Source organism: Lissotriton vulgaris, chromosome 10 (assembly GCF_964263255.1).
Source record: "Lissotriton vulgaris chromosome 10, aLisVul1.2, whole genome shotgun sequence".
Lineage (NCBI taxonomy): Eukaryota > Metazoa > Chordata > Amphibia > Caudata > Salamandridae > Lissotriton > Lissotriton vulgaris.
In genome coordinates, this window is record NC_141698.1 from 1,068,510,785 (window position 1) to 1,069,664,217 (window position 1,153,433).

At 45.2% G+C, this 1,153,433-nt stretch overlaps 1 protein-coding gene across 1 annotated transcript; it reads right to left on the reverse strand.

Annotated features, from left to right (window-relative positions):
* Positions 1–237,260: 237,260 nt before the first annotated feature.
* Positions 237,261–726,919, reverse strand: LRRC3B (leucine rich repeat containing 3B). The gene is made up of 3 exons (XM_086940070.1): positions 726,610–726,919; positions 531,378–531,450; positions 237,261–238,441 (listed from the first exon to the last, which is right to left on the reverse strand). The coding sequence occupies exon 3, from the start codon at positions 238,289–238,291 to the stop codon at positions 237,512–237,514; it is 780 nt and encodes a 259-aa protein (XP_086796196.1). The 5' UTR covers positions 238,292–238,441; positions 531,378–531,450; positions 726,610–726,919; the 3' UTR covers positions 237,261–237,511.
* Positions 726,920–1,153,433: the final 426,514 nt, after the last annotated feature.

Here is a 1,153,433-nt window from a genome sequence, read left to right on the forward strand (position 1 = left end):
TAAGGTGAGGCCAGTGGTACTGTTTGGTGCATCGTGATGTCTCTTCCTGCTCTGTTGCTCGCTCCTGTCTGTCCTCCCTGTGTGTTTTTTTTAAATGTTTTTTCTTCCGTTGTTATCCATCTGCCTGTTTCCTTACAGATGGTTTTTCTGCACTTTGGTCTGAGGCACTGGAGTCTTCTTCCCCTTCTCCTCCCAGTTCAATCTGTACTCGCGCGTGGTCACAGGAAGTGTCAGTTCCTATCTCAACTTCAAGAAAAGCCTCCATTGTTGCCAAGAAGCCCGGCTCTGGATGCTATATTTGTGGCGGCCTTCAAGGGCATGTTGAGGTGAAAGACATTTATTGAGAGAGAGGTTCCTGACGGATATGCTCATTATTTCCAATGGCTTCCCTTTGACCTGTATAAGTGAGGGGATTTTGCAGTGGGTACATTACAATTGTGCCGTGCTCTGTTAAATTGACGCGTTATAGGGGGAGGTAAGGGGGTTTTGGGTGAGCAGTGAGCCTCAGTGCCAGAATGCTGCCCTAGGGGTGGGAAGGTAATCAGACATGCTGAGTGACATTACCATTGACCAGCAGACTATGTGTATATATATATATATATATATATATATATATATATATATATATATATATATATATATATATATATATATATCTATATATATATATCTATATACATACATATATATATATACATATACATATATGTGTGTGTATGTATATATATATATATATATATATATATATATATATATATATATATATACATGTATATAAAATAAAATCTCAGAAGGGCACATAATAACAGTCGGGTGGCAAGCTGTGGAAATCACAGAAATGTAGTTTACATATTTGAGCCATACCCTTAATTACATAGGCCATGCCCCTGCAAGAGACCCTCTTTTGTTTCATCCCACTTCAATCTCTGGTGCTGGGTACAACCAGAGTTGTAGTATCAGACAACCAGTGGAGTGAGCAGCAGCGTCAACAGCCAAATTGACTGACTGTCAAAGCTAGGGCAAAGAATGAAGCAGAATTTGCACCAGACTCTGAGATTCAGTGCGGATTGCGTGACAATCTCGGTGCTTGAGGGGATGGGAGGAAAACTCTAAAATGCATTAACTAAACCTGTGAAGCATGGCACTTGGCATGATAGAAGAAGGGAACAAGCATTTGCAATGCAATAGGTCTCGCATTTGCAAAGGTTTAACCTATACGCATTGTAAATGACAATGCCTTTTATTTATCTGGTTTGATAATTAACACATAAATAAAATGCATTGTCATTTACAATGCCAATAGCTTAAACTCTTGTAAATGCGAGACCTATTTCACTTCAATGAAGCGGCCGCCATTGTCCCGGGCTGCTTGGAACGTGAAAGCCCGCATGGCGTGCTGAATGTTCCAGGAAAGCATGTGGTGCCTGCAATATGAGAAACCCATTAAAGAAAATAGTGCTTACAGACAAAACAAAACAAACCATGTAACAAAAGAAGTAAAAAGGCCAATCCACATGTGAGGTTACAAATGGCGGTACTAAGGAGGGACTAACAAGCCAAATAACAAATCAGAAGCCAGCATTTACAAAGGACAATGACAAAAGCCAATACAAATATGGATGGAGAGTGGGCAGAGCTACAAGTCCATACTTGGATACAGTATGACTCGCAGAGCTGCGCATGCGCTGCCCAGGCTCAACTTTAAACATTTCATGGGAGTGTCCCAAAGGGTAGCATTCCGCTACCTGCATGATTTTCTCAGCTGTCTCTGGATCTTCATTTCAGCATACATTGATTCTGCTTCAGGAAATCTAGTTCAGGAGAAATGGCCCAAATTTAGAATCAATGGCTAGGCCGAGTGAGCATGGTCAGTCAGGCCTTTTCATCCATCGGGCATTTCCCGGTGCACTAGAGCCCTGTCGGGCCGAGTTTGAAAGCCCAGGGCGCCTCTAGTGCCTTGGTCACTTTCCCCAGCTCTCTGAGGCTGATTGCTGCAGCCCCAAGAAGCAGGGTTGGATTGGGATAAAAAATCGGCCTGGGCACGCTAAAAAAAAGTGACCCATATTTGCATATTGCCTTTCTGCAAAACACTGCTTCGGCGAAATTTATTAGAAAAAAGGCAGGAGGGTTTTAAAAAATGCACGATTAGTTTACACTGGTGAAATACACCTGAAAACAAGTGAGGCCACCTTTGCTCAGCAACGCAGAAACCGCTCAAATCGGCCCCCAGGCTGCTCAAAAAAGAAGCCCACAGCTGGAAATTGGATACCGGCCCCTCGGGCATTGCCCGAGTGCCCGCCTTACCAATCCGACGCTGCCAAGCAGGCTTCAAGAGAGAGAAAGAAAGGGAGGGAGGGAGAGGAGAAAGTAGAGAGAAAGTGATGAGAGGAGGGAAAAGGAAGAGAAGAAGAGAGGATGGATGGATGGATAAATAGATGGATGGATAGATAGATGGATGGATGCTTTTGCATGGGATGTTTTTGGTTCCCCGGCCAGCCCTCCCCGATGCTCTGATAGACACACTGACACAAGTTAGAGATATTCTTCACATGAGGCTGTACAATAGAAGAAGCCCCCCTTAGCAAGCTGTCCCAGTGTGCTGCCCGCTCTGGCTGATTTCCCTCCGCAGCAAAGGAAATTCGTTAGCATCCTAATTGGTTAAAACACAACCAACCGTATCCCCAGGGGAGAGGGGCCTGGCGGATCAGCCTCTCGTTTGCTCTGAAATCGAATTTATAATGAAGACACGAGCTTTCCAATTTCCGTGTCAGGTTCCATTAGGGTGACGTGGGACGGACGTGTCAGCCAGTACACTTTCTTGCACTGTATTTTGGGAAGTCTATTACCGGGTGCTGGCAGGACGCCAACTTGGCCCTGCTAACCGTCTGATGGATGTGTTCATGGGAAGGCTGGGAGAGGATGTGGCCTAATGGCTAGAGCTGCCAACTTTGGAGCCGGGGAACCAGGTTTGAGTTTCTGCGTCAGCTCAACAGCCTGTGTTGTGGTTCTGGGTAAATCACTTAATCTCCCTGTGCCTCCCTGTGTAATGTAACTGGTGCTCATGTAAAGCGCCCCAACACCTTCGGGTCTAGTTCACGCTATATAAAAACTGACATAAAGACTGACAATAAAAGGCTGCAGGCCGCATGATCGCATGATCGGCTGACGGGTTTTACTTAAGAAGCTGTGTGGCCTTGTGCACTTTAGTGGTTGTATGAGCAGCCACATAAATATTCAGTTAAGGATAAACGCTTACTTGCCTGAGCACAAGGGGTGAGCACAGAAAAGTCCAGACCCAGTGCAAAGATGCTTCATGCAGTCTATAATGTGTCATTAACGCCATAATGTTAATGCTTAATTGTTATTGACTTTTTCTTGATTGTTTGAGCACCTTAATTCGGTGTTGTTCTATATTTTTTGGTCGACTGTTGCGAACGAGTCTACATTTCTTTGCATGTAAAGCGCTCTGATATCTTCTCGTCCAGCGGGTGCTATAGAAAACACAAAACATACGAATTATTCAAACCCCAGGCAAATGCCATTCATAGGTGCTCACCTTCCCCTAAAACAGGGCCATATTTGAGGCCTGTAGGGGCAGTTTGGTGCCCCCTTGTGGTGAGAACCTCTACAGTCCTGCCAAGTTTCCCAGGTCCATGCGTGATGCGCTGCTCCAGGACAGGTTTTTTCTTTGAATTCTGGGAATTATAGTCTTGTCTATACCATTATGCCCCAGAATTCAAAGAAAAAAAACTGGACTGGAACAGCACATCACGCATGGACCTGGATAGCTCAGCAGCTATGCCTCTAGCGGCTGTCTTATGCCACATGAATAATGTAGCGTTTGCTTTAGTAAGGTACACACTGCCCCATCAATATATAAATATGAGACCTTGTATCTCATTGTATTTGCCAGAGAATGCAGGCACGGTGGCCTGCAAGGGCCACCACACATCCGTCTTAGAATTCGCTTGCACAGTGTGACAACACCAATGCCTAAAAACAGCATAAGGAGCATGCTGTGATCAGTGGTACTGCTGTCTGCACCCCCTATTCCAGCACCTTTCGCGCTCACAGTGGAAGCTGTCCTCAAAAGACAGCTTCCATGCTGGGACTTCGTCAATGCTTTGCAGCCACCTGAAGGGTTCGAAGGCACTGGAGCATTTCTTGTGAATTGCAATTACAGGGACACACCCAGTTCCAGGCTCCTTTCATTATGACTTATAAGGGTTCATCATTTACGCAATGCAATTTACTTTATTAACTGGAAACATTATGGTTGCAAACTCAGCTGTGCTGTATTTATGAATACATATGGCCTCATTTATGAAAAGTGACCCTCCTTGCGACACCAATGATGCGTCATATTTACAGTATGACGCATCATGTCGCAAGGAGTTACAGATACGTCAGTATTTCTGACGTATCTGTGTGGCGCAAAAGTGACGCATCGCTGGAGTGTGTCACAAAATGATGCAACTCCAGCAATGCGTCCTTTCACATGGTGCAAGCCCCATGTGAAAGGGCTTGCGTCGGTCTTACGCCTGCTGTGAGGCAGGCGTAAGATTTTGATGCATTTGAGTCCTAGAAGTGGCGCAGTGAAATCTCATATATTTCACTGCGTCACTTCTATGACCTTTTCTTGCGTCAGAACGCCCCCTGCATACATTATACCTGGCGTAGGTATAATGTAGCGCAGGGGGTTACAAAGTGACGCATCTACCGGCGGCGTAAAAGTGACGCATGGCCTCATAAATGAGGCCCAAAGTGCTTTTGTGAGTCTGCACCATGGTCTGGCGCTCAAAAATGCATGCAAAGCAGCTCAGCAGGCCACCTTGCTGCGCTGCGTGAAAGGGAAGGAATGCGCTGTATTTACCATTATACAACGCATTCCTGTCCTTTCCTAGCACTAGCACACTTTTGTCTGCCTAGCGCCAACTCAGGCACCCTTGCACCAAGGCGCAAGCGTGCTTGTGTTGCAGGCAGGATTGGTTTTGTGCAGGAAGGGCCACCTTCCTGCACAAAAACAATACCTAGAGGCATTTTCCTCTTTCCATGTCTGAATGCAGCGCACTTAGGAAGAGGAAACAACGAGGAGAAACAAAAGATATTTCACCTCATCCTACCTCTAGTGGGAAAGCGCACAATTCTGACGCTTTCCTGGGTCTACCAGTGTTGGTAAACCTGGGGGATGCATCAGAATCCAGGGGCGGATGCTCGATAACACCCTCCCCCACCCCCCACCTCCCTCCATCCATGGAAAGCCTCCCTGCCGCAGACTAATGCAAGGCAGCAATTTGTGTTGCCTTGCGTTACTCTAGATTTATCAAGCCCCGCAGGGCCACGCAAGTTGCCATGCGCGGTTGATTAACCTCATTTAAGTTTTGTATCGCCCCTGCACCCCGTGTGCGATGCAAGGGTGATGCAAAAATTGCTAAAAATGGGCACTGGTTTTTGGTGCAGGCGTTGATTGGTGCTGAGTTCATTCTCTCACTCAGCACCAATCAATTCTATGACCGATCAATGCAACTGTCCCTTCTCCTGAGGCATAATGTAACACTTTGTTTACTATGTACAGTTTTTTTTAATGAAATAAATATTTTCCAAATGTGATTGACCATCAGTACATGCTTTGTGTGTCTGAAATCTCTTTCAATGGAAAAAAGGCCACACGAGTAAATTAAAGTCACTCACACCTGCCACTCAAACTTGAGAAGGCTGTGAAAAATACTTTTAAAAGAGATTGAGAACAGATGAGGGCTGGAGTGAGCTATATTTAAAGGATAACCACTGCCTATTTAAGGAAATTGCATTTAAATTCAATGTTTACAAATGTATCGCATGAGTCTGAAATAGTGTAAGGATTTTGAGCGCTTCAGGCAAAATAAATGTTTGCCTCTTGGAGCGTTCCCCATTTTTAAGGATGATCAGGAGTGTAACGCAGGCCACTGCAGCTCATGCACCAGGTGTGACCGGCACAGGTAAGAGCAGTAGGGTGAGGGTTTGGCTGGGGAGAAGTCAACAGACGACAGGATAGGTAAAAGTAAATTCAAAATCAAATAAAACAACTTACCTTGCATTCGTTGTGGCGAGTGCAAGGTAGGTGTTTTTTATTTTTATAATTCTATCTATCCCGTTGTCTGTCCACTCCCTCAACTCACACCGCCCTGCTCCACCGCCCACCACTCGTACCTGTGCTGACCACGCCTGTGCGGCACAGGGGAGGGGCAAACTTTTCAGAGGACCCCTACTGACCCAAGATCAAGGAACAAATGTGAGATATGGGAGACTCAGGGGCCCTCATTATATTCTGCAGGGGGGAATCCTTTTGCTTCACACCACCGAGGACTGTTATAATAATTCTATGACACCGCTATGGGGTGTACTAACGCTACTTACCTTCTGAAAGCACCAACTCTGGCTTTAGCTCTTGTGGACCAACGACCCCCCCCATAGACACACTTTTTCAATGTTTCATATGTTTTTATTTATGCATTAAAGTCAGAATTTTCCTATCTGCGATTAGCTGTTTATTTATGCCCTCGCCGGCCCCGCGTCGATTCGACTGATCACAGGTTATGGTAGTATTCCCTTAGAAATGCTGACCTACCCTAGCATCTTACCATTTATTTATTTACATATATCTTGTTTATTGAAGTTTGCTCCCAGGTACATCAGGATGGTCCACAGCACTAGAGGTACAATGTGCAAAGACAGATTTTGTTTTAAGAATTATATTAGGCATGAGAAATATTGTAGGGGTGGTCTCTGGAGTTACATGTAGGTAATCACTGCTTGAAATGGAAACATAGACTTCAGGCCTGAGGGTGTAATAATATACATAGGGAGGCATTAAATGGCTTGGAATATTACATAGAACTTACCTAAACTCGCTCTTTGATCTTAGGTAACAGGAACCGGATAGAAGTGTGTGATGAAATATGATTGGAGTTTATTTAACTTTTGCCCTACTTTGTATTATTTTGCCTCAGCTGTTTAGGAAAGAATTATTCTAATACACAATTTGCTGACGAATTGTGTATGATAAGTTATCATACTGCAATCACTGTGGGGCATATGTACGAGGAAGTGGCAGAGTGAGGCGTTAGCTGTCTTGGCATAATGCCTCATTCTGCGACTTCTGAAATGCAAAGCTACACCATATTTACAAGGATACGGTGCAGCCCTGCGTTTCCCCCTGCGCTGGCGCTATACTTAGCATTGTAGCGCCAACACAGGCACTCTTGCTCAAAAGTGCTTCATGCAGCACACATGAAAGTCACAAAATGGCATTTTTTTTACAGTTTATTTATGTACACGAACAGGCCCCTTCCTGTACGTAAAAAAAATCCATGGCAGTTTGCTTTTTCCATGTGTGCTGCACAAGGTAGCACACATGGAAAAAGCTAAAATGAGGAGAAATAATGCATTTCTCCTCGTTTCACCAAGTTAAGACCATGGGGCCTATGTACAAGGACTTAACGCCGCTGGAGCGTCATTTTCTTGACGTTACAGTGGCTTTTTTTTATCTCCGGATTTACTTAATTTAACAAAAATTAGATGCAAAGTGGGTGTTCCCGTGCAAAAACTGCCACCAACCCCACTTTGCGGAATTCTTTGTATGGTGCAAAACCGCAAAAGCTGCCTCCAACTCCAGTTAGAGGCAGTTTTTTAAGAGCAGAAAATAACTGGTCTGAAAAATGGTGCAAACACTTAGGGCCTCATTTCAGAAGGTTTTGGTGCTGGACAGCACTGCAAGGAATGTTGCTGCGCGGCCCTGCAACAAAACTACAGGGCAGGAATGCACACCATCAAAAAGATAGGACACATTCCAGGGCCTCAATCATGAAAAGTGTTGCATCGCAGCGACAAAACAGAGGTGCAACACTTTACACTACGCCCTTCTTGTGACACCATGGGAGTGCTGTATTCACTGTACAGAGCTACATGTTGCAATTAATGATAGATACGTCTGGAATCGTGACATATCTGCCAGCCATAAAAGTCATGCATTGCTGCAGTTGTGTCACAAACATGACACAACTCCAGCAAAGCATGGGCCCGGCCTATCCCTGTGGCACTGTGACACCCTTACGCCTGCCATGAAAGAGGCGTAGGGTACTGACTCAGTAGCATCCTGCAGTTGTTGCAGTGATATCTGATGTATTTCACTGCACCACTCCTATGAGGCTTTGTTGCATGAGAACACCCCACCTGCATACATCATACCTGTTGAAGGTATAATTTGACACAGGGCTTCACAAGGTCATGCAAAATGCCTCGATGCATCACTTTGCAAATACGGCGCATGTGGTTCAAGAATCACGCAGCAAGTACGTCAAGAAAATGACGCACCGGTGGGGTGAAACTGCCAGAAGGGGCTCATGAATAGGCCCTTCCTGTCTTTTTCCCCTACGTTGGCACACAATGGCTGCCTTGCGCCATGGTGCAAGGGTGACTGTGTTGCAGAGTTGATTGATGTGGGTCCATCTCTTCTCGAGATGTCTGCAGGTCGGGCTAGACTAGTGTAGGGCAGGAGTGAACCAGTTGGCCTTCTTGGAGTGTTGTTTGCCTGGTATTTTCTTGAGGGGTGCCTAGTCTCCGTGACTAGAGCAACCCCACCCACCCTCCGGCCCTCAAAGGAAACATAGCATGAGTACATCAGAAAGATATCATCATGTTATGTTTTCTTTTCTTGCACTGCTTGAAAGCAGTGTGGCAACGCTCTTCTGCCATAGCGGATGTGCCACCACTGGGGGTGCATCACCCACAGGTGCTTGGCCTGGCTCCGACTTGACCCCCGGGCATCCTCCGCTACGCGTCCCATCTTCTCCTCACTTGGACGTTGACACTGTGGCGCAATCAGCTGCGCTCTCTCCAAATCTGTGACTCAGCCAGCAGGACCCTCAGCGAGTCAGGATTTCATAGGCCTAGGCCCAGCAGTCACTGCCAAGTCCGCTGGGCAACCTCCCAATGCAGGTGATGCAACTGGGCTCCCTTAGGCGTGAAGTTGCAGCACTCTCGCCACACAAGTTTGGCGCAGCTCAGGAGCCTCACCCTCCACAGTGTCCAGCCAGCACAATATCCTCCAGCCTGTGATGTAGAGAGGCACGGCCAACCATAGGTAATCTCCATCATCCACCCTGGTGTAGTGGTGGCGTGTGGTATGCGGTGCAGACCTCCATACGTTGGTGCACATGAGCGCCTCTACCGATCACCACTCCAAGGGGCACCAGGCGGTCTTCTAACATAGGTCAGCAACGTGTCTCCATGCGACCTGGCAGACTTCACCACCAGGTAAGGGTGAACGCCGAAGCATCAATGTCTACCGCCACAGCCCAGCAACTCCATAGCACCTCCGCATCCCACTCCGTGTCCCAGATGCAGGCCTAGCAAGGCCTAAGGGCCCCGGGGATGTCCGTGCCTTCAAGGTTTTGGATGCCATGGTATTGCAAGGAGTGCGCAATGATAAGTGATGCACAATTGGTTTTGCCCAGCGATGCGCCTCTTTTCATGATTGTAGCCCTGGGACTGTGGCTGTCATCCTGGCTGATGGGGGGCATGAAGGGTTCTTGATCTGTGCCTCACTTGGCTTGCATGATCCATTCTGCATTCCATTGCTTTTGTTTCCTAGTTTTCTTTGGAGGTGGGCTTATAGGCTATTTTTGCCTCTAGAGGCAAAAAATGTCACGTTGGGCTACTAACGTGAGTTTTTTTTGCCGCTAATGGGCCTTACGTGAGTTTCCGCCCGCTAACATTAGAATTTGTATTGCCTTCACGCTAGTGTTAACAGCAGTTTTCACCACAACTACCTGAAACTATTGCTATGTAGCGACATGTTGACAATACATCTCTAGCAGGGCAGTAGTTTTCGGCGATCGGCCGCGTTAAGAAAACTAGCATTAGCGTTAGTTAGCAGCAGTTCTTGAACATATGGCCCCGGTTTTCCCTGGTCTTAATTTTGGTGCTGCCTCCTGTGTGCGCTGCCCTTGTACATACGGGGCAGTGTCAAAATCAATGGGTGTTGCAGTAGAACACCCACTGCCCACCTCTTTCACACTAACCATTGCATAAAAGGGGGTCGTGGCTTAAAGCTGCCTTGTAAATAAGGCTAAGCCCCTATCGCCACCACAACATCGGAAAAAGTGACGTTGTGGTGACGAAAGGGGCTTGTACATATGCCCCTGAGTGTGTAATTTCTGCGTATGTGGCAGGTTCTGTGTATATCACATGTGTATGAGAAATTCCTCTATTACTCCATCCTACTTTAGCTTAACTCAGTGTGTGGGATTTTGGGACACTTGTCTTGTTTATGAGAAGGTTATATTGACCTTTTAGGGGTTTGGAGATCTGCCGTGTGACCCCTCAATAAACGGGGTCTACCATGATATTAAGCCAAGGCTTGTTCGGCCAAGGAAAAGTAAAATATAGTCTGGTTTTCAAAATATCCAACAAACATGCTAATTATATAGATTCAAATATATTATATGTAAATTATCTATATATGCATATATATTGCTGAAATTCTGGCACGTTATTGTTTAGTGGCTAGAAGACCCCGCCCTACTGTATGTCACAGAATCCGTCGTAACAGCGTAGTAGCAACTAGTGTTAAAAACAAGTCATTCTAGCTGTTTTATCCTGTAATTCGAGGTACTGCTGAAAAAAACAATAATTATTTGAGTATTAACAAGTAACTTGATTCATGAAAGGGCCGTCAGCATCTCTCTTCTAAATCATATTATTGCACAAGTTACTTGTAGCCCAGAGCAAAAAGAATTTAATTCCAGGTGAAATCTCAGAAGGCGGCAGGGCATATATCTGAATCAGAAAAGGCGCTCTGAAGGCCTCGTGACGGGTTTCCAGGCGCCCAGAGGTGAAATGTGCCGCGCGCGCCTTGGCAGAGTTTCATGCAAGCCAAATAATTGATGTGCCCTCTTGGTAATGTAACTTATTGAAATACACGTCAGGCATAAAAAGTACAAGTCAGTCTGATTAAATGGAGAAGTGGCGCTGGGCACGAGTCGCGCCTGGCAGCTCAGAAGGATGCTTTGGTGAAGATTGATGAGGGCGCAGGGGTCTGCGTAAATGTGCGTGACAAAGGGGCCACGCAGCCATCACAAGAAAAGGGGGTGGGGCTTATTTACAAGCCCCTTGTGCCGCCGTTGCGTCACTTTTAATATGGGTAAAAGTGAGCACCAGCGGCACAAGGGGCTTGTAAATAAACGCGGGGTTCTCTCCAGAGGAGGCGCAAACAAAGAGTTAACTATGAGGCTAAAGTTAGATATAACCTTACTCCCTAAAGGGGTAGCTTGGTCGAGCAGTAAGGCAGTATCAGAGGACAGTGTAAAGCATTTGTTGTACACACTCCGTCAGCAAGTGGTCTCACACACTCAAGAAATGAACTCTAGGCCAATTGTTTTGTATCAAAAGATATAGTTGTTTTATTTTAGAACCTACAAGGTATCAAAATATACTTTCTCAGAATGAATTACTTTAGTTAAATACTTATCAAACAGGCAACAGACTTTTTGAATGCAACAATTACAGTTTGTTGCAATAGGCAACACAATTTCAAAAACAATGCAACATTGAGCTCAATGGGAATTTTCAGTTAAATGCAATAAATTACTTTGTAAGTTACTTTTCTAACCACAAGACTGGATCCTAGATTCAGTCCTTGGACATGTCCTGTAAACAGTTAAGTAAAAGCGTTTTGGTTATAGCAGAGATTTTTAAGGAATATTATTGTATTTTAAAAGTTGACACAAAAACTTTTTCAGCTGAAATTACCAATGTTATCCTAAGGAAGGAAATTCAATTTGTAGGTAAGGTATGTTCACATTACTTTTGTATTCCAATACTGGACTCCTAGGTTCAGCATTGGGACATCTATCTGAAACAGGTAAGCAATTACGTGTTGGTAGTTGGCACGATTTTTTACAGAATATTTGTAGGTTGCAAAAATCGACAGAAGAAATTTGAAAGAAAAACAGTCAATGGTTTCCTATGGAAGGAAATTCAGGTTACTGGTAAGTACGGTTAAGATTACTTTTCAGGGTTTGTGCTGGGCTAAAAGATGCAGCACAGATAACAGGTGAGTAAATCTATATTCGTTTTTTCGGCTGACTTTAGGTGAATATGTTAAAGTTCCAAAACTCCACACTTAGAAGAATTTCCAAGTGTAACCAGTCAATGTTAGCCTATGGAAGAAAAGTGAGTTATCGGCTTTCAGGTAAGTACTCAACTGGCAGAGTTAAGGTTCTGGGCATAGACTCAGGGGTCTCCCAGGGTCAGGTGGGTACAGTTGGTACACCCTCAGGGGCGCAGGGGCAGCCGGGTGCAGAGGCCCAATGTTATCCAATGAGAGGCAGGGTCCTTCGGTTGGTGGCTGCTGGCTAGCAGGCCACACGGCTGTGGGAGCTGGGCTCCTGGTCACTTGCTCAGGGCAAATGGGGAAGTAGGATAGGACACAGGTTGCACGGCCAAGGGCACTCGGGCGGCTGGGTGCAGGGTGCTTTTGAGCCGTCGGGCGCTCAATGTTATTCAAAGGAGATCTTGAAAAGGGAACAAATGCTGCAGGCCCGGGGGCAGTGGATCTTCGGGAGCAACCAACACTTCGAGGGGTAAGTTGGGATCTTGGAGGGTAGGTAGGCACCCCGGAGTTGGGCACAGTAGGCCTCGGGGTGTTTTTGGACGTCAGGAAATCTTACCCGCTGCTGGTCGCAGCAGGAGGGGTCCCTGGTCTGAGTCTGCAAGCGTCGTCTGAGTCGTTGAGGAGGGTCCTTGGGCACTGAATTCCAGGTTAGGATCGCCAGGGGGCTGGGTTCGCGTTTCCTGGCTGGCACCAGGGGTATTGCTGTTGGAGCAGAGCCACTGCTCGTGGGAGTCCCAGTCTCTAAGAGGGTCAAGGCAGGCAGGTCCTCCAGGGTTCTTGAGGTTGCTGTCCGCAGGAGACAGCGGGATTTAGCAGTAGCAGGTTCAAGGAGCAACAGGCCTGTATGGCTGGGGCCAAGTCAGTTGGTGTCTTCCTCTTGTTAGCAGCTGCACGGCAGGTCTTCTTCTCCTTGGTCTTCTTTCTTGTTTCGAAATCGGGATCTGAGGAAGGAAGGTTCAGGGTGCCCTTAAATACTAAATTTAGTGGCGTTACAGGTAGGGTGAGGGCAGGGACCAATAGGTCCCTGTCCTGGGGTGGGTACAACCCCTAACCTGCTCCTCTCCTGTGGGAGGGGGGCAGGAGCCTAGCTGTGAGTGGGTAGGGCTCCCCATCCTCAAGATGGTGGTAGTCCGGAGCTGTGCTTCACCTCGCCTCCTCCACCTGAGGGGTGGAGTTGATACAGGCTGGCACACCCCTTTTCCTGACGTAGGGTCTCCCGCCAGTCTTCCCGCCAGAGTGGGGGTCAGAACTGGTGGGGGCCATTTGCTGAGTACAGCAAGTGGCCTGGAGAAGCTCACAGAGGCGGCATGCCTTTGAAGCTTCCCCCTGCCCATTCCGGGGGAGGAGATATAGCACCTCCCTCAGGATGTGCATTGTTGCAGGCCCAGGAGAGCCATGGTCTCTCGACCCAGGGGTCCAGCAACATGTCTGCTGTGTGGCTGCCTAGGCAGCCTCTCACACCAGATGTGGGTTGTAGGTTAGGTTTCAGGGGGCATATCTAAGATGCCCTCTGTAGTGCATTTTACATTAAATCCCACACTAGCATCAGTGTGGGTTGAATGTGCTGAGAAGTTTGATATCAAACTTGTCAGTCTTCAGTGTAGCCATTATGGTGCTGTGGAGTTTGTAATGACAACCTCCCAGCACCGTATACTCCTAATGGCATCAGTGCACTTACAGTGTCCAGGAATGGCCCTGGGTACTGTAGGGGCACAGGGCTCATGCACCTGTGCCCACACCACTGGCATAGGGCACCCAGCTAGAGAGGTGACTGATGTATTCCAGGGCAGTGGGGTTGTGAGCATGGCACACAGGGATGTGTGCCATGTCGACTCTTTGTTTAGTTCTGTACCAGGACAATCAGCCTGCAAAGGCAGTGTGTGTGTGTCAGGGTGCCGGGCCCCTAAGGGTGGCACAATAAGTGCTGCAGCCCTTAGGGGTCTTCTCTGGTCACAATGCCCTGGGTACCCAGGTTACCATTTACCAGTGACTTACATGTGGCCAGAGATGACAATTGGGTTTTAGCTTCGCTACAGTTTTAGGGAAGGAACATAGGCCCTGTGCACCTGATTGGCAGGAGCCCAGGGCACACTCAGTCAAAGCACATCAGCAATTCAGAAAAAAGTGGGAACTCCCAACCGTGAGATGTATGGCAAACCATGTCGTAATTTGACAATGGCCGGGTTAGCGCTTAGCTTTGCTACACGTTATTTCCCTTAACTTGGCCTTACTCGAAAACGCCATTTTGTATGTAAGGCGGCCATTTTAGGGAATGAGCGGCCTCGTGGTCAGCATGCCCTTTTGTCCTTTGTCCGTGCCGCTGACCACTCGAGTTTACCCAGCAACAGGCTATTTTTAGTAACGGTCAAACCTGTACATGCGCAGTTCCAACTGACCAGTCACCCCTCAGGAATGTTCCGCCAAACTGACCAGTGGAGTTGTAACCCCTCCCATGAGTTGGCTGTGCTCCAAAAATGACCATATATGTACATAAACTCTGTAACCTTGTACCGCCTAACTTTTTATTACCTGTAAAGTGTATAAAAGAAGGACTCACACCAACGTTCGGTGTGATACTTCTTGCATTGCCGAAGGGTGCTGTAGGAATGTACCACCACCCCATGGGGTCTTAATAAACTTGTCTTTTGTACTTTTCAGTTTCCGTGCCAACAGTTCTTTTGGTGTAAGTGGGTATTTCTGCGGAGCATGTAGGCCTTGGGAACCCAATACCACAAATTGGCGACCACGAAGGGACTCATCGGCGACTCGGATGCCCGAAGGAGAGGTCGTGACGAAGGACTGGAAACTCGCCATGGACGCGCACGCTGCCACTGAGCGACCCGAGTCTTGGCACCCACTGTGTTTTCTTCCTTTCCTTCTGATCTGACCTTCCAGGTGGCGCCGGTCTCCGACTGAGATCCTGATCATCTGTGTTGCTGTACAGTGCCTGTTTGGCTGATTCGATTAAAGACCTTGGCAGTTGGAATCTGGATATATGAAATTGGGTAAGATTTGTGATCGGTAAGGTAGTCTACGGACGCTTACTGAAGTTCTATGATTGTGACTACGATTTGAGTTAGCTAACATTTTGACTTTGTGAACTTTGAATATATATGTGTAGTGCACTCCACATAGGCAGGCATGTAGAGATGTTTCTCTAATTTTGTTTGTACTCTGAGCGGCACATTTGTGTGAAGTACTGTAAGTGCCATTTTTATGGTATCACGCTTTCGTGGTACTTTTTGAACATGCCTGTTTTAAGCACACTCCGAGGGATGTGCTGTCTTGGAAATGGTACCACAATTAGGTTAGCGGAATCTCAGCCGGCTCCTCCAGAGGGAATAATGAAATTGATGATTTTTCGTTATTAGATTGATCTCCGCCTCCCTACGTTCCTCCTACGGCTCCGACTGACGATTCTGGTGATGAAGAACAGGATAAGTCGGATAAGGCGGATAAGTCAAGTGTCAGGTTATCTGCGGAGAGATCCGCGGAACTGCGTAGTTGTGCTAGAAAATTGAATTTAAATCATATAACTGTGTCAGACGTTGTAGCCGAAAGGAGTAAATGGACAGAACGAGAATTGATGTGTTTTTTGAATACCTTTGCAGATGAAGTTGTCACTCGATTTCGTAAAAATTCAGAGACTTTAGAACCTAAGGCTGTGTCGGTACATCGTGAGAATTTGGATAAAGGTTTATTTGTTCTTGCAGATGTCGATACTCTTTTTAAACAACTGATCCAGCTACGGGATGAGGCGTCCAGGTTGCGGGAAGAAAGGAAAAGAGATAAGGAGTCCGTGCCGGGGCCAACAGAGCAGTCCAAGGAGTGTTCTCTCCGGGGTTCAGGTAAGAATTCTAAAGTGCATGTTATGCCTATGCGTGAAGCTGCACCTTTGTATGTTCCTCCAAAAGGGGCCGGTACAGATGAGGATAAAACATCGGCAAATGCAAAGGGGTATTTTATATATAATTGGGTGTATACGCTTTGGAATAGAGCAGATGTTATGGCACTAAAAAACTCCTTACCCGATCTTCGTAAAAATCCAGCCGCATTCTATGAAGGGGTGGAGGGGGCCATTTCCTCTTGTGTTATGACTCTTGTTGATATAGATCTCTTTTTTGGGTTAATTCTTCCGCCTGATATGTGGAGGTCGATTCGTAAAACTAATGATCAAGCGATGCTTGGGGGAACTTGGAAAGAAATAAACCAGGCTGACTTAGACAGGGAACCTGCATGTAAACCATGTGATTTGATTTTAGACCTCCCAGCGACTATTTTAACTAAACTAAAAACGCTTGTTCCTTCTAAAAAGATCGATTGGACTATGCTAGCTTCGTGCAAACAAAAGTTAGATGAATCGGTATCAGATTTCTTTACACGTTTCGAAGAGGCGTTTCATGATTACAGTGGTCAATCTGTGGTAAATATTTTACCTAATCTATTTTTCCGTATAATTATCATTACAAGACAGCTCATAAAAATGAGAGGCAGAGTCCGTGGTATCTGAGTCTTACGGGTTTTAATGGAAAAACCTCGAGGTTGGAGATCATGTTCCGTCACCAATAGGGTTCGGGAAGGGATAGTCAACGTTTTATTAACATTACACATTATATATAGTAAAGTAACATAATTGAATTCAATACAGTAGGCGTAACAGGTGAAAAAGAGAAGATAAGAACACATGTGCGTAACAGGAGGCGTGAAAGAAGGCGTGTAATAGGCGTACATGGAGGCGTGCACTGTACATGTCAGAGAAACGTCACAAGAATCGTCACATGTGGGTGGGTGCATAGAGAAAGTTGCAGAATCAGCTGAAAGTGCGGATGCACGCGCAACTAGCATGACGTGACATAGATGTGTAACTGGGGAGAACTTTAACACTAGTAGAAGAGACAGAAGTCTGGGATGTCAGAACGACCTGGACCTATAGCATATCTGGTATCTTATGTTTGGAGGACGTATTATCTGGAGTAAAAGGTCTCTCGGGCAGAGGCTAATCTATACTGAATACTAGTGCGTGCATATATGTCTACGTGTCTACGTGCAGAGGCCATGGGCCTACTATGGTAACAGGAGCTGTAAATTACTTGCATGGAGACAGGAAAGCTTGCTCTTTGCTCTGCAGCCGGGGAGATGTTTACCTAAATCACTAGACAGCAATGTATTTTCGAGGAGGCTGAACAGATAACTTGAAGGCAAAATACGATTTTGGCAGGCAGGCCAGGTTGAGCCAGGCACTGCTTCGCTTGGCAGGAAGTAAGGCAGAGGTCAGGGATACGTGTCCATGTTGCAGCTTTCAGAGGCAGGAGGCAGAAAGGGCTTTGAGACAGAAATCAGGGCCTAGCTCGGCAGGGCCAGGAAAAACGAAAAAGTGTACCATGTGAAGACGTTGGCATGGTATGGTTAGGAACTGAATTATCGATCCATTCATGGTGGATCTGAAAGAGGGCATGTTAACGTTGGGCGCAAATGTATTTGCGTCTTCATATTTAGTCATGGAGGGAAATTACATGTACTTGAAGCACGTACATGGAGCCGTTGGGGTACACGATAGGGGACATACTTGACCATAAAAATTTCAATTACCTCATTCCCTCCTTGTCCCCTACGGACCCTTCATGATATATCAATCTTCATGAGTCCATCTATCTGTTCATATAACATCATTTGCTCATCTTTTTTCATTCGGGATTTAGAACGTGGACTTGGATGGGGAATACATGATGTGGCGCACAAGCCACAAATCGCTGGTCCACATTGTAGACATAGGCAACAACTGAATATTATGAGGAGGGCTATTCCAAGGAAGGATAGGACTTTCCATCCCCAGGCTGATATCACGCTCCAGAGCCAACCGGACCAAGTCCAGGTGCCTGGATTCTGGTGTATCTGACTTGCAATCTTGTGGAGCCGAGTTATGGCTCTATATACTGACGGTGCGTTGTCTGGAATGAAAACACAGCAGCTGGATCCGATGACTCTACAAGCCCCGCCCCTATCTGCCAGGATGACGTCAAGGACGAGACGATTTTGAAGAACGACAAGTCTCATAGCAGACTGTTCGTCTGTTAAGTTACCTAGGGCAAAAGTAGTTTCATTCACTACAGCTTCAAGGGTTCTGGTCAATCTACGTATCAATTTACTATTCAAGACAGTGCCTAAATAAGGGAAGAATCCTTTATTGAAATCTGTGTATTGTTCCCATGTTGTTTCAGTGTAATCGACGATCGGGAGATCTCTCTTAGGTCTAATATGAACGAGATGAGAATTTCTATGATAATCAGGTGGGGCTAGAAAAACAGGTGGCAGTAGGAATGCAATGTAACAAGTACCATCCCAGTCTCGAGGCAAACTTATATAAGCTGTATGGCCACAAATGAAATAGGAATGTCGGGAAGCTTTGAATGTAGACTTGCCTTTATCACTGAATTCAATAACTGTATTACAATCACTGTGGCCTAGATGTACTGAACCATTCTTTCTAACGCATAGGTCACCTTTTACTGGTAAAACTGATATTGAGGGTAAGTTCGAGCTAGTTTCTGACTGGACATTCAAAATCATGAGGCTAAGTGTAAAATTGCCTAATCCATATACTTTGTTTTCTAGATTGGTACCTGTCATTTGGGGAAGACCCTCCTTGTCAGGGAAACATGCCTTATGCATAACAGTATTCAGGTCTCCCCATATCCAATTACCTTGGGAAACTTGGGACTTCCTATCTAATGAGGACATTAATGTAAACCATGCACCACATGAACCATTATGTGTAAACGGATAAGGAAAAAGAGGCAAGGCTCCCGACATTTTCTGGTAGGGTGGGAGTCGGCTACATACCCAGCAATTGGTGGCGTTGCTGGTCTGATGGGAATGGTGTAACATACGGATGAAAGAATTATTACGCAATGCAAGTCGGTAAGAAAGCTTGTGCGGGGGCAGATCACTAAAGGTGTGGTCTGCAGTGTCATTGAAAGAAGAATGTACTTGTATAGGAAGGTATACATGTAAAACATAGCTTAGGCATATAATCGTAAGACTCAGAATAAACATGACAATTAAAGTAACGATACATCTACTTTGCAGATTCTTGCAATATTTCTGTTTCTTGATTTCCTGTCTCTCTCTCTCATTATGGGGGTCTAGTATGTACATGTCAGGAACCCGTCTAACCGCTTCACCCAGGGGGGACTTAAACAATTAAACTGTCTGACTTACTAGACCTCAATTTTGATTTGTACTCCTGGGACGGAGTTTTCTCTACCAAGGGGAGTTTAGTATCAGTCTCTGGAATGTGAAAGTCCTGGGAGTCAGTTTTTGGCGGAAGTCCATGGAATCGTTTAATATGTCTGGAATGAACCCAGCCTTTCCTCCCCTCTAACTTCACTGCAGTCCTGGTTGTTAACAAAACAATCTTCGGCTCCTTCCAACGGGGCTCCAGAGGGCTTGACCTATCGAAATTCCGGACTACGACGACGTCTCCTGGAACCAGTTCATGTGGTTTCACCTCGGTGTTGTCTGGGAAGGCTGCCGCAACCTGTGAACGACATGATTGTAGTGCAGAAATCAAGGAAGCAAGGTAATCTGTCAGCATATTACTGTCAACATCGGTTATTTTACGAGGCAGAGGCGTCCCCCACATATTCGGAGGTCTACCGAAGACCACCTCATACGGGGATAGCCCTGTTCTAGAATGGGCTACCATTCGCATATAAAAAAGGGCAACTGGCAAAGCTACTATCCAATCTACTCCTTTCTCTTTACATACTTTGGCAAGACGCGTTTTCAGAGTCTGATTGTGTCGCTCCACGAGACCTGCTGCCTCGGGATGTCGGACACAGTGAAACTTCCACTGGTAAGCCAACAAAAGGGAAACCTGCTTCATGAGCTCGGACGAGAATGGCTGTCCGTTATCTGAATACACGACACGAGGCAAACCATACCTCGGGAAAAATTCACGAACCAACTGCTTGGCAGTGGTCGGGGCAGTGTAATCTGGGACTGGATATGCTTCTGTCCATCGGGAAAGTGCACATACAACTACAAGGACGTACTTAAATCCTCGACAACGTTCCATCTGGATATAATCCATCTGGAGGACTTCAAAAGGGTGATCAGGAGGATGAAATCCACCTTGCTCGACAGGAATGCCTTTACCTGGGTTGAACTGACAACAGATCATGCAAGTACACACTTTCTGTTTTGCTGCTGCTCGTAAATGCTTATTGAACCAAAGGTTTTGAATACTGTCTAACATGGCTTTTTCTCCTAAATGTGCAGGACTATGTGCTGTGTTAATGATAACTTGAACCATAGAGTCGGGGAGAAACCATGTGGCTTTTCCCTTCGTCATCCATCCCTGTTCTGTCTGGATCCCTCCTAGTTCTGTCCATTTCTTGATTTCGTCTGGGGTAGCGTGTGTCTGTATATCAATTACATCTAGGGCGGGATCCCTAACTGTCATGCAATGTGTTGGAACTACTGTCTTTGTCATATCAATATGAGTATGAGTCTAAGCTGTATGCTTGGCTGTTCGATCTGCCAGGTCGTTACCCTGGGAAATGTTATCTGTGACTTTCGTATGTGCCTTACACTTCATGATGGCTATGGCTGTAGGCAAATGTATTGCATCTATCAGAGCTTGAATGAGGGGACCGTGCTGTATCTTGGCCCCGTGTGAAGTTAAGAAACCTCTCTCTTGCCAAAGGACTCCGAAGTCGTGTACAACTCCGAATGCATAACGGGAATCTGTGTATATGTTGACTTTCTTGTTCTTGGCTCGAATACAAGCTTGGGTCAGAGCGATGAGCTCCGCTGCCTGGGCAGACAGGGTATCAATACGATGTGTTTCTATGACTTCAGTTTCAGTGGTCACTGCATACGCGGCCACTAACTCTCCTGTACTTGTTCTCATGCATGAACCATCCACATAAAGTGTCAGGTCCGGATCTGGTAATGCGATATCTGTCAAGTCTTGTCTGGGTTTCGTCATGGTGTTAATGACCTCCACACAGTCATGTGCCATAGGGTCTGTTGTACTTAACGGTAAAAGTGTAGCAGGATTCAGTGTGTTGCAGCGTCTGATTTCTATGTGTGGCTGGAATAACGTCAATTCATAACCTGTCAGTCGTGCTATAGTCAAGTGCTGAGTCTGTGTGCGGTTTAGAAGAACTTCCACGGAATGTGGAACCTGTACTGTCAATTGGTGTCCTAATACTATGGAATCACTTTGTCTGATTGCTAGAGCTGTTGCTGCAACTGATTTCAAGCATGCAGGCAGAGCCTGGGCTACTGGGTCCAATGTACTAGAAAAATAAGCACATGGCTTGTGTGAACCTGCTTGATCTTGGGTGAGTACTGACAATGCAGTACGTTCGCGCTCTGTGACAAAAAGTGTAAAAGGTTTGCTGTAACAAGGTGTCGCTTGAACAGGTGCTTGACATAAGGCTTTCTTTAAGTCGTCAAAAGCTTGTGTATGTTCCCGAGTCCAAGGGAGGACAGTCGATGACGCTGCCTCCTGAGTTGTCAACTGTATAAGGGGCTTGGCTAAATATGCATACTGAGGGATCCATTGTCTGCAGTAAGAGGTGAGGCCTATGAAGGCCCGTACTTCTTTTTGTGTCTTGGGTTGTGGCATATGTACAATTAACTGGATGCGGTCAGGTGTAAGCTGTCTCCCCCTCTTGGACAGCAAGTGACCAAGGTACACAACTTGCTGAACACAGAACTGCAGCTTCGAAGGAGACACTTTGTGCCCCTTGTCGGCCAGAAAAGATAAGACTGTCAGAGAGGCATGTTCACATTCTAGTTCACTTCGGGCGGTGATCAATAGATCATCGACGTACTGAAGTAGGGCAGTGTTAGCAGGCATATGGATACTGTCAAGTTGTCTTTTTAATGCTTGGCTATAGATACTCGGACTTTCCGTGAACCCTTGAGGTGCACGTGCAAATTTAAAGCTTCGGCCATTTAAACTGAATCCGAAAAGATACTGGCTCTCCGGATCAATGGGAACACTAAAGAAGGCATTCTTGAGATCAATTACAGTGAAGAACACCGCTTCAGAATCAATAGCTGTCAATAGGGATGAAATATCTGGGACCACTGGAAACTGGAGTATGATACATTTGTTAAGCTCTCTGAGATCAATCACTAGACGATATACAGGGGGTGCTTTTGGATCAGTACGTTTGAGAATCGGAATGATTGGAGAATTACAAATATTTGAGTCAGTTTCTACAACTACTCCTTGAGCAATGAGCTCGTCAATGATTTTCAATAAGGCTACTACAGCCTCAGGTGGCAATTTGTATTGTCGGATTCTGGGCAGAACAACTCCTGGCTTGAGTGTAACACGATACGGTGTAATATGCATGCAACCTACATCAGTAGGGCCTTGTGCCCATAAATGCTGTGGTACATTTTGTAATCGGGGATCAAAATCTCTCAACACATAGTGACCCTTAAAGTCACGCAAGAACAATCTCACTCCTTCCGGAGAACAACAAATTACTGCTCCTAGAGCCTTTAGCGTTTTAATACCTAGCAGGTTTTCTGGACATGACTTCGTAAGCAATAAATCTGTAGTGCGGGACAATGGACCAACTGCAAGGGGAACTGGTTTCGATACTTCATTAACAATAGGTTTTCCGGAAAATCCAAGGGAAACATTCTGTGAGCCTGAGAGGGGTGCCCCTGGAACCTCGTCGTGACTGATGGTAGTTCTACTTGCCCCTGTGTCAATCAAAAAATTTCTGTCTTTCCCTAATACCTGACTATGTACATAAGGACCTTCTTGATCTACAGGAATCTCGATGAGAGGCAAACCCACTTCCCTCTCTAGGCTATTTCATGAATACTGTTGATAATCTGGATACTCTGACTGTGCATACTGGTACATCTGCTGTGTAACGTGTTGTGTTGCGGCTATGGGTTGAGGCTGGGGAACCGCTACGGTCTGTTGCTGTGCATGTTGTGGGGCAGGTTGCGGATTCTGTTGAATATTCTGTTGAACGTATTCTGGCCTAGGCTGACGTGGTCTTCGTTTTGCCTGTAGCAATATTGTGTTTCAGAACGGCACAATCACTAATAAAATGACCTGGCTGTTTGCAATAATTGCAATTACCTTTAACAGGACCTGTAGGACGACTAGTCTGGGTGTTCTGCATGTTACCCCTCTTCTGACCATCTGCTGGAACAGACTGGGCAACTAATACCTTCATTTTAGTGTCTTTCATGCGTCTTTGTTCATGATCGTGTTCCTCTCTGATTCTATTCTGGTGGTACTGTAACATTTGTAACATTTGGGAGGGCGTATTTGCTTGCCATGTACTTTCGACTTTCAATACTCTGTTCTTAACCTGGGGTAAGGAATTCTCAACTAATTTCGTTACAAAAAGATGTGGAAATGACTCGCTACTTGTTTTCAGGCCACTATTAATAATAAAACATTTCTCGAATCTAGAATAAAAATCACTAGTGTCTTCTTCTGGTTTCTGTTTGCAGGCTGAGATTGCATCCCAATCTTCCTTCTTAACTGTCAATAATCTAGGCAAAACTTGTACTAACAATCCTGGTAATGCTTTAGTTTTGTCCCCAAGACCCAAACCTGGGGTACGTCCTTTGTCTTCGTCCTCTAATTCGGTCCAATTAATCTTTTTATCTCCCACCTCCCAATCCTTCTCTTTCAGTTTTTCATAAATCCCTGCTGGCAACAATACTTTTAACATTTTAAGAATGTCTGAATATGTGTAATCGCCCATTAGTAACATGTCTTTTAATTCACGGTGGAACCCTGCAGGGTCTTTATCGTGACAAGGTACAATTTTCTTCATTTCCAATAATTCCATTTTAGTCAAGGGAGTATATACAAACACACGTTCAAGCGTATCATCTGGCTTCCGAATTGGATGTACTTCTCGTAAGGGATTCTGTCTGTCTAGGTGATATGGTTGTCGTACTGGGGGTGGAACGGAAACATGACGTGGAGTCAGGAACGTACTGTATTTGTGACGTTGTTCTAAAATGATGTCAATCAAATCGGTACCTAGGCCTCTCCATCTTCTCAGGAGTAAGTCTTGCAGTAAATTATACAGCGGACCTGGATCTGACTGATGGTTTTCATACTGGATAATGAGATGTTGGGTCATATATATACCAGCTAGTCGCTGTTCTTCTGGAGTAAGACTTAAAAATGTTTGCACTACTAGATCATCTTTATATATACTGTCATCCTCGGCCCATTGGACTGCTGACCGGGCTAGTTCCTGGTCACGTAAGGTAGTGAGTTCATGATAACCTATTCTTTCTTTCAGGATTTTATCAGTAACTTGGAAAATATGTTCAAGAGAACATTGCTCTGGTATCGGGGAAAGGTAACATTTCTTGCTTTCTGGACGAATGGGTCTGTCAAAAGGATTACCTAAAGGGTACTGTTTAGGGAGTTTCGCTCTACCTACATACGCTATCGTCTCTTGAGTCGCTGCTGGATTCTCTTGTTCTTCCTCCTCTGAGGAGTCTTTATCGTCTGACTCTACTGCCCTATCGGCATTCTGTCGGATATGTATGGCTACTATTTCCTTACGGATTTTTCTAGACATGGCCTCGATACATTTCTCTCTGTCATGCTTACAATCTGCAATATTCTGACTCCATTTTGTCAATACATTCATCTCTTCTTGATCAAAACCTGGTCGATCTCGTTCTCTTATCAAACAATTAATCAAGAACCGTAATATTAAAGCTTGTGTATCAACTTTCTGATATGCCATGGTTTCACGAACACATTCAGGGCCTACTCCTGTCTGAATAAAATGATATATCCTGTCTAATTGTTCGGGCATTCCTGGTAGTGTAACCAAAAAGTCTGCAGCACGTCTTAAACGTAACGATGCTAACATCATGGGTCCTGTCTTGCCAGGTACTGAATCATATCTACAATCTGTAAGATATTCTTTAAGCTTTTCGGCTGGGGTCGCTTTCGGGGTAGGCAGCGTAGCTAATTCTCTCATTGTCAGTCGCTGTATTTGTGGCGGGGTATGATAGGGACCTCCTGTGGCACCTCCTGAGGCGGAAGCATGGGCATAACCTGGCTGTAGCGTGGTTGAACCTTGGGCTGCATCCATCGAAAAAGGATTAATAGGGGGAACAGTAGGGGAAGTGATACCAGGTGCGGGAATTTGCTGACGTGGAGGGGTCGTGGCTTGGGCTTGTGCTTGATCAGCAGGAATATGCTGTGGGAGATTATTATTAGCAGGATGTACGGGTACGTTGGTATATGCGGGAGCTACATCATCTAAATAGGAAGAAAGGAAAATATCTGCTGCGGTCTTATGGTGACGTACTTTAGTCGGGATCAATGGTGGTGGCAAGTTACTGGGAACTTCCGGGGTCGCCTTGGGCAGGCCCTCGGCAAGAACTGGATACATGCCTGTAATGAGTGTATTTCTTTGACGGTCTAATTGTTCTGATCTGACCTGTTCTCCTTCTTCTAGTAAGTCTTTTTCTTTGGCTTTTTCGGACTCTTCTCTGCTTCTATCTGCTTTTCTGAGTGCTTTTTCTGTTCGTCTATGCGATTCTTTGCGCCACAATTCTATGGCATCTTTCTGTGATTGTCTGGCTTTCTTTTTCCATAATGCTTCTTCTACTCTCATGATGCACTCGGCATCCCGTGTCCCTGAGACAGGCCATCTAAACTTTTCATCTAAGTGCTTGGTATAGTCCACCCACAAATCTAAATACAACACAGCGTCTAAGGCGTGCTTTTGGTACATAAAATACCCTGGAGTGTCCCTCGGCGGGACCGGAACTGCTTCTTCGAGTATCCCTTTCCTAGTTCCTATCTGACGTAATTTAGAGAATAACGGCATTTTAATTTTGCTCGAACACAATAAACACAGTTATAAAAAGCAAACAGTCATTCATACCACGACATGAAACACATTAAAACATTTCGAATAGATACTGTCTAGTAGATATAAACACAATACTGGGAATCACGAGAAATAATACTTGAAGGCTTGAATCACTGAATCACTGAATTACTAGATGCACTGCTAAACAGTACAAACCGGTCCCATAAAGAGACACGTCATACCGCGCTCACCTAAGGGAACACGTACGGACCAGGACTGTGTACCCAGACCTGTCTTGACCGGACACACACTAATGCACCCGTCTAGATGCGTCCCTAGCAACGGTACTCACCGGGAGCAATACTTGAACTTGAACTGGAAGGCCTCGGACTGGACTGGACTTATACTGGTACTGCTACTACGCATGCGCCTCGGCACGGTACGTCGGAACAGGTGGGCCTCTGGATACCTCGGACACTGTTACTCTCGGCTGGGCTCTGGTCGGGATCCTCCGCACTCCTCACCGCCTCGTCTGGATGTCGACCGCAGTCTCCGTCACCTCCGTAGGCCTGAGGGAGATACAGGAAAACCTGCAGATGCGCATGGATGTCCGTCACGGCTGTGGCAGGGGACAAGGCCTGCGACGCATCGCCGGCGCGTGAGGTGGGGGAGGGGTCCCTATTCGGGCGCCAAATTATGTGGTAAATATTTTACCTAATCTATTTTTCCGTATAATTATCATTACAAGACAGCTCCTAAAAATGAGAGGCAGAGTCCGTGGTATCTGAGTCTTACGGGTTTTAATGGAAAAACCTCGAGGTTGGAGATCATGTTCCGTCACCACTAGGGTTCGGGAAGGGATAGTCAACGTTTTATTAACATTACACATTATATATAGTAAAGTAACATAATTGAATTCAATACAGTAGGCGTAACAGGTGAAAAAGAGAAGATAAGAACACATGTGCGTAACAGGAGGCGTGAAAGAAGGCGTGTAATAGGCGTACACGGAGGCGTGCACTGTACATGTCAGAGAAACGTCACAAGAATCGTCACATGTGGGTGGGTGCATAGAGAAAGTTGCAGAATCAGCTGAAAGTGCGGATGCACGCGCAACTAGCATGACGTGACATAGATGTGTAACTGGGGAGAACTTTAACACTAGTAGAAGAGACAGAAGTCTGGGATGTCAGAACGACCTGGACCTATAGCATATCTGGTATCTTATGTTTGGAGGACGTATTATCTGGAGTAAAAGGTCTCTCGGGCAGAGGCTAATCTATACTGAATACTAGTGCGTGCATATATGTCTACGTGTCTACGTGCAGGGGCCATGGGCCTACTATGGTAACAGGAGCTGTAAATTACTTGCATGGAGACAGGAAAGCTTGCTCTTTGCTCTGCAGCCGGGGAGATGTTTACCTAAATCACTAGACAGGAATGTATTTTCGAGGACGCTGAACAGATAACTTGAAGGCAAAATACGATTTTGGCAGGCAGGCCAGGTTGAGCCAGGCACGGCTTCGCTTGGCAGGAAGTAAGGCAGAGGTCAGGGATACGTGTCCATGTTGCAGCTTTCAGAGGCAGGAGGCAGAAAGGGCTTTGAGACAGAAATCAGGGCCTAGCTCGGCAGGGCCAGGAAAAACGAAAAAGTGTACCATGTAAAGACGTTGGCATGGTATGGTTAGGAACTGAATTATCGATCCATTCATGGTGGATCTGAAAGAGGGCATGTTAACGTTGGACGCAAATGTATTTGCGTCTTCATATTTAGTCATGGAGGGAAATTACATGTACTTGAAGCACGTACATGGAGCCGTTGGGGTACACGATAGGGGACATACTTGACCATAAAAATTTCAATTACCTCAAATCGTTAACAGATGATACGGGTAGGCATCTGTTTGTTGATAAGTACGTGGCTAATCTCCTACCGGAGATTGCAAAGCGATTAAAAGCGAGTGAAAGTTCCTGGACCACGGCGACCCCTGCGTCTTTGTTAACTATGGCTCACTATTATGAACGGCAGGAATTAGAGGCTAAAGAAAGTGCAGATAAGAAAACGAAGGAATTGAAAACGAAGGTGATGTTGGTGCAGGTTCGCGGGGCGCAATCTAGAGGGAGTGATAGAGGTAGGCGAGGAGGGAGTAATGCGTCGTATGGTCGTACTGACATAGCGGAGGACCAATGTGCATATTGTAAAGAGTTTGGGCATTGGGCTGAAGATTGTCCGGTACTTCGTGAGCAGCGTAGTCAGCGTGGTCGAGGAGGTGGAAGGTCGAGGAATAATTATTCAGGAGCGAGAGGTGGCGGAAGTGATCGTGGTAGGTTTGAAACGGGGGCCGTGGTCAGGATGAATGAAATACTTTTGATAGACGAAATCAATATCAGATCTCGGAGGGTGAGAATGTGGAACATCAGGATTATGTACATGCATAGGACTGCGTAGGATGGGGTACAGAATCAGTTGAAGTGCCAGTAGATCAAAGAGGTCCATATGTATCAGCGGGCATTTTGGGTTCTACTGATCAGTTTTTAGTTGACACAGGAGCTACTCGTAGTGCTTTGTCCAAAAACTTGGTTCCAAAGGCTCCCCTGTCTGGCGAAACGATAACATGTATAGGGTTTGATGGCACACCCTCTCCTAGCCCATTATCACAACCTCTTGCACTTTGCATTGACAAATTTTTCAGCTTTTGTCCATTTTTGTTGTCACCTCACACTCCAGATAACATTATGGGCATTGATTTGCTCAAATATTTTCGAGCAACGATACGCTGCGCTCCCGAAGGAGTGCGGGTTATTTTGAATGACAATTACCCAGATTCAGACAGATTTTGTACAATACAGGAGATTGAAGCATTAGCCTCTCTCCCTCATACATTGTGGGCGACCTCAGATACGGATGTGGGACAGATGCTTATTCCACCTATTCGAATTACTGTCAAGGAGGGAGTACTTTTGCCACGTGTACCACAGTATAAGATTTCTAGGGAAGGTGAAATTGCCCTGACGCACATCGTTCAGGATTTGATAGTTGCAGGAGTAGTGGAGGAAGTTCCTTACAATGTCTGTAATAGTCCTATTCTCCCGATTCTTAAGAAAGACACTGGCGACAAGGTCTATCGATTTATTATTGATTTGAGAGAAATTAACAAAATTGTCATCCCTCAATACCCAGTGGTGTTTGATATCACGACATTGCTTACATTGGTCCCTCCAACAGCGACGACCTTTTCTGTCATTGATCTTAAAAATGCATTCTTTTCCATTCCCATCCATCCCGACAGCAGATACTTATTTGGCTTTACGTTAAATAATAAATCGTATAGATTTTGTCGTGTTCCTCAAGGTTACACAGAAAGTCCTAGCATCTATAGCCAGGCTTTAAAACGACAGCTTGATTCTTTTGAACTGCAGTCCGGAGTAGCCCTTATACAGTATGTTGACGACCTCCTGTTGGCTGCAGACACTTACGCACAATGTGAGGAGAGTACACTTGCTTTGTTGTCCTTTTTGGCTCAGAACAACCATAAAGTCTCTAAGAAAAAGCTACAATACTGTAGACCCAAGGTGACCTACCTCGGTCATCTTTTGTCTAAGGAGGGGCGTGCATTAACATCAGATCGAATTCAAGCGATTTTAGATACGCCAGTTCCCCGCACTCAGAGAGATGTACGCGCCTTCATAGGACTAACGTCCTTTTGTAGACAGTGGATTATGGGGTTTTCGCACATTATAAAACCTTTGTTAGCGTTACTGTCCAAAACTACACCAATGCCCCTTGAATGGACAGATGAATGTCAGAATGCTTTTGAACAATTGAGACAGGCCCTTTGCTCTGCACCCGTGTTCGGTACACCAGATTACACAAAGATTTTCACATTGTACGTGCACGAGAAAGATGGGTGCGCGTTATCAGTGTTAGTGCAAGCACACGGGGACAAGCAGAGGCCATGCGCATACTTCTCAGCCATTCTTGATCCTGTAGCACGAGGGTTACCTGGGTGCTTCCGAGCAGTGGCAGCAACAGCAGTAGCTATACGGCAGAGTGAGGGAATAGTGTTATCGCACAAACTGTTGGTGCTAGTTCCCCATGCAGTAGATGCCCTGTTAAATCAAACAAAGACTCAGTATCTCACGAGCGCACGTTTAACAGGATATGAACTCACACTTCTGGCACCACATATCACACTGAAAAGATGTGCTACCCTGAACCCTGCCACTTTATTGCCTTATCCGGTTGAAGAGGGTCAGGAGGAAAAACATCACGATTGTGTTTTCCTGACTGAGGAACAAACAAAGGGTCGTGTTGACTTACAGGATATGCCACTTCCAGACGTGGATGGGGAACTGTGGGTTGATGGATCATGTTTGAGGCTGCCAGATGGCACAACTTCCGCAGCATATGCGATCACGACACTTAAGACAGTGGTAGAAACAGCACGAATACCTCAGAAATCGGCTCAAGCAGCAGAGCTGATAGCCTTGACAAGAGCCTGCGAACTGAGTGCTGGCCTATGTGTGACCATCTATACAGACAGCCGGTACGCCTTCGGAGTAGCGCATGATTTCGGCTTACTCTGGAGAGAGCGTGGGTTTTTGACCTCTCATGGAGTACACATTATGCACGGAGAATTGGTGCGTGATCTCCTAAACGCGTTGCTTTGCCCAAAGAAAGTAGCGATAATTAAATGCAGTGCACATAAAAAGGTCACTGACAAAGTGGGACAAGGCAATGCTTTTGCAGACAGTATAGCAAGACAAACAGCTATGTCTCGAAATGACTCCCCCATGTATGTAGCGAAGTCGCAGGCCGAGCGATGGCATGATGCTAGAGCAGAGATACTAGACATCCAAAAATCAGCGACTGAAGCAGAACTTGTAACATGGGCAGCAGAAGGGGTACTGGATGACAAGGGTTGTTGGAGGAGTAAGGACATGGAGAGATGGAAATTGCCTGCAGCGTACTTGCAGGCGATGGTCCAGATGACACACGGGTTAGCACATGTGGGAGCTCTTGCAATTACTTGATTGTTAACACGAGTTTGGGAGCATCCTGAGATTGCCAATACTGCTAAGAGAGTAGTGCAGACCTGTTTGATATGTTTACAGCACAATCCTGCAAAAGGGACGCATACTCCGAAAGGAGGTTTTGTTCCACCTTCTGCACCATTCGAGGTACTTCAAATGGATTACATCCAGCTTGAGCCTTGCAATAACCTTAAGTATGTCTTAGTGGTGGTGTGTGCTTTTAGCAAATGGGTCGAGGCCTTCCCCACTAAAGATAATACAGCTTTGACAACAGCTAAGGTTTTGCTCAAAGAGTACTTCCCTCGATTTGGAGTTTGCAAATTTTTGTGGAGCGATAATGGTCCTCATTTTGTTGGGAAAATTGTGGAGTATGTGCTAAAGGGACTGGGGATCCAGCAGAAGTTTCATGCTGTGTTTCACCCTCAGTCAGCAGGTCTTGTCGAGCGGTACAATGCCACGTTGAAATTGAAGTTGGCTAAGATTGTGGTGTCCACGTCATTGAAGTGGCCGGATGCCCTACCGCTAGCATTACTCTCTCTTAGATCAGTGCCCCACTCTCGAACTGGCCTCACACCGTATGAAGTGGTGTTTGGAAGGCCTATGAATATATGGGGAGTTCCTAAGCCGCGATTGTTACATGATGTGCCTTGTATAATGATGAACGATTATTTGGCACGATTAACAAATGATTTGCTTTGTATTCGTCAACAGGTTCGAGAAGCGCTCCCTGACAATTCCATTGGAGAGGCCCATAGTCTCCGTCCTGGAGACTATGTTATGGTGAAGTCGTTTGAGAGAGCGAACAGCTTGGAACCGAGGTGGCGTGGCCCCGAGCAGGTCCTCTTGGCGACTCGAACGGCTGTGCGAGTGACCAACAGAAAGCGGTGGGTGCATTCAACTCAATGCCGTCGTGTCTCTCCGGACCTTGTGAATCCTACTGTGTTGTCCGACTACAAAGAGATCTTGGATAAAGAAAAGAGCCCAGCTGTGACGTCGGCCGAATCTGAGGGAGCCTTCCCGGACCACAACGTTTCTGGACGACAGCGTACGATCTGCGGCCAAGATAGGAAGAAGAATTTTGTGCGAGACTGGTTGGTTACCGCTCTGGGGTTTGTGAAATAGAAGCCGGGAATCTCAAGGGGGGGGATCAGTTCTGCCAAGAGTAGCGACACCCGTCTTGACCCCGGAGAAGAAAACAACGCCTACCTTGGAGCTCAGCACCAAAGTTTTTATTTTTTGTAGTTGTGTATTTGAGACATTGTGAACTCTTGAACTATGCCGTCTTCTGCATCACGAGACAAGAGAATTCTTGGTGCCATATTGTTCGTACTGACAATTGTGGTGATAGCAGTGATAGCCTGGGTAGTAGAACTTGTGGTGCCTGTACGAGAACATTTGTTGCCGACTACCCCGGCTCCATCTGAACATTTTCACTTCACCTTACCCTACCATGAAGAACGGCACCGACAGACTTACTTGAACAATAGCTTCATTCAAATTTTGCATCATACTCATAATATGACGAACACTTCTAATTGTTGGGTGTGTGGGATGTTGCCTGGTCATCAGAAGAAAGGGGGCACCCCGCTCATCCCACTCCTGTTTTCCCACAATGGTTCCTGTAATGCCTGGTATACTCTTTTATTCACTCTACGATGGCCAACAAAAGGGGGGGTGCTTTTCCGCTTAAACAAAATATGTTACCATGACCGGGATGGCTATCCACGAGCTGAGGGTACTCGATTCGAATGGGAAGAGTACCGCCCCGACAATGCATCTGCACCCCGAATTTACAGCAATTAAAGGAACATTAACATGTCCAGCTCGCATGTCATTAATGTTATAGATACTAAGGCTGATCTTTGTATACGTAATAAAGGTACAATCCCGGTTGGAAAAAGTGCATGTAACACCACACTTACATTTGACAGTCCGAATGGCATATCATTTGTGGCATCTCGAAATACATACTTCATTTGCGGTAATAAAGGCTATCATCAGCTCCCTTTAGGATGGCTAGGTACATGTTATATCTCTTTTGTATTGCCCCCTGTATTCATTGCTCCACCAATGTACCACAATGATTACGTGTTATATCACGACTTTGTGTTAAATAGAGTTAGACGTGCTGTGGTCTTGGATGATATCGACCAGACTGATACTGCCTTACAGCAATATGTAGACTTTAATTTGGGATTGTTATCCTTTGTGGGGGCTGCTTTAAACAGTCGGAAAATACGACGACTGACCCGTGTTGTTGAGGCTGTAGCTAATGACACTGCTATTGCATTAGCAAATATAACGGAAGAACTTCAAATATCCAGAATTGTTATGCTTCAGAACCGAATGGTTCTTGATGTGGTTCTAGCTGATCGAGGGGGGGCATGTAGAATTATCGGAAGTAGCTGCTGCGTTTACGTGCCTGATAACTCGCCATCTGTATATGATGCAATTTCCAAACTCCACAAAATCGCTGCTGAAATACACCCGGACAATGGCACATGGACCCTTTCGGGGTGGTTCTGGTCAATGCTTAGTACTTGGGGCTGGAAGCTACTGACGATTTTATGTATTATAGTTGGGATGCTATTCTTTGTATGTTTATGTATACAATGTGGCCCTGCCTTATGTTCTATGTGTTTATCAGCTTGTATTCCATCTAGACGAGCTCTTGCCCAAAAAGAATTGATGCTTCATAAAGAAGTAGCTCAAATAATGTCAATTGATATCGAAGATGAGTATCCTGACTACGTCCACTATGAGGTAGCTTCAGCTAAACGCTAAAAGGGTCGTCTGTCGTAATTTGACAATGGCCGGGTTAGCGCTTAGCTTTGCTACACTTTATTTACCTTAACTTGGCCTTACTCAAAAACGCCATTTTGTATGTACGGCGGCCATTTTAGGGAATGAGCGGCCTCGTGGTCAGCATGCCCTTTTGTCCTTTGTCCGTGTCGCTGACCACTCGAGTTTACCCAGCAACAGGCTATTTTTAGTAACGGTCAAACCTGTACATGCGCAGTTCCAACTGACCAGTCACCCCTCAGGAATGTTCCGCCAAACTGACCAGTGGAGTTGTAACCCCTCCCATGAGTTGGCTGTGCTCCAAAAATGACCATATATGTACATAAACTCTGTAACCTTGTACCGCCTAACTTTTTATTACCTGTAAAGTGTATAAAAGAAGGACTCACACCAACATTTGGTGTGATACTTCTTGCATTGCCGAAGGGTGCTGTGGGAATGTACCACCACCCCATGGGGTCTTAATAAACTTGTCTTTTGTACTTTTCAGTTTCCGTGCCAACAGTTCTTTTGGTGTAAGTGGTTATTTCTGCGGAGCATGTAGGCCTTGGGAACCCAATACCACAACCATGCAAGAAAGATGGCACTTTCTCACACAGGTAAGCCGACAGACCAGTGCAGCTCTTACCGGCCGATATCCCTGCTAAACTTCTAGGTCAAAATATTGGCCAAGGTCCTGGTGAATAGACTTCTGACGCCAATCATGACACTGATACACCCAGGTCAATCGGGCTTTATGCCTCGCCGAAGAACCAGGCTTAATCTTCGTCGGCTCTATTGGGTAATACATCTGGTAAAGACCAATCGGGGGGTTGAGGCTGTGCTACTGTCACTGGACGCCTGCATGGCGTTTAATAGTATAGAGTGGCACTTTCTCTTCGAAGTCGTAAAACGGGTTAGTTTTGGCCCTCACTTCCGTTCATGGATTGAGTTGCTGTATACACAGCCATGACCAGAGTTTGGGTTAATGGCTTGGTGTCCTCCTCTTTCGCTCTCCAGAAGGGTACGAGGCGGGTGCCCTTTAGCCCCCATTTTATTTGCATTGGTGCTCAAACCACTCGTGGTATTAGTGAGGGAGACCAGTGGGAAGAGAGGATATCGCTATACGCCGATGATGTACTCCTGTATGCAACAAGTCCATGGTTCACCATCAACCGACTACTACAGATTTTTCAGCTCTTCGAGGGGTACTTAGGGTACCAGATCACCTGGGATAAGTCACTCCTCTACATGTTATTGAACGGGCCGCCGCCACTACTGTGCGCAGATTCCAAATTGTAAGTTAAAGATAGTTTTAAGTACCTGGGTATACAATTCACGAAAACAGATTCTGCATTTTTGGCGGACAATCTGCAGCAGCAGCTGGAATGTTTGAGGAGAGATGTAGCCCATTGGAGGAAGCTACCGACATCCCTTATCCATTCAAAATGATGTCCCTGCCTCGAATATTATACGTCATACAAAACACCCCCTGTCAAATACCGGACAAGTTCTTTAAAGATGTGGATAGTGAATTGAGAATGCCGTTACGGGATAGCAGGGATGCACGGGTCGCATTGGCTAAGCTGCAAAAGGGAGTATACGAGGGTGGCCTAGCCATTCCGGATTTGCAAACTTACTACAGGGCCTCACACCTGACCGCCATTAATGCTTGGGTATTTGAGGATAGGAATGACCCGGCGTACAGGGTGGATCACTGGGCGATGGGGGCTAGCGGCTATTTAGGGGTACTGTACTGGCGAGGAAGGCGAGCAAACAAGCCCCCATATACCCAGATCGTATTGAAAGTATGGTCAAGGACGAATCAATTTCTAGGGTGGGCCAATCGCCTGACAGAACAGACCCCTCTATGGAACAGTGCAATGCTCCGGGAAGGGGGTCACCTGTGGGGCTTCTCTAATAGATATTGTTAGTCTAGGTGATGTGTGGAGGAGGCAGGCAATGCTATCGTTCCCAGAACTACAGAAAGAATTTCAATTGGCGCACACAGAACACTATAGATATCTACCATTGAAACACGCACTGGGCAGACACCTCAAAGAGGGGGACCAGACCCCTGAATACACCTCATTAGAGGACAGATTAGTATTAGACCCCATTCCGGAGAAAGCACAGTCATGCACATACAAGAAGATAATCAACAACTCCCGGATATACTCACAAAGACACGGGAGGCATGGGTGTCCGATGTGGGCCTATTAGACGATGAGAACTGGGTGGAGGCGGTACAGAGTCCTAGGGAGGTGGCAATCCATGATTTAGACTGGTCCAACTGCGAATCCTACATAGGTCATACTACACCAGCATACTAATGTTGAAGGTAGGACGCATACCGACAGAGGAATGTCTGAGAGGTGTAACTAGAAAGGCATCTTCTTCCACATCCTGTGGGAATACCCGGCTATACAGGCATATTGGAGGAAGGCGACTCGGATTATGTCGGAGGTGCTCAAACAGGAAGCCCCCCTGGACGCCAGGTGGCATGTATTATGCGTCTCCTGGGAACAGACGTGGCCCAAATTCCAAAGAATTTTGCTAGTGGTAGCTGCAATGGTGGCCTAGAGAAATATTGCAGGGACCTGGGGGGCTGTTCAGCCTCCGAGGGTACCACAATGGAAGAAAGATCTGGACTGGTGCTGTGGAAAAGACAATCTATGAGAGCTGGGGCTGTCTCAAAAAATTGAAAAAAGTTTGACGAGGGTGGGAAACGTACAGGGGGAACTGGGAGTTACCGGATAGCTAGATGGTGAGGGGGAGGTAAAGGGGGGCGTGGGGTAACCAGATGGATGACATCCACCTATGCTATGGACTGTTCCCAATTATCCATCTGTCGAAGGTCGAGATAGATGAAGAGAAGCTTGTACTTTAGCCATTGCTGGTGTAATTTGTACATTGCTGCTGACAATAGTTTAATAAAAAAGAAGTAAAAAAAATGAACAGTACGAATTTAAACAATATACAGGTAATTTTGAACTTCCCATGTGCAACCAGTTACTCTTGGTAATTTTTTTGAGGTATTTTAATAGTCGAGGTCTGTAAAATCAGGTGCTCCTCGGCTTAAAGAATAATGTCACAAAAAAGTACAAACCAGTGCTGAGCTGAAGATGACGTGTAAGCTGTCCAGAGACAGCACACCGACGGGCTGTGCTCAGGCGCTGAAGCAGAGGCAATGCATTTAATTTCTGCATGTTAATTACATGCTACCAGAGGCAACATAGGTTTAGTGAACTCTCACGTGTCATCAACAGCAACAGTGACTTTTCGCACTTCTAAAACTAAAACAAAAACATAGGAGGATTTCTGGAGTTGTCAAGAGCTCTTTGCCAACATTGCTTTTTAAAAGGTCTTTGACAGACAGCAAAAACAGTATGAGATCAAAAAGGTAAAGTTGGTGGGAAACTCGAGACCTTTGTAACAAGCAGGCAAGCACGTGGCTGAATTGCTGGTCCTGTCAGTCATTCCTGGCTAACAGGATCTATGCTCCAATAAATAAGTAATGCTATTCAGAGTGATAAAATTAAATAAGATTCCACAGTGTAAGAGCAACAACAGGGCAGGGGCCTGGAAGGCTATGTAGTTGGACCAACAGGGAAGAAGGCAGGATGGGCCTGGCTGCTCTTAAGGGCTTACAGTATCTCTCCATCCTACCCAGGGACCACTCAGGCACATGGAAAAGGCACTAACTCTACAGCCACTTGCTTGAAGTCACACATTGTGCTCTTGGCAGTGCTTAATTTGTAAAAACAATAAGTGCCGGGCCCTCGGTAGGAGGCCACAGCAGGTTGCACCACCCGTTGACCCTGCCACCACTGCAAATGATAGAAAGAGCACACCTACTATCCATTAGACTCTTACAAGGGGGACAATTCAGATTAGTCTAGACCCCCAAAACTATAAGAATGCCTTGCATGACATATATCAGTTACCTATATTATAAACTAAATTAATACAAAACTGTTGTTGTGCTCATCTCTAAATTAGACAGAGAGTGCCACCATGTGGCAGTCTGTCATAAGTGCTGGTGATGACAATTAAATGCTGGTGTAGAGTACCGGAAACTACCAGCTAAAATTAAGCACTTGTTCTTGGCCGTGCTGGGTTTGCACCAACTCTGGAATCTCCAGGTCTTTGTTTGGGGTAAGTTACAATTTACACATGCCCAATTATGGCCTAAGTCATGCTGCCAATCAGAGTCCTTCCACTAATTTCAGAGAGGAAATACCACTCCCTATGCCCGGGGGGGGCTGTGAGGTGTCATTTATATTGGGAACTCGTGGCTATCACCTTTTTTCCCTACTTGACCATGAATGTTCCATTTGTTACATTTGCATTCTAGCCTCATTTACTCCCAACCTTGTGGATGTCCCTTGTGGGTGCTATAAGGAGGACCGCCCCTCCGTCCCCCACCAGTCACCTGATCAGCCTGTAACCATGTTGAGATGTGAGGCTCCTGTGCTGTGCTGCTGGTAAACACATCATCAGGAATTAAACACACACGAAGATCCTTCGAGGCCTTGCCTCGAGAGCAGTCGGGCCAATGCAGGTAAGAGCGGTCAAGTTGGGGAGAGGATTCGACAGACAATATGATTCATTAATTTTCCCTCATCATCGTTTGTCAAAATCCCCCCCATCAGCTCCACTGCCCCATCGCTCTTACTTGTACTGGCCACGGCTGCTCGAGAGCCCTGGGAGGAGAGCCGCAAGAGAGGAAGGACATCAATTGGGGCACTCCGGACCATCACCCTACCAGCTGGAACCCGTAGAGGTGCACCTGAATCCTGGGGCAGTGTAAGGAAAGCTCAAAAAGGACCTGTAGCAAGGATGCAGCGGGGGTGCAGCCCAGCAGAGCGGGCTGTTGCCCCGGGCTCAGTTTTCAACTACGGAGGACTCTGGAGGAGGCGTGACCAGGCTTGGGTGCCGGCAGTGGTTGGGAAGAGCCCCCCGCCTTTGCTGATGCATGCCTGATCTAGCCCTTGGGGCGTTGTTCCCCACCGCAGGGGGAAGAGCAGCACCGGCAAGGTTCCCGTCCCAAAACACAGCAACTCTGAAGAACTGGGTCCCTGAAGCAACCTTGTGAGGATCTAAATCAAAACGGCCCAGCAGGAATCTAACTCAGGACCTGAAGATTAACATTCAAATGCCATTAACCACACCTCGGAAGACCCTGGAAAACAAAAAGAGCTGGAGAGAAGCAACTAGCAGAAAAAAAGAAGTACGTGCTTTTTACACACTTGGAAACTGAGCTATAAATTACCTTTTAAGCTGCAGGACAAGAACCGTCTTAAAAAACATAAACAAGTCAATCCATGACAGGGGCGACAATGACAACAAGCACTGGCGTTGCCAATAGGTCTCGCAGTAGGAAAGTTGGAGCTATTGGTTTTGTAAATGACAAAGCCCTTTATGTTTTTAAAATGAAAACAAAAATAAAAGGCATTGTTATTTGCAATTGTAATAGCTCCAACTTTCCTACTGCGAGACCTATTGGCAACGCCAGTGCTTGTTTAAACCAAATCAGTTGTCCCTTGAAAATGTTAATTCTCAGGCATTAATGTAGAAATTGTGTTAAGCACTGAATACACTGCCGGACTTTTGTGAGCTAACCACAAAGTCCCAGGGCTACCCGGTATGTACCATATTTCTGCTTTAAAAATGGAACTTGCCCCTATTGCTTCCCGGGTTGCACCTTGGTACCACTGGAACACCAAATGGTTATAAAGGTTCCCGAGGCAACACCCCAGTCCATTGTGTTTTTTTCTGCCCATGATGCCACCTCAGATTAGACCAAATTAACCTTGGTCCTGGCCCAGTGGGAAAGTCCAAACGAACTGCCAAGCCAGGTCCTCTCTGCAGCAGGACACATGCAACCCATGGCCGGTTTCAGCCGATTCGGGTCTCTTAAGTCGGATGGCAACTTCGTTTCAGTGGCACGGGTAGCCTGGGGCCCATGTCTGTGTATACCTGTTGTACTTAGAACGTTACGATAAGGAATACAAAACATTGCTGCCCAGTTGCATTGCTTGTAGACTTCCCCGGTTCATGGTGCCACCACAAGTCATTGTGTTGTACCATGCCACTCTGTGAAGACCGCGCTGCCATCGGTAGCTGTACTTGACTTTGAGGGTGTTATGATGTGAATGTGAGAGAGTGTGAGTGAGTTTGAAAAGGGTGATTGATTGTGATATGATGTGTGATGCTGATAGGGTGTGTGAGTGTGTTAGTGTGTGTGATTTTTGAGAATGTTATTGAGGGTGTGTAAGGGTCTTTGAGTGTAATTGTGTGTGAGGGTGAGTGTGTGTGTGAGGTGGTGTGAGGGGGAGGGTGTGCGTATTCCGATGGTGTGTGGTGTTGTGAGGATGAAGGTGTGTGCGTGTGCCTTTGTATGATGTTTTGCTAGTAGTCTGTACATGTTTGCCTGCTTTCTGCTGAGTGCAATATGGCGTTCGCTTTGCACAGACTATGTTTCTCCGGTGGGGTGAATGGGCGCTACTATGATACGAGACAAAACCCTTCATGACTGGTCGATGTCAAACGGAACAGGGTCTGCTGGGCGTGCATACTTTTCTGCCTGGTGAAATATATGGATTCCATAGCATCTGGCTTCCATTTGGTACTACTGTGTGCTAAAATGTCAAGTAAGCTAGATGAAACTGCCACGGAACATTCCACACGGGCGGAGTTTATTGCTTACCATGCTGCACAGTTTACCTGTGCTCGCTTCATTATTTGTACTACTTTTGTCCACCAACTAAATCAACAATGTCACTTAGTTGACTCCTCTGCTGCGTGCTTCCGCCTGCCCTGTCCCGAGGCGAAGTCCTGGACAAGATGTGAAAAGGGGCGGGCGCGGTGCTTAATTTGGAAAACAAAGAGTGCAGGTGCTCAGAAGCACTGCTCAGAAGTCCTCGGTCAGCGCTATTAAATGCCGTTGCGCCTATAACCAAAGGTGCGCAGTGCTGGGTTCACATCGGGCCTCCTAAAATCCCCTTCCGGGTCCTTTATCTAATCTCACTCTTGCAGGTAAGTGGATGCGTCATGCTTATCTGGACGTGATAACGGACAATGCCATGTTTTTCTTGTCTGGACTGAGAGTGCAAACTAGGTTAGCTCTTAACACTCCTGCGGCAACAGGAGCAAACCTCACCCTCGAGGCAAGCTGAGGTCACAGACAGCGTGGCTCAGAAGCGCTAGGCAGGGAAATTGTGTTTAATGTTAAATTAAAGGATGTTGTCCTGATAGGCGCAGACTGCTGTGCAAGTGACTTAGTGGCGTTGGTCTAATCTCGCCAGCGTCCAGTTTTACAAAAAAAAGCATACCAAAACATGTCTCCCTGTGCCTGCCAAAAATGTTCCTGCCAAATGTAATGGTGCTCGTGTGAAGCTCTACATAAAAACTGCAAAACATGAGAAAAAAAACATCTGTCTAGAAAGTAGCACAATTCACTGTCGGGGCTGGCAGTCCAAGCTCTGCTTTCGCGTACCTTTCTGTTTTGTTTTTTGTGATGGGTGATGTGAAAATATACGCGCAACACCCCCGGTGTCTGTTGAATACTGTTAGACCTGTTCCATGTCTATTGCAAATGTTCACCCAAATGCCACGTTTCGCTACTTTAAACGGTTGTATTCGTGAAACCAGAGGACTCACCCGGGTTTCCACATAACCAGCCATCTGATCCTGGACAAGCCTGTGACTCACTTCACATGTCTTCTAAACCAGGAGCGCTTGGATACATGGCAACACGTCCAATTTTAACGTTTGTGAAAAAGATAAATAGAAACAAGCACAGACAGAGGAATGCGGATTAAATAAAGGAAAGCAGCTGATTGATAGTTGGAGAGTGGTGGGAAGACGAAAGCAAAGGCAGGAGCAAAGCCATTAAAAAACACATGCTACAAACGGTGCGAGGAGGTGGCTCAACATATAACGCTGCTGCCTTTGGTGCAGGAAAACAGGGTTCAATCCTCGGGGTGGGCTGCATCATTCCAGTGCCTTTTCATTATGAATAAACTAAACGTAAATAAATAAACAGCGTCGGGTAAGGGCAAGAAGCTGCCAAATGTGGAAATGCAAGCAGCAAAGGAAAGAAGAGCGGCCGGGAAACTGAAAGTACGGCCGGCCACCGGCCAGCCATGAATAATCAGGGGAGGAGAAGCCGCACAGCACACGCTGGGAGAAGCCCTTTGATGTGCTGTGCGGCCGTGAAAAAAATGCAATTAGGAGGGAGGGAGGGAGGCTGATGCGCGTGCTTGTTTGGTCACGTGATTCACGTGAACTCAAGGAAAACCGCACAAACGAAACCCTTGGTTTAACGAGCATTTTGAGCACTTGAATTCTCGCTCCGCTCAATGCGCTTGCGCGCATTGATAGGTCGCGAGACCTAAAAAGGAAGTCAGGGACCAAAAAATACACCACCAAAATACACCTTACCAGAGGGTCACCCAAAGACACAAGCCCTGCTTGAGTCAACGCCTGCCATACTCACAACCCCCTACCTTACGACAATTTGCAGGTACTTCACGCCAGTCCCTGCCCAAGTGAATGCTTCCATGAAGGGGCTGCAGTGTAACAACTCCTCTTCATTTGGACTGACCAAGGGAGAACAGGGGGACCAATCAATGCAACAACAACAACAACAACAAGAACAGGAACAGGAACACAACTCACAACACAGGGAGAAGCTGGCCAGTGGAGCTTCCCCTTGGTCGCAGGCCTGCAGAATCGACAGGTCATAGAGACTGGGTTCCTCAGAGAAAAAGACAGGGCATTAACAGCCTGAGGTCATAGAAATATCATCAGCACAGACTTCCTCGAAAGGTAATATTAAAAACATAGAAGGACCAAGTGGCAAACTTCCCCAGGCTGAAGGCAGTGGCTTCTATGCTGACTTGTTTCCACTACAAACTCCTCCAGCATTGCAGCCTATTAATCCCAATCAGAGCTCCCCCCTCTTGGGGCCAGGAGGCAAGATTCCCGAGGGGGATAACGCCCGCTTTCACTTATCCGGCAAGACTAATTATGCACCTCACTGAGGGCGCACTCTACAAAACTCCCTCTTACCCTAAATAAATTCAACATTGATGGATGCAATTAATGACCTCACATGGCAGGCGCAAAAATTGGAAATTCAAAAGGATCCGATGCAGGCGATAGCAAATGCCATAACCAAGATAACCAGACAGGTTGCAAGGGGGCACGGGGGAAAACTGTAAACGTGCAAGCCGGACGAGAAGAAGATGAAGCAAACTGGGGAATGGACTGTCAAGAGCCAAACTAATATAAGCCAATCGAGACAATGCTTGCCCCCCTCTCTCTTGTTCCCTATCTTTTTTCCTTTCCTTTCACCCATGTGATTCACCCTGTACCATGTAAATAGGCTCTTTATTTTCAGTAAAAAATTACTGAAATAAAAAAAAAAAAGATAGCAGCTAAAATGGACAAAGTAGACAGTAAATTGGACACAATAAAGTGACGCAGTGAAATCTATAAGATTTCACTGCACCACTTTCAGGGCGCAAATGCGTCAATATTTTATGCCTGCCTCACAGCAGGCGTAAGACAGACGGAGGCCCTTTTTTACATGGGGCTTTCCCCATGTGAAAGGACACATTGCTGGAGTTGTGTCACTTTTGTGACAAACTCCAGCAATGCGTCACTTTTGCGCCATACAGATACGCCAGAAATACTGACGTATCTGTAACTCCTTGCGCAATAATGCGTCATACTGTAAATATGACGCATCCATCATGTCGCAAGGAGGGCGCACTGAGAAGTGACGCATCGCTGCTTTCACGCAGCGATGCGTCACTTCTCATAAATGACGCCCCTAGTTCTTTGCCAGAAGTTTTCTCATCATTGGTAACAGAACTGAAACAAAGGCAACTATTGAATACAGACGACCGGGGACAACATATAGAGACAGGGCCGCAATCCCAGCCCGGCAAGACGAGAGTCGTACTCACACTAGCATAGGCATCGAAAGCAATAACAAAGCAAGAGAAGACACTTCCCCCACCGCATCACAGCTGGCAACAGCAGGGAATCACAGCCAAACCCAACATGACGCAAGGGTAACGGGCAAAGTCACACACAGCAACAAGAGTCAACAGACCCCGCTTAAGAAACCAAAGATTCTTGTAAACTTCTATCTAGAAGAGCAAAAAAACGCCTAAAGAAGCAAACAAAGAATACCAAATTGTGGCACTGCGCAAAGTAATTCCAATGGCGACTGAAGACCCCAGATAGAAAGTCAGTCCCCAATATGGGCACAAATACCGATTGCCACTCAAATATACTAAGGTCAGAGTAATTCAATCCAATTTTCTAAATGGCAAGGCCAGTCACCAGTTTGGGCAACAATCAGCTAATAACAATGCCTGCAGCACAATCACTTATAAGGGCAAGCATTGGGGCCAGCCCAGAAGAGGAGGGGCCCAGTCATCTCAAACAAGCAGACAACAGGGGGGGAGGCGACAACAAAGTACGGCATCCAAATAGGCAGGAACAAACAGGGTCACCACCTACCATGGATAGCACAAGAACAACGCCACCCCAAACAAACAGAAATGGACCCTGGGGGAATAGACCACTGCAAGCTCACACCAGTGCAAACACAACAAACAATCAAGCCTTGGAAACAAACGCAGCTAACAAAGGTGCGGGACCAGGCAATAAGGAAACCTGAGAGCAATATTACAGTACTCACGCCTGACTATATCTCCAGATGAAGCGCGAATTTACCAAACAAGCCAACATTTATACATATTCTTCACTACATTTCACAGTTAACACACCTCAAGACAGACAACTTAACACGAGTACCATTTAAGGCCCTGAGCAACAGCGCGACAAGAGAATCAACAATAGTTACATGGAAAAGCAGCGCTTTAGAACCAATGATCATTGCAGAAAAGGCCCAATTCACCAATTGGTGGAATTCATATACAGGAACCCGAAGAGGAAATATATCACCAGATGCTATCGGTACAACTCAAGGGAAGAAAAAAAAAACAGATGCAGAAAAAGTCCATATTAAGGGAAATAACGTCTGTGGCACCCCCCAAAACATTTTCAAATCTGAGAATATGTCTCACATCCTCAAACTCTAACAAGTCACAGAATTATTGAAGGAGCAAAAGGCACACATTATACAAACGACTGGGACTGGGTGGTGATGAACCTGTTAGGATGGCAACCAAACTGCTCCTAGCATAAAGGGACTAAGTGGGCCAACGGGTGGAAAGGATAAGGTCTTAAAAATTATATCCTGGAACGTGTATGGGCTCAAAACAATGTTAAATAACAGAGCTGCTTTCAAATTTCTACAGACTGGGGATCTTCTTTGCCTCCAGGAAACTTGGCTACTGACATCATTGGTAATCCCAGGCTTTGAGGAGTTTCAACACCCAGCAAAAAAGTATAATTTGTTTGGAAGGCCATCTGGGGTTTATCTATTTATGTAAGTCTCGGTGCAACACTACAGGCTGCAAAATCCCCCAGGAGCACAGATATGGGAGAGGCCGGGTACCTGCAAGGCCTGAAAATGAATGGTTCCCCGATAGCAATTTTACTGTTAAATGTGTACCTCAATTGTAAGGAAGGCCCTCAAGACAACAAGATGAGGGAACTGGTTGAAACACTAGGAGAACTATTCAGCAACTATCAAAAATGCGGGATAATAATGGCAGGTGATTTTAACACTCACAACCTGGCAACAGAATCTATTCTACCCAGGGATTGAACTGGTGATATGCTAAATTCATTTTTAAAAGCCCACTGACTGAGGTCTGTACAAGATGATATCCGCTCCAGAGTAAAACACACCTTGCCCAGGCATAAACCAACGATTGACTTAGGAGCATATTAACAAGACCCTTGTTAAAATTATCGCCGTTTTAGCGGCAGGAAACTGCCACTAAAACTGCGATAATGGGCTTGCTAATATGCGTTATAGAATTCCAATAGAAAACCAGGTTAGATGTGCAGGACATCTAACCTGGGCTTGTATTGAAATGGCGATAATTTTAACAAGGTTCTTGCTAATATGCCCCTATGTCTTTATGAGCAATGTTCTTTACGAACAAGTGGTTGAGTTCTCAAAACCAAAGCAACAGACCAGTGACCACCTCCCCCTGCTCACTGTGACCTCTTTACAAGAACTACCGCCCCATCTCGCTGCTCCCGTTTCCTGCAAAAGTCATCGAGAAGACCGTCAACAAGCAGCTGGCCGCCTTCCTCGAGACGAACGAATCCCTCGACCTCTCACAGTCTGGATTCCGGGCCAACCACAGCACCGAGACCGCCCTGATCGCAGCCACCGATGACATCCGAGCTCTGCTCGACAACGGAGAAACAGCAGCCCTCATCCTCCTAGACCTCTCCGCGGCCTTCGACACTGTCTGCTACCGCACCCTAGTACAGCGCCTCAGCAACGTCGGAATCCAGGAGAAGGCTCTGGAGTGGACCATCTCCTTCCTCGCCGGAAGGACACAGAGAGTCCGCCTCCCCCCGTTCAGATCAGAAGCCACCAAAGTCATCTGCGGCGTTCCTCAAGGCTCCTCACTCAGCCCAACCCTCTTCAACGTCTACATGAGCCCCCTCGCAGCCATCGCACGCCAGCACAACCTCAACATCATCTCCTACGCCGACGACACCCAGCTGATCCTCTCCCTCACCAACGACCCCGCCACCGCCAGAGCCAACCTACACGAAGGGATGAAAGAGGTAGCCGAATGGATGAAGAACAGCCGCCTGAAACTGAACTCGGACAAGACGGATGTCCTCATCCTGGGATCCTCACCTTCCGCAAGGGACGACTCCTGGTGGCCCCCCGCACTAGGCAGCGCACCCAAACCAACAGACCACGCACGCAACCTGGGCTTCATCCTGGACTCCTCCCTCTCCATGACCAGACAAGTCAACGCCGTCTCCTCGTCGTGCTTCAACATCTTACGCATGCTACGCAAGATCTTCCGGTGGATCCCCACCGAGACCAGGAAGATGGTCACCCAGGCCCTCGTCACCAGCCGACTGGACTACGGCAACTCCCTCTACGCCGGAACAACCGCCAAACTCCAGAAGAGACTCCAACGGATCCAGAATGCCTCAGCACGACTCATCTTGGACATCCCCCCCGCAACCACATCTCCGGACACCTGAGAGACCTGCACTGGCTCCCAGTCAACAAGAGAATCACCTTCCGTCTCCTCACCCACGCACACAAAGCCCTGCACAACCAAGGCCCAGGATACCTCAACAGCCGCCTCAACTTCTACGCTCCCAAACGCCAGCTTCGATCGACAGGCCGCGCCCTCGCCGCCGTCCCCCGCATCCGAAGAGCCACCACTGGGGGAAGGCCCTTCTCCTACCTCGCCGCCAAGACCTGGAACTCCCTCCCGACCCACCTCCGCATGACCCAGGACCACCTCGCCTTCAGGAAGCAGCTCAAGACCTGGCTGTTCGAGCAGTAGCGGACCCCCCCCCCCCCCCCCCTCCCCAAGCTCCTTGAGACACTCCGGGTGAGTAGCGCGCTATACAAATGCTCTGATTGATTGATTGATTGATTGATTACAAGTTTGCAGCCCTAAGCGTATAAACATCCTAGGATCATCCAACAGGGAAGAAATACTCACTTTATTGCAATGAATAATGTGGAACAAAACTGACATATCTGGCTTGACAGCTTGGAAAAACAATTGGATGACAGCTAAAAGCGATTATGCATAAGAGAACATATTTCTAAAGTGGCCAAATATGGCATTGGAGTTGTACCACTTACTTCCCAGCAACCCATTAAACTCTTAATCGGGGTCCAAAGAAAGGGAATGTTGCTGACACCAACCCCACTGCATCAAAATATTGCAAAGTAAGAACAGGCAAATCGCTACAACAAACAGTTGGACGATGAAGCATTGCATCGTAAGTGGATTTCAGCCAGAAACCTGCACAAGAGAAATATATAGACATTTAAAATAAAAAACATGAAGAATCCTAATGGTTATATGTCTATAGTCTTCTAAATCCAAGTAGACAATCAGAATTTTGGTAATACATCAACACACTCGCAGGGCACGGCCACAACCGATGAAACGGAGTCTCATGTCATACATGGATCAACCATGTGAAAACATTGTACTGCAAGCCGACCACTGGAACCCTTCCAGACAATCAATCATTATTAGGAAGCAACAGCCAACAGAATGTCACTGAAGTGAAAACCAGGGAGAGGCAAATAACCAATGAAGATGCAAGCAATTTTCCTGATGTGCAAAACCGCGTGCTATCAATGTTAAAGAACATCAGAAGCAACAGAACCCTAGGCCGAAATGGTTTACCAGGGCAACTAATTAAAGAGGATTGCGAGCTCTGGGCAACTATACTTACTCTGTTATACCATTTCTGCATGATTAACGCAACAATCCCCGAAGACTGGAAAGGTTTTCTATTACAACCTACACACAAAAAATGTGGTACCACAGATCCAACTAACTACAGGATGATAGCCATGTTGGACATTGAAGCAAAGGCATATGCAAGTCTCCTCCTACAGGACTTACAACATTGGGTCAATGACAAAGGTATACTACCGGTGTACCAATCAGGTTTCAGGGCTTCAGGGCTCGAGCCTCAACATTAGATAATATTTTAGCCCAGCTTACCTGGTTGAACAATCAATCAATCAATCAATCAATCAGGCCACCCACACAAAACAGCACCCTCTCTTTGCCTGTTTCGTGGACTATTCTGCTGCATTTGATTGCGTCAACGGGAACTTACTTTGGCAAAAACTACAAAACTGGGGTATCTGAAGTATTCTGCTGAATGCCATTATTGCTCTTTATAGCAAAACCCGGGTACGTGTCAAACTATCGCAGAACACAGCAACAAATAAACTAGGCTGCTTCTTGGCGCCCCTATTTTTTAAGCCATGTAATGCAGACCTGGATAATTCAGTGCCAATCTGCTAGTGCCAAAATATGGGCAGACAAGATAGTTTTTAATGCAGTATGCAGACAATATGGTATTACTGGACCATACAAAGATGGGGCTACAAAAAGCAATGGACACACTAAGAATCTACAACAACGCCAACCAACTAGTGGCCAACACCAGTAAAACAAAGGTAGTGATCTTTGGAAAGCATGCCAACAAACTCAAACATCACTTGAGATTTGGCAACCTAAAAATAACTGCCACATCGAAATACAGCTATCTGGGGGTCAGGTTTAAGAGTAAAGGCAAGCCCACCCAACACATTTCCTCTATGGAAGTAAAAGCTAAGGCGGTGACGTACGCCTGGTGCAAACTTAACTCCAAATTGTATAGTACATCCACTGAGCCAATCTAAAAGGTAATAAAAGCTAAGCAATTACCCTCAATTTTCTATGGGCAATTAGTGTTTCCCGGAGCAATGGTGAATATTATGGAGTCTGCCCAATGCCGTGCTTTCAAACGGATTTTCCACATTCCTGCACACTCATGGATTGCTTGGTACGGCTCGAGTTTGGCCTAAGCAAACAACCCTATGAAAATTGGGCATCTATTAACCAATACTATCGAGGAATCTGTGCAGGTCCTCCAAACACTATGAAAGCAATCTTGAAAGAACTCTGTACAGAAGGCATAAACCCCTGGGCAGATTGTTTATTGACCCGACCGCCTGTACTGAACTAAACCTTGATATGTCCAACTGGGGACATTTCATCCATCCGTCGGGAATACTAAAAACTATATTAAGGGGAGTAAGACTTTTATTCAGGCAAGAAGATCTGGGACTAATAGAAACTGCTGAAAGTCACATCTGGGTCCTAATTAGCTCTGACAAGGCCAAACTGAGCCAGCCATATCTAAACTCTGCACTGAACAAATCAATTTTAAAACAAATCTTGTCAGTCAAACTCATGGTTCAGCCAATAAAAAGTATAAACTCCCACTGGAAATCCCTCGAGATGGTTTCCTTCTGTAGACTATGCCACCGGTATGAGGAAATGTTGGTCCATCTATTCTGCATCTGCCCAAACATGATGTATGTATGTTGCACATTACTAAAACCACTTTTTTTAAGTACGACATTCACACTTGCTCAGAAGCAATGGAACTTCTTTTTAATTTGTGGATCCCGATGGAACTGGCAATGCTGGCAAAATTTGCACATGAACTCCAAGGACTCCTAAGTTAAAGCCCAGCTTCGGCCCACAGCCACACCTAAAGTTAAATATTGTGGACTATATATCCAATTTTGACGGTTTTATCTTATCTTGATTAGTAGTACTATTTTGAAATCATCAAAACAACATGGTACGTTGATGTTTTAAGTATGATCAACTGAGGATTGTTTTGTAAGGTCATACTGTGTACGGTTTTTGTAACCGTTTTTATTAATTGAAACAAATAAAAAAATATTATTATTCACCATCAGGAATCAAACACACGAAGATCAAACTGGTTCCTCTTATCCTAAGTATGCTTTTAAGTTCCCACTGCAATGTAGCCACTCTGGGTCATTTCAGAGCTGACTAACCCTTTTATATGTGAAAACCTTGAGATTTACACAGAGTAACATAGAAATAAGCACATTTATCTACTTTTCTTTGTGTGATTGTGCCCATGCAGTGAAGAAGAGGCCGCGTTGGACCATTAAACATTCACATGATCACAATCCGCACTGCACAGCGTCACATTTTTAAAATGTATTCCAGATTCTTGACATTGATTTAATGTCTTGATATCAGCATGATATGTTTAAAATATCAAGATATCTTCAAGAGTGGACAGGTCCCTAAGCAATCTCTGAATTGTTAAGCTTATGTTTAAGTGCATTGCGTGGAGATGTTGTTAACTGTCCATTACTTCATAATATGCATGCAATTACATGGATATAAATCCATGCATCATTAGGTAGTTTTGAGTACTGCCAAAATTCACTGCTTTGCATTCACAAACAGATATAAGAGCATGGGCTTTTGGTTTTGGCGTGAATACATACACTGTATTAACAAAGTTACATTCACACATAAAAATTTGCAAACACTGTGTCTCTTTATTTATTTTAAAATAGGCCTATCTTGTGATATGATGAGCTTGTGATACCACTTCCTGTGTCGTCACCCATGTGAAGTTCTTGTACACTGCATATGCTAATTAGTGACCCCCACTCTTTTTTAGGCTTGTTACCTTGTGCAAATCAGGCCCGGTTCTATCAGGGGCCAGGTCTTCCCAATGTAGCCCCTTACCCCCTCCCCCTCCCCCCCCCAAGGCCCATTTTCAGGTAGAAAAAAAATATACATATATGCAACTTCACTTTCTGAGCCTAATTGTTTACCTCTCATGACAAACACTAATGCAGTGGGCTACTTGAAGTGTCTGTCTTGGGACCGGTGTGAAGTCTGTGTGGTTGGTGGCTGTTAACACACACATATAAAAAGCAGGGGAACCTGTGACACATCTATTGTATAAAAAGAGGTCGACAAGCTCAAATTAAGCAATACTTAAGAGATGTCATATGGCCAAAGCCCCTAGGAAATTGTGATTCTGCGAATGTTTCCTCATAATTATGAATTGGTCACGGTTGCCTCATAGTCCATCATCTACTACTTAATTTGCAGATTTTAACATAAAATTGTTTCTAGCTCAAACAGATCAAAAATCATTAAAAACACTACCTCATCTGTTGCTTTGCAGTGGCAGGCCTTGTTTTATCATGAAGATGCAGGTCACCTCTTTGTGGTGCTTGCTGTTAAATCTATCTATCTATACTACTATAATAAAGGAAGAACTTTGAGGCTTTGAGGCGGGTAAACTCGGGAACCACAGCGCCAATCCACACACCCGATACACCGTTGTAATCGTCAGGGTGTGCAGATGGTTATAGGTTATATACATTTTTTTAAAAAACGTTATTTAAAAAATATACATTAAAAAAAAGTAGTCCCTCAGAAGTAGCGCCGGCCGCGACGTGCGTGCTCACGTCAGGAGCGCAGGGAGGAGCGGCGTCCAGGAGCGCAACGAGGAGCAGCAGACATGGCACGGGGGAGGAGCGGTGACGTGAGGAGCAGCGGACAGGCCGGAGGAGCGGTGACCAGCGGCGGTGAGGTGACGGGCAGCGGACAGGCGGGAGGAGCGGTGACCAGCGGCGGTGAGGTAAACTGAGGAGCGTGGGGGAGGAGCGGCGGCTGAGGAAAGAGGACCCACGGACAATTACAGGACAGGTGGGGGTCGGGGGAGGCGGGGGTTAGGGCAGGCGGGGGACGGGCCCGGCGGGGGCCCGGGCTTCTGGACAATGTCGGGGCGGGCGGGGGTCTGGGAAGCCTGACTGCTCCCGTACAAGGTCAACCTATATATATATATATATATATATAGAGAGAGAGATATATAGATATAGACATATATATATACACTAGCAGCCCCATCCAACCTTGTACGGGAGCAATCAGGCTTCCCAGACCCCCGCCCGCCCCGACATTGTACAGAAGCCCGGGCCCCCACCCAGCCCGTCCCCCGCCTGCCCCAACCCCCGCCTCCCCCGACCCCCACTTGCCCCGACATTGTCCGTGGGTCCTCTTTCCTCAGCCGCTGCTCCTCCCCCGTGCTCCTCAGTTTACCTCACTGCCGCTGGTCACCGCTCCTCCCGCCTGTCCGCTGCCCGTCACCTCACCACCGCTGGTCACCGCTCCTCCGGCCTGTCCGCTGCTCCTCACGTCACCGCTCCTCCCCGTGCCATGTCTGCCGCTCCTCGTCGCGCTCCTGGACGACGCTCCTCCCTGCGCTCCTGACATGAGCACGCACGTCGCAGCCGGCGCTACTTCGGAGGGACTACTTTTTTTTTAATGTACATTTTTTAAATAACGTTTTTTTTTTAAATTTATATAGCCTATAACCATCTGCACACCCTGACGATTACAACGGTGTATCGGGTGTGTGCATTGGCGCTGTGGTTCCCGAGTTTACCCGCCTCAAAGCCTCAAAGTTCTTCCTTTATTATAGTAGTATAGATATATATATATATATATATAGGTTGTCATGTGATCAACCCACTATGAGTGGCGAAACGCGTAATGGCTGACAAATAAAGAGCTGAGCAATACCTTTGATATTTGGGTCCGTGTCTGCTTGCCTTGTACATCGCGTTGCAGTGGCTGTGAAGCAGTTCCTTGGATATATATCTATACTAATATAATAAAGAGAGAGCCCAAACCTTTGAGGCGGGTAATCTCAGGAACCACAGCACCAATCACAACACCCAATACAGCGTTGGAAAGGGCAGTTGCAGCAGAAGGACATTGGCTTTGCAGACGGCCACCATATACATTTAAAAGGTAAAAGAACCGTGCCAGCAAAGTATTCATTTGTGGGCATGTCTGCGTTGTGCTGTGAGTGTGTGCTGGTGGCATGACAAACGCTGGGGGCATGTAGTACGTTCCGCTCTTCATGCCATGTCTCATTTAGTGTGCGGTGGGCTTGTGCTGGGGGCGTGGGCTTGTGCGGGGCGCGGGATTACGGAGAAAAAAAGCGAGCGTTGTGCCCAATATTTCATTGTTTTTTCTTCCCAGGTTCTGTACATTCCAGCTCCGGGTGTGCTTGCTCCACGCTCCCAGTGACGTGCACCTGCTTTACTGTATAGAGGTCAGGCATGGGCCTATTCCCAAAGGCCGGAAGGAGAGCAAACAGGGGCCATTGTGCAGGAAATGTACTCTCGCCTTCACTTCCGGTGACGCCTGAAGCGCACACCGGAGATTTTCCACTTCTGTTGCGCACAGGCCTCACGCCACGCACTGCGCCACTGCGCCCTTGGCCTGGTCGCCCCACACCCCCGCCTGCTCCTCCTTACCTGCTGCCTGAGCCTCGCACTGCACGACGCCCCAGCTGCCGTTGGACCGCCGCAGAGCCACACCAGCCGCCGCAGGACCACCGCAGAGCCACACCAGCCACCGCAGGGCCGCCCCAGCGCCGCCCCAGCCACCGCAGGGCCGCCGCCGAGCCCCCAGGCTTTTCCTTTTCCCGCCGGACTCCCACGAAACCCCGTCCCCCTGTCCGCCGATTGGTTGCTGCGCTCCCCGCCTCCCCGCAGACCCTCCCTCCCGGCTCCCCTCTTATGACGCCCCCAGAGCGACCGCGCAGCGGACGCGCGCAGCGGGAGCACCGACTGAGCGCCGAAGGTGCGCCAAAGGTAAGCCCGTCTGCGCCCGTCCGTGCCTGGACCGCGCCCAGTGCCAGGACCCCTGGCCCTCGCAGACCCCTGCCCACCCGCCGGACGTACGACGCCGCCACACTCAACGCACTCAACACCGGCCGAACCCCTGGATGCTACCGAGCCACCCCGAGACGCACCCACGGACCCTTCAGCTGCCACGCCTGCAAGTTCACCTGCATCCGGACCTGCCTCGCACCAGCACCCGCCAAGCCGAACACCAGCAGCAACCACCTCAAGTGCATCCTGCTCAACACCCGCTCCGTCCACAGACACGCCATCGAACTCTGGAACCTCCTCGACACCACAGCTCCTGACGTTGCCTTCCTCACGGAAACCTGGATGAACGACTCCTCAGCGCCCGACATCGCCATCGCCATCCCAGAGGGCTACAAGATCACCCGGAGGGACCGCACCGACAACCAGATGGGAGGAGGCATCGCCATCATCCTCAGGGACACCATCCACATCACGACCAACACCGACGACACCCTGACCACCGCCAAACACCTACACTTCCAGATCCACACCGACCCGAAGACCACCCTCAGAGGCACCCTGATCTACTGACCCCCGGGACCACGCACACAATTCAGCGAGGACATCGCCGACTTCGTCAGCCCGCATGCCCTCCCCTCCGCTGACTACATCCTCCTGGGGGACATCAACTTCCTCCTGGAGAACAACAACGACCGCAACACCATCACCCTGCTCGACAACCTCGCCAACCTCGGACTCAAGCAGCTGGTGTCCACCCCAACCCACCTCGCCGGACACACACTTGACGCCGTCTTCTTATCCAGCAAAGTCATCGCCTTCAGCCACGCCACAGGACTCCACTGGACGGACCACAGCTGCGTCCACTTCACCTTCAGAAGAACGACGATCCACCACCACCAGCAACAGGTTGCCCGAAGAAGCTGGAACAAGATCACAGCCGACCAGCTCGCCGATTCCCTGAGCCAGCACCCTCCCGCCAGCTCAGCGAACCCCAGCCAGGCCGCCGACAACCTCACGAAGTGGATCAGCAACTGCGCGGACGAACTCGCCCCACTGAGGACCCCGCCCAGCAGACCCGGCAGCAAGAAAGCCCCATGGTTCACCGACGAACTCAAGAGCTCCAAGAAGAACTGCCGAGCCCTCGAGAAAGTCTGGAGAAGGGAACCAACACCGGACAACATGACCACCTTCAAGCTTGCCACCCGGAAGCACCACCAACTGATCCGCGCCACCAAGAAAACTGCTTTCAAGGACCGGCTGGACAACAACGCACACAACTGCAAGGAACTCTTCAACATCGTGAAAGAGCTCTCCAACCCCAACCCCGGAAACAACGACATCACCCCATCGCAAGACCTCTGCAACTCCCTCGCCTCCTACTTCCACAACAAGATCGCGGACATACACAACAGCTTCAGCACTCAACCGACGCACGCCACGACCGCACCAACGCCCCCCACCACCACCCTCGGCGCCTGGACTCCGATCAGCACCGAAGACACCGTCCCCATGATGAACTCCATCCACTCCGGATCTCCGACCGACCCCTGCCCTCACCACGTCTTCAACAAGGCCGACGCTGTCATCGCACCCCACCTGCGGGACATCATCAACACCTCCTTCGACACCGCCACCTTCCCGGAGAGCTGGAAGCACGCCGAACTCAGCGCTCTACTAAAGAAACCAACTGCGGACCCCACCGAACTCAAGAATTACCGCCCCATCTCGCTCCTCCCGTTTCCAGCCAAAGTCATCGAGAAGACCGTCAACAAACAGCTGGCCGCCTTCCTCGAGACGAATGGATCCCTCGACCCCTCACAGTCTGGCTTCCGAGCCAACCACAGCACCGAGACCGCCCTCATCGCTGCCACCGATGACATCCGAGCCCTGATGGACAACGGAGAAACAGCGGCCCTCATCCTCCTAGACCTCTCCACGGCATTCGACACTGTCTGCCACCGCACCCTAGTGCAGCGCCTCAGCAACGTCGGAATCCAGGAGAGGGCACTGGAATGGATCATCTCCTTCCTCGACGGAAGAACACAGAGAGTCCATCTACCACCGTACAAGTCAGAGGCCACCGAAGTCATCTGCGGCGTCCCTCAAGGATCCTCGCTGAGCCCCACCCTCTTCAACGTCTACATGAGCCCCCTCGCGGCCATCGCACACCAACACAACCTCAACATCATCTCCTACGCCGACGACACCCAGCTGATCCTCTCCCTGACCAACGACCCCGCCGCCGCCAGAGCCAACCTTCACGAAGGGATGAAAGACGCAGCCGAGTGGATGACGACCAGCCGCCTGAAACTGAACTCAGACAAGACGGAAGTCCTCATCCTGGGCTCCTCGCCCTCCGCCTGGGACGACTCCTGGTTGCCCCCCGCCCTGGGCACCGCACCCAAACCGACAGACCACGCACGCAACCTGGGCTTCACCCTGGACTCCTCCCTCTCCATGACCAGACAAGTCAACGCCGTCTCCTCGTCCTGTTTCAACATCCTGCGCATGCTACGTAAGATCTTCCGGTGGATCCCCACTGAGACCAGGAAGACGGTCACCCAGGCCCTCGTCACCAGCCGACTGGACTACGGCAACGCCCTCTACGCCGGAACCACCGCCAAGCTCCAGAAGAGACTCCAGCGGATCCAGAACACCTCAGCCAGACTCATCCTCGACATCCCACGACACAGCCACATCTCCGGACATCTGAGAGACCTGCATTGGCTCCCCGTCAACAAAAGAATCACCTTCCGTCTCCTCACCCACGCACACAAAGCCCTACACGATCAAGGCCCGAGCTACCTCAACAACCGCATCAACTTCTACGCTCCCAAACGCCACCTCCGATCAGCCAGTCACGCCCTCGCCGCCGTCCCCCGCATCCGAAGAACGACTACAGGAGGAAGGTCCTTCTCCTACCTGGCCGCCAAGACCTGGAACTCCCTCCCGACCGACCTGCGCCTGACCCAAGACCACCTCTCCTTCAGGAAGAAGCTCAAGACCTGGCTGTTCGAGCAGTAGCAGCACCCCCCCTCTCCCCCAAGCGCCTTGAGACCCTCCGGGTAAGTAGTGCGCTCTATAAATGTCTTGATTGATTGATTGATCTGGACACAAGGCCCGCCTCCACGGAAATAGCAAGAAAGGGAATATCCCTCCCCCGGTAAGTACATTGGTGGCACAGCGGCCCACATCCCCAGCACATCACCACCCATTTGAAAAATGCGCAGGTCTCTCTCATTGATGGCCAGCACTGACATACACTTTTAGACACACCTCCCGCCAGAAGTTCTAGAATTGCGAACTTTAGAGCTGAGGAGCTACGTTCGAATCTCGGCATCAGCTCAACATCCTGTGATTCCAGGCAAATCGCTTTGTCTCCCCGTGCCTACCACAAATGAATGTGTTCTTCTGTAATGTAAATTGTGCTCATGCCATATTGTCGAGTTTGCGCTATATAATATTGCAAGGAAAAATAAAGTAGGGAAACTCGAGTTCACACACTACTGAATGCGCACTCTTAAGTGCATCAGCAGTGCACTGTGAATCGGAGCGTTTCACAGGCCTGTCACAGATAAGAAATGCTATCACAACGAAATCCTACAAAACAATACATTACTGTCCGGCAGCAATTCATATCCGGACAGCGTCGGGACGGGCTGCTAGTACTAATATAATAAAGAGAGAGCCGAAACATTTGAGGCGGGTAATCTCAGGAACCACAGCACCAATCACAACACCCAATACAGCGTTGGAAAGGGCAGTTGCAGCAGAAGGACATAGGCTATGCAGACGCCCACCATATACATTTAAAAGGTAACAGAACTGTGCCAGCAAAGTAGTCCCTTGTGACGTGTCTGCGTTGTGCTGTGGGCGTGTGCTGGGGGCGTGACAAACGCTGGGGGTGTGTGGTAAGTTCCGCCCTTCATGCCATGTCTCATATTGTGTGCTAATTCCACCCTGCTCCCTTTAAATACCCCTGCACCCCATAATCATAACCCACCCTTACTTCTTAAAATACCCCAACACCCTTAAACACTAACCCATCTTAACCCTATAAATATACCCTGTACCCCAAAACCCAAACCTATCCCTAAACCCTAAAAATACACCTGTACCCCAAAACCCAAACCTAGCCCTGAACCCTATAAATACCCCTGTACCTCAAAACCCAAACCTACCCCTGAACCCTAAAAATACCCCTGTACCCCACAACCCAAACCTTGCCCTGAACCCTTAAAATACCCTTGTACCCCAAAACCCAAACCTACCCCTGAACCCTAAAAATACCCCTGTACCCCAAAACTCAACCCTAGCCCTGAACCTTAAAAATAACCCTGTACCCCAAAAGCCAAACCTACCCCTGAACCTTAAAATACTCCTGTACCCCAAAACCCAAACCTATCCCTGAACCCTAAAAATACATCTGTACCCCAAAACCCAAACCTAGCCCTGAACCCTTAAAATACCCCTGTACCCCAAAACCCAAAACCTACCCCTGAACCCTAAAAATACCCCTATACCCCAAACCTAGCCCTGAACCCTAAAAATACCCCTGTACCCCAAAACCCATACTTATCCCTAAACCCTAAAACTACCCCTGTACCCCATAACCCAAAACTATATCTGAACCCTTAAAATACCCAAACACCCCAAAACATATACCTCAGTACCCCAAAACATATACCCCTATACCCATACTTACCTTATCCAAACATTTTTAAAAAACATGCTTTTACCATTTATGCATTTACAATGAATTTGGTTGTAAATGTATGCGTGGTAAAAGCATATAAAATGTAATGCCATGCGTTATAATGGCATTGCGGAGTCATGGTACTTTCGTAATGAAAGTATGCGGAGTGATGGTACGCGGAAATAAAGTTGCGGAATAATGGGTGTTTACCCTCCTCCGGTAAGTACATTGGTGGCACGGCGGCCCACATCTCCAGCAACATACTCATATTTTTTCACCACCCATTTGAAAAATGCACAGGTCTCTCTCATTGATGGCCAGCACCGACATACACTTTTAGACACACCTCCCGCCACAAGTTCTAGAATTGCGAACTTTAGAGCTGGGGAGCTACGTTCGAATCTCGGCATCAGCTCAACATCCTGTGATTCCAGGCAAATCGCTTTGTCTCCCCGTGCCTACCACAAATGAATGTTTTCTTCTGTAATGTAAATTGTGCTCATGCCATGTTGTCGAGATAGCACTATATAATATTGCAAGGAAAAATAAAGTAGGGAAACTCGAGTTCACACACTACTGAACGCGCACTTTTAAGTGCATCAGCAGTGCACTGTGAATTGGAGCGTTTCACAGACCTGTAACAGATAAGAAATGCTATCAAAACGAAATCCTACAAAACAATATACTACTGGCCGGCAACAATTCATATCCGGACAACGTCGGGACGGGCTGCTAGTGTATAATAATGAGGTAAAACTTCTGCCCAGACTGTATTAACGTTATAATCGTGAATGCTGCTTCAAAATAGGTTACACTAGTCAGTATAATTTGCTTTTTCTTGTTGCATAATTTAGTACACCCTCATGCATAATTTAGTTATCCCTTGCCAGGTAAGTTCTGTGGCCCTTCATAAGGCAGAGACAATTTGTTTTTGTCATCCCAAGAAAAGTAATTGATAATATGCGTACAATCAATTTATATCCTAGTAGTGGTTTGTTTTATTTTCTGAGGAAGATAGGGTGAGGGTGTCGAGGTGAAGAAAAGGAGGGGGTGGGTGAGGAAGAAAGTGAGAAGGCATGGCAGAGAAAGAAAGGTGAGGCGAGAAAACACAATGAAGTGTAGACAGAAGAACAAAGTGGAGGTGGAATCACAGTGAGGGTATAATGAGGTAAAGAGAGATGAGATTGAGGCAGAGAGGAAAGTAGGCAGAGAAAGAGATTAGTGTGCTATGTATCGGCCACATGCATCAAAGTCCGTTTTTGCGATTCCTTATTTGCGATTTTTAGGGAATCGCAAATAAGGAATCGCAAAACGGGATGCATGATTGAAATTGCATAAAATTTGCGATTCGGTAAAAATCGCAATTTTTACCGAATCGCAAATATTATGCGAATTCCAGATTGCGATTTCGCAATTCCCAATGATTCCTATGGGCCAAAAGGCCCATAGGAATCAATGGGAATTGCGAATTCGCAAATTGGAATTCGCAAAATGTTAATGCATTCCATGGGTGCAGGGGGGGTCCAAAGGACCCACCCCTGAAATGTATTTTAAAATGGATGTTTCACACACACATGTCCTAAGGACATGTGTGTCTGTAACATGACAGTGTTTCAAATGCTAATTTGAGCATTTTAAACCTTTTTCGCAAATTACCACGAGGTTCACCCTCGTGGTAATTTGCCCTCCAAATTGCGAATTGCAATTTTAAAAACAATCATGCATTGCTTTTAAGGAATCGCAAATTTGCGATTCCTTAGAAGCAATCGCATTTTCGGAAATCGCTTTTCAAAAAATGATTGATGCATACTAAAAAGGTATTTAGTAATCGCAAACGGCCGATTTTACCGAATCGCACCGTTTGCGATTCCTAAATACCTTGATGCATGTGGCCGTAAATGTTTTAAACGTAGCTTAACGTGCGATGATTCACTCTCATTTCATGCATTTGACATGCATGCCACCATTTTAGAACAGGAAAATGGCAGATTTTTAGAAAATGAACTGGAAAATGTACTTCCCCTTTTGACTTCTACTGAAGCAGAGGAAAGTTCATGCAGGGGACATCCAAAATAAAGCCAATTTTGGTTTAAAAATCATGAATCTCCCTCCTGAATCGGGTCTCTTGGCATGTATGGGTCAAGAGCATACCTAACTTCTAGCTCTTGCAACATAGTCACCGTCGCTATAAAGTGTTAGGTCATTCATTCAGAAATCTTTATTCGGTTTAGAAAAACCAGAAAAGATACAGGTAAAAAACAGTTCATGCATAATAATAAGCGCAATTTGAAGCACAATTTAAATGGGGGTCATTCCCTGATTACATCTTTGGACAATTGCAAAAATATAAAAATTTTACATTTATGGTAAAATTATAAAAAAATACCAGTTAATCAATGAATCCGATAAGGTACAATAAACATGCTAAGCTTACTATTCAGTACAATTAAAACACGGGGAAATATAAATGTTTTAGAGCTTTCTTCATGGATTCTGGTCGACAAATAAAGTGCAAATGCTATAGTAGTGCATATGGGTACTTGAGGCAGCACGTAGCTTGTGCAAAGTGTTAGATATATTTTAAATCATTTGATGAATATCATTTTAATGCATACAGATTCATGTGTGTCGTTTAATGTCCTACTGACTCTTTTATACTGATTGCAGCGTACCTGCACCCCCAGCTAGAATACGATTTGGATTTTACCAATAACACTGAAATGGACGAGGCGCCGGGCTGCGCCGCGAGCCGCCCGGTGATTGCCTCCATGCCCGGGGCCTCGCCTGCCTGACGGAGGCGACGAGCGCCATTTTTCTTCTGTCATGGCGCGCGGGCAGACTATTACAAACAAGACGAAGAGCCGAACAAACCACGGTCTGGAGTCATATTTTATTAAGAGATTCTAGCTTTGGTAAAAGGAGCTGCCACGGGAGATGGAATACTGCCTCGATCGCAAAATGGATTCAGGGGCATAGAAAAATGGCTCCTTCATCGGGAACATGTATTTTCAACCACTGATAGAGGCATCTGGGGGCGCGAGGCCTTCAAGTGTTTGTTGCTGTAGGGAGGGAGTGAATATTTATGAGAGTTTGTGTCTTGCGGAGAGAGGGAATGTGGGGCAAGCTAAAGAAGAATGGGTTGAAAGGAGAGATATCGGTGGAAGCGGCAGGCACAAACGGAGTAAGTCGCAGTGAATGAAATTATACAGTCGCCAGCCCAAATGATTTAAGGGCATATTTACAAGCCCCTATCACCACCACAACGTTACTTTCAGTGGCATTGCGACGGCGATACGGGCCTCTCCTAAACATAGCTTAACGCTGCCTTGTAAATAAGGCCCCCTTTCACGCTGTGTTTAGCGTGAAAGGGGGCTAACACCGCAACAGCCACTGATTTTGACGCTGCTCCCTATTTACAAGGGCAGCGTAAATAGGAGGCAGCGCCAAAATTAAGAACAGGGTCAACCTGGTCCTAAACAGGCGAAATGAGGAGAAATGCTGTTTCCTTGTTAGCTGTCTTGTGCAGCACACTAGAAACAGCAAATTGTCTATGATTGTTTATTATGCAGGATGGTCCACCTTACTGCACATAAACAATAATTTTATAAAATGCAGTTTTACAACTTTTATGTGTGCTGCATTAAACAGCACACATAGAAGTTACAAAAAGTCATGTAAAGATTGTTTATATGCAGGAAGGGGGATGTTCCTGCACCTAAACAATCTCCCCCTTAACACAGGAGCAAACAAAGGAGAGTGACAAGAAAACCAACCAGTGGTGAGCAATAGGGTTAGAAACGGGCTGTCCGAAAGCCGAATGGCGTAAGTTTTTGGTACGGTCATCAAGATGTCTTTCGACAAAAGACCGCTTAAAGCTCTCTGTAGGTGAGACCTAAAAAGGTAAAGAAAGACAGGAGTGAGATGGGCTGAGAGGAAGCGAGATAAAGAACGATACTAGAGAGGATTGAAGGCAACATAGTTAAAGGAGGGATTCAACAGGTGCAGAGGAGCGGTAGAACATTACTGAGAGTAAGATGCAGAAAAGGTAAGAAGGGAGGAAGTAAATGATGAGCTGTAATACAGGTGGGGATTGAGCTACTCCAGATGTGGCCAACACAACTTCACACAGTATTCTAGATAAGGCTTCCAAATATAAAAACGATTCCAGATGGGACGTCCAGATCTTCTCACAATGGTCCATGTGATGCCTCTAGTCCTGGACATAATACTCAAGATTAGTCCTCAGAAATGAACACAATACTTTATTGGAGCTTCAAGAATTCTATAAAATACTAATACCATTATGAATTGTCAATTCTTCTGAGGGGGCTTTCATATATAAACTGAGTACTCGAGACAATACAGCATAACTGGAAAGAATACTTCAGATGGCTCCTGCAGAGAAGACCTCGGTGCTCCAGAGCCCCAGAGCTGCACGTATTGCTATAAATAAGTCCTGTCAATCCCAAGAACTTCACACACTACTCTAGATGCAATATTCCGGGTAATGTGTTCCACCAGGATGTGCACTCTCAGGTCAATCTTGTATTTCTTGACCTATGACACTTCACCTCTCAACCTGTCCCGCTGAGGGTGTCTGCAACGAACGTGGGGGCATATTATCAACAAACATATCGCCGCTTTTTCGGCACATAGCACCAAAAAAGCCACAATTTTTATTTCGCACAATCATCAAGGCAGCGCTAACATGCATTAACGCATGTTAGCTGCCGTTTTTGTAGCACTTCGCATCTTAGCGATATACATCGCTAATTATATGCAATGTAGACGTTCCTTCTTCAAACAACATGAATAAGGTTGCAAACACATCATCGCGGTATGAACAACGCGGCCAAGGAACCGCAAAGCGATATTAAAAGCCGCGCTAATCGTGGTTATCAACGGTTTCTTACGTCTGCTTAAAACCTGACTTACTAGGCATGTTTTATATGGGAGGTGGATCGTCTGGTTAGGTCCTCACTCCCCTATTATAAAGCATTTCATGAGCGCTGTAAAATTCTCGCTGGATTTCACGCGCTAATCCTTTTATTCGGCCTCTATCGCTGGACTTACATCGCCTGTTGGCAAAACATTGATGGTACGTCGCTAACACAGCGATGTTATCCAGCGATAATGTAAATGGCGCTAAGCGCGATTTGCGATGATTATCGCATGGCCTTGGTAATATGCCCCAAGCATTAGGCTGCATTAAGTGTAAGATTTCTCTTTTCTCTCACTATTCTAGTGCTTTAGAGGCATGCCTTGCTGCTTTTGCTCCCTCCAGATATCAGTCTTACTTCAAATGTGTGTCTTATCTCCAAAAATAACTATCTTTCCTACCAGCACCTGCTACATTTCACCTTGTATATATGCATACAATAAAAAGGGTCTCTGGACCACTTACTACCTCCTTTTCCTCAAAATGAACTTAATTTACTGGAGCTACGTACCCTATACCTCAGCTGGTGCTGTATCACCTGTGTGGCCCTCAAAGTCTGTTCAACTCAATTGCACATCTTTTGTGTGGAACAGTCAGTCTTTAGTGACATAGAATCAAATCCCATTCACAGCGGTTCCTTTGTCAACTGTTTGGCAAGATGCCTCTCTCATTTAAGATCTTACCACTGACTGACATTGGTGTGCTGCCTGTAGGTCATGAGTAAGATTACCAGTAGAACAGATTCAGTTTTCATCCTTCCAAGCTTGATAAACTGATTATGTTAAACTTGGTAACAGAAGCACCTCTTCCATCCTCTTCACTTCCTTTATCTCACTTCATGGGTTGTGCCCAAACAATAGAGGCAGGAACCTCACTGCCAGCATAGATGCAAAACAATGTAAACTCCCCCCTTTCCATTTGTGCCTGTAAAGGCCCACCTCTACCCAGAAAGGTTCTGTTTTGTCTGGCTCCCTTGAGGAGGCATGTATCCTGTGTTTTCTGTCCTGGGATTTGACTAGTTATTGTTACCAGATTTTTGTCCTCATTTTTCCCAACTTCCAGGGCCTCTGGCTTGCAGCTTAGTTTATGTGAGCTTTGTGTGGACTGACGACTCAATACTGGTATTCTTGGGGCCATATGGTGCTGGCTCTCTTGCTCCTGCTGGGATTGGGAAACAGACTTTCTGGCTATTGCTGTCAGCCTCGATGGATGTTGATCACCCCACATGACTGGAGGGTGTGGGCCTTGCTATGTGTGTGCTGTCACTGTTGAGTTTGGGGTTGGGGTATACTCCTTTGTTGTTGGGCGCTGGAGTCCTCGTCATTGTCCAGAGTCTGGGCTGGACATAGACTTCCCACTATGCTCCCTCTTGCAGTTTGTAAGGTGCTGCCGTGTTTTCCTAATTCATCTTTTCTTTGGCCATGTTGTGCCCAGACCTCCCACCTGAGCTTGTCCAAAGGGTTGTGTGGTATTGTTCCAATGTTAAGCCTGTATGAGGCTAAATCTCAGAACACCATTGCATGCTTGGTGCGTTGCAGCATTCTTGTGTGACTCCAACTGACTCTTTGCAGAGCACTGTATGGCTCTTAAGTGTGCTGTTTGTGCCTGGTGTCTCTCCTTGTTCTCTGCAGGCTTGAGGATAGGTGCCCACTTTAGTGGGGTGCATCCTTTGTTTGTTGAATGCTTGTGCATTGTGCCATTGTCTCTTGCATGTCTTGGAGCATGGGTCTTTGGCCCTCTGGACTCTCCGGCTGGATATCAATGCTTGCTGGCTTTTTTCTTTCTCCAATTGGTATTCGATTCTGGTTGTGCGGGATGATGTGGGCTTCCTTGTCCTTTGCCCTTTTTCTTCTTGCCACTTCAACATTCACACACCTTGTGTGTTGGGGGCCTTCTAAAGGGTTGTGTGGATCTGGCTTGCCCCTTGCCAGGGACATCTGATTTTATGGGGTGCCCCCTGTTTTTGCCTTTATGCTGGTGGTTTTGGTGACTTATTTGATGATCCTGCCCTTCGAGACCTGTTGTGCTTGGTCTTTGTTGCTGAGGGTGACTTTCTCTGTTACCAAACGAGGGAACGTGACCTTTTATAAATCCACCACTTGTGTTAAATTATCAGTCCTTCCATGTAAGACACATCACCAATAACTAGCGCTTCACTGCTCCTTTGCGCCCTATAATGTAGTATTAGTCTCTATCGTAATGTTTCCTGCCTTCAACTGTTTTACTAAACACGGCAGCATCTCCATAGTAACACCCCTGCGTGTGCCTCACAGGCTTCCGTACCAAGGCTTCGGGAAGCGCGTGACGTCATCACGCTGAGGAAACCACGCCTACCCCGACCGCGATGGCGGCAGTCTTAACCCGGCTTACCAGTCGCTCTCACCACGGGCGCATGGAGGGGCAAACTAGGTATACCGCTTGACTAGCCACTCGAAAACTGTAAGTAGAACTCTGCTGTCCCCGGGTGAAACGCGAACCCTTCTGTTTCTTTTTCCGAACCTTTCCAGTACCCTTGAGTATACAACCCGGTACTAAGCCTTTTCTCCCTTTCCATTGCAGAATATGTTTTCCAACAGTGGCCTCCCTTTCCTCTAATCCCATGCAGTCTAATGACCCTTAATTAGGAGTAAGCACTTTTTAAATATATTGTGTGTTCCATGTCGTGTTTGTTTTGTACTGTCTTGTTTTGATCAGGATGAAGCAATAGCACGTCGGTATTCCTTTCACTTATAAGGATATGATTGTTGCATAGCCACGCACCTTTAATTAATGCATGCGAGTGACAAAAGAATCACGGATCGTTTCTCACCAATCACACAACCATTGATAGGTGTGCTAGGAAGCCACACTGGCTGTATTGCGCCCATACGCTATTTTTCATGAATTTGAGCAGCACAACGCACTAAAATAGTCCGCATTAACTCAGTGTGGGATGACTCACAGAGACAGCTGATTTCGTCACTTCACTACGTTGCAGGCACGTAACGAGTTTTCTTGTGACTTATACTCTTTCTCTTTACAGGTCATTTTTTATTTCTAGCGTAACCACCCCTGGGTTACAGCTCCTTTTGCCCTGTAACCCTTTTTGTTACTAGGGAATAAAGGAATGCAGGTATGGCAGGGTGTTAGTGTACCCTGACCACCCATTTCCTTTCTTGGTCTTGAAGAAAAAACGGCATTTTCCATTACGTTTTGAAACATGTAGACCTTCCACTTATATTACAGATACACTTGGTCATAATTAAACCTATTATTGTATCTACACACACGTTTTTAATATTGTCCAGTAGTCTTAAGAATAAAAAATTTCACCTATAAGCCATACCAGGACAATTTTTAACACACTTACTTTTTTTCTTGCACTCATCACTCATATACCAGCTCCACTGTATTCCAGGTGTCGCAGCACACCTTGATGGCACTCGGCCGTCAAGGTGGCCCCGATGATGAAGCATGTCAACGACTAGGTCGGTGAGTGAGGGGTTTATTAAAACCAAAGAAGGACTTTCTTCTTTTTCTCATTTAGAAAACCATCCCACCAAAATCGCTTTTTGAGCCTTTTTCTGGTGGTACTCCTCCTTTCTGTTATATAGATACCTAGCCTAGGGGATCAGGAGTACTTTTCCGTCCACTCCGGTGGATAAAATCCCTTTACTCTCTCCATTTGTTTATTGTACTTCCAAACTGATCACCAAAAAATGGAAAGGAAATGAGAAAAGAGGACAGCAGAGTCTCCATGGACACCTAGCATGCCGTTAGAACCTCACCAGCTGCTTCCCCTGGAAGAGCCTATGAAAATAGGAAACACACGAAAAAGCCTTACAAAATAAGAAATGGACAGATGATGCATTTATGTTTGTACTGCAGCCAATCTGGGCATTTTGGAAGAATTATCTCAAGCTGCAGGGAAACGAGCAAGACCAATCTTAATCAGCAGAACAAGATCAGGCAAAGGTATTAATCAGATGTCTGCAGAGAGGACGGCTCATTTTTTGCTGAAAGTGACTGACAGCTCCTCCAGGTCCATAAGAATGCTGGTCCTTGTTAGGCTCTGGAAGTGCTGGTCGTTTCATGGATATTAAGGTTGCTGCTGTATATCAGATTACAACAAGCCTTCAAACACACCTGAGCCTATGAATGAGATTGATGGCACTTCGCTGACTGGGAGGTATGTGATAAAAGAAAGTACTTAATTATGGCCACCAAATTGGTCATTTTGATACAATTTGATTTGATCCGATTGATGCCTGAACCTTTCATACTGTTTTGGGTACAGCATGGTTCCCTTAACATAACCCCTCAGTTAATTCCTGAATGACATTTCAAGTGCAATTCAACTCAGAACATTGCACACTAAGGGGGTCATTAGGATCGCGGACAGACTTGAGTCCGTCCGCGACCCCAGAGTATGAGGGAACGTCCGCATGGGCAGTGGCGTTCCCTCTGTGCTGATTAGGACGTGACCGCCAGGGTGGTGGTCACATACTATATCTTTAACATTGCGGTGGGTGCAGCTTCAAGCTGCACCCGCCGCAATGTAAAAAATGCATACAATGCATTTGTATGCAGAAAGCGGCAGGCACCGCGCGGTGCCTGCCGATTTCTGTATACAAATGCAGGGGGGTACCATAGCTACCCCCCATGTGCACCCCCCACCCCCTTCACCTAGGGGGCCCACAACGGGCCCCCGCAGTGAAGATACACATGCTTTTCCTCGGCGGAAAACCCGCCGTGGAAAAGCATCTTTGGATGCCCATCCTAATATGGTGGACGGTGTCTGAGAGACACCGCCACCATATTAGAGCTTTTCCACCGTGGTTGTAAGCCAACCGCGGCGGAAAAGCTGCGGACGGAAACCAGGACCCACCTGCCATCCTAATGTGGCGGTGGGACTTTGGTGGGTCCGCTGCGGTTTTTCCGCATCCTCTGGGCCGGCGGTGGCTTCCGCCGGCCCAGAGGATGCGGAAATTCCGCAATCATAATCGGCCCCTAAATTTCTTCCCTAAAGATATTCCTCCTCTGTGTTGGGGTACACTGCATTGCAGGCATTAGAGAATATTATTATTATTATTTTTGGATTTTTGTATAGCGCGTAGCTACCCGAGGGCATCCCAGTGCTTGCGACTAGCCAGAAAGCAGGATAATTGGTAAGTAGATTGATTGAATAACCATGTTTTGAGCAGTTTCCGGAATGTAAGATGAGAGGATTCGCCACGGATAAGGGGTGGCAGCGAATTCCAAAGTTTAGCTACATTATAGGTAAATGATCTGCCTCCACTTCTCAACCTTTTTATTTTCAATGTGGCTGCTAGATGGTGATTGGAGGAGCGCAGGAATTTTCTTGGTTGGTAAGGAGTAATGAGAGGTCTGTTAATGGCCGCGCCCAGACCCCAGTAGGTCCTGTGGACTATACAAAGGGCCTTACATTTAACTGTCGCCGCAACCAATAACCAGTGGACGGTTCTGAGGGCTTGTTTGGAAGATGTATTTTTAGGTACACCCATCAGTAGTCTAGCTGCACAGTTCTGTGCAATCTAGTTTCCTCAGGGTTGCTATGGGTGCTCCCAGATATTTAGAGATTCCGTGATCCAATCGAGATAGGACCAGGGCCTGTATCAAGATCCTCCTGGCACTCATTGGGAGAAGGGGAAGAATCTTGCGAAGGAGTCGCATGATCCCAAAACATGCACCTGTGACTTTTACAGCTTGGTCATCGAAATTAAGGGAGCTGTCTAGCCAAATGCCCAGGAATATGGATTGGATTTCGGAAGCTTACTCTGACTTTACAGATGTGTACAGTGAAAAAGGGGCAGACACACTACCACCACACTGAGTATATGATTGTTCAGCAGATTGTCCCTGATGCCAAGATCCCATGTGGTCAGGTAAATATTAAAAAAATCTATACAATAATGATAACCTAGCTTACGGTTTTATTAGACATTCTTCTTCACTGACTGGAGCTCCCATTTTATTTGTACTTAAGAGTAATGGAGATCTCAGACCGTTTGTGGACTATAGAGAATTAAATGCTATCACTGTGAAACATAGCTATTCAGAAGCTTTGATTACATTCCTTTTAGAAGAAGTCTGCTGTGTTAAAAGAAATACAAGCTCAATTTGAGAGGCCTCCATAAACTTGTTTGGACTAAAGCAGGCGATGATTAGACGACTGCTTTTAATATATGGACATTTTTAATATCTGGTGATATCATTTGGACTATCCAAGGTGCCTGCTGGATTTCAGCATCTGGTCAATTACATGTTTCATGATATTTTGGATGCTTGCGTCATCATATATTTAGATTACATTCTCACCTTTTCAAACACTTTAGCGGAACATAGGAGACATGTGACAGAACTATTGCACAGACTACGAGAGCACACCTTAAACCAACATTTTATAAATGTGTCTTCAAAACCAAGTCAGGGCATTTCTGGGACTGAGCACAGATCCTCCAAAGGTCTAAGTCATTGTGGAAGGGACAAGTCATCACAATGTAAAGAAAGTACAAAGGTTTCTGGAAGTGCAAACTTCTGTAGACACCTCATTGAGGCTTTTCCATGGTAGTGGGACCAATTGTACATCTGATTAGGGAAGGTACAACGTTTCACTGGGGCCCAGGACAAGGAAAATGCCTTTGATCAGCTAAAAGCTGCTTTTACTACAGCTCCCAATCTCTGGCATTCTGATCAGGATCTTCCATTCATTTTCAAGATTGACACCTCTCACTTTGATTTAGTAGCTATATTATCGCAAGGAGATCGTGTTACGGCCGTAGTCCATCTAATGGCATTCTTTTACCAAAAATTAACACCAACTGAACAGATTTAAATTACCTTTGACAAAGAATTATTGGCAACTAAGGAAGATATTTCTCACTGGAATGATCATTGGAAGGAGCTGTGCTTTTGGAACTTGTTTAGACTAATCATATGAATTTGGGGGTTGTAAAATATATGGAGTGCACCAACTCTCGACATGCCCACTGGATGTTGTTGTTCTCTAGATTTACATACTAGGAAAGAGAAATTGTAAAGCACACACTCACCTTGGCAAAAATAACCTGAAAAGATTGAAACAGAGGCTCCTCACATTTTGGTTGCTCTATGAATAAATAGCTAACCTGAGGAGCAAATCTTGAATTTAGTCAAAATGAAAATGTGGAAATCCGAAGACTGGATACAGTAATGGGTTATGTCTTTTCAGGCTGAAACATTGCCCTGTACAAAGCTCTGAAACACGGCGGAATTTCCGAACACAGTGTGGGATTCCAGGACCTCTCAATAAGAGATAACTTAGGTGAGTGTTGGGACAAGTTGGCTCTGTTGGCACTAAGCAAAGGATAGGCCACATTCTATGGGGTTGAGTTGAATGCACATAAGTTCTAAGCGCACAAGATTAGGTGCATGCTTTCATAGCATTAGGACACGCAGCTATAAGGTGGGATGTCAATAATTTGCTGCGTACACCTGGCTCTTGTCTGACTTGTATTACGGATTATACAGGCTATTAACTGTTTTCTGGGTTTGGTCTATAGTATGAAGGGTGTCATGTATGATTACATTTTTATTGTATACAGTGTATTTATTGTATTATGTTTTTTATTCCAGCCTTGAAAAAGTCTAAGTGAAGATGAAACACGTGTCGGTTAATCGTGTGCTGGGAATTTAAAAATTTGACACCACATGAATAAAGAACACCAACCAGCATAAATAATACCCTTTCTGGATCTCTGTTTGTGAAAAATATTGTTCATTGTGGAATGTTGTGGTAATGTTCATTCTTAATGGAGTGGCCATCATCTATGCGTCTAACAGGGTAGACCGGTATCCTATTTGACCAATATTTGTTCTGATGGTGTGCGGAAAGAGCCTTAGTTTCTTTATTAAGGGAATGTTGATTTTGCTGTCCACACCAGACAAACCATTGAATAGGATTTCCATGGCCTTTTTTACTGACTTACAACCATCCAAGAAACGCACTACAATTTTGGTTGTAGTGAACTTTTATATAAAAAAAACACTCATTTCTTTCCTTTACACAAGATATCCACTGCTTCTCAGTTGGCAATGGTCCAAATGAAAGAGATTGTTAGATTATATGGGTCACATTCCGAAATGGTATTTGATGGGGGCTCTCATTTTAATATTCTGCAATACCCTAATACAGTGGCGTCACTAGGGTTGGTGTCACCCGGTGCGGGTAACTCATAGTGTCACCCCCTTACGACTTACTGCATTGACCTCCTCTGCTCCGAGTCCGCCAGTGGACACAGCTAGCAAATAACGGGATAACACAACACAACACTAGACAACATGGCAGCATACAACCAAGGTCAAAACCAGAGATCCACATTATAGCATTGCTTTGGACAACTTAAAACATGGAGCCACAACACAACATGGACATTACACTAGAAAGTATGAAGCCACAGTGGAAAACGTGATGGCACCATATCAAACAACATGCCACAACTTTGGTTAACATGGCATCACAATGAACAGCACAGCATCACACTAGAGAGAAGGATACCTCAATAGACAAAGCGTCACCACACAAAACGCAATGGCCCAGCAATGGATGATATGACACCAGCTTAGCAACATGACACCACACTAGACAAAATGGCACCACTCTGGATACACCGATGGCGCAACACTGGTCAATATGGCACCAGACTAAACAGTGTGGTACAAAACTAAGTAATACGGTCCCACAGTAGGCCTCAAGAACCCTCCCTAAACCATAACAAAAAACTGCACCCCATGTTATGTGGCACTAATCAAGAAAAACAGCACCACACTGCACAGGCAGGCGCAAGACTAGACTGAAAGAAACTGCACTGAACAACACGGAGGGCTGCTGGGGGCTCTGACCACCACAGGAGGGGCTGCTGGGGGGCTGGGAGCTCTGACCACCGCAGGAGGGGCTACTGGGGGTGATGGGAGCGCTGACCACCGCAGGAGGGGCTGCTGGGGGGCTGGGAGCAATGACCACCGCAGGAGGAGCTGCTGGTGGGTGATGGGGGGGGTGCGCTGCGGGGCCTAGTAATACCCTGTGACGGGCTGGGAGCTCTAACAACCTCAGAAGGGGCTGCTGGGGGGCCGGGGGTCTCTACCCACCATGGGAGGGGGCTGCTGGGAGCTCTACCCAGCCTCGGAGGGGGCTGCTTGGGGGTGCTCTAACCACCTCATGAGGGGCTCCTGGGGGCCGAGGCCTCGGTACACCCTGGGAGGAGGGCTCTAACCACCTGAGGAGGGGCCACCAGGGCCAGGAGCTCTGACCACCTGAGGAGGGGCTGCTGGGGGTCAGGGGGTTCTAACCACCTCAGGAGGGGCTGCTGGTAGGGGGGGGAGCTCTAACTACCACAGCAGGGGCTGCTGTGGGGGCGGGGGTCTCTACCCACCCTGGGAGGGGCTGCTGGGAGCTCTACCCACCCTGGGCGGGAGATGTGGGTTGTATGTCAGTGTGGTGCCCGGGGGCACGCATTCTCCTGTTGAGCGGTGTTACTTTGGGTACACACATCTGTTTCTGCACAATTCTGCACCAGTGCCCCCAGGGGTGCACTGACAGCTGTTGAGAGCATGCGTCTGCCATGCTGTACCTCAGCCTTCCTCATACCTCATTATCACTAAGGTTTGGGACGTTAAGGAGCCGCCGGTCACAATGCCCTTTGTCAGTTTATGGTTTTGCATTATGTTACGTATAATGTTTAATTACATTCCAGATTGTGTGTTATTGCACAGCCTTCTTGTAATCTCAGTCTTTCCTACAATCCGTCCAGAGTAACGTCTTTTCCGGATTTAAGCGTTAGGCCGATAGCGGAAGTGCAAACGTTGCAACTCTTGAGTGTGCGTCTTATGCGACAATCACAGTTTGCATACCGAAATGTTATTAGGATAATATACCGAAAAAAATAAGCCGGTGATGCCCCCTCCATAGTTTGGTCAGCCCCGATTTTCACCCCTTCAAGTTGGATTGAGTACCGATTTAGTACTAACAATTTTCTGTAGAATGTTGCACGTTAACCGCTATATAAATAACAGATTGCTGTATTTCCAGAGGCACACATGATGACCCTTCCCTTGCAGAATGTGATGAGGGCCCCCTTAAAACCCATATCTCACATAATCTCTTTGCCCCAGGGCTGGTATAGGCCCCTTGAAGAGTTGGGGCCACCCTCTTTCCTCGTGCCACAGGAGCTGCAGGGGCCTGCGTTGAGCCCCAGCACTGTTGGTATCAGAAGTACTTCATGATCAAAAAGCGATACGCATTGCCGTTCAAAAATATCCAGATTAAAAAAAACAACCTTCCTATATTTGTTTTCAAGCCTTTGTGGAAGCCCAGGGGGACGAGCAGCGCGCCCCGCCTAATACACCATTTTGAGACACTAAATTTCAAATCAAGCACTCTCTACCCACAGACAGATCATGAGCCTGAGAGGGTCAATCAATCCTTAGTACATTATTTGTGATGTGATACTCTAAATCAGCAAGAGCAATGGGTCGTCTGTGGCCTTTAGCTGAATTGCCATATATATAATAACTCACTGCATTTGATCTGTCTTTTTCGCTACAGTCTTCACCATCCCGAGGCAGAGAGAAGGAGATGGAGCCGTCTAAACGAGCTCAAGTGACTGCAAGTGAGACTACTCAAAATCTGCACACCCATGCTTGGAAATCCCAAGTGCCTGCCACATCAGGTAAACCACACCTGAACAGTATTGACTTTTAGCTTAGTTAAACAGGTTTTTGTGGTTCACGTTTGAAGATAACTGCAAACCTCATGAAATACCTGCACAGTTAAAGATTAGGAACAGACCAGAATACACAAAAGCTGCTCCGCCTCACCGTAATGAGTCCGCACCAGCCCTTAAATTTAAGACTTTCTGCTTCTATGTGTAGTAAGTCCCGGTGGACTGGATAATGTGGATCACAGTAGTGCTACCTTTTCACTATCTTCTGCATTATGTTGTGGTGTGAATAAAGTCCTTCTGTTTTCATAAAAAGAAAAGCACAGTGCTAGATGTTCCCTTATTGTGCCTATTGTGTGATTGATGAGTCCTGAGTCTCCACCCACAAACTACCTTCCTGAAATGCCTTAGACTGCTTGCACTCACTAGCCTGAGAGTAAAGTGTGGTAAGGGAATACTTGGCCTAGTTTGCAACGTTGTACTGGTAAACAAAAAACAGATACACAGTTGCGGCTCAGTAACCCCAGCTTGCCCTGTGCCCCTTCCCCTCCGAATGGGTTCTGACAATGATGAAAGCATTTAAAAGGAGTAGCATGCAAAAAGGGCTGTGCTCCACACTACTCAGGCCAAAAAGGAAGATCTTCCTGGAGTCATTCTAAAGCCATCGGCTGACCCCATTCTGCAGTAATCTGAATAGATGTGGGCACATCTGGACAGTTTATCTCAAAACATCCTGAAGTATGTGTATAGAGCCAAATATTTACACAAGATGACCCTAGAGAAATCACAACAACTACTCCATGGTGGACTTATGATGACTCCGATGGAAACGTGATGATCTTTTATGACTCCAGGATAATGCCATGGTGTCTTAGGATAGGGCTGTATTACTGGGCGATGACTCCATGATGACTCCAGGTTAAAGCTCAATAAACCAGGATGGTCCCATGAGGACTGCAGGTTTGGGCAATATTGTTCAAAAATGATCACATGATGACCTCAGGATTGCGCTGTATTGTTCCAGGATGATCACATGATGACTTCAGGATGGGACTGTTTTTTCCAGAATGACCCTATGCTAACTTCCGGTGGGGTTATATTAATCCACGGTGATCCCAAAGGTGCTTCTGAGTAGGGTTGACTAGTCTCACTATTTCTTCAGCATGAGCTTCTATTACTCCAGGGTGATCCCACGAGGACACTGGGGTATGCTTGTTAATTCAGGATGACCCCTTGATTATGGCTTCAGGAGTTTCTATGAATACCGTTTTTCCTATTGAAATATAATGGACTTTTATTGAAGTAAAACTGACAGGAGAACTTCCACCACTGCAGCAAAGTTGGTATTGCACCCTTTGTTAACCCTACCCATTTTCATTTTTAACTTGGCTCTGAACTTTTGGTGTCTGTTGCACCTACAGAGTTGAAGACATTGGGTGTTAACGTATCCACTACGACTGAAAATGTTGTGAATCTCCACTAAATTTCTCAGGAGGTGCTCAACGTGCAGTGGAGATCCCACAACCTATCACAACCAGGGACGTTGTGAAATCACTCTTTGGTTCAGAGATGACTGAGGAAATTGTGGAAGTACCGGTTTAAGCAGTTCAACAGGTAAGCTGCTTTCTTTGAGCTACCTCAATAACTTCTTGAATATTTTTAATATCTTGTTTCATGATCATTCCACACACAACCACCCACATAAAAAAATCAGGGAAGATGCAGGGAATCTTCCTTCCCTTAGGACAGAATCTGAGTTCACTGAGCTTGAGCGCTCCATTACAGAGCTTGATTCTACGTCTGACTAAGTTGGAGCTTAGTGACCACGGCTCAGTCTGTGTAGCTCTCTAGGAGGCCCACGGGCCCTCCGTATTCATGGTTGTACCCGAGAACTGCTGCCACCCACTGTGACTCCTTGTGGGAGGACTGTTGCCTCTGTGATCACTTTTCCATGAAGTGTAAAGCACCAGCCAAACTAGACGACCATCAATCCTCCACAACCAATGATCCCCGGTTGTTCTCCAAGCGACCCACGTACTTCACTGCACCGTTGGCTCCTAAAATGTGTAGGAACCATCAAGAGAGGTCGCTGGTCACAGAATCGGTTATTCCTAAGCGTGGTCATCCTTACCGTAGCCATGTGAGTGTAGTGAGTTTGCTGCGGCACCAGTAGGATATCTGATGCTGTGGTCACTCTTGCCATCACCCAGCACTTTGGCTGTAGCATTCTATTTCACCAATATCCCTCATTCATGTAGACTTGAGGAGACTCAACATTAGTTACAAGTTAATTATGACATTTTAAGAGATTATAATGTATGCCGTAAGGCTTCCGAAAGTAACCACGCATATTTCAATAACTTCAAAAAAAGTCGAATAACCTTTATCAAAGGAGTAACAATGCTTGGGTAATCGATTTTTTATAAGCGGTGCAGATGCCCGCTGAAGTAAGTGTTCTAGCGAGCTCTACCCTTCAAGACGGAGCTTTCAGTGTTCGACCCTGCAAACCTCTGAAAGTCACAACCTAAAGAGGTGCAGTCTCATGGAGAGTCTGATTGTCTGTTTCTATCAATTTAATTTATTTTGGGTGTTTATATTTCATTACTACCCCCAACAATTATTGCTTCTGGTAAGAGTTGAAATACAGAACCCAGGGGGCATATTATCAAGGAACGGCATTAATTTATCGCTGCTTTATCGGCAGGAAACTACTGCTAAAGCGGCGATAATGGGCTTGATAATATGCTCTTGAGAATTTCAATAGACGCCCATGATCTGGTGTTAACATGGGGTTCTATTGGAATTCTCTACGGCATATTATCAAGCCCATTATTGCCGTTTTAGAGGTGATAATTTTAACGCTGTTCCTTGATAATATGCCCCTCAGACATGTGTTTAAAGTAGGTAAGGAAGACAAGAACGCATGGGGAAGATGCAGGGATGCACACACATTTACAGGTAGAACAGAGGGCTGGGCGGAGGAAGGTTGGACTCTGGGGAAGGGGGGCATGGTGTTAGGTCAGCTATAGGGGTGGGGGTAGAGAATGTTGCAGGATTTCCATATTCTGGGTGATGGGCCTTTTTTTCTTGCCAGTTTAAGACTGAAGTCATCTCCATATGAACAGGAAGACTGTCCTGCTGAACCCTCTTGCTCAAAAACCAACCTGGTTTGAGGTGACGTCACTTCCTGCTGCCAACACAGTGCTTGTGTTGTCAGCTTGGAGAGATATATTATAAAAAAATGCTGTTTACTCGACCCAGTGCTACTAATAGCTATCCAGATATGCAATACTTCTGCACATGGAGCATTGAATTGTTAAATTAAACTCGGATAAATTGTTATCTTTCCGCTTCTGCACCTTCCAGCCCCTGCAAGTGCGCTGAGACAGGGAATCCCAAACACTCCAGACTGCGGTGAGACCCTTGAAGCCCTGTAATTAAAACTGTATTAAATGTAATTGGAGGCTTCAGATCTGCCGGAGCCGTCTGCATTGCAGCGCTGAACATGGGCCAATCCTCGGGGGGCTTTGCTGGGTCTGGGAGAGAGATGCATTCGCCGACTGTGGAACTTATAATAAAATGTATGAAACCATCTGCCGAGCTCCTCTCTGAAGCAATCATGGGCCTCTAATTGACTGTAAACCACTTCTGCTGCCTGGTAATAGAATCCTGCTGGGAGGGGCCGTGCAGTGTTAATATTTCTATCTAAACATCTGAATTCATGTACTTGGAGTAGATCGGATACCAATGACAGACAGGTTTATGGCCAATCACATCATTCAAAAGACTTTGAAAACACCTCCAATGGGTGTCCAATGAGTGTCCAGGACAGCTGGATCAGAGCAGACTTCACGATAAACAGGTGTTAAACATTTAGGTTCTCATTAGAAGTTGGGGTATTTCACCGGAGTGATAACTCTGGGAGAAACACCCAAAGTCGCAAATCCAAGTGCGTCTGCGCCCAGAATTATTGGGTCCAAAAACACTAGATCTGTGAAGATAAGGCTTTCCAGCAAACAATGTAATTTCCAAGTAGATATTTATTGTGGTAAACTCAAACAAGTAGTATGTCTGAAGGGCCCGCGAGATCAGCACCGATAAATCCAGGTTTCTGTCCCTCCATCATCACATTCTACCATCTTATAATATACCCTCAACAATATTCTCCTGATATAAGCCCATACCTTATTCTGAATTCTTAACACCACAGGGCCCAATAATTCCAGGGCAGGATATGCCGGCCCTGTCATAGTCGCTGCAGGGCAGGGTTTTCGAGGCACAGCATTGCCCGTTCCCCACCTACACCCTGCAACAGTCCCGAGTAGCAGAAAGTGCTCCCCCTGGACAGGCATGAGCCTGCTTCTCCATCCCACAGCCCCACCCCCTATTGGCATTAGTGCTTAATTTGAGCTGGTGGTTCAACGTGGTGGGCACCACCACTTACTTGTTATCATCAGCCTTTGACCCAGAGCAAGAGAGAAAAAGGCAAATAAAGATAGGAATACAAAAAACAATCACAAGGGGGGGGGGAGTAAAAAAGCATTCGTAAAGAGGCAGGAAGACTAGAGTGGAGGAAGAAAGAGACAAGAGGTAGACTCCAGACGAGGCAGAAAGATCAGATCAGAACCCAATCTACTCACCTTCCGTAAACTTCTTAAAACTTGGCTTTTCAGCAAAACCTCGGTTTAATTCTTCACTCACCCCCACTCATTCCAGCCCTCTGGCTCAACTCAACCTTTTCGCAGCGCTGGGACGCCCCTGGGTAGCCAACGCGCTTTACAAATCCTCATTCCATTCCAGATGCAGGTTGCAAGCGCCTTGAAAGAACACGGCCCTTGCACTATTTTTTTTATTAAAAAAATAAATAAATTAAGTAAGTACTGGATACTATGTAAAAAAAAAGAACTAAACACAACTCATTGATGTAGTCAGTGGTTATCTAGAACATCTGGAATGTAGTCTGCCCTCCTAGCCACAGGGTGAGTGCCACGGCCAAATCATTATAAGTCCATAAAAGCCCTTTCAACCCTAGTGAACTCAGGTGGATTCCACTCTCAGCCACTTACCTGCTGCTCCTATGGTTTCACAACTTGGTTTGACAATAGAGACCTGTTAGAAACAGAGGTCCAATACCATCCATTGCAGAGCTATTGAAAACAATACCACCTGTCTGATGCTGATATGTTGCGTTTGATTTGATGTTATCTTTTGTTTATGCATGCTTGTAGATAGAGAGATAGAGAGAAGGGTATGTATGTATGTATGTATAGGCATTTATATAGCGCACTACTTACCCGGAGGGTCCCAAGGCGCTTCGACCGCTGCGAAACCCTTCCTGGATTCCCTGAGAGATGGTTCCTTAATGGGTATCTCCAGGGTGAGACCAGGCATCCCCTGCGCTCTGGTAGGGCCGTTAGTGAAGATGAGGCAAGCTAATGCCCAGAGTTGCCGAGTGTGATCGCTGATCAGAGTGGGCACCAAGGCGAGAGAATTATCGAGTCCGCTGACCCTGGTCCAGAAACCTGCCGCGCCGGGAATCGAACCCTGGTCCCGGGCCCTCCTCTGCTCTCTGGTCTGCCGCCTCTAACCAGTGAGCCACACTACTTCATTGGATTGAAGGATGGAAGGATGAATGGATTGATGGATTCTATAAGTGCAAACATGGCAAGGATGAATACACAAAAGTGGGGCTGGGATGCTGAGAGGACAGAGTGGCACAGGGTTGCAGTGTTGCTTGAAGGTGGGTCTTCAGTCCCTTCTTGCAGAACAGGAGGGCAGGCCTGTCCAGCTCAGGACACCCATCAAGTTTCAAATCCTTGGAAAACTGGAAGACAAGCCTGATAGTTTTCGGTATTCCTCTGCTTTCCGTTTCCCTTTCTTCTGTTCTGTGCCTAAATATGGTTTATCATTTGCAAAAGGACAGTGGTCCAAAGCAGTTTAGATATATAACATATTGGTAATAAGCCGAGCCTTGATGACCCGCTTAGGTATTTATCCAAGTCCAGCCGGACATGGAATTTATTTTTAACAATGGAAAGAATGTTTAGTGCATAAATAACATTACAAGAAATAAAGAGCACAATCCTGTGCCTTATCACAGAACAGAAAGCGTAGAAGAATAGGGAGTGATTATGAGAAAGGAAAAGGTTTCAGGCAAAAGAGAAAAAGAGCAAACTGGACACTTTTAGATCAGCAATACAAGTGTTTTGCCAGAGTAGTACATACAGCAATTGATACACATTGGTTGTACTGTATAACTACTATAAAAGGTCGACGTTTCGATCCCGCGCTCTAAGATACAGTGGGATCATCATCAGGACTTTATACAATTACTATGCCTGGTGGGAACATTGATGCGCCTCTTAAGTAAGAGACGGCGTGTTTAGCGGAGCTTGATTACGCCAGTGGTTTTGACATCGCGACTTTACTCTGTAAGTTCTTGTTCGACCAACTGCATGAGCCAGCCGTATCTCTGAGGACATCGTTCCTGCCTGCCACGGATCCAAGAATTCTTTCGGGACCGCCTGCTAATCCTTATAACCTGCCGTACTTGCTCAACTGTCTCCCACCGTGGACGACGACCATAACTACTGGTGAATTGTAACGTGGAAACCCCATTCTCGGCAACGGACGGCACCACGCCGAACAAGAACTTACAGAGTAAAGTCGCGATGTCAAAACCACTGGCGTAATCAAGCTCCGCTAAACAGGCCGTCTCTTACTTAAGAGGCGCATCAATGTTCCCACCAGGCATAGTAATTGTATAAAGTCCTGATGATGATCCCACTGTATCTTAGAGCGCGGGATCGAAACGTCGACCTTTTATTGTAGTTATACAGTACAACCAATGTGTATCAATTGCTGTATGTTCTACTCTGGCAAAACACTTGTATTGCTGATCTAAAAGTGTCCAGTTTGCTCTTTTTCTCTTTTGCCTGAAAACTTTTCCTTTCTCATAATCACTTCCTATTCTTCTACGCTTTCTGTTCTGTGATAAGGCACAGGATTGTGCTCTTTATTTCTTGTAATGTTATTTATGCACTAAACATTCTTTCCATTGTTAAAAATAAATTCCATGTCCGGCTGGACTTGGATAAATACATAAGCGGGTCATCAAGGCTCGGCTTATTACCAATATGTTATATATCTAAACTGCTTTGGACCACTGTCCTTTTGCAAATGATAAATACCCTTGGTCCATAGCCAATTATAGGGTCCCTCCTCGTTTTCGCTAAAACTAGATATGGTTTAGGCCCTTCAGTGTGAGATAAAGATAAATAAATGCTATGCTACATTTTATATTGGGGAACATAAACTAAAACAAAATAGATATTCAGGGCCATATGTAGGTAATATCTATTTACCGATTCTTAAATACCGAATTTTACCAATTCGGTATTTAAGAATCGGTAAATAGTATGTAGGTAATAATTCGGTAAATTTTACATATTCGGTATTACTGATTCGGTATTTACCGATTCGGTAATTCCCATTCATTCCTATGGGCCTTAAGGCCCATAGGAATGAATGGGAAGCCATTCACTATTACCGATTCGGTAAATACTGAATCTGTAATAGGTGGAACATATTCAAGGGTGGCAGGGTGTCACATTGACACCCTGTTGCACCGCTGAATCGTGCATGTGTGCACATGTGGCACATGTAAGTCTGCCACATGGCACTTCAAATAAAATTCAAAAGCGAATTTTTCAAAGAATTCGGTAATTACCACCAACTTGAAGTTGGTGGTAATTAACAAATTCTTACAGCACATAAGCACTCTTTAATGTGCTTTCTACATAGCATTTACCGATTCGGTAAATACCGAATTGGTAAATATAGATTCGGTAAATACCGATTCGGTATTTACCGAATCAGCACCTACATTGGAAAGGGCTAAATACATGTCGGTAACGGCCGAAATTCGGTAAATCACTGAATTTCGGCCGTTACCGACCGGTATTTGGCTACCTACATATGGCCCTTAATCTTTTACTCTATGTTTTATGTTCTGATATAAAACAAAAAAGAATGAAGGAAAAGTGTGCCTCTAGTGGTTTTGGTGCGCTGGTGCATGCCAGCCTGACTAATGGGCGTATCTTTATGGTAAACTAGTCTGTTTCACCCTTTCTTATCCCTGTCCCTGATTGGGGCTATAAAGCGTGGTCACACGCTCCACCCTTTTTCTGAAAGCAAGCCTCAAATTAGGACATGTGTCCCAGAGAGAGGGTGGCACAGCGCCTAATTTCTTTGTAAAAAAACAAGTGCATTTTCTCAACAAAAGGAGCTCAAAGATTTTCTTAAGAATAACTGCGGAACGCTGGGGTTGTTGAATAGCAAGGCTGTATTGATTCCACCTCATTCCTATTCTCCCACCCTACACTTCCTGTCTTTTTATTAGCGGCGGGTGGAATTGGCAGAATTTGATTCTGCGGAATTGCGCTGAATTACATAAAAATTTACAGAATTATGCTGCCAGGCGTAGTGGGCATTTGGCACTATTTTCTTAGCGCAAAATGTACCTTTCCTTCCAAAAATGGATGTGAGGATGCATTTTGTGCTAAGAAACTGCGCTGCCAAATGCACTTGTAGTGCATACCCCTCGGCGCCCTTAAACACTCTGCAGTCATTACTGCAGAGCACGTAAGGGCGCCGAGGGGTATGCACCTCATTGGCTGCAGGGCTGAGTGCAAGTACGCACTCACAAGAGGAAACTATTTTTGATTTTCTGACCTTTAGTTGGAATCTGTAAGGAGATGAGCCAGCAGCATGGCTACCGCTGGGTACGGGTGAGCACAGACAGGCTTGCCTATGGCAATCCACATTCGTCTCTCTTTCCATTGCAATTTTAGCCCTCTCGTGCCCTGCTTATCGTATGACGTATTTTAACATAATATGCCAGGGTGGATGTGAGTCCACCACATGGTGGAAGGCTGCAAACGTGTCACGTTAAACACATGGTTTCACTAATTTAAACCTGAGCCCAACCCCTGGCAGTTATGGCACACAGAAGACAGGTTTGACTTGGAAAAGGTGTGCAAACTATTTGGCAGTAGCAAAGCAATGAAAAAGTCAAAACACAACACAATATAAATCGTACAACCAATTTCTAAAAATCAAGAAAACGTTTAATAGAACCAGCATTGGTAATGCAATGGTTTCACTCATGTTTTCATCAATCATCGTCAGGCAGAAGGAAAGAGCTTCCTGATAAATAACACGGGAGTGGAGAGGATCTGGCACAGCAGCCAGAGCTGTTGACTCAAGAGCTGGGGATCCCGGTTTGAGTCTTGGAAGCACTGTGCAACATCCTGTGATTCTATGCAAATCCCTTAATCTCTCCAGGTGATAAATTGTTATATAAATATCATGAAAGAGTAAAAGGTAAAACTTTATGAAAATATAGGTCCACCAAAGCAGATAATAACAGTATTTCAGCGGCAGGAAACTGATAAGAGAAGCAGAGGAGGAAGAAGCATTGGTAAATCCAGAAAAAAATGCTGCAGCCAATAGAAATGGAGGAAAGGTAATTGGCACGCAAAGGATCCAATGAGAAGCCAGGAAAGCGAGTAGGTGGGATATCCCTTTTAAGTTTATATTAAAAACAATACATTTCTCAAGCACAGCGCAAACCTAAAAATTACACATAAATTATTATAATCCAATCAAGGAAAGTGGTTATGTACACTTGCAAAGTTTTTAGTTTAAAAAAACACCAAGAAACAGCATAGCATCTATGGGTGCAGTAGACCAGCATTGTTATAAGAATATTTAGTGTCTGCTCACATGGGGAATCTATTCAAATGGGATGACTGTGAGACCCATGCATGTAGAATGACTGTTTGACTGATATCCTAAGCGCCATCTTGCAATATACAAATAGCGTGGAAACTGACACAAGTGGTTTTGCTGCCTTTGAGTTTTCCTCAATTAAAAGCCATTGAGGTGACCCGGGGCACAAAATAATTATTGGATATCCATGATTCATTTGTGTTCACAGGGGTATTGTAAGGTGCAGATCGAATCGCCTTGTATTTAATGCATAGGGATGATCTGGCTAATCTGAGCTATTATCGCATGGTTAGCTGATTTAAATATCACACGCATCCAGGGTGCCATGTTCCAAGATACGGCCATACCCACATGTTGAATTTCTATGATATATGCAAAAGAAACAATTGATGGGCGGAATGCTGGACAATGCAAACATTCACTCCCAGTCACAAGGATCTGGGTTAAATCCATCATTCTTTTCCTCACCACATCACCCCCGTTTGGACCCAGCCATATGCAAATCAGTCTTGACCCTGTTCCTTGTGGGAATAGTCCAGCCCGAACTACCATGGCAGGTCATCCCTGGACCAGAAACAAGCATCCTGGGACCGGTTTCAGAGCATCACCCTTCATCAGCCAGGCTAGCTTGAATCCAGTGGTGTAGTGAGCACAGGACCCACATCTGGGCATACCCTTCCCACTTAGGGCGACATATGCAAAAGAAACAATTGATGGACGGAATGCTGTACAATGCAAACATTTACCCCCAGTCACAAGGATCTGGGTTTAATCCATCATTCTTTTGCTCACCACACCACCCCAGTTTGGACCCATCCATATGCAAATTAGTCTTGACCCTGTTCCTTGTGGGAACAGTCCAGCCCGAACTGCCATGCCAGGTCCTCCCTGGACCGGAAACAAGCATCCTGGGACCGGTTTCAGAGCATCACCCTTCATCAGCCAGGCTAGCTTGAATTCAGTGGTCTAGTGAGCACGGGACCCACGTCTGGGCATACCCTTCCCACTTCGGGCGACATGTGCAACGATCTACTATGGTGGGTCAGTACATTTGCATTATTCACTTTTGCGAGGAGAACGGTAATATGCTTGATAAGCAATCACACAGTTAAACAGGTTGCACTCATGAGGGAAGGGATCTAGAGATGTAGTCACACACCAGTAATGGGGTCTTGACATTTTTGCAGATTTGTGATGTGCTATGGTAAATGGAGATTTAGGCTAGCTCAGAGCAGAGGACAGTAGCCTTCACCGTAGGTATTTTCAGACCAGTGGTCCATTTCATTAAAACATTTCTCATTTTGCAAAGTCTACAACTTACAGCCTGGCCGGACAAGATTTACAGGTTGATAGACAGACGGTATTGTCCTGATGAGACACATGGCTTTACAACGATAGGGTTGAAACATTGACACAATCTCAGAGGTGTTACCAATTAACTTTTTGTCAGACCTGGATTCAAGTACTTTGTAGTGAACTAGTACCTGATATATTTTTTGGGAAACCCCGCGTACATGTTTATCGGTGTTATGTATACATGTACATAGATTTCATGAACTTATCACTTTTTTCACACTGCTCTGTTTGCACTGTATTGTATCACTGTGCACAGTAATATGGTGTTTGAACAAGAGAATCAAATGTATTACACGCAGTGGCCCTTTGGTGCATTTATTTCTGCACCACCTCACCAGCACTGAATGTCTTTTTAAAATGCGTAGATTGACGTACAAGCATAACTCATAGGACAGTTGTATGTGTTCTACTGATTTAGAGTTTGGTGGATGTGTTACTCTATCACAAATGTGGCAGATATTCTGTGTGCATTAATTAAAGGGCCATAGGATATAATACACTTGTTATAAAGCCGACGGGATATCCGCCACATTTGTGACAGAGTAGCCCAAATGCCAAACCCTGAATCGGGTCTTTGGCCTAATTTTTGGAACTCAAATCCCTTCAGCGGGACAAGCCAGGAAGGTGTAGCCAGGAAAGGTGCACCGAAGCCCGATAGGCTACAGATGAGGATCCAGTGAATTTTTCTTTCAGGCAGAAAAAGCTCCAGGTGGGACCAATCTGATTTTCTTGGCAGCTGGGGTTCAAACTAGGGTAGATAGCCTTGGGTGCTTAGTCCTGGTTTTCCAGGTGTCAAAACATTGCCAAATTCTTCTTCTTTTTGTAGCAGCTCTTCTCTGTCACTTTTAAGGCTTTTAGGGACCTTAGAGACAGCACTTTGAGTCCAAGACCGACTCCAGCAGAAGCCACCAGAGCATTCCATTCAGGGTCCTCTTGCCACTGGTCAACTAGTCACTGCAGGGTAAGGCCTCCTCTTGCAGCTGTTGATGTCCCTATAGCTTTGTAGGTCTACCAACTGACCCAGGGAATACTTTTCTTAGTCCTGGGTATGAGTGGGAGCAGGGCCAGGCTTCACGTCTTCACATAGGTCACAGGCAGCAAGCCTCTTTCCACTGGAATGGAGCCAGAATGGCTACAGTGTGCCCTGGGATCAAAGGTTCCTCTGAATGGGCAAGATTCACCCTTGTCTCCTTCAAGTTCATTAAGTTCCTAAACCTAGGGGGGGGCGTGACTTGGACACCGTTGGTGATGGCCGCACTCCCGTGAGCTCTGTGACGGAGCGGGAGCTTTTCTTCATCTTTCAACGACTTCCACATCAGCGAACAGCGTGAAAATCCGCTGCTGCTTCGCGGAAGATGGTGGGAGCAATGCGAGCTCTTTTCTAAGAATTCCCGCGATAAGCAGTACATATATATTTCCTTCATTACGGGCCGGTGCGAGTGAATTAAATCTCGCGTACGCCATTTTGTATTACCGTGAGTGGTGAATTCACCTCACAGAATGAGGTAGATCATTTTTTCTCACTTAAGTACACTATAATCTCCTAATTTACTACCTTCTACTTGCATTTCTTCAGAGAAGTTCTCTTTTCTTGATTAGTGGTGCTCCTTTTGAAGAAATTTTTAGAGGTATGTTTATCTCACTCATTATTTCTACTCTCTTTGGATGTCTTTTACATGGAAATCGATTTTATGACAATTTCTCTTCTCAATTGTGACCCCTAAATATTTTTTTGTAATTTTTTTGATGGTTTTGCAGTTCTTCTTTCACATTTTCTATATTATCACTTCTCTGTGACTTTCTTCGTTCGAGTGCTGAGAAGACGCCGAATAGTTACTCTCCACCGAAACGAGGGGAGATTGGACCGTGCTCACCCACGGGGGCTGGATTCCGTTTTTATTCCTCTGGGCTGGTATGAGAGGCATAGCTGTTTGAAGGCCCAGTGTCCTTCGCAGTGGCATTGAAAAATTGGTTTGCCCTGAGGAAATTGCCTGATAAAGACCAAGGCAATGAAACATGTCGGCTGGTAGTAAGGTGTGAATCGATAGGTAGTATTCACACCTTCCTTTTTATAAGTGTTTTGTGTACTGTTTGCAACAAAAAGGAACATTAGTAAAGTTTTTTGTCCTGGTTGCTCAGTGGTTATATGTTAAGTGTTAAATGTTGTAAGTGTTGTACATATAATTTTTTGTTCACTGCACCATTCACTGTCATTTCTTTGGGTTTAGGACACGTTTCCGTTCGGGCTTGATGGCACCAATGATGATAACCTGGCCATCCTGGTGAGTACCAACCAGGGGTCCCATTGGTGGTGCGCCCGTGAGGTGCCATCCTGCCTTTCTCACCTTTTTCTGTTGTCAGTCTAGGTGAATGTGGGCTGTATGTTGGTGTAAATGTTTGTTAATCAGAGGTGGGCTATTTTAATAATGGCAGCGGACTGAGACATCCCCTACTTTCATTTTCTGCAAAAGGAGAGGTGTGTTGTAATTGTGATACAACCAGTGATGTCTACAGATCAGTAAATAAAAACTGCCTTGAAAACTAGGGCAATTTGTGTTTGGCTATTTATAGAGTGGAGGGCGCCCAGTTTTCTTCTTTCCCTCTAAACTCCCTTTCTGTTTACGCCTTTCTTTTTCTGACAACTGTTACGTATAGTGTCCCGGGAATACGAGCTGCAAAGCTCATGCATAGGCCACTCCCCCAAGCTTGCCTTACCTAATTAGCAAGCTTAATTTACGGAGGCAAATATTCAAAAGGAGTGCCGCAATTGTTACCACCCCCTGCACTGTATGCCAGCACCGCCCATTGACATTATTGTGAATGAATATTTACTGACTGCACCCTGGGCCATTTCCTAAGCGCCCCATTTTAAATCCATGCACTGCCGCTTTATGCAGCCACTCCCACAAGGCTGATACCCGCCTTCTCGCTTGTGCCTCGAGGGAGTCCTTGCCCAGCGCCTCGCCAAAGTATACATAACAGTTGTCGGAAAAAGAAAGGCCATATTCTACGTGCACTTATAAACTTCAGCCGTGCCTGCATTGTGCACTGACACACATAACTGTCCAGGCCTCAGTACGTCATCTCGCTACCAGAGACTAGCAGCGGCAAGTTGCCCATGCTTCTGTTCAAATCTACACAGTAAATCTCACTTTTACATCCGCTTTCAGTGCCTGATCCTAAACCCGATGTAAAATCTTTCAATCATGGAACACCACCTTGTCTAAGGGTCTACCCATTTGCTTGAAGCAACCCATGCACAGCCAACGTTTGCTGACTCTGCCCAGAACAATTCCAATACGCATTCACCTTGTATAGAAAACCTGTAAAATATTATCATGGACAACTTTTTCCAGATGTTTCCTCTCCACTCCTCCACTGTCTGGCATTCTGTCTATAGTCAGGCACACAAAACCCTGAAGTCCACCATCAATGAAAGAAGCATTGGCAAAACAAATTTGTCTTTCTTGGAATCGTCAATGAGTGAGGCAATCGGCTTTGCCAATTCCTGATTGGCTATGATAAAGTTTGGAGAGCAAGGAAAACATTGCTTTTTAGGCTTTTAAGATGGCCTCTATGTTCCATGATGCAATGTACAATTAGCAATCGCAGGCACTGGCACAATATGACAACACAACGCATGCTGCATCAATCATCGCGGTGGCCATCTTGAAAGTATAGAAAACTCAGAGCCTGATTTAGATCTTGGCAGATGGGTTACTCTCTCACAACCGTGACGGATATCCCGTCCTCCAAAATATAAATCCCATTTTATCCTATTGGATTTAAATTTCAGCGGATGGGATTTCCCTCACCGTTGTGATGGAGTAACCCGTCCTCCAAGATCTAAATCAGGCCTATGTCTGCAATGTCTTTTATACTTTTAACGTAGCTGGATGCTGCTATTGGTTTTGCAGATGTCTGTAGAGTTTAAAGGTTTTTAACTCCACCAACATTGATTAAGCTAGTACACACCACCAGGGACCACCAAGGGCATCTTCAGGGCTGCCATTTGGTGGGTGGCGCACCACCGAGGAGCTCTGGGAGGGATTATGGAGGGATTATGGGAAAGGACATCTAGAGCATTAATAAAGACACCATCTTCTGTGCTGCCTAGAAGCAGAGGAAGGGGGAGGGGTGAGAGGATTCTAGTAAAGAGCACAAGAGCATGCTGAAAACCAAATGCACGCAGTCCCATGCAACGCTAAACTAGTAGCGACATAAAAAAGCATGCAAAATAGTCCTATTATGTGAACAGTGGAAGGATACACCCTAGTCAATCAAAGCAAGGGTGAGAAAGGTATACTTCATGGGAGGGGTAAGCTGAGAATTGGGAGGAAAGCCACCAATAAAATGATGGGAACGGAGAATGGCATGAAAGCCAGCTAACCATAAGTAAGGGTTTACTCTATGGAGCTTTGTATATAATACTGTCTGTGACAGATAGGTGGAGCTTTCTGTACCAAGACTGCAAAAATAATGCATCTAGCAAGACTGCAAAAATAATGCCTCTAGCAAGACTGCAAAAATAATGCCCCTGGCAAGACTGCAAAAATAGTGCCTCTAGCAAGACTGCAAAAATAATGCCTCTAGCAAGACTGCAAAAATAGTGCCCCTACCAAGACTGCAAAAATAATGCCTCTAGCAAGACTGCAAAAATAATGCCCCTGGCAAGACTGCAAAAATAGTGCCTCTAGCAAGACTGCAAAAATAATGCCTCTAGCAAGACTGCAAAAATAGTGCCCCTACCAAGACTGCAAAAATAATGCATCTAGCAAGACTGCAAAAATAATGCCTCTAGCAAGACTGCAAAAATAATGCCCCTGGCAAGACTGCAAAAATAGTGCCTCTAGCAAGACTGCAAAAATAATGCCTCTAGCAAGACTGCAAAAATAATGCCTCTAGCAAGACTGCAAAAATAATGCCCCTGGCAAGACTGCAAAAATAGTGCCTCTAGCAAGACTGCAAAAATAATGCCTCTAGCAAGACTGCAAAAATAATGCCTCTAGCAAGACTGCAAAAATAATGCCCCTGGCAAGACTGCAAAAATAGTGCCTCTAGCAAGACTGCAAAAATAATGCCTCTAGCAAGACTGCAAAAATAGTGCCCCTGGCAAGACTGCAAAAATAGTGCCTCTAGCAAGACTGCAAAAATAATGCATCTAGCAAGACTGCATAAATAGACAGTCCTACAACAGACAGGCGGTTATGCCTATCATTACTGAGGGGTGCACGGTACTGCGCAATTTTGCACTGTACCAACAGGCTTTCAGGTTTCGTAAAAGAAAACAATGCCTTGCGTTGCTTTCAATCATGTCAGGGCTGGCACAAAACCTTAGTAATTAATGCTCTGCGTTCTCTAGTATGATGTCCGTTACTGTCTAGAGCTACGTTGCTGACCCATGATATTGAAAAAACCCAATCATATAAAAGAGTTCTGAAACCAGATTGATGGGAGTGGGTCATTCGTGCCACTAATTAAAGATGCTAAGACTACAGAAAGATAATCTTAATTACTTTAAATTCTCTTAACTTCTTTAGCTGGTTGCATGAATGGCCTAGTACCATTGTTCTCAATTCGCAGCACATTTACACTATGTGATTCCATCCATACCCGGGGCCAGTAATTGTAATTTGTACTTGTAAAGCACACTAATACCCCATCTGGGGTGTCCTGGCGCTGTAACGCATACCGCTCTGCAAACCTTCCTGGATTTTCCCTGTGAAATGTCCACTCCTGGGCACCCCCAAGGTGAAGCCAGGCATCCCAGCACTGTTGGGACTGTTGTGTAGATTAAGCTATTGCCCAGAGTTGCAGAGTGAGGCCCATGATTAGAATAGGCACTGAGGCGAGAATTATCAGGTCCAAGGAAATTGAGCCCAAGACCCGCCGGGGCAGGAATTGAACACTGGTCCTGGGCCAGACCTCTGCATCAGGGTCTGCCGCTCTAACCATTGAGCCACACTCCTCCACACAGTAGCATAGGTGCTAAGAAATCTGTGGGATTGACTATAGGACATACTTTGTGAAAAAGTGCTTCACAGAGGACATTTTTATGACAGCGGGGGCACCTCAAGCATGTGTACATCGAATAATCTGTAGGGTTACACAGTATTTGATCCAGTGGCAAGACCAGAGGTTTATTTGAAACCTGTCTGTGCGGATCCCCAGTTCAGCATCTCAGCCAGGAGACAGCATCTTCTTCCAGGGATGAGGTGTCATTCTCCATGACAGGGCCTTTCTCTGGACCGGTGTGAAGATGGAGAAGGCTGTAGTGAAGAGCACTTCAGCAAAAGTATTCCTAAGGAAGGACCAAGGCTTCATTTTACATTGAAGTAAAGATAGGGATAAAATAATAAAGAATGCCGTAATGAAGAAAAAAACGTCATATTATTCCTGGCCCCTCCTCTAAAGCTCAGAGACCCTCATTGTTTTCAATGGAGCTTCCAACATTCCAATGTTCTAATTGTTTTTAAAGACCTCCTGCAAACCTGAACTGTAAACCTTCCCCTTATAAATGAATATAAGCTAGGAATTTGTACTATTTGGGTTCAACTCAATTAATTTTTTCATTTTTACCTACAAAATATAGATTTTTGTATGCTCGTATTGCTTCATTTTAGTTGCGTCATTGTGCATCTTTCTTTATTCTTCTGCTATTTTTACATCATACCCCCGACCTGGCTCAGACCCGCATGCATGTCTCCCAGTCCCTGCCATTTCTAGATTCTGGCCTCGCTGGCGTTTTCTTCTGCGAGAGACCTTTGCTTTCGTCATCGTCTGACCTCCTGCGCCCCCTTACCGCGCTCAGCAGCCTGCCCTGCTTGGGTCCCCTTACATCCAAATAGATTACGATAAATCATAATGTCACCCACTTTTGTAATCCGGGGAAACACCATAACTCATGTCTGCTGCTTCGCGCCTTTTGCACAGTGATAGAGGGTTTCCAATTTGGGTTTCTCTGCGTCGGATTCGTCGTTTGTTTCTGTTTGGGAAGGAGAAGTCTCGCCCGGGCGCCGCGCACCTATTGTGCAGCTGAACCTTTCTGGCAGAGCTAGTGCTTAATTTGTAAATGCATGAGAGCCGGTGCCCGAAGCGCCGCTCAGACGCACCTGGACGGTGCTGTTAAATGTTGGTGCGCAGAATTTTAGGGCTGTGTAGCCTTGAATCCACTTCACGCCTCTTTAATCCACTATCAGACTCTGTCCCTTCACGGTAGCGGCTGCTACCGGAACCAAGTGGTGAGCCAACGCAGAGGAAATAATCTATAGTTTTAAAAAAGGATTTAGCTGGTCCCGCCGCTGCCAGAGTCCAGCTTCTTCCTTGTGCACACTGCACAAATCTCAGAGACTTCCCACCCAATCCAGCGCTGTTATCATGATATAGGTAGCATGAGAGCAGCTCCAGGATTAGTCTGAGTGGCCTGGTTTGCCGTTCAGACAGTGCCTGGGAGCCTGCGGCATTTCTCCAACCCGGCTGTGCAATACAGCTGGGTTGGAGAAACCCAACTGCGCATGTCTGTTTGGCTGCTCTAAGTCGGCTGGCCAAACAGACATGTGTAGTGACCACATGCAACTGTCCTCCTCCCTGCTCAGCCCACTATCCTCAGCACCACCCTAGAGTCGGAGCACTCGGCCCGAGTCTAGGCCGAGCAGTGCCAGCAAAAAAGAAAAAAAAATAGTTTTATTAGCATTTTGTTTTTTCTATCTCCTGGCACTGACCAATAGGACGACGCACGCTCCTCCCCCGCACCTTCATCTCACTCTTACAGGTTACTTCTTTTTCCCTTTATGATGGTTTCAATGGTTTCCCATCTTTCTCTTCGTCTGTCTTTCCGCTTTCTTTTTCCCGCTCCTGCTCTCAGTAAATATCTGAAACAGAAAAATAAGTGTCTGTCCCCGGACATGAGTGTCGACAACCCCCATCGGCAACCACAGGCTCAAATTAGGCAATGACTGCAGGGGCTAGACTACCTATATCATCAACATCATGAAAACTTTATTTTGGCTGAACATGTAGCTCACTGAGACATAGTTCCAGCACTATTATACATTTCTATTAAAGGGCTGGAAAGTAATTCATTTGTAATAGCGCCGCATGTTGTCTTGCGTGTATTTCTATGCGCTGTACACCTTCAGTTTAAAGTACAGGACCTTACAGTAGCCGAGGTCCAATCCTCTCAAGGACACGACCCCCTGTCCAATATTCCTTGCTCACTACCCTTAGTGCTGTTGTCTACTACAAGCCTAGCTCAAATAGCTCTGATTGAGGACATTCCTGGTATGCAGATAACTGAGTTCTGTCCTGAAGGTCAGGCCCAGAGTTTTCCAGAGTTGGGCCCTTGAGGTTGTGAGTGATCAGGTTTGAGTGTGTGGTCAAGTGATGCAACTTAGAAGTGGGTGCAGGGGTGGTAGGGAAGGGACCACGTGAAGAACAATCCCTCATTCTAACAAAGACCCGGGGTGGGTGAAATGAAAAGGTTTGGCCAGATCATAATTAAGCAGGTGTGTATATATGAATGCACTGAACTTCAGAAGCAGAAGAATAAAACTGGGAGTGAGAATGAAAAAATACAGGTTGTCAGTCAGTAACCTAACAGATCATTTAGACCCTAGCAGTGGTCTGCGAGCCCACAGTGGCAGCTGAGGTTTCCCCCTCAAGCCTCCATAGCAGAGGTTTGTTTCTGAGAAACGACCAATCAATCGTATTGTTATGCAGGGAGATTTCTCCTTGTCCATTGGTGACACTCATAATTTGTGGCAGTGTTTTCCGGTGCTCAGCACAGGCACTTATTTGTAAACACCAGCACATACATTTGAGAAACTACCATATGGTGACTGTTAGAACTGGGGGTCTCTAGTTGGCAGAGGTAGGTACCACTGTCCTAATAGGGACCCTTGCTTCTAGTCAGGGTAAGGAGGAAACCCTCTGAGATAACCGCTGCTCACCCTCTAGGTAGTGATCCAGCGCTCCTACTAAAATTCTGCATAAATGATGTCACCATCTATCACCAAACTTACCAATCAATACCAGGCCCATAAGAATAACAGAGCAGCTGAATCATGAGGCGAATAGATCTAATATGTTGTTTCAACTTTCTACAATAAACAAGACCAGCTTGTCATTTTAAAAGTTTATTTTAGAATTCTTAACATTGCACAAACTTTATTAGTTCTTTATTAAATCAATCATTTATTTGTATTAATTCAATTTTAGTTCATTAATCATTGGCTCAATAATCCGACAGTTTAATATTGCATAAAATAATGAATTTAAGAAAACATTAACCCTATTCCCTATGTTAACTTTCTGACCTGTAAAGAAAAACAATTCATTTAAGCAAACATGCCTTACGTGTCCAAAGGAAAACGGACAGCACTTCGCCCTCAGGAAACAGTCAGCCCCGTTCCCCTCAAGAGGCCCAATTTTTATACTCTTCTTACTCGCTAATCTAATTAAATGTAATATTTTAAAGAACTTCAACACCCTGATTGGTTGTTGAACATCAGACCACCAAAAACCACCTCGTCCAGAGAGAAAACGTCACCACATTATTGTTCATTGACATGAGGCGACACCGGCTTCCGAAAGTTGCAACAATTTTAAAAGTTGGTTCACAGGTTTCCTCCAGAGCTCGGCAAAATCATCTCTGTCGTTTCCTTGGCCTTGTAGAAAGAACATCCCGAGCAGTCCATGCACAAGTCTCTATTGTTTGAGCCACAGTCCTTTTAAAAGTAAAGCGCTTTCCATGGAAATGTTCCAATATGACTGCTCTTGACTCTGACTCTGCTCACGTACAGGCCAACCAATATTCTCCAATACTAGGACTTGGCCTCAAGCCTCTCTCTCGGGCTAGTATTCAAACAAACACAAAAGAATGATTAATTCAGGTAAAATAAACCCTTCTGTTACCCACCCGACCAATGCTAATAATTAACCTAATAATAAATGACATCTAGCAAAAGCAAACAAATAAAGCAGCACATAAAATATCTACCAATCTTCATATAGTCCAGGTTTGAGTTTCTGAAAGAATAAAAGATGATTAAATGGTTCACAGACAAACAAACAATCACAACATAGGACAAACATATGAGCACATATATTAAAAGCACATGCCATAAATGATCAGCCGCATATTAATAGTGACAAAGACAATAGAACGAACATGACAAACAAAACATTATTAATCATGTATTTAGAAAACAGACTCGCAAAATGCAACAAGAGCACATATCATTAGTTCCCGCGTGTTCAAGTGTGTGGTGCAAACTTATTCTAGGTTGGATTAATTAAACAAATCATGCAACAGTTCATTGACAGATTAGTTCATGTTATAGGGAATTAACTTCACAAGTCAGAATCAAATAACTTCTGAAACTCGCTCCATCAACTCCCACATCTGGTGATTTTAAAATCATCAAACAACACCCAAAAATTTCAGGAAATTTTTCACCCAATTTGGAGACATCACACATTGGATTCTCTCAATATTAGTCTCCCTAAACCCCTGTTTCTGCTGTCTGGTCATCTCTTTTATATTGAACTCTTCGCATTTCCTCTGACTAATATTCCTTCTCTTGTTCCTTTCTAAGTTTGAAAATCCTTTTCTTCTCTTTCTGATGCTTCCTCCTTTTATGAATCAAACAGCTAATTTTTAACAGCATTATCACTATGATGATGACAATTACTGGATAGAGCACTTTGCCAATGATGGAGCTTCCAACTTCAGAAAACCATTCTTTAATAGCCTCCATTCTTTTCCCAATTCGTTCAGTGAAACTTTCTTCTTCCATGGGTTCTATCTCTTCATGAAATTGTGTAATATTTTTAACAAGCAACTCTATATCCCGACTTTTGTCAGGTATATAAGTACAGCAATGTTGGACATGTAAGACCCCACAAACTCCTCCCTCTTTTGCAAGCAGAATGTCTAATGCAAGACGATTCTGCATATTCATGCTTCTGGTAGCAACAAGTTCTGTATCAACTAATTGAAAACCACTTGCAGTGTCTGTTGACAACCTATCTACAATTGTGGAAACCTTTCTGATTTTGATTGAATTCATGGTAATTCCTACCATTGGAATGACAGCACCAAAAATGTCTCCCAGGATTTCTGGAAAACTTTCTCTTTTGTACCTATTCAGGTTCAGGTGTTCACCAAATTCAAAAGTACCCTTTTTATTTCTGTCAACATGAAAATTTTTTGGAAAGAGCAAACCAAGATAGCATGTCCCATACCAGTGATCTGGGAGGCTAAAATATGCTTTATTGCCACAAATAAAATAAATTCCAGGAAAAATTGGATCCTTACCACCTTTAAATCCCCATCCCCCTATAATACGATATGTATCCTCACATTGACTTGCACCCACAAAAAAGTTATCGTAAAGAGTATTATCTCTTCTAATGCAAAATTTACCACTAACTGGTTCATCTATGTGTATAGCAGCATTTGTGTTAACACCGTTTAATTTAGCATCCTCCATTTGCCAATACTTAGACTTGGCATGTTTAAGCATCTCATTCCTTTTGTAAACTGCCCTTCTCTCCTCAACCATGTTCAGGAAAGTCTTTTCTTCTGCTCTCATTTTGCATGTTAAATTATTTCTATATGCATACTCATAATTGAGCTCATTAGTAACTAACAAGAATTCCCTCATCTGTTTCGCAGATCTTACTTTGTTCAAGCTATTTACAACTTTGAGATTTGCAAAAACCTCATCAAAGTCTGAATAATAATATTTCAAGCGACCAGTTTGATAAAACAGGCTAGCAATTACACTACAAGTAATGCCATTAATTAGAGGTAACATATTATAAGTCACCCCCTCTGAAACAGAAGCAGGCAATTTCACACAGACGTAGCAATCCTTAACATTCATTACTTTAACATATTCAGACAGAAGCCTTGAAAATGAATTGCTTGAGAAATCTCCAACAGATCTATCTTGATGAATCTCTGGATCATGCTCAATAACTCTGCTAGACTTGCCAGCATGTTTCTCATGTTTAGGCTCTACCTTACTTGTTATGTTAGTCTTGAGTTTTTGCTTATTAACATCAAAAGGATAAACGTAAACCACAGCTAATATTAACTAAAGTAGGATTAATAATATCACACAAATTGAAGTCATTTTACAACATCTCTTAAGTATCGAACACCTAGAAGTGTCTGATCTAGGCATTCTACAAAAACAAAATTTTAAAAATGTGAACAAAAATTAAAAAATGTGAGTAAACTATGAACTATATCCCCCCTTTAAAATTTTTTTTTTTTTTTAGAATAAAACCCTAAAACAGCTTTTCTTCGACCTTGTGTCACATAAATATGTGCTCTCCAACTAAACACAATTTCTTCGACCTAAAGTCACCTTACAAATTTTCTTCAGCCTTATGCCAGGAAACAAAACCTTTATCAATAATTTTAAGCATTTCAATCCTTGTCACTGAGTTCTACTATTTCCAAATCTTCCTGACTGCTTTCCACTTCTACAATTGGTGGGATAATTATATAAGTCCACTCTGGGGACTTATATTTCTGATTTGGCTTTACTACTCTCTTTGTTTTTCGAGTTATTACCTCTATTTTCTTGTTTTCGTTTTTCTTTTCAGAGTCACTTCCCTGACTAGATATCTCATTGATTTGATCTTTTGTTTTCTTCACCAGTTTGAATTTCAAATTATCTACAGGCCAAATATCTCCTTTCCTCAAGATCTTTTTCTTAGGCTCACATTCATTACATTCAGCTTTCCAAGCTCTTTTTCTGAATTTTCCTATTTCAGATTCTTCATCACTTTCATCAGTATCTGTATCTGAGACTTCAAATCTATACCTAGAAACTTTTTTACTCGGCAGCTTCACTCCATTTGGAACAATATCCTTACTGGTACTTGGTAATTCTTCCTCTTCTTCAGGAATCACCTTCAGCTTCCCAGTCTCAGGCTTTTTGCTCTTGAACACAGAGTTACTTTTTTGCTTTTCAATATTCTGGCTCAGATTTTCGTTTCTCTCAGATTTTTCTGCTTCTTCTGAATCTCCTTTTTCTTTTAAAGACTCCTTTTCAAGCAGATCTTCATCAACACCTCGATCTCCAGTTTCGATATTCAGATCTTCTTCATTCAAGTTCTGATTTTCATCTAGATTCTCTTGATGTTGATTTTCTTGCTGATCATCAGACTCAGGATTTTCTGGATCTCCCTCTGAATCCGAATCAGTTGTTGTCTCACTGTCTTCATCAAGGTTCTCAGGAGGTGGTACACGAATTTTATGACTTGCATGCACCCACCTTTTCAGCCCTTTACACTTGACAGCATTTGTTGTGACCAAAATTACTTGTCTTGCCTTTTGCCACCTTGGAACTAAACAGTTTCTTCTTCGATGAACTTTGGTCCTTACCCAGTCTCCAGGTAACAAATCATGGGCTTGCACTTTCTCTTTTGAGATTACATCTGTTCCCACCTGATGAAATACAGAATTGACTACATCAGACAGGTTCTGGCAATATTCAATGATTGCACTATCATTAATCTCAACTGGATTAGATCATTATTGGAAAACCGCACGTTCCAGGTCTTCTCACAAACTGCCTGCTCCGATACCATGACATTCAAACACAGAGTTCCACAGGGCTCTATTCTTAGCCCGTTGCTTTTCAACGTGTATATGAGCCCCCTGGCCAAAATAGTGGAGGAAACAGGGCTTTTAATGTTTCCCTACGCTGATGATTCCCAGCTGCTTTTTTCTTTATCAGCTGCAGATTCTGATAATTCCTCCACCCTACAACTCGGACTCTGTAAAATCGCCGACTGGATGCAAAAAAACTTCCTAAAACTTAACGGCGAAAAAACCGAGTTAATCGTGTTGGGCAAAAATAAAGAACTTTGGGGACCCCAACATTGGCCAACTGAAATGGGCACGCCCCCTACCCCGGTTACTCATGCTCGCAACCTGGGCGTCATTATTGACGACTCACTCAGTTTACATCAGCAAGCGGTAAAGACTTCAGCCACCTGCTTTGCCATATTAAAATGGCTAAAAAAGATCTGTTCGATGCTGCCTGAAAACACCAAGAAAACAGTTGTCAATGCCCTAATAACATCTAGGCTAGATTATGGCAACGTTTTGTACCTGGGGGCGAACAAAGCTACTGTCCGCAGGTTGCAATCAGTGCAAAATGCAGCAGCCAGACTACTCTGTAAAATTCCCATCTCTACTCCAACCACTAAATACATCAGGAATTTACACTGGCTAAAAATTGAAAACCGAGTTAAATTCAAATCTCTATGTTTTATGCACAGGATTCCCACCAACACCGCTCCTAAATATCTGCAAAACCTGGTGCGCCCCTACCGTCCTTCCAGATCTCTTCGGTCTTCCACGGCAAATCATTTTGAAATTCCAAGGACCAGGCTGTCACGCATGGGTGGCAAGTCCTTCTCATTCCTAGGACCTTCTCTCTGGAATTCAATGCCATATACATTGCGGTCTGAGTCGAATTACATCAAATTCAGAAAAGCCTTAAAAACATGGCTCTTTAACATCTAGTTTTCTGTAACCGCATTGCTATTGGGATCTGCCGCGCCGGGAAACCCTTTGTTGGGTAGCTGTGCGCATTACAAATGTAAACAAATAAATAAAATAAATAAAATACTCATTATTTGCCAACTGGAACAAATGCTTGCCTCATTACTCTACCCATTACGATATCATGAGGACTAAGACCTGTCTTTTTCTCTGGAGTGCTTCTTATTGACATCAGAACAAGTGGAAGAGCATCTGTCCACTTTACTCCTGTGGCTAAACACATTTTTGAAATTCTATTCTTGATAGTTCCATTCATTTGTTCAACAACACCTGATGCTTCTGGTCTGTAAGCACAGTGCAGCTTCTGTTGAATATTCAAAGCTTCACAAATCAGTTTCATCAATCTGTTTTCAAAATGAGTTCCGCAATCACTTTCAATGGTTGCTGGAAATCCGTACCTAGGTATGATCTCCCTTAGAAGCAATTTTGCCACAGTGACTGAGTCATTATGACGAGTTGGGAAAGCTTCTACCCATCTTGAAAACAGACAAACAAATACCAATACATATTTTAGTCTGTTGTGCATCGGCATTTCAATGAAATCCATTTGTAGTCTGGTAAAAGGACCACCCTCCCGTCCTATGGTTCCCAAACTTACAACAGTCTTTCTATTTGGATTCATCTGTTGGCAGGTCAAACATCTTTGGCAAAGTGACTCTGCAATTATTCTAAATTTTGTATTAAACCATGTTTCTCTGAATAATCTAATCATAGAATCTCTTCCCAAATGTCCTGGACCAGGGTACATCCGTGCCATATCAGCAATCATGCAGTTTGGCATTACAGGCCTTCCATCTTTGTAAACCCAAATTCCATCTTCCTCTCTTTGTCTGCATTCATTTTTTAACCATGTGTTTTTCTCTTCTTCATCTGCCTCATCTTGTAAATCTTTTACTTCCTGCCATGTTTCAACTACAGAAATTAGCATGGGAGAATTCATCGTGTGACTTTTGTCTTTTTCCCGATTGATTGAATAATTGTTTTTAGCACAGTATTTTGCAATTTCATCTGCATACGCATTCCCTTTGGTGATGTAATCATCACCTTTCTTGTGAGCTGTACATTTGACTACAGCAATTTGCTCTGGTAACTGAATGCCATCAATCAATCTCTTGATCAATTTTGCATTCCTGATTGGTGTACCTGCAGAGGTTAAATAACCTCTTTGAGACCATAGCTGTCCATAGCCATGAACTACACCATAACCATATTGACTATCAGTCACTATGGTTACTCTTTTGCCAGCTGCTTTTTCACATGCTCGAATTAGATCAATCAACTCTGCAATTTGAGCAGAACGAATTCCATCCAAAGGTGAACCTTCAACAACATCTGAAACTGTGCACACTGAATATGCTGCTCTCAGAATCCCTTCATCATTTCTCAAACAGGAGCCATCCACAAAGTAGACTATATCTGATTCAGGTAAAGGAACATCTTTTATGTCCTGTCGAGGTTTTGTGCAGTAATCTACAACATCCAAGCATTCATGATCAATGTCATTTTCAGTAACAACTCCATCTGACAACAGTGTGGAAGGCTTCAAATTTACACATCTCGCAATTGACACATTATCTGATCCCAGAATTGTTTTCTCATATTTTGTCAATCTGCTACTTGTCAAATGTTGAGTTCTACTTCTGGTAAGAAGAATTTCAACTGAATGAGGTACATATACCTTTACAGGAAATCCCATAATGATACCCTCACTTTGTTCAAGACTTACTCTTGTTGCAGCCACTGCTTTTAAGCAACCTGGCAAAGCTTTTGCAACAGGATCCAAAACAGCTGAGAAATATGCAATTGGTTTTCTCAACTTTCCATGTCTCTGCATCAACACAGACAATGCACAACCTTCTCTTTCGCTGCAGTAAAGTTCAAATTCTTTCTCATAATCTGGCATACCCAGAGCTGGAGCTTCACATAAGTTCCTTTTTAATTGTTCAAAAGCTTCCAATTCAAGTTTTGACAAGCTAATTGGATCTTTTATGTCTGCTTTTGTTAGTCTCTGAAGTGGTTTTGCAATTACTGAAAACCCACTAATCCATTGTCGACAGTAACCAACCATTCCCAGAAACATTCTCACCTGTCTTTGTGTTGTTGGTGGTTGAATTGCTCGAATCATTTTAATTCTTTCAACTGTCACTTTTCTTGTTCCCTTTGCAATTCTGTGACCAAGATATTTTACTTCTTGCTTACAAAACTACAATTTTGCAGGTGACACTTTATGTCCTTCATCTGCCAAACGATTTAACAAGGTAATGGTATCAATAACACAATTTTCTCGTGTTTTTGCTGCCACAAGCAAATCGTCAATGTACTGTACCAGTGTGGAATTACCAGGCAATATCAAATCTTCCAGAGACTTTTTTTAACAACTGATTAAAGATAGATGGACTCTCAGTATACCCCTGTGGGATACGACACCATGCTAGGATCCTATTTTGGAACCTGAAAGCGAAACTTTGCTGGCTTTCTGGATGTAATGGAACTGTAAAGAAGGCATTGCACAGGTCAATGACCGTGTACCATTCTGCATCATGCAGAATCTGATAAAGAATTACTGCAGGGTTTGGAACAATTGGGCAACATGGAACAACAATCTGATTAACTTTTCTCAGGTCCTGAACAATTCTATATGTTCAGTTTGGCTTTTTAATACCCATAATCGGTGAATTACATGGGCTGCTCTCAATTTCTTTTAGCACACCTTGACTTATGAATTTTTCAATCACTGGAATGACACCTTCAATTGTCTCAGCTTTCATTTTGTATTGAGGAACATTCGGAAAATCTATTCCCTGCTTTAGAGTAATTTTTACTGGATCTACATTTTTCATAAGACCCATGTCATTTCCTGTTAAATCCCAAATTGCTGGATTAACTGGCTTTTTGAACTCTTCTGGCAAATCATTCTATCAAAAACATGAAACAATAATGGTTTTTCTTCATCAACCATCAACATTGTCAATTTATAAAGCCCATCTTCTTCTGATGTCTGCATTTCAATGCCATCTGGTGAGCAATATATTCTGCAATTCATTTTGCATAATATATCACGACACAACAGATTCACAGGACTGCTGTCACAAACCAGAAATCTGTGTTTATCTTTGTAGTTCCCTATTTCCACCTTTACTGGTTCTGTTAGACTTGTTTTAATTTGCTGATTAGCTACACCTACAACTTGGATTGTTTCACCAGAGAGAGGAAGGTTCTCTATTTCCGCTGATCTAACAGTAGAACGGGTAGCACCTGTGTCCACAAGAAAAGTGATATCCTTATCATTCACTTTCCCATTAACAAATGGACCAGACTGATCTACCTCAAGAGTGGCCCAAGCACACACTCTTCTTCCTCTCTCAGGCACCGTCATGAGTAATCTTCTGAAGAATCCCTCTCCTCTTTATCTTTTAGCCAAAATTGAGAAGCGTTTGACATGTTAACTTTTGATGCATTATTTACCAAATTACCTCCACAGAAACCTGTTTCAGGAGAAAATCTCTGTGTGTTAGCACTATTAGGCAATGGCTCTTGGGGTACCTGACTCTGCTGAATTTGACTTTGCTGTATCTGGTTCTGCTGAAACTGGCTTTGCTGAATCTGGCTCTGCTGATTCGCTACCTGTAGCTGTCGCTGTCGCTGTTGACTTAACTCATTTAACTGTTGCTGTAGCTGTTGCTGTTGCTGCGGATTTAACTCACACTGCACCTGTGGATTCAATGAATTATTTTTAAAATTTCTGGGCGGGCTTTTACAATCGCGTTTCCAGTGTCCAATTTCTCCGCAATTAAAACATGGGAGCTTTTGTTTCAGCTCTTCAACATTCACATTAAATTTTGGCTTATTATTATTATTAAAATTATTCTTGAATTTTCCCTGATTCTGCTGCTGCATAGAAGCTAACTGTTGTTGTTGCTGCTCTGCTACCTTCACTTGTGCCCACATCGCTTTTTCCTTGAGATTTTTCTGTTTCACATCTATCTCATCACTGCAATATTTTGCCTTTCTCAAAATATCATCAACTGAAAGTGCTTGCCAGCAGACAATTCCATTTCTAATCATGCCACCAATTTCAGATCTCAGCCCATAAACAAATTTGTATATAAAGTGACTCATGTCCTTTTCACTTAATTTTTCATAGCCACTGTACTGTTTAAAGACTAATAGTAACCTTTCATAAAATGAATGAACCGCTTCTTTTGGTTCCTGGTTTGTTCTGTCAATTTTAACCCAATCTACTTCTTTTGGGGGAATTTTCCCTTTCAGCCAGTAAATTACTTTATTATAAATGTCCATGACATCTTTCGCTGGGGCACCTGCAACCGGCTCTCGGGGAGGTTCTTCTTTTGGCCAATCCACAGAAATTTTGCATTCTGTCCAAAGATCTGATGGGACAACAATGTCAAAGAATCCATCTAGATCAATCCACAGAACTTTTGACACCTTTCTAAATCTGTCTACCTGTCGATACCACTCAACTGGCTTCTCTCTCAAACGTGGGAAATCATTAGTAAACAGCAGAATATCCTGTCTGGACCAAGGAACATGCACATACCCTCCTCCAGCTATTTCCCCCATTGGAAATTCTGAAACTACATAGTTTCTCAATCTTTTATCCTGTTCTTTCTTTGACCATTTTATTCTCCATTTACCTAATTCACCTAATTTTCTGAGAAAATTTATGAATTCTCTTATATGTATCATTCTTCCGGCAGCATTTAGATTATCAATGTATTTTTCAGAAAAATCCACTCTGTAATGTTTCTGCAAATGTTTTTGTTTACTCAAATCTATTTCTAATTCAGCAGCCATTTCTTCCAGTTGTTCATACCTGTTTTTCTTTTTCCATTGAATACTTTTACAGATAAACAACAATTCTTCATCCTGATACAATTTCAAATTGTCAGTACCAATTGTGCCAATGATTAATTCCTCCAGATCAGCTTTTAATTTAGCAACATCAAGCTTTTTATAATCAGGAGCTTGAGGGGATGCATTTTGGGTTAAATCTATTCTGTTTAGACTTTTTTCTGACAGACCTGAATCTGATTCTACCACAGATGGTGTTTGCGAACTTGACAAGTTTCCATTTAATGTTAAATTTGGCATCATAGATTTTTCTCTATGAATTTCTGAAAGTTCTGAATAAAATCTCTGAGCTACTTTTTGAATTTCTGCATTTAATGGAACTGTCACAGCTGAATGTCTATTATTTCCCTGATCAAAAACCGGTACAACAGGACCAATAGTTACTGGTACTGTCACTGCTACCATGCTTTTTGTCAATTGTTGAATTAAATCTTCCTTTGCTTTGTTGTAACTGGAAATGTCTGGCATGTCAGCAAGTATTCTTTCCTGATTTCTTACAAAATTGTTTTTCTGTTGAGGAAATCTATTTTCTCTAGGAGTACTAGAATTATTTACTGACCCTACTCTTTCAGGTAATTTTAAAAATCTGGGAGAGCCTTCCTCTGCTTCTCTAGGAGGTGCACTTGGAGAATTTCCTGTAGAAACTCTCGGGGTAGATTGAGAACCTGCTTGATAAGGTGGCGGTTGGTGTTTAGTAGCATAAATGTCTTCTAAAACTGCATCATCTAATTCCTCATCAATTCTCCTTCCAGCCGTCTTTTGTTCCAAATCTTCAGTAATCATTACTCTCACTGGATACAGACCATCATACATATCTGCCTTTCTCCAGCGTCTCACTTTGTCCTCACGTGTTTCTCTATTTAAAATATACTTTGAATTTCTAGGTGCTAGGCATTTGCTTTCACGCTCAAGTTCCATCATCTCAACCTCCCATTCAACCAATGCCTCAAATTGTGTAGGTCTTGGCTTCGGCACAAGATCCATTATTTTTCCTCTCAGGTTTCTCAAAACTTTCATATTAAATGACCCATCTTGTGGCCAGGCTAATACGCCATCGTTTTTTGTATAATGCATCCAATTATCAAACCAAATTACAGTATGATAGCCATATTCGCCTTTCCATATAGGCGCGGGTGTTTTGTACTTATGAAGTAATTTACCACCACGCGTTTCAATTTTCTTGTCAGGTTTAAATAAATTTTTCACTTTTTTGAAACCATGACGGCTTCTTAATCTCACTATCGTTCCAATAACTCATGTTTTAAATCAAAATCGTTTGTTCCGTAAGCTTCAAAATGTTTTTCTGGTGTTCCGCTATTCCAACCAATCCGTGCGCGAAAGACACCAACAAGCCAATCAGGTTAAGCCACGTCACCACCTTACTCCTCCAATAGAAATACAATATTCAGAACCGACCAATCTGGTATCAGCTCGTCACAGCCACGTGAGCTAATCAGTGCGCTTTCTGTGACGTATGTTAGCCAATCACAGCGCGAACCGAAATGACGTATGCTGCGGCTGCAGCTTCTCTGTGTGTTACTCCGTAAACTCACCCCTCCTTCACAAAACTTTTTCACAGCGCCATTTTAAACCATACTTTCCAATTAATTTTTAAATAGTAACTACGAATAAACAAACCACTTGTCTGTTTCGCTAACAAAGTGATAGGTTTACAGTCATACAGAACTCACTCTTCGCATAAAATAGACGACACTATTTCTATACGATCATTTATTCACGCATACATTCGAAAACCCTAATCATTCACGCACGAAATCTTGGCAGGGCTTGAACCAACCACAGAAAACGTCAAACGTTAATAAGAATAGACGACGCTATCTCACCCTTCTCTCAAGCTTGGATAAATCCTACTACTCTTTTCACAGAAAGTTTTAAAACGGGCAACAAGTCCCTATGCTTAATGCTACGATTTCATAGGCAATCCTCACTATAACATTTAACCAGGCATTCTAAGATCCCTAAACTTGTGTTGTACGTCCACAACACGTGATATATTCTATACCACAATTTTGAAACAGAACAAATGCACTGTGTAACTCTTCTAGTCACACTACCCTTTGCCGGCAAATAACCAGGAATTTTTCACACTGCTGGAAAAAATCCTTACAACTACATACAACAATCTGACAAAATCAAACACTCAGCATATGTTAAACATTGATCTTATGACTTATACTGACATGTATGTAACATGTATGTCAAAAACAACATACAACCATACGAATGCTACCAAAAACGGATCCAGCGCTCCTACTAAAATTCTGCATAAATGATGTCACCATCTATCACCAAACTTACCAATCAATACCAGGCCCATAAGAATAACAGAGCAGCTGAATCATGAGGCGAATAGATCTAATATGTTGTTTCAACTTTCTACAAGAAACAAGACCAGCTTGTCATTTTAAAAGTTTATTTTAGAATTCTTAACATTGCACAAACGTTATTAGTTCTTTATTAAATCAATCATTTAATTTTATTAATTCAATTTTATTTCATTAATCATTGGCTCAATAATCCGACAGTTTAATATTGCATAAAATAATGAATTTAAGAAAACATTAACCCTATTCCCTATGTTAACTTTCTGACCTGTAAAGAAAAACAATTCATTTAAGCAAACATGCCTTACGTGTCCAAAGGAAAACGGACAGCACTTCGCCCTCAGGAAACAGTCAGCCCCGTTCCCCTCAAGAGGCCCAATTTTTATACTCTTCTTACTCGCTAATCTAACTAAATGTAATATTTCAAAGAACTTCAACACCCTGATTGGTTGTTGAACATCAGACCACCAAAAACCACCTCGTCCAGAGAGAAAACGTCACCACATTATTGTTCATTGACATGAGGCGACACCGGCTTCCGAAAGTTGCAACAATTTTAAAAGTTGTTTCACAGGTTTCCTCCAGAGCTCGGCAAAATCATCTCTGTCATTTCCTTGGCCTTGTAGAAAGAACATCCCGAGCAGTCCATGCACAAGTCTCTATTGTTTGAGCCACAGTCCTTTTAAAAGTAAAGCGCTTTCCATGGAAATGTTCCAATATGACTGCTCTTGGCTCTGACTCTGCTCACGTACAGGCCAACCAATATTCTCCAATACTAGGACTAGGCCTCAAGCCTCTCTCTCGGGCTAGTATTCAAACAAACACAAAAGAATCATTAATTCAGGTAAAATAAACCCTTCTGTTACCCACCCGACCAATGCTAATAATTAACCTAATAATAAATGACATCTAGCAAAAGCAAACAAATAAAGCAGCACATAAAATATCTACCAATCTTCATATAGTCCAGGTTTGAGTTTCTGAAAGAATAAAAGATGATTAAATGGTTCACAGACAAACAAACAATCACAACATAGGACAAACATATGAGCACATATATTAAAAGCACATGCCATAAATGATCAGCCGCATATTAATAGTGACAAAGACAATAGAACGAACATGACAAACAAAACATTATTAATCATGTATTTAGAAAACAGACTCGCAAAATGCAACAAGAGCACATATCATTAGTTCCCGCGTGTTCAAGTGTGTGGTGCAAACTTATTCTAGGTTGGATTAATTAAACAAATCATGCAACAGTTCATTGACAGATTAGTTCATGTTATAGGGAATTAACTTCACAAGTCAGAATCAAATAACTTCTGAAACTCGCTCCATCAACTCCCACATCTGGTGATTTTAAAATCATCAAACAACACCCAAAAATTTCAGGAAATTTTTCACCCAATTTGGAGACATCACACATTGGATTCTCTCAATATTAGTCTCCCTAAACCCCTGTTTCTGCTGTCTGGTCATCTCTTTTATATTGAACTCTTCGCATTTCCTCTGACTAATATTCCTTCTCTTGTTCCTTTCTAAGTTTGAAAATCCTTTTCTTCTCTTTCTGATGCTTCCTCCTTTTATGAATCAAACAGCTAATTTTTAACAGCATTATCACTATGATGATGACAATTACTGGATAGAGCACTTTGCCAATGATGGAGCTTCCAACTTCAGAAAACCATTCTTTAATAGCCTCCATTCTTTTCCCAATTCGTTCAGTGAAACTTTCTTCTTCCATGGGTTCTATCTCTTCATGAAATTGTGTAATATTTTTAACAAGCAACTCTATATCCCGACTTTTGTCAGGTATATAAGTACAGCAATGTTGGACATGTAAGACCCCACAAACTCCTCCCTCTTTTGCAAGCAGAATGTCTAATGCAAGACGATTCTGCATAATCATGCTTCTGGTAGCAACAAGTTCTGTATCAACTAATTGAAAACCACTTGCAGTGTCTGTTGACAACCTATCTACAATTGTGGAAACCTTTCTGATTTTGATTGAATTCATGGTAATTCCTACCATTGGAATGACAGCACCAAAAATGTCTCCCAGGATTTCTGGAAAACTTTCTCTTTTGTACCTATTCAGGTTCAGGTGTTCACCAAATTCAAAAGTACCCTTTTTATTTCTGTCAACATGAAAATTTTTTGGAAAGAGCAAACCAAGATAGCATGTCCCATACCAGTGATCTGGGAGGCTAAAATATGCTTTATTGCCACAAATAAAATAAATTCCAGGAAAAATTGGATCCTTACCACCTTTAAATCCCCATCCCCCTATAATACGATATGTATCCTCACATTGACTTGCACCCACAAAAAAGTTATCGTAAAGAGTATTATCTCTTCTAATGCAAAATTTACCACTAACTGGTTCATCTATGTGTATAGCAGCATTTGTGTTAACACCGTTTAATTTAGCATCCTCCATTTGCCAATACTTAGACTTGGCATGTTTAAGCATCTCATTCCTTTTGTAAACTGCCCTTCTCTCCTCAACCATGTTCAGGAAAGTCTTTTCTTCTGCTCTCATTTTGCATGTTAAATTATTTCTATATGCATACTCATAATTGAGCTCATTAGTAACTAACAAGAATTCCCTCATCTGTTTCGCAGATCTTACTTTGTTCAAGCTATTTACAACTTTGAGATTTGCAAAAACCTCATCAAAGTCTGAATAATAATATTTCAAGCGACCAGTTTGATAAAACAGGCTAGCAATTACACTACAAGTAATGCCATTAATTAGAGGTAACATATTATAAGTCACCCCCTCTGAAACAGAAGCAGGCAATTTCACACAGACGTAGCAATCCTTAACATTCATTACTTTAACATATTCAGACAGAAGCCTTGAAAATGAATTGCTTGAGAAATCTCCAACAGATCTATCTTGATGAATCTCTGGATCATGCTCAATAACTCTGCTAGACTTGCCAGCATGTTTCTCATGTTTAGGCTCTACCTTACTTGTTATGTTAGTCTTGAGTTTTTGCTTATTAACATCAAAAGGATAAACGTAAACCACAGCTAATATTAACTAAAGTAGGATTAATAATATCACACAAATTGAAGTCATTTTACAACATCTCTTAAGTATCGAACACCTAGAAGTGTCTGATCTAGGCATTCTACAAAAACAAAATTTTAAAAATGTGAACAAAAATTAAAAAATGTGAGTAAACTATGAACTATATCCCCCCTTTAAAATTTTTTTTTTTTTTTAGAATAAAACCCTAAAACAGCTTTTCTTCGACCTTGTGTCACATAAATATGTGCTCTCCAACTAAACACAATTTCTTCGACCTAAAGTCACCTTACAAATTTTCTTCAGCCTTATGCCAGGAAACAAAACCTTTATCAATAATTTTAAGCATTTCAATCCTTGTCACTGAGTTCTACTATTTCCAAATCTTCCTGACTGCTTTCCACTTCTACAATTGGTGGGATAATTATATAAGTCCACTCTGGGGACTTATATTTCTGATTTGGCTTTACTACTCTCTTTGTTTTTCGAGTTATTACCTCTATTTTCTTGTTTTCGTTTTTCTTTTCAGAGTCACTTCCCTGACTAGATATCTCATTGATTTGATCTTTTGTTTTCTTCACCAGTTTGAATTTCAAATTATCTACAGGCCAAATATCTCCTTTCCTCAAGATCTTTTTCTTAGGCTCACATTCATTACATTCAGCTTTCCAAGCTCTTTTTCTGAATTTTCCTATTTCAGATTCTTCATCACTTTCATCAGTATCTGTATCTGAGACTTCAAATCTATACCTAGAAACTTTTTTACTCGGCAGCTTCACTCCATTTGGAACAATATCCTTACTGGTACTTGGTAATTCTTCCTCTTCTTCAGGAATCACCTTCAGCTTCCCAGTCTCAGGCTTTTTGCTCTTGAACACAGAGTTACTTTTTTGCTTTTCAATATTCTGGCTCAGATTTTCGTTTCTCTCAGATTTTTCTGCTTCTTCTGAATCTCCTTTTTCTTTTAAAGACTCCTTTTCAAGCAGATCTTCATCAACACCTCGATCTCCAGTTTCGATATTCAGATCTTCTTCATTCAAGTTCTGATTTTCATCTAGATTCTCTTGATGTTGATTTTCTTGCTGATCATCAGACTCAGGATTTTCTGGATCTCCCTCTGAATCCGAATCAGTTGTTGTCTCACTGTCTTCATCAAGGTTCTCAGGAGGTGGTACACGAATTTTATGACTTGCATGCACCCACCTTTTCAGCCCTTTACACTTGACAGCATTTGTTGTGACCAAAATTACTTGTCTTGCCTTTTGCCACCTTGGAACTAAACAGTTTCTTCTTCGATGAACTTTGGTCCTTACCCAGTCTCCAGGTAACAAATCATGGGCTTGCACTTTCTCTTTTGAGATTACATCTGTTCCCACCTGATGAAATACAGAATTGACTACATCAGACAGGTTCTGGCAATATTCAATGATTGCACTATCATTAATCTCAACTGGATTAGATCATTATTGGAAAACCGCACGTTCCAGGTCTTCTCACAAACTGCCTGCTCCGATACCATGACATTCAAACACAGAGTTCCACAGGGCTCTATTCTTAGCCCGTTGCTTTTCAACGTGTATATGAGCCCCCTGGCCAAAATAGTGGAGGAAACAGGGCTTTTAATGTTTCCCTACGCTGATGATTCCCAGCTGCTTTTTTCTTTATCAGCTGCAGATTCTGATAATTCCTCCACCCTACAACTCGGACTCTGTAAAATCGCCGACTGGATGCAAAAAAACTTCCTAAAACTTAACGGCGAAAAAACCGAGTTAATCGTGTTGGGCAAAAATAAAGAACTTTGGGGACCCCAACATTGGCCAACTGAAATGGGCACGCCCCCTACCCCGGTTACTCATGCTCGCAACCTGGGCGTCATTATTGACGACTCACTCAGTTTACATCAGCAAGCGGTAAAGACTTCAGCCACCTGCTTTGCCATATTAAAATGGCTAAAAAAGATCTGTTCGATGCTGCCTGAAAACACCAAGAAAACAGTTGTCAATGCCCTAATAACATCTAGGCTAGATTATGGCAACGTTTTGTACCTGGGGGCGAACAAAGCTACTGTCCGCAGGTTGCAATCAGTGCAAAATGCAGCAGCCAGACTACTCTGTAAAATTCCCATCTCTACTCCAACCACTAAATACATCAGGAATTTACACTGGCTAAAAATTGAAAACCGAGTTAAATTCAAATCTCTATGTTTTATGCACAGGATTCCCACCAACACCGCTCCTAAATATCTGCAAAACCTGGTGCGCCCCTACCGTCCTTCCAGATCTCTTCGGTCTTCCACGGCAAATCATTTTGAAATTCCAAGGACCAGGCTGTCACGCATGGGTGGCAAGTCCTTCTCATTCCTAGGACCTTCTCTCTGGAATTCAATGCCATATACATTGCGGTCTGAGTCGAATTACATCAAATTCAGAAAAGCCTTAAAAACATGGCTCTTTAACATCTAGTTTTCTGTAACCGCATTGCTATTGGGATCTGCCGCGCCGGGAAACCCTTTGTTGGGTAGCTGTGCGCATTACAAATGTAAACAAATAAATAAAATAAATAAAATACTCATTATTTGCCAACTGGAACAAATGCTTGCCTCATTACTCTACCCATTACGATATCATGAGGACTAAGACCTGTCTTTTTCTCTGGAGTGCTTCTTATTGACATCAGAACAAGTGGAAGAGCATCTGTCCACTTTACTCCTGTGGCTAAACACATTTTTGAAATTCTATTCTTGATAGTTCCATTCATTTGTTCAACAACACCTGATGCTTCTGGTCTGTAAGCACAGTGCAGCTTCTGTTGAATATTCAAAGCTTCACAAATCAGTTTCATCAATCTGTTTTCAAAATGAGTTCCGCAATCACTTTCAATGGTTGCTGGAAATCCGTACCTAGGTATGATCTCCCTTAGAAGCAATTTTGCCACAGTGACTGAGTCATTATGACGAGTTGGGAAAGCTTCTACCCATCTTGAAAACAGACAAACAAATACCAATACATATTTTAGTCTGTTGTGCATCGGCATTTCAATGAAATCCATTTGTAGTCTGGTAAAAGGACCACCCTCCCGTCCTATGGTTCCCAAACTTACAACAGTCTTTCTATTTGGATTCATCTGTTGGCAGGTCAAACATCTTTGGCAAAGTGACTCTGCAATTATTCTAAATTTTGTATTAAACCATGTTTCTCTGAATAATCTAATCATAGAATCTCTTCCCAAATGTCCTGGACCAGGGTACATCCGTGCCATATCAGCAATCATGCAGTTTGGCATTACAGGCCTTCCATCTTTGTAAACCCAAATTCCATCTTCCTCTCTTTGTCTGCATTCATTTTTTAACCATGTGTTTTTCTCTTCTTCATCTGCCTCATCTTGTAAATCTTTTACTTCCTGCCATGTTTCAACTACAGAAATTAGCATGGGAGAATTCATCGTGTGACTTTTGTCTTTTTCCCGATTGATTGAATAATTGTTTTTAGCACAGTATTTTGCAATTTCATCTGCATACGCATTCCCTTTGGTGATGTAATCATCACCTTTCTTGTGAGCTGTACATTTGACTACAGCAATTTGCTCTGGTAACTGAATGCCATCAATCAATCTCTTGATCAATTTTGCATTCCTGATTGGTGTACCTGCAGAGGTTAAATAACCTCTTTGAGACCATAGCTGTCCATAGCCATGAACTACACCATAACCATATTGACTATCAGTCACTATGGTTACTCTTTTGCCAGCTGCTTTTTCACATGCTCGAATTAGATCAATCAACTCTGCAATTTGAGCAGAACGAATTCCATCCAAAGGTGAACCTTCAACAACATCTGAAACTGTGCACACTGAATATGCTGCTCTCAGAATCCCTTCATCATTTCTCAAACAGGAGCCATCCACAAAGTAGACTATATCTGATTCAGGTAAAGGAACATCTTTTATGTCCTGTCGAGGTTTTGTGCAGTAATCTACAACATCCAAGCATTCATGATCAATGTCATTTTCAGTAACAACTCCATCTGACAACAGTGTGGAAGGCTTCAAATTTACACATCTCGCAATTGACACATTATCTGATCCCAGAATTGTTTTCTCATATTTTGTCAATCTGCTACTTGTCAAATGTTGAGTTCTACTTCTGGTAAGAAGAATTTCAACTGAATGAGGTACATATACCTTTACAGGAAATCCCATAATGATACCCTCACTTTGTTCAAGACTTACTCTTGTTACAGCCACTGCTTTTAAGCAACCTGGCAAAGCTTTTGCAACAGGATCCAAAACAGCTGAGAAATATGCAATTGGTTTTCTCAACTTTCCATGTCTCTGCATCAACACAGACAATGCACAACCTTCTCTTTCGCTGCAGTAAAGTTCAAATTCTTTCTCATAATCTGGCATACCCAGAGCTGGAGCTTCACATAAGTTCCTTTTTAATTGTTCAAAAGCTTCCAATTCAAGTTTTGACAAGCTAATTGGATCTTTTATGTCTGCTTTTGTTAGTCTCTGAAGTGGTTTTGCAATTACTGAAAACCCACTAATCCATTGTCGACAGTAACCAACCATTCCCAGAAACATTCTCACCTGTCTTTGTGTTGTTGGTGGTTGAATTGCTCGAATCATTTTAATTCTTTCAACTGTCACTTTTCTTGTTCCCTTTGCAATTCTGTGACCAAGATATTTTACTTCTTGCTTACAAAACTACAATTTTGCAGGTGACACTTTATGTCCTTCATCTGCCAAACGATTTAACAAGGTAATGGTATCAATAACACAATTTTCTCGTGTTTTTGCTGCCACAAGCAAATCGTCAATGTACTGTACCAGTGTGGAATTACCAGGCAATATCAAATCTTCCAGAGACTTTTTTTAACAACTGATTAAAGATAGATGGACTCTCAGTATACCCCTGTGGGATACGACACCATGCTAGGATCCTATTTTGGAACCTGAAAGCGAAACTTTGCTGGCTTTCTGGATGTAATGGAACTGTAAAGAAGGCATTGCACAGGTCAATGACCGTGTACCATTCTGCATCATGCAGAATCTGATAAAGAATTACTGCAGGGTTTGGAACAATTGGGCAACATGGAACAACAATCTGATTAACTTTTCTCAGGTCCTGAACAATTCTATATGTTCAGTTTGGCTTTTTAATACCCATAATCGGTGAATTACATGGGCTGCTCTCAATTTCTTTTAGCACACCTTGACTTATGAATTTTTCAATCACTGGAATGACACCTTCAATTGTCTCAGCTTTCATTTTGTATTGAGGAACATTCGGAAAATCTATTCCCTGCTTTAGAGTAATTTTTACTGGATCTACATTTTTCATAAGACCCATGTCATTTCCTGTTAAATCCCAAATTGCTGGATTAACTGGCTTTTTGAACTCTTCTGGCAAATCATTTATTCAAAAACATGAAACAATAATGGTTTTTCTTCATCAACCATCAACATTGTCAATTTATAAAGCCCATCTTCTTCTGATGTCTGCATTTCAATGCCATCTGGTGAGCAATATATTCTGCAATTCATTTTGCATAATATATCACGACACAACAGATTCACAGGACTGCTGTCACAAACCAGAAATCTGTGTTTATCTTTGTAGTTCCCTATTTCCACCTTTACTGGTTCTGTTAGACTTGTTTTAATTTGCTGATTAGCTACACCTACAACTTGGATTGTTTCACCAGAGAGAGGAAGGTTCTCTATTTCCGCTGATCTAACAGTAGAACGGGTAGCACCTGTGTCCACAAGAAAAGTGATATCCTTATCATTCACTTTCCCATTAACAAATGGACCAGACTGATCTACCTCAAGAGTGGCCCAAGCACACACTCTTCTTCCTCTCTCAGGCACCGTCATGAGTAATCTTCTGAAGAATCCCTCTCCTCTTTATCTTTTAGCCAAAATTGAGAAGCGTTTGACATGTTAACTTTTGATGCATTATTTACCAAATTACCTCCACAGAAACCTGTTTCAGGAGAAAATCTCTGTGTGTTAGCACTATTAGGCAATGGCTCTTGGGGTACCTGACTCTGCTGAATTTGACTTTGCTGTATCTGGTTCTGCTGAAACTGGCTTTGCTGAATCTGGCTCTGCTGATTCGCTACCTGTAGCTGTCGCTGTCGCTGTTGACTTAACTCATTTAACTGTTGCTGTAGCTGTTGCTGTTGCTGCGGATTTAACTCACACTGCACCTGTGGATTCAATGAATTATTTTTAAAATTTCTGGGCGGGCTTTTACAATCGCGTTTCCAGTGTCCAATTTCTCCGCAATTAAAACATGGGAGCTTTTGTTTCAGCTCTTCAACATTCACATTAAATTTTGGCTTATTATTATTATTAAAATTATTCTTGAATTTTCCCTGATTCTGCTGCTGCATAGAAGCTAACTGTTGTTGTTGCTGCTCTGCTACCTTCACTTGTGCCCACATCGCTTTTTCCTTGAGATTTTTCTGTTTCACATCTATCTCATCACTGCAATATTTTGCCTTTCTCAAAATATCATCAACTGAAAGTGCTTGCCAGCAGACAATTCCATTTCTAATCATGCCACCAATTTCAGATCTCAGCCCATAAACAAATTTGTATATAAAGTGACTCATGTCCTTTTCACTTAATTTTTCATAGCCACTGTACTGTTTAAAGACTAATAGTAACCTTTCATAAAATGAATGAACCGCTTCTTTTGGTTCCTGGTTTGTTCTGTCAATTTTAACCCAATCTACTTCTTTTGGGGGAATTTTCCCTTTCAGCCAGTAAATTACTTTATTATAAATGTCCATGACATCTTTCGCTGGGGCACCTGCAACCGGCTCTCGGGGAGGTTCTTCTTTTGGCCAATCCACAGAAATTTTGCATTCTGTCCAAAGATCTGATGGGACAACAATGTCAAAGAATCCATCTAGATCAATCCACAGAACTTTTGACACCTTTCTAAATCTGTCTACCTGTCGATACCACTCAACTGGCTTCTCTCTCAAACGTGGGAAATCATTAGTAAACAGCAGAATATCCTGTCTGGACCAAGGAACATGCACATACCCTCCTCCAGCTATTTCCCCCATTGGAAATTCTGAAACTACATAGTTTCTCAATCTTTTATCCTGTTCTTTCTTTGACCATTTTATTCTCCATTTACCTAATTCACCTAATTTTCTGAGAAAATTTATGAATTCTCTTATATGTATCATTCTTCCGGCAGCATTTAGATTATCAATGTATTTTTCAGAAAAATCCACTCTGTAATGTTTCTGCAAATGTTTTTGTTTACTCAAATCTATTTCTAATTCAGCAGCCATTTCTTCCAGTTGTTCATACCTGTTTTTCTTTTTCCATTGAATACTTTTACAGATAAACAACAATTCTTCATCCTGATACAATTTCAAATTGTCAGTACCAATTGTGCCAATGATTAATTCCTCCAGATCAGCTTTTAATTTAGCAACATCAAGCTTTTTATAATCAGGAGCTTGAGGGGATGCATTTTGGGTTAAATCTATTCTGTTTAGACTTTTTTCTGACAGACCTGAATCTGATTCTACCACAGATGGTGTTTGCGAACTTGACAAGTTTCCATTTAATGTTAAATTTGGCATCATAGATTTTTCTCTATGAATTTCTGAAAGTTCTGAATAAAATCTCTGAGCTACTTTTTGAATTTCTGCATTTAATGGAACTGTCACAGCTGAATGTCTATTATTTCCCTGATCAAAAACCGGTACAACAGGACCAATAGTTACTGGTACTGTCACTGCTACCATGCTTTTTGTCAATTGTTGAATTAAATCTTCCTTTGCTTTGTTGTAACTGGAAATGTCTGGCATGTCAGCAAGTATTCTTTCCTGATTTCTTACAAAATTGTTTTTCTGTTGAGGAAATCTATTTTCTCTAGGAGTACTAGAATTATTTACTGACCCTACTCTTTCAGGTAATTTTAAAAATCTGGGAGAGCCTTCCTCTGCTTCTCTAGGAGGTGCACTTGGAGAATTTCCTGTAGAAACTCTCGGGGTAGATTGAGAACCTGCTTGATAAGGTGGCGGTTGGTGTTTAGTAGCATAAATGTCTTCTAAAACTGCATCATCTAATTCCTCATCAATTCTCCTTCCAGCCGTCTTTTGTTCCAAATCTTCAGTAATCATTACTCTCACTGGATACAGACCATCATACATATCTGCCTTTCTCCAGCGTCTCACTTTGTCCTCACGTGTTTCTCTATTTAAAATATACTTTGAATTTCTAGGTGCTAGGCATTTGCTTTCACGCTCAAGTTCCATCATCTCAACCTCCCATTCAACCAATGCCTCAAATTGTGTAGGTCTTGGCTTCGGCACAAGATCCATTATTTTTCCTCTCAGGTTTCTCAAAACTTTCATATTAAATGACCCATCTTGTGGCCAGGCTAATACGCCATTGTTTTTTGTATAATGCATCCAATTATCAAACCAAATTACAGTATGATAGCCATATTCGCCTTTCCATATAGGCGCGGGTGTTTTGTACTTATGAAGTAATTTACCACCACGCGTTTCAATTTTCTTGTCAGGTTTAAATAAATTTTTCACTTTTTTGAAACCATGACGGCTTCTTAATCTCACTATCGTTCCAATAACTCATGTTTTAAATCAAAATCGTTTGTTCCGTAAGCTTCAAAATGTTTTTCTGGTGTTCCGCTATTCCAACCAATCCGTGCGCGAAAGACACCAACAAGCCAATCAGGTTAAGCCACGTCACCACCTTACTCCTCCAATAGAAATACAATATTCAGAACCGACCAATCTGGTATCAGCTCGTCACAGCCACGTGAGCTAATCAGTGCGCTTTCTGTGACGTATGTTAGCCAATCACAGCGCGAACCGAAATGACGTATGCTGCGGCTGCAGCTTCTCTGTGTGTTACTCCGTAAACTCACCCCTCCTTCACAAAACTTTTTCACAGCGCCATTTTAAACCATACTTTCCAATTAATTTTTAAATAGTAACTACGAATAAACAAACCACTTGTCTGTTTCGCTAACAAAGTGATAGGTTTACAGTCATACAGAACTCACTCTTCGCATAAAATAGACGACACTATTTCTATACGATCATTTATTCACGCATACATTCGAAAACCCTAATCATTCACGCACGAAATCTTGGCAGGGCTTGAACCAACCACAGAAAACGTCAAACGTTAATAAGAATAGACGACGCTATCTCACCCTTCTCTCAAGCTTGGATAAATCCTACTACTCTTTTCACAGAAAGTTTTAAAACGGGCAACAAGTCCCTATGCTTAATGCTACGATTTCATAGGCAATCCTCACTATAACATTTAACCAGGCATTCTAAGATCCCTAAACTTGTGTTGTACGTCCACAACACGTGATATATTCTATACCACAATTTTGAAACAGAACAAATGCACTGTGTAACTCTTCTAGTCACACTACCCTTTGCCGGCAAATAACCAGGAATTTTTCACACTGCTGGAAAAAATCCTTACAACTACATACAACAATCTGACAAAATCAAACACTCAGCATATGTTAAACATTGATCTTATGACTTATACTGACATGTATGTAACATGTATGTCAAAAACAACATACAACCATACGAATGCTACCAAAAACGGATCCAGCGCTCCTACTAAAATTCTGCATAAATGATGTCACCATCTATCACCAAACTTACCAATCAATACCAGGCCCATAAGAATAACAGAGCAGCTGAATCATGAGGCGAATAGATCTAATATGTTGTTTCAACTTTCTACAAGAAACAAGACCAGCTTGTCATTTTAAAAGTTTATTTTAGAATTCTTAACATTGCACAAACGTTATTAGTTCTTTATTAAATCAATCATTTAATTTTATTAATTCAATTTTATTTCATTAATCATTGGCTCAATAATCCGACAGTTTAATATTGCATAAAATAATGAATTTAAGAAAACATTAACCCTATTCCCTATGTTAACTTTCTGACCTGTAAAGAAAAACAATTCATTTAAGCAAACATGCCTTACGTGTCCAAAGGAAAACGGACAGCACTTCGCCCTCAGGAAACAGTCAGCCCCGTTCCCCTCAAGAGGCCCAATTTTTATACTCTTCTTACTCGCTAATCTAACTAAATGTAATATTTCAAAGAACTTCAACACCCTGATTGGTTGTTGAACATCAGACCACCAAAAACCACCTCGTCCAGAGAGAAAACGTCACCACATTATTGTTCATTGACATGAGGCGACACCGGCTTCCGAAAGTTGCAACAATTTTAAAAGTTGTTTCACAGGTTTCCTCCAGAGCTCGGCAAAATCATCTCTGTCGTTTCCTTGGCCTTGTAGAAAGAACATCCCGAGCAGTCCATGCACAAGTCTCTATTGTTTGAGCCACAGTCCTTTTAAAAGTAAAGCGCTTTCCATGGAAATGTTCCAATATGACTGCTCTTGGCTCTGACTCTGCTCACGTACAGGCCAACCAATATTCTCCAATACTAGGACTAGGCCTCAAGCCTCTCTCTCGGGCTAGTATTCAAACAAACACAAAAGAATCATTAATTCAGGTAAAATAAACCCTTCTGTTACCCACCCGACCAATGCTAATAATTAACCTAATAATAAATGACATCTAGCAAAAGCAAACAAATAAAGCAGCACATAAAATATCTACCAATCTTCATATAGTCCAGGTTTGAGTTTCTGAAAGAATAAAAGATGATTAAATGGTTCACAGACAAACAAACAATCACAACATAGGACAAACATATGAGCACATATATTAAAAGCACATGCCATAAATGATCAGCCGCATATTAATAGTGACAAAGACAATAGAACGAACATGACAAACAAAACATTATTAATCATGTATTTAGAAAACAGACTCGCAAAATGCAACAAGAGCACATATCATTAGTTCCCGCGTGTTCAAGTGTGTGGTGCAAACTTATTCTAGGTTGGATTAATTAAACAAATCATGCAACAGTTCATTAATAGATTAGTTCATGTTATAGGGAATTACCTTCACGAGTCAGAATAAAATAATTTCTGAAACTCGCTCCATCAGTAGCTTGGCACGAGCAGTCAAGGCTAATCAGAAGGCAATGTGTAAAGTATTTGTAACAACACTCACAGTAACACAGTGAAAACACCACAAACAGACTCCACAACAGTTTAGAAAAATAAAGGTATTTAATCTATACTACACAAGACCAAAACGACAAAAATCCAACATACACAGTTCAAGAATATGGCTGCAAAAGAGTTCTTAAGGTTGCGATAAAAATAATCCAAGTCAAGTCAAGTCAAGTCATAAAATTTGTATAGCGCACTACATACCCAGAGGGTTTCAAGGCGCTTAGGAAGGGGAGGAGGATTATTTGTCAAATATCCACGTTTTAAGCTGCTTTCTGAAGGCTAGGTGATTCTGGGTGAGGCGAAGGTAGGCGGGGAGTGAGTTCCATGTTTTGGCAGCCAGGTATGAAAAGGATCTGCCTCCCATGGTGGTCTTGTTGATGCGAGGTACAGTGGCGAAGGCTTGGCTGGAAGAGCGAAGTTGGCGGGAGGGGGTGTAGAAGGACAGTCTAGAGTTGAGGCAGTCTGGTCCGATGTCGTAGAGTGATTTGTGTGCGTGGGTAAGCAGTCGGAAAGTGATCCTCTTATTGACGGGTAGCCAGTGGAGGTCCTTAAGGTGACCAGAGATGTGTTTGTTGCGTGGGATGTCTAATATGAGCCTGGCTGAGGCGTTTTGGATTCGTTGTAGTTTCTTCTAGAGTTTAGCGGTGGTACCTGCGTAGAGGGTGTTTCCGTAGTCCAGTCGGCTCGTGACTAGAGCGTGGGTGACTGTTTTCCTTGTTTCGGAGGGGATCCAGCGAAATGTTTTTCTGAGCATGCGAAGAATGTTAAAGCAGGAAGAGGATACGGCGTTAACTTGTCTGTTCATTGAGAGTGAAGAATCCAGGATGACGCCAAGGTTCCGTGCGTGGTCTGTCGGGATGGGTGCTTTTCCGAGGGCTTCCGGCCACCAGGAGTCGTCCCATGTAGAGGGGGATGTACCTAAGATGAGGACTTCTGTTTTGTCTGAGTTCAGTTTCAGACGGATTTGTTTCATCCATTCGGCGACTTCTTTCATTCCTTCGTGTAGGTTAGTTTTGGCGGTGCTGGGGTCCTTGGTGAGAGAAAGGATCAGTTGAGTGTCGTCCGCGTAAGAGATGATGTTGAGGTTGTGTTGGCGGGCGATGGCCGCGAGGGGGCTCATGTATACGTTGAAGAGGGTGGGACTGAGTGAGGATCCTTGAGGTACGCCGCAGATGATTTCAGAGGCCTCGGACTTGAATGGTGGGAGGTGGACTCTCTGGGTTCTTCCGGTTAGGAACGAGGTGATCCATTCCAGTGCTTTTTCTTGGATTCCGATGTTTCCGAGGCGTTGTAAAAGGGTGCTGTGGCAGACTGTGTCGAATGCTGCAGAGAGGTCGAGGAGGATGAGGGCGACTGTGTCTCCATTGTCCAGTAGAGTTCGAATGTCGTCTGTTGCTGCGATGAGGGCGGTCTCAGTGCTGTGTTTTGCTTGGAAGCCAGATTGTGAGGGGTCGAGTGATTTGTTGGCTTCGAGGAAGGCGGCGAGCTGGTTGTTGACGGCTTTCTCGATGACTTTGGCCGGAAATGGAAGAAGCGAGATGGGGCGGTAGTTTTTGAGTTCGGTGGGGTCTGCTGTTGGTTTTTTCAGAAGGGCGGTGAGTTCAGCGTGTTTCCAGTCTTCTGGGAAGGTGGCGGAGTTGAAGGAGCAGTTGATGACGTCTCGGAGGTGCGGAGCTATGACGGAGTCTGCTTTGTTGAAGATGTGGTGAGGGCATGGGTCTGTGGGGGATCCAGAGTGGATGGAATTCATCAGGCGGATGGTGTCCTCAGTGGAGATTGGGTTCCAGGCGTTAAGGGTGTTTACGGGGGGAAGATGGTCAGCAGATGGTAGGGTGGGTTGGCTTCCGGGTTGGTTGTCAAAGCTGTTGTGGATGTCAGCAATCTTGTTGTGGAAAAAAGAGGCAAGGGAGTCGCAGAGGGTTTGAGAGGGGGTGATGTCGTTGGAGTTGGCCGAGGGGTTGGAAAATTCCTTGACGATGTTGAAAAGTTCCTTGCTGTTGTGGGCGTTGTTGTCAAGTCGATCCTTGAATGCTGTTTTCTTGGCTTTTCGGATCAGTTGGTGGTGAGTACGGGCGGCGCTTTTGAAGGCGTCCTTGTTGCTGGTGGATGGGTCTTTTTTCCAGGCCTTTTCAAGGGAGCGGCACAGTTTCTTGGACTTTTTGAGATCATCGTTGAACCATGAGGCCTTCTTGTTGCCAAGTTTGTGTTGACGTTTTTTCAGTGGTGCTAAGGTGTCGGCGGTGTTGGATAACCAAAGGGTGAGGTTGGAGGCGGCTTCGTTGGCGTTAGAAGAGATCCACAAATCCACAGTTGCGTGAAGCTGATGTGGTGGAAAACAAGCAATGCGTTACTCCTGAGACCTTGGGGAGGCGATGCGACAACCCCGCTGCAGCAGCGGGCGTGTTGCAATGAATCCGGTCTGTATGGGGAGAAAGGCCAATTGTATGGATTGCGGTGCGTAGGTTCTGTGGAAAGTTTGTTCTTGCAAAGGCACGATGCGATGATCTCGTAGGGGCTGCGACGATCTCCGGGGCAACGATGTGCGATCCAGCGGCGATCTCTCTCTCACAGCTCCTCGATGCGATGGCTCTGCGACGATGTTCACAGCGACGTGATGCGGTCCTCAAGAAAGCGGTGTGGCGATCTCACCCAGCGACGACAGGCTCTGCGACGACACTCGCAGCAATGGTAATCTTCCCGCACCGGTCTGGTGCGTCCCGCAAATGAAGGATGCGACGGCTCTGGCAGCGGCACCAGGCGCTGGCACGATCTCGTCCTTCATAGCGGCGGGAATTTACTCGTACTGTCGGGGATGCGCTCTGCAGTGAGCGATGCAATAACTTTTCTGTAGCAAAGTCTTTAAATCTAGGTTTCCAGCTTCCCAGCACAGGTACAACTTTCAGAGACACCACACATGGGCCACGCACTCCAGGAAGGTCAGAACTCTCTCAGTAGAGCTCAGGGGAAGCTGGGGGTGAAGTCCTTTTGTTCCTGGGACTTCAAAACAGGAAGCCATCTCTTCACAGGCCCTATGAGATTCCTTAAAGCAAGGGGACACAGCACAAAGCTAAGGCCTTCCCCTCTCCTTGGCAGCAAAGCAACAGCAGGGCAATCCAGCAGAGCAACAGCTGGACAATCTTCCTTCTTCAGTTTCAGCTTTCTCCTTGGCAGAGGTTCCTTCTTGATTCCAGGATGATCTACTTTTCTGTTGTCAGGGGTCCTGTACTTATACCCCTAAAAGTCTTTGTTCTCTTTGTGCAAGTGGGCCCTGAGCCCGGTCTGAACCAGTTCTGGGTGTTTCTTGAGCACTTTGTTTTCCTGGCTTCTCCTTTCCTTTCAGATTGAGGGGCAGGGTCGTCAACCGCCCAGCAGGAGGTGGAGCCAGCATTGTGGAAGGCAGGCAAAGCCCTATTCAGGCCCAGGTGCTATTTCCTCCCACCACTCAAGTTGTAAATGCAGTCATTCAGCCTAGGGCTGACTCAGCCAGCCTCCTGGGGAATCCCCAGCCCCTGTCACTCTCAAACCAGGCAGTCAATACACAAACAGGCCAAGGCACACAGGTCCGTCAGACAAGAGAACACCAACTTTCTAAAAGTGCTGTTCTCAAACACAGGATTCAAAAACAACCTTTCCTAAAATATGTGTTATTAAATTCTGAGTTCAGGGATACTAGACTCTTATGTCCTATCTTGTTCCTATGGGAAGATATGCTGGTACCCACTGTAGCCAGCATCCCCCATGTTAACCTACGGAGCAAGATAGCCTTACAATAGTGAAAAAAGAAAATGGCTGTAATTCACTACCAGAGCATGTCACCTGTACTAGTACATGCTCTACCTTTCACATACACTGCACCCTGCCCAGGGGGGTACCTTGGGCCTTCCATAGGGGTGACCAATGTGCACAATAAGGGAAGAGTTAGGCCTGGTCAGTGGGGACACTGACCAGGAGGACATGGCAGTTCACAGACTGCACACAGGCACTGTGGTGACAGGCCTGAGACACCATTTTGGGGATACTCATGTGGGTGGCACAATCAGTGCTGCAGGCCCACTTAGTAGCATTTGTCATCACCAGCCCTGGCACACCCAGTGCACTTTACTGGGGACTTCTTGGTGATACAAATATGCCAATCATATATATCAAATAATCATAACAATTTACACAGAGAGCATATGCACTTTACCACTGATCAGCAGTGGTAAAGTGCTCAGAGTCATATTGCCAACAGCCACGGGTCAGGAAACATAAGGGAGGAAGAAGCAAAAAGTTTGGGGATGACGCTGCAAGAAGGGCCAGTTCCAACAGTGACACTGTGTGTGCGTTGTTTAAGCAAAGTTCATTAGTGAAGCATTAAACGGTTTAATAGATCTTTAAAAATGACACAACAACCGTAAACCTGCAGTTTAGGTTTAAAGTACTTTATTCGGCATAACACTCTGGGACAAACACACATCTTCAAAAAACAATACGACAGGACAGAAATAACCCCCAACTCTTAGGTGCACCATCAGCAAAGAATATCATGACGGGTTATGCCCCCACAGAAATACATGATATGTTCTGTCACAGCATGAAATGACATTCCCCGCGCAACCCTTCCCCAAACCCCAACAACCCAACTCCCTTTCCCCAACCCCCCTTCCCCCCATCCCCACCCCCCGTCCAGTGCACAGTCCCTAACCAAAAGAAAAATACATCAAGGCCACGTCCCTCCGGGGGAAGAAGTCCAATAACAAATCACTGGGCAGGCTCTATCGGGCTTGGAAGCCGCAGAAGGCGGAGGTACCTAGGGCAGGTGAGTTCCCTAAATTCCGTGAGCAATAGGGAATGAAACGGTTGCCAGAGCTCCCTGAATTGTTCCACATCTCCCGCCACTGTAAGGGATATTCTCTCCATACCCAACACATGCCACAGCCTATGGAGCCAACCTGTGATGGAGGGTATCGTAGCAGTGTGCCAGTGTATTAAAATGTTTTGGACTGCAGAGCCTAGAGCTATCGCTATCTGTCTGCCCCTGCGGGATCTAAGGGGGTACATCAGTTCGTTCGGAAGCCCCAACAAGGTATAAGCAGGGAAGCGTGGCAATTCAATGTTGAAGTGTGCGTCAATATCATCCAACACTTCTTTCCAATAAGGCTTCAGTAACGGGCAGTCCCATAGAATGTGCGTTAGTGTCCCCCAGTGCCCGCACCCCCGCCAACATGTGTCCTCCTTGCTATGATCAAATTTGTGGACACGCTCAGGTGTGTAGTACCAGTAGGTGGAGACCTTGGTCAGAGTATCAGTGAGCCCCATGTGATATGCTGAGCGCCTCGCCCTATAAGATATGTGTTCCCATTCCTTAGGGCTCAGTGTCCTCCCCAGTTCCCTTTCCCAGCGCTCCCTCCCGGGATGGTAACTGTGTGTCGCAGGTGGCTGCAGCAGCTTGTAGAGATCTGTAATCAGTTTGGCATCCGATGTGCGCGATAAGAGCCACTTTTCGTAAGGAAGAAAAAGCCTGTCTGCTGATTCCCTCACTTGCGGCTGGAGGGCCCAGTGGCGAGCCTGCATATAGCGGTGTCGGTCGCTCTCCAGGAGTGAAAACTCCTGACGGAGTTGGGTGAAGGGGATAACCCCCTCAGAGCTATATAAATGGCACAGGGCTCGGCACCCCGCCTGTCTCCAGTGCGTGAACGCTCCTCTCTCCAGTCCCGGGGTAAAGTCTGATTGTCCATCAGCGGTGTGAGCGGTGATGGGAACGTGGTGAGACCGTGTGGGAGGTTAGTAGCGTCCCACACCCGCAGGGGGACTCTCGTAGGCGTAGAGGTTTTTGGGCCTATGTGGCGTAGAGGTTTTTGGGCCTATGTGGACGACGCAGGAAAGGAATCTCCTGCAGAGGTCTCCCTGCTACCGCCTGATCTTGGAAGAGCCAATGTTTATCGGACTCCTACCTACTCCATTCCACGAGATAACGGAGCTGCGCAGACTGGAAGTATTTGCGGAAATCGGGTATCCCCAGACGGCCTGCTTCAGGAGCCAGCAGCGAGAGGGCTCTGCGCATTCTAGGCTTCTTACCCTACCAGACAAAGCGTGAAACATCCGCTTGTAGTTGCGGTATCCACCCGACCGGCGGTTGGAGCGGCAAGGCCCGAAAAAGATAAAGTACTTGGGGCAAGACCCTCATTTTGACAGCAGCTATCCTGCCCAGCCAAGAAATAGTTCCGCGATTCCATCGCCCCAGTTCCTCCCTAATCTTTGCGCCTAGGGCTTGATAGTTGGCCGACACCATGGCTGACAAAGTGGGAGCAATCTGAATCCCCAGGTAAGGTACTGCACCCAAAGACCAAAGCATGGGAAACCTGTGTTGCAGATAGGCTCTAGTAGCCGGCTTGAGGGAGACGTCTAAAGCCACCAACTTCCCCATATTCATTTTAAACCCCGCTACCGTGCCTAAGGAATCCAATTCCTCTATACACGCCGGGAGGGCCGTCCGGGGTTCGTCAATGGACAGGATGACATCGTCTGCATAGAGGCTGATAGCGTGCGTGAAACCCCCCATCCGAATTCCAGTCACTGCAGGATTATCACGCATCCGTTGAGCGAACGGCTCCATATAAAGAGCAAAGAGTAAGGGCGAGAGCGGGCAGCCCTGCCTGGTGCCACGTTCAATGTCAAAGGTCGCAGATGTGAACCCGTTAACCCGGACCGCTGCTGATGGATGTTTGTAGCAGTTAAGAATCATGGATCGGAACTTGTCTCCTATCCCTGCTTTCACTAGAACCCGCTCCAGATAAGGCCAGTGGACTCGGTCAAAGGCCTTCTCGGCATCTACCGCCAGCATCATGCATTCTCCTGGAATCCGGGAAGCCTTCTCCAGAAGGTGGGCAATCCGTTTCGTATTGTCCACTGTCTGTCTCCCTGGGACAAAACCTGCTTGGTCAGGGTCGATGAGACCGGGCAAGTGAAGAGCTAAGCGCGCAGCTAAAATCCCTGTATACAACTTCAAATCAATATTTAGAAGAGAGATCGGTCGATAAGACCCACAGTGCTTCGGATCCTTACCAGGCTTAGGGATAACCGTAACAGAGGCCCGGAGAAGATCAGGTGTGATAGCTCCGGGATCAGCAAAGGAATTGAAGAGGTGCGTAAGCACAGGGGCTAAAGATGTGCAGAAAGTTTTATAATAGAGGGCCGTGAATCCATCCGGTCCAGGCGCCTTGCCATGTTTAAGTCTGGCAATCGCAGAGACCACTTCCTCTATCCGGATGTCTCTATCCAAATATTCCGCCTGCAAAGGATCCAGTGACGGCAACGTAACCGAATCCAAGTAAACAGCCATAGCCATCTCGTCCGGGGGCTCTCCCGTGTAGAGGTCCTTGTAAAAATCGTGGAAAACGGCCGCGATCCGAGCGTCCTCCGTCTCTATGTTTCCCGCCTGGTCGGAAATTTCTTTAACCCGTTGATTCTGACGCGTCACTCGGAGCCTGTGGGCCAGCAGTTTACCACAACGGTCTCCTCCGGTATAAAAAGTATGACGCAGCCGGAGCGCCGCATACTCCGCCCGGTCTAGATCCAGTGCTGCCAGGAGCTTCCTAGCTTCCTTGATCTGCCTCCAGATCCTGGGAGCCCCAGTCCTACGATGTATCTGCTCAAGTTCTCTAACCCGACCCGTAAGTTCATCTCTCTTGGCTTGCCGTTCTTTGTTGTCCGCCGAGGAAATCGCCAAAAATTCCCCTCAAATCACCGCCTTTAGCGCCGCCCATTGCGTAGCCCAGCGTTGTCATTATGGGATTGATAGTCCTGGATCGCCTCCTCAATGCGGAGCACCACCTCCTTCCTATGTAACAGCGTGTCACGTAGACGCCACGTCCTGGGCCGAGAAACGGCCGGTGGCAAACACAGCGTAGCCTCAACTGGGGCATGGTCCGAAAGGGAGATCACACCTATCTCTGACCCCGAGGTCAGCGCCCGCACCGGAGAGGTAACCAAAAGGTGGTCCAACCTCGCATATGTCTTGTGCGCATGGGAGTAGTACGAGTAGTCCCTGTCCGCGGGGTGCATGTGTCACCACAGATCCAAAAGGTCAACCTCCTCCAACTGAGCCCTACGGTCAGCGGAGAATTCCCCGACCTGCGGGGAGGGTTGCGCTGATCTATCCAGCGCAGAGTTAAAGACCATATTGAAATCACCACCGAGTATGATATGTCGGTCCTGGGAAGAAGTAATGTCCTCGATCGCGGTCTGCAGGAAACGATCCTGCCTTTCATTAGGACTATACAGGGACCCGATCGTGAACAGAAGGCTCCCTATTCTAAACCGGTATGCGAGTAGCCTGCCCTTCTGTTAGGCGAACTTGTGGAGGACCTCTCCCCTAAAGTGTCGGGCCACCAGTATCGCCACCCCAGCCGTTTTAGTGGTACAAGAGGAAAAGAAATGTGACGGGAACTTATGAGAACGGAGTCTGTGTGTATCTTGTGACAGTAGGTGCGTCTCCTGGAGAAGACAAATGTCTGCCTGGGTATTCTCCAGAAGTGAGAGTACAGCCCTTCTCTTGACCGGATTATTCAGTCCCCGGACATTCAGGGTCACAACCTTGCAAGTGTCAGGAGGCATGCGAAAGGGTGTAGCAGAAAGCAATGGGGCCCCCTAGCAACAGGGCAACAAGGGCACAAATGCTGCCGTGTAATAGAGGTGACACAGTAATGAACAAAGCGCTATCATGTGTGGAGCAAAAATGACCAATCAAAGCCAGAGGCCTAATCAAAGTCCAGAAAGCTATAGACCAAGACATGTACTGGACAGCCCATCCTTTCCCTCCCCTAGTCTCCAGCAAGTCAAAAAGAAAGCCAAAGCTGTAATTGCAGCAGTCAATACTGAACAAACCAAAAAGCACATACATTGCCTGAATAACAAGGAACCCCATTGTGCACTGGACGACCCTCCCCCTTCCCCACCAACACCCGTATCCCCCCCCTTGTCTGTCCCATCCCCTTCCCAATCCCCCAAGAACTGCTTCCCCCCCCTCCAACTGCCCAACTGACCCCAGTCCCCACCCGCGACTGGGACTGTCACAACAACCCCGACCCCACCCCCCGTTCCCCCAACAACCCACCAAAACCCATTGTCCAAGTCCGGTCCGTAACGGACAAGCCTGTGGAAAGTCAGAAAAGTGGAGGTCCAGCCAATACGCTTTTCCCCGCCCCTCCGCCCCCCCGAACCCCCAAACCTGCATTACAGTCATGGCGATGTCGATCTCCCCCCGGAGGTCATTCAGGCTGTCAATGAGACTTCACTTGTCGCCGTGACGGTGGCTACATCTCGCGTTGCATCGTCCAGGTCCGCAGCTGCAGCAGGCGAACCCAGTCTCGTTGAGGAGGCCGAGGATCACCGGCCGGGGATCGTCTGCCAGCCATCCCTGGTGATACGGCACTGGCGAGGTGTGAATGTTCCGTCGTCCGTAGCAGTGATACCCAACACCCCACATGTATCCTGAAGGGAACGCAGCTGATGTAGAGTCCCATTCCATCGGAAAATAAGGCGGAAAGGGTGCCCCCAGGAGTATTGAGTGCCATGCTCCCGAAGAAAATCAGTCGCAATTTTAAAGGCCTTGCGTTTCTGCAGGGTGGATGCTGCGAGATCCTGGTAGAGTGCCACCCGGTGACCCCTAAAGTCCAAGGACGATCTCTTCCGTGCCTCGCGAAGTATTCGTTCCTTCAGGGGATAATCCGGCAGGAAGGCCAAAATGTCAGGGGGGGTGCCGAGGCCCGGCGCTGTAAGCCCACTCTGTGCGCCCTATCGATCCGAATGGGGAAGTCGGCCGATTCACCCAGCACCTCTCTGAATAGGTCCCGTAGGTACGCAGCCACATCCTCCCCCTCTTCTCGGGAAGGAACTCCCCGGACTCGGATGTTGTTCCTCCGGGAACGGTTTTCAAGGTCCTCGGTATGTGACTGAAGATCAAGATGCTGGTCCCGGAGCCGTACAACCTCTTGTTGCAGCTGCGTGTTCTCTTCGTCCCTGGCATGGCCAGCGCTTTCCACCGTTGCCACTCTCTCTCCTAGGCCATCCACCTCCCGTCGTATCTCCCGGACCTCACCCGCCACCTCCTGCTTGAGTGTTTGGAAGTCGTCTCGCAATGTGCCAAAGAGGGGCTCAAGGAAGGATCTCGTGACCGGGGGCTCCCCTCCACTCGCTCCTTGGGAGCTACCCGAGAGACTCGGAGACGGCTGTCCCCTATCCTGTCTTGTGGCGTTCCTGCCCAACATGTCCGGTAGGGTGCGATCCCCCTTCTTGGACCCTTTGTTGTACGCCATTGAGTCTGCTAGGGCACCTTCCGGAATGTTCGGTGGGGCCTTGTCCAAGCCACAGGTCGACTATTGCCCTGCACCCCGCTGCAACCTAGGGGCCGGTCCGTACTGCCAGCAGGCCTCCTCCGATGAGCAATGGGGCGGCCCGCGTTCAGTTCAACATGGGGACTGGCATCCCACCCGAGTCTCCAGGCCCTTACTGGCCTAATCCTGTTCCCTCGACCACCACGGCCGATACCACAGGCGCGATTCTCGTCTCTCTTGCTCCTCAGATGGCCCCCCTCAAACCAGTCCGGTATATCCTTCTCAGGCACATCAGCAGGGGGGACCGCGCCAACTTTCAGCATCTATGCAGGTCATAGCACCCCAAACGCCTCCCCTCCAGCCCCTTAAAGGCGATGAGTCGGTATCGGGTGGGGGGCCGACCCCAGGGGGGCACACAGGCAGCCGAGCCCCGCCACAGCCAGCCGCCAAAACGTCCACCACTGCGCCTCCGGAGCAGTCTCAGCGCCACGTGCGGGATCTTCCAGGGCGGCAACACTAAGTCCCTCGACCCCCCCCCCTCAGCACCTGCGAATCTGGGGACGCAGTCCCGTACCCAGGGGGTCCTGTCGATGGGCTGTTGAGTAGGCGCCACTCCTCGCGACCTCTAGTGCATCCACAGCCCGGGGCATAGGCCAAAGCCACGGCCTCGCGTAGTGCTCGGCCCCGCAGCTCCCTCCTCCGATGCCCCGCTTCCGGTCACCAAGCTGCGCAGTTCCTCGGGGTTCGCCACTGGGTGGGTTGCTGTGACGATGGTCGGGGTCAGGTGGGAAGAAACCGCGGCCTCTCTGCAGATACCAAGGTAGGCGGCCGCTAGAACCAAGCCCCGGCTCCACTTCCGCTCCGGGCCGAAGGCCCTCCTCGTTCCCGTCTAGGACTCCGGGACCGTTCAGCCTCCGATCTCGGCGGTTTTCTGCCCTCACAGCCGCCACACCAATGTCCGGCGCTTATATCTCGCCAAGTGCAGCGTCCCGGGGGGGGGGGGAGATCAGCGCTAGATAAGTAGGTTAAGGGCCCAGGGCCGGCGGAGCTCACAGCGAGTGCGACCACTCAGCCTGCCATCTTGGCCACGCCCCCTAAACCTGCAGTTTAAAGTGGTATGAAATGTGCCAGCTGCAGTGGACCAGTGAGTAATATCTTGGACCCTGGCACTTAATTTTTTACAAATTAAGCACTTTACTCGTGTTTCTTGCCTTGAACTGTGCCCTCAGGAGTCAAATTTACTATTCTAACTCCAGTCCTCCAACAATTTGGGAACTGGCAGCTTTCTTCCAGATAATACAGGAGGTGTATTTAGCATTTAAATTCCAATCCTGGAATATTTTGAGGAAAGCCATACATTTCCCATGTAATTTTAGGAGGGGTTGTAGAGCGGTAATTTTGAATTACAAAACGTGCTGACCTTAGGGCACAGTTTAGGGGAAACAAATATAGTTTGTAAATAGCTCAATTTATCCCATCACCGGACTTCCATGTTCACGCTGATTGGGCTGGCCTAACCCTTTTAATGTATGCACATGTTTGGTGTAGGCATGGGCGAATTTCGCATATCCACAATCCGCGAATTTGCGGATTTGCGGATCCGCAAAATCCGCGAATTTGCGGATTCGTGGATTTTGCGGATTTTCTTAATGGTGGGGGGTCATCTGTGCGGCCTCGACGAGGCTCACGATTGTTTTTGGGCTGATGAATGAGTCACTGAATTTGAGCTTCAACTAGTTCCAGCGACCATGTGTGTGTTACTATGCAATCACCCCGAAGGGCGCAGGGGTCCCTTGAGTGAGATGTCCATCATAGTGGGTAAATGGCGGAAGTCAAGGATGCAATGGCCTCTATCCAGCATCACAGCTGATTTTCGACGGTAGATGTGGGAAGAAGGCACACCTGCTCAGCCTCGACGACGCTCACGATTGTTTTTGGGCTGATGAATGAACCATTGAATTTGAGCTTCAACTAGTTCGAGCGACCATGTGTGTGTTACTATGCAATCGCCCCGAAGGGCGTAGGGGTCCCTTGAGTGAGCTGTCAACCTATAATCCTGTAACTATTTTAGGATGGCGCCGGCAAGCTGCCAGCGCCATCCTAAAATAGTTACTAAATTAGCTTCATCAGGAAGCACCTGCTTCATTTTATCTATTAGTGCTTCCTGTTGAAGCTAACTTAGTAACTATTTTAGGATGGCGCTGGTAGCTTGCAGGCACCATCCTAAAATAGTTACAACTTCAAGCTTGAAGGCTTGAACTTTTGCCCCCCGAATCCGCCGCTCGCCAATTCGCGGATTTTCGGTAAATTCGCGGGAGTTCGCGGATTGCGGATTTACCGAAAATCCGCGAAATCCGCGAGCGGAACAGATTTTGCGCTCACCCTTAGTTTGGTGTATTTGTTTTGCATGCAGTGGCATAGATAGGCATTTTGCGGCCAGCATTGTACCGGCCGTTGACGCACCGTAACGGCCGCACTGATGAGCGGGTGGGTTTTCTGGTGATAATTCCTGCATTTGCCACCCACGTGGAAAACACATGTAGGAGCAGGGAGGGAGAGAGCGGTCCACTGCCCCCCGAACTCATGCCGCCAGGAGCGAACTACCCCCCTTGCTATGCCGCTGTTTGCATGATACAAATTATAAAGCAAAAGAGGATGTCCGTGAACGGATGAGTACAAATTAGCGGCGTAATGCAAAATGATAGGAGCCCCCTACAGAATGTGATAAAGGACATGGGGCTCCCCACATCTCACATTCATTGGCTGTGGACTGAATGGGGCACCCCTGAAAGGTTGGGGCACTCGTGCCTGAATGCCCCTCCCTAAAGGTGTTGGAGGGCCCCATGAAAATTTGGTGCCACCCCGAGCTGCAAGGATTGCAGTAGCCATGGGTTATGCCCCTGGTGCAAATCCTTGCTAAGATACATATTCAGGGGCTTTTCTTCAAAGTGGTGCAGTGATCGAAGAGGGGGGAGTGAGGTTGTTAGCACCATCACAAATGATTTGTCAGGAAAAGTGGAAATAACTTAGCCCTTGGTACCAGGCCTAGTTTAACCAGTGCCTAATTTGAGCCGGCAATTAAAAACAGAAAAATTATGATAACATTTTTATCATTTTATTTAAACGTACTGGCTCAGTTGGTTGGGGAGGGCTGTTTAGAGGCTAGGAGTGGAGTGGTAGACACTCCTTAGTGCACAAGGCATTTTGTCCGGCCGTCTCAGGTGGGCCAAACTGTCATGTACACTTTGCATGTTCTCCACCCAGGCTGCATTATACCCAGGCTGCATTATACCCAGGCTGCATTACAGCCAGGCTGCATTACACACAGGCTGCATTACACCCAGGCTGCATTATAGCCTGGCTAGAGAACATACCCAGGGTCCTATTCCCTGTCTGAGCATCATGCCAATCACAACACTGAATTGCAGCATTGTGATTGGCTTTGGGAAGCATGGATACTTGCTGCTTTGCAAACAAAACAGTTAGAAGAAGGGTCCGAGGGTGAGTTTAACGACCCAAGCTAGATATATACCCCAAAATAACATATTCATAACATAATTAGTATCTAGGGCTCAACATACCATGTCAATTACTGTGGATACAAAACCTCAACATAATACAAACAGAGTGATGAGAACCCAAAGTGCAGAGGAGTGTGACATATGATTGCTGAGTGTAAGCTCAAGGGCATGGGTAAATATTCCCATCAGTAGCCGTCCTGTACCAGCCCTTTTAACATCATTTGGGTTCTCCTTGCCCAGGAGACAAGACAACACAACACAGCCTACTGGTGTTCTCAAGACTATGTGTAGTTCTCAAAGTCTGTGTTGTCAAAGAAGAGTGGTATTAATATCAATATAGATGGGTTTTATGGCTACTGAATAAGCAATGCAAAAAGTAATTAGTGAACAAGGTGAGTAAGGTTAACATTGGATCATTTGGGTAGATTATAAGTTTTAATGGTATCTCTCAGTTGTCCAAATCTAAAAAAATATATATAGAGAGTGTGAAGAATACAGATTTAACAAAATATCTGTAAGCAATTGGTCGACATGTTTCAGCATAAAAGAAGAATAGTTCTAATGCTTTCTTCAGGACCAGATGATAACTACTGCTTATAAAGTGAAAGGTTAAAATCAATATCACCTGCTATTTTCAGGTATCCTACTCCACCACATACAATTTGTAGTGATGATAGCGCTTCACCTCACCTGGCAGCAGCTCAGGTTAAGAGGAGCACCTCTCTGTCTGTCGGTGTCTCCACACAGTCTTCAGAGCTGTCTGGACAACTGAGAGATACCATTAAAACTTATAATCTACCCAAATGATCCAATGTTAACCTTACTCACCTTGTTCACTAATTACTTTTTGCACTGCTTATTCAGTAGCCATAAAACCCATCTATATTGATATTAATACCACTCTTCTTTGACAACACAGACTTTGAGAACTACACATAGTCTTGAGAACACCAGTAGGCTGTGTTGTGTTGTCTTGTCTCCTGGGCAAGGAGAACCCAAATGATGTTAAAAGGGCTGGTACAGGACGGCTACTGATGGGAATATTTACCCATGCCCTTGAGCTTACACTCAGCAATCATATGTCACACTCCTCTGCACTTTGGGTTCTCATCACTCTGTTTGTATTATGTTGAGGTTTTGTATCCACAGTAATTGACATGGTATGTTGAGCCCTAGATACTAATTATGTTATGAATACTTGCTGCTTTGACAGAAGCCAGGAAGAAGGCAGAGAGCAGGGTGGCAGGCCAAATACATGTAAGTGGTTTATTTTCTTATTCTTTTTTTAATTCCCGACCCCCGCCCAGCATAATTCCCTCCGCCCTCTGGCCATTCAGCAGCAGGCTCTACTGGGTAATTGGCCGGGGCAATGGATGGTCAGAGCTGTACTGGCGAGGGGGCTCCGGCACTTATTTTATTACAAATTAAGCACTGGGTGTAACCAATTTCGTTAGCACATGCACCCTTGAGCGCTACTGGAAGTTTCATCCACCTCACGAAGCCATGTAAGGCCATGTAAAAATGTGCTCCTCAAACACCTCTTCTCCACTACTAAATGCTTTTGTGAATCACCCCCTTTGTTTCAGGAATCCGCCATCTCGCAGCGCTCAGCCCCTGTCTAATGTGTCTGCCGCGCGCGGATCCGACCTGCGCGGGTCAATTACGCACCAGGGCGCGCGCGGGGGGCTTCGGGAAGGAATTAGCATACAAACCCCGGCAGCGGCTATAAATAGCAGCCGTCCCCGGAGGAGAAGCCGCAGGTCGGAATCACCTTGAAAGGGCGCCTATTTTTAGCCTCGCGGCGCATGCATTATGTATCTGCGCGCCTGGAGTGGCTCTCTGCGCGCACGTTGTCCTTAGCAACCCCCAGACACCTTGAACGTGGCGCTATTTCTGTCCTCGACCGCGGCACGGTCTGGTGCACTGGAAGGATGTTTACAAGCGCCTTGAGATCTGCTGTTAAAGCGTTTTCATTTCTTACGGTCAGCGAGTTTCAGGCGCGAGGCGGGGGTTTGCAGAATGGTTCACAGGGACGGCCCGAGGCGCTGGTCGTTTATTAGTAGAAGACATTAGTCACTATTTTTTTCTCATCCTGCTGCACAATATACGTGTTTATGTCTCCATACTGGGAGTTCACGTTGGTTAAGTTTTACTTCCTATGTGTGCAGACAAGAGCCTTACGACTTATAAATAGTTAAGTATTTTGTATAGTGCCTCGATGCATGCGACATGGAGGCCCACACAAGGCACTCGCACAGACAGACATCCCCAGGACACAAGTCCTAAAAATAGAAGTGGGGGGACTAACCAAGCTAGGCAGTATGCAAGTGACATCAGGGTGAATGACATCACGGCGCTGCATCACAGGAAGTGACATCTCAAGAAGTGACACCTCAAGGATGTTTAGTATCATTAATCCATCTCAGGGCATTACCAGATTTAAGAAAGGAGATTTTGTTTTGGGTTTGTGACAAAAAAGTGACTCAATCCTGATGCAAAATCTGGGCCTCAATTTATACATTTATCTCTTTTTTTTAACTCAGCAACAAAGAAATTGGCAAAAACGAGAAAGGTAGCAGTAATCTGATCAGCTTAATTGCTTGCAAAGTCTGTATTTTAAAAAATCTTATGGGGTTAAGGCACCTGCTGCAGAAATCTCTGTGTGCCCAGGAAATCTCTGGGAATAATAATAATAGTAAAATAACTCTTGAGATTAACGCATTTTCTAGATAATTCAGTGTTTTGTCTATTCCCAGTTCTGAATCAAAGTAGTATAGAGGGTTAATCTGTCTCCTTCAAAGCACCTCGTCTAACATGCAGATGGCATTTTAATTTTATGTAGTTAGGTAAGCAGGTTACTGCTCTTAACACAGAGATCCTTTTGTTACTTGCAGTTCATGCTGTGTAATCCTTATAATATTGCACAGTGGGGTATGAAGGACACGTGACTCCTACACCTTGTAACCCTCTCTGTCTTCTATAACACATCCTGTACATTGATTTACAAACATATGATTTATGGTCATATAATGTGTGTGTGTGATGTAAAGTGCTCGGATACCCTGCAATGGGATGGGTAGCGCTGTGAAGAAATACAACTAAATAGTTATATTTAAATTATTGTTTGTGTAAACACCCGGGCAGACCAACACATCTGACATTCTTACAGTGCATGAATATCTGTTATATACAGGAACTGAGCAAAGTCAAAACAATGCCTCTCTTAAGTGCCTGTGAAGTGATAAGCTGTTTGCCTTTGTTTCCCCTCCGTTGCAGTTCCATCTAGGTGTGAGGCTCCAGATAGCAGCCAGCCCTGATAGAACAAAAGGAGGTATGATGGCCCTTAAACTGCAGCCTTTGTTTTGGCCTTTGCTTGAATTTAAAATAACAAAGGCCCTTCCCCACCTGCACACTGCTGCAGGAAAAGGAAAGCAGACAAAGCGCAGGCAAAATCACACCGGGACAAGTTCAGCAGAATTCACTGGGGCCCAATTTCTTTTGCAGGGTGGACAGCGTCTACCCTGTATAATAAGTGGGTGGACGGCGTCTACCCACGTGGAGCCCCAACTTGTACCCAACACATCAGTTTTCACGCAGTCCAGCACAAGCAGCAGCACCCATGTGCACCCTGAGCAGTAAACCCAGAGATGAAGGCGCCCTGACATAAGAGTGATACATAACACTGTACCGGAGGGGGCCACAGGCGATGTACACCAGCAGTGCATAGGTTCAGAGGCTGGTAAGGGCCCAAGGTGCTATACGGCTAGGGTGCACAGACTAATACATGCCAATTTAGCACTGAAAGACGTACATCAGTGGAGCACTGGATGATATGCTGGAAGTGCCCAAGGTGACACACAGCTAACGTGCACAGACTGATGCACACCAGCTTAGAACTGAAAGACGTGCATCAGTGGAGCACTGGATGATATGCTGGAAGGGCCCAAGGTGACATACAGCTAACGTGCACAGACTGATGCACACCAGCTTAGAACTGAAAGACGTGCATCAGTGGAGCACTGGATGATATGCTGGAAGGGCCAAGGTGAGATACAGCTAGGGTGCACAGACTGATACTCACCAGCTTAGAACTGAAAGACGTTCATCAGTGGAGGACTGGCTGATATGATGGAAGGGCCCAAGGTGAGATACAGCTAACACGCACAGACTGATGCACACCAGCTTAGAACTGAAAGACGTACATCAGTAGAGCACTGGATGATATGCTGGAAGAGCCCAAGGTGACACACAGCTAACGTGCACAGACTGATGCACACCAGCTTAGAACTGAGAGATGTTCATCAGTGAAGCACTGGATGATATGCTGGAAGGGCCCAAGGTGACACACAGCTAACGTGCACAGCCTGATGCACACCTGCTTAGAACTGAAAGACGTGCATCAGTGGAGCACTGGATGATATGCTGGAAGGGCCCAAGGTGACATACAGCTAACGTGCAGAGACTGATGCACACCAGCTTAGAACTGAAAGACGTACATCAGTGGAGCACTGGATGATATGCTGGAAGGGCCCAAGGTGACATACAGCTAACGTGCAGAGACTGATGCACACCAGTTTAGAACTGAAAGACGTGCATCAGTGGAGCACTGGATGATATGCTGGAAGGGCCCAAGGTGACATACAGCTAACGTGCACAGACTGATGCACACCAGTTTAGAACTGAAAGACGTGCATCAGTGGAGCACTGGATGATATGCTGGAAGGGCCCAAGGTGACATACAGCTAACGTGCACAGACTGATGCACACCAGCTTAGAACTGAGAGATGTTCATCAGTGAAGCACTGGATGATATGCTGGAAGGGCCCAAGGTGACATACAGCTAACGTGCAGAGACTGATGCACACCAGTTTAGAACTGAAAGACGTGCATCAGTGGAGCACTGGATGATATGCTGGAAGGGCCCAAGGTGACACACAGCTAACACGCACAGACTGATGCACGCCAGCTTAGAACTGAAAGACGTACATCAGTGGAGCACTGGATGATATGCTGGAAGAGCCCAAGGTGACACACAGCTAACGTGCACAGACTGATGCACACCAGCTTAGAACTGAAAGACGTGCATCAGTGGAGCACTGGATGATATGCTGGAAGAGCCCAAGGTGACACACAGCTAACGTGCACAGACTGATGCACACCAGCTTAGAACTGAAAGACGTGCATCAGTAGAGCACTGGATGATATGCTGGAAGGGCCCAAGGTGACATACAGCTAACGTGCACAGACTGATGCACACCAGCTTAGAACTGAAAGACGTACATCAGTGGAGCACTGGCTGATATGCTGGAATGGCCCAAGGTGCTATACAGCTAGGGTGCGCAGACTGATTTACTCCAGCAGAGCACTGAGAGATGTTCAGCAGTGGAGCAAAGGAAGCTATCCTGGGAGGTCACAATGTGACATACAGCTTGGATGCACAGACTGATGCATGCCAGTTTAGCACTGAGAGATGTTCATCAGTGGAGCACTGGCTGATATGCTGGAAGAGTTTAAGGTGTATGTAGAGAGTGGTCAGCACTAGGTTAGCACTGAGTGGTGTGCCTCATTGATCATTAGGTGGTGCTCTCCACAGGGGCTATCCGGTGAATGATGGCCCAGTACGGCTGAAATCCATAGCTGATGTCATCAAACAAAGCAACTTTTTAGAATGCCTCCTGGTAATATTAGAGATGGGGTGGTGTTTTCTCTACGAAGGATGGCTCGTTTAGAGCCAGCAGTGAATGCTGTACCTTGCACGTCAGGTGTGGTGTGCCTGTACGCTCTGCTGTTGTATCCAGCCCATGTGCTCTGTTATTGTGCTGGGTGTACACTTCTGGAGGATTATGAATGACCCTCAGTTTGAAAGAGGCAGGGAGTGCAGGCTGGCCTGTAGCTGAGTGAGTCAGGGGACCAAACCAAACCAACTTGGGGGGCTTACCTGACGCCCCGGACGCCGCCACCGCCGAGAGTCACTTGGGAGCATTCATTAGCGTCGCAGCCACCAATGGTACCACAACTCCAGGCTGCCCTAGCGGCGCGACGCAACCACCGGCAGACAGCAGCGCCAGGAGGCGCACATAAGCAGCCACAGCCCTCGGTGGAGCGGGGGACCAAACCAAACCAACTTGGGGGGCTTACCTGACGCCCCGGACGCCGCCACCGCCGAGCGTCACTTGGGAGCAGCCATTAGCGTTGCAGCCGCCCCGGGACCACGACTCCCAGCTGCCCTAGCGGCGCGACGCAACCACCCGCAGACAGCAGCGCCAGGAGGCGCACATAAGCAGCCACAGCCCTCGGTGGAGTGGGGGACCAAACCAAACCAACTTGGGGGGCTTACCTGACGCCCCGGACGCCGCCACGGCCGAGAGTCACTTGGGAGCAGCCATTAGCGTCGCAGCCGCCCCGGGACCACAACTCCCGGCTGCCCTAGCGTCGCGACACAACCACCGGCTGACAGCAGCGCCAGGAGGCGCATATAAGCAGCCACAGCTTCTGGTCCGACCTGTGTCCCTGAGGCCGTGATGGCGGTATCATCAGTACCAACTATAGAGCTGCCGGAGGTACACATTGAGACCCCAGATCAGTTTATTGAAGTCCTACCGGATGCTCCAATTGACAACCCCGAGCGGTCTATTAAGACCAAGAGAGAAGTTCGGGCCTGCAGAAAAGTGCAGCTTAAGTACGGGGGTCTAACAACAAGAAAATAAATTGCCCCTATGCCTAAGAACACTGTCCGTAAAAAGGGACCCTAACGGAGAACTGTGCTACTAATTTGAACTCTGAGCAACTTGATTTTTTGGTCAGCATTATAGAGGCCAAGTTTGAGACAATTGTTAAACCTCTGGTGGACAAAATAGACTTAATTACAGCTGAAGTCTCTAGGTTGGGTAATCTTTTGACTGCCCATACCAGTAATACTGTATGCCCTTGGTTTATCGAAAGAGGTGTTCCAGTTCCAGTCAGCAATGTTGGGTCAGGGCATCAAAATGGCATAGCGGCCGTAAGTAAGGTAGCTGTACCTATCTCCCCGGTAGATCAGCATAAAAAGGTAGCAGCGGCCCGCTGCCGGTGACTCAGAAGAAACAGGTAGCGGCAGTGCCGATATCAGCTGACAAGAGCAGGAAAGCTACAACGGAACAGGCTAGTAAGAAGGAGGCACCAGTATATAGGGGTAGCTATATTAATCTTCCCCCTGATTGTGCACCCTATGTGGTGGTTCTTACCAACGTACACCTATAGTCCCAAGCCCGTCCACGCTACAACATGAAACTGATGGTTCCTTAAAAAACAAAACTATTTCATGGTTACATAGACAGTGCGGGTTTCCTCTTAATTATTCTGACCAAATACTAAGTGCTAGAAGAGTAAATTGGATTGGCAATTCAAGGAAAATCCATAAGGGCGATTGCGTCATATTTAACTTTAGACATCCACAACACGTTGCAACCGTCCTACTTAGAGCTGCTTCTTTAACCCCAGACGAAGACAAAGTGCGTGTGCACCCATTGGGATACTTCTATAATCACCTGAATAAAGCACCTCAGGTTATTAACAGAGGTAGACCCTTTTCCCCCATTTTCCATCCAACGTTTGAGGTTTCAATACATAATAGATTTCAAGCCCTAAGCTCTTTGGACCTGAATGATTGACAGCCAAAGGTTAGTGGGGTTAATTTGAACACTCATGGGAATATGATAAACAAGAAGTCGTGTTGGGGTAACTCTGATACAGAGCCACTAATGAATGAGTCCCCGATTGTCTTTACCAACATTCGGCCTAAGCTAGTGCCTGATGTTGGGAGGGATGCAGCTACTTTGATAGATACTTGCACCAGGCTAACAGACATAGACAGGGCGGCAGTTATTCCAACAGACGCCTGGATCAGAAATACTACTGCAGGTATAGCTGAAGATGGGCCGGATTTGATTGTAGATCAGGTTTATGGCAATCAGACCAGTATCCCCAAAAGTTGTGTTAGGGGGGGACAACTATGGTGAGCTGGAATATAGCAGGTTTGGCATCCAAGGAAAACAATCGTGGTTGGGCGGACCTGGTTAGGTCCTATTATTGTGTTTTTATCTAGGAACCTAAATCGATATTCCTATTTTATGCCTTTGTACGGTTATAATCAATAATATCCCTATAATGGCATAAGAATTATATCCATATTTAGTTGTAGCCCAAGCAGTCACATTAAGCAATGCTACTTTCCCGGACTCCTAGAAAGCACAACGAGTTTTCTAAACAAATCAAACCTCCAGCAACCTGGGAAATCCCCATGGCTTTTGTTTTGATTTGTCATAGAACTCCTGCGAGCACTGTAAGAACGGCCAGTTATTAGTGACATCTTTATTGACGTCTTATGTCCAACCTTACGTCAAACCCGGCACCTTTCAGGTATAAATATACAACGTTGCCTTAAGCAAACACACGGTGGTGGTTTTGGAGCAGAGCGGCCATCTACTTGCCCGAGAGCCCAGCTGATGCGAGTGCCCACGGAAGCCGCCCCTCCTTTCTGACGCGCTGAGAAAGACGCTGTCTTTTTCTCCAGCCGAGAAAATCCAGCTCCGGCGTTTCCAGCTACTAGCCCAGAGGAAAGAGATATCAGACCTCCTGCTTTCTATTACCCAGGTACGGAACTGACTAAACCCTTTAAGAGAATTCTTGAGTCAGATTCTTGGCAAAACCAACTTAACTTAAACTGCTACTTACTTACTCCTTCCCACGTATTAGGCTTAGGTCAGGTACACCGGGGTAGGCGTATTTAGAAGCACCAGTTGAGTACGTTAGTCAATGTATATATGTATGTATAGATTTTATCCATTTTAAGTATCTTATGGGTAAGAAACCATATCAATGCTTTTACAGTATTATTTCATAATACTCCTTTTACTGTACGCACCTTACTTTATATTAAGTATTGCAATTATGGCAATTCATTTCTCTTGCATGAGAAAGAAGACTGTTCAATAAATTACACCTTTTATTGAAAACGCCCGTCTCTCGTTTCTCTGCATTCTGGTGAAACTAAGCATGCACGATTGACTGAGTGAAATAGCTGTCTATTGTTTTCACACGACTCTAGAGATACACTCTTATTCGGAGAGAGCAAAGTTGTCATGTTATATGGTTGTCAGAAGCTAATCCCTTCTTGTCTATCCAGGGAGGTTAAACTCCTCCTTGTTTATTCGAGAAAGTTTCTAGTGACCTCTGAGCTAGCTGGCAAACCTTAAGTCTAATATAGTCAGTAGAGACCTAGTCGACCTCAGTCCTACGTCTACACTGCTGAATACATTATTCCAATGCGCAGAGCCTTGCTTGTAGTACTTATCCACTGGCAGATTTACTAAAGGCTTGCATTGTCCGTCCATCACGCAAGGCGATACAAGCCTTTTACTGGGATTCACTAAGCCACACAAAGCCACATTGGCTTGCTCTGTGTGGTTTCATAAATCCGCATTTCGCTGCCTTGCATTATCTTGCAGCATGGATGCATTCCATGGCTAAAGTGTGTGCATTTCCACACATTCACCCACAGCTTTTGGCACAAGCCCAGATTTAAGGAGGTCTGTAAACCTGGGATTGCACCAAAATGCTGCTGCCTCCATGACCTCGGCGGAACAAGTAGAAATATCCTTATTTCTCAGCTTTACTTTGTTTTTATATGTTTGCTGTATTCAGCAGCCCACATACAAAGAGGAACATGCTATCAGGATTGTTTTTGTCAGGGAGGTGTCACTTCCTGTACAGAAACAACCCTTCTTATGACATAGGCATGGTGCAAGGGTGCCTGCGTTGGCGCTAGGCAGGCACAAGTGCGCCAGTGCAAGGAGACAGAAGAAATTCACCTTATCTTAGTAGATATGGAACATTTCAGCTCTCTCCCTTTCACGCAATGCAGCACAGCAAGTTGTGTTGCTAAATTCCACTTCATGAAATCCTATATCCGAGGCTGATAGATGGTTTCTGCACCACCTCTCATTTACGAAAAAGTAATTTAATATCTTGCTTTCTTTTGCTGCCACCGTGTCTCAAATGAGTCCCACGCCATACATCATAGCTTTGTGAGGTAAACCCCATACATTACTAAACATGCGAAAACCTTTGGTCATGAGGCAGGAGTACCTTTTACACGCATTTAGTACAGATCCGAACCCCCACAAGCACTACGTGTAAAAAAGCATGGGAGACATAAATCCTGATATGTCCAATTGGGTGTAAAACCAAATAACACCCATGAGATACTTAGTACCATCTCACCACCTGTAACCACCTTAGTGTCTCACTGATGGCCTTCCAGCCTTCAAGGAGAATTGGGCAATACCATAACAAACGAACCCCATCCACAGCCCGTGCATTAAAGCGTGGAAACCTTCCAGACACCCCATAGTTGAGCTTGTCCTCTTTATCAGAGACCACAAGAGCCTGTTAATAGCGAAGAAGTTGTTGCACCTTCAACAAGCCGACGGCCAAAGGCCATGGAAGAGACCAACAGACAGTTGCCATACATTAGCAGCTCCGTGTCTTGAAACCACTTTTGACATATCTTTCATGATCCATTTTTACTTTGTCTACCTCCAAGAAGGTGGGGACAATTTAGGAAGCCCACGCTTTACAGAAATGGAGATTATAATGTATACTCCAAGTAGATTCCATCTCCCTCCTCAGACCCAAAGTTGTTGCCCACTGTTGGATAGGTGCATATTAAAAAACAAAAAGGCGACCGCCTGTGATGTTCCCTAGCTCACTCCATCGTTGAGGACAGCAGGCATGCCTCTCAAATCTCCAAAAGTATTACTTCATGCATGCCTGAAAGATAAGCTTAGAAACTTAAAGGAGCAGCGGGGGAATCGCTCAATGGTTGGTGATATGAAAAGGATATCAGTGAATATTTGTTGCATTTATCAGGCCAAGTGATTGACCACCTCCGAAGAATCAAAAGTGTACATTGTTAATGGATTTGGGGAATTAATATTTATAAACAAACCCTATCTCTCCTTTTGTAAACATCAGTGCTGCACTGAGGTCAATAATCACATCTCTGTTCCTAAGCTGTATTCTGCAGCAGAAAACCTAGGTTTTGGCAACGTTCAGTCACCGTTTGGAACTGCCCCTCAAAACCTCTTCCATGGCATTTGTATTTCCCTGTTTGTTTAAATTAACATAACTAACATCAATTGCAAATTTGCACTCAAAGGTTCATTGAATTCTAACTGGATTGCATCAATAAAAAAATGATGGGTGAGAGCAATCAGCCCTGCTGTGTGCCTTTCCCAATTTTGAACAGTCTGGACACCTGTTGTCCTGTCTTCACTCTGGCCTGTGGGGCTGTGTACAGCACTCTAACCCAACTGAGGAACTCAGGTCCCATTCCTAGGACCTCCAATACTAGTAACAGGTAGGGCCATCCAAGGGTGTCAAAGGCCTTCTCGATGTCAAGTGACACCACTAATGGTAGGTTGCGGGCTTCCTCCATTGCCCCCATGATGTGACATATCCTACAAGTGTCGTAGAAGGTGGCCCTTTGGAGTATGAATCCAATTTGGGGTGCACTAGCGTCTGTAGCAATGGGAGCACCCTATTCTCAAGCACCTTGCTTAAGATTTTGTAGTCAATGTTGAGCATTGACAGAGGGCGATAGGAGCTGACTTCGAGGGAGTCTCTGCCAGGCTTAGGCAGCACAACAATAAGGGCCTCACGGGGAAAGGCAGGCTGCATCCCCTGTTGATGTGCCTCTATATATACCTCAAGCAGCTTGGGGACAAAGGTCGCACTGTATGTGGCATAACATTCTATGGGAAACCTATCAGTGCCTGGGATGTGGTCCAAGCCATCTGGCGAATCGCAGCTCTCACCTCTTCTAGCTGAAGGGGCTGTTCCAGTTTCTGAAATTGTAGGGGTGTCAGGTGGGGGAGGGCAATTGCCCATTTTCCCCATGCAATCAGGTGAAGGCCCCTGGAGAGGGAGGACAACGTCTTGTAGTATTCCAAGAAGACTGCGTTTATCTCGACTTCAGTGCTCACTATGTTGCCGGCGGTGTCTCAGATTGCCCCTATCAGGGTTCTAGAGATAGCTGAGCACAGCAGCCATGCTAGTGTACAACCTGGTTTGTCTCCGTCTGTATGCTGCCAAGCTAGGTAAGCCCAATAGTCAATGGTGCTAAGTTGTCGCGTCTTGTTTCTATATCGAGTGCGTAGTGCTGTCAGTCTTGCCTGAGCTTCAACCACCGTCACTGTGTCCTTCTCAGCCATCCTCATTTGCATCTCTAAGTCAAACAGACTGCAGAATAGGGAAGTCCTCACTCCCCATGTGGTCCTGAAGCAGTGTCTTTGCATAACTACTTTACTTTCATCACATCCCACTCTATTCCCCTTGATCCGACTGATCCCTCTTTCTCGTCGAAGTAGTCAGGCAAATGTGTGCTCACCGTGGCTTTGAAGACTGCATCAAGGAATGCCTGCACACACAGTATCCACGTCAGTATCAGAACGTGCACTCCCCCCCATCTGAATGTGACTTGAAGAGAGCTGTGGTCTGATGTGGTCTGGCCCAGGTACTCCGAGCTGACCAGAAATACCAAATAGCCCCTGGGTCTGATATACAGAAGAGTGCTTGGATATCCCTTTTACAGGACAGTTACCCTCAACCACCCAAAGGTGGCATGCTTCACCATAGGGCTACCTCCTCGCATCATGAGCCTAGTCCCTTCCCCAGGCCTCACAAGCTTCTGTTGGGGCGGACAGGGATGATTCATGCCTGTACCATAGAGGGTTTGAATTCTCAATGCTGTGCCCCCACTACCCCCAGGCCAAGGGTAAACAGGAGAAAGAGGTCCTTGCCCTGCCCCATAAGATGGAGACTTCGAGAGCCACACGCACCGTATATCAGCGGTCTTAAAGAACCTCATCAGGGTGCCCAGTAGGGGTATCAGGTCCCCCAGCGCAGGTCCCCTGTATGCTCCAGGTGGTGGGGTCCAATTTCTCTCAATGCAGTTATTGTCAGTTCGGGGGCAGCCACCGCTAGTGTGACCAGCTCCCTGTGCCTCTCGCGGTGCAGCAGCCATCTAGGCCCATGCCGCCACTTGATTTTAAATGGGGCCACAACCTCGTCAATGTTGCGATGCAGCACTTGTGTTGGCCAGAGTGCTGAGGTCGGCTCCAGTGCTCTTCCCTGCTCTTTGGGGATGGAGCAGCTCACTCAGTAATGTCCTGTACCAGCCTTGGTCTTTAAGCCAGGAAAAATGCGCAGGCCAGTCCTCGAAGATTTGTGAGTGGGGCCCGCCCCACTCCCCCCTCCGTCGGAGCAATTCCCCCTGGACTGTAGCCATCCCTTACGGAAGGATTCTCCTGCACAGTTTTGAGCATCGGTGGGCCTCCAGTAGGCAGGACATGTGTAGATGTGATAGAGCGCGCAGTTCACCCTGGTCACTGGGTTTCCCAATTCTCACACGCACTGGGCCCTGGCGTGCACATTCAAACCAATGACTCGCGTTTGGCGTGAACCGGGTGAGTTTGTACACGCCACTATGAGTAATTCGGGGGGTGACTTCTCACCACTGCTGATCATGTACCTGACTTACCACAGGCACATTATTCCAGATGGATCAGGAGCTAGCAGGGAAAAGGTGACAGGGGTCCTAGAAGAAAAATACACTTTATAACCCAATTTATACTTGTCCACACTATGTTCCACAAAATGACTACAGACACCTGAAAAGTTTTAAGTGTTTATGTAGGAAATTTCAAAGTGAATATGTCAGTATTAGCAAAATGCAAAGTAACACATCAAGCATCAAAATCACCATCAAAAGGTAACTGTGAATTAAAGCAAGAACCATTTGAGTATACGGAAACACTAAGGGTAAAAATTAGGAACCAACTAGTCACTGAAAGGTTAAACTAGGACATGGGATATGAATGGGATCTATAACATTTATCTAGGCTATTATGCTATCTTGCTAAGTTTACGGCAATCACACTAAGGGAAAGGGAAAAAACGGGAACATACTAATGAAATATGACAGTTTGGCAATTCTCTAAAGGTGGGGAGAGAAGTGGAACAATTCTAATAAACAATTGCATATAACTTGCTTCTCAAGGTGATAGAGCAATATCACAGGCAAGAGTGCTTTATTAAGAAAATGGAGAGAGAGAGAGAGAGAGAGACAAGAGAGAGAGAGACAAGAGATGAGAGAGACGCAAACCCACAGACTAATAATTACCTAATTCAGAGTGAAGACCAACCCTGGCCACGGGTCAGTTGGGAGGACGGGGACAAGGACCCTCAGAAAAGGAATGCCAGAATGCGAGCAGGTACAGCTCACGGGCAGACAGGACAGGATACCCCTCAGGATTTGGGATCAGGACTGGGCTCACCAAGGTACGACCAACACCCACAGCTTCAGAAGCGACGCCTGCGTTACCCCTTTCTGCAAGTAATCCGCCAGTAACCCCGATTGGGATTTTAAATTTCCCAGCAAAGTGCTCCGCCAGCACTTATGACTATTTCCACCCCTAGGAGTTTGTGGAAAGTATGGACAGAGTGCTCCGCAGCACTCAAGATTAGGCACCTATAGAGTTCGTAGGGTCAGTGACAGGTCTGCTACTCGGACAAGTCGGACAATTTTCCTAAGCTAAACTAGGGCAGTTATACTGTTTGGGGACCCTTAGACCACCCACCAATGTTGCAAGTGACAGTTTTTCAGACTATGATTGGTCAGGAGAGGTGATGAGATCATTGTCACCTCCTAGAATTTTGCGTTCCCATCATACATAATAATTTCTGCCTACCCGCCCCTTGGGTTCACGTTCCCATGCATAGGAATACAGCAGTACAATATAGTTCATAGCAGGTAGCAACAGTATTGCATCTTTCAAGGTAAGATTTGGTCTCTCAGAGAAGTTTCTCAGGCGCATTGTGCTTCAGGAGCCAGCTGGCTTGTTTCAGCTTCTGCTCAGTGGAGCTTCTCCCCGGTCACATGACGGTGCCCAGCAGAGCCTCAAGTATGGCTCCACTCCCGATTTTCCCAGCCCCAGAGACGCGATACATGAAAAGTAAGCGAGAACAAATTAGAATCACATATAAAATGATCACACTGTATACCAGGCTAAAATTAAACACACCCCTTAACTTTAAAACTTCTATAGTATTACATTTTAGTGCGAAAAGACAGATAGGCTAAAGCAGCAGTAGCAAGCGTAGAGCGCGGTAAGAGACAAGCGGCCATGTTTGCCACAGTGCGCATGAGCACAGATTCCCTCCAGAATGCGAGTGCGTCACATCACATGGGTATGACCGACGCATGCGCAGACTGAATTTCAGCGAAGCAGCCATTTCTTCTAGTGCAAGCTTTGTTAGTATGAAAAGACACACAGGCAAGCCTCTTGGGGACACCCACGTGTTGGGGAAAAAGTAAAAATAAATGACGAACAGTTGGATTAATATGATTATACATTAAACGAGGTTCTTGAATGAGAGCAAGTCGCTTAACGTGCGAATCCTTGCTCCATCAATCCCCTCTTTGATGATATTTACTATCATCACTATAAAGGAAACAGATGCCAACTTTCATCCTTCCATATCATTCATTTCTATCTCAACGAACTTATTGTTGATTTTTCTTTCAGCTTCTCTATGAGAGTGGTGATTCTTCACCTTTTTGTAGATTTCATTCCTTAATTCTTCTAATTCTAATTCATCAATGTTTCTCTTCACCCCTCTTTTGTTTACAGGTTTTCTTTTGCACTTTTGACATTTACAGCAGATGAAAATTACCAACGCAATCATACCTATTCCAATTATTGGCATCAGTATTTTCCACAGAATGTTTCTACCTATGTTAGAAAACCAACTACCTATAGAGGAGAGACCTCCAGTCAGTCTCGTCCAGGCACTGTCAACCTCCAATGGTTTGAGCTCTTTTTCCAAATTAGTTATGTTCTTCACATATTGTTTTAATTCGATACTTTTGTCAGGAATGTAGGTGCAACAATGTTGCGCCTTCAGCATTCTACAGACTCCGCCCTCTTTTGCCAATAAGGTATCAAGAGCAAGGCGATTTTGCAAAACCATTGATCTGATCGCAACCATTTCAGTATTGACCAGCAGGAATCCAGCAGCAGTGTCAGTAGATAACCGATCCACTACTGTAGATAATTTGCAAATTCTGTGAGTATTCAGAACTACCCCCATTCCAGGTATCAGTGCACTAAAAATATCACCTATGATTTCTCCTACACTTTCACGTTTACTACGCACTAAGCCATTAGTATCTTCATCATTGCTTCCAGCAGCATTATTCACATGGTATATTTTCGGGAAAACAATGCCAAAGTAGCAGCTTCCATACCAGTGATCCGGCAATTTGAAATAAGCCTTGTTCCCACATATATAATATATTCCGGGAAACACAGGTTCTGACCCATTTTTGAAACCCCAACCTCCAATTACCTTATAATTATGTTCACACTCGCTGGAACCAATGAATACATTGTTATAATATTCTGTCCTTTCTCTATGGAGACAAAGTTTTCCTTTCCGTTCAAAATCCAGCAACAAAGCAGGATTAGCTTCGCCTTGTGAGGTGTTATCCATGTGCTCAGCCCACCTAGGGACTCTATTCTTTTCATCATTTGCCTTTTTCTGAAACTTTTCCCTCCTTCGGTCTGCCATTTTTATAAACATCTTTGCCTGCTCTTGCAAAGAACAGGTCAGATTTTCTTGTCGTGCTTCATCTAAGTCTATGTCACCTATAGTCAGGAAATATTCACCCATATAACGGGTTACCTCGCTTTTAACATGGACAAGGTTCAGATGTCCTCTAATAGGAAGTTCAGAAAACACTACGTCAGCATTTGAATAGTAGTACTGCAAAGTGCTTCTATAAAACAAGCTAGCTAATATACTGCAAGAAATTCCGTAGGTTAGGGGCAAGTGGTGATATGTCACACCTTCAGCTACAGATGTGGGTAGCTTCATGCAGACATAACAGTCTTCTATTTCCATAGCTTCTACATAATGCACTAACAAGTTAGCAAAAACATTTAAATGCGTCCTGTTTCTCATCTTGTGAAAGTGCAGTTCACCCTCATCTGATGCTTCTAAATTCTGTCGTGTGTGTCTTTGCCTAACTGAATTGTCATGTCGTTCTAAGCTTCGTGGTGTTTCTGCAGTCTGTGCAACGTCTGTGTCTAATATTTCAGGTTCAGTAGGGGACAGGTTAGGATTTTTACTTATCATGAAAGGTAAAAAGACGGTTAATCCTATCCATATTACTATTAGCATTGCTATACTACACAAGCATATCTTACAGCAAGTCTTACAACACCCAAATCTGGATCTCCCAGCTACGCTTGAATCAGACATTTTAGCTTACAGGTGGCTTTTGCAACCCCTCTTCTTTTCTTTATGCAAGGCTTCGCTCTGATTTGTCTCAAGGAGGGTCTTCGTCCGAACTCCGATCAGTGACGGACTCCTCGTCACTTTTCCCACTGTGATTGGGCTCATCAATTTCTTCCAGCACCAGGTATGTCCATTCGGGGCTCCGATACAGTTTGTTCTGCTTTTTCAATCTGTCGCTTTTTCTCAGAAACTTGCCTCGGGCTAGTTTTCTTTCACTTTCAGCCCTTTCACGGCCTTTCAGTTTCTCCTCAACTGTTTTTATTCGGAGTCTTAGCCTTTTGACGTACCTGGGTGTACTTTTGTTTCGGTGACTTCCAGTGGTCGAGGACACTTGGCCTTCCTCGTGCACTCTCTTATTTTTCTGCTTGTGCTTGGCAGAGTCTATTTCCCTCCCTGTCTGACTAGTTCCAGGTCTTATATCTATTTCTTCTGCCTGGTCCTCAATCTGGTCCTGTTCAGGTTCGCTTTGCAGGTTTTCTTTGCTGTTAGGTGAACTGGAGTCTGATTCCTGAACACGTTCATCTATTTCTATCTGCTCTGGTTCATGCACTTCGTTCTTTTCACTTTCTTCCGCATGAACTTCAGCCCTTACCACTATCTGTCCCTTTCCAGACTCCGGAGTTTCAGGTGGAGTGTCGACGTCTTGATCTGTCCCTACTTGGCCTATTTCCTGATCAGGTGTGAGGTGTGTCTTGTTGACCTGAACTTCTTCTTCTAGTTCTGTCTCACCTGGACTATCCCAATCACTGTCTAGATAGGAATATTTCCTGGTTCGTATTGGATCATGAACCTGGTCGTCGGCGGGGTACCACTCAACGTCTCGACTGGTGCTCGGCAGTTCGATGTCATCAAGATCCGGACTCTCCTCGGGAGTCTCCTCAGCGGTGCTGCCTTCAGCTTCAGTCGCGTTTTCTCTGGTTACCCGCTTTGTGTGGCTGGCATGGATCCACTTCGGCACACCAGCACACTTTACAGCAGTAGTGGTGACAAGGATCACTTGTCTCGGCTTTCCCCACTTTGGTCCAAGGCAACTCTTCCGGGTGTGTTTCTTTAACACCACCCAATCGCCTGGTCGTAGCTTATGTGCTGGAGTCTTGGGCCATTCGTCTTCTGTCTCTCCAATCTGGTGGGAGATAGACCGCACTTGGTCACCCAGCTGCTTGCAGTATTCTAGCACCAAATCATCAGTAATGCTTAGCAGTTTGTGTCCAGGTACCCATGCTTGTCGCATCACTCTCCCCATTAGTACCTCATGGGGGCTCAGGCCTGTTTTTCGATTTGGAATACTTCTCAGACTCATCAGCACAAGGGGCAAAGCGTCTGTCCATTTCATTTTTGTGGAATCACACATCTTCGCCAGCCTGGACTTTATCGTGCCATTTATCTGTTCCACCACCCCAGATGCCTCGGGATGGTAGGCACAGTGTAGTCTTTGCTTCATTTTAAAAGCCTTACAGAGCTCTTCTAGGACGTCGTTGGCAAAATGCCCACCTTGGTCCGTTTCAATCGTCTCAGGGATCCCAAACCTAGGTATCAACTCCCTGAGCAATAGCTTGGCTGTAGTTAGGGCATCATTTTTCTTAGCTGGGTAAGCCTCCACCCACCGGGAGAATAGACAAACTATGACCAGGATATATCTATATCCCTTGCATTGGGGCATTGTTATAAAGTCTGCCTGCATTCTGACAAAGGGACCTACTGCCTTGCCGATGGTACTCTGCTCTACTACAGTCCTCTTTCCTGCATTGAATTGCTGACACACTAGGCACCTCTGGCAAAGCCTTTCCGCCTGGTTCCTGAACTTTGAATTATAGAACACCTTGTCAAACACACGACACATGGCATCCCTTCCCATATGTGTTGGTTCATGTATCATTCGGACCATGGGATCTATCAGACTGTCGGGCAGCACGGGCATTCCACTTTTGTCTACCACCACACCGTCATTCCTCATTCTGCAGTCATTTTCACTCCATCTAGCTTTTTCTTCCCTGCCTGTTGACTGTTGTAAGTCTTTCAATTCATCCCACGTTGACACATTATCAAACAACATCAGTTGGCAGCTGTTTCCACCCCACAACCCAATTTGGAGGGACATTTGGTGTCGGGCACAAAATTGGGCAATTTGGTCAGCGTATCTATTTCCGGCTGTCACATCATCATTTCCTGACCTGTGAGCCGCACACTTGACCACAGCCAATTCTTTGGGCAATTGAATAGCTTCCAATAATTCCTGTACCACCTTTCCGTTTCTGATAGGGGTACCTGAGGAAGTCATGAATTCTCTTTGTAACCACAATTGGCCGAAGTCATGAACAACCCCGTAACAGTACTGACTGTCGGTATAAACAGTTCTTCTTTTGTTCTTTCCCCTCCTACAGGCTCTTGTCAAGGCGATGAGCTCAGCTACCTGGGCTGATTTCACTTCGCATAGGTAAGAGGCTTCTATGGTGTTTGTCAACGTGACAACAGCATAGGCAGCACACAGACCCCCACTCTCATGTCTTAAACATGAGCCGTCCACGAACATTGTATGATCCCCATCAAGCAATGCTACTTCTCTGATGTCAGGACAGGGCTTAGTGCTGAATTCTGTTAGATCAATGCAATTATGTTCCATTTCACCTTCGTCGTCTACATCCAGGGGAACAGGTAACAGAGTTGCTGGGTTTAGGATATTGCACCGAGAAATCGTTACATTCTCAGCACCAATCAAAATTCTCTCATACTTAGTCAGCCGACTAGGTGTGAGATACTGGGTCTTGGTTCTTGTCAGTAGGATTACAACAGAATGTGGAACATATACGGTGACAGGATGTCCCATGACAATATTCTCACTCTGCTCCAGACTGACGCAAGTAGCAGCTACTGCTTTTAGGCATCCGGGTAATCCAGCAGCCACTGGATCTAGAGTGGCAGAGAAATACGCTACAGGACGTCTGACCAGCCCATGCTCCTGGGTCAGGACTGAGAGCGCACAATTTTCTCTGGTGTCACAGAATAGCTCAAAACGCTTGGAATAGTCTGGCATACCTAATGCAGGTGCGGTGCATAGACAATTTCGCAATGTTACCCATGCAGACATGCTTTCGCTGTCCCAACCGACTGGGTCTTCCACTCCTTTCTTGGTCATTTTTATCAAAGGTTTGGCTAGATTTGCGAATCCCACAATCCACTGTCTGCAGTACCCCACAACTCCTAGGAACATCCTCACCTCTTTCTGAGTTCGGGGTAGGTCCATTGCTTTAATTATCTTGATCCTTTCTGTGGTGACCTTTCGGATCCCTTTCTCTATCTGGTGCCCCAGATATTTTACTGAGTTCTTACAGAACTGCAATTTGTCAGGGGATACTTTATGTCCCCCTTTTCCTAGGGGATTCAGCAAGGCGATGGTGTCGGTGACGCAGTCATTTTGAGTTTTAGATGCCACTAAGAGGTTATCTATGTACTGTACCAAAACGGACTTTCCGGGCAGTATCAGGGTCTCAAGACATTTCTTTAATATCTGGTTGAAAATCGAAGGACTTTCAGTGTACCCCTGGGGGACACGATTCCAGACATAGATATGGCTGTCAAATTCAAAACTAAAAAGGAACTTACTTTCGGGATGCAATGGAATGGAAAAGAATGCATGGCACAGGTCAATGACAGTGAACCATTCCGCATTCCAAGGAATCTGATACAAGATCACTGCAGGGTTGGGCACAATGGGACAGCAAGGTACAACAATTTGGTTTACCTTGCGCAGGTCCTGCACTACTCGGTATTTTCCACTAGGCTTTTTAATCCCAATGATAGGCGAATTGCAGGGACTGCTCATTACTTCTTCTATGATTTCTGCTTCGAGCAATCGGGTAATTTCAGTTGCGACTCCTGCCTTTACTTCTGCACTCATTTTGTACTGTCTTGTTTTGGGATATACCGCATTTGTCTTTATTGCTATTTTAACTGGGTCCACATTCGCCATTAAGCCTACATCCTTTCCTGAGAAATCCCACACTTCTGGAACTACTCTTAACTGAAGCTCTTCAGGCAAGTCTTCGATTGACAAGGTTTTAATGTCAGCATCAGATCTTACTAACATTAGTTTGTACAAACCATCTTCATCGGGGGTCTGAACTTCGACGCCTTTTGGTGAGCAAAAGATGGTGCAGTTCATTTTGCACAATAAATCGCATCCTAACAGGTTCACAGGACTGGAATCACAGACCACAAATCTGTGCATTTCTTTAAAGTTTCCTATGGAGATTTCCATAGGCTCGGTTACTGGAGTACTTATTATCTGATTTGAGACACCCACTACTTGGATAGCTTCTCCCGAGAGGGGTAGGTTAGGAACATCCACTGTTCTCACAGTGGACCGGGTAGCACCAGTGTCCAACAGAAAGGTGATGTCTTTTCCCTCAACCTTCCCTTCAATGTATGGTCCAGTCTGGTCTACCGGTAAGGAGGCACCAAGCACGCACTCCCTGTCCTCCCCTCTCAGGCCCCGTCAATCTTGTTCATCACAGAGGAACGAATCATTTAACAGGTACTGTGGAATTGCTGCATTGCTTCCATTCTCTCCCTCCCATATTTCCGCCCTTTCATTCTGTTGGCCCTGGTTCTTATAATTCTGTCTAGGAGCGCGAGGTACTGGAGGTAGCTTTACCTGTTGCTGGTTCCTTTTCGTCCCCTCTTTCTGCACCTGTGAATTTAAACCATTTATAGGGGCATTACCGGCCTGCAGGTGTGGACACTCGTCTCTCCAATGCCCTAACTGGCCGCACCCGTGGCAGGGGAACTTCTTCATAGCCTCTTCCCGACTCAATTTTGCCCGGGGCTTCCCTCCTCCCCCAGCAGTGGCATTCTGAGCATTATTACTGGAATTAAATTTACTTAACTGTTTTTCTTGCTGTTCAGCCAATTTTACTTGTGCCCACATCACTTTTTCCTTGAGGGCTTTCTTTTTATTTTCGATTTCATCTTCGCAATATTTGGCGTATTTCAGGACATCATCTATGGGCTTTCCCTGCCAACTTATTTTATTGTCTTGAATCCATTGAGATATTTCAGGCCTTAATCCTAGCACGAATCTGTAACTGAAATGGGTCATGTCTTTCATGTCCACATTATTGATACCACTGTAAGTCTTGAATACTTGCAGTAACCTTTCATAAAAGGAATGGACAGTTTCATCACGTTCTTGGGTGGTTCTATCTATTCTGGTCCAGTCTGTCTCCTTTGCGGGCACCTTTTTCTTGAGGTACTGTATGACCTGATCATACTTCCTCATTACATCAGGTGAGGGAGCTCCTGTTTTCTCATCTCTGGCATATTCTTCATTGGGCCAATTAATTTCTATTTTACATTCGGTCCACAGATCTACAGGGACCACAATGTCGAAAAACCCATCTAGGTCTTTCAGAAGACATTTCTGAACTTTTATAAAGCGTTCAACTTGCCTGTACCAATCAACAGGCTTTTCCCGTAATTTCGGGAAGTCATTTGTAAATGACACAATATCCTGTCGGGACCAAGGGACATGGACATATTTTCCTCCCGGGACCTCTCTCATGGGGCACAATTTTTCTGTCGGGGTTACTTCTTTTAACACGAATTCTGAAGCCTGAGACTTAGCCCTGCTGTCTTCCTTTTTCTTTGCCCACCGGGTTCTCCATTTCCCCACCTCTCCCCATTTCTGCAAGAGTTTCAACAATTCTTTTATCTGGATCTGTTTTCCTACCACATTCAAGCTCTCTAAGTCTTTGTCCGAAAAATCTACTCTGTAGGGTTTCTGAAGGATTTTGGAGCGACTGACATCGATTCCCATTTCTGTGGCTGTGTCCATTAATCTTTCATGGAGCAATCTAGCATTTCGGGTAAGATTTTTACTGATAAACAGTAACTCTTCTTCACTGTAGGAGTTTAAGCGCTCTAATCCTACGTTTCCAGCCATCATTTCTTCTATTTCTATCCTTAGTTTATAGATCTCTAACGGTCTGGATTGGGGAGTGGTCTCTTTCTCCAACTCTTTGGTCCATCTGTCTAATTCTTCTGGTGACACTACTGTGGCACTCCTAACCCCAGATGCACCTTCAATCAAAACCTCTTTTGGCCTATTCTGACTTCTTGCCCCCGACATGCTAGTCCTAGGTTCCCTAATGGGCAAATCCATCAGAACCACGGATTCACATTCACTCTCTTGATCATCATCTATGAATACTTCCTTTCTCGGGGGTGGAATGCTAGGAGTAGGCATTATTGGGGAGATAACAGGAGGACGAGGACTAGCCAGGCTATCCCTATAAAGAGGAATAGCGGGTCCAATGGTTACTGGGATAGTCAGAGAATCTGGGTGGGGATGTATCTGGGCTATGGTCCGGACTAAATCATCTCGCTGCCTAGCCAGGGCTTCCTTCTCTTGCTCTCGTAAAGCCTTTTCTGCAGAATTATCATGCAATACTTGAGGTACCAAGGGTGGGTAAATACTTGGGGCAGTAGGAGTGACCAATCGTGGTGGTCCCTCTCCAAACGGCTGATAATTCGGGACTGCGGATTTTGGTCTGCAAAACCCATCCCCTTCACTGGTTTTACTGTCTGTACCTGTTCCATCTGTCTCGCTATCCCTCCGACACCTGGGATATTTCGCAAACGGGTTTGGTGAACTCAAAGGCTCTGATTCGGCTGCATAGGGAGGGGGGTTTTTCATCAATAGATCTTCTAGGTGCTCATCTTCTGAGTCCCCTATGGGCATTATGTGATGGGTTTTTTCTTTACTTTTTCCTTTCGTTTGTTCTAATACTCCCATCATTGGAAACAATCCCTCTGTCATCATGCTTTGTCTCCAATGTTTCATTTTCTGCTCTTTGGTCTCTCTATGGACCCTTGGATACCATTTACTCACTCCCTTGTCCATCCGGGGTCTATCTCTTTCCAAAGCCTCAATTTCCCACTCTTCTAAGGCCTCGTACTGGGTCAATCTGGGTCTGGGATGCAATTCATTCATGCGGGTCCTTAAGTTAAACAGGATCCTACCATTAAAGGTACCATCAATAGGAAATGCTAGAACTCCGTCATCTGCAGTATACTTTACCCAATTCTCTAGCCATATACAAGTATGATACCCCTTTTCAAACATCATGAAGGAAGCAGGAGTATTCGGTGGAGGAATGATCCCCCCCTCTCTCGTTCTAATGGGCTTATCTGTTTTGAAGAAATTCTTTACCTTGTCGGCAAATGACATTTTTCTCTTTATTCCATACATCATGTGTGGTCTACCTCGTATAATCTGTTCCTTATAGAAGCCTGAGTTTTGTGGATTAGGTAAAAACTCAGGATACCACATATGCCTTTCCAGGCTCGCTTCTAACTCGGCTTGATTAATTTTGGTTACCTTTGTACTTCCAATGCTAGCGCGACTTTTATTCTGTAGGAACCAATCAACACTGTGAATACAAAAATCCTTATCCAATGGGTGCGCGGCCTTTCGCGAGACCAAGTCCCACGCTCCGGCACTCACCCCTCCCTTACAAATTCGGCTTTACTACACACCCACTGTTCTGACCAATACCAGCGCGGCACGGAGTGACGTCAGAGCAGCTTTCCGCCCGACTCCCTCCTTCACAAGGTAACGGAAACTTTTAACTCTTCCTAAAGTGCGAGCGCAAAACTTAGTAACTAACACACAACGTCTGCCACTATGTTTGAGTGTTCTAAATAGATAGAAAAACTTTCTCTCACTACAAGTAAACCACTTCTGTCTACTTTTCATTCACTCTGGATAGACTTCTTTGCCTGTCCCTTCACACTAGTAATATAGAACCCGTTATTCTTCTGACTCATCCACCTTAGTCGGGGATATGTACTGAGCCAGGATTTCACCAGCGAACTATCTTACTTACCAGTCAAGCCTCGGAGACCCTATTACTCCTCCCACATGTGACCCTTTCTAGGTGATATCACAAGGGAAGTTTTATACAAAGGACTCGTGGCTATCAGTTATACAGGTGCAAAAAAAAAAAAAAATCCTAATTAGTGCTTCCAGGTATTCCTTCACCCTACACTAATGACTCGAAACACGTGACTTTTCCAGCTAATCGGATTCTACTCACCGTTAGCTATATACTTCCCCGGGGATTCGGACTTACACTTGAACACGTACAAACAGTTCTTGTTTAGTATTACATATAATTATCTATAGCAGCAATGCAAAATCATATACACAGTCATATGAATCCTTAAAACATTGCAAAATATTTGAAATGCAAATAGAGAAATCAGCAGCATAGAAATTTTAGCAGCACATTTTAATTTTCACAGTTTGTTTATCAACTATCCTGTCTACCTAATTTAACTAGTCCTAACCATTACCTCTGCTACCAGAAAATTACTGATAGAGCGTGCAGTTCACCCGGGTCACTGGGTTTCCCAATTCTCACACGCACTGGGCCCTGGCGTGCGCATTCAAACCAATGACTCGCGTTTGGCGTGAACCGGGTGAGTTTGTACACGCCACTATGAGTAATTCGGGGGGTGACTTCTCACCACTGCTGATCATGTACCTGACTTACCACAGGCACATTACTCCAGATGGATCAGGAGCTAGCAGGGAAAAGGTGACAGGGGTCCTAGAAGAAAAATACACTTTATAACCCAATTTATACTTGTCCACACTATGTTCCACAAAATGACTACAGACACCTGAAAAGTTTTAAGTGTTTATGTAGGAAATTTCAAAGTGAATATGTCAGTATTAGCAAAATGCAAAGTAACACATCAAGCATCAAAATCACCACCAAAAGGTAACTGTGAATTAAAGCAAGAACCATTTGAGTATACGGAAACACTAAGGGTAAAAATTAGGAACCAACTAGTCACTGAAAGGTTAAACTAGGAAATGGGATATGAACGGGATCTATAACATTTATCTAGGCTATTATGCTATCTTGCTAAGTTCACGGCAATCACACTAAGGGAAAGGGAAAAAACGGGAACATACTAATGAAATATGACAGTTTGGCAATTCTCTAAAGGTGGGGAGAGAAGTGGAACAATTCTAATAAACAATTGCATATAACTTGCTTCTCAAGGTGATAGAGCAATATCACAGACAAGAGTGCTTTATTAAGAAAATGGAGAGAGAGAGAGAGAGAGAGACAAGAGAGAGAGAGACAAGAGACGAGAGAGACGCAAACCCACAGACTAATAATTACCTAATTCAGAGTGAAGACCAACCCTGGCCACGGGTCAGTTGGGAGGACGGGGACAAGGACCCTCAGAAAAGGAATGCCAGAATGCGAGCAGGTACAGCTCACGGGCAGACAGGACAGGATACCCCTCAGGATTTGGGATCAGGACTGGGCTCACCAAGGTACGACCAACACCCACAGCTTCAGAAGCGACGCCTGCGTTACCCCTTTCTGCAAGTAATCCGCCAGTAACCCCGATTGGGTTTTCGAATTTCCCAGCAAAGTGCTCCGCCAGCACTTATGACTATTTCCACCCCTAGGAGTTTGTGGAAAGTATGGACAGAGTGCTCCGCAGCACTCAAGATTAGGCACCTATAGAGTTCGTAGGGTCAGTGACAGGTCTGCTACTCGGACAAGTCGGACAATTTTCCTAAGCTAAACTAGGGCAGTTATACTGTTTGGGGACCCTTAGACCACCCACCAATGTTGCAAGTGACAGTTTTTCAGACTATGATTGGTCAGGAGAGGTGATGAGATCATTGTCACCTCCTAGAATTATGCGTTCCCATCATACATAATAATTTCTGCCTACCCGCCCCTTGGGTTCACGTTCCCATGCATAGGAATACAGCAGTACAATATAGTTCATAGCAGGTAGCAACAGTATTGCATCTTTCAAGGTAAGATTTGGTCTCTCAGAGAAGTTTCTCAGGCGCATTGTGCTTCAGGAGCCAGCTGGCTTGTTTCAGCTTCTGCGCAGTGGAGCTTCTCCCCGGTCACATGACGGTGCCCAGCAGAGCCTCAAGTATGGCTCCACTCCCGATTTTCCCAGCCCCAGAGACGCGATACATGAAAAGTAAGCGAGAACAAATTAGAATCACATATAAAATGATCACACTGTATACCAGGCTAAAATTAAACACACCCCTTAACTTTAAAACTTCTATAGTATTACATTTTAGTGCGAAAAGACAGATAGGCTAAAGCAGCAGTAGCAAGCGTAGAGCGTGGTAAGAGACAAGCGGCCATGTTTGCCACAGTGCGCATGAGCACAGATTCCCTCCAGAATGCGAGTGCGTCACATCACATGGGTATGACCGACGCATGCGCAGACTGAATTTCAGCGAAGCAGCCATTTCTTCTAGTGCAAGCTTTGTTAGTATGAAAAGACACACAGGCAAGCCTCTTGGGGACACCCACGTGTTGGGGAAAAAGTAAAAATAAATGACGAACAGTTGGATTAATATGATTATACATTAAACGAGGTTCTTGAATGAGAGCAAGTCGCTTAACGTGCGAATCCTTGCTCCATCAGATGGGCCTAGGTCAGAGCAGACCTTCACAGCGGAGCGACCACTCTAGACGCCATTGTAAGACCTGGCATCCTTGGTGTGGTTTCCCCAGTCTTTTTGCCTCTACCTCCCGGACTTCATTTTCCCTGGTTTATGTACTCTGGGCTCTTTAGCACTGCTGATCAGTGCTAAAGTGCAAGTGCTCCCTGTTTATATTGTGCTTCTGATTGGTTCTCCATGATTGCATATTTGATTTACTGGTAAGTCCCTAGGAAAGGGCATTTGGTGCGGCCAGTGCCTGTAAATCAAATACTACTAGTAGGCCTACAGCACTGGTTGTGCCACACATGTGAGTAGCCCTGTAAACTTGTCTCAGGCATGCCATTGTAGTGGCTTTAAGTGCTGTCTAAATTGCCATGACGGCTTGGCAAGTGCACCCCCTTGATAGGGCCTAATGTTCCCTTTTTCTACATGTAAGGCACCCCTAGAGCCATACAGCTGAAAGAATCGACGCAGCATCTGCCTACAGCCTGAAGAAACCGCCACAGCCTGAGTTCAGGGCACTGTGTCTCCAAAGTCCGGGCCCCCGCACAGACTCTGACGCAGGCCCTGCTGTGCGGCTAAAAGAATTGATGAATCGTGGGGCCGCGGCTGAAAAAATCGATCCAGCCCCTGTTTGCTGCCGGTGCATCAACCTCCAGCATGTTTGGATTTCCATTCATTGCACCTGTGTGCCAAGTTTTCCACCTGCCGACCGGAACCATGTTGGAATTCGACGCATCGCTTACCCTTACAGTCCAGATTCAACGCAACACTTCTAATGTGCAGCAGAACTGGCACATCGCCTCCCCAGGGACGCAGGAATCGACGCATCGCTGTGTTTTCCGACGCTTCACTCCTCTGCAGCTTTTTTTCCTTGTGGACTTTGACACATCTAGGGTACTTTGTAAAAAAACACCGCATCCATGGAGTTCTATGGTCAGATTCACTTAAAAACTTTCAAAATGATGTTTTAAGTTCTCTAAGTTGGATCTTTGTTGGTTTGGTCTTGTTTGGTTTAGACAAAGATTATTTATTTTTCTAAACTGGTGTAGTGTCCATTTGTAGTGTTTTCAGTGTGTTACTGTGTGTGTTATGTACAAATTCTTTACACATTGCCTCTGGGATAAGCCTGACTGCTCGTGTCAAGCTACCGAGGGGGTGAGCAGGGGTTATCTTTAGTGTGTAACTCCCTTACCCTGACTAGAAGGAAGGGTCCCTACTTGGATATGGTGCAAGCCATTGACAATTAGAGACCCCCATTTCCAACAGCCATCTTGGCCACGCCCTCTACTAGTAGTAAAAGTAATAGTAATAACAATAGTAATATAATAATGACAATAATAATAAAAATAATGTTAGTGGTAACAGTAATAATATTAACAACAGCAATAATAATAATATTGGTAATAATAATAATAACAATAATAGTAATGACAGCAATAATAATAATAATAATAATAACAGTAAAAAAATGATTATGATTATACTAATGATGATAATAATAATAATAATAATAATAATAATAATAATAATAATAATAATAATAATAATAATAATAATAATTTGTGTTACCATCATCATTAGCAGTACACAGCCGGTCCCCTTGAAGCTGTCTGCTTGCAGCAGTTTGCTGCTCATGGAACAAGACTGCTGAGGTGAGAATATTATTGTATGCCCAGCTCTGTATGTAAATCTGTCTCTGCCTGCAGGCACTAGCCTGAATCCTAAGATGGGGATTGAACGCTCACGAAAAGCTCCTCAGCGACAGCAGCGCAGACTTGAATATGCCGCAGCCGGTTGGGTCTAATATTTGAATTAATTTGTATATTCATGATGTCCTGAGCAGGGTACCTCAGGCTAAGCACTGCATTCTCCCTCGTGCAACAAGAGACTAGATGAATATGCAATGGATGCTCATGATGCAGGATTAGCCCCATCCCAGTGCTGCGCGCCTGTCTTGCACACAAGCGCCGACATTTTCCAAGAGGGCATTCGACAGGGTGGAGGTTGCATGAAGGTAGCGCAGAAATCTTTTAGCAGAGAACCTGACCACAGGCACACAGTTCTGCAACCCAGGTGTGGTGCCCTGGAATATCTCTTGACACCACACAGTAATCAAAAGTGGCACACTAAACAAAGCAGTGGCCAGGTCCCCAAAAACAATATGATGGGATCTGTGTTTCCACTTTTGGAAGAAGCTAAATAAAATTGTGGACTGACATCTCCAATCAGAATGAAAGAGGCTGCATGGCTGATGCTCTGACTTTTACATTTTTGGAAGGTGTAGCTATAGATTTACAGAACAAAACGAAATGGTTTTTGAGAGTGCAGGAAAGAAGTGTGACTGGGTTAATGTAATTGTGAATAAAAGAAGTAGTAAATAATTTTCAACAAGCGAATTTTTGTTTTAATCTTTTGTACTAAAATCGACTAGTGAGGATTCCAATCTTGCGAGAGTAATTGTGTATATTTTATTTCAGAATTACATGAATATAGTGCTTTTCAGAATATTCTGTATTTCAGCGCTATAATCGGATATACCAGCTTCACTTTTTTTAATTCAGCAAACGTTTTTCCCAAATGATGAGACACTTTTGCATCCAAAAGGATATTTTTTTTCTGAAACTAATAAAATGTCATTACTAAAGCATACCAAGTAGCAAAAAGGCCAGGTTACCATATTGGTGCTCACATGTATGACAGCAGGCAAACAGAGGAGCAAATGAGGAAAACGAGTATTATAACCACCCCAGAAGAAGACCTGGATTCAAGAAAGGATAGGAACGTGTTGATATGTCGATGGAGCCTGTCACTTTAAGCACGTTATTGAAGCAATCCAAAGTATAAAGACAGCTGATAAACAAGAATTTCACAGTGTGGATGCTTGTCCGCACTGTGCAATCATCGCGAACTGCACCTTGCACAGCGCAAGCGGTCCCTTCTTTCCCTTTTCTGCCGCTCAAGTAGATTTTTACTCGAGCGTCAGCTTTCCCAATGCGAACAAGCAGTTTCTCATCGCGAGCAAACACTACCACTCGCAATGAGAAACCTGACCACCCCGTGCTGAGAAATCTTGCTGGGATGTTTATTTTCCACGCTCGCCAACTTAATGTTGACGATCGCGAATGAGTAAAAATCTCGCCGAGAGGTTGATTTTCCTCGCTCGCGGTCGCCAACTTGACGTTGACGACCGCGAGCGAGGAAAATCAACCTCCCGGCGAGATTTTTACTCATTCGCGATTGCCAACTTGACGTTGACGATTGTGAGCGAGGAGAAAAATACTCTGCTACGCGATGCGGAGCAGAGTTTTTTGGAACTCCGCATAACACGGTGTGCGGGGAAACTCCGTGAGCGGAGCTTAGTTCACCGCCCAGGCTTAGTTGTGACTGAGGTTTTAGCCTGGGGAAATTGTTTAAAGCAAAAGGGAAAACTCGAATTCCAAAAGCCAGGTTTTATATATCTTTATGCAACATTGACAAGTACTCCATTTCTGTTTGTATAGCTTTTCTCACATGTTACAGATTCTTGAACCACCTTCTGTTTGTTACTTCTGCTCATACCTTTTTCCAGGGGCAGGCATGACATGCGAGAAAAGGGTTGTGAGCAGGTCTTCCACTTTTCCAAGAAATAATATTGTTAAAGGGTAATTCTTTGTTCAAATAATACTCATTAATCCAGGTTCATTTGGGTGAAAGTAGGTCTTTTTATTCACCACATTCTTGTATTCATTTCACTCGTTTTTCGGTTTTTCGTAAAGCAAATTATTAGGGAAAGTGAACAGCTGACACGTGTTTTGCCCTATATGGCTAGTGGAGCCATGGCTTTCTCAAGGTTGTATTGAAGGGGCATGACATGCACCCTCTTTTTAAGCCATGCATGGCACGGGTTTAAAGCATTTTAGGCAGCCCATTTTAGATCATTGTTTACCAATAATTGACCAAAACGCTGCAATCATGGGGAAAATCCCTAAATAAATACATTGATGGATCATCGAGTGTAGGTTAGTTTTGTCTGACCAGGCTGGATCCTTCCTGAAGCTACACTGTCTTCTGTTCAATCAAGTAATAAAAATAAGGTGGTTTCAATCCAGTTATGGCGGGCAGGGCCTAAATAGTGATGGCTGGTGCACAGCATTATAATTCTACCAGCGAGTTGTTAGGAAGGTGCAAAACTTTACAAAGTCACTGAGCTGAGAAGTTTGTCACCTTTACTGAACTTCACCTGCAGGTGAAATACCTTTTTAACTGGGGAACTATCTATCAAAAATAGACTTCAAATCAAATGAATTTCTAAAAGTTGGCTATGTAGTAAAAAAAACTTGGCAAAGTTGATGCAATCCAACTTAATTTCAGGACTTTTCCATAATGGTTAATTATCGGCAGATGCCCACCTCAAAGCACTCATAAGAGAAGGTAAGGAAGTGAGAATGGAAAGATGAAGAAGAACACAAAATAGTAATAAAAAGTCATTTGTGCTGATAGAACAGCAGAATGTATGACAAATAGAATGTCTTGATGCTGACATTAGTAGTAGGTCTGAAGGCCCAGGGCGGAGACGCCCGGTCTTTACTTCGGGTCGATGCAGATCCAGACAACCCTGGAAAAAAGGATTTGAGATCTGTCCTGCATTTTAAGGTAGTTATTGAACAGTGTTACAAACTATAGAGGCCTCTGCATATGATATGTTTCTATTGGGACTTTCCCCCTTGCTTTCTGGATCCAACTGGTACCCACTGTTGATGTTATCTCAAGAAGCTGCCGGTAAGGTTTCCAGTCATCTTACCCTGTGGAATGTTCCAACAGTTACTGGTCATTTCGCATGTGGATCGTGCGTGTTGTGTGAATTTACTGAACATACTAAATTCCTTGAACTTGGTCTACGTACTCCTTGGGAACAAAGATCACACACGGATTGTAACCGCAGAGTCAGTAGTCTATCTTATTAAATGTCTGTGCCAACTATTCTATGTTGGTATGACCTCCCGGAAAGTAAAAACTCGCATTAGCGAACATACGAGCACTATTAGGAGAGCGGTAACCGCCACGAGGCTAACAACTCACAATGTGGAAAAACAACATAAAAATACGGACATCTGGTGGACAGTAATTGAGAAGGTAAAGAGCACCTGCAACCTACAGAAAGTGCTTCTCGACAAAGAACAACGGTGGGTGTACCTCCTTAAAACCCGCAAAGTTGGACTTAACAACTGTATACCATGGAGCCAACTGAAAAAATGAGTAGTGGCCAGTCCTTGTACATACATCACATGCTTTTATGAATTATATTGTAAACACTAACTCATATACAGTGGTGTACAGGTGCAGCCCAGAGCAAGTGTCACCACAATTAATCAGGTAAACACACTATGGAAGTTCCCTGTTATTGTTTACTAAGTGCAATCAATAGCCAGCACCACCTTATGTGAATATATGACTGAGATCTCTCAATTACCTTGACTTTACTTAGGTGTGATTTGCCTAACATAAGACTGAGATTTCCCAAATACCAACCAATATAGATGCAAATGGGATTTAGCCACATACTTGATGAGCACTCCTGTCCCCAACAGGAAGCACACACACTGAAGACCAGGTCATCCTCACCGGATGTCTTCACACATGAGCCACACATTTTTGTGTAGTTTATACCCAACTTTGAATCATCTGATAATTTCTACAGACACATAATTAACCACTATTATACCTGTCCTTCGATGATATAATAGTATTTGGTGTCACGTTATGTTAAATGGAGAGGGTAAAACCGGATACAATACAGATAATATGGTTACTTGGACCGAACATCACGGCCCTACTTTCGGGACCACATGTCCCATGATTCTTTTCTTCCGGGGCCGGAAAAATTGACAGACCCACCTTCACGACGTGACATCACTTCCGGGCATCCCGTAATGTACGCCTCTGTTTCTGGCAGCTTGAGCGCCAAAATGGTGTTTATATCCCCGAAAACCTAGCGACTCCTCCTCACAGAGCCAAGGACCGAAGCCGCAGTAGGTGCAAGAGCTGGGTGAGACCTTAACTTTAAGTAAGTACGCGAGCGCTCACCCCGGGCACTAATTGTTGTTTTTTGACTGCTGAACAGGCGGCTATATTACGCGTGCTTTTCCCGCAACCTGGGAAGACACTCTGAGTTTTGCTCCTTAATCGCCCCCACACGTCTCGTTTTTCTTACATTACCATTAGGACCACTCAAACGCTCAATTCGGTCCTGTAAGAAACACGAAGTCCCCATAATTTTGGTAAGTGCTAATGTGAGTACTAACACGCGAATGGCATGATTGAATGTATGCATGCATAGATGTATGGTGTTTTTATAAAATTTTTACAGACGGTGTTCATTATCCTGAAATTGAGACTATTTTCTACAGATATTTCCTTCTGTTTAGTACCCATCCTAACACAGAGTTAGTGTTAGAATGCGAGTTACATCGCCACCCTATAGATCTGTCACATTATGATAGCATGTCACAGAGCCTCTAGGATGAGTGGCACCAAGTGGGGTAATTCTCCACCACAACAGCATGCACACTGAATTTGGCATGCAGCACTCCGCAATAAGCACTTACAGTTGAATTTGTGATACATGTAACTGTGTCCATTTGTGATTTGTGTTCTACAGATGGAGCCCGGCAACGCACAGAAACAGTGATTCTTACAACATACGAGAAGCTACTCTTCCCTCGCCACACGGATAGGATAGGGACTTCCCATCCTGTAATTCCCCACATATGTAGGGGGGTTCTTTTCCAGCCCTGAAGAAAGTCCTGGACCTTTATGGCCATAGCGGACAGAAACATGTCGGCACTAGGGTCTTAGGACCATTAAAATCCAATGAGACCCGCTTTTTAAGAATTTTATTGACCCAGTCAGACCCAAGAATAAAGGGAAACCAGGGGTCTGACAGAGGTTTTTTAATCTTTAAGCCCCCCCTTCCTTCATCTATCTAAAGAGCTACCCAACACTGTGGTTGAGCCCACCCCGACTTTTAGGGGTCGGGGTGACCCAATGATGAAGCATGACACCACTAGGGTGTGTGAGGGTAATTAAAAAGAAATAGTGCTTTTCCCCACCTAACATACGGTTATGACTGGCATAACCTTTCACGGGTATGATTAGCATGGCCCCTTTTCCTTGAGGGCATAACTATATTGTTTGTTACCTGTCAAGCAGCCGTGGTGCGTCCATTGGGGTGTAGGGGCGTAGCCCCACTAAGCCTGCTCTGGACGCACCGAGGCAAGAAGTTGCGATAAAACATTGCCTGTTGTCTTCAATCACTCAGTTCAAAAACAATCATAGCGCCACGAGAGGGATAATTTATTATGGTTCGGTTGGGTCCGGACTCGGAGTGCGCAGGGGGTGGGGGCGGGTCTGCTGCTGTGATTGACAGTCTCTGACTGCAGTAGGCCAGGGGAAGCACGCTTTGCGCATAAGAAATATTGGGCTGTGACTTGCCCGAGCATGCGCAGATGTGTCAAACACAGTGAGGCATAATAGTAGAGAGGGTCAAAAGGGGCTGGGGTGCTCTTTCAGCTGGGCCCGGGTTTTACAAGGGGCTGCAAAGGCGAGTACACAATGTGCCCCCCTAGCCAATCCTTGTGCTGCATGCAGCGCCAGGATTGGCTGGTCCACCGCGCAACATCCATTATTAGATGCCGCGCGTGGGTGGGGGCAGATGCTCATGACTGTGGATTGATCTGGCCAACCACTGTGTGACTTCAGCATGAAGCCAGCAGTGATTGGCCATTCATTCGGGAGTCGCGCGCTCCGTCGTGACGTTGTGTTTTTGTTTTAGTAGCCACTGCACTGAGCCAGCAGCCGCCTGAGCCCAGCGGTCCACACTCCGTCGACTCGTCAGACTCCGACCTCAGAATCAATCATCACACAGGTGGGTGTGTGCTGCTCATCAGTCTGAGGTTTGCTTCATTTTATTTCCAACTCTAAGCCATCAAACAGTAAAACTGACCTTTCCTATCAAGTCATAAGTTTGGTCATTCGCACAACTAAGGAATGGAATGGTACTGGTATTTATAAAGCGGTTACTAACCCTGACAAGGGTACTCCGGAGTGCCTGCAACTTTAAAAACGTCATCAAAGTCATCTGTTTAGTAAACTTTCTATCATCCAATTGATCATACATAGTTATCAAGTGTATAAAAAGCTTGTACTTTCTTCTATATGAGGCTGCAAATGTGAAATACTCGTACTGCACACTGCCTTTAAGCGCGTGACTGGGCATCATATTAGACGAACATTTAACCCTCTGCACAAAAATGCGACTAAGCCGAAAACACCCCAGGACCTCTAATGGTGCTCGGGCTCGGGGGCGAGCGCAGTTGCAGCGGGTCAGCTGTCTGTGCCGGGGCCCTGACACTGCTAAATAATCTGTTGTGCAGAAAGGCCGGGGAGAGGCTGAACATTTTGTGGATGAAGGTGACCTTGTGGGCTGCTTGACTCTTTTTAGAAAAAGGGCTGCTATCAGAGACTAGCTCTTAACAGTGACCTGTCTCCGAAAAAGTACCACCTTAAATACCACGGCAGGGCAAAGGGCTGATAATTGACTTAAAAAAATACATGATTCTTCCACAAAAAACACATTATTTCCGTTCAGTAAATATGCTGTGGTGTTGAAATGTACTGTCAATGGTCAGTGTTGTAATTAAGCTTGTCTGGATATCTAGAGAAATGTCTTGGGATTCTGGATGCACCTCAAAAGGCCCAGGTATACCATGGGGGTATCAAGGATTGCCTAACAGTCACAATGCGACTAAGTGAGGGATAAGGTCTGGGGTGGATTTTGCAGTAAAGTGAGACGGTTTCTAAGTGATGTTTGTGTGCGTTTTAGTTTTGGCTAGTATTTATCTTTACCTGTTAGCATTTTCTGTGTTTTTCCCTGCCACCCACCTAGGTCCAGTTTATAAATAGATGTCCAAGGTCTCCAATGCCGTAACAGAAGCACTACATACCTTTTGGTAAATTGTCAACTAGGGTTCTCACTAAATTTTGCATTTCAGATCACCTGTTCCACTTTGAGAACAGTTAGGAGCACAAAAACAGGAACATTCTCCTTGCATTTGATTTTAGAAGGAGTAGACAAATACAGAGGGCTACCTTGGGCTTGGGCAAAAGTACTGGCAGAAAGTGGATATTTTTCCAGATTTAAGACACCGGGCTAAGCTTCTAAATGCTAACAAAATCACACAGAGGTCTGGTAGCTGAAAATGAGGGTAGTGGTAAGTGCATGTTTTTGGTATTGATACATTGGACGGGGCAACATTTCTCATTTCATGTGACTAACAAACACAAATATGTTAATACTTTATTATTTCCATTATTTACTGTGAACATGGTAAAGGTAAGGCGTGGTTCCCAATGCTTTGTGAAGGCTGTCTCCCAACTGCTGTGCAACTTCTTCTACTCTTAGAGCTGAGATTTTCATGAAAGTCTTATAGTCTGAATTCAGCACCTGAGCGTAATAGGACGGAATGTATGAAGCTCTGTGGTTATACTGAATAAGCAGCTACCTATGTTATGCCATCTATTAATGTAATAACTGCACTTTCACAATTGCTTTATTAACCTTCCTGCTTTCTCAAATTTGCTTGAAAATGCACGATATTTCTCCTTTTTTTTCAAAATTTTCTGGGGGGGGGGGTAACTCCCCCAAACCCCCCTTTTGGGGTTCGGGATCGCTCGCTGCGCTCGCTCGCTACGGTGCTGTATGCAAATCACTTTGCGCTCCACCACTTTCAAATGTCACCCACCGCCCCTGCTGTCAAGGGGTATTCCTGTTCCTCGTTACAGGCAACACATCACCAGGCAGGCAGATCTGGTGAATTACATTGGAGTATTTTTTTGTTTTTGTGGAATACCCACTGTAGATGTTCTGTACTTCTTATACTTTGCCAGGACAATGAGGGGAGGCAGCACTAAATGATCCATGAGCTGCCACAAATAATGGCTCTGATTCTGAATGTGCTGATGTTGACAATCTGTAGGAACCAATGCCCATTACACAGATGTCCACAAATATTTGATGTTCTGGATATTGTAGGATTGGAAGCAAGGGAGGCAAATGGACAGGGAGTACCTGAATAGATGTATAACAAGCATGACTATCAACCTTTTATGAAAAAGACTAGGTAAGTTGGCTTCTCTTCTTAATGTCAATGGGACCGAGGCTAAGGTCATCCACAGTATGCATTGCACAGTGTGTACGAAAGGTCCACATAATGAAAATCCACTATAGTGCAGGTATTGCCAAAGCCAATCGGTCTGGCCTTGGCATTCTGGGGCCATGGTTATTATTCTTTTATTTCAAGGATATACCAAAAAACGAAAACATGATGCCATTCAAATGTTTGTCATTGTACAGAAGACCCTCCATAACAGTTAATTCTCTACACTTTTTCATATATATTCAATATGCAGACTTTATTCATCATGTTTGGTTTGCAAATTTTGAATCATAAATAATTCCTTGAGTTATATTTAGCAGTCTTTTGGCAGAGACAATCATTAACATGAAACAAGCAGCGTGAAGCATTCATGCAAATTAATCACATTCAAATAGGAACTAAATAGATATTTTTTAAAAGAACAGGCAACGCTAAAAAGCTTCTAACTTCTATACAGAATCAATGGGTGTGCGAATCCTTAATTCATTGTTAGACAGCTGTACCCCATGGATGAATGCTTGCATCCAATGAGGCTCCATATGAGGGTACTGAAGGGGTACCTAAATGTTATATAGGTGTCTGTTTTTGTATGCTTTGATGTGGAAAACCTTTAAAGTTGGCAATGGCACATAATAACCTACACGTTTCAATGTTCATTTGTGGGACAACAATTCAGTGAGATTTTCCTCCGGCCATGTATACGTTTTGGAAAAAAGTCTGGAAAGTGTGGCAGAGACAATAAACAAGACTGGAAGACTGAAAGAGGTAGTTGCTGTGCTGAAAACAACATCCATGTACTTAAAATTACCCATAGCAAAAACTGAAGGCATGAAGGGATGTTGTTCTAAAATGTTAAAAGGGAAAACATTTCTATTCCACAGGAACCTGTCCGTTTTGCTTCAAGGCTGCAGTCTGAGAACACTCTGGTGCCACAGAAAAACAAACTGTACTTGCTGTCAGTCAGTCCCCAGCTGCCTGCCCTCAGCATTCAAGTACACAAGCAAGTAATGCTATGCCTGCCAGTGCAAATCACTTTTAGCCAGGGCAAATGAGAACTTGTTGAGTGTACTGTGACGCCAGCATTCGTAATAAATACTCTGTATATTTATGATTGCTACAAATATTTTAATATCTGCAATAATTGTTTTACATATTGTCTACATTTGCAAAGTCTCAAAGCCTTCTGAAAAATAATGCTTCATATTTTGGGTATGTGCTCTGTTGGGGTAAAAGAAGGGTTCTCATGTGAAACTCTGCGCCGGACCTGTGATATTATTTAAATGTTGTCTTCCAAATGCAAACTCCTATTGGGTCACTGATGGCCGCTGGATTCTAAAAGTTAAGGTATAAAGAGGTCTTAGTTGATGCCAGGATGGACCACAGTAATCCAGCTTGGCTTGAGCTGATAAATCGGTTGCAGCACAAAAACATTTTGAAAAAATTGAATTAAAATGGGGTATTTTACTGCATAATTTTCAAAAAAATTAATTTGAAATGGGTTAAAAAATTCCTTCGGTGTCATACTATTGGTCTGTAGGCATCATCCGTAAACCAAGCACTTGCACCCATATAGACATCACCTGCGTCTTATACCTCTAATGCATCTCATCTTAACTTCATCAGCTGGTGAGGACAGACAAGTGGTATCAGTGGATGCACCAAACAAATACCGACAAGTTAGATCACTAAAGATAGCGGATAACACAGCATTTCCTGGTCTGATCACTGGTATTACCCCACAACATGAGAGGGTTGTGGTGCAATGGTCAAAGCTGCCGACTCAGGAGCTGGGGATCCTGGTTTCTGTCTCGGCATCAGCTCAACATACTGTGATTCACTGTGCAAGTCACATAATGCCTCTGTGCCCATGGACATCGCCTGGAAACCCTCAAGGGTGATAAGCCGCACTATATAAATTTACAAATTTAGATAGATAAATCTACAAATTTAATAGAGAACACAGCGATATCCTTGATGGCCTTGATGTGTGTAAGGCCAAAGTTTCATATATTGATCATTTTTCTGAGCGTATCCTGGGAAATGGGCAGGGGATACATTTATGTTAAATTCCATGCTGATAAAGCATTGTCTAGTAAGGTGGTAACACTGCACAACCATGCACCCTATATTAATGCTGTGGCTGCTGCACTTGCACTGACACACTCGCTGAATAACACATACACTGTGTGGTCAGACTGATTTGTCCTACTTCAGTTGCATTGACAAAAGGGAATTTTTTTTCCAAGTCAGCAATTTTTTCTCCAACACAAGGCAATAGAAAAATTAGGAGGAAAGAAAGAACTGAATATCAGTGTTGTGTTGATCGGAAAAACACACGGGAACAGATAGTTTAGCAATGTTGGTTCATGGGAGAAAATGTATATAAAAGTTATATCACCTCAAAGGAAAGAGGTCATCCGAATTTGTCCTAAAAACATAGAGGCGAATGGGCACCTCAAATGGTGTTCGGCAAATAAAACTTTGTATATTCATACTGTACTCCTTAAACAATATATATCAGTTATCCGGTTTTAGGTTTAACCCTATAATAGTGGATAAAACCCTACCAATATGGAAATAGCCATCACTAGTGTAAACATATAAACACTGAAAAAACACCAGCACAACCACAAATTAAATGCCCTTCGAAGAAAGGAAAAGTGGAGTGAAAGAGTCATTTGTATTTCTTCCTGAAGGGGCCAATGCAATATAACTTTGTTATACAAGGTAGCAGCATAGCAGCAAAAAAAGAATGGGCTAACACTATTCTGCTTGAATTTTGTTATTTAGGGATGTCACTAAAATATTGTTTCTTCTTCCTTTTGCTTTTTTCAGTTTTGTGGTCTTTGGTCTAAAGAGGAGGGGTTTAGAAGCATGTTTTAGGTCCTGTTTAATTATTTTAAAACCTGTAGAGAATCAGGAAATATTAACACATATCAGGTGTCATACAGTAATCGTAAATTATAAATCATACATTCTTATATAGCGCCTTTCACCGTAAGGTCTCAAGGCGCTTGCTTTGGAAACCCGTCCTGGCCTTTCCCTGCAAGATTACCCCTACTGGGCATCCCCAAGGTGAAGACCAGGCATCCCACCGCGGTGGGGCCGTAGTGGAGATTAAGCAAGCTATTGCCCAGAGTTGCAGAGTGTGAACCCACGATTTGAGTAGGCACCGAGGCGAGAATTATCGATTCCGTGGACATTTTGAGCTCAAGGCCCTGCCGCGTCGGGGATTGAACCCTGGTCCCGGGTCTGACCGCTGCATGAGGAACTGCCTCCTCTAACCGGTGAGCCACACTTCTCCAACTAAAATATATAACAACGGTAAGTAGGCGAATAAGCCAATATGGTAAAATCACTGCACAGGAGAGTGGGACGTCAACATGAACAGGTATATGAAAAAGGAGAAACAATACTATCCACAACCCCGTAATGCTGACGCCAGCAAGGTACATCCACCCACGATTCAGGATAATTAAGACCAGGGCAGACACCCAGTTATGTGAAAAAGATCGACTCAGGATAAGCAACCCACCTCTCGTAAAAAGGGGAAAAGAAAGAAAAAGGCCATAGAACTAAACAGAGACAAAATAAAGAACCCTCCCCCGTTCGCCCCACCCTGCACCCCTGCAATGGCTACGGCCTAACCCCACTAGCAGCGTGCCTGTCGCCCAACAACTAAAGCCTTAAAGAAGGTAAAGAGTGGAGGAGGAGAAGTCATACAGGCTCCCGGCCCCCCTCGCTCCCCGCCAGAAGCAAACCACCCCTAAATATAATCAAAACATTGTGAAGCAGCAATTACAAAACAACTGGGGGAGTTTGTGAAAACCGCCCGACTCCCGCATCATTGTAGGCTACAAGTCCCGTATCGAATAAAGCCTTGTTATCAAACCCAGACAATCAAACTCAACCCTGGCCACTCCGATTTTTCGTGCGATCTCTCTCCGCACGAACCGCCATCTCGACAGGAGAATCCAAACGTTCAAGAAAGTCAAAGTCAGTACGGTGCAATCGAATCCAAAGTATTAGTACTCGAAGTCCACAACTCAAACGGAGATACCTGTCCACCAACAGTAAATCACGAGAACGTAGTTGAACCAACTGGGAGGAAAAGAATGATAAATCAATCCGATAGTCACAGAGGAAATTACCCTGGAGTATAAAATCGGCTATGTCCATCTTGGGCGGTATCGGCATTGAGTATGATGAATTTTTGATAGTTCCAGGCTCGCTATCTGTTGTTCAGGAGCCGACAGAAAACACCAGATCTGGTTTCCGCTCGGGGCCCTCTGTGTCAGGCATGCCCTGCTTCGCGGGTAACACAACGTGTTTCAAGACTATCGAAGGGTCGTAGTCCGGTCCCAGATGCATATTTTCAGCTTTTACGACCATTTTGTGGATGATGGCGGTGACCTGCGAGTGAAGCCCCATTACAGTCTGCAACAACGGCGTACATTTCACCCGCTCCAAATCCTCTCGCAAAGCGACAGATCAGATCTTGGACCCCGGAGGTCGACAACTCCGGGGTAACAGGCACAAGCGGGGCCGACGTTAACGGTGGGCACTCGTCATTCTCGCGATATAAACACCGTCGTCTCCAGCGAGGATCCAGGCCCGTCGACCCCGGGGGGTCAGCAGGGTCTTCGGGCAACGGACCCCTGTCCACAGCAACCGGTGCGTCTTACCGCCGGATCCATGGAATCAACCTGGCCACCGTACCACCATCCAAACCGGTCAGGATATTTTCCACTTCCGGAGACCGGACGCCGCCCAAGTCCCGCGGCCGATGTTGTTCAACTCCAACCCGGATGGGTTAGAAATCGAGGTCCCGGCTTCCATGCTGGGTTAGGCTGAAAATGAAAATACGGCGTAGCTTCATCATTCGAGAAGATGGAAATCTCGGGATTACACCTTTAAGCTCAGCAACACTTCAGCCACACGGGAGTCTGGTGCGAATTCAGGATTAATATCAGGATTTATGAGCTAGTGGCGGAGGTCGGCGGAGCCTGAAGCTTACGCGGGTATCCTGGTTGCTAGCGTAGCTCCTCCTCCATAATTGATTTTTTGACTAGGTTTGATTCTTTCACTGATAGGTAAAATGGCTTGGTTCATAAGAATCTTTCCCAATATGTACCATCACATTTACCCACAGAGAATGGCTAAAATCCCTTGATACATCAACCCCCTTTTCAGTTTTGATAGTAGGTGAATCACCAAACGCCCCAGGCTTTAAGCATTCAAAGTAAGGTGTAGTGACAGGTATATGTGAAAAGAGTGCTGTCACCAAGCATCTGGGATAATGGTGAAAACATGACACCAGACTTTTGGAAAACATGGAGTGTAGTGTTCTTACCAACTTCAACAAAGATTTGAGTGATATTGTTTGTATTTGCAGTGATTCAGCTACGTATGTGAAAAAGTTGTCTGTTGACCTGTCAAAATCGATACTTGAGCTGAAAATCTTTCCTGTAAGAGATCCTTGCGACTTGCTAGATGGTATGCTGACAGCATCTTTACAATCTTCAGAGTATATGAAGAATGCTATTGACTTTTTAGTCCATCCTGGTGCCCTGTTTTGTTAAGGGTGGGAACTAAAACACAAATATTTCTCATTTTGTGTTTTTTGTAGTCTCAAAAAAAGAGTTGTCATAACCGTATCATTTAACTTGTGGTTCCCAGTCCTAGTAACCAAGGATGGTATATTATCCATGTGCCAACTCTTTACAGAATCTTTGCTGAGTGATGATGCCAAAGACAAGAAATGTGAGGATATTTGGTCGCCTATTGGATGTGAAAAAAGTAAACTCTATGCCATTCTTAGATTTTTACAAGAAAACATGACTGCTGTAGTGGACATGATATAAAACTAGTATCTAAAAACACTCTTGTCCACCAAGTGTACTCAGTGAAGAATTATTGTATGGTGTTCTACAATAGGTTTTATTTGTGAAAATGTATTTCGACCTCATATACACTGTACGTACACTGTCTATATAAAGCAATTACAAAAGCAAAACGTACCAAAAACACAGGAAAAACACTGTTTATGTTGTTTTTAATGGCGGTAAAATGTGTAACCACTGATAACCACCCGTATTGAAATCATTTGAAAACACTGAAAAACCCCACCAGAATTTACCAAAAATAGAAACTGAAAACAGGAAAGCCTATATATATATATCAATAGAAACAAATGAAAATATTTTTTAAACCCACATTACTAGCAAACTGCATACTATGTAGTGTAACAACAAGTCATTTCCCCTCCAAACTTCATACCTGAAGGAGTGGGTGTGGAGTTAGTGGTACTAACTGGTGGAGTTGCCATAATGGCCTCCCTCTTGTGCCCTGACTGCCTCCCCAGAACAAGTCATCCCATAATCAATGTGTGCCTTGTCCTGAGTCTTTCTCAGTCTGGAAAAGCTGGCAGGTGCCACATGGGGTGGGTTTTAATGCCTACGGGCACTGTGGGACCATAGTGCCTCTGGGTCAGGCAGTTCTTCTCAGCGTCTCAGTCCGGTTGTCTACTGAGTCCTGGACTAAGCTCCAATGCTTTCAGTCAGCATTGGGTGATAGTCTTGCCTGGTACTGGGGTCTCCTGCACCCTTAGGCCTTGTATGTCAGGAAGGCAGTACAGTGTGGGTGATGAGGCTTGGGAGGGGGTCTGACTGGGAGGGAGACTCTTTTGGGAGTGTGGGCTTTTGATGGGAGACACTCAGAATGGCAGACAGGCACAGACAGTGGCACAAATGGGGCAGCTCAGTAGGCAGCAGACAATACTGAGTGACTTATTCAGTCACTCAAGCACAGATGTTCAGTGTTAAATTACTGCCACTGTGGGAGGCAAGTGAGCAGTGTCTGACATCACAGTCAGCAGGTCACCCCTCTGTCAGTTTTGGGGTCTGATTAGTTGAAGGTAACGGTGACCCCCATCTCGAACTCATACAGTCGGGGGGTCAGGGCAGATTATTTCCATCAACACTCCATATGCCAAAGTTGAGTGCACATGACTGGCCCACCATCAGCTCCCAAATCAACTTCAAAGCACTGTACCTCACACCATATCCATCCAAGAAGCACTCCTCATATCTTTGCAACAATAAACAGCTCTGCACCCCTGGTGAGGCCCTGCATGTTTCCCACCAAAACCTCCTCCAGATACCAACTCTGCTCTAGACTCACATCCCAAAAAATTCTGTTAGGAATGGCCCACACTCGGACCCTCTGCGCTGAGTCCAGCTTCCTCAACTTCAACACAAGACTCAAAACCTACCTCTGAAATATCCATTCCCTTAGTCCTCCAACAATCAGAAGCATAGTGAGGTTATCTGGTTACACCTCTGCCCTACACAAGCCATTCAATCACCCACATAGCTGAAGAATAACCGGCCTCTTTTAGTTGATATCTTCCCCTATTTCATTGAAAGGCTTGACTATATTTTTGGTTTATAGGGCCGGAATTGGTTAAGGTACACCACCCAGACTTCAGAGGAGAGTAAGTACAAACAAATATAGTGTAAACAGTTGAACCCAAACCGGTTTCAAACTTTTTATAAACTGAAAATACTAGTTTTAGGATGTTAAAAAAAAAACAATCCTATAAGAGGGGCGCTTGTATGTCAAATGAGACAAGAGGTACCACCAATTTTGACTTGAAGCGTTCCCTGACCTTCCAGTACAAATAACCATACCCAGCTCTGGCAGAACACCTCATCCCTGACTCACAGCATCCCTTCCAGCCCCTGTATCTGCTACATTCTGGAAGCCTCCTGCACTGAATGGTATTGCACAGGCCTGGTGCACACACATTCGCAATCTCTTTGAAGAATCTGCACCTGTGTGCCTGTCTAGAGATTGGCAGTTCGGGCTGGACTGTTCCCAAGAGGCACAGTGTCAAGGCTGATTTGCATATGGCCAGGTCTAAAATGAGGTGGCATGGTGAGCAAAAGAATGATGGATTTAACCCAGATCTCGTGACTGGAGGTGAATGTTTTGATTTGTTCTGCATTCCGTCCATCAATTGTGTGTCTTTTGCTACACTCATGATGTGGCTGGGCTGTTTCAAATAACAATGACTTAATGCCTGGAAGGCTTTCGCTGGGTGGAAAAGGAGAAGGTTGGTTTTTCAACAGCTTTGCTTGGATTCATTCAGTAATTAGGATCCAAATGTGTCAGTCTTGTACTTCTAGAAAACCCAGTCATTTGGGGCTGGGATGAGGGGTGACAAAGAGTTTCTATTGGGATGCTGACAAAGTCTGTAGGCTTACAGCCAAGATGGCTACCATCTGAATAGCCTATACAGACATGGCAATAATGTGTCAAAGAACCACTTGATCTTAGCTGTTTTTGTTCTGCAGCTTCTTTGCACTTGTTGTACTCCAGAGCATAGTCTAGGAGCAAGGGGGTGTGTCAGTAGCCTGAGTGCTATCCATGAGGTCATGCAATGTCATTAGCATTTATTCTACAGCTTCTTTGACAAGACTGAGCTTTGCCACCCAATGCTGCTGAGCTGGGCAAGGAGCAGTGCATGCTGAACTTGTGCCACAAATACATCCCTAAAGGCTGAGCAATGTCCTGGTACAGTTCCTTACCATACGTCTTGAGTAACATATCACCCTGAACCATGTAGGAGTATACTACACTATGCTGCAGGAAAGAGGCCATCACCATAATACACTTAGCATGGAAGTTGCCAGAAGCAAATAAAAACTTTTTTTAAAGGGGTTGGCACTTTCAGTACAAGGCCTTTAACTCCTTCCATGCTGATGACGGACCCCAGCTGTCATGCACTACGGTGCTCGTGTGCTGATGACGGCTGGTGGCCGCCATGAACTCGCCCACTCGCGATTCTGCCGCACAGGCGCAGAATCGCGGCCGCATGGAAGAGGTTAAGAATGCAGGCTTAAAAATGGCATCTCCAGAGCTCATGGGCCTGTTTGAGAACTTGGAGTTCAATGGCCAGCATATTCCTCAATGGAAGACTTTCTACTGTTACCGGTGCATAGTTAAACTCATTCTCTGATGTGGGGCACTAGAGCCTCACTGGACAGAGCTTCCAAAGCCATAGGCATGAGAGCCTGGTAGTGCCTTGCTGGGTGCACGACCTTGTGAATTCAGATAACAGTCTCTGTATTAATGTATGGGTTAGTCTGCTTTCCCTAAGCATGCCTTTTTGTAAAAGAGGATTGCTGAAAGTTGGATCCAAGGGAGAATCATCCACCCTTGAAAACCCATATAAATGGTCAGATTTGGGACCAGTTGCTGAACCGGGACTGGTGACGCTCGCTAACAAAAGGGAGACTGGTGGCCAGGGCTGGTCCTTAAGTATCTGGGGCTTGTTAGAGCTGGCATCCTTGGTGTGGTTTTCCCCCTAACTTTTTGTCTTCAACCCTCTTTAATGCTTACTTTGTTTTTGCTGGCTTAAGGAATCTGGGCACTTTACCTCTGCGAACCAGTGCTAAAGTGCCTGTGCTCGCTCCTTAAAACATGGTAGACTTGGCTTACACCCAATTGGCCTATTAAATATGCTTGAAATCTCTAGTAAAATGGCACTACCTGTGCCCAGTGCCTGTAAATTAATGCTATGAGTGGGCCTGCAGCACTGAATGTGTCACCCACTTAAGTAGCCCTTTAAACATGTCTCATGCCTGCCATTGCAGCCTGTCTGGATACAGTTTTAAGATGCCATTTCAACCTGGCAAAATCAACCTTTAGCAAGCCCTAATCTTCATTTATAATACATATAAGTCACCACTAAGTGTTTGCTACTGCTAGGCCAACCTCTCTCATAGAATAACACAGGGGTTACCTTATTACATTTAATAAGTATAATTTCTGAATGGGAACAGTTGACCAGTTCATGGTTGGTGTCTTTGGAATTGTAATGACACATTCTTCCTTATGGTAAAGTCAGGTTTCAAATTACAATTCTGAGAATGCCACTTTTAGAAAGTTGGCATTTTCCAGCCTTAGTTAGCTAGTGCCTGCAGCCTGTCTCTAGGTTACACGACTGCTGGGCTTTTTATATTCCTCCTAGACAGCCACACACAATAGAGAGCTTAGGTATGCCTGGATGGTTCATGACTGGCAGGATTGGAGGTAAGTGTTTGGGCCAGCCACACTTACACTTGAATGGGCTTGATCCTACCCTATTGCCTGGGTGAGAAGAACTGGACCTACATCTCTTGAACCCCAAACCCCAGAGTTATTCAAAGGGCTGGTTGGCTGGCCTCCTGATCTGAAGCCTCAGTGACACAACCTGCTTATAACAATCTTGCACCTGGACTATGCCATCTTTAGCCTCTTCGACGCTCATGACGGGCTGAGCTCATCATGAGCCACGGCGCTCCGGTGCTCATGAAGAGCTCAGCTCGTCATGGCCCGTGGAATGCTCAGGTGCGGGGAGAATTCCCCCGCTGTGCTGAACGTTCCACGGAGCCAATGCGCCTGTGACGAGCTGAGCTCGTCATGAGCACAGGAGCACTGTAGCTCATGACGAGCTCAGCTCGTCATGAGCATGGGGGCGCTGTGCGTGCCACCCTCCCCCCGAGCACAGCGGGGGAATAACCCCCACAGCGAAGGGGTTACATCTACCCTGCCAAGTGGTGCCACCCCAGTCCTGGACCCTTGGAAGTGGGCTTAAAGTGCTCTGTCAGCCTGTGTGGATCCAGCCAAAGTGACTCATCTCCTCTGCTGTGCAGCACAACTCTGAGCAGAACTGATGCATTGCAGCTGCTGCGTGGATTGGACCTGTCGCAAAGACTGACATCACCTATGCAGCCTCTTTGGAACTGCTGCTGCATAACTCATCCCCAGCGCAGGCCCTCGCATCCCTTGGCACCAGCAGCCTCAACAATGAGGCTGGTTGCTGCATCGCAGCCTCGCAGCTTCTCAGAACCGATGCATTGCCTCGACTGCGTGACACATTCTCAACGCTGGACTTCAGATAGCAAGCCCTTGTCGATGGGGCCCTTGACGATGATGCAGTATCTCGTGTCGCAGCCTTGTCGCAACTCAGAACCAGTGCATCACTTCAGCTGCGTGATGCATCTTCGATGTAAATCTCTGCAACGCTCTATAAACAGGATTTAAGGTACTCTGTTCAGCAGACCTAACTGGGTCCCTGTAGCTGCCCCATGCTCCATCACGGTCGGCCTGATCTTGTGACTTTGTTCCGATCTGGCGTGACCAGATTTCCACAGTAGATGCTTTGTACTTTTTCACACTAATATCACTAAAATCTTTAAAATTGCTTGTCTCTGGTTCCACTGATTGGATTTTTGGGTGTTTTTGTTTTGCTTTATTTATTAAAGACAGTTCTATTTTTCCAACTTGGTGTGGGATCCTTTTTGTGTGGTGTTTTCACATTATTATTACTGTTTGAAATGATGCACTAATATATCACACATTTCCTTAAAGCTAAGCCTGACGGCTCTTTGCCAGTCTACCTGAGGGTTGAGCACGGGTCAATTTGGGGTTGGCTTGTGCCTCACCCCGACAAGGATTGTAGTTGCTGCTTGACCAGGACTCACAATCTAATTTTTTGTAGAGCTGCACAAGGTTCAGCAGGAATTGAATTTGGGATGGCCGAAATGTATCTATGTACTCACAGCATCTACACAGGAGTCAAAGCTGATGACTGAGGGCAGCACTGAGGTACACCATGTACTCTGGTCTAAGGGGACCTGGGTGGCATTTGCCCACTGAGGGCCTAACTGCTCCGAGCCTGATAGAGTCCACCACCCCTTAGGTGGAGCGCAGGTTCTTCCAGTACAGATCATCCTGAGGTAATGGACTGCCAGTACTGTCAGAGACTTAACGAGCCCTGCCTTTGCACTGTGGTAAGAGGTGACAACTCCTGTTCTTCCAAGATCTGAATCAACAGTGTGGGTGGCTGAGTCCTGATGCTACTTAGTGCTTTCTCTTATGCGTCTGTGTTTCGTGTTGAGCTGCTCAGTAAATCAGTTGTGCTCTCCCTCCCAACTCACACCTTCAGTGTTTGTGAGTTAGGCTCAAATTTGGAGGGAAAGGATCAAAGAGAAGGACATGTCTGGTCAGCTCAGCCTAGGATGCAACCGGACTGCTGCTGACAGGAGGAGCTGGGCTTATCGAGCAAAGTGGATGTCTCCAGAGTCACCAGAGGGGCTTGAAACTTGGTCCACTGACCCGCGCCGAGGGAGGGGATGCAGAGCCACCTCTCAGTGCAATGGCCTGCACTACCATGCCAAGGAGGAGATCACAGTGTACTTGTAGTTTGAGACCACTTTGGTTCACATCTTTCAATAACTGACTAGTGTGCACAAGGCCGGCTTTAGCGCTGGTGGCGCCCAGTGTGACTATTATTTTTGGGGCCCTTCCCCCCCCATATGACCTCCTCTTTGGATTCCCTCACTACCACATGCCAAATGTACCCCTCATCTCTTCATAGCCACTCTCTCACATACATTTCATTTGTTTTAAAGCTCTGGTAAAGCCTGACGTTACTAATGCACTCAGCTATCCACATAAAATACAGAACTGTTCTTTGCAGCAGGCATATTAACCCTCTGTGCTGCTTTAGGGTGAGTCAAAACTTCCACTAGATAAAACTCCGATCTCTCTCTCTAGAAGTAACATTAATCACAAGAGTTATCTTGACATTTTTATTGTTGTGTCTAAGCTGGGCACATAAAGAACTCTGCAGCAGGTGCCTTTAAATCATAAGTTATCGATTAACACAGCGCCCCCCCCCCCCCACGAGGGTGCCACGTATAATATACACTCATGAATGCTGGGTTCTGGGAAGCAAAAGATAAGGATTAACAGCTACTCACGCAGCTTCCAGTCACACCACTAGATGGCAGGTTACCCACAAACTGAGCAAGGGAATGACCCAGTACCCAGAAGTATACAGGGGCAGATTTACAAGCCCCTTGCGCCTCTTTTATGCCACCGTTGCATCACTTTTTGTGACGCAGCGGCTGCGTTAAACCAGTGCCATGCTGCGGGGTATTTACAACGTGACGCATCTGGGAGATGCGTCATGTTGTAAAGCCCTGTGCCAGAAGTAGGCGTTCCTGTGCGAGGGGCGTTCCGGCGTTCAGTCACTTTTGAGCCCATGCTGCATCAAAACCCTGCGCCTGCTTGAAGCAGGCGTAAGGATTGATGCAGCATTGTAAAGATAGGGCACCCCAGAGCCTTGCTGGAGCTGTGTCGCACTTGCGACGCTACTCCAGCAATGCGCCCCCTTTACGGCACAGATGCGTCACGCATCTGTCCGTTTTTGCCCCATGGTGCGCAGCATTGTAAATGCGGCGCATCCAAGGTGGTGGAGCAGTGACGCACAATAACTGTTAGATCCCTGCTGATATGCAGGGATGCGCCAGTTATTGTAAATCTGCCCCAAAGTTTTTAATAGAACTATTTCCCTAACTAAGAGATATCTCTGTGGACAGGACGGAAGACAGGAGGATTTCTTGGGCCCAGGATTGTTGGCTGAAGACAAGTGCTTTCCTCAGTTCTCTGTTTGTAGCCCTCACTGACATAAGAGCTCATACATACAAGAAAACTGTGCCACCATCAAAGGCCAGGGTCAGTCAGTGAAGGAGTATAGCCTCCGGCTCCAGACTCTCTTTACAAGCCTGTCAGACCTTCAGTTCGGCCGCTTCTGCCCGCCTCTGAAGATGCATTGTGGCATTTGGCTCTTTCACGCTGAATATTTCATCTTCCTCCAGGACCTTGGACAGGTCACTTTCTGAATCCTCGCCGGGAGCTCGAGTTTCTTTGAATTTCCATGGTTTTTATTATCAACCCTGCCAGAAAGCATATTTGATCCAAAAAAAAAGAAAACAAAGAACAGGGAACCGAACATATAAAGCACAAGACGAACACATCAACTGTATCTGACGTTTATTTAGCATTAGCAACTGCACCATGTTATTAAACTTGATTTTATACTAGAAGATATGTTTTTAAACCATACATAAATAGCACAGGATAAAATTCCTACTGGTCGATACATACATTTTTTTTAGCTATGTCCTATTCATTGTTTAATCAATACACAATATGGGACACTCGGGTCTGAGCAGAGAAAATAGGAAATTGTTGCTCCATTGACAAATTTGAGGTACATGCAGAGATGCTTTCTTCCCAACTGAAGAAAAGGAACTATCCACCTCGATTTATACTGCAACAATAACAGAGATGCACTTTTAGAGAATACTCCTTCAAAAAAAACACTGTCTAGATTGACATGTGTAAACACCTTTAATACCTTCTCTAACCAGATCAAGAAATCAAGTAGCAGAAACTGGAAAATTCTGAATACCGAGAATACCGTGATAGAAACACCGCCTTTCGCCTTCAAGAGGAGTACGAATTTGAGGGACAGGTTGGTATATATACCAGGCCCAAGAGAAGAGAAGAGAACTTAGAGCAAGGCATCATTATGGGGGCTTCAAGCAGTGATAGGACTTTTTCCATGTGGAACCTGTGAAGTATGTTCCCAAACAACCCCTACGGCATCCATTGGCATTGGCACGACAGACCGTGGATTCACAAAAGGCACACAAACTGTAACAGTGCCAACTGATATATCAAGTTACGTGCCCCTGCAGACTACGATATATGGGGAGGACTACCCGGAAAATCAAGACCAGAATTATGGAGCATAAAAGCACAATACGCTGCAAAATGCATGCAACCACATTGACCAACCATTTTCTTGAGAAAAATCGTACAGCAGAAGATCCAAGGAGGACGGTCCTGGGCCAGCCTTATATCCCTTCACATATCTCCAACATCACCAACTTCTTGTTTTTAAGAGAACAAAGATGGATGTACAGGTTGCACAGTGACACTGAAGGACTCAATGAAGAGATTCCATGGACCTCTCTAACTAAGAAAGGATTGCCATCCTCTTTTAAAGGTGTAGCTTTAGCTAAAGGATGAGGCTCTACTGTTATGCCCAAGAAAAGTTAATCACCGCCATTTCCAACACAGATAGATACTTTTTTCTGTATTAACCAAAGGAGCGTAAATGACACTTGCAGTAAGTCACACACAGTACGGCAATCTGAGACCAAGCCTTTTCAACACCCCCTTGATAAAGGCCCATTGACATCAGAGAGATTATCGCTACAAAAACATGCTTTACCATTTATTGTATCATACTCATTAATTTCCTTACAATTCATACTATTCAGCCCTACACGAGGGTTTTCACTGTGTCCTATAATCTCGAGGCGCACTTTGAAATAGACCACAGACTTAAAAAAACATGTAGAGAAACTACTTGTCCCAGCATCCTCCGTCGCATTTTCACAAGGATTAGAGAGACGGCGAAGAAGAGGAGGAAGGCAGCTCGGGCACGCTGCAGTACAGGTAAGTGGTTTAAAATGTATTAATGTTTAATTACTTGTTATAATGGGGGGGTGGAGGCGGGGGCTGGCCAACTCTCCGCACACTCCATGTGCAGAGCGGAGGTCTCCGCCCGGGGTTAGTTTACATGTGGGAACCACCAGATTTCTGGCGAAGCAAAGGGTTCTACCAGGCCGATACCATCTGAATCTTTCTTTCAGATTGGCTTTACCTAGACCATAAACAGCCTTGAAAGCGATACAGTGACCCTTGAAGGTTATACACTAATGTTGCATACTGATGGCTTGTGTAGCCAATTGGATTCTAGGAACCTTCTGAAGCACCTGGGCTTCCAAGTTTTGAAGAATTTGCAATTTGTTCAATTACTTTTTAGGAAGGTTTGGATAAAGGCGATTGCAATAGTCTACTCTGGATAAGACTAATGCAATAGCAACGCCTTTAACTGATGATTGACATACCCCATGACCACCCTGTTGTCCCTCTGGAACTGCACATGATGATTTGCCAAATGAGGGGAAAATGCCAGGAGACCCAACTGACTTGCCTTCAATTCCCAGTAGTTGGAAGAACAAGCAGACTGGGCCCTCAACCATTTCCCCTGAGCTGACAACCCCGCCAGGGTCGCAACCCAGCCCTGCAAGCTGTCAGTCAAGGTCACAATTTAGGCAGAAATTACATGGAAAAGACACCCCTATGACAGATTTGCCTCGTCCATCCACCATCTTAAAATTTCCCTCCCTTGTGCTCTCACCAGAATCCCCTGGATGTAATCCTAAGAACTCGGCAAGCAGCAAGATAGCATGTGATTGGTCATTGGGTACATATGGCGAAATACCCGAGGAAGCACCTCCAGCTTATATCGTTGCAAGGTGATTTAGCAAGACGTTACTAAAGCTGTCAAAATTACCTAGCAACCGCCCCATAATTCAGTGCACTCCTTACCGTAATACAAGAAGTCACAAAAACAGGCATGCAAGTAGACATGCGCCAAATACAAATTCCGTGCTTTCCTGGAGGCTGCATGGCTATGCCTGCTCATGCTGAGCATATACACTCAACATTCTCCCAGCGCGATCCAGGCCGAACGGAAGTCATCTTACCCTGCTGGTGCGTTCAGCGGGTATCCCATTTGTCCATTCCTGGACCGTTGGGTTCTCCGTCACCGCCCACCGTCTAGCCACATATCTCTTAGCCACCACCAATCCTAGGGAGGCGAAGATTAGTTAGTTTCTAGTTATGTTCACCTGGCTCAGGATTCCCAATTCAGCACATTTCTAATATTGACCCTAGAGTTGCTATTATAATCTCCCAATATGTCTGTATTTCGGGACATGCTCACAGTGTGCGGAAAAAAATCACCTTTAACAGTTTTGCAGGTGGGGCAGTATGGCGATTCTGACTTTCCCATCTTGTGTAGTTTGTCTTTATCGTAATAAATTCTGGGTAGCGCCTTGTTTGTAGTAGGCGTGTCCTCGCCTTGATGGCTACCTCTCTGGATTGCATTAGTGCTGCTTCCCAATCAATGTCTTCTAGGGTCCGATGTCTTTTTTCCCATCTTTCCTGCAACCCCCCCTAATCTGTCTGGCATGTTGTTGTTGATGGTTTTGTATGTGAAGGAGACAGCCTTTTCAACAAGCTCCTCCTGCAGTAATCTTCCCTCTAGTGGGGCATATTCTGAGAGGTTTTCGCACTGAATGTCCCCTGCCTGCCATGCGTGGCGCAGCTGTGCGTATTTAATTAATTGGGATTTTTGTAGATCATATTCCTGACTAAGCTTTGTCCAGGTTTTGAGTTCCCCTTTATCCATTATGTCCCCTATTGTGGAGATGCCCAGGAGGTCCCAGGTCACAAACACTTTTAGTTTGTGTAGTTCTTTAAATCTACTCCCTTCCCAGAGTGGTGTGGCCAGTGTGACCCGGCCTGTCAATCCAAATTCTTTTTCGTTCTCATCCATGCTTCTTGGGTGATTTGCTTTGCGGGCAGTAGAAGGGATTACCGTTTTCCGCCCTAGAGATAATATAGGTGTGTGTGGTGTCCTTGTTTCTCTTTCTAGGCGGTATGTCAGCTAGTCTTTAGCTCTGTGTATCCATTCTCTTATAGGGACAAGGTGGGAAGCCCAATAATATGCTTCCATATCTAGTAGCGCAAATCCCCTCATTATAGGGGTTCCACTGTAGCGTTTAAAGCGCAATTCTGGAATGACCTCCTTGCCTTAGTAAAGATCTGATCCTGCTTTCAAATTTAGCAAAAAATCCCCTTGGAAGTGAGTGGCATGTGTTTTGGAGGGCCTAAAGCAATTGGGGCAGCGTAATCATTTTAAAAATGGCTGCTCTTACGTACAGGGAGCGGGGGAGGTCTTTCCACGGCTCTGCGTTTTTATTAAAATTTTGTAGGACCTTTCGCAGGTTTTCGGCCCTACATTTTCCCTGTTGCAGAGTTATAAAGACCCCTAAGTATTGAAATCCCTACTGGACAACTCTCAGTTCGCCGGGCATCGGACAACATATCTGGGTAGCGTTGGGACAATGAAGCGTAGATTTGTTCCAGGTTCTTTTATACCCGGAGTGACTGCCGTATTCCACTATGGTGTCAAAAAGAATCAGAATTGTTGTGTCAGGGTTTGAAATATAAAGGAGGATGTCATCAACGTAGAGAGAAATATTTTCCCCTTCTTTGTCTGTGGTGCTTATTTGGAAACCCCTGATTTTTGGGTGCTCTCGGATTTTACATGCAAGGGATTTGTGGATTACCGCAAAGAGCAGTGGGGAGATGGGGCATCCTTGCCTCGTCCCCCTTCCTATGGGGAATGGTGCTGATCTTGTCCCGTTTAATCGCACTATGGCTATGGGTTGGGTAGAGTGCTACCCAGCTCCTGGCCACTATTGTCATGGGCATTGCACACCGATCAGCGGGAGGAGGGTGTGCAGGTAGGGTGCTCTCAAAGAAAAAGAGGGCCTTACACACAGCTGCCAAGGAGCCCTGGGACAACTCAGACAGGTCTGGCACTTTATCTAACAACACAGTGTCACTGTGCATGCCCCCACCATCCTCCATCATTTCTAGGCTCCATCTGTGCAGCTTCCAGTGAGGGACCGAGTGTAGACACCCAAAGTAAGTGTTTTCGAACTGTTGATCCATGCAGGAGGCTCACGGCAGGGGCAGTGGGAAGGGATATCTTGCAGGGGGAGTGTGGGAGCACTTTGTGAGAGGGCATGTTGCACTGGTGTGAGAAGGCATGTTGCAATGGCTCTGCATCGAGGCATGTTGCTGAACCATAGTACTGTGCTTTTTGTTCATACCTATCTGTGTAAAACCATTGCGCTGAGGATGAATGTACAGGGCACCGTGCAGGGCAGTGATATGTCCAGTAGCACTGTACGAGGTCTATGTCTAAGGGTAATTTACAGGGCTATTGTGCACAGGGTTATTATGCATGGGCATGGTGAATATGTGTAATGAAGGAGTAATGTACATAAGACTTTTTTTTATGGGCAATGGACAGCAGCATCTTCCAGGAGTCTTGTTCATTGGTCATAGCAAAGGGGCGCCAAGTAGTGAACTTAGTCCAGCGGCAATGTGTTGGTTTCTTGCGAAGAAGCATCATGCAGGAGCATCATGCAGGAGCATCATGTAGGACTATCATGCAGGAGCATCATGCAGGAGCATCATGCAGGAGCATCATGCAGGGGGATCATGCAGGAGCATCATGCAGGAGCATCATGTAGGACTATCATGCAGGAGCATCATGCAGGAGCATCATGCAGGAGCATCATGTAGGACTATCATGCAGGAGCATCATGCAGGAGCATCATGCAAGAGCATCATGCAGGAGCATCATGCAGGAGTATCATGCCGGAGCATCATGTAGGACTATCATGCAGGAGGATCATGCAGGAGGATCATGCAGGAGCATCATGCAGGAGCATCATGCAGGAGTATCATGCAGGAGGATCATGCAGGAGGATCATGCAGGAGCATCATTCAGGGGTATCATGCAGGAGTATCATGCAGGAGGATCATGCAGGAGGATCATGCAGGAGCATCATGCAGGAGCATCATGCAGGAGCATCATGTAGGACTATCATGCAGGAGTATCATGCAGGAGCATCATGCAGGAGGATCATGCAGGACTATCATGCAGGAGCATCATGCAGGACTATCATGCAGGAGTTTCATGCAGGACTATCACGCATGGGTATTTTCTTGGATGTTCGATGTGCAACATGATGCATGGACAATATGTGCATTGAAAACTGAATTGTTTGCAAGAAAAGTTTTCGACTTCGACATCTGCCTTCCACAAATGTAAAAAGTAGTTTACAGCCCTCGTCCACCCTGAGCCCAGTGTTTATGGCTTAACGAATAGCTTTGAAGAAAGCAGCCTTTTCAGCCCCTCCCAAATGCAAGCAGTACACTGAAGTCATTAGTAAGGGCATGAACACAGGGCCTGGAAACAAGCACAACAGAGCAGATCGGCAATGGAAAGAAGCATGTATGGCCTCAGGCTGCAGCCTGTGTAGTGTGAACTTTCGGAAAGTAAACTCCCACGAGGCACCAGCCTTGCTTTTGATGCTAGCCTTGTGACCAGGCCAGAGAGTTTGCAGTTGTCATCTGTTCGGTGTACTATGATTTATACATTACCAATTTAAGATGCAGACCCAAAGTGGCATTATGCTTGCAAGAAGTTATAGAATGTCTTCTGAAAAATAGTTGTAAATTGTATTATTGTTGGACAGGAATGAATAGCAGCGACTGTGTTGCATATCATTATGTGTTAATTAGCACTTACTGCAATATATCTAAAGGTTTACATATTGCAATCAGAGCAAACAGCAGAATACAAAAAAAAAAAATTACATATTGCAATAACAGGTTTATTTTTCAGTTTTATATAGTGCTTTATTAACCTACTTGCTTTCTCAAACTTGCTTGAAAATGCACTCTTTGCCCACTCTTTTTTTCAAACTTTTCGCAGGGGGATCCCCGAACACTCCTTATACCGGTTGAGCTTGCTCGCTACCAGCCACTCATCCCAAACTTTTTTGCTGCACCACTTTCAAATATCACCAGCCGCCACTGCCCCCTAATTTCAGCACTGACTGAAGGAACATAAGAATACCAGGGCAGAACTAGGCAGAGAAATTGCCACACGAGGGGGAAATTTCCAGATCCAGTATAAGTTAAATTTGTGCCTGTTGACCTCAGGAAATAGACAAGGCACAAGTCCTAAAAAAAAGAAGTGGGGAGACTGACCAAGTTAGGCAGTATGCAAGTGACATCAAGACATGTGCCATCTAAGCACATGAAGTCACGACGCGTGACATTCCACGTGACATCACTGAAAGTGACCTCACTAGAGGTAATGCTCTGATATGTGTATGTTGTAACATGTGCCAACTGAAAAAGCAATACAATATGTTTTAAACAAAAGTTGTCTCCTGCAAAGCTTATCATGTAACATTCAGATCACAGATGTTTGCTTTATGTAGATAGGTAAGTGGATTACTGCTTTGAACACAGAGAATATTTTGTTACTTGCAGTTAATCAATTGTAGTCTTTGTAGTAGACCACAGTGAGCTATGAAGGGTATTTTGACTCCTACACCTTGTAACCCTGGCTGTCTCATCTAACACATCTTGTACATTGATTTACACACTTACATGATTTATTTGGAATGGATAATGTGTGTGTTATGTAGAGTGCCCTAACACTACATTGGGATGAGTAGCGCTATTAAAGAAATAAGATAGTGCTAATTAAGTTATTATTTGTGTAAATACTGGGACAGACCAACCCATATGACTTTCTTACAGTCATTCACTTTTATATAACAAAGTAAAAAGCATGCATCTCTTAAGTACCTGTGAAGAGATAACAAGCTGTGTGCCTTTGTTTCCTCTTCCTTGCATTTGCATTTGTGAGGTTCCAGGCCGCCTCCAGTCCAATACTGGATTGAAAGGAGGCCTGATGGCCCCTTAACTTCGGCCTAGCTGGAGGTGAAAAAAAAAAACCCTCGCTGCCTCCCCGTTGCTGCTGGTAATGGACAGCAGACAACGTGCAGGAGCTGCTAAACGTGTCCAGTTGTTTCAAAATTACACTGGGACAAGTTCAACATATTTCTGTGGGGCCCAACTTCTTAGCAGGGTGGACGGTGTCCGCCCAGTGAAAATAGTGGGTGGACCCCTGACTAGTGCCCTGGAAATAGACCATTCGTTGACTCAGCTCTGTAATACTTCAGTAAATTTTTATTGAAAATTATATTTACATGGCGCGTAACATATACATGGGAGGTATTTGCTGCCTGTCTCCCCTACGCTTCCCTTTCTCACGCCCTAAATCCCAGCTTCTACCAGATTCACTGCTCCCTTAAACGCTTTCTTTCTCGGATGCTGAAAATCTTTATTCCACTCATGAGGCGCTGGAGCCGGGGGCAGCCAAAAACAGTGGGAACCTCTCAGTAAGCGGAGCCCTCCCTAATGATCCGCGTAATCAATCAAGTAATTGCCTTCTGGCTTTGGAACTCGCATCGATCTGGCCTTGAACTTGCAGTTTTGTCAGGCAGCATGATTTATCCAGTGATCAGTTCCTGATTTGAGTAATCGCTGGGAGCCTGCGAACAAACGGTGCAGTAGGCAGCGCCGGGAGTTAACGCCCAGGTGCTGGTCCTCTCCGTTCTTAGATGCTGCTGTGCGACTGTCACGTCACAAACATTCGGAAGTCCAGGATGTAATCATGGCTTCTATGTGTTTGCTAATTCTATGGCAGTCCACGGAGGCTTCGTATTATGCTTCTCTTTCTTTAATGAAGCAAATACAGCAGCCAATAAACTTTAAACAGTATAATCTGGAAGGACTGCCCCTCCTTGTATACACCAATCACAGTTCCCCAATAGGCATAAATGTCCTGAAGTCCATCGCCTGTCCTCTTTCTTTGTTGCTGCAGCAGCAAGGTAACTTCATGCAACATTATCTCAATTATTATATGTGGTTCGCATATTGTTGATGTTTTGATTATTGCATGGTCATTAAATAAGTTGTATCGCGTATAGCGGTGTTTATTCATTTGTTCTGGTATCGTTGCCATTTGTGGAGCGGGATAGACGCGTGATGCGCACTCGAGGAGGCAGTCCTCTTTTCACTGCCACGTTATACATGCATGCGCGAGCAGCCGGATCAGGTTTTATCTGCTGATTGGCTCCTCGCGTCCGTGCTGTTGTTGGCTGCCTTAATCCTTGGTTCATCTGAATTAGGGGGGGGGGGGGGGCGGAAGTCGCGCAAGGGACTTTCGCAGAGAGGCACGGAGATTGAACATATCTCCGTGCCTTTCCGCAAATTTCCGATACGCTGCACCTCCCCCCTCCCCCCCCCCCCCCGCAGCCCACGGCCCGCCTGGCACCGCCTCCCGCCCACCATATTAACTTAATTAAAGCCTAAAATAAAGATTTTAAAAACTTACCTTATCGCCGGGACATCTTCCTTGTCTGTATAGCCTTCTTCTTGGAGCTGCGCATGCGCGGGGCCCTGCGCATGCGTGCTCCTCGCCTGGAATGCGCGCTCCTCGCCTGGAATGCGCATGCGCAGGCTCCTGCGCATGCGTTGTTCCAAGAAGAAGGATTACAGACAAGGAAGATGACCCGGCGATAAGGTACGTTTTTAAAATCTTTATTTTAGGCTTTTATAATGTTAATATTGTGGGCAGGAGGCGTGCGGGAGGCGGGTGGGAGGCAGGCAGGAGGCGGGCGGGAGGCGGGCGGCCAACTTCCGTTCCACCCCCGAGTGTGCGGAGATTTGCCCCGTTTCCCCACCTTCTTTGCGAAAGGCGGAAGGGGCAAATCTCCGCCTATTCCATGGGCGGAACAGAGTTGCCCGCCCAACCCTAATCGGAACGCCAGACGAGGTGAATAAACGATGCAAGGCTGTGCCTTAGGAGAGTTTCAAGGGGTGTCTCCCTCCACAATCAAAAAAATAAATAGTTTCACAGGCAAGTTTACAGGCAGGTTTACCCTTTTTGCCTTTTTGTTCAAGTCTGAAGAATGGGAACTGTAGCCAGTGACAGTCTGAAGTAGCAGAAGAAGTTTTGTCACCCCTGTGTTGCTCTCCCCCTGAACCTCCTCCACACCTCCTTTAGCAAGATGGCGTACTACGCTGAGGAGGTTGATCAATTGGCTGATTATAATGATTATGCTGAGTTCGAAGAAGTGCCTTATGAGCCCTAAATGGAGGAGCAATTAGTAGGAGCCCTGGATTCCCATGGACAGGGTTCAGTAAACAGCGCTTTGATTAAGGCTTTGCAACACTTCACAAAACTCACCAAGAATTATGGGAAACAAGTTTTCAATGCCTCTTTGGGTGAACCCTCATTCCATTCCTCAGCAGAAATTTTTATCCCAGGTGGCATCTGCTGTCCTCAAAGATCATAGCTATGGCTATGGCAATTCCCTCCCTTCTGGGCCGTCAGGTAATTCTATTCTTCCCTCTCAAACCCGGGGGAGGCGGAGGAGTCTTCTTCTGCCACACCGGAACGTCAGATTCTGACCAAGACCACAAATTGCCTAGTAGAGGAACAAAATGCAGATGTAAAACTCACAATGTGAGTTCCAAAAATCCAAATAAAAACATGTTATGTGATCCTAAAAATATAATTCACCTGAGGTCGACGGAATGGGTGCCTTACGTGGAGGTGGCCATTACGTCCAAGAGAACCTCAGGCAGGGTTTTGAGCGCAAAGTGTGCACTACTCTTAAATCGGAATGTCCTAAAACCTCCCTTTTAGGCAAGGTAGCAAACACCCCAGAACTAGATCCCAACATGGCAACCTATCTCAAGAAGTTCGCCAAAGATCCCAAGAAGGGTTTAGAGCGTGCATGAAGAGGATGCCAAGATAAGCTATTGGACGTATCTGGACCCCTCACAAAAATTCTTGATTCATTGAAATATTGGAATGGGCACAAAGAGCCTTATGTTTTTTGGGCAACGCAAATTGTGCCCTTTTGAATGAGCGCAGCCGATCCTTCTTAATGAGAATCGACCCGCAAATGGCAGACATGGCCACTACTGAGGCAGGGACTTTAGTTAACTGATTGTTATTCGGTGACAAATTTGTCAAGGAACTTGGGAAATATGTGGCTACCTTTTCATCCCTTGACAAGGCCCAGTCTTCCATTAAAAAGGTGTTACACACTGGCCTTTTTACCATGGCTGGGTGCTTCAGGGTCAAGCGACCGGCCAAGGTTATAACCAGACCTCCAGACGTTTTGATCAACTAGGACGTGGCGGTGCCCACCTCTCAAATTTTGACTCCACTCGTAACCGAGGTGGCAGAGGCAAGCAAAACCGAAGCAGTTATAGCGGACAGAACAATTTTTGCGAATCCTCCTATACAGGTAAACCTTATTCAAGCAAGGGAAGTATTGGTGGGAGGCCGAATTTCTTTCTTTCTTCACAAGTGGGAGAGTTTGACACAAGACCCTTAGGAAATTCAGACGGTACATGGATTTCATATAGAGTTTTATTCCTCCCCTCAGCAGAAGTGCAGACCCCACCCTCTACATTTTTCCTGAGTAGAGAAGTTTTTCATAGATGAAGAAGTGAAATCTCTTATGAGAAAAGGAGCAATGGTAGAGATGGTACCCCATACCCACGGTTTCACCAGTACAATATTCTTGGCACCAAAGAAAGATCAGAGTTTCCGACTGGCATTGAACCTCAAAGAATTCAACTCTTGGGAAGTGTATCGTCATTTCAAAATGCAGGACATTCACCAACTGGGAGATCTTCTGTTAGAAAAAGAATGGATGGTGCGCCTTGATCTAAAGGACTCTTAGTTGGCAGTACCCATCTTTCCTCCACCTTAGAGGTTCTTACAATTCCAAAGGGGACCTCGATGGTTCGAATTTTCCACCATGCCCTTTGGACTTTCATCCGCCTTTTGGTGTTTCACCAAACTCCTCAAGCCGGTGGAGCAATATCTGAGGGAGAGAGAGGTGAGACTTATCATCTACCTAGACGACATCCTTATAATGGCACAGAGTGTGGACACAGTACTACTACTACATCTAGCTTGAACGACCCAACTCCTCCAAGACTTAGGGTTCATCATCAATTCAGACAAGTCCATTCTAACTCCTGCCCAATCGATGGAGTTCTTGGGATTTCCGGTGAATTCGATATTAGCGCAACTGTTACTCCCATTGAAAAAGAGGATTACAATCAAGAAAGAGTTGAGGAGAGTGCTTTCCTCTCCGACTATATCCTTGAGGATTCTGGCACTTTTAGTAGTCCTATTAGCTTCCTCGATCCAAGCGATTTTCCCGTGTCCCGTCCACTACCGGGCACTTCAAAGGCTTAAGATCATGCACTTGTGCAAAGGTCCGAGTTATGCGGAAAGATTCTGCTATCCACAGAGGCCAGGACAGAGATATTGTGATGGTCGGAACACATGGACGCATGGAATGGCAAGGCCATTTTCGCATCAGTCCCAAGATGGTATAGAGTCAGACGCCAGCCGATTGGGCTGGGGGCTGGGAAGCCTTGTGCTGTTCAGTGGAAACTGGGGGCAGATGGTCCCCGGAAGAATTGAAATTACACATAAAGTGCCTGGAACTGCTGGCAGGGTCTTTCGCGATCCGAACACTTTCTGCACAAAAGGTGAGTTGTTGTATCCTTCTGCGAATGGACAATATCTCAGCAGTGAGATACATCAGTCATTTGGGTGGCACGAGGTCTCGACTATTGGTGGAAATAGCCAAAGATTTCTGGCATTATTGTCTACTACACCACATCTCATTGACAGAAGCGTATATTCCTGGCAGCTCCAATGTGGTGGCAGATTGGAACTCATGATTCCTATGGAACTCAAGCGATTGGAGACTGCACCCCAGGGTATTCCACCAATTGAACAGGAAGTGGGGCCCATGCTAGATAGACCTATTTGCGTCCAGACTGAACACCCAACTTCCTCACTTTTACAGTTGGTGTCCAGATCCTCAGGCGATCAAGTCGGACGCATTCCTTCAATTATGGACGACGGGCATGCATTATGCCTTTAACCCGTTCATCATAATCTTCAGAGTGTTGGCACAGGTCCGCAGACAGAGTGCGGAATTGATATGGACCTCCCCGTGTTGGAAAGCACAAGCATGGTTCCCAGTGAGTTTGACTTTGGCGTGTGCTCCTCCAATACATCTGGTCTTGTTCCCAGAGATACTTCTAGACCCGCTAGGTCAACCTCACCCCCTTGTAGTACAAGATCAGTTGTCCCTCATGGTGTGGAGACTTTCAGGAAACGTTGGCAAATGCCAGGAGTATTGCAGAAGGCAATGTTTTTCCTGTTCTAGTCCTGGGCACCCTGTACGCACAAACAATTCGAGTCAGCTTGGCGTAGGTGGGTTTGTTGGTGTTCCGAATGACAGAGGGATCCCGTGAGATCCGGAATACATATGATTGTTAACTTCTTATCCGAAATGGAGAATCAAGGTATGGCCTATCGGCCGGTTAATATTTTCAGTTCCGCGTTTTCTGCTGGTCATCCCCATGTGGATGGTAAACCAGTGGGGAAACACCCTTTAGTATGCAAAATAGTGAGAGGCATCAGATTAGTGAATTCACCTACACCTAGATATTCCATGTTGTGGAATGTGGATATGGTACTTCGTTTTCTCAGGAATTGGCCAGCGAATAATGGTCTATCTCGCAAACAACTGTCAATCTCCTGCAGATCTGTCTCGGTTGTACGTGCACTGGATTTGGCAGGTAGAGTATTTACTCCTTCGGGGTTTCCTTTACAATTTCAAAAAGAACAAAAACTAATTCCAAATGCGTGACATATCCTGCTTTTATACAACACAGTAAATTATGTGTTGTTCAATGCTTAAAGTGTTACGAGGATTGTACTTGTGAATTTAGAAATGATGTAGCAGGACAATTGTTAATCTCATTGCCGAAACCTTTTTGCCCAGTCACCGCAGCGACTTTGGCCAGGTGGGTTACTTGGTTGTTAAGTCAAGCTAGTATTGATATTTCTGTATTGGAGCTCACTCTGTAAGGGGAGCTATGGTTTCTAAAGAATCTCTGACAGGTTTTCGTTTGGAAGACATCAAGACTGCGGCATATTGGTCTTCTGATTCAACTTTTAAAACATTTTATCATAAGCCAATTGTAGATGTGGGCTCTACGGTGGTTTCTCAACTTTAAACAAGTATAATACGAAGCCTCTATGGGCTGGATGACGGCTCAAGAATATTCAATTCTATTAAGGACACGTAGGCGAAGATTATCCCACCCTAGATTGATTAGTAAAACATGTTGAATGGTTATGTGTCTGACAAAAGATTGATATATTGTATTAATATATGCTAAGAGCACTGTTTAAGGGTTTCCCACCTGATTTTGTTGATGAAGTGTGTCCAGATATTGGAATATTACGATTTATATCTTCTTTTCAGGAGATCAGAACAAGACGACTTGAAGGGTCTGGAGGAAGCATTGACGAGTTCAATTGAGAGAGTATCTTCATTGGAGTTATGGTTCAGATCGATGGAGTAAATCAATGGCGTTTCAGTTTGATGGTTCAAGTTTATGGACTGTTTTTAATGGTTCGCAAAGAAAGAGGACGGACGATGAACACCATCCACTCCGGCTCCCCCACCGACCCATGCCCACACCACATCTTTAACAATGCCGACTCCATCATCGCACCCCAACTCCGAGACGTCATCAACAGCTCCTTCGCATCTGCCACCTTCCCGTAGAGCTGGAAGCATGCCGAACTCAGGGCCCTCCCGAAAAAACCCACCGCGGACCCCACGGACCTCAAGAACTTCCGACCCATCTCACTCTCTTGTTTCCTGCCAAAGTCATCGAGAAGACGGTCAACAAGCAACTCTCCGCCTTCCTCGAGACAAATGGATCCCTCGACCCGTCACAGTCCGGCTTCCGAGCAAACCACAGCACCGAGACCGCCCTCATCGCAGCCACCGATGACATCAGGTCTATGCTCGACAAAGGGGAAAACTACCGCACTCATCCTCATAGATCTCTCAGCAGCCTTCGACAGGGTATGCCGCCGCACCCTAATACAACGTCTCAGCGACACCGGAGTCCAAGGCGTGGCCTTGGAATGAATCATCTCCTTCCTCGCCGGTAGAACCCAGAGAGTCCGCCTCCCCCCGTTCCGGTCCGCGGCTACCGAAGTCATCTGCGGCGTCCCACAAGGATCCTCGCTCAGCCCCACCCTCTTCAACGTCTACATGAGCCCCCTCGCGGCCATCGCACGCAAACACAACCTCAATATCATTTCTTACGCCGACGACACACAGCTGATCCTCTCTCTCACCAATGAACCGGACACCGCCAGAGCCAGCCTCCAGGAAGGAATGAAGGACGTCGCGGAATGAATGAAGCTCGGCCATCTGAAACTGAACTCAGACAAGACGGAAGTCCTCATCCTGGGACCGTCCCCCTCGGCCTGGAACGACTCCTGGTGGCCACCTGCCCTGGGCACTGCCCCCAAACCCACCGACCAGGCACGCAACCTGGGCTTCATCCTGGACTCCTCCTTCACGATGACCGAGCAAGTCAACGCCGTCTCATCGTCCTGTTTCAACACCCCGCGCATGCTCTGAAAAATCTTCCGATGGATCCCCACCGCTACCAGGAAGACGGTCACCCAGGCCCTCGTCACCAGCCGCTTAGACTACGGAAACACCCTCTACGCTGGAACCACAGTCAAGCTCCAGAAAAGACTACAGCGCATACAGAAACCCTCGGCAAGACTCATCCTGGACATTCCCCGCCACAGCCACATCTCCGCCCATCTGAAGAATCTGCACTGGCTCCACGTCAGCAAGAGAATCCTCACCCACGCACACAAGGCCCTCCACGACGCAGGCCCCGACTACCTCAACAACCGTCTCACTTTCTACAAACCAACCCGCCAGCTCCACTCCGCCAGCCTCGCCCTGTCCACCGTCCTAAGTATTCGCAAAACCACCGCCGGAGGAAGATCCTTCTCCTACCTGGCAGCCAAGACATGGAACTCCCTCCCCACCCACCTCCGGATGACTCAGGACCATCTCGCCTTCAGGAAGCAACTCAAGACCTGGCTGTTCGAGCAGTAGCGACCCCCCCCCCCCCCCCTCCCACCCCCCCCAGCACCTTGAGACCCTAACGGGTGAGTATTTATTATTTATTTATTTATTTATTTATTAGAAAGTTTTGTATAGCGCGAACAAGACCCGTGGGTATCAGAGCGCTTAACATATAGGCGTATGCGACAGACAATATATATCACTCAGTTATACGGGCATCGGTACGAATTACATATGAGGCGTGGACGAAAGACATATATATCAAACAGTTCTACAGACAACAAATATGAGGTAGATGATAAGAGGTAGGTAATAAATATAGACAGTGTTGGATATACTTCAATCACGAGAAGATGTGTAAGCAACTATGAGGTAGATGATAGGAGGTAGATGATAAATAAGGTCGTAGGTGGATATATATCTATCATAAGTAGAGTGTGTAAACAGGTATGATATTTAGTTCATTGTCAGTTCGAGACTGATCAGTTCTCGGTAGTGTATTTTTTCATCAGATAGCTCTTTAACTCTCGCTTGAATGCTTCTACATTTTGGATCTTCCTGATGATAGGAGGAATTGAGTTCCATATTCTGGGGGCAGCTCCTGAGAACGCTCTGTCATAGGTTTTTTTCTTGTGGAAAAAGGCTGGCCGTAGTAGAAATTCTTCAGTACTCCTCGCTGGCCGATTCCATCCCGAAAGCTGGAGTTTCTTCGCTAGGTATCCTGGGGTGTTGTGGTGTAGCGCTTTATGAGTGATACAAGCTATCTTCATTTGGATTCTGGCTTCATAGGGTAGCCAGCTTAAAGCTTTCAGGTGTGGCGATATGTGGTCGTATTTCCTGGATCCGGTGATAATTCTTGCTGCAGCGTTTAGGCATGCTTTCAGTGGTGCTGTGGACATTTTTGGTAAGCCCGCTAAGGTGGTGCAGCCATATTCAATCCTAGAGATAACTAAGGATTGGGTAGCCAATTTGAGATCCGCCTCTGAGATGAAAGGTTTCAGTTTTTTTTAAGTAGTTCAGGTGGAATCGAGCATTCTTGGCCATTGCGTTGATGTGGGCTTTCATGTCTAAATTCTCATCCAGAGTGATTCCTAGAGATTTCACTGACTTGATTAATGTTGGGGTGCAGTTTAGCGCAGTCATCACTTTCGTCCATTCCTTTATTTCCGTACAGCTCCTTGCTGGTGAGATTAGTAGGAACTCCGTTTTGTTGGCGTTAAGCTTCAGTTGGTTGGTAGTTAACCATTGCATAGCCATTTTTAAAGCCTTGTTTCCTCGTTCCAAGTCTTGTAGGGACGACGAGATCTTTAGATATATTTGCGTGTCATCTGCATACATGTGATACAATATCCCTGCTTTTTGGAAAATTTCTGTAAGCGGCTCAACATAAAGGTTGAACAGATCTGGGGATAACGTAGACCCTTGAGGGACTCCGATTGAAATAGGACAGGGAGGTGAAATTGACTGGTTGACCAGGAATCGTTGTGATCTGTTCTGTAGAAAAGAGATGAACCATTTCAGCACAATTCCTGATAGACCCATCCTATCCCGAAGCCTGGACAATAATGCTTCGTGATTTACGGTGTCGAAGGCCGACGACAGATCGAGGAGAATCAGTAGGCACGCTTTGTTTTGGTCGAGTGCCTGTAGCGCATCGTCAACAATATGGAGGATCGCAGTTTCAGTACTATGACCTGTTCTGAATCCTGATTGGCATTCATCAAGCAATGAGAACTTGATGATGTGTCGGCTTAGTTGGTTCTGTACGCATTTTTCAATTAGTTTGGCCAATAGTGGGATGTTGGTCACTGGGCGATAGTTGTTTGGGTCTGATCTATCTGCTGTAGGTTTTTTGATTAAGGGGGCAACTTGACCTGTTTTTAGGCAGTCAGGGAGGATCCCTTGTGAAAGTGAGGCATTTATAATTTCGGTCCATATCGGAATCAGAACGTGATTGATTTCTTTTACACATTTTGCGGGAAGGGGATCTTGATAGTGATTGTTTGGTTTAATTTTGGAAAGCGTTTTGGCGATACTGTGCTGGTCATACAATTCGAACGTGTCCCAGCTTGCCTCATTTTTTGTTATGGTACTCTTCGTTGTCGCGGCGATATCTATCGTAGGCATTAGTTCAGTGGGAATGTTTGCCACAGCGTCTTTGAGCTCAACTTCAAGAGATTTCGCCTTCTCTGTGAAAAATGTAGCAAATTCTCCGCAATTTAGGGGTGTTTTTGAGTTCTCATGGGCAGATTTGGCTAATTTGTTTGATTGTTGCTTTAGGATTTCAAAGAGTTTTCGTGGTCTGTTTTTAGCACTCTCCAGTTCTGACCGTATGAATTCCTGTTTTGATTTGATGATCATTTTATTATAATGGCCTCTGATTTCTCTGAGTGCTTTCAGCTCTGGGGATGAAGGGTGTTGTCTCCATTTTTTTCAGCCATTCTCAATTTACGCCTTTCTTCATTTAGCGATTCATTAAACCATGGGTTTTTAGTCTTCTCCGAGATGTTTTTCAGTTTTAATGGCATGGTGTTATTGACAATAGTTTCGACCGTTGTTAAATAGTGTTCGGTCAGTTCGTTTACGTTCTGCAGGTTGTTATGAGTTTTTAGGTCTCTTTCACAGCTTTCCACTAGTAGCTCTACGTTTGCATCTCTTGTGTCTCTTGCCCATTTTTTGGTCTTGAGGGGTTGTCTTGTTGTGTCTTGTTGTGCAAGCTTTACAAATTCCCCTGATTAATTGATTGATTGATGGAGTTCAGGACATTTATACCTATTGAGGAACTGTGATAGGTGTTTACAAGGAGGGGCAGTCCTTCCGGGTTATGCTATTTAAAGTTTATTGGCTGGTGTATTTGTTTCAGTAAAGAATGAGAAGCATAATCCTCACCTCTGTGTCCTTAATAAAATTGAAAATTCAGTTTAAAAAAAAAAAATGTTTATACATTTTTTATAATTTTAACTTACAATCAAAGAAATTATGAATACATGATACAGATTGGTCATTGGACAATCGCATTCGGTGTAGGGCAAAAAATATAGAAACAGTTCCTCAGCAGGAAGGCATGAGGGTAGAGTTCATATTATATACATACGTGTGTTAAGGGTCACATCCAACGTATCCACACTTATCAAAGATAGGTCAGGGGTCACAATTTTCAAGGCTCTTCCCACGATCTTCCCAATGGTAGGTCGAATCCCTTCTCCTCACCAATATATTGCCATAATATTTTATCCATGGCGCCCATATCTTTTTACATTTTTGGGGGCAACCCCTCGCTTTATATGTCACTTGCTCTTCAACCATAAAGAGATCTAAGAATGCTCTCCATTCTTTATGAGGAATTGCGCGTCCAACGCAAGTTGGGCTTCCAGTACATTGTTTAATTCCTTCACTATCTTACTCCAGTATATTTGAACCCTACTACGTGCCCAGAGGCTGTGTATAATGTACCACATTCTGTGTGGCATCTAAGGAAATCCGGATTATCTGCTCTCCCCATAGAGTGTAGTCGTGCTCTATCAAAGTAAGTTCTGTGTAGGATTGTATATTGGATGAGCCATAATCGTAGTTTAATCGTTACTTTGTGCGGGTTCCAAAGGCAGGCTGCCCAGCCAATGTCTTCCATTGGGCCAGTGGTGAGTTCCCATTTAGCTCGAAGTTGGCAGAGTTTTTCAGCATATTGTTAATTAGTGTTTTACATGTCAATGAGATGGCTTGAGTCAGAATCTCTCCTGTAAAAGTCTGCCTTCTAGCGGGGCATACTCCGTCAGTGTCTCTGTGTCTAGTCCCTCCACTTGCCAGGTATGTTTCAGTCTGAGGTAGGCATAGGCTTGGGTGTTGTGAAGCTGATATGTGGCTTGAAGCGAGGCGAATGGGGCCAACATGCCTGCCTCCAGTACATCCCCTACTTAGGAGATCCCTATTAGATCCGACTGTTTAAAGCCTCTCAACTTTCTGGTCTCGGCCAGTCTAGTTCCCTCCCATAAATGTTGGTTTCATGTCCCATTTTATTTGCTTCTCAGCACTTTTCTATGCCTCCAGCACTGATTGGGTAGATGGTAGGAGCCGAGTACAGCCTTTACCTCTGATTATATAGTGTAATTGTGTGCGTCCTCGGAATTGTAACCTTTCCAACCTGTAAGTGATGTGCTCTGTCGGAGCGTGGTTCCATTTATTGAGTAAAATTAAATGGGTCGGTCTGTAGTAGGCTCTTATATCTGGTAGGGCCAATCCCCCCTTGTATGGGTTTCGCTGTAGCGTTTGCAGCGCTATTCGTGGATGGGCCCCATCCCACATAAGCAAGCATAGCTCACTGTTAAGGGTTGTGAATACGGTCTCTGGTATTTTCAATAGGTATTTTGCAAAATATATAGCAACTGAGGGAATGTGACAAAATTGAAAATTCTTGAAGCGTCAGCTAGAAAAGTTTTTAGTCCTGAAAGAGCGGGCCTCGTGAAATGCGTGAGTCCTGTCTTTGTTTCAGATAGCAGCAACAAGCATGCTGGGACTTGTAGTTTCACCTTCATTTAACCAGCACATTTAGAACCTTGGGTTGGAAAACCAGAAGATTCTGAAAGCCGCACTCCTGAAGTGTGCACAAACGAGGTAGTTCCATGTTCAAGGGGAAAACTTCATGAGACAGGTACTTCGCTGTGTGTATTTGATGTGCAGGATACATCCCTCAGCAGTGCTGTAAGTGAGAAGTTAGAAGTGCAAGTACTCTCTATTTGGAGTGCCTGTTTGCTTCTGAGGAGTGCAGGTACTGGTCCTTTCATATTAAAGAAGTGGAGGTACACAGTACCGGAGAGTGTCTGCCCATTTAAAGCATTGTTCCTTAGTTACAAATGTAGTCTCGCCTGGCAGTAAATTGACCCCTCCCTTCTCATGTGTGACCACGTCAGTCAGTCTCAGTCTTTACCTAACAAATAGTTGAAACTAGACATGGTATTTTGGATTTGACATTGTCATATATGCCGACATTTTGGGGAATATATTTTCCCCATTGGCTTTTATTGCTGAAGAGGCAATTAGAGGCAGGAGACACCTAAAATAAAGCCGTTTTAGGGTGCAAAAATCAGCACTCTCTTGCTGGATCAGGTCTATTGGCATGTATGTATTACTAAGCTCAGAAATGTCAACATGCAGCTGGCTAAAAAGCCAGGACAGCGCCGAGACACCCACGGGTAATTGTATGCGCTTTATAAATGTCATCAAATAAATAAATAAATAAAGTGTCTGACATTACATAGGGTTATTGGGAGATAAGCTCTTTTAGCGTGAGGTGCAGAGAGAACAGCCAGGTCAATCGGAGTTGCATTTGCCACGGTGATTACACTGATCCAATCAGGGCTTTAACTTCCGTGGTCACTATCAAGGTAAATCAAATCAGGTGTTTGTTAAGTGTGACTACTCACCCGTAAGGGTCTCAAGGCGCTGGGAGTGTGTGGGGGTTTCGCAGGTTCTAATCTATCAAGAACTGTGCTGACCTAATCGAGGAAGCAGCTGCCTTGGAAGCTCTGACGGTTCAATGAGGGTTACAACGTCTTTGATGCCTTTTCATTGCCTGTACCATCTTCACCGGCGGCGAGTAGCACGGTTACGGCTAGCTCCAGTTCCATGCTGCCAGGCCTCCACCAGCCCAGGCCTCCACCTGCACATAATTGCTGGGGTTACCGCCTGTAGCGGCTCGCACAGGTAATATCGTTGGGGGTAGGTGGGTGGGTTAGGGGTTGTGGGATAATGTAGACCGGATAAGTAATACTAAATAAATAAAACCACTTACCTTGTGGTCGACACATCTTTGAGTCGGCGATGTGGCGAGTGCAAGGTAAGTGTCTTTTGTTTTTTAATATTACTTTTCCTGTCGTCTGTCGAATTCCACCGCACTGCCCTGCCTCACTGCTCTTACCTGTGTGAGCTGCTACTGGCTACCACTCACCGCTGAACTGTGTTCATGCGGCCACAGGCACCAACACCGGGCATGGCCGCGCCCAGCCTCTTCGATGGTCCCTAAGATTGTTGCCTTCAATCGCCATGGGTCTCCATCTGCAGGACGGCGATGCCGTATGATCCACTCAATACCCCCAAGCTTAAGAACACTTGAAACACATGACTGAGTGCATATTTGACTTGAGGGGCACCGAACAGCTGCACCTGATTCATGCTTTTGCTCTAATTGCTGTGGGGACAAGATCATCAAGAATCTCCACCGGACAAGTTTGCACAGAAAAATCAGGGGGGGGGGGGGGTTGTAAGAATGATCACTCACTAAATGAAATTGTGTAGTATTTAGCAGTGCTCTGAGATTAAAAAGTACTGTGGGGCATATTATCAAAGGCTTTATCTCCGCTTTTATGGCTTTAAAAGCAAACGAAGCGGAGATAAAAATATCGCCCTATCAACAACAGGGTGCTAACATGCAAAACCGCTACGCTTCCCTTTGCATCTCTAATGAGATGCACAGTGGGAATTCCAGAGTAAAATAATAGGAGAAATGTCGCTAAGCGTCATTCTTCTAATTATCAAGCTTCACGCTAACCCTGTTGGAGACAAAAAAAAGCAGCGCTAACCACGGTTAGCGCTGCTTTTTTACATCTGCTAATTTTCAGACTTAGCCATGTAATCCAATGGGAGGTGGATTACATGGCTAAGTCCACCATGGGCTATCAACAAGGATGTCCTATCCTTGTAGTTTTATCGCTGCATTACCAGCGATAACCTCCCAAAATGCCGCTATCTCTGTATTTTTTATCGCCTAGGCGGTTCGTGTTGTTAATAACTCGATAACCAGGTGATATTATCCAGTGATAGCAGGCGTTAACAAAATTAATGCTAAGCGCCCTTAACATTAATTTTCCCTGTTCCTCGTTAATATGCCCCTGTATTTTCTAAAAGGCAAATGGTAGCCTGGATATTGAAATTATTGTGTATGTTGGTTGACTGTTGATTTCTGAGCTCGCACACTCCACTCTACCTCCTTGCAAAGCCTGGGCTGCTTGTCCTCGCAGCCTGAGAGTCAAATGTGGGAAGGTTTGTACTTGGCTCAGTTTGCAAAGCCATATTAGGATGACCGCAGGACACCAGTGGCAAAAGACCTCCACAGTTGGACCAGTAGCCCAGGTCTCTCCTGTGCCCTCCTGAACATGGTCTGACAAATATTAGAACTATGTTCCTTAAATAGACTCGCCACGGACTCCATATTTTTTTTCTTTAAGAAACAATTTTTGAAGTAAAATAATTATTTATTTACTATTATTTTCGAATAAACAATATTTCTTTTAGCTTGTGTTTTTTTTAATTGGTTTTCGATCATTTGATTTCTCAGAAATGAGCTTCTATTATTTTATTTTTCTACGATTTTACACATTATGTACTTAATGGTACTTACTATGAAAGTAGAAGACTAGCTACAGGCCCCAGAATGCAAAACTATTTATCTTACATGGAGGCACAATGGTAAAGTATGTGCAATCAAGAGGTGTGATAAAAGAAACCTCAACTCCAATTATCCCCACAGTGGTGTTAAAATTGTAAATAGACATGAAGTTTCAATAAAATATGAGAGAAAATAAACTGATTTCACCTTAAACGTGCGTAGAAAAAAATGATTGCATCACAGACAATAACCACATCCTACGGTGTAGTTCTACTGGCAGGAAGTGGCTCTGCCGGAAGGTCGCCCTCTCCACCAGACTTGCATTTTAAAGATGGCGGCGTGCTGGGGCAAGGAGTTGGCATAATGATGCTGGGCGAACATATCTGTTTGGGATACCAGAGACCGAGGGGCATATTATCAAGCCTGTGCGCTAAAATTATCGCCGCTTTATCGGCCGAAAACGGCCGATAAAGCGGCGATAATGGGCTTGATAATATGCTCTGTGGAATTCCAATCGAAGCCCATGTTAGATGTAAAGACATCTAACATGGGCTTCGATTGGAATTCCACAGAGCATATTATCAAGCCCATTATCGCCGCTTTATCGGCCGTTTTCGGCCGATAAAGCGGCGATAATTTAAGCGCACAGGCTTGATAATATGCCCCCTAGTTTTGTGAAAGTGTGAGGTGCACCCAAAATCCACTCCTCACTCCTAGATGAGAATTAGGTTGGGCTGAAGTGTTGTTTGTCGCAACTCGAAGGTTTAGACGGGATGTGTTAGTCATATGGTAGCAGGGGCATATATGTTTGAAGGTGGCAACTGCAGCATCATTCTCAAAGGATGGAGGCACCGCATGTAGACAGTGAGGAAGAAGAACCAATAGTATCTGGAAAGCAATCATCTCACATGTTGGTAGTAAATGTGATGCTTTCTCTACTTTTAACAACCAAAATAAGTGTTGAGTGTCTGTGCTTCTTCGATGAGATCGCACAATACTTTAAACACTTTGGTGTGATTTAGCATAAGTAATTTTAAATGATTATGTAACTATATTAAATGTAATTGCAGGCGTTTTAACCCTATTATAGTTTTATAGTGGTCAAGATTAAATTGGGATGTGTTATATTTGATAGGTGTTCGAGCACACGTCTGTTTGCAGGTGTTTACTAGGGGTGTGAGATGATTTTGTTCACCCCAGTAAAGTTTTGTTGCGTTCTTCAGTTTTTTTCCAGTTGTGAACTTTGTGGTGTTTCACAACTCAAGTTCACCTTCAGCCATGAAAACCTTTCTGTGCATTGTGGGATCTCCGGCTGTTGTGCTATTCTTTTAGAAAGGTGAACTAAGCTGCATTAAGAACATATTAGCTTGAATTGGATTTTTTGCACTATTAGTTAAGTGTGTTATCAAATTGAAGCCCTTTTGTGTCCATCAAGTTATTTGTATGCTGCAGGACATTGTCAATAGCGGCCTGTTAATGATTTGCCGAGGCAGTGGAATAGAAGTGGAATTTTATTATTCAACACAGGTTCCAAAGTGCATCAGGAACTAATTGTTATTTGTTACTCTGTGATATTTCCAGTGGGTAATGTTATTATTCAACAGAGATTGCAAAGTCCATCAGGAATTGTACTTCAATTCATTTAATTAATTGGAATTTCCTGAGGAAGGCAACCATTAAGTATAGATGTGCCGAAACATCTCGCTGTAGTGAAGAGAATGAACATCTTTTTACATTGTTCAAATAGTTCATCTAAATGCAATAATATCATTTCAATATAAAGTACATAAATACTCTTGTTTGAATAGAAGATAACCCCTCCATGTGTTGGTTGTCTTGACATCTTTGATGTTCTTAACTATCAAACGTCAAGTGTCTATTGATCGAGTCAGTTATTTTTGGAGGGCATGTTTGTGTAATAGTTTCACTATATATTTTAATATATGACACACCTTCTTCATAATCCTTCCTGCTCTTCCTGACTCCTTTTGTTTCTTTCTGTCACAGTGTTATTCATGGCAGCTGTTTATATTACCTTTCCCAGACTCAGCTTGCATCTGTCATAATTTGCGGTCCCTGCCTGCACGTATTTGTCACCGGGATACATCTCAGCATTTGGAGCCGAGTAATGTGCATCATGCATCACTGTAGATGGATTATACCAATAGTGTTGAAACATTAGATGGGGTAAACACAAGTTTAAAGGGAGCAGGTTCGGCTCAATGGAAGGGTAGGGGTTAGACTAGGCTCAGGGTAACCATTAGGGGCATGATTAGGGTTAGGTCAGGCTTGGAATGTTACAGTCCGGTTAAGAGCTATTGTTAAAGTCAGGGTTAGGAGCAAGGGTGGGGTAGGATAGGTTAGAGTTGAAATTTGGGCTATGGTAAAAGTTAAAGGCAAGGGTAAAGTTGGTGAACAGGGTTAGCTTTCAAGGTATTTGTAAAAATAAATATACAAAAGCAAGTTATTGTCATACAAGTTAACATTTCAATGAAGATCAGTGCATTTTTCAGTGAACAAAACTAAATTTTCAATTAAACTTTCATCTAAATGCAATTTGCTGCAGAATCTCCTGTTTTGATTAAAACAATTTTCACTGAATAATTTTCAACGAAATGGAATTTCTCAGGGCCTTTCGCAGAGCGGTTGAATTACTGTACCATAGCCCATCGGCCTCAGTCTTGGTTAATGGCGGACTGTCGGAACCATTTACCATCACAAGGGGCACTCGGCAGGGCTGCCCGCTTTCCCCTCTACTTTTCGATATCTATATAGAGCCATTTGCTCAAATAATTCGTGATGATATTAACATCGTTCCATTTAAGTATAGAGATTGGGAAAAAAAAGTATCTTTGTATGCTGATGATCTTATGATCATAACCTCTGATATCAGCACAGCGTTCCCGACAGTCATAAACTTAGCTCAACAATTTGGTAACATCTCTGGCTATGAAGTTAACGCCACAAAGACTGAGGTTATGGCATGGAACAGCATAATACCGAGACTCCCAGTACAACCTTGTGACAACATGAGATATCTAGGCATAAAAATTGTAAAAGACATTAATCTGATCGCCCATTCAAATTTCACAATGGTGGCTAAAGAATGTAGGAAACTAATGAGTTCTTGGAGACATCTTCCATTAACGCTCCTAGGTCGTTCAAACTTAGTGAAGATGTCCATCCTACCTAGACTAACCTTTATCTTTAACAGCTTACCACTCTACTTTGATAAGAAATTGATAGCCAAGATGCAGAGCGACATTACCTCATTTGTATGGGGGAACAAGACTGCTAGAATCTCTTGGAATAAATTAAGACGTCGTAGGGAGAAGGGTGGACTAGCCGGCCCAGACATTCAGATTTATGCTTGGGCCTTTCAGCTGACACATGCCCGAATGCTACTTAAAACTCCATCAGACCGGGGTATTGGGTTAATGTTTTCAGCATTATTACAATGCGAAGGCCTAAGTCAGTTGGGGTTTCTATTTAAGTTTGGAGACACCAAATTCTTTAAGAAAATCAAGCTGAAGGTACTGCAGGACCTAGCAAGAACCTGGTATAACCTTAGAACCACAACCAAAATAGGCTACTACTCTAATGGTGCTCCTATATGGGACCTTCCTGCTGCGCCGGGCTGGACTAAGGATGCACTGATAAGCCCACTAAAAGATGCAGGAATTTCAACATGGGGAGATTTGTTTTTTGAAGGGGAAATGCTTTCCTGGGAACATCTAGTGAGTCAGGTAGGCCCCAATCTCTCCAGACTTAAATTCTTGCAAATCTCAAGTTGGGCGCAAGCACAAAAATTGGGTTCCACACGCCTTCAACAAAGACCTTTGGGAGGAAGTAGCCAACTAGAATCATGCTTACTTGACAACACACCAAAATGTAAAGAGGTTTCCTACTTTTACAACTTAATCCTAGAGGAGATAGACGGAACATTTCACCTTCCGGTCCAGCTATGGGGTTCTTTATTGCCTGCAGCAAATGTGAATGAACTTTGGCTAACATCTTGCAACGTTCTTTGGGATATTGTTAAACCTGCCTGGCTACGCAGAAACCATCTCTTTACCCTTCACAGGGCTTATTATTCTCCCCAGAGGTTGTCCAAATTTTCAACAGGTCCACCAGTGGCTTGTCCCCGATGCGGCCAAGTCGCAGCCTCAGATGCTCATATGTTTTACGACTGTCCACTTTTAACATCTTTCTGGCAATCAATAGGCAATACACTAACATCAGCAATAGGTTCTACTGTGAATATAGATCTTAGCCTGGTAATTTTTGGGGTAATGGACAAAAAACGTAGTACTAATAACAACCTCTTGTTCTACTCAATGTTGGTGGCTCGACGTGAGATCTGTAGGCGCTGGAAAGAGGCCTCTCCACCGACGTTGTGGGACTGGAGTTCTTCGATGCTTCATATATCAAAATTGGACCTTTCTAGGGCTGGGAAAATCGACAAAAGAGCTTTTTGGTTGAAACTAGACTGGTCCCAATGAAGAGAGTGTTTTTTTTTTTTTGTTTTTTTTTTCCCACAGTTCCAATGATTATGAAGCCATGACACACTCTCTCTGCTCTATCACCTACGTCCTTGTTTCTTTAAGGTCAATTGGTGTTTACGGCAATGGTGGAATCTGGCTAATGGCATACACTACCGAAATAGTACACAAGGGTTCGTGATTATCAGTGAAATCGACATGACTGTAGGGTCCGGGCGCCTTCTCACTACGATCAACCCTCTACCAGTCCTGCACTGAGACAGTATGTCTTTTTCTCAAAATCACATTTTTTCCCAGTCCACTGTACTATTGGGCCAGCCATGGTTGAGATGAGGAGCAAAAAAAAAAAAAAAAAAAGAAATGGAATTTCTCTAAAATATACCCTGAGGATGCTGTAGTTCCAAATTGTTATGGCAACTGAAGTGAAAATATGGTAAAGGTAGAACATCGACATTAAAGAAATGATCTTTAGTTCTGTAGACTGTAAAAGCAGGTCTCGGGTGTCATATCTTTGCCTTGTACAGTCTTTGGCTACCGATAGGCTGCACCCATCTGTGGTCTGGGGAATGCGCCCTATATTTCATGCACTGAATTCCGATTGTATGGCAGAACAGTCTGGCTGAAATATCGAGTTACTGATGAATCATAATCATAATATAAATAAAAAAATATTGTTAAGTTAAATTCAGATTCCAGTGTTTTATTTGAGCTCGTAGCTGCAGGTTGGAGCCCCCAGCAGTAATTTTTGAGGATTAGTACTCAGTTTTCCTCACCAGACTTTGATCCAGAGCAAGAGAGAGAAAAATACAAAAGAAGAATGAAGGAGTTGAAAAAAATGGAAAAACAATGACGAAGGGAAAAGGTTGGGATAAAGAGGCAGGGAGTGTCTGGTGGTGGATTAAAGAGGTTTGAGGTGGAATCAAGGTCATATAGCCTTGGTGTTCGGTGCCCTGAACTTATTCTTTTACAAGTTATGCACAGAGATTTAGGCCCAGATGTATCAAAGGGGTTTGCCCATTCTGTGTCTATGGGGAAATGTGTTGATACATATGGCCCTTACTATACTTAACTCCACTACAACAATATATTGGGAGATGATATTGTGGTCACTCTGTACTTGCACAGCAGTAAATTGGCCATGAGATCGAGGTAAAACACCCCAAATTCCTATTCTTTATTAAAAGCTCTAATTAGGAAATCCACTGCTCAAACATGTTCATGATTTGGAATTTAATGCTCCTTAATTCGAGAACAGCTCAGAGACGTTTACTGCCTGACAGCTGTCAGTCATTTGAATCAGTTTACTTATATCTGGCTTAACAGGAAACCTGTAAGACGTATAAACACTCTAGTATCTCATGATTCATGCATGTGAATCTTGCCTCCATAGGATGAAGGGCCATATGTACTAACACTGTGAGTGCGAAAAGCAATCGCAATTTGCTTATCGACTTTGCGTAACTACAAAATTATTTTTCAAACAAACCTATGTACTGATAAGTTCCTCTTCTGTATAGGCGTAGCTAGGCCTTAGGCCGCCCGTGTCGGCCCCTGCGTTTGTCCCCTGTGGCTGATCGTGGCTGATCGAAGAGCGGAGGGGGGGTGGGGTGATTCATGCGGCTATGTGACGGCCACAGGTAAGAGCAGGAGGGGCCGCTGACGATTCTTGCGATGGCCGCAGCTAAGACAGGAGGATGGGGGAGTTTGTCCTTTTAAATGTAGGTGCATTGGATATCAAGGCTGTATAGTCTTGAATCAACCCCATGCTTCTTTAATCCACTATCAGACTCTCCCTGTCCCTTTATCTCACTCCTGCAGGCCTCTGCTTTCTCCCTTTGTGCCTTTTTTCCCTTTTTTCTCTTCCCCCTTTTTTCCCATTTGTGCATTTTTCTCTCTCTTGCTCGTGGTCGATGCCTGATGAAGAGAAATAAGTAGCGGCCGCTAAAAGTGAGTCCCAACGGTCCCCACCTGCAACCCCTGGCTCAAGGTAAGCACTGGGTTTGTGACCAGAATTACAATGGGGTAGTAATTTGAGATTTGGAAGGGACACCCAGACATACCCCTTCCAATTAACCAATTAGTAACACATTTTAAACCCATTTAACGATGGAAGCTATTTCCCAAGTGCAAAATGGGTTCAGTACATAAGCAGAAGGGGTTTTTGCAGTTGAAAACCCTGAATTTTATTCATTCAAAATGTTTGTGATTGCAAATCCCTTTTAGCCTGTGCTTAATGTAGTGGCAGCCGTACAACTGCATGTTAAATTTGGATTAGAAGGGCTCCAACAACAAAATAAAAATCTGCCGGAGGACCAAAAATGCTTGCACCATTGATGATTGCAATGCTCACTCATGTGTGAGCACCTCTGCCTCCTTGCCTCTTTCGGGAATGCGTTGAGGATCATTACCCATCCTCACCTAGCCGCAGCAAGTTCATTTACCCTCACTGGATCCTTCTGCCTTTGGTATTGGATGGCCAATCTTTGTCCAGTTCTTTAGATCTGGTAGTGTCATAGGTCTGTATAAACCTAAGCAAGTAACAGACATTGCCTGTTGATGCACACAGGGGCATACACTACAGTTGTGTGTTTATTGATAATGTAGAATAAGTACATATAAAGCTCTTTTTAAGCTGTTTTTTGTTCAGTGCAGTACATACTCCTCATTTGCCATCTCCTGGGTCTTCGGGTGGGTGGTAGTAGAGGATGTGTTGGAAGTAGCACCCAGTGGTTCTGTCCGATGCATTGCATGATGGGTAAAGAGACGCAAGCTCCAGTGCTACATCCGTGACACGGCGGTCTCTGAACCCACGGGTAGGTACATAGGCTGCATTGTATTCTATGTGTCCATTCATGCAGCTCAGTAGAAGGAGCTTGATTAACAGTGGCTTCAGCTGGTGCATTGAATTGTCTATTTATTTATTTGCTTTGCAGAGTGCTGCTGTGCCACCTTTGCCTTTGCATTGCTGCCGGACGTTTGCAGTTCGATCCACCTTGTGATATTAGAGAAACTTGCTTCGACTAGATGCGGCATTAACGGATGTCCATACTGACTTGGTGGACTCTTTAGATTAAGCCTCGATATCAACTGCATGAAGGTTGAAGATTATTTCTTCATCAATGCTTGGTGCTTAGACTACCCTCATTACCATTTGGTGGCCAATTCACCTTCATTTAAAGCACTCTCCGATTTGGCCATCGCTTAAGAAAACCGTGATCACTACCTTTCAACACCCGTGTGTGGCGCGGCTTAAAATAAATAGGAGCATTTCCAGTATTCTTGATAATACAACTTCGTGGTTGAACCCCTTGTTTTCATCTTTAAACTTGCAGCATTTTGACTGAGATTACATTTGGTCCTATACAGCACGTAATTGACATCAGTCCTGAGGATGGTCTCGAAAAGTATTCTTTAGGAGACCGAAACGTCGACATTCATCTTATCCCTTTATTGTCTTATTAATTTTGACCTAGGATAGCTGTTTCTTTAGGTTCTGTTGTGCCACTTACCAATTTTATTTTTCTATGTACCTGCAGGCCTAATTGTTATTTGAATTGTTTTCATCTGTATATGACATTATTTACCACTTAAATTTTCTTGATAAATTCTATTTTTCTAAAAAACACCCTTGTGCTTGTTGTTTATATGTTGTTTATATGTTAAAGACCCTGTTAAAGTTATTCAAAATACCGTATGTGGTGTATTAATTACACATAGGGATTAGTATATCATCCCTCTAAATCAATTTAAAATCAACAAACATCATTCAAATGAATTCCCTTGAAGGCACTTTACCCCTTTTATCTAATTACCCAAGCCCTCAAGGGTATTTTGGGTCGCTCACTGTTTCTTGATCAGCTGTGCCAAATAGGCATCAGTTTGTGATGAATTCTTTAGAAACCATAATATTGTGTACCCTTTCACATCAGTCATTGGGCCAGGCTTCATAGGCAGCTGTCTGCAAAACCTATTGTTACTAATTCTTTAAAATATACATAGAGTGGGGTTTGTCTCTCTCACCTCGTGATATTGGATATTCTGTGTATCATTCCGCCCTCTGCAGAATGCTTGCTTTGCAATGGTCGAGGGATTATTTCACTCCTCAAAAAACTCCAATCATCACTTAATCTCGTTGCTGTGTTATGCAAAGAAAGCAATTGTTTTTTGTTGAATTATTTTACAGTGACAAGCTTTTTTAAAGTTTTAGTCAGGACTCAAAATGCAAGGCAGACCTATTGGCTTTGCCAGTGCTTGTTGTTATCCTTCTGTTTTAATTCCCTGTTGCAAAGTATTTTGAAATGTCAACATAGTGCCTGTGAAATGATACACAAATGTTAAGAAATGAAATTGGCTTTACAGTTTGTGTGCATGCCTATAGAATGCTGAATTTCTAAATGTATGTTCCCTTTATGATCTGAGCATCTCATAGATGCAGTCTCCAATTACCCTTTGCATTTACAAAGCCAGTGTGGGCTAAAATACTGTTTCATAGCTCACATTTTAATGGAAAACTGATGCATGGGCTGACATATCTGCACAGTGACACCCCTTCCATAATTTGACAAAAGCTCACTGGGGTCTACTATGGGTCTATTTCACTCTGTCTCAGAAGGATCCATATACACAAAGGAGGAATATTGCAAACAATAAACACTGCAGGAATTACAGTTCCAATAAAGGGGGGTCTTGAGAGAAATGTGAGTATGTGATTATTCAGTCAAGAGATGACTCCTCTGGTGACAGCTTTAGTTCTCAATTGGTTTTCCTATATGTGTGCTTATTCTACTGTTGTGGATGTTTACATGTCGCAAAGGTGACATTTTTTCAGGTGTTGAAGTCATTTGCTTTTAACTATATCTGCCATTTAGTCTAATTACTTCCCTTGGACTGCTAAAACATTACAACTTTATAGCAATATGTGCTCGGTTTGAGGTTTTGTAATTCTCGAGTCTGACTCCATTTTGTTCTGTGCCACCATTTTGTGTTGCCCTCACGTAGGCCTGTGAAGGTAGCCTGGTGAACAAAGTGGCCTGGCCTTCTTAGTTCATGTATACATTAACTAGGTTTCTTTTTGAATCTGAAATGAACTGTAAGAAACTGACCTCGCAAAGCCAATTTCCCTGATCGATCTTTGTCTGAGATTGCCAATCAATGTTCAGGACATCGTTAACTTTTAGTTTCCTTGCACATGCCTAATCTTGTTCAGCATCTGTTACTGTTTCTTTTTTATGTTTCTTCATTACATGGGTTATGCTTTCAATTATAGGTTTGTCCGGCTTGTGGAGATTGAATTTGGGACATTCCTAATAATTAACTTTTGGGTTGGGATACTGTAAATTGGGTTTTTGTTATGTGATACTTTGTTTGAAAATGTATCTTATTGGCTAGAATTTTGTGCAGTGGGTGTACATTTATAATGTGAATATTGGGTATAAAAGGAGACGTCTCGCCTTAGTAAAATGAGCAGTCTCTTGAGAATTTACACCGTGATGTATTTCTAGGATCACTGTTACTAGCTGCAGCTAATAAACTTGGTCTCTGATGCCATCCAGAAGTATTCCGTGTCTCTGTATACCAAGACAGGTGAACTCGAAGATCTTAGGCGTGCCCCTGACGCTGCTGGGTTAAACCCCGGTTCTTCAACTGGCGCCCACTGTGGGGCGACTTCAGCGGTACTGGTCCAAGCCCGAAGATTGTGAGGAGCCCCGTGGGGAAATTCTTGAGGACGGCCGCCACTTTATCAACCCCTGCTTGTCGACGTGGACCGAAGGTTTTTTTCTGCGAGGCTTCCCCTTTCCGATGGCTGCGAAGGACTGCTGCCCTGACTGTCGCCCTGTCTTGGACCCTCTTGTGATGATTTGTAAGGCGAGACGTTAGACGGTCTTCTGGTGGCGTGACAGACATTTTGGTTGAGTATAAGTGGGTCGCTCCCACGACTTTGTTTTGTTTCTTGGTTTTGATTCGGCCATTGCAATAGTCGAAGCCGAGGGGTTCGTATATTTGCGAGTGTATCATTTTTGATAACCCCTTGAAGTTTGAAGCAATACTAGTGAGCTAAAAGATGCCTGGTTTTAGCAAATTTAGGAAATGGTTTTGTTGCAGTTGTAATAGGGATTCCCGATTGGAGGACTCGTGTCCGATACCTCCGGTTGGAACTCCAACTTATGAGCTCTATTCAAAGCATGGTGTAGGTCCCATTACCTTTAATGAAGTATGGGTCCGTTATACAAGGAAAGATGGTGTTTTACGATGGCCCCAACATGGTAGTTTTGAATCAGATTTTTTAGATGACCTAGAAGTTGCGCTATTTAAGAAGAAAGCCCGGCCGGCGATGTTTGACTCTTTCCGCCTTTGGCGTAAGGAAGCCAAACAGCGAGAAATTAAGCAAGCTAAGAGAGATAGGAAGGAAAGGAATATATCGGTAATGCAAGCTGCTAGGCAGTTTAAGGAAGATGAAGAAGATCGTGTGATTGAAGTGTCAGATAGACAACATTGCATGGCCATTGACAAATGTTACCCGGCTTTGCCACCCCCCCTTTCAAATGTGACTGAAGACCCTGAAAAGGATCCTTTGATGTCACATTTACTGAGATTACCACCCCTTATGTGTAGGGTGCTACTGCACCTCCGTTACCTCCAGTTGTTGCACCCCTTGTTGTCGTTCTACCCCCTGTTGTTGTTCAGCCACCCGTTGCTTCACAGGTAGTTCTTCCTCCCCCGGCGCAGCCCCCTCCAGGGCCGCCAGCCTTGCCACCAGCCTTGCCTCTAACTCCTTTGCCTTACACTCCTTTATCTTGGACTTCTCTTATTTCTGTCCCTACGTCCATGTCGCCTCAAAACACTTTGTCTCCTGTCCTCATGTCAACTTCTTCTCCTTCTGCTCGGCAACAAATGACTGAGACTATCTCTAGTCTTTTGTCTCCTTTCTTTGGGTCACTGAATATGACCCCTGTTTCTGAACGTAAGCAGAGTCGTAGTCAGCTCCCTGGTCCCGAAGAGCGGGCAGTGTTAGATCTCCTTGCTCGTAGATTTGTTCGAATACCTCCAAGTACAGTCCACAAGTGGTTATAGATATCTTCCTACAGTGGGAGGCACCAAAACAAAGGTATGTTTTTGATGTCATGTGTACCTTCCTTCGTCAGGAGTGGGAAGATAATGAGTTGGTTCAATTCCACTGGAATTGCTTAATTTTCAGTCTGAATTTGCTAAAGGGACGATAGTGGGTTCCGATGTTGAGGAAGCGGTAGAGACACTACTCACTTTTAGGTCAACACTTCCACTTCAGTCATTGTTCGAACCTGACCCTTCTGTTAGGAGAAAAGTGAAGAAGTATCCTATGAGAGAGGTTCCCCCTGTATGGAGAAAGGCAGTTGTGGCCGATGCCGCTCATGGTATTGCGGCTGCACCGGCTCATTATTAGCGAGTGTGGGTGCATGTCCCTTGGAAGAGAGCTGAGGTCCTGGCTCTTAAGCAGACCTTGCCTGACCCCCGTAAAAATCCTGCTGGTTATTACAAGGAGTTGTCTTAGATAGTTGATGCGTGTGTTATGAATTTAGCTGACATAGATATGTTGATGGGTAATGTAGTTCCTCAACCCTTGTGGGCGAATATCCGTCACGAGGATCACGTGCCAGAGTTAGGAGATACGTGGGTTAATATTACTGCTGCAGATGGTCGGCAGGTAAGAGGTACCAAACCTGAACCCTTAGTTGCAGAACTACCTGGTAGGATTATTTATTTAATGAAAACTATGATGCCTCCTCTGCGGGTGAATTGGGTGCAGCATGCAAACAAAAGAAAGACAAGAGTGTATCTGATTTCTTCCCTAGGTTTGAGGAAACATTCATTGATCATAGTGGTCAGGACATAAGTACAGAAGGTGGTCAGAGGTTGTTTGTAGATAAGTTTGTTTTCAATTTACTTCCTGAACTTTCTAATAAGTTAAAGGACTCTGAGAGTTCATGGGCTGTTTCTTCTTCGGCCCAGATATTGGCTACTGCACAATACTATGAGAATAGAGAAAAAGATGAGAAGGATAAAGTAGAGAAGAAGACTAGAGAATTAAAAACAAAAGTTCTTCTGCAGGAGGCTTATCCGCCTCGCCCTAATCAGCGTCAGTTTCAGCAACCTTCCCAGTTTCAGCAACCCCCACAGTTTCAGAAACTGTTGCAGAAGTCTGAGTCTTTTGCTTCGTGACTCCCGCTAGGCCCTAATCAGTGTGCTTATTGTAAAGAAGAAGGTCACTTCAAGAATAATTGCCCGATCTTGCTACAGCGTGGGAATGGCATGTCTGGTCTGAGAGGTCGTGGTGGTTTCCAACAAGTACCTAGGGGTAGGGGACGTGGTACGTTTCCCCAGAATGAACGTTCCTTTTCCCCTCAGAATTCTATGAATTATTTTGACCAACAGAATGTTCCGACCATCCAGTCCGCTCAGTACTACACTGATGATTATTATGTTGGAAGTGAGAATGCTGGTTTTAATGTATGTTAGGACAGCCATGGACAAAGGGAGGGAGTAGTATCAGTTCCAGTAGACCAGAGTGGACCTTATGTTGAAGTGATTACATCAGATGTGGCAGAACCTTTCATTTGGATACTGGTGCAGCAAAGAGTTCTATCATGCACTCTAAACTCCCTGGCGCACCTTTGTCTGGCTTGACCAATATTTCAGTAGGATTTTCTGGCGCCCCAGTTCGTAACCCGGTTTCTTGTCCTTTGCCTCTTTCTATTGGTCCCTGTGAATTGGAGGCTCCCCTTATTCTAACGACTGGCTGTGGCGAGAATCTGTTGGGTTTGGACTTGTTGAAAAGATTGCATGCAACATTACATTGTTCTCCTTCGGGAGTACATCTTACGGTGGGTAAGAAAGTGATTTCCCCGATGTATCTGTCTAAGGATCGCCTTCCACTGGAACTGCGTTCTCTCCCTGATACACTTTGGGCTACAGGTCCCAATGATGTTGGTCTCTTGCAGATTCCACCCTTCGTTGTTACCCTTAAGTCGAATGCTAAATTACCTCGCATTCCTCAGTACAAAATTTCCAGTGATGGCGAAAGAGCTCTTTTAGCGATTATCTATGATTTGGTTGAGAAAGGTGTGATTGAAGAAACAAGAGGTAATGTATGTTACAGTCCTGTTCTGCCTGTCCTTAAGCGTACTGACTCTTCTCAGCCACCTGTGTATCGGTTTGTGATCGACCTTCGAAAGGTCAATAAGATCGTTGTGCCACAGTTTCCTGTTGTCCCGGACATTACTGCTTTATTGACTGTGATCCCTGCCTCAGCTGCTTGGTTTTCTGTTATTGATCTGAAGAATGCTTTCTTCAGTATTCCGATTGCTGAGGAAAGCAGGGATATTTTTGGCTTCTCTTTAGGAGGCCGCAGTTTCCGGTTTAAGCGCACTCCTCAAGGTTATTGTGAGAGTCCCTCCATTTATAAGTCAGGCGTTGAAAACTCAGCTTGATACTCTTGCATTGCCTTCTGGTGCCAATCTTACTAGTATGTTGATGATCTGTTGGTTGCTGCTGATGATGAAGAGATTTGTAAAGAAGTTACTCTTTCTTTGTTGCGACACCTGTCTGGCCTTCATCATAAAGTGTCCCCTTCGAAGTTGCAGTATTGCCGCCAAGAAGTGACCTACTTAGGTCATCTCTTGTCGAAGGAGGGAAGATGATTGACCCCAGAGCGTATTCAAGCGATTGCCCAAATGACTGTGCCATGCACACAGAGAGAGGTGCGTGCCTTCTTAGGTATCACCTCGTATTGTAGACAGTGGATTCCGAATTTTTCTTTGCTAGCGAAACCTTTGTTGGCACTTACTTTTAAGGACACACCACACCCTCTTCCTTGGTCTGACGAATGTCAGAAGAGTTTTTATGAATTGCGTGATGCATTGTGTTCTGCTCCGGTGTTGGGTACCCCCGACTACAGTAAACCTTTTGCACTTTATGTACACGAGAGAAAAGGTTGTGCGTTGTCAGTGTTGACGCAACAATTTGGAGACAAGCAGCGCCCATGTGCGTATTTTTCAGCTACTTTAGATCTGGTAGCTAGGGCGTTGCCTAGTTGTCTAAGAGCTACAGTGGCAGCGGCTGTTTCTATCTGACAGTCTGCTGGTTTGGTATTGGATAATACATTGATTGTGATGGTCCCACATGCAGTGGATACCCTATTGAATAGAACGAAGACTCAACATCTTACCAGTGCGCGTTTGTCAGGTTATGAGTTGACGCTTTTGGCTAGCCATGTGCACATCAAGCGGTGCAACACATTGAATCCAGCTACATTGTTGCCGATTTTTGTAGAGATAGATGCTCAGGAACAGCATGACTGTTTTCTCCGGACAGAGGAGGAAACGAAGGGTAGAGTTTATCTGAAAGATACTCCTCTTTCGAATCCTGATGGTACCCTATGGGTAGATGGTTCGTGCTTTAAGCTTCCGAATGGAGAGACGACTGCAGCATATGCTGTCACAACTTTGCACACGATTGTTGAAACAGCACGTATTGCACAGAATTCAGCGCAAGCAGCGGAGTTAATAGCATTGACTAGAGCGTGTGTGTTGTCAAAAGGAAAGAGAGTGAATGTTTATACTGATAGCCAATACGCATTTGGCGTGGCTCACAGTTTTGGTCGCTTGTGGAAAGAGAGAGGATTTCTCACTTCCCATGGTACAAAAATTCAGCATGGACAATTAGTGAGTGAACTTCTTGAATCACTTACTTTGCCGACCCAAATTGCGATAGTGAAGTGTAGTGCGCATAAGAAGGTTACGGATGATGTGGGTCGAGGGAATGCGTTTGCAGATGAAGTAGTGAGAGAAACGGCGAAATATGTGACGAGCCGGATGTATGTTGCAGGTCCTGCCAGATGGGTTGTGGAAGGAGGAATGTGGGAAGATACAACAGAAAGTGTGAAGATGATTCAGGCAGAAGCTACTGAGAAAGAATTGAGTATGTGGAGAGAGAGTACGGGAATGTTGGATTCAACAGGCTGTTGGGTTGAGTTGTCAGAGCACCAGCGATGGTTGTTGCCGGATGCATATGTACTTCCGGTGGTTACTATGGCTCATGGGTTGGCTCACATTAGTTCAAAAGGGATATGTAAGTTGTTGGCTCCGGTATGGCAGAATGGTGGAATTCCTAGGTGTGCTGAGAATTTGGTTAAACACTGCATGATTTGCTTGATGCATAATCCTGGAAAGGGAACCCTAACTCCAGCGGGTCATTTTGCTCCTCCAACGTATCCGTTCGAGGTGCTGCAGATAGACTACATTCATATGGAAAGATGCAATAACTTGAAGTATGTCCTTGTGGTTGTTTGTGCCTTTTCCAGATGGATAGAGGCGTACCCACTAAAGGATAATACTGCCTTGTCTACAGCCAAGGTTTTGCTCAAAGAATTCTTTCCCAGATATGGCTTGCCAAGGATGGTATGGAGTGATAATGGAAGTGAATTTGTGGATCAGATTATGAAGAAAGTATGTGCGGGTCTGGATATTAAACAGAAATTTCACGCTGCGAATCACCCCCAGTCAGCAGGCCTGGTCGAGTGCTATAATGGCACTCTGAAGCTGAAGTTGGCCAAGGTGCAAGCGAGCTCTGGTCTTACATGGCCCAATGCCTTACCATTGGCACTTTTGTCCACGAGAACGACAGTACATTCTCGCGTGGGACTTAGCCCATACGAGATTGTTTTTGGACTTCCGGTGAATGTCTGGGGTGTGCCGAGGCCTAAGAAGTACAGTGATATTGAGTACCCTATGTTGGTTGACTACTTACATGATTTGACTGCTAAATTACGTGTTCTTCACCAACAGGTCCATGACACTTTGCCTTCAGTTTCTGTAGACGCAGGCCACACGATTCAACCTGGCGACTGTATTCTAACCAGGAATTTCCAGAGGTCAAAGAACTTGGAACCAAGATGGACCGGTCCATACCAAGTCCTGTTATCAACTCGGACTGCTATTAAGGTTTTCGGCAAGAAAAACTGGGTTCATGGTACCCATTGCAAGAAGATACCTTTGCCCTTACCGTACGATAAGTGGGTACGGGAAGGTGTTGCCGATTCCGAGAGTAAAAGGGTTCCGAGATGTGTACCTTTTAGCTATGCACATCTGAAATGGACTCAGTCAGAACGTGCGGATGATGAAGTCTTGCAAGAAGCTGTGCCGCCGTGTATGAGACTTGATACTACGCACCCAGAGACACTCTTTCAGGATCAAACTATGCCTGCTAAAGAACGCTACAACTTAAGGTCTAAAAAGGACAAATAAAATCAGCTTTTTTTGTGAATTACACTCTTTCAGACAAGAGACTATTTTTCTTTTTCGAACCAGCATCCGGGTTCAGCTACAGGGTCGCGGTATAAGACTTAAGGGGTGGCACGCGTATTGACGAAAGGTCTGCGGTTCTAGGGACGTCTAGGACGCCTGGACACACACTTGAGTGAAGAAGGAAAATTGCCGCGAGCAGCACGCTAGAGGATGGAGATGTTGAGAGAATAGATCTTAAGACAAGATTTTGTACATTGATACATAGCAAATGTTTTATAATATTGTGCTTTTTGATGTTTTCAAGTATCACGTTAGCTTGTGTGGGTCGGATTGTCTATGCTACACAACAGACATCTGCACCCACCTCCCAACCTATGCTTTCTTTCACTACTGTTTCTTTGCACCAGTTTTATACGTTGCCTGAACATGAACAGACAAGGAGATCAGAATTTATCAAAAACTTGATCATACAGTTATTGCATCAGCATCAGTTAGTAGTAAATACCACTAATTGTTGGGTTTGTGGTCTTATGCCTCATACGACAGATAAAGGTATGCCATATTTGGTTTTGCCTTTTTCTTTTAATGGGTCTGTGTGGGCTTTTCAGATCATGTTTATCTATGCAAATGAGGTACGCCCCTTACCTTCCCTTAAAGATAACTCGAGCAATAGTGCCTTGATAAGGGGAATAGTAGCTATGATCCGAGATATTGATGCATATAATGCTATACCTAAGGATGAGGTGCAGGCTTACATTGGTTGGAACGTGACTGGATATAGTACCAGCTTGACAGAGAAGGAGAGACGAAAAAGGTCTCCTCCTATTTGGATTGTACCCCACAGAGGCCATTTTTGTTTGCAAGGTAATGGTCGGAATCCGAAAGCTCAGCTAGGTAAGAGTGTGTGTGCTCAAACCTATGTCTATTCATCTCGGACATCTCCACCATTTTTGCTAGCTAAAGGAACATATTTAGTTTGTCATGACAGAGCCTACACATGGTTACCATCTGATTTTTCAGGAACGTGTTATGTGGCGTTTCTGCTTCCCCCTACATACACTACTGCTTCAGACTATCATTGAACGAGATATGGTAGAGGTGTCTTCAATCAGGAAAATACTGCAGCACACGAAGTAGGAGATTTCTTCAAGGGCTTCCTGCCCTTTTGGGGTCTTATGATCAATAGTAGGCATATTCGACAGCTTGTCTGCGTTGTTGAAGCTACTATTAATGAGACAGCAGGAGCTCTTAGTAATGTTACAGCTGAGCTTCAAGCGGACAGCCTTATGACTTTGCAGAACCGTATGGTATTAGACATCATACTTGCAGATCGAGGAGGAGTATGTAAATTGATTGGATCCAGTTGCTGTGTTTACATACCAGATAATGCCCCTACAGTGTATCAAGCCATCTCTAGGTTGTATAAAATCTCTGAGTCATCCATGTAGACGAAGGAGACTGGTCATTGACCGGATGGTTTTGGGGACTGCTGTCCAAATGGGGATGGAAGACTCTGACATTCCTTGGTATGATTTAATCATCCTTTTCTCTTGTTGTCTTTGCATCCAGTGTGGTCCCGCCATTTGTAGTCTTTGTGCTACTATGTGTGTTCAGAGACCTGTCCCGAGAGAAGTAGGCAATAATAAGATGATGCTACAGCAACACCTTGATGACCTAATGAATATCGATATAGACCTAGATTCAGATTAACATGAGTCTTAGGTTATTGCCTACGTAATGGCAAAAGGAGGTCTGAGGTTTTGTAATTCTCGAGTCTGACTCCATTTTGTTCTGTGCCACCATTTCGTGTTGCCCTCACGTAGGCCTGTGAAGGTAGCCTGGCCTTCTTAGTTCATGTATACATTAACTAGGTTTCTTTATGACTCTGAAATGAACTGTAAGAAACTGAACTCTTCACCTGAAACTGACCTCGCAAAGCCAATTTCCCTGATCGATCTTTGTCTGAGATTGCCAATCAATGTTCAGGACATCGTTAACTTTTAGTTTCCTTGCACATGCCTACTCTTGTTCAGCATCTGTTTCTTTTTTATGTTTCTTCTTTACATGGGTTATGCTTTCAATTATAGGTTTGTCCGGCTTGTGGAGATTGAATTTGGGACATTCCTAATAATTAACTTTTGGGTTGGGACTTGGGATACTGTAAATTGAGTTTTTGTCATGTGATACTTTGTTTGAAAATGTACCTTATTGGCTAGAATTTTGTGCAGTGGGTGTACATTTATAATGTGAATATTGGGTATAAAAGAAGATGTCTCGCCTTAGTAAAATGAGCAGTCTCCTGAGAATTTACACTGTGATGTATTTCTAGGATCACTGTTACTAGCTGCAGCTAATATACTTGGTCTCTGATGCCATCCAAAAGTATTCTGTATCTCTGTATACCAAGACAGGTGAACTCAAAGATCTTAGGCGTGCCCCTGACGCCGCTGAGTCAAACCCCAGTTCTTCAGGCTGTAACTTGATGAATTGGGATATGGCCCTTGGATTAGCACACTGCAACTATTGAAGAATGCCTCAACATACTTATTATGATCCGGTTTAAGTTGTGTGTTGGCCCTGCTGCTTTCCACAATCCCTCAAGGACCACAGCCTCATCCTGAGCTTTGTTACTTCTCTGTGCAATCTGACTTTCGCAAAGATACCCACAAATGTCTCCTCATTAGTGTCCCTCCCATCCCTAGAAGATATTGTGCATCCCATTTTACCTCTCCGCTTTAACTATCCGTTAACAATGCCGTGTTCTTGACCCCGTTCAGTCTGACTTTTACTTTCTCTTTTCACAGTACATTAAGAGCAATGGTCATAGTGGTCCATGATGGGCTTTACTAAATTGATTCAGATAGCTGCATCCTCGTGATTCTCTCTGCAACTGTAGCCTTTGTCACTGGATCCCAAATTCCTCCTCCATCTACAACAGTTAGTGGTAAGGAAGTCCCCTCCTGCTCTTTGCTGTTTCATAACTTACATTGATAACAAACACTACCCCATCTGCTAATGCCCTTTTACAGCACCACACACCTTGGCTTTCCACTGAATACCGCACGGCTATGCCTCCAGAATTCGAGTAAAAATCTACGAGATTCCAAAGAGGGCATCTTGTCTGTTCCAAAAACATATTTCTGCGTTAGACTCCTTGGCAGCGGCTCATGCAACTCTTGTGCACTCACGCCCAATCTGGATCCGGTGAGCAAGACCACGGTCTCTTTTAGGATGGAGGTTCTGAGAAGGATCTGCCCACAAGCCTCCTCCAGTTCACCTTGTTTTATCCAGACCATACCAAGTTTTGAGTCTTATCCCTATACATATCCCACTTACCCCTTTGGAGTCTCATATCAAGTCAGTAATCTTTAGAGACTTTACCTTATGAATCTTCATAACATGCAGCACCTGTGTTGTAGGAAGACATCACAATACTCACGCGGGCCCTGAAGACGCTGAAACTAGACTTGAGCAGCTCGCTTCTTGAAGGCCTGCATTCAAAGCACTTTAATAAACTTCAGGTATTAAACAACACCACAAGACAAATTCTAACCTTCTCTCTGTCATCCATATCTGCTGAATCCTAAAGGCCCCACCCAGCGCAAACTTCTTGGTCCATAAGTCGCTGCACAACAGGGATGCAAGGAGTATCTATACAATTAGCACACATCATCCGGCGGGAGGAACTTAAGCAGGTCGAGATCCAGTAACCTGATTCTAACATGTAAACACCTCAAAGTACAAAATCATATTGCAAAAAAGTAAGTACATTATACAGCATCCTGGCAGGAAAATATACAACAGAACACATGTCACTCCGTTGTGAACTGTAAGTACCTCAAGCATAGTGTCCTGTTTGGGCAGTGGAAACACCATAAGATACAATATTCTGCTTGGAAAGTGTGAGCTCCTGAAGACAGTGTGTCCTGTTGGGAATACATAACTAACACAGGAGACATCATTCTGTTGCGTGGTGGTCAACAATCTGCCCAGTGTGGTGTGCACAAAATTGAATTGTTTGCCAACTCGTCCACCTTTCTCCTCACAGTGCTTATATTAAACAGGAATTCCCTTGCTCTGAGTAAAACAACAAGCACTGGTAAAAGCCAATAGGTCGTGCCTATGTGGAGCTATTGGCTTTCCCCAATGTCTTTTAGCTATGTTGTAGAGCAGCCGAAAAAAGCATTATGACCTGGCTGCGTCATAGCGTTTTTTTCTCTTATAGCGAGTGGGTGTGGGCAACACTGACAGTGGGAGTGTGGTAGAGAATGAGCAAGACAGACAACGTGAGGGAGAGTGATAGGGAAACAGGGTGGTTAAAAAAAGCGCTGTGACGTTGTCTCCACTGGCAACATGGACAAGGAGGGCTGGTAGGTGAAGAAGCAACATTGACAAGTGGGGATTGGTGAGAAGAAGCAACACAGGCAACTGGGGATGGGAGAGAAAAAGCAATGCAGACAACGGGGGATGGGAGGGAAGAAGCAACAGACAACTGGGGATGAGAGAGAAGAAGCAATGCAGGCAGCAGAGGATGGGAGAGAAGAAGCAACAAAGTCAAGAATGACAAGGGTAGAAGAAATAAATAGTACCTCAGTCACAGTTCGAGCAGCGGAAGGACACTAAGTAAGATGAAGTCATCACTAGTTTGTCCATGCTCCACGTGACAGAAGTCATCACATGGTTCTTCCATTCAGTGGCAATGAAACCGATGAATGGTAAGCAGAAGGAGGGCTTGGTGCTTACAATATCTCTCACAAGTAAAACACATGTGCGCTGGCTTAGGCGAGACCTACATTTTTTATTTTTATTTTTATCTTTATAAAGTCCCACCCCTCTTCTCTGCGGTATGACTTCTTCTCTGTCCACGGACCATCCTGTAGGTACAAAGTAAGAACAGTGGGAGGGCGAGAACAAATAAGTGTAATGCTTCCTGAACAAGATAATCCATAGGACGTAAATAGCAAGAAAGCTTGGAGCAACACTGCTAACTGTATTTACAAGTACGGTCTGACAGGGGATGTAATGAACTTGTGGGAGCAAGGACAGAGTTTTTTGTGTGAGGAACTAACTATTCAGTGGTGTTATTCTAAAAGACAAACCCCATGCTTTAAAAAAAAGATTGATTGGAATAGTGCAATATATGACTTATTCTACCAAGCATGAGCCCTGGGTTGAGTTGGATGTGAATACTGAACAGCAGAACTATCTGGTATTCTAGTGTTCCCCTTTCTTTATTCTAGCTCCCCCTAAAAGGTCTTCAGTTTTACCTTTGCTTTCCTACATGCATTGCACTCAGGTCTTTTTGAAATATATATCTGGAGATATAACGAAGAAAAGCTATATCCCAAGAGTTGCTAAGATTGTTGCTCTAGTGTGTAACTGCTGTCAGGGGCCACAGCAATGCAAATCAGCTTGGTCCTGCTTAGATGAGAACATTCTAGCCATGGGGAAACAGCACTTCCAGCGTTGCATGAATGGCACACTGTCGTTACAACGCAGCTGTTACAACGAATGCGTCTTTGGCACACATTCCTTTACCACTGATCTAGCGGGACACCAACCTGCTTTAGGGAAAACGCCTTTAAAGTTCAACGCTTTCCCTACAGTTGCGCAGACTGGAGTTGGCATAGTAAAATATACTACTCCAAAGTCCAGCACTTTCCCTAAGGCATGTCGTTGTAATGATATGCGTGGTAAAGGAATGCCTGGTAAACACACATTCATTGTATAGACTGCAGAGCAACACCATGCGTGGGAAAGGCATGCATTGTTCCGACACACAACCCATGTCATGTCCCCTCTCAGTGGAAAGGCAGGAACCCACACACTGGTTTACACCTTGTTTGACTTCCTTACTGAGGTGTGCATTGCATCCTCTGGCTCAGTAAGCTTAGTGACCCACACCTGGGCATCCCATCACAAATAGGGCCAGGTTAAGGATGGACTACTTGATTTAATTTCACCACTTAGTAATTATTGTGGCAAGCATTCTAGTACTACAACTTTTTCACTGTGTGCTACAGACGAGGACCAATAATATGAAAATCATCCTTTGTCTTTCTGCAGACAACATAAAAACATAGTGACGTTTGCTCATTCCTCCACTCTTTGTCCTGGCTTAACATGAAAATACTGACAGAGGGCCCGATTCACAGTACTAACTTAAGACACAATCCTAAACTTACGACTTTTGGTATTTACAGAAGTTAGGATTTTGTCTTAAGTTTGTCTTAAGACAGACTTAAGACAGACTTAAGTTAGGATTTTGTCTTAAGTCTGTCCTAAGTCTGTCTTAAGACAAACTTAAGACTTCTGTGAATACCAAAAGTAGTAAGTTTATGATTTTGTCTTAAATTCGTTCTGTGAATCGGGCCCAATGTTGGTGAGAAATGGACAAGGTGGCATTCCTAGAAACACGTCTTTCTCCCATAAGCCTTGCAGCCATGGCCCAACACTGATGCCAAGGGGATGGGGTTGGATAGTGAGATAGGCTTGCAGCATCATTTAACTGCATCTGGACATGTGCTTTCCTGGAGTGTTACTCATTTGGGAAGAAGCATTGTATATGTATGAAAGGAGCTGTATGTCAAAACTGTTGATTGAATAAGCATCGTATTACATTACAACCGGAAACGCACTCTGAATGCTAATAATTAGTATTAGAACTTGTAAAGGCTGCAGAGGGGTCATGTAGGGGTATTGTAGCTGGGGATTAGAACACTTTTAGCTCCCATAACATTTCCTTCTGGGGCTCTCACATTTATCAATGGAAGTTTGGGCAGAAACAATCTCAGAATGCTAATTTATTACTGACAGAGAAATTTATAAATATTAATTCTTTGTTTCCACAGCACTCTGCTGCACTTTTCTTAAGTCTAGACTGTGCTTTCGAACCCTTTTCAAATGTATCAGATGAATGTAATAGATGTCAACCTACTTTACAACGTTTGGCATTCAACCATAACTTACTCTCGACACCAAAATATACGAGAGGATGTTACTCACCAGGCTCAGACTGAACCTTTTTCACAGACTGGTCGCCTTTCCGTTAAACAAAGCCTGGGACCCTAACCTGCCTCCATGCCCTTGCGACGCGAAATCTACCCAATCCAATATCCACGTCATTCTATTCTGTAAATTTTATCATCCCCACAGAAAACATTGGATACTTCCGCTGTGCAGGCGATGGGGCCTCAGACAATGTCGTCCAGCCTTTCTAAGACTCCAAACCTTAGAGTCGGAAGAAGTCTGTTACCTGGTTTTAAACTTTTTAAAATGCATTTTGAATCACAGAAAAAACCTTTAGCAAACTGCCCTAAGGAAAAAGTACAAGAAAACGATTTAATGATCAAAGACTCTCTGAAACAAAATCACCTTTTTTCCTTTTGCTTAACTGCACAAACGTTTTTTATGAAATGGTCTTCTTTTTAATCTATGTATGTATGAATTCCTTATGTTATTTGCTTCTTTTATGGTTTCTCTGTGTGATTAACCGAATAAAGAATTATTATTATTATTATTACTTTACAATTGTTTTGTTTGCTTTCATATCTTTCTGGCTGAAAAGTCTTTTTTGATACATAATTGATCTTGCTCTGGGTTTCTGGGGAACTGTCTTGGAATCAGAATCCTCACTGGCCCCCTTAAGGGCATCATACAAGTCTTAGTTTGCTTCATTGATCACCCCCACACTGATGGAACTCCACTGACTCCCCTTGCCAGCCCAGACCATCTTCAAAAACAGCCCTTGGATGACTTGCTTGTAATCACTGGTGGCTGCTGACACCCCTGCAGCCAGGACATCTTTACACTGGAGACGAAGAAGTACAGAAACGAAGACAACAGCCCTTTGCCATAAATGTTCATTTGCTCTGGAATGACAATCCCCAGGCATCATGACCGCCACAGCCCTGATATAATTTGGGAAAGAGCTGCAGGCTCATCTCTTTAAAGAACACTACACCAGAATGTGCTAACACTCCAAAAACATACCCCTTGGAGCACATGTTGACTGTGTCTTTGATCCTTTCCAACACTCCAGTGCCTTATGGCTAAGCTTGCACTTTTAAAAAATACTATCCACATACATACCTACATGCATAAATACATACTTACATATAGATAGTCATACATAATGCACTCCTCTAGAACCAGTTAACATTTGAGTAAAGACATCCATTTTGGAGCGACGTGGGTTGAAACGTAGGCCCATCATAACTAATACAATGTATTTCTACTTTAAATTACATTTACCTATTTTAGTAGGGTTAATGTTTTTGTGAAAAATCCGCACCAGGAATGTTGCTGCTTGCAAAGTCGCTTCAATGATGCTAGAGGAATAATGGTAAATTGGTTTCCCTTCCTGTGAGGTGTTTCCTGTGATGTCATGTTGTATGCAAACTACCTGCTGTGAGGTTTAAACTGTGTGGAGGGAGAATGCAATACACAATGAACTATCTTCACAGTAGTCCTTGAACGTCCACCTGGACAGCAGTGGTCATGTTGGGTCATCAGGTTTATCTTGCCTCGAGTTTGGTGACCCCTTGCTTGGCAATCATCCTAAAATCTTGTTGCAACCTTGATCTTGCTACTTGGAGCCATGATTTCATCTTGCAAAGAGTCGGTGCTTTATTGAGAGTTTGTTGGCAGACAGCTGTTGAAACAGAGAACTATTCTGAAAATCAACTTGTACTGAGAAACTAACTTTGAAATATGGAGAACATTTGACTTTGAACATTCTTAAATACTTTAAAGATTTTTGTATTCAAACTTGGGGTTCTTCCTATGAAGGATAAGGATAAGAAAGTATTTTCACATTAAGATGGTGATATCTATGCTATTTTTATATGAAAATATGTAAGGTACTAAGACTTCTTTGCAAGTGATATATGCACTGCGCAGAATTATTAATGACTGCTAATTACTTTTCAAGAGGCATGGAGAAACTAAGCTTAACTTCTTCATAGAGTGCACAGGTATGAAGCTAGAGGTAGTTATCTTACCAGTAGGAGAGAAGTGTTGATGAAATGAGGTATTCATCCCTTGTTAGGCTTCAGTTTTAGGAATAGCACGTGTCATACCATAACACAGAATTGGTTGCATAGAGACAGATTTAGGATATATCGTTTACCCTGAAGGTTTTTTGACCCAGGCCATGGCTGAGTTTTTTTCATTCCTGCACCTGGCACGCTCAGCCTCTTGAAATGGCCTCATACTAATGTGCTCAACCCTGAGAATTCCCAAAAGCAAATATTTTTCTAACATTAATGATAATCACCAAATTAAAACAAGCATTGGCATCACGTTTGTTTTTGTATGTCCTGGCTTTTCCAGTGCTTGATTGTATTGGGAAGGGAATGCAGATAAAAGTATTTGAAAAATGGATTTTAAAGATAAAGGGTTTCTTTTTCTGAAGTATCAATTTTTCAGATGGTTTTGCCAACGCCCCCTCTACAGTACTACTAGGCCAGGCTGATTTCAGTATAAAAATAGTTCTTCAAGCATTCCACTGGAGTAAGAAGAGCATGGCCAAATCACTAATGCAAAGACTAAAATACTCCTCAGGGCAGATCCAAGATGTGATTGGCAATGTGTCAAGCCAATGGCAAAAGAAGCTAATAGAGTTGTAGATGGTTGACCCAGAGCTCCTTCAAGTCGGTGTGCACGACAGTGTTGTCACCATCAATGGTGCAAGTACCATGAACATCTGGCCTAAAAATGGTTCTGCATTGTTGTTCTGTGCAAGCCATCTGTGGTCACTTAATGGCAAGTAAGAACTTCTATTTTCAATTTACACATTTGCATTGGAAAATATGAAAGTTGGTATTTTAAAAAAGAGAATCTCTGCTTTTGACAATCATGAATAGAGAGTGTTTTTGAGGATGTGAGTAGTGCATTAAGCTATAGGGAATGAGGCGTCATTACAACATCCAAGTGCTTTTTAAGAGCAGTTGATTAAATGTCATGCAGGCTTCCCATGTGGCGATCCCTGGTATTAGCCTATCTGACTTTTATGAGGTACAGACCCAATGAAAAATCTCATCATTTATGTACCTATAAACCACCTTGGTCTGAGTGTTTTGTGTCTGTAGAACCCTGTTAAACACACTGACCACAAAAATATAACCATTCTATGAGCTTGCAATTAAATAATTGACAACTAACCATTCAAATTTAAGTTTTTATTTGTTTTTTAAATTAAAAAAATAAAAATTTCCTTATTAAATCGTGAAATACATCCTAACTAATGGTTACACAGGCGTTGACTTGGTACAGAAGACCTTCAAAGAAATGAGAACGGCGTACCACTCAACAAGGGTAATTTTTTCTAAAAGTTGGTCGGAAGTGGCACGGATCAGCTGAGCTGAAATAAAAGGCTATTTTCTTACTTTTACAGTGAGTATTGGAACTAAAGACCTCTGGTTAGAGTGCCATCAAAAGCATTGTCCAGTTCTCAAATGCAGCCGCTGGTTCTAAGAATACTATACCACAGTGCTAATGTCGTCGGCTTCTTCTGGCTTCTTCGGCCTGCTCGGCAGGGATTTCAAGTACTCCAGATGCCTTCTCGCATCCTCTTGATTTTGTCGAACATAATATACCACATAGGATATCACCATGGTGAACCAGCCAAACATGGTGACCAGCATAGCATAGTCTGTAGTCTTTTTGGGAAGGTTGCAGAGGTCGGCGTCGTTGGCGTTGGTGAGGAAGGCCCTGCCCGCATGCTCGTCCAGCACTGAGGTTTTGCAGATGACGTTGCTGGGCGTTTCATGGTTGGAGGCCATACTTCTCAGCACCTGCTGCAGGGTACAGTCGCAGTGCCAGGGATTGTTTGCGATCCGAGCGCGAGCCTTCAGGCCGTTGAATGCATGTTTATGCACGCTCGAAATCTGATTGTCTGACAAGTCCAGAGTCTGCAAAGTTTCCACCACTCCCTTAAAGGAATGTTCATCGATGAACTCAATCCCATTTTTGGATAAGTTGAGGACTCTCAGTTGATGGAGGTCTTTGAAAATTTCGTTAGGGATAGTTGTGATCTGATTCGAGTCTAGGTTGAGCCGAACAGTTTCAGGTGGGATGTCTCTGGGTATCTCTTTGAGGTTTGCATTGCTACAGGTGACATTGAGACCCCCAGAGTGAGAGCAAAGGCAGCCTTTCGGGCACATACTGGCGGAATGAAAGCACAGTATCATAAGGACAAAGCTTTGTAAGAGCAGACACATGGAGAGAGAACGAGTTAACCACAGGTCTACCAGATGCATGCTGGGATGTCAGCATAATCATGTGGCCGCTCCTCGTTTATCCAGATGCGGTAACGAAGAGTGCTGTGAAGCATTTGTCTCCAAAGTCCATCACCAGCATGAACCATCATGTGCACCGCCTCTTTGCCAGCATCCCGCTTAGCCATACACCTACAAGAAAGCATAAAAAAATCATTAAATTCGGAAACTACAATTGATTGATCTTTCAACATTAGACTAACTAGTGCAGAGCAACAACATGTTCCACATTTTCTAATGAGAAATATCCCTACAAAGACCTGGGAGTACAAGCAATAAAACATTACCATCATAGATTGACATGCTCTACATAAGGTTGTAATTGTTGAACAACTCCAAGAAGTGCCTGTCTTAAACTTAAAAATCCCTGGTCTAAGATTCAGTGACTTGGTGACTTTAGAGTAACATTTGATTGTACTTTTTTTCTTAAAATCATTAAAGTTACCAGTTGTTGTACTTCTATTAGCAGCTCTTGCCCTGCTGGCAGAGTTATGTTACGTTTATTATGTTATTTTATTTTTACATAGCGCAAATTACCACTGGTCTCTAATCGCTTAAAGAAGGAGCAGGGCACTGCATGACTGCCAGACGGAGGATTAAACAGATGTCAGTGTTTCTCTGAACAGGTGGGTTTTTAACAGCTTTCTAAAGGGGAGCAGGGCTGATTCCCTGCGCAAGGACTCTGGTAGGTTGTTCCAGATCCGTGGCAGGAAGACCGAGAATGCTCTGCCCCCTTTGGTCTTGAGATTGTATATAGAGGAGGCTAGTCTACATGCCTCTGTGGAACGCAGAGCCCGTCCTGGCACGTACTTTTGTACTCTGTCTTTTATATATTTTGGCGCATCTCCATGTAGGGCTTTATGGGCTATACACAAGCTCTTAAAGTGCACTCGCTGTTCAATAGGCAGCCATTGCAATATATGCAGTTGGGGGGTGGCACTCGTACCCCTAGGGAGGCTGAAAATTAACCTGGCTGCGTCATTTTGTACCACCTGCAGCCTCCTCACTAGCCTCTGTGGGATGCCTAAGTAAAGGACATTCCCTTAGTCTAGCCGGGAAATGACTGTAGCTGATACAATTGATTGTAGGGCCGAAATGGAAAGGAGTGGAACAAGTTTCCGTAATTGCCTAAGTAGGCCATACAGATACCCACCACTGCCGATACCTGGCTAGACATTGACAGGTCGGAATCGATCTTCAAGCCCAAGCTCTTTACTACTGGTACTGGGGTCGGTGCCACACATAATTCTGAGGGCCAGAACAGTTCACACCAAGGGCTATTTTGGGCTGGAACAATAAGCACCTCGGTTTTGTCTGGGTTAATTTTAAACGAATTGGCTACCATCCAGTTAACCGTGAACCTGAGAAGGTTTCTCACTGATTCTTGTGCCTGGCTGGTATGCTCGAGACTGACCAAGAGTTGGGTGTCGTCAGCGTAGTTAAAGACCTGGCACTCCCTGCCTGTGAGTGCCTCTACCAAGGGCTGCAGGTAGATGTGAAATAGTAGTGGAGACAAGGCAGAGCCCTGCGGGACTCCACAAGTCAGGGAGCCCAAGGTCGACATCTGATCACCCATTTGAACTCTTTGGGTGCAGTTGGTCAGGAAAGATCTTAGACACTGAAGTGCTTGCCCCTTTATGCCCAGATTCGACAGACGGCACAGCATGATGATGTAGCTGACCGTGTGGAATGCTGCTGACAGGTCTAATAGAATCAGAGCACTCGGATGTTTCTTATCGGCTCGGACTCTAAGCTCGTCGAGCACTGACACCATCACCAGCTCAGTGCTATGATGTGTCCAGAAACCCGCTTGTCTAGAGTGGAGCAGATAATGGTCATCTAGATATTTTGCAAGGCATTTCAGGACATGTTGTTCCAGTATTTTAGCAAAAAAGGGAGCTGTGAGATGGGCCTATAGTTTTTTAAGGCTGAGGCATCTGCCCCAGGCTTTTTCAAAAGGGGAGTGACCCTTGCTTCCTTCAACAATGCTGGTAAATACCCTCGATCTAAAGGCTTGTTAAGTAGTTCTAGGGCCTGCTTTTCCACTTCCGGCAGGGCCATTTGAAAGAGGCTCGGCGGGCAGGGGTCCATTCGCGAGCCTGACTTGATCTGTTTGGCCACTAAGATTAAACTGGTCTGGTCAAGTTTTGGGAAGCTAGCCAACTGGCTACTCAGGCATGGGGGGGGTGCGTGCTGGTCCAGGAGACTGGGGTCTACAGGATTTGTGGTGATTTCTAAGACAATATCCCAAACTTTTTGAAGGAAAAACTCCTGGAAGCTATCACAGGTCGGCAAGTCTCTCATGTTGTTTTTGCCCCTTTTTTGGCTCAGTTCCTTCAGTATTGCCAAGATCTCTTTTTGTTTGTTTAACGCCAAGCTAATCCTAGCTTCATAGAATGCTGCCTTCTTACCTAGGATAGCTGATTTATATGTGCCAAGGAGAGTTTTATAAGGAGAGTCATGTCTTGTTTCTGAAAAACAAAAAAGAATTGTCCTGACACTTTTCTCCAGGCGCATTTGGGACATTACTAGGTCTTGGCAGAGTTTGCGTAGTTCCGCTACATGGAGCTCTGAGGAGTGACAAAAAATGTAGTCGCACTCCTCCGTGTTCCGCAAGTGGCGGAGTGAAGTAAGTTGTGCAGTTTGTGCTGAATTTTAGCACATGGAGTTTGTCCAGCGCTATCAAATCAGTGTGAATGGCACAACGCGCAGTGCAAGAGGGTTCAGCTTCTTTCTGCCGCTCAAGTAAGTATTCTATTCGAGCATCAGCTTCCTCAACGTAAGCAGCAGGTTTCTCAACGTGAGTGGTAGCAACCTGCCGCTACCGCCCACGTTGAGTAATCTTGGCGGGAGGTGGTCTAGCGTTGGATTTTCCTCACTCGCCAACTTGATGTTGACGAGCCCCAAGAGAGGAAAAACCTTATGGGGGTTGGCCTTCCATCACTATAGAGTCAGCTGGCCCTTGATGGGTGGTCTGAGGTCACGTAGTGTATGATGATGGAGCTGAGTGAAGCTCCACTGTTGGCAACTAACCTGTAACCCTCCTGTAAATGAGGCCTCAGAACCAGAAGGTATGCAGGGAGAGATATCTGACAATTTACTGCACGTGCTCTGTTATGGCCCTCCTGTAGAGGGCCACCAATATTGCTTAGAGTATCTGGCTTCACTTGGTACTAATTCTCGCCTCACGCTGCGGTTGATGAGCATTAACTCAACTGAGGAAACCAAGAGATGTCTTGTTCCACCACGTCGGGATCCAGCGGACTCATTTTTGGTGGGGAACCGCCAAACTGTTGATGCTGAAGCCTAAGTCGGCTCAACCATTGAAAACTGCTTGCTTGTAACGCATTCGCCAATGGGGATGAGCCCTGTTGTTTTCAGGCAAATCCATTAACATGCAGATCTTAATCTGTAACAAAATAAGTGCCAGGGCCCTGGTCACGAGGACACTGCCAATGACAGTTACCGAGCACGACTACTGACTATCACACTCCTTCCTATAAGTGTGACAATTCAAACTATTCTAGGCCCCCATGGCTATGAGAATGGCTTGAGTATCAGGAATTAGTCCTTTTTATTGTGTATTGAATAAATAAACTACTGTTGTGGCGCTTACTTCTAAATTAGACAAACATCGCCACCATGTGGCAGACTGTCATAAGTGTTGATGTTTACAAAAAAAGGGCCAGTGCTTAGCACCTGAAACCACCGACTCAAATTAAACACTGTTTAAATGACTGTTAATGGAATAATATAACAAATGTGTACCTTTGGAACCGATGGCATCTAGAGAATATTTGCTTTCTACTAGTACCAAACTAAGGAAAACAGCAGGATATGGTACAGAGACTAAACATCACTTCTGAAGCGCGGCTCAGAAGAGCTCAACCAATGACCAAGCCAGAAATTCCAAATGCTGCACCAATCAATATCTTCCATTCTGAAGATATCTCAAAAAATATTTGGAATATGAATGTTGCAGGAGCCGTTCATAAAGATAGGTCTCAAAAAAAAGTATTCTTCGTCAGATTGGAATCAATTAAAGACATGTAAAAATGACTGGTGAATATAACACTTAGAGAATCGTGTGTTACAGATATTCAAATACGCAATAGGGATGAAACCAACAGAAAAGAGCCATAAAGTGTAAGGAATCTAACAGTGTCCTGGACCAGTGACAGAAGAGTTTGCTATAAGTCTGTATTATGGCATCACTTGCAAGAGACTGATATACACTCTCCAGGGCTGCACAAGAGTTTACTGCTCTGAACTGTATATGATGGAAGAGTCGGTGAGGCAGATTTACAAGAAAGTGATGCATCTGTAGAGATGCGTCACTTTCCCTGTGCCGCCCTGAAAAAACCCTTGCGGCACCATGGATGTGCCGTATTTAAAATATGGCCTATCATGGCGCAAGGATTGACAGATGCATCAGAAATTCAGCAAAAGTCACATATTGCTGGAGTATGTCGCAAGCACGTCACAACTCCAGCAATGCATTTTGAGGCCTATTCCCACTACACTGCACCACTCCTTACGCCTGCTTCAAGCAAGCGTAAAGTTTTAACATAGTAGCGCCAAAGAAGTGACGTAATGAAATCTTGTAGATTTCACTGCGTCACTTTTACGAGGCTTTAATGTGTGGGAACACCCACCCTGCATACATTATATCTGACACAGCTATAATGGAACGCTGGGCTATACAACGTGACGCATCTCCCTGGATGTGTCACGTTGTAAAGTGGCCACATTTTTTACGCTGCTGCAGCGTCACGGAAGTGATGCAATGGCGGAGCAAAAGTGTCGCAAGGGACTTGTGAATCTGCCCCCGCCTGTATAACAGGGGTGCTAGCTTGCAGGATGACACATGCGCTGAGTTTAGTAATATGGGATTTATTTAAATGCCCCTTGCACCACCAGTATGTCACTTTTTCCCCATATTAGAAACGACGCACCGGCGGCGCAAGGGGCTTGTAAATATAACCCCATGGAGTCAGAGATACTAACAAGAGGACAGTGGAGTAGGTGAATGAGCCTCTCACCCACAAATTCAAAGAAAGCGCAGGACAGATCTGATAAAATCCTATCAAAAAACACGGTCTCCCAAGCTGCAGTGACTTTGTTGTGGAGCAGGCAGCGGTCCAGGAGAAAACAAACATTAAATGAAAAAGAAAACTTTTTTTAAAATACAGTCCTGGTTTCTTTTAAGGGAAACTAGCTGCACGAAAAAACTTTAATTAAAGGTGATCACAGACATGTTGGTCTGCTGACCATATCAGGCACCATCCCTGTGATGGCCACCTATCGGAGAGTGTGCAAATTATAACCTAGCAGAATAATGTGATTCTGTTTGCTACGGGGAAAATGGTCAAATGTTTTCAGCAGAATACCAGCTGGCGTCCGCCGTTTTGATCCACAAAACCCCATTTATTTTGTCTTACTGAAGACGCGTGGTGGCCTCTCCAGTACTCCCTACATTCCCTGCTGTACTTTTCCATGCAAGGAGCCTTGGGACCTTCTGGCTGCACTGCCTGGTGCCCTTTTAAGAGATTGGGGTAGAATACCACTGGGATTAGCTGACAACACCATAGGTGTGTGTAGTAACTACTTTGGAACAATTGAGTAGGTATTCTCATTCATTGGCAACCGGATGTACGACATTACAACACATGCTTTTACATCACATGATTTTACAAAGCGGTTTTTACAACACATACCATTACAACACATAGTGCTTTGGGGTGCTGGATAGTGAATAGTTTAATTTACTATTCCAACTCCAGTCCCCGTGGATAGTAGGGAAGATGTTGGATAGTAAATTAAACCCATTCCCTATCCTAGAGCGCCCCCCAGCGCAATGCATTGTAATGGCTTGCGTTGTAAAAGTTGCATCGTAAAGGCACTGCGTTGTAAAAGTTGCGTTGTAAGTGATGTTTCCCTTGGCAACCTCATACAGCATTGGTGTGAAGGTGTGAGCACAACCACTGCTACACCGCATCTGATCTACCAACATTCTCTTACATCAATACAGAGCACCGCATCTGATCTACCAACAATCCCTTACATCAATACAGTGCACCACATCTGATCTACCAACAATCTCTTACATCAATACAGTGCACCACATCTGATCTACCAACAATCTCTTACATCAATACAGTGCACCACATCTGATCTACCAACAATCTCTTACATCAATACAGAGCACCGCATCTGACCTACCAACATTCTCTTAGCACCTCATCTGATATACCAACATTCTCTACATCAATACAGAGCACCTCATCTGATCTACCAACATTCTCTTACATCAATACAGAGCACCGCATCTGATCTACCAACATTCTCTACATCAATACAGAGCACCTCATCTGATCTACAAACAATCTCTTACATCAATACAAAGCACCGCATCTGATCTACCAACATTCTCTTACATCAATACAAAGCACCGCATCTGATCTACCAACAATCTCTTACATCAATACAGTACACCGCATCTGATCTACCAACAATCTCTTACATCAATACAAAGCACCGCATCTGATCTACCAACAATCTCTTACATCAATACAAAGCACCGCATCTGATCTACCAACAATCTCTTACATCAATACAAAGCACCGCATCTGATCTACCAACAATCTCTTACATCAATACAGAGCACCGCATCTGATCTACCAACATTCTCTTACATCAATACGGAGCACCGCATCTGATCTACCAACAATCTCTTACATCAATACAAAGCACCGCATCTGATCTACCAACAATCTCTTACATCAATACAGAGCACCGCATCTGACCTACCAACATTCTCTTAGCACCTCATCTGATATACCAACATTCTCTACATCAATACAGAGCACCTCATCTGATCTACCAACATTCTCTTACATCAATACAGAGCACCGCATGTGATCTACAAACAATCTCTTACATCAATACAAAGCACCGCATCTGATCTACCAACATTCTCTACATCAATACAGTGCACCACATCTGATCTACAAACAATCTCTTACATCAATACAAAGCACCGCATCTGATCTACCAACAATCTCTTACATCAATACAGAGCACCGCATGTGATCTACCTACATTCTCTTATATCAATACAGAGCACCTCATCTGATCTACCAACATTCTCTTACATCAATACAGAGCACCGCATGTGATCTACAAACAATCTCTTACATCAATACAAAGCACCGCATCTGATCTACCAACATTCTCTTACATCAATACAAAGCACCGCATCTGATCTACCAACAATCTCTTACATCAATACAGTACACCGCATCTGATCTACCAACAATCTCTTACATCAATACAAAGCACCGCATCTGATCTACCAACAATCTCTTACATCAATACAAAGCACCGCATCTGATCTACCAACAATCTCTTACATCAATACAGAGCACCGCATCTGATCTACCAACATTCTCTTACATCAATACGGAGCACCGCATCTGATCTACCAACAATCTCTTACATCAATACAAAGCACCGCATCTGATCTACCAACAATCTCTTACATCAATACAGTACACCGCATCTGATCTACCAACATTCTCTTACATCAATACGGAGCACCGCATCTGATCTACCAACAATCTCTTACATCAATACAGTGCACCACATCTGATCTACCAACAATCTCTTACATCAATACAGAGCACCGCATCTGATCTACCTACATTCTCTTACATCAATACAGAGCACCTCATCTGATCTACCAACATTCTCTTACATCAATACAGAGCACCGCATGTGATCTACAAACAATCTCTTACATCAATACAAAGCACCGCATCTGATCTACCAACATTCTCTTACATCAATACAAAGCACCGCATCTGATCTACCAACAATCTCTTACATCAATACAGAGCACCGCATCTGATCTACCTACATTCTCTTACATCAATACAGTGCACCACATCTGATCTACCAACAATCTCTTACATCAATACAGTGCACCACATCTGATCTACCAACAATCTCTTACATCAATACAGAGCACCTCATCTGATCTACCAACAATCTCTTACATCAATACAAAGCACCGCATCTGACCTACCAACATTCTCTTAGCACCTCATCTGATATACCAACATTCTCTACATCAATACAGTGCACTGCATCTGATCTACCAACATTCTCTACATCAATACAGTGCACCGCATCTGACCTACCAACATTCTCTTAGCACCTCATCTGATATACCAACATTCTCTACATCAATACAGTGCACTGCATCTGATCTACCAACATTCTCTACATCAATACAGTGCACCGCATCTGACCTACCAACATTCTCTTAGCACCTCATCTGATATACCAACATTCTCTACATCAATACAGTGCACTGCATCTGATCTACCAACAATTTCTTACATCAATACAGTGCACCGCATCTGATCTACCAACAATCTCTTACATCAATACAGAGCACCGCATCTGATCTACCTACATTCTCTTACATCAATACAGAGCACCGCATCTGATCTACCAACATTCTCTTACATCAATACAGATCACTTCATCTGATCTACCAACATTCTCTTACATCAATACAGGCAAGGAATACTCTAAACACCCTAGTTCTACAATGTCTACATTCTATATTCTACCAACTTACCACATTACTATAGTATGACACATCTAAAGATTATTCACTACTGCCCTGTTTATTTTGGGTCTGGGCGAAATTTAAAGCGTACTTCATGTAAATTTGTGAATTTCAATTTACGCTTGTTGTGCGAGAGTCCCATATTTTAGCCATTATGCCACTTTGCATATTTAGGTGACATTTGTGGTAAAAACTTAGAACAAACCTGAAATTTGTGGTAAAAATTTACAGCGAATGCACAAAAACAGACCACGAGTGGCTGTAGTTTACGTTGCTTTGGTTTCAACGCATGCTCAAGCCAAAAATTGACACAAGGATACATTTCACATTAAAATATAGAGTTAAATGACAGATTAGCATTTTGCATAACTACAGTAAGTTTGCTGTAATTTCAGGAATAAACGTATTCTGATGCAGAACTAGCACACACTAGCACCACAAATCAGACTCCTGGGTGGTTGAGAGGCCCCCTTTAGAGATTAGCCTGTACCCTACAGGTCAGCCTTTTGAATGCTGTTGATGACAACTCATCCTTTCATCATTACAAAGTTGATAATATGTGTACCATTGTGTTCTCTTATAGCATTGCAAAGTCCATGGATCAAAATTCGTGTAAAAAGCAAGTAATTATTAATATCTCATTAAAGAAGTGCAAATTAATCATTTTTTACTCTGTGAAAATGATACATGAATTGGAGTGAAAAATGCAAATTCGCACCCCGGATTCATCTGGAGTTTGTTCGCCAGCTTTTGATTTCTAATTTACAGAGTAGATAAATCTCATTGTAAATGGATTCACTTCTGCCACAAATAAATTACTTTTTTCCTGCAAATTGTTTTCTTTTGTCCCAAATAGTTTTTGTGTTTTTTTAGAAATTGTTTCGATTAGTTTTTCTCATTCATATATTTGCTGCTCATTAATCTATTTGCTGTTTTAAACAACAATTATTTTTAATCTCGTGAATTTGATCATATTGTTGAAGACATCTTTTGTTTTTTTAAATATCTTGAGCAATACGGCTTTGCGTCATCGGTGGTGTGTTGGAGGAGCATTTAGAATGAGGAACCGGATAAACTTTTCAGTGCTGATGCTCTGGAAAGAAAAAAGAGAGTCTAACAGGCGAGTTTCACAATTCTGCAGTGCCTGCTTTGTTAACCTATACAATCAATCTAACTTAAGCAATAAAGTGTCAAAGGACACGTAAATCATCACAGAGAAGTCACAAAACAGTTTACACATTTAGGAACACTTAGTGTGATGAGATTTTACTCTTTTAGAGTGAGTGATAGGAAGAAGAGATAACAGCAGAGTGGAATGATTCAATGCAATCTTATATAAGTCTCAGAGACACAAAAATCATCAACGTATGCAATACCAAGGAGGGATAGGAACAGAACAAACAAGCTGAATAAGACAAATCAGATAAGTCTAATATACCCAAAGAAAAGTCCGCTATCTAACCCAGCTGGGGGAACATCAAGGGTGTCAAGTTGGCTGCTCATCAGTGATTTTCGTCCAAGGCTCGGTGATAGGCCCTTAAATACAGTTCTTTGCACAGCAGTGTGACAACAAGGTCAGATGGGTGATTAAGAAACAAAGTTACAAAAATACACTCAAACCGCACATGTTCTCAAGTGTTCTCCTTGCACCTAGATATGGGGCCCACGTGGGCACTTTGATTCTATTGGCTAGCAGCAAAAAGCTCAAAACAGCAGTGATTGGTCAAATTTATATGACATGACGGTCCCTCGTAGGTACATCTTCTCATTGGGGGGGATGGGGGGGAGGGGCTTGGGGACTTGTTTACTCTGAAGGACCTGAAGAGTGAAGACAGTGACCTGGGGTTATGGCTCATAGAGAAGAGATGTATGTATCTATGCATCGGAGTTAACTAGAGGACATGTGGCATACAGATTGTATTTTCTCAGGGGTTTGTGGACAATTTATCACAGCCCAGCCTATGGCCTGACTGGTTCTGTCCGGATTGGTGGATTAGCGATTTGCTCACATATATGTTTTAATACTAACACCTAGGGTGTATAAATGGGACCCTGCCACAGGTGTTTCACGCTTTGTCTCACGTGTGAAATACGTCAAAGGGTGGTCAGACGATGTGTGAAATATGGTCAAAATGGAGATTTTCATAGTCTCTGGTGTTAATATCTTATTCAAAGTGCCATTCATTCTGTGCAAGAGGCTTCCATACAATTCCCAGTAGATTTGGTCAATGTCAACGTCCACCTCGGACATTTGTGTGCAAACAGAACCAACTTCTGGATCTAGTTATTGTAGGCCGATGTTTAAGGGTATTAAGGACTTTTAAGGGTTTGTCACAGAGCACGTCCTGCACATAATTACATATTCGTGTTTTAGCCTCTCCCGCAGTCAAATGTGCTACACTCCAGTGAGTCTTTTCTACTCCAAAGTCAAAAGTCAAAGGAACTTACTGAGCGCACAAATCACCTGAAAGGTCTCATGGCGCTTGCGGGACTCTAGGCTAGCGATATAGTCTGAACAGCATTATTGATGGTCAAATAGCCACGTTTTTAGTTCCCTCCGAAAAAGCTTGTGTTGTGATCAGAGATGGAAAGAAGATGAGACAGAAGCTTGTTCCAGAGGTCGGGGGCAAGAAAGGAAAAAGATCGCCCCCCGCTTCTTACAGTGAGAATTCGTAGCAGGGTAAGGAGATATTTTGTGCTAGATCTTAAAAGTCTTCCGGGCTGACACCAGTTTAGTTGTTTTGCTAAATAGCTAGGTCCGGTTCTGTATATGCTCTAGAATTTTAAAACTTCCTCTCTTTTTTACCGGGAGCCAGTGGAGAATCCTCAGACTGGGTGCTGATGGATATCTTGGTGGGAGACTTAAAATAAGTCTAGCAGCTGTGTTCTGCAGGATCTGAAGTTTGGAAAATAAGTCTTCATTTAGGGAGGCTAATAAAGGGTTCCCATAGTCCAGACGGCTTACAATAAGACCCTGCACCAATGGTTTCCTGGATTGTATAGCCATCCCTTTAAAGATTTTGTGTAATTTCCGCAGAATCCCATAGCAAGTGCTTATTACAAGATTAATATGGATTTTCATAGACAGCTTGTTGTAAATTATTATTCTGAGATTGTGCGCTGCTTGTTTGGGGGATGGACGTGGGCCCAGTGCCTGGGGCCACCAGTCATTTGACCAATACTCTTCGGCCCTGCCAAACAGAATGATCTGTCTTACTGCCGTTGAGCTGTAGTTTGTTATTGCTCATCCAGTTGTTAATATGGATCATGCAATTTTTTTAACTGGGTCCTTGTGTCTCCGGGGTCAGAACCAAACGTGATCAACAGCTGAGTGTCATCAGCGTATGACACTGCCTCAAAACCATAGGACCTGATTACCCTGGCCAAAGGTGTTACATAAAGGTTGAAAAGCATAGGGCTCAGGATAGAACCCTGAGGGACTCCTATACTTACACATCTACTACATAAGGCCAGGGTACCTATATGTACTGTGGTTGTACGGTTCATTAGATGGTTTTTTAACCAGTCCAGGGCTTTCCCCCTGACTTCCACCTCCCACAGCTGTTGTTCTAAAATGCTATGGGAGATGGTGTCGAAGGCGGCTGACAAATCCAAAAGGACCAGCATGGCTGATTCTCTGTTATACCGGGCCAACCTGATGTTTTTAACCACCTCTACCCCTGCTGTTTCGGTACTATGTGCCGACCGAAAGCCTGATTGCGATGGGTCTAAAAAACGGTGGTTTTCCAAATGGCCAGTAAGTTGTTTATTTACCAGGGATTCAAGCACCTTCCCGAAGTAAGGCAGCAGCGAGATAGGACTATAGTTGGCTGGGACCCTTGGATCTGAAGATGGCTTTTTCAGAATTGGCTTGACTTGAGCTGTTTCCCTTCTAGTTAGGACCATGGATCGGTATAGTGACATGTTGAATATCTCTGTGAGTTTGATTATTAAAAGAGGTGCTATGTTTATGCAGGCACGCAGTGGGAGAGGGTCAGCTGGGGAGCCTGATTTGATCTTTGCTAAGGCTACGGAGACTTCTTCTCGAGTGACAGCTTTAAATTCTGACAATAAAGTCAGAGTAAGATGGATATTGATGGCAGGATGAGAGTCCACATTGTTGATGTCATGTTAAGGGAAAGACCTATATATAACTTTGACCTTTTCGTCAAAAAAAGAAGACAATGTGTCAGCCCAGTCTTGCGTGGAGGTGTCGATGTGCTGGTCGGTGTGAGAGGTAGTAAACTCCTTCAATATTTTATAGAGCTCTTTATTGGAGTTTGCTGCATTGTTGATCCTGTCTGTCAGATACAACTTTTTGGCCTGTTTAATATTATTAGGTAAGTGCAGTGGATCTGGTTATATTTTATACGATCCTCATTTGTCTTAGTTTTCATCCATTGACGTTCAGCAGTCCTGCTGGACTGTTTGTCAATCTTTAATGCTGATATAAACCACGGCAATGATTTGGTCCTGATCTTGACCTTTGCCAAAGGTGCCATTGGAGTCAGTGTGATTGTGTCTTCAAACACTATGGCTCCAGACGTCCAGCGCCTCAAACACTCGTTGCACCTTATCTACACTTGGATGTCCAGTACCTACCTGAAGCCCAACCCCACCAAGGTAGAATTCCTACTATTCACCAACAGCAACAAGCAAGAAATAGTACAAATTTGGATCAAGGACATGAACCTTGATCGCTTCATACCCAAACGTTCACCCATTGCCAAGTAACCTCAACGCCATTATCAGCCTCATGGAACACATTGCCATGAAAACAAAAATGGCCTGGTCCCAGCTCTCTGCACTGAAGAAATTGAAACCATTTCTCCCTGGAAGTGATTTCAGAGCTGCAGGTCGAGTCCTCATACACTCGAATCTGAGTGGTAGAATTGATATGCTCCATGGCATTCCAGACTTCTCAGGGCCCTCCCTTAAGAGGGAGGCCATATCCTGACCACCAACGACGCTGTACCCGGATGAGTAGGACGTGGACTTTGTACTTTGCCCTTATCAGATATATTACTACTGGAGCTATCGAAATAGGATTATTTCCCCTGCAGTTGGTGTCTCCGCAGGCCAGGCCCTGGTCCCTTACTCGATCAAAGAGCTGTTTTTTTGTCGGGCTCCATTCGGCTGTTTTTCCTTACTGCACTGGAATCCACATGTCATCTTCACCGTAATGTTGCGGGACACCTGTTTCACTCCTCTTTATTCCGGGGATTGTCAGTGGTACCTCTGACGTGTTATTGATCTTTGTGACAAGACCAAGAGCTTCTTCTTCTTCTTTCGTCTCCCCTTGGTATTGCACCCTGATGAAGATGAGACCCATCATAGGGGTCACACACTGAAACGTGCATCAACGCTGGAGTTCCTTTGTTCCTCATTCTCCCCCTGAGATTTTTGACTCACGACATCAACAAAATTGTAAAAATGAATTGAGATCCTCCTCTCAAAAGAAACTTGTTTCTCTTAGATTTCATAGGTCCAAATGGGATGGCCACTCATTTTCGGTGGCGGACGCTAAATTTTGGAACTCTATGCCCCCTTCTATTACCACGGCTGACTCGCTTCCGGTCTTAAGGAAACTTCTGAAGACCTGGCACTTTGCCTCTTAGCTGGCTGGTGCTTGTCTTTCTTCTGCTCGTCTAGCACCTCAACACCTTTTTCGTTTATTGCGCTCTATAAATACTATCCCATCCTATTAATATGTTGTTTCAATCAATGAAATAATATTGAGTTGACACTATTATTCCATTATATTGCACACTGTGTCTATTCTAGTGCTGTCAACTGTGGCAGACTACTGGATATGTATGATTTTTTGGCATGTGCGAATGAATGAGTATGTATTGGGTCTGACTGGGTGAGTGTTGTGTAGTGTGTTTGTTGCACCTGGGTATTTTTGCTGTTTGTTATATTTTTCTACTTAATATCATTGTAACTTTTTGGGATTTGATATAATAAACTTGATGTAAGCTATTTAAAAAATATTATCTGTTTTTCTTATCTTGTTCAAAATGTATGCTAACACTCATGTGTTCCTCCTGGGGGTTTATGTGACCTTTGTGTGTTTTGTACAGCAGTGATGATTAGCAAATCTTTAATAGTTGTTGGGCAGTGGGGTTTTCCTTGTGAGTATTACGTTGTTTTCCCCTGCTTCCACTGCCCATATATCTGCTCAGGGCCACCTTCTGTGTGATTGGTTGCCTCCCTTAAGAAGCTCCGCCAGTGCCTCAGCCGCCAAGGCCTGAAAACATCAATGACATCACCTCCAATCCATTGGAAGTCTACGTGCTACTCTTACCGGCCTGCACCATCTTCAAAACCTGCTGTATCATTTACAAAGCCATTACAATCTCCTTCCCGTCTCTCTGGCTGACACGATCACCATCTCCAGAGGTGCTGGGCATGCCTAAGCTAGGACACCACCAAACTGGAGACAAACAAGAGTAGAAAAGAAAGGACAAGGCAACAGGCCTTTCCCATCTATGTACCCAGGAGATAGAACAATCCTTGTATCCATGTCGAGGGCTCCAACCCTGTTCCATATTTGGATAGAGTTTAAGACCCACATCTTTAAACAACACTACATCATGATCCAGCAACAGTCCACATACCAGCAACTTCTCCAGTCACTTGCCTTTGGATACGTTTTGTGCATACACACCACATGCACACATGCCTCAATTAGTTATTGCGCCCACAGCTGATAACTGTTGGATACAAGTAGGTCGTCAGGGCACTAGCCTAACACAGGGTCCGATTCACAGAACTAACTTAAGACAAAATCCTAAACTTACTAACATTTTGGTATTCACAGAGGGCACTTACTCATTTCATTTCGGTATTCACAGAAGTTACGTATCCTAACTTTAGGACTCCTAAATGCCTTCTGTGAATACCAAAAGTCTTAAAGTTAGGATTTTTCTCAGTTTAGGAGTCCTAAATTTAGGACTCCTAACTTCTGTGAATACCGAAATGAGTAAGTGCCTTCTGTGAATACCAAAATGGTAGTTAAGTTTAGGATTTTGTCTTACTTTAGCTCTGTGAATCGGGCCCACACATTTTACCATGAAGGAGTAGAACGAGCAAGTGCAGGGATGATCCAATCTGAATTCACAAGAGGATAATTATGTCTTCTTCAGATTTCTGATTGGTCAATCCTTCTTCCATATGCACCAATGGAGATGTTTTAGGCTAGCCCGACCACAATGAGACCGAATATTCATAAATTTCCAGTAGCTCGAATGGACAGATATTATTTAAGAAATAACATCACACAATCTCTTTCAAGAAGACTTTTATGAATCGAGGAATTCAAGTTAATAATTTACCACTGACATTTCACATTTTCGTGCACAGGATAATTACTTTGATTGCCCTCACACCCTTTCTATGAAGCAGGAAGGATTTTAGATCTGGTTTTTGCAGTCAAAATATTTACTTTTTCAACATAATAATTAGAACTGTTTGGTCAGGTAATTTTTAATTTCCCTTCTAATTAGATTTTAATATTTGATTCTCGGCCAAGCCAAAGAACCATAGAGACAGCTATTTATTTCTCTTTAGGTTCTGAGAAGTGCCAGGACAAATAACTAACTGAAATATAACGAGATTCTGCCTTGAAGAACTAGTGAACACATACTGCACTTCAATATTTTATGAACGTGTGCTCAGATATAACTATCTTGGTTTTTAGAAGAACTTTATTTAAAAAAAGGTTTTGCAGACCATTAGAAAAAAAAGTACTGCCAACCCCACAGAAGTTAGGGATAAAGAGAGACTGAAAGAAAAATAGCTTATTTCAACCAAGTACTTGTATAGAAAATAAAAGATTACAGAGTAATGCCCACACATCTGCCAGGAGTATTGTGCTTGCAAATGTGGTTGTTCTCTCACCCCGCACTCACACCTCCATTCCAGTGGCGGCTCCTCCGATACGGCGGAGGAGCATTGCCCCGCTGCTGCAAAGCAGTGAAAGAAAGAACAAATACAATGATAATACAATGATAATAACTCAGGGTTATTATCACTGTATTTGTTCCTGCTGCACAGCTTTTTGGGGCGGGTGGGGCTGCTCTGGCCCCACTCTGGGGGCCGTCCAAAACAGTAATGCGCACTTTGCATGTTCTCCATGCAGGCTGCATTACAGCCTGCGTGGAGATCATGCCCACATTCCCTGGCTGAGCGCCCATGCACAACGCTCAGACCAATCATAACGCTGCATTGCAGAGTTGTGATTAGCTTAGGGGAGGGAGCCTGGCTGCTTCCTGTTCCAGCCCTGGAGAGGAGAGACTGAGGTGACGTGCGTGAGAGTTATGAGTTTTTTTTCTTTTTTTGTTTTTTGCATCATCCGCCGCCACTCCCAATCCGTGCTAGCCGCTAGTGCTTAATTCACGTAACGACCTGAGGAAGGACAGTTGTCACAGGTGGGGGTGCCACTGAAGGACGGAGCCAGTTTTGTGGCAGGTGACCGGCTCAGCTTAAGGTTTTTTTTAACCCTTGAGTCCAAAATGAGGTGAGGTTTCATGTGGCTTCTGTCACCCGCCATTTTACCTCAATCAATCTCCAAACCCCCCAAGCTTCCAACCCATCCTGATGCAGAAGACGTTCTCCCCAGGTCCTGCATTTGCAGATGAGCTGATAGTGAAGGCCCTGCTGGGTGCTATGAAAGTGCTAGGAGAGAAATGATTTCTCTCTGATCACTTTTGCAGGCAGTCTTCACGGCTTTGCTTGTGAGCCCATCTGAACTCACTCCCCCAGCCCAGGAAGACATAACGAAAAACACAAAAAACATCAAGGTGTGTCCTATGTGCGAACGTCTGCCAGCAGCTGAGCTCTGCACTGGACTAGTGTCAATCGTACTCCATGGGCCTTTCCAGGCCTTGGTTTTGTCTGATTGCCTTCAATGAAGATGTCAAGCTTCTCATGTAATCGCCTGAAATTGGTCTCTGTTAAGTCAGAGGAAGCAGGTGACGTCAATAAAATAGTGTACCCTGCCTTCGCTTAACTTAACTTTATAATTTGTCCAAGCAAGATGTCTTGTTTCAGCATGATTTAACACTTAATATGGAGCTAGGTAAAGTTTGGCCTGGCGCTGGTCTGTCGGGTGGGCAGAAGTCTTGGTGGCACTGCCATGTGCCGCACGCAGTGGGGCCTCTACAGTCTGTGAAGGTTGCCCCGGTGCTGGACTGCCAGCTGTGCAGAAGTCTTGGTGGTACCTCCTGGGACTCTGTGCAGAACAGGGTTGGCCACAGGCTCTGTGCCCAACTGCCAAGGGGCAACAAGCACCAAACTCCCTCACAGGCAGCCAACCACTCACGGGTGGCCAACCGGCCTGCTTTGCAAAGCCTTCAGCCCCGCGGGCAGCTAACTGCTCTGCAGTGCACTCCCTCATGGGCCGGCACCCTTCCTGCACGCCATTTGACCTGTACAGATGCAGTTAGCCGCAGAGTCTGGTCTATGACGAGACATGTCAATATTTTTTTTCAAAAAACCTCACCCAGCCCCTCTAGGTAATCCGGCCAGGCCCTACACCCAACCCCACGGTCAGCCATTACCCCTGCTGTACACAGTTTTCATTACACCTGCACGGTGGCGGTTGGTTAAACTGGAGGACCAGCGGCTGGATACGCAGTTCCGGGGACATTTTTTAAAATAAGTTTCTGGCACAGGGAGGGATCCCTTTGGCAGCATCCTACCTGGGCCAGGTGGTCAGGATGGGCTCACCCAGGGCACTTATAGGCCCTCTGTCAGTTTATTCCAGGACTCAGAGACTACGTCCCCAAGTCCTGCAAAGGCTGCTGCAACCAGGAGAAATTTCTCTCCTGTTACGGCCAGCCAATCAGATTAATCCAATACTCCAAAAAAAATCTGCAATACTCGTCTCAAGGACATTGGCATTTTGGTTTTTAGGACCGTGGAAATACCACTGCACTAGATATCACTAACGTTTAACCCATTCATGCACAAAAACAATCTTGCCTATAACACAGGCCCATTTGCACCGTGGTGCAAAGGTGCCCGCGTTGGCGCTAGGCTGCCACAACGGCACCAGCGCAGAGGGAAAGGACAGGAATACACTGTATTGGATAAATATGATACATTCTTGTCCATTGCCTGTGACGCAGGGCGCTGCCCTGCACAACAAATGTCGTAAATATGCCCCTTAGTGTCTGTCTATTAAAGATAGCTGGGATTGGTCCACTGTGTTCAGTAATCTGTTGTGCTCTGCCCCTTAATCACTGGCTTCGCCTACAAAGGTCCTTTTAACTTCTACAATATTCATGTTTCCTCTGTGAGGCCTTAAAACCCTTTGGCTGAGGTTTTGCTGACACAGACTTGCATAGTTCTCTATTGATTCCCACAAAACAAGTTTATGGATATTCCATTCTGTTCCAGGAGTTATTTCCGCCTCTGATGTGAACAATGTATTATAAAGAGGCCTCAGCGACGGTTCGCCTGTTTTTCTAGACATAATTAATATTTAAACACGCTGGCCAAATCGAAGTGTTATGAGATGTTAATTACAAATTCAGTGCCAGTTCCTTTCGTCAGGGGACCTCCAAGTGCAACTGATCTTTAATAAACCACCCCAGTTAGCATCGTGACTGTAATCCTGATGGAGTTATTGTAGCCCTCAGCGTTGCACAGCGGTGGAATCATGACTGAGGAAACTAGGAGAAATACAGACTGAGATCTCAGCTGCAGGGTACTTTTTGTACTATTGTACAATTCGCCGACATTCTCAAGAGCCCGTCTGGCAAGGTTCCTCAGGTGTGCAGGCACACTCCTGGCAAGGTCAGGTGACTTCCAAGCACACTCCTGGGAAGGTCAGGTGACTTCCAAGTACAATCCCAGGAAGAAGAACTGACTTCAAAGCATACTCCTGGGAAGCTCAATTGACTTCCAAGCACACTCCAGGGAAGATCAGGTGACTTCCAAGCACACTCCTGGCAAGGTCAGGTGACTTCCAAGCACACTCCTGGGAAGGTCAGGTGACTTCCAAGTACAATCCCAGGAAGAAGAACTGACTTCAAAGCATACTCCTGGGAAGCTCAATTGACTTCCAAGCACACTCCAGGGAAGATCAGGTGACTTCCAAGCACACTCCTGGGAAGGTTCAGGTGACTTCCAAGCAAACTCCTGGGAAGGTCAGGTGACTTCAAAGCACACACCTGGGACGGTCAGGTGACTTCCAAGCACACTCTTGGGAAGGTTCAGGTGACTTCCAAGCACACTCCCGGGAAGGTCAGGTGCCTTCCAAGCACACTCCTGGGAAGGTCCGTTGACTTTCAAGCACACTCCTGGGAAGGTCAGGTGACTTCAAAGCACACACCTGGGAAGGTCAGGTGACTTCCAAGCACACTCTTTGGAAGGTTCAGGTGACTTCCAAGCACACTCCTGGGAAGGTCAGGTGACTTAAAGCACACACCTGGGAAGGTCAGGTGACTTCCAAGCACACTCTTGGGAAGGTTCAGGTGACTTCCGAGCACACTCCCGGAAAGGTCAGGTGACTTACAAGCACACTCCCGGGAAGGTCAGTTGATTTCCAAGCACACTCCTGGGAAGGTCAGGTGACTTCCAAGCACAGTCTTGGGAAGGTTCAGGTGACTTCCGAGCACACTCCCGGAAAGGTCAGGTGACTTCAAAACACACACCTGGGAAGGTCAGGTGACTTCCAAGCACACTCCTGGGAAGGTCAGGTGACTACCAAGCACACTCTTGGGAAGGTTCAGGTGACTTCCGATCACACTCCCGGAAAGGTCAGGTTACTTACAAGCACACTCCTGGGAAGGTCAGTTGATTTCCAAGCACACTCCTGGGAAGGTCAGGTGACTTCCAAGCACACTCCTGGGAAGGTTCAGGTGACTTACGAGCACACTCCCGGAAAGGTCAGGTGACTTACAAGCACACTCCCGGGAAGGTCATGTGACTTCAAAGCACACACCTGGGAAGGTCAGGTGACTTCCAAGCACACTCTTGAGAAGGTAAAGTGACTTCCAAGCACGCTCCAGGGAAGGTCAGGTGACTTCCAAGCACGCTCATGGAAAGATCAGGTGACTTGAAAGTACACTCCTGGGAAGGGAAGGTGACTTCAAACCACAGTACTGGGAAGGTCTGGAGACTTCAAAGCCTGCTCTGGGGAAGGTCAGGGTACTTTAAAGCACACTCCTGGGAAGGTAAGTTGACTATGAAAGCACACTCCTGAGAAGGTCAGGTGACTTCAAGCACACTCCTGAGAAGGTCAGGTGAATTCAAGCACACTCCCATGAAGGTCAGGTGACTTCTAAGCACACTCCTGGGTAGGTCAGGTGACTTCCAAGCACACTCCTGGGAAAGTCAGGTGACTTCCAAGCACACTCCCATGAAGGTCAGGTGACCTCTAAGCACACTCCCATGAAGGTCAGGTGACGTCTAAGCACACTCCTGGGTAGGTGAGGAGACTTCCAAGCACACTCCTGGAAAGGCCAGCTGCCTTCCAAGCACACTCCTGGGAAGGTCAGGTGACTTCCAAGCACACTCCCATGAAAGTCAGGTGACTTCTAAGTACACTCCTGGGAAGGTCAGGTGACTTCTAGGCACACTCCTGGGTAGGTCAGGTGACTTCCAAGCACACTTCTGAGAAGGTCAGCTGCCTTCCAAGCACACTCCTGGGAAGGTCAGGTGACTTCCAAGGACACTCATGGGAAGGTCAGGTGACTTCACAGTACACTCCTGAGAAGGTCAAGTGACTTCCAAGGATACTCCCATGAACGTCAGGGGACTTTTAAGCACACTCCTGGGAAGGTCAGCTGACTTCTGTGTATCCTATTCCTGCTTTACAGAGTTTTCCTTATGGGAGAACTCCACAGAGGAGGAATAGGATCCCTGGTGGAAATATATGTTGCTCCGTGGAGAGAGAGGAGGTAAGCCAGCCCTGTGCAGATGTACATTATTAATCTTCTGAGGGTCATAAGGGGTGGCAGGGGAGCTTGGAATGCCCACAAATGTACATGATTAGGTGTTCCTAAACTTCCAAGGCAAACCATGCCTCAGGGATCTCTGCACTCGCGGCAGATATTCCTAGTGGGCATTAAAAACTGCCGTTTTGTTCACAAAGGTAGGCACACGTCCAAATTTACCTTTGTGGATAATGGCCATGGTGTTAAGCATGAACTTCATATTGGGGAGAGGATGTGGTCTAATGGCTGGAGCGTCAACCTTGAAGCTGGGGAATCGTGTTCGAGTCTCGGCAGGGATGCTCAACATCCTGTGATTCTGGGCAAATCACTGTCTGTCTGTAACACAACTGGTGCTCATGTAAAGCGCTCTGGTACCTTCCGGTTGAGTTTGCGCTATATAAAACTAAAAAACAACAATTGGGGACAACAGAGGTTTTCTGTATTCATGTTCTAGGATTTCATTACTTCCTGTGAGTTTAATAGAGTCAAAGTTCCTGTTAAGTTACACATGGTTTGTGATGGTAATATCACTACCTATGTGATCCCGGTGGGATCGCCACATCATTATCATTCTCGGTGCACCTCATGACGTGTTTTGTGGTGGGCCCCATTCACGGCCAGTTAAAAGGGCAATGCAAGTGGCATGCAAAGGAGTGTGACTCAGCCTTCTGGGAAGTGGGAATGGTTTTCGAGGGGGTAGTGGGAGTGGTTAGGCTGAAATTTGTAGGGGGTCTTAAAAAAAAGATGTCTACAGTCAACTGATGAGTTAGAGCACAGGGGCCATAGTACAGCCGTAATACGGAAACTTTGCAAAACCTGGTGCAAAAAAAAAGCAATAACTTTGCAAACTGGTGCAAAAACAGTAGGTTCAAGCTATTTTATTTTGCTACTTGTACATAAAAATGGGACAAACACATTTTATTTCAGTCATACCAGGGAAGTCATTTTGCAGCGGGATAACAAGTGGCAAATTTACTGGGGACATGCTAGACTAGTGGATGCACAAAACACAGATACCCCATTCAATTCCTGTACAGAATCCTAAGCAATATATTTAAATAAGGAACCCTTTTCCCCCTGGAAAAAGCAAATGGATTATGCACTCTTTTTGATTCTTCTTTAATAAAAATAAAACAGGAAAACACAGATTTAGCCTCAAACGCTCTTCAATCTTTCGCATTTAAAAAGTGAAGTGAAGTGAATGCATTTCCTCCATTTTCTTTAATATATAGAAATAGGAAACATAGCAAGAAATCTGTTTGCTGCATGATTTGCTCTAGTTCAAGACTTGTTTCCAAGTACAACTGGCTCCATTCCCAAATATACAAGAAGCAACTGGGCTGAGCCGCCCGCAGTACCACCACCGCCATCATTGCCCTGTGCCTGCCTCTCTCAGCCAGCACTTTCTTCATATTGATCTGCCTTCAAAGGGAAGCAGCTTGCAAGGAAAGCCTATATTCACTAACTTACAATTGAAAAAAAAGGCGCACAGGCTGCTGCAAGCTCCAAGGTGTACACCGGATGTGTCTGCCGTACTGAGCAAGCCCTTTACTTTGCAAACTTCAAGGCCGGACTGGCCCTACCGGGCATCAGGCATTTTCCCAAGAGGCAGTAAGGCTGTTTTGTTACAAGGGGGTGCTTTGTTACTGGAGGGTTTGTTTTGCAGCACGTCTGCAATATCAGCCCCAGTCACAAAATCAGCAGGCCAGCATAATAAACTCAGCATCCACTTTCGCTTCCAGCCTCACTGTGTTGTGAAATAGGTTGTGATTTTAAAAATACCTGCTGCAGAGTTCCTTGTATATCCAGCAGTTTCTAAGCAACAATAAAAGTGTCCAGATATCTCAGGTAATTCATCTTTCTACTGAAGAGAGATGGATTGAAGAGAGATGGATTTTTGTCTAGTGGCAGTTTTGACTCATCGAAGGTAGCGCAGAGGGTTAATATGCCTGCTGCAAAGAATGTGTACCATGCAGATCACATAACTGTATTGTATGTGCACAGCTCAGGGGGTTACTGCTGTTGTCACAGAGAGCCTTTGGTTACTATGTAGTTCATGTTACAATTGTAATCTAGCACACTGAGCTATGAACTGTCATCAAATAACTTAACGGCATGCAAACTGCATGGTACAAGCTAGAAAGTTATTTTACAATCTTTAATTATCCTAAGGTTTCTAAAAAAAAGGTTTGTTTGGGTAAAAATACATTCTTGTTAGTAAAGCCAACTCTAACCACTGCGTCACATTTTAAATCCTGAGTTTGTGCATCTCCAGATCAAGCACTCTTACAAAATGCCTACACGTATGGATGAGATATGAATCCTACCACTTGTAGTCTTCTTTGTTTTATGTAACATTTTCTATATTCTGATTTATACACATATTATTCATTGTCTCTATGTGTGTGAGGTGTAATGTGCTACTACACCCTACACTTGGATGAGAGGCGCTATAAAACTAATGAAATACATGTAAGAGAGTAGGAGCTATGGAGAGATGAAAGGCACTGTTGGAGGGTGATAGTGAGGGGATCATTGAAGAGCCCCAATAAAGATTGCCATATCCTTGTGCACTCTAAGGTCATCATTTACTATGCTTTAAAAGTTAATACAGTTTACCTTATAATGAAAAATGTGTTGTAGAATTCACATATTTTCGCTATTTTTCGTGAATTTTCTTGAGGGGAGAACCCCCAAACCTTTCTTGTAGTGGTCAGGCTCACTCGCTGAGCTCGCTCGCTATGAAACGTACGGCGGGGGGCCTGACAAATTTGGCCGGGCTGCTTTGGGTTCCCCGGATGGCCCTGGCTCACCTAGAAGCCGAGTCCGCTGCCACTGCAAAAGATAAACATTGGCAGCCACCACCACCATCTTGCCTGTCTTCTAGGGTGTGGTCAGTGCAGCAGGTGGCGGAGGGAATTCAGTGAAGGCAGGTTTCCTGATCCCGACCCCTCACTTGTTCCAGAGTTCAGGCCAAGCATGCCCTGTGGTTTGGTCCAGGGGAGGGAAAGCCTGCAGACACCATCACCATACAGAGCAATGTCTGTTTTTCTTGTTCCTCGCTGGCGTGGTTAATATTTTTGGAATTCTTCAACCATTCCCCAGTGCAGGCTGACGAGGAACCAATTTAGTGTAGTGGCTTCCTTCCATCCTTGAGGGGTAGAGACCCTAAGATGTTGTTCCATGTGGTGGTGAGATCTGCTAGCCCCTGCTCTTGGTTTGGACCAGTCTTTCCTTGTTGCCATGGCTGGTCTGACTAGCATGTGGCTTTTCCCTTTTTGGGATAACTTCAGACTAACTCAGGAAAACCAAAGGGGATGATGGACGGAGTGTTGAACATTTCAAGCACTCACCCCCAGTCAACTGATCTGGGTTTAATCCATCATAATTTTTTAGCTCACTCCGCCACCGCAGTTCAGACATGGCCATGTGCAAATCAGTCTGACCTTGTGCCTCATGGGAACAGTCCAGCCCGAACTGCCAGGCCATGTCTTCCCTGGACCGGAAACAACCATCCTGCGACAGGTTTCTGGCTAATCAGCTGTCATCAGCCAGGCTAGCCTGAATCCAATGGTAAAGTGAGCAAGCGACCCATGTCTGGGCATACCCTGCCATCTTAGGGCGAACAAAGCAAAATCAAAGGGGATGATGGACGAAGTGTTGAACATTGCAAGCACTCACCCTCAGATCAGTTGACTGGGGGTGAGTGCTTGCAATGTTCAACACTCCGTCCATCATCCCCTTTGGTTTTGCTTCAGACTAACTCAGACATCATGTAATTTCCTTCTCGAGGGCTTAGTGGGAAGTTCAATGAGTTAAGAGGTGTAGGCACACACATTTACATGGATTTGATTCTAAGGGGTGTAGCTTGGTCAATAAGATTGGTGGTGGGGGATTGAACTTCAGATTTCCCAACAGTCACCCTGGGATTTCTTGTTAAAACATATTATCTGAGAAGCTGGACATGTAGGAGGCCTATGGGGCAGTGGATAGAGTGAGGAGAGGCAATAGTTAGGGGCAGTAAAAACACAACATTTTTCAACCTATTCAACATTGTGTAAGGCCTTCAAAACAGAGATGAGAGAGAGCATGTGTATGTGTTCGTTTTGTCAGGGAATTCTGACAGACACTTCATCAGACTGGACTGAGAACCCTTGCACCTAACTACTTATTACTGAATAACATTTTTAGGTGGGGTGTAACACCCAAGCCCCCCGCAGCCACACCCCCGTTGATTGCTCCTTGCAATAGGATGCAGCCTAAAAATTACAGATTTAAAATAGAGCTGGTAACTTAGAGTGGAAACCCCCACACCAGGTGAGGGACACCTGAACGATGCTAGGTGGATGCGGGGGGGAGTCATGAGCAGACAGAGGAAGACGCTCTGAAGGAGTAAACAGGGAACACATAGGGGAGCCCGGGTGAGACAATAGGAAGAGGGGAGACAGCTTTACAGAGATGCTACCAGCAGCAGGACTGCAACCAACACCAGCAAAGATAATTACCAACAAATTGCGGAGGGAGCTGGGGGGGGGGGGTTGGAAGTGGAACTGGCCATGGGGACTGAGCGTGGGACGAGAGGTCAACCCCATGACCATATTGTTATTCTTTTAAACTTATAAGGCGCACAGCTACCCAGCGGTTTCCTACGCCGCCTGAAAGGACCAAAAAAAGAGGAGAAGGAAGGAAAAGAAAGACCTATTGATTAAACAGCCATGTTGTTACACCCTTACGGAAGCTCTCAAAAACTGTTTCAATTCTAAGTGACAACGGAAGGGAATTCCACAAGGAGGGGCCTAGGCAAGAAAAGGACTGTGCACCCATTCACAAAAGTCTGATCCTAGAGACCATGAATTTAGCCTGAGTAGAGGAACGAAGCAGACGAGTGGGTAAGTAAGGAAGGGCTAAGACATTCAGGTCCTGTGGTGCTCTGCCAGTTTTGATCTTAAACATATAGCTCAGGGCTCTGAATTTAACACGGTTCTCCACCCTGACCAATGAAGGTCCCGCAGATGACCTGAGATGGAAGCCAATTTGGGGTCCTGGCAAAGCAATCTCGCAGCCACATTCGGCACCACTTGCAGCTTACTTAGCACCTCCTTACTGACTCCCAAATACGGGATGTTGCCATAATCCAGCCTCGATGTAACAAGACCTTATGACATTTACATCACATGCGTGTGGGTGAATCAACACCCAGACGCTTCCATTGGAACTCTCCAACTGCGCAAGAGGCAGGCACATACAACTAGGAGCTACACAAGCAGCAGACTGGATACAGAGACAGAAATCTGCAGGCCAGCGTTCCCACCCCAATCCATGTACCCGGGATGCGTTCCAGGTCTGGGCTCTTCTGTTACAAGCCATTGTTATCAGAATGCCAGTTCAATCAAAGGATCCCATGGCTGCAAGTCCTAGAACACTTTAGGCTGTCATACCCAAGATGAGGCCTGGACGAATGGGGGTACGTATGACATGGAGGTGCACTGCCCCCTGGAGGTTACCCCAGGCAACAGCAAGGAACCTGGAGTCGTGGAACTCATGTTACCAGATGGCTCTATGTCACCAAGGATGCTGACTCACAGTTCTGTGTTAGCTTTTAACAACCTAATGCATTCTGGGAGTTGTAGTCCTGATTGCTTCAGCTTCTTCAATTTAGTTAGCATAACTCAAAGCAGTTACTTGTAAAAATTTAGTAAGATTGTATACTGTGGTGATGTGAAGTCATATGGTGACCTTATCCTCAATTTATTGAGTTTCCAAGAAGGTGGAGCTGGGTGTTTGTAAATTCAATGAGGGCGGGCAGTTTTTGGCGGGTGAGAAGATTTGTAAGGCTGGTAACCCATTAATGTCTATGGAAGCATTTCGACATTTTTAGAGCGTGTGGATTATTCCAAAGTGGGGGACACTGTTCAAATCAGGATGAACTGTTTGTTCTGTGCGTAGTGAGAACATTACCAGGCTCTCAACTGGAGGAAACATCCGGTTCTGAAAAGGAAAGAAATAAGCAGACAATATGGCTAAGTAAGTTAAACGCTTACTGCTAACATCTGTGGTCTGTAAATCACAAGTTCACATACTGGACTGGCTTCAGCCCAGCCGTTAATCCTTCTGAGGTCGGCAAGTTAATATTAAAGAGGGTAGTGAATATGAATCATTGAACTGTATAAAAACCAAGTTAGTATTATGAATAATCATCTGTGCACAGGCCTTTCATCTGCGTGAGGCCTTAGAGCTGCAGGAACGAGCAGCTACTCTGAATTTTATGACAAGACCAGAGGCTAGCGTTGCACCGAGCTCTTTCTTGGCTCTTTTAAATTCAACAACAGCTCCTTTAACGACCATTAAAATACACTAGAATAGAGAATGTTCATACACCTGAACACCCAGGGACATTCCAGAGCATTTCTCTTCCAGAGCGGCTCCTCAAACATACACATTTTCTTTAGTTTTTTAGGCCACCTGGTCATGTGATCACGGAAAGTCTACCTGGGCCTTGGATGCAGGTGATAATGGTTATCACCAGGGGGTTGGGTAACTCGCTTATTCTGCTCTCACGGAATTATGCAAATTACAGCAAAATTAAGCAAATTTCAGGAGCAGTGGAATGCAGCATTTAGGGTTATTTATTTGCGTGGAGTGCACCCTCACGTCCAAAATAGACCGAGGATGCATTTTGCTAAAGAAAATGCCGCTAAATGCAACAGAACATGACCAGCAGTAGCCACTTCTGTTTGCTAATTTATTTGATCCTGTCGTAGGATGTAGCTACTCATAATTACACAAAGAGGTGTAATGGCGTAGTTTTGCCTCAAAACAGTAATTCAAAATTACCGAAATTACTTGGATTACCCTGGCGTAACAGAAAACTCTCCCAGGCCTAGTCAACAACTCCCTGGTGTTAATGCCCTTGTGACGTGTATTCAAGGAAATTGAAAAGTGTTTTATTGGGGCAATACAGCGCCCCCTGAGCATTGCTGTGATAGAATTCATTGTGACATTTGTGGGTGATTATAAGCATGCTGGCAGTTTAACATATTGTGACGTGAGTTAGCCACATGGGAGTCAACCGCATTTTAATGAGACCCATGGGTTGTCCAATGCTACTAATGTTTGGTTTGATAATGCATTCGCGTCACAATGGGGGCTGCCTTGGAGCCTGAGCAGACACTATTGTGCAAAGTTCCTGCCCCCTGCGGTCCCAATTATAGGACTCTTCTTACATGGACTTGGTCAGAGACGATGCTGCTCTAATTATATGCATGAAACGATTCATTTTAAACTAACAACAGAGGTGGCTGCAAAGATCTGTGTGTAATAAGTAGGTTTCAGGCAAGCAATTCTTCAAAGACATTTAATGTGGTGCTCCAAAAACGAAAGGCGAAGTTTCTCTCTCTCTTTTTTCATTTACATTACATACATACATATATATATTACCTACTAGCGGTCGCCAGTAGGTATATATAGTTAGGACCTAGTTACCATAGGATATTCCGAACATTCTATTGGGAATAACTTTGACGCCGATTGAGGGATCTGCCTGTAATTTTCCTTAAATTTGCCTCGCTTCGCTTCGCTCCTTCTCTGAAAGTTTCGGGGGGATTCGTCAAGCGGGGGCCGAGAAAAAAGGGGGGTCCCAAAACGTGTTTTCCCTATGTTAATTTCCATAGGGACATTCTGACAAGGCTACAGCTCGAACGGCTGAACGGAATTACACCAGATTTGGCAAAATGGTAGGGACTGGTATGCAGCAGTGCCTTTTGTATGTTTGGTGTAAATCCCTCCAGTAATTTTTGAAAAAATTGAATGTGAAATGTACCCCAATGCAATTTTCCATAGGACCTTTAGACATGGCTACAGCCCGAACGGCTGAATGGAATTACACCAAACTTGGAAAAATGGTAGGGACTGGTATGCAGTAGTGCCTTTTTATATTTGGTGAAAATAGCTCCAGTAGTTGTTGAGAAAATTGAATTTTCCCAAATTATATATCTATGGGTGGGACACCGGGAGTGCACGTAAGCTTACCGTACTCTGTACCTTCCCGAGTATGAGCTGCATGCTGATTGGCTGCCTCTGTCTGTCAACACTCCAAAACAGAAATTGTTGGCAGCCATCTTGTGCCTCGGTAGACTGTGGCACAAGAAAACAGAAAAACAAACGTGTAGAACTCAAAAAGGGGGCAGGGTAGAAGCACCCTGACCCCTAGGCCTGCTCAGGGGGTCCCACAAGGTCTGTAAGCTTACTGTACTCTGTACAGTGCGCGTACGCCCGCGATTTTCCGAAAAAAAAAAATTGGGGGGGCCTGGGGGGGCCTTGTGGGACCACCTGAGCAGGCCTAGGGGGTCAGGGTGCCTTTACCCTGCCCCCTTTGCGTGTTGTGCACCTTTGTTTCACTGCTTTCTTGTGCCTTGGTTCTTCGGAGCACACGGATCGGGCCTCGCTGTTCCCCCCGCCCGCGTGGAGACCATGGGGAAGAAGGAAATGGCCTCCAGGGCTCCGAAACAGGGACCCATGGACAACTTTGCAGCCCCGAGGGCAGTGGTCGAAACACCGGGCTCCCGCCCCGACATGACCGTGCTGCTGGAGGCCATCCAGGCGTCCAGGACGGACATACAAGCGTCGCGTTCGGCGCTGGAAACAAAGATCGGCGAGGTTGGTACGGAGGTGACGCTGCTCCGCCAAGACTTCCGAAACCTGACTGAAAGGGTGGCGACCGCGGAGGAAAGGCTGAAGGAGGACGGTGAAGCGATCACTGCACTCAGGAGAGACGTGGCGGAACTCCAGGCTTCACACCGTAACCTTCAATGGAAGGTGGACGATGCGGAAAACAGGTCCAGGCGCAACAACCTCCGTTTTGTGGGGTTCAGAGAAGGAATTGAGGGCAAAGACATGGCGGCCTTCCTGATGAACTGGCTCAAGACCACCTTCCCGACTGCGCCATTTTCTCCCTGCTTCATTATCGAGCGGGCGCACAGGGCGCTCCTGGCCAAACCACCGGAGGGAGCCCGACCCCGGCCAGTCATCGCCCGTTTTTTTAACTTCGCTGACAGAGACCTGATCCTGCGAGAAGCCAGAGTTCTGGGAGAGATCCGCCTGGAGAACGCGACGATCATGATCTTCCCTGACTATAGCCAAGAAGTATCGAAGCAACGCCGCTCATACGACTCGGTCAAGGCAAAGTTGCGATCCCTCCAAATTAGATATATGCTCCTGTTCCCCGCCAAGCTGAAAGTAATTTACAAGGACAAGGCGCTCTTTTTCACTCATCCGGAAGAAGCATGGCAGTGGCTGGAGGAGCGCCCCATCCTGAACAGCAGGGATGTGGCCAGCAGAGAGGCAATGGACAAAACCGCCCGCAACAAGTCACGGTGGGAATTGCCCAGGCCCCAGAGACGACGTTCTCGAAGAACCCAAAACAAGACCGCGGCGACCCCGTATAGAACCAGGGGATCGGCGAACAGGAGGACTGGCGGGTCGGAGTCCCCCGACCGGGCGACAGGTGCGAGAGCTAGCGCACCCCGGAGGGGAGCTAGATCGGAGGGGGACGACATGGAGGATTCGGAGGGCCCTTCGTCTGGAGCTGAGGACTTGGAACTTTTACAAGAATCTTTGCATCCGTTGGTTAAGGAGATCAGACACATGGAACTGGAACTGTCGGGGCAAGGTCCATCTACGGACACGCAGGACTCCCACTCATGAACATTGTTGCTGTGAGGCTCGATGGAGATGGCAACTCGGCGCAATAGGAGCACGCAAGTTGGCACGATCCCCCTCAAGTACTTTACTCTTTCTTCCCCAGAGTTCGCTCTGACTGTTGTTTGAGTTGGGGAGGGATGTGCGGGAGGGCGACTGACCTGCTCCCATTGATGGTTTGGCCCCATGTTGGGGCGCAGCTGGAAGGGGAGGGAGGTGGGGTGGGGGTGGGAGGGGTTCGTTGGTACTGTTATTGCCTCATGTTGGGGTGTTGGATTGTTGAAGGGGGGGGGACGGCACTACACCAAGCAACGGAGTCGGGGAGGGTTACACTTACTACCATCCGGGCCCCGGGACCCGGCCTTTGATGGTCACCGAGCAACACAATGGCAGGTACACTAGCTGAACCGACCAACGATGGCTCCGGGGTGAAGGCGCTCACGTGGAACGTGAACGGCCTGGGCTCCAAAATTAAGAGGGGCTTGGTCACGGCCTACATTAAACGCGCAGCGCCAGACATTATCTTCCTTCAGGAAACACATTTGAGGGGGAACCGGTGTGCTTTCCTGGCACGAGGCCAATACGTAGTTCTAGCACATGCGGGGTACACCATGGACTCACGGGGCACGGCCATACTCATTAGAAAAACGACCCCCTTCACTGTAACGCGCACGTGGTTAGATCCACAGGGAACATTTGCAGGGGTGCTGGGGACCTGGAGGAGACGCAGATATACGCTGCTGTCGGTTTATGCCCCACCCAAGCTCCAGGCACGCACAATGCAGGAGGTCACTAACATACTACTGGACACGGCTGACACGGTGCAAATCATAGGGGGGGATTTCAATGATGTGATGTGCATGGCACGAGATAGGTCTGGCAACTCCCACACAGTAACAGCAGACACGGCGCTTGCACGCCAGATGAACACACTCGGCCTCACTGATGTTTGGAGGTGGCTTCACCCCACGCAGGCCGAATATTCTTTTTTCTCCGGGGCACACAAAGTCTTTTCAAGATTGGACTATATCTTCACCTCGAGGCAGGAACTATCATTAGAGGACCAGGCCGAGTACAGGGCGAGGGGTATCTCAGATCACTCCCCACTGTTCGCACACATAGGACGGGGTAGGGGGAGAGGACGGCCACACTGGCATATGTCGTCATGGGACATACAGACTCCTGAAATTCTGGGTGGTATTAGAGCAGACATTAGAGTGTTTGTGGCAGGCAATGAGGGCTCGGTGCAGTCCAGGGTTACGCTGTGGGAGGCCATGAAAACAGTCCTGAGGGATCGATTCCAATCCAGGGTGGGGGAGGTTAGGAGGAAACGTACTGAAGATATAGCAACTGAAGAGGCGACCATACTGACACTCCAAAACAGAAATTGTTGGCAGCCATCTTGTGCCTCGGTAGACTGTGGCACAAGAAAACAGAAAAACAAACGTGTAGAACTCAAAAAGGGGGCAGGGTAGAAGCACCCTGACCCCTAGGCCTGCTCAGGGGGTCCCACAAGGTCTGTAAGCTTACTGTACTCTGTACAGTGCGTGTACGCCCGCGATTTTCCGAAAAAAAAAAATTGGGGGGGCCTGGGGGGGCCTTGTGGGACCACCTGAGCAGGCCTAGGGGGTCAGGGTGCCTTTACCCTGCCCCCTTTGCGTGTTGTGCACCTTTGTTTCACTGCTTTCTTGTGCCTTGGTTCTACCGAGGCACAAGATGGCTGCCAACACTTCCTGGTTTGGAGTGTTGACAGACAGTGGCAGCCAATCAGCATGCCTTTCACAGGAAAGCGATTTACAAAAGGGGGTGGTGATGAACAGAGTGTCTGAATTGAGCAGACCACTCTTACCCAGTCCAAAGATCAGGGCTTGATCCATCACCGTTATTTATCTCACTGCCCCATCCCAGCTCAGAACCTGGCTATATGCAAATCAGTCTGTCCCTGGCCCAGTGCATCATGGGAACAGGGCAGACTAAACTACCAAGCCAATTCTTTACCAGAAAGGAGACAAGCTACCGGGGACCGGTTTCTGGCATTTCAGCCTCTTCGGCCCGGCTTGCTTGAATCCTGATGGAGCAGTGAGAAAGGGACTCATGTCTGAGTATACCCTGCCACACCTATAGTGGCCAAAATCGATTTACAAAAGGGGGTGGTGATGAACAGAGTGTCTGAATTGAGCAGACCACTCTTACCCAGTCCAAAGATCAGGGCTTGATCAGACTAATTTGCATACAGCCAGGTTCTGAAACTGGGATGGTGCAGTGAGCTAAAAAACGGTGTTGGATCTAGCCCTGATCTCTTGACTGGGTGAGAGTATTCTGTTTAATTCAGAGACTCTGTCCCTCACCACCCCTTGTTGTAAATATTTTTGTCCACCCTAAGCGTGGAAGGGTATACTCAGATGTGAGTCCCTTGCTCATTGCACCATCAGGATTCAAGCAAGCCGGGCCGAAGAGGCTGAAATGCCAGAAACCGGTCCCCGGTAGCTTGTTTCCTTCCCAGTGTAAGAATTGGCTTTTGTAGTTTGGTTTGCCCTGTTCCCATCATGCACTGGGACAGGAACAGACTAATTTGCATACAGCCAGGTTCTGAAACTGGGATGGTGCAGTGAGCTAAAAAACGGTGTTGGATCTAGCCCTGATCTCTTGACTGGGTGAGAGTATTCTGTTTAATTCAGAGACTCTGTCCCTCACCACCCCTTGTTGTAAATATTTTTGTCCACCCTAAGCGTGGAAGGGTATACTCAGATGTGAGTCCCTTGCTCATTGCACCATCAGGATTCAAGCAAGCCGGGCCGAAGAGGCTGAAATGCCAGAAACCGGTCCCCGGTAGCTTGTTTCCTTCCCAGTGTAAGAATTGGCTTTTGTAGTTTGGTTTGCCCTGTTCCCATCATGCACTGGGACAGGAACAGACTAATTTGCATACAGCCAGGTTCTGAAACTGGGATGGTGCAGTGAGCTAAAAAACGGTGTTGGATCTAGCCCTGATCTCTTGACTGGGTGAGAGTATTCTGTTTAATTCAGAGACTCTGTCCCTCACCACCCCTTGTTGTAAATATTTCACAGGAAAGCAGCATGCTCATTGGATGTCAACACTTCTAATCAGGAAGTGTTGGCATTCATCTTGTGCTAGGTAGACCGAGGCACAAAAGAAGCAGAAAAACAAACGTGTAGAATGCAAAAAGGGAGCAGGGTAGAAACCCCCTGACCCCCTACGGCTGCTCAGGTGGTCCCACAAGGATATTAACATATTTAAACGTTATCCGCTAATAGAATTAGCATTTAAAAAACCTTGCAAATTCACTGAAAAAAACATAGGTTTCAGGCCTTATATAGTTAGGAATTAGCATTTAAAAAACCTTGCAAATTCACTGAAAAAAACATAGGTTTCAGGCCTTATATAGTTAGGAATTAGCATATAAAAAACCTTTGAAATTCACTGAAAAAAACATAGGTTTCAGGCCTTATGTAGTTAGGAATCAGCATTTAAAAAACCATTGAAATTGCTCCTATATAGTTAGTTGTACTAACTATATTTCGCGCACCCGCAATCCACTGCTGATGATGTCACATATTACATAATTCATGACATGGTCAGTGACATCACTGATGACATCACTGATGACATAATTCATGTGATAACATGATGCACCTCCTTACACTCTAATATACCCTTTGATACACCCAGTGTTAAATCCAGACTACCACACTTGAAACCATTGACACACCAATACCAGTTACTACATACGCACTCACTGATTGCTAGGTTTACAGACACATCCACTTATTCACACATAGAATCACTCATACATACAGTCACTCATCAATACAACACTAACATATGCACTCATACCCCTATACAGACACTCACACACTCCCACTCATCCATGGAGTTACTCACACACCTAGTCAGTCATGCAAAGAATTAATCACACTTCCATTTCCTCAACTATACAGTTATACACACAACACCTTACTTATTCAAACATATACTAACACATACGTACTCTCTTATACAATCACTGATACAAGTGCACAATGATCCATGCAGCCTCTTGCACAATCACTGGCTCTCATGTATAGTCATTTATATATGCCAACTCTCACATGCACTAGAGGGGCGTGGCCAGCAGCATGGCTGACTAGACGTGCCTCGCCGGAGCTCCGGCCGAGTTGCCCCATAATCCGACTTTAATCCTTGCCATCGAGCCCGAAAACGTCACCACCTTGCAGAACAACCCTTCCGTTTCACAGCGTGCTAGTGATCCGGGTGATCGTGTGGGTTTTCTTGGATTTTTTTTGAGTGCGGAGAGGCTATGCCGATGAGCGGACGTCCATGATGGCGGCGGGGAGGCGCGGAGGACGGCGAGATCGCTGACACACCGCTCGACGAGCTGCTGCCAGATCGAGGGACGGACCGTGCAGTGCCACCCTCTGACTGTTCCGTACCTGGGACGCTGGGCCGGGAGGACACTCCGGACCCGCGTTGGACACTCTGCCGGGAGAGCCGTTGGCCCAAGATGGCGGCGGGCAGTGAGCGCGGCTGCGGGGTGCCGCCCTGCCGGAACATAGTGGAGAGCTAGGAGACGGGCAGGGAAGACGCATCGAGGGAGCTGCACGGCATCCGGACACGTCCAGACCACCCCGGTCTGAGCTCCATACCGATCTACATCCAGCCGGTGTGAAGCACTCGCGGACAGCGGAGGCTGAGAACGGAGTGTTTCTCCTAACGTCCACTCTCTGCCCGTCCCCCTCGGAGCACACGGATCGGGCCTCGCTGTTCCCCCCGCCCGCGTGGAGACCATGGGGAAGAAGGAAATGGCCTCCAGGGCTCCGAAACAGGGACCCATGGACAACTTTGCAGCCCCGAGGGCAGTGGTCGAAACACCGGGCTCCCGCCCCGACATGACCGTGCTGCTGGAGGCCATCCAGGCGTCCAGGACGGACATACAAGCGTCGCGTTCGGCGCTGGAAACAAAGATCGGCGAGGTTGGTACGGAGGTGACGCTGCTCCGCCAAGACTTCCGAAACCTGACTGAAAGGGTGGCGACCGCGGAGGAAAGGCTGAAGGAGGACGGTGAAGCGATCACTGCACTCAGAAGAGACGTGGCGGAACTCCAGGCTTCACACCGTAACCTTCAATGGAAGGTGGACGATGCGGAAAACAGGTCCAGGCGCAACAACCTCCGTTTGTGGGGTTCAGAGAAGGAATTGAGGGCAAAGACATGGCGGCCTTCCTGATGAACTGGCTCAAGACCACCTTCCCGACTGCGCCATTTTCTCCCTGCTTCATTATCGAGCGGGCGCACAGGGCGCTCCTGGCCAAACCACCGGAGGGAGCCCGACCCCGGCCAGTCATCGCCCGTTTTTTTAACTTCGCTGACAGAGACCTGATCCTGCGAGAAGCCAGAGTTCTGGGAGAGATCCGCCTGGAGAACGCGACGATCATGATCTTCCCTGACTATAGCCAAGAAGTATCGAAGCAACGCCGCTCATACGACTCGGTCAAGGCAAAGTTGCGATCCCTCCAAATTAGATATATGCTCCTGTTCCCCGCCAAGCTGAAAGTAATTTACAAGGACAAGGCGCTCTTTTTCACTCATCCGGAAGAAGCATGGCTGAAAGGGTGGCGACCGCGGAGGAAAGGCTGAAGGAGGACGGTGAAGCGATCACTGCACTCAGAAGAGACGTGGCGGAACTCCAGGCTTCACACCGTAACCTTCAATGGAAGGTGGACGATGCGGAAAACAGGTCCAGGCGCAACAACCTCCGTTTTGTGGGGTTCAGAGAAGGAATTGAGGGCAAAGACATGGCGGCCTTCCTGATGAACTGGCTCAAGACCACCTTCCCGACTGCGCCATTTTCTCCCTGCTTCATTATCGAGCGGGCGCACAGGGCGCTCCTGGCCAAACCACCGGAGGGAGCCCGACCCCGGCCAGTCATCGCCCGTTTTTTTAACTTCGCTGACAGAGACCTGATCCTGCGAGAAGCCAGAGTTCTGGGAGAGATCCGCCTGGAGAACGCGACGATCATGATCTTCCCTGACTATAGCCAAGAAGTATCGAAGCAACGCCGCTCATACGACTCGGTCAAGGCAAAGTTGCGATCCCTCCAAATTAGATATATGCTCCTGTTCCCCGCCAAGCTGAAAGTAATTTACAAGGACAAGGCGCTCTTTTTCACTCATCCGGAAGAAGCATGGCAGTGGCTGGAGGAGCGCCCCATCCTGAACAGCAGGGATGTGGCCAGCAGAGAGGCAATGGACAAAACCGCCCGCAACAAGTCACGGTGGGAATTGCCCAGGCCCCAGAGACGACGTTCTCGAAGAACCCAAAACAAGACCGCGGCGACCCCGTATAGAACCAGGGGATCGGCGAACAGGAGGACTGGCGGGTCGGAGTCCCCCGACCGGGCGACAGGTGCGAGAGCTAGCGCACCCCGGAGGGGAGCTAGATCGGAGGGGGACGACATGGAGGATTCGGAGGGCCCTTCGTCTGGAGCTGAGGACTTGGAACTTTTACAAGAATCTTTGCATCCGTTGGTTAAGGAGATCAGACACATGGAACTGGAACTGTCGGGGCAAGGTCCATCTACGGACACGCAGGACTCCCACTCATGAACATTGTTGCTGTGAGGCTCGATGGAGATGGCAACTCGGCGCAATAGGAGCACGCAAGTTGGCACGATCCCCCTCAAGTACTTTACTCTTTCTTCCCCAGAGTTCGCTCTGACTGTTGTTTGAGTTGGGGAGGGATGTGCGGGAGGGCGACTGACCTGCTCCCATTGATGGTTTGGCCCCATGTTGGGGCGCAGCTGGAAGGGGAGGGAGGTGGGGTGGGGGTGGGAGGGGTTCGTTGGTACTGTTATTGCCTCATGTTGGGGTGTTGGATTGTTGAAGGGGGGGGGACGGCACTACACCAAGCAACGGAGTCGGGGAGGGTTACACTTACTACCATCCGGGCCCCGGGACCCGGCCTTTGATGGTCACCGAGCAACACAATGGCAGGTACACTAGCTGAACCGACCAACGATGGCTCCGGGGTGAAGGCGCTCACGTGGAACGTGAACGGCCTGGGCTCCAAAATTAAGAGGGGCTTGGTCACGGCCTACATTAAACGCGCAGCGCCAGACATTATCTTCCTTCAGGAAACACATTTGAGGGGGAACCGGTGTGCTTTCCTGGCACGAGGCCAATACGTAGTTCTAGCACATGCGGGGTACACCATGGACTCACGGGGCACGGCCATACTCATTAGAAAAACGACCCCCTTCACTGTAACGTGCACGTGGTTAGATCCACAGGGAACATTTGCAGGGGTGCTGGGGACCTGGAGGAGACGCAGATATACGCTGCTGTCGGTTTATGCCCCACCCAAGCTCCAGGCACGCACAATGCAGGAGGTCACTAACATACTACTGGACACGGCTGACACGGTGCAAATCATAGGGGGGGATTTCAATGATGTGATGTGCATGGCACGAGATAGGTCTGGCAACTCCCACACAGTAACAGCAGACACGGCGCTTGCACGCCAGATGAACACACTCGGCCTCACTGATGTTTGGAGGTGGCTTCACCCCACGCAGGCCGAATATTCTTTTTTCTCCGGGGCACACAAAGTCTTTTCAAGATTGGACTATATCTTCACCTCGAGGCAGGAACTATCATTAGAGGACCAGGCCGAGTACAGGGCGAGGGGTATCTCAGATCACTCCCCACTGTTCGCACACATAGGACGGGGTAGGGGGAGAGGACGGCCACACTGGCATATGTCGTCATGGGACATACAGACTCCTGAAATTCTGGGTGGTATTAGAGCAGACATTAGAGTGTTTGTGGCAGGCAATGAGGGCTCGGTGCAGTCCAGGGTTACGCTGTGGGAGGCCATGAAAACAGTCCTGAGGGATCGATTCCAATCCAGGGTGGGGGAGGTTAGGAGGAAACGTACTGAAGATATAGCAACTGAAGAGGCGACCATACTGACTTTAGAGGCCGAATACCACAGGACGAAGAGGGAGGTAGATCTTCGGAAACTGTTGGATGCTCAAAAGCTTTACAGGAAATTAACCACGAATGAGGCACGCACGCAGGCACTGGCCACCCTCCACCGCCTCTACGATGTGGGCGACAAATCTGGGAAACTCATGGCCTGGCTGAGTAGGCTGGAGAGAGCGGCCAGGTGGGTGGACTGGGTCGGACTCCCCGGGGGCGCGCGGGCGTCCACGGACGACTCAATAGCGGAGGCCTTTGCGACCTATTACGGAGACTTCTACAGGGCTAGGGACCTCGGAGATGCGGAGGTGGTGCAGGCGTTCCTGGGTGACATGGAGATCCCACAGTTAACCCCCGAGGATAGCGAGGCTCTGGAAGCCGACCTGTCCCTCGGCAAAATCACGGAGGCGTTAGCGCTATTGAAGCCCGGGAAGGCGCCGGGCCCGAACGGTTTCCCGGCGGAGTTTTTCAAACGGACGGGGGACCTCCTCTCCCGCCACTTGAAGGGATTGTTTGTCGCGGCGTTTGACGCCGGGCGCCTCCCGCCAGATCTGACCCTTGCCACCATAGTCCCGATTTACAAGGAGGGTAAACCCAGGGAGGAGTGCTCCTCCTATCGTCCGATTTCTCTTCTTAATATCGAGACCAAACTGTTGGCCACCATTTTGGCGCGACGCTTGCGACAGGTCATTACAGATCTAGTGCACCCAGACCAATCTGGGTTTCTCCCGGACAGGGCCACCAAACTCAACCTACGGCGTACCCACAACTGGCTCCAGGAAGTCTGCGACAGGGATGAACCCCACTGGTTCCTCTCCTTGGACGCAGAGAAAGCGTTCGATGCGGTGCATTGGCCCTTCCTGATGGGCACCCTTGAACGTTTTGGGATAGGGCCCAAGTTTCTAGGCTGGGTGAAACTGCTATACTCGAACCCCAGAGCGAAGGTGCGGGTCAATGGGAGACTCTCCAGGGAGTTTGCGATAGAGCGGGGGACACGACAGGGGTGCCCGCTCTCCCCGCTCCTTTTCACCCTCACGATTGAGATCCTTGCGATCCGTATTCGACATAACCGGGATGTGATGGGGTTTCACTGGGGGGAGTCGGACGCGGACCAGGAGAAGATTTCCCTTTACGCCGACGACGTTCTGTTGTATGTCACAGACCCGGCTAAGACTATCCCGGCACTGTTTAAGGAGTTGGGGGACATTGGGGCAGTGGCCGGACATACCATAAACTGGCATAAGTCGGTCATATATGACCCGCAAGGGGCCCCTAGGGGGGAGTGCCTGCCCGAGCTCCTCATACACACCACAGAAGGCTTCCGGTATTTGGGGGTCTTTATCACCCGGGATGAGCGTCGATCATATACAGATAACATAGATAGGGTTCTGGTGGCAGCGAAGACGGAGATGGATAGGTGGAGACAGCTTCCACTCACCATCCTGGGCAGGGCTGCTCTGTATAAAATGATCCTCTTGCCGAAATTTTTGTATGCCCTCCAAAACGAGTATTACCCTCTACCAACTCTAACTATACGGAAAATCCATGCTGACCTCCGCTCCTTCTTGTGGCTGGGGAAACAACCCCGAGTGGCACTCACGACCCTGCAGCGCCACCAGTACAGCGGGGGAATCTCGCTACCTAACTTGAAGGCGTACTATTGGGCTGAACACCTAGCCCCCATTAATGAGTGGATACATGCCCCTGCGGATCACCCAACCTATGCACTGGAAAAATCCAAATGGGGAAATAAGACGGTGCTCCACTTCCTTTACGGAGGGAAGGGAGGACGTAAGCTTCTCCCGGCGACTAGGATTACCCTGACCGCGTGGCGTAGAGCGACGGTAAAAATGGGATGGCAGGAAAGACCCACCCGTCAAACCCCCCTGTGGTCGTGTAGCTGGCTGGCTGAGCTACACAAATTGCGGGGATTTAAAAGTGGGATGACATTGGCATTTCCACAATCAGGGATGTCATAGCGAGGGGGGAGCTAAAGACCTTTCAGGCATTACAGCAGGATTTTGGCCTCCATAACACCCAATACTTCAAATACTTGCAATTACGACATGCGTGGGGGACACAAAACATTTCTCTTACAGACATTCCCCAATATGCACCACTGGAGGGGCGCCTGCTCCAGGAACAAATACACAGGGGGGCGGTGTCCATGACATACAAAACACTGACAAACAACATGTTGGATGATTTACAGGCTCTGAGGGAGAGATGGGAGGGTGATGTAGGCGCACTAGAAAACCTGGATTGGGAACTCATCCTCATGTACCCTCGAGAAGTGGCCATAAAGTCGAGGCTTCGCCTCATCCAGTTCAAGGATCTACATCGGGCCTACTTTGACAGAGCAAGACTCTTCCGGATGGGGAGGGCTACAAATACCTCCTGCCTACGATGCCAACATCCAATGGGCGATTTTTTCCACATTATTTGGGGTTGTTCTGTGGTCCAGGAATATTGGAATGAGGTCTTCACTGAATTGTGTGCGATACTAGAGGTGGACATTCCCAGGGACCCCAAGCTGGCGCTTCTGGGCATGTCGACTGAGGTGGATGTCACGCGGCACTCACTCATCTTTCTGCTGCTGGCGTTGGTAGTAGCCAAAAGAGATATAGCGAGACTGTGGGGGGCGCCAGGAAGGCCCAATCTGGATGACTGGAGGCGAGGCCTGGACATGTACATGGCGGCTGAAAGGGTTACGTATAAAGCGAGAGGATGCCCACGAAAATTCCGCAAAATCTGGGCCAAGTGGCGGCACTATCATGGACTAGAGTAGGGGGGTGAACCATAGGGGGGGGAGTGCGGGGCGGAATTGATCACTGGGATGGTCTCATGTGTGATTGGTTTGGGCCTGTTGAATCTGGGAGGACGGGGGTGATGGGACGACATATACTCATAACACATGCCTTGAGGAGTGAGGAGGGCACGGGGATTTGGTGGTAGGGTGGAGGGAAAGAGGACGAGCTGCTTGGGGGGGGGGGCAGAGGGCGGGAAGGGGGGCCTCGAATAGAGGTCTCTCAGTTGCCTTGGGGTGTTTTCATGGATGTTGGGGGGAGAGTTTGGGGTGAAAAGAAAAAACACAATTGATTCTGTCGTGATGACTGCTATGTACCTGTGTATTCAAAAAGTTGCGAAAAATCGGGTGGAGCGGAATGTTGACGCTCCCCAGTGATACCATGATGCTTTTACTGATGGTCCGCATGATGCAACAATAAAAAGAAATCTTTATAACTCTCACATGCACTATGTTTTACATATGTACTTGCTTGGTCATGTAGCACTGAGATATACATTCACTCACCAACACACACATGCACACAGTCAACCGCCCATACACCTGTTTCCACATGCACTCTTGAACCCATACACCTAGTGAATCAACTGCTCACACATCTATGCACAGAGTCACACACCTCCCAGCCACCCACACACACACTCAGTCTCCCATACAAATACTTGGGCAACCAATCAATAACCCATATAGCCACTCATATAGCTACTGATCAACACATGCAGCAGCTTACACAACAACAGACATACTGATGCACACATTCAGAGAGTTAAGTCACTAACCCATGCCTTCAGTAAGACAAAATGAATCACTCACTCATACAGTCAGTCACGCACCTACTAAATCCTTCATCCAGACACTTACACATCCTCTCATTCTTCAATATGTAAAACATATTTAAACTTTACAGAAACATACAGTCACTCAATGATGTCATCAGTGATGTCATCAGTGATGTCATTTGAGATGTCATCAGTGATGTCACTGACCATGTTATGAATGATTTAATGTGTGACATCATCAGCAGTGGATTGCGGGTGCGCGAAATATAGTTAGTACAACTAACTATATAGGAGCAATTTCAATGTTTTTTTTTAATTCCTAACTATATAAGGCCTGAAACCTATGGTTTTTTCAGTGAATATATATATACATACACTCTCTCTCTCTCTCTCTCTCTCTCTCTCCTCTTTCTCTCTCTCTCCCAGCTTAATAGCACTAATTCCACACATTGAAGGATGAAAGACAGGGTTGTCCCTGCCTGCATTGAAACCTGTAACCTGAAGCTTGTCCACAAATCCTTGCAAGAGGCAAAGGCAATAACTACCGAATCCATCTAAACAAAATACATCCAGGGGAGACAGGTGAAAAAGGCACTCTGTGCACTTACAAAATGACACAACACAAAGTGATTTGTGTCTTGTTATCTTTAAAATTAATTGCTAATATGAACCAACATAACCATGCTTTAGAAGGAGTTAAGGGTTAGCAATTCCGAACTGGATGAAAAGCCTGTGAACTTCACGTTATAAACAGACCTCTATGTTAGGGACCTGAATCCAAGGGTTAAAATGACCCAAAGATAGTCATTGATAAGAGCCTTCTGATATATTGACTCATCTTACAATGCACGCCTCAAACCGAGGTGCTGCCTGCTATTGTTAAAAACGGTGTGTTCAATTTTTTTAACCGTCCATAGAAAAAGAAAAGTGGCGTTTTCACCGTATTAATGTGAAACAGTGATCTGCATGTTATACTCAACCCTCTGCAGCAGGTGTATTAACCGACCGAGCTCCTGTGATGTCATATTTATATATATATGTATATTCTGGACACTAACCCTCTGTATTATTACTGGAAGTCGAATGAATATGTGACTGGCTGGTCACACAAAGTTCTCTGCAGCATGTGCTTTAGCCCCCTGTCTTACTTGGACTGGGTTAGTGACGTGCACCAGTTTTGTCCAAAGGGAAATTGGTAAAAGTTCTGACCTACTGGCACCTTTATAAGGCCAAGAGGACTGGAACAGTACCAGCCATACTTCATTCATCAGCCAGACATAAACTCTCCACCTTTTAACATTACCTATCTCGGTGGGGTGGATTTTATCCATTTGAGGAGAGAAAATATCTCAGTTATCTCTGATTATATTTAAAGCAGCAGCAGGGACCTTAAAATACAGCCTAAAAGGAGTTGGAAATAAGGAGGCCTGGGCTACACACCACGAGCTAAATTATCAGTCATTTGTTTGATGTTGGCTCCTATCAATATCAGGGAAGGTGCAGTATGTTTGGCTCAACAGGCAATATCGCATTTTGCCATGGGAGTGCTCCCTTCTCTAGTTTCTTGTGCCTTTTCTCTTTATTTGGTGCCACTTCCTGGGAGGTTTTAAGGATGCTCCTTTGCGTTGCTTGTTGGAAGAAACCGACCGCATTCACTCCACAAGAGTAATAGGATAAGCAGCGCCTGTGACCTGCAACTTACAAGGAGGCTTCTGAAACTGGTGCATTGACCCACCAAGATGACTGCAGAGATAAATGTGTAATGCATCTATCACTTGAAGGTTTGCTCATCCTCACTCCAGTCTCACTTCCCACCTCTTCCTTTCATCCTACTCAGTTCTCACTCGATTTGCAGCTGCCTTTTATGCTTTCATTTGAGAAGAAAAGCCTTTGTCCCGCCTCCCTCCCAACTTCATAACACATTAACTCCTCATCCGTGGGTGAGAGGGCTCATCCATTATCAAGGACGTGAGTCACATTCTGAAAGCAAATACTTACCTCCCAGCTCCCCTCTCCCTGTGTATCCCGCTCTCTTATTCTGTCTCTCTCTTCCCTCCACCCCTCCATCGTATCCATGGCTGTTGTGGACCCCCCTCTGAGCTGCTTTTACTTACAGCCCCCATTCTCACTCTTAAACTTCCTTTAAAGACTAGACATAGCTCACTGATGCCCTTTTAGCTGTGGAAAGTTTGCTTTATTTAAAGGTAGAGCACATGTTTAACTCACAGCCTCCTCCACATTGCTGTACACACCAAGTACGCACTAGTAACTTGCTAATCATTAACTTCTACAGCAATCCCACCCCTTTGGCACATCACTCTTCTGGCGGTGTGTCTCCTATTCACCCTCACATATCTCTTTCACAAATCCCTGGGTTCCCATGACTTTAACACTCTTAAAAATATGACCGCTGTGCTTGGTCCTACCTGCCTCCCATCCTACAACCCACAGGCCCTGGTTCCATCTGATTCTAGCAGCAAGGCCAGTGCTTAATTTGTGCAGGTGGTTTCAGGTGATGTGCATCAACACTCATTTTTGGGAACCAGGACATATTTATCACCATTTGACTTTGATCCAGAGCAGGAGAGAGAAAGGAAGAAACGGGAGAAAGATGGAGGAAGCAAATATGGCAAATAAGGATTGATAATGCCAAGAGGCCTGGCTGTAATGTTTTGCACCCTGCACACAGGTACACTGCACACCCTGCACTGATAAGGCCACACTGCTCACTCTGAAACAACACTAACACAATGCTCATCCTACACTTACACTGCACTGGTAAAGGTATGTACCCACACAGAGAGATCCTCCCCTGTACTCACACAGATGCAAAACTCAGCCTGCACATATACAGATTGATAGAGTATGTACACATGTCCTACCACCCGTCTGCACAGGAAGTGACATCACTGGATTTCCCATCATCCATCTGCATATGAAGTGAAATCTATTGTTTCCAGCCAAAACCATCTTCAAACAAAGAAGCCAAGCAAGAGGATTTCATTTCCCATCACCCATCTTCACACAAAGTAACGTCACTGGATTTACCACCATCCATATGCACAGAAAGGGACAACACTGGTTTTTCCGTCATCCGTCTGCACAGAGATTGACACTTCTGCTTTCCTGCCAAAACCATCTTTAAAAGAAGGAGCCAAGCAAGAAGACTTCAGTTTTCATCATCCATCTGCACAAGAAGTGATGTGACTGAATTTCCCATCATCCATCTGCACAGCAGGGGACAGTTTTGGTTTCCCACCGAAACTTTAAAAGAAGAAGAAGAGCAAAAGCACTTAATTTCCAATCACCCATTTGCACAGGAAGTGATGTCACTGTACTTCTCATCATCAATCTGCACAGATTGACATCACTGGTTTCCCACTCACAGCACCCCGCAATCCTCCCCCATACCAGGCCCTAGATAATGGTGTCCGCAATGCAGATGAGCAGAGGACGTACTCCGCGGGGAGCCCGTCATGCCTGTCCATGCCTGGACCACACCAAGTGCCAGGAACCCTGGTGCTCCCCCTATCAGCCTGCTTGGGAACTGGCAAGCATTTTAACATTGACTACATGCCAGCATGCACTCTTATTTGTTTGTACAATTTGAGGTACCTTGTTTCTTTTAACTGATATTACATTGCAAGCAGCAATAAAATGTACTTACGTACTTACCCTAACCACTGGTACCCTGCAGCCCTCCTGCATGCTCTTGAACCCCAGCCGCCATTTGCCACATTGTTGCCACACCCCACCACACAAAACGGAAGGACAGCTTACATACATATACTACATGTACTTATGCACTATCTCAAAGCCTACATCCTCAACTCCTGCACCACCAGCAACCCACTCACTCACATTTACACAAACCAGCCACGGGCACCCCAACCAGCTACATGGAACACCTCCCATTCAAGATAGGCATAATAGCCAACTTTTCCCTGGGTGGAAATCCCATATGCACTCCACCAGGACCCCGCACCATTTTCACCAGTTACATTATGGACTTCGTAGCACCCCTCATTATCAATGCCATAACCTTCATGCTCCTTGGGGACCTCACATTTCACCTACACGACTGCACCAATCCAAACTCCACAACCCTTCTGGAAAACCTAGGAAACATTGGCCTCAACCACAATATTTCTGAGCCCACCCACACCGCTGGACACCTATTGAACCCGATTTTCGCCTCATTCAGCAACAGGATAATCGACAAGCCAGCAACTATGACCTGGACAGACCATATCCTGATCAGTTTCAGGACACCCATCCCGTACCACCACAGACTTGCCACTATCAGAACCACCAGCCATAGCTGTAAAAGCATTACAGGAGTGTGCCTCTGCCCTCTCAGTGCACCAACCAGAGCATACCAATATCTTGCAGAAAGCCATAAAGAACCTCAACAGCTGGATCACCTCATGCCCGCAGCATGACTTCCCTCGAGCACAACCCAATGGCAACAGCCGACCACAGGCCAGTTGGTACACAGAGGAATTTAGGCTGCCGAAACACCACTGCAGGCGGAGCGCAAATGGAGTACAAGTTAAAACACCACACATAAAGCAATCTTCAAATCAGCCCTAAGTTGCTGCCACCAGCAGATATGGAACACCAAGTGCACAGCTCTTGCAGATCACATCAACGCCGACACTAACAACAGCAAGGAAATCGTTACCATCATCAAAGATTTCACAGCCCCTCCAAGCTTTCAGAATTCTTCTGAAACAAAATCATCTCCATTCACAGCAACTTCAATCCTCGACCTGACCACGTTACTGCCGCAACTCAACTTCCTGTAATGACTGAAGAATGAACCCTGACCCTGTGGCCTGCTGTCATCACCATTAAAATTGATGCTATCATGAAGATCATTCATTTGAGGGCCCATGTGGCCCCTGTCCCCACCAGGCCTTCCCCAAAGGACTCCTACAAATAAGTGAAGCACTAACACCCATCCTCAATGCCTCCATTGACTCAACCACATTCCCGGACACCTGGAAACATTCCACCGTTATGCCCGCGCTCAAGAAACTATCAGCTGACACAATCACACTGGGCAACTACAGACTCATCTCCCTCCGACCATACTCAGCAAAGGTCTTAGATAAACTAATCAACCAACACCTCAACAACCACCTCAGTAATCACCAGCTCCTCTGGATTCAGGCCGAACCACAGTACAGAAATAGCCCTTATTTTCCCCACAGATGACATTCCCATGATCTTAACAGAGGAGAACCAGCAGGCCTCATTCTCCTAGACCTCCCTGCAGCATTTGACATGGTAATACACCAATTACTAATCCGGTGCATGCACAAGAATAGCACCAAAGGACCTGCTCTCTGCAGGTGGGCTCCTTCTCTAACAGATAGAAATCAAGCTGTCAGCCTGGCACCTTACTTCTTGGAAGCATCTCCAACTCATCTTATGAGTGCCTCAAGGTACATTGCTCAGCACCACCCTCTTCAATGCATGAACAATCCCTCTGGCCAACCTCATCCACACACATGACATCAACATCCTTTCCTATGCTGACGACCTGCAACCCATATTCTCCCTAACGGACAAGACCCCAAACACAAGACATAAGCATGACCAAAGTTGCTAAATAGATCAAAGCCAACTGTGTCAAGCTCAGCACAGACAAGACAGAAGTAGTGATCTTCGACATGCACACTCCTCCCTGGGACTCCAACTTGTGGCTGACCAAACTCATATCCAAACCTGCAACCAGCACCCCTGCCAGAAACCTTAGAACAATCATCGACAGCAAATTGGACATGTCAGCACAAGTCAACACCATCACTACATCCTGCTTCAACACCCTGAAGATGCGGAGGAAGATCTACCAATGGCTCCCAAGCAACATTAGATAAACTGTCACTCACGCCCTAGTCACCAGGAGGTTGGAATATTGGAACACCTTCTACGCCAGGATCACCTAGCAACCTTTCAGAACACAGAAGCCAGACTAATACTAACCTCCCACACAGAACTTATATCATACCACCCCTCAAAGAGCTCCAAAAGCTCCAGATACGCCAATGCGCTAAATTCAAACTCCTCATAAACAAAGTCAGGGCATACAAAACTTAGCTCCCACCTACCTGAACAGTCGCATTTCCTTCCACCAACCACCCAAACACTTTTGCTCTGCAGGACTACTCCTCACACACATCCCAAGCATGCATAGAACCAGTTCAGGAGGACAGGAGTTCTCTCACATCCCTCCTAAAGCATGGAACAACTTCCCACTGCACAACAGAGCCTCATCCTCTCTTCTTGGATTCCACAAAAAGCTGGAGAGCTGGCTTCTCAATTAACTAAGCTTCCTTAGGCAGGGCTAGGCACACACACCTGCTCAGCATGAGGATACCCCGTGGGTGATAGTGCATGTTATAAATATACGTAAAATAACATATCTGCAGGAAGAGTTCGGGCCCAATACCCCGGATCCCGATCCCGGGTCCCAATGTGCTTGTTTGGGGAGCGGGGCAAGTGCTGCCACTCTCAGGGCCGATTTTGGCCCCTGAGAGCCTATCCGCGGGGCCGGGCATGCTTGTTTTGATGAGGGAGGGGCACACGCCCTCCCTCCTCAGGCTGATTTCGGACCAGGGGGCTCTATCCTCTGGGGCTCAGCATTATAATCAAGGGAAGGGGGCCACAGGGACGCCCTCCTTGGGCTGATTTTGGCCCTGGGGTCAATTCCATCAGGTCCATCTTTATCGGGGGCATGCAGCTCCCTCTCAGGCTGATTTCAGCCCCGGCACACAGTCCCCTAGAGCCCACCATGCTTGTTTAGGGGAGGGCAAGCAGCCCCCTCCCTTGTCAATTTTGTCACTAGGGACACAGTTTACAGGGGCCAGGCACATTAAAGGTGGGTGTCCACCCAGGCACCCAGCATACATTTGTTGGGGGCTGTGGTGGCAGCCTATAGGCCCCCGCTACCCCAGCCGGCTCCCTGCATCCATCTGGAGGCGGCATTACTCCCCCCGCATCAGGGAAGGGAAACAGATCTAAAGTCCACTCTCAGCGGGCAGTAACATTTTTGAAGCTCCCACTCGTTGGGAGCGGACTTGGCGTTTGCTCCCGCTTCCTGTTTTTTACCAAATTACTGTGGTAGAAATATCGACCCGCAAATATATGGTGACCATAATATTAACTCAAAAATATTGTCACAGTGAAGTTAATAGTAATCAACTTACACTTACCTAGTTGATAGTTCAGAAGTTGATATCATGGTGATGATAGGTATATACGTCAACATTTTCGGGGTCGAAAATGAGACATTCAACCATCAAAGAGGGATCTTAATAGCATAAACACTAGAAGGGAATTTTATTTAATTATCTTGTGCTTTTTCTGTACCCTGCACCTTGTGTTATGACATACTGTGAGTACAGCCTGCATACGTGCCTCAGCCCTCATATGCTTCTGCAAATGGCCTTTCGCCCAGGTGCAGTCCACATCGGTTAAACGAGACCGAAACCAATCTGGACTAACAGTCTTTGTGACTAATAAAGAACACAAAGCACCCACAATGCACTGCTTTACTGTCAAACAAGTTATCAGTGGCTTTTGGGGAATTCTTCAGCATCTGATGCTCAGTCGTGATGGAAAAGTTGTAAGCGCCTTCCTTGCTGCCCAATCGTGTGTGAATTTGTTCTGTTCATTGGTTCCCATTGATTCCCACTGCACAATCTTCATACATTCTCCAAGACAGCATTACTCTGACGTTCCCTCTATCTCAGAGTCCCTTGCTGATAAATTACTTTCTGATGAGGAACTCACTGGCAAGATAATAGCATTCTTGCTTTTCATCCTCAGATTCTCTTGATGCATGGCTCTGTTGCCGTTAAGAAGCCTATTGCTCTTTTTGGCAGCTTCTTTCTGTTTAATACTTTCAATTTCTTGCTCTGCTGTAACGATATGATTTTGATAAACCTTCCACCATGTAGACAGTTTTCACCTTGGTGATTAACATATTTGACAACCCATTATAGGCTTGCGAAAAACTCTATTCTCTTGCTTTCATTAATTCAACATCTGAATCATTGAAAACTGGAAAAAGCAAACCTAATGGTGTTTAATAGGGAATTTCAACTGGATTAAAAGTGCACATTTATATGTATGGGTACAGACGCCATTGGCTGTCTGGAAGACTTTACTTATAACTATCTGAAAAACAAGCAGAGTAGGTTTTTGGGTCTGCCCGCTACAGCCATTGGCTATTAAGGGGTTTTCATGCTTTGGCAAGTGGTTGCATGGGCTGTCAGTAGACCCATGGCATTTAGTGTATGATCATGTTGTCTCATTTGTGTTTCTATTAGAATTTGGTGAAAGGGATTGAAGTTGCCCTTTTCTTAGACTGCAGATACAACAAGCCATGGAGCTTGTGATTGAGAGTGGGCTAATAACATTTTTTGTTTGGAAGTGCAAGTTGTCTGGATGCCTCGGCCTTCCATAAAGATAGTGCTATTCACTATTTACCCTTGTGTCTTCATTTATTTACTTTACTGACATGATGAAATGACATGTTGCAGTTCCAGATTTTTTATTCACAAAGTAATGATGTGCACAAACAGGCAATGAAAACGCTGGCCTTTAATAAAAATATCTAATATGCATTCCTTTTATATTCACCACTTACGATGAAAAATTCATCTTCTGACTTCTTTTCATAGCACTGTTATTTGAGAGTACAGTTCAACTGTACTAATGTAGTATGTCCGGCCAAAGGGTTCTACTACTGCCTGTTTCCATATTGTGATAGCCCAAGATGATAGTGCATTATATAATGTTCTGTCTTGCACAGCAGGGGTAGCATGCACACAGATGCCCAACTATCAACAACCACTTTGCTTAACAAAAGCCAGGCCTTTTGACCTTACCAAGAGTTGTTTGTTTCATTACTGCCATACAGGCTAACAAGCTCTGCAGCCTTGTGTGATATCTAAAATCTTAACTAAGGAAATGTTTCTCTGTCTATTCAACATGACTTGTTTCAACAAGTTAATACAAAAACATGTTGTTACTGTATAACTTCCTGGTGGTGATACTGTTTGAAGCAAAAGTCTAAAAGCATGTGCAACTTTGTTGAAACAAACCCAGTTGTAATTATTTGAGGAAGACGGTTCTTCTGAAAGAAAGTTTGCTACAATAGTATAAAATATGACAGTCAGCAATATTGTGCTTGGCAGTCCTTCATGAGAGGGCTACTTAAATGTCTCTGTTTCCCCCTGCCCAGGATGTGACATTAAGCCATGATCATCCTGGTGGTGAATATTGTGTCTCCCCTGGGATGAGAGTGGCCCCTCAAGAGAGGCTCTCCTCCGCCGGCTTGTCTCATGGTTGTCCTTTGGAGTGGTGGGGAGAACACAAGCCAGGCTCTTGCTACAAACACTCTGCCTTCCTGGAATACAGAGGAAGTCTTATGTGAGGTGTTAGCTGTGTAAAACTAGCTACCAGTAAGATCTTTGATGTCACTGTGCAACCAAAATGTGTATAAGTTCCTTGGATGGTGTACCACAGGTGAATTTCATTCTTAGACATATCACCAATAATAAAAATAAAAACAATCCAAATAAGTCCCTTTTTCTAACCAACAGATTTTAGAGTCTTTCTTGATCATAGAGAAATGCCTGGTTCCTAAAGAAAGAATAAGATATGGCTGTGCCCCTTGTGCTGCTGTTCACAATAACCTGAACTTGATCTTGAGCGATGGAGAACCCAGCCGCCCATGGACCATCGAGACCCGTGGGATACTCGGCCTCTTTTGGTGGCTCTCACATCCTGAAATCAAAAAGCGAGCAGCGGAAGCGAGGGCTGCAATGGACTCTCCTGTAAATGACGTAGGGCCTGATTGCGGTCTTGGCAGACAGGGTTACTCCGTCACAAATGTAATGAATAGTTCATCTGACAAATTACAAATCCAATATATTATATGGACTGGTAATACAGTGGACGGGATATTGTTCATGTTAGTGATGCAGTATTCCATCCGACATGATTGTACTCAGGCCCTCAGCCTGCATTTCCCCTTCTCTGTGCCTGCCTATGTACAGGAGTAGTGTCAACTCCCTGCCGCCAGACCCCTGATTGATTTCTTTGATTTTTTCAGTTCATTTGAAAACTTCTGAAAATGTTCCTGCCCATCGGATGACAGGAGGAGTGAAGTGTTTGCATCGACCTGACGATGACTCAACATCGTCATCAGCAGAGGGATTAGGTCTGCCCTCTGTGGAACATTATTGTTTAGCTCTACTTTGGGCACAAATGGTGTACATGCACCTTGGGTCCGAAACCCTCCGTTTTGGGCTATGATTGGCTGCAGACTCCAGGAGGCCTCCTTGAGATCACAGGTCCACTATCTTCCTGACCCACTGCCGCCGACTCCCACAAACGTATGCTGAACACTACCTGGATGCAGGCCCACACCCTTTTTTTCAGTGGGCGTGCATCTTCATGACAAAGCTCCCTTTTGGAAGAAAGCAGGCCGTTGGGTAGGAGAGACCATGCTTGCCTGAGGCCCTTGGCGCAGAGCTGGGACTTTGACTCGTATGCACTCACTCTCTGGTGGTGAACTCAGGAATTAGGAGAATCCAGAGTTCTCGCATCAAGCATTAACCCATGAAAGGTCCCTTCTGGTGGAAGAGACTTTTCGACTTTGTCCTAAGTCATCACTGCAGTCTCCAGATGAGCATACTGGACCTCGCAGAACCCTTGTTGAATCAAACCCGAGGCAAGATATCACTGATAATGTTTTGTTTCCAGAATGGGGGTTTAGTCAGCAGGCTATCCATATCCGTGGGCACTTTCAAATCTGATCTATTTTGGCATCTTAAGGGCCATTAGGGGGCTACCTTTCATGCAGCATCCATGGACCGCATCCCTCCTGCGGACTCTGGGTTTCTCCCTTCCATCCCAACTAAGCCAGCGCTGGGAGTGGATGATGAGTTTCAATGCTGTGCAAGAAGGGGTGGCAAGAATCTTATGGAGAGTGGACAAGAGCTGTGTGTGGTTCTCTGATCAATCAATCAATCATAACACTTGTATAGCGCGCTACTCACCCGGCAGGGTCTCAAGGCGCTTGGGGGAAGGGGTCTGCTATTGCTCAAACAGCCAGGTCTTGAGTTGTCTCCTGAAGGCGAGATGGTCCTGGGTCAGCCGAAGATGGATGGGGAGGGAGTTCCATGTCTTGGCCGCCAGGTAGGAGAAGGATCTGCCGCCAGCGGTGGCTCTTCGGATGCGTGGTATGGCGGCAAAGGCAAGGCTTGTCGAACGTAGCTGGCGGGTGGACGTGTAGAAGGTCAGGCGGTCTTTGAGGTACTTGGGTCCCAGGTTGTGGAGAGATTTGTGTGCGTGGGTGAAGAGCCTGAACGTGATCCTCTTGCTGACGGGGAGCCAGTGCAGGTCCTTCAGGTGGCCGGAGATGTGGCTGCGTCGGGGGATGTTCAGGATGAGACGGGCGGAGGCGTTCTGGATGCGTTGGAGTCTTTTCTTTATCTTGGCTGTGGTTTCGGCGTAGAGGGCGTTTCCGTAGTCCAGTTGGCTGGTGACGAGTGCCTGGGTGACCGTCTTCCTGGTCTCGGTCGGGATCCAGCGGAAGATCTTGCGGAGCATGTGTAGGGTGTTGAAGCATGATGAGGTGACGGCGTTGACTTGTCTGGTCATCGAGAGGGAGGAATCAAGGATGAAGCCAATGTTGCATGCGTGGTCCGTTGGTTGGAGTCGTCCCAGGCAGAGGGTTATGGTCCAAGGATGAGGACTTCAGTCTTGTCTGAGTTCAGTTTCAGGCAGCTGTTCTTCATCCACTCGGCTACTTCTTTCATCCCTTCGTGTAGGTTGATTCTGGCAGTGGCAGGGTCGTTGGTGAGGGAGAGGATCAGCTGGGTGTCGTCGGCGTAGGAGATGATGTTGAGGTTGTGCTGGCGTGTGATGGCTGTGAGAGGTCTCATGTAGATGTTAAAGAGGGTGGGGCTGAGTGATGATCCTTGCTGTACGCCCCAGATGACTTCGGTGGTCTCGGATCGGAACGGGGGGAGGCACACTCTCTGAGTTCTGCCGGTGAGGAATAAGATGATCCACTCCAGTGCCTTCTCTTGGATACCGATGTTGCTGAGGCGTTGAACTAGGGTGCGGTGGCAGATGGTGTCGAACGCTGCAGAGAGATCACTGTGTCTTTCAGTGGGACTTGTTCAAGCCATCTGCCACGGGGAGACAAGAGTATACTAAAGAGGGAAAGAGTTGAAGATGCACCTCTCTAAAGAACACAATATCACAATGTATTAACTGTCCACAAACCAGCTTCTTCTCCTCTTACTCCTCGACTTTTCGCTTTTTTCACTTTGTGCAGCACCCCACTGCCTTCTGGGTTGGATGGCTCTATAGAAATATCATATTCATACATACATACTTTCTTCACTAGTCAAAAAGTGCCCACAGAACCCCTGGATCGATAGACTTTTAGGTCGATGCATTTATCAACGTGCCTGTGCCTTATTGCAGAGACCCTGTGCACCACTAATTCTCCACTGTATTGAGTGTCATCCACTCTTGCTTACCACAGTCCTGCGGCTATGATTCATTGGACAACTGCACACCTCTGCACAGAACTGGCAAGAAACCCGGCGAGTTTCTCCAGAAATATCTGGGCTCAGAGACTTGTTCAGCTTTTCCTCAGCCACAGAGCATCTGATTCTGAGCCACGAGACTAAGGGGCAGATTTACAAGCCCCTTGCGCCATTTTTGCGCCATTTTTAACACGGGGAAAGTGACGTAAGTGTGGCACAAGGGTCTTGTAAATAGGTCCCTTAGTGACTCTAGTTAAGAGCAGCCATTTTATCCACTCTGCTGCCGTGCCAGAGACACCCATCCGCTCACTCTTTGAAGACTTATCTGACATCACCTAGGCAGCTAAAGTAATGACCATGAATATCATATCCGGGTCAAAGGACCATGCAACTGTAGTCCTTTCCTGATGCTATTGGCTGATCCAGCATGTCTGTGCCCATCAAGTTGGACTCTCTGATACAGAAATCACCATGCAAAACTGTTCAGCAGGCGCCAGCAAGTCTAAGCTGCCATAAAATGTACCTTTCAACCTAATGACTTGTCATAAAATTCTACTTTCATATCCCATTACATTTCTGTCATTTGATGCCCACAAAATAATTGTAAAGGCTAATAATCGCGGGCATGGCTAGAAGATGCAGCGGCCTTTGATAGGGCTCCTGTTGGCTTCCTCTGAGGCTTTTCCTCTTTCTTTGTGTGTTGCGGAATGCCGCACACATATAGAAAGGGAAAAAAAGAGGAGAAACAAAGATATCTCTCCAAGTTATACCTCTCCTGGGGAGGTGTATCTTTTTGGCACATGCCAGGTGTACAAGGTCTTGTAAAAACCCATAAAAGTTACGTGGGAATAGCAATGGATCTCCCATGGAATGCCTACCCAGGACAGATTAACACAATGCAGTGATTTGCGCTGTGTTGCATTACTCAATATTTTAAACCCACGCAAAGTGGCTTTGCGTGGCTTAAAAAATATGACTTATGGTTTGTGTCACTCTTGCATAATGTTGCGTGATTCAAGGGCGATGCAAACCGGGTCATAAAAATGGCCCTGGGTTTGGGAACCGTATCACTGCATTTCTGGCAGACATTAGCCCTATCGGTGCACTTAACCAAGGGGGGGTATGTGTTCCTGTAACAATTAGTTGTAAAAAACATAAGTTAAAAGGCTCTTCCAAGGAGTCCACTGCAGCTTGGAACACCCTTGCCTGTGCCAGTGCTGCCAACGACAACACAAACACAACTACTAACCATCGCCCTCCTTAAAGTGTGGCAATTCAAACTAATCCAGGCCACACAAAGCTATAGGAATGGTATGTAGAACAGGAGTTATTCATCTTTAATGTTTATCGAAGTATGTAACTGTCGCTATGCTCATCTCGATATCAGACTGACAGCATCACCATGTGGTGAACTGCCATTAGGTTTTGAGAATTTATTGCAGGTGCCGAGCACCAGAAATCACCAGCTTAAATTAAGCACATGACACACTCAGTCTGCACACACTCAGTCTTGTTAATTCAAATAAGGTCTTTCTGCTTTCTATAAAGATTTTGAATGACATCTTTGTAATCTATCGTTTTTGCCTAAGTAGGAAAGGAAAGGATACATTTCTCCAGGTATACCCCTTAAAAGGTCTGCCAGAGCTGGATTAACATAGACATGAATCTGAGGGTGGTGTGTGAGCTTTTAGATGAATCTCAGGAACCTGAGGGATACCTAAAAGAAATGGATTTACTTTTAGAGTGGGACACAGATGGGGGGGAGGAACCTGGCCCTGGCTCAGAATTAGTAGTTGTAATGGAGTTGCTGCTCTTAACCCTCAAGATTGGAGTGGAGCATTTAACATCTCCCCCTTGTAAGCCCAACATCCCACTGTTTCCCTCACCATCCGAATGTTGGTGCCTGTTATGACCCCACTGCAGTAGCATGCAAGGTCCTGTGCGTTCCACAGGAATGTTTTGGGAAACATAAATATCCAGAGAGTGAACCGTCTTGGCCTACTAGGACCCAGTGAGCTTCCTCTGGCAATATCCTTGGGCCCAATTCACAGAATGAACTTAAGACTCAATCCTAAACTTACTACTATTTTGGTATTTACAGAATGAACTTACTACTTTTGGTATTCCCAAAATGAACTTACTACTTTTGGTATTCACAGAATGAACTTACTACTTTTCGTATTCACAGAAGTTAGGATTTTGTCTTAAGTTTGTCTTAAGACAAACTTAAGACAGACTTAAGACAAACTTAAGACAGACTTAAGACAGACTTAAGTTAGGATTTTGTCTTAAGTCTGTCTTAAGTCTGTCTTAAGTTTGTCTTAAGTCTGTCTTAAGTCTGCCTTTAGTTTGTCTTAAGACAAACTTAAGACAAAATCCTAACTTCTGTGAATACCAAAAGTAGTAAATTCATTCTGTGAATACCAAAATAGTAGTAAGTTTAGGATTGAGTCTTAAATTCAATCTGTGAATCGGGCCCCATGTTCTTTCCCAGACTAAAGGCAAACCTTAGGGCCGCAGACCCTCTCCAGCCTGATATCTCGGATCTGGAACTCAGGCTACAGACGGCTGCAAGAACCATCTCCAGTTCAGGAGAATGAGTCGAAGCCTCCTCGTCTGGTACTCTTGGTGCTCGTCCTGGATGCAGGTAGGTGATCATTGTCATCAAGAGAGGGTTCACACATGGAGAAGTGTGGCTCAAGGATTAGGGTGGCAGACCCTGATGCAGAAGTCTGTCCCGGGTCCAGGGTTCAATTCCCCGCCTCGGCGAGTCTTTGGCTCAAAATTCCACGGACCTGATAATTCTCACCTCGGTGCCTATTCCAATCATGGAGTCCAACTCTGCAACTCTGGGCAAGAGCTTGCTTAATCTCCAGAACGGCCCCCACAATGCTAAAGATGCCTGGCCTCCACCTTGGGGTTGCCCAGGAGTGGACGCCTCACAGGGAAAGCCAGAATGGGTTCCACAGCGGTATTCGTACAAGTGCCTTGAGACCCTTGCGGGTGAGTATTGCGCTCTACAAGTATCAATTTACAATTTACATTTACCTTGACGAGCTCCAAATAAATGAAGATTTCTTTCCTTGTCATGCCATCCTCTGGGAGGTGTAGCGATTTAACGCATTCCCAGGTTTAAAAACCTTTGTAAATATGGGAATGCATGAAATCCACAGGTGGTTGCATAGGAACGCCCACGCTCCACCCATGGAATGCCTCCCAGAATATAATATAACGCAATGCAGCACAAGACTCTGCATTACATTACATTTTTAATTACAAAGACAAACACAGCTGCGCAAATCACCCCTTGCGTGGATTAGTAAATATCTGCTAGCATTTTGCGTCATGGATGCCCGACAAAGAGCGGCCCAGTGTGTTTCCTCTTTTTAGGCAGGTAGGTACCATTCCTTTTGTCATTATTTCTTACAATACAGCAGCAAACAGCTCCTGCGCCTCGAGACCCTCGGGGTGATGTGCGGTGCTGTACAAATGTTTGATTAATTGATTGATACATGGATTTTTTCCCTTCTCGTTATACTTAGAGCACTTTTTCTGGAAATTATAATGAATCAATAACTGCAGATACAGGAAACTGTGCATACTAAACGCTTTCGGATGTATTTGTCTTATGAATAATCAATATGATTTTATAGTTTGATCTTGCATCTTATATTTTATTATGCTTTTAAGAAGCCGCTGCATGCCCATCATACGATCATTATTAGCCCTGTCGCATTTAGTCCTGAATCGTTCAGCTGATCGGATCTAATGAAGGCCTCAAGCAATTTTAAGAGCTGTCACTTTGCCCAGGACCAGGAAACAAACTGGTTATTTTAAAACATTCTGGGGCTGCCCTGAAAGCTGTGGAAAAGATGAGGGACCAGGAGGTAAGTAGAACAATGATACTTTAATTGGTAAAGTGTAACATCATATAAGCAGCACCAGAAACAAGTCTCCACCACCGTCCACCCAACCGTCACTTGTCAGAATCCTCCTACCTCACACCCATTCTGACATCCACATACTCTACATACCTCACACAAATATCCTGAGGATTCTGAGACAATACCATACAGCTTCCCCCTATAAGATTCCCAGCAAAAAACATCAAACTAATGACAGACCTAGAAAGAAAGCACTAGGACTATCCCAGCATAAAATCAGGAAAATGGTCCTGGATTTTGCTCAATCTACCACCGCGGCACAAAGCACCCTCTTGACCAGGAGACTCATGCCTTGTGACATTCCATTCCAGCCCAACATCACTACTACACTCTTTCCACAACATGTACCCACTGCACTCCTCCTCATTAGCATCTCCCTTACCAGACATGCCATTCTGCACATTACACAAACTTAACAGATAAAAAATTCCACCTCCTACCGTCTTCCAGCGTCACAGCACTACCCAACACCTTCCGTACTCTCAAAGGCCTTGACCAACTTGCAGCTCCCTTAACCACACCTCTGTGATTCTTCGCACGCACCATTTGACCCACCCTGGCAGCAGGTCAAAAGTAATTACCACCGCGTGTATGCACAGTGCACTCCTGAGACTTAATAACCTCATCACCACCAAGTTCACACATCCTAGCATTCCTCCTCCTCCACCACCACAGAACCAACAAGATCAAAGGTTTCCTACCCCTCAATACTTCAAAAGAAGTTCTCTCAGTTACAGAATGGGAAGTCACTTGATACGCCAATAATCTCTCTTACTGTCAGAGCAACCTTCTCTGTCTGCACTCAAATACCACAGGAGCAGAATGCAGCTAATTCCCAATGCCCCACCGGGACGTTCCTGTGAGATACTTTACGACTCTCAGCAGGTAAGGACTGCATGGGGGGAAAGGGGATTGGGAGAAAGAGAAGACACAGCCCTGGACACTCGTTTCGTCTTCTTTTATTACAAGCTGTAACAATTAACATTTATTACTTTTCTGTTATTTTATGTTTAAGACTTACTGTAATTCTTGAATAAGGTTAGCTTGTCTTACCAGGAGATATCCAGGTCCAAACCTCTCTTCTATCTTCTATGTTTAATGTTCAGCTGATTTGCTCTGGCTCTTGTTAACACTCTTTTCTCTCTTCTTGCAGGTGTCAATTAAGATTGTCTAATGATATTTTTAATCAGGAGCATAAGGTAATTTTTTATGTATTCTTAACGTGTTCTCAAAATTATACTTGTAATTATTATTCTGGACTTACTGAGTATTTTGGGCTGTGCACTGTGTATCTTTTTTCGTGGAATAACTGGAACAATTAATATTTATGCTGAGATCCTATAATTTAGCTTGTTTTATTCTTTGGCAAAGGATCGAGAATTCTTGTACTATTTCTATGAAGATTTGAGCCTGAACTGCGCAAAGGAAAGAAGTACGCGCTCGTTCAAACCCAAAACGAATTTCCTAGTGTTTTAGTAGATAGTTTGTATGCCTTCTAAATACTCTGAACGCATGAGTTTTTAATTCTAACTCTCTCGGGATAATTAGAATTCGACCTCCTACTTAGTTTGAGGCAGCGAGGTTCTGAAACACTGTTCAATAATAAATGCACGTTAACTATGAGACACTGGTCTCACTCAGACCATTCAGGAATTTACCTCCTACTTAGTTCCTGAAGCGAGACTTTGAAACACTGTAAATACACATGCACATTTAACTATTAGATGCTGGTCTCTTTGAAATTCTGTGACACTGCTCGAGTACACATGCGCATTAAGAATAAGATATGCTTTTCAGCTTTAACTCGTCAGCATTAACCTGTCACGTCGAAGAGTTTGTGGACCGCCAAAGCTAATTCGCGAGGAACGACGCTGCCTACCCTGACTTCCAAGACGATTGTGAGGTAGGTGTTAACGGGCTGAGATCTCAGGTGAAGTGCACCTTAGAATGTTAGTGAGCGCGCGTCACCTGCTCCGATCGAATTCAATAAAGACTAGAACGCTGACCCGCGGATGTGCTGGCAGTCATGTTGGAAATCCAACGGTGCCAGCAAATCCACCAACTGAAGGCCCTATGCATTCTTTTCTTGGTTTTTGTAGGGTAAATAGCACAGATAGCAGATACTTCAGGATCACGCGGGGGAAATCTCCCGTGACCCTGACACTTGCAAAGCCTTCCTCCAAGGCAATCCTGCACACCGTGGAGGGGTGTGGCTCACTGGTTAGAGGCAGCAGACCCAGAAGCAGAGAAAGGCCCAGGACCAGGGTTCAGTTCCCGACGCGGCAGGGTCGTGGACCAGGGTCAGCGGACTCGATAATTCTCGCCTCGGTGCCTACTCTATCCAGGGATCACACTCGGCAACTTTAGGCATTAGCTTGCCTCATCTCTACAACGGCCCCCCACATTTGCCGGGGATGCCTGGTTTCACCCTGGAGATACCCAAAAGGGACCATCTCACAGGGAAAGCCAGGACGGGTTCCCCAGCGGTCTACAGCGCCACGACGCCTCAGGGCAGCAGCGCGCTTTACAAGACACATACATTACTTTACAAGACACATACATTACACTCAAAGCCAACTGAATTGCCTCCTTAACTACTCTGCTAAAATGCTCCACCTGACCATTTCCCTCAGGATGATATAAAGATGTCCTAACATGCTCAATGTCCATACTTTTTAAAAACTCATGCATTTTGTCAGACGTTAATTGGGTACCATTGTCCGAGACCATGACCTCAGGAACGCCTTCTTGGGAAAACACATCCACCAAGAATTCAATAACCACATCCGTGGTCACGTTGTTTACTATCCTTACATCCGGCCATTTAGAAAAATAATCAATTAAAACAATGGCATAACTGTCTTTAAAAGTCACAGCAGAAAACGTGCCCATAAAATTGATAGGAACGTTTTGCAACGACCCTCTGGTACCTCCACCATAGTCAAGGGAATAGTCAGGGATTTTGCCAATTTATCACTGGCACAGCACACATTCCAATCTCTAAACCAACCATCTACCATATTAGCGACACCATGCCACCAAAACCCCTCTTTTATCCTTCTCTTTGTACCAGACATACCACCATGACCGTTTTGACTAACCTCAATAATGCAATTACGCACCCCCACAAGAGGCACAATCCTATCACATCTCAAGATAATACCATTCGACACACACAACTCTTCCTTGATCTTCCAAAAGGCAAAACACTCCCCACGTAGAGATGACTTCTTCATCCAACAGCACATAATGTACCTCTCCACAGCTCCCAAAACTACATCCCTATCCGTTTCATGTAACCACACATCTTCATACAACACACCACTGTCTACCTTTTCCCCCCAAATTCAACAGACATGACATCCTCAAATGTAAAAGCCACTTCACACTCGCTTACACCCTTCACTACATCAGACACATTATTGCTGGGCAAACACGATAACCCATCCGCAACCAAATTGTCCTTCCCAGGAATTTACTCAATCTCATAGTAGTACATTTGTAGCTTAGATGATAGTTTTGCTAAGCTTGCTCATACATTTTTACCCCCTTCAGGTCTCAATATGTTCACCATAGGGTTGTGGTCAGTACAGATGTTACATTTCATCCCCCACAAGTACATCTGAAAACATTCAGTGGCCCACATTGCCGCAAGTAACTCTTTCTCAATCTCCAAATAATTTTGCTCAGAATTTGTTAACATCCGGGAAGCATACGCAACCAGCCATTTCTCATTCTTCATGCGTTGCGAAAACACTGCACCAATGTCATACCTACTAGCATCCACTGACAACACACACTCAGCTTGAGACATAAATTTCAAACAAGGAGCTAAAGAAATCTCCTTTTCCATTGCCTCAAAACCTAACTTCTGCTGCTCTGACCACACAAACCGCACTTTATTTTTTAGGTACAACCTCAAAGGTTCCATTTTAGATGCATAGTTCTCTACGAAAAAAATGACAGCAATTGTTCCTTGTTCTTCGGCACCGGAGCAGCCAGAGTTGCCTCCACATGGCTGATTTTAGGACAAATTTCATCCTCGGAGATCATGTGTCCCAGATACTCAACTTCCTTTTCTCCAAAAACACATTTCTCATTCTTAACAGTCAACCCATGCTCCTTAAGGGCTACCAACACTGCATGTAAATACTTGTCATGGGAATCCTTGACCTTGCAAAGATTAAAATGTCATCTTGGAATACATTTGCCCCACACATTCCATTTTGTCATCTCCTATGCTAAATCTGATTTGGAGAACCAAGCAGCACCACCAATAGAAGAAGTCAACTCTTGCAAATTTGAGGGGAAAGTATCCACCCAAATTGCTTCAATAAGCCAGCTCAAGTCCACACATAAACGTAAATCGCCACTGGCTTTGAGAGAAATTACCACTGGAGAAACCCAATCTGAACTCTCCGCGGGTTCAATTATTCCATCTTTACATACATTCTGAAGTATGTTCCTAAATTTATCATGATAATACACCAGAACATTCCTCAGTTTTTGTCATACTGGACAAACACCCTCCCACAATTCGATCTTGTGTTTGAAACTCGCCATCCTGCCAACCTTGTCAGAAAAAATATCAGCATACATTTCCATAACTTCAGCATACCCTTTTTTAGGAACCCTCAGAATACCACACATGTTTAATAGGGGCCCCTAGAAAAGTGCGAGCCTTGGGTCGAAGCCCACTTTGCCCATGCCTTAAAACAGCTCTGCTACTTGGGTGCCAGTCTGAAGAACACATTGCTCTGCATCCCGTGGCACCCTGAAGAGCTGTGGCACAATAGTAACTACTGGGGTAGATCCATGTACAAGAGGCACAGCCATGGATGCATCAAATGAATCAAAGTCTCAATTTTAATCCTCTATTAATCTTTTTCATTGTTACTCAATACGTTTCTCAACCTTTTTCCTTGTGTTTTCAATTCATTTTATACATTCAACTTCCCTTGAGAAAGTCTTTTGTAGAGCACAGAAGAGTGAAACGTTTCCACCAGTCATAATAATTTATTTAAACTCCAATGCATTTCAGGAATGTTCCCTTCATCAGGGATTTTGTGACTACTTATTCCTTACTTACTTATTCCTTACTCCCTCATGCGCCATTTAAGCTTAATTCCACCTTCTCCCGGCGCTGCTAACCAAATGAAAGGAACTTGCAGCCGACAGTAACAGCTACAGTCAAAGCTGAGAAGCAATGTAAGCGTGAACAAGAGTTACTTTCATTTGGTTAGCAGCACCGGGAGGAGGTGGAATTAAGCTTGAATGGAGCGTGAGGGAGTAAGGAATAAGTCTTGTACAAAGATCTACCCCAGTTCCTTTTTGTTTAATGTATTTCAGGCACACTGGGCGAAGCGCTATCAAGTTTGCATGCCGTTCTTGTGATGAAGAAATTGAGCAATGAAGTAAAGAGGCAAATAATGAGTACAAAGGTGTGCATTCCACCAACCACATTGATTTACAATGCATAGAGACAAAAGATATATTGTTCTTGTTGAATAATGCTCTGAATGGACATTAACTTTATGGCACTGTCTGACCTAAGTCCACCTCCATCAGCAGATCTGGATTTCTTGACCTTTCTACGATTGTAGAGACAGCCTTCAATATCTGTCTAAGAAGTTGTAGTATCTGCGGGCTTATGATCCCAGAAGTAAACAAAACCTACTTTAGATATTGCCCAGTAACTTCTGACTGCAACATGACCCTGAATAAAAAAGGCCTGCAGTAGGAGATCTAAGAATGTATCACCATTGCAGCTGCATTCCGAGGTCATGTCACAACTAGGAGGAGTCACCACCCACAGGGGTCTTACATTGAGCTTCATGTGTTTGTGATCATGCTTTGTACAGATGTCCACATACCCCAAACTGAGTAGGGAGGGAAATAACAGATAAATAATCAATTTGTCGAGTGCATGGAGGTAGATTTATATATGATTTAGCCTGTGGATACTTCAGAAATTCTAAGGTGGTGGGTCCGCCAGCTTGTCTCATATAGATGAGTGGTCGCCATATTATGTCTGCTTGTTTTTTATTTCTGTAATCACAAGGCTGAGCAGAGGCTGAGGGGGGGCCGGGGGGGGGGGTGAGTTGCCATGCATATTCTGGCAGTGAGGGAAACAGATAATGCTGGTGGCTTTATATTTATCCTCATAATTAAGCATAACAAGAGGATCCCTCTGGAGTAAGCACTCTGCTCTTTGATTTAATGAAATGTATATTAATAAGTCTGTTTATTTATATGTGGCCAATGGCTATGTGTTGACGCCATAGAAATGAACACACACACTTTGTTCGGGGGTTTTGCTAATAAGATACCTCAGCGGATTACTGTGCCTGCGGCAGAGACCTGTCTGAAATATGCCGGGACAAGACGAAGGACTTATTTTAGTCAAGGGTGGCAACCTCTTCCATAGGCACAATTTTCCATAGGAGGATTATGACTGCCTTCCATTATACAGCATAGAATTATCCAGGGGTGTGACGTCCCAAATATTTTTGGGGCACCAGAAAGGATATATTTTTGGGGCTCCCCGTTTGGAGCAACCCTGAATTTAATGTCATTTTCGGCTCATTAAAGTCCTCGTTTTGCCAAACAATATTGAATTACATGTTAAGTCCTCCAAATCAGCGGCGCAAGAGCACCCAAGAGCTCAGGCCCTACTGCCTGCTAATCAAATAGAACCAAAAGAAAACTTGAACAAGTCACTTCCTTTCCAATTGCAACAAGTCCATATATGTTATTTGGAATTCAGGGGTAACCAGCTTGTTTCTCCTGGTTTCTCTGTCCTTGCTATATTCTTACACGTCTCTGGCCGGAGAGTTACCAGTGACCCTGCTGAATTGGAGAAATGAGACAGAGCAGGATTTTTTTCTTTTAATTTAATGCGATTTTATATAGCGCGAACATTACCCAAAAGTGTCAGAGCGCTTTACAAAAGAGCCAGTTGCGATACATAAGGACTTAGGATTACATGAGTTACATAAAAGATACAAACTGAAAAAAATTGCAAATGTACAAGTTGTAAAGTCACACAAAGAAGAGATACAAACAGAGAAAATTGCAAATGTACAAGTTGTAAAGTCCCTTAAGGAAGAGATACAAATGGATAAACTCTAAGAATCATATAGGAATGGTAGTGAGTAGAAGGGTCTACTACATATACTAGTGGTTAGAGTTATCTCTATATACATATATATATACAAATAGTATATTTGCTCAGCATTACATTTTTACCAGCGATAAGGCTTGGACAAAGTTAAAGGGGAAATAAAAAATAAAAAATAAAGAGGGGTAGAGAGTGGTAGGTAGGGGAGAAGAGTCGGAGGCTTAGATTGGTGAGAGGAGAGGGGGGAACCAGAGGGGGAGAAAGAGATAAGGCAGTCCAGCAAAAGAGAAATGTCTGAAGGTCAGCAGGATGGAATCCAATGGACCAAAGGAAAGGACAAGAATCCACAAAATGGCGGACCCGGGTCGTTGGCATCGATGGAAACCATCTCAAAATGGCAAGATGCACCCAGGTCAGGACCCAAAAACCATGAGAGCAGAGTTCAGACTTGAAATAGAGAGACAAGAGATATAGGGAAGATGTGGAGAGATATGTGAGGTAGTGAGAGAAGGAAATAGAGAAAGGTGAGGTATCCATAAGGAAAGACATGGAGAGGTAGAAAGAGGAAGATATAAGTAGAAAAGCGAGACCAAAAAATAGGTACAGTTTTAATTGGCAACAAACAGGGTAGAGAGAGGGAGAAGGAAATACAAAGAGAGGCAGAGGAGCGCAGTACTTTAAGGGGTGAGGTAGAGAAAGAGATGATATAGAAATATAGGTGGATTGGGAGAGGTAAAGGCAGCAAGAGGTATGCGTAGAGAAAGTGACCTGAGGGAAAGCAAAGAGATGCAGGTAGAGAGAAAAATGAGAAGAGATACAGAATATGGGTCAGGTAAAGAGAGTAGTGGAGAACAGAGAAAGGTACAGAGGGGGTTGAAGGGTAGAAAGAAAAGTGTGGTATATACCGAAAAGAGGAAGCTGAGAGACGTATAGGAAATAGAGACAGAGAGGTGAGGTTTAAACATGGGTCAAGAGCTGTGAGATAGAAAAGGAAGAAGAGGTGGTGAAGGAGAGAGATCTAAAGAAAGAAATTCAGCAAGATAGCTGAGTGGGAGGGGATTAGCTGACATGGAGAAGTAGGTTAAGAGCAAGATTTGTGAGGGACAGACAGACAGGTGAAAAAATGGTAGAGGTAGAGAAACAGTGGTAGACAGAAAGAGTCAAATATTTTAGGGTTAACAAAGGGGAACAAACATTGAACAAGAGAAATTAGAAGTGTGGAGGTGAGGTAGGGAAATCATAGTGAGGTAAATTTGGAGTTTAGGTAGTGAAAGAGTGAGAGCTGCGGGCACAAAGAGATGAGGTAGTGAGGAAGATGGTAAGGATGCAAGGTGGCTGAAAGAGACATAAGGTAGTAGAGACATGGTTAGAGAGGTGAGGTAAAGACAGATATAAGTGCATATGAAAAGTGATGTAGATGGAGGAACGCTTCAGAGAGGTCAAATAGAAAAAGGTCAGCGAGGCCAGAGAGAGGCATGAGGCAGAGAGAGTGTTGAGGTAGAGACAGGGGATGAAGAGTGCTAGCTATAGATGATGGCATAGGATGGTAGCGAGAGGCAAGGCAAAGTCATAAGAGAAGTATAGAGAGATGGGTTACTCCGTCACAGTGGGGACGGATATCTCGTCTGCTGTCGTGTAAATCCCATTATCTGCTATGGGATATATATTTCGGTGGATGGGGTATAGTTGTCACCGTTGTGATGGAGTGACCCGTCCGCCAAGATTTAAATGAGGCCATAAGTCAAGTGAGGTGTATTGGGTATATTGAGTGGGAGGTGAGGAAGGCAACGATGAGATTGATGGAGCTGAGATAGGGAGAGAATTTGAAGGTACTAAGAGATGTAGAAATAGAAAGAGAGGCTGAGAGACTAGATTAAGATAGAAGAGGTGAGGTGTGTTAAGGTGAGTGAAATGGCACAAAGGTATTTTTCAATTTAATTGCCACCACCTTCCCGGCAGTGCAAGGGTTAAGGCTGGGAAGGCCAGGAGTGCAGATTAGGGGCAGATTTTCAGGTTTTTTTAGCACAAGAAAGCTGCGCAGAGTCATTATTATTAAAAATGGCCGGCTGCTGCTCACTACCTCTGGGCTGGTGCACGGTGAAAGGTGCATTGTGCTGGCTAGCATAGGGTGTGTACTGGAAGCATGCTCTCCCAGTACAAAACATTATACCTACACAGTTCTTGAACATTCCACATTGTTTATAGGTGCTGTGCAGTGCAGCACACATGCAATGTGTGAGATGTTGGGAGATAACTTTCCTCCATTTTAGTGACTGCTTCAAGGAGGCGTTATTTTTTTGGGACAAAAAATCAGGCTTTGTGTCAAAAATCATAGGTGCTTGCAATAATCCATCCAAATGACACCCATGTAATGCCCCTTGACACTAAGGGGCACAGGGCAGCGCATTTGCAGTGAGTAAGGAGGGCACCTTTCAAATGCAAAATACCTATTGCGCTGGGAAAAAAGGGGCCCATTACAATGTCGGGCGGATTGCCCCCGCCAGGCTGGCGGTAGCCACCGCAAGCCTGGCGGGGGCAATCCGCCCGACGTCGTTGCACTAAAGACCCCCCGCCATATTAGGATGGCGGGGGGACCTCGGCGGACGGAAAGACCGTCCGCCGCTTTTCCGCCCCGGTCGCCTTGCAGCCGGGGCGGAAAAGGAATAATATGGTGGCGGTGTCTATCAGACACCGCCAGTCATATTAGGATGGGCTTCTCTGAATGCCTTGACAGGCATGCAGAGAATCCCAGCGGGGACCCGTTGCGTGCCCCAGGGACTCCGGGGGTGTGGAGGTTGCACATGGGGAGTACCCATGGTACCTCCCAGCAGTTCCATGCACAGCATTGCAGGCACCACGTGGTGCCTGCCATGCTGTGCATGGAAGTGCACCGCATGCTGTCCTGCCATTGTGGCGGGCGGTGCTGAGTGCACCGCCCGCCACAATGGTATGAATGAAGGATGCGCCCGCCACTGTGGCAGAGGCATACTAATACTGGGGACGGGACCCCGCCCTTGAGGCGGGAGGTCCATATTACCACGGGGATGGTGGGCAGGCAAAGTCCGCCCGCCATCCTAATGAGGCCCTAAATATCCTTCCATCAGTTTGCGCTGTTTTGCACTCTGTGTGTGACTTTTTTCCCGCGCAAACCTCAAGTACCCCGGTCCCTACATTTTATGTTAAGCGTACTTGTCTTTCAAATTCAAAACAAGACCATTTTTTTCAGCAACGCTATATATATATGGGAGGAATTTCGTCTGCCCTAGGCACTTTAGTAGGGGGTCGCTTCAAAGGTAGGGGTCCTGTACAATTGCCTGCTTTGCCCGTGCCTTAAAGCGTCTCTGATTTAGTGGAAGTTGTACTTATAGAGGAAATAACTTTGTAATTAACGTCCTTTTGTAAACCATGGCCAAATATCCAGCGGGTGGTTTAGCATTTCATCCTTCTGGTGTTCAAATTGTATTAGCCAATAAAATGGGTAATCGTAACAGCTGGAATCGATGCTCTGTGACTTTGGTGATTCTGACAGCTAATCATCCTATTAATTACGGAAATCTGAAGCTAATAATGCAGTACTACAGTACTACATCCTTGGACTTCCTCAGTACTCCTTTCAATCATGATGTCGTTTAGAGTTAGCCAGTGGAGCAGCTGTGCCCCTGACCTGCCCATTCCTATTCCTGGTGTTGGGACATGAAGACAGAAACAGAAGTAAAGAAGGCTACGAGACCCCAGGTGTATTTCTGTAGTTTGCACACCTTCCTCTCCCTTAGCCCTTCAGCAGATCCTAGGAGCCTGTCCTGGGCAAAAGAGCGGAAAAAGCAACAACGAGTCGTGAAAGTATGTGTGTCGTCACTTCCTCTGGCCCTTTACCTTTCGATGACTCGATCTACATGTCTGACCCTTTGTTCCGCTTCTTTATCAGAGGCAGCAGCACCCTTGGAATGCAGCTGACTGTCAACATTTACCAACCAGCACACCGGCTGAGCAAGACGGCCATCTTGGACATCACCAGAAGAGGTCGCTGTAATCACCCTGAAACTTACCAGCAGGTGGACTGCACTAAAGGAGGCGAGCCGAGCATGAGAAGTGGTGGGAGGGAACATTAAATTCAGGAACTTGATCAGCAAGCCAGGCTACTGATGCAGCAAAAGCAAACTAAATAAACCATCCTAATGTTGGAGAACAAATATTCCAGCATTCCGTACACGAGTTCTGAAGGGAAAGGGCGTGATATGGGTACTGGAAGAATTAATACCAATTCAATGAAACAAGGAAGAAAAATACACTAACAGTGCACTAAAACAGGCACCAAAACCTTTTTTTCAGAACTACTTGTTACCTCAATGTTCAACAGAGTGCGTTCAAGAATTAGAACATTACATTACACTACAAGAGGTTTGTTCTCATCCTGTGCAGCTGCACAATGTTAAAAGAGGGGAGCCAGGTGGCCTGTGTAAGCCGGAGGCACCAGGTGGCTTACGAAATGACATTTACAGAAAGTTAATAGGCGTCCGAATGCTGACCTCCCATTATGCTGTAGTCTATGTTTAGCGAAAAGGCAGAGATTTACGTTGAAAAGGAACCACATTATTGAAAAACTCAAATTCATATTTTCATAACATTAGTATCAATTCCATTCCGCTAACACATTTCACCATGAATTCATTCAGGATTTCTTCAGCACTGAAAATTATTAAAAAAGAACGCCTTCACATATAGCAAAAAATAGTTCACATAATACTATAAATTTTAAAACTATATATTGCCTTAATGACTACAGATACCCCACTTTTAAATGCAATATACCCATGTGCTCATTTGTACAAAAATTGAGAGACAATAACCATTTCCTTTGATAGTATAAATGGGCATAAAAAAGCAATTTACAATATAAAGACACTCATTCTGACAAAATCATGTTTTAAAGTTACTAAAGTGTATAAACGAGAAATCGCATGTTCTCAGTTCTGTCCACAAATGTTATAACCAACGGAAGGATCATAACACACCACATAAGTAAATAATTAACAGAGATTCCGTTAATTTTTTGAGCGAGGAAGATATGAAGTTCAGCAGTTAAAACGTTTTAAATAATTTCATTGGAAGTCTAAAAGCGTCCATGCCTAAAATGTGATCAGTAGATGACACCCATAATAAAATAAATGTAATTGGTCTGTTAGAATAAGTGCCTGGCACAATCCTCCACCTCGTAGGCTGAGGAAGAGCAGCCTCTGGATTTGTAAAAGTTCTAAACTGGGCACAGGGAGTAGAAGAAGGTGCTAAGAAAAGAGTTGATGGAAAAACAATACTCATTCACCAACATTCAAGCATACTTTTTGTACTCCACTGGAAGCTCTATTTTAAACACAATGCTTTCTGTGACAGTCTGTGACTTTCTGGCTCCTATGTTTGGAAGTTCTTTAGCTGGCCATAACAAGTTACAAAAAAAGGAGTGTGGCTCAATGGTTAGAGCGGCAGACCCTGATGCAGAGTTCTGGCCCGGGACCAGGGTTCAATTCCTGCCTCGGCGGGTCTTGGGCTCAATTTCCTCGGACCTGTTAATTCTCGCCTCGGTGCCTACTCTAATCATGGGTCCCACTCTGTGACTCTGGGCAATTTCTTGCTTAACCTCCACACCGGCCCCAACAGCGCTAGGATGCCTGGCTTCACCCTGGGGGTGCCCAGGAGTGGACACTTCACAGGGAAAGCCAGGAGGGGTTCCACAGCGGTATGAGTAATAGCGCCAGGAAACCGCTTGGTGACAGTGCGCTCTACAAATACCTTGACATTTACATTTACATTTACATTTCCTGAAGCACTGGGAACTGACATTATTGGAAAAAGCGGGAAAATATTCCTGGTAATTCTGGAGTTGCACTAGACTAACGGGCTTAGAGTGTGGTTTATGAGGTACGCCGTGATAACATGACAGCAATCCGGTCACCATATTACAAGTGCCATAGGCTATAATGGACTTGCTATGCAGGAGCCGGGACTTCCTCCACGTTTGTGACGGAGTATCCCGTCCGCCAGGCTCTAAGGCCCTAAATTCCAAGGCAGATACTCTGGGAGTCTTTACTGACAACAGACTGAAATCCCAAGCAACAAATGAATGTGGTTTTTTTTCAAACCCATGGGGAATGCTGATAATCAATACTCTAGAACCAACTATTTCAGTATCAGTAGGGATACAAGGCAGGACTCTTCTTTGCCCCTAACAGGGGCATAACAGACGCCCACACTGTCCCGTAATGCAGGGGGGAGGGGCAGGGGTCCTTGTTTTGGTGGGGTGCCTCACCTCCCATAGCCATGTTTCCAGAGCAGGCCACCTGTAGCACAGGGGTGTAGTGTCCTGCGAGCCACGTTCTAGTGTTCCTCCCACACTGTACACCCACCCATCACATGCGCCACCGGGCAGGTGACCTTGTTTATAAAAGGGGCCGGGTGCACGTGCCCTGCGCCAGTTCCAGTACCATATACCCTCTGCCTGTGTGGTAATTTACCCAGCATGTGGGCCTAGGTCCCACAGCACCACAAGGGGGACTCTAACCCTTCAGGGGGACCCCATTTAGACCAATTGATATATATGCAATCCGGGAGACGACGGGCCCCTCAACACATTTTGAGGGGGCCCTTCACCTTGTGTTACACCACTGGCCCCTGTGGTGCCTGCTTTACATTCCAAGCCGCTGAAAAAATACAGTGAATGAAATATGGACATAATTTGTCAAAGCATTCTGCCCTTGGGCTTCAATAGCTAAATGAAAGGGTCCGAGGGTACACTAGTATTTGTATTTTCTCTCTCAAAGTTACCTGAAGAAACATTTCTGAGGGCATCTTGCTGTTGGGCAGCAGAGGGAAAGGTGCCCTGTTAGGGTTTTACTACCCTTGAATACATTTCAGTACCGTATAATGTCTGCACACAGGGCACAGCTGGTGAGGACCCTGTTTAAGCCCTCTCGACCCCTGGGCACAGAGTTATTACGCATTTCTAGCTTGCACCAGGCTCTCAGGTGCACACATTTGGGAGCTTAGCATGACCTCGCCAGACACGGGTAGTGCACAAAGATTTGGAATAGCAATGGAACAGAGGGGTCCTTGGCCCCGTTAATAATAGGTTAACCAGAATCGAAAAGGTCTTGGTACCCATCAAAACATACATGAAAAGAGCGTGCATGCACAAAGAGTAGCGCATACGTGCTTAGCCACCATGACTAGTGTGACTGGGATAGCCACCCTGTGCAGTATGCACCCTTCTGATGACTCTCAGGGCCTGGAATCAGCCTGGTGTGTCAGTGTGCACTGTGCCATACTTTGTAGTTTTCTCTTCAAAGTCTGAAACATCGACTTTTTAAAACAAAACAAATGTATTGACTTCTTATGTTCTCTACAGTACTTCATGCTAGCTACAGCTCTGCTTGCAGGTTCACCTTGTGCAGGTTCTGTGCCCGTGGGATTTTGAAATATACGATACAGTAGATTCCACGTGCTTCCTAGTAGAGTAACATAAGCCCTCTCTTCTTCTCTGTGCAACAAATGCAGAGTGTGAGGGCCCCCACTTGCTCCATAGACCCCAGTGCCTAAAAAGGCATAACAAGTCCTATTAATCAGCACAAGACATGCAGGAGTATTTGTTCAAGGAAATGCCAGATCGCAGAGCTACGCCAAATTTGGAAGCGCCGGGCTCCGACATTTTCAAAAAGCAGGGATGCAACGTATTTACAACAATACAACACACCCCTGTGTTTTTTCCCAAGTGCTGGTGCTAAAAGTAGCTGTCTAGCGCCAATGTAGGCATAGTGCAAGGGTGCCTGCATTGCAGGGAATGATTGTTTATGTGCAGGAAGGCGTCCCTTCCCGCACATAAACAATCCATCATGGCGATGAGTTACTTTATGTGCGCTCTATTCTGCAGCACACATAGAAGTAGCAAATTGACATTACTTAAAGATTGTTTATTTGCAGGAAACTGCACCTTCCAGCCCATAAACAATCATTAATGGTGTTTTGCTCTTTCTATGTGCACTGCAGGAGGCAGCACACATAGAAACAGCAAAAAAATGAGGATAAATAAAAGTATTTCTCCTGGTTTCGCCATTCTAACGCCTGCTATTGCGTGGCATTCGTTTCTGGCGCTGCCCCAGATTTACAGACGTGTGTAAATCTGGGGCATCCTCAAAAAGCAATGCGTGTTACGGTGGAACGCCCACAGCTGCACCCATTGCATGGCCCTTTCACACAAAGTGATGCGTGCAAAGGGGCCGTATTTACAGGGCGGCGTTAAGGCAGATAAAGTACCTCAATGCCGCTTTGTAAATATGGAGAACGGCATAGCGCCACCATAACGTTGCAAAAAGGGACATTCTGGTGGCGCTATCCCCTTGTAAATATATGCCTCAGACTGACCGACTGCTGGGGAGGGCTACCGAAATCCTGATGACAGATCAGGTACACGAGGGGGCTCTATAAAACTTGGCCAATACGAAGAAATATTTCGACTCAATGCATCAATATCTGGCAGAGAGAATCACAGTAATAACAAAAATGGCGGTGGAGGGTCAAAGGAATTTGATAGACCTGCCACGAATTAAGTCCCCTATCAATAATATCAAAACCAAACGAATAATCCTGGGGTCTGGTGTACCAGCCACCTAACAGGGGGAAAGGATAACTAACCACCTTTGTCATGAAGAGTACCACAGAAAGAAACTATAAAGTAAAGAGACCCTTGAAAATAATTGGATTCACCAAAGTGATCAGTATCATCATCTCCATATCCAGCTCAGGTCGAGCCAGAGGCAACGACAGACAGAGCGGGGCCTCTTTGACCTGAGTTGTTACCAGGCAAGGTGAGGTCCAGTCCTCGTATAAGATGGGTGCCTTCTACATCCCGAAGATACAGAGGATTCTTATTTGGCACAAGAGGTTGTATTAATTCCAACCTTTTTTTGTAATTGTTCTTGATTAGTTTTTCACTGTTTGGGACACATTATTTTTAATGCAGTAGCAATAACATTTACAGACAGATCCTGAAGAAAGCCATGGACTATCAGTCCAGAAGGCTGAAACATGTTGACCTTATTTATAAGCAGTGATGTTTGAAACTGCTTTTTGCACTGTTTTTAATAAGGATTACAATAGATATCCTAATACAAGTTTTTTTCTCTTGTAAATCCTTTCTTAATTCTCACTTACACTTGTGCACTGCCCTTATCACTCCCACATATTATTTGGTATCACTTCTATGGGATTTGTGAGAGCCTGTTTCCTCTTGTTTCTCTGTTCCTCATAAATGACCCTTTGAAGATACAATCCACTAAATACCCCTCTATGATCAAGAGGCACGGTGGAAGGTAGGATGGAAACCCAGATGATGATACTGATCACTTTGGTGAGTGATGGGAAATCCAGGTATTTTCAAGGGTCTCTTTACTTTATAATTTCTTTCTGTGGTACTCTTCATGACATAGGTGGTTAGTTATCCTTTCCCCCTGTTAGATGGTTGGTACACCAGACCCCCGTATTATTCGTTTAGAGAGAATCACAGCCCTAGTGTGAAAGAACCCTACTCACAGAGACAGCCCACACATCAGTGCCTTGTTTACATCACAGGTGTCTGGAGAGGGAACACAGTGGGATCACCTGCAGAGCTCCCCAGTGGCAGGTGCTTAAAACACAGCCATCATGGACAAATAAATGAATGCAGCTGAGACAAGGCTCATCACCGAGACAACCACATATCACAACATCTTCTTTACATGACAGCTAACTGTGAACACTAGACACCCTGGAAACGACTGACAACTTGCCCAGGTGCATGAAAAACAGCCACCCTTCACAGAGAAATGGAAGAAGCCGAGATAAGCTGCCTCACAGTCACAACCCACATATCACTATGCCTTGTTTACATAACACTTGTCTGTGAAGGATGAACACAGTAGAAGCAAATGACAAACTGATATCCCACTGCATAAAATATAACCACTTTTGTACATAAATCTAAAAGGACAGAAATAATGTTTTTTTCTTCTCCGTCTTGTTTTTTCTTTCACTCTTATCAAAACCTTTTTGAGATAAAACATATTTTATCCAAGACTAGGTACACATGAGAAGAGAGTAGTGATCAGGGTACTGTGTGGCAAAAGCAACCACAAGGTGTAAGGTGACAGTTTACATTACATCCAGACGACAATTTCTTTAGTAAAGAATGAATGCATTGTTGCTATAAATGTAGGAGTGTGACTAATAAAAAGAACACATTTAATGATAGTTTTGAAGTGGCAAATAAATTCTATTTTTACCTGAGATAAAAAAGATTTAAAACAAAAAAGAAATTGAGAGAATGTAGAAATATAAAATAGAATATCAGGCGACCTCTATGGAGTCCATGGATTTGATATTTAAATTTCTGGCTTGTACATGGAAAAGTGTGGCTCACTGGTTAGAAGCGGTAGACCCTGATGCAGAGGTCTGACCCGGGACCAGGGTTCAATTCCCGACGTGGCAGGGTCTTGGGCTCAATGTCCACGGACTCGATAATTCTCGCCTCGGTGCCTACTCTAATCATGTGTCCCACTCTGCAACTCTGGGCAATAGCTTGCTTAATCTCCACAACGGCCCCGAAAGCGCTGGGATGCCTGGCTTCACCTTGGGGGTGCCCAGGAGGGGCATCTCACAGGGAAAGCCAGGAAGGGTTCCACAGCACCAGGATGCCTGAAAGGTGATAGTGCGCTTTACAAGTATACATAGAGTTACATTTTACGTTTGCAGCCCCTCGTTTCCTATACCTGGTGGCAACTACAGCGTAAGGTGTGTGCCTGTGTCTAAATTTGTGCCAAACTGTATCCTAACATTGGCAGGCTAGCAGCGCGGGCCCATGTGTGATGAAAAGCTGCACTGGAGTGCGCCTCTGGGGATAACTCAGTGCAATAACTTCTCAGCACCCCCAGGTCCCTCCTGTCCTCGTCCTATTCATAAAGAAGTGAGATAATCCTATCTCACCAACAAAAAAAGGTCGAAGGAATGCTGTCCCTTACCTCGCCCCTTCCCTCAGGAGTACATAAGGGTACTTACCCAGCATTCCCTCTGTTCTTTTTTCTGTCATCCGACAGAATGTCGCGTGTCAGGAGCTGGAAGGCTTCTGCTGGGATCGGGTCTCCGCTGCCGGGCGGTGGAGGCGTAGCTGGCGGTCATGTCTCCCACTCTGCCAGGCTTGGAGGAAGACACGCAGTTCCTCTTCGGTCCGAGGGGTACTGCTGGAGGCTTCGTTTATCCGGGCGGCACCTTGCGGGTTGCTGGACACATCGGGAGGTGCTTCGTTTCCTGCATAGACTGGTGTGCACCCGTGAACACTGGTCCTGGGTGGTAACAGTTCACCAGGACTGCACAATTACAAGTTAGATCCATTACAAAGCAGGCCCTGATTACGAGTTACACTGTAGGCGCTGGTACTAAGTGGTAACAACTCACCAGTACTATGCAATTACAAGGCAGACCCATTACCCTGCAGCCCCTGATTACGAGTTACACTGAGATGCAGGGCTGGAAACTCTCAACAAAAAGAGAGGCAGGGAAAAGGTAAACATACACTCTTAGTCCCCGATTATACTGGCTTAAACAAGAAAAGAGTGTAAGAACTCTAAGAAAAGGCAACTAAAGCACAAAAATAGGGATACACAGAACCAATTAGGCTTGTATAAAAAGCCCTCACTCACCAACCTGGTTGGTGACATGCTTCATCATAGGGCCCCACCGGGAGAGGCCGAGTGCCTCCCCAGTGTGCTGCGATGCCAGAACCAGATTCCTGCAGGAGTTCTGCATGGGATTCCCATTGCTTTGGGTTTAACACACACATTTACTACCTGCTGGAAGCAGGTGGCAAAAGGATGCAAAAGGCTCATGCAAGGAGGGGGCAGCTGTAGGGGATGGAGAGGGTGAGGGGTCCCAAAGGGTCGGACGGACACCAGGGTACAGGTCCAGACTGCAATGCGGCCTTTCTCTGTGCGGGTTTGCCAGACAGATATTCCAGCCTGTTAGAACAGGTCCAGCATTCCTGCACCTGGAAAAGCAGCTGTGGCTAACTTTTGATTGTGTGGCACGGAATTACAAGTGGGCATTCAATCCACTCACCTCATAGATGTGGGCAGGGAATTGCCTCCACCGGTTCTCTGGCACAGAACAGTTTTTTAATTGTAGTTTGAGTAAGTTGAATTAGACAGTTGTAGTGGTTTCATCAAGCACAGTATCAATTAAGATAGCAGCCAGATGACAATGTACAACTATGAGTGATACAATCATATACAGTATATCAATGACATGCATCGATTAGCAGGATAAAGCACTATGTCAACCATGTATCAGAACAGCATTTCATTGGACGGTACTGTGGTGCGCAGGAGGCCAGGAGACACCGCACTGTTCATGGAGGAGGCATCAGAGTCTGCTTGCTGTAGGATGTAAGTTCAAAGGGGTTCCCAAACATCTTTAGGACAAGATGCAGAGTGTAGCCGCTGAGCAAAGATTTCAGCTTGAGCTCTACAGTTTTTCATGTCCTGTATCCAGCGGTCATGCAGAGGCACATTTTTTTGCATCCAGTGTACAGCCATTCTCCTCTTGGCTGTCAGGAGTACTTATTTAGTAGGAGGACCTCCAACCGCTCTGGCTAGCAGGAGGACCTCCAACCGCTCTGGCTAGCAGGAGGACCTCCAACCGCTCTTGGCTAGCAGGAGGATCTCCAACTGCTCCAACTGCTCTTGTCTAGCAGGAGGACCTCCATTCGCTCTTGGCTAGCAGGAGGACCTCCAACCACTCTTGGCTAGCAGGAGGACCTCCAACCACTCTTGGCTAGCAGGAGGACCTACAACCACTCTGGCTAGCAGGAGGACCTCCAACCGCTCTGACTAGCAGGAGGACCTAGAACCACTCTGACTAGCAGTAGGACCTCCAACCGCTCTGACTAGCAGGAGGACTTCCAACCACTCTTGTCTAGCAGGAGGTCCTCCATCCGCTCTGGCTAGCAGGAGGACCTCCATCTGCTCTTGGCTAGCAGGAGAACCTCCAACCACTCTTGGCTAGCAGGAGGACCTCCAACCACTCTTGGGTAGCAGGAGGACCTCCAACCACTCTGGCTAGCAGGAGGACCTCCAACCGCTCTGATAGCAGGAGGACCTAGAACCACTCTGACTAGCAGGAGGACCTCCAACCGCTCTGACTAGCAGGAGGACTACCAACCACTCTTGGCTAGCAGGAGGACCTCCAACCGCTCTGACTAGCAGGAGGACCTCCAACCACTCTGACCAGCAGGAGGACCTCCAACCGCTCTGACTAGCAGGAGGACCTCCAACGGGTCTTGGCTAGCAGGAGGGCCTCCATCCGCTCTTGGCTAGCAGGAGGACCTCCAACCACTCTTGGCTAGCAGGAGGACCTCCAGCCGCTCTGGCTAGCAGGAGGACCTCCAACCGCTCTGAGTAGCAGGAGGACCTCCAACTGCTCTAGCTAGCAGGAGGACCTTCCAATTACTCTGGCTAGCAGGAGGACCTCCAACCGCTCTTTGCTAGCAGGAGGACCTCAAACTGCTCTTGGCTAGCAGGGAGAGCTCCAACCACTCTTGGCTAGCAGGAGGACCTCCAACTGCTGCAGTCCTTTGAAAGAGTCAATAGGGGGACACAATCAAGCAACAGTGGGTGAGGAAGGTACCGTGCAGCCCACCATGTCACTCAACAGACCAATCACCCCGAACCAATAGGCAGCTCCATGCAATTTGCAGAAAACCCCCATTAACTTCCCCACACTTCTAGCAAGGTACCACAGCATAGATGTTCAATTTACCCAGTCATTCAGGGGAAATATAGAAACATTGTAGAAATGTGGAGCATCACACACCTGTGCAGAGGAGTAAGACCTGCATTTGTTGTATATCGGGGTACCCAGTTCCTCCTCCTATTCCAGCCTGCTGGCATAGGATGGGACTGGGGCATGCAATATAAACGCTGTATGTAGGAAGCAGATGGATTGCCCAGGTCCCCATATTGTATGTGGCGTGTGACATGCTGAGCTTGAGTGGTGCGCTGGGGAAGTCTGGAAGAGTCTCTCCTGCCATTGAGCGCAGATGATAATAAAGCAATGAATTCTCTATCAGGAAAGATGTCTCCCAGGTAATCAATATTTGCTAAATTCCCTATCAGGGAAGATGTATCCCAACTTATCAATATTTGCTGAATTTCCCATCAGTGAAGATGTCTACCAGCTTATCAATATTTGCTGAATTTCCCATCAGGAAAGATGTCTCTCAGCTTATCAATATTTACTGAATTCCTTACGAGCGAAGATGTCTCTCAACTTATCAATATTGGCTGAAATCCCCATCAGAGAAGATGCCTTGTAACTTATCAATATTTTCTACCGTTGAAATATGCACCACCAGTTTTCTAGCATGGCCATGAGCAGGGGGTTGTATTGGGCCAGCAGGAGCGGGAAGTACAGCGATGAGCAGTTCGCCTTTTTGGACAGAGCTTACCCTGCTTTACATGTCATGCCGACCACATTCACAACATCCAAGTGCACAGAAGATTGCAGACAGATCATGGTCAGTTGTGTTGTCTGGCATTTAATAGCTCATTCTATCTGAGCATGAATCGGTACATCAGTACCGGGCAGCCAGTATCCAATGCAGTGTGCTTGGGTCACTAGGTAGAAAATCTGAAGGTCCGGCTCTGCCAGGCTACCAGATCTCACAGGCTGCATGAGGAAGTCCTAATTGCACGCGACTGCCTGCCTTCCAAGACTAAACATCTGAGTGTTTGTTGTAATTGCTTGAAAAAGACAGTCAGTGTCCTAAGTGAAATGTTGGTGAATAAGTACAAGAATTTCGGAAGCACTACCATCTTGATAAGCGATATTCGGGGCATTAAGGAGAGCGGCAGGTATATCCATTGTTTGACCCACGTTTTGAGGGCTTCAAGCACTATACCAAAGTTTTGGCTGAGCAGTTTTGCAGTGTCATTCGTCACCTACGCACCAAGGTATTTGACTCCTTCGGCGCTCTAATTGAAGGAGAACTCTGAAGGCTTAGGGGTTGTGACACCCAACAGAGGGAAAACCTCTGACTTGTTCCAATTTGTGTGGCGCTCCGAGTGGCATCCGATCACATGACCTCTCTGATAACAAAAGCAAGGTTAATATCTGGCCTTTGAATACTCAATACTACATCATCTGCATATTATGATACTATTACAGGCCCAACCACCAGGGGTGTAACACAGGCCCTGCAGCCCACGCGGTGCGGGGGGCCCGAGCTGAAGGCGCTGCCCTCAGCACAGTCCTTAGCAATGAGAGCTCCGGATTAAATCCCGAGCAGGGGCCCCTCCGTGTATCTTGCAGGGAGGCCCCCTCAACTTTTGTTACGCCACTGCCAACCACTTATGTGTAATCCCACGCGTGGTATGGAAGTCACGAAGAAAATATACAAGGGTTACAATGGCCAGCGCAAAAATTAGAGGAGATAGGGGGAATCCCTGATGTGTACCTCACAGACTACAGTGTAGTCTGTGAATATCAATCAATCAGGTGTTTGTTAAGCGCAACTACTCACCCGTAAGGGTCTCAAGGCTCTGGGTGCAGGTTCCAGTCCATCAAGGAGGGAGTTTGTCGTAGAGTCAGGCACTGGTACAAGGTGTGTTGTATAGAAGTCGAATATACTGAAGAGTATGGGTCCTCAGTACAAGTGGTAGTTTGGCCAACATTTTATCATCACGTTTCTAAAGGGACAGTGACCTGTTGGAGGCACATTTGGTGTGGTCTCTGCCAGGTTGAGAGAGCACCATGGAGACACTTCCAATAGTGATGGGGGAGGCACCCCGCTGAGTCAGTGGTGACTTCAGGCAAAGAAAATGCAGTGTTTTTCATAACCAATAAAACCCCCCTTTTTACCCCTGTCTGGAAGTTGTGGAGTAGGAGAAGTAGCCAAGCCTCACCCATGCTAAGGCAAATGTAGAAGGACTTGCAGGTGATATGTCAGTTTCTTGTAAAAGGGCAATATCTATTTCGTGCCTGTTCAAATAGGCCAGAACTTGTCTGGCTTTATGCGGGTTATTTATGCCTCGAATATTCCAGCTAAGTAACCAAAACATATGCATATGTCATGTTGTACAAAACCTGTTTACATGAGTACAAGCCATTAATAGTCGTCAATTTACCACTGTGATAATAGCAATAAACGCAAAACGCAAAATTATAAAAGCAGAGATACCAAATAATCTCCTGGTAGGTCACCCCACCGCTCTCACGCCATGCACAATCGTCGGCCAGTGCCCCACGCAATACAAAAAGAAAAAAATGCAGTAAACCAACAAAACTCCAATGGTCGTGCAAAAGGGTGCATGTGTGCGCTCAACACGTAGAGGGCACAATGTAGGACAGGCAGTCTGGGGTAATGCCCAGCTAAAGTTCAAAGCATCCATGGTAGCTCTGCCGTATAAATACATACCTAATTAACAGCATCACAATACTAAAACAAATAGGAGTTATCCCTGTGCATTATTAAACAATAGGATCCAATGAGACTGTTACTTTGAAACTCATTGAAGATCCAATGAAGCTCTTACATTGAAACTAGTATGCTGGTATACGATAGAAGGCTAGAGCAGTACAAGCAGTCTAGAGCTTGACTCATTGTCAGTGAGAGTACATGCGGGTCAAGTATCTTCTCTCGCTGAGCTGGGACTGCTACCCGTTGAGCCGAACGGGCCATTGGGTACTGCAGGTAGATTTCAATAAAGTCAGTAGCAACCTCTGGATGCATAAAAAAGTGAGTCCTCCCATTGTACTCTTCCCGAAGCTTGGCCGGGAAAAACATTGAGTACCGGATAGCCTTAGCGTGCAGGGTTTGTTTGAATTGAACATAGGAGCGCCTCACCTCCTGCACCGCTGGGTTGGGGATGGGTAAGCAGCCAAAGGAGGTCCATTATAGCAGAGATCCGGCTGTGCCCTGTTGAGGGACAGCATCTAATAGTGGCTCTTGTAGTTCAGCAAGTGGGCTATGATGGGTGTAGTGTTCTGTTCTGTTAGTGGCCTGGCTTCCAGCCAGCCATGTACTTGCTTGACTATGAAGGCAGGAGAGAATGCATCCCAGACAAGCAAGGTGGCTAGCCTGGACTCCACAAAAGTCTCCATACTACCAGCACCAGATGTTTGTGCTACTCCAAAAATATGCACTTTATTTCATCTTCAGCATCCCTCGAGGTCTTCATTTTTCTCCTTCACAGTAGCCAGTTCACGCTTGAGGGCTGTGATAGAGATAGGTGCCTGGGCTTCAGAGTTCGAAATACACATTTCCACTTGTATAAGGCTGGTGTCCTGCCTGTCCATTCATTCCTGAAAATGGTTGATGCGCTGTGTCAAGGTATCAATCTTGCCATCGAGGGTGCGTAGCCCATCTTTTAAGTCACAAAGCAGGGCGGGGATATATCTTTCAAGGGGAGTGCCTTGGGAGAGCCAGCGGCACAACAAGCAGGCTGTGTTTTTTATCAGAGACGTGTTTTGATTGTCTGTTATCCATTGTCCCCATGATTGAAGTTAGCTACACAGTGAAACACTGTGCCACAGAGGCCAATAAGGCTAGCAGAAGAAGGGCCACACAGTGCTGCAGCGATCACAGCTACACCTCGAATCATACCACAGGGCGATGCACTCACCCTGGTCAGAAGCTGTAGGACAGCGTGGAGGGTCAAGACCTCAAACTGGATATCACGGGTGACACAATGTGAAGATCTAGGTAGGTCACAGAAGTCAAGCAACAGGGGAGGACACACTCACCCCCCCCCCATGCACACCACGGGCCAAAGCATTGGGGTGTCCCATCAGGGTGTGTATGGCAGCAGACAAAACAGGGAACCCTGGGGTGAGCACACTCACCCATAAGTTGGCAATGAAAGACCTCAACTGGTTCTGAGTTCCTACAGGAGGGTGCAGGCCACTGGTGCACGTCTGGACTCTCCTAGTACCAACAGTCCAAAGCGGGCAAAGGATTCACAGGGGAGGCAGGAATCAATTCAGCAGATTAGAGGGGAGACCCTTCCTCACTCCCACAAACCACTGCCTAGTGAACCGGGGAGAGGCCTGGACGATGGCTTTAGGGTTGCCCCGCACCCAAGGTGTATGCGCTCGCCTGCCTGGTGGCGAAGGCCTCCACAGGCCAAGCAGGAAGACCATCAGTGAAGGATGCATAGGAGCTGGACGCAACGTCATACAGAGCCTCGCGGGGCTCCAGTAGAAGGAGACCAGCAGCAGCAGCACCAGGCAGCACGACAGCCACAATGCATCAGGCACAGCTGGACAGCCAGCAAGCGTCAAGGCGGAGATCTGCGGGGCAGGAGATTGGGGAGGCACCAAACTGGGGACATGGCACTCAGTTGTACACGAGGACCAGGGCAACGGGCGCCCAAAGGCAGCATGGCGGTCACAGCGCCGTCACTCTCATCTTACAATCCGCTGACAGGCAGTTAGAGTGGGTCAACAGGACCACCAGCAAGACAGGAGCACCAGATCAGGCATTTGCGGCAGCGAGAGTAGCTGGGACCGACAGAACCACAAATATTGCTGCAGTGGCTTGAGGAGCTCGCCACTTAAACGGCCATCTTGAATTGTGGCTCACTATTGATCTCTCCCCAGCACCAGTATCTTTAAACATGTTTTTGAGTAAAACACTCACTCAACAAGCTTCGAGCTACACTCCGGGAGTGTTGGGGTTCGGCCTTGAAAGAAATCTTTGACAAATTATGGCAAAATAGTGTAATTTTCAGCACGCTTCCCCAAAAATTACTATGGGCCACATGTACGTAGGTTTTTTTTCCAGTCACAAACGGCCCGAGTCACAGAATCTGGCTGTTTGCGACAGGAAACATTATTTTTCCTATGTACCAAACCCATTTTGCAATTTGGAAGCTTGTCACCAAATTGCAAAATGGGTTCGCGATTCAGCATTAGGATGGGGCGTGTTAAGGGCGTCCCTTCCTAATAGTGAATCGCAGTACTATGTAGAAATGTTTCATGACTGAAATGTAGTCGCAAAACATTCACATTTTAGCACCTACTTAAAGTAGGTGGAAACTCATTTGCAAATGGGAAGGGGCCCCTGGGGATCCCTTCCCCTTAGTGAATGCATCCAAAAACGTTTTTTAAGAGCAGGAAGGGTCCCACAGACCACTGCCGACTCTTAAAAAAATTAAACTGAAACATTTCATTTTTCTTTTTGAAATACATTTTATTTTCCTTTAAGGAAAAGTAGCAGCATTAAAAAAAAAATTGCTTTATTAAAAAGTAGATAAAGACATGGCGGTCTGCTGTCCCCAGCAGGCCACTATCCCTGTGTTTTTAGCGATTCCAATAGGTAGCAGATTGCGATCTACCTCATGAATATTAATGAGGTGGGTCAATTGTGACCCTATCAGGAATCGCTAAATGTGTAAAAGACACATTAGTACGTAGGTGTTTGTGATTTCCTAATAGCAAATCGCAAAAATCGCTATTGGGAAATCGCAAAATGAAACCTACGTACATGTGTACCTCTGTATTACACACACTTCTGGGAATGCAATTTTATTTGTCAACAATTTTCAAAATGTAAGTAGCAGTAGAATGTTTTCACTTTATTATTCTATAATCCCTTTTATGTGTAGATTGTCAATCCTATTTTACCATTCCTATTAGTATAAATGATGGAATGCCCCCAAGTGATGTCATAACAGCCTTAGTGGTAGGTGCCCTGGGGAACAGAGCTAGGAAACTCCATAATGAATAAACTTTACAAAATAGGCCAGTATTATTCCTGTAATACTAGTTCCAAAAACCTTTCATATCACAATCATTTTGGCCAAAACATCAGATTGTAATTTTCTTACAATACAGGGATTATGGGGCGTATTACAATGTTGGTCTGCAACTGACACCTTCTCGGATTTGGGACTGACCGACCTCAGGTTGGCAGTTCCGACCGCCTGTTTACAATGCGACCGAACACTGTACGGTTGAAATCCCACTGTTCTGTATGGGAGCTTGTGTCACGGCTGTAAACCAGCCGTAATACAGATTCCTATACAGAAATGGGGATGTGTGTAAAAACATGCACCCTGTTGCAGGCACCTCATGGTGCCTGCCACACAGTGCAGGATTTTTCAGGAGATCCAGCATGGAAAGGCTGTGCGAAACCAACATCGTAATCCCGATGGCGGTAACGCCGACTATATGGTATTGCGGCGTGGTTCCGACGACAGGAAGATTTAAAGAGCCTGCCGGAATCAAGTTGGAATGACTTGCCAGTTTACGTTTACTTTCTAACCGCCAACATCATACTCGAGCGGTCGGAACTCAAACCGACAGAGTAGGTCGGAAAGCCTCAGACCGCAGTCAGAAAAGCCTCCGACTATCGGTTGGAGACTTTCTGACCAACATCGTAATCAGCCCCAAAATAAAGAATTTTAATATGCATACATCGGTGCAGTTCCACCACATATCCATTTCCATGAAAAAAAATACAGTATATTTGTCACAAAATACCAGATCTTGTCATTTTCACTGAGCATTCAGATGCATATTAACAGGACCTTTATTTCATACCAACATGTCATCACAATCATCAACTACCATGGATGCCCTTCATAAGACAGTAATTCTCACCACATTTATGTTAGAGGCAGACAGAATCATGTCAATAATGCCCACTGACATCTTAAGAATGGACTACTAATATTCGATCTTGAGGATGCCACCAAGAGTGCCCCATTATGCCACGGATGGGCCACCGTTGTTCAGGGAGAGCCAGAATGTCTCCAGGCCATCCATGTGCCTGAATGACTAGCAGGGAGGGACAGCCAGCACATTACCAAGAGTGCTCCACTGTGTAATGAAATATGCAGCCCATTATGTGTCTCCCCATACCACCAAAATAACACAAATGGGCGAAATCGGGGACAGCCAGCACATCACCAAGGAGAATGTCTCTAATTTGTCTTGGAAGGCCCCGAATTCTGAATATGTCACACATTATTGCCCCAATATGCCATGCATTCACTCACCATCCTCGGCCACTGTCCACCATCACTGAAGAAGGACTAGAATAAGGATAATAGCTTTTAATCTAGTGCTTTATACTGCTGTTTTTGCTGCTTCTAAGTGCTGTACTTTACAGGTGTTACTATTTATGTACTACAGTAACAAGATGTTTGCAAGTAACTCTTAAACCCCAATGGGCATCCAAGCACCTTAGGAACAGCTTTAAGTTCTGTCTAGCTTTAGTGCCGCTTAGTTTATGAAGTTCTGGCAGAAGAATAAACACCCCGGGCATCCTTCACAAGAGTGAGTGTATAAATGGCTTCCACATTTAAAATTCTTATAGACTGTGCACAGAATGAAGGTTAAATCTGAGATAGAAGAAAATAAATAAGAAAAAAAGAGATCAGCTTGGCAGAATTTTAACCTGACCTGTGGATGTCTGTAGTAGGCACATTACCCCACTGAGCTCATCACGAACCAGTTTATGAACGAGTCAGGGGAGAGAAGTGTCTGTTCCAACAATGGGTACTGCTCATGGGCATGAGTGTAATGCTCCAGAATGACAACATTGTACCAGCTTCTGGTTCATACAGGAGGGGAGTTAATGAGTGCGTTAATAATCCAAAAACATTGATTCTAAGAGTCACGTGGACTTCCGCTAATCCATGCCAATCAGAGATCTGGAAATCTGCACTCTCATCCCTTCCTTCGTTGCGTGCGGGAATTCTCACATGGTGTAACTGTATGTTAAATTCCAATACAAAAGCATTGTCTTGCAAGCCATCACATTAATTCAATGTTACCGCAACCACTTGATAGGAGCCGCCAAACTGTATGAATTCCAGAACATGCACAACTTCAGAACTCCCAGCACGCCACACTCAGAACATACATGGTGACGAGTGGCCCACAGCGGAAAGGGTTTTCTCAGTGAAAGTGCAGGGGTGCATGCAGGTGGGCAAGGCAGAGCGCTAAAATAGCACGCACCGCCATTATGGCGGTTGCATCGGTCCCCGGGGGCAAGGAGGAGGTGGGAGCACTCCCACCTCCCCTGAACGTCCATTAGGCGGCGTTCAGAATCTATCTCTTCTATTTCTTTCATTTTGGTATAATCGCGGCACCCGTGCATTACTTTTAAAATGTTACAAGTAAAGCGCGGGTGCCCGCATTATACTAAAATGAAAAAAATAGATTTTTTTCCATTTCTTTCATTTCATGTTGGTATAATCGCGGCACCCCCGCTTTACTTATAACATTTTAAAAGTAAAGTGCGGGTGCCATGATTATACTAACATGAAAGAAGTTTCTCTTTTAGCCCTGTCCCTTTCAGACTCGTGCCCCGACTTCCTGCTGGGGTAAAAGGTTCCTTATCTTCTTTATGGGGCCATCTGGACCCATAAAAAAGATAAGAAACCTCTTACGCCAGCAGTAAGTCAAGTAAGCCCGTCTGAAAAGGACGGGGCTTACAGAGAAAGAAGAACGTCACTAGGACCTCTTCTCCAATGGCTGGCCACCGTTTAGGACGCCAGCCAATGGAGAAGAGGGGCGGGGCTTAACCTCGCTATTGAAAATCCCTCTATGTCATTAAGTCTCGCCAGCTCGACTGCGCATGTGCGCAGTCTTTCGCAGGCTGATATCTAAAAAGGATGCGGCCCAGGCTTACAGAGTAATTATGGAGGCAAGAACCCTCATAGGGCCTCTAAAACAGCTATGGGAGCTAAGAAGCACCTACAAACAGATCATATAAAACACAAGAGCATCTGTTTCAGATCCCAACTAGACAGACCAAAAATAGGCCAGGAAAACACTTAGAAACTGATGGAAACACCTCAGGAAAACGACAAAGCTTTCATGACCTTCTTTAGGGAGAAAATATTGAAAATTGAAAAAGCAATTGCTTTTGATAATGAAAGGAAATGGGAACAGGCCAGGCGCACAACACACATAGGGCTCAAAGGGCTTCAGCACCCCCCGTGGTGTGTGTCAGCCGGACCCTGAGACAGCTTGCCGGGCACACACACACAGACAGTTTTGTCTGGCGTCCGTCTTATTGCAGTAGCACCCGAGTACGTCACAGGTCTTTAAAAAAAACATTTACTTGCTTAAGAGGCTTTGTTTTTTTTTCACCCCTTCTTAGAGCCCCTGCATCGCCACTCTGCCTATTGAAGGAAGAATTAGCCCCTCCTGTAATTTTTAGTAGCCCCCCAAAATGTGGGCTCTAGTTGTGCCTCTGGACCAGGCCATCAACATACTCCACCATCATCGAAAACAACAATCATGAACAAACCTCTAACCCCTAAAGAATAAGGCCAAAATGGAGTTCAAACCCTATCTGAAGACGATCAGCAAACTCTTAACGCCTTTAAAATCAACATCGCATTCCAATTATCCAATCACCTCAATAAGCATAATTGACATCATTCAATTGGTCTCCCCTCTCTGGATGAAAAAAGTAAACTCATTACCAATTCAAGGAACCATCCCACACTGTTTGAAGTTAGGAGCACTGTTAGTCACGAAGATGTTAAATTCAAGTCAAGCCCTTATTTACAAGCTATCTAAAGCAAAGGAATGGAAGAAAAGGCGGCGTTCTACAACACCTAACTTTAGGAACACCTTAATTTTTAAAGACATCTTGGAACACTTCAAAATTCGATAAAAATATTATTTCAATAACCTGTAGAAGCATTTCACCTTAGTATTCAGATTATGTCAGTATTGAGAAGTATTTTATTTTAAGTTTAAATGTTCACATATGAATATATAGAAACATTCATGCCCCCTACCACCCCGACAACAATGCCAATAATAACGACAGTTGTCATGCTGACGCCTTTGTGTTGCCTGGATTTTATTATTGTACATGAACATAGTTTATTAATTCAAACAAAAGAGGAGGGTGTGTACAGTGCACATCTTTAACTCATGTATTTCGCGGTGCTTTTATATGTGATAATGAAGAAGAAAAATGAGACAGAATGACATAAAACAATTGCCTGGGATCACACAATTTGATTCAGCGGGAAAGCCAGGATTGATCGCAGGTTTTCTGGTTTAACACTGTGCAATTCTATTTCATTCCAATTCAATAATCAAGTTAACACTTTTGTGTACATGATTCTGCCAGTGTATCGATAGCAAGCAGTGAAGGCCTACCCAAGGTGTGGTACAGAGATAGAGATACAGATACAGAATAACACAGTACTGTGAAACCTAAGACTCTCCTCAAGACTAGGGCCTTAATTTAGAGGACAGTATGGAATGAAATCCTCAAAATAACTCCTTACCTCACTATCCATACCATATATACACTTTACTTAATCTATGCCCATGTTACACCCTACCTCCACAACACGCAACTTCAACCCTTCTGGCATCAATGTGGCCCTCGAGCACACCTTTTGTTTTGGTCCCTGGGAAAAAGTTTGTAAGTACCTGTGAACTGAAGCATTCACGGTCAGTAGGTGAGTTTCTCAAGGATTCTCCATCTTCCTAAGACTTTTCCTTTTTTTGATATTTTTTAAATAATTTATTCTTATTGTCAGATAGGGTGCAACATTACAACTTTTGGTTTGTCTTGTGGCATAAAAGAGCACAATATTGATACATTGCAACACATATACTAGCTTAAGCAGAATAATGATGATAATATTAATCCAATCCAGGTTCCATACCCCGGTGAGCTCCTGTCCCTGTTCTGTTCTCCTGAGTCCCCATATCCTATCTAATCCGATACCCTTACGTATCCAATAGGCTGCCCCATATAGAATTGAATCTCTTCACAGAACAAGTTCCTCTTGCCCTAGTCCGGCCCGTCACCATTTCGTAAGTTTCCTTCACTATAGCCCACCATTACGCTACAGAGGGGGGTTTTGGAGAAATCCTCGCCCTGGCTAAGGGAAGACGAGCAGCCACCAATAAGATTGTGAAAAGGCATCTCAGTGGATTATCTATCCTCTTTGTAGCCCAACATAATTTCCATGACTTTTGGGGAGTAATCTATCCCCAGATGCAGCCTCATGAGATGGCTTATCTTTTGCCAGAATATGTCTAGCTCCGGGCTAGTAGCGAACATGTGTACGATGTTTGCTGCATTCAGTCTGCATTTTGGACATTTACTTCGGTCCTCTCCTTGTCCTCCCCCTTTTTGAGCCCAGGTTGTGATTCTCTCTGGGGTATGATATAGCAAGCAAATTGTACAGAACTGCTGCAGTCTTAAGCTGGCAGAGTGGATTGATCTATCTAGTCAAGTCAAGTCAGAAAATTTATATAGCGCACTACATACCCAGAGGGTTCCAAGGTGCTTAGAAAGGGGAGGAGGATTACTTGTCAAATATCCACGTTTTAAGTTGCTTTCTGAATGCTAGGTGGTTCTGGGTAAGGCGAAGGTAAGCAGGGAGTGAGTTCCATGTTTTAGCAGCCAGGTATGAGAAGGATCTGCCTCCCATGGTGGTCTTGTTGATGCGAGGTACAGTGGCGAGGGCTTGGTTGGAAGAACGTAGTTGGCGGGAGGGGGTGTAGAAGGACAGTCGTGAGTTGAGGCATTCTGGTCCGATGTCGTAGAGTGATTTGTGTGCGTGGGTTAGCAGTCGGAAAGTGATCCTCTTATTGACGGGTAGCCAGTGGAGGTCTTTAAGGTGACCGGAGATGTGTTCGTTGCGTGGGATGTCTAATATGATCCTGGCTGAGGCGTTTTGGATTCGTTGGAGTTTCTTCTGGAGTTTAGCGGTAGTGCCTGCGTAGAGGGTGTTTCCGTAGTCCAGTCGGCTCGTGACCAGAGCATGGGTGACTGTTTTCCTTGTTTCGGTGGGGATCCAGCGAAATGTTTTTCTAAGCATGCGAAGAATGTTGAAGCAGGAAGAGGATACGGCGCTGACTTGTCTAATTATTGAGAGTGAAGAATCCAGGATGATGCCTAAGTTCTGTGCATGGTCTGTCGGGATGGGGGCTTTTCCGAGGGCGTCCGGCCACCAGGAGTCGTCCCATGCAGAGGGGGATGTACCTAAGATGAGGACTTCTGTTTTGTCTGAGTTCAGTTTCAGACGACTTTGTTTCATCCATTCGGCAACTTCTTTCATTCCTTCGTGTAGGTTAGTTTTGGCGGTGCTGGGGTCATTGGTGAGAGAAAGGATACAGTACCTAATGCTGGGTTAATTATTATGGGAGTGATATTTGTCCCTAGAGTCTTGCTCCATCTTGCTGCCAGCTTTTCACAACTATTCTGCCTGAACTTGCACAGGCATTTATGCATGATGCTATTGTGCACATCGGGTTCTGTCCATGCAAACACTCCCATGCCTCAGAGCTGGATACTGCAGTAAAAACTTGATGTCTCAGAAAATAGTCCCTGATCTGAAGATATTTGAAAAAATCAGGCATGGAAGATTGAATGAGAGCTGTAGGCTTTTGAATGAGCAAAAGCCAATGTGGTCGTAGGCAGTCGATCCCATAGCTAACCCAACATCTGCCAGCTGTCTCCTGAAATACCTCCGGGAGCATGTGATTACCCCATAATGGGAGTTTGTCATGGTAGAGCGACAGGGGGCATTCAGTTAGAATTCCCTGCCATATATATACGCGGTCCCTGATGGTCTTAAAACGAACTCATTTAAAATAGTTAGGGTTGTTGATTCTGTATAAGAACATTCGGTAATCGGGCTAGAGAACCACCCGATGACAAAAACCCTGGGTCCCGGAGACTAAGGAAGCGCCCCACAAATGCTGCCCAATAATAAATTTTAAAGTCTGGAAGGTCTAGCCCGCCCTGGTAAAACGGGAGCTTCAACTGATCTATTTCCTGTCGAGCTTTTTGATTCCCCAAATAAAGCTGCTTATCACCCCTTCTAGCTTCTTGAAAAAAGAATTGGGGACGCGTAGGGGGATTGAGCGGGATAAGTATAAAAACTTTGTGAGTACTTTCATTTTTATAATGTTACACGTACCCATTATACCAATCGGAAGCTTGTGCCAGCTTCTCAGTTGCTCAGTTGTGGTTTCCAACAAAGGTCCATAATTGAATGCAGGTCAGAGATGCGCACCCCCGAGTAAGTGGCTATAGAGCAAACACCCAGTACAGGTCTGTCAGGCTTGAAATTAAGAAGCACTTATGTCTTCTTAATGTTTAACCTGTAGCCGGAAAAAAGGTTGAATTTAAACGCTTCATCGTCAATGAGGACTATTGCAGATGCTGGGTCAGTAGAGAACACAGCAATATCATCTGCTTAGGCAGTCACTTTAAGCTGGCTCAATCCTGAAGTCAATGGTACTATCTGCATATTAGTATGTAATGCCCGAATTAATGGATCAATATACAAGGCAAATAGCAAGGGGGAGAGGGGACATCCTTGTCCAGTGCCACATTTTTATCGGGAAGGGAGATGATTCTAAACTAGCATAAAGCAACTTACCTTGAGGTTTGCTATACAAAGCTTTCATCCATTTACTATAGCTCCCTCTCCGACCAAAAGCTGAGAGCATTGCCCATAGGTAATCCCAAACCCCAATCGAAAGCCTTTTCGGCGTCCAATAGGACCATGCCTATACTCACTGCTGACTTCCTAGCTAGGTCAAAGGCTCCGACTGCGGTATCTCTACCCTGGATAAAGCCATGCTGCTGACTAGATGCTAATCCTGGCATTATGGGTGTCAGGTGCATCTCCTAGATTTTAGCAAAAATCTTGGCATCTGAGTTTATAGGAGATTGCGGTCGGTAAGAGCTACATGCCTTGGGTGGCTTGTCCTTTTTTAAAAAGAGGACTATGTTTGTACCTAAGACTTTTCCACCTATGTATATAATTGTTGACTGAGATTCTCAAACAAGTGAACCTGGCATACTACATACATGCAGATGACACTCACCTGTACTGGAAGATTTCCTCCATAGAAAATATCACTCATCTCTGTGACGCTCTAATGAAAACCCAAACCTGACTGTCATGAAGCCATCGCAATGTAAATGTCAACGAAAAGTGATTTGCAACTTTTCTCCCCACCCATAGTCCCCATTTGATGCAAGAATGTATTACACAACTGGTCTCCCTCAAATGCCTGCCTGTAACCTTGCGATAACTTAAAATAAAACTCTTAACATGCAAGCACACACATAGTGCTATTCTACACCTTAACCTCCTCAAGTAGGTAAGTCCCTTCATTCTGCCACCACTTTTCAAGATTGCGATCCAAACCCAAGCCATATCCAGACTGCAATATATGAGTGCAACCCTAGTGGGTTTACTCAAATCAAGCACTGCACCACTCAAGGTGACCTTACATGTTGCAGTGACACTGATAACAGGAACTAGATGCTTTACCACATCAAAGCAACTCTAAAATATCTCAACTGGCTCCCAGTCGAAGCAAGGGTCTAGCTGAAGTTAGCAAGCATGGCGCATATAGCCCTGTATCATGATACACCTGAGTACTAGAGACTAGGCCCGGCGTACCTTAGAACTAGACTCCAGCACTACCATCATGACTGGAGCCTGAGAGCTAACCACCAGTGTCTCTTTGCTATTCCCCGCTTTCGTAAGGCCAGGACCGGTGGCAGAGCCTTCGTGGTTAGAACCTCTAAACTTAAGAATGCCCTACCACTCTCCATCCACTCATCGGAGTCAGAACTAACTTTTCGGTGTGCCCTGAAAACCTGGTTCTTCACCAGGATCTAGTTTTTTTTCACCGTGCCTGTCATCTGCCGTCTGTCTCAGCGCCGGAACACCCCCGTAGGGAGAAGCTATGCGTTCCTCAAATTCCTTAATAAATATAATACTTCAAAAATAAGTTCAGGAGGTGGCCAATCCCTACGAAATCGGCAACTCCGTCTTGCTGGAACCCCCGAGATTAAGAAAGAAGACCTACACTCACACTCTGTCCAGATCTGTGCCGAGAATATGGAACTTTCTCCCAAAAAACGGTTTCAAGAAAGAGGTTAAAAGGATTTTACTGAACAGATTCTTAACAGCACAAGATTCTAGCCTGGATTCTGACCTGGCTCAACTGAGAGACCATCATTTATTTATTTATTTATTTTATTTGCAAGCTTATACCGCGCTGGGAATCGACTCCCTTGGGAGTATCTCCGCGCCATTGGCAACATCAGAAAGCAAATAGCCCTGTCATGTAATATTAATATTCAACAGTGTCAGTAATTAAACAGGAAAGTTTTTAGCTTTTTCCTGAAGGGAAAATGTTCCCTGCATGTTCTGATTTCCAGTGGAAGTTCATTCCAAAGTTTCGGGCCTGCCACTGACAGAGCTCTTCCACCTTGTCGTGTCTTCCGAAATCTGGGGACACATAATAGTTCATGGTCTCCGGATCTCAGGGTTCTTGCGGGAATATATGGGATGAATTTCTTATTTAAGTCCTCCGGGCCTCTACCAGACAAGCACTTGTGAATAGTGCAACAAGTTTTAAACAGCACTGTTTGTTTTATGGTGAGCCAGTGGAGTTTTTTGAGGAGCGGCTTTGAAGGAGTCCTGGCCGGGGCATTGCGAACAAGGCGGGCAGCCGTGTTCTGCACGACTTGAAGTCTAGCGATGACCCCTTCATTGGTGGCTAGAAGCAGACCATTACAGTAGTCCAGTCTACTCAGCACGAGCGACTGAACTAACGTTTTCCTGGTGGAATCAGGTAGCAAGGGGAACACCCTTCGGAGAAGTCCAATAACATGGAAACAGGAGCTTACTACATGAGTAGCATGATGTTTTAGGGTGAGCTCCTGATCCAGTTTGACTCCCAGGTCTTTTACTACCATTTTTGGCTCAGGGACTGGGCTAAGATCACAAGGCCACCAGTCCGGAGTCCACAATCGTTTGGCTTCCCCGAAGAGCATCACCTCCGTCTTGGAGACGTTGCACTGAAGGAGGCTTGCTGCCATCCAATGTGCTACTTCTTTCATCCCTTGGGCAAAGGAGTGGCGCACTTCAGGAGTCATGATTTTTAACGGGAAGAGGAGTTGTGTATCGTCTGCATACGATACAGGGATAAACCCGTGGGATCTCATGATGTTAGCTAGGGGTGCCACATAGATGTTAAATAACGTTGGGCTCAAGCAGGAGCCCTGTGGCACCCCCTTTGAGATCTCCACCTCCTCTGACTGGTAGGGGCCCAGTATTACTCTCTGAGTGCGTTTGCTGAAGAAACTCCTTAGCCATGCCAGCGCCTTGCCACCCAGACCGATGTTGACTAGTCTGGAGGTCATGATCTCATGTGACACCATGTCAAACGCCGCTGACAAATCTAATAACACCAAGATCACGGAGTACCCCTTATCCTGAAGCATATGGAGATTGTCAGCGACGGACAGCAAGGCGGTCTTGGTGCTATGCCTAGGTCTGAAACCCGATTGAGAGGGATCTAGTCCCCCTGCACTCTCGATGTAATTAGATAAGTGCCGGTTAACAAACTTCTCGGCAAGCTTCCCTAGAAAGGGGAGAAGCGAGATGGGTCTCAGGTTAATGAGGTCAGTCCATGGAATGGAATTGTTCTTCCGTAGAGGCCGCAGAGTCAATAGTTCACCTAGAAGCAGATATTCCTAGGCATGCCAGCACGAGGCCAAAAGGTCTGTCTTTGAAACGTCCAGCCCGAACTGCTAGGCCAGGTCCTCCCTGAACCAGAACTCAGGGATCCCAGGACCGATTTTGCTAATATTAGGCAGTTTGGGCTGGACTGTTCCCATGAGGAGCCAAGTTAGGACTGATTTTCGCAAGGCTGGGTCCAAACTGAGAGGGCATGGGGTGCATAATAGGAATGGATTGGGATGAGGCCCGAGTACCTGCCAGTGGCTGAGATTAATTTAAGCATTCCATCCATCACTTTTTAAAAATAATTTTGGACTAAGAAGGGAGCACAGAATAGTGCATACAAGCAATACCATAGAGTTTAAACTTTTGAATTTAAAGTATATATTGCACCAATATTTCATTGTCAGGACTACTTCTAACAATAGGAGCAAATAAGATGACTATTGAATCACAAAATGCAATGTATCTCATTTACTCTTCAAGCAACTTTCTACCTTCTACTTAAGACAGTACTAAATTCCCAAAATATTTGTAATTGAATTGCATGAACACTTCTAGGATATACTGTGGCAATATTATGTGAGGCGGGGCCAGGCTTGTACGTCAATGACCTTGGCTTTGTTTTGGACCATCTTACATACATTTTGGGTCTATAACCTGGCAGAGATCCTAATTTTGCATAGTATTGCTTTTGCAAAGACAATCACAGTGTAAGATTGTTTACAACAATATCAAAACACTCACTGACCACCTACAGTGCAACAAAGGCCCTACTCTGAAGCTCATTGCTCTCCTTTGCTGCGCTGGTGGAACCTACGGTATACAACGGTTAGCACGCACTTTTTACAACGCGGTGCTGTTACCACGCTACTTTTACCACGCAAGTCGTTACAACGACTTGCGCTGGGGGGCGCTCCAGGATAGTAAATAGTTTAATTTACTATCCAACTCCTTCCCTAGAGTCCACGGGGACTGGAGTTGGAATGGTAAATTAAAAAATTTACTATCCAGCGCCCCTCCACGCAAGTCGTTGTAACGACTTGCGTGGTAAAAGTAGCATTGTAACGGTACGCATTGTAAAAGTACGCGTGGTACCGTCATACATCCGGAACCTACGCATGAGTTTCTCTCTTGTTTTGTTCACTGTGAAAAACTGGCAGAATTAGGGAGTTGCATCCTCAGAGTTATTATTATGGAACAGTTTTTGCTTAGTGAAAATTAGATTTATATTTATTTGTTATTGATTCTCTTGTTTATGATGGACTGAGTAGGTACTCTGGCTGGATTTCAAATTCAGTGGCTGCTCCTCCGTAATGACGGAGGAGCGTCGCCGCACTGTTCAGAGCCAGCATATAAAAAATAAAATGATAATGTTATGTTAAGATGACCTGTAAGCGCATGGCTACCTTGACTAGGTTTCCGAGCACTAGCCTCTTCACCAAAAGAAGAGCACCCAGTCCACTACAATACATTATGCAGATGGACCAGCCAAGTCTTCAAATTCTGTTATCATCCTATTTTTCACTGTGAGCCAAGTCCGCCGAGTCTGCTGAGGTTAGGGCAGGGCGGGGCCATCCTCAATGGAGAGCAGAAGGGAGAAGGCGTGGTGGGCATTGTAAAAGCACATGTCTCTTTGGTCTCTTGTCTTAGGACGGCCAAACTGGCATGCGCACTTAGATTTCTCCAACCCAGCTGTGTTGCACAGCCGGGTGGAGAAAGGCCACAGGCTCCCTTAGCCTGAACGAGCATCAGACCATCCTGCTCAGGCCAATACCGGTGCTTCTCTCATGCTTGGTATAGCATGAGAGCAGCGACTGTGCAGAAACCAAGAAGCTCTGAAGGAGCACCAATGAGGCGGCCAGCAGTAGGGAGCAGCAGTGGCAGGTAGGTGCTTTTTATTTTTTATAATTATTTCCTCCCTGCGCCGCCCTGCCACTCATTATTGGCAGCAGCCGCTGCTGTTCAAATTGACCAGCTACAAATGGTTTCTAGAGCTGTGCTATGTGTACGTCTTTAAACTGGTCATCGAAGCTAGCTGGCTTCAGTTGCTTTCAGATGGTATTTGTATTATTGTTTGAGCCTTAGACCATCCCTTGTTCTTATGTTCCACACATTTTGTGCTGTGAAGTACAGACGCATGAGTGTGGTTGTACTATACTGCCTACGACATATTCGAGGTTAGCACCTTGGGTGGTGAAACCCCACCGATGGAGCACAGTGTTCAGGTGGTGAAGGGGCAGTTTGGAAATCAGATGAGCAACTGCTGTTGAACTATTTTTGTTTGATATGTCTTTTTTACAATGCTTAATAAAACTAAAGAAACATGATATCCCCAATTCGAAGACCTGTATGATTCTTTTGTGGAGGGTCTCTCATCTAGGACTGTTTTGTACATATCAGTGACTTATCGCACTAGATAAAGACATTTTTGGCAGAGTTTTTGGCTATTTTTGTTCCTTGGATGAGCCCCAACTTTTGCCTCTGCGAGTTCTGCGATATGTCGGAGGCAAGGCACCCCCTTTGGAACAGGAGACACACGCAGGGCCCGAAGAGGGATAGAGTCTGAGCGTGTCCTCCTAGACCATGCCCAGCACTGGGAGCAGGTACTGGGAGGCTGGGGTGAGACAGCTCCACAATGGAACCCTTTCACCCAGCAGTGTATTACCATGAGAACTCCACTGACATACATCACATCAGGAGGAGTGGAAGCACAGGGACATGCACATTCAGGCCCTCTCCATCTGCATTTAGGGCCCAAGCAGGAAGGTCTACTGCTAGAGTCTAGTGAAATCCATTAGTACGTGATCAACCTGAATACCCATCAAGGGACCACTTATCATCCCTTGGAGACATATTGGAAAGGGGTAAAGGAGAGACTGAATGAGGGGGGCAGTACAGGGAGGTTATATTGCCTCAGGATAGTGTTTACAGAGGTAGGGTTGTCAGTTACCTTATTTGGCCGCTGGTAAGTGTTTTGGTTCATTATTAAAGCAAGAAGCGTGGTTCTCCAGCTCTGTAGGATGGGGTCTGAGAGTTGGCATAGGGTAGACCTCATGTGGCCTGTGGGGCGAGGGGCTGGTCCTGCACATATTCTGAGGGAATCCCCACCTGGTCCTTGAGAAAGATGTGTGGCAGGTGCATTGCTGTCACTGGAGAGGCGTCCACAAGAGAGGTGTTCAAAAGAGCTGCTGCCACCCTGCTTTACACAGCCAGTGTTGTCCTAAGGCCTTTGGAGTCCTAGGTAAGACATATTTTTGGGGACCCTGTTCATAATTCTACTGCCCAATATCAGTGAATTGAAGCCCTCATGATACCAAGAAGCCGCTTCTCAAAGCCAGAGCTATTCAGAGGCAGGGGTAGGCAGGGAGACTGAGATATGGAAATAGACATAGGTGAGCTACAGAAAGAGAAAGTGTGCTTACCCAAGGGGCCCCTCACAAGGTGGGGGCCCTGGGCAATTGCCCGTTTTGCCCATGCTTTAAAACGTCTCTGCTCAAAGCATCTTGCTTCCTTCCTAATGTTCCTCCTCCGTCACTGTAACTCAGTCACCAATCATGGGTAAAGGTGTTTATGAAGAGATGAGATGGCCAACTTTGTTCTTGGTTGCCACAGGCAACGATCTGATTCTGTACCGCCAACCACGCGCAAGGGCTTTCATCCCATCAACGTCCCTGTTCACATTCAAGGTCCCATGGACTCACAACAGAAGGCAGAGAGTGAGTCACGTGGTATTGACACTATCTCAAATGAGCATGAAGTGCTCTTCAATTAATGTTTGACCCTGTTGATGTGACAATCAAGTAGATAACTTCCTTTTACACATTGTCTCAAGTCTGGCCTTAAAGGGGCCATTCCTTGAATGAGATCAAAATAGAAGTGAAACCCAAGCACCTGTCTTGAGACAAAGAAACGCTCTGGAGTGCCTATTGTTGGTGACTGTTCGCGATGCAGGACTGGGGGAAGAAAGCTCTTTCATTGCTCTACACTGGATGGTCCCTTTAAAAATACAGGAGTCACAAAAGCCATTTCAACTGTTTTCATATTTGTTATGTTCATTACTTTTCAAATACATTGTAAACTCCATAATCCCCACTGACCGGAAGCATGTTCCAGGGTTACATGTGCAATCAAGTTTTTCACCTTCTGTGTTGAGCAAAGTATACTTTCGTTTGGCAGCTGTATGTGTCTTTACTCCACACACAAAACTCTGGTGAACAGAGGGGCATATTTACGAGGACTGGCACATCTCTGCAAATCAGCAGGGATGAGCCAGATAGATGCGACACGCAATTCTCCCCTAGCGCCAACACGGATGTGTCGCATTTACAATGTGGCGCACCGTGGTGCAAGGATAGGCAGATGCGTGTCGCATCTTGTGGCATAAGGGCGGCACATTGCTGGAGTCGTGTCTCAAGCACAACGCAACTCCAGCAATGCTCATGGGCCACCCATCCTTAACGTGGTGTGTCACTCCTTACGCCTGCTTGCAGCAGGCATAAGAGTTTGACGCAGCAGTGTTGTAAAACTGACTCAGTGAAATCTTGTAGATTTCGCGGCGTCGCTTTTACGAGGTTTTCCTGCGACGATATGCCCACCCTGCAACAGAATGGCCACATGAAACCTGACGCAGGTTTCATGTGGTGCAGCGCTTTACAATGTGACACATCTGCCTAGATAAGTCACGTTTTAAATAAGTTGCAACGTGGCGCATGGTTTACGCCGCTGCTGCATCACAGAAGTGACGCAATGGGGGCGCAAATGTGCTGCAAGGGGCTTATAAATCTGCCCCAGAGTCTATTCCGGGTTTTATATCTTCAGCTGTAAACGTGGTTTACAGCCTAAAAATGGAGCATATAAGGGGAAAGGTGCCATGCTTTTTTTGGTCAAAATATATTGGACACAAATATTGAAGAACATTAATAGTGTGTGCTATATATCCTTTTAAAAACTACATTTCTATTCCGTGTGCATTTTCTATTGTTAACTCCAATATTTATGTCAGATGGGATTTAGCCTGATTCCACCACCCTACCTATCCCTGTCCCCCATCCCTTCTGCACCCTCCGTCCCTGTCACCCTCTGTACTACTCTCCCCATTCCAGTCTGTCCTATCCCCCGTCCAATGAACCTTCCCTACCATACGCCCCTTCTTTTTTATACTCCCCGCCACTGTCACACTCTCTGAGTCTCTCAATCGCCCCATACCCGTCACTCTCACTATTCCATACTCGTCCCACGCGGTCTAGACGTCCCTCTCACCTTCCCCATCGCTGTCAATGTAGGTCTCCCTCTCTATCTCTCCCATCCCTGTCACACTTCCAGTTACTGTCACTCTCTTTATTCCTATACCCATCTCACTGGGTCTAGATGTCCCTCTTACCCTCTCCATCCGTGTCACACAAGAAGTCCTTCTCCCCCGCCCCAACCCCGTCACGCTACCTGTCACTTTCATTATTCTGATACCCATCCCACCCGATCTAGAAATCCCTGTCACTCTAGTAGTTCTTCTCAACCTCTCCATCCCTGTCACTCCAGAAGTCCCTCTTCATCTCTGAAACACTAGAAGTCCCTCTCACCCTCCCCATCCCTGTCATACTCCCAGTCTCTGTCACTCTCTTTATTCCTGCACCAATCTCACCCGGTCTAGAAGTCCCTCTCACGCTCCTCATCCCGTCATACTCGCAGTCCAGCCTCTTTACCAATCCGGCTACCCTCTTAGTGCTTGTCACCCTCAATCTCTGCCACTCTTCCCGACCTTATCACTCGCCCAGTCATACTACCCCCATCCCTGTCGTAGTTTTAATCACTGCCACACACACCATGCCTGCCATTATGACCCTGTGGTGCGGGAGCTCCTGTCCTGCGGCCTGGCGAGGGTCCGGGTGCCCATGACGGAGTCCATCGGGCCAAGGGAAGCTCCCCCAACCTGGCTGGGATCAGAAGCAGGGACCGGGCCAGGTGGGGGGGTGGCTGGATAAGTCCTTTCCACTGCGTAGTAAGAGTTTGGCCATCTTTACCACCCTCTCTATCCCTGTTGCCCTCCCAGTTCAGTTGAACTGAGATTCTGGAAAACTAAAGCGAATCTGCAAAATTTAGAATTGGGCGTGATGGAGATCATTCTGCGTAATTCTGTGGCATTACAATAAAATTCCCCCGAATTCAGTGCAGTTCTGTGTAGGGGCAGAGTGGGCACTACAATGTGCAGTGCATATACTTTGGACCGTTACATAAGAATGTATGGGTTCCGAGGGGTATGCAGTGCCCTCAGTACTCACCCTGAACACTAAACATTCCCTTACCACCCAAAAACCCATATCCACACTAAACCCTAAAAATGCCCTTGCCACCCAAAAAAACCATACCCACTATAAACCCTAAAAATGCACTTAACGCCCAAAAACCCATACCCACCCTAAACCCTAAAAATTCACATGCCACCCAAAAACCCATACCCACCAAAAAAAAAACAAAAGTCCCTTGCCACCCAAAAACATATACCCACCCTAAACCCTAAAAATTCACATGCACCCAAAAACCCATACCCACCAAAAAAAACAAAAGTCCCTTGCCACCCAAAAACATATACCCACCCTAAACCCTAAAAAAGGCGTTACCACCCAAAACCCATACCCACCCTAAGCACTAACAATTCCCATGTCAACAAAAACCAAACACATAAAATGTGCACTCCCATCTGTAAGACATTTGTAACTGTATCTGTCTTGTTAAGGGTATTGTCACGAGTAGTGCAACTGGTGTGAAATATATGGTTTGCATGGCTGATGTGGGAGTTACGATTGTGCTCCTAAACATACCTTGCCAATGAAGTACATTTTTCAATTTTCATTTATAACCATGTCTGCAGTTTAAATGTTTTAGGTGAGTTTATATTCATGCTATAGCAATGAAAATAAATCTGGCCCAATAACACGTTGAGAGCACTAAATGAATAACCACACATTCATGCCGTTATCACTATATTGCAAAGATCAAATTTGAGTTTATTACCACAGTACAGCAAAATTAACAAGAAAAAAAGAATATTTATTGCCTCATAGATATAAACAACTCTAATAGACATGATGTCTCTTTTAACTTATTGCACAATTTTAACCCTAGTTATCCTGTCTGTGGTTAAATATCAATTTTTTAATGTTTTTTTAAAATCAAATACAAATAAAAATGTGGTAGAAACCATATTAGCAGATGCACCGAGTACAATATGCTATTTGTTGCCATTGCTGATGGAGGGGAATCATGGCTCATTCAAGACTTCACCTCTCGTGACACATGGCCCCTCCCCACAATTAGCAATAGAAATAAATGGCACTGGCAATCGATACTCGATTCATGACTAAGGGCCGACAAATTATTCAGCAAATGTTAGAGTTGTGAGCAGCACGGAAATGCAAATGATCAAACATATTGTGCAATTCAATGTAAATGATGTGGCTTATACTGTGGCTGCAATATGTACCTTATTTTTAATTTTAACTCAAACTGATATGAATGGATCCAGCAGAGACAACGTATCCTACTTAAAACGTTAATAATAAAATACACAGGTTTCTCATTTCAAAATTGTATATATTCGGCAGAACCTGTTCAAAATGCTGCTCACCCAGAGCGAATGATTGTTTCTTGCACGGGTGCACATGCCACACGCGGCTGCTCCTCCACCCTTCAGACCAATACAGTTTGTATCAAACACACTTTATATAATTAAGGGTGTGACTTTTTTATTGTCCTTTTTATTCTCCTCATCCCAGTTTTCTAAAGTTTCCAGCTTTACTAGTGAAACAGTCGTGTGGAACTGTATTGTTCATAACATATTGCTAATTTAAGTGCTTCACTCAGAGGTATTTAAGACATCAAAACATAAGAAAAGATTACAAATAAACGGCACTTGTGCAAATTATAAATACTGGGGCTTATTTACAAGGCCTAGCGCCACTTTTGTGTCATTTTTAACATGGGAAAAGTGACGTAACTGTGGTGCAAGGGGCTTGTGAATAGGCCCCACTGTGTTCAAATAACCGTGCTTTGAGGGCTGTGATGCAATCACAAGTTTCCATAAATGGTGATGTTCAATTGGATATATACAAGCAAAATCCACAGGCTAAAAATCGACCTTCTGCAAAATGTTCAACACAGCATTGCATCCAGTGTGCAGCATTTTAAGTACATTGAGATCGATCTGAGTTCCATTTCTTGGGGTGAAACCCATATTTGCACTTAAAATGTTGTGACTGGAGATTCAGGGAAGAGTAGTTGCCCTGGCTCCACTCTACAATGTTAATAACACAAGAGTATATTCACAATTACATCTATATTACTAAATATACTCTTACATTTTGTAGTAAATGTACTACTTTTGACTATTCAACGTTTGTGAGAGTAAATTTACTACAATGTGTAGTTTTAAATGTGCCCATCTGCTGAAATAAGGCACTGAAGCCAACTTTTACAAGTGTACACTTACTCCTATGGTTTGGTTAGGACAATTGTACAAAGTTTATTAACTTAAAGAAACTAGTAAAAATATTTTTATGTTGCATATCAATATAAATTAATGCAATATATACATTTTAAATGTAGATCTAAATAAGAGCACTACTAACATATTTTGTACATACATATGTAATGAATAGACATATATTATATTCAATTAAACTATTGTGTAATAATTGTTTTTTAAAAATACCCAACTAAACTTAAAAAAATATATTTATTTATGTGTTGACTATAGAACTAATTTACAATAATTTATGTTTTTACAAAATAAGTTGCAGTCATTTTTAAATTTATAACATTATTTAAATATTTTACTGTACAATACAATTTGTTTTTTATTTATATATAATGATTTCAAATTTACATTACATTCGTTTACTTTTTTTAAACTGAAATAAATGAATGTATTTTACATTGTTTCCTATGAGATTCTATTTTAAGTCTGCCGCCATTATTTTCTAACAAAGTGTTACAGTACCAGTGGTTGGCCATGTGTGGTGCTGAACTTATTCTAGGTCTGAGCTGAAATATATTTAGGACTGTTTTCAGTCCTTTTTGGCTGTAGTAATTTTAAAAGTGTTTTTTTTTTAATAGGAATGGGCTTACTCTGTTTTATGGGTGGCTGACTGTCCCTCTCTAAACCACTTCTCAGCCCTCCCTTACCTCCTCCTTGCTTCTCCCTCAACTCCTCCCATTTAGTCCCTCCTACATTTACCACTAAAATGTAGGCATATAAGCGTGGAGGCTTCGCTTTCGGGGCACAAATTTCATCACAGAAAAGATAAGAAAGGCTGAGGTGGGGTCCTCCTCACATAGGTTAGTGAACAGGATCTTCTAGTACATGAGTAGTACCACTAAATGGGCCACAAAATACAGTTTGTGAATAGGCCCTACACTTTCTTCTTTTGTAGCATCTGCAATAACCTGGATTGAGCCAACCCCATGATATCTTCTCTCTTCTCATCCTCATTTTGAAATTTTGGACCAAAAACAGCAGCTGTTCAACACAGGCTTGTCAGACGTTGGCGCAAGGCTTGGGGCCAAACCCTAACGTGGGGCCCTCTTTAAGCTTTTTCCATTGTGGCCCATGTGATAAATCCACCTTCTTTCTAAGTGTTAAAAATAATTTACTTAAATGAAAGAGAAAACATGGTGTCTGGCGCTATATAGTGGTTTGTCCACACACGCTGCATCCCCAATAATGAACGCGACGCATTGGTTGCACATCAAAATATCAATAAATGTTGCTGAAGGAGAGTACAGCCCTGTAAAGTGTGGGGCCTGGAGCAAAATACAAGTCAATGTAGTTGTGTCATGCAAAGTGCATGTCTTCTTTAACCAGGACACTCAGACCAATCACAACACTGCACTGCAGCATTGTGATTGGTTCGGGAGCATGGGTGGTTTCCAATCACAACGCTGCATTCGCACCATGCACAACCCCCCCACGCCAGTCCTGCCACCCCGAGCTATGCCAGCCGCCACTGGTCAGATTTTGGATACACTTATAATCACATAATTTGCACATGTGCGTGGAACTCGCAAGTGCAAATTGCAATGTGATTCGGGCCAAGAGTAAAATAGTGCAAAAAATGATGACTGTGAAGAACTGTAATAGTTTACAATAAACTGTTCATGATAAGTTTGTGTCATTAAAAATTCACAGCGATCACTATTTTGCATGAACATTAGTGTTTCCAGCTGTGCACTTTGGTTGACAACATTTTATTTAGCTTTTAAACACCACTGAGCTCTTTTAAGAGGAGAGACACAGGGCATATTTACAACTAAAGTTGCCGGAGTGCTGCGTTAAGCCAACAAAGCGAATGCCACGCTCCGTCACTTTACAAACACAGGGGTGCACAGTATTTAGAACAATAAGGTGCAGCCCTGCATTTCCCCCTGCTCTGGTGGTAAATGTATTTACAACAAGGGGTGGTGAGGGACAGAGTCTCTGAATTAAGCAGAAAGCTCTCACCCAGTCAAGAGATCAGGGTTAGATCCAACACCGTTTTTTAGCTCACTGCACCATCCCAGTTTCAGAACCTGACTGTATGCAAATTAGTCTGTTCCTGTCCCAGTGCATGATGGGAACAGGGCAGACCAAACTACAAAAGCCAATTCTTACACTGGGAAGGAAACAAGCTCCCGGGGACCGGTTTCTGGCATTACAGCCGTCTTCGGCCCGGTTTGCTTGAATCCTGATGGTGCAATGAGCAAGGGTCTCACATCTGAGAATACCCTTCCACGCTTAGGGTGGACAAAAATATTTACAACAAGGGGTGGTGAGTTACAGAGTCTCTGAATTAAACAGAAAGCTCTCACCCAGTCAAGAGATCAGGGTTAGATCCAACACCGTTTTTTAGCTCACTGCACCATCCCAGTTTCAGAACCTGACTGTATGCAAATTAGTCTGTTCCTGTCCCAGTGCATGATGGGAACAGGGCAGACCAAACTACAAAAGCCAATTCTTACACTGGGAAGGAAACAAGCTCCCGGGGACCGGTTTCTGGCATTACAGCCGTCTTCGGCCCGGTTTGCTTGAATCCTGATGGTGCAATGAGCAAGGGTCTCACATCTGAGAATACCCTTCCACGCTTAGGGTGGACAAAAATATTTACAACAAGGGGTGGTGAGGGACAGAGTCTCTGAATTAAGTAGAAAGCTCTCACCCAGTCAAGAGATCAGGGTTAGATCCAACACCGTTTTTTAGCTCACTGCACCATCCCAGTTTCAGAACCTGACTGTATGCAAATTAGTCTGTTCCTGTCCCAGTGCATGATGGGAACAGGGCAGACCAAACTACAAAAGCCAATTCTTACACTGGGAAGGAAACAAGCTCCCGGGGACCGGTTTCTGGCATTACAGCCGTCTTCGGCCCGGTTTGCTTGAATCCTGATGGTGCAATGAGCAAGGGTCTCACATCTGAGAATACCCTTCCACGCTTAGGGTGGACAAAAATATTTACAACAAGGGGTGGTGAGGGACAGAGTCTCTGAATTAAGCAGAAAGCTCTCACCCAGTCAAGAGATCAGGGTTAGATCCAACACCGTTTTTTAGCTCACTGCACCATCCCAGTTTCAGAACCTGACTGTATGCAAATTAGTCTGTTCCTGTCCCAGTGCATGATGGGAACAGGGCAGACCAAACTACAAAAGCCAATTCTTACACTGGGAAGGAAACAAGCTCCCGGGGACCGGTTTCTGGCATTACAGCCGTCTTCGGACCGGTTTGCTTGAATCCTGATGGTGCAATGACCAAGGGTCTCACATCTGAGAATACCCTTCCACGCTTAGGGTGGACAAAAATATTTACAACAAGGGGTGGTGAGGGACAGAGTCTCTGAATTAAGCAGAAAGCTCTCACCCAGTCAAGAGATCAGGGTTAGATCCAACACCGTTTTTTAGCTCACTGCACCATCCCAGTTTCAGAACCTGACTGTATGCAAATTAGTCTGTTCCTGTCCCAGTGCATGATGGGAACAGGGCAGACCAAACTACAAAAGCCAATTCTTACACTGGGAAGGAAACAAGCTCCCGGGGACCGGTTTCTGGCATTACAGCCGTCTTCGGCCCGGTTTGCTTGAATCCTGATGGTGCAATGAGCAAGGGTCTCACATCTGAGAATACCCTTCCACGCTTAGGGTGGACAAAAATATTTACAACAAGGGGTGGTGAGGGACAGAGTCTCTGAATTAAGCAGAAAGCTCTCACCCAGTCAAGAGATCAGGGTTAGATCCAACACCGTTTTTTAGCTCACTGCACCATCCCAGTTTCAGAACCTGACTGTATGCAAATTAGTCTGTTCCTGTCCCAGTGCATGATGGGAACAGGGCAGACCAAACTACAAAAGCCAATTCTTACACTGGGAAGGAAACAAGCTCCCGGGGACCGGTTTCTGGCATTACAGCCGTCTTCGGCCCGGTTTGCTTGAATCCTGATGGTGCAATGAGCAAGGGTCTCACATCTGAGAATACCCTTCCACGCTTAGGGTGGACAAAAATATTTACAACAAGGGGTGGTGAGGGACAGAGTCTCTGAATTAAGCAGAAAGCTCTCACCCAGTCAAGAGATCAGGGTTAGATCCAACACCGTTTTTTAGCTCACTGCACCATCCCAGTTTCAGAACCTGACTGTATGCAAATTAGTCTGTTCCTGTCCCAGTGCATGATGGGAACAGGGCAGACCAAACTACAAAAGCCAATTCTTACACTGGGAAGGAAACAAGCTCCCGGGGACCGGTTTCTGGCATTACAGACTGATTTGCATATAGCCAGGTTCTGAGCTGGGATGGGGCAGTGAGATAAATAACGGTGATGGATCAAGCCCTGATCTTTGGACTGGGTAAGAGTGGTCTGTTTAACTCAGACACTCTGTTCATCACCACCCCCTTTTCTAAATCGCTGGTGGTAAATGTAGCTGCCCTGTGATGTTCCTGTAGCGATAGGAGCTTGTAAATATGCCCCAGAGTTTTTAACCCCTTCCATGCTGATGACGGCCCCCAGCCGTCATGCACTATGGTGCTCGTGTGCTGGGGGCCGTCATGAACCCGCCCACTCGCGATTCTGCTGCACAGGCGCAGAATCGCGGCCGCATGGAAGGGGTTAAGTAAAATAAATAGCTTGATTGACTTGAGGGGGGGCCTTCACCTTCTGACTGTGGTAATTCTTTTTAGTTAGTGTGCCCCTGAGCGCCTAAGAAAAAAAATCCCCATAATTTCTAGAGGTAATGATGTACCTGGTCAATTTAATAACCTGTAGTGCAATATTTACCCAATGTGGTATTGCGGGATCATTGTGATTTATACATATTGTATTGGGGATAACAGGGTAAAATCTTTTCCTCCACTTGGGAGTTTCAAAAATCCAGAAAAAGTTTGTTTTCTTTCTCCCCACATGAGTCTTGCCCGGAATTACTTGGTGAAAATCAAGCAAGGAAAAAACTAGGCATGTGTGGTAATTACTGCAAAATTCAGAATACTAATTTGAGCAAAAACTCTTGTTTGTACTTGAATCGTGAATCTTTTGGAGAATAAAATGAGGCCCTTAATCACCGAAGGTAGATCCACTGTAGATCATTGTGGCCAGGGAAGAATTGAAGGTCCTGCCGCACCATTGAATCTTACCAAAAAGCCCTTTAACCAAAGTCAATCACGGGGAGGATAGGACAGAAAATGAAGAGCTCGGGTTTACCGATGACTTTGATAATGGAAATGTCAGGAATAATCAATGTGATCCCCGGATCCAATTTCCAAACGGAGTCATTATCTAATGAAACGTGCGCCCTACACCTCCTCCGACATGATTCGCGATATCAAGTGAGCTCCATTATCAGAGCGTTCCAAAGGGGGTCGGCAGCTGGCGGGGAAGGCGCCCAGATGCGCTTACCGCCGATTCACGAGCAGAACAAATATTGGTATTTTATTAAAGCAAATGCAGTGCGAATGAAAATCATTTGGGATATCTGACATGACAGGAAGTTGGCCCAATGTCAAAAAAAGCTGCCTTCCTGGAGACTAACAACGCGTCTTCTGAAAATGGCCCCCTTGAGCCAGCAAGCATGGGTTTATATGGGAATAACTACTGAGAACGGCATGTGATTTTAGAAGATTGATTTTGGAATTGAAATGATGGATTCTTACCATACATAGATTGATAGATTTAGTGGATTAAAGTTTATAGCATCTCCGTGCCCTGGATTTAGAAATTAGAATGGTAAAATATTATAGAAGCCTAGTGATTGGTATTCCGAATTTTTATGCCTCCCATTAAGGCAGCTTTAGTTGTACATTAAAGAACTGTTGTGAACAATTCCAGCAATTAAATTGAGCTTTGAGCAGCCAATCGACTGATTGCCATTTCTAGACTTTCTTCTCAGTGGCATCTGCTTGTTTTTTATTTGATGGCTTTCCTTCTTGCGTTTGTCCCTCCACTGGCCCACAGCTTCATACCAATCTTTTGATTGGATGACTAGTACCCTTTCATGGCTCACTGCAAGAAACTACTTTTGTATTTTTCTTGTTTTCGTCTTTTATCAAACCCCATATCCATGCCACTGACTGACGGACAAGTTCAAGTTTTTTTAAGATACATTTTGGATCTCTAAAGAGGTCCACAAAGTGTTTATCACAAACAAACCGCCTAATATGCTTCAATACAAATGTAAAAAAAAATGTAAAAGATTTAAACATTTTAAAGCAATACATTTCATTTTATGGGGCAAATACTTATTGTTGAGTTTCATTAATGGAACGTGCATTAGATTTGATCAAATAAAGGGGCATATTATCAACAAATAGCGATATTTATCGCTAAGTAGGCTTAGCGGCAATTTTTTTATCGCCACGCATCATCGGATTTTATCGCTGAGATAATGTGCTATTAGCAACGTTTATCACAAAAGCGATAAAATTCCCGGCGATAGCGGCAAAATCCGTGAATATCGCTGAGGATACAGCAATATTCAAGCATTATCGCTAACAGGGTATTCGTCATTATATCTACCTCCCATTGGATATAATGGCTAAGAACTGGTCTGAGCAGGCATTAGTTTTTGGAGATATTCGCGCTTAGCGCGAACATTACCATCGCTACGCCTGTGTTGGTAATAGGCGATAGCGATGTTAGCGACTGCTTTCAGTCGCTAACAGGTTGGTTACGCCCACTTTGCATGTCATTAGCGATAAATACCGCTGACATGCAAAGCGGGCCCCAATCCGCTTGCTATCTCCTACAAGCTGTCGCTAACTGCTGTTAGTCACAGCTTGCTAATAGGGCGATAGAATTATCGCTGCTTACGGCCAAAAACGGCCGCTAAAGCAGCGATAATTTCCTATTGCCCCCCTTGATAATATGCCTCAAAGGGCTTTAAAAATTGGCGATGAGGAAAGTACAGCGCAGAGCATACAAAGCTTACATGATTTGAATCTTGATAAAGTTATTTAAAAAATCACAGATTTTTTCCTAAAAGGCCACACTTTGCCAGGCACACATTAAACATTGCAATGGTTATACATTCATTCTTAACAACATGGAAAAAAACTAGTGTCCGTGTTCAAGAGTCGGAAAAAAAAATGGTTGTGTTCTTTTCATAATACAGGAAAGCGTTAATTACCGTGTATTTTTTCTTTTTTTTACAGAAGCCAGCCCATAACCCAAAGATAACACTGCATGATAGCTGTTTTAGCAGAAGTTTTCATTGCAGCACAGTCCTAGCCTACCAAAAATCCTGTTGTATCTGCAACAACCTGAGTGCATAGAAAACATTTCTGAAAAAAACACTATTTTCCCTCTGTTGATTAAAACTTTCCAAACACATGAATTTCCTTAGGAAGTTCTCTTTATTCTTAGGTAACTGGTGACCCCAGTGAAGCATTGCAGCCAGAGCCTGCACAAAAGTACCAATCCATCCAAGATTCAACCTAATGCCAGGGTAGCAGCAAGTGTGCTCAAATTCCACAGTTTAAGGGGTATTTGGCCCTTGATTACATCCACAAAACCTAATTTTCCCAAATCAATTATTTCTGTGGCACATAAAAAAGTTGGAAGAACCTTTGGGCGATATACCAGTGGGAAATGGATGAAATGCCTACGTCTAAAGCCTTTAAAAATACTCTTAGGCTGTTAGCATGGGATATCACATTACTGGAAATATGTTGCACAAGTTATTTTTCATTTAAGTTTCAGGAAAACGTTTTCCAAAAATAAGAGTCTGTTTCCATGACTTCCAAATTTCTCTCATCTAATTTCCATTTGAATTTAATTTCCTTCCTGAATCTTTTGCCTTTTGAATTCAATACTTCTCTTTTTGTTGTCCTAGTTTTTAATTAATGATGAAACTCATTCTGCTGAAGGCAGGTCAAACGATTTTGTAGGCCCATTAGATTGAGATCAACAATTACAAAATTGTCTGTGTATAATAGGCGCAAATCGTACAATCCCCTATTTTGGTGCACAACCCTTAAGACTGTATACAGACTGACTGGCATTCATGCATTTTCTCTTGAATTAATAAAAGAATGAATGAATGAAAAGGATTTTCAAAGGGCACAGGCACCTCATTGGCATCAAGGCACTAGAGAATAATCTAATCCAGGAACAGAAAGGGTTACAAAGGTACCTGAAACAGCCAAGTGTTGATGTTTTTCCTGAACAGATCATGACTCTGAAGAGTGGTAGATTTATGAAAATTGAGTTCCACAGTTTGTCGGAGAAATAGGCGAAGGATCTTTCCCCAAGGCTGGAGCATTTGAATTCAGGGATAACGAGTTGGTACTGCGAACATAACTTTTGGGCAGGTGAATAGAATGTGAATTTAAGTTTTAAATATACAGCTCTGATGTTATGAAGTGCTTTACCTTTGAAGGGCAACTACTTGAAAATAATAAATTTATGGATCTGTAATCAAATCAGAGAACTTAGGCCCCACCGTCATTTTTCCGTCAAATTCCCTGCTCACTTACTAGGTGTTCCGCCGACTCTATTTAGATGCTGGTGGGTCAATGGACGAAAGACTGACAGAGTGTAGCTGACTCCACCAGATTTGCTCACCCGTGTCAGCGGCGCCATAGGCAAAAGCGGCTGTCGGAGGGAGTTCTGACAGTTTGTCTGCGGGGCCAAACACGATGAGGCTTCCAGCCAATGCAAGTATGGTGGGGAAACCTTCACACCTGAGTTGGAGGAATTGAAGGAAAAATTTCAACTTCCATTTCCATCTTGAACCCTATTGTCCAGGTTCTCCCTTTGCTGCTCCGAACTGACCACTATGCTAATGAACTCGGTTGACGCCGGGATCTAAAGTAAGCTTATTGTTCAGTTGTTTTACAATGAATCAAGTGTTAACATATGCTGTGGCCTTGTGTATTTTTACATTGAGCTTGCAATCAATTTTTTTCTTATGTGTAATGCGGTGGTGTTCATTTTACAACTTATCCAGGCAAAATGAACACATGCGTATGTACACTCAAAAAAAATATTGTTTGTTGTGGTGTTTGTGGGTGTTGTGCTTGTGGTGCCTGTGGGTATATATTCAATAGTGTTTGTATGTTGGTTGTGTGCTTTGCTATACGTAACAAAAGTAGCATAGAAGAATACCTGTAACTTTTTTGAGGCAAACACCACACATATGTGTGGTTACACACTAAAAAGCAGTACTTACTAGTATCCACTCCACGAGGGACTCACTCTGTCAGGAATCCCAGCACAATGGGGGAATCTAAACTGCCTCAGCAAAGGAGTACTGTTTACCAGCACAGAGAGTCCACAGCATCAACAGAAGTGGGGCGCTTACGTGCTGGTAAACAATCTGTTGATGCGGATAGCGGTTCAACTAGCCTACATCTAAATACGGCGGGCGGGACTCCATATGTGCATCCATCACCATGGAGGAACGACTGTAGTACCGCCAAGATGTAAATCAGGCCCTAAGATTTTATTTAACAGAATTAGTCTAGCTGCAGCATTCTGAGCTATCTGTAGTCACTTGAGAAATTGTGATGGTGCTCCAAAAGGGAGGGACCTCCCGTATTCAATCCTAAAGGACATGGCAGCTTGAGCTATCGCTTAATCCAAAGCCAGCAGCAGTAACGGAAGGATTTTATAGAGCGTGCTAATGATGGTGCAGCACAAAGATCAACTATGTTAATCTGAGAGTTACCAAAAATAACCCCTAAATCTTTTGGGCGATTTTATTGGCTGAGGGTGGGAGATGGCCATCAATCAGGGATCCAATCCAAGACTGTTTACAAAAGAACAAGATCTCAGTTTTGTCTCCATTCAACTTTAAGGTGTTGAGACTGATCTAATGCGCTACTGCGGAGATACAATCATGAAATTAACTTTAGCCGTTTCATGATCTTTGGAAGTCGACACAATGATTTGTGTATTCTTCATATAAGATCCTAATTTAATGGTAAAAGATCTTACCATAGAAGTCAGAAGGCACATATAGGTGTCGTGCTCCGGGAAGACCACTGACAAAGTCGACAGCACAGGGAGAAAGACATTTTAAAGCAGTGTAACTCCTTTAGTCTAGACAAGGGTTCCAACCTTATTTAGGATGTGTGCTACTTCTGATCTGTGATAACCACTCTGAACTACTCATGAATAGTATTGCTGTTACAATATGACCACATCCAATAAGATACCAAACTTGAGAGTCCCATATAATTGGAATACAGATAATGACCACCCCTTGCAGCCCTGCACTCCAAAAACTATAATCTTGTCCCTTCTCTCACTCTTTCACGGTCAAGTATTCATTTACACAGTGTGATTGATAGAGCAAGGCCTGCAACCAGACAGATCTCTATGCAACTTTGCTAGATTGTGAGTGGAGACAGGTAGTCATGTTCCATAATGCTCCACTGCCACAGAGGGTCACAGGGTGTGTGTTTATCTAATGGAGTGGAAACCCACCATTGATTTGTCTGCCTGCAACTCCAAGGGTCTGAACATGAGTTTCACCGTCTCCTTCGATGTGCCCAGTGCCCGCTCTATGACCTACTGCCATTCGACAACCTACAGAGGCCTGCAAGATGATACATCTCTATGCAACTTTGGTAGACTGTGTTTGACAGATAGTGAGTGAAGTGATCACTTAGCAGACAGTGAGTGTAGGAAAAACATGGTGTAAATACGAGTGAAGAGGAAGCTCTCTCCAGACAGAAGCGGGGAGAGAAGCAAGTGTGGTGGAGAATGAATGTAGAGTATCACTCTGAAGACAGTAAGTAGGGCGAGTCACTCTGCAGACAGACAGAGAGACGAGTAAATCACTCTGCAGACAGAGAGGGGAGTAATACTGTTAAATAATCACAGGAACTGGTGGGAAAGCAGGTTGGTTTATTAAGCAGCACAGCAACATGAACAGCAGTCTCTTGGTCCACAGGAACAGTGCAACTGACCTGTAGGCAAGAACACAGTAGTGTTCTAAGAACACTTAAAGAAAAACATGCAGGATTTAAAGGTACAGGAAAATGCAATGAGGATAAAATGTAACACATCTCCCTTTCGTAAAAAAGAAAGATAAAAGGTTAAGAAGCATAATCATGAAATTTCACAGGAAACGATCTAGGACGGTTAGATAACTTTACCCTTGAAGCAATGGAACTGCTGGTAGGCTTGGGAACGGCGGAAATGGAAGTTTGTTGCACAGTGGGACACTTTGCAACCCGCTTAAAGTTCCATAATCTGCCATCCTGGGTAATGACACTATTACTAAAAACTTTTACCAGTTTCATTGGCTTGCCAAACTTATTAGAACATTTTGAAAGAATACCAGGTCTCTTGATCCTTACCACATCTCCCACAGAAAAATCAGGAGATTTAACGTTCCACTTTTTGTCATACCACAATTTGCTTTTTGATTGTTTGTTCTCAACTTTCTGAGATGCTTGTTCAACCAAGTCTTGTGAAAAAGACTTGTTGAGACATTTATCCCTGAACCACCAAGGACAAATGGTAGAAGCAGGATCACGTCCTTTAAGCAAACGAAAAGGGCTGACTTCAGTGGTTGAATGAGGGGTAATTCTGTAACACCACAACCTTTCTCTTAAAGAAGTCTTCCAATCTGACCCAGACTTACAGACCTCAGATATAAAACCTTTTAAAACTCTATTAAAACGCTCCACCAAACCATTTTCATGTGGTTCATAAAAAGAAACAGTGTTGTGCTTGATGGAATGTAATTTGAGAAAAGTCTCCATTTCTAGAGAGGTAAGTTGCACGCCATTATCCGTGACCAAAATGGACGGACAACCCTCTCTAGAAAAAACTTCCTTGAAAAATTCTATGACAACATTGGTGGAAGTAGAAGAAACAAATTTAACTTCTGGCCATTTTGAGTGGTAATCCATTAGCACAAGAGCATATCGGGAATCAGAGGGAAGACACATAAAAGGGCCAGAAATGTCAAAGGCAAGTTTTTTCCAAGGCAAAATGGGCCAAGGGGTCGTCTTCAATGGGGGAACATTAACTTTCAACATTTTGTCATTTCCTACACACACAGAACACTCTCTGACCTTGTGTTCAACCAAACGATCCAACGATGGCCACCAGAAATAATTCCTAATCAATCTTTTCATGGCCGACATACCTGGATGTGTTTTATGTGCAAGATCTAGAATCAGGTTCTGTATATCAAAAGGTGGAACACATTTACCAGATTTAAAAACCAAATCATTCTCCAACTCAAGCTCAGTTGAAATATTAAAAAATGGCATAAAATTTTCCTTTAACAATTTTTTATCAGGCCAACCTTCTAGAATGAATTTTTTAATATTTTGTAAAGTGAGATCTTGTTCATCGGCAGTTTTCCATAAGTCTTCAGAAATCTCATTGAAAGCGGTAGATAGAACATCCTGCAAACAAGTGACCACATCAGTGTCATTCAAACTCTTGCACTCAGAAACCGGAGATGGATGACGAGACAAGAAGTCTGCCACCACATTTTTTTTCCCCGGGACATACTCCGGAGTGAAAGAATATTCTTGGAGTCGTGAGGTAAGTCTGGAAATGCGAGCCGTGGCATTCCAACCTCCACCTGGGGACAAAATGTTAACTAATGGTTTGTGATCAGTTCTCAGCACAAACTTATTTCCCCAAATGAAATTCCTAAAGTGCTCAATAGCCCACACACAAGCTAAAAGCTCTTTTTCAATGACCGCATATCTACGTTCCGTATCATTGAGGGTACGGGACGCAAAACACACATTCCACTCATCTTTGCCAGCCTTTTGAGACAAAACAGACCCAAGACCATACATACTGGCATCCACCGTGATGACACACAACTTATTCAAACAGAAAGGTCTAAGTGTTGGAGCATGCAAAATATCAGACTTGATGCGTTCAAAAGCTACCTGTTGTTCCCCTTCCCAAACAAACGAATTACCATGTCTCAAAAGCTTCCTCAGAGGCTCCATTTTGGTGGCAAAATTATTTACAAATTTACTATAGTATTCACACATTCCTGCAAAGGATAATAACTGGTCTTTATTAGTTGGCGGTGGGGCATTACTAATACCATCAACATTTGATCTTTTCGGCACTACACCATCACCTGATAATGTGTGTCCCAAATATTCAACTGAAGATTGAAATAACTTGCACTTGCTAGCTTTCAAGGTTAAACCGCTATTCCTTAGTTTTTCACACACAGATCGTAAATGACCAATATGGTCCTCCACAGTACCAGAAAAAATTAAAATGTCATCTTGAAAACATTTCACAAAATGATCCACATCCCTAAAAATGTTGTACATGACCCTTTGGAAAACTGAGGCAGCTGAGGCTAAGCCAAACGGCATTCTGTTATACTGAAAAAGACCATGAGGAGTAATAAAAGCTGTTAGACACTTGGATTCATCAGTAAGTGTGATCTGGTGATAGGCCGATCTTAGATCCAGGGTAGAGAACACCTTGGCACCTTCCAACATGGAAACCACCTCATTTATATTTGGAAGGGGATGACAGTCCACAATAATGGCCAAATTAAGTGCCCTGAGGTCCACACACATTCTCAAAGATTTGTCCGGTTTCCTGACTAAAACAATCGGGGAAACCCATTCTGCAGAATCAATGGGTTCAATGATATTCTCAGCCACTAAATCATCTAACATTTTTCTCAGATCTTCCCTCACATTAATGGGTACCCCTCTCAGCTTTTGCCTAACCGGAACAGCACCAGATTTCAGTTTAATTTTGTGAGAAAGATTTTTAAGCATACCTAATTTGTCAGAGAAAACATCGTTAAATTCACCTTTAATTATATCGGTCCCTCCATCATTTGAAATGGCGGAAATGTTATCATCTTCAAAAATTTCACCTAAGATGACAGGATCTTTTGCGCGAGGATTTAAAATAATGCCAAATTTCCACAAATCCTTCCATCCAACGACATTCACGCCTTTGACTGCAATATACAATTTAATATCAACAGTCCTGGATTTGAAAGTAATTCTGACTTGAAAAAGACCTAACATTGCTACCATAGTACCATTGAAACTAATTGCCCTAATCTCAGAAGGAAGAATGTCTTTTAAATTCAGAACCTGTTTTAACCGTTCTTCAAAGTAATCCTTGGTAATAATGGTCCAAGGTGAACCGGAGTCAGCCATCAAGTTAAGGCTGACACCCAAAACAAACATCTCACAAATGGGTTTTTTAATAAGCTGATCATTGTCATCGATCAAAGAAATCTCTCCAGCCAAATAAACTACAAAACCTTTATTAGGTGAATCACAATGCTCTAAACTACTACAGGCACAACTGCAAGTTTTTGAAGGACCTTCAGTAACAACTGCAACTTTATCTTTGGGACCTTGCACAGACATCCTTGGATCTCTACAAACAGTGGAGAAATGTCCTAACCTTCCACACTTTCTGCACTCTTTGTTAATAGCAGGGCATCCAGCATATGAAGCAACATGCATTTTACTACCACATTTATAACAAATCATAGCTTTCCCATATCTCTTAAAATTACTTGTGTTGTTGAATCTATTGGTATTGGGAAATGCTTGTTGACTTTCATTGATTTGTCCTTCTTTATGTTTAACAAGACAAACTTCATCATGGGAATCAGGCTTATTGGTAACATGTTTTTGAACAGTGAGCATCCATTTCTCAGACTGTTCTAAAGACTTCGCAATAGCAATTGCTTCAGATAACTTTGGGTCACCTAATTCCCATAAGCGTTCTTGCGTTTTCTTGTTTTTCACATGGACTATAATTTGATCTCTCAACATCTCATCACAAATGGCACCAAAATTACAATGAATAGACAAAGATCTCAATGCAGTCATAAATTCATCAAACGATTCAGATTCTTGTTGCGCCCGAGTGTAAAATTTATACCTATTTAGCGCTATATTTGAAACTGGTTTAAAACGTTTTTCAATTCTAAGAAGAGCCTCCTTATATACATTAGTACCTTCTCCTTCACCTAACTCAGGCGGAATAGGGGGTAAAGCTCTAAATACCATTTGCCCCTCAGAACCCAGACAGTGTAAGAGAATACTTTTCTTCCTTTCAGAACCCATGCGTTCTCCATCTATTGCCTTCATGTAGTTAAAGAATTCTTCTTTCCAACGAGTCCATGGAATGGGTGGATCACCCTTATTCTGCAAAAATTTCTCAGGTGGGTCAAACTGCATACTCTCTATTTCAGTGCCTTTTCCTTTTTAAAATAATGAAACTAAAATAATAATAACCAATTTGTCAAATAAACAAATAAAAACAACTGTAAATAGTTTCTGAACCAACACAATAGCAGGTAAGTCAAAACACAAGAGTAAATATTATATATGGCTTCTTTAAGTTGCTGATGTGAAACTTGTCCCATGCGTTTTCTTTCAGAGTAAGAACCCAAAACAAAAATTTGATTAATGAAACAAAATATGTAATACCAGAAAAATGAAGATATCCTTGTCTCTCTGTTGTTTCTTTCTGAAGATATCCTCGTTTCTTGGATAAAGGCTTAAAGTAAACGCGAGTGGAAAAAAAAACGGAGACAAACGGTGATCGGTTGCTATGGAAACGCGACCTGAATCAATCCCAATCCAAAATGGCCGCCGCGCTTAAGATTGATGCGTGATTACGTCACCACGCGCTGATCCGCCTTTGCGCCAATGTCTTTACGTCTTGTAGCGCGAGGACTCCTCAGCTGAACAGCTGGCTCAGATGACAAACTTCGCGCACCACAACGAGATAATGCAATCTCGAGCAGAATCTCGAGCGCCGATGAGCTCGTGTCACACAACAGCTGATGCGGACTCGCGCTGATGCAGTCTCGCGTCTGTCACACGCACAAATACCGATCCACCAGCCAGAGTCAGATAATTCAAAGGTAAACAATCAGAATTACCTTAAAATGTTGCTAAATCATCAAATTTGCGTTGGTAGGAGTTCTTGGAATCGGATTTTCTTCTTATTATGAATAAAATTCTTGCCAATCTTCCTAGATGCTTCTTGAAGGAAAGAAGTTCTTGATTGTAGGTTTTCTTTTTTTTTAAACGAAAAAAATCGATGAACTCCACCTCTGTGCTGCTCTTCAACCAGTTTAAGGTCACCCTCGTCGCCAATTTTGTTAAATAATCACAGGAACTGGTGGGAAAGCAGGTTGGTTTATTAAGCAGCACAGCAACATGAACAGCAGTCTCTTGGTCCACAGGAACAGTGCAACTGACCTGTAGGCAAGAACACAGTAGTGTTCTAAGAACACTTAAAGAAAAACATGCAGGATTTAAAGGTACAGGAAAATGCAATGAGGATAAAATGTAACAAATACACTTTGCAGACAAAGAGTGGAGTAATTCACTCTGCAGACAGAAAGTGGAGTAAATCACTCTGCAGACAGAGAGAGGAGTAATTCACTATGTAGCAGAGAGTGGAGTAATTCACTCTGCAGACAGAGTGGAGTAATTCACTCTGCAGATAGAGTGGAGTGATTCACTCTGCAGATAGAGAGTGGAGTAATTCACTCTGCAGATAGAGAGTGGAGTAACTCACTCTGCAGATAGAGAGTGGAGTAATTCACTCTGCAAATAGAGTGGAGTAATTCACTATGCAGATAGAGTGGAGTAATTCACTCTGCAGGCAGAGTGTAGTAATTCACTCAGCAGGCAGGGTGAAGTAATTCACTCTGCAGATAGAGTTGAGTAATTCACTCTCCAGATAGAGAGTGGAGTAATTCACTCTGTAGATTGAGTGGAGTAATTCACTCTGCAGGCAGAGTGGAGTAAATCACTCTGCAGATAGAAGGGAGTAATTCACCCTGCAGGCTGAGTGAAGTAATTCACTCTGCAGATAGAGAGTGGAGTAATTCACTCTGCAGACAGAGAGTGGAGTAATTCACTCTGCAGACAGAGAGTGGAGTAATTCACTCTGCAGATAGAGTGGAGTAATTCACTCTGCAGATAGAGTGGAGTAATTCGCTCTGCAGATAGAGAGTGGAGTAATTCACTCTGCAGATAGAGTGGAGTAATTCACTCTGCAGATAGAGTGGAATAATTCGCTCTGCAGATAGAGAGTGGAGTAATTCACTCTGCAAATAGAGTAGAGTAATTCACTCTGCAGATAGAGTGGAGTAATTCACTCTGCAGGCAGAGTGGAGTAATTCACTCTGCAGATAGAGAGTGGAGTTATTCACTCTGCCGATAGAGAGTGGAGTGAATAACTCTGCAGATAGAGTGAAGTAATACACTCTGCAGGCAGAGTGGAGTAATTGACTCTGCAGATAGAGTGGAGTAATTCACTCTGCAGATAGAGTGGAGTAATTCACTCTGCAGATAGAGTGGAGTAATTCACTCTGAAGATAGAGAGTTGAGTAATTCACTCTGTAATTAGAGTGGAGTAATTCACTCTGTAATTAGAGTGGAGTAATTGACTCTGCAGATAGAGTGGAGTAATTCACTCTGCAGATAGAGTGGAGTAATTCACTCTGCAGATAGAGAGTTGAGTAATTCACTCTGTAATTAGAGTGGAGTAATTCACTCTGCAAATAGAGTTGGGTAACTCACTCTGCAGATAAAGTGGAATAATTCACTCTGCAGGCAGAGTGGAGTAATTCACTCTGCAGATGGAGAGTGGAGTAATTCAATCTGCAGATAGAGAGTTGAGTAATTCACTCTGTGATTAGAGTGGAGTAATTCACTCTGCAGATAGAGTGGAGTAATTCACTCTGCAGGCAGAGTGGAGTAATTCATTCTGCAGATACAGAGTGGAGTTATTCACTCTGCAGATAGAGAGTGGAGTGATTCACTCTGCAGATAGAGTGAAGTAATTCACTCTGCAGGCAGAGTAGAGTAATTCACTTTGCAGATAAAGAGTGGAGTAATTCACTCTGCAGATAGAGAGTTGGGTAATTCACTCTGTAATTAGAGTGGAGTAATTCATTCTGCAGATAGAGAGGAGTAATTCACTCTGCAGGCAGAGTGGAGTAATTCTCTCTGCAGATAGAGAGTGGAGTAATTCACTCTGCAGATAGAGTGGAGTAATTCACTCTGCAGATAGAGAGTTGAGTAATTCACTCTGTAATTAGAGTGGAGTAATTCACTCTGTAATTAGAGTGGAGTAATTGACTCTGCAGATAGAGTGGAGTAATTCACTCTGCAGATAGAGTGGAGTAATTCACTCTGCAGATAGAGAGTTGAGTAATTCACTCTGTAATTAGAGTGGAGTAATTCACTCTGCAAATAGAGTTGGGTAACTCACTCTGCAGATAAAGTGGAATAATTCACTCTGCAGGCAGAGTGGAGTAATTCACTCTGCAGATGGAGAGTGGAGTAATTCAATCTGCAGATAGAGAGTTGAGTAATTCACTCTGTGATTAGAGTGGAGTAATTCACTCTGCAGATAGAGTGGAGTAATTCACTCTGCAGGCAGAGTGGAGTAATTCATTCTGCAGATACAGAGTGGAGTTATTCACTCTGCAGATAGAGAGTGGAGTGATTCACTCTGCAGATAGAGTGAAGTAATTCACTCTGCAGGCAGAGTAGAGTAATTCACTTTGCAGATAAAGAGTGGAGTAATTCACTCTGCAGATAGAGAGTTGGGTCATTCACTCTGTAATTAGAGTGGAGTAATTCATTCTGCAGATAGAGAGGAGTAATTCACTCTGCAGGCAGAGTGGAGTAATTCTCTCTGCAGATAGAGAGTGGAGTAATTCACTCTGCAGATAGAGTGGAGTAATTCACTCTGCAGATAGAGAGTTGAGTAATTCACTCTGTAATTAGAGTGGAGTAATTCACTCTGCAGATAGAGAGTGGAGTAATTCACTCTGCAGATAGAGAGTTGAGTAATTCACTCTGCAATTAGAGTGGAGTAATTCCTCTGCAGAGAGTGGAGTAATTCACTCGGCAGATAGAGTGGAGTAATTCACTCTGCAATTAGAGTGGAGTAATTCCTCTGCAGAGAGTGGAGTAATTCACTCTGCAGGCAGAGTGGAGTAATTCACTCTGCAGATAGAGTGGAATAATTCACTCTGCAGATAGAGTGGAGTAATTCACTCTGCAATTAGAGTGGAGTAATTCCTCTGCAGAGAGTGGAGTAATTCACTCTGCAGGCAGAGTGGAGTAATTCACTCTGCAGATAGAGTGGAGTAATTCACTCTGCAGATAGAGTGGAGTAATTCACTCTGCAGATAGAGTGGAGTAATTCACTCTGCAGATAGAGTGGAGTAATTCACAATGCAGATAGAGCGGAGTAATTTACTCTGCAATTAGAGTGGAGTAATTCCTCTGCAGAGAGTGGAGTAATTCACTCTGCAGATAGAGTGGAGTAATTCACTCTCTAATTAGAGTGGAGTAATTCCTCTGCAGAGAGTGGAGTAATTCACTCTGCAGGCAGAGTGGAGTAATTCACTCTGCAGATAGAGTGGAGTAATTCACTCTGCAGATAGAGTGGAGTAATTCACTCTGCAGATAGAGTGGAGTAATTCACTCTGCAGATAGAGTGGAGTAATTCACAATGCAGATAGAGCGGAGTAATTTACTCTGCAGACAGAAAGTGGGGGAGAGGCTCAGTGCAGACGGTGAGTGGATAAACAGTGTGCAGTGAGAGGGCAGAAGCAGGTGGGGCAGACGGTGAGTGGATAAACAGTGTGCAGTGAGAGTGTAGAAGCAGGAGGGGCAGGCAGTGAGTGAGGAGAAGCACCATTCACACAGTGAGTGGATACATAGAGCCTGCAGACAGTGAGGGGGAGAGGCACTGTGCAGAGCATGTGAGAGGCATGTGTAGAAGCCAGTGAGTTGAGAAATACACCGCAGACAGTCGGGGAGAGGCAGGCTGCAGACAGGGATTGTAGGTGAAACACAGTGTAGATAGTAGGTGAGGGAAATGGTCTGAAGACAGCAAATGAGATGAGCCTGGACACAGCATAGTGCAGACAATTCTCAGTTCACAATGTCTTCACGCAATATCATCTGACATAAATATTGTCATAAATATCACCTACATAATTACTTCCCATCGAAGTTAATCTTGGAAAATGGACACCAAAAATGATGGATGATATGTTTGCAAATGGTATTTGGGACACAATATTTATGTCAGATGCTATTCTGCCAAGACATTCTGGGATGATACCAAGATACCTGGGCATTCAGGGTCCACGCCTCTGGTCGGCCAAGCGTGAAATAAAAGAGCAAAGAACTATAGATCTCACATAACTTCTCACTAAAGTGAAGTGCCCTATATCAGATGATATCTCTGTAATTCCATTCTGCTCCACAAACCTTTGTTCCTTGTCTGCACAGATCACGTTTTCAACCTGCAGATTTGCAGGCTGCAAGGGCGCTTACATGTTTTTTTAGGTCTTGCTACAGAACGGTTTAGCTGTTGTTTCCAACACATAACAAAGACGTAGATAGGGCTTTGAGTCAACCCCTTGCTCATGATTGGGTCTTTGATGTCTAGCTCAGGTGAGTGAGGAGACATGTGCTGTGCAGATTGTGAGTACGGGTTTAGATTCAATGCCCTTCCTCCCTATGCATGTGTTTTAACCCCCCAGGAGCACTACAGTGTCACAATGTTCGGACTGGATTAGTTGTATCCTTCCACGATTAACTAGATGGGACTCTTTTCATTTGGGAATGCACCACAAGCTTCCATGCTCTCTCATGAACTTGTAACTGTGCCCCAAACATGCTCTATTTTTATTCGCCTCCCCTACCCGGCTCCCCTTCCCAGTTTCAATAAACTAATTATTTAAGTAATTTACGTTTGCCTTGCAACTGGAAAATACTGTCTTGCTGACCATTTATTTAGTTTTTTGCCCTTTTAGAAACTATTTTTTTTAATCTTTTAATTTACCAGTCTATTATGGATGTCTGCCATATATGTTAGATCTCTAACATACAAATGGTCGACCTGCGTCACTGTGCACGTGAGTGGCGCATGCACTCGCATCAGCATCCACATTTGAATGTTTTTTTTTCTTTAACAAAGATAGCACGTGCTAGGCCTAGTCAGGGTTAGATGCCCCTTGAGCATAGATCACACGACACAACAATTGGCGACGAGGCTGGTGATCGATTCCCCGCTCGGTGTGTGTGTGTGTGTGTGTCCCTGCTGGGGTGAGGCGGCTGCGGGCATTTCCACGTGTCCGCGGTGCTCGTGCCGTGCCACCACACACCCCCGCTCTGCCTGCCTGGAGGAAATACTCTGATCCCTGGCTCTATTCAGGTGAGCAGCGCTGGCCTGCACCCATCTGCAGCGCGCAGGAGCGTGACTGGTCGCGCGAGGTGCGTCCGTCGCTCCGGCGGCCGCTGGATCACATCCCGGCTGCCCACAGACATTAACCCGGGCGTCCATAGCGATGGCCAATATTCCGCCCATTGAGCCGTTTGTGGTGGACGGGGCGCCGTCCACTCTCGCACCGAAGTGGAAAGAATGGGTGGACAGACTATTCATATTCTTTGAGGCCACCAAGGTCCACAAGGAGCAGAAGCGTGCCATGATCCTCCATCTTGGTGGCAAGGACATTCATTCCATCGCCCGCACCCTTACGGAAGCAACTCCCAAAACCCACCACACGCTCATAAACGCACTCAATGCGCATTTTGAACCCATGGCCAACCAAGACTATGAGCGGTTCATTTTCAGACAAGCACGGCAACTGCCAGAGGAATCGCTGGACGCCTATCACTCTCGATTGAAGAAACTGGCACTAACGTGTGGATTTCAGGATGTCACGGAGGAAATCAGAGGCCAGATCATTCAGGGCTGCGTTTCTGCTAAACTGCGCGAGAGAATTCTAGAGGAGTCGGGGAAACCCCTCCCAGACATTCTCACGCTGGGCCGCACGAAGGAGCTGTCCAAGGCCAGGGCAGCCCACATGGAAGCAGCTCTGCAGGCCAATATGAAAGTGGAACCGGTGAACAAACTGCAGGTCCGCCCACAGCCCAAATGGGTGAAGCGAACAACAACTCCGCAGGGCGGAGCCTCGGCGCAGTCATGCGGTTACTGTGGAGGCCCGAGACACCCGGCGCCAGAGTGTCCAGCACGGGGCAAGATATGCTCCGGGTGCGGAAAAATGAACCATTTTGAAAAGGTGTGTCGATCCAGAAAGTTCAGCAAGCCCCGCCAGACAGTACACGCGGTGGCGGAGCCTGAAGGCGCGGAAGGAGGAACCAGTAACAGTGACATGGACGACGACGAGGAGGAACGGTCCACACACAAGGTGCACATGATCGGCACAGCCACCCAGCGCACAAGGACACTACCACAGTGCGCAATACAAGTAGCTGATCAGGACATCATGGCCACGGTGGACACGGGCGCCTCGATAAACCTGATGAGCGCGTCCCTCTATGGAGACATGACCACTCCACCCAGCCTCCGCTCCACTCCGATCACCGTTTTTGCCTATGGCCAGGACGTGCCCCTCCGCATTCGAGGAAAGTTTAAAGCAGCAGTCCGGCACGGAGACAAGATCACGCGTGCCAACATCTTTGTGTCGGAGGAAGGCCAAGGTATGCTCTTGAGCTGCCGGACAGCCGAAGACCTGGGAGTGGTCTCCTTTGCGTTTGGGGTACACGAGGAGTCAGTGCAACAGCTGATCACAGACTTTTCGGACCTGTTCGAAGGAATCGGCCGATTCAAGGGTCGGGAAATACACCTGCACGTGGACCCCACTGTACAACCGGTAGCCCTGCGACACAGGAGAGTCGCGTTTCATTTGAGGCCACTGGTCGAAGAAGAGCTACAGAAGTTGGAAGCAGCGGGCATCATTGAAAAGGTGTCCGGACCCACTCCCTGGGTATCGCCCATCGTAGTTACTCGGAAACCCAAGCAGCCGGGAGCGGTCCGGATATGCGTGGACATGCGCCTCCCCAATGCGGCCATCAAGAGGGAACGACACATCACCCCCACGATCGATGACCTGATCGGAGAGATGGCCGGGGCCCGGTGGTTCTCCAAGTTGGACCTCAGGGCGGGGTACCATCAGCTCGTGTTAGACAAAGAGTCCCGGAACATCACGACGTTCTCCACTCACATCGGACTGCGCAGGTACACCAGACTGAGTTTCGGAATATCCAGTGCGGCCGAAGTGTTCCAAAACGTCATCCAGGAGCTCATCACTGGCATACCGGGGGTGATCAACGTCAGCGATGACATCATGGTGCACGCCAGGACAATTCCCGAGCACAACCAACGCTTGGCACAGGTGTTCCGCAGGCTCCGCAGCGCTGGGCTCACTCTGCACCGAGACAAATGTGAGTTTCTTCAAACCAAGCTGGGGTTCTTCGGCTACGTGTTCTCGGCCGATGGTGTTAACCCTGATCCGGACAAGGTCAAGGATATCAAAGATGCACCTCCGCCCACGACTGTCACGGAAGTCCGAAGCTTCCTCGGGATGGTGAACTACTGTGGTCGCTTCATAAGAGACCTGGCCAACCTGACCCTCCCTCTACGTGAGCTAACCAAAGACTCCACGCCATGGAACTGGGGACGGGAGCAGGAAAGGGCATTCCAGGACATCAAGAGTGCGCTGTCCAGCAGCACCACGCTGGCGTTTTTTGACCCCAGACATTTCACTCTGATTGCAGTGGACGCTGGACCGGCGGGATTGGGGGCTGTCCTGATGCAGAGAGCCCGCGATGAGATAGACTGGGCCCCCGTCGCCTTTGCCAGCCGGTCCCTCACGGACACAGAACAAAGGTACTCCCAAATTGAAAAAGAGGCCATTGCGATTCATTGGGGATGCCGGCACTTCCACCTGTATGTATACGGCAAACCCTTCACAGTAGTAACGGACCACAAGCCGCTGCTGTCCCTGTTCTCAGGTACCTCATCCAAACCACCCCCCAGAATTGAAAAGTGGATTCTGCAATTACAGGAGTACAACTGTGCCATAGAGTACCAGCCAGGGGCAAAGAATCCGGCGGATTATCTGTCACGGCACCCCCGGGCGGCCACCCCAGAGGAAATGGAAGAAGCTGAAGAGACAGAGGCCTACGTGCGATGGGTCGTGGCCAGATCATGTCCGCGCCCCATATCCCTGGAAGAGGTGGTGAGCGCCACGGCTCAGGACGCCTGCATACAGCGGGCCAAAGATCTGATCCGGACCGCCAACTGGCAGAAGGCCAGGGAGAGCTGGAAGGCACTCACACCCGAGGCTCAGAAAATCATGGATGGTCTGTACCACGTGAGGGCTGAACTGAACGAAGACGAGGCGGGGTGCCTCCTGCGAGGGCATCGTCTGGTGATCCCGACGGCCCTGACGAGCCGAGTGGTGCAGCTCGCGCATGTAGGGCACCAAGGAATGGTTAAGACCAAGGCACGGCTGCGGACAAAGGTGTGGTTCCCGCTCATGGACGACATGGTGGAAACCGCGGTGCGCACATGCACGGCCTGCCAAACTACAGGTGACAGCCCCCGCGAAGCCCCCATCATCGTGGAACCCAGGCCCCGAGGCCCGTGGGAAAGGGTCAGCATGGACTTTGGCAGCCTTCCGGATGGACGGCACACGCTAGTGATGATCGACGATCACTCCAAGTACCCGGAAGTCGAAATCATCACCAGCACCAGCGCCGACTGTGTGATTCCCAAGATAGAGAAAATAATTGCCACGCATGGAGCCATGAAAGAACTTAGAACGGACAATGGACCGCCCTTCCAGGGTCAAGACTTTGCAGACTATCTCTCGTCTCTAGGAACCCGTCACCGGCGCATCACCCCAAGGTGGCCCCAGGCCAATGGAGAGGCCGAGCGGTTCATGAGAACTCTAAACAAGGTAATCCGCATTGCACATGACAAAGGACAGTCCGTGGAGATGGCCATTTTCACTTTCCTCCGCAGTTATCGCCAGACCCCTCACTCTACAACGGGGGTAGCTCCTGCCCACCTTCTCCTAGGGCGGGTAATCACGGACTCCATTCCTCATCACCCCCAGTGGGCCCCTGAACTGATAAAGGAACAGACTGTAGAAATGAAGAGACAGGCTGCCTATGGCCAGATCAGCAAGAAACGCAGGGCTGTGGCCCCCCACTTCAAAAGAGGTGACCTCGTGCTCATAAAAAATCGGGCCACTGGGGGCAAATTCCGACTCAATTATGAAAGACGACCATGGCGAGTCAGTGGTGTGAAGGGCACCCGCATCACAGTTACTCGAGGACGAGACAAAGTGACTCGCAATGTGTCTCACTTCAAACTCTATCACCCGTCGAGCAGCGAGCCAAGGCGCCAGCAAGGCGAGGGAGAAACCGAAAGTGCAACTACGTTGCCGACTGGGGAGTCAACATCTCAGCCCGAGGTCAGGCCACGTGCTGAGCAGCCGGCTTCTAGTGAGGATGTGGGCGGAGATCCGGAGGCCCTGGATGAGGCCCCAGATCCGGAGGGGGCCGACAACGAGGCGCCAAGCCAAGAGGCGGAGGCGGGAGCAGAGCCGATGACTCAGCGAGGGTCCCAACGCCAGCTACGTGCCAACCCCACCCCCTCCAGTTGGCTGAGGGACTACTTTACGTAAGACTGTTCTCATTTTTACATGTGCCCACAATGTTTGAACTTAATGCGCTAGCCTTTGCGAAAGACGCTGAAGGTTTCGGACCCGATGCTAGTGAGACAATGGGCTCGATCGGACCATGTTTGCAACGTTGCAGTGTGTTTTTGGTTTTGTTGTTTTTCTTGTTTTAGGAGGAATGTTGTGTCCCTGAGGGTCCGCCCCTGAGGTCCGGAGGGACGGACAAGTTGGTCACGTGACCGCCCTATAATAAAAAGAGGTCGAGCACGTGAGAGGGGGTTCAGAGACACGCGCCGACCGACCAAGCAACTTTATTTCCCAGTGTCTGGCTGAGTTTATTCTAGGGCCACGTGCTAGGCCTAGTCAGGGTTAGATGCCCCTTGAGCATAGATCACACGACACAACAATCATGATGCATGCATTCGCACCCGACCAATATAAAAGCATTGGCTAAGATAGCAGCGGGGCCGAGACGTATTGGCTTTGCAATGCTTCTTTTCTCTGCTCCTTGGAGGAAAGGGGATGGATATCTGTAATGTAATAAAATCCTTCATTAATATGATTGACTTGACAGGGAGCATTCCCTGAAGCCTGACCAATTAGGAGAAGGAAAGTAGGGTATTTGTTAAGACAAAGAAAGCAAGCCTGGAGAAAGGAAGAGGCGTGATCAGTCTATTCTAACAGATTTGTCGCAGCACATCAATGGGTTTGTGAAATTGTACAATGTTTGCTCCTTCTTTTGTTATTCAGATATTTTACTTTTTTTTAATGTTGTTTGAATTTTTGATTTTCGGATGAACGAAGAGGCCTGAACCTTTCTTTTTTGCAGTTTTGTATAGCACGAACTCGACCCAAAGGTATTATTGGAGCACTTTACACGAACACCAGTTACATTGCACACGGTCACATTCATTTTATTAGCCATGGGGAGATTAAGGGATTTGCCCAGGATGTGATTACAGGATGTTGAGCCTATGGTGAGGTTCGAACCTGGGCCCCCAGTTTGTAGGTCGGCAGCTCTGGCCCTTATGCCACATTTCTCTCTAGCTTGCTCCACAGAGCACAACATTTTCACACTCACCTGCCCTTCAGCGTCTAAAGTGGGCCTAGCAGCCGGAGCTATGTATACCTCCATCAACCAGTTATGGCCTGTTCCTCTCCTCTTCCACATATGAGTAAGGGGAGCCTATCTTTACATACAGCTGCTAGCCAGACCTAAAATGTGTTTTTTTTTTGTCCCGGTTTCTTTCTGGTGTCCTATCTGTATGTTACTAGGTATTGGCAGTTTAAGGTCTGGTTCTCTCCGGAAACTGATAGAAACCCCAGTTTTCATCATAGTATTTATAACCTGTCTTTTATGCACATTTTCTAAGCTTTCTCTTTTAAAAATTGTATCCGATGTCTTTTTAACTTGGACATGTTTATTGTAATGTTATGCTGCTATTTACCGAGATGTATACTGTTATGAGTTTATCTAAAATCGAATAAAGTTTAATGAACTGAACTGTATGAGGGCGACATGTGCCTGCCTCTGGCCTCTCACCAGACTGTCACCCACCACTTTTCTTTAATTACAACGTGTTTTTCCCAACTAAAGGCAAAGCAAAGAGATTTCAGCTGGATGTGGGGAGCTATGACGTGCAGTATCAAACAAGTATGTGAAATAAGGTTGGGAAGTAGCTCTAGTTCACGATAAATTTGCAAAATAAAATCTATAGAGTGATTGCATAGGTTGCATCAGTGATATTTCTGTGATTACTAAGATTATTCGATGAATATTCCCTTTCTTGTACTTCTAGATTCCATGGTGGGTCCTCACTTCTTGCTCTAGTCCCTTCATTCTCTTGTTGACGTCAGGCCTTTATCCCATGCCGGCCTCATTCTGTTGCTCCTCAGGACCATCTTTTCTCCTCTACCCTAAATTATGGACCACTCAGTTCTCACATCATTCAACTCTACTGCTCTTACTATCATGTTGATAAGTTCATCTCCTTACCTCTACACCTAATGTTGTTGCTCAAGTCCTTCTTCAATCTTTACATTACTCAAACGCCGGAAGTCCATACGTTCCTATTGCTTCTCAGTTTTCACTAAACACAATCTCATTTATTGCAGGTTTGTTATTCTTGTGATACTTGGAGTCCTTCCTTCTCTATAGTCCTCCCTTCCTGCATTACATTGTGTTTGATCACCTCATATCTTCACACAAGGATGTAGTTTCAGGGTTATCTTAACCTCTTGAGCTAAGAAGTCTGAAGGTTCCCCTACTCGGAGGGGAACAAACCGATGCACAGCATGTAGACCTTGGTCTTATTCACTAAACATTTTTGATGAAAAACAGTCTGATTGTTGAATTATCAAGTGTTTTATTCTTCACGTGGTATTTTTGTATTCATCTGTGTATTATACATCAAAGGCAAGTTACTGGGTGATCCATAATTCAATCATTATAATCCAAAACACAAATTCCCGATGCATTTCGGGCAGACGCCCTTTCTCAAGGGAAATGCTCTACAAAAAAGAAACAAATTGAACCAAAATCAATAATATGCAGGCGGTTAAATATTCGACCGAATAGCAGCATGTTGAAGCCAGATTTAAGGTGACTAGACAGCAAGTGACGAAGGTTAAAAATGAAATGTGACTAAAAAATACACCGGAGAAGCCAAGTAAAGTATGGTAACCAGAAAGGTGCATGCAAACAAGAAACGGAAATGATAGCAGAAAGTTACACAAAAATAAACAGAGTTGCTAGACCCTAAAACGGGTAAGAACAAACATCAACCTGCTTGGTAGCGCTCAAGTGAACTTACTTGAAGTTGTTAGTAAAGTGCCTCGCGGCGTAACAGCGGTGTGATGATACCAATGTAAGAGGTTCAAACGTGTGTTTAAATAGTGTGTAAAACATAAAGGTAGGACCCAAGATGTGCAATTAGTGAACAGTGAAGAAGGACATCGAACAGAGGAAATCGGTCGCCATCTTAGAACGGGTGTAAGAACAAAAAATCAGTGCCATGAGGTACATTATATAAACAATAGTGATAGACATAAAGTTCTTAATGAATCATAAGTAGCACAAAAATTCAATTCGGTCGTTCAGCCCATTTGGTACCATCGTGGAAAGGAAACGGATCCAAAAGTTCTCACGTTTTAGTAAAGTGTTCTTGTTGTTGTAAGTGACTGGTACTTGTTCCAAGATCAAAAATTTCAGTTGTGCAACTGTATGTCTGGATTCAGCAAAGTGAGAAGCAACTGTGGATTTCAGATTGTTGGTACGTATATTGCTTTTGTGTTCTAAAATCCTTGTGCGGATTTTTCGTTCTGTATGACCCACATAGCATTTTCCGCATGGACACTTCAATAGGTATATGACATTGTTTGAGTTGCAAGTGGCGTTTACTTTCAATTTGATTTGATGCCCTTTCATGGGGTGACAGATAACATTACCAGAGATGCAATTGTTGCAATTCGAGCAGTTGTAGCAAGGTCTCAGTCCTTTGTAGATCCTGGGTGTGTTATCAAGATTAGGTTTGGATATAATTTCCTTCAAATTTCTACCTCTTGTGAATGCGAAAATGGGTGGTTGGTTGAACAAACCCTTAAAATCAGGTTCAAGGGTGAGAATAGACCAGTGTTTACGAATGATGGCTTGAAAACGGTTGGATGTTTTTGAATATTTGGATACAACCACGATGCGTTCTGATTGTTCTTTGTGCTTGGGTTGCAACAAGGCGAGCCTACTTTTCTTGTCAGTTCTTGCCATGGCAAGATCCAGTATGGGTGTGGGATATCCTCGTGCTTTGAGTCTATCCAATGTGTGTTTCATCTGTGTTTTGCATTCATTCTCATCAGAAACTATTCGTTTGATCCGTAACAGTTGTGCGTAGGGTAGATTATTCTTGAGACCAGAATGGTGAAAACTGCTGTAGTGGAGGGTTGAGTTTCTGTCTGTAGGCTTACGGTATACCGTGGTGAACCAGTTGCCTTGACTCCTGTGAATTTCCACGTCTAGATAATGTATGAGACTATCACTGTGTTCCCATGTAAATTGGATTCTTTGATTGAACTGATTCCATGTTTCCAAAAAAGCATTCAAAGTGTCTGTGTTGCCCTCCCATAGGAGAAAAATGTCATCAATGAAGCGTAGGTAAAGACGTCCATGTTTTTGCCAACTGCTCTGAGTCATGATGTGAGATTCCTCGAATTGCTTCATATAAATGTTAGCATAGCAGGGAGCTGCCGAATTTCCCATGGCAGTGCCATTGAGTTGGAACATCCACTTGTCTTTGATAGAAAAATAACTGTGATACAGTGTAAAGATAGTCAGTTGCATTAGGAATAGTTTGAAATCTGCATCAAGATCGGACGAGGATAAAACCTGTTCCACAGCTTCAATACCTCCATCATGTGGAATGGAGGTATACAGTGAACTGACGTCCACCGTACACATGATGAGTTGAGTATTCTTGTGCTGGTTCATGATGGATTCAATCTTGAGTAGGAAGTCAGTTGTGTCTTTGACATGTGATCTGGTGGCTAAGACAAATGGTTGCAAATATTTATCCAAGAATTTGCCGGTGTTTTCATGCAAGCTTCCTCTTGTCGACACGATGGGCCGAAAAGGGGGATGAGTGGGGTGCTTGTGCATCTTAGGCAACATGTAGAGAACCGGTGGTCTGGGGTTGGATGGTGTTAAAAATCTGCGGGTCTTGTCATCAATTGTACCTTGATCAAATGCAGCCTTAACAATGAGTGTAAGTTCTTGTGCGTACTCCTTGGTTGGATCTCCTGGTAGAGAATCATAGGTGTTTCTGTCATTGATATGAATTTCCACTTGTTGGTCATAAAAGGTGGTGTCCATAACGACTAGGGCACCACCTTTGTCTGCGTTCTGGCAGGTAATGGACGGGTCATCAGCCAATCTCTGGAGGATATTTCTTTCCTTCCGGGTTAAGTTTCCACGTTTTATGTTAGATTGAAAGGGCAAGTTCAAGATTTCCTGCTTGATCAAATTTTCAAAAGCGTCAATGATCTTATGACTCTGTGGTGGCATAAATGTGCTATGAGGTCTCAGTCCTCTAAGCATGTCTTCTTCCTGTGTGGTAACAGGGTTGATGTTGGTGAAAAAATGTCTTAAACGTAAGTTGCGGGTCAATTTAAAAGCACTGACTTCCAGTTCCAAAGAGTTGATCGTGGTGGTTGGAACGAAGGATTGACCCTTTTGTAACGTGTTGATTTCATCTCTGGTAAGTACGGTGGAAGATATGTTGATAACCAGGTTATCTTGAGTATTTATCGTCTGCCCTTGGTTTTCTTTTTGGCTTGTTGAGGTGACTTTCCTGTTTCCTCTGCGGGTTTTTCCCCCCCTGGATCTTTCTGTTGGTCTGGACCCGACTCTAAAAAATGTACCGAGGAGTCTGTAGATGTACTCGGTGTTTGTGACCCAACGTCTGGTGTTGTGCGAGTTGGTCTGGATCTGCTGTCATCTTCTGAGGATGATGTTTCAGTGGTTGAGGCAGGGTTGTAGGGTTTGTTCGAGCGTGGGCGGGCATACACCTCTGCCCAGGTGTATACCTCGCCGAGCTTATAATCTATAGTATCCTGAAGGACTGGGTTCTTTAAGACCCAGCGGTGCCAGGGCACAACACCTGAAACCTTCGTGGGTAACCTGCTCCGGCGTACGAATCACAGAGACACGGGACACTTCCTTCGACGTCAAAGATTCAAGGTTTATTTGCTGCAGGGAACACAGAGATCACGACAAGTACACAGCGTGCAACTTGGGGAGACTGCTTCAAATTGGTTCTGTGGATCGCTCCTTTTATACAGTTTTTACCCATAGGATTACATTGAACACAAAAGTTTACAACCCGGTTCCCACCATTATCCCCCAGAGGGGTCGCTTTAGTCACTTTAAAACAAATGAGGTCCGGAACATAAGTGCGGAAACATTTGGCGGTTCCCAACTGTAAAAAACCATCTTCCCACCATTAGCAAATTCCAATCAGCAGTAAAACAGATCGAAATAGGAACAAGGACAGGTGTAGAGGAAGACGGAGACAGTGGGGAGATCGGAAAGGGTGTAAAAGGGGAGGTATCGGGAAACACGAGATACAGGCATCAAAGGGACGTGTCTAATGAGATGCACGGCTGAGACAATAAGTCCGTGCGGTAAGATGAGCCTCGAGCGGCGCCATCTGCCTTACAGTAGCACCCCCTCGTCATAAAGACACTCACAAAGAACATGTGTCTTCCGCAAATATCTTGGGAGTCCCAGGGTCGCGAAGCGGACAACGTCCGTTCGCTGGCTACTTGAGGGCAAGAGACAAAATGGATGCCGTATCTAAGATGGAACCCGTGGGTACAGATGAAAAACCCACATAACAAACGAACGGTTTAAGTTAGCACAGCGAAACTGCGCACACTTACTAAACTCGTCATTTGCGGTTCAGAGATACCAGACTCGACTATATTCGTGCGAGTCGAAAACACCACTTACAATTGTCACGGAACCTCAGACGCTCCTTTTGCCCTCATGTAGGCAAGCACTAGTCGGAATCATATTCGATATTCATCAGACCATCGAGGTGTTGCTGTAGCATAGCTCTATCCAACTGAGTCCCCTTGGTAACAGATGGTTGTCTCATACACGTTGTAGCACAGAGGCCACATAAGGCAGGACCACACTGCACACAAAGGCAACACGTGAACAGGAACACTACAACGACTCCGATGATCATCAGAATTTTCCAACCCCAAGTCGACATCAGGCCCCAAAACCATCCAAGTAGCGTCCAATCCCCTACATCCACGTGTATGGATTCGGAGATCTTATGCAACCTCGAGATGGCTTGATAGACAGTAGGAGCATTATCTGGAATAAAAATGCAGCAGCTCGAATGGATCACCTTACATACCCCACCTCGATCTGCTAAGATGACATCTAAAACCATACGGTTTTGTAACGTCATAAGTCTCTCCGCCTGAAGTTCTGTGGTGATATTACCAAGGGCACTGGCAGTAATATTAGCTGTCGATTCTACCACTCGAGTCAACTGTCTCAGGTTCCTACTATTGACCATAGGTCCCCAAAACGGGAGGAAACCCTTGAAAAAGTCTCCTGCCTCTTGACCGGCAGTATCCTCTTCGCTAATTACGCCTCGTACAACTCTAGTCTTGTGATAATCGGCATCTACAGTGAACGTCGGAGGCAACAGATTTGCAATGAAACATGAGCCCATGAAGTCAGCGGGCAACCATGTGTATGCACGATCATAGCAGATAAAGTATGTGCCCTTGGCAGCCAGAAACACAGGGGACGAGGACATCGGCAGAATGTAATTTTCAGTGCAAGCACTTGCTCCAAGTCGGGCTTGCGATCTACGGCCACGACCCATAAGACAAAAATTACCAGTGTGGGGTACGACCCATATCCGAGGCGAGCTTTTAAGCTGCTTTTCGCTAGTGAACACACTATATTCACCTCTACTTAGGACCCTATAGGCCTGTACCTCTTCTTCGGGAATAAGCGAGGGATCATAGATCTCACTATCTAAATCCTCTATTGCTATCGACAAAGGTTTTTGATACGAGGTAGGACCAGAGTAGGGGGAACGTGGTTCTCGAATGGGGTGGAAACCCAGTGCGCTTCGAAACATTGTTTGAAATGCTCGAGCTGACCCTTGGGAACTATACGGTAACACCAGATATGGAATTCCCTTATCTGTAGTGTGTGGCATCAACCCACACACCCAACAATTAGTAGTATTAACCACTAACTGATGCTGATGGAGGAGCTGAATAAAGGAATTGTTGCGGAATTCTACACGTCTAGCCTGTTCGTGTTCCGGTAACATGTGAAAGGAATGGGGAGAAGCAGTAGAGGTAAGATTAGGGTAAGGAGTAGGAGTAGGTGTAGCAGGTAAGAAGTAAGACATCGTGTAATACACCCCACCCGCCAATAATGCAGAAGCAGTCAAGAACAATACAAACAATTGGAATATGAAACATTTGGTACGACTGAGTTGCTGCAGCTTGAATCTGTGGACTTGAGCTCCCTCCAAATCATTTAGCTTCGAGAATGCCATTCCCTATGACCGTCCGCAACGTTTCTTGACGCACTTCGTTCTGTGCAGTAATAGTCAATCCCTAGGAGTTCCCAGGAACCGACGGCCTTTAACCTAGCGTCAAGACCTACTGTCCAGAAGGAAGTACGCGCGCGGCCCTACGGCCTTCAATGTACAATATGTATGTATGCAAAAACAAAGTCTCTCAGCTGTAAAGGCAAAAATACAAGGAATGAAGCTCAATATATATACAAAAATAATTACAGTAATACGAAAAGTTCAAAACTGATCACGGAAAATGGGATAATGCAATCGTCGGTACAGCAAAGCAAGATCTTTTTATTTGTCCTTAGTGCGAGATCGCAAAAAGTATCGGGTTTTCCCAGGACGTGTCTGCTCGTCAAACAAAGGATCCGTTGAGGAGACAGCGTCCTGCTGATCAGTGGAGTGTTCTGGTCTTGAGTCTTTTGATGCTAATTGTTCAACAATGTCTTTCTGCTGCGCTGAGGGTTCTTCAACAAGCTGTGCGTCGCTAAAAGGCACAAACGCCGGCAATGTTTCTGTTTCAGATGACGCAATGCCTCTCCTTACCCACGGGTCTGCCGGAAAAGGGATGGGGACTCGTTTGGTGTGCGTAGCATGCACCCAATTTTTACGTCCCTCAAGACGAACGGCAGTCCTCGTGGCCAGGAGCACTTGATGGGGTCCGGTGAACCTCGGGTCCAGGTTATTTTTGCGTGAAAAGTTCCTTGTCACCACCCAGTCTCCGGGCTGGAGCTGGTGGCCTGGACCCTCCGTCTGCGTCGGCAATGCGTCGTAAACCTGTTGGTGAATTAACCTCAGTTTAGCAGTCAAGTCATGTAGATAATCGATCAACATTGGGTACTCAAGATCAGAAAACATTCCTGGCCTAGGAACCCCCCACACATTCGCAGGACGGCCGAACACTATTTCATAGGGACTAAGCCCTACTCGGGAGTGTACAGTCGCCCTAGTTGACAGTAATGCTAAAGGCAAAGCGTCAGGCCACGAAAGACCAGTCGTAGCCTGAATCTTCGCTAGCTTTAGTTTAAGGGTGCCGTTGTACCCTTCAACCAATCCAGCTGACTGGGGATGATTGGCGCTATGGAATTTCTGATTAATTCCAAGGCCCTTACACACACTCTTCATCACACTTCCAACAAACTCACTTCCGTTATCTGACCACACGACTCTAGGCATTCCATACCGAGGAAAGTATTCCTTCAGTAGGATTTTCGCAGTAGACAAAGCAGTATTGTCTTTGAGAGGATAGGCCTCGATCCATCGGGAGAATGCGCAAACCACCACTAAAACGTATTTCAGGCTATTGCATCGCTCCATATGGATGAAGTCCAGTTGAATCACCTCAAAGGGATACGAAGGGGGAGCAAAACTGCCAGGAGGAGTTGGGGTTCCTTTGCCAGGATTGTACATTATACACACCATACAATTCTTCACCAGACGTTCAGCACATTTCGTAATGCCGTCATTCTTCCACACAGGAGCCAGCAACTTACAAATACCTTTCGCGCTAATATGTGCTAACCCATGCGCCATTGTCACAACGGCCAGCACATACGCATCAGGCAACAACCATCTTTTCTGATCCGACAAGTCAATCCAACAACCATTCGCATCCAACTTTCCCGTACTTTCTTTCCACTTCGTCTTTTCAGTCTCGGTGGCCTCATTCTGAATTGCTTTCACACTCTCGATAGTGTCTTCACACATACTCGATTCTGTAGGCCACCTAACCGAACTCGTCACATACATTCGAGTGCTAAGGTTCCGGGCAGTCTCCTTAGCAGTCTCATCCGCAAACGCATTACCACGACCAACATCATCCGTCACCTTACGATGCGCACTACATTTAACAATCGCAACTTGCGTAGGCAAAGTCAATGCATCCAAAAGATCATTCACAAGCTGGCCATGCTGTATCTTCGTACCGTGCGACGTCAAGAAACCTCTCTCTCTCCACAATCGTCCAAAGCTGTGAGCAACACCAAACGCGTATTGACTGTCGGTAAAAACATTCACACGTTTCCCTTTCGCCAACACACACGCTCTAGTAAGAGCAATCAGCTCCGCAGCTTGGGCAGAATTCTGATTCAACCTTGCAGTCTCAACAACAGTATTCAATGTTACAACAGCATAAGCAGTAGTCACATCGCCATTCGGCAACTTAAAACATGACCCATCCACATACAAAGTGCCATCCGGATCTTCCAATGGGGTGTTTTTAAGGTCCACTCGACCTTTCGTTTCCTCTTCAGTCCTCAAGTAGCAGTCATGTTCTGCTACTTCATCTGACTCTGTGCTAATTGGTAACAAAGTTGCCGGGTTCAGAACGTTACAACGTTTTATCTGAATGTGGCTTGCCAAGAGCGTCAATTCGTACCCAGACAACCTCGCACTCGTCAAGTGCTGAGTTTTCGTTCGATTCAAAAGAGTATCGACTGCATGCGGAACCATCACCGTAAGCATATTATCCATGACCAATCCTGCTGATTGTCGGATGGAGACCGCAGCTGCCGCTGTTGCTCGTAAACAACTCGGCAATGCTCTAGCTACTGGGTCCAAGGTCGAGGAAAAATATGCACATGGACGTTGCTTACCACCAAAAGGTTGCGTTAAGACACTCAACGCACAACCTTCCCTCTCGTGAACATATAACGTAAACGGCTTACTGTAATCAGGGGTACCTAACACAGGAGCCGAACACAATGAATCACGTAGTTCAGAAAAACTTTTCTGACATTCTTCCGTCCATGGTAAAGGAGTTGAAACATCCTTACACGTAAGAGCCACCAATGGTTTCGCTAGCAATGAAAAATTTGGAATCCATTGCCTGCAGTACGACGTGATACCTAGAAAGGCACGCACATCTCTTTGGGTTTTTGGCACAGCCATTCGCGCAATCGCTGCAATTCTCTCTGGGGTCAATCTCCTTCCCTCCTTTGGACAATAAGTGACCTAAATAGGTTACTTCTTGACAACAATATTGGAGTTTAGAAGGTGACACCTTATGATTGAGCTCACAGAGATGTTGCAGCAACGACACCGTAGCAATTTTGCAAATGTCCTGAGTATCAGCAGCCACCAATAAGTCGTCGACGTATTGGATCAAAGCCGCACCGACCGGCAACCTAAACGCATCCAGTTGACCCTTCAAGGCTTGGCTGTAAATAGATGGACTTTCACAGTAGCCCTGAGGAGCGCGTTTGAACCGGAAGCTGCGTCCACCGAGAGAGAAACCGAAAAGGTCCCTGCTCTCCTCGGCAATCGGGATGCTGAAAAACGCATTTTTCAAGTCAATCACCGAAAACCACGATGCAGAAGCTGGGATCAGAGTCAGTAGCGCCGTGATGTCAGGCACAACGGGAAATTGAGGAACCACAATTTTATTTACCTCCCGTAAATCGATAACAAAGCGATAAACAGGCGGCTTTGAAGGATCAGTACGTTTAAGAATGGGCAGCACAGGGCTGTTGCACACGTTTCCCCGAGTCTCTTCGATAACATCTTTCTCGATCAAATCATAGATGATCGCCAACAGTGCTCGTTCACCGTCAAGGGAGATACGATATTGGGGAATACGTGGCAACCGCACATTAGATTTCAACTGAACAACATAAGGGGAGATATCAAGTAGGCCCACGTCATTTGGACCTGTTGCCCACAAAGACGCAGGAAGAGAACTCAATTCCGGTGGGAGCTTATCAAGGGACAAATACATGGGAGAGACAACCCTCTCTCCTAACGTAAGTTTTACACCCGCAGGAGAACAATACAAAGTTGCGTACAAACGTTTAAGCAAATCCAGGCCCAAAAGATTTTCGCCACAACCCGTGGTTAAAATCAACGGAGCTTCTAGCTCACGTGGCCCAATTTTAAGGGGCAAACGGCGCGAAACCGGATTGCTAACGGGGGCGCCAGAGAATCCAACGGAAACATTTGTTAAGCCAGACAAAGGTGCGCCAGGGAGTTTCGAATGCATGACACAACTTTTCGCTGCACCAGTGTCCAACAGAAAAGGCTCAACGACGCCCGATGTAGCAACTGCGACGTAAGCCCCTCTCTGATCAACCGGAACTGATACCACTCCCTCTCCTTGTCTTTGGCTGTCCTAGTAATTACTGTCGTCAGTTCCCTGATCGACGTAATAATCGTCTACATTGTACTGCGCAGATCGTCCTTGCGATGATCCACGTTGATCGAAACAATTATTAGAATTGGATGAGTTATCTGAGCGATCATTCTGAGCACCACGACCTCTACCACGTGATGTTTGCTGTGAACCACCACGACCTCCTCTAGATGAGTTACCATTGTTACGTTCATTCAAAGCAGGGCAATTGAATTTAATGTGTCCCTCCTGTCTACAATAAGCACATTGATTATACCCTAACGAGGATCTTTGGGAGGAGGAGTCATTACGGGTTTGGGATCTGTTCGATTGTGGCTGCGACCTATTCTGTTGCGGATTATTCTGACTTGAACCCGGAGGATACGCTTGTTGCAACAACACTTTAGTTTTGAGCTCTTTCGTCTTTTTATCAGCACGGTCGTTCTCTTCTTTCTCCCTATTCTCATAGTATTGTGCCGTAGCCAATATCTGAGCCGAAGTAGAAACGGCCCATGCACTTTCCGAATTTCTCAATTTATTGCTCAAGTCGGGCAATAAATTCGAAACAAATTTATCCACAAACAATCTCTGACCACCCTCGGTGCCCATATCCTGACCACTATGGTCGATGAATGCTTCCTCGAACCTCGTAAAGAAGTCGGAAACACTCTCATCTTTCTTCTGCTTACAGGCTGACAATTTGTCCCAGTTCACCTTCATAGCTGGCATAAGAGTTTTCATTAGCGTAATAATTCTTTGAGGAAGGTCAAGAATCAACTGATCGGGTTTAGTAGCCGCTACTTGTCCGGCGTCTGCCGCTACAATGGCAGCCCAAGCACCACCTAATTCAGCCGGGTGATTTTCCTGTCGAATCTTTGCCCATACCGGTTGTGGTACGACATTTCCGAACAACATATCGATATCGGCAAGATTCATTACCGTAGCATCTACAAGCTGTGATAATTCTTTGTAATACCCTGTAGGATTCTTGCGTGGGTCAGGCAAAGATTGCTTCACCTGTAACACTTCCGAGCGTTTCCATGGGAGATGTATCCATACTTTCTGGAAATGCGCCAATACCGGAGGTTGAGCATTCGGATCAGCTGGTATCCAAACCGGCGGAACTTCACGCATAGGATATTGGCCAGACTCGTCTGGTTGTTTTTCAATATCCTCAACAAATAATGCATGAGGGATGGGAGCGGGACGAAGAGATAGCAATCGTTCAACAGCACGTCGAACGTTAGTATCCACTATCAGCCCATTTGCGAACTGAAGCTGGAGATCAGACAGAGCGGTGAGCACCCCGTCAGGCGCATCGGCCGCTATTTGATCATAAAGGAACTTACACATTTCATTAAACACATATCTCTGGGTTGGTATATTAAATTGACAAAATGTTTCGAGGACAACACGGGGTGGACATCTAACAGGATTTACCATCCAACCCATCGCCATATTATATAGCGCAACGCGTTCTCTGTTTCCAGAAAGCTGACTACGTCTCTGAGGACCATCGGAACCAGCGGACCCATGAACGGGTCCGAGCGAATGAAAGAAGCTAGTCGCAAGAGGAGAATTGCGACTACGAGTAGAGGGAGAAGAATAAGACACAGGACTAACAAGAGAAGGAGTAGAAACAGTAGCAACAGCAGGAGTTAACAAAACAGGAGCAGTAGCAGGAGCAGTAGCGGGAACAGGAGTATGTGGAAGCGGAGGAGCAGTAGGAATAGAAACAGACAAAGGAACAGGAACAGTCGGAAGAACGGGTGCAGGTTGAGGAACAGGCGGAGGAGGAATAGGCGGAAGAACAGGTACGGCAGGGACCACAGGAGCTGCGGTACCCTGTACGTACGGAGGTGGCGACTTCATAAGATAAGACATTAAGGGATCCTCAACTGGCTCTTCCTTCTTTTCCGACTCCGTAGGCAAAGCGGGGTAACATTTATCTACAGTCATACGCTGTAATCGGTCAAACACTTCCTTATCCTTAACCTCCTTATCTCGCTGAAATTGCTCTGCTTTCTTCACTATGGTAGCAACATTATCTCGCTGATTACGTTTAGTCTGTCTGATTTCTTTCTGTCGGGCTTCTTTGCGCCACAACCGAAAGGCATCAAACATGGCCGGCCTTGACTTTCTTTCGAACAATTTAATCTCTAGATTGTCTAAAATCGGGGCTTCGAAGCTACCATGAGGTGGCCAGCGAAGGTCGCCGTCCTTTTTCGTATATTTAATCCAGTAATCGTTAAAGGTAACTGGGCCTAGCCCATGCTTACTATAGAGCTCATACGTGGGAGTTCCAACCGGAGGTATCGGACACGAGTCCTCCAGTCGGGAATCCATACCACAAGGTCTGAAACAACTAAACAAAGTACTGCGACCAGGCATCTTGCACACTAGCCGAGTTTCACAAACTTCAAGGGTTACGGGATTTACCAAGTCCCAGCAAAGAACAAAACCCTCGGTTTTTGGCGGCTGCAGTCGTCAAACAACACAACAAAGTACGCTAGCAAAGTGTCACCGACAAAAACACTCACACAGCGTTAACAACAAAAACACTCGCTAAAGTGTCAACAACCAAGAATTATGGGAGCGACCCACAAATACTTAACTCAAAAATCGATGGCGTCACCAGGAAGGCCCGTCAATCGTCTCGCTATACCAAGGTCTACGCCAGGCGCCAAAACAGGTCTACAGTCAGGGCAGCAGTCCGTCGCAGCCGTCCGGAGGCGGGAATCTTCGCGGGAAAAGTCTTCGGGCCACTTATTTCGACAACAGGATCGATGAAGCGGAGTGCACCTTCCCTCGGAGATTTCACACGAAGTTCCTCACGATCGTCGGGCTTGGACCGGTACCACTGATGCAGCCCCACGTTGGGCGCCAACTGAAGGACTGGGTTCTTTAAGACCCAGCGGTGCCAGGGCACAACACCTGAAACCTTCGTGGGTAACCTGCTCCGGCGTACGAATCACAGAGACACGGGACACTTCCTTCGACGTCAAAGATTCAAGGTTTATTTGCTGCAGGGAACACAGAGATCACGACAAGTACACAGCGTGCAACTTGGGGAGACTGCTTCAAATTGGTTCTGTGGATCGCTCCTTTTATACAGTTTTTACCCATAGGATTACATTGAACACAAAAGTTTACAACCCGGTTCCCACCATTATCCCCCAGAGGGGTCGCTTTAGTCACTTTAAAACAAATGAGGTCCGGAACATAAGTGCGGAAACATTTGGCGGTTCCCAACTGTAAAAAACCATCTTCCCACCATTAGCAAATTCCAATCAGCAGTAAAACAGATCGAAATAGGAACAAGGACAGGTGTAGAGGAAGACGGAGACAGTGGGGAGATCGGAAAGGGTGTAAAAGGGGAGGTATCGGGAAACACGAGATACAGGCATCAAAGGGACGTGTCTAATGAGATGCACGGCTGAGACAATAAGTCCGTGCGGTAAGATGAGCCTCGAGCGGCGCCATCTGCCTTACAGTAGCACCCCCTCGTCATAAAGACACTCACAAAGAACATGTGTCTTCCGCAAATATCTTGGGAGTCCCAGGGTCGCGAAGCGGACAACGTCCGTTCGCTGGCTACTTGAGGGCAAGAGACAAAATGGATGCCGTATCTAAGATGGAACCCGTGGGTACAGATGAAAAACCCACATAACAAACGAACGGTTTAAGTTAGCACAGCGAAACTGCGCACACTTACTAAACTCGTCATTTGCGGTTCAGAGATACCAGACTCGACTATATTCGTGCGAGTCGAAAACACCACTTACAATTGTCACGGAACCTCAATCCCTTTTAAACTTCCGTAGTTTTCTCTCCTGGGTTTCTCGGGTGTGTTTTTCCAGTTGGATTTTAATGTCATCCAGCATTTTGTTTAGGTCTTCTGCTGATAGGGAATCGGTCAGTTCCTTTTTGATATTGGTGATTTCCGTAGACAGTTCATCCAAAGATTTAGCTAATTCCTCGACGATCAACAGGATCAAGTCGAGGGAACATTTGTTTAATATTGCGTACCAGCGTTCCACAAATTTAACGTTGTTTTTGCATAAAAGAGGCTTGAGTGGGACACGAAGGCCCCGGGGGATCCGTTGTACACGGTGGTACCGTATTAGGGTACTTGCATGTAATTTCTGGTTGGTTTCCTTTTTTAAGAGGTAGAGCAATTGTTTAAGATTACTCTCAGCGCTGCGGGTGTTGCCAGCAGCGGAAACTTCTTCCTGGATTAAATTGTAAATTGTGTTCGCGTCATCTGTGGTGTAGGCGAAGGTTGACGCTTTTTGATCAGTCATCCCTGAAACTGTGTCGAAGTTCATTTTCAAAGCGCGTGCTGAGGTCCGTGGACAGAGTAAGTAGAGAATCTAGTTTAAGTGGGCACTCGCACAGCGTGGGTAAACTTGAGTTGATATGGTTGTAATGGATTGTAGCGTGCAATCGGATAAACACTGTCTGCCCAAACAGTGAAAGCACAAGAGCTAAGAAGTCTGAAGGTTCCCCTACTCGGAGGGGAACAAACCGATGCACAGCATGTAGACCTTGGTCTTATTCACTAAACATTTTTGATGAAAAACAGTCTGATTGTTGAATTATCAAGTGTTTTATTCTTCACGTGGTATGTTTGTATTCATCTGTGTATTATACATCAAAGGCAAGTTACTGGGTGATCCATAATTCAATCATTATAATCCAAAACACAAATTCCCGATGCATTTCGGGCAGACGCCCTTTCTCAAGGGAAATGCTCTACAAAAAAGAAACAAATTGAACCAAAATCAATAATATGCAGGCGGTTAAATATTCGACCGAATAGCAGCATGTTGAAGCCAGATTTAAGGTGACTAGACAGCAAGTGACGAAGGTTAAAAATGAAATGTGACTAAAAAATACACCGGAGAAGCCAAGTAAAGTACGGTAACCAGAAAGGTGCATGCAAACCAGAAACGGAAATGATAGCAGAAAGTTACACAAAAATAAACAGAGTTGCTAGACCCTAAAACGGGTAAGAACAAACATCAACCTGCTTGGTAGCGCTCAAGTGAACTTACTTGAAGTTGTTAGTAAAGTGCCTCGCGGCGTAACAGCGGTGTGATGATACCAATGTAAGAGGTTCAAACGTGTGTTTAAATAGTTCTGATTGTTCTTTGTGCTTGGGTTGCAACAAGGCGAGCCTACTTTTCTTGTCAGTTCTTGCCATGGCAAGATCCAGTATGGGTGTGGGATATCCTCGTGCTTTGAGTCTATCCAATGTGTGTTTCATCTGTGTTTTGCATTCATTCTCATCAGAAACTATTCGTTTGATCCGTAACAGTTGTGCGTAGGGTAGATTATTCTTGAGACCAGAACGGTGAAAACTGCTGTAGTGGAGGGTTGAGTTTCTGTCTGTAGGCTTACGGTATACCGTGGTGAACCAGTTGCCTTGACTCCTGTGAATTTCCACGTCTAGATAATGTATGAGACTATCACTGTGTTCCCATGTAAATTGGATTCTTTGATTGAACTGATTCCATGTTTCCAAAAAAGCATTCAAAGTGTCTGTGTTGCCCTCCTTACCTCTTTACCTACGCTTCATTGATGACATTTTTCTCCTATGGGAGGGCAACACAGACACTACAGCAGTTTTCACCGTTCTGGTCTCAAGAATAATCTACCCTACGCACAACTGTTACGGATCAAACGAATAGTTTCTGATGAGAATGAATGCAAAACACAGATGAAACACACATTGGATAGACTCAAAGCACGAGGATATCCCACACCCATACTGGATCTTGCCATGGCAAGAACTGACAAGAAAAGTAGGCTCGCCTTGTTGCAACCCAAGCACAAAGAACAATCAGAACGCATCGTGGTTGTATCCAAATATTCAAAAACATCCAACCGTTTTCAAGCCATCATTCGTAAACACTGGTCTATTCTCACCCTTGAACCTGATTTTAAGGGTTTGTTCAACCAACCACCCATTTTCGCATTCACAAGAGGTAGAAATTTGAAGGAAATTATATCCAAACCTAATCTTGATAACACACCCAGGATCTACAAAGGACTGAGACCTTGCTACAACTGCTCGAATTGCAACAATTGCATCTCTGGTAATGTTATCTGTCACCCCATGAAAGGGCATCAAATCAAATTGAAAGTAAACGCCACTTGCAACTCAAACAATGTCATATACCTATTGAAGTGTCCATGCGGAAAATGCTATGTGGGTCATACAGAACGAAAAATCCGCACAAGGATTTTAGAACACAAAAGCAATATACGTACCAACAATCTGAAATCCACAGTTGCTTCTCACTTTGCTGAATCCAGACATACAGTTGCACAACTGAAATTTTTGATCTTGGAACAAGTACCAGTCACTTACAACAACAAGAACACTTTACTAAAACGTGAGAACTTTTGGATCCGTTTCCTTTCCACGATGGTACCAAATGGGCTGAACGACCGAATTGAATTTTTGTGCTACTTATGATTCATTAAGAACTTTATGTCTATCACTATTGTTTATATAATGTACCTCATGGCACTGATTTTTTGTTCTTACACCCGTTCTAAGATGGCGACCGATTTCCTCTGTTCGATGTCCTTCTTCACTGTTCACTAATTGCACATCTTGGGTCCTACCTTTATGTTTTACACACTATTTAAACACACGTTTGAACCTCTTACATTGGTATCATCACACCGCTGTTACGCCGCGAGGCACTTTACTAACAACTTCAAGTAAGTTCACTTGAGCGCTACCAAGCAGGTTGATGTTTGTTCTTACCCGTTTTAGGGTCTAGCAACTCTGTTTATTTTTGTGTAACTTTCTGCTATCATTTCCGTTTCTTGTTTGCATGCACCTTTCTGGTTACCATACTTTACTTGGCTTCTCCGGTGTATTTTTTAGTCACATTTCATTTTTAACCTTCGTCACTTGCTGTCTAGTCACCTTAAATCTGGCTTCAACATGCTGCTATTCGGTCGAATATTTAACCGCCTGCATATTATTGATTTTGGTTCAATTTGTTTCTTTTTTGTAGAGCATTTCCCTTGAGAAAGGGCGTCTGCCCGAAATGCATCGGGAATTTGTGTTTTGGATTATAATGATTGAATTATGGATCACCCAGTAACTTGCCTTTGATGTATAATACACAGATGAATACAAACATACCACGTGAAGAATAAAACACTTGATAATTCAACAATCAGACTGTTTTTCATCAAAAATGTTTAGTGAATAAGACCAAGGTCTACATGCTGTGCATCGGTCTGTTCCCCTCCGAGTAGGGGAACCTTCAGACTTCTTAGCTCTTGTGCTTTCACTGTTTGGTCAGACAGTGTTTATCCGATTGCACGCTACAATCGATTACAACCATATCAACTCAAGTTTACCCACGCTGTGCGAGTGCCCACTTAAACTAGATTCTCTACTTACTCTGTCCACGGACCTCAGCACGCGCTTTGAAAATGAACTTCGACACAGTTTCAGGGATGACTGATCAAAAAGCGTCAACCTTCGCCTACACCACAGATGACGCGAACACAATTTACAATTTAATCCAGGAAGAAGTTTCCGCTGCTGGCAACACCCGCAGCGCTGAGAGTAATCTTAAACAATTGCTCTACCTCTTAAAAAAGGAAACCAACCAGAAATTACATGCAAGTACCCTAATACGGTACCACCGTGTACAACGGATCCCCCGGGGCCTTCGTGTCCCACTCAAGCCTCTTTTATGCAAAAACAACGTTAAATTTGTGGAACGCTGGTACGCAATATTAAACAAATGTTCCCTCGACTTGATCCTGTTGATCGTCGAGGAATTAGCTAAATCTTTGGATGAACTGTCTACGGAAATCACCAATATCAAAAAGGAACTGACCGATTCCCTACCAGCAGAAGACCTAAACAAAATGCTGGATGACATTAAAATCCAACTGGAAAAACACACCCGAGAAACCCAGGAGAGAAAACTACGGAAGTTTAAAAGGGATACTATAGATTATAAGCTCGGCGAGGTATACACCTGGGCAGAGGTGTATGCCCGCCGACGCTCGAACAAACCCTACAACCCTGCCTCAACCACTGAAACATCATCCTCAGAAGATGACAGCAGATCCAGACCAACTCGCACAACACCAGACGTTGGGTCACAAACACCGAGTACATCTACAGACTCCTCGGTACATTTTTTAGAGTCGGGTCCAGACCAACAGAAAGATCCAGGGGGGGAAAAACCCGCAGAGGAAACAGGAAAGTCACCTCAACAAGCCAAAAAGAAAACCAAGGGCAGACGATAAATACTCAAGATAACCTGGTTATCAACATATCTTCCACCGTACTTACCAGAGATGAAATCAACACGTTACAAAAGGGTCAATCCTTCGTTCCAACCACCACGATCAACTCTTTGGAACTGGAAGTCAGTGCTTTTAAATTGACCCGCAACTTACGTTTAAGACATTTTTTCACCAACATCAACCCTGTTACCACACAGGAAGAAGACATGCTTAGAGGACTGAGACCTCATAGCACATTTATGCCACCACAGAGTCATAAGATCATTGACACTTTTGAAAATTTGATCAAGCAGGAAATCTTGAACTTGCCCTTTCAATCTAACATAAAACGTGGGAACTTAACCCGGAAGGAAAGAAATATCCTCCAGAGATTGGCTGATGACCCGTCCATTACCTGCCAGAACGCAGACAAAGGTGGTGCCCTAGTCGTTATGGACACCACCTTTTATGACCAACAAGTGGAAATTCATATCAATGACAGAAACACCTATGATTCTCTACCAGGAGATCCAACCAAGGAGTACGCACAAGAACTTACACTCATTGTTAAGGCTGCATTTGATCAAGGTACAATTGATGACAAGACCCGCAGATTTTTAACACCATCCAACCCCAGACCACCGGTTCTCTACATGTTGCCTAAGATGCACAAGCACCCCACTCATCCCCCTTTTCGGCCCATCGTGTCGACAAGAGGAAGCTTGCATGAAAACACCGGCAAATTCTTGGATAAATATTTGCAACCATTTGTCTTAGCCACCAGATCACATGTCAAAGACACAACTGACTTCCTACTCAAGATTGAATCCATCATGAACCAGCACAAGAATACTCAACTCATCATGTGTACGGTGGACGTCAGTTCACTGTATACCTCCATTCCACATGATGGAGGTATTGAAGCTGTGGAACAGGTTTTATCCTCGTCCGATCTTGATGCAGATTTCAAACTATTCCTAATGCAACTGACTATCTTTACACTGTATCACAGTTATTTTTCTATTAAAGACAAGTGGATGTTCCAACTCAATGGCACTGCCATGGGAAATTCGGCAGCTCCCTGCTATGCTAACATTTATATGAAGCAATTCGAGGATTCTCACATCATGACTCAGAGCAGTTGGCAAAAACATGGACGTCTTTACCTACGCTTCATTGATGACATTTTTCTCCTATGGGAGGGCAACACAGACACTTTGAATGCTTTTTTGGAAACATGGAATCAGTTCAATCAAAGAATCCAATTTACATGGGAACACAGTGATAGTCTCATACATTATCTAGACGTGGAAATTCACAGGAGTCAAGGCAACTGGTTCACCACGGTATACCGTAAGCCTACAGACAGAAACTCAACCCTCCACTACAGCAGTTTTCACCGTTCTGGTCTCAAGAATAATCTACCCTACGCACAACTGTTACGGATCAAACGAATAGTTTCTGATGAGAATGAATGCAAAACACAGATGAAACACACATTGGATAGACTCAAAGCACGAGGATATCCCACACCCATACTGGATCTTGCCATGGCAAGAACTGACAAGAAAAGTAGGCTCGCCTTGTTGCAACCCAAGCACAAAGAACAATCAGAACGCATCGTGGTTGTATCCAAATATTCAAAAACATCCAACCGTTTTCAAGCCATCATTCGTAAACACTGGTCTATTCTCACCCTTGAACCTGATTTTAAGGGTTTGTTCAACCAACCACCCATTTTCGCATTCACAAGAGGTAGAAATTTGAAGGAAATTATATCCAAACCTAATCTTGATAACACACCCAGGATCTACAAAGGACTGAGACCTTGCTACAACTGCTCGAATTGCAACAATTGCATCTCTGGTAATGTTATCTGTCACCCCATGAAAGGGCATCAAATCAAATTGAAAGTAAACGCCACTTGCAACTCAAACAATGTCATATACCTATTGAAGTGTCCATGCGGAAAATGCTATGTGGGTCATACAGAACGAAAAATCCGCACAAGGATTTTAGAACACAAAAGCAATATACGTACCAACAATCTGAAATCCACAGTTGCTTCTCACTTTGCTGAATCCAGACATACAGTTGCACAACTGAAATTTTTGATCTTGGAACAAGTACCAGTCACTTACAACAACAAGAACACTTTACTAAAACGTGAGAACTTTTGGATCCGTTTCCTTTCCACGATGGTATCAAATGGGCTGAACGACCGAATTGAATTTTTGTGCTACTTATGATTCATTAAGAACTTTATGTCTATCACTATTGTTTATATAATGTACCTCATGGCACTGATTTTTTGTTCTTACACCCGTTCTAAGATGGCGACCGATTTCCTCTGTTCGATGTCCTTCTTCACTGTTCACTAATTGCACATCTTGGGTCCTACCTTTATGTTTTACACACTATTTAAACACACGTTTGAACCTCTTACATTGGTATCATCACACCGCTGTTACGCCGTGAGGCACTTTACTAACAACTTCAAGTAAGTTCACTTGAGCGCTACCAAGCAGGTTGATGTTTGTTCTTACCCGTTTTAGGGTCTAGCAACTCTGTTTATTTTTGTGTAACTTTCTGCTATCATTTCCGTTTCTTGTTTGCATGCACCTTTCTGGTTACCATACTTTACTTGGCTTCTCCGGTGTATTTTTTAGTCACATTTCATTTTTAACCTTCGTCACTTGCTGTCTAGTCACCTTAAATCTGGCTTCAACATGCTGCTATTCGGTCGAATATTTAACCGCCTGCATATTATTGATTTTGGTTCAATTTGTTTCTTTTTTGTAGAGCATTTCCCTTGAGAAAGGGCGTCTGCCCGAAATGCATCGGGAATTTGTGTTTTGGATTATAATGATTGAATTATGGATCACCCAGTAACTTGCCTTTGATGTATAATACACAGATGAATACAAACATACCACGTGAAGAATAAAACACTTGATAATTCAACAATCAGACTGTTTTTCATCAAAAATGTTTAGTGAATAAGACCAAGGTCTACATGCTGTGCATCGGTCTGTTCCCCTCCGAGTAGGGGAACCTTCAGACTTCTTAGCTCTTGTGCTTTCACTGTTTGGTCAGACAGTGTTTATCCGATTGCACGCTACAATCGATTACAACCATATCAACTCAAGTTTACCCACGCTGTGCGAGTGCCCACTTAAACTAGATTCTCTACTTACTCTGTCCACGGACCTCAGCACGCGCTTTGAAAATGAACTTCGACACAGTTTCAGGGATGACTGATCAAAAAGCGTCAACCTTCGCCTACACCACAGATGACGCGAACACAATTTACAATTTAATCCAGGAAGAAGTTTCCGCTGCTGGCAACACCCGCAGCGCTGAGAGTAATCTTAAACAATTGCTCTACCTCTTAAAAAAGGAAACCAACCAGAAATTACATGCAAGTACCCTAATACGGTACCACCGTGTACAACGGATCCCCCGGGGCCTTCGTGTCCCACTCAAGCCTCTTTTATGCAAAAACAACGTTAAATTTGTGGAACGCTGGTACGCAATATTAAACAAATGTTCCCTCGACTTGATCCTGTTGATCGTCGAGGAATTAGCTAAATCTTTGGATGAACTGTCTACGGAAATCACCAATATCAAAAAGGAACTGACCGATTCCCTACCAGCAGAAGACCTAAACAAAATGCTGGATGACATTAAAATCCAACTGGAAAAACACACCCGAGAAACCCAGGAGAGAAAACTACGGAAGTTTAAAAGGGATACTATAGATTATAAGCTCGGCGAGGTATACACCTGGGCAGAGGTGTATGCCCGCCGACGCTCGAACAAACCCTACAACCCTGCCTCAACCACTGAAACATCATCCTCAGAAGATGACAGCAGATCCAGACCAACTCGCACAACACCAGACGTTGGGTCACAAACACCGAGTACATCTACAGACTCCTCGGTACATTTTTTAGAGTCGGGTCCAGACCAACAGAAAGATCCAGGGGGGGAAAAACCCGCAGAGGAAACAGGAAAGTCACCTCAACAAGCCAAAAAGAAAACCAAGGGCAGACGATAAATACTCAAGATAACCTGGTTATCAACATATCTTCCACCGTACTTACCAGAGATGAAATCAACACGTTACAAAAGGGTCAATCCTTCGTTCCAACCACCACGATCAACTCTTTGGAACTGGAAGTCAGTGCTTTTAAATTGACCCGCAACTTACGTTTAAGACATTTTTTCACCAACATCAACCCTGTTACCACACAGGAAGAAGACATGCTTAGAGGACTGAGACCTCATAGCACATTTATGCCACCACAGAGTCATAAGATCATTGACACTTTTGAAAATTTGATCAAGCAGGAAATCTTGAACTTGCCCTTTCAATCTAACATAAAACGTGGGAACTTAACCCGGAAGGAAAGAAATATCCTCCAGAGATTGGCTGATGACCCGTCCATTACCTGCCAGAACGCAGACAAAGGTGGTGCCCTAGTCGTTATGGACACCACCTTTTATGACCAACAAGTGGAAATTCATATCAATGACAGAAACACCTATGATTCTCTACCAGGAGATCCAACCAAGGAGTACGCACAAGAACTTACACTCATTGTTAAGGCTGCATTTGATCAAGGTACAATTGATGACAAGACCCGCAGATTTTTAACACCATCCAACCCCAGACCACCGGTTCTCTACATGTTGCCTAAGATGCACAAGCACCCCACTCATCCCCCTTTTCGGCCCATCGTGTCGACAAGAGGAAGCTTGCATGAAAACACCGGCAAATTCTTGGATAAATATTTGCAACCATTTGTCTTAGCCACCAGATCACATGTCAAAGACACAACTGACTTCCTACTCAAGATTGAATCCATCATGAACCAGCACAAGAATACTCAACTCATCATGTGTACGGTGGACGTCAGTTCACTGTATACCTCCATTCCACATGATGGAGGTATTGAAGCTGTGGAACAGGTTTTATCCTCGTCCGATCTTGATGCAGATTTCAAACTATTCCTAATGCAACTGACTATCTTTACACTGTATCACAGTTATTTTTCTATTAAAGACAAGTGGATGTTCCAACTCAATGGCACTGCCATGGGAAATTCGGCAGCTCCCTGCTATGCTAACATTTATATGAAGCAATTCGAGGATTCTCACATCATGACTCAGAGCAGTTGGCAAAAACATGGACGTCTTTACCTACGCTTCATTGATGACATTTTTCTCCTATGGGAGGGCAACACAGACACTTTGAATGCTTTTTTGGAAACATGGAATCAGTTCAATCAAAGAATCCAATTTACATGGGAACACAGTGATAGTCTCATACATTATCTAGACGTGGAAATTCACAGGAGTCAAGGCAACTGGTTCACCACGGTATACCGTAAGCCTACAGACAGAAACTCAACCCTCCACTACAGCAGTTTTCACCGTTCTGGTCTCAAGAATAATCTACCCTACGCACAACTGTTACGGATCAAACGAATAGTTTCTGATGAGAATGAATGCAAAACACAGATGAAACACACATTGGATAGACTCAAAGCACGAGGATATCCCACACCCATACTGGATCTTGCCATGGCAAGAACTGACAAGAAAAGTAGGCTCGCCTTGTTGCAACCCAAGCACAAAGAACAATCAGAACGCATCGTGGTTGTATCCAAATATTCAAAAACATCCAACCGTTTTCAAGCCATCATTCGTAAACACTGGTCTATTCTCACCCTTGAACCTGATTTTAAGGGTTTGTTCAACCAACCACCCATTTTCGCATTCACAAGAAGTAGAAATTTGAAGGAAATTATATCCAAACCTAATCTTGATAACACACCCAGGATCTACAAAGGACTGAGACCTTGCTACAACTGCTCGAATTGCAACAATTGCATCTCTGGTAATGTTATCTGTCACCCCATGAAAGGGCATCAAATCAAATTGAAAGTAAACGCCACTTGCAACTCAAACAATGTCATATACCTATTGAAGTGTCCATGCGGAAAATGCTATGTGGGTCATACAGAACGAAAAATCCGCACAAGGATTTTAGAACACAAAAGCAATATACGTACCAACAATCTGAAATCCACAGTTGCTTCTCACTTTGCTGAATCCAGACATACAGTTGCACAACTGAAATTTTTGATCTTGGAACAAGTACCAGTCACTTACAACAACAAGAACACTTTACTAAAACGTGAGAACTTTTGGATCCGTTTCCTTTCCACGATGGTATCAAATGGGCTGAACGACCGAATTGAATTTTTGTGCTACTTATGATTCATTAAGAACTTTATGTCTATCACTATTGTTTATATAATGTACCTCATGGCACTGATTTTTTGTTCTTACACCCGTTCTAAGATGGCGACCGATTTCCTCTGTTCGATGTCCTTCTTCACTGTTCACTAATTGCACATCTTGGGTCCTACCTTTATGTTTTACACACTATTTAAACACACGTTTGAACCTCTTACATTGGTATCATCACACCGCTGTTACGCCGCGAGGCACTTTACTAACAACTTCAAGTAAGTTCACTTGAGCGCTACCAAGCAGGTTGATGTTTGTTCTTACCCGTTTTAGGGTCTAGCAACTCTGTTTATTTTTGTGTAACTTTCTGCTATCATTTCCGTTTCTTGTTTGCATGCACCTTTCTGGTTACCATACTTTACTTGGCTTCTCCGGTGTATTTTTTAGTCACATTTCATTTTTAACCTTCGTCACTTGCTGTCTAGTCACCTTAAATCTGGCTTCAACATGCTGCTATTCGGTCGAATATTTAACCGCCTGCATATTATTGATTTTGGTTCAATTTGTTTCTTTTTTGTAGAGCATTTCCCTTGAGAAAGGGCGTCTGCCCGAAATGCATCGGGAATTTGTGTTTTGGATTATAATGATTGAATTATGGATCACCCAGTAACTTGCCTTTGATGTATAATACACAGATGAATACAAACATACCACGTGAAGAATAAAACACTTGATAATTCAACAATCAGACTGTTTTTCATCAAAAATGTTTAGTGAATAAGACCAAGGTCTACATGCTGTGCATCGGTTTGTTCCCCTCCGAGTAGGGGAACCTTCAGACTTCTTAGCTCTTGTGCTTTCACTGTTTGGTCAGACAGTGTTTATCCGATTGCACGCTACAATCCATTACAACCATATCAACTCAAGTTTACCCACGCTGTGCGAGTGCCCACTTAAACTAGATTATCTTAACCTCTTCTCAGCTCCCTCATCTCTGGATGGATGTATTTTCATTCCTGTTTGGCTGCCCAAAGGGCTGTGTACTTCAGGACTTTCTCCTGGCAAAGACCCTATCCTCATGGAGCTTCTCAAACCCTCTGTTGAATTTGAATCGAATTTGAATTTGAATTTGAATTTTTGAATTTGAATTTGAAATATTTATTGAGCGCAGCATTCACCAGCGGTTTCTTGGCGCTATGGAGGGCAGGGTACCAATGGGAGAGAGTGAACACCATACCTAAGAACTGGTGGGCCTAAGGAGAAGTGAGAGCATATCACAAGGGAAAGGCCTGTTTAAAAAGAAAATTTTTGAGGTCTTTCCGAAAGGGAAGGTAGTGTGTTGCCAGTCTTAGGTGGTCCGGTAGAGAGTTCCAAAAGGTGGGTGCCAGAGTAGAAAAGTTCGACCCACCCCACTTCTTGCGCTTAAAGCGGGGGACCACCAACAAGGACTGGGAAGAAGAGCGAAGCTCTCGAGTGGGGATATACTCCCTGATCATGGAAGAAATGAAGGCGGGAGCAGAGCCCCGCCGTGAATGAAAAACCATACAACCCAACTTAAACAAGGCCCTCTCTATAACAGGCAACCAATGAAGTGCCTTCAGAAGAGGAGTGCAATGATCCGAGCGAGAAAGGCCATGAATAAGTCGGGCTGCCTGGTTTTGAACCAACTGGAGTTTCCGTAGGCTATACGCTGGAATGCCATTGTACAGGGCATTTGCGTAGTCCAGCCGGGTGACAACAAGAGCGGACATAATCAGCTTGAGTGCCAGAGGAGAGAAAAAGCGAGAAACAGTGCGAATAGTGCGGAGAGTGAGAAAGCAAGAGGAAACAACATGGCTAACTTGTGAGTGAAGAGTGAGTTGGTTATTGAGTTTAACACCTAATGTCTTGACTGAGGCAGAAGGAGAAGGAGGGGGCCCAAAAGAAGAAGGCCAAAATAAAGAATTCCAGGGACTGGAGCAACCGCCCGTAAGAACCAGCTCGGTCTTATCCGGGTTCAACTTTAGGTGGTTGTGGTTCATCCAGTCCCTGATGAAAACCATAACTGACTGAAAATTAGAGATAGAATGAGGAGAGGATGAAAGATTAAAGATAAGCTGGAGGTCATCCGCATAGTTAAAAACGGTGACCTCCAGCTGCTGAAGAGCAAAAATCAAAGGACAGATGTAGAGATTAAACAAGAGAGGAGAAAGAGAAGAACCCTGAGGAACACCACATGTGACAGGTAATGAGGCAGCCGAAAAGTCTCCCAGCCGGACCGCCTGGGTGCGGTCCCTTAAAAAGGAGGAGAGCCAGACCAAGGCCGAGCCCCCGATTCCCGCCGCTCCGACACGGGACAACAAGATGGAATGGTCCACCGTGTCGAAGGCGGCGGAGAGATCGAGGAGCACCAGGGCCTGATGATGGTTTTGGTCTGCTCCCTCCCTAAGGTTGTTAAGGACCGACACCACAACGGACTCCGTGGAGTGTCTTGGCCGAAATCATGCTTGTCGGGGCGCTAAACCGTTGTTACATGCCGCTCCAGTACCTTGCCCAAATAGGGCAGCAGCGAAATTGGACGGTAATTGGCAGGAGCGGAAGGATCGGCCCCCGCTTTCTTGAGGATAGGCACTATAGTAGCGGACTTTAGGGAAGGAGTCACCACCCCTTGTGTAAAAGAATTATTAAGAAAAGTAAGGGGGGCACAGGACAGGCAGTGTAAATGTGTTTGAGGATGCGGGCTGGACAAACATCCATCGGAGAACCCGACTTAACTTTTGGGAGAATGGCCAGAAACGCATCCTCAGTGAGCGGTGGAATAGAAGTGAGGGAGGACCGGGCAATAGGGGGGGAGGGATCAACAAAAGGCGGGGAAGGAAGAGGAATATTTAGTTTAATATTGGTTATTTTGTCCATAAAATAAGAATTAAGGGAATCACATAGATGCTGAGTGGGCAGGGGTTTGAGGGATGCCCTGTCCGAGTAGGCCAGATCATGGACTATGGAGAAAATCTCTCTGGGTTTATTTTCTGCCACCAGAATTTTGGCGGAAAAATAAGCAGTCTTTACGTCGAGTATAGCTCTCTTATACTCTCCCAGGAGGATGGTATATCTAACTCTCAGTTTAGGACAGTAGTCCCTTCTCCACAGCCTCTCCGCTCGCCTAAGAGCAAGCTTCTTCTCCTTTAACTCCTCGTTAAACCAACGATTGGATTCGTTGGGACGTCTGGTTGATATCCGACGTAAGGGAGCTACCAAGTGGCATCCGCTGGCGAGCCAGGTGTTAAGGGTGGCGGCTTGGGATGAGGAGGAAAGACCTGCCAACTTAGGCGAGGAGTCCAGCAGGGAGGATGACAAGGACTGGAGGTCGACGCGACCCCAGTTACGTGCCCAGGTGTTTTTGGCTAATGGAACTTTCACCATTAACCTGTAATAAAGGGAAAAGGCAACTAAGAAGTGATCCGACCACGGACATGGGGAAACAGAGATAGATGAAATGGGCATGATGTTGCCACTGATAAGCAGTTTGTTAGCACCCAACTTGGCTGGACTGAGCCATCTCTGGACTACATCTGTCAGTTTAAGCTTTCTCTTCACTGTGCTTGGCTGGAGGTCTTCCTTCCATCTCAACCTAATTCTTACAATACCTGACGTATTTCTACTTCACTCCCCCAGCTCTTCGCCTCCTGTGGGCATCACAACAGCATTGGATCTTTTGGCTCCACGCTGGACACCCATTTGACAACACACTATATTGGCAACTTGTCCGCTTCTAAAGGGTACCAGTGCTAAGACCCCTTACTTCGATGGCATCAACTCACCAGTCACTGACCTCTCAAACGCATGCTTCGCTCCTCAACGGCTCACGTTGTTGTGAGTGCCAAGAAAGTGGAGCACACCACCCTACATTTAATTTCTCTCTATGATTTGCATGATAGAGCTCCTAATACACTAAACATTTCTTTCGGCTCTTTAGAATTCTTACATTTCTCACAAACAGACATAAATAAATTGCAATTTTGATTGGTTTGTGGATAGACAATAGCAAGTCCCAGCTTTGCCTTAACATTCCTTTAACAAAGATTAGAACATTGGAATGTTGGGAGCTCCATTGAAAACAATGGAGTGCTCTGGGCTTATAATGGCTGGTATGAGCCTGGAGCTCCAACATTCCAATGTTTCTTTGTTCACAGCTCTGGCTGTGAACAAAGGCTTCAGGGAGCCTGAGGGGATTCCAATCCCCTCACGCTTCCAAAAGGCTTTGTTTTTTTTTGTTAGAACATTCGGTCCTCTAGTGGCAGAATGTTCTAATAGCCTTATAGCCCTTCGTAGATGGGCTATACTGCTATTAAAGTCCCTCTCCCTTGTTAAAGGCCCTCGCCTCGGGGCCTTTAACGCTGGAGAGGGCCTTTAATAGCTGGTATAGCCCTATACGGCGGGCTATAAGGCTATATTAGAACATTGGAATGTTGGGAGCTCCATTGAAAACATTGGAGTACTCCGGGTTTATAATGGCTGGTATGAGCCCGGATCTCCAACATTCCAATGTTTCTTTGTTCACAGCTCTGGCTCTTCTTTGTTAAAGTTCCTTGCCTTCGGATTGGGGCCTTTAACGCTGCAGCAGGCCTTTAATAGCCGGTATAGCCTGCTACGGCGGGCTATAAAGCTATAGTAAAGAACACCAATATGTCCCTGTGTGGCACCGAGGCAAAAAAAGAAATCTCAGAGCAAAAAAGAATCCATGCTTTCTGTTCTTCTCTTCTTCAGGGTTCTCTATACAGACCTTGTGAATGTTCACCTAAAACAGGGGTCTCCAAGCATTTCTGTCCTGATAGCTACTTATGTTAAAAGATTACGTTGGTGGTCACCATATGCAAGGTTGCTACCTGCAATCATTTCCGTGCATCAGGCATGGTTGCCAGCAGTAAGGTAATAAAGGCTTTTTCCATATGGAATGCTTCTATGTTGGTAATACAGCCGAAGCTGCAATGCATCTTGTGCCAAGGTATTAACATTTTAAAAAATTCTTCTCAATGACACATGATTTATCACTCTAATATCAGCATTCCATATATTTTGGAAATTCAGCAAATTTGTTTCAAATATTAGCTTGAGTTCTGAAAAAAAACACATTTTCAACTCGAAAACAAAATCTCAATTTTGATATATGTATATTAATTCAACCAACCAAACGCTTCTTATTTATTAAGCTGGGCTGTACAGAGGCGAGCTACATAGAGGTAGCCCGAGAGCTACCAGGAGCTCATGAGCTACTCGTTGGAGAAGCCTGACCTAAATTCTGTATGATCACTTGACCGTCCCTTCAACTTCTCCAAGAACCTTTCCATTCTCTGGCACCTGAGACTCAATAATGTTTTGAATCTATTATTCCCCTCTATGTTGTGTTATTGTGTAGTCCTACTAGATAGATCCTTACCATGCAAACACCTGTGTTTCACTTCTGGAAGGTTGTAATAATGGATCAGCTATATACTCACATTAATTTGTGTTCTCTTCAAACATATGCACAATATCCTAATAACATGTGTGATAACAGGTAGACGAAGGCTGGTGGTTCCTGAATCCGATCATTTCGGGTGGACAGAGTCCACAGGAGAGAGAAGCCTCTCCATTTTATTGCTGAGCACTGGCATGTGATTTTTGAACAGTCGCGTGAAGTCAGATAGTCCGCCAAATTGTACATTCAGGCAGAAGAGCAAAGAAAGCTAATTAGCAGCAGCGCCTTCTCCGTGATGCCGGAGGAGCGTCGCCCCCCAGGCAGCAGCAACAACTGCAAAACTTTCAAAATAAAACGATAATAAATCAGGTTTATTATTGTTGTATTTTTCTCCTATCGCTGAGTCTTGGGGGCGGGGCCAGGGGATGAAAGGCACTGGGAGGGAGTAGTGGGCACCGTTATCAGCGTTTGGCTGGCAGTCTCAGGCCGGCCAACCTGTCATGCGCACTGAAGCTCTCTCCAACCTGGCAATGCAGCTGGGGTTGGAGAGAGCAGGCACAGGCTCCCAATCTAATTGGGAGCGCAAATCCTCAGCACTCAGGCCAATCTTGACGCTGCTCTCATACTGGAAGGGCAGCGTCAGGTGTGGCCGCAGGGCCGTCTGGGAGCCTGTGCCTGCAGTGGAGCCAGAAGAACGGCGATGCGGGGAATCCAGGTACATTTATTTACATATTATTTTCCTCACCCACCCGCCACTTTTTTTGGCCCGACACCAGCCACGACGACTAGTTAGATCGTGTGCTGATTAATGTTGAGGCTTGCCACAGAGGGAGCGACTTGAAAATTAGCCCTTGATTTGAAAGCGACTATGATCCTTTACTAGCGAATATTTCAATAGAAGGTACGAAGGCAAAGTCTGTACATACTGGGAATCTACTCTGTCTAATAGCCCTGGGAAAAGTACTAATGCAAGGTCTGTAAGGTGGACTCAAATAAAATATGAGAATCTTCATTCTGCCCCTATGAGCTCAATCGCAACTGGTCTAACAAAGATAATAGACTGTTAGCCGGGGATGGAACCGAGAACTTTTCCTTCCTTTAACCCGTTGAGTGCTGATGGCGGAGCCGCTCCGTCATCAGCTACGGGTGACCTGTTCTGATGACGGAGCGGTTCCGTCATGGCCCGCTCGGCACGACTGCGCGGCGCGAATTTCGCGCCTGTGCTGATGTTCTATTGAGCGGGGCGGGCCATGACGGAACCGCTCCGTCACAAGCACAGGTCAACCGACGCTGGTGACGGAGCGGTTCCGTCACCAGCATGCGGCCGCCGCGCGGCCGCCCCGCCCCCTTAGCACTGCGGCGGAATAGCCGCCGCAGTGAAGGGGTTAATACAATGATGGGGAAATTGCATCGTTTTGGGCAATAATAAAACCATCTAAAGGGAAAGCAGTGATAACATGTATGCATCCATGATATTAGTGATACACTTATAGTTTTAAGCAAAATAGACGGTCCCCAAAATACTTTTGAAGCCTATTAATGGGGTATGAAGAGTAAGGGGTAAGAAGAGAGGGTACTCACAAAACAGAGAGAAACACAAAAAAAATGTCACCATCCTAGTAGATTGAACTGCAAACCAGATATCAGACAGCAAATTCAATCATACTGGTTAAAAAAGTCTTCCCAGATATCTGCACAATTAAGTAAGACACGCCAGACACCCCACCGTACATCTGTGTGTCCATGGTTTTCATTGTTTGTGCTTTGAATGCATTCTCAGCCCTGCCTTCTCTTGGGCTCCTGTCCTTGGATGAGCATGGATATTTCTTGTAAAGTATAGGCTATGATCCACACACAGTATTGTTTTTCCCTGTGTGTCGAAGACCTTCTTCATGTTCCATGTCCATTTCCAAAAGCATGGCTTTGCAGAAACATGCAGGGAAACTCTTTGTTGGCTCCATACCCTCAGTAAGGCAGATGGACTGTGACTGGTGGATTAGTGTCAGGTTGGCTGTCCTTTAATAGAGGTTTGGCAGGGCAGGGAGACTGCCACATCCTCCCCTTTCACTAAAACATAAACGAGGCCCTCTGCCTCCTGCAGAGAACCCTGGAGAGCCACCCTCTCTCCACGTCACCTTCAGTCTCTATGTAGAACAGAGGACTTCAAACTTTCTTCTTCTGAGCCCTCCATGATCCAAATGCTTTCTTGTTGGACCTCCATTCAAACCTTTATGGGCAAAGGGGTAAGGGAAACGACAGGACGAGGCTGAATGAATGACATGCAGGCTGGACAAAAGGGAGACAACCTCCAATGCCAATGTGTTTTCATCTTTGGAATATACACTCAAGCAGAATCGTCTGATGTGACTACCTTCTTCTATTTCAGTGTTATCTCACCTATCCCTAAATCACCAATGAAGCAAACAGAGGCACCTAAAAAGCACATTTTGTAAAAGCTAAGGCATGATACACATCTCTCATTCTTTTATGTGTCCTAGGAGACTGAGATTCAGGGATGCTGAGTGGGGATCCCATTTAAATCAATGGAAATGCATTTTTGGGAGGATGAGGGAGGTTTTCAGGGTGAATTGTGCCATTGAAGTCAATGGGAGGCATGCCCCTGGTTTGGAGGGCGGTGAGTCTATTGAAGGTGGCTCCTCCTAAAGAGGGTGAAATGAGATGCACAAACGATGCTCTCTGTCCCATTGCAACAGAGGCAGCATTCATTGGCAGACAAAAAAGAAATCAGATTTCAGAGCTGCTTTTCTTTACCAAGGGCCAGATCTAGGTGTCCAAATAGCGAGCGCTAATGCTGAAATTTGCATAACTTCAGCGGTTGAGATCACTATCTGGCAGCGAGCAATGTAGGTACGTTGAAACCTAATAGCAAAATAAGGAATCGCAAAATTGTGATTCCTTATTTTGCTCTTGCATTTAAGGAATCGAAAATTGCGATTCATTATTTTGCTCTTGCATTTAAGGAATCGAAAACTGCGATTCCTTAAATGCAATGTACGTAGCACAAAAGAAAGTGCACTTTAGCCTTAAAGAATCGCTAATTACCACCAACTTCAAGTTGGTGGTAATTAGTGATTTCCTTTAAAAAAGCTTTTTTATTGCTTTTTGAAAGTGCCATGTGGCAGACATTCATGCCCTTGGTGCATGTATGTGCGCCACATGTGCACGCATGCACATTTTAGGGGTGCAACAGGGTGTCCTTTTGGATCCCTTGCACCCTTGAAATTGCGCCCGCAATTTGCGAGTGCCTCTTGGTAACTTGCAAATTGCGGGAGCAATTGCTATTCATTCCTATGGGCCTCTTGGCTCATAGCAATGAATGGGAAGGTATTCCTTAATTGCGAATCGCAATTTGCGATTCACAATTAAGGAATATTAAGGAATCGCAAAAAATATTGCGATTCCTACCTACAGACCTCGGGTCTAAATCCGAGGTCCAATTCCCTAGCACTACTGAAAATTCCACGCATTCGTCTTGCGCGCACTGGTGGCAGAGCTTTTTCCTATGTCACACCCAAATATTGGAATTAGCTCCCCTTACTCCTGCGAAAATGTACCTCCTTCCTGATCTTCAGAAAGCTCCTGAAAACTTTCCTGTTTTAATCTGCTCCCGACTTCATGGTTTACTTTCCTGTCTTCACTATATCTGCTAGGTTGAAGTGCCGAGATGCCCCCGGGTGATTCAAGCGCTATATAAAAACTCCCTAACATAACATAACATAACATACATGACATTTTGCGATTCCTTAATAGCGATTCCCTAAAAATCTCTCTTAAGGAGTCGCAAACATGCTTTTACCTACATCTGGCCCCAAGTGCTTTCTATTTCACAGAATTTTCAGTATGTTTCCAACACTTCATTAAACAAAGCAATGCAAACAATCAATCAATCAGGATTTGTAAAGCATGACTAATCACCCGATGGGGTATCCAGGAGCAACAGAGCTCTTGGTAAAGAAACAAACCTCAGGCCTGCTGCTTCTGGCCATTCAGGCTGCAGCAGCTTTGAGATGCGCTTCTTTTGAGGGATTCTATCTTTGAGATGCGCTTCTTTTGAGGGCTTCTATCTTTGAGATGCGCTTCTTTTGAGGGCTTCTAGCTTTGAGATGCGCTTCTTTTGAGGGATTCTATCTTTGAGATGCGCTTCTTTTGAGGGATTCTATCTTTGAGATGCGCTTCTTTTGAGGGCTTCTATCTTTGAAATGCGCTTCTTTTGAGGGCTTCTAGCTTTGAGATGCGCTTCTTTTGAGGGATTCTATCTTTGAGATGTGCTTCTTTTGAGGGCTTCTAACTTTGAAATGCGCTTCTTTTGAGGGCTTCTAGCTTTGAGATGCGCTTCTTTTGAGGGCTTCTAGCTTTGAAATGCGCTTCTTTTGAGGGCTTCTAGGTGTGAGATGTGCTTCTTTTGAGGACTTTTAACTTTGAGATGCACTTCTTTTGAGGGCTTCTAAAATGCGCTTCTTTTGAGGGCTTCTAACTTTGAGATGTGCTTCTTTTGAGGGTTTCGAGCTTGGAGATGCATTTCTTTTGAGGGCTTCTAACTTTGAGATGTGTTTTTGGGAATTCTAGCTTTGAGATGCGCTTTTTTTGATGATTCTAGCTTTGAGATGTGCTTCTTTTGAGGGCTTCTACCTTTGAGATGCGCTTCTTTTGAGGGCTTCTACCTTTGAGATGTGCTTCTTTTGAGAGCTTCTACCTTTGAGATGTACTTCTTTCGGAGTGCTTCTAGCTTTGAGATGCACTTCTTTTAAGGGCTTATAGCTTTGAGATGCGCTTTGATTGAGGGCTTCTAGCTTTGAGATGCGCTTTGATTGAGGGCTTCTAGCTTTGAGATGCGCTTCTTTTGAGGGCTTCTAGCTTTGAGATGCACTTCTTTTGAGGGCTTCTAGCTTTGAAATGCGCTTTGATTGAGGGCTTCTAGCTTTGAGATGCGCTTCTTTTGAGGGCTTCTACCTTTGAGATGCGCTTCTTTTGAGGGCTTCTACCTTTGAGATGCGCTTCTTTTGGAGGCTTCTACCTTTGAGATGCGCTTCTTTTGAGGGCTTCTACCTTTGCGATGCGCTTCTTTTGGAGGCTTCTACCTTTGAGATGCGCTTCTTTTAAGGGCTTCTAGCTTTGAGATGCACTTCTTTTGAGGGCTTCTAGCTTTGAAATGCGCTTTGATTGAGGGCTTCTAGCTTTGAGATGCGCTTCTTTTGAGGGCTTCTACCTTTGAGATGCGCTTCTTTTGAGGGCTTCTACCTTTGAGATGTACTTCTTTCGGAGTGCTTCTAGCTTTGAGATGCACTTCTTTTAAGGGCTACTAGCTTTGAGATGCACTTCTTTTGAGGGCTTCTACCTTTGAGATGCGCTTCTTTTGAGGGCTTCTACCTTTGAGATGCGCTTCTTTTGGAGTGCTTCTAGCTTTGAGATGCGCTTCTTTTGAGGGCTTCTACCTTTGAGATGTGCTTCTTTTGAGGACTTCTAGCTTTGAGATGCGCTTCTTTTGAGGACTTCTAGCTTTGAGATGCGCTTCTTTTGAGGGCTTCTAGCTTTGAGATGCGCTTCTTTTAAGGGCTTCCTGCTTTGAGATGCGCTTCTTTAGAGGGCTTCTACCTTTGAGATGCGCTTCTTTTGAGGGCTTCTAGCTTTGAGATGCGCTTCTTTTGAGGGCTTCTAGCTTTGAGATGTGCTTCTTTTGAGGGCTTCTAGCTTAGAAATGCGCTTCTTTGAAGGGCTTCTACCTTTGAGATGCGCTTCTTTTGAAGGCTTCTAGCTTTGAGATGCGCTTCTTTTGAGGGCTTCTAGCTTTGAGATGTGCTTCTTTTGAGGGCTTCTAGCTTAGAAATGCGCTTCTCTGAAGGGCTTCTACCTTTGAGATGCGCTTCTTTTGAGGGCTTCTAGCTTTCAGATGCGCTTCTTTAGAGGGCTTCTACCTTTGAGATACGCTTCTTTTGAGGGCTTCTAGCTTTGAGATGCGCTTCTTTTGAGGGCTTCTAGCTTTCAGATGCGCTTCTTTTGAGGGCTTCTAGCTTTGAGAAGCACTTCTTTTGAGAGCTTCTAGCTTTGAGATGTGCTTATTTTTGAGGGCTTCTAGCTTTGAGATGTACTTTTTTTGGAGTGCTTCTAGCTTTGAGATGCGCTTCCTTTAAGGGCTTCTAGCTTTGAGATGTGCTTCTTTTGGGGGTTCTAGCTTTGAGATGCGCTTCTTTTGAGGGCTTCTACCTTTGAGATGCGCTTCTTTTGAGGGCTTCTAGCTTTGAGATGCGCTTCTTTTGAGGGCTTCTAGCTTTGAGATGCGTTTCTTTGAGGGATTCTAGCTTTGAGATGCGCTTCTTTTGAGGGCTTCTACCTTTGAGATGTGCTTCTTTTGGAGTGCTTCTAGCTTTCGGATGCGCTTCTTTAGGGGGCTTCTACCTTTGAGATGCGCTTCTTTTGAGGGCTTCTAGCTTTGAGATGCGCTTCTTTTGAGGGCTTCTAGCTTTCAGATGCGCTTCTTTTGAGGGCTTCTAGCTTTGAGAAGCACTTCTTTTGAGAGCTTCTAGCTTTGAGATGTGCTTATTTTTGAGGGCTTCTAGCTTTGAGATGTACTTTTTTTGGAGTGCTTTTAGCTTTGAGATGCGCTTCTTTTAAGGGCTTCTAGCTTTGAGATGTGCTTCTTTTGGGGGTTCTAGCTTTGAGATGCGCTTCTTTTGAGGGCTTCTACCTTTGAGATGCGCTTCTTTTGAGGGCTTCTAGCTTATAGATGCGTTTCTTTGAGGGATTCTAGCTTTGAGATGCGCTTCTTTTGAGGGATTCTGTCTTTGAGATGTGCTTCTTCTGAGGGATTCTAGCTTTGAGATGCGCTTCTTTTGAGGGCTTCTAGCTTTGAGATGTGCTTCTTTTGGGGGTTCTAGCTTTGAGATGCGCTTCTTTTGAGGGCTTCTACCTTTGAGATGTACTTTTTTTGGAGTGCTTCTAGCTTTGAGATGCGCTTCTTTTAAGGGCTTCTAGCTTTGAGATGCACTTCTTTTGAGGGCTTCTAGCTTTGAGATGCGCTTCTTTTAAGGGCTTCTAGCTTTGAGATGCGCTTCTTTTGAGGGCTTCTAGCTTTGAGATGCGCTTCTTTTAAGGGCTTCTACCTTTGAGATGTACTTTTTTTGGAGTGCTTCTAGCTTTGAGATGCGCTTCTTTTAAGGGCTTCTAGCTTTGAGATGCGCTTCTTTTGAGGGCTTCTAGCTTTGAGATGCGCTTCTTTTAAGGGCTTCTAGCTTTGAGATGCGCATCTTTTGAGGGCTTCTAGCTTTGAGATGCGCTTCTTTTAAGGGCTTCTAGCTTTGAGATGCGCTTATTTTTAGGGCTTCTGGCTTTGAGAAGCGCTTCTTTTGAGGGCTTCTAGCTTTGAAATGCGCTTCTTTTGAGGGCTTCTACCTTTGAGATGCGCTTCTTTGGAGGGATTCTATCTTTGAGATGTACTTCTTTTGAGGGATTCTAGCTTTGAGATGCGCTTCTTTTGAGGGCTTTTAGCTTTGGGATGTGCTTCTTTTGAGGGCTTCTAGCTTTGAGATGTGCTTCTTTGGAGGGCTTCTAGCTTTGAGATGCGCTTCTTTTGAGGGCTTCTAGCTTTGAGATGCGCTTCTTTTAAGGGCTTCTAGCTTTGAGATGCGCATCTTTTGAGGGCTTCTAGCTTTGAGATGCACTTCTTTTAAGGGCTTCTAGCTTTGAGATGCGCTTATTTTTAGGGCTTCTGGCTTTGAGAAGCGCTTCTTTTGAGGGCTTCTAGCTTTGAAATGCGCTTCTTTTGAGGGCTTCTACCTTTGAGATGCGCTTCTTTGGAGGGATTCTATCTTTGAGATGCGCTTCTTTTGAGGGCTTTTAGCTTTGAGATGTGCTTCTTTTGAGGGATTCTATCTTTGAGATGTGCTTCTTCTGAGGGATTCTAGCTTTGAGATGCTCTTCTTTTGAGTGCTTCTAACTTTGAGATGCGCGTCTTTTGAGGGATTCTAGCTTTGAGATGTGCTTCTTTTGAGGGCTTTTAGCTTTGAGATGTACTTCTTTTGAGGGCTTCTAGCTTTGAGATGTACTTTTTTTGGAGTGCTTCTAGCTTTGAGATGCGCTTCTTTTAAGGGCTTCTAGCTTTGAGATGTGCTTCTTTTGGGGGTTCTAGCTTTGAGATGCGCTTCTTTTGAGGGCTTCTACCTTTGAGATGCGCTTATTTTGAGGGCTTCTAGCTTATAGATGCGTTTCTTTGAGGGATTCTAGCTTTGAGATGCGCTTCTTTTGAGGGATTCTGTCTTTGAGATGTGCTTCTTCTGAGGGATTCTAGCTTTGAGATGCGCTTCTTTTGAGGGCTTCTAGCTTTGAGATGTGCTTCTTTTGGGGGTTCTAGCTTTGAGATGCGCTTCTTTTGAGGGCTTCTACCTTTGAGATGTACTTTTTTTGGAGTGCTTCTAGCTTTGAGATGCGCTTCTTTTAAGGGCTTCTAGCTTTGAGATGCACTTCTTTTGAGGGCTTCTAGCTTTGAGATGCGCTTCTTTTAAGGGCTTCTAGCTTTGAGATGCGCTTCTTTTGAGGGCTTCTAGCTTTGAGATGCGCTTCTTTTAAGGGCTTCTACCTTTGAGATGTACTTTTTTTGGAGTGCTTCTAGCTTTGAGATGCGCTTCTTTTAAGGGCTTCTAGCTTTGAGATGCGCTTCTTTTGAGGGCTTCTAGCTTTGAGATGCGCTTCTTTTAAGGGCTTCTAGCTTTGAGATGCGCATCTTTTGAGGGCTTCTAGCTTTGAGATGCGCTTCTTTTAAGGGCTTCTAGCTTTGAGATGCGCTTATTTTTAGGGCTTCTGGCTTTGAGAAGCGCTTCTTTTGAGGGCTTCTAGCTTTGAAATGCGCTTCTTTTGAGGGCTTCTACCTTTGAGATGCGCTTCTTTGGAGGGATTCTATCTTTGAGATGTACTTCTTTTGAGGGATTCTAGCTTTGAGATGCGCTTCTTTTGAGGGCTTTTAGCTTTGGGATGTGCTTCTTTTGAGGGCTTCTAGCTTTGAGATGTGCTTCTTTGGAGGGCTTCTAGCTTTGAGATGCGCTTCTTTTGAGGGCTTCTAGCTTTGAGATGCGCTTCTTTTAGGGGCTTCTAGCTTTGAGATGCGCATCTTTTGAGGGCTTCTAGCTTTGAGATGCACTTCTTTTAAGGGCTTCTAGCTTTGAGATGCGCTTATTTTTAGGGCTTCTGGCTTTGAGAAGCGCTTCTTTTGAGGGCTTCTAGCTTTGAAATGCGCTTCTTTTGAGGGCTTCTACCTTTGAGATGCGCTTCTTTGGAGGGATTCTATCTTTGAGATGCGCTTCTTTTGAGGGCTTTTAGCTTTGAGATGTGCTTCTTTTGAGGGATTCTGTCTTTGAGATGTGCTTCTTCTGAGGGATTCTAGCTTTGAGATGCTCTTCTTTTGAGTGCTTCTAACTTTGAGATGCGCGTCTTTTGAGGGATTCTAGCTTTGAGATGTGCTTCTTTTGAGGGCTTTTAGCTTTGAGATGTACTTCTTTTGAGGGATTCTAGCTTTGAGATGCGCTTCTTTTGAGGGCTTTTAGCTTTGAGATGTGCTTCTTTTGAGGGATTCTGTCTTTGAGATGTGCTTCTTCTGAGGGATTCTAGCTTTGAGATGCTCTTCTTTTGAGTGCTTCTAACTTTGAGATGCGCTTCTTTTGAGGGCTTCTAGCTTTGAGATGCACTTCTTTTGAGGGCTTCTAGCTTTGAGATGTGCTTCTTTTGAGGGCTTCTAGCTTAGAAATGCGCTTCTTTGAAGGGCTTCTACCTTTGAGATGCGCTTCTTTTGAGGGCTTCTAGCTTTGAGACGCGCTTCTTTTGAGGGCTTCTAGCTTTGAGATGCGCTTCTTTTAAGGGCTTCTAGCTTTGAGATGCACTTCTTTTGAGGGCTTCTAGCTTTCAGATGCGCTTCTTTAGAGGGCTTCTACCTTTGAGATGCGCTTCTTTTGAGGGCTTCTAGCTTTGAGATGCGCTTCTTTTGAGGGCTTCTAGCTTTCAGATGCGCTTCTTTTGAAGGCTTCTAGCTTTGAGAAGCACTTCTTTTGAGAGCTTCTAGCTTTGAGATTTGCTTATTTTTGAGGGCTTCTAGCTTTGAGATGTACTTTTTTTGGAGTGCTTCTAGCTTTGAGATGCGCTTCTTTTAAGGGCTTCTAGCTTTGAGATGTGCTTCTTTTGGGGGTTATAGCTTTGAGATGCGCTTCTTTTGAGGGCTTCTACCTTTGAGATGTACTTTTTTTGGAGTGCTTCTAGCTTTGAGATGCGCTTCTTTTGGGGGTTCTAGCTTTGAGATGCGCTTCTTTTGAGGGCTTCTACCTTTGAGATGCGCTTCTTTTGAGGGCTTCTAGCTTATAGATGCGTTTCTATGAGGGATTCTAGCTTTGAGATGCGCTTCTTTTGAGGGATTCTGTCTTTGAGATGTGCTTCTTCTGAGGGATTCTAGCTTTGAGATGCGCTTCTTTTGAGGGCTTCTAGCTTTGAGATGTGCTTCTTTTGGGGGTTCTAGCTTTGAGATGGGCTTCTTTTGAGGGCTTCTACCTTTGAGATGTACTTTTTTTGGAGTGCTTCTAGCTTTGAGATGCGCTTCTTTTAAGGGCTTCTAGCTTTGAGATGCACTTCTTTTGAGGGCTTCTAGCTTTGAGATGCGCTTCTTTTAAGGGCTTCTAGCTTTGAGATGCGCATCTTTTGAGGGCTTCTAGCTTTGAGATGCGCTTCTTTTAAGTGCTTCTACCTTTGAGATGTACTTTTTTTGGAGTGCTTCTAGCTTTGAGATGCGCTTCTTTTAAGGGCTTCTAGCTTTGAGATGCGCTTCTTTTGAGGGCTTCTAGCTTTGAGATGCGCTTCTTTAGAGGGCTTCTACCTTTGAGATGCGCTTCTTTTGAGGGCTTCTAGCTTTGAGATGCGCTTCTTTTGAGGGCTTCTAGCTTTCAGATGCGCTTCTTTTGAGGGCTTCTAGCTTTGAGAAGCACTTCTTTTGAGAGCTTCTAGCTTTGAGATGTGCTTATTTTTTAGGGCTTCTAGCTTTGAGATGTACTTTTTTTGGAGTGCTTCTAGCTTTGAGATGCGCTTCTTTTAAGGGCTTCTAGCTTTGAGATGTGCTTCTTTTTGGGGTTCTAGCTTTGAGATGCGCTTCTTTTGAGGGCTTCTACCTTTGAGATGCGCTTCTTTTGAGGGCTTCTAGCTTTGAGATGCGCTTCTTTTGAGGGCTTCTAGCTTTGAGATGCGTTTCTTTGAGGGATTCTAGCTTTGAGATGTACTTTTTTTGGAGTGCTTCTAGCTTTGAGATGTGCTTATTTTTGAGGGCTTCTAGCTTTGAGATGTACTTTTTTTGGAGTGCTTCTAGCTTTGAGATGCGCTTCTTTTGAGGGCTTCTAGCTTTGAGATGTGCTTCTTTTGAGGGCTTCTAGCTTAGAAATGCGCTTCTTTGAAGGGCTTCTACCTTTGAGATGTGCTTCTTTTGGAGTGCTTCTAGCTTTCAGATGCGCTTCTTTAGAGGGCTTCTACCTTTGAGATGCGCTTCTTTTGAGGGCTTCTAGCTTTGAGATGCGCTTCTTTTGAGGGCTTCTAGCTTTCAGATGCGCTTCTTTTGAGGGCTTCTAGCTTTGAGAAGCACTTCTTTTGAGAGCTTCTAGCTTTGAGATGTGCTTATTTTTGAGGGCTTCTAGCTTTGAGATGTACTTTTTTTGGAGTGCTTCTAGCTTTGAGATGCGCTTCTTTTATGGGCTTCTAGCTTTGAGATGTGCTTCTTTTGGGGGTTCTAGCTTTGAGATGCGCTTCTTTTGAGGGCTTCTACCTTTGAGATGCGCTTCTTTTGAGGGCTTCTAGCTTATAGATGCGTTTCTTTGAGGGATTCTAGCTTTGAGATTCGCTTCTTTTGAGGGATTCTGTCTTTGAGATGTGCTTCTTCTGAGGGATTCTAGCTTTGAGATGCGCTTCTTTTGAGGGCTTCTAGCTTTGAGATGTGCTTCTTTTGGGGGTTCTAGCTTTGAGATGCGCTTCTTTTGAGGGCTTCTACCTTTGAGATGTACTTTTTTTGGAGTGCTTCTAGCTTTGAGATGCGCTTCTTTTAAGGGCTTCTAGCTTTGAGATGCACTTCTTTTGAGGGCTTCTAGCTTTGAGATGCGCTTCTTTTAAGGGCTTCTAGCTTTGAGATGCGCATCTTTTGAGGGCTTCTAGCTTTGAGATGCGCTTCTTTTAAGGGCTTCTACCTTTGAGATGTACTTTTTTTGGAGTGCTTCTAGCTTTGAGATGCGCTTCTTTTAAGGGCTTCTAGCTTTGAGATGCGCCTCTTTTGAGGGCTTCTAGCTTTGAGATGCGCTTCTTTTACGGGCTTCTAGCTTTGAGATGCGCATCTTTTGAGGGCTTCTAGCTTTGAGATGCGCTTCTTTTAAGGGCTTCTAGCTTTGAGATGCGCTTATTTTTAGGGCTTCTGGCTTTGAGAAGCGCTTCTTTTGAGGGCTTCTAGCTTTGAAATGCGCTTCTTTTGAGGGCTTCTACCTTTGAGATGCGCTTCTTTGGAGGGTATTCTATCTTTGAGATGTACTTCTTTTGAGAGATTCTAGCTTTGAGATGCGCTTCTTTTGAGGGCTTTTAGCTTTGGGATGTGCTTCTTTTGAGGGCTTCTAGCTTTGAGATGTGCTTCTTTGGAGGGCTTCTAGCTTTGAGATGCGCTTCTTTTGAGGGCTTCTAGCTTTGAGATGCGCTTCTTTTAAGGGCTTCTAGCTTTGAGATGCGCCTCTTTTGAGGGCGTCTAGCTTTGAGATGCACTTCTTTTAAGGCTTCTAGCTTTGAGATGCGCTTATTTTTAGGGCTTCTGGCTTTGAGAAGCGCTTCTTTTGAGGGCTTCTAGCTTTGAAATGCGCTTCTTTTGAGGGCTTCTACCTTTGAGATGCGCTTCTTTGGAGGGATTCTATCTTTGAGATGCGCTTCTTTTGAGGGCTTTTAGCTTTGAGATGTGCTTCTTTTGAGGGATTCTGTCTTTGAGATGTGCTTCTTCTGAGGGATTCCAGCTTTGAGATGCTCTTCTTTTGAGTGCTTCTAACTTTGAGATGCGCGTCTTTTGAGGGATTCTAGCTTTGAGATGTGCTTCTTTTGAGGGCTTTTAGCTTTGAGATGTACTTCTTTTGAGGGATTCTAGCTTTGAGATGCGCTTCTTTTGAGGGCTTTTAGCTTTGAGATGTGCTTCTTTTGAGGGATTCTGTCTTTGAGATGTGCTTCTTCTGAGGGATTCTAGCTTTGAGATGCTCTTCTTTTGAGTGCTTCTAACTTTGAGATGCGCTTCTTTTGAGGGCTTCTAGCTTAGAAATGCGCTTCTTTGAAGGGCTTCTACCTTTGAGATGTGCTTCTTTTGAGGACTTCTACCTTTGAGATGCGCTTCTTTTGAGGGCCTCTAGCTTAGAAATGCGCTTCTTTGAAGGGCTTCTACCTTTGAGATGCGCTTCTTTTGAGGGCTTCTAGCTTTGAGATGCACTTCTTTTAAGGGCTACTAGCTTTGAGATGCGCTTCTTTTGAGGGCTTCTAGCTTTGAGATGCGCTTCTTTTGAGGGCTTCTAGCTTTGAGATGCGCTTCTTTTAAGGGCTTCCAGCTTTGAGATGCGCTTCTTTAGAGGGCTTCTACCTTTGAGATGCGCTTCTTTTGAGGGCTTCTAGCTTTGAGATGCGCTTCTTTTGAGGGCTTCTAGCTTTGAGATGTGCTTCTTTTGAGGGCTTCTAGCTTAGAAATGCGCTTCTTTGAAGGGCTTCTACCTTTGAGATGTGCTTCTTTTGAGGGCTTCTAGCTTTGAGATGCGCTTCTTTTGAGGGCTTCTTGCTTTGAGATGTGCTTCTTTTGAGGGCTTCTAGCTTAGAAATGCGCTTCTTTGAAGGGCTTCTACCTTTGAGATGCGCTTCTTTTGAGGGCTTCTAGCTTTGAGATGCGCTTCTTTTGAGGGCTTCTAGCTTTGAGATGCGCTTCTTTTAAGGGCTTCTAGCTTTGAGATGCACTTCTTTTGAGGGCTTCTAGCTTTCAGATGCGGTTCTTTAGAGGGCTTCTACCTTTGAGATGCGCTTCTTTTGAGGGCTTCTAGCTTTGAGATGCGCTTCTTTTGAGGGCTTCTAGCTTTCAGATGCGCTTCTTTTGAGGGCTTCTAGCTTTCAGAAGCACTTCTTTTGAGAGCTTCTAGCTTTGAGATTTGCTTATTTTTGAGGGCTTCTAGCTTTGAGATGTACTTTTTTTGGAGTGCTTCTAGCTTTGAGATGCGCTTCTTTTAAGGGCTTCTAGCTTTGAGATGTGCTTCTTTTGGGGGTTCTAGCTTTGAGATGCGCTTCTTTTGATGGCTTCTACCTTTGAGATGTACTTTTTTTGGAGTGCTTCTAGCTTTGAGATGCGCTTCTTTTGGGGGTTCTAGCTTTGAGATGCGCTTCTTTTGAGGGCTTCTACCTTTGAGATGCGCTCTTTTGAGGGCTTCTAGCTTATAGATGCGTTTCTTTGAGGGATTCTAGCTTTGAGATGCGCTTCTTTTGAGGGATTCTGTCTTTGAGATGTGCTTCTTCTGAGGGATTCTAGCTTTGAGATGCGCTTCTTTTGAGGGCTTCTAGCTTTGAGATGTGCTTCTTTTGGGGGTTCTAGCTTTGAGATGCGCTTCTTTTGAGGGCTTCTACCTTTGAGATGTACTTTTTTATGAGTGCTTCTTGCTTTGAGATGCGCTTCTTTTAAGGGCTTCTAGCTTTGAGATGCACTTCTTTTGAGGGCTTCTAGCTTTGAGATGCGCTTCTTTTAAGGGCTTCTAGCTTTGAGATGCGCATCTTTTGAGGGTTTCTAGCTTTGAGATGCGCTTCTTTTAAGGGCTTCTACCTTTGAGATGTACTTTTTTTGGAGTGCTTCTAGCTTTGAGATGCGCTCTTTTAAGGGCTTCTAGCTTTGAGATGCGCTTCTTTTGAGGGCTTCTAGCTTTGAGATGCGCTTCTTTTAAGGGCTTCTAGCTTTGAGATGCGCATCTTTTGAGGGCTTCTAGCTTTGAGATGCGCTTCTTTTAAGGGCTTCTAGCTTTGAGATGCGCTTATTTTTAGGGCTTCTGGCTTTGAGAAGCGCTTCTTTTGAGGGCTTCTAGCTTTGAAATGCGCTTCTTTTGAGGGCTTCTACCTTTGAGATGCGCTTCTTTGGAGGGATTCTATCTTTGAGATGCGCTTCTTTTGAGGGCTTTTAGCTTTGGGATGTGCTTCTTTTGAGGGCTTCTAGCTTTGAGATGTGCTTCTTTTGGGGGTTCTAGCTTTGAGATGCACTTCTTTGGAGGGCTCCTAGCTTTGAGATGCGCTTCCTTTGAGGGCTTCTAGCTTTGAGATGTGCTTCTTTTGGGGGTTCTAGCTTTGAGATGCACTTCTTTGGAGGGCTTCTAGCTTTGAGATGCGCTTCTTTTGAGGGCTTCTAGCTTTGAGATGCGCTTTTTTTAAGGGCTTCTAGCTTTGAGATGCGCATCTTTTGAGGGCTTCTAGCTTTGAGATGCACTTCTTTTAAGGGCTTCTAGCTTTGAGATGCGCTTATTTTTAGGGCTTCTGGCTTTGAGAAGCGCTTCTTTTGAGGGCTTCTAGCTTTGAAATGCGCTTCTTTTGAGGGCTTCTACCTTTGAGATGCGCTTCTTTGGAGGGATTCTATCTTTGAGATGCGCTACTTTTGAGGGCTTTTAGCTTTGAGATGTGCTTCTTTTGAGGGATTCTGTCTTTGAGATGTGCTTCTTCTGAGGGATTCTAGCTTTGAGATGCTCTTCTTTTGAGTGCTTCTAACTTTGAGATGCGCGTCTTTTGAGGGATTCTAGCTTTGAGATGTGCTTCTTTTGAGGTCTTTTAGCTTTGAGATGTACTTCTATTGAGGGATTCTAGCTTTGAGATGCGCTTCTTTTGAGGGCTTTTAGCTTTGAGATGTGCTTCTTTTGAGGGATTCTGTCTTTGAGATGTGCTTCTTCTGAGGGATTCTAGCTTTGAGATGCTCTTCTTTTGAGTGCTTCTAACTTTGAGATGCGCTTCTTTTGAGGGCTTCTAGCTTAGAAATGCGCTTCTTTGAAGGGCTTCTACCTTTGAGATGTGCTTCTTTTGAGGACTTCTACCTTTGAGACGCGCTTCTTTTGAGGGCTTCTAGCTTAGAAATGCGCTTCTTTGAAGGGCTTCTACCTTTGAGATGCGCTTCTTTTGAGGGCTTCTAGCTTTGAGATGCACTTCTTTTAAGGGCTACTAGCTTTGAGATGCGCTTCTTTTGAGGGCTTCTAGCTTTGAGATGCGCTTCTTTTGAGGGCTTCTAGCTTTGGGATGCGCTTCTTTTAAGGGCTTCCAGCTTTGAGATGTGCTTCTTTAGAGGGCTTCTACCTTTGAGATGCGCTTCTTTTGAGGGCTTCTAGCTTTGAGATGCGCTTCTTTTGAGGGCTTCTAGCTTTGAGATGTGCTTCTTTTGAGGGCTTCTAGCTTAGAAATGCGCTTCTTTGAAGGGCTTCTACCTTTGAGATGTGCTTCTTTTGAGGGCTTCTAGCTTTGAGATGCGCTTCTTTTGAGGGCTTCTAGCTTTGAGATGTGCTTCTTTTGAGGGCTTCTAGCTTAGAAATGCGCTTCTTTGAAGGGCTTCTACCTTTGAGATGCGCTTCTTTTGAGGGCTTCTAGCTTTGAGATGCGCTTCTTTTGAGGGCTTCTAGCTTTGAGATGCGCTTCTTTTAAGGGCTTCTAGCTTTGAGATGCACTTCTTTTGAGGGCTTCTAGCTTTCAGATGCGCTTCTTTAGAGGGCTTCTACCTTTGAGATGCGCTTCTTTTGAGGGCTTCTAGCTTTGAGATGCGCTTCTTTTGAGGGCTTCTAGCTTTCAGATGCGCTTCTTTTGAGGGCTTCTAGCTTTGAGAAGCACTTCTTTTGAGAGCTTCTAGCTTTAAGATGTGCTTATTTTAAGGGCTTCTAGCTTTGAGATGTACTTTTTTTGGAGTTCTTCTAGCTTTGAGATGCGCTTCTTTTAAGGGCTTCTAGCTTTGAGATGGGCTTCTTTTGGGGGTTCTAGCTTTGAGATGCGCTTCTTTTGAGGGCTTCTACCTTTGAGATGTACTTTTTTTGGAGTGCTTCTAGCTTTGAGATGCGCTTCTTTTAAGGGCTTCTAGCTTTGAGATGCACTTCTTTTGAGGGCTTCTAGCTTTGAGATGCGCTTCTTTTAAGGGCTTCTAGCTTTGAGATGCGCATCTTTTGAGGGCTTCTAGCTTTGAGATGCGCTTCTTTTAAGGGCTTCTAGCTTTGAGATGTACTTTTTTTGGAGTGCTTCTAGCTTTGAGATGCGCTTCTTTTAAGGGCTTCTAGCTTTGAGATGCGCTTCTTTTGAGGGCTTCTAGCTTTGAGATGCTCTTCTTTTAAGGGCTTCTAGCTTTGAGATGCGCATCTTTTGAGGGCTTCTAGCTTTGAGATGCGCTTCTTTTAAGGGCTTCTAGCTTTGAAATGCGCTTATTTTTAGGGCTTCTGGCTTTGAGAAGCGCTTCTTTTGAGGGCTTCTAGCTTTGAAATGCGCTTCTTTTGAGGGCTTCTACCTTTGAGATGCGCTTCTTTGGAGGGATTCTATCTTTGAGATATACTTCTTTTGAGGGATTCTAGCTTTGAGATGCGCTTCTTTTGAGGGCTTTTAGCTTTGAGATGCACTTCTTTGGAGGGCTTCTAGCTTTGAGATGTGCTTCTTTAGAGGGCTTCTAGCTTTGAGATGCGCTTCTTTTGAGGGCTTCTAGCTTTGAGATGTGCTTCTTTTGGGGGTTCTAGCTTTGAGATGCACTTCTTTGGAGGGCTTCTAGCTTTGAGATTCGCTTCTTTTGAGGGCTTCTAACTTTGAGATGCGCTTCTTTTAAGGGCTTCTAGCTTTGAGATGCGCATCTTTTGAGGGCTTCTAGCTTTGAGATGCACTTCTTTTAAGGGCTTCTAGCTTTGAGATGCGCTTATTTTTAGGGCTTCTGGCTTTGAGAAGCGCTTCTTTTGAGGGCTTCTAGCTTTGAAATGCGCTTCTTTTGAGGGCTTCTACCTTTGAGATGCGCTTCTTTGGAGGGATTCTATCTTTGAGATGCGCTTCTTTTGAGGGCTTTTAGCTTTGAGATGCGCTTCTTCTGAGGGATTCTAGCTTTGAGATGCTCTTCTTTTGAGTGCTTCTAACTTTGAGATGCGCGTCTTTTGAGGGATTCTACCTTTGAGATGCGCTTCTTTTGAGGGCTTCTAGCTTTGAGATGTACTTCTTTTGAGGGATTCTATCTTTGAGATGCGCTTTTTTTGAGGGCTTTTAGCTTTGAGATGTGCTTCTTTTTGAGGGATTCTGTCTTTGAGATGTGCTTCTTCTGAGGGATTCTAGCTTTGAGATGCTCTTCTTTTGAGTGCTTCTAACTTTGAGATGCGCGTCTTTTGAGGGATTCTAGCTTTGAGATGCGCTTCTTTTGAGGGCTTTTAGCTTTGAGATGTGCTTCTTTTGAGGGATTCTGTCTTTGAGATGTGCTTCTTCTGAGGGATTCTAGCTTTGAGATGCTCTTCTTTTGAGGGCTTCTAGCTTTGAGAAGCACTTCTTTTGAGGGATTCTAGCTTTGAGATGCTCGTCTTTTGAGGGCTTCTAGCTTTGAGATGTGCTTCTTTTGAGGGATTCTGTCTTTGAGATGTGCTTCTTCTGAGGGATTCTAGCTTTGAGATGCTCTTCTTTTGAGTGCTTCTAACTTTGAGATGTGCTTCTTTTGAGGGATTCTAGATTTGAGATGTTCTTCTTTTTATGGGCTTCTAGCTGTGAGATGCGCTTCTTTTGAGCGCTTTTAACTTTGAGATGCGCTTCTGTTAAGGGCTTCTAGCTTTCAGATGTGCTTCTCTTGAGCTTTTTCAGTTTCGAGGTGTGCTTCTTTTGAGGGATTCTAACTTTGAGATGCTCTTCTTTTGAGGGATTCCAGCTTTGAGATGCGCTTCTTTTGAGGGATTCTAGCTTTGAGATGCGCTTCTTTTGAGGGCTTCTAACTTTGAGATGCGCTTCTTTTGAGGGCTTCTAGCTTTGAGAAGCACTTCTTTTGAGGGATTCTAGCTTTGAGATGCTCTTCTTTTGAGGGCTTCTAGCTTTGAGATGTGCTTCTTTTGAGGGCTTTTAACTTTCAGATGCGCTTCTTTTGAGGGCTTCTAGCTTTGAGAAGCACTTCTTTTGAGGGATTCTAGCTTTGAGATGCTCTTCTTTTGAGGGCTTCTAGCTTTGAGATGTGCTTCTTTTGAGGGATTCTGTCTTTGAGATGTGCTTCTTCTGAGGGATTCTAGCTTTGAGATGCTCTTCTTTTGAGTGCTTCTAACTTTGAGATGCGCGTCTTTTGAGGGATTCTAGCTTTGAGATGTGCTTCTTTTGAGGGATTCTAGATTTGAGATGTTCTTCTTTTGAGGGCTTCTAGCTGTGAGATGCGCTTCTTTTGAGCGCTTTTAACTTTGAGATGCGCTTCTGTTAAGGGCTTCTAGCTTTCAGATGTGCTTCTCTTGAGCTTTTTCAGTTTCGAGGTGTGCTTCTTTTGAGGGATTCTAACTTTGAGATGCGCTTCTTTTGAGGGATTCCAGCTTTGAGATGTGCTTCTTTTGAAGGCTTCTAACTTTGAGATGCGCTTCTTTTGAGGGCTTCTAGCTTTGAGAAGCACTTCTTTTGAGGGATTCTAGCTTTGAGATGCTCTTCTTTTGAGGGCTTCTAGCTTTGAGATGTGCTTCTTTTGAGGGCTTTTAACTTTCAGATGCACTTCTTTTGAGGGCTTCTAAAATGCGCTTCTTTCCTACCATCAGTGTGAATGAGATGCTAAAGACGGCTGGAAACACACCAAACAAACAAGGTCGCACTTCCCGGTCACATTTAAATGCTAGGGAAATGATCTTCAGTAATACCCTCCCCATACCTGGTGACTCCATAAACTCTGCTGATGGGTGTGTGCCCCCCTGATTATCACACCATTGAGCTGAGTATAGTGGCTTAGTGGAATAAGGTGCCCACTGTAGGGGCCTGTGTTCGAAATCGAGGTCACAGGTTCAAATCCAGGTGGGTCCACTCAGCCTTTCATCCTTCTGTGGTCTATCGAATGAGAACCATTGAGTTGAGTAACAATACCCATCTGCTATTCAGCGCAAAGATACCCTTGCGTGAACATGTGCTTTGCAAACACTTATGTAATTTACCCCTAACCATAATAGCAGTGGGCATAGCTGGCATGTGATTTATTAACCAGTGTTTACAAGATTCTTTTGTGTAAAATGTCCACCACTCAGTGGTTGCATGCCACCATGCTTAGCGAAAGGTCTCAAGAAGACAAAATCCAGGATTACTATATGTACCCTCTCCAAGCAACAGACCTTTATACACCCACATGCAGCAATTAGTTGCTGGTTCTGGTGGCTCAGTGGACTAATGCATCCACTGCAGGGGCCTGTGTTCAACATCATGGTCACAGGTTCAAATCCCGGAGGGTCCACTCATCCTTTCATCCATTTGAGGTTGATAAAATGAGTACCATTGAGTTGGGTAACAATATGCATCTGTTATTTCAGTGCCAAGATGCCCTGTTGCTGGGCTGAACGTACGCTTTACGAAGACACCTGTTATGTTATACCATTTATGCTCAGCAACCAGTGCAACCAGGCACAATTCTGCACAACCCCATCTCTCCATGAGGGGAGGAGGCCTGTGGGCCTGGGAGTCATGACCACCCGTTGATAATCCAGTGAGCAGTCATTTGGGCTGTTCTAATGTATGAGAGGAACGTCTTACATAGCGTGAGCGTGGCAGATCTTAGAGCAAATGCAACTTAGGATTTTCCTATTTAACCATTATGTTTGGTGTATTTGTTTTATTCTCAGGGATTTTTTTTACTTTTGAGGGTATTTAGATAATGATCATAAATATTCTGATCCATATACTCTACAATACATTTGGGTACAGTAAATGTAGACACATATAATCTAATGGCTGCATGCACGGATTTGGTAAAGGACTAGGTGGTGAGTAAGTCCCAGAGAAACTCTGCAAATTCTTTGGCAGGTCTGTCGTCCTCCATCTGCATTTCCTTCAAAAGTGTATACCCCACAGGGAATGGTGTGACATATTTATCTGTTTTCTCGTTTTCTGCAGAGGGATAGCTTTTACCAAATCTCTGGAGGCTAGGAAATCAAAGTAGGTGTACCCCACCGAAAGGGATGTAAGAGGCACAATCACATTAATTGAACTAAAGCCTTCCTCAGTTACTTCAGGATAGAATATCAAATACCTATCACAGGATGAACCAAAGACAGAATTCCTCCTGTTTGCCAGCAGCTGCAAACAACAACAAATCTAAGCCTGGCTTATCCCTTCAGCAGACAGATCATGCATAATTAACGCGCCTCACACTTGACACAGACCAGATCTTCAAAGAAGCCATCTCCAGGAAAAGCCAAGACAGCTCGGGAGATATTTACAAGAAAATGTTGGAGCGTGGTGTTACGCCAAATTTGCCAACGCCACGCACCAACATATTCAAAATGCAGGGATGCGCCATATTTGCATAAGTATGTCTCACTGCTGCGTTTCCCCTGGGGCTGGCACTAAAAAGCTGCCTAGCGCCAGCTCATGCACGCTTGTGCCATGTTGCAAAGATGCATGCGCTGCAAGGGACACCTTCCTGCGCTTAAACATATATTTCCATGTAGGCTGCATAGCAAAAAATGAGGAGAAATGAATCATTCCTTGTATTGCCATACTAAGACCATTCCCTGGCGTTAGTTTTTGGCACTGCCTCAGATTTACTGATCCTTGTAAATCTGGGGTAGTGTCAAAAAGCAATATGTGTTGTAGTGGAATGCCCACAGCAACACCCATTGCGCGTCCCTTTGCTGCAGCAGACTGTGGCGGTAAGGGGCATATTTACAAATTGGCGTTAAGTCAAGTTAAGTGGCTTAGCGCCACCGAGTAAATATGGGAAATGGCGCAACGCCACCAGAGCATCACAAAAAAGTGACGCTCTGGTGGTGTTAGGGGCTTGTAAATATCCCTCCTGGTTACAAGCTCTTCGTCCTGAAAAATAGCCACACCCATACTCCATACACAGATTTCTTTTCAAACAGTAGAAGCCATGGTCTTCTGGCTCCTGGAGATAAGAAATGCACTGCTTAATGGCCCACTGACTCCACTACCCTGCAGCCACACAACATCCAATCAGGGACTTGAAGACATTTGACCATCTCACCCTAAAACTGAAGCAGCTACATTGATTCCCCCTCAGACCTGCATCTTCTTCAAGACCAGCTCAATCACCTACAAGGTCATGAGAAATAACAATCTAACAGACATGACCAAGAGTAGAACCTTCTCAGACAGGCAGCATTTCTCAAGGTGACAAAAATAAGTGCAAGAAATGAAAAACAGAAAGCAGTCCTTCCCCGTCCTCGCTTCTATCTGAGGAATCCTCAGTGAAAGCAGAGCTATTCCTACTCTCTTGCAATGAAGAAAGAAGTGAAAGGTTCCCCTCTTCAAGGAATATGCCCCCTAGAGTGGGATCTTACCTGCCACCTCTCTCTGTAACCTCCATGAATCTTACCCCTGGGCCTCGCCCTCTGCTCAGTGCTTCATTTCTTCATGGTTTTAGGTTCACACTATCAAAATAATCAAACACACATACATATATGCAGTCACATATTTTTTGTTTCAGAATTTTCAGTGCCATTGAAGGGAAGATTGCTATATGGTCATTTTCAGGGTGTGTGTCTTAAATATAAATCTGGTAGGGTTGTGGTTTTTTGCGTGTGCAGGGAGGGGCTTAACTTCCGGGGTGGTGACTGGCAGCACTGCACCAGGGTAAAGTGCCCTCTATGACATATGTGCAGTGAGTAAATCGCATAGATATGAACACAACTGAAGTAGGGTGAATACTTCTTTGATCTACTCGCAACCCTATGCAACTCATCCGTACGCTCCCTGTGCGCTGCCTGTAGCTCTGCCTGTAGCGCTGCGAAGAGCAGGGTGTCAGTTCGCGTCAATCAAGGGGCGTGATTGAGATACCCAAGGAAGCATGGCTGCCGCAACCCCACCCCCAACAGACTGAGAGAAAGTCTTCGCCCCCTGAATTTGTTCATTGATCCTGCATACATTATACCACTAGCAATTGATTGTTGGAGGCATGTCTGCAGTGCTTAAATGGACCGGACACTCCGCTTAGTCCGCTATGGAGTACCAGTACTTTTTTATTTTGAGAGGGAGAGTACCGGCACTTCTCAAGACAGACGTAATACTTTTAATTGGAGAGTACCGGCACATCTCAGAAACCATTTTTCCATTTCAAGCACTGCGGGGCAGATTTACAAGCCCCTTGCGCCTCTTTTGACGCCACCGTTGCGTCACTTTTGTGATGCAGCGGCGGCGCAAAGCATGCGCCGTGGTGCGGGGTATTTACAATGTGACGCATCTAGGAGATGCGTCAAGTTGTAAAGCCCTGTGCCATAAGGAGGCGTTCCGGCGCAGGGGGGGCGTTCCTGCGCAGGAACGCCTCCTAAAAGTGGCTGAGTGAAATCTACAAGAGTCACTTTTAGGCCAATGCTGCGTCAAAACCCTGCGCCTGCTTGAAGCAGGCGTAAGGTTTGACGCAGCATTGGACAGATAGGGCCCCCCAGAGCATTGCTGGAGCTGCGTTGCGCTTGCGACGCGACTCCAACAATACGCCGCCTTTACGGCACAGATGCGTCACGCATCTGTGCCGTTTTTGCCCCATGGTGCTCCGCATTGTAAATGCGGCGCACCATGAGTGGCGGAGCTGCGGCGCACAATAACTGGCGCATCCCTGGGGATGCGCCAGTTATTGTAAATCTGCCCCTGCATGTCTGTGAGATGCTCTCCTGTAGTGCATGTCAATGTAATGACTTTTATTTTTTTGGGCATATGATAAAACTTTAATTTAAAAAAGTCCTCGTCGCCAAGGTGTGATCGCACTGTGGCAAGGCTTCAAGGCATTGCTGGGCATCATATCTCAAGAACCTTCAGCGGGCCGCAGTGGGTGTTAACATTATTCTATACGTTGGGAAGTTGGGAGGTAAAACACACTTTTAAACTTTTACAGGTCCTTATTCTTTTTTAATATGGACATCTTTTTTTTAAACTGTAGATATTTTGTGTAGTTTGTAAATCACACACAAGAAAATATATATTTTTATCTTGGAGGATGCAGATGTACCTTAGATCTGTCACCTGTCACAGCTGCCACCAATATGAATATACCAGGGGCATCTTTGGACTGGCCTCGAGGGCAATCAAGCAATGTGTGTGTGTGTGCTGGACTTGTAAAGCGCACAGCTGCCCGTAAGCGTCCCGGCGCTTGCTTAGGGAACCCGTCCTGGTTTTCCCCTGTGAGAAACCACGGCAGGGTGTCCACAAGGTGAAAGCCAGGCATCCCGCCGCGAGGGGCCGTAGTGGAGATTAAGCAAGCTATTGCCCAGAGTTGCAGAGTGTGACCCCGTGAGTTGAGTAGGCACCAGAGGGAGAATTGTCGAGTCCGTGGAATTTTGAGCCCGAGACCCACCGAGGTGGGGAATCGAACCCTGGTCCACGGTCGATCTCAGCTTCCGGGTCTGCCGCCTCTAACCACTGAGCAATGCCTGCGAGGGCTGGTCTGCCAGCTCAATAAGTGGCTTGATCTTTGTGGACCTTGTTTATGGTCTGCTGGGACTGGTTTTACTGCTGATTTCCCTGATAATAAAACAAGCATTGCCTGCAGCAAACTCAAATCTTCCATACCTTGCAAATCACTTATACAGAGAGTCTTTACAAGTTCAGAACTGTTCGAGTTTGCGAACATGGGCCACTTTTTAGCTGTCTGATGCACTAAATGAGTGCACCCCATGTGATGAACACATAATAGCACACTCCTTGCTCATCCCCAAAACTCACTCGCACTGCTGGCCCGTTTCCGCCGCTGTGCGGTAAACAAAAGAACAGGGGCGGGCCATGACGAACCCCAGCCGTCATCAGCACACGAGCACCGTAGTGCGTGACGACTGGGGTTCGTCATCAGCATACAAGGGGTTAACTTCTAAACACTGCCATGTCTGCATTGACCTCTATTTCCATTGATCCCCGTGAAATGAGGCTTCTTTTAATTGCAAAAACTATAGCATAAGCACTACATCCAAGAAGGAATCATTACCATGTACATCTCTTGTCACTGCCCTTGCATTCCTTTATATCTTAAATCTTTTCTAAAGAAATGTTTTTATGCCTGCAATTATTTGATTCCTAAACTGCACTTTAAAACTAATTTGGTCGTACAACGTGCAATAAAATTACATTACAATGAGGAATTTGATTAGAAGCTAGATTTGGAGCACAATGTTTCCGCCTTGGTCTTTTTCCTAGAAACAGACGTGATCCCTGTATTGTTCCGTCACGTGACCACGACAACATCATGTGCATTGCAGCCATTAGCAACCAAGGCCAGAAGGATTTTGCCAATGACTTAGATTTTCAATAGAGAGCTTGGTGTGTTGAAGGAAATTATTGCTCCAGATTGTCTAGAAATATTTCTCTTAACTCATTAGTGCCTAGAACCTTCCTCCATTGCTGGGTGCTTGAGCCTCCAGGGGTGGGGGTGCCAGTCCCACTGGTGGAGGGTGCACTGGTGTGGAGACATCATCTGGTTGACCGGCCAATAGGACCATCAGGCAGCACCTGAAGGGCTGGCCGTAAAGGGCAGCATTTGGCCTCTTTTTTGGCTGTTTTTGGCCTTGTTTTAGGGTCGGTTTATACTGTTGATTTCCTGATATTACCACAAACATTTCCTGCAGCAAGATGAAATCCAACCAGTCTTCCATTCCTTGCAAGACACTTCTACAACGTGTCTTTAGTAGTTCAAAACGGCACCAGATTGTAAATGTGGGCCACTTCTTTACCTATCTGATTTGCTAACGAGGGCCGGAGGCCGGGCATGGTTTCGGTCCCTGCCCAGATGATGCAGCAGTGGTGACCAGCTGCACTACACTGAGGCTGAGTGGGCGATGAGGGCGCTCGCTACCTGGATGCAGGGCTGGCTTTAGGGAGGTGCGACCGGTGCGGCTTCACGGGGTGCTGCCCTGGAGGGGGGCACTGACTTCAGGGGGCGCTGTGCTTATCAATAACTTACCATTTAAGAGCACCTGCTTCAGAGTTCCTTATGCAGCCCGATTTCAGGCGGGCAATAAAAAGGTCAAGATAACTTTTGTGATTAATGTTCCTGCCAGTGAGAGGGTTCAGAGTTGTGTCTAGTGGCAGCTTTGACTAGCCATAAAGTAGCTCAGTGGGTTAATATGCCTGCTGCAAAGAGCTGATCTGTATTTTATGCGGATAGCTGAGTGGATTAGTAAAGCCAGACTTTTCCAGCCTTTAAAACAAATGGCATGTATGTGAGAGAGGGGCTAAAGAGAGATGAGGGGCACTTTTGACGGGTGGTAGTGAAAGAATCCGAGGGGGAGGTCATGGGGAGGGAGGGTGGCAAAAAGATTATTGCACCAGCCGCCACCAGCGCTAAAGCTGGCCCGGCCCGAATTACATGTTTTTGTGACTAAAGGGGGCAGCCAGTGCAGACAAAAGGAACAGTTCTCTTCACCAAGTCGGGCATCTTCAACAATGGGCTTTGTTTGATGATGTCTTATAGGGTATTAAGATACATAGCAACATCTTAACTGGGTGGATATTCTTAGCAATTCGGGCTGGACTGTTCCCATTGGGCGCAGGGTCAAGACTGATTTGCATATGTCTGGGTCTAAACTGGGGTGACGTGGCGAGCAAAATAACAGTGGATCAAACACAGATCTGTGAGTAGGGGTGAGAGTTTTAAAAGTTTCATGACTCCATCCATCATTTTATTTTGTGATGGATATTCGAGTGGCCTGCAGCAGGATGCGATCAGAACCTAGTGTTGTATATCGTTTATATTCCGAATGGATTTTCCCGATTCATGCCCTTATATAGGTACAATTTGTGTTGCCCTTATATAGGCATAGAAATCAAGCCCTTATTTAGGCATAGCCCATGCAACCCAAATACAGGCATGGCTACTTCCATCCGTTCACCAAACGTCACAACGATTACTTGTGACAACTGGGAAACCTACAGAGATAAGGCCGTAAACGGGTAAGTAGTGCTGGTGCTTCCACAAAGCGAGGTAGAGCCAGAGCCTCAGGGCCACAGGGCCCCACAACTAAGCAGCAGCCCAAAAAAAGGTCAGCATGGATTCTGCATTACAGACTCAGAGTGCGCAAGAGGCAAAATACAATTTTGTTTGTGTACTAAAAACCCTTGCACTTTCCTGATGGGAGGACAAGGATGGTGCTGCTTTCTCTTAAGATGGACTGTAAGCAGACAGTCAGAGGGTGAGTTACAATAAAGTACTAAAAGGCTTTCATCAGTTGCCAGTTAAACATTTCTAAAGCAATAAAACTCCTCAGCAGAACCTAATGCACATTATGTCAATAAAGTTGCAATTAGTGACAGAGTTTGAAATATGAGAACGTGCACAGTAGTGTAAGTGCAATAGTGCTTCTGCCAAGTGGCCAGTGGTGCAGGTGAAGCTGGCTGTATTCATGAGCAACAATGTACCTCTAATAGCAGTAACTATTCCAAATCCAGACTGGCATGACTGTGGGATGGTTGATTGGCAGCTTAAAGTGCTGGAGATATTATTTCTTTAATAAAGCGCCAAGTGCCTTTAGATGATATCCTCGAAGCTCCAAACAGAGTAATCAGCTATAATGACCACAGCACAAAGAGGTAATATGCAGGCAATTTTACAACGTCAAGATGACAAGTCACAAATAAAACTTTTAGCAACAAAGCTTCCGTTGAGTCGGGCCAGTGGCCTCTATTTCTGTCCTTGGCCAAATACAAAACGCCCTGATTGATGGGCCAGCACAGAATGTAGGAAACCACCACGCCACACATTTGTCCAAATGACACTCCCCCTTGTGATTGTCACATGCAGCAGCCAGGCTGGGAGGTGGCTCAGCAGAATAAGCACTGACTGGCCTGGTGCAGGGAGATCAGGGGCCATTATGCTAGGTTGCGCAAGCTCAGCGCAGAGCCAGGAGCGTGTCTTTATGGATGCTGTAGTGTGGAAAGTAGATTTGAGTCACCCGATATTTCCCCAAATGCATAACCGGTTCCGAGCTGTAGAGCGTAAAAAACAATCCCTAATGGTCAGATTATATCTATATATATAAAAAAAAGAATGTATGGCTGTCTGTTTGTCCTTTATGCATTACTACACCATTCATCTGATCGGCATGAAACTTTGGGAATTTGTTGTATACACTCCCGCAAAGGTGTCTGGCAAAAAAATAAAAAATAAATAATTGTTAAAAGTTGTGGAGTACACTCCCGCAAAGGTTTCTGGCAAAAAAAAAGAAACGTTTGTTAAATATCGGCCCCCCAGGGCCCTCATAAATGTTGTTGTTTTTTTAAAAATTGTTAAAAGTTGTTGTGTACACTCCCGTGAAGGTTTCTGGTGTGACTCGCTTTTGCAATAACCATCAACAAAGCACAAGGACAATCGCTGCAAGTGTGTGGACTAGATTTGGAGAATCTGTGCTTCTCACATGGGCAACTGTATGTGGCCAGCTCACTCGTCGGAAAACTTTCTGATTTATTTGTGTACACACCAGACGGAAAAACAAAAAATACCGTGAATCCACAAGCATTAGAATAAATAAACAGAATTAAAACAACACTTTAAAATGTTTTCCATATTAAAATGAATAAGTTTCAATAAAAATGACACAATGTAAATTGAATGTTATCATAACATGTTTCCTTAAATTTCCTTTCTTCTGAGATCGCAGCAACGCGCGATGGGTAAGCTAGTAAATTCATAATAACAGTTGCTTGGCTCTGCGCTAAGCAACTTAAGCCATCACTTTGCAGACCACCAAATCCTGCGCCCATGATGCTTTGCTCTTTTTTCTTCCCCTGTCATTCCTGACGAAAGAGAGCTTGTGCCCCATCATGAGCAACTGCGCTGGTGCAGAGCTGTGCATTTATTTTCATGCACTTACACTGTCTAAAGTGGATTCAAGTATTTCCAATTTAGTGCATTATTTTGATTTTCGAAAGGCAAAGCATGCTCACTTTTTCCAAACTGGCTGATAATCATGCTCTGTAACCAATTGGGTAACTGTCTTCCAAATATGAAAACAATAAAAACACACCACAAGAGGATCTTGCAACAGATTTAGATTTAGGAAACTAGAGTGTTTTTTGCTAAATTTAACAAGATCAAAGTGACAAAAATGCAATCAGTAGAAGCAGAGATATTCATTTTTAAAGATCTTAGTACAAATAGTGCCAAAAAGCACAAAGCACCAACTGTGGATATCTTGTCACGCCAGACCGGGACAAAGACACAAGTTCAGACTGACCGCAATGGAGCATGGGCAGGCTACAGGGACCCCTTTAAGCCCACTGAACAAAGTACTTTAAATCCTGGTTTGCAGAGCGTTGCAAGGATCCTTGTTGAAAATGCTTCGTGCAATCAAAGCGATGCATCAGTTTCGAGGTGTAATTGTAATTTAAAATCAGACTTTACCATGACAGAGTATTTTTCATTACAATTCCAAAGACACCAACAATGAACTGGGTACCTGCTCCCATGTGGAAATTACAGCATATTAAATGTAATTAGGTATCTCCAATGTTATCCTAAGGGAGAAGTAGGTCTTGCAGTCGTGAAAAACAAATGTAAGAGTTTTTCACTTCCAAAACATGCAAAACTTAAAAATACATGGCCAACATTTTAATTTCATTACATTCTGCACTTTTTGCTGTCCAGGGCCTTACCCAGGGGTGACTTATATGTATTAAAAAAGAAAGTTTGGACCTGGCAAAATGTCTATTTTGCCAATTTGTAATGGCATTTTAAAACTACACACACAGCCTTCAATGGCAGGTCGGAGACATGCTTAAAGGGTAACTAAGTGGGTGGCACAAGCCGTGCTGCAGACCCACTTGTATAATTTAATTTATAGCCCTGGGTACATCTAGTACCACTTTACTAGGGACTTATAAGTAAATTAAATATGCCAATTAGGGATAAGCCAATGTTACCATGTTTTAGGAGGACGGCACATACACTTTATCACTGGTAGCAGTAGTAAACTGCACAGAATCCGAAGGCCAACAAACACAAATTCAGCAAACATAGGAGTAGTGAATCTAAAAGTTTGGGGGTGACCCTGCAGAAAGGGCCAGGTTCAACATGCTCTAACTCAGAGAAATATCAGTTTATGTGAATGTAAGTTAGGCAGTGTAAACGCATAAGTACAGGTGTTTAGCTCTGCACCTGTGCAGCTAGTCATAGTGCAGTTTTGAGGCTGTATCATGACAGACGCACTGGCTCATCATAGAGGCGAGCCCTTGCTTTTTGCATCTGAGGTCTCTGAATTTCATACATAAGTCAATGCATGAACCTTAGACAGCACAAGTCGGAAACACAGAGAGGAACTCCCTGCTCTTCATGCCTGACTTGTTCTGTCTGTGTTTCATGCAATACCCAGGCTAGAGTTCAGAAAGTGAATGAGCAATAAGCATGCCTTTACATTTTATTTTTATCTTGTGGCATTTGCAATGCGTTCAAAGACAGGGGTCAAAGATCAGGCTAAGTCTTCTGACAAGTTCAGTTCAGTTCAATAAACTTTATTCAGTTAAAAACAAATAAATTAGCATTTGTTTCCTGAATTTAAAAACACTTTTAAAATAATTTAAAACCACAGTAACAGTTAAAACCGTATCCATTTTCTGGACTTCTAAAAAAGCTGGGCGACATCTGGTTAAATTCATGTCTTTTAAGAAAGGGACAATAATTTTTCTACGGGAGGCACTATAAAATCTGCAAAAAAAGAGGATATGAATATCTGATTGTTGTGACGTACCATCACACAAACAAGATGGCAAAATGTGATTCCATGAGTTCATGCGTGGAAAAGATACTAATCTAAAAAATATGCAAAATTTAAAACGAGTTAAAAGAAAACGATCATAGTTTGTCATGGGCAGGGATAAATATGGCTGTACAGAGTTAGTCTCACAGAGAGTCGGAAGGTGAGAATATACTGAGGGTTTCAAAATTTCTACTCTCTTCCTCTTATCCACAAGATGGTCTAGGCAAATGGTTTTTAGTGTACTCCTAGAAATGCTATCCATTGAAGATGGATCCGAATAGTACGAATAGCATCCAATCTCGGTCAGGAAACACTTTACATATCCCAGCCATCCCGCTCTGTCCACATGGTCCAAACTGAGGGTGTCCTGTAACAGGGCCCGATTCATAACGCATTCATTTGTGGTCCATACCCTATGCCACAGTAGGATAGGTTGAATTTTGATAATGTCCGTTATGTAAGATTGGCCAAGTTCAGCGTGACAGTTGAATGTGGCAGCACACTGTGGAACTGCAAGGACTCCCCTCAAAAATGTGTTCTCTACCAGCTGGATTTGATCTACATTTGCGTATCCCCACAAACCTGAGCCATACATAGCCACAGACAAGCATGTAGCTTTATATATAGTTAACATTTCTTTTATCGGCTTCCTGCCCGATTTTCTGACAAAATTCTGTAGGGTCATGATTGTTTTCATAAATAAAAGAGTTCTAGCCTTAATTGCACTTGTCCAAGAACCTGACTCATGGAATAAAATGCCCAAATAAGAAAAGGTTGAGGTGTTATCCAGTGGCACATTGTTTAAAAACATCCGCTTCATCGGTTTACCTGATTTCTGGCCACAGTTCATTGTAAAAGTCTTACTACAGTTTACTAGTAGATCTAGGTTCTGCATGAATTTCTCAAAACTAACTACTAGTTTTTGCAGAGCCCGAGGAGTGCGTGCCATGAGCACTGCGTCATCCGCGTACATGAGCGCAGGGATTGCCCTCCTCCCCACCCTGGGCATATCCCTGCACTCCTACAGCAGGTGACGCTCGAGCCCATTGATATAAAGGAGAAATAAAAAAGGTGCCAATACGCAACCTTGCCGCACTCCGCGGCCTACACTGAATTGTCTGGAGCATTCGCCCCCCCTACCGTAGCGAACAGAAGCTGTGGCTCCACTGTAAAGTTCCCTCAGGAAAGAAATGATGTTATTGTCCACTCCCAAACCTTTCATTATTCCCCACAATTTAGAGTGTGATACACAATCGAACGCTGATGAAAGGTCCACAAAAGTAAAATACAAGCGTTCCGATTTTATCCTTATGTATTTGTGCTGCAAAAGCATTAGGTTTAAGCCTTGGTCAATTGTGCCAATCCCTTTTTGAAAACCAAATTGCAAATCACTGATGATATCATTTTCCTCTGCCCAGCTTTGGAGTCTTGCCAACACAATACGTCCCAGAATTTTTACTGATGAGTCAAGAAGGGAGATTGGTCTGTAACAGGCACAACTGTTCCTGTCCCCCTTCTTGTAAATCGGGACGATGACAGAGGTGAACCAGGATTCTTTCAGGCCCCTTGAGAGAGCTGCATTAAAGAGTAGTACCAGCATTGGTCCCCAGATTTCAGTATTAGCTTTAAATAGGTCTGCAGGAATCCCATCAGGTCCAGCAGCCTTACCGCCTTTGGTGGATCTCAAGGCAAGAAGTACCTCATCAAGTGTTACAACCAGGTTATAACTCGGTTGTAAATCCAAACTAATGTTAGGACCTCCACTATGGATATCTTCCTGTGCCTTATAAAGATTAGAAAAATGATCTACCCATTTATCCTCTTCTATTGCAATCTCGATTCGCGCCGTATGGGTTTCATATGGGAGAGGGGTGTTAATTACTTTCCAGAATGCAGCGGAATCTTTAGATTGCGAGGCCTCGCAGAGGGAATCTATTGCCTCCTTATTTAGCGCAGTTTTCCTTACTTTCAGGGCCTGATTATATGCGGACCTGCACTCTCTTATTTCACCTATATCCCTGGGGCATCTATGTACTGCCTGTTTTAGATTTTTCAATGCCCTGGTGCATGCGTTATTAAACCAACTCTTGGGTCCCTTACTTCTACGTTTTGCCTCCACCCTTAGGCTACTTTTTATGTTTGTAGCTATTATTCCAAAGTGCTCGATAATTTGATCATTATTGGAGTTGTCACTCAGACAAATCCTAAAACTATTTGAGCACACCTCCCAGAGTTCCTTAAAAAAGGTTGCGGGATTACTTGGCTCCATTTAAGTGTATACCCATTTTGTCTCCCAAGGACAACATAAACCGCTGTCTCAACTAGAGGCGCGGCCGTCGATGGGTCTGGGAACAAATCTACTACCTTAAGGCATTGTGGGAGATGGTCACTTATTGGTAATAGGATATTCGTAACCCCCAACAGTCTGTGATTGAGATTACTGGAGGCGATAATAAAATCAATGGTTGACGCTAGGCCTCTACCAACAAAGGTCGGTACGAAGGGTGTGGGTTTTAGGGCAGATTCATTAGCAAACCCTAAATCAAACATAAATAATAGTTCATTAAGCAGGTCCCCCATCAGAGTATGATCGAAATGTGTCAGATACATATCTCTCTCTGTCATTAGGCCACATAGGCCCTGATTCCCTGTAGTACATAGTGAGCAATTAAAATCCCCCCCTTATAAAATTACCAATTCTCTATCATTTTTATCTACCTCTAACTGAACTTCCTCCTTAAGCTGCTTCATTACAACCAGAATTTCTTCTCTCGGGACATTATTATAAAAATTAATAATTAACACCCCGGCTCCTTTAAAATTCCTTAAAGTTATAAGCTGAAAATAACTGGAATATAAATGGCAGTGAGCTTGTTTAATTTTAAGTTGATTTGAAACAAGCGTGGTCAATCCACCCTTTGCTCTACCAAAATGACCTCCAACAGCTGGTGTAAAGAAGGTTCTGTAACCATTTACATGGATTGATTCCTGAGTCCATGTTTCTTGCAAGGCCACTATATCCTGGCCATTTATTACAGACTCCCAGGCTGGGTTAGTGATTTTTTGCCTAAACCCTGCTATATTCCAAAACAACAGTGCACATGGATCGCTCTTTATCTGGACCGGGCCATCTCCTATCTGTTCCCCGCTCCCATTTTTAGCATCTACGATAGATTGCATCTGCTCCAGAATATCACTGTTGCATGGTGTCAATCTATCGGGAGTAAGGACCTTCTGTAAGGTGGGCAATTCTTGAGGTAACTCGCTCAAAGCCTCAGTACTTTTAGGGGGAACCCTACCCTTGGTAAAAGCGTGAAAAACTGGGGGAGAAAAGTTTTCCCCGGCCAGATTTTCTTGGGATATCTGAGCTTGCTGTCAATCAACCCCATCCAGACCAGAGAAAATCTGGAAGCGATTTTGGGTTGGTAGATTATACATGTGTGGGAAAAATTCTCTGTTATTCCATGGTCTACCTTGAGGGGGATTAGGCTCCAGATATGGTGGGTATTGATTATTTGAAGGGGGGTATTGATGATCTTGTAACTGATATCGGGGATAAAAGACCTCCGGCCTCTGCATGTAAATATGGGGGTCCTGGGCATTTACATAAACAGGACTGCCCAACAAAGGTGGTGGCCCCCTTGGACCGGCCCTATCCCATGATCTCACATTTCTAAACCCCCGTTGTTGATGGGTTGGCTTCTTGAATAGCTGCCTATCCCAGCCCTGTTTATTATAGTCTTTTGATGGTGCATAGGGATAGAAATAGGATAAAAGATGTGTGGAGATGGCATCGCTGCTACTAGCATCGAACCAATCTCCAATGTGCCTCACGGCCCTATAATCCTTAAAATTAATGATTATTACATCACCCCTTCTATCCTTCGGTCTAACTCCCACCCAATTGGCACGCCTTACACTTATAATTTCACCATTGATGGATGCAGGTAACGGTCTGTTGTCTCGGAGCCAAAAGGTAACCTTGTTCCGTAATGCTACATGATCTTCCCATTTACCTGCAGGCAGTTCTGGAACCCCTGCCATTACAATAACAAAAGGGGCAGAGTCTGGGGGTAAGTCTATAGTACGGCTCGTCTTTTCTGGAGCAATAGTCGATGGATTCCCATTTCTCAAGTTAGTTGTTAATGTATCCTTAATACCACCTTGGTTTTGAGGTCCCCCAGATTTAGGGGTTTGCTCCTTAGTTACTGGGGCCGCCAGCTGAGTTATAGGCAATTGTGGTGTGGGAGTTAATAGCATGATCGTGGGGCTACCAGATCTTACCCTCCCTTGCACTGGTTTCTTTTTTAGCACAGATACTGGTGCTGTAGTTGCTGGTATTATAGGTGCTGGTGTAAATTGCAGCTTATTCCTTTAAAAGGGATATTGGTGTTTACTTTTCTTTTTCCGACTACAAAGTGAGAGTATTTTGTAAAGTGAACTATGTGACAATCTTTCCAGGGTACATGAAGTCTGAAATTATTTCAAAATATATCAACAGCAAAGAAAGCAGAAATGAAGGACATTTTTTTGTAATTCTGAAGTGTGATTGAAACAAAGATTCCAGGATTAAAACGAACTAAGCCAATTTATTTGGTGATGCGCATGATTGTTAGTTTTCCAAACATTTTATCAGACAAACTGTGCAAATTTAGCGGGCATTTCGATTGAAAATGTAGGGGCTTACAAGCTTTCCTTGCTGCTGATATATTTTGAAATATTTCAGAAGACATAGCTTAAGATTTCAGCTCAGTCTTTGAACGCATTGTAAATGCCTCAAGATACAAATAAAATGTAAAGGTATCTTTATTGCTCGTTCCCTTCTGAACTCTAGCATGATTGTTGCATGTAGTGAGCTGCAGGCTGTGGGTCATAATCAGCCTGACGGCCAGCTATAGGCTCCTCTGCGGCCAGCTTAGGCACATCACTTTCATTTTCATCCCCCATGTCCTACAAATCATAGAAGGGCGCAGTAACAAAACAGAAGCCGCCTTCCTCAAATATTTCACTCTCAGTGCAAGCATTAATTTCAAACAGTGCTGCAGCATAGGCCATATTCTGAGAAAGCTTCAGGGACGCACCAGTGATTTTATGAAAGGGGAATTTGTCTGTTCCACCACGCTACCCTCACCCAGCACTAACAGCCAATTAGATCTCTGTTGGTGACTACGACGTGGGCAGTGTTATAATCAGGCACATTTATCACACTGAGATCCACTCATACGCTCACCTTAATTTGGTGTGGCATAGCTGTGTTCTAGTCCTAACATTTTTTAGGTCTGGATTTTGACAGTGGAGCTTTAAAATCAGACCTGCTGCTAACGTTTCACATACAGTTGGCTTTGGATCCGCCCCTTTGAACCATTGGCTTTCTTTGACCAGCCTCTTTCAGCCACTGATGTGAGACGTTGTTAGCCACCTGGAGCATTCACCTTTCATCTGATGTTATAGGGTGTTTGATAATATCCTTCCTCCTGCACTAACTGTTTGCATTGTACTCCATGAGGGACTACTTTACAACTGCACTCCTCTCTGTCTGGTCCTGCTGCCCCCCTCCCATCTTTCACTATAATGTGCTAACCCTGCAAAAGTTTAAAGATTAAACCAAATCTGGTTTTGAAGGTGCTTGTTTCATTATTTCTATTTTATGTTGTACTTTGCACTTTGTCTGCTAACCCCCTTTTAGTTATACAGGCTGCTCACTTGATCGCATTTGCTTACATCTGTGCATTTGCCCCTGATTGTCCCCTGGCAGGCGATTGAAGCACTGCCCGGGACCCGACTTTGGCCGCCATTTTGGGTGAGGAGCCTGGAGTGGAGCGGAGGCGAGCGGACTAGCGCTCGGCCCCTCCCGCCCTCAGCCCTACAAAAGCCTCACTTGTGCTTTGGTCAAATTGATAGAAGCTCACGGCTGCCCGAGGCACTACCGGGCTCCGTGTTTATTTTTAGAGGCTACAAGGAATTTTAAAATTGGAACTGTGTATTTTATGTTGTACTTTGCACTTTGTCTGCTAACCCCCTTTTAGTTATACAGGCTGCTCACTTGATCGCATTTGCTTACATCTGTGCATTTGCCCCTGATTGTCCCCTGGCAGGCGATTGAAGCACTGCCCGGGACCCGACTTTGGCCGCCATTTTGGGTGAGGAGCCTGGAGTGGAGCGGAGGCGAGCGGACTAGCGCTCGGCCCCTCCCGCCCTCAGCCCTACAAAATGGCCTCACCCCACAGGAAGCGCAGCGGGCGCGACGCAGGCGCGCCGGAGTTGCGCCTGAGTTAAGCCCGTCTGCGCCCGTCCGTGACCAGATGGGACCTGGGGCCTCCCCCCCTGCTTCTGGTTCCACGATCCCCATACTTACATACTCCCGCTCTTCTTTGTATAGCTTCCGACCGTCGCCCGGTATGTACTGTTCTCGCTTGCGCTGTCATGACGCCCCTTTGTCCTGCCCTACATGCGCCCTGGCTCTCACATCTCTTCCCTCGGAGCTGTGTATTCCTTCTTCCTCTTTTTGGACTGCTACCCCTCTCCTAGTGACTGCTCACCCCTCTAACTCCCCTCCTGACTTTAGTTTTATTAGCTTAAATTGCAGATCTCTGCCTAAACACAAGAGGGACATATTTGACCTCCTTACATCGTCTAGTCCGCCGGCCTTGTTTCTAACTGAAACTTGGCTCAATGACTGTTCTGGGCCAGACATTGACATTGCCCTCCCTGATGAATACACCTTTGTGGGGCGTAATAGACCTCTCAGGGATGGAGGTGGCATTGCCATTATTTACAAGAGGAGTTGCTCTTGTAAGTGGGAAGACCTTGACGTCCCTAACTGTGAAGCAGGTATTTTTAAATTGCTATTATCCCCAAATTTTACACTGTCTGGTGCTCTTTTGTATCGCCCTCCTGGCGCGGCTGGCGCATGGGCAGCTGCCCTTCCTGAGCTTATTGCTCCCCTTTTGCTGGAATCTAATAATTTACTGTTATTAGGTGACTTGAACATCCATTTTAACGACACCTTATGCTCTACTAGCACTCACCTTATACAGGACTTTGCCGCCCTCAATTTAAGTCTTCTCAACTCCAGTCCAACTCATAAAGGCGGCCACCTGTTAGACCCAATCTTTGCTAATCTAGACACTGTAACCTGTCTCCCTTCCAGACCTATTGTCTGGTCTGACCATTTTATTGTAGAGTTTCACATTAGGACAGCGGGTGCGCCCTGCCCTCCGGGCAACCCACAAAGACTTAACCTGGAGCAATTTAATAATTCCCTAGAAAAGACCTTGCCTCCTCTTGCTAATATCTCCACGGATTATGTGGGTACGATTAGTACCTGGCTTACCTCTGCAATTGATTGTTGCCTCCCGGCATGTAAATGTAAGCAACATTTTCTGCACCCTCCTGCCCCTTGGTTCAATGAAGACCTAAAAATGGAAAAGTCCCGCTGCAAAAGACTGGAGCGTATTTGGAGGTCTAACTACTCTCCCACCGATAAAGACAACTACAAACTCGCATTACATAAATATCACACTCTATGTAATACTGCCAGGGCCAATCATGTTAACAACACAATACTGAAAGCCCAGAACCGTCCCAAAGCTCTTTTTAAGGCAGTTCAGGAACTATCCGGTATGTCATGTGCTCCCAAAGCCCCCTGTCTGGATAGCACTCAAAGCAATTCCTTGGCGGACTTCTTTACTAAGAAAATTGATAGCATCTACGTGGGTTTTAGAGCTTTACCATCTGTTTCATCCAGGTCATCTATACAGAACCATGACCGACTACCCTCTCAGGACGACCCTGCACGGTCCTCATCTCTTCTATTAGATAAGTGGGGACTCATTTCCATGCCCGTTTTCCAGAAACTACTGGCAGAGATTAAATCCGGCTCTCCCTTGGATCCCATGCCCCCCCCAGATTCTGTGTTCCCTAGCCACCGTCCCTCTTGAATGTATCTTGGCTCTCTTGAATGCCTCTCTCACTGAGGCAATTGTCCTGAACGTCTGGAAACATGCGATGGTGGTCCCACTCCTGAAGAAAGCTAATGCAACCCAGCCAATTTCCGACCCATTTCCTTGCTTCCCTGCCTCTCGAAGGTGTTGGAGAAGCATGTCAACCGTCACCTAACCACCCACATCGAATCAGCGAACGTCCTTCATCCTTCCCAGTCAGGTTTTCGGGCGGGCTTCTCTACGGAGTCCACCCTTCTGGGAGTCACGGAGACAGTCAGACACCAGGTAGATAGAGGGGAGACGGTGGCACTCATCCTTTTGGATTTGAGTGCCGCTTATGACACCGTCTCCCATACCATCCTTCTTTCTGCCTTGAAGTCTGTTGGTATCTGTGGCTCCGCTCTTGCTTGGATCTCCAATTTTCTTTCTAATCGCACTTTTCAGGTCTTTTCCCCCTCTTCGGTGTCCACTGTTCATAATTCACCGTATGGTGTCCCCCAAGGCTCTATTCTTAGTCCTTTGTTTTTCAACCTTTATGTTAGACCCCTTGCTTTTCTTGCCGAACAGTCAGGACTTTCTATTTTTTCGTACGCTGATGACACTCAAATCATTTTCTCTCTTTCTTCTAATCAGCACTCCTCCTCCTCTTCTCTTCGTTCTGGGCTTATTGACATCGCCAATTGGATGCTGACTAACAAACTGAAGCTGAATGGCGACAAAACGGAGCTGCTCCTGTTCGGGCCGGACTCCGCTCTCTGGGGCCCGCAACATTGGCCTCAGCAAATGGGACCATTGCCGACCCCAGCAACTACAGCACGCAATCTCGGGGTCCTCTTCGACAATCAGTTATCCATGAGGCAACATGTGGTTAAAGTCTCAGCCACCTGTACTACCATCATCAGGTGGCTGAGGAAGATCACATGGATGCTTCCCCCAGACACCCAGAAGTCAGTGGTCCAGGCCTTAGTGACATCGCCGCTGGACTACGGCAATGTACTTCATCTGGGTGTCTGCAAGGAGGTCACCCGTAAGGTCCAAGTGGTCCAGAACATGGCTGCCCGTTTACTTTGCAATCTGCCTAGAACCACCTCAGTCTCCTCTTCCCTGCGCAGCCTGCATTGGCTGTGCATAGAATCTAGGTCCAAATTCAAAGCTCTATGTTTTATGCACCGTATCAAAGCTGGTAAATCCCCTCACTATCTATCCACCTTAGTCCATCAATATTGTCCCTCCCGTACCCTCAGATCCTCCACTCAAAGTAGATTCTCTGTTCCCCGTTTTAAGCGTGCTAGAGTTGGTGGGCGCTCTTTTTCTTACTTGGCGCCCTCGCTCTGGAACTCGCTTCCCATCCCTTTGCGGTCTGAAACATGTTATCTTAAGTTCCGCAAAGGAGTGAAAACCTGGCTGTTCTCTTTGTAACCTGTTCCTTGCACTCCTGTTTGCCCTCTGTTACTTCTGTTCTCCTAGCGCCGGGAAACCCACGGGTAGCTGCGCGCTTAACAAATTTATATATAATAATAATAATAATTACCATTGCACATCTTCCTTACTGAGTGCATTTCTGCATTAGTTTGTCAGTGGGCCGATTTAGCACATGGCGACCAAAGTTGGCACTGGTGACTGGTACTGCTGAGGGCAGCTCATCATTTAAAGGGTGACCACATGGGCAGTTATGCACTGCCCATTTTTTCCTCTCTGTTCAGATCGACTTACGAAGAAGACTGCTCTTGTGAAACATCAGAGGGAGAAATGGGCAGCACCACCCTGTCCAGATGGTGTCCTAAGCCCACGTGTTATTTTCAGCAGGTGCTGATTTGCACACCTGCTGCAAGAGTGTTGTGAAGAGTATAACTACAGTTTTTAGGCCTCAAGCTTGTACCTTGTTAGCACCAAGTGTTGTGCTACATTTCAGCATAAAACATCGGTGAGTGGACAGTCACAGCAGCAGATGCCCCACTGCCCTCAAAAGCACAAGACATTGTGTAGTACAAAATGATTGATGGAATTGTGCCATGCTGCAAAAAGAAGCACCTCACTTCCCATGCATGTCATGAATGGAGTCCCTTCTACCATTTGCTGCCATACGTCGACTGAATGCAAAAAGCTGGACGCCACTCGCTTTCACAGGGACACTCATGTGAGTGTCGGAAAAGACAGTTGTGCACCAAAATATGCAAATTACATAGGTTCAATAGGTGTCCAATGCAATGTTTCATCAACATCTGCACCAATAATATGCACCCAGCTCAGTGGCGTAACGTAATAAACCTTGGGGGGGGGCGTGGGGGGGGGGGGTTCAACCGTGCAAGGTGCATTGAAGGGGCCCATCTCGCATCCACATCCAATCCTTTCCCCTCACTTTCCACCTTTACAGGGACTCTCACAGCCGCATAACATGCAGAGACTTGCAGTTCAGGCCTCAGACCTTGAAGCAGAGCTATTCCCAGGTTCCACAGATCTTCAAGTTCTGGACCAGACTCATGTGTCCTCCGTCAAGTGAAATTAAACGTACAGGCCAAGATCTCACACAGCAGGACTAACCCGTAGGTTACTGATTGCCACAGGCTCTGGATTCAGGCTACTGAGCTGTGACATAGGTGAAAACGACTCAGGCTTACACAGCAAAGCCATGGTCTTCAAGGCAGCAGAGATCCATTGGGTTACACTGCTTCTAGTGCAGGATTATTAAACATCATCTATTTCAGTCAGTGACTGGCCCAGAATGTCTCCAAAACCATCAAGGCACTGGAAACACTGCATTGCATGCCCAGCCCCTAACCTATTCTCTGTTCATTTACAGATGCTGAACCAGGAATTTTCAAGACTTTGGGCCAGATGTAGGTAGGCATTTACCGGTCGGTAACGGCCGAATTCGGCCGTTACCGACCGGTAAATGCAATTTGAGATGTAGGGCCCTGTATTTTACAGAATCGGTAAATTTACCGATCAGTAAATTTACCGATTCTGTAAAATACCGAATCGGTATTTTTTCCGATTCGGTAAAATTGATATGTAGGTGGGACTCTTCTGAGTCCCACAAGCATTACAGAATCGGTATTTTACCATCAAATACTATTTGATGGTAAAATACCGATTCTGGTGTGCATGCACATGTGTGCATGCACACCTGTGCCATATGACAGGCAGACCTGCCCTTAGGGCAGGTATGCCTGCCACATGGCCCCCGAACCTTTTTTGGGGGTGCTAGAGGGTGTCAAAGTGACACCCCCTGCACCCTTGTCAGAATCGGTATTTACCGATTCGGTAAATACCGACCGGTAATGCCCCATTCATTCCTATGGGCTTCAAAGCCCATAGGAATGAATGGGGCATTACCGGTCGGTATTTACCGAATCGGTAAATACAGATATTTACCGATTCGGTAAAAGGAACATCTGGATGTTCCTACATATCCACCCCTCAGATTTACCGATTTTTAATTACCGAATCGGTAAAATTCGGTAATTAAAAATCGGTAAATCTCATTTACCTACATCTGGCCCTTAGATTTTACTTGGATTATTTCGATGAATTTTATTATTTTCCATGATGCAGTAATACTGGTTTCTCAATAGTAGCTGAACGCAGGCATGATCTTATTCACTCCTATTGTATTTCTTTTCCCCCCTTGCTTTGCTTTTTAAACAGCGTGACCCACTTCAATGGGTCTCTTCATAATGTTTGTTTCTTTGTACATGTATATTGGCCTGGTGGAAGCAATACATTGGGGGAAAGCTACTATATGAATTAATGAATTAATGAATGTTGGATTTATAGAGCGTGTGGTTACCCTGGAGCCTCCCAGAGCTGTACCACTGGGGAACCCGTCCTGACTTTCCCTGTGAGATGGTCCATTTACTGGGCATCCCCAAGGTGCAGCCAGGCATCCCCGGCGGTGATGGGGATTAAGCAAGCTATTGCCCAGAGTTGCAGCGTGGGACCCCATGGTTAGAGTGGCACCGAGGCGAGATTTATCGGGCCCGCTGACATTGGTCCTGCACCCAGCCGCGTCGGGAATTGAACCCTGGTCCCGGGCCGACCTCTGCCTCTGGGTCTGCCGCCTCTAACCGTTGAGCCACACTTCACCACACATATCCACTAGTAAGGGTGGTACTTTGGGCTACAGGCTAAAGGTTGTTCTGCTAGCCAGATGGACACCAATATTACAAGGTAGAGATCAGCAGTCCACTAGCAGTCCATCACTCCCTGATCCTGGTTTCTATGCCACCTCTGCCAAGCCTACAGCTGGTCAACTCTACTGCTGATTACCATGTCACTCCACAACCATCAGTGGAGGCACATACGAAGAAGCAATCGCAAAAGGCAAATATTTGACTGCCATCATTCTGAGGCTTGCTGCTGCCTCTAGTTCTGACTCGGGAGGTACCCACAGTCTTAGAGTAAGAGCTGGTGGAAGTGAAATAAAAAAGGCAAAGACCAACAGAATGTGTGGATGAGAATAAGAAAAGTAGCTCTCAGTAGCAGAATTTTTTTTTATCACAAAATGGATTGGCTCTTCCATCCTCACCTGTGTTTTCCTAGCCAGAGCTCCTTAAGGCAGCATCATGAACCAGCTCTACAGTAAATGATTGAGAGCGCATATTGGCCATCAACTCGCTTTACCGCCCCAATTTAGGATGTTCAAGGAAGTTCCAGTCCAAAGTGGTAATACATAGTCTGCCATTTTTTAACTTGAAAATAATAGCCCCATTTATGGAGGTTATAATTTTATTTAGTATGGACTTTGCCAGTGCCGGTCATGTGAAGGTAGTGGTGGGACAGATTTACTTACATGCTCAAGGTAACCCAAGACACAGCTATGAGATTGATATACAGATTGTGGAAATCAGCTTAAGAAGCGCTCCATATAATTAAAGACAGAGGGCCTGATTAAAAAAAGTAACTCACACTTTTGAGTAAGTTAACACTTCAAAAATAAGATTACCACTTTCAGCATCCTCAAACTCAGAGTGTAAACTTATTAGAACGTTTACGTTATATGTCTCCACCCACAGAGTAAAGCAATTGGCTTATTCTTGTGTGGGAGGTCTCTAAACCTCTCCCTGGACCTCCCTAAACCCGCCTCCCTCTTACTTCTCCCTAATCCCACCCACTTTAGGGGTTAATCTGCCCCTTTTGCCACCCACTCTCCTGTGTCCCTCCCACATTTACTACTGAAGCCTATACTTATAGTCGGGGCGGAGAATTCGACTCACATAAGTATAGGTATAACTTACACTTTGTAGAATGTTTTGTAGTTCTTTAGGAGGCTTCACTGGAGTAAACTTTTGGCTTTGTTTCCTGTCTGCAATTGCAGGCAGGGAAGAATGTTTGCTCCTATTGCAGGAGCAGTGTAACAATCTGTTTCTGCATGGAAGGGTCATGCATGTTGCTGGCTCCTGGCAGGACCTACAACAGGTGGTGGCCAGGGAGCTGGCAGAGGCCACAGTGGCCCTGGGGCTTTCCCTGCAACTCCCAATTGATTTGGATTATGTTGATGGCCCCGGGAGGGCTCCCACCAAAAAACAAAGTGGCCGGATCCTGCGAGGGGAGCTGCCAAGGGCTGTGGGGGGCCCTGGGGCTTCCCTCGCAACCCCCAAGTTACTTAAAAGATGTGGGTGTCCAGGTGGGCACACACAGGCACCCTCCAAGAAACAAAGTATTCTTCTCTTGCTGCCACCCACAGTTGTTGCTGGCCATGGAGCTGGCAGAGGCTGTGGAGCCCCAGGCCTCGCCTGTGGCCCCAAACAAAACAAAAGTTATGGGTGTCCAAGGTGGGGCCAGGAGACCCACAAAAATGATAACAAATATATATGGACAAGGAATAATAAATGAGCGGCTAGAGCTGCTCATTAATTTTTCACTACTCTTGTAAGGAGTGCCCCATAATTCCCTAGGACTTCTTAAAATGTGTTTCATTCTTCTTGTTGGTGCCCCTAGAAGAGGCAGGGGTACCAGCAACCTTACTTTATTGTTATTGGGTTTGCAGGGAGTGCAGCAGCCCCCAGCAACACTAAAAAAAAACACCTTAAGTCTCCCCCATAATGCCCTTCACAGTGTAATTTAAAAATATTTTCATGGACAGTGGTGCCCTAATCTAGGCGGGGCACCAACAGCAGAAATTACAGCAGCCCCCCCAAAATACTTACAAATATTAACACTATGTTTCTCGGGGTCTATATAACTTGACCCCAGGAAAAATTGATAATTTTGTAAGCGTTTCCAAGCTGGACCTTTAAGTTCAGCTGGCTAATGCTGGGACTCCTTGTGGTTGGGCTTATGTGTGCATTATGTGGCTTGAAAAATGAACAAGAGTCTCACACTTGTTTAATATTGTTTTGATTTCAAATGTTTTATTTAAATGTTGATTGACAGACACTGCAATGGCTCATTGACAAAACCATTTTATATATGGACAGTGACGTACACACACAAATTTAGGAATTCACGGAAAAAAACAATTTTTGAAGTTACAGATATAGTTAAGTATACAAAAACCCTTAAAATGTCACTGAAGAAAGGTAAAAGTGAGATTATAGTTAGGTGAAAATGCCAGTCAGGACATTACATTTTAAACAAAAATAACACTGAAATTCCCAAGTTATAAGTTAAGTAACTAGTCCTGAAGTAACTATAACCTGCGCCCTCACCATGCACAGATTATACCCTCACATATTTCATCACAGATGATGTGTGCAATGGCAGCATTGATAACATCACTGATGACATCTGAAATGACATAATTTATGACAACACTGCACATACAGCATAAACAAAAGGCATTGGTAGGGCTGATAGTTCTCATAGCAATGGCTTCTGGCTATGCCGATGTTCGAGATTGAAGATATGAAAGGCTTGAAGCTGGCCCTCTTTGGGCCCGATTCACAGAACTAACTTAAGACAAAATCCTAAACTTACTACCATTTTGGTATTCACAGGAGGCACTTACTCATTTCAGTATTTACATAAGTTAGGAGTCCTAACTTTACTACTCCTAAACTGAGAAAAATCCTAACTTTAAGACTTACGGTATTCACAGAAGGCATTTAGGAGTCCTAAAGTTAGGACTCCAAACTTCTGTGAATACCGAAATGAGTAAGTGCCTTCTTTCAATACCAAAATGAGTAAGTGCCTTCTGTGAATACCAAAATGGTAGTAAGTTTAGGATTTTGTCTTGAGTTAGTTCTGTGAATCCCTTTGTGTGCAGAGAGGGAGACCCAGCAATGTAACCAATTGTTTCTGATAGCTCTGGCTTTCCATCACAGACCCCATCGTAGACAATACTTTATCACATTCTCAGAATGAGCTTTGATCTTGCCCTTTGTTTATAATTGGGTGGATTTCTTGTCTATTTCAATTCTCTACTCCTGATTTAATGATTTAATGTATTTTCTCCCTATTGTTGTGTTTGCCACCTATGAGCATTTTGGTTTCACCCTCATTTTGTTTTTGGTGAGTGTTTTGTTCATCGGCTGATGTCAGGGAGCTGTTTTTCTGCTTGGATGTTTCTGTGGTATTCAAGCCTTAGCACTTGACAACAGCTCATTACTCTTCTTTTTCATTGTGCATAGGTGTGTTTCTATGCCTCTCACTTCTCACTGCCTAAGCAGTCATCCTCAATTTCTACTCATACCTTCAAGCTGTTTCCATATCGTTATATTTCTTCCATAACATTGTGCCCAATTCCTTATTTTACAATCTCATTTGCAAGAAAAATTGAGCTCAAGATAAATGGTGCAAGTGACTATTTTCTCAATACTTCACTTGAAAGCCATTTTTTCGTGTACATTATTATTTGCAGATTTTTGTACCTGTAAACTAGGTGGCAAATTTCATTTTTTCAACAGGGAAACTTTTAAGCTGAGTTACACTTGGGGGCCGATTCTGATTCGGTAAAATCCAGTCCGAATCGCCGTACGGATCATTTTTCCTGTACGAATCGTAAGCCGAACCGTCCCCGTACATACGATGTAGTATGATGCGCACCCAATGCAGTTCTCCGTACGAATCGTACCAAGGACCGTACGACTCAATAATCCGTACTTATCGCACTCGGGACACACAGTACGCGATGTCCGTATGGATCGAAGCAGCTTTGTATGACCCTGCAAGGACGATTCGTATCGACAACACTCCGTACGACTCTTTTTTTACAGGAGCTGAAAACATCCGGAAAAGCAGACTTTGACTCGTAATGAGTACGGAACGGACCCCCCTGGGTACAGAGCGTACACCCCATGATTGCAGGGGTACGGTGCGTTGGTGTACGGTGCGTACCCCCCTGGATTTCAGGGGTACGGTGCGTATGTCCCCGTGCGCACACCCCATGTATGTTGGTGAACAGTGCATAGGGGTACGGTTCGTACCTCCCAAGGCCATAGGTGTACGGTGCGTACACCCCATCCATACACCCCATGCGTACTCCCCTTGATTTCAGGGGTACGGTGCATATGTTATTGTGTGTGAATCACGTACCCAGTCCCCGGTCCGGATCGTACTTGGCGGGTCGTACGGCATGTTTACGATTCGTACGGTTCTACGTGAGGGTCTATGTCGCATGGATTGACCCTTGTTTTTCGTACGGTTCGCACGGATTCAGACGGATTTTCTACCTACGGATCGTAGTACGCGATTCGGATGGATTTGTATGATTTGTACGGAAAGGGCTACGAATACGAATCGTCGTACAGATACGTTTCCCGAATTGGAATCGACCCCTAAATGTGTGGAAGCAAAATCAAGGATTATGCAAATGACTACAGCAGAAACTCACAACAGGCTCATATTTATGAAAAGAGACATTATTACCCTATACAAAACAATGAATTTGAGGAACCTCTGAAGGATAAAATGCTGAGTATACCCCACTGATTCTGGCACATATTGTGATGCACAGGTTACAGAAAGACTTTTGCAGGAAGGTACATTGACTAACTCAACCACTTTGCAAACTTCACTGGATAGTTTTTTTAAACTACCTGCTGTGGGGAAAACAAGGAACCTGAAACCCAGCTTTGGTGCTTGCTAAGTTCTTCTTTTTCTATGTCGGGTAGGCGAATGACTCCACCCCTGTGATGCTGTGCTGACATTGGACTTGGCTGCATGGCTGAGATTACCAGAGACCACAGCATGTTATGTTATGTTACGAGGTTTTATAAAGCGTATAGCTGCCTCAGCGAAGGGGCGTCCCAGCGCTAAGAGGCATAAAGGATGGGAGGTTGCTGAAGAGGGCAGATCCTAAGTCGGAGGGACGAGATGTATTTTAATGGCCTTGCAAAAAAACAGGTAGTTATCCATACTACGGATGTGCACCAGGAGGGAGTTCCAAAGTTTAGCCGCCGGGATGCAGACGGACCGTCTTCCTGCACGTGCCTTCCTCGCCTGAGGGACAACCGCCAAATGCTGGCCCATAGATCATCCATAGGACCATCCCCCTGACAGTGAAAGAGAAAAGTCTATTGCTGACTCCTCTCCATAGAGTATAGAGTGTTGGAGAGTCACCAATGTATGGGAACAAGGCTGGTTCTACAGAAAAGCAGCTTTACAGGCAGAAGTTCATAAATCGCCTGGATTTCATAAACCGCTTCCATGGTGCTAATTAGCACGAAAGTGCTAATTATCATACCATTATAGGCTGCAAGATTGGGTAATATTTCAAAATGATGGAAAGGTTTTTTTGAAGAGCATCTAGTGATTTTTTGCAAGGAAACATAACAGCCCTTCTTGTTGAACCCTGTCCGGGTACAAAAGGATAAACAGAGCAAATGAATATTTCTAGATTACTAACATATTGGAACTGTAAAAATAGTGTTTTTTTAAGAAAAACAGGATGGTGGTTCAGATAGGATGCTGAAACATCTCTTTCATGTCCACCCAGAATCACAGAGGAAGAGGAAGTGGGAGTGGACGCCGAATCACAAAGCAGTAGCTAGGAAGACAGCAACAAGGACTTCAAAGGCTCCTCTGCTTCCGAAATCCAACACTTCAAACACTATTTGCACATCAACCAGACTTGGATGTCAAGCGCCTACCTGAAGCTCACCCCAACAAAGACAGATTTCATCTTATGAGCAAGAACAATAAGGAAGAAAAAGTACAAACCTGGCTCAATGGCAAACATTTAGCCAGCGTTGAGCCCTAACGTTAACCAAATGCCAAGTCAGTAGGATTCACCCTGGGCACCAACCTCACCCGCGAGGAACACATTTCCCAAAAATATAAAAAATGCTTGGTACAAACTCTGTCTTCTAAAGGAAGTGAAACCCTTTTCCTCAGAAAACGACTTCAGAACTGCTGTTCATGCCCTCATTCTCTCACATCCGGATGGTGTTAACACCCTACTAGCTAGTCCCCTTAAATGCATCCTAACTGTCTCAGCACATCTTATCCATGGCCTAAAGAAATATGATCACAACAACTCCATCATGATGGAATGCCATTGGCTCCCCTTTCCAGCTCACACCATATTAAAAATCAACAGCCTCATTAACAAATCCATAACGACCAGCACCTACTCTCGTCTCTATCTAGCAGACAAGCTCATCACCTCTGGTGGTTATTGGCACTCCCACAGACTGGACACCATCAGACTGCAGAGTAAGAAGTGTAAAAAAGTAAAGAAAACAAGGCAGAAGATCTGTTCCAACTATGCACCCAAGTTCTGGAACAACATCCCCATATCTATCAGGAACACTCAACGCTGCTCCAATTTAGGAAATTGTTGGAGATGCACCTCTTTTAATAATGCTGCACATAATGCGTTAACTGTCTGCATACCCTATATGTCTCCGATCACTTGTTGACTCTATGTTTGTCTTTGCTCCTGTACAGCATTCGGATGCATTTTGGCTAGGATTGCGCTATAGAAATAACATATACATACATACAGACATAAATATATACATACATACGTTTATACATACATACAGAGGATGACAGATAATTTGAAATAGGAAATGGGAGTCAGGGTGGAGAAAGGGTATGGCTTGATGGTGGGCTGAGACATGGGAAAGCTACAAAAAGACAGAGGAGCGGGGTAGGAGAATTGCTATGAAGTAGGAGGGAAAGAAAGGAGACAAGAGGATCAGTGTAACATGAGTGAGCAGGCTCTAGGAGATACTTGCCCCCACCAGAAAGCAAAGGAGATGAAACAAGTATTGGTAAAGTCAATAGGTGTGATTTAAATGAGTCAACGTGCAAATAAAGGCAGAAAACAAATGTTGTTTGCTTGTTGACCACATTAAAGTCAGCCCTATGTCATGTGTCAATTCTTGTATATTATAGACAAACCTCGGACTGAAGCCGCTGGTCAACACGCCCACGCACAAGGCTGGACACACCCTCGACCCTATCTTCGCAGGTGGGACCAACATCCGCTTCAGCCACACCACCCAGCCCCTCTGGATGGACCACCACTGCGTCCATTTCACCTTCAACATCACCCCCCCTTGCCGCCGATAAGCCTTCAATCACGGCCTGGAATCCCGCCACCATAGAACACATCACCACAGCCATGAAGAAAACCCCACTCAGGAGCCCCATTGGACCCCTGCCCACCACACATATTCCACAGGGCTGCCTCTGCCATTGCACCTGAACTAGGACGGACCATCAATGCTTCCTTCAAGTCTGACACCTTCCCAGATGACTGGAAACAGGCGGATATCAAAGCCCTCCTCAGGAAACTATCGGCCGACCAAACAGACCTGAAAAACTACTGGCCCATCTTTCTTCTCCCCTTTGCTGCCAAAGTCAACGAGAGACTCGTAAACACCAAACTGACTACCTTCATTGAAGAGAACTCCATCCGGAATGCCTCCCAGTCCGGATTGCACAGCAACCACAGCACCGAGACCGCCCTCCTCGCCGCCACCGATGACATCCGCATGCTACTCGACCCGGGACACTCCGCGGCTCTCATCCTCCTGGACCTCTCCGCAGCCTTCAACACAGTTTCATCCTGCACACTCGCAGCCAGATTTCATGACGCAGGGATACAAGGAACCGCCCTCACCTGGATACAATCCTTCCTTTCCGGCAGAACCCAGAGGATCAGACTCCCTCCTTTCCTCTCCGAACCCACCGATACCAACTGCGGAGTTCCCCAAGGATCATCGCTCATCCCCACTCTCTTCAACATCTACATGGCTCAACATTGTATCCTACGCCGACAACACCCCGCATGGCCTCTCGCTCATGAAGAAGCCCGAAGACACCAGACTCTTTTTCCAGGAAGGTATGAAGAATGTGGCAGCCTGGATAAAAGATAGCTGTTTGAAGCTCAACTCTGAGAAAACTGAGGTTCTCATTCTCGGACCCTGCACCTCCGCCTGGGACAACACCTGGTGGCTTGCTGCCTTAGGGAGCCTGCCCACCCCACAGACCATGCATGAAACCTCGTCATCATCCTAATCGCCCTCTCCAGTTTCAACTGCCTACGCGTCCTCCGCAAGATTTTCAAATGGATCCCCCTCGACTGCTGGAAAATCGTCACCCACGCACTCGTTACCAGCAGACTGGACTACGGCAACGCCCTATATGCTGGTATCAACAGAACCCTTCTACACAAACTCCAAACCATCCAGAACGCCGCAGCCAGACTCATCCTTGGGACACCACATCACGAACACATGACTCAACACCTACGAGACTTTCACTGGCTCCCCGTCGAGAAGAGGATCACTTTCAAACTCCTCACCCACGCCTACAAATCAATCAACAACATCAGACCCAAATACCTCAACAAAATATTATCCTTCCATACACCCAAGAGGAACCTTTGATCCGCCAACTTCACCCTGGCAGAAGTCCCCCGCATCTGCAGAAACAGAACCGGCGGGAGAGCCTTCTCCCACATCGCAGCCAAGACCTGGAACGTGCTCCCTGTGAACATCAGACGCTCCCCGACCCTGCACACGTTCAGGAAGGACCTCAAGACCTGGCTCTTCAAGTGATCCGGAACTGCTACACCCCCCACCCCCCCAGCGCATTGAGACCCTCACGGGTGAGTAGCACGCTATATAAATCCCTGATTGATTGATAAACATGTTATGTCCCCTGGAGGTACCCATAGTAACACTTGTTATTGCTGAAACCACAGACAGTAGATTGTCTGCAGCACAGATGAAGATCAGCAAGTTTTAATTTTCAACATAATTTCACTGCCTGCACTACCCATAAAAATGTAAATGTTTGTCAACTGTTAACAAAAAATCTGGTGACTCCACTTGAAATGCTAAATTAAAAGCTCTAAAGGCGGAGGGTTGCATTCCCCCTTCAGAGCTGACATTTTAACCAGGATATTTTAAATAACAATTGTGGTATTTACTATCAGACATTAGTAACAGTTTTCAAGGTGTCACAGGGCGTCTTCACAGTCCTGGTGATTCATTAGATCACTGTGATTGCCACCTGCTGTTTAGTGACACGCCTTTGGGCCCCCCCTGTATGTGAGCAACGCCGGGGGCAGCTCTCGCCACCCACCATTCGTTCGGCAGGAGCCCTGCTTTATATTTAGCACTATTTAAATGGCATGAATGCAGTTGTCTAACTCCCAGAAGATTGATCATTCCCAGAGAATGCAGGCGACAGAGAAACATGCCTTTGTTATGTAGTTTGCCGGTGATACACCACTCCACAAAGCAGCCTTCATGGAGGAAAAACAGATGGAAGGAAAACAGAATGAGGCTGAGGGAAACAAAAGCAGACTTCAGCTCAGGGTGGACAGAGCACCTTTTATTAATACTAACACAAAGAGGTGATTCTCATATCAGAATATTGCAGGACTTGACTCTTTGGAGTAGGAGATGGGAAGCTAAGAAAGATGAAAGTGGAGAGGGAGCCCCCTGTGTTGACATGTGTGGGCCCCAGGAGTGCAGACATCCATGCACCTCCAGCCGCTGCACGTTGAGCCCCAGATGTACTAAGGGCTCACCTTGTCCTTGCGTGACGCGAGACATCGCAAGGCGAAGGAAGTCATAGACTGGGATTTACAAAGCCACCCAAGGGGCGACTTGTGGTGCCTTGCATGGCTTTGTAAACAAAAATGTACTGCAACACAGCAGCTTGTGCTCATGGGTGGACCATGAGTGTTCCCTGTATCCACCCATAGATTTGATGCAATTCCAGATTTACAAGGGTTTGTCAGCCTGGAATTGCGTCAAATCAGTACGCCTCCAAGAGGATGGTGTAACGAGGAGAAACATCTGTTTTTCTCCTCGTTATTTTCTCTTCCTATGCATGATGCATTCTGCATCATGCATAGAAAGAGGAAACATGTTCTTTGTATTGTTTTTGGTTAGGAAAGTATCTCTTCCTGCACAAAAATATTCCTACCTGTAACACAGGCCCCCTTGCACTACATTGTAAGGGTGCCCGAGATGGTGCAAGAATGAGCCAGATGTTAGTGGATTTTATGCATATGTGCTTTCTCCGTTTCACACTACTATGCTTGCTGTTCTGCACTGCGTGAAAATCTGGGCCCAAGTGTCAGGAAAGTGACACACACAGCACAGAAGGCAGTGGGAAGATGCCTGTGGAATGCAGTTCTTTCAGGGTGTTGAGCACATTACAGAAAAGGATATGCAAAAAACATACCCACAGCAGAGTGCAGATGTCGCCACCTCTTCTGGCTGGACATATAGTCATCCATTCTCATATAAACTGTGACTACTGGGATCCGTTCCTCCTTGAAGGCTGGATTTAGAATTGTGATCTTAGCAAAGCTGAAGAATATTTCCCAGGATGCAGTTTGTGGGTGCAGTGGCAGCTGGGATATGTAGTCTGTTGACACTGACTGTCAGTAGCTCAACTTTCATAGTGAGCAACATGTCAGCTACTTTATTTTATTTTGTGGTGTGAGTTGGTTGCAGTTAAATCATTCGAAGCACCATAGGCACCATGGTCATCATAAAATATAAATGTTTACATTCAAAGCAACAAAAGTATAAATTAAAAAAAGTTTACTTGAAATAAGATAAAAAAAAGTATGCAAATGCAGCCCAGATCTTATTGAAAAAGAATTGATGAAGAAAACTATTCATTTTTGATGCCGCAAATTTTTGCGTACCAAATCACACCACCTTTCTTATTCCCTTGTAGAACAAATTATGGCTTGACATTCGCAAGACATCACGTGCAGCCAACACAACTCAAACACTCTATTTTATTTATAACCACCTTTTAATCACTCCTGCTTCTTTACATAAATCTGATAGCAGCACTCCATCGTCTTTGTCCTGTTCTGCATCAATTTCAGATATTAAACATAATATATTTGAATGTTCCACCGCCTATTAATTTTGGTTATAAGTATGGATATAAATTAACTCTATTTTTCAAACACATATATCATTCTCCTTTAATAATTTATTTTTAGGTAGTTTTTCTGATGATTGGCATTGTTGTACTTTTAATATACAAATTGTAAACGTATTAATTGCAGTCGCATTTCAACAGATTACTAAAAATTGGAAGAATGCTCTACATATCTCCTTTCAAGCATGGTGATATGGTGTTTGTTGTAATCATAGACTAGATGGAGCGTATACTGTCCCAATGTTTCTAAGTATTAAACAAAATTCTCTCTGGTCTCCGGTAAGCATTTTTCTAGATTTCTCAGTTTTAAAGACGTTCACACATCAACCCTTAAATGATAAAGTATCTAAACGTCTTTGAATACATTTTTTTAAAACTTATTAGAGCTTCCATTCTAATAGAAATATGTTTTGTTTTTCCAATAATATGATCTCTGTGATTTTTGCAATTCCACTACTGTTTAAAACTATGCTAATTTCATCACGAGTAGTGCTTTTATTTTTGCCTTTTATATTTTATTTTTCTACCCCCTTATCCTGTTTTCTACATATATGTGTGAATATGTTCTTGTTCTATCTTATTATTATTCAAATGTTTTCAGTACATTGTTATTATATTATATTGTGAACCTGCTGTCTTATTTTCCCTTTTCCAACTTAATAAACTTGACTTTTAAAACTTAAAAAAGAACTTACAAGGAATTTCAGCTCACCAGTTGCTTGCCATTAGTCGGCCTTATTGTCACTCTCATTTGCTTACTTCTTATTTGATGGCTTTCCTTGTCGAAGCTTGTACGTCTTTTGTTTATCCCGCCCCTGGAGCATGGCCTCTGTACTGTCTCTCTGACTGGCTGGCTTCTTTCTTTCCACTGCTCACATTTTTCCCATTTGGTTATGCACTTCATGAAAGTGCATGTTTTTTCAGCTCTCTCTTTCTCTCCATGTGTGCTTCTGACATATTCCCAACCCTCATGCTTTGTATTTCTCGCGGATTTATTTCTTCCCCACTCTGACTCCCACTCCATATTGTTCTCGCCTTCATCTGCTCAACCCCTGCTTCCAATGTTGCTGTCACTTTTGTGGGCTTATGTCTCTCTTCTGTGCTTCTACCCTCACCCCATGTTCTTCTCCCCCTGCCCTGACAATCTGTGTTTTTCTCTCCTTGTGTGCTTCTCACCCTGCCCCCCGGGTTGCTCTCTCCCTCGTGCAGTGCTTTTCACATCCAGTGGAATGTGTATCCATCAGCAGTGGTTGCATCATTGAGCCTTTATTTATTTATTTATTCACTATGCTGCATAGAGACGCGAAATAACTCAATGCTGTTGAGCATCACCAATCATCCCAAAGTTAAGAGCTGTTGGCTTTGCCAATGCTTATTCTTGCTCCAGCTTTGCAGGGTTTAATACGCCATGAAACCGGGCTCACCACTCTCCCATTCCAAAATCTCTTTTAGTTGCAAAAAATCTCGACAACAGGTTTACTTAAAGTGAAGATTATACGACCTTTGCCATTTAATTTATTGGATCTGCACTCTGCATAACATATGGTATTCGGAACCTGGTGATTTGTTATGTAGTGCTATGGTAATAGTTTGTTGATAAGCATTCTCTTGGCGCTAGTTATTTGTTTCTTAGCTCCTAGTCAAACGCTGGAGGTGCCATATACAAAAGCCATAAGTGTGGCTAAATGCAACCATACCAATGTGCTACATCTCTCCCCTCACACCATATTAAATGCTTAGGACCATAGAGAGCAGAGTAGCTAAGGCATAATACTTCCAAAATCATTCTAGTTGGAAGATAAACCACGTCAATTTCAACAGAACACCACCATCCTCTAGGAAAGGCACATGGCAGACCCACACAGAGCGAGGGTAGCTCAGACACTTCACACCGCCCACACACATTTCACCAAAGCTGCATATGTTCTACAGATGCCTTTGAACAGAACTGAAGAGCCTTCCACTGCAGAGCGATATACAATTGTGCACTCAAGCAAAAGCAATTCAGCAGCACAGGTCCTTCAGGGGGCGCACGTGCATGCATGGGATACACTGGAAAGATCCCTGACAAGCCTGACAGCTTCTAGTTCTGTCTGTTATTCAACAGACCTTTAAAAGCAATTCATAGAACTGACACGGTCTGTCCATCCAAATACAGTGACAACAGAACACCTAAGTGACGTCAACAAGAATCCAAGGTCTGTCAACAGTGCAAAGACTGCATGAGTTACATCACAGATGGAAGAGAAAGGCTGATATTATAGCAACATAACATAAAATAACATGACAACTTAAGCAACATAACATTATAACATATGAACATAATAAATATCATAGCATAGCATACATGACATAGCATAACATATAACATAACATAGCACTTAAACAACATAACTTTTCATATTAATATAACATAACTTAAGATGACATAACATAGCATAACATTGCTTAAACAATGTAACATAATAACATAATGTTCCACACAAGGTCCAGGGTACCATCTCCCTTGTTTTGCCAAAACTCGATTATGCCAATAGCTTCTACCATGGCTCACCATTAACAACCAGAAAAGACTACAACAGATTCAGAACTCGGCTGCCAGTATACTCTTGCATATAAATCCGCATGACCACATCTCCCTGCCCTGAAAGCTTGGCAATGGTTACGGGTTGCCAGAGATTCCACATTCAAGCTGCTTTGTATCACCCACAAAGCGATACATGGAACAGGACCGCTCTTCATCAGGAAAAAAATCACCAAACAAATTTAACAAAGGAACCTCCGCTGTAGAGTGGAACCTCGCCTAAAAATCCGAAGTTACAAAAAAAACCATGGATGTCACATCCTTCTCTGCTCAAGCAGCCAAACTATGGGACTCTTTACCCCCCAACATAAGATCCATGATTACCACCTTATCTTCATAAAAACACTCAAGAATTGGCTCTTCCCCACATAAACACCATATGTAAACAGCATACCTCTCTGTATATAAGCATTTATTTGTACTATAGATATTGACCTATATATGTGTATTGTTTTGTGTAAATGTATAGAATACTTATGTTTAAAATATATATATAGAGAGAGATATTCATTAGTTCTACTTGATAAATGTACAGATTACTGATAGTTACATTATTCCATGTTTTAACATGTATATAAGTGACTGCATAAATAAGTAAACTTTTTATCATAACTATTTATCTACAAATGCTTCACTATTGATCTACAAAAATGTATATAAAAATTATATAAAGTACAACACTTGAAAGCCAGAGTTTATTTAATGCATCCTTAATCTGCATATACTTCCTTTAAGCATCTATATACCTTCCACATCAGATCAGATCAGATTAGCTTTATTCGATTTTTGTTACATAAAATCATAAAAACAACATTTCATATATATACATACAGTTCATACACAATAAAACCTTTTGTTAAAACAGTATTAAATCAGTTTAAGGTACTTCGCTAATCACTAAATTCCGTTTTCTTAAAACATTTTTTAAAAATCCAGTCATCACCATGGTACAAGTAGCGTTTCCCAATTGCTGCAGGCTAAGAAACGCAGGGCGGCATTGCTGACAGGGACCTTGTTTCAGATACTGTTTGATCCACCTTTTACGCTCAATCTCATACAATTTACAAAACAATACTATATGAAAGGTGGATTGCACCGATATACAGTCACATGGGCAAGGAGTTAGGGTTCTTGACCAATCGTTTTTACTTGGGAATGTAACTAACCGGTGGAATAAATTAAACCTAAATCTTGTTAAAATGAATCGGTCAAAGCCCAAGTTACATAAGGTCAAATATGGCTGAATTGTGTAGGTAGTCAGCGATAGTTGATGTTCACTAACTGTTTTCTTCGTCATCTCTCCTACACACCTTAAGAGTTCAAAATGAGCCATACATAGCCTCTTCAATTCAGACTTCGAGATGTTCATGATTGAGACTGGATTGCTAAAATACTCAGGCCGTTGTATATCTATAAGTATTTTCCTGATATAGCCAGGCTATGCGCTTTACGTTTTCAAGGGCCATGACATCCTTTATTATATCCTGGTTTAGGACAAGGGCCTCTGAGACCCATACTCTGCGCCAGAGTAGAACCGGTTGTAATTTAATCAAATCGGATATGTAGTCCAACCCCATTTCCTGATGACAATTAAAGACTGAGGTACCTTTCGGGAGAGCTAAAAGGTATCTAAGGAAGTTATTTTCTTCAACTTGGATCGCCAATGTGTCCTTATACCCCCAGATAACTGCCCCATACAATGCAACCCTTCTGCATTTAGATATATAAATATTTAACACGATTTCAGGGGGTCTTTTGCCCAACTTGGCGGCAAAATTTCTTAGTGCTCCAATAGTGCGCTTAAAAGATAGGGTCCTATTCTTAATCTCGGGCCCCCAGGAGCCAGAGCCCTCAATTATGACCCCTAGGTATGGGAAAGTTTTGGTGTGCTCAATTACAAGTCCCGATGCCTTAAGATTTTTACAACTTGCACGTCCCTTCCCACACCGCATAACGTATGATTTTTTAGCATTTATCATAAGACCCCTTTCTTTCATGAATTCAAGATATTTTGTTAGGGCTTTCTGCGCTCCCACCTTAGTTCTCGCCATCAGTACCGCATCGTCTGCGTACAGAAGTGATACAATTGGGTTACTTCCATACCTTGGGGAGTCTATTTTGCAAGCACCCAGTTCTTCCTCAAGTTTGTTCGTGTAAAGGGTAAAGAGAAAGGGGGCCAATACGCACCCTTGTCTTACCCCTTTTTCTATATTGAAGGACCCAGTGCATTCTCCCCTCAGCCCATATCTAACCTTGGCAGTTGCCGCCGAATACAGCTGCCTTAGGAAGAGTACAATGGCAGGCTCAACTTCCATTTCCTCAAGAGTTTGCCACATCTTGGAATGTATCACGCAGTCAAAAGCTGCGGATAGGTCAACAAAGATGGCATATAGTTGACCTTCTTTAGCCCGAGTGTATTTGGCTTGTAACAAAACGAGGTTTAGAACCTGCTCTACTGTACCCATCCCTTCACGAAAGCCATACTGTACAGGACTCAAAATATCGTGTTCCTCCGCCCATAGTTGTAATTTATTTAAGACCACCCTCCCCGCCATTTCCATGAGGGAATCTAGTAAAGAGATTGGTCTATAATTTGATGGGGACTCCCTGTCCCCCTTTTTGTATATTGGTATAATAACCGATTCTGACCAGGTACCAATAAAACCTATTGCACAACAGGCCTGAAGAACCCGGGTACAGAGTGGGGCCCATAGATCTATATTTAATTAAAAAATGTCATTAGGGATCCCATCCGGTCCCGGGGCTTTATTATTTTTACTAGCTTGTATAGCCATCTGAACTTCCTGCAGGGTGATCCCCATAGTAATAGGATGACAGTTGCCCCCTCTCAGCGGGCACCCTATTAGTTTTTCATCTATCGTGTAGGCCCCCTGTTTATTTTCATAAACCTTTGAGAAGAAGTCAATCCAGGTTTTTTCATCTATGGCGATTTCCAGCCTTTCTACCTCCTTTTTACTAAAGAATGGTGCGTTGACTGCCTCCCAGAAGGCCCTGGGATCTCTACCCTGTGAGGCAGTCAACAGGTTCTGCCACGCTAGGTCCTTGATTTCTTTTTTCCGCTGACACCTTGCCTTTGTATATACCTTCCTGCAATGTCTTATTGCGTCGTGATCCCTTGGTTTTCGACTCAAGGCGTCCTTAAGAGCGGTATACGCCTTGGTACACCCAGAGTCACACCAGCCCACCCCTTTATTGGGCTTGTCTCTCTGCATCCTGGTTAGATTATCTTGGATAATCCTTGTGATTTTGCCAAAGGCCTCCACGGTACGTTCTTCTCGAGAGTTCTCATCCAGACACACCAATATATCTGTAAGGGCCAAGGTTATTATTTCTTTAAATTTATTGACCGAATCTACAATGCTCCATTTAAGTGTTAACCCATTGTAGCGAGCTATGGTAATGTTTTGAGTCCAAGTAAGTGACTCAATGGTAGTGGTACTAATTAGCTCTTCTGTGGTTATGATCAAACTAAGAGGAAGGTGGTCACTTATACCAATAGTTGGTATCTCAAAGTTTTTTACACAATGTGTGAAACTATTTGGCACAATTATAAAATCAATAATGGAGTGACATCCTCTTGCTAGAAACGTAGCACTAAATTCTACCTTGGGTGTACACATTAAATTTGCAAAGCCAAGGTCAAAATTTGCCATAATATTATTTAGTACCTCTCCTTTATTGGAGTGCATAAAGTGGGACCTGCTCACATATTCTCCCCTTCTATAATACTGATAATACTGAAATCCACAGCTTTCTTGGTCACAGATATTCAAATTAAGATCCCCTACCCAAACCAGCATTTTGTTTCCCCCCCTCGACAAATACTGGGCGTTTAATTCCCCCAGCAAGCTACTTAAAACCCCTGCAAACTCCTTATTTTTTATATTGTTATAGAAATTGACTATTGGTTGCTCAACCCGATTGTTAAGGGTGACTAAGACCATCTGATAGTAGTGTGTGTAATAATTTCTTGTAATTTTAACAATTTTTAGTAAGTTGGAAATATAAATACAATGTCCTCCTTTATGTCTCCCAAACAGGGAAAGAACCGCAGGGATGTGAAAAGTTTTAAAGCCTAAAATATGTTTCTCATTAATAAGCCACATACTTATGGATGTATATCTTTATTACTTTTGGATCTATATATGTATTACTTGTACTTATCTACTACTTTTCTTCTAAACCAGCATATCTAATGCACTACCCTATTGTCCACCCCATACTGCTCTCAATATATCCTCAAGCTCAACTCTGACTCATCTCAAACATCTTTCTACTACTCTTTTTAATGCACCAGCCTATTTCTCACCCTATACCTCTCCATTACCTCCACTCATTCGTCCCATAGCACTACTATGATACCCAAAATAACCCTTTCAAGATAATTCCCTAGTCCACCCCTCCTTGCATCATCTCATACCTCATTTTAGTATTCTGATCCCCCAAAACAAGCCTTTCTAAACTCTCCCTCTGACTCTTCCCCCTCCACCTCCCTTTTACTCAACCGCCTCCACTTCCCTTTTTGCTCATCCCAAATCGCCTCCTACATCGATGAACTCCAAAAACAAACAAAATCCTTCCCTTCTATCCCTCCACTATCCTTTTTAATCCATATAACAGACTAACATGTCCACCACTCAAATTAATTTCATATGTCGATATCCTAATTCACCACTTATCCTTATGGGTTAAGGAGTAGCGTGCTACTCACCAAAAACACACTTCAACGCCTCTTCAGGGGTAGCAAGAGCTATATAAATGGAAACCTTTTTACCTCTTCTATCCTTCTACCCTTTTGCCATCCCTTTCAATCCAAATAACTGACTAACATATCTACTACTCAAGTTATTTTCATGTTTCACTATACTAATTCACAACTAACACTGTACGGGTTCCAGAGTAGCTTGCTACTTGCCGAAAAAAGCACTTCACCCCCCATCTATCCCTCCACTATCCTTCTCGATCCAAATAACTGACTAACATATCCACCTCTCAAGTTACTTTCATATTTTCACTATATTAATTCACCACTAATCCTTTAAGGGTTCTGGAGTAGCGTGCTACTCACTGAAAAAGCACTTTGACGCCTCGTCAGGGGTAGGAAGCGCTATATAAATGCAATTACAATACAATACATATTTACATAATAACATAACAAGGATTGGAATGGCATCACAAAATAACGTAACTTGTCAGTAGTTGTGAGGGCTTACTTTGGTGTTATTTAATTTTCTATTTCAATGTTATTTTTTTCTTATTCCACATACATCATATTTTAAACCTTTTAGAAATCCTACAACTCCACGTTCTGCCTCCATGACACAGTGACTTCATTAAGACAATATTGGACTTTTTAAACATTTAGCTTTAGCAAATGTATATTATACTTTGACACCGACATACTAGAGGACCCTGGGAAAAATCCTCACCGCAATTTCTCGCAAGCCACAATATAAATAATAATTGATTCCATCTATCAGCACTTAACACAGGTTTTAGGTAAATACATATGGTTGCAATAGTTATATCACAGTAAACGAACTGACAATTCATTAGTGAAGTTAACATCCAACAAGTGCATATTTTATTTATAGGATTCCTAATCTTTTTAACATCATTTCCAGCCTCCTTCATGTTCAGAAATAGCTTCAGTCAATGTTTGGAAGTGGGACTTACTTTAAATACCTTCTCATCATGAAAGATAAAGTTCTTGTTTGATACTCACACACATATGGATGGAATTGACCCCACACAGGCAAGGGTTCTTCTTTGGCTCACAAGGAAACTGATTCAAAAAGAGCTGCAACTGATTCTCATATGGGCTCAACTAATTCACCGAGAGCCTCCACATTAATGGGTCTTTGTGAATCAGGCCCAAGGTGTTTTTTTGCTTAAGAGGATACTTTTAACTATTTGGAGGTGTTGTTTGTGGGACCTTATGGCCTTCCTATAGTCTACGACCCTCCTTGATTCTTTGAACACATGGGGTCGTATTATCGATGCAGTGCGTCTCCTAGCACCTTTGAAAAGGTGACCCCAGCGCTAACCAGGAAAATGCGTCATATTAGCATGAATGCTCTGCATCCAGTTTTGTAAAAGACTAAAGGAGTATGACCCATAAACCACGTTGAGATTAGGGTAGGTACATTAAAATTAACAAACAATATCTCAACTGGTGTTATTGTAGAAGGCGATTAAACAAGTATACTAAAAGTATTACGTGCACAGAAACAAGGAAACTCAATTCGTTTTTGAAACGTGCTCATGGCATCGTATAGACGTGGCATGCCGCCCATGCTGTTTCAATCAGTATGAGGTTCCTTTAATCCAGGCACCGCCCAGCGAACCTCCACTTATCTCATTTACTGGGTAATTCACCCCACACAGCTTTCCGGGAACCCGCCTCGAGAAACCGCTCCATAGCCAGGTTCTCCCTAGACACGATTCGCCCTAATCCACTTGCGCCGTCCTGAACCCCACAGCTCTTTCCAGCACCGTTTTTTAATTACAACCCGGTCCTGAAGATGATCCTGACGAAAGAGGTTTGAAACAACGTCGACCGTTCAGCGCAATAAATGGCGCATCCCCCAGTGTGGCTCTATCAAAATAATTCATCAAATCTACCAAGATTTTTGTATTATAATTCATTTTGAGCCACATTGTTCACTTGATTCACTGTATATATTCAAGCACCTTGACACCATGCGCCGTTCCAGCTGATCACAATTGTCACTTGCGACGCCGAAATGCATTGGGTTGTTTTGTGTTTGGTGTCCACACACGATTAAAACTTTACAATTCTACTGATTGCCTGTTAGTCCTTCCTGTTGCACTGGGGTGTGCGTCTTCAATCCTTTGACGTGTGAGTGTATATATGTGTGTGTGTGTGTGTGTGTGTGTGTGTGTGTGTAATTTAATGTTAAAACTTTTTTTTTTATTTAACTTTTAACGTTAATGCAATCTAGTACAAAAAAATCAATTACATCTGTATAATACATAACTTTTTGTAATTTATTTTTACTTAACATATAAGTATAAACATTTTACTTTACGTCAGTTTTTTAAAAAGAAATCTTGACAATTATTATTTTAATTAATGTAATATATATTCATTATTTAACATTGAATTCAAAATTATTTGAATAGTGCGGTAACAGTTGTATACTTTGTTAGACATTTAAAATACATCTATAAAATTATTTTATTATAATTTAACCTACAAAATATTGTACAATTATTTATTTTTAAGGTTAGTTTTTTTTTACAATTGTTTATACTTTGCAATAGGGGGATCTCTTCCCCTGTGGGATGTTTAAAAATAGTCCTCCACCTTATGTTACCCTTAAAATTTACTATAACCTCAATCTTGACACTAACTGAGACACCCTAAATACTCTAATCCTAATCCTATCCCTTCACTAAACATCAACCCTGATCTTATCTCTAAAGTGCAACATAACCCTAACTCTACATAAAAACGAAACCCCAACCTACATCCTCAAATGCTGACATAATTAACCTTTTCAGTTTATGATAACAAATTAAAAATAAATCTGCATTTTGTTTTTACTTCATAATATTTACTGCAAAAGTATATAGTCACTTTCTCATAATTCCAAGTTGAGATGGTTTCCGGGAAGAGATGAAAACAGAACCTTTAAGAAGCTGCAGCAGTACACAGGCAGGACATTGCTCTCAGGGTTGATGAAACATATGAAAGGGATGTTGATTAGAACAGAAGACCAGCCATGAGAATACTTAAGGATGGGAGCTGTGAGTTATGAGAGATGGTTCAGCCACCTGTGGATCTTTTGTTGTCATGTAAAAGAATCTGACGAGGGATCTGATTACCCTGGAGAATCCACTTGTTCGCATGGTAACAGAGAGAAGGAGTGATCATCTACCAAAGGAGAGAGCTTCAATCAGTGTCACAAGATAGATGCTTCACAGTGCGAAGAGTTAACCCGGGAGCAACCATCAATGTTTCATATTCCTAGAAAGGACTGATATTGAAGGGCACTAGGGTTTTAATAGAAATAGTAGAGAGCCCTGACTATTGATGGCTCTCATCTACAGATTTAAGGGCTGGAAGTACCAGTGTGGTCACTAGGGGTCCATACCTTCTAATTGATCCCCAAATCCTTAATTATCCAGAATCTACACTTTGCCAAGAGTTGATCTCAATGGCTCTTGTCTTTTCTTTCACTTATGCAGAACAAGGAATGGAAATGAATGGCGTGAGTGGAGCAGAAAATGCAGACATCGGTGTTTTTTTCTGCTATTCACATTTGTGGAAATCTATCAATACAGGCTCTGAGTATTGAGATGGAGAATAGGTTATCTAAAACAAGCATTGGCAAAGCCAGTAGGTCTGGTCCTGGCATGTGATGCAAATGTTAATTTGTTATTGCAAGCATATGCCACAATAAAAAGGGAAGAAAATATGCCACCTAAATGTGGTGGCCATGTGCATACAATAAAGAAATGAAATACGTTTTTCATATAAGGTTAATGGAACAGTTCCACTGCCTTCCAGCAGAAAGGTGTACTTGAAATACGTATACAAACTATTTCGAATTGTAAAGTACATCTCAGGAAAATAAAGAATGGAAATAACATAGCATCTACAGTAAGGTATTCACTCACCAGCCCTGACAGTTAAGTGCACATGTGATCAGTAAAAATGCTAGGTGTGAGAAAAAATCCTAGGCCATCAAAAAGACTTAAGTGAACAATGAAGCCAAACTAGTGGTCAAAAGGAATAATCGAAAAAAATGGCAGTTTATATAAAACGCATATTTTTAATCAGTATATTAAAAATCATATAGTAAATGACCAAGAAGTCAGACCACATGATAAGAATAAAAATTCCTCAATTACACACAGTTATAATAGAAATAGACATATAGCATACAAATCATATTCAATACAATGAAAATTGCATACAAAAAAACACATTTAATAACTAAGGTATTGAAAAAGCATAAAAACTCGACGCGCGTTTCGGCAGTGAACCGCCTTCTTCAGGAGTCCCAGATTAAGTCCTGAAAATACATTCATAAGAGAAAAATATATATATTAAAATATTATACACACATTTATAATTTTATGTCAATACACCAACAAATATACAGAAAAGTGCAAATGACAACAAGCATGGTTGACAGTGTAAAAATCTCAAATCGACATTCCTTAGTACCTAACTGACCGGGACTATTGATTTGTTCACTCAATGCCAAAGATTGACAGAATGATATCTTGCGACTGTGCAGTATCTGACTAGAACGTGAACTGATCATTTAGAGAATGCCCTGTCATATAGAAAGAATTGATGACATCTATATGAGCGAACGTGTATTTACTTCAATCAAAAATAAGAGATTGCATCCCGACATATATGTTGGTAGAGGCTGTAGGCATATTCAATAGGACAACTAATAGTACATGTTAGAAAAGTTGTAATGTGGCATAGCACACAATATATGGCGGTATACTTAAAAAGGAGGATACTCTATCCATACAGTAAAATGATGGAAGGTAAAGTCTTCAGGTATCTTTAGTGATTGGCCCCCACACTACGAACGTCGGAGCAGCACCATCTTGCTGTATACCTATCATTCACCTATTGAAGGTAAGAGTCTCCTCGCGTTGGGTGCTTCTGGACATGTTGCACCATAATCTACTGCGTTTTATTACCAATAGCGAGACATCATTTTGTTAATACACTATCCTGGCTCTTATTTCAGTGGCGTCTTTCCTCTTTGCATCAAGGCATCCTCACCTTTTGATATACATCAGGCTTCCTGCTACATCCTGAAACTTTATTGATAAGGTAAATGGGACATATATAATCTCTATCAGTTTGTAGTTTAATCGATGTATTGTATTCATCGAGGGTTACGACTTTGTCAGCGACTATTAAGCATGTATCTCCCTGTCTTCCCCCCTCTCTTTTTTAAATCATTAGCGATACTGCTTCCAACATCCTTTTAAAGATAAACTCCTTATCATCACACATCGCTATCTCCCTTCGGAATAATTCAGGTATCTATACGGCATTTCTGTACCATGTGTTCTAACTGTGCTCTGTTGGAATAACGTCTATCTCTTGCCTTGTATAGATTTGCGCCTATTATTGATCAGCGCCTTTTTGGTGTTATTGTCCTTTCTCTATTTCTCCCGCTGCCTCCACCTATCTTTTAGTTGTGAGATTGCGCTTGGGATTGGAGTACTGCAACACATTGAACAGGAACGACTTCGCTGCTCTATATAAATACATTTTTGATTTTATCAGCACTATCGGAATATAGAGTTTTACCATATATCATGTAAATATATGACTATAGTTAACTAATAGTTTCCATTCAGGCTAACATTTAGCAATTAAACACGTTGTATATTGTAGCCTCATCCACATTTGAGAATTTCCCTCCCACCCCTGCCTGTCTTATACTCTCTCAATCTCTATATATATAGTGCTATCCACATGTCTTGTTCAGCGTGTTTGACCCATTGTGTTTTAAATTGGGTACATGTGTCCTAGCTCTACCCCACTTATATTTGTCTCTCCTATTATTAGGATCGATTTCATCATACAGTTATTCTATTTTCACTAAAGATACCTGAAGACTTTACCTTCCATCATTTTACTGTATGGATAGAGTATCCTCCTTTTTAAGTATACCGCCATATATTGTGTGCTATGTCACATTACAACTTTTCTAACATGTACTATTAGTTGTCCTATTGAATATGCCTACAGCCTCTACCAACATATATGTCGGGATGCAATCTCTTATTTTTGATTGAAGTAAATACACGTTCGCTCATATAGATGTCATCAGTTCTTTCTATATGACAGGGCATTCTCTAAATGATCAGTTCACGTTCTAGTCAGATACTGCACAGTCGCAAGATATCATTCTGTCAATCTTTGGCATTGAGTGAACAAATCAATAGTCCCGGTCAGTTAGGTACTAAGGAATGTCGATTTGAGATTTTTACACTGTCAACCATGCTTGTTGTCATTTGTACTTTTCTGTATATTTGTTGGTGTATTGACATAAAATTATAAATGTGTGTATAATATTTTAATATATATATTTTTCTCTTATGAATGTATTTTCAGGACTTAATCTGGGACTCCTGAAGAAGGCGGTTCACTGCCGAAACGCGCGTCGAGTTTTTATGCTTTTTCAATACCTTAGTTATTAAATGTGTTTTTTTGTATGCAATTTTCATTGTATTGAATATGAGTTTTATGCTATATGTCTATTTCTATTATAACTGTGTGTAATTGAGGAATTTGTATTCTTATCATGTGGTCTGACTTCTTGGTCATTTACTATATGATTTTTAATATACTGATTAAAAATATGCATTTTATATAAACTGCCATTTTTTTCGATTATTCCTTTTGACCACTGGTTTGGCTTCATTGTTCACTTAAGTCTTTTTGATGTCCTAGGATTTTTTCACACACCTGTTGTTACCCTGCCCTACGAGTCTATATATTAACACTACCCAGGGGGTCCTTGTTGTTCTCACTTATCAGTAAAAATGCTGTCACTCACAGTTCAAGAACCAATGGCTGAAGTGGGCTGACCCATTGGCTGAAGCTGTATGCTGTGGTGGGCTGATGTATAATGTGCATGACAGGCAATGGGGCTTAGCCAAAGCACCTATCTGTATGTATATGTATGCACTTATTATTTGTGTTTTTTTATTACTTAAGAGTGGTTAAAGTTGTCTGCAGGTCAAACTGAAAAGGTTACACAGGTCTCCACCTCCTTGAAGATGAGTCAAAAGAGAACTCTTCAGAGGGGGAACTCTCATTATAAACACATAGTCCATGACAATAAACAGTGTGGAGTGGATTTCAAATGTGGAATTCTGCTCTCTGCTATTATCGGTTTTCATTATTGGTAAATCTGCGAAGAGACACAACAAACCCAATTTTAAAATCACTTTGGGAAAGTGGTGAATTGAGACCCATGCATGCTTCCGGACCCCCAGCTGAACTTCAGCCAAGGCACGGTGGGGAGGGGTGAAACGCCTCCCACTAGGCGATATTTCCCTTCACCTCCATCACTTTCACCCACCTCACCTCCCCACACAGAGAGCCTGCACAGATGTATCACCTGCTTAAAGCAGGTGGTTTGTCTCAATATCTCTGCCAACTCCTCTCTACCCCAGGATTTGGCCTATAATGTGGAATTCTTCTTGGTAAGCCCAGGTCTGCAATATTATTCCCTATTCCGAAGAGTTTTTATATGTAATACAAGAATTCTATGCGGAAATATCAGTCGGTAGAGGAAATTCCTGCTACTTTGAAATTCCCCATAGAATTCCAATAATAACCAGGGCCATAGCCTTGCAATGTTTTGCAGGTGTATATGTCTCATGACAGATAAAATGCAACAGTTTTATTCCACCCCTCCTTAGCTCCGTCTCCTTGAGATGGTTAATCCGTTTGAAGCTGATGTCTATACTTCCTTAATAACTTAAAGTCTGAGAGGTGAAACTGCAAAAACTTTAAAACAAAATTATAACCAATTTGTTGTTCAGACTAGAACGTTTCAGTCAGGCTGGCTGGGCTGGACAGACTTAGGTAAAATCCAGATCTACTGTTCTATTTTTAGTTACCCTAAGGAAGATTTAGCCAAGGATAGAGAAACACAGGTTCAAAATCAGACTTCAGGGGACTGCCTTCCCAGGCCTATTGTGATTTGGTCTAAATTTGTATAATAGTGTTTGATAAACTGACCAGAAAATGAGGAAAGATAATTTATAGACGTCTGGGGGAGAGCGTACCTGACATCCAAATACACTTATAACAAAATTGCCTGTGAAGAGCTGACAATTTAGACATACGGCCCATGCTATCAACGAAGCTAGCTGATCTGGTCAAGGAACAAACCCTCCATGGGTGCAGGAGAGCATGGCCTACACCCAGTCAGAGAGCCAGCTTATTGATGTTAATGTTTGCCATTTAGATTTTTATTTTTATTGTCAACAAGTGGGGTACCAACTAACAGAATATTACATAAACATAATAGAAAAGCAACAGCAAAACAAAATTAAGTAACTTTGAACAAACAAAGATAGACTCCATGTCCAGAAAATCATCAAAAACATAGCAATTTTCAATACAAAGAGAAAACAATCAAGTATTCCTAAAATAGGAGCCCCCATACTGCATCTAGTTTCTTCAGAGAGTGAGTACCCCTTGCCTTAGCTAAGGCTTTTCCCATCTCATATATTTCCTTAACCAATAACCACCAATCATTTATTGAAGGCGGTTTTGGAGCAATCCATACCCAAGCAATTGCCAATCAAGCATCAACCAGCAGTATTGATACTAAACAAGTGAGTTGATGATTCGCTATCTTAAGACCCATCGTAACTTCTGTGACCATCAGTGCTGTCTCTATCCCCAACCTCTGAGAAAGCACTTGGCCAATCTTCTGCCAATATATATCTAATTCTGGACAGGTTACAAACATAAGTGTGATGTTGGCCGCATATAAATCACTCCTAGGACATCTTGTCTGATCCCCATCCAATCCAGACCTAGACCATTTAGAGATGTTATCAGGCGTATAATACAGCAAGCAAATAGTGCAAAGTTGCTGCAGTCGCAAGTTAACAGAATGGACTGACTCCCCTATAGTAATTAATGCTTGTTCGATGACACTAGATGCTACCTCTATCTCCATAGCCTCGCTCCAACGTGTCACCAATCTTTTAAAATCATTTTCTTTAGGATTTTGAATACATTTAGACTTGTAACTTATCATAGATTTCGTCTTCCAGCTGTACAAAACAATCCCAAATTTCTGAGCTATATGGTGTTGTCAGCTTTAAATGTCTCACCAAATAGTCCCTAATCTGTAAATATTTTAAAAACATATCGTCGGGCAATTTATACTGCCTCTGTAGATTCTTAAAAGAAGCAAAGCCATTATGATCATAGAGATCTCCTAAGCAGGTAATCCCATTCCAACCCAACGTTTGCTGGCAGCATCCTGAAACATATCCGGGAATATCAGATTACCCCTAAAGGTTAATTTATCATGATAAAATGACAGATTACGTCTAGCAGACATAGCACGCCAGATAAATGTACTATCCCTTATAGTCTTGAACGTAACTCTTTTGAAATAATTCGGGTCATTGGTCCTACATAAGTACATGTTACTATCCTTTCCCAGTATAAAGTGATAAGAACACATTTTAGACTCAGGATTTAAGAGGCTATGAAAAAGCTCAGTGAAAGCAGCCCGGAAATATTTTTTTAAATCAAGACAGTCATGACTCCCCCGATCATATGAAAACTTTAACAGATCAATAGCTCTCCGGGTTCTCCTATATCCCCAAATGAAGCTACCCATAAAACCCTCAAATTTAAAAATACATAAATTTGGAACTCGCAAAGGAATAGATCTAAATAGATACAAAAATGTGGGCAGAATATTCATCTTTATGATATAAGAACGCCCAATAATACCTATAGGGAGTTTATGACATTGCTTTAGCAACAAACATTTACCATTTGAACACATTTTTAGCAGCACATCCTAAGTTTGAATACCGGCAAGGCTGTCTCGGTGCTCCATTCTCCTGGAGTAGGTAAGTTCAGTAGCAGCCCGTCGAGGGGTAGTAAACACCGGCATATGGAGGAACGGAGGTAAGTAAACAACTAAATTAAAAAAACGATTTTTGTCGCGCGCGCTGCACCGCAAAATGCGATGCAGCGCGCAACGACATTCGTTTCATGGATTTCATTTTTACTTACCTCCGTTCATCCATATTGCGGGGTTTACTACCCCCCACCCTGCCGCTCCCCCGCCCCGCACCGCCTCACCGCCCCACGGAACTCCCTCCACAGGCCGCTCCTGGGTAAGTTGTATGTCACGAGTGATAATAGTGACATCTGTTGTTGACCATGGCAGAAGCGCTCTATAAAAAGACATTGTTGTCACTGATGCAGAATGTTGTTTGTGTATTGCCAGGTTGTTCCAATCTCTCCTTTGCATGAGCCCTGCCAGGTCCCCGTGCCACACTGACAGGTTCTGAGCCTCGAGATGAAGGGCACAGAATGCTAACTAATCCGGAAGCACATATTGTGACCCTGTGTCCCCCTTTGTAGTATTAGCTCAGGCCTCCTATGCCTCACCGGATCAGTTACCCTGCCACCATCTTATTGTAAGTTCCATATCTGTAGAGGTACAGGATGTCAAAACACAAGCCTCAGTCATCACTCAAGTAATACATGCAGCAACCCCTAAGCTCAGGTTCATAAAGTACTTGGACTACTATACTCAAAATGCACCTCGGTGTAGGACTGGAGCATGGTGTCCTTGATGGCTCGAAGTCTTCTAATGATCCAGTGACGGAAACACCATGTAGCTAAATTGAATTCCTATGTAAAGGTACATCAGATATACCCCCAAAAGAATTGTGATCAAAGCGGTAAACACGAGGTCATCTTATAAAGATACCACATCCTTTCAAACACGGATCTTTATAAATCACATTTCATCCATCAGGCAAGAAGAGCTGGGCAAGACCATCATGGCTCTTGACGGGTCGCTGTACCATGATCCCAGTCCTGATTACAAAAGCCTCAACATTTAATTTCCATCATTCTCTTACTTAAAAACCTCGATTTGAAAGATGCCTTCTGCCCTCAGTGGCTCAGTGTGATCCGGTGCAAGTAGCCCAGTTCTAAAGCATGTTTCCTGAAATCACGCAGGTCTGACACTAGGCCTCCATTACAAGTGCAGTTCCCCGTTGTCATGGAAACACTGCTTCTGTCCAGGACAAATCAGGAGGTAAGAAACGCCGGATTACCACATCTCCTGTGATTTCCCCCACCCCGGAACTTGCATCATGTCGAAGCTGGTGGAATCTCCAGGCAGGAATGGGACAAAAAACAAGGAATTACTGTGGAATGTGCGAGCAGTAATGCAGATTCCAATTAGTTCCCCAGTTCTCAGGTGGTTTCAGAAACCTCAGAAGTGGGAAAACCAATATGGTATTCCTGAGGACCTTGGAATAAGTCCTAAGCTATGAGGGCCTGCTGAAGATGACAGTAGAAGAACATCCCACCACTTACATTTTCTTCCACCCCCTCCTCATACATCACCTGGACACTAACACAATCCAGTCGCCTTTACTGAGGGGAGCGGGGCGTACATATCAGATTTTGATAACCACAATTTTAGCACAGTTTTATAGGTGCAAGAAACTCTTTGAAAAACACAGTGATTTATGTTAAAAGGTGGTCCTATGTGAGTCTCTTATTATATTATATTAAGGTGTGTTTGCAGGTTTCACGCACAAATTTGCACAAGAGCACACCTTATGTCTAACCCTGGGAGTAATTTGCGTAGTAGCAGTACGCGTAGCTATGCGAAGTGCACTTTGCACTACGCAAGCTACGCGTAGCCACGTGAACTGCAAAGTGCAGTAGGGGAAATGCTGTTCGCACTGATTGCACAGTGCCGGATGCTTGTCCGCACAGTGCAATCATTGCAAACCGCATCTTGCACAGGGCAAGCGGTCGTTTTCTGCCGCACGAGTAGATTTGGACTCGAGCTGCAGCTTTCTCAATGCGGGGAGGTCAGGTTTCTCATCGTGAGTGGTCGCGAGCATACGCGACTACTCGCAATGAGAAACCTGACCTCCCCGCATTGAGAATCTCCCCGGGAGGTTTATTTTCCACGCTCGCGATCGGCAACTTGATGTTGCTGATCGCGAACGAGGAAAACGTCTTGTCGGGATGTTATTTTGCTCGCTCGCCAACTTGACGTTGAGGACCGCGAGCAAGCAAAAAATGCTCGCTGTGCGTTTTCGCACTGTGCTACGTGCAATTCCCGTAGCGTGTAGTTGCACAAACTACGCACGCCCCGCAAGCGTAGTGTAGTCCTACGCCCAGGGTTACTTATGTCAGCCAGAGACACAGAGAAGAGCACCAAAACAAACCCCTTCCTTTAATTGTTAGAACACACTTCCATTTCCAGCACCATTTTGCAGTTAGAGGAGTCTAGTTTTCACTGATTATTTGACAAAATTCTAGCAGAAGTTTGAAATCTGTTGAAAATGGCTGCTGGTAATGTTATTTCCAACTTTCGGTATATTTCAACAGGAACTTTATTTGATTTGGTTTCAATTCTTTAGAGGATTTATGAAGTGTAACAGTGACCCCAAGGTGACCCTGGCCTGCCTGACTCTTTTACTGGTTCATGCAAGGTGAATCCTGACCACAGGACAAAGAACCATAATGTATTACAGTGCCAGATCATTAAAAATAGGCACGTTTTCAAGAGCATTTGGAGTTTGAGACGGCTCGGTTCCTTTTAAGTCTGGCTTTTAAGAAAGCTTTAGCTGCTTTGTAACTATTCTTTTTCCAAATAAATTATACATACTATACATTCATAGAAGGGCTTTTGGCCATTCGGCTTCATCAATTGGTCTATTAAATTGTCATTCCATTTCGCTTATGTCAACCACCATTGTACAGCATGAGGAAGTGGATCAGCCCACTTCACCCATTGGCTCCCTTCCCTCTGAGTGACTGCATAAAACCCGCTCACATTGCTCACATCCGCCTAAAAGTAGTCCTTTCTCTTCAGCGATCCACCTGGTTCAAAGTGGGATTTGCTATTCATTTACTTTTCTTTCTATCTTTAAATATGCACTATTTATTTTGCCTACAATTTGGGTGCCCACTTAGATGTGATTTATTTTCCTTCTCAATTTTAAAGTTGCTCTTAAAAGTGTAAGTACAATATACCATTGTAGCTGGCTGTAATTTGAGTGCTTGGTTGGGTCTTTACTTTTTCTTGTCTCCTTCACACAAAAATATTATTAAAAAAGGTGGCCTAAAGAAAAGGCTTATAAAGTAAAAAAAAAAAACACTCGTAAGACGGCTATACCATTGAAACATTTTTTACATTTGCAATTTATATTGCAAAAATATATGGCAGCCATGTTAGGCATTTTCAAAAGCGCAGACCTCATGAAATGAGGGGCGTCTCCCACTTGCACTCGATTAGGAGGTCGTATTGTAAATCACTTCTCAATGGATTTGTTATCGATGAATTTTTTTAGCATTCAAAAATAATCCTTATTATTGTCCTCCGTTATTTCATCATAACAGGTTTTCATGAAAATTCATAACATGGTATATGTTCACATATGCCCAATGCATTTCGGGCTGTGGCCCTTCATCAGGGGCATATTTCTGAAATAGAGGAAACTTGAGGTGAGTACAAGAAAAGTGGCAAAAATGCCAATCTCATTTGTAATGTAGCACTAGTGTGCCAGAACGAAATCACTAGCATGCATGCTGGTGCTATGCTAAAAACATGGTGATTGTCTGAAAAGCGAAATGTTTGAGAAGTTGACTTAGGTGATAATACAGAAAAACCGTGCTCAAGTCATAAACGGAGTGTTGCCATGTTTAAGTAGCCGTATATGTTTTTCTTATTCTTTTTATGGCATAAGCTTGCAGCAAAAAACATACAAATGAATAATCATAGCAGCATCTTGCCAAGGACATACTTTTTTTAGCTCTGACAATGCTTGTTTTATCTGGACAGGAAATTGATTCCAGAGTTTCGCTGCACTGATTGACAGGGCTCTGCCACCTGCTCACGTCTTCCTGGCTCTTGGTATTTTCACGAGTAGTGCAGAGTTACACAGGGGCGTAACATTCTCTGAGGCATATGTACAATAAAGTTGTGAAGCGCGTTGTTTAGTCAAGAAGGCTAACAACATGCTTTGTCACTTTAGAAACACAGGACTGCACCATATTTATAACAATAGGGTGCAGCCCTGCATTTTCCCCTACGCTGCCGCTATCTTTAGCTGCCTAGGGCCATGCAGACACCCTTGCACCATAGTGCAAGGGTGCCTGTGTTGAGGGGTAGATTGTTTATGTGCAGGAAGGTCCCCCTTTCTGCACATAAACAATATTTAAATGCGTTGATCAAATCCGTCATGGGGACACTGCAGTGATAGGACGCACTTAGCATCTGTGGCGGCAGCTTATTAAGGTCTGCGCTTGTACTTGTCCTTGGACGCCAAAAAATTTACATTAATTTTTGGAATATTACCTTTTTGGACATTCGTGCCATTTTCATATATACCCCTGACGTGTTCAAAATATTATTCGGATACCATAATTTTGATATCGGCATTTGTACTGCTTTGGTCAAACGTTTGCGCTGACGTCATTCCGTCATTTCAAGATCGGATAACATCCTTGCCCTGATGAAGCTCCCATGGCTGGGGAGCGAAACGCGTTGGCTGTCTTGTAATTGAAAAAATAAAAGAAAACCTATTTTTGATACTACGTGGTTCTGGTCTACTTCATCTTTGGTGCTGCCTCCATTCTGTTTCTAAAGTCTTTCTCTGGATTTCCAGTAGGACCAAACCGCAGCAGGTCCTGGAGGTTATCAGCACAAAAAGAAATTGAACATTTGAGGGACATTGGAATATAGAGGTGCTGGCTGCTAGATCCGCTGTGGAACTTTTTTCTTTGAACAATAGGGTGCAGCCCTGCATTTTCCCCTACGCTGCCGCTATCTTTAGCTGCCTAGGGCCATGCAGACTCCTTTGCACCATAGTGCAAGGGTGCCTGTGTTGAGGGGTAGATTGTTTATGTGCAGGAAGGTCCCCCTTTCTGCACATAAACAATATTTAAATGCTGTTTTGTAACTTCTATGGGTGCTGCGTAATGCAGCACACGTAGAAGCTGCAAAACGGCATTTTTGTAAATAATTGTTTATGTGCAGGATGGGGTACTTTATATATAAAACGGCTCTGGAAAAAAAAACTGCTTCAAGGGACGGCACTCCCATCGAACGGAGAAAATTTTCTTTTGCAATTAGAGGTGGTGTGTAGACGAACAAACGTCTACGTGTTTCAGCTGAAACTGCCTGGTTCATGCGCCTCTCCACGCAGGGTTGGACTGCAGTCTGCAGTAGCAATTAGGAAACCACAGGTGAGTAGGGGGTCGTGGATATCCGATACCTCGGGCACATCTTGTTTCCGCACACAGTTTCAACACACCAGTGTTCTCCACGACCAACTTGCAGGAAGGGTCCCTTTAAGCGCACCACATGCTGCGCGCAAAGCATGAAAGCAACTTCTCCCTCCTGGACAGAAGAAGGGTATATATATATATATATATATATATATATATATATATATATATATATATATATATATATATATGCTCCCATGTTTGTCCTGATGTGAGGATGCACTCCACTGCAGGCAATTCAACAGATTTCTTTATTTTCGGGGAAACCAGCATGTTACATCCTGATTATTTCTGCCTAACGTGTTTCGGACCCCTCAGCTCCCTAATCATAGGCTGCTTGCAACTGCGCAGAAGCACCCAATGCGCCTATTTATTTTCATGCTAGGAAGTACCATTTCCCTCTGTTTATCACAATGGTCACTGTTTTGCCTTTCATTTTTGGTGCAGGCCAAGCAAAACTGGAAATAGGTAGCAGACCTGACTCAGGGCTCCCCCCAGATCCAACTGCCATGCCTAGAATGCAAGAATGCATTCATTTGGAGGGTGTCACACCCCAAACATCCCTAGGAAGATATGCCCCTAGAGTTACATGTTAGCTGGTTGTAAGGGAGATAGCTGGAAAATTGACCCTTGATCATAGAATTCCCTGAGTTCCAAGGAAAAACACTTGATCCAGACACATTTCCAAACTAGAAATTAATGTTGACTACCTGACAATGAGAAACTGGTCCTTTCCTGCTATGTCCAGAAATAAGCCTTGTCTCCCTGTTCTGATTAATTGATTCTTGAGTCTAGGTGGCAATGGTGTAGGTAACCCCACATGTAATGATCGGAACAATCAATCCATGGCGTTACTATAGCCTTATAGCCCGCCGTAGAGGGCTATACCGGTTATTAAAGGCCCTCTCCAGCGTTAAAGGCCCTGAGCCGAAGGCGAGGGCCTTTAACAAGGGAGAGGGACTTTAATAGCGGTATAGCCCATCTACGAAGGGCTATAAGGCTATTAGAACATTCTGTCACTAGGGTACAGAATGTTCTAACAAAAAAAACAAAGCCTTTTGGGAGCGTGAGGGGATTGGTATCCCCTCAGGCTCCCTGAAGCCTTTGTTCACAGCCAGAGATGTGAACAAAGAAACATTGGAATGTTGGAGCTCAGGGATTATACCAGCCATTATAAGCCCAGAGCACTCCATTGTTTTCAATGGAGCTCCCAGCATTCCAATGTTCAAATATAAGTGACCTTCATAGTTTTCCTGCAACTGATGGGAATAATGGTATTTTATTCTGAGAATAAGAAGCATAAAACATGAGTGGTCTGGGGTGCCGGTGACAGCTTGGAGGCTTGGAGTAAACTGTGAGTGCAGCAGAACGGGAGTTTGTCCCATATTATCTGGCAACTGTGACTTTGGCCATATGCCCGAGTAGCCTGCTACTCATTGAAAAGCGCTTCAACAACTCATCAGGGGTAGCAAGCACTATATCAATGCACACCCTTCCCTCTTTGATCCCTCCACTATCCTTTTCAATCCAAATAACATACTAACATGTCCACCACTCTGAATAATTTAATATTTAACTATATTAAATTCCCGACTAATCCTATTTGGTTTCCCAAGTAGAGTGGCACTCGTCGAAAAAAGCTCTTCGATGCCTCGTTAGGGGTAGTAAGCACTACATAAATGCAATTACAATTACAAAATTTATTGCCTACCACTACAAATTCAGTTTTCACAGTGCTTACCTGTAGTTCATGTCCACAGTGCCTAAATAGGAGAGAAGTACAATAGAAAGTCTTGAAAAAGATGGCCCACATCCAATGAGTCCATCGAAACGCGTCAACGCCCATTTTTTGCACAATTAAACAACCCAACTCGCCCCACGAACATTGAGAAAAAAAGACAAGTCTGGGTTCGAGTTACATTGAGGGTTTTAATGTGCATAACTGTATGACAAACTGTTAATGTCTGTGTTTTCTTCTCTCCCCCTCCCCACTATATCACATTGTATGAATTAGAGTACGTTTGTAGGTTTTTTTCTTATACATTGTTTTAGTATTGCTGTCTAGATAGGGTGTGTATGAACTATAGGACAAGTATTTGATTATGTCTAAATGAGTAGTGTAAAGAGTGACAAACTCTATTTTAAGCTTTGTGTATGTGTTTTTTAGATTTATGAAAATATTGTTTTAATAAAATATTCCTACTTTTTTATATACAATGTTGTTTATGTTTATATTTTTACTAATTTGAGTCTTGTGTCCAAGATCAATATTTGGGCTTAATTCTCTAGACACTTTACCAAGGGAAACTGTTTAACTCTACTGTTCATGTCCCCATATCCAGTCCTCCATTGCAGCCAAGCAGCCCTAGGGCCGTATTATATTGTTGTGGAACACTTTCCCTGTTTGTGCCACATCACACCTTTCAAAAGGTGCGCTGGGATCAAACAGCGAGCGTGTGCCTCATTGTTCAGAATGCGTTGCTCTGAGGGCCCGCATGCACCTGCATTGCCCTGGGGGCAGCACATTCAAGTGCAATACGGAGCCGCTGCTTGAAAGCCGCTCCGTGTTTCACAGTGCAGCGGGTATGCTGCCTGCACTCTCAAGAGAGGAGAGAGACCCCTAGCAGGTGGGTATCTGTGGGGTCCACACGACCCTCTTATCCCCCCGGAGGGCTGCCTTTAGTGCGCCTTCTAAGAACGCGTTTGCCTCTGCACCTGTGTCTGTAATACTTCGCGGGTGGGGACATCCAGTGATTAGGGGATGCCCACTTGTGAGAGCGCTGGCGCCAGTGCGATCAATATTACAGGAGGGGGTGCACAAGCGTCTACGGCGCCTTCTGTAATAACATTGTGACCCGGTGGTGCACAACGTTGGCACAAATGCCTACTGCTCCCCTGGGGCACAATCTATAATATGAAATGGTGTTTGAGCCCGCGCTATATCTCCACCGATCCACACTAACAGCTGTGTGTCATTCACATACCATAACACAAGGAACACCAGAGCAAGGAATACATTTCACCCCTCGTCTAGCAGGCACATTTGATAACGTGGGCTTATAGACGAACCCTGTTTTGGGCACAAATGCCCGACCCTTTTGGGGGGTGTATGGCAAAACTGATTTGCATATCAACTGATTGCAACTGCAAAAAAATATGCCTTCCATTGAGACTCCTCTGGCTGTCTTCGACCTCCTTCTGTGAGAGTTTGACATTATTTATTTGCTTTAAAATCCCTAAAGGGTGTTCATCCCTTTTCTATAATATCATTGGATTTACACGTTTCCAATGTCACCCACTGGAAGGTGTTTGAGGGGATGTGATGCCACTTAATGGGGTGCCACTGCCTTCAGGGTGCAGTCACTTCCTGTGATGTTTGTTTCTAAATGTGCCCTGCAGAATGGCCTGGCTTCCTGGCTTCTGACGTATCTCCATCTGATGGTCCTGAGTATAACTCTGTCTGATCCTGTATTAGGCTGAGCCCTTCAGAGCAGACATATGGACACCCATCCCCTATTTAAGAGTCTGGCTCTCAGTAGGGTTTGTAATTGTTGCAGGAATAGGAAAGAAATGAAGAGAAAAAACGTGCAGCTAATTCTGCATGGTAACATTCTTAGACAAAATGATGTAATGTATATTTTTATATACAAATGTGCAAATATGCATATTTCTATATGCATAAACCAACTATCAACTATGTGTTTTGATAATACAAAATAAAATAGATAAAAACAAAACCAAATTGAACCTCTAGGCACTTATATCTCCTTCAGGTGGGAAGTCACTGCAGCTAAGTATGCTAGCCACAATGGGACTGGTGTAGAGTTTGTGGGATGTCCTGGCCACTCTCTGTGGAATGTTTAAGTATCAATGCACTGTAAACAAGGGTCCTCTGCAGCTTTTTGATGGATGTTTGGCATCCTATGCACCCCTATGCGTTTTATATGTCATCCCTAATTGTGACCTTACCAATTGAGGCCTTTTTGACAACAATGACCTGAAAACAAAACAACATTCACTGAAACCAGCATAAAAAAACCCAATAAAAACATCACTGTAAATCAGTGGCGTCGAAAAACAAACATAGAGGACGCACATATAAAGGCCTCCCACATCCCATGCATTACAGCCCTGCGCAGTAAGGGCTCTACAGCTGCAGAGACATCAAGAATCACTGTACAAGCAGCAGTGTAACTATGGAAACAGCAGCTTGGCAATCAATATTATATCTGTAGGAAACATTCATGGGCCGATTCACAAAGGGCCTCCACACTTGTGGTGGGGGCCCGCTGTGATGGCGGAGCGGCTCGCACTCGTGTCAGAGGCCCTGCAGTCGTGGTGGAGGCCCGCAGTGATGGCGGAGGGGCTCGCACCCGTATCAGAGGCCCTGCAGTCGTGGTGGAGGCTCTGAAGTCCTGGTGGAGGCCCGCAGTGATGGAGGAGGGGCTCGCACTCGTTTCAGAGGCCCTGCACTCGTCATGGGACTTCTGCAATGAGTAACTGCAGTGTGAAGGTGCCGCCACCAGGGCAAGGCCTCCACCATGATTACAGGGCCTCAGCCACCAGTGTGAGGCCCTTTGTGAGTCGGCCCCGTAAACTGTACATTGCATGCATTTCATAGACGCATGAACCAGTGGTGGCTCCTCCGCTAAGGTGGAGGAGCGTTGCCCCACTGCTCTATGAGCAATGGAAAAAAAATTAAATGCAATGATAATAACATGATGTTATTATCATTTTATTTTTCACTGCGAACTCGGAGCCAGGTTAAGGCGGGCTGGGCTGGCCAGAGCAGAGGGAGTAGTGGTTTGCACTCCCTAAGTGCGCATGACAGTTTGGCTGGCTTTCCTGGGCTGGCCAAACAGTCCTGCCCACTTTGCATGTTTCCCACCAGGCTGTAATGTACTGCATGGGTGGAGAACATACACATCCTTCCATTCCCTCTCAGAGCGCCGTAAACACAGCATTCAGACCAATCACAAAGCTGCGATAACGCACATCACCACATCATGTTATCGGTGCGTAATGTGTGTGCATGTGATGTGAGTGAATGTAATGTGTGGGCATGTAATGTGAGTGCATGTGATGTGTGTGCTTGTGATGTAAGTGCATGGGATGTGAGTGCATGTAATGTGTGAGCATGTGATGCGTTTGCATATGATGTGAGTGCATGTAATGTGAGTGATGTGAATGCGTGTGATGCCATTTCCTGCTACTTGTGATGTGACAATGGTCCTGTAGCACATATTTCAGTTTCTCCACTTTCAAAGCCTGGCGGGTCTCTCCAGGTTCTTCACCACCAATCATCCGAAGAAAAGATCTATTTGCCAAGGGAGTTTGCAAACTGAAACCTGTGTTAGCCAACTGAAAGTTGCTTGTAGTTAGTTTGCATCCACAAGTGTCTGCTGGTCCTTATGTTGCTGTTCTCTGTGAACTGACTATTCACTTTCACGCGTGTGTTAAGTGGGATGTATGTCATTACAACGCATGTTTTTACAACGCAAGCCATTACGACGCAACTTTTACAACGCAAGTCGTTACAACGACTTGCGTTGGGGGGAGCTGGATAGTGAATAGTTTAATTTACTAATCCAACTCCAGTCCCCGTGGATAGTAGGGAAGGTGTTGGATAGTAATTAAACTATTCCCTATCCTAGAGCGCCCTCCAGCGCAATTCGTTGTAATGACATGCGTTGTAAAAGTTGCATCGTAATGGTAGTGCGTTGTAAAAGTTGCGTTTTAAAGGATGTTTCCCGATAAGTGCATGAGGTCTAGTGAAGCAAGTGCTTCATAGAATATTTTGCAAACGTTGTGGTGGGCACAGCACACTAGCACAGTTGTATTTTCTGCATGATTAGTGAAATCAGCCAGCTTGCTGTAACCATCCACACATGCATCTCACACTATGTGAGAAGAAAAACACACTTTAAAAGACACACAAAAGATATGTCATTCATCTACCTTTGCATTCAGCTGCACTGAGCAGGCACATTTTGCCAGCGCCCACAGCATAGAAGGAACTACCTCCCATTATTGTGACTCATCAGATTTCTAGTAAAAGACACCAGCTGCTGGGATCACGGATTTAAATGCTGTCTGACATCTGCGTGTACAAGCTGGCTCACAGCGTCTGACCTTATGACCTTTGGGGCTTGACTCTGTGTCCGGTGGGAATACAAAACCATTCCATTTGTGGAGGAAATGCTGACTCCAAAGTTGAGTTCACTCGTGTTAGTTCCTCAATCACCCTGTACCTGTGGTGGCTTCTTTCCATATTTTATTGTTAGTACAATCTCTCTCTGGAGCTCCCTTTCAATTAAAATCTGATCTCTGTACTAGCACCAGGCGATGTGCTTAGCCCTTTCAATGCCAGGTGTTTGCTTACCCCCTGCAGGAGCTAGTTCCGCTTCCGTATTAAGTTTTTTAAACACATGAATGATGTTCATAATGTGCACACATGCATGCTATGTTTTTTCAGAAATGTGGGTCTATGTATTGAGGTAAATTCTGCTTCAATATATCTTTGCAGCTTGAAGTTGTAATGAAAAATGTAAAGATAGTTTCATTTGCTCTAAATGTTAATGCATTTCTCAAATTAGCAGACATACATCCTGCTATTCTGGAGTCTGCCAATGCTGTGTGTAGGTTTGACGAGAAAGTGCATAATGCATAACTGTTAGGCTCTCTCTGCAGAGCTACCACCAAACTTTGTGCCTCCACTCCCTTCTTTTGTTGGCTTTTAGAACTCTGTGCGCTTTACCGCTACTAGCCAGTGCTAAAGTGCGTGTGCTCTCTTCTTTAACATGTTAAAATGGGCTTACACCTAATTGGCACATTTAATTGACTTGTAAATCCCTAGCAAAGTGGTAATACATATACTCAGGGCCTGTAAATCAAATGCTACTAGTGGGCCTGCAGCACTCATTGTGTCAGCCCCTAAAGTAGCCCTTTTAAATATGTCTGAGCTCTGCCACTTCACCCTATAGTGAAGTTTTAAAATACCAATTCGACAAGGCAAAACTCTGTCTTTTAGTCCAGGTATCACACCTAAGTTTTACAAAAACATACCACAACCTCATTTTTTTAACATCTACCTATCTTAAAGTTTCTATTGCTGGTTATGAAAACTTCCTCATCCTGATTTCATGGCTTGCTCAATGCTTTGAACTTGACCTGCATCAGGTTTTCAGTAATTGTTTTCCTAAAACTTGGTAATTTCCCCTAGTTTCCTCACACACAAAGATATAATTGCCAAGTCTTGATCCACATATAGGTTCCCTCTGGTTTCCTGAGTGTGGCCCACCGGACATGCAGGTTATGTTATGTGCTATGTTAAGAAATGTACAGAGCGCCTGGTTACTCCAACCTGAGTGTCCCGCGCTGGGATTAGCTGCTCATGCTCCGCGTATCAGAGAGTCAAGTTTACCACTAGGCAGAACAGGACTGCGCTATTTTCTAAAGAGCCAAGTCTTGAGTGTTTTCCCAAAACGAGCTTCAGTTGGCTCCGCTCTCAGGACCCTGGGCATAGCGTTCCACAGCTTAGCTGCTAGGAGTCTAAAAGATCTACCCGCCAAGTGTATTCTGTTCCGTCTAGGAACCACCATCAGTGCGCTCCAGAAGACCTAAGGTGTCTGCTAGGAACGTAAGCTTGAATCAGTGGGAACAGGTAACCAGGGCCCTTCCGGTTAAGTATCTGAGCACAAAGCCTAGTGCTTTGAAAGAAATCCTGGTGAGTCAGTAAAGTTTGGCTAGTCCCGTGCTTAGGGAGGATCATTTTGGGATGCTCAGGAGTAGCCAAACTGCAGTGTTCTGTACTCTTTGAAGCATCCTCAGCCTGCCATTGGAGGTACCCAGGTTGAGTACATTAGAATAGTCCAAGCGGGATACCACCAAAGCCTGGATAACTGCTTTCTCGTAGGATTCCGGTAGTAGTCTCAGGATTTTTCGTACCATTTTAATACACGAAAGCAGGTACCGACTATAGTTGACATCTGCTTGTCGAAAGTTAGTGCTGCCTCGAAAGTAACACCCACGTTCTTCACTTTAAGTTTGGGGATTGGAGTGGGGCCCAGCTCAGAGGGCCACCAGGCTGAAGACCCGATCGATTGCTGCTTTCCGACCACCAGGCTCCTCCATCTTATCAGCATTCAGTCTAAGGCATCTTGCGTCCATCTATGCTGCCAAGTTATGATCTAAAATTGTCCACGGTCCTACCGGCATGGCCTTTCAATGGGTTTGAGCAGCAGTCCATGCAGTACGGCATGTTTTCGATGGAAGAGCTCTCATCGGGGTCAGGATCGGCTGGCACACAGGGAAACCTATCAGCCCAGATATTTCTAAAAACTAGAGATACAGGAGAAGTCAAGGTGATGTGGACAGCATGTATCCCAGCATGGTTGATTACCCAGAATACCCTGAAGTTGTCAAAGTATGATCAAATAAATCACAATGTCTTCACTTATCTGTGTCAGAAACCCCCAGAATTTTTGGCAAACAGCAGGAATCCCACCATTTAGCTGCTCCATGCGGATACTCTTAGAAATTGTACATCTAATTTCTGGCAGGGCTATTGTTTAGGACAGGAAAGGGATGAAACTTTGCCATGTGAAGACAAGATTTACAGTACAATGACTCCGCATGGACACAGTTTTGGCCTGTTTATACTCATTATGATAGGACCATCCACGCCTGGTGCTATTTCCCTCAGATAAAGTGTGGGAGCGCGGGGTGGTGGGACTTTTGCTGCTCTTACATCCTCTGGCAGGCCTGTTTATTCGATAGGCATTAGCTCAGACGAGCCACCTTTGTAGGGTACCGGCCTATTGATGTCAGTATATCTCCACATATTTGCTCAATGCCACTGTTACCAACTTTAAATGACACTGATTTCCGTTAATGGACGACCATATTTTGGCATGTTTTTGACCATGCATTTGGGCGGGTGGGTACATTTGAATAAAGTACACTGAGTCAAGCCAGGAAGTTGTAGGCTACGTTGTGACTTTAGTACTCACTTTGCTCTAAGCCCGCTCTCCTTATGATCAGGGGTCTGATGCAGAGGGGACAGCCATCATTGATTACAGGTACTACAAAACACTGCTGCAAGGTTGGTGCTCAACCTTCCCCCCCCGCGTACCCCATCACTGCCCTGTCTCAAAACTTTGCACTGGCGCCCAATAAAGAAGCGCATAAAATTCAAACTATGCTGCCTAGTCCATAAAACCATCTATGGACATGGACCGACTTACCTGGAAAAAAAGCTCAAATTCCATAACTCGGCCAGAACACTCAAGTCTACCAGCAAACTACTTCTAGCTGTTCCCATGGTCCGCAAGGTTAGAAATGGTGATAGGGCATTTAGTAAAACTGCTCCTGAAGCCTGGAACACCCTGCGCCTCCAGATCAGGACAGAACCCAGCCATCAGAGATTCCGGAAGAACCTTAAAACCTGGCTCTTTTAGCCACAGCCCCACTGTTCCTGTCTTGTGGATCTGTGATGGAGGATCTGCTAGCGCCCAGAAACCTTCGGGTGATTTACGCGCTACATAAATGCATTTACATTACATTTTACATTACATCACATTTTGAGGACAACAGCTTGCATTGGCCATCAATGAAAAATATGCCAGGGGTAGCGGAAGGGACATCAGATGCTGAGGGGGTAGGATCAGGCATGAAAAGCACAGAAAGAAAATACCCCATTGACCTTCCTTGACGGCTGATGCTTGCGTAACCTTTGAAACCAAGGGAGTAAGGGAAGTGTCAGGCAATGCAAGGAGCCAGCAAGTCACCCTGGCTAACCATAAAGTATCCACCTCCAATAGAGGTCCTAAGTCCAGTTCCTGTCCATGCTCTCAGCCAGCTTTCCTTGGCACTGAGGGTTCTGGGAGATCATCTGTCAGAAGATTTGCATATCCTATCCCCGGAAGTCCTGAAACGCCCTCTCTGTCCACCTCCAAACATCACCCTCGCTGACGGGCTTCAGGAAGAGACTCAAGACCTGGCTGTTCGACCAAACCCAGTAACCCAGCGCCTGGAAACCCTCACGGGTGATAAACAGCGCTCTACAAGTACCAACTGATTGATTGACTGAAGGAACTAACCATGGCAGACCGAGGACAACAGCTTTGTTCTTTAGGTACCCCATGACCAGAGGTCTTGAAGCCCAGATGCTGAAGGGAGGGCAGCCTTGATTGACAGATCCTCGCCCCCTCTCATTCGTCACACTCGGGGCTGCATTGAACCTGGGGGGCTTCTAGTTGTCCTGCAGATCTCAAGTTTGCAATGAGCCCCCCTTTTTGGGGGCTGCTAGGCTGCAATCCTTTCTTTAATGCCACCCATGCTAATGATAGAACAGGAGGGAGCCATGACATTCAGAGAGGAGCTGCGAAAAATGTACATTCAAAATATTTCAAATGAAATGGACCCATGAATAGACATCTAAAGAATGAAATGTCAGTTGTCTTTGCAGCATAATTAGCGTAGATGTGTTTTCCCGAAATATTAGCTCGCTGCTGCTATGAAAAGATTTGCATTTTTCTTTCACCAGTGAACAATGTGTCGCATTCCATGTTGGATGTAATTCTGGGAAATATAGAACTGACTTTCAGTGAAAATGAGACGTGATAACCTCTGCCCTTATTAAGCAAAACTTTGAGCATTAGCTAGATTTATTAAGAGTCCTCAGCCTACACTGTCAAAGGTCTCTTCTACCCTTCAATCTTCACTCCCTTTTCTCCTTCTGTCCTCCTGTCATGCATTTGCCTTTATTCCGTTATATCCTTCATTCGTTTGATCATTACTTCCTTCTGTCCCTTTTTCTTTATTTTCTGCCATTCGTCCTCTTTCTTCCTCCTCGCTTTCCTCCTTCCTTCCTCATTTCCTCCCTGCCCTTTCAACAATTTTTATTGTCTTTTCTCTCTTCCATCTTTTATTCCTTCATTCTTTCTCTCGTTAATTTTCCCTTCTCCTGCTTGTCCTTTTCCCCAGTTCCCCCCTCATTTCTTAGCAGTTGTTCTCTTCGGTGTGTCCTCCTCTCCAGCCCTAGAACTCTATTTCCTTTCCTTGTTTCCTTTCCTTTGTGCTATGATTTCTGATCAGGACTTTGTCTGAAAGTGTTTCAAGCTTATCCAGCAGATCGGAAGAGGAACATGGGATTAGAGCCAGCTGTCACATTCCCTAAAATAGAACATGCAGACACCACAGGCAAATGCAACTGTCCTGGAGTGAATGTTTGGCCACATAGGCATGCAGGAACAGTTAAGAATGTACCCTTCTCTTGTAAATACTCAGAGGCAGGGTGGAGGTGAGGGGGAAGGGGGTGTACAGGCTGCAGGCACAGACTGCACCACAAACTCTTCAGAGCACCAAACACTAGGTAATAAACAGCCATTATTGTCTCACCGACAGGGTGGAATAGGCCCTAACATCAAATTAAAAGTGACCCCTTTAAATTAAATGGCTAAAAAAGTGACCCACATTTGCAAAATAGTAGTAGTAAGGCTTTATTTCGATATACAAAATATCTTAAAAGCACCAACATTAACATTTAACAATTAAAACACAGTAAAAACACAGCATGGGGCTCTAAAAACTCCACTGAATTACAAGAAGCTTTCACATTTTACTCTAAAAGACAAATTTAGACAATTTAGACAAATTTACACATTGCGGAAGATTAATAATTCCCAAGAACAGTTATTTTTTTTTTTTTTTTAAATCTGTTTTATTGAAGCTCTTGGTATACAAGTACAGTTCATTATGTGCATAACTCAAAGGGGAAACAACAATCGGGGTGGTCCGTACAGTATCAAAGCAAATACAGTCGATGGTTAGAGGTCCGATAATTGTACATATACATATAAAATCACCACTTATCGCCTCATGGGTGGGCGCTGTATGCGTCAGACCATTCATTCCAGTGTCCTGTCTCGGAGTGCCTCGCAGCGTCGTTCCCACCTGGGCAGCCAATCCTGCCCGCCCAGATGGGCAGCTTGGTGTCCAGCCTTCCCCCTGGTGTGCGTAGCCTTATGGTCAGTGGTGAAGTGTGGTGATTCCCTACAGTTTGGACAGCCATCCAGGCCTGACTCCGGGCGGCATGTACGAGTGTTGTGGACCACTAGACTGGTCAGGATATAGGCACCATGGGGTGGAAGGTCCCGGTAGTGGTTCGCCTATGTGCTGCACTCCTACGTGTAACCTTTGTATGCTAGTAGCGAGGGTGCGAGTGGGAAAGGCAGGTCTGGTGTGGTCAACTGGGGGGCGACCTCTGCCGTGTGTGTTGCTATTCCGATCTAGGGAAGAACAGGAAAGAGTGTGCGGGTGCAACTAACCTAAGCATAGGGGGGGGGTGCTGCAGTGTGGGTTTTGTCTCGTTGGTTACGAGCGGAGTAGCCGCATAGGGTGCTGCTCCGTGGTGCTCGCATGAGGGTGCTACAAGTGGTGCGTGATAACTTTGAATCCCGGGGTGGGAGTGCATTAGCGGGGTCGTCTGTGTGTGTGTGTCCCCCACCGGCAGGTGAGGGGGATGATGATGGGGGGGGGGCGCAAGGGGCGGAGCGGGTGGGGAAGGGGAAGCGGGGGGGAGGAGGGGGGGGGGAAACCGGGGGGGGGGCGGGAGAGGGCGGGCGCGAGGGGGCGGAAGGGGGGAGGGCGGTGGATCACGGGGGCGGCGTTTCTCGTTTATCTGCGCGCGTCATTCGTTGCTCCCCTTCCTCTCTGCCCCCCTTCTACATCACCCCTTTGTCATGGCAGGCCCTGGTGAAAGCTCGAAGGAAACCCTCCCACATCTGGGCTATCGGTATGGCCCTCCGCCCCGCTGTTTCCTCCCTGCTTAGTACCGTGCCCTCTGCGGTCGCCCAGTAGGTGAGGGAGGCACTCCAATGTTTCGTCAGCGGTGGTGCTGCTGCTTTCCAGTGCCGGGTTATGAGTCTTTTGGCGGTTATCAGCCCTAAATCCCAGAACCTCATATGCGGCTTGTTGTGTTTCGTCCTGGCGAGGAGGCCCAATACACAGGCGTCCCAGTCGTGTCGAGCACTTAGTCCCGTTCCCTTTGCCAACAGTGTGGTGACATCATGCCAATACGTCTGTAGTTTGGGACATGCCCATAGCATGTGTAGGAGATCCGCATTCAGTAGCGCGCAGCGTGGGCATTTGGACGTGTTCAGGCCAAAATAACGATTAATCTTGTCTGGGGACAGATATGCCCTGTGTGTTATGTAGAACTGTATGATTCTGAATCTCGAGTTGCGAGGAATGTGTTGTGGCCCCTCTAAAATCCTTTCCCATTCCTTATCCGACCAGTCCTCCCCCCTGTCCGTGGTCCACCTGTCCCTGAGTGATCGCAGGGAGCATGTAGTGTGGGATCTCAGCGCCTGCGTTAGCCAATGTACGACGTGTGTGCCCGCCCCCATTACGTGCAGGTATTGTATTAAGAGGTGTGTCTCGGGTTCCGCTGTCATATCTCCCCAGTGTTCCGTTAGGACCCGTATCATTGATGCATGCGTCAGGAATTGACCCGCTGGCAGTCCTGGATTCTCCACTAGTCCCTCGAACTGCACCAGGGCCCCATCGTCATAGAGGTCCGCCATCGTTTCAAGTCCCACCTGTGCCCAGTCTTGCAGGCGCGCTGCCGTCACCACTCCCCCTGGTCTGGGCAGTCCTTCCAATGGTAATGCTGGGGCGTAGGGTGTAGTCTCCCTGGTTAACGTCAGTGCACGCTTATAGCACCTCAGTGCCACCACTACATGTAGTTGCGTCTCACGTGTCGCGCCTCTGAGGGGGTGGAACAGTGCGAGAGCCTCCGCATGGGTCAGTGCCGGGGCTGTTGAGGCCGTATCGCTTAAGTTTCTGCCCGCGAGCCACGCCACCACCCACTGAAGCTGTGCGGCGAGGTAGTAATGCTCGTGGTTCGGGACCGCTAGTCCCCCCGAGGCCGTTGGAGCATATAATTTTTTCAGGGCCACCCTCGGTCTCCCCGCATTCCATATGAGGGTTCGTGTTAAGGACTCCAGGTCTTTGAAGACCCGGGCTGGGACATATACCGGCAGGTTCGAATAGTAGTACAGAAGTCTGGGCAAGACTATCATTTTGGACAGGGTAATCCTGGCCGGGACATTAAGCGGGAGCGTGCCCCAGAATCGGATTTGCGCCCGCAAGGAGTTTATGGCTCGAACCAGGTTGCCATCCAGTATATCCGCCGCGTTCCTGTATATGTGTATGCCCAGGTACTTAAAGGTGCCGGCATACCACGTCAGCGTCGTGTCTCCTAGCCGTACTGCGCATTCTTGCATATCTGGGTGGAAGGGGAAAACCCCAGACTTACCCCAGTTGACCCTTAGACCCGAGTGCGCCGCGAATTCGCAGAGGGCACTGCTGAGTTCCGGGGGTATCCGCGTCAGGTCCCGGACGTAGAGGAGTAAATCATCGGCATACAAGGAAACCGCGTGCTCCCCGTCTGTCAATGGAATGCCCCACTGGGCGCCCTGCATCCTCAGAATCTCCGCCAGCGGTTCCATGGCCAAAGAGAAGAGTAGGGGCGATAACGGGCAACCTTGTCGCGTGCCCCGCCTCACCTGTATAGTATCCGAGATCAGGCTCCCTATTCGTACCCGGACGGTGGGTGTCTGGTATAGGAGTCCTACCATTTCCAGATAGTCGTCTCCCAGACCAAATTTTTGCATAACCGTCCTAAGGTACGGCCACTCCACCGAATCAAATGCCTTTTCCAGGTCTAATACTATGCAACCCGATCGTGGCCAAGGGTCTCTCGCGTACTCTTGCACCCTGAATAACCGGCGGATATTGAGCGATGTGCTGCGTGTGGGTACGAACCCGTTCTGGTCAGGGTGGACCAGGAGGGGCGTATATTGGGCCAGTCTCCTCGCTAAGGTGGAGGCTAGTATTTTATAGTCTGTGTTTAGGAGGGCGAGTGGCCTGTATGAGCCCATAAGCGTCCCCTCCTTACCCGGCTTCAATAGGGAGATCAGTGTGGCCTCGTTCAGTGAAGGGGGTAGGGAGGAATCTTCTAGAGCCGTCTCATATAATTTGATGAGTTCAGGAATCAGGAGGTCCTGGTAGGCCTTATAAAACTCCGCTGGGAGTCCGTCGGGGCCAGGGGACTTGCCGTTCGAGAGCGCTGCTATGGTCTCCCGGATCTCCTCAGGGGCGACGGGTGCCGCGAGGATTGCTCGTTGGGCGTCGGTGAGTGTCGGCAACGTCAACCGACGGAGATATTCCTCCGTGTCCGGGGCGGGTGTGGGCAGGCAAGAGCGATACAGCGCCCCGTAATGAGTAGTGAATGCTCCATGGATCTCTGACTGTGTGTGTAGGGGCGTCCCATTCGCATCTAGCACTTTTGTGACCGGTTTCGTTCGGTCCTCACTGGCGATGAGCCACGACAGCAACTTTCCGGGTTTATCGCCCCTATCATGTGTGCGCGCCGCATGAGCCGCAAAATTCAGACACCGGAGCCTCTCCAATAGTCGTTCGTGGGTCGCCTGCGCGTGTCGGAGGCCAGTGACATTTCCTCCCGTCGAGTCCCGCTCATGTCGACTCAGTTCCTCCTCCACCCTCAGTAGGTCCCTCTCCACCTGGCGCTTGAGGTTCCCCTGTGTACCTAAACACTGCCCCCTAATGACCACCTTAAACGCCTCCCATTCCATTTGCAGAGAGGTGGCCGAGCCTGCGTTGTCCTCAAAGTAATGTACGATATGTGCAAACAGCGAGTCGCGGAAGGGTGCGTCTAGGAGGAGGTCTGGTTGTAGCCTCCAAGTGGGGACAGGGGGGCGGGCACTCTCCCTAGTGATGGTTAGCATATGTGGGTTGTGGTCTGAATGTGTCCTACCCATGTAATGCGCGTCCGTCACTAGCGGGAGTAGGTCATCCGTGAGCATGAATCTGTCCAATCGGGTGTGTAGAGTGTGGGCTCCCGAATAGTACGAATATATCCTGGCCGTGGGGTTCCGATGTCGCCACACATCATGCAAGTTCCAGTGCGAGGCCCAGGCTATAAGAGCTTTCATGGCGCCCACTACTGGTGCAGTGGGTAGTGGTGGGAATGAGCGGTCCAGTGTGGTGTCCAGTACACTATTATAATCCCCTCCCAGCACCCAGGGGACCCCATGCCAATGTGCCAGTGCCGCGGAGGTCTTCTCGAGGAAGCCCTGTTGGTCCGTGTTAGGGGCATAGAGCGACGCTACCACCAGTGGTCGCCCGTCTAGGCGCCCCTTCACCGCCACAAACCTCCCCTCCTTGTCTATGTGGGAGTCCTCTACCTCAAACGGGAGCCCCGGTCTGATCCATATCAGTACCCCTCTAGCGTACGAGGAGAACCCAGTTGCATAAATCTGTCCGCGCCATCGCCTGCGCAGGGTGTGTACCTCAGGGGCTGTTAGGTGTGTCTCCTGGAGGAGCGCTATCTGTACCTTGTGTCTCTTTAAGTAGGAGTAAATCATGTATCTGCGTGCAGGTGTGTGTATTCCGCGCACATTCCAGGTACACAGTACTACTTCAGCCATCAGCATATAACAAGTCAGTCACACCCACTCTCCCCCCCACACCAAGCGCCCCCCCAAGGAGCCCTCCACCACCCAGCGTCAGAGCATCCGCAGCTTTTTCTCGAGCAGCACCCAGGAGAACCCAGTGAGCACCCCCGTAGGTCATGTATGCAACATTGCACAGTAGGGAAAGGGGGAGTAAACGTTAACTGGGGGGAATACCATCGGGTCGGCTGCCAAACGTGCAGCCGTCCAAACTTTTTGCAAAAAGTACGAACAGTCCATGCTGGGGGGTTGCTGCCCATCGCGCAGTCCAAGTGCCCAGTGAGAGTTCGTCGAGCGTGAAGGCGTGAGTGCCCTCCCAGGGGGGTGTGTAGTGTAGGCCCGATCGGCCCTCTGGTCAGCCCACGGGCTGGATAGTTATATGTCCAGAAAGTCATGGGGTGTCCGCCCCAGCTGAGCCTGGAGCCGCCAACTATCTCCCACCTATAGGGACCCCGCAGTGTAGCGGCCCACGTGGCAAGGGTGCCACTGGGCAGCTGCTCCGTAACAAGTTACTGCAAACATGGCATAGTCTCAACTTACTGCGTGTTCCGTGTCTGTCTCCGCCAGGCCTCGCTGCGTCTTTACCTCTCTCACTGGTGGCCCCGTGGCATGGCACTCCTCCGTTAGCCAAACAGGTCCGATGTCTGTGGGGTGATGTCGGGCAGTCCATTCGAGAGCTGCGAGTCCGGGAGTCCATAGATCGCTTCGTCGTCGCTTGGCGATACTCTGGGGCTGTGGGTTGGCGGGGAGCGTTGTGAAGGGGAGCCGCTGAGCTCCGAGACCATTCGCAGAGCTTCCTGTTGTTCCCTGCGCACCTCCTCCTCTGGTGGGCTCGCGCTGTGTTGGGTACTGCTGGCCGCTGGAGAGGGTGATCTGGCTCCACGTCTCCTGTTAGACCTCCTGCGTTTCCTTGGCCTGTCCGGGCGTCTCGACCTCTCGGTGTTTTTATCCGTCCCATTGTCCAGCCAGGCTTCCACCTCCTCCGAGGAGTCAAAGAAGTGCGTTTTCTCGTTCGCTACCACCCTGAGTTTTGCTGGGAAGAGGAGGGAGTACGTAAGTCCCAGCTGTCGTAGCCTCCGCTTCACCATTAGGAATGATTGTCGTTGGCGTTGCACCTGGATCGTGTAGTCTGGGAAGAACATTATATTCGCGTTCTCGACCTGTATGGTGCCTAGTTTCCGAGTCTCCCTCAGGACAGCATCCCGGTCCCTGTAATTCAGGATACGGAGCAGGAATGGGCGCGGGTTGGAGCCGGTGTGCAGTGGTCTTGACGGGACTCTGTGCGCTCGTTCCACCACGAAGTGCGGTGAGAGGGTACCTTCCGGCAGCAAGGTGCGTAGCCATTCTTCTACGTGGGTGGTCGGATCCTTGCCTTCCCATTTTTCGGGCAAACCCACTATGCGGACGTTGTTGCGTCTCGCCCTCCCTTCTGCATCCTCTGCCCTGTCTTCCAGGAACTCCACCCTGTTGAGGAGATCTTTAATCTGCTTGTCTGACTGGGCAACCCGAGGTTCCATGCCCGTCACCGTGGATTCCAGGGTTTTGGTGCGCTCAGCCAGTTTCTTGTGATCTTCCTTCAGGTGTGTTAGGTCAATGGCGACTCCGTCTATCTTCGCCTCCAGGGACGTCCGGGTGGACTGGATGGAACTCTCCAGGCGTTCCATGGCTGCCAGCACCGAGTCTAGTTTAGTCGCCACCGGATCCGCGTCTGATTGCTTCTGCGCCTTATCCATTTTTCCCTTTTGGGACGTGGTCCCCGCTCCTGTGCGTTTTCCGGCACCCCCGGACATGGGCGGGCGCTGGCCTTCGGGGGACCCCGGCGAGGTGTCGGTTTATGGTCGTAGTACTCGTCAGTGCCACAGGCTAGGGTTCCGGCAATGTTCCTAGGTCGGGGAGTGAAGGTATGACCACCTTGGAGTCTTCCGTGAATTTGGACGGGTCGGATTCCGGCCCAGGCGACGTGTGGCTCCCTGTGGGTTCCGCTTTGTCAGGCGCGGTGAGCCCCCTCTCTGCGCCCGTCAGGTAGGCACTGCCGTGGCTACGTCTCGAGGGGAGCGGTGTTTCCACACGTTGTGTCCGCCGGGCATGTGTGTCTCCTGGGGCGTCTCGCGCCGCGGCACTCACCCTCAGGGCCACAGCAGGTGGCGTCGGGGGTCCGGCCTCCAGTCCGGGGGGCAGCTCGGGTTCCTCCGGTCTTCGCACCGCCTGAACCCGGTGGGGGGCAGCTCAGCAGGCGATCCGGTCACACCCGGGTCCGGTAGGCGCAGCGCCGGGTGGGGGATGGGCTCCAGGTCCGCCGCAGTAGACCCAATGTCGGCCTCAGTTTACCGGTGGTGCGCCGCCTCTCAGCCCCTTGCGCGCACTTGGTTGGAGCGGTGTGCCCACGCTTAGTGCCCGCTGGGCATGCGTCTGCAGTTGGGGTGCCTCGCGTCGCGGCACTCACCCTCAGGGCCACAGCAGGCGGTGTCGGGGATTCGGCCTCCAATTCAAGGGGCAGCTCAGGGTCCTCCGGTCTCCGCTCCGTCGGGACCCGGTGAGGGGCAGCTCAGAGGGCGCTCCGGCCGCACTCGGGCCGCTCCGCAGGCGTAGGCAAGGTGGGGGATGGGCTCCAGGCCCGCCGCTGCAGTCCCGATGGCGGCCTCAGTGTTCCGGCGGTGCGCCGCCTCCCAGTCCCTCGTATTGTAGAAATGGGGCCAGGTACTACTCGTACGCCGCCCGTTAGGTCCCCACTGCCTCCGACGATCTGTTGGGGACCTGTCCGTCGTGGTGGGTCTCAGCGCCGCTTTCTCCACTCGCGCCTCTCGGGCGCCTCGTCCCCGCGGCCCTTGCTTCCGGTCCCAGCACCGGGCTTGCCTGTCGGGTCTCGCCGGGCCTGTGTCCACTTCCCCGGCCACGAAAGCCCCGTTGACGTCGGTGCGGACCCGGTGCTCGTCGGAGCGTCAGACTTGGTCCGATGCTGTGTTGGCGGCTCGTTGTCACTCGCTGCGAGTTTGAGTCGCCGATGTGGCCATTTCACCGGATAAATTAACCCCTGAGTTGGGGATCACGCCGGAGCTCCGCTAGTGTGCAGCCAGTCCCGCTGCGCGCGAAGCCACGCCCCCTTCCCAAGAACAGTTATACATTAAAAGCTTTATAATAAGAATTAAACATTTTCTTTCAGCCTTTTTACTCTAATAGTCCAAGCCCAGCTTAAGTATTTGGCCAGGCCAGTGACACACAAAAGACTAGAGTCCGATGAAAGGATACGTAGTGCTACAACATAGTCTCTAGTACCCAGTGCTTTGCACAACGGTTTGAGCCAGTAACCCCTTGGAACTCTATAGGCTGGACAAGCAAACAAGAAGTGCGCCATAGACTCTGTTCCTAGTGTTCAACAAGGGCAAGCAGAAGATGTTTGGAATTGGGTTTTCCAGCGTGCAGTAAATTCCCTTATGGTTAGGGTACCGATCCTGAATTTAAAATACAGTGCCCTATCTAGGGGTTTCAGAGCACCAAACACCAGGTAATAAACAGCCATTATTGTCTCACCGACAGGGTGGTATAGGCCCTAACATCAAAATAAAAGTGACCCCTTTAAATTAAATGGCTAAAAAAGTGACCCACATTTGCAAAAAAAGGAAGCTTTGAACTTTGAAAGTTAAGTGGTATAGGTTTTTTTTTTGCAGTTTTTTTATGGCCTGAACTAGACCCGAAGGTATTGGAGCGCTTTACACGAGCACCACTTCCTTTACACAAGGACACATTCACTTTCTGGTACGCATGGGGAGATTAAGTGACTTGGTCAGAGTCACAGGATGTTGAGCCGACGCAGAGACTCGAACCTAGTTGGCCAGTCCCAAAGTCGTCACCTCTGGCTGTTAGGTGCAAGGTATAGAAGACTGGATGCATTTGTGCTTGCTGCAGGCATTGTTTGTTACAATATAGGAGAAACAACTGTAAAACCTGGCCCATCAGACCCTAAAACCGGCTCACAAACATCCAAATATCAGCCCATACACTGACCAGCCAGTCCAGCCCTTCAGGCACTGCCAGATTTCCCCATAAGCCACTCTGACCCAGCTCATTAATATTATCAGCCCCTTGCCATAGCCTGACAGAACAGGTAGGGGTGTAACCTGCCGCTGCTGCGGCACCAGGGAGCCCCCACCCTCCAAGGGTCTCCTATTCAACCTAAAGTTCTATCCATTTCTGTGAGGTATGGGAGTCTCGAGGGCCCCTCATCCCATTCTGCTGGTGGGCCCCATCATTTTATCATATGCCTATGGGTCCAGGGGCTCATTCATCAAGGAGGGAAACACCCTTTACCTTGCAGTGTAAACCACTAAGTGCCTTTACAACCCGGGCTCTACATCGAATGCAACGTTACCAAGCGTTCCTTTATCATGCCATTCGTTACATCGACTTTAGGGAGCGCATTGGTGGACTGGTGTTGGATATAAACTTCCTGTACACAGACCGGAGTTGGAATAGTAAATTATACTATTCCAAAGGCCAGCGCTTCTCTAAGGTAAGTTGGTGTAATGACGTGCGTGCTATAGGAGCACATGGTAATGAGACGTTCCATGTATCGCCCGCATTGTAAAGGCATGCGTGGGAAAAGCATGCATCATCCTGTTATAAAACCCCTGAGGAAGAATCCAACACGCCTTGGCCAGATGTCAGAAATGGCTCAGGGGGAGTGTAAACTAATACCGCAACACAAAAATAAAACAAAATAAACGATTTGCTCAGTTTATCTTTTTTCCAATGCCTCTGTGTAATCCAGCCTTTCTTTCCCCTCAATCAAGGAGTGGAGCTGGCTGTGAAGGGAGAGCAGCTTTCCTTGCCACCTGCTCACCCGGAGACACTGGAAGCGTCACTGCAGGGATAAGAAGCCATTTTAAACATCTGGCCACCATGTGCTGGATTTACCCAACGCTTCAACAATCAACTTAAGCCTGGGCCGGACTGGCCTGGTATTCCACTGGCATTTCCCCGGTGGACTGGAGCCCTCAGAGGCTACTTTTGTAAGGAATGGGCCACTCCTTGTGCCTCTGTCACTTTACCCAGCTCCCCAGGTCAACTGCAACAGGCAGGGAGTGGATCCAAGGAACAGAGAAAGAGTGGATGGGAGGAAGGAAGGGCAGAGAAAATGATCAGAGAGGGAGAAAAGACAGATCTGTGTTGGAGCGATAAACTTTGGCTCATGACCCCCTCAAGATCATAGAGTCAATAGGATGCGAGTGCTCTGTTGATATCTGTGGGTTTCACTGACTCTCATAACGTGTATTTGTAAAGTATGCATTCATCCCACCTGGGAACCTTAGTGCTGACCAACAGACGTCTATCATTGGCCAGCTAAATTACACTATTTTATGAACATCAGAAGGATAAAAGACTGACTGGACCTGTTGGGATTCAAACCTATAACCATGTGGATGAAACACAGATTCCTGGAGTGGATGGATGAGTCTACTGATTCATCAGACTTGGAATGTATTTAACAAACATAATTGGCCACATGTGCGGCAAGTAACTCTTTTTTATACTATTGCATTAAATACATCTCAGTCATAATAACGCTGAAGAAATTAAATGAAATTAAATTAAATGAAAAGTGTCATTTATAAAGCGCAAATCTGCCACTCCGGAAGGAGCATCCTGGCGCTGAAATGGAGGTGAACAGTTGTACCCAAGGTATTTAAATTAGAGATAGACATACTGCGTCCGGGGCTCCCAAAATCCAATTTTTTATTCTCTTCTAAATTGAGTTTCAGATGTATGTTTTCTCAAATTGAGAGGCAGACACTTCCAGGCCCTGGTACCTAGTGCCTGTAGCAATAGCGCCAGGAGACTCTGTCAGGAGTGGCAGTTCGCGCTTTACAAAACCTCTTTTCATTTTCATTTCATTTCATTTTCATAGTGTGGTCAAAGTTTTTCCTCCCCTGGTTTTGCATCTAAACCGGGGAGGTTTAAAAAGCTTGGCTCTGGAAGATCTAAGGGTTCTGATTGTGGTATAGGGGGTGAATCTTGACGAGAGGTACACTGGGCCCTGTTTAGGTGAGGCTCTAAAGGTAATCAGGAGAATCTTGAAAAGTATTCTCTTGTGCAGTGGAAGCCAATGCAATGTTTTCAGAGCAGCTGAGGAAGAAGAACTTCGCGGGAGTTTTAACTGAAGTCTTTTTAATACTTGTTTGTTGGCTCCTGCCAGGAGACCATTACAGTAGTCCAATCATGCTAATGTTAAGACCACCGCTACTGATTTTCTTGCTGTAAGGGGGAGAAAGTCAAATAATTTTTTTTGTGACTTTATAAGATTAAAACAAGTCCCTGTAACCTTTAGTGCATGTGGTATGAAGCTGAGGGCGGAATCAAATTGTACCCCTAAGTTTCTTGCTGTCATAACCATTTCTGGCGGGGTGTCGTATCCTCTGGCCACCATTTTTCTAGTGAAAAAGAAACTTCTTTTCCTATGGGTAATATTTCAGTTTTTTCTGTATTGCACTTAAGATTTATTTATTTATTTGTGCGATTTTTAAAGCGCTGCAATTACCCTTAGGTGTCTCGGCGCTGAGGGCTAGGACTGATACCTATAAAATAGATCTCTGAGGCAGTATTTAGAGTGATTTATGAATAATCATATCATTGAGAGAACAGCCATGTCTTTAGCTGCTTTCTGAAGATGATTAGCGTTGGACTGGATTTTATATTAAAAGGAAGGGAATTCCATAGTTTTGCGGCTGCGATGGTAAAACATCTGTCTCCCCAGTTAACTTTCCTTGTTCTGGGTACATGAAGCAGATGATCAGTGTTGGAACGAAGCGTTCGGGAGGTTGCCAAAGGCTTGAGTGAACTCCTAAGAAATTTGGGTCCCACATTATTTATTGCCTTATAGACAATACAAAGGGCCTTGAATTTCGTGCGACTTCTGACCGGAAGCCAGTGCAGTTGGTCCAGATATCTAGAGACAGAGCTAAATTTTGGAATACCCAATAAAACTCTGGCTGAGGCGTTTTGTATCATTTGAAGTTTAGAGATGACCTTTTGTTGTGCGTTGAGGAAGAGGGCATTGCAGTAGTCAGTGCGTGAAAACACCAGTGTTGATATTAGTGTTTTTCCTGTAGTTGTAGGAAGATAAGGGAGAAGTTTTTTTATTTTCCTTGAGATGTTGAATGATGATGATACTACAGCGTTCACATGATGATGGAAAAGGAGTTTATCATCAAATATAACTCCCAAGTTTCTGACTTTACTGACTGGTTGAGGTGGAGTTCCCATTTCCTCCGGCCACCATAAGGGAGACCATAGAGGCTGAATCCTACCAAAGAGCATGACTTCCGTCTTTGAAGAGTTAAGTTTTAGACAGTTGGAAGCCATCCAACTGCTGATGGCCCTCATGCCATCCTTGAAGTTTGCTGCTATCTTGGAACCATTTTTGTGTATGGATAATACCAACTGGGTATCGTCAGCGTATGTTGTTAGGTTGATGTTATAGGCTTTTATTACCCTCGCTAAGTCCGAAACATAGATATTAAAAAGGGTCGGACTTAGCGAGGAACCCTGCGGCACTCCACAAGGAAGGCTGAAAGTAGGAGAGGTAAAAGTACCTAACTTGACTGCCTGTTTGCGGTCAGCCAGGAAGGATGTAATAAGATCTCTGGCTTTGTGTTTAATACTGATGGCCTCGACACGGTCGATCAAAGTGGAGTGATCGACCGTGTCGAAAGCCGCCGATAGGTCCAGCAAAATCAGGACAGCCTGTCCTCCGTTGTCCATCGTAGTTCTTATTTCGTCTGCGGCCTTAATCAAGGCAGTTTCTGTTCCATGACCTTGTCGGAAACCGAACTGAGTGTCATCTAAAAGGTCGTTAGTTTGAATGAAATCAGACAGTTGTTTGTTCATGACAGATTCAAAGATCTTAGCTGGGAACGGCAGAGATGCGATAGGACGGTAGCTGGAAGGTAGTGAAGGGTCCAGGGATGGTTTTTTAAGAAGTGGTTTGATTATAGTATTTTTCCAGATGTTTGGATATGAACCTGATGAAAACATGATATTAAAGATGTGTGTCAGTGGTATAGTGATGATATCTGGAATAGTGTTGAGAATGGAAGGGTGACAGGGGTCCAATGGGGAACCAGATTTAATTGACAGAATTAGTTTATGGATGTGTTGTGAATCAATCTTAGTGAATTCCGTTAAAGCTGTAGTACTCAGGTTTGTTTGTATGTTAAATGAATCAGTGGTATTGGAATTTGGAGTGAAATCCTTAAATATAGATGTGACCTTTTCAGAGAAGAAGTCAGCCAATGTATTGCAAAGAGTTTGAGATGCTTCGGTGGGTGGATTGGGTGGTTCAGCAAGATGGTTTACTACTTCGAACAGTTTCTTCATGCTGCATTTAGCTTGGTCTATTTGGGTGGTATAATAGAAGTTTTTTCTGTAGCTATTCTCTGCTTATAGCTGTGAAGTGCAGCTTTGTATGTTGTTTTATCTGATGAGTTGTAATATTTGCGCCAATGGCGCTCTAAGTTACGACAGTGTTGTCGTTGAAGTCTAAGTTGTTCAGTAAACCAAGGGGCAGAGGGGGTCTTCCTGTTGTGTTTGGATGTTCTGGATGGAGCTAATGTGGAAAATGCCCCTTCCAGAATGGAAGTGTATCTGATGGCTGCAGGATTTGGGTCAGTTTCAGTGTCTATACCCATGAAAGCATCAGTAAGAATCTGTGCAAGCTGATTATAATCTAGGTTTTTCCAGTCTCTGGTGGTTTGATAGGAGTACTGAGTAGTACTTTTAAGAGCTGTAGTTTTAATTTTGATATCAAATAGAATGGCAGAGTGATCAGACCATACTAGAGGTAGTATTTTGTTCATGGTAATGTGTGGATTATTGGTAAAAATACCATCAAGCGTGTGTCCTGCTTTGTGTGTTGGAGCCGTTACCAATTGTTCAAGTTCCACGGAGAGAAGGTCGTTAATGAGCTGGTCAGTGTCTTTGTCCGTCATGGATTCGAGATGAAAATTAAAATCACCCAGTACGGTGAAGTATTTGTGATCCACGGCTAACTCACTCAGTTGATGGAGTTGTGAAAGAAATGTCGTACGAGAGCCTGGGGGTCGGTACAGGAGGGCACCTGTAAATGTTTGATTGGTGGTAAGCATCACAGTAAAGGCAAATGCCTCACAGCTCATGTGTTTTAAATCAATAGCTTTAACGCGGAGGCTATTGCGATATATTATTGAAATCCCTCCACCCTTGTGTGCTGAGATGCGGTCCTGCCTATGGACACAATAATCTTCCGGCATGGCAGCTTTAAAATCTGGTCCCGATGCATCGTCTCCCCAAGTTTCAGTAAGAAACAGGAGGTCGATAGCGTAGGTGTTAAGCAGCTCTAATATGTCTATTTTATGGCAAGGAAGCGAACGAACATTGACAAGTGCCGCTTGTATTTGTTTCTGGGTTGTCGGTATTGCCGGGTTGGTTGTTTTACAGAGAGTATAAAGGAATGGCCCTCCGATGGGATCAGCGAGTAGGCATATCGGGGGGGTCATGCGCCTTGTGTAAGGTGTAGTTTAAGTTACAAAGGTCATTAGCTGTATAGACCAACCTTGATGTCTTCAAAGGTGCAGGGGGGGTGGCCCTGGGCTCGGTCCAGGCTTGGACGGGCGCAGACGGGCTTATGTTAGGCGCGGCCTCGGCGCGCGCCCGGCGCGCCCGCTGCGCCAGCCCGCTGTGCGGTCTGGCCATGACACACATAATATAGGACGAGGAGGGTGGGAGTCCGGCGCGACTAGAGCGCTGACCCCGCTACTCCCAAGATGGCGCCCACCGCCGCCAGACGCCTGAAAAATCGTCAGAAACGGTGGTAGGAAATGAGTGAAGCGTGTGGAGGGTGTTAGAGTTCCTAATTAAATTCCCCAGTTATTCTGAAGTTAAAAGCCCCCAAAAAACAATTTATCGATCAGTTTAAAAAAGTTCTTCCTACATAGATAATAAACGCTTCTAAATAATGCCGTCACAGTTCTAGTTCACAAGTAACAAACGAATAGCTCGCAGCCCCAGTTGCAATCACCGGGGAGAGCTTCTAAGATGGTTATCTGTCATCCACTGGAGGACCTTGGTAAAACATTCTTTGAAATTTAGTTCTGCCTCCTTAGATTTTTGATCTAAGGATAACATCATCTGGGTGTCGTCAGCATAGGACGTAACCTCGATCCCAAATGAAGCTATTATTAAAATAAGTGGGGTCATATAAACGTTAAACAACAGGGGACTTAGGGAAGAGCCCTGTGGAACCCCTGTTGTTATGTTACGCTCCATTGAAAGGAAGGTTCCAAGGGATACAGCTGCCTGCGTCCTGAAAGAAAAGATTTTAGCCATTCAAGAGCAGTGTGTGAGACACCACATGATTTAAGCCAGAGGAGGAGGATGCTGTGCGATATAGTATCAAATGCGGCCGATAGGTCGAGTAAAATCAGCAGAGCCTTCCTGCCCCTATCAGCAATGGTTTTAAGTGAGTCTGTAATCTCTAGGAGTGCAGATTAAGTCGAGTGTTTAGGTCGAAAACCTGATTGTTGGGGGTGGAGGATATTAGCGGCCTCTATAAATCTTGTTAGTTCTTTCTGGGCACATTTTTCAGTTATTTTTCCTAATAGAGGGAGAAGTGAAATAGGTCTTAAATTGGAAAGATCCAGAGGATCAATGTTCGGCTTCTTTTTCAAAGGCTTAACTATGGCTAATTTCCAATCTTCTGGTACAATCCTTGAACTTAAAGAGGAGTTAACAATCTGATTAATAACAGGGTTGTCTATATCAACGATCTGATAAAGGACTGACGAGGGACAAGCATCTAAAGGTGACCCCGATTTACATGTCATAATAACTTTGCGCGTTTGATTCAATGATACTGCTTCAAATGAACACAGGGTGCTTTAGATCATGTCCATTTTCCTCTTTGTGCTCAGAAATGGTATGCCTTGAGAGGGCAGTATCAGAAATAAAGTTTTTTTGAATGTTCATGATCTTCTCTTCAAAGAAGCATGAAATTTAGTTACAGAGCATTTGTGATGGAGGAATATCTTTCTGTAGGACTTTGGGATTAATGAAGGTTTTTACGACTGAAAAAAATAATTTTTGAGTCTAAATTAGCTTCCTGTATTTTTCTTGAAACATGTATATTTTTTCTAATTTAATCTGTTTGTGAAAACGAATTCTACTTGTTTTTACTGCCTGCTTTTCTTTGTCTTCATAGCATTTCCTCCATTTTCGCTCCTGTTGTTTACACTGGATATGCATTGTAAAGGTGTGGACCAAGGAGCTCGCTTAGATTCTGCCTTTCTGATTACACTAAATTTATCTTGTGGGCTAAGATTATTGCTAATATCAGCCATCCAGTTATGAAACAGGCCAGTATCTACAGCAGTATTACTCGTGAGGGTAGGTATCTGAGCTTGAGCAATGCTGGCCAATTCAGGATGTCGAGCTAGATGCGCCCAATTCCTTCTATTGCAATGTACCTTGGCTTTTTTCCACCGTGGCTTGTTCTAGGCATATTAAGCTTAAGAGGAACTAGGTATTGATCCATCCAGATTTGTGGAGTGGGTGGATCTACTGTGAGAAGGGTAAGATTAGAACAAACTCCATCAAGTGTATGACCAGCTTGATGTGTGGGAAAGTCCACCATTTGAGTAAACCCCAATAATTCTATTATTTGGAGGAAGTTATCTACTCCAGGTTCTTTTACGTCCTCTAGGTGCAGGTTAAAATCTCCCAGTAGAGTAAAAATGTGCATATCTTAGAAGAAAATGGCTGAGGGTATCTCCCAATGTTTCATTAAAAATGGAGCTATAGCCCGGTGGGCGATAGATTAAGACTCCTGACAAAGTCATTGAAGCGTTAAATGAAATGCAGACGCCTAAACTTTCTGCCCCTTTGAGTGTATCTAAATCGAAGGTCGAGCTATGTAAGGATTCCCGAATAATAATGGCCAGCCCCCCACCTCTAATATCCTCTCTATCTTTCCTATGGATCGAATAAAGGGGAGGTTGGGCTCTAGAAATATCTGGATTACACCATTCCTTCAACCATGTTTCTGTGATAAATAGGAAATCCAGCTGTTGCTCCATTATGAGTTCTCTAATATCTTGGCTATGCTTACATACTGAACGTGCATTAATTAGTCCTCCTTTAAATTGGGCTGTGTTAATAGGTCTATATAGCTTGGGAGGGGTGTCTGTGCAAGGAATTTCCACTTTATAGTGAGAGCACGAACATTTCCCTAAAAGCTTCTCAGGGGTTATCAAGCCCTTACGACTCCCATCAAGATTAAATGAGTGTAGTACAGCCGAGGAATATACAAAGTTTTTCCTATTTTAGGCAGCATAGTCTGCCCTTGTCGTGGACTTGGCGCGGACAGGTGCAGACGGGCTTGACTTAGGCGCGCCTTCGGCGCGCCAACGGCGCGCCCGCTGCGCGCGTCTGCTGCACGTCCGGCCAAGCATCTGGAACAGAACAGAATATCAAAAATAACTCATCGTAGGAAAACAGATTCTAGTCTGCATGGAAGCCAAGGACCATGTAGAAATATAGATACTAAACAGCCAGTATTGCCTTGTGGTCATACTAATGGTAGAAGAGTGCCATACACATGCAGACAACACAACACATACATTCGCTCAGTCAGCCTGCCCACCTCCCATTCCCCACTCCCTGCTGTTGTCAAAGAAGAGTTACAGACTAGAGCATGAAAGAGAAGGAAGACTGAACAACAGGAAAGCACAAGGCCATCTCGGTTTTGTGCTTGGTTCACGCCCATGCCAGTGCAGTGTACCTTCTTTTCCCCTCAATGAGTCCATCTACGTTCATAAGCCACCTCCATTAGCCCATGATCTTTTTTTTGAGGGGGGCACAACAAATACTATTTATCCTGACATACCACCGCGCCCTGTGCTGGGAGAGTCCACAGACCAGAAGACGAAAGCGGGGTATTAATTATCACAGGGTACGATACAGCGATTGCCTAGTGTCACAAGTATAATAATAGGAGGGTTGTCGATGCAGTGCAACAGGTGAGGGAAAACCCCTAAGCCCTCTATTATGGACACAAGTCTGCATACATATAACAACAAGTCCTGTGCATGGAATTATCACCAGTTGAGAGGTCCAAAGACTTATCATACTCTCCTTGAGCCTTGAATAAGTCAAGGGTTATACACCCGATGACGAAACACCTGTTGGTGGCCCTGTGAAGCAACACACAATTAAATCTACACTTGAAGTAAGAAAACTTGTCATTATTTGTTTAAACTACGATTACCTTTAATGTTGTAAATACTTATATGCGTGTGCACAGGACTTGTTGTCGGCACGAACAGCGCGTACACACAGGACGCCAGCAACGGACACAGAAGTCCGCCTGGAGCTCGGCCACCCGATTGAAGCGCGTTAGTTACACGCGCGAGGTACATTGAGACCTCCATTGCAAAAGAAACAGGTTGATAATTTCCCTATTTCTCACCACTGTTTTTAGAGCACTTTATATTTATAATTTTCTTCACATTATTCACCTAGTGGTCCTGATGAACGCCCGTAAGTCCTAATTCAGGCAATTGAGGCAGAAACATGTCGACCAATTTTAAACCCCCTCACTATTTTTGATTTCTATACTCTGAGTGCATCTGTTACTCTTAATAAGTCCACGATATGCACTACTCAAGAGTTTACCAGACCCGAACCCAGACTTAATAAAAAAAATTCTATCTGGTTCTCCTGGCTTTTTAAATATCCCTTTCCTCACTGGCTCACTGCTGTATCAACTTTGGGAAAGAACCTCCTGGTGGAGGCTGCATAACCTAACCGGTCCTACAAATTTGCCAGAGCTGCTTTGGGTTCCAAGTCCAGCCCTGAATGAAGCTGTCTAACCCAGTGTCTCCCTTTGTGCATACCATTGATTTCCAACAGGCATTTGAAAAGCTTTGGGTGGGCAAGGGGGGGGGGGGGGACCTTTGCAGGGCTTCGATTGAGTTTCTGATCCAGGAAGCACTTTGTAATGAAGAAGACATCTATCTACTCTAGGGAAAGTGAAAACACGCTATTTGTCACTATTAAAACATGTTTTAATAGGAGTGTTGGGCCTTAAAATGCCTAGGGCCCTGGGACAAAGAGACACAGCAGCTCCCCCCCGTGGTGGGTGCAGCCCAAAGGGATCAGATTTTCCGAATACCCATATTTTCCACTTCCTTTTCTTCACGCGCTCCGCTCTCCCGCTCACGGGAGAACACAGGTAACTTACGTACAAACCTCTTCACCCGTCATTGTGAATGTAAGTGCACAAAAGGGTTTGACAGACGCCTGCTGACATACACGCCCCCCAGCCTGCTGCAGGGTGGCGGCGAGCAATCATCACAGCTTGCAGGCGCTGATCATCTTTCTTAAGTGCTTTTGTGTTATGTGTGTCGTAGAAGAACAGTCAAAGGAAATCTTGCAGGGAAAGCAGTGTTGGAAGTGACAGGAAGCAGTGAAGAATTCAGAACTGGTCTCTTTCACAAGGCAGTGGCTGCATTTAAAGTCGTGTTTAATACAAAGCTCTGAGAACGTTGTCTGTGTCGCATCAGCCATTTCTTGCCTCTGTTCTATGTTTTATACTAAATATCGTTATCCATAGAGGTGGCTTCTGATACAGGGTTTCTTTTTAACGTAAGCTCCTTATTAGTGGCTTCAGGGCGCAGCCCTGTCTCCTGTGAGCCTCTACTTACTGCCTCTTACCTCTCCCCACAAGTGCTCATAATTTATATTAGCATTCTTCCTGAAAGTACCACTTTTGTGATTTCATGAACACTGCCAGTGCACAGATCAGCCCTCTCTGCTTCATCTCCAGGCTCCCGATGATGGGCAGATGAGGGCGGCTGCAGGTTCTGAGCCGCGATCCACCCACAGCACTCTGTAGTTTGCATCGTGCAATTCAGCTACGATCCCCTCACATAAGCAAAATCCGTTTTATTTAGCAGAAATATTGTTCATGCCTCAGGCAGCACAGTATACATTGCTTAATTTGAGCCGGTGCTTTCTGGTGCTCAGTACTAGCATTTAATCATCAACACCAGCGCTTTTCATAAGCACCAGTTAAGGACACGTTCATTTACCGGGAGATTAAGGGATTTGCCCAGAATCACAGGATGTTGAGCCGACGCCTGGACTCGGCCCTGTTTCTCCAGGGCCGAAGTCGACAGCTCTGAACATTACGCCACATCCTCTCCCCACTTTCATGGTTAGTAGTTGGTTCTGTTTTAGGTGGCGCTAACAGGAGAAATGGGCTGGTCAAGCTGGCTCATGATAACAGCCCGGCACTTATCTTTTTACAAATTAACCACTGACCGTATATCTGCTAAAATGTGTCTGTCAGGGTGCACATGGATGCATCCCTGCGGCCAATGAGGATTTGAACAGAGCAGCAGGGGCAGGATCTCAAGCACTGATTGAGCTGGCCCCGTAAGTCATCTACGTCAGCCGCGCTTAAAGCGCTGCATTGGCTACCAATTGGCAAAAGGATCCTATTTAAGATCTTGCTGATCACATTTAGAGCCTTTCATCAGCAAGGGCCTAAATATCTGTGTAACGGTTTTAAACGGTACCATCCCACCCGTTGCCTGAGGTCTGCTAGTCAGAACCTGTTAATAATCCCCAGATTCAGGCTGGCTACCAAAGGAGGAAAATCTCTCTTCGTCCTGGGTGCTAGAGCTTGGAACAAGCTTCCACCTTACCTTAGGTCATTGTCCCACGAAACTCAGTTTAGGAAAGCTTTAAAAACTTGGGTGTTTTCTCTTACAGATGTGGCCTGCAGAGCGTTAGTGTAAAGTGTAAAGCATTTTCCATCGAGTTGATCTTTCCCTCAACCTTGTCATCTGGTTGTTTGAGCGCTAAGATACTCCTTGGAGTGATAGGTGTGCTATAAAAGTGTCCTTTACATTACATTACATTACAGTTCGATCAAGAAGCTGGGAGATGAATGGAGGCGGATCTCCCCTTTGTAATCCTTGCCTGCTGCTCTGTCTGTCTCCTCGTTTGGAATCAGGCCTTGCTTGTTCTGATCCCCAGAGCTGGGTGCCTGCCCTGCTGCTGCCATGAAGCTTCAGACATGCCAGCAAAGGAGGCAAGGTCATTTTTAAGAACTGTCGTTTCACGGTGCATGTGTAAGTGTGTGGTTGTGAAAGATTAAGAGTGATCGAAGCTGAGTAAGAGTGAGTGTGTTTTAGTGTGTTTGAGAGTGTCAATGCAAGTTCAAAATTAGTCAGTATCAATGGGAGTGAGAGTACAAGAGTATGAATAAGAGAAAGTGAGTGCAAGAGAGTGCGTGAAGACATTTGAGTGAAACAGAGGAGAGAGGTAGAGGAGATTGACAAATGGAGTGGAAATGAGTAAAGGGCATAGCTATCAACATCAGGTACAGTTGCACCAGGGCCCAAAGGCTCAAGTGGGCCACTGAATCCTATTTATGAAAGCAGAGAGCCTTTACATCAGGAGTTGTGTGGGAAGTTTGGTTAGTGTGAAATAGTGAGTGTGTGTAAATGTGTTTGTAAGTGAGAGTGAGTGGGAGAGTAAGAGTACTTTTGTGTGTAAGTAATAGGGAGTGGAAGTGACTATGAGTGAGAATAAGTGAGAGTGAGTGAGTGAGTGAGTGGGAGTGAGTGAAGGGAAAAGGGAGCAAATGAAAGATTATGAGTGTAATTGAGTGAGAGCATGTGAGTGAGTAAGCATGTTTTGTTAGTGTGTTTTATGCTGTTAGTTTACCCCTGGCCATAGCATACTCAAGATAATTCTTGGCTTATGGGTGCACTCAAAGTACCATGCTGCCCATGGCCTATTGGATGTAATTCTCGGTATAAGTGGGGACCCGCCATGGCAATATGCAGGCTCTGGCATACTGGAAGTAATTCTTGGAATAAGGGCACCCATGGAAATATGCTGGCACAGCGATACTGGAGGAAATTCTTGCCATGGGGTCACCTGTGGCAAAATGCTGGCACTGGAACTTTGAAGGTAATTCTTGGCATGATGAGGTGCACCATTGGCAAAATACAGACCCTGAAATACTGGAAGTAATAATTGGCATAAGGTACAACTATTGCAAAATGCTGGCGCTGGCACACCTGAGATAGTTGTTGGCCTCAGAGAGGATATCTAGGGCACACTGCGGCTAGGGGGTCAGGTTGAGGAAAGCAAAGTACAATAGAAGGCTGGCTCTGACATACTGGAGGGATTTTTTGACATTTAGCTGACCTATGGCTTAAGGGACTTATCAATGGCTAAAGTCTGGTGCTGACCTATTGCATATAATTCTTGCCTTTATGGACGGGCATGACAGAATGATGGCATTGGCATACTGGAGGCAATTCTCAACATATTGGGAACACCAAAGGCAAAATTTGAAAAAACAGAGTGAACTTGTTGCAAAAATTACGCCACACCACTTTCAAAGTTCACCAGCCACGATCCTTACGATCACTTTACGAGACTTATGAGAATTGCATCTACTGTTTTTGGACACTGAGACCCCAATTTAGATCAGGGTGAAGGGACCGCTTCTGCTAGTGTCTAAACTCCACAACACAGCATCCGAGAGCTATAGGACATCATTACGGGGGCTGCCTGGCTGTGTTGTAAGAATGATGGGACTGCAGCTGGTACTCTGCTCAACTGGATGATCCTTCAGCAACACTTGGTAGAAAACAGCACCAGAAAGAGATCCCTGGTTGCTGAGGAATCACTGTCAGGCCCTAGTGGAAGTGTGGACCGGGGCCCGAGAGCTTCCAGGACCCATGGCAAGCCTCAGGAATACTTCTGGAGTTTGCACACGCTCCTCGGGGAAGGAAGAATCCTGGGATTCCCTTGCTGGTGCTGTGAAGGAGATCCAGTGGGTGTTTACACACCTCGCGAAGGAATAATTACCAAGGTGCATTAGTTTGCGGGAGTGTTGTGAGCTATTTCCCTATTGCTGGGTTTCAGCTCTAAGAATGAAAGCACCACCACCAACCCACCACCATGAAAAACTGTGGAAGTGAGAACTGGCACTCAATTCTTACATGGTAGGATGTGGCAAGCTGCTGGTAGTGGCAGAGGTTGGGTTTCCACCTACTCCATGTATCCCCTCTCGATGTGCTACAAGACCTTTTTGACATTCCAAAAAGTCCAAAAAAGTTACTAGGTGCAGCAGGCATATGGCATACTTTCAGATGACTAACTAATTTCCCATGTCAGGCCAAACAATATTCCTTCATCTCCTCTGGTTGCTTACGATTTTGCTGAACATCTAATCTAACTAACCTACTCCATCTAAGTCTTTTTAACTAAACTGCTTCTTCTATTTTTTCAGTTTGAATGGCATTCACCAAGCTGGTATTCGAAGACTTGTCTGCATCCCTAGTAAAACTTTTTCTCAACCTCTTTTCAGTGAGCATCGGGACCTCCTCTGTGCAATTAACATTTGTGTGACACCTCTTGTCAATTGACTCTTATACACATGTGGATGACAGCAAGGAACCATATAAAGTATGCTGCAAAAGCCAGGCATAAGAACCTCCAGGTGCCAGTAACAGTAGCACAAGGGGGTTTCTGTGTTTTGTCCTCAATGTTTACATCTCCTCAAATACGGAGCATACAGAATGCCACAGCCAGACTCACCCTGGATCTTCCTGGAAGAACCCACATCAGTCCTAACTCAGGAACCTCCACTGGCTTATTGTACAGAAAAGATGGCAATACAAACTCCTGCCCCATGCATTCAAGGCCTTACACGACTGCAGACCCAGCTACTTGAACCACCGCTTGAACTTACATCAGCCCACTAGACATCTCCTCTTGGCGTGCCTTTCGCTAACCCTCACCTCACATCCGACGTAACAGATGCGGAGGTCGCTTCATCTCCAACCTAGAAGCAAAGACATGGAACGAACTTCCCTTTCATCTATGGCCCCCCATCTCTTTCAGAGTTCCGAAAGCCCCTGAAGACCTGACTATATAACTGGACCCTGGCAGCGCCAGGATACTCTCACGGTTTACAAGAAGCACTCTACAAAACTACTGATTGATTGATGGAGACCATCTCATGCAACTCACAGTTGCACTTGTTTTGCATACAGTATTTCCATATTATTCTGGTTTTAGCTTACACTTATCACTAAGCAAACAAGCATTGGCATAGCCTAAGGTCTCGCCTTTGGGACCTTATAAGTGTTTAGCCATGCAACAGTTGATGCTGTTGGACCAATGATATTGTGCTGCATAACTAAATACTTATAAGGTCTCAAAGGCGAGACCTATTGGCTATGCCAGTGCTTGTTTTATAATTGTATGCAATGTCATAGATTTTGCAGCAAGCAGAACATATATGATTTCCCATAGAAGTCTGAAATGATCCATAAAAATCAGGATAGGGGCAAACGTAGTTGTGAAGGATTCTTCTCTAAACCAAGACCACTGGGAAAGGGTAGTGCACATGACTTTGTCTAGTGTAAGGCTGGGCTTAGACTTGAGGGAAGAATAGTGCAATGGACCCTCCTGTAGTATGAGGACATCAAGAAGGAAGCCTGTTCTGCACCCTCAGGACGGAATATTAAAGGGCCCTGCTCTGGACTCAGATCCTGAGTAAGGACACAGGGCCCTGTGTTAGGATAACCCCCATAGACAAGAGAGTTTAAAGGACCCTTCTATGCCCAGACTCCTAGAAAGTTGCATACAGTGCATCCTGCTAGGCTCAGAACCCTAGGCAGGAGTGTAGAACACCCAGTTTGCAATAAAACCATATTAAGCAGAGAGAGGATCCTGCTAGGTTCACAGGAAGAAGAGTGCAGATTTTGCAGACCATACTGTTAATGTCAGGACCACGTAGCAGCGCCTACCTAATTGTTGAACTACATGCCCCATAATGCCCTGTGTGTTCTCTGCTGTATAAATAAGGGCGAGACCGGGAGACTTTGTGCGTGATTTTGGTTCTTTTTTCCTGTTTCCTGTGTCCTGTGTATCCTGCGTTGGAGGGAGGTCTCCTTGCTGTGCTCTGCCCTTTGGTCTCGGAGATTCTCTTGTTAAGTGCCTTTGGTTCAGCTCGGGTTTCCGAGCATGGTGCTTGCCTAGCACTTTTCCTCTAGACCCCTTGCTTCCGGGTCTATCACTCATCGTCCTTCTGATACGGCTGGTGAGCAGGCTGTTCACTAGCTGCAGACTCGGGTTTGTGCCGAGGATTCCAGTCATTCTGAGCGTGAGTAAAACGCTAAGCTGTTTTGTGATGAAGTGTAGTTAAACCAACGTGGGTCTTTTCATTGGCCACGACGGGTATTCATTTGTTGATTGCTTAGTGAGCGGAGCGCCGTGGCTTCGCTGCGCGCTACCATTACGAAGACCCACAATAGCTGGGGAGAGTTGGAGGTATCTTTTGCAAGTGCCAAAGCGGAAAGTGGTGGAAGGCTCTACACTTTACCGTATTTGGAGATTAGTTTTTAATTGCTAACGGACACATGAACTGAACTTACACAACGGAAGGTAGTAGTAGGAGGCTACATCTTACCGTATGTTGAACTATGTATGTTGTCTTCGGATTGGGTGAAGGAATCCTTTTCTGATGATTTTGGAATAAAGTGTTTGCAGTAAGAGGAAGGAGAACTCTTCTCTTTCATTCTGGGAATAGTTTCTAAGGAGCATCTTTACAGTATGAAAATAATACTAGGGGGGATCAGGAACGTATTTTGATATATGTATATATCTACCTACAGCAGCAGGAGGGCACCTTTGGATAACCTGAACCAGGTGAATAGAGAGACATTAGCGAGAATGAAATGAGAGTATCGTTTTCGTATGTGTAGTATAACATTGGTGTGTTTTCTCTTTCAGCTATCCCTTCCCTGCTGTTTCCCTTCCGTCCCTCCCTGTTTTCTTTATTTCCCTCGCCCGATCACTCGAACACCCTGTGTATTTACTATCAGGGTGTTGGGGAGGTCAGGAGGTGGAGCCTATATTGCTGCGATTGGACCCTGCGGAGTGCACCCTGACAGAATCACGCACCCAAGAATTACATTCTGCCTGGTCCAGTTGTCGCAAATGTGGCGTCCATGGAGGACGTGTTACACGCACTAGTATTGGGACAGTAGGAATTGGCATCCTCCAAGGCAGAGACAGCCGTTCTGAAGGATAGGGTAGAACAGCTCTCTAAAAATCCCTTCAATGCTTCAGCTGGCTCATCACAAATTCAAGTCACAGTCCCACCTCCCACCCCATTGGCCAACCCTGAACGTTATGCTGGAGACCCCCGTAAAATTCAGGTTTTTCTTACACAGGTGTTACTTCACTTCTCATGCAAACCTGCTTCATTCCCGACTAATCATTCCCGTGTTGCATTTGCCATATCCTACCTAGTGGGGGATGCGGCAAATTGGGCAGTGCCCTTGGTAAAAAATAATGACGCCATATTGTCGGATTGGTCAGCGTTCGGAACTGAGTTTGAGCGAGTCTTTGATCGTAGAGCCACTACTTTTAGCGCTGATAAAGAATTACTGGAGCTAAAGCAAGGAAAAGGGGAGTTGATTACGTATCTAACTGCTTTTAATCGCTTGATAGCAGAGACCGAGTGGCCAGAAGAGAAGCGCATGTCTCTCTTCTATCAGGGGTTAAGGGACGAACTGAAGGACGTGGTGGCTCAGATTGATCCTCAACCCTCCACGTGTGTGGACATGGTTAATTTGGCGTTAAGACTTGATTGCCGGATGGCTGAGAGAGGAGGGGACAGGAGGAAGTGGGAGAGAAGCTCTTTCAGAATTGATCGTTTCCCACGTAAGGTGACGAGCACTGCTGAAACTGGTTCTGAGTCCTTGGAAATAGGCACCCTTAGAGCAACATTGTCTAGAGAAGAGCGAGAAAGCAGGAGAGTACAGGGATTATGTATGTACTGTGGCAAGAGGGGCCACTACGTCAGAGAATGCCCGGCAAAACCCAAGGGGCCAAACAATTGGAATAGGAATAAGAAAGTGGCAGTCTCCTCGACAGTAAAAGAGTCGGAGAATATCGCTGCAGTACAGCAGAGAGAAGAGGGTTCTGAGGACTGAAAGCTTACTTCTTTGTCCACAAGAGGGATAGGGGAGACGGAGTCTCATTTGGTGCTCACTATAGTTTTGGAATGTGAGCAGAAGTCCCATCAAGTGCTCGTAATGCTCGATTCAGGGGCTACTAGCAATTTTATCGATGATGGATTGGTATCCCGTTTGGCTTTACCCAGAGTGCCCAGGGACAACCCGGAGGAGGTTTTAGCCGTAGATGGTCAGCCTATCAAATCAGGGCTCATAACTGAAAAGACGGGTGAAGTGGTGGTGTCTAATGAGGTACAGGATGAGAGGCACGCGGCGGTGTTGGAACTAAATATCATAGATGCACCTCAATATGAGCTTATACTGGGGATGCAGTGGTTGAGTTACCACAACCCCTCCATTGATTGGAAAGCTAAGACAGTACAGTTCTTGCCGGAATATTGTCAGGAACATCTCGTTCCATGTGTAGTTTCACAGGTGGCTGTGTTGGCCAGTCCTTTTCTAGTGGCCACGGCCGCTGAGAAGGAGGTCATACTCCCGGTGGAGTATGTGTCTTATAAAGATGTGTTCAGCGAAAGCAAAGCAGAAACATTGCCTCCTCATAGGGAGTATGACTGCCGCATAGACCTGGTGGAAGGTGCCATTATTCCCTCATGTAGAGTGTATGCCCTGTCTGTTCCCGAAACCGCTCATTTGAAAGAATACTTGGACCATCATGTGAGCATAGGGTTCATTAGACCATCTCGCTCCCCCACAGCCTCTCCTTTATTTTTTATAGCGAAGGCCAATGGGGATTTGAGGGCATGTGTAGACTACCGAGTCCTGAATAAAAACACCATCCGTAACAGATACCCTCTCCCCCTCATACCAGTGCTTCTTGATCAAGTGAGAGAGGCAAAGATCTATACCCGCTTAGTCTTGCGGGGTGCTTATCACTTGGTCAGGGTCCGTGAGGGGGATGAGTGGAAAACAGCTTTCAAGACGCGGTATGGCCTGTATGAATATCTGGTTATGCCCTTTGGACTATGTAATGCCCCTGCGGCCTTCCAGTTTTTCATAAATGATGTGCTGAAGGAATACATAGATCTTTTTGTTCTCTATATTGACGACATCCTGGTTTACTCTATGGAGGTGTCTAGTCACACAGAACAGGTGTGTAGGGTGTTGGACAAGTTGTGAGAGCACCAACTATATGTTAAGTTGAGCAAATGCGAATTCGGGGTGACTGAAGTTGAGTTCCTGGAGGTGATGCTTAGCCCTAAAGGTTTACAGATGTCAGAGAGCAAGGTGCTAGCAGTTCAGGAATGGCCTACCCCCAAAAACGTTAGAGAGGTCCAGAGTTTTCTGGGCTTCGCTAATTACTATCGCCGCTTCATTTTACACTTTTCACAAGTGGCTGTTCCCATCACCAAGCTACTGAGGAAGGGGGTGCCTTTTGTATGGACGAGGGAGGCTGAGGAGGCATTTGTGAGTCTGAAGACCTCGTTCATCACAGCTCCTGTGCTTTCCCATCCAAATTTGGTACATCCATTTGTGGTAGAGGCTGATGCTTCTGATGAGGCCATAGGGGCGGTACTATCTCAGAGGGACCCAGGTACAGGCCAGCTCCATCCAGTGGCCTACCTGTCCAGAAAGTTGAGTCCTGCCGAACTCAATTACACAATTGCTGAGAAAGAACTCCTCTCAATCAAGAGAGCCTTTCAGGAGTGGAGACAGTATTTGTGGGGGGCCCGTCATGCCATCACGGTGTACACCGACCATTGGAACCTACAATATATGTCATCTGCAAGGCATCTCACGCAAAGACAAATGCGCTGGATGTTGTTCTTCGCGGAATATGACTTTGTGGTCACGTTCAGGCCTGGTAGCGAGAATCGCAAGGCAGATGCGTTGTCCAGACAAATACTGCCGGCCATGCCCAAGACTGAGGACACTCAGGCCATAATTCCGGCTACTAAGGTGGTGTGTGTGGTGAGAGCCGATCGATTCCTAGAGGAGGTGAAGTCACATCCAGTCCCTGGGTGTTGGAATGCCTGGGTAGTTGGTAAACCTGAAAGAACAGTGAGACAAGGGTTGCCTTTCCGGTATGATTGGTTGTTCTTGCCCACCGTCCAGTTACAGAAAAAGGCTTTTCTTTGATGCCATGAAGTGCCCTTGGCAGGACATCCTGGCATACGTAAAACTATCATTATGATACAACGACATTTTTGGTGGGAGACTTTCCCCAGGGATGTAACACTGTGGGTGTCAAGATGTGATGTATGCGCTAGAGCAAAAGGAGTGAACACCAGGAAAGCCGGGAAGCTTATGCCTATGCCTACCCCCAATAGACCCTGGCAGAACATTAGTTTGGATTTTGTGTCAGGTTTACCTTCTGATCAGGGATATTATGCCATCCAAGTGGTTGTAGACAGCCTCACAAAGATGGGGCACTTTGTTCCTTGTAGGAACCTTCCGACAGCAGGACAGACAACCCAGTTGTTAGCCAGCAACATCATAAGGTTGCATGGGATTCCGAGTGTTGTGGTTTCCAATCGTGGGCCCCAGTTCATAGCCCGTTTTTGGGGCATGTGGTGTCGTGCTTTGAACATAGAGTCGTCTCTCTCCACAAGTTTCCATCCCCAGACTGATGGCCAAACTGAGAGGTTTAATCAGACGCTGAAGAAATATCTGAGATGTTATTCGAAAGAGGCTCATGAATCCTGGGTTGATTTGTTGTGGATGGCGGAATTGGCCTACAATAACGCATGGCACAGCTCCACTGGTATGTCTCCTTTCAAGGCCAATTACGGTTATGATGCTACCACTTTGCCCGTAGACATACCAGAGGATGTGAAGAACCAGCCTTCAGTGAAGGAAAAGGTGCAGCTCCTGAGAAAAGTACACAAGAGTGTGCAGGCGCACTTGATAAAGGCAAAAGAGGTGTACAAGAGGTGGGAAGATCGGCACCGCATGATGGGTCGCCAGTATCAAGTGGGAAACAAGGTTTGGTTGTCAACAAAAAACATTCATTTTAAACTGCGAAGTGTTTTTCACCCCGTTACATAGGCCGTTACCCAATTGTGAAAAGAATCAATCCTGTGGCCTATAAATTGAAGCTGCCCGGGTCACTGAGAATACACCCGGTGTTTCATGTGCAGCTCCTGAAACCGGCTTTGACCTCTAGGAGGGTGGCTCCTCCGCCTGTGGTGAGGTGATCGATGGAGGGCTTGAATATGAGGTGAAGAGCATCAGGGACTCCAGGTGGCGTAGGTGTGTACTCTGGAATCTGGTGTCTTGGAGGGGCTATTCTGCCGAGGACGACTCTTGGGAGCCGGTGACGAATGTCCATGCCCCGAGGGCAGTCAGATCCTTTCATGTGAGGTACCCTGCTAAGCCTGGTCCTAGGAGGCGCTAGGGACGGGGACATACGGTCAGGACCACGTAGCAGCGCCTACCTAATTGTTGAACTACATGCCCCATAATGCCCTGTGTGTTCTCTGCTGTATAAATAACGGCGGGATCGGGAGACTTTGTGCGTGATTTTGATTCTTTTTTCCTGTTTCCTGTGTATCCTGCGTTGGAGGGAGGTCTCCTTGCTGTGCTCTTCCCTTTGGTCTCGGAGATTCTCTTGTTAAGTGCCTTTGGTTCAGCTCGGATTTCCGAGCATGGTGCTTGCCTAGCACCTTTCCTCTAGACCCCTTGCTTCCGGGTCTATCACTCATCGTCCTTCTGATACGGCTGGTGAGCAGGCTGTTCACTAGCTGCAGACTCGGGTTTGTGCCGAGGATTCCAGTCATTCTGAGCGTGAGTAAAACGCTAAGCTGTTTTGTGATGAAGTGTAGTTAAACCAACGTGGGTCTTTTCATTGGCCACGACGGGTATTCATTTGTTGATTGCTTAGTGAGCGGAGCGCCGTGGCTTCGCTGCGCGCTACCATTACGAAGACCCACAATAGCTGGGGAGAGTTGGAGGTATCTTTTGCAAGTGCAAAAGCGGAAAGTGGTGGAAGGCTCTACACTTTACCGTATTTGGAGATTAGTTTTTAATTGCTAACGGACACATGAACTGAACTTACACAACGGAAGGTAGTAGTAGGAGGCTACATCTTACCGTATGTTGAACTATGTACTTTGTTGTCTTCGGATTGGGTGAAGGAATCCTTTTCTGATGATTTTGGAATAAAGTGTTTGCAGTAAGAGGAAGGAGAACTCTTCTCTTTCATTCTGGGAATAGTTTCTAAGGAGCATCTTTACAGTATGAAAATAATACTAGGGGGGATCAGGAACGTATTTTGATATATGTATATATCTACCTACAGCAGCAGGAGGGCACCTTTGGATAACCTGAACCAGGTGAATAGAGAGACATTAGCGAGAATGAAATGAGAGTATCGTTTTCGTATGTGTAGTATAACATTGGTGTGTTTTCTCTTTCAGCTATCCCTTCCCTGCTGTTTCCCTTCCGTCCCTCCCTGTTTTCTTTATTTCCCTCGCCCGATCACTCGAACACCCTGTGTATTTACTATCAGGGTGTTGGGGAGGTCAGGAGGTGGAGCCTATATTGCTGCGATTGGACCTTGCGGAGTGCACCCTGACAGAATCACGCACCCAAGAATTACATTCTGCCTGGTCCAGTTGTCGCAAATGTGGCGTCCATGGAGGACGTGTTACACGCACTAGTATTGGGACAGTAGGAATTGGCATCCTCCAAGGCAGAGACAGCCGTTCTGAAGGATAGGGTAGAACAGCTCTCTAAAAATCCCTTCAATGCTTCAGCTGGCTCATCACAAATTCAAGTCACAGTCCCACCTCCCACCCCATTGGCCAACCCTGAACGTTATGCTGGAGACCCCCGTAAAATTCAGGTTTTTCTTACACAGGTGTTACTTCACTTCTCATGCAAACCTGCTTCATTCCCGACTAATCATTCCCGTGTTGCATTTGCCATATCCTACCTAGTGGGGGATGCGGCAAATTGGGCAGTGCCCTTGGTAAAAAATAATGACGCCATATTGTCGGATTGGTCAGCGTTCGGAACTGAGTTTGAGCGAGTCTTTGATCGTAGAGCCACTACTTTTAGCGCTGATAAAGAATTACTGGAGCTAAAGCAAGGAAAAGGGGAGTTGATTACGTATCTAACTGCTTTTAATCGCTTGATAGCAGAGACCGAGTGGCCAGAAGAGAAGCGCATGTCTCTCTTCTATCAGGGGTTAAGGGACGAACTGAAGGACGTGGTGGCTCAGATTGATCCTCAACCCTCCACGTGTGTGGACATGGTTAATTTGGCGTTAAGACTTGATTGCCGGATGGCTGAGAGAGGAGGGGACAGGAGGAAGTGGGAGAGAAGCTCTTTCAGAATTGATCGTTTCCCACGTAAGGTGACGAGCACTGCTGAAACTGGTTCTGAGTCCTTGGAAATAGGCACCCTTAGAGCAACATTGTCTAGAGAAGAGCGAGAAAGCAGGAGAGTACAGGGATTATGTATGTACTGTGGCAAGAGGGGCCACTACGTCAGAGAATGCCCGGCAAAACCCAAGGGGCCAAACAATTGGAATAGGAATAAGAAAGTGGCAGTCTCCTCGACAGTAAAAGAGTCGGAGAATATCGCTGCAGTACAGCAGAGAGAAGAGGGTTCTGAGGACTGAAAGCTTACTTCTTTGTCCACAAGAGGGATAGGGGAGACGGAGTCTCATTTGGTGCTCACTATAGTTTTGGAATGTGAGCAGAAGTCCCATCAAGTGCTCGTAATGCTCGATTCAGGGGCTACTAGCAATTTTATCGATGATGGATTGGTATCCCGTTTGGCTTTACCCAGAGTGCCCAGGGACAACCCGGAGGAGGTTTTAGCCGTAGATGGTCAGCCTATCAAATCAGGGCTCATAACTGAAAAGACGGGTGAAGTGGTGGTGTCTAATGAGGTACAGGATGAGAGGCACGCGGCGGTGTTGGAACTAAATATCATAGATGCACCTCAATATGAGCTTATACTGGGGATGCAGTGGTTGAGTTACCACAACCCCTCCATTGATTGGAAAGCTAAGACAGTACAGTTCTTGCCGGAATATTGTCAGGAACATCTCGTTCCATGTGTAGTTTCACAGGTGGCTGTGTTGGCCAGTCCTTTTCTAGTGGCCACGGCCGCTGAGAAGGAGGTCATACTCCCGGTGGAGTATGTGTCTTATAAAGATGTGTTCAGCGAAAGCAAAGCAGAAACATTGCCTCCTCATAGGGAGTATGACTGCCGCATAGACCTGGTGGAAGGTGCCATTATTCCCTCATGTAGAGTGTATGCCCTGTCTGTTCCCGAAACCGCTCATTTGAAAGAATACTTGGACCATCATGTGAGCATAGGGTTCATTAGACCATCTCGCTCCCCCACAGCCTCTCCTTTATTTTTTATAGCGAAGGCCAATGGGGATTTGAGGGCATGTGTAGACTACCGAGTCCTGAATAAAAACACCATCCGTAACAGATACCCTCTCCCCCTCATACCAGTGCTTCTTGATCAAGTGAGAGAGGCAAAGATCTATACCCGCTTAGTCTTGCGGGGTGCTTATCACTTGGTCAGGGTCCGTGAGGGGGATGAGTGGAAAACAGCTTTCAAGACGCGGTATGGCCTGTATGAATATCTGGTTATGCCCTTTGGACTATGTAATGCCCCTGCGGCCTTCCAGTTTTTCATAAATGATGTGCTGAAGGAATACATAGATCTTTTTGTTCTCTATATTGACGACATCCTGGTTTACTCTATGGAGGTGTCTAGTCACACAGAACAGGTGTGTAGGGTGTTGGACAAGTTGTGAGAGCACCAACTATATGTTAAGTTGAGCAAATGCGAATTCGGGGTGACTGAAGTTGAGTTCCTGGAGGTGATGCTTAGCCCTAAAGGTTTACAGATGTCAGAGAGCAAGGTGCTAGCAGTTCAGGAATGGCCTACCCCCAAAAACGTTAGAGAGGTCCAGAGTATTCTGGGCTTCGCTAATTACTATCGCCGCTTCATTTTACACTTTTCACAAGTGGCTGTTCCCATCACCAAGCTACTGAGGAAGGGGGTGCCTTTTGTATGGACGAGGGAGGCTGAGGAGGCATTTGTGAGTCTGAAGACCTCGTTCATCACAGCTCCTGTGCTTTCCCATCCAAATTTGGTACATCCATTTGTGGTAGAGGCTGATGCTTCTGATGAGGCCATAGGGGCGGTACTATCTCAGAGGGACCCAGGTACAGGCCAGCTCCATCCAGTGGCCTACCTGTCCAGAAAGTTGAGTCCTGCCGAACTCAATTACACAATTGCTGAGAAAGAACTCCTCTCAATCAAGAGAGCCTTTCAGGAGTGGAGACAGTATTTGTGGGGGGCCCGTCATGCCATCACGGTGTACACCGACCATTGGAACCTACAATATATGTCATCTGCAAGGCATCTCACGCAAAGACAAATGCGCTGGATGTTGTTCTTCGCGGAATATGACTTTGTGGTCACGTTCAGGCCTGGTAGCGAGAATCGCAAGGCAGATGCGTTGTCCAGACAAATACTGCCGGCCATGCCCAAGACTGAGGACACTCAGGCCATAATTCCGGCTACTAAGGTGGTGTGTGTGGTGAGAGCCGATCGATTCCTAGAGGAGGTGAAGTCACATCCAGTCCCTGGGTGTTGGAATGCCTGGGTAGTTGGTAAACCTGAAAGAACAGTGAGACAAGGGTTGCCTTTCCGGTATGATTGGTTGTTCTTGCCCACCGTCCAGTTACAGAAAAAGGCTTTTCTTTGATGCCATGAAGTGCCCTTGGCAGGACATCCTGGCATACGTAAAACTATCATTATGATACAACGACATTTTTGGTGGGAGACTTTCCCCAGGGATGTAACACTGTGGGTGTCAAGATGTGATGTATGCGCTAGAGCAAAAGGAGTGAACACCAGGAAAGCCGGGAAGCTTATGCCTATGCCTACCCCCAATAGACCCTGGCAGAACATTAGTTTGGATTTTGTGTCAGGTTTACCTTCTGATCAGGGATATTATGCCATCCAAGTGGTTGTAGACAGCCTCACAAAGATGGGGCACTTTGTTCCTTGTAGGAACCTTCCGACAGCAGGACAGACAACCCAGTTGTTAGCCAGCAACATCATAAGGTTGCATGGGATTCCGAGTGTTGTGGTTTCCAATCGTGGGCCCCAGTTCATAGCCCGTTTTTGGGGCATGTGGTGTCGTGCTTTGAACATAGAGTCGTCTCTCTCCACAAGTTTCCATCCCCAGACTGATGGCCAAACTGAGAGGTTTAATCAGACGCTGAAGAAATATCTGAGATGTTATTCGAAAGAGGCTCATGAATCCTGGGTTGATTTGTTGTGGATGGCGGAATTGGCCTACAATAACGCATGGCACAGCTCCACTGGTATGTCTCCTTTCAAGGCCAATTACGGTTATGATGCTACCACTTTGCCCGTAGACATACCAGAGGATGTGAAGAACCAGCCTTCAGTGAAGGAAAAGGTGCAGCTCCTGAGAAAAGTACACAAGAGTGTGCAGGCGCACTTGATAAAGGCAAAAGAGGTGTACAAGAGGTGGGAAGATCGGCACCGCATGATGGGTCGCCAGTATCAAGTGGGAAACAAGGTTTGGTTGTCAACAAAAAACATTCATTTTAAACTGCGAAGTGTTTTTCACCCCGTTACATAGGCCGTTACCCAATTGTGAAAAGAATCAATCCTGTGGCCTATAAATTGAAGCTGCCCGGGTCACTGAGAATACACCCGGTGTTTCATGTGCAGCTCCTGAAACCGGCTTTGACCTCTAGGAGGGTGGCTCCTCCGCCTGTGGTGAGGTGATCGATGGAGGGCTTGAATATGAGGTGAAGAGCATCAGGGACTCCAGGTGGCGTAGGTGTGTACTCTGGAATCTGGTGTCTTGGAGGGGCTATTCTGCCGAGGACGACTCTTGGGAGCCGGTGACGAATGTCCATGCCCCGAGGGCAGTCAGATCCTTTCATGTGAGGTACCCTGCTAAGCCTGGTCCTAGGAGGCGCTAGGGACGGGGACATACGGTCAGGACCACGTAGCAGCGCCTACCTAATTGTTGAACTACATGCCCCATAATGCCCTGTGTGTTCTCTGCTGTATAAATAACGGCGGGATCGGGAGACTTTGTGCGTGATTTTGATTCTTTTTTCCTGTTTCCTGTGTATCCTGCGTTGGAGGGAGGTCTCCTTGCTGTGCTCTTCCCTTTGGTCTCGGAGATTCTCTTGTTAAGTGCCTTTGGTTCAGCTCGGATTTCCGAGCATGGTGCTTGCCTAGCACCTTTCCTCTAGACCCCTTGCTTCCGGGTCTATCACTCATCGTCCTTCTGATACGGCTGGTGAGCAGGCTGTTCACTAGCTGCAGACTCGGGTTTGTGCCGAGGATTCCAGTCATTCTGAGCGTGAGTAAAACGCTAAGCTGTTTTGTGATGAAGTGTAGTTAAACCAACGTGGGTCTTTTCATTGGCCACGACGGGTATTCATTTGTTGATTGCTTAGTGAGCGGAGCGCCGTGGCTTCGCTGCGCGCTACCATTACGAAGACCCACAATAGCTGGGGAGAGTTGGAGGTATCTTTTGCAAGTGCAAAAGCGGAAAGTGGTGGAAGGCTCTACACTTTACCGTATTTGGAGATTAGTTTTTAATTGCTAACGGACACATGAACTGAACTTACACAACGGAAGGTAGTAGTAGGAGGCTACATCTTACCGTATGTTGAACTATGTACTTTGTTGTCTTCGGATTGGGTGAAGGAATCCTTTTCTGATGATTTTGGAATAAAGTGTTTGCAGTAAGAGGAAGGAGAACTCTTCTCTTTCATTCTGGGAATAGTTTCTAAGGAGCATCTTTACAGTATGAAAATAATACTAGGGGGGATCAGGAACGTATTTTGATATATGTATATATCTACCTACAGCAGCAGGAGGGCACCTTTGGATAACCTGAACCAGGTGAATAGAGAGACATTAGCGAGAATGAAATGAGAGTATCGTTTTCGTATGTGTAGTATAACATTGGTGTGTTTTCTCTTTCAGCTATCCCTTCCCTGCTGTTTCCCTTCCGTCCCTCCCTGTTTTCTTTATTTCCCTCGCCCGATCACTCGAACACCCTGTGTATTTACTATCAGGGTGTTGGGGAGGTCAGGAGGTGGAGCCTATATTGCTGCGATTGGACCCTGCGGAGTGCACCCTGACAGTTAAGACCCAGAGTTTAAATCCTCTGTAGTTGCAGACTGCTAGTAATCATTTTTTGAGATTCTGTATAAACTATATCAGATTACGTGGGGAATTTAACAATTGCATTGGATCCAAAGTTATAAAGTGTGACAGGTTATTTTATACGCCAATGGCCTCCAGGTCCGGAGAGACCGTGTCCTCCGTTCCTTGCGGGGAACAGCCCACCAGATTTAGAAATCCCACCAGGGAGGCCTTCAGCCAAATCACCAGTGCATCGGCTCCACGGAAGGCATTGAATTTTTCAGAGTGGGCACCATGTTTGTTGCCCACACAAAACAAAGGGTTTTTTTGTTTTCAAGAAACAGCCCCCAAAAGCAGGTGTTTTTATTTCTTGAAAAAAAAAATGGGTATAATGCACAGGGAGTTTTTTTCTTGCAGATTGAGGTCATTGTTTGATTGCCCTGTTCTGGACCACCATACCTTATAAGGCAGTGCTAAGCATGTACATTTAGTGATGGCTGCCCTTTAGGGTGGAGTGAGTGTCATTGTGACCTGGCAGCCCTGTGGTATTCTGCCCATCACTTCATTGGTGTTAGCCAGCTGAGAATTCGGTGTAAGCAACCCTCCAGTGCCCATGAGTTTGTTGTACCGCCAGCATCTCTGATTTACAATGGTAGTCTTGCCTGCCAATTGCTAAATTGCCCTCTTAATTTCATGAAACTTTTCATGACCATTAAACGCCATATAATAGCGTTCCACCGTAAGTCAGTGACAAAGGGCCATATGTATCAAGAAGTCATTTTGCGATTCTCAAATAGCGATTTTTTGCGAATCGCTATTTGAGAATCGCAAAATGCTATGTATGTAGGATTTGCAATACATTTTGCGAATCCTACATATTCCTTAATTGTGAATCGCAAATTGCGATTCGCAATTAAGGAATACCTCCCCATTCATTCCTATGGACCCTGAGGCCCATAGGAATGAATGGGAAGACATTCTCAATTTGCGAGTAGCAATTAGCGAATCGCAAATTGAGTATTGAATTTCAAGGGTGCAGGGGTGTCCAAAGGACACCCTGTTGCACTCCTGAAATAAGCATGGGTGCACATGTGGCGCACATACATGCCTTAAGGGCATGTATGGGCTTCACATCGCACTTTGAAAAATGCAAAAAAGTGCCTTTTTCAAGGAAAAGGCAAATTGCCACCCACTTGAAGTTGGTGGTAATTTGCGATTGCATTTAAGGAATCTCAAAATTTGCGATTCCTTAAATGCAATCGCAAAATAAGGAATCACAAATTTTGCGATAACTTATTTTGCACGCAGATTTCTTTGAGACATACCATTTAGCAAAAATGCGTTCGCAAAGGCCGAAATCCTGCGAATTCGGCGTTTGCGTACGCATTAGTGCTTGATACATATGGCCCAAAGTCATCCTTGTGCTTCACTCAGATTCTGGCACCAAGTATCTTTGCTCTCCTTATATTTCCAATATCAACATTTTAATGGAGGGCAAATTCTATTGATTGTCACTACGCTTAGCTAGTCCCCCCCTGAAAATCAGAATTCTTGTAGATCTTCTTTCATTTTACAAAACCATAAAAGTGCCCTTTTCAGAATATGTAAACCTGTTTGTTTGTGCAATGACACCACTGTTGTAGAACACTTTTATTACAAATGCTGGGTCCCTAGAGGTAGTTTATTTTACAGTACAGCATGCATCCTTCCTCAAAGCATGAAGTAATGAGTTGATAATCCATGATCCCACTGCCCCGCCAGCCCTCATCAAACCAAATCACAAACTATTAGATCCCTTGACCATTATCCATTATCTTTGTTTGGAAAAGATGTTCTATTGTGGAAGGTTTGAAATCAAGACCTGTGGCAAACACAGACATTAGGGATGGTAAAGTGAGAAGCTCTCCAGGAGGGCAGAACACAATCATGTGAAGAAAACTCATTGTGAATATAATATATGATTTAATTTAGACAATGTTACTATTGGATGCCTCCACAAAAATGTAATGTATAAAACAGCAATGATGCAAATGTAACTTGATACTTTATGAAAGCCACAAAAGAGTATTTTTAAAAGATGACTACAAACAGTACAGGTGAGTGTGCACCAGACTATGTATGGGGTTTGTCTCCCTGGGTCCACAAGAAAATGTATCATAGTCTGTGTAGCATACATAAGATTTAGATAGATTCACTCTAACTACAAAACAATGGAGCACCCTATAACAAAAGTTGAAAGGTTTCAAAATAAGCAGCCATAAAAGGAGGGCGGGGTACAGGGGAGAAGGGGGTTCTATACATTTTGCGTATAGAGGTGGTGGTTAAACTGGAAATATTAGGGCAGTGAGATGCTATGTGCAGATAAGTGTTTTCCTATCATGAGTGTGGAAGATGTGCAGAGAGGATGCTTGTAGGAGCTGGACTGAATCTTTTTTCAGATTCTCAGCCATCACAGTAGATGTTATGTTGTTTGGCTCGTATACACTTTTTATCTGTGCAATTTCTTTATGACCTGACTCGCCAGCACAGCTGTCACCAGACAATTACGTGAGCATCACTAGAGAAGGGCGTTGGCTCCGCCCACATGTTGGGAAGTGGTTGTGTGCTTCCAAAAAGAAGTGCTTGCTTGCTTGCCCTCCACACAACTGTGATAATTTTGCTTATTGGTCCAGCTGCCCGAGCTTGAACTGTTAGCCGCACACACATGACATTATAATGCTATTAAATTGTGTGTGAAAAAACGAGATCATTTATGGCGTTTTTCTCTGACAGCAACACAGATGGGAGAGGGCGGCCAATAACCTACATGTTAGTTGAGGCCTGGCTCGGTAGTGTAACTGCCACCTGACCTTTTAACCTACACTAATATTATTCAAAAGTTCTTTGCTGCCCCAGAAATACATATTTATCTCAATGCTATTTAATTGAAGTGCTTCACATTACCATACAATATTCCTTTAAAGCCAGATCAATTGGCATTCCAAATGCTTGTTTTACATATTAATTCAGATTGTTGTTCTTTTCATACAATGTTCTGTGATTTTTTCCAGTCACTTTGTGGCATTGCTGTCACTAGAAGTTCCACCACACTGCGATACACCTGGAACAGCACAGTTCCTATCATTGCATGGGCACGCACAGGCAAAACGAGAGTGGTACAGCATAGTGTAGACATACCAAGAACCTTAGAGCTAAGAGGATAACCTTGTATTAGGATAAGCATTTTCTGAAGAATTTAACATATTTCCTAGAAGTTCATAGTTTTCTAATTCATTGAATAAGCGAGAACAAACTTTGGGAAGTCCAGAAGAACTATTAGAAACCGGTCATCAGAGGAGGGGAAGACCTCCCTTTAAAGGGCCGCTTTTAAAGGCTCTTCACACACATCAGCTGTTGGGCAGCGTTCCAAGATCATGGCTCAGGGAATGCCACATGTACCCCAACAGATGTCTTTCCATGATTATTAAGCTTATTTTCATCAATTGTGCAGGACCTTCTAGATTTGAGGGATCAAGAGTTGGTGTAGTGACTGAGGGGCTCACACCTGTGTGTACTGTGGAACTAATTGGTTGGTGAATAGTTCACAGAGGTTGAATTTTATCCTCTTCTTCTCACAGGGCCAATGAAGGTTTTTCAGAGCGGTCTGGTTTCATTTCATCGTTACTCAGAGCCTCGCGAGTGGACTTCCGCTCTTCTTCAAAGATGGCCTGGCAGTTGTCTGAGACTGTGTCGACACTCCACATAATAGCTGTTCTAGATTGATCTCGAGAAGTGCTACCACCCTCCGTTGCATCATCAGCTGGAAGTTAGTTTCCTTGATGGCGTGATATGTTGATGGGACAAAGGAGAGGTTTTGATGAAATGTGACCGAGATCATGTACTTCTGGGTTTGGAGTGACACTTTCCAAGCTTGCTTTGTTGCCCTAGCTCGCATTGTGTTCATAGCTGCATTTCCTAGCACTGGATTTCACAGTGTGTCTCAATAGATAGGTGAAGAGGCATAGAGTTGGGCATCTCCTTAGTGAGCCAGAGTGAGAGATTTTCTCTGGAAAGGAACCTATCTGTTTCAATCATAAACAAATACTGCTCTATGCTTCTCTGGAGGTCCAAGAGGAGAAACAAGGAGCAGCACCTGCTAACCCTGGTTTGCCATTTGATACTCCAGGCCCTCCTATTGCAATGGAACCAAGAAGGAAACAGAGGCCTTCTTTAGAAACAAGTTCTGCCTCCCAAAGTCTGTAATTCAACAAAATATCAATCTTCCTACCTCTAAAGATGGTGCTGAAGCTCCATGCCCTCAGAGCCCTCATATGGGATCCACATGGGATACGTCCCAGTTCCTATAAAACATAAAAGATACACCATACCATAAGAAAAGTGTTTTCAGATCCAAAAGCCACAATAATTACAAGTTATCACCAAGGACTCATGTTTACAAGGCCTAGAAGGCATTGGTGGAAGCAGAAGGTAAACGGGTTAGTCGGAAGGTAAATGGGTTAGTCAGAAGGTAAATGGGTTAGTCAGAAGTTAAATGGGTTAGTCAGTAGGTAAATGGGTTAGTCGTAAGGTAAGTGGGTTAGTCACATTTACTACTGTAGTTTCCACTCTCTGCCCTTTCCTTGGTCTCTCAGCTGCAAACAACAGGCTGATGACGAGCTAAGACTGGAACCAAGGTTTGTTTGGGATGCCATCAGGGGTCAAACAGTTTGTGATGTTACTCCTGCAAGCAGGGCCGGACTGACTACCGGGCAGTTTGGAATGCTGCCGAGCTGGGGGCTGATTTCGTTCATGGAGACCTGCGTGTGCTTTGAAATAATGAAAGCAAAACGAATTTTGTTTAGTACACGCAAGTCCCCATCAATGAACTCAGCCCCGAGCTCAACAGCATTCCAAACTACCCGGTAGCCAATCCGGCCCTGCCTGCAAGCCCTGGCATTTGGTAATGTGAGTTCATTTTTCGACCAGGACAGTTACACATGATTGATAAGCAGGCAGAGGAGCAAGAGATGGAAGTACACAGACATAATATGTATATCACATAAGAATGGAGCTAAGCCATGCGCCCTTGGTACTGGTTCCATAAAAGTACAACTAATTATCACAGAACACTATTTCTATTTTCTATTTAGGGGGTTTTATAGAGCGCTTGGTGACGCACAGCGGCGTGTCCCCGCGCTAAGGAGCTAATATCTGCTGGAACTTACAAGTGCGGAAAGAACTACTGTGTAAATAAAGCAGTCTTCAGCTTGGCTCTGAAGATTGATTCTGAAGGTTCTAATCGCAGAGCCATAGGTAGTTTGTTCCATCTTGATGCTGCGAGGAACCTAAAAGATCTTCCACCCATCCGGGCTCTGGACACCTTAGGAATTGCCAGGAGTCCTGAGCCGGAAGATCTCAAGGAGCGAGATGGCTCATAGGGTGTCAGCAATCCTTTCAAAGGGAGCGGAGATCTCCCGTTGATGATCCGGTGGCATGTGCACAGGGCTTTGAATACCACCCTGCTTCGGATCGGGAGCCAGTGCAGAGACCGGAGGGCCGCTGTGGATCCTGCTCTTCTGGGTAGTCTAAGCACTAATCTGGCAGCGGCATTCTGGAGAACCTGTAGACGGCTCAGATTCTTCTCCAGAGTTCCTAAGTAGAGAAGATTGCCGTAATCCATCTTTGACGTGACTAGTGAATGTACCAGGGTTTGGCGGGCTCTGATAGGTAAGAATTTTAATACCTTCCTGAGACTTTTGAGGGTCCCGAAGCATGATCCAACCACCTGATTGATCTGGGGGCCAAAGGTAAGGTCAGAGTCAAACCAGATACCCAAGTTCTTTGCTTTCTGGCAAGGGGTGGGTGCTGGACCTAAACACGGTGGCCACCACGCCGACGTCCACGCCGATCGGTCTCCCCCCACCACCAGCACCTCGGTCTTGCCTCCGTTGAGCTTGAGGCAGTTGGCGGACATCCAGGCCGCTAGGTCTTGCATGCAAGCTCTGAAGATGTCCGCCGAGGGGCCGGGCGCACGTGACAGGGAGATGACCAACTGCGTGTCGTCCGCATATGACACCATTCAAAGGCCGTAACTCTCTACTAAGGTAGCGATTGGGGCAACATAAAGATTAAAAAGGGTAGGGCTCAGGGATGAGCCCTGCGGCACCCCTTGATCCAAAGAGATGCGCTCAGAGTACTGGTCACCTTGCCTTACTTGGAAGCCTCGGCCTGCAAGAAATGAATAAATCCATTTCAATGCTGCCCCTCTTACCCCACCTTTGCTCAGACACTGTAGCAAGATGGAATGTGCTACAGTGTCGAACGCCGCACTTAGGTCCAGGAGGATTAAGGCCATGGTTTGTCCCTCATCAGCACCTTGCCTAAGGGTTTCGGTGGCCCTAAGAAGGGCAGACTCCGTGGAGTGACGAGGCCGAAACCCGAATTGCGTAGGATGGAGGAGGACTATATTTAGATCGTAAACCTACACTATATATGTCTATATGTATATGGTATTTCTAGTGCGCAAACCTAGCCAAAAAGCAGCAGAAAGCTGCACATGCTCAAAAGCAGGCTTAAGGTTGGTGATTAATAGGAAAGGAAGATGAGTTGTGGATAGGCAACGCATCATGATGAAGTGTTCTTCTGCCCCTGAGTCTTCAACTCTTTCCTAATTTGGAGCATGTTGAAGTGGCACTGATGGATGGGTGGGTGTTGTTCCAGATCCTGGGTGCTTCCATGGAAAAGGCCTGCTGCCTTGTTTTTTCTTTTTTACACTTCTCAGTCTGCTGGGTGGAGGTGTCCTGGCTGTGGGTGTGCTGAGAACCACTAGAGATGGTGAGCTTGTTTGCAAATGGTGAGCGTGTTTGCAAATGGTGAGCTTGTTTGCAAATGGGGAGCTTGTTTGCAAATGGCGAGCTTGTTTGCAAATGGTGAGCTTGTTTGCAAATGGTGAGCTTGTTTGCAAATGGCGAGCTTGTTTGCAAATGGCGAGCTTGTTTGCAAATGGTGAGCTTGTCTACCTCCTGTAAATCTTATGGTCCTAAGAAAGCACCTGATGTTGTGCAGATGTTCGCACTAAAAAAAGATAACACTTACAAAATCTTGCAGGGAAAGTATACCGGTCTTTATCACATGACAGTGAACAGACACAACCATGAAGGGTATGTTGGTAAAATAAAGTCTGTGCTCTTCGGGCTTCCACATAGTAAAATCCACTTGGATTCTCTGAGTAACCAACTCACAAGTGCATTCCCTCCACTGCAATTACCTAATGCTATCTAAATGTAGCTAATACTCAGGTATACTTATTGTAGATTTTCTGAAAACCTGACAAAAGTTTGCTGCTCTGTTTGTTGACAAGTCCAGCTGTAGACGCGAGGAATAGAAAATTTGATTATGCGTGAAGTTAGTTGGTTTTTGCTAAGAATAGTTTGCCACTGAGATTGTTTCAGAGCACCATGGGTAATTTCGTTCAGGGCTATGTGCTATATTGTTTAGGATACACCCAACAGGACATATAACAGAGAATATAAATGGAAGGTATAATTGAAAGAAATGTTCTCAGTCCAATTCTTGCTATAAATTGCCTCTTCCCATGGTTTTTTCAAACTATAGATGACCCTTTTATTCTCGTAAGACCCCATATATAAAGTCATGCACACAAATGTATTGAACTAAAGTCATAAAATGGTTTGTATCACTAGGTTTGATTTATGTATGGTACTTAGAAAATGTGACTCTGCACTCACATGCACATTTACTCCCACATAATATAACAGCACCCTAGTGTAATAATATATGTGGGCAAATATGTCTCACAGGAGCGGGTGATGGATGCTCCAAGGCTGGTATGACTTCCCTAGAGGGTGAACACCCACCGAGTAGCAAGTTAGTGGATGTTCACAAATGTTTGGAGGGCACATTCTCACCCTGGATATGCTCAGAGATTGCTCGTCATGGGCAGAAGTAAAATCATATCCAGCCCTCTTGCACATGGGCACCGGCTACATTACCACAGGAACTTGCACACAGTGACGTAGCAAGGGGGAGGCGGCCTCCTACCCGTTCTTACCTGCGGCTGAAGCTGAACGGGGCAAAGTCACGGTAATCGCCAGCACCCCCCCCCCCCCCCGTTCTTAAACACAGTGCACATCATCTAGCTATGCCACTGAACTTGATAAAGCAATTACAAAACTCCTCTTGAGCAACTGTGAATGTGGCAGCAACAAAGGAGTACTGCAGGAATATTTGTGAATACTAAAAAAATTGTGAATTTACATAGCAGGTGCTCCATGGCTCCAGACTGCTGCGCCACCGCCGGAGATCTCTGATCCCAGTTGCGGCGGTTATGGCGGTGCAATGGCAGTCTGACCACCAAACTTCTAATGGTGTGGTCGGACCGCCGGTACGGCAGTGGCTGGACTGCCATCACCGCGACACTGTGACCACCCGACTCATAACCAGGCCATAAGTGGGGAGTCAAAAACTCAAAAGGTTAAGGACCACTGGTCTAGAATGTCCCGTGGACCACACTGAGCATCCTAAAAATTAGTTTTCGGCTCAGGCCATATATATTGCTCAAGCTGCTCTGTTCTGCACCAGCTAGAATTTTTTTAGGTGATTCTTAGAAAAATATATTCTTTTCTAAAAAGAAAGTCACCCAAGCAAGGGACATAATCACATTCAGGTTGCAGCCCAGGGTCATTAGGATGCACTTCATGCTCCAAATTTCTTTTGATCGAAGCAAAGAATGAGGAGCCGAAAGCAGAACTGGGAAATCTAATAATACGAGTCTTTATTGAACCAAGCGAGCAAAGCGGCATTCATTCAGACAAGCTCAAAAATAGGTCAAAATGAAGCGTTTAACAGCAGAGCCTGGCACAGGAGGGCCAGGATCATTCCTCTGCAGCAGTAAAAGCAGCCAGTACTGCAGCAAGGCACAGCCACACCACAGCCTTCCCAGACCCAGACCTACCCTGATGGCACTGGAGAAAATCAAACATGTCCTTGTTAATTATCTGTGCTTTAAAGCCTCATTAGAATATGACAGTGTGTCCTTGTCAGCATCACAAAAACAGTGCAGACATCAGAATACAATTACAATCGTGTCAACTACACACGTGTTCTAAACATGCATAAATATTATTCAAATCATTCTAAAAAAGGGCAAACCAGCAAATATACCAATTCCATATTACTATTAAATTCATCTGGAAAGGGTCTCAAATCTAGGATGCTGTTGCAACCCTGGCACAACGCAAAATAAGATTTCTTCTAGAGATGCTGAATTAGGATGCCGTTTTCCATAGTCCTCATTCATTGGAAAGTCAGACGAACTCATTCACATGAGCACAGATACACGAGGTAAATCTGGATCAGCACACATGCTTGGACATGCGTATGTAATATGAGTACAGCATGTGTACACATGCTAAGAACTCAGAGCTAATAGGAAGAGACCATTATATTAGGATTCAGATCTCTGAAGAATGTAACTGTTAGACCTGACAGCCTTAGGGCGGTCTTCCCCCAACTTTTTGCCGGCATACCTCTATTTTCTGACCTCGTTTTTGCAGGTTCTAAGACTCTGCACACTTTAACACTGCGGACCAGTGCTAAAGTACTTGTGCTCTCTCCCCTAAACATGGTAACTTTGACTTAATCCCAATTGGCATATTCATTTTACCTATAAGTCCTTACTAAAGTGCACTACATGTGCCCAGGGCCTGTAAATTACATGCTACTAGTGGGTATGCAGCACTCATTGTGCCAACCACTCAAGAAACCCCCTGACCATGGCTCAGGCCTGCCATTGCAGAGCATGAATATGCAATTGTATACTGCCACTTCGACCTGGCAAGGTAACCCTCTTGCCTGGAATAAACCTACCCTTTTTATACATATAAGTCCCCCTTAAGGTAGGCACTGTCTAACCCATAGGGCAGGGTGTAATGTACTTAAACGACAGGACATGTACTTTTAAGTTTTACATATCTTGGTAGTGGAAAACTCCCAATTTCTTTTTTCACTACTGCAAGGCACATCTCTCCAATAGGATAACATTCGGGTTAAACCTTATTACATCTGTTAAGTGTAATTCCTAATTTGAAGAGATGTACTTTTCAGGTTTGGTGTCACTGGACTCACAATTTAAAATCACCAGTTTTTATGAAGTTGGATTTTAAATTACAGTTGATCAAATGACACTTTTAGACAGTTGGTATTTACTTACTTTAGCCATTTGGTTTCTGCTGCTCGTCTCTTTTCTGTCTTTGTTGGTTGACAGCTGGGCTTTGTCTAGACAGCCACACACAAAGGGGGCTTAGGCAGCCGTGGCCCATGCAGGTAAGAGTGGTGGGGCAGAGGGGCCAGGTGGGGAAGATTTCGACAGACGACCACGAGGGAAAATGAAATAAATAATGAATTTTCCCACGCCATCGTCTGTCGAAATCCCCCCCCACCCCTCACTCGGCCCCAGATCCCCATTGCTCTTACCTGCACAGGCCGCGGCTGGGCTTAGGTGTGTCTTGATGAGCCTTCCTGGGAGATGGGAGGGAAGAACTGGGCACAGCCTCACACTCACCCCTGAAGAGGCTATGTCCTGTACACCCACAAAGGACTGCATACCCCCTGTGTAGTGAGTCTGGAGCCAGGACAGAAAGGGAAGACTTCCGTGCACTTCAAAGCTTTATTTGAAGTCTACCCCACATCAAAGGCACAACTGGGTTTAAGTACTGGACCTCTGACACCATGACTTTAGTACACTTCTGGACCTATAACCACTCTGCCAGGGGGAAGAACTGCTGTGCTGCTGGAAGCACTGCCACTCCGCTTGACTGCTGCTTTGCTGGAATATTGCCCTGCTTGTGCTCTTGCCTAGCTGAGCTGCCCTGCTGCCTGCTGTTGTCCTGCCTGAGTGAGAAGGAATGGACATGCATCATTTGAACCAGAGTGACTCCAAGGGCTTGATGGCTGGCCTCATGTTCTATATCTTGACGACATCAAAGACTTCAACTCATCCTACTACAGCATCAGGACTTTGCATGCTGCAGGTCTTGCCCTACCAAGTGGTGCCAGCCCAGTTCTGGGCCCTTGGAAGTGGGTATAAGGTGCCGCTAGAAGCAAGACCTACACATCCTCATTGGAACCGGCGCATCTTCAGCTTTGCATAAGTCGGAACCAACGCATTCTTGTCATTGTGTGGATCTGACCTAGCGCATCCCCTGCAGAACGAGCTCATCGCCTTCAGAATCGACACATCGCCTACTGCAGGAGCAGCAGCCACACATAACATTCAGAACCAGTGCCTCACACTTGGAACTGATGCGTCGCCATAGTTGTAAGGAGAAAATCAACGCATCTTGTTGACTGCGTGGTCGACAATGACAAATCGCTTCAGCTGACACCTCGCATCTCCGTCGATGGCGACACATCCTGTATCAAGGCACCTTGGTTCAGTGAGCCCAAGTGAGTCCCTGTATCCTGCTTGCGCTGCATCGTGGTCAGCCTGAGCTTTTGGCCTTGCCCCAGTACAGCGCGACCAGATATCCCATTTAAGCACTTATTGCTTCTAACTACTATTTTACATTTATTCATTGATAATTCATATCTCAGCTTCTACTTCTTGTTTTTCTGTCGTTGTGTTATTTATAAAATCATTCTTTATTTTTTTAACCTGATGTGGTTTGTTTTTGAGGTGTTTTTACTATGTTACAGTTTGAAGTGCTGCACAAATACTTTTCCCATTGCATCTTAAGTTAGGCCTGACTGCTCTGTGCGAAGCTACCAGAGAGTGAGCACAGGATAATTTAGGATGTGTTGTGACTTACCCTGAGTAGGAATGTGGTTCCTGCTTGGACAGGGTGCATACATCTGCCAACCAGAAACCCAATTTCTAACAGTAACATATTACCTAGAAGTTAAGAGTTTTCTAGTTAGTTGAACAAGTGAGAGCAAACTTTGGAAATTTCAGAATCAATATTGTCAATCCTGAAAGTCTGAACTATTGGAGAGCCATAGATGAGTGAGACACTTAGTCCAAGTCCCCACAAAGTCCTTACTGCAATATAAAAAAAAATAGAAGCATTTATTAATAACTTGTTTTATAAAATGCTTAATAACACACTTCTTTGCCGTTTTGAGGCACTATAAATTACATGTTTTACTCTCAGGCATTTTATTGGTACTCAATGTTTCAGGCCCATAAATATGAAAACATTTCAAGTTGTCCCTTGGACTCAACATGGGAACAACAAACTGCACCCAATGTCAGCAGCAAGTGCTTAACACACTGAGCTAGCTAGTAAGCAGCTGGATACCATATCGAGTGATTAGCCGCTATTTATAAATCCTGATTGATTGATTGATTGATTAATTAATATGGTAAACAAAATGACTATATTCCCAGCATGGCCTGTTGCATAGATGCTTAATATGCAGATTAGTTTTGAAGGAAAGTTTACATTTTTATTTTGTACCATTGAGTAAGTAGTACCCCACCTGGAAGTCATCGCTGACCCAAACTTGTCTCAGATCCCGTATATATTACTTCTAAGACCTTTGTGTTCTCTGCTAAATTTGTGATTACTAATGATTAACACTACCCAAGAATTCACTCCTCCTACACATCAAAGGAGTGCTGTGAAGATTGTACATCTCATTGGAAATATAGTTGTGATTGGGTGATGGTGTGTAAATGTCAAGTTTCCAATTACACATCACCATGGTGAAGAAATAAGCAGCCCTGAAGAAACAATTTATTTTGGTGTAAACCACAAAAATAATAATATTAATAATAATAATAACAAAGAACATGTTGGCTGGTTTGGTTGGCCTTTAAAAAAAATAATAACAATAAATAGAAAAGATGTTATAAGATGTCATTTATGACTGATTTTTGATTCAATAGAATATTTGATGTCATGAAAATAATGATATTTATGTAAAATTGATCTGAAATGTTCTCAGTGGGTTTCGAATTGTATAAAAAATTATTTTTTGTACACATTAAAGAACATGAATATTGTTGGTGATGATATGCACTACAGGCACAAAACAAAACAAAGATAAAAGTGTGAAGAGATCACTACACATACATGGTGGACGTAATCTTGAATCTGTAAATTAAAAAAAATATATAAATATGCACAAAAGAGCATCTGAAAAAAGAACAGCCCAGCAGGTAGCTTAAGCGCCCCCGCCTCAGATAAAAAACATAAACAACTTTTTTAAAATAATGGGAGGATAGGGCAAGGAGAAATAGGGAGTAGGTGAGGGACAAATGGAGGCGCTAGAGGTGGGGAGTGGTGGGAAAAAATAATTAAAAAAGGAAATAAAGCAGAGAGTGATGGGGGAGAAAGGGACAAGCTGGGTAGAGGAAAGAAGAACACGGCTGAATGGAGGAATTTTAGAGTGTAAGCAGCACATGAAATACAGAGCAAGAAACACATGCACTCTCATGCAGAGCTTAAAGGGAAAAAGGGTAGTGACCTGAAAGTGAGCAGTGGAAAAATGCAAGTCATCAAAATCAAAAGGATGGTTGGTACAAAAGCTATGCTCCAGGGGAGGGACCAACACTACTAAAAGAAGGAAAGCCTTCAAAGAAGATAAAAGCACATAAGAGTGAAAAGAAAGTCATCATTGGTAAGTGATTGGCTGGCTCTTGGTATGGTCTTTCACCTACAGACAGCTAGAAAGATTTTTGTATGCAAGATATAAAAATCAGCAAAAGACATGCATATATTAAGTCTAAAAAGGATGACTACATCGGAAAAGAAAAACAAATATTTAGAAAGATTATCTTGATACTGTGAGGAACCCATGTAGCAAATATTAAGTCGCTCCTCGCTGAAACCCCTCCCTCCCTTTAACACTTCGGCATGCTGACATCACCCTTGGAAGCTGATCTTTGTATTGTTGCAGAACTGCAGGCAGCCACAGAAGGCAGCTGACGTCTGTCCATCTATGAAAAAGCTCTCTGTACAAAGGGTACTGGAAAAACACAACTGTTTCACATTTAAAAACAAAACTGATGTTTATAGGAAGTATTAAGTATATCATTAAGTATATCATTATAAAGAATAAAAATAAGGAAGAGAACAGAAGGAGAAAGTAGGGAAAAGGCATATTTGAATTTAAAATGTATCTACAGGTATAAATAAGTTTTAGAATATTGTATGAATCATTCGGTTTCCTCAAAGCTGGGTCACTCAATGAAAATGATAGGGTGCTCCTAGACCTACTCCTAACAGCAGCGGTCAGGATTATTCTCAGCAACTCGAAAGACGCATGCAAAGCTTCCTTTAAGTGCTGGCTAAACTGGGACACCAACCTAAGAGGGTCTGATAACTCTCCAGAACTCACCGTGGAGATATTCTGCTAGACACATGTGGGACACTGGTGACCTCTTCTTTAGCTCACACAAACCGCCATGAATCTCACCATTTATAGTAACTACCCCTCTACACGATCTCTTATACTAGTGTTCGCCTTTCCTATGCTTGTGATCATATGTCACTGGAAGAGGCATATTCCTAAGGTCTGTACCTTGTGCTAAAGTTCTCCTTGATGTTCCCTAGATACCATTCATGATAGCGATAACGGAGATAGTCTCCTGTGGAGCGATACACTGATACTGCATGTGTTTATTCTGTGAGGTATCACCATACCATTTTGTTTACTAGTGGCTTCGATTGACCATGTAATAATTGCTTTATTCCCTATGTTTATTTTTGTATGTTTATTTTGTATGTCCCTCATTTGATGTATTGTACCTATGGTTTTATTTCGAGACAATCAATAAAAAACTTTTGAAATAAAAAAGAATATTGTATGAACAAAAGCAAACCAAAAGAGCAGAGACAGGCGATTTGTTTGTGGCATCTCATTTCATGAGAAAACAGCAAGAAAGAAGTGAAACAAAAGGTGCAAGACACATCTTTCTATAAAACAAAACAAAAAAAATAATAAAGGAAAGACAAAGGTTAAATAGATAATGGAATGAAAAACATTTAAAATTATAATATTTTATTGGAATAAGAAGTAGAGTTCTTGTGATATTTTTGTGTCTCTCAGTTTTCTCCTACTGGGAATTTGGTTATTTCTGTTGTTTATCACAAAGCCCTGAGCACCACAACATTGGAGCGTTGGCCATGATCTTGTCACATGTTCCCAGCCCCTGCCATGATATTACTTACAGTCTATTAGTGCGTGACGTCCGTAGTAAATAGGATTTCACCTCTTTTTTAGTTATGCAGGCTAATGAAATGTGAAATAGGGTTTCCTGCCACAGAATGACAAATAATAGGACAGCTTTTTTATTAAACCGATTACTAAATTTCCTTGATGGGGGGCTGTGGGCCACCAACCAACCTAAGCACAGGAAGATCTTCGCTTGAGAAGCTGACATTTTTGACAGCGCTGCTCTCTTTTCAATCAGTCAATCAGAATATATAAAGCACAGCAAATCACCTGCAAGGGTCTCAAGGCCATGAAGTTGCTAGCTGCTCCATGGAGAAAGCAGTGATAAACGAGGCAAAAGCAGGAGCAAGCACTCAGAAAAACAGGGTGGAGGAAGGGGAAAGCAGTGAAAAACGAGGGAAAAGCAAGAAAAAGCACTCAGACAAAATGGGGGAAGGAAGGAGAAAGCAGTAAGAATGAGATACAAGCAGGAGCAAGCACTCCAAAAAACAGGGGAGAGGAAGGAGAAAGCAGTAAAAAACAAGGGAACAGCAAGAGAAAGCACTAGGAGCGCTAGGAGCAGTGGGTGGGACTGGGCATGAGGTGGGAAAAAAGGACAGCTGGCAGGAGCGGCAAATGAGGAAAAACACTTGTAAATGCTGTTTTTAAGTGCTGTGGTGAGGACATGCTTGGGCATTTAGAGAGACTTAGCAAAATATAGATTTTTTATAATTGTTTTTATTGATATATAACGAACAAAAATAAGCACTGAAACAAAAGGTATATGAATAATTTACAGGTAGGAGGAGTTAATTCAAAGACATTTTGACAATACAGGGAAGCGATCAGAATAGCCATAAAAATATATTTACAACTAATAATGGTTTAATATGTGGTTATCATGAAGACCTCAAATTTCACCTCGATGACCCCAGCAACACCAACACCACCGACCTCCTAGAGAGCATGAACAACATCAGCCTCAAGCAGCTTGTCACCGACCCTGCCCAAATCGCAGGACACAGGTACAACTACACCAAACAACTCACCTGGTCCGACCTCTACAGCATCCACTTCAACATCTCAGGTCCCACCCACCCGGGCACCTTGCTCCCGAAATCCATGCCAAGAGACTGGAAAAAGGCATCGGAAGACAAGTGGAAAAACGCTCTCTGCCCCATCACCCAGACTCTACACACGACAAGTAGAAAGCAAGCAGCAAAAATATATACCAGTGGATCACAGAATGCGCCAACACCATCGCCCCCACAACGACAACCAAGGTCAAATGATCATTCAAAACAGCAAGCTGGTTCACAGAGGAACTACAGTCCACCAAATGCGACTGCCAGCAACTAGAAAAGAAGTGGTGAACCAGCAAAGAGATGGAAGACCACACTGAATTCAGGACAACTCGCAACCAGAACAACTGCCTCCTGAACAAAACCAAGAAGAACACCCTAGTAAACTGCATGGAAGCCAGCGCAAACCACAGCAAGGAACTCTTTGTCATCATCAATGAGTTCACCAATCCTGTAGGCACAGAAAAATACCTTCCCAGGAATTGCATGACAACCTTTCTGACTTCTTCCACGACAAGATCTGGGCCCTCTACAGGAAATTGAATGCCAACCCCGCCGCCGACAGCATAAATCAGCTCACACCCACAATCTCAAGCCCTGAACACCTACTCACCCACTTGGTGACAAGACAGTACCACTTCAAGACTCTCACGGGTGATTTGCCATGCTTTATACATGTTTAACTGACTGAGTCATAGAAGGATCCCTGATAGGCATAATTGTGTTTTTATGTGATTAAGTAATTACGGTCCTACATAGTTTTTTTTAGGAAAAGCGATAATGACAGTTTAGGAACTGAATTACTCTACCACCATAATACTGAAGGAATGGCAACACACTCTGTTATTTAGCCATTTCAATGTATTTTATACCAGACATGAATCTACCCAGCTCCTCAGGATCTAGACCTTAAACTTAGAATTTAACTTTTATGTCTTGAGTATCTTCTAGGGTACACATTTAATTTTATCGTAGAATCTCATGTTTTCTCTTGTCCATGAGTTGGAATATGTTCATGCACACTGATTTGTGCGTTCATTGCCCCGCACAGTTTTTTCCACGAAGGACCAAAACAGTTTGTTATGTCAGTGTTGGTAACCTTTGCATAAAACATAGTTAAATGCAAGTCCAAGCTTTATCTAGTATAAGGGTGAAACAAGCATTGACACTAACGGTCTGTGTACCCTACAGGATATTGCAACTTATGCAACAAAAATCTACAAAAATCCCTGGATATAAAAATTAAAGGTGGGCAATAAACTCCGCTCTGCCGGTGGAGTCCACAGAGTTTGGCCCACTGGTGCTTGGAGCTCCAGAAAAACTCAGCCAACCATTACATGGCTCCAGAAAGAAAATCGGCCATTATAAGGACACCAGGTGAGATTTCTCAATGTGGCATTTCACTACCGTTTATATAGAAAATCTACTCAAGTGGCAGAAAGAAAAACGTCCTTTGACAGTGTGCAAGGTGACGTTCATGCTGATTTTACAGCACAGAACAAGCTCCCTGTGCTAAAAATCAGCCATTCATTCAGTGCCAGGATACCCTCTGGGGTGACAAGAAGCGCTCTACAAATCTACTGATTGATTGATTGATTGATTGATTGATTGATTGATTGATTACCCACCGAGATACCTCATTCCCATTTTAGATCACTAACTATTTAGTGTGTAGAGACAACAGCTTTTAAATGTTGCTCCCTGTGAACCAGATGATTCTCATATGGAGAAGATAATTGAAAATGCAAACAGCAAGCTTACACTTGCTTTGGTGTCTGGGCCTTTGTAGTAAATTGTGAAGTTACCTTGCTAGCTAAACATCTGTTTATGGTGTTAACACTGGACATAAAAAGACAGTTCCACAAGGTGGTGGCATGTGGTGGTTGTTTCCGTGACTTCATTCTAAGTGATGGGCCACCACTGAGTGATTTATCTTTCTGCTTTAGTCTTCTGTGCTCAACCTTTATTCCCCTTGATGGTCTTTGTAAAAGGAGGTGTGTGGAGCTGATTTCTTGTTCTATTCTATGTACCTTTCTCATTAATTACATTTATTTAAAATATGGTATACGTGAGGTCTCTTCAGCTCTTCAAAGGGGAGGGGGGGGGGCACTTCAAAAGGGCATGTCCTTAGCTGTGGAACTGCCTACCATAGCTGTAGGCGCCTGGAGCCCTCTTCACAAAGGCATTTACCAGTATTTTCTATGTAAGCGGATTGATTGGGAGCAAAACTAGCTACATGAGTAGAGCAGCTGTACAGATGAAGAGGTTGAAGGAGCAGTAATAACTTTGAATTGTACATGTCCCCGCCTCCTTGTATAAAGGGGATGGGGACACAGTAATCGTACTACTAGGCGTGCCTTCCCACCTGGAGTTTGTGAGTAACATCTGGGCAGAAATTGATGCTCAGGCAAAGGCGTATATCTATGTGCGTGGAGATCTGAGAAAGTAGATTTATCTCTGTGAATTCCCCCCCCCCCTCTTTTTTCCTTTTTGATCTTCTCAGAGTCTGCTTATCTCTGCCTTTTATTAACCACTATTTGTAAACTATGAGTAATCAATAAAGACCACATGGATGTCAATAAGGAGTAGCTAAGAGTAGGATGTACTTCCCTTGCTTGTCATTTGGTCCCTTAGTACTTCCTTTCCAGAGTTCATGATGGCAGCAGCAAAGATGGGAGCCCTAAGAGGCGTGAGTACTTTTTGTGGTCCCTGCCTCGTAGCAAATCAGACTCTATTTAAGAGTTAAAGATGGGATATGATGTAATCCTGTGATGTCATTGGTGGTCAAAGGGTTTGTGATGTCACTTCCGCTTCCTCCGTCATTTTGGTGAAGTGATGTCCATTAAAGGATGTTAAAAATATTGACCAGATAAATTCCATAAGACAAATTGAAATTGCTGTGGCAACTTCAAGCGTTGCCCTAGCACCCACTCCCACTTTAATTCCACCGCCTGACGTCAGTACACAAAGGTTTGGTCATCTTTCACCAGTTCCCTCAGCACAAGACAACTGATTGGTGTCATAGTGGGCAGTGCCCAGCTGTCTCTAATGTAACTTACATCCAGGGTCGGCGCTAGGCATGGGAAGCATGGGCAGCTGCCCAGGGCCTCACGCTCAGGTGAAAGGCAGGGGGCCCCCCTGCTTCACTGTGAAATGAAACACTTTCACAGATTGCCCACCTGCTCCAACAGGGCCTCCTACCCACACAATTGCAATACACATGAGATGTCTGGAGTCGACCGCGTGGTGGCATTCCTGGGGGTGCAGGGGTGGGGGTGAGGGACAAACGGAAAACGGAGTGGGAAAGGAACAGCAGCCAGGCCAGCAATTATGGCCTCACAGTGTCAGGGGCGGGCAGCACCTCTGTTAAGTATCGGCCATTCCCCACATTTTGTTACTAGGTGACAGAAGGCCCCTTTTTTTACAGGACCAGCCAGACACAGGTAAGGAGAGGTGGGTGAGGGGAGGAGGGAGCAGCCAGATCAACTGGTGCTAGGGCAGTGTTTTAAGAAATGCTTGTTACTGATTTGAAGGCCCAGGGGAGGGGGCCCCCTTTCCCTGGGCCTCAAAGCACTAGAGCAAGCTGTAAGGTCAGGGTGTGGGGGCCCCCTTCCCTGGGCCTTGTAGCCATTACTCCCTCTTTCTTTTTCTTTTCTTTATTTGTTCCCCTGTGAAATGAATCCAAAAAAGAAAAACTTTTTTTCTTGAAAGGTCATCTTTTTTGTGACATTTTTCACTTCCAAAGTGCAGCCTTGGGATGGAGAGAAATAAAAGGTTTAAAATGTAAAAAAATACCTAAAGCAAGACAGAGTGGGTTGAAAAGGGGCCAGATTGATTTTATTCACACCCAAAAGACATTAGTGCCACTCCACAGAGTTTGCCAGTGAAGCGCTACGGGTGGGCAAGTGCACCATTTCTGGACGTACTGCAATACCTGCTTGATGGGCGGACTGGAAAATAAAATGCATACCGATGCTCGATATTCACGAATGTGGTCTTTTTAAACCTTATTGCTTTTGTTTTGTAAGGAAATAAGCAATGGGCATTAAAGCAGGTCCGTTCCTGCTCTGTAGTCATGGCCTCAACTTTTCATGCAAAAGCACTTATTGATTTCTGAATAATAAGTGCAAAAGCGTTAAGGTAACCATGTTGTTCCTGCTTACATTTCACATGCTTTAATTAATCTTACATTCCTCATGAGTGTTTGCTTTTTCCAGAATGTTGCGTAATTTGAATTGAGTCGCCTCCAGGTGTTTGTAGCGGGCCACAATTGGGTTGTAGTTGAAGGCAGTGAGAGTTTCTCTCAGTGGGGTAGTATGGTGTTCAGTGGGGGAGAAGATGTGGCACTATGGTCAGAGCTACCGAATTTTGAACTGGGGAACAAGGTTCAGCCTTCATGACCACGCTACTGAGAGAGCACATTTCCATGCTAGACCTTGAAAGGACCCGCAAGACCTTAGAAGGCCTGATGTCTTAGCACCAGCAGGTGAACCCTAGCAGTGGCAAGTGTGGGTTAATCTTGAAGGCCTGTCTACCACAACCCCTACTGAAGCTCACCTCTAGTCTTCTGGGCAGGCCTTTGAATCAGCAAACCCTAGAGCAACAGTGACTCTCTCATTGAGGTCACAGGACCCTTGAGCATGGAGGCTCTAGGGCTGTGCAAACGGTAAGATCGCACTGACCTCTGACTTTGGGTCATGTTTGTGAATATATTATGTTTCTAAAAGCACGTGCTGCCTTCTTCCTGGCCTCCAGCAAATTTCAGCAACAATACAAATGTCATGAAACTCCTTTGATTAATGTTCTTCCTAGAGAGAGATGGAGGATTGTCTAATGGAAGTTTTGACTTGTGGAAAGGTAGCGCAGAAGGTTAATGTGCTCGCTGCAAAGAACATGTACCATGGAGATCACTAAGTCCACATAATGTAAATAGGCCAGTGGGTTACTGCTTTTGCCAGAGAGATCCTTTTGTTACTTACAGTTTATAAGTCAAAATCCTAACATAGAACAATGAGCTATTTATTAACTGTCAACTAAGTGCTGCATGCAAACTTCAAGGTATCAATTACATCTCTATGTTTTTTCCCCAGTCTTTGATTAACATAATGTTGTAAAAAGGGTTCATTTAATCAGAAATCAATTCTGGTTATTAAAGAGAACCCCCAGCCATGGTATCACATTCTAAATTCAGAGTTTGTGTTTCTCCAGAATAATCACTAATAAACTATACTGCCCACTAGTATGATTGTCATGTGACTCCCAGTCCTTTGACTTATGTAAGATTACCTATTGGGATTTACACAGGTATGATTGTCTGTGGTGCTGTTAATCAAATTAAATGCATCTGAGAGAGAGTGTAGTTATGGAGACTTGAGGGGCAATGTTAATGGGTGGTAGTGAGGGAATCTGTGGCAGAGCAAGTCATTGAGGGGACCCACATTGTCGCACAGGGCTCCACCAGCGCTAAAGTTGGCCACTTCTACTTCCTACAGTTCTAACAATGAATCAAAAAAGTTGATTTGACAACCCCTTGAATCTGTAGCATACCTTCAAGTCAATGTATGATTTTGCAGTGGTCTTGGTTGTTCTAAGTCTTTTTTTGTTTATGTACATTCTTTATTTGTTTTCATTGCAATGGTGTCTTGTAACTTTATACTATATGTGTTGTGTTTTTGCACTTAACATAATTCTGGCGAGTAAAGAGCACACACACAAACAAGATTGTCCTACATCTCTTAGCATGGGAGTGTGAGAGGACTTACATGCAAACAAATTATGAAGTATTAATGTCATCCTAAGGTAGCACAATAATGAACACAGAAAGATAAGGGAGCCTTTTGAAATTTGCAATTATATCCATGGTGTGAGAGGTTTTCTCTTGTGTCATTTTATATTTTGAATGATCCCGCCCCTCATTAACTCAAATGGATCTCCCCCCCTTTATGAGGCAGAACTGGAAAGTGCATCATGCACTCATCTGGAAACAATCATTTAATGAGGAGTAAATAATTTGCATCTTTGTGAGACCGGCACCTATATTTTTCATCTAATGAGACAAATGTAATCCATTTAACAGTTTTAAAATATATGTACTTATTTCATTTGTATATTTAGCTTTTTGCCCATGTTACTGATATCCACGTTAGGCCTCTTCAGTGCTGCCAAATAAGATCAATAGTCCTGCGATGTCACTTTCTGTGATGTCACTTCTTGTGATGTTACAAAGGGCGGGACCTCCACTAGGGCGGAGGAGCGACGCCCCACTACTTTCTCGCAAAAGCAGAAACACAGAATGCTAAAACTACCATTTTATGTTTCTACTTCTAGCACTGCGAGAAAGCAGAAGTGTTTGGTTAGGGGCGGGCGGGTCTGCTTTAGGGCAGGGGAGGTGTGCCTTGCCAACTGCTAAGGGCGCTGACTGTTCGACCAAACCAGTCATGCGCGCTCTGGCCTTTCTCCATGTAGGCTGCAATGCAGCCTACATTGAGAAAATGGCCTCCCCAGAGGCGCCTGGCTGGTCAGCGTCCTGATCAATCACAATGCTGTATTACAGTATTGTGATTGGCTTAGGGGAGGTGAGGGAGGCTGCCTGCTTCCTGTTCCCCTCCTCCCTAACTCCCGCAAGACCCTCCACCCGCGAGTCATGCCGGCTGCGACTGGAAGTTACATGCAAATGAGAGGGGCCTCACATCTTCTCTTTTGCCCGGGGCCTCAGGAGTTCTAGGACCGGCCCTGCTTACATCACATTTGTTCTTGTTACATGCAACCTCACCAATGTATGCCCATCTTCAATGATAGGGCATCTCTTCGTGTGCCGGATTAGGGCCTCACGATAGAGTGCTTTTGTTTCATTATTCAGGTGATATGTTTCAAGACATGATCTATTTGTGTTATTACCAAAAACAGCAGACTCTATTATCATATAATTGAGTTTGCAAGGATGAGTAATGGCCGATCCTCCTCCGCACAACATGATCAATGCTCTTCATTTCCCTTCAAGACGCCATGTGCTCAGTAGCAAAGCAAGGGAGGGGCGGTCCACCCCTGGTGGCACGAGTTTTTTGGCGTGGCACTTTTACCCTCCACCACCCCGCCACTCAGCCCCCACTCTTCGCTCTTACCTGTGGCCGTCACGGGGCGTCAAATGCAGGGACCACCAAGGGCAGCAAAAGGTCTAGGGACACCACTGCATGTGTTGAAGCCTAGAAAAGTGGGTCTAGTGAAGAGATCATGCTCCTGCTAAGTAATAATGATGACAATAGTAACAGTAATGCTAATAATAATACCAACAATATAATAATAATGCTAATACTAATGTAAATATTAATAATAATAATAACAAAAAGCAATTATAATAATAACAATAATATAATAATAATCACAATAATAATAATATGAAGAAGAAGAAGCGTTTCTGGGGAGTAAATCATGTTGACGCCAGGTGGTATTATTAATATTAATATCAGCAAAAATGGATAGTCTAGTGGACTCCATACAAAAACAGACATCAAGTCTTTTCTTGTTGAGTCCTAGAACATTGGACACAATACTGATTAAAGTTCCAAAGCACCCTACATCTAGCACGTCAAAAAATACTCTAGGAAGCCATTCCCAACTCCTAGTACTCACCACTTTCCTACGTGACTGCTAGGAAGCCATTCCTAACTCCTAGTACTCACCACTTTCCTACGTGACTGCTAGGAAGCCATTCCTAACTCCTAGTACTCACCACTTTCCTACGTGACTGCTAGGAAGCCATTCCTAACTCCTAGTACTCACTACCTCCCTATGTGAATGTTAGGAAGCCATTTCCAACTCCTAGAGCTTACCACCTCCCTACGTGACTGCTAGAAAGCCATTCCTAACTTCTAGTACTCACTACCTCTCTACATGACTGCAATGACTGCTAGGAAGCCATTTCCAACTCATAGTACTCACCATCTCCCTATGTGACTGCTAGGAAGCCATTCCCAACTCCTAGTACTCACCACTTCCCTATGTGGCTGCTAGAAAGACATTCCCCACTCCTAATACTCACCAGCTCCCTACATGGCTGCATGGAAGCCATTCCCAACTCCTTGTACTCACGCCCTCCCTACGTGACTGCTAGGAAGCCATTTCCAACTCCTAGTACTCACCACCTCCCTATGTGACTCCTAGGAAGCTATTCCCAACTTCTTGTGCTCACTACCTCCCTATGTGACTGTTAGGAAGCCATTCCTAACTCTTTGTACTCAGCACCTCCATATGTGACTGCTAGGAAGCCCTTTACATCTCCTAGCACTCACCACCTCCTTACATGACTGCTAGGCAGCAATTCCCAACTCCTAGTACTCGCCACCTCCCTATGTGACTGCTGGGAAGCAATTCCCAACTCCTAGTACTCACCACCTCCCTACATAACTGCTGGAAAGCCATTCCTAACTCCTAGTACTCACCACCTCCCTACATAACTGCTATGCAGCAATTCCCAACTCCTAGTACTCACCACCTCCCTACATAACTGCTGGAAAGCCATTCCTAACTCCTAGTATTCACCACCTCCCTATGTGGCGGCAAGGGAGCCATTCCTAACTCAAAGTACTCACAATCTCCCTACATGACTCCTAGGAATTAATTCCCAACTCCTAGTACTCACCACCTCCATATGTGACTCCTAGGAAGCTATTCCCAACTTCTTGTGCTCACCACCTCCCTACGTGACTGTTAGGAAGCCATTCCTAACTCTTTGTACTCAGCACCTCCATATGTGACTGCTAGGAAGCCCTTTACATCTCCTAGCACTCACCACCTCCTTACATGACTGCTAGGCAGCAATTCCCAACTCCTAGTACTCACCACCTCCCTACATAACTGCTGGAAAGCCATTCCTAACTCCTAGTACTCACCACCTCCCTATGTGACGGCAAGGGAGCCATTCCTAACTCAAAGTACTCACAATCTCCCTACATGACTCCTAGGTATTAATTCCCAACTCCTAGTACTCACCACCTCCATATGTGACTGCTAGGAAGCCCTTTACATCTCCTAGCACTCACCATCTCCTTACATGACTGCTATGCAGCAATTCCCAACTCCTAGTACTCACCACCTCCCTACATAACTGCTGGAAAGCCATTCCTAACTCCTAGTATTCACCACCTCCCTATGTGGCGGCAAGGGAGCCATTCCTAACTCAAAGTACTCACAATCTCCCTACATGACTCCTAGGAATTAATTCCCAACTCCTAGTACTCACCACCTCCATATGTGACTCATAGGAAGCTATTCCCAACTTCTTGTGCTCACCACCTCCCTACGTGACTGTTAGGAAGCCATTCCTAACTCTTTGAACTCAGCACCTCCATATGTGACTGCTAGGAAGCCCTTTACATCTCCTAGCACTCACCACCTCCTTACATGACTGCTAGGCAGCAATTCCCAACTCCTAGTACTCACCACCTCCCTACATAACTGCTGGAAAGCCATTCCTAACTCCTAGTACTCACCACCTCCCTATGTGACGGCAAGGGAGCCATTCCTAACTCAAAGTACTCACAATCTCCCTACATGACTCCTAGGTATTAATTCCCAACTCCTAGTACTCACCACCTCCATATGTGACTGCTAGGAAGCCCTTTACATCTCCTAGCACTCACCATCTCCTTACATGACTGCTATGCAGCAATTCCCAACTCCTAGTACTCACCACCTCCCTACATAACTGCTGGAAAGCCATTCCTAACTCCTAGTATTCACCACCTCCCTATGTGGCGGCAAGGGAGCCATTCCTAACTCAAAGTACTCACAATCTCCCTACATGACTCCTAGGAATTAATTCCCAACTCCTAGTACTCACCACCTCCATATGTGACTCATAGGAAGCTATTCCCAACTTCTTGTGCTCACCACCTCCCTACGTGACTGTTAGGAAGCCATTCCTAACTCTTTGTACTCAGCACCTCCATATGTGACTGCTAGGAAGCCCTTTACATCTCCTAGCACTCACCACCTCCTTACATGACTGCTAGGCAGCAATTCCCAACTCCTAGTACTCACCACCTCCCTACATAACTGCTGGAAAGCCATTCCTAACTCCTAGTACTCACCACCTCCCTATGTGATGGCAAGGGAGCCATTCCTAACTCAAAGTACTCACAATCTCCCTACATGACTCCTAGGTATTAATTCCCAACTCCTAGTACTCACCACCTCCCTATGTGATGGGAAGGAAGGTTCCATTCCTAACTCCTAGTACTCACATTCTCACTACATACCTGCTAGGCAGACATTCCTGACTTCTAGTACTCACCACCTCTATACATGACTGCTAGGAAGCCAAACCCAAGTCCTAGTACTCATCACCTCCCTAGGTGACTGCAGGGAAGCCATTCCCAACTCCTTCTACTCACCATCTCTCTACATGACTGCAATGACTGCTATGAAGCCATTCCCAACGTCTAGTACTCACCACCTCCCTAGGGTGCTCAGCTGGCAAAAAGCACACATAGAGAATTGGGAAGTAATGCGATGAGGAAGGGACGCCCAATCTAGTTCCTTGCCACCCGGTCTATGATTAATATCATGCATTATTTAATGTGCATGCTCCACAAAACCAGTAAGAACATACAGAAATTTAGATAGCTGAATCAACAGGATGGACGGCGAAGGACTTGTGAACAGTGAGCCACTCCACACCCTAATAATGTTCACACATGTTTCTGCGCCTTGGGGAATTAGGGATTGGTTCCTGGAACCAGATGGCTACACCTGAGACTGTTTGGCACTCATCCACAGGCATTCAGCAACAGGTCATGATCCACCAACACTCTTTGGCCTTCTTACCACCTTGGGTGCTAATGGGTTTTCCCCCTCCTGTGCTGACCTTTGATGTTTCCCATTATACATGACGAGTTATCCTTGTCATCAGCACAGCTCAACCAGTGCATCATGACGAGTTACCCTTGTCATTAGCATTGAAGAGGTTAAGAGTTCATAAGAACAAATTACTGTTCCCGGGGAGGCAAATGCAAGTCTCTCCTTACAGCACTAGTGTGATGTTGAGATTCATGCCCTTCTGTGCCTTGGCCCTAGTATTCAGTAGAACTTGTACTTTGATGTTAGCTTTGGAAATACCTAAATTGAACCCCTGTTTGTCCTAGCAAGGCGGCTCTAGGTTTTTCTTCCTGGAGTGATTCACATAATCTCAGCAGTTGTAGATACTAGCTAGTGGCTGCATCCATGCAAATGTAACCATTCTCTTGGACGCTATTAAAAAATTCCGATCTTAAAGCTGAGGGAGAGCCCTTGATTCCAATTTTTCCTAAATCATGGATCATTCGAAAGAAATTCAGCAGCATATTTATGGACTAGTGGCAAAGCGCTGCGATTCACCTTGCTGTGCTGTACTGTGTCAGGGGGAAAAGGCAGGAATGTGCTGTATTTAAAGCATACGGTGCATTCCTGACTTTTTCCCCTGCGCGGGCCCCCTTTAGGCAGCCTGGCGCCAACACAGGTACCCAGAGTTGCTTGCGTTGAATGCAGGGTTGTTTATGTGTATGTAGGCATACATTCCTGCACAAAAACAATCCTGAGAGTCATTTGCTCTTAAAATGCCTCTCATGGTTGTTTTGGAAGATGAAAATGTCTCCCATGCCTGAGTGCATTGCACTGTGTTACTTCAGATTTTTGGAGTCACTCAAAGCCCGGCAAAGTGGCTTTTCGTGGTTTTAGAAATCTGACGTAAGGTTTGCGTCGCTCTTGCACCATGCAGCATGGTCATAAATATGACTCTCAGTTTTTACTCTTCGAGTAGTTATGAAAGGATATATTTTGGTAGCAAAGCAGATCATGCAGCTGTTTTATGAAGATATTAAACAATATGGGGGACTGGCAGGTGACCTGAACTGAGGAACTCCAAACTGAGGGCCTCATCATGAGGCCCCTATTGACCCTTTTGCGCCACCGGAGCGTCACTTTTTTGACGCTCTGGTGGCGCAATGTGACACAGCATATTTACAAGGCCACGCAAAGCCACTTTATATATACCCCTTTCACGCAGACCACTGCGTGAAAGGGGCGTTGCTGTGGGTGTTCCCAAACAACACCCATGGAATCTGAAGCACCCTCAGGTTTACGAGGAATCGTAAACCTGGGAATGAGCCAGATTCTAACACCACCCCACTGGTGGCGGTAGGGAGGCGCAATGAGGATAAACATCTTTATTTCTGCTCACTGTTTCCTCTTTCATTGAGTGCTGCATTGTGCGGCACACATAGAGGAATACTACTTGTGATTATTTTTGTGCAGGAAGGAGTCCTGCACAAGAACAACCACCCCTACATTGCAGATACCCCTGCACCATGGCGCAGGGGTACCTGCGTTGGAGCATGGCAGCCCATTGTGTGCCCGCGCAGGGGAACGGAGAGGAATGTGCCGTATCTCATAGTTATGGAGCATTCCTGGCCTTTGCTTTGGACACAGGGCGTCGCAGCAAGATTCCTTATGCTGCTGCCCTGCGCCAAAACCTTGTTAATGAGATCCTGAGTTTTCTTAGGTGTGGTTGAAGCATTAGCCACCATGGTCTTGGCCACCTATTACTCAGTTGGAACCATTATATCGCTAGTTCAGAGACGTGCCAACTCCTACGTTCTCTGCACTAAGATACCATGGTCAAGAGTAGTAAAGGCCACAGAAAGGACCAGGGGCAAGGGCGGGGAAACATCTCTTGGATCCCGGATGCCATGGATAGATCACTGTACATCCACCAGAGCTGGCTCTGTACCTCTCCAAGCCTAGAAACTGATTGCCAGGAGCCCAGACGATTCCCTGATTCAACGTGTTCTTGAAGTGGAAATGTAGCATCTTTTTCAATGATCTTTAATAGAAAGGGTACATTCATAATGGGGAGAAAGTTCTTGGGGTTTAAAGATGTTTTTTTAAGCATGAGCATTATATACTCTTCATTTAACACTTGTAACTCCAGTCTTGGACGAAAGGTTTACAAATTGTGTTGCAAAGGGCGCAAGAACAGCAGTGAGGCCAAGGATTTCTTGGGCAAGTGGTGGGACTGAGGCTATTTATAATTGTGATGACCTTCAATTGAGTAAACTCTGAGAAGAAAAGCTGTGAAGTATTTCACATAGGTATATATAATCCATATACCTTGGTTATTGTTACTTGGATAGAGTCTCTATAGTTTTGAAGTGTAGCTCTAATACTCAGTATCTCATTAAGGAAGTAATCTTGCATGGATGTATTCAAGGTGTTTTATGGTTATCTGCATCTGCATCTGCTATATTTGTTAGGTTTCTGAAGAGTTCTTTGTGAGAAATCTTCACTGTATTAATTTTATGGGCTTGATTTTTCTTCTTGGTTTCCAGTCTATGTTATAAAACTTCAGACACAGGCTGTATGCAAATCAACTGTGACGGATATCCCGTCCACCGCATTACAAGTGGCACTGGATATAATGCATTTCGATACAGCGGTTGGGATATCCGTAACCCGTTTGCCGAACTCTAAATCAGGCCCTAAGATTGGAAAGCCTGAGGAAAGCTGCTAAGGTGGTATGAATTTTAATCTGAAGATGAGTTGTATTCCGAAGGGGAAACAGCCATTACAACGCAACTAAAACAACGACCTACCATTACAACGAAAATTTTAAACGCAGGATCCATTACAACGCATGCCATTACAACGCAGCTACTATTACAACGCATGCCATTACAACGCAAGTATGGGTAAGTATTTAATTACATTTTAAACCCTACACCATCCAACACTAACCCTACTATTACGCCCCCTGAAGTTAGAATAGTAATTTTAACCCCTACACTATCCAACACTTACCCTACTATTACACCCCCTGGAGTTAGAATAGTAATTTTAACCCCTACACTATCCAACACTTACACTACTATTCCATTCCGATTAATAAAAAAAAAAATACTTACCCATACTTACGTAGTAATGGCATACGTTGTAATAGCAGCTGCGTTGTAATGGCATGCCTTGTAATGGATCCTGCGTTGTAAAAGTTTCGTTGTAATGGTATGCGTTGTGAATGTATGCGTTGTAACGTCATACATCCATTCCGAAGGTTAAAGTCACCACAGAGCAAGCTTGTGTTGACTTAATAGCAAATTTTGGAGACTAAATCAAAATCCCTTAATTACTTCTAGGGTGGCTGCCTTTATTAATGATGAAGTGATATATTTGGCTTATTCTGAAATAATGCGATTTCAGCTTCATCTTGCACCTAATTTTAAAAACATGGTTTATATTATGTTACGAGAGGTCACTGGCCAGAATCGTTTTTAATAAATGGAACTGAACTGAACAAGTTTGTTAGTTATAATCCATACAATACACTCTATTATGAACTGAAAAACTGGTAATTTATGTTGAGCACAGACCAGGCCAGTTTGGGCTTCTTGGTGTATGTGACTTTATTTTAAACTTTATGGGCCCGATTCACAGAACTAACTTAAGACAAAATCCTAAACTTATACTTTTGGTATTCACAGAAGTTAGGATTTTGTCTTAAGTTTGTCTTAAGACAGACTTAAGACAGACTGTAGTTAGGATTTTGTCTTAAGTCTGTTTTAAGACTTAAGACAAAATCCTAACTTCTGTGAATATCAAAAGTAGTAAGTTTAGGATGTTGTCTTAAATTAGTTCTGTGAATCGGCCCCCTAGTGTTTCCAAAGGTTGGAAAGTTTTATAAAGTAGTATGAAAAGATTCTCTTAAAAGCAAGTGTTAGCAAGAGAAAAACAAGCTAAACTGTTTTTAGAAAGGCAATTTTCATGTAAAACATATATTCAAGAAATGTCTTCTTTCAAACAATTATTTAATATGAAAGTGCAGAGCTGCAAAGTAAAGCACTCAGTGAAAAGCAAACAAGGTATACTACATTTTTAGATTGGCCCACCCCTATGAGCCATAATGGTCAAAAAGCACACTTGTCAATAATGCCAAGGTAGGTGCCATCTCAGACAGATGACATACATTACAGTAAACATACACCGTAGTTGTTTGCTGCTGTGGCAACAAACATTTCATCTCACCTAAAGGAAATACAGAAATGCTGCAAATAGTTTGGGCTAGTAGTCTTCAGAGGACAATTCAGTACACATAACCCTGCAATCCGTATTTATTTGCACGGAATAAAGCTCCCACGTTGGTTATAACAAATATGAAACACTTCTTGCACTCGGAAACGTGAAAGGTGTGAGAATTCTAAAGTCTCCGGGCAAAATAGATTATTTTCTGATGGAGTGCTCCCCTTGAACAGCATTTTCTGGAGTGTGGAGCAATTCTGCACCTCTTCTAGCTGTCAACCCGTGGTTATAGGTTTGCCTCACGTATGGGACATGCTGGCCCCCCTTTTATGGACCAATATCACCGGCACAGAGGTGCTGAGACAAGCATGGGCGGAGTCTGCAGATGATGGAGCGTCGCTCAGCTTCCTTCCATTCTGATTCCGTAAAATTCAGGGGACAAGGCGAGGTGGGCTCGAGGAATGGGCTGGTAGGGGCAAGAAAGAGAAAACGGACTTTGAGGTGGCTGCAAACAGATTAACAGATTAGTCAAGGGTACTTTACAATTGGCTGTAGTCAATAAACAGTCTCCTATTCGTTTGATTGATGAAATGTGGACTTGTCGTTCTACTGAACATAGTGTAACTCGTGTTTCACCGTTTTTTTGCATGAGGGGACGTGTGCCAGGGTCTAGATTGGTTCCTTCTTGGTTACAGGATTGGGTGTCTTCTGATGGTAATTCTCCTGAAGATTTTTTTGTTTCCAAGTTCAGAGTTGGTGATTGGATCAAAATAAAGTCAGGCAGAGTCAAAGCTGGGTTGAGTACATTTTCAGCTCCTTGCCGTATTATTAAAGTGGCCAAACATTATGTAGTTGTTGAGGGTGGTCACAAGTGGAATCTGCTTTGTACCAAAATGAAGGGTAATGCAGTTAATGAGGATGCTTCTAAGGAGGAATGTTCAGGTGCTATTTTTTTCCTGACAAATGTATTGATGCTGAAAGGGGGGAGATGGGTGGTGATTCTAGGGATTCTAATTTTTCTCTACCTGAAGACTCCAATGATGGGTCCAAGTTTGGATTCGGGCTCAAGGAAGATTCGGCTCTTGCAGATGTTGGGGGAAGAATTCGTAGACCTTCTACTTACTTGCAAGATTATGTTACTTCGTAAAAGTGCTTTGTCAATTTCTTATTTCTTTTCCTTTATTAGGAGACAGGATGTGTTAGGAAGTTATATTACATTTACTTACCTTGTGTTTCTCGTGCTCTAGTCTTACCTCATTGTAGAACTGTCATTTCTCGGTGTTCTGTAGAATGTTAGGTTGACAAGACTAGATCTGTGGCAGTTCCTGCTAGATCGTCGAGGGTCTTGGATGCCAGGTTACTCTCTCTGCAATAAATCGTATTTAATCTACTACCTGAGTCTTCATTTCATCGTAACACATTTCAGCTTCCACTTTCAACATTTGAACGACATCATGTCCTCGTGCAACAGATCGGAAATGGTCAGAATCTCTCATTTGGCACCTTTACCGCAATGAAGTTTCTGCAGGAGAGCCATTGTGCACAGCTCCAGAGGTCTTGGAGTATTATCAGGCGACACAGTGGTCCCATTTTGCACTTTGGTGGGAGGAAGCTCAGCTAGAAGTACACAAGAGCTACTAAGCAATGCATACATCCCCGTGCCACTGTTAAACGTGTTTCGGCATGTACAGATAGTAGCTGATCTTCTTCTGGCCGCTGGTCAAGCGCAGAGGGCTAGTTGAGGTCCCTTGATGGTGGCGGGAGGAGCTTGGTATTGGCTGCCGCCATCCAACCATGAAGGGGTCACTCCTTCAAGGGTCTGTGAAGCCTGGTCGCAGGAGGGAAAGGCTAACCTAAAGCAGAGGGACAGGCAGACCCCTCTGGGACTAAGGTAATGCCCTGGTACAGCTGTTGAAAGTCTTTCCTTTATGACATATGATGCTGCCGTGACAGCACAGTGTAGGGGCTGCCTCCTGGTTACCACCCCAGAGCACCCTGTGATTCAGACCAGGAGATCACCGAATGAGGACAGAGAGAAAGCCTCAGCAGGGGTCTTGCCACAACACCAATAGGCTGGATTCAGGTGGGCTGAGAGGCGGAAATTACAGCAAACCTTATATGGCTGAACCGTAAGCATCAACCTGTGTGGGTTCTGTGGCACCAGATCTTGTCTTATTCAACTACTGTTACTGAAGGAACTTATAGGCTACACGCCGTGCTGTACAAAACCCACTGAATATACCAGCTCCTGTTACTGAGGGGACTTACAGGCTACACGCGGCGCTGCACAAACCCACTGAATATACCAGCTCCTGTTACTGAAGGGACTGACATGCTAACTACAAGCGTCACTGTACAAATCCCACACAATATACCAGCTGCTGTCAGTGGAGCAACTGGCAGGCTACAGCATCTACATATACCAGCTGCTGTTACTGAGGGGACTTACAGGCTACACGCGGCGCTGCACAAACCCTCTGAATATACCAGCTACTATTACTGAAGGGACTGACAGGCTAACTACAAGCGTCACTGTACAAATCCCACACAATATACCAGCTGCTGTCACTGGAGAAAATGACAGGCTGCACGTGGCCCTGTACAAAACCAACTGAATGTACCAGCTACTGTTACTGAAGGGATGGACAGGCTACACATGGCGCTGTACAAAACCCATTGAATATGCCAGCTATTGTTACTGAAGAGACTGACAGGCTACACGCGGCGCTGTACCAAACCCACTAAATATACCACTTCTGTTACTGAAGGGACTGACAGGCTGCATGTGGCACCCTACAAACCAACTAAATGGACTAGGGAATGACAGGCTACACACAGCGCTGTCCAAAACCCAGCTATTATTACTGAAGTAAAGAACCGGCTGCACGCAAACCAACTGAATGTACCAGCTGCTGTTACTGAAGGGACTGATGGCTGCACACAGCGCTGTACAAAACCAACTGAATATACCAGCTGCTGTTACTGAAGGGACTGATGGCTGCACACAGCGCTGTACAAAACCAACTGAATTTACCTGCTCCTGTTACTGAAGGGACTGATGGCTGCAATCAGCGCTGTACAACACCAACTGAATGTACCAGCTGCTGTTACTGAAGGGACTGATGGCTGCACGCAGCGCTGTACAAAACCAACGGAATGTACCAGCTGCTGTTACTGAAGGGACTGATGGCTGCATGCAGCGCTGTACAAAACCAACTGAATATACCAGCTGCTGTTACTGAAGGGACTGATGGCTGCACACAGCGCTGTACAAAACCAACTGAATTTACCTGCTCCTGTTACTGTAGGGACTGATGGCTGAAATCAGCGCTGTACAACACCAACTGAATGTACCAGCTGCTGTTCCTGAAGGGACTGCGGCTGCATGCAGCGCTGTACAAAACCAACTGAATGTACCAGCTGCTGTTCCTGAAGGGACTGCGGCTGCATGCAGCGCTGTACAAAACCAACTGAATGTACCAGCTGCTGTTACTGAAGGGACTGATAGCTGCATGCAGCGCTGTACAAAACCAACTGAATGTACCAGCTGCTGTTACTGAAGGGACTGATGGCTGCATGCAGCACTGTACAAAACCAACTGAATGTACCAGCTGCTGTTACTGAAGGGACTGATGGCTGCACACAGCGCTGTACAAAACCAACTGAATTTACCTGCTCCTGTTACTGTAGGGACTGATGGCTGAAATCAGCGCTGTACAACACCAACTGAATGTACCAGCTGCTGTTCCTGAAGGGACTGCGGCTGCATGCAGCGCTGTACAAAACCAACTGAATGTACCAGCTGCTGTTACTGAAGGGACTGATGGCTGCACGCAGCGCTGTACAAAACCAACTGAATGTACCAGCTGCTGTTACTGAAGGGACTGATGGCTGCAGGCAGCGCTGTACAAAACCAACTGAATGTACCAGCTGCTGTTACTGAAGGGACTGATGGCTGCACACAGCGCTGTACAAAACCAACTGAATGTACCAGCTGCTGTTACTGAAGAGACTGATGGCTGCACGCAGCGCTGTACAAAACTCACAGAATATACCAGCTACTATTACTGAAGGAAATGATAGGCTACACATGACGCTGTACAAAACCCACTGAATATAACAGGTACTATTACTAAAAGGACTTACAGGCTATACGTGGCGCTGCCCAAACCCTACAAAATATACCAGCTTCTGTTACTGAAGGGACTGACAGGTTGAATGCGGTGCTGTACAAAACCCACTAAATGTAGCAGGTACTATTGCTGAAGGGAATGATTGACTACACGCAGCGCTGTACAACACCCACTGGATATACCAGCTACTATTACTGAAGGGAATGACGGGTTACATGAGGCGCTGTACAAAACCCACAAAATATACCATCTCTGTTACTGAAGGGAATGACAGGCTGCATCTGGTGCTGTCCAAACCCACTGAATATACCATCTTCTGTTACTGAAGGGACTGACAAGTTACCTACAAGCGTCACTATACACGACCCACTCAATATACCAGCTCCTGTTACCGAAGAGAATGACAGGCTACATGCTGCGCTGTTCAAAACCCACTGAATATACCGGCTACTGTTACGGGAGGGAATGACATGCAGTGCTAAACAAAGCCCACTAAATATAATAGCTACTGTTACTGAAGTAACTACACACAACACTGTCCAAAACCAACTGAATGTACCAGCTACTTTTACTGAAGGGACTGACAGGCTATGTGCAGCACTGTACTAAACCCTCTAAATGTACTAATTACCGTTACTGAAGAAACTCAGACCCGACATGAGGCACTGTACAAAACCAACTAAATGCAAGAACTACAGTGACTGAAGGAACCAACAGGCTGTTCAAAACCCGCTGGATGCACCTATGCCCCGCTGCTGAAGAAATTGACAGGCTAGCAGCTGCACTGTACGAAACCCACTGAAAGTACCCACACCTGCTGCTGAAGGAACTGACAGGCTACCCACTGCTCTGTACAAAACCCACTGGATGTTCTAGGCCCACTGCTGAACCAACTGACAGGCCACACGCGGCACTCTACAAAACCCACTGGATGTACTAGGCCCACAGCTGAACCAACTGACAGGCTACACGTGGCACTCTACAAAACCAACTGGATGTACTAGGCCCACTGCTGAACCCACTGACAGGCTACACCCGGCACTCTACAAAACCCACTGGATGTACCAGGCCCACTGCTGAACCAACTGACAGGCTACGCGTGGCACTCTACAAAGCCCACTGGATGTACTAGGCCCCCTGCTGAACCAACTGACAGGCTACACGCGGCACTCTACAAAACCCACTGGATGTTCTAGGCCCACTGCTGAACCAACTGACAGGCTACACGCGGCACTCTACAAAACCCACTGGATGTACTAGGCCCACTGCTGAACCAACTGACAGGCTACACGCGGCACTCTACAAAACCCACTGGATGTACTAGGCCCACTGCTGAACCAACTTACAGGCTACACGCGGCACTCTACAAAACCCACTGAATGTACTATTCCCATTGTTGAACCAACTGGCAGGATTTGCTTGGCTCTGTGCAAAACCCACCGGATATAACCACCCCCCCTGCTGAAGTAACTGAAAGGCTACACATGGCACTCTACAAAACCCCCTTGATGTAGCCACGTCCGTTGCCCGGTGGTGCTGCCTTGACAGCAATATAGAGATTGGCCCTGGTTTAGCCCCTCGGCAGTCACCTACCCAGCCGGACATTGGACACAATTTCTCACCGTCTCCCTGTATTTATCTCCTTGCCCCTCATCCCTCTGACGTATTACCTCAACATTGCTTTTTTTTATCACATGATCACTATGCTTCTGTAACATATGTAACTTGTAACCTGTAACTCACGATCCTCATGTAAAGTGCTCTGATACCCCTGGGTCTAGCAGTTTCTCCATCGTATTTTCCCTCCTACCCCTTTACTCCACCCCCTTTCTCCTTTACGCTCCATTTATCCCTCCTCTTTGCTCTTTAACTGTTTTCCCGTTGAGACCCAGCTGTTTGGCTGATGCCCGGTGGAGCTACCTGATAGCTATAGAAGAGATGGGCTGTGGACTTCCCCCACAGCCGTCACCTACCCAGCCGGACTTTTACAGACTCTCCTTCGTCTCTCCATCCTATCTCCCTCCTACCCCTTTACTCCACCCCCTTACCTTCCAAGCTCCATTTATTTCGTCTTCCACACTCTTGAAATGTTTTTCTAGTAACAGATGTAATTGATGTAATCTTGTAATTTTGTGGAACCTTATGTAGAGAGCTGTGATACCTCGGGTCTAGCCAGCGTTATATAAAACTCAAATAAATAAAATAAATAAATAAGTAACTGACAGATCACGGCAGACCATGCAGCCTTCAAAACTGCCGTCACTGCACACCACCACCTCATCAGAACAACAAAGAAAGCAGCCATCCAGGAATGCATCAAACCGAACGCACACATCAGCAAGGAACCCTTCACAGTGGTCAAAGAATTGGCCAAACCCAGCACAGAGATAGCAGACATTACTCCCTCTAAATACCTCCGTGACAACATCACCACCTTCTTCCACTGCAGGATCAATGAGATCTAAGACAGCTTCGCAACCCAAGACCCACCCACTCCACCTGCAACCACTGCACCCAATGGCTCCAGACCCCTGCAGACCTTGCCCAACTGGACCACCCTCACCTCTGACAACACTCTCAGGATCATGAAGAGCGTATTTTGATATTTGATATTTATGGTTTTTTTATAAAGCGCATCTATCGCTCCGGGAGGAGCATCCTGGCGCTGCACCCACAGCAGTTCTACTTGGATAGCATGGATCAGATGGCTGCGAAAACTGAGGAGTCCGATTGAGAGTAGATCCACGTCTTCAGGGCTTTCCTGAAATGGATTTCTGAGGGGGCATGCCTAAGATGAGGGGGAAGGCGATTCCATGCCCTAACAGCAAGGAGTGAAAAGGTCTTTCCACCTTTTGTTTTTAATTTGAAACGAGGTTCAGAGATGAAATTAGCACCTGATGACCTCAAGCAGCGAGTTGGAGTATAATGCTGGAAGCACTTAATCAGGTAAGCTGGGCCCATGCATTTGTTAGCTTTAAAAACCGTAATTAGAAGCTTAAACAAGATTCTCTTATGGAGGGGCAGCCAATGGAGTGTGTTGAGGGCTGCAGTGGCCGAGGACCTACGGGGGAGTTTCAGGACGAGTCTTGCGGCTGCATGTTGAACGGTCTGGAGTTTTTTTAGGGAGGACTTCTTAATGCCTGCAAGAAGACCGTTACAATAATCCAGCCGGGAAAGGATAAGTGCCACCGCGACTGATTTCCTGGCTGAGATAGGCAAGAAATTAAAGAATTTCTTTAGTTGCCTAATTAAGCTGAAACAGCGTCCTGCGGTGATGCGTACATGTTCATCGAAGCTGAGAGAAGCATCGAATTGAACTCCCAGGTTGCGGGCTGACACAACTGCACTTGGTGGGGCTTCAGAATTTTGGGGCCACCACTCTTTAGGGGAGAAGAGTGTGCCTTTACCGAGAGGTATTATTTCGGTTTTGGCGCTGTTACATTTCAGATGATTCAGGTTGAGCCAGGAAAAAACTTCTGAGAGGCAATTTTGGAGAGCGTACACTCTGGAGCCCCCACGGATCCCTGCCCTCTTCACATCTTCACAGAGCTAGCACCTCCATCGCACCCAAACTCTGCCTCACCATCAACTGCTCCTTCAAGTCTGCCCCCTTCCCAGAAGACTGGAATCACTCAGAGATCAACCCCCTGCTGAAGAAACCCTCTGCTGACCGGACGGACTTCAAGAACTGCAGACCCATCTCCCTGCTCCCCTTCCCAGCCAAAGTCATCCCGAAAGCAGTCAACGTCCAACTCTCTAAGTTCATTGAAACGAACCACATCTTGGACCTCTCCCAATCTGGCTTCAGATTCAGAATCAACGACAGCACCAAAACCACTCTCCTCACCGCAACAGATGGCATCCACACCCTCCTCGACTGATGCAAAACTGCTGCCCTCATCCGCCTGGACCTCTTAGCTTCCTTCAACACCATCTTCCACCACACCCTCTCCGCAAGACTCCAAGATGCCAGCATCCGTGACATAGCCCTAGAATGGATCCGCTTCTTCCTCATCGGTCGAACAGAGAGAGTCAGGCTTCCACCATTCAACTCAGAACCCACATGGATCAGCTACAGAGTGCCTCAGGGATCCTCCCTGAGCCCCAACCTTTTCAACATCTACATGGCCCCACTTGCAGCCATCATCAGAAGCCATAGACTCAACATTGTCTTCTACGCTGACAACACCCAGCTGATTCTCTCCCTCACAGATGAACCCACAGCTGCCAAGAGCAACTTCCACAACGAGGTGAAGGCCAACTGCCTCAAAATCAACTCAGAAAAGACCAAAGTCCTCATCCTAGGCTCCACACCCTCCGCCTATAATGCTTCTTTGTGGCCCATAGCTCTCATAACCCCCCACACCCATGGACCATGAACAAAACCGTGGCATCATCCTGGACTCCTCACTCTTAATGAACCACAAAATCAATGTTGTTTCTTCCTCCTACTTCCAAGCGCTCCGCCTACTGTGCAAGATCTTCAAGTGCATCCCCACCACGTCCAGGAAAATGGTCACCCATGCCTCAAATATGACATTTGTATGAAAGTACAAAATGAAGTACACAAAAGAAATAATGCACGACAGGTACAGCATGAGGTATCATTATTTCTTTTGTGTACTTCATTTTGTACTTTCATACAAATGTCATATTTGAGGTATCATTAGCAGCAGACTCAACTATGGGAATGCACTCTATGCCGGCACCACCCAGAAACCCCTAAAGAAACTGCAGAACATTTGGAACGCCTCCGTCAGACTCATCCTGAACATCCCCCACCGCAGCAACATCACCGGCCACCAGAGAGACTATCACTGGCTACCCATCAACAAAAGAATTACCCTCAAGCTCTTCACGCATGCCTACAAAGCCCTCCACAATGCTGGACCTGCATACCTCAACCACCACCCTCTCCTTCTACACTCCCACCCGACATCTCCGCTCCACCCAACTGGACCTGGCCACCATCCCACGGATCTGCAAGACCACAGCTGGAGCAAAATCCTTCTCCTACCTCACTGCGAATACCTGGAAGTCCCTGCCTCTGCACCTCAGGCAATCACCATCGCTGCTGCAATTCAGGAAGGACCTCAAGACCTCGCTCTTTGATCCCACCTCCCACTCAGTGCCTTAAGACCCTTGCAGGTGAGTAGTCACGCTTTAGAAGAAACATGATTGATTGATTGAATGTGCCTGCTGCAAAGCACATTATACAACATGCAGATCACAGATTTGTATTTTATTTAGATAGGTAAGTGTACTACTATTTTTCACACTGAGGTTTTTTTCGCAATCTGTTGTTATTCTAAGAAATGCATTCCTTTGTGAAGTAAATAAATCTTGTTAGTACCAACAACCACAATCAGTACATTACTTTTTATAACCAGACTTTGTGTTTCTCTCGACCATTCACCCTTAACATATAACGTTTACAAGTATGGATGATATGTGATTGCTACAACTTATAACCTGTAAAGACGACACAATAAAGCAGAGGTAGGCGAAGCCGTCTTTATCAAGAATAATACCCTGACTCCAATAGGCGACAGAAATCATACTCCAACTGTCCTCCAACTGCCACCCTGGCCCAAGGTTCTACAATAGAACAGGAGGACGTCATAGTACCCTGGGCGAGGGCGCGGGCCAAGGGGACAACGCAAGGCAAGTCGTGTGGACAGGAATAATAATAAACACAACATAACCCTCATTGTCTTATGTAACATTTCCTGTACATTGATTTACTCACTTGAATGATTCATTGTGCCTGTGTGTGTGATGTAAAATGCCCTGACACCCTACACTGGGATGAGTAACACTATAAAAAAATTAAATAATAAAAATAGTAAGTGCCATTTCAATCAATATGTTTGTAATTACTCATACTCTTACATTCTTAGAGTGCAAGCACATCCCTTGTATAGCGAGCTGAACAAAGTTAAAAACCCGCCTTCAGTAGTTTCTCTTAAGTACTTGTGAAGTCGTAACAAGCCGTGCGCCTTTGTTTCGTTCGCTTGCATTGGTGTCTAGGTGTTAGGCCCCAGATGGCTCCCAGTCAGGATGATACTTTAAGTATAGGAGGGCTGGTGGCCTTTGCTTTTCGATAATTCTCGTCTTGGCGCCTACTCTAATCATGGGTCCCACGCTGCAACTCTGGGCAATAGCTTGCTTAATCTCCACAACGGCCCCAAAAACACTGGGATGCCCGGCTTCACCTTAGGGGTGCACAGGAGGGGCATTTCACAGGGAAAGCCAGGAAGGGTTCCACAGCGTTATACAGCGCCGGGACGCCCCGTTGCTGGGGCAGCTGTGCGCTTTACAAGTATACTACATTTACATTTGTTCCTAGCTGGATGTTAAATTAAGTAAGTAAGTAAGCCCCCTTGACGCTTGCACCTTGATACACCAAACTGAATGCCGACAACGTGTGGCCAGTGCTGAATTATGTCCTGGTGTCAGAATATGACACCATGGCAACAGGCAACAGGCGCTTGGAGCTTGGGCTCCCCCCACATCGCAGGGGATGTGGGCGCTAATGTTACACCACAGCAGGACAAATTCTGCATGTTTCTGTGGGGAAACAGCTGCTGAGACGAGATCCTGAGGGTTCCCCCTACTTGCCAGGACTGTTTCAAACACAAGTTAGGTAACATGATATTGAAATTGAATGAGAATATGGGGCGACGTGCCTTATAGAGAACCTTCTTAACTGAAGAGTAACCTGGGCACGCGTTTGGCTGACTTCAGGAGAAGGGCATAGAGAGGTAGTGAGACACGTCACTGAGCATCGGCAGAGATGATGTGTGCAGTAGTAGATGTGCACTGGGGGAAGAGGCTGAGGAGACACCAGTGCATGAAGGACACCCTGCAGTCACAACCCATGGAGGCAGGCCATCAAATGATATGGACTGAAGCAAACCTCTCCATTGCCAAAGACTCAACAGAGATGATTGGCTGCACAATCAAACAAGGTGTTGTTTGCCCTGAGAATGGGCCAGAGACTGATTGGGATGTCTTAATAATTTAGTAGCATCAGTGGTTAATTTGTAAAAGAATGAGTGCTGGTGCCCAAAGCTTTGCTCATGACTGTTTGGCTGGCCCCAGCCGTCATGCACACTTAGAGAGGGGGTGCGGGAGTGCGGGACCCTGCCCGTCTCGGCAGGAGTTGCAAAGAAAGATAAAATGATAATAACTTTTCCATTCCACTGCTCAATGAGTAGTGGGGCAATGCTCCTCCGCCTTAGTGGAGGAGTCACCACTGCTTGTACTGTTCCAACCACTGCTGCTGATGAAACCACAGCTCTCCCCTTACCACTTTGTCCCGCTGCATTTGTAGTGCCCCTGCATTTAGCTAGCTTTTGCACCACTTGCCTCCTGTCGAGTCTTACTTCCAAGTCACCTCCGTCTACCTGTGCGGATGAACAGGCTTGGCCCCTATGTCGGCATTCGGAGCACCGTGGTATGGTGGGAGAGCAGGTGGGAATGCATTCACCATGGCTGATAAGCTCTTTACAAAGGAAATCTGTTTTCCACCTGGTTTCAGGTTTGTGGGGTCTGGGATCTACACTGCAAACCCCCTCCATTCATATTGAAATGAACATAACAAACTCCATTACAAGATGGCCACCGTGCATCCATGTGCATATGGGGAAGCCATTTTGGAGTTGTTTCACTCTATCAGTACTAAAATGCAATTCAACAAGCATTGCCAACGCCAAAATCATGAGCAGCACCTGCTAAAGAAACCAGGCAAAGGTGGATGACCAGAGGACCACATTTTGCCCTAGGAGGTTTATGGGTGGCCTCGGGGTTCACAGACACAGTGAGAGGGGTAGGGGCACAATAGTGAAGTGTTCACAGAAAGGACTAGTTAAAGCAATGTAACCTCCTAAGAAATGCCATGGCTTTAATGACAGCACATCCAGCCAATGGAAACTCATAAAAAACGCCAACAGCCAAAATAGCGAAAGAGGGTCTGTCTAAAAGTCCATTATCTGTGAGTTTGTATTAATACATGGGCGTACGTTGTATTGTAACATGAGATCTCCAAAATACAGCTCCACCTGTCTGTATATGAGACCTAAAAAGGCAGAAAAGTGAGAATGGAGGGGGGGGGGGACAGAAATAAAACCATGATAAAGAGAAAAACCAGATAGCCCTGGTAATCAGCTACCATGGTATTCGGCAGTGCCTGCAGTTGGAGCTTCCAAAGAAAAACCTAGGACTTCTGAAGTTATATATATATATATGTATATATATATTTTTTTTTTTTCTTTCTACAAATTCAAGCACTGACCTGGGAACAATTACTTTGGGCATCTGAGTGATATGAAGGGAAGGCCCAGTTCCCAGCTGCAGAAAGGAAACATTTATTTGATGCTGAGGTTGGCTGTTTTCCGATTGAATATGATCCGGTTACTGGATCTGATAGCTCTGAGGTTATGAGCACAGCATGCCTGAAATATTTTAAGGAGCAATTGAATGAGGAAGCAGGATGGGTCGGCTGTAAGGCGGCCCTAATGTTCCCAGGTTAGTGGTGTGCAGTAAAGCGCAGCAGCGACTGAGCGCAGCAGCTCAGATCCCAGCGGGCAGGTTGGCCTTGTGCGCTGAGCAGCTGTGGCGCTCACAAATACAGCGGTGCTCTCCTTGCAGAAGTCTTATACCAGAATTACTGGCATAGACATGCTTCAAGAGAGGCTTAATGTCCCAGATGCCCTTAAATTGTGGATCCATAGTAGCCATGGGACGAGCGAGGGTCCGATGAAGCTTTTTCTATAAGTAGTTGTGTCTTCGCACAGGTTTAGGTCTGGCTCACTGGTGAGTATCCAGGTGGTAGAGATGCCTACAGAAAAGCATCTTTAATTGTATTGATAGGCATGACTTCCATTGGAACCCTATCGTTTACACCAGGTTCTAAACCCGATCGTTCACTTCTATGACGTCGAAACAGTTGATAACTAAACTGTTCTCCCGCTGTCGCTACCTCATAGGCCTTCCAGGCCAGGCTGAGCGGGTGTGTATATAACACGATGAATCTTAGATACCACAGAACAGCACAAACGTGTAACAGGCTGGACAGTTGCCCAAGGGGACGCAAGCTAAAGCTGCAAGTGTGGCACGCGTCTCTGAACTCTGACCTCTCTCTTCAGCTTTCCAGATGTTCCCAGCTGCTCTCTTCTGCAGATGGCTCACAGGGGATCAGTGTAGTCACTGTAGACGTGCACAGTTAATTATTTCGTCACTGGGGCGCATGAGGTGTGCTCCACAGCACCGCCATCAAACAACTTCAGTTGAAGCTTAGCAATCGATGCCTTCTCGGTCTGGCACGCAAGCTGATACTTTTCATGGGCCCTCCTGCCGACGTGACCAACATGTAAAGTCTGCTGCACACCGACCCGCTCCCCTCCATCACTCCCCAGCCATGGACGCCTCTTCCTGGGGAATTCATGGCTCAAAAGTTAGAACCAAAATCTGGCGCACACAACTGTTTCTATATTAGTTGCAAGGTAAGGGATCTATTCACAAAAAAAAGTCATACATCTATACCCCACAAAGACGCCTCCACCTGGGTGCAAATTCACGACTTCTCCCAATTCACACACCTTTCCTGAAGCACTCCTGAACTGCTGTGGCTAGTAAAAGGTGAAAAAGTCCTGGCAAGGTCACAGCGATTCGGACAGACGGGTTCCAGATGTACTCCTGGAAAGGACACCTGTAGTGCTGCGGCTAGTTGCAAGTTTTAAGGTGTACTCCTGGAAAAGTCACACCTACATCACTGTGGTCAGTCACAGGTTTCCAGGTGCACTCCTGGAAAGGTCACACCTGCACCGCTGTGGTCAGTCACAGGTTTCCAGGTGCACTCCTGGAAAGGTCACACCTGCACCGCTGTGACCAGTGGCAGAATTCCAGATGCACTCCTGAAATGGTCACACCTGGATTGCTGTGGCTAGTCACAGGTGTCAGGCACAGCCAGAACAGGTAACAGTGAAGGGGCAGTGGGGCGGGATGGTGGGGAGTGGGGAAGTTGACATACGACGGGATAGGGAAAATAAAATAAATGAAACCACTTACCTTGCGCTAGCCGCATCAGTGAGCGCAAGGTCAGTGTTTTTTTATTTATTTATTTTCCCTATCCCGTCGTCTTTCGACTTCCCCCAGCACTCCACCCCACCACCACCCAGCTCTTACCTGTAACAGCTGCGCCTGACAGGTGTACTCTGTACAGGTCACACCTGCACCCCTCTGGCCAGTCACAGGTTTCCAGGTGTACTCCTGGAATGGTCACACCTGCAGTACTGTGGCCAATGGCAGGATTCCAGATGTACTCCTGGAAGGTCAAACCTGGACTGCTGTGGCTAGTCACAGGTTTCCAGGTGTACTCCTGTAAAGTTACACCTGGATTGCTGTGGCAGCTGCGTGTTTACAGATGTACTCCAGGCAAGGTATTGTGATGTTTAACTCCACCTGTTAATGGCAAGTTGCGTTTCTCCATCTGTGCTGCAGCGCGCTTAATCTTCAATTCTGACAGCTAACTCGCATTCTTTAGTGCTTACATGAGTTCGAATCCTTCAACCTCTCCCCTGCTGGTGACGGAACCACTCCGTCATCAGCCGCTGTCGCGCTGTGCTGATGACGGAGCGGTTCCGTCACGGCCCGCTCGGAACGCCTGCGCGGCGCGGATTCCGCGCCTGCGCTGAACGTTCTATTGAGCGGGCGCCGTGACGGAACCGCTCCGTCATGAGCACAGCTCAACCGCGACTGGTGACGGAGCGGTTCCGTCACCAGCATGCGCTCGCCCCGCCCCCTTAGCACTGCGGCGAAATAGCCGCCGCAGTGAAGGGTTTAAATAACACTATTTAACAAAAAAAAAATTGAAACCGACGTGGGAATTATTTGAAAATTCCATGTTTATAGTAGGAGAAACAAGCACAACATGTGCAGCCCGACTGCAATACTATTCAGCTAATATTGACAGCAACAGTCTGTATATTTATTCCAAGCTGCCCTTAAAAGTCACATACAGTTCTCTATCCCTGGATAACGTGAATGCGATCCTTTTGCTTATATGTAAATTAAATGAGAGGTTTCTCTCTCTTCTAGCCAATGCCTAATACTCGACCCCATTGGCACACGTCACCCACGAGAAGCCAGTGACAACACAATATGAATATTTAACACCAATCAATATATGCAGTAACATTATTATAATTAGTATCCCTGTATGATAGTTGAGACATTTATAGATGAAAAGAAGGCTTTCTGGAGTATTCTGGACTGTTGAGTCATTTTAGGTGTTGAGGTCTCTGTATAGGTGAAGTGCCCTGTGGCTCTCCCTAGCCCTGGTACCTAGTAAATACAGACCCGCAGAGTTCACGTTACCAGGGGAGGGGGTGGTAAGTCCAGACTTGCAGAGCCAGGGAATATTCTGAATGGAATCCTAAGGTTCCAGTGAGAAATAGAGAATTACCATGTGAATAGGTGATTTGGGATCAGATTCACCTGGTAATTCCCCATTCCTTCACAGAGTTTCCATCATTTACATGCAGTCATTCAAACTTTTCTTCCCCTGTAGTTATGTTGTGTTATTCTAATGCTAAAGAGTACCCAGGAGGTATCTGGCAGGTGAATCTGATGAGCTGTGAAAATGAAGATTCATGTGAGTGAGTCAGGTGGAGACAATAAGGGGCCTTATTTTTGGAGGTCTGTGGGCTGGCTGTCCGAAGGCTCCGCTGGTGGAGGCAGCCGGCTCACATAATCTAGAGATCCCACCTACCCGTATGGGATCGCCTGTTGAAAGTCCTTCAGCCGATCTCTGAATCAGGTTGAAGGGGAAGCCGTAGGTAGGGCAGCCTCCTAAATGAGGCCCAAGATCCTAAGGTGTGGCAGGAGAACCCGCGGGAAAGGCCGGACAGGACTTCTGCTGGTTTGTAATGGATCTCCTCCTCTAAATGAGCCCTAAGGTGTTCAAGTGTTAAAGGGTGCCAAGGAACCCGCGGGAAAGGCCGGACAGGACTTATGCTGGTTTGTAATAGATCTCCTCCTCTAAATGAGCCCTAAGGTGTTCAAGTGGTAAAGGGTGCCAAGGAACCCGTGGGAAAGGACGGACAGGACTTCTGCTGGTTTGTAATGGATCTCCTCCTCTAAATGAGCCCTAAGGTGTTCAAGTGGTAAAGGGTGCCAAGGAACCCGCGGGAAAGGCCGGACAGGACTTCTGCTGGTTTGTAATGGATGTCCTCTTTAGAGTGCTCCTCTCAATGAGTCCCAAGGTGTTCACGTTTTCTTAGCCTGAGATGGTTTACGCTAGATCTTAGACTGTTCCATAATTTTGGTTGCCAAGCAAGTCGAGGAGTAGTTGCTTTGTGGGCATGGTTGATGCGTGGCAAAAGGCATCAGAAATTGGTGAACAGATTGAAGTAGATGGTTGCACTGGAAGTGAGATAGCTTAGCTTTCAAAAGTCCAGCGCTTACATCAAGAGACCTTGTGGGCTGTGTACATTCTTGTAAGATACATTTTTTATTTGAATAGCAGCCAATGGATTTTTTGCTAGGCCGGTGTAATATGACAGCACCAGCTGATGTTCAAAAGGAGATGGTCTTTTCCTGTCTGGTTACTGAGAACTTCCAGAGGCCTAGATAAACTTTACTGTGATTGTCCAACCTCGAGGATGCAAAAATGTTGCAATGAGGAAAGAGCAGATGTGGCTGTAGTCACCTATGCCAGCCGTCAATTGCTGGTGGCAGACCCACCATGAGGGTGTTTCACACGCCAGAGCTTGTGGCGAATCACTAGCACTCTGGTTGCCCCTCCTTAAGGAAGGGGAATCGAAAGTTGGAGGTAAAGAACACACGTTACAGTTTAGTAGATGTCCTATTACCAATTCTAAATCAAACCCTTAGACTGTAATTGTTCTTATCTAGTATGGTAATTCACGCCCAAGCAAATAATATACACTGCCTAAACTTAATGGCCATATTTCTCAGGCTCCCACCCAAGTAAAGCAAAAAAGTTGTCGCCTTTGGTTTGGCATACTTTACCTCCCTGGTGTTTGGCTTCCAGGGAGGGAATGCACCCAGTTGGTTTCATTTGTTCATAAACTAAGGCTGGCTGGAGTTTGCAGAGTTCTGCAATGCAGAACTCCCCGAAGTGACCAAAGAATTCTGCCCTGCTATGTGGAGTTCCGCAAGCATGGAGTGTGTTATATCACACCGTTCGCACTTATATTTAGCCCTGATTGTTTGTTCGACACTGTAAAAGCAGCGTAAACTGCACCATACACAGCGCAAGAGGGCACTGCTTCTTCTGCTGCATAAGTAGATGTTCTACTCGAGTGGAAGCTTCCTCAACGTGAACAGAAGGTTTCTAAATGCACGCGGTAGCGACCATCTGCGACCACCCACGTTGAAAAATCTTGCTGGGAGGTGGTCTGGAGTAAGATTTTCCTTGCTCACCACCTTGAGCTTACATTAGGGGCCACTATACACAAGATTATCAGCAAGCCTGAATGTAAAATACAGTAAAGTGTGTGTAATGTTAACATTCACGCCTCTTACAGATCAACGCTAGCAAATTTCACTAGATTTGGAATCTTCTCACTGAATGCCAGAGTGTTCTTTTTGACCTTATATGTATATGTAAATGTAATAGGAGTGTTATCTCGACTTTTTTTGCTGAAGCTCGCTATCAAGGACCCAAATAACCCGTGCCAGATATGCTGCTAATCCAGGTACTTTTTCTGACTCACACCTGAACCTATTGAGAATTATTCAGTTCAACGAACCCTTGTTCAACGGTGGATGTCTGACAAGTGAGGGACCCTCGAAGGCAGCTGGTCTCTACAAGTGCCCTCTGTCCTGAGGCGCTCCCCTCTCACGATTAGCAATGAGTGAGCTTGACATTCACATTTTAATACAATGTACTGACATTTATGCACCCACAGGGTTTGCGTAAGATGATCTCATCACTTGGAAAGTGCTATATTAAAGAAGTATAAAGACTCCTAAATATTTCCACATCCTATATACCTTTTATGTACAGCAGCTGAAAAAAGGTCCCTGTGGTCCTTTATGCACATAATAACAGCCTCACCTCACACTCTGACTATAGCACTTGCACACCCATCGAATAAAAGCTGGGGTCCTGCTCATGTTCACCAATGAAATCTTTAATGATTCGAATACGGATACTCAGAACTATGAGCTTAACTTAATAACATTCCTGCAATATGCAGACACATGGGACTCAATCTGCAATTTGTTCAAATGAGGGCAAAGCACAATTAGTCAAGTGAGATGATTTGATCTGATTTGTGGTACTAATAGGCTCTACCCAGGCAAAACGTACACTCTAGAAGCATGCACGCGGCTCCAGATCTAGCAGGAGATCACAGTCAATCTACTCAGCCTTGTTCCCAATCATGCGTACAATCTCATTCCAGCTACTTTCAGCATCCCCTGACTAAGCAGAGAATCTCATTCAACATTCAATTCACTCTGTCGTCTCCTAATCAAAAAATGAATTAGATCCAATATTCTCTTTCTAGGCCCCAATTTAGAATTTTCTAAAGACTGTGGTAGTTTCCAATCATGAAGAACAAAACATTTAAACTACTTTGCATGGATTCTGCCCTGCCGCAGGAATTCATTCAATCTACTCAGTCCAGCTCCCAATCAATCAGAGAATTATACCACAACTTCAATGACAAGCTCTTGATCCAGCAGAGAACCACGTTCAAACTACTCTCCCTGGCTTCCCATCAAGCAGATAATTGTACATCTAACTTCTGTCCCTTTATCGAACAGAGAATTCCATTAAATACACTTTTCCTGACTCTTGATTAAGCAGAGAGTTATGTATAAACTTCTGTGGATAACTCCCGATCGAAGAGAGAATCATATTTAATCTACTCCCTGGATTCCAGATCAAACTGAAGAATCACATTCAATCTACTCTGTATCACTTCTAGTTTATAAGAGAACTAAATTAATTCAACCCACTTGGATTCTGATTGAGAGAAACATCCATTCAATCTTTTTTGTTTAGCTACTGTTTAAGCAGAGAATCATAGTCAGTAAATTACTCCAGCTACCGATTGAGCAGAAAATCACATCCAAAATGCAGTGCCTGGATCCAGATGGAACAGAGAAATATGTTTCAAACTGCTCGGCTACTGACTGAACTGAGAATCACATTCAATCCACCTTGAGTATTTACAAATTGATCAGAGGATTGCTTTCAAAGTCTGTGTTTCCCTCCTAATCAAGCTGAGCATCGCTTTCAATCTATTCTGCCTGGTTCATTATCGGCATTGAGTCAACTCACCAACAACACTCAGAGGTTCCCACTACCTCATCAAAGTATTCTCACTCAAACAACACAAACAAGAAACTTAAATAAGGACCTCACTCTAGATATCAATCGGCAATTACAATCATCCAACATTGGAGAACGGCTGCTACCAATAGAAGAGTCACAGGTGTGAAACTCTTTTCACCATTGAATGCCTTACATTTAAAAAGCTGTTTATCCATTTTCAGTCTCTAGATCAAGACTAGGGTGAACTTCGATCACTCAGATGATGTACCTAGTAATGTGATGAAGTACCTGTAAATGTGGTGCAAAGTTCCTAGTGTCTTTCGAAAAGATGCGAGCTTCAATAAATTTAAGTACACCAGAAGCTTCACCTGTCTCTCTTGAAACAATTAAAAATTATTTCAAATTTTTTGCTTGAGGCCCTTCTGATATCTATGCTCTTGCACCGCGCTATTTTTGGACGACAGCAAATAAGAATGTTAAATGGTGATACTCAAATACGGCAGTGCATTTTTTAAGTCATCCTATTATTAAATCTTTCTGGAACTGAGGACCACATCCCTCATTGCTTTGTCCAAATTACCACATCTCTTTGGTGCTGTGGTTTCTATTATATCACTCCATTCTCTACACATGTCTTTGTGCTCTTGTTTTTATTGTCTCTTAAATGTGAGATGGAGCTCAGCTCGCCATTTTTGCTACAGCTCACTAGAAGGTACACAAATAACCTTTCCCACTTTGCCGCCGCTCTCAATGCTCTGCTGAGTTTTAACACTAATTAATTCATGCAGGGGAGTCACACCTCTAGCTGGAGATAATTCCCTAGCTAAACACATCCTTGTGTAGAGGTGAGTTTATAGCATTTGGAAGGTGGGGGTCCCTACAGGTAGCAGATCCCTGACATGCATACTTTTGTACAGACTCTCCCTTTTCACAGTTACTTATGGGCGAGGTCGACCTTCATATTTTATGATCAGTTTAATGATCTTTAAAGTGCAGCTAGAGTGTGCTTAATGTGATTTCTGTACAAGCACAGAATCACAGCTGAACCATTCTGTATCACTCCAGATTGAGGACATAATCTCAGTTGAACTGTTCTGTATCGCTCCAGATCGAGCACAGAATCAGAGTTGAACCGTTCTGTATCGCTCCAGAACGAGCACAGAATCACAGTTGAAACATTCTGTATTGCTCCAGATCGAGCGCGTAATCACAGTTGAACAGTTCTCTATCACTCAAGATTGAGCACGGAATTACAGTTGAACAGTTCTGTATCATTCCAGATTGAGCACAGAAGCACAGTTGAACTGTTCTGTAACACTCCAGATCGAGCACGGAATCACAGTTGAACTGTTCTGTATCGCTCCAGAACGAGCACGGAATCACAGTTGAACAGTTCTCTATCACTCAAGATTGAGCGCGGAATCACAGTTGAACAGTTCTGTATCATTCCAGATCGAGCACGGAATCACAGTTGAACTGTTCTGTATCGCTCCAGATCGAGCACCGAATCACAGTTAAACAGTTCTGTATCTCTCCAGATCGAGCAAAGAATCACAGTTGAACCATTCTGTATCACTCCAGATCACAACCAGATTCATAGTTGTACCATTCTGTCTTGCTCCCGTTGGAGCAGCAAATTCAATTCAAAGGTCTGTGTTAGCTTTCCATTACTGATGCAGCATGTAAATCCTTAAAATATTTTACAGGATTTGTTTCCTGCAGCAGATGCTCAAGAAATGACTGTGCAAAAAGTACCAGAAGTTGTGATCCTGCTAATTCTTCTGATGAACACCTGTATCCCAGTTGTAATGTCTCTAATATGATAACACTGTGCTGGATTTACAAACATTAGTACAAAACTTAGACACAATAACTGTCCGTAACATCTTAAACATAATACAGAAAAAACACAATTAGCAGAGAAAATAGTTTGCATATTATAACTCTTAGGTATATGGAAGACGGACTAGGCAAAGTAAACCTTCCAACCATTAAAATAACACCAACCAGGCAAAGAATCACTTTCAACCTACTTTGCTTAGCTCCTGATCAACCAGTGGATCTCAGCCAGGCATTTACAACTGGCAAACTACAGAATCACAATTTACTCTACATGGTGTCCGATCGAGCAGGAAACCATATTCAATCTATGATTCCTGGATCCTAATTGACAAATCATCAGATTATATTTCTCTTTCTGAACTCCTGTCTTCCCAGCAGAAAAAAGTATGAACTACTCCGTATCACTCCCAATTAAGCGGGTAGACTGCTCTGCTTCACCGTGGACCAGGCAGAGAATCACCATTGAACTGCTCTGTCTCACTTGCAAAGAAGCAGATAATCACAGTTGAATTACTCCTTAAGCCTTCTGAATAAGCAGCTGAAGTGCTCTGTCTCACTCCTGATTGTACAGAGAATCACCATTAAACCATTCTGTATCACTCCTGATGAAGCATAGAATCATCTTTGAACTGTTCTGTATCACTCCTAATGTAGCAGAGAATCACTGCTGAACCATTCTGTATCACTCCTGATCAAGCAGAGAATCATAGGTGAACACTTCTGTATCACTCTCGATGAGCAGGAAATCACAGTTCAACCATTCCGCATCACTCCTGATGAAGCAGAGAATCACTATGGAACCGTTCTGCATCACTCCTGATCAAACAGAGATTCACAGTTGAACCGTTATGTATCAATCCTGATCAAGCAGAGAATCACACAGTTGAACTGTCATGTATCAATTCTGATCAAGCGGGGAATCACAATTGAACTGATCTGTATCACTCCTGATCAAGCTGAGAATCACTGGTAAACCGTTCTGTATCACTACCGATCAATCAGAGAATCACAGATGAACTGTTCTGTATAACTTCAGATCAAGCACAGACTCACAGTTTAACCATTATGTATCACTCCAGATCTAACACGGAATCACAGTTGAACTATTCTGAATCACTCCAGATCAAGCACAGAACCACAGAAGAACCATTCTGTATCACTCCCAATCAAGCACAGAACCACAGAAGAACCATTCTGTATCACTCCAGATCGAGCACAGAATCACAGATGAACCAATCTATCATTCTAGATCAAGCACAGAATCACAGACAAACCGTTCAGTATCACTGAAGATCTGGCACAGAATCAAAGCTGAACCATTCTAAATCACTTCGGATCAAGAACAGAATTACAGTTGAACCCTTCTGTATCGTTCCTTATCAAGCAAAGAATCACAGTTGAATCATTCTGTATCACACTTGATCAAGCTCAGAATCACAGTTGAATCGTTCTGTATAACTCCTGATGAAGCCGAGAATCACTGTTGCACCATTCTGTATCACTCCTGATCAAGCAGCAAATCACAGTTGAACTGTTCTTTAACATCCCTGATAAAGCACAGAATCACATTGTAATCGTCCTGTATCACTCCAAATCAAGCAGAGAATCACGGTAGAGCCGTTTACTCCAGATTATGCACAGAACCACATTTGAACCATTCTGAATCACTCCAGATCAAGCACAGAATCATAGTGTAACCGTTCTCTCTCTCTCACGTTGAAGCAACAAATTAATTTAAAACTTCTGTGTTAGCTTTCTGACGAGCAGAGAATTACATTCAACCACATTAGCACAGTAGTGTTCTATTGGCAGTAATAAATGAAGCTGCATGCAAATCAACTCCCAGAAGAACATGCCCACTGCTCACCGGACTGCTTCCTGAAAGGGACTCATAGACATCAGTAGTGTACTTTCACTAAATCTTAGGGAGGGACATTGAGACATGCCCCTTAGCACCACTTACATCTCAAAACATTTAACTCCTTCCATGCTAAGCTGAGCTGAGCTCGTCATGAGCCACGGCGCTCCGGTGCTCATGACGAATTTTACCGATTCGGTATTTTAGAATCGGAAAATGCTTTGTAGCAAAAAATTCGGTAAGTATTACGGAATCGGTACGATTCGGTATTTACCGAATCGGTATTTACCGATTCGGTAATTCCCATTCATTCCTATGGGCCTAGAGGCCCATAGGAATAATTGTGAATTACCGAATCGGTAAATACCGATTCGGTAAAATAGGGAAACATTCAAGGGTGGCAGGGTGTCACGTTGACATCCTGTTGCACCCCTGAATAGTGCTTGTGTGCACATGTGGCACACATACGTGCCCTAAGGGCATGTATGTCTGCCACATGGCACTGTTGAAAATGCACAGATTTGCATTTTCAAAGGTATTCGGTATTTTCCACCAACTAATAGTTGGTGGTAAATAGCGAATCCTTACAGCACATAAGCACTCTTAAAAGTGCTTCCTACATGCCATTTATCGATTCGGTAAATACCGAAACGGTAAATAATGATTTGGTAAATACTGAATCGGTAAATACTGATTCGGTATTTACCGAATCATCCCCTATATCAGAAATGGCTCAATGCCGGTCGGTAAGCCTGAAATTTACCAATTTCGGGTTTACCGACCGGTAATGGGCCACCTACATCGGGTCCATAGACCCTAAGAAATCATAAGTTGGCAAAGACCTCCTAAACATGACCTTTTCAGTTTGCAATGCAGTATAGTATGTCCTTGCAAACCTATTATGTGATTTGGTAATGAAGTACCAAATTAAAAATTTGGGTTCTGAACATTCCTAAAAGTTATTTTGTGGTCTCAAAGGCTCCGATTTTGCGATAAAATCAGTGTTGTGCCTTTGCAACCTCTAAATAGCTTTCAATTTAGGGCCGTAAGGGCTTTATAAATTTGCAAAATTAAATCAAACTCAAGACTATGCAACTAATTACATACAAATCTAAATTCTATAGATCATTGGCTAACTCTTAATGTACAATAAACAATCAATTATTCGAGGGTTCGAGGGAAATGTTTAAAGACCTGAGCACAGTTATAACCCCCCACGCAAGTTATAAAAAACAACAAATAACTGTGGGTCTAATGATCAACTCAGGACATGATATGTATGGCTGGCTATGTGTCTGCTAGTACTGTTTGAATAGGAGACAGACTGGACAGTTAACCACTGTGAAAAATGTCCATCAGTTACTCGTTCTTAGTCACCCAGTACATCATCTGGTCTACTCCACAGTAGTTTGACCACCACTCTATCCCCATAAATATATATTGGAGATAAGTAGTGTGGGATGGATGTCTGTTAGGTGTTGTTTATTCGTAACTGAGAGCAGTGCATAAATAAAAAGTGAGAGAAAAAATATATAAAGTGTAAGATTGGATAGTGCATACAATATTCACTTTATTCTGGGGTCATGCACCTCCAATATTAAAAACAACAATAGTGCAAAAAAGTCAGGTGGTTCAAACAAATACCTTCTGACTGGGTGATCTGGTCGACATGTTTCTGCGGACTATGGTCAATTACTATACCTGCCGCTTCCTCAGGACCCATAAACTTAATTGCTACTGCTTATGTGATTTAAATAATAAGTGAATAACAGGACATTTGTGAACAGAAAAAAGTGTCACCTGTACATTTCCATTTTCCTCCTTTAAAAGTCCGGTTGTAATTAGGCCAGCATATCCACATGAAATGAGATAGAAAATAATAATGATAACACCTTCATTAGTAAGGGCTACACAGGAGACATTGCTAAAGTCATATTATTACCACATCATGGTCAAATGACCCTAATATGTATTTCATTGTATGCATAATCAATGCCTCACCTTAATTTGTGAGGGGAATTGCCTCACCTCACCTGGCAAACAGCTCAGGAAAATAAAGCACTGCTCTATAGTGCAGAGAATATAAAAAGTCAGCATTAAAAATCTGTGTCAGGTAAAGCCAGTACAGAGTCACAACCTGTGGGATGCTAAACTGCAAACCAACAGGGGTCAAGTTTCTTAGCATTCCTCATGGTTTGGCAAATTTAATTCTATGGCGTCAGGCATGAAATATGTATAAAAGGTCTATTCAATAGCCAATCTGTATTTTTATGGCCATCATGATGCAAAATATGTACATTGCCTTCAATCCTGATTTATCAACTTAGGAATTAAAGTTATCGCGTTCAGGCATTAGTTGTTTAAAGCTTAGCTCGTTAGTATCCAGACAGAGCCAAGTATGAACAGCCTGTCTTAATGTACGTCCACGCGCTAAATCCTATTGTTAGTGCGCGCTCACTCTGTTTAAAGACCATTCGTTTTACAAGTGCAATGATCGCATCGTGTAAGTAAGGAGTTAATCAGGACCCCTCCTGCACCCTTACCTCTCCGTCGGTACTTCAGGCAGCCGGCCGGGCTGTTTGGGGAGGTGCCGCGGGGGAAGACGAACACTTCCTTATTGTTTCAGCGCGAGCGTGATTGGTCAATCGCGCGACTCCTGAAACTACCCACGCCTCTGGGAAATGTGGTCCCATTCGCGCATTGCATGATCAATCAATCGCGCGGCTGTGGGAACTAAAATCGCCTCTGGGAAATTGTAGTCTAAATCGCGCTTTGCAGTCGCGCAACAGTGGAAAGTGTTTGAACTACAACCGCTCATGGGGGTTGTAGTTCTTAATGTGGCGAGCACGTACAATAGTGTGTTAATTATGAACTATTAAACCTTGTTGAAGTCGTGCGCGCTCTTGGGAGTACTGTTACTCAAGTGTAAACGCTATTAGGGTACTATTAGTGAAAACTTCATGGTTGGTATGTTTCATAGATGTGTTCCCAGGCGATTTCTTACACTTCTTTACAAATATCACCGTGGACATGATTAGAAGACAGATAGATTCATGGCATTGTAAACATGATTACAGTCAATAGAATTAGCTTTTATTACAGATGTTAATCAATATGATTAGTTATTCTTGAAATCATTTAGTGGGGTAACCCCGCTTTATTCGTCAGGATACTAGCAGGTGGCCGGTAAAATGTGCGCCAGATCTATTAGGTCAGTCATCTTGTAAGCCATATCACTGTTCATGAAATCATTATGAGAAATCGTAAGGTGTTGCTTCTATAGTGTCATCCATGGGATGTCTTCGTTCAGCCCGAATTTATCACAGTTAAGTTTATACACCCATTTTTGCTCAATTTTGAACAGATGTTTGGATATATCTGTGATGTGCATGGGGATGTTAGGTTGTTCTAATACGGTCCATTTGAACTCCGTTGGTTTGTGCCCCACTTGGATGTAATGATTCGTCAACCTTGTTGCTTGTTTTTTGCACCTTATTGTGCTCTTATGTTCCGAAATCCTCGTTCTGATCTTACGGGTGGTCATTCCGACATATCTCAGTGAGCACGGGCAAGTAATGAGATAGATCAGATTGCTACTATTGCAATTTGTGAACCGCTTTTGTTCCCAGGGACGATTAGTTCCTATATCGATTGATGTGGTGTGTCTAGTCTGCGGACACGCGGCACAATTGCCACATGGATGATGTCCTGTCACTGGTGGCATGTTCCATATTGTACCCACTTGATGGATTTCCTTAGGTGGGGGTCTGGTGTGTATCAGCTTGTCTCTTAAACTAGTTGCTCTTTTAAAAGCAAAAAGTGGTTGTGCCAGGGAATCTTTACCGGTGTTCAAGATCCTCCAGTGCTTTCGGACTATGCGTTGGATAGCATTAGATCTTGTGCTGAACGTATTCACGAATGTCAACCTCTCGTTCTTTTCTTTGGGAACCGGTGGTTCCAGTAGAGCTTCCCTGTTATTGTTAGCTGCTCTCTTCATTGAGCGCCTGATGAGTTTCTTAGGGTAGCTCCGTTCAGCAAGTTTCAAAGCCAGATCTTCGGAATGTTTTTTGGAATCTTCTTTAGTGGTGCAATTCCGCTGTACACGCAAAAACTGTCCATACGGTAAGTTGTCGCGTAAGGACTTGGGATGGCAACTGGTGTACTGTAATAAGGAATTGCGGTCCATCTGTTCTGGTCATTGAGCCAACTGTGGAACGCGCGGAGAGAATAACAATAACACCCATCTCACTGATCATGAATCTGGCTACTATAGCTATGAAAGAAAATTTTTTCGAATTTGAGGGTCAGTGCTACCTACAGACATCTGGGACGAGCATGGGCAGCGTTTTCGCTCCGTCCCTGGCGAACCTATATATGCACAAGTTCGAACAAGACCATGTTCTTAATACTGAGAATCCGTTTTTAACATCGATATGCTCATGGAAAAGATATATTGATGATATCTTGGTGATTTGGCATGGAGATGAATCTTCTCTCCGCGCGTTCCACAGTTGGCTCAATGACCAGAACAGATTCCTACGCTTTACACTGGAAAGCAGCCAACACTCTTTGGCATTCTTAGACCTGTTGATTACTGTGACACCACAGGGCCTTAAATCAGAACTATATAGAAAGCCCATGGCCCGCAATTCCTTATTACAGTACACCAGTTGCCATCCCAAGTCCTTACGCGACAACTTACCGTATGGACAGTTTTTGCGTGTACAGCGGAATTGCACCGAGCGACGCATCAAGGTACGCCTCACGGAACATAAGTCCAACATCAGACTCAAAAACTTGAAGTCAGCTCTTTCAGCACACTTCGTAGAAAAGCAACACAATGTGTCCCAAATAAAGTTCATCATCTTGGAGACTGTACTAAAACAAGAAGGGAGAGACAATAATAAATTCCTTTTGAGACGAGAGAACTTTTGGATCCATAAACTATCAACCCAAAAAACGACGGGTTTAAATGATAGAATTGAATTTTCTTGTTATCTGTGAATCATTTGCTCTGTACACTGATCTTGCTGCCATTGTGTATGTTCCCATTTTTCGTTGACACTTCTTACCCTAACCTATCACACTACCCAGTCTCTATCTACATTAGCTACATCACCTACTCACGGTGTGTTTCACACCAGCCAGTAATCCAGTTCGATCCCAGGGTTTTCGTTTTTACCATCAACTTACAGATCATATATTTTATTGTCCACCACCATTTAATATTATATCACGCTTATTTTTAACTCCATCATGAGTGGTAGAATTTCAAAAAACATTGTCCATGGCCCGGAATTTATCGGACCTTGAGTCCCAAACAACATTCTGCCGATGACGCTGATAGTCTTTTTACCATCGATATGACACGTGACCTCTCACGTGATACCCCGTTTTTTGAACTTAACAAACGCGGGAAGCTACCACTTCCACCGGCGTTTCGCGGAGACGAGTACCGGACAGACTCTTCCTACACGTAACCTTTCAGGTCAGTTTCTACCGCTCAGTGTGTCTAAACTGGAGTGCACCACGGAGCACTTTTTGCCATCAGGCATTGACGGATCTTTTTTCGTGTATTCGTTTTCTCTTAGATTTCCAAAACAAACACAACTATCTAATGAAGGACATGTAAGTCAATTACTGAACCCCTTTCTTTCACTTTTCTTCTATTCACCCCAGCACACATTACGCACGATGCTAACTTTTTCACATTTGGGCTTTTGAAATCAATGCATGAGTCAGTATTAGATTTCGCACAATGTGTTACATGTTGTTTTGATTTGTCACACCACGTAAAATATCATTTATACTAATGTTTGCCAATATCATTACTTTTAGTGTCAATTCCCTGATGAAGGGCATGTCATTAATGCCCGAAATGCATTGGACACCTCAATAAGACAATGTCTGATTTATATGTTGACAATGATTATGAAGAAATTTGAATTGATTCCTTAAAGAATATCCTTACCAAACCATCAAATAAACGAAATGAATTACAATTGAACATTGAATGGAAGTTGTTTTCTTTAATCAAAGAAACACAAATATGTGTGTGCCAATAAAGGGATGAGACTAGAGTCCCTCTAGCCTTACATGAGTAAGCATTAATCCGACGTCGTTGGGCTCTTGACGCCTCCTTTTTGAGCACCACCAAACCAAATAAACATCAGCTAATCTATGAACGATTGATCTCGAATAAAAATACAGCTGTGCATCTATCCAACCATTATTTCATTTACCTTCAAAGTGCCCACTGGATCGATAGCACGCAATCTACAAACAAACTTATAACACCATGAGCAACTATGATGATATATCTAAAACCACGGAGGCTAGAGCCTCCACATTTGCATTTGAGGAAAAAGATGTGGATCAAATTTACTCTCTCATCAGGGAGGAACTTGCACAAGAAACATCAAGTCGGTCAAAGGAGCAAAATATAAAAAAGTTACTCTATCTATCCAAAAGGAAAACAAACCAACAACTCCACGCTAGTACACTCATCAAGTATCATAGAAACCAACGCATACCACGTGGGTTAAGAATTGCACTCAAACCATCCCTATGCAAGCATTCAAAAAAATTCCAGGAACGCTGGTACGAGATCCTCAATAAGTGCTCTCTGGATTTAATCCTTCTAATCATCCAAGAATTATCCACCATCTTGGAGGAAATCTCTGTGGAAATTCAAGAAACATCTACGGAACTATCAAAAATGATGACAGAAGACGAACTCAAAACTACTTTGGAAGAAATCAAAACTCAAATCGACCGACACTCCAGAGAGATTAACGAACGTAAAATTCGTAAATTTAAGAGGGACACCTTGGATTATCGACTGGGGGAGGTCTATACATGGGCCGACGTTTATGCTCAAAAACGCAGAAATCGTCCCTATAATTCAAATACGGATACCTCATCCACGGATAGTGAACCAGTTCAAAAACCACGCAAAGGACAAACCACAAGAACACCACAAGAATCAACACCAACAGTGGAACCTACCACCAGTCAAACACATGACAGTAGCCCTTTTTTAGACCAGGGCCAAGCCCAAAAAGGAGACCCAGGAGAGGGAAAAGAAAAGGAGAAAGAAAGAGATCCTCCGAACACTCGGAGTACGGCAGCCACAACCAAAGAGAAGGAAAAAAAAACAAGAAAAACCAACCCCAGAGCACTTAGTTATCAACATCAGTGACCAAAACTACAGTACATATGAACTAAAACTACTGGAGAAAGGAACTTCATTCGTACCTACCACTTCCACAGACCATCTGGAACAAGAAGTCAGTTTTTTCAAATTAATGCGAAAACTCAGACTTAGACATTTCTTTGATAACGTCTTACCTGAGCGTCCACAACATGAGAAAGACCAAATACTGGGACTACGTCCACAGAGTTCATTTCAAGCACCCACCAGCCACAAGACACTGGACCTTTTTGAAAACTTAGTAAAACAGGACCTCAACAAAATCAAACATATCAAACCTAAAACCAGAAATATTACATAAAAAGACTTGGACACATTAAACAGAATAGCATCGAACGATCTAACAACCTTTACCAAAGCTGACAAAGGGGGAGTGATCGTTATTATGAACACTTCCATGTACAATGATAAAGTGACGGAACACGTCACGGACAGAACAACGTACAACAAATTGGATTCCAATCCCACCCAGGAATATTCCAAGACCCTAAGGATCATTATTGACCTAGCACACAAACAGGGAACCATCAACGAAAGAACAAAGAACTTTCTCATAACCATCAACCCCAGAAGCCCAACACTAAGAATGGTACCAAAAATTCACAAGAACCTCAGGAACCCGCCCATGAGGCCTATAGTTTCCACCAGAGGAAGTATACATCAACCGATTGGACAACTGATCGACAGATACCTTCAACCGTCAGTACAATCCTCCCAAACATACATTAAGGATACATCACAATTTCTACTCAAATTACAACAAATTCCGTTCAACCCAACAGAAAAAGTGCTTTTATGCACTGCAGACGTCTGCAGCTTATACACAAGCATACCTCATGACATGGGAATTGAAGCAATGGAATCAGCCCTTTTGAACATGGATTTAGACCAAGACCTTCAACTGTTTCTCATGGAGCTCATGCATTTTACCCTGTACCACAGTTACTTCAGAGTACACGACGAATGGTACCAACAACTTACCGGGATGGCAATGGGCAATTCGGCTGCACCTGTGTATGCCAATACCTTTATGCATTGGTACGAAACACAACATATACTGACAAACACTGGATGGACCAAACATTTGAAAATGATATTACGAAACATTGATGACTTTTTCATCATATGGACTGATACAGAGGAAACATTGACAACTGAGCTCAACAAATTCAATTCCATTGACCAACGAATCCAACTAACCTGGGACATTTCAGACACATCAGTTAACTTTCTTGATGTGAAAATTACAGTAACACCAAATGGATTCATTACTGATCTTTATGTCAAACCCACCAACAGGAATAACATGCTATTACACTCTAGCTTTCACGAACCCAACCTGATACGTAACTTACCATATTCCCAGATGGCAAGAGTCAAAAGAATCACCTCAGACAGAACCACCCTCAATCAAAGACTCAATGAGATGTCCAACAAATTTTTGAATAGAGGCTACCCCAAAACTTTAGTGGAAGAAACCAAACGGAAAATTGAGAACATGGATAGATCTAAACTTTTAACACCCACCGTAAAGTCTGAGCAATCACGGACAGTAGTGGTTTCAAAATATTCCACCAGCAGCAAAAAATTCAAAAAAATCATCATGCAACATTGGACAATTCTCAACCTAGAACCTGACTTCAGAAATGCATTCAGTGAACCACCGCTATTTGCATACACTAGAGCGAAAAACCTGGGGGAAATTTTACAAAATAAACCAAAAGAAACCATCACATACAATGGAACCAAACCTTGCTTAAATTGCGGGAATTGCAACAACATCATCAGGGGAAATATAGTGAATCATCCAAGCCAAGGCAATCCCATCAAACTCAGAGTGAATGCAACCTGTGACACGAGCAACCTAATATATGGGATAAAATGCCCCTGTGGGATGATGTATGTCGGTAAAACCGAGCGACGCATCAAGGTACGCCTCACGGAACATAAGTCCAACATCAGACTCAAAAACTTGAAGTCAGCTCTTTCAGCACACTTCGTAGAAAAGCAACACAATGTGTCCCAAATAAAGTTCATCATCTTGGAGACTGTACTAAAACAAGAAGGGAGAGACAATAATAAATTCCTTTTAAGACGAGAGAACTTTTGGATCCATAAACTATCAACCCAAAAACCGACGGGTTTAAATGATAGAATTGAATTTTCTTGTTATCTGTGAATCATTTGCTCTGTACACTGATCTTGCTGCCATTGTGTATGTTCCCATTTTTCGTTGACACTTCTTACCCTAACCTATCACACTACCCAGTCTCTATCTACATTAGCTACATCACCTACTCACGGTGTGTTTCACACCAGCCAGTAATCCAGTTCGATCCCAGGGTTTTCGTTTTTACCATCAACTTACAGATCATATATTTTATTGTCCACCACCATTTAATATTATATCACGCTTATTTTTAACTCCATCATGAGTGGTAGAATTTCAAAAAACATTGTCCATGGCCCGGAATTTATCGGACCTTGAGTCCCAAACAACATTCTGCCGATGACGCTGATAGTCTTTTTACCATCGATATGACACGTGACCTCTCACGTGATACCCCGTTTTTTGAACTTAACAAACGCGGGAAGCTACCACTTCCACCGGCGTTTCGCGGAGACGAGTACCGGACAGACTCTTCCTACACGTAACCTTTCAGGTCAGTTTCTACCGCTCAGTGTGTCTAAACTGGAGTGCACCACGGAGCACTTTTTGCCATCAGGCATTGACGGATCTTTTTTCGTGTATTCGTTTTCTCTTAGATTTCCAAAACAAACACAACTATCTAACGAAGGACATGTAAGTCAATTACTGAACCCCTTTCTTTCACTTTTCTTCTATTCACCCCAGCACACATTACGCACGATGCTAACTTTTTCACATTTGGGCTTTTGAAATCAATGCATGAGTCAGTATTAGATTTCGCACAATGTGTTACATGTTGTTTTGATTTGTCACACCACGTAAAATATCATTTATACTAATGTTTGCCAATATCATTACTTTTAGTGTCAGTTCCCTGATGAAGGGCATGTCATTAATGCCCGAAATGCATTGGACACCTCAATAAGACAATGTCTGATTTATATGTTGACAATGATTATGAAGAAATTTGAATTGATTCCTTAAAGAATATCCTTACCAAACCATCAAATAAACGAAATGAATTACAAATAAACATTGAATGGAAGTTGTTTTCTTTAATCAAAGAAACACAAATATGTGTGTGCCAATAAAGGGATGAGACTAGAGTCCCTCTAGCCTTACATGAGTAAGCATTAATCCGACGTCGTTGGGCCCTTGACGCCTCCTTTTTGAGCACCACCAAACCAAATAAACATCAGCTAATCTATGAACGATTGATCTCGAATAAAAATACAGCTGTGCATCTATCCAACCATTATTTTATTTAATAATATGACTTTAGCAATGTCTCCTGTGTAGCCCTTACTAATGAAGGTGTTATCATTATTATTTTCTATCTCATTTCATGTGGATATGCTGGCCTAATTACAACCGGACTTTTAAAGGAGGAAAATGGAAGTGTACAGGTGACACTTTTTTCTGTTCACAAATGTCCTGTTATTCACTTATTATTTAAATCACATAAGCAGTAGCAATTAAGTTTATGGGTCCTGAGGAAGCGGCAGGTATAGTAATTGACCATAGTCCGCAGAAACATGTCGACCAGATCACCCAGTCAGAAGGTATTTGTTTGAACCACCTGACTTTTTTGCACTATTGTTGTTTTTAATATTGGAGGTGCATGACCCCAGAATAAAGTGAATATTGTATGCACTATCCAATCTTACACTTTATATATTTTTTCTCTCACTTTTTATTTATGCACTGCTCTCAGTTACGAATAAACAACACCTACCAGACATCCATCCCACACTACTTATCTCCAATATATATTTATGGGGATAGAGTGGTGGTCAAACTACTGTGGAGTAGACCAGATGATGTACTGGGTGACTAAGAACGAGTAGCTGATGGACATTTTTCACAGTGGTTAACTGTCCAGTCTGTCTCCTATTCAAACAGTACTAGCAGACACATAGCCAGCCATACATATCATGTCCTGAGTTAACTCTTAATGTATGCATTGACTGCAGAGTGATCAGCAGTAAAATGAAAGCAGTGGTTTAAACAGACAATTTTTTTTTCACTGCAGGTGAAACTGTTCGGCCTTGGGAAGGGGTCGGGTGGTGTAGTCTGAGACTGAACCCTCTATGGAGGATTGTGTTGGCGGTCCAAGGGAGCCAGTGTGACCTCTCCCAAAGGGCATCCTTTGAGGGGTGGGCCGGGGTGCCCTAACTGTGTCCCACCATAGGGACCTTTGGCAGGCGCCCCTCATTCTAACATATGCAACAAGTGCATGGGCAAAGGGAATGTCTCATTACATGCGGTCTCACCCAGACGCAAATGAGCTACAGATAACTTCACATTTCCAGGCACTATATGCATTACAGAAGGGAACACATTTGCATCTGGGGTTCCTCTGGAGTGTGAAAAGCAAGCGCAAATACTCACCGACCACCAGCAGCACTTGTGTAATTTAATGCCAGTACTCAGGGTGGTTTAATCACAAGAGTGTAAACTGGGTCACTGGAATTATGTAGCAGGAGAGGGCCAAATTATGCGGCAGGGTTACGTAGTTCAGTTTCAGTTTAAAATAACGTTTATTTGGACCGTTGGTCCACAAACAATACATATATTGTTAAAAATTCATCTAAAAAAACACTTCATTAACACACTAAAACATATCTTAAAACACATTCAATATAAAACCCTCCAATAACTCTGATTGGAGCTGAATTATTATTAAAACTCATTACAAAGGGTAAAAGGGAGTGCCTTCACTCTTTGCATAAATTTCCCAATAGCAACGGCAATATCTAGATGGGTCATTTCAGTCATTTAAGTTACTGCCTGAGACCTAGAATTAATTTCATATTTCTTAAAAATTGGGTTTAAGAACATAGGCGCATATTACCAACAACTAGCGATAATTATCGCTATGTTGGTTTAGCGGCGATATTTTTATCGCCGAGCTGCGGCAATTTTTATCGCTTAGGAGCCTTGCTATTATCAATATTTATCTCCTAAGCGATAAAAATCGGCCGTAATGCATGAATATCTCTGAAAAGTCTGCGATATTCATGCATTACCGAGCTAATGCTCTTAGCCATGTTATCCACCTCCCATTGGATAACATGGCTAAGAACTGCTCAGGGGCAGGTGTTAGATTTTGGAGATATTCGCGCTTAGCGCGAATATCTCCAAAAGTTGGTAATAGGAGATAGCGATGTTAGCGACTGTTTCCTGTCGCTAACATCTTGGCACGCCCACTTTGCATGTCATTAGTGATAAATATCACTGACATGCAAAGCGGGGCCCAAGATGGTCGCTATCTCCTACTAGCTGTTGCTAACTCGTGTTAGCGACAGCTAGGTAATAGGGAGATAATTTTATCTCCGCTTTCTTGGCTTTTAAAGCCAAAAAAGCGGAGATAAACCCCCTTGATAATATGCCCCATAATTCGTAAATCAAGAAACTTCTGACAATCTAATAAAATATGTAACGGGTTAAGTACATTTTGTTTCAAATTATGCGGCATAATGCAGCACATTTTGTAAAAGTATTACGTTATCATTTTGTAATTTTTTTTAGCTTGGTAACACTGTCTGGGCATTGGTTGCGCCTCATTAATACCATTTTGGCACCCACAAATAGCAATAGAAAGCTGACCAGTCAAGTTCTGAAAAGGGCTTCTCACAGTGTGAAACACGTGTTGCTGCATTTTTAGTAACTTTTGAAACATTTGAGCTAGAAACAATTTTTTGGGGGGTTAAAATCTGCAGATTATGAGGATGATGAGGGATTATGTGGTAAATGTGTCAAATCTATAATCAAACAAAAATCGCTGCGGCTGCACAATTCCATAATTCCAGTGCCCCTGGGTATAAAGCAGTCATCTTGGAGGCATAACCCTTGGTATGCCTCAGTAGCACAGTAATGAATGTGCCTATCACTAATTTCTGCTAGAAATACAAAGGTAACTTACTCCCTGGATGCTACGCTCCACTTCATATACAGTAATTACAGTCATTACATTTGCCAAGTTGCCCTTCAGTACAACTGCAGCCGGCTCATAAACCAGACTGGCTGTCACACAATAGCTGTGAGACACTGGTTTTTTGATGTAAGAGTCACTCCTGTCCATTCCTGGTAGATTTACATTGGCCTCAAAATAAGCACATGTATGCTAACTTGAAAAATGGATGGGTGGTGTCCCACAAATCTTTCAATTAATTAGCTTTATGAAAAGATTTTCCATCATGAGGGGAACACAGCTTTAGTGGCATATGAATACTGGAGACAAACAGCCCAGGACTGCATCCAAGAGCAGTATATATTTTTTATAAGCTCTTAAACAAGTTCCCCAAGAGGACTGAAAATGATACTTTTTATATTAATCCTCATCTATACTAATATATTAAAGAGAGAGCCCAAACCTTTGAGGCGGGTAATCTCAGGAACAGCAGCACCAATCTCAACACCCAATACAGCGTTGGAAAGGGCAGTTGCAGCAGAAGTTCATAGGCTATGCAGACACCCACCATATACATTTAAAAGGTAAAAGAACTGTGCCAGCAAAGTAGTCCCTTGTGGGCGTGTCTGCGTTGTGCTGTGGGCGTGTGCTGGGGGTGTGACAAACGCTGGGGGCGTGTGGTACGTTCCGCCCTTCATGCCATGTCTCATATTGTGTGCTAATCCCACCCTGCTCCCTTTAAATACCCCTGCACCACATAATCATAACCCACCCTTACTCCTTAAAATACCCCAACACCCTTAAACACTAACCCATCTTAACCCTATAAATATACCCTGTACCCCAAAACCCAAACCTATCCCTAAAAATACCCCTGTACCCCAAAACCCAAACCTAGCCCTGAACCCTATAAATACCCCTGTACCTCAAAACCCAAGCCTACCCCTGAACCCTAAAAATACCCCTGTGACCCAAAACCCAAACCTAGCCCTGAACCCTAAAAATACCACTGTACCCCAAAACCCAAACCTACCCCTGAACCCTAAAATACCCTGTACCCCAAAACCCAAACCTAGCCCCGAACCCTTAAAATACCCCTGTACCCCAAATTCCAAACCTACCCCTGAACCCTAAAAATACCCCTATACCCCAAACCCAAACTTAGCCCTGAACCCAAAAAATACCCCTGTACCTCAAAACTCATACCTATCCCTAAACCCTATAACTACCCCTGTACCCCATAACCCAAAACTATATCTGAACCCTTAAAATACCCAAACACCCCAAAACATACACCTCAGTACCCCAAAACATATACCCCTATACCCATACTTACATTATCCAAACATTAAAAAAAACATGCTTTTACCATTCATGCATTTACAACGAATTTCGTTGTAAATGTATGTGTGGTAAAAACATATAAAATGTAATGTCATGCGTTATAATGGCATTGCGGAGTCATGGTACTTTCGTAATGAAATGGTATGTGGAAAGAAAGTTGCGGAATATTGGGTGTTTACCCTCCCCCGGTAAGTACATTGGTGGCACGGGGGCCTACATCTCCAGCAACATACTCATATTTTTTCACCACCCATTTGAAAAATGCACAGGTCTCTCTCACTGATGGCCAGCACCAACATACACTTTTAGACACACCTCCCAACACAAGTTCTAGAATTGCAAACTTGAGAGCGGGGGAGATACGTTCGAATCTCAGCAGCAGCTCAACATCCTGTGATTCCAGGCAAATCGCTTCGTCTCCACGTGCCTACCACAAATGAATGTGTTCTTCTGTAATGTAAATTATGCACATTCCATGTTGTCGAGTTCGCGCTATGTAATATTGCAAGGAAAAATAAAGTAGGGAAACTCGAGTTCACACACTACTGAACGCGCACTCTTAAGTGCATCAGCAGTGCACTGTGAATCGGAGCGTTTCACAGGTCTGTCACAGATAAGAAATGCTATCAAAACGGAATCCTACAAAACAATATACTCCTGGCCGGCAGCAATTCATACCCGGACAACGTCGGGACGGGCTGCTAGTTTGAATAATAAAGTAGTCAGGAATACTGACTACAGTAGTGAGTATGGTGATGGTTATTCTCCAAAGATAAAAGTGAAGGTGTGGAAAGGTTCAGCTTATAAAAAGGAAGAACAGATGGGCGCCTAAGACTGCCCTTCTAAGCACTGTCTGGTACTTTCATGGTCCCTTTACTAGCACATGAAGAAATACAGCAAGACACAGAATGACAAGGTTGCAGGCTGCAAAAGGCAGCTGTGATGCTGAGAGAATAGTGATTTAAAAGCAAGCAATCTTGTCTCATATTGTTTTCCACCAGAGTGCTTTTCAAACAAACCCATTCAACTGTTCACCTAAGACATATTCTTCCTCAGTTCTGCCTGCACTGCAATACCTTGTAGTGAATCTGTGATTAAAAATCTCAAGAAAACAAACTCAAAAACCCCGGCAGGTGAAGGTGAAATCACACTAAAAAACGAACAAGAATGAAAGCTGTTTTGAGTGAGCCATGTTGGCATTCAGTTCAGTGCAATGTTAGCTCAGTTCAACTTGTATTGTTTCATTGAATTACAAATCATTCCAATATAAAAACCAAAAAAAATCATTAATACTTCTTTCCATTTACAGGGTAAATGAAGGCCTTAAACCAAAACAAACTAATAAAATGTGAATCACAAGAACTACTGCTGAAGTCAATAACACAATGCCGGTGGAATAACAGATCATTGCAGTAAAACCTACACTGGTAAGTCAGCCATGACATTAAGATTCCTGGCGCATGGCCTCCACTGTAAACCATGCTGGGGGAGGCTGATGGAAGCTGGTGTCTCAGCTGAGCAGTCCAGTGAAACCCAATCACCTCAGCTGTGATGAACAAAAGCCAAGAGATTCCTGCTGACAGCCCAGCCAGGCAGGGCTGTGAAAAGAACATGCAGGTGCCAGAGTGTGGCTGCCTTTCTATCACCTTCAGCTGAATGTCTGACATTTCTTCTAATTAGAGCAAAATATTTCTCATTTACTTAGTTTATTTATTTGTTTTTAATTTATAAGGACCCCACGTTGATTATTTATTTTTTATGTTATTCTTTTGAGGTCTGCCTTGACAGTGTACTCTTTGCAAGACCTTTTGATTACAACACATGCAAAGTGTGCTTTGTGGCCGCCCCCTTCATCCATTTGCTCATGTGGATCAGTTCCTGTCAGACATTGCTTGGAGAGGGTGTAAACCACATCATAAAACAGCCCTGAGGACCACTGTAGTCTCACTGTCATGCTATTATCCATCTAATTCATTGGTACTCGCAAACATTTTCCTAGGGGCCAAAAAGTTTGGTCTATGATGTGATTGAGGGTCGCACTGATGGCAGCAGGTGGGGGTGGTTCTGAGAGCCAGAGGCGTGGTTTCAGAGGGGGGGGGGGGGTTGCAGTGAGGTGGGTGGAAGGGAAGCGAAGTATATACATCCTGGGCCTGATCACAAAGGTAAACTTACACTTTTGTGTAAGATACACATAGGGCCTAATTAACAAAGGTAAACTTACACTTTTGTGTAAGATACACCTAGGGCCTGATTCACAAAGGTAAACTTACACTTTTGTGTAAGATACACCTCGGGCCTGATCACAAAGGTAAACTTACACTTTTGTGTAAGATACACCTCGGGCCTGATTCACAAAGGTAAACTTACACTTTTGTGTAAGATACACCTCGGGCCTGATTCACAAAGGTAAACTTACACTTTTGTGTAAGATACACCTCGGGCCTGATTCACAAAGGTAAACTTACACTTTTGTGTAAGATACACCTAGGGCCTGATTCACAAAGGTAAACTTTTGTGTAAGTTCACAATTGCTTACTATTCACAAAGTGATTGACGTGTGGTATCCTTGCAAGAGTGGAGTTTCTGCATATAAAAATAATTATCTTTCTATTCACCGTTGTGAATCAGGCCCTTTGTTACCGAACTGCAAATTGTGAAACCAGAAAACAGGGCATTAATCTCAGTTTCTCCACTTTTCCAAATTGGGTGACCCTAGGCAATTGTTTAATTTCACGTTCCCTACTTTTTCTTCATTATCACATATAAGAGGACCTCAAAATATATGATTTCAGATATGGGCTGTACACAACTTTCTCCTGTGTTTGATTTAATAGACTACACATTTGTTAATGTATAATAGGAGCCCAGGCCAACCATAGTGTGCATATAAGTCTGACTTGCCTCTTAGTTCATTATCAGCACTTTTGTCAGAGTGGGGGGAAGAATGAATGTTTCTAAATTCACATTTGAACATTTTTGCTTTAAAATAATATTTCATAATATACTACTATCTGATGTACTAAGTTGAAACGGGTGTGCACGTTAATGAAATACAATTCTTGGATTTTTAAGAGACTATCAAATTTTTACACTTTTGCTGCAAGATGTCTTTAAAAATGAAGGTGTTTCTAAATTTAAGTGATGCAGGACAACCTGGTTAATTCTTTCTCTAACTTCAAGTAACCTTTAAATAAAGGCTTGTCTGTTTATTTAACATGCTTATAATGTTAGTTCAGTAAACAACAGCCCAGTGCTGTAGTTGACATGGCCGCCGCATGTAAAGGTCAGTAGGGCCACATGCAGCCCATGGGCTGTACTTGAGTATCACTGATCTAATGTATCATTCCTCCTCTATGGAAGTGCTTCCGTTGTCATGCAAGGGACTACTTTACATCTGAAAAGGACACTCTGCGATAACTTTGTTTGTCACATTCTTTTCTTTATTTCATACACTCACATAAAGAAAGCAATCCTTTTTTTTGTTTTTCCAACGGGATAGGATTTTGTTGTTGTTGTCAAAACTGTTTTTATTGGATTTTGCACATATCAGGTAACAGCAGGACATGCGATATATATCCCATCATTCTATCACAAATAAGCTATTGTGGTGAACAGTATCTAACGGGAAGAGGGATCACTTCTGGAACATTACAGATCTGTAATGAAATTGCTACCAAGCAAAACATATCAAGAAACAAACATTTCCCACTGAAACCCCTTCCCTCCCATTTAAAAGCAACCCCTAACCCCATCAAACGGAAAAAGAAAAAAGAAAAACGGAGGTACAGAATAGGTTTTTTAATGCTTTTTCCGGGACTCAAGTGTAAGCGTGACCCCATCATGGCTTTTCTGTTTAAATGTATTTTTGCAGGCTGATCCTAAGTTGTCCCCCAGGTCTTACAAGATCAACAGTTTCAATCTAGTCAACCTAAGGGCGGCCATGTTGGAGTCAAGTTATTCCAATGAGAAGAGAAACATGCAAACCACCCATGTTTTCCAGCTGTGTCATCTTTATTTCAATGCTTTTTCCCCCTTTAATAATCTTGTTCTGACTACGTCATCCGACCAGGAACTGTAGCCATGCATTGGTAAATTTTCAGGACCCTTCCAATTATGACATCAGCACACATCACCATAAGGTGACGGAGCTGATTGAGGATACATACGGGGTTACATCGCTTGCCCTCAGCCGCGGCCTGCTTGGGCATGTTCAGACTATATTCAACCGCCACCCAGCCATGCTGCTCCACTCCGCAGACGCCAGTGGGCTATCTAACAGTATTAACTTGAACAGCCGCTCTTCAGCTTCTTCCATTATTAAGAGCTTACGAAGCTGCAAAAAAGAGATGTTCGGCTTCAACTCCTAGACTGTGAAATAAAATCACTCTTTCTGTCGGAGTCAGTTGTTTTCCTGGTTTTGTCAATGCATCTAACACCAACTTTGATACTAGAACAAGAATTCTGCTGTGACCTGGCACTCAGCAGATTAGGCTGGGAATATCGAATCCCAAATATTAACTGGACAGAATATCTTTACCACAACACTGAATGACAAAAATGACAAAATATTGAAAGGTAAGTTTCTATACATTTTCGATACCTAACTCCATATATAAGTAACTTGGTGATTATATATATATACACACAAACAGTTGTCTTCCGCAGTATCAAGACAACACACTGAAGCTCACATATATACTCGTTAGTGAGTTTTATTCGACAAAATGGACCGACGCGTTTCGGAGCATCCTCTGCTTGCTCACAAGTACGGGTGTGTTGTGAAATCAATAAAGTTATACAAAACAAAACCCTGCTGCGGCCCACCATTACAAAGCGGCGCTGGTTTCCTCTTTGCCGAATTTTGTGGATATATATATATATATATATATATATTTATATATATATATATATATATATATATATATATATATATATATATATATATATATATATAGACAATAAACCTAGATGATGAGCCAAGAATAGTAAATCCTTACCTCCCTCTGTGCAGTTACCTCTCAATATTTGTCCCTCAATATTGTGCTAACAATATTCTGTCCCGTCGATATTTGAGATTCGATATTCCCTATTACAATCATTCCTGACTCACCCATCTGCTCAGACGATTGTCCTCCAGTGCCACCTTCACAAGATCTGACAGGCCCACCAGCTCCCTGGACCATTTCCCAGCACTGTTGCCTTCCCCTAAAGAGCCCAATTCACCTGCCTGCTCTTAGACTTGTTTTATGATGTTTGCCTTCCCTCAAGAGGCCTGACCTACTGCCTGCTCACCAGCTTGTTTTGCAGCTACTCTGCAGCGCCTCATATTTTGACATTCTCTGGATGCACTTTAGTACTGCTCCTCTCCCTGTGCACTCTTTCAACTTGGAGGGGGCAGGAGGAAGTGAACAGGAGCAGTATTGCATGTGCTGTCTGGTCTTCAGCAGGGGAGAGCATAGGCCCTAGAAAGTGACTATACATCTATAAGTAGAATATTTAACTTTCATGCACATCCCTTGTGTGATACACTTTAACGTACTATGAAACGAGGCGCTCCCTCTGCCATCACTAATTCATACTTCTTTGATAAAGTCCACGTTTTTCCTAGGGAACTAATTCCCTCCTTGAATCAACTTACTCTGGTTTTACCAACTTAATGTGGAGGTTATCTGTGGCCTGCAAATTGAGATTATCCAGCTCACTGACTAAATAAGCAACATGACCGGGGCATTCAGGGCATTGCAACTCTGCCTCAGTCATTGCCCTCTATTTCTGTTTCTTGCTTTTAAGTCTTCATCAGCTAGGCATACTTCCAGCCAGTCTTCAGCTTGGGACAGAATATCTGTCCAGTGCTTTTGCCTGAAATGTAAGTTTTTCCTTCGAAGGACCAAACTGTTTTCCAGTCCTTGTTTCATATAAAATGCAAACCCTTCCCTCTTTTAGCCCTCGACTATCCCTTTTCAATCCAAATAGCAAACTCACATGTCCACCGTTCAAATTAATTTCATATCTACCTATACTAACTCGCCACTATTCCTTTTTGGGTTCCGGAGTAGCATGCCACTTGCCATAATGCACTTTAACGCCTCATCAGGGGTAGTGAGTGCTATATAAATGCAATTACAATTACAATCTCACATTTAGAAGCACCTCTGCAAGTCCAGGACTTCTGAGTGGTGGATGGAAATGGCAGCCTTGCCTCCATCACAAGCAGACTCAAACAACTACCCCGTCAAGATCAGTCCTTGACATTTGCCTCTAAATAAACACTTTTAGTTGTATGGTCATAACATTGAATGCTTTGTCTCATTTGGGGCTTTGGTTAATTGATTGTATTAACTCTTAAAAATAAAGCCAGTTAAAGTACTACCTAATCAGAACTGGTCCAATAATGTTGTTTGCATGCGTCAGCCTATTAAACTCAGACCTACTGTCTTTGCCAGTGCGTGTTTAATATAACACTCACACTGTTTCACAGCCAGTTGAAAACCCTCTCATGGGGGGTCAACAGATGTGGACAAAAGAGTCAAAGATCAAGTGAATGGCTTACTAGTTTCAATATCAGGGAGAAGAACAGCTCAGAGTTTTAGAGAACCCCCAGACCAACGCATAGCATGACGTTGAAGCAAGTAAAAATTGAATGCCTAGTTTCCAAGCCAACTTAGCACTGATTGGTAGAAAGCAATCAGAAACCACAGGTAGTCCCATACATAGAACCTTTCTCTGACAGATGGGATTATAAAGAGTCCATCTCAAGCTAGCATCACTCACTAAAAGCCATCAAAAAGGGAGCTGAAATAAGTCTTGGCCATTTCCTGATTTAGGAACATCGCAAGCTAAGTTTGTAAAAGACATGGGTTAGTACTAGTTCGTCCTGTTATGGTACATAACCTTAAGATTGTGTTAAAAATATTGTCTGTCTTTAATATTGTTACTTTCATATTGTCATTTAAAGTCTGAGATCATTTTTTCAAAGGTAGGAATATAGTTTTACTAATTACTTTTTGAATATCATAATTAAAAGCAAGTGTTAATATATTTTATACAATATTGTTTATGGATGTTCTTTTTTAAATATTTTTATTGTATATTTTTAAAACATATTATGTATATTGTTTAGATTTTTGAATGTTTAAGGATCTGTTCGGTTAGTAGTGGAATTTGGTGGAAAGTGTTTTAATTTCTCTGTTTAGTTAATGTTCGTATTTTTTTAAAAGTTCATGTATTTAATTCCTTTTTGTTTTTATGAAATTTTAAAATTGATGTTTTTTAAATTCTACTTTTAATGCTTATTTAGTTTTTTCATTGTTCAGATTTTGATATTTTTTAACTAATTTAAAAAAAAAAGTGTAGAATTCCGTTCCAATTTTGATTATAAACCCATTAGAACATGTTTTAGAATTTTTAAATAAAAAATGGCAACAAAGTTTATATTTCTTTTTTTTTTCTTTATGATTTCATTATAGCAATGTATGTAAGTTCACGAACTGGTCTTTTTGCACTGTTGTATGTCTTGCAGCTCCAAATAAAAAAACCTTTGAACACAAAAAAAAAAAAAAATGGCGATTGGTAATTCTTTAATGATTTTTGTGTGTAATGTATGTGTTACTATAAGTATTTTAGATGCTATCATTTTAGGAAATTGGTTTAGTTTTTAATTAAAGTATATTTTTTAATCGAATTTTTTGTTTTGATAGAATGTGGTTAAGATTATAATAATAGATTAATCCCCCCTCAACCCTTAAATGTAATACTTTCCCCAATGTGGTCAAGTTTGGAGTGGGAATAGTAAATCTGCCCACAGAAGTCAATCACGTTCCACAGTGTGGTTTATTCTGGAGTGGGAATATGAAATCTAATTATTCCCCTAACAATTTCCATAATGTGGTTACATGTGCTGTCGGAACAGTAAATGTAACCCCTCAAAGTCTAACTCTCCTATCTATTTGAGTTTGGAGTGGGATTATTAAACTGCTCCCTTCACAGTTCAGCACTTTCCCCAATGTTGTTCAGTTTGGTGTGGGAACAGTAAATCTAACCCCCTCAAAGTGCAACTCTTTCTCCAACGTGGTTAAGAGTGGAGTGTGAATATTAAATTCACTCCATGTGGTTCAGTTGGGAGGTGGGAATAGTTAATCTAATCATGCCCTCTCCCCCCAAGACCAACACTTATTCCAATGTGGTTCAGTTTGGAGTGATGATAGTAAATCGAATGACCCCTAAGTCCAACACTTTACCCAATGTGGCTATGTTTGGAATGGAAAGGTTAAATGTGTCCCCCACCATCCCATAGTCCACCACTTTCCACACGTGGTAAAGTTTGGAGTGGAAATAGTATATCTGACCCATACAAAGTAAAACAGTGTTCCCAGTGTGTTTAACTTTGCAGTTCCTGTGCCTTTTGGCTAGGTTCACACAATGGAAATAACACATTCATAGTGTTTCATTTGGTTAAATTGGTTAGTTTGGAGTCAATAGATTTTTTTATTTTGTAATAATGTATCTTTGTTTAACTTTTTTTACATTTCCAGTTTTCAAACATTTTTTATAAAAAAAATATAACAGTATATTTTATCAGTTGTCATTGAAATTCCAACTTTTTTGTAATTACACAATTTTAAGAAGTTTAATCATAAAAAGTATATTTTTTCCATATACATTTTTATAAACCTTTTAATAGACATTTACAGGGATGTTGTTTGTTAGACCTGGCAACCTTGGCATGGTTCCCCCTAACTTGTTGCCTTCAGACATCCTGTTTTTGTTGACATAGAGCCTTATTACGATAGTGGGCAGATGTGCGTCCGAACGCCATCGCAACGGGAGTGGGACCGATGACAAATAGTCGGAGGTCCCAACCACCAGATTGGGATGCAACTGTCATGGAGGCAGTCAGAAACATCCCTTTTTCTATTAGGGCTTAGGCAGCGGCCCAGAAAAGTGCTGCAGCACAAGCCGCTATAGAAAAAGGGATGTTTTTAAATTTCGTGCACCGAGTTTCAGGCATTACAACACAGTGCATGGATGTTTGGGGATTTACCACATGTGCCCACCAGGCCATATAGTGGAGGCTCACAAGACCCTTTCCAACAGCCTTTCCATGGCGTTGGGACCACCATGGAAAGGCTGTTGGAACTGGACATCGTAATACCTACAGCGGTGCATACGCAGCACCGCCTTCATTGTTGGGATTACGGTCCGACTGATGTTCCGACGGGCTCCTTGAGCCTGTTGGAGGCATCGTCCCTCCGACCACCGAGGTCCAAACGACCACATCATAATGCGGCGGTCGGACCACTATCTTGGATGTTGGTCCTACCGACATCATAATAAGGCACTTAGGGGTATATTCACAAGAACGTGTGATAACTACCGCAAGAGTAGCGTAACGCAACTTTCAACATCGCAGCCTATCGCGGGAAAACAACTCAGTGACTACGTAGAATTCACAACATGGCGGTAGTATGCAATAGTCTGCCGAAACCACAGAAAATGTCTGTAATACAACCACCTCGATGGAGAGAAAAACACAAACCACAACACCAAAAAATCTGCAATGGGCCAAAGAGCGATGAGGAAATCAGGGATAAGCATCGCCAGGCCTGCAACACACACCTGGCAGGTGGGAAACATCACCATAAAAGTAGAACAAAACACCCAAACACAAACTGACCAACATCCAAGCACCATGGAGGCAGCCGGAGTAGGCGCAGTGGACGAGCGCAACCCCACAAGTACGCCAGAAAGCCAGACTAGGACCTTGAGGACAGGGAAGGGCAAGGATAAGAAGAAGAGGAAGACAAAAGTTCAGTCCGCATGCGAACAGGATCATAGTCATGGAGGTGATGGAACACCATCAACAACTGTCTGTCACCTCCAATGTGTCATTGAGCACCAAAAATGGAATCTTGCGGGACATCGTGGACAAGGTGAATGCCGTCGGGGAGCACAAGAGGACAATGGACAAGGTCAGGAGGCGATGGAATGACATGAAGCGCGGGACCAAGGGGAAACTCTCCGCCAACCAGAAGGCAGCAATGCAGACTGGAGGTGGGGGCCCAGCGCCACATCTCGAGCTGGATGACATGGAGGAGCTGGTGTCGACAGTCATCAGTGTGGAGAATGTGGCCGGAGACGGGGTCGGACACTGCTCGACAGGACACAACACAACCGCAACAGGGTGGATGACCACCAGGTACTGGGGAAACAGGTGGAGATGGGCACAATGGCACACATGCACAATCAAGCATAGCACAGTGCACACCCACAATGACTCTGGGTCCTCACCCATATCCACAGACTGTCGCAATGTCCAATGCCATGCTGTCTGAATGTCAACATGTACCATGCGGCTACATACATGTGGACACATTGTAATACACCATCTCCCCTTCACATCGCAGGGGGTACCATCAACACCTCCTGCAGAGCAGTCCGAGCAACTCTTCACTGACGACGAGGAGGACAATACCAGCATCGACACCCAAACCATCCAAGACATCGTTGACCTCATCCGCCACTCACCTCCAGGATCCGGGCAGCCCAGCTACGTCGAGGAGACCCCACCCACTACCCAAAGCACCCAGCAGGAGGCACCCACATCCCCAGCACTCCCCCAAGACTCCCAGGAGCAACACATGGCCTTCCAAAGCTATGTGTTGGAGTGCCAGAGGGAGACTTCAGAGCAGGTGCGGTTGGCCTTCGGCATCATGGCAACCAAATTTGACGCCATTCTTGGGTGTGTAGGCCCGCTCCACGGTCTCCAACGAGCCCTGACTGACATTGCTGGAGTCATGACGTGGAGAGAAGAACAACTGTCCGCTCAGAGTGGCTCCAGCGATACCAGCTGTGAGCTGGCACACATGCGGAGCCTCATGAAGGACAAGGTGCGGATGGAGGCGGAAAGGATGGCAGCCACCACAGCACATCAGCGGAATGTAGCTGGGATCTACCATGCCCTGCAGATCCTCATCATGGCATTGCTGCCACAAGGCGTGGTGATGATGAATGCTGCTACCCCCACACCATCCACATCTCTGCCCCCTGTTGTGTCTCTGCCTCCCAGTGTGGCAGGCCTAACCACTACGGCACCTGATGTGTCAGTGGGACACATTGCAGCCGCCAATCCACCTCTGGCACCTGATGTGTATGTGGCACACAGTGGCACAGCCGGGACAGCAACACCCACAGGTGGGGCAGAGCACTCATCCGGGGACGAGGACGTGGATGTGCCTATGATCGGAAGGACTCAGTAGCATTCATTTCCGCCACCTGGCCTGTTTCAGCTTGGTCCCGCACATGGCCTCATGACCTTCCACTGACCCCCGATTCACTCAGATGCACACACCTTGGAGAGCGACATGGACTGCCACATCCTGTTTGATGACCAATGACACGGCGACCAGACTGCGGTCTGCACCCTTCCTCTGCCTGCATGACTTGTCACCCCCAGATGGACTCTAGCCTGTCCTCCACGGGCCCATATTGTGTAGTGTGCTTAGCATTTCCCTGTACCGCTCCAGCTGCAGAACTGCACTGGATGTTCAATAAACATCCAGTGACGCACAGCTGTGTCAGGTCTTTCATCATTCATGTATGTATGTGTGGATGAATGTAGGGACAGTGATTTCCCTTGTGTCAATGGTGCTCATCCTGTTGGATGCCAGTCGAAGGGTGCTACATAGCAATTTGCGTAACGGGTCCCGTGGACACCACAACAGGGACATACGCATCAGCCACTTCCTTGTCTGGACATGGACTGAACCACGGCCAGTGCCCACAAGTCATTTTTGCAAGCCCTACGCTGTTCCGGCGTACGGCAGGCCAGACAACTCCGCTAACGCTCCGAGGGTGGGTCCTCATTGCTACCCGTCGCAGGCGTACTCGCTGGTGGTGTGTAGGTCACTGGTCTAGTTGTCAGCATGTCACAGCCACTCCCTGAGGGCAGGTTTGCACGCACACCACACCCACCCGGCACTGGCATCACAGGCCATGTGACCCCGCAAATATAAGAGGCCGACAACATCACATACCCCTTTGCCGGTGGGGACTGGGTGATGGACCCGAGGCATTGAGGCCAGCACGGGCCTACCACCACGGGCGCTGACTCGGGTTGAACAGGGTTTGTGGCACAAACTGCATTGCGGCCGGCACAGGCACCCCACCACAGGACAGTGACTTTGGGTGCACTGAGTCATTGGCACCTTAAGCTGCTGAGCGGGTGTGCAGCCTGCAATGATGCCCCATATAGGCAGTCCAGACTACTCAGGATTTGTGTGCCTTGCTGGACCACAGTGTAGGCCGAGCCAGTGGACTGCGCGGGTCTATCACCACGTGGCCTCGCTTCCAGGTTCACAGAGTTAGTGACACCCATTGGGCTAAGCGGGTTTGCAGCCTGCGATGGTGCCGGGTGCCCTGGTATGTTCTATGCCATGGAGTAATCAAGACCCAGCACCAGACGTGAGACCCGGTGGCCTGCGCAGCGTGGCTGCATGGTGTTGAGGGTGCCATGTCCGCGGGCACCGGGCTTGTGGCTTGTAGCGGCGCGTGGTGGGGGCTTGTGGCTTGCAGCGGCGCATGGTGGGACATCTTGTCTACACGCCGGTGGCGGAAGGTGAGCAGTGAAGCCAAGGTGTGCATGGGCGGACTTGCTCCGATGGGCGGCGTGAGGGGCTGGGATGCCTCTGCTTGGGTGTGCATGGGCGGGCGATGTTGCCTTGTGCAAGTGTGTGTACTGTGCCAGTCATGTGTCTGGACTCTGTTTCAGATGACGGCTCTGACTCTGATGTGTGACCTGGTGTACTGCTATACATACCAGCAAGTGGTTGGAGACACACCGGTGGCAGCAGGTGAGCAGTGTGGCCAGGGTGCGCAGGGGCAGAACTCTCTCACTCTCTCCCCCCTCTCTTCTTCTCTCTCTATCTCTCGCACTCTAATATTCTCTCTCTCTCTATCTCTCTTCTTCTCTCTCTCTCTAAAAGTGCAGTTAATTCGGCGATAGCTCCTTGTGAATATGCCCCAAAGTTTTTGCTGGTCTTAAGACTCTGCACACTTTACCACTAATAACAAGTGCTAAAGTGCTTATGCACTCTCCCTATAACATGGTAACATTCTCTTATACCCAACTGGCATATTTAATTTAATTGTAAGTCCCTAGTAAAATGGCTCTACATTTGCACAGGGCCTGTGAATTAAATGCTACTAGTGGACCTGCAGCACCCACTTAAGTAGCACTTTAAACATGTTTCAGGCCTGCCATTGCAGAGGCTGTGTGTGCCGTTTGAACTGCCATTTCGACCTGGCAAAGTAAATCTTTTGCCAGGCTCAAACTTTCCCTTTTATTACATATAATTCACCCATAGGGTAAGATTTGGACAGCCCAGATGGCAGGCTGCAATGTATTTAATAAGTGGGGCATGTACATTTAAGTTTTACATGTCCTGGTATTAAAAAACACTTAAATAAATTTTTCCCTACTGCAAGGACTATTTATTCTATATGATAACATTGGAGTAGGCTTATTACATTTTATATAAATGGGAGGAGATATCATATTCATGTCTGGGGGTCTCTGGAATCACAGTTTGAAATCCTAACTTATGGTGATGTTGGATTTTAAATTGTACTTCTGAAACTGACACTCTTAGAAAGTTTACATTTTCTTATCATAGGCATGTGGTGCTTGCAGCCTGTATTTGTGTCAAATGACTGAGTGTTGGTAACAGTTGGGCTTTATGTATTCCTCCTTGACAGCCACACACAATGGGAGCTTATGTGTGCCTGTATGGCCCATCACTGGCAGGATGGGAGGAGGAACTGGGCACATTCCCACTTACACTTGGATAGGCTATGCCTTGCCTCCACATAAAGGGCTGAATACCCCTGTAGTTAGTCTGGAGCCAAGGCCGGAAAGACAGGGCATCTGTGCACTTCACAGGCATACATTCAAAAACTTCTCCCCACTTTATTGCACAACTGTGTATAAAAGAAGGGTCCCAGACACCAACTCTTCAGTACACTTTTGGACCTGTGGATACTCTGCCAGGAAGAAGGAATGTGGTGCTGCTACAAAGAATGCCACTCTGCTGAACTGCTGCTCTAAAGGAACTGCTGCCCTGCTGTTCTGACCTGTTGCCTGTTACCCTCTTGCCGGGAGAAGAACTGGGCCTGCAACTTCTCTTGAACCCAGGACCCCAAAGTGACTCGTAGAGCTAGTCTGCAGGCCTCCTGATCTGAGTCTCAGGGACATAAAAGGCTCCCCAACCAGCTCCTGGACCAAGGTGCAGCAAGTTCCTGACCCCCAAGTGGTGCCTCTCAGATCCTGGACCCTTGGTTTGGCCCATAGGCTCTTGAAATCTAGCTTTTGGGCTCTTCGCTACCGCTAACGGGCCTGTTTGCACCAGAACCGCTCCACTCATACCGAAATTAAGCGCCAGCCACCCCTAGCCCATCTGTTCGCACAGCAAGCATTGATTGCCCACGGAGGACAGCCACCGCAAAGCACCCGCCGTCCACCACCTGTGATGCTCTCTTTGCTCCCCGTGACCCTCTCTAATGCAAACGGAAAACCTTCAGTGGGACTACTCTTGGACTGTATCCGACGCACACTCCATCATGGTTGACCTGTACATTTTACTTTAACCTGGTCCAGCTAGACCAGACAGCTGCAGTTGGTGCTTTCAGCTTTTAGGCGCTATTTTACACTTTATTCTTTAAACATTCATAACTCCAGTTCTACTGATTGAATGTTTGGCATTTTAGTCTTGTTTTGTATAATAACTTCCGCTCTTTTTTCTAACCTGATATGGGACATTTTTGAGTGGTGTTTGCAATGTCTTACTGTTTTAAGTGTTGCATAAATAGTTTACACTTTGCCTCTAACTTAAGCCTGACTGCTCTGTACTAAGCAACCAGGGGGTGAGCACAAGTTATTTAGGGGGTTCACTTGTGCCTAAGATTGTGGTTGCTGCTTGACCAGGACTCACTTTCCAGTCAAACCCCTACATTTCTAACATTGTTGTTAAAAACAATGTGAACAAAAAGCTTTGACATTTTTCAATTTGTATTTTAGTTTATATATCATAAAATAGGCTCCCAGTTTTCAGTTTTTACTGATTTATACAGATAAATAGAGACAGAAAGCATTGTGTAACCTGTCTGTATTTATTTTTTAAAGAGGAAAAATACATAAAATGATGCTTCTTGTGGATGGCTCTCCATGCTGTCTTTCATTCTTTCCAGGACAACAGCTGAGCAGATACAAAGAGGTTCAGATTTCCCTGAATACAGGCATGTGTTAGCGTATATTTGTGGGTGTAAGGTTTTGCTAAAACGTGACAGGTTGCAAAGTATGAGTCCATGTTTATCAGTTAAATGTGGAAATATACCGTGTTATGACTATTTAATCTCAAAACACAAAATAAATATTGATAAATACCAATAAGATAGTCAAAAAGAAATATGGATAAATACAGATGAAAATGTTAAAAAAAACATAAAACCGGGAGCCCTGATCCTAAAATACTGTAAATAAATGATATTTCATTTTTAACAGTATATTTGATAAACATTTACATTATTGTTTTGAATGTTTGCTTTTCTGTGTTTTCTTTCACAGTTTTTTTTATTTGCAATTGAGATTATATTATTTGATGTTTTTTTTTACATAGGCAACTAGTTGGGATTTTTCAACTAACTTTTTATATTATTGTTCCTTGTTTGTTTTTGTATGGTTTTCCTGGAGAGCTTTTTGTTCTCTTAGTATTTCTCAGGTTTTGGATGGCTTCCGTGGATTTTATACGGTCATATTGGATGGATTATATTTGTATTAGTATTTTTGTATTTATTGTGTATTTTTATGTATGTTATGTACTTTTTTTCATCCATGTCTGTTGTGTTTCATTTTATGTTAGCTGTTTTATTTAGAGAGTGTTTTATAAGTAATAACTATTGTCTTTTCATCATTCTGAAATCATTTTTTTATATTTGTTTTCAGAGTGAAAAAACATAATATTTCATTAATTATTTTTGTTTATTTTTTTCAAGTTGTAGTTTGACTTCTTTTCTGGTTATTTTTATAGTAATGTTTTGGCTATTGTATCAAGGTAGGGTAGACCTTGTTTGTAATGTTTTGGCTATTGTATCAAGGTAGGGTAGACCTTGTTTGTTAGTAAATAGTCACACTTTGCTTGCTAGCATTTTGTGTATTTGTTTAATATGTTTGGATATGTTTTGTTTCAGCTCTGTTAGGGTTTGTTATAATGTTAAATATGGGCAGCGTTGTTCTTTTTGGAGTATTTCTACAAAATAATAGAGTGTATGGTGGTTTCTTCAGTGTTCCTTGGATGGAAATGTGCCTTCTACTGCATTGTTATTTTGTATGTCTTGAGAGATGGTGCTGGCATAGCATTCCACCATGGGATGTGACATTTGGGTTGGTTCTTGTGTATTAATCGGTGTAGGTGACCATCCCAAGTGTCATTAAAATAGTCCATTAGTGGTGAGAGTCTGTGTTTTAGTTTTTTTGTTAGTATGGGGATTCTACTAGCATGTTGTAGTATTGGGCACTTCTATGACAGGGACAAAGGCTAATGCTATCAGTCTTTTTAAGTCTTAGGCCAATTCTGCAATTGTGGCATTTTAGCATTGAGTTTCTTATAGGTTGAACTTTGCTTGTTTGGTAGAAGTGCATATATATAAGAGACGTTTGTGTTATGGAATTGCTCAGAGATGGTATGCATTTGTGTAAATGCTGGTAAGCACAACATAAATGTCCCACCCATCCATGTTTGAACTGTGTTAGGATTATTAAATTACTGCTAGTTGAATAGACAATGATTATTTTGCAGCTATTTTCATTGTCAAGCAGAAAGGAATCTTGGTTTGGATGTGCTATTTTTAAATGATGAGGATTAGAACTTTGTCATAAATCTCCAGTTGATTTTGGAGTTTCTCTATTGACTCTCCTTGTTCTCATTGTTCTACTTCTTAGTCTTTTTAGGTTTTCAATGACAGGCAATTGTCTAGGCTCTTCTACAAGAACTAGGGAAATTGTATTTTCTTCAATACCCTATTTGGGGGGCTCTGCTATAGCACAAAATGTAAAAAATATTTACTGCATTGCCAATGGATCCTTTTACTACAATTGTTTTATTTGTTGTAGATGTATCCGTATAACTTAATAGTAGATTCCCCTTTGATGTATGTTGCAGTTTCTGACATTATATTTTAGATTTAAGGAATCTTAAGCTATATGTTATTGTTAGGCATATTTCATATTTAAAACTTATTGTTTCACTTTTACAATATGTTTTGCATTATGTAGTTAAATATTTGGATTTTTTTTCTTTTTGGGGGGTTTGTTGGTTCTGTGTTAATTGTAGGGCTTTTCTTTAATTATTTTCATTATTCTTTGTTTTTGGTTTTACTGCTGAGAAAGAGAAATAGTTTAGTTACTGGTGTTTATTTAATTTTGTTGTTTTGCACATTTTTGTGGTGATTGCGTAATTAAGAAAAGGTTTATTTATAAATGTTAGTGGTTAATATTTTTTATTATTATAGTTCCATTTCATTTTGTCTTACTCGTATTATAATTTTACAATAGTTATGTGACTTGGTTTTCTTTGTGCATTTTGTTTTTGGTACCCTTGGTACATGCATTTTGGATATATATATTTTTAGAATGTTTGTTATTTATTTTGTGTTTGTTTTGAAATGTTTCAAATTATTTTTGTAGTTAAGTTTAAGTTATAATATAATTTGGTACTTACTTAGTAAATGTAGGTGCTTTATTTTTGGAGTGTGTTTCAGTCTTTCATGTTGTAGCTTTCGTCGGGAAGGTTGATGTTTTCCAACAGTTGTGGCTTCATCTGCAGCGGTTAATGGCATATTTCCATGTCCTTTGTATAGTATTTTTTATTATTAAAGTGTTTCCATTTGTTAACAGTTTTTAAGTTTAATTTCATTAGTTGGTAATTTAGCAGTTACATTTTTTGTCTCTTGTATGGTAAACACTAATTATGTTTTTTCTTCAGCTATTCCTGTATGTTTCATTATCTCCATATATTTATATTAATATAAAGAAATAGCTACAGCTGTATTTTTATGATATTTAGCAATATTGCGGTTGACAAACATTTTATTTTCTTGGTTCTGGTTATGTTTCTAATGTTTTTTATTTTTGTGATTTTGGTTATGTTTTATAGTTTCTCACAATCTCAGTATTTAATATTTCTATATTTTTGTTTCAATATTTAGGTATTTTCAGGCAATATGTTTGTAATTGATAGTTGTGCTTTATGTACAAGATGGTGGCATTTGAGCTACTGATATTTTTAAATGATATTTTTATATGATATTATTTATGTTGATATTATGTCATAGAAGTTCCGGTACAACGTTGAAAGAGCAAAGGGTCAGAAACCCTGCATCCCATACCTCAGGGTGTGATGCCAAAATATTGGTCAGAATACCAATTGACATGAATATCATTCTCTGAATTCCTTTCCCAAACATATCACCCCCTTAATATTAGAAAATCTACACTCAATGGTATGATATGTTTGTAAACAAAATGTAGGGCCCATGTTTATGCAAAAAGAACTATTGATGAACAGAATGCAGAACAATGTCATACATTCATCCAAGTACAGAGATCTGGGCCTAAATCCATAGTTTTTTTGCTCACCATGCCATTCCAGTTTGGACCCAGCCATATGCAAATCAGTCTTGACCCTGCACCCAATGGGAACAGTCCAGCCCGAACTGCCAGGCCAGGTCCTCCCTGGACTGGAAACAAGCATCCTAGGACCGGTTTGGGGGTTTCACCCCTCTTCAGCCAGGATAGCTTGATTTCAGTGGCATGGAGAGCACAGGACTCACGTCTGAGCATACCCGCCCCACTCGGGGTGACAAATGCAAAAAGAACTATTGATGGACAGAATGCAGAACAATGTCATACATTCACCCCAGTACAGAGATCTGGGCCTGAATCATTTGTTTCACAGGTAAAAAATTGACCCATATTTATGTCCAGCGATATTTCTGTGTCCAATACTGAAATAAGCTATCACATTGTGCCTTTTCCCAAATGTATCACAGACCCCCCCTGTGCGCCCCATACTCATGCAAGCACAGAAATGTCCAACAAACATCCAGCGCACATCCACGGGGGCGTAACAAACACCCCTGCAGCCCCCGCGGTGCGGGGGTGCCCAGTCTTCAGTAGGTAAAGGGGGCCCCCCTTAGCTATTCGGTAGAAAACTGTGAGGGAGAGGCTGGCTCTAAAGCAGCTGCCATCTGCAGCCTGCTCTGAGCTCCTTGCCTGACCCATGACTGAAGAGAAACAAAGTAACAAGTTAAATTGTTTCTCTTCAGTCAGAGCCAGGCCCGGGAGGGGGCCCAAGAGAGAGCATTCTCCACAGGTCACACAGCCTCTGAGAAGGGATGAACGAGGCAGCACAGAGCTGACAGTGGCAGGAGAAGGATTGCCTCTCCAGGAAAAGGATCTGCTGGGACGCATTGGAAGGTAAACAAGCATTAGGCAATATATGGTTTTGCAATATCTGCATTTGCATATATGCAAGTCATATATGGTTTTGATTGGAATTGTTAGTTGTGGTATTGTGTTGTGTGGATTGGATCTGTGTAGTGAAATAATGTGGCATGGTGTGCAGTGTAATTATGTGGATAGTAATTGTGTGGTATTGAGTGTACTGGAATTATGTGGAGTGGGATTGTGTGTCGTGGAGTGGGATTGTGTGTCATGGAGTGAGATTATCTGGAATGATATTTTGTGTTGTGGCGTGGTATGTAGTGGAGTGGCGTACTGGTAAATATTGTAGCATGATGTGGAATTGTGTGGTGTAGATTGGATGTATGTGGTGTGTTGTATAATTGTGTTGTTGGTTTGAATTATGCAGTTTGTTGTTGAATTATGTGGTGTGGAATGGAAATGTGTGGAGTTGAATTCCTGTGACGTGGAAGTGTGCGCTGTTGAATGAAAATTATGTTGAGTGGTATTATGAGGCATGATGTGAAGTGTAGTTATGTGGAATGTTACTACGTGGCATAGACTGGATTTATTTGGTGTATATTTATGCAATATGGAGTAGAGCATAATTATGTGGAGGTAAATTATGTGGTGCTGAGTGGTATTATGTGGAGTGTAAATATGTCGTGTGATAAATTGTGTTGGGATCAATTGTGGAAATGTGTGACGTGTGAAATTATGTGGCATGGTGTGGTGTATGATTGTGCGGAGTGGAATTATGCTGCATGTTGCAGAGTTGTATTTTGGGGAGGGTAATTATGTGTATTGGAGTGGAGTGTAAATATGTTGTGTGAAGTATAATCATGTAGGTTGAAGTTGAATTATGTGTAGTTGATGTGTGTTGTGTGGAGTGTAACTATGTGGTTTGGAGTGGTATTAAGTTGTGTGGAATGTTATTATGTCAAGTGAATTATGTGGTATGGTGTGAAGTGGAAATATATGTTTTTAAATTTTTAGGATTGTATTTATGTGGTATGCAATGTTGTAGGGTTAAATTATATATAGTTGAATTGTATGGCATGGAATTATGAGATGTTCAAATGTGATGTGTGTGATAGACTTAGCATAGCTGCCAAGGTTTCAGATTGCGATGAGTAACATTTTCATAATTTCAGTGTAATAATGAGTGACATTTCAAAGACTATGAGTGACACTTTCTCGTGAGCAAAATCAAGCACTGAAGAGAAGGGAAACATATAGACATTAGAAATTATGCCTATTTGAGCAACTAGAAACTCTAAAAAAGCCACTGAACTAAAGTGTGCTAACAGCAGGCTACTGAAAACTGAACAGAGTCAGACTGTGTGAATGTCACCCATTATTACAGTTACATTATAAAAAGTCACACTTACCAATCTGAAACCTTGGCATCTATCAGTGAATCAGTGTGAAAATGTGCTCTAATTGAGGTGTATTCCTCTGCACCCTCAGGGTGACCAGCCTGTCAGGTGTCTTTGCGAACTAGTAAGTGCCAAGCAGTTTTCCATCAGCTACATGTTAATGTAACCCTACAAAATGAATACATAGGTTGTTCCCTGCAGAAATTGGAGGTTTACCTGCGCCAGGTTACACTTACTCCAGCACCTTAAAAGAGGCAGTTAATTCAAGGTCCAATCATGCCTCCCATAATGTCTGGTTACTCTGTGTAGAAATGCTGCAAAGTTTTTTTTAACTGCTAATCTGCGGTTAGATTAAACCTTCCAAAAAGAGCTGCATTCATCTATGAGTAATCAGTCCGTTTCTGAGATGCTAAAATCACAGTGAGACCCAGTGACCTACCATCTAGTACCTCCTCAGCGATCTTCTGCTGAGGTAGGGTGCAACTGGGATCTAACATGTTTTAGGACTATGTGGTCTAGACTGCCCTGGGCGGAAGTGTTTCGTCCATTTAGCCAGGAGTTTGAGGAGGGGAGATCCAACCATGAAGAAGTATGTGAAGTGGTGCCTCTGATGCTCCCAGACTAGCATTAGGCCACAGCTCCATGCGCTACTGTAGGCACCTAGACCCTCGACGCAATCAGCTCGTCTGTGGAGCAAGGTCTGTAGGTGCATTAATACAACACCTGATGGAAGGAGTGAGCCTCTTCTGTGTGTGTAAATTGGGCCTCACGGATCTGCGACCTGCGACTAGACTGTTAGAGCATGCCTCTAGATGGAGTCTCATCAAAAGAGGAGCATTGAGGGCCGCGGGAGGGCGAACAGGCTTTGGATGGCTGAGAGGTGACTGACCACAGTAAAAGGTGGAACTGCAAAAGATGACTGGAGGCGCTAACCCTCTAAGGAGCAATAATTCATGGCAGCAAGGAGAGGGTAGGTTATGTCTATGCACCCTGAGAGTGTATTGTGCACTATCAATACAATGTCCTCTGGGTACAGTAAGGCTTTCAGAAACAATTGTAACTCATTTAGCAATTACTCAATGTAACACCCCTAATCAGTGCAGCTTTTTATCTACCTTGCATCTGAAGAAATCAACGCTCTGACACTGGTAAGAGTTACCAATACACCTACATCACAGGAGTTACAGGACCTTCACAATTAACGTTTTTGTTTACCATTTCGGTATGTCTGCTGCTGAAAGTAGCTATCACGTCGGCCATGTGAAAGTTTAATAGAAAACACATAGGAATCAGCCTGGAAACAGGCTCCTGCATGTTATTCTTTAATATCTATTCATCGTTATTTCTGTTCCACCAACTACAAAACAGCAATAAAATTGGACACTTCAGCGCTGTGGTGTCATTGTGTTGAAATCTTAGATCCCAGATCCTCCATGCAGTGCGGCCGTTTTTGCACATCGCTCCCCGCAGGGAGGCGGAGGTTATCCCAGTACACATCACCCAATCCAGAGCTCTGGTGCCCTCCTCAAGCACCTAGCTCCCGTCAGGAACAAGTCCTTGCATATGTCGCACCTGAAACGGCTGACATTATAGGGCTGCCGGTGCATGGCGTGCGCCTGCAACAAATCCTCGCAAGACCTAATTTTATGGACGTACTACCGAAATACGGCAAAATGATGTGGGCATAGAAAAGGGACATTCATTACGGGACTACCACACAGGCAACTGTACTGCATAACGAAATGTACAGAATCCCGTTTAGGAGACAGGGGAAGCACCAGGAAACAGACGGCGGGCACATGGAAATAATACTACACCAGCATTGATTAGCATCACTGTTACCCGAGGAGGCGCAATGCCTGTTGTACGTGATTTTGCATTTCAGTGCGTTGCTGCAGATCACCACACTGAAATGAGTTAGTCTAACACCAGATGCGTGGTACTTGCCAGGGCAGAATTAGATAGCGTGGATGTCTACAAGATGTGCACGCTAAGGCTTTTATGTCATGGCGTATAAAGTGGACGTTTGTCTATTTTTTTTGTAAAAATATTGTGGGCCATTTCATGACCTTCCGGTACATTTCTGAACAATTTGTTAAGCTAAATTGTATTGTTGCATTGTGTGCGCATGCAGGGAAGAACAAGTGTCTGGCAGGCATGTAAAAAATCATCCTACATCCCAGTACTGACTTCCACACTTCTAAGCCACAATTCCAATCCTTAAATGAGTTACCTGTTAGCTTTACAATGACAGTTAGTAAAACAAGTAAGTGCTTTGCGAGCCTGTATAAGTAGCAAAGGTTTTAAAGAGACGTGTTTTCGTGCAAGGTATTGCTTTTCCCAGTTCACGGAAGGGATAAAAAACATCTCCAGATAATAATAGGGTTGACAGGAAGGTGCAATAGCAGAATAATAATACGTGTCGATCTGGTGATGAATGCGGGCAGCAAGTGCTTGATACGCTATTTGCATAAGAAAATACTATATTTTTTTTCATTATCCTCAATTAGTTATTAGTAAGGAAGGGGGAAGAGAAGCGTTCACCGACAGCATTCAGTTAGTCTTACAGAGATAAAGAATGCTGTGGTGTGTGGTAGTTGCCGCCCAGAAGTCATAGGTATATGTATCATGAGCTGTCATTTAAAGGAATTGGAAATGCGCTTTAGATGCTGCTGGTATTGATGTATACTGTGCGGTTGCATACTTCGCTGGGCTGACAGTAGGTGGGGAAATGCTGCATTGTCACTGTAGGTTTAATTACATGAATCGTGCATTCTCTCTGGTGTTTGTCCTTGGGGTACTTGCTGGCTGGTGCTCCACATGTGATCAGGTTTGTCTTTGGCGGGAGGTATGGTTTAGTGGGGTAGAAAGTGTAAATTAATGTTGGTGTGAGGAAACAAAAATCGGACCCTTTGTACATTTAATTTTATTGTGTGCATCATGCAGAGGATGAAAAGTAGCAGGAACGGCTTTGATGCCGTAGAGGCTAGCAGGAGGAACTGTTTTGGGGTGGTCAGTTGAAGGGATTGTTTAACATGTTTTAAACTACTACAGTGGCATTGGGGAGGGCAGCAGCTGAAAGGCTCTGTCTTTACTGGTAGGCAGTGGTTAGATGGGGACTGGCCATCAGTCTTTCTGTTAGTGGTGGACAGGGGAGCAGTGGGGGGCTGTCACAGGTTTGCAGGTTGGTTTTAAAGGCGGGCGGAAAAGCATAACTGCGGTTTTCGTAGGGGTGAGAGTAGAGTTAATGGATGCATTAGTAGCAGGCACGAAGGCAGTGGTCCATGTTTGGAGGTGGTTAACGGAGCGGGCATCGCTTGAAGGTGGGTCATCAAGTAGGAGGATGTGTTTGGTGGGCTGGCTGGAGCCAGTGTTATGTAACTTTGCTGGAGGGCGCAGCAGCAGTATTTAGTGATATATGTAAATCGCCAAATGAAAGTGAGGATGTGACCAATGGAGGAACCAGAATCCTTTTTTATGGCTGGTGTGAGCCCCTGCAGTATGGCGGGTCGCTGGACTGGGAACTCTTGACTGACGCGGAGAATGGGGCCCCTCCATGTACTTTGCTGGGGGGCCTCCTCAAGTTTGGTTACGCCACTGGGGAGAAGGAAAGAGCTCCCTGACAGATAACATGGGAGTGGAGAGAATGTGGCACAGTGGCCAGAGCTGCTGACTTGAGCACTGGGGATCCCAGTTCGAGTGTCGGCAGCACCGCGCAACATCATGTGATTCTATGCGAATCACTGGGTGATAAATTGTTATATAAATATGCTGCATTAGAAAAGGCAAAACGTTATGAAAATATAGTTCCACCAAAATGGATGTTAACAGTATTTCAGCGGCAGGAAACGGATAAGCGAAGCAGACAAGGAGCAAGCATTGGTAAAGGAAGGAAAATATGCAACAGCCAATAGAAATGGAGGAAAAGTAAATGGCATGCACAGCCAATGAGAAGTTCGGAAAGAGAGGAGGCTGGAAGTAAGTTCCTTTTAAGTTAATATTAAAAACAATAGATTTCTCAAGCACACTGCAAGCACTGTTCAGGCAAAACCTAAAAAGACCAGGGCACAGGCCTTCTCATGCTACAACCAAGGAAATGATGTCAATCCCAACACAAATGTGACAAACACCATCACTTCAACTTCAGCAAGAAGAAGAAAACCTACCCGATCCAGAATTAACCACTTTGATTTCTCACCACACATGCTTGCAAACAAAGACAACCCTTTGTTAAAATTCTTACTTGTCCTCCCTTGGGGCTCCCTTCTATTGTACTGCACTCTTTGCAGCAAGGCTTATGTTGTAGCCTGCCACAGCTCGAGGGCATCCTGTGCTTTACCCATGTAGCTGAGGTCACCAGCCTGCCTCCAGGCTGGGAACAGGTAACTCTCAGTCCATAGCTCATGCTTGCACCCCAAAGGAGCACCCTGAAAGTATTCTAAAGAACGTTAATGGGCTGCTGCAGCTTTCACACCCCAGCTTGTTTCTTTCCCCAGGTATGGTCACCCGTAGAGGCAGGTTCAGCATCTGGTGCATGCGTGAGATCAGCACGACACAAGTCTCTCTACAGGCAACTCTGTGCTGCAGACTCCTTTGTGCTGCATGGGTGAATTAGGTATTGCGTTACAGACACGTTAGAAGGCATTTTAAGCTAGCTTGTAAGCATTGTCTGTGATTTATTGCTAATTACAGTGTGCAGCCCAAGGATTATTTACTTGTGTAGTAATAAGCTAAAGTCCTAACAATGTAAACATTCCATATTTGATACTCACTCTGGTGATCGCAGGTTAACTCCCCATATTTTTGCTGTCATTTATCTCATCTGTGAACCTTGTAACGTTTATTTTATAGTAGCGTGTCCTCAGTTTCCTCAGGGAAGATAAACTCGCCCTACATTACATCCAGCACAATATGTTTCTGGGTTTAGTTTACAGACAGTACGGGGCATATTTGCAGGGAAATGTTGGAGTGCTGAACTGTGACAAATTTGGCAGCACTGCACTCCAACATTTCCAAAACACAGAGATGCGCCATACTTACAAGAATACGGCACACCTCTGTGTTTACCCAAGCACTGGTGATCCAGCGCCAATCAGGGATCGATAATCAACAATAACACAATATTACTGGCCCATACACATTTACTCAAACATGCGGAAATCCACTGAGTGATGCTGTGAGTTTCAAAACTATGAACACTAGAAATCAGTTGTTTATTATACAGGCTTGTATCTAACAAACTAAATACATAACTGAGCCTGCATATCAACTTCTGTGCTCTGGTCGATGGACCAAAAGTTGAGAAGTTGATGGTAATAATAAGAACTATCTATCTATCTATCTATATTTCTAAACAGCCACAAACTCAATATAAGGTTATTAATGTTTATCTCCAAATAATGTAGAAGGTAAGAGTTCAACATGTCCAGATTCACAAGGCAAATAATACATTAATCACAGAGAGAGAGAACATTTATCAATGCAAACAGTATCAAACTCACATCAAATGATTAGATGCAAATGAAGGAGTGGATAGGCGAAGAGACAGTAGTTTCAGAGACAAAATCATTTGCAAATTATTTATTCAAAGTACGGTTTATTTAGCTATTAGTGACCTAAGGAAATAGAGAAATACCACCCCATGACCACGGGGATAGCAGGGGTCCTCTTAGACAGATTCAGGGAACAAAGATTATCAGGATACTGGATTCCAGACAGGAACAGTGAAACAGGTAGGCCTCAGCAAACCGACGGATAGCGACGATCTCCTTCTAAGCTCGAACACCAACTACCTAAACCACACCCCCTAGGACACCTCAATTATACTCTAAAACCTACCTGTCCAACCCACACTTGTTGAAACATTTACAGAAACTCAGTCACCCACTGGCTGATTTGGGAGGGGGGCGGGGGGTGTTCTATCACACCACCATAGTCACGTTCATAATTTTCATAGTGTTCTTTGTTCAACACATTTCATATTACTTTGACAACGACTTATGAATACACATTTCCTCTAGCTAATAACATGCTGCAAGTCTCTAAACTTCTATTGTTCATCTCTGTCGCTTCTGATGAAGAAGTTTGTACATTCCCTCTCGTTCTCATGGCCATCCTTCCGTCACTTGGCAGTCATACAATGTTCCTGAAGGTTATCAGCCTTAGCTTTCTCCATTCTCTCTTGGAGCTCAACTTTAATTATTCCTTTTAACCCACTACTGGCATGCAGAAAGGCAGGCCCATACTCATTTCACTACAATGTACAGACACACACATTATTAATTTCACGAAATGTACATCTCACTGTGTACCACCCACCATTGCATTAACCCACGGTATATTCCTAGCAAAGCATTAATGTGCAAAAGCAGCATTATTTTTATTTTTATTTAGAAGCAGAACACAAATGCGACCTAGTCTTTCATGCATTAGTCTCTGTATGTGAAATAGTATTAGCGGGGAAGTTGTTCACATAGTTTTTATTGCCTTTGTGAATCAGCCCTGAAACGTCCAACTCCACTTTAGTAAAAGTGCAAAAAGAGGGCACATTCCTTAATAATTCTAGATTCATAAAGTGTGGCTTATCACCCCTAAGGGTATCCAGGCGCTGGGGGCTGTCAGGGCGATTAAATGAGCTATTGCCCAGAGCCACATGATGCTGAGCTGAGCTGCCGCCGGCATTAGGGATCAAACCATGAGCCCCGCGCTCTGAGTCAGCCACTATGGCCGCTCCCCCACACCTCTCCACTAGTCCTTTCTATTGGTGCTACTTGTATATGTATATTCCCTGAATATTCACATTTTATATGAGCTGGGGTCCCTTAAACTACACAGGTACTGCTTAAATGCCTTTATGTATCAGTCATAGGGTGTTTCTCCAAGGGCCTACAGATAGCAGATTTCTACAGGACTTTGGGCCTGATTCACAAAGCAAATCCTAGGGCAATGTGGTCCTAAACCAGCCACAGGTTTAAATTACTTCTGAACACCCAGACGTGAATCACAAAGCATCTTCTATGAGTGGGTGTGACTTTAGGTGTGTGGGCGATTTATCCCCGCGTTTCCAGGCGTAAGTCCTGCTTCCTATGGCTTCTTTGAGTAAGCGTCTTACTTTTGAAATCTTGTTATAGACGTTTTTTGTGAATCTGGCCTGTATATTGTTGTGTAACTCACATCTAATACACAAATGAGATAAACCTACTCAAAGAAAAAGCTTTGTGAATCAGGCTCAGTGTGTTTCTTCAGGAGCTTACAGATGGCATGTGCCTGGCTGACTTCACAGACAGTGTTTGCTTGGGGGTTGCTGACAGCATGCATTCTTATAAGCTTACAGCATTATCGCTCTGTTTGGGTTTAGAGTTTGCATATTTTTGCTTTGGTTTCCATACAGCTTGTTTCAGATGGGTTCACAGGTGCTATGTTTGTGCCTAGACTTACAGAAAGCATCTCTCTCCAGTGCTTTATATGTATCAACTTCCATAAAGCGCCTATGCACAGCAACTGCCAGCATACCACTGCCCCACTCAAAGCCCCACAGCTGGGACATGTGACTAACTTCCCCAGGGATAGCAGCTGGTTGGAAGCTTCAAGAGGCACCACCCCCTGAGCACCGCAGACAGCATCAGGCAGTGCAGAGCATTTCACCAGCACCCCACTGGGATCTGAGCCACAGGAAGCCATTGCAGCCTCTGAAATCCTTTTCAGTGTTCCATCCGGTTCTCATCAGGACCTCAGCTGGGATCACAGGGGGTGAGCTGTCTTTATAACCCCCTCCCAGTGATGATGGTCTCGTGTTGTGTGACTCATGTCCCCAGCACGGCTAGAAGCACTGACATCTGTTTTAAAAACATGGAATTAGAGCTGCGCCTATAGAGCTTCCTAATCATATGCAAATGAGAAGACAGTTTTCTGTAGTAGAAGACTCCCTGGGAGGCTTGTGGCGGTAGAACCTCCCACGTTGCGTCTTCTGGAGGCATCAGTCATAAAAAGAACCCCCTTTGGGTAGATTCACACTTACCACACCACTAATACACGTACCACCTCACACCAGTAGGATGAGAATGGACACAAAGGATATGATCAAAAAACAAGTCTCAAAAGGATGCAAATGTATTCACAAATCATAGGTACCATATATCACAAAACACAGTCAATTTCATAAAAAGCTAACAGTCTCAAAAACTGTACAAAAATTTAAAAAACATCAGAATAAAGCAAACAAGACTTAAAATCCAAGCACATTTGTACACAGAACTATTCGAAGTATAAAAAATTGGGAACAAAGAAAGGAAAAATGATTCCTATTTCCAGAGAGGAAACCACTAAGTCAAACATAGATCAATTGTAACCACAGTGGATATTTATCCAAGTACATTTATCTGACACAATTGTCACCACAGATTTGACGTAGACGTGGAAAGATGCTATGCAAGAAGAATGTATTTTGAGTGACGTTCTAAAGTTTTTGCAGGAAGGTTGGCCAGAAGAAAGGAAGTTGAGTGGTGAATTAAGTTCATTTTTCAAAACTAAAGAGGAAATTATGTTTTTACATGGCATCGTAATGAGAGGGGACAAAATTGTCCCACCACGGAAAAGTAATTTGTACAGTGGCTCATGAGGGTCATATGAGCATGTCCACTACTAAAAGAAGGATAAGGGAATTTTACTGGTGGCCTTGGATTGATGGCATGGTTGTTAGTTGGGTCAGGGAATGTCTTCCTTGTACCAAGAGTGAGAGATTTGTCAAATCGTTTTCGGTGAATGTAACTCCTGTTGAGTATGGTCAAGGACCTTGGAGGAAGTTAGGTATTGACATCATTGGACCATTGGGTACTCCTAGCAAAGATGTGCATGCTTTAGTCCTTGTGGATTACTTTTCTAAGTGGCCTGAGTTGAAAATAGTGGAGAAGATCACTTCTGCCCAAGTAATTGAATTTTGGATGATATTTTTTGTTGTGAAGGGTTACCTGAGGAACTTATTTCTGACAATGATCCATAGTTTGTAAATAAGAGAGTGTCTAATTACAACCATCAAGCCAATGTTCACGTAGAACGCATTAACAGGGCTGTTAAGGTATCCATTCAGCTGCCCGTTAAGAATGGTATCCTGTAGAGGAAAGCTCTACAGGCAACTTTGTTAACATATCGCACTTCTTTTAATTCTGTTACTGGGTTATCTCCATTCGAGATGATGCGAGGTAGGAAACCAGGATCTAAACTTAGGCCTTGGTGGTTGAAAGGGAAAAACTCATATGATCTTGCTATGGAGCGTGTCAAGAGATATCAGGAGAAGATAAAGGGGGATTTTTCTAAGCATCGGCTTAAGGAGCCAAAATTGAAAGTAGGGGATATGGTCTGTGTCAAGTTTGGTGAATTATTCAACAAGAAGTGGTCCAAGTGATCTGATCCTGTAAGAGTGGTTGAGATTTTTAGTGATGCTGTGAGAGTAGAAGGTGGTAAAATATGGAATTTTAGACAAATATCTGAATGCAGATTTCTGACAGGAGAAAAACCTCATCCTTGTGTTAGTAATAAATTGCCTGTAGTTTCTAAATCTAAGGAGGATGAAGACTGTTATGCTAGTTTTTTAGATATGCATGATGGTTTAAATGTTCCTGGTTCAAATGCCTGTGGTAGTAGTACACATGTTGAGCATATTTCTGATCCTGTCTCTAGTTCTGATCGTCTTACAGAACAATGTAATAATCGACCTGAGACTGAAGAACATGTGGTTGAACTGAGGAAAAGTTCACGTACTAAGCATTTACCCATGAAAATTTAAGATTTTCTTCAGTTTTAATTCTCATTGTGATTTCATCTTCTTTGTTCACTAGTATTTGCATATTGTTTCTTGGTTTTTTTTCTCCAAAAGGCGAAGGTGTGTGGTGTTCCAGTATTGGAACGTGGCATCAGAATGTTGAGTGTGTTCTGTGTTGGGGGATTCTGTAGTGGCGGTTGGGAGATGCATTGATGTTTTCCTGCGAGCTGGATGTCTAAGCTGTCGTCTCTCCAAATAAAACCTACTATTGCAACCCATAGTGTGTCCAGAAAGTTACTGCAGGAAAGTACTTTTTCATGCCTGCTTTGTCTCTTCGTCAATATGTTCCGATCTTGGTCTTCCTATTTCTGTACCCTCTTTTTTGTTTTTCCCTCTCTCGCTCTGGGCCAAAGGCTGTTGAGGAAAAATAGATGCTGGTCCCCAACAATGAGTGCCGATGAGCCCTACCTGCAGCCACTTGCTCATAAGAAGCACTGTACACTTCACTACTGTCCCTTCCGCCTACAACCAACCTGTGGTTATTTCTGCCCATACCTCTATGCCCTGTAAAGCTGCTGGTCACCTCTGTGGAATCTCCCACCAGCAGTTCTCTATATTGCACGTTATGCTGGTTCGGGTCCACAGGGCACACGTGTTCGGGCCCCTTGGATGCATGGTTTGTGCAAATATTATGGTTTTAAATATTTATTCCTGTTAGTGTTATTTTAGGGAACTGTGAGCCCGATTCTTAAGGGGACGCATGACTCATAAAGCTACAGGTGTGGGCTCTCCGCACTCAAGGTGGAATCTCCGCACTCAGGGAAGAATCTCTGCTCTCAGTGCGGAAACTCCGCTCTCAATCTCCACACTCAGGGCAGAATCTCTGCACTTCAGTGCTCAGCTCAATTAAAAGATTCTGCTCTGATTGCGGAGATTCCACCACGAGCGTGGAGACTTTGCACTCGTAACTTTAAAGTTTTAAGTCCCTTTGTGAATCGGGCCCTTGTCTTTGTAAAGCTATATTAAAAGAAAATTTCAGACTTATGATTATACTAAAGAAATCTGGATCTAGAGTAAATAGATGGTGGAAAAACTGTTGACTCTGATTATGCGTCCTGTCACTCAAGGTCCTGCCTCTAGCTGATTAGCAGAACTGAATTTAAATTGATAAAAAATAGGCCTTTGCTGTCATTTCTTTCGATCTACACCATTTTGGAATTGAGCTCCATTTTTGGATTACAGAGTCCTTCCCTTCTTTCACTTAAGGCACTTATGTCGGCATCATTGGCTGTAGTGTTGTGTCTTGGATTAGAAGAACTCGATTATGAAGCAAATCGTTCTCTTTCATGATCCTCAAACTTTGAAATCACACCCCCCTTTGACTCATCCAAAACCTCATTGTAGCACCTAAGAACCCTCTCTAGACTCTACCCTCCTCACTCTCCTTTGGCTCATCCCAAACCTCTTTTTACCACTATGATCTCCCTAATAACCCTTTCTAAACTCTTCCCTCCTCTAACCCTCTTTCGACTCATCTCAAACTTCTTTTACATACTATGATCTCCAAAATGACACTTTCTAGACTCTTCCTTTCTCTACCCCTCCTTTATCCTATTCAAGCCAATTAACAGACTTACATGTGCCCCACGCAAATTAATATTTACAAGCCCCTGTGCACCGGTGTGTCACCAAATCATCACTTTTATTGACGTTTTGGTAGCGCACAGTGCAGTGACATATCTACAAGGCCCAGATAAAACCACCCTGCGTGGCTTTTCATAGCCTTGTAGATATGGTGTGACGCAACGCAGTGCAAGTCACTTCGTTGCCTCACACTACGATGGGTAGGTGTGCCTTGGGCATTACAGGGGTGTCCCTATGTAACACTCATGGCATTTTGACACTTTCCCATATTTACAACGTTCTGTAAACCTGGGAATGCGTTAAACACCTACGCCTCCCCAGTGGAGGCATCCGGGAGGCACAATAAGGAGTAATAATTGTATGCAGACACCCTTGTGCATGGCAGGCAATTGTGCGCCAGCATTGGGGAAGAGGACAGGAAAACACCATATATCATTGATACAGCACATTCCTTCCCTTTGTTTTTACATGGGGCAGCGGAAAATGAAGCCCTTAGATTGCCCTTTGTTATTCCATCACTAATCCACTTTGAGTTCTGGAGTAGCGTGCTACTTGCCGAAAAGCGCATCAACGCCTCATCAGGAGTAAGAAGCAATAAATATATACAATTACAACTACCCCTCGCTTTCCAATGTGCAGGTAACTATGAAACCTTTCACAAGGTCCTTAACACCTAGCCTTTTCTTAATAATGTATACATTCTATTACGGTTATTGTTCTTTCCACTTATAATTTATTCCAGTGTTTATTAGTGCCAGAAATCACTTTTGGAAATCGGAACACTTCATAAAATGAATGAATAGAAACACACAAGACACACCCAAGGACCTCTCTCTCCCTCACCAAGAACCCAGAATTCCAGGAAGGAATGAGAAATTTAGCAGCCTGGATGAAGGATAGCTTCCTAAAGTTCAACAATGAGAAGACCGAGGTCCTCATCCTTGGACCCTGCACCTCAGCATGGGACAACACCTGGTGGCCTCCCGCCCTCGGGAGCCCACCCGCCCCGACAGACCACACCCAGAACCTCGGCATAATCCTCGACTCCTCCCTCTCCATAAACCGCCAGATCAACGCTGTCACGTCCACCAGTTTTGTTGCCTCTGCATCCTCCGTAAGACCTTCTAATGGATCCCCCGACTGCAAAAAGAACGTTACCCACGCACTAATAACCAGTAGAATAGACTACGGCAATGCACTCTATGCTGGAATCAACAAAACTCTTCTATGCAAACTCCAAACCATCCAGAACGCCGCTGCCAGGCTCGTCATAGGGACTCCGCGCCAAGAGCATATGACCCAATACCTACGAAGCCTCCACTGGCTCCCCGTCGAGAAGAGGGTCACCTTCAAGCTCCTCACCCACGCCTACAAATTGCTTAACAACATCGGCCCGAAATACCTCAAAGACCGAGGATGCTTCCACGTACCCAAGAGGAATCTCCGCTCTACTGACCTCGCCCTGGCAGACGTCCCCCGCATCCCCAAGAACAGAACCGACGGGAGAGCTTTCTCCTACATCGCAGCCAAGACCTGGAACGAGCTACCGGTCAACATCAGACGCTCCCAAACGCTTCACACTTTCAGGAAGGACCTCAAGACCTGGCTCTTCGACTGACCCGAACCTGCTAACCCCCCCCCCCCCCCCCACCCTAGCGCCTTGAGACCCTCACGGGTGAGCAGCGCGCTTTATAAACCTCTGATTGATTGATTGATAGAAAGACAAAACTTTTACATCACATAATTTCTAAAAAATCTTTTAGAAATCTTTTAGAAATTATGTGATCTATCCATTTACATAATTATGAATATTCTGGCACAAAATCCCTACTGCCAGAGCACAGGAACAATGAATTTAGCAAGTGCAAGTGACTGCCGCAGCTGCTATTCATGTTCTGTTGTATTTTCATAGCACATCCATTGGTCCATTTTGGATGTGAGGGTGCATTTTGCTATGAGAAAATGATGCTAATTTCGGAATAATGCTCCTTATGTAATTACGCATATTCTCGTTTTTTTTGCTGTAATACCACATAATTACGCGAGCTATGCCCACCACTCCTAAAGACAGGGGTGATAGTAATTTTGTACCATGCTCCAAGGCGCCTTGATTTATAAATGCAAGAAGGATCCTGGGAGGAGAGGGGCATGTTGGAATATGGACGTATATTTATTCAAAGATAAATGGAACATAGATACTGAAAATAATTAGAAAGAGTTTATCCTACGGAAATGTATACTTACTGTAACTAGTTGAGAAGGAAAAAGATACAATAACTTTGAACGCGATGTTCAGAAAGTAACCTGCTCCGTAAACAAAACATAAGGAGGCAAAAAGTGCTTGAACTAGACGTGTTTATGTATTTGAAAAGTTTATTAGCGTGAACATGACCCGTAAGGGTATCAGAGCACTGTACAAAGAGGCAGATACGATTCAATTTTTGACACCGAGTTGAAGTGTATAATGATATAGTTCACAGGTGAAAAACTGCAAAGTAGGAACAAGGTCTTTGACTCACAAATCTAGGAAAGATGCGAACGAAAGTGCATGTTAATGGCATATTTGCCTTTTAAATGTTGATAATAAAATATTCATTAGGATTTTGAATTCAAAGTTGGAAAACATGTTAAAACCAGAGGTGTGGAAAGTTGTGCAGCTTGTTCTTTTGAAACCTGTGTAAAGGTCGACGGCTTCATAAAGGTTGTACAGCTTTCCTCTTTGCAATCTTACATCAAAATTGTTTTGACAATTTATGTTGCGAACATCCTTATTTAACCTTAACAAAATAGTTCTACATGAGATATCCATGGCAGAATATCTTTGGGGCAAATTTATCAACCCTTTGGGCCACCGCAAAATCACGAAAGTGATGCAGACTGCATGAACTGTTGATAAAGGTTCACTGGAAGTTTGCCTTAATGTAGTGTAAAAAGCGCTTTGGGCTTTATTGCACTACTTAGGGCAACGGGGCGTTCCATGGGTGGTATTTGGGGTTCTCCACACTGTCAACCATAGTTTTTGCTGGAAAGCCAGACCCAAAAATGTTGTCAGACCTGGCTGTGTGTGAAAACGTAATGCCTCCTCGAAACAGGCGATAAGTAGGAACATTTTTTACATTTCTCCATACATTTCACTTACTGGATACATGCTGCACTGTACATTACATATCCAGTGCTGCACTGTGCAGTAAACATCCAATGTGTGACATTTAAAAAAATGTTCTGAGCATAGGATTTTGTACTGGAAAGGTACTCTTCATTTTTTAAATCACATATTGTTTACAATTTTGGAGCACTAAATTTTGCACCTTCCTAAAAAGAGCAAAAGGTGATTTATATAATCTGAAACATAAAAAAATGACTACACAAAAGATGAAAAAAAGCAAATGTTAAAAAGAACAATAGCTTCAAGGAGATCTAAAAATTACTAGAATGAGTTCACACAGAACTAAATAAAACTACCTGAACTAAAGTAAGCTGAGATCATGCTCCTATCCCACACCTTCTCAAACACTGTGTGTTGAAATTCACAGATACAAATCCAATTTCCTCAGTGGTATGGTAGGGGGCAAGAAGAAAGATGTTGCCATTAGATCACTATGTGTTGCCTGCAGCATGAGTCCAACAATTAGCACCTGTTGGACCAGGCCCTCTCTGCGGGTCACCTTAGATTTGTGCCTTCCTTTGCTAAACCTGTTTTTGTTGGCTTTCAGCATTTTGTGCACTTTTATTCCTGCCAACCAGTGCTCTCCATTCTAAACATGGTATAATTGGCCTACATCTAAATAGTACATTTAGATATAGTATATGCAGGCTGTCCGGTTTTAGGTTTAAACCTATAATAACTGGTAAAACAACACTGAAAGGGAAATAGTCCTCACCAGTGTAAATATATAAACACTGAAAAAACACCTGCACAACCACAAACTAAATGTCTTTCAAAGAAAGGAAAAGGAGAGTGAAAGAGTGATTTATTTTTCTTCCTGAAGGGGCCAATACAATGTAACTTTGTTATAAAAGCTAGCAGCAAGAAAGATTGGGTCAACATTATTCTGCTTGAGTTTTGTTGTTTAGGGATAGCCCTAAAATATTGTTTCTTCTTCCTTTTGTTTTTCCAGTTTTGTAGTCTTTGGTCTATATTTGCAGGGGTTAGAAGCATGTTTTAGGCATTGTTTATTAGTTTTATAAACTGTATAGAAACAGGAAATATCAAAAACATATTTTATATTTTGGCTACGTTTGATTCTTTCTGATGGGTAAAATGACTGGTTTCGTAAGAATCTTTCCTCAGACTTTTGGAAAACATGGAATACAGTGTCACTTGAAATGCTGCTGCAAAAAGGTTCTTTCCACGTTCAACAAACCTCACTATGGTACTCTGTACAAGTTCTAGATCGCTTCTGTAAAGGGAATCTTCTCCATAGTTTCAAAGTGCTGCTTCATTTTTGAGTGCCTCCATAAATCTGGGGGCATAAGCGCCCAGTTTAACGCAAATGTTGTAAAACCTGCCCAGAGAATCGTAATCTTCAAGTGCACCAGTATTGGCACGGAAAGCTATGACAGTCATGGAAAGCTATGACAGTCAGTGGCCAGAGTTAGCAAATTGTGTACTGGCTGTTTTGGCGTTGCCCGTCTCAAGTGTCAATGTTGAGAGGGCCTTTTCACAGAAGTTTACATGGGAAGGAAAGAGGAAGCGCACATGACCAAAGACTCATTGAAAAAGCATTGAATGGTGTATTATGAAAGGTTTAATTTGAAAAAATGGATTTGGACCTCCTATACACCGTACATAAACTGTCACTATACAATGCACTATCAGTGCAGAAAGCAAGCAATAATAAAAGCAAAACGTTCCATAAACACTGGAAAAACATGGTTTCTGTTGTTTTTAATGGCGTGAAAATGTGTGACCACTGATAGGCACTGTTTTTTAAAGGTATTGAAATCACTTGAAAACACTGGAAAAAAACACCAGAATTTACCAAAAATAGAAACTGAAAACAGGAAAGCCTAAGTATATGGTACAACATGTGCCATTGCCTGTAAATTAAATGCTAATGTCGGCTACAGAAGTCCATGTGCCACCCACTAAAGTAACTCTTTAAAATATGTGTTAGGCCTTCTACTGCAGCCTGTAGTACAGTTTTAGAACTGCCATTTCAACCTAGCAAAATAAACCTTTTGAATGACCTAAACCTTTGTTCTTAATACTTATACGTCCCCCAAAGGTAGTCCCTAAAGGTTAATAGTGCAGGGTGCATCATGTTTAAAAAGTAGGGCATGTGCATTTAAGATTTACATGTCCTGACAGTTAAAAGAAAAACTCCTAAAGTTGTTTTTCACTGCAGTATGGCTATCTCTCCCATAGACTAACACTGGGTCACCTTATTACACTTAACAAACAACACCTTCAGTTTAGGAACAGATAAAGAAATACTTCTTCCACTGTCTGGAATCATAATTTAAAATCTTCTTTAATGGTATTGTCTCAGACTCCCATGGATACATGGGAGGAGCCCAGGACAGGCAGCAGCTCTAGGCACTCTCGGCTTTGCATAGTGTGTGTTGTTTTCCTGCAGTGCAGGCCCCGCCCTGGCGTCGCTCAGGCCAAGTGCGGGCCTGTCCCTGTCCATTAGTGACTGGAAGAGGCAGGGCCCCCCAACTTGGCCCCTTTCTTAATCTTCTGCTTCTTTGTGATCGGTAAGAGCTATTATTAGTACCAGAACTGATTATTAAATGGATTTGTGTGAGGACGGGAAGTCTACACCAACATCATTTTGATTGAGCACTCAGATGTGATAAAAGGCCGTTGTCCAGCTTCTAATTCCCAGACACATTTACTGCCTATTGTCTAGCAGTCGGTGTGTGTGTGATCATCGCTTGCTTCCCTTGCACTTCATAACCTTGGACTGATCCTGTATAAGGCGGTTGCCACCATGACAGTCAGTGCTTAACTTACAGGGAGAGGAACAGAGCCTTCCAGCTTCTTGACAGAGCCTCCCAGTTTTAATTGAGGCTAACTACTTGGTTCATGCTTTCTTAGTTGAGTGTATGGATGGTGGCTGTGAGCCTAGGCAGAGGTTAATAAGCCATGAGAGAGTAAGCTGTCGAAGAGGATGGTCAAGCGAAAGGGGAATGATAAACTCAGGGAGTAGGGGGGAGGCCAGGAAATTACCCAGACACTCAGCAGAGAACTGTCCCTTTCTCTAAAAGACAATGCTTCTTGGGCATCCTTTGAAACTTACACTGAAGACTCTATCGGCAAGATTCTAAGTACTCTGAAGCCCTCCAATCACCTCTCTGACCCTCTACCCGCTAACGCTGTACATGACTTTATCTCATTGCTTCTCCCGCTTTGGACCAAAATCATTAACAGCTCTCTGCAACAAGGATGCATCCCGGACCCCCTCAAAATAGGACAGGTTTCGACCATACTGAAGAAACCTTCAGCCAACCCCTCAGAGTTGTCTAACTATCGTCCTATCACCAATATTCCTACTTTGGCCAAGCTCCTAGAAAAATGTGTACATCTCCAACTGACAAAACACATCGAGCACTTTCAACTCCTCAATTCACACCAATCAGGTCACAGCATGGAAACAGATATGACACACATAATTGATGATGCACTGCAAATTCTTGATCGGACTGTCTCCTGCCTGCTCATCCTTCTCGACCTTTCATCAGCATTCGATACTGTTAAACATGAGAACTTACTCGACTTGCTAAATCTCAGAATGGGTATTTCAGGGACAGTACTCAATGGTTCACCTCTTTTCTACACAACCGGACTCAGAAATTCAAGATTAACAAAAATATGTCTACCACAGTTCCTCTAACTCCAGGTGTCCCTCAAGGATCTTCCCTCTCCCCTACCCTGTTCAATCTAGTCATGGAACCACTCACCGCACTGCTCTAAGCATCTAATGTTCAATTTCACATGTACGCAGACGATACCCAGATCTACCTTTAAATTCACACCCTTGAAGACATCAAACTTCTCAACACAATGCTCAGAAACACACAGACTTGGCTAGCAGAGAATCATCTCAAACTTAACGCCCTAAAAACAGAATTCCTCTTAATAGCTCCTCATTCCAAAGTCCCCATCACTCTGTCCTGGCTTAATCATCTCACTGCACTTAACGTCCAACCTACTATCGTGGATTCAGCAAAATCATTAGGCATTACCCTCGACTGCAATCTCAATATGCATCACCACATCAGCAATGCTACGAAAGGTGCTAATTTCCAAATCAACACATTAAGAAAGCTGAAACCTTTCCTCCCCGCAAATGACTTCAGAACTGCAGTCCAAGCCCTAGTAATCCCTCAAGTGGACTATGGAAGCGTTGCCCTCTGTGGCCTCCCTCTTTCGACTACCGCACCACTAAAAGCCTCGATCAATGCTGCAGCCAGACTTATCACAGGCTCAAAAAAACCGTCTCACATCTCTCCCGACCTCAGATCCCTAAACTGGCTACCATACGAAGCTAGAATACAGATGAAAATAGCGTGCATGACTCACAAGGCCTTATATCACAACTCGCCCAGCTATCTCGCTGAGAAACTGACAATCTCGGGTGGCACAAGAGATGCAAGAAGCGCAAAGAACCTTCTTCTGAAACCCCAAGGATTCCACAAGATGAAGACATATAAACGCTCCTTCTCTGGGATGGCCCCCAGGATATGGAATTCCCTTCCTCCAGAAATCAGACTTATCCCATCCACGGCTTCCTTCAAGAAAGAAGTAAAATCCCTACTCTTAGCTAAATTCACATGAACTTAGTCTAATATACCTTCGTTCTCATTATGTCTCCTCCAAAAACTTTGCAGAGTTTATCTCCCATACACTGATGCTACCTTCACCTTTTTTCATCTGCTTAATTTGGCTTGCGCATCTATGCTGGACATATTTTCTGAATGTCGGCCCACCTTCACTTCGTTGCTACCTCACCTGTTTTACATTTGCCTAATTTGTTTGCTCATATTTGCTTGATATATTTTGTTTAGCTTTCATTCCTTTATTTCTGTACAGTTGCCCTCCTTTACACTGTTGCCACCCCACCTTGTTTACATTTGATCACTTTGTTTTTGTTCAACTTTGTGTTATATCTTGTTTAGCTTTTATCTGTTTTTATCCCATTTGTGTGTAAAGTGCTCTGATATCCGCAAGGATCTTGTTCGCGCTCTATAAAACTTTCAAATAAACAAATAATAATAATAATAATAAGGGCAATTTGTGTAGAAGTGGGAGTGGAGAGCAACAGCAAAAGGTATTAAGCCTAACTTCAAAAATACAGGAACGAGAAATGCTTCATCTAATTCACCAAGAGGAAACCAGAGGAAACCAATCTAATACTCATTTGATTACAGAGACCATACTATAGGCACCCAAGATATACCCCCAAAATGAACAGGAAAGTATTTCCCCTTCCGTAGTAGTCGACATTGGGTGATCAAACCGCTTTGCCGTTCTGGTGCCCCATGAACATGAACAACAGACGATAGGAGCATTCACGGGCTTGCACCGGATGGCATTAAGTAGGGAGAACTTACGCTCAATTTACAGATAAATCATTGAAGGGGTCAAATTAAGAGCCTGCGTCAATTTATGATTAGGTTAGACAAAGTTCTGAATAAGAAATTAGTCAGTCTAGAAACGCTAGTAGCAAACAAACACCCCAGCAGAGGATACCATTAAGTTCCCAACTCCACTAGGACAGTCTATGCATCAAGGTATAGACACTGGAAGGCCTAGTGGTGTGCAAGGAGTTAAATTCCCTGGTGGAACAGCTCAGCCTGTGTGTAAGTCAGTCGAAGAAGGGAAAGAGATAACTGTTTCTACTGACCCTAACAGGATGCAGGAGCAAATACCAATAACCGCACAGAGGTACAGTACTGTAGATGGGTGGAACATAGTTAAAAGAACTGAGTCCCCTAATCCAAAGGCCAAACAACATGACATGTACTTAATAAACACCCCTAAATTGACACAGGGTGCTAGTGAACTGCGAGATTCGCTAATTATATAAGTCCATACACTGGATCAGGAAAACTAGAGGATACAGATCTATAAAGAGGTAAGATATAAGACATGCTACTCGTATTAGTAGTTCTGATTCCCATCTGGATTGCAAAGGGCTGAAGCTGGCAAATTGTGACCTTGTGGCGGGACATATATCTCATGAACACAGGTTTAGACCCTCAATAGCATCATTAATCAGGGTCAGGCTAAATATCTGTCCCTATAAATACCCAAAGACCAACAGCGGAGCTCATAGTAGACGCGTTGTCTCATTTGAAAAGTGGTGATCAGGTTATTATGGATGGTGTTCAAAATCCTGTTGGATAAAGTATGACGAATGAGAGTCATCTAGACCCAGAAATCCATCCAGAGACAATGGTAAACCACTTTGAAGAATTCTATAAGAAATGGGTTAGTGATAAGGTGCAGCCACTAATGTAAATAGAAATGGTCTCCTATCCTAAAGATAAAGTTGAGGGAGACCTAAGAAGACAGCCCTTACATTTTAGCCTTGAGGAAACAGCACAGGCTTTAAAACTATTGAGAAAAAGAAAAGGCCCAGAGCTTGGACGGTATTCTTGGGATCTGCATTTATTGCACTCCGAGATTTGGGTGCTGTATCTCAATGCCCGAACTAATGCTGTCATGAGGGCAGATGGGATCCCCTTAAAATGGCGTAGCACTGTGATAATGCCGATCTACAAGAAGGTGAGTAGAGCGTCACCAACTAACTACAGACCAATAAGTCTAATTGACATCAGCCAAAAGACATTTAGACAGCAAATCTTGGTACAGCTCCAATTATGGATATCCGAGCACCACATTCTTGAAGATTCCCAAGCAGGGTTTAAGAAAGGGGTCAACACACTTGATCAGGTTTCCGGTTTCAAATATTGGACCAGAAATATATTACCATTCGGCAGGACCATCTCTATGTCGCCTTCATTGATTCGAGGGCAGCATTTGATCTGGTCCTGAGGAAAGATCTGTGGAGGGCCTTAGAATATTAGGATCTGATGATTTTCTTCAGATCCTGAGACTTATACATACTGATGCGTGTGCCAGTGTGAGGTAGAATCGGGGGGGGGGGTGGTGGAATGGGACTCACGACTCTGATTCCAATAAAGCACGGGGTAAGACAGGGATGTGGGCTTGCTCCTACCTTGTTTAGCCTCTATATCAATGGTGCAGTTGACTATTTAGCACAAAGCTGCCATGATGCCTCTAAGCTAACTGGGCTCCCCGTATCAATTTTAATGTTTGCAGATTACACTTTTCTTACATCAAGAATCCTGATGGGTCTTCAGTTGAATTACTTTGCAGCCTTCTGTGTGAGCAGGGGCCTGGGAATAAATCCCCCTAAATCTAAATATATGGTGTTAAACATGCATTTATCATTTCGGGGCAGAGGGAGTTCCCACTGAGCAGATAAAACCCTTCGACTATTTAGGTGTGAGGATGACAGACAACCTGACATGGGTCCCCAAACTGAACCATCCTCCATCAAAAGGCCTCAGCTAGTGGCAGAAAGTATAAGGCCTCTTTGTGGGGGTCTATTTCACCAGTTCTTAGTGTGTACAAAGCTACAGCGATTGTAGCGGCGATATTTGGAGCCGAGCTATAGGTGCATACCAATTGCCATGTGCTTACATTGTCTGAAAATAAATTAATTAGGATTTTGTTCAAGTTGTCTATAATTACTTCACTTATACCACTTAGATTTGATATGTAACTCAAGCATATTCAACATGTGACCTCTTTAAAAGAATTACTTTACTGGGTACACCTGTGGGCCTCGGAAGAGGTGAGTCCTTATTATCATTTACCTTATAAAGGTAACTCCTGGTTGCTCCAACTGGAGTCCTTATAGGGATGGTTTGTCAGAATTGACCTCCCAGGACACTCATACACCCATCCCATGGCTTAGACATGTTAAGAATGTTTGCTAGAAGATTAAAATGAAGAAAATATGGGACTCTCTATTTAAAATCACAAAGGGTGCCACCCTAGAAGTCAAGTTAGCTTATTGTGAATTTGCGCTATTTCAGGTTACCGGATCGAATTCTACCCCCCCAGGCAAAACATCTGTACGTAAAATTCAGATTTGGCATTTTACTCTTGAATTCTCTTATATCAAAATTTGGGAAAAGTAGGTCAGCAAACTAATGATTGCCCACACTGCCCATCGCAAAATGAGACGGAAGCACATTTCCTTTTCTTTTGCGCTATATATAGAAGACCTCACATTAAGTGGATTGTTCCGTTATGTAAGCTGCTTGGGGTCAAAAATTATCAGGAAACACTTAGAATTCTGAAAAGTGACACAAGTGAACTGACTGTCTTTGCTGTATCTTGTTGTGGGCATGGAAACTGGGAGCGAAAGAACTCCCTAATTAGGTTTATGTCTGTACTAATTTTAATATAAAAGGGGAAGATTGTTTTGTGTTTTCTGCTGCTTTTTAACTATTTGTATGTATTTTATCTGCCGCTCAATAAAGGATTTTACTCTATTATCCTCTAGCTAATAATGAGCACCATGTTGGTCCTTTTATTTGTGTATTTATAGTTTTTTGTGATAAACACTTATATGGCATTTCAGATGAAATTAAGATATATAAATTTCACTCATTCCAACTAATATTATATATATATATCAAGTTGGATTTTAAGTTACTATTTTGAAAATGGCACTTTTAGAAACTTAGCATTTTTCCTGCCAACTGCAAACCTGCCTTTCTATCAGTGTCCAGAGTCACATGACTGTGGCTTTCCTGAGGTGTGCTGTGTATTCCTTCCAAGAAAAACCAAAGGTGATGATGGACGTAGCGTTGACAATACAAACACTCACCCCCAGTCAACTGATCTGGGTTTAATCCATCACCGTTCTTTAGCTCACTCTGCCACCCCAGTTCAGACATGGCCATATGCAAATCAGTCTGATCCTGTGCCTCATGGGAACAGTCCAGCCCGAACTGCCAAGCCATGTCTTCCCTGGACCGGAATATGTATTCCTTCCAGACATAGGGACAAAAGGGGTCTGGCATTGAAGGAAGTTGGTCTTCCTGGCATGACGGCCAACAGAGGAGTTGTGCCCTGACCAAAGGACCGTGCCTGCAGCATACCCAAAGGAACCTGACATCAGGCCTGCCCATTCCTTTGCCCCCTAGAGAGTATGGAGTTAAATCCACGGGAAGGGAAAGAACTGACCTGAATCAAACACAAATGACCCTTCGCTGGCATCAGAGTGTACTCCTCCTGAACTCCAGGTAAAAATCCAGACAATTTGGAGTGTTTACGAATATGAACTGACTCCTCGTGGTGAACAATAATGTCCCTTCCTGCACATTAACAATCTGAAATGGTGTTTTGTAATTTCTATGTGTGCTGCTTAATGCAGCACACATAGAGGTTGCAAAACGTCATTTTTCAAAAATGATTGTTTATGTGCAGGAAGGGATGGTGCACAACGCAGCACATATGGCTGCAGCAAAAACGAGGAGAAATAAAAAATTTCTGCCCGTTGCGCCGGGGTAAGACCAGGTTTTCACTGGTCTTCATTTTGGCACTGCATCATATTTACGCTACTTAAATGGAGCTGCGTCAAAATCAATGACTGTTGCAGTGGAACGCCCACCACAACACCCATTTCCTGCTTCTTTCACGTTAAGTATAGCGTGAAAGGCTGCCTTATTTACAAGGCAGCTCTAAGCCACATTAAATGGCTTAACGCTGCCTTGTAAATAAGGCGAAGCCCCTATAGCCACCACAACATTAGAAGAAGTGACGTTGTGGCAACGATAGGGGCTTGTAAATGTGCCCCTGTGAGTTTTAGCTCCATTATGAATTGGTGACACATTTGTAAAACCATATACAAAAGCATGCAATTAAAAGTCTAGGCTCTACTGGCAAATCACATTGCCGTGAAAAAGGGCATTGCAGCCACACCTCTGAATCATGTGAATTAGTAATACTTTCGCACCAATCAGAATGCAGCTTTTACACCTTTCTATGAACCTCCTTAACGCTTCCCAACATACATTTTGACGTCACACTCACCGCCTTTCGCATTTATTTGCTACGTTCATTTTGCAACAGAGCACAGAGAAAGTTATTTTTGTACTTAGGGCTGAGTTTCTAAAGACCTGCTGCTCGCTTTAATAGTACTAAAGGACATTTTCAAGGCCCTTTATTTTGCAAACAAAACAGGTGATGGACCGAATGTGGATCAATGTCACACATTCAACCCAGTCAAAAGATCTGGGCCCAAATCCATCGTTTTTTTGCACTCCACACCACCCTGGGTTAGACAATGGCGATATGCAAATCAGCTCTGACCCTGTGCCCCATGGGAACAGTCCAGTCCGAACTACAAAAGCTTGATTCCGCTCTGGGAAGGACATGGCTTTTGTAGTTCGGACTGCACTGTTCCCATGGGGCAACAGGGTCAGAGCTGATTTGCATATCGCCATTGTCTAACCCAGGGTGGTGTGGAGTGCAAAAAAACGATGGATTTGGGCCCAGATCTTTTGACTGGGGGAATGTGTGACATTGATCCACATTCGGTCCATCACTTGTTGTTTTTGCAATTGCCGCCCTAAGTGCGCTGGGGATGCCCAGACGTGGGTCCCAGGCACTCCACACCACTTGGAGTCAAGCTAGCCGGGCTGATGAGAGGTGTTACCTCGAAACCGGTCCGGTCCTCGGATGCTTGATTCCGTTCTGGGAAGGACATGGCTTTTGTAGTTCGGACTGGACTGTTCCCATGGGGCAACAGGGTCAGAGCTGATTTGCATATCGCCATTGTCTAACCCAGGGTGGTGTGGAGTGCAAAAAAACGATGGATTTGGGCCCAGATCTTTTGACTGGGGGAATGTGTGACATTGATCCACATTCGGTCCATCACTTGTTGTTTTTGCAATTTTTCTTTATTTTGCACTGACATCTATAAAACCCACATTGTGCACTGCGCTTTTTGTTTCTTCGTAGCTAGAAAGGACCCATACATACAAATATACCAATTGAAAGCAATTATCTTGTGATACTGCCCTTGAAAACATTCAATAATGCTTTATATTATATATTAATTTATTTGTGGATTTATTATAAATGTTACCACCCTGGCCGGGCACTTCCTCCATCTGTTTCAGAAGGCGACTACACCTTTAGCTTTTACAAGGTGTATATGTGTGTGCTATTTATATAGGGCATACCTAAACTACTGGCAGAGAGACGGGTAGCCATCCATCGGGTAGATGGGGGGGACGCCCCATTGTTGACACACTAGCTGTGAGACCTGTTGGAGTAGGGGGGTCAGAGAGAAACAGCACGTGCGGCTATCACGTGATGACGAGGGGGCGTCTGGGGTTATATTGCAATGGGTCCAGTGGCTGGGTATCTTCCAAGGTAGTGATGATCGGTCCAGGGAGGATGGGTCTGAGATGGAAGATTTCAGGAGAGCTGAGTGAATGTATCAGTTGTTTCCCTGACGCTGGGGCGGCTCTAGGCTCATGGCGGCCCTGGGCAGGGAGCGTAGGTAGGGGGCCCCGGAACAGGGGTCTGGGCAGGGCGGAGCGCGGAGGTCAGTGAAGAGGGGGGTCAGGGTGTTTGGAAGTGGAACAGAGCCGGAGGCCGCCAAATCCCTGCCAGGGGCCACCACGCAAATATGTATCCATCCTCAGAGGATTATTATATTAAGGATATATATTGGCGTGGTGGCCCCTGGGGGTTGGTGGCCCTGCGCAGGTGCACAGCTTGCACATGCCTAAGGCCGCCCCTGCCTGACGACCAAGTGGGCATTAATATCTGACTGCGTGATGATCTGCTCGGTGTCTTAATTCTATATATCATCGTCTGGAAATGACTTCGGACCAATGAATAATTCAACATGTGAATTTCATGTCTTACTGCATCATATATGCTCTTGCTATATGGAAGACAGTAGATCCTGTAAAGTACTGTCAACACGCACTGTATGTTTTGTTGTTGCTTAAAATCCATAAAAAATAAATTATTTTTAAAAAGTCATGGGCAGTGTACATGTGTTAGGAGGGGAGGTGGTCAGTGGACTCTTACTGTGTTGGGATGGAGTGGTCTTTTAAGAGGATCGTCTTCAGATCCTTCCTAGATTGGCCCAGGTTTGGGGTGGTCACGATGGATACAGAGATATTGTTCCAGATCCTGGGTGTATTGATGGAATCTTGCGATGCTGCGTTACTTGGTGATGGATGGACATGTCTCAAATGCGGCTAGCAGTGCAGGTGATGGGCTTCAACCCGTTTCCATATTTCTCAGGGGCTTGAGCTGGACCCTGCTATGCCCTTCGCTGCAGGGCAGATGTGGAGTAGACGCCTTCATCTGCGCAGGCCATCTAGCCGAAGATCGCGTTTCCCTTTCATCCTCATATCTGAGAGAAGGTCTCTTTTGCCATGGACAGTGTGAAAGGAAGACATACCTACATATATTAAATGTTTATATTTCAAAAAACTGTTCACTAGTGAAGCTCCAATATTTTCAGATTGCCAATTTAATTTGCAGGGATGTGGTTGCTGAAAGGGGTCATCTAGTGAATGGTGTCACAGTAAGTCTCGAAAACCCAAGCAAACGCAATCAAACAAAGTAACTTTCTAAAATGCCTAATCTTGAGGCATGTTAGAAATGTTTCTAGATCATAAATACAAATTCCCATTTTGTACAAGGGCACAGCCATGAGGCCTGAGAAGAGAAGGAAATGTGGATACTGGTAAGTGCCACGATAAAAAATCTTAATTTAACCATGCACTTACAAAATGGAAAGCAAAATATAATGTTGTGTCCACTCCTTTGTGGTCACTGCTTAGAGCGGACAGCAAAGCCACTTCGGAAGAGCGAGTGTGTGCCCGCGGTAAGCACATGTGTGCAGGAGGCGAGATGTTCTCCTGACCTCCTCTGGAAGAATAAGGGGCAGTCTCAGAGCAAGGATAGTGTTCTGTAATCCAAGGCCCCTCTGGCGGCCCTGTGAAAACATTATTCCAAAGTACAGACTCCCAAAACCTCAACTTGCATAAATATCTCCCTACCAAATGTCCAGTCCTCACGCTGGACCCTGAATATTTTGAGGACTGGAGTTAGAATAGTAAATTAACACATTCCTCATACATACTGTAAGTGGGGTTGGCTGGGTTTTGGAAATAAATATAGGTTGACATTTTTGTCATGAGTTATTGTATTTTGGATACAGTCTTTTTTGAATAATGTTTCTGCAATCAGTGGGGCGTATTTACAAAACAATGTCGGAGCGCGATCTATGCCAAATTTGGCAAAGCCGCACTCTGACATTTTTTAAACCCAGGGATGCACCGTATTCACAAGAGTACTGTTCTCCTTGTGTTTCCCCTGGTGCTGGCACAAAAAAGCTGCTTAGCACCAGCACAGGCACCCTGCCAGCATGGTGCAAGGGTGCCTGTGCTGCAGAAGCAATTGTTTATGTGCAGGAAGGGAAACCTTCCTGCACACAAACAATCAATAATGGTGATTTGCTCTTCTTATGTGTGCCGCATAAAGGAGCACACTGCATAATGCAGCACCCATAGAAAGAGCACAAAACGATGACAAATTAATAATTTCTCCTCATATCACCATGAAAAGACAGGGTATTCCCTGGCATTTGTTTTTGGCACTGACTCGCCCTTATAAATCTAGGGCAGCAACAAAAAGCAATGGGTGTTGCAGTGGAACGCCCACTGCAACACCCATTTGACGCCCCTTTGCCGCAGACCACTGCTGTGGAAAGGGGCATATTTACAGAGTTGCGTTAAGACATGTTAAGTTGTTTAGCGCGACCTTGTAAAAATGGGAAATGGCGTTACACCACTGAAGCGTCAAAAAAAGTGACGCTTCAGTTTCGAAAGGGCCTTGTAAATATGCCCCTGGGTTTTCCACGGAACCTTCTGACAGACACCATTGTGGCTGTGAGGACCACGTATATGTGCCCCTCATGATGCATGGAGAGCCTGTCCTGTTAGGATCTGGAGGTGTCCTTCAAGCTTCCCCAAACCAAGCCTAGAATAGACCAGTGGAAGATTGAATGCAGACAGATGCAATGAGCAGGCATGACTGGGCGGGGTTCGCTGTCTGCATGCTCTGTGTCTGCTTCCTGATGAGGTTTCCCTTGCCATAAAATTCATCATGCGTTTAAACAATTCTCCAGCAATAAAATTGAGAGTGAAACCTAGGGAGAAAAGACTGGCAACCCCTGCAATAGCAACGTGAAATTAATAAAGTATTTAAATATAAAAAGCAAAATGTAAAATGACATTGGTATTATTTTGAGTCCTGGGAGCAGCGCAAGGACAGCAAACAGAACCTAGCATACATGATTGGTGAAAAAGGAAAAGTAATATGCTAGAGTCCAGCATATCACTTACCTTTTAGAAATTAAACCAAATGGTGAAAAGCTGCAACACTCCCATGTAAATTAACATTGCGAATTTTCTGAATTGATTGAGTTAGATGGAATGTTTCCTAATGTGTGGATTTGTTTGATGTATTTTATATATTTATAAAGTTTTATATAGCGCAAACTTTTTTCCTGTATTTTTTGTATTGGTTTGAAGTTCAAATCATAGAAATTGCCTAGGTTGGGGTCCTCGGCTTCCAATAGTGAGAGTGGGCCCGATTCACAGAATGAACTTAAGGCTCAATCCTAAACTTACTACTATTTTGGTATTCACATAATGCACTTACTACTTTTGGTATTCACAGAATGAACGTAATACTTTTGGTATTCACAGAAGTTAGGATTTTGTCTTACGTTTGTTTTAAGACAAACTTAAGACAGATTTAAGACAAACTTAAGACAGACTTAAGATAGACTTAAGTTAGGATTTTGTCTTAAGTTTGTCCTAAGTCTGTCTTAAGTCAGTCTTAAGTTTGTCTTAAGTCGTCTTAAGTCTGTCTTAAGTTTGTCTTAAGACAAAATCCTAACTTCTGTGAATACCAAAAGTATTAAGTTCATTCTGTGAATGTCAAAAGTAGTAAGTGCATTCTGAGAATACCAAAATAGTAGTAAGTTTAGGATTTAGTCTTAAGTTCATTCTGTGAATCGGGCCCTCTGTGTGGGGTTCACAGAAGCCAAAAGGTTAAAACCAGCTGGTGTACACTTAAAGAACAGATGGCTGCTTTTCTTCAGTTTGAAACTAAAATGACGTCTGTGCTAAAATGGGTGGACCAGATACCCATCCGAACACATAGCAGGGTAGAGCCCCTTGTCCTAGAAGAAGACTTTTCTGAGGTTGAGGTTGTAGAGGAGGTACAGGAACAGTGGGACCCATACTTGCGATGATATAGAATGTCTCCTCTTTGTCCATGACCCAAGTACAACTTGCAAAGTGCTGCAGCAGGGGTTTGGCTTTACAAAACCTGATGGAACCATGAAATGTAATAATATCTTTCAATAGAACCTTTAAAACACATATCCTTTTGTAATATTAAAATGCATACAGGAACACTGCTACTATAGCATAGCATCCTTTCGCGCGTGAGAAAGCGGTAAATATAAACTTCAATTTGTGGATGAGGTCTCCCCCTCTGATAATATATCAATACCAAATCATTTAAAATTGTTCTCTGGAATGGTTCCCATAGTGGTCATTATCGGTCACAACACGGACCATCTTGGTCTTTCAGACAAGGACATATCTTTCGACACTCGCGAGTGGAACATCATGCATGCGCCGCGCGTGCCGCTACGCCCCGCCCCTTGTTCCTTCACAGTCCAACAAAGGTGTTTTCTCTCATCTTTATATATCCCTGACTTCAGCACCTACCAGGCTCCAGCCCCAAGGTTGTTAGCGCTGAATCTTGGCAGTGAATTATCGCTCTAGACTGTGAACACTACTTGAAGAATTGGAATCATCAGGACTCATTTGTACTGCATACTGATTTTTCTGCTTTTCGCTCCCTCTCCCTAGGAAAATCATCACAATTTTTTCACCGGAGAGATTCCATTTTCCAGAGTGTTGCAAGGACATTTTTATCTCCATTTTTCAGGTCGCGTTCAATTTATGGGTCACAATACATATTGTCCCATGAGGTAAAAATAGGTTTTAAGTATAATTAACTCTCCTCAAAGCTATTTCAATGGGTGGGCCCTTTATTGCATCTTTGAGTTTGCAAAGAGAATTCCAAACTTGCTTAAGGTCATTTGAGTAAGGCCATAGCAGAATTTACAGGCATATACCACCTAAAACATGGAAATAAGTCATAGCTTGAGGAGCAAAAGATCCATGCCACATTTTCAGTATAACCACAGGCTGTGTAAATGAGGTCCATAATTGTATGTACATCTACCTTAGGTGGATTTTCTGAAAATCCAGCATGATTCATGCTCTGCTGGACCTACTGTTTGGCCCCCCTGGCCTAGACTAACATCAAAACTGGATCAAACATGTGCAAAAAAAGTTTAAAAGAAGGTTCGCATCCGAAAATCCACCATGGGTGGCAGATCATTCTCCTTCCTTGCTGCCAAGACCTGGAACTCACTCCCCACTCACCTCCGCCTTACTCAAAACCACATCTCCTTCAGAAAAGAACTTAAAACCTGGCTATTCGACAAATAATGAACCCCTTCCCCAAGCGCCTTGAGACCCACTGGGTGAGTAGTGCGCTATACAAATGCCCGAACTTGAACTTATGATCTTGAACCTGAACCACTAAATTGAATGTTAAATTGAATCTTTGAGCTGTTTTCCACAAACTGCGTATATTATGCCATGTCATTGACTCCTTTTCAGGTGTTTCCCAGCATTACATATGTAAAACCGTGCATGCTGTCACTGTTCATAGACTTAGGGCCTATTTACGAGTTTGGCGGTTCAGGCGCCGCACCACCACTACGGCAGTCAGCAGAATGTCGGCAAGCCAGCGGCTTCCCGACTGCCATATTACAACTAACACAGCTGAGCTGGCGGTGTTGTCTCGGTGGTGCAATGCCAGCTGAATGCTTGAGCTCATTACGGGTCTGAAACCGCCGCTTGCACATTGGTGCACTGTGTGACATGTACCATGTTGTGCATGACGCATAGTGCACACACAACAGTGCAAGCAGAGGGGTTGTCAGTAAGGCAGGTCGTAATCATCCCGGCACCGCCGCCACAGACCACCGATTTTCCTACCGCTGCCCCATCGGGGTCCAGGATCCTGGCGGTGGTGGCAATCTGACTGCCAAACTTGTAGTAGGGCGTTCGGACCGCCACCACGGCTACTGCAATCTTAGGACCGCCATACTTGCAATCAGGTCCTTAGATTTATTCTGACACTAATATAAATTCAGGAAATCTTGGCAGTATTTTTGGACCGGTAATAAGAACTACCAGGGTCTGTACTTACAAGCATTAACATTCGAGTCATGCTGTCCGGATGTGCCCAGGTCTAGATCCTAAGCACATGTTTCCTGAAGCCAATTATTAAGCTCATTAATACACAAACCTGTACAGGGGACATGCTTTAGAGCTTAGGTGGATGGAGACTAGCAGCTATCTGTAAAGACGGATGGAGACTAGCAGCTATCTGTAAAGGCGGATGGAGACTAGCAGCTATCTGTAAAGGCGGATGGAGACTTGCAGCTATCTGTAAAGGCGGATGGAGACTTGCAGCTATATGTAAAGGCGGATGGAGACTTGCAGCTATATGTAAAGGCGGATGGAGACTTGCAGCTATATGTAAAGGCAGATGGAGACTTGCAGCTATATGTAAAGGCGGATGGAGACTTTCGGCTATCTGTAAAGATGGATGGAGACTTGCAGCAATATGTAAAGGCGGATGGAGACTTTCGGCTATCTGTAAAGATGGATGGAGACTTGCAGCAATATATAAAGGCGGATGGAGACTTTCGGCTATCAGTAAAGATGGATGGAGACTTGCAGCTATCTGTAAAGGCGGATGGAGACTTTTGGCTATCTGTAAAGACGGATGGAGACTTGCAGCAATGTGTAAAGATGGATGGAAACTTGCAGCTATCTGTAAAGACGGAAGGAGTCTTTCAGCTATCTGTAAAGATGGATGGAGACTTGCAGCTATGTGTAAAGACGGATGGAGACTTGCAGCTATCTCTAAAGACGGATGGAGACTTTCACCCTTCTGTAAACACGGATGGAGACTTCCAGCTAGCTGTAAAGATGGATGGAGACTTGCAGCTATCTGTAAAGATGGATGAACACTTGCAGCTATCTGTAAAGATGGGTGGAGACTTACAGCTACGTGTAAAGACGAATGGAGACTTACAGCTATGTGTAAAGACGACTGGAGACTTGCAGCTATGTGTAAAGACGGATGGAGACTTGCAGCTATGTGTAAAGACGGATGGAGACTTGCAGCTATATGTAAAGATGGATAGAGACTTGCAGCTATATGTAAAGGTGGAGGGAGACTTGCAGCTATCTTAAAGATGGGTGGAGACTTACAGCTACGTGTAAAGACGAATGGAGACTTACAGCTACGTGTAAAGACGAATGGAGAATTACAGCTACGTGCAATGACGAATGGAAACTTGCAGTTATGTGTAAAGACGGATGGAGACTTGCAGCTATGTGTAAAGATGAATGGAGACTTGCAGCTATGTGTAAAGACGAATGGAGACTTGCAGCTATGTGTAAAGACGGATGGAGACTTGCAGCTATATGTAAAGGTGGATGGAGACTTGCAACTATCTGTAAAGATGGGTGGAGACTTATAGCTACGTGTAAAGACGAATGGAGACTTACAGCTACGTGTAAAGACGAATGGAGACTTGCAGCTATGTGTAAAGACGGTTGGAGACTTGCAGCTATGTGTAAAGATGGATGGAGACTTGCAACTATCTGTAAAGATGGGTGGAGACTTATAGCTACGTGTAAAGACGAATGGAGACTTACAGCTACGTGTAAAGACGAATGGAGACTTGCAGCTATGTGTAAAGACGGTTGGAGACTTGCAGCTATGTGTAAAGATGGATGGAGACTTGCAGCTATGTGTAAAGACGGATGGAGACTTGCAGCTATATGTAAAGACGGATGGAGACTTGCAGCTATCTGTAAAGATGGATGGAGACTTGCATCATCTATCTGTACAAATAGTTACATGTGTGTAAAGTGCAAGAAAATATTTAACTAAATGCTCCCATAATATGAACTGACTGTGACCTTTTTCAAATGTTTTTACCTGAGGATTTTAATCTTCATTATGTGTAATGCTTTCTAGTTTTTTAGAATACTAATGTATTTAATTATGGCATATGGCAGCTCCATGTTAGTATTTTTAGTTTTTGTAACAGAGGACTTGTTCTCCCTTTAATAGTTTTTATATTAAGTTCAATTTTGCAAGCATCGATACTGTGACACATAAAGAAATTATAGCAATGGTTTTAACTAACCCGAAATAAAATTGCGTGAAAATAAAAACTTAAATGTAGTCAGGTGTGTAGCTGTCAATTTAGGAAGTGTATGGGAAAGGCACATCTACCTTGAAGAAGATTTTAAACCACTTAATTTAAGAGGGGATCATTGTTTGTAGAAGAGGACTTTCCAAGTTACAGAAGCATCGGAGAAGGTGGTAGTAGAGGCAGAAGAACCTGGTGGTCTACCAGAAAAGGAATAACTGAACCACCGTACAAATCTTTGAGACACTTTACAGATAGTATTGAGTTCTCATCACCCCTTATCAAATCATATAAATATGTATCAGATTCAGAGACCATTCGATGAGAGTGTAAGGTAGCATTTTTGGGCGCTTCGCCGTGCAAATACTTTCTATGGCTGTCCCACGTGGAATCAAACGGTTACAGGAAACTTTTTGCTCATTTACTGAATAACAGTTTGCTTAGTGATTGCTGGCACGTCCTGTATTCTTATTTATTTTTGTAGCAGGTCATACAGACTCCTTTAAAGAAATCCAAATCTTTTCCATAATCCGACAAAAATGAAAAAATTGGATACAACATCTTACCTTTGGTGCGCCAAAGGTAAGCCCGTCTACGCCCGTCCACGCCTGGACCGTGCCCAGCGCCAGACCCCCCTGGTCCTCACATTAGACACTCCTCCCGCATAACGTATGAGGCCGCTACCCTCCATGCCCTCAACCCCGGACGCACACCACAATGCTGCGCAGCTGCCCAAGGACACACTCATGGTCCATTCACCTGCCTCTCCTGCAAGTTCGCCTGCACCAGGACCCACACCAAACCCACTACCTCCAAACACAGCCCCAACTCCAACCACCTGAAGTGCATCTTGCTGAACACCCGCTCGGCCACCGAACTCTGGGACCTACTCGACACTGCATCGCCGGACGTCGCCTTCCTTACAGAAATCTGGAAATACGCCTCATCAGCCGCCGACATCGCCATAGCCATCCCGGACGCTTACAAGATCATCCGAAAAGATCGCACCAACCAAGCAGGAGGAGGCATCGCCATCGTCCATAAGAACCCCATCCGAATCACGACCAGTTCCGACGTTAACCTCGCGACCGCCGAACACCTTCACTTCCACATCCACACCGACCCCAGGACCACACTTAGAGGCACCCTCATCTACAGACCACCAGGAACCCGCACACAATTCAACAAAGACATCACTGACTTCGTCAGCCCACATGCCCTCACCTCCGAGAACTACATTCTACTGGGAGACTTCAACTTCCACCTGGAAAAGAAAAACGACAGCAACACCACCACCCTTCTGGACAACCTGGCCAATCTCGGACTCAAACAACTTGTTGACATCCCCACCCACCTTGCCGGACACACGCTCGACCCTATCTTCACCTCCAGCAAACACATCTCCTTCGATCACACCACAGCTCTCCATTGGACAGACCACAGCTGCGTTCACTTCAGCTACAAAAAGACCACGACCCACAACCCCCCACAACCCATTCCTCGAAGAAACTGGAACAAAATCACCACCGACCAACTCCTCACATCGCTAAACCATAACCCTCCTACCATATCATCGGACCCCAACCAAGCTGCCACCAAAGTCACACAATGGATCACCCACAGCGCTGACGCACTAGCACCCTTGAAAAACCATCAGATCAAACAAGGTAGCAAAAAGGCCCCCTGGTTCATTGATGACCTTAATACATCCAAAAAGTTATGCCGGACCCTCGAGAAAACCTGGAGAAAAAACCCAACCTCTGACAACCTGACCACCTTCAAGGACACCACCTGCAAACACCACCAATTGATCCGATCCACCAAGAAATCAGCATTCAAGGATCGACTCGACAACAACGCCCACAACAGCAAGGAACTATTTGACATCGTCAAAGAATTTACCAACCCCACCGCCGGCACCAACGACATCACTCCTTCCCAAGACCTCTGCGACTCTTTATCCTCTTTCTTCCACAACAAAATCGCCGACATACATAACAGCTTTGAAAACGAGTCTGATGAACAGCCCACTCCACCCACCACCAAACCAAAACAGCACTCTCACAACCTTTTCGCCTGGAACACAATATCCACTGAAGACACCATCCGCCTGATGAACTCCATCCACTCAGGATCGCCAACCGACCCATGTCCCCACCACACCTTCAACAAAGCAGACTCTATTATCGCACCCCATCTCCGCAATGTCATCAACTGTTCCTTCAACTCCGCTACCTTCCCGGAAACATGCCGAACTCAGCGCCCTTCTGAAGAAACCCACAGCAGACCCCTCTGAACTTAAGAACTACCGCCCCATCTCACTCCTCCCATTTCCTGCCAAAGTCATTGAGAAAGCCGTCAATAGTCAGCTCGCCACCTTCCTTGAATCCAACAATTCCCTCGACCCTTCACAGTCCGGCTTCCGAGCCAAACACAGCACCGAAACCGCCCTCATCGCAGCTACAGGCGACATCCGAACGCTACTGGACAACGGTGAAACAGTTGCCCTCATCCTACTCGACCTCTCCGCCACCTTCGACAAAGTATGTCATAGCACACTCATACAACGCCTCAACAACGTAGGAATTCAAGGGAAAGCTTTGGATTGGATCATCTCGTTCCTCGCCGGAAGAACCCAGAGAGTCCGCCTCCCCCCATTCAAATCAGAGGCCACCGAAGTCATCTGTGGTGTACCACAAGGATCTTCACTCAGCCCCACCCTCTTCAATGTATACATGAGTCCCCTCGCATCCATCGCCCGCCAACACAACCTCAACATCATCTCCTACGCAGATGACACCCAGCTGATCCTCTCCCTCACCAAAGACCCAAACTCCGCCAAAACCAATCTACACAAAGGAATGAAAGAAGTAGCCGAATGGATGAAGAACAGCCGTTTAAAACTTAACTCGGACAAAACGGAAGTCCTCATCTTAGGATCATCCCCCTCTGCCTGGGACGACTCATGGTGGCCACCGGCCCTGGGCACAGCACCCATACCTACAGATCACGCACGTAACCTGGGCTTCATCCTAGACTCCTCCCTCTCGATGACCAGACAAGTCAACGCCGTCTCTTCTTCATGCTTCAACATCCTACGCATGCTCTGCTCAAAAAAATCTTCCGCTGAATCCCCACCGAAACAAGAAAGACAGTCACCCACGCACTGGTCACCAGCCGACTAAATTATGGAAATACCCTTTACGCCGGGACCACAGCCGAACTACAGAAAAAACTCCAACTCATCCAAAACGCCTCAGCCAGACTCATACTGGACATCCCCCGTCATGCTCACATTTCCGGTCACCTGAAGGATCTCCACTGGCTCCCTGTTAACAAGAGAATAACGTTCCGTCTCCTCACCCACGCACACAAGGCCCTCTACGACCTAGGACCAGAATGCCTCAACACACGACTGTCCTTCTACACTCCCACCCGCCAACTACGATCATCCAACCTAGCCCTCGCCGCAATTCCGCGCATCCACAGATCCACCATGGGAGGAAGATCCTTCTCCTACTTAGCGGCCAAAACCTGGAATTCTCTCCCCACTCACCTCCGACTTACACAGAACCACCTCTCCTTCAGAAAGCAACTAAAAACCTGGCTATTCGATAAGTAATGCACTCAACCTCCCTCAAGCGCCTTGAGATCCTCTGGGTGAGTAGTGCGCTATACAAATTCCTGAACTTGAACTTGAACTACCTGTCAGAACATAACGACGGTTATCCGTAACCATGAATTAGTGGCAGCGAGAGGCAGCAGTTGATGCCCCCTGCTTTGTCTTTTGCATTTTAGATGCTGTACTGGGTCTCATGCAAAATGAATCCCACTGGTCTCTATACCTCTAGCTCACTAACACCATACTAAAGTTGTGAGGGCAAGAAACAACACTTATTGTGGCCACCGAAGACATTTGAAACATCCTGGACTGAGGAGAAACAGCAGCCTTATCCTACCTCCTTGCAGCCAACGATAATGACTCCCATTACACTCTCATCAGAAGACTCCAGCAGACAGGCATACAAGAATACAATCTCAAATGGATCTGTTCCTTTCTTACAGGAAGAACCCAAAGGGTCAGGCTGCCTCCCTTCACACCAGAGACTAACAAACTGATATACCTAGACCCACAAGGATCAGCCCCCTGACCCATCCTTTTCAAAATATACATGAGACCGCTTGCTAACATCATCAATTCACAAGAGACCACCGTCATCTCCTACGCAGATGACACCCAACTCATCCTCTCCCTGATGGACAAAATAATCCTATGCATGCTGCAAAAAATCTTCAAATTGTTGCCTTAGAACACAAGATGGATTGTCACACACAAGCACTCACCACCAGCAGACTGGACTGCAGCAACCCTCTCTACGCTGGAATCTCCAAATAATACTCCTTCAAAGACTCCAGAGCATCCAGAGCACTGCCACAAGACTCATACTTGATCTGCCACGCGGCACCCACATGACACCAGACCTCAGGAAGCTTCACTGGCTCCTCATTTACAAGCGCAGCCAGTTCAAACTTCTCACGCACACATACAAAGCCCGACACAACACAGGACCAAAATACCTGAACAGCCGTATACACCATATACATACCAATCCACCAGACACCTACACTCTGCCTCACTCTCACTCACACGTGCGCCCTCATCTGAAAAAGAAAAACTGGAGGTGACTCATTCTCCTACATCACACCCAAGACATGGAACGACCTCTGTCAACACATCAGAGCCTCCTCCTCACTTATTGAGTTCCGCACGAAGCTGAAGGCCTGGCTCTTAGTGTAAGCAGTTTGGGGACCACACACCTGCCCAATCGCCTGGATACCCTTTTGGGTGATTAGTGTGCTATGCAAATCAACACACCATAACAACTTGTTGTGTGCTTCTGTCATGCATGCTCCAGGAAGCAGACAGCTTTGTACTACCTGTGGTCAGAAAATTCACTCTACACAAACTCTGTGCCTGGCGAGCAGCCGGGAAAGGACACTTGAAATAACAGCCACCTCAGACCAGTTGAGGTTGAGATAGTGGATCTACATCCCCTGTCTAGAAGTTGTGTATATCCATGGGACCCAAACTACCCCCACATTGACAAAGGAAGACAGTGCTCAGCGGAGTGCTCAAAGAACTGGTATGCCCCAGAGCGACTGTCTGCATGACACCCAGTCAGCCGGAAATAAGGGTGCATCACCGGAAGGCTTGATGTTAAGCTGGAGGAGCTGTGTTCCTGTCCTGAAGCACCTGCCTGCTTCCTGAGAGATTGAAGGAGCTTGTCTGGCCCTGCAGGAAAGACGCGATGCCCAGCGTGACCTCAGAGACGCTTGAGGGACCTTGGCGCCTGTAGGCCCCTCCAAGATTTTCACTCTGGTTCTTGGTGGTAAACAGGTCACCAGGTCTGCAAGATTGCCGTAGGTCCATTTTGGGCAGCCATGGCATGACCACAGAGAGCCCAGTATGGGCGGCATCTGCTGAATACAGTAGGCACCGAAGGGGGCTGCAACTGCCAGTTCCTGAGGACCCCCCAGGACTAGCATCTACCTTAGGCCAATTCAGGAGAGCAACACTTAAAGACTGCTGATCACCTGACTGGTGGACTCCACCTACTACAGCAGAGCCTCAGCATCAGCACCGCTGTGCCCTGATCCGCAACTCCATCCCTGCAGGACCGGGCACTGTGACCTATCAAGGAGAGGATGGGCAGACGCGCTGCTGAACGCAGCCAGGCTCAGAAAAACTTTGGCAAACAGTGGCCGGTTCCCCATAGCTCTTTCGAGTCTGGGTACATGGTGGCAGCGGTAAGAGCCCAAGAGAAATCACATATTTCAAGAAGGGGTAAGAAAAAGATAGTGAGTTTCTGATAACCAATTCTGCACCTGAGCCTGATTGATGCTGCTCCTGATTGCCCTTAAAGATGAGAAGAACCAAAAACCCGGGGAGATTGCTTCGGAGGGAACAGCGAGGGAGAGGATTGGTTAGATCACGTACATGAGATAGCACCTAGAGTCTCTGACTGTGTATGTTCATTCAAGTGAGTAGTATTTAGAACAACTTCATGATTAAAGTATTTTTTTTTCTTTCAAAGATAAGCACTGGGCTGGATATTGACTGTATTGTGTCTCATAACTGCCCACACTGGTTACCCTGAGACTGAGTCGGCTGCAGAAGGGGTTGTATGTGGCACAGTTTGCTGCGTGATAGCAGGAAGGCCCTAGGGGCACTCTTGGCAAGCAACCTCAACATCCCAGATGGGTCCCATGCGGCCTTGCCTGCCCTGTGGCCCCGCCGCATTGCCCCGCCTCCTGCCCGCAACAGAGTTGTCAATGCCAGTTGTGGCATCACTGCCTTGGATACCGGTCTAAGAGGTTTTTTTAATGGAAAAGGGCACCATTGTTCCTTTCAAGCACTGGAATGCCTGCCCTCAGTTCCTAATGGATCAAACTATGTTTTTGTTCAGAAACTTCCAGAAGGATGGTTATTTGCCTATTAACATTGAATGTCTTCTTGGTGTGCTTGCCTAGCTCTACCAGCAAATTTGCACAATTTGCCTCCACCTAAGTATGTGACATACAGCAAATGCCAATCTGTATTTTAGTAGAGGATGCATTTAAACAAAAGCACCACAAGCCAAAGCTGCTCTCATTATATTGTTCCTGTGCTTTCTCTGAAAATGTTACTAAGAATTGTGTGTTTGCGGCAATTTGTACCACAAATGGCTTGCAGTTAAGTGGAGTGACATAATGGCGTGATTTCAGATAACTCGCAATACAAGCGTAACACAAAATTCCGTGGATTACACCGGTATAATTTACATTTCGTCCAGGGCTAGACACCCTTTGGGGTACGTAGATGGTGTACAATTGGAATAAATAATAAACAAAAGAGAAAGGGATGGCACACAGATATGGGAGCATGGATAGAAAAAGAGATGGTTATTTGTTGCTCGACATACAAATGCAGACAGAGGCATACTGCAGAGTAGCAACACCCTGGAAGGGGGTGCTGTAACTCTCTGGGGGAGGTGTGCATGCTTTCACACCTTGCAGGCTCTCCCTTGCGTAGCAGGAGCAACACCGAGCGAGCAGCCGTGTCTCCGGGGTGAGATCTCAGCCTTTGAGGTTAATTGGGAACTTCTCTCGTGATGGTGCCATCTCCTTCTGGCACTGTAACAAGTGAGAAGTCACACCGAGGAGGAAGAGCGTGCCAGGGTTCCTGAGCAGGGAGCAGGGGAGGGCCTGTTAACGACTAAAGATACACACACGGTTGAAGGACTATGGGGCCAATAAACGAATTACTAATTGCACAAATCTAGTTGCAATTTGTGACTAATATTTTTGTGACCAGTAAACAATTTAACTAACTGCCCTATGTATTAATCTTGCAGATGCAGAGAAGGATTTTGGGAGTTGAGAACAAGCATCTGGAGTTGAAAGGGCAGTGATCAGCACTCCTATAAAGGAGGGGAAGGTTATGGGTCCCTCTAAAGCCTAGAATAAGTAACCTGTGTATGGATCTATCGGGGTGGTGTCAATGGATATGAAAAGGTTACGCTGTGAATTTGGATTTCACTCCATCGCACTAAGGTTGCTCTAAATTGGCCCTTGAGGGCTGGAGCCAATCCAATTTTTTTAACCTCTGACTTTACAGCAATGTCCTTATTCTTTCATTCTATGTAAGATCTATTATGTCATTTTATGTAAGATTGTTGCAGTTGGATATCCTGAAAATCTATCCGCACTCCAGCCATCCTGGAACACCATTGGACATCCTTGATCCAAATCCTTATCCGTTCTCACTGTGAGTGTGTGTCAAAACGAATTTTCATGCTCACTTGGCCACTATTCTGCACTTCTGGGATGTTTAACCCGTTCGCTGCGATGCAAATTTCCCCGCTGTGCGGGCGGATTTTACGTATGCGAAAATCGGATGGACCCCAGCCCTCTGACGGGCACGCCCACCATGACGTCAGACTGCCAAGGGCCGTCCGACGCATGGAACGCTTTAATATTGTGGGGCAAAAATATTTCTTCTTCTAGAGGTTTCTTGACAGCGCCTTTGGAGGTAGAAGGAACTGTGTCCTTACTGAAGAGGTCAACCAAATCAACATCTCCTTGTTGGAGGTCAAGTATGGACTTGTTATAGAGCGCCTCACTATCTCTCTGGAGCTCATTCTCCCCAAACTCAGGCGCTTATTTAAAAGCCACTTGCGCCACCGGTGTGCCACTTTTAATATGGGACAACTGACGTACCAGCGGGACAGGGGGCTTGTAAAGAAACCCCTCAATCTCTTGAGTGTCCATGTCTTGTGTGCCGTCCAAGACACCCGTTTCTATCAAGCCGCATCAGCACCTCTCTTTCTCATACCGCATAGGACATCCTTCCCTTTTGAGGTGCTTGGTCCCTCCATCCTTTTTAAGGGTGTAGACCCTCTCTCAATATGTCTTGTCTTGCTTCTTTTTTACCTCCTTTTTCCCCATTATCGAAATTTCCCTCCGAAATTGAACAGAACTCTTTATCGGAACCCCTCTTAGTTTTTTTTATTTTCCATGACTTGGTCAATGGTTTCACGTACAGAGTTACGCATTTCATATTGAATTAATCTGTTAATGATTTTCTAATTAATGTTCCCATCTTGGATCTCAGGAGTCTCTCTCTCCTTATCGGGCATAATTAAACGAAGGAATAAGCTTGTAGGCCTGAAGGAATAAGCTCAGTAAAAAAAATCAAAGTTACTCTTTAGAGTAATTAGAGAAATTAAATCAAATGATTCCCTTCTTGAAACAATAAAGCAGGATGCTATAATCAGTGCTGCCACCCGGTCAGCTGATCACAGGGATACTGTACCTGCCACTGTGATGCATTACAGATCTCTTAGGTGGCAGCTTAAAGCAGGGACAATCAAAAGGGGTAAGACCATGTGAAAATGGAGCCTAAATCTCGCATTGGGATGGCTTTAAACGGTCGTCGAATGCATTGCTCAAAAGCCCTGCCTGACTTGTCAACTTCCCAAGGACGCGTCTGGCGGGCATGGTGGTGTGAGAAAATACCTAGTTTTCTGTCTACCTGTGAACCGGATATCACTTTCAGATCATATAGGAGGTGATGGATGACTAGAATTAACTAAGCACCTCTCCGTTTAAATTGACAGATTAAACCTCTGTAATTACGGTTGTCTCCATTGTTTGAAAATAAAGACCATGTGGTGAGCGTTTGCCCCACTGTAGTCAATCTCAATTTAATTTTGATTCTTGAAGCGCCTCAAAAATAGCTCTCCTACAGCAGTCCACTTTAAGTCTGGACCTTACGATAAGGTTCCCAATTTATCAGGGTCATCAGTACACAATAGAACTTACGTCCTGAAGATGGTCTTACAGATGTTTTCGCTATAAAGACCGAAACGTCGACAATCAAACCCATTGTCTTTGTCATTAGTGTCTTGGGGAAAGTTTCATTGTGTAGTTAATTATGTTGTTCCTATTCAATATTTGAAATGGGTCATGGCTGAAGTACTCATGCTAGCAAGATCTCTATGATAGAATATTATTTTCAGTTACTTTTGCCTTTTATGAATTGTAGTATGTACCCTTTTATATAACACAACTTTTTGTATAAATCTTGACTTTTTGAAGCAGACACCTGTGTAGTATTGTTCTTTGACTGAATGTATCTCAGTTTTGCAATTGATTTGTTGTCTAATCAAACAATTTATTTCTAACGTTTGTTTGTATTGAGCCACCAATCAGGTCTTTGAGATAATTGATTTGGTTAAAACTAAAGTGTGGAAGCTGGAAGCGCACCGCTCATTGCGTGTGCGTGCTACTCCTGCAGGATTGGGGCTCGCAGCTGAGTTAAGGCTTCAGGCAGGCTCACACTCACTCAACTGCTACAATGTCTCACAATTCATTACTGTGATTACCCGCGGCTCAGCTCTCACTGAGTGTCAGCCTGACGTCATCAAGGTAGTGTATGCCCAATGACTATTACCATGACATCCAAGCCCAGTCAAGTTGTGTGCTACATGCCGGCGCCGCGGGGACATCACATTCTACTGTCAGAGCTCATGGAGTTTGTTTTGGGAGGAAGGTGGCTGGCTACTGGTTTGTGGGTGGCACTGCAAATTAAATCATGATGTCGCCGCTCGCATCGCTGCCTGACGCAGCTTAAACTGGCCCGGGCCGCCATGTGATGTCAGCTGTTATTACCTTATTCAATATATTGCCGCAGCTGTCTCGAGGGAGATAGAGAGGAGTCAGTGACCCGGGTTGCAGCAGCCGCCAGGACAGTCTCTCACTGGACAGCTCGGCTTGGGACTCACTGGAGTCAGGACACGCCAGTGGACTACTATCAATGGAGGCGGGCCGGGCGGCAAACTCGAACTGCCGAGGCCTGAGCCTGCCTGCTGCAGCCAACCTTGCAGACCAGAGTCGCTGCCTGCAATTATGGAGCACCACCTGCCACAGTCCAAAAGTCCTGGCTGACTCTCATCTGCTGCTGTGGCCCGAGTAAGTACCAGCCTGTGTGTGTTAATATAATAACACAAATGCCAACCCCTGTTTCACTGCTAAAGGAAGGAGAAAATGTAGATCAGCTGTGTCTTTCCCCTACTGAGAAACCATGCGAAAAACACAAAAACTAAATTTCACTTCAATTTAGCAGCAAATCAGGCTGGAGAGGAGTTGGCCTAACGGCTAGGGCAGTCGCTCTCGAATCTGGGGAACGGGGTTCGAGTCTCGGCAATGACGCTAAACATCCTGTGATTCTGGGCAAATTCCTGTGCCTAACAAAAAGGAATGTGTCCTCATGTAATGCAACTGGTGCTATGTAAATTGCTCTGGTACCTGATTCGAGTCAAGTTTGCGCTATATAAAACTCTGTAAAAATATATATATATATTTATTATAAACAATGTACACCTGGCAAGTTACCCTCAATTTGCAGGTACCATGCAAAATTAGGTTTAACTACCAGAAAAATGTGCATCTCACCCGCAGATGCACTGTCAGCTCTGCCTTTCAGTGTAATTCGATGAGAAACACTTCTCTCTTGGCTATGAGAGAAGAACTCTCCCTTGCACAGCACTATGAGTTAGCGAACTGTCACTTTATTGTCATTTTATTTGTAGCAGCACCACTAAACACCAAGTGACAGGCTGACACAGTGCCCGCGCCACAGCGCCCCAGGTCAGTGAGTAGGTTTGTGTAGCAGTGTTGCACTTGCAGGCTTCAGTACGAGCCCTGATGTATAGCTCACTTGGCTCACTTCCAGGCGCTACATGCTGCTTTGAAGACCATAGTTTCAAACTGAGGTTGACATCCTAGTGTTTTTGCCGAGGTAGCTCAGGGGAAGTATGCAAAGAGGAAAACATGTTTTTAGGAGTACCAAAGACACTGTAGTTTATACAATAGTCTCTTACAAGCGGAGAATGACTTTCAACACATTCCACATAGGAACACTGCCAAATTTGAAGTATACAAACATGTTTACCCTTTGTGTGCACTGCTACCCCTTATAAATCTGATGTTATCTGTTATTTTGTTCTATTTTCATTGTATGTACCAAGTGCAGCAGCAGTTGTTGCTTTTTAGGCCAGGCGAATACTTTCTGTCCAATGGCTACCTGTGTTCTTGTTTAAGGAAGTACATATTGCCTGCATTTGTCTAAGTAGTTCCTGCACTGTCTCATGAAGTCTATGCTGCCATGGAGACCGGCAGCAGGCTGCTGAATATGACGGGACCTGCCTGTTGCTGCGTCTCTAGCTCACCAGGCATGCAAAATCAGTGGATGCCTAAGACTGAGTGACCGTATAATCTTCTAGTTGCACTTGCTATGCTATAAAATTTGCTTTTTAGGCTAGCACGCTGTCATGAATGGTCAGATCAATGAGATCATCTTCTGAGCAGCTGTAGTGCCTGCCTGCCCTCGCTTTCTGATAACTGCAGTGACGCAGTCTGTGTCCTGTTGGTGCCCTTCCATTTCTGGTGTTTTTAAGCAGTTTTAAGATCTTCTTGGAGTTTCTCATTGCTCAAATTGGTGTACTTTTCTAATATTTATGTGTTTCCCACACCTTCATTCCTTGATTTTGCTCGCAAGAAAGTGTCACTCATAGTTGTTGAAATGTCACTCATAATTACACTGAAATTACGGAAATGTCACACATACCAATCTGAAACCATGGCAGCTATGCTGAGAAGGGGTACCTTACCAATGTGATTTGACTAAAGATGTACATATACAGCCTGATTCATGAAAACCGGCATCTGCGATTCTCAAATAGCGAAAAATTGCGATTCGCTATTGAGAAATCGCAGATCGGAATTCATGATGTTTTGCGATAAAAAAATGTGATTCGCACGCGGCCGCAAATTCCGTTAGCGATTATCGATAATCGCAGAAAAATCGCTATTTCCGGCTACATCCGTGTCGGGATTGCGATATCGCAAATAGCGATATCGCTAATTGTGAGATCGCAAAATCGCGAGATCGGGAAAATGGGAAGTCGCATTTCGAGCACAGTGATGACATCACAACCAGGAAGCAGCCAGTTCCCACCCCCATTCACCACAGTGAGGCAGACCTCGAGTCAGCAACTGGGAGAGCACCAGCTAATCTTGTTGGATTCCTACTCTGCAACAACAGTGCTGCCATGTCTGAGGAAGCTGTTCCTGGGCCCAGCAACACCACAGGGCGGAAGAGGAAGTTAACATTTGAAGGGGTGGTGGCCAACCACTCCAAACTGTTTGGCAAGGACTCTAGGAGGGTGCCGGAGCAGGAAAAAAGGAGGATCTGGCAGGGAATAGCGTCCACGGTGAACTCCGTGAGTGTGGCTGATAGGTCACTGGACGAACTAAAAAAAAGATGGTACGACCTCCGAGGTCGTGCCAAAGAGAAGGTGGCAGAGCGCCTTGGAGAGGCATCGGGCACTGGAGGGGGAGGACCTACAGTCCCTCCAAACACAGCCTTGGAGGACCAAGTGGAAGACACGCTTGAGAGGGAGGCGTACATTGGAGTAACTCGTCTGGACTCATCCCGCCCCACCCAAGACATCCAAGGTAAGTGGCATGCGACTGCGACCCTGTCCCCTATGAATGTCCATGACTATATAGGCTCCCATAATGTTCCATAGTCATGCCATTGTTGCACATCAGGTAATGCCCTGAAGCATTGTGGGACATGTAGTGTGGCCACAATGTAGTAGTACCACAATGCAGCCAGACAGGTTCCAAAGTACGCAAAGCCATAGCCAGTCAGGGAATGTCACCCAGCATGCAAGTAGCAACTGCACGTGTGACAGATACATTCAACTAATGAACGTCCACTTACCCTCACAGGTGGCACAGACAGCAGCGACAGCGAGAGGCTGCTAATAGATGAGGAGGCCCAGGATGAGGAGGATGTGCCGCCACAAACACAGGCACCAGCCCCTGCCGCAGCAACAACACCAGCAGCCAGGTCCACCAGCAGTGTGCCTCCTGCGTCTGGCGCAGCAACCACTGCCGCAGCCAGGCCCACAACTAGCGTGCCCCCAGCCTCAGCCGCAACAACTACAGCCGCAGCCAGGCCCACAACTAGCATGCCCCCAGCCTCAGCCGCAACAACTACAGCCGCAGCCAGGCCCACAACTAGCGTGCCCCCAGCCTCAGCCGCAACAACTACAGCCGCAGCCAGGCCCACTACCAGTGTGCCTCCAGCCCCTGCCGCACCAGCAACCCCTGCTGTGACACCACCAGCAGCTGGTGCTACTACATCAGGGCCAGCGACAGCTGCAACACAGCGGCCAGCCACTGTGTCAGGCCAGCAGAGCAGGTGTGGCAGGTCTCGCCAGCAGTCAAATGCAGCAATCAGCAGGAGGGGGAATGGACAGCGGCTGCCGCGAATGAGCGTTGAAAGACGCATGCTGCGTATTCATCAGCTTCAGGCACGCCGGCAAGGTGCCATACAGCTACAGCTGTACAACATTGGGCGCAATGTGGCCGGAGTGGGGGACCGCATGGACCGCATGACGGCGGCCATGGCAGGTGTGGGAGAGGGAATGGCCCGCATGACTGCAGCCATGCAGGCCAACACTGCAGCTATAACATCTCAGCGCAACGCAGCACGCCGGCGCCACCGTCAGCTATTGACCCGGCTGACGGCCTACACCAGGTCCAATTATGTTGTAGGCAATGCAACATCACAGTTATCGCGGCGGTCCCTTGCACAGCAGCGGCAGCTCATCCAGTGCTGCGAGGATGTGGCCAGGGTCCATGACCACCTGACCACTGCAGTGACAGCACTACACCCTCCTGCCCTACCTGCCACTGCTGGGGGTGATGATGTCAGTGAGGGGACATCGAGCATGAGCAGCCACTCTGCCTCACAAGTCGGGCCACTCAGGCGCAGCACCAGGCCCACGGCAGGTACACGTGCCTTGGAAGAGGATGAGCCTCAGAGGCGCTTGGGTGGTTCGCGCAGGAGGCGCAATTGACTTCATATGACTATTTCTGGCACAGGCTGAGTATAAGCCTGCCCTGTCCTTTCACACAGCAGTATGCAGAAATACTGTTACCAATGACAACATTTATAGTGGTAGCATTATTGTGAATGAAACAATAATAATTTATTTTGCAGCACACATTGGCGTTGTGTCATTATTACATTTTGCATGCATTTGTGATTTGTGGGGTGAGGGTAGAGGGTGCACTAGAAACTGTTCATTGTGATGTGGTTGCGGCGGCTGTGGCCTTCAGCTGGGTTCTTGCCGCATGCATGGCGCGCATGTGCAGGTGGCCGGTTGTCCCCTTCCGATTCACTGCCAGAGATGTCGACAGGTATCCTGCGCTTGGTAGCAATGTTGTGTAGTATTGCACACACTGCCACAATGCGGCAGCACACTTCAGGACTGTAGTACATGGCCCCACCTGTCTTATGAAGTATGCGGAATCTGCTCTTCAGTAGCCCAAATGTTCTCTCTATGCAATTCCTTGTGCGTATGTGTGATACGTTGTAACGCCGTTGCTGTGGTGTAGCAGGGTTGAGGTATGGGGTGAGGAGATATTCACGCAGGGCGTAGCCACTGTCACCTGGATGAGAGGAGCAGAGGGTGAGTGCCTGTGCAGCGCAGCTAGTCATTGGCAATGTGACATTGTGGGCAAAGTGTACTTACCAAGTAGGTGTCCTTCCCCGAAGTCTCCCCTGACCAGTCGTGTGTGGAGGCCGCTGTGGCGGAATATGAAAGAGTCATGTGTACTCCCCGGGTACTGTGCCACTATGTTGGTGATGTATGTCTTTGCATTGCAGACCATCTGGATGTTGAGGGAGTGGTAGGACTTGCGATTGCGGTACATGTACTCCGTTCCAGTAGGTGGGCAAATGTGGACGTGGGTACAGTCAATGCATCCTATCACGTGTGGGAAACGGGCAACATTGTAGAATTGTAGCTTGGTCTCATCCAATTCCTGTTGGCTGGTGGGAAATTTGATGTGCTGGTGTAGCTGGGTCTGCATTGCGTCAAGGAAACTATGTAGGCAGCGGGACATGGTGGGCTGGGATATCCCCCCAGCTACCGCAACTATCCCCTGGAAGCTCCCAGAGGCCAGGAGGTGCAGGCTACACAATACCTGGACATGTGTTGAGACGGCATTGGTCCGCCTTGTTGGGCGCTGCATCAGGGGGTCAAGGTCCTGAATTAGCTTGATGATCATTGCCCCATTCAGCCGGTACTTTGCGTATATTTGCTCTCTGGTCTGGCCCGGCAGGGTGACCCGCTGGCGGAATATCCTCTCCTGGATTCTGCGTCTCCTCCTTGCTGCTCGCTGTAGCCTTCGCCGCCTGACCACCATGTACATTCCTGGCATTGTGAGACTCCTTCTGCTGTTGCTGCTTCCCCTTAAGTGTGTTTGGTCAGGCCTGCACCAGTTACTGATTAGCCAACGGTTTTTTAAAAAAAAAATTCAAATGGGTTTGATGGTTACCACCTGCTTTGGGTTCTCCTTAAATTGCGCCTCGCAAAATGTGATTTTTTGCTTTTTCGCTAATAGCGATTTTTCATGAATACCGATTGCGAGTAATGTGCGAATTCGCTATTATTTTAGCAGATTCCGTGCATTCTCGCTATTTCCGAATCGCTATTGGTATCCTGATGTGATTCTGCGAATGTTTTAGCGATTTCGCAAATCTGGGTTTGCGATTTCGCTTTTTTGATGGTGAATTCCGTTTTTTGAAATTGCGCCCGCGATAGCTTTTTCGCAGCTATTGCGGGCGCAATTTTGCTTCATGAATCAGGCTGATTGTCTTCCCTTGCTTCCTTTACGTTGCTAGTACATAAATCTGCAGGTGGTGGACACCTATGGTCATCTTTGGGGACCAGTACTCGTTTTCATCGTCAGACTGCGACTCAGAGCAGGCGAGAGAAAAGAAGAAAATAGAGGTAGAAGGAGGGTAAGAAAGAGAGGAACATAGTGACAAAGGAAATGGCATAGATGAAAAAGAGCCAGCAAGGGTGAGATAAAGAGACAGGAAGTGTTGAGTGATGGATGGAAGAGTCATTCCCTGGACTCAAGGCTAGAAAGACTTGATGTCCAGCAACCCAGGCATACGGCAGCACCAGGGGCGAACTCCTATACAAAATATATGGATCCCCTACCATATATATTTTTTATTTGACAGTTTACCCACTGTGCCTTGGTAATCTGTCACTTAACACAGTTTACTTCCATATTGTGCTAAGCAACTGACCACTGCTATCGGAGAAAGCACATCTGTGTTTAAAAAATGTAAAGTGTCAGTCAGATGTTCACTCTCTGAAATAGTGGCAGACTGATATGTTGCCAATAATTCAGGATGTTACATTGAATTTAGGACAGTGGTTGTCTAGGGTCCACTGATCCAAACAGTAGTGAACTGTTCCAGAAAATGTTCAGATGTCCTATGTTTTGGATGCTACAGGCTTTCATCCTTCAGTTCTCTGCGAAGATCAGCTTTTTGTTGTATGCTAAAATATTTTTGGGCCACAGGGATTCTGTCTAGGTCTTGTATTGTAAATTATCTTCAGGTGCTCTGATAAATCACTCTCAGACCTTATAAAGCCCTGCAGATTAGCCCTAGGGGGCTAGAATGTACTGGTATTACAAGTGGCAGAGCAAGACTCTCAGGAGATACTATGAACCTGTATCAGTCACAAACATGAACTTATTTGCCTTTGTTCACCCTTTGGACTAATAACGCTCACAATTTATATAGCATTGATTGTTCACTATTTTTGCTCCTACAATATATAGATTTATTTTACACTATACAGGTATGGTGAACCATTGTGTTTTGATATCTAACTTAAATGCACTCTGGTTTCACAAGAGTTTGGGTCACTCGGTTAAACATGACAATCCAAACATGGGCGCTAAGTTACCCATGCAATAGCTGCCCTGGTGTAAAGGGTAGGGTGCTCTCCTGGGTTTCAGGACTTAAAAGTGGCGTATCGTCCTGGGAGGGTGGTTGTTTGGGGTCTGACACATAAATGCATCCCTGGCTCGGTAGTTAGATCTGAGAGACCTTAGTTGGATCTGCTGTGTCTGTGTCAGTTTTTCTCGCCGTGTGCCAAGAATAACAGACATAAGAGTGTCTTTTGATGTAAAAAGAGAGACACAGAGACAGAGTTGTACATCTGGTGGCTGAATTTCAAAATGTGAAACTAGATGAGCTGGAATCAATACTGACGTCCTTACTTTGTCTGAATTGTGTGATTCTAAGCAAACATGTTATTACACAGAGCCCCTCCATCTTCTTTATATCACATATGAGGGTACTTATAAGTTCTTGAGTTCAGGAAATGCTCTGTACAAGCACCTCTTATGTTTGATTTAATAGACTGTAATCTTGCTCCATCTATAGTAAGAATCTAGGCCACGTCTAGGGTTTCCATGACTGCTGACTAGCCTCTTAGTTCACTAATGGGATTGTCACTTGGGCCGAGGGGAGAGGTTGTCATTAATGTTTCTAGGTTCATGTTTAAAAAGGATCAGTTTTGTTAAATGGCTGTCTATGCAGTGATATAATCTGATGTACTGAGGTGAAACACATCCTTTGGTTAAAGAAATACACTTTTTAAAAATGTTTAGTTATGTTTGTTGCACAATATACATGACAACTACTTGCATGGCTTGACTCGTGCATGGACTCTACGAGACAACACAGACCCTTGGCTCTGCCTTCCTATTAATTTGCTGGTGTGCCTACCTCTATTTGGGGCCATCAGTCACTTGATTAAATTATTTGTAAAAGACGAGGACAGGAAACATGGAGCACTTCCTACAGGCACTGACGTGATAACTCTGCCATCAAGGCTTCTCCTAGCAGAGTCCATGCAGTGAAAATACATTTAAAATAAGTGATCCTAGAACAGGGACTCCAGACCTTTGTGTTGTATGTGATCATTGTCATGTTATGTTATGTTAATTTGTAAAGCGACTAACATCCAGGAAGAACTACCAGGCCTGGGATGGGCAGGGGCACAGCTTCAGGGGAGGCGGTGAATGGGATGTGACTCACCCATTCGCATCCCATGGCCTGGAAGTTGGGTACTGAGTTACGTATGATATCTCTGTGTCTGTTTTCTCGTTGTTCTCATTACACTAAGAGCTTTCAACTTGTTCTTTATTTGGAGCGGGAACTTACATATATATAGGGACTGTTGTACAAAACAATTGTAAATCTGCAAACATGAAAGTACTCCTTGAACGGCTGCAAATTTACCATGCTGTGTTTTCTCAAATATTGGCAGTATTAGGCTTGGAAAGCTGTGCCAGAATTGGCAATCAGACACCAAAAGGTGATGGGATGGATGCTTACAAATAGTGTAGTCAGTGGCAATCTCCCGGGTTAGTATTCCACCCAAATATTTTTCGCCCACTGTGCACTCTAGACAGAGGCCCACCTAATGCAAATCAGTACTAACCCTGCTCCTTATGGAAACATTCCATCCCAACCCCTGGTCATCTCACCTCTCCACCCTGCAGCCCACTGCTCTTTTAGTTGGGAAATTTGAGATTCACACATCCCAAAATTGCACTGACTAAGCTACGGCCCTGGGACTCAGCCCATGTTCCTGAAGCATACGATTTCAGGCTCTATTCAGCATCAGCACACATGATCTTTAGAAGAATCTAGGCCACCTTTAGTGTGCTGTGCACCATCCAATCTATCGTGAAACATAGGGGCATATTGCCAAGGGCCATTACCGCCGCATTAGCGGGACTTTTTCCCGCTAATGCGGCGATATTTTCATCGCCCTATTACCAAGCTGTCGCTAACACCAGTTAACGATAGCTTGTAGGTGATAGCGGGCATTTAGGGGCCCACTTTGCATATCGCCGATAATTATCGCTAATGACATGCAAAGTGGGCGTGCCAAGATGTTAGCGATTGAAAACAGTCGCTAACATCACTATCTCCGATTACCAACTTTTGGAAATATTCGAGCTAAGCGCGAATATCTCCAAAAGCTAACGCCTGCCCTGAGCAGTTCTTAGCCATGTTATCCAATGGTAGGTGGATAACATGGCTAGGTGCATTAGCTCGGTAATGCATGAATATCGCTTACTTTTCAGCGATATTCATGCATTTCAGCCGATTTTTATCGCTTAGGAGATAAACCTTGATAATAGCAAGGCTCCTAAGCGATAACAATAGGAGAAGCACGGCGATAAAATTATTGCCGCTAACCAAGCATAGCGATAATTATCGCTTATGCTTGGTAATATGCCCCATAGTTTGCACGGACAGCTGTAGAGCAGAGTCTTTGATACATACCTCACTCCTAATGAGGTCCATCTTTTGTGTTTGTACACAGCTCCTTTCCACAAGAAAGGAGGCGTGGCCATCCTACTCACTGGGACACACAAGGAGAAAGGATGCTATACATGTTCTGTTATACTCCTATTGTGACTCTAAAAAGAGAAGGACTCTGACTAAAGCCATGTGGGTACCAATACTCTTCTTGAGAAAGTGAGAACTCACAGTAACTTTTGCTGGGCATAGGAAACAGGTTAACTGATAACTATGACTTTGTATTTGAAACTGGTGCTCTCCTGCAAAATGTGTTGCCAGCATTTTGAAACTGACATGCTGACTCAAGAAAAGATTTGAGAGTCACAAAACATTTTTGCACAAGTTAGGAAATGTTTTGTGAATCATACCCAATGGACGTTGACAATCTCACCAGACCAATTATTTCTTATAAATCATATTTACGGGTTTACTGCAAACATTTAAGAATATCAATGTATATTTTGGCAATTACATTGCAGTCACAATTTGGGGTTTTCTTCCTAGATTAGAGTGCCTGCATGATTATGGTTGAACGGTTATGCTGCAGGAGTAGGAATACTCAGCAGATCCTCAACATATTTGCCGGTATTTTGCCACTATTTACAAAAATGTAAAATAAATAATATACCTGCTCTTGAAGAACAGATGTCTTTGGACTAGAGGGTAAATGAGATGTGGACCAGAAAATTGTCTGCAAATGGAGCTGCCGTCCGATGGCAGTGTTGCAAGCCAGGATCTCAAAAGGCAGCAGAACATGTCATCCTGTGAATGTCCCCTTTGAAGAAGGTAGAAGGTTTGGTTAATGATAAAGAAGATGGACAATCAAAGATGGACATCCAGACCTAAGCGTACTTGCAGAGAACAGTTTATTACCTGAGTCAGGACTTTCATGTTGAGACTGACAGTATAGTCAAGTGTGCACAGCTCCAGTGATCTTGGTGGATTCTCTTTGGTTGATTGAATTTGTTCAGGTTTGAGTTCTGGGGCCTCTGGCTGTGCGCATCTAATACAGCCCTTAGCATGCCTTAGGGAAGGAAGGATGCTCTGCTGTAGCGTACGTGTTTGATCCTGTTGGATACGGCCTAAACCAAAAATGTAGCCGGGCAAAGGACTAGCCTATATAGATCTCTCTTTTTATGACTATCAGGAGTGGAGATCAGCTGTATAAAATGTTAATCTGAGGAAAGATTTACCACTCTTGAAATGTAGCTTAACTGCAGAACCAAGATGTCCTGGTGGTCATTGGAGGATTTGGTTTAGGATTCCAAAATAGGAGCCGAAGAAGATGGTCAAAATTGCAGTTGCCAGCTGACGCTTCTTTCTGTCGGACCTATGTCCACAATAACAAAGTTGTTTGCTAAAGAAGCAAACTTCAAGCCTGATTCATGAAAGAAGAGAATATCTCTTGTAATAATTAAGGACTTTTAAAGATCTTCCAGCACCAAAGCTCATTTTCTTGGCTGTCACACCCTCCAAACATCTCTGGATAACTCAGTGTCATTCTATACTAGCAAGATCCCCTAACTTAGAAATATTGTTAAATCTATGTCACCTATCTCATGCAGCCATTACGACGGAGTCCCTCACCACCGTTCACCATGCTTTTTTTCCAGTCCTGATGATGGACATTATAAGATTGCAGTGTCCTTCAACGGATGGGCTTCTCCCACTGACATCTGCAATGCTACCTACAGTATGGAACTGTGCCTTCCAGCCCTAAGACTCACCATAACTAAATGTATCAATATCTCACCCTCCACTGATGAAATCCAAAAGATTTCAGCCAAAGCTGCATCTTGTTAATTTTGAACCTATCTGCAGCATTCAAAGTGCTTCAAGAACATCTTTACTAGCCTTCCTAAAACTTGATTTACAAACTTGAAATAATTCAAAACTACTTGGGAGAACCATCAGTGGCCTAATGTGTAAATAGTGCATCACCCCTACTTTCAGATCTCTACATTGACGATCGGTCAAAATAAAATCCCACTTTAAAGTTCTGTACATTGTACATGAATCGGATTTATGCTATATGAGTAATTGTTTCAGGCCTATAATTTCCCAGGTATTTGAGATTCTCCTCTACTCATCCTCCTGAAGTAAAATTATTTGGAGACAGACTGTCTGTGCATAAGGCACTTTCCTCTGGAGCTGACTTCCTCAGCCACTTAGTTTGGAAAAAGATTTTCAAAAGAAGTTGCTCAGCTCCTGTTTAGGGCTAAACATGACAAACATTGGCCGACTTTGTGCTTGAATCACTACACAACCTATTTATCTAAAGATAGTGAGCTGCATAAGGCTGTCTTTTAATCACTCAGACCCCACCTTAGTGGCTTTTCCCTCTCTGGAGACATTGACTTTCTTCTATTGCAGGACCTAAAGATTACCTAAGTTTTTCTGTTTCACCTTCTTGTCACTCCACTGTTGTGATATTGTTTCTCCAAGCACATAGCACTCTGAAATGGATATTAATCAGACATCAGTGTGGAGGATATAAGGGACAATCAATCAATCAATCAATCATAACATTTGTATAGCGCACTACTCACCCGGAAGGGCCTCGAGGCGCTTGGGGGAAGGGGTCCGCTACTGCTCGAACAGCCAGGTCTTGAGTTGTCTCCTGAAGGCGAGGTGGTCCTGGGTCAGTCGAAGGTGGATGGGGAGGGAGTTCCATGTCTTGGCCGCCAGGTTGGAGAAGGAGCTGCCTCCGGCGGTGGCTCTTCGGATGCGTGGTACGGTGGCGAGAGCGAGGCTAGTAGACCGTAGCTGGCAGGTGGGCGTGTAGAAGGTCAGGCGGTCGTTGAGGTACTTAGGGCCCAGGTCGTGGAGAGACTTGTGTGTGTGGGTGAGGAGCCTGAACGTGATACTCTTGTTGACGGGGAGCCAGTGCAGGTCCCTTAGGTGGCCGGAGATGTGGCTGCATCGGGGGATGTCCAGGATGAGTCGGGCGGAGGCGTTCTGGATGCGTTGGAGTCTTTCCTGTAGCTTGGCTGTGGTTCCGGCGTAGAGGGTGTTTCCGTAGTCCAGTCGGCTGGTGAAGAGGGCCTGGGTGACCGTCTTCCTGGTTTCGGTCGGGATCCATCGGAAGATCTTGCGAAGCATGCGAAGGGTGTGAAAGCATGATGAGGAGACAGCGTTGACTTGTCTGGTCATCGAGAGGGAGGAGTCCAGGATGAAGCCCAGGTTACGTGCGTGGTCTGTTGGCTTGGGAGCGGTGCCCAGGGCTGGGGGCCACCAGGAGTCGTCCCAGGCGGAGGGTGATGGTCCCAGGATTAGGACTTCCGTCTTGTCTGAGTTCAGTTTCAGGCGGCTGCTCTTCATCCACTCGGCGACGTCTTTCATCCCTTCGTGTAGGCTGGTTCTGGCGGTGTCGGGGTCTCTGGTGAGGGAGAGGATCAGCTGGGTGTCGTCGGCGTAGGAGATGATGTTGAGGTTGTGTTGGCCTGCGATGGCAGCAAGAGGTCTCATGTAGACGTTGAAGAGGGTGGGACTGAGTGATGATCCTTGCGGGACGCTGCAGATGACTTCGGTGGCCTCGGATCAAAACGGGGGGAGGCGGACTCTCTGTGTTCTTCCGGCGAGGAACGAGATGATCCAATCCAGTGCCTTCTCTTGGATGCCGGTGTTGCTGAGGCGTTGGACTAGGGTGCGGTGGCAGACAGTGTTGAACGCTGCAGAGAGGTCCAGGAAGATGAGTGCCGCTGTTTCCCCGTTGTCGAGCAGGGCTCGGATGTCGTCAGTCGCTGCGATGAAGGCGGTCTCGGTGCTGTGGTTGGCTCTGAAACCGGACCGCGAGGGGTCGAGGGATCTGTTTGTCTCGAGGAAGGCGGCAAGCTGTCTGTTGACAATCTTCTCGATGACTTTGGCAGGAAAAGGGAGGAGCAAGATGGGGCTGAAGTTTTTGAGGTCTGTGGGGTCCGCTGTTGGTTTCTTCAGTAGGGCGCTGAGCTCGGCATGCTTCCAGCTCTCCGGGAAGGTGGCGGTGTTGAAGGAGGTGTTGATGATGTCCCGGAGTTGGGGTGCGATGATGGAGTCTGCCTTGTTGAAGACGTGGTGGTGGCAGGGGTCGGTTGGAGATCCGGAGTGGATGATGTTCATCATGCGGGCTGTGTCTTCGGTGGTTACCGTGGTCCATGTGCGGAGGGTGGCGGTGGGGTGCGTTGGTTCGACGGTTGGGTGCGTGGATGGTGCGCCGAAACTGTTGTGGATGTCGTCAATCTTGCGGTGGAAGAACGAGGCGAGGGAGTCGCAGAGATCTTGTGAAGGCGTGATGTTGTTGTTGCCGGTGCTGGGGTTGGAGAACTCCTTGACGATGCTGAAGAGTTCCTTGCTGTCGTGGGCGTTGTTGTCCAGTCGCTCCTTCAGCGATTTCTTCTTGGTGGTGCGGATGAGCTGGTGGTGCTTGCGGGTGGCGTGTTTGAGGGCGGTCATGTTGTCAGTGGTCTGGTCGAGGAGCCAGGCTTTCTCGAGGGTGCGGCAGGTCTTCTTGGAGTCCTTGAGTTCGTCGGTGAACCAGGGAGCCTTCTTGTTTCTGGGTCTGCTGGGAGGGTTCTTTAGTGGTGCGAGGTCGTCGGCGCAGGCGGTCAGCCACTGCGTGAAGTTGCGGGCTGCTTCTTTGGGGTCCGTTGTGCTGGCAGGTGGGTTCTGGCTGAGGGAGGTGGTGAGCTGTTCGGCGGTGAATGACTAATGACTAATGACTAATGACAAAGACTAAGTCTGAGGGACCAGATTTCATTGCTAAGCACATTAGATTACAGAAGTCACAGATCAAGGGTCTTAGTGTGTTTGAAGAAGGATTGGTCTTACTTCAAGCAAAATCGTAAGGCGTTGCTACCTCATTGCTGTATACAACCGAGCCGGCAGACTGTGAACTTCTCTGTAACAAAGAGATGAGAAATGCCAATGTCTCCACAAGCGAGTCGAGAGTGGAGCAAAGCAATTGCTCTAGGTGAAGCTTTATGGGTACTATGACCACCAAAGAGGCTGCGTATGTCAGTAGAACGTTGCTGGCCTCATGAGGGATAGGAAAGGAAAATGTATCACCATCTCTTGGTGAAATTCCCTTTCCTTGTAGTGTTTACCGTAGCAGAATCATGGTTCTCCTAAGTGTCGAGATCTAGGAAGAGACAACGTATCACCATCTCTTGGTGTAATCCCCTTTCCTTGTACTGTTTACCATAGCAGAATCATCGTTCTCCTAAGTGGTGAGATCTAGGAAGAGACACTGTATCGCCCTCTCCTGGTGTAATCCCCTTTCCTTGTACTGTTTACCGTAGCAGAATCACCGTTCTTCTAAGCATCGAGATGTAGGAAGAGACAATGTATCGCCATCTAATGGTGTAATCCCCTTTCCTTGTACTGTTTACCGTAGCAGAATCCTCGTTCTCCTAAGTGTCGAGATCTTCCATCCTTGCATCCTGTTGGTGAATGGTGCAAATTAGATATATTGATGTCCAATACAATCCATTGGTCTGAGAAGTAGCTCTGAATTATAATTGCGATGTACAATTCAATGAGTATTGTGCAATCGGGTTTTAAACCACCCATAAGTCAGTCCTCATTTCTATGTTTGAGGATCCTACTGGACCTGCCCTTGGCATTGACATTGATGGATCATACTATTTGGATCAGTTTCCTCTTCTACCCTTTCATTCTAAGCTATGAATCCTCACTTGTTGGTTCCTCAAGGTTCAGCCTGGTCTGTGTTCAGACCCCAGCTTGTCTTATTTGCTCTGTTGATGTTAGTTTTCTTCTATATTGATTGATAGAGATCCTCCTTCCTATTGAAAGAAAGCTCCTCAGCTATAACCTGCTGATTTTGGTGATTCCCTTATTGCCCTAAACTCCTGGATGACCACTCATTTTCTCAAGCTTACTAATCTGAGCATCTGGTCAACTGCTTTAAAACATTCACCTATTCAGGTCGAGGTGGTACAATATCTGGACAGCTGGACAGCTGACTTGATAAAAATCTTGCGCTGTCTGCTCAAGTCAATTTAGTAGTCTTCTCCGCATTTTACCAAGTCTGGCGGCTCATAAAAATCTTTTATCATTAGCGATTCACCATTACTCTCAGCCTTGCACTCTCATGTCTCATAGATTGGATTACACTCATTCCCTATCTTTGGGTCTCCTGGGTTTCCTTGGGTTAACCTCCAAATAGTTCAAAGTCCTAGGGTGAGGCTAGTCAGCACCCTGAAGTAGCTGGAAGTTGGGGGCACGATCGATCGAGAGCATAGAAAATATACAGTTGTAGGTGTGCTCGACCTCGGAGGCCAAGCTTTTTCAGTTTTAGCACCTTGTAATGTTCAGCAAATAGAAATCCAGATCCCATTTTGCATCTGGTCAACACTCATTCATTTTGCTAGTCTTTTTTGGCTATTGGCCCCAGCCTCAACTGCAGTGGCAGCACAGCATATTTCAGTGATATGTGCTTAACAAGTATACTACATGAATGCACTCTTTCACAAGTTCATCCATCATTCTTTCTTCAGGGTAATTTACCCCTAACTGAAGTGTAGTTCCTCAATATTCACAGAATGTTATGTTGAGTAATCCTGTTCTTCCATGAATCATTTTCAGTTTCAATGAAGGAACATAATTAGTTGTTACCACTACATCCAAAGGTGAAATGGCTGCACATGTCAGTCTGAACTATAGTAAGAATGGGACTGAATTTGACTTTGACGGACGGTGTTAGTATGGTCGCCATATTGAATACTTTACTCCAGCCATAGGAAGGGTACGCCACCCGGTAGACCAGAGGACATCTCTTGCATTTACAGGAACCGTGGTCACAGCAGTTTCTGTAAATGCATTGAAAGAGTGCCATGTTGCTATGTCAACTTTTTCTATGTTAATATCAAAAACAAAATCCCAAAGCCAGATTTTTTTTCCTTTTTTTTTTATATTTCTTTTTATTTTCAAGTATAAAACAGAATAAAACAAAAACGTATCTGGGACATCACTTTCAGTTACAATAATAAGCAAACGTTTTCAGTTATCAGGATTTCTGTAAAAAACAGTGGGCGGGGTCATTGAAACATCGACGCGTAAATCGTTCAATAACAGTCAAAAGTGGAACGGACAACAGCAGAGGGGGACTCAATGTTAACAGCAGCATCGATCTGCGCTTCGCCACTGCAAGCGAAGATCCCAACCCAGCGAACGCCGGCGGGTGGCTAACCGGGCCACTGGGTCAGGGACCTCCGCCCACAGCCTCAGTCGTGCATCGTCACCCCGCCTTCGATGTTTACCAACTCAGGAGACTGCCATCAAAATCGGGCCAAGAAAACCTCCACGGCAATAGACCGGACCCTGCCACACGCTCACGGCCGATGTTGTTCAACTGGAACCCAGCTGGGCCAGTACTCAAGACCCCGGCTTCCAAGCTGGGCTAGGCCGCACACTTTAACACGATATAACTCTGTCTATGTCTACCAAACCGGTAGAAATCTCGGGATCGCACCATCGAGCTGTAGTTTGGTTCATACACACGGAGGCAGGGCGTAAAGATAGGATAAATGACAGGATCATCTGGCATGAGACGGAGGTCGGCGGAGCCGGGAGCCTAAGCAGCCATCTTGTTCACTAGAGTAGCTCCTCCCTGAAGGATTTTTTTTTTCTTAAATAAATGAGAAACAACACCCCCTCGCCATGGAGGTTTTCTCCCATGGCGTAGGAGTAATTGAAAGTATTTACTTTTACAAAGTGCCACGTTTTGGGTGTGTTTTTGTAAAAATAAAATGGGCCATGTGTCCGCCCACTCTAACTTGGGAGCCATTACTCCCTTCGCCATCGGAGAGGTATGTAGCAGCAGAGATGGAGCACTCTTCGCCGTGGACATACTGAGGGCTCACCCATCTGTAAATCAGCCGGGCTGACCTTCAGTTTAGCAGAGAAGGTACTCACTTAGTCACCTTTGCAACGGTGTAAGTTCCCAGCCAAACTCTAAATCAGACTCTACGTCTTCTCCAATGATATATCGTCTAAGGAGCCCAAATGTACAGTTTTTCGCAAGTTTGTCCTGCATGTAGTTGGTTTGTCCGGTTGTCTGCGCTCATGCACGATGCCACATGTCCTGCTTTTTGCTGCTCACAGGGTGAGATAAGCGCTCTAAAGGAGATTTGGGACACATCTAAGGGCCCCGCAGGGAGCCCCTAACTAGCTGTGCCCAATGTGAGCTGTGAAAGAGATGGCTGTCTGTGGCTGGGGGGGCTGCGGCACAGCAGGGGTCCTGCCAGAGCAACTTCAAGGGCACGGGGCACCTTTAGAAGTGTCAATAGGAAATGTTGGCACCTGCAGTTAAGCAACCCTGAATGTGTGAATAAATACCTTGATGTGACTAACCTGGGCAGAGGCGTGGCTATAAATGGGTCATTGGGTGCACTGTGCTTGTCTTTTATCATTACACAATGGCCTGCAGGGTTGTATTCTCCTTCCTTTCATTAACCTATTGGCCCGAACTGTGCCACTGGTCTCTATTTCTCTAATTAACCCTCTTTCAAAGTTCATAAGCCACCGCCGGCCCGGAGGATGCGGATTATCCGATGCGGACTGAGAAAAGACCCCCTGTCAGATTAGAATGGCTGGGGCATCTTTTTTCAGTCCGCCGCTTTTCCGCCGCGGTCGCCTTCCGACCGTGGCGGAAAAGCTCTAACATGGCTGGCGGTGTCCATCAGACACCGCCAGCCATATTAGGATGGCGGCGCTCCTATGCCTTTCCTCGGCGGCATATCCACCGTGGAAAGGCATACGGTGTTTTCTTTGGGGCCCCGTTGCCTTCCCCCAGGGGTGAAGGTAGTGGGGGGTGCACATGGGGGGTACCTATGGTACCCCCTGCCTTTGCGTGCACAAAGCGGCAGGCACCACGCGGTGCCTGCAGGTTTGTGCATGCAAGCAGCACCCGCCGCAATGTTAAAACTACAGGATGTGACCCCTCTGGGGTGGCGGACGGACGCAGGTCCGTCCGCCATCTTAATAGGCCCCATAGTTAGAGATCAGGGAAGAGATTCTTGGGACAGACACACAGGGAGAGTATGATTGACCAAAGATCAAATAGTTTGGTATGGTTGGATACCCAAGATTATAAAGCAGGACTGCTTGTTCCAAATGATATTACTTCGCATCAAGTTAGAGGTGCAGGAAAAAAATTCAGAGTGGGGATGCTGCCATCAATTTTACATCACTGACGTCAGACGAAGAACACATTTTGCAAATCAGCCACGCCCACTCCGCAGGAGAGTGGTATGGGTGTGGCATATAGTCAGTAGTGCACTTTGGAGCACACTATCGCTCATACATTACTAAAACGTGGTGTGTTAGCGTAATGTCATTTATAGACAGCATATTTTCCATTGAAATGGCAACGTAACTTGCACAGGCATGCATTTTTACTGGTTAAACAATATGTCACACAAACCCTTATGCTTGGAAATGTGCATCACAAATTAAAGCACGTTGATTTGATTTGATCATATTAAAATATTTGTTTCCATCATTCTTCAGAACTGCAAACAACATGTGCCTCATTTGTGCTTTCCTAACTGCTGATATATTCTTAACAATGTGTGCAGTTCATTTACAGGTATTTAAAAATGTTTTGTGTTAGAAAAAAATTAGACACCCTACATCCTTTCCTTTGTCATACCTTGTACCCCAGCTAGGCATTGTTCACTTTACAAAATCCTCTCACTTTGCAGTCAGAGAAAGAAAAGCAAACACTAATGTCCATCTTAAAAGAATAAGTAGCGCATTTGACCTCTGTCTTTGACCACACAGCAAAAGTTATCAAATAAATACAACATTTAAAGGCATGTTTATTTCTCATTCAGCTGCTGAACTCCATTATGGTTATTTTGGGGGTGCTTCAGCACCTCCACACCGTGCTTTTCAGCGCCTATGTAAGAAGTTGCATTTTGGTGAACGGACTACGAAAGTGGGCGCTGTATAGTGTATACCCACCCTCCGATGAGGTAATAACCAGTCTGCTTATTTTTTACCACAAACCTACCAACAGCAGAACCTTTTCGTTGGGTTCTGGGATAGGAGGTGGTTAATGGGCAGTATGTGTGGCGTACAGTGACCTGTGCTTAATTTGTAATAAAAATAAGTGACAGGGCCTTCTTCAGTAGACCACTGCAGCTTGCACCATCCATTGCCCCTGCCAGTGCTGCCAACGGCAGTATAAACACAACTACTAACCATCACACTCCTACAAGAGCGACCATTCAGACTATTTCAGGCCCCCAAAGCTTTAAGAATGGCCTGGGCAGCAGGTAATATTCATTTTTTATCTATATTGAATGAAAAATTACCTGGTATTGTGATCATCTCTAAATCAGCCAGACAGCGCCACCTTGTGGTAGACTGTCACAAGCGCAGGTGTGGACAATTAAGTGCTGGTGCCGTGCGCCGGAAACCACCAGGTCAAATTAAGCACTGAGGGGTATATTAGCAAGGGCAACATCGCCGCATTAGCAGGACTTTTTCAGCAGTTATCGACAGCTTTTAGCCGATAGCGACCGGTTTGGGGCCCACTTTGCATGTCAGCGATATTTATCGCTAATGACATGCAAAGTTGCCGTACCCAACCTGTTAGCGACTGAAAGCAGTCGCTACTACAGCTATCGCCTATTAGCAAGGCAGACTGTGCGATTAAAAAAGTAGCGTAAGAGCGATTATTGCCAGAACCTAACGCCTGCTCAGACCATGACTTAACCTGTATATCCAATGGGAGGTGGATAGTCAGGTTAAGTCCCCATTAGCGTTAATACCTGAATATCGCTGGAGTTCCAGCGATATTCACCCATTGAGCCGCATTGAGCCGCTATCGCCGGATATTTTATCGCATTAGAGATAAACGTTGCAAATAGCATGTTATCTCTGAGATAATATCTGGCAATAGACAGTGATAAAAAAAAATGCGCTAAGCGCATTTAGCGATAAATATTGCTATTTGTTGCTAATATGCCCCTGAGAGTGACATTCACTATTGATGTCTCAGAGTTTAAAACTATTACATTCCCTTTGGATGGCACGTATTCATTCTGTTCACTTGTATCTCCAAATGTACCAATAGTGAGCAGTCAGGGCTTACTCCAGGAGGAGGTAAATGGATTGAAACTCAAGTACCGTGTGGCGTGGCACTAACGCTAGATGCGGCATTTTCAGTTGAGGTGCCACGTTTAAAATGGCCTCATTTAGAGAAGGGTGTTCTGCAAGCTCCCAAAATGCCCTGTATACATCATAGTCCCTGAATTTCTCAACACGTATCTTCTTGTGCGCACGAGTAGTGTCTCCGCGCGCAGTGTATACACCTGCGCAAAGTGTCCTGCAAAGTCATGGTGGAAAGTTGGCCATCAATCTCCATAGTTACAGGATCAGCTCTCACATTTGTAAAGGCCTGCAGCTGGCAGAAAAGGGGCTCTTTTTATGACATTTGTCACAGCTCTGATTGCCCCCCCACACACATCGCTGACAGGGCCGGACTGGGAAGCAAAACCGGCCTGGCAAAGTGATCGGCCGCTCCACCCCGCTGACGTTGGGGGTGCCACCGAGCTCTTTGCCGCGGCCGGTTTTTGGCCGTTTTTGTTACAGGGCCAATTTTGCAGCTGTGCAACTACCACTAAATCAATAAAGCTCGCTGGGGCGGTCGCTACTTTTCCCATACTGCGGCCAAGCTTTGGAACTCTCTCCACCTTTCCCTCCGAGAGAACAATAACCGCATGTCCTTCAGAAAGGCCTTAAAAATCACTTGTTCGCAAAAGCGTGTTGATCAACCCTGAGCTCGCCACAAGCAATCAGTCAAAAGCGCTGCGAGGCCTCCGGGTAATTACGCGCTATACAAGTGCAATTTTTCATTAATTTTTTTTGCTGCAAAAACGGCTATGTAACAAAAACGGCCCCCAGGGGCCCAAAACCGGCCCCCACCCTTGCGGCGCACTAGGGGATTGCCCGGTGCCCGCAACGGCCAGTCCGGGCCTGATCGCCAATGTAGCGGGGTGTTGTACATGCGGCCGCCTTGCCTGCTCTCTGCGCCTTTGAAAGACACGGGCATATTCTTGGCTGTTTTTAGTTTCTCGGTTCTAAAGGCGCGGTTACCTGTCTGCCATCTAATTCCCGTTTTCTGCTATAATGTGCTGAAAATAAATATCCATTTCTGAAAGGAGCGAGATGACCCCCTTAGCAGAGAGCCCCGGTCTCACCCTGGCTCTTTTCCCGCCATCATTCTGCTCTGAAAGATTGCACCTCCCAAGCGCTTCAACTCTCGGTTTAGAAAGCGGCGTTAGATTGGTGAGAACATCATCAAATGTTTCCTCTGGCTGCAGACGTCGCCGGCGGGACACGTCTCTGGGAGGTGTTATTCTGCCTGGAACAGAATAATCTTCACATTTCTCCATCGCGTTATCTTTTTTCATCTGCAGAAAGGCGCGCGCCAGTGACAGCGCCAGGCCAGCTTTCTTGCTGGGTGATGGACGACGCTTATTTACCCCACGTTTACGTCATTTTTAACGTGGAAAAAGTGACGCAAAAGTGGCGCAAGGGGCTAGTAAATCTGCCCCTTTGTTTTGCGTTGTATAATACAGAGGGAGCACTTTTACAAGCCCCCTGCGCCACCAGTATGTCACTTTTTGTGACATACTGGTGGCGTATTTCACTGCTCCATCTTTACAAGGACAGGAAAAGCCACCCTGGTTGGATTTTCCTGTCCTTGTAAATACAGCCCCTTCACATGCGGCACTTTGCGTGAAAGGGGCGTTCCATGTTTGTTGCTGTTGTGTTCCCATGCAACACCCATGGAACCAGACACATTTCCAGATTTACGAGGAATCGTAAATCTGGAAATGCGTGGGAATGCTACGCCTCCCAGGGGAGACGTAGGGAGGTGCAACGAGCAGAAATGTTTTAATATCTCCTTCTGCACAAAACAATCTCCCCTCGACGCTGGCATCCTTGCATCAGGGTGCAAGGGTGCCTGCATCAGCGCATGGCTGCAGTTAGTGCACCAGCGCAGGAGGAAGCACAGGGATGCCACATATTGTTGTAAATATGTCGCATCCCTGTGCTTTGAAAGTGACTCAGTGCGGCGCAGCCAAATGGCTTCCAGAATGCACTGAGTCAGTTTCATTGCAAATCTGCCCCATGGTATACAGCCTCTCCCCCAGTCTGTGCCCACGATGACATATCACCATACATTTTAACAATCATTGTTGTAAGAAAGTCCCTGCTTGTTAACACACAGCAACTGAGAGCAGTCCTTAACAAAGCAGCGTGATTTCTGCTTCTAGACGCCCACAATCAATGCGCATTGTTGTTTGACTCCACATGTGCACATTACGTTCATTTTCATACAAGGGGGTGGGCTCATTATTTTTTTTAGCTCTTACAATAAGAAAGCTTTTGTAGATATCAATGAAAAAGCTACAACTAGCTAAGGAAAAAGGCGGCCTGGGCCTCCCAAACTTCAGACATTACCAAACTGCGTTCCTATGTAAACAGCGTGCCCAATGGCTGAACGATGACTCAGCCTACACCCCACTGTGGCTGGAAATCGAAAGAGCCATCATTGGCAATATTCCACTCTCGGCCCTACTCACCATGGATCTTACTCATCTGCCCCACTCGAAGTACATTTTGCTGAACACAAGACGGGCCCTTCTGAAATTGGACCAATCACATCACACGGGCTTAAAACTCCAAAAATCCACCTCCATTGCCTTGTGGCATAACCCTATGATAAAAATTAATGGAGAACCTCTCTTTTGGAATCACTAGTCAAAAAAAGGCATTAACCTAGTGAGTGATCTCTATGAGGGATGCAACCCACTGCCCTTCTCTCAGTTCAAGCCACACATGATCTCACAGCACTAGATTTTTATGACTCTGAAATTAAAAGCGCTCCTGTCTGCCCGTTCATTGAGACCCTCTACACCATGGTTCTGGAACAATGTCACCCGTATCAGTATGGTGGGGCACTTTGTCTCAAAGGTTTATAAACTTCTCCTCCCCCTTCCACAGAAGACACACAGACGGAATGAGTTAAGATGGGAAGAAGAGCCCAATGCAACGGGTCTGACTTTTGAGTGGGATATAATACACACCGCTGCGTTCAGGAACAAGGTCTCCCCTATATTGTCACAAACTAAATACATGGTAATTAACAGAACATGCTGGACGCCAGAGAAGCTTTTTAGGCATCAACTACGTGACAGCCATAAGTGCTGGAATTGCAACTCAGGAATAGGAGTCATGGCCCATATGCTTTTTAATTGCCCCTCTCTGGGGAAATATTGGGGAAAAGTCTTTGACTGCATTGAGCATGTATTCAGTATCAAGCCTGCAAGGGAATTTGTTTATGTCCTATTGGGAGTACTAGATCCGAAACTGACAAATGCTATTGATCGCCAGCTCCTGGACTTATTCCTCACCCTAGCATGAAAAGTTGTATTATGTAAGTGGAAGTAAGCCTCTGAAGTGTCATTCAAAATATGGCAAGAATGGCTGTCCTTTTTAGGAGGGGCTAATAATCCGGCCCTGCACTCCACTCCAGGGCGAGCATCTCATAAGAAGCTATGGAAATCACTTGATGTTTCTTCCTTCTCATTTGACCCGCAGTAGGTATTGTAATTAAACCTATACGCCTCCTATCGATATAGGGCTGCGCGGAATTTAGATCACACATCAGGACTACCGCAAATAAGCTCCAATCTCAAGTAAGTTCTCCCACAGATAATCTGCTTTGTGAGATGTCTATGGACGCTATGGATACAGGTCCCTAGGCAGAGAAGTACATTGTATATGCAACTGTTTATGCACTAGCGGTGCAGTTTTTGTAGATTTGAGTTACGTATGATTTTGTTGGAATTTAGAATTAAGTATGTCTGGAATCAAGATTTAAGTATAACAAAGCCCTGAATTTGAAACACATGCCTTACAAAATATTGCATAGTAAATACATTGTGCTTTTTTTGCATTTCTAGGAATGCCTGTGTGCATACACATCTTTACTTTCTGAACATAAAAAGCTGTAAATCCAGCAACTTGTTATCATGGCAGCAAAGGAAAACAAATCCATGTTCAAGGATATTTACTTAAAAGCGCTTCCATTAAGCCAGGCTGAAACATCAAGAGCATGCACTTTGTAAATAAAAAAAAAACATAATTCAGCAATTAAGATGTCAACATGTTTAAATATATCAAAGAACATGGTCTTGCATTTGTGACGCATATGCAGTATAAAAAACAACCCATCACGAAAACATAATGGAAACACAAATGGAAGAATGAAAACATCCTCCAAGTTCCCCTCAATCAATGGCAAAGCATGAAAAACACATTAAAGGAAGTGACTTGGGAAGGCCAAACCAAAGGTCCACTCTCTCTGTACTTCTGATTGCACTTTTCAAAGAATTAATGAAACTTTTTGATATATTTTATGATAATGTTTGAACAATGATGCATAATGGGGATTGACAGCAGACGGGGATTAATGCAGATTGTCAACAGGCTGCCTTTCTCTGTAAACTTTTTTTGTTTTTAATTTTTATATTGTGCGTGCTGGCCTTGGCCCTTCCTGTACGGTCATCCCTAAACGAAATTCCCTCCCCCTTGTGTTTTCTGGACCTGTTTTTGTTGTCTTTTTGGACTCTGCAGACTTTACCACTACCAACCAGTGTTAAAGTGTGTACGCTGTCTCCTTTAGATATGGTAAAATTGGCCTACGCCCAGTTGGCATATTTAATTTAGCTGTAAGTCCCTAGTACAGTGGTGCTACAAGTACCCAGGGCCTGTAAATTAAATGTTACTTGTGGGCCTGCATCACTGATTGTGCCACCCACTTACGTAGCCTTTTAAACAAGTCTCAGGCCTGCCATTGCAGCCCCTGTGTGCAGTTTTAAACTGCCATTTTTACCTAGGAAAAGAAACCTTTTGCCAGGCCTAAACCTTCCTTTTTAATTCACATAAGTTACCCTTGAGGTAGGTCCGACATAGCCCATAGAGCAGGGTGCAATGTATTCTAAATGTAGTCATGCACTTTTAAGTTCTACATGTTATGGTAGTGAAAAACTAGTTTTTCACTACTGGAAGGCCTGTCTCTCCAGAGAATAACTTTTGTTTACCGTATTGAATTTAATACGTGATAATAATGGTAAAGTCAGATTTTAAGTCCCAATTTTGAAAATGCCATTTAAAGGAAGTGGTATTCTCTTGTCCCAACCATTTGGTGCCTGCAAGCTGTATCCTGGGTCTCATTATGAGATGTAGCTGGCATTTGATCTTTGCGTATTGCTTCCAGACAGTGAGACCAAGGGGCAATAGGCTTTGGCAGGACAGGTAATCTCTGACTTTCTAAGGGGTAAAGCTATCACTTACCACACTTGCGCATCACAAAGACTCTTCCTAAGCACTCTCACAAAGCGTCTGAGTTGAGTCTTTTGTGACGCAGACAAGCTGTGGACCGAGCAAGTAGGGAGATAATTCCAAAAAACTCTTGAGGGGTGGAACCCTCCAGAACCTTCTCCTCCTTTAAAATGGGCACCAAGTACAAATTGGACCCTCAGACCCAACTCTTCAGTGCAAGGCTGAATCAGTGGAAGACACAAACTGCTGTGCCGCTCTGCTGTATGAGGACCACTACCTTTCTGCCCCGCTACTCTTCTGCGTGAGAAGGGGTGGGCATGCATTGAACCCAGGACCACCAGAGTGACTCTTAAGAGCTAGTTGGCTGGCCTCCTACTCAGCGCTTCAGGGACAGAAAAGTCTCTAACCACTTTGCACACAGTACCTGGACTCTGTCTATTGTGAGTATTGCTCCCCAAGTGGTAACACACCAGTCCTGGACCCTTGAAAGTGAGCCTAAAGATGCTCTGCCATCCTAGTTGTGGTTCTTTGGGCAGAACCGACACAGTGGAACACATCTCTTTGCAGCTTCATACAGGAACTGCCGCTGCACAATGGATCTCTGATGCAGGACAACCCTTTGCAGCTCGCAGCTCCTTGGAAACGTCACTGTGCAATGCATCTCTGATGCAGGATTTCAAATTGCAAGCCTCTGACCATGGCATCCTATACAACAACACATGACCTTCCATCAAAGCCCACAGCTTCTCCATAATCACAGCTACGCAACTCATCCTCGTTGCAGTATCTCGCAATACTCCGCAACCAGAATTTTAGGGACTTTGCTCATTGTGCCTAACTTGGTCCCTGTATCCGGCCTTTGCTCCATTCTGATCAGACTGAACTTATAACCATGTAACAGGCCTGCACTGGTGCAGTCTACCAGTGATACCAATCTTGGTCAGTACCCAGAATAAATAGGTCCAGTCCTAGTCATAGATCTCCCCAAATATTCTTCACAATACCACCTCCGTTTGTACCCAGCCATACACAAATCAATATTGACTCTGCTCCCCATGGGAACAATCCAGTCCGAACTGCCAGGCCAGGTCCTCCCTGGACAGGAAAACAAGCCTCTTGGGACCAGTTTCGGGGTATCACCCCTCATCAGCAAGGGTAGCTTAAATTGAGAGGTATAGCAAGCATAGGACTCACGTCTAGGCATAACCTTCCCACCTAGGGCGATAATAGCAACATAAAAAGATGATGAACCGAATGCTGAACATTGTCAAACACTCACCCTCAGCCACAGATCTGATTAAATCGGTTGTTTTTTTGCTCAACATGCCACCCCAGTTGGACCTATCCATATGCAAATCAGTCTTGATACAGCTCCCCATGGGAATAGTCCAGCCAGATTTCCCAGGCCCGGTCCTCCCTGGAACAGAAAACAAGCATCCTGGGACCGGTTTCGTGGTATTAATCTTCATCAGCCAGTCTAGCTTGAAACCAGAGGCACGGCGAGCAAGGGACCCACATCTGAGCCTACCCAGAACCGAGTCTTGAGAAATGACCAAAAGGCATTGCTATGCTTCACTTCCTGATTTCATAAATCAATGCCCCTATATTGCCAAGGATCTTATTCTGATTAATGATTCGATAAATGTGTGGGAAACCCCTCATTGGCTGTGTATTATTTGTGCAATATGTACTGCACTCTAAAAAAGCACGTCAACATGTTAATGGGTGGATCCACAGTGGCACCTGGCTCCTCACAGCTGTGGAATAATAAGATCTATTCGAATCTCTATGCCCTGCGTCTTTTAATAATTACAGATGCCCACACTCAGGAACAAAGAGGGGTTCCAGATGTGAGATCTTACTCAGACTGTAGCAGAGAGAGCAGGTAGGCAACCTCTCCTCTGCGGCTCAGGTAAACCAGCATGTTTAACTCTACTATAAAGATTTGGCATCAGCCATTAGCATTGTCATATCGGGGCTTGTAGGTGGTAATGGCCCGTGCTAAAAAGGAATCCCTCACCGGGTGGATCCCAAATCCCCAACAGAGTGCAATACAATGACACAATAACATGAGGTGCAGTTTGCGATATTTCATGCACATTAGGCTCAATTTAACAGCTAGGTCAGCTCATAGGTGTTAAAATACACATGGTCCATGTCTAAATTGAAATCAGCTAAATATTCATTTCAAAACATCCTTCTCAAGTCATCAACTTTTTAAATTATATCAGCAAGCATGCCTGGCTCATTCTAATTCTGATGATTGTGAGTGATCAGGAATAACATAAGAAATGATTTGATAACTTTGCTATAGAACACATACACTTTCAATATTCATTTTTTTCTAAGACACCCAACAGCCTCTTTAACAACCTTTGAAGATGCATTGCCATTTCAAAGTTCGCATCTGCTATTGTAGTTGCCATCATGAGAACACCTTTGTAGCCTCACTTGTCGAACCTACAAAAGGAGTGTGCATGCAATGAATATTGACGCGTGTTAGCAGTAGTTTTGTTCTCTTATATATGACAGTCAAGTTATCTGAAATTCCATAAAGGTGCTTGCAGTAATATAAAATGGGTCCCTTCTAAATCCTGGGCTGACTCACTTAGGATCAAGTTCAAATCTTATTACACTCACTGTCAGAAACATGTAGACACTCCAAACTGTTGTTAAGAATTAATTCTGAAGCAATAAAATGCCTCTTGTGTTGAAACTTCACCACCATAACCAAATGCTGTCAAAATCTTAGGGGCAGATTTACAAGAAAGTGATGCAACTGTAGAGTTGAGTGACGTTTCCCGCGCCACCCTGAGAAACCCTTGCGCCAATATGGATGCGCCGTATTTGCAATACAGCGCAACATAACGCAAGGATTTAGAGATGCGTCAGAAATTCTGATGCATCTGTTGGTGCAAAAGTCACGCATTGCTGGAGTCGTGTCGCAATGTATGGGGATGCCTATCCTGATTGTGCTGTGTTTCTCCTTAAGCCTGCTTCAAGCAGGCGTAACGTTTTGACGCAGTGGCATCATAGAAGTGGCGCATTGAAATTTTGTAGATTTCACTGCGTCAATTCTACGAGGCTTTTTTGCAGCGAACGCCCACCCTGCATACATTATACCTGGCGCAGGTATAATGTGAGGCAGGAATTTACAACGTGTCGCATCTCCCTAGAAGCGTCACGTTGTAAATGGGACGAATTTTACACTGCTGCTGCGTCACAAAAAATTACGCAACAGTGGCACAAAAATGATGCATGGGGCTTGTAAATCTGCCCCTTAGTTTGGTAGACCTCAGTGCTACATGGGCTCTTGATAACTGTGCAATAAAATATTTGTGCCTCTTTTGCAACCCCTGCACATGCTTGAAACCCCTCATTGATCCAGATAAAGGTTTGCAGAACACTGCAAGAAAATAACAGCAAAAAATGCGCTACATTTCATGGCCAGCCGAACCACAGCACATACAAATCTCTTCTGTTTACATATTTTGAAAGATGAACATTTCAAAATATCTGAAAAGTGTCACTTTGAAAACTTACTTATGGTTATCCCTATTCCTGCTTTGTCATTGACAAATGATGCAGGAATCTCAAAAACATCTTGTTATGTTCACAGTAAAACTGCAGCTGAATGCTGTCTAACACAGCCACCTGAGACCAGCCTTTGAAGTGAAACAAATATGTCTATTGAAAAACACAAAAATATGTCTCACACTCAAAAGAGCCGCTATAAGTTACAAGGATATATATTAAAAAGTCGGAAATAGCTACTCTGTAGCTATGGTTCACACGCATTTTCTTCTAAATTAACGGCCATATGTAACAAGCCGTTTTTGAATCGCAAAGGCCGAAATTCGCAGAATTTCGGCCTTTGCGATTCGCAAACGGCCGTTTTGCACGTTTTGGAATGTATGAAATATTCCCTAAATAAGGAATTGCAAACTTGTGCGATTCCTTATTTTTCCATAGCATTTAGGGAATCGCAAATTTGCGATTCCTTAAATGCTATGTATGTAGCAATTTTAGCTTGAGAATTTTGTTTAAGAATTCGCAAATTACTTGCGAATTCTTCCAGAAATGCACAAATTGGCATTTTTAAAGGTGGCATATGATGCACAGACATGCCCATAGGGCATGTATGTACGCCATATGCACACACATGTTATTTTCAGGGGTGCAGCAGGGTGTCTTTGAGACACCCCTGCACCCTTGCAATAACTCTCAAATTGTGATTAGCAAATAGCGAATTTGCAATTTGAGAATTATTTTGCAATTCATTCCTATGGGCCTCCTGGCCCATAGGAATGCATTGGAAATTATTCCTTAATTGCGAATTCGCAAAATGTGAATTCGCAAATAAGGAAGCTTAAGGAATCTCAAATAAAAAGCGATTTTGTTCATATGGCCCTTCATTTTTGGGACCACAAATGATTTTGGGGCCTTTCAGCAAATGTACATGAAATGTTATGCAGCCCTTGTATAAGTAGCTTAGAAAGCAAGCCTCGTCAAGCATTTGGATGGGAGGGGGGCCGAGGGGGCGGGAGGGATTGCTTTCCAATTCAAGCTCTCATATGAAATTTTGCTCTTTTCCACTGCCTAAATCACACAACTGATTTACACCAAGCTTTGCATGAAAGTAGAATTTCACTCAGAAAGCTTCTTTGTTATGCAGGGTAAATCGGTTCAGTACTTTTCGAGATATTAGCATTTGAAGAATGGGTCATGTGGGCATCAACGAGTTAAAATGTATAACTATCTCCAGAGATTTCACTCTTCAGCTTGAAACTGGTGAGTTGTGTTAATCACATTGACAGAGAGAAGGGAAGGCATGATGTCTGGGTAAAAGCTACATACAGCATTAAATATGAACACAAAGTAATGGAAAATTGTCTGAAAAAGAATTAAAAATGCTCTAAATCTATAATGAAGGTGTATATTTACTAACAATGGAGAGCAAGCAGCTGCCATTTTGTATTCGGAAACATACAACAATTTTACGAAATTCACAAGCTTCAGAACATTTATAAAAAATTATTAAAAATAAAAAAATAAAAAGCATCAGAACATTTGTGAATTCTGTATTTCAATAGTTTTAAGAATTTGTGGTTGTTTTCAGACTGCACATTGCATACGTGCCTGGCTACAAGCCAAGGCCCAGCAACCAACCCCATGCCCTGCACAGCAAACAATATCTTACTTACATTTTAAAAAACATGGAAATTCACAGGAAAAAACAACGGTTAAAGTGACGTTGTAGTTAGGCGAAAAATGTCAGTTAAAACATACCATTTAAATGAACAAAACCAATTAAATTCACCAGTTATAGTAAACTCAGGTAAGTATAACTCATGCTCTAAAGTAACTATACCTCCCACTCTTGCCATGCACTGCTAATACCTTCCCATTTTATGTTACTGATGGCATGTTCTATGACATAACTTTAGAACATAAGTTATAGTTATTTGTATACCTAGTGAATTTCAGTGGGCTTGTTTGGATAAAATTGTGAGGCATATTCACTAGGAGTTAACTCCGATTTATCTCCACCTTAATGCAGCAAAAGTGGAGATAGATCTGACACCCCATTCACAAGCTGGTGCAAACTCCAGACAACACCAGCGATAACTGCCCCCAAATTTATCTCCATGGTGGACACCACCAACTAACTCTAATGAGATGCAGAGTAGGCGTTCCCGAGCAAAAACAGAGGAGAAAACCACAACACCACATTCACAACGAACTCTCAGATCTGCAAAGCAAAGCAAAAACAGGGGATAACCCCTAGCACCAGAGATTTTACACCTGCCTTTTGCTGGTGCTAAGGAGGACGACTACCCACAGCACACCCTAGTGACGCTAGGCCACTAGGGTGGACCCCGATGATGAAGCATGTCACCACTAGGTTGGTGAGTGAGGGATTTTTTACAAAAGGATAAATTCTTTCCTTTTGTCTATCTATCACCACATTAGAAATCTCATTTTTTGACCTTCCCATGATGGTACTCCTCTATTTGTTTATCTAGTTGACCCACAGCTATCGCCTGCTAACGCGGGAATAACTATCGCCATTGCAATGTTGTTGTCGCCTGTTTTCTCCGCCGTTCACTGTAATTATCGCCATGTAGCGCGAGCTTGTGAATACCCCGCTATCACAGCGATAATAATTGAGGTTAGACAGGGGGGCGTGGCTTGGACGCCGATGGCGATGGTCGCCTGAGAGCTCGGCTCCAGGACTGAGCCCGCTTTGATCCTGCAGATCGGAGTCCACGGGGCACCCTGACCCCCGCAAACCGATGATCGGACCGATCGGAACCTGCTGGGACACCCGGTGAAACTCGAAAACCGGTTGATCCGATGAAAAACCGAAGTTCAGGGATCCGCGGAATGGGACCCAAGATGGCGCTCGGACCTTCTCGACTCCTTGGCTGGGACCCTCAACCCGGAGGAGCGTAGTCGGACACAGCGCATCCTCGGACACAGCGCATCCTCTACATCCTATCTCCCTATGACATGATGGTCTGGGTGACGCTTTGAATAGATTCGAGCACGGTGACCGACCCCGGACGGATTGTTGACCGAACTATCGTTGACCTCAGAACACGGACGTCTGGCGACCCTGTGTGTGAAGCCGACCCCACGAGCCGCACCCGGCTGGACCCCACCAAGTGACTGAACTCCATGGGCAGCACGGCGCCCTGGCGCCACAAAGTCTCCGGCGGCACTGGTGACTCTCATTCCAGATCCTCATCGGCCAAGCGGGCCTACCCGACCTGGCGCCGTTCGTCCCCGCCTCCTCCTAATTGCCCTCCGACGACACGGTGGTGGCGCGGCCCAAGGTTGCGGAAGAGCAGCGGGCCCTGGAGACGGCGATCGATGACCCTCGGCTCAACGACAGCGTGCCGGGAGAGACATAGTCGACGCCCGCACTCGGTGGTGCCTCTGACGGACTTTCCATTGCGGGACTCAATCGCCATGGGAAAGCCGAGGGGACCCAAGGGGACCACCCCAGCCGCCTCGGATTCGGAAGCGCCGGACAAAGATGATCGAGGGGACCCGGAAAGCTCTGGTGGCCCTCACTTACAACAACAATTTGACCGGGTCCTGGAGGCGATTGCGACAACGCGCTCGGCCCTTCAGCAGGACATTGCCCAGGTTGCGACGAGCCTGGGCCTCCTTAGGGCGGACCACGGCAAGCTCTCGGATAGAGTCAAGGAAGTGGAGAGCTCAGTGAAGACCTTAGAGCCGGCACAGAAAACCCTGGCCGCGACGATGAAGGATGCCCTATCCCGGATTGAGGCCCTGGAGAGACGGGCGGAGGATGCGGAGGGACGAAACAGGCGGAACAACATCCGAGTGGTGGGCCTGACGGAAAAGATTGAAGATGGCGACATGGTGGCCTACTTGGAAGCCTGGCTCCGGGACACAGTGTCCCCGGAAGGCCTGTCCTCCTTCTACACCCTGGAGCGGGCACACAGAGTGCCGGCGAGGCCGCCGCAACAGGGCCGCGCCCCGCGACCGGTGGTGGCGCGCTTGCTGCATTTTCGGGACAGAGACCTCATCCTTAATGCCGCCAGACATAATGGCCCTTATAAGGTGGAGAATAGTCAGGTGAACATTTTCCCGGATTACACATATGAGACCCAGCGCAGACGGGCCTCTTTCCTGGCGATCAAGCGCGAACTCCGGAGCGAGGGCATCTAATATTCGCTCCTTTTTCCCGCAAGGCTCCGCATAATCATTGATGACAAGACCCAGTTCTTTGATTCCCCGGAGGAAGTCTGCAACTGGCTCGAACTCTATAGGGCTGGTAAAGATGGTTTCATCTCGTCATCTCAGCTGGCGGTAGACCCTGGGCAGCGACGGCGGTCCAAAAGACTTCGGAGTCGCCGCGGCAAGACAGGCAGGCCTTCGACTGTGGAGACATCGGCAGAGCGGAAGGGAGTGTTGGAGATGTTGTCTACGCTATCTGGTTCACGGGGTGGCCCCATTATCGAGGAAACGGACCCTGGAGGCGAGGGGGCACTAACGGACACGGAGGAATCGGAGACCGACAGTGTCCACATGCCGGTGATTACTCCAAACTCGGCTGAGGACATATTGGATGGACAGGGATGACGGGGTGAGCTACTTCCATTTGGGTGGGAGTTTGCAGCGGGGGTGGCAGGGGTAGGTGATTGATCATGAACTCCGGTGAAGGGGGGGGGCCCTGATCGTGACATGGCTTTTTGTCTTGGGCTCAATCTAGTCTCGGTAGCCCGGGAATCGAGGGCCCATTACCGGCGCCCAGCCCGCACCTAGCCCTTAAGGCATTCCTGCGGTGGCGATCGCAGGATTAGTCCGGGATTGTGGGATTGTTGAGGGTATGGTTTGGATGGGAACTAGATGGCACTATTTGGGTCCTGTTCTGGGGAGGGTGGGCAGGGGTTTGTTTCGAACGGGGGTTGTTGTTTTTTTGTTGGGGAAAATGGCCGCCATCAGTGTTGAATTGACTGTTGCTCTTTCTTTGTTGGAACCGTGGTGGAGAGACCCGGAACGAACGATATGGGACAATGGCTGATATTGCTAATGTGAAATGCATCACTTGGAATGTACGGGGGCTTCACACTATGTCTAGATGCCACAAAGTTCACGCTTATTTAGTGCGTAGAGGGGTGCAAATAGCGCTGCTGCAGGAGACTCATCTCAACAAGGCGGAAGGGGCGGCGCTACAGCGTAGATGGAGAGGGCAGGTCTTCTATACTTCATACTCAGCGTATGCCAGGGGGGCGCTAATTTGGATCAGGGCTGGGGTCCCCTTTCAGGTTACGAAATCAGTGGTGGATCCGGAGGGTCGCTACGTGGCTCTCTCAGGCACACTGGGGGGGAGGGACTTGAACGTTTGCTGTATTTATGCGCCTAATGTGGACCAGCTTGCCTTCCTCTCCGGGTTATCGGGTTTGTTGGCCCACTTCTTCTCTGGACCCCTCCTACTTGGGGGGGATTTTAATTCAACAGTGGATGTGGAGGCCGACCGCTCACACCCCCCCCCCTCCCTGACTCCCCAGTTCGCCGGGTGGCAAAAGGGAGGAGGGACTGGCAGACGCACTAGGGGCTCACGGACATCTGGAGAGCACAACACCCCGACACTAGGGACTACTCCTATTTCTTGGGCCTGCATGAGTTGCACGTCCGACTGGACGGGTTTCTGGGATCGGCGGAGTTAGTTTCCGCAGCGGTCCGGTCTGAATATCTGACCAGGACTGTCTCAGATCATAACCCTCTCCTGCTGGACCTTTGCTGGTTTCCCGGGGTTCCTGCTGTGCCCACCTGGAAAATGCGCCCGGAGATCTTGGAGGACATAGTCTTTAAGGCGGACCTGGAGGATAAAATCTCGGAGTATTTCGCGTCCAATGGGGGTACTGCGGGATCGAGGGCGTTGGAATGGGACGCCTTTAAGGTGGTGATCAGGGGCTACTGCATTTCTAAAAAAGTGGGCATGCGGCGAGTCATCCTTGATGACTTGGCTGCGGCTGATCGGAAGCTCCGCGAGTTGGAACTTCGCCGCCCCGGGCGTCCTGAACTCCAGGAGCGCACGGCGGCGGCGAGGGAGGTGGTGGCGGCGGAGGTCGAGCGGTTGCGCTGTTTCGACTACAAGGCCTATACTACTAGGTCGCTCGCGGAGGGGGATAGGTCGGGCGCATTGCTGGCGTGGTTAGCTAATCCTACACGCCAGACCTCTCTGACGACGTCCATGCACACGGCGGAGGGGGCCGAAGTGCACACTCAACCTGAGATCTTGGGCTGTTACCTGCGCTACTATGAACAATTGTACCGCAGTGGCTCTGCCAGGGACCCCGACCTGATTGAGGACTACCTGCGACCCCTGGAGCTACCAACGCTGGAGCCGGACGTAGCAAAGGCTCTGGGCTCCGACATTGTACTGGGTGAAATTCGCAGCGCCATTAAGGGGATGGCGAGGAATAAGACCCCGGGCCTGGATGGCCTCCCGATTGAATTTTACTCCGCCTACGCTGACCACCTGGCACCGAGGCTGCTGATAGTTTACAGAGAGGCGAAGCGGTTGGGTCGACTCCCCGGCTCGATGTGTGAGGCCTTAGTGGTTCCCCTCCTCAAACCGGGAAGAGAATCGACCGACCCGGCGTCCTACCGTCCTTTATCAATGCTGACGGTCGATTATAAGATACTGAGCAGCATATTGGCATCAAGGCTGCTTGGGCACATGCGCTCTCTGGTACATGAAGACCAGGCTGGTTTCATTCCCAAGCGAAACACGACCATGAACATTCGCAGGCTGTTTCGTTTGCTGGGAGAACCGCACACGGAAGCCCCGTGCCCGGTAGTCCTCTCCGTGGATTTGGAAAAGGCCTTTGACAGCCTGGAATGGGACTATCTGCGCAGTGTACTACTGCGGTTCGGTCTGGGAGAGGGCTTTGTCAGGTGGACTACAGTACTGTATGCCTCGGCGTCGGCCAGGGTACGGGCAGGCCCGCTGATCTCCTCGCAATACCCGGTGGAGAGAGGCACGAGGCAGGGTTGCTCATTGTCCCCGCTACTTTTCGCGCTAGCAGTGGAACCACTGGCGCTGCTGCTCCGGTTGGGGGTCCACTTTAACGGTTTGCGGACGCCATCGGGCCCACATTATGTCTCGCTGTACGCTGATGATCTGTTGCTCTTCCTTGAGGACCCGGTGGCTGCCTTGAATGGGGCTGCGTCGGCGCTCACGGCTTTTGGGGAGGTCTCGGGCCTTCGGGTGAATTGGGCCAAGACCTGTCTGTTCCCGGTTCGCAGGGGAACGCCCAGCCCCGACATCAGTAGGGAGATTAGGTGGGAACCTGACTGCTTTAAGTACCTGGGGGTATACATATACCACGACCCGATTGACCTCCTGGATGGGAACATAGCGCGCTGCACTCGCGCGTTGCGTGGTAGCATGGACTTCTGGGCTACCCTGCCGCTCTCGGTGGCAGGGCGGATCGCTCTGCTGAAAATGGTGGCACTCCCCCGGCTGCTATACTATTTCCGTGCGCTGCCGATTTGGATCCCGCCGGCCACCTTTCGTCTATTGCGGTCTATGGTGGTGGGATTCCTCTGGGGTTCGGGCTGCCGGAGAGTGGCCCTCAAGACCCTGATGAGGCCGAAAGCTGAGGGTGGTCTTGCGGTGCCGGATTTCGAGAAGTATTACTTGGCAGCGCAACTACAGACCTTCACCCAGGAGGTCGCCAGGGAGTTCCGAGTCCCGGAGACCGGGAGGGACACCGGGATGGCTAGGCATGTTATCTCCTTCATCGCGTTGCGACAACGTCTGGCCTAGCAGGACCTGACGCTCGAAGAAAAGACCATTCGATTATGTTGGAACCGTGCCCGGGGACAGTTACGGTTGCCATATGCACCCGAAATACCACTGGGTATGTTGACGGCCCTGCCTCACGGAGGTGATTGGTCACGCCTTGGGAACTGGGAGGACGCGGGTCTACAGCTGGTGGGAGACCTCTACGAGGATGGGGCGCTATTGCCCTTTCAAGAGCTCATAGACCGCTTTGACATTACTCGTGGCGACTTCCTCTTGCACACGGCCCTGGTCCGAGCGATTCAGGCGCACTGGAAAAACGGACTGGAGGAATCGCCTACGTCCCCGGTGTGCCAGTATCTTATGATGTCTGCGGGGACGGTCAAGACAGTCACATGCCTGTATAGCAGACTGATTAATGAGGGGTTGACCCCCCTCACCACCTTGAGATCCCGCTGGGAGGCAGACATAGGGAAGGAGATTCCGGAGACAACCTGGTCACAACTTATGAGGCGGGCCTGGAAGGGTGCACGCCACGCCCGCTTCCAATTGGTCCACTTCTATGTACTCCACAGGGCATATTTGACCCCGGCGAAGATCCAACAGTACTTTGCCGCGGATTCGGCGGAATGCCCCAGGTGCCGGGCGCCTGAGGCGGACCTCCTCAATATGCTGTGGTCTTGTCCGGCATTGTCCTCCTGTTGGCTTGGAGTGGGAGACACCCTGAATAGGGTAACGGGAGGTCCTTATCGGTTGATGCGGCGGTAGGGCTCCTACACTGGTTCCCGCATACCCCCAAAAATAAAATCTCTAGTAAATTTATCGATCTAGGGCTTCTCCTTGCTAAACGGGAGGTGACCAGGAATTGGAAGGCCAGGGTTGGTCCAACAGAGGTTAAGTGGCACGGCGAACTTTTGAAATGGGCGGCGGGGGAGAGCACGCTGCGATACCAATTAGCTAGGAGGCAGCACAACGAGAAAGCGCAGGAGGCAGCGCTAGAATGGGAGACGTTAGTGCAGGCCCTCAGGGATTATTGCGCTTCCAGCGATTCCGAAAGTGAAGATGCAGCACGTCTCGAGTCCCGATAGCCAACTGTACTTTCAATATCTGTAGCATTCTCGGGGAATTCTCCCATGGGTCTTCCTACACGCATTACCACACACTGATGGCGGGGTTGGGGGGGGGTTCTACTTAATTCACTGGGTTGTTGGGGGGGTTTCTTTTGCTTTTTTTGTAGGATGTTTTAGAAAAGCAGATGAAGAACTATGGATCATCCGGGCCAGCTTCGACCTCCTATCGGATCCCCACTGATGTTCGCCGCCCGACCCTTGGGTTGTGGGCTGAATGGCTGTGTACATATATGACTTGCCAAGGGGAGATGGGATGTGTTCTACTCTTTCAGATTGAGCCTATAATGCTGGTCCAATATGTAATTTTTACTAATTCCTGCAATAAAAATATATTTTTTTAAAAAAATAATAATTGAGGTTAGACAGTGCTAACTTTTCTGCTGATAAATTACTATGGCGATAGGTATCGCAAGTTCTTATGAATATGCCCCTGAATGTTTTAACTGTTATTTTCACATAGCTATAATGTCCCTTTACCCTTTGATTTCTTCAGTGAAGATAGACAGACAGATAGATAGATAGATAGATAGATAGATAGATAGATAGATAGATAGATAGATAGATAGATAGATAGATAGATAGATCAATAGATCGATAGATAGACAGACTTTTACTTGTTTTAACCTAGTGCCATTAATATTGTGAGGTCATAAGCATTGCATTTGGTGAATGAGTTATAATTTACGTGGCTTTTGTTCGAATTACGGATTGTGAAGTTAACCATAACTGGGAAATTCAACATTTTCAAAGAGAATTTCAAAGTTTTTTTAAACATGTATTAAGGTGTTATACCCAATACCAAGCATAAATTCACTTTAAATATAGTTTGTAACTGATTTGTTTGATAATATACTACATGGAACTTCATTGAAATTATTCTCTTCCATGTGTGCAGGGACTTTTGTTGTGGGTATTGTGTGGTCGAAGGGCCAATCCCTCAGGCATACCCTACAATCAATTTGCATAACCATTTGCACACCTCCTGCTCTCCTCTGCATTGGTTAGGTTTAGGATCTAGGTTGCGGTCAGTCTCTGCATCCAACCTGTCAGGGCTTGGTCATCAAGCACTCATCATTCCTGCACTGTGGGCGGCCATCTCTCAAATGTGCAATACTGTTTTCTGAGCCTGTGGAGTTAGTCTACCTAAAAGGCCCTGGTCTTGGGCCCAAGACCACAGACTATCAAATGCATGACAGATCCACAGGTGTTATAGTATGTTGCCTCATTCTTTGAGCCATGGACTCGGCACGTCCAAAATGGCGCCCACACTCTGCAGCCTTGGTAGCAGGGCCACAGACTGTGAAGCTCATGGCCTGTCGGGTTTCACAAACCTCACGCGTAGACTTTTATCACGCTCTAATCTTTATGATAATATTTAATATGATAATTACGGTTTTAATATAAGTGACGGATGAAAAAGTGAAGAAAATAGCTTCTTCAGTTCATAAAAACATCTATCATTACTTTATATTTTGGGGCAACTGAAATATATACATGGGGTAGCAGTGGTAGATGCCAAGGGTAGACAGATGGTAAACCTGCTCCTGCCACCTTCAGGGACAGCCTTCATTCAACCTGCACGCCTGCGGTCATCGGGCCCTACACACACAGGGATCTCCACCACTAGACCACAGCTGCAAATGGATATTGGTGGAATGAAACTGATGTTATGTGTAGAGTCAGTGGAATTTCTCCGAAATTCTCCCTAAAATTTAGACACGTTGACTCTTCAGTCAGTCCCCGCTCCATATTATAAACATGGATGGCAGAAAGTGGCCATAGGAAAGTATCATTTGCCACACATTTGGCAATGCCAGAATTACCGCTTATTTTCATTTTTGGAATAAATAAATTCTGTAAACACCTTACATTGTTTACAAATACCTGGCATTGGAGACAATCATTCATTTTTATGATTTTTTCAATAGATTTCACATGACCGCTTTATGAGAAATCAAGTCTTGCCTAGATATATTGCAAGAATTACCAACACTTTGTGGCGCTTTTGAACAGGAAGAATGAAGTATTGCTATTTCAAAACCTTTGTGATATAAAATATATTAATATCTCCGCAAGAAATGTAGCCTTGTAAGAGAAAGGGACCATGAACTTGAAGTTAGAATTACTACAAAAATCTGTTTTACCACCCTATTTATTTTGCACAAAATATTGTTGCTGGAAAGTTCTGCATTTTTTTTTTGCTGGACTTTTCACAGGGGGTGAAGTTTGCTAAAGTGATAAACTTTGAAATCCTCATGAAGTGCAAAGCTTGTCAACTTCGCCTCCTGTCCGCGAGTTCATTGATCTAGAATAAACGTGAAGTCTGGTTCGTCTTCCTGCTTTTAGCCAGAATCTGACCGAGCATCTGGTCTTGTACCTTCTCTACTTCTGTTCCCTTGGTCCCCCAAGACCTGTAGGGTTCGACTCTTCAGAGTTTTCCATCAGTGCCAGATACTCTTGGCATCATGCTGATGTGTAGATCACAAACAGAACTAGAATCTCAAGGTTCTAAGAGGCTGAAGGGATCTGCCTGGCTCACCGCACCAAGGTCATGATCAGTGAACCAGGTGCTACGGGGAGACCAGTTTGCAAGACCAGCAAGCTAGGAGCCTTTTCGACACGTCCCGGTGAACAATAGTTATACGGTCTCCTCTTGTATTCTTGTCCGAAGAAAAGAAGATAGGGGTAGTCAGGGGCTACGGTTGCCCCCCACATGGCTTGTGTGAGTGCTTCCCGACTTATCCACTCTGACCACTAGTTATGTAAAACAATGCCTCATTCTAGCTGGTTGGTGGTGCTATAATCAATCAGGCAACATGATAGGCGTACTTGTAGACAATGCAGAGCACAAGTTCACGCGTGAGCAGGTTCCATGGTGCTATCCTCATACAACCGAGGTTTGTTGATACTAAACCCAGTGGCACTCGTTTTAATGAGCTTGGAAAGATGAAAGGATGAATGGATCTCAGGGATTCGCGCCTGTGGCAATGAGATCCGGCATAAATCTCTGCAGTAAATGCATTATCCAACTGAGCCTCCAAATCTTACACACGCGCTTCGTCTTTGTTACCGGGTGAGTGATTTCACCCTTGGTGGATTGCCGATGCCTGCTCAGCCAGTGCATCAGAGCCTACACTACTGATGCTCTGGAGTTAGTGGTGCTCATGACCTTCACTTCATCTCCCTCCCAATCAATGCAGGGCCACACTCAGCAGCGATATCACTTGCTTTACTGAAAAAACTCAAAATTGTGGATTGCACTCACAGTGCTGCAGAAGCCCCTAAATCCACCCCCTCTACACAGCTCATGCTCACAACAGGCATGAGCTAACTTCAGGGTTGCATGTGCATCAGCGCCCTGTGTGCAGGACCAGTAGTGCCAAGGATGGCCTGTTGCGCAGTGGTGGGGTGTGCATGTTCAATAAGGGGCGGGTCAATGACAGAGTATCTGGTAAATAATATTGTTGACAAAAATATGGTCTCAAAAATATTGCTTACCACAATATTGTGATCCTATACTGAAAAAAATATTGATGGCACTAATATCATTTAAAAACATACAAAAATATTGTTTTTACTATATTTACACTTTAAAGCAGTAAACCTAAAATATTTTCATATATTTAACATTAATGGAATAAATTCCACAAATTTTTTAATACTTTATATAAACGCACATAAATGTATGTATTTCTAGAAAATATATATATGTATAGTAGCATAAATAATAAATTATATTACATTAGTTGCAATTGTATTCTCTATGTACTGCTATAATAAACATATCCATTAATATACACCAATATATAAACGTGTGTGTGTGTGAAAAATTAATTTCAACAATAAACAAAATATTACAACCCAAAAAAACACATGCAGTAAAAATATATTATAGACATTTAAAAAAACAACATTAAATATTAAAATTAAACAAATAATAATGTACATTCTATTTAAAAAATATTTATAACCTATACTATACTCACTCCAATCTAACCAACATTAGGGAAATGTTGGCCTTCGCAGGGGTTACATTTACTAATCCCACTCCAGCCTGTGCAACAGTAGGGAAAGCATTGGATTTCAGAGAGTTGAAAATTACTATTCCCACTCCATTCTAAGCAACAGTAGATAAAGCGTTAGAATTCTGAGGGGTTGGATTTACAATTCCTGCTCAGTTCTAAACAACAGTAGGGACAGTGTTGCACTTTTGAGGGGTTAAATGTACAATTCCCGCTTCAGTCTAAGCAACAGTAGGGAAAGTACTTCACTTCAAAAGCATTACATATATGATTAACCCCATAAATGTAGTAAAATATAATGTATTAAATTACATAAAATAAAAAGAAACCTATATAATTATTAAACAAAAAACAATTTAATATATACATTAAAAAGAAAGAAAGTCAAAAAATCAAATGACCTATAATAAAATGCTTATAACTCAAATCTGGTGACTGTATTTCCCAATTAGTACTCTAATTCTACCCAGATTGTATCTTCTGCTTAGAAAGGACCCAAGGGAAGTATTCAAATAACTAGAGGAGTCCAATAAACTAAGCTTTTGGGTGGGTTAAACAGGGACACTGACATGGCGCCATCTGCTTTCCAGGGCACTGGCTCACTCAATAGGCACTAAGTCTAACCTTGTTGTGGTAGCAGCAGGACTCCTTTATGGAATCTCTATGGCGGACAGACATTGACTGCCCTGGGATAACATGCTTTCGGTCCTAAAAACCATTTATGTGTTAAAGCTGTTGTATAAGAGAATACTCATAAATTATTTATTTCACTTTTAGGTGGCGAGCATCAATCACTGTTTTGTTCGCATTATGTTTTTCATGCCTTTTCTCATTTTACAACCCGCTTTGACACACTCAGGTATTCTGCTTTGTGCTGCCCATCTGGTTCTGTAATTTGTTTTACTCTTGTGAGTGTGAATGGAGCTGACTGCTGTTGTTCAACCAGAAAATTCAGTTGAGATGCAGAATTAGACCGTAGCAGGCATCTGTGGGGCTTCAGGGCCACCGCAAATGATATAGGGCGCGGCTAATATGTCTGTTATTCAATTTAAACATAATCATGCCGTTTTATTCTAGGTATTAATAATGCTGGTCTTAAAATGTATTCACTATGTTGGCAGCTAAAGGGACTAAGATATTAAGGGGCCCATTATGATGTCGGGCGGATTACCCCCGCCAGGCTGGCGGTAGCCACCGCTGGCCTGGCGGGGGCAATCCGCCCGACATCATCACCAGAATTCCCCCCCGCCATAGTAAGATGGCGGGGGGACCATGGCGGACGGAAAGACCGTCCGCCGTTTTCCACCCAGGTCGCCTTGCGGCCGGGGCGCAAAAGCAATAATATGGTGGCGGTGTCTAATAGACACCGCCAGACATATTATGATGGGCCAAAGGAGATGCCTTTCCGTGGCGGCATCAAAGGCATGCGGTCTTCACTCTGGGGGCCCCCTGCGGGCCCCCAGAATGAAGGTGAGTAGGGGGGTGCACATGGGGGGCACCTGTGGTACCCCCCAGCATTTCCATACAAGAAGCAGCAGGCACCGCGCGGTGCCTGCTGCTTCTTGTATGCAAATGCATACATTAATTTTTGACATTGTGGTGGGCGGTGCAGAAAGCACCGCCCGCCACAATGTTAAAACTGAGGGAGCGCCCGCCCCTGTGGCGGGCACATACTAATTCCACCATTGGGACCCCCGCCCTTATGGCGGGCGGTCCCTAGTCCCGATAGGATGGCGGGCAAACTGAGTCCGCCCGTCATCCTAATGACCCCCTAAATGTGGGAGCAAATGATATGCTCAGGCTCACTCAAAGTACTGAAATGGAGTAGCCAGGATTAGATATCAGCTCTTGAAGTTCCACAGCAGACAAATTTCCCAAGCCCAAATCTCTTTTGCTGGAGCGTTTCTTCTGACATTAGTTAAGCTTCAGATGTTGTTTTTCAATAACCTTTTATATTGACTTATATTTTAATTCTTGTAAACACCCTGATGTCATTTTCATAGAATTTAAGAACAGATAACTGATTAGAATTGGATAATAATAGAAAATCGACCCTTTACAGCCAGTCCTATCTTTCTACTAGTCAGGATGTTATGCCTTAAGAACAACAATTCTGCTATTCCCTGTAGCCTTCATACCCCCTGAATTGTCCCACTGAAGCTGCTTTACTGTTGACCTATGGCAAGCGCGTGGTCAGGGCATGTTGGAGAATCCATGCTCCAGGCTAGCAGAAGCAAGGATAATCGTATGCCCAGGACTAGAAGGAAAGACATGAGGTATCACATGCTCTCACTGAGCCTCAAATTATTACTGCTTTCTGGTGAAGTTAGTACTATCGGTTTGTCCAGGTTACTTTGGACCTCGGACCATTACATCCTTTTAGCCCTATAGACATACTTTCTAGCCTTTCCTTCTACCCCACTAACAAAGGATACCTTTGGAGTGGGTGCCCCCAGACACCAAATTTTCATAAGTGCTCCCTGGAATACAGTTGAGCCCACTCGACCTTTAGGAGTTGGGGTGAGCCCGATGATGAAGCATGCCACTATTAGAGTGGGTGAGGTTTGTATAAAGAAAAGGGTCCCGTTCCCTTCCCACCCCCGGTAGTGGGTGTGCTGCCACCTGGCGTACTGGCGATTCCCCATCCTTGTTGTTTCCAAAGGAGCCATTTTGGTTACGGAGGGGATACTCTTGTGTCATTAGGTATGCTTCCGGGAGGACGTATCCCTTCAATCCTTTTTAACAAGGGCCTCTCTTCCCTCCCAGGGATCCCCTTACGGACCCCTAGGCTCGTGTTAAAGAGTGCAAGGGTACATTACAACAGAGTGAGAGTCCGTAGACTCAGCGATGATTCTGGTCAGATTCCTAGTGCACACACATACAAACACACAGACTTTTCACCATATGTTTACTGCAGCTAGAGACCAAGGGCCATATGTATCATTATTTCACGCAACGCAGCAAGAAACCTTAACCTTATCTATTGAGATATGGTGCATTTCTGCTTCCTGCCTGCACTGACACACAAACTGCTGCCGAGCACCAACGCAGACACCATGGTGCAAGGCTGCCTGCATGGCAGACGGGATTGTTTTTGAGCAAGAAGGGACACCTACCTGCGCAAAACAATCCTGTGAGTTTTTTTATTCTTTCTGCGTGTGCTGCAGCACCACATGGGGCAGACATCTCCCTATAGTACAATAGGGAAGTGTATTATTATTTGAAAATGATATGTAAATTATAAATGCATATAAATTAAAACCACTTACCAACATAAAGCTAATAACATTTTAAACAGTTACAACACAGTATTTCCTCGAATTAAAACTCTACTAAATTGCAAAATAATGTAAAGATATGAATTTAATTTATAAATATTCATTTTAAAACTCTCATTTTAAAATATAGCCACCTTCCCTCACTAACATTTTTTTAACTTGTATTAAGCTTGGTTAAAAGTTGCTGCACTTGATTTTGAAAAAGTTTATATTACAATATTTCCTCAAATTAAAATTGCATCAAATTGCAAAATAATGTAAAGGTATTAATTTAATTTATAAATATAAATTTTCAAACTCTAATTTTAAAAATATAATCACCTACCCTGACTAACATTTTTTTTTAACTTGTAATAAGCTTGGTTAAAAGTTGTTTCAATTGACTGTAAAAAGGTTTATATTTTATGACAAAAATAAAAAAATCTAAGTTGTGTTCATTTAGTATATACAAATTTTGAACCAGGTATTCTGCGGACGTTAAGCTGCTATTTTATTCACTAGTGGAAAGCAACAGACGAGTTTCCGCTACCAAGCCTTACTCACAATGTTTTGTGATTCAATCCCACGGCCCTTAAATATTAAAAGTATCTCTCTTTACAATACCTACTGGGTACACAAAATCAATGTAATTAAGGCACAAATCAGTAATTGCAACTCCATAATTGAGTCCAATAATAATTGTTCAACAAAAATGTAGGCAATCAATACATAATTTGTTCATCTGCCTCCTTGGAGACCACTACCTGACCTGAACTTGACATCAAATCCTAATACATTAATAGATACTTCCTCTCATATCATGCATAATTGCTCAAATTGGAAATAGACAACTTAAGAATGAAAAAGTAAAATCATATCCCCGCATTCATCGGTTCATAGAATTAATTGCTAGTCCATCAAAACCACTAATTCAAACTCTATGTGATTATTAGTGGAATCAATTTGGAGTTGCAATTACCGTTTTATACCTTAATTACATTGATGTGTGTATCAAGTAGTGACTGTAAAGAGGGATTTGCTTTCGTTGCATGGAACGTTGAATAGTCCAAGATGTCCGACATTGACAACAGCATGCCTCCGCAGGAGTACCTCTTTTGTTTTGATTTCAGTTTTCACTTTCCACTAATATTTAAGCGGTGTGGTATTGAATCACACACCACAGTGATCAAGGCTTTGCAGCGAAAATGTTTCTGTTGTTTGCCACTGGTGAATAAAATAGCACTTTGCCTTCCTGGGAGTGCCCGGTTCAAAGTTTGTTCAAGTGTATTACGATGAATTTAGGAGATCTCTGCACAGGAAAGCAAGGAGAGACAGAAGTGGAAATTTGCACCTGTAGTTTTGTAAATTGCATTTTGAAGAAAGAATTTAGTACTACTGTAGCATTACGTTATGTACTTCAAAATGCAGTCTGTGAATTGGCCCATATATATTTTGTAAAACTATTTTTGGTTCTGAAGCCTGGCATACCTCTGACATTCTGTGGGCTACATTGTGTTTCTCAACAAGAAGTCAAAAATACTTTTCTGCCTGCATCTAATAGAAATGAACAATTACTTTGCATTATAACCTGGTATTATGCACAGTTATGTAAGTATTGATGTATCAAATATCATGTACTTCTGCAATCACACTGTTATTCTTTAATAAAAAGAGTTTAAAAAAAACAAAAAAACGTTTCTGCCCTGATGCTACATATATTGAAAAATCGATATTTAAAGCCTGGTAGAAAAAAATGACTGGCTTATCTCCTAACTGTGCACTGAATTTCAACTTGAGTTCCAGTATCCAGTGAAAGACAGTGTTTAATTTGAGCCGGTGATTTCTGGTACTCAGCACTGGCACTCAATCATCAGCACCAGCACTTTTTATGAGCACCAGTTAAGGACACATTCACATTCATTTATGGTAGGCATGGAAGATTAGGTGATTTGCCCAAAGTCACAGGATGTTGAGGCGACGCCGAGACTCGAACCTAGCTCCCCAGCTTTGAAGTTGGCAGCTCTGGCCACATCCTCTCCACACTTTCATTGTTAGTAGTGGATTCTGTTTTAGGCGGCACTAACAGGAGAAATGGGCTGGTGTAAGCTGCCTATTGACTTATTTTTTCACAAACTAACCACTGCTGATGGATAATTCCCATTTAAGTGGAGGGGGGCCGATATAATCTGTAGGTGCCTAGCTCTGTAACTCTTTGTGGCCGGACCTCAGAACTCCCACAAACATCACAACTTTCAGGGAACAAAACTCCATACAACTCTTTTAAAGAGACACTCAACAGCAGTCCATAAAACCATTGGGACTGCCCACCTCAACAAGGAGCACAGTTTGCCCATCGTCAAGGTGAACATCTGCTTACAAGGAAAGACTGAGCCCTACTTTTAGCATTCAAACCTTCAGCCATCCAGAAAGGGGTTGGTGATGGCAAAACGCGCCTCTCTACTCTCCACCAGTGCTATACAGGATGTTTGGACCTGTTTGGAATTGGATTAAAAACCTGGGCGCAAATCGTTTGCTCCACATTTGTGAATCGGGACACAATAGGTCTGCTGTTTATCAGTTTCACTTGCCTTTTTTAGCCACTCCTAAATTCCAAATGCAAATCTACTGATTGCCTGTTCGCCTCCCCGTTCACTAAACTCGAGCAGCTCTCGTCCAGTTTGCACACATGTAGATGCGAAAAGTGTAATTTTGGGAACAGTGCACATTTTGGTCATGCCCGAATTGGGCATTTTCTATTATTGTAAATCCATTAGAAAACAAGCTAGAACTGGCTGTTGGTGTGATCTTGGGCGAACCATTTAGGTCTCAGTGTCTCCGTCGTACTATCAGCCGATGTTGTCAGTGCTTAGAAACAAGCTAAGAAACAACATAAGCGCTATGTAAAACACAGGTCGTTACTTGTACATGCAACTCTTGGCCTTCAGGTGCCAAGGCAGCCCCACGCACCCTCTTTGTTTCCTGGCTGTAATATATTGAAATGAGAGCCAGGTGTCACGTCGGAGGTACCACTGAGGCTGTCCCTGCGAGGAGCAAGGCTTTCCTGCATCCTCTGCTTCCAAGCACGTGTAAGGTGCACAATGTTCCATATTTATTATACATTCAGGTGTAGGCCCCAGGGAGGGTGATGGGTGAGAACGATTTGTATTACTTGAGTTTCATGGGGATGCAAGAGCAGAGCTGGAATTCTATAGGCCTGCCTATTCACAAGGAAAGGTGGAAATATATGGGCTGCCTATTCACAAGGAAATGTGGAAAACTATGGGCCTGCCTATTCACAAGGAAATGTGGAAAACTATGGGCTGCCTATTCACAAGGAAAGTTGGAAATCTATGGGCCTGCCTATTCACAAAGAAAGTTGGAAATCTATGGGCCTGCCTATTCACAAAGAAAGGTGGAAAACTATGGGCTGCCTATTCACAAGGAAAGTTGTAAATCTATGGGCCTGCCTATTAGCAAAGAAAGGTGGACATCTATGGGTCTGCCTATTCACAAAGAAAGGTGGACATCTATGGGCCTGCCTATTCACAAAGAAAGGTCGAAATCTGTGAGCCTGTCTATTCACAAAGAAAGGTGGAAATCTATGAGTCTGCCTATTCACAAAGAAAGGTGGAAATCTGTGGGCCTACCTATTCACAAGGAAAGGTGGAAATCTATGGGCATGTCTATTCACAAAGAAAGGTGGAAAACTATGGGCTGCCTATTCACAAGGAAAGTTGAAAATCTATGGGCCTGCCTATTAGCAAAGAAAGGTGGACATCTATGGGTCTGCCTATTCACAAAGAAAGGTGGGAATCTATGAGCCTGCCTATTCACAAAGAAAGGTGGAAATCTATGAGCCTGCCTATTCACAAAGAAAGGTGGAAATCTGTGGGCCTGCCTATTCACAAGGAAAGGTGGAAATCTATTTGCATGTCTATTCACAAAGAAAGGTGGAAAACTATGGGCTGCCTATTCACAAGGAAAGTTGAAAATCTATGGGCCTGCCTATTAGCAAAGAAAGGTGGACATCTATGGGTCTGCCTATTCACAAAGAAAGGTGGAAATATATGGGCCTGCCTATTCACAAAAAAAGGTGGAAATCTGTGAGCCTGTCTATTCACAAAGAAAAGTGGAAATCTATGGGCCTGCCTATTCACAAAGAAAGGTGGAAATCTGTGGACCTGCCTTTTAACAAGGAAAGGTGAAAATCTATGTGTCTGCCTATTAACAAGGAAAGGTGGAAATCTATGGACATGCCTATTCACAAAGAAAGGTGGAAATCTATGGACCTGCCTATTCACAAAGAAAGGTGGAAATCTATGGGCCTGCCTATTGACAAAGAAAGGTGGACAGCTATAGACCTGCCTATTCACAAAGAAAGGTGGAAATCTGTGGGTATGCCTATTTAAAAAGAAAGGTAAAAATCTATGGTCCTGCCTGTTCACAAGGAAAGCTGGAAATCTATGGGCCTGCCCATTCACAAACAAGGATGGAAATCTTTGGGCCTGCCTATTAACAATGAAAGGTGGAAATCTAGGGTGCCTATTAACAAGGAAAGGTGGAAATCTATGGGCCTACCTATTCACAAGGAAAGGTGGAAATCTTTGGGCCTGCCTATTCACAAGGAAAGGTGGAAATCTATGGGCCTGACTATTCACAAAGAAAGGTGGACATCTTGGGGCCTATCTATTCACAAAGAAAGGTGAAAATCAATGGGCCTGCCTATTCACAAAGAAAAGTGGAAATATATGGACCTGCCTATTCACAAAGAAAGGTAGAAATCTATGACCCTGCCTATTCACATGGAATGGTGGAAGTCTGTGGGCCTGCCTATTCACAAAGAAATGTGGAAATCTGTTGGCCTGCCTATTAAAAAAGAAAGGTGGACATCTATGGGCCTGCCTATTCACAAGGAAAGGTGGAAATCTATGGGCCTCACTACTCACAAAGAAAGGTGGACATCTGCTCCTCGCAGGTTACTCTTAACAGTTGGAGCAGGTTTTCCACTTCCTCTGAATTCACAAAAAAATCCATGTCAACGCCCCTTCCCATTTCCGAATAGGAAAAATCAATACATAAATACGTTAGTCAACTTTTTTTTCTCTATGGGGATAAAATGTTTCTCCATCGAAAAACTCCTCTGCTACACTGACAAGATACGCTCTCTCCCAGCCTGATCACGGGTGTACTCCTGTTAATACCAGTTTTAAAGGCGTGAAGCTGCCTACATACTGTTTGTGAAAACCAACAAACGTGTGAGATTTTGTCATTCCCCACCATTTTTTTAGCTAGATGTCTCTACCCTGAAGCATAAATAACCTGCCCTTGCAAAGAGATTTACTCACTGTCAAACAGATGTAAAGTTACACATTATGTGTGTCGTTTTGCATGTTGGTAAATCCATTTAACGGTAAATTCCTGTATGGTGATTCCGAATTGGCTCTTGTAAATCAAGCCCTTCTCACTCTGAGCTGAACTTACACAGGGAAGTCGCTTTATGAATCAGGTCCACCGCTTCCAAGCCTCACTTAAATGTAACAATGGTTGAAATGTTGCCCTAAGTAAGGACTGCAAGTCCTGGAGCAGTAATGTAATGGAAAGGCTATTTATATCATTTTTAGAAACATAGCCTACAGTAGAACCAGCTGACATCTTTTCAGATCTAGCTAAAAGAAAAAAAATCTCTTTTTCTCAGTCTTAGATTAGGGTAAATAACCTAGACTCATAAGAGCATATAATGTCAAATGATCGGAATCTAGAAAAGACAACATTTTACATACATTAACAGTGAGCCAATCAGCGTGGCAATGCTTCCTTGGTGTGTGTGACTGAATGCAGTGTTTCCAGAATATAAGGCATTGTCCCAAAGGCATATTTGCATGTGAATAAATTTACACTGGTAAATTGATTTACTCTTACACTTTGTAGTAAATGTAAAACTCCTGGTTATTCATGGTTTCTATGTGTACATTTTCATCAAAATGTAGATTAACATGCCTACAACTCCTGAAACTTGGGGTGCAGCCTGCTTTATGAGAGTAAAGTAAATATTGGCAAAAAGGACCCAAACAGTAGTAAATGTACTCCAGATCAGAGAGGGAGTAAGTCCAGCACCACACACGTGGCCGACCACATAATAAATTATGGATTTAAAATAGAACCAAATAGGAAATAATGTTAAAATAAATGCCTTTATTTTTAAATACATGCATGAATAAAGGTAATGCAAAAAATGATATACAAATAAATAAATATGATTTTATGATAATATATTTTAATAACATTGCATTTAAAAATCAATGCAACTTTAATGTTTCTAAAAGATATTTCAATTCATTTTATGCAAGCATGTTTTTTAATTTTTGATGCACAATAAGTGCATGTAAACATTTTACTTTAGGTTGCAATATTTCAATAAAGCTTTAAAAAAAATGTACTCAATTTAATACAGATACATTAATTGAATGTTAAATTCAAAATTAGGTTAATAGTGCAAAGTTAGCACAAGTACATTTTCATATGTAGGCAAGGTTCTACGCCACCGAGGTGGCGATCTCACTATGGTAAAGTACGGTGAAAATTTAATTTAAATTAGTCTACTAAACTTTAAAAAAAGATTAAATATTAACATCAATGATTTCTATATATGTCTTCTGGGTACAACATAGTTTACAAAATGCTACAGCTTTTTTAGATACTGCTAGATTGCAAGGAATTATTCCATAGGAGAATTGTGATTTATGAGGAGAGATATAGCCAGTTTGCAGAAATATGATAGAGAGAAAGGCAGACATGCTTATGATAGGCAAAAGACAGACAATTGATGGACGGAATGCAGAACAAATCAAAACATTCACCCCCAGTCAAGAGATCCGGGTAAAAGCCATCATTCTTTTGCTCACCATGCCACCCCAGCCATATGCAAATCAATCTTGACCCTGTGCCTCATGGGAACAGTCCAGCCCGAACTGCCAAGCCAGGTCCTCCCTGGACCGGAAACAAGCATCCTAGGACCGGTTTTGATGTTTCACCCCTCATCAGCCAGGATAGCTTGAATCCAGTGGCACAGTGGGCCCGGGACAAACGTCTGGGCATACCCGGCGCACTTATGGCAAGAAAGCAAAAGACACACAATTGATGGACGGAATGCAGAACAAACCAAAACATTCACTCCCAGTCAAGACATACAACACTGGCAATTAAACACACGGATGATACCACAGGTCTCTATATGATCCGATAGCGATTCAGAGCCTAAAAAGTGTTCTACAAAGATGGCTGAAAATAAAAAGTTACTAAAGTTTAGGAGAGACACAAAGGATAGTGAGTATTGAAATGCAGTTCAGAATAAGAACCCATAAAAAGTACCCATCAGCCCACTCAATAGTGGAACTTCGTCATCTGGGATTTCATGTTTGAAGAATGGTGTCCAATCAGCCCTTCCTCAAGGAGAACTCGAGGCTAGCTTAGGAACCAATGGTTGAACCCTCAACCAGAGAAGATGACAGAGTTTAAGGCTGATAGGGCTTAGTTGCAGTGCTTGAAAAAAGTGTAAAAGAATATATGAAACAGAAAGGATAATGATCCAGGTGATTAAAAATACCTATCTTGATGTCAATAAGAAAACTTTATTAGGTCTGCCCATCAAGATGGTATAGTTAAAAGCAGAGTGATAATAGCGGAGAAAGAATAACTTGCTATTTACCATAGATGTTGTATGGTCAACATGTTTCAGCCTCTATAGGCTTTCGTCAGGACCTATGAATTACTACTGCAACACTTACTTTTTGTGCTGTGAAGGACAAACTACAGACATTTTCAAAAGTGGTGTATCCTCTCCTGTGAAAAAATATATAAGAGAACACAAAGAAAACCACACAGCAAAGAGTTATGGTGATTACAACTATTGTCATATAAATGTATATATGCATTGGTTTGTACAATGTGTTCTTATTTATAACTTACCCAAATTTTTGGGATGAGAAACCTCACCTCACCTGGCAACGGCTCAGGGTAAAGGAGGCCACGCACTAGAAAATCAAAATAATGTGTTTCAGTTCATCTTTAAAATTGGATCAATACATCCAAATTGGTTTTCCAGTTCAGATACACATAGGCAGGGGAGATAGCTATAAGGAGAAAGATGCTGCTTTGGAAAGTACAATATTGCAGAACGATCACCCTCTTTTCATTAGAAATGTCAAATGCCAATCTCTCTTTAAGAATATACGACCCTTATGAAATCAAGTCCGATGTTAAAAGACAGTGGGACCTGTAAGTTAGAGCGCTGTCATAGCTGATAATAGTGCGCCTCTTGTATCCCTTGTCAGGTTTGTCAATTCTAAATAATGTGACCAGACCTGTATTCTCAACGCAGCCTTCAGCGTACCTACCTCTCCGTCATTGCCTCGTGCTGTACTAAGCCGAGGGGGAGGTGGTGACGTAGTGCAGTGCGGAGAAATAAAAAGTTGGCCTGCGGACCTAAGTGAGAGTCGGCTACCGTGGCATTCTGATAGGCTCTTCGTGTAGGTTAAACGCGGACCAATCATCGTTCTTGTAAAGAGGGCACTACATGCTAATCCAAAGCCGAGTGCTTCTTCCTCTTTGACCCGGATATAGATACGCATCTTGTATTAGCGGACCGCTCTGGAAACAGAGGACGGTCCGTTCCTGATTGGTCTTGCGGCTCAACCCGGAAATCTGAGAGACCGCCAATGACTACCTATCAAAATATTGAGTGATATTCACAGAGAACAGCGCCCGTAGAGAAACGGCGCAGATTCCCTGGCCTTTGGATGCCTTACTTGTCAGTTCTGTTTGTAAATATGTTGTTTCAGAAGGGAATCGAATATCATAGGGGCACTGTCATATGTTGGTTAGCAGTGTCTGCGCTATATTCCTAGACCCTTTTTGTTCATGGCAATTGGTTAGAAAGGTTTGAGAAACACGCTTTCATTCAAGTATGTTTCGTTCGTTCTTGGGCATTTACAGAGTAGCCCTGTTTACCTCTTTGAGCCAGTTTAACTTCTCTTGAATTCAGTTAGGTATATATAAAAAAAATATATAATTGAGCACTATCCTGGTTATAGATAGAACACTCCGTGTATCTGCTATCAGGTCGGCAAATTACAAGGTATGTGTGGAATGATTATATGGACCTCAGCGCTTTCATGGACTCTTTGCCTTATTAAAAATTCGGTCCTTGTGGCTAATCATGTAACCTTAGAACAACGTTCGCTCATAATGCAGCGTGTGCTCCTTCCTTTCGGACCCAGAATAAGATGAGCATCCCGCTTTGGCCGACCGCTCTGAAAGTCAGAAACGGTCTATACCTGATAGGTCCTTCGAGTGTGTGAGAAACCACAAATGACTCATAGCCAGAAACAGTAATAGTACACATAGAGGCAGCGCTCGTATCAAGACGACGCGGGTTCCCTGACCTTCGCGTGTCTTGTTTGTTAACTCTGTCCTATTAGTGCTATACCAAGAAGCATCAGGGAGTGTCTTGCAGTTCAAGGACAGCCTCATAACTGTATCCACGGAATTTCATCATTCAACCCTTCTGTGTCACATCTCAAATTGTGAACCCATCTCTGTTCTTTCCTTAGTAAAAAATGGGACACATCCGTGACATGTTGAGGTATATAGGGTTGTTCCAACACCACCCACTGTAGCTCATCTGCATGATGTTTAGCGGTGAGGAAATGGGAAGTGAGACGGGTCGCTTGTTTATTGCGCCTGATTGTGCTCTTATGTTCCTGTATGCGTAACTTGATTTTCCTGGTCGTCATCCCTACGTACCTCAAAGTGCATGGACAGGTAATTAAGTAAATGACTCTCTCGCTGTTGCAGTTGGTATGGCGTTTAAGCACCCATGGTCGAGTTGTGCCAATGTCTACATTCAAGGTTCTTTTAGTCTGTGGGCACACCGAACAATTGCCACAAGGATGGTGTCCTTGGACCGGAGGGAGATTCCACAAAGTAGGGGTGGGTTCCTCGGTAATGTGTCGTGGTCTTTTAACATCGGACTTGATTTCATAAGGGTCGTATTTTCTTAAAGAGAAATTGGCATTTGACATTTCTAATGAAAAGAGGGTGATCGTTCTGCAATATTGTACTTTCCAAAGCAGCATCTTTCTCCTTACAGCTATCTCCCCTGCCTATGTGTATCTGAACTGGAAAACCAATTTGGATGTATTGATCCAATTTTAAAGATGAACTGAAACACATTATTTTGATTTTCTAGTGCGTGGCCTCCTTTACCCTGAGCCGTTGCCAGGTGAGGTGAGGTTTCTCATCCCAAAAATTTGGGTAAGTTATAAATAAGAACACATTGTACAAACCAATGCATATATACATTTATATGACAATAGTTGTAATCACCATAACTCTTTGCTGTGTGGTTTTCTTTGTGTTCTCTTATATATTTTTTCACAGGAGAGGATACACCACTTTTGAAAATGTCTGTAGTTTGTCCTTCACAGCACAAAAAGTAAGTGTTGCAGTAGTGATTCATAGGTCCTGACGAAAGCCTATAGAGGCTGAAACATGTTGACCATACAACATCTATGGTAAATAGCAAGTTATTCTTTCTCCGCTATTATCACTCTGCTTTTAACTATACCATCTTGATGGGCAGACCTAATAAAGTTTTCTTATTGACATCAAGATAGGTATTTTTAATCACCTGGATCATTATCCTTTCTGTTTCATATATTCTTTTACACTTTTTTCAAGCACTGCAACTAAGCCCTATCAGCCTTAAACTCTGTCATCTTCTCTGGTTGAGGGTTCAACCATTGGTTCCTAAGCTAGCCTCGAGTTCTCCTTGAGGAAGGGCTGATTGGACACCATTCTTCAAACATGAAATCCCAGATGACGAAGTTCCACTATTGAGTGGGCTGATGGGTACTTTTTATGGGTTCTTATTCTGAACTGCATTTCAATACTCACTATCCTTTGTGTCTCTCCTAAACTTTAGTAACTTTTTATTTTCAGCCATCTTTGTAGAACACTTTTTAGGCTCTGCATCGCTATCGGATCATATAAAGACCTGTGGTATCTTCCGTGTGTTTAATTGTATAGTTGGGGGACAAAATACTAAGAGGTCTATAAATATTTTTTTCCCCTTGGGCCCTTCTCCACTCTGTTGTTCTATGATACAACACTGGCATACAACACTGGCCCATGAACTTATAACATTTCAAGAATCAATGGAAACACTAGTCCCAAGAACCTCTAGAAACATAAGCCATAAGCCCCAGAACCAATAGAAAACCGAGACCACGGAGTCAATGGAAACCTTTCCTATGAACCCTACGTCCAATCAGAGCCCTAGGGCATAGGACTAACCAAACCCCTAACTTCTGGAGCAATTAGAGCACTAGCTCCTTTACTAAGGTGACATGTATACAATGAAAACACAGTCCTCTGTGTTCGGATGATGGTACCTTGGAGGCTGCTGTAGTGGGAAGAGAGGAGGAAGCCCTGTTCAGGTGACTGTGGGGCCAGCCCTGTCAGTCACCTGCAGCTGGTGTGATGAGGAGGCAGGGGCTGCTCTGTTTCCTTAGCTACAGACAACTATATCACACTTTCAGCCTCAGGCTGGACCGGAGGGAGGTCAGGCTACAAACCATACTGCACTTTAAAATCCTTCTAAACACAAAAAATACTGCTATTCAAAGTCAACCAGAATCAGCACAATCAGCACAACCAAACAGATAAGACAGACTCTGTACACAGTTAAACAAAAAGCATTTAACTTTTTGAAATATCTGTATGTTCATTTTGCCTTTTTTAACACTGATCCCTGGGGAGACACAGACAACCAGCCGATTCACAAGAAAATGCCCAACAGAAATCTCTCCTGCACAAACTAAGGGGCATATTACCAAGGCGGGCGATATGTGATTATCTCTGTTTTAGCGGCCGTTTTCGGCCGCTAAGCGGGGATAATTCTATCGCCCTATTAGTAGGCTGTCCCTAACAGCAGTTAGCGACAGCTTGTAGGCGATACCGAGTGGTTTGGGGCCCGCTTTGCATGTCAGCGATATTTATCGCTAATGACATGCAAAGTGTGAGTACCCAACCTCTTAGTGACTGAAAGCAGTCGCTAACTTCGCTATCGCCTAGTAGCAAGGCAGGCGTAGCGATGGAAATATACGCTCTAAGCGCAAATATCTCCAAAAACTAACACCTGCTCAGACCAGTTCTTAACCTTAATATCCAATGAGAGGTGGATATTATGGCTACGTCCTCATTAGCGATAATGCGTGAATATCGCTGGATTACCAGCGATATTCACGCATTTCGCCGCTAACGCCAGATATTTTATCTCTTTAGAGATAAACGTTGCTAATAGCATGTTATCTCTGCGATAATATCCGGCGATGCTTGGCGTTAAAAAAATACTAGCTAAGCCCATTTAGCGATGAATATCGCTAGTTGTTGATAATATTCCCCTAAGTTGCGCCTGGCCTTTCTTCCTGGTCTCTCACGATGCTCACAGAGAAGGCATCCCGCCACATAAAGAGGGGTCCTTCTGTCCTGTTTCCAACCTTATGGGCAGGTACAGTCGGGAGAGGAGGGTGGGGGGGGTTGCAGGTGTCTGTGAGCCCAGCCAAGTCACTCAGCCTGCAGCTGGTGTGGTGAAGGGGCAGTGCTGATGGCTTCTCGAACTACAAACAACTCCAATACACGTTCAGCTCCTAGGCCAAGCTGCGTATAAATCAAACTGCAAGTCTTTAATGCTATTCCGCACTTTAAACTTTTCATCGTATTTAGCGCTTTACTACCCCTGTCGATGTGTTGTCTTTCTCCTAAACACTAAAATCACAGATTTGCAAAGTGTAACAGATTCAGGACAGGCAGACAGATAATATAGGCAACACACAGTTAAAACAAAGCCCCTTTAACTTGTTGTAATCTTGTTTTTTAAACTTTTTCTTTTTAAACTAACTCCAGCAGAGACACAAACAGTAGATTCAAATAAAATGCACAATCAAAATTGCTCCTGGCCTGGCCAGTTTTCGTCTGGCCTTTCTCCCTGGGCTCCCCTCGTGCTCACAGTGAAGGCAGCCCACCAGATCAAGATGGCGCCCCTATTACCCCTTTCCAGCCGTAAGGGCTGTTGCAGTGGCAGGGGGGTAATTGCTGAGGGGACTGTGAGCCCAGCCCAGTCCCTCAGCCTGAAGCTGATTCCTGATTGGCTTTCTTGTCATCTCTCTTTAGGTTGCGTCATAGTCAACAGCTTTCCTTCCTCTTCTTGTTTTTGTCCTTCTCCTTGTGCGTGGCTTTTGATTGGATGACTTGTAGAGTTCCATGACTTGCATTCAGGGAAGCACTTGTTTTCCATGCAGCACTGCATAGGAGTGCATGTGTCTTCTTAGACTCTTTCTCTCATGTTCTCCTTCCCACCCTCTAGTCTCTACCCCCCTCTTCACTCTTTGTATCCGTCTGCCTCCCCAGTGTGTTTGTCACTACCCCACCTTGCTTATTTTTTATTATTATTTTCCAAACCCCACTCTCCTCAAGCTCCTGTGTTGCCACCCCGCCACTCCCTGTTGCATTCTGTTTTTTTTTGTTTATGTTTTTTTTTTCCTTTTTGGAGGGACCAGAAACAGAGCGACTCAATTCTTGATAATCTGTGACTTATTTTTGATGAATTCATCCAAGCTAAGTTTCTGCTATCCTAGAATGGTAATTTAAAACAAAGCAAAAATGGCCGCCGAGTTATCGCACATGCAAGCATGCTTGGTGATGCATGCCCGAGAATGTGTGGTGACACAACAGCCATTTTTCCTTTTTTTTGGCTGATGCTGTTCAGCATTGGGGTTTTCTTTTTGCTGGTGCTATTCAACATCCGTAAAATGCATTTGCTAAGCCAAAATTTTGTCTTTGCCAATGCTTGTTATTGCAACAAGAGTATCTCAAAATGATGCACTGCACATACAACAGTATGCTATATGTGGTAAATTAAAATCAGATTATAGAAACGATGATGCAATTGAAGAAGCATGTGAGAGCAGAACAGCATTAGGACAGGTACAGATGATAAATGCAATACACATATTTATTTTTAGTACAGGGAGAAATCATTTTCCAAGAATCAAACAATTTATTATTAAAGTGCCTAAGCTGGAATTATTCATAACTCAAGACTCTAGGTTTCAATATCAGCACTAGGCCTGGGTGACATTTTAATTATGACAGCAAATTTTTCATCATTTCAAAGTTTCGGCTATTCAAAATTCACATTTCTTGAAATGTTGCATTATGCTGTTTTACATACTTTCCTGCACATGGGAAACTTGTTAGCACAAAAAAATGTCTCACAGGCATCTGCTCAAACCAGTATCCTGCCAGTGTCACAAAAGACTTTTGATGTTAAGTGCATGCTAGTGTGAAGAATGTCAAATGAGTGAAGCCACAGACCGCATTTTGCTTCAAATGTGTAATTTTGTGAAATTGTTATGCAATTTTGCAACCTTTCACAAAAAAAGTGATTTTGGCACCTACAGGCAGCAAACAAGCCGCTAGATATAATCATATTTATTGGTATTATTTTGTTATCACCCTCGAAAGGACGAATACTAGATGAGTGCCCCCTGGGGTTTTAAAATGTGTTTTCCATGTTGTGCAGGGTTCTCAGCAGCAGGTGCGCATCCACCTGAGCTACCTAACACTCCTTAGCACTGTGGGTTGGTGTGTATTCATGGCTATTGCAAGTTTACCCACAAAGAACAGTGAGAAGTTTTCAATATTGTGTAGGCTTTAAAACTGTTTGCTGCAAGCAGTCTCTGAACACCAAAACTTGCTAATGCACAGCACTGACGTAAAGCTAGCAAGGTGTTCATTTGAGAATATAAATGCATACAGCACGTTTACTTTCTGAATTAATTCACCTCGCCATATTACATGCAATGCTGATAGGCGTTCTTACCATTATGAATATATATTTCTGTCTCTAGTGCTTTCTGGCATAGTCGGGGAGCTTCATAGCACTATAAATAATGCGTTGCTAGCGTACAATACAATGGTACTCATTTGATCGACGTCAGAAGGCTGCGTTGCCGCTGTCTATATTTGATGCTGAAGTTTACCAACACATGTGTGCTTCGCGTGCATTCACTCTCTGCTGTGTCTGTCCTTAGGGATGCTGACATTCCAGACATGTTTTCAGCAGAAAAGAGAAGTTCCGCTGAAACCTACCTCTATACATTAGGATTGTCCTGTCCAAGAGTAGAAAAGCCTGGGAATATCAGTCAGTCCACCCCGCCTCCTGGACTTCATACCACGACTGGCATCTTAAGAACCCATAGTTAAGGGGGGCACTGATGCACTTTCCTCCTACAAGCTGAAGGGTGGGGTAATGTGTGAAGAGAGAGAGAGAGTGTGTGTGTGTGTGTGTGTGTGTGTGGGTGTGCGTGCGTGTGTACGTGTGTGTGTGTGTCTGCGCGCGCGCACACATACAGAAGTGTAGACAAGTGTTTGCATGCTGTTTAATTCATGACTAGGTTATTTTTGGTTAATTGGTTTGTAAATTTAATGAGAACCCTAAAATGTCATTTGTAAGATTGTAATAAATAAGGCTGCTAAATATTCTTTCTCATTCTTTCTCTCTGTATATGCACGTATATAGACAGACAGACAGACAGGAAGACATACAAACGTGTAGCTGTGTACTATGGCCCATTGTTGCCACAGAGGACTCTTGGTGACGTCATGAACCATGAGGCCAAAGGTAGACTGTATTGTGAATGTTACTACAACCCCACAACAGCTTTATAGGACCATATTTAACAGGTTACCCTTTTTTATATTAAGTTTTTTATTTTGGGGGATTGAGCTTGAAACCCCAAGTTTCTTCAAAATGCAGCAAATTATGAGCTCTGATTGGAATGAGAATGTTAAGGTTTTCATTACATGTCATGACTTTTCATGAATAAATTATTCATAAAAATGTGGACAGCTTTGAGGGCCAGTGTTTATGTGATTCTTTACCTACAGAATGTACTACTGAATAATAGATTTGCCTATTTTGCAGATTTCACAAAAAAACATGCTGTTTCTAGCTCAAATGAATTAAAAAATATTGCCAGAGAATGTGCCATATATTTTTCCGCATAACTTAGATAACCCAGCCACATAGTTTGGCTTACATTGCCACATTATTACATCTCCCCTGACATTGCCAGAGCCCTGCAGAGTGGCATTGTTTCTGACATTAGGATGGTGATACCTGTATTCACAGGGAACTGTGAAATATGACTTTTGATTCCACTGAGCTGTGCTAATAAAAACACCCAGATATGGCAAAACGCAGATATATTAATGTGCAAAACCAGGGCGCAAATGGTTATATACGTGCAGTAAAGTAAAATCCAATTGAAGAGGCCTCCTTACCATTTGGAGAGGTTTCCATGTGTATATTAATTGAAACGTGAAATCTGTGAGGAAGTAAACAGTGTTTATCAAGCCAGATTAGTCAATTGTGGGGAAAGACAGGAATTAGACCTGTGCACTGTGGTAAGAAAGGTGTGAACGCGTGTTCATTAGTACAGTGACTCTTAATAATGTATGATTGGCCCATATTTCTTATCACTGGCATGTAAACATACTGTCTCTCTCGCGTGCTCTCTCTCTCTCTCTAGATGCATATATTCTATATATACACTTGCATTTATACTATAAATACATATATAATATATATGCTAATGTGCATAGTGCATACCCCAGTCCCTATTATTGCTGAGTGTGGGGCGGGGCCCGGACCCACGAGAGGCCACCCCTCGGGTGAGAGGCGTTGCCCTTCCCTCTACACTAGTACTCTGCACATATGCGTGTATGGGCTATACCATAACAAAAGGTATTTAACTGAACCCGGATGCAAGAGGTTAAATGTGTCCAGAATGCTAAAATCCCATTTCGAGACCTTGTGATTATAAGGGAGTCGTGTCTCTGTGTAAAGAGCTTGTTACATGCAATCTGTGAGACAGGGAAAGGTGTGTTTATCATGTGATTGCTGCTGTACTGAGGTAATGAATCGAATTTCACCTTTGCACTGTAGAAATAAAATGTGTGACCATACATCACAAACATGATAGATAGATACATGGATGGATGGATGGATGGATGGATGGATGGATGGGTAGATAGATAGATAGATAGATAGATAGATAGATAGATAGATAGATAGATAGATAGATAGATAGATAGATAGATAGATAGATAGATAGATAGATAGATAGATAGATAGATAGATAGATAGATAGATAGATAGATAGATAGGCTGAGGGTGATAGATAGATAGATAGATAGATAGATAGATAGATAGATAGATAGATAGATAGATAGATAGATAGATAGATAGATAGATAGATAGATAGATAGATAGATAGATAGATAGATAGATAGATAGATAGATAGATAGATAGATAGATTTGGCTGGATGGATGGATGAATGGGTGGATGGGTGAATGGATTTGGGTGGAAGGATTTGGGTGGATGGATGGATGGATGGATGGATGGATGGATTTGGGTGGATGGATGGATGGATGGATTTGGGTGGATGGATGGATGGATGGCTGGCTGGATTGATGGATTTGGGAGGATGGATGGATGGATGGCTGGCTGGATGGATGGATTTGGGTGGATGGATGGATAGATGGCTGGCTATGTGGATGGATGGCTGGATGGATGGATTTGGGTGGATGGATGCTCCTTAGCATACATGCATGCCTTTATTGTGAATTTCGAAGACAGCTGTAAGTAGGGGACCCAGTATGATAATTGGCTGCCGTGGATGAGTTCATCGGAAAACGTGTGGACTGAATATTATGGAAGTGGCAGAAACCCTAGAAGAACACTGCTTCCACCTTCCCGATCCCAACCCTGAAATGTTTCCCTTGTTGTACATCCTATTGGATAAAACCCACGCACGTCCCCTCCAAACCATCCCCCCCACCCCCTCCCCCCCCCCCCCCCCCCCCCCACCGCGCCGCCGTTTTCCTCCGACTGAGCTCCGGTGAATAGCAATGTGTGCCTTGCAAATGGGATGCACACGCATCTTTGCGGGAAACCCTCCTGCATACTGCCAGTGGAATCCATCAATGAGGCCCTCCAATGCCCCCTCCTCATCTCCCCCCCCCCCCCCCACCACCACACCCCATCACACATTAATACACCCCGTATTGGACTGCTAAGCGACAGGGCAGTGGAGTGCGTGCTGCACACATGACATTAAATGGGTGTGCTATGCAGTGCCCAGGGGTCTCCCGGCCTGCATACATCGAGCTCGCCCTCCGTGATCCACATGTTCACAGCTGGCAGGGTGAACCCCCTCCCCCTCATCCAGAGGCCATGACATCACCCCTGGGATCACATTGACACCCCCGGCGACAGCGAATGCCACGTTCACAGAGAGCGGGTACCAGCTGCAGCGCGCATCGCCCATGTATGAGCAAGCCTTGGCAGAGACAAGCGACACATCCCTCGGGGCAGCTGCACCCCCGCCCCCATCAGCCCCGCCGGCGGCAACAGGCTTCATTTAGGGATCGCCCGCGCTGCCCTCCGCTCCGCTCGTCTCACCGACCTGGACTCGCTCACCCAGCATTGAAGGGGTTAAAACTCACCACAAACATTTGGAATCGCGTTACACATGCGGGTGTGCCCGCGGGCACGTTGCACCCGTCACATCCTCATATGTTGGGGGTTTTGGTCAGAGCACCCACTGACCACGACATTCACACCCATCCATGGAACTGCCCAGGGCAACGCTGCCAATCTAAGCTGCAAAGCACCCGCCATGCCAGTCCACTCCCAACGCTGCCAGCCAGACAGCTGCTTCTCACCCGTGGCACGATCTGGGCACAGTCCATCTTCAAGGAGGGGGTGTGCAGGGGTAACGGATATCTTTCTAATACAAGGGTGAGGTGGGGGTTCTATCGCCCCCTCTCGCTTGTTTACAGATAGATAGCGAGCAACTGGTTGGAACCACAAGGAACAGCTTCGAATATTTATATTTCGCAGTTGTTATATAGCGCCAACTTGGCCCAATAGCATTACAGCGCTTTACTTGAGCTCCGGTTTGCATTCCACAAGGTCAGAGTCGTGTTCTCGGGCACGGGGAGAGTAAGTGATTTGCCCAGAATCATGGCACGTTGCGTCGACGCCGGGACTTGAACCTGGTTCTCCAGGTCCCAGGTCGGAGGTCACAGCTGTAGAAAGTAGTAGGAGTTGTACCTATGCGTAAAATAAATAGCGCCTAGAGTAAAAGATAGTCCAATGGCACTGCTTCGACTTCAGCCTAATATATGTCGACTTAACTGTAAACGAACGGGCGCGGTCCCACTAGAAGCTGCGAGTACATACATATATGTATATGTGCCATGAGTACAACGTGACAACGCAGCCCTAATGAATCTTCGAAGCGCTTTAATACAAGTATAAACTCGCACTGTATCATCAATGCTTTTCTGCTCATTCAACACCCTGTACAGCGCTCTGAAACCTAGACAGAGTCCGCGCTATGATAAACAATAAATTATGCCGTCTAGCGCATCGAAGCTGGCGAGTGTAGCACAAAACCCGTTATAGAATTTCTCTCTAACATAAAAACACATAGGCATGACTTGATTCACCCTCCAATACTGACAATAAAAGTGCTACTTTGCCCAGGAGTACGGTAGATAGCTTATCTACCTCTGGGAGATGAATTACTGAGCCGACATGTGGCTCTGGCATATATCTCCGCAGCAGGCGCACTAACCCGGATGACTATCACAGCAGCAGCCGCAACGATGTGGCTCCCCCACCCCCATCCCTATTCCTTCCAGCAACAGGTGCAGCCGAACGTGGATTGAAGAGGCCCCTTACCTGGGGGGGCTACCTGGCGCCGCAGGAGCAGGGGGCGCTCACCATGCTGAGGCGGGGGTCTCCGTGCCGGTGCCAGCCTCTGGCAGTCCAGACTCGCCCGTTCCGTGCCCTGCCCACCCTCCCCGGTCTCCGTGTCACCCTCCGCCGTTGGGGTGGGGGGCTGGTCCGGGCCCCCGCTCAGCCGGCGGAGCCCGGGGTGGCCATGAGCCTGGGCATCCTGAAGAGGGAGGGTGGGGGTCCAGGGGCAGGAAGGAGGGTCCCTGCTGTGCCCACCGCGCAACCACCACTTGCGCACGATCCCGCCGCTGCCTCTGAGCTGTTATTGCTCAACTGCCGCTGCTGCTGCTCAGTGAGGGAGGAGAGAGGAGGAGGAGGAGGGACAGGCTGAGGCAGAGGAAGAGCCCCTCACACATTAGCAGCCACGCCGCCACCCGTGCGCCCCCTCCGCGCCGGGAGCCCGGGGATGCTCGCAGGGGGCTGCCCCGCACCTGCTCGCGCCTATCCACAAACTCCACTTTCACGGCGCTTGTTTATTTGGGTTTCATGGCGTAGTGATGTGTTCTTGATGGCACGCGCCTCCCACTGTCCCTGTGTAGCGCAGTATACGGCAGGGTTCACACATGCCAGGCGCAATGGAAGTCATTTCATCCACCTGCGAAGGCTGAAAGGCTGAGCAGATCCCTCCATCCATTAAACCATCCATTCATTCATTCATTCATTCATCCATCCATCCATCCAAACCTACCCATCCATCCATCCATCCAGCCATCCATCCATCCCTATCCATCCATCACCCCACCCATCCATCCATCCATCCATCCATCCATCCATCCATCCATCCAAACCTACCTACCCATCCATCCATCCATCCATCCATCCATCCATCCACCCACCCACCCATCCATCCATCCATCCATCCATCCATCCATCCATCCATCCATCCATCCGTCTATCCATCCATCCATCCATCCATCCAAACCTACCCACCCACCCATCCACCCATCCATCCATCCATCCATCCATCCATCCATCCATCCATCCATCCATCCCTATCCATCCATCCACCCATCCACCCACCCACCCACCCATCCACCCACCCACCCATCCATCCACCCATCCATCCATCCATCTATCCTTCCATCCATCCATCCATCCATCCATCCATCCATCCATCCATCCATCCATCCATCCATCCATCCATCCATCCATCCATCCATCCATCCATCCATCTCCTGAACAATAAATTAGACTTTTAGACAGTTGCGGTACATTTCCCATAGGAATGCTGTACAGAGGTTGCATGGCACAGTGCAGAAGAGAGAACCAGCACGTGCGAGACAGGTTCGTGGGGAGTACTAGTTCGTCATCAGACACCAGCCATGAAATAGTCCCAAATGAAGAGCAGCTGCACATGAATGTAAACTTTACCTCTTTGAGGGTCAAGACATGTGCAAGAAGTGAGTTTGCAAACGAAACGGGAAACAGCAAAAGGATTAGGAAATACGAACTAAAACTGCATTCTATATATACAGTGCTGCCTCGTCATTTGGCTTCACAGCGCTTTAGGAAACCAAGTTTTGATGTCACCCAGCTCAGTGGATCATCCTATCAACGTTGGAAGGCTGAAATGCTTAGCTAACATGGACGTGACACTGCTGCTTACATGTCGTGCGCAGATATCTGCAGCAGATACACGAACCCGCTTTGCTGCCTTAAAAGAAAACGCCTCAAGGGCATTCGGGACAAGTGACTTCAGAGGGGTCCCATGGGCCTTGGTGTTCTGTTGAGCTGAGCTCTGCTCCTTCGTGAAGTGGCTGCGGTTGACCCCCTCCCCGCATCTGTCTTCTTTTAGCATCTTTGGTACAGGGTGTGTGTTACCTGCTCACTACTTGCTGCTGTGATCTTCATATCACACGGTCGCATCCCAGTAAGGCAAATCTGTCTTTCATCTTTCCGAGGTATATTAAGTGCCATTATGTTGGGAAATGGTAATTCCATAGAATAATTTTGAGCCAGAGCACTTTAAAGTACATGGGAATGGTGACACCTGTCTATCAAACGCTATTTATAAACACGTTTTTAATTTGATCAACTAGACCTTTATTTTATTTTTGGATTGAGCTGCAGAGGCGCTGAGCATGGATGAAACATGAGAACAGCCGCAGAGTGCTGGTCACACACAGGAGAGCTGCTACAGTGCTTAATTTGTCAAATTATAAGTGCCAGGGCCCTCGTCTGAAGCCTGCTGCAGCCTGCACCATCCCTTGCCCCTGCCTACGCTGCCAATGACAGTCCCAACACATCTACTAACCATCACACTCCTGCAAGCAGGACGATTCAGACGGGTACAGGCCCCCAAAGCTGTAAGAATGGCAAGAGAGGCATGAAATGCAGGATGGATTAAGAAACAGATCTTATTTTACTCCAATATTACATTAGATAAACAGCGCCACCCGGAGCAGCCTGTTATAAGTGCTGGTTCTGACAATTAAGTGCCAATGACCAGCACCTGAAACCACTGGCTCAAATTAGGCACTGGGAGGGCATGCGGCCAAAGGGCCAGAGCTGCTGTAATTAGAAGTGGGGAGCCAGACTCTAGTCCCGGCCTTGGCTCAGCAGCCTGAGAATTTGGCAAATCAGTCCATTTCCACGTGCCTGGAAAAAAATGGAGGACTTATTTGCAACTTTTTGTGACGTACCGGGGCACAGTTTGCTGGCCCACATTTACAAGGACAGGAAAAGCCACCCTGCGTAGCTTTCCCTGTCCTTGTAAATATGCCCCCTTTACACGCTGCACTTTGCTTGAAAGGGGCGTTCCATGAGTGTTGCTGTGGGTGTTCCCACACAACACCGTATCCTGACACATTTCCAGATTTATGAGAAATCGTAAACCTGGAAATGCGTCTCAATGCTACTGCTCCCCAGGAGAGGCGTATGGAGGCGCAACAAGGAGAAATGTATTAATTTCTCCTAGTTTTTTTTCTTCTCTTCCTGCAGCCCACACAGAATGAGGAAATCACCTCTGGTGATCGTTTATGTGCAGAAAGGTGTCCCTTCCAGCACATAAACAATCATAAAAAATATGACGTTTTGCAAGTTCTATGTGGGCTGATGCAGCACACATAGAAATTGAAAGATCAGATTGTTTATGTGCAGGAAGAGTTACCTTCCTGCACATAAACAATCATTTCTGTGATTCAGGCATTCTTGCACCATGGTGCAAGGGTGCCTGTATGGGGGAATTGCAGCAAATTGCGCGCCGGGCCAGGGGAGAGCAGAGGAATCCATCATATCCTGTCGATATGATGCATCCCTGTGCTTTGAAAGTGCTGCAGCGTGGTGCAGCCAAAGGGCTTGCGGTGCTGCAGCACTTTCTTGTGAATTAGGCCAATGTTATTTAACCTGATTCTAATGAAAGCACTACTTACTTGTAATAAGTGCCAAAAGCCAATGTTTTGCTCAGAAGCCTGGGGCCAGGGCTGTTGGATGTCAGCGTGCTGAAAACTAGAGCTGGGTGAACCAACAGAGGAAGCAATTTGCCAAGAATCACAGGATGTTGAGCTGACGCCCAGAATTGAATCTGGTTCCCAATTGCCATAGTCGGCAGCTCTGGCTGTAACACCACATCCCAGGTAAAGGAAGGGAGGCAGAAGCCACATGAAGCTCGACTTGTTATGGGCTCGAGGTTCCAACTGGACTTTGAGCTGAGTCAGAGGCAGGCTTCAGGCTCGGGCCTGTCTCGAGGTCTCTACTGAATAGCAAGTCTGCGTAGCCTTGATTCCACCTCATGCTTCCTTCGTCCACCACCAGACACTTCTTGCCCCTTTATCTCAATCCTTCAGGTTCTTTTCATCTCTTCTTTTTTTCATGTCACTGTTTATCGTCTTTCTCTTCCTCCTTCCTCCCCCTTTCATGTTGTTTTTCTCTCTTGCTCTGGGTCATAGTCTGATGAGGAAAAATAAGACATGTTCGCCAAAAAATGAAGGTAAGCGGGTAGGTTCAGGTGAAATTTAAATTAAGCCTGTGTAATTCAGATAGTTTTGTTAATTTAATATTACACTTACCACTTCACAGAACTGCACGCTGTTCGTAGCAAAATTATGACATGAGAGCATGGGAATGGTGCAGAAAGCCAGAACGCGAGCAGCTGTTGCTCACAGCATCTGTGTTTTTATCATCCTATTTTTCAGCTCAAGATGTATTTTTATGTCAGATATTGACATGAGGGCTCATTTCATGCTAAAATGTAGCCCTAAATGATGGATTTGCATTTCATGTAATTACGCATAATTTTGCTTACATTTTTCTTAAATTTCACATAAGTACGAAAATGCAAATTATGCAAATTTTGCACACCGCTACTGGTGAGCCAAACCTTGCGAATGACACAAACATTATTTCTAGAATATTGTGACATAAAAATTTCACAAAAAATATTTTCACTACAAAAAATATTTTGGAGCAGACTATCGAAGGCAAGAATATAATTCGAGGTGGGTCGGGACTCTGACCCTTTGGGAGACCGGAGACCGGAGGAGCTGTCTGTCCACCTGGGGACTGTTTGTTGCTGTCTGCCCCTGGTTGCTGTGTCCGGGGATTCGGCGTGTGCGGCGGCCGGGGACTGCGAGTACCAGCATTCCCTTTGACCATCAACAGCTGGTACTCTTCCCCTGCCGGCCCCGCCTCCTGCCTGCTACTAACTCTTGCCGCCCCCGCTTCGCGGGTGCGACTCGCGGCGGGTCGGGACTCTGACCCTTTGGGAGACCGGAGACCGGAGGAGCTGTCTGTCCACCTGGGGACTGTTTGTTGCTGTCTGCCCTTGTTTGCTGTGTCCGGGGATTCGGCGTGTGCGGCGGCCGGGGACTGCGAGTACCAGCATTCCCTTTGACCATCAACAGCTGGTACTCTTCCCCTGCCGGCCCCGCCTCCTGCCTGCTACTAACTCTTGCCGCCCCCGCTTCGCGGGTGCGACTCGCGGCTCGAGGTGGGTCGGGACTCTGACCCTTTGGGAGACCGGAGACCGGAGGAGCTGTCTGTCCACCTGGGGACTGTTTGTTGCTGTCTGCCCCTGTTTGCTGTGTCCGGGGATTCGGCGTGTGCGGCGGCCAGGGACTGCGAGTACCAGAATTCCCTTTGACCATCAACAGCTGGTACTCTTCCCCTGCCGGCCCCGCCTCCTGCCTGCTACTAACTCTTGCCGCCCCCGCGACTCGCGACTCGAGGTGGGTCGGGACTCTGACCCTTTGGGAGACCGGAGACCGGAGGAGCTGTCTGTCCACCTGGGGACTGTTTGTTGCTATTCATCTACTAGGAGTTCAGAGGGACTACGTGGAATGATCTTTTGACAATCCACATATGCCCTTAGATCTTTAATAATTATTGCCCTTGGGGCTAGGTCTTTGTGATTTTGGACTGTTTGTTGCTGTCTGCCCCTGTTTGCTGTGTCCGGGGATTCGGCGTGTGCGGCGGCCGGGGACTGCGAGTACCAGCATTCCCTTTGACCATCAACAGCTGGTACTCTTCCCCTGCCGGCCCCGCCTACCTGCCTAATAAAACACTCCTTGTTTATGTCCCGTGGGACGCACGCGGGACGAAGCGCGGGGCTAAGCCCGGGCAAAGGGCGGGCCCTCTGTGGTCCTCCGAGGCCTGTGGAGGCTGGGACGGGCCACCCCGCTTGGTTCCATCACAGAGGGAGGTATCGTGCCTAAATATTATTCGTTGTTTTGTCTGGCATTCCTTTAGACTATTACAAACACGATGTCCATATGGGAGGATCTCAACGCCCTTTGCGGTACTAAGTACGCCCCTGATCTTATAACCTCCCCAACTGTGGATTCTTTTTGTCTTCATGCTAATGGCCTCGCTGACAAACCCCATAGCCAAGTAAACGCCGCGCCCCTGGGTTCCTACAATAGATGGAAGCATGACATTGAAACTAACTTTGGGAACAATGCAAGTATACCATCACTTGCTAATCCAATAGCATTTATCGAGGACCCGGCCGCGTATATACCAGAGGTCCCTCTTTTGTCTCTCAACACGACTTTATTGGCCAAAATTGAGCAATTACTGGTTGCTACTATCTCGCCCTTGGTCACTAAAATGAATGATTTAGGGGAAAGGCTGACCAATATTGAGTCAGTAATAAGAAAGCTCCCGCTTCCAGCTACCATTATGGCCACATGCGTCTGTCCTAACCCTACCACCGCCCCCGAAACGTATAAATCTGGCAATGGGGCCATCCAAATACAGTCATTACGAACACCTATTCAAATAGGCCCCAAAGTATCTGTCAAACCTGCACCAAAAACCCACACAGTGGCTAGATCCGCATTGGCAAGAATGCCACATATCAACCTGCCCCCTGAGGCCGCCCCGTATGTCTCTGTCCTCTCTGGGGTCCCTGCCCTCACCCAGGGAACACGCGAATCCCAGCAGGATTTGTTAAATAAGGCCACCTATTGGCTAAATAAGAATAGACTGTTGCCGCCGGGGCTAGACGGGGGTATCTTGAGTGTCAGGAGGGTGGGATGGTTAGGGACGCTGCCCAAATGCATTGCTGGGGATTTGGTACTTATTAAATTTAAAAATAACAATGTTGCCCCCTTTTTACGAGTTTGTACCCCCAACGAAAGTGAAAGACAAGGCACAATTCGCATTTGGGATCTATATGATTTTTAACCGAGCTCCCCTCACATTACATAGGACAAACTCTTAAGTTTTTTAATGGTAACTGAATTTTGCACAATAATTGTTGAATGATGGCTTTTTATTGTGTCTATGAAATTAAATGTCTATGGTTTTTCTGTATTGTTGATGCTTTCATGATTTTTAATTTAAAAATCGAATAAAGCTTATTATTGATTGATTGATTGATATAGTTTTTAAGAATATTATTGTATTATCATTTAATCTATTTGTGAAATCTATCATTTTTTAATTAATTTATTATATACTGGTTCATGTATTAATTTTGGGTGTTAATTTTATTTGGGTAATTGGTATACATTTTAAAAATATCGTTTGTTATATCTGGTTAAATGATTTTTGATGACATTTAATACTATATAATATTGCAATAGGTTGTTGGGATTGCAGGGAATAGGGTGGGAAGTTAATCAAATTATAATATTTTGATTTTTAATATGAAATCATTTTTAATGTTAAATTAAACAGATATCAGGCTATAGTTGGCAAATTATTTAATTGTTATTTTATTTATTTAAGTACAAGATGTTAATTTTAGTTAATTGTACTATGTTTTTTATTTTTTCTAATTTAATTAGAAACTTATATTATAGTAGCAGGTTGCTGGTTTTGTGGGGAATAGGGTGGGAAGGTATTTAAATTGAAATGGTTTTGAAAATAATTTTTGCATTATTTAAATACTTAATTGATAATTGATTATGTCATTTTAGTTGATTATTTAAAATCTATTATTATTTTGACAACTGTATTTAAAAAAAATATTGATAACATGTTTTTTTATAGATATTGTTCTATTTATTTCTTTTATTTGACCAATATTTTCATTTTATTGTTCTTTTATTGATTATTTCAATTTTTGGGTGTTTGTGATTTTATTGGGTAGTAAGTAGGGAAGTAATTTGTATTTAAATGTAGTTAAAATATTTATTTTATTTGATAATGTTTTGATATTTTTAGATTCAAATATATATTTTTGTAATTTATATGATATCTATTGTTTTTATGTGTTCTAATCATTTTATGTGGTTAGGTGTTGAAATGGGTTTAACAAACTGATAATTAGTTGAAATGGTATATGTTATCCCTTCGAAGATCAAGACTTTCCCTACTGTTGGTTACATTGGAGTTGCAATAAAAAATCTAACCTTTCTGAAGTCCAGTACCTTCCCAACGTTTGCCTAGACTAGAGTGGCAATAGTAAATCTAACCCCTTCCAAGTCCAACACCATCCATACTGTTGCTTAAACTGGAGTAGGAATAGTACATCTAATCCAATTGAAGTCCAGCCCCTTTTCTACTGTTAAACTGGTATGGGAATAGTAATTCTAACCCCTCCGAAATTCAACACTTTCCCTACTATTACTTACATTGGAGTAGGAATAGTAAATCTAACCGCTCCAAAGTCTTACACTTTCACTGCTGTTGCTCAGAATGGAGTGAGAATAGTAAATATAACATCTCTGAAGACCAACCCATTCACTACTGTTACTTGATTGGAGTGGAAATGGTAAATATAACCCTTCCTACACCCATGACCTTCCTTCTTGTTGCTTAGACTGGTGTGGGAATAGCAAATCTAACCTTCAAAATCCAACACCTTCCCTAATGTTGCTAACATTGGAGTGGGACTAGAAAATCTAACCCTTCTGAAGTCCAACACATTCCCTACTGTTGTTTAGACTGGAGTGGAAGTAATACATCTATTCCCTCAAAGACCAACACCATCCCTGTTGTTGCTTGGACTGGAGTAGAAATAGTAAATCTAACTCCTCTGAAATCCAAGCCCTTCCCTACTTTTGCTTAGATTGGAGTGGGAATAGTAAATATATACCCTGTGACGTACAACACCTTCCCTACTGTTGCTTAGACTCAAGTAGAAATCATAAATCTTACCCCTCGAAGGCCAACACTATCTGTACTGTTGTTTAAATTGGAGTTGGGATAGTAAGTCTAACCCCTCTGCAATGCTACACCCACCCAACTGTTGCTTAGACTGGAGTAGGAAAAGTAAATCTAGCCCCTTCAAAATCCAACCTCTTCCCAACTATTGCTTGGACTGGCATAGGAATAGTAAATCTAACCCTTCTGAACTCCAATACCTTCCCTACTTTTCCTTAGATTGGAGTGGAAATAGTAAATATAACACCTGTGAAGTACAAAACCTTTTCTACTGTTGTTTACACTCAAGTGGAAATAGTAAATCCAACCCCCTCGAAAACTACTACTTTCCCTAATGTTGCTTAGATTAACATCAGGATAATAAGTGTAAACCCTCTGAAGTGCAACACCATCCCTACTGTTCCTCAGACTGGAGCAGGAATAGTTAAGCTAACTCCTCCGTAAATCAACCCCTTCCCTACTGCTGCTTAAATTGGAGTGGGATTAGCAGATCTGACCCCTTTGAAATCCAATACTTTCCTTATTGTTGGTGGGCCTGGGTGGTGAACTCTGCTCCCTGTCACGCGTGATATAATATGTGAGGTCATAAGCAGTGCATTGTGAAGATTATAAGTTATAGTTAAACTCAGGTAACTATAAACTTCTGAATTTCATTGGTTTTGTATGAGTAAAATCCAAGCCTAACTATAAAGTTCCTATAACCTTTGTTTTTTTCAGTGAATTTCTAAGATTTTTTTAATTCTATCCCTTAACTATAACATCCCTGTAAACTTTTTCTTCAGTAAATTTCCATTTTTTAAAATGTTTTTTCCTAACTATAATATCCCTGTAATCTTTGGGGTTTTTAGTGCATATCTATGGTTTTTTTAATGTTATTTCCTAGCTATAACGTCCCTGTAATCTTTGTTTTTTTAGTCAATTGCTAAGGTTTTTTTAAATTTTAATTCCTAACTGTAACCTTTGACAGTGAGTGTGTGAGTGAGGGTATGAGTGTCTCAGTGTGTGTGTGAGTGAGTTCATGAGTTTCTCAGTGGGTGCGTGAGTGAGCGTGTAAATGTCTGAGTGGATCTGGTAGTGGGTGCATAAGTGTCTCAATGGTTGTGTGATTGTCTGAGTGGGGGTGAGCGGGTGCATATATGTCTGAGTGGGTGTCTGACTGGGTGCATGAGTGTCTGAGTGAGTGTCTCAGTTGGTCTGTGAGTGGATGTAAGAGTGTCTGTGTGGGTTTTTGAGTGCCTCCATGAGTGTGTAAGTCAGTCTGTGAGTGCATGCATGTCTGAATGAGTCTGTGAGTGGGTACATGCGTCTCTGAGTGGGTCTGTGAGTTGGTGCTTGAGTCTGAGTGGATCTGTGAGTGGATGCATGAGTCTCTGAGTGGGTCTGTAAGTGGGTGTGTGAGTCTCTGAGTGGGCCTGTGAGTCAGTGTGTGTCTCTCTGAGTAGGTCTGTGAGTGGGAATCAGAGCATGTGAGTGGTTCTGTAAGTGGGTGAACAAGTGTCTGAGTGGGTCTGTGAATGGGTGTACATGTGTGAGTGGGTCCGTGAGGGGGTGCATGAGTGCCTGAATGGGTCTGTCAGTGGTTGTGAGAGTGTCTGAGTGGTTCTGTGAGTGGGTGCATGAGTGTCTGAGTGGGTTTCTGAGTGGATGCGAGATTGTCTGCCTACATCTGTGAGTGGATGAATGAGTGTCTGAGTGGATCTATGAGTCCATGTGAGAGTGTCTGAGTAGGTCTGTGAGTGGGTGTGTGAATGTCTGAGTGGATGTTGTGACTGGGTATATCAGTGTCTGAGTGGGTCTGTCAGTGGGTGTGTGAGTGTTTGAGTGTGTGAGTGGGTGTCTAAGTGTCTGTCTGGGTGTGTCAGTAGCTTTGTGATTGGCTTGGCTACTACGGTATCACACCTGTCCCTTTGTCCGCAGTTTTGCACAAAATATCTACCCAAGTGAAGTAATTTCTACTGGTTAATTACCAAGTGCTACCTCATTGGGTAAATGTCAGGATTCACTCTACACTACAGCTGCATAATGGACAATGAGGAAATGTCACCAGTGACCTTGTGTGCATTTAGGCAATGTGTTTGACCCTAGTGCATCTTTATCCAGCAATCTGCTATAACATGGCTCTTCCTATAGAGAAGACAACAAGACTACAACAAGGTAAATACCACTAAACAAGGGTCCTTCTTCTTATATGAAGGAAGTGCTTCTTTGGTGGAGATGTCCTCATATTCCTCAGCATCAAGAACGGCTCACCAAAATTGGTGGGAAACACGCCGGGGAGCCACTTGTTAAGCTGACCATTATCCTTGGCAAAAGGCGGAAGACCGTTGCATACGACTAAGGTGTGTGAGGCCAAACGGGAAACACTTCTAAGTGATTTACACATTTGCATACTTGTAGTAATTTAAGGGAGAACCATGAACTCTGCTCTTATGAATGAATGAATGAAACATTATTTATATTGCGCAGCTAAGCCCAGTGGGCGTCAAGGCGCCTAGTCCAAATAACGACATGAGCAGATAGAAACAGAGCCTACTGGTATGCATTGATAAAGAGCCAGGTTTTCAATGACTTCCTAAAGAGGTCAAGGGAGGGCAGTATTTTGATTTCCAGGGGGAGTGAATTCCACATCAGAGGAGCCAGTATGGAAAAAGCTTTGCTCCCCCATCTAGCCTTCTTGGCTCTGGGAATAACCAGTTGATTAAGCTCACTGGATCGGAGGCATCTACTCGGAACGTATCTAGAGAGTAGTGATCCAAGGGCATCAGCCGAACCTGCAGTTAAAGCCTTATATGTAAGGCAGAGGAGTTTAAAAGTGATCCTTGAGGGGATGGGGAGCCAGTGAAGGTTCTTCCTCGCTGAGGTCATAGAGGCCAGCCAGGGCAGAGCGAGAGCAAACCGCGCTGCCGCGTTTTGTATGACCTGCAAGCGCTGGAGCAGACCCTTGTTGGCCCCGGCGTACACTGAGTTGCAGTAATCAAGCCTTGAGCCAACAAGGGCGATCACCACTTGTTTCCGTGCCTGTGGGGACAGGTAGTGTACGATTCTTTTCAGGGTCTTGATGACTCCCCAACAGGTAGCCACCGTTCTGTTGACCTGAAGCTCCATGGAGAGCTGGGTGTCAAAGATGACGCCTAGGTTCCTGGCAGATTGTGTTGGTGTTGGGCAGCTACCTAAAGAAGGAGGCCACCAATCATCTGACCATATGCCCTGGTCCTTGCCAAAGAACAGGACCTCTGTCTTGTCCCCGTTCAACTTTAGGGAGTTGGCGATCATCCACTCTGCAACAAGTTGCATGCAGGCCCTAAAGTTAGAAGCGGTTTCACCCACAGAGTGAGTCAGGGATACCATAATCTGCGTGTCGTCGGCATACGACACTACCTCCATCCCCTGAGATCTTACTAGTCTTGCAAGTGGGGCCACGTAGATGTTAAACAGGGTCGGACTCAATGCCGACCCTTGTGGCACCCCACATTGCAAAGACTTAGCAGGGGAGAGGTATTCACCTAGCATGACACACTGCTCTCGTTGTTGGAGAAAGGAGCTCAGGAGACTGAGTGCCGGTCCTTCTACCCCTGCCTCCCTTAACCTAGTTGTTAAAGTAAGGGGAGACAGGGTGTCGAATGCTGCTGAAAGATCTAGCAGCACCAGTACGGTGGTTAGACCCAAATCCACTTTTCTGCGGATGTTATCCATGACTTTCGTCAGAGCAGACTCCGTGCTATGCAGCTTTCTGAAGCCATGTTGGGACCCGTCCAAGAAACCAGAGGTATCGAGGAAGTTTGAAAGATGGAAATTCAAATGGGTCTCCAACATCTTAGCCGGGGCCGGCAGAAGAGAGATGGGTCTAAAGTTCTTCAGTACTCCAGGGTCCAAGGTGGTCTTTTTCAGAAGCGGCTTTACAATGGCTTTCTTCCAAAGTGACGGGAAGATGCCCTGCTCCAATGCTCCATTCATGACTTCCAGCATCGAAGGAAGAATAATCTCTCTGCAGTTCTTCAGTACTTTCAGAGGGACTGGATCAAGTGGAGATGACGATTTAGTTTTGTCCAACAGGCTATTAAGATCCTCTAGCGAAAGGGCAGGGAAATGATCAAGGGAGTGAGAGGATTCTGTAGTCCAGGCTTCCAGACGTGTAATTTGGGAGAAATCCTCAGCATTAAGCGAGTTCCCCTGCGACTTAAGAGCTATGTAGATATCATCTATCTTTTTGTAGAAAAAGTCTGATATATCATTGCATAGCTCCTGGGAAGCGACTACAGGATCGGGGACCTGGAGAGAGCACAAAGAGTCCACTATTTTGAAGAGCTCTTTGGAAGATGTTAAGGAACAGGTTAAATTGGAGAAGTAGTCCTGTTTCTCCTTAATGACTCTCTTTTTGTACTCTCGTAGTAGGCTCTTATAGCCTTCTCTATCCTTGAGATCCCAGGATTTACGCCACCTGCGTTCCTTCTGTCTGCAAGATTGTCTAAGAAGCCTCAGATCGACGGAAAACCAGGGGGCAGTTGGCTTCTGTCTAGCTGCAGGTTTCAGGGAAGGGGGGGCTAGTTCGTCAGCGGCTCTGGTGATGGCATCAGCGAGTTCTTGGGCCGACTCATCCACCTTCCGCTGAGTTGAAATATGGGCGTTGAGAATAAAAGGGGCCACAGCCTCCGAAGTAAAATTTTTGAAGCTCCTTTTGAATTGTTTTTTACCAGAGCCCGCAATGACAACGGGGCAGGGGATGTCTAAAAACAGCGGGACTGCTAAGTGGTCAGACCAGGTAATCGGGACCGGGGTACCAACACCTAATCTGGGGTCGTTGGAAAAGATCCCGTCAAGGATATGCCCCGCCTTATGAGTCGGGAGGAGAACTCGTTTGACAAAGTCACATGCCTCCAGAGAGTTGAGCAGGGAGCAGGTCTCTTTCGAAGTAAAATCCTCTAAGTGAAAATTAATGTCGCCCAGAATAGTGAGATGGGGTCTACCAAAATAAGGTTCCAAAATTCTAAAAAGTTCTGAGCAAAAGTTAGCTCTAGACCCAGGGGGCCTATAAAGTAGTATGCCAGAAAAGGAGCTCACCGGGGTATGCACAATACAGAAGTAAAGCGCCTCAAAAGGATCCGTAGAGACCGATAAGGGTTTTATGGTACATGTGAGAGTAGATTTAAAAAGAATGGCAATTCCACCCCCTCTACAACGTTCTCTGTCTAACCTTAAAAAGGTATATCCTTCAGGTATGGCCATCATCATTATCAGGCAAGGACAAGAAAGAACCCACTCATCACAATCACTACAGATTGCACTCTAAGAGATAAACAATGCATTCAACCCCCAACAAAGATATCAGATTGTTTTAAGAAAACACACTTGCTTTGCAAAGCCCAGGAAGTCAGGGTCCTATACCCTTTATAGAAGGGAAGGAGAGACATGCGGCACCTCATCCCCAGGCCCATTTCGGACCGAGGATCCCATCCCCCGGGGCCCCTTCAAGAATTAATGGCCTATTTTAGCTTGGAGGCCATATCCCGTGGGGCCCGGCCTCTTCATTCTGGGCGCCCTGGAGCCCATCCAGGGTACCCAGTGTGCAACACTAGGGACCGTGTGGGGGGCCCCAATGCCCTTGCGGTCCCTGCCTGCTTCCCGCCTCCAGCATTGCTCTTGCATATAAGAAGGAGCCAAAAATGCTGCTCCCTGCATGCAGGAGCAATTCTTTCATCTGTTTTCCTGCCTGCTTGTCAGCGGGCAGAAAAACAGATGAAGCGTTCACTCCCAGCAAGCGGGAGCAGTTTCCCTGCTCCTGCCCACTGAGAACAGACTAACTTTTTGCTCTCGCTTGAAGGGGTCTGTCAAAGCTCACTCCACGCGAGAGCAAACAGCTATGTCCTGGGGGTGGGTACCCCAGGACACCCAGGACACAGGGAGCCAGCACTGGGGGTGGCGGTACCCAGGGCCATTAGTGGCTCCAGGAGGGGGGCTGAGAGCCCCTCATTTGTTCTTATAGGGCTTGCCCTGGGGAGGTTGTTGTACCTGGGGCTGAGAAAGGCCCATGAGGGGGGCAGCATGGCCCCTCTCCTTCCAAAAAATAACAAAGCCCTGGGGAGGCAGTGGTCCGGTCCCTGGGGCTGTACATGTCTCTAGGGGGCCTGTGTGGCCCCCCTCCCTCTGTTATATATATGGCCCTGGGAGGTGGTGGTCCCTAGGGCTGTACATGGCTGGGAGGGGCCCATGCTGCACCCTCCCTCTATCATATAAGTGGCCCCAGGGCAGTGATGGTCCCCAGGGCTGTACATAGCCCAGGAGGGGGCAGAGTAGTCCACCTCCTTTATTTAAATATATAAAAAGAAGTTCAGGGGACCTGGCCCACCCAGGCGGCTAATCACTAAACAAGCAGGGGATACAGTGCTTGTTTTTTTTCCCAATTTTTGCTGCAAATTCATGAATAATGCTTTTTTGCTCTGACGGGGTCTCTGGAAACCCCAGCACCAGGGCTAGGGGTTCAAGGTATTCTGACTAGTGGTGGGCGGAATTTATGTAGTTGCGCTACGCAAAGTTCTGCGAAATGGCAAAAAACTCCGCGAGACGCGCGGAATTCCGCAAGCTCACGGAATACATTTTCGTGGCAGGAGCATCGTGCCAGAATGAATCCTGTCCAGCATATATTTTTATCCAAGAAGATGCCACCGTTTTGTGCAATACCTCCTCTCAACTGGAGTACTACTGGCTAATCAGCAAGTGCTACCCCGTTGGGTAAATGTTTAGTGCCTTTCCTACACTACAGCTGCGGGCCAGAAGAGTTGTCTCCAGTGACCATGTGTGTCTGCAACTTTGCCACCGCGCCGAAAGGCGCCAGGTCCCTTGATTAAGCTGTCCATCATAGTGGTTAAAGGGCGGGAAGACTTTGCATACCGCTCGTGTGTATGGGAAGGTGCCAAACGGGCGGGGCTTCTATACAAGTTCACATGCCTCTTGTTTATAAAAGGTCAGAGAGCGATCAGAGCAGCAGATGAGGCGAAAGAACCTCCTGGTCACAAGAACAACACGGGGATTGCGCTCGAAAGAGCCTCCTGGTCACATGAACTACAAGGGGATTGCGCTTGAGAAGCTCATGGATGCAAAGACCTCCATCAAGGATCACAGCTAATTTTTGATGGTAGATGTAGGGAGAAAGCACACCTGCGCAGCCCCAACAGTGCTCACAAACTTTTTGTGCTGATTAATTCATTACTGAATTTGAGCTGCCACTCGGGAACCTGTAATATTTATATCCGTCAGTGCTTCCTGTTGAGGTTTCATTTTTGTGGCAGGAGCATCGTGCCAGAATGAATCCTGCCCTCTATATTTATCCAAGAAGATGCCACTGTTTTGTGAAATACCTCTACTCAACTTGAGTATTTTCTACTGGCTAATCAGTAAGTGCTACCTCGTTGGGTAAATGTTTAGTGCCTTTCCTACATTACAGCTGCATACAGGGCCAGAAGAGTTGTCTCCAGTGACCATGTGTGTCTGTAACTTTCCCACCGAGCCGAAAGGCACGGGGTCTCTTGAGTGAGCTGTCCATCATAGTGGGTAAAAGGCAGGCAGACATTGCATACCACTAGTGCAGAGGTCTTCAAACTTTTTTGCTCTAAACTTTATGGCAAGACTTGGGTGAGCAGAAGTGGTAAAGCTGAGCAAAGCTGAGTGTGGGACTCTCATGTGTTGTGAAGCGGAGGGTGTGACAGCGACCAAGGTGCCTGCTACCTGAAAGAAATGCAATTGGGTGAAATTGGTTAATCACCAAATGTAAGGCCTGTGTAAGCCTTAATTGATGGAGTCACTAGAAGTTTCACGATGACAAGTGACATAAGGGTGTTGGATTCTGGAAAATATAATTTTAATGGATACTTATAGAAATGCTTGCACTAGGTACAGTCTGATTACCTATTACTAAAGGCATGCTTTGAAAGCCCTTGTTTTGTCATAAAAACTAAACCCAGAGCCACTGGAATTGTATGATTATGTGGCTCTTTTCACATAATTATGAATCTTCCACATTTGCCACATAAACCATCACCTGGTGCAGAAGCTGCAGATTTTAGAAAAAAAATATTTCTAGTTCAAAAGGATCAACAGTTACTAAAAAGGTTTTGCAGTGTTCCCATGCAGTGGAAGGCCCTTCACAAAGGTTAACTGGTCAGCTTTCACCTGCTTATTTCTGTATTTGTTAAACTGGTACTATTGAGGTAAAATATTTGCCCAAATACTATTATGTATAAAAAGTACAAAATAATGAAGTAATAGTGTCAGAAAATATGCTGCATTATGTGCATTTTCTTCTTGCATAGTTTTGTCAACACTGCTGCATAATGTGGTGCTCCCATGGCACATAATTCCGTGGCTCCGACTAAACCATTCTGCAGCACCATATCTTATACAGTGTATGCAGTTTTAAAATAATGATTTACATATTCACTTTCACAGTACTTTATGTTAGAGGAGGGGACCTGTAAGACTATATATACAAATACATTCCCTTTTCCCCACTGCGCCCACCAGGATTCAATTCTGTGACTGTTTGACCTCACACAGACCCCTGCAATGATTACATTAACAAATTGAGGTCGCATAAGTATTAATTCTTTTTCATTTCAGATGTGTGTTATTTTATCTGCAGTTACCTGCAAATGAAAAAACAGAAAAAATAGTTAAAGAAATGTTGTTGTTTTTAATTGTGTCTTTGACTCTGCCTTGCACTTCAGCTGCTGTTTGTAAATGAAGACAGCTTGGAAACGCATTTGCTTCCCGGCTATTTTCATTTACAACTTCTTACTGAGGCCTTCGCACCCCCTGGGAACGCTGCCATGGGCCCCCAGGGGGGTGTGCCCCACAGTTTGAAGACCTCTGCACTAGTGTGTGTGGAAAGGGCCCAAACGGGCGGGGCCTCTATGCGAGTTCACATACCTTTTGTTTAGAAAGGGTCAGAGAGCGATCAGAGCAGCAGATGAGGGGAAAGAACCTCCTGGTCACAAGGTCACAAGAACTACACAGGATTGAGCTAGAGAAACTCATGGATGCAAAGACCTCCATCAAGGATCACAGCTAATTGTTTACAGTAGATGTGGGGAGAAAGCACACCTGCCCAGCCTAGACCGTGCTCACAAAGATTTTGGGATGATTAATGTGTTACTGAATTTGAGCTGCAACTCGGTCACCTGCTTATTTATATATGTAAGTGCTTCCTGATGAGGTTTAAATTTTGTATCTGAAAGAGACAAGTTAGTGATAGATTCCTTACCTTCGAAAATTCCTCTGGCGTTAGACTGGATCCGGAAAGTTTTTGCTTACCATTACCCCTGCTCGTCGGTAGGTGGTGTCGTGCGGCTCCGCCTCTGTCACTGGCGTCGTAAGCACCGGGATGACGCCACGGAGACTACTTAGGCGCCACCCATGTGCGCTGATGTCAGTTCTTTCTTTTTCCGCGCCGAAAGCGCAGATCTGGATTGAGCACGTACCTCAGTAATTTTTTTACTAATTTTTGCGACTATTTGTCTCCTTCTCTTGTCTCCTGACGCACGTAGGGATGCCCGGCTTTAAGTCTTGTGGGTCGTACCGCCATAACATGTCGTGGCGGACCCCGACGATGTCTGCCTCTACTGCCTGGAGACCAACCATGACTTCCGGGACTGTCGAGACTGTCGAGCCATGGGCCGAAGGCCTTGTGGGAGCGGCGCCGGAAGTTGCTGGAAGTCCGGCACTCCTCTCACCACCGCTCCGGGTCTAGGTGCCTTTCGCGGGACCGCTCGTGGGACCGGCGCCATCGCTCCTCGGACTCCAAGTCTCCGCCTTCAGATTCTGGTAAGCGATGCCATACAAAGAAGTTCAAGAAGAGTGTTTGCTTTCCAACATCCCCCCGTCGCTCCTCGGAGGCGGACGAGGGGACAGGGGCTCTGCCCCTGCGGCTCCCCCAGAGCCTGGGAGTCCCGCGGCCTACCCGCCATACCCTGCTCCGTCGGTGACTCCTGAACAGATGCAAGAGTTTCTTGCAGCCATGGACCGCCTTTTTTGGCCTCGGGCTCCCGTCGGCGCCCCAATAGGCCTCGCAGTCCCGTGTCCAGATCCTATTGACCCGGTGGTACTGCCTCTCGCACTGGCCCCAGATCCACAGTATCCAGTGCCCTCGGCTCAGGCCCCGGCGCCATAAGGTGCAGCGCCACAGGCCCCGGCGCTGCCCTTGACTCCAGCCCCAGCACCGCCCCTGGCTCCGCCACAGGCGCCGCACTGGGTGCCGTTTATCCCACCCCTGCTCATTACTTCCCAGCGCCGCTCCCTGCGCCGCTTGCCCCCTCTCTGGCTCCGGCCCTTCCGCTGCGGCCGGCTCCTTCTACTCCAGAGCAGGACGAGGACCTGGACGGCTCCGAGGACCCCCTAGCGTTCAGGCAGAGTGCCTTTTCCACGGCTCCGCCGGATATGAACTCTTAGAGGCTAGAACAATATGGCAAGAGGTTGTTCTCCTCAGCCAGCTAGGGGTTGCGGTCGGTTAACACCTCCTCCTCATTGGGCCGTTACTCCCACGTGGTGTGGGATTCGGTAGCTGAGGTCCTGCCTCAGTGCTCTGAGGAGGTCCAGGCTGTCCTTTCCCAAGCGATTGTGGCAGGCAAGGATGCAGCGAAGTTTGCCATCAGGTGTGGTCTGGACATGGCTGATTCGTTGGGCAGGGCAATTGCACAACTGTGGTATTGCGGCGCCATGCCTGGTTGTGGTTTACCGGGTTCTCACCCGATGTCCAGGGCTCGCTCATGGACATGCCCTTTGATGGCTCCCGCCTCTTTGGCGACAAGGCTGGTAGTGCCCTGGAGCACTTTAAAGACTCGCGGGCCACGGCCACGTCTTTGGGTCTTTCCACGAAGAGCCCTGCCATGCCTGGGTTTCGTTCCTTTTGTGGCCAGGGTAAAAGCACCCAAGCACGCTCCTCCATGAAGGCTGTGCAGAACCAGCCTCAGTGTGGCCACGGACGTGGCATCCGCAAGGGCGGGTCTGGTATCCAGCGGGTGGTTCAGTCGACCTCCACCCCCACTGCTTCCACCTCTAAACCTTCCTAATCCGAGCTTCAGGGGGCACCCCACGCCAGTAGGAGGCAGGGTCCGTCATCACCTCCACCACTGGTGCAAAATCACATTGGACAAGTGGGTGCTGCAGATAATCTGCCAAGGTTACTCACTCCCCTTTCTGTCCTTCCCTCCAGCCATGCCACCTCGGTACCACCGCATGTTGGGAGATCATTTGGCTCTTCTCCGTCAGGAAGTCACGGCCCTCCTGACCAAGGGGGCCATCAAGTGCGTTCCCAGTCAGGAAGTAGGGAGTGGTTGTTATTCCGACTACTTTCTGGTCCCCAAGAAGGACATGGGGGGCTTGCGCCCCATCTTGGACCTCCGGGACGTCAATTGCTTCCTTCAGAAAGAGAAGTTCAAGATGCTCACTCTGGCTCAGGTCCTGGCTGCCCTAGACCCTGGAGACTGGATGGTAGAGTTGAACTTGCAAGACGCATATTTTCATATTCCAGTCCTGCCGGCCCACCGATGTTACCTGTGGTTCACGGTAGGACAAGAGCATTTTCAGTTTGCTGTGCTCCCCTTCGGCCTTACCAGTGCCCCTCGGGGATTGGTGTCACTACAACGCAGGCTATTACAACGCCTGCCGTTACAACGCGGTTTTTACATCGCATACCACTACAACGCATAGTGCTTTTAAGCGCTGGATAGTGATTTATTTAATTTACTATTCCAACTCCAGTCCCCGTGGATAGTAGGGAAGGTGTTGGATAGTAAATTAAATATATTCCCTATCCTAGAGCGCACCCCAGCGCAATGCGTTGTAATGGTTTGCGTTGTAATGATTGCGTTGTAATGGTAGTGCGTTGTAATAAATGCGTTGTAAGTGATGTCCCCCGCCCCTCGGGTATTCACGAAGGTAATAGCGGTGGTTGGAGCTCATCTGCGCCAGTTAGAGGTGTCAGTTTTGCCCTACCTCGATGTCTGGCTGTTGAAGGCGGGCTCGCCCCAGGCAGTTGTCGCCCACCTCCAGACTACGGCCGACCTCCTGCATTTACTGCGTTTCTCAAACGAGGTGCCGAAGTTGCACCTGAGTCCCTCTCAGAAACTCCCTTTCATCGGAGCAGTTTTGGATTCGACGCTGTTTCGTATTTATCCTCCGAGCAGTGAGTCTGGGATATTCACGCTATGGTTCTGCTCTTTCTTCCTCTATCCAGGGTTTCGGTCAGGATGACCCTCCGGTTTCTGGGCCTGATGGCCTCCTGCATCCTGCTGGTTACACATGCCAGATGGCATATGCGGGTTCTGCAGTGGGACCTGAAGTTCCAGTGGGCACAGCATCAGGGCAACCTGTCCGATCATGTCCAGATCTCAGAGGGCGCTGCACGACAGTTGCAGTGATGGTTCACGAATCGTGATTGGATCTGTGGCAGATCCCTCTCCCTTCCCCAACCGGAGGACACAGTGGTGATGGATGCGTCCCTCCTGGGATGGGGAGGCCACATGCGAGAGGCGGAGATCAGAGGCTTCTGGTCTCAGTTGGAGTCCCGGCTCCATATCATCCTTCTGGAGCTGCTGGCGATCCGACTTGCACTGAAGGCATTCCTTCCCTCTGTCCGGGGAAGTGTTGTGCAGGTGTTCATGGACAACACCACCGCCATGTGGTATTGCAACAAACAGGGCAGGGTGGGGTCCTGGACCCTATTTCGGGAGGCTCTGTGCCTCTGGACATGGCAGGAACATCAAGGCATTACCTTGGTGGTTCAATACCTGGCAGGTTCTCTGAACGCCAAGGTGGACAAACTTAGCTGCCGGTGTATGGTGGCTCACGAATGGCGTCTGAACTCGAACGTGGCGCAAGGTCTCTTTCTGCAGTGGGGAGAGCCTCGGTTAGAGCTATTCGCCACCGAAGAGAACGCGCAATGTGATCAAGTTCTGCGCATTGGAATTTTGAAGGCAGCACTCGCTCGGAGCCGCTTTTCATCGCGAGTGGAGTTGTGGTCTGTTGTACGCCTTTCTGCCTATACCACTTCTGCCCAGAGTGCTGAAGAAGATCAGGCGCGACCAGGCCCAAGTCATGCTGGTGGCTCCGGACTGGGCTTGAAGAGTATGGTATCTGGAGCTACTCAGTATGAGCATCGATCCCCCGATCCGTTGGCCACTTTGGGAGGATCTTCTGTCACAGCAGCAGGGGACAGTCCTCTAACCGAACCTGTCCAGCCTCCACTTCCATACGTGGAGATTGAGTGGCGACAGTTTACACCTTTTGATCTTTCTCCCGAAGTCTGTGATGTCATTCTGGCAGCCAGGCGTCCCTCCACCAAAACGGTATACGACTGCAGGTGGAACAGATTTGTGGCATGGTGCACAGCAAAGGCTGTGGATCCCCTTTCTGCCCCTCCTTCTGAGGTTCTTCTGTACCTTCTCTCGTTGGCCCAGCAGGGCTCTGCTCTGGGCACTATCAAAGGTTATTTTTCGGCCATCTCCGCCTTTCTACAGCTTCCAGACCAGCCTTCTCTTTTTAAGTCCCCGGTTGTTAACTGTTTCCTTAAAGGCATTACGCATTCGTTTCCACCCGTGCCCTTCATAATGCCTCAGTGGGACTTGAATCTTGTCTTGACTTTTCTGATGTGTGCTCCCTTTCATCCCCTTCATAACTGTCCCTTAAGTTTTCTCACTCTGAAGACGGCCTTCCTGGTTGGTATCACCTCTGCTAGAGGAGTGAGTGAGCTCCAGGCCCTTTATTCCAAGCCTCCTTTCCTTTCTGTTCATCTGGACAAGGTGATTTTAAAGACCCGTCTTTTTTTCTGCCAAAGGTTGTCATACCCTTCCACATTGAACAGACCATAACTTTTCCCACCTTCTTTCCGCCTTTGCATCCTTCAAGGGAAGCAGAGAGGCTCCACTGTCTGGACCCAAAACACGTGCTCGCATTCTATCTGCAGCGTAAACAGCCGTTCCGGGTGGATGATCAGCTTTTTGTTGGTTACGTGGGCGCCAAAAAAGGTCGGGCGGTGCAAAATGAACCATCTCCCGGTGGGTCGTTCTGTGCATCAAAGCATATTACTCCTTGGCCAAGAAGCAGCCTCCTGTGGGGCTGCGTGCCCATTCGACCAGGGCGACTGCAGCCACTACTGCTTTGGGACGCTGCGCTCCCTTGCAGGACATTTGTCATGCAGCTATGTGGGCCTCGCAGCACACGTTTACCAAACACTACTGCCTTGACAGTCAGGTCCGGAGAGATGGCTTCTTTTGGCCATTCTGTGCTCCGTGATTTTTTGGTGTAATCTTGTTCGGAGACCCACCACCGGGTGCTGGGGTATCTATTCTACGGTAATGAATCTATCACTAACGTATCTCTTTCAGATGCACAAGTTACTACTTGTGTAGCGATATATCTGTAAGAGACGTTAGTTAGTGATGTTAGTGATAGATTCCTTATGTAGAGATATCGTGTTCATGGGGGCTGAAACCAAGCTATCCTTATAGACTCCACTGTTTGCCTTACCGTCATGGTACGATGGAAAGCAGCAGAAAGACTACAGCTACCAGCATGCCAAGGGGCAAGACAAGTGGAGGCTCAGGGCGGATCTTACAAAAGCACCTCCTTCACAATGAGAAGGTGCTTGTCAATCAACCCGTTTCTGTTGGAATGGCGGATGGTGTTCCCCGCCGGATTTCAGCTTGAAGATTGGAGCCGTTTTCCTGATCGTATTTCTAATGTTCTGGACACTTTTGGATCTCTCCTTGGATTATTCAATCAGGTACTCTTGCAGAAGGAGCGTGGGCTCGCCTCCTCCGCTTTTGACAGTATCCGTGTTTTTTAGAAAAGAAAAGCCGCGGTGCTTTTAAACACGCTGTACCGCGTTTACATTGCATGAGCGAGTGAGAAAAGTTATTGCCAGAGAACGCGTCTGGGAAAATAGACGCGTTTTTTGCAAATCTTTACAGCAGTATCTAGGGGGAGTTGCTTTGCTTCGTATATTCTCCCGGAGAATGCTTTGCTGATTATTCTGTGAACACCGCAGAATTCCTCTAACGCTGCTGCTACAAATCTCATGCGAATCATCACTGCTCCTTATTACCAGATGGACAGTCCCTAGAACTTGTGTTGTGAATTGAACAACGCTCTCATTTCTCTGGAGAGAACTATTACCTGGTATTATTACTTTCTATTGTGACAATAAAAATATGCATATGTTCCTGCGGCTAATACAGACTACGCATTTTTGTAGAGTCCTTGCCAGAAAAGGAACCAATGAGTGGCACTGCACTACCTCTATTTTTTTTTTATTTTTTGTTTTGAGACTTAAGTGTGTGCAAGTACCTTTTCTAACAGTACAGACATTCTAGTGAGTAGGGTGAAAGAACATTTTGAATTTAGTATTAGAGGAGAAGAAGAAGACAGGTGCTATATCTTCTGCTTTGTCATCCCCTTATGCATTGTGGACATCCTTCCTGGTACCTAGCAGTTCTTTTGACTAGACCTTGAGGGAACTACAGAAACTACAGCGAGTTTATTATTTTATCCACTTCCCTTTTCCCTTGGGTACAAGTCCACACAGAAGGATTGCCTTCCTCTGTTGGAGGTTGTGCTAGGAGGAATTGGGGGGCATATTGTCAGATATCGTCTCTGCTAGTCACAAGGAGAAGGTTAGTGGCGTTTATCTATTCTTGCGCTACTGGCAATCACGACAGATTGACAAGCCCAAGTTTACACGCCTGGCCTAGATGATGGACAACAATGTGGTGTTGGCCTCTGTGGTGGAAAGCATGGCAGCTTTACAGCACGAGGTTCAATCTTCAAGAACGGAGAATCGAACACTGTACAAAGAAGTAGGAACTTTAAGTAGGGAGGTAGCAGGACTCTCACGCAGGGGAACCGGAGGGGTTTCTTATATCAAACCGGCTACACTGCCTCCTCCAGTCTCAGGCACACAAACCCCATCACCAGGCGCACAAGGGGGTGGGTTCTTCGCAAATCCCCCTACCACACCTCCCCTGACTGATCCGGCTCACACCGTTCATGTCATACAAAATACTGGTATTCCATTGGCACCCCCTGAGCGATTTTATGGGGACCCTAGGAAGTTCGAGACCTTTTTGAATCAGTGCAGACTACATTTTTTATGTAAACCTGTTGTGTTTCACGATGACCCTGCAAAAACAACATTCATGATGTCATACAGGGGTGGCAATGCGGCAAGCTGGACTATTCCCTTAATGGAAAAGAACGATCCTGTGTTGCACAATTTTCCCAATTTTTGTTTGGAACTACGGAAACTTTTTGATAGGAAATCGCATATGATGACCCTTGATAGGGAACTGTTGACGTTACGTCAAGGCTCCCAAGACCTGTTGGCATACATTACGTCCTTTAATCGACTAGTTGTCAAAACAGACTGGCCTCCCGAAAAAAGAATCACTTTGTTCTACCAAGGATTGAGAGGAGAGCTTAAAGACGTCCTGGCTCAAGTCGTACAGCTCCCTCAAACATGCGAAGAACTTATTGATCTGACGGTCCAGTTAGATCATCGACTCCAGGAAAGAAAAGGGGATTAAAACAGAGGAGACAGTCTTTATGTCTATCCCAGATTCAAAAGCTCCATTGAAGAACATCCCAAAACACCAGAAGGAGCAGAACCTATGCAAATAGGAGGCATAAGGGGTCCCCTGTCTCTTGAGGAAAAAGAGAAAAGGCGAAGATTGAAGCAATGTCTGTATTGCGGAAAAGGAGGCCATTTTATCAAAGAATGCAGGGCAAGGAATGCCCTACCCGGAAGACCTTTTATTCCACGTGTTCAAGCGATGGCAAAAAAGGAGGAATCGGCGGAAAACTAAAAAACCCAAATCAGGAAGAGGTCTCTGCCTTGGGTCGTCAACCTCCTATGATCTCACCTGTGCTTGCTAACACTCTTCATCCAGCAGTAGCACACATGAACCTTAAAGTTTCCTTATGGATCACATCCCAAGATGTATTGGATATAGACGCCTTGCTCGAATCTGGTGCAACCGGCAATTACATAGATCAAGAATACACTATGAAAATCGGAATTATCTGTGAAAAGAAGGAAAAACCTGAACTGGTGAAAGCAGTTGACGGAACAGTCCTGTCCTCCGGTCCCGTGTGTTATCATACACATTCGCTATTAATGAAGAAAGGCCATAATCACCATGAATACATCCAGTTCGATCTAATTGATGCACCACAATTCCGTCTCATATTAGGCATGCCGTGGTTAACACTACAGTTGGGCAGCCTGCACCGTTACCCTGTCATCTGATTATTGCAAGGAAAATTGCAATCAGGAGATGCATCTTCCTGACACATCTGACAAGACGCCTTCAGTGTGTCTAGCGACAGCGTATTCCCGAGATCATTACTGCTGTGCTACAGTCCTTCCAGAGGAGTATCATGAATACCTTTCTCTGTTTGATAAACAGACGGCGACCAAGTTGCCTCCACATCGGGTTTATGACTGCCGAATCGAACTGGTGCCCGGAGCAGACATCCCTTGCAGTCGGGTCTATGCCTTGACCGAAAAAGAAACACAGTACCTGAAAACTTACCTTGAGGAGAATCTAACATCTGGCTTCATCCGACACTCCACATCACCAGCTTCGTCCCCTCTGTTCTTCATTCCTAAGAAGGATTGTGACGAATTAAGGACCTGCATTGATTACAGGGCTATTAATCGAGTTACCGTCAAGAATCGTTACCCTCTCCCTCTGATACCAGTGCTCTTGGACCAGCTGAAGGGAGCTCGTTATTTAACCAAACTCGACCTCCGTGGAGCTTATCATTTGGTCCGGGTCCAAAAAGGGGATGAGTGGAAGATGGCATTCCGAACGAAATTCTGGCTTTTCGAATACAGGGGGATGCCTTTTGGGCTGTGCAACGCCCCAGCAGCGTTTCAGTTTTTTATGGACGAGGTGCTGCGAGGATGTCTGGAAACCTTCTACGTCGTGTATATTGACGGCATTTTGATTTATTCTACAACCCTTCCGGAACATGTAGACCATGTGAAAACCGTGCTAAAGAAACTGCAACAAAATTCGCTTTATGCAAAGCTTGAGAAATGCCTGTTCCACGCCCAGGAAGTCTACTTTCTTGGATATGTAATAAATGCTCAAGGTTTTCAAATGGACATGAGTAAGGTCGAGGCAATCACGAACTGGAGTACACCTCAGAACATAAAATCCGTACAGAGTTTCCTTGGCTTCGCCAATTACTATAGGCGATTCATCAATCATCCATCCTATTTCTAGCCTGTTGAGGAAGAATACCCCATTTGTTTGGGGCGAAAAGGCAGCTAAATCGTTCCAGTTCTTGAAAGAACAGTTCACCCAGGCTCCCATCCTTCGCCATCCTGATCCACAGATTCCTTTCGTACTGCAGACGGACGCATCTCAATACGCCGTTGGAGGGGTTCTATCCCAACGTCATCCTGGGAACGGACAACTACATCCAGTCGCTTATTTCTCAAGAAAACTTACTCCTTGCAAGGTTAATTACACCATCTCTGACAAAGAACTCCTTGCAATAAAAAGAGCACGTGAATAACGGCGACACTATCTTTTGGGAGCGGTGCATACAGTAGAAATCTACACAGATCACAGGAACTTGCTATTTATAAAAACCGCGAAAGCTCTCACTCCTCGACAATGGACACTTTTCTTTTCCGATTTCGACTTCATCATCAAGTACAGACCTGGACCGCAAAACGGGAAAGCTGATGCCCTTTCTCGTATAGGCGAAACAGAAGAACAGCGAGGAACCAGCACAGTCGAATCCCCTTTAATCTTAACCGAAGTGGGCGATCCGAAGTTGTCATTGGCCTTGCTATCTTCACAGGATTTCTTGGAGGATTTGAAAGTTGCTCTAGCAGACGTGGGCTTACAGGAATGGGTACAAGAAGATCCAGAACACCGCGCCCAGAAAGAGGATCTTTCCTATCATGGCGCTGCCTTATGTATCCCAACAGAAAAACTACAACAACAAGTGTTAGACTGGACCCATGATTCAATGTTGGATGGACACATGGCGATATATAAAACCATGGCTAGTGTGGAGCGTTCCTTTTGGTGGCCCAGAGTACGAGACGATGTTCGAGACTACATAAAGAACTGTGCGATCTGTGCACAAGGAAAATCCATACATACAAAACCAACAGGACTTCTCTGACCCTTGCCTAATCCTCCCCAACCCTGGCATACATTATCAATGGATTTCATAATTGAAATGCCGCCCTGTGAAGAGAAAACAGTTATCTTGGTTGTGGTAGACCATTTGACAAAGATGGGACATTTCATACAGTTGGCAAGTCTGCCTACGTCAGCGGAACTAGCAGTAGTGTTCCTCCAGCATATAGTACGCGCTCATGGAATCCCTAGTGTACTGATAACCGACAGAGGGACTCAGTTCACATCTCGTTTTTGGAAAGCCCTTTGTAAGACTTTGAACATTGATGCCTGGCTTTCCTCCAGTTACCATCCCCAAACTGATTGAAAAACAGAACGCCTGAATCAGACGCTGGAACAGTACCTCCGGTGTTTCACTCTACAGAATGATATGGACTAGACTAAGTTGTTGTGGAAGGCAGAATTTGCCTTTAACAATACTACACATTCTACCCTGGGGTGTTCACCTTTTTTTGTCTACATGGCTATCACCCCAACACACTCCCATTTGATTGGCCTGTTCGCTCTCCTTTACCCAGCATTCATGAACATCACGCACATCTCAGAGCGGTTTTAATCGATGTAAAGCATAGTCTTACCACTGCCCAATCCGCGCAAAAACACTTCGCAGACAATAAAAGAACGCAGGAGCCCAACTATAGGGTGGGGGATTAGGTATGGCTCTCCACAAAAAATCTCCATCTCAAGGGGGTAAACAAACTAAAACCGAAATATGTGGGTCCATACAGTATAGTTGAGGTCATCAACCCTGTAGCAATGAAGCTATCGCTTCCTGGTTCATGGCAGATCCATCCTGTATTTCATGTTTCCCTACTCCAACCATGTCCTCCCAGTATGAGACTACCTGAGAAACCTCTTCCTGTTGAGGTAGATGGTCAGGAGGTATATGAGGTTCAGACAATCCTTGAATCTCGAATGGTTAGAGGAAGAGTTCAATATCTGGTGGATTGGAAAGGCTATGGACCTGAGGAGAGGACATGGGAAGCTGTGGGCAACCTAAATTGACCGGATTTGGTGGATCACTTCCATACGCTGCATCCTGGTAAACCTGGACGACCGCCGGGTCGGCAGTCCTTGAGAGGGGGTTCTGTAGCGATATCGTATTCATGGGGGCTGAAACTGAACTATCCTTATAGACTCCACTGTTTGCATTACCGTCATGGTACAATGGAAAGCAGCAGAAAGACTACAGCTACCAGCATGCCAAGGGGCAAGACACGTGGAGGCTCAGGGCAGATCTTACAAAAGCACCACCTTCACAATGGGAAGGTGCTTGTCAATCAACCCGTTTCTGTTGGAATGGTGGATGGTGTTCCCCGCCGGATTTCAGCTTGAAGATTGGAGCCGTTTTCCTGATCGTCTTTCTGCTGTTCTGGACACTTTCGGATCTCTCTTTGGATTATTCAATCAGGTACTCTTGCGGAACAAGCGCAGGCTCGCCTCCTCCCCTTTTGACAGTATCCGTGTTCTTTAGAAAAGAAAAGCCGCTGTGCTTTTAAAAGCGCTGTACCGTGTTTACATTGCATGAGCGAGTGAGAAAAGTTATTGCCAGAGAACGCGTCTGGGAAAATAGACTCGTTCTTTGCAAATCTTTTCAGCAGTATCTAGGGGGAGTTGCTTTGCTTCGTATATTCTACCGGTTAATGCTTTGCTGATTATTCTGTGAAAACAGCAGAATTCCTCTAACGCCGCTGCTACAAATCTCATGCGAATCATCACTGCTCCTGATTACCAGATGGACAGTCCCTAGAACTTGTGTTGTGAATTGAACAATGCTCTAATTTCTCTGGAGAGAACTATTACCTGGTGTTATTACTTTCTATTGTGACAATGAAAATATACATATGTTCCTGCGGTTAATACATACTACGCATTTTTGTAGAGTCCTTGCCAGAAAAGGAACCAATGAGTGGTACTGCACTACCTCTATTTTTTTGTTATTTTTTGTTTTGAGACTTAAGTGTGTGCAAGTACCTTTTCTAGCTGTACAGACATTCTGGTGAGTAGGGTGAAAGAACATTTTGAATTTAGTATTAGAGGAGAAGAAGAAGACAGGTGTTATATCTTCTGCTTTGTCATCCCCTTATGCAGTGTGGACATCCTTCCTGGTACCTAGCAGTTCTTTCGACCAGACCTTGAGGGAACCACAGAAACGACAGCTAGTTTATTATTTTATCCACTTCCCTTTTCCCCTGGGTACAAGTCCACACAGAAGGATTGCCTTCCTCTGTTGGGGGTTGTGCTAGGAGGAATTGGGGGGCATATCGTCAGACATCGTCTCTGCTGGTTATAAGGAGAAGGTTAGTGGCGTTTATCTATTCTTGCACTACTGGCAATCACGACACCTTACCATCCCACCCATCCTCCCTGTTCTGCAAAGTGGTTACTAGGGTTAAGGGCATCCCCTTTTAGGGCTCTAGTTCTATGCACCAATGGTCAGTAACTTGCATGGCTCGGCGTTTCGGCTCGGAAAGTCATGTACAGAACTGACGTCAGCGCGCATGGGTGGCGCCTAAGTAGTCTCTGTAACGTCATCCTGGCGCTTACGATGCTAGTGACGGACGCGGAGCCTCATGACGCCACCTATCGACACGCAGGGGTACTGCTAAGCAAAAACTTTCTGGATCCAGTCTGACCCCTGGGGAAAATTCTAAGGTAAGGAATCTATCACTAACTAAAGTCTCTTACAGATATATTGTTACACAAGTAGTAACTTGTATGGCAGGAGCATCATATCAGAATGAATCCTGCCCTGCATATTTATCCAAGAAGATGCCACAGTTTTGTGCAATGCCTCTCTACTCATGAATTCTGCTACGCCGCAAATCGCAGAATTTTCAGCAATTCCATGTCCTGCGCGGAACGCGGAATTGCTGCAATTTCGCAAATTCCACGAGCGGAGTGGAATTTGTCACCCACCCCATATTCTATCCCTGCCCCCTTTTCTTTATTTTTAATTTCCCAGTCCCAAAATGGCTGTCAACACTTCCTGGTTGAAGTGTTGGCAGCCAATCAGATCTCTGCACGAGATCAATATTCACAAAGTATTTCCGTCCCTACGTATACACATTTATTTTTTCCTTTACTATCTGAAAAAATACTGAACGGATTTAACTAAATCACAAAAAGCATGCTTCTGGAGCAAGAACTAGCTTCCTGCCAAATTTAGTGTAATTCTGCACAGCGTTTGGACTGTAGTTGTGCCTAAAATCCCAGTGGGAATTAACACAGGAAACACACTTTTTGACCACACCCTTTTTCTCGACCCCCACTTGATAGATAACCCAAAAACTTCACATGTACAATGAGACCCAGGGGCATACATTTTTGGGAAAATTTTGTGAAGATTCATCGACTGGCGGCAAAGATATAGGCAAATCAAAAAAACCTTTTCCTATGGAAATTTGGTTCTAACAATAACTACCTATTGGTATATATATATTTATAGATAGATATAGATATCGATACATATAGATATATAATTTCCAGAGGAACATGATTCAGACCTAGGGTTATTAAACTATTTCTGTATAGACAGAGTCCCCCATCTTTGGAGAGGAGGGGATAGAATCAGAAATTTGAGGAGGTTAGAATAGGTATCTGTACATTTGGGATGAAACACATATATGGATTTATGGTAAACCAATTATGCAATGCATTGATTTGTAAGAATGGTTTTAAATAGGGACTCTTTTTCAGGGGCTGCTTCTCTGTTTTGAGTGGAAGAGTGTTGACCCACCGGCTGCGAGCACAGCAGGCACAAACGGATAAGTAAAATGGTATGTCAATGTAATTTTACTTAAATGCCACAGTGGAGGTCAGAGGGTGGGACTGAATCCTGAAATTACAGATTACATCTGCCCCTGTAGTGCAGATGTCAGGTTGACCGGCTCTATTGCTACGGCCAGCCTGACATGTGCAGTGTGCACCCAGCAATCCCCAGGCAGTAAAACAGATGGGGGATTGCTGGCACATGACCTCAGCCTCAAAATAAGCACTGGGTTAGCCTGCTTCCACCAATCCTGCAGCTGCTCTCATGGGGAGATCAGCTCCAGGATTGGTTGTATTGGTGTCCACTGAGCAGGAAGGAAGTCTTCCCTATCCTTCTTGTGGCTGCCGATTGGGGAGAGAGGTGCGCACCAGGGGAATCAGTATATGATAAGTTTGAGGCTATAGCACCCCACCATATTTTTATAGTTGTAGTCACCACTGCTGTTTTTCATGTTTTTAGGTCTTGCCTGGCATTGCAACGCAAAGCGCTGAACACTATGCGAGAGATATTGTAAAAGAGTAGATTTGAGAAGGGGACTTGAAGACCTGCCCCTCATTTTCATTGGCTGGCGGTGGCCTGCCATTGGAAATGAGTTTTTTTTGTTGACGCGCTTTCGCCTTTTCGTCCGGCCGATCCAGACAGGGTCGTCTGCTTTGCTGCTGTTGCAAAGCATTTGCTTATCTTTATGGGGCCCATCTATTTTTGCTCAGCCGCGTGTTTATGTTTTTTTGCATCGCGCTTTCACTTAAAGTGAAAGTGAACGCGCAATCAAAATATAAACACGCGGCTGAGTGAAAACAGATGGCCCCTTGCCTTTTTTCTAAGTTACACAGTAGGAGGGAGCCTCTCCTCACTTTAGACCTCACTCCGCCTCGGAGTACACTTAACTTGTTCATCTAGATAACTGGCAGACCCTTCCTTGTCCTCTTTTATCTGCACTCTGTGCTTTCTCTAAATTTTATACCGATCCTCAGGTCAGGTTTTTCCGGATCGGCTTTAGTTATTTTCACTTTTCCTTGTTATCGGTGATTCTGTTGCTTCCCGTGAGCCGGTTGTGACAACCTCGTCATCCTTGCCAGACCCCTTTGGCCAGTCACGTAACTCCCCTTGTGATGATTTTACAGGTGCAATATTCGGCAAAAAAAGTGTTTTTTTGTTTCTCCAAATGATCAGCCCGTACCTTAACTGGATCGCAGAGGTGTAATTGGCCCACCAACATCTTCTTCCTTTGTTAACTTTCTGCCACGCAGAGGTTCACCGAAGGAGGAATTTGCCTTCCCTGCTTTTATTGTTTTTTACCCAAACTCCGTCGTACTCCTTTTTATCATCCTCAGAATCATGAAAGGCTGAAGATTTTTTAACATGTCTCCTATTAAAAGATCGCCACGCAGGTGCATACTTTATTCAAGCTACCTTGGTAGGTTCCTTCTAGAGACCAGTACACACCTTAGAACTGTGATTCCCCATCTGCGAGGGGGCGGGGCAGGGGCCCTGAATTGACATTGGTGCTTTAAAAGTGACAGAGGCATGCCATTAACGATTAGCCTATGAAAAAGTGCATGAAGCACAAAATGCGTCGGCTAGAATATAAACTTTGGCGTTTCTGTGTGTTCCTCTGCAGCAGCCTGCAACAAAGATATCAAGCTTTACCTTCCTCTGTGTGGCCTCTCTGTCTGCGAGCAACTCTTTGTGGTGATATGTACGGCTGTTCCGAGCCGTGTAGGGAGCCCCGCTGCTTGAAGGCAGCCCCGATGTGACGCCAACCGGCGGATCAAGATTAAGGGACAGGTGCTGTTTTATGGAGGCGGTGAAACAGTGCGGAGTGGCACACAAATGCCACCGTAACCCACTGGGGATTTAATGGATTATTATAATATGGGACCAATGGCAACTCACTGAAGCAACACTGGAGCACTACGAGTACCATAAGGCCTAGCGCGGCCACGCCCCGTGTGGCAGGTGCCCTGAATTGACATTGGTGCTTTAAAACTGCCAGAGGCACGCCCGTAACGGTTAGCCTATGAAAAAGTGCATGCAGCACGAAACGCTTTGGCTAGAAGATAAAACTTTGACGTTTCTATGTGTTTCTCTGCAGCAGCCTGCAATAAAGATATCAAGCTTTACCTTCCTGTGTGTGGCCCCTCTGTCTGCGGGCAACCCTTTGTGGATATATATATATATATATATATATATATATATATATATATATATATATATATATATATATATATTCATTGAAAACACATTGGTTTCAGGGGTGTTATAGTTAGTTGGCCATTTCACTCATACAAAAACAGTGAAATTACCCCGTTATAGTTAGTTCAGCTACTCGCGCCCCCACAATGCACTGCTGATGACATCACATATTACATCCCTCATGACATGGTCAGTGACATCACTGATGACGTCACTGATGACATCTCAAATGACATCACTGATGACATCACTGATGACCATCCAGTGACTGTGTGTTTCTGTAAAGTTTAAATATGTTTAATATTTATAGGGAAAGGCGTATTGAAGAATGAGTGGGTGTACAAGTGTCTGAATGAATGATTTAGTAGGTGTGTGACTGGCTCTATAAGTGAGTACTGGCTCTATAAGTGAGTGATTAAACATATCTTACTGAATGCATGGGTTAGTGACTAAACTGTGTGAATCTCTGTATCGGTCTGTCTGTTGGTGTGTAAGCGGCTGCATGGGTTTGTCAATAGCTACATGAGTGTCTATATGAGCTATTGATTGGTTGAGTATCTGTATGGGTGTCTGAGTGTTTGTGAGGGTGGGGTGTGTGTGACTAGTGTGCATAGATGTGTGAGTGGGTGATTCACTGGGTGCATGGTTTCAAGAGTGCATCTGTGATGAACTGTATGGGTGGATGAGTGTGTGTATGGGTGTGTTAGTGAGTGAATGTATATGTTAGTAGTACATGTGTGAGAAACTACATATGTGAAAGGCAGAATATATGTGTGTTAAAGTATATAAATGGCTATAAGTGATAGTGTGTGATTGTGAGAGTGGCTTTATGGATGAGTGTGTGCTTGTATCAGTTATTGTATAAGAGCGTAAGAATGTTCTAGTATTTGTATGAGTAAGTGAGCTGGTGTGTGTTCATCTGTATAGGTGAGTAAATGGGATTGTGATTAATTATTTGCATGACTGACTAGGTGTGTGAGTCCCCTTATGGATGAGTGGTGGTGTGTGAGTGTCTATATAGGTGTATGAGTGCATATGATAGTCCTGTACTGAGTGATCGTAAGTATAAGTGACTGTACAGGTGAGTGAGTGGATGTGTGTGTAGACCTAAGAATCAGTGAATGGGTATGTATTTCTTGGTGTTGGAGTATCTATGGTTTTGAGAATGGCAGTCTGTAATTTAGAGTGGGTGTATCAAAAGTTATATTATTAGGGTGTGAGAAGATACATGAAATTATCACATGGATGATATCATCAGTGATGTCATTTGAGATTTCATCAGTGATGTCACTGACCATGTCATGAGTGATGTGATATGTGACATCATCAGCAGTGCATTGCGGGGGCGCGAGGTATAGTTAGCTGAACTAACTATAACGGGGGAATTTCACTGGTTTTGTATGAGTGAAATGCCCAACTAACTATACTGTCCCTGAAACCTATGTTTTTTTCAGTGAATTTATAAGATTTTTTAAATGCTAATTTCTAACTACACATTCCTGAAACACATGGTTTTCTCGTGAATTTCAAAGATTTTTTAAATGCAAATTTTTAACTATAACGCGCTTGAAACCGATGTTTTTTTAGTGAATTTCTAAGGTTTTTTAAATGCTAGTTTCTAACTATGCCTACAGAGGTAGGACATGTGAAGAAAGGAGAAAAACGCACAGAAAGAAGCAAAAGAAATGCAGAAAGAAGCAACAGAAGTCCACAAAGATGAAGACAAGTGCAGGAAGTAGCAAGACATGTGCAGAAAGAACCAACAGAGGCCTTGTTGCAAAATCATCCTGTGCCCACAACTTTTTCAGACGGTACTGGTAGTAACTGACTCTGACTAACCAGGCCTAGAGCTAGTGCTATGCTAAAAGACCCTTAGAACACAGTGAAAACACCTACTTACACTAAGGAACACTATGCGTTGGCGTACCCCTGTGATTAGCATGACCTCCTCTGTAAAGGCCTTATTACATAATAGGGCAGGGGTATTAAAACTACCTCTAAGTCAGAGATGCAGAAATATGCTACTATAACTAGTAGTCACGTTTGCAGAGTGGTGGAGAAACGGTGCTGGGCATCCAACCAACGCTCAGGAATTCCACTGCGCAGGACTTACAGGAGGTACCAGGAGGAATTCTTGGCCCCAAACTCCTTCAGGACTAAATTTGACTTCATCCCCATCCCATAGTCTGCCACAAAGCACGTTTGCAGAGTGATAGAGAAAGGGGGTCATGGCCTCCGAAAACGTCTTAGCAATCCCACTATGTGGGACTTACTGGAAGTAACAAGAGGAGTAGTTGTTATGTCTCTTGCTCACCTGTACATCCCGACAGTTCTGCTGAAGGGAAGTGAAGACAATTCGTACCCACCCTTAAGTCTCTGATACCTCAGCACTGAGTAGAAACAGTGTTCAAAGAAAAGAAACCCAAGGGAAGGGGGAAGTGGTTAAAATAACAAAAGAGAGACAAACACGGCTCAACACTGCTCCTCTTGTGACGTTCACAGGTTCACTGGCAAGGTGGGCAGTTTGCTGTTATCTATTAAACAAAAACAATAAAGATCATTACCTCGCTATTCTTATTGGGTAGGTAATATCACCTTCTTATCTAGACTAATAGCACAGTAATATCAATTCAATCATATTCTTTATACCTCTTAGAATTCTGATCTTTTCCGTCACCAGAGAATGGCTTTTAAATAATAGGAAGTGATCTTCTATGAAAAGCTAGAGAAACAAATACACAAGTTACCTTTTATGAATAAAGGTGTGACATAGATATACTGGAAAACAAGTGGCTCAACTCACTTTTGCTTCTCAAGAGATCATATCTAAATAAATCTACGCCTTTTAGTCCATGTTAAAACATGCCCACTAAAACGTTCAACAACCGCAATGTTCTGTTAGTCTCTGTTCACCTTTTGGCAACAAAATAGTAGTTCGAACATATAAGTATATGCAGAGTTCAAAATGGGGAAATGCCAAGGAAGAGTCATCAGGAATCTCAAATATGACTGTCTTTAGTCGGCAAAAGAAATGTTTGTACCATTCGCTTTGTTTGCGACTTGACGATCCTTCAATCCTTAATCAAACGGTAAATGCACTTACTTGCTTTGTGGTATGCTTTCCTTGATCTAACCTTGTTTTCCTTTTGTTGCAGGTGGCGCCATAAAGAATGGGGGACTGGACATCGTAGATGGTCCGGAAATGCTGGGGAAGAACTGCGGAAGCGGACCGGAAATCAGGACAGCCTCGGAAGACACCCGGAGCTCAAGAAGTCTCAGAAGACAAGAGCCGGGCCGCAGGAGTCCAGAGGCCGAAGCAGGATGCGGGGCACACAGGGAAGAAGGTGAGTCTCGAGGCGGGTTCCGTGCGCGAGATGAGGTAAGGGAGAATCGAAACAAGCACAAGCAACCGCGTGTGCTCCGCTCTTTCTTTTATACCGGAGCAGCGGGTGGGGCTCACATGAGCTGCACGCTGTACTGAGAGCGGTTATAACACGTGCTGCGCTTCATTAGGAATTCAGATAGCAAATATGAAACATGTACAACGGTTCCTTCTCCATAGCCATGGGTGATACAAATACAAAAACAACAAGCTTTGGCAAATGTAAACCCCCCCTTAACATGCAACATCCTGATAACACTGTACAAGATACCTGCTGGCATAACCCTAGCCTGGATAATGTGTAAACAAAGGACATGCCCTCTGCACTAAACAATTACTTACAGTCGCCCCCCTCTAAAGCCCCCCCACAGGACGAGGTTTTTCCGGGGTTTTTGGCATAAAACTGTTTGAGTAGTCGTGGGGCATGTACATAGGAAGCTGGCTCCCAGGAATTTTCTGTTTCGCCATACCCCTTACAAGCCACTAAATAAAACAAACGCCCATGAATTCTCTTAGCATCTAACATGCTGCCTACCTCATATTCAAGATGTCCTTGAATTGGAATGGATGGAGGTGGAAGTTCAGGTCGAGTAAGAGGGTTATAAGGTTTAAGCAAAGATACATGAAATTTAGAATGCACAGGATATTCCTTTGGCAAGTTCAACTTTACAGTTACAGGGTTTATAATTGCTGTGACTTCAAAGGGGCCAACATATCTCGGTTGTAATTTCGGAGACCCTTCTATATTCAGATTTTTTGTTGAAAGCCATACTGTGTCTCCGACCTGATATGTTGGAACCTCTGTTCTATGTTTATCTGCTTGTTTCTTCATACGCTCCTTGTAAGTACACAAATATGTTTTAGCTTTTTCTTGATCATCAGTTAACTTTGTCAATCTTTCTGTTACTTTTGGGAGAAGGGACTCATCTAAGACAATGGGCAGCGACCTAGGATGACGAAAACATCCTTTACCACGCAACTTTTACCACGCAGTGCTTTTACAACGCAGGTTTTACAACGAAAACCATTACAACGCATTGCACTGGGGTCGCTCTAGGATAAGTAATAGTTTAATTTACTATCCAACACCTTTCCTACTATTCACGGGGACTGGAGTTGGAATAGTAAATTAAACTATTCACTATCCAGCACCCCCAAAGCAATGCGTTGTAATGGCTTGCGTTGTAAAACCTGCGTTGTAACAGCATGCGTGGTAAAAGCATGCGTTGTAACAACGTACATCCCTAGGATGATGACCCTGCATGTAATAAAATGGGGTACAATGTATGGCAGCGTGTTCTGAATTATTATACACAAATTCCGCAATTGGCAAGGCTTCTACCCATTCACTTGAGAAGTCAGATAACAAACAGCATAATATTTGAAGTAATTATTGGTTTAGCATTTCTGTTTGTCCATCTGTTTCTGGGTGGAATGCAGAAGGCAATGCTACTTCAACCTTGAGTTTTGTACATAGTGTTTTCCAAAAATTTGAATTAAACTGACTTCCGCGGTCGGAAACAAGTTTGCTTGGCAATCCATGTAAGCGTACAACCTCCTTAATAAAGATGTCTGCAAATTCTACAGCTGTTGGGAGTTTTAGTAACAGCACAAAATGTGCCATTTTGGAGAGGTAATCAACAATCACCAGTATAGTAGTAAACTTTTTTACAGGTGGTAAATTAACCATAAAATCCACACTTACTGTATGCCACAGACTAGGGGGCATTGGCATTGGTACTAACAGCCCTGTTGGAGCTTTATGCGACGTTTTTTGATGGGCACATATAGAGCAAGTACTAACATACTGTTGTACATCTCTGCTCATGGTGGGCCACCAAAAGTGTTTTTTTATTTTTTTCTAATGTTTTCACCCAACCAGGATGTCCAGCTAAAACTGATGCATGGTGCCAAGTGTTAACCTGTGCTTGTAGACTTATAGTTGGTACATAGAGGAGGGAATCATGGTAGAGCAGGCCCTGCTGGATTGTATTATGTGGTTTCTTTAACCATTCCAATGGTTCCACTAATAGGTGTGCTGTATATAAGTCTTTCATGAAATCCTTCTGTTGTATTGGTGCTATTATGTTTTGAGGTGCAATATGGGCTGACCCTGTTTCTCTTGTTTGGTTTCCAACGTATGCCCATACCTTGATAACTCATCAGATGGGATTTGTTGTGTGCCTGGTCTATATGTGATTACGAAATCAATGCGCTAAAGAAATGTAGCCAACGCATCTGTCGTGGTGTCGATGCTTTTATGGAACTAAAGAACTGAAGATTCTTATGGTCACTGAAGATGGTAACAGGGAACTTAACCCCCATTAAATGATGTCTCCACTCTGAAAAGGCTACCTTAATGGCTAATAGTTCTCTCTCAGCGACTGTATAATTTTGTTCAGTTGGCAACATTTTTTTCAAATAAAAGGCAACAGGATGTAACTGTCCATCTACCGGATCTCGCTGAGAAAGGACTCCTCCAATTGCTACCTGCGAAGCATCAGCTTCTACGTAAAATGGAAGGTCAGGAGCTGGATGTTTGAGGACAGGAGCTGTTGTGAATTTCTGTTTCAATTGTTGAAAGGCCCTGGAGGCTTGCTCCTCCCAAAGAAAGCGTTGACTTTTCTGCAGGAGTTTGGTAATAGGAGCCATAGTTTCAGCAAAATGAGAGATGAACCTTCTATAGAAGTTGGCAAAACCTAAAAAATTTTGTACTTCCTTTAGAGAAGTCGGTTCTGGCCAATCATTCACTGCACTAACTTTCTTTTGATCCATGGTAATGCCCTGTGGTGATAAACAATATCCCAAAACACTGACTGTATTAGTATTAAAAATAAATTTTTCCAATTTAGCAAAAAGACAGAGTTCCTTCAGCTTAGCTAATACAGCCCTGACATGTTGTGTGTGTTCTTCCTGATTTTTAGAATAGATAAGGATATCGTCAATATACACTATGACGCAAATATCAAGAAATCCGTGCAGAACCTCATTGATAAAGAATTGGAACGCTGCTTGGGCGTTGCACAATCCAAACGGCATCACTGTGAATTCAAACAAACCAAATTTGGTTTTAAAAGCTGTTTTCCATTCGTCATTCTCCTTAACTCGTACTAAATGGTAGGCTCCGCGTACATCTAATTTGGTATAAATGGTGGAGTGTCGCAACTGATTAAGAAGTTCTGGTATTAATGATAATGGGTACTTATTTTTGATTGTTGGTTTATTGAGACCCCTATAGTCGATGCAAGCGCAAAGAGACCCATCCGGTTTTGGTATAAAAAAAAGTGGAGATGACACAGGAGATGTGGAATGATGAATGAAGCCTGATTGTATCAAGTCATCCAAATACGTTTGCAGGTATTGGGTTTCTTCTTCAGTGAGAGCATACACTCTGCTATTTGGCAAAGGAGCTCCAGGGATTAGGTCTATACGACAGTCATATGTCCGGTGTGGCGGTAAGACACTGGCCTTTACTGGATCAAAAACATCCTTAAAGTCCAAGTATTCTGAGGGAATAGCTTCCTCTAATTGTGTAACTGAGGCACAATGTACAACTGTTGAATGTTCATGTCCAGTTTCTTGATAACAAGCAGCTTTACAGAAGGTAGAATCCAGAGTAACCGTCCTGGAAATCCAATTAATTTTTGGATTGTGAGTAGTGAACCAGGGTACTCCTAGATTCAAACCAAAGTTAGGAGTGTCTATTAAGTCAAAAGCTATTACTTCCGTGTGACCGTTTTGGCACAACATAATAATATGACCAGTTTGATGTGTGATCAAACCTGACGTTAGTTCTTATCCATCAACTGCACATACTGACTCAGGGAGACCAAATTTCTTAGCCAAAGCGGTATCTACAAAATTGCCTGTAGCACTGGAATCAAGAAGTACTGGGAGGGAATGTCTTAACTGAGTGCTTACAATCAAAATTATCTGGATCAAGAAATGTTTGGGTATGTGTGGAACTGTATAAGCTGCAGAATTTGAGGTCTGTGTAGTATTTTTCCTCAAACAAGTGACCTCTGCCCTTGTTGAGCTTATTCGTTTTCCGAGTCCGAAGAATGTGTAATTACCGCATTAACCTTTTTTGGGTTCTTGGGTTTTATGGGACATTCTTTTGCGAAATGACCTGCCTTTCCACAATACAGACTTAGGTGGAGTTTTCTTCTTCTTTCTTTCTCTTCTGAGGATAATGGACCTTTAAGGGTTCCTATTTGCATAGGTTCAGGCTCTGGGATTTTACTAGAATTAGGGCTCCTGAGGCGAAAAGCCGGGCGCCAGGGTACTCACTGTGGTGACACTGTATTTTAACCTTTGTTGCGCCGCATTTCAAAATTTCTTGTTTGTTTGCTGAAAATTGTTTTTAACTTCCCCTTGTTCGTCTCCTGCCTCTCTGGGCTGTTCCCCCCCTCCTCGGACTGTTACTATCACTGGGAAGCCGATTCAGGGCTTGCTTGGTTACCTGGCCTCACCCCCTCAGGCGCAGACTTTGGGCGCCATATTGCGGAGGTACCAGGTTAGCTCTCTAGTGCGACGTGCGATTTGGGTACGCGCACTACAAGTTGGACGCCTGAAGCGGGCGCTTCTTGCTAGAATTAGGGCTCCTGAGGCGAAAAGCCAGGCGCCAGGGTACTCACTGTGGTGACACTGTATTTTAACCTTTGTTGCGCCGCATTTCAAAATTTCTTGTTTGTTTGCTGAAAATAGTTTTTAACTTCCCCTTGTTTGTCTCCTGCCTCTCTGGGCTGTTCCCCCCCTCCTCAGACTGTTACTATCACTGGGAAGCCGATTCTGGGCTTGCTTGGTTACCTGGCCTCACCCCCTCAGGCGCAGACTTGGGGCGCCATATTGCGGAGGTACCAGGTTAGCGCTCTAGTGCGACGTGCGATTTGGGCACGCGCACTACAAAATGAACGTTACTTCTCGTACGCGAAGAGGGCGGCCCAGCGGGCGCACCGTTGGCGCGCCAGAGGCGTGCCAGAGGCAAGCCCGTCTGGGCCCGTCCGGGCCCAGCCAGGCCTAGGGCCAGAACCTATGCCCGATTCTACAGGGGGTTGTATCAGCTATTCACGAGGAGATCTCGTGCTACTTAGATCCTTAAAGAATATGAATTGCCACTATATGCATAAAGGGGAAAAGGTATTTACCCACTGTGATCTATGTAGCTCACCCCTGTCTATTAATGAACAGGACTCCCTACAAATGGCCCTCCTGCACTGTAGGTCCCTCCCTAAACATTCCCCAGAGATTAACTTCCTACTGCAGGATCATAAGTTAGATATCCTGTTTCTCACGGAGACGTGGCTTACACATAATTCTGAGGCCGATATTGTACGCGCCCTCCCCCAAGGCTTCCTAATCCACTTTCAGAACATGCCCGTTGGTAGAGGGGGCGGCCTGGCCATATTGTATAGGGATAAATTCGTATGTAGGGCGAAGGATAGTGGCACTGCTGACTGTGAGAGCTATTATTTCTCTTTACAAATATCACCTACAGTCTCCCTTTCTGGTTTACTTGTATACCGCCCACCGGGGTGCCCCAGCCATTTTGCTAGCGCGTTGATGAAAACAGTTACTGTATTGGCATCCTCTGCTCCTAATTTCATGATTTTGGGAGATCTTAATCTCCATTTTAATGACCCTCTGGACTTGGTGGCGACGGACCTCCAACTCAACCTTACATCTTATGAGTTAGGATTGGTCAATACAGGGGCAACGCATAACAAGGGACATCTGCTTGACCTAATTTTTACCAACGTACGTGCACTTAAAGCCAGACCACCCTATCCCCTCCCGTGGACAGACCACTTCCTGGTCCCTTTTTCCTGGCAAGTCGTGGCTGTGCCACTACAACCCCCCAATACACGTATCGTGGATAGGGTTTGGTCCAAGCTCTCTGTTGAGAATTGGATCTCCAAAATTGAACATTCCTATCCCCCTCCAGTTCTTGATCCTGTGGTTGCAGATACGAACTTTGAAAACTGGCTTACCAACTCACTTGACTCTATTCTTCCCAAGAAAACTATTCAGAAAAAGGAGAAGAGAGCAGGCTCTGCTCCCTGGTATACGCCCAAGCTGAAACTCCTAAGAAAAGGATGTAAGAAGCTCGAGCGTTCCTGGAGGAAAGACTGGGCCGAATCCAGCAAAGATGAGTATTGCACCGCTGTTAGAGCATATAAGGCTGCCCTTCGCAGCACCAAGAGACAATTCTTCGATGAAAGAATTAAAAACTCCTCTAATTCTTCTAGAGAAACCTTCCTAATCTTCAAGGAACTGCTCAAGGTGCCTGAACCCCCTCTGGCTCAAGACACCTCAGGAGCCAAATGCAATAAATTGGCGAACTATTTTGACGCCAAAATTCATAACATCTTAACTTCCCTGCCCCAAGTTGATCGTGGAATAGATATATGCAGTCGGCTAGCCACACCCGACATTCAGCTCGATGCTTTCGGTTCAGTCTCAGTGGATGAGGTTCTCAAAGCTCTGGCCGTCATCAAAAGTGGTTCCCCTAGTGATCCGGTACCCATGCAGATCTTGAAACAGATAGCGACCACCATTGCTATACCGATACAGGACTTATTAATGCCTCTCTTTTGCAGGGAGTTGTCCCACCTGGCTGGAAGGGAGCCATTGTGAAAGCACTTCTTAAAAAGCCACACCTAGATCCGGCGGAATTGGCCAATTTTAGGCCGATTTCACTACTCCCTGGACTTAGTAAGATCACGGAAAGGTAAGTTAATCAACAATTTTCCCATTTCCTAGAGTCCAATGGCCTGCTTCGGAACTCGCAAATTGGCTTTCGCCCTGGCCAAGGTACGGACACCGCCCTTCAGGCAGTCGTTGAGGAGGCTAGATGCATTTTGGGTTCAGGAGGATCAGTGGCAGTGATCCTCCTGGACCTAAGTGCAGCTTTCGACACTGTTAATCATCAGGTCTTAATTCAACGACTGACAGATGTAGGTGTGGTAGGGACAGCCTTTTCCTGGCTTATCTCATTTCTTAGCAACAGCACCTTTCAGGTCTGGGAGGGTAACTCACGATCGGCTGCAATTCCCCTCCAGTGTGGGGTGCCACAGGGCTCATCCCTGAGCCCCACATTGTTTAATGTGTATATGACCCCACTGGAGGAGGTGGTTGCTCCGTTTGGGATCAAAATCGTGAGCTACGCAGACGACACCCAACTGGTTGTCTCCTTATCCCAACTTGCCCAGTGTCCGGACACTCTTCACTCCTGCCTATCAAAAATTTATACCTGGATGTGTGAATCCGCTCTTAAACTGAATGGGTCAAAGACCGAAATTATGCTACTAGGGCATAAGGGGTCCACATTGCCTTCGACCATCTGGCCCACCTGTCTGGGCGAGCTCCCCTGCCCTAAAAATGAGATTAAAAGCCTGGGGGTCTGGATGGAACAGGATCTTTCATTCAAGACCCAAGCCAAAAAAATGGCGGGAGCTTGCTTTGGCCTCCTTCGATCGGCTCGAAAAGTTCTGCCACTTCTTCCGCAGCCTTCTAGGAAGCAGCTGATCCAAGGACTGATCCTGTCCAGATTGGATTACAGAAACGCTATCTTCCTTGGTGCACCTGAAACTACATTTAACAAACTTCAACAGATCCAGAATGCCGCAGCGAGGCTTCTCACGGGCACTTCAGTCAGAATGTCAGCAAAACCAGCACTTAAGTTGCTGCACTGGCTTCCGATACGCGAAAGGGTAAAATTTAAATCCCTGTGCATTGCACACAAACTTCTGCAGGGTAAGGGGCCCCCCATTCTGAAGAACTTAGTTGTGCCTTATAAAGCCAACAGACCTCTTCGTTCAGATCATGAACGTCTGGTCATCGTGCCCAGAGTAAAAAAGGTACGACGGCGATTCTCGGTAAATACAACTAAACTGTGGAATTCCCTCCCCATGAAACTGCGTGCAGAATCATGCCATCTGCGGTTTTTGAAACTCCTGAAAACCCACCTCTTTCCTTAATGATTTACGCTACTTCTTTGCTATTCGCTTTGGTCCCTTTTTTCTGGTTTAGCGCTGGGATGCTTCCGGGTAACTATGCGCTCTATAAATCTTCATTCATTCATTCATTCATTCATCTCTGTCCTTTTTCTCATGTTTTACAAAAGTCAACCGTGATTCTAGTTTAGTTCTATCTCCTTTCCTTTCTCCTAATCTATGGTCTAATTTGACCACCAAATCTACAAAGTCAGAATAATTGTCAGGGAGATCCACAATGTGGGCCAGAGCGTCCTTCAATTCATCTCTCAATCCTTTATAAAAGAGAGAGACTCGCTTTTCTTCTGGCCACTGTGTTTCAGTCAATAAACGGTTAAAGTTAGTAAGATATGTTAATAAATCTTTATTCCCTTGCTTCAAATTTAGAAGTTTGTTGTCACTTGCCTGTATATAAGTGTGTTTGGCAAAGAGACGGGTCATCGTTCTCTTAAACTGGGCCCAGTTATGGAGAATCGGGTCACCCCTATCTACATAAAGAATGGACCATTTTGCAGCAGTTCCCCCTTTTTTCTGGTTTAGCGCTGGGATGCTTCCGGGTAACTATGCGCTCTATAAATCTTCATTCATTCATTCATTCATTCATCTCTGTCCTTTTTCTCATGTTTTACAAAAGTCAACCGTGATTCTAGTTTAGTTCTATCTCCTTTCCTTTCTCCTAATCTATGGTCTAATTTGACCACCAAATCTACAAAGTCAGAATAATTGTCAGGGAGATCCACAATGTGGGCCAGAGCGTCCTTCAATTCATCTCTCAATCCTTTATAAAAGAGAGAGACTCGCTTTTCTTCTGGCCACTGTGTTTCAGTCAATAAACGGTTAAAGTTAGTAAGATATGTTAATAAATCTTTATTCCCTTGCTTCAAATTTAGAAGTTTGTTGTCACTTGCCTGTATATAAGTGTGTTTGGCAAAGAGACGGGTCATCGTTCTCTTAAACTGGGCCCAGTTATGGAGAATCGGGTCACCCCTATCTACATAAAGAATGGACCATTTTGCAGCAGTTCCCCCCAAATATGATAAAACAAAGGCCACCGTAGTGGCATCTGTAGGAAACTGTTGTGGCTTGCAGACAAAGTGTAATTGACACTGATTCAGGAACACCTGGAATTTATTACTATCTCCATGAAAACGTTCCGGAGCAGCCAAAGGCACCATACTTGGAACATTTACTGTTATTTCCATAGGAGAAGAACTTGTGGTGGGGTCTTTTGATCTAGTACCAGGTCTGGAGAGTCTTTAAAGGACGGAGTGAAGGTAGGTCCCCAAACAGTTTCCCGAGGCTTATAACGTAGCAGATCTTGTCTCAAAGCAGCATTTTCTATTTTTAATTTGTCTAACTCAAAAGCACTGATACTGATTCATTGTGAACTAAATCCTCTTCAAGAGCCTGCGCCATATCAGCAGGGTCTATTCCATCTGTTGCTTCCTCTGTATTCATCTTTCCAGCAGAACTATAAGTTGTTAGGCTTTTGCTTCTGTTATGTTTCTTGCTCACCTGTACATCCCAACAGTTCTGCTGAAGAGAAGTGAAGACAATTCGTACCCTTAAGTAAACCCTTAAGTCTCTGATCCCTCAGCACTGAGTAGAAAAAGTGTTAAAAGAAAAGAAACCCAAGGGAAGGGGGAACAGGATAAAATAACAAAAGAGAGACAAACACGGCTCAACACTGATCCTCTTGTGACGTTCACAGGTTCACTGGCAAGGTGGGCAGTTTGCTATGTTATCTATTAAAGAAAAACAATAAAGATCATTACCTCACTATTCTTATTGGGTAGGTAATATCACCTTCTTATCTAGACTAATAGCACAGTAATATCAATTCAATCATATTCTTTATACCTCTTAGAATTCTGGTCTTTTCCGTCACCAGAGAATGGCTTTTAAATAATAGGAAGTGATCTTCTATGAAAACTTAGAGAAACAAATACACAAGTTACCCTTTATGAATAAAGGTGTGACATAGATATACTGGAAAACAAGTGGCTCAACTCACTTTCGCTTCTCTAGAGATCATATCTAAATAAATCTACGCCTTTTAGTCCATGTTATAACATGCACACTAAAACTTTCAACAAGCGCAATGTTCTGTTAATCTCTGTTCACCTTTTGGCAACAAAATAGTAGTTCGAACATAGTATATGCAGAGTTCAAAATAGGGAAATGCCAAGGAAGAGTCTTCAGGAATCTCAAATATGACTGTCTTTAGTCTGCAGAAGAAATGTTTGTACCATCCGCTTTGTTTGCGACTTGACGATCCTTCAATCCTTAATCAAACTGTAAATGCACTTACTTTCTTTGTGGTATGCTTTCCTTGATCTAACCTTGTTTTCCTTTTGTTGCAGGTGGCGCCGTAAAGAATGGGGGACTGGACGTCGTAGATGGCCCGGAAGTGCTGGGGAAGAACTGTGGAAGCGGACCGGAAATCAGGACAGCCTCGGAAGACACCCGGAGCTCAAGAAGCCTCGGAAGACAAGAGCCGGGCCGCAGGAGTCCAGAGGCCAAAGCAGGATGCGGTGCACACAGGGAGGAAGGTGAGTCTGCAGGAGGGGTCCGTGCGCGAGATGCTCTATAAGGGAGAATCCAAACGAGCACAAGCAACCGCGAGTGCTCCGCTCTTTCTTTTATACCAGAGCAGCGGGTGGGGCTCACATGCGCTGCACATTGTACCGCGAGCGGTTATAACACATGCAGCGCTTCATTAGGAATTCAGATAGCAAATATGAAACGTGTACAACGGTTCCTTCTCCATAGCCATGGGTGATACAAATACAAAAACAACAAGCTTTGGCAAATGTAACCCCCCCCCCCCCCTTAACATCCAGATCCCACTGTACAATATACCTGCTGGCATAACCCTAGCCTGGATTATTGTGTAAACAAAGGACATGCCCTCTGCACTAAACAATTCCTTACAGTAGTTGCCCCCAAGGATATCCTTGAGGGCCAACTTCCCAAACTATTACGTCCAGTCAGTCCCACACAGCAGCATTGGTAAGTACTTGTAGGCCATGCCCACTTTGCCCACCAATCTATAAACGCGCTCTCGCTGACATGCTCTTGGATGGTGATTGAAGTCCCTTTCACTGCTGGGGGTCTTTTAGGGGCCAATTAGGCTACCTTTTACCACCAGTAAGCCCCACGCAGTGGGATTGGTGAGAGGTAGACAAAGGCCATGCCCCCATTCTCCACCACTCTGCAAAAACGCCCCCTGGTGCGTTGGACGTTGGGGGATTAAATCCCCTTGAATCCTGAGGGCCACTGGGGTCCAACTAGCCCACCAGGTAGATCCAGGAAGCACCACAGAGCTGCGTTGCAGAGAGGTATAAAAAGAAACATGGCCTGGACCACCTCAGGCCCTCAGGATTGAAGGTGAATTAATTCCCCAACTTAAAATGCACCATAGGGCGTGTTTACACCACAGAGCTGCATTACAGAGAGGTGTAAAAAGGGGTGTGGCCTGGACCACCTCTCTGCAACACAGCGCAGTGGTGCTTACTGGACGTACCTGGTGGGCTAGTTGGCCCCCAGGGACCCTCATGATTGAAGAGAAATTAATTCCCCAACTTACAACGCACCACAGGGTGTGTTAGCACACATGTCACCTCGGGCCCTACCCCTCCCTTCACCACTGTGCAAACGCGCCCGTGGCGGTTTTAAGTTGGGGGATTAGGTCCCCTTGAATCCTGAGGGTCCCTGGGGTCCAACTAGCCCACCAGGTATCTCTAGTAAGCGCCACAGAGCTGTGTTGCAGAGAGGTGAAAAAGGGGCATGGGCCGGATCATCTCTCTGCAACACAGCCCTGTGGCGCTTACTGGAGGTACCTGGTGGGCTAGTTAGACCCCAGGGACCCCCAGTTTTTAAGGGGAATTCATTGCCCAAATTAAAACGCGCCACAGGGCGAGTTTGCAGAGTTTTGCTGGGAGGGGACGGGGCCTCCGTCAAGATTGCGTCTATTTTTTTTTAGAAGGGGGCTGTGTGGTCCCCCTTCTTTTTCCTTTACTTGGCCCTGGGGAGCCCATTTCCCAAGGCCTAAACCCTTTTTTTTTTTAAAACAAAAAAATACGAACGGGATGGGAGCCGCGTGGGCCCCCATCCCGTGGCCAATTCCGGCACCGGGGACCCCATTCCCCGGGGCATGGCCAAATATTTTTTTGTTATTTTTCGAAGGGGCTGCGTGTCCCCCCTCCTGAGGCCTCTATTGGCCCCTTGGACCCCATTCCCCGGGGCTGGCCTTTATTTATTTATATATTTTATTTTTGGGGGGAGGGGGGCGCTTGGCCCCCCTCACAGGCCGCTTCTAGCCCCAGGGACCCCATCCCCATGGCAGGCTCTATCCGTTAGGGACCATGGGGGGAGCGCCAATGCCCCTACAGTCCCGCCGGCTCCCCGCGTCCTGCAGGAGCCGGCATTGCATTTCCACATGGGGAGCTGCTGACATGCAGCTCCCTGTGTGGAAAAGCAATCTGCTTTGCTTCATTGATGTGAGAGCAGGTTTCCCTGCTCTAGCTTCAGTGAAGCAAAGCAGTTTGCAATGACAGGACGGGAGCCACACGGCTCCCGCCGTGTCATTGCAAACAGCAGTGTCCTGGGGTGGGCACCCTGGGACACTGCAGGAGCCGGCCCTGGGGGGTGGTGGTCCCCAGGGGCTTGGAGGGCTCCAGGGGGGGCGCGCGGCCCCCCTCCCAACATTTACAATGCCCCGGGGAGTTGGCGGTCCCTGGGGCTTGTGGGGTAGGGGCTTGAGCCCCCCACACAGGTTCTTTGTTTTTGAAAAAACAAGCCCCGGAGGTTGGCGGACCCCGGGGCTGGGGGGGCATGCGCTCCCCACAAATATTTAAGAAAAGCCCCGGGGGTGGCGGTCCCTGAGGATTGGGGGGCTTTGGAGCCCCCCCACTGATAAAAAAAAACAAGCCCCAGGGGTGGCGGTCCCCGGGGCTGTGGGAGGGCCGTGTGACCCCCGCTAATATTTAAGGAAAGCCCCGGGGCTGCGGGGGCCTCCCTGGGCACCCACAATTATAATATTGCATGCCCCGGGACTTCGCACACCCGGGGCTAAATAATAATGAAGCATGTGAGGCCGCGCTTCGTTTTCTTTTTTATTTTCAGCTGAAATTCGCGCTGGATGCGCAAATCTCGATGATTTAAAATATATATATTTTTTGGGCCCTGGGGGGTCCTTGTGGGACCCCCTGAGCAGGCCTAGGGGGTTAGGGGGTTTCTACCCTGCCCCCTTTTCATGTTTTACGCGTTTGTTTTTCTGTTTTCTTGTACTTTGTTCTACTGAGTCACAAGATGGCTGCCAACACTTCCTGGTTTGGAGTGTTGACAGCTAATTAGAATAAAGCTCGTGGTCGGGAGGGTCCGCGGATCCACCACGCCTCTAAATATCAAGGCTTTTATATTTAAATTTTCGGATTTACACCATTTAAAAAAAAAGGATGCTTTCTTAACCAAGCACTACCTTTTTGCCAAATTTGGTGTCATTCTGTTCAGCAGTTGGCAGTGTCTAAAGTTTCCTATGAGAAATTCATTCACCGACCACTTTTTTTTTATTTCTCAGGAATTACTGAACGGATTTACACCATTTAACAAAAAGAGTTCTTTCTGAAACAAGAGCTACCTTTTTGCCAAATTTGGTGTAATTTCGTTCAGCAGTTCAGGCTGTAGCCGTGTCTAAAGTTTCCTATGGAAAATAACATGGAGAAAACACATTTTGGGACCCCCCTTTTTCTCGGCCCCCGCTTGGCGAATCACCCCAAAACTTTCAAGACAGGAGCTGACCGGAGTGCCCCACTAGTTTTGAAAATACCGTGCTTGTTGTGCATACAAATGTACATTGTGTGGGAGCACAATTCGCTCACCTCAGTTGCAAAAAATGCATTTGCCTGGTAACTTGCATTACGTGAGAAGAAAGCAGTATGAAACTGCTTCCCTCAGGTTCAGACTTTGCCAGTGATGAAACTTTATATTTTAGTGGTAAAATCATGCGCATTAATTATTTTTATTGCAATTAGTCACTTTTGTAACACACAATCAATCAGGGAATTGTGAAGCGCGCTACTCACCCATGAGGGTCTCAAGGTGCTGGGGGAGGGGGGTGCAGCTCCGGGTCAGCCAAAGAGCCAGGTCTTGAGGCTCTTCCTGAAGGTGTGCGGAGTGGGGGAGTGTCTAATGTTGATAGGGAGCTCGTTCCAGGCCTTAGCCGTGATATAGGAGAATGCTCTTCCACCCGCTCTGGTTCTGCAGATATGCAGGGTTTCTGCGAGGTCGGCAGATTGAAGGTTTCTCCTGGGTACATGGAAGGACGTTTTTTTGATGAGGTGTTTGCGTCCGGTGTTGTGGAGGGATTTGTTTGCGTAGGTGAGTAGCTTGAAGGTTACTTTCTTCTTGACGGGGAGCCAGTGGAGGTCTTGCAGATGTAGAGGATGTTTACGTAGTCCAGTCTGCTTGTTATGAGTGCATGGGTGATAGTCTTTCTGGATTCGGGGGGGATCCATTTGAAGGTCTTGTAAAGGATGCAGAGGCTGTTGAAGCAGATAGAGGCAACAACGTTGATTTGGCGGGTCATGGTGAGAGTGAAGAACTGAAATCTTCATTCTCAGGGGTCTCACTAATACAAAAGAACTTGGCACAGAAGCTGAAATATCAAAAGTCATCTTTATTAAATTTAATAAGTGAGGCCACGTCACCCAACTGCCTTAGCAATTGAATGAGGTAGTCTAAAAAGTACAAAACACAGAGGCCTTTTATATGTTCAGAATTACAAACTCAGCATCAAAGAAAGGGGCAGTCCTAGCTTCTGCAAGCATACAAAATACCTAATATGGACATACAAGATCTGCAAAATATTAGCCAATAGAAAAACATCATGTAACCAGAATGTTCCCCTTACATTGTGTTTCTGCCCAACCCATAAGTCAATCAATTACAGCACTTATAAGTCAATCAGTAATGGCAAAACATGTCTGTATGCAGTTAGGCCAGCTAGTGTCTAGGATTGCTTTCAAAGCAAGGACAGAGGGGGGTTTTCTACACGATGTAGTCAAAAGGGCAGAAATACTTCATGAATAGAGCAGTCTGTGTAAAGGCAACACAAATTGATGACAAATGTAAGATGGAGTCAAAATTAAAGAACCTCAGACCCAGCTTTTGCCATTATACAGGCAAATCCTAATTCCTTGCTTAGGCGAGCATTCTACTCATTTCATAAAAACAGATATATGTAAGCTATCAGCAGGAATACAAAAAGAACAAAACATTCAAAATCAAGATAGCAGAAGAAAGTAATGACCACTATTACAAGCAGGATTATAATTTTTAACAACCCTAAGCAGAAAGCAAATCCTAAAATTATGTACTAACATTTTTATGGCTCCTATGCATTTCAGTAACCCATCACATGTTCAGGTGAAACAGTGGTGATCCTCATCAACGCTCTGAGGTGAAAAAGGGGATTTTCTTCCACAGAAAATTGACTTTATTCTGCTTTTACTAAACAGAATAGTACTTTAAAATAATGCCAGCAAAACAAGAATCAGTCTCCAAACTCCATTCTATACAAGCTCACAGGAAATACCCAGAGTCCGTCAAAGCCTCTCCTGGCAGGCTTCTATTGTCCATAAAATCCTGTTTCTGTTGTTTTCTTCCACATGGGCCTCTTCTTTCAAGCCTTTCATGAAAATGATGTTACTCAGTATCCGTTGGAGTGCCCTCCTGGCAAACACTCATAGCTCATTCAAAAGTCTCAATGTCTCAATGCAGTGCACCAATATTTCCTGTGCTGCAGGCACTACAGATAGTGTGCTCTTCATTGATCAAGAGCACAGATCATCTCATGCAGACCCAAGTACTATTAATCGGGAAAGAGCAACAGACTGTCACTCTCAGCAACACTTTCAGGCTCCAACACTCTCTATTCAGTGTCAGAGGATGCTCGGGCTGCTCTTTCATTGGCACCATAATGCAGTGCCTTTTGCCAATCTCAAATCCTCCGGTGCACTGCACTTCTGTTGGAGCAAAGGAAAAGGGGTTGTGTGGCCAAAAACACAGGCCAAGGGGCTCAAGGGACTGCACACTGTCAGATGTTAACCAGCACATAACAGGCGCTCTTTTGCACTGAAATTCTGATGTTCAAAGCCTTCTGATGAAGCAAGTACAATAGTTAGAGATATCATTGATGGCAAGCTGGCGATCGATGTCTGGGTGCTGTAGGGCCAAGGTATGTAGCCCTCATCTGTAGCTGACACTGATGAGAATTAGCGTTCTGCAGGGTATCATTCTTCCTTTGACGTAGGAAATGTAACAGTTATTTCCTTCAATTTAAGTACAAAAACAGTTCATTGTATAACAAGGGACTGCAAGCAAGTGGCCTGCAATCTTTAAAGGAGTGGCCATACTCATGGGACATTTCTGGTCTAGAACATACTGTCATTCTCAAAGGTAATACAAAAACAAAGGCAGTAGGCAAAACAGTGCCTCTGATTTCTTCAATTGGGTTTCCATATCAGAGCATATCCTCTACCATCTAAGGGTAGATAGCGACATGGGAATTCTATCTGAATGGATGTCCTCGCACATAGTGGCATTGTCTAATGGGGCAAACACATTTTTTTTTCTCAATGATTACATATAGGTGTTCCTAAATTCCTTATCTAGAACATTTAAAAAGAGAAATTATATCATACAGATTATCAGGGGCATGTAGATACCTCCCCTTAAATAATTGTGCATCAGGTGGACTATGCAATACAAAAGCTAATGATCAAGATGTGGAAACAAAAGACAAGATCTAGAAAGTCCTGGTATTTCCATTATTTAAAATACATCTGGTCCATCAAAAATTAAAGCAGCAGAAAAAAGGACCTACAAACCATATTAGAATAGGCATTGAATTTGTCATATTCAAAAAAATGTAAGGTGTCTCCCATTGAGGTGGAAAACTTATCTAACTATAGTATTGAGTCAGTTAATCAGTACATCACTACCCTAACAGTCAGACTGGAAACATCAGAGTAGGCCTAAAGAAATTTTTTGAAAACCAGACTGGTCATACAAAAGGGAATTATACATAATATGGGGGTCCCTAGGATATCACTGCATTCTGGAAGTGTGAACCTGAACAATACACCAACTAGTGAAAGGAATTTGGAAAAGGGAAATAGGACTAGGTAAAAATGAAGCCTTGTTTCCTTTATTGTACAAAGCCATACACTACTTGGGAAGCAGAACAAAACTGACTAATGTAATATAGAAATTAGGTCACCATGTACAAGAGTCACAAATCTATCATTCATCCTTACGCCCAATGAGGATACATAATTTTTTAGGGCTGTCTGTTCCTTTAAGGGAAGAGGACAGTATCGTGACTAGATGACACAATTTGCTTTTTACTTTTCTTCAATATTTATAGCCAAATTTGACATACACTGGTGAAGTGTTGTCTTGTTTTGGTCACAGCATGAAAAACCATATCTGTAAAATTTAGTATCATCAGCGCATAAAAAACCAAAAAAAAAACACACATATGCCAAGCCATCAGATATACGCGCTGTATATTAAGCACAAAAAAAATAGACAAAAAATTGCACAGTAAAAAAGCGGTGACACACAACACTATTGCATGCACTTTTATGCACTGTGAACCTGCAGCTCAAAACAGAATATTCAAGCCTGCTTAATTTGTCAGGCTTAACATCCTCACACACACAGGACCAGCAGGAACAATTCATAAAAGGATAAAATGCAAAAATATGTAAAACGCACGAACATTACTGCACATAACACACAACATATCAACTGTAACAACCATCTTTTGAAAACATGCTAAACCTTTTTAATTTCCCAAAAACATTTTCACAGACACTCTGCGTGTCCCGTGCGCCAACACCCTTTGAGGCCCTGCTTTTCCAAGCAATAATTTTTCCATCTCTTTACACTTACCCCTATCCTACCTCACTGACCTTAAAGTCAAAATCTGCCTTGCGGGCTCCTCAGCCCTCAATCCATTCCTCACTCTAAGTCTGAAAAAAGACCAAAAAAAAACCTTCCCAATTCTTTCTAACCTGCAATAACCAACTCTATTTAAAAACACATGATTTAGATATTACTCCTGTTAGGGGATACAATTTATTTCTATACTTGGATTATTAAAACACTTACTGTGTATAATTCACAGAACATAATAACACATACCAGTTTTTAGAACAAATGCTTGTTTGCAATGGTACTCATTTCATCAACCTTAAAAGGCTGAAGGTCTCAGTTAGGTCCAGCAAAAGTTAAAACCTTCCACCCTGATATTAAACTCAAACCTCTGCACCAGGCACATTGGCTCACTGACCTATTTAAAAGGAAACCTAAATGGGAACAACCTGCAAATTTGTATTATACCTAAATGTATGCATTTACTGAAGAAGCCTAAGGCACTTTTAAGGCTATTATAAATGGCAAAAATGCCCAATTTTACCCAAATTCGACTTTGCTATTTGGGGCACTTAAAAATAAATATCCTATAATTTTTTTACATATTAATCATCCTCAGAATGTTCTTTATAAACTGCAAAGGTTGGACATGAGACATATCCCATGTAAATCCTTATAAAAATGAGTTTTGTACGCCTGCGCTAAGTAAAAATCCCATATGCTAATGTTCTCATTATGCAGTGTACCATAACTTAAAATCAATTATAATGCTAGAAAGTCACAGTATGAGCATTAAGCTTCATGAATAGTAAAAAACAAATTTTGTAGCACTTATTTTTATAACCCAATCAGTTTTGAGAATTCCACATATTAAGGCTCTGTAATTCCTCGAATCTGACTTCATTTTCTTTTCTCTTTTTTTTATTTTCTCTGGGCCATGTAGGCCTGCAAAGAACAAAGTGGCCTGGGCTCCCCAGGTCATTTACACATTAACCAGTTTAAACTGTAAGAAACTAATGTCTTCACCCGAAACTGACCTGCAAAACCAATCTCCCTGATTGATCTTTATCTGAGATTGCCAATCAATGTTCAAGACATCGTTAACTTTTAGTTTCCCTGCACTTGCCCTATCTTGTTTCAGCATCTGTTACAGTTTCTTTCCTTTTAAATGTTTCTTTCACTACATGGGTTAATTATTACTTAGGATATGCCACAAATATACTTACAGAAATGCTTAAAGAAAGGAAAACCCTTAATTAAAATGTCTACCTATAATACAAAATAATGAACCTTAGTTTTGAAACCTTTTTAAAACAACATTCTGAAATGCAAAGTTTCACCCGTGCAACTGAGGGCAAAATCCTGGTTGAATAAATATTCCTGTTTTATGTAGCTTGTCTGTCAATGTTTTGTAACATGGGCAGCTGCAGTCTTTTTCAAACTAAAACATATCAATGCGTGTTCTATAATATTTTGAGTTCAGCAGGAATTTACTTCAGCTGATCTGTTTGCCTGTTAATACCTAACACAATGTATCTAAGGAAAATGCTGTAGGTTTATTTATTTTTTTGCAAAATACCCAATTTCGTTTTTGGGGCTTTTTATTCCTAGTGAATGTGAATTTACATTTTAGTTTTTAAACATTTAGACATCTTGCTTAATAGACTGAAAACATCAAGAAAAAACACCATCACACATTTGAGCTCATTTCAGACAAACAGAAAGGGGTCACACATAATACGGCGCGCTTTTAGCCATGCATTTTCGTAAATAGCGCCAACGCTATTTACTTAAAGAAATTGCACTAATGGGAAAACCACAGAGACATTTAAACACACATTTAACCCACAAACCAATACTCAGGACAGAAATAAAGGACAGCATAGAGACTGTACTTAAACCAAACCATTTGTAAATGCTAGTTGTAAGTCATATTTACAAGAAACGCTTCTCAATTGTGTTCCCAAAAGACTGCAAAAACAGCCCAACAGACTGATGTATGTCCAAGAAACGAAAATGCACTCAATTCACTAGCTTTGATTAGCAGAACACCAAACAAAATCGTTCTGCATATCTTCATTCATAAAACTGCGCAGAACAAAGGATCCTTGTATGTATTATGTCCATATTTTAATTCCCTGGGGATACAAAATCACCAAGGAAGAAATATGCTTGTAAATCTAAACCTATTTAGATATTTCCCGCTAGGGAAGCCGGCTAATTTACTTCACATCACAACATGGTACCTTCCAAAATAAAGCAACACATTCTTCTTATGTGAGTTTTCAAACAGGCATGCCCAAAATATTGCAAAATATAGAATATTATAATCAAAATAGTGCTTAATGTACTTTTTGTACGTGCACCGTTCAACTAAACCAAATGGAGAAATATCTCCTCATTACCTGCCTACACAAATTGCAACTTGCATATACAAACCTATACAAATCCAAAGTTGGCCAACACAAATTCCAAAGTTCCAAAGCTACATTTCAAAATTTGCTAAGATCAGGCATCTTATAGCTCACTAATCTAGCTTCAAACTTCAAGGGGTTATCTCTACCGATACACTCGTAAATATACAAGACCCTCGGTTTTTTAAAATTGCAATCTTCAAATAAAACTAAGGACCAAACAAACTAAGCAAAGAACCACAGAACCAAAGAACAAAGGACTGGGAGCGACCCATTTATACTTAACTCTTACTTTTACTAATCAAAAGGTTATCCAAATTCTAACTGTCAAGTTCTACATGACCTAACGGTCGCTTTGTTTTTCTTTTTAATACTCACGCCAAAAAGGTTCTCAGTCAGGAGTGACATCATGTGGAGGATCAAAATCAGGAAGAGCAGAAATACACTGGGCTGCAGAGACGAAGAATCCCCAGAATCACTGTGCACAGAGTACCTTCTTAGTAGAATCCTGTCTTGTCTTCCTCAGTAGATTTCTGTCTCCTGACAAGATCACTCCCACAGAAAGTCACTTCTCTGATGAAGCCCCACATTGGGCGCCATCTGAAGAACTGAAATCTTCATTCTTAGGGGTCTCACTAATACAAAAGAACTTGGCACAGAAGCTGAAATATCAAAAGACATCTTTATTAAATTTAATAAGTGAGGCCACGTCACCCAACTGCCTTAGCAATTGAATGAGGTAGTCTAAAAAGTACAAAACACAGAGGCCTTTTATATGTTCAGAATTACAAACTCAGCATCAAAGAAAGGGGAAGTCCTAGCTTCTGCAAGCATACAAAATACCTAATATGGACATACAAGATCTGCAAAATATTAGCCAATAGAAAAACATCATGTAACCAGAATGTTCCCCTTACGTCGTGTTTCTGCCCAACCCATAAGTCAATCAATTACAGCACTTATAAGTCAATCAGTAATGGCAAAACATGTCTGTATGCAGTTAGGCCAGCTAGTGTCTAAGATTGCTTTCAAAGCAAGGACAGAGGGGGGTTTTCTACACGTTGCAGTCAAAAGGGCAGAAATACTTCATGAATAGAGCAGTCTGTGTAAAGGCAACACAAATTGATGACAAATGTAAGATGGAGTCAAAATTAAAGAACCTCAAGAGAGGAGTCGAGTATGATGCTGAGGTTCCTGGCGTGGCCCGTTGGGGTGAGTGGGTTGCCAAGTGCTGTGGGCCAACAGGTGTTGTCCCAAGCTGAGGGGTTGGATCCGAGGATGAGGACTTCTGTCTTCTCCAAGTTGAGCTTCAGACAGCTGCTGCTCATCCAGGATGCAACGTCTTTCATTCCTTCCTGGAGGCTGAGTCTGGTGGTGTCGGGTTTCTTTGTGAGGGAGAGGATGAACTGGTTGTCGTCGGTGTAGGATACTATGCTGAGTCCATGCTGTCTGACGAGGATGGCGAGGGGGGCCATATAGATGTTGCAGAGCATTGAACTAAGAGATGATCCTCGGGGTACTCCGCAGTTGATCTCTGTGGGTTCGGAGAGGACGAGCGGGAGTCCGATCCTTTGGGTTCTGCCGGCGATGAACGAGCAGAGCCAGTCCAGGACAGTTCCCTGTATGCCAGCGTCATAGAGTCCAGCTGTGAGAGTGCGGTGGGCGACGGTGTCGAAGGATGCGGAGAGGTCCAGTAGGATGAGGGTCGCGGTGTGTCCTTGGTCAAGGAGCATGCGGATGTCGTCTGTGGTGGGGAGGAGGAGTCTCGGTGCTGTGGTTGCTGCAGAATCCAGATTAGAAAGGGTTGAGGATGGAGTTATCCTTGATGACATTTGTCAGCTCGGCGTTGAGGATCTTCTCTGTGACTTTGGCCACAAAGGGTAGGAGAGAGGCTCTTTCAGTGTATGCCAACTCCACTCTAACCAACACCATTGCATACCACTCCACGGTACTCCACTCAACAACACTATACTCTACTGAATGACAGCCTACGCCCCCTCCACTCTACCACACTATACTCCACTCTATAGCACTCCACTGTACAATAACATGCTCTTGTCAATGGCAGTTTACAGCAGTCTAGTTTAATGTATGGCACTGTATAACACTCTACTCCACTGTACGACACTCTATGCATCTTTTTATGCTGGCTACGATGCACCTGAGTAGTCCATTGATATTGAAAAAAACAGCATGCATTGCAAGTAAAATACTTAAAGCAGTGCTGCCGCACATGGCAGAGGCAGTCTGCAGCAGGGGTTGGCTTTACATATGGTAATAAAATATACCTTTACATTTAAATACTCCAGCATTTCAATGGAAAATATAAACGTTTAAGTAAAATTAAAGTTAGGTGTGATGAAAGAATGTGTTTTTGTTTTAAAAAAAACATAGAAATTCACAAAAAAAACTAAGGTTAAAGTAACATTATAGGGGTCTATTACGATGGCGGTCAGACAAAGCTCGCCTGCCACAGTAAATGGCAAAAGGGACCGCCCGCCATATGAGCGGCGGTCCCGTGATGCAGCATTTTTTACATTGCGGCGGGCAGTGCTTTCAGCAGCACCCGCGGCAATTTAAAAAAGGCATGTTGTGCATTTGCCTGCCACATTGTGCATGCAAATGCAGGGGGGTACCATAGGTAGCCCCCATGTGCACCCCCCACCCCCAACACCCTGGGGGCCCGGTACAGGCCCCCACATGCAGACACGGCATGCCTTTCCATGGCGGCAACGCAGCCATGGAAAGGCGCATCTCCGCCTGCTTATTAATATGGATGGCGGTGTCTGCAAGACACAACCACCATATTATGCCCCTTTTCCGCCCGGTCGACTCGTCGACTGGCGGAAAAGCAGCAGGCGGTCTTTCCATCTGCCGGGGTCCCCCGCCATTGTAATATGGTGGGGGGAAATGGTGCGCGGACGGTGGAAATGGCGGGCGCTCGCCACTGCCATACGGGCGGTGGCGATCCGGCCGCTATACTAAAAGAACCCATAGTTAGGTGAATATGTCAATGCCAACATTAACGTTTTAAACAAAAAAACACAGAAACTCACCAGTTAGTTAGCAGCACTAACTATAACTTGCACCCCTGCCATGTACTGCTTATCTCCTCACACATTACACCACATGTTCTATGAGATCATTTATGACATCACTGATGACATCATCAAAGCTTCTTTTACACACATTTCTCTGTAAACTAATATGGCATTAGAAGCCTGCAAGTAAAAACAAAATAGCTCAGAATGCTATGAAGGATCATTAATGCCATCACATATACCGTACAACTCCCTTGGGTGTAGCAAGCATTGGCTATGTGAAATATTGACCATATTCCATACACTTCACAGGAAGTCTAGCTCACATTATAATCAACCATAGATTTATGGGAAACCCTTATTACACACAGAGTTCGATATCTATACAACTGTTTAGAGATATGCAAGTTCCTCAAGATACTGAACGTCTGTACCAAAATTAATGCCCTGCTATGGACAGCTTTCATCTGTATCGAACCCCTCACATTTACCGAACCTAAACTGAGAAATGAAGTTGATATTAGTAGAAAAGTGGGTACTGTAAACAGTGTTTACTCTATGGAGAGAGTTTACTCTGTACCTCACAGTTTGCAGTCACTGAATTTCTTATGAGTAATACATCACAGAGAATTAAATAGTATCTATTTAGAATAGTGTAAACTCTATGCAAAGCTTGACAAAAAAGACATTATGCACTTAAAATAAACAAGGTCTGAAGATGATAAAGCTCATACTACCTGCAGTCTTCATACTGTGGTGAAACCTTTACAGATAACCCATCTTTTAAAGCTAAACAAGCAGATGTACATGGTTAGCGCCTGGTGCACACAGTCTACTGTGTTCTATGCAGGTCTCTGGGACAACTCGACCCCTCCCACTGGCTAGCTTGGGCATCTGCCTAGCTTGTGCTCCGCGCTTGAGCTCTGCTGCACTACCCGTGTCATCCGCTGTGTTCTCTCCCTCCTTTTTTCTTGAACCATTGTTGTCTCCCACCATTAATCTCACTCTTATCTCTCCATCCTCTTTTCCCTAACCATTGTTTTCTCCTTCCATTAGTCTCACTGTGTTCTCTCTCTCCCTTTTCTCTCGATCATTGTTTTTCTCCCACCAATAATCTTGCTCTAACCATCTTTTTCCCACTGTTGCTGTTATCCTTGTTGTTGTACTATTGTAATCTGAGCATTTCTTTACTCACTCGTTCTTTCCCACTGTGCCCCTGCTTTTCCCGCCCACTTCCCACATCTTGCTGATTCCACCCAGCAACCCTCCCAGGACCTACTTAATAGAGGCCACATCACAGCCATGCTGCTGGCTTGCCAAAAGCAAGAACGTCTGCGTCCATTCACGCCTGAACCTCACCCAGTGCCAGGAACCCTGGTTCTTCTGCCCCACACAGCAACACTGCCGCAGACCTCTGAGCCTTGGATCCCAGGCGCATCACCAACAACTGCTGCCACACATCTCCATGTACCACAGAGGACCGTTCTCCTGCCAGCATTGCCACTGCACCTGCAACACCGAAGCAACCAACAACACCGGAGACACCACGAACATGACTGCATTCACCATGCTGACTCAGACCCCACGGCACAAATCCAGTGCATTCTACCCAATGCATGATAGCTCAGCAAACATGCCACACAGATAAGGGACATGAACTCATCCCTTACCCTCAACGGCATCTTCCTAACAGAGATGTGGTTGAACCCCTCCTCAACTCCAGGCATCGCCATTGCCACCCCGAAGGCTACAAGATAATACACTGGGACTGAACCAACCACCACAGAGGAGGAATTGACATCATCTACAAGGACACCATCCGCTGCATGACCTCCTCAGACAACTTGACACCGCTAATGCAGCATCTAAATGTCTAACTCCGCACAAACGGAAAAAAAAACATGAAAGGTACCTTTGCCTACAGACCACAAGGACCACAACCCTGCTTCTGCAACACCATCTCTAACCTCATCGCTCCAGTAGCCATTGACTCCCAGCACTACATCTTCCAAGAGGATGTTAACTTCCACCTCGACGGCCACAGCAACAACAACACAACTGACCTCCACTTGAGCATTCACAACATCGGCCTCAAGCAGCTTGTTACTGACCCTACCCACAATGCAGGACATATTCTCTACCCATTTTCATGCCCAGAGACGGAGTCAAGTACAACCACATATCGAAGCTTGCCTGGCCTGACCTCTACAGCGTCCATTTCACAGTCTCAGGACTACCAGCTCTGGCACCATGCCCCCCGCCCCACATACAGAAACTGGAAAAAGATATCAGAAGACTAGTGGAACAACACTCTCACCTCCCAGATACAGCATCCAACCTAGAACAAGCTGTGAAAAATGTCTCCCAGTGGTTCATAGAAATCGAGAACAAAATCTCCCCTGCCAAGCCAGCCAAATCCAAAGGACCTGTCAGAAGATCCAGCTGGTTCACTGCGAGGCTGAAATCCACCAAATGCAACTGCCAGCAACTACAAAGGAAGTGACGCGCCAGCAAAGAGACAGGAGAACATACCACCTTCAAGACAGCACTCAACCAGTACCACCACCTTCCGAAAAATAAAGAAGGTCGCCCTAACAGGCTGCACAGAAGCCAGCACAAACTGCAGCAAGGAACTGTTCACCACTGTGAAGGAATTCTCCAACCCTGCAGCTGCCGAGAACGACATCAACCCTCCTGCCAAGAACTGGGCAAAACCCTGGTGGAATTCTTCCATGACAAGATCTCAGTCATCTTTGAAAACCTCAAAAGGCAGCCCCCTGGCCCAACTGCACCAGTCTGCCCACACACAAGAACACAAACACACAACACCTGCTCATTCATTGCGACCCTCTCACAACTAAAGCAACAATCTCCATCATGAACTCTGTGCACTCAGGAGCACCCACAGACTCCTGTTCCCATCACATCTTCAACTTCAGAAGTAAGACGTTTGGCGATGAGCTCAAGAAAGTCCTAAATACCTCCACCACCTCAGCCTCCTTCCCTACGCCTGGAAACACACTGAAGTAAGGCCCCTCCTGAAGAAATACAACAGAAGAATTACCGCCCAGTTCCCTGCTCCCTTTTCCATTGTAGGTTATCTAGAAGACAATCAACCAGCACCTTATCTAACACCTGGAGCACAACAACCTCTTGGACCCCTCTCAATTCTTATTCCAGCCAACGACAGCACTGAGACATCCCTGGCATCCCTGATCGCAGCCGCTGACAACATCAGGGCCCTCGTGGACCACAGCAAAATGACAGATCTCATTCTCCTGGACCTGTCAGCTGCCTTCAACACCTTCTCCCAACACATCTTGATAAACAGACATCAGAATCCAGGGAGACACCCTCAAATGGATTGTCTCATACCAAACGGGTAGAACCTAGAGGATCAGTCACCCACCCTTCAATTGGGAACCCAAGGGGATCATATGCAGCGTCCCCCAAGGATTGTTCCTTAGCCCCACCCTCTTTAACAGGTACATAACCCCTGACCAGAACAGTCAGATCACGTGGACTAAACATCATCTCCTACACCAACTACACCCAGTTCATCCTCTTGCTGTCAGAAGACCACTCCTCCACCAGAGCCAACTTCCACAGATGTTTGATGAATGTAGCCAACTGGATGAAGGACAACTGCCACAAGCTCAACACGGACAAGACAGAAGTCTTCATCTTTAGGAACAATGCCTTGCTGTGGAATGATGCATGGTGGTGCGCTGGAACCAGCCCATCCCCAACCCCAGCCCGACAGACCACGTACATAACCTCAGCATCCTCTTGGACAGCAAGCTAACTATGAAGAGAAAGGTAAACACAGTCTTATCCGTATGCTTCCACACTGTATCATGCTCTACAAGATCTTTAGGTGGCACAAAGTCAACACCAGTAAGACCGTTTAATAGACCCTCATCACCAGCAGGGTAGACTAGGGGAACACCCTCTACGTATGAATCACTGCACGCCTACTGAAGAGACTACAGACAATACAAAACTCAGCGGCAAGACTCATCCTTGACTTACCCAGAAGGACCCACATCACACCACACATAGTATATGCAGAGTTCAAAATAGGGAAATGCCAAGGAAGAGTCTTCAGGAATCTCAAATATGACTGTCTTTAGTCGGCAGAAGAAATGTTTGTACCATCCGCTTTGTTTGCGACTTGACGATCCTTCAATCCTTAATCAAACGGTAAATGCACTTACTTTCTTTGTGGTATGCTTTCGTTGATTTAACCTTGTTTTCCTTTTGTTGCAAGTGGTGCCGTAAAGAATGGGGGACTGGACGTCGCAGATGGCCCGGAAGTGCTGGGGAAGAACTGTGGAAGCGGACCGGAAATCAGGACAGCCTCGGAAGACACCCGGAGCTCAAGAAGCCTCGGAAGACAAGAGCGTCCAGAGGCCGAAGCAGGATGCGGGGCACACAGGGAAGAAGGTGAGTCTGGAGGCGGGGTCCGTGCGCGAGATGATCAGGTAAGGGAGAATCCAAACGAGCACAAGCAACCGCAAGTGCTCCTCTCTTTCTTTTATACCGGAGCAGCGGGTGGGGCTCACATGCGCTGCACGTTGTACCGAGAGCGGTTATAACACGTGCAGCGCTTCATTAGGAATTCAGATAGCAAATATGAAATGTGTACAACGGTTCCTTCTCCATAGCCATGGGTGATACAAATACAAAAACAACAAGCTTTGGCAAATGTAAACCCCCCCCCCCTTAACATGCAACATCCAGATACCACTGTACAATATACCTGCTGGCACAACCCTAGCCTGTATTAATGTTTAAACAAAGGATATGCCCTCTGCACTAAACAATTCCTTACAGTAGTTGGCCCCCAAGGATATCCTTGGGGGCCAACTTCCCAAACTATTACCTCCAGTCAGTCCCACACAGCAGCATTGGTAAGTACTCGCACCAGGCCATGCCCACTTTGCATACCAATCTATAAACGCGCTCGCTGACATGCTCTTGGATGGTGATTGAAGTCCCTTTCACTGCTGGGGGTCTTTTAGGGGCCAACTAGGCTACCTTTTACCTCCAGTAAGCCCCACGCAGTGGGATTGGTGAGAGGTAGACAAAGGCCATGCCCCCATTCTCCACCACTCTGCAAAAATGCCCCCTGGTGCGTTGGACGTTGGGGGATTAAATCCCCTTGAATCCTGAGGGCCACTGGGGTCCAACTAGCCCACCAGGTACATCCAGGAAGCACCACAGAGCTGCGTTGCAGAGAGGTATAAAAAGGGACATGGCCTGGACCACCTCAGGCCCTCAGGATTGAAGGGGAGTTAATTCCCCAACTTAAAATGCACCACAGGGCGTGTTTACGCCACAGAGTTGCATTACAGAGAGGTGTAAAAAGGGGTGTGGCCTGGACCACCTCTCTGCAACACAGCGCAGTGGTGCTTACTGGAGGTACCTGGTGGGCTAGTTGGCCCCCATAGACCCTCAGCATTGAAGAGAAATTAATTCCCCAACTTACAACGCACCACAGGGTGTGTTTTCACACATGTCACCTCAGGCCCCGCCCCCTCCCTTCACCACTGTGCAAATGCACCTGTGGCGCGTTTCAAGTTGGGGGATTAAGTCCCCTTGAATCCTGTGGGTACCTGGGGTCCAACTAGCCCACCAGGTACTTCCAGTAAGCGCCACAGAGCTGCGTTGCAGAGAGGTGTAAAAACGGGCGTGGCCTGGACCACCTCTTTGCAACACAGCGCAGTGGCACTTGCTGGAGGTACCTGGTGGGCTAGTTGGCCCCCAGGGACCCTCAGGATAGACAGGAATGAATTCCCCAACTTAAAACGTGCCATAGGGAGTTTTGCACACTTGTCACCTCAGGCCCCGGCCCCTCCCTTCACCACTGTGCAAACGCACCTGTGGCACGTTTTAAAGTGGGGGATTAAGTCCCCTTGAATCCTGAACGTCCCTGGGGTCCAAGTAGCCCACCAGGTACCTCTAGTAAGCGCCACAGAGCTGTGTTGCAGAGAGGTGAAAAAGGGGCATGGCCCGGACCACCTCTCTGCAACGCAGCCCTGTGGTGCTTACTGGAGGTACCTGGTGGGCTAGTTAGACCCCAGGGACCCCCAGTTTTCAAGGGGAATTCATTCTTCAAATTAAAACGCGCCCCAGGGCGAGTTTGCAGAGTTTTGCTGGGAGGGGACCGGGCATCCGGCACGATTGCGTCTATTTAATTTTTTTAGAAGGGGGCTGTGTGGTCCCCCTTCTTTTTCCTTTACTTGGGCCCTGGGGAGCCCATTCCCCAATGCCTAAACCCTTTTTTTTTTTAAACAAAAAAATACGAACGGGAAGGGGGCGGCGGGGCCCCCCTCCCGTTGCCAATTCCGGCACCGGGGACCCCATTCTCCGGGGCATGGCCACATATTTTTTTGTTATTTTTCGAAGGGGCTGCGTTTCCCCCCTCCTGAGGCCTCGATTGGCCCCGGGGACCCCATCCCCCTGGGCTAGACTTTATTTATTTATATATTTTTTGGGGGGGGGGAGGGGGCCGCCTGGCCCCCCCTCACAGGCCACTTCTAGCCCCAGGGACCCCATCCCCATGGCAGGCTCTATCCGTTGGGGACCATGGGGGGATCCCCAATGCCCCTACAGTCCCGCCAGCTCCCCACGTCCTGCCGGAGCCGGCATTTCATTTCCACATGGGGAGCTGCTGACATGCAGCTCCCTGTGTGGAAAAGCAATCTGCTTTGCTTCATTGATGTGAGAGCAGGTTTCCCTGCTTTAGCTTCAGTGAAGCAAAGCAGTTTGCAATGACAGGACGGGAGCCACACGGCTCCCGCCGTGTCATTGCAAACAGCAGTGTCCCGGGGTGGGCACCCCGGGACACTGCAGGAGCCGGCCCTGGGGGGTGGTGGTCCCCAGGGCCATGGAGGGCTCCAGGAGGGCGCGCGGCCCCCCTCCCAACATTTGTAATGCCCCGGGGAGTTGGCGGTCCCTGGGGCTTGTGAGGGGGGCTTGAGCCCCCCACACAGGTTCTTTGTTTTTGAAAAAAACAAGCCCCGGGTTTGGCGGTCCCCACAAATATTTAAGAAACGCCCCGGGGGTGGCGGTCCCCGGGGCTGTGGGAGGGCCGTGTGAGCCCCGCTAATATTTAAGGAAAGCCCGGGGTGGCGGTCACCGGGGCGGCAGGGGCCTCCCTGGGCACCCACAATTATAATAATGCATGCCCCGGGAATTTGCGCACCCGGGGCTAAATAATAACGAAGCATGTGAGGCCGCGCCTCGTTTTCTTTTTTATTTTCAGCTGAAATTCGCGCTGGATGCGCAAATCTCGATGATTTAAAATATATATGTTTTTTTTTGGCCCTGAGCAGGCCTAGGGGGTTAGGGGGTTTCTACCCTGCCCCCTTTTCATGTTTTACGCGTTTATTTTTCTGTTTTCTTGTTCTACCGAGTCACAAGATGGCTGCCAACACTTCCTGGTTTGGAGTGTTGACAACTAATTAGAATAAAGCTCGTGGTCAGGAGGGTCCGTGGATCCACCACGCCTCTAAATATCAAAACTTTTATTTTTTAATTTTCGGATTTAGACCATTTAAAACAAGCATTTACAATGCAATGGTTTTGCCTTTGTTAAAGTTAGAGCTATTGGCATTGCTCTTGACATTATTTTTATTTATGTTTTTTTTGTAACATAAATAAATGGCATTGTCATTTACAATAGCAGGGCACAGGGAAGGGGGGCGGGGAGAGATGAAGGAGAGCTGAGGGCTCAGGGAAGGGGGGGGCGAGGAGAGACGGAGAGCTGCGGGCTCTTGTTGTAATGCTTGCATGGATGAGTTGGTGGATGCATGGATGAGTGCATGCATGGATGGGTGTTGGGATGGGTGTATGGATAGATGCATGGATGGGTGGATGGATAGATGCATATATACAGCCAATCCCTCAACAATGTATGCAATCCACCAACCCATCCAACCAACAACCCATCCATACATCCACCCATACATCATGCATACATCCATCCATCATGCATCTATCCACCCACTGTGTCCCACTCCGACCCCTCTAAATATAACTCATTTTTTCTGTATATAGAGAGGACTGTATTCACTAGTATATGCAGTAGACCTTTCTATTCTAACATTCCTATGTGACTCTTGCAGTACATCTATTCATATCCCCTCCCCCTCGAAAGTGAAAGCAGACTGACTGGAGTAAACTTCTAGGCGTCAGCTCCGAGGGAAGCTCGGGGAGGAAGGGACGGGCGCGCTCTTCCCAGCCTCTGGACCGTTTCCTTCAAGCTTTGCCAACAAGCCGCCCACGCACGTCGTACATGGCATTCATACCAGTGTGTCCAGGAATCCTGCGTATTATGCTTCCTTATTACAGATCGGTAGAAAAGATGCTTACAGTCACAGGCCAGGGAGTTCATGCGCCTAGATGCAGGGATTCACAGAGCTATAGGTTGAACGCCAGGTAACACGATGCATTCGTAATCGGAGTGTGAACCAGAATTCTTCAGATTTCTCTTGTCGGGACGGGGGCGGGAATGGGGCCGGAGACACGGAGAGCGGGAGGGGGGCGGGAACGGGGCCGGAGACACGGAGAGCGGGAGGGGGGCGTGAACGGGGCTGGAGACATGGAGAGCGGGAGAGGCAGCGGGAGGGGGGCGGGAACGGGGCCGGAGACACGGAGAGCGGGAGAGTGGGTGGGAACGGCCAAAAAATAAAAGCAAGCACTCACCTGGACTTCTTCCGGGTGCCGTCAATGCCGGAACAGATTCGGGGGCGTTCCTGAGGGCTTTTGGCTGACGTAGCGTGACGTCGCCAAAAGCCAAAAATTCTCGGGAACGCCGCCGAATCTGGTCCGGCATTGACGGACAGGCCCGTCTTCCAATGGCTAGCCTCCATTTATGGAGCTAGCCAATGAAAGACGGGGGCGTATTCCAAGCCACATATACTATACTCATTAGGTTTTTCCTAGCACATGCGTACTTCGTACGCATTGGCTAGTCAAAACCTAAAAACCGCACCAAGCAAACATCATCAAACAGCTGCCACACTAAGCACGAGCCTGGAACCAGACAGCTGCAGGTGCATGCGCCGCTGGGCTGCAGCCAGAGAGACGTCACATGCAAGGCTGCCTGTGTGAACCCCCTGCAAAGGCAACACACCGCCCCGGGCAGGGATCACGCGAAACCTCAGCCTTTCTATCAGCTCAATGGCAAGGCGTGGGAGCTGTGTGCACCCGGGTGGGGGCTGTGTGCACAAGGGGGGGGGGGCTGTGTGCACAAGGGTGGGGCAGTGTGCACCAGGGTGGGGGCTGTGTGCACCAGGGTAGAGGCTGTGTGCACCCGGGTGGGGGCTGTGTGCACCCGGGTGGGGGCTGTGTGCACAAGGGTGGGAGCTGTGTGCACCCGGGTGGGGGCTGTGTGCACAAGGGTGTGGCGGGCAGGGCGCGGCTCTGCAGGTGCACGTGACAGGAGACCTGGATTCACAGAAGAGTTCACAGAAACAGACGTTGGCGGGGTAGGGAAGGTTTGGGTCCTAGTCCACGTCACTGACCAGGACACCAAGGGCCTCATTTAAAGTGAAAGGGAGCATCGTGGATTGCAGGTGATGGCAGAAGCACACAGGTGAGAGAGAACAGCGCAAGTGCTGCTGGGAGAGGACCACATGGGCAGAGAAAGCGAGGGGGTAAAAAACGCACACAAGACTCACAAAAAACATTCAATTAGAAGCAGCCAAATGAGACTGACAGCAAAGGCAACCAATGGGGAGCACTGGGCGGGCTTCAAGACACCTTGCTCTGCCTAGAAGACACGCCCTAAAAGTGGGTCAAGTAATTTCACTCTGTGCAAAAGACCTTGTCATGGCCATGATGAAAAGCATGTTAATGAGTTAATGAAATCGGTCTCCTAAGGTATAGGGTAAGCAAGCATTGGGAAATCCAATAGTTCTGACTATTTATTAATGATTGGGCTTCTTAATAGATCATGTCTGGCTATTAATAGATGGCCAATTAAACTGTTTTGTTGTATGTGTCGCTCATATCAGGAGACAACTAAGATGATGCTTCCAAGAAAAATTGGACACTGCCACTAAAAGACACAAACTGTGCATGTTCTCAAACTCTGCTGATAACCAAATAAGCCAGCAATAGCCGTGGAACATAACAGGCGACTATCTTGGCTGATCTTGAAGACAGTAAATTATCGCACACGTTTCTACAGTGTGCAAGAAAGCCATAAACTCATCCATGTACCTCTGTGATGCTATAAAGTACAATAAATGCATGTGCAAAGGTAATATACTTAAAAAATCTTAAATTATCTTATAATAATTAAATAATAAATGAAAATAATAAAAACATTTTTTTACAATCTTATTTGTTAAAACATATATATATAGTAACATACTATAATTAAATAAGATACTATTATATTACTGTACGATACCAGAAGTGTAAAAAATACTATTCCCACTCCAAAGAGTGCAAGCGTAGGGAAAGCGTAGGATAGCGTAGGGGTTAAAATTACTATTCCCACTCCAGTGGGTGCAACAGTAGGGAAAACTGACCCTGAACCCAAAGAATACCCCTTTACCCAAGAACTGAAAACTGACCCTTAACCCTAAAAATACCCCTTTACCCAAAAACCCAAAACTGACCCTGAACCCTAAAAATACCCCTTTACCCAAAAACCCACAACTGACCCTGAACCCAAAAAATACCCCTTTACCCAAGAACTGCAAACTGACCCTGAACCCTAAAAATACCCCTTTACCCAAGAACTGCAAACTGACCCTGAACCCTAAAAATACCCCTTCACCCAAAAACTGAAAACTGACCCTGAACCCTAAAAATACCCCTTTACCCAAAAACTGAAAACTGACCCTGAACCCTAAAAATACCCCTTTACACAAAAACTGAAAACTGACCCTGAACCCTAAAAATAATCCTTTGCCCAAAAACTGAAAACTGACCCTGAACCCTAAAAATACCCCTTTACCCAAAAACTGAAAACTGACCCTGTACCCTAAAAATACCCCTTTACTGAAAAACTGAAAACTGACCCTGAACCCTAAAAATACCCCTTTACTCAAAAACTGAAAACTGACCCAGAACCCTAAAAATACCCCTTTACCCAAAAAACAAAAACTGACCCTGAACCCTAAAAATACCTCTTTACCCAAAAAACCAAAACTGACCCTGAACCCTAAAAATACTAATTTACCCAAAATTAATTAATATTATTTAATTACCAATTAATTATTAATTAACAATAACAATAAAGTAAATATATTAGCACATTAGCTGTAATTAATTTAATTTAATAATTAATATTATTTTTTCCCAATTAATTAATTAACAATAACTATAAATTATATATATAAATAAATTACTCTAATTAATGAAATTAACTAATTAATATTATTTAATTACCAATTAATTACTAATTAAACATGTGTACAAAATTATATTAATTAATTAACTAATTAATATTAATTAATTACCAATTAATTATTAACTAAAAATATTTACAAACATATATTAATTAATTCATTATTATTAAATTACTCCCCACCCTTATCCCCTATTAACCCAACATCCCGCTCCTAAACATTAACTACAATTTATATTACTATTAATAAAATTTGTATTTTTTTTTAACCTTTTTTCTACATATTATCTATATTTTTTACTTTGACTATTTATCAATATTTTGTCTAGTCAATTTTTTGAGTCGATATTTTTGTACCCGATATTTTTTTATCATTATTTTATTCAATATTTTGACCAACGATATTTTTGTTATCGATATTTTATTGTTGTCGATATTTTTAACTCGATATTTTGTCCATTTGATATTTTGGAGTCGATATTTTGTCTGTGCACCGTGAAGTGCATGTTACACACAGATCACCGCAGCAGGTGCATTAGCCAGCAGCATGTTCACCGACAAAGAGCCTCTTGTTGGGGAAGCGGCTAAGTGTGAGGTGTTGGCGCTAGCCGGAGGCGCTAGCCTAGTAAGAGGCACCTTCCGGGACTCTGGTTTCCAGGAGGGGACGGCCAGGTATTGTCCGTGGAACACAATATCTTTGTTTTCCTGGAGAGGGAACCTCCTGTAGGGCGGGTTCTTTGTATGCACTGGAGCTGAGGGGGGTGTGTTTGTTGGTGTGGGGTAGGGGGGTCGTTGGAGGGGGTCTGAGGCAACGGTAACCACTGTCATGTCACCCAGGGAGGGGCTGACCCTCATCCTCGCCTCCTTTCTGATTTTTTTATCGATCGCTTTTCACTTTCTTTATTGTGCTGGCGCGCTACAAATCAATGACAATGTTAAGACAAAGCTTTGTAGCTCTGCGGAGTTACAGCACAAGGACTTGAAAGCAGCACTGTACTCTGCCCACGGGTCTAATTACGGCCGTCCGGGTATTCCTTCTCACCACGTGCACCTATGTGGCGAAGTGAGAAGCCGAGGGGGAGCACAGAAAAACACCAAAGGAGCAGTTTAAAACCCTACTTTCCATCCAACACCTCGCTCTCATTTTCTCCTCTTGCGTGCGCAGACTCAGACTGCTCTTCCAAGAAAAGGCTTATTTGCCGAACGAAGGAGGAGACGCGGGCAGCTCGTCTTCCCCGTCAGGTCCCGGGCCAGCAGCCAATCACAGCGCGGCCCGGGAATGACATCACGGGGGTGTCCCGCAGTTCCGCCCCCAGCCTGCCTGGCTTCCTGGTCGCGGGGCCGGGCAGCGACTGCAGAAAGAAGCTTACTCACCAGTCAGGGACACGGAAGCCATCTACTCCACCGCCCCCATTACAGGGGAACCTAGGAAGACGGTAAACAGAGCGCTATCGGGCAACTGTATTGAGGGCGGGTGCCGTCAATGCCGGAACAGACTCGGGGGCGTTCCCGAGAACTCAGGCTTTCGGCTGACGTAGCCAAAAGCCAAAAATTCTCGGGAACGCCCCCGAATCTGGTCCGAGATTGACGGACAGAGCCCTCTCCCAATGGCTAGCCTCCATTTATGGAGCTAGCCAATGGGAGGAGGGGGCTGTTACCCGACTCCACACACAGATCATAAGATTTTTCCTAGCGCATGCGTACTTCGTACACATGCATTTGCTAGTCAAAACCTAAAAAAGGGATGCTTTCTGAACCAAGCACTACCTTTTTGCCAAATTTGATGTTATTCTGTTCAGCAGTTGGCAGTGTCTAAAGTTTCCTATGAGAAATTCATTCACCGACCACTTTTTTTTTATTTCTCTGGAACTACTGAACGGATTTACACGATTTAACAAAAAGAGTTCTTTCTGAAACAAGAGCTACCTTTTTGCCAAATTTGGTGTAATTCTGTTCAGTAGTTCAGGCTGTAGCCATGTCTAAAGTTTCCTATGGAAAATAACATGGAGAAAACACATTTTGGGACCCCCCCTTTTTTCTCGGCCCCCGCTTGGCGAATCACCCCAAAACTTTCAAGACAGGAGCTGACCGGAGTGCCCCACTAGATTTGAAAATGCCGTGCTCGTTGTGCATACAAATGTACATTGTGTGGGAGCACAATTCGCTCACCTCAGTTGCAAAAAATGGATTTGCCTGGTAACTTGCATTATGTGAGAAGAAAGCAGTATGAAACTGTTTCCCTCAGGTTCAGACTTTGCCAGTGATGAAACTTTATATTCTAGTGGCAAAATCATGCGCATTATTTATTTTTATTGCAATTAGTCACTTTCGTAATACACAATTAATTAGGGAATTGTGAAGCGCGCTACTCACCCATGAGGGTCTCAAGGTGCTGGGGGGAGGGGGGTGCAGCTCCGGGTCAGCCAAAGAGCCAGGTCTTGAGGCTCTTCCTGAAGGTGTGCGGAGTGGGGGAGTGTCTAATGTTGATAGGGAGCTTGTTCCAGGCCTTAGCCGTGATATAGGAGAATGCTCTTCCACCCGCTCTGGTTCTGCAGTTGTGCAGGGTTTCTGCGAGGTTGGCAGATAGAAGGTTTCTCCTAGGTACGTGGAAGGAGGTTTTTTTGTTGAGGTATTTGCGTCCGGTGTTGTGGAGGGATTTGTTTGCGTAGGTGAGTAGCTTGAAGGTTACTTTCTTCTTGACGCGGAGCCAGTGGAGGTCTTGCAGATGTAGAGGATGTTTACGTAGTCCAGTCTGCTTGTTATGAGTGCGTGGGTGATAGTCTTTCTGGATTCGGGGGGATCCATTTGAAGGTCTTGTAAAGGATGCAGAGGCTGTTGAAGCAGATAGAGGCAACAACGTTGATTTGGCGGGTCATAGTGAGAGAGGAGTTGAGTATGATGCTGAGGTTCCGGGCGTGGCCCGTTCGGGTGGGTGGGTTGCCAAGTGCGGTGGGCCAACAGGTGTTGTCCCAAGCTGAGGAGTTGGGTCCGAGGATGAGGACTACTGTCTTCTCCAAGTTGAGCTTCAGACAGCTACTGCTCATCCAGGATGCAACATCTTTCATTCCTTCCTGGAGGCTGAGTCTGGTGGTGTCTGGTTTCTTTGTGAGGGAGAGGATGAACTGGGCGTCGTCGGTGTTGGATACTATGCTGAGTCCATGCTGTCCGACGATGACAGCGAGGGGGCCATATAGATGTTGAAGAGCATTGGACTAAGAGGTGATCCTTGGGGTACTCCGCAGTTGATCTCTGTGGGTTCGGAGAGGAAGAGCGGGAGTCCGATCCTTTGAGTTCTGCCGGCGAGGAAAGAGCAAAGCCAGTCGAGGGCGGTTCCCTGTATGCCAGCGTCATAGAGTCCAGCTGTGAGAGTGCGGTGGGAGACGGTGTTGAAGGCTGCGGAGAGGTCCAGTAGGATGAGTGCCGCGGTGTGTCCTTGGTCGAAGAGCATGCGGATGTCGTCTGTGGTGGCGAGGAGGGCAGTCTTGGTGCTGTGGTTGCTGCAGAATCCAGATTAGAAAGGGTTGAGGATGGAGTAATCCTTGATGACATTTGTCAGCTCGGCGTTGAGGATCTTCTCTGTGACTTTGGCCGCAAATGGTAGGAGAGAGGCTCTTACAGTGTATGCCAACTCCACTCTAACCAACTCCACTGCATACCACTCCACGGTACTCCACTCAACAACACTATACTCTACTGAATGACAGCCTACGCCCCTCCACTCTACCACACTATACTCCACTCTATAGCACTCCACTGTACAATAACATGCTCTTGTCAATGGCAGTTTACAGCAGTCTAGTTTAATGTATGGCACTGTATAACACTCTACTCCACTGTACGACACTCTATGCATCTTTTTATGCTGGCTACGATGCACCTGAGTAGTCCATTGATATTGAAAAAACCAACATGCATTGCAAGTAAAATACTTAAAGCAGCGCCGCCGCACATTGTAGAGGCAGTGTGCAGCAGGGGTTGGCTTTGTGGTAATAAAATATACCTTTACATTTAAAATACTCTAGCATTTTAATGGAAAATATAAACGTTTAAGTAAATTTAAAGTTAGGTGTGATGAAAGAATGTGTTTTTGTTTAAAAAACCCATAGAAATTCACAAAAAAAAACCTAAGGTTAAAGTAACATTATAGGGGTCTATTACGATGGCGGGCGGACAAAGTTCGCCTGCCACAGTAATGGCAAAAGGGACCGCCCGCCATATGTGCGGCTGTCCGGTGATGCAGAATTTTTTACATTGCGGCGGGCGGTGCTTTCAGCAGCACCCGCTGCAATTTAAAAAAGGCATGTTGTGCATTTGCCTGCCACATTGTGCATGCAAATGCGGGGGGGGTACCATAGGTAGCCCCCATGTGCACCCCCCAACCCAACACCATGGGGGCCCGGTACAGGCCCCCACACACAGACACGGCATGCCTTTCCATGGCGGCAACGCCGCCATGGAAAGGCGCATCTCCGCCTGCTTAATAATATGGATGGGGGTGTCTGCAAGACACAGCCACCTTTCTGATTTTTTTATCGATCGCTTTTCACTTTCTTTATTGTGCTGGCACGCTACAAATCAATGACAATGTTAAGACAAAGCTTTGTAGCTCTGCGGAGTTACAGCACAAGGACTTGAAAGCAGCACTGTACTCTGCCCACGGGTCTAATTACGGCCGTCCGGGTATTCCTTCTCACCACGTGCACCTATGTGGCGAAGTGAGAAGCCGAGGGGGAGCACAGAAAAACACCAAAGGAGCAGTTTAAAACCCTACTTTCCATCCAACACCTCGCTCTCATTTTCTCCTCTTGCGTGCGCAGACTCAGACTGCTCTTCCAAGAAAAGGCTTATTTGCCGAACGAAGGAGGAGACGCGGGCAGCTCGTCTTCCCCGTCAGGTCCCGGGCCAGCAGCCAATCACAGCGCGGCCCGGGAATGACATCACGGGGGTGTCCCGCAGTTCCGCCCCCAGCCTGCCTGGCTTCCTGGTCGCGGGGCCGGGCAGCGACTGCAGAAAGAAGCTTACTCACCAGTCAGGGACACGGAAGCCATCTACTCCACCGCCCCCATTACAGGGGAACCTAGGAAGACGGTAAACAGAGCGCTATCGGGCAACTGTATTGAGGGCGGGTGCCGTCAATGCCGGAACAGACTCGGGGGCGTTCCCGAGAACTCAGGCTTTCGGCTGACGTAGCCAAAAGCCAAAAATTCTCGGGAACGCCCCCGAATCTGGTCCGAGATTGACGGACAGAGCCCTCTCCCAATGGCTAGCCTCCATTTATGGAGCTAGCCAATGGGAGGAGGGGGCTGTTACCCGACTCCACACACAGATCATAAGATTTTTCCTAGCGCATGCGTACTTCGTACACATGCATTTGCTAGTCAAAACCTAAAAAAGGGATGCTTTCTGAACCAAGCACTACCTTTTTGCCAAATTTGATGTTATTCTGTTCAGCAGTTGGCAGTGTCTAAAGTTTCCTATGAGAAATTCATTCACCGACCACTTTTTTTTTATTTCTCTGGAACTACTGAACGGATTTACACGATTTAACAAAAAGAGTTCTTTCTGAAACAAGAGCTACCTTTTTGCCAAATTTGGTGTAATTCTGTTCAGTAGTTCAGGCTGTAGCCATGTCTAAAGTTTCCTATGGAAAATAACATGGAGAAAACACATTTTGGGACCCCCCCTTTTTTCTCGGCCCCCGCTTGGCGAATCACCCCAAAACTTTCAAGACAGGAGCTGACCGGAGTGCCCCACTAGATTTGAAAATGCCGTGCTCGTTGTGCATACAAATGTACATTGTGTGGGAGCACAATTCGCTCACCTCAGTTGCAAAAAATGGATTTGCCTGGTAACTTGCATTATGTGAGAAGAAAGCAGTATGAAACTGTTTCCCTCAGGTTCAGACTTTGCCAGTGATGAAACTTTATATTCTAGTGGCAAAATCATGCGCATTATTTATTTTTATTGCAATTAGTCACTTTCGTAATACACAATTAATTAGGGAATTGTGAAGCGCGCTACTCACCCATGAGGGTCTCAAGGTGCTGGGGGGAGGGGGGTGCAGCTCCGGGTCAGCCAAAGAGCCAGGTCTTGAGGCTCTTCCTGAAGGTGTGCGGAGTGGGGGAGTGTCTAATGTTGATAGGGAGCTTGTTCCAGGCCTTAGCCGTGATATAGGAGAATGCTCTTCCACCCGCTCTGGTTCTGCAGTTGTGCAGGGTTTCTGCGAGGTTGGCAGATAGAAGGTTTCTCCTAGGTACGTGGAAGGAGGTTTTTTTGTTGAGGTATTTGCGTCCGGTGTTGTGGAGGGATTTGTTTGCGTAGGTGAGTAGCTTGAAGGTTACTTTCTTCTTGACGCGGAGCCAGTGGAGGTCTTGCAGATGTAGAGGATGTTTACGTAGTCCAGTCTGCTTGTTATGAGTGCGTGGGTGATAGTCTTTCTGGATTCGGGGGGATCCATTTGAAGGTCTTGTAAAGGATGCAGAGGCTGTTGAAGCAGATAGAGGCAACAACGTTGATTTGGCGGGTCATAGTGAGAGAGGAGTTGAGTATGATGCTGAGGTTCCGGGCGTGGCCCGTTCGGGTGGGTGGGTTGCCAAGTGCGGTGGGCCAACAGGTGTTGTCCCAAGCTGAGGAGTTGGGTCCGAGGATGAGGACTACTGTCTTCTCCAAGTTGAGCTTCAGACAGCTACTGCTCATCCAGGATGCAACATCTTTCATTCCTTCCTGGAGGCTGAGTCTGGTGGTGTCTGGTTTCTTTGTGAGGGAGAGGATGAACTGGGCGTCGTCGGTGTTGGATACTATGCTGAGTCCATGCTGTCCGACGATGACAGCGAGGGGGCCATATAGATGTTGAAGAGCATTGGACTAAGAGGTGATCCTTGGGGTACTCCGCAGTTGATCTCTGTGGGTTCGGAGAGGAAGAGCGGGAGTCCGATCCTTTGAGTTCTGCCGGCGAGGAAAGAGCAAAGCCAGTCGAGGGCGGTTCCCTGTATGCCAGCGTCATAGAGTCCAGCTGTGAGAGTGCGGTGGGAGACGGTGTTGAAGGCTGCGGAGAGGTCCAGTAGGATGAGTGCCGCGGTGTGTCCTTGGTCGAAGAGCATGCGGATGTCGTCTGTGGTGGCGAGGAGGGCAGTCTTGGTGCTGTGGTTGCTGCAGAATCCAGATTAGAAAGGGTTGAGGATGGAGTAATCCTTGATGACATTTGTCAGCTCGGCGTTGAGGATCTTCTCTGTGACTTTGGCCGCAAATGGTAGGAGAGAGGCTCTTACAGTGTATGCCAACTCCACTCTAACCAACTCCACTGCATACCACTCCACGGTACTCCACTCAACAACACTATACTCTACTGAATGACAGCCTACGCCCCTCCACTCTACCACACTATACTCCACTCTATAGCACTCCACTGTACAATAACATGCTCTTGTCAATGGCAGTTTACAGCAGTCTAGTTTAATGTATGGCACTGTATAACACTCTACTCCACTGTACGACACTCTATGCATCTTTTTATGCTGGCTACGATGCACCTGAGTAGTCCATTGATATTGAAAAAACCAACATGCATTGCAAGTAAAATACTTAAAGCAGCGCCGCCGCACATTGTAGAGGCAGTGTGCAGCAGGGGTTGGCTTTGTGGTAATAAAATATACCTTTACATTTAAAATACTCTAGCATTTTAATGGAAAATATAAACGTTTAAGTAAATTTAAAGTTAGGTGTGATGAAAGAATGTGTTTTTGTTTAAAAAACCCATAGAAATTCACAAAAAAAAACCTAAGGTTAAAGTAACATTATAGGGGTCTATTACGATGGCGGGCGGACAAAGTTCGCCTGCCACAGTAATGGCAAAAGGGACCGCCCGCCATATGTGCGGCTGTCCGGTGATGCAGAATTTTTTACATTGCGGCGGGCGGTGCTTTCAGCAGCACCCGCTGCAATTTAAAAAAGGCATGTTGTGCATTTGCCTGCCACATTGTGCATGCAAATGCGGGGGGGGTACCATAGGTAGCCCCCATGTGCACCCCCCAACCCAACACCATGGGGGCCCGGTACAGGCCCCCACACACAGACACGGCATGCCTTTCCATGGCGGCAACGCCGCCATGGAAAGGCGCATCTCCGCCTGCTTAATAATATGGATGGGGGTGTCTGCAAGACACAGCCACCTTTCTGATTTTTTTATCGATCGCTTTTCACTTTCTTTATTGTGCTGGCACGCTACAAATCAATGACAATGTTAAGACAAAGCTTTGTAGCTCTGCGGAGTTACAGCACAAGGACTTGAAAGCAGCACTGTACTCTGCCCACGGGTCTAATTACGGCCGTCCTGGTATTCCTTCTCACCACGTGCACCTATGTGGCGAAGTGAGAAGCCGAGGGGGAGCACAGAAAAACACCAAAGGAGCAGTTTAAAACCCTACTTTCCATCCAACACCTCGCTCTCATTTTCTCCTCTTGCGTGCGCAGACTCAGACTGCTCTTCCAAGAAAAGGCTTATTTGCCGAACGAAGGAGGAGACGCGGGCAGCTCGTCTTCCCCGTCAGGTCCCGGGCCAGCAGCCAATCACAGCGCGGCCCGGGAATGACATCACGGGGGTGTCCCGCAGTTCCGCCCCCAGCCTGCCTGGCTTCCTGGTCGCGGGGCCGGGCAGCGACTGCAGAAAGAAGCTTACTCACCAGTCAGGGACACGGAAGCCATCTACTCCACCGCCCCCATTACAGGGGAACCTAGGAAGACGGTAAACAGAGCGCTATCGGGCAACTGTATTGAGGGCGGGTGCCGTCAATGCCGGAACAGACTCGGGGGCGTTCCCGAGAACTCAGGCTTTCGGCTGACGTAGCCAAAAGCCAAAAATTCTCGGGAACGCCCCCGAATCTGGTCCGAGATTGACGGACAGAGCCCTCTCCCAATGGCTAGCCTCCATTTATGGAGCTAGCCAATGGGAGGAGGGGGCTGTTACCCGACTCCACACACAGATCATAAGATTTTTCCTAGCGCATGCGTACTTCGTACACATGCATTTGCTAGTCAAAACCTAAAAAAGGGATGCTTTCTGAACCAAGCACTACCTTTTTGCCAAATTTGATGTTATTCTGTTCAGCAGTTGGCAGTGTCTAAAGTTTCCTATGAGAAATTCATTCACCGACCACTTTTTTTTTATTTCTCTGGAACTACTGAACGGATTTACACGATTTAACAAAAAGAGTTCTTTCTGAAACAAGAGCTACCTTTTTGCCAAATTTGGTGTAATTCTGTTCAGTAGTTCAGGCTGTAGCCGTGTCTAAAGTTTCCTATGGAAAATAACATGGAGAAAACACATTTTGGGACCCCCCCTTTTTTCTCGGCCCCCGCTTGGCGAATCACCCCAAAACTTTCAAGACAGGAGCTGACCGGAGTGCCCCACTAGATTTGAAAATGCCGTGCTCGTTGTGCATACAAATGTACATTGTGTGGGAGCACAATTCGCTCACCTCAGTTGCAAAAAATGGATTTGCCTGGTAACTTGCATTATGTGAGAAGAAAGCAGCATGAAACTGCTTCCCTCAGGTTCAGACTTTGCCAGTGATGAAACTTTATATTCTAGTGGCAAAATCATGCGCATTAATTATTTTTATTGCAATTAGTCACTTTCGTAATACACAATTAATTAGGGAATTGTGAAGCGCGCTACTCACCCATGAGGGTCTCAAGGTGCTGGGGGGAGGGGGGTGCAGCTCCGGGTCAGCCAAAGAGCCAGGTCTTGAGGCTCTTCCTGAAGGTGTGCGGAGTGGGGGAGTGTCTAATGTTGATAGGGAGCTTGTTCCAGGCCTTAGCCGTGATATAGGAGAATGCTCTTCCACCCGCTCTGGTTCTGCAGTTGTGCAGGGTTTCTGCGAGGTTGGCAGATAGAAGGTTTCTCCTAGGTACGTGGAAGGAGGTTTTTTTGTTGAGGTATTTGCGTCCGGTGTTGTGGAGGGATTTGTTTGCGTAGGTGAGTAGCTTGAAGGTTACTTTCTTCTTGACGCGGAGCCAGTGGAGGTCTTGCAGATGTAGAGGATGTTTACGTAGTCCAGTCTGCTTGTTATGAGTGCGTGGGTGATAGTCTTTCTGGATTCGGGGGGATCCATTTGAAGGTCTTGTAAAGGATGCAGAGGCTGTTGAAGCAGATAGAGGCAACAACGTTGATTTGGCGGGTCATAGTGAGAGAGGAGTTGAGTATGATGCTGAGGTTCCGGGCGTGGCCCGTTCGGGTGGGTGGGTTGCCAAGTGCGGTGGGCCAACAGGTGTTGTCCCAAGCTGAGGAGTTGGGTCCGAGGATGAGGACTACTGTCTTCTCCAAGTTGAGCTTCAGACAGCTACTGCTCATCCAGTATGCAACGTCTTTCATTCCTTCCTGGAGGCTGAGTCTGGTGGTGTCTGGTTTCTTTGTGAGGGAGAGGATGAACTGGGCGTCGTCGGTGTTGGATACTATGCTGAGTCCATGCTGTCCGACGATGACAGCGAGGGGGCCATATAGATGTTGAAGAGCATTGGACTAAGAGGTGATCCTTGGGGTACTCCGCAGTTGATCTCTGTGGGTTCGGAGAGGAAGAGCGGGAGTCCGATCCTTTGAGTTCTGCCGGCGAGGAAAGAGCAAAGCCAGTCGAGGGCGGTTCCCTGTATGCCAGCGTCATAGAGTCCAGCTGTGAGAGTGCGGTGGGAGACGGTGTTGAAGGCTGCGGAGAGGTCCAGTAGGATGAGTGCCGCGGTGTGTCCTTGGTCGAAGAGCATGCGGATGTCGTCTGTGGTGGCGAGGAGGGCAGTCTTGGTGCTGTGGTTGCTGCAGAATCCAGATTAGAAAGGGTTGAGGATGGAGTAATCCTTGATGACATTTGTCAGCTCGGCGTTGAGGATCTTCTCTGTGACTTTGGCCGCAAATGGTAGGAGAGAGGCTCTTACAGTGTATGCCAACTCCACTCTAACCAACTCCACTGCATAACACTCCACGGTACTCCACTCAACAACACTATACTCTACTGAATGACAGCCTACGCCCCTCCACTCTACCACACTATACTCCACTCTATAGCACTCCACTGTACAATAACATGCTCTTGTCAATGGCAGTTTACAGCAGTCTAGTTTAATGTATGGCACTGTATAACACTCTACTCCACTGTACGACACTCTATGCATCTTTTTATGCTGGCTACGATGCACCTGAGTAGTCCATTAATATTGAAAAAACCAACATGCATTGCAAGTAAAATACTTAAAGCAGCGCCGCCGCACATTGTAGAGGCAGTGTGCAGCAGGGGTTGGCTTTGTGGTAATAAAATATACCTTTACATTTAAAATACTCTAGCATTTTAATGGAAAATATAAACGTTTAAGTAAATTTAAAGTTAGGTGTGATGAAAGAATGTGTTTTTGTTTAAAAAACCCATAGAAATTCACAAAAAAAAACCTAAGGTTAAAGTAACATTATAGGGGTCTATTACGATGGCGGGCGGACAAAGTTCGCCTGCCACAGTAATGGCAAAAGGGACCGCCCGCCATATGTGCGGCTGTCCGGTGATGCAGAATTTTTTACATTGCGTCGGGCGGTGCTTTCAGCAGCACCCGCTGCAATTTAAAAAAGGCATGTTGTGCATTTGCCTGCCACATTGTGCATGCAAATGCGGGGGGGGTACCATAGGTAGCCCCCATGTGCACCCCCCAACCCAACACCATGGGGGCCCGGTACAGGCCCCCACACACAGACACGGCATGCCTTTCCATGGCGGCAACGCCGCCATGGAAAGGCGCATCTCCGCCTGCTTAATAATATGGATGGGGGTGTCTGCAAGACACAGCCACCATATTATACCCCTTTTCTGCCCGGTCGACTCGCCGACGGGCGGAAAAGCAGCGGGCGGTCTTTCCATCTGCCAGGGTCCCCCCGCCATAGTAATATGGTGGGGGGAAATGGTACGCGGGCGGTGGAAATGGCGGGCGCTCCCCACTGCCATACGGGCGGTGGCGATCCCGCCGCTATACTAATAGACCCCATAGTTAGGTGAATATGTCAATGCCAACATTAACGTTTCAAACAAAAAAAACACAGAAACTCACCAGTTATAGTTAGCAGAGCTAACTATAACTTGCACCCCTGCCATGTACTGCTTATCTCCTCACACATTACACAACATGTTCTATGAGATCATTTATGACATCACTGATGACATCATCAAAGCTTCTTTTACACACATTTCTCTGTAAACTAATATGGCATTAGAAGCCTGAAAGTAAAAACAAAATAGCTCAGAATGCTATGAAGGATCATTAATGCCATCACATATACAACTTCCTTGGGTGTAGCAAGCATTGGCTATGTGAAACATTGACCATATTCCATACACTTCACAGGAAGCCTAGCTCACATTATAATCAACCATAGATTTATGGGAAACCCTCATTACACACAGAGTTCAGTATGTATACAACTGTTTAGAGATATGCAAGTTCTTCAAGATACTGAACGTCTGTACCTAAATTAATGCCCTGCTACGGACAGCTAGCTTTCATCTGTATTGAACCCCTCACATTTACCGAACCTACACTGAGAAATGAAGTTGATATTAGTAGAAAAGTGGGTACTGTAAACAGTGTTTACTCTATGTAGAGAGTTTACTCTGAACCACACAGTTTGCAGTCAGTGAATCTCTTATGAGTAATACACCACAGAGAATTAAATAGTATCTATTTAGAATAGTGTAAACTCAATGCAAAGCTTGACAAAAAAGATATTATGCACTTAAAATAAACAAGGTCTGAAGGTGATAAAGATCATACTACCTGCAGTCTTCATACTATGATGAAACCTTTACAGATAACCCATCTTTTAAAGCTAAACAAGCAGATGTACATGGGTTAGCGCCTGGTGCACACAGTCTACTGTGTTCTATGTAGGTCTCTGGGACAACTCGACCCCTCCCACTGGCTAGCTTGTGCCTCTGCCTACCTTGTGCTCCGCGCTTGAGCTCTGTTGCACTACCCGTGTCATCCGCTGTGTTCTCTCCCTCCTTTTTTCTTGAACCATTGTTTTCTCCCACCATTAATCTCACTCTTATCTCTCCATCCTCTTTGCCCTAACCATTGCTTTCTCCCACCATTAGTCTCCCTGTGTTCTCTCTCTCCCTTTTCTTTTAATCATTGTTTTTCTACCACCAATAATCTCGCTCTAACCATCTTTTTTCCCACTGTTTCTGTTTTCCTTGTTGTTGTACTATTGTAATCTGAGCATTTCTTTACTCACTCGTTCTTTCCCACTGTGCCACTGCTTCTCCCGCCCACTTCCCACATCTTGCTGATTCCACCCAGCAACCCTCCCATGACCTACTTAATAGAGGCCACATCGCAGCCGTGCTGCTGGCTTGCCAAAAGCAAGAACGTCTGCGTCCGTCCACGCCTGGACCTCACCCAGTGCCAGGAACCCTGGTTCTTCTGCCCCACACAGCAACACTGCTGCAGACCTCTGAGCCTTGGATCTCAGGCGCATCACCAACAACTGCTGCCACACATCTCCATGTACCACAGAGGTCCGTTCTCCTGCCAGCATTGCCACTGCACCTGCAACACCAAAGCAACCAACAACACCGGAGACACCACGAACACGACTGCATTCACTATGCTGACTCAGACCCCACGGCACAAAACCAGTGCATTCTACCCAATGCATGATAGCTCAGCAAACATGCCACAGAGAAAAGGGACATGAACTTATCCCTTACCCTCAACGGCATCTTCCTAACAGAGATGTGGTTGAACCCCTCCTCATCGCCAGGCATCGCCATTGCCACCCCGAAGGCTACAAGATAATACACTGGGACTGAACCAACCACCACAGAGGAGGAATTGCCATCATCTACAAGGACACCATCCGCTGCATGACCTCCTCAGACAGCTTGACACCGATAATGGAGCATCTCAATTTCTAACTCCGCACAGACGGAAAAAAAAACATGAAAGGTACCCTTGCCTACAGACCACAAGGACCACAACCCTGCTTCTGCAAAACCATCTCTGACCTCATCGCTCCAGTAGCCATTGACTCCCAGCACTACATCTTCCAAGGGGATGTTAACTTCCACCTCGACGGCCTCAGCAACAACAACACAACTGACCTCCACTTGAGCATTCACAACATCGGCCTCAAGCAGCTTGTTATTGACCCTACTCACAATGCAGGACACATTCTCTACCCCATTTTCATGCCCAGCGACGGAGTCAAGTACAACCACATCTCAGAGCTTGCCTGGCCTGACCTCTACAGTGTCCATTTCACCGTCTCAGGACCTACCAACACTGGCACCATGCCCCCCCGCCCCACATGCAGAAACTGGAAAAATATATCAGAAGACTAGTGGAGCAACACTCTCACCTCCCAGATACAGCATCCAACCTAGAACAAGCTGTGAAAAATGTCTCCCAGTGGTTCACAGAAATCGAGGACAAAATCTCCCCTGCCAAGCTAGCCAAATCCAAAGGACCTGTTAAAGATCCAGCTGGTTCACTGCAAGGCTGAAATCCACCTAATGCAACTGCCAGCAACTACAAAGGAAGTGACGCGCCAGCAAAGAGACAGGAGAACATACCAAATTCAAGACAGCACTCAACCAGTACCACTGCCTTCCGAAAGAAATAAAGAAGGTCGCCCTAACAGGCTGCACAGAAGCCAGCACAAACTGCAGCAAGGAGCTGTTCACCACTGTGAAGGAATTCTCCAACCCTGCAGCTGCCGAGAACGACATCAACCCTCCTGCCAAGAACTGGGTGAAACCCTGGTGGAATTCTTCCATGACAAGATCTCAGTCATCTTTGAAAACCTCAAAAGGCAGCCCCCTGGCCCAACACCAGTCTGCCCACACCCAAGAACACAAACACACAACACCTGCTCATTCATTGGGACCCTCTCACAACTAAAGCAACAATCTCCATCATGAACTCTGTGCACTCAGGAGCACCCACAGACTCCTGTCCCCATCACATCTTCAACTTCAGGAGTAAGACGTTTGGCGATGAGCTCAAGAAAGTCCTAAATACCTCCGCCACCTCGGCCTCCTTCCCTGCTCCTGGAAACACACTGAAGTAAGGCCCCTCCTGAAGAAATACAACCGAAGAATTACCGCCCAGTTCCCTGCTCCCTTTTCCATTGTAGGTTATCTAGAAGACAATCAACCAGCACCTCATCTAACACCTGGAGCACAACAACCTCTTGGACCCCTCTCAATTCTGATTCCAGCCAACAACAGCACTGAGACATCCCTGGCATCCCTGATCGCAGCCACTGACAACATCAGGGCCCTCGTGGACCACAGCAAAATGACAGATCTCATTCTCCTGGACCTGTCAGCTGCCTTCAACACCTTCTCCCAACACATCTTGATAAACAGACATCAGAATCCAGGGAGACACCCTCAAATGGATTGCCTCATACCAAACGGGTAGAACCCAGAGGATCAGTCACCAACCCTTCAATTGGGAACCCAAGAGGATCATCTGCAGCGTCCCCCAAGGATTGTTCCTTAGCCCCACCTTCTTCAACAAGTACATAACCCCTGACCAGAACAGTTGGATCACATGGACTAAACATCATCTCCTACACCAACTACACCCAGTTCATCCTCTTGCTGTCAGAAGACCACTCCTCCACCAGAGCCAACTTCCACAGATGTTTGATGAATGTAGCCAACTGGATGAAGGACAACTGCCACAAGCTCAACACGGACAAGACAGACGTCTTCATCTTTAGGAACAATGCCTTGCTGTGGAATGATGCATGGTGGTGCGCTGGAACCAGCCCAACCCCAACCCCAGCCCGACAGACCACGTACATAACCTCAGCATCCTCTTGGACAGCAAGCTAACTATGAAGAGAAAGGTAAACACAGTCTTATCCGTATGCTTTCACACTGTATCATGCTCTAAAAGATCTTTAGGTGGCACAAAGTCAACACCAGTAAGACCGTGAAATAGACACTCATCACCAGCAGGCTAGACTTTGGGAACACGCTCTACGTATGAATCACTGCAGGCCTACTGAAGAAAATACAGACAATACAAAACTCAGCGGCAAGACTCATCCTTGACTTACCCAGAAGGACACACATTACACCAAACTTCAAGAAGCTACACTGGTTCCCGATTCAGAGGAGATGCTACTTCGAGATGTTGACCTACGCATACAAAGCCCTGAACAATGAAGGACCAGCATAAATCAACAAATGCATGACCTTCCACCAATTAACCAGACGCCTACGATCCATTTCTCTCTCTCCTATGCGGAAAATCACAAATCTGCAGAGGCAACTGCAGAGGACGTTCCTTCTCACCTCTGGCGGCCAGAGCTTGGAACAACATTCCCATGCTCCTCATGATCACCGCATTGCTCCAGGAATTCAGGAAAGGACTCAGGACCTTACCGTATCGAATGAAAAGATTGTCATGAAGCAGTTAACAACTCCAGCACCACTGGACACAAGTTGTCAACTGTCATCTGAACACAGAGAGGCCCATTAGTGGTAAACATGGGGGTACCTATGGTACCCAACTGCATTTGCACCGCATGGTGCCTGTCACGTTGTGCATGCAAATGCACGACATGCATTTTTTACATTGCGGCAGGTGCTGCTTACAGCACCGCCGCCTCAATGCAAAAAATATAGGATCCTAATTTGAATGGCGGGACTGCCGCACCTATTGCGAGGGTCCCTCTCGCTGTTGCAGAAAGTCTGCACGGTGCTTGTCACATTGTGCATGCAAATGCACGACATGCATTTTTTACATTGCGGCAGGTACTGCTTACAGCACCGCCGCCGCAATGTAAAAAATGCAGGATCCTAATTTGAATGGCGGGACTGCCGCACCTATTGAAGGGGTTCCTCTTGCTGTTGCAAAAAGTCTGCCGGCCATCGTAATAGACCCCTTAGTTACTCTTCAACACAAAGATTTATAACATGTTCAATATCGCTATACACCTATGAGGCATTAGAAGCACATGCATTTTGTCAACATTTACACCCACCAGCTGGACATACACTGTTCAGAATTAGTTTAAAAAAGTAATACGGTAGCTACCCTCCACTAAGTAAACTATAAAACAAACTAACATACTCATTGGATGATGTCATGAGCGATGTCATCAATGATGTCATTTGAGATGTCAACAGTGATGTTATTAATGATGTCCCAGCACTGTAGTGTAGTTCCTATATCCCTGATAGGCTCTGCGCATTGGAATAATATACGCAATAGTTTTGACATAGGACTGAGGTCAAAACTTCTGGAATAAACAAGAAGGGATTAGTTTCTGACAACCGCATAAACATGACAGCTTTGTTTCCCTTAGAATCGGAACAGTCTCGGATTCGTGGAAACAATAGGTAACAGTTTCACTCAGTGTATCGTGCATGCTTGGTTTCTTCAGAGTTTTACACAGAATTAGTTAGACAGGCGTTTTAATAAAAAGGGTTTATTGAACAGTATTATTTCTTGTGCAAGAGATATGAACTGCTACAATCATAAGACAGAATGCGAAGTATAATACATACAGAGTTAGCAGTATGATAAAATAATACTGCAATAGCATGGTTTGTAGCTATGACATATATTCATAAAAATACATACATAAATAACACAGGCTAAAATGTGAATACTGATCCGGTGCTTCTAGCTAGTTCTACCCCAGTGTACCTAACCTAAGTGTAGTACAAGGTAGAAGTAGGTGCTGTTTTTCTATAGTCTAGTTTAGCTATAGTTTAGATTGGTGTTGACAAGATTTGTCAATAGTCTCTCTAGGTTCTAGTCCGCTCCATACCTTAGAATGAGAGAGGTTGGAATCTCTTACCGGGTCTCGATCTCTAACACCCCGCAAGGGGAGTCAGAAACACTGGAGCTGGATTCTCTGCGAGGAGGATGACAGCGTCTGGTCAGTGCGTCAGGTGGGGACTAGACTTCCTTCCGAACTTGCCGTGGCGAGCCGTGTCGTGCAAGTATGCAGCCAAACCATGGTTTGCCATGGCAAGTGAAGGTATATTTATACCTTGAATGTGTTTAGAAATGCCAGTATTGATGTAAAAGTCGGGCAGAGAAACGCCATGAATGAACCCCTAAGGAATAGATGTTAATGCATAATAACTGAGTTCTTGGAGAAATCAATAATCCAAGCAAGGGAAATTCCTAAAGGCTTAAGAGTCTCGTTTTCCAAGAACTCGTTGTGACGTGGATGGACGGATGTAGGTGACCATGCCAGTATTTGGTTAGCATGGATAATGCCTAAATAAGGGTAGGATTTCTATGCCTAAATATGAGCAATGCGAATTTTGTCCATATAAGGGCATACATGGGAAAACCTATATACAGTATCTAAATCAACACACAGCACCCACTCCACTTTCGTTGTAACGACATTACTAAATCCTAAACATGCTAAACATATCTAAAATATAGCTACACATAAAGTGCCAAAAAACATGTCTAAAATACATTGTAAAAATGCATTAAAACTGCTGCTATGCATAAAATGCAATGGTGCTGTACATACTAAAGCAATGTTCCATTCCAAGCACATATTTACAGTGAATGCTAAATGAATGATAATACATATATATACATGTGATGAAATGGCTCGTAAATACAGAAAAAAAAGGTTGCATAAAAATTATTTTATTGACAAGGTGACATATCTTCTCTGAAAGTGTTTCGAAGAATTCTGTTCTCTATGAATAGTTCTACTGTAAGCAGATTACTTTGCCAAAAAAGAAAAAATACAAATTTGGAGAAAAAAAATAATCATAGAAAAAAGTTCCAAGCTTAGTCTTCGTTTTGAAAAGATGAAGGCCAAATTCAGAGCCTTCCCAGTACACTGTGTGCTTAATCAAAAGTCAGTGTATGGGGATGGAGAAAACATGAAATCTTCTAATCCTGTAGACAAAAAGTTGTCTACCGTTGTAGGTGAAAGTTTGATTACCTTGTTTAGAAGACTAACTGCACATAGATGAGAAGCATCGTTTTAGGCATTGGTCGCATCAGCAATGTTCGTTTCGGATGTTACCTGCACGCCTGTTGTTTCCTCTCGTACCTCAGCAGTACCAATTTGCATCTGTGAGATCTCAATGAATGCCGTCATCAGGATTGGTAGCCGCTGGGTACAACACACAGCATGGGCCGTTACCGGGTCCAGCAGAGTATCGCTATCCGTTCGCATGACTGATAGTAGTGTTAGACAGATGTCTAGCATGCATTCTTCACCGCAAAGCAGGCAGCACAGAACAGGTAAGATGCAATCTTGCTAGATTGGCCTGAATGACAGAAACCATGTGGTATTTAATTCTCGTAGTCGAGGTAAACCCAAAATCTGGACAATGCGCTCACAACACTTCATCTCCAATAGTGCTCTCTCTATGGTGCTTTGAGTGACGCTGGTGATTTGGCTTGCCGTATCGCAGCAGAAGGAGCAAAAATAGGATCCCTGCAACAAGTGCTAAAAGTAGTGTCAGTCTGCCAAACACAGACTGCACAAAGTTGGCAATTATTCAGAGGACTGCTTGAAAAGGTGCTAAAAGTCCTGAACACACGGTCTTAAATACATGAACAATACCGCTTGTATCAGACATGTTTAAGATACGTTCCAACATTTCTGAAAAATGTATAGGGCAGTTTGTATTCAAAAGGGCTTGTATCTCGGCTGAAGTCCGTGCGACTTGTAGATCATAGGTTTCTTTGGCCGAGGTCAGAGGCACTGTTTGTTGTAAAAGAATGGCTTTCATTCTGCTTAGAGTATCAATTGATATAGAAAAGATGTTCAGTGAAGGCCATAAAGGTGACTCCCTGGCTGTCTTGATCAGAGGGAACAAGACTTGCCTACAGCAAGTGAACCTGGATGTAACTGTTACTAGATATGGAATACCTGGCAACATGCCACAGCAGCTGTGATCATTCAACATAATGTAACTTCCATTCGAAAGTTGGCCACAAATTGGATTAATCACTGCAGCTGGTGAACCTTGCAGGTGGCAGGATAAGTTTGTAGTGGAACCATCACAGGCCCGTGCAAATTAATACTCCGACATAGGAGAGAACTGCTTAGTGCGTTTTCACAGTTTGTACCGATAAGAAACACTTTGCATCCCCCACTCCAACATCTGTGTGTGTAAGGTAAATCCCAGGATGTCTTGATGTATTCTTTACCAAACCTTTCATATTTGCCTGCTGGTATATGTTTTAGGCAATACTATAAATGGAAAGTTGTAACAGGCAGAGTAGTTTTACCATGTAAGATACACTCAGTAGCTGGTTTTTCGTCAACTGTGAATGGTAATTTTTCCAGTTTTTCAATGCTCAGCACCATATAGTCTGCTCCCCTTTGTGCCAGTTTTATCTGTTTATCGGTGAGATTGAATTCTGAAAATAGTGACGTAGCCTAATAGCATGACAGAACGTAGTCTTGTTCCCTAATGTCTAAGGCAGACGATACAATTCTGTCCAATGAATATATCCTGGACGACAGAGTCGTTAACCCATTGTCTACCACAGCAAGAGATTTCTCTAAATGAATACAAACAATTTCTCATATTCTTTCTGCAGTTTCTGCTTGGGTAACCTTCCAAATTTCATTATAAGCAGCGTAGATACCGGCATATATGAAACGTTTTTGACGCGGTCTTCTTGATCCTAGCAAGAATTCCCTAAGGTCTGCGCCTTCTTGAAGTAAAGTTACGTGTTGTTTCACATCCTCTAGTGTAGCTTTCTGTAGCCAATAAAGGCAAAGTTTCCCTACACTATATGTTGTTACTACCCTGGATGCTGTCTTTGAACATAGCGTGGGTCTGCCTAATGATAGTGAAACCCTGTGTTTTGTTCAGGAATCAATCTTGACAGTTGTTTGTGTCTGTGGAGCAGAGCAACCATTTGTTCCAATCTGGATCTGATCTGTTGTGATGAAAAATAGTATGTACTTCAACCACCCGCTGTGTAGTGCTATTATTTGCAGGTGCAGGTATGGACGGAGTGTTCATGTCTTTGATCTTGGCTAAACCAAGGCAAGACGTTTGTTGGACAGTGTCATTTAAAAACATAATTTGCTCAGGGATGATACCGGCTCTAAACAAAGATTCTATCCCCTGCACTTGCCAATCTTTTCTACCCAAGACAGATTTTGTGTCAATGTTGTGTTTCCAAAAGTCGAAATCCTGTCTAGACAGTTGGGCAATAAAGGCTGCAGAATAAATCTGTTTTGTATTAGTTAACATATTTTTCGTTCCTGTCTTGTTCACATTTTCAAAAAAAAAAGTTTCTAGATTTGACAAGTTGAACCCTGAAAAATATGGAAATTTCTTTGCAAAATTTTTTGAGCTACACTTTGGAGGTGTAGGCCAATGTTCCCATTGCTTATACATAAATACATTTCTAGGTGTTGCAGTCATGTTGACCATAATGGTTATAACAATACATTTGTTCATAGTCTGATGAACCCTCTAAATACTCATGATTTGTGAATACTGCAGACATTTCTAGATCAGACATCATGTTATTAACAGTCTCGAAGCCCCAATCATAAGAAAAGGTACTAGAGGTAATAAAGTCACTTAATGAAATTTTAAATAAGTGTGGAATCTTCAAGAGACCTGATGGGCCAACAATGTCATATTCAGTTATGTCCCAAAATATACCATCTGGTATAGGAACGGCTATGATGTTCACTGCTGACAAGTCTCTTGCTTCACGATGGAATGATTTATTTGTGTGGCTGGAGAAGTAAGTTCCCTCTCTTACTTGCTGTGTCCATTTGAATATATCTTCCATTTATCAGCATTCCCAGAGTAATTACCAGAGCTAACCAAAGTAGAAAGAAGAATTCTTAGACCTGGCATCCTTGGCGTGAGTCCCCTATTAACACCAGTACTTCGTACCCCCCTACTAGCCCCCCGCATGCCGCCCCACTCTGAAAGAAATGCCTCGTGTCCCTGCAGTATCCCTGGCCTCACCCCCCCACCATTGACAGGCCCAGCGTAGGAGTCCCCCAGTCCCAACAACCCCCCACACAGAACCCTGAACCCAGGGAGGCCTGGGCACCAAACATTACGGCCAGGCTAGGAAGAGCGCATCCCCCTCAAGGAAGGGGGTGGAGTAGCTCCAGTAACCCCTCCAGCCACCCCCCCCCCCCGGGATGGCCCCACACCAGAGACACAGCTTCAAAGGGTCCAGGCACCAGCGGGCAGGAAGCCCTAAAAATTCCTCTAAAAGCCCTGAAGACCCGCCTACAACATCTGCGAGATCAAAGGAAAGATAACTTGTGTCCGGCCGGCTGGGCTGGGAACATTCCGGACCGGCAGCCGAGGGAGCCCTACGGACCTAGTCGCGGCTCGCCTTGTGCGAAAAGAAACCCTTCTCCCGAAGAAGTGGGAGTGAGCCCAGCAGACGAGGTTGCGGCTTTGGCACACCACAAGGAACTGGTTGGAACGAAAGACAATCACTAAGGGGCCCTGCAGACGTGGTCGCAGCCCAAATCAGACAAACAAGAAGGCTTTAAGGAGTGGAAGAGTTGAAAGAGTACAAGCCTAGAGGGATCCCTGCTGACGTGGTCGCGGCTTAACCCCTCATCCCCTACGGACCACCGGGAACGCCAGACTCAAGCCCAGCTGACCTGGTCGTGGCTCAAGTGTACTGAGTCCCCTCAGCTCACTGAAACGTCACGGAAAGACAAGGAGTACCCTTCGCCTTCCAGGTACGCCTCGCTCCAAGAGGCCGCCATGTGTCCTGCGGCTCGAGAGACGAGCCGAGCCGCGGTGCGACGCACACCAGTCTGAGGTACCCAAAGGAGCAAAGAAGACTGTTCGCCTCCAGGTACGCCTCGCACCGGAGTTCACAGGAGTGTCCCGCGGCTCGAGAGACGAGCCGAGCCGCGGTGCGACGCGCACCAGTCCGAGGCGCCCAGTGGAGCAAAGAAGACTGTTTGCCTCCAGGTACGCCTTGCACCGGAGTTCACAGGAGTGTCCCGCGGTTCGAGAGACGAGCTGAGCCGCGGTGCGACGCGCACCAGTTCAAAGTACACGGAGTAACGGGGAGTACACTTTCAAATTATTAGACCAGAATGAGATTGCTAAAACGCTAGCTGTCACTAAACCCAAAAATCACTGTAACGACCCACTACCATCGAAATGCCTGAAAGAATTCAGCCATATTATGATTCCAATATGGACAGAAATTATGAACGCCTCACTGTCCCACGGGGTCCTCCCAGAATGCCTTAAGACAGAACAAGTAGTCCAGATCATCAAAAAACCCACAGTGGACCCAGCAGATCCAAATAACTATCGCCCAGTGACCAACATCCCTCTTCTTGCCAAATTAATAGAGAAATGTGTACAGAATCAGTTGAGCCGGCACAGCGACAACTTCTCACTATTAGATGACTGCCAATCGGTATTCAGAACAGGTCACAACACGGAAACAGCAATCCTTCACATTGCCGATGATGCACTTCAAGCACTAGATCACAATCAATCTTGTCTACTCATCATCCTAGACCTGTCCTCAGCATTTGATACAGTTAACCACGAAAAACTACTGAACAGACTTCATGACAGGGTGGGAATCTCTGGCACTGTACTGAAATGGTTCAAATCATTCTTACAGAATAGAATCTCAGAGATTCCTAGTAAACCAATCTCTTTCTCCTTCATGCCCAAACACAATTGGAGTACCCCAAGGATCTACTTTATCTCCATCACTGTTTAACTTATACATCGAACCCCTTACAGAAATCCTGCGAAATTCCAAAATATCTTACCACATGTACGTGGACGACACGCAACTATACATCAAGATTGCATCCCTGGAAGACATAACCACAATGAATGAGGCCCTCAAAATGACGGTAAAATGGCTAACTAGCAATCATCTCAAGCTAAACGCAAATAAAACAGAATTCTTACTTATCACACCACAAAAGAATCAATCAGAAGTGAAGGAATGGTCCAAAATGATCACAGCGTTAAATTGCACCACTACTCTAGTTGACTCAGCGAAATCTCTCGGAATCACACTGGATGAGAACCTTGATATGAAAACCCACATTAAAGTAAAGTAATGGCAAAAAACGCACGCTTTCATCTGAACTACTTAAGAAAAATGAAACCATTTTTAACGGAGAATGACTTAAAACTAGCTGTGCAATCACTGGTTATCTCGAGGATTGAATACGGGTGTACAACGCTAGCAGGTCTACCAAAAGTTTCCACAGCACCCCTAAAAACATGCCTCAATGCAGCGGCAAGACTTATTACAGGAACGAGGAAATTTGACCATATCTCCCCTCACCTGAAAGCTTTAAACTGGCTACCTTACGAAGCTAGAATACAGCTAAAAATGGCATGTATCACCCATAAAGCGATTTATTACAACACACCTAGATATCTCGACCCAGAAAATAGAAATTTGAGGAGGAAACAGACCTGCCCGGAGTGCCAATTTTCTGCGTCTGAGACCTCCTATCTTCAGGAAGAAAAAAACCTATGAGAGGGCGTTCTCAGGTACGGCCCCCAGAATCTGGAACTCTCTTCCTGCAAACATCAGAAAATTTTCAAACACTGCATCATTTAAGAGGGAAACTAAGATCTTTCTTATGAGTAAGTTCCTCCCATAGGTAAGGCAATTCGCCATCTGAGACTTAACATTGAGGTGATTATTAGATGACAACGTAGGAAATATATAGAAAATCACCCACGGTAAGATGACATCGGCGTTCGGCACGAGACAAACCATGGGACTGGAGAAGATAGAGTCCTAAAGAAAAGTCTGTAAAAAAAATCAGTTACTACCTCAGAACATTTTTTATTCTTGTCTAATCATGTACCGGTCCTTTATCGTTTTCTTTATATTATCTACCTATAGACTAGGTATGGAAGTATTACTAACTAATTTTACAATCTTATTGCTTTTTTATTTACATTGTTGTTTTAACTTATGCCATGTGATGTTAATCGCTCTGATACCCAAAAGTCTTGTTCGAGCTATAGAAAACTGTTTATAAATAAATAAATGAAATAAATAAATGAGTACGAGTCACATTCAAGGTACCCCCCCGCTCCAAAGTCTGCATAGTTTCCCGTGGCTCAAGACTGACGAGCCGAGACGCAGTGCGTCACGCACCGTCTGGGGGTGTACTAAGAAGGACCAAGCATCCCTCCGGCCTGTAAAGGCCATCACCGCACCGTAAGAGACGCCCTGCGCCACCTGACTCAGCGTGGTACCTGGCTCAAGGATTGAGAGCCCCACGCTGAGTCCGCCTCTCAGCAACCCTTCAAGGACTTCTGGAGTAACTCAATGGCGTAGAGCCCAAAGTGAGGGCCGTGTGGGAGCCTCTCCCTCTCCACGGACTGTGAGTACTGTCCTCAGCCCTCTCCCGCAGACCCTACACGATGGAACTAGACCCTAGCCCCTGCCGGGTACTGGCAGATGGCTACCCCCATCGATGGGATAGAGGGAACTCTAGAAATTGCTAGCAACTTGATTTTTATGTGTGTATAAAGACTTCATTCTTCTAAAGTAACTGTGTGGTGTCCCTTTGTGGTATGATGAGCACTTACTGTACCTAACTACGACTGCCTAACTCTCCCCGGAGGGCCAGGCTCTAGTCAATCGGCAACGTTCCTAGAGGAGGTGGGACCCTGGGTGGCCTGAGGTAGTTACCCCGGCCCGCCAGTGGACCTCCCCTTCTAACAAGAATATTCCCAATGCAATCCATAGTTCAATCCATGGTGAAACCAGATAAGTCTTTTTCAGTAGATGAAAAAAGTCTGTTGCTTGTTCTTTGTGCTGGCGTTGTTTCAGGTTCGCTGGGATCCTCAGAAAACGTATCAAAGTTAATTAAATAGCCAGAGGCAGTTCTGTCAATGGTTGGAATTGCATCAGGATTCGTTGAACTCGCTGGAACCAGTTGTTCACTTGTTACTTCGTTGTAGACAGGTGTATCAGGGCGAACTGTTATTTGGGTCTCAAGAGGGAAGAGTTCCCTAGATTTGTTGCTTAGTCCTTCATTTCTCACTGTAGAATCTTCAAAGGCGATGAGTCTCTCGGTTTGAACCTCTTGGATTGTAGCTAGAGGAGTGCGTCTGCTACATTGTCGGAGTCCACTTGGCCTACTGCTTAGTATCGGCCACATATTGTGGTTTGATCAGGTCGATGGTCAAAGGATGGATTCTCCTCTTAAGTACACACTATTACCACATGCATATTGAATCACATAAAAAGATACAAAGAGATAAAAACCATTACAAAATATGTATAGAAAAATTGTACAATTTATTAAGGGAGTCTTATAATCATAAAACAATTTTCTTTTAAAAACATTTAAGTGCCATAGGAAAACAGTTAAAAATGGTGTCAATCAATATAAGAAAAATTAAAAACGTATATTCGTTACAAAAGTTGTTTTGACAACTTTTGTAATGGTTTTTATCTCTTTGTATCTTTTTATGTGATTCAATATGCATGTGGTAATAGTGTGTACTTAAGAGCTGTGAGAACTTTCCCCTTACTTAGTGCATGGCCTTTTCTCCTAAATTAACGGTTAGCTAGGGACCCACTGATATTTCTTTAATCCACTACTCCTTGTCCCTGATTGGATTTAAAAGGAGACCTCCCTTTCTTTGTTACAAATGCAGGGGAGCCACGCGGCCCTACCTTGGCCTTGGGACTGCCACCTCCCTTGGGCTAAATATAATATTAATGCAGGGTTCTCCGCGCCGTGCAGCCTCCGGCACTACCACCTCCCTCAGGCAAAGGATTATATTTATTCATTTAAGATGTCATCAGGGATGTCATCAGTGATGTCACTATCCATGTCATGAGTGATGTATTATGTGAAGTCATAAGAAGTGCATTATAAGGGTGTGAGCTATAGTTAGCTCAGGTAACTATAACTGCTGAATTTCACTGGTTTTGTATGAGTGAAATCTGAAAACTATAAAATCCATTTAACCTTTGTTTTTTTCAGTGAATATCTAAGGTTTTTTTAATTTTATTTTCTAACTATATATTTAAGTAAATATATATATATATGTATATATGTGCATTTCACTCAAAAACCAAAGGTTAAAGTAATATACATTAAAATATATATCAATTACCCAATTGCGGTAGCATCAGAGTTGAATAACAATATAGTTCACATCCTATATTAGTATCTCAGATGTTTGTTTTCTTAATTTGGAGGTTTTTGTAAAAAATAACAAACTGCATACCAAAACCCATTGAAAGCCTACAGCAGGAAATTCAATCTTACACTCACATAGTTTCCATCCTAGTAAAGTAAAGCATAGCATCCTATGTGCAAACATCTGCGGATGAAAAGAAACTGCAGTGAGGTACCAACATTGAGGGAAGCCGAGGCACAACTACAAAACAGATTTGCTGAAGAGGCTATAGTTCCAAAGTATTAGAACAAGCAAAACGCAAAGTAGAGGGAACATCAAGAGATACAATGTTGTTTTCGCAAAAGGGAACTAACAAGAAGGCTGGGGTCAAAAACAAAAATGAGCTGAGAATGATTACTGGGTACAATGCCTATCATAACAAAGTGAGAGAAATACTGACTAGACATTGGCACCTAGTCAGAAGTGAATGATCCTATAATAGGACAAGAGGTACCCCGTAAACCCCTACTTACATTTAGATGTGCTAAATCAATGCGCCAAGAAGTGGTAGTGAGCAGTCCTGACTCTGAGGTAATTGAACCAGGTGGATGGCGGATGGCATTCCTTAAATGCCACAGGTTCAAAGTTTGCCAACATGGTCTCAATGTAAAAGAAATGTAATCGCCATTTTTAAAAAGCTCCATTGAAGATACGCAATTCTATTAATTGTAGGAGTGACCATGTTGTGTACGTCTTGCAATGCTCCTGCCCCAAGTTGTATGTAGGTAGCACCATATATATGGGGCATGTGTGGGTCCTACAACACTTAAGAGCAGTGAAAAATTGTGACAAGAGCTACCCTGTTGCTAGGCATTTGAAGGACATAATGGCAACTCGAATACATTGGTCTATTATGTTCATTGACTCTGTCTCCAAAAAAAGAAGAGGTGGAAACCAAGAATCCAGATTGAGGCAATTAGAGTCCAAAAACATTACTGTGCTTAATACGCACAAAGCAAAAACAAGGAAATGATGGACGGAGTGCTGAAACTTTTCAAACACTCACCAACAGTCAACAGATCTGGGTTGAATCCATCATCATTCTTTAGCTCACTTTGCCACTCCAGGTCAGACACAGCTATATGCAAATCAGTCTGGACCCTGTGCCCCATGGGAACAGTCCAGCCCTAACTGCCAAGCCTTGTCTTCCCTGGACCAGAAACAAGCATCTTGGGACCAGTTTCGATCTAATAATACGTGAACACTGCACAGGATGAATTCTGATAAAGAGTTATTTGTACATATTAGGTAAATTAGTCCTCTCTTGAATTGACCTGACGTAGATAACAGCGCTTGACAGTATTTGTAAATTATATATTTAAGTTTTAGTTTTGGAGAAACACCTTTCTATTACATCCACTAAGCACCTTAAGAGAAATTTTAGTATGTACATTTGAATAAGAAACTGGAGCTAGCTGCCTTGTATAAGGGAAGAGAAGAGAATACATGGAACAGATGAGATGTATAACAACATGAAAAGGAATAGATATAAATGATCAAGATGTAATGTATGGTCTTTCACACACATTTGTTTTTAAAAAAGGAAATAGAAAGTATGGAGGGGTATACCACATGGAGTAGGGTCAACCTCCGACGTTGATGGAGGTAAAGAAAACACCCACTAGGGTAATATCTCCACACACCAGTAGAATTGACATACATCTAAACCCACTGGGGATGTGTACGTATCGACTCTAGGCTGAATTCAGCAGGAAGCTATACCCTATCTGTACATACAATGAAAGTAATATGTGGTAGAATGCAAAGTTGTGTGAGGGAGGATACCATTGAAAAGAAGTATGTTTTCTTTTCTTTCCATGATAATCACTTTTTATTCAATTGATCTCTATTCCATAACATTTGCTATATTATAAGTTGCTTTGCATCTGTACTTTTGATTCTCTGTTTAAACAAAAATCATCAATGTATTAATGAGGCACCATTTTTAGCCAGTCATTTTATATTGATGGCATATCCATTTTGAGGTGTGATCAAATGTTACAAACAGAAGGGCTATACAAAAATTTGCACAGCGCTAGCACTTTAAAGCATACAGGCACTTAGGGGATCACGATACAGGAATATTGCAAAGCAACAGGTTGGACAGTTCAGGCACTTTCTAAAGGTTTTTTTTCCTAAATGTCTTTAAGAACGGACAAATATGAAGTGATAGAATATAAAAATGAAGCGTGTAATGTAAAAAATATTTATAAAAAGAAGAGAAAAGAAAAGACTGTATGTAACAAGTGCACACGTATATTCACTATGTCTATGATGTTTTAGAACTATGCGTCATGGTAAATATGCTGCAAGAGCCATGGTGCCCATTGTGTGTGAACAAGGTAAGAAAGACTGTTGAAACGCATTATGCTGTAGCTTGAATATAAATAAACTGTGCAGTGCCAAAATCCTTGTGGTGTCGGTACCTGTTCTTTCTGGAGTAATTGGTGTTGGAAGCTATGACGGATCACCCCAAAATTTTACAAGAAGGAGCAGAGTTGGATGAACTATTATTTTTGAAGTTTCAACAAATGGTTGCAAACTTATTAGCAAACCAGAAAATGTTTTTCTTATGGAAATAATAATGGAAATAGAATTATAACTACCCAGTGGCTACTGCAATTGGGTAATTGATATCTACTTCAAAATATATTACTTTATACACAAAACGTTGTATATATCAATGTTGCGGAGGAACCACAGAGCTGACAGGTCTTCAGAAAAGATCTGATTGACTGCCACCATATCAACAAAGATGTGACAGCAACCATTTTTGGACTCGGGGACTCAAGCCCCTGACATTTAGACAAAGTAAATAAAACATAGGGGGCAGGGAGGGATATGTGTGGAGTGTTAATAAATATTCGATATGTACTGTTAGATGCTCGCCATGCACTGCTAACAACATCACATATTACATCGCTCATGACATGTTCTATGCCATTATTGATAACATCTCTGCAACTTTTGAAATTACATCATTGATGACAACACTGTGCATGGCGGGGGCGTGAGATATAGTTACTTTAGGGCACAAGTTATAGTTACTTGAATACCTTTAACTGAATTTCAGTCAGTTTGTTACTTTATAATGATATGTTTTAAGTGACATTTTCACCTAACAATAATGTCCCTTTAAACTTTGTTTTTTTCAGTGAATATATATATAATATATATACATATTCTGTAGTGTATATATATATATATATATATATATATATATATATATATATATATATATATATATATATATATATATATATCAGTCATAAGCTTTTATTCGATATGCAAGATATCTTATAAGCACATATACAATACAAACATTGACATTGTACAATAAATACATCACTTTAAGAAGTCAGTATGAAACTCATGTTAAAAAAAATAAAAGGACATAAGATGCCCATAATAATTTATCTAAAAAGGATTAAACCGCTACTGACAGTCTCTTGCAACGAATAAGCCAAAACTGTTTTAAAAATTTAGCTATTCCACATACAACTGGGGGGGATGTGTCCGTCATTAGGATGCGTAAAGCTACTAAGTAGCTGCGTGTGCCCATGTTTCGGCAAAGAGGTTTCAACCAAAAGCTCCTGGGCTTTGCATAGTCCGGGCATTCAAACAGGACATGCGAGATGGACTCTATCCTACTCGGGCAACAAGCACAGTTAGGGGACAAATGAGCCGCTGATTCCCAGTTTGATACCACAGCTCCAAGCAGTAGAGAGCCAACTCTGAATTTAAAAAATAAAGCTCGGTCAAAAGGGAGGGTAATAAGGTCCAAGTAGGGCTCGAATACCACAATGTCTTTAACTAGTAGAAAGGCGGCAGTAGACTTACAATGGTTCGGGTTTGTAATTAAGTGCTCCGCCGTCCATTTCCAAAAAAGGCTCTTGACAACCTCCTTCGGAGGAGCTGAGCGTGCTGACCAGCAATCCCCCAGACCGATTTTCTCCAATAGCTTTTTAGTGTCTCTCAGCCATCTTATTTTTGCCCAGCCACCCAAGCTCATTATTTCCCCCAGACCATCCGCGTAGGATTTTAGCTCTTCACCTCTCCAGATTTGTGTCCATAAGAGGAGAGGGCGAAGTTGGGCTTGATCTGCGATGCTTTTGCAGCCTGTGTCCAGCAACACTGGTATGGACGGTGTGCTCAGGGGAATGGCGATGATGGATTTTAATAACTTGCTCTCCGCCGTCGCCAGGGTGTCCATACGACAGTGTCCCCACAGTTCTGCCCCATACAAGGCTGATGTGACTACCTTGGCCTTGTAAATGTCGATTACTGGGGTAAGCGATCTTCTGGGTGAAGCCCGAAACTCCCTCAAGAGAGCTCCTCCTACTCTCTTATGGTTAAGGACCATCTTGTCGATATGTGGTGCCCACGTCATTCTGTCCGTTATCCGAATTCCGAGGTAGTCGAATTCGGATACTTTCTCTAGGGCAACAGAGTTAAGCATAGGTGGGCGGCCCAGTTTCTTTGGGGGGTTTAGAACCAGATATTTTGTTTTGTCCACATTAATTACTAAACCCTTTGCGGCACAAAATTCCTGGAAACGGGTTAGCAATTTCTGGAGGCCTTGTGGGGTCTTCGAGATCAAAAGCGTGTCGTCCGCAAAAAGCAGGGTGGGGATCCGCACTCCTCCAAGACAGGGGGTATCGGCTGGTTCTAATTGGAGATATTCTACCACCCCATTCACATATAGTGAGAATAGGGTGGGCGCCAAGACGCAGCCCTGTCTTACACCCCTGGACACCGGTATTTTTTCAGTGAGGTCTCCGTTTTTTCCCCAGCGGACCTGTGCGAAGGTATGGGCATGGAGGTTAATGAGGAGGGACAGGATGTAAGGGGGTAAACCCAACTCGTAAAGTACCCTCCATAGTTCTTCCCGGGGGACTAGGTCAAAGGCAGTCTTCAGGTCTATAAAGGCCAAATAAAGACTGCCCTTGCCCAGTTCCACCACCTTCCACCCCAGAAGTGCCAACCTAAACACCTGCTCTATTGTCCCCATTCCTGCCCGAAAACCTGCCTGAAAGTCCGATAGTATTTTATTCTCCTCCACCCAATGGAGAATCCTCCCGAGTATAGCTTTACCTGCTATCTTTTGGGTGGAGTCTATCAGGCTTATGGGGCGGTAGTTCCCCGGGGATTCTCTACACCCTTTTTTGTAAATCGGGACCACCACCGCCCCTTTCCAGGATTCGGGTACTGGCCCTCCCATCATGATGTCATTGAGGAGAGCAGCGATAACCCTTCCCCACTCCACTGGGTAAGCCCTCATAAGGTCCCCCGGAAGGCCGTCTGGGCCAGCTGCCTTGCATGGGGCTACCCACCCTATTACTTTTTCAATCTCTAAGGGGGTAAAGAGGTCATAGGTGTGAGGTTCAATTACTAGTGGGAAGTTCGTCCTGGCATTCAGTTCCCCTTCTGCCGGAAGGTATAGAGCCCCAAAGTGTTTTACCCAACTTTGAGGCGGGATGTTACAGGGACTAATAGCTCCCTCGGGCCTATTCCATTTGGCTATAGCATTCCAAAAAGCCCGTGGGTCCCTACTTTTACTAGCTTGGAGCAGGTCTTCCCAGAATTTGTCTTCCCACTCCTTCCTAGCAGTTTTGAGGGATCTATTTTAAGCCTTCCTTGCTTCCTGTATGTCACTGTGGGATTTATGCTTTACTGCCTCTACTAGCTTTGCCTTTTGCAACCTACATACTTGGGTATACCAGCCATCCTCTAGGTTTTTAGATTTCTTGTTACCCGATTTACTAGAGTGAGTGGTAAACACGTTTGTCAGGGCCTCCACTAAGGAAACAAAAAGTCTACTCACTCCACCCACCCCTTCAAGGGGGGACCCCAGGGTTGACATCGCATGATTTAAGAGGGATAAAATTTCCCCAACCCTTGCCTCAGAGAGGACCAATTTGGCCCATTTTAAACGTCTACCACAGGGCGAGACTTCAGACTCGTCGGGGGTACAACTGCCAAGTTATTATCACCCTTTCTTACTGGTCGCCACCAATGGTCCAAGGTTAATGAAAGTGAGTTGTGGTCGCTTTCAGTCGTGGCGACCACCAGCATATCCCTCACGTGTTTCCATAGATATACATCTATTAGCAGGTAATCTATCCTGGAGGTATGTCCTGGTCTATTGTATGTATGGGCCCCTCCCCTGTCCGAGATTGTCCTCCCATTGGCTGCCCTTAGATTAAATTCAAGGGTCAGGGAGTATAGCTGAAGCGCCACTTCTGACCACCTCCTGACGGATGGGATGTCCAGTACAGGGACCCCCAGCCTGGTATCCTCCTCATCTTGGTCAATAGCAACGTCCGAGCCCAAAGGCTCGAACGTGCAGTTCATATCACCCGCTACCAGTGTACACATCTTGTGTGGGGTTTTATTTAGGAGGGTTTCAAGGAGAGATATTACGGGTGACTTTCTCCCACCCTTAGTCCCACGGGCATAAACGTTATAAACATTTAAAATCAGTCTTCCCCTTTGGTCTGTTAAGGTGATGTTTTGGATGTCCGGGCAGCCTGTGTAAAGCTCCTCTACACTGCAGTCAAGGGAGGCTGCAACCCAAATGAGTAGGCCGCCCGACGGTCGCCCTCTCCCTGTTTCCGAAGCTCGTGCAGGGACGGAATGAGAAGAGAATCCCACCCTGTGTACCGGCACCAAGCTCCACGTCTCTTGGAAGATGCACAAGGAGTGCTCATCCACCCAAGTGGTAAAATCGGGTAGAGCCAACTTTCTTGCAATCCCTGAGACATTCCAGCTGAAAACCTTAAAAGCTAGGTCCGTCACAGCTGGAATGTCGCTGGACGCAAGAGAATCCCTGTCTATGGCCCTCGTCAAGGGTGCCTGAAGGGGGCAAGGATCTTGGGGGATATCTTTAAAGGTTGTCATCTCGCTAATATCTTCAATTGAGAGAGAGACAGTTTGGGGGGGTGGTACTCCAATTGGATCTACTCTACTCACAGGTTCTTTATTCCTACATAGCCTGGGGTCAGCCTCCTCCAGTCAGTGGGACCCTGGTACCCACAGGGGATTCGCCTCGGGACCCCCAGCAGCCCCTGCCCAACATGTCTCCCAATTTTGGCCGAAACTGGGGGGGCTCAAACTTTCTCCAGTTAAGCTAACAATATGTCTGGGTTAAAAGTAGGATAAATCTACTACTTTAACCCCCGGAGCCCCCATATTTCTAATTGGAGTGCAGATGGAAGGCACTACTCTAGGGTCTTGAAAATTTATTATTATACAGTCCCCCTCCTGAGTTTTTTTACCCTGCCCTACCCACTCAACCCTGCGAACACTTAAGATGATCCCATCCACACACAAAGGGATTGGCTTGTTTAACTTGAGCCAATGGATGCACTTATTTTTGAGGGATTGATGGTTTTCCATTTGGCCTTCCTTGAGAGGGGGTACATGTGCCAGAACAGCAACAAAAGGTTGGCAGTCTGGCGGGAGGTTTACTGGGGGGATCCGACGTACTGGATTTCTAGGGGCCGATAGGGTAGTAGTTGGAGCTGTAGGTTGGGGGACAGGTCTAGTAGCTTTCCCTGGTGCTAGTTTTTAGGCTTTATCACGTGTGCCTGATATTTGAATGTCTTTCACTTTACTACTAGCAGTCTGTTGCTGTTTTTGTGGGAGTGGCTTAGGTTTATTTGTAACAGCCTCTAAGTGTACTGGAGGTCCCTTAGGTTTTGGCCCTACTAAGGAAGGGGAAGAAGTTTTGGGAGCTGAGGTTTGTGCTCTACTACTTTCAGCCTTGTTTAAACATTTTGGGGGTTTAGGGTCTTTCTGTGGTGGTAGTTCGTTCCCCTTTACACCCATATCAAGGTTTTCACTCGCTCTGGCTAGTTGTTTAAATGTAGTTTTGAGTGAATGGAACCCGTCGAGGGTTGATTGTTCAAGTTTATCTATCCTCGCCCCCAAGCCCTTAACCTGTATTAGTAGGGGCATCAAGAGACTATTTACCTTCTCCAGGATATTTTCGATATTTACCGGGTTAGTGGGCTTGGAAACATTGGAAACATTAGTGGAGTTATCATTTATGAGTGGCCCCTTTGGAGAGACCACAACGTCCCCTTCTGTGTCCGCTTCATTCTCTGTTGACAGGCCCCTTGGGATTTTCACACCAAGTCCAGAAGAATTTTTTGCTCTTTGGTAAAGAGCGGCCTGTCTCACCAACCTACCCTGTTTACGTTTTCCTGCCTTTTTGTTTACGAACCTTTTATCCAGCCTAGTTTCGGGAGTTTGAATGTTAGGGGACACCCCTTCTGTCACCTCATCTGGTATTACTATGATTGGAGTGGGCAGTATTGGTGATAGAGGCTGGTTGATGGCTACGTTTAGGGGTTTAGGTGATACTGGTGGCAATGATTTGCTAAGACCACCCTCTTCCTCAGTGCCACTGGGGGGAAGCGCGGCCAGGAGTTCCAGCCTGTCTATATTTTGCCCTATTTCGAGCAACTGGGGGGGGGGTCTGTAGAGTCTCCAGAAACGCCAGCGGGGGAAACGGAGTGAACCCGCTCACTGGCCGGTGTAAACGCCTGAGCAGCAGCCCCCAGGGAAGAACGTCTTGCAGGGAGGTAGACCTCCGATAGGCGCCGCTCAGACATGGCGATTTCCTTTTCTATTACAGCCGCCACCCTGGTAATAAAGCGGTCCATGGTTCCAATAACAGGGCTCCCGGCAATGGCTCCTCTTTCACCTTCACTCCTAAGAAGTTTTCCAGAGCGGGTAGACATAATTGTAGGGAACCCCAGGGGGCCTCACACAGGCCGTATAAGCGCACTGGGGTTGGATAGGAAAGGGACGTGGCCCAGCCGAGCCCTGTCAGCCCCTGACTGCCACAGACTGCCCGCCCTTTGCTCGGGCTTCGCTCGGCGTCCCGCTGCGCGTCGATTTGATCTTAAAGTAGACGGCGTTGCAGGTGGGGGCGTGTCTGTAGGTGGCCCCATCCGCTAGCGCACCTGGGGAAGCAGGGACTCCTGGTCTTCCGAGTCCCTGCTTAGCGCCGACGTGCTGGAACTTCCTGGCGCCTCCCAGTTTCCAGCGCTCAGACCTGGCCTCTCCCTCCTCTCTATACATATTCTGTAGTATATATATATATATATATATATATATATATATATATATATATATATATATGTCCAAAGGTCGTAGTGAAAATCCTGCCTTCCGCAGAACAACGAAGGAAGCGAGACCACAAAGTAGGTGCAGTTTCTTAGCGTGGTTTATTCAGTGCAAAAAGTCAAAGCCTGCAACATCGCCATGACGCGTTTCACCTCGTAAAGAGGCTTGCTCACACAAAGTGTCATGAACACAAACGAGGGTTTTTAAAGTGCAAGTACATAATTAATCACACCTGTGCAAATTGCATTTTTTTCACTCCTAAAAATTCATGGAAAGTGAAGACAAATTTCATACTTTTAAGTCTGAATAGAGGGCATAGTGCCCAAAGGGTTCTAATGTGCAAAAACGCAATGTTTTAAAATAGTCATAGTTATTATACAAATATAGATAAATTGCATTCTATATACATATATACATGGCTACAAAAATATATAGATCTTCATTGAGCTATAAATACATTGTTTCGGCCCCAAATATTTCATATATGTACACAATAGTTAAGAAAAAATTAAACCGTAAATGGCAAACTCAAATGACCATATCTTCATATATATACACACACATAATTAATTCAGTATATATAGCACATTTTAGTTTGAAGAACCCTCATTAATCATCACTGGGCATATCCGCCTACACTTATAAAACGTAAGATGTTGTGCCCAAGTGGGCATATTCAAAGCAATCTCACAAAGTGTTTAAAATGAAAATATGCACTTTATAACAACCTCTTTTAGTTACTGTAGAGCAGGAAAAATGTTTGTGAAGTGAATTTAGTGTCTATACTAATGGTTAAAAACATGCTACAGTTAACAGCAGGTTAGGCGCCGACGTGCTGGAACTTCCTGGCGCCTCCCAGTTTCCAGCGCTCAGACCTGGCCTCTCCCTCCTCTCTATACATATTCTGTAGTATATATATATATATATATATATATATATATATATATATATATATATATATATATATATATATACACATACATATATATATATATACATACATACATATATATATAAATATATATATATATATAATATTTAGGACAAAGTTTCCATAGGAAAATCATTTTTTGACTTGCCCATACCTTTCACACCTTTTGACGAATTTTCACAAAAGTTTTCCACAAAAAGTGTGCTGGTGAGTCCCCGGCCTGAAATCAAATGGCAGCAATTGGTATAAGGGGTTGGTTTGGATGTGTCCTGACCCAATGGGAGGCACATAAGGATCTCTCAGGAACTACACATGTGTAGAATATGTCGCTAAACAGGTTTTTTTTTACACAATATAGGAGACCACAATTAATGACAGTAAAAAGAAATTCAAGAACAGATTCCAGAGTATATTCAATTCTCTTTATTTTCTTATTCTTCTAAAAACCGTAACCAATTTAAAGCAGAAAGACCCAATGTGTTTCGTCCATAGCATTGGACTTTTTCAGGGCTCTAAGGCAATACATACAAACAAACATAAAAACAAATACTGATAACATATAAATGCCATAAACCCAACATATACAGTGTATTATCTTATTTTATAACACATTTAAAACACATTTCCAGCAAAACTAGGACAGACAAATCAAACAAACATCGCACATTGATACTCCTAGAGCTAACCTCATAGATGCTATTAAGCATTCCTCCCCAGTGCTGTGCTGTCCATTGGAACTAGTGCTGAATGGACGTCCAATGGTCGTGCGCAGCACTGGGGAGGTAGTGCTGCCGTCGGCCAATGCACCGAGGCAGCACTTAAGGGGAAATGCAATTCAAAACAAGAACTCCTTTGTTCCCATAAATGACAATGAATAATACCAAAATTCTGTTTACAAATAACCGTGGGAGGAGAATTCCGCTCTGCCGGCGGAGTGTGCAGAGATTTACCTGCTCTGCATTCCGCAGATAACACGGAGTAGGCAAATCTCCGCACACTATGCGGCGGAGCGCAGTTGGCCAGCCCCTGCCTCCGACCCGCCCTATTAACAGTTGGTTAAAACGTTTAAAAAATGAGTTAAAAGTAATAAAAATGTCTTATTTTAGCTGCGGCGTCCCCGGGTTGCCCTCTTCCTCTTCATCGAGTTCTTGGTGCAAACTGTGCATGCGCAATTTTCACCAAGAATGACATCACTGATGACATCATCCAAAGAACCACTTGCACACCCCTAGAACCACTCCCACTCCCACACAACCCATCACATGTCATACAGATATACACAGACACTTACATATACGCTCATATACCCTTACAGCGGCTCACACACCCACTCAATCACCCATACAGAAACTCATACAACCACTTAGCCATTCATTCATGTACTCAAACACCGACTCACTTACCCAGATAGCCACTGGCACAGCTACTAATTCACCCATACAACCACTCACACACCCACTCACACCCACAGAACCACTTACATACCCATTCATACATCCATACAACCAGTCACACACCCACTCACTCACCCTTACAGCCTCTCACACAGACATTCACTCTCCAATGCAGCCACTAATACCCATTCATTTTCCTAAACACACACTCAAGCAGCTAGTCACTCAGCACATGCAGCTACTCACACCCACTCCCTCACACATACAGCCAATCAGTAACCCATACAGCCACTCACAGACCCACGCACACACCTATGCAGCCAATCACACAGCCACTGACTCACTCATACAGCCACCCACACACACACTCACTCTCCAATACAACCACTCACACAGCCAATGACTCACCCATACAGCTACTCACACACCCATTTCTTCACCCATACAGCTTTTAATACACCCACACACACAGTCATACAGCCACTCACACACTGATACAGACAGTCACAAAGCCACTCAGATGACATATGTTAGAAACAGTTTCACTGATTAGTAGTACAGAAAGAATAGTAATTTAACTTTTGGTGAACCTTAGTATATATCTTTAAGTCTCAGAAACATTTCCGAAACACTTATACTCACTGGATGATGTCATTGGTGATGTAATTTGAGATATCATCAGTAATGCTACTGACCATGTCATGAGTGAGGAAATATGTGAGGTCATAAGAAGTGCATGCGGAGGTGTAAGTTATAGTTAGCTCAGGTAACTATAACTGCTGAATTTCACTGGTTTTGTATGAGTGAAATCTGAGCCTAACTATAACGCCCCTGTAACCTTTGTTTTTATCAGTGAAATATATATATATATACACACACACACACACATACATATATATAACATATATATATACTTGAAGGAAGAGAGAGTCTGTATTGATTTTGATATTTAATATATATTAAGGGGATTTTGTTTGTGTTCTCTTAAACTTGAACGTATCCTTGGTTCATGCCTCCATAAAAGCACAATTCTAACCTGGGTACTTTTATAAATTAAAAAATAAAAAGTTTTAAAAAGATATTATATGCCTACCATTGAAAAGAATATTGTAAATTGATGTGCAACACAGCTAGGATTTTAATTTATCTTGTGCATAAGCAGCAAATGGTACAACAATATCTTATGTACAAAGGAGGTAAATCATGCAATCAGTCATAAGTGTGAAGGAACAGTGCTCAAGTGATTGAAACATGAGACAGGTATCAATAAAATGTGAAAAACCACAGAAAATAAATATATATGTTTTTGCTGGATGATTAGCAGTTATTCTGAATAGTAGATGGTATCTTGCAAATCATGTTTTTTCCTAACAAGCAGAATCAGTCCAAAACGGATGTTACTGATGTTTTGATACCTATGGGGTCCATTTAAGGGATCTTTATCAGGTCAGTGTTCGGAAAAACGTCATGTAGCAGCCGTCCTTATGACAAAGCCTGTACATTTTCTTATCAAATTCATGGGATACACTTGATACCAAGTGAAAAAGAATTCACATTGCGAAATGCGGTAAAAGAGGTCTACAATTGGAGGTGGGAAAATGTACGAGAAAGAAGCAAATCCCCATCCCTGTCAATTATGGCCAATTTATATGGCTATGGATGAAATATTACTATATTATTTGTTGATTAAGCACATATTTAATTAAAATCTTAACTGTGTTGCAAATTGATTTGTAATATACTTTTCAAAAGTGGACATTTAATTAGTTTTTGCTATTTGACATTCATGTTATATTGGATTGATTTTCCAAAGCAAGTCCATGTGGAAGGGCATTTTTATGTAGCTGTTAAATTCAGAATTAGCTAAAGAAACTCCCTTTTGTTTATTGAATTTACGTTATCCTGTTCTCAGGGATATATAGGGCTAGGCCATACACTTTACAAAATTGATCTGTTTTTGAAAGCATTGATTCGTTTATTCATTGCTTTTGATTTTATTTTTGGTATGGCCATGACATTTATAGCACTGGCTTGAACAAGGAACAAATGTTCATTGAATTTCCAGCCTTGAAAAAAATCATCTGGATAGAAGAAAGCATGCCATGGTTGAAAGATTTTTTTTTATCTCTCTTTTAACACAAAAGAAAAAGCCTGCATAAATAATAACCATTGAAAAAGCCAATAGCTTTCGCCTTTCAATAGTGTTACCTGACCCTTTTGCTTAAGGAGAAAGCCAATCAATGGAAAGCATTGCACTGACCCAAAGCCCAGTGTAACTATATGTACCATCCACTACAGGTCTTCAAAAATAGACAGCTGGAAGATATCTGTAAGTGAGAGCTAACAGTGGTAACAACTGCAGGAAATCCCTTATGTTCCCATAAGTGTGGATTGTTAATACATTGATGATATTTCCTGTTTGATACTTTCATGCAGAACCAGAGAATGCGTTTATGCACCAATGCAAATAATACTAGACAATAAGAAATTCAGATTTATGAGTGGAAAAGTGGACCTGAGTCCTTCAAATGGACATAGGAAAATTGTTATTTTCGACACCATTGTAGACTCTCTATGTAACAGCTTCTATATTCTACAAGTATTTTTCGGGTCACCAGATCCCAATTAGTACAGATGACTACTGTGTGACTCCTGACACATGATAGAGCCTACCTATGAAGCAATAAAATGTCAAGCCGATCAGTCACTTTCATATAACCCTTCTACTGGTGGTTAATTTTGCAGAACACATCAATGTCAGAAGCAAATGATAGAATCACTAACTTGTCTGTTCAAAACGTCTGAGTAGAATTACATTGGTTAATAGAAATATCTTTCAATTGCAGTACATAGGCACAGCAGATGTGTGGTAAGAAGCACTACATAAAAACACGTTTTTATTAATCATGTACAACCCTGCCTCAATGACATTAACCTTGACAGCTTTGAACCCCAACTTTCACTGAATGCCAAGTCACTTGGATTCACCCTGGACATCAAATTATCTCTCAAGGAACATATTGCCAAAAAAACAAAGATGACCTGGTACCAGCTCTCTTTTCTAAAGAAAGTCAAATAATTTCTAGAAAGTGACTTCAGAACTGCTGTTCAAGTCCTCGTTCTCTGGCATCTGGATGGTGGAAATACCCTATTCCATGGCCTTCCAGACCCCACAATGATACTCCTTAGGGTTATCCCACATCTCGCCCAGGGCTTGACGGATCTCATCACTCCCATCCTGATGGAACCTCATCAGCTTCCCTTGCCAGCCAACACCATCTTCAAACCCAGCGGCATCATTTACAAAGCAATCATGACCAGCACACCCGCTTATACAGCAAACAAGTTCACCATCTCTGGTGTTTTTCAGCACACCTACAGCCAAGACACCATCAGACTGCAGACTAAGAATTATAAAAAATAAAAACACAGAACAGCAGGCCTTTTCCACCCATGCACCCACAGTCTGGAACAAGATCCCTGCAACAATTAGAACCTCCCTAAAGCAGCTGCAATTTCGGAAACAGTTGAAGATGCACCTCTTTAAAAACATTACATCACAATGCATTAACCTTCCAAACTCCAGCTTCCTCTCCTATTACTCATTGACATTATGCTTGTCTTTGACCATGATAATGCTCGACTAGCTTTTGTCTAGATTTGCGCTATAGGAATACTATACACATGCATAGAGTTAAATTCAATCATGAATTGATAATATCAGCTTAAATCATCCATATAGAGGTCCAAGGTCAACATACCTCATCGATCAATCAATCAATCAATCATGGGTTTGTTAAGTGTCACTACTCACCTGTGGGGAGGGGGGTGCAGGTTCCGGCCCATCAGGGAGGGGGTCTGGCAAGAGCCAGGTCTTGAGGTTTCTTACGAAGATGGGAAGCAATGTTGTCTGTCTGAGGTGGAGTGGAAGGGCATTCCAGGCCTTGGCCGCGAGGAAGGTGAAGGAGCGGCCTCTCAATCTGTTTTTTTCTGGTACATAAGACCATGGCGTAGGAGAACTGGGCTGATCGTAGGGTCCTTTGGGGTGCGTGGAAATTGAGTTATGCTGGTCCGGTGTCGTGAAGGGCCTTATGTGCGTGGGTGAGCATCTTGAAGGTGACTCTTGCCTCGATGGGGAGCCAGTGGAGTGTGCAGGTGCTGGGAGATTTGAGTGTTTTGGCAGGTTGAGGACTAGTCTTGCTGCAGCATTTTGGATGTTCTGTAGCTTGCGGATGAGGTTTTTGTTTATTTTGGCGTAGAGTGCATTGCCGTAGTCGAGTCTGCTTGTGACGAGGGCGTGAGCGACAGTCTTTCTGTGCTCGAGGCGGATCCATTTAAAGTTCTTATTTTGGAGGTGGAGGGTGTGGAAGCATGAGGACGAGATCTGGCAGTCCATTTTGAGCTCGGAGTCCAGGATGATTCCCAGGTTGCGTACGTGGCCCGGGGTGGTGGGCGGATTTCCGAGGGCAGGGGGACCACAGGTGTCATTCCAGGCATCCGTGTTTGGGCCCATGATGAGTACTTCCTTCTTGTTGGTGTTAAGTTGTAGGCAGTTGAGAGGTCGAGGAAGATGTCATCAGTTGAGGCGAGGAGGGTGGTTTCCATGCTGTGGTTTTTCCTGAAGCCGGATTGGAAGGAGTCGAGGATGTTGTCCTCTTCGATGATGTTGGCGAGTTGGCTGTTGATGGCTTTCTCAATAACGTTCGCAGGGAACAGGAGCAGGGAGCAGGGTCTGTAATTTTGAAGTTCAGTGGGGTTCGCCGCGGGTTTCATCAGGAGGGGGTTGACCTCGGCGTGTTTCCAGTCATCAGGGAACGCAGCGGTCACCAGGAGCGGTTGATGGTGTGGCGGAGCGTGGGTGCGATGGTGACAGCGGCTCTGTTGAAGTAGTGGCGGGGGCAGGGGTCCTTGGGGGCCTCGGAGTTGATTGACTTCATCGTCTTCAGTGTGTCTTCGGTAGTGGGCTGTCCAGCAGTCAATCGTTGGTTTCAGGGTGTCCGGGGTTGTTGGTGGGGGTTCCATGTATTTGTTGTCTTCGTCAAAGTTGTCATAGATGCTCTTGATTTTGTGGTGTAAGAAGGTGTTGAGTTTGTTGCAGAGGTCTTGTGAGGGAGGGATGTCCATGGACTCGCTGGTGGGTTGGGCAAACTCCTTGATGATGTTGAAGAGCTCTTTGCTGTTGTGTGCGTGTGTGGAGATTCTGTCTTCAATCGCTTTTTTCCTCGTTCCTCTGATGAGCTGGTGGTGGGCGTTGGGAGCGGCTTTGAAGTTGTTGTGTGCTTCTGTGGATTTGGTGTTCCTCCAGGTCTTTTCAAGGGAGTGGCGGCGGGTGTGTCTGGACTCCCGGAGTTCGGAGGTGAACCATCTGGCTTTCTTGGCGTGGGTGTTGTTGTTTTTCCAGAGGGGGGCTACCGTGTTGGCGCTGTCGGATATCCATCTGTGCAGGGTTTGGGCTGCTGTGTTGGGGTCGTCATTTTCCGTGATGGTTGGGGTGGAGTTGCTAAGTGAAGAGGTAAGCTGGTCGTTGGTGATTTCGGTCCAGTTTCTTCATGGGAGCGGGTGCTGGTGCCTGTGGATGACGGGTGTTCTGGAGGTGAAGTGGACGCAACAGTGGTCGGTCCATGGGAGTTAGGTGGTGTGGCTGAAGGTGCTGGAGTTTCCTGTTGTGAAGAGGGGGTCGAGGGTGTGTTCTGCTAAGTGCGTGGGCTCGGTCACAATCTGGCAAAGCCCAATGTTGTGTAGGTTGTCCAGGAGGGATGTGGTTTTGGGGTCCAGTTGGTTGTCTATATGGAAGTTGAGGTCTCCCAGCAGTGTGTAGTTGGTGGATGCAATGGCATGCAGGGAGATGATGTCCGTGATGGGGTTGGTGAATGGTCCACCGGGTCCAGGGGATCAGTAGATGAGGGATCCTCGGAGGGTGGTGGTGGGGTTGGCCTGTATCTTGAAGTGTAGATGTTCCCGTAATGTTTGTGTGATTGTCGGGGAGTGTGCTCAGGTACAGGGTAGTTTTGTGGACAATGGTGATTCCTCCTCCCGGACAGGTGTGGGGGTCCTTTGTAGAGAACTTGTACCCTTGGGGTATGGCGATGGTGATGTCCGGTCCCAAGGTGGTGTTGGTCCAGGTTTCAGTGAAGAACGCTACGCCCGAGGTAGTGTTGTTGAGTAGATATCCAGATTTCGGTGGCGTGTTTGTGGAGGGATCGGACGTTGAGGAGGATGCATTGCAGGGACTTCGGTTCAGTTGTGTTTGTGCGGGCTGATTTCGCTGAGTCCGTGGTCTTGGCAGTGCTGCAGATGTGCCAGCAGTGGTGACAGTTGAACGGTCCATGGGTGTCGACTGGCGAAGCTAGCTTGCAGTTGTTGTTGCGGCCTGGGTTGAGTGCGGGGAGTGCTGATGATCCGTAGCCGTGGCAGTGCGGAGTTCCAGGGTTTCTGGGGCTGGCCGGGTCACGGACGGGCGCAGACGGGCTTACTTTAGGCGCGCCTTTGGTGTGCCAGCGGCACGCCCGCTGCTCGCGACCGTGCTTTGGCCGCAATTATGTAGGGGAGGGGGCGGGAGCGTGCAGCTGGGAGGCGGGAGCAGGAACAGCGGGAAAACCAGCAAGAGTGAGGCGGGAGGGCAGAGTAACATGCAGGCAAAAATACAATGGGCAGTGCACAGAGAATACAGGCACAATAGAAGGCAAAACAACCACGAGGTACAAAACACAGGAACAAACAAAGGGAAAAAATACAGTGATAGCAAGAGTCACACAAGGGAAAAAAGAAAGATGAGTCAGAGGTTTCCTCACTGACAGTAATGTTCTATAACTTGTTAGGTGTGGGCCTCCAGATTCTACTGAGGTTATTCCAGCCTTGTACATGCTTTGCTTGGTCAACCCACTGAACATTTCCTTTTAGTCAGTTCTCATAAGCCCTACTCGTTCATTGTCTCAGCAGATTTCTGCCTCTCTAGTAGTTTTTTAAAAACTCTTTCCAGCCATTCACATGAACCCAAGATCTTATTAGCTATCATGTAATGTTCACTACTTTGAAAACATTTACAATTATCAAAGCTACTAAATTAAACATGTGTATTGTTGATTGATTGATTGATTGATTATTACTTCTATGCAAGCCCTCCTGGGCATTGATTTGTATGTACATCCTCTAGGCCTGCAAACCTCTTCTTGGATTCATAAACCTGCCAACTAAAAAAAGAAGTTTGCTCTGTAAGATGAGGGGCCGGACCATCAAAGGGGAGAGTTTCATGCCAAGAACTGCTTACGTCACATTTCTTCCCTACCCAACTAACATCTACCCACCTCAAATAATAAGTTTGATGTAGTTGCTGCCAATATCCTGGGGTATTTTATAACTCCATAATGGACATCAGCTGTTCAGTGCCTCCAAAGAAGAGCCTATAAACCCACTCAGTGCAGGGGTTTACAGATCAGCTTCCCTTCCACTGTATGATATTCTGCCTTTTACCTGGTGACCGTGTGAAGGGAGACGATGATGTGTGATGCAGGGAGGTACAGTGTGAGTTGACAGTTGTATGTCATGCCCATGTGCATCAACCCTTTGAAAAAGGCCACTTTCATGTGAGGTGGCTCATTTTGAGACCTCTTGAAACCTGATGCAAACAGCGCACAATCGTTTGAAAATTTTATAACACTTTAATAATGTAGACACCATTCTATGACATGTCTAAACATCTGAGTATGTGCCTACTCCTGCACACTACACAGCAAATCTGTGTTGTAAACCTTGCTCTTCATAGGCATAACTCAAGTTTTTCTTAACCTAGTTAAAGCATCCAGCATCTGACCACTTCACCTATCTTTTGACATTTAGCTCTTTGCTTTGACATTTCAAAGCATCTGGGCTGCTCTTGTAACTACTCTTAAGACTCGAAATGTTGATGCACTAAAGCTTGCCCAGTTCCTTATCACAACAGTTCCGCAGTCTTGGCCCCAGATCTGGTGTTGTATGGAAAAGAACAATATTATGTTATGACAGTAATTGCCCTGGATTGACACTTGATTCCTCACTAGTAGACAGACGCAGCACACCTTTTCTAGACACAGATGCTGAGCCACCTCTTCTCCTAAATATACCAGATTCCGTAAATTTTGGTTTAGAAGTCCTCTGCTTCTTTGCTATTGTATGACTTACTGGAAAGCTTTTCAACTTGAGACCAATGGCCTTTCAACACCTTAACATTACCACAGAACCATAAGACGCAACTTGCGAAACAGCAACACGCTATTCACCAGTTTCAAGATCCTCGGTGTGTCACTGGATGAAGATCCGTATTGTCCTCTGACACACCTAGGACCGAGGACTGGGTCTGACCTCTGGGATCCTTTGTCACTTGACAAACTTCTTGTCAAGCTACATTGGCAATTTGACCTATGTTCTTATTATCTCAGGTTATCAATGAGGACTGAGGAGTAAAGACATAAGACCCCTGAATTCTTGACTTCCCTAGCCATGAAATTGTCCTATAACACCTGGTACTCACTCCCCACAGGGCTGAAAACCCACCCACACTCCTATTCTTGAGACTGCAATTAAAATCTAATTCTTACCACATATACCTAAAGTAACTCACCTATCGCTTTCAAATCACAACCCTCAACCAAGCCTGCAGGATTGCGAACAAATTCTTCCCTCACCAATAACTATTGTGTCCCCTCTTCCTCTCCTGACCTGAATTACATATTTCAAACCTGAAATTTACACAGTCTGCTTATTTAAATTGTTAGGTGTCTTTGTTGTTTACTTTAAAGTTACATGGTGCAAAGGAGCTATATAAAAATGTTTAAAATATATAAAGAAAGAAAAGTGCCAGGTAACGTGAGCTGTAATTAAGAGGACTATCTGCCATCAGTGGCCAAGCCACCCATCTGTACAACAGAGGTGGTGCTCTGTCACACCTGCAGACTGGGCACTGCTCTTTCCAACTATAAACCAGTCCTTATGTTATTCTGAGTAATTAAGAAGTACTCCTTGCATTTGCATGCTGAAAATCCAAAGACTTATCGGCGTTTGTTGGTGGTCAGTACTTAGTCATTACTGTTCTCAAATTAAACAAAATCTCACAAATCCCTATCTGAAGTCTATCAGACAGTTGGGTGAGAGATACAGAGTAGGAAAGAATGAATAGGCACTATAGCAATAATTATGCTACTGCAACAACCTGATGAACAGATTCCCAATTAGGAAAATGCCCACTCCTAGGATATCAATGGTCTACATTTTTGGTGCCTTTGTCTCCAAAATAATTATTCTTTCAGAGATATGAGAGGATGTAGGCAATAATACCTCAAACCTAAATATAGCTTAATAGATAAAGTATTCATAGGTACAACTCAAGGTTTTATCAAAAGAAGTAAACATATTAACTAAAAAGCACAACAATGATGAAAATAGAAACTAAGGATTAAAAAGATTTTTCTAAGTTTTGAGAAAGTCAATAGGTCTTGCATGTGACACATTCTGGCTTTGAAAATGCTTTTTTTGTTTAAAAAGGCTGCTAAGGATGCACCCGAATAGGAAGTCATTTTTAAGAAAAAGCACTTTAACATTGCCGCCATGCAGGCACATATATGGGCAGCCATCCTTAAATGGTTTTAATCCAATTCAATGATGGCAGTCAACCACTATATTGGAAGCGGGTAGAGGGGCAAGTGGGTATGGGAGAAACAATTTTTAAATAAAGAGAGAAGGAAAGAAGGGAGTAGAAAGAGAAAGGAGCTGGCGAGAGAGGGAGAGAAATAGTCCCTCAGGAACAACAATGCAGCAATTACTAAATGAATAATTTAGGTCCTGGGGAATTTAAAGAGGACAGCAGAGGTTCTGGCATCTGATCTCCTGGCAGAGGACTATCCATATACTCAGTGATCTCCACCTCTCTAGCGGGAATCTTTGAAATGAAAGTCTATCCACCAGTGCAGCAAATGCACTTTAATCGCAGCTGAATGTGGAAAGGATGACATGTTTTTCATCTCTGCTCGACGTCCATTATTGCTTTTCAGAAACAACTCCCCAAAATGGAGGCTTATTTTCAAAAAGAAAAATAATCAATCTAGTCAATGGCATGATGTGCATGGAGGTATCTTCCTGCCTGTGGCGAGAACACTGATTGTTTTCCCTGCCCGCGTCTGCAGTGGGAAATCGAGGCAGGAAAACCAGTGACACTCCCCGCAGCCTAAACAGGACAGGGCAGCGCCACTGTCACTTGGTGGACCAGTGGTGGATGGGCCAGCCGGTAAGGACTTCTGCCATCAGAGCTGAGTTTGAGGCACTGCGAATAGAAACCCAATAGTTCTCCCACCTTTAAATGTGGCGGGAACAATGAGTTTTGCAGACAGAGCATCTGATATGTTTTGGTGCATGCCCCTCATCCAACAACCTCTAAAATAGGAGAACGATCCCTTTGGCAATTTAAAGTATGACCGAAGACTCAGGTGAGGCCAACATTCAGTGAATGTGGTCAAACAGAGTCAGGAACTGGGCTTGTCAAATACATTACCTTTTACCTTAGTATTCCATACGAACCAAGAAAAAGTACAGTGGGATGACTGTGGGGTTGTGTACAACTCAGCATCCATGGCTATGGATTTCCAGGCAAACTTGGTGAAGAGAGAAACCTCAAGGCAAAATCACCCATTCAATCTTTTATATAAAGGGCCTCTAAATAGTTACAACAATAAACAAAAGAGTTGGAGAGAGGGTCCGAGGGAATATTTAACGACCTAGGCACAGTTATAATCCCCCTTTAGACTATGGAAAACAAAGAATAACTGTGGGTCTAGAAATGTAAAATGACTATGTGTGTGGAAATGGCTATGTGTAAGCTTAGAATATAAGCAAACTACTGGACAGATACCTATTGTGAGTAAGTGTCCATCAGTTACTTTTCCTGTACCGCCCAATTCACCATATGGTCTACTTCACAGTAGGCAGTCCGGAACAACCAACTCCAAGATGTTAGTGGGAGATGGTTGATATTGGTGAGGTAGTTTATAGCGTGGTAGCTAGATGTTGTTTTTAACTGATAGCAGTGCCAAAGTGATTAGTGAATGGTGATGAAAAAAAGGTGGTGTTTCTAGTAAAATTGGATAGTGAACGCAATATACCTTTATTCTGGAGCCCTGCACTTCCAACAATAAAAACAAATAGAGTGCAAACAAGTCAGATAGTTTTAACAAATAAATACTGACTGGGTTATCTGGTCGACATGTTTCTGCGGACGTTTAAAGGTCCACATTGGTACCTGCCGCTTCCTCAGGACCCATAATTATTGCTACTGCTTATGTGATAGATAAAAAACAATTGTGAACAAAATGGTAAATGTCACCTGTTCACATCTGGATTCCCTCCTGGTAGAGTAGAAGAATTCCAGATGTCGAGTTGCCATAACACACACACATAGACAGCAAGAACAAAAATAGGAAAACATACCATCATTAATATGAATAACCACCATAATTCTTAACGTGATGTTCTTGCATGGTAATTGATTTGAGTATTATCAAAACAACATAGGCTCACCCTTAATTCAAGGGGGAAGTGCTTCCGCCTCACCTGGCAAGCAGCTCAGGACAATGGAGCCCCGCTCTATAGTACCAAAAATTATTTAAAAAAATATATTAAGCTTGTGATGACCTTTGTGGTCGCCCTGCAGTTAGACATTCAAAGGGTCAAACAGAAGTAAAGGGATTAGCGTGTGTTTAATCCTGACTAAAACATAGGCCTATTATCTCTTAGAAGTAAAATTACAAGTTATGAAAGATCTTATTGTGCGCAAAGACTGTCTTGTTATTAAATGGAATCCTGGTTACTATTAATTGAAAGAAAAAACAATTCATTACTGCGCCCAGTTTGTGTTGTCATGTAGAGTGATGCAGTTTCTTTTTATTTATTCTCAGGCTATCGTGTACTTTACACAAAGCGTTAATTTAAGAAAGTCGTTGTGCACTTTATGCCAGGCTCTGAATATTGGGCCTCTGTCGAAAAACGACTTCAATTGCATTTAGAATTTGAAGAGAATACAACTCGGTGCTTTAAAGTGCATTTCTTTTTAAACGCTGCTGTTTATGAATCGTGACCTGGCAATGAACCCATGTGGTGATCAGAGGCCAGTCACCTCTCACCCTTCAAATACAGAGCTCAGTTCTTTCATGTGAGATGTAGTTTAGAAGCATGAATCACTTAATGCTCGGGTTAGAAAAACAAACCGCATTTGTACTTTGTAATGTAAGTTTTAAACTCGGGTGCATGTAAATGCGCACAGCAGATCTTTTTAGCGCTTTATGGTGGAAGTTTAAAACTCGAGTTGATATCAAAGTACTAGACAGGAACTGCATTTCTAGCGCACATTTAAGTAGAAGTCCCTACGTGTAATGTTCTCCTTACCTCTCCGTCGGTACTCCTGGCAGCCTTCTGGGCTGTTTGGGGAGGTACTGCGCCAGAGGTTTGTGGCTTCCTTATTGAATATGGCTCAGTTCCCATTGGATGTCTCCGCCCACATGACCCCGCAGTTGTTTCTGGGAGATGTAGTCCACAAAATGTTATCCATTCTAATTGACCATGTGTATGATTTAATTTCACTCCTGTATATTAACACATGATGGCCAGCGATCTTAAAATCCATAGTTCCCTTATGGAATAACAACATGAATATCTTAAAGCGAAATTTTACCAAATGAAAGGCCACATTTTTACATGAATTAGCAAGGCAGGGGTCAGAAGAATATTTATGACTACCTCACTTATGTATAATTATGTTGTAATTTACGATACACAACAGCTTAGTTGTTACACAGTGGGGTCTATCATCTTATGGCAATATGTCAAAAAAGGGTATTTTTTGTTCAGTTGCACAGGACGTTAGTTTGAAGCTATCACTTCATAGTGACATCCAAGGGATGTCTTCATTCAGGCCTGCTTTGTCACAATTTAACTTGTAGACCCATTTTTGCTCTATCATGAAGAGATATTTAGACACGCCCGTTATATGTGCCGGGATATTAGGTTGTTCCAACACAGTCCTTTCAAATTCAGTTGGTTTATGCCCTGCTTCTATGAAGTGATTTGTTAGTCTGGTAGCCTGTCTACTACACCTAATTGTGCTCTTATGTTCGGAGGTTCTTGTTCTTATTTTCTGAGTAGTCATCCCGACGTACCTGAATGAACAGGGACAGGTAATTAGATAGATCAGTTGACTACTATTACAATTGGTGAAACGTCTTTGTTCCCAAGGCCGACCTGTCCCTATGTCGATGGTGGTGGAGCGTTTAGTCTGGGGGCAGGCAGCACAGTTTCCGCAGGGATGGTGTCCTGTTACGGGAGGCATGTTCCATAGTGTGCCCACTTGATGGACCGCTCTCGTAGGTGGTCTGGTGTGTACCAACTGATCTCTGAGGCTGATGCCGCGCTTGTAAGCAAAAAGAAGGTGCTCAAGGGAATCAGTTCCAGTATTTAGAATTCTCCAATGTTTTAGAATGATGCGCTGAATCGCATTAGATCTTGTACTGAATGTATCTGTTGTTTGTCTCCTTCGGGGTCGCAGGTTCTAGCAGGACTTCCCGGTTATTGTTAGCTGCTCCCTTTTTTTGAGCGTTTGATCCGTTTTTTAGGATAGTTCTTTTCTTCAAGTTTATCTTCAAAATCCTTGGAATGTTTGTTGAAATCCTCCTTGTTTGTGCAATTCCGCTGTATCCGTAGAAATTGCCCAAATGGCAGATTGTCACGTAGTGACTTGGGGTGACAGCTGTTATATTGTAACAGGGAATTGCGAGCCATAGGCTTCCTGTATAGCTCAGATTTTAGATCTTGTGATGTTGCTGTAATTAATAGATCTAGGAAAGCCAGTGAATCATGATTGTACTCAACTGTGAAACGCAAAAATCCATTGCGGTTGTTCAACCATTCATGAAAGGCTAGAAGAGACGGTATAGTGCCACGCCACACCACCAGTATATCATCGATATACCTCTTTCAAACCCGTACTGATGTTAAGTACGGGTTCCCAGTCTGCAATACGTGATCTTGTTCGAATTTGGGCATATACAAATTAGCCAGGCTCGGCGCAAAAACGCTGCACATGCTAGTCCCAGATGTTTGTAGGTAGCATTGGCCCTCAAATTCGAACAAATTCTCTTTCATGGCTATTGTAGCCAGATCCATGATCACGGAGACGGGTGTTATAGAGTCCAGATCTTGTTCTCTTAGTAGGGTTTCTATAACTTCTAATGTTTCGTTCTGGGGGATGGAGGTATACAACGACTCCACGTCAAAGGATACTAACTAGGAGGTCTGTTGTGGAGTCAAATTCTATTTCAGGCAACAGTCTCAGCAGATCTTCCGATGATGGGCCGGCCCTCCAGGCCGGCCCATCATCTCCGGCATTGGGTCATTGTTGGAACCTTTATCGACTTTTGTGGACACCTTTTTAAGACCACTGGTAAAACTCATGCCCACTTATCTACAAGATATGAAAGATCTGCTGAGACTGTACATATTTATGCTACATTTTTTTACATTTTCTACAACTCAGCAAATGGAGGAAAGTGGACATCATTAAACCGGAACTCAAGATAGACACAAACAGGGGTCTAGTTTGTCTTGCTGGAATAATGTAAAAAGACTGGGAGATAAATGCAGTATGGTACAGCAGAAAGCTGACTTGAATAAATCAACAGTTCTCGCTTAGCAAAACCAACTTCAAAACAGAGATACGCTTACTTGAACAGTTTGACTAACTGTTCAAAGCACAACAGTGAAATATAAAATGCCAGTACGCTCAAAATGTTTGCTAATGTACAATCTAGCACAGGTTTGGGCCCTACTTAAAGCAGGTATAAAAACTATTCAATCTGTGTTAATATAAGGGAATATAAAATACATCATCAAAGCATGTGTTGTACTACTTTATTCAATATTTACATATCATAAAAGTACAAACAATACAAACATAAAAGCACATATTACAAATCTACTATTCAATGCATTTCATACCATGATCTAAAAAGATAAAAATCTGAATATTTACATTTAAAACAAAGGGTTCAATAATACCTTAGCAGGAATCGGTGTATACATCAGTTTTACAGCTCATCCTTTCTCTTGTCTTAAGCCAACAGTCTGGCACGGATGAAACACGCACTGGCTAAATATTTAGCGACCCCGCATACAACTAGCATAGATGTAACATCTGACAAGAGCATACGCAAGGCAGTTCTGGTCTCTCTCACACCCAGCTCTCTACATACCGGTTTTAGCCATTTTGTTATAGGTCTTTTATAAGCCCTACAAGCGAATAGAAAGTGTAGAAGTGATTCGCTTGTATATGGGCATCCTGGGCAGCTGGGAGAATGGGCATGTGCCCCCCTTCCTTTCCATCCCTCAGTAAAGTTTTTCAGGGGTAGGGTCCCGTATCTCATTTTCAGGAAGAGAGACCTGTCCCTAGGGTTTTGGATAAAATCTAGGAAGGGCTCAAGTTTTTTACTGGGTTTGAATTCCATGAAGTCAGATGTTAATGCCCCCCCTTAGCATGTTTTATTTCCTCCTCCTGGACCCAATCCCAATATATTTTTTTGATGATATGCTTGTGGGGAGGGGACTGGGTGGTCCAGAATTCTCCCAAACCTAGCTTCAAAACCAGCTGCTTAAGTTTGGTTAACCACTGTATCTTGTTTGCACTGTTCAGTGTGATCAGCTCGTCCAAGACCAACGCATAATTTGCCAGTTCTGGCTTCCTTCGCAGGCGCACCCAGAACAGCAAAGGGCGAAGGCGCAGCACATCAGCAATGGAATGTTTTCCCATATCTAAATAGAGAGGTTTTAGAGGCGTGTAGAGGGGGAGAGCAACCAGGTCCCTCACAACTTGTTCTCTGCCCTTACCAGGTCAGTGGTGTTCTCACCTCCCCACAGCTCTGAACCATAGACAGTGGAGGCAACAGCCTTGCCCTCATATGCTACCAGAGCAGGGGCGACAGGTCTGCTAGTAGATAGGCGCTGGTTTCTGAGGATCGCTCCTGAGGCTCTTTTGAGGTTTAGGAGCATCTTGGCCACATGGGCATCCCATTTCATTTGGTTATTGATCCTAATGCCCAAGTAGTCAAACTCCTCCACCACCTCAAGTGGGTACCCATTTAGTGTTATGTGCACTTTCCTTGCCTTTTTTTGAGCTGACAACACCATCCATTTCGTGTTGACAGTGAGCCCCCTCTCATCGCAAAACAGGGTAAATCTATCCAGTAGCTTCTGAGATCCCGAGGGGGTTTTGGACAGGAGGAGGGTGTCGTCTGCAAAGAGTAGGGTTGGTGTTTTCTCCCCCGCCAGGACTGGGGCCTCCGCAGAGTCCTCCCTCAAATGGGCCACCACCCCATTAATAAAGAGGGAGAACAGTGTCGGAGCCATCACACAGCCCTGGCGGACCCCCCTCTGCACAGGCACCCTCCCTGTTAATTGCCCTTGTTCCTCCCATCTGATCCTGGCATATTTTCCCTGGTGCTTCCTTACAATCAGCTCCAAAAGGTAAGTTGGAAACCCCATGTCAACAAGCACCTTCCACAGCTTTTCACGTGGGACTAGGTCGAATGCCGTTTTTAAATCGATGAAAGCCAGGTATAGGCTGCCCTTGGCAACAGACACCGTCTACCAATATACAGCACAAAACCTAAAGACCTGGTCAATTGTTCCCATGTTCTGTCTAAAACCAACCTGAAAATGGGAGAGTATCCTACCTTCCTCAGCCCAGGCTCCTATTCTTGTGACAATGACCCTGCCAACAACTTTCTGAATTACATCGTTTAGACTTATTAGTCTATAGTTGGCAGGGTCCTCCCTGTTGCCCTTCTTGAATATGGTCACTACCTCCGCGCCCTTCCACGACTCCTGTATAGGATGTCCCTGGAGTAACAAATTCATTAGGAGGGCGATGAAGTCCGACCATAATTCAGGTGCATACAGGAGTAGGTTGCCAGGTAGCCCATCCGGGCCAGCTGCTTTGCCCGGGGAAATGTTTAAGATGGCCTCTTGTACTTCCCTAACGAGGAAAGGTTCAGATATACCAGAGGGCTCTAGAGTAAGGGTGTTTGTTGGCGGTGTGCCTTTCCCTAAGGGTTCTACCTCACAATACAATTTTGTGAAATGCAAGTATCATTGGTCTTCAGTGATATGGATTGACATAGGTCCTGCACCTTCTTTCTCATTACTATTTATTAGATTCCAAAACATAGTGGAGTCTTTCAAGCAGGCCGCTTTTTTGAGTTCTTGCCAGTAGTCTTCCTCCCACTCCTTTTTAGCCAGTTTAATGGATCTCTGGTAGTCTTTTCGGGCTTCTCTTACAGCTAGTGGGTCTTTCTTACTAATTGCAAATGCAATCACCTTTCTCTTAGCCCTGCAAACTGCAGTGTACCACGGGGTTCCCTTCTTACCAAAATTACTCTTAGGGAGCCCTCTCTTTGCACCCATCATAAAGAAGGCCCCGATCTTCTCTGTTAGATTTTTATAGGGGTCATCTGATTTGCAACCTGGAACGATAGTCTTCATGGTCTCAGAGGCTGCTAGATCAATTGTTCCAGCTTGTACTAACTCCTTAATGCTAGAGAGTGTATATTCATTACAACAGACTTTATTCCATTTTAGCTTTTGATTACAGTGCGTGACGGTTACTTCTTTAGAGAACATTGGTGGGCCGTTCCTCGATACCACTTTGTTTAGCCCTTTAATTTTAATGCAAAGTGGATTGTGGTCACTATCCTGCATTTCCAAAACCTCCATATCTATTAGGTTCCCCCAGGAGATAATGTTGAGCATGATATAATCGATGCGCGACAGGCAAGATAGTCTGTTATATGTCATCGCCCCATTGGGGTCTGAGGGTGTCCTCCCATTTAGAGCACGTAATTTGTGTTCTAGCGTTAAGGCATTCAGTTGTATGGCTCTAGCAGACCATGTCTTAATGGGGGCCAGGTTTAATGGAGGGATGGAATGCCTTATGTCCTCATCGCTGGCTCCCGCCAGATCTTCTTCAACTAGGGGTTCATATGTACAGTTCATATCTCTACCTATAATGAAAGTGGCCAGGGGGTGAATACCTGCTAGAGCTGTCTCAAGAACTGCTATTGTTGGGGAGATATGACCACCCGGGGTACCCCTGGTACATACACAGAACAGTTCTACTGGTGTTGCTACATGTGAGTCTTTAAGGGAAAGATGGAGTATATCATCTGATAGTAGCCTATGTACCCTTACGGCCCAATTTAGGGCCACACTGATCCATATATGGAGGCTGCCAGAAGGGCGGCCTCTCCCTATCGTCGTTGCTGGTATAAAGTAGGTAGCGTAGCTATTTTTGTGAGGAGGGATCGTGCTCCATGTTTCTTGGAACAAGCAAATCTCAAACCTATCGATAAGTTTGTTCCATTCAGGGGTATCCAGTTTTTTAGTGAGGCCCACTATGTTCCAAGAGTTGAGATTAATTGTTCTTGTGCTCTCATCTGTACTTTTAGTGGGAGCTTGGGGCTCTAGGTTTTCCTCCAGTAGATTTATCTCATTTATCTCTGTGTCCCTACACTTTCTACCCAAGCCCGGAGCAGCTTCGTTTAAATCCTCCTCCCCTGCTACAAGGCCATTCACATTGATCTTATATTCATGCTCAATAACTCCTGGTTGGTGGATATATGGTATGTTGTGAGATTGCACACTATTCCCTAGTCAGTCGTTGTTAAGGTTTAAATCATCGCTAATACTGACTTTGGACCATGAAGGAGACTGCCTAATTTGTATGTTTAAATGTGCAGGGGGTGAGGATCTATATTCAAGGAATACTAAGCTTTCTGCTATTGCCATGTTGTCCAGTTGTATTTCAATGCAATCAGTTGTTGAACTAAACCGGGACAGTCTTGAAACTTTCATCAGGTCCTCCCTAATCACTGATCTGCACCCTCTCACATGGCACAGCCAGTGAATGGCTTTATTGCATACAGAATCTCTACTCTCCTGGACATTAGGTTTTAACCTCGGTACCCCTGTCATATAAATGATGCTGTTCCTAGATTTATATAATGGCATACTCTGGCCGTTGGTGACTTTGGATCCTCTTGTAGCCAGGTAATATCGCCCCCTTAGGTCTCTTTCATTTTTTTCTCATCCCCAGGTGGTCCTTGGCTCCATTTGGCAAGCCCTGCTGCCTTGCAGCCTCTAGATAGGTGGTAGGTTTATTCATATAACATCCCGAGGCTGACCTAATGTTCTCATTTAAAGGGGCTTGTTTTGCCACAGCGCCTTCTGTTGGCCTAAGGCCCATTGAAGGGGCTACTTGCTTGGTAGTAGATTTTGTCAGATTAAGCCTCCCCCCTGATGACTGGGGGATTTGGGTGCCCAACAGCCCTGTTACTTTGCGGCAACCAACGGATTTTGTTATTTTAAGATCAACGTTTTTTAAAGTTACCTCTGGAGATAGTGGCTGTCTGGTTCTTTCAGCGTCCTTGCCCCCCTGTTTAGTTAAATCTAGCAACATTTTCTTAATTAGAGCTAATTCTGCTCCCGAGGACCCCAATTTCTTTAGTATGCTTCCTTTAAAGTTCTGGCAACTCAGGCAATCGACAATGCCCCCTGAAGTTTGTTTCCTTGGGCTGGTGCTTTGTTGTATCACTTCGCACAACTCTCTAGATTCCCCTTCAAGTACAGCAAAACTATTGGTACATAAAACCCCCTCTTCTCCCGCCAACTTCTCCCCACCCAGATCAAGTCCCTCAATGGTTTCCGGCGGGCTCTCCCCTGTTCTTAGCTTGTCGCAACCCTGAGGTGTGTGGGCAATAGGGGATGTAGGTGTTTGAGGAGGGGGGTGAATTTCCGCCACGGGGCTTTTGACAGTGTTTTTTTTTTAGAAATACCAGGAATTACTTTATTCTTTTTCAGGGTCGCGCCATTAGTTAAACTATCTAAGCAGCCCAACGCTTCTGACTTCGGTGCCCCCTTCAATATCCCCTCGCACTCCTCTACCAGTGATTCAATACTGGAAAGAACACAGTTTGATGCAGCGTGCTGGGCTTTAGAATTTTTTGCCTTTTTCCCCTTTTTTTGGATGGCAGTGTCATTGCCCCCCTCAGTTGTTTTCCTTTTGCCCATTTCTTTGAATAGTACCTTGACACTTCCGTAATGTTCTGCACCCAGTTAATAACGTTACTACAGACAGTACCGTGGTGACACTCGAGCTCTTCAATATGGGTGTACCAGTTGTCAGGGGGGGGGGCCCAGCCCTGCCCCTGTCTGTCCCGGACTGTCACAGACTGTCCCGCCCTTGTCCTGGGCTTCTCCCGGCGCGCTCCCGCACGCGTCCCGTGGGACAAGGTTCCAGGGGAGCCTTTATGCGCCTCCTGGAGCTTCCGAGTGACGTCAGCGGCGTCCTTGCTGCGATGGGGCTTCTGGGAAATGTAGGCAATGGGGGCCCGTCGGAGCCAAGCCCAGCCAGAGAAACGGGCGGAGCAAAGCCCGGCCCACAGGTGAAGACACAGATGTGCTGGGGCTCGGCGAAGCCAAGCCCGGCCAAGGAGATGGAGCGGAGCAGCGCCCGGCTCTCTGCAGCACAACAAGAAGGTTCCCCCTGGCTTCGGCTCCAAGGGAGCCTTTATGCGCCTCCTGGTGCTTCCGAGTGACGTCAAAGCATGTGATTAATTGATTTTGTTTGACTATGAAGAACTGCTCAACTCAGAAAGAATTTTCTTTGAGGTACCTAGAAGTTGTTCATACACTAGATCCTGAAGGGTTCTTGACACTATAAAAAGAGTAGGCCACCTGGGCAATAAAAAGACAGGCAGTATAGTAGCATCTCTTTGGGCTAGATACTTTGAGGGGGCTTCAAGGCACTGTCATGGTGAGTGGACTCCCACAAAAAGAACCATAGGTGGATACCAATTCATACTTCAGGAACAAGTCAAGGCTTGAGTCAGACACTGGGCATGTTCATGGGCACACCTACTGATGAGGCATTACCTTGAGGCTAAGAAGCTCCAGGTTGGACAGTCCTGCAGCGATGCAGAGAAGCAGTGGGAGGTGGCTATGATGAGAGCACCAGCTTCAGGGCTTGTTAAGCTACCTTTCACAGCTCCTCCAGGAAGGGGGTGTAGGTGAATAGGCAAGATATAGTCTTCTTGGAGATGGGTGCTCACACTGGGACACAGGAGGCCTAGACAAGGGTTAGGCACAAACAAGGGCACAGACAAGGGTAGAGAAGTGATTCTTTGAAAGGATGCCTGACACTGATTTGATTCCTACACCATACACAGGTATTTCTGACCAAGGGATATAAAAAACCTTAGTGGGAAGCAAGGCTTTCTGGGTAGACCTTGGCAGTAATGGTATTACCGTTGCTTGGTATTACTGGAGCATTTACAAAACACTCTTAAACGAGGGTGGCAGTATATTCAAATAGGGTTATTTGGCTCTGTTTAAATGTATGATTTGATTGGAGGAACATAATTAAAGGTCGTTAAACACACACAAACCTAATTGCTTAGATATATCAATAGATATTGAAGATGGATGTGCCCCAAGGGTTTTTGATTCTAGTCCAAGTGACACTTTCCACTTACAAGCATGCAGTTTTTTAGGTCCAGCCTCAGCGCGCATGCGCTGTCTGCAAGTCCTGTTGCAATCCATAAAATGACGTATTCCCGCCTCTACTCACCCCATTGGTTGATTCATGCATCGCTCTTCTTTCCTGCTTCCTCAGTTGCTCATGCCGCCGTTACTTCAATTCCCTTAAAGGCCCAAGATCACCAGCCAAGTACAGTCTAATTACACATGTATTCTTCATTTGTCATTTTGGAGAACTCTTTTGTGCAAATGTTCCTTTGGGCACCATCGCTGCTTGTATTTTTAGGCTGCTCGTGTCTTTGGGAGTGAGACTGCTCTATATTTCTTTGTCTATGGTGCAGCGCCACGTGTCTTTCATTCTACTTAGCACGATGCTAGCGACTGCCTTTTAAAAAAAAAAACATAGCTATAACAGAAGTATTGCGTAATTACATCATAAATGAGCGCTTTGTTACCATTCAGTAGCGCTAGTGGGTTTCCAATCGTGGGAACTGCGGTTTACTTTTTTACGGTAATGCCAGCCTAAACCCTATAGTTCCAGCTGGGGTTTCTTTTAATCATGTGGAATGTGTCTTATGTAGCATTACATAAGACAAAGCTGTGAAAATGATCAATGGTCTTGCGTACAAGCAGGACGCTCCATGCATGTCAGCGCTATTGATTCTTTTGTTTATAACCCCCCCATCTTTGCTGTGAACGCTATCTCTAGTGCAGTTAATGTTCAAAATTTGCCTGCACTGATATTACGCCACCTGTGCTTTAAGACTCCCTTTCCCAATCCAAGATGGGGAACGAAAGTTAGTGACAAAAGTTGTTTGCAACGGGGCGTTGCCACATGTACCAGGAGAGCGGAAGGTGTGGAAGTGTCTTTTTTTTTGGAATGCACTTTCACTGCTAATATATACACAAGTGACATGCACAAAAACTACGTACGGCATTACCAGGAGAGATCCTATGTGCTTTCTACAGCACAGCACCAGCTTCTCTGGTGCTTTGTAGGTGCTGGTAGCCCTACTCCTTTGGTACATGTGGTATGTGTTCCAAAATTAAAGGCAGTCAAACGAGTTAAGGGACTAAAACTGCAGTGTGCACCCTTCCAGTTGCACACATAGTTTCATGTTAGCCCCTCCATTCTCTCTTGGGCTGCAGAGTGCACAGCTGCTGCATTCATAGCCCCACTGAAGCTCCTCTGCTGCTACCCCTGCTGCAGTGTCTACAGCCCCGTGTCATTCGTCTGCTGCACACAGGGTTCCTCCAAAGATTCTTTGATACGCCGAGGCTTCAGTATCTCAGGGCGCCGGAGGTAAGTCCAACTTTGCGGAAAGTGCTGGTTGTTTTGAGAGGATTGCCACCTTTGTGTGATCCACAAAGAAAGTAAATCTTTTTACTCTTATGTCCACTTAAGCCGATGGCATTACATGCACTTCCCTTTCTGCTTCGCGGCTGTAACTTCGTCATTTCCAGCCCTTGGCTGAGCTGTACTTTGCCACTTACTCCCAGGCCTCTGCCTCTGTTTAGGTTTATTCTCTGTACCCCTCTCTTGTCATTCTTTTTGTCTCCTCTTGACCCCCCGATGGATTGCACTACCTTCTGCCCCAACTTTTTTACACAATTTCAATCCTGCTTTGCTGGTGAACAACAATCAATATTACAGGAGACTCTGGCTTCTAAAAATTGTGTCCTCAAAAAATACCAGTAAACTATCCAAATTCAAACTAATTGGGTAAAGCTATGTGTTGCCAGCTGCCCACTTTGTAATTCCCCAAAATGGATGTTTTAACCCATACCTTTTTTGCTTCAAATGGGTCACTTATAATTTATATGTCCACTCTTTGCTGGAACTACCAGGCAGAGGTCCTGGAAACTCACTATTGGGTAGAAGGTAGCCTGGGTCGAGCTACCTGCAGGGCTCATACTCATGTGATAGGCAAATAATTGACTGTCTAAGTGACATGTGCTTCCTAAATACACTGGGGCAGATTTACAAGCCCCTTGCGCTGTAGCAGGGATTCCGTTCTCTTACAGAACTGTGCATAGAGACCAGGAGCCTCAGTGAATTAGGGTGACCCAAAACTCACCTCAGTATCCAAAATCCCCTTACCGAGCTAGCTACAGTGTCTCATTGGTCATAACAAACTCCCAATGACTTAGACAAACCAGAACATGAACTTAGATTACCTCAGGTATCGTGGAACACATGAACACTCTTTCGCTCTATAATCATTTCAAACCAGAACGTGGAGTAAATGAGGACACGTGCAATTTTGAAATATTTATTATTCAATGCAAAGTTCTCAAACGCAGTATCTTATATAATACGAGAAGACATATTATAAAAACCAGGGTTATCAGCATAGTCACTAATCCATAATAAGCAAACGGTGATAGCATATTATAATGTAAAAATCAATAGAGATCTGTATCACCTATATTTCGCGCACCCTATTTAGCATACTATATTATATCTAAGAAGGTCTCATTTGGGTTTTAGCAGGGCGGGCCCATACCTCTAAATGTCAGTAGGAGAAGATCACATCATCAGCTACCAGCTCTCTGCATGCGAAGCACCATCAAGTGTGTTTTTGCATTCTCAGTAACTCTATCTTAAACCGGCTTAGAGCCCAATGTTGGCAGCAACTGTATTTGTGTTATGTCTAGTAATGCGAGGATCAGAGCTCCCAGCAACATTGTGTTAGGTTATTCTTAGAGCGTTCAGCACCCACTGTTCAGACAGTGTACCAAGCACGACTGATATCAGAGCAATAACATATTATTCTCAAATAAATCACATCTTTCGTCTAGGTTGAAAGCTACAATAACAATTATGTGTTGTGTGCAAACTGAAGCCAAAGGAAAATATGTCGTTTAAACACTTAATAAACTCATGCTAACTTAACACAGTATATAGAAAAGCAGCATCTATATGACAGCACCACTTCTGCGTCTTTTTTCCCATGTTAAAAGTGACATAAAAGTGGCGCAAGGGGCTTGTAAATATGCCCCATTATGTCTACATTCAGACTGGAACAGCTGCTCAACTGTCTCCTACACAGTCAGTGTAGTAGTACTATCTCTTTTCAGCAGGACCGCTGTAATCCTAATGTCCAATGCAGCCATTTTCAAAAGTGATGCTCTACTCATAACGGGCAGCAGTAACCCTTCCCAGTATGGCTCCCAACTTCATAATAATATCGTGGTTCATGATTGCGCAATATACCACACTCTTTGCTGCGATAACATGCTGTAATCTTCAGCTGCGAATAATCAATGTAATGATACTGAATGTAATGACGTGGGAAAGATGAAAGGCTGAGTTGGCATTGCTAACAATTAAACTCGGGTCTTGCAGACTGCACGGATTTCAGCAACTAGAATGATAGAAAATACCTTTCAATTTATTAGTACTTTATACTGTGCCGATAAAATGTAAAAATAAAGTTATTTACAGTCCAGCCCTACATTTCCTTCCCCCTCACTAACTCGGTGCCCTTTAATAAAATATTGTGCCTCGTTTTATGTAACACTGTCTGTTTTTAGGGTGTCTTCATCACCCATCTGGTGCACAACGCCAAACATCCTTCTCACTCCTCACACATAAAGGTATCAAAAACACTTTTTAAGGAGCTAGTGAAACACATAAATTCACCTGGAAGTCCTGAGATGCTACTTTTCCAACACCCTGCACACTGTGGACATTAGGTTAAGGATACTCGAGTGGTTGTTGGTATTTTTGGCTGCGTAGAAAATGTGAGAATATGTCCATAATACACAAAATGTGGCTACCTAGCATTAAAATATAGTAATGTACTCTGGAACCTTTCTGTCTATGGTGATCATTTTTCGTGTGATTTTCTCCTTTAGTGCTCCATCTTTTTTTTAAAGAAATGTACTTTAATAACAATTCTTAATTTGTTCTCCTTTTATTCATCTTCTCTTCCATCTTGCCTTTTTTCAATATGTTGCTTTCTTTTTCTGCAAGTCTGGTGTTGTTTACTTTAGTGCACTCCCTTGTACCAATGTCAATGCACTAGCCAATAACCACTAAAAACTGACAATGTCAATCGCTCTCATATTACCAAGACCTATTGGGATACATGGGATAAAGTACCCCCAATGCCTGCCAACTTATTTCACCTGCATTTGGTTTTCAGGGGCACGTTATCGTCCTTCAGCGTCCCTTTGTTTCAGTCAGAGTTACTGCGTTTCATCGGTAACTTCGGTTTGCGTTGCCACGCCTGTTATCCTCGGAGGCATAGTTAAAGCACTGGCTCTAACATTAGTACTATTTTTCATTTGCAGACACATACCTCCATGACACAAAATGCCATTCCACATAAACACACTCCGACTCACAATCACACTCTACATAATTCTAGCACAGTCAATACCACATCATTACTATCCACATATTTCCACAGCATTCCACATAATTTCACTACACAAATCCACTTCACACCACACAATTCCACCATACACAATTCCACAACTAACAATTAGAATCAAACCCACATAATTCCACTCCACAGCCAGGCCTGGACTGGCCGTAGCGGGCACTGGGCAATCCCCGGTGCGCCGCACGGATGGGGGCCGTTTTAGGGCCCCTGGGGGCCGATTTTGTTACAGGGCCGTTTTTACAGCATAGCTGCAAAATCAGCCCTGTAACAAAATCGGCCGAAAACCGGCCCGGCAAAGAGCTCTGCGGCAGGGAGGGGGATTGGGGGCGGGAGGGGAGGGTGGCCTGTCGAGCACTTTGCCAGGGCCTGTTCTGGTTCCCAGTCCGGCCCTGTCCACAGCACATACATCACTCCACTCCAATCCAAAATACATGGGTTAAACACATTGTGCCTCATTTATGAGAAATGACGCATTGCTGTGTGAAAGCAGCGATGCGTCACTTCTCAGTGCGCACTCCTTGCGACATTCCTGATGTGTCATATTTAATGTATGACGCATCATGTCATAAGGAGTTACAGAAACGTCAGTATTTCTGAAGTATCTGTAAGCGCAAAAGTGACCCATTGCTGGAGTGTGTCACAAAAGTTGCGTCAATACGCCCCCCTTGCATACATTATACCTGGCACAGGTATAATGTGGCGCAGGGGTTTACAAAGTGACGCATCTACCTAGATGCGTCACTTTGTAAATATGGCGCAACGAGGCGCATTTTTTACCCCACTGGTGCGTCACAAAGAATGACGCACCGGCGGCATAAAAGTGACGCCCAGCCTCATAAATGAGGCCCATTGTCATTTGCAACACCAATACCTCTAACTCTCACAAATGCGAGACCTATTGCATTGCAAATGCTTGTGTTTCTTGCAGGGTCAATGAGGTGCCCTTCTGCTGTTGGCAGCCTAAGAGGCCGCCTAGTACAGCCTTTCCCTAGAACCTGCTCCCATTGAATGACTGTGTGCGTTATTACCGCCAAACGTTATTACCTCCAGATTGTAACTCTGAGCACATTAAAAAACTCCTTCACGTCGGGAGGGAGACGGCGGCCATTGTTCCGGTTCCCTGAAAGATCCAATCGACCAGAAGCTTCATCCTGTTCTCTCCAACAGCCTTTGGCCCCTGCAAGAAACAATATCCGCAAGGAAGGATTGATTTCTGAGGATCTGAAGGGAATGTTTTTCTTGAGCAGAACAACCGGCCTGGGAAATAGAATTGATATTGACATTTCATCCACATGACGCAGGACATTTCACTCTCTCGCCCGCCTGCAGCCTAAACCATTCGTGGCCGCGCCTTGCACGCCCCCGTGAGCCGTTGCATTGTGGGAAACGGCCGTGGAATACATTTGCGAGTCAGTTTAGCGCCTCTGGGAAGTATAATAATAAACAAAGCGTATGCATTATAGGCAATAGCTACTTCCTCCCAACTGGGCTCGTCAGTAGTGAGATCTTTAGGGGCACGGGCCGAGGAGATGTATTCAGCAGCCTCCTGTCTGGAGAATCTGTCGACATAACTGCAATGGATCTTGTGTGATCAGATACACTCACCTGTTAGCCTCACCACCAACACAAAATGTCAGGGGATCAATTGTTTTCCGTCCTTTCATGCACCAAGTTGTGTGTGTGTGAGCAATGTTTTCCTATTTCATGTGTGAGCATTTATTTTTCACCAGAACTTCCCTTCATAGGTATGCATGCATATATTTATATATTTATATGTTTTGTAAAGTTTGGACCACGCATCCCTCCGACAAGCAGGCAATGTCCCTGCAGCAAGTGGATAATACCTCCAAGAAGTTGCGTTTCATTTAGACCTCAACTGAGTCCTCCTCTGAGCAGCGCCTAAGAAGAGTGTGAGGGTTTTCAGCACTTCAGCAAATATAGGAATTTGTCCTTTTGGAACACTTTCCTTGCATTTAGAAGGCCTTTTTTCAGGACTTTTGCAATAACATTACACTGCCACTAGGTGGCACCTTCGGACTGCTGCCTTACCTCACCTCACAGAAGGAGGTCAGTCCCAGTAATGTTTACAGCTGTTTGATGGCCTCTCTATTGAGGACTGTCTTTAGGGCCTATTTGAAGGCGGGGAAGCCGGACAGAGGCTTTGGGGAGAGTGTGTCCCACCGGAGAGGCTCATATTCCCAAATGAATTCACGGATGGGTAGAACTCTGTCTGAAAGGATGCAGCAGACAGCCAGAAGCCCAGTGTACAGTGCAGAGAACTTTAAACTTGACTCTTTGTTCACTGGAAGCCAGTGGGGGAGGTAAAGGGCTGAAGTAATAGGATTTGATTTCCTCTTGCTCAGGCAAATGCTCCCCTGCTGGTTTTTGATCCTTTCGCGCTTCCGTCGGTGTTTTTGAACGAGGATCCAGGCCTCATGATCAGCAGGGAGAGATTCAGGGTTTGGGCAATGTAGACTTGATGGTTCGTTTTCTATAGTTGGTGTAAAGCTCTCTGAAAAAGCAGGGTAAAGGAGGGTGTATGGTTGGTTTGAGTGGTGCAGGCAGGGGGAAGTGAGACGATACCAAACAGACTATGGGGTTGTAAATGTAGTATACTTGTAAAGCGCACAGCTGCCCCAGCAACAGGGCGTCCCGGCGCTGTATAACACTTCCTGGCTCTCCCTGTGAGATGCCCCTCCTAGGTACCCCCCAAGAAGAAGCCAGGCATCTCAGTGTTGTTGGGGCCGTTGTGGAGATTAAGCAAGCTATTGCCCAGAGTTGCAGCGAGTAGTCGCAGAGGCGAGAATTATCGAGTCTGCGGACATTGAGCCCAAGACCCTGCCAAGTCAGGAATTGAACCCTGGTCCCGGGCCTGATCTCTGCTTCAGGGTCTGCCGCTTCTAACCAGTGAGCCACACTTCTCCACTTCTCTTGTCAGGGCCAGAAGTCCCAAAATCTAGAAGTGTTGTATTGGAGTATCTAAGGGTATCTGTGGCTGTCCCAAAGATGCTGTTTGCTGCTCCTTCATCTGCTTTCTAACAGCGTTTTACATCACAAGCCTTGTCTGTCCTTTTTTAGCCTATGTCCCTTTTTTTTATTTTACAGCGCCAAGTTGCCTATTCCAGAGTATATGATGTACTGTCTGAAATCCTCAAACAAACAGATTATAACCTGTGATTTGACTGGTCTAACTAATAAGATTTTCAAAGTGTGATAAACTTCTCATTAGGCTTTATGCTTGTCACTGCCATTAGTCACACAACCTAACTCTCCTAATTTTGTTATATTCTTAATAACCTTTAATAAAATACGATCATTGTCTTTTTTCAGAGAAGGTGAAAGGGTATGCAGTCATTTCCTGTGATGTCATTTGGATTCTAATGGTGTGTTACGTCACTTCCGCTTGCTGTAGGATCTTGGCCACGTAGCCACCGGGGATGTCTGCCAGACATGGGTTCCTGACAGCGGAATGAATGGCGATGGAGGACTTCAAGAGTAACATACAAGTGCCTCGTTACAGAAAGGATGTCTAGGCACTAGCCATTCTGCCTTGGTGGCGGGGTGCAGCCCCTCACCCATAGGAGACTATTAGTAGAGTAAAAAAGCAGAGCTGGAGGCCAGTAGACTGATTAAGAGTTTGGACGGTGGATTTTAAATTTGCCAAGTTAGGGTCTCCCGCCTCTTTGCAAAGAAATCGGGCTGTTGGAAAAGTGTGGGATGTGTCCCCTATCTCTGTCTGTAGGTGCAGAACCCATGCTGTTGGAGCAACATCTCATCAGAAAAAAACACCAATGACCATCTGCTGCCAGAATTTTCATCAGCAAATGTGGGCACTTTATATAGACCCAAAGTTCCCCCCTACTAGTCTCTTTAGCATGGTGCTTCCCAGCATGTTAGGGACACTTTATATACTTGCATGGAGTCTGCCATTTTCAGTGTTGACCTCCATGAAACAACTTAACCTAAAGTTGTGGCAAACCAGTCCCACCCATTAAGCAGCTCATTGAATGAACTCCAGACCTTGACAGAGTCTGTGGTGGAGTTATGAGAGTCTCTGTCACTAACTTTACCCCACCTAGGGATCACTAAATATGACACTGTACTTCTGGTGGTGTGGTCGGAGTAATGCAATTATTTTAACTGGTTACTCTATTACAACCAACATTTTATATCAGGTTGGGCCGATGACTCTGACTATAAGAATACTGGCAGCATAATAGTAATGGCGGCAACGCCGTTGGAATTATTCTCAGTAATTAATGCCTTATTTCAGAGTCTAGAGCTACCCCAGGCATGTATGGTGCTCACCAGGACACATGGCATTACACGCATGCATCATGGTAATGCCTGCAAATGTGTACATGCAACTGAGCAGAAAAATATCAGAGAACCTTGTTCATGGACAATTTTGCATTCAGCTGGCATTCCATCATTTTGTAAACTAAGGGCAAGTGGGTTGTAAAATGAAAGAATCTTTGCCCTGATGGTCTTTATCTGCTGTCGTTATCTATGTATGTATGCGTCTCTGCGATGCCCGGGTGGAGGTGCACCTGCATCTATTAGCTGTATTTGTCCCACCTACAGGTCATTATTGGGGATGTGAGCAGTTGGGAAAGTACTTTGGCTCCTTTTAGGGCGAGCATTCAAGACATTTTGTATATACATTAGTATATACTTATATGTGTATGTATTTTGTGGGCTCTAGAGATCAGCCCTCGGACTTGTCTGCTTCCGCTTAGGGACTTTCTTTTCTGTTCAACTGTCTCGATTTAACTGTCTTAATAGAAAATGACCAACAGAGGTCACTACAATTCCAGAATCACTTTAGCATTCTCTAGATTCCAGTCCATAGAAATCGTCTTCCATGAGCACCGATAGACGATAATATTTTTTCAAATCTTGTATTTTCAATGATATGACCACCGAAGGCCCTGATTTTATATCAAAAACAGCGCTTTGGGCTATTCCCCATTTCCTGATGAAAGGTAATATTTCTCTCCGTGTATTCCAATACCTAGCATGTCACTCAGTTTGGTGCTTAATTTCCCTCTATGTTAAAGAATAGTAGATGTTCAGCACCCAGGCAAATGTGTTGCATGGCTAAATACATATAAGGTCACAAAGACGAGACCGAATGCATTGCAAATGCTTGTTTCAAACTTTTTTTCAAACTGCCATTTTGTGAAATGCCACAAAGCTGTCTGAGAAAAAAATAAGAAAATAATGCGAAAAAGTAGGTTGGGAGAAGAAAAAGGACACATTTCCCACAAAAACCTATTTGCAAGAACGTTCGCTTGCTGACAAAGTTTTATGAAGTTCACAGATCTTCTTGCTTCACAAAGTTGCAAAGGTACGAACGAAAAAAAGCTTTGCAGCGGAATGTAAACTTTGCCCAGCTCAGGTCGTTATAAGCAGCAAAGGACTGTTTTTCACCAGTTTCCAACATTTTTTGTGGATAAACTGTAGTTTTGTAGCAGTTAACACCTCTTTCTTTCTCATCTCTTGACAAGCAGGTAACATTCTTCAACAGCACGAACATTGGAGGTGATCTCTCTTAGAGTCATCCTGACAGCAGATGAGGTCTGACCATGTCCTCCTCTGGTCAGCTTAGGTTGCCTGAATCCTTGTAAAGGGATCATGCAAAGAATGATGTCACAATTCATCTAAAACCCCAAGGAGACGTCATGAACAAGTCAGCCTTCTACAATAGCCATTGTTGGTGACTGTTAGTGATTCAGAAACAGGTACAGAGGGTTGTCTACTCAGTATGTTCAGTAGCATCGCCAAGGTGCAGGAGACCCTAAAGCAAGCAGGAATAATGTATTCCATAACCCAATGTTGGATAGCAAAGCACAGCCATAATTTGGGGGCAGAGGACCCCTCACTGCCCTGGGCCTTGGTACCATTGCACGTGCTGCAGTATTGATAGCTACACCCCTGAGTTTCTGATGTACATTGTCAATGAGCAGCACCTCTGATCCTGTTTCTTGGATACCTCCCTCACCTGGACTCAGGAGTAGCAACACTTCTTCACTGGTTGTCTTCTGCGCTGCAATAAACTTCAGTTGATCTGTGGATGACCGAACAGATCTTTTATAGAACTAAATTGTGGTAGACATACTTCAGTGAAAAATCAAAACCGTGATCTCACACACTTCTCATGTAAATGTCTGCTTACAATACTACTTCTTGCATACACCCCAACTATTATACTTTGTGGTGGTGGTGGATACTCATCTGGTTAACTTTATAAATTTCCTGAGAGTGGACACCCTCTCAGAACTCCAGCTCTGCATGTACTTTCACACTGTAGGAGCTTCCAATGGTAACCTGTGGGCAAGGGAGAGACCAAAGTCTGGGCACCACCTGTGTCTGAGCTCCCAGACTGCCCAAACCAAAAAGAACACACAAACATATTATATCCTTAGCTGCAAAGTAAAATACTGGAAAATGTGATGAGTCATAGGGAGACTGAAGTGTTACTTCTGTGCTGAGTCCTAATGCTGTGTTGGCGGGCAGGTGTGGGCGCAACTCGCAGAATTTGACTCTGCAGAATTCCATGGCGTTGCATAAAAACTCCACAAGATTCCGTGGAGCTTCGCCAATGGGAAGGAACAGGCATGTAGATGTTCTACTGGAGCGGCAGCCTTATGACCCCAGACGGTCAGAAAAGCCTGAGTTAGTAAATGTCACCAGATGTCCTCCTAGCAGCGCAATTGGGAATGCCAAATCTTGCTTGTGCCACCAACTTATCGTTCTGTAGCCGCATCCAAGGCAAAATTCTGCCACACGGGTGCTGGCAGAATATGTCCGGAACTCCCCGTTACAAGAGTAATGCGGAGCTGGCCAAACTCCACCGATTTCGCAGGTGGAATGGAATATTCTGGCCACCCCTAATGGTGGTCACCAAGGTTGCAACACCTCAGTGATGTGCTGCAGTGTCTTGGCAATGCCCTCTTGTGATCTGGATATTTCCTCAATGACGCACGTTAGACCTCACCAAGGCATGCATGCCATGAGCAAGACTTTCCAAGTTTCCATATCAGTGCCCAACGTGACTTTTGAAAATCTAGCCACATTTTCCGTACTGAAATCTTATTCTCATCTGACGTGTGCACGACTACATTTTCCATAGATCCTGGAATACCCTCTGCGACCCTCTTTATCACAGTTGGTGCTGAATTGCCCAATAAGTCTTCCTTCACATCCGCAAACGTATCCTCAAACCCACCTGGAGGTGTTTTGATTCATTGACGATATATTCAAAGATTCCAATTATTTCTGGATGAATTCCAGATCAGCATTTTGCATTTCCAGGTCCTCGTCAACAATATTGGCAAGGTGACTGATGCTCGGTAATTCTGTTGTCAAAGTCGATGTGATGTGTTTGTGTATCTGTTGACATCCTGACACTCTGACTTAAATTTGGTGTGAAGTGTTTCCAGTAGCTGACATGGCTGGTGTTTTTCAGAGCGTCTAGTTGTTTGTCTCTGAGGTGTTTTTGTGATGCTCTCAAACAGCAACATCCCAGTGCTATCCTCACTGCATACATCCATCACTGCGCTTGACACGGTGTTGTGTGCTGGGTCGTGGCTGCCCTGCTCTGATCTAAAGTGGAGAGGAGCACATGGAAATGCATGAAGAAGTAACACATTCTCTTCACAGATATTTTAACATTGTGCAACATGTGGCAAGTACCACTTCACAGGGTAAACATTGTCAACAACACTGGAGAGGCAACATTGTAACGTGGAATGTGTTCCACTCAATATATGCTCCAAGGTCATTCTTGTATCAGAACAGTTCTTGGACAATAGCCTCACAGAGGGAGTATTGTAAGACAGGGGCAGTGCCTGGCACCAAGCCTATTCCATTTAAATTGAAGGGTTCTGCTTACACTTCATGCCATCACTGTCCTTCGCTCCTAGGTCCGAGTAGAAATGCCGCTACATTGCTCATGTGTTCCTCATCAGTAGATTTAGGTTCATTCTACATATGTGATGCATTACTTTTCCAATGTCATGGGAAGTGTGTGCAAAGCTTTGGGTTCACAACTCCATGTGAAAGCATCTTTAGCACTTGCACCCCCATCTATGTCGTTAATTCTATACATAGCATCTATTTACTTTTTAAGTAATTTATTTCATAGCATATTTCATACCTTTAGGAGCAGGAAGTCAACCCAACGCTGGGCTATTAAGGGAAATACTTGAGTGTTGCCACTCCATCCGGGCAACAGAGTATTTTACTCTGTCCCTCTGATGGAGTAACTACACTCTGTGCAACTCCAAATCTGCCAACAACGGATTTAGAGATGTCTGCCGCCCCAGTGGACATCTCTTACAAGGGCAGGAACCGCCTTCACTGAGGCTCCTGTCAATGTCTTGAAAGTGTGCCGAATGGCTCCGTCAACATGACGGAGCCCTACAGCACACTTTCAATTTCTTTTTTATTTTCAAAAAGAAAATCCCAAAGAAGGATTTTAAATTACTGCCTTGCCATTGGAGTTTTCTACCATGACCTGGGAGTCATTGAAATGTTTTTACTTTCACAGCTCTTGTAATCGTTGACATACAGCAGCGACTGTGGCAGCCGGTCCATCACAGCGAGGAGCGTCACCTTGTTAACTAAAATGCAGCCAAAAGCCTCGAAGATAAAAAATAAAATGGTACTAAAGTACATTTTATTTTTCATCAACCTGTCCCTAACCAAGTGTCAGGACGGGTCAGGGCCTTCTGAGTAGCAGCAGCAGGGAGGAATGGTGGGCTGCCTGGGCCCTTAAGTGTAAAATGCGCATGTCCCTTTGGCCGGCTGTCTTGTAAAGGCCAGTGAGACATGCGCACTTTAAGCCCGTCTAAGCCAGCTGTCATAAGACAGCTGGGTTGAGAGTAAGCACAGGCTTCCAGTGTCCTCTGGAGCGCTGAGCATAAGAGCAGAGCTGGAATTGCTTAAGGGAGTTGGCTGAGACCCGTGCTGAACACAGGACTGGAGCGAGGAGGATGTGTTGTGCATGCAGCATGTAAGGTAAGTGAATTTTAATTTTATTTGAGGTGCGCCATAGTGCATGCACCGACCCGCCACCCGTTTGCCTGCCTCACCACTCTCCATAGATGCCAGTCGCCACTGGTCTGTGGTTAGCGACGAGAGCAGGAAGAAGCAGTGAACTCACAGAGATATTGAAACACATTACAGACTGATACTCTATTGGTGAACTAGAACATGAAGGATGTGAAGACTTTGTGTTTGCCTGGTCTGATCATCAGATTACCTTATGGAGGCATGAACAATTGGTAAAAGCAAACTACAGCGATAAATGAGACAATCGGGGGGGGGGTCTCTTCTCTACAGAAAGAGTTAGTGGGTGTATGTGTCATACCTTGTGTACATGCTCGGTTAAAAAAGAGGTCTAACGGGAACTTGTTGTGGCATAACATCAAGTGGCTCTCCGTATGAAGGCCTTTGTTGTCGAAACGTGCATAGAATTATATTTGTAGCCACTCAATGAATATTATATGCACCCGGTTTGAACTGGACTATGCACAGGAACACCAAATGTGCCCCCAGTGCAGTCTTCAAAGCACTCTCAGAGTGCAACCACCCAGCCCCAATACACTAAAGCCTGTCTGGGAGGTGGTTACACCTCCCTGTGACAGGAAACCTATTGTCCAGGCCAAACTCGTGTCTGTGGCTGCAGCATTCATTTTGTGATGCCAGGGCTCTTTAAAATTATTACCGGGCAGACCAGTGTGTACATGTCTCTCCCTCTAGAATGGTGGAATTCTACACCCGCCACCAGGACTGGTGTGGGGCAGTAGGATTCCAAAGTGCTTGACACCAAGCACGAAATGTTTCCATGCAGCAATTCCAAAGTTAGCATTTACAGCGAGGTTATAATACATTTAAGAGTATATGGTCGGGCTGCATCACAGAACAGCCTCAGAGAATAGGCTCAGAAAGCTGCAGAGGGGCCCAGCTCATACATGGGCACCCTCTCACACAAAACCAATCACTCTGCCTTCAGGATTGACAAGGCATGCCATAAGAGTGACTGATAGGTTTATATGTGTCAGTGATTAAAGGTAGATATAGGGTGCCGCTCGGAGCTGCTAGGAGGCAGAACATTCCTGTGTTTTCCCCCACTTGTGGAAGGAGGCTGTGGGGTCCAGTAAGGCGGACACATCGGCGGACGGCGCAGCAGCGGGACTGCGAGTCCCAGGAATCGAAGCGGCTCCTCACACGCCGCACCTGGAGACTCTTCCCGGCTGGCCGCGCCCCCCCGCCCTGACCAGCTTATACCCTGGCTCGCGGCCCCCGCTGTGCGGGAGCCGCTCGGAGCTGCTAGGAGGCAGAACATTCCTGTGTTTTCCCCCACTTGTGGAAGGAGGCTGTGGGGTCCAGTAAGGCGGACACATCGGCGGACGGCGCAACAGCGGGACTGCGAGTCCCAGGAATCGAAGCGGCTCCTCACACGCCGCACCTAGAGACTCTTCCCGACTGGCAGCGCCCCCCCCCGCCCTGGCCAGCTTATACCGCGGCTCGCTGGCCCCGCTGCGCGGGTGCCGCTCGGAGCTGCTAGGAGGCAGAACATTCCTGTGTTTTCCCCCACTTGTGGAAGGAGGCTGTGGGGTCCAGTAAGGCGGACACATCGGCAGACCGCACAGCAGAGGGACTGCGAGTCTCAGGAATCGAAGCGGCTCCTCACACGCCGCACCTGGAGACTCTTCCTGGCTGGCGCGCCCCCCCGCCCTGACCAGCTTATACCACGGCTCGCGGCCCCCGGAGCCGCTCGGAGCTCCTAGGAGGCAGAACATTCCTGTGTTTTCCCCCACTTGTGGAAGGAGGCTGTGGGGTCCAGTAAGGCAGACACAAATCAAAGCTGCTCCTCACACGTCGCACCTGGAGACTCTTCCCGGCTGGCCACGCCCCCCATGGACAGCGGCTATAGAACAACGCCCACAGACGCGCATCGCGGGATGCGCGCGGGCGGCCGCCTGGCTAAGCCAGGGCAAAGTGCGGGCCGTTTTAGGCCGTGTGAGGACGGTAGAGATCGGACCGGGCCACCCCTCTGACGCCTCGCCCTTTCCGTCTTCTTCTTCTGGTTGGTTCCTGTCCTGAAGGCGGCTGTTATAAGATGGCCAGTAGAGAATCCAGAAGCAAGGCTGCTCATATGGTTTCAGGTACTATGGACAAATTTCTTTCTAAGGCCAATACCGTGGTCAATAAGGGTCTTAATGTACTAGAAAAACAAACTGAGGAGGGTGCAGATAACTTGTCCTTGGCTTCTCCGGGCTCATCAATCAATGCCAGCACACCTCTATTGCTTGATGCTACCCATTTGTCACTTATGGATAGCATCGATCAGAATATAGAGTCAGTCCTACAACATCTAAGGACACCATCAACTTTGCACAGGGACAGAGACTCATTACACTTGTCTGGGGTTGTAGAGCTCTCTCCAAAGGTCGAGTTGGTACAGTCTGAGGCACAGGAGGAGGTCCCTGTAGTAGTAACAACAGAACACAAGAGTAGTAGAGGCGACCTTGCGTCCAAAAGGAAGAGGTCAAGGATGCCAAAAGGTGCTAAAAGGGCTAAAGTCGATCTAAAATGCCCACTCATGTTGATAATGTAGATAATGTGGCCTCTACTGGTGCATCACCGACGAGAAATGAGATGGAAATTAAGCATGGGCGGAAAATCCGTTTCGCTCGCGGATTTTGCGGATTTTCGGGAAATTCGCAATCCGCGAGATTCGCGAATCTCCCGCAAAATCCGCAAATCCGCGAGCAGCGGATTTTGCTCGCACTGCTCGCACTGTTCGCGTGAGTTCGCGGCTTCCCAGTACAACTTCGCGCCCCGCGAATAAGTGCTAAATTGCAGAAATACAATCTTAGCAAAACTGAAACTACTTACCAGGTTCAAAAGTTCAGGCTCATCATTAGTAGCCATTTCCTGTAGTGCTTCCTGAGGGGCCCCTCCAGAGTTCAGTTGCCAGTTGCAACTATTATGTGACCCTGCTCTGAACCTCAGAATAGTTACACATATGCCACAAAGGTCCTGAATTACAGCTAAGGGAGACAAGCAGGAGCCAGGCTGGAAGTTAAAATCCATTAATCAGCCCCTAATTCATTATTGTCAGTTGGGGCAGGGCAGGTGTTGTAACTAATTTTGCAACAATGAAAGCACTTAGCAAGTGCAAAAGATCACTAATCAGGGCGCACTAAGGAAGCAGGTGCCAGCTAAAAAAATATTCTGTGACACATTAATCAGCCCCAAATTAATTCAGGTCACTTGAGGCAGGGAAGGTGTGCTTTGCTTTGCCGAAAATAATGTACACTGGACAACCAGAGGGTGTGGTGATGAAACAGAGGGTGGCATGGGTGGGCCAGAGGGTGGCATGAGTAGTCAGAGAGTGGCAGTGGTGACAGAGAGTGGCAGTGATGAAGAAGAGTGTCCCAAACAGGCTGGACACGTAGAAACAACAAGTTCGCAAAACTTGCGACCCGACAGGTAAGTTCGCAAATTGCGAAATTGTAAAAACCCTCGCGAACTGGCAGAAACACGGGCGAACACAAAAAAAAAAAAATTCGCGGGAATTCGCGGATTTTGCGGATTGCGAGTTCGCAAATCCGCAAAATTCGCGAACGCGAGATTCGCAAAATTCGCCCATGCTTAATGGAAATGTCTAGCACCCCACCTGCCTCATCCTTACCTGTGCATACTGGGCCTTTCATCTTTGGCGGGGTTCCCTCCAATACCGCAGAGCTTCTTATTAGCTCACTCACAGATATCTTTAAAAGTCTCTTGAATCCCCTGTCAGTCAAATTGGACTCAATAGAGGCCAGACTGACAGCCATAGAAAAACTGAGTACTAATAATGGTGCTGTTTCTGGGTTAGGAGTAAATTCACAAAGGGCTTCAGGGTCTAGTGCTGGGATTATTCACTCATCTTCTGCCATAACCACTCAGGCTCCAAATCCATCACTAGCCCAGTCAGGGAAATCCTCCAACAATAGCGCAGTACCTGTCCCCCAACCTGCACCATTAGTAGCCCAAAGGACGAGGCCCCCGGTACCTGCTCCACCAAATCAATACAGCCAGGAGAGACCAACTAATGGGGCAACTAACTGTCCTAACCAGCCGATTAGCCCTATCACCAGGCGTAAGGCAGTAAATTTGCCCCCTGAGGCAGCAGCCTACACCGTGATCCTGATGCGGGTACCAGAGCTTACCGGTGGCGTAATGGAACCGCAGGATTCCCTACGTAACAAGGTAATCAACTGGTTAAATGTCCATAGGCCACTCCCACCTAATCTAAAAGGAGATGTTCTTATGGTCAGAAGGGTCCCATGGGTTGGGTTCACCTCTAAGAAATGTGTGGGAGACTGTATAATTGTCAGCTTTAAGAGCCCACAGGTTGCCCCCTACATTTGCAATTGGCTTGGCAGCGCAGGCAATACCTCTATTGAATTGGTCCCTCTCTCATACTTCTATCCAAATGCACGCAATCTAACCATGAGGAGGGACGATGGCTGGACTAGAGTGGGCTTTGCAGTGAATGGGTCATGATACAGGCCCAAGCATAATGTTTTCCCCGCTTATGGTAACTATATGCATCCAAATAGATTCTCCTGCCTTGATCATGTTGATTGACCACAAAAGGGTGTGTCCCCACAGGTACATCAAAATAATGTCAATGAATATGCAAGTCCGGGGATGGCGAGAGCTGGTTGTGAGATTACCACCCGGAAACTGGAACATCCTTTAAAGAGTAGTCTAACTCTTGATAGCCCCGCGGGCCAAGAAGCTACTTTACCTCAGAGTACACCGGGTACCAATTTAACATCTGTAGCCGTGTGTGCTCCGATTTCCATACTAGCTGCCCTAACTGTCCCGGAAACTGTCGATCCACTTATGGATATTGCAATGGAAACATCTGACGGGGCAGGATTAGGGGCTTGTATTCAATGTTTGAAGGTCCTCTCATGGAACGAGGCGGGGATTGTAAATAAGGTACATACATCTGATTGGGATCTCCTAATAGGAGGCATTGATGTCTGCCTCTTCCAGGAGACGTGGGCTAGGGAACCCCTGAGTAGAACGGGTTATGACATTTTTGAAATCCCGGCCAGGTGGAGTGACAGGGGGAGGCCTTCGGGTGGTCTGGCGATTTGGGTAGCCAGTCACATTGGATGCTATGCGGAAAATATACCTATGTTTTCGCAGGACATTCAGTGTGTGCTGCTCAGGTGGCCTGGCACAACAACTCTGGCAATTATTAATGTATATTCTCGCCCAGTTGCTGTGGCCATGGAATCACCCACTCTTGAAGACCTATCATCCTTTTTGGGCCAATTGTCAGGTGATTATAAGATAGTGATGGGTGGGGATTTCAACTGCCACTTCGAATCCTTAGAAGGATTAAAGGAGGGCACCCTTACTACTGAGGATGATTTTTGGGGAGTTCCACCATGCTTATCCCCCCACCCCAAATCCTGGTCCCCGCTCGCGGTACAAATCATGTCCCTTACTTTAAACTTCACAATAAGGGCCTGTAACAGACGCATTCCGTCCGACAGCCCATCTTTGTGTACCTTTAACAGGAAGGACCATGAGTCGAGGCTAGATTATATTTTTATAGATATTGGCATGTGGCCCAAAGTCCAGGACTTCAGGGTGGTTCCTAGAACGGATAGTGACCATAATGCGCTCCTACTGGAGATGCATCACCCCGCACCTGTCGCTGGGTCGTTAGCTTCTATCTCTAGCGCCGACCCTGGGAACTTGGTTCTCACCTCAAACAGGTGCCGAGTTAAATGGGGGAAGCTGCTAAATGCGGAAGGCAGCATAAATAAAATATATGAAATAGCACTCCCCAGGTTTAAAGAAGTGGATGAACTAATTGAACAATCCAGTCCTACAGACTATAACAAGAAATTAGTTCAAATTCACGCTGAACTAGTGGGAGGTCTTGCTGAGGTCTTCTATCCAGTGGTAGCAACATGCAGAAAAAATACTCGAACCCCATAATGGTATAACTCCTCATGTAAGAAGATCAAGACTGAGCTAATTGCCACAATTAAAGCAGGCTCAAATAAGGTTAAGGTTGCTGGGCTAAGGAAGGATTATAAAGCGGCCATGGCAACGGCAAGGTCGGAGTGGGACTGGAACCGATGGCATGAACTTTCTAATGCTTTAGAAGTTAAAGACTCTAGGAAATTTTGGTCCCTGGTATATACAGGAACAGGAGAAGCCAAAGCAGTAGTGGAGCCCAATATTGCCTCCTATGTCTGGGAGGCCCACTTTGGCACACTATACCAAGACACCACCCCATTAGCTAACGATGTGGCCCTTGAGGACTCTTCGACTTCCGTAGCTGGCCTGGAATTCACCCTTGGCGAGGTGGTCAGTGCAATAGAGAGATTGGCGATGGGGAAGGCCCCGGGTCTAGACAGATTACCTGGTGACCTCTTTAGACACCATCCTGAGATCTGGGGCCCTTACCTCCTTATTCTTTTTAATGCCATCCTAGGTGGTATGGAGATCCCCTGTACTTGGCTGGGGGCGGAGATTGTGCCTATATTTAAGAAGGGTTCTCCTCTGCTCCCAGCCAACTACAGGCCGATCAGTCTTATAGACGTCCCCCAAAAGCTATTCGCTCGCCTTCTCCTGAACCACCTTTTAGATGGGGTAGAGGCCAATGAAATTCTGAGTCCACTCCAGGCTGGCTTCAGGAAAAACTCGTCCACCATGGACCAGATTTTCCGCCTCGTCCTGCTGTACTGGAAAACGGTGAGGATTGAGGGGGGGGAGGCTGTACATGGTGTTCGTGGACCTGAAGTCAGCCTTTGACCTGGTCCCACGCAAGAAACTGTGGGAGGTCCTGAAGAAGCTGGGGGTACCCGCCCAATTATTAAATGCCATAATTAGGCTCCACGACAATAATTATGCGCAGGTCCGGTGCGGGAGGGATGGTGCCCTGTCATCAAGGTTCCCTGTTCATAGGGGGGTGAGGCAGGGTTGCGTCTTGGCGCCGACCCTGTTTTGCCTTTTTATCAACAGTGTCATATCCCACCTTGACAATGTTAGGGACAATGACGCCCCATGTCTGGCAGGCAGGAGGGTGCCGGCTATCTTGTTTGCCGACGACCCCCTCCTGCTTTCCAAATCCCCGATGGGGATTCAACGGATTCTGGATGGATTTGGTCTTTTCTGTAGACAACATGGTCTAGAGATCAATACAGAAAAGACCAAATTCATGATATTTAATCCACCCAAAAAAGCCAGACCCAACCCTACTTTGGGTACAGCCAGCCTTGAGAGGGTAACAACTTTTCTGTACTTGGGGGTAATGCTACATGAAAAGTTATCCTGGGACCCCCAGATAGTAAGATCCCGGCTAAAGTTGTCCCAGCTGTCGGGCGCAATTTTGAAGGTTGTAAACACCTCAACCTTCAAGCCCATCAGTCCGGCAGTTGAAACGTATAAAACCCAAGCCAAGGCGGCTACAACCTACGGGAGTGAATTATGGGGGTATAAAGCAGGCCAAGATCTAGCAAGAGTGGAAAATAATTTCTTCAGACGCCTCTTGGTCCTTCCTCGAGGCACACCGCTCCTGCCTTTAAGACTAGACATGGGCCTCCCTTCTATTGCTGAGGAGCTAGAGTCAAAGCCATTGAGGTTCTGGCATAGGCTTTGGTCTACCAACGAACTTGTTCACTATAGGCAAGACCTTATTCATGTCATGAACCTGAACCAACGCGATAGAATCCCCTGGCTTGCTTTTGTAAAAAAAGAACTGTACTCCTTGAATTTGTCCGAGTTATGGGAGGATCCTGAACAAGGCTGCTGAAGTGTTTCCCGTAAAACTCTGCTCCAAACTCACAAGGAAAAAAGATTAGCACTGCTGTTGTCTGGACGAAACAGCGGCACTCTAACTGATCGATTCCTGGAATCCGAAAATTCCTATGTATTTGAAACTTTTATGGATTTTATCTTTCCAATTTTGCCGAGAAAATTGTTTATACAATGGAGGCTAGGCACTCTGCCCATCAAAACCTTCACTTGTAAATGGTTAAAGGGTAACGCCAAAATTTGTCCATGCTGTAACACTTTTGAGGAAGATGAAACTCACATAATGTTTGTCTGTCCTGCCTATAATAAACCCAGAAAATATTGGCTGGTGCCGCTTTGCAGAAACCTGGGATTCAGGAACTATCTGCATGCGTACAGAGTACTGAAAACCAGTACTCTGTCCCATATTGTGTTTGCGGTTGCTAAATCTTTAATGGCTATGTGGCAGATAAGGAAGAAAAAAATCCTCTAATGTGTGGACAATGCTATGAACTGTTTTTAATCCTTTTAATGTCTTGACTATTCGGGAAATTAATTGTATGAATTGTATGAAATGTGTTACAATAGTTAAGCTTATTTTATTGTGTCTCTGTACTGTATCTTTTATGGTCTAAATGACCGAAATAAAGAATTTTTGGATTGGATTGGTAACCTATATCTTAGCAAGGGGTGCATGCACCACCTTACCCAGGCTGCAGTAGCAGTCCGGTGGTGTCATTTTGGAAGGCTTCCCAGAGGTTGCATAACACATGCTTCAGCCCCTGGTAGGCCTCTGGGGTACCTATACCCTTAGTAACTAGTGTACCATATACTAGGGACTCACACGGGTACCCCAGTAACCAAACTGGAGTGTGACTATAGTACATGCAATCAATTTACAGAGGAATAATCTAGGCTGGGGTTCTGGATAGCAGGGCCCCAGCCAGACTAAAGTAAAAAAACTGTGAAACACCAGCAAAAAGTGGGGGTAACCATAGTAAGCAGATCCTACTCTCCTACACACTGATCCTGCTATGGTGGTTGAATCTGCATGAGTAACACACAGAGTTGTAGGCTCTGGAGGCCCATCTCCACAGACTGGGAAATGTGCAGGGTACGAGGACTGCAGACCTGGTCGGTGAGCGAGAAACGTGATGACAGTTTGAGGTAGCACTTAAAAGATTACGCTGCCATGATTATCAAATGGTTGGTGCGGCCAGAGTCTTTTGGATCTCTCATTACGCAACTGCCGACAGAGTCTGGGCAGTTTGTGTATGACCCGGAGGGGATTAATGCATTGTTCCGGGATTACTATGGAGGCTTATATAGTGCACCCCTTCCTACCTCCTCGAAGGTCCAGAGGGACTTCCTTGACATTTTACAACTTCAGGTGCTGACCCACAGGGGCGGGAGGAACTGGAGGATCCAGGGACAGACCAGGAAGTTTGCGTGGCTATTACAGGCATGGCTCCTGGGAGGGCCTCGAAGGCCTCCCTTCTGAGTTTTTTACTCTTCATATGCTTTGGCTCTTGTGCCTCGGTTGGTGACGCTTTACGCTGACTCTTTACGGCTTGGGAGGCTTCTGAAGTCTACACACGATTAACCCTGGGCATACTACTACGCTACGCTAACGAAGCATGCGCAGTTTGTACTAATTCGCACTCCGCAAATTGCACGTAGCACAGTACCAAAACTGTGTTTAATCAGGTACCATAGTAGTTAAAGCAACAACATCCTCAGATGCTTTGATAAAGCAATTTTACATGCTAAAAAGCATATAACCAATTCACAACAGTGAACATTTTCAATGAAAACATTAGTCAATGAGAGAGGTGATGATTTTGGGGTCCCCCTAACCTAGGGAAAGGACCAAGCAGATGCCTTGCACACAAAGAGCATAAACAAAAAGCACATCTTGTGAACTTCGATGATGGTCCCCTCCTCTTAGGACCACCCCAAGCACAGTTATTGGCAAAAAAACAATCCCAACCAATGGCCCTGAAAAGCATTATGGGACGAGATTAGCAGTGGGCAGTGAATATTATAGTATCCAATATCAAAACAATTCTACAAAGAGCTGCAAAGTTCAACTAGTCGTTACTAGATGTCCTTTACGAGTCAAATGCAAAGCATTGAAATTATTCTTACATCAAGCTGCAGTTCCACTAGTCGCTTCTAGATGTCCCTCACGAGTCAAATGCAAAACCATTGAAACCCTTTCATCAAGCATTTGCATTTGACTTGTGAGGGACATCTAGTAACAACCAGTTGAACTGCAGCTCTTTGTAGAATTATTTAGATTTTGGATACTATATAATATTCACTGCCCACTGCTAATCTCATCCCATAATGCTTTGCAGGGCCTTTTGTTGGGAATGTTTTTTTGCCAATAACTGTGCTTGGGGTGGTCCTAAGAGGATGGAACCACCACCGAATCATTCAATAAGATGTGCTTTTTGTTTTCAAGGCATCTGCTTGGTACTCCCCCTAGGCTATCACCTCTCTCACTGCTTGCTAATTTTTCAGTTTTACTTTTGTGAAAGTACTATATGCTCTTCAGCATATAAAGATAGAGATATTTATTTGATCACAACTGGCACTGTGCAGGATGCCATTTGCATTTATTACACAGTGCAGACAAGTACACGGTGCCATCAGCCAATGTGTACTACATAAAGCTACGTGTAGTGCTGCTACGCAAACTACGCCCAGGGTTACACACGATGCAGTGGTGATCCCCCTCCCCAAGACGAAAACCCCCAGGCTGGCACCGCAGACTTTCGATCAACGTATATGTCCAATCAATCAATCAATCACGGCATTTGTAAAGCGCTCTACTCAGCCGGGAGGGTCTCAAGGCGCTGAGGGAGGGGTTAGTTACTGCTCGAACAGCCAGGTCTTGAGCTGCTTCCTGAAGGAGAGATGGTCTTGGGTTCGCCGAAGGTGGGTAGGGAGGGAGTTCCAAGTCTTGGCTGCCAGGTAGGAGAAGGATCTTCCTCCGGCGGTGGCTCTGCGGATGCGTGGAACGGTGGCTAGTGCGTGGCTGGTCGATCGTAGCTGGCGGGTGGGCGTGTAGAAGGCCATGCGGTCGTTGAGGTACTTGGGGCCCAGGTTGTGGAGAGCCTTGTGTGCGTGGGTGAGGAGTCTGAATGTGATTCTCTTGCTGACGGGTAGCCAGTGCAGGTCACTCAAGTGTCCGGAGATGTGGCTGTGTCGGGGGATGTCGAGGATGAGTCGTGCGGAGGTGTTCTGGATGCGTTGGAGTCTTTTTTGAAGTTTGGCTGTGGTTCCGGCGTAGAGGGTGTTCCCTTAGTCTAGTCGGCTGGTGACGAGTGCCTGGGTGACGGTCTTCCTGGTTTTCGTGGGGATCCATCTGAAGATCTTGCGGAGCATGCGCAGGGTGTTGAAGCTCGAGGCTGAGACGGCGTTGACTTGTCTGGTCATTGACAGGGAGGAGTCGAGGATGAAGCCCAGATTTCGTGCGTGGTCCGTTGGTTTGGGAGCGGTGCCCAGGGCCGGGGGCCACCAGGAGTCGTCCCAGGCGGAGGGTGATGATCCCAGGATGAGGACTTCCGTCTTGTCTGAGTTCAGTTTAAGGCGGATGTTTCTCATCCATTCGGCGACGTCTTTCATACCTTCGTGTAGGTTGGCTCTGGTGGTGGTGGGGTCGTTGATGAGGGAGAGGATGAGCTGGGTGTCGTCGGCGTAGGAGATGATGTTGAGGTTGTGCTGGTGTCCGATGGCAGCGAGGGGGCTCATGTAGACGTTGAAGAGGGTGGGGCTGAGTGATGATCCTTGTGGTACGCCGCAGATGACTTTGGTGGCCTCGGATCTGAACGGAGGGAGGCGGACTCTCTGGGTTCTTCCGGTGAGAAACGAGATGATCCACTCCAGCGCTTTCTCTCGGATTCCGACGTTGCTGAGGCGCTTCACTAGGGTGCGGTGGCAGATGGTGTCGAATGCTGCAGAGAGGTCCAGGAGAATGAGGGCCGCTGTTTCCCCGTTGTCGATCAGGGTTCTGATGTCGTTGGTGGCTGCGATGAGGGCGGTCTTGGTGCTGTGGTTGGCACGAAACCCGGACTGCGAGGGGTCGAGGGATCCGTTCGTCTCGAGGAAGGCGGCAAGCTGTTTGTTGACGGTCTTCTCGATGACTTTGGCCGGAAAAGGAAGGAGTGAGATGGGACGGTAGTTCTTGAGGTCGGTGGGGTCCGCCGTCGGTTTCTTCAGGGGGGCGGTCAGCTTAGCGTGCTTCCAGCTCTCCGGGAAGGTGGCGGAGAGGAAGGAGGAGTTGATGGTGTCTCGGAGATGGGGTGCGATGGTGGCGTCGGCTTTGTTGAAGACGTGGTGTGGGCACGGGTCGGTTGGTGATCTGGAGTGGGTGGAGTTCATCGTGCGGGTGGTGTCTTTGGTGCTGATCGGGGTCCAGTTGCAGAGGGTGGTGGTGGCGGGCGCTGGTTCAGTGGTGGGGTGCGTGGTCTGTGCATCGAAGCTGTTGTGTATGTCGGCGATCTTGCGGTGGAAGAATGAGGCGAGTGAGTTGCAGAGGTCTTGCGAGGGAGTGATGTCATTGTTTCCGGCGCTGGGGTTGGAGAACTCTTTGACGATTCTGAAGAGTTCCTTGCTGTTGTGGGTCTTGTTGTCCAGTTGTTCTTTGAGTGCCGTCTTCTTGGTGGTGCGGATCAGCTGATGGTGTTTGTGGATGGCGTGCTTGAGGGCGGCCCTGTTGTCTGTGGTGTGGTCGAGTCGCCAGGCTTTCTCGAGAGTGCGGCAGTTCTTCTTGGATTCCTTGAGTTCGTCGGTGAACCAGGGGGTTTTCTTGCTGCCGGGTCTGCTGGGAGGGTTCTTTAGTGGTGCGAGGTCATCGGCGCAGGCGGTCAGCCACTTGGTGAGGTTGCTGGCTGCTTCGTTGGGGTCCCTTGTGCTGGTCGGAGTGTTCTGGCTGAGGGAGGCGGTGAGCTGCTCAGAGTCGATTTTGCTCCAGTTCGGCGGGGGACCTGTTGCGGGTGGTGGTGGGTCGTAGTTCTTCTGAAGCTGAAGTGGACGCAGCTGTGGTCGGTCCAGTGGAGTCTGGTGGCGTGGCTGAAGGAGATGTGCTTAGTGGATGAGAAGACGGGGTCAAGCGTGTGGCCGGCGTAGTGGGTGGGGGTGTTCACCAGTTGCTTGAGTCCGAGGTTGGCGAGGTTGTCCAGCAGGGCGGTGGTGTTTCTGTCGTTGTTGTTCTCCAGGTGAAAGTTGAGGTCCCCTAGGAGGATGTAGTCTTCGGAGGGCAGGGCGTGCGGGCTGATGAAGTCTGCGATGTCTTTGCTGAATTGTGTCCGTGGTCCAGGTGGTCTGTAGATGAGGGTGCCGCAAAGGGTGGTCTTGAGGTCAGTGTGTATCTGGAAGTGCAGGTGTTCGGCGGCGGCGAAGGTTTCGTCGGAGTTAGTCGAGATGCGGATGGTATTCTTGTGTACGATGGCGATGCCTCCTCCCGTCTGGTTGATGCGGTCCTTCCGGGTGATCTTGTATCCGTCCGGGATTCCTATGGCGATGTCGGGCGCTGAGGAGGCGTTCATCCAGGTTTCGGTGAGGAAGGAGACGTCCGGTGCTGTCGTGTCGAGCAGGTACCAGAGTTCCACGGCGTGCCTGTGGAGGGAGCGGGTGTTGAGTAGGATGCACTTCAGGTTGTTGCTGCTGGTGCTCGACTTGGCGGGGGTGGTGCAGGTCCGGCAGCAGGTGAATCTGCAGGCTTGGCAGGCGAAGGGTCCGTGGGTGCGTCTCGGGGTTGCTCGGTAGCAGGCAGGGTTCCGGTCGGCATTGAGTACGTAGAGGGGTGGCAGCGTCGTAGGTCCGTCAGGTAGTCTTGCATCGGCGGGTTGCCAGGGGTCCTAGCGCTGGGCGCGGTCCAGGCGCGGACGGGCGCAGATGGGCTTGCCTTTGGCACGCCTTCAGCGCACAATCGGCGCGCCCGCTGCGCGTGTCCGCTGCGCGTGCAGGGTGGCGTCATAAATGAGGTGCCATGAGGGAGGGTCAGCTGGGTGGCGGGAGCGGGGCGGCGAATGGGCAGGAGGGGGGCGTGGCCGCAGGGAGGCAGCGGCGGGAAAAGTGGTTGGTCGGGCGGCTCAGCGGCGGCTGGGTCGTCCGGCAGTGCAGGCAGGAAGCAAAACAGCAAAACAGGAAGCAAAAACAATAACAGGCAAGGAGTAGCGGTGCGTGGGGGCGACCTCGCCTGGAGTGCAGGCTCAGCGGTCGCTCCCAGCACCTGGCGCGGTCCCCTTAAATGAGGAGCCGGGAGAGAGGGTCAGCTGGGTGGCGGGAGCGGGGCGGTGAATGGGCAGGAGGGGGGCCGGGCCGCAGGAAGGCAGCGGCGGGAAAAGTGGTTGGTCGGGCGGCTCAGCGGCGGCTGGGTCGTCCGGCAGTGCAGGCAGGAAGCAAACCAGCAAAACAGGAAGCAAAAACAATAACAGGCAAGGAGAAGCGGTGCGTGGGGGCGACCTCACCTGGAGTGCAGGCTTAGCGTCCACCCTGGCTAGTTCATGAAGAGCAGAACCGGTTTATCCCATCTCGGAGTACGTCACATAATTTGCGTAGACTGTATACAGTGTTGTTCCACCCTGAGATTCAGGCCCTCCTGTGGGCAGCCTTTTTGACAGTGAACTTGGAAAAGGCTTCTGAAATGCTCTGTTGGGACGTTTTGTTTGAGACCATGGAGCAGATGGGCCTTGTGAGTGCATGGGTGTGGTGGGTTAGGCTGTTCTACAGATACCTTACAGCATGTGTTAAGACTGGCAGGTTGGTTCCCCCACAGTACAAGATCTTTTGTGGTACCAGGCAGAGTTGCCCATTATCACGACTCTTATTCGCCCTGGCGGTTGAGCCGTTCGCGGAGTTGTTTTGGGCGGGGGGAGGGTCTGGCTGTGGGTACACGTTGGCATACCATTTCCTTGTATGCTGATGATCTTTTAATCTATCTGGCTGGTGCGGTGGAGGGTTCCGCTATAGCCCTGGCCCTCCTGGAGATGTTTGAGCATGTGTCAGGTTTGAGAGTAAATAGACATAAAACATACGTTCCCTGTGTCACAGGCGTGCATCTGACCTCTCGACTTCCCGATGGATCTCAATTGGGCACAAGCCGCTTGTCGACATTTAGTGATGAACATCTATTACTCCCCCAATGATCTTTGGGAAGGCAACCATTGGAGGACCATTCGAGCACTTAAATCGTCTTTTTGGTGCTCCTACCGGCTCCCTATCATGGCGCGGATATATCTGTCCAAGATTATCCTTCTCCTGCGCTTATTATACGTTTTTGTCATTCACCCAACTGCCATACCCGCTAGCTGGTTTCGTCAATTGGACTCCTTATTGCAAGACCTTATATGGGATGGGGGACGGCAGAGAGTGTCAATGGATGGGAAACTGCCATCACATAGCATGTGTTATAGCGCATGCGATTACAGCACGGCCATTACAACAACCTTGTTGTTACATCACAGTACCATTACAACACAAGTTGTTACATTGACTTGCTGTAGGGGCTCGCTAACCTAAGGAATAGTAACTTTTACTATTCTAACACCTTCCCTACTGTTGCGCGCGCTGGAGTTGGAATTGTAAATTATACTATTCCTAAGTCCAGCGCACCCCCTACAGCAAGTCGATTTAACGACTTGCGATGTAATGGTACTGTGATGTAAAATCCCTACTGTTGCGCACGCTGTATTTGGAATAGTAAATTATACTATTCCTAAATCCAGCGCGCCCCCTACAGCAAGTCGATTTAATAACTTGCGCTGTAATGGTACTGCGCCTGTAATCACATGCGTTGTAAATGCATGCGATGTAAAGGACTATGTTCCAATGGATACTTTACAACGCCCAGTGTCTGAGGGCTGCCTGGGAGTACCAAACTTTGAATTGTATTACTTGGCTTCCCAGTTACAATGGGTTGCACAATGGCTGGAGGGGCTGCAGCTTGAGCAGAGTGGGTGGGCGAACTTCGAACTATGCCTCACGCCCCTGCTAGCTACACTTCTCAACCTGGCAATTGTGTTGCCTTACCGATCCCTGTTATGGTCCACAGCTATGCATTGCTGGAAGAGATGCAGGGCAAAGACTGTGGGTACTCCTTTGTACACTCCAGTCTTTTCTCTGATCGGATTGCCCCATGGGGAACCTTAGTGGTATTTACAGCAGAACAGTTGGCGTCCTTGCCGATAGTGGGGCTAGACACAGTGGGGGACTGTTATCACCGGAACACACTTGCTCCTTTTATGACCTTGGTCGGGGATTCAGGCTTCCCACCTGGACAGTTCCTCCGATATGAAGCCCTGGTCTGGTCTTTCAAAGCCCTATGGGGAAGGGGTAGTTAGGAACACCCAACTCACCCGGTACTACATTCTCTGTTGACACTAGGCACTGCACTGTACCAGTTGAAATGGTGTTATTGCTCATTAACTGAGACAACTTGTGGTCCCCTTTCTAAGACTGTGTGAGAGATGGGAGGCAAACCTTGGGAGGGGCCTCGCAGATTCGGAGTGGAACAGGGTCTTGGCATATCCTAAATCAGTCTTTCGTAATACAAGCGCAAATATACGCAGTTTAATTATCTGCATATGACCTACATGATAGCCCATACTCTCCAGGTTGTATATGAGGTGAAGGCCCGGGTTGCCTGAGGTGCGAGCTTGAGGATGCAGATTTTGTAGATACGACTTGATTGTGTCCTGAGCTATGCTGGTTCTGTAAAGAGGTTTTGGTGGTGGTGGGCACGATACTGGGTTGCACGCATGCTTTCACAGTGGAGGTGTGTCTTCTAGGGTTCTTTCCCTGCCCTACCGCCCGGAAAATCGGAAACAGATTTATCGACCTTGCCTTACTCTTAGCCAGAAGGCGAATAGCTATGGGCTGGAGATCCACGCGCGGCCCAACGGTTGGGGTTTGGAGGCGGGATGCCCCTCATTGGGCCGGAGCAGAGGGCAGAGCACTGACTAGGGAGCAATTGAGAGGATTGCAAAGGTGCCTCATCACAGAGCAATCGAGGGAACTTCTGGACACCTGGGAATGTAGGGAGAGGGCAGACAGTGATGAAGAGGGGGACCGGGAGGGAGATCAGCAACATGAGGAACATATGCCCATGGTTGGGGACCTTGGACTAGAGGGCGACTCTGGCCTATGGGGGAAGGGAACTATTTGATGGGTGAAGGGGACTATCAAAACCCCCGTTGACCCTTCCCATGGATGGCCGTGCTTATCATTTGCGGACCTTTTATGTTGAGTGCTTAAGAAATATATTCCTTGTATTGTGGTTGGATGTATTGAGTGTGGAGTGTTGGAGGACCCAATGGGGGACGCTCAGGTGGATAACTGAGTGTGATTGGGTTGCGCTTCTGATGATGTTCTTTAACTCCTATTGGGATTTGTTTTTTAGTTGATTGTGTTACGGGAGGGGTTGGGTGATATAGAAATGCGGATACTAAACTGCTCTGCCGACCGGTTGCAATTGCTTGCTCTTTTATTTTGATACCTTTGGTATTTTAGTAGTTGATGCCGCCCGGCCTCCGGGATGTGGGCTAAATGGCTGTGTTCCGTTTGCCTATTGATCGTTGAATCACAGTTGTCAGAGGTGGGAAGGTCGGGTTATCTGATTGTTTGTACATGATTCTGCAATAAAAGCATATTTTACAACAACAAAAAAATGGATGGCCGTGCTTGGGTTGTAATGGTTCGCCGGCAATAGTGCGTACGCAATTGGCCCCCTGCATCCCCTTCTGTCTTGATGGATGGTGCCCCCTGCACCCTGGTACCCACCCCTGTAACTCCTGATGCTATATATCCACCACCCTGCGCATATTGGTTATTAGTTGAATGAATTACGTTAGATTATGGGAGGCATCCCCGAAGCAGCTCCTTTCTTACATAGAATAGACCATCTTAATTATATAAATGTGTTATGAATCAATGTAGCATTATGCCATTTGTTTACTGAAGAACTATTTGCTGTAATTGTCTACATGCTGTTGATCAAAATGCTAATAGAAAATATGCTTTAAAAACGCATGGGAGATGTGTAATGCCATGAACAATAAAATGAGAGAAATTAAAGTTGAAAAGCAACAATTAAATTAAAATTAAGATGCATAGAAATTGGGACAATAAGAGCTTATAATTGAACAGACGTTGTTTGCGGTTCATGAAGGGTTTTCTCTGCTATTGACATGGTGACAATGGTGACTTTGGATGTGCTTGCATTAAAAGGGAGACTGTATATGCAAGCCTGTGCATTTTCTTACTGTTTGGAGTGTCCTACGGTTGTGTGGTGTCTGTTCATCTGATTTCTGCTAAACGTTAGATGTGAGCACCCTTGTGTGAGCATTCAAGCAGGTCTGTCGGAAAAGCGTGCAATTATAATTGGCATTTAAAAAGTGGGTGTTTCATTTGGTAGCATAAAATTCCACAATATGGTGTTTGAGAACACTATGCACTTTGTTGACTATGGACACCAAGTGCCTAATTTAAAAATATTTCCTCAGTGAAGCCTAAACCCTATCCAGCAGTTTTGTATGTGTCAATTGGGATGTATGACGTTACAACGCAGGCTATTACAACGCCTGCCTTTACAATGCAGTTTTTACATTGCATACCTTTACAACGCATAGCGCTTAGAGGTGCTGGATAGTGAAAAGTTTAATTTTCTATTCCAACTCCAGTTCCCGTGGACACTAGGGAAGGTGTTGGATAGAAAATAAAACTTATTACCTATCCTAGAGCGCCCCCCAGCGCAATGCGTTGTAATGGTTTGCGTTGTAATGACACCGTTGTAATGGTAGTGCGTTGTAAAAGTTTTGTTGTAAAGGCTGTTTACCGTCAATTGTATATAATGTTGTTTAGGATTGACAAATCTGAATAAGAAGACAAAGACTGTGAGGTACCATGTGCATGGTAACAAATGACAGGTACTAATACTAAAACATCTACCCTGATAGTCCTGAAGAAAGCTCAGTAGAGATGAGTACATGAGTGCTGAAACATGTAGACTTCACAATCAGTGTGAGATCTAAAGTAACAAACTTTACTGATTGTGAAAGTTGCCATTTTACTCTGTGGAGATGTCAAAGTTGTAATGAACAGAGTGTACACTTGATGTCCCTTCACACTGTTTTAATGTATGAGCAGTATTGTTTTGTTTATTCTTGAACGCTAAGGAAGAATAAACTGGACTCTCCTATGAAATGATCCATGCACACATAGAGAGGATACGAAAGACACTTATTATAATGCAGCAACGTCATCACTGTTTACTAATCTTATTACCCTGCATTTGATAAATAGCATCTGTCACCTCACCCAACATCAAAGCCACTTCCAGCCTAATCCTGTTTCCCTCTGACAGCTCTAGGACTTCCAAGCTCCAAAGCAATCCATGTATTACAGGATCACAGGATCATCTCCCTCTGATGTGGATTGATAAAGATTCTTGTAGTAAACGTATACTCCTCGCAACATGGCCACTTTGGTCATTAGACCTTTCACTACATTCACACCTCTTAAGCCTCCCAGTATACCTGTGTGCATTCTACTCTGTACTTGAATGTTCCACACTTGTCAGTTGATGGTCTGGCCAGCTGGTGAGGTGTAGTGCTCTGCTGTGTCTTAATAAGTCTATCTTGTACCTTAACTAGAAGTATTATGTCATCCATCTACATCAATTCTCATAGTAATTGACAAACACCTTCAAGACGGTGTTATCGTTGAGCTCGCAGTCCCCGAAGGTCGAGTGAGGCTCTAGTCCCTTTGCCTCTCCTGCTCAGTCATGCTATCAATAGCCCGTTCAGCTCATATATTCTCTAGACTCATCACAGTGATGATTCAGTTGACCAACAGCAAGCGGTCAGGCGGTCATCGAGTCCACCCGCAGGCTCAAGAAGTTTCCTCCAGCCTCTTATCAGGTCATCCAAGCCTTGGTTATGTTGCGCATTGACTGGAAATGCGTTATACTGCAAACCACTTTCCTATTTGAGATCCAGATCCAGCTTCTACACTCCGTCTAGGCAACTGTGGTCCTCAAATAAGCTGTCGGTTTGTACGCCAAGGATCCTCAGACAGAGAGCTGGCGGCAGATCACTGACCCTGCTGGGTGCTGTGGCCTGGAATCAGCTCACAATTGACTTAGGAGACGTAAGTGATCTTGTCTATTTAGAAAGAAGCTGAAAACATGGCTCGTTAAATAAATTGTGCTTGCTCCTTTCTAACCATTCTGTAGGTAATGTGCCGGGACACTCTTTGGGGTAGCTGTGCACACTATAAGTGCTGTTAGTAGTATGCTTTGCCCTAGCCAGTGCGTGGCATGTCTCATCGGCCACCTAGAGTACCACTTTGAATTGAACCAACCCGGTGCTTTTCTGAAAATAGTGAATCGTGATCTCCGTGTCTCTTAGCACTCCTGTATTTAGCCTACTTATCCCATTGACTTTGGTCCTACGCTCACCGATAATTAAAACAAGGGTTTGTGATACCCTTTGATAAATATTTCACATCAACAATCGGTGGAATGTCTGAACCTGGTATGAAGAAACAGTAGTGTCTAGAGAAGGAGCCATGTGTCCCTGAAAAACAGAGTATTGCTTCTCTCTTTTGTGTAAGGGTTACCATATATCTAAGAGCCTGCAAGTGTTTCACATCTATGACATATCCTCTCCCACCAGACAACCTGATGGTTTGAACATTTATAAGCATGTCCAGGGTCTCCCCCTGCAGTTCCAGCAGAGTGTGCACACAGAAGACCCTGAAGATCTGTCACCCCAGAACATGAATATGAGATACTGCAGAGGTGATAAAGAGGCACTCCTAGGACACAGAAAGAGAGTAACCAAACTCAGGGACATCATGAATGTGGTGTCAAACTTAAGCCCCAGGACACAGCAGCAACACTCACAGCTCCACTGAGATACAGAGGACCACTTCCTTTCATTAGTACTCGACTGGACATGAGGGGAAGAGCAGTACAGAGTAAGACAGCATAAGAACTGCATGTGTACAGATGGGCTTCCTGTAGTAACTCCTCTAACACCTGTAAAAGAGGTAAGTTCTTTATTGAAAACAACCCTAGGAGAGAAGAGCGACGGCACGTGCTGTTGATACGCCCGCTCTCCGACCGCCTTCTCTCTTGCCCCTTCACTCTCCAAACATCCCCAGAAACCAATAGAAAAAACTTCATACAACATTCTACAACTGACATAGAAGAAATACGTAGGACGTTTCTCAGTTCTTAAAAGAGAGGTTACTCCCCCTGAAGTGGAGGTACAAATGTAAGAGAGTGTGTCTGATAAAGTTTAGAAAAGAGTGAGCAGTTTTTAAAAGTGAGCTTTATTCATCAGTGTAACAAAGGAGCAAGTGGAGACTCAGGCATAAGTGCAGCTGCAGGGCAGCACTTGCACAGGAGTGGGAGTTTAAAAAAAGGAGATACAAGCATTAAAAGAAACACAGGAAGACACACATCGTCACTGGCACTGGCCCCAGACATATAAATCATGTTACATAAATACCTGAAGACTCTGATAAGACTCTGATACCTTGCATATGACCCTAGCAAGTATTTCCAAATGGAATAAAACTTTATTGCGTGATTAAAAAAACCTTTGCAAGTTACAGGATTTAAAAAAAGATATCAAAATATACATGTAAAAGAGAATGTAAGGTCGAGTCCATTATAGAGAAGGGTGGCAGATGGAACTTGCCAAGTTGTTATGCTGATAGAGGTTCACAGACTTAGGTCCCCTCACAAAGTTTTTTTGCTGCTTGATCCAAAAACCTTACTAGGGCACAGTTTAATTTGGTGTTCCGAGGATCAAAGCAGGCCAAAACTGCTGCTCTGCACGATCTAATCATGTTTATATTCCAGAGTTTCCTTAAAAGGGACCGTCTTTCATTCAGCAGGTTTGGACAGAGGCATAGGATGTGTATTATGTCTTCTTTGTGGTTCCCACAAAGTTGACAGTGTTCCTGACCGTGATCTCTTTTCCATTTTGGCGAGTGGACCAACAAGTTAATGACTCCCATTCTCAATTTAAAAAAAATTAGGGGCATATTATCTAGATGTGCATTTAAAAACGCACAATTTCCTATCGCCTAAAACTTCCTGAACCTCACAAACCCCTCCCTCAAATATGTATGAAATGGATTAGCAAACACATGCTGTTTCACCAAGAGGTGGTAAGGAGCTGATCTGAATGTGGCCCTTTAAACATCTTCCACTTGCAGACGTTAATTTTGTGTTTTGAAGTGCTGCTAGACACTAATTTTATTATCATCTGAGAAATGGCACCCAGCCAGCTCCCTAGGCGCCTGCAAACATCAGTCTAATGGGATGAATAATCTCTGAGAATTAACAGCCAGGGATAAGTGAATTTACACCAGCGTCATAAAGAACTTTGCGTTATGTAATGTGGAGTGTGCTTGGCATGGAGAGAGGGTAATGAGAGCAGGGGGAGAGCCGGCTGGGGCCGAGGGTGGGGAGGAAGGACTGTTCATCACCATGAGAAAGAGAGCAGGTGTGGTTATGATTCAGCCGCACTTCACATTGAAAATAAACGTCTTAGTCCTCATGGACAGATCTGCACCAGATTTAGTGTTTGCTTAGCATTGCAGCTAATGTCAGAGACACAAATGTTCCTGCAACTCTATGCAAGGGAAAAAGGCGAGGGGTCAAAAAGGTGTTTACTCATTTTAGCTCCAATAGGAATTCTTGCTATAAGCAACATCAAAGACTGTGCAACGTATTTATTTATGTTAAACTTGGCATGAAACTAGAACTTTATTCACAAAATATATTTTATGGTATAATGTAAAGACATTTGAAAAATCAATGGGAGAGCGAGGGTTTTAGGCGCTTCCTGTTCCCCAGAAGCGTACTATACTTTCACAATGTGGACGGGCCCACTTTGTGTATGTAATTACTTAAGTCACTGTTTGTAGCATGAGCTTGGACCCATTAGGTGTTATTAAAAGACCCCTCACACACCAACCTAGTTGGTGTCATGCTTCATCATCGGGGTCCCAACCGGGCCACCGAAAGCCTCCCGGTTGTGCTAGGACGCCTGATTACAGCGGAGCTGGTGTTGGTGCGTAAGTGTGATGTGATGTGATTTTATACAGTTAAAAATACCTCTGAGAATCCTTGCCTTTATTTTTAATGTTGGTGGCTCAGGATATAATTAAAATATGTGTGGGGCAACTATTTAAGGAGTTATTACCTTTAAGTTGGCTTATATGTGGGTGTCTACATGTTTCAGCCCCCGCTGTGTGATTAATGGGCTTTCTTCAGGACCAGGTAAGTGATAAGTGAGTGGCAAAAGGTGAAAGAAGCCACGTGAAAAGCCAGTGTGGTACCTGCACACGCGCTAAGGTGTGTGGTGGAAAAAATGTCGGCGTACTCACTGACACTTTAAAATAGCAAAAAAAATCCTGTGAGAAAGAAGAAGACAAAACAAAACATTTAGGGTACGCAACATAAAATGCAATCCTATTGGTTATATTATAATTGTGTAGTTGTCCTCTGGGAAGGCTACTACAGTCACTGGTGTGTTTGCTCATGCAGATCGCGGCATGCGTAGATACTGTGATGCATGCTGCACTGCTAGAAAGTGAGCAACAGGATTTTGAGCAGCGCTCCTGTGGGTTTGTAAGCGCTAGATCTGGCTGCACAAGTGAAAGCGCTGGGCGCTGTGTGCAGTCTATTACAGTGATAAATGTGGTACTAGATCGATCATGGGGGCCACTGAGATGAGTACCTAGCGGTCCGTGGCGCACAGCGTGCACTATTGTGGTTAGATCATGCACCTAAAAGGTTATAGTGCACCCAATAATGGTCCCGAGTAAGGGGACATCATGACGAAAAATATTAGGAGAAAATTAAGTGTATTACATAAGTTAAAAACTTGCACAAGTAGATTCTATAGTTATAATGCTAATGAGTTTGTGGCAGAAATCAAGGCTTTTAGGGTGGAGGCTCATCCCAGATCCAATCTGAAAGTAAAAGTAAACAGCGCTGCGGTAAGCCCTATCGTATAGATAGGCTTACTGTGGTGGCAGCATTTGGAGCAAGCAAAGCCTTGCTTGGTGGAGACGAGTTGTTCGCTGCAAACTTAATTATGGTCCCCCGTAGTCCCCGTTAGTGCAGGGAGTGCCGGTGTGGGCAACTTAAGTAGTGTGTAACTCAGCTCCGGTACGTGTGAGAGTGCTAATCATGACTAAGCTTCTCGAAGGGGTGCACATGCGTGTGCATGCGCAATGGCAGTGGTCCTGACGTTTTTTGCAGATGGCCATATTGGAAGGAGTTGATAAAGGTGGAAGGCTAAGGGTAATTATCATTAAAGTCACTGTGTGTGTACACTGGCAATTATCGTGTAGTGTATTACCGCAAACTAGCATGGTCTGGTGGTGATCCGCTGGGTTGCCATTCAAAGAGAGATTGGTTGGCTCCCTGTGGCGTGTGCCTGCACTGTTACACTATTTCCAGTCTGTGATATGGCTGCCATTATTATAGGAGTTAATATGAAATCAAAGGCATGAACACATGACGTGCCATGTATTATGGAAAGTGGTTACAGCAACCGGATGGTCATCTGATGAATGATTATTTGAGCTCTCTATTTAGTAGAATTCGGGGAGCTGTTTCGCGGCTGTGATGTGGGGCAGCCGCCTTGGAGGTTCCCATGGCTGTGCAGCCTGGGTGTTTCAGGTTACCAAAATCTTGACGCCTGGGTGGCTGCTGTGGATGATAGTATCAGTCTCTCATGTAGGTGAATCATCTGGAAGATTCCTTTCTCAGGAAGAGTGCTGGGGGCATCATGGGTCATGTCATGGGCGTGTTCCAATGTTAGCAGTTTCGCCAGTCCTTTTTGCTTATTGTCTACTGAGACTGTTCCAAGGGATGTTTTAGTTTAAGCCAAATTTGTGGCTAGAAAGGCGGTAAATCCATCTTTGTTCTTTCAGTAGTAGTTGTTGTTGAATGTTAGGCATGTTGGGGTCCAGGGCTTCTATGATGATCCCGCTCATGACGTTAATTGTGTGTCCAGCGTCCAGGAAGTGATTGGTCATCTTAGTTGTGTTCTTTTTACATCGTATGGTACTCCGATGTTCACATATTCGGGTTTTCACTTTTCTGTTCGTCACCCCGATGTAGGTTAGGTTGCAGGGACACACAATGTGGTATATCAAATGTTCAGTGTTGCAAATTGTGTGGTTTGGCAAGTCCCACATCTTGCCAGGCTGTAGGTGTAGTGTTTTGGTGGTTGCAGTCAGACGGCATACACTGCAATTGCCACATGCAAAATGGCCTGTGACTTTCGGAAGGCCCCAGGCATTCAAGACAGTGTTTCCTTGTTTTTGTGATGGTGCAGGTCTAGTGGAGACGATGGCATCTTTGATGGACTTGGCTTTTTTGTGGGAAAGAAGGGGTGGATCCCATTAGAGGTTTCCTGTCCAGAGAATTTACCAGTGCTTCTTTATTATGTTAGAGACTTGGTTGGAGACCGTGTTGAAGGTAGTGACACATGCCAGAGGTATCGATGTGGATTCACGTGGATGTGTTTCGATCAGTCCTTCGCGATTTTGGTTTCTTGCTTGTTTTGTTAATTTTTCAGTGATCCGTCTGGGATACCCACGGTCCCTGAGCTTGTTGCTCAAGTCTTCGGCTTGGTCCTTGAAATCCGTCACGTTACTGCAGTTTCTCCGTAGCCGTAAATATTGTCCGTAGGGAAGGTTCTCCCTCAGGGTCCTTGGGTGGAAGCGGGAGAAATGTAACAGAGAATTACGTGCGGTGGGTTAAAAATGTGTTTTACTTTTGAGGTGGCCATCCTCAGCCTCGATGTCAAGGTCCATAAATTTTGTTTTACGGGGGTCAAAGCTGTACGTGAATTTTAGGTTTTGGTCGCAGGTGTTGAGCCTTTTCCAGAATGTGTTGAGCAACTTAGTGTTACCTTCCCAGATGAGTAAAATATCGTCTATGTAGCGTTTGTAGAATTTTATTTCTGGGATCCGTGATATATTCTTTGAAAAAATGTATTTTGTCTCAAAGTGGTGTACTTACAGGCCTGCTAAGCTGGGGGCGAAAACGATCCACATTGATGTGCTGTACTTCTGGAGGTATAATTGGCCTTCAAATTCAAAGAAGTTGACTTTTAATGCGAGTTTTGCACATTCCCAGATGAATTCTGTGGATGTGTGGTATTGCTAGTCAGTTTTCTCCAGGGCTATTTCAAGGACTCCAGGTCCAACTAGATTAGTGTGTGAGGGGTCTTTTAATATCACCTAATGGGTCCAAGCTCATGCTACAAACAGTGACCTAAGTAAGAAGTACATACACATAGTGGGCCTGTCCACATTGTTAAAGTATAGTATGAAGATATTCATTTGTTTTTGAGATATTAGGATTTTAAATAAGGAGCCGGCTGGGCTTGAAAGGGTTTTTTGTATATTTTGTCAGTTGAGAAGCCATATGTTGATTTGCCACAAACACCTTTGCACCATGTGATAAATATGCATCCAAATTGGTAGACATTATGGGCCCGATGTAGGTAATTCTAAATTACCACTTCTAAAATACTGAATCATACCGATTCGGTATTTAAGAAGTGGTAATTTAGAAGGGGGAAATGTAGGTATTTCAGAATCGGTAAATACCGAATCGTTAAGATTCGGTATTTACCGATTCTGTAAATACCGAATCGGTAAAGCCCATTGATTCCTATGGGCATTGCAGCCCATAGGAATCAATGGTCATTACCGAATCGGTATTTACTGGTTCGGTAAATACCGATTTTTGCAAGGGTGCAGGGGGTATCACTTTGACACCCTCTAGCACCCTGAATTGAGGCATGTGTGCCATGTGGCACACAGACATGCCCTAAGGGCATGTCTGTGTGTCACATGGCACTGGTGTGCATGCACACATGTGCATGCACACCTGTATTTGGTATTTTACCACCCAATAGGATTGGGTGGTAAAATACCGATTCTTAAAGCCCTGTGGCACTCTAACATGTGCTAGCTACATCTGCATTTACAGAGGCAGTATTTTACCGAGTCTATATTTACCGATTCGGTAATTTTACTGAATCGGTAAATACAGAATCCGTAAAATACCGATTCTGTAAGTGCATGCCCTACATCTGGAAACCTTAATACCGGTCGGAAACGGCCGAATTCGGGCACTTACATCGGGCCCTAAGTATGATTATTTTGGTATTTTCCTATGAAGATCTAGCAAGGTGGGCCGCTGTTAAAAAGGGGCTAAAACGTGTCAGTTTGCTAATAATTTTTTCAATGTATGAAAAATCTGCACACATTTTGGCAGAAGCTTAAAAGGATTAGTTTTATATTCCTACGTCAAGTTTTGTGCCAATCCATCAAGGGGGGGGAGGTTGGCAAAGTTAACGTTAAAGGGTTGGAGCAATAAAATGTTAATTTGCCTGTTAATTGGGGGTGGGTAAAGGTTTTGTTATGCAATGTAATCTTGACTAATTTCACATTCCTCCTGAAATTATAGAAATTACACTATTACACCCATTCACTTGAGTAAGACTAATTTTGGGCAAAAATTCTACCACCGGAGCACATGAACAACAAACTAAAAGAGCACAAGTAGCTGCTCGCAGTTGCTGTTCGTATTCTGTTGCATTTAGCACTATTTTCTTAAAGAAAAATGCATCCATTTATTTTTGCACATTGCTACTTATACCTTTGGTGCTGTTTGATGAATCAGCTTCAAATGTGGCAAGCAGTTAGAAAGCTACATCCATTGTTGATATTTCAGATTTTGCGCTTATTCCTTGGAGGGCATATATAAGAGTGGGCACAACATTTTGACTTACTAATGTTTTTAGCATTGGTTAATGGATCTGCAAGTAATTATGCAGGTACTTTTCGCCTACGCTTGGCATTTTCAATTTCATTCAGCTCCATCAGCTCCATCAAGGAGAATCCATTTAAGAAGAGAAAGGGCAAAACAGTGTTAATTTTCGAATAACATTAAGCCAGATGTAAGAAAGTTTTTTGTGGGCGCAAATGGGTTTTAGACCCTTTTGCAACTGCAAAAATCGTGTCAACAATGTACAAATGATTTTGTGAGTCGCAAATCAATTTGCGACTCGCAAAATAGGATTAGCGACTCGCTATTAGGAAGGGGCGTTCCATGGGTGTCCCTTCCTAAAAGAGAATCCTGAAGCTAAGTATGAATGTTTTGCAACTGCAATTGCAGTCGCAAAATAGTCGCAGTTTACCATCATTCACAGAAGGGTGGTACACCACTCGCAAACGCAAAGGGTTCCCCAGGGGCTCTCAAAATATTTTTTAAGGGCTTGCAGTAGTCCCAGGGACCACTGCCTGCCCTTAAATAATGAAACTGAAAAGTAATTTTTTTTAAATGCATCTTTAAGGAAAACCGGCTGCATTTAAAAAAAAAATGCTTTATTAAAAGCAGTCCCAGACACAGTAGTCCACCGACCCCAGCAGGCCACCATCCCTGGGAGTGCCATCCATTCTAAATGGGGTTGCCGTTTACAACTGCCTCAATAATATGCATGAGCCATGCAATTTGCGACCCCATTGGGAATCGCAATTAGAGTCTCACACACTGTTGTGCATCCCAATTTGCAAGTCACAAATTGCGAATCGCAAATGCAATGCAATTTGCAACTCGCAAATTGGTTGGTCGTACATCTGGCCCATTGTCCCTTTGTAAGAAATCTGCACAGAATTCAGCAGGTCCTTGTAAGGCTTGCTGTTCTACTGATATATCAACTGTTGTCCCATTCCATCAGGAGGGGGCATGGTTGAGGAATCAATCAATCAAACAATCAAATAGGATTTGTATATCACAAGTGAGGGTATCTAAATGCCTAAGGGGAGGGGGCTCCTGCTCTGTTTCGTTATGGGAAGAACCAGTTTTTTTGTCATTTCCTGAAATCTTGCAGGGTTGGGCTGTTTGAAGGTGGAGAGGGAGACTGTTCAAGGATTATGCGGCCAGGTGGGAGAAGGCACGGCCGCCACTTCTGCTTCCATGGATGCAGGCATTTGGGCTAGGGAAGCGGAGCGTATTTGTCTGGCAAGTTGGTGAAAGTTCACTCTGTGATTAAGGTAGACTAGGCCCTTGTTGTGCAGGGACTTTAGGGGTAGGCAAACAGTTTGAATTGGCACCGTTTGCTGACAGAGGGCCAGTGCAGATACTTGAGGTGAGGGCTGATGTGGGTCCATCGCGGAAGATCGAGTATGAGCCTGGCTGCTGTGTTATGGATGGTCTGGAGTCTGTTAAGTAATTGTAAGGTGATCCCTAAATATAGTGATTTGCCATAGTCCAAGCGGTTGGTGATGAGGACCTGGGTGATTCTGGTGCTAATGGGGAGTCACTTGAAGATCTTCCTGAGCATGCGTAGGGTCTGGAAGCAGAAAGACAAGACAGTTTATCTGTTTCTTAATAGTGAGCTTGCTGTCATGTACGATGCTGAGGTTCTGTGCATGTTCTGTGGGTGAGGGGCCAAGTTTAGTTGGCCACCAGGAGTCTTACCATAGGGAGGTGTTGCTCCTGAAGATGAGCATCTCTGTTTTGTCAGTGTTGAGTTTGAGGCACCTGTTCTGCATCCAGTAGGCAATGCTGGTCATGCACCTATGAAAATTGAATTTAGTGTTAATGGGGTCCAAAGATTGGGAGAGGATGAGCTGAGTATCATCAGCATAGGAGATGTTCTTCATGCCGTAGGATCTGACCAGTGTGGCCAAAGGGGCCATGAACATGTTGAACAGAGTAGGGCTCAGAATGTCCGAGATGATGTTCTTTGGGCCCGAGATGTAGGTTGGTATGTGGACACTCTGGGTTCTTCTAATGAGGAAGGATGCAATCCACTCAAGGGCTTTACCTCAGATCCCGATGTGGTGGAGTCCGTGTAGGAGGGTGTAGTGGGATACAGTGTTGAAGGCTGCAGAGAGATCAAGGAGGATCAGGGCGGCGGCCTCTCCTCTGTCTAGGAGAGCCATGATGTCATCAGTGGCCATGATGAGGGCAGTTTCTGTATTGTGATTTGCACGGAATATAGACCGGGAGGGGTACAGGAGGTTGTTGTTTTCTAGGTGGTTGGTGGGACGGAGGTTTATTGCTTTCTCCAAAACTTTTGTGGCGAAAGGGAGCAGTGAGTTTGGTAATTGGTTTTTGAGTTCTTCTGCGTCTGTGGTGGGTTTTTTTAATAGTAGTTTGACTTCCATAGGTTTCCATTCCTCTGGGAAGGAGGCAGGGGTGATGGATGAATTGATTATTGTGGTGAGTTCCTTGCTCATGGTACTTTTCCCCAGGCTGAACATGTGGTGGGGACAGGGGACTCTGGGTGATCCTGAGTGGATGCTGTTCATGATGGTGGCTGTGGTCTGCATAGAGAGTGGTTCCCACATAGTTATTTTATTTCTATTAGAGTCAGTGAAGTTAAGGATTCTTTTAAATTCTGCTACGTGATATTGCGAGTTGAAGCGTTCATATATGGTGCTGATTTTGTTGTTGAAGAATTCTGAGAGGGTATTGCAATTATATTTCGATTTGCATGTAACTTTAGCAGCGTTTTTAGAATCGCTATCAAATGTGGCAGCCTGTTAATAAGCTACACCCAATGGAAATATTTAAGATTCCATGCTGATCCATTAAGGGAGGGGCAAAGATGAAAGGGGTGGGCAAAACATTTATGATTTCTTAGTAACCACGGCACTGATTAATGTATCTACATGAGATTTGAAAGTGACTTTGCATGTTTATCCTACTCTTGCATTTCCCATTTTTATGCAGTTCCATCAAGACGGGCATATTTAAAAAAGGATCAACAAAGTGTTCATTTGGTAGTACATTTCAAACCATTTGATGAACCTGCATTATAGTTGGCAGACATGTAGCAGGTATACTTTTCTGTTGGCTAGGTGAATTTCAGGGTTTTTGCATTCAGCGTTATTGAAATCAAAACTAACATTCAACTATATTTTTATCAGTGAATAAACGCATTCACTAATTTCTGTAGCCCCACTTCTTCTGAATGTATTTTTGTTGTTTGTGCACTTTACCACTGTTACACAGTGCTAAAGTGTGAGTGCTCATTCCTTAAAACATGGTAAGATTGGCTTATCCCCATTTGACTTATGTAATTTACTTATAAGTCCCCTGAAAAGTGAGACTACATGGACCCTGGGCCTGTAAAATAAAATAAATCTACTATTGGGCCTGCAGCGCATGCTCTCCCACCCAATTAAGTAGACTTACAAACCTTTCTTGTACCTGTCATTGCAGCCGCTGTGTGCGGTTTTAAATTGCCATTTCAACCTTGCAAAATCAACTTTTTCCTAGGTCTAAACCTTCCTTTTTAATATATATACGCCACCCTTAGGGTAGGCCCTAAACAGCCGACATTGCAGGGCTCAATGTATTTAAAAAGCAGGATGTGTACTTTTAAGTCTTACATGTCCTGGTAGTTATAAGCTCCTTAATTTGTTTTTCACTATTGTGGGGCCTTCCTCTTCCATAGGATAACATTGAGGTTACCTATTACATTTAATATGGATAACATCCAAATAGGACCAGGTACACAGTTCATGTTTAGTTTCTTTGGAATTGTAATGAAAAAGCCTCTTTTATGGTAAACGCGGATTTTGAATTACAATTTTGAAAATGCCACTTTTAAAAAGCCGAATAAAACATTTAAAAAGCTGGCATTTTTCTGCTCTAGCAATTTAGCGACTGCAGCCTGTCTCTGTGTCACATGAATAGATGCATTTATCAGTTAGTCTTTGTGTATTCCTCCCAAACTGCCACACACAATAGAGAGCTTAGGTGTGTCTGGATGAAACATAAGTAGCAGGATGGTCCTGCCTTCACACAAACAACCACATTCCCCCTGTAGATAGTCTAGTGCCATGGCAGGGAATGCAGGAAACCTGAGCACTTCAAAATGAATTCACTAGAAGGGTCTCCCATTTCAAAGAAAGCACCAGGTATAAATATTTGACCTCAGACACCAACTCTTCAGTACAGTTCTGAGCCTGTGGAAGACTCTGAAAGGAAGAAGGACTGCTGGGCTGCTGAATGGACTGCCACTCTTCTGGACTGCTACCCAGAAGGACTGCTGTCCTTCTGTACTGACCTGCTGCCTTGTTGTCCCCTTGCCCGAGTGAGAAGGACTAGATCTGCACCTGTACCCAAGACCACCAGAGCGACTTTAAATGCTAGTCTCTTGTAGCCAGCCCCAGGACTCTGCAACTGTGAGTCCTCCACTGCCAAGTGGTGCCAGCCCATTCCAGAACCCTTGGAAGTGGGTTTGTTGATTCAACATAACTGATGCATCCGCTCTGCTGTTCGGTGCAACCTCGAGCATAACTGGCGCATCTCCTCTGCTATGGGGACTCTACCAATGCAAGGACAGTACATCGATCTTGCAGACTCTTTAGAACTGCTGCTGCATGATGCATGCCTGACATAGGCCCTCACACCCTCAACAACCTCGACATAGTACTTCGCATCGCAAGTCCCACAGCCTCTGTGGAACCAGCCAGTGCAAGACGCATCCTCGACACAGAGCTTTGCATTGCAAGCCCCTCTTGGCAACGGCCTCTTCGACGACAATGCAGGGCCTTGCATCATAGCCTTGCAGCTCCTTGGAACTGATGCTGCATGCTGCATCTCCAACCTGGACCTCTCATTGTCTCGGCTGTGAGACGCATCCAAGAGGGGGGACCTCGCAACACGTTGCAACAAGGATTTAAGGTATTCTTGTTTGGTGGGCCTGACTGAGCCTCTGTAGCTTGCCCACACTTCATCATGGTCCACCTTAACGTGTGACCACATAACCACCGTTGGCACTCTCTAAAACTACACAGCTGCAGTTCTACTGATTGGAGTTTTGTCTTTTTGCTCTTGTTTTATTTATTGAAATTTACTCTGCTTTGTGTGATATTTTATTTCTGTTGTGTTTTACCTTTATTACTGATTGAACTGCTGCGTAAATACTTTACACATTGCCTTTAAGTTAAGCCTGACTGCTCTGTGCCAAGCTACGAGAGGGTTGAGCACAGATTCATTTGGGGTTTGCTTGTGACTTCATGCTCAGAAGTATTGTGGTTTCTGCCTTCATAGTTTTTCAACCCCCTCAAACAGTAGCCCAATTTCTTACAGACCCTTTCATGCTACCCAGAAGGTAGGTTGTACTAACACTTTGGACCAGGGAATTCTTATGTTAGAGTTGGGGAACCTTTCGTATGTATCTGGGACAAGGAAGAGTAGGACTAGTAGCAATGTAGAATATTGGTAAGAAATCTAGGAGTCCAAAATATTAAAGACACACAAAGACACTCCTTATATACACATGCACTCATGTCAAAAGTAAAACTAAGTTAGGTGCTCTCTGGCTGTAACCCCACTGCTATACGTTCTTCCCCCCACATTACAGGCTCTCCTAGTCCTTCTTTCCTCTCCTCTCTTTTCTCTTCTCTCCCCTCCACCTAACTCACCTCCCCCTAACTCCCCTCATTACTTTATTCACTTGCCCCATTACTCCCTCCGCAATCCCCTCACCCCCACTCCTACCCTGTCTCATATCTATGACTCTCCCATCCCTTCTTTTCACCCCTCACTCCCCTCCTCTCCAACTAATACTCTCGAACTACAATATTCATCCTCCCCTTACTCCTTCCTCTCCCCACCCACATAGCCCAATCTCACTTACCCGAAACTCATCTAAACTCCCAAGTACGCTCATGTTTCCTTAAGCACTTATACATTTGGCAATATATTTATACTCTGGCTTCCCCCCCAAACGCCTTTTCTTCTATATCTCTGATATTTGGTCTACCCTTTGGTTTCCCCCTCCCCGCACCACTTCCTCCTCTTGCCATCTGGCGATTCTCCACCCCCCCCTGGTTTCCCCTCTCAACCACCTCCTACTTCTCACCCCTTTATGTCCCTCTCCCCTCTCTTCCTCCCAATCTCCCCCGATGGCCCATTATGTCCCCCCATCTCCCATCCCCACTCACTCAGATTCCTCCCTCTCAAGACATGGGCCCAATTCCTGGAACATCGTATACCCATCCAATCTGTCCAAACATGCCAAGGAAAACTTTAAGCATAAATTACTGACTCATCGCCCCGAAACTCCCATAGTTGATTCCTACCATAGCCTCACCTCGCCTATAAAAACTAACCTTATTTTCTATTCCAAATGCCCCTCCAAATGGAAAAGCATCTTTCTGAGCCATCTCACGATCACTAAATCCTGCAATATCCCATATGGTTTCAAACTATCTACCTCCCCATCCCCAGCTTTTAGCGGAGAAACTGACATCTCCATTTGCAAAACCGGCAACATTCTCATTCAAGCATCCGAACACCACCTCAACACCTTCAACCACCACTACAGTTCCATGCCAGACCTTCTATCCAAACCTGCCCCCAAACCCTCTCCCTCCCAACCGTCTTACACCCACATGACATCCCCCTTCCCCCAGCCCAGAGCCCACAGCCCCAAGACACCCTAAATGCGCACCCCACTACCCACATCCCGAACTTATCTAATGAATGACATCCCCAAACCCACCTCACTGCTGTTCACGTATCCACATCTCCAGTAACCCTCCACCCTGAACGTCCACCTTCCCACCTCCCGGCGCCTACAACACCCACTACGAACTACACTCTCCCCACGCATGCGTAGGTAATTAAGTCCTGGCCCCTTCACCCACTGCTTCCAACTGCTCCCCCTGATACCCGTATATCTCCACCACCGAATTAAACTCTTCCCCCTCATCATGATCTTACCTCCCACCCTCTCCATCATATCTCCTCCCCTGGTCTCGCAACCTACCTGCATGAGTGACCCCTCAACGTCCAATCTCTCTAGCTCCCCTCTGACACCCCCACGCTGCATCTCCCCCTCCACAACTCAGGATCTCATCTTCGCCAACATAGAACCACCAGGCTCCCCCTCCTCGCTGTCTGAGCAACCACTCAACGTTATCGCTCTGACACTTTCAAACATTGAACTGAATCTCTATACCGTTCAGACTGAACTTACGAGACTCAGAAAATTCAGCGCCCTTAACAACCATCCCCAGCTTTTAGCAGAGAAACTGATATCTCCATTTGCAAAACCGGCAACATTCTCATTCAAGCATCCAAACACTACCTCAACACCTCCAACCACCACTACAGTTCCCTGACAGACCTTCTATCCAAACCTGCCCCCAAACCCTCTTCCTCCCAACTGTCTGACACCCACATGACATCCCCCCTCCCCCAGCCCGGAGCCCACACCCTCAAGACACCGTAAATGCGCACCCCAACACCCAAATCCCCACCTTATCTAATGAACGACATCCCCAAACCCACCTCACTGCTGTTCACTTCTCCACATTTCCAGTAACCCTCCACCCTGAACGTCCACCTTCCCCCCTCCTGGCACCTACAACACCTACTGCGAACTACACTCTCCCCACGCATGCAGAGGTAATTAAGTACTGGCCCCTTCACCCACTGCTTCCAACTGCTCCCCCTGATACCCGTATATCCCCACCACTGAATTACACTCTTCCCCTTCATCATGATCTTACCCCCCCTCTCTCCATCATATCTCCTCCCCCAGTCTCGCAATCTACCTGCATGAGTGACCCCTCAACGTCCAACCTCTCTAGCTCCCCTCTGACACCCCCACGCTGCATCTCCCCCTCCACCCCCCAGGATCTCATCTCCGCCAACATTGAACCCCCATGCTCCCCCCTCCTCGCTGTCTGAGCTGACACTCAACCATATCGCTCTGACACTTTGAAACATTGAACTGAATCTCTCTATCGTTCAGACTGAACTTACGAGACTCCAAAAATTCAGCGCCCTTAACAACAAGACCCTCTTCAATCAGAATGGCTCTGTCTGCCCTTGCCTCACTTACCCCTCCCAACCTAACCTCTGGGAAACTATTCCGCTCCGCTACAGATCTTTTAGACCGCATCTTGCTAAGAACGGTCTCTCCTCTTTTACCGCTATGGACTCATGCATCTCTTACCTTCCAAAACTCCTGATCCCCGATCATACCCTCCCTTTTTCCAGCATCCCAGTGATTTTGGGAACAAGCAGAACCCCCTCCTCTACCACCTCACACACTCCCCCAACCCAACTTACCACCATACACTCGTGCCCTACCACCAAAGCCGACCCTAAGCCCCTATCCTGCATGCTCGTTAACTGCTGCTCGGCTGTCCGACACGCAACTGAAATATCGGAAACCCTCCTTAGTGAATCCATCGACATCGCCTTCCTTACAGAAACCCGGCTTAATGACCACTCAACAGCCATCCTTGACCTACTCACCCCCCCTAGCTACTCCATCATTAGGATAGATAGACCAGACAGACTTGGAGGTGGCCTAGCTATTATTATCAAAAATGAACCGCAAATCTCCTGTGTTAAAAACTCTGACCACTGAACCTTTGAATATCTTGGCGCAGAACACACTATACAGGGTTCCCCCTGATTCGCCTACATAACATATACCACCCTCTGGGTGATCCACTTCCCTTTGCTGAAGAACTATCCGACCTTCTTTCTCAAACCTCTCACTCCAACTCGAAAAACCTCTTCCTTGGAGACCTTAACATCCACTGGAACAATGCTGCTGACCCCACAGTACCCATCTCAACAATCTTCTAGAGATCAATGGCCTTGTCCAACTTTGTCACCCACCCACTCACACCAAAGGTGCCACTCTCGATGCCATCATATCCAATAATGACCTGGCTTCCATCTCCAGCATCCTCCCCATTGACTGATCTGACCATCACCTCATCCTGTTTAAGAATGAATCCGCTCCCCTCCCCCCTATTAAAAATCACATACCCTTGAAATGGACCAGAAATCTCAATCAAATCCCTCCCGGTGAACTTGAGTCTAGGCTACAAGCTCAACTTCTTCTCACCCCTCTCTCCCAAGATGCAAATGAGCTCACCAAACTTTTCAACAAGACAGCCAGTGAGGTCGTAGCCCTCCTAGTCCCCCCCAAACTAAAAAATCAAAGAACCATTCCATATAAAACATGGTTTAACTCTGACCTTAACGACGAAATGCTCTGGGCGGCTACATCATCCTATAAAAAACACATCTTCAAGGAAAAGGCCTCCTTTTTCCAAACTCAAATCGATCGTGTCAAAAACAGACCCAGAGACCTATTTAACATTGTTCGCAACCAAATGTCCACAGCCCCACCTCAAACTTACTGCCTCAACAAATAGATGTGAGTAAATTGCCAACTTCTTCTTGGATAAAATCGCCAAAATCAATCACTCTTTCCGTCTAACTGAGATCCCACCCAACTCCCCTTTCGTCGCTGACACTACACTAAACGATCCTCCCATCCTGACTCTGTGTCCTTACCTTCCACTCCCACTCTTACTACTACCCGTCCAGAATCCACCCCACCCCCTGCAACTAAAAAACAATGCATCCTGGACTATCTTCCACCCCATGACTGATCTTGAAGTCTTTAACATCATCACTAAGCATGGGCGAATTTTGCGAATTCGCGATCCGCGAATTTGCGGATTTGTGAATTCGCGATCCGCAAAATTCGCCCATTTGTGCGAATTTTTGGTTTTTTTGCGTGTTCGCGGGGTGCTTTGCATGTTCGCGGGGTTTTTTGCGTGTTCACGGGGCTTTTTGCGTCTTCGCGAGCCGCTTGCATAGCGAAGTTACCCATGCAGTCGTTTATGGGAGAGGGAGAGAGAGATAGATAGATAGATAGATAGATAGATAGATAGATAGATAGATAGATAGATAGAAAGAGAGAGAAAGAGAGGGAAAGAGAGAGGGAGAGAGAGAACGAGAGAAAGAAAGAGAGGCCGGATCTCTGAAGGGCCAGATTCCTGAGTTGCCCCTACAGAACATACAGCTTTTTATTTTTAGTAAAATGCATATGAAAATTGTGCTGTAAAGGTCTCTTTTAGTTTAACCCCTCCTGACAACTCAAAATGGGTGTACTTGCCATCCTCTCCCTTCTTCCTGTTTTTTATATCTGTAAGTGCTTCCTGATGAGGTTTAATTCCTTGGACAGTTGCCTCGTTGCCTACTTGTAACTATTCTCTGACCCTGCTTCAAGGGTCAGAGCAGGGTCAGAGAATAGTTGCAAGTAGGCAACGAGCCGCCAGGAAGCAATTAGCAGCAGGTGTCCAAGTTGAAGTTAATTTGTTTGTAACCCTTTTGTAAAAGGTTACAAAGAAATTAGGTTCAACTTTTGCACCTGCTGCTGTAACCCTCGCTTGGCTGAAAATTCGTCCCCGCTGATTCGCGGATTGTACCGCAATTTCGCGAGATTCACGGATCGCGAAATCGCAGAAAATCCGCAAATTCGCCCGCGAAACGGATTGTACGCCCACCCTTAATCATCACCAAACTTAAGCCATCCTCACACACCAAAAACCCTACCCACTCTAGTCTTATCCAGAATCTCAACCGCATTATTGGCCCTCACTGGACCAACATCATCAACACTTCCTTCTCCACAGGTTGTGTCCCGGACTCATTTTAACTCGCTCAAATCACGCCTATCTCTAAAAATCCCACCTCAGACCCTAATGACCTGAACAACCTCCACCCTATCTGTAACTTACCACTTCTTTCCAAAGCCGTGGAAAAACTAGAAAAACACATTAACAACAGCAACCTTTTAGACCCCTTGCAATCCGGTTTCAGAAAAGGCTGCAGCACTGAAACCGCCATGATAAATATAATTGATGACCTCCACTCTTCCCTTGACAATGGTGAATCCTGCCTACTCATTCTCCTTGATCTCTCGGCTGCCTTTCATACAGTCAACCACAACTCCCTACTCAACTCACTCAAGTCCTGCTTTGACCTTAATGGTTCATCTTGTTAGACCTGTCAGCCTTAGGGTGGTCTTCCCCATTTTTTTTCGCTTTTGCCTCATTTTTCTCACCTACTTTTCATTGGCCTTAGGTCTCTGGGCACCTTCCCATTGCTTACCAATGCTAAGGTGCAGGTGCTCTCTTCCCTTAAGATGGCTGACCCTGACACCTGCTACTGCAGTGTGGTCTTTTTTACGCGCACTCTAGTAGCCAGGAGCTGGCTGGAACCCTTAAACAATGTTGCAATGCCAGCCTGCCCATAGCTAGAATGAGGGAAGCTCCTGGAACCTTCCAGAACAGGGGAGTGACACCAACTGCCACTGCCAACTGCCAACTGTCGCTATATAAGGAAAGGGAGGGAAAACTTTCCACAGAGAGTAGTTGGGGCATCACTGGCCTGGGGAAACCTACGCAGGAGACTTAGGCGGTAGGGCCTAGTCAGGAACCTATGCCACTGGGGTGACAGGGCTTAGGCGCTGCCCACCAAGCTGTGTGAGGAACACACTGATCTGAGCCAGCGGGAGGGGAACCTAGAGACCACCTGAAGTGATTTACTTAGGAAACTGGACAAGCCTTCAACTCACCGCCCCCCCCCCTCTCTTCAAGTAACTTCTACCAAGGGCACAGGATCCAGCTAGCGCCAAGAAGACCTTCTTACTTCCCACAGGACTGGTGGGGAATCAACCAGGTATTAGCGCTGCATTCCCCTTGAGAAGCGCTGGGAACTGCTAACTGCCAAGCGCTGTATTCCCCTTGAGAAGCGCTGTGAACTGCTAACTGGCAAGCGCTGTATTCCCCTTGAGAAGCACTGTGAACTGCTAACTGCCAAGCGCTGTATTCCCCTTGAGAAGCGCTGTGAACTGCTAACTGCCAAGCGCTGTATTCCCCTTGAGAAGCGCTGTGAACTGCTGACTGGCAAGCGCTGCATTCCCCTTGAGAGGCGCTGTGAACTGCTGACTGGCAAGCGCTGTGCCCCTTTTGAGAAGCGCTACTGCATGGAGACCCTGTGTGGGCCCTGAGAGTGCTGCCTGAGGCGTGATGGTAAATTGCCCTAAAGCGCCTCGAGGACCGAGCGCTTTCACCACTTAAAGCTTCTCAGCTGGGCCCCCCCGGTCACACTTCTGTTGAGCGCTCTTGCACTTCTGCTTTAACCTTTGTGCCTAACTGTCATCGTTGCAGCCTGGCGCCTTCACCGCGACGCCTGTGCTGCCTTCTGCACCCCCTCGGCGGCCCCCAGAGCCAAGAGAAGGCCGCCGTAAAATCTGGTCGGGCCGCAGTAGGCCTCGTTAGGCCTGAAGCCGGGATCTAGCGTCACGTGACAGGGGCGCCAGTGTAATTCCGCCCCCACCGTGCCCTGATTGGGTCCCTGAAATTGTGCTCCGCGAGCCGCTCTGCAATTGGCGGTCGCTGCGCACCCTGCCCTCCTGTTGGTCCCCGGCCCCTGCAGGCTCTGAGGGAGGACCGGGACCGGAGCTGACACCTGCACGTGGGGGGTTCGCAGAGACTACCGGAGTCCCTGTGCACCCCCAACTTCACCGGAGGGCTTAAAAGGAGCCTGGGAGCCTACAACACCACCGGAGAGCGCGGTAGGAAGAGCGTGCCTCCGGGAGTCATCTTACCTTGTGCTGACCCTTCGCAAGGGCCCGAACAGGGGCCGAAGAAGTGAGGTAAACCCCCGCAGAGGCTCCAAGTCCGCCCTCCCCACGGGAGACTATAGTTGGGCCCCGTTGGCCCCAAGAGATACTGAGGACTGGGCAGGAGCCCTAAGAAAAGTTAACCTCTTAGCAGGGGAAAGGTTGTTCTACTGTGGTGATGTATATACCTTGGCAACAAATTCACAAGTAAGAGGGAAGGTGGCGCTGACAAGAAATCACTAATACAGTTCAATATAAAAAACTTAGTTATATTTAATAGATATTTATATTAAAAACAACATGTATTACATTCTCGACAAAACATAACAATCAATAACACACACATATATCTTCATAAATTTCACAGAATTTATAAGGATAATCACAAAATTAAAAAGAAACAAAAAGTGGCAAATAGTATTTTTCCGACGCTCGTTTCGGCGTTTCAAAGACGCCTTCTTCAGGAGCCACAAAGTATGTCTGTAGAAATGTATAAAAAACAACATATTCACATAATCAATAACATATAATGACACATTTTTAAAAATTTAATTTTACTATCACAATTAAGTCAAAACATATTAAAAACTTTATTAACACAACCAGTATCAGGCAAACAACATTGCCTGACAAGTTCCTTAAAAAGCACGACTTCCCTCTTTACTACAATAATTCAAGTAAATATCAAAACACATTATAGTCACAATAAAGGTATATTTGAACAGTCGTTATCTAGAAATTCTATCAAGGGAAAAAATCAAGTGCCCTCCCACCATTTGGTTGGCAAGAATTATGGCGGGGAATAAGGATGTCTGGGCAACCAAGATTAATAAATTGAAAGAAGGTTGTACTTTCAGTGGGGCATCCTACTTAAGCATGGGCGGAAAATCCGTTTCGCTCGCGGATTTTGCGGATTTTCGGTAAATTCGCAATCCCGCGAGATTCGCGAATCTCCCGCAAAATCCGCAAATCCGCGAGCAGCGGATTTTGCTCGCACTGCTCGCACTGTTCGCGTGAGTTCGCGGCTTCCCAGTACAACTTCGCGCCCCGCGAATAAGTGCAAAATTGCAGAAATACGATCTTAGCAAAACTGAAACTACTTACCAGGTTCAAAAGTTCAGGCTCATCATTAGTAGCCATTTCCTGTAGTGCTTCCTGAGGGGCCCCTCCAGAGTTCAGTTGCCAGTTGCAACTATTATGTGACCCTGCTCTGAACCTCAGAATAGTTACACATATGCCACAAAGGTCCTGAATTACAGCTAAGGGAGACAAGCAGGAGCCAGGCTGGAAGTTCAAATCCATTAATCAGCCCCTAATTCATTATTGTCAGTTGGGGCAAGGCAGGTGTTGTAACTAATTTTGCAACAATGAAAGCACTTAGCAAGTGCAAAAGATCACTAATCAGGAAGCACTAAGGAAGCAGGTGCCAGCTAAAAAAATATTCTGTGACACATTAATCAGCCCCAAATTAATTCAGGTCACTTGAGGCAGGGAAGGTGTGCTTGCGTTGCCACAATAATGTACACTGCCTGGACAACCAGAGGGTGCTGTGATGAAACAGAGGGTGGCATGGGTGGGCCAGAGGGTGGCATGAGTAGTCAGAGAGTGGCAGTGGTGACAGAGAGTGGCAGTGATGAAGAAGAGTGTCCCAAACAGGCTGGACACGTAGAAACAACAAGTTCGCGAAACTTGCGACCCGACAGGTAAGTTCGCAATTTGCGAAATTGTACAAAACCCTCGCGAACTGGCAGAAACCCGCGCAAACACAAAAAAAAAATCTGCAAATTCGCGAGAATTCGCGGATTTTGCGGATTGCGAGTTCGCAAATCCGCAAAATTCGCGAACGCGAGATTCGCAAAATTCGCCCATGCTTAATCCTACTTCCTTCATTGGATTTGCAACTAGCATCAAGCTAATCTAGAAGTTTCTTATCACAGCAAAGTGATGCTATCTGATTGGTGTTCCTAACAAATATGTGCTCTCTAATCTATGAACCTATTATAGAGCTGATATTTCCTCCCTTTTCGCAGTATACTATTCTGTACGATATGTAGATGATATTTATCTACCTATGAATGTTCTTAAAAAATTGCCATCCTCTATCATTAAGGACTGATATTAGTAATAAGGACAAAATTAATTTAAAGCTGTTAGCTTGTTATGATAATAACCATATATCGCTATATAACCCCAAGATCTACTCACTTTTTAACAACGTGAAGTGGTTCGATACAGCAAGTGATTACCAAATTCGAATCAGTGCCGTTCTCTTTAGTGTATACAGCTTCTTATCTCTGGTCATATTCAAATTATGAGGGGAAAAATGAGAGAAAACAAGTAAAAAGGGGGATTTTTTATTCTAGCTATTTATATCTCTAACTACCCCATTTTCGAATTTAATAAACTAAAAAGAATAGTAGACTCACAATAATAAAGCGATGATCAACAGAGTAGTCAGGTCTTACAAAATTCGACACGGCCTTGGAAACTCGTTGTCGGTAATTGTTGTCCGTTTAAAAAGCCAATATCTATATGAGGAGAGAAAACCAATTATGGTATTATAGTAAAGTATCCTACATGATTTTAAACCAAACCGACACGTTTATTAGTGAATGATGATTCTAACTAACTAGCTAACACTATCGATTGGTTTTAAACAGAAACGGCACGTTTATTAATGGATGATGATCCTTAATAACGTCGAAACACTGTTGATCATGTAATGTTTATCGGCTAGGTTAGAAACGCTACTGCTCACAATCTATGTCTGTCACGTGATCAGATATATGTGATCTTTTGCAGTTTGTTCTTACCGGTGTCTATTCAAATCATTTTATTGGAATCTCCAGGCTATGGGTTTCTGTCATACTCGATGTCTATTTCAATGTTTAAGAAAGGCGGCAAATATCTAAGAAAAAGCAAAAAAGGAATGAAAAGAAATGAAATTAATAAAAATGTGCGCCGACAGGAAAAGCTTCCTTGTTTTAAAGAGGCGAGTCACATCGATTACGCTTCATCGGGTTATTTCATCTTACCGATATATATTGCCGAAGGGTAGATCTATAAAACGCTCTGCCGTATTAAGCACACTTGGATGGAGCTTCGGATATTATTATAAAAAATACCGGGTCTCTGAAAAATACATTGTTGAGGTGTTGGTTAGGTAATAGATTATAAAATAGAGCTTTAGTTACTCGCAGGGCTAGTCTGTGGTTGTTCGAATCAACTCACCGGTAAAATTAGATCGAAGAAGGTATGGACGGCAATAGGCGCGCTGAAAGATGTTGGCGTCTCACGACCGTTAGGAATCGTATCAACTGCTGTGAAAAAAGGGCTGTCTTTAAATAATAGTCTACCAAGTCACGTGGGGCTGATCTCTCGTTACCATGTCACAGCGATATTTAAAGGAATATCCTGACAATTTGGCAATGGCGTTAGCTATGGGTAGCTGGTGAATACGTCAATCCCGAGTTATGTCTGCTATATAGCCTGTGCGCTGTATTGTAACAGTTGCTACAAGGATAGATAAAATTCGTCATCTCGTAGCAGATACCACAGGGATGGATAACGCGCTCAGTCAAGCCTGCGTGTATCGCAAAGAGACATTAGAAATATTCTTTTTATATGCTTATAGCATGTGAGATGCAAGCAAATATTTGATGATACTGGATTGAAAAATATGGACACATTTCTCATCAATAATATCTAATGGAATACCATTGTCTAAAGGTCAGAAATTAATCTACGGTTCGTTGCACACAGTGCAGAAAATATAAATGGAATCCGATGTCTAGGCGGATATTTATAAGGATGTAATCGGGCTCCTAGGTTATAGCATATTGCAACTTCATATTGATAGAAGTTTGATGTTTATATAGCTATAATGTAAGTATTTGGAATTTAAAAAAAGAGATATCAATACATATCAGAGCTGGTGTGTTACAAAAATTTTTTTTTTTTTAATTTCGAAATCAACAGCGTTCATGGCAATGTTTATCAGGGCTGGTGTGTTATGAACAATTTAATTTCAAAATCAACAGCGTTCCGGGAAATAGCCAGGTTCGCTGTTATTGACGGATGGATCTGTAAATCACATCTTTTATTCTCATGGGGCTAAAATATTGCGTTTTCCCACGGAATTTCACTGTTCAACCCTTTCTTGAAAGTGTTGAGAACAAAAATCCAGTAAACCTCTCTTTTCTTTCTGATGGCGCATCCACCTTTTTTATCTGGTGTTCTTATTTTTTCTAAGATGCGCCATTTAAAATCTTCAGGAGTGTGATCCATTTCCAAAAAGTGTTTCACTAGAGGCGCTGTCATTTTACCTGTTCTAATTGCTGATCTATGCTCAGTGAGTCGCACCTGAATCGACCTGCAAGTTTCTCCAACGTAGCCTAAGCCACATTTACATTGAATAAAATATACCACATTTGTGGTTTTACAGTTCCAGATATCGTTAGCTTTTGTAGAGAAACCATTATGTGTGAACTCTTCACCTTCGATGATATTTGTGCAAGATTTACATGCGGAACATTTTATTGTTCCACGTACTGTCAGGTTAGATAACAGTGATTTCTGAACGAGACCATTGTTAGAGACCTTTATTCCGAATCTTGAGTGGACAATTTTGTCTTTAAGATTCTTATTCCTTTTATGTGCAAATAGTGGTTTCTTCAGGGTTTTGTTCGAAGTCGGGTTACAATTGCGAATATGCCCATTGGCATTGATGATTTGACTTATGCGCTCATTCAACGTAGAATGCGTGGTTATACAGACAAGTTGGTCTTTTGATGGTTCATCCTTCGGATTTAGCAATGCATCGCGATCAAAGAAACGTGCTCTTTTGTAAGAATTCCTGATAAGTCTGTGTGGATAGCCACGCTCTAAAAATTTCTTCCTCCTGACCAATGCCTGTCTATCAAAGTCCACAAGGTTGGTGCAGTTCCTGCGAACTCTTAAGAATTGAGAGAATGGTATGCTCTCACGTTGACTTTTAGGGTGGAAACTACTAAAATGTAGTAAGGTGTTACGTGCTGTGGATTTCACAAACAAATCCACCTCTAGTTTGTTGTTATTTTCCCGTATCAAAAGATCCAGAAACTCAACCTGATTTACACTGTATTGGGCAGTAAATTTGAGGTTGACATCAGTCAAGTTGATCCACTCAAGAAATTCCATGAGGGAATCCATCCCATTGGTCCAGATAAAAAAGATATCATCTATATATCTGGACCAATGGGAAATGGATTCGAAAAAGGGGGCAACCTCATTGTCAATAAACCTATCTTCGAACTGGGACATATAGATATTTGCTATTGAGGGGGCTATTCAGGCCCCCATGCTTACTCCTTTAAGTTGACGGAATAGTAAATTTCCAAACTCAAAGATGTTATCAGTTAGTACAATGTATAGACAATCAATAATGAATTTTTTAGGACAGCATATATTATGTTTGTCGATAAACCAGTGTGTGCTTCATCAAGTGGGATATTACTATATAATGACTCAATGTCCATTGTAACTAGTATATCTCTATTTGGTATAAATTCCAGATTTTCAACTAGACTAATCATGTGACTCGTGTCTTTCACGTATGATTTGATTTTAGGTATATGTGGTCTCAAAAAATGATCCACAAATTTAGACAGAGGCTCTGTTGGTGTGCCGATAGTAGACACAATCGGTCTATAAGGCGGATTATTGATGCTCTTATGTATTTTAGGAAGACCATAAATACAGGCAGTTTTGTTGTTATTGGTATTTAGGAAATCATGTTCCTTAGTATTAATATCCCCACTTTCGAGGGCCTCTTTTGTAAGATGTTGAATCTTCCTGATAATATTTCTTGTAGGGTTGGAGTTGATTTTAAGGTAAGTAGAACTATCTTCTAACATCTTAATCATGTTACATTCATAGTCAGTTGAATTGAGTACAACAATTCCTCCTCCTTTATCGCAACTTTTGATAGTTAGTTTGTTGTTTTCTGAAAGATTTTTAAGTGCTAATGATTCTTCCATATTGATGTTAAATATAGGTTTAGGGATATATTGTAGAGTCCTTTCCAGTTTTTGAAGAACCACTAATTCAAATGCTGCTACTTCCGGGCCTAATTGATCTAGCCCTGGGCTAAAGGTGGAAGGTAACATTATCTCTCTCTGTTTCATCTGTTCATTATTATCATCTTCACTATCTTGAAAAAACTTTTTTAACCTGATTTTTCTGAAAAAAGATATGATATCTTTATGAAGCTCAAAGGTGTTAACATGAGCTTGCGGTACAAATGAGAGGCCTTTAGACAACAAAGCTTCGCTATGTTTATCCAGTTCTTTCGATGATAAATTAAAAATAGGAATTACATTCCTTGGCCCCAGTATTGTCTGTTCCGTGTTTCTCTTATGAATTGGGGTTCTTGTTGTTGATGTTGTTGATGTTGTTGGTGTGGTGTCTGATGTTGTTGGGGATTCGTTTGAAAATTCCCTCTGGTCTGACCCTGGCCTTGAAATCTCACTCTTGAACGGCCTCGTCGAGGCCCCCTGTTGGATAAAAAAGGCCGCTGTTGTTGTCTAGAGTTAACATAGGTATTAAATCCTCCATCAGATTCATAATAGTTGCTATTACTGAGGCCCTCGCCTTCAGAGTCTGAGCTATCTGTGAAATTGTTAACTCTTTGTTGGCCGTTTCTAGATTCATCTATATAGTGATTTTGTGTGTAGAAATCCTTACATAGAAAAGGGTAAGCTAATTCTTCAGTATAGAACCTTTTATCTTTATTTAATTTCTCTGTTTTACGTTTAGTAAGGTAATTACTAAAAGATTCTAAATCCTTATTATACTCCTCTATTCTTTTCATTGCTTTTTCTACCCCATTGAGTTGTTTTAGCTTTTCTTCTAACTCGTCAATTTCAAGTTTTATGGTAGCCGCTAGTTCTTTTGATGTTGCAACGATCAGAATCATTAGATCGCGGGAACATCTATTCGCTATGAGGCTCCACTTTTCCAGAAAAGGTCTGTGATGTACGAAAAGGCCCGGGATGTTTTTTACTCGTAGCCCATTAGGAATAATCCCTGTTTTAAGGTAAGATAACATAAACTCCCCATGGGCTTCCATCCGGATGAGTTTTTTCTTTAGTTCAACAAGTTTCTTACCTTCATCGTTACCTCTAACATGGGAATTTGAACTATTGGAAGAGGCTATAGTACCAACCAGAGTTTCAAACTCTTCATCTGTGAAGCCAAATGTTTTCATGTTGGCCATAGCTATTAGAGTCAAGAATAATTTTTAAGAACAGATGATGAATCTTATCAACAAACAACTGCTCAAATATATAACAAATTCAACATAACAACAACATTAAATTAGAACGGCCCTGCACAGACAAGCTGTGGGAAATATAGTGTGAACAACAAGGACCCCCTGATGCGGAATGATAGTTCCTTGGGACAGGGATAGAGACAATGTATATACCTTGGCAACAAATTCACAAGTAAGAGGGAAGGTGGCGCTGACAAGAAATCACTAATACAGTTCAATATAAAAAACTTAGTTATATTTAATAGATATTTATATTAAAAACAACATGTATTACATTCTCGACAAAACATAACAATCAATAACACACACATATATGTTCATAAATTTCACAGAATTTACAAGGATAATCACAAAATTAAAAAGAAACAAAAAGTGGCAAACAGTATTTTTCCGACGCGCGTTTCGGCGTTTCAAAGACGCCTTCTTCAGGAGCCACAAAGTATGTCTGTAGAAATGTATAAAAAACAACATATACACATAATCAATAACATATAATGACAAATTTTTAAAAATTTAATTTTACTATCACAATTAAGTCAAAACATATTAAAAACTTTATTAACACAACCAGTATCAGGCAAACAACATTGCCTGACAAGTTCCTTAAAAAGCACGACTTCCCTCTTTACTACAATAATTCAAGTAAATATTAAAACACATTGTAGTCACAATAAAGTTATATTTGAGCAGTCGTTATCTAGAAATTCTATCAAGGGAAAAAATCAAGAGCCCTCCCACCATTTGGTTGGCAAGAATTATGGCGGGGCATAAGGATGTCTGGCAACCAAGATTAATAAATTGAAAGAAGGTTGTACTTTCAGTGGGGCATCCTACTTCCTTCATTGGATTTGCAACTAGCATCAAGCTAATCTAGAAGTTTCTTATCACAGCAAAGTGATGCTATCAGATTGGTGTTCCTAGCAAATATGTGCTCTCTAATCTATGAACCTATTATAGAGCTGATATTTCCTCCCTTTCGCAGTATACTATTCTGTACGATATGTAGATGATATTTATCTACCTTTGAATGTTCTTAAAAAATTGCCATCCTCTATCATTAAGGACTGATATTAGTAATAAGGACAAAATGAATTTAAAGCTCTTAGCTTGTTATGATAATAACCATATACCGCTATATAACCCCAAGATCTACTCACTTTTTAACAACGTGAAGTGGTTCGATACAGCAAGTGATTTCCAAATTCGAATCAGTGCCGTTCTCTTTAGTGTATACAGCTTCTTATCTCTGGTCATATTCAAATTATGAGGGGAAAAATGAGAGAAAACAAGTAAAAAGGGGGATTTTTTATTCTAGCTATTTATACCTCTAACTACCCCATTTTCGAATTTAATAAACTAAAAAGAATAGTAGACTCACAATAATAAAGCGATGATCAATAGAGTAGTCAGGTCTTACAAAATTCGACACGGCCTTGGAAACTCGTTGTCGGTAATTGTTGTCCGTTTAAAAAGCCAATATCTATACGAGGAGAGAAAACCAATTATGGTATTATAGTAAAGTATCCTACATGATTTTAAACGAAACCGACATGTTTATTAGTGAATGATGGTTCTAACTAACTAGCTAACACTATCGATTGGTTTTAAACAGAAACGGCACGTTTATTAATGGATGATGATACTTAATAACGTCGAAACACTGTTGATCATGTACTGTTTATCGGCTAGGTTAGAAACGCTACTGCTCACAATCTGTGTCTGTCACGTGATCAGATATATGTGATCTTTTGCAGTTTGTTCTTACCGGTGTCTATTCAAATCATATTATTGGAATCTCCAGGCTATGGGTTTCTGTCATACTCGATGTCTATTTCAATGTTTAAGAAAGGCGGCAAATATCTAAGAAAAAGCAAAAAGGAATGAAAAGAAATGAAATTAATAAAAATGTGCGCCGACAGGAAAAGCTTCCTTGTTTTAAAGAGGCGAGTCACATCGATTACGCTTCATCGGGTTATTTCATCTTACCGATATATATTGCCGAAGGGTAGATCTATAAAACGCTCTGCCGTATTAAGCACACTTGGATGGAGCTTCGGATATTATTATAAAAAATACCGGGTCTCTGAAAAATACATTGTGGAGGTGTTGGTTCTACTGTGGTGGCCTGATCGTTAAGGGAATAGTCATACTCAGCTCCTAAGAGTCATGTTCTGCCTATTATGACCAAAAGAAATGCTCATATCTAAGTGTTGAATTGCTTTATTCCAGCCTGATAAATGGCTTATTTTTGCAGCTAGGAAATGTTTACCCTCCATTAGTGACTGCTGCTGAGCAATGAGATGTTATTTAAAAGTCTGAGAAGGAAATTCTTTGCAGGTGCTGACTAGGAGTAAGGCTGTTACCAGGCCCACCATTATATAATATTTAATATTTATTTAGTTACATATTTATTGCTGAGAAATGCAAAACCTGTGTTTTAAAGGAACGGCAATGAGTTAATACCGCTGTGATTTGTGACTGCTCTGATTCTAATTCTAATTCAAGAGGCGCTACTCTAGCGAAGCTTGATTTTTAACTGTCACTAACTTCTTTTAAAATTGTGCAGGTCCTGACTCCTGTGGGCTTTCAGGGGTGAGCTGCCGGCTGGGGCTGATCGTGTTCTTCGCGGGCTCCCAGCGGCAGCGGGCGCCATCTTGGCTTGGGCTTGGCTTCCCATCTCGGCCCTGCCACTCCCCCGCCGCTCTGCCCCTATTTAGCAGCGTGTTCTCTCTCGCCCTTCGTGTTGACCAGTGGCCCGGTGGCAGTGGGCTGATTGCTTTATGCTTTGCGAGTGCTGTTTCTTTTACAATTCGCCCCGCTGACTGCGAGCGGAGGCGCTACTCTAGCGAAGCTTGATTTTTAACTGTCACTAACTTCTTTTAAAATTGTGCAGGTCCTGACTCCTTTGGGCTTTCAGGGGTGAGCTGCCGGCTGGGGCTGATCGTGTTCTTCGCGGGCTCCCAGCGGCAGCGGGCGCCATCTTGGCTTGGGCTTGGCTTCCCATCTCGGTCCTGCCACTCCCCCGCCGCTCCGCTCCTATTTAAACAGGCAATATGAGGCAGCGCAGCGGACGAGCGCAGCGGGCGCGACGGAGGCGCGCCGGAGTTGCGCCTGAGTTAAGCCCGTCTGCGCCCGTCCGCGGCCGACCGGGGCCAGGGGCACGAAATGCTGCTAGTTTTATCTCATATTCTTCGTCTCAGTTATGTTCTTACTGGGCCTCCGGCAGTATTCGCCCCTCTATTACTACCCATCTACAACACCTTGGCCTATATAGTTCCCCCCCGCACTCCCCCCCTGGATTAGTATCACATCTAGCCGCACTAGTCCTTACACCCCCACCTGTCCCCCCTCCACTCCCAGTCCCCTCTTCTCAGTTGTTTACTACCTTGGCTACCCTCCTTAACACTAGGTCTGCTGTAAGCCATCAATACGAGCTATTTGATTATATCGATTCCTATGAACCAGATCTCCTCTTCTTAACCGAGACCTGGTTCAAGACCGACTCCCTGCCCAATGTGCTTGCCGCTTTACCATCAACACACTCCGCCATTCGTGCGGACCGCCCTGAGGGCAAGCGAGGTGGTGGAGTGGCCTTAATAGCCCGTACTGATTTTAATTTCCAAATCCTTCCCTCCCCTCCTATCACTGACGTTGATTTCCTTGTAGCTCGCTCTACTTCCTACCAAACTCCCCTCACTTTTGTTCTTATTTACCGTCCCCCCCAGCCCACCCCTTCATTTCTCCCTGATATCCAGTCCCTTTTGGCCACTTTGGTAGTTAATAATTCTTCCGTACTGGTTCTAGGGGACCTTAATTACTGGCCCAATGACCCTGCCGAAAGCCCCCAATCTAAGGAATTCACCTGCCTTATGAAAAGTTTGAATTTTGTACCGCTCATCCACAGTCCCACCCACTTACATGGCCACATGTTAGATCAAATCTGGACACTGAATGTCTCATCCACACCTCCCACTATATCCCCTTGTCCATGGTCAGACCACTCCACCATCGCGTTCTCCCTTGCCCTAGCACCTTCGGTCAAACCCCCCCTTCCCAAAAACACCTGGGCTCGGAGATGGGGTAAGGTAGACATGCCTTCCTTCTGCTCAGCCCTGGCTAAGACCTGTCCTGACCTAAACGGCCTGACAGCCGCCCCACAGTTGGCCGCAATTAACAACTGGCTCACGGCGGCAGGTGATGAATTCGCCCCCCTCAAGCGGCTTTCAGTTAAACGGGCCCATGCAGCTAACCGTTGGTTTACTTCCGACCTTAAAGAAAAAAAACTAGCTGCGAGAAGGGCCGAACGTGCCTGGAGAAGAACTTACGACCCTGCCCAAAAAAACACCTACCTGGCCGTTCTGCAAACCTATAAAAAGAGCATCCTGGAAGCAAAAGCTGAATATTACACTAACAGGATTATGGTTGCTGAGTCACAATCGAAGGAAATCTTTTCTACTGTCCATGAACTTGCCTCATCTACCAGAGCCACAGCCACCATCCCTCCGTCCCAATCCCTCTGCGACTCACTCAATGAGTTTTTTATAGACAAAGTTGTTAAAATTAAACACAACATTCCTCCGCCCTCCTCCACCTTTGTTGATCCTTCCCCTCCCTCCACCACCGTCAAACTGACTAATTTTCCACTTCTAACTGCTGACACCCTCTTCCCTCTGCTCCAACGGGTCAAATCAGGCTCTCCCCTGGATTTTGCTCCTGCCTGTACCCTCAGGGAAGTTTACTCAGCCTGCCCTACTCCCCCTTTGACCCTTCTTAACGATTCGCTTATCCACGGTCACGTTCCCAGTTTACACAAATCGGCGGTTGTCATCCCAAGTTTAAAAAAATTGGACGCCGACCCTTCCTCCCCTTCTAATTACCGCCCCATCTCACTCCTCCCCTACCTTGCAAAAGTCCTTGAATCCCACATCACTTCTACTCTGAGCACTCACATTGAGGCAAATCATTGCCTCTCCCCTTGCCAAGCGGGTTTTCGTCCCCTGCATTCTACAGAAAAAGTGGTCATCTCTGTCATGGACAAGCTGCGTGAAGGTATCGCCATCAACCTTCCGCAAGCCCTGATTCTCCTAGATCTATCCGCCGCTTTTGACACGGTGGACCATACCATCCTCCTTAAACGTGTCAGGGAGGCGGGCATAGAAGGCTTAGCCTTTTCTTGGCTGGAATCCTTTCTTGCTGGGAGAACACAGGAAGTCCGCTTGACTGGCTTTACGGCGGCCTCTCGAAAGGTAGAATGCGGGGTTCCACAGGGTTCATCACTTTCCCCTCTTTTGTTTAACCTTTACATTTTTTCCCTCATTTTTATGTTACAGCAACTGGAGGTCACCGTGTTTAATTACGCGGATGACCTCCAGTTAATCTTCGATCTGTCCCATTCATCTTCATCTGCCCTGAACGTCCAATCAACCATGACTCTCATCCAAGATTGGATGAACTGCAGCCACCTCAAACTGAATCCGGACAAGACCGAGCTGGTCCTGACCGGAGGTGGCTGCAGTCCTTGGTCCCCTTCCTTCTGGCCCGCTTCCCTTGGTGCCCCACCACTCCCTGTGTCCAAAGTGAAAACCTTGGGAATCCTTCTCAATCCTCAGCTCACCGTTTGCCCACAGGTCAGTTCCGTGGTTTCTTCATGTTTCTTTTCCCTGAGAGTTATTAGGAAAGTTTCCCGTTTCTTTTCCCCCTCAGCACTGAAAATTATTATGCTGGCCATGGTATTGTCCCGCATAGACTATGGCAACATAGTCTATAATGGAGCCCCTGCATACATGATCCATCGACTTCAACTGGTGCAGAACCAGGCGGCCCGCTTGATCCATGGCCTACCCAGATACCATTGGGTCACTCCACTACTCAAAACACTGCACTGGCTCCCAGTGAGAGAACGTGCCCTGTTCAAACTCAGCTGCCTTACGTATCAGGCTAGATCGGGCACCGCCTCCGAGTTCATCCGTTCTCTCATTAAGCCATATTGTCCAGGCAGAGAACTTCGCTCGGCCCATTTGGCCCTCCTCACCATTCCCCGCTTTAAAAAGCAGAGGGCGGGCGGAGCGAGATTCGCTGTCCTGGCTCCAACATTCTGGAACTCTCTCCCGGTTACTCTACGCACCTCACCTTCTTATCTTTTGTTCCGAAAAAACCTTAAAACCTTTTTGTTCACACAAGCCTACCCTTAATCTCCTGTTGCTGCCACCTATTGATCACCACTAGCGCCATGAAACCGCTGGGTATGCGAGCGCTGTACAAATGTTTTTAAATTCAAATTCAAATTCAAATTCAAATACTTCAAGATAAAACTTATTTATTTGAATCAAGCATTCTGGTGTGGATTCAGTCCTTGCGTGCACATATTGTCTTAGTGGATGAGTGTGTTGTGTAGTCACTTTACACCTAAGCTTCGGGTGCCTGCCGGCTCGGTCCAAGCTACCCCCCGGGGACCTGGCGAACCCAGTTCCTACATTTGGTGGCGAGCGGTGGGATACAGGACCTGTGACTATACAGCACCCTCCAGTGGGACAGAGTGCGCTGCAATCAGACTAGACACCTATCGTGCATGCAAGCCTAGGCAATTGACCCCTACTGTGTAACCTGAGTGTGCAGAGACCTGTTTGACCCAATATTGTTACCTACGTCCTAGTATCTTTCCTTTATTGTATCTGGGTCCCCACCTGTCAAAATGGAGTTCCAGCTAGCCGATCTGGAAGAGTACACAGTGGTGCAGCTAACGTAATTTTGTCAGGGGATGCAGTGCCGGTTGGGCGGAGAGCCGCAAAGGAGGAACTCCGTACTGCTTTGAGGGCATGGGTAAGGGCCCACCCAGAGGGGAGAGGGGATGAGGGACAGGAGGGGCAGGGCACACCAGGGGGGACGGGTGCTCCAGAAGAGCTAGACCTACTTAATGATGAGGTATCTGAAAATGTGTTGCCAGGAAGACGTTCCAGGGCAAGTAGTAGTGGGTCTAGAGGGAGTATGTTGTCGCAGGAGTATGAAGACAGGAGGGAGGAGAGTCAATTGAGATGGGAGCTTGCCAAGTTAGAGCACAAGAGGGAGAGAGAGAGGGAAGATAAAGAGTTTGCATTGGAGGAAAGGAAGTTGGCGCACAAGCTTCAGCTTAAGGAATTGGAGCTGAGTGCACCAACAAGTCCCAATGGTGGCAGCGTACCAGGGGCTCAACAAGAGCCTAGGGTTTGGTTACCCAAGGAGCTACACTCAGGGGGATGATATCGCCAAGTGGTTGGGGTCATATGAAGTGGCGTTGACAGCCCATGGGGTGCCCGAGAAACACTGGGGAGGTGGTCTGCATCGTTACATAACTCCCAATGTTAGGGACACCCTTCTGTACCTTGAAAAGGCAGATCAGTTCAGTTTTACCCCCATGAACGAGGCACTCCTTAAGAAGTTTAGCCTCAACCCCGAAAGGTATCGCCAAAAGGTCCGTGGCAGCCATAAGCTGTCCACACAGAATTGGGTGGATTTCTTTGATTACGCCCGTAATGCTTTGGATGGTTGGGTGCGTGGCAGAGAGGTGCATGATTATGATTATGAGGCCTGTGCAATCTATTTTTGAGAGAGCACCTCTTGGATAAATGTTTTCCGAGCTGCGCCAACATCTGGTGTACCGCAAGCTGACTGATCCCCGTGAGCTTGCGGAGGAGGCGGATACTTGGGTTAGCACCTGGGTGTCACACAAGAGCCCCGGGGGAGATGGCCCGAAAGGTAGACAGGGTGTCCCCCAGAAGAAAGAGGGGGGAGATAAAAAGAAGGAGTTCTCACGAGGCCCACAAACTAGACAGTTTGGGAAAGGAGTAGGTACCCCACCTCATTCCAATTCCCCAAATCCCACTTATCCTGACAAGAGTCAGCAGCCAAAAATTGTCCGGTGCTACGAATGCGGGGCGGTTGGACCCTACAAGGGGGATCCCCAGTGTCACAAGAGACCTCCAGCCCCCACAGGTGGCTAGTGTAGCGCTTGGGGCGGAGCTGCCCCTAGAGAGGGAAGGGGAGTGGACAGGCCTGACCCTGGTTTCACTTGGGGACAGAGAGATGGTCTCAGTGATGTCCTTACCATCGAACACTGCTAAGTACCAGCAGAGGGTGAAGGTTAACGGGGAGGAGGTGGAGGCTCTGAGGGACACAGGTGCCAGCATGACCACTGTAGTGAGACGGCTGGTGTCCCCTGAGCAAATAATACCTGATGTGTTCCTTCTAGCCGTGTTGGCTGACGGCAAACTGAGCTACTATCCCGTGGCTCAAGTTCCCTTTGAGTGGGGAGGAGTGAAAGGCCCGTTGAGAGTTGCGATAAGCCCTGCCTTGCCTGTGGACTGTTTACTAGGAAACGACCTGGAACATACCACCTGGAAGGAAGTGGATTTTAAAGCCCACACTGAGATGCTGGGGTTACCAGGATGGACTTGCGTGGTCACGAGGTCCATGACTGCCCAGCGAGGAACTTAACCCGGATTGGAGCCTGAGACAATGGCCCAACCCAATGCTGGTCCTGAGATTGTTGTGGAGGACACACCCCGTGTGATGGATGGGGAGCCTGTGGAGGTACCCCCGGAGTCCGTGGAGGTGGATGTTGTTCCTGTGGGGGACTTGCCGACCCTTGCCGAGTGGCATGTGGATGGAGGGCCTACCCGGGAGGAATTCTGTCGGGCGCAGAAGGAGTGCCCCACGCTTGAAGGCATGCGGCGACAGGCCGAAGCCCAAGCGATTCATCAGGAGACCGGCAGTTTTCACGTGTACTGGGAGGATGGCCTCCTTTACAGTAAGCCAAAGGTTCAGGTGCATGGATCCTCGAGGGCCTTAGTGGTCCCCCAATGCTACCGGGCCTTCTTATTGAAATTGGCGCATGAGATTCCTTTGGCTGGACACCTGGGCCAGGACAAAACCTTTGCGCGGTTGGTCCCACATTTTTATTTGCACAGGATGAGAGTTGCCTCTGACACCTATTGCAAGACCTGCAAGACTTGCCAGGCCAGTGGCAAGGCTGGGACTAAAGTGAAGGTCCCGTTGGTCGAGACCCCTTTTGAGCGGGTCGGAATTGACATCGTTGGGCCGTTGAACCCTCCGACCTCTGCGGGATACCGGTTCATCTTGGTGTTAGCGGACCAGGCCACTCGGTACCCGGAGGCTATTCCTCTGAGGACCGTCACTGCACCTGTGGTGGCGCGGGCCCTGATGGGGATATTCACCAGAGTGGGATTCCCCAAGGTCGTGGTGTCGGACAGGGGCACAAACTTCATGTCGGCCTACATGCAGGCCATGTGGAAGGAGTGCGGAGTGACCTATTGGTTCTCCACTCCTTACCACCCCCAAACTAACGGGCTCGTAGAGCGCTTCAACAAGACCTTGAAGGGGATGATCCGGAGCCTGCCAGAGGACTTGAGGCAGAAATGGGACATCCTTCTCCCTTGCCTGCTGTTTTTGTACCGCGAGGTGCCACAGAATGGAGTCGGGTTCAGCCCCTTCAAACTGCTCTATGGCCATCCCGTTAGGGGGCCCCTCAGCCTTGTCAAGGAGGGGTGGGAGAAGGTTTCAACTAAGCTTCCCCGTGATGTTGTCAGTTACATGCTGGCGTTCCGCAGCCAGATGGCCAAGCTGTGGAAAGAAGCCTCAGACAACTTGGAGGCTAGCCAAGCCATCATGAAGGAGTGCTATGATCGCAACGCTCGGACAGTGGAGTTGGACACTGGACAGAAGGTGTGGGTCATGGAGCCTGGGGAGCTTAGTGCCCTCCAGGACTGGTGGACTGGTCCGTACGAAATTGTGGAGCGTTGAGGCCAGACCACCTATGTCGTTGACTTGAAGACCCCCCGTCAGCCCCATAGGGTGCTCCACGTCAACTGCCTGAAGCCTCACTATGAGCGATCTGAGCTTGCTCTCCTCATGGTGACGGATGGGATTGAGGAGGAAGAGAGTGAGCCTCTTCCTGACCTTCTGGCGGCCCAGGAGAAGGATGGTTAAGTGGAGGGAGTTGTCCTCTCCCCATCCTTGACCCCAGAACAACAGGGGGACTGCCGCCAGGTGTTGGAGCAGTATGCCTCGTTGTTCTCCATCACGCCTGGAATTACACATCTGTGTACCCATGATGTGGACACAGGGGACAGTCCGCCTGTAAAAACTAAGTCTTAGCGGCTGTCCGATAAGGTTAAGAACAGCATCCAGGGTGAGGTAGCCAAAATGCTGGAGCCGGGGGTGATCGAACCTTCCAGCAGCTCTTCGGCCAGTCCGGTTGTGTTGGTGCCGAAAGCGGCCCCACTGGGCAGCACACCAGAACTTTAGTTCTGTGTGGACTATCGGGGATTGAACTTTGTTACCAAGACAGATGCTCACCCGATCCCAAGGGCAGATGAGCTGATTGACCGGCTGGGAACAACCCGGTACCTCAGCACCATTGATCTAACATCAGGGTACTGGCAGATTGCCATGGCTGATGGAGCAAAGGAGAAAACAGCGTTCTCCACCCCCGAGGGCCACTTCCAATTCAGAGTGATGCCCTTCGGACTCAAGAATGCTCCGGCCACTTTCCAGCGGTTGGTGAACCAGGTGCTGTCCGGCCTGGAGTCCTTCTCAGCGGCATACCTGGATGACATAGCTGTCTTCAGTAGCACCTGGGAGGACCATCTGCAGCATCTCCAGGAGGTGCTGCAAGCTTTGCAACGTGCTGGTCTGACCATCAAGGCTAGCAAGTGCCAGATTGGACAGGGATCTGTCGTCTACCTGGGACACTTGGTGGGCGGAGGTAAGGTGCAACCCCTCCAGGCCAAAATTGAGACCATCTTGGCTTGGAAGCCCCCCAAAACCCAGACTGAGGTCCGAGCTTTCCTCGGCCTCACTGGCTATTACTGCCGGTTCGTCAAGGGATATGGTACCATCGTAGCCCCCTTGTCTGAGTTGACGTCCAAGAAGTAGCCACAAAAAGTGATCTGGACGGCTGCTTGCCAAGAGGCATTCGAGACACTGAAGCACGCGATGTGCACCACCCGGGTGCTTGCACCACCTGATTTCACAAAGGAATTCATCGTGCAGACAGACGCCTCTGAGCATGTCATAGGCACGGTGCTGTCGCAAGTCAACAATGATGGCCAAGACCAACCTGTGGCCTTTATATCCAGAAGACTCCTCCCTCGGGAACTGCGATGGAGTACCATCGAGCGAGAAGCCTTCGCGTGGTCTGGGCCTTGAAGAAGTTTAGGCCATACCTCTTTGGCTCTCACTTCCTGATTCAGACCGACCACCGACCCCTTCGCTGGCTCATGCAGATGAGAGGCGAAAACCCCAAGTTGCAAAGGTGGTCCATTTCCCTACAGGGGATGGACTTTCGGGTAGAAGATCGACCCGGAGTTGACCACGCCAATGCTGACGGTCTCTCCCGGTTCTTCCGCCTTAGTGACGAGAACTCCCTAGAGGTTGGGTAGTTCTCCCCACTTTCAGCTGGGGGAGACGCATGTTTCTCGGGGCTCTGGAAACAAATGGGGCGCCGTGAGCCTCTCAGACTCAAGGAACAATCATTTATGTCCCTGGGGGCCTCGTGGACCAGGGAATTGTGCTCTGTGTGGGGGTAGCGGCACTCTGGTGGAGCCTTGCAGGGCTCAAAGCAAACAATGCCCCCTCGAGCCTCTCTGGGCCCGTCACTACCGTTGGAGTCCCTCTTGGACTCAAAATAAAGAAATGGCCCCAGAGCCCTCGTGGCTCTAACCAAAGAAAATGGGCCGGTCGGTGGGGCCTCGGGGCCCTGGCACAAAATGCGGGGCAATCGGCGGAGTCCCCCTCCTGGGGACTCAAAATGACAATGGCCCCCAGAGCCCTCTCAGGGCTCTACCAACAACAATGCCCGAGGGTGCTGGAGGAGCCTCGCGGGCTCTGAGAACAACGCGGCCTCTCAGGCGCGACGGGCCTGTCTGGAGCTCTCCCCGCTGCCCGTCCCCACTCACCGGGCTCGAGGGCAGAGGCTCTGACGTCGCGCTGGCTCTCCGGCGAGTGCATCGCCCTCCAGTTCACCCGGTCCCGCTCCTGGGGGCCGGGTACTGCTCACAGCGGCGGGCCGGGCTCTCTTCCTCGGGAGAGCCCCGCAGGGGAACCAGCACTCTTCTTTCCCCTTCTCCTCTCTGCCTGAGGAGGCGGGACTTCTGGCCCCTTCTCCCAGGGCCGCGCAGCGATTGGCCGGCCTGTCAGCTGTTTCCGAGTCACCGTGGGGAGAGCGGCGGCCCGGGGGGGGGGGGGGGACTTTACGGCTGGAATCTGGGGCAAATGCCGGGTGGGCACCGGCTCCTTTTAAAAGAATAGATCGAGGTGGGCACTCGATCGGGGCAGACAAATGCCGGGTGGGCACCGGCCTCAGCAAAATAAAGCACTCCCTGCGCTAGGCAGCATACAGCGCTCTTACGCGCTCGTCAAAATCAAGCGCTTCCAGGCGCTAAAGCAAAGTAAAGCGCTCCCAGCGCTCGTGGCACAATTACGGCACCCCCAGGTGCTGTGAAGAAAAAGTAAAGCGCTCCCAGGCGCTTGAAAGGCAAATACAGCGCCCACCGGCGCTTGAGGACTGATTTCAGCGCTCCCAGTGCTAAAGAGATAATTACAGCGCTCCCACCGCTATAGGACAGCACAAGTCCAGAGCAAGTCCTTGGAATGCAGCAAGATAGGGGGGGGCAAGGCTGAGCCAGGGGCCTGGTCACTGGCCCTCCATGCAGGGAGGCAGTCCACGTAGCGGTTCCTCCTGGCACCAGCAGCAGAAGCCACCCCTCAAGTAGGATCAGGAGAGAACAACTTGTAAGGGGACACAGCCCCTTCTTATACTGAAAAACCCTTTGTCTGTAGGTGCAGGGTGGGGGAGAAAACATTCGAAGCTGGTTTTGGAGCACCCTTGATGGCTCAACCACCCCTTTCATTCACTAGGGAGGCTAGGGTCGTTAGACGCACCACAGGAGACGGAGCCAGCATTGTGTGGGAAAAGCACAGCCCCATTCAGGAACCAGGTTCAGCCCTCCCTCACATCACTCATGCTGATCTCTCCACTCACTCCTAGGCAGACCCATCCAGACTTCCTGGAGCCAGGCTCCAGCCAATCATGTGTCAGCACACTCACTACACACGCACACCCATGTCTAGAAGTGGCACTTCCACACTAGACACATACACTCCGCATACATCATTTCGCAGCATTCAATCACATGAGTCCGCACATACCAGACTCGAGCCTGTACACCCCACGCATCAGGAACTACCAGGGACACAGACATTCCCCATGCATTCCAATGGGAGGGCAGGCCAACCGTACTCCACGCACTCAGAGTGCGCACGCACTTTTCACTGGGACACAGTGAAAGTGCGCAGAACCCAAAAATCACCATCACCAGGTCACCATTAAAAGCAAAAAGTTTGGGGTGACCCTGCCAGAAGGGCCAAGTCCAACAGGTGTCTTTCAGTACTTAAAGTCTAGATGTGGGGTGAACTCTGCTAATTCATGTCCATTGAAAATTTCTGGAATTCCGCATTCAGCTACTGCCTCATCAGGTGGTGGAATAACAGTCTTTGCATTTGTGAATGTGATCTGCTAGGCTTTTGGAAAACATGAGTATGTGTCCATGATTACTAGTATGCACTTGGCTGACTACAAGGGTCCATAGAATTCGATTGGGATGTTGTATCAGATGCCTTCTGGTAGTGTAGACATGAGTAGTGATGGCACTTTCAGACCAATACCGACTAGCTGGAACTGATGACATCCTCGCAGCATTTTCTCAGTCATCTGGTCTAAGCCTGGGAATCAGCTGCATTCACGAAGTGCTCTCTTTGTGGCTACCATTCCTGGGTGTCCCTTAGTTGATGATCTGTTTCCTGAAAGAGGCAAGGACCACAATTCTGGTGTCTCTCTGCAGTATTCCTTGAGTTGTCATGGTTGGTTCTTTATGTATTAATCAAAAAAACACTCAGATCTTTGTAGTTTACACTGTCTCAGACTGCTTCCTTCTAGAGGAGGCACCATCACTCTTCTTATGTTCTTCCTTTGTTAGTGTGGGATCAGCCTCTGTGGCCTCTTAAATGATGTGTAATGACATGGCTGATTGTGTTGGTTGACTTATCATAAAGTTGAGGTATTCCTCAGCTGTCAATGACACCATTGTTTTGGCAAATAGTGGGTGACGGGACATGCAATCCACTATTTTGCTGTCTTTTCGTAGTTGATGAGGGATGGTATTCGAATATTCTTGTAGTCAAATGATCCATCTTTCAATTCTCTCAGGGATCTGGGATTTGTGAATATTGTTGTTAGAAATTGATGGGTTTTCACTGTTAAAATGTTTTCCTTAAATAAAATGTTATAGTTCACATGTCCATGCTTCCATCAGACTCTCCTTCTCCTCTTGGGAGTAAAATTTTTCGATATTCAATAAGCTTCAGCTTGTGTAGGACACAATTTGTTGGTGGCTCTCATCTCTTCAATGTTGCATCAGGATCACTCCGAGTTCCACCACAGTGAGTTCAGTTCACAAGATTGTGTTGAATTACTCCTTTATAATGGCATTTCTGATCTACTATCTAATCTCTTGAAAGGGTTGCTTGCATACTGGAGTCCACACAAGTTTCCGCCCTGGCTTGGTCAATTCTCGTAGAGCATTGCTGACAGTGGCATAGTCCTTTACATATCTTGAGCCACAATTGATCATTTGTAGACATGACCGAACATCACTGATGTCCTAGCGGACCAGTGTCTCATTCCGGGCTTTAAATTTGACCACATGTGTTTGCCTGACTTTTTCGATATGTGATGTTTCCATGGAGTTTCAGTTGTGCTTTGTGAAATTCACACATAGCTACATTTAGAGTCAAAATGGCACTGTGCAGTGCTCAACACAGTTCTTCTAGGGCTTGGTCATGTTCTTCTCCTGTAGCTCCAAACACTAGGATTTCATCACTGTAGTTTAGTGCATTGCCTATGGAGCTGATGACTTATCGACTGGCAGCAGCTGATGATACTCTGAAAACTGATTCATTTATAACAAAAGAGGGCAAGATATGTGGTGAAACTCTGGATGTACCCCGAGCTTTCTTGAAGTTCCACCTGATGAGAGCCCTCGTTCAGGTCATATTTATAGAATGTTAACATTCCATTGAGGAGTGCGATCATGTCTGCCAGGTGTGGGTCAGAATGCTGTTCTCTCTGGATGGCTGTATTTTGCAGCCTCATGTCAACAGAGAGGCACAATTTGCTGTATGTGTTGCGTTTGGGTACCATTATTAGTGGGGACATCCATAGAGTTGGACTCTTAGATTTCTCAATTACATCCGTTGTTCGAACGTCTTGCAATTCTTCAACACCTTTCTGAAGGTGGAAGGGCATTCTTCAGTGATATCTGTTTAACTTGTTTGTTGATGTGTAGTTGTACTTTGAAGTCTTTCATCTTTGCAAGACCCGTGAATAGCTTTGGGTTTCGGCACACGTTGGATGGAATTTCTACAACAGCATAAAGGACAACAATATGTTTTAGCTGTTCAGCTATGCGTAAAGTGAGGAGGCAATCCCCAGGACTTGGACCATCTACAATGTGTATCTCAGGCTTCACAGCATGATTTTTGTATGTGAGTGTTAGCATGAGCTTGCCATGACATGTAAGTGGTTCTTGAGACATCCACGTGTAGACCAGGATATTGGTGTGATGTAGTTTAGCCTTGGGTTTCATTTAGTCATACTCTGCACTGCAGTTGTAGTATAACGAGGCTCAACTGTCCAACACAAAGCATGCAGTGATTGCCCATTTGAATATGTAGATGTGGATTTTTTTTCATGTTCTGTATTCCTGAATATGTATTCATCATTTTCTTGAGAGTATGACGATGTTTAGCTGCAGGCCGAGCTTCTGCATGTTTATCTTCTTGACTTGATTGCGGTGCGTGAGGTTGTGCAGGGCCTGAATGAGCTGCTGCTCTTGCGGGATGTCACTTTGAATGTTCTTTTGAATTCAGGTGTATTTTGGCACATTCTTTTGTAACTTCAAGCAAATATATTGTCTTTTCTGCATTTGTGGCCTTCTTTTCCCATGGCAGGGCATGTGTCTTTGTCCAGATATGACAAGCCACAGGAGTAGCATTCCCTCCTCTAGTCAAAACTGTGAATTTTTTCTTTGAATCTGTTTGATCCTTCAGGCTTGCTGATCAGATTGACTTTTGCCTGTATTTTTTGTGTGGGTTGATCTGTAGCCAGATTTTCTTTTTTCTTGTTTTTCTACATTTCCAGTTTCAATCTTTTTTGCTGGAGATTCCACTTCATCACTTAAGTGAATAATTTCTTCAATATCTTCTACTGTGTAGCTCTTTCGTAGCAGGCTGTGTCGAAGTGATTCTGACTGACAATCTGCTATGATGCGCAGTCTTATGGCATCTTCGGTTGTATGTGATTTCATAGAAAACTATTTAATGGAATACTATGGCTGAGAAACCATTTCTCCTAAACGGGAAACGTAGTTTACGACGCAACTTTTAGCTTGCAGTGCTATTACAACGCAGACTTTAAAACGCATTACACTGGGGGGCGCTCTAGGATAGGGAATAGTTTTAATTTACTATCCAACACCTTCCCTAGTGTCCACGGGGACTGGTGTTGGAATAGTAAATGAAAATATTCACTATCCAACACCCCTTAGTGTAATGCGTTGTCATGGAATGCGGTTTAAAGCATGCGTTGTAACAACGTACATCCCTCCTACACTGTTTCATCGAAATTTCCAGAATGAAATGCATTCGCAATTTCAGAGAAACCAATTCACAGAATGTCTTTTAAATCAAAATTGCCTTTTGCATGCTTATTTTTGTAAACACAATGGTTACACCCTGGTTCTGAAGAAGCGCCAAGGATATTTTTGAGACCAACAGTGGCACGAAACATGTTGACCCGTTTCATTTTTCAATCAAAAATCACATCCAGCTACTAAGGGATATTGCAACCTGCAAAGTAACACTTACCCACCTGCTATGTTCCCTCTAAGGCGCGCGTGCGCGCACTGCTCCTGACCTCACCGCGCACCACCTAGCGTGGAGCGCGCACACGGTCAGGAAGTCGCGCCGCCGGCCGCTTTGAAAGAAGCGAGCGGCGCGAATGCAGCGGAGCGGTCGTGAGGCGTGCAGGTAAGGAGGCGGGGGGAGGGCTTGTGGCGCTTGAGGCTATGAGGGAGGGCGGGGTAGACTCTGGCCTTTTGTTTAAGTATTGCTGTTAATCAGAGCCCCTTCACGGGCTCCGATTAACAGTAATACTTAAACAAAAGGCCAGAGTCTTCCCCGCGCTTTCCTAACAAAAGAGTAGACAGTTTCCAAACACACGCTGTGTTTGGAAACTGCCTACGCTTTTGTTAGGAAAGCTTGTTGACTGACTGCACCACAAGGGGCCTGTGAGCTGATTCTGACGTGTCCACTGAAGGGTTGAGCCAGAGGTCTAGCTGTAGTGGAGGTCGTCGTTTTGGTACCACGAGCCAATAACATGCCGAAATTTCACACGAGGCGATAGCATAGCTGCCAAGGTCTGAGATTGCCTAGTGTGACATTTTAATAATTTCAGTTCAATTATGAGTGACATTCCAACGAAAATGAGTGACACTTTTTTGCAAGCAAAATCAAGCAAAGAAGACTAGGAAAACATATAAATATATGCAATTACACCCATTTGAGAAACAAGACACTTGAAGAAGATGTAAAAACCGCTGGAAAGCACCAGAAACTAAAGCATCTAGAGTCCCTTTTAAGCTGATCCTACTGTTAACCACAACAAAGACCCAGATATGCACCACTCATTGACAGTCAGTGCCGCACCACTACTAACAAAAGGACGTTTCTGTAAATGTCAGCAAAGTCAGTATTTGTAAAACAGCCTGTTGAAAATAAAATGTAAACGTTTCTACAAAAACGCTGTCATGGAGATTAGATGCAGTAAGAGCATGTGCATAACGAGAGGGGTTCGAATAAATTTAAATGTGCTAGTGTGACTGCTAAACAATTTCAAAGCAGGCTGCCCTCTGCAACAGTCTAACTTTCATAACGTAATGTAAGTGAATGCTCAGCCCGCACACTGCCCAGATGGACAGAGGGGCTCCTTCACATATTTTTTTTCACTTATGGGCTGTCACAGAGCAACTACACCGACACACAATGGCAGGCACTGACCACGTGAAGTAATAGGAGCGGCAGCACTGTTGGCGCGCTAGCGCTAATAATAAAATGTAAAGTACATTGAAAATAAAGATACCTCGCTGAGGCACAACTCACTATATGAGAGTGGACTTCAGTAACGTTAATTGTGCAGGACGCACCTCACTGCAATAACTCCCACCTCAGCAAGCACTGGCCCGTGCATGATTACAGGAGGGGCTGGTGACCTGCTAGGGAAGAACTGCAGAGGCTGCCACAGTCCGTGCGGACGCCGGGGTTCAGCTGATCCGCCGGTCGGGACCCACGCGTCTTTTGACAGAAATAACACAACTCGGACGGTCATGGTGTCAGCAGCGCACCACTGCCATTGCCCCTCCCTGTAGCCACTAGTTTATTTATACTGCAGCCGCCGCTCCACACCATAGCGTTACTTTGTTAGGCCGTGCTCACGGTATACACCTGTTACAACGCAACTTTTACAACTACCTACTATTACAACGCAACTTTTACAACGCATACCATTACAACGCATTGCGCTGGGGGGCGCTCTAGGATAGGGAATAAGTATAATTTACTATCCAACACCTTCCCTAGTGTCCACGGGGACTGGAGTTAGAATAGTAAATTATACTTACCACTATCCAGCACCTCAAAGCGCTATGCGTTGTAATGGTATGCGTTGTAATGGTCGCGTTGTAATAGTAGGTAGTTGTAATGGTATGCGTTGTAACATGGTACATCCCAGGTGGGATGGGCACGCACTGGCATGAGAGACTGTCTCGTGAGCAGCCTGCACTCTCACAGATTCCCACGCCGCTTTCCTGTTCTTCCGGACGTGACGGCACTCTACCGCCGCACATCCAAATGTAATCCCGCCCCCGTGGGGTCACGGTCGGTGTGATTGACAGGTGCAGTATTCTACTCAGAGGGCAGCCCGGCCCCCTGCAGTGTAATGATGATGAGTCTGACGCGGATACTACAACTCGAAGCAGGCGCACCTCGGAGCAGCAGAGAGAGCCCGGGTAGCATCAGGTGGCAAAATGCGTGACAATGCATTTCAGTGCGGTGATGCGGATCACCGCACTGAAATGCGTGAGCGTCACACCTGTTGCGTGACGCTTGGCAGGACTGCGATAGGACCCAGTGGTAACAGGTGCCCACCCTGTAACTAGGGGGACCAAGTTTGAATCTTCGGCTCAGGAGGCTGTGAATCTTGGCTTATCTCCCTGTGCTGCAAAAAAAATTAACTTGTGAGGCGCTCCTAGTTTCTTATGCACGGTTTGCTCTGTGTAAAAATGCCAAAAATAAAATGTGGTTTCTTCTTGTCACTCAGGCCCCAATGTCATCCTCCAGCAACATTGACAAAATCAATGTCTAGCTAGCATGTAGAGTCATGACTACATAAAAAAAACTTTTAAAAAAAGGTTTCAACCTTTAAAAATATTTAAATGTGTGATGATTTCGTATAATTTGAATTATAAAATAATCTCTCATATGTCGCAATGAAAGCACTCCATAGTAGGTGTAGTGATACTCAAGACTGCCAATAGCAGAAGGTGAGAGAGTAGTACTCCTCTAGGAGGGCACCAAAAACGAGTGGGACGGAGGGCAGAAGGACACCAAAAGCGAGTGGGGCAGAGGGCAGGAGGGCACCAAAAACGAGTGGGGCAGAGGGCAAAAGGGCACCAAAAGCAAGTGGGACAGAGGGCAGGAGGGCACCAAAAGCGAGTGGGGCAGAGGGCCGAAGGGCACCAAAAGCGGGTGGGACAAAAGGCAGGAGGGCACCAAAAGCGAGTGGGACAGAGGGCAGGAGGGCACCAAAAGCGAGTGGGACAGAGGGCAGGAGGGCACCAAAAACGAGTGGGGCAGAGGGCAGAAGGGCACCAAAAGCGAGTGGGGCAGAGGGCAGGAGGGCACCAAAAGCGAGTGGGACAGAGGGCAGGAGGGCACCAAAAGCGAGTGGGGCAGAGGGCAACAGGGCACCAAAAGCGAGTGGGGCAGAGGGCAGAAGGGCACCAAATGCAAGTGGGGCAGAGGGCAGGACGGCACCAAAAACGAGTGGGACAGAGGGCAGAAGGGCACCAAAAGCAAGTGGGGCAGAGGGCAGGAGTGCACCAAACGCGAGTGGGGCAGAGGGCAGAAGGACACCAAAAGCGAGTGGGGCAGAGGGCAGGAGGGCACCAAAAGCGAGTGGGACAGAGGGCAGGAGGGCACCAAAAGCGAGTGGGGCAGAGGGCAACAGGGCACCAAAAGCGAGTGGGGCAGAGGGCAGAAGGGCACCAAATGCAAGTGGGGCAGAGGGCAGGAGGGCACCAAAAACGAGTGGGACAGAGGGCAGAAGGGCACCAAAAGCAAGTGGGGCAGAGGGCAGGAGAGTACCAAAAGCGAGTGGGGCAGAAGGCAGAAGGGCACCAAAAGCGAGTGGGGCAGAGGGCAGAAGGGCACCAAAAGCGAGTGGGGCAGAGGACAGGAGGGCACCAAAAGCGAGTGGTTCAGAGGGCAGGAGGGCACCAAAAACGAGTGGGACAGAGGGCAGAAGGGCACCAAAAGCGAGTGCGGCAGAGGGCAGGAGGGCACCAAAAACGAGTGGGGCAGAGGGCAAAAGGGCACCAAAAGCAAGTGGGACAGAGGGCAGGAGGGCACCAAAAGCGAGTGGGGCAGAGGGCCGAAGGGCACCAAAAGCGGGTGGGACAAAGGGCAGGAGGGCACCAAAAGCGAGTGGGACAGAGGGCAGGAGGGCACCAAAAGCGAGTGGGACAGAGGGCAGGAGGGCACCAAAAATGAGTGGGGCAGAGGGCAGAAGGGCACCAAAAGCGAGTGGGGCAGAGGGCAGGAGGGCACCAAAAGCGAGTGGGACAGAGGGCAACAGGGCACCAAAAGCGAGTGGGGCAGAGGGCAGAAGGGCACCAAATGCAAGTGGGGCAGAGGGCAGGAGGGCACCAAAAACGAGTGGGACAGAGGGCAGAAGGGCACCAAAAGCAAGTGGGGCAGAGGGCAGGAGAGTACCAAAAGCGAGTGGGGCAGAGGGCAGAAGGGCACCAAAAGCGAGTGGGGCAGAGGGCAGAAGGGCACCAAAAGCGAGTGGGGCAGAGGACAGGAGGGCACCAAAAGCGAGTGGTTCAGAGGGCAGGAGGGCACCAAAAACGAGTGGGACAGAGGGCAGAAGGGCACCAAAAGCGAGTGCGGCAGAGGGCAGGAGGGCACCAAAAACGAGTGGGGCAGAGGGCAAAAGGGCACCAAAAGCAAGTGGGACAGAGGGCAGGAGGGCACCAAAAGCGAGTGGGGCAGAGGGCCGAAGGGCACCAAAAGCGGGTGGGACAAAGGGCAGGAGGGCACCAAAAGCGAGTGGGACAGAGGGCAGGAGGGCACCAAAAGCGAGTGGGACAGAGGGCAGGAGGGCACCAAAAATGAGTGGGGCAGAGGGCAGAAGGGCACCAAAAGCGAGTGGGGCAGAGGGCAGGAGGGCACCAAAAGCGAGTGGGACAGAGGGCAGGAGGGCACCAAAAGCGAGTGGGGCAGAGGGCAACAGGGCACCAAAAGCGAGTGGGGCAGAGGGCAGAAGGGCACCAAATGCAAGTGGGGCAGAGGGCAGGAGGGCACCAAAAACGAGTGGGACAGAGGGCAGAAGGGCACCAAAAGCAAGTGGGGCAGAGGGCAGGAGAGCACCAAAAGCGAGTGGGGCAGAGGGCAGAAGGGCACCAAAAGCGAGTGGGGCAGAGGGCAGGAGGGCACCAAAAGCGAGTGGGACAGAGGGCAGGAGGGCACCAAAAGCAAGTGGGGCAGAGGGCAGGAGAGCACCAAAAGCGAGTGGGGCAGAGGGCAGAAGGGCACCAAAAGCGAGTGGGGCAGAGGGCAGAAGGGCACCAAAAGCGAGTGGGGCAGAGGACAGGAGGGCACCAAAAGCGAGTGGTTCAGAGGGCAGGAGGGCTCCAAAAACGAGTGGGACAGAGGGCAGAAGGGCACCAAAAGCGAGTGCGGCAGAGGGCAGAAGGGCACCAAAGCGAGTGGGGCAGAGGGCAGGAGGGCACCAAAAACGATTGGCATTTGGCGCCGCAGACATGGGAGGTTCGGTTCCTGGCGCACAGAGCCATGGTTGCAGCGCACAGAGACCCTCCACTGCCGCACACAGAGGAAAAAAATTAGAGGGAACATTGCCCACCTGTGTTTTTTAATCTGACAGGGGATTCCACCAATTAAAAACATATAATTGATATCCTCTAGACAGTTTTATGCTCACTTTTTAAACACACACCACTCACCACCTCATTAGCACTCTCTCACACACATCATACGGCAAGAAAAACAAAAGTGAACCTTTGGGGACCCGAAGGGCATTGCAGCGCCGACCCAATGAGGAGCATGCGCCCCATGATGATGAATAAGCGTGAGCGCAAAATCCGTTCCGCTCGCGGATTTCGCGGATTTTTGGTAAAACCGCAATCCGTGAACTCCTGCGAATTTACCGAAAATCTGCAAATCCGCGAGCAACGGATTCGGGGGGCAAAAGTTCAAGCCTTCAAGCTTGAAGTTGTTGTTGTAACTATTTTAGGATGGCGCCGGCAAGCTGCCAGCACCATCCTAAAATAGTTACTAAGTTAGCTTCAACAGGAAGCACTAATAGATAAAATAAAGCAGGTGCTCGAGCACCTGCTTTATTTTATCTTTTAGTGCTTCCGGTTGAAGCGAACTTAGTAACTATTTTAGGATGGTGCTGGCAGCTTGCCGGCGCCATCCTAAAATAGTTGCAGGATGATGGATGGACAGCTCACTCAAGGGACCCCTGCGCACATCAGTGTGCATAGTAACACACACTTGGTCGCTGGAACTAGTTGAAGCTCAAATTCAGTGACTCATTCATCAGCCCAAAAACAATCGTGAGCGTCGTCGAGGCTGGGCAGGTGTGCCTTCTTCCCAAATCTACCGTCGAAAATCAGCTGTGATGCTGGATAGAGGCCTTTGTATCCTTGACTTTCACAAGCGCAATCCTCGTGCTGTTCCTGTGACCAGGAGCTTCTTTCTCTTCATCTGCTGCTCTGATCGGTCTCTGACCATTTATACACACATGAGGCACTTGAACTCGCACAGAAAACCCCTCCCCCATTTAAAAAATCTGCAAAATCCGCGAATCTGCAAATTCGTGGATTTTGTGGATACGCGAATCCGCAAATTCGCAAATTCGCGGATCGTGGATCCGCGAAATCCGTCCATGCTTAATGATGAATGACCTCCCTTGGGATGTGGCAGGGCAACAAGAAACAGTCTTGTTGATTGCCCAGTACAAACTCATCGATAACCTAGATTTTTATTTCTCAACTCTTTCAGGAACAGTGACCCCCTTACTTGAAGAATATTTACACTGGCCCTCCATCAGCTCCTAGCCCCACCCACTCTTATTTCTTCTTTTTGTGATACCACAAGTTTCATACTCAGCAGTCTTGATAGCAGGACTGTGACCCATTGTTTGTGGAAAAGATGGGGGCTGTTCCAGTCAGTGACCTCAAACTCTAGGGTGAGTTTGCAGACCCCACGACATGAGTGAGTTTGTTATTTCTTTAAATCTTGCTTCTGCAGGGACCCTTGGGCAACGCCTACGTAGGCAAGTGGGGTGGGGTGTGCTCATCCTGCTCCCTAATGTGGTCTTTTGTGTTTTTTTCTGGAGACAGAGTCCATACCCTATATTCTGTAATGGCAGCCACAAGAGAAAAAGTTCTCTTGCAGCCAACCATTCATAGCATTTAGTCCACTAATGCAGCTGAGAGTTCACTGATCGTGAATGGCCTATGGTGAAAAAAAGCCCCTTTATCCAATTTATTTATTTTTAATTTAGGTCTGAAAAACTATCCTCAAACCTAGTAGAACCACGCAAACCTTGCCATGCCTAACCTAAAGCAGTTTTAGAAAAATGTGCGAGCTAATCTACCGTGCCAATGTTTCTAAAAAAATGCCTTTTCAAAGGATACTCTTATCTAACCATAACTACATATTTGCTACCAATAGCTCTGCAGTATGTCCATATATATTTATTATGAATGATAATTATAATATAAGGCTACTAGGCTGCTGTCTCTTGGCCAGACCTAATAAGCCCAAAACAAACCCGAAAACACACAAAGAAAAACATAGAAATCAAATCAGCAAAGAAGCTCTTAAACATACTTCCAAAAAACCAAAACAAAGACATATCCAAACGACCTACAGCATGCAACAGAAAAGAAGCACAAATACAGGCCAGAAAAGATTCATGTACATGATACATGTGAGTTAAAAAAAAAACACCAACCTGTGGATTTTTAAGATCATTAATAAAATCTATACATTGCTTTTCGCTTCTTTCAACAGCACCCGCTGTTCACCAGCCCTCGCTGGAATGGGAGGTGGGTATTGTATTATAATGATACACAGCCATTCTAAACCACATACAACCAATTTACGATGACATCAAAAAGAACCTCAAAATGTAATCCCAATATTTATTTTCCACTTCACTTCTTGTGTAGGGATATCCTGATTTTAGATTTCAGCCCTTCACTTGACTTACAGGCTGTAAATGTTTGAGTCACAAATCACTGTCTAATGTTGCCTAGCGAAGCAAGCATCCAACCTACAGGGCTCCAATAACTGATGTACAGCCACCCCAGCAAGAAACACAGTGTAACCATCGACAATAAATCACATTTACACACCCTTCCTTTCTGCACTCTGTCACATGCTCTCACTTCATCTCCTGTAATCTGGGAGCTGTGAATAGCTCCCAGCGCTTTTCAATCATGGGGTGTGTGGTGGGCGCTTTTTACTTTGACACTCTGTGTGTTTTATTGATAAGTAATTGTTTCCAGCTCATAGTTGGTGGTGCGGGCGTTCAAGGGCTGTTCCCAGGGCATGTCAGCTGCTCTTGCGCTGGTAATGGGGATTCACTTCACTCCCTCTACCCTGTGTCTGCTTCCCTCAGAAGGCCTCTTTATTGGGAGCCGCGCCTGCCTTTGGCAATGGCGTGGTCACGTGGACGTCGCCGCGGTGGACGGCACACGCACGACGCAAGATGAAAGCTTTCACATCAAACACGGACTGACCATTGCAAGCCGGAGTGAATTTTAATGACTTCGCCCGCGCCCGGTCTGCTTTATTTGAAGTCCGCGCCAGGGCTTCGCGTCTCGGAATCTGGAAGAGAGGAATCTTCGAGTCGATCTATCCCGCACAAAGCAGGGATGCGTCTATTACGATTCATTAATGTCTTTCCTGGAACGACGCGGATCGGTTGTGACAGCAAAACTGCAAATGGCCTTTTATGCTACTGAAGCTGCGGCATTACTCAAACAAGCGCTTCTCTACCAAACTGATAAAATACATAGGAAGCATGATTTAAACTAGTAAAGAAAATTCTTGATTTTATTAAAAATAGAGAGGCAAGACTTGTGCGCTCTTTATTGAGTTACCTAATAAAAACAACCATTTGCAATGCAATAGGTCTTGCATTCCCGCAAGTTTGAGCTATTGGCATTGATGGTGGTATTGGTGGTGGTGTTGGTGGTGGTGGTATTGGTGGTGGTATTGGTCCTGGTGGTAATGGAGGTGGTTTTGGTGGTGGTGGTATTGTTATTGGCAGTGATATTAGTATTGGTGGTTGTGATATTGGATTTGTGGTGGTATTGGTGGTGGTGGTATTGGTGGTGGTATTGGTACTGGCTGTGGTATTGGTGGTTGTGGTATTGGATTGGTTGTGGTATTGGTGGTGGCATTGGTGGTGATGGTGGTATTGGTGGTGGTGGTGGTATTGGTGGTGGTATTTAGGGTGACCAACCATCCGTAAATTTCACGGACTGCCCGTAATTCTTCCACGGACGCCTTTTGTTCATTATTTCGGACTTTAGAGCAAGTTGCCTTGTGCAAGCAGCCTGAGAGTTCTGAAACTCTCACTGCAGAGGCCAGCTCATGCTCCTGCTGTCATCAGTGGCCTGCAGCAACCCCTCCTCTACCTGGCACAGGCAGCTATGGGCCTGTGATCATCCTGTATGTCGGCCTAATTATCACATACAGAATGATAATGGGCCAGTAAGAGCATTTGCTGGACCTCCTCCTGCCAGAGCCCAGGGCATGGCAAACTGCGTTTGTTTACGGAGGGGCGCCTGTCACCTCACCAGGGGCCAAGCTCTGGTGTGGGTGGAGGTTTCATTTTGGCGCATGTTACCGAGGTGCATCCAATATTCAAACGTAGGTATTTAAGTTTCACTCAGGCACACAACAAATGCAGTGCAAGGTTCTCTTAACGTAATAGCTTATTTTAACTTGTGCTTGTGTTGGTTGTCTATTTACTTATGTAATATTGCGCAACCTTCTCTGATGTGTCTGTAAAATGTACTTTTAGTCCCTAATTTTTGTCCTGAATTCTGACCTTCTTCCCTGAATTAATGTCCTGAATTTTGACCGCCTTGTTCTGAATGTCTACACTCACTGTCCTGAATTTGCACCCATGCCAGTTGGTCACCCTACTGCTGGTGGTGGTGGTATTGCTGGTGATATTGGTGGTGTTGGTGGTGGTATAGGTGGTGGTATTGATGGTGGTGGTTTTGGTGATGGTGGTGGTGGTATTGGCGGTGGTAGTGGTGGCGGTATTGGTGGTGGTGTTATTGGTGGCAGTAGTGGTGGTGGTGGTATTGGTGCTGGTGGTGCACTATTAACTCAATTTTGAATGATGCCCTACACAATACAGGATCAGCTTATCTCAACCACTGATTTCTAATTCCACAACCTCACCAGGCCCCTTTCTCTTCTGGACTGTCTAATCACACCTATTCCACGCATACACAGTGCCGGCAGTCGGGCCTACTCCTACATCAATAATAAAACCTGAAGCGAGCCACCATTTCACAATTTTACATGAGAGCTGCCTCATCTATTCTCAAATGTCACAAGATGGGAAGATTTCAAACAGACTTCCCCCCACCAGCCCTAGGCTAGGTCCGACTTGCACCGGTTTAGGTACTAGGATACTCTACCGAGCGATTGCGCTCTTTACAAATACTTATAATAAATATCAGAATGAACAATTTACAGATCACAAAGCTACTCAAATGAGTGTTCCTGTGCTAGAATGGCAGAGCAAGACACTGAAGCCTATCACATGAATATGATGGAAATAGACGGTGTTCGGCATTTTCCTGAATGTAGGTTTGTGAGATATGGTAGGAAGTGAGAGCTGTTTCTATTCTTAGCTTGAAAAGACTTTAGGAAGGCCCTCCCCTCCTCACCTGATTGAATCTAGGCACTGCGACTAACAAGGCAGATGTGGACTCAAGAGTCCTAGGTCGGTGATAGAGCATTATCCTATCGCTTAGAGAATGGGAGCTGCACGTATAAAAGGCCTGATGTATGATAGTGAGAGCCTTAAAATAATCCTTTTCTTGAAAGGGAGTTGTTGCAAATCACAAAGATTATGGCAAATAGCATCCTGCTTTGGAATGTCCAAAATAAGGTAGTCAGCTTCGTTTTGAACGAAATTAGGTTTCTTATTCCATCTTTCTGAAAGACTAAGGAATAAGATGTTCCCACAGTCCATCCTGTAAGTTTTCGGTGCGTGGTTGACTGCCCAACATGCGGTGTACTGGAGTAGATCAAGGACCTTTCTGATGAAATGGAGCAGGGAAAAATAGGTGCTGATCATGGACAGAATCTGTGGTTGAAAGGAGCGTTTGTCATCCAGCTTAACACCAATGTTTTTGGTAACTATTTTGGGTGCTAGGGAGGGGAGGATGAGCCTTAGGCCAGCAGTTGTTTACCCAGTGCTTTCTCAATTGCTAAAGAGGAGAATCTCTGTTTTCTCTGCATTGCATTGTAAATGGCTCTCACTCAGCCAACGCAGGACATGTGTCAGACAAGATTTGAAGGATTGCAAGTGTGTCTGTAGATGAAGGTAGAAGGTGAAGAGCAACTGGGTATCATTATATAAAATGGACTTAAAACCATGTGATCTATTAGTTCAGCTAAGGGGGCCATATATATGTTGAACAATGTTGGGCTCAATGAAGACCCCTGCGAGACCTCAAAAGCAAGCTGCTTACTGGACAAGGCATAAGGAGCAAGTCATATTTCTTGCTCTCTCCGGTCCAGAAAAGGTTTTAGCCAGCACCAGGAGTGGCCTCCAAGTCAAAACTCTGTCGGGCGTTGTAACAAGGTGGAATGAGAGATGGTATCAAGTGCCGCTGACAGATCCAGCAGGATAAAGGAGGCATTTTTACCCTCATTCTGGGCTAGCTCAATCACTTCAGTAACCTCAAGGAAGCAGGGACGGACTGAGACAGAAAATAAACTGGGGCACCAAAATAAAAGTGGCACCCATTAGCGAATCATATAGCTAAAGAAGTGGCCCACATTTGCCAATGGGGCAGTTTTGAACCTGTAAGAACACACTGTATAGGTGTTTTGCAAAGTACGGGAGATTGTATACATCTATGCTTGCTGCAGGCAATGCTTGCAGAAATTTCAAGAGAAATTAGCAGTAAACATCATCCCACCAGACAGGCACACAAACAGCAAAAACAGTTCACACACTAACTTGTCCGTCCAGTCCATCAGGAACTGCCTGATTACACCATGTACCAGTGTGAGCCTGAAAGAACGGTTATCTCTGTACTATGGAGAGGTGGAAATCCAACTGAGTAAAATTAATAACTGTATTATCAGCGTTTCCAGCTTTTTAAAGACAGTTGGGAGCAGTGAAATATTGCAAAAAGTAGCCATGACTGATGGATTGGCAGATGGTTTCTTTAAGACGGGGACCACTTTAGCACTTTTCCAGTAGGAGGTAACTGTTAAAGAGCTGGGGAAAAGCGGAACTATGGTCTCTGCAGAATTAGTGAGTCTGGCATGGGTCACTGGTGAACCTGATTTCCTTTGCATGAGAACTTGTTGATTTGTTTGATGGGGATAGTGTTTGGTGGGCAGGCTTGAATAGTCTACAGAGAGAGAAGGCCAGCATGATTCTTTAAGATCTTTTCCTCAATGCAGAGAACTTCTCACATAATTCTGCTGTTGCTGGAATTATTGGCCTACATGCTTTCGGGTTCTGATAAATTGTAGTAATTTCGAAAAATTTGTAAGCAGAGATTCCTGCCACTGCTATTTCATGAACACAGAAGGAGCTCTGGGCAGTTTTGATAGGACTTAAAAGATGTTTTATAGAGTTGCTCATATGCCTGCCTACAATGTAGCTTCCATTTACTCTGCAGTTGTTTACAGCCTTTCTTTAAAAAGCAAAGGTCTGTTGAAAACCATGGAGTGGATGGACCTCTTTGTTTACTCTTTTTAAGGGGGTTCAAAGTAGTAATGACCTCATGCGGCCAAGCGTTAACTCGACATCACAATATATGTTACCCAAAAGAGTTGGCTGAGACTCTTCTAAAAATTCCTGAGTTCTGAATCTGGAAGACACTGCAGAAGCAGATTGTAAACAAGAACTTTACAGGGAACCCTTTAGGGAGGGCAACGCATTTTGAGGTAGCTCAGCTTGAGGGTTTTGGAACAGGGACCTAGCAGGTATTTCCCGACCTTGTGGGGCAGGGCCAGGTGACTATCAACTGGGAGTAAGCATTCAGGCACCTGAGGGAAGTCGCCATACAAGCATGCCTACACCTTATACAGCTCAAATTCCACAAAGCACATATGACAATAGATATTGGCTTCGTACTGTGGGGTTGGTATCAGTCAGATGTTTGAAGCTGAGGATGGAATATTCCTAGCATTCGGTCTGCATGCATGACAAGGCACATTTCTTCTGGAAGCTCCTATTGATGCCTCCAATGGCCGTTGTCGATACACTAGAGTATCTAGACCTGCCAATTTATGGTTCGTGCAGTACTCATTGAGTCTAAAAGCATCTAAAAGAGACATTACTTGGTCATGCCTCACATGCCAGTATCAAGGTGTAGTGTGAGAGGGATGGACTGAACAAGAAACTGAGGGCCAGATGTACAATGATTTTTTTTGCATGCGGAAACGGGTTTTAGACCCGTTTGCGCGCACAAAAAACCTGTGGCCCGTGTAACACAATTTTGAGAGTTGCAAATTAAATAGTGACTTGCAAAATAGGGTTAGCAACTCGCTATTAGGAAGGGGCGTTCCAAGGACGTCCCTTCCTAATAGAGAGTCCAACACCTAAAACACTCGCAGTTTACCACCCTCTTCAAGAGGGTGGTAAACCATTCGCAAACAGGAAGGGGTCCCCAGGGGACCCTTCCCCTTTGTGAATGGGAACACACATTTTTTTTTAGAGCAGGCAGTAGTCCCAGGAAAAAATGAAAAGAAAACGTTTATTTTTTAATATGCATCCCGTTTTCCTCTAACGAAAACGGGCTGCATTTAAAAAAAACTGCTTTTTAAAAGCAGTCTCAGACATGGAGGTCCGCTGACCCCAGCAGGCCACCATCCCTGGGAGTGCCAGCCATTCCCAAAAGGGTTACACATTTCGACAGCCTCATTAATATGCATGAGCCATGCAATTTGCAACCCCATTGGGAAATGCAAACAGTGTCTCAGACACTGTTGTACATTGTAAATTGCGTCTTGCAATTTGGTGCAATTTGTGAGTCGCAATTTCCAATGGTCGAGTAATACCGCTATGCGTGACCAAAAGTGCGGAGACACCAGAGTGGTATGGGCTGTGAGACTGCTCAACGTTTGCTGAGCGCGATGTTCCAGCAACGCGTGGCTTACAGCGCAATGAATTCTCCTTCATTTCTTGAACTCAAGCAACTTTTGGTAAGATCTTGACATGACTCTTGGCACAGATGCAATATGAAGATATACACTATTGTCTGACTGGAAGATACCATAGGCTGAGTTAAAGATCTTTTTTTTACAAAAGTTGAGCCAAATAATTTTTTCCTCTTTGGAGGATTTGCACAACAAGCTAAGACTAGCCAATAAAGGAATAACCAAGGTGTCTACATTTTCTAGGTTCTTGGGTTGTTACAGCTTTCCTTTTCACCACTGAAGATTTTCGACCTTCAGAACAGTTTGTAAGTTTGAAGGAAAAACCTTTGGCCTAAATAAAATGCTAACCATTCCTTGACCTTTATCGAATAACAGTCACCAGCAAAGCAAGCCAGGGCCCAGTTCTTGGTAACTTTTCAACAGGGCAAGCCAATAGCTTATAAAAGACCCACCCCACCATTGCCTGTCAACTGCAGAGGAAGTAAAAGACCGCGTCAACCACGCCTCATTGACTTACATTGATTACGCCTGATCATTATTTCCTGTGAGAATTGTTTCTACTTTTTTTAAATACTAAGCCCTCAAGTCCATTTTTTTCGATTTTATTGTTATTTTAAATATTCTATTCTATTTTTTTACCTAAATTAATTTGGCTTTTTAAAATGATCTATTTCCTAATTGTAATATTGTTTTGTCTGGTTCTAATATTTCCAATGCCCACAAGCTTGGCTGTTTTTGCATACAAGGTCACTGTGCCACTTCATGGAGATTGGCAGATTGATAAATGGCTAGGAAGGCATCATTGAAAAGGATAATTTTCAGATTTTGTATTTTAAAAATAAAGTGAAAACAGAGTGAGATCGATTTTTCAGGATTAGACCCAAGCTTTCTTATTTGTCGATTGTGAATGATCACAAAGGTGAAACAACAGTAGAATATTTTACAGCAAACCAAGATGTGGGTTGATGTTATGAATGCCGCTGTGATACGAAGACCAAAAGAAAGGTCTCAGTCAAACCATACTAAGGATTTCTGTTGTGTCAGCAGGGGAAGGTGGGCCCATCCTCTGGCCTGTCTAAAGGAAGTCTGTCATCACAGTGACCTCCAAATCCAAAGATGTCAGTTTCTGGTCCATTCCGCAGGCCTGGCTCTCCTGTATCCATTGATATAAGTCTATCAGTCAATTCAATTCTTTCTTTATTCGATTTGGTCAAAATAATCAGATCGTAAAAGATGAATGACACAATTACAGCAAATTTATTTAGGCGTTAAAACTAGATAAAAGAATGGTAAAATGGACGTTTAAAATATACAATAAAATTCTGATATAACATATTACACACAAAAGAATACATACAGAATACAATCAGTGCATAAAAGTGAGGGTAAAAAGGAAGCCAAAATACATTGAGACGTCCGGCATGGCAAAAACAGCATACATTTATATAAATAAAGTGTGTTTTTTTAAAGAAGAGTCAACGGATTTACAATTAAGTGGACCATCCAATTATTGGAAGAAAACTAGCGCCACTCTACACTTACTAAATTTGTGTTTACGCAATAACTGAATAAAAAATTTTTGGTGAGGTGCTTACAAAAGAAGATGACGTGCAAAACGGTCTGTGGGGATGTCTCATCACAGGGGCAAATTCTTATCTCAGAGGGGAAAGATTGGCCTTGAGGGAAACACATCAACCATCTAATAGAGCCGGCTTTCAACCGTGTCAGTAACGTCTGTTTTCTGGACAAGAATTAGATAGGGAGCCACTGCTTCAGAGGACTGAAAAGTACATTATTCTCTTACTTAAGGTTTCATAACTCCCACATTCTCTAATCCACCCTTTATCCCTCTTTATAATACTTTCGGGTTTCTCAAAGATGATTCCAAAAGCCTAGTAAGGCTTTAGTCTCCCTAATTTACCGAAGTCAGCGGATGTTTGTACTGTAGGGGCAAGACAGGCAATCCGATATAATTAAGCGATTGACACATGCCTCTTGATTTAGCCAATATGAACCTCAAAATGACAGAGGGGTTTACTTCAAATGGTCCTCCAGATATTCCAGGCCTGTCTCTTTTTGAGCTATAACATGGGGATTGAGAGAGGGACACCCAAGAATCACCTACAGACCCTAATCTCCTTAACTTGGCCCCTGTGAGTATCCCTACAGCCCACCACCCTGCACCATAAGTCAGAGTGGGGAGACATTTCCTCCTGTAGATCTCAAGAACAGGGGCAATTGTTTTGTCCCAAGTCTTTCAGTCAATTATAGATGACCTCACGTTGTGAGGTCATTTATAATTGACTGAAAGACTGTCAAGGAGATGTGGCTCCTCACCCGGATATGCATTTGAATTTCATTGGTACATACAGAACTGAAAAGGATATGGCAAGATCAATCGAGTGAGTGATCTTATGTTTATGTTAAAGAAAAGGAGAAATAGAGGTGACCCTTGCAGAATCCAGTGATAGACTTGACTGAAGATGATGAGGAACCAATGTTGATTTGTTGGATACGGGTTGACAAAAAATGAGTGACATTGTTTGCGATCTATTCCAGTGACCAAGCCAATCTTTCCAGATTTTGCACTTCATGGTGTGATAGTCTGCTGACAGGTTAGGAAGTATTAAGATTTTAGATCATTCCCCTTTCAGTAAGGAAAGCAGCTCTTCTTCCATGTTTGCGCTTGTGGTGTTTGTCTGTCTCCTTGATCTGAACCCAGATCGTCTTGTAGAATTTAGTTAGATTTGATAAATTCTTGCATCTCTTCGGTAGCCTCTCCCTCCATGATCTTGATGACGGGGAGGTTTGAGATGGGTCTGCAATTAATTCATCATTGTTTGAGTAGTATTCTTCTGTAAACAAATGATTATTTGACTTAAAATGATGAGGACCATTCTTCTTTTTAAATGAAGCATATGTGATATTGTTATCTCTAGGCTACAAGTCAGAAAGTCTTGTTTGACAGTGCTGGCTTTTCAATGTTTCTTTATAACCTTCCTACTGTATGTTTTATATTGCTAGTTGTGCTGTCAACTTATATCATCATAAATCTTCAGTCCTTTTGCCTACATAAGACTTGATGTAACCACCCAGATAACTATGTCATTTTGTAGTTTTGAACTACAATATAAAGCATTCCATGCAAAAATTATATTAATCTCAAATAAATGCAAATAAATATTCTAGCATTGGACATGCAAAATACCACACCTGGATGCAGGAAGTCCTACTGCTACTCATAAATCTCTTAGGAGTATAATTGAGTATCTGGAGAACAAGCATTGCTTGAGTTTCCAATCCAATCCAATCCAATCCAAAAATTCTTTATTTCGGCCATTTAGGCCATAAAAGATACATATAAAAGCATACATACAAAAATAAATATTAGATAAAACATTAAATTAAAAGATACTTTGAAAGGATGACTGAAAAGACAACCATTCCCAAAAGGTAGTCAAAAGATACATTGGCAATACTATTAATTTAGCAGTACCATCCTAGGAAATCAGACTTTTAGTAATTTCCTCCTGATGTGCCACATGGGCGTTAAAAATTTTGTGACTGCGAATACTATATGAGGGGAAGTGATGGTTTTCAATATTCTGTACAAAATCACATGACTCCTTACGCCCAAGTTCCTACACAGAGGCACTAGCCAATGTTTCCTAGGTCTGTCGTAGGCTGGGCAGAAGAACAGGACATGAATTTCCTCCTCATCACAGTGGCTGCAACCGGGGCATATTTTGTCTTCCCCCTTAGCCCATTTACACGTGAAGGATTTAATGGGTAAGGTGCCAAGCCTCCATTGGATGAATAACTTTCTTGCCAGTATCGGGAAGATAATGTCCATAAAACTTTCAAAGTAGTAAGAATTTTTGGAGTCCAGGAAACGTTCAGTTAAATTCCCATTGTGGGGTGCAAGCACAAGGGAAGCAAGACTTCTTTCCTTATGAACTTCTACAAGTCTTTTCCGGGAAACTTTTTGACAACCTAACTCGGGGGCCTCCCAAAGCTCATGGAGACTCAACCGATACAGTTCTTTCTTTACAAAGGTTAACCACGGAATTTTATCGCATTGGTTTAAGTTCATTACATGGATAAGATCTTGCCTGTAGTGTTTAAGCTCATTGGTAGTCCAAAGCCTGTGCCAAAACCTTAACGGCTTTGATTCAAGATCCTGCCCTATGGGAGAGAGGCCCATGTCTAATCTTAGAGGAAAAAGGGGTGTACCAGGGGAAGGGCCAAAAGGCGTCTCAGAAAATTGTTTTCTACACTCGTGAGCGCTTTTCCAGCTCTATGGCCCCACAACTCGCTGCCATATAATGCAGCCGCTTTGGCTTGTGTTTTGTACATTTCAACTGTCGGGGCAATAGATTTAAAAGTAGAGGTATTCGTAACCTTCACGATTGCCCCAGACAGTTGAGACAGCCTTATCCGTGATCTTGCTATCTGAGGTTCCCAAACTAAATTCGCATGCAGTGTTACCCCCAGATACTGGAATGTTTTTACCCTCTCCAGACTTACGGAGCTCAGTGAAGGGTTTGGTCTTGTCTTTGGGGGGGGGGGTTAAATATCATGAATTTGGTCTTCCCTGTATTGATCTCTAGACCATACTGTCTACAGAAGAGACCAAATCCATCCAAGGTCCGATGTATTCCCATCGGAGATTTGGAAAGCAGGAGGGTGTTGTCAGCACACATGATGGCCGGCACCCTCCTGCCCGCCAAAAATGGGGCATCATTATCCCTGACATTACTAAGATGGGATAAGACGTTATTAACGTAAAGGCAAAACAGGGTTGGCGCCAACACACAACCCTGCCTTACCCCCCTAAGGACCGGGGACCTTTTTGACAAAACTCCACCCCTCCCAGATCGAACCTGAGCAAAATTACCTTCATGAAGTCTGATTATGGCCTGAAAGAGGTGAGTTGGAACTCCCATCTCATTTAAAACCTCCCAAAGTTTTTTTCGGGGGACCAGGTCAAATGCTGACCTCAGGTCCAAGAACACCACATACAGCCTCCCCCCCCCTCGATCCTCACAGATTTCCAGTAGAGGAGTACGAGGCGGAAGATCTGGTCCATGGTGGACGTGTTTTTCCTGAAGCCATCCTGAAGTGGGCTTAGAATATCTCTATCCTCCATCCAGTCCAGGAGATGGTCCAGTATGAGGCGGGAAAAAAGTTTTTGGGGCACATCTATAAGGCTGATCGGCCTGTAATTGGCTGGGAGGAGAGGACAGCCCTTCTTGAAAATGGGAACTATCTCCGCCCCCAGCCAAGTACAGGGGATCTCCATGCCTCCTGCAATAGAATTGAAAAGAATATGGAGGTACGGGGCCCAAATCTCAGGGTGGGACCTAAAAAGGTCACCGGGCAGTTTGTCGAGTCCCGGCGCTTTTCCCAGCGCCAGTCTATCTATTGCACTGGCCACCTCCCCAAGACTGAATTCCAATCTATCGCCAGATTGGGATAGGAAAGCAGCAGCCACATCATTGGTACCATCAAAACTATCTTCATAGAGTTTACCAAAGTGGGCTTCCCACACAGAAGCTGCAATATTGGGCTCTACTGCAGCTTTTGTTTCGCCTGAGCCGATATTTACTAGTGACCAGAATCTCCTGGAGTCCCTCGTTTCAAGGGCAGAAGAGAGATCCTGCCATCTCTCCCAATCCCAGTCTGACCTTGCCCGGGCCATTACACCCTTATATTCACGCCTAAGCTCGCCCACCCTAGTCCTATCAGTACCTGCTTTTACTGCTGTAAGTAATTCAGTCTTAGCCTTTTCACAGGCTCGGTTGTACCAGGAAGAGGTTCTAGTCTTTTGCTTACACCGCGCTACCTCCGCGTAGAGGACCTCACCGAGAGCACCCACTAACTCTTCATGAATTAGAGCTAAACTCTTGTTAAAGTCTTCAGGTCTGGATTGATTAACTAAATTGTCCAGATCCTCAAACTTGGGGAGTACTAGCTCATACAATTTCCTGGTGCTTTCTTCCGAGTTTGCTAGTTTCTCCCATTTAACCCTACGACTGTTAGAGGTGAGTACCAGATTACATGGGTCCTCCCTATTCTCAGCGGGCTGCGGGCCAGGTACTATTGCAGAATGCACCAAGTGTAGTAGAAGTGCATTATGGTCGCTATCCGTATGTGGGACTACTTTAAAGTCCTCGACCCTGGGCCACAAACTAATATCAACAAAGATGAAGTCCAGCCGTGACTCATGGTCCTTCCTGTTGAAGGTACATTGTGAGGGGGTATCTGAGATTGTTCGTCCATTGCATGCCCTTACCGCAAAATTGGGCGTCAAGGGCATGATTTGTACCGCAAGTGGGGACCAGGATTTGGGGTGAGGAGATTGGCACAACGGGACCCCCCAAAAATCATCTTCAGCAGTAAGTGCCCCTTCCCTCAACCCCTCTAGTGGTTCAAAGTGACAATTAAAATCTCCCCCCATCACTATCTTACAGTCTTCAGGTAGCTGGCCCAAAAAAGACGAAAGGTCTTCAAGTGTGGGTGACTCCATAGTTAGGCCAACAGGACGGGAATACACATTTATGATTGCTATCTTAGGGGCATTGGGCCACTTCAGTATAACACACTGTATGTCCTGGGAGGACGTAACTATGTTCTCCGCAGTGCATCCAATGTGGCTAGCTACCCACACCACCAAGCCACCCGAGGGCCTCCCCTTACCACTCCAGCTGGCCTTGATTTCAAAGATTGCATATCCCTTTCTGGACAGGGATTCCCTAGCCCAAGTCTCTTGGAAGAGACAAACATCACTATTAGTTACTATGGAGTCCCATTCATCAGTATGTATTTTGTTGGCGATACCTGCAACATTCCATGATAGAACCTTCAAAATTCCGGGTGGAGAAATAGATTTGGAACACGATGTTTCGATTTTGCCGTGATCAATAACTACTTGCGAAGCAGGGGACTCAAATGAGAATGTTGAATCCTGGATAAATGGGACAAGGGATATTGAAGTCGTGTCAGGCTGGTGACGGGAAATTTGTGCATGGACATGTGCACTATCAGGTAGGATATTATCTTGGACCCCACACTACAGGGAGTTGGGTTATCTAGCTGCAACGTGTCATTTTCCCCGGTGGTATTGGCAGCGTTACCTCCCGTGTTCCCCTGGCCTTCATGCACACTAATAGTTGGACAGGTCTGTTTACAGCGACTTAGCTTCATATTGTTACTAGTACTCCTCGGAGATAGCGATGGGTTGGTGAAAATACCCAACCGTCAGTCGCACTCTTCGAGGCCTGAAAAGGCTTCAAATCTATTTTTACCTTCCAGAGGAGTAAAGGGGAGCAGATGTTCCATCCCCCTTGTTTCAAGCATGTGAACCGGCCTCCCGGGATTACTACCGTAAACCCTATGGGGAACAGTTTCCCACCCAAATACATTCTTTGGGGCCATAGAACTGGGCATCGAGGACAAGTATGGATTGTTAAATTTGGTACCAGGATTACTCAATAGGGCAGGGGGTGGCCAGGGACAGGACATGGGAGCCACTAGGGCTCTTGGATAAAAGTATGTGAGGTCACAGGGCATGATTTTTTGCCTAAATTCCCAGGCATCCAGCTGAGGATGTGCCTAACCGCTTCAGGGTCTCTAAAATTAACCACAATGAGATCACCCTTGATGTCTTTTTCTTGGCTCCCCAGCCATGGGAGTCGGCGTACATGCACGATCTCTCCGTTGATGTTTCCAGGGAGCGGTCTATTCTGGGTCAGCCAATGCATGGTTTTATTTTTGAGCTGCAGGGGTCCTTCTCTCTTGTCAGCCTCAAGTGTAGGAACACCCGTGAGCACCACCACATAGGGAACTGCTTCAGGAGGAAGTTCAACCGGACGGCCCCTACGATGTTCAACCCTATTTGGGGGCGCCCTCCCTCTTACCGCCCGCGTACTTCTTGCAGCCGGACTATTTATCCCCTTCGGTATAGCGCCTGAAGTATGCGTGGCTAGTCGGGGAGTGGTGTTGGAGGATATGGCCCCTTGTGGATTTCGGCTCACTATTTTACTGGGTGCATTTGACTCTTTACCCTTGTCAGATGTAGTAACGAGAGATGTAACTACAACGGCAGTGGTTGGAGTTGGGTTAACAAGATCTTTTTGTTGGTTCACTTTATTGGAAATTGCCATTTCCAATTGCCCCAATCGGTGCTCTATCCCCGATAGTCTTTCTAAGATTGGAAGAGTATAAGTCCTAAATAGGTGCTCAAGAATATCAAGAGAGGGGACAGACGACTGGGAGTCCGTCAGTCTGTCACTCCGAGATTCTGAGCCAGTTGTTGGAGCAGACGACATGGGAGGTGGTAGTAATTCTTGGGGGGCCATTTGGATTTCTTCAGATGTTAGAGCATACTTTGGTTTGGGAGCAGAGGCTAAATTCGCCCCTTTGCCCTTGACAAAATCGGAGTGGCTAATCCTACCTTTTTGGGGAGCACCCCCCTCCTCCGTCTTTTGTTTGGGGGCGGACCATATACTTTTGAAGCTTCCACTTTTCTTGATTATATTCTGGCAGTCATTTTAGCTGCATGGGAGGTAGCTGATGATACTTCTGGCCCTACACCGGAGTTGCATGGTGGTGATGTGATGTTGATAGGACTACTATTTGAAGCCACTATTGTGGGAGAGGTATCCCGTAGAAGTACCGGGATACCCTGGGTGGCAAGAGGATTCTCGCTGACTGGAGACACACTTATACCAGGAGTTAGAATCTGGGGTACCAATGATGAGGAAAGTCTGGCTTTGATACCTTCAATGGAGCGACGACGCTCCACCCTTCGTTCGGCCAGTGCATTTTCCCTATCTATCTCAGAGGTGGATTTTTTAAAGTATTTGTCTAGGGTACCCTTACTATTGTTTCCCCCCGCGCTGCTCAACGAAGGTGAGTCCATGGTACTGGCTATTAGACAAAGCCTCCTTAGCCCAAACCAGATGAGCCTTGGAAGATAGCTGGCAGACTAAAATTAATTTCACATTAACCCTAACAAAAGGGAAAATAGGACTAAATACAGAATAGATCCTGAGTTAGCAGCGCCACGTCACAGGGCAATAAAAATTAGGTATTAGAAGAAGTAATATGAACCAAACAGTGTGCCACATGCAAGTGGAAGTCCAGCAGCGGGGGCAGCAATATACAAGCAGTAAAGAAAGCAGATAAAATGTACTTAGGGTGGGAAGCAATGTAACCACAGCAGAACCGACAGCAGACTGAAATAAGGAGGAATGAAAGGGAAGGGCCTCAGCCCAGCCTCCTACAGCCACCTAATGGCCACACAACGGCCCGCCCTTTGCCCGGGCTGAGTCCCGCGCGCGTCCCGCGATGCGCGATAGCCAGTCAAACTTGTACGTGATAGGGGGCGTGGCACTGAGAGGGGGCGCGGCACGGCCGGGAAGAGGAACCAGCTGTGGGTCTTCTACGGAATGCTGGTCCTCGCAGTCCGGGTCTCCGCTCCTCTCTCCTCTGCAGCCACGCAGCCCAGGCTCACACAGCAGCAACTGGGTCCCAAAGGAACAGGGACCTCCAAACACTCCACAGGCTGTGTAGATTAACACCAATGTCCCGAATCAATCTCGAGCGGCCCCCGCAAAGCGGGGGCCGCGAGAGGTTATATGGCAGTGAGAAGAGGCGCGGCACTGAGAGGGGGTGCGGCACGGCCGAGAAGAGGAACCAGCTGTGGGTCTTCTACGGAATGCTGGTCCTCGCAGTCCGGGTCTCCGCTCCTCTCTCCTCTGCAGTCACTCAGCACAGGCTCACACAGCAGCAACTGCAGACATGCCAACTCTCCCGATTCAGGCGTGAGACTACCGATTTCAAGGTTAGTCTCCCGCCTCCCGATTCCTGCAAGCAAAACCCGATTCCTCGGGGGTTTTAGCAGACAGGGTTTGGTATTGTGTAAGGTGCTAATTCTTCCAGCCATATTCAGAGTGGCGATGCAGGGGCTCTAGAAGGGGTGAAAAACCAACAAAGCGTCATTAACAAGGCAATTGTCTTTTAAAGACGTGTGAAGTACTGGGGCGGCTGTGTGTGCGCGGGGAAGCTGTTACAGCCCGGGCTGCCACACAGGAGGGGGAGGAGGAGTGCATGCACTGCCAGCAACCTGCCAGGCCAGTGCACAACACTTGCATCACCCTCTCTCTGCCTGCCATTGCGCTCTGTGCATCTGAAAGTTTAAAAAAACACGTGCATTTAAGTTTCAAATGTCCGATCCTGCAGCAGCCACTTCCAAAGCCCATACATGCCGTTAACCCGATTCAAAGTCCCATTCTCCCGATTTTTTTTTTTAATTCTCCCTCTTTGCTCTTCTGAAATGTTGGCATGTATGCAACTGGGTCCCAAAGGAACAGGGACCTCCAAACACTGCACAGGCTGTGTAGAATAACACCAATGTCCCGAATCAATCTCGAGCAGCACCCCGCATCGCACTTCATTAGATCGAGCCATCTACAGAGAGCATGCACCACCTGTTGCGAAACATATTGTAGTCTTGGAACCTTCCCTTTGATTATCATTGGTTGGCTTTCCTTGTCACTCGAATTTGTCTGCTTCTGGCATTTCTGCTTCCAGTGCTTGCTTTTCAAGCGCCATCTATTTTGTGAAGAACTGCATCTCTTTTGTACGGTTGCCGCCTGAGTGTTTCTCCTTGCCCGTGTGCTCCCCCCTTGCCTCTCCATATTGGTTTCCTGTCCCTCCCACTCTGTCCCATGCTGCCTACCCTTTCCCAACACCTGTTGCCTTTGCTTGTGTTTCCACTTGCCCCCCTCTGTTCCCTCCATTCCTGTCCCACTCCTGCTGTTGCTTCCTTTCCCATTCCCCGCTTTTAAGGCTTTTAATTACTTCCGGGTGTTAGAATGGCCCAAAGGGCTCAAGTCAAGATAAAGCCCTGAGGCCGACCCTCTTCTTTACTGCGGCAATGTACAACCCTCTGTGGTCAGATGGAGCTGCCTGTGCCAGTAACAATCTCCCAGAGTCGGTTTGTCACACTAAACAATGACAGCAATGGCAACATGGATTGTGGAGTACAAAACATGGGGATACATTTACTTCTGGACAATTGGACGGTCACCTCTGGGGCAACAGGTGTAGTCATTTTCAGGACAGCTGGTGAATCTGTCAGTGGGCGGACCTTTCTCTATTCTATCCAATTGCAAGGCTGTATAATGTAGCGTTGCTGCACATGACCATACCGCTAGCATGTCAGTCAGTATACACTAGTTTTCTGATTGGCTCTCATTCTCCCTCTCCCTACCTTGAGATTTTTGGAGCATTGTGGAAGAGAACGCAAGTCAAAGAAAATTGGAAGTAAGATCATCCGGGGAGACAAGAGGTAAGCCCGAAGAGCCGATCCCTTTAGCCGAACATGAGAAGACTATGTTGCAGGTGGTACTTGGCTGCACTGATGTTAAAGAATTCAATTACTGGCATGTACACAGAGCCATCTTGCACTGAGGACCTGGGGATGCAAGCTGGTGCATTCAGAGACCTTTATCTGCTGTCTTTGTCTGCATTCCTGCAGTTCAGGTGCAGGAAAGTCACTCATTTATTTTTAGTTATCAGAATGCTCACTCTAATCTCTCTTTCCTGTCTTGAGATGAATAGTAAATGTGTTTCCTTTTCTTTGCTTGGCTTTATTTTCACTTTCATTTGCTCCCTTCGTATTCAATGGCTTTCCTTGTCCTATCATGGCCATCTTGTGGTTTGCCTCTCCCCTGAAGCACAGCCTCTTTACCATCTCTCTTATTGGTTGGCTTCTATGCTTCCACTGCTCACTTTTAAGGAACTTTTTTTTCCTTCGGTTAAGCATTCAATGAAAGTGCATGTGTTTTCTAGCTCTCTTCTTTACCCCCCCCTACAAGAGTATGATCCGTATGCCACCCCAGTGCTCCGTGTTTCTTTTTCGTGTACTTCTACCCCTGTCTCTCGAGATCCATGTTGTTCTCACGCTCGTGTGCTTCTCCCCGCTTCCCTTGCTGCTGTCACTTACTAGTTCTCCTTGCTTTCTTGTATGATTCCTCCTCCCACTCTCCCCACGTGGCCCCATGCACTCTATGTTCTTCTCTTCCCCACTCTTGTTTCCTTCGCTCCATGCACGTTTGTCCCTTGGCAATCCCTCTGTCGTTTTCTCCCTTGGGTGATGCTTTTCCTCTCCTTGCTCCCACTCGTTCCCCCATTCATTCTTTTATTACCCTCACTACCACTGTTTTTAATTTTTTTTTAAATTGTGCTTTTGCAATAAAAGTATCTTAGTTGTTTTTATTTACCGATCCATGTGGTATCTGCCATCTTTGACTAGTAAATAAAAATAATTATACAAAAATGGCACCTGATTCATACATGTGCATACATCATCAGGTAAGAGTGCTGCAGTGCAATGATGTGAGCGCTATTGTGATTTCTTTATGATGCTTCAAAGTGTCAGACAAAAATCCCTGCGCTGCAGAGCACCGTCAGAAGGCACTGGCAAAGCCATTAGTTCTCAAAGTGAAGACCTATTGACTTTGTCAATGCTTGTTTGAGATTTGATCATTATTGAGGGAATTAATGAAATTGAGAAATTCTCTCCAGTATGTCAGGTCATGCTCATGTCTGAGACCCACTGCAAGATCTACATAGTGGGCTATGTGTTTCTGTTGCATCTTAAACTATCGCTCCTTTCTAGGTAGATGTAAACTATTTTAAAAGGTTCAGCAAAGGCCATGCAGGGTATTCTGAAGGAGAAGCATCCAAATTCGCAAACCTGGTGTCCTTGAGGTCTAGAGGTAGCAAACAGTGCCTGGGAATAAGAATCTGCCTTGAAAAGGTCTACTCATCCATGGTGAGGCAACAATAATCCCCTTGAGGAAATAGGAATTTTACATGGCCAATGTGTCCCCTGCTTGTACCCTACGTTTAGTGTATGTACATATCATCCATGCATTTTTCCTCTCATGTCCGTAATAATGATGCTTCTGCACTTCCGTCTCACATTAGAATGTCAGTTACCAAGCCTTCCGCGAAAGAAACGTTAATTCTGCATTGAGGCCTATGTTGCCAATGTATTTGCATGGTGCACGTTTAAAAGTCGAGATGAACCCGTTTTGTGGCTCAACCTGAGCCAGTTCCCGATTTAAGGTTTTTCATGCCTCCAGACACTCTGAAAGCTGTAGCTCAGCTACGTATCCCTGACCTCTCACATACTTCCTGCTCAGTCCGGCCTGCCAAGACAGTATTTTGCTCACAGTTATCTGCTCTGCTCCTCAGAAAACACATTCCTGCCCAGTGAAGAAGGTAAACAGAACCCGTCTACAGAGATAGAGCCTAGCCTTCCTGTCTCTGTTTAAGTGATTTACAGAGCTTGCATCCATAGAAATATATGCACACACTGGCTCTAGTGGTGGAGAAGTGTGGCTCAGGGGTTAGAGGCGGCAGACCCGGAAGCTGAGATCGGCCCTGGACCAGGGTTCAATTCCCCGCCTCGCCGGGTCTTGGGCTCAAAAATCCCACGGACTCAATAATTCTCGCTCCGGTGCCTTCTCAACTCACGGGTTCACACTCTGCGACTCTGGGCAATAGCTTGCTTGATCTCCACAATGGCCCCTCGCGGCGGGATGCCTGGCTTTCACCTTGTGGATACCCTGCCGGGGTTATCTCACAGGGGAATACCAGGACGGGTTCCCTAAGCAAGCGCCGGGAAACCCTTTGTGGGTAGCTGTGCGCTATATAAGCTCAAATACATTTACATTTACATTTACAGTGATGAGCAACCTTTGCTTGAGCGACCTTTACTTCAGATAATACATCCCCGGATCCAAGATATCAGATAATACCAGACGAGCAGGCCGTCCCGACACTGAAGGCCTCTCTACTAGATCGAAAGTCAGCTCCCCCCAGCTTCCCCCGTTACACGTTAGTTGCACGTCATGACCAAAGATGCGCACACAAGTAGGGCAAAGGTTCCAGCTGGCCATGCAGACCCCCTCCATGTATCCACCCACCTATGACTCACCTATGACTCCTCAAGTGAACACCTTCTTACACGCCCTCTTGCACGCCCATATGCTCTTATCTCTCTCTTTCTCTTGCTCTGCCTGGAGCGCTCCTCCTTCTCTATGCAATCTAATGTATATCCCATGTATAAATATTGTACTCTGTGAATAAAGTTCAGAAGACCCTTCCTGAACCTTAGTGGTGATGGAACCCGATTCTCCCTTAACTCGAGTTACTGAAATAAAGCCCTTTTGATTCGGACACCACGGACTCTGCCTCTCATTATATGCATGACCCATTGTTTAAGTATAGAAATTCCAACAGGGTAATATTTTATTTACCACACCCTGGAGAGTTTAATTTTTCCTCCTGTGGAATAAAGCATAGTTTTCTGAGGAAATACAATTGACGACTCAGAGTTGTCAGCTATTTTTCACAAAGTGCTTTTATGTCTTGGGTGAATAAGGCAAACCTTGCTGGGAAAATGAATGGAATGAGAAATAAAGTGTATTGTTGAGATACACGTTTGCATGTAAAATCCCCCGGTGATGGACACTTATACTCAATTGGATATTTTGGAGAAAAAAAATAGCATTTACAGAAGGGAAAAATATTGTAGATAGGAAAAAAGGGAGAAGAAATGCTTATACCAGGAAATGGGTTGGATATTTTCAGATGGGTTGACAAGTTGATTAATTAGAGTGTAAATACAACCTCCTTCCAAGATTACAGGTTGGGGTGGGGACTGTGGCCTGCAAGGGGACTTTATGAAGTTATAGCAAAATGTACCCTTAAAGAATAAAGTCTTCGGAGGAACTTACTGTGAGAAAGAGATGCTTGACCGCTCGCTGCGGTGGATGCTTGCACACTCCCTTGGTATGTGCTGTGATGTGGTACTATGCATGTGGTGGACGGTACTCACACAAGTTGCATGAGTGCTATGAATAAGACTTGCGGTAGAGAGTTGTTTCCTACAAAACATCAAAGCATATATATGTCAGATAAACTTTGACTGCGACAGTATAATTGAGCATGTATAGAACACTGTTTTAAAAGCGGATCAGGCTTGAAGGAATCAGAGAGCACACTCACAGGCTACTCACTAGCATCACATGGTAATTCAAGATAGGCATTCTAAGAGTGGAAGGCCTGCCTGTGTATGATTGCTCCTGACAGGTAGTAGAGGATATGGGTTTATAATGGTACTCACAACACCTCGCCATGCCCAGAAAGCCCTTAGCAATATGTTTGAAAGGTGCAGGTGGATAGAAAGACCTCAACCTTTCTGGATCTGGGTGCATCGGCCCCTTCCAAGATAGGTGTCAATAAATGTTAAAAGTGTGTTAGTTTAGGTTGCACTTCTGATCAAGTTTCAAATTGGCTCTTTCTTTAGCCGTGCATTTCCTCTTGCACGTCTTATGATGCTCTGATTATGCAGCTGTGAGCACAAGAGGATGTCATCGCTGTTGAGTTAGGTAGCTTGATTTGAGGCTTATGATCTTCTGAACGTCCACCTAGAAGACTGCAACATCTGAGGCGATGCCAAAGTCTGGTTGGCCCATGAGCATGGAGACGATTGTTCAGCATGACTATTCTTCCACTAGTTAATGATAACTTATATTAAGATCTAGCTAGGAGAGTATTCTGGCACTATTAAGTTGATGTATCATGTGATTGATGTTCAGAAGTAGGCGGGACTCCCTGACTTTGATTGACTCACATCTACACACGTTGGTTTGGACCTCTGGATTGTCAATAAGTCTGTTCCCAGCATTTGCCATTCACACTTGTCCTGCACCTTGACCTCTGACATCATCATCCCACCCCTCCCATATAACGACATGTCAGAGACTTTTCAAAAGAATGGTGACTTAAGTATGTTTAATTGATCAAAGTTAGAAGTTGAACATCTTATTCGCGGGGTGGGATGGAACACCGAACAGCGGTGTGAGCTGCTACATTTGGGCAAACATCACTAATTAATACACATGCACCAGAAGACACAAACATGTGTTACTACCCAGGGTACCAACAGCATGTTGGGCCAGATTTCTCTTAAAAGCTTCCAATATGAATATATTTGAAGAGGCAGGCACACAATAATGTCATCTCAAAGAGGGTGGCAAACGTCTCTGCACCAGCAAATAGTAGTTGGGTTTCAGGCTGACTGGTAATGACACATCAATCCAGTATGTGTTCTCTTTGCACTGGCAGTGCAGAAATGAGAGCTCCAATCAAGTTCTACCTCATATCAGTGTGTAAGCATTTACGCATTGCATGAATGGGGAACAAGTTAAACTCACAAATTAAAAGGTAAGGGCGTACAAAGAAATGGAATCAGTGATGCTATAAAAAAATTAGGTAGAAAAGGGATGAAATGAGATGAGTTTCCATTTTTTAACTGGGTATTACAAAAGATTGCAATTAAAGTAACTGAAAGAATTACATTTACAGGAACTTGACTGACAACTGTTCGATATTATATATGTCCGTTAATTTCACCCAAGCCATTCTTGAAATATACTCAGGTCACATTCTGCTCTGTTATAAGTCCTGATGAAGTTGTTAAGTGTTTCCTTTTCACACTGCAGACCATTGCAGGTGGCAAATGAAAATCAGATGAGGTAATTAATTTGGAAAGCAAAGATGGAAATGAACTTCTTGTTAACTCAAATTGCATTCAATTGACTAGACCAGACATAAAAACTCTTGGGTGCTTATCTAATATACCAGCAATGGAAAGCGTGCAGTTCTGGCGCAGGCGGAGGGGTGCAACCTAAGCAAGGCATTAATATAACCTTTGTTAGAGAGGGAGACGGAGATCATTTTCAAATTGTCTGGGTGAGCAGTGTGCATACACTATTAAAATAATCCAAACGTCACACCACTTTTCTTCAAAGTAGAAGTTAAAAAGGGATTTCCAATCATTGGATTTTAACCCCATGGGAATATTTTACCAATCAACTTCGCAGATTTAATCAATAGATTACTGCCATCAACGAACACCAAGCAGGCGCCACTTCACTAACTCCAATCAATGTGGCTGCTATGACTCGGTGTAAGATTGTAGGGGGCAGATTTACAAGCCCCTTGCGCCACTTTTGCGTCAATTTTCCCATGTTAAAAATGCCGCAAAAGTGGCGCAAGGGCCTTGTAAAGAAGCCCCTAGGTATTCTGTCACCTTCTCTAAGGTCACCTTAAGTCATCAAATGCATATTTTGCACATGCATTATTAATTTCTATTGTGGCAGGAATTTCCTGTGTTCATTCTTCACAGCCTTCAGTAACCACATTATTCTAATTTGAAGAGGAATGTGTCAAACTACTGGAGAGGTGAGGATCAACATTGCTATACTGTGTTCCAAAAGTTGAACTTAGAAATGTGCGTGCCCCTCCCTGTATACGTTTATATACGTTTGCGTGGACAAACAAGTACATGGACAGCATATTAGCTTAAGGAATTAATAAGATATTTAATATCACTGTGCTACTTTGTAAGCATGTTTATTTGCATTTTCCTCTTGTTTACCCAATATTGGAATATAATATACCAGTTACAGGAGAAAAAATACTCCTGGCAATTAAGTATGAAACTGAATATGATTTTTATAGGAAAAACATTGTCTAGGACCAAAAAAGACTAAGGTCTGATTTCCTTCTCAAGGCAGCCACAGTGTGTGTGGTAATAAACAGGCTGAAGTAGAAACCTTAAAGATGTCCTAGAGACCAATAGGAGATCTCTTGATCTCTTGATCCTTAGCTGAGAAGATCGCACCTTCGGGATAATATAGAGCATTAAACCTCACACCCATCAAGAGACTTCCATAGACTCCACTAGAACAACTGCTTTTTGCTCTTAATAATTCCCAATAATGGACCATCCAGGTCAGATTCTGTGGATGTAATCTAAAAGCATATACAAAGTATATGAATTAGTGGCCAATTCATCACTTCTAAAGTTAATCTCTATGTCTAGAGGTATCTAGTCTTATTCGATAGTAAAATCAAGATTGAGATCATTACTATTTGGACAGCAACATCGTTTTCCGGGTTGCCAACTTCCCTATCCCTCAATTCCAGAAGATCATTGGTATTACAGACCTAGAAGATGGAATGCTTGTGCCAAAGTTCTCCAAGTTTCTGTCCTCTCCATTAAATACGCATTGGATACAACTTTGAAATCTCAACTATCAAGCACTTTTGGATATAACCTCAATCAGGGCAGTAAAGATTCATTATCTTTTTGCAAAGGCGATGGTTTGGTCAAACATAGGGTTGTCACTCAAAAACAAATACTCTATGGAACTTTTTTTTGCTTGGTAAGGCTCATGTATGTGGCATGTGACCAATCACTGACAGAGGTTTCAAAATCAAATGGCCCAATTTGTAATTTGGCGGTCAGACCATCCTCTGGCGAGGCGACAGAGTCATTTACTCCATTACCCTGGTGGAATTCCTGACCCCCAAATTTGGAAATGCCTGTCAGGTCAACAGACATTTCTAGCATTCACAGGGACCTGTGAATGCATTGGAACTTTTCCCTAAGGCTTCATCAAATATAATGGAGCCATAAGATAGAGCTTCCAGAGTTTAAAAAAAATTACAAATGCAAAAACCCAAAGTGAGTTGTTGTGTTTGAAAACACAAAAAAAATGTTGCCTTTTCCATGTGAGTTATCTAACTTGGGGAGGGTGGCATTTTTTGTTTTTAACGTCCCTTTACCACCATGGTTTGCCTGGTGTTGACGGGCAGTGAAAATTGGCTGTGTGTCTTCCCATAGAAATAGGGTGGATGGACATTTAGCTGATTCTCCAATGGCACTAATTCTTTTGGGTAGACAGAGAAGTTTGCCCATGGTGGAGATGGAGTAGTCTCCACCGCGGTCAAACTAGCGTCCACCAACTTTTAAATTCGGTGGGCCATCCATAATGTTGGCACTAAGCACACTCCATTGGCATTGCAATGGAGAATGCTTATCGCAAGTATTTAAATCGGGCCCAAAAAGTTGCTGCTAATTTTCTTTATCCAACAACACCAAGATTTAAATATAGGGGTAACAATGACCAAACATTGATAACATACTGTACATCTTGAATCTCCAATGCTTGAAGTAGTGTGGCTCACTGGTTGGAGGCGGCAGACCCGAGAGCAGAAGACGGCCCGGGACCAGGGTTCGATTCCCGGCGCGGCAGGTTTCTGGACCAGGGTCAGCGGACTCGATAATTCTCTCGCCTCGGTGCCCACTCTGATCAGCGATCACACTCGGCAACTCTGGGCATTAGCTTGCCTCATCTTCACTAACGGCCCCACCAGACCGCCGGGGATGCCTGGTCTCCCCTAGGAGATACCCATTAAGGGACCATCTCTCAGGGAAGCCAGGAAGGGTTTCGCAGCTGTCGAAGCGCCTTGGGACCCTCCGGGTAAGTAGTGCGCTATATAAATGCCTATACATTTACATTTACATTTACATGACCCCCTCTTCCGGGGCCCCCTACCTATGCTCCCTGCCGGGGCCGCCATGAGCCTAGTGCCGCCCCTGCTGCTGCCGTCTGAGCAGGAAAACTCCTCCTGATGAAGCTTGTCATTATCCACTTCCAAACACCCTGACACCCCACCCCCTCATCACTGGCCTCCGCGCCTTGCCCCGCCGGTGAAGTAGTGAAGTAGTGTGGCTCACTGGTTAGAGGCGGCAGACCCGAGAGCAGAGGACGGCCCGGGACCAGGGTTCGATTCCTGGCGCGGGAGGTTTCTGGACCAGGGTCAGCGGACTCGATAATTCTCTCGCCTCGGTGCCCACTCTGATCAGCGATCACACTCGGCAACTCTGGGCATTAGCTTGCCTCATCTTCACTAACGGCCCCACCAGACCGCAGGGGATGCCTGGTCTCACCCTGGGGATACCCATTAAGGGACCATCTCTCAGGGAAGCCAGGAAGGGTTTCGCAGCGGTCGAAGCGCCTTGGGACCCTACGGGTAAGTAGTGCGCTATATAAATGCCAATACATTTACATTACATTTACATTTGAATGATGCAGTGATCTTGTTGACAATTGAAATCTGAGTGCAGCTTTAATTGACTTCAAATTGTGACAAATCTTCAAAAGCAATACTTCTTTATAATAGGTGGCTAGCCATACCCTCTTTCTCTGCTGTGCAAGGCCATCTTAACGAGCAGACACCATCACCAAGTGGATGTTAATGTAGTTCTTGTTTTGTTTATATGTCTAGCACAACATGGAGACTGGAGGCAGATATTTCAAAGATTGTCTACTGTTTGTCAACTAACTATTGCACCTTCCCCTATAGTAAGGATATTGGGAATTGCTGTTTAAGTGCCTGCTAGATACTTTTAATTTGTTCTATTAATGCTATGGAAAGCTATGTCTCATTTGACATCAGCTTGAGCCAAATCCACCTTCATTGGGACAGTGAAGGAACTCTTCAGTCATTGCATTTCCCACCATGAAAGCATCTGATAAATAGGTCCTGCCTAAACTGGGTTCCCTTAAAATAAATGTTCGATATTATTAAAACAAATTAGCAAGAAATATTTTGTGTAGTAAATCATATGTTAGTCTTTGTTGCTACTCTGTACACTTGTTGTCTCTGCTGGCTGATGGTATACTTTTTTTTACATTTTTGTGTTTTTATTTCTTTTATTGTTTGATCACTCCCTGGAAGAAACCTGTATTCTCAACAAAAAGTATTTTAAAGTTGTAAAAGAGAAGATGATGCATGTTTAACCTGCAAACACCCACACTGCATAATTAAATACAAGAAGGTCTGCATTGAACCATAGTTAAGAATGCATCTGTTCAGTATTCAGTTACATGGGTTCTGTCCAGAATAGACAGTTTCCAGCTGCATTCAGGGCATTTATGAAGAACCCAATACCTATAGCTGGCCACCCTCCCTTAAACGACGTACAACCCAAGCAACAGGCACTCAGACCACCATGCTATTTAGTTGTCAATTGTCCTCCTGGCAGTGCTTCTGACTGGGCTTTGTTCTAAAAAAAATCCACATTAAAGGACCCCCACCACCAAGGCTGAACGGGGGCACCAGGAATGTAGATTTACAGTCTGCAATATCTTGGGTCCATTTTGCTGCTGCAGGGTAGGTGTGCTCCAAGATATTGTGGCATTTGTTAGAGTAAAATGTGTTGTTCAGCCACATTTTTGAAATTTTGTTTATGGACCTCTCCAAACACCCCTGCAGATGGATGGATATTCTATGTTTGCTTTTAGCAATGAGGCTATTGACCATTTCTATGGGAATGCTACAGGTTTCCTGCCCAGCCCTACACATAGCATGTGATGTTCTTATTACAGTTACCTTTGTCCCCAAAGAGAGCTGTCCTATGCAGATGTTAGTCCTCAGCAGCACATGGCAGGGTCAAAGAAGGCTTCAAGGTGGGTTTCTGTTTCTAGTCGAGTCCTCACCCCTTACCTCTGCACCTTCAGATAAGGGCCCACATGCATCATCCCGGGATGTTGCGAGTTCTAAAGTGCGAAAAATAGCGATTCGCATTTTAGAATTCGCAAAACGGGATGCATGAATATTTTCGCAAATTATTTGCGATTCGGTAGAAATCGCAATTTCTACCAAATCGCAAATATTATGCGATTTTCAAAGTGCAAATTCGCAATTCACATTGATCCTATGGGCCAAAAGGCCCATAGGGATCAATGGGAATTGCGAATTCGCACTTTGAAAATCGCAAATCCTGATTGCATTTCAAGGGTGGTGAGGGGGGTTCAAATGAACCCCCCCCCTGCACCCATGAAATGTTGTTTTCGCATCATGTTGCACACACACATGTCCTAAGGACATGTGTGTCCGTAATATGAATGTTTAAAAAATGCATTTGCTGCGTTTTTAACACTTTTTGCAAATTTACCGAGTGGTTCAACCACTCGGTAAATTTGACACCCTAATTGCGAATTTGCAATTTTAAAACTAATCATGCATTGGTTTTAAGAAATCGCAAATTTGCGATTTCTTGAAAGCAATTGCATTTTTAGAAATCGCAAAAATGTTGCGATTTCTGAAAATTTATGATGCATTCCAAAAATGGATTTTGGAATCGCAAACGGCCGATTTTAAGGAATCGCACCGTTTGCGACTCCAAAAACCCTTGATGCATCTGGGCCAAGGTGCCTAGAAATTATTTTGTTCCTTGGTGTGTTTGAACTCATAACAGGAAGCATATATTTTTTAGGGTTTATTTATAGATATTTCCCAGCCATTTCAGGGTGCTTCCAGACAAGGAGGGGATAAATGATGGGGTCAATAGGAAGTGGTCACTGTGGGGGCCACTGTTTCTTGCCGTCCTTAATTGGTGGCTGGGTAGAAGGTTGATATGAAGATATGGGGGTTTATATTTAGTCTATGAGTGATGTCTTTTCATGCAATTCAATTGGGCCATCTTGTATGGGCCACCCCAGCTTCATTCTTCCAGGTACCTAACGCCCTTCAGAAGGAGAAGAACTATAATCTTCAATCCATGTGTCCTTTGCGTCTCAGTCTTGATAGGTGAACACTGCATGTAAAGTTTCTGTTTTTATGTACAGCACATCACTGTGGTGTTAGTGTGTTTGCAAACCCTCTCAATTTTTGGTAGCTGAAGGCCACAAAGGGTCTGTTTAAAGAGAAGCTAGATCTGTCAAAAAGATGGTAGGTTTACGTATGTCCCTTGCAAGTGCAATGGACATGCCTCAGTTGTAACTCCTCCGGCTCTACAATCACCTCTGCCAACATGCAGATCCAACTTTGCAAGACATAGTTTGGATCAACAGCCTGATTTAGAGTAACTCATCTGCCTTCATATCTGGAAGAGTTCCCCCTGAAAGACCGCCATCAAAAGAGGGATATAGTGTCCACCATGTGAGCCACACCATTTAGATTGGGCGAGGTAACGCTGGCGTTTTATAGTGCTCATTTATACCAGAGAGAAATATTGTGGGTTTTCTACTGCAGATTTCTCTACAAATGACGTCGTCTAGTGACAGAACCAAATATATTAGTAGTACATTTCCAACATTCTGGCAGAGAACTCTGTAGGGCAGATTTGCATCCACAACAATGACAGCAAGTTTCCACTGCTCAAAATTATCAGTAACACCCCACAAGATTATCCATCGATCACTCAATTTTACGTATTGGAAAAAGCAAGATTAAAGTTCAAGTCTCTTTAGTCTGCTGTGGGCAGCCATTCCATTCAGAGCTTTTCTGCTCCACCTGGGAGCAGGAGTGGTAAAAAAACAAATCAATAATTACATTTGCAGTAAATCTGCTAATCTGCCACTAATTCAAACACTAGATGAAATTCATGGGATCATTGGTCATTTTATACTAAGATTGCATTAGTAATATGTTAGCCCGACCCAGAATTCAAAGCGTAGTGGCCAACCTGCCAGAAGTTCCCCAAGTAGAAAAAGATTGATAACAATTAACCCGCAGTAAAAATCTTTGATGTCTTTCAGTGGGTTCAGGGTCATGGTTAACTCTCTATGCTCTCTGGACGACGCCTACTTGTGTAGTTACCGCACCTTTATTTATAATGTGCCCTCTCCCTGTGGAGAAGTGTGGCTCACTGGTTAGAGCAGGCAGACCCTAAAGCAGAGGTCAGACCCGGGACCAGGGTTCAATTCCCGACGCGGCAGGGTCTTGAGCTCAAATGTCCACAGACTCGATAATTCTCGCTTCGGTGCCTGACCTAATCATGGGTTCACACTCTGCAACTCTGGGCATTAAGCTTGCTTAATCTCCACAAAGGCCCCCCGTGGCGGGATGCCTGGCTTTCACCTTGGGGATGCCCTGTAGGGGCTATCTCACAGGGAAAAACCAGGACGGGTTCCCAAGGCAAGCGCCGAGATGCCCCCCACCCCCGGTGATTCGAGCGAACATACAAAAAAAAAAACCTCTTCAGAAACCCCAAACCTGGCTACATTCTTGCAAAGTTGCTAACAACACAGAGGGGGTTCTCCTGGGTGTTTGGTCCACTGATAAGAGCCAAGGATGTGGGAAGAAGACCCAGCCAATACATGTGCCTTTGTAGATAGAAACGAACACTGTAACTGGCCAAAAGGCGTACATGACTACCTAGGGAGAACTAGATTGTTGCATTTAGAATCCGATTGTGAATCAAGATTCCAATGTGATGTATTAAAGGAATTTGCCTTCTTGTGATATGCCCCCCTGCTACTGGAACCTAGGAGAAAATGTATTTGACTTGTGTTTGTTTCAAATTCACTAGTAAGGCAGAGAAGCACTATGAACTTTTCAGTGAACCGGGAGCTTAAAGAAACAGTTGTTAGACGTGGAGAAGTCATACTAAAAACATTGTCTGTATTATTAGGAATGTAACTAATTGAAGTGTATTTTTCTAATGCTTTTGTAATAGTGTTTCATCTCTTTTATTACGTTTTTGCTTTAAGACATATATTCTTTGTGTATTTTTAGGGAGAAGTTGGTCTAACAAACTATTCCCTACTACTAATCATCTGAGTTTCTGGAAAGATCTAAAGACATTTTCAAGGAAGCTTTCAGAGGCTGACCTCTCACTCCAGGCCCACCACCATTGCCCTTGTTGAGGGACCCCACATCCTGAATGATGAGAAGAGTCAACACTGCTTTAAATCCAACCCTGCTGACCTGGCCATCAGGGACAATCTGAGCTGTGACTGTGAACTCAGAGGTGAGATGATAGGACAATCAAAACACCGTGAGGAGAGGATACAATACCACCACCTTACTATGTATGCAGTGTGACAGTGTTGAAAAAGTAGTGTGTGCTCTGTGTCTACTTCCATTCCCACAGCTCTGCTCTTGAGGGCGAGGGGTTGGTCAACCTCTATGCATAATGCTCTTGGGATTCTCTGTTGAAGCAGCGCACATTGATATCTGTGCTAAATACAACAGTGAGGTTTAAGGAGCCGCAGAGATTACCGGTACGTTAATACAGACCCTGCTCAGCAAGGTGCCAGATGGAAGAGCTTTGCATCAACATCAACCTGTACCAGCCTTGAAATGGAGCTCTCTAGAAGGAAGGATATTCCATCTGTCAAATAATACAGATCCATTTGACTACCTTCTCATAGATGTGCTTCACTCTTCACTATCTACTGCTGTTTATGTGTTCAAGACATTGTAGTCCAAGACTGAAGCACATATCTACAAGGGAAACACTTCCAGTAATGAAGAAGGAGCTAGAAAGCCTTGAACTGATTTTTGGCACTGGATCTCTGTCAATCAATCAATCAATAAATCAATCAATCAGGGGTTTATAAAGCGTCCTACTCACCTGTGAGGGTCTCAAGGAGCTGGTGGGGGGGGATGCAGCTCCCGTTCAGTCGAAGAGCCAGGTCTTGAGGTTCTTCCTGATGGTGTCCAGGGTGGGGAAGTATCTGATGTTGATTGGGAGCTCGTACCAGGCTTTGGCTGCGATGTAGGAGAAAGCTTGTCCTCCTGTTCTGGTTCTGCGAATGCAGGGGGTCTCTGCAAGGGCCAGGTCGGCGGAAAGGAGGTTACTCTTGGGTACGTGGAAGACTTTCTCGTTGACGTATTTGGGTCCGATGTTGTGGAGGGATTTGTAGGCATGGGTGAGCAGCTTGAAGGTTACTCTCTTCTCAACGGGGAGTCAGTGTAGGTCTCGTAGATGTTGGGTCATGTGTTCGTGCCGTGGGGTTCCGAGGACGAGTTGGCCTGCAGTGTTCTGGATGGTTTAGAGCTTGTGTAGGAGAGTTCTGTTGATTCTGGCATAGAGTGCGTTGCCGTAGTCCAGTCTACTGGTTATGAGTGTGTGGGTGATGTTTCTTTTTACATTCGGGGGGTATCCATTTGAAGGAATTGCAGAGGATCCGAATTCAGTTGAGGCTTGTGGAGGCGAAGGAGTTGATCCAGTGGGTCATGTTGAGGGAGGAGTCGAGGTTCTGTGCGTGATTCGTCGGGGTGGGCGGACTTCCGAGGGCGGAGGGCCACCAGGTGTTTTCCCAGGCGGAGGTGGAGGGTACGAGGATGGGGACCTCAGTCTTCTCCAAGGTGAGCTTCAGGCAGCTGTTTTTAATCCAGGCAGCGACTTCCCTCATTTCTTCCTGAAAACAAAGTCTAGTGTCTTCGGGGTTCTTCGTGAGGGAGAGGATGAGCAGGGTGTCGTCGGCGTATGATACTATGCTGAGCCCGTGCTGTCTCACTATGGCGGCGAGGGGGGCCATGTAGATGTTGAAGAGCGTGGGGCTGTGTCAGGATCCTTGTGGTTCTACGCAGTTGGTCTCTGTAGGTTCTGAGAGGAATGGAGGAAGTTTGATCCTCTGGGTTCTGCTGGAGAGAAAGGAGCGGATCCAGGTGAGGGTGGTTCCTCGTATTCCCGCGTTGCGGAGTCTGGCAGCGAGAGTGCGATGTGAGATGGTGTTGAAGCCTGCGGGATAGGTCTAGTAGGATGAGGGCCGCGGTGTGTCCCTTGTCGAGAAGCATGCGGATGTCATCGGTGGTGGCGAGGAGGGTGGTCTTGGTGCTGTGGTTCCTGTGGAAACCGGACAGGGAGGCGTCTAGGATGGAGTTCTCTTCAATAAAGGCGGTCAGCTGAGTGTTTACGAGTCTCTCTGTGACTTTGGCGGCGAAGGGAAGGAGAGAGACGGGCCGGTAGTTCTTCAGGTCTGTCGGGTCGGCCAAGGGCTTCTTTAGGAGGGGTTTTACTTCCACCTGCTTCCAGTTGTCTGGGAAGATGCCGGATTCGAAGGAGGTGTTGATGGTCTTTCCTAGTTCAGGTACGATGGTGGCGGTGGTCCTGTGGTAGATGTGCGGTGGGCAGGGGTCCGTGGGGGCCCCGGAGTGTGTGTTCTTCATGGCCGCTGTGGTGTGCTCGATGGTGATGCTGGTCGGCTCTTTGTCGGTGGTGGGGGAGTGTTGTCCGGCGTCTCTTCGCAGTATGCCATGTAGGGTTAAGACACAAAATTGTCCCAATGGTTCATATTAAATAATATACAGAATGTGGTATCCTCTCTCTGATGTCTCAGCTGAACTAGAACCACTCTTTATGACCGGAAGCACCAAGTATGATAAAGGGACCACCACAAGCAGGAGAGACCTGATGGGACGTCTCAGGAGATCCAGTTACATGATGGATGGATGGATGGATGGATGGATGGATGGATGGATGGATGGATGGATGGATGGATGGATGGATGGATGGATGGATGGACGGATGGATGGACAGACGGGCAGATGGATATATATTGATTGATTCTTGGATTCATGGATGTATTAGGTGGGTGGTATGGTTGAATGGATTCCTTTTAACTGATCTTGTCTGTAAGCACTTTATACAAAGTGTATGAAACATACAGACTGTAATATAAAAGCAACCAGGGAAAACCATATATTATCACAGATATTGAAAATCAAAAGGAAAGGTAAAGGAGAGTAAATGGCATTTTTAAAGATTGGGACAAGCAGCCGAAGTCTGGGCTCTAGTGTGTGGGCAGGAGACAAAGAGGGAGGAATTCAGTGCACTAGACTGTAAGTGAACTAATTGCAGGCTAGAGGATAAGCAGCTAACCCAACCGGGATAGCTGAATGACATGAATGAGTAGGAATATAGAACCAGGTTCACAAAAAAGAGAGATAGTTACTCCTGTAGGTTTGCATCTACAGCTATTAAAAAACGTTTGTTATTTTATTTATGTTTTTTATCACCAGAGAATGTATTCATCAATTTGGAGTTCATCCAGACATATTGCTATCATTAAATAATCCCAACAAATGAATTGGAATACAATATAAATTGAGTCATTGATGTTGAAATATAGTAGAAAAAAAGTAAAAAATATTTTTAAAAATTAACTGTGATATGTCATTATGACATCTTGTCTTGCCACGCGCCACAAACATCTTATTTCCCTCCAGGTGATATGAGTGTAGTTTGCCTCAGCTTCTTGCGTTGTTTACAGCTCCATATCAACCCAATCTCGAGGCAAGCAATATCACAAAACTGATACGCGCAAGGGATTGGAGAATTTTTTTTTCAAACCAGCTGCAAACTATTAATAACTGCCCTGAGAAAATTGCTGCCATCACTAACCCAGTGTTATATGGAAGGGATGTTTGCACTAAACCACGTATAATGGTAGCCGATGTTGGTTGAATGTAGAAATAAATCAATTTGTTTATTTCCTGAAAGACCTGGATCCAGAAATTCTGGATTGACCTACAGGAAATAAAAATATATCTGGCCAACAGCCCTCTATAAGTAATTTTTTAGGTGTATAGTAAATATTCTGAATGCATTTACAAAGATGAACTTTTAAACAAGATATATTTAAGTATTTATGGCAATTAGATATGCTAGAAGTGAGGTCCTGGATATTGTATCTAGCTTGGCGGCCGATTAAGCGGCTATACGCTAAAAATGATCTTCCTGACCATCAATTTAAAGCTGGTAGACATGGTGTTAAAGCCTTTCCATGAAAATAAATAAATAATCGGTATGCATGAACAGACATGCCTCCATTTTTGATTTCCTGAGAAAACAATCCCTGTATTTCCAAGTAGTGAAAAACCCTGGAAGTTGGTATGGAAATTTGAAATGAGACAGTACTAAATGATTTAAGTGTGTTATTCGCACATAGCTGTCTAATGCTTTGTACTTATGTGCTGGATCTCTTTTTTGCAAAGGCATTGTGCGAGAAAATAAGTAAACAAGGATTGCACCAAAGTGCTGTGTAGATCTTTAATTTTGGTACTTCCAATTTCTTCAGCCTTAGCTCCCAAATTTGGAAATAGACAAGTAACATTTTACATCTTGTCTTTTTAACATAAGATGGATTGAAAAATCCGGTATTGCTGTGCAAATCTGAACAGGAACGACGAAGAGTCCAGGGTATGTTACCGATTCCCACTGCTTGGGACAATCTGGATGAGGAATAAGCCCAATAATAACATTTTAGTGATGGGAGAGACCACCCTCCACTAAAGATGGGAAACTGTAGATGAGTCAGAGCATGGTAGGCTCTTTCAGGGCTCCGGATGAAACGCGACCAAGATGATTGTATTGGGAAGTGCTTGAAACAAAAAGAAATAATTCAGGGAGGATTGCCATTTTATTCTATGACACTTAGCTACACTACTTAACATCTTTCGTCTGAGCGGATAAGGATTCATTCAGAAAGTATCCACATTGTTTGTTGAGACTTTGATTGGCCGATAGGTAGTCAACTCAATGTAGCAGGGGTCACTGAGGCCGCTCAGCTTTTTATTATAAATAACCTGTGTCCTAGTCAAATTGAGAAGATGTCACAAGACTTCTCCAAATGTGGCTGCTGCCTCCTCCATTGCTAAAAGCAAGGTAGGTGGATTAGATGAAAAAAAGATATATTAACAGCGTATGCAGCCAGATTACAGGCTTGACCATTAATGATCGGCGGACGAGAATGTTCCAAGTAGAGCAAAAAGCAAGGGTACGATGGGGCACCCTTGACGGGTACCACTTTGGACTGTAAAACTGTCTGAGTTAGTACCAGAAATAATGATTATAGCCATAGGTGCCTTGTACAGGGCTTAGCTCTTATCTGAAAAAGATGGCAGAATCCAATATGATCCATGACTTGCCAGAGGAATGAACATGAAACCCAGTCAAAAGCCTTCTCAGTGTCAAGAATTATCATGCCAGTGCCTACCTCTTCATTAGAAATGATTTCAAGTAATGAAATGGTCAAATTAGTGTGATGTGATATATTAAGTTTGGGGAAAAAAACCAAATTGCTTGGGATTAACCCAACTCTCAATCCAAGGGGAGAACTGGTCAGTTTAAATCTTCCCATAAACATTTAAATCACTGTTAATGAGCACTATGGGCCAGTATAAGCCACATCTGAGTGTGTTTTAATTCTTTTTTAGGAACACAGCAAAATTAGATTTTTTCTAAGAGGGAGGTATATCAAGCACGCCCTCACCAATTAAATTAAACAAAAGTTAGCATTAAAAGGCCCGAGCTCTCAAGGAAAGTCTTATAAAATTCTAACGGAATCAAGTCCGGACCAATGGCTTTACCTGCATGATGCCTAGCAAGATCCTTTTCCAAGTCCTCTTTAGTCAAAGATGTCTCTAAAGCCTTATGCTGTACCTCAGATACTCTCTATATAATTTTTCATACTAGGGATTGATGGCTGGGAACCTTGCATGTATCATTTTGAGTAGTATTTATAAAAAGTTGACACAATTTGCTCCTTATCTTGGGTGACAATACTTTATGCGTTTTCAATCTCAAGAATACAACCAGCCGCTTGCTCTTTAATTTTCAGAACTAGAATCTTGGGCATGCTTTTGCTATTCTCAAACATTTTTTTACCGACTACGATGTACTCTTTGACTGACACTTTCCCATAATTATTTTTTTATACATGTTTTATTAAGTGTCATCTTGTTCATAACAGTCTTGCATTTCAGCCTATCTTAAGACCCCCATAGAAGATTTGGAAATCAATTTCTGTCTGAATCAATTTCTCATACAAGGGCTCCTTAGCCATTTGTGTTCTTCATCACACCTGATTATATAAGATAAGGTTGAGCCCCTGATAACTGCTTTCAAGCAGTCCCAGACCATATTGACAGATGCTGAATGTTTTTGTCATCATTAAGGGGTTATCATCGCAGATAAATTGTGGGAATACCCAGAGTTGGAGATGTGGTGAGAGACTTTCAACAGCCACAAAAGAAGCAGAACATTAAGTATATCCAGGTTTCACTCAAAGGGATCACCAGATATCAGGGAGGCCTTGACGTGAAGCGGGTGGCTCTAGATAGCTGCATACATGAGCAGGACTGGTTGAATCTTTTATTAGCTCAAGAGAAAATGATAAGTGGAACCTCTGAAAAAGGTAATTTGATTATGATATCTATCAACATACTTTGATCATCCGAGTTTGGGCTGCATATATTACAAATAGTGACTTCAAAGGAACCCTTAACCAATCTGCAGATGAGACATTGGCCCTTGGAATCGAGTTTACACATTTAAAACAACTAGGTAGGGTCTTTATCCAACAACACAACCCCCCCACCCTCGGTAGGAGAGTCTAGCCAGGTAACAGCAATCATTTTAAACTCCTGAAACTCTATGCCCTTATCTTGTTGTGTCCAGTGGGACTTTTTCAGTCCAACAGAGCTACTCCTAGTCCATGCAGACCTTTTGAGTGGCTCAAATGCTGCTAGCGTCCCAGGTGAGATACTTAAATTACTTGATAATCTGACCTGAGAGCGATAAGTGTGACTTTAGCCATAGTTACAAATTAGAGGTCTTTTAGCAGATACTTCTCTGGTTGATTTCTTTATTGCTTTTCTCCACAAAGTCTTCTCTCACCATTCCAACCACCCCCTCCTTCCCCACACCTTCTCTCCCACCCACACTTCTCTTAACAACCACCCGCCCCCCATCTATCCTCTCTCCACGGGCAAGGCCTTGCCAGTCCTACCACTCTTTGAGAATCTCAGAGAATGGGACACCCCTTTAAAACCCCTCCCGTTTTGTGGCATGGGAGGTGCAGCTCAAAGGAGCCCAAAAATGAGTGCTTAATTTGACCAGTGGTTTTCGGTGCTCAGCCCCAGCACTTAATTGTCAACACCAGCACTTGTGACAGTTTGTCACAAGGTGGTGCTGTCTCGCTAATTTAGAGATGATCACAACAACAGTTAATTGTTAATTCAATATACATTAAAATGTACTTTTACCTGCTGCCTAAGCCATTCTTATAGCTCTGGGGACCTGGAATAGTCCAAATTGTCACACTTATAGGAATGTGATGGTTAGTATTTGTGTTATTACTATCATAGGCATTGGAGAAAAAACAAAGGCCCCCTGAACTATATTTGTTCAATTCCTAGGACAGGGATAAACATATGTGGAAAAACAATTCCTAGGCAATCATCTATGCATACATATATAGATATGCGGAGGGTATAACAAGCACACTAAAGAGTTAGTAATATTTATTCAATGCAAAAAATCACAGTTAGTTAAAAACAGTTACATGGAGTCAAAAACGTAAATGCAACATTCATCTTATTTGCATCTCTTATTGCAAAAACAATAAAAATAATATACATAAAAATCTAAATCAATACACAATAGAAATTCATAAAACAGTAAACAAATTGTTCAAGTAGTAATTATTTTCGACGCGCGTTTCGGCGTATCAAACGCCTTCTTCAGGAAATGACCACACTTCCTACAAAAAAATTCATTTATACAATATTAAAGCACACTTTTATTCTAAAGACACATGATAAAACATCTTCAAAAGTGATTATCTAGGTCTATGTTAATCCACTCTCTGACTTCAAATATTTACAACAATGTTCAAATTTACACAGCCACCTATATATATTTAGCTGTATTTGAATCTATATATACATACTAATATTATACCACTCCATTATTCAGAACACAGACAGTTTGTCTCTTGATACTTATGATACTTAAGGCTTCCCTTTAATGTGATATAGCCTCTTCTTTAATATTAAAATTAACTAACCCATGTTAAGATCCTGTTATCCTTGCTGCCTCTGACAGATTCAGGTTGTCCTTTGTTTGTTCGCCACCTGGCCTTTTAACAGAGCTCTAATTATAATTCATTACGGAGTTACTTAATATATCTGTTAAGATCATTAAAGCAATCCAGTCGGTGAACACAATATGTAATCATTAAGATGAAAATTAGGTGTAAACGCGATAAAGTAGTGAGAAAGACAACTATGAAAGTAAAATGATTTGTTGACTGCTAAATAAATTCAATGTTTACAGATATAAAGGAGGTCCTGATATTTTAACATTTCCATGATCGAACGTGTCCATTGAGGCTACAATCCCTGATCACCATAGAGGGTCATATTAGTAAGTACATTCGATTTTTCAGCATGGATGATAATTATGATAAGAGGGTTATAATAAATAGGACTATTACCTAAGAATAATTGGCCCGGTTGTATCTTTATCACATAGAGACAACTGATTTATGTAATATAGCGAGTCAAGAAAAAGAGATAATACATTTTAATTAGCCCTTGAATTACATAGTCAAGTTAGTATACCTTATTAACTTTATGTATACTAATTAATATAAATGCCATTGCTTCAACATCATTTATCTATAGCTGTTGGCGTTCTTCTAAATTATCAATTCTTTACTTCTAATATTCATGTGAGTTCTCCTATATGTGTAGAAGCCATATGTATCAAGAGACAAACTGTCTGTGTTCTGAATATTGGAGTGGTATAATATTAGTATGTATATATAGATTCAAGTACAGATAAATATATATAGGTGGCTGTGTAAATTTGAACATTGTTGTAAGTATTTGGAGTCGGAGAGTGGATTATCATAGACTAAGATAATCACTTTTGAAGATGTTTTATCATGTGTCTTTTAAATAAAAGTGTTTTTTAATATTGTATAAATGATTTTTTTTGTAGGAAGTGTGGTGATTTCCTGAAGAAGGCGTTTGATACGCCGAAACGCGCGTCGGAAAATAATTACTACTTGAACAACAATTTGTTTACTGTTTTATGAATTTCTATTGTGTATTAATTTAGATTTTCATGTATATTATTTTTATTGTTTTTGCAATAAGATATACAAATAAGATGAATGTTGCATTTACGTTTTTGACTCCATGTAACTGTTTTTAACTAACTGTGATTTTTTGTATTGAATAAATATTATTACGTACGCTTTTTAACTAACTCTGTAGTGTGCTTGTTATACCCTCCGCATATCTATATATGTATGCATAGATGATTGCCTAGGAATTGTTTTTCCACATATTACTATCATAGGAAACATGGCAGCGGCAATGTGTGGTGCACACTTCAGTGGCCTTCTGACTGTAAGAAATACCTTCAAAACTCAGAAAAAAAGAGAATGTATGGACCTTGCAAAATAGAAAAACTGTAAGTGCAATTAAAGTGTGTTTTTTTAAAACTCGCCTTTTCTGTTACCCTTCTCCACTTTTCCTCTTTTCACTCTTTCCCTTTCTTATGCTTTCTTTTACTTTCTTCTTCCCATTCTCTCTCTACATTATCTCCTATCCACTTTATGCCGCTCCATCATGCTCCTCTCCACTAGCGGCCGGCATGGATAAGGGGTGGCGGGTGGCGTGGGGGAATATAAAAAAAGTTAAAAAACACTTACTTATCGCCGCCTCCCGCGTCTCTGCTCATCTTTCCTCCGACAGATGAACAGCAACCAGGAAGCAAACCCAGGCTGCCCTGATCAATCACAATGGTGCAATGAAACGTTGTGATTGGTAAGCACCCAGGCTCCCCTGACCAATTGCAATGCACAATGCACTGTGTTTGGGTGCTCAGACTGTGCCTGGGGGCCTGGAAATGTCCTCCATGCAGGCTGTTATGCAGCCTGCGTGGAGAACATGCAAAGTGTCCATAAATGTTTGGCCGGCCCCAGAGGGCCATTCAAGCATTCATGAGCGCCTGGAGTCCTGGAGTGGGCGAACCATTTGATAATTTTGATCGGGTAAACACTTCAGGTAGACCTGGGCTCCCATGGCCTGACAGCAGGGGATCAGCTGTTGCATTTTCCATCGGAGTTGCGCACTGTACATATCAGACTATGGTAGATGAACAAGCAATGAAGAACTGAAAGAAATTCCTGTAAGAATGTGGGTTATTAGTTGCAAAGGATGTGAGTCCTTCACAAGTAATAGGTCTGCACTAGTCTATTACTGGGAGCCAATTACCGCATTGTAGCACTTGACTCTCTCAGGGTATCAAAGCAGAGCTGTCAGAGGCCTACTCAGGGGAGGTGGTGTGGGCATAGCAATCGAATTTGCAGATATGTTGCAATAACACTCAATAACATATTGTCCAACCAGTGCATGTTGTAAAAGAGAAAAGGTATGTTTATTTGCCATACCCTACTAAATACTAAACATTAAATTTCAACCATGTACATCAGGTCGATGGAAGTACCTTTGGTGAAATCCTCATATCACATTGCAACCCTACTGGGTCCTGAATCCCATAATTACAACTCCCTTCACCAGTACGAGATGCAACATCACAATATAAAGGGGTGTCATCCAGTGGCAGCTGTTACCGATTGGGGTGGTGGGGTAGACGGGGTGGGTGTTGGGGCTTAGGAATGAAAAAAATATATAAGTTACTTGGGTGCAGTCTACCTCTCCACGTCTTCTTTTCTTTTGACTAGCGCTCCAAAGCAGGAAGCACCCAGGCCCCCAGAATCTCCTGGCCAATGTTACCAGCATTACAGCAGCGTCGTGATTGGCGTGAGTGTTGTGGTGCGGCGATCAGGCAAGTACTGGGAGCCTGTGCATGTTTTCCACCCAGGCTGCGCAATACAGCCGGTGGAGAGCATGCTAAGTGCTCATGCCTGGCCAGCCCAAGACAGCCAGCCAAACCATCATGCGCACTTAGAGAGTGCCCACCATTCCTTCCCCCTTCTCTGCACAGCCCAGCCCTGTCCCGCACCTAGAACTGAGCAAGTACTTGAAAATAAAAATGTTATAACATTGCATTATTATACTTTTATTTTTAGTTTTTGAACTGCTCAGAGATCAGTAGGGGACAGCCACTACTGGTGTCATTTTATAAAAGGCAAGCCCATTGGTTTTGTCAAGGGGAGAACATATTAGTAACAATAACCATATGCTATACTTTATAACTGCAATACATCGTAAGGGGTGTCAGTATGCATAATGCAGGCCTACTAGCTTTGTCAGGGTGTCACCGCATTATTAAAACCAGCCACATGTTGTGACTTAACCCTGATTCACCATGTGAATGGATACTAAATGTAATACACATGCATAAGGTAATTCCAATGTTATCAAAAAAGCATTTGAATTCAATGTTGGTTTCAGAATCTTTCTTCATTGTCTACGGGCCAAATAATGTAGCCGTAAAACAAGCCATAAGAAGTCCTCACACCCCAGAGCCTGAACTCTAGATCTTGGAGTGCTTAATTGTGAGAAAGTGCCCTCTTTCTGCATGGAACAATGCACATCCTGGGACGAGGTGCCAAGCCTCCTCCCCAGGGCAGGGTCCCGAAGGGGAAGCTTCAAAGCCTTGTCGCCTTTGTGAGCTTCCCCAGGCCTTTTGATGCTTCCAGCAACTGGTACCCACCGGTTCTGACCCCCACTTTGGGTGGAAGAACCGGTGGGAAAACCAAGTGGGGAAGGGAGGTCTGCCCACTTTTGGCAACCCCACCAATCAGGTGGGGGAGGCGAGGTGAAGCACAACTCTCAGTCTCCGCTGGGGGGACCCAGCCAACCAGAGTGAGGCATATGCCCCTCCCACTGGAGGGTGGCATAATAGGGGGTGTACCCACCACAAGGGAGTGACCCATTGGTCTAAGCCTTTTACTTACATGTAATGCCCATAAATCTAGTATTTAGGGGCACCCCTGAACCTTGCCTCCTCAGACAAGAAAGAATTAAAGGAAGAAGAAAGACCGAACATCCGTGCTGAAGCTAAGAAGAGGAGGACGCCCACTGACTTGGCCCCAGCTCTACCGGCCTGTCCCCACCTTGAATCTGCAGAAGCGAATTTCCAGTGTGTCCTGCAGCCAGCAACGTCAAGAACCCAGAGGACCTACCCTGCCTTCCAAAGAAAAGACTTTGTCTCCCGTGAACACCGAATTGCTTCACCCACAGACTCAAGCTCGGGCAAAATCCGCAAGTCTGCACCACCACACCCCCATCGCCCACGGCCTGAGTTCGAGGGGCCCAACACCAAGAGGAGGTCTCCCCGGTGATCCTGACCAGAGATCCAGTGATCCCTTACCTGTCTCACGCCTCCAGCTAACACCTGCAGACTCAATCCAGAGGGCCCCCCCAACCGCAACCAGGAGCTGGTAAGATCCAACCCTAAAAGACACCCCTGCACCCAACGCCCATAGCCTTGGGTGGCCCAACCCATGGTGTCTAACAAACCCCCAGCATCTCAACTAACCTCTCCAAGTGGTGGTCACTCCCAGAAGACCGTCGTCCCTGAGCCTGCAGTGTGTTTGCAAACCAGGGTATCCCTACTGAAAGTAATAGGGCACCCAATGCTAAAATAGCACCCTGCACCCGGCTGCCCTAGTGCTGCTGAGGGTGTACCTTTGGTGCTAACTCTAACCCCTATTTGCCCTGAGCTAAAGTTCAGGAGCTTTGCTTCCACAACCTTGTGGTCTGCTCTTGAGCAGCCACCAATCAGAGTCCCCCTATCCCCCATTGGATAACATTGAACCTCAGCACTGCACCCGGCCACCCTAGTGCTGCTGAGGGTGTAATGAGAGTGCATCCTTGACCCTTGGGGAGCCCTGGTTCTAAACCCAGAATACCAACTCCCACAACTAAGTACTTACCTCTGAACTGATAACTCTATTTTCTCCCATAGGATAAAATTGACTGTTTTGTATGAAAAAATGTGTGTGGAATTGGAAAATCTATCAAAGCCTATACAACTGTGTAAAAATAACCAAAACGTATTTACTTACCTTTTCACAGGAAATGTCCCAGTGCAGTATCCATGTATACTACACCTTGTAAGAAAAGTAATCTGCAAAGTAATATACATGACCTGCTATTTATTATAAAGTGTATGTACAATATTTCAAGGTATAGCATTTCCAGTAATTCTACTGTAACCAAACAAACGTATATATATAACTGCAATTCAAACTGTAATCACTTACATGTGCCAGGCTTGCTTGGTTCTAAGAAATATATATAACTAACTAATATTTTTATACAAACAAAATTAGTCTGAGTTCAGTCTTTGACTGTGTGTGACATAATTTGGTGATTGAGTATGTACAACAAATGCTTAACACTACCCTCTGACACAGCCTTACTGCTTGCCCACACTACCACAAATAGAGGGTAAGGTGCTATCTACTTTTACCTACCTTTGGTGTTCCACTGGACTCTGTGCACACTATACCTCACAATACAGAGCCAGCTTCCTACATTAATTAAATGGGGAACCTCTCAGGCGTGATAATACCCCAGGAGACACAGGGTTATGTAACTTACAAAACATTCCAATGCAAAGGCCCAAACACACTCAAAATGTCTTTGAAGGTGCCCTACCCTTCCTTGGGAACACCACAAGTACAAAGACATATGTAAATGAGCCCTCATAGAGCCCTCATAGAGCCCTCATAGAGCCCTCATAGTGCATTAAGGGACTCTCCTCACCCGAGTTTATGAATAATAAATTATCCGCAGAGGCTGCATTTCTTTTTTGAATATCGTGACCTCACACTGCATGTCTTTTTGGTTCCTGTGTGTCCCGGTTCCACCTGGGGCACCCACAGTATCAGAGATCAGTAAAGGCTGTAGGGGAAGCCCTAAGGCCCCCATGAACCAGGCCACTCCCGCACTCAGTGAGAGCCGGCTTCCTCTTGGTTCTGCTCATGCCCGGCTGTTGGCCGGCGCAATGCAGTCCCCTGCCCAGTAGGAGCATGTGCAGGGGGGGGCACCTGGTCAGAGTAACCGGTCTTTGCTGACACAGTCATCAGGGATGGGTAATGCTCCCAGCCACACTTCTCGGCTGTCCCAGAGGATGGGGTTCCAGGGTCTTCTCAGACTTCTGCGGGGACTTTGCAGTCTTCTTTGGGGTCAGCTGGAGGTGAAGATCTTACTCCATCCTCCCAGGCCTCAGACGGCTTCTCTTTCCAGCTAAGCATACTCCCTTCATCGTTGATGGAAGGTCCAGGGTCTTCTCAAATGTTTCTCCCTGGTGCAAGGTTTTTAAAGTGGGGGGGGGGAGAAGGGTTTAGGGCCCAATCCTACGATGTCACATGATTCCTCCACCCCTGTCCTAACCCCCTTGCATATCATTCAGAGACAATGCAAAATTGAGACTTCAATTTTTCTCAGGTAATAGCTCTTCTGAAGGCCACAGCTCCACCCCTAGCTGACACCACTGTCTGATCCATTCCCACCAAGCCTCTCGTGCGTTGGCTCCAAAGGTCTGAGCTCCCTTGTTTTGTTTCCCAACCAAGGTACTGTGTTGTAAGCTAATATTAGATGCTGACTTCCTCCCGACACCTCACTTACCAATAAGCTGATTCAATCACTGTTGGTTGCCCTTTTGAGTGGGCAGCCCTTTTATCCCTCTCCTGGGGAGCCAAGTAATTAACTTGACCCAGTAGGGGGGACAAAGGACTATAATTTGATTATGAGCTAAGCAACAGAAATATGTCAAATCTTAAAGTTTCACCGCGCTGTCTTCTCCATTCTCAATCGGATCTCCAAAGGCAATCCAGCTTTATTACATGCCGAGAAGGTGTTGGATTCCTTCAAATGGCAGTTTCTCTGTGAAGCTCTCATTACACTTGGCATACCTTGTAGATTTTCTCCTTGATAGATCTCTTATATGCTTTCCCTACAGCTCGCATCAGGGTCAACGGCTCACTTACTGCCCCCTTCTCCATCGGGCGCAGTACCTGGCAGGGCTGTCCCATATCCAATTGACTTTTTGTCATACCCATGGACCCCTTGGTTAGACATCTCCAACTGTGTCATATGCATCATGGTCTGCCATTCAAGCTAGGCCCTCTTCTTATTTCACTCTGTGCGGATGACGTCATACTCTTTGTGTGGCATGCAGAAGAAAATTTGGCCCTGATACTTTTTGAAGTGATCCGGTTTTTGGGCCATTCTGGCCTCCACAGTAATTGGTCAAAATCTGAGCTTATCATCCTCGCCCCTGCCACAAAGCCAGTGGGATGCAAGGTTTTCAATTCAATGGTGCAACAGGTAGGCATGGGCGGAAAATCCGTTCCGCTCGCGGATTTTGCGGATTTTCGGGAAATCCGCAATCCGCGAGATTTGCGAATTTCCTGAAAAATCCGCAAATCCGCGAGCAGCGGATTTTGCTCGCACTGCTCGCACTGTTCGCGTGAGTTCGCGCCCCGCGAATAAGTGCGAAATTGCAGAAATACGATTTTAGCAAAACTGAAAGTAACTACTTACCAGGTTCAAAAGTTCAGGCTCATCATTAGTAGCCATTTCCTGTAGTGCTTCCTGAGGGGCCCCTCCAGAGTTCAGTTGCCAGTTGCAACTATTATGTGACCCTGCTCTGAACCTCAGAATAGTTACACATATGCCACAAAGGTCCTGAATTACAGCTAAGGGAGACAAGCAGGAGCCAGGCTGGAAGTTAAAATCCATTAATCAGCCCCTAATTCATTATTGTCAGTTGGGGCAGGGCAGGTGTTGTAACTAATTTTGCAACAATGAAAGCACTTAGCAAGTGCAAAAGATCACTAATCAGGGCGCACTAAGGAAGCAGGTGCCAGCTAAAAAAATATTCTGTGACACATTAATCAGCCCCAAATTAATTCAGGTCACTTGAGGCAGGGAAGGTGTGCTTTGCTTTGCCAAAAATAATGTACACTGGACAACCAGAGGGTGTGGTGATGAAACAGAGGGTGGCATGGGTGGGCCAGAGGGTGGCATGAGTAGTCAGAGAGTGGCAGTGGTGACAGAGAGTGGCAGTGATGAAGAAGAGTGTCCCAAACAGGTTGGACACGTAGAAACAACAAGTTCGCAAAACTTGCGACCCGACAGGTAAGTTCGCAAATTGCGAAATTGTAAAAACCCTCGCGAACTGGCAGAAACACGGGCGAACACAAAAAAAAAAAAAAATCCGCAAATTCGCGGGAATTCGCGGATTTTGCGGATTGCGAGTTTGCAAATCCGCAAATTCGCGGATTGCCAATCCGCAAAATCCGCTCATGCCTAGCAACAGGCCAGTTAAATATTTAGGTATCTGTCTCCACCAAGACAAGGAACAAGTTGTGTGATTAAACTATCGCCCGCCATTGAAGCACGCTCCATGCATGTGGATCGATGGATTACTTTACCACTATCAATGGCTGGAAGATTGCCATAAACTGATGGACCTCCCACGTTTCCTATATATCTTTTTAAATATCCCCATACCACTCACCAACTAATTTTTTGTCACGCTGCGCGGACTGCTCCTGAACCTCATCTCGGCCGGTAAGCAGCCCCTAGTCAACTGGGACACACTGGTGCTCCTCTACGAGAAAGGGGGTTTCGGGGTGCCTCACTTCCCTTTATACTACCTGGTGGCGCAATGCTAATACACACACCACTGGTATCATGCAGACGCAAACCTCCTGTACACCAAGTCTGAGACGGATTTAGTTGTGCTGTCTACTCCAGCCTCTCTTCTTCCCAGAGGACTCCCTCTCGATCCCCAAAATTTCCAAACTATGTCCAGCAAGTGCTGGGTATGGTGGAAGCTACAATGGGTCTTGGGGGCACCCTAATTTACTCTCCAGCCGTGTCATTTTTTAGATAATCCCTGGCTCCCCATCACATGTGAAGCACTGGTCAAAAGAACATTGACAAAGTATGGCCTACATCATTTTGGGGACATCTTCCCAAATTTTCATGCCTTGATGCATTCTATAAACACTCTCTTTATCGCTGCCACCGCTATGGAACATTTTATCCTCCCTTGAGTACACAGTTCATTAAGAATGAACATACTGGCATACCTGTTAGCACCAGACAAATTTTCTCTGCTACCCTTAATCATAAGTCATTTGGATGGGAGACGACTAGTTTCAAGATTGTATCATGCTATTATAATGTTGTTATCAGCCTGGGACTCGAAGCTTAGAGTCCACTGGGAGAAGGACTTGGGGCGACCTCTGATGGACAAGATGCGGTCTGCTTGTTGTTCACAAACCAGATTGGGGTGACGTGGTGAGCAAAATATGGGTATGTCCAGACGTGAGTCCCTTGCTCGCTGCTCCACTGGATTCACGCTATCCTGGCTGGTGAGGGGTAATACTGCGAAATCGGTCCCAGGATGCCTGTTTCCGGTCTAGGAAGGACCTGGCTTGGCAGTTCGGGTTGGAATGTACCCTTGGGGAGCAGGGTCAAGACTGATTTGCGTATGGCTGGGTCCAAACTGGGGTGACTTGGTGAGGTAAATAAAGATGGATTGAACCAAGATTTGTGAAAAGATTCAATTCTCCATCCATCATTTTATTTTGTGATGTTGTTCACCCAATCATCGCTATAAATGTATTCACTTAAAATCTTTGTGGCGAGCCGACATTACCCCTGCCAACAAACATAAACATGACCGCACACGATCTCCTGGATGTTCCAAATGCCACATTAGTGGGGCTGACTTTCTACACATGACGTGGACATGCAGGCCCATTGCACTTTTCTGGGGCGGGATTTTCTCACCTCTTACATGCATGGTACAAGTTGCTTTGCATGCGCATGCTCAAGGTGTACAACGTAGGGGATATCAGAGAAGAAGGACGGCGAAGAAGAGGAAGGAGAGCGGCCATGGCGAGGAAGGAGGAGGCAGCCATGGCAGGTAAGTGCCTTTTTGCTTACTTTATAATTACTTTGGGAGGAGGGAGGGCGAGGAGCAGAGTTCCCCAGAGTTTCCTTCCAACTTCATGGAACTCCTCGGAGAGGCACTACACCTGCTCCTCCTGGGGTTAATTACCTTATAAAGATTGAGTCATTATGGTTGTGTTTTACTATCGCATTGTGTGTTCTGATACACTATTCATAACGCTGTTTATGATTATTATTTGCAGTTTATTGTAGTATTGTAGCATTGTTTATGAGCAGTTGTTATTGATTCAACTCCGGATTCATCCTATCGTTACCGCGTTATGTTCGCTTCATTTTCCCCGCCTCAGCACACGTCCCATGCTTGCTTCAGGGAGTGCCTATTCTCCCAGCAGGGCTACTTGACGGCCCACTTCATTATGTGGAGAGGGAGAAGGGGACTGGGGATGTGCGCCAACTTGCCCGATGTCCTCTATGTCTTCAACAAAGTGCAGCCCACGCACCTGCTCAAGAGCCAAATTGCCAATTCTGGCTATTGCAGGCATGTTTGCAATGCGGTGAGATGCGTGTTACTTGAACACAAAATACCTTGACAAAATCAAGAGGCATTTGGTAAAACAGGAACAGTTTGTTTAATTAAATATAGTGGCCAGGAGAACAGTTACAGGCACAGGGTCTCAGGACTGTCTCAGTTTACAATCAGTATGTTGCCTTCTTTTATACAGTTCATCGTAGGTGATAAAGGTTTCTGGTGATCCATATATATTGTGAGGAATGTAGGTCGCTGCCTTTAAAGTCATGAATTATTTGTCTAATAGTAAATACGTGTGGGCCTCGACCTTGCATGGACACAGTGTGGCCTGTGGTAATGAGTCCAAATGTCCAGCATGGGGGGGTGCATAAACTGCATGTGCTATCTCCTGATAAGCTATTTGATCCTAACTCATGTGGCATCTGATTTTATGGTGTATTAGGAGCGAATGCACCCCCTCTGGCCAATTGTGCTTTATTGGGGCCAAACTCTCTTGACTATTAAAATGTTGGGGCGCCTCTCTGTGGGATTATTCTGAGGTTTCCAGATAGCAATTGGATGTCATCATGGTAATTGCCCTCCAAGTCTTCATCATAATACTCACGCATTCCTAATAACTGACAAGCAGAAATCCAATTGCCTTAGAATGAACAAGGATCGCAGAGTAGGTGGAGGTGAAAAGGAAAAATCCACCAATATTGGAGCAATCAGGGAGAGAAAGGCAATTAGCACCCCAATGCAGGTCAAATATTGCCACTAAAAGTAGCTGAATTATCAAAAGAGCATGAAGGGAGGACATGCAGGACACTCTAGGCAGGGCCTATGCAATATTTTACAACCCTAGGGGTGTTTTATTCCACCATTGTTTCGTCAGGAGCTATTAAATGAAGGGCTGAGGTGAGAAAAGTGAAGCGCATGTTAATATGGAAAAAGTCAATGCTAATATGGAAAACTATACATTCATTTATGAGACCGAAATCACATCCTTATTAACGAAATCGACCATTGTGAACTCCATATCAACCCTTACTCGCAAATATGTAGTCAGGCAAGCTCTGAGACCTAGGCCGGGGAGTATTGATTAATAGGTCACAGGTGGGATGGCACATAGCTGGCAGACAAACGCATGAACAGGAAACCTCAGATTAATCTCACAGAGAGGCGCTGCAACATTTCAATAGTCAAGAGAGTTTGGCCCCAATAAAGCACAATTGGCCAGAGGGGGTGCATACACTCCTAATACACCATAAAATCAGATGCCACATGAGTTAGGATCAAATAGCTTATCAGGAGATAGCACATGCAGTTTATGCACCCCCCCATGCTGGACATTTGGACTCATTACCACAGGCCACACTGTGTCCATGCAAGGTCGAGGCCCACCTGTATTTACTATTAGACAAATAATTCATGACTTTAAAGGCAGCAACCTACATTCCTCACAATATATATGGATCAAAGGGATCTTTGGAGCAGGACTTGGTGGATGCACTTGACGCTGGAGGTCAACAATCTGTTAACAAAGACCTTGTAAAGGCCATAGGACCTCTTAAACGCCACCTGTGTGGTTACACCAAGCAACAAGAATGGAATATAACTCCCCCTTGATGACTGATGGTGGCTCTTTGGTCCCACAAGATTAGCCAGCACAAAATCCCTTAAGGGGCCCCACGCTGATGCTTTTGAAAAAATAGCGGACTCAATGGCAAAAGGCCATGCTTATAGCGCTCAACCTGTTCCTCACACAAGTCTCAATCCGAATACTGGATGATTCAGACTCTACTTCATCGCACAGCTCATATCAAGGAGACAAACCTGGCCCTATTAAGCGAAAGATCAAGACACGCCATACTAACATCCAGAAGCACTCCAACCAGGCAATATCATCCACCCAAGGTTTACAGTGTGGCTGTCTCCAAAGGAATTAGCGGATTATGTAAAGTCACATATTTGACAAGGGTTCGACAACAATGTCAGGGCATGTCTACGCTCTAAATGCCTCAGACCAGACCTTCCTGGCAAGGTCACTGAAAGTCGGAAATCCTAGGGGTGGCCCCACCTTGTAACCCACCTCAAGAAGCACTCTAAAGATCCAAAAAAGTTGTCAAGATAAGATACTGGATGTCTCAAGCCTATTAACTAAAACTTGAACTGGGTTGCCATGCTAAAGTGTCAGCAACCCTCATAGACTCAGACCTCTTGGTTAGCTGAGCCCAAAGAGCTCTTTGCCAGCTTTGTAATGCAAACTGCACAATTTCCAGCGAATGGCATTGATCCATTCTCCATAAAAATCAACCCGAAGCACTACCTAAGGACTATGTTTGAGATCCCTTTTCTGAAAGTACTGTAGAAGTTTGTTGCAACATACAGCAACTTCGATAAGGTACAAGGTTCTCTCAAGAAAGTGTTCTGTCCACTAATTGGCGGGGCCAGCCATTTCAGGGAGCGAGTGTTTCGCTGCAGCTACCACCAAGGCCCACAATGTGATTTCAACAAATGAGGTAGAGGAGGAAAGCATGATTCCTCTTTAACTCAACTTTCTACCCCAACTGCCAACAGAAACCGTTTCAGGAGGGACTTCAAAGGACATCAAGGATCTTTCCAGGAGTCTAGCTCCAGAGGTAAGGATTATTCTGCGTTCTGAAGTTTTATTGGGGGGGCAGGACCAGGTTATTTCTACACAAATGGCAGAGAATGACATAGGACCCATGGGTTCTCTAGTCCATCCAGGGTTGGATGGACTAGAGTTTTACAACCACCCTGCTCATCCCTCCCTCCTTCCCACAATATATTTTTACCAACGAGAACAAGATTTCATCTCCTCAGAGGTTCAGTCCCTTCTTCAAAAAGGTGCTGTAGAAGCGTTGTTCTCCCACGCGAGCGGGTTTCTCAGCTGCATCTTCTTAGTGGAAAAGAAGGGAAGCTAGTCTCACTTGGTGTTGAATCTGAGAGATTTCAATGGGTGGATAGTCTATCGCCATTTCAAGATGGATCGAATCCATCTCTTAAGGGATATCATTCAAGAGTGAGATTGGATTGTCCGGTTAGATTCAAAAGACGCCTAATTAACCATCCCTATTTTACCTCCCCATTGGCATTTTCTTCAGTTCCTCTGGCAAGGCTGTTGCTACGAGTACAAAGTCCTCCCTTTTGGTCTCTCCTCTGCCCCTTGGTACTTCACAAACATCATGAGATTGGTTGTGGAGACTCTGTAAGCGTGTGTTGGTCGTCTGATCATCAATGTAGATGACATCATTATCATGGCCTAGTGTCCTCAGTTGGCCATAACCCATTTAAAGTGAATGATTCTCCTCCTTCAGGATCTGGGTTTCATTCATAAATGCTCAAGAATTGATCCTGATTCCCTCCCAGCAGCTGGAGTTCCTGAGTTTTCAGGTAGGTTCTCTCTTGTCTCAGCTAGTCCCTCCTTCTCAAAAAGTCCAGAACATCAAGAAAGAGTTGAGGTCAGTGTTGAGCAAGCAGACTGTATCCTTGTAAATGTGTTTGTATTTATATAGCGCCTTCTACCCAGAGGTCTCGTAGCGCTATATCCATACCGCTGTGGAACCCTTCCGGCTTTCCTGTGAGATGTGCACTCCTGAGCACCCCCAAGGTGAAGCCAGGCATGCAAGTGCTGCTGGGGCCATTGTGGAGATTAAGCAAGCTATTGCCCAGAGCCACAGAGTGGGACCCATGATTAGAATAGGCACTGAGGCGAGAATTATCAGGTCTGCAGAGATTGAGTCCATGAGCCGCCGAGGTGGGAATTGAACACTGGTCCCAGGCCTGACCTCTGCATCAGGGTCTGCCGCTTCTAACCAGTGAGCCACGCTTCTCCACATTGAGCCACGCTTCATCCTTGAGGTCGATAGCTCACAAAGCGGGACTATTGGCCTCATCGACCCAGGCCATATTCCCTCCACCACGCACCCTTCACTGACTCAAAATTCAACACCTTTGCAAGGGTCTCAGCTAATTGGAGATGATTGTCATATCAGAGGATGCCAGGATAGAAATGTCTTTGATAGTAGACCACTTGGAAGCCTGGAATGGCAGAGCAATTTTTGGTTTGAATTCAGAGCTGATAATCGAGTTCGATATTAGCTGGTGGGATTGGGGGGCTCATTGTAGTCCAATCTCCATGGGGCTTCGTTGTTCCAAAGCAGAACTGCATCTCCACATCTACTTCTTAGAACTCCCTAGCAGGTTCTTTTGCAATTCAGAGTCTCTTCCCGGAGAACACAAATTGTTGCATACTTCTTCATATGGGCAATATCTCCTCAGTACAATACATGAGCAAGTACAGGACAAACTCCAGCATTCTTGCGGAGATAGCCAAGGATTTTTGGCACTTTTGTCTCCAACATCGAATACCTGTAGTGGCAAAGTCTCTCCCAGAACAATGCAATACGATTTCGGATTGGCATTCTTGTCATCTTCGGGACTTCAGCAACTGAAAACTTCACCCAAAAGTCTTCCATGCACTTCACCAACATTGGGGGCCATGCTTAATGGTCCTTTTTAGGTCTCGGACCGGAAAAGCTGGCTTGCCAGCTTCCGGTCAGAGAATTAATGATTTTGAGTACGGAGCTTGAACCCGCCTCTGTACTTGACCTCTCCTCAATTGGCTGGCTTCCTAAACGGAGGCCAGCCATTGGAGGAGAGATCAGTCACTCCAATGTAGCCCCGTCCTTTTCGGATTTGGGGGCGTGATTTTTTGCGTTCTTTAGACAGTGACGTTGTCCGTCACTCAGAACAGCAAAACACGCCCCCAAATGCAAAAATGACCATGCTTTCTCCGAGGCATTTCTGCTTTGCCTCGGAGAAAGACGGTGGTTGTTTCCAGAGCTGCTCTGAGCTGCTCTGCTCGTCCCCCCTGCCCTCCGCTTTCCTTCGTCCAGCTCTGTCCTTCCCTCCGAACGCAGCTCCGTCCCCCTCCCCCATCCCTCCGCCCGCAGCCCTTCTTCGTCCCGGTCCCGCTCCCCCCCTCCCTCCGCCCGCAGCTCCTTCGTCCTGCTCTGCCCCCCCCCCCTTCCCTCCGCCCGCAGCTCCGTCGTCCTGCTCTGCCCCCCCCTTCCCTCCGCCCGCAGCTCCGTTGTCCTGCTCTGCCCCCCTTCCCTCCGCCCGCAGCTCCGTCGTCCTGCTCTGCCCCCCCTTCCCTCCGCCCGCAGCTCCGTTGTCCTGCTCTGCCCCCCCTTCCCTCCGCCCGCAGCTCCGTTGTCCGTTGACCGGCATCCCACGAACCAGCCACATCTCCGGACATCTGCGAGACCTTCACTGGCTCCCCGTCAACAAAAGAATCACCTTCCGCCTCCTCACCCACGCACACAAAGCCCTACACGACCAAGGCCCGAGCTACCTCAACAGCCGAGTCAACTTCTACGCTCCCAAACGCCACCTCCGATCAGCCAACCACGCCCTCGCCGCCGTCCCCCGCATCCGAAGAGCGACTACAGGAGGAAGGTCCTTCTCCCACCTGGCCGCCAAGACCTGGAACTCCCTCCCGACCGACCTGCGCCTGACCCAAGACCACCTCTCCTTCAGGAAGAAGCTGAAGACCTGGCTGTTCGAGCAGTAGCGGCTCCCCCCCCCAGCGCCTTGAGACCCCACGGGTATGTAGCGCGCTTTATAAGTGTCACTGATTGATTGATTGATTGATTGCCCCCCTTCCCTCCGCCCGCAGCTCCGTCGCCCTGCTCTGCCCCCCCTTCCCTCCGCAGCTCCGTCGTCCTGCTCTGCCCCCCCCTTCCCTCCGCCCGCAGCTCCGTCGTCCTGCTCTGCCCTCCCCCTTCCCTCCCCCCGCAGCTCCGTCGTCCTGCTCTGCCCCCCGTCGTCCTGCTCTGCGTAGTGATCTTTCAATGCAGTAACTCCAGCAGAAGGGCCGCCCCCACGGTTGATCACCCGGTAAGGACCCAATATCACATTGCACAAAAAAACCAAAGCTGGAGTCCCTTACTTAGAGTGGGTTTCCATCTCGTATCACAAGGAGGCTCTTCCCAGCACTTCCTCTTCTGTTCCCAGTTTCTGTTAACTTGGAACGTTTTAACTGCGGGTCGATCTCTTTCTCTTCTGCAGCCCTCGCCGTCAGGTATGTTTTCGCCGCTCGTTTCTCCTAGTTTGCCCCCTGCTCTTTCCCTTTTATTTCGTTGCCCGTCTTCCCAGCACTTCCTCTTCTGTTCCCAGTTTCTGTTCCAGAGAAGAAGGAAAGGCCGGGTCAGCCCTGCTAAGCATACTCATTAACCCCCTCCCTCCGCCCGCAGCTCTCCTTCGTCCCCCGCTCTCATGCGACATTGTAAATGTATTTGAGCTGCTTCATAACCTCTGGTGCAAGTGTAATTGCTGCTGTGTGCGGTGGCCAGCTCGCACGTGACTGCACAGGCCCTGCTCCGGTTTATGGGACCAAAACTGAAATTCTTTACGAGTAGTCATACAAGAGACAAAAGTACGATATTTATTGCGAGGGTTGAGGAGCCTCCACACCTCCACTAAAGCATAGTCATGGAGCAGGTCTTTGATCATGCCGGAAAATATGCCACAGCTTCATCCTGCTAGATCGGTCTATCCGAGGCCCACATGACACTGTTCCCTTGCTGCTGCTCCCGACTTTTGATCCAGACGTCCCTGTTTCCATGCTGCTTCTCGCTGTTTCTTATCATGTGCATCCAGCCTGATCCCGAGTTTCTGTCTATCTCCCCCAACCCCCCCTTCCCTCCTTCGTCTCTCGTCGCACACTACCCCCCCTTCGTCTCTCCTCGCACCCCCGTTTCCGCTGCTCACCTCCCCCCACTCTCCCCCCACGGAGCTCCCATCTCTCTCGCCTACTTAGTTCACTCCAGCAGTCACGACGCCGTGGAGTACACACCTCAGCCCCAGGACGCAGAGAAGCCCCCCGAGCCCCCATTTTGAATTTGCGCAGAGTATATATAAATTTTCTTTATTCGGCTTGTTTCACAGTGGAAAAAACCATAAAAGAGCAAAGAATCATACAGTGCAAAAATACATGTGTTACATAAAATTTCATATAAAATTCATTCCACAATATAAAAATTAAACTGGGGATGCGAGGGGCCGCTCAAAGTTAAAATTTACGAAGATTTTAAAGATTCTTTCTATGTCTCAGAATGCATTTTAGAAAACTACTAACAAAATAGCAGACATTTTCCGTTTCCAACATTTGCAGTCTTAAGAGGGCAGGTCTGCATTGTCTTAGCCCCCACGTTCTTAATATCGGTAAAAGCCAGGTCTTTCTGTGGGCTTGATGGTATTTACAGAGTAGGATCACATGCAAGTTAGACTGCGTTGACAAACCGTCACATGGGCAGGGGGAAAGAATGTCACTCCAGCAATTTTGTGTTGGGAAGGTAACCATTCTGAAGAAGGTATTGAGCCTGAATCTTGTGATTAACATTCTCTCATAGGTTGTTATTTGAAGTGCCAAGTACGGGTGGATGTCAGGGGCTGTTTGGATCATATTTGCATGGATGACTGCCGTTTTTGAGGAAATGGATGCAAGTCTTAAAGTTTCCAGGTGTCTTAGTGCTTTCTGTTTAAGTTCTTTTTTCGAGATGTCTGTTACTGACACCGGGTCCAAATAGTAGTTCTCAACCCCTAAGTCGGTAAAAAAGTTTCTCACATAAGAGAGCCATTTTATTTTTGTGGAGTGATCCAAGTTCATTGTGTCTAAAATAATGGCTTGTGTCAGGGCGTTTTTGTCTGACTTCCAAATGCGTTGCCACAGCATCAACGGCTCAATTTTAATTAGGTCCTCTATATAGGGTATGGCTAGTTCGAGATGAATTGCATAAGTAGAGGTGCCTTTAGGAGTGGCTAGCAAAAATCTTAAAAAGGCGTTTTCAGCTTTCTGAATGGGGCTAGTATTTGTGTAACCCCAGACTCCCGCGCCATAAGTAGCGATTGCCTGGCATTTGGCGTTATAGATCTTGAGGAGCTCTGCTGGTGGTCTTTTGCCTAATCTCTGTGAAAAGGTTGTTAGAGCAGCGATAGCTCTCTTAAATAAGTGTGACCTAGTGTTCACTGCTGGCTTCCAGCTAAGTTGGGCTCGCTGTTTCTTATCATGTGCATCCAGCCTGATCCCGAGTTTCTGTCTATCTCCCCCAACCCCCCCTTCCCTCCTTCGTCTCTCGTCGCACACTACCCCCCCTTCGTCTCTCCTCGCACCCCCGTTTCCGCTGCTCACCTCCCCCCACTCTCCCCCCACGGAGCTCCCATCTCTCTCGCCTACTTAGTTCACTCCAGCAGTCACGACGCCGTGGAGTACACACCTCAGCCCCAGGACGCAGAGAAGCCCCCCGAGCCCCCATTTTGAATTTGCGCAGAGTAGAGGACAGCACCTCATGCCCTCACGCGGCGTTGTCGCGGGCCGCAACTTTACCTCGCCAGCCTGGACTCTGACACTTAGACACAGTAAGTACTGAGGCAGCCTGCTTGCCATTTAGTGCGCTGTTGCTAATTGTCACACTCTGCTCCGGTGCCCGATAGCTGAATTCAGATATCCAAAAGATCAGGAGCCTTCCACGTGATATGTGTCTCAGTGTTCTGTTATTGTCAAACAAATTAATGCGACCTAGCAGACAGTGCGTTCCCAGCACCCCCTCGTGGATCCGCGCCCTGCCTGCTGTTTTTTCCGGAAAGGCCTTCGCCCTGCTGACCACGCGTGCGGTGCCTTTATTGGCCAGAGGCAGACAGATGGAAAACTAGCAGGCAGCTTTGATTTTCCTTCCCAATACACTCGCTGCCTGCCTAAGTTGCCGTTTTAGTCCACTGCACCCGGCCCACATGTGCAGCCCGGTATTACAGCCTGATCCCGAGTTTCTGTCTCCCCCCCCCCTTCCCTCTGCCCGCAGCTCTCCGTCTCTCGTCGCACCCCCCGCCCCCCTTCGTCTCTCCTCTGCCCCCCTTCCTTCTGCCCGCAGCTCTCCTGCTCTCAAAAGTTACATGGAGCGTTTTAAATTCTTTTGCTGGCTGCTGTATTCTGTGAACTGTACACCATGACGCCCAGTGCTTAATTTTAACCGGTGGCTAGAGACGCTCATTTTTGTAGACCAGGGCATTTTTTATCGTCAGACTTTGGTTGGGCTAAGCTGGAAAGGCAGAAAAGGTGGAAGACAAGGATGAAGAGAAAGATAAGCAAAAGGTGACAAAGGGAGACACATTGGCGAAAATACTGCAAGATTAGGATAAAGAGACAGGGAGTGTAGGGTGGTGTAAAAAAGGCTTGCTTGAAGTGGAATCAACTTAATCGGCAACCCCGGCATTTGGCAACAACACGCCTCTAAGAAAACTTTGAGCCTCTGCACTTTTCTTTAGACAAATTCCATGCTAATTTGTTCCTGCATTATTATTTACGTTTGAACTTTGAGCTTTTGTATAGCATTGCAAATAATGTGTGTTTTTGGCAGATTAAACAGACTCATGGCAGTTATCCAGCCAATAAATATTCATTAACTATCAGAGCTTTGTAGCTGGCTAGATGTGTGCCAGGTTGAGGTAATATGTGCTTACATAATAACAAAATAAGGTAAGACGTGGTAAAAGTGAATACAATTACTTAGATTGGCAGGTCTCCCACCCCAGCACTCTAACACTAATCCTAGGACTGTATGTGTAAAGTTAACGCTGCACCTGAGATCACCTATTATGCTGTGCAGGTGCAGAGCTGCGAGTGCAGGTGCAGAGTAGTGTGTGCTGTTGAGTGCAGTGTGGTAGTGTGTGCAGAGTGGTGTGTGCTGTTGAGTGCAGAGTGCGAGTGCAGGTGCAGAGTAGTGAGTGCAGGTGCAGAGTAGTGAGTGCATGTGCAGAGTAGTGAGTGCAGGTGCAGAGTAGTGAGTGCAGGTGCAGAGTGCTGTGTATTGGCAATGTAAATGACAATGACATTTATTTATGATTTAAAGAAAAAAAAAGAAATGTCATGAGCAATGCCAATAGCTCTACCTTTAATGATGCCGAGACCATTGCATTGTAAATGCTTGTTGTATCTTGCCTCAATCGTCAACTCCTGACCTTTTTCAGCTGGTGTCAAATCCGGAAGCCCAAGCCACCAATGTATGTTTTTTTCAGGACTGGTCTGCCTTCATGGGTTACACTTTTCCCCCGCTCATGGTGATTCCCGGAGTTTTAACACAGTTGAGGTGCCAGAGGGCAGAGTAGATCTAAGTGACCCCACTTTGGAGAGCACAAGCGTGGTTTTTAGAGGTTCTGGAAGTGGTCTGTGTCTGCCCGATTCTGATCCATTTCATTTGGAACCTCCTTCTGGATCCAGTGGGTCTTCCACATCCACTGATCCTGCCAGAACACATCTCTCTGGGCCTTTCACAAGAGGCTAATGTTCTTATCTGTCAGGCCTGGTCATCATCACAAGCAATATGCATGGAGACTGTTGTGTATTTGGGGTTGTGAATGGAATGCAGATACTATTTGAGCAGACTGTAGCATGGTTGTAAATTTTCTGGCCTCTGCAGGCATGGCTTATCAGTTTGTAAAAAATTTTAGGTCGGCTACTTCAGCGGGTCATTTACCAATTGAGGGTAAACCAGTTGGACAAACTCCCAGTAGTGTGTAAATTGTTGAGAGATACTCGTATGGACAAGCCTCTTCAGCCTAAATATTCTGTTTTATGGGATGTTAACAATAAATATCTGTAAAAGGAAACAATTGTCAGCCAAATTGACCATGCTCCTATGCCTGAAGTGTCTTACATGCGAGCGTTGGACCTGGCAGAGAGAGTTTCATCGCCTTAGGGCATTGCCTCTTCTATTTCTAGATGGACTCAATGTAATTCCAGGTCAGTTTCTTATCCAGCTTCTCATGATAATTCTAAACTTTGTGTAGTGCAATGTCTGAAAGCGTATGCGGTATGTACCGCTGACTTTTGTACAGTTATGTATGGCCAATTTTTGATTGCTTTGCAAAACTCTTTCATAGGATGACATCTGACACTCTTGCTAGATGGATGCATTGACTTCTGAATGAAGCTGGTATTGGGACCTCTGTTTTTGGCAGCCACTCAACTAAAGGGGCAGTGGCTTCATAGCTGTGTGCTTTGGGTTCTCGCTTTGATGATATCCTAAAGGCGGCAAATTGGTCATCAGAATCTATGTTTCAGTTGTTTCTTTTATAAGCCGATTGTGGATGTGGTGGCTCAGCTTTAAACAAACATAATCAGACCCTCACCTCCAGTCCTGACATAGAATAAAAAAAACTCTAGCATTTGCAACAAGAATTTTCAATTCGATTAAGGACACGGAGGCATGGATTATCCCACACTTTTATTTCCATACATATGTGTTTGAATAATTGTTTGGTGTGTATGTATTTTTCCGCCCTGATGATAATGTGTAGTTTTATGATATGTCCTAGTTTGGACCCACTGTTTATGGCTTCAGTATTTCTGCTTCCTTGCCAGGAAATGAGGACAAGTGATTCATCTCATGACTCTGTTCCGAATTTTTGGCCATGTTCCTCATTCCTACCTTGGTTTGTCGTGGGGTAATCGAATTACCCGATGTTGTAGACAGAGGTCTTCAGATTTCTTGGGTCCAAGATCGTGGAGCTGGGCTCCCGGTGGGGCCTGTTGTTGTTTTTCCAATTGGATAAAGATCCTTTTGTTATAGGATCTCGGGCTGCTTAACTGTGTCCACAAACTGGAGCAAAGGAAGTGGAAGCTATGATGCTGTTGGAAGGTTATAGGGCTTTGGCTCTGTGGTTGTTCATGTGACTGTAATGGGGTCATGGGTAATGGGCAATGTAGTGTTTTATAAACGTTTAGCCTGATTGGCTGAGGAAAATAAAGAGTAAAGAAACATAAGCACAATCCTCACCTCCATGTACTTAAAAGAACTGAAAATTCTTGTTGCGAATGCAAAAAAATATTTTACCTGCATTGTTCAAGCTACATTTGAACACCGAGCCATGGCTGCTGAGTGTACAGGCCTCAGCCTCAGGCAATGGGGCTGACAATACAACAGGCTTTAACACAATAGATTATATACACAGAAAAGAATGGGGCCTCGAGCCGTTCATGGGGTCAATCACGAGGCCATCTTGCTTCCGGTCCAGCTGCGCTTCACTTTCAATGGACTTCCGGTAGGAATGTTTTGTCCTTTCATTAGCGTTCAACATGCAAACAACAGAAACGTGGCTGCTTCTCACCTCTTTAACCTGAGCCCACTTGACAAATCGTCAGAGAGTGGTTGAAACAAAAGACCCTGGCGGCGTCCTTGGCGGCAGCCATTGTTCTGCGGAGGAGGAAATAACCGAGGCTGGGAGGGCTCAGGGCCTTAATACAGCGGGTCTCCTTCTGCATTAGCACAGCCGAGCTAGTGAATGATGGAGCCTGGCTGCTCCAAGGGCACAGAAGTAATATCATCTGTGATAAAAGGGCCATGCTACAAAGGTCACTCCGATAAAGGCAATATGGCATCAACTTTTTTACAACCTGACATGTCAAAAAACAAGATTTATACCAAAGGAGCATGGGAAATTGCATCATTTAGCTTCAACTTTTGATGAAAAAATGTCCAGATGCAATCACTGGTGTAGATTAAGGAATCTGACAAGGTTGGTACAAAATTCGACCTGCATCAGTGTAATATATCATATTTGGCCCAATACATTTTTGCTCAAACATTTCCTTAACTTTCTCTGATATCAGGTGAGCCTTCATACGTCACTGAGACATGAGTCACCTGTTCATGCTTCTCAGAGTCGCACAGTCAGTGATACCCAAACGAAACGCACCTGCGAAGTTTTGCAAAGATGATGACCTTTGAAACATCTCCAGCTTTCTTGAAAAGATTTTTGCAGAGATTGTTTGCACAACCTTTTTTTAGTTTTTAGGAGATGTGGCACGCACACAAGTATTGTATTTTGTAATCATTTTCATCTCCTACTTTTTGAAAACTTTGACAACTTTTGTAAACTGCACCTCACTAACATCCAGTGCTTTAAATGGAAAAAAATTAGTGCAGGTACTCACCAAAAGGAGCAGTGGGCGGAGTTTAGGGCGGGGCTAAGGGGGGACAAAGGGCGGGGTTAGCTTTTTGACCGTGCCAAGGTTGTATGCATGAAATCTGCATGCATTTTATCAACCGCCTAAGGAATCCATGCTTCTTTAGCCTGCCTTAAATCGAACCGGTGGCCTACAGCCCACTGAGCCATCTGTCAAGTACTGTCATACACACGTCACTTTTCTCTTGTAACACACTGTTTGCTACCTCTTACATTTTGTTTGCTTTTGATACTTGCGCAAGTGCCACAATTGCCTACGTAACATTTGTTCTTGTGTTTGAGTGTCTGCCATTTATTGCAGTATTATACCTCTACTTGTACTTTGTATGCTTTTGTAACCTGCATACATATCACTTTTTCCTCCTGTAATGTATCGTTTGCTACCTCTTGTATTTTGTTTGCTCACAACTGTCACTTTTGCCTCATGTAACAACGTTTGCTTTTGTAATTTGTTCACTTGTAATTTTCTCCTCATGTATCATTACTGTTCCAATTGTGAAGCGCTCCGACATCTTCCGGTAAAGTCGGCGCTATTTAAAAACGCATAAAATAAATAAACAAGTCTCTCCTGGAACATTTGTAAACCTGAGTTAGGGCCAGAGCTGACAACGTCTGTACTGGGGAACCAGGTGCCAATGTACAGATTTTTGATTGGTCTTAAGGTCTGTCCAAGGTCGATGAAATAGGAATCAGCGAGTGTGGAAGTGGAAGTGTGCAAGAAAGCAATTCAGATCAGTGGCAACTGTAAAAGCCTTCCCATACGTTCTTTTGTTATGTCCTGAATAGTGCCTCCCACCGCCACCCATTAGATTTTACAGCCCCCTCTTAGCGCCCACTGTAAAAGATCTTTGGATAAGCAAATGACTCAGCAGACACACCCCTGCTCAGATTTACAAAGCAGCTCACGATGGGTCCTGGTGACGAGCCCCATTGATTGATCCGTGACGTGCTTGAAAGGTGCTGCCATAGTATAACTTGAGGGATAAAGGGAGTGCACTGCCTCGGTTAAAGTCAGATCCCCATGAGTACCGATACTCTCTTTCTTCTAGAAAAAAGTGCCGGTACTCAAGGGGAGAAAATGAAGAAGTGCCGGTACTCAGTACCGGTGAGTACCGGCCCATTTAAAGCACAGCTAACATCTAACATCATCAAACTGGGCAGAAACACGTCGGAGTATCTTGTTACCCTGTGCAGAGGAGACATGGTAGTATAACGTGGAACCAACCATTTATGTGAGGGCACGAATATGGTAATTTGCAGATGGATACCCCTTTCTGTGATTGCACACTATTTAACGAGGAGGTATTGCCCTCAGGACCGATTAGTTTCTTTAGCCATCACATGTATTTTTTGTTGCTTAGGCAGACCTATCTTTCACAGACAGAAGCACGAAAAATTACACTAAAACAATAGCAGTAATGAAGATAAGGGTTGCAGTGAAAAAAATAAGACGGGTTATAGCGTAGCAAATTGGTGTAGCAATGACAAATGTTCTTTCACAGAAAGAGTCCTTGCACACACCTAAGGAGTTTGTAGGTATCACTTTAACTCGTTTACCGCGGCCATTATTTCAGCGCAGTGGAGCCGTTCTAAGGAGTGGGCGGGGCCGCGTTGGACGTTCGCAGCACCAGCCAGGTAGTGCTCGCGACGGCCAACGGCCAACAGGAGCACAGAAGGGGTTAAGTAGCTGGAAAGTTGATGTTGGTCTTAGGTGGAGTGAACAGTGTCAGAGACTGCAGGAGAAGTCAACATATGCATCCCCCAAGCGACTAGCCTTTTCGAAGTGCCTTGAGAGGGGGTGTAGATGACAGCCAATTTCCTTTAGTATCAGCATCATATTCTCAGTCTTAGAACAGGGCTCTCAGTACTTTAAGACTAGTGAGAAAGATTTATAATTGAATTCAAAATTGTGCATATGCCTCTAGGGTCAGACTAGGACAGAAAAGAGGCCCTGGGCACCAGGGCCGTACTATCTACTGGGAATTTTGGTCAGCTTCCAAGCTGGGGCCCGATTTTACTGACGCAGGGGCACCTGCATTTGCTTCTAAGTAAAGAATCAAAAACAAATGGTTTTAAAGCATACTTTAAAACCATATGGTTTTCCATTCTTTACTTAGAAAGGCCCGGTAGCCAGTCCAGCCCTACCGGGCCCCAAAATAAAAGTGGCCCTCATTAGCGAATCAGATAGCTAATTCAGGGCAGATTTGTACTGGTAAAGACATGAAGTATTAGGAACTGATTATGAGTTTGGTGGTGTCTGGATCACCAAACTCATGGTGGAGTGGTGTGGCAGTCCGGCTCCTCCTCACTGGCGATCCGACAGCCCTATTACAAATTTGTCTGTTCTACCGCCATTGAACTACCTCAACCAACATGCATATTACGAGTTTCATGGCCACCAGTGATCTCATGGAGGTTCTTGCTCCATGAAACAGCTGGTGGCCATGAAACAAAGGGGGCTGCCCAATGCATGTTGATGCATCCAGGGGGGCAAACGTTGTGCCCTCCTGTGTGCCTGGACCCCCAGTTCCAGCACAGCATGGACTTCACAGTCCATACCGTGCTGGAACTGCCTTTTGCGCTCCCACTGAGGTGCCCATTTTCAGAGGCGCCATCGTATGACCATCAAAGAAACGCCCGCCAGATACGAGAAAACTAGCCATCTGGTAGGCGGTGCTCACATGGCTTTGGCAGTGTGGGAGCAGGGCGGCGGCATGGCAGATGAGCTCCCACACTGCCAAAGTCATAACCAGGCACCAAAGTGTTTTGTGAGGTATGGAAAACTGAATGGATTTTAGCTTGCTTCAGACAATGTTTGTTTCATTCTAAGGGAAAACAGCCCAGAAGGCCATAAAACGGGCCCACAGACCCCAGAAAAGCAGACCAACACATTGACCAGTCAGGCCAACCCATCAGCCCCTGCCTCATGCAGTGGTGGTAAAAGGTCTGGGGAAAATGCATAAGACTGGGTATCTGGTCATATGGATAATAAAGGAGATACATTTTCTTAGGAACCATTCTCAGACCTAAAGATCAACTTGCTTTTAGTTCACTATTCAGACTACTAACCTCTGATTAGACAGAAAGACATCAACAATAATGTTTTTGTTTTTGGAGGTTTCTCACTAAAATATTGTTTAAAAAATGTCGTGAGACACAAACGTTGTGACAAAATATTATGATGTGAAAAATATCATAGGGCAGAATATAAAAGGTTAGAATATCATTTTTTTTAAGTCTTTTATATTGCTTTAAAAAAAATACCTGTGCATATTTTTTTAATTTAGTTGTTTTATTAGTTTTTGAGTTATACATTATTATTATTATTATTATTATTATTTTGCTGTGCTTTTTTAAAAAAATTAGGAATATATTTTAAGGTTTTTGTTTATTTCCTGTTAATTTTGTAGGTGGTTTGTCGGATTTGCAGGAAAATAGGGTGAGAAGGTATTTAATGTTTATTTTTTAACTGTTTATAATTTGGTATGAGTTTTAATTGGTTAATTAGATAATTATGTCAACATTTTTAAACGTTTAATAAATCATTTACAAATATAGTAATATATTTTTATGCATTTAGTTGTTTTGGATATTATTATTTATATTAGATTGAAGATTTTTTGTAAAATAATGATTTTCCTAGTGACAAGTTTTAAAATAATGTCTATTGTGTTATTTTTTCCTGTTATTAATTGAATTTGTTTTTGTGGTTGTTAGAATATTAGAGTAATAGGGTTGAAAGTATTTAAATAGCCGGTGGAATTTGCAAAATTCAACAAATACATTAATATTATGAAACAGAGTCCAGAGGAAGCAATCTCCTAAAGATTGAGTCTGCTCGCCATGATCGAGCCACTATTTCAGCTTATAATTACGGTTTCAAAGTAGCTTAAACCCTGCAGGCCAAAGACACCATGCGGCTTCTTCTTTTCTCTGTGACATTGTTTGTATTTGCCTACTGCTGGTAAAAGTTAGATCCCTCTAACATATCTAGGATTTCAGCTCAGCACTTTAATTTTAATCTATCTGAGATTTGTCCTAATTTTATCTGTTGGTTTTTCTGATTTTATGCATTAATATTTCTATCTTATATTGTAAAGACGTTTAGCAATCATGAATTTCATATTCTGAAGTTAACATTGGGCAAAATGTCAACTAATGAGCTTTGGCTAAGATGGTACTCCTCTCAGGAACTCGATCATCTATGGTTTGGAGGGAGTGAGCATTTTATAACCGGCTAGGAGAGTTTATCTGATAATATCATTTTAATGAGCATGCCAAAGAATAATTCAATTATAACTCGAGTGTAGGCATATCAGCGCACTATGCTGTATTTAATTGATATCATAATTCCTACACAGCATGCTCTTTAGGGCGTGACGTTTGCACAGTATGATAAGCACTTTAATGCCAGAACAGATATAAAGATTTAAGTCGTTTAGGAAATAATGTACAATAGGATCTAATTGAGGCTGGTTTTGGAGGATTCAACATCTACTCTAACTGTTTTGATTCTCTGGTTCAGCTCATTCTGACCGACCACAAGACAATATAGTTGTAATTGTTAACTAGACTCCGCTCAATTTCAATGTATGTTAAATAGTTCTGTTTTTAATGTGTTTTGAACGTACATGTAATGGTTTTAATTAACTATGCATGGTAAATAAAAGTAACAGATAACTATTTAAAATGCATTCTTTACATTTTTTATTATGATTTTTTTATCATTTTATGTATGATTGCAATCTTTTATTTCAAATTTTGTATTTTTATTAATATATGCAAATTATATAATATTAAAAATATTTTATTGGAAATTTATTTTATGTTATTCATATAAATGGTTTCTAAAATGTAACATTTTCCCACTGTTGCTTAAGTTGGAGTGGGAATACTAGTTCTGACCTCTCCAAAATCCAACACTTTCCTTACTGTTGTTTACGTGCTTAAGTTGGAGTAAGAATAGTAATCTAACCTCTGCAAAGTCCAGCACTTTCCTACTGTTGCTTGCTATGGAGTGGAAATAGTAAATATAACGCCTCCAAAGTACAAAACATTCCCTACTGTTGCTTATGTTAGAGTCGGAATAGTAAACCTGACCCTAAGGCGTACAACACTTTCCATACTGTTGCTTACATTGGAGTGGTTATATTAAAGCTCAGATTGTAAGAGGCACCCGGAGCAAACAGGTGACCATATGCACTTGCTGTTTGTTGTCTAGGTGTTATTTTTCACTTCACTCATTTCCACATGGTGCAGTAGTTGTATTACTATTCTTGGTCCTGATGAATGCAAGGACGCAGTAGTCCCTGACTTGCAGAAACTAGTCGACCACACCCACCCTAGGCAGTCTACATAATCAGACAGCCCTAGGTAACCCTTTTTAACATTGGTAAGTTAGGCACACAGGGAATAAAGTTTGTTTTGTGCTCTTTCTGAACCAATTTTAATGCACCCCCATTTTTGGTATCTTCACTTTCACATATGTCCCAACACTGCACACCCCAGTCACGTCCTTGGCCACTCATAACATCGAGAGGCATACCACACTAACATTGCCGGTATTTGTTGAGGAACCCCCTTACCACCGGGTTGACCTCTGAATGTGGCACCGATCTTCTCAGACGGGTGGTACGGATAAAATCCCAAATGATGAAGGGCGGATCCGTTTGGTGACTGATGGGTATTTTCCTCATCCTGTTGAGAGCCCTCTGTGACGCATCTCAGTAGAGGTCGGGGATGGTTTGGCTGTTCTTCTCCTGTGGACACACTTCTTGAGACCCTCTGGTACCTTTGTTGTTTACATGTTTCTATAGGGGAGAGTATCCAGAGCATGGTCTTAAAACTTCCCCTTGGTCCCTCCCTACCATAGTTTTTTGTTGTTATATTAAAGTTAACCCCTCTGAAGTCCAACACTTTCTCTATTGGTGGTCAACTTGGAGTTGGAGTAGTGAATTTGATCCCTCCACCTGTATTTTTTATCTGATGTTTTTAAAATTACACAGCCCTCAACAAAGCCGGACCTGCATACCTCACACCTCAATCACCGCCTCTCCTTCCACACACCCACACACCCACCAGGAACTCCGCCCAACTGGCTCTGGTCACCATCCCGCAGATCTGCAAGACCACAGCTGGAGGAAGATCATTCTCTTACCTGGCTGTGAAGACTGAACCACAGACCCCCACCCCCCCCCCTCACCACCAGTGCTATGAGACCTTAAGAGGTGAGTAGTCTGCGCTTTACAAGAACACTGATTGATTGATTAAAATTGTTTTCATATATATTGTTGTTTTCATTCTAAAAGTTGATTCAATGTGAATTATTTTTACTATGTATTGTTTGTAGTAATATTTGCATTAATTATTTTTTATTTTAATGTTAATTGATATACTCTTTTAATTTTTAATATAGAGTGCTTATAATTTTAATAAATTGGCATTACTACTTTTCATTATATGAAAATAACTATTTGATTTTTAAAATATTATGTTAATGTTTTCCAATTATTTTAAATACAAATCTTTATTTTATGTTGGTGTTATACTTTTTAAATATATTTTATACGTATATTTCTTTAAAAGTGTAATATTATTACCATATGTCTTAAAGTTAATCTAGTGTATAATAGTTGATATTCAATATGCTTTCCTATTTTTTAGCAATATTGTAGTAGTCTATATCTTTGTTGTCAGTATTTGTGTCCTTGATTTTTTTTGTGATAATTTTGTTGCCGATATATCTGTCATAGATATTGTGTCATACAACAATTTTTAGATAGTCGGTTGTATTTGCTCTTATTTTGAGACTTTGGGCCTTATTACGATGATGGTCCTAATCAGCCCCTGTAATCTAGTGTTTTTATCATATTAATTTCTGGGGGGATGTATTTGTTTAAACTCTAAGCATTTTTGTAGGTTTCACAGAAGATCTCTTAAAGAGTAAAACTTACTACAAGTTTTAAAATGGCCAACTTGAAGCAAGCAAAATTTAAAAACAACACCAAAGTTATTAGCAAATACATTTTTTTTAACTTACTATGGAAGGTAAAAATCAAAATTATTACAGTGGAGCAACAGATCTCATAAACCAGTCGCAAAGGGTTTTAGGCCATTTGCGACCGCACAAAACATGCGGCCCATGTACCAAATTTATTTTGCGAGTCGCAAAAAATGTGTGACATGCACAATAGGGTTAGCGACTCGCTATTAGGAAGGGGCGATCCAAGGGCGACCCTTCCTAATAACGAATCCCAAAGCTATGTAAGAATGTTTTGCGACTACAATTGCGGTCTCAAAACACTCGCAGTTTACCACCCTTCTCAGAACCAGACCCTGTTGTACATAGCATTTTGCGACTTGCAAATTTCGACTCGCAATTCGTCGCATTTGCTACTCGCAAAATCCTATGGTCGTACATCTGGCCCCAGATTCTTTGCATCAGACAATGATTTGCATCAGCTCAGCACTAGATATATTAAATGAAGTGGATCTGTAAAGTGTTTCTGGTACTTATCGGGAATCCAGGTGCAATGAGGTGTTAAAACCATAAAGAAGACAGAATTTGAATGGTCTAAAGAGTCATGTTTTACTCTGTTTTTTAAAAAGGTGTGGTTTTCACTGTTTTGAAGGTATGAAGGAACTGAATTCCTGAGTTTAGGGGCTAAAACTACATAGGGATCTGCCTTCTTGTCTGACAAGCTTAAACCTGGGCACAGTTAATACATGATAGAAGTTAAATCGCAGCAGGAACACTGGGACTCCATGAAAAATGTTTGACGTAAAATATTCTGGTCCTACAATATTGACAGGTTGGTGAGCTAAGCTTGCAGCTTAAACCATAATTCTTTTGTGTACCATGAGTCTGGGTGTCATAAAGAGTTTCACAAGTTATTTGACTCAGGCACTCCGTTGTGTTCAAATTGCTCCAGTGTTTTGTTTGTTTTTTGTTATGTTTGTGGGCGTGCGCTGAGGTATCGTCCCCTAAACCCGGGCATATTAAAGTAACTGCAGGTAGCACTTCCTCACTGGGAAGTGTCCCTCACTGCGCACTGCCAGAGGTCCAAAGGTCACAAAATCACTCAAATAATTCAAGGTAATCCAACTTTTCAATACTTCTTTTTAATGTATTGTGCAGTAATTAATGCTCATTATTTTCATGAGAACTTTACATGATTTTCATTTGGTGATTATCCATAATGTTTTAAGCACATTAGTATTAGCCCCACTGCATTTCAGGCAGTGGTCCCGCCCTTCTTCAGGGGTATAAATTCCTGAAAGCGTGTTGCTTATCACTCTTAACTGATGTCTGAGTTTGAATTCAGACATCAGTTAAGAGTGATAACCAACAGGAATTCATGAGATGATTAGGCACAATCTACTCAACAGCAGGGGTGAGCCAGTTTTCGAAGTTACTTGCCCTAATCATGGAGTTTTCAGAGCTGCATGCCACTACTAAGTCTAGAGTTTTGCTTAGATTGCCTTGATTAACGTTTTTGCAAGAGCGGGAATTATCAGGTTGCAGCACTTTATTCGGGTGCATAACTATGCTGGGCATTTTAATTAGTAGAGGAATTGCTTTATAGTCCGTGGCAGATGCTTTTCCGTAGTTAGATCATGATTATCAAAAATGGGGTCAAATATATGAGTGGGTTCTTTGACTAGTTGTATAAAGCGTAAGGCTGCATCCTTTGAGTTATCTATTAAAAGTCGATGACTATGAAGACATAATATTAGTAAAGTGTTTAAAAAGTAGCACCAGGTGTGGAATTCCTATTGTGAATATTCTTCTAAAGAATGTAATTATTATTTTTGGTTGTACATTCTATTAGTGGGAGTTGGTTACTGAAGGGTTGAAATTCTGGTAGTGTGGATGTATAAGCTGTCTGGTAAGAATAAAATACGTTTTCTCATGAACCTGCGTTTACCATTTACTACACAATTTGGCGACAAACAGGATTTTGAACAGACAGCGTTCTCTTTTCAACAAAACAGGTACTATGTTTTATCCCTAATTTTGCGTTTTGATTGCATCAGCGGGCATCTTACGACTATTGTGTCCTGATAGCACCAGCGACTGTTAATTGGATTAACGTTCCTGTTCAGTGTGGATTTTGTGTGGATATGGAAGTCTTTTCTCGAAAATTTGGATATTGATTTCATTCTTCGTGCTGCATGGAAAAGACCTCATTTAATCTACTGGATGTCAAGATTTCATTTGCAATGTATCTTTAAAAAGAGTACTATTGACTAAGCTGAAATTGTATGGACAGGAAACTTTTGGTGAATATATATCACTCGTAATCTCTTAAAGTACCTTCTGCTGTTTTTACTTAATGATCGTGTCAAATATGTGCAAGTGACTATTGGACTATAATTTTTACAGTGATTCTTGAGTCACCAAAAACCCTGTCTGCAACTTGTGTAAAAGTAGTGCTTTACCTCGGTGTTACTTATCTTCTTATTTCTTCATTTGCACGGCTCAATTCAACGGTGTTTCCCGGCCGCATTGTTCGAGCGACGGTGCCGTTCCATGAGCGAGCTCATCTTTTTGCGCACACGTCAAAGTTTTGTCTGGGCACTACGCTCCAAGGTCTGATTTATTTCCTCAGAGATTTACGCATGACGCTATGCATTCCACGTCATCACGTCGACGTCACATGATGTCGAGTATCTCCATTTTGTTGTGGGAGCCAGCTCAATAATGCGGCAACGAGTGATCGCAATATTTTCTTCTTACTCATGTGGAAATTAGCAAAATTAATGTACCTAAGCGGCGTTCATTTGCCTTTTCCCATTCCCCTCCCTGTAAGCACCATGAATACCGTGAAATATTGACCGCATCATTCCGCCAGTAAAAGCCCGTGCCCATATGTACATGACAGCCATTTTTAGCACCATGGCCTTTTTGCCCGCTCATTGGAATCCCCGGCTTCCCTCCTGCGCGTATTTGAACACCCCCCCCCTCTCACATGCATAGACCATAAAACCCTCTCCCTCTGCGCGACCCTGCTCTGAAAAGCAACCCTCCTGCTTGACCCACGCAAACCCCCCATTTCCTCTCGAAGAAGCATCCTTCGCCTCAGCTGACATAACCCCCCCAGCTGTACCTGACTGCCCCCGTTCTCGCATGTACGGGTCATAAGACCTCTCTCTCTGTGCGACTCTGTCCCTGGGCATCACACCTCGTGCCTGACCATCACCTCCCTTCTTCCTATGAATACCCCTCCCTTGATGACCCCTCCACTGAGCCCGATTGTCCGCACGGACCACTGGTCATCTCTTTCGCCTGAGGATACAGTTCATTGCCCACCACTGTATGCACTCGTCCCTCTTCAAAAGAGCTACTATTGACCATGACCTCCCCACCCCTCCGAGAATCGATCAGGCGCACACATTCCAAAGAAATCAGCGGAACACTCAGCTGAGCAATAGCCCCCTCCCATTGTATGGTGTGAGGACCTGTACTGTAGCCACGTGTTGGATTGCGCTAGAACGGGGAGGGGTCGGGGATGTCTTTTCCTTGCTTCACAATGTTATTATTGTAATAAGGAATGTTTGTGATGTATAAAAGGCGATGTCTCAGAGAACTTGTTACAGCACCTCCCGAAAGACACTGTGTTTCGTGTCCGAAATGACAGGCTCTCCTCATGAGAAATAAAACTCTGTTCTTGTGTTCCTGCTTTCAGCGCCCGTCTCTTTATTTGGTAACTATTCAGAATGGGAACTAAGAGGCGTCTTGCGCCAGTAGCCTGGGCATCGGTAGGAAATTGGGCTGACTTTCCACAATTGGCGCCCCAAACGCGGAGCCCATCAGCGACATAAGGTCCAGTAAGAGAGGTCCAGACGATGGGGGTGAACATCTAAACGATCGGAGTATACCTGCCTTAAGAGGACCCTCGTCCGGCTACTGATTGAATGAACTTTACCGATTCCGAACGGACCTCTCTCGAGTGACCTACTGTCCTGACTGGGATCCCACAGGACTGCTGCGGTAAAATCATGGAGTAAGAGAACGATCGGGCGCTGGAAAGGGGAAGACGAAGAACTGTCCATATGGTCCAGTCCGGGTAAGGTTAAGTAGGAGACGCCTGTTACGTCTAATTGGTAGGATGGCTTTATCCATCTGATTGATTGATTGATTGTTTGTATTGGAATCGGTATTTAAATACTGATATTGTTCATTGATTGGTTGCTCTGTTGTTCTTGGAAATTCGCTGTCTGCAAACAGGGAAAGAACACGTTCTCTCTTTGCAGGTAGCGAAAGGGTAGGTAACGCAAACCTTTAACACGTCGTACCTACTTATTCTCCCCATTGATTGATTGTGGCCCGAACTGTTGTTCGCGGATTGTTCTCTGGAGATTCTCTGCCTACAAACGGGGAAGAACAGGTTCTCTCTTTGCAGGTAGCGAAAGGGTAGGTAACGCAAACCTTTAACACGTCGTACCTACTCATTCTCCCCATTGATTGTTTGATTGACCGAACATTGATTGTTCGATATTGGTTCTTTTTGAGGTATTCACCGCCTGCAAACAACGAAGAATAGAAATATTCTGTCTAGTCTTTGCCCGCCGTGATAAGATAGGTAGTGCAGACTTTTGTCCCCGTTGTAATCCGTCATGCCTATCTTCTCCCCACTGATTGGTAAACAAGTTCCACCCGGACCATTTATTGGAGGTAGATCATCCGGTTCAACCGAAGGGTATCCCTGATAAAAGGACATATAAAATATGATGTGATCACCGAATCCTGTTAACAGAAACTTTAGCATGAAACAAACTGGAAAGGAAGGAAAAACAAACTAAAAAGAGAAAAAGAGGAATGACATAGGAAAACGAAATCAGTAGGCCACTGATGAACTTTTATTTAAATAACGAACAAAGAAACGATAACAATACGTAATGATAAAACCTATTATTGTCCTAGAAACAAGAAACGTTAGAAATAAGCCCATAATAAGAATTCAGAGAACAGTAAGAGAAACCAAGCGTGACATTGCAACGGCCACGAGGCAACGAGGCTTCATCGCCCCTCACTGCCCCAAACGTGCCTGTCCCAGCGCCTGCCACGCCCAAATAACGGCAAAATGGGAAAGATACAAGTCACCAGACATCCGCCCCTTTTTCTGGAAACTTCCAAAATGCAACAGGCTTACGGCTACGCCCAGCAGGAAACAGCATATATAGGGCGGGTCCTGCTGCCAACCGTCGGCCAGGAGATCATCACGTAGGGTGTAGCCGGAGGAGAGGCAGAGGCCAGCGGAACCCGGCCAGGGGGATTGCTACGACAACCCAGGAGAGTTGCAGGGGGGGGAATGTCTGTGTCCTCGACCCTCCTCTCTCTCTCTCTCTCCCAGTCCGGCCAGAGGCCGAGGCCAACGGGGTCCGGCCGCGGTAACACTGGAGAGTTGCAGGTTTTCCCCCCCCTCTCTCTCCCAGTCTGGACCAGCGTCCATGGGAGGCCTGGGGTGGAGAGGCCACTCCGCTAGCAGCCCGAAGGAGGCGCCGCCCGCCAAGGTCTGTCCCAAGGATGGACTAAGGGACCCGTTCCTGGAGCCGTGGCAAAGAGCGTCCGGCCACCCTCAACCAGAGGCCCGGCCCAGAGACGGACGGGACATTTCTTCTTTCTTCTATAATTCCTGCAACAACCCTGAGGGGGGGATGTCTTGCACATGCCTCCGACCCCCCCCTTGTCCTCATCGCCTGGTCCGGCCATAACAAATGTCAAACGAGACGCCGTGGGGTGCGCTGGAAGGGAGAGACGGCGCGAACGAGTCTCTCCCACCTCCCCAGGTGGAGGCTCCCCAGCTGCACCCTCAGCGCTCCAGGCGCCCGGAAAAGGGTTCTTCCACGGTGGCGATGCTGCAACACCTCGCCCGGCAGGTTGGAGCCCGTCCGCTCATTTGACCCCGCGATTGCCGATGGCTGCCGAGCTCTCGAGATGGCGGTCGACCCGGCAAGAGTGGGCCCAGCATGCAGGTATGGCCTGGTCACTTGTTGACTCCACCATCATAGTTCTCCACAACCTTGAAGATTCTAGAGGAGCCGCGGGAGTCCCCGACTCCCGCAAATACCCCCGATGGGGAATGACTGCCATGATTGCCCACGGAACGATGGAAATGTAGCCGCAGGACGTCGGCGCTCCCATGCTGGCGCCAGCCTCAGTTTGAATGACTAGAATTCTGCAGACTACAGTTCGGATCAGTTCCGGCGGAAACACAGTATGACCCGGTAAGAAAATTGTTGCACCCCTCCCCTTTTTGGCTGATGGTTCACATTGCCAGTCTCTTCTGTTGCCCTTTCGAAAACAAACTCTTGAACTGCCGAAAGAGGTTCTGGTCCAACCACGAGATGGAGGAAACATTTTTTTTACTATACTTGGGCCTGCCTGACCTCGCCCAAAATGGCGCCGATACAAATGAAACTTTCAGCTCTTTGTTGTACCCTGATTGCTCAAGCTTTGATGTTCTGAAATATGTATGTAGTTTTTGGACAATGGAAGTAGATAAAATGGATATCGATAATATGTTCAGAAAAGGATTTGATATAAGATAGATATTGATTATGTGTTGGGACAATGAACCGGTATAGGGTGGGTACCAATTATGTGTCAAAACAGTGAATTGATATGAAATAGGTACTGATAGAGCATTCGGACAATGAATTGATATTAAGTTTTAACGGACTATGGTTATTTGAAAGTTTGACTTTTCGACATTTATGATGCTTACTCCCAATGAATTTCGATACGATGTTATTGCACTTGCCGCTCTTTATATTATGAAATGAATGGCTACCGACTTTGTTCCCCTCACGCCCGGCTCCAGTCTGCTCTGTGGCCGGCCCACTGGGTTGTAGGCTCGTGTTTGTGCGCCAACATTTTTATTAAAGGTTTTTGAAAAAGCAAGTACAACTGTAGCGATTGCATTAATGAGTCTCGAATGTCTCCGATATAAGCGAAAGATAAACAACTTTATTAAGGTTGAAGGTTAAAAAGCCCGATACTTAAGCCATTACATTACATGCCAAAGGCAACAGGAAAAACGTTTTAGGTGCCCTTAAACAATACTGAAGAAAAACGCCACCTGACCACCACCCTTGCGCATGATCTAAAAGACCACGCTCGAGTGATCCATGCGGATACGCAGAACACCAATGATTATGTTTCTAACACTACTGGTCCCTCTGGGCTTAAACGCCGAGATGGTAGAGAATGCACCGTGAGGAGGTAGATCGAGTATGTGGTAAGTAAAAACATTTTCGGATTTATGCATGCTGACGTGTTTTGAATGTTGCCCCCACCCCCCTTCTCTCTCCTCCCATCTGCAGGTCACGTCGGAACGTCGGCTGAAGTTTGGAGGAGTGATGACCGAACGACCAACGGAAGGGGAGGTGGGGAATTTGAGCATAGTGCTTATACATGACGAGCTTTGTAAGATGTAGCACTCCCCCCCCCCCTTTTTACTTAGACATGACTGTTCCTCCCTTAGAACCTAGTGATTGGGAGGATGGACTGACGTAGATACTCGACGGGTTAGTACGATATGACAGACTATGACTCGAACCAGCACGCCAGATAATGCAACTATGACGTTTTAACTAGATAGGGAAAGGACAAGGAAAGTTCCGGGGTAAGGTTTGCCTAAGCACCGCCCGTCTGGAAGATTAGGAATGTTGTTAATGTTTAAAGACCGTGTACCACCTCCTTCTCGCACCCGTATAGATATAGCTAAGCTGTCCGACTGTTCTCCCGATTAACGCCCTCCGCCGTGGAGAACCTTTTCGCCAAAAGGGAGAAAAGGAAAAATGATTCAAAGATCCCACCGTGAGTAGTAACCCGACCAGGTTAATTCCCGACCAACTGACCGAGGTGTGTAAGTATTAGCAATCGAGAACGCTCGCAAAAGATAGCAAACAAGAGGAAAAGGAGGAAAAGGTAAAAAGAGCTCAGCACGTAGATAAATAGGATACTAAAGATGCGCAGCATGCAGAAAGAGATCTTTTTGGCCAATAACTGTTCTATGTTTTGTCGTAAATTTTTGTATGTAACACACGTACTGTCTTCCTTTGACTGAGTCTGTGTGTATGTAATGTATGGGTTTATGTCTCCCCTCTGTTCGCGTCTCTGTGTTACCTGACCCCTGCTGTTCTGTGTTGTGAGCGCACTAAATGACCCATTACTGTGCACGTCTCTCTCTCTCTCTCTCTCTCCCTCTCTATCTCCCTATCTCTCTCTCTCTCTCTCTCTCTCTCTCTACATGTCATACGTGTACCGAATGGCTCGTTTAGGTTGCGGACGACTCTCACTCTCTATGAGAGTCTCCCTATTCCCTCTTCCCTTTCGTGGTAAAATTGTGCCCCGTCGGCACCAGCCTAATTGGGTACCTTTTTTTTGAACGCAAAGGTGTTCAGCAAAATTGACAGAAACTAAAACGATTGTGACTTGCCATATTACTACCTCTCCTTTCTGCAAAATAAATGAACTTGAATTGGCTAAGAAAGAAAGGGCAGGTAAGACGACTGATATCCCCCAATCTGGCCTTTTATAGGGGGGATTACATGTCAATGGCTTCCTATTCTTCAGTTCGTAAGAAATACGATCCCCAATGCCCAGATTGATCCCCAATGTCCAGGTTGCCCCACCCTTATGTACTCAAGCGCGAATGTTCAAAGCGTCCCCGCTTCTCCCATTGACCCCTGCTCCATATCAGCTACCCCCGAAGTATAACTGATGGCCTTGATTAACTATCGCTCCTCGATGAAAGTCTGTTTACCCCCCCCTCTCTCTCGATGAAAGCACCCCCGCCCTGCTTGAAAGGGTTAACCAGCTCTGAAGGGAAATGTTAGACTGATAAGGCTCGGGTTAGAAAGACAAGTCTCCGCTGGAGGTTCCGAAATGTTGAATTTGATGAAATGCGCAGTTGATAGGAGTCTGATTTCTCTCCATTTGTGTCATGAATAGACGATGAATAAAATTGGCATGAACTCAGTAGGAATGCCGACATATACACTGCATAGTAATAGACTTCTGACTGTGACCGATGAACGTATCTCCCAAGTGCGTAGGATTGAAGTAGGAATTCACATGCATAAATGTCTTCTCCTGCCAGTTCTCTAAAGCTTGTTTTGTACCTATTCAAAGATATACGATCACCGGAGGAGAAGGGTCGGACGTGACGTACAGCCTGGCTGCAGATCTTGAGACACATGTGACCTCGACCAAAGGTGGAGCTGCAGAGCAACAAGATACGGGACGAGACAGCAATCTCAAACGTGGAAAATGAAAAGTTGACGGGCTGCCCTGAAGCCCTCAGTCTGCTAACCCACGTGTGCCTGACGTCTTCGCCCCCTTTTTGGGCCCGATTGATGGGCCTGCCTGCTCGTTATCCTTTGCTCCCTTGGTCCCTTGGAAGTGTCCGAAAAGATCTGATCCCACTCCGCTCTCTCTTCCCTCGACTATCCAACAACCCCCTCTTTTTCCACATGACTTTTTGACTCAGAAAGAAGAAACAGCATTTAGGTGGAAATGAGGTTTGCAAACGGAAGTAAAAAGAAATATAGGTGCCGAGCATAAGGCACCACCAAAAGGATTGGTTAGGGAACAGGACTGTGGTCTAACAGCAGAGGACTGACCGCACCCTGCAACGCGTAAGGATAGATCCGAGCTGGACCTATAGCTCCACCGCCGGTGCTCAACAGCGCCAACGAAAAGATACGGACGAGAGCCTACCAGTGATGGCTCGCTGCTAAAAAGACACTGTGACGAAGATATGTTGGACTGAATTCCTCCCTCAACCACTTGGTATTGTTTTCAAAATGTTTGTCGGTCACCTTTAGAGCTGTACATTGATGAGAAAGTCAGAAACATTTATACTGTGTAGTATGCTGCACCCTAGGCTTGTAGTAACCCAACAAATGTAAATTTCTATGTATTGCATTCTGCCAATCACATCGACTGCTCATGGTTATATGCAATCTGCTAGTATTGATAAGTTTTCATCAACGATACATGTTTATATGTACACCCGTTAATTAGGAAATGAACTAGCTTATGGTAAAAGCGGCGACAGTGGAAATTAGCAAAATTAATGTACCTAAGCGGCGTTCATTTGCCTTTTCCCATTCCCCTCCCTGTAAGCACCATGAATACCGTGAAATATTGACCGCATCATTCCGCCAGTAAAAGCCCGTGCCCATATGTACATGACAGCCATTTTTAGCACCATGGTCTTTTTGCCCGCTCATTGGAATCCCCGGCTTCCCTCCTGCGCGTATTTGAACACCCCCCCCTCTCACATGCATAGACCATAAAACCCTCTCCCTCTGCGCGACCCTGCTCTGAAAAGCAACCCTCCTGCTTGACCCACGCAAACCCCCCATTTCCTCTCGAAGAAGCATCCTTCGCCTCAGCTGACATAACCCCCCCAGCTGTACCTGACTGCCCCCGTTCTCGCATGTACGGGTCATAAGACCTCTCTCTCTGTGCGACTCTGTCCCTGGGCATCACACCTCGTGCCTGACCATCACCTCCCTTCTTCCTATGAATACCCCTCCCTTGATGACCCCTCCACTGAGCCCGATTGTCCGCACGGACCACTGGTCATCTCTTTCGCCTGAGGATACAGTTCATTGCCCACCACTGTATGCACTCGTCCCTCTTCAAAAGAGCTACTATTGACCATGACCTCCCCACCCCTCCGAGAATCGATCAGGCGCACACATTCCAAAGAAATCAGCGGAACACTCAGCTGAGCAATAGCCCCCTCCCATTGTATGGTGTGAGGACCTGTACTGTAGCCACGTGTTGGATTGCGCTAGAACGGGGAGGGGTCGGGGATGTCTTTTCCTTGCTTCACAATGTTATTATTGTAATAAGGAATGTTTGTGATGTATAAAAGGCGATGTCTCAGAGAACTTGTTAGAGCACCTCCCGAAAGACACTGTGTTTCGTGTCCGAAATGACAGGCTCTCCTCATGAGAAATAAAACTCTGTTCTTGTGTTCCTGCTTCCAGCGCCCATCTCTTTATTTGGTAACTATTCAGAATGGGAATTAAGAGGCGTCTTGCGCCAGCAGCCTGGGCATCGGTAGTAAATTGGGCTGACTTTCCACACTCATAACTATTTCAAGGAATTTAAGGTACTTTCTTTATTAATTTTAGAACTGTATTTCCCTTCTGTGATGTGCACACTGCATATCACGATCAGCTCTATTCCTACACAGTAATTTACACTGTGATGTACTCACTTCAAAACACACAACAAGGTGTTCCAACTTTATGGATTGTGATCTCATCTAGAAACATCTAGACTTCAGTGACTACATTTATTATTTTAGTTTCATTATTTTGTAACCATATTTTTCTTTCCATTTCAGGCTCTACATACTTTGTACAATCTGAACTATTACCATTTTGGGTTTTCTTACTAAACTTGTGTTCATCGTAGCTTTATTTCTCTAACAATTTATGCCAACAATTGTTGTACCTCCACATTTTAAAATGGAGTGGGATTTATGGTATTCGATGTTTTTAGCTTATGTTGATGTTTTAGAAGAGGATGGTTGTCCTCCCAAACAAAAACTTGCTCTTTTAAGGAACCTTTTAGGGGGGGCAGGTTTAAAAGAATTAGCAAATTTACCACCCGTCGACGGTTCTGGGGATACCAATGTTTTTGAAGTTACCATTCAACAAATAAGTACTAGATTTGGTAGAAAATTAATACTGTTATGGAAAGGTTCAAATTTATTCTCGTGCCCAAAAAGAGGATGAATCCATAGAGGATTATTGTAGCTGTTTTACACATATTAGCAGGATCTTGTGCTTTTGAGACTATCAATTTTGAACACATCTTAAGAGACCAAATAATGATGAAAACTAAAAGCAAGAAAATTCAAGAACGTCTTTGGATGGGACCTGAATCTTCTCTTAATGCTGTAGTGAATATTGCCAAAGGGAGTGAACAATCTGAAAAAATGGTCAGTGAAATTAGGGGTCAAGTTCTCAAAGTCAAGGAAATTATTCCAGAAGTATCAATTGTAAAGGACCAATCCACTTCCAAAAAATGTGCCTCTTTTCCTCCGAAGAAAGACACTATAGGAAAAGACAACACATTTTTGGGAAAGAAATCCCAAGTTGTTTGCTATTGGTGTTGTGGTCTTGACCATGTTGGAAGTTACAAAGGGTGTCCTGCACGGAACAAAATATATATCAAGTGTAAGAAACCCGGACACTTTAGCAAAGTTTGTAAGTCATCTCAAAAAATTAACCTAATGAAACATGAAGAGAGTGAATATCCTCCAGAGATTACCAGTCTTTTGTGTGTTGACAATACCAATTCCAAAGGTTTTCCAAGTGGTAAAATATTAGTAAATGGTATAGAAATTTCCATGTGATAGATTCTTGTGCCTGCTACAGTATTATTTATATATATATATATATATATATATTCTCGAAACAGTCCACTCCAGTCTGGCTAGACAAACGACCAGCACACCATACCATGGATTTCAAAAGGTATTTAATTTAAGCCCCTACCCCCACAACAGACGCGTTTCACCCGGAGTCTTCGTCAGTGTTCTTATATATATATATATATATACATATATATTTTTTTTTTTCGACCTGGGGTCTGTGGATAGCCTGCGGAGGTCACCCAGAGGTAGGTCGTCTCCTAGTCCAACTCCCATTATCGATGTACCTTGCCTCTTTGGGAGGACAGGACCACTAAACCTCTGGCATAATCTTTGGACTCGTTGTGTGTTATCTCTCAGCCCATGTTTTTAATGAAGACCAGATCTTAATGGCACTTTCCCCGCCACACAACATGTCTAAACGGCTAACTTTCATGATGTTACTTAGACAATCTGAAAATCTGGGAGGGTTTACAGACTTCCACTCCTTGCATATCTCTCTTCTGGCGATAACAATAACTTAGAAGATAAACTGTGGGGTACTATTTCTAATGTCGTAGACCTGGGTAAGGCCAAAAAGAATTAATCTGGGACTACAGGTGATAGATGTTAGTACTACCTCCTCTAAGAACCCGCACACCTGTCTCCAGTAACTCGTAATTTCTGGACAGTCGACAAACATATGCCTATCGTCCACGGCAGGGAGCCTGCATCTTGGACAAAAATATTCTTCCCCTGAGATCTTAGATAATTTCACTGGGGACCAGTACACCCTATATGCCGTAAACAGGTGGTTCCTTCTAAGGTTGGATGGTTTTATAATTTTTTCTGAGAGTGTAAATGCATCAGTCCAAACCTTCAACATCTCTTCGGGGTTCTGAACTAAGAAATTGTCCCATAGCTTGGTAATTTCAACTTCCAAATTATCTTTCGCTCCCACTAATGAGTTATACCAAAGTGCGATCCCCCCTTCCATCCTCTCCCCCTACTAATTGATTCCAGGTTTGGGGTCTCCTGATCTTTTGCGAATGACTGTCTCCCCCACCAAGAAGACAACTGACAGAATTTAAATCTTGTAATAGTGCCTCCTGTTAAATTCGATAGAGATTCCCAGTCTAAAAGGACAGAGTTATTACACAGGTCCCCCCATTTCGTAGGGCCAGCTGCTCTCAGTGGGAGAGCCAGCCGATCTAATAGGCAATCAGGGGTACCCGGAGAGTCCCATATTGGGGCCTGAGAATGGTAATAGGGGATCTCCAAAATTTTACGTATTGATTGCTGCCTGTAGAAGCTTTAGACGGACCTTTTTAAAAAACTTCTGGTCCCCAAATTTATATAAGAAAAAGTCTAAACCTTGTGGCAGGTCTGATAGCATAGCCTGAAAGAGGCGACCATGCGATGAGGAGTCCAACTTATTTGCCAAAAGTCTAAAATTCTTAAACTGAAAAGCATAACAATAGAAAAGTAAATCAGGGAGAGCCAGCCCACATAGTTTCAATCCCCTTCTCAATTTCCTCCAGGCAATCATGGGGGACTTAGTAGCCCAAATGAAAGAGCTGATCCTCCCTTGAAGGTTAGAAATATCCTTTTTATTAAAGTCTAAAGGGATGGAGTTAAATAAGAAGGTAATTGTAGGCAGAATTATCATTTTGACTAGGTTCACTCTACCATAGATGTTAAGGGGTAGAGTGTTCCATCTAGTCAACAGCTTACTTACCTCCTTTACGACGGTTTGCCAGCTAGTTTTCGAAACATCCTCCAGTTTGTGGGTTAGGTATATTCCCAGGTACCTGATTTTAAGTTTAGCTTCTGGTATCGGGCCAGGTTGTTCCAACTCATTATATCAGTTTTATCTTTATTAATTCTGTACCCCAACACTTTACCGAAATCTTCAGCCAGTTCAAATAACTTGGGAATGGCCTCAACAGGATTAGTCGTGTAAAGAAGGAGATCGTCGGTGTATAATGCTGTCTTCAGCACCAGATTCACCATTTTAAACGGTGTATTTACTGAATCTGATCTCAACGTGCAGACAAAGGGCTCGATATAAATATCAAAGAGGAGGGGAGACAGAGGACAACCCTGGCTCGTTCCCCTAGAGATATTCAACCATTTAGTCAGACTGCCGTTAACCAATAGTTTGGCCCGGGGACCCCTATATAGTGTCTCAACCCCTTTAATGAATATAGCTGGGAACCCAAACATAGCCATGGTTTTCCATAAAAATCGCCAGTTAGCCTGGTCGAATGCCTTTGCTGCATCAATCGCAACAATGGCAAGCGGCAATCCTCTCTATCGCTTTGTCTACTGCTCCAACAACTTGGAACATAAGTTCATTAAGTTGACAGCCTGGTATGAACCCCCTCTGGTCTGGATGAATAATGGACCTATTACTTTCGCCAGTCTTGATGTTAGTATACCGGATTACTTACTTAACTTTCAAATCTGAATTAAGAAGGGAAATAGGTCTATACGACTCGATTTTCTTAGGATCTTTGTTAGGCTTTGCTATCAAGGTGATAGTGGTTTCCGACCAAGAAGCTGGAATATGCTCTCCCTGCACAAACATTTTGTTGAAAAGTGCCAGTAGTGGGGCTAGGATTTCCTCCAAATTGTCCTTATACACCTCTGTCGGGAGTCCATCCGGACCGGGGGCCTTGTTTCTAGACATCTTTTTCAACTGGGCCCGTATCTTCCCTTCCGTAATCTCGGTGGCTAAAGAAGCTTTATCAGACTTACTCAGCTGGGGCAAATCCTTTGAAACCCATCACTGCTCCAGCTCTTCCGGCCCATGTCCGTTATCTTCTTGATATAATTTCTCCATAAAATCTCTAGCCTCTCTCCTGATCTCAACATCCTCTGTTAGAAGCAGCCAGAGTCTCGCTGAATTAGTGAACTAATATTGTTCCTGCTCCTCTCGGCCCTAGCCTTACGGGCCAGGAGGAAACCACACTTCTCTCTATAGTCAAAATTCCGAAGCTTACTGACTTCCCACTTGTCCTTAATTATCTTATCAGCTCGTGCTTTGAAGCCTGTCTGCAACTCTAGAAGTTCTTTTTCGAGTGCCGGAACCCTTCCTCTATCCTCCAAAACCGCTAACTGCAGTTGTTGTTACTTTTTTTATCATATCCAGATCATAAATGTCTTTTTCTTTCCTGAGTTTTCTTTTCAGCACCATCTGTGAGCCAAGAATACCTCTTAAATAAGACTTAAGTGTTTCCCATACTGTTTGTTCTGAGGCTGTACCACTATTAAATAGGAAAAACTCCGACAAACTCCCTTTGATTTTGATTTTGATCTCTTCATCTAAAAGAATTGTTCTGTCTAAGGTCCACCTATACTCTAAGGGGCTAGTCTTAAAATTGATTTTTAGCTCAACCACAGAGTGGTCTGACAGACCTGCTGAAATGTATGAGATTGAAGCAATATCAGGCAAGAGCACTTGGTCTAGAAGAAAAAGATCTATTCTGGAGTATTGTCTGTACTTTTTGCTATAAAAAGAGTATTCCCTAAGTGTACCGTGCTTAACTTTCCAGGCATCTTTTAAGGTAAAGTCCTTCATAATATTCTTCAAAGCTAAAAAGGATTTATTTGGGGGGTTGTATTTAGTTTTAGAGGTACGATCCAGCTTGCTGTCCAATATATGGTTAAAATCGCCCCCTAATATAACTGGAGCCGAGTGCTGTATCATACATTCCTCTAACTTTCGAAAAAAGCTAGGATTGTCTTCGTTAGGACCATAATAAACAGCACACAAAAAGGTGGAGCTACCAATAGAGAGGACTGCCATCAACCATCGCCCTGACTGATCAGTACCCCAATTTCGGACCCTGATCCCCTTATTGGCACGAACAATTATAGCTACTCTCCTAGTGGAACCCTTTTGCTTGGAGCAGAGAACTTCCTGTACCCAGCTGAGTTTTGCAAACACTTGACAACACACTTCTGCTTCTAAATGGGTTTCTTGTAAAAGGTATATATGGGCCTCAGTATTTTTTAAGAATTCGCACACCCTTAATTGCTTTTTCCGGCTCCCTATACCATTCAGATTCCAGGAGAGGAATTTACTACTTGTTACCATTTCAGAGACCATTGTCTATAACAACCACCCCATTAGCCAGCAGTGGCCAACATTCATTTTTTAAACTGACAACATAAAGACTTATGGCATATGAGGACATTTTTATATTTTCACCCCCTCCCCTGTGGCCCCTCCCCCGAGGAACCCTCCCATCATGTCAGGTGTGAACACGCCTTAGGGGGCTCCGCACTCCTGAAACACCACCCTACGTGAGAAATTTTCTTTTCCCCACTGACTGACCCAGCCTTCTAATTTTTAATGTTTTATATATTTATGTATTTAATCCCTTACTTTTACATTCACCCCCCTTTTTTAATTTTTTTTTAATTTTGTCACCTGTGATAAAGAGATCTATACGTTCTTATTTCTTATCTGCTAACTGTAAGTGTATAAGTGAGTGGGACCAATGTATATTTAAATTTAACTACCTCAATTTCATGAGAGTCCCAGCGTACTATTCAGATGTCATTTTTACCCCTTTATTTTACTTGTTTTTTAATTGATAGAAACGGATTATTACTTAAAATTGGCTATTTCCTCATTTTTATTAGCAACTCATCCACCTCCTCTGGGTGATTGCAGTTAAACATCTTGTTGTTCCACATAATCTTAAGTAAGGCGGGGAATTTCATTTGAACTTGAGCTCCCAGTGAACGAAGTTCTAGCATTCTAGACCCCAACTCCCACTGTCTTTGAGCCGTCTTCCCCCCTATATCTGATCTAATTTGATAGGGGTTAGCACAATAGCGGAGAGAGGAACACGCGAGACATCTGCTGAGAATGAGTTCCTTAACCCTATAGGTTTGAAAGTAAACTAGAATCTTCCTTGGTGCTTTGCGGTCCGGATGCAACCTAAAGGGGTCTCTGTGCACCCTCTGAATCTCGGCCTCTAGGTCAATGTCTAACCGATCCTTCAATATATCTTCCCGTAGTAACCTGCAGACAAACCCCTTGATGTCCTCGACTTCCTCTCCTTCTGGTATTTTATGGATTCTTAGGTTATTCCGCCGACTTTGCATTTCCAATCTCTCCATGTCCATCATGAGTGTTCGATTTTGTGCCTTGAGAGCATCAATATCCTTGGAGTTCCCTGTAGTTGCTTCTGAGATCGAGGTAACTTTAGTCTCCAGCAAACTGGTTCGAGCCGCTATTCCCTCCAGCTTAGCCTCTAGTGTGTCAAATCTGTCATGTAGCCCCTTTTGGTTGCTCTCAGAAATCTCAAACTTTTCTAATACGTCCGCCCTCAGTGTTTGGAATAGGGAGCCAAGTCTGTCCCTCTCAACCTCAACCTCAGCTGACCCGGGGTTAATAGGTGAGGCAGGGTTCTGATTAACACAGATGCTAGGGGGAAAGGACTGCAGTGGGGGTTCGGTTAAAGTTACTTTGGAAAACTGAGGAATGGAGTGGGCCACGGAGCTCAATGGAGCCAGTGCAGTAGCAAAAACAGGAGTTGAACCTACAGAGATTAATGTAGCAGGGGGCCACTGTGCTGCTAGTGATGATGAGGAGGGTGCCTGAGAGCTAAACATACTGCAGTCGTCAGGGCCAGAATGCGCCGTAACCTCTAAACCATCCTCATTAGGGGTCTTCTCGAATATAGCATACCTATTCTTCAGAGGCAAGATAGGAGGAGCAGCAACTCTATCTGCTTGAAATAAGGTCCCAGCATCTACTGCTCCTACCTCTCCTACCTCTTCTGTCCCTTCTACTGATGCTTCTGCGTCTACTTCTGCATCTGCGTCCGCACCTACTGCCTTTGCTCCTGGATTTTCTCCTAGCTTTTCCTTAGAATTTGCCATTTGGTCCATTATTTGAAAATAGCTTTTAAGCGAGGGAGTGCTCTTCTGTGCCTGGAACTGCTTGGTTGCCTTGACTGTTCCACCTTTTCTTGACCCCCCTTCTTTTTCTGTTTGTACGGGGATAAAGGCGTCGGACCCCCTCTTTCTCCTGACTCTACTAAGTCCCAGACCCCCTGCCTCCTCAAGTCCTGCTTAGACCTGAGCTAATACCTGTTCCTAACCCCCCCCTTTCTTTAGGTACTGGGTGGACATGCTGATTGGAACCGGCAATCGGAACAATGGGAACACTCAGATTTATCTGCAGTGGTTGCCCCACCTCTGGGCCACTGCCCTTGGTATCGCTACTCACTTTACTTGAGCCGGCTTGATGAAGTACTGATGCAGCTACTGATGGAATGGCTAAAACAGCTACAGCTACTGTCAGTGTATCTGCCTCCATGCAGACCTCCCCTCTTGTAATCTCCTTACCGCTGTACCACACTTCCAAAGAACTTAGAGTTGAAAAGTGTCCCCAGCACACCGGGCCTCTGGAGCGGGAGAGGAGTGCCCCCCGGGAGCGCTGCCAAAAACCGCTCCGACTTTGGTCTCGAGTAGTTAATTGATTTTGCCTTCCTTCCTCAGGCCAGAACGGGACCCCCGTGTTTGCTGTAACAACCGCTTCGGTCTTCCAGCAGACGCACTCTCCAGCTTGATGCGACTCCCTCGCCTTCCGACTCGCAGCGTAACGCCGTTCGTGCATTCCCCCAGGGTCCTAGCGCCCGAGAGCGCTCTCCGCCGACCGCCGACCGCCAACCTCCGAGGCAAGCACAGAGACAGGGGGAAAACTCAGAAAATGCCCACAACGCAACTCCCCAACGATACCCTCCACTCCTCACCGCATATTTTCACAAGGTCAGCTCATCTCAGTAGGAAAAATTCATACGAAACTGCCCGTGGTGTTTTCAGAGCGAGGAGCTCCGCAGCAGCCATCAGCCTGCCGCCGCCATGTTTCTCCCTCGTTTGATCTAGGTAAAAAAAAAAAAATAGGCAGAGATATTTTTGATGAATTCTGGAGAACTAAAAAATGATTCCCGCTTGATATTGAGCGAGGTGGTTACTCCGCCACAAAATTGATCTTGATGGATTTATGTGGGCAGATCTTGAGTTTAAAAACAGAAGAACTAGAGGGAAAGTATATGTAGCCACTAAAGGGATATCTATTCTTGGTTGGCCTCATCAACAAGAAATGGTAATAAAGTTAGATCCCAATGCACTGTCACCTGTCTATGTTGTACCTACTGATAGCGAAGATCTCGCTAATGAATTATGAAACAGGTTTCCCTCTATCTTCACAGATAACAGGTGAATTTGTGAATTTCAAACACAAAATTATTTTTAAGGAAGGTGCTATTCCTGTCAGACACAGGGTAAGAAATGTACCTTTAGCGTATCATGATAAATTGAAGATGATTTTGTCTGACCTAGTTTCAAAAAAATGATTGAGCCTACCCAATCCTCTCCATGGGTTTCTCCAGTGGTTTTATCCCTTAAAAGTAATGGCGATCTTCGTTTATGTGCAGATCTTCATAGCCTAAATAAGGAAATATGGATTGATAGGCATCCTCTACCTCACATACATGAGCTAATTTCCACACTTTCATGTGCCTGTGTTTTTTCCACTATCAATCTAGCTAGTGCATATCACCAGGTAGTTTTACACGAGGAATCTACATTTGTGACAACCTTTGTTACTCCTGAAGGTATGTTTCAGTTTTCCCGAATGCCGTTCGGCCTAGCCAGTGTGGCATTGGTTTTCCAAAGGCTCATGAAAGAAGTTCTGGAAGGATGTTTTGGTGCTATTGCCTTCCAAGACAATATTCTAATTTATGGGAAGAACCATGAGTAACACGATAAAAATTTGGAAAATGTATTAAAATGTGTACAAAAGAAAGGTTTGACTTTGAAATTTTCCATATGCAAATTCAGACAAAACAAAGTAGAATATTTGGGTCATGAAATCTCTAGCAATGGTATCAAGCCTAAACTTAATCATGTCTAAAGTATTTCTCATGCTCCTGCTCCTACTACGAAAGAACATTTTGGGCCCGATGTAGGTAGCCCTTTACCGATCCGAATCGGCCGAAAATACCGATTTTCGGCCGTTTCCGATCGGTAAAGGGCTACCGAGATGTAGGGGCACATTTTCGGTAATTTTACCGAATCGGTATCATTACCGAATCGGTATATTTACCGATTCGGTAATATGTACCGAATCTGTAAAATAATTACCGATTCGGTAATATTTACCGATTCGTTAAAATCACCGAAAAAGCAATGTAGGTAGAAAATTTACCTTTGGCACATGGCTTACAGAATCGGTATTTTACCATGGAATACAAATCCATGGTAAAATACCGATTCCTGTGTACATGCACATCTGTGCATGTACACATGTGCCATGTGACAGACAGGCGTGCCCTTAGGGCATGTCTGTGTGCCACATTGCACACATGCCCGTTTTGGGGGTGCTAGAGGGTGTCAAAGTGACACCCCCTGCACCCTTGTGAATTCTTTAATTACCGATTTGGTAAATACCGAATCGGTAATGCCTAATCATTCCTATGGGCTTCAAAGCCCATAGGAATGAATGGGCATTACCGATTCGGTATTTACCGAATCGGTAATTAAAGAATTGTTAAGGATTCGGTAACGAATCCATGTGGTGGGACCTACATCCCATTTACCGATTTTGAAATACCGAATCGGTAAGATTCGGTATTTCTAAATCGGTAAATGGGATTTACCTACATCGGGCCCTTAGTTTCTTTCTTAGGATTGACTGATTTTTATACAGGAAATTCGTACAAGATTATGGGCTAGATGTAGGTAATTGCAATTTACCGACTCTAAAATACTGAATTTTACCGATTCGGTATTTCAGAATCGGTAAATGCAATATAGGTAAAAATTTGGTATTTTTTACCGAAACGGTAAAATTCGGAATCTGACATTCGGAATTTACCGAATCGGTATTTAATGATTCGGTATTTACCGAATCGGTATTTCCCATTCATTCCTATAAGCCAAAAGGCAAGTAAATACCGAATCGGAAAGCAAAAAAAAGTGAAACTTAAGTAGGCAGCCAATTAGGTGATACCACCCTCCCCCTTCCTACCAGGAAGTGGCTACACATGCAGCTGAAAGTAATTAGAAGCAGCTGGAGAGGCTGTGAAAGCTGAGCTGAGTCCCTGAGCCACAGGAAAAGTTTTGTGCTTTTAAACTTTGAAAATGGCAAGCAGCAGTGAAAAGGAACTTCCAGAGAGGAAGAGAAAAATAAAATTTAGCACCATGAAGCTGCAGGTCCTCGTGGAGGAGGTTGTGAAGGAACACCAGAAATTGCTTGGCAAGCTGTCCCTGACTGTGGCTGAATCTGCCAAAAGGAAGATTTGGCTGGACATACAAGCAAAGGTGAATGCTGTAGGAGTGACTCCAAGGGACATAGATGACCTGAAAAAGAGGTGGTATGACCTGAGGAGCCTGACTAAGAAAAAAATTGCAGAGCTCCACAAAGAGGCAAACAAAACTGGAGGAGGGAAGAACAGTGCACCCCCCCCTGACTGAGCTGGAGGAGCTGGTGGGGTCCACCATTGAACCAGAGAGCATCTGTGGGCTGGGAGCTGCCACCAGGAAAGGTAAGAAGCATGCACAGCAATCACCCCCACCCCATCACCTTCCCTTTTCCCTATGTGGCAAAGTTAACCCCAGTCCAGTAGAGGTAGCACTATACAGGAGCAATGCATTATGGGACATGTAGTCATTAAATGAAACACCATGTCATAAGGCACAGCAAGCAACAAGTTAGGCAAATCATATCAGACATAATCAAGCGCAGGCAACATGTACAGTGTTTCAGTGTGAATCATTTAATTGTAGAGGCTGTGAGGCAGGAGCACAGAGCTAATGTACGCTTATATGTCCACAGGCGAGACATCTCGGCGTACCAGGGAGACGGAAGGCACAGCACCAGAGAGGGATGACAGCAAGGAAGCAGGCACAAGTGCAAAGAATGTCACAGAGGACACAGGTGCACCAACAACACAGACACCATCCCAAGACCTTGAAATGTCTCCACTGCTGCAGGCGTCCCCAGAATGTTCAGGATCCCCTCTGCCACTGCCCTCACCTGAACTGCCTGCGTCACTGCCTCTAACAACACCTGCATCACAAAAGAGCAAGAGGCATGTAGTTGCCCCACTAGCCCCAATGGAGTCATCAGCAGGTGACATGGAGGGGGATGACACTCAAACCTTGGCTGGAGAAGGAAGCACTGCCACACAGCAGTCCAGTGCAGAGGGTGCCCGTACAGGTACCAGACGCCACAGGCCCGGAGATAGCAGTGTTGCAGCACATGTGGAGAGTCCCAGTGTCTTCCATGGGCTGGAGGGTAGCATGGTCAAGATTCAAAGGCTGCAGGGGAAGGCCATCCAGTCTGTGCAACACCAGATGAGGAACCTGAACACAAATATGGAAGACATAGGAAAGGGCATCAGAGAACACTTACTGCTCGTTTGGCACGTCTGGCTGCCAAATTACAAGAATATCAGTGTATTATTGAATATGTTCCGAGGCGTTTGAATGTTCATGCTGATTGCATGTCTTGTTTACCTTTGCCTGACACATGTGTTTCTGATAGTGTTGATTTTGATGTTGCTTACACTATTGATGATAGTAATAGTGGAAATAGCAATGTTTCATCATCTGATATCATTTCTGAATCGGAAGGGAAGAATGCTATGTGTGAGGACAGCACATTATCTAAAGCTATAAAATTCCTGCAAGTTGGTTGGCCCGAGGAAAGGATATTAACTGGTGATCTTTTGTCTTTTTGCAAGATCAAAGATAAATTCATGTTTTCTCATGGTTTTGTAACAAAAGGGGATAAGATTGTTCCTCCTTTCAAGATGTGAACGAGGAGATGTCCTCAGGTGTGCGGGACATGACACAATCGGTGCAGCTTCTGTGCAGTAAACTCGACCAGGACATGTTAGCAAAGCGCAAGAGGAGGCAGCATGTGCAGCAACAAAGTAAGGCGATGAACCGCCTGGCCACAGCCACTTCTCAGCTATGCAGATGATGCATCAACATGCATGAGGGACTCACGCACAACAACAATGAGGTGTTTAAGGGCATTGCTAGGATGACCAGTACTGTAGAGGTGCTGATTAATGCACAGACAGCACAAACTGCTGCTCTGGATGTACCGGAAAGTGAGGAAAGCACCAGTAGGAGCAGCATGACAAGCCCCCTTGTTGTTGAGACACGGAGGAGCAGCAGGTGCCATGGTGAGCCAACAGCCCAAACACACAGTGAAGAGAGCCAGCCACTTACATCTGGCACTGGTAGGCGTGGACGGAAATGACTTGTACAGTAAATGGGGAAGTGACCCAGGACTACCATCATTACATGGATTACATTTGTGTTGCACATTTGTGCTTTAGAGTACCTGCGTAGTGCCAAATATTAAACTACGTTGGGAGCATAATCCACCTGTCGGTGTCTCTTTACTTACTTAAAAGTAGTTGTGTGTGATCTCTGCCCGTCTGTGTCTGCCATCTGTTGGTGTCGCAACTCCTGCTGTGTTGGGTTCAGGCAGTGCACGTTCATCATCATGGTCCTCATAGTCGCTCAATTCCACCTCTTAGTAGCAAGGTTGTGCAACATTGCACAAGTTGCAATCATCTTACAGCAGATGATTGGTGAGTACTGTCGTGCCCCTCCACTTTTGTGGAGGCAGCAGAACTTGCTTTTTAACAGCCCAAAGGTGCGCTCCACAATGTTCCTAGTAGATTTGTGTGCCACGTTGTATCGTCTCTGGCTGGGGGTTGAAGGGTTGAGGTAGGGTGTCAGGATGAAAGAGCGTACGGCATATGCACTATCCCCTATTTGAAAATGAAAAAGCCATTACTCACATGCACACATACACATACATCTGCAATATGCATCAAGGGAGTGTCACGCAGTGTTTTACCTAGCAGGTATCCTTCGCCAAATTCCCCCGCTGTCAGGCGTGTGTAGATCCCACTGTTCTGAAAGATGTAAGAGTTGTGGGTACTTCCTGGTAACTTGGCCACTATGTCTGTCATAATGTTCTTGGCATCACAGATTACCTGTACATTGATTGTGTGGGTTGACTTTCTGTTCCTGTAAATGTACTCTGTGGTAGCAGGTGGGCATATTGGGATGTGGGTGCCATCAATACAGCCGATGACATGTGGGAAATCTGCAATTTGATAAAAGTCAGTCTTGGTATTGAGAAGGTCGGCGTGAGTTTCAGGGAAGCTGATGTAATGATGCATTCCCTGCATCATGGCCTCTAATTTTATTTATTTATAGGTTTATATAGCGCTGTGAATAAACTCCCGGAGGAGTATCTCCGCGCTGATGACACCAGGTATAAAACAGGTATTAGGCTACAGTAGTGAAGAATATATCCGGGGACTTATACAGATCCAACAGGATGCATATTAAAATGAGCTGAACAGAAAGGTTTTCAGACATTTTCTGAACTTGAGATGATTCCTGCATTGTTTTAAGAAGAGCGGAAGAGAGTTCCAGAGACTAGGGCCTACCACAGACAGAGCCCTGCCTCCTAGCCTAGCTTTAGTTATTTTAGGAATGTTTAGCAGCAGCTGATCACTAGACCTGAGGCTACGAGTGGGAGCATATGGAACAAATTTAGTAGCCAGGTACTCTGGGCCCAATTCATTAAGGCCTTTGTGAATAATACAGCAGGCCTTAAACTTTACTCGTTGCCGAATAGGCAACCAGTGCAGTTTGTGAAGAAGTGGTTTCGAAGGGGACATAGGAGGTGCATTAAGCACTAACCTAGCTGCTGTATTTTGTACCACCTGTAGGCGGTCCAGAACCTCTTCGTTTGCTCCTATCAGAAGTCCATTACAGTAATCAAGACGGCTGATAACAAGAGCCTGGACTAAGGTTTTCCTGTATGAGTCAGGGAGGAAAGGAAAAATCCTCCGGAGAAGACCTATTACGTGGAAACATGTTCCTACTGTAGTGGTGACATGATGTTTCATGGTCAATTCTGGTTCTAATCTGACTCCTAAATTCTTGATTACTGTTTTGGGCTCGGGAACTGGGCCCAGATCAAGAGGCCACCAGTCAGGAGACCAAAGGACCTTTACTTCCCCGAAAAGCATCACCTCCGTTTTTCCAACGTTGCATTGGAGGAAATTGGAGGACATCCACCTTGCAACTGCCTTCATCCCCTCGGAGAAAGATTGTATTATCTCCGGAGTAAGATGTTTAAACGGGAAAAGCAGCTGCGTGTCATCAGCGTATGACACTGGATGAAAACCAAAAGCTCTAGTTACATCTGCCAAGGGGGCCACATAGGTATTAAATAGGGTCGGGCTAAGGCATGAACCCTGCGGGACCCCCTTGGTGATGTCAACTTCCTCCGACCTAAAGTCACCCATGGTGACAGATTGGGTGCGGTTGGAGAGAAAGCTCTTGATCCATTCCAGTGCTGTACCACCGATTCCACTCCCAGACAGGCGTTCGATAAGGATGTTATGAGAAATAGTATCGAACGCTGCCGATAGATCTAGCAGCACCAGGATCACAGAATAGCCTTTGTCCTGGTACAGCCTAAGATCGTCAGTTATCGACAGCAAGGCCGTTTCGGTACTATATTTTGGCCTAAAGCCTGACTGAGATGGATCGAGGCTGCCAGATTGCTCTAAATAGGTGGATAGGTGTTTATTGGAATGCTTTTCGATAAGTTTCCCTAGGAATGGTAACAGGGAAATAGGTCTGAGATTAGACAAATTAGTCCAGGGAAGAGTTGTATTCTTCCTGATAGGTCTAACGAGAGCTTTTTTCCAGCATTGAGGAACAACTCCAGATGTAAGTGAGAGGTTCACTAGCCTCTGAACGTCAGGGCCCAGAGTGCTCCCTAGTGGACCCATAAGTCTGGCAGGTAGCAAGTCTGCAGGGCTTCCACTTTTAATATCCGTGAGTAGTCTTTGGACCTCACTTAGTGATATTTCCGGAAACTCATTAAAGGAATGAGAGTTGGTAGCTTTAGTAGATGCCATTTGTATCAAAGCAGAGTTATCTTGATTGCTTTTATCAATGTTAGTTGTCTCTATTTTCTTATAGATGGCATCAATTTTATCAGTAAAGAAGGTTGAAATACTATCACAAAGAAATTGTGAGGCCATATCAGCACTTTCGCAGGCTGAGGGCTTCAGAAAGGTATTGACAATCTGGTATAAGGTCTTAGAATCGTTACCAGCTGCCTCTAGCTGAGCGGTGATGTGGTTCTTGCGAGTGGAACGTATGGCTTTGTGATATGTATAAAGAGCCCTCTTATAGTTAGTTTTATCTCCTTCCAAGTGAGATTTTCTCCAGGTTTTCTCGAACTTCCTAGCTGTTCGTTTAAGAGTACGCAAATCCTCCGAATACCAGACTTCATGTTTCTTAGTAAGACTCGTTTTAAAAGTCTTTATCGGGGCAATTTGTTGTACTGCGTCACTAATTGCTAAATCCCACTTAGAAAGGGCGCTATTTATGTCATCTGTGCTTACAACAGAAGGGGAGATATAAGTTTGTTCAAAGACAGGATTAGAAATTTTATGCCACTGCCTTCGTTTAGATGGGATGTGGACATGAGGAGTGGGTCGAGGGCCATTTATTGGCATAAAAAACTCAAGCATGAAGTGATCTATCCAGGGATATTGTTTAGGTACCTTGCATTCGGTGCCCGGGAAATTGGTTATTATCATATCCAAAGTGTGTCCTGCTTGATGTGTAGGTCCACTATTGTTTTGTTTTAATCCCAGAAGAGAGATATCGGTCATAAAAGATTGTACCTCACTGTTATTTTTCTCCTCACTATGGATATTAAAGTCCCCAAGTAGTAAAAAGTCTTTATCAGGGCTTATATGTGGCGCTAAAGCTTCCACCAACAATTTGGACATATTTTTTAAAGGGCCAGGAGGGCGGTAGACCAGGGCTCCTTTCCTACCACATTTATAGGATGAATCAATCCTAAATGTCAACATCTCAAAATCAGGACTGCAACATTGCTCCAAAACAGAAATAGATATATCGTCTTTAAAAACGATTGCCAGTCCTCCACCAGTTTTTTTAGGTCTGTCCAGTCGGACAATCTTATAACCCACTGGTATGCCAAGGAAACATATATCTGGTTTATGAGTAGAGATAAGATCCCAGACCTCAGTGGAATGTTTAACTAAAGATCTAACATTACACAGTAGGTTGCTGCCTCCAAGAGGTGCAGTAGTCGAAATGTAATCAGAGCATTGCTGGAGAGAAGCGTTACATGTCCTAAATTGGTTATGACAAGACCTACACGAAAAAGGCCCTTCAGGGAGAAAATGGGAAGAAGGGAGACAATTAGGCGATAGCAAAACAGGACGTAGATAATGTAGTGCGTGTGAAGAATAAACTAATCTAGTATGCGTAGCGGCTACTAGCGGTAGTGCCATAGCCCCTAGCCACGTCCTGTCGCGGACGGGCGCAGACGGGCTTCTCTCTGGCGCCTCTCCGGCGCTTCGCTGCGCGCGACCGCTGCGCGCTTGCTGTGACGAGGGGGCTAAATACCTCCCACCGTGCAGCAAACTAGAGCGCTAACCGCTGTGTGCTAGCGGAAGTGACCTGGCTCTGCCTGACCCGCCCTCCGCTCAACGGCACTGGTTGCCGAGTCGGACCGGGGCGGGCAGGACACAAGATCGAGCACAGGTTAGGTTTAGAAATAGGACATGCGCTTACAATGACTATGAGCGTGTAGCGCTGCTATCAGTCAGGAAATAATTCACTTTTTAAAAACACGGCGCAATTACATTGTTTCAGGAATCCCTATTACAGTTTTAAAACACTTAGTTCTAAATCGCTAAAATCACTTAAAATGCAGCATAAGACTACTGCTCTGAACCGGGGCGTCAGCGGGTCGGGCCGACACTGCCACCGTCGTCCTTACCGCAAATGCCGCCTGCTCCTCGCTGCCTAAATACCTCCCTCCGTGCAGCAAACTAGAGCGCTAACCGCTGTGTGCTAGCGGAAGTGACCTGGCTCTGCCTGACCCGCCCTCCGCTCAACGGCACTGGTTGCCGAGTCGGACCGGGGCGGGCAGGACACAAGATCGAGCACAGGTTAGGTTTAGAAATAGGACATGCGCTTACAATGACTATGAGCGTGTAGCGCTGCTATCAGTCAGGAAATAATTCAAAAAACACGGCGCAATTACATTGTTTCAGGAATCCCTATTACAGTTTTAAAACACTTAGTTCTAAATCGCTAAATCACTTAAAATGCAGCATAAGACTACTGCTCTGAACCGGGGCGTCAGCGGGTCGGGCCGACACTGCCACCGTCGTCCTTAATAATAATAATAATAATACTGTGTTTTATAGAGCGCGAACAGCTACCTCACGAGGAGGTGTCCCGGCGCTAGAAGAACCACAGAAGTCCAGGGGCAGAGATGGGAGACCTAGCGAGGCTGGGAGAAGAGCCAGGTCTTTAGCATCCTCTTAAAGCAAGGTTCAGATGGAGCCTGCTGGATTGCTTGAGGTAGGGAGTTCCATAAAGCGGAAACGTTTGCTGAAAAGGTACGACCGCCAAGGCGTGCCTTTTTTGCTCGTGGGACGACCAGTTGGACACGGTCGTTTGACCGTAATGCACGGCTTTGGGAATACCTTGGAAGGCGTTTTTTTAGGTAAAGTGGGCAGGAGCCATGCAAAGATCTGAACGCAAGCGTCAGAGCTTTGAATTTTATCCAGTTGGCCACAGGGAGCCAGTGCAGGGTTCGAAGATGCGGAGAGACTGACTGTTTGAAAGGAATTCGCAGTAACAGCCTCGCAGCCGCATTTTGAACTACCTGCAGTTTATGGGTTAGGAATTTTGGGAGGCCCAGGTATAGACCATTGGCATAGTCCAGCCGTGAAGTGACAGTTGCATGGACTACCATTTTCCTGCAGCTCTCACCTTACCTTTATGATCTTAATAAAGGCATTTCATACCTTACCGTTATGATCTTAATAAAGGCATTTCATACCTTACCGTTATGATCTTAATAAAGGCATTTCATACCTTACCGTTATGATCTTAATAAAGGCATTTCATGATAACGGCAGAGCTGCTCCATTCTGTAATTAGAGAACTTTATAATGGACCTGGGACAACAGTGCTCTGCTGCAGGCTCAGGAAATACCTGGTCAGGCTTGACCAGAAAACTACAAACCTACTGGAAGTCCTGACTAATGCTGGCGAGTATGACTCTGTGTTGTTTTAGGGTAGCAGCGAGATACTCCTGAAAATGCAGCCTCCAAGATATTTCACACCTTGTTCAGGAAATTAATAAATATGATCATCTCGAAATATGTTTCTGTTTCGTTCCAATGTCTGAACTCAGAGACCAGGTGAACGGGGCTAGCAGCCTGGTCTTGTACACAGGAGTACAGGAACAAGCAACGAACTTCCTGAAGAAACGGTACAGGCAGCTCTGGGACACCCCACCTACCACAGCAATCACACTCTGGTAACTCCCAGATGCAAGCAGGTGTAGGCTACACAGCACCTGCACATGGGGTGGGATGGCGTGCGCCCTTGGGGTTGGGTGCTCCAAAAGTGAGTGCAGGTCCCTGATCAAGTCCAGGATCGTGTGGGGGTGTAGCCTGTACCTTTGCAATGTCTCTGGCTCAGTTAGTTAAAATAGTGTTTTCCTCTACCTGTAGACTTGCTCCTCCCTTCTCCAGACCCTCTCTCCTGCTGCCTGTAGCCGTACCGCCTTGCTACCACGTAGAATGCCTCCATTCTGGTCACACTGTTGCATTTGAGCCCTTTTTTTATAGTCTGCACCTGGTTACCACCTGCTTTCAATCCATGGTAAATACTGACTCTTACATACCGTATTTCGTGGAATTCGGTATTTTAGAAGTTACCTACATCTCAAAACTCATTTTTTAGCATTTCTTATTTACCGATCCGGTAAAATTACTGATTCAGTAAAATTGCAGATTCGGTAACATTACCGACTCGTATTTAACGATTCGGTATTTGCTTGAACCCTACATCTCAATCTCCAAATAACGGTCGGTAACGGCCGAAATTCTGTATTTTCGGCCGTTACCGACCGGTATTTGGCTACCTTACATCTGGCCCTATGCCTCTAAAGTCCATACTTTAAGATCAATATTAAAGAAAAATGTAAAATTTATCTGGAACAAAAAATAACAATGTGCCTTTGAACTTCTAAAAAAAGAGATTGTTGATGCACCATTTCTAAGACCTTTTAAGGTCGGAAGAGAATGTATTGTCGCTGTAGAGGCCAGTAATGTCGGTCTAGGTCCTGTGTTAATGCAGAAAAACAAAAGCGAAGAATATGTTGTTTCGTATGCATCCAGAACATTACGTGGCACTGAATACAATTATTCCACCATTGAAAAGGAGTTTCTAGCATGTACATGGGCTGTGCAACATTTTCGTCAATTTTTGTGAGGTACCAAATTTTGGTGAAGAACAGACCACAAACCCCTGATTAATATGTTAGCAGCTGGGGGCGGAAGAACACTTACTGCTTGTTTGGCATGTCTGGCTGCCAAATTACAAGAATATCAGTGTATTATTGAATATGTTCCGGGGCGTTTGAATGTTCATGCTGATTGCATGTCTTGTTTACCTTTGCCTGAAACATGTGTTTCCGATAGCATTGATTTTGATGTTGCTTACACTATTGAAGATATTAATAGTAGAAATAGCAATGTTTCATCATCTGATATCATTTCTGAATCGGAATGGAAGAATGCTATGTGTGAGGACAGCATAATATCTAAAGCTATAAAATTCCTGCAAGTTGGTTGGCCCGAGGAAAGGATATTAACTGGTGATCTTTTGTCTTTTTGCAAGATCAAAGATGAATTCATGTTTTCTCATGGTTTTGTAACAAGAGGGGATAAGATTGTTCCTCCTTTCAAGATAAGGGAAAACATTCGGTCCGAGGCTCATGAAGGTCATATGGGCATGTCCAGCACCAAAAGACTTATTAGGGCATTTTATTGGTGGCCTGGTGTTGATGGCATGGTTGATAAGTGGGTCAGATTGTGTCTACTGTGCTCTAAAAGTGACAAATCAGTCAAACCATTGTCAGCGGATGTTACTCCTATTGAGTATGTTTCAAGTCCTTGGAAGAAACTTGGTATTGACATTATTGGTCCTCTTGGATTGTCTCCTCATAAGGATGTGTACCCATTAGTCTTAATAGACTACTTTTCTAAATGGCCGAGTTGAAAGTTGTAGATAAAATCGGTTCAACTCAATTAACTAAATTCTTAGATGCCGTTTTTTGCTGCGTAGGGCTACCTGTTGAAATTGTCTCTGATAATGGCCCCCAGTTTGTTAGCAAGGAGTTTGATTCGTGTCTTGAAAGGTGTGGCATTTGGCATGAAAGAGTGCCCAATTATAACCCACAAGCCAATGGTCATGTGGAACGCTTCAATAGAGTAGTCAAAGAATCTTTCCAACTAGCTATAAAAAGTGGACTTGAGTGGAAAAAAGCTTTACATGCTACTTTAATGTCGTATCGTACCTCTCCGAATTCTGTTACAGGTGTATCTCCATTTGAGATGTTACATGGGAGGAAACCTGGTTCTAAACTTTAACCTTTGAGGATGAGAGTTAAAACTTCTAATGTTTCTATCTACTCTTGATACTTATCACAGGTCAGGGAGCGTGTTCACAAATATCAAGAGAAAATAAAGAATAATGTTTTGCAACATCACAATCATAGTTCTAAAATTAAAGTGGGAGATATTGTTTGTGTCAAGTTTGGTAGTTTCCCTGGCAAGAAGTGGGCCAAATGGTCTGATCCTTGCAAAGTACTGGAAGTCTTCAGTAAAGCCATAAGAGTAGATGGGGGAAGATTTGGAATTTTAGACGCATTTCTTTGTGTAAATCTGGAAATTCACAACCATTTTCTCAACCCATTTTTTTCAAATCTTCTGATGAAAATGATAATGTTGCTGTTATGGTGGACACTTATGAGAATGCCGTATCTACTCCAAATGTCTTGGAGTCATGTTCTACAAGGGTAGACAATGTTCAGAATCTAGCTTCTCCTATGTTTAATGATAACAATGCGGAGTCATGTAATGACATTCTTGAACCCGCAAGTAATGTGATTGAGTTAAGGAAAAGTTCTTGTATTAAGCATACTTCTGTTAAACTGAAAGACTTTATTCAATACTAGCAGCCTGTCCCGACCTTGTCCGGGAGCAATCAAGCTTCAGGGCCCCCGCCCGCCCCGTGAGCGCACCCGTGGCTGCTTCACTTACCTCCGCCTGTCCGCCGGTCCTCACCGCCTGTACTCCGCTGCTCCTCACCGCTCCTCCCCGCCTGTCCGCCGCTCCTCACCGCCTGTCCGCTGCTCCTCACCGCCTGTCCGCTGCTCCTCACCGCCTGTCCGCTGCTCCTCACCGCCTGTCCTCCTCTGCTCCTCACCACTCCTGTCCGCCGCTCCTCACCGCCTGTCCGCTGCTTCTCACCACCTGTCCGCTGCTTCTCACCACCTGTCCACCGCTCCTCACCGCCTGTCCACCGCTCCTCACCGCCTGTCCGCTGCTCTTCACCGCCTGTCCGCTGCTCTTCACCGCCTGTCCACTGCTTCTCACCGCCTATCCTCCGCTGCTCCTCCCCGCCTGTACGCCGCTCCTCCTGTCGCTCTTCCTCCTGGTTGTCTGCAGAGTGTACCTTTGGCTGTGTGTGCCTGCCTGCCTGCCTGGTTGTCTGCAGTGTGTACCTCTGGCTGTGTGTGCCTGCCTGTCTAGTTGTCTGCAGTGTGTACCTGTGGCTGTGTGTGCCTGCCTGGTTGTCTGCAGTGTGTACCTCTGGCTGTGTGTGCCTGCCTGGTTGTTTGCAGTGTGTACCTTTGGCTGTGTGTGTCTGCCTGGTTGTCTGCAGTGTGTACCTCTGGCTGTGTTTGCCTGCCTGCCTGTCTGCAGTGTGTACCTCTGGCTGTGTGTGCCTGCCTGGTTCTCTGCAGTGTGTACCTCTGGCTGTGTGTGCCTGCCTGGTTGTCTGCAGTGTGTACCTCTGGCTGTGTGTGCCTGCCTGGTTGTCTGCATTGTGTACCTCTGGCTGTGTGTGCCTGCCTGGTCGTCTGCAGTGTGTATCTCTGGCTGTGTGTGCCTGCCTGTCTGGTTGTCTGCAGTGTGTACCTCTGGCTGTGTGTGCCTGCCTGGTTCTCTGCAGTGTGTACCTCTGGCTGTGTGTGCCTGCCTGCCTGGTTGTCTACAGTGTGTACCTCTGGCTGTGTGTGTCTGCCTGGTTGTCTGCAGTGTGTACCTCTGGCTGTGTGTGCCTGCCTGCAGTGTGTACCTCTGGCTGTGTGTCCCTGCCTGCCTGTCTGCAGTGTGTACCTCTGGCTGTGTGTGCCTGCCTGGTTCTCTGCAGTGAGTACCTCTGGCTGTGTGTGCCTGCCTGGTTGTCTGCAGTGTGTACCTCTGGCTGTGTGTGCCTGCCTGTCTGGTTGTCTGCAGTGTGTACCTCTGGCTGTGTGTGCCTGCCGGCGTGGTTGTCTGCAGTGTGTACCTCTGGCTGTGTGTGTCTGCCTGGTTGTCTGCAGTGTGTACCTCTGGCTGTGTGTGCCTGCCTGCCTGCCTGTCTGCAGTGTGTACCTCTGGCTGTGTGTGCCTGCCTGCCTGCCTGTCTGCAGTGTGTACCTCTGGCTGTGTGTGCCTGCCTGGTTCTCTGCAGTGAGTACCTCTGGCTGTGTGTGCCTGCCTGGTTGTCTGCAGTGTGTACCTCTGGCTGTGTGTGCCTGCCTGTCTGGTTGTCTGCAGTGTGTACCTCTGGCTGTGTGTGCCTGTCTGGCCTGCAGTGTGTACCTCTGGCTGGGTGTGCCTGCCTGTCTGGTTGTCTGCAGTGTGTACCTCTGGCTGTGTGTGCCTGCCTGGTTGTCTGCAGTGTGTACCTCTGGTTGTGTGTGCCTGCCTGGTTGTCTGCAGTGTGTACCGCTGGCTGTGTGTGCCTGCATGTCTGGTTGTCTGCAGTGTGCACCTCTGGCTGTGTGTGCCTGCCTGGTTCTCTGCAGTGTGTACCTCTGGCTGTGTGTGCCTGCCTGCTTGGTTGTCTGCAGTGTGCACCTCTGGCTGTGTGTGCCTGCCTGGTTGTCTGCAGTGTGTACCTCTGGTTGTGTGTGCCTGCCTGGTTGTCTGCAGTGTGTACCTCTGGCTGTGTGTGCCTGGCTGTCTGGTTGTCTGCAGTGTGTACCTCTGACTGTGTGTGCCTACCTGGTTGTCTGCAGTGTGTACCTCTGGCTGTGTGTGCCCAGTGGCGGTGCGTCCATTGGGGCGTTGGGGCGTTGCCCTCCCAAAGCACAACTCCGCCATCCGGACTGCCAATGTGTGCCTAAATCACACATTCAGGAACGAGTTTCTGGCCGGCCGGTTACTGTGCCGGACCAGAAACCATCAGGAAAAGGGGGATGCGGGGCTGTGCAGACACGCTAGTGCCGTGTCCTCTTTCGGACAGGTCATTTTCCTGCCCGGCGTGGACATGCGCACTAGCCTCCCCCTTGGGAGACCGGGGGTTGCCTCATGCCACAGCCCCCGGTCTTCTAATGGGGCGGGAATAGGATGCGCCCACACGACCAAGGCAATAACAACGACAGCAGCAAGTGCCCCCTGGCACAGAGGAAACACGAGCAGCTGTAAATCCCCCCCAACTACCCTTCAAAGAGCAGCTGTAAATGGGGATTGTTCATTTATCATTCTGTTTTCAAACACCAGCATGACAGATTCTCAAAATACACGTGCTCTATCCACTATGCACTTTCCATTTTTGGTGAACGCACAAAATAAAATCTTTCCTTTTTCTAAAGAAAAGTACATTTTTGTTTCAAAAATCCGATTTCATCTATTTTCCCCCAAATGTCAGCTTTCAATTTACATAGACAATTGCATCACATTGTCTGATCTTGCGCCGTCAGAACAGGTGTTACCAGGTCGTGCCAAGGATGTCAACATTGTACCAGCGCCACAAGTGTGCAGCGGCTGCCTACCCTCGTGCATAAACACCACACAGTGTCAGTCACGGACGTTAATATTCTAATGACAGCCACTGTTATGTGACATAAAGGCCACAATTAGCCCCGCGTGCTCATGCTCTGATGAGGATAGCCGTGACCCTTATGCTATGATTCACCCAAGGATGCCCTATATATATGCCAAGATTGACCATTACTGTGTTCGGGCATGCTCGCTGCGCTTGTGAGCTACAGTGCAGAAATCATTTTCAGCCCCACCACGTTCAAATGTCACCAGCCGCCACTGTGTGTGCCTGCTGTCTGGTTGTCTGCAGTGTGTACCTCTGGCTGTGTGTGCCTGCCTGTCTGGTTGTCTGCAGTGTGTACCTCTGGCTGTGTGTGCCTGCCTGTCTGGTTGTCTGCAGTGTGTACCTCTTCTCTGGCTGTGTGCGTCTGCCTGGCTGGCCTGTAGCATGTACCTCTGGTTGTGTGTACTTTCTTAGGGCCGCCCTGGCACTCGCCCCACGGGGAGCTCTCCGGGTATTGGTCATGAGTTTCCCTCCCTCGGTTGTCACCCGAGCCAGTCTGACTTACTGGGCATTCATCCTGCCAGCAGGCTGTGTATCCGAGCCCCGAACCACCGAGCTCCAGCAGGTGCATGAGAGGAGGGCGTGCCGGGCGCGGGGAGGGAAGGGGGGCCACGGGGGGAGCCCCTCGCCTCCATTTATTTATTTACGAGGTGCCCGCCTGATGCCATCCGAGCCACATGCCCCCTGGCCTTGCTACTGGCGAAGGGGGCATGTATCAGGTTTAAATCAGATACTTTATATGTTTGTTGCAGCTTTACATAGCGCTAACTCCACCCGAAAGGATAGCAGCGCTTTACGTGAGCACCAGTCACATTACAGAAGGTCACCCCACGTCCTCCACTTCCGTTCTCCTCAGCGAGCCTTCATCCTCAAGGTCATGACCTCGGAGACGGGCCACCCCTCGGCTTCAGGTGGGTGGGCATCTCTTGCACTATGGTTGTGCAATGAAACCCCTTAAGAATGATGGAACCCCTCGTTAGTGTGGTGCACACACTGGTTGATTTACATGTTCATGTGTGTCCATTAACACATTCATTCACGCAGGCAATTATTTCAATCATTAGCGCACAGATTGATACATGCAGACACTCGCATGTTGCTTCATTCATTCATATGTATTCATTCAGATGTTCATTAAAACATTCCTTCACACACTCGTTGCTCCATCCGTTCACTTCTCCACGGGTTCCTTCATCCACCCACCCTGGGTGTTTCTAGTAATAGTTATGTTCTGCAATAGCGCTACAATTGGTGCCAATAGCTGCACTGACTCGTCATCCACACATCGAGAGAAATGATAAGTGCAGCTATCGCCCGGCCCGTTCCCCGCCTGCCCCGACCCCTGCCCCCTGTCCCCTGCTGCCTTACCTTTGCCTCCGCTCCTCAGTCCAACGCTTTAAGCCGCTTCTCCCCTGCTCCTGACGTGACCACGCACGTCGTGGTCGGCGCTACTTTGGGGGACTACTTTTTTAAAAAAAATATCTTTTTAAATAACGTTTATTTTGAAAATGTTTATAGCCTATAACCATCTACACACCCTGACGTTTTCTACGATGTATCGGGTGTGTAGATTGGCGCTGTGGTTCCCGAGTTTACCTGGCCAAAAGGTGCAAGTTCTCTCTTTATAATAGTAGTATAGATATAGATATCTGGCATTCAAGAGTCAATTAAATCATAGATTTCCTTTTGATTTTTGAGATCTTAACTTGATTAAATAGCGTTGAAATGCATCTTTCGAAATTCTCAGAGTCTTGTTAGTTTGGTTCTCTTGAGAGTCTTGAAACAGAGTTTGTTTGAGAGTGGACATTGAGGGAAAGAGAAGGTGTTGGCCCATACTTGGAGCACTTAGTGAGAGAAAGATGGTTAATGCCAAAAGAATTATATTGTTTAAATGAAATGTAAAAGCTGGCAAGATGGTGCGAGCCTCCAAGATAGAGTTTGGCCCGAATTTTGGGACAAGGCACTGTCTAGGTGGGCGCAGATGGCCTGCATTAGGCACACCTTTGGTCCATGACCTGTGTGTTTGTTGTGTGGGTCCGCTTTGTGTACCCCCTCTCATACTGCTGCAACTGTTGGCAGTGCAAGGGGGTGTGACAGCAGAGAGATGCACTTGCATAAAAGTGCAAAACACAAACAAATTGGTGTCCAGCTGTTCTAACCTAGAGCAGGAGTCTCAACTTTCCAGCTGGGAATGTAAAATTAGTTGAAATTAAAAAGAAAGAACTCATAAACTAAAACAAACCCTAAAACACCACTTCAAGATGGCAGCCACATTGCACTGATAGGGCCAGACAACCCTACAAAAATATAGAGAGCGGAATTCCCTTTCCATGGAAATAAAAGCCTAACCAAGGTCTTTTTTTAGAATGTTACGAATTTTATCGACAGAGAACTAATGTGATGGTGGAACCAACCCCCAAAGTGACTAAATTCATATGCATTGTGATATTTTTTTGTTATCCAGTGTTCAGACTACATTGAACTGTCTCATGGATCTACCAGTGGTGTAACAATAGCCTCAGCAGCCCCAGTGGTGCGGTGGGCCTAGATCTCCAGGGGCCTCTCCAGCACTGTGCATGAGCGGCGAGTCCCTGGCCTGAGAGCGCCTGACTGGGTCTGGAGCGGGAGCCCGCCTCTATTTACTTTGCAGGCCCCCTCACTCTATGTACTATGCAGGCCCCAGCTCTATGCACTTTGCATGGGGGCCCCCCTCAAGTTTCGTTATGTCACTGGGATCTACATTTGTCTCAAGTAATGCCATTTACATTACAGTCACAAACTCTAGAGTGTCACATGCCGGTGAACGTTTACCATTCTGGAGTGATGTCTGATTTGACGCGTTCAGAGTGACACATCCTGTAGTCGTGACAATATTCTGAGCTTTTGTTTGGAGTCATTGAAGCTTGAAGGTGAACATTTGCATAGTAGAATCTCTCAGTGCTTAATACCAGGATGAACACTGCACACAGGACTGTGAAAGGGTGGCCATGAATTGTACGGGGGCTTTTCCACAATACAGGCAGTTCTTTCTGCTGCACATCTCACCACATTTACCAACAGAGAAGCAAGAAGCACCGTTTCCATCGCTATGTTGTATACATGTGCAAAAGACAAACACTTGTCTTAACCAGAACAGAAATGCCAAATCAGTGTTATAGTCTGTAAATAGATGTGCGTGAAGTTTTCTAATTTCACAGCTCATAACTATGGAGAGAGAGAGAGACAGAGAGAGAGAGAGAGAGAAGAAAGTCATGATCCCCTATAGAGTGATAAATCTAAATGGAAAAAAATGAGTTCCCTGATTCAGCAGTGGAAGGAGACAGCTCATCTGACTAACCGGATTTTAAAGAGGATAATATTCTGTGGTGAGATACAATTACAAATAGGGCCAGTGGTTAATTTGTAGAAAACATAAGTGCTGGGGGTCTCGTCAGGAGGCAGCTTGCACCAGCCCATTTCTCCTTTTAGCACCGCCTGAAACAGAACCAACTACTAAGCATAAAAGTGGGGAGCGGATGTGACGTAATGGCCAGAGCTGCTGATTCTGGGCAAATCACTTTCTCTCCCTGTGCCTACCATGTGTTCTTAACTGGTGCTCATGAAAAGTGCTGGTGTTGGTGATTAAGTGCTAGTGCAGGGCACCGGAAACCACCAGCTCAAATAAAGCCCTGAACAGGGCAGAACCCAACAAAAGAGTAGCACTGAACTGAGTTAACTGTATCCAGCCCTCATCAATATGCTGATCCAAAGACTTTTCTGTGTATTATTTTATTGTAGTCCCTAGGGGCCTTAATATTTATACACAGGACCAATACACTTTCGTACTCTAGATGTTTCAGTGAATCCTTACTGCAATACAGGTCACTCAGGTGCAAAGGGGGCTCTTGTGTGGTAACTATGGGGTCCTTCTCACTTGCATGGGGGTGTAGCACCATGCACATGAGGGGAAGCCTGCCTATGCACCATCTCCGCGGGCCCTGAGGCAAGGTACTTCTAATTAGGGACAGTGACTGCTGACCACATATGAGAGGGTTGTAATTACACACTCCACAGATAGGACCTCACAAGGGGAAGGGAAAAAAAGGAGAAACAAAATATAACACTGTGGCAGCCAGAAACCATCTACAGCATGGGTTGATAGAGTAGTAGACCACACTCTATGTCTGGATTCAGTTTCCTACATAAGAGACACAATGAACAGACATGAGTCTTCCCCCCTTACTCCTACATTCAAGGTATACTATTAAATGTTATGATGACCCACTCACTTTGTTGGCTGTCACAGTAAGAAAGGCAAAAAAAGGTAAAAATAAAGTAAAGAAAGGAAAAGGAGTTCTAGTTTCGATAGTTCAGGATAGCTATTGCCTCAGCTATATAAATGATGCAAAAATATAAAGTTATTGTAGATATCTACTTAACTGCAGGCGACTTCCTGACTTGTTCATATTTCTGTGTCCCGACAGTATCAATGGTCTTTTATCAATAGGGTGAAATCCACAACACTCTGATGCCAGATTTAAAAGTGAATGGAATCCGAGCCTCTCAACGGCTCCGTGATGATTCCCCAATAGCTCGTGCTTCTTGCTTATTCCTTGAATTAAGGGCACGCAAAAAAGAATAACCATTCCCTGCACAGGCTCGTTGCCTCACTAGGGTGCAACCGAGGGTCTTTACCGGAGTTCCAAGATAAATCAAAAGAATAAATAAAACAAGGATTCTGAGACCTGAACTCGTAGCAGTTCTCAGAACACCAGCGCGACTCGAGCCTCGCTTCCCAAGGCTGCTTTCAGGGTTAGAGTTCACAGAGACGCTCCAGCGCGCTCGTGAACAAATTCAAGAAAGGTTTTGTCAAAATACCCACGGCTTCCTCCATATACCAGCGGGCGTTTCAAGCATTCCACGGAATCAACAGTGGGCGGAATGAGAAGGCTTTTGCAATCTTCTCCTCGGAACTTGATCTGCATTAGTGAACACAGGTGACAAGCACCGAACTCACTACAGGGAGGAGCATATGTAGGAAGTGGAAACAGTAGAGGGTGAAAGACATAGAAAACAGACCACAATTCAGGTATTCTGGGACATGTAGTCAGGCATCTTTCACATTCATTCCCCCCTACTTGGCTGAGAGCGTGACAGAACCCCCTCTCAACGACCGACGTCTCGGCGGTCCACCAGGCTTAGAAGGGAACAATGCGTGGAACCGCCTTAGAAGCCCTGGGCAATGTAAATTGGTGCACGGCTCCCAGGAGCATTCCTCGGGCCCATACCCTTTCCAGTCTATCAGGTAATGTATATGACCCCGTACCCACTTGGAATCTAGGATTGACTGGACCTCATATTCTACATCCCCCTCTACCTCCACTGGCTGAGGTCTCACAGATGCTCTAGTTCCTGACAAACATGGTTTCAGCAGAGACACATGGAACACAGGGTGTATGTGCCAGGAGGAAGGGAGTTTTAACTTCATGGCCACTGGGTTGATTACCGCAACAATGGGATAGGGACCTACGAACTTAGGCTGCAGCCGTGTATTCCCCTTGAATTTCAGATGTTTGGTGTTCAACCACACCTTATCACCGATTTTGTAGGCCGGTTCAGGGGTTCTTCTTTTATCTGCTTGTAGTTTGTCACGGTTTCTGGCTGCCGCTAAGTGTACCTTAGCATTCTGTAAGACTGACTTGAGGTTTGCATGATGTTCCTGAATGGTGGGATGGTTAGAAAGCCCTGGTTGCTCAAATTGTAGTAAGTTGGGATGATACCCATAGAGACAAAAAAAGGGCGAACAACCTAAAGAAGAATGGGTAGCGTTGTTGTAGGCGAACTCAGCCGTCCACAAAAGCGTTCTCCATTCCTCTTCCTGTTGTAGGGTAAAACACCGTAGATATTGCTCTCACGTCTGATTGAGCCTCTCTGTTTTGCCGTCTGTCTGGGGATGGTAACTCGTTGACAGACGAGCATCTATCTTCATGATTCCCCGGATGTGGGCAACTTGGTCAGAGCTATAAAATGACCCATTTTGGTCAGATGGTCGATAACTACGAGTATAGTATTGTTACCGAAACTGAGAGGCATTTCCACTATAAAGTCCATAGACACGGTGTGCCAAGGAGAAGGAGGTATGGGTATGGGCCGTAGCAGTCCACTACTTCGTTGATGCTGTACTTTAGCCTGCGTGCAGATGGGACATTTGGAAACATACTCTTCTGTGTCTTTACGTAATGTTTCCCACCAGAAGTATCTAGATACAGCCTGTAATGTTTTCTGGACACCCATATGGCCACTCAAGGAGGAATCATGAGTCCATTGCAAAGCTTGTCTCTGTAAGGATGCATCCGGTACGTACAGCTGCTTGTCTCGGAATAGTAACCTGTTTTTTATTGATCTATGCAATGGTTCCTTAGCAATCCAGGCCTGTCCGTCCAAGGAGTCCGTTTTCTCCTCTACCTGTTTCAGATAATCTGATGAGTTTGTTATAGCCATAATGTTTGAAGCAAAAGAAGCCTTGTGGAGGATGATAGGAGGTTCTTCAGTGGCTGAAGGACTGTTCTTGAGTATGGACACAGGTCTTGAAAGAGCGTCAGCTTTGCCATTTTGTGGACCTGGACGGTATTTGATGACAAAATCAAAGTCAGAAAAGAACAAGGACCACCGTAGCTGTCTAGGAGTTAAGGCTCTCACACTCTTTAAAAAGAGTAGATTATGGTGATCAGGTTATATTTCCACTGTGTGTCTGGCCCCTAGTAGATGATGCCTCCACTCCTCACAGGCCCTCTTTATCGCCAACAATTCTTTGTCCGTGATGCTGTAGTTGATTTCACAAGCTGGCAATTTCCTAGAATAGTATGCAATGGGATGGAGTTGTCCTGTTTCAGGGTTTTTTGGGAAAGAATGCCTCCGATGGCGTTATATGAAGCATCCATTTCTATCACAAAAGGATGACTGGCCTAAGGATGCCGTAAAATGGGAGCTGTTGTGAAGCATTCTTTCAAAGTTTGGAAGGCTTGTTCTGCAGGGTCTGTCCACTGGAAGACAGCTCCTTTCTTGAGTAAGTGAGTTAAAGGTTGTATAATCTTGGAGAACTCCTTAATGAACCTTCTTTAGAAGTTTGCAAAGCCTAAAAAACTCTGCAAGGCTTTAACGCAGGAAGGGGATTCCCACTGAATGATAGCTTGTATTTTCTTCTGGTCCATGCATAAACCATTGGGCCCAATAACATACCCCAGGAACTCTACTTCTGTAGCATGGAACAGACAGTTCTCCAATTTGGCATACAATTAAGTGTGGGCGTAAAATCCGTTTCGCAGGCGAATTTGTGGATTTTTGATGATTTCGCGATCCACGAATCGCGCAAATTTACCCAATAATCCGCTAATTCGCAAGCTGCAAATTATTTTGCTTGGTCGCGCTTGAAAAATACAATATCGCGCACGCGGCATTGTCTTACCGTGATTCTGAGTCAGCCGAGTTGTTTTTCTTCAGGTTTTGCGTGTGCGGCACCATTTTCCATCTTGCTGCGTGATCGCGAGAGAGTTTCTCGAACGCAATAACGTTATAGCGGCTCGCGATCTTGCATGACTAGAGTTTGTCAACGCAAGTACGTCATAAAACCCCTCGACGGCGCGCAGCTGACTTCCGGCGGGAGATTCGAACAGCTTGCATTCGCGAAATTGCAAAAATTGCAATTCTGCACAAGAAATCCACCGCAGGAAGCATGAACCTTGTGAAAATGATGATTTTGATCAGAATAACTCCTCAGATTGACATTTGACTGCACTTTTTGGTGCAGGAGTCTATTTTATGGGGTGGGGTGGGAGGAAGGAAGTGCCTCAGAGTCTCCAACTTCCTCTTCCTGTCCAGCAGGCTCCTCCCAGTGCTTTGTGCATGTACTGGTCACTTTTCATTTGGCTGTTGAGCTGGAAGGATTACTTTCTGTGACTGCTGCTGGATTTGTATTTGAGGACTTTTTGGACTTTGGAGTTTGGATCACTTTTGGACTTGAGATTTTACAAGTAAGTTGGTGTTGTTTGTTTGGGGCATTGCAGTTGAGGCAACTACAGTTCTAAAACTTTTTTCACAACTTTAACAAAATATATATTGCGGTGGGTAGCCACAGTATCCAGTAGGCCCAGGGTTAGTCATGGGTGCATGATACAACTGTTTCTGTGATTTGTTTTTTAACTTAATTCTCATTTATGTCATGGAATTTTAGCTCACTGTTATATGTTGATTTTTTTTTTAAATGTTGGGGTGCCTGTAAAGCCTCACTAGCCAGTAGGCCCAGGTGTAGTGAGTGGTGCATGGGCCTAGTCTTTCTTTGGGGTGTCTTGAATTTAAACATCATTGAGGACATGGATGGCATGGGATTGTGGTGATTTTTGAGTGTTTTTCGACTTTTTGGGGTGGTGTTGTGGCCTGGCTATGTGGGTGGGGGCCATTTTGAGGCCTGGTCCAGGCAGGGCATTGGCCATGTGGTGGGGGTCAAGGGCCCATTTTTAAGCCATGCAGTGTGCTCAGGCCTGCACCCAGTTTGTCTTGCTTTCAACCATTATGCCGAGGGGTACTCAGTGGTGCATGGGCCTAGTCTTTCTCTGGGGTGTCTTGAATTTAAACATCATTGAGGGCATGAATGGCATGGGATTCTGGTGATTTTTGAGTGTTTTTCGACTTTTTGGGGTGTTGTTGGGACCTGGCCATGTGGGTGGGGGCCATCTTGAGGCTTGGTACAGGCAGGGCCTGGCCATGTGGTGGGGGACAAGGGTCCATTTTTAAGCCAGGCAGTGTGCTCAGGCCTGCACCCAGTTTGCCTTGCTTTCAACCATTATACCCAGGGGTACTCAGTGGTGCATGGGCCTAGTCTTTCTGTGGGGTGTCTTGAATTTAATCATCATTGAGGGCATGGATGGCATGGGATTGTGGTGATTTTTGAGTGTTTTTCGACTTTTTGGGGTGTTGTTGGGGCCTGGCCATGTGGGTGGGGGCCATCTGGAGGCCTGGTACAGGCAGGGCCTGGCCATGTGGTGGGGGTCAAGGGGCCATTTTGAAGCCAGGCATTATGCTCAGGCCTGCACCCAGTTTGCCTTGCTTTCAACCATTATGCCCAGGGGTCCTCAGTGGTGCATGGGCCTAGTCTTTCTGTGGGGTGTCTTGAATTTAAACATCATTGAGGGCATGGATGGCATGGGATTGTGGTGATTTTTGAGTGTTTTTCGACTTTTTGGGGTGTTGTTGGGGCCTGGCCATGTGGGTGGGGGACATCTTGAGGCCTGGTACAGGCAGGGCCTGGCCATGTGGTGGGGGTCAAGGGTCCATTTTTAAGCCAGGCAGTGTGCTCAGGCCTGCACCCGGTTTGCCTTGCTTTCAGCCATTATACCCAGGGGTACTCAGTGGTGCATGGGCCTAGTCTTTCTGTGGGGTGTCTTGAATTTAAACATCATTGAGGGCATGGATGGCATGGGATTGTGGTGATTTTTGAGTGTTTTTCGACTTTTTGGGGTGTTGTTGGGGCCTGGCCATGTGGGTGGGGGCCATCTGGAGGCCTGGTACAGGCAGGGCCTGGCCATGTGGTGGGGGTCAAGGGGCCATTTTGAAGCCAGGCATTATGTTCAGGCCTGCACCCAGTTTGCCTTGCTTTCAACCATTATGCCCAGGGGTACTCAGTGGTGCATGGGCCTAGTCTTTCTGTGGGGTGTCTTGAATTTAAACATCATTGAGAGCATTGAAGGCATGGGATTGTGGTGATTTTTGAGTGTTTTTTGACTTTTTGGGGTGTTGTTGGGGCCTGGCCATGTGGGTGGGGGCCATCTGGAGGCCGGGTACAGGCAGGGCCTGGCCATGTGGTGGGGGTCAAGGGGCCATTTTGAAGCCAAGCAGTGTGCTCAGGAATGCACCCAGTTTGCCTTGCTTTCAACCATTATGCCCAGGGGTACTCAGTGGTGCATGGGCCTAGTCTTTCTGTGGGGTGTCTTGAATTTAAACATCATTGAGGGCATGGATGGCATGGGATTGTGGTGATATTTGAGTGTTTTTCGACTTTTGGGGTTTGTGTTGGGGCCTAGCCATGTGGGCGGGGGCCATTTTGAGGCCTGGGACAGGCAGGGCCTGGCCATGTGGTGGGGGGCAAGGGGCCATTTTTAAGCCTAGCAGTGTGCTCAGGCCTGCACCCAATTTGCCTTGCTTTCAACCATTATACCCAGGGGTACTCAGTGGTGCATGGGCCTAGTCTTTCTGTGGGGTGTCTTGAATTTAAACATCATTGAGGGCATGGATGGCATGGGACTGTGGTGATTATTGAGTGTTTTTTGACTTTTTGGGGTGGTGTTGGGGCCTGGCCATCTGGGTGGGGGCCATTTTGAGGCCTGGTACAGGCAGGACCTGGCCATGTGGTTGGGGTCAAGGAGCCATTTTGAAGCCAGGCAGTGTGCTCAGGCCTGCACCCACTTTGCCTTGCTTTTAACCATTATGCCCAAAGGGGTACTCAGTGGTGCATGGGCCTAGTCTTTCTGTGGGGTGTCTTAATTTTAAACATTATTGAGGGCATGGATGGCATGAGATTGTGGGGATTTTTGAGTGTTTTTCGACTTGTTGGGGTGTTGTTGGGGCCTGGCCATGTGGGTGGGTGCCATCTGGAGGCCTGGTACAGGCAGGGCCTGGCCATGTGGTGGGGGTCAAGGGGCCATTTTGAAGCCAGGCAGTGTGCTCACGCCTGCACCCAGTTTGCCTTGCTTTCAACCATTATGCCCAGGGGTACTCAGTGGTGCATGAGCCTAGTCTTTCTGTGGGGTGTCTTGAATTTAAACATCATTGAGGGCATGGATGGCATGGGATTGTTGTGATTTTGGAGTGCGTTTTGACTTTTTGGGGTGGTGTTGGGGCCTGGCCATGTGGGTGGGGGCCATCTTGAGGCCTGGGACAGGCAGGGCCTGGCCATTTAGTGGTGGTCAATGGGCCATTTTTAAGCCAGGCAGTGTGCTCAGGCCTGCACCCAGTTTGCCTTGCTTTCAACCATTATGCCCAGGGATACTCAGTGGTGCATGGGCCTAGTCTTTCTGTGGGGTGTCTTGAATTTAAAGATCATTGAGGGCATGGATGGCATGTGATTGTGATTTTGGAGTGTTTTTCGACTTTTTGGGGTGGTGTTGGGGTCTGGCCATGTGGGTGTGGGCCATTTTGAGGCCTGGTACAGGCAGAGCCTGGCCATGTGGTGGGGGTCAAGGGGCCATTTTGAAGCCAGGCAGTGTGCTCAGGCCTGCACTCAGTTTGCCTTGCTTTCAACCATTATGCCCAGGGGTACTCAGTGGCGCACGGGCCTAGTCTTTCTGTGGGGTGTCTTGAATTTAAACATCATTAAGGGCATGGATGGCATGGGATTGTGGTGATTTCTGAGTGTTTTCTGACTTTTTGGGATGGTGTTGGGGCCTGCCCATGTGGGTGGGGGCCATTTTGAGCCCTGGGACAGGCAGGGCCTGGCCATGTGGTGGGGGTCAAGGGGCCATTTTGAAGCCAGGCAGTGTGCTCAGGCCTGCACCCACTTTGCCTTGCTTTCAACCATTCTGCCCAAGGGGTACTCAGTGGTGCATGGGCCAAGTCTTTTTTTGGGGTGTCTTGAATTTAAACATCATTGAGGGCAGGGATGGCATGGGATTGTGGGGATTGTTGAGTGTTTTTCGACTTTTTGGGTGTATAACTGATGTTCCTCTGGCTTCCATTGCTTTTAGGTGCACAAGAGAACCACCAGTGCCAGGAGGAATTCCTGCAGCGGTGTGTGCAGCACAACGTCACATGACGTAACGTCTGGCCACAGACAAGACAACTCTGCAACTCGTGCAACTGCAGCCTGCTGTTCTGACATCTCAAGAAGATGCCCCCAAAGGAAGTTGGCCGTAGTGCCTCAGCGAAAAAAGTCGCCAGTGCTACTGCCAGTAAGAAGGAGCAGAAGAAGCAAGTGGCACCACCTACCAAGGAGACTGGTGTGCCCACCGACACCTTTTTTGGGAAAAAAAAATACGCCTGCAGCAGCAGCGGTGTCCGCCAGGGACCAAGCTGGAAGCAGCACCTCCGCTTCATTGGGCTCAGTGCCACCAGGCCAAGTTAAGTCCAAGACCACCATGAGTGCTGCTGCGGCAGCCACTTTGGTTGTTGAGTCACCATCGACCAGTGATCTTGGCTCATCACAAGAAAGTACCATCCAATCAACGCCGGGTGTAACTCAGCTGACGAGTGTTCAACAACCACAGCCGCAAGAACAACCACAGGTGCAACAAGTACAAGCGCAAGTACATGGGCAAGGAGAGGCGCATGGAGAGGCGCATGGAGAGGCGCAAGGAGAGGCGCAAGTAGAGCCGCAAGGAGAGGCGCAAGTAGAGCCGCCAGGAGAGGCGCATGGACAGGTGCATGGAGAGGTGCAACTAGAGGTTCATGGAGCGGCACAACTGCCTACAACGCTTGTTCCTCCAGAAGTAGGGGCACATCAGGAAATTGCTATTCAAGAGGAGGTATCCGAGGAAGCCACTCCTCGTGATGATTATTATCCATTGTCTTCCAGATCCCCAGCAAGAAAAAGGTCAAGGAGGGATACTAGAAGTTCTTCTTCAAGCCCCCTTCCTTCTGATGATGCTGATGTTGATTGGAACCCACCAATGCAGTCTGAGAGTGAGTCACCCTATGATGAGCCGACAAAGGTAGCTAAGCCTAAAAGGAAGGCTCCCGCAAAGCTTCAACTTATGGGTGATGACGAAGAACAAGAAGTGGTATCTTCTGCTGCTGATGAACAGTCTGACAATGACCCAGTCATCACAGTTGTCACTCCAGCCCCAGCAGGCATGCAGCAGACAGACATTTTAACCCTAGCCCGAATGGCTGTTGAGCGGAATAAGGGCGGCATGGCACTGGTACCACCAGCGTTAACTACAACACCAACACGACCTACAGCTTCCATCTTTTTTAGTCAGAAGGGCCGGCATGGACCTCCATCCAGCTCGACCTCAAGTAGTGGTGCTGTAAGTGAACAACAGAAACTAATTCAGCCACGCCCATCCTCCACTGCATCTGGCATTGAATGTCAAAGTAGCACCTCCACCTTCAGCAGACATCACCAGTCCCCAGTTTGGGACTTCTTTACTGTTAGCGCAAAGGCGGAAAACATGGTCGATTGTTCGATTTGTAAAGCATCCGTTAGTCGCGGTAAGCTTGGTACCACTATGGTACCGGAGGCCAGAGCGGTCATCTCAAGCAACACCACACTATCATTTGGGAAACACACATGAGGAAGATCGAGGAAGCCAAAAGAAAAAAAAATCCAAATGTATCCCTTGATATTGAATCTGATGATGACGAGAATATGATTGTGCAGGGGGGAAGTGAAGAAGCGACAGACATTTTTTCTGGTACACCCAGTACCCTGGCAGCAGCACTGCAGTGGTATCGCCCTCACCCTCTACCCCTGCAACATCTGTGAGGCACACGAAGAGTGTTGGAGAGACACCAATGCGAAAAACTACATCAATGGGCCTAACTGGTTTGAAGAGGTCATCATCATCATCATCACGTAAAATGATCCAGCCCACCATTAGCGGAATGTTCTGGTCGGAGGCACCATTTGAACGCAACCACCCAATGGTACGTCTGTATAACGCGAAGCTGGCTAAAATTCTAGCGCTGGACCTTCTCCCTTTTTCTTTTGTGGAAGGGGTGGTGTTTCTAGAATTAGTGGCAACAGTCTGCCCTAAATGGAAGGTTCCTAGTCGATCATATTTTGCCAGAGTTGCGGTTCCAGTACTACATCAAGATGTGCTGGAGGTGATTGGGGCACCTTTGCAGAAGAGTGCTGTTCACACTATCCACTTGACAACAGACATGTGGACCAGTTGCCAAGCCCTTGATTACATGTGCATCATTGCACACTGGGTCTCTTTTGCAGGGTCTTTTGCAGGGGTTAGAGACAAGTCAAGTGCAGTTGCTGACCTGGACACAGTTTTTCAAGCTTCTCGGAAAAATGCAACATTAGCCATGTTTGCCATGGAGAAAAGTCATACTGCAAAAAACATTTTGGATGAGTTTAAATGTAAGGTCTCTGAATGGCTGCAACCAAGAAATCGCATAGTTGGTTATGTTTCCACGGATAAAGGCAGTAATATAGTTAGGGCCATGCAGGACGGTGACTATTTCAGAGTGCCGTGTTTGGCGCACTGTATAAACCTGGTTGTTCAAGATTGCTTGAAAAATGGAAACCAAGTCAAGAAGTTACTGACAACGTGCCGAAGAATCTGCACACATTTCAGCCATTCTTTTAAGGCCCGGAAGGAGCTGAGGAGCATTCAACATGTACGTAAAGTGCCAGTCAAAGGACTCATCCAGGAGGTGTCAACACGTTGGAACTCAACCTTTTACATGCTTGAGCGTCTGTTTGAGCAGTGCATGGTAATCAATGACTATATCTTTACAGTAGGTTCTACTATTAATGACTTGAGGCTAGAGTCGGAGGAATGGCAGCTAGTGAAAAGCCTGACAGACATGTTTCGTCCTTTTGAGGTCTTCACGCGTGAAGTCAGCAGGGAGGACTGTTCTTTGAACAAAGCTATCCCATTGTTGCGCATGCTAGAGCACCAACTGAAGGCGGTGTCTTCATTGTTGATGATGGTGGAAAGCAAGCTGCATATCTGTTGGCGGAGAACTTATTAAGCCTCCTAGTTGCCAATGAAAGGCTTCAAAAGATACATACAGAACAACATTACATTTGTGCCACTATTCTGGATCCACGGTACAAAAAGGCAGTGGCCAGCAAAGCATTCATTCCTTTTGATGAGGCAGATGTTTCAAAGTACAAACATTGGATAGCTGTGTCAGCCAGACGGTTCGAAAAAGATCGGCAGAGAATTCAAGGAGCCGTCAGAAGTCCAACGGAATCAGCAGGTGATCCAGCGTCAAGTTCCACTTCTGAATCTGTGGCCGAAGGGAGCCACTGTCCCTCACAGCCGTCAACGACACCAGCAGCAACCCTATCATCATCCTCACCTGCACCAGGCCCAGCCATAATATTGTCGGAAGCGGATTGGCTAACTCATCAAGGGTTTGTTCGTTCCAGTGCTGAGAAGGCCACAGATGGTACGCAAAGTGGAGCAACCGTGGAGAACCTTGAGTTGATGGTGCAGGCCTATCTGGATGAGCCAACACAGGTCTTTGTTTATACAAACCCATTGCTGTATTGGTACAGGAAAATGGCTCTATGGCCACTGATCGCCAACCTGGCTCTAAATTATTTGTCTTGCCCACTCGCAAGTGGGTCTTCTGAACGTGTTTTCAGTGCTGCTGGTGCCTTTGTAACTTCAAAAAGGTCCCACCTCTCGGCCAAAAATGTGGAGAGGTTAACACTGATCAAGATGAATCAGCACTTGATACCACCAGATTACAAAGTACGTGAATGCACGCAGGAAGAAGAGGACACCGACTTAGGTGACGGAAGTTCTTCTCTTTTATCTGACCTACTCCCGTCTCAAATCATGGAGTTGGTGGACGAGCTCTACTTCCCTGACACCGAGCCCTGAAAATGACTTCCTTTTTCTCGTCCTTATTCACTTTTATTCCTGGGTGTCTTTCTTTGTTTTGCAACTTTTACCACAACAAAACTGTTAATTAATTAATCACAAGTTCATCAGCAGCACCATCTTCATCTTATATTCCTTATTGATTTGAAGGTGCCGCAGTCTGCATTCCTGAGGTTCACAAGTTCACAACTCAATCATGCTCCTTTATACTCCTCCTCCTCCAGACTCCCCCTATCCATTCCCCTCAAGGCAGATGGATGGATTACGACGAGGACCCCTCAAGTGGGACTGAAATTACTGACTGACTACATGCTTGCTGATTGCTGATAGAGTTACTTTTGATATTGACAGGAGAGGCTGCCCTGTGGGCCCTCACTTTCCGAAGAAGATGCGGACAAAAAGTAGAACAGGTAATGAATAATTGAGAAGATGGCATGTACTGGACAGCAATGCCTATCTTTAGGGTGCTGTTTGGGGGGCTTCCAGGTTTTTGTGGGTGGGTTTTAGGGTGTGGGAGCACTGCTGGCACAGTCTAATGTTGATTGCATTTGTTTTTCAGGAAATCCATGGTGGAAAAGGGGAGTTAGGGCCTAGCTGCACAGCGTATTTGGACTGAATTGAAGGTAGGAGGCCCATTTTTGCTTTTTGCCTGTTTGGGGGTGTTAAACTTGGGTTGACAGGTCTGGGGGCATTGGTGTGAAGGTCTAATACCGGATAAAATAGTTTTGGATAAAATCGGAGGTGAAAAAGTTTTACACTTTTCAGAGTTTTTGCTCACTTTCGTGTTTTTGTGGGCCTGCTTGGGGGGGTTCCTGGTGTTTGTGGGTGGGTTTTGGGGTCTTGGAGCAACGCTGGGTATGGATACTTTTGATTGCAAGAGGTTTGACGAAAATCCATGGTGGCAAAGGGGAGTTAGGGCCTAGCTGCAGAGCGCGCATCGAGTAATCTGGAAAATATGCAGAAATATGTCAAATTGCCCATTTTTTCCATTTTTGCTTTTTGGCTGTTTTGGGGGGGTTAAACTTGTTTTCGCCTGGGTTGATGGGTCTGGGGGCATTGCTGTCAAGCTCTAATACCGGATAAAAGTGGTTTGGAGAAAATCGGAAGTGAAAAAGTTTTTCCATTTTCACGCATTTTGCTCACTTTAGCATTTTCGGGGGGCTGTTTGGGGGGGTTCCTGGTGTTTGTGGGTGGGCTTTGGGGTCTTGGACCAACGCTAGGTATGGATACTTTTGATTGCAAGAGATTTGAAGAAAATCCATGGGGGCAAAGTGGAGTTAGGGCCTAGTAGAAGAAAGCCTTTGACACTATTTTTAACTTAGGGCTCGTTGGGGTTAGCAGTATTGCATGTGTTTGGGGGAGTTCGAGATTTTGGCAACTGGGTTCTGGGGTCTACTCTTTGAGCACTCGTCGAGAAATGTCTAATTCTGGTTGCAAGTGTTTTTTTAGAAAATCCATGGTGGGAAAGGCGGGATTTGGGCCTACTTTACTTTCAAAGTACGTTTTGGCACCATTTTCCACTAGGCCTCAGACAGGTAGCAGTATCGCACGTTTTTTGTGGTCTGATTGGGGGTAATCTACGTTTTAGCATTGGTGTTTAAGGGTCTGGGAGCACTGCTGGGAAGGTCTAATTTTGTTCTAAAATTGTAGTTTACACTACACCTAGCTTGAGGGGAAAGATCCGCAAAATTCACCCATACTTATTTATCCTTCAAAAGGAGCCTCAGAGTACGCCCTTTCGAAACTATTGTACTGTCGATTCTGAAACTGAAAGTGTGACTTTTTGCACTACACAGCGTATGTACCTTATATTTTTTTCTCAGTGCTGTTTTAATATCACTTCCTGTTTTTGCATCAACATTTACAGGGCGGCTTTCACCCTGTGGAATGGAAAAAAGGATGAAGTCAGGCTTCACATTAGCGACACGCAATTCAGCATCCGCCAGGCAGGCAGTGGACAGGGTGTCTTCTGGTGTGACCAACATTGATCGACGGAGCGTCAGATGGAACGGAGGAGTACCGCAAATAAGAGGATTGGCTTGATGCATGCAACTTCCCAAATTCAACAGGACAAGTACAACAACATACAGTAACAGTATCCATTCATTTCTGCTTATCTTTTAAGTAATGTTATTGCTGTGAACTTCTATGAGTGTGACTCTGCATTTCTTTGCTCTCTGCTTCTAAATCCATCCCTCCAGCCATTGTATAGTTTTACTTTGCTATTTTTCAAACAATTTTATTGAAAAAAGTTTTTCTCTGAGTGCTGAGATAGGCAAAAATGCATAAGTAGTGCAGGCCGGTACTGTCGCATTCTTTCATTCATTAGAAAGTACTACTTAGTTTAAGTAACCTAACCATCCATTGAGCAATCAACTTCATGCCTGCAGAAGTGCATGCACTTCCTTTTTGTCCCTTAAAATGTTTATGGATATCTTCGTATCCAAAGATTTGTTTATCTTCATTTGTTGTATCTCCATGCTGTGTTTTTTTTTTCTCTCAAAAAAAAAACTTTCCCAAAAAACCCCATTCCCATCCAATTTCAAAACCCTAACCCTCTTCCCCCGGGCTGTGTGGTTTTCATTGATGTGTGAGTAAATGACAGCAATAATTCCACACACTTGCTGGGGAGGATAAGGTCATAGCAACCGAAAATGAAATACATTTCAAGGCTGGTGAAGGAATCGAAGGTTATATTCTTACTCAGCTTGACACAGACTCATGACTATTGGCAAATCAAAGCAGATTTTCATGGGGAACTGCTGAACTTGCCTGACTACAAGAATGCCGTTTGGGGCGGTATTCCAGAGAGGACGCTCCCTGCTGCATTGTGCCCACGCCTCGCAGCACCCGCTCCGCGGGTGCCGCTTCGATCGCCTGGACGCCGGGAGCTGTGCTGCTGACTGTGTGGAGCTGGTGCCGGGGATCACGGAGGGAGAGCGAGCGGGCTAGCAAACGCCGCAGGGACTCAGTTGTCCAGGAGTCCCTGGGGGACCACAACACCTGGTCAGCGGGCTTGCTCAGGCCCCGCCCACTGGCCGGCACGGTACAAAACTTACCAACCCGCCCACCCAAAGCGGGAACTGCTGAACTTGCCTGACTACAAGGACGCCGTTTGGGGCTGCATTCCAGAGAGGACGCTCCCTGCTGCATTGTGCCCACGCCTCGCAGCACCCGCTTCGCGGGTGCCGCTTCGATCGCCTGGATGCCGGGAGCTGTGCTGCTGACTGTGTGGAGCTGGTGCCGGGGATCACGGAGGGAGAGCCAGCGGGCTAGCAAACGCCGCAGGGACTCAGTTGTCCAGGAGTCCCTGCGAGACCACAACACCTGGTCAGCGTTGCTTGCTCAGGCCCCGCCCACCGACCGACACGAGGGTACTTAATAATCATTGATACCCGCTGCGCGGGAGCGCCAGGCGAAGCCCGGGCAAAGGGCGGGCCCTCTTAGGCCCTCAGAGGCCAGAAGAGGCTGGGCTGGGCCACAGCTCTGACATCTGCAACAAGAGGTGAGCTGGGGAAATATCATCATGGGGAAGCGTAACAACACACCTACTATGCCTGCTCCTGTCAGTTCCCCTACCCCACCCGCCTCTTTCGAATGCTTACTGGAAAATGCCCTAATAATGGTTCAGGAGGAAATAGCTAACACGGAAAGGAGGATGTCACTGGGTTGCAGTACCATTGACCTGCAGTCACCCCAAGCAAGTTCTTCTAACGATCTCCTGCTATACCCTGCAATCACCATCCTGAAACCCTCTACCATGGTAACATCGCTGGAAACGCTGCCTGGGGACAGCAGTGCGGTCATAACCATTGCCTCTCAGCCTGACCGCGCTGTACAGTCTGTTACCTCATCCCCGTCTACAAACAATAAAACAGGCGGGGCAAAAGGAAAAGGGGTCCCTTGAAATCTACTGTCAACAAAAGGAAGCAACCTGCCCGCAACAACTCCGCAGAGCATGTGGACCAGAGGGAAACAGCTACAATTTGAGGGTAAAACTGTTAATACTGAAATGCCGCAAACTGCTGAATTGGCCTCTCCCACAACCTTCTCCATTAATGACCACAATTCCTTTGGCACACAGTCTGAGTTTTAGACTGAAAGTATCATTCAACCCAAGCCCAATGGGAATTTCATTGAGACAATTATAGACACTATTTTTAAACAACTGGAATGTCAAATGATCAAGCAATTTAATATTGTTTTTAAAAGGTTAGATAAATTAGAAAACTTAATCAAAAAGGAAGAGGTAAAAAGGAAAGGGGCAATCAGCCTTGATCAGCTCAGGGGTGATCGCCTTCTGAAAGACCTGGAGTCTGCTAGTAAGGCTATCTTGTGTGGTGCGCCTAGTACTAGCAGCAGTACGAAGGGTGTTCCCAAACCTGCCAGCAGTACCCCAACAGCCAATAATATACCAAGGCATACCAACACAGGGCAAACTAAACCTGCCACTAAAGCCTAGCCCCCACCTCTCGTAGTTGCCGGTCCTTCCAACACTACCATCACATCCAACGGCACACGACAGGAGGGCCATAATACAACCACTATCAAACCTGCGGTCCAAAGCAGTAATAATGCTAGGAATGAACAATCGATTCAGAAAAGGGGGTGGTGATGGACAGAGTATCTGAATTAAACAGAACACTCATACCCAGTCAACAGATCAGGGCTTGATCCATCACCGTTTTTTTAGCTCACTGCACCATCCCAGCTCAGAACCTGGCTACATGCAAATTAGTCTGTCCCTGGCCCAGTGCATCATGGGAACAGGGCAGACCAAACTACCAAGCCAATTCTTATACTGGGAAGGAAACAAGCTTCCGGGGACCGGTTTCTGGCATTACAGCTGTCTTCGGCCCGGCTTGCTTGAATCCTGATGGTGCAATGAGCAAGGGACTCACATCTGAGTATACCCTTCCACGCTTATGGTGGACAAAACGATTCAGAAAAGGGGGTGGTGATGGACAGAGTATCTGAATTAAACAGAACACTCATACCCAGTCAACAGATCAGGGCTTGAGCTGGGATGGTGCAGTGAGCTAAAAAACGGTGATGGATCAAGCCCTGATCTGTTGACTGGGTAGGAGTGTTCTGCTTAATTCAGATACTCTGTCCATCACCACCCCCTTTTCTGAATAGGAATGAACAATCAGCAATCAGCAGACCCAGAAAATCTCAAGAACCTGCCCTCCACGTACCACCCGACGCCTGCCCTTACGTTTTAGTATTGGCAGGCGTCCCACCCCTTAAGGAAGGACAATGTGAATCCTGGGTTCAGCTGAACAATAAGTGTATTGATTGGCTGACCAAGCACAAGGGGGTAGGTCATGACATCTCAAACGAAATTCTGTCTGCCCGTCGTGTGAGTTGGGTCGGCCCCTTACGTAAAGATTTTAATGGGGACTGCATCGTTCTAAATTTCAGGCACCCTGGTACTGTTAAATACATACTTAATCACAACAGTACTCACCCGGGACCATCTACTGTTGTCACTCCCCTGTCCTTGGGCTACTTTTATAGGCCACCACCCAGGCAACTCTTCTCAGCTTCACCGTCCTTTCCACTTTTTTCAGCTCCACCATCTTTTCCACTTTTTAATTGATATACCGCACTAGCGGAAACATGTAGTTTGGACTGACCATTAGATACTTCACCTTGGATGTATGACGTTAGCACGCATACTATTACCACGCATACCTTTACAACGCGGTATTTACAACGAATACCGTTACAACGCATAGCGCTTTGAGGTGCTGGATACTGGTAAGTATAATTTTATATTCCAACTCCAGTCCCCGTGGAAACTAGGGAAGGTGTTGGATATAAAATTAAACTTATTCCCTATCCTAGAGCGCCCCCCAGCGCAATGCATTGTAATGGTATGCGTGGTAATGCCTGCGTTGTAATGGTAGTGTGTTGTAAAAAATGCGTGCTAAACGTTGTATACCCTTCACCTTACACCTCAGCTAGCGATCATACTAATAAGGAAGTCCTCGCAGGTAATTCACCTATCTGTCCCAGTGTAACACTGCCGAATTCTCCTGGTAGGTGCAGGTTGTTATCTGACCCAACAAAAGGTGCCCAGGGCCATACTTCTACCATAGCTTCCGATGAACTATCCATCTTGAGTTGGAATATTGCTGGCCTCAATGCTAAAATGAATATAAAGTCCTGGACTGATTGGGTAACCAGCTTTGATGTTTTAATGCTGCAGGAAACCTGGTGTACAAGATCTTTACTCCTTGAGGGTTATAGCTGTCATAATCTGATTGTCCCTTCCCCTCCCACTGGTCGCCCCAGTGGGGGTTTATCAATTTGGGTTAAAATTACAGGTGGAGTTATAACTGAATTACTGCCAACTAATAACAATAATTTCATGGCGTTGAAATATATAGGCCGGTCAAAGCTATGCCTTATTAACTTCTATAATAATGACTTCATAACCCACCCTAATATCAATTTTCTGAAACTGTTTAACTTTATTGATGAAATCGTGGACGGTCAAAAATATGGCAGATTTGATGGCATTTGCTTGGGAGGCGATTTTAACGCACACATCCACCCTAGAACCCCACCCTGCAGGAGAGAAGAACTATTAGACCTGTTAGCAACACGTGACTTAGTTGATGTAATGGAGAAATTAGATACTGGTGTGAATAATGTACCCGCCCCTACCTATATCGGGCGTGGGAGTTCTACCACCATAGATTATGTACTTATTTCATCCCTCCTTGAGGATCTTTTATTGAAATCTGAGGTTATTTTGTCCCCGTATAGTGACCATTATCCAATTTTAATTTGCCTTAAATCAATCAAAACCCTGAGGAAGAGAATAGAAATCGGGGCTAAAAACCTAATGGCATCGACAGACAGGTTAAGGGTGGCTTGGAAGGGGATAGACAACCAGGATGTCCTGGCTAGAGTCATAAAAAAACCTCCTACTCTAGTCTCAGTATGTCTATCAACCTCCAGCCCGGGGCTCAATATCGTTAACTCATTTTGTGAGCTCTGTAAGGCAATAAAAACCGAAATTTCCAAACCTGTCCCAGCCCATATTACTAGCAATCCCAGGTGGTTTGACACCTCATGCTCTAAAGCTAACCGGGAACTCAGGGCTGCCCTCACTGCTACACCGCGTGACCCGTCCCTGGTAAGGGCTCTGAGATCCAGATATAAACACTGTTTAAAAATTAGATCTGAAGAGCTATTAAAAGACCACTGGGACTCCCTTGTCCACACAGCCGCTTTACAAGATGCTGCAGGGTTTTGGAGGGCCGTTAAGAATCTTAGATCACTGGGTTTCAATATCTCCCCTATCAACTGTAATATAACAGGGGATGTGTGGGTTGACCATTTTTCTAAGGTCTACGATGCTCCTGCGTCTGGCAACCCACTCGAAATCGTCTCAGCAATAAAGCCTTTAAACATTTTGTTGTCAGAGGTGGAGGATGCTATCACCGAAAGCGCGGGTAACAAAGCCCCTGGTCCAGATTGCCTATCCATCGATCAAATCAAATCTGAACCAGACTTGTGGGTACCTTTGTTATGTAACGTATTCAATAATTTATCCCTCACCACTGTCCCAGAAACATGGTCTTGCAGTACTATTGTACCAATATTTAAAAAAGGCGATAGACTCGATCCTGGCTGCTACCGCCCCATATCATTAATTGATAATACACTAAAAGTCCTAGGCAAGGTACTTTTTAACAGAATTAGTACTTGGGCGGAAGAAAATACCATCTTACATCCCTGCCAGCTAGGCTTCAGAAGTAAAGTGGGCACGGTGGAGCAGTGCTTGAACCTAAACCTGCCAAATATACGATCGCCAAAAAATCACCTGTATATTTTGGTTTATGGATTTAAGTTCTGCCTTTGATTTGTTAACCGTTCCTGCTTATGGACAGTCCTGCTAAATTATGGTTTACATGAATCTTTAGTTCATTTTTTGGCACATCTTCATAGCGACCTGAAAGCACGTGTCCGTATTAATAATGATGGAGAAGTCTCTAATGATATTTTAATCGGCAGGGGGGTCAGACAGGGCTGTGTCTTGGCCCCCCTGCTTTTTATTCTGTACATAAATGATCTGAGTGTATCTTTGGGCAAATTAACTAATGATGTTCCGCAAGTCAATGGCAAACCTGTCCCTGCACTTCTCTATGCGGATGATGCGATCCTTATGGGCCGCACACCCAATGCCTTGCGAATTTTAATCTTGGGTTTTGTTAAATATATGGCAGACTTGGGCCTCTGCACCAATTTTAAAAATCAATGTCTTGCGGCCCTAAAAGCTATAAAATAAGCCATATTCGATCAGGGGATAATATTTTCAAAAGCACTTGCACTTTCCCTTATCTTGGTATGTTATTTTCCAACACTGGCTCTTGGCAACCACATGTTGCCCAGGGAAGGAACAAAATGAGTAAGGCTATAAATTCTTTAACCTCCCTTCGCCAACCCAACCAGGCAGACATGATTGTGTCATTTTTACAAATCTACAGAACACAATGCTTACCTGTAGGAACCTATGGTGCTGAGGTGTGGGGCTATTCTATCTGCACCCAACTACAGACTGAAGAAAATAGATTTTGCCGGAAGATCTTGGGGGGGTCATCAGTGCACCAACTTACATCTGTCACAGGGAACTAAACCTCCTTTATATAGAGGACTTCATAAGATCCAGACCCCCACTGTTCTGGATAATCCTGCTGTCTCCCTGTCACGCGATATTATTATGGACTGTTTAAACTGTGAGAGGGCTAACTGTATACCTTGGTTTAAGGCTGTGGAAAATAGTTTATCGAGTGTGGGCCTGGGTCATCTTTTTACATCACCGCAACTGATTGACCACACACACAAGAACCTAATAAAAAAGGCCCTCTACGATTCTTACCGTAAGGAGAGGCTAAGGCGTGACTTGGTAAAGCCTACTACAATTAGATACATCTCCCTTATGGAGCCAAGTGATAAACCATTTGCCCTGCCTCAGGGCTATCTCCGCTTAAAGCTAGGCAGGTGGAATAGGAGTTTGCTATTTCGGTTCAGGGACGGAAGCATTATAAATTTACTCTGCTTCCCGTTATGAGGAAATATAAATTTTTGGTCATGTTATGTTCCCTAGCGCGTACCCCACCGACTCCATGTATCAAGCTTAAAGTACATGTAATTTCCCTCCTGTGTCAGCTATGAAGACGCAAATACATTTGCGTCCAACGTTAATATGTCCTCTTTCAGATCCACCCTGAATGGATTGAATAGTCCGTTCCTAAGTATACTATGCCACCGTCTTTTTGTAGTGTACTTTACATGTTTTCCTGCTCTGGCAGAGTAGGCCCTGAATTTCTGCCATCGAGCCTATTTTCTGGCTTCTGACTCTGACAGCCTCTGCCCAGGCTGCCTCTGTACCCGTGAACTCTGACTTACTTCCAGCGCGGCCCCTCGCGCTCAGCTCAGCCTGCTTTCTGCCAAGACTGACTATAACCTTCGAGTTATCTGTTCCGCTCCTCGAAAATGCATTCCTGCCTACTAGCTTCAGTAAACATCCTCCCCAGCTGCAGAGCCAAAGGGCCGACCCGTCTCAGTGCAAGTAATTCATAGCTTCTGTTGCCATGCTTCCATGGAAGGCCCCGTGCCCCCACGCTTTTCATGCAGACACTCAGGCGCTTATACACGCATCCACAGTTAGCATAGAATAGCTTCTGCTCTAGAGACCTTTCCGCCCAGATAATATGGTTCCTAAACATCAGATATCAGATATGATAGAAGTACAAGTTGATCTGACATGCCAGACTTCTGTCTCTTTCCGTCAGTGTAAATGTCAAGTCCCCTGCACCCCTTCAATCACACGTCATGCAGCTGCGCGCGCATCCAAGCTTCCGATTTCTGCTGACATTGCCACATTTCTGTTAGTGCCACCCCTTTGTGACACCTATCAGTGACGTTTCTAGCACACACCTCCAGTTCACGCCTCTTGATTACGTACTAGTACCACGTGTATACTGTTATCTTGTCTTCTCTCAGCTGTTACGCCTCCTGCACTGTTGCTTATGACATGAATTAAGTATATAAGCTATGTACTGTTAATAAAATGTAGCGCTCTATCCCTTCTGACACCCCTGTGGTGGTCAGAATCAGATATCCTGGTCATGACCATTCCTTTTTAAGGAATAAAACCCCTAAGAACTCTAACACCACGGACTCTGTCTTTTTTCTTCCGATCTGAGTTATTATTGATTAAGTACTTACCTGCATAGAAATTAAGAGAGTAAATTAATTATTTACGTCATTTTGGCGCCCGAATAGGGACCCCTCCCCCACCTCACGCGCCGGTTGGCGCATTGCAAGCTCTGTCCCCTGCCATCAGTTAGATGGAACCTACGCGTACCGGCAGGATTTCCTGCATCTCCCTCTGACCCACGGAGGTGACAAAGACTGCGATCAGTGCCCAGACGAGGCGGTGAGGAGTGCGGAGGATCCCGACCAGAGCCTAGCCGAAAGAAGCAAGGTCCGAGGTGTCAAGAGGCCCACCAGGTTTCCGAGGTTTTCCGAAGTTTTCCGAAGTTTTCCGAAGTACCGAGTCGATTCCAGTCGAGTTTTCCGAGGCCTTCTGTTTCCGTGCTTCCCGGTGAGTACCATTGCTGGGTCGTATCTAGACGGGTTTGGGTACACAAGTCCGGTCTGCACTGTTTTTAGGCAGTGTATCTGTACTGTTTAGCAGTATATCTAGTATTCTGAATTTCTGCACTATTACACCAGTGTATCTGTACTGTTGAGCAGTACATCCAGTATAGGGGGTAGTCATCTATGTCTCAAATGTTTTCTTATGTGATTAATGTCGTGGTATGAATGTGACTGTTTAATGTGCATTATTGTGTTTCTCGTATAAACTAGCTGTAACCAGTATTAAGAAGTAAGGATTGAGTATTCAGTAATAAGTAAACAAGATGCCGTTTTTCAACAAGTTAAAGCAGATAGGAACTAGGAAAGGGATACTGGAGGAAGAAATTCCTATCCCCCCTAGGGACACTCCAGGTAACTTTATGTACCATAAACATGGCATAGATGCCATATTGTATCTAGACTTATGGGCCGACTATACCAAGCATCTAGACGAAAGACACAGATGGCCCACTACCGGAACATGGGATGCCGAGTGCATCATGAAGGTAGAAGAAGCATTATGGAAAAAGAAAGCTAGACAATCTCAGAAAGACGCCATAGAATTTTGGCGTAAGGAATCACATAAGCGTGCTGAGAAAGCACTCCGTAGAGAAGACAGACTTAAAGAATCAGAAAAAGCCCAAGAAAACGAATTAGTTACTGAAGGGATCCGAGTAAAAACAGAACAGATAGACCGTGCCCGAAACAATCTCGTAAATGGTATGTATCTTGCGGCCGAGGGCACACCTGAGGCCCTATCAGAAATACCGAAAAACTTACCGCCACCATTAGTTCCAACTAAAGTAATGCATAAGACTACTAAAGACATATTCCTAAATTCCTATTTAGAGGATGTAGCACCAGCTTACGCCAATCTGCCTGTTCGTGCCCTGCCTACTGACAGGGACGGGGGTGGCACTCCGCCCCCAGATCATGTTCCACCGGTACCACGACAGACCTCCCCCGCTCCGCCAGCTCCGCCACTTCCCACACCCAAAATTGACCTACCGAAGCAAGGTCTACCTGATCCTACTAAACGACAAATTCAAGTTCAGATACAGACTCCACAGGGAGATAATGCCCAAGCATCCGCTTCAGGAGGTGCGACCGCGGGTCTTCGGACCCCGCCATTAACACCCAGATTCAATATCAGGGATACGCAGAGTCCTCTCACGTTCAGGTCACCTCGTCTTGACGCATTCAGAGAAAACATTTCCGTTTGTAGATATGATCCAGTACCCGGTAAAGACGATCTAATGATATTGGCATCACTACGGTTAAGATCTGCTACTGATATCTTGTTATGCTATGTAGGAATGAAGGACCGTCTAGATAGAATATATGAGTTTGTTCAGACAGGGAAAGACCCTGACAGTATCAAGGATGCCATGGAGAAACAGAAGGTTGACATTCAAGCACAGATACTACGATTTTTCATAAATTGTCTAATAAGAGAACGAGACAGGCCTGGGACAGATCAGAGTGAATTAGACGCACTAAACAAGTGGGGTCAAAATATAGCCGATGGAAAACATGACAAGGGGACTTGCATAGCCAGTATGTATAAGAAAATTAGAAAAGCAGTGATAACGGTACACCAGAAAGGGAAAGAACAAGCTTCCTCCGACGAGGAAGAAGAACTTGTAGAACCAGAAAAGACTATGGATACTATAGCGTACGTAGGTAAGGGAACTTACCTTAGGAAAGGCATCCGTCCGGAAAACAAGAGAGTTTTTCTCTCTGCTTTAACAAATCCGAATTCTTCTGAACATCAGTTCCAGGAAACTGATAAAAGGCTTCGAGACCGAATGGGGTACCATGTACTCAATTCTATGGATGAACAAGAACTAGCCCGGTCAGCCGTCTTATGGGCCAAAAATCCAGACATATATAATGATGATACATTAGCGCAGACATTCTTGAACCTCTCCCCAGACGAACAGAAATTAGCAGGTGTATATATGATTCAGCACCTCCTCATCAAGTACAGAAACCATCATTCCGATCCAGGTCCCTTACACGAAACATTAGAAGCACTACTCATGGATAGATGGAGAGGTTTCAGTACCAAGTTAATACAAATAATTCTAGAACAACGACATAAATATAACACCTTCATAAGCTCTGAATATGTTCCCGCCCCGCCTCCAGAAAGGAAAACGTACCACATGCAATGCGGGGGTGGCATTGAAAGTCAGAATCCCTTACGAGAAGTACACCCAGTTATGGGTGCGGATCACGTCTTGAAACGTGTATATGTACACACGCCACTGACTAAGTTAGAACTGTTAGAAATGAAGAAACTAGTTCCGTGTCATGATAAAGACCCTGCAGGTTTTCACAGAGAGCTTAAAGACATGTTACTAATGGGGGATTACACGTATGATGATATCATGAAAATGTTGAAGGTGCTGTTGCCCACGGGCATTTACGAGAAATTAAAAGAGAAGGAATGGGAGGTGGGGGACACAAAGATTGCATGGGCAGAAATAGAAGACGAAGAAAGCAAACGGGTCCCAGGGTTAGGCCTTGGGGACAAGACTAAAGCATTACCCGGATTAATAGTACAGGTTCTGCCAAGATTATTGACAACTAGAAAGGAAGATTGGGACGCCATCTCGTCCTGTAAACAGAAACATGATGAAGATACTAGTGACTTTTATTCGAGATTCGAGAAATGTTTCATTATTAATAGTGGCCCCCAACCAAGTAGCGAGTCATATCCACACCTTTTTGTATCAAAACTAGTCGAGAACTCCCTACCATTAGTTAAAAATAGAGTGTACAAAGTTGAAAGTACTTGGCAGGCAAATACGCCATCACAGATGTTACAAATGTTACAATATCATCAGAACAGAATTAGAGAAGAACAAGATCAGGAACAGAAACGTATGAAAGACACCAAGATGAAAATGTTAGTAGCTCAGACGGTCCCAGCCGACGGCCAGAGAAAGGGTGGGATCCAGACAAGTCACACTACAGCTCCCGTTAAAGGGACATGTAATTACTGTAAACAGCCAGGTCACTACGTACATGAATGCCCAGTCCTGAAACATAACATAGCAACAGGTAAAACTAAAGAAAGACCCCATCCACCTAGACATGACCATGGGCATCAACAGACCTCACAGAGCGAACAGCCAATGCAGAACACACAGTCTATGCATGCTTCATCCCACACAGCGCAGACAGTAGCAGTACCACAGCCACAGCCCATTGCCGCGACTCAGCAAGTTTCGCAACAGATGTACCAGTATGCCCAATCTGCATATCCAGATTACCCCCGTTATACATGAAACAGCCTAGAGAGGGAAGGTGGTTTGCCTCTTATTGAAATTCCTGTAGATCAAGAAGGTCCTTATGTACACAGTCACGTATTGGGAAAAGACAGAAAGTTTTTAATTGACACAGGGGCAAGTCGCACCACAATCAGCCATGATGAAGTCCCAGGGGCACCCCTCTCAGGCTCACAGAATGTTTCCCTTGGTTTTTCAGGACAGCCTATTGTAAATGAAGTATCGGAACCAGTTCCCTTGGCTGTGGGTCCATTATCACGTATTACAGACCTGTTACTCACGAAATCATGCCCAGAAAATCTGTTAGGAATTAAAACTCTGAAGGCTCTAGGAGCTATAATATGCTGTTCCCCGGAGGGAGTTAGACTCTTTCTACGGGATTTCAAAGGTCATTATGTTTTACGAGAATTCGATGTCAGGTTGAAAAATGTACCAGATCACCTATGGGCAAAAGGCCCAGCTGACGTAGGTTGTATGCATATCACTCCATACCGTGTTACACTCAAGACAGGAGTTGTTTTACCCAGAATCAGACAATACAAGTTACCACCCGATGCTGTAGTGGCTTTACTGAAAATCATTGAAGAGCTTATTGCCCAGGGAGTGGTCGTAGAGACCGACTCCAATATCTGTAATTCACCCATCATTCCAATTCTTAAACGTACTGACCCCAATGCACCGCCAGTATATCGGCTGGTGATTGATCTTCGAGAATTGAACAAATGCATTGTACCACAGTACCCTGTGGTCCCCGATATCTCTTCCCTGTTGACTGCTATTGATTCAGAAGCAACGTTCTTTACTGTAATTGATCTCAAGAACGCTTTCTTCAGTGTACCTATTGATCCAGAGAGCCAATATCTCTTCGGATTCAGTTTAAATGGACGAAGTTTCAAATTTTCCCGCGCACCTCAAGGATTCACAGAAAGCCCCAGCATCTATAGTCAAGCACTGAAAAGACAACTAGATTGTATTCAAATGCCAGTTAACACCGCTTTACTGCAATACGTCGATGATCTACTGATCACCGCACGAAGTGAGCCCGAATGTGAACAAGCATCACTGACAGTTTTACATTTCCTGGCCGACAAGGGACACAAGGTGTCTCCTTCGAAGCTACAATTCTGTGTTCAGCAAGTTGTATACTTGGGTCACTTGCTGTCCAAAGTGGGGAGACAGCTCACTCCCGATCGCATTCAGTTAATTGTAAATATGCCACGACCCCAGACACAAAAGGAAGTGCGGGCCTTCATAGGCCTCACCTCGTACTGCAGACAATGGATTCCTCAATATGCATTTCTAGCTAAACCACTCATCCAGTTAACGACGCAGGAGGCAGCAACTTCGACTGTCCTCCCTTGGACTCAGGAACACACACAAGCCTTTGAGGAATTAAAGAAAGCATTATGCCAAGCACCAGTTTTAGCGACACCATGTTACAACAAATCGTTCACACTTTTTGTTACAGAACGTGACGGTACAGCATTGTCTGTCCTCACTCAAGATCAGGCAGGTTCACATAAGCCTTGCGCTTATTTTTCAAGTACATTGGATTCCGTAGCCCAGGCACTCCCTGCATGCTTAAAGTCAGTAGCTGCAACAGCGTTAGCAATAAGACAAAGCGATTCAATTGTTTTAGGACATCAGTTAACAGTACAAGTTCCACACTCTGTAGAGGTTCTGTTAAACAGAACCCAGACTCAGCACTTGACCATAGCACGACTGACAGGTTACGAATTAACACTATTCCAGCCACACATAGAAATCAGACGCTGCAGCATCCTGAACCCAGCAACACTGTTACCTACCATTATGACAGATCCAGCTCCGCATGATTGCATAGAGATCATTAATGCAGTAACAAAGCCCCGACGAGACTTAACAGATGTCCCATTGACAAATCCGGACCTGACACTTTATGTGGACGGTTCATGCCTAAGAACAAATACAGGAGAATTAGTGGCCGCGTATGCAGTGACCACTGAAACCGAAGTTAAAGAAACACATCGTATTGATACACTGTCTGCTCAAGCGGCAGAGCTCATCGCTCTGACCCGAGCCTGTATTCTAGCCAAGAACAGAAATGTCAACATATACACTGATTCCCGTTATGCGTTCGGAGTTGTACACGACTTCGGAATGTTATGGCAAGAACGAGGTTTCCTGACCTCTCACGGTGCCAAGATCCAACACGGTCCCCTCATTCAAGCACTGTTAGAAGCAATACATCTGCCTTCAGGAATATCGGTCATGAAGTGTAAAGCACATACTAAAGTCACAGATTCTGTTTCCCAGGGTAACGACCTGGCAGACCAGACAGCAAAACATACAGCATTGACTCACACTCAGACAACTGATATGACAAAGACAACAGGACCGACAAATTGTATGACAGTCAGGGATCTCACACTAGATGTTATCGACATTCAGACACATGCTACTCCAGATGAAATCAAGAAATGGACTGAACTAGGAGGGATCCAAACAGATCAAGGTTGGATGACGAAGGGAAAATCTACATGGTTTCTCCCTGACTCTATGGTTCAAGTCATGATAAATACAGCACATAGCCCAGCACACCTAGGAGAGAAAGCGATGTTAGACAGTTTACAAAATCTTTGGAGCAATAAACACTTACGAGCAGCAGCAAAACAGAAAGTGCGTACTTGCATGATCTGTTGTCAGTTCAATCCAGGTAAAAGCGTCCCTGTAGAGCAAGGTGGATTTCATCCTCCCGATCACCCTTTTGAAGTCCTCCAGATGGATTATATCCAGATGGACCGTTGTCGAGGATTTAAATATGTTCTCGTAGTTGTCTGTGCTCTGTCCCGCTGGACCGAAGCATACCCAGTCCCAGATTACACTGCTCCGACCACTGCCAAGCAGCTGGTTCGTGAATTCTTCCCACGATACGGCTTGCCTCGTGTCGTGTACTCAGATAACGGTCAGCCATTCTCATCTGCATTAATGAAAGAAGTTTCTTTACTGCTAGGATACCAGTGGAAATTCCATTGTGTCCGACATCCTGAAGCCGCAGGCCTGGTAGAAAGGCACAATCAGACACTAAAAATACGCCTTTCAAAGATATGTCAGGAGAAAGGGGTCGACTGGATAGTCGCCCTGCCCGTGGCACTATTCTATATGAGAATGGTTGCCCATTCGAGATCAGGGCTATCCCCGTACGAAGTGGTTTTTGTCAGACCACCGAATATGTGGGGGACGCCCATTCCGAAGAAAATAACTGATGTTGATTGTAACATGTTGACAGATTACCTTGCCTCCTTGATGTCTGCACTCCAATCATGTCGTTCACAGGTTGCCGCAGCCTTCCCTGACAACACTGATGTAAAGCCACATGATGTCCGTCCTGGTGACCTAGTCCTAGTACGCAATTTCGACAGGAAAAGTCCGCTGGAGCCCCGCTGGAAATCCCCGAAGACCGTTCTTCTTACCACAAGGACTGCAGTAAAAATTGAAGGGAGAAAGGGGTGGGTTCATACGAGTCATGTGAAAAAAATTTTTGGACTGAAACCTGATCGAGACTCGTCCACCCCCACCAAAGACTGTGTTGAGCCAAAAGACTTTACAGAATCTGAACGAGAAAAAACTCCCCAAGAAGAGTACCGTATGAAACTCCGATCTAGCAAGTCAGACAGTTTAATTGTTTAAGTCCTCCCCTAGGTGAATCGGTTAAATAGTTTCTGACATGTATCCCCTAGATCGAGATAGAGAGAGAGAATATAAGAAACGTACATATTGTAAATCACTTCGTAATCACTGTATAGTGACACTAATAATCATGTTTATTCTGAGTATCTTAATTATTGTTGCTAGCATTTTGCTACCTATCTATTGGCCTATTTTTAAGCGTGAACAATCTGCCTACAATGTATCTGCTGAACACACTTTTAGTGAGTTACCTCCACACGAACTGTCCTACAGACTTGCGCTGCGCAACAACACTTTCATTAGTATGCTACACCATTCTCATCAAACTAACAATGCTACAGATTGCTGGATATGTGGCCGACTCCCTCCCTACCAGAATTACAAGGGAGCTCTGCCCCTTTTTCCGTACCCGTTCACTCACAATGGCTCTTGCGGTGCATGGTTTAAAATAATTAATTCCTTAGATCCTGATATTGCTGTCTTCGATGGGGGCTGGGTTTGGGGAAACCTGAACTTAGTCCTGCTCGACGTCTGTTACCCTGATAAGGAAGGACTCCCCACTAGAATAGGAACTGACCTAGAAAACGAAGTGTATGGATTAGGTAATTATACAATTAGCCTTATGATTCTTACTGTTGAATCCGAAGCCGCACCTGTTATACCTACTATGTCAGTATTACCAGTTACTGGCGAATTATGTATCAAGAAGAAAGGTTCAGTACACTTAGGTCATAGTAAATGCACTACTGTGATCGAATTCAGTGATCATGGAAAATCGTCCTTCAAAGCTATCCGTCATTCTTATTTTGTTTGTGGTCATACCGCATACATACGTCTACCTCCAGATTGGGATGGTACCTGTTACATTGCATTCCTTCTGCCACCTGTTTTCCTAGCTCCCCCTGATTACCATAGAAATACCAATCTAGTAAAGAATAGACCCAGAAGAGATATCCCACTTGTCGACTACACAGAAACGGCATGGGAACAGTACACTGATTTTAATAAGGGATTCTTTTTCTTTTTAGGACCTGTTCAGAATAGTAAATTAATACGCAGATTAACTAGAACACTTGAAGCAGTAGTAAATGAAACTGCCTCCGCCTTAGGTAACCTAACAGAAGAGCAGTCCGCCATGCGGGTTGTTGTCCTTCAGAACCGTCTTGTTATTGACGTCATCTTGGCAGATAGAGGTGGAGCCTGTAAGGTCATCGGGTCAAGTTGCTGTGTTTTCATTCCACAAAACGCACCATCTGTATATCAAGCTATTACACGTCTCCATAAAATTGCAAATCAGATACATCAGAATCCAGGCACCTGGACTTGGTCCGGTTGGTTCTGGACAACGTTAACCGCTTGGGGATGGAAGATCCTATCCTTCCTAGGCATTGGCCTAGTCCTAGTATTCAGTTGCTGCCTGTGCCTGCAGTGTGGGCCAGCGATTTGTGGACTGTGTGCCACCTCTTGTATTGAACATTCCAGTTTTCTCTCAAAACGTAAACGAAAGAAAGAAGAACAAATGATGTTACAAGAACAAACTGATCGATTCATGAGGATCGAGATTTCATGAAGGGTCCGTAGGGAACAAGGAGGGAATGAGGAAATATAAATTTTTGGTCATGTTATGTTCCCTAGCGCGTACCCCACCGACTCCATGTATCAAGCTTAAAGTACATGTAATTTCCCTCCTGTGTCAGCTATGAAGACGCAAATACATTTGCGTCCAACGTTAATATATGTCCTCTTTCAGATCCACCCTGAATGGATTGAATAGTCCGTTCCTAAGTATACTATGCCACCGTCTTTTTGTAGTGTACTTTACATGTTTTCCTGCTCTGGCAGAGTAGGCCCTGAATTTCTGCCATCGAGCCTATTTTCTGGCTTCTGACTCTGACAGCCTCTGCCCAGGCTGCCTCTGTACCCGTGAACTCTGACTTACTTCCAGCGCGGCCCCTCGCGCTCAGCTCAGCCTGCTTTCTGCCAAGACTGACTATAACCTTCGAGTTATCTGTTCCGCTCCTCGAAAATGCATTCCTGCCTACTAGCTTCAGTAAACATCCTCCCCAGCTGCAGAGCCAAAGGGCCGACCCGTCTCAGTGCAAGTAATTCATAGCTTCTGTTGCCATGCTTCCATGGAAGGCCCCGTGCCCCCACGCTTTTCATGCAGACACTCAGGCGCTTATACACGCATCCACAGTTAGCATAGAATAGCTTCTGCTCTAGAGACCTTTCCGCCCAGATAATATGGTTCCTAAACATCAGATATCAGATATGATAGAAGTACAAGTTGATCTGACATGCCAGACTTCTGTCTCTTTCCGTCAGTGTAAATGTCAAGTCCCCTGCACCCCTTCAATCACACGTCATGCAGCTGCGCGCGCATCCAAGCTTCCGATTTCTGCTGACATTGCCACATTTCTGTTAGTGCCACCCCTTTGTGACACCTATCAGTGACGTTTCTAGCACACACCTCCAGTTCACGCCTCTTGATTACGTACTAGTACCACGTGTATACTGTTATCTTGTCTTCTCTCAGCTGTTACGCCTCCTGCACTGTTGCTTATGACATGAATTAAGTATATAAGCTATGTACTGTTAATAAAATGTAGCGCTCTATCCCTTCTGACACCCCTGTGGTGGTCAGAATCAGATATCCTGGTCATGACCATTCCTTTTTAAGGAATAAAACCCCTAAGAACTCTAACACCACGGACTCTGTCTTTTTTCTTCCGATCTGAGTTATTATTGATTAAGTACTTACCTGCATAGAAATTAAGAGAGTAAATTAATTATTTACGTCAGTTAGGCTTTAACAAACATGTGGTAAATCTAAGCTGTCCCTATAACCTAGGTGGTAAACAAAGTCTGCTTCATTTTTTTTTTTGTGTTTTTTATAGAATGCACACTTTGCACTTTCTAATGCCGTACTGTAGAAAAAACGCTCTGATTGATTTTAAATTAGCTTTTAAAGACTTGTTATTGTTAAAGACGGATGAGGCCATCTTCAGAATGAGCTGCTTTCTTAAAGCAGCTGTACGGTCTCGTGCTTCTCTGTTAATTGATTGAAAAACTTGCACTATGCACACTTTGCACATTGCTCATTGCACATTGTATATTTTGCACTAATTATTGCATTTTTGCACATGATAAAGCTGTATATTGCCATGAATCTGTAATCAAGTGGGATGTTATTTGTGATTTACTTCTGCTGGATTTTATGTGTACTTTTATGGATGTTTTACAATCCGAATAAAGATCATTTGACATTGACATGGGCGCCATCAACTGGATTGATCATGAAGAACATCCTCCACTTACACGTGGCAAATGATTATGCTGCTGTGTCCTTCACCTTCAGTACTATTTCTTGTAGTAGTAGCCAATGTCAAATTCCACGCAAGCAGTAGTTATACTGTCAATACTTTAGCATTTGTAAGGCTACATTTTGGCACTGTTCTAGTGTACTGTCACGTGCTATAGTATCTATCGTACCGTTCTAATGCTCCGCTCAGGCCAATCAAGGTTTAAATTTCTTTTTTTTCATATGTTATGTTATTAGATTTTTAAGTGCAACAACTGCCCCAGCAAAGGGGCGTCCCGGCGCTGCCAGATAAAGAAACAAAAGCGGAGGCCATCCAGAAAACTTCAAGGGGGAAGACTATGGTGACGGAAACAGAAAGGTTTTAATTGCCTTCCGGAAGTCTAACATATTCTCAATGCCACGGATATGGGTCGGCAGAGAGTTCCATAATTTAGCTGCCAACACCTGGAAAGAACGGCCACCCATGCGGCATAATTTAAAGCGTGGCACCTTCGCCAAATGTTGCCCCAGCGAGCGCAGACTGCGCTGCGGGACATACCAGGTCAACAGAGGGCCAAATAAGGCCGGGCTCTCAGTCTTAAGAATCTTCAAGGCCATCACCAGGGCTTTAAACTGGATCCGAGGTGAGATCGGTAACCAGTGTAGTTTTTTCATTGTAGCTTTAACAGAGCACCAACGAGGGAGCCCTATCAGTGTTCTCGCGGCCATATTTTGAACTCTTTGCAGTCGTAGGATCTCAGAGTTATTAGCACCCAGAGCAACACGCTGCCATAATCCAAGCGTGAGGATATCAAGGCTTGCATGATGATCTGCCGCACCGTTGGTTCAAAATATTTGAGGATGGGTTTAAGGCCTCTCAACAGACCCACGCAGGTAGCTGCCACTCTCTTAGTATGGGTCTGGAAGGTTAGTGAAGAGTCCATCCAGACTCCCAAGTTCTTAACAAGAGTCGTTGGTATTGGCATTTCACCAGTGCTCAGTCCAGAGGGCGGTGTTCTTCCCTGCCAGCAAAACCTCGGTTTTGCTGGTATTGAGCTGCAAGTAGTTGTCCGTCATCCACTGGGCAACAGCTGTCATTCCATCTCTAAACCTAGTAGCCAAATCAGATGGCCCTTCGGATAAAGTGATGACCAGCTGGGTATCGTCTGCATACGATACCAGCGTAAGGCCCCACTTTTTTGCTACATCGGCCAGGGGTTGCACATAAAGATTGAAAAGTGGTGGACTGAGTGCAGAGCCTTGTGGGACCCCCTGACCGATAGGGTGAGATTTAGAGATGAATGGTGGAGCTGAGACCCGAAAGGATCTCTCCTCAAGGAATGATCGAAACCACTCTAAGGCGGATCCCGTGATCCCTATCGCTTCCAGCCGAGACAAGAGGATGTCATGAGATACCGTGTCGAAGGCAGCACTGAGGTCTAATAAAATCAGAGCTGCACTCCGACCGGCGTCAAGGATCATCCTAAGGTGTTCAGCTGTAGCAAGTAGGGCAGACTCAGTGCTGTGGCCCGGCCTGAACCCAACTGTCACTGTGTACCACCACTACTACCACCGCAATGATGCCATTTCAACCGCCCAGGATTGCCATCCTTAATGGCCATTTGCCATGCAGCCAGCCCTGTGCCTAGCCCTATTTTCAAACACGAATTACAGGTAAGATAAGCATTTGGGGGAAGGAAGAATAATGGAGTAGTATGAGAGACGAGAGACTGGTGGTAGTACTAGTAAAGTCCTAGGACAATTGAATTCACTGAGTCTGTGAGAGGCACTTACTTTTGTAAACATTTGGGCAATTACTTACACAATTTGAATCAAGAAGCCACTTAAGTTTCAGGAAAACAAACTTGCAGTTAACCCACCCCATCCATCCTTAACTGCAGTAAAAACACGTATGCTATGTTTAAGTAGAAAGTAATAATTATTCATATCCCTAAGAAAAATAAACTATCCCGCAAGACCCGACTCACCCCCCCACCTAACCCCAACGAATGTCCATGAAATAAATGGAAGTCCCCAAAGTCCAAACAACCCCAATCCCAATTTCCACCCCCAAAAGTCTTTAAAAAAGGGGCAAGGGACAGTCTCTTCTTCTCTAATGCCGCCAGCGGCGTACTTTGTGGGCCAGGTGGTCATGCTCCTTGCGGAGGTTCTTGAGCAGGATTCTCAGTTTCTTCTGCTCCTGCTCAAGGTAGGACACCCTGAGGGTTAGGCGGTGCACGCGTGCCTTGCACCTGCTGTGGGGGGCAGCTGATTATTTTGCTGCTTGGAGGTGGTGGGTGGCTGCGGTACCACGGCTCCGTACCGCTGGAGGCCTGCGCTGAATGGCTGACCCAGGGAGCACGGAGGAGGATGCAGCTGTCCCTGTGGATGTTGTGGTCGACTGCGTGTCCTCCTCCTCCTGGGCCACCAGCCGCCGATATTCGGCGACAGTCGCCTCAAGTTTCCGTTGCTGGGCCCGTCTAGCCATCTCCTTCCTTGACAGTTTGGAAGGAGCATCTATATGAAGAAAGAAAAACATAGTCTGTAACCAATGCTCTTTAAGATTAACTCAAAATAATTCAGCAGAAAGTTGTGTCACAGTAGAACTAGCAACTTGCAACCACAGTACATAACATTTGTGGCCTGTATCTATCTAACCTCCCACTTCTTCAGCCTTGCTCTAACATTAGTGGGAGTTTCTGGAATCAATTCAATGAGCACTATGGACTCAGTACATTAGAGTCGACTATGACAGTACACCAGTCTTCTTCTTCTTCTTCTTCTTCTCTCTTGTTTAGCGAAATTGGTACGTAAACTTCTGAAAGCCGGCATAATGCCAGCGCAGTCAACTTGCACGCCATGATGACACAGACTTGCGTTACTGTACCAGTCCAGTACATGCAGGTGGTGAAGCTCTTACTTCTCTATTACGGGTGGCACTGAGAATACTCTGTTACAAGAGCTACTGATTAATTAATTTAACTTTCACCCTACAGTGCCAATGACTACTAGAAAAGGAAATTGATTATCTATCCCTTCACAGGATATGTATTTGTTTACATATGGGATGACTTTAGGTGCTTTGTTTTTTTATTGAGTGAACAATGATAGGCCACACATGAATGACAGAGTTGAACTAAAATTATTAACAGAGGTAGTCAGTGGCCCCCGTAATCGCCAGATATATGCTGTGCTTGCAATACAAAGTACTGCTACTATTCATGGTAGTATTCGGAAAAATTGCAACTTCTTTTCCTTGCCTTTCCTACTCTGGGACGGACGTGCGGGTGCGGTGTTACATGCTCTTCAAAGTAACACTTAGTTCATCCAGTGACCGTCTACTCTCTCCACATACACATATGCTATCTATGAGTCAGATAGTACCATGATCCAGGCATCCATCCATTCAAAGTAAATGTCAATCATTCTTCTTAATGTCTCAAGTGGACAAACCTTACTTTTTCTCACGGGAAAACAACATTTTCATTTTATTTTGGAAACCGCAAGCCATGCATCCGCGCTTGACTTGCATTTGAATTTCAACCAAAGGATATATTGCGCACACATACAGTTTCTGTTTCACCCACCCAGGCAGTCCTCTTTCCTTTCTCCTTCCACCCATCCTTGCTTCATCCTTCAACCGGACATGCATCATATTCCCAGCCACCTCAGGCAGCATTCAAAAACACGTATCATTCTTTACCAGTCATCATTACTTTTAACTCGCTCGTCCTTCCACACTTACTTACACCCTTCTTTCCCTTTTTGTTCATTAAGTTCATCTCTGATCTGACTTGGATTCTCAAAAAAAAATTCACAGCAGAGTTGAAGTCAATTTAGAGAAGGCTACTACCTGGTTAATAAAAACTTAGTTCTAAATTTGCAAGTCTTCTTAACAGTATAGTATACTTGTACTGTACAACGTTGTTGCAAAGTCATCCGGTGCCTTGGGCACCCCCAACCTTTTGCTGACTGGAACTGGTGGTAACTGACTCTGACTGACCCTGGGCTCTGTTTAACCAGGCACAGGGCCAGTGCCAAGCCAAAAGGAACACATTAGAATACAGTTAAGACACCCAACCTACACTAGGGTACACTTTAGTATGGAGGGGTACCCCTGTAGTTGGCATGACCTACCACCTAAGTCCCTAGTATGTAATAGGGCAGGGGATTGAAACTACCTAGAGGTCTCCAGTATCCTGGGGCATGGCAGTTTAGAGGCCAGCAGATACTCTGCACCAGCATGTGTGCAGTGCTGAAGCCTGAGGTCAGTTTAAAAGCTGCACTGGTGGCCAGGACAGTTTTTCAAACCTTAAATAGTGCCCAAATTCGACTTTGGGGGTAGGGGCCCTTAAAAATTAAAAACCTACCATGTTGTTGCATATTAGGGACCCCCAGGGTCACCCCTGGGTATCCGAGGGGTGGGGGGTCAGTTATCTATAAGGAGTGCCCTTATAAAATGAGTTTTTAGAAGCCTGGGTAAAGTGAAATTTTACATTTGACTCCCCACATTGTCTTAAATAGGTGCTCAAATTCGACTTTGATGCTGGAAGAATTGGGTAAGGGTGATCTGCAATATTTCTGCAGATTCAGAACCCCTGAAGTCTCCCCTAGTTGCACAGGGAGTGGGGGTCTGGCAGAAATTAGGGAAATACTTATAAAATATGGTTTTATAAGCCCTGGTGCTACAAAAGTGGTGCAAGTCATTTTCCCCATTGCAAACCCCATGGCCCATAGGTTAACATGGTAGTAAGCGATTGATTATTAAATATTGATAGGAGAGGACTAGCCGGACCATTCAAAGACTTCCCAGAATGGTCGTATTAAATCCAACGATATTATATTGTTGAATTTCTCCTAAAGTGTACGTACAATAAGTTATGAGACTTTCTTGTTTGTAAGTCCAAATTCAGCCTTTCAGTGGTCTGCCCTGATTGGTCAGAGTTAAGTGGATTAGCCAGGCTGCTGGGAGGGCAGTGATCTGTTCTTTAAGAATGCCAGACCAGGAGGTAGCGTCGTAAACTACGCTCTTCAAAGGCAAGAGGGGAGGCCTGGGTTTTAGTCCACTTTGACAGTAGTGACCCGGAGTCAGGACTAGGCTTAAGAAAGGTATTTGCAGATGTTACTGGGATGGTCCATGGAAATAAGATATCCCAGGGGGTGTGCTTAGCCAGCTCTTACCTCCTTGCTGGAAAATCAGCCATTATTTATTTGGAAGGATGATGCACTCTGGGAAAACTAATGCCACACTCCACCCGATGTGGTCATAACTAGGAGGAGTTGCCCTGCTCTCATTGGTCAGCAGTGACCTGGTGCTTGACCCAGAGAATTTTGAATAAGTATCTGAGAGGGGCAGAGCCCTCCAGATCTGCTGCTTGAAACTGAATGAAGCAAGAAGTGCCCTGCTGAAGCGTTTGCTGTGTGCAAGGAACTCTAAGGCGTGGCCTATGAAGACTGCACCCTCTGAAACTACAGCCCTGTGGATTACCTTGCTGCCAAAAGACTCAAGAGTGGAAACTCCCTGCAAGTTACAGGTTAACAGAGCTCACCTGAACAGCCCCACAAAGAATTCAAAGCCTGCAGTACCAGTGGATTTGTAAGGGTTTTGTTCAAGTGGATTGCGGAATTGAAGTTTCACACTTTCAAGGACCCTCTTGGAGAATCCAGAACCTTGGATTGTGTGTTGGATACTTTGATACCTGCAAGCAGAAAACCAGGAAGGTGTTCTAACTGGACCCCGCTTGCTGAAGAAGGCGGCCCACTACAGTGGTGAGAATTCTTCAGAACAATTTATAAAGGTGTGTCCCTGACAGAGAAAACGAAATGACTTAAAGGGGCACTGTTGGTTTCTAAGCACTAGAAAGTGACTAATCTTTAAAAATACATATCTCTGGTTCCCTACAGTGGATTATTTTTGTTTTGGTGTCATTTAAAAGATAAAAATATTACCTATTTATATAAATTGGTGTTGGATTTTTATTTTGTGTTGTGTCTTGATTATTTACTGAAATGGTGTTTTTAAATGCTTTACATACCTGTCTTTGAAGTTAAGCCTGTCTGCTCGCTGCCACGTTACCAAGGGTTGAGCAAAGGAATACTTTTCTAAGACCTATGCTGAGTCCTATCATGTGTTAGTGGCCTTATTGTCAGTGGCAGACTTACATTTGCCCCTACCAATAACCCACTTACCAACAAACGTATACTACACCTGTGCAGAGAGCACACTCTGCAGTCTGCTATCTCAATAAGTAAGGAATATAATAGCTTACCACTGTCCGCCACTACCGTGGCATCCCCCACAGCAGCTTCCGCTGGCTGTTGCATCGCCTCTGCCCCAGGAGTGCCCACCTCCGCGCTGGCCCCGGCACCGGTGGATGCACTTTTTTTCAGGGAAGGGTGTTGTCTTGCTACACTTTTTGGCACAACTGATGAATGCTTGCTTTTTAACATGCACCGTTTTTCTCATAACAGACAGAAGCTTCCCTTCTAAGAACAAGAGCAACATCAGATCATCATCAGTAGGACTGAGTCAGCAACGATTCAGCACCACAAAGAAGATTTGAAGTTCCAACCAGGTGAGGGCTCGCCCACAATTAATATGTGAGATCACTAGGCACTTTTCCATTTTCAATCCACCGTTTATGTTGTATGGTGAACTTGATTTTAATAAATGTTTTTACTTTTAATAAAGCTTTAAAACTTACATAGACTCTGTGGTTTTTAGTCATGAGTGAGTGAGCGAAAGGGTTTGCAATTTGCAAGCATGAGTCCGTGGCTCTGACAGTTCAGGACTCTGACTCCGTACTCTTATGTCCTGGGTTGGATAATCATCATTGGGGATCAATCAACGATGAATTAGGGATTTAAATGACTCTGTCACACTAGCTAGTCAGTAAGGAGATTGGGGGTTCAAATTCTGTTATGACTGAGGTATGTGGAAAGTCTAACTAAGCCTATTATAATTGATAAACAATGCACTATTTAGTGTCCATAGTTCTGTTCGTGTAGAATTGTCCCTGCAACAATAGTAGTATGGATTGTCCTCCTATCCAATCAAAAAGTAAACTAGTATCTTATTCTTTCTTGGTGGTCATTGACAGTTTATCGTTGGGAATTGTCAAAGCATAAACATTTAGAAGACTTCAAAAGACATTATGGACAACCCAGAGGTCTGCACTCAGTGCATAGAGCTATTGCTGAATAGAATGGGAGTTTTGTTTAACACCTTTTGCCAACTGTGCAAGCTTAGTTAGCTACACAGACAGACTAATAATAATAATCGAGTAGTACCACAGGGAGTCATAGTAGAGGCAGGATAAGAATTTAGAAACAGTCTACAAGAAGATCAAAGACGATGTAGGAAAAATCGAATGTGGAACGTTAGTAAAAAATAGGTACTCTAAAAGATAGGGAAGTATAATTATTAATATTAACATGAAAACTTACTGGGGCCAGCAGAGGAGAAGTGACAGACAAAGTCCATTGTGATTGCAGACCAGTGAGAACACTAAAAAGTTAGTTTCCTACTACATAACCAGTCATTAAAATACTCAAACTATCAATCCACCACCACTATCTTAGTGGCAGGTGTACAAAGGAAGGACTGGACTTGAGTCTCTAGGGGCAGATTTACAAGTCCCTTGCGGCTCTTTTGCTCCATTGTTGCGTGACATTTGTGACGCACCGGCAGCGCTAAAGAGGCGCCATGTTGCGGGGTATATTAACAACGTGGCGCATCTGGGAGATGCATCACGTTGTAAAGGCCTGCGCCATCAGGGGGCGTTCCAGCGCAAGGGAGTGCGTTCCTGCGCAGGAACGCATCCTAAAAGTGGCTGAGTGAAATCTTCAGGATTTCACTCAGTCACTTTTAGGCCAATGCAGCGTCACACAGTCAAAACCCTGTGCTTGCTTGAAGCAGATGTACGGCTTGACGGAGTAATTGGGGAGATAGGGCACCCCGGAACATTGCTGGAGCTGCGTCGTGGTTGCGACGCAACTCCAGCAATGCGCTGCCTTTAGGGCACAGATGCGTGACGCTTCTATGTTGTTTTTGCCCCATGGTGAGCCGCATTGTAAATGCGGCGCACCATGGGTGGTGGAGGCGTGGCGCACAATTACTGGCGCATCCCTGCTAATATGCAGGGATGCGCCAGTAATTGTAAATCTGCCCCTTAGTGTCTAGCATTACGCAGTTCTGTAAAGTACGCTCATACATAATTACTCAGGCCAATGAAATGAGCAAAAAATATCGAAAACAAATAAGCATAGTAGCACCGCCACTGAGCAGGAGAGCAGTGTGAGAAGTTGGCCTGATATGCAGTGTTCACTATTCTAGTGATCACTACGTATCAGTCCAAACAACCCTTATTGATGATTGGTTGTAAGTCAACCTTATAGACCAGCTATCCTAGTAGCATGGATACGAGCAGTCTTCGGGCTAAACTCTAGAGGGCGTGTTAAGCCAGCTGTTATACCATCACATATACCCCTCGAACACCAAGTGAAAGGACACCACACAAGTGTTATGAAAATAAACAGTGTATTTATTTAGATCACAACAGCCCTGTACTCTTTATGAGGACAGGGTGCTAAGCACACAACAAAACTCTTATGAAAATACTTTAAGTTGCACAATTTACACAAATGCCCGAGGGGCACGAAAAACCATATACTACAAAAGTGGAATGCGAAATTACTAGCAGGTAAGTACTGGACTAATAGGCTTTGGAATCGCTAGGACAACATTACTGAACCTTCAGATTATTAGTAGGAGGCCTAGGGGACTCGGGTGCAGAGTGTGCACTCTCACGCGGGATGCGGGAAAAAGTCTAAGGAGGCTAGTAAAAGCAAAGTTAGTGTTCTCGGGCGAACCCGACTAGATAGGCTGAAAAACTAAAAGGATCTGGACCCTTGGATAGTGAGGCTATGCTGGGGCACCGAAATGCCGAAGTTACCTAGCCCAGGGGCTGCGGCTGCATAGGTCTGGAAAGACGTCGGGAATCCTTGTTGCAGTCTATGGAGCCTGAAACAAGGAGTTGCTGGCAGGCGACCAGTGAATATTGTTCGGTGGATCCAAGCCTGGATCGAAGATGGAGGACACCTGTAAGCAGAGTGGACCAAGTTCTGAATCACTAGCCAGTGATTAGATGGGCACCAGGATGGCACCGGATGGAGTCACCTCGACCAGGTGAGTGGGCGACGCTGGGCTCTGCAGTCTCACGGACCAGGAGGCGTTGTCGGCGACCAGGATGGAGGTGCAAGCTGTCCCGCGATGGTTGATGCTGTCGACGTCGCTGGACCCAGGATTGGGGCAACAAGTCTTGGCAAATTCAAGCCCAAGCAGGGGACCTAAAATGGCGTCTGGAGTGGACCAGGAGGGTCCGGGGTGCTCCTCTTTTGGAAGGGAACAAGGGCCAGTCTGGAGCAACCAGACCAGCAGTGTTGTCGTCATCGGTCGTCGTCGGGAAGGCCACAAGCCAGCGGGCTAGTAGCCAGACAACGCGGTGAGCAGCAAAAAGCAGAAGGGCCCCACGCAGATCTGGTGGATGCTGGAGGGCTGGACTTCGGTGCTGGAGCTGCTCAGGGTTGGGGCTTCTCGGACCCCAAAGCACTCACACGAGGATCCCTCGGCGGTCGTGCTGGATAGAAGTCGTGCAGTTCTGATGATGGCCGGTCCCTCGAGGTCTCGTCGCACCTACGGTTCTCAGCTTAGCTGTAGAGGTAGGTAGAGGTCAGAGGTGCCAGGGAAGCCGGGTCTCGTCATGCTGGTCAGTCGGATTCCGGAGGAAGGACGTGCAGCAAACCGCAGTGTTCTTGGATGGTGCCTGCGGATGCAGGGTGACTACTCCTTAGCCACAAGGGAGAAATCTTGAGAAGAAGTCAAGAGTTCCTTTCGTAGAAAGTAGTTTCTTGATTCAAAGATGATCTAATTTGGAAGGGTCCCCGCTCCTGCCTTTATCCTAAAGAAAGGGGTGGGTACGCGACTAGGTCCTGCCCTAGGGCCAGGAAGGGGGGTGGTTACACCCCTCTCCCATGCCGGACTTTCCCCAGCTCAGGGGCTGGTGTGCCCCTGGAACTGGTTCTAGCCGGCAGATGCGTAGTGAGCCGGTGTGCCACTTGCAGTCACCTTCCTGTAAAGCCCTGCCTACCCAGGATACACAAAACCCTGTCTGGGATGGTGCTAGCACCGCCCCTGACAGGAAACCCTTTGTCCAAGCTTCCCCTCGCTGGAAGGACTCCCAGCTGCAGGGGGTCAGATTTGTGTCTGTGGTGGCAGCATCCATTTTGTGATGCTGAGGCTTGAGTTAACTTTAACCGGGGTTCACAGTTACATACATGTCGTGTCCCTCTAGAAGGGTGGAATGCTAACCCCGTCGCCAGAATTGGCGAGGGGTTGATATTCCAATTCGTATGACACCTTACTCGACATGTTTTGATAAAGCGATACCAAAGATAGCATTTAACCGCGAGGATTATAATGCACTTAAGAGTATATGGTATGCGTTATCATGGAACAGCTATTAGGACTTGGTTCCGTAAGCTGCAAACGGGCTCAGCTCATGCCAGAGCACCATCTCACACGATTCCAAGCACTCTGCCTTCAGGATTGTCGAGGCCTGCCATAGGAGTGACTGATAGGAATCTGTGTGTCCATTTTTAGGGTTAGATATAGGTATACTATATCTAAAGCAAAGGGTGATTACACCACCTTGCCCCAGCTGTCGTGCAGCCAGTTGTGTCAGATTTAGATGGCCAGCCAGGGGTGGCATAATACATGCTGCAGCCCTTGGTAGGCCCTGGGTACACCTATGCCCTGAGTTACAGGGTCTGATAAGGTGGCCCAGAACCAATTGGTAAATGCACCTAGGGTACATGTTGTAATTTAGTGAGAGAACAGCTAGGATGTGGGTCTGATTAGCAGGCCCACAGCCAGAGAAAGCCGTAAACCAGTGAAACAAAAGCAAAAAATCGGGGTGATCATAGGATTGCAGACCCTACTCTCCTACAAGCAGTCCACCAGAAATGCAATCACAGAACATTTTGAAACAAAATTTACCTACAATCTAATCGGCAGCATTACTGCTCTTTGGAAAAAACAAAAATTTGCAATAAGATAACACATAGATCAGGAGAAAACAGAGTAGTGATTAAATAGCTACTACTACTCACCAAGCCCGGGGATCTCGATGCCTATCAGGTCGAGCAGGTCGCGTTCTCGGTCCAGGAGGTCGGACCACCGGTGCGTGGCTCGGTTGTAGGTGCGCCGGACCCGAGAGTGTTGATACATGGCCCAGCACACCTTTTCGCACTGCTTCCGACGCTCCCGGAGCCCGTATCTGCTCGCGATCCTGCCGCCTGCCGCGATGGTCTTGGGGAGGCGGCGCTGCACAAAGTAAACCAGTGCGGCCACCTCCTCCGCACTGAAGACCTCCCGGGCTGTGACTAACTTTCCCCTCAATCGCCCGCATGGGAGCCGGGTACGGGGTGCGGGACCCTTCCCCTTCTCCTTACCGGCTCCCTTTGCCATGGTCCTCTACAGCAGAAAGAGAAAAAATGGAAAGAATAGGGAAAAAGCAAAGTAAAACAAAAAGTTTAAAAAAGTAGCTTTAAAAAGAACGAAAAGTTGAAAAAAACACAAACTATAGATCTAGAAAAAAAGAGGGATAGACATAGAGTAGAAAAGATAAAACACAAAAAGCAAAGAAACAAAGGATTTCACAGATGAAAGGAGGATTAGAAAGCATGCACAGAACCATAGCAATGAATGAAAAACAAGATGGCGCGCCCATTGAGGACCGCGTGGGTGTGTTCGCGCGATTTTTCCCGTGCGAGTACGCAAAAACACGTGCGAACTGGTAATAGCGCGCCGCACACAACGCGACATTGTCAATAGCGCCCGGAAACGGAAATACGCAACGCGCACAAGATGGCCGCGCCCATGTACGACCGCATAGGCAACCTCGCGGTGCTGCGCTGCAAGCGGTCCGCAAATAAGAAAAAAACGGGCGAACACGCAAAAAAAAAATCCGCAAATTCGCATGAATTCGCAGATTGCAAGTTCGATTTCGAGCAAATTCTTGTCGCGCGAATCTCGCGAAATAGCAGAAAAACGAATTTTCCAAAACTGAATGCACTTAGCAGGTGCAAAAGTTCAAGCTAACTTGTTACCATTCCCTGTAGTGCTTCCTGAGGGGCCCCTCCAGAGTTCAGGTGCCTACTTGCAATTATTCTCTGACCCTGCTATGACCCTCAAAGCAGGGCCAGAGAATAGTTACAAGTATGGCACAATGCTCCTGTAAAAAAAATTAAACTGCAACAGGAAGCACTTACAGCTAAGGAAGCAGGTGCCAGACTTAAAGCTCAAATTCAGTGACACATTAACCAGCCAAAAAATGAATTCATCTCAGTTGAGGCTGGGAAGGTGTGCTTTGCTTTCCCCCATAATCTACAGTGGTGAACAAGAGGGTGGTAGTGGTGAACCAAAGGGTGCTGTGATAAACCAGAGGGGACAGTGATGATCCAGAGGGTGGCAGTGGCAAACCAGAGGGTGACAGTGGCAAATCAGAGGGTGGCAGTGATGAACCAGAGGGTGGCAGTGGTGAACCAGAGGGTGGCAGTGATGAACCAGAGGGTGGCAGGGATGAACCAGAGGATGGCAGTGATCAACCAGAGGGTGGTAGCCTTAAACCAGAGGGTGGCAGTGATCAACCAGAGGGTGGCAGTGATAAACCAGAGGGTGGCACTAGCAAACCAGAGGGTGGCAGTGATGAACCAGAGGGTGGCAGGGATGAACCAGAGGAGGGCAGTGATCAACCAGAGGGTGGCAGTGGTGAACCAGAGGGTGGCAAGGATGAACCAGAGGATGGCAGTGATCAACCAGAGGGTGGCAGCCTTGAACCAGAGGGTGGCAGTGATCAACCAGAGGATGGCAGTGATGAACCAGAGGGTGGCACTGGTGAAGCAGAGTGTGGGAGTGATGATCCAGAGGATGGCAGTGGCAAACCAGAGTGTGGCAGTGATGAACCAGAGGGTGGCAGGGATGAACCAGAGGATGGAAGTGATCAACCAGAGGGTGGCAGTGATGAACCAGAGGGTGCTGTGATAAACCAGAGGGGGGCTGTGATGATCCAGAGGGTGGCAGTGGCAAACCAGAGTGTGGCAGTGATGAACCAGAGGGTGGCAGTGATGAACCAGAGGGTGCTGTGATAAACCAGAGGGGGACTGCGATGATCCAGAGGGTGGCAGTGGCAAACCAGAGGGTGGCAGTGATGAACCAGAGGGTGGCAGTGATGATCCAGAGGGTGGCAGTGGCGAACCAGAGGGTGCTGTGTGTGAGAAGTTGGCCTGGTATATGATGCTCACTATTCTAGTGAGCACCTTGCACCAGTCCAAACGACCCTTATGGTGATTGTTTGTAAGTCAACCTTATAGACCAGCTATCCTAGTGGTAGCATGAAAAAAAGCAGTCTTAGGCTAACTCAAGAGGGCATGTGAAGACAGCTGTTTTACCATATGCAATCCTTTAAATACCAAATGAAAGGACACCACACAAGTTATATATTATAAAATATATGTATTTATTTCTAGAATAATCTCCTTGACTCTTTATGAGCACAGGAGCACAAGCGCTAAACAAAGAACACAGTATAACATACAATAAGATGCACAATTATGGATAGGCCGGGTGGCCACTCAAACCATATATTAAGAAAGTGGTATAAGTACCACGTCACGCACAATGAACAGGCCTAGGGCCAAGGGAATCGCTGGGCCTACACTGGACTAACAAAGGTTAGGACATAGGAGGCCCACAGGATGCGGGTGCAGTGTCTATAGGCAACCGCATTTACCATACAAGTCAATGGTGCGTAAAAATCAGAAAGTTATAGGTTTAGGAGTCTTCCGACTGGACTAGAACTTAGCCACTAAATACTAGGACACTAGAGGTGTAATCCACTATAGGAGCACCAGTGTAATCTCGTTACCTCACCCACAGGAAGCTGGTGCATTGGTGCCAAAGTGCGTCGGGTTTCTTCGTGGAGTTCTATGGAGCCTGGAGGTAAAGATGCTGCAGGCGGCCATGATAGAAGAGTCCGGTTGGATCCAAGGGTGGATCGAAGATATAGAGTACCTGAAAGCAGAAGGGACAGAGTCAAGGTCACTTGCCAGTGACCAGGATGGAACCAGGACGGAACCAGGCAGTGTCGGTTGTGATCAGGTGGTGTCGAGTAGTTTGTCTCCGCTGCCACGTGGACTGGGAAAGATCGAAGATGACCAGCTGGTGGACACAAGCTGTCCCACAAAGGCTCTTGCTGTCTGCGGTGTTGGTTCTCGTATTGGAGTCACCAAACCTTGGCAAATGCAACCCAAGCAGGACTCGAAGATGTCTTTTGGATCGGACCGGGAAGGTCAGATCGATGGCTCCTTTTCAGGGAAGCTAGGGCCAGTCTGGAGCAACCAGACCAGCAGTGTAGTTTTGATGGATCATTGTCACAGAGGTCACTAGCCAATGAGCAAGCGACCGGACAGCGCGTCGAGCAGGAAAAGTGCAAAAGGGCCCCACACAGCACGCGGTGAGTGTGGAGGGGTGATCTTTAGAGCGCAGGCTGCTCGGGGCTGGGGCTTCTCAAACCCCAAAGCACAGTATCGAGGGTGCCTCAGGAGCTACACAGGAAGCACTTTGTTGACTTTTCAAGATGGCTGGTCCCACGTCTCCCGTCGCCTCCACGGGTCTCAGCTTTACCAGGACTGTGGATCGGACTGTTGGATGTCTAGGAGTCTGAGTCTTGTTGATCTCTGTCGTTCGAGCTCTGGCTGGTGCAACAGCAAAGAAAGTCTCGATGCGCTGATGGTGCCTGCTTGCACAGGGTGGCCACTAGTTGACCACAAAGGAGATTCTTCAGTCTTCCACGTCGAGTGGGATGTCGAAGAGTCCAGAGTTTCATTTCAAAGTTTCAGTCAGGATGATCTGGTTTGCATTGGCACAGCTCCTACCTTAATTCCAAATCTAGGGGCTGGATCTCCTGCTAGGTCCCTCCTACGTGTGGGACCCAGGAAGGGGCTGGTTACACCCCTTTCCCTTTGTCCAGTTTGGCGCCAGAGCTGGGGCTGGAGAGCCCCAGCACCGGTTTGAATTGGACTTTGCATGGGACACCTTGTGTGCCCCAGGCAGTGTCTAGTTTCATTCAGCCCTTCCTGCCCCAATCCACTATCTCCTGTCTGGGGAGGGGAGGGGTAACACCTCCCTGCGACAGGAAACCTATTGTCCAGGCCTCCCCTGCCGGAGTTTCAGTCAGCAGCAGGAGGCCAGACTTGTGTCTGTGGCAGCAGCATCCATTTTGTGATGCTGAGGCTCTGGTTAGATTTAACTGCGTTTAAGCAAACTAACATGTCTTTTCCCTCTAGAAGGGTGGAATGCTACCCCCGTCGCCAGAACTGGCGAGGGCTAGTATTCCAAAGCGTATGACACCTTACACAACATGTTTCGATAAAGCCAATCCAAAGTTAGCAAGTACCCGCGAGGATTATAATTCACTTAAGAGTATATGGTATGGCAATATCCCAGAACAGCTAAAGGACATGGTTCCGAAAGCTGCAGACAGGCTCAGCTCATGCTAGAGCACCATCTCACATAAAACCAAGCACTCTGCCTCCAGGATTGTTAAGGCCTGCCATAGGAGTGACTCATAGGTGCATATGTGTCCAGATATAGCTTTAGATATAGGTATACTATATCTAAGCAAGGGGTGATTACACCATCTTGCCCCAGCTGAGTGATCAGCAAGTTGTGTCAGTTTGGATAGCCAGCCAGGGGTGGCAAAAGATATGCTTCAGCCCCTGGTAGGCCTTGGATGCACATATGCCCTGGGTACCTATAGTATTCTGTTACTCTGTACAGGGGCTGATAAGGTGATTTAATCCCAATTGGTAATGTACCTAAAGTACATGGATATGAATTTTACAGAGAGAGCAGATGGCCTGGGGCCCTGATTAGCAGGATCACAGGCCAACTAAGTCGAAAACCAGCTAAACACTAGGCAAAGAAATCTGGGGTAACCATAGTCAGGTATCCACCTTCCTACACTGTGATGAACCAGAGTGTGGCAGTGATCAACCAGAGGGTGGCAGGGATGAACCAGAGGATGGCAGTGATCAACCAGAGGATGGCAGTTTTGAACTAGAGGGTTCTGTGATAAACCATAAGGGGAACAGTAATGATCCAGAGGGTGGCAATGGCAAACAAGAGGGTGGCAGTGATGAACCAGAGGGTGGCAGGGATGAACCAGAGGATGGCAGTGATCAACCAGAGGGTGGCACTGATGAACCAGAGGGTGGCAGTGATGAACCAGAGGGTGGCAGTGATGAACCAGAGGATAGCAGTGATGAACCAGGGGGTGGCAGCGGTGAACCAGAGGGTGGCAGTGATGATCCAGAGGGTGGCAGTGGCAAACCAGAGGGTGGCATTGGTGAACCAGAGGGTGGCAGTGATGAACCGGAGGGTGGCCGCGATGCACCACAGGGTCGCAAACAGGCTGGACACGTAGAAACAACATGGTCGCGACCGTTGCGACCACACAAGTAAGTTCGCGTTCCCGAACTTGTACAAAACCCTCGCAAACTGGCAAATTCGCATGAATTCACAAATTTTGCGAATTGCGAGTTCGCTTTCGCACCAATTCGCGGATCGCAAATTCGCAAATTTCGCCCATACTTACTTATGACCCTAGATCTCAAAGCTCTCTACACGAGCCTTAGACATATTGATGGAAATAAAACATTAAAACACTACTTAGGCACAAGACCCATACATCTACATCAGCATACACTCATGCTTATCAGCATTGTAGAGTGGTGTCTTGAAAATACCCTCTTCATGTATGAACAACATACTTACAAACAAATTCAGTTGATGACCATGGATACCTGCTTCGCCCCCAGTTATGCTAATTTGCATATGGGTTGGTGGGAGGAGCAGGTACTCGTGGTCAACCAAGCACAGGAATGGTCAGAGAATATGATCCTCTGGCCAAGATCTATTGATGATTTATTCATTTTGTGGAAGGGGTCACCAGAGTCAGCAAAGATGTTTGAACAGGGACTAAACAACAATGATCTGAACCTCTCATTCAGATGTGACATTAGAACAAAAGAAGGAAACTTTTTGGACCTAGTGGTATATGCAGAGAATAACAGCATCCAGACAAGAACATACAGTAAGCCTACGTAGGGCAATTCTATCCTGCACACTAGCAGCTTTCACCTCACTAGACTAAAGAACGGTATCCCATATGCAGCAGAATGTCTGCACATGAAGTGCAACTGCAGTAGTGAGGAGATGCTGGGCGAAGTACAAAATGATTTACATAAAAAAATATTTAAGGTGAGAGGTTACAATCAAGGAATGCTGAAGTCAGCACAAGCCAAAGTGAAAACCAAAAAAAGAGAGAATTTGTTATTTGGTACATTAAAGAGAAAGAAACAACTCACTCAATAACACTGGCCCAGTACGTCTTATCACCGGATGCTCGGCCTACCATTCCAGATTGCATAACATCCTATATAGAAATTAGAAAATTGTTAAAAGTGATCCAATATTAGGCCCTGATATTCCATATGCTCCCATTATATATTTTAGAAGGGCAAGGTCCATGCATAGAGAGCTTGTACAGAATTCTCCGCAGGTTAGGAATGGATCGAAGTGGCTGAAAGCAAATAGAGGATTTCAGAAATGCTCGAAGTGCAAGGCATGTCTGTATGGTCGTAACACAAAAACTATACAGTCACCCCTTAGATAAACACCAATTGAGATCAAAGGATCATATAACTGCAAAAGTGACTTTGCAGTCTATGTACTTTAGTGTACTTGTCACAAACACTATGTGGGTAGCACAATACCCAAGGTCCATATCAGGTTATTACAACATCTTAGAGCTATAGCTAACGATGATAAAAGCTATCAAGAAACAAGACATATAAATCAATACAAAGCATCTAGTGTACTTTGTAATTTATGTTATATATATGAACCCCAGGGGTAGCAACAGACGGCTCCAATTAAGGAGACTCGAATCACAGTACATATTGATACTGAATACCAGAATACAACAGGGATTAAATTCTGATGAAGAGTTAATGGTACATCTTTAGCTCGATACTCCCGCTCCAGAAGTCAGAGGTGCATGGAATATTTTCTTAATTTTTTTACCCCCACACATGTTTTATTATGTTTTATGTTAATTTGATACATTTTGCAATTTAGTGTTAAGGTATATGACAGGAGTATGTGAGATTCAAACAAGCAACTGTGCACATCAAATATAGAGGTAAAACTGAAACAAATCAGTAATTGTTTGCGAATGTATTCTCATACCGTGGTCTATATATATTTTTTTGGGTAGAAGGGGGACAATCCTCACAGTTAACGGCCTATATCTCTAATTGACTCCACAGTCAAGGTTATGTGCCGGGTTTTATTAGACAGACTCTCCACCTAGGCTGACACAAGTCAGATCATCTCAGCAGTGCAATATGGTTTTTGCACAGGAAAATCAACTACAGAACAGTGTCTAAATCCTAATCTCATAATTTCCATATGTACAATCGCCAAACCCGGAGCCCTATTTATGGGATTCATGGATCCCAGAAAAAGCAGATAAAACAGAGTTCTATCTAGTTGAATGCCTAGTGGCCGGCAGACTGTGATCCTTTCCCTGTCCCGGTTAGGACAGCAAAAATTTTGGGGGTCACTTTTGACGAGGGTCTGACGTTTGATGCTCAGGTCAGACGCACTGTTAGCACCTGTTTCTACAGCCTGAAAACTCTTAGAAAGGTGCTTCTGTATATTCCATCTGAACTGCATCTACCCACCATCATTGTACTAGTCACTTCCCGGCTTGATTACTGAACAAGCTTCAGCTCGTTCAGAACACGGTGGCCAGGCTGATCCTTAACATTCCTAAGCATCAATTAGCCAGGGAGGGGATCCATGTTCTGCATTGGCTACCCATTAAAAAGTGCATCTCCTTCAAAGTCCTTAGTACGGTCTAGGGCCTTGCACAGCACAGGAACGCCATAGCCGAAAACCATGTTCCAATGGTACACCCCTGGGAGAACCCTGAGATCCCCCTCTCAGAAAAAACTGATCTCTCCTAAATTTCACAGGGTCAGATGAGGCGGACGGTCCTTCTCTGTGGTGGCCCCTAAACTCTGGAACACTCTGCCCCCTCTATCTCTAATGCGAAATCTACTCCGGTGTTCAGAAATCTGCTGAAAACACTGCTTTTTTTAACTTAATTGGCATATCGGTACCTTTCTTCTCCCTCTATGTCTGCCTAGCACCTTGACACCCGCGGGTATTAGTGCGCTTTATACATTTTTATCCTATCCTATGGATCTCACCTCAGCATCAAAAATGTATTAATGACCCTTCATGCCCATACCACTGCTGCAGTTAGATATTTGCATGAAGTGGGTCTTACTGATTATTTTAATTGCACCAGAGGGGTTCACCAAGGGTACATATTAGCCCCTTTTTTATTTACAATATATATTAACAGCCTAGAATCCCCTTGATATCATTGCAGACTGGCACCCCTAGGAGAGGTAGGAGAGTGGTGCTGGTTCTGTTGTACGAGGATAATGCCGTTCTGATGGCGGGTACACTAATGGGCCTACAGGCCTTGATAGATGGGTTTGTCCTTTTCATGAATGGGTTGGACTTGTCTCCCAATTTTACTAAATCGTATGTTATGGAAACAGGCACCTGAGTGATCAAAGAATATTAAGGCAGGTACCCATATTATAGTGAAGGTCCTGGCTTTTGCATACCTGGAGATCATATTTGACACAAATTTAAACTGGAAACACATGCTGGAGGGGAAGCTAATGGCCATGAAAAAATCATCCAGTGACTGTGTGTTTCTGTAAAGTTTAAATATGTTTTACATATTGAAGAATGAGTGGATGTATAAGTGTCTGGATGAAGGATTTAGTAGGTGCGTGACTGACTGTAAGAGTGAGTGATTAAATGTGTCTTACTAAATGCATGGGTTAGTGACTAAACTGTCTGAATGTGTGCATCAGTATGTTTGTTGTTGTGTAAGCTGCTTGTTGTGTTGATCAGTAGCTATATGAGTGGCTATATGGGTTATTGATTGGTTGCCCAAGTATTTGAATGGGAGACTGAGTGTGTGTGTGGGTGGCTGGGAGGTGTGTGACTCTGTGCATAGATGTGTGAGCAGTTGATTCACTAGGTGTATGAGTTCAAGAGTGCATGTGGAAACAGCTATATGGGCGGTTGACTGTGTGCATGGGTGTGTTGGTGAGTGAATGGATATCTCAGTGCTACATGTCCAAGTAAGTACATATGTAAAACACAGTGCATGTGAGAGTTGGCATATATAACTGACTATACATGAGAGCCAGTGAATGTGCGAGTGGCTGTATGGATCATTGTGTACTTGTATCAGTGATTGTATAAGAGAGTAAGTATGTGTTAGTATATGTTTGAATAAGTAAGGTGTTGTGTGTATAACTGTATAGTTGAGGAAATGGAAGTGTGATTGATTCTTTGCATGACTGACTAGGTGTGTGAGTAACTCCATGGATGAGTGGCAGTGTGTGAGTGTCTGTATAGATGTATGAGTGCATATGATAGTGTTGTATTGATGAGTGACTGTATGTATGAGTGATTCTATGGGTGAATGAGTGAATGTGTGTGTAGACCTAGGAATCAGTGAGTGCGTATGTAGTAACTGGTATTGGTGTGTCAATGGTTTCATGAATGGTAGTCTGTATTTAACACTGGGTGTATCAAAGGTTATATTAGAGTGTGAGGAGGTGCATCGTATTATCACATGAATAATATCATCAGTGATCTGATCAGTGATGTCAAATGAGATGTCATCAGTGATGTCATCAGTGATGTCATTTGAGATGTCATCCGTGATGTCATCAGTGATGTCACTGACCATGTCATGAATGATGTAATATGTGACATCATCAGCAGTGGATTGCGGGTGCGCGAAATATAGTTAGTACAACTAACTATATAGGAACAATTTCAATGGTTTTTTAAATGCTAATTCCTGGCTATATAAGGCCTGAAACCTATGGTTTTTTAAGTGAATTTGCAAGGTTTTTAAAATGCTAATTCCTAACTATATAAGGCCTGAAACCTATGGTTTTTTAAGTGAATTTGCAAGGTTTTTTAAATGCTAATTCCTAACTATATTACTATATAAGGCCTGAAACCTATGTTTTTTTAAGTGAATTTGCAAGGTTTTTTAAATGCTAATTCCTAACGATATAAGGCCTGAAATCTATGTTTTTTTCTGTGAATTTGCAAGGTTTTTTAAATGCTAATTCCTAACTATATCAGGCGTGAAACCTATATTTTTTTTCAATAAATTTCAAAGGTTTTGTAAATGCTAATTCTATTAGCAGATAACATTTATATATGTTATTATCCTTCTGGGACCACCTGAGCAGCCATCTTGTTTCTCAGGAGAAGTGAGGCACAAGAGAGCACAAAACAAGAGTGGAAAATGCGAAAAGGGGGCAGGGTAGAGACCCCCTGACCCCCTAGCCCTTCTCAGGGGGTCCCAGAAGGACCACCAAGTACAACATTTTTTTTTTGAATCGCGGGGTACGCGCACGGTACGCATACGGTGTGCGTACCCCTCGATTTTTTCGAATTTTTATTTTTATTTTTTGCCTTTGGGGGTCCTTCTTGGACCCCCTGAGAAGGGGTAGAGGGTTGGGGGGTCTCTACCCTGCCCCCTTTTCGTGTTTTCCACTCTTGTTTTGAGCTCTCTTGTGCCATAGTTCTCCTGAAAAACAAGATGGTGGCCAACACTTCCTGCGTACGGTGAGCGCATATAGATATATAATTTGCTCAAATTCAATTTTCTCAACAACTACTACAGGGATAATCACCAAATATAGAAAAGGCACTACTGCATACCTGTCCCTACCATTTTGCCAAATTTGGTGTAATTCCGTTCAGCTGTTCGGGCTGTAGCCGTGTCTAAAGGTCCCATAGAAAATGCCATTTGAAAAATTTTAAATTCAATTTTCTCAAGAACTACTGGAGGGATTTTCACCAAACATAGCAAAGGCACATGTGCATCCCAGGCCCTACCATTTTGCCAAGTTTGGTGTAATTCCATTCAGCCGTTCGGGCTGTAGCCGTGTCTAAAGGTCCCTATGGAAATTAACATGGGGAAAACACGTTTTGGGACCCCCCTTTCTGCCCCCGCTTGACGAATCCCCCGAAACTTTCAGGGAAGGAGCGGAGCGGAGCTGGCCAAAATTCTGGAAAATTACACGCAGATTCCTCAATCAGCGCCAAAGTTATTCCCAATAAAATGTTGAGCGCATATAGATATATAATTTGCTCAAATTCAATTTTCTCAACAACTACTAGAGGGATTTTCACCAAATGAAGAAAAGACACTACTGCATACCTGTCCCTACCATTTTGCCAAGTTTGGTGCAATTCCGTTCAGCCGTTCGGGCTGTTGCCGTGTCTAAAGGTCCCATAGAAAATGCGATTTGAAAAATTTCAAATTCAATTTTCTCAAGAACTACTGGAGGGATTCTCACCAAACATTGCAAAGGCACATCTGCATACCAGGCCCTACCATTTTGCCAAGTTTGGTGTAATTCCATTCAGCCGTTCGGGCTGTAGCCGTGTCTAAAGGTCCCTATGGAAATTAACATGGGGAAAACACGTTTTGTGACCCCCCTTTTTTCTCGGCCCCCACTTGACGAATGTCGCCGAAACTTTCAGGGAAGGAGCGGAGCGTAGATGAGCACATTTAAAGAAAATTACACGCATATTCCTCAATCGGCGCCAAAGTTTGTATTTTTCACAGAATTTTAAAGGTTTTTTAATTCTATTTCCTAACTATAACGTCCCTGTACCCTTTGGATTTTTTCATTGAATTTCGAAGGGTTTTTAAATGCTAAAGCCTCGCTATAAGTTCACTGTAACCTTTGTTCTTTCAGTGAATTTCTAAGGTTTTTCAAATCCTATTTCCCAACTATAACGTTCATGTAACCTATGAATTTTTTATTACATTTTTGGCGGTTTTAAAATTGTCTTTTTTATTTAAAATTACTCTATAAGGGGTATTTTTATAAGCTTGCATTTTCTTTCACTGGATCAATATGACGAGCTCAGCCAGTCACCAGCACACGGCAACCGTGCTGCATGATGAGCTGAGCTCGTCATCAGCATGCAAGGAGTAAAACTCATATTTTTTGACTAAGTTTCTTTAAGAACCATCTTTCAGACCTATTTTTTTTTTAATTTTCACGGATATTCCGGATGTTGCAATGATGTTCTTAACCATGGTGATCGCGCTGTCTCATAAAGTAAAAGCAGATATGTGCACACATATTACAGTATTTTACATACTAGGGGTTTATTACTGTAAATTTCGAACTCATGTTTTTGTAATGTATTTCTGGAACAACCATCTCTACAACCTATTTTACATTTTCGCAATGACTCTGGAGACCAAAATAATGTCAGTAATCGCGAATCCCCCAGACATGTCACAAAATCATCAAATAAAAGCAGACATTCAATGGCCACCAACACATCCAGAATTAATATGTAACTCCATCCATTCAGAGCATTACACTATTTTCCTTTAATGCAATTATTTGGGACGTTGCAATGACGTCCTTAACCGCGACAGTCGTGATTTTTCCATATAGTTTAAAATACTAAAATACATATATACACACAACCTACAGTATTTTACACACTAGGGGTTTCTTATAGTATTCTCTAAACTTATGTTTTTTTAGAGAGTTTCTATAAAAACCTTCTCTAAAACCTATTTTATAATTTTGTTGTGACTCTGGAGATCACAATAATGTCGGTAATCGCGATTCCCACGGACATGTCGCAAAAACAAAAAACAAAAGCAGGAATTTAATAGCCACCACTACACTCAAAAATTATAACAATATAATTAGTTCTAACCAACAGAATAGATAACTCACTATCTCAGTAACTCTATAAAAACATTTTTCAGAATATCAATAGCTCTAGAACAATGCTTATTAATGATTCACTGAATATTTTTTTATATTTCCATTAATAATCACCATAACGGTGATAGTCATGATGTCCCCATGACTTACACGGGGGCCGTGATGGAGGCTACGTCGTTGTCGCAAATATCGAGCGCGATTTAAAAAATCGATTTCAGGCACATAACTAGTGTCACTAACACCCCCATTTTTTAACCATGGGGTCAGAGTATCTCCAACCTGACCCCTTATGTGGGCTTTCAACATGACGTTTCAGCCCCAAGAACTGTCCCCGTTAGATAAAATTGTGGCAGAAACTTTCTGGTAAGGTTGGGTCCAGCCAATTCGAGCATTCCCATTTGCGCGAGCATTTGAGGCCAGAGATATCAGTATAATTTTAAACTTACAACTTTCAACAACTACTGACCGGATTTAAACCAAATAAGAAAATGGCACTTCCTCAAACCAACATCAGATTTGGTGTAAGTCCATTCAGCGGTTCAGGCTGTAGTTGTGGCTAAAAGTATCTATGGGAATTAACATTACAAATGCAACCTTATTTCGTGGCCCACATTCTTGGTCCCCACTGCACGGATCACCCCCAAACTTTCCATAACAATAGAACCCACCTTGACACTTTTTGGGGAAAATTTCATTAAAATTGGTCAAACAACGCCAAAGTTATAGCCAAATCAAAAAATGCTTCAGCAGTTATAGTTACCGGAGCTAACTATAACTTTCACCCCTGCAATGCTAATGACCTCACATATTACACCACTCATGACATGGTCAGTGACATCACTGATGAAATCACTTAAGGCTTCTGAAATGACATCACTGATGACATCATCCAGTGAGTGTGTTTTATAAACGTGTGTTCAATTTAAAGATATATACTAAGCTACTAAATAGGTTAAATTAGTATACTTTCTCTAGTACTAATGAGTGATAATATTTCTAACATATGTTACCTGAGTGACGGTGTGAGTGGGTGTCTCTGTGGCCTTATGGCTGTGTGAGTTGCTGTATGGATCTGTCAGTCGGTGTGCAAGTGGCTGTGTAACTTTCTCAATGGGTCTGTGAGTGGCACTATGAGTCTGTGATTTTCTGGGTGTGTGAGTGGTTGTGTGACTGGCTGTATGGTTTTTTGAGTGGCTGTATAAGTATATGGGTGGGTGTGTGAGATGCTGTATTAGTGTGTAAATGGGTGTTTTAGTTGCTTTATGGGTGTGTGAGTTGCTGTTTGTGTCTGTGAGTGGGTGTGTAAGTGGTTTTGTGGATATGTGAGTGGGTGTGTGAGTAGTTTATGGGTCTCTGACTGTGTGGGTGACTGTCTGTATGGGTTGTGGATGAGTGTGAGTGGCAGTATGGGACTGTGCATTTGTGTTTGAGTGGCTGCATGGGTCTATGAGTGGGGGTGAGAGTGATTTTATGGGTGTGTAACTGAATGTGTGCCTCCCTGTATGGGTGTGGTAGTGGGTGTGTGAGTGGTTGTATCAGTGTGTGAGTGGGTGTGTGAGGAGTTGTGTGGGAGTGTGAATGGTTGTATGGGTCTGTAAATGGGTGTATTGGTGGTTCTATGGGTGTATGAGGTGTATATAACTGGTTGTATTGGTCTGTAAGTTGGTGTGTGCATAGTTGTCTGGCTGTGTGAGTGGATTTGTGAGTGGTTCTGTAGGTGATGTCATCAGTGATGTCATTTAAGATATCATCACTGATGTCATCAGTGATGTCACTGACCATGTCATGAGTGATGTAATATGTGAGGTCATAAGCAGTGCATTGCCAGGGCACAGGTCAGCTCAGCTAACTATAACTTCTGGATTTCTATGGTTTTGTACCAGTGAAATCTGAGCCTAAGTATAATGTCCCTGTAACCTTTGATTTTTTAAAGGAATTTCCAAGGTTTTTCAATGCTATTTCTTAACAATAACATCCCTGTAACCTTTGTTTTTTGTGTGTGAATTTCTAAGGTTTTTTAAAATTAGTTTTCCTTATTGTAACTTGTAAAGTTTGAGAGTGGGTGCGTGAGTAGCTTTATGGGTCTGTGAGTGGCTGTATGGGTCTGTGAGTAGCTGTATAGGTCTGTGAGTGGATTTGTGGATGTGTGAGTGGGTGTATGAGTGAGTGTGCCAGTGGGACTGTAAGTGGGTGTGTGAGTGGGTCTGTGAGTCGATGTGTGCTTGTATGTGTGGGTCTGGGAGTGCATGTGATAATGTCTGTGTGGATCTGTCAGTCTGGAAGTGGGTATGTGAGTGGGTCTGTGAGTGCATTTGTGAGTGTTTGTGTGCATCTGGGAGTGTGTGAATGGGTCAGTGAGTGGGTTTGTGAGTGTGCATGTGGGTCTGGGAGTGGGTCTGAGTAGCCATATTTCTCTGTGTCTGTGAGTAGGTGTGTGAGTGCCTGTGTGGGTCTATGAGTATTTGTGTAAGTCTCTGAGTGGGTGTGTGTGCCTGTGTGGCTCAATGAGAATGTTTTTTTTTTAAGTTATGGCAGGATTCACAGATCTGCTGAGGATCCACAAAGGGCTGTGTTGAGCGCTGCAGCGAATCCACGAATCCCATACATATAAAAAAAGATTTTAAGGCAATTTCTTCCCCTGTATGGGTCCCACTGCAACCCCTATAATACATCCATGGGATCAGGATACCTCTACCCTGACCCCAACAATTAGTTTACACATTAAATGGTATCCTCTCTGACCATGCTCCGATCTTTAAAATAGAGGCCCCAACTTTCCAGTCAAGTTGCGGCCAGCCAATCACCAGATTGCTGTTAAAAGTGAATTTGTGAATCCTCCTCGCTACGTCAGCAAAGGAACCATATCCCTTGATACATATATTTCTTTTTCTTTTAATAACTCCAAAACTACTGAACAGATTTGACCAAATCTCAAAAAGAGCTACCTTTCTGCCAAAAATGGTATGATTCCATTCAGCGGTTTGGGCTACAGTCATGACTAAAATCCCTATGGGAAATTGCATGGGAAACACATATTTTCAGACCCGCCCCTTTTTCTCTTCCCCCGCTTGATGGTTCACACAAAACTTTCCATGGGGATCTAGAAAATGCAGAACACTTTTTGGGGAAAATTTCATAATGATTTTTCAAATCGCACCAAAGATTTCAAGAAACCAAAAAATACTTTTCTTATGGAAGCATTGTTCTAACTATAACTGCCTACTGGTGACTGACAGGAGGTAATATAAATATGTATATTTACAGAAAAAAACTAAGTTACAAGGACGTTGGCGTTAGGAAACAGAATAAAAAAAACTTAGAAATTCACTGAAAAAAACAAAGCTTACAGGACCGTTATAGTGATGCTCAGATTTCACATGGACAAAACTATAGCAATTCAACAGTTATAGTTACCTGAGCTAACTATAACTTACACCCCTTCAAAGCACTGCTTATGACCTCACATTTTATATCTCCCATGACATGGTCAATGACATCATTGATGACCTGACTGATGACCCACTTGCACGTCCATACAACCACTCAGACGCCTACTCACACACCTATACACCGTCTCACACCCACACAACCACTCACACACCCATGCACAGACCCATACAACCACTCACATACCCACACAACCACTCACACTCCTACACACACACCTATACAACCTCTCACAGACCCACTCACAAACCAATGAAACCACTCATGCACTCACACAGCCACTTATACACATACATCCACTCACACAGCCATTCACACACCCATACCATCGGCCACATACCCATTCATACACCCATACACCCACTAGGTCAAATGAAACATTTCCTGGAAAGTATGGGGGAAGTACTTACCACATTGACGCTTAAAGCAGCTAATTTTACTTTATTGGGAGATGTAAATCTTCACCTTGACAACATGACTGACCCAAATGTACAATGCTTTAAAGACACTATGCATGTGCTAGAGCTTACAATTCTTACGAATGACCCCACACACATAGCGGGCCACGTATTAGATTGTGTCTGTTCTAATCTTAATACCATCAAAGTATCCACTCCCCTGCCCCAGACCTGGACCGACCATGACTTCATCGCATTTCATCTCACAACGGAAGAAACCAATAATACAAAATTAAACAGATTCAGAAATGAGAAACCAACTCCTTGTTGGACTAAAATCATTGAGCACCCGGACTTACCAAACTGGGTTAAAGAGAACAAACCATCGATAACTGGTAATGTGACCAGCGACAACCTTAGCTATGAAAAATGGATGAGATCCATAGGGGAGAAAATGACCTCTGGAGGAGCCAACAAATCCAAACCTAAACAAGGGAAAAGTTCAGCCCCTTGGTACACCAATGAATTAAAAGATTTATAACGTACAGTACGCAAACTGGAACGTAAATGGCGTAAGCACTACAATAAGGACGACCAGGACAATTTTAAAATAGCAAGACGGAATTACCATGCACAGATCAAACGCACCAAAACAAAATACTTTACAAATAAGATAGAAGCCTCTCAGAACAAGCAAAAGGAAATATTTCGTGTTGTTAAGAGTTTTCGAGATCCAAAGTTTTTATCTCAGGAAATACCCCCATCACAGACTTTCTGCAATGAGATTGCAGACTATTTTGAACTAAAAATTGTCAACATTACTAGAAATTTTACAGTCATCCCTTTAAATAATGAAAGCATAGCTCTAGAGAATAATTCTGAGATAACTAGATGGAACACTTTCACTACAATTGATCTGGCTGACACCTCGCAAACTATGTCAAAAATTAAATCCGGCTCGCCACTCGACCCCTGTCCCCCCACACTGGTCCATGCAATTAAGGATGAGGTGAATCCCATGATTAACGCCATTGTCAATGCATCACTCCAATCGGGAGAAGTCCCCAGTACATGGAAGACTGCGATTGTAAAACCATTGCAAAAAAAGATCCTACATGATCCATCTGTCCTAACTAATCTGAGACCCATTTCACAACTCCCCGCTTTATGTAAATATGCTGAAACTCTGGTCAATAAGCAACTCTCAACATTCTTAGAGGAAAATAACATCCTACATCCAAATCAGGCAGATTTCAGAGCTAACCACTCTACAGAATCAGCACTATTGTCAACAACAGAAACCATAAGAGCTGCACTAGATCAAGGGAGGAAGGCAGTCTTAATTCTCCTTGATCTATCTGCAGCATTCGACACGGTGTCCCATGCCATTCTATTACATCGCTTGGTTGAAGCTGGCATAGGGGGCACCATGTTGAACTGGTTTAAAAACTTTCTGTTACACAGAAAACAGATAATCAGATTAGGTCAGTTCCACTCGGAGGAGAAGGAGATTGGTTCGGGGTGCCTCAGGGCTCTAGTTTGAGCCCCACCTTATTCAATCTTTATATGGCACCCCTGATCAATCTAATTGCCTCCTATAATGTAAGCACAGTTGCATACGCAGACGACACTCAACTGGTCCTAGTTCTGGATGATGATACAGATACGGCCGAACAGGTCCTGAAAGAGTGTCTGACTGCGACTTTCAACTGGATGCATGATAACCATCTTAAATGCAACTCTGCTAAAACAGAGATCCTTCCATTCGGAAAAAACAATCTCTTTTCTCCACACACTTGTTGGCCTTCGGATGCGGAAGCTCCCCCAAACACCATCAGTGCAACTCGAAACCTGGGCATAAAATTCGATGACATGCTATCCTTCAAACAACAAACTAAGGAAGTTGCTGCCATTTGTTTTAACATCATCAAAGGCCTACGCAAATTCTTTGACTACCTGCCTTTGCCTGCCCGCCGCACAGTAGCAATTGCTCTAATTACATCGAGAATTGACTACTGTAATAGTCTGTATGCAGGGGTGGCAAAATCTTCCCTGCATAAACTACAGATGGTTCAAAATGCGGCGGCCCGGCTGGTTTTGAGATGGCCCAGAAGGTCATCAGCATCAGCCGCCTTGGACACGTTGCACTGGCTCCCCATCCAGAAACGTATATTATTCAAAATCCTCGTGATAACATTTAGAGGCTTTCATAAGCGCGGCCCAAAATATCTGTCCAATACATTTCACAGATACCACCCGAACAGAGAACTCAGGTCAACTACGGCCAACTTAATGTCTGTCCCTAAGTTCAGACTGGCCACCAAGGGCGGAAAATCACTGGCAGTTCTAGGAGCCAAAGCCTGGAACATACTTCCAGCTCACCTCCGAGCAACTACATCAGAACAAACATTTAAAAAATCCTTAAAAACTTGGATTTATGGATTGGCCGAATCAAAGTGTAAAACCCTTGTCTAAACTGCTTACAACATCTAAAGCTCAGTTAAAACCATCTGACAATCTATTAGCAATGAAGTCGTAGCGCCAAGATGCTTCTTGGAGTGTTCGTGCGCTATATAAAACCCCCCAAACATCAAACATCAAACACCCACACAGCTAATCTGACACCCACTCACAGACCTACCCACACAACCACTTACACACCCAGACCAATACAACCACGCACACACTCATTCACACACCCATACAACCACTCATACAGCTACTTACACACCCAGAAGAACACTCACAGACCCACTCAGAAATCCATGCAGGTAATAAAAGACCTACTCAAAACCCAGACAGGTACTGTCAAACCTATTCACAGACCTATGAAGGTTCTCACACACCCACTCACAGACCCATGTAGGCACTCAGAGACCCATTCACATACCCATGTAGACACTCACACACCCACTCATACGCCCACATAAGCACTTACACACCCACTTACATACCCATACAGTCACTCCCACTCACTGACCTGTGCAGTCACTTATAGATCCACTCTACTATTTCTAGCATATATCCTCTGAGTAACGGTGTGACTGTTTGTTTCAGTGTGTAAGTGGGTGTATGAGTGGCTGTATCAGTGTGTGAGTGGGTGAATGCCTGGCTGTATGGATCTGTCAGTGGGTGTATGAGTGTCTTTATGGGTATGTGAGTAGGTTTGTAAACGCCTGCATGGGTCTGTGAGTGGGTGCTTCAATGCATGTATAAGTCTGTGAGTGGGTTCATGAGGGCCTATGTGGGTCTGTGAGCCAGTCTTAGAGTGCCTGCATGGCCCTATTAGTGGGTATGTGAATGCCTGCATAGGTTTGTAAATAGGTGTTTGGGTGTCTGTGTGGGTCTGTAAAGAGGTGTGAGAGTACCTGTATGGGTCTTTGAGTGGGTCTGAAAGGTTTTTTTCAATCTGCATCAAGGTTCGCTGATCTATCTCAGATTTACATGGGGGCCAAGCTGATCCTCTCAACAGATCTGCAGATTCTGGAAGTGGAAAAAAAATCCCAAGGTAACTTAATTTTGTACCCAACATAGGCCCCTCTGACACTCGTCTAACTCACCCAAGGGGTTAGCAAACCTCAACCCTGACCCCTTTCATCATTTTGCAGATACATTTTAAGACCACAGAACCATTCCCCAATAGGTAAAATGGCAGCCACAACCACTCAGTCAGCCAATCACAGCATTCCTAGTTGCACGTGACTTCTTGGATCCACTTCGGGGGATCTGAGGAGGGCCCACCTCCCTTAGTATACAATTTTGTTTTTTTAATAACTCCACTAATACTGAACAGATTTACACAAAATCAGACAAAAGGACTTTTTCTGGACCAAGAGCCATTTCTCTGCCAAATTTGGTGTAATTCCATCTAGCAGTTTGTGTTGTAGTTATGTTCAAAATCCCTATGGAAATTGCATGAGAAATTAGCATTTTTTACCCCCTTTTTTTCTCAGCTCCCGCTTGACGTATCACTCTGAAACTCTCCATAGAGAACTAGACAAAGCAGGCCTCTTTTGTGGGAAGATTCGCGAAGATTCATAAAACAGCAGCAAAGTTATAAGCAAACCAAAAAACGCTCTTCCAATGGAAGCTAAGCCCTAACTATAAATACCTACTGGCAACCACCAGTAGGTAATATGCACATATTACGTACAGGCGATCATCAGTAGGTAGTTATAGTTAGGACCTAGTTTCCATAGGAAAAGCATTTTTTGTTTTGCCAATGACTTTGCTGCCATTTGACATCTCTTCATGAAATTATCAAAACTAGTATGACAGTTGGTTTAGCACGACCCTTGAAAGTTTTGGGGAGATTCATCAAGTGGGGTCCCAAAAAAAGCAGGGATCCCAAAATGCATTTTCCCCCTGCAGTTATCAATTGAGATTTTAGACATGACTACAGCCCAAACCGCTGGACATAATTAAGCCAAATTTTAAAGAAAAGTTGCTTTTAGTCCAGAATGCAGCTTTTTTGTGAATTGGTGTAAATCCATTCAGTAATTCTTGATATATTAATGAAAATCCAAATTTGGGACACAAAGGCTTCCTAACCCACCCGATCTTGTGTAGAGATCTGTTTGGCTGTCAACACTTCGACCAGGAGGTGTTGGCAGCCATCTTGGGATAAAAAATAATAAAAGGTGAGAAGGGGACAGGTAGTAATACCCAGACACTCTAGGCCTCTTGGCACTTTTTCTAGATTTTTCATCTGAGTTACCCTGGATCCGCAGCTCCTGCTGAAAAATAATGTTTAGCATTAAATGGGTGTGTCAGGTCCTGGAGGCATGAGGAGTTATAAAAAGGAATGGGTGCATAGGGCTCCCCTCCTAGAGCTTACAAAAAAGCCTAAGGACCGCCACCTCCCCAAGGCACTGCTTTCAATATATGTGGGGTTGCCCACGTGGCACTCTGCATAGCTCTGGGGACCACCACCTCCCTGGGGCTAACTACTACAATGGAGGGAGCCAAATGTCCCCCCATCATGGAGCCATGGATGGCCCTGGGAACCACCAACACTCTAGGGCTGACTCCTGCTACCTCCTAATGTACCCACCCTTGGGTGGTAGCTGTTTGCTTTTTCTTGTTGGGAGCGGTACACAGTCAAAATATTGAATTTTTAATTTCGACTTACACTTATATCGAGTTGCTAATATCAAAGGGACAGAATATCGATGTCCAGAATATCGATGGCAAGAATATCGACCCTAAGGTAAGTAATATCGAAATTACTTATATCGATAGCATATATATCGATGTAAGTAATTTTGATTTACTAATATGTGTTAGAAATTTTAGTTAAGTATTTAAATTAATTGTTATAATATGTGTTTAATATGTTTTTATAAATAAAAAATATATAAAAGTAAATTATAAGTTTTACTATCAGAGTGGGTTGTGGGTTTTTAGGGGAATAGGGTGGGAAGTAATTTATTTATAATTAAATAATTATTTTTTAATGATTAATTTATTTTGCAATTAAATATTAATTGGCAATGATTTATTTTAATTGATTAATTGATTAATTAATTGATAATTTATGTATATTTTTAACTAAATTATATGTTTTACTACTGGAGCGGGTTGTGGGTTTTTAGGGGAATAGGGTGGGAAGTAATTTATTTGTAATTAAATAATTATTTTTTAATGATTAATTTATTTAGCAATTAAATATTAATTTGCAATGATTTATTTTAATTGATTAATTGATTAATTAATTGATAATTTATGTATATTTTTAACTAAATTATATGTTTTACTACTAGAGCGGGTTGTGGGTTTATAGGGGAATAGGGTGGGAAGTAATTTAATTGTAATATTAATTAATTTTGGGTAAAGGAGTATTTTTAGGGTTCAGGGTCAGTTTTGGGTTTTTGGGTAAAGGGGTATTTTTAGGGTTCAGGGTCAGTTTTCAGTTTTTGGGTAAAGGGGTATTTTTAGGGTTCAGGGTCAGTTTTCAGTTTTTAGGTAAAGGGGTATTTTTAGGGTTCAGGGTCAGTTTTCAGTTTTTGGGTAAAGGGGTATTTTTAGGGTTCAGGGTCAGTTTTCAGTTTTTGGGTAAAGGGGTATTTTTAGGGTTCAGGGTCAGTTTTCAGTTTTTGGGTAAAGGGGTATTTTTAGGGTTCAGGGTCAGTTTTTAGTTTTTGGGTAAAGGGGTATTTTTAGGGTTCAGGGTCAGTTTTCAGTTCTTGGGTAAAGGGGTATTTTTTGGGTTCAGGGTTAGTTTTCCCTACTGTTGCACCCACTGGAGTGGGAATAGTAATTATTGTTAATTAAGTATATATTATATATGATTTGTTAATATTTTTTTTATTAAATATGTATTTTTGTTTACCATTATTAAATATATTTAAATATGTTTAAGTAATTTATAAGTATTATTTACAGTATTTTTCATTTTATTTTAAACCCAAAAAAAAACAATATATTTGACAACGATATTTTTAACATCGATATTATTTTTTCGATATTTTGGTACTTACCATGTTGTACATAGGGCGTCGATATTCTTGCAATCGATATAATTACGCCGATATTTGTGTAGGTCGAAATTCTGTCTGTCGAAATTCTGTCATAGATCCGTTGGGAGCTGACAGCTCCCAATAAGCAAAAGCAAACATAACTCTGGTTTCTGAAAGCGGACGCTGTCAAACAATGATGTCATCAACGTCTCAGTAACCTTCACTGAAAAAACGTTTTTGTTATTGACCATGTCATGAGTGATGTAATATATGAGGTCATAAGCAGTGCATTGCGGGGGCGTACATTATAGTTATGGCTCAGTTAACTTTAACTGCTGAATTTCACTGGTTTTGAATGAGGGAAATCTGAGCCTAATTATAAAGATCCTGTAACCTTTATTTTTTTCAGTGAACTCCTAAGTTTTTTTAATTCTATTTGCTAACTATAACAACCCTGTAACTTCTCTTTTTTCAAATTAATTACGAACATTTTTCTAAATGTATTTTCGGACTATAACATCCCTTTAACCTTTGTTTTTTTCACTGAATTTCTATATTTTTTTAACTAGTAGTCATGTTTGCAGAGTGGTGGAGAAAGGGCACGGGCCTCCAGTGACTTGCCGGGCCGCAACTTAAAAAAAAATTATGACAGGAAGGTAGCATGTTGGCCCTTTCCTTCAACCAATTTGGGCCCCAGGGACCCCATCCCCCATGGCCAGCCCTTTTTGGATGGGAAGGGGGGCAGGTGGACCCCCTCCCCGGCCAATTTCGGCCACAGGGATCCCAGACATTCTTCTGTTTTTAATCTTTTTTTTTTTTTTTAAACTTTATTTAACATTTGCACTCAAGTACAAACCCGGGCCTACAACCCCAAGGGCTGGCCGCTAAGCAGTTCAGTACAGTATCACAATCAATTTCAGAGTAATTGTCCCTGGGGAGCATAGCAACTCAAATTACCAAGCGCAGCAGTTGTGAATGCAGTTCGATGCGGAAACAGGATAGGAGGTTTTCATTTTTCAATATAAAATAGAAAGGATCAGGTATCATACAGTGTCTCGGATCACAAGAAAGGGGGCGAATAGAAAAACGATGTGTCCATACCAAGTTCGCCACCATGGAAATCAACGGCTTCAAGACATGCGACATCAGGATAAAACAGCATATTATTATTAATATCTAAACCATCGTTATTGTCCGCCCCACAGCGCCAAAGCCCCCGAGAGGTCAAGGCACAGATGGAGAGATAAGGATGTAAAGAGAGCCGAACCCTCTACACTAACCCGGAAAAGGAAAAGGAAAGAAAGGCAAGAGAAGAGAAGAAGAAAAAGAGGCCATAGAACAAAGACAAAAAACTAAATACCCACCCCCACGCCCCCCCACCCTGCACCCCTGCAGATGACTACGGCCACCCCCCACGCAGCGTGCCTGTCGCCCAGCAACCAGAGCCCGAAATATAGGAGAGAAGGGAAGAAAAGAAAGGAAAAGAAACCCCACTCGAGAGGGGAAATCGGAGGAGGGCATAATACTACGGACTCCCGGTCTCCTTCCCCCACCGCAGCCAACCCTGCCCCGGATTCCGTTAGGTCAATAAATCAATCCCGTCAACCACAATCCCACAACGAGAAACCCAGACAAGAAACTCAACCCTGGCCCCTTCGATCAAATGTACTGAGGTCGGTAATTAAGGGAGGTCCTTTACACACAATGTCACAAAAGTCGGCAGAACAGGAGCGCACAGATGTAGGTTTCTGGTACCACTGTCGCCCCTCCCCGTCTCCGAGGCCGAGCTTCATCCCATCCGCCATATTGAAAAACCGGTGGAGAAGGGGAATCGACCCAGTCAAAGACAGCATACGGTACAAAGTAGATGATTCCGTAATGGGGACGGTATGTAAATGTTCCGAGGGGTGCAAAATCGAAGGTTCCAACGGTTCAATTGGGTGTCCAGGCACATTCCAGTCCGGTAAATCCATCACAATAGGGGCAAACACTGTTTCCACCGCCGGGTCTAAATACACCTCTGAAGCGTCCATTTCAAAGCGGGCTGGTTGCCTGGTCACAAGCGTCGAGTCAGGGTCCGGTCTCAAGCATGTGATTTTGTCCATCGCAGACAACAAGCCGCGAGTCCGGGCTTTGATAGTGCCCTGAAGCGCCACAAGTGCCTCCAGCACCGTCAACAAGGACGGGCCAGGTTGAACCTGCTCCGTTAAACTCCTTCTGTCCTCAGGCATAGTGGTCCCCACGGAGAGGCGCCTTCTCCAGGGCAAGATTAGGCGGAGCAGGAATAAGCTAGTAGGGAACGGCGGTCAGCGAGCAATGGTACGCAGCGAGGTACCGACCCGGGGGGATCGGCGATGTGAATGCCGGACCCCCGGTCAGGGACCCCCGCCACACAGTACCGTGCGTCACTCGTCACCTCACCTGCTGTAGGGCACCAGGCAGCTGATGGTAGCGAAACAATCGAAAAAAGTCCGAGTGGACCAGAGGCCGGACCCAACCGCACTCAGCAGCCCGTTGTTGTTCAACTCGGACCCGGCAGAGCCAGCACTAGAGATCCCGGCTTCCCAGGTGGGTTAGGCCTCAGTACGGTCTTCGACGTATCTTCGTTCCACGACGGCGGAAAAACTGAGGGATTACACCACTGGAGTGTGGGTCGGATCACCCACACGGATCCGGTTCAGGTGAACAGGATTATCAACAGGATAGTGAAGCATAGGACGGAGGTCAGCGGAGCCGGGAGACTATGCGGCCATCTTGGTTGGTGTCGTAGCTCCTCCCGAGATCTTTTTTTTAATCTTTTTAATTAAGAAAAACAAGAGGATGGGGCCACATAGCCCCCTTCCTGGATCTATTAGGCCCGGGGACCACATCCCCTGGGGCCTGGCCTCTAGTCTGGGTGCCTTGGTCCCACCCAGGGCACCCAGACATATGTTGGGGACCGCGGGGGAGCCTGAATGCCTCTGCAGTCCCTGCTGGCTTCCAGCTTCCTATGGGACCCAGCATTGCTTTAGGAAAGAGGAAGCTGCTCTGTCTGTCCGTCTGTTGAATGCTCTTGCTTGCTGAAAATGGAGCAGTGTTTGCTATGACTTGGCCCTAGCAAGTAGTTACCTCTCAAGGGTGGGCACCTCAGGAGGTATACGGAGCCGGCCCGGGGGGTGGCAATCTCCAGGGCAATCTCCGGAAGGGGGGCCCGTGGCCCCTTCCATTACAGGATTGAGCCCTGGGGATATCGGCCCCCCAATTTCATTATAACAATTTGCACAGGGAGGTTGCAACGACGTCCTCTCGTCCTTGCTCACGGGAATGGCTCACACGGAGTAGTAGCAACATTGATGGATCAACGTGCTTATTTGCAGGGGCCAAAAACTGCACAGCAACAACCTTGTGAGTAATGCAGTAACCCAATATGGGATTATGAACTTCATGAAGAAGACTTTGTAGTGACACCCATTATGGGAATTAATAAATCGGAGACTTTCTTAACCATAATGCACTATGCTGATACGCCCACAGGGCGGGACATAAAAACATTGCGAGTGCGAGCCACTGCTCGTTGCTACTACTCCGTGTGAGCCATTCCAGTGAGCAAGGGCGAGAGGACGCCCAAAACACATTTGGATTAAATGGCAGCGTGTTTGTGCTGCCCTGCCAATAAAAGGATACAAGACACGCCGAGTGTGGCATCTTCAATTTTGGGAGGCGTCCAACATGCAACTCTTTGGTGGATTTTGATAGAATTACTTGATTATTTAATCATTTTTACACTTGTCTGGGCATTGAAGGCACCTCATTAGTACTAGTTTAACACCCTAAAATAGCAATAAGAAATAGAAAGGTGACCAGTCAACCTTTGCAAAGGGCCTTCCATTGCACAACAACACAGTTCACTGGAGCTGCATCACAACAAACAAGGGCGGGGAGAACATGGCAGCCAGCACGCAGCTGGTCGGGGAGGCTCCAGAGATCAGAGCGGAGATATCTTGGGATAATGCAGTAACATGAAGCACTAGCGGTCATATACCTTTTTACATTTGATGCCGGTAAAAGGTAAATGAAAACTATAGCGGACAAATGAAACGAGAAGGGGTGTAAGGAGAGAAGAAAAAAAACTTAACTAACAATGCTGAGGCACCGAGATGAGAGGCAGGAGGCGGCTAGAGACGAAGAGCGAATAATTTCCCCAGCCGTGTCTGACGGCATTGTGGCAGAGGACGTGGTCGGTCATACCCGGAGCGGCAGCGGCTGCTGAGTGGCAGTCTCGGGGGAGTCAGGAGCTCCAGGAGTCACTGTGGTCATGAAGTGAGTCGCAGGCGGAGAGCAGCAGCAAGGCTTCCCTGCCAGGGCGTCAGGGGCAGAGGCAGCACTTGCAGGCGGAATTACAGTGAGGGAAGCGCGCAGAGCCCCTCGAGGGTTAGGCGATAAAAGTGTAGAGAAAATCGGAGAAGGTTCAGAGCCAGAGCACATAATAAGCACAGCGCTGGCAGATTTACAACTAAGTGGCAATCATCAGTTGAAGGGGGGCCTTGAACCTGATACTCGTGGTTGGGGCGCTCATAATGGTACCGGGGGCAAACTAGTTACGCTTTGAGGAGCACACATAGTTAGTCACTCAATACTCTAGATTGTCCTAATCTATTCAACGTGGGTCCCTTAGCTAATCCCATCTGAATTCGAAGAAGGGAGGCCCACCCTAGTAAAAATCTACCAAAGACTGGTAAATCAGTAACTACTCAGGCTAAGGGCGCAGCAGGAGAGTGTATAACAGCCAGAAACAGGAAACCTAAGAGAGCGAAAATCCACACTCAAAAACAACAAAATCCCAAACTTACTCCCTCATTGAGAAATTATTTCAAAGCAGCCCCAAGCACCTTAATATCAAAACCAACAGTCGGTTCGACTGTGTACAATAAAGGCAACGCAGGGAAGTCACTTGAATATCCAGAAGGTATACTAAGTCCAAATAGATTCCGGCTTCTTGCAGGGGGGCCTGAAGAAGGCAGTATAAAAGAGCCAAAGATGGCAGATGAAAGGGATAGATTGCTAAATATACCTACGCAAATAACACAGGAAGTCCCCTTAAGAGAAATCTAGACAAGGGAAAACTACCAAGAGCAGGTAGCAGGACAGAGAGAGGATTCGCCGGACAGGACCACCTCTATTTCAATTTCAGATCTCTTACATACACTGACGGAGGAGGTCAGAAATAGATTTATGGTGTCAGAAAAGAACCAAGCAGAAATGAAGATCTTCCGTGAGAAGATGTTAGACAAACTGGACTCCTTAGCAGCTAGAGCCACGGCCTTGGAATCTAGTGTCTGAGTTAGTATTACAGTCTAAGGAAAATGTGAAGGAAATCAACTTGTTAAAAGAACGAGAAATAGGTTTTCAGGATAAGCTGGAATCTCTGGAGAGCTCCCAAAGAAGAAATAATATTTGATTGCTAAAAGTCCCAGAGGGGGTTGAGGGAAGCAATCTTAAAAAGTTTGTGGTCAAACTAATTAAACAATCTACTCAAATCGATTGCTCAGAGCAAGCTCTCTTGGTGAATATCCAGAAGGTACATAGAGATCCATACAGACTAAATCCAAATAAAACCAAACCCCAAAAAATCTTGGTTCATTTCCAGACTTACGCAATCTAAAAGACTAAATCCTAAATAAAGCCCTTAAGCTGAACATGTTAAACGCGGAAGGAATAACTTTTAAAATATGGTCCCATGTGTCATTAATCACAGCATCTAAACAGTGGGAGCGGGGAAAGCTATTAGATCCCTTCAGGCAATCAGCTGCGACTGCACGCCTTAAATTCCCGGCTACACTAAAATTAATGTACAACAGCAAGATGCAGGTCTTTAGACGGGGGGAAGAGGCGAAAAGTTCCTTTAGTCTATTTGGGGGCAGGGCAGTGGAGCGGTACCCTAAATAGTATCATCTCTCCTTTATAGCCTACATTAAAGTGAGAGACTTACATGGGTAACCAGCATCTATTGTTGCCAAGACTAGTTGTAATATCTGTTAGATAGTTCTGACTCCAGGAGGAGAGCCAGGGTAGGGCCATGAAGAAAAAGAAAGGGGGTTCTCCACGGGAGGGGCATGAGGGTGTGGGGTGGAGGCAAGGGTGGGGGGCATCGTGTGGGGAGCAGTGGGAGAAAAAAAAAAGAAAAATTGTCCAAATCATCTAATCAGGTCGTAAGAGTAAACTGCCTTTTGCTAACAGAAATACAATACATCCCATAGGTGAACAATCAGCACTTCTGAGGGTTCTGTCATGGAACCTAAACGTGTTAAGAGTTAAATATAGGATGGAGAGGGTCTTTCAATACTTGAGAGATGCCCCTGAACAAATTCTCATTCTGCAGGAGACACATCTAACAGAGAGCGAGAGGAAGAATATGTGTAAGTCCAGAAGCTGGATTCAGGATGTAATTTGTACTACTCAACAAGCAACAACTGAGGGAGTAGCAATAGTTATTAAAAATAACTCTGCTATTCTGTTAGAAAGTAGCAAGGTTGACAACATGGGGAGATGGGCCGTAGTTAAGATCAAATATAATTTGCATACATTTACGATAGAAGGATACTATGGCCCTAATTTGGATTATCCAGCCCCGTTAAGGGGTCTATTCTCCAAATTACTAAGTTTATCTGACCCTCTAATTTTGGCAGGTGATTATAATTTGGTTCTGGATCCAGTTATGGATAGGTCATTAAAAAGCAGAGCCTCTCAGAATTGTGAAATGGGATCTACATTAAAAAATGCCATGAAGCAGTTAGGATGGCTCGACATATGGAGAGATAGAATGGGAAGCAGGAGAGGGTATACTTTTCATAATAAAAAGTATGGTCATAGCTCCAGACTAGATCTTTTTCTGGTCAGTCTCGAGTTGAAAAAATGGGTGAAAGATATAAAACATCTTGATGGGCACCTCTCTGACCATTCAGCTGCAACTTTGGTTTTAAAAATCCCAACCAAGGTGACCACTAGAAGATGAATTCTAGATTGTGCCATCCTGTTCGAGGAGGAAGTGATTGAGCAATTAGTCACAGAAACAGAAAACTTTTTCTAACTAACATGGATAGGCAGTCAATCAACATTGTGTGGGACACATATAACGCCTTCCTGAGAAGATGCATATTGTCCATGCAAATTGCCAGACAGAAAAAGTACAGAGCTGAGGTAGAGGAGATAGAAGGTAAAATTTAGAAGATAGCTCAAGGACCTATCTCCCATGGAAACATACCACAGGCCGGAGGCACGCTGACGGAACTACATACCCTCAGATTAGAAACTGACAGGGGTGGTATATGGCAGGTTAAGGAAGAGGTGGCAGGCTAGTAAGCTTGTCCACTTTCAGTATGGGGAAGGGTGTGGGAAACTTCTAGCTTGGAAGACCAGACAAGAGCTAGCTAAAGGTAACGTCAAAGAAGTTAACTGTGATATCTCTGGGAATTTACTCAAGAGCCATATTGAGATCGAAGAGGCTTTTTAAAACCACTTTGAGAAGGTATATAGAGAAGATTTAAATCCCCAGGAGGAGGAGATAAAGGACTTGTTAGAGAGTTCTGCTCTAAAGAAAATTAGTGAAGAGAAGTCCAATATTCTCAATAGCCCAATAAGCATAAGCAAGATCAAGGAAGCAATTGAGGCAGGAAAAAGAGGTAAAGCGCCATGGCCGGATGGCTTGCCGGCGGAATTATATAAATCTTTAATGGAGGTTCTCACCCCAGTTATGGGAAAGCAATTCTCTCATATTTTCGAGAAGGGTGTGAAGATGCCAAATTCGTGGAATGAAGCTGCTGTGGCTCTAATTCTCAAACCAGATCCAAATCAACAAAAGAGTGACAACAAAGATTCAAAATACAGAAGGAAGGGCAGTAAAATAATTCAGTTACTACCACCAAAGTGCAAAGAAAGAAAAAGACAAAAAGACGGTAAGTTTTGCATGCACTGAGTGGAAAAAGAACCCTCAGGCACCAACTGAAAGTCGGTTGCCAGTTGTCTTCATTGGGTTCCTATGGAATGCGTGATTTAGTATCCAACAGTGATAAAAAGTGAATTAAAAGGAGTATGGACTACTCCCCAAATCAGAGAAAATATTTTAATGAAGGGGTAGTTCTAACTCCATTAAAAACATTAGTGAAAACGGACATACATATGGTTGTGTTAGTTTGAACCAAGAAGTCCTATACATGAAAAAACAACAAAGGCCGACATGTTTCTGCTATAAAGTGCTACTAATCAGCTCAGCATTCATCAGGACCAAACCAGTTCTCGCCCAGTGGCTGGTGCACTCTAGGGCACCAATACCAACTGCGGCGGGGCAAAAACAGATTACAAACATGAATGTAACCGATGCACAGGTACTTCCTCATGCGTCCTCTCCAAAGCGTGAGGGATGTAATTTTCGTGTGTCTCAGGAGCGGTACCCCATGGGCTCGTGGCAGGGGGAATTCTTCACGCCCGGATCCTTTTCTTCCAGGCGACTACCCTCCAGACAACCTACAGCGTCCACATCCGCGGCACTAATACCACCCAGCCACTGTGATTCATATAGACCGATCTCTCTGCTTAATCTTGACTATAAGTTTTTCGCTAAGATTTTAGCAGAGAGGCTAAATGGGGTCATAGGCGATCTGTTGCATGCGCACCAGAAAAGTTGTATTCAGGGGAGGGGAATTTGAGATCTTACATACAATCTGATCGGAGCCATAGATTTAGCGACCCACCATAAAGTACCCATGGCCATCATTAGGTTGGACGCCACAAAGGCGTTTGACAGAGTTAACTGTGTCTATCTAATGCACATATTGAAGAAGTCAAACCTTGGCGAAAAGGTCTGCAGGGCAGTACGTTCGATCTATCAAATCCCAATCGCTAGAATTTTAGTAAATGGGAACCTCTCTCCACCAGTTGAAGTACATCCATTATCACCATTGCTTTTTAATGTATACATAGAGCCCCTAGCTGAAAAGATTAGAAGACATGCTGGGATACTTCCCTCTAAGTATAAAAACTGGGAAAAGAAGGTGTCTCTATATGCGGACGATAAGATGGTTTACACATTGGACCTATATACAGCAATTCCAATCGCGTACAATGAAGCACAACAATTCGGCCGGGTGTCTGGTTATGAAATCAATGAGTCCAAGATGGAGTGCATGGCCTGGAATCTGAATACGAACATCTGCACAACAAAAAGGCAGATAAGATATTTGGGTATCATGGTCACGCAGAATATTGAGGACATTACAGACACTAATCTCTATAAAGTCAGCATAGAAATATGCAATTCTTTTACGAGCTGGGCTTTTCTTCCGTAGACACTAATTGGTAGAGTCAACCTAGTAAAAATGATGTTCTTACCTAAACTAATTTTCCTGTTTCAAATATTCCCATAGCATTTAAAGAAGAGGGTCTAAGAAAAGTGCAGGCAAAAATAAACAGCTTTATATGGGCCTATAAAGGTATTTATCTGGAAAAAACTTTGTAGAAAGAAAAATAGGGGAGGCTTGTGCCTACCAGACTTAGGGGCATATTATCAAGAAACGGCGTTAACATTTTCACCGCTTTCGCAGCAGAAATCTGCTGCTAAAGCGGCGATAATGCGCTTGATAATACGCCCTTGTGAATTCCCAAAGAAGCCCATGTTCTGGTGTGAACATGGGCTTCTATGGGAATTCTCTACGGCGTATTATCAAGCCCATTATCGCCGCTTCAGCAGCAGTTTTCTGCCGCTAAAGCGGCGATAATGTTAACGCCGTGCTTGATAATATGCCCCTTAGTTCTTTATGCATGGACATTCTCAATGAGGGCAGAAAAAATGCTCATGGGAGAACCGGACAACTCTCATATTGGGAGAAAGTTCAGAGATTTGTTGTCAGATGTAAAAGGAGGAGACCAAGCTTTTCTATATAAATTTGGGGACCCGAGAGTCTTTAAAAAGTTCAACTAAAGTCCCTAAATGGGCTAGCCGCTACTTGGTTTAAGATCAGAACGTTATTGAAAATCAGCTACTATAGTGCTATGGCGCCTATTTGGGATACCTCAGGGTCACCCGAATGGACTAGGGATTCTTTAGTAATTCTGTTAAAAACAGTAGGGATACTACGCAGGGCGCAACTCATACCAGAGAGCTCTCTGGTGTCCTGGGAAGATTTAAGAAAAATCACTGGCAATGAAATATCAAAGTTTACCAGCTGAGGCAGCTCCGGGGACCCGGTGATCCTGTGGCGAGGAGGTGAGAAAGGTGGCCCGAAACCTCAGGCGTGACAGCACGAACGGATGGTGGTGCAGAGGTGCGGCTGGCTGAGGAGCCATTGTGAATCTTGATACGTGCCCTCACGGGAGGCTGGGGAGGAGTGGCCGGTGCACGCCCCTGCGCCCCACCAGGGCCAACTAGGTGGCGGAGAAGCCAGAGGGGGCAAAGGGCGCAGAAGATGCAGAGGCGATACACCTTCACTGGACTCCCATCGCTCAACGAAGCGTGAAGGGCTCTGGACAACGCTATTCCGCACCACACACGATCCCAGAGCCACTAGTGAACACCGCGTGTCCCTGCCCCAGGGCTAAGCTGACAACCATGGGGGGGGGGCTCCTGCCACAACATCAGCCGCAGACCTGAGGGCGGACTCGAGCCCCAGGCGAAAGAGTGCCTACATGCGATGCGGAGCAACGGGGGGAGCGCCTGATATTAGCGACGGTGCCTACAGGAACGGAAGTACCCGCAGTGGACATCTGGTACTGACCAGTTGGCAGTGGCGACTAGCCGTGAGACGTTTCCTTCAGGCGGCTGAGACAGCGGAGCCAGGTTAGATTGGAAGCCCCCTCGCAGACTGTCACATCGAACGGGCACATTAATGCCCACGGCACAGCAACTGGCAATGGGGAGGCTGAGGGACAAACCGAAGCAGCAACAACAGGCACCGGGAGACGCGGGCCCGGCACAAGACAGGGGCAGAGAGGACTCGGAACTCACAATGACACTGGCTGCCAAAATGGACACGGTGCTGGCGGCGGTGGAACGCATTGGAACCACCCTGGCGCAAACCAAGATATCCCTGGAAGCGCGGATAGACAAAGTCACGTCTGACTTCACACTGCTGCACGCTGATCATCGTAAACTGTCCGAGGAGGTAGTCGACCAGCGACCGTCGGTCCAAGAAATGCAGCCCATGGTGCGCAGTCATGCTGCGGCACTACAAGATATGGTGGAGAGGGTCCAGGAGCTAGAAGACCGCGCTGGGTACACTGAAGGGCGCTCCCGGCGCAACAACGTCCGGGTGGTTGGACTACCGGAAGGAGAGGAAGGGAAGAATCCCAAGAAGTATACGGAACAGTGGCTGCAGGAGCTCCTGCCGCCTGGAACACTGTCTGCGCACTTTGTAGTAGAGAGAGCGCATAGAGTGCCGGCGCAGGCACAACGTCCAGGGACACGACCCCGCCCATTCCTCTTTAAGCTCCTCAATTACCGGGACCGCGATGTGGTGCTCTGTGAAACCCGGAAGCTGACAGATCTCAAGGTGGGCAACAGCCGGGTGATGTTCTTCCCCTACTTCATAGCGACAGTGCAGAAGCGGAGGAGCACATAAATGGCCGTGAAGCTGCAGCTGCGGGAATTGGACTTACCTTACGCCCTGCTATTCCCCTCGCGCCTCCGGGTGGTCACCAAAGAGGGCACGTGCTTCTTTGAGGCCCCATCTGACGTCTGGGACTGGCTGGAGGAGACGGGGCAGTGGTCTGGGGCGAGGCCCATTGGCCCAGAGATCGGAGGCTGGCAGGAACAGCGGTCCAGAAGACCAGACAGAGTGCGGACCCGGGCCAGGCTGCCCCAAGTCTGGAGCGGATGAGACGGGAGAGGCAGGAGGCGCTGGCGGCAGTTGCGACATTGGGAGCGACCAAGACCACAGAACGCGTGGAAGCTCAGCAGCTGAGTGATCTGGATGTGAGTGGTGCGTTCTCCCCATCCACAGTTCTGTCAGAAGACGCCAACTTACCAGTGGTGACACCTCCTGATGTGACTTTAAGACAGACTCTGGCGGCAGAACTGGAGGTCATCACCTGTCAACCATTGAACATTAGAACACATATCCTTTGCCTGATTGCAGCACAGAGAACTGCCATAGCAGGACACTGTCATGGTGCCGTGGGTGCTTCATGGGGAGGGGCAGCATCTGGGGGCGAGGGGGAGCACCACAGCAGGCAGACAGGCGACGCTGGTTCGGGGGGGCCACGTAACTGGACGAGCCATGGGCCAGAGTGAACAGGGAGGAGGGGGTTACCATGTACCCTGCATGAGCGACGCGTAGGTCGTTCCAGAGCGCCACCCAGCTGCACTTAAGCCCTACACATAGGAGCAATACCATCAAATTGCTGGCTACACAACCCACTGCGTGAACAATGTGCTGAGAGCACGACCACTGAGGGACAGGCATACTGTTCGTTTGGACGAATGCCCCATTGGGTAATCGCCCCACATGTTTTGTTGTTTAAAGTTAGCTACAAGATGCAGTTGCGACACACAGATGAGTCCCCTGAGTGCCGGCCCGACGGTCACGCCTGGTACTCCCACCACCCTCTGATCCACATAAAGCGGCAACACACCACTATCAATGGCAAACACTAACATCATAACGTGGAATATCCGCGGTATGCACACCCCAGCACGACGCTACTCTGTTTTCTCATTCTTGCAGCGACACAGGCTGGGGGTCGCGCTGCTACAAGAGACGCACATGTCCCAAGCAGAACTTGGGAAGAGATGGAGAGGCCAAATATACTGCACGGAGTACTCAACGCATGCACGCGGCATGCTAATCTGGGTAAGGGCCGGAGTTCCGTTTATATGCGAAGAGGCGAAGGTAGATCAGGAAGGCAGATACTCCCTGGTGAAGGGGAAATTCAATGGGCAGACGGTTCTGCTGGGTTCCTTGTATGCCCCCAACACTGGCCAACACGCATTCCTGGGTGACCTGAACCGAATTCTCCTCCCATACGTGGGGCTCCCATGGTTATTAGGCGGAGACTTTAACATGGTATTGAATACATAACTGGACTGGTCCTTCCCTCCACTACACTCTGCGCCGGTGGTGTCAAACACGCGGGCGCTACAGGTCTGGCTTGCCCACTGGGAGATACATGACCTTTGGCGGGTCAACACCCCACCGATAGAATATACTCATATTATACAGCAGTTCACGGCCTACATGTCCGCCTAGACCGCGTGGTGGGCTCCCAGTCGATGCTTCCACTCCTGGCCGAGTCGACATACCTAGGTAGGACACACTCCGACCATAACCCTCTGTTATTTCGGATTTGCTGGGATGCGGGCCGGCCACCAGTGCCTGTGTGGAGGTTGCAACCGGCCGCTCTTGAGGATGCCGAGTTTCGCTCCTCGTTAGGCACAGCCATTCAGGCACACTTCGAGGATAATGCGGAGACGACGGACGACCCATTACTTGAATGGGACGCGCATAAGGTGACCATCCGGGGGCACTGTATTGGCGCCACCTGGAACATCTGCAGGACGGTGTCTGATTCCCTGGCCAGGCTGGAGTCGAAGCTCCTGAGATACGAGATGGAGGGTGAGGGAGCCGGAAGGCACTCGGCCAGGCTGGAGGAGCTGAGAGGGGAACATGCGACCTTAATGGAACGGCTAAGGTGCCATAACTATGCGGTGCACACGGCCAAGACGCATGCCAAGGCAGACAGGGCTGGGAGGCTGCTGGCTTGGCTGGTGCAGAGATCGGACCGGGGAGCATTGGTGGAAGCCATCCGTACGGGGAAGGGGAAATGGTCTACACACAGCGCAAAATTCACCAGGCGATGACTGCACATTATTGGCGCCTGTATACGGCCAGGAGCATTGGCTCCGGGCATGCGCTGGAGGAGTTCTTAGACCTGGTGGTCCTGCCCACTGCCACTGAAGCCCAGAACGGGACACTCTGTGCCCGCTCACCTTAGAAGAGGTCGGGGAAGCAATTCAGGCCCTGGCGACAGGGAAATCCCCGGGACCGGACGGCCTACCAGCAGAATACTACAAGGCCAACAGAGATTCTGGCACCCTGGCTACTCCAACTATACTAACACAGCGATAGATGAGGATAGGCTCCCGCCATCTCTGCGAGAGGCCTTTCTGGTGTTGCTCCCCAAGCCCGGCAGGGACCCCACAGAGTTAGGGTCCTACCGTCCACTAGCTATGCTGAACGTGGATTACAAGATTTACGCCAAACTCCTTGCGGAATGGTTGGCGCCGGTTGTCCCACACCTGGTGCACCCGGACCAAAATGGCTTCGTACCAGCGCGGTCAACATCGCGGAACCTTAGACGGTATTTCAGGGTGGCAGCGGGAGCAACGGAGGATTGGCCTAAAGCGGGATGCCTAATACGAGACCTAGAAAAAGCGTTTGACAGCTTGGAATGGGGGTACCTGAAGTCAGTCCTGGAGAAGTATGAGCTCAATACTGATTTCCTACAGATCGTGGGCCTTCTATACCGGGACCCGGTGGTCCGGTGAGATTGGGACTCTACATATCGGAGGCGGTGGGCAGGGGCACCCAGCAGGGGTGCCCGCTGTCCCCGCTGCTCTTTGCGCTTGCCATGGAGCCTCTGGCCGCGGCCATGCGGCAGACACTGGGCGTTGGGATTCCGTTGGGAGATGGTGTGCACCAGGTTTCACTCTATGCTGATGACCTAGTGGTTTTTGTCAGAGATGTGAGCGCTATCCCGGGCAGTCTGGCCCGCCTACTAGGTGACTTTGCGGAGCTTTCCGGCCTTCGGGTCAACGCGGGCAAATCGGGCCTCTTTGCGTTTAGAGATAGGGTGGAGGACCCGGTGTTCAGGCTACAGGGCACGAGAGTTCAGTGGATGGTGGACACATTTATGACGGGAACCTGGGCCGCGCAGTGACTACGCTCAGATCGCAGGTTGGCTTCTGGTCCACACTTCAGCTGACACCCACGGGTAGAGTAGCCCTAGACAAAATGGTCATGCTCCCACACTTGCTCTACTACTTCGCTAACCTGCCCCTGATTCTGCCAGCTTCTTTTTTTAACGCGCTGAATAGGATCCTCCGCGATTTCGTCTGGGGCTCCTCCAGGCATCGGCTGGCGCTCCGGAAGCTGTTCCTCCCCACCGATAAGGGCAGATTCGCTGCCCCCTGCTTTGAGCACTACTACCTCGCTGCACAACTTCAGTCGGTTGCTCGCTGGTTTGTGGACAGAGGAAGGGAGGACACGGCCACCAGGGATCCTCCATACACACTGGAGCGAATACAAGTTTCACCCACTGACCCTCCCGGGGCGCCCTACCCCGCTACTGCTGACGTTGGCATATCAGTGCTTCCGCAGGATGCTGAGACTCACACGAGCAATCCTCCCGTATGCGCCGGCGGTGCCCTTGGAGGGCTCACTGGGAGGGGAAGGGGTTCGTATGCGTCCTGCGCTGGAGAGGTGGCATGATGCAGGCATACAAATGCTAGGCGATCTATACAGGGACGGGGCGCTGATACCTTATGAGACGCTGGTCACCGACGAGGGGCTCCTACCAGGGGGGTTCCTGCTGCATCGCTCCCTCCTGGCACGCATGGCAAGGGGATGGGGGGATGTTGCGAAGGAATGCGAACAGCATCTTACCATACAATATTTGCACGTCATGGGAAGGGGGAGGCACTTGATTAAGTGGTTTGCTGCGGCGCTGAGAGTACACACGGCAATAAGCCTGGACGCCCTATGGGGTAAATGGGAGCAAGATCTGGGGCGGGCCCTTGACGATAAGGAATGGGAGAGGGTCTTCCAGAGCCCGGTGAGGATCCCCCGGAACATGCGGTTTCGCCAAATTCAGATCTACATCATACATAGGGCCTACTTAACTCCAGCATTAATCAATAGGTATTTCCACAGGGCAGACGTGGCCTGCCCCAGATGTGAGGCTGTGGACACGGACATACTACACATTCTGTGGGGATGTACAGGGCTGGGCACTTACTGGGAGGACATTGGAAGACTTCTTGCGCGATGTACCGGGCGCAACATCCCATGCAACTGGCTTGAATTCCTTCTACATCTATTTAAGAGGCCCTGGAAAGATAAAGCATCGTCCCAGTTCCTGGACCTGGGGTTGGTGATGACGGTGCATCTCCTCACCAAGAGGTGGAAGGCACGGGATCGACCCAGCGCACAGGCTTGGACCCTGTCCCTTAAGGCGTGGGCCAGGGTGGAATGGACCGCCATACAGCGGGAAGAAATTGTGGGACTCTGCAGGGAGCCTATGGCAGAGACTTGGGAACGCATGTTACGCAATCTGCAGTCGGGTGGGGTAGCTGATGCTGAAGGAATGGCGGAGGGCTATACGGGACTGCTGCCTACCAGGGGATGCGTGCTGCAGACACCACACGCGGACACTTACAGGGTGCATTGCATGGCACTGAGGGCGGAGGAGCGACGGGAACTGAAGACATGTGGAGATGGGGGAAGGACAGCTGAGCGGGCGGAGGGTGGAGGGGGGAGACCGGGGTGGGTACCGAAGGCAAGGGGGGGACAACACTGACTGTCTGCTCAAGACCATGTCGCACTGTGCTTGGCTGCATTAACAAAGTTAAGAGTTCACTGTTTGGAAATATGACTCATTTCTGTACCTGGAGCTGGGTTACATAGGCCCCCCTTCACTTTATTCGAATTTGGACACACTCGGGCACACCTGCTAATTATGAGAATGTTTACACAGCACGCTGCAGCACCTCAGGGGCATAAGGTGTTCAAGCATCTGACAATCGAAATATAACTTCAGTAATGTGTTGGATGATTTTGTATATGTGCATTGTGCCGTTTGTGGAAATGAAACTGAAAATGCCAAGAAACAGATTTGACAAAAAAAATGAAATATCAAAGTTTAAATGTCTACAAATAAAGAGCTGGACCCAGGCGGTTGGCACGACGGTTGGTCTATCTAATGAGCTGGAGACGACTCTGAGCAAGAAAATTGGGAAGAAGAAAGAGGCGGCTAATATATATTGGCTCCTGATGGATCCGGCTCATGGCGATTTCAACCCTCCATCGCAGCCTTGGGGAGAATGCTTGCCGGGATCCACCCTAGAATAAATATGGCAAGTATCTTATAATTTTCTATACTCCACAGTTCAACCTGCAAACCTAAGGAGAAACCACATCCTTTGTCTCCACAGGGTAGACTGGTCTCCTTTAAAGCTTTCCAAATTTGCGAAGGGGGCTATTCCATGCTACCCGAAATGCCATCAGGAAAAAGAGGATTATGAGTGCATGTTTTTAAATTGCCCATCGCTACATCAATTTTGGGTCTCTGTAATTAGAGGTATGGAAGCTATATTTGGTTTTAACATCCAGGTGAGCATAATCTTGGTGTATTTGGGGGGTTTTCCAAATTATGAACTGTTATCTCTAGAGGAAAATAAATTAGGTTTTATTTAATCTTGCTCGCATGGAGAGAAATCTGTAAATGTTGGATTTAAAACACTCCTCCGATATTTTTAGACTGGCTAACTTCTATTAAATACATAATGAAGTTAGACAGGGCAGTTTTGAAAATGGAAAGTGAGAAAAAAGATTTTTGGCTGTGCTGTGCGAACTGACTCGATAGCTGTAATACCAGGGCCACAATAGTCCAATGATTAGGCCTTTACATTGGAATACTTAATCCCTCTGGTCTGTTCCGGGGACCGCCCAGTGAGAAGATTAGTTCAGACCAAATATGAGAAAAAGATGTTCTGTGTAAAGTGCATCCATTTAGATACAGAGCTCTCATATCGGTGCCAATCAAGCGGGGGGCCGCAGAGAAATCAAAATCGAAATGGCTCTGCGAACATTTAATGGCCAATGAGGACATTAAAAAAAACAAAAAAAAACACACATTTCAATGCATTTTAGTAAGGTTTGAACCATTTGAGCTAGAAACATTTTATTTTGCAGGTTTGCGTCAGAAATTTGATAATACGGCAAATGCAGCAGATACCTAATCATACAAAAAATGCAGAGGCCAAACAATCACATAATTCCAGTGGCCTAGATGTATACACACCCAGCTCATCCTCTCCCTCACCAAGGACCCGCTTACCGCCAAAACCAACCTCCACGAGGGAATGAAGGCCGTCGCCGATTGGATGAGGAGCAGCCGTCTGAAACTTAACTCGGACAAGACGGAGGTCCTCATCCTCGGCCCCACCCCCTCTGCCTGGGACGACTCCTGGTGGCCAACCACACTGGGAACAGCACCGACACCCACCAACCAAGCACGCAACCTAGGATTCATTCTCGACTCCTCCCTCTCCATGACGAAACAGGTCAACACCATCTCCCCCTCCTGCTACAACACTCTCCGCTTGCTCCGAAGGAAGGATCTACAAGTGGATCCCGACCGAAACAATAAGAACGGTGACACATGGCCATCGTCAGCAGCAGGCTTGACTAAGGCAACGCACTCTATGCAGGAATCCCATCCAAACACCTGCGACGACTACAGCGCATCCAAAACACCTCCGCCCGACTGATCCTCAAAGTCCCCCGTTGCAACCACATCACCCCCCACCTCAGAAACCTACACTGGCTCCCCGACCACAGAGGATCACCTTCAAGCTCCTCACCCACGCACACAAAGCACTTCACAACGCCGGACCAGCCTACCTGAACAGCAGACTCAGCTTCCACACTCCCACCCGCCAGCTCCGCTCCGCCAGCCTCGCCCTCGCCACCATCTCCCGTATACAACACGACCTCCGGCGGCAGATCCTTCTCCTTCCTTGCCGCCAACACCTGGAACACCCTCCCCACCCACCTGCGGCAGACCCAAGGCTTGCTCACCTTCAGAAGACTCCTCAAGACCTGGCTCTTCGAGCAATAGCAGCAGCCCCCCCTCCAGCGCCTTGAGACCCTCACGGGTAAGTAGTGCGCTTTACAAGTTTTTTTGATTGATTTATTGATTGATTGATATATATAATATCATTTTGATGCAATTTTCAACCATGTTACTCAGTTCCCCATCATGACAGACAGACACAAGATAGATAGATAGATAGATAGATAGATAGATAGATAGATAGATAGATAGATAGATAGATAGATATTCATTTTAAAATCACTGTTAATATGTAGTTATGGGAGCAGAACAAAACCTAAAAAATATTTATATGCACCATTATGATTAACTTTTGCATTTTTTATTTAGTCATGAAAGCCATATCTTGCACACCAAATGCAATGCTCATATTCCAAGCGAAAACATTTTTTTCCTGCCCTCTTCTGTTCCCTGGTATTTTATGTGGAAAAATTACAGGTTCTGTCGCGTCCCCACCGGCTCCGACACATCTCTCTTGATCTCCCCCTCTCTGTAGAAGAAACTGTCTGCTGACTGGTTATTAAATCTTGCACGATCCACAGGCCGAGATAAAGCCGGTATCGGCGCGCGGGAAGCTGCGCCAGGCAGACGATGATTAGCTGCCAGCGAGAGAACTATTCAGTTCCTGACGAAACCGACAGCGCTGACAGCAAATCAGAGGAGAATTTCGTCCTGCAGTTTAGTTCCTCAGACTTCCTCATTTGAAGGATCACACGTACGTTGCTTCCAGCGCCTCTTCTCTGAAGGCCGGTGTGGTAAAGTACTTGTCAGCAGCTTTGGAACACATTCTCTTTTCTCAGTGTTCAAATAGCTCCTTTTATGGAAAAAGAGAGGCTCTATTTTACGTACCCTTACAGCGCATCATCTCCGTCCTTGCAAGGTGCTCTGGGGAATATGTACTATGAAGTGGCGGAGGGAGGTGTTAGCCGTCATGGCTTAACGCCTCACTCCACCATTTCTGAAACGCAAGGCTGCACCATATTTACAACGATATTGGGCAGCCTTCTGTTTCCCCATGCGATGCGCTAAACGTAGCAGTGTAGCACCAACGCAGAACCCCATGCACCATAGTGCAAAGCTGTCTGCATGCAGGGGAGGATTGTTTATGTGTGGGAAGGTCCCCCTTCCTGCACATAAGTCAAAAAATTGCATTTTTTATTGTTTATGTACAGGAAGGCGGACCTTTCTGTACATAAACAATCCATGGCAGTCTGCATTTCCTATGTGTGCTTCACAGGGCAGAATAAGGCCACCACAACATCGATAAAAGTGATGATGTGGTGGTGATAGGGGCTTGTACATATACCCCTCTGCTCTTTGGCCAGGAGCTGAATCCTGCAGCGGTGATGCCATTTTGTCTTTCTGGCAGTCTGTACATGACGGTGGCCATCTTGAAACTGATGACTTCCTCTTATGTTGTAATGATGTTGTTCTCATGGGATTGTCTGGGCTGAGTAGTTCAGCTGGAGAATGTAGGAGGGGTGGGGGGTTTGGAAGGGGTCTCATCTAACATCCAGCATATGCTCGATTATTGTGTACGGGGCTGGCCCAATGTTTCAAGTTCCCACCTGCAGCACTTGTGGCAAAGGTATGCATCATCCAAGTGAGTGTTCCAGACTAGTTTTTTAACGCTTGCTGGGTGTGACTAATGAGCCTCTTTGCATTTCTAGATGAGGTCAGTCGTTGGCATCCATTTACAATTAAATGGTGTGGACTGGGATGTGCAGGGAACTTCCAGGCATATCCTGCCAACAATCCAAGTGTCCTTAAAAGAGTGAAAAAAATATATCCCTGCATGGTATTAGGATGGAGGTTCTAGTGAAACGTAAGCAGTTGTGTTTCCAGTGGAATTCCCTTCCGTGTAATGTCCAAGTCATCTTTTGAAGAGGGTAAGTGCACAAGGTCATTTGAGAATAATGGGTTCCCTTCAACCACATTATCTTCCCCTTCAAAGGGGCATCAGGTCTGCTATGATACTAAGGGCCAGATGTAGGACGGCAAATACCGGTCGGTAACGGCCGATTTCGGCCGTTACCGACCAGTATTTGCTGTTTGACATCTAGGGGGCCTTATAATTACAGAATCAGTAGATTTACCGATTCGGTAAATTTACCGATTCTGTAAAATACCGAATCAGTAATTTTACCGAATCGGTAAATACAATTGTAGGTGGCACTTTAAACAGTGCCACAGGCCCTTACCGATTCGTTATTTACCACCAAATACTATTTGGTGGTAAATAAGGAATACCTGTGTACATGCACATCTGTGCATGTACACCTGTGCCCAAGGGCATGTCTGTGTGTCACATGGCACACAAGCCTGAATCAGGGGTGCAACAGGGTGTCAAAGTGACACCATGTCCCCCTTGCAAAATCGGTAATTTTACCGAATCGGTATTTACCGATTCGGTAATTGACATTGGTTCCTATGGGCCTGAAGGCCCATAGGAATCAATGGCAATCACCGAATCGGTAAATACCGATTCGGTAATTACCGAATCATACAGATTCAGTAAAAATTACCGATTTTATACCTACATCTGATTTACCGAATCTAGAATACCGAATCGGTAAAATTCGGTATTCTAGAGTCGGTAAATCAGATTTACCTACATCGGGCCCTAACTACCCTGGGGACGGTGGATTAGCAGACAGCAACAATCCCTCCAACAGACTACATGGGTGGGGGTGAACAGGTCATTTATTCATTATTCTTTATTTCAGCTAGTAAAAAAACATAAAAGTCAACAATAAACAATCATATCTGAATAAAATAAATAATTCCAAATTCATTAATTTTTATATAAAAACACTATAAGTTAAGAAAAATGCTAAAAGCTGATACATCTTGGCAGAGATGTATGGAATTCAAAATACCCCTGAAGTCCTTTCTTAGACAACAATTTTCTTGGACCTCAGATACCATATAGCTGATAAAAATGTGCCAGTTGAAAAGACAACCGGATCACTTGTGGTTGTTCTGCATGCTCTCAGTGGTGCAATATCATCACTAAAGCCCATACATTTGCACAGTGGTTTGATCCAGTGTGTACGTTGCTTCGTATATTCTGTGCAAAAGAATAAAACGTGTTCAGTGGACTCTGGAATCTCACATCCAATAGGACACATATTTGATATGCCTGACCCCTTCTTCCAAAGGCAAGTGAAGGAAGCTAACGGTAATGTGCCCATTCTATACTTGTTAAAAAGTGCTTGTGTAAAGGGTTTGGTAACCATATCTAAATACATGTCAAAATCAAAACCACATTTAAACAAAAGAAAAACATAAGTCTAGCTACCTAAAGCAGTCCTAGAATTATTTTCTTTAAGTACAGGTCACAAGGGGAGTGACTGAATCTCTGGCATAGCATACTGCTGGGGTTATAACACGGGAGTTCCTTACCTTACAACGTCTATATTATCTTCTATGAACCCAAGTAGGACACTAGTGAGAGTGATAACACCCTCCTCTGTGGAGGTTTCATCGATGTTCGGGCTTGATAATAATGTGCCACTTTCCTGTCAGGCTTGGGAATTGTCAATTGTACTGCCGAAGCAATACATTTCACAGCCTTTGTATGTGGTGGTTCCTGAGTAGGGTGGCCAATCAGGTGTGAAAGTTCTAGTTCAGGTGGAGGTGCAGGACCGGTGCCAAACTGAGCAGAAGCATCTAACCCGGTAATTCAAACCAGTGTAACTTGAGTAACAATTTCATTACTTTCTGTTTTATCAGGACATCACAGTAGTTTCTGTTATGGGCCCAATGGCCGCTGGACAAGCAGGCCCTGACATGCTCAACAACTTCTTTGAGAGTAAGGTGCCAAACCTTTTGTCTACTGCATCCTTGAATGGCACATCCTGCGGCAAACCACAGAATAGTTACAGAAAGAGGAGGACTTCTATACCTTCTCGTTGACCAATCAGGGATTCAGATGAAGAAAAAGGCATTCACAATGCTACAAACCAAGGAAAGGTTACAGAAAGAGGACTGCTTCAATACCTGTGCATTGATCAATGGAGGGGGAGCTTCTGAAGAAAGAAGCTTTGGCTATGCGACAAACCAAGGAAGAGTTAGGGAAAGAGGAGTGGTTCGATAACTCCATTGAGCAAAAGGAGGATCTCATGAAGAAATAAGCTTTGGCAAAGCTACAAACTCAAGAAGAGTTGTGGAGAGAGGAGTAGGTTGATAACTGCATTGATCAATGGGGGAATCCTGTGAGGAAATAAGCTTTGGCTAAGCTACAAACCAAGGAAGAGTTATGGAAAGAGGAACAGTTTGATAACTTTGCATTGTTCAATCAGGGATCTTCAACTGGGATTTCTTGAAGAAAAAGGGACATCAGGGACAATAAAAGTGATAAATACATGGGAGGCAATTCAAATGGGAGCTGGGGAACTGGGTTTTCAATTTATGCACCACTACTTTGCAAAAGCAGACACCGCCATACATATAATCCCTCTCAGGAATACGAGAACGAAAAGGGTGCCCATTGGCAGTATAGGAGAAAACCAGTTCAAAGGTGTATACTGCAAATTTAAGCCCTCAACCTCTTTCTGTGGAATGTTGGGTCAACCCTAGATCAAGTTTTACAGCAAACATGGGAAGGTCAAGTGATACCCCCAAGCCATAGGGATGCCCCTATTCAAAAAGATGTCATCACCGGCTGCTATCATATTCTTACTCACATGTTGGGAAGATGCAGGCAGGTTCAAGATTGACACACACTTTGTTATGTTTTAGAGATAGCTTTTGCATGTTCTAAGAAGAGGTTGCCGTAGGCCAGCTCCTAAAAAAACAGATTTGTTTTTTGTTAATGCTATTTATTCATAATTGTGTTTCAATTATTTATAGCGCATGCACGTATCCTTATTTTGAGACATCTGATCACATAGTATTCGTGAAATACAACACATTAGGTACAAGAATAAAGGATACCATTATATTAACACCAGCTCCCCTCCAATTCCCAGTCTCCGCTGAAGCTGACGTCCATGGGTAGCCATGTTTCTGTCCTAGGCCAAACTCTTTCACAACATCCCGGCTCTTGAGTACTTTAGTAGGAGGGACAGTTATCTTTCAAGCATTTGTCAAACAGCTTAATCTCTCACAATATTGTCAGGTGTGTAAGCTCTTTTTTCATGTAGCCCAATACTGACTTGGAAGTTACCTCTCTTTGATCATGTGAGGGTCTCCCTGTTACCATTGTCTCCCATAGTTTGGTCTACTAAGTATGTAGTGTTGGTGCCTGAAAAGTTTCAGCGCTTGTATTTGCTTTGTTTGCCCTATGTTGGTAGGGTATGCCCAGACATGGGTCCCTTGCTCACTTCGTCACTGGATTCAAGCTAACCTGGCTGATGAGGGGTGAAACCCTGAAACCGGTCTTAGGATGCTTGTTTCCGGTCCAGGGAAGACCTGGCTTGGCAGTTTGGGCTAGACTGTTCCCATGAGGAACAGGTTCAATACTGATTTGCATATGGCTGGGCCTGAACTGGGGTGGTGAAGTGAGATAAAGAACAATGATGGATTCAACCCAGATCTGTGACAGGGGTAATTGTCTGAAAAGTTTCGGTGTTCCGTCCATCATCTCCTTGTGTTTGCTATGATCCTACATACACCCACTTTCCACACCTTAGAAACCTCCCGCAGATTGGCATGGATAAAAGCCAGGATGTTGGAATAGTAGTCAGTGGCAATAGATAGTAGTAAGTCACCTCTTAAGGACTGTCGTGTCCCTCAACTCTAGTGCTGGGCTTTGTCTTGCTATAATATAATCTAATCATTTCAGCCTATTGTGTTTGTGCAACTAGACTGCAAATATGCTTTTGTTAAAGATTCTTGAATCTACAATCGACAGGCAAGGTCAAGGGATGTGTATTTTTCTGACCCAGTCCTTAGTTTCCACAGATTCCCAGTAGTACTTGCCAGGGTCTTCTCAGCTATCAGGCTGTAAGGAGTCAACCTCAACATTTTGAAACACAGAGCAAGGGTGTTAGGGGGCATTGACTCATGAGGGGGAGTTAAGGAGCAGTTATTTTTTGTGTTAGGCAAGATTATGTGATCCGAAAGGATCACACACTTAAGGTGGGTCACCAAAGTGGTTGGAAAACTATGAAACAATCAGCTAAGAGACTGAACAAGGCTGGAAAGATGCTGAATCTGTATTAATTTTTTACTATTCAGCAGAGTCTGTCTCAATTAAACATCAGTGAACTCTGCTTCCGATGAGGTCTACCTTTCAGCCGAAGGTGCAGGCCTGATCATCTAAACAATTATTGCTGAACTCTCAGCAGAAGCAGCAACAAAGGTGGGGGCAGGAGTCCATGTCTGTTAGTAATCTCCACATCCTGTTACAGAAAGTTTAGAAAATCAAGCATGATGGTGTAGTGTTATGTTATGTTATGTTAAAAGGGTTGCTTCTATAGCGCACGGCTACTTCGGGGAGTGTCCCGGCGCTGTCGGAGCCTCACATGTCAAGGAGCGGAGCAGAAAGAAACAGGCGGTAAAGGTCACATGAAGAAGGAAAGAGGTGGGATAACTTATTGCTGAAACAACCAGGTTTTCAAGTCCTTCCTGAAAGTCAAGAGATTGGATGGTGTGTGGTATCTTACCTAGAGTTGTTAAGTGTCTAAAAACAAAAAGTATATATACACATGTATACACATGTATATATTTGCTCACATGTATATTTGCTACTACACATAGGTGGAATACTACACTCTTTTGCTATTCACCCTTTCCGAGAGTAGATTCACAATATGTGTAGACTTACATGTCTCCACCCCCTCAAATCATGGGGCGGTGCCTCCTACTACAGAATTTATATGTGTAAAGTTCCTACTAATACATTTTCACACAAAGGTGGAGCTCTCCACCACCGAAACAGAGATCTTCCTATAGGAAAGTATATGAACAACTACTAAAAATGTATGATTCTTTATAAGAATATAAAAAATATTCTAATGTAAGACATAATTGTAAATGAATGTAACTTTTTAATTTAGAAATAATAAAATAAAATAAAATATTATAGGACATACCTTATTGAATTAAATGTGTTCTAACATTTTCAATACTTATTACATTTTATTAATAATTTCTGTTTAATTAATTTAAATAAGTTTCAAATGTTCAATGAAAGTTTAATTATTTGCATTAAGTTTAATATTATTTTGTAAAATAGTAGAAGCATGAATGTGTGAGTGTGTTAGTGTGTGTGTGTGTGGGTGTGTATATATATATATATATATATATATATATATATACATATATATATGAAAGCTCCAAAGTCATCCACAGGCGAGGGAGCACACGAGCTGCAGCGAATCTCCAGTAGATCAGGCGCAAGGCAGGAGCAGCCTGACGCGTTTCGGGTTGGTTCCCTTCTTCAAAGGCATAGTTCACCAAACACACAGCGTTTTAACCACACCCTTTATTAAAAAAATACTGCCTTCTGATAGGCTGTTGAAAATGAACAGGTGATCCATAGTCCCTCACAGGATTCTGGGACCTGTAGTGCGGTATTGCTACCCAAATGGGCGCCGTGTCCGCAATGCATAGCCCTGGATGGGCCCCACAATGCGCTTGGTCTGGCTTTCTCTGGCGCTGCACTCCACAAGAACTTGGCAGGATGCCAAGCCCCAAGGCCCGCTTCCCTTCTCACGGTGGTGCTCCCTCCACGGCCGGGCCGCTGTAAAAAAAATGAAAGCTCCAAAGTCACCCACAGGCGAGAGAGCACACGAGCTGCAGCGAATCTCCAGTAGATCAGGCGCAAGGCAGGAGCAGCCTGACGCGTTTCGGGTTGGTTCCCTTCTTCAAAGGCATAGTTCACCAAACACACAGCGTTTTAACCACACCCTTTATTAAAAAAATACTGCCTTCTGATAGGCTGTTGAAAATGAACAGGTGATCTATAGTCCCTCATAGGATTCTGGGACCTGTAGTGCGGTATTGCTACCCAAATGGGTGCCGTGTCCATGATGTCCCCAATGCATAGCCCTGGATGGGCCCCACAATGCACTTGGTCTGGCTTTCTCTGGCGCTGCACTCCACATATATATATATATATATATATATATATATATATATATATATATATATATATATATATATATATATATATATATATATATATATATATATATATATATATATATATATATATATATATATATATATGTAGAAAACACAAATGTCCTTAAGCTTTTCCAGGACACACTCGTGTTCAGCCTGCCATCCGGCCTTTCAGGATTCTGCTCACCAAAGAATTCACTGGTGTGTTTGGGTGCCTAACGCGTTTCGGGGCTCTCTGCCCCCTATTCATAGGCCACTCGTTATGCGCTGTACAAAGGCTCCATTTCATTGGTTGATTAAAAGCATGCCTTTTATTGGTTGCCAGTTCGTTTTTCCATGTTGCATGCTGGGAGATGTATTTCTTCTCTCAAGAGTCTTTGAATCACATATTCATTTGGAGTGCTTGTTAAGGTCCCTCAGTGGGATACCGTGATTCCTGGCGAGTTTTGTTCAATCCGGCATCACACGCTATAGAAGATCAGCAGCATTCTGATCCGTAGCCTCCCCTGTCTGTTACCCACTCGTGGTGACAGGAGACGGTGCATCCTGACGCGGTAAGGACCCCGCGCTGCAAATAGAAAACACAAATGTCCTTACGCTTTTCCAGGACACACTCGTGTTCAGCCTGCCATCCGGCCTTTCAGGATTCTGCTCACCAAAGAATTCACTGGTGTGTTTGGGTGCCTAACGCGTTTCGGGGCTCTCTGCCCCCTATTCATAGGCCACTCGTTATGCGCTGTACAAAGGCTCCATTTCATTGGTTGATTAAAAGCATGCCTTTTATTGGTTGCCAGTTCGTTTTTCCATGTTGCATGCTGGGAGATGTATTTCTTCTCTCAAGAGTCTTTGAATCACATATTCATTTGGAGTGCTTGTTAAGGTCCCTCAGTGGGATACCGTGATTCCTGGCGAGTTTTGTTCAATCCGGCATCACACGCTATAGAAGATCAGCAGCATTCTGATCCGTAGCCTCCCCTGTCTGTTACCCACTCGTGGTGACAGGAGACGGTGCATCCTGACGCGGTAAGGACCCCGCGCTGCAAATAGAAAACACAAATGTCCTTAAGCTTTTCCAGGACACACTCGTGTTCAGCCTGCCATCCGGCCTTTCAGGATTCTGCTCACCAAAGAATTCACTGGTGTGTTTGGGTGCCTAACGCGTTTCGGGGCTCTCTGCCCCCTATTCATAGGCCACTCGTTATGCGCTGTACAAAGGCTCCATTTCATTGGTTGATTAAAAGCATGCCTTTTATTGGTTGCCAGTTCGTTTTTCCATGTTGCATGCTGGGAGATGTATTTCTTCTCTCAAGAGTCTTTGAATCACATATTCATTTGGAGTGCTTGTTAAGGTCCCTCAGTGGGATACCGTGATTCCTGGCGAGTTTTGTTCAATCCGGCATCACACGCTATAGAAGATCAGCAGCATTCTGATCCGTAGCCTCCCCTGTCTGTTACCCACTCGTGGTGACAGGAGACGGTGCATCCTGACGCGGTAAGGACCCCGCGCTGCAAATAGAAAACACAAATGTCCTTAAGCTTTTCCAGGACACACTCGTGTTCAGCCTGCCATCCGGCCTTTCAGGATTCTGCTCACCAAAGAATTCACTGGTGTGTTTGGGTGCCTAACGCGTTTCGGGGCTCTCTGCCCCCTATTCATAGGCCACTCGTTATGCGCTGTACAAAGGCTCCATTTCATTGGTTGATTAAAAGCATGCCTTTTATTGGTTGCCAGTTCGTTTTTCCATGTTGCATGCTGGGAGATGTATTTCTTCTCTCAAGAGTCTTTGAATCACATATTCATTTGGAGTGCTTGTTAAGGTCCCTCAGTGGGATACCGTGATTCCTGGCGAGTTTTGTTCAATCCGGCATCACACGCTATAGAAGATCAGCAGCATTCTGATCCGTAGCCTCCCCTGTCTGTTACCCACTCGTGGTGACAGGAGACGGTGCATCCTGACGCGGTAAGGACCCCGCGCTGCAAATAGAAAACACAAATGTCCTTAAGCTTTTCCAGGACACACTCGTGTTCAGCCTGCCATCCGGCCTTTCAGGATTCTGCTCACCAAAGAATTCACTGGTGTGTTTGGGTGCCTAACGCGTTTCGGGGCTCTCTGCCCCCTATTCATAGGCCACTCGTTATGCGCTGTACAAAGGCTCCATTTCATTGGTTGATTAAAAGCATGCCTTTTATTGGTTGCCAGTTCGTTTTTCCATGTTGCATGCTGGGAGATGTATTTCTTCTCTCAAGAGTCTTTGAATCACATATTCATTTGGAGTGCTTGTTAAGGTCCCTCAGTGGGATACCGTGATTCCTGGCGAGTTTTGTTCAATCCGGCATCACACGCTATAGAAGATCAGCAGCATTCTGATCCGTAGCCTCCCCTGTCTGTTACCCACTCGTGGTGACAGGAGACGGTGCATCCTGACGCGGTAAGGACCCCGCGCTGCAAATAGAAAACACAAATGTCCTTAAGCTTTTCCAGGACACACTCGTGTTCAGCCTGCCATCCGGCCTTTCAGGATTCTGCTCACCAAAGAATTCACTGGTGTGTTTGGGTGCCTAACGCGTTTCGGGGCTCTCTGCCCCCTATTCATAGGCCACTCGTTATGCGCTGTACAAAGGCTCCATTTCATTGGTTGATTAAAAGCATGCCTTTTATTGGTTGCCAGTTCGTTTTTCCATGTTGCATGCTGGGAGATGTATTTCTTCTCTCAAGAGTCTTTGAATCACATATTCATTTGGAGTGCTTGTTAAGGTCCCTCAGTGGGATACCGTGATTCCTGGCGAGTTTTGTTCAATCCGGCATCACACGCTATAGAAGATCAGCAGCATTCTGATCCGTAGCCTCCCCTGTCTGTTACCCACTCGTGGTGACAGGAGACGGTGCATCCTGACGCGGTAAGGACCCCGCGCTGCAAATAGAAAACACAAATGTCCTTAAGCTTTTCCAGGACACACTCGTGTTCAGCCTGCCATCCGGCCTTTCAGGATTCTGCTCACCAAAGAATTCACTGGTGTGTTTGGGTGCCTAACGCGTTTCGGGGCTCTCTGCCCCCTATTCATAGGCCACTCGTTATGCGCTGTACAAAGGCTCCATTTCATTGGTTGATTAAAAGCATGCCTTTTATTGGTTGCCAGTTCGTTTTTCCATGTTGCATGCTGGGAGATGTATTTCTTCTCTCAAGAGTCTTTGAATCACATATTCATTTGGAGTGCTTGTTAAGGTCCCTCAGTGGGATACCGTGATTCCTGGCGAGTTTTGTTCAATCCGGCATCACACGCTATAGAAGATCAGCAGCATTCTGATCCGTAGCCTCCCCTGTCTGTTACCCACTCGTGGTGACAGGAGACGGTGCATCCTGACGCGGTAATGTATATATATATATATATATATATATATATATACATATATATATATATATGTATATATATGCATATGTATATATATATATATATATATATATACATATATGTATTCACTTAAAAAAAATAGGTTTCAGGCCTTATATAGTTTGGAATTAGCATTTATAAAACCATTGAAATTGCTCCTATATAGTTTGTTGTACTAACTATATTTCGCGCACCCGCAATCCACTGCTGATAATGTCACATATTACATCATTCAGGACATGGTCAGTGACATCACTGATGACATCTCAAATGACATATAAGGCCGGGGTTGAATTTTTTTTTTTTTTGCCCTTGGGGGTCCTTTTGCGACCCCCTGAGAAGGGCTAGAGGGTTGGGGGGGTCTCTACCCTGCCCCCTTTTTGTGTTTTCCACTCTTGTTTTGGGCTCTCTTGTGCCTCAGTTCTCCTGAAAAACAAGATGGTGGCCAACACTTCCTGGTTTGGACAGTTTGGAATGTTGACAGGCGACTGCCAGCCAATCAGAAACTCGCTCGCGAACGTAAGGGTATGCGCACGTACGCGTATGGTATGCGTACCGTACACTTACGGTGCACGTATGGTGAGCGCATATAGATATATAATTTGCTCAAATTCAATTTTCTCAACAACTACTGGAGGGATTTTCACCAAATATAGAAAAGGCACTACTGCATACCTGTCCCTACCATTTTGCCAAGTTTGGTGTAATTCCGTTCAGCCGTTCGGGCTGTAGCCGTGTCTAAAGGTCCCATAGAAAATGCCATTTGAAAAATTTCAAATTCAATTTTCTCAAGAACTACTGGAGGGATTTTCACCAAACTTAGCAAAGGCACATCTGCATACCATACCCTACCATTTTGCCAAGTTTGGTGTAATTCCATTCAGCCGTTCGGGCTGTAGCCGTGTCTAAAGGTCCCTATGTAAATTAACATGGGGGAAACACGTTTTGGGACCCTCCTTTCGGCCCCCGCTTCATGAATCCCCCCGAAACGTTCAGGGAAGGAGCGGAGCGGTGCTGGCCAAAATTCTCGAAAATTACACACAGATTCCTCAATTGGCGCCAAAGTTATTCCCAATAGAAGGTTGAGCGCATATAGATATATAATTTGCTCAAATTCAATTTTCTCAACAACTACTGGAGGGATTTTCACCAAATATAGCAAAGGCACATCTGCATACTAGGCCCTACCATTTTGCCAAGTTTGGTGTAATTCCATTCAGCTGTTCGGGCTGTAGCCATGTCTAAATGTCCCTATGGAAATTAACATAGGGAAAACACGTTTTGGGACCCCCCCTTTTTTCTCGGGCGTGCTTTGTTGGCTACACTCTGTTTGAACTCAATGAATTATGAAGATTGAAAGTGTGATGGAGACTTTTGATATTTGAAGAGAAAAGAGAAAAAATAAAATAAAAAGGTACTGATTCAATGAACTTTGAAAAAGAAAGAATATGATTTGGTTCTTCTTTTCTCTCAGAATTTAATAGTAATTGTTGCATTGTGCTCGGGGACAACACATTTTTTTCTTGTATTCTCTGTGGTTACACAGAGGAGTTTGGGGACGTGAGTGGCCGTTTTTTTCCCTTGTTCCCTTGAGCCACTTACTTGGAAAATACTACTGTTAGTTGATGTTGCGCAGAGTTAACCCAGCCACAATTCCTGTACTACTTTAGTTTCATTGGTAAGTTGCAGTGTTCAATACAGTTGGCCATCTCTATTTTTAATTGCATTCGCCAAACCCATTTACTGCCAGACTTGAACTCAAGTTTTTTTATTTTATATATGTTTTTTAATATCCCTGCGGCAATCGATATTACAGAGATTTTAATGACGCAGTGTTACAGGTAATATGGAGAGATGGTAAATAGCATGATACAAACATTTCTTCAGTGCCTGAGACCCCAGGCCTGAGACAAAAGATAAATCTCCAGGATTTTCTTGAATTTCAGAAATCTGATTTTAGCATACAGAAAGGAATGATTAAAATATTGTACCTGTGTTTGGAATTGGATGCTATTGCCTTATTTATGTGTTTTTCATTTATGGAGTGGAGCTGACCAAAAGGGACATGCTCCTAATTTGAGAATCTTGATTGTTCAATTTGATTGTAAATATAGGGGTCTCGGACCATTGTTGTTTAATATCGATGTAATACCCAGGTCCAGTACCTTTTGGGTTACCCCATTTCTTTAATGGCATTTTTTGCAAGGCCATATCCAGTGAGATAGTTTTGAAGGTACACAACATCTTTTCACTAGAGGAGATTAGGATTTGGGGTGAGATCTCGTCGCTGGACCTTTCAGCAGAATTAAAAGAGGAAAATATGTTAATAACTTTTTCATGAAAGAAGTCGGAGAGACCATCGCAGAGCTCTTGACTGGATTTAATAGGCTGAGTAAGAGCTGCTGGTTTGGTGAAGTCTTTCACAATTTGATATAACGTTTTAGCTGAATTATCAGCGCTGTTAATTTTATTAGTAAAGTATTCTTTCATGGTAGTCTGTTTAATTTTATGAAACTTTTTTTTAGCCATTTTGTATATTGCTTTAGCAGCAGGGTCATAGGTGCGACGCCATAAGCAGTCCAGCCTTTTACAATTGCTTTTTTCTTCCCTCAGAATCGGGGCAAAGCAAGGGGCAGAGGGTTTAGTTCGGGCCGATGAGAGGGTACATAGGGGGCAATGGTATCTACGGCTGTGGAGAGGTGCAGGTTAAATTTTTCGGTATCGGCATTCAAGACGTTCGAGAGTTGCCAGTTCATATTAGCTAGTGTGGGTTCGAGCGTATCACACGTGACTTTATACCACTTTCTCCTTAGGTTCTTCGTCCTACCTTGGTGATATGACCAGGTCAGAGGGAGTGGTACTAGGGTAGTAAGGCCTGGTAGGTTTGAAAATATAAGGTCCAGGGTATGACCCGCTATGTGTGTAGGGCCAAATACTTTCTGCTAAAGATTTATGCCCGCCAGAGTTTCCACCAGGGACCTTGTCTTTACACACGTGCTTTCATCAATATGCACCTAAAATGGTGAAGTGGGGGTGTTTTAAGGATAGGTCTGCAAGTGTCACAAGTAACTCTGTAATGTGCAGGGGCTGAGTGTTAGGCGGTTTGTAGATAAGTACCCCTGCAAAAGTTAGGTGCGCTGAATCTGAGATACTGAAATACATTGTTTCAATAGGCCCAGTTTTAACTAATTTCCTAGAGGTTATCTTCCAGTGTGACCGTAGTATTATAGCAATCCCTCCTCCCATTTTTGTGCCTGGCCGACTG

Coding starts and splice junctions, on each gene's coding strand:
- LRRC3B (XM_086940070.1), bottom strand. CDS start 238,291: ATGCATCTGGTAGACCTGTGGTTAACTCGTTCTCTCTCCATGTGTCTG.